Source organism: Odocoileus virginianus, chromosome 21, assembly GCF_023699985.2.
Source record: "Odocoileus virginianus isolate 20LAN1187 ecotype Illinois chromosome 21, Ovbor_1.2, whole genome shotgun sequence".
NCBI classification, from domain to species: domain Eukaryota; kingdom Metazoa; phylum Chordata; class Mammalia; order Artiodactyla; family Cervidae; genus Odocoileus; species Odocoileus virginianus.
This window is the reverse complement of record NC_069694.1, coordinates 53553706-54707138: the sequence shown is the minus strand read 5'-3', so window position 1 is coordinate 54707138 and position 1153433 is coordinate 53553706. Positions and strand designations below refer to the sequence as shown.

Here is a 1153433-nt window from a genome sequence, read left to right as displayed (position 1 = left end):
AATTTGATTTGTTTTAATGTATCTTTTCTAGTCTTTTTTGCAGTGAATTATTGGCTGCCATGTTTTATATATTCAAACCAGAACCTGAATTCCTAGTATGTATTTTTAACTATTATTCAAATTATTTTTTTCAGCTTCCTTGTTACATTTGGTATGTAAATTCCATCTCTTTCTAATTTGGAAAAATATAGTCCTATTCCTTACTCCAATTATTATAAGCAATAAAACTGAGTTAGGACAAAAATATAATTAATGTGTTTTTGATTAGAAGGAAATCTTTGAAGAGGAGAAGAAAAAAAACCCTCTAATCATAAATTACAATGAAACTAAGTTGAATATTAATTCAATCTGAATTCAGTTTAAAATCAGTCCTTCTGGATCTGCCATTTTATCTCATAGCAGTGCTGATAATTAAAGAGAATGTAGAAAACTCAAAGTCATATCAGCTTCTTTTCTGTTCAAGCAATATTTGTTTATAAACAAAACAGAAGAAGCAGCCTTAGTCCACAGCTCTGTGCCAGTGACCAAATCAGACAGAACTGAAACAATTGATTCAGTGTTTTTTCTGCATCAAGGCACCCAGGAGGTGTGCACATGCCCTGCTAAATGGATTTCTGGGCTACAGGGAGATCAAAACCTTTAGGCCCAAACTGGTTTTTGCTGTGATCATATAGATCTGGTTAAGAATAAGAAGAGGCTATTTGGCTTCAGGGTAGAATTTCAGATTGTTAATCACTGAATTGTTTTCTCTTTAGAGCTGTCATATTTATCATGTTTATCATCTCCGCACTCAACAGTATCATTGGGCTGGCTGTATCTCTTGTGTTGATGAGCTTCTTATTTCTTAGGGGAAATGATTGATTCAGAAACATCTTAACCAGCATGCTACTGGCAAAAATACATTTTGTTATTTGCAGAACGTTTATGGAGTACCAGTTTCCTGAGGCACAGCCTGTGAGCATGGGGTAGATATAGCATAATTTAAAAATATTGATTCTTTAGGGCCATATTAGCATGCATTATTGAGGTGGTGTGGAAATGTCTGAAAGCAACAAATTCAGGATGTGTAGCAATTTATCACAAAGGGAAGATCTGAAAATAAAATGGTTATCTTCATGTTTGATGATGAGTTGTTTAGGAAACAAGAATTGAGTCCTAAACTTGGTTTTGTTGGAAGCATCTGAGGGTGAATAACAGTGAGGAAGAGTTGAGGATGACCATAATTATCAAAATATGCATTACAGTGACATCTTCATAAAGATAGGTTCCTTCTTAAACACTGAAGTGTTATAAAAGTAGATACTAAACAGATGAAGACCAGTTAAGTAACTCCTAATACTATATTAAAATAATAAATACTATTAACCAAGCTATATTCCATTTTTTCCTCTAATCTAGAGTTTATAGAAAGGAATTAAGTACTTAGTTGATAATTATATCCTACACAATCAATTTTACAGCTAATGGTGCAGATTTCAAGTTGAATGATTATTTATAATCACATAATTTTTAAAATATTTGTACTTTGAAAAGATAAATAATGCTGACTAGAAAATACATTGGGAAATAATGAACAGATTAGGAAAAAATGATCTACCAAAGAATGTTCTTAAGAAACTCTGGAGAATCCTATTATAAACTAATTGAAACATCACAGCTTACCCACTTGATGTCAAGAGTTCAACTAATTTCATTTAGTGAGACTCCTCTGTCCATGGAATTCTCCAGGCAAGAATACTGGAGTGGGTTGCCATTCCCTTCTCCAGGGGTTTTTCCTGACCCAAGGATTGAACCTGGGTCTCCTGCATTGCAGGCAGATTCTGTATCATTTGGGCCACCAAGGAGGTCCTCGTAATGCTGCAGAGACTCGTTTTTGTGGCCATCAGCATGCTGAGGCCAGCATCTCTGTCAGGATAGAACATAGCCATCTTTCCCTAACTTATCTGATTGCACATTTTCCTAAATTCAAACAAAAAACAACAACCAAGGAAATCCTCTTAAGGAGATGTTTTGGTTCATGAACCATTGTGACCCAGAGACCAAGTTTTAAACAACTGCCCGTGCTTACACTGCTGTTATTCTTGCTCCCTAAGTAACAATTTGTCTCTCCTGGATAGTAAGTTAGGGACTTTCTGAGCCATTTGGTTTCCATTAGATATGCCACTGTCAATGTTTATTCCAAATAGAGTCTATTTTATCATTGTGTAATAACAGAGAGTAGCAGAGAATGTCCCACCAATACAAAATCTGGGGTAGAAAATGTGACTCTTCAGCACAGAATGGCACTGCGCTTATGATGTGAGACATTCACGCAAGGATTCATTTTTACTCTTTTTTTTCCTATGTTTTGTTCTGTCACTAAGTCGTGTCTGGTGTCTATACCATTTATCAAATGAAGTCCCTTTTGGCATTATTATCTTCCAATAAGATTGTTCATTAATATTTCAACTTCCTCTTTCCTGTGTAGAGAAACAGCATAACCTTTTCCCCAGGGCTTTTGAACTCTTACGCCCCATGTTCAACCTTTGTATTTCTGTGAACCCCCAAGTTAGGGCTGAGGACGTGATCAGGCAGAGGCAGTGCAACAGGCCCGGAGTGTGGTCTTTTTGAGACAGGAGTGTGAAAGGGCTATTTTAATGAGCTCGAGCACTGTAAGCCAAGCTCTTAGATTCAACTTCAACATTGTCTGACAGTTTTGACAATGAAGGAGTAACTTGACATTTTCTTCTTAGATACATAAGTGTCATCTCTCGTCCCAGGAAGCTAGTGATTTCAAGAGTTGAAACGGAAGTACTCTGTCTGTGGAACACATCATCAGGTGAGAAAACTGAAGATCAAATAGCACCAAACAGAAATGGCATTCTTCTGTAAAAGTTTGGAAAAATAAGCAAAGCTATTCTGAATAGGAGTGTATAAGGATGAACTTTGTAAGAATAAACAGCTTTGGAATTTATAAAAATTCAGAAGTTTCAAAGAAATGATTCGAGGGATTCTCGCATCTGGTGGGGATGAATAGAGGTTATCTGTAATTTAATTTGCATAACTTTGGATCTTTTTTGAGACTGAAGTTTTAAACCTAGAGGCTGGAATTTAAGTCTATTTAATTATTCACTTTCGAAAGCCTGCATGTCTAAAATGGATACAGTTATGGTGAGTTGGACAAAGTATTTGACCCCTTTGTATCCCAACTATAAAGTAACATCTTTAGATTAGGAGTATTTATTATAAAATTACTTCCACAGAATAAATGATGTTATTTACATAAAGAGCTTAGAAAGTATCTGCTGTAAACATCCTGTGCATGTTAGCTACTGGTTTTAATATTAACCAAAGCATATTTTGCAATAGCATGCATGGTTTATATACTTTATACACATTTCATATTTGCAAGTCAGTGATTGGCAGAAGCTCAGATAGTGTGTTTATTTGTTTTAATTTTGAACTTTGTGGTTATTAGAACAGAATTTGAGACCTAAGCTTCCCAAGTTTTACAGATGCTACAGACTCTAATCATACAAAGTAAAATATACAAAATGTGGTCTGGAAATAATTCCTCCAGTCCCTTTCTATCTATATGTCATTCAAAACATTTTCTATCCTTATTTGATTTTCAATACATGATGCATTTTCAGGAATTCAAAAGGTATTAAAAGAAGACAAAATATACATTAGGACTCAGCCATCTTGTTCTTCTGTTATTTCTAAGATGAAGGAGCAAGTGAATGGAAATGGAAAGTTACATGTAATTCTCAATCATGAATTCTATCATTTCAAAAGAGACACAAAACAAAATCAAAGTTTTCAAAAAGTAACACAAATGCCTTGAGAAATTCCCTTTGCTAAGAGAACACTTCTTTCCTGAACATGGTTACTAACAAGGAAGGTATTTATTAAGTCTTACAAGAACAGAGGCTAAAAGTTGCTGGTCTATGCTGGAGTCACAAGTTACTGCACCATAAATCAAAGATCTCTGATTTCTGATAACAGAAGTCATGCCTGAGTGAAAGATTCATTCAAGCATTGGGTAACAGTGGAGGATACAGAAGGTCCTTCGGGTGCCACTTGAGAAAGCAGCTGAGCTATATTCTGGTTCTCTCTGAAGTTTGCTTTCAGGCAAGCACCAGATGGAATGCACATTAGATACATTTTCGTCTGGAACATTTCCTGATGTCATTGTCCAGAAGTTTTCATAGGCATCTTTACTATAACACACTTGAGCTGAAATTTGATAGGAATAGAGAAAAGAGTTTTTATTATAATTTCTATTCTGATGCTGGCAGCTCTGCCTTAATTTTTTTTTAAATGATCTCTTTAATTTACTTTCCTGTGGGAATAGAATACAGAGAATTTAATAGGTTGACATTGTGTTTAGAATTTAAATATAGATGGCACTAAAATAACAACACCAGTTACAACAGAATATTTATTGCTTGGAAAGTGATGGAGTCAAATGGCATTGATTTCTGGCAAAAGATACTATGACCCTCATCCATCTGTTCAGGGCCTGATGCAGAAATCAATACAATCTCTGCCTGGGGAAGCCCAAGGCATTCTCTGCATTTAGACATAAGACTTCCAGATTGCTATGTAATTAAAAAATAATCAAGCCATTCTAGAAGTTTCACTTCCCATCATACTCTAAAAAGTTTTCCCTTAAAAAGAACTCTTTTGGATCAAATTGTGTTATTCAGTATTTCTTCTTTTTTTTTTTGCAATTCAATTATAGTGCAGTTATATTGATTATATCTCCTGAATCCTCCCAGCTGAGTTCAAGTAAAAGTGCATTTGTAGATTGGTTTAAAATCTACCACTAGTGAAATATGACTCCTCTCAAAGTATCAATAAATATTTATGGTAGAATATTTCAAGGTTGTTAGGACAGTGTGTCTGACCTCAGTGTGGGGCAGCAGGGGGCATTTATATTGCTTTAAGAAATAGTCTAAAATTGTACAGATTTTGATTTTGTTATAAATGTTTCAAAATTGCTGATATTTTTTCCCTTGGACTAAAGACAAAACTGTTAATTTTTTTTTCTATTTGTAATATGTTTAATTAAGTTCATCCTGCTTTTATTAAAGTGATAATGGGCTTTTGAATTCACCATTACCTGGTCAATCTGCAAAATTTATTTTATTTTATTTTTTGTCTTTTTAAAAATTAAAAAAAATTTTTTTTTCATTTATTTTTATTAGTTGGAGGCTAATTACTTCACAACATTTCAGTGGGTTTTGTCATACATTGACATGAATCAGCCATGGAGTTACATGTATTCCCCATCCCGATCCCCCCTCCCACCTCCCTCTCCACCCGATCCCTCTGGGTCTTCCCAGTTCACCAGGCCCGAGCACTTGTCTCATGTATCCCACCTGGGCTGGTGATCTGTTTCACTATAGATAATATACATGCTGTTCTCTTGGAACATCCCACCCTCGCCTTCTCCCACAGAGTCCAAAAGTTTGTTCTGTACATCTGAGTCTCTTTTTCTGTTTTGCATATAGGGTTATCATTACCATCTTTCTAAATTCCATATATATATGTGTTAGTATACTGTAATGGTCTTTATCTTTCTGGCTTACTTCACTCTGTATAATGGGCTCCAGTTTCATCCATCTCATTAGAACTGATTCAAATGAATTCTTTTTAATGGCTGAGTAATATTCCATGGTGTATATGTACCACAACTTCCTTATCCATTCATCTGCTGATGGGCATCTAGGTTGCTTCCATGTCCTGGCTATTATAAACAGTGCTGCGATGAACATTGGGGTGCATGTGTCTCTTTCAGATCTGGTTTCCTCAGTGTGTATGCTCAGAAGTGGTATTGCTGGGTCATATGGCAGTTCTATTTCCAGTTTTTAAAGAAATCTCCACACTGTTTTCCATAGCGACTGTACTAGTTTGCATTCCCACCAACAGTGTAAGAGGGTTCCCTTTTCTCCACACCCTCTCCAGCATTTATTGCTTGTAGACTTTTGGATAGCTGTTAATTTAGTAACATACCAAAACAGTTTCAAAAGTTTTATTCTACTAAAATAATTTTATGTTTGCTAGTGCAAAAGCCTGAGAATCTGAAATGTGGCTTTTGTTTCAGCAATTCAATGACAAAAGAAAACTTTCTCACAAATCTGAAAGGACTGTATTGGCCTGAATCAGAAAAATTGAAGTTTCATTGAAAGTGGAGGAAAGTGGTGCTTACTCCTTAATATGGTATGGTCATAACAGCTTTTACTTTCCTCTCTGACCTAAGTGGATATTCAGTTCAGTTCAGTTCACTTGCTCAGTCGTGTCCAACTCTTTGCAACCCGTGGAATCGCAGCACGCCAGGCCTCCCTGTCCATCACCAACTCCCGGAGTTTACTCAAACTCATGTCCATCGAGTCGGTGATGCCATCCAACCATCTCATGCATCAGGGTCTTTTACATTGAGTCAGGTCTTCACATGAGGTGGCCAAAGTATTGGTGTTTCAGCTTCAGCTTTAGTCCTTCCAATGAACACCCAGGACTGATCTCCTTTAGGATGGACTGGTTGGATCTCCTTGCAGTCCAAGGGACTCTCAAGAGTTTTCTCCAACACCACAGTTCAAAGCGTCAATTCTTTTGTGCTCAGCTTTCTATATAGTCCAACTCTTACATCCATACATGACCAATGGAAAAACCATAGCCTTGACTAGATGGACCTTTGTTGGCAAAGTAATGTTTCTGCTTTGAAGTTCACGGTTCACGTGTTGCTGATGCCTGGCTTGGAGAATTTTAAGCATTACTTTACTAGAGTGTGAGATGAGGGCAATTGTGTGGTAGTTCGAGCATTCTTTGGCATTGCTTTTCTTTGGGATTGGAATGAAAACTGACCTTTTCTAGTCCTGTGGCCACTGCTGAGTTTTCCAAATTTGCTGGCATATTGAGTGCAGCACTTTCACAGAATCATCTTTCAGGATTTGAAATAGCTCAACTGGAATTCCATCACCTCCACTAGCTTTGTTCATAGTGATGCTTCCTAAGGCCCACTTGACTTCACATTCTAGGATGTCTGGCTCTACATGAGTGATCACACCATCATGATTATCTGGGTCATGAAGATCTTTTGGTATAGTTCTTCTGTGTATTCTTGCCTCCTCTTCTTAATATCTTCTGCTTCTGTTAGGTCCCTACCCTTTCTGTCCTTTATTGAGCCCATCTTTGCATAAAATGTTCCCTTGGTAAGGCTAATAAAGTGGATATTAAGAACATGATTTTGTGAATGCTGAAAACAACAGTTTCTGACAGACAGCAACACTTTTCCCGTTTAGCTGTGTTTCAGGACATGTTCTGCTTTGGTGTGGCTTTTGATCTTTATATCAGGGTTTCTAGAAAAGTCATTATGCAGAATATATATTGAAATAATAAATTAAAAATGTGGTCCACTGGAGAAAGGAATGGCTAACCATTTCAGTATTCTTGCCGTGAGAATCACATGAATAGTATGAAAAAGCAAAAAGATAGGACACTGAAAGATGAGCTCCCCAGGTCGGTAGGTGCCCAATATGCTACTGGAGATCAGTGGAGAAATAACTCCAGAAAGAGTGAAGAGATGGAGCCAAGGCAACAACAGCACCCACTTGGGGATGTGACTGGTGATGGAAGCAAAGTCCGATGCTGTAAAGAGCGATATTGCATAGGAACCTGGAATGTTAGCTCCATGAATCAAGGCGAATTGGGAGTGGTCCAACAGGAGATGGCAATAGTGAATGTCGACATTCTAGGACTCAGTGAACTAAAATGGACTGGAATGGGTGAATTTAACTCAGATGACCATTATATCTACTGCTGTGGGCAAGAATCCCTTAGAAGAAATGGAGTAGCCCTGATAGTCAACAGAAGAGTCCAAAATGCAGTACTTGGATGCAATCTCAAAAATGACAGAATGATCTCTGTTCATTTCCAAGGCAAAACATTCAATATCATAGTAATCTGAATCTATGCCCCAACCAGTAATGCTGAAGAAGCTGAATGGTCCTGTGAATACTTACAAGACCTTATAGAACTAACACCCCCAAAAGATGTCCTTTTCATTATAGGGGAGGAATGCAAATGTAGGAAGTCAAGAAATACCTGGAGTAATAGGCAAATTTGGTCTTGGAGTACAGAATGAAGCAGGGCAAAGGCTAATAGAGGTTTTCCAGGAGAACACACTGGACATAGCAAACACCCTCTTCCAACAACACAAGAGAAGACTCTATACATGGACATCACCAGAGGGTCAATGCCAAAATGAGATTGATTATATTCTTTGCAGCCAAAGATGGAGCAGCTCTAAACAGTCAGCAAAAGCAAGACAGGGAGCTGACATGGCTCAGATCATGAAATCCTTATTGCCAAATTCAGACTTAAATTGAAGAAAGTAGGGAAAACCACTAGATCATTCAAGTATGACCTAAATCTAATTCCTTATGATTTTACAGTGGAAGTGACAAATAGATTCAAGAGATTAGATCTGACAGACAGAATGCCTGAAGAACTATGGACAGAGGTTTGTGACATTGTACAAGAGGCAGGGATCAAGACTATCCCCAAGGAAAAGAAACGCAAAAAGGCAAAATGGTTGTCTGAGGAGGCCTTACAAGTAGCTGTGAAAAGAAGAGAAGCTAAAGGCAAAGGAGAAAAGGAAAGATATTCCCATTTGAATGCAGAGTTCCATAGAATAGCAAGGAGAGATAAGAAAGCTTTTCTCAGCGATCAATGCAAAGAAAATAGAGGAAACCAACACAATGGGAAAGACTAGAGGAATATAGAGATATCAAAGGAACATTTCATACAAAGATGGGCTCAATAAAGGATTGAAATGGTATGGACCTAACAGAAGCAGAAGATATTAAGAAGAGGTGGCAAGAATATACAGGAGAACTATACTAAAAAGATCTTCACGACCCAGATAATCACAATGGTGTGATCACTCATGTAAAGTCAGACATCCTGGAATGTGAAGTCAAGTGTACTTAGGAAGCATCACTACGAACAAAGCTAGTGGAGGTGATGGAATTCCAGTTGAGCTATTTCAAATCTTAAAAGATGATGCTGTGAAAGTGCTGCACTCAATATGCCAGCAAATTTCGAAAACTCAGCAGTGGCCACAGGACTGGAAAAGGTCAGTTTTCATTCCAATCCCAAAGAAAAGCAATGTCAAAGAATATTCAAAGTACCACACAATTGTACTCATCTCACATGATAGCAAAGTAATGCTCAAAATTCTCCAAGCAAGACTTCAACCATGTGAACCATGAACCACCAGATGTTCAAACTGTATTTAGAAAAGGGAGAGGAACCAGAGATTAAATGGCCAACATCCACTGGATCATCGAAAAAGCAAGAGAGTTCCAGAAATACATCTGCTTCTGCTTTACTGACTATGCCAAAACCTTTGACTGTTTGAATCCCCACAAATAGTGTAAAATTACTAAAGAGAAGGGAATACCAGATCACCTGATCTGCCTCCTGAGAAATCTGTATGCAGGTCAGGAAGCAACAGTTAGAACTGGACATGGAACAACAGACTGGTTCCAAATAGGAAAAGGAGTACTTCAAGGCTGTATATTGTCACCCTGCTTATTTAACTTCTATGCAGAGAGCATCATGAGAAACACTAGGCTGGAAGAAGCACAAGCTGGAATCAAGATTGCTGGGAGAAATATCAGTAATTTCAGATATGCAGATGACACCACCCCTTTGGCAGAAAACAAAGAAGAACTAAAGAATCTCTTGATGAAAGTGAAAGAGGGGAGTGAAAAAGCTGGCTTAAAACTCACCATTCAGAAAACTAAGATCATGGCATCTGGTCCCATCACTTCATGGGAAATAGATGGGGAAACAGTGGAAACATGACAGACTTTATTTTTTTGGACTCCAAATCACTGCAGATGGTGACTGCAGCCATGAAATTAAAAGATGCTTGCTCCTTGGAAGAAAAGTTATGACCAACCTAGACAGCATATAAAAAGCAGAGACATTACTTTGCCAACAAAGTTCTGTCTGGTCTAGGCTATGGTTTTTCCAATGGTCATGTATGAATGTGAGAGTTGGCCTATAAAGAAGGCTGAGCACTGAAGAATTGATGCTTTTGAACTGTGGTGTTGGAGAAGACTCTTGAGAGTCCCTTGGACTGCGAGGAGATCCAACCAGTCCATCCTAAAAGAGATCAGTCCTGGGTGTTCGTTGGAAGGACTGATGTTGAAGCTGAAACTCCAATACTTTGGCCACCTGATGGGAAGAGCTGACTCATTTGAAAAGACCTTGATGCTGGGAAAGATTGAGGGCAGGAGGAGAAGGGGATGATGGAGGATGAGTTGGTTGGATGACATCACGGACTCAATGGACATGAGTTTGAGAAACTCTGGGAGTTTGTGATGGACAGGGAGGCCTGGCGTGCTACAGTCCATGGGGTCACAGAGAGTGGGATACAACTGAGTGACTGAACTGAATTGAGGAAATAATAATTGATGGAAGTGTCAAAATTTTTTTGAATGCATTCACAATAATCTTTGTGAAGTATTTATTGTAGAAACATTTGTTTGAAAAAATGTGGTTATATAATAATGTTTTCAAATCAATAGTTCCTTTCAAAGAAATGAAAACTCAAGAATATCGCAGAATTGTCCATGATCCAGATGCCTATGTCATAAGTAGATGACCTGTTTGCATTCGCATCCATCTCACTTCAGTGTGCATCAACTTCGTTACAACTGCATTACAAAGTTTAGGATGTACTTAGATATGATGCCAGTAGTTTGAAAATAGGTGCAATAGGTTGTCATGACTTGTGGTTGGCAAACTTTATAAAAGCACTCTGAGCCCTGAATTAATGAATATCAAATTAATTAATTAAGCTCCTGGGTTTCCCTGGTAGTTCAGTGGTAAAGAATCTGCCTGCCAAGGCAGGAGACTCAGGTTTGCTCCCTGGGCCAAGAAGATCCCCTGGAGGAGGAAATGGCAACCACTCCAGTACTCTTGCCTGGAGAATCCCATGGACAGAGGAGCCTGGTGGGCTACAGGTCATGGGGTCGCAGAGCCACATACGGCTGAGTGACTGAGTGCTCATGCACACAGGAATCATTGCTCCTGGAAGAAATACAGGGTTAGGTTCCTGCAGCCTCCGCTCACACGATGTTAATCAGCTGATCAATGCGTGCCCTTGCTTTGTGTGCATAGACACTTTGTTTATATATATATGATTGATTCCCTAACACTGAGCTCACAGCCAGCAGCACTATCATTTGCACCTGGTGAAACTTATCCCACACACGGTCTCTCCATAATGCACAGCACAGCCTTCCTGAGCTTAGGAACACTACAGATACTTCAGCACTACACCTGGGGGCCAAAACATGAGCTTTTAAATAGAAAAATCATCAGGAATACTCAAAAATGTGAAAAGCATGACTGTACATAGACCACAAAAGGATACTTATTTACAATGTGAGTTAAATTGACCAGGCAGTCCATTGCCTTGTGTGACCTCAGCCAGGCCTATATGTGTCAGGTGCCTCATTTTGTTTTCTGCTTTGTGCGTGTCCAAAAATGATCTGAAAACACCTTGAGTATTAATTTGAGGGTTACAGATAAATTTTAGCAAGTAGGTGAATTCTCAATACAGAATTTGAAAATAATGAGGATTGACTGTAATAGGATAAATCTCAATAGTTTTCATCCTCATTATATATTCAAGTTGTTCACAGAATGCTGTCTTTACAGTTGTAAACTGAATTTTACAGGAAAAAATTCTAATGTAGCGTTTTGACATGGAAATAGAAAGTAGAGATAACAAAGATCCTTACTTTATCATACTGCATTTAGTGATGCTACATGATTGGACTCTAGGCAGTTGTCTACTAAGCAGTTAGAGAAAATTACTTTCTTGTGAAAATTCTTTAAATTCAGCCGTGCTTTCAGATTACTACTCAAAAGTTTTAGTTTTTATAAGGGTGAATTATACATTCAAGTCAATGAAAATCTCAGTGGAACATGATACGCTTGTTAGAGTGAAAATTGCCAGATCTATGTGTCTTTTACTAAAAAAAAAAAAAAAATAGTGAATTAATGCACATGAAGCTCAGATGGTAAAGAATCTGTTGCAATGCGGGATACCCAGGTTTGATCCCTGGGTGGGAAGATACCCTGGAGAAGGCAATGGCAACCCACTCCAGTACTCTTGCCTGGAGAATTCCATGGACAAAGGAGCCTGGCGGGCTACAGTCCATGGGGTCACAAACACTCAGACCTGACTGAGTGACTGAAACTTTCACTTTCAATGCATATGAAGAACAAATAATATAAGACAGAGGCTTTTCATAGTTAAGTCACTACTCCAAATCTGATTAAATTGGTAGTAACTAAAAATTGTTCCCATCTGTTTAGTAGCTGATAATTAACCTATTGCTGGTATAAAGTCTCTTCCTAGTGGACAGGTGGCAGGGAGTTAAAAGGCCATTTGTGAAAAGACCTCCATTGATTGATGCTCACTGCCAGCCTTTAAATAGCCAAGAATTGAACAAGAAAAATATGGATGTTAATTTTTTCAGAGCAAGATGAACACCTATTGATGAGCAAGATCTGAATTATTTTCAATCTTCTCACAAATACTATTCACTATACTAAATTTTTGAGAATGACTTAGAAATATAAGTTGTTGACTGTGGACTCAGGCATTGCATATTGCGAACCTCACTTACTTTTACTAAGCCGAGTATTGTTTATAAACAATCCTCTGTTTTGTGGTTTGGGTGAGGAGTGGAGTTTCTATTTAATAATAAATACTTAACAGATTCAGTTTATCTGGTATAAATTGATGATTATACTGTATACTCATAATTTGAGTTTCACAGTTTTGAATGCCAAATTAATATAATATAATAAAATTACAATACAAACTTACACTTTAAAACAAAAATAGGTAGCAATTGCTTCTATATCTTGCAGTAATTTTCAGGTACAAGAATCAATTTTTATGGATCTTGATTTTGCCAGTTAAGTAGTTAAAAAATTTCAGTTTTCCAGAGTAATAAATAATTTAAATATGGTTTAGACATGCTATATATAGTAAACATCTATAAAGACTCATCTAAGCTATACTATAAGGAAGAATTCTCATTTTAAAGTGCTTTAATAGCAAAACACAAGTAACATGTAACAAATAATATCAAAAATCTATGACCTTGTTCTTTTGGGGAAGATAAAAAAATTAAATTACCTAAGTCTTTCTTTTCCAGTGGGATAGGATTGGCAATGAAAGTGAAAGTTGCTCAGTCCTGTCTGACTCTTTGCAACCCCATGGCCTATACATGGTACTATTCCATACCTATCTGTGGAATTCTCCAGGCCAGGATACTGGCGTGGGTAGCTATTCCCTTCTTTAGGGGATCTTCCCAACCCAGGGATCGAAGCCAGATCTCCCGCATTGAAGGTGGATTCTTTACGAGCTGAGCCACCAGGGAAGCAGGATTGGCAAGAGCAGTCTGCGTTTGAAGGTCGACTCTCCATTGAGTCTAATTCTGGTGAGATCAGTCATCACAAGTAACCTGACTTAGAATGTCTTCCTTGCCACATAATACCGGTCAGAGCATTTGTCTGTTTCTTCCTAGCCTGATATCACTATTTCTGATTGTGAAAGTTAAATCTAAAGACCACAAGAACTGTTTTCAAAATCCCAGTGGCACTAAGGTCATGACCAACAGAGTTCCTATTAGTTCTCATTCGGACAATCGCACTAAAACTTCATATCTTCCTCAGCAAAACTCCAGGATTTGGTGAATCAATGTTTTGCATTTAGCCATTTCATGCCTCACTGAAATTGAAGATAAAACTTTCTGCATAATTTGTAACTTATCTGCATAGTTTGATCAAATTGAACACTTAAGAAAAAAGACTTAGAAAAGAAGAAAGATAGAGGGGCACAAACCAAAATGAAGTATATGAGACTTCTGGTTCAGTTCTTCGTTCTGACATGGAAAGAAGAAAAAGCAGGAAAAACTGAAAGTCAGGTGTTTTTTGGACCCATTGGAGATCTGATTTTTGGGAAAGGCTCACCCTAAACTCTGGAGAGTCAGGCACAGGAAGAGGCAGATGGCTCCTGAGATTGGCTTACCTGGAGCAGACACCTTTGGAATTTGAATGATGGTAGGAAGAGTTTAGTGGCTATTTTGAAGAATTGCTGGGCCTGAATGTGGGCTAACATCAGAGTGAAAAAAAATCCCAGTTGCTGCAGTGAGTAAGTGGGTCTTGCAGGTCATCAGTCTTTCACTGCAGGAACCCACCGAGTTTCCCCAGTGAGCCTTTGAGAAACGTCTCCTCCTGGCCCTGGTTGGAGGATGGCTATAACAACCATCCTGAAAATTCACTAGGGCTTGTCTCCCTACAAAGCCTGGGCTCCAGGGGGAATGAATTTGCCAGAGAGCAAATTCTGAAAACTTATCACAGTTCAGGGTAGCAAAGTCACCCAGATTCAACTTTCCTGTCTCACCTAGGGGAAAAAATAGCAGACAAACATGAACAACAAAAAATTATTCAAAACAAAATAAAAAATCAAACTCAACATGGAAGAGGGTTTTTAGGAAATGTATTGAGAATACTGCAGCAGGGAAGAGTATAAGTGAAGAGGGATACAAGTTATATCCCTGGAGGAGGGATAGACATACTTGTGAAGACTACACCCTCAAGACACTGGCTCGCTAAAAGACTGAGTCTTAATTGGAATGCTATTGAATGTGCCCTCTTCCCTGTGAGTCATCATCACATCCAAAGACCTCTAGTATATGAAGAGTAGATTATAGCTGAAAGAATTGCAAGATACAGGCTGTCTGTGAGCAATAAGAAGAAGCCAAAAATCCCAGTCAGAAAGCAAAAACAACACTAGAAGAATTTGAAGTCTTTGGTACCTATAGCTGTAACAGACCTTAAACACAACTCAGTTCCTAACCATATTAACATAAATCTTTATACTGAAGTCCTATTTATTTGAGTATCTATTACCTGATACAACATGTCCTTCTTTCAACAAAATTTCCAAGGTAAGCTAAAAGGCAATAAAAATACATTTGAGGACCAAAGCAAGCCTCAGAACTACACCCAGAAAGGACACAGGTGTTGGGACTATCAGACAAGGAATTTAGCATAGCTATGATTAATATATAAATAACCCTAATGGAAAAATTCAATAACATGTGAGACCAGATGGATAATGTCAGCAGAGAGATGGAAACTCTCTGAGAAAGAACCAAAGGGAAGTGAAAGAAAAAAAAGACAGAAAACACAAAAGCCTTTGACAGGTTTATTAGATTTCTCACAGCTGAGGAAATAATGAGTGAACTTGAAGGTAGCTCAGTAGAAACTTCCTAACCTGAAACACAAAGAGGAAACAAAAATCAAAGCAAGATGAACAGATATATCCAGAATGTGTGGGACAGCAATAAAAGGTATGCAACATTGAAATACCAGAAGGAGAAAAAAGAGAGAGAACGAGGCAAAATAAATATTTGAATAATTATGGACTGAGAACTTTACAAAATTAGGTAGGGATACCAAACTACAGATCCAGGAAGCTCAGGGAACATCAAACAAGATGAACAGAAAAGAAAGAATGTTGTGATATCAAAACCCTGTTCTATCACTTTTCTCAAAATATGGTAAATATTGTTTTTTTTCTTTTTGGTACAAATATTTTTTTGAATGAATATAATGCTAATGGTCCATCTTGGAATGCGATCTGCTAACTGTGAACGGCTGTATCGGTGTGTGTTGTTGCCGTTCAGTCACTGAGCTGTGTCAGACTCTTTGCCACTCCATGGACTCCCGCACGGCAGGGCTTCCCGTCCTCCTCTATCCCCCAGTGTGTGTGGTGAGTCACTTCTACTGTGGACTCTTTGTGACCCTGTGGACTATATAGTCCTCCAGGCTCCTCTGTCCATGGGATTCTCTAGGCAAGAATACTGGAGTGGGGCGCCATGCCCTCCTCCAGGGGATCTTCCCAACCCAGGGATTGAACCTGCATCTCTTATGTCTCCTGCGTTGGCAAGCATATTCCTTACCACTAGCGCCACCTGGGAAACCAGCTATCTTGTGGAGTTTACTCAAATTCATGTCCATTGAGTCGGTGGTGCTATCTAACCATCTCATCCTTGGCTCCCTTCTGCCTTACCATTTTATTGTGCTTTGCAGAGAGCAGGTTATTTACAAATCCAGGTGTGTGGCAACCCTGTGGGGAGCAGGGCTATAGGTGCCGTTTTTCTAAGAGCATTTGCTCACCTGGTTTCTCTGAGTCACATTCTGGTAATTCTCAATGTTTCAAACCCTCCACCAACAAAAAGACTGCAGCTCCCTGAAGGCTCAGATTATGGTTTGTACTTCCTAGCAATGAAATGTTTTTAATGAATGTATGTACAGTTTTTAGACACTGCCATTACACACTTAGTAGACTATACTATAAACGTAACTTTAATACGCACTGAGAAACCAAAAATTTTGTGTGACTTGCTTTATAGCAATGCTCACTTTATTTTTGTGATCTGAAACCAAATCCACATTATCTCCAAAGTATTTCTATATGGGCTCTGAAGGTACCATCTGTACAAACAGGATATTTATCACAGTAGTCTCCCTGTCCATTTAAGTAGAACCTGTTGCAGATTGGTTTCTTTCCTCCAAGATTTATTCAAAGAGTGCTTAACTTTTATTGGTTTTTACCTCCAAAATCCAAGTTATTTTTAAAATCCACTCAGGGAAGTTGGGTTACCATATTACCATAGTCTCAGCTGCATTGTCTCGTCTATGGACAAGAAACTTAGCAATAAAAAGGGGTTAAAGTACTCTGTGACCAAATCTTATTTAGCAATACAAATGATCTCTGATACTTTTACTTTAAAATACTATATTCTATAGCTAACACTGTATAAGTATGACCTCATATTATTTTTCAAGGTGAGATTATCATAAACCACATACTAGTACATCTAGTACACAAGCATATTTATTCTCCATATATTATTTGCCAATTGCCTTCCTTTCATTCCCACCCAAGTGGGATAATTACAAGAAAACTTAAGAAAATTATTAGAACATACCTGGTATATGTGGATCTCACATTTTTATACTGTTACATGGCAAAAAGCCATGTTTCTTATTAAAAAGAATTTATAATTAGTTTTTACCAAAGTATGACTTCTCAAGAAGAGGTTTTATGTATAATATTTCCCCAAGAGCTTGAATATTTGGAGAATATTTTTTTAACTGAGTAATCTTGGGGAATTTTATTTCTAAATGAATGATGATGCCTTCAAAGTAGTTATTTTGAGTTGTATAATTTTAATTTATTCAAGCAATATAAGAAAACCTCATTCTAAAGTTTTTTAGAACTTCACTTATAAAGAATGTATTTTGGATGTTCTTTCTGATAGTTATGTGTAGTAATTTGCAAGAAACTTTTCTATTCTTTGCCTCTAATTCTACTTTCCAGCAGAAAAAATGATACTATAGTAGGTGTCTCTTAATCGATCCATGGAATCATCAGTCTCAGTGTTGGTAGAGACTCAGTGTTGGTAGAGACTATAGAAGCAACTTTACCCAGCATTCTCATTCCTCCACTTAATTGATGAAAAATTGAGGTTCAAAGTCAGGAAGTGGCTTCTCCAAGTTCAAGAAAATTCTGATATTAGCTAATTAAAACAGAATTAATTTGAAATAGAATTTATTTCTCAATTGTTAGAAGTAGCAAATCAAGGAAAAATTTTAAAGGAATTTGATGGCCATAAAAACCAGAATTTTATGTGATTTTTATATTTTCTTGATATATTCTTAGAGTAATAACTTATGGCTCTAAGGAACTATTCAGAGATCTATTTAGAACAACTCATTTATTTTACAAATTAAGATAAATTAGGGAAAAAAACTCATAGAAGTGAGTTAAAGCCAAAATTGAGTGATGTCATATTAGGAAATATGTAGGGTCTTGTTTTTCTCTCAGGTAAATGTTATTTCTTTTCAACTGAACATGGAGAATGTTTTAAAATAGAATTTTCATCTTATCCCTCACTAATCATTTTATTATTATTCTCAACACTGAAAAAACTTTAAGAAAATACTAACTTTAAAATTCTTCTGGCCCCAATATAAAATAAAAATTAAATTAAAAAAATACAGTTCTTCTGGAGTTAATCCTGAATGAACAATCAGAATGGCACAGGGAGCTCTTAGAAGTTAGGATCAGAATTTCAGAATTTAGAGTTAGGGATTTGCATTGTCTATGCAGATATATTCTAAAGGCACATATTATAAACAAACGCTGTATTTGAAGTCAGGCATCAGCTGGATTATCCTTCTCCAAAGCTCCCTTGACTTTGAGAGTGTCTCTTCTTTTAGAATTGAGATAAATTAACAGAACTTGGCAGTTTGTTCCAAAGGAATCTCTGTTTGAATTTCCTACCTGACATGTAATCTTACAAGTGTCACAATAAAACAGCTACAAATGTAGTGAACAAAACATTACTAGCAATAGACTACCTTTCTTTCAGTATATATTTAAATACCCAATGTGAGTAATTAAAAGAGAAACTGCTTTAAGATAAAGAACCATTTCAACAAACATGTCTGTAATTTCTTCTAGTAGTACAGAAAAAAAAAAAAGAAAAAACCCTTCTAGGTCTTTCCTCCCTTTCTTTCTCTTTTAAAAATAATTAGGTATATTGGATTTATATAACTTTATTTCCTAAAATTCTTCATTTGTACAATGCCTTATAATTTCTACCCATTTTTACACATTATAAATGAGCTCCACACAGGAGTATTTGAAGAGGAACACTTCTGTTGTGGCTTTTAGCAGGCAGTGTGAATGAAAATTACAAGAGTAATGTCATTAGATGCTATTCATTTTCTTTTTAAAAATTTGCTCTACCAGAGTGGAGGGTTTGGAGATTATTGTTAGTTTGTCAGTAGAGAATATTCTCTCTTCCTGAAAAACACCCTCTTCTGCAATTTAAGAAATAATTTTTTCTTTTATGAAAAAGAATTCAATAAGGAGAACAATTCACTGGTCTTTATAATAGAATTACAGAATAGCAACTATGGCTGGAGAGACAAGCTGACTACTACTGTGGTGATTGCTGAAGCTATTTTAGGAATAGCCTCTGTTAACTCCTGTTAAAGCTTCGGGGCTGAATGGCAGTACAGTCTTCTGTCTGAGATAGCACTGGCTTAAAGAGACCACCGCCTGCAAGAACATTGCAAGCCGACCTTTCCAGTTGGTGTGCATCAACTGGGATGCTTGTGGCTCTAAATAACAAAATGCCAACACAAACTGACTTAAACAGTAAGGAAATATCCAAAGTTCAAAAGTCATGTGGGTTCACATTTGGTAGATTCAGCAGCTCAGCTATGTCACTAAGGACTCAGATTTCCTCCATCTCTGCAGTCTACACAGTAGAACACTCATTCCTTCCTGAGGTCTTTCCCCTGGGGTAGAATGGCCGTGTTTTGTCCTAGTCTTAGCCTAAGGAAAACCAGCTTTACCAATGCTTGTGGTTCTTACTGAGGTCGCAAGGCACCCTCAGCAATAACCAGCAGGAAACTTTGGGGGGATAAAAAGAGAAAGGTTTATTGTGTACAGGTCCTGGAAATTACATTGCACACCTGAGGCCACGCAGAGGCATTACAGAGAAAAGAGAGAGACACAGAGGGCGCTTGCCTGGGGTTCTGCTTTTATTGGGGTCGGGGGTGGAGGCCTAGGATGTCTCAGGCTCACTCTGTATGGGCGAATAAAACCTAATAAGCAGGAATTGAGAGCATGAGAAGAGAAAAGCAAGAGCCCAGGTGGCCAGTTAACTGAAATCAGCCAAGAGATGTCAGACAAAGGCTCCTGGGGTGAGAGGGAAGGCAAGCTGGCTCTTTCTCTAGTCCTGCAGCTGCAGTGTGGCCGTCGGAGAGAGACAGCCATTTTTGAAGGGGATGCCTCTGCAACCAAAGATTATTTCAGGCACTTGCATTACAAAAAGGAAAAATCAGCTGTCAGGGCATAAACTACAGACTGCTATAAGTCAGTGGACTTCTTGTGTCCATGTTTCTCTTCTCATATCTATAGAATACATTTACCCTTATATATATATATATATAGAGAGAGAGAGAGAGAGTAAGACTGTTCTTTTGTTATGTAAAGATTTTTAAATTATCTATTTATTTATCTTTGGCCGTGCTGGGTCTTGGTTGCCGCCAGGGCTTCCCTTCGTTATGGAGAGCAGGGGCTTCCCCCTAGTCGTGGTGAGAGGGCTTCCCCTGTGGAGGAGCAGGGTCTCTGGGCAGTGGGCTCACTAGTTCCAGGACCCTGGAACACAGGTTCTGTAGTTACGGTGGACCAGCTTAGTTGCCCCTCAGCATGTGGGATCTTCCCAGATCAGGGATCGAACCCCTGTCTTCTACATTGACAGGCAGATTCTTTACCACTTAGCTACCAGAGAAACCTTCCCCCTTATATTCTAATTTAACACAAGTCACTGGCCCCTTGCTGAGGAAGAACGCTGCCATGATTGCTCTGGGCTCCTCAACCAGTTACTGGTAATGGAAGTGGGTATTGTGACTGGTTTTACTAATTAGAATCATTACTGGATCTGAAATCACCTCCCCAAACTATGTGATTTTATCAGTGAAGAGAGGTTAGAATGAATATTGGAGACTCATATGCAGTTGGATCATTTATCCTGTTTAACAGTCTCCTCTTATAGATGAACATAAACAAAAAAATTTAAGAAAGGCTATTAAGAGGATAAGCATATGAATACTTTGGAAAACCACAGGGCTCTCAACTTCTTTTATTTTTAATAAAGGATATCATTTTGCACGTAAACCCCTCCCCATTTCCCTAATGGGAGACAAATAATAATGATTAAATATGTCATTAAATTCCAGTTTAGATTTTTTTCCCTCAGTCTAATGAGTGCCTTTTGGGTAGTTTATTCAATAAATTCAAAGTTTAACTCTTCATCACATCTGCCTCTCCAGCCTCCTGGGCTCCTGCCTATTTTCCTCCTCTTCCGAATAACATTTGCATTCAGGGGGAAAGGAACATTTCCTCAAGTTGTTGGCAGGAGGCCTTGTTCGCACAGAGCCATTTCTGCAACTTAGTCATGACTGTTACTGCTGGGCTCTGGGTTAGAATCTGTTCTCACTGCCTCAGAGCTGGAGACTTCAGTCGGCTCTCTGAGCAAGACTATTGCTCTCAAAAGTTGGGCTGTTGCTCTTTGTTGACCAGGAACCACTCAAGCACTGGATGACACAGATTCCGTGTTATCTGGCTGTAACTTTTATTCAGTTCCTGGCTCTGGTCGTTTCCCTCATGTCTTCAAAGTTTGTTTCCCATGGCTCCATGCTGTTGGGACATTGCTGGTATTCGAACCAGGACTTGCTTGGCATTGTGAATCTTTGGATAGCCACCAAAGGTCATTCAGGGAGTCGGAAGACCCTTGGGGCTTTTTGTGGAGGACTCATGGCCTTAGCATGGGGCTGGATGAACAAGGGCCAATTTTCTTGGATGAGCTCTTTTAGGACATTAACTCTGGCATAGACCTGAGGGGACTAGCCTAATCCCTGAGAGGGTGGCTCATAGAAAGCCTGGAAAAAGCAATAGGGCATACTGAGTAACATGAAGTGCCTGAGTTACTGTGGAAGATGGTGAGGACGAGATTAAAGAGCTCAGAGAGACAGGACTGTTGCTTTGCACATGTTATGTGAAGCCACAAGATCTACAAGAGTATATTTAAGAGACGATTCAGAAGAGATATCATTCCTGAAGCACATCAGGAATATGTTGCCTGTGAAAGCCATCAGCATTGCTAGGAAATCCTGGGGTGGATCTTCTCCACAGGCTAGGACCAGCATTATTGATAGGGAGGGTGATCACAGGGCTTGCTAAGGGGACGATGAGGCCCTGTAGACACAGAGGCCAGACATGGCACTTCACAGCCGGATGCCGGGGCTTACAGCTGTTGTAACAAGTTTGGCAACATTTATTTTTTTAAGTCACTGAAATCTTGTTTTAGCACTAGGATTCCCCTAACACAGAAATTTGAGCCTTAAAGGGGCTGCCATAATAGAAAGCTAATACATATTTTGTATTAACTGAGACATTGGATGCCAGATGGTGAGGAAATGTGAGAACTCTCATTTAGTTAGTAATTCATTTTGGGAAATCATATTTTTTGTGCAAGAGAGTTAATTAAGATCCTAAATCTTATTTTGTTTAAAGGAAAAATGGGAAAGAATTATTAAGCCTAATCAGTTTATTTCAGTCGCTTAGTCATGTCTGACTCTTTGCGACCCCATGAATCAAAGAACAGGAGGCAGGCCTCCCTGTCCATCACCAACTCCCGGAGTTTACTCAAACTCAAGTCCATCGAGTTGGTGATATCATCCAGCCATCTCATCCTCTTTCATCCCCTTCTCCTCTTGCCCCCAATCCCTCCAGCATCAGGGTCTTTTCCAATGACTCAACTCTTTGCATCAGGTGACCAAAGTACTGGAGTTTCAGCTTCATCATCAGTCCTTCCAATGAATACCCAGGACTGATCTCCTTTAGGATGGACTGGTTGGATCTCCCTGCAGTCCAAGGGACTCTCAAGAGTCTTCTCCAACATCACAGTTCAAAAGCATCAATTCTTCAGCACTCAGCTTTCTTCACAGTCCAACTCTCACATCCATATATGACTACTGGAAAAACCATAGCCTTGACTAGATGGACCTTTGTTGACAAAGTAATGTCTCTGCTTTTTAATATGCTGTCTAGGTTGGTCATAACTTTCCTTCCAAGGAGTGTCTTTTAATTTCATGGCTGCAATCACCATCTGCAGTGATTTTGGAGCCCAAGAAAATAAAGTCAGCTACTGTTTCCACTATTTCCCCATCTATTTTCCATGAAGTGATGGGACCGGATGCCATGATCTTAGTTTTCTGAATGTTGAGCTTTAAGCCAACTTTTTCACTCTCCTCTTTCACTTTCATTAAGAGGCTCTTTAGTTCCTCTTCACTTTCTGCCATAAGGGTGGTGTCATCTGCATATCTGAGGTTATTGATATTTCTCCCAGCAATCTTGATTCCAGCTTGTGCTTCTTCCAGCCCAGCCTTTCTCATGATGTACTCTGCATTTAAGTTAAATAAGCAGAGGGACAATATACAGCCTTGACGTACTCCTTTTCCTATTTGGAACCAGTCTGTTGTTCCATGTCCAGTTCTAACAGTTGCTTCCTGACCTGCATACAGGTTTCTCAAGAGGCAGGTCAGGTGGTCTGGTATTCCCATCTCTTTCAGAATTTTCCACAGTTTATTGTGATCCACACAGTCAAAGGTTTTGGCATAGTCAATAAAGCAGAAATAGATGTTTTCCTGGAGCTCTCTTGCTGTTTCGATGATCCAGAGGATATTGGCAATTTGATCGCTGGTTCTTCTGCCTTTTCTAAAATCAGCATGAACATCTGGGGATTCACATTTCACGTATTGCTGAAGCCTGCCTTGGAGAATTTTGAGCATTACTTTACTAGCATGTGAGATGAGTGCAATTGTGCAGTAGTTTGAGCATTCTTTGGGATTGCCTTTCTTTGGGATTGGAATGAAAACTGACATTTTCCAGTCCTCTGGCCACTGGTGAGTTTTCCAAATTTGCTGGTATATTGAGTGCAGCACTTTCACAGCATCATCTTTCAGGATTTGAAATAGCTCAACTGGAATTCCATCACCTCCACTAGCTTTGTTCTGTGTGTAGTATCTGTTAATTCCATATATCTAATTTGTCCCTCCCTCCCTCTCCCCTTTGTTAACCATAAGCTTACTTTCTAAGTCTGTGAGCCTGTATCTGTTTTGCATAATCATTCATTTGTATTATCTTTAGATCCCATATATAATTGATACCAGGGGCTTTCCCAGTGGCTCAGTGGTAAAGAATCTGCAAATCTGCCTGCAATGCAGGAACCGTAGGAGATGCTGGTTCGTTCCCTGAGTTGGGAAAAATCCCTGGAGGAAGGCATGGCAACCTACTCAATACTCCTGCCTGGATAGTCCCCATGGACAGAGGAGCCTGGCAGGCTATAGTCATAGGGTTTCATAGAGTTGGACGTGACTGAAGTGACTTAGCACACACAAATGGTATCATGTGAGGTTTGTCTTTCTCTGTCTGACTTCAGTCAGTGTGATATTGTCTAGAAGCTCCTCTTCCCTTCCTATCTGTGCATCCCTCTCCTGCGATTCTGCACATAAGGATGCTATCAGGCATCTGGCCTGGAATGGTGCTTTTGTTAGCTCAGGTGCCCGGCAGCTCACCCCACCCCTGCCGCCCTCGGTTTTCAGTGCCCTCCGGATGACTTCTCGCAGGAAACAAGGATGTTTACCCATTTTTCCTCCTGTTCTTTTCCTTATTTGCTCAAAATGTTATTGATCTTCCACCCCATCCAGCCCCCTCGCTTGCCCCGTGGAGGCTTTTCTGTGCCTCTCCATTTAATCCATACTTTCTTTCCCTTTCCTAGTTCTTTTCAGACACATATGACAGAAATATAAGATGCCAATATTTTTCCCATTGAGAAGCAGTATTTCCGCCCCCCATGATACCATCATTCAGCTCACAGTCCCCTAACCCAGTGTGTTGGGAGCTTCCAAATACATTTATTTCCTTTCTCGCCTTCTCCCCTACCTCCCTCTCCCTGAGGGAAAATTTGGAAACTTTTATCTCTACCACCTCTTGCCCCAACTCTTAGATTTTAGAACATACAGAGTATTTATGAGGGTTTCCCTTACAGTAAGTCTTCTTTTGTGCCAAGGTTTTATATTTTGTTTTCCCAGACTATCCACCCATTAAAATATGGCTTAATTTAGACAGATGCACATATTCTGTGTCTGTATGTATATATATATTCATCTCTTGATATGGTTCTTTCCATTTTTTATCATCCTCATCGAGTCTGAGTTTAGTTGCTTTTGTTATTTGGATGGTATTTCTTTTTTTTCCAGAGACAATGGGAAGTTTATTACTCACAGCAATAGCAGTGGCCAGAGTTTCATCATTTTTCTTGTAATGTTATCCTCAGACCCAGGGTGACGCAAAGAGTGTTAAGTGTCACATGCATATGTGGGGATACACTGCAGGGAAGGAACTCTGAACTTAGGGAACACAAATCTTTCAAATGGGCAATAAGCCTGCCTGGTCTTTACCATAAAGGGAGGCATTATTTTTTATTATAATGGCCAATATACACTCTGCCCTTTATTATTTTTATCTTCCAAAGCTATTTGCTATACAAAAATTCTTCAAAAGATGGCCCAGAGCAAAGATAGTCTCCCTAGGAGACATATATTAATTCAAGAGACCTTGGAAATTGTCTTCAAGTCCTCCTCCTATGCAATTTTAAGAGTGTTTTCCCTAAACACTCCTCTGTGAAGCTTATACCATCTGATAACCCTTTCTTGTTGCAGTCATCTACAAACCTTAGATTATTCCCTCTCATTTTCTGAGGACTTCTGAAGGAACAGGTGTGTTGATTTTTCTTTAAGACAATGGCCTTTTGGTTTCATGACTTCTTTCCCTTCATGATCTTTACCTCTACTATATTTTCTGGCCATTTGCGAAACTGAGTATCATTTCAAATGTTTGATATCTGATGATAGTTTTTTTCTTTCAGATGCTTTGGATATCCTTCTCTTAATGTTATGTGTATATATACTTGTGGGCTATAAACTAAACTACTAAACTCCTTTACATAGTTATTTTTATCTCTAAACTTTCATTTTGGCTCACATTTTGGCTCACATCTGGTTACTATAGTATTCTTCTAAGGATCCAATAGGAGGTGAAAGGCAAAGAAACCTTGGCTTTATGGATAAACATGTAAAGAAATGATCAAGATGGTCTAATGTTCCCCTCAGCTTGGCTCACCTTTAGACAGACTTCCTCTTAACCATGAACCTCTGCTTTCCCTTTTCTTAAAGCATTTACCTTAGGCAACTTGCTTCTTTCTAAAAGTTTCTTGCCATTTTTATAGCCCAGGGATATCTCTTTTCAAGTCCTAGGAGCTGTCCTTTGAAATGCAACCATCAAGGATGATGGCATCCCATCCTTCAGTCCATGGTGGCCTATATTCAGTGAGGGCCACTTAGCAAACAGATGGCTAAATCACAGAGAAAAAAACCCGAGTTGCAATTTAAGAAAACTCAATGTACTTAACACATCTAATTGATGAACTTAGCCCTGTCATTCTCCAGTACTTTTCCACCAGCTCATTTTAGCACTTAAAAGCTCTCCTGGCTTTCTTCTAGCGGAGTGAAGTTCAGTTTCTCTCCTCTATTGCGATAGTCTCAAAAAGGCTTTATTGTCTGTATAACTTTTTCTCATGCAGGTTTTACTTTGACAGAACACAGGAAGTTTTCTGATCTGCATTTCTGTCTCCATGGCATGAAAGACTCAGCTCATCAGTCAATCTCCATTTGGGTTCTAGAGAGTCAAGGACATCGTTCTCCTGGTAAGGTGTCTCCCATCATGTGCACCTGAATGTCAAGCTTGTACCTAAATCTGCTGCTTTCCAGTTATCTCCCTAGACTCTGATGCATGCGTCTAGACCGTGACCAAACTTATTCGTACATTAGGCTAAATTACTTCCTGTTCATACCAGCCATATAATCTTTAAATTATATAAATTCTAAATGTCTATAAATATTCTAAATAGCATAAACATTACTACCAAGAGAAACTGAAATTTCCTACTCTATGTTTCCTTTTCTCCAATATGGCTTTGTTCTAAAAATCCAGACTTTTGATCTACTTTGTTTTGTACAAATGTAAGATATGTTAGCCATATTTTTCTGTATCTTGTTGTTTTTGTGCCTTGGTGTATCTGGATATATTTAATTTCTAAAATCTTTTAATATTGGTACCTTTGAGGTCCGTGCATACCACAGAACCACATTAAATCTTCATAAATATTAAAAGCACATATAAAGTTAGGATATATTGAACACATAGTGATTGAATTTCCTGAAGGCAATGGAACTCAGAGACAAGGAAGAAATGTACTTTCCTAGAAGACTATGAGCATTCACTTTGGACAGAGATTTCCCTTTTAGGGACTTTGAAATTCCAGTGATAACACCAGAAAGTATGGAACAATTCTATTAAACTGTAGGTGAATTCATTGAAAATTGGCTGATTTGACAAATTGATCTTAATAACAAATTGCTCAATAGAACAAACTGGTAAAAAAAATGACTATTTCTAGACATTGGTTCCAGTTATTGGTGATTTTGTGTACTGTGGAGATGCTTTTGCAATTTTTATGCACCTTTAAGTGTTTTCATCTTTTTATCAAAAGTTAGGGGGAGGAGCAGTATTTTTTGTGAACTCTGGGAGGGTTTAAAAAATTTGTTCATGTTTCTTAGCATTTTGGTTCAATTTTCCTCTCTAAACATGTCACTGAATGTTGATTGAGATTGCACACACTTTCTATAGCTGCAATCTTGAAAGAAGAAATTGTTTGAAATTATAGCAATGTAATGGCATGGAAGGGTAAAAACTATGCTCAAAAATGTTGCTGGAAAACCCTGCATTAGAGTGAAGTACATATGCAGTAGGTAAATAGGACAATATAATACAAATAACTGAGATAAATTCATTAACAGACTATTATTAATTTTGAAACATAAAAACTTTATAAAATAGAAAACATTATCCAAATGATGTTCAAAGTTATGAAATTTGCCTTTAGACTAATCATCTGGAGTTAGAGATAAAAATTAATGAACACAAACAAAAAACCATTATGGTTAAAAGAGAATTAAAAAAACAGAAGGAACAGAAATACAAAAATACATGTCTGATGAACACCTCTATGTGCACAAAATTAAAAACTGTGCAGGTAAATGCTTAGCATCTGGAAATACATTTGTCATTTCAGCTAAATCATTTATGACTTCATCAACTACCTCAAATATTTTGGTATGCTCACTTAGTAATTAGAATGCATGATACCTAACTGTCCACAAGTAACCTTAAGTATATTTTCTGTTTCTGTGGAAGTAACAAGATCTCTATAATCCATTAAAAAAGAGGGCATATTAATTCAAATCCCCATAGGAGACATGTTGCTGCCATTTGACATATGATTTGAAAGTGATTATATATATATTTTTTGTGGCTCATGGGTTGAATTTTATCTTCAGAGAAAAAGTTCCATAGCCAATAAAAGGAATTAAGTTCCATGGAAATATTACACTTACAGATACTAAAGTGAACAGATTTAATTCACATGCACTCTTTGTTTCTTGTCAGTAGTAGCAGAAGCTCCCTCATCTGTCTTTGTGCTCTTGTTTCCTGTTAGCATCTGGAACTGGCAGCACATCACAGAGCAGGCAGGAGACTAACAATGAAACTATTCTGGGCAACATTGTCATTAAGAGATGCATTACAATTTCCAAAGAATGCCTCTCTTTGAAACAAGGGGGGGAAACCTGTTTAACTTGAGGGAAAGTGAACAGATTCCTTTAAACTGAAAGAAAAATAGTCTTTCCTTAAAAGCCAATTATTTTGAGAAGTCTTTGAATATTTAAATGAGATTCAATTTCTAAAAGGTCATCAGTGAGAAATGTTTCCTTTCTAAAAAAAGTTTTACTTCCAACAAACCAGATATAACATAAAAGGATGGTTGTTCTATGAATTATATACTTTTAAGTATCTAACATATTTACACTTGTCCACTCAATGCAAATAAAATGTTTCAATAGAAAAGCAGGGTTCTCCTTATGCTGGTCCTTTTGCTTTAGTGCAGTAAGCTGAAATGGCAAAGAAAGTTCTGCATCCTGTAATAAACAAACAGTAACCTAGGAAAGCTTTAAGGAATAAGGGAACATAGTTCACCAGTGGATCTTGGAATAGTTTCTGTACAATATTGATTATGCCAAAGACTTTGACTGTGTAGATCACAACAGACTGGAAAATTCTTCAAAAGATGAGAATACCAAACCACCTTACCTGCCTCCTGGAAACCTGTATGCAGGTCAAGAAGCAACAGTTAGAACTGGACATGGAACAACAGACTGGTTCCAAATAGGAAAAGGAGTACATCAAGGCTGTATATTATCACCCTGCTTATTTAACTTATATGCAGAGTACACCATGCAAAATGCCAGCTGGATGAACCACAAGCTGGAATCAAGATTGCCAGGAGAAATATCAATAACCTCAGATATACAGATGACACCACCCTTATGGCAGAAACTGAAGAAAAACTAAAGAGGCTCTTGATGAAAGTGAAAGAGGAGAGTGAAAAAGCTGGCTTAAAATTCAACATTCAAAAAACTAAGATCATGGCACCCAGTCCCATTACTTCATGACAAATAGATGGGGAAATAGTGGAAACAGTGGCTGACTTTATTTTCTTGGGCTCCAAAATCACTGCCAGTGGTGACTGCAAACTTGAAATTAAAGGATGCTCACTCCTTGGAAGAAAAGCTATGACTAATGTAGAGGGCATATTAAAAAGCAGAGACATTACTTTGCCAAAAAAGATTCATCTAGTCAAAGCTATTGTTTTTCCAGTAGCCATGTATGGGTGTGAGAGTTGGACTGTAAAGAAGGCTGAACACTGAAGAATTGATGCTTTTGAGCTGTGATGTTGGAGAAGACTCTTGAGAGTCCCTTGGACTGCAAGGAGATCCAACTAGTCCATCCTAAAGGAGATCAATCCTGGGTGTTCATTGGAAGATCTGATGTAGAAGCTGAAACTCCAATACTTTGGCCACCTGATGTGAAGAACTGACCCATTGGAAAAGACTCTGATGCTGGGAAAGATTGCAGGTGGGAGGAGAAGGGGATGACAGAAGAAAAGATGTTGGATGGCATCACTGATTTGAGTTTGTGTAAGCTCTGGGAGTTGGTGATAGACAGGGAAGGCTGGCGTGCTGCAGTCCATGGGTTTGCAAAGAGTTGGACCCAACAAAACTGAACTGATACACTGTCTAAAAATGTAGCTTGTTCCCATTTTCATCTTATCATTACTATACTCAATTCTCAGGTTCTTATAAATCCTCACTCTATGGTAGAAACCATTATAGTTCATCACTTTGACTTTCTTGAGGAACCAAATAGGAAAGGTTTAATATAGAATAGTCCCTCTCTAAATAAAAAGAAAATGGACAAATTGCAAGAACATAAAAAAAATGAATATCTCTGGGTTAATCTCAGTTACCTTTGGAGGGTTACTGGTTTGAAAATTTTCTCTGCGCAATAATATCAGCTTGAGAAAAATGAATTATTTTAATTAAAACAGGAGAGAAAATCAATTAGATTGAATTTAATAACTCTTCATTTAGAAGATTTATGTGTGAGTATAATCTGTTATAGGTAGAATAATAGATAAAATGCTCTCTAACTCCATAGGGTCTGAAATCTGTTTTGTTTTTTGAAAACCAGAAAATAAAAAGACTTCAGATAAAAATAGCTTTTGCCTACCTTAGCAACGTCTCAGGATTATGTAATAGATAACATCGACTTGAATTTCTTCACTGAAAAGCTAAATAAGATCAGAACCTAATTTTCCTCACAGGATTGTTCAGTTTATTGAGTCCATTTGTAAGTCCTCAGAAATTTTGCTAGCCTTCCGTTCAGTTCAGTTGCTCAGTCATGTCTGACTCTGCGACCCCACGAATCGCAGCATGCCAGGCCCACCTGTCCATCACCAACTCCTGGAGTTTACTCAAACTCATGTCCATCGAGTTGGTGATGCCATCCAGCCATCTCATCCTCTGTCGTCCCCTTCTCCTCCTGCCCCCAATCCTTCCCAGCATCAAGGTCTTTTCCAATGAGTCAACTCTTTGCATCAGGTGGCCAAAGTACTGGAGTTTCAGCTTCAGCATCAGTCCTTCCAATGAACACCCAGGACTGATCTCCTTTACGATGGACTGGTTGGATCTCCTTGCAGTCCAAAGGACTCTCAAGTCTTCTCCAACACCACAATTCAAAAGGATCAATTCTTTGGCGCTCAGCTTTCTTCACAGTCCAACTCTCACATCCATACATGACCACTGGAAAAACCATAGCCTTGACGAGATGGACCTTTATTGGCAAAGTAATGTCTCTGCTTTTTAATATGCTATCTAGGTTGGTCATAACTTTCCTTCCAAGGAGTAAGCATCTTTTAATTTCATGGCTGCAATCACCATCTGCAGTGATTTTGGAGCCCCCCAAAATAAAGTCTGACACTACTTCCACTGTTTCCCCATCTATTTCCCATGAAGTGATGGGACCAGATGCCATGATCTTAGTTTTCTGAATGTTGAGCTTTAAGCCAACTTTTTTACTCTCCTCTTTCACTTTCATCAAGAGGCTCTTTAGTTCTTCTTCACTTTCTGCCATAAGGGTGGTGTCATCTGCATATCTGAGGTTATTGATATTTGTCCCAGAAATCTTGATTCATTTCCCCCAGAAATCTTGATTCCAGCTTGTGCTTCCTCCAGCCCAACATTTCTCATGATGTACTCTGCATATAAGTTAAGTAAGCAGGGTGACAATATGCAGCCTCAATGTACTCCTTTTCCTATTTGGAACCAGTCTGCTAGTCCATGTCCAGTACTAACTGTTGCTTCCTGACCTGAATACAGGTTTCTCAAAAGGTGGGTCAGGTGGTCTGGTATGCCCATCTCTTTCAGAATTTTCCACAGTTTATTGTGATCCATACAACGACTTTGGCATAGTCAATAAAACAGAAATAGATGTTTTTCCGGAACTCTCTTGCTTTTTTGATGATCCAGAAGATGTTGGTAATTTGATCTCTGGTTCCTATGCCTTTTCTAAAATGAGCTTGAACATCTGGAAGTTCACGGTTCATGTATGCTGAAGCCTGCCTTGGAGAATTTTGAGCATTACTTTACTAGTGTTTGAGATGAGTGCAATTGTGTAGTAGTTTGAGCATTCTTTGGCATTGCCTTTCTTTGGGATTGGAATGAAAACTGACCTTTTCTAGTCCTGTGGCCACTGCTGAGTTTTCCAAATTTGCTGGCATATTGAGTGTAGCACTTTCACAGCATAATCTTTTAGGATTTGAAGTAGCTCAATTGGAATTCTATCACCTCCACTAGCTTTGTTCATAGTGATGCTTTCTAAGGCGCATCTGACTTCACATTCCAGGATGTCTGGCTGTAGGTAAGAAATCACACCATCGTGATTATCTGGGTCGTGAAGATCTTTTTTGCTAGCCTTAACTAGACCCAAATACAAACACTATTTAAACTCTGGTTTAAATGGGACTCTTTAGTCTGGCTATCCTTGTAGAAAACCATTAGTACACCACTCAAATGAAAGCCTCAGTGTGCCTCTTTAAACAATTAATTTACTAGAGGTGTTTATGTACCACCAAAAGTCATTTATTTAATGTTCAAAATTTGGAACATCCTGGAATACCTTGTAATACTAGCTGAGATAGTCAATAGTTGGACAGAGGAGCGTAGAGTGTTACAGCCCATCGGGTCACAAAGAGTCAGACATGACTTAGCGCCTTAACAATAACAACAAATCAGTAGTACCAAATGATAAATTAATATTTTTAGATAAGCACATGACAGGTAAAACTTCTAACTCTATGCTTTTAAAATTCTAGGAAATATCCCCAGCTACATTTTTATTTTCTTTAAGACATGTGTAGTCATTCCAGTGGAGGTTCTAATAAACTCATTATTGGGTGGAAATATCAACAGATTACTTATAACATAGCTTTGGGAGATGCTAAGGGTGGAAGTACATCCTCATCCTGGAAGGCTCACTGGGGTCAGGTCTTTAAGCAGGAAGAAAGATCTTAAGCCTGTGTTCTAGCTTGGAATACACTAAATAGAGGACTATGAGCAGAGAAAGTGGGCTGTATTCTGGACTCTACTTGGGACCCAAACTTATATTCCAGTGTAATCCTTCACGGAAAACTAATAAAACTGGAAATCCTATGTACATATTTTGAAAGAACATCACAAACAGAAACCTGTAAATAGACTGAATAGCTTGGTTTGGAGCATTGCTGCTATTTATGATGCCACTTGTTCTTTCTTAAAAGTGTGATTTTTGAAATTTTCTAAATTATGTAGTGTTGTTGTAATGTGACCTTTTAGAATAGTTAATAATAATATTCCTCAATGGTACAACTTCTCCTGAAGAAAGAAATCTTACTTCTATAACAATCCTTGAAAAGGCCCCAGGTACCAAATTGCAGAAATTGGAGGAGCAACTTCTAACATGAATGCATTCTGTAAATCATTTGGAAAACCTTTTGCTCAAAGGATTTAGAAAACACTGGAAATACACATTCCAGGATGTACAAAGATTAGAGCAGCCTCTTCCTGATCTGAGGAAAGGTAACACTGCTCACAGTTTTAAGCTTGAAGAACTACTGATCCTGACATATGAAATGTCACCTTGAGTGACTGTGAAATTTCAAATGAAACAGGATGAAGCATCCAAATAGCTTAACACTTCATGTGCTACAGTATCAGATGCTGGCTAAATTTTTTATTTTTACAGGGTAAAATGAGCAGTGACAAACAGAATGCCACAAGGTAAGTTACCATGTTAGATTTAATGTAAGAGAGAGAAGATCATGGGTACGCAGACACTCACATACATTTTGCTCTGCATAAAAGGTAAGCTGGGATGCGCTGTGGTATCTTTTGTTGAGTGATCACAGGGTGGAGATGTCTGCTCACACGAAGGAAGGCCAGAGGGAGGCTAGAAGCAAAGGTTGAATTTTTATAACAGAAGTCACCAGATCATTAGCTGTGTTTGTCTGCTGGCTGCAGAGTATGTGGCTTCTGTTTCATAAGAACTTATTAGGAAAATAAAGGATTTTGAATAAAAACCTGTTCATCACACTTCAATGTGTGCACTTATGAATTTTTTAAAAAAATAGATATTCCTGTCAATTGCAAACAATTACTCATCAGTGTGTGTTTCCAAGTAAACAGAATTTTTTAAATATGTCCTGCAATTAACATGAGGTACGTAACAAACATGAATAGTCTGACAGTCTTGGGACTCTTCTGAAATTTTGCTTTAAATGTAAAACTAGTAAAATTCTTGAATAGAAACAGTATATTTGCATACGAGGTGTCACAGAAGTGGTTAAGAGCCCATCTGCCAATGCAGAAGATGTAAGAGACATGGGTTCACTCCCTGGGCTGGGGAGATCCCCTGGAGGAGGACAGGGCAACCCACTCCAGTATTCTTGCTTGGAGAATTCCATAGACAGAGAAGGCTGATGGTTACTGTCCATAGGGTCGCAAAGAGTCGGACACAACTGAAATGATGCAATGCACACAAATAAAGAAGACTCTTGAAATTCAGTTAAGTTGCTTTTAAAAAATAAATATATATCTCTGTATATATTTCTATCTATCTATATTTCAATTTGCAAATACAACAAAGTTCTGATTAATATGGCAAGCTAGTTAGTGTGTAAACACAAGCCCACTCACTGAAAATATACACACATATCATTATATACACACAAGATAGATATAACAGTTTTAAACTATACAGTTAATTTTTTAAATAAGGAAATGAATGAACAATTTCTATAACTAAATGGTAACTAGAAGATAATTGGATCAATGTGTGCCAAAGCAGGAAACAGAAGGCTATACGAATCAAACTTCTTTGAGGTTGGGGTTTTAATGTTCAAATAGAGATGAGGAATACAAGTTTAATGGTCAAACTTGTACAATGTGGGCAACAGGTATAACCCTGAGTAGGTCAGGGATTCATTGACTCTCCCACCCAGGGTCAAGAACCTGGGCAACTGCGTCCACGGGAATCTGGAAGCTGCATGTAGTCAGCATCTAGGAAGGAATATGAAAGGGCAAAGACTCATCAAGGAGATATCTGAACAGCATGCCTGACTCATTGCTATGGGGCCTGGTATAAATCAACCCCCATTGTTCTGGAAAGCTGAGTCAAGAAATTCCCATTAAATTGGTGCAGAACAGTTGAAACCCACAGGGCTCTGGGAAAAGCAACTTGAAATCGGGTCTGCACAACCCAGGGCTCAGGAAGTGCTTATAGAAAGCGATGCAGTTCTCATTGAAAATGCATTTATAATCAGAAGTTATAAACCAGGTAGGATTGAAAGGTAGAGAATGTATACTCTGTGAACTGGAGAAAACAAAAAATCTGAAATACTTTGTTCAAAATAGTCAATAGGATTCAACATAGGCAGTCTGACATACTTGATGTTTGGCTAAATCATTCTTGAATAGAATACCTAACAATTCTGGGTAATATATTTAAAATATCTTTTTAAATGCATAACTGAACCAGTAGGAGGTATGATTGAAACATCAGAGGTCAGAAATAGTGATAAATGTGAACCAGAAGAGTTTAGAAAGGAGAAGGCTGGCTTTTGCCTTGAGGCATCTGCTCATCTGTGGTGATGTGAGTTTTTTGTTTTTTAAATAATTAAATCACAGTATTCAAGTAGAGGAAGATTGACTTTTTGATGCCACAGTGCATATTTATTATTTGAAAAGAGAAAACACAACCCCCTTGATAATTGTTAACTTGAAGTAGCATAAGTGGTAAGATTGTAGTTGTGTTGACTAAGACTTTAGGCACTTGAGGTTTAGCTCTGCCACTTGGCAAACATAAAAGTGTAACATACATAAAGTGCTCAGATTTTAAGTGTGTGGCTTATACAAATGAATACTTGATCTCCACATTATGAAATTGAGTATTAGAACAGACCAAGAAACTCTCACGAATATACCTCACCCAATCCAATAAATAACTGTGAAAAACTTCTATGACTTCTATCATCCTATGTTTTCCTTGCCTGGTAATTGCACTTTGTAAAAATCAAAAGTTTATGTCTGACTCTGTTCACTTAACATGACTATTGATTATACCCATGTTGTGTGTGGTGAGACTTCATTCTCATGGCTATACATTGTTCCATATGTATGATTTTACCACAATTTACTTATAATATCTACTTTTCAAGAATATTTGGGTTGCTTCCATCTTGATCTATTAAAAACAGGGCTACTAAAAATATTCTTGTACATGTAGTTTGGTGAATGTGTGTATACCGAATTCTGTTGGTTCTATACTTTAGATTGGGAAGGTCAATCCATAGGGCGCACATATACTGAGCTTTAGCCGATTTTGGAAAACTATTCCATAATGGTTTTTCCTCAATAACAGTGCGTAAAACTCCAGTTTGTTCCACATCCTAGCCAATATTTCAAAATTTTAAGCTCTTTAACTTTTCCACCCTAGTGGGTAGGAAGTGACATTGAATTGTCGCTTTAACTTGCCTTCTCCTGACGAATGATATAATGTAGTGAAATTTTTATTGACCACTTGAATATCCTCTTTTATGAAACCCCTTTTTCAAATATTTTGACTAGTTTTTGAAATTTTGGTGTTTTGTTTATGTTGGATATCTGTATTTTACTCATTGCTTTTGTGGGAGCTCTTTCCATATTTTGGATAGAAGTTTTTTTTAAATTTATTTTTTAGCTGTATGTATTAAAATATCTTCCCCTACTCATGAAGTGCTTTTTTAACTTCTTGCTGGAATCTTTTGATAAGTAGAAGTGTTTAATTTTAATGAAGTTACACTTACCAATATTTTATAGTTAGGGTTTTTTTTTTTTTTTGTATCATATTAAAAAAAAAAAGGTTCTGGCCCAACGAGAACAAACCGTATAAGCTACAAAATCATAGTTTAACTTTTAAATCCATCAGAGAATTTAGGATGAATACAAGCCTAAATATTCCAGGTAAGGAGCCCCTTCCAGGAGCGGAGAAGGAGCTACAGCTGCTGCCTTGTACCTGTAGTGAGAGGAGAGTGACCCTGTGATAGGATCGTGTGAGCAGAAACCAGGAGAAACTTTAAAAAATTATAATGGCTGCATAGGTCCTGATATGACTCCGTAGCCTCTTAAGGGATCGCAATTTGTGGCCACCCTCCAACTGCTAGGCCTGTCACACCAGGCCTAACCTGAGCTCATGATGGCATAGATTAAATGCCCTGGGAAGACACGATAGCTGCGGGAGCACTCAGAGCCACGAAATTCACCAGGCACGCAGCAGGCTTGCAACATGCAAGGGAGCTGGAAGAATGTTATTACAGCTACACAAGATCACCGAGCTCATGGAAGCAATGAGCTGAAAATGGATTCAGGGTAAAACTGCTGAGAAAGTCTTTCAAGATGTACAGAACTTTCATTGAGGTGCTGAAGACCGGGAGCCATGGAGAAATGCTGTGAAAAATTCCCTGGAGGTACGCAAGGGTTTCATCAAATGCAGACAGGGGCTTTTGCTGGGAGAAGGGCAGGGTGGCTGAGAGAAATCTCCAAAGTGAACAACAGACATTTGGAAGTGACAGAGTTAGTTGCTAAGTCTTGTCGGACTCTTTGTGACCCCACGGACTGTTGCCTGCTAGGCTCCTCTGTCCATGGTATTCTGTAGGCAAGAATACTGGAGTGGGTAGCCAGTCTCTCTTCGGGGGATCTTCCCCACCGAGGAATTGAACCCTGGTTTTCTGCATTGCAGGAATGTTCTTTACCATCTGAGCCAGCAGGGAAGACTTTAATTTAGTTACAATCAGAACCCATGGTAGGCCAAGGTGGAGAAAGATATCTCAAAGGTGAAAAACTAGGGGCAGGGCTGGAAAGGAAGAAGTCCCCAGTCACCTAAAAAGTAAAAACCTAGACTATAAAGCAGAGAGGGATCTCCTACAATCCAGAAAATTAGCTACTGAACTGGAAATCAAAGAGAGTTACTGGAAATTTGGCCAGTGCTCAGATAGCACGCCAAGCCGAAGGAAATATTCTAATCTCAAAATCAAAATATTGAGAAGCCAGTGGTGGAGTTGATCCCAGAACCAGCTGAAACATATGTTATATTGATTCTTAACCCTTGAAGCAGCTTAATAGTGGGAAAAACATGTCCTTTATCTTGGGTTAAATATCACTGATTTTAATCTTTATTTTTCTTTGACACACAAGTTCAATATATGACAATATTTATGAGATATGCAATAAAACAAGAGCATGTGAATCAGAAAACAGAGGGAAAACAGTCACTAGAAGTAATTCTGTGGATGTTTTAGATATTAGTTCTATAAGAAAAGGACTTTAAAATAACTATGGTTAATATAGTGAATGATTTAGGAGAAAGGTGGCAAAATGCATAAGTAAGTAAATGGGAAATTTCAACAGAAAAATGTGAAGTATAAGAAAATAAAAAGAAATGGCAGGACAGACATATACAGCATCAGAAATAAGAAATACATTCTGTTGACTTAATAAATGCTACACAGTAAAAGGGATAAAACAAACTGTTTAGTTTGTTTACAAAACAAACCACTACTTTCCTATTTTTTCAAAGAGGAAAATAAAAGGGGGGGGGGGATTTTAAAAGAAAACTGAACAGAACTGTTCAATATCTATGAGATAATCTTAAACATACTAACATATTTGTAATTAGAGTCTCAGAAATGAGAAAAAGTAGGGAAGGGGAGAAGAAAATTTTGAACAGATAGTGGCTGAAAAATTTTCAGAATTAGTTAAAGATATCAACCCACAGCTAACCCCAAGCAAGATTACACACACATGCACACACAGCACTAAGCTCATCATAATCAAATTTTTGAAAATCAAAGATAAGGTAAAAAAAAAAAATCTTAAAATTAGCCAAAGATAAAAAGACACATTACATTCAGGCAAACAATAAAAGCAAAAGATGACTAATTATGAAGGCTGGAATAAAGTGAAGCAAAACCTTGAAGGGCAGAAAGAAAAAAAGTCAACCTAGAAATTCATACTAAATAAAATATTCTATAAAAATAAAGGTGAAATGAAGATATTTTCAAAATTGAACGTTGAAAAATTTTAATGCCAGCACAGACACTTAAATTTGAAGAAAGTTTCTTCAGGTTTGATGAAGAGAGCTGTTTTCTGAAAGGCCATTGACTCTTTAAAGCAAATAAAGTGAAAATTCATTGTATATTTGCAACTTATGTAGAATTAAAATATATGTCAAGAACATAAAGGTCAGTGGTAGGAAAAATGGAATTCTTTGTGAAGTGATATAATAGTATTTAATATTATTCTGTGATGAATTAAAGATGTACCTTATCATTGTCTCTTAAAATTTTTCTCAAAAATACATTACAATTTTTCAATACTATGGTACTACACATCTTTCCTCATATTCAGCCCAAACTATTTCTATTTTAGGATTTTTTGATAGTATTGTGAATAATATGAAAATTTCATTCTATATTTTGCTATATATATGATGTTACATGTATATATTCATACAAGTATTTATGGACTACAGAAAATTTATGCATTAATTATAAAAGTATATCTCTAGTTTCTTAGTTTTATCTATGCATGCAATTATGTGAAGTTAATAGCTATTTTATTTCCTTTCTCTGAATACTTATATGCTTCTTAAATTTTGTAATCTCATTATGCTGGCTGCAAAGTCCAGAATAATGGTGAGTAAAGAGGCAATAGTGATGCTTTTTACCAAACTAGAGGAAATTTTTAATGTTTTATCGTTAGGAATGATGTTTGCAGTAGTTTTGTTTCTCATTCCTTTTATGTCATAGATAGTCTTTATCAAGTTAAAAATGTTCTCTTGTGTCCTAGGATGCTGGGAGGTTTAGTTTTATTTTGTTCTATTTTACTTTTTACTTTGCTTTCCTTTACCCATCCAATCACAAGAATTTTCTTTTATCTGTTAATGGAGAATTATGTTAGTTTTTTAATGTAAAATTAATATTTTAATTATTCAAAAAAATGTCACCTGGTCATGATGTAATTTTTTGTATTGATGATTTCATTTTGTACTTAGGACATTTCCACATATAGTCCAAAAAGAGATTGCTTTTCAATAATGTGCTCTGATGATATTATTATGCAGATTTGGTTTTAAGTTTATGCTTTTCTCATAAAACATATTAAGTGCCAAAAAAAAAAAAACATATTCAATGCCATCTCTTTTGCTATTCTCTGGAAGAGTTTGTGTAAGCTTATTTTTCCCCCCATAAATAGTATTTGGAAGACTGTATTGGTGAATTCATCTCTGCCAGGGGCTTCTTTGGGTCAATAGATTTTAATAATATTCAGTTTTTAAAACAGACACCAAATTAATCTGACTTAGCTTCCTCTGTCAGCTCCTGTAAGGTGAGGATATTATTTCTGAGAAACATCCGCTTTATATAAATTTTCAAGTTTATTGTCTGAAAGGTATTTATCATATTCTATATTATCTTTTTGATGTTGTCACTAAATCTGTAGTGAGGTGAACTATACTCTTTTATGTCACTGATACTAAAGTTGCATTTTCTTTTTGTCTTGCTAAACATTTAGAGATTTTATTAATCTTTTCAAAGAACCAGCTTAAATTAAAAAAAAATTGAAACATAATTGATTTATAGTGTGTAAGTGAAATGATTCAATTATATATATATATATATAACTGAATATGAAAATAATAATATGCAAGAAAATAATTTTTCATATTCTTTTCCATTATGGTTTATTACATGATATTGAATATAGTTCCCTGTAATATGCATTATGACCTTGTTTATTTTATATATAGTAGTCTGTCTCTGCTAATTCCGAACTCCTAATTTATCCCACAACCCCTTTCCCTTTTGATTTCAGTTTGTGAGCCTGTTTGTGTCTTTCAAGTTAAAAAAAAAGTGACCAACAGAATCAGAAAAATGTCAGTGTTCATTGTACTAGTGTCAGCATCTTGCAGTGCATTGATGTTGCTGTCATCATTATTTGTCACTGTTTTCATTTCTTAGGTTCAGGAACTATAATTGTTTTTCTGCATTTTTTGGTCTCTGTTTACATTGACACATGAGATAAAAGTAGTAGTAATAGTAAGAAGAATAACAATAATAAATGGATAACATAATGAAAATAATATTTTAGATTTCATATTTGAGTGATATATGACCTTTGTCTTTCTGACTTAACTCAGTATTTCTAGGTCCATTCATATTGCTGCAAATGTCATTATTTCATTCTTTTTATGGCTGAATACTATTCCATTCTGTGTGTATACCACATCTGCTTTATCCATTCATGTGTTGATAAATATTTAAGTTGCTTCCATGTCTTGGCTATTATAAACAGTGCTGTTATAAACACAGGTGCATGTATTTTTTTGAATTAGTGTTTTCTCCTAATATATGCCTTTGAGTGGGATTGCTGGATCATTTGGCAGCTCTATCTTCAGTTTTTTAAGCTAAAAAACCTCCGTACTGTTTTCACTGTGCCAATTGACATTCCCACCAACAGTGTAGGCAAATTCCCTTTTCTCCACACCCTCTCCCACCTTTGCAAAGAACCAATTTTATCTTTTGGTTATTTAGTTGCCTTTTTTACATTTTCAGTATTTGTATTTCTTTGCTTTTATCTTTTTTTCTTCCATATTCTTTGTTTCTTAGGTTTTATTTTCTGTTCTTTTTCTTGTTGAGGTGGAAGGTTAGATACGTAACAAAAATTATATAACTTACCCTATCTCTCCCATGTAAGGACAATTATAGTCCCATATATTTTATGTGTTTCTGATCTAAAACACTCACTCTTTTTAGGTTATGCAATTGGGATATGTGGTTATATGATTAATTGAAAAATAATGTAATGATCATGATAAAAGTTATAGAAGCATACTTTAAGAATTAACTATCTTAAAACATGTAAGTACAAATGTGAATTTTAGGTGTACTAGGTTGAAATATCTCCCTCAAAAATTCACATCCATTCATAACATGTGAATGTGACCTTATGTGGAAACAGGGTTTTTGAAGATGGAATCTCATTAAGATGAGGTCGTACTCAGTTATGACTAATACCCTTATAAGAAGAAGTGAGGCCAGAAGTGAGAGACAGGAGGGGAAGGAAACCAGTTAAGATGGAACAGATTTTGGAGGATACAAATGAAGGACAACTTGGATTGCCGGCAGCCTGCAGAGGCTAGGACAGAAGCAGGGTGCAGATTCTCCCTGAGCACCTCCACAAAGGAACCAAACATCCTGACATCTCATTTTGGACTAATAGCCTCTGGGGGTGGGGAGGGGGGAAGAAAAAAAACAGAATACATTAAAAAAAATTTTTGTCTTCCCACCTGGTTTATGGTACTTTGTTACAGCAGCTCTAGGAAACCATACACTGGCTGATCACTTGATGTGGGACAAAACATTTTTTTTGGTTTGGGTTCACTGATTAGAATTCCAAAGAGGATGTTTTTGCTTAAACTGTAGTTTGCAGTTGTAATTTTTTAAGTGACGCTATTGGAGTACAGAATTGATTGAGATTTTTATAATTAATCTCTCCATCTTGCCCCAATTTTTTCCTGTGGTCTGGCTTGTGACTATTTTGGAAACCATTTTAAATGACATATATTTATCTTATGTTGCTAAATAGTTTCACTTAGCTGTTACAAAAAATAATCATCTTTGTTTCACATTAACAATCTTTAATCTACATGATGTTTACTTAAATACATGGGATTTGCAGCAAGCACAGCTGAGCGCTGAACAACAGCTGCCTGGAAGCAGGCACCGGTGGGGGCGGCCTTGTTTGGAGTCCTGCTGCTGAGCGTCCCTCTGTGGACTCACGGCAGAACGGGGAATAATTCTGAATCCAGAAAGTCTGCTTATTGGAAAGGACAAGTCTGTTTTGGTTTTCTTGAACTTTGTTTCTTTACTGTATCATTCTTTCTTTTTTCCAACCTGTACTTTTCTGGTAAGATGCCCATGGAGCAAAGTGGTGGTTGTTTAGTCGCTAAGTTATGTCTGACTTTTGCAACCCTGCCAGGCTCCTCTGTCCATGGAATTCTCCAGGCAAGAATACTGGAGTGGGTTGCCATTTCCTTTTCCAGAGGATCTTCCCAATCCAGGAATCGAACCCTGGTCTGCTGCATTGCAGGCATGGAGCAAAGCAGGGTGAACAGAAAGAAGGGAAGTGAGCAGGAAATAGGGAAGAGGATGGAAAATGTGCCTAAGGGTGACCTGTTCATTATTGATGTCAGACTTGAATTTCCAGGCTACCTTTCTCAAGTCATTTATCTTCCTTCTCATCTGCTTTTCTCAGTCATTAGGTGATAGAAAGCAAGGGACACAAACATACTGTTAGACCTTTTTGATAGTATAATAGAAGCACAGGCTTTCCTGGTGGCTCAGCAGTAAAGAATCCAGCTGCCAATACAGGAGACACGGGAGGGTGAAATCCCGAATCCAGGAAGATCCCAGGTGCCGTGGAACAGCTGAGCCCGCGCACCACAATCGAGCCTGTGCTCTGGACTCCAGGAGCTGCAGCTGCCGAGGCCCACGGGCCCTCCAGCCAGCGTTCTGCAAGAAGAGAAGCCCCCCGGATAGAGGGCCCCCAGACAGAAAGGAGCCCCAGTCCCCGCAGTCAGAGAAAGCCTGCATGCGGCACAGTCAGAAACAAACAGGTCAATTAAGAAAATCAAACTACACTGTAGTCTATGAACTGTGCAATATTTTCTGTCTAAAAATGTGTACATACCTTAATTTAAAAAATTTTGATTGCTAAAATTGCTGACCATCACAACTGAACATTCAAAGTTACACCAGTTATAATATCTTTGCTGGTGGAGGGTCCTGACTCAAGACTGAAGGCTGCTGACTGATCAGGGTGTTGGTTGCTAAATGTTGGAGTGGCTGTGGCAGTGTCTTAAAATAAGACAAGAGTGAAGTTTTCCATATTGATTGACTCTTTAGGAACGATTTCTCTGTAGCACACAATGTTGTTTAATATTAATGGATTTTTACCCACAGTTGAACACTTTTCAAAATTCATGTTATGGAAATGGCTTCTTCCCTAAAACACATAAACCAGCCTCTGCCAGCTTTAAACTTCCGCTGTTTCATCACCTCAGACTTCACAGAAACAGAGAGAGTTAGGGCCCTCCTCTGGATAGCCTATGGGTTAAAGGAATGCTGTAGCTAGCTGGACTGTCTATACAGACCACTAAAATGTTCGTTATCAGCAGTAAAACTCTTTCACTTCCTTACCATTCGGGTGTTCTCCAGAGTAGCACTTTTAATTTCCTTCAGGAGCTTCTCCTTTTCATTCACAACATCGCTAACTGTTTGGTGTGAGAGGCCTATCTTTCAGCTGATCTTAGCTTTTGACCTGCCTTCCTCACTAAGTTTTGATTTGGAGTGAGAGATATGCGATACTCCCTTCTGCTGGAACACTTCGAGACCACTGGAGGGTTGCTAATCGGCCTCCTTTCAATACTGTTGTGTCTCAGTGAAGACGGGAAAGCCGTAGGAGAGGGCAAGAGACAGGGAATAGTCAGTGGCGCAGTCAGCACACTCAGCATTTATTAAGTCTGCAGCAGTGTGTGTGCTGTGACCTCACTTTTTTTACAGATTTAAGATGGGTTGTTTTTTTCAATGTGTTCAGTTTTTTCTTCCTAGGACAGAGTGGTGATTTCCAAGCTCCTTATATGGAGCTAGAGATCCCTTCAACTCGATTATACTGACACAAAAATGTACCAAGTGACCAACAACTCAGTAAAACTGGGAAAGATTTCTGTCATTCCAGATAGTTTTTATGCCCCCATTCAGTCAATTCCAATGCGTACAAGAAATAACTCCCTGTTTTTAACTTTTTATTTCGTATTGGAGTATAGTTGATTAACACTGTTCTTTGGGTGTACAACAAAGTGATTTAGTTGTATATGTATCTGAAGTGAAGTGAAGTGAAGTGAAGTCGCTCAGCCGTGTCCGACTCTTCGCGACCCCATGGACTGTAGCCTACTGGGCTCCTCCATCCATGGGATTTTCCAGGAAAGAATACTGGGGTGGGGTGCCATTGCCTTCTCCAGAGGATTTTCCCGACCCAGGGATTGAACCTGGGTCTCCTGCAGTGTAGGCAGACGCTTGACCTTCTGAGCCACAAGGGAAGCCCTTGTGGGATATATGTATCTATTTTTTTTCAAATTATTTTCCCATTTAGGTTGTTAGATAATACTGAGCAGAGCTCTCTGCCTTATACAGTAGGTCCTTGTTTGTTATCCATTTAAAATATGGCAGTATGTGTATGTCAGCCCCAAACTCCCTATCTTTTCCCCCCACACTCCCTATCTTTTCCCCCCACCCATCTCCAGCTTTTTATTTTTATCACCGTAAGTTAATTTCACCTGTTATTGACATTCATGTAATGGAGTCCCAAGGTAGCTTTTGTTTTTGGGGTGGTGTATTTGGCTTCCATCACTCAATATAATGTATTTGAGATTCATCTATGTTGTTCTACATGCTAGTATTTTATTCTTTTACTAAAGTCCACAGACTTGTGGACTCTGGGAGAAGGCGAGGGTTGGATGTTTCAAGAGAACAGCATCGAAACATGTATATTATCTAGGGTGAAACAGATCACCAGCCCAGGTTGGGGGCATGAGACAAGTGCTCGGGCCTGGTGCACTGGGAAGACCCAGAGGGATCAGGTGGAGAGGGAGGTGGGAGGGGGGACTGGGATGGGGAATACATGTAGATCCATGGCTAATTCATTTCAATGTATAACAAAAACTACTGTAATGATATAAAGTAATTAGCCTCCAACTAATAAATGGAAAAAAAAATAAAAAAAAAATAAAAATCTACCACATAAAATACTAATCTTTAAGAGTTTCATAAAATGCCAAGGGCTTTTCCTATTTCTTCTGTTAGCAGAGACTCTGGGATTAGAAAGTTAAAGATCACATTTGGGAAATGAGGAAATAAAAGGAATGTTACTCTAGAAAGAAAAGAAAATGAAGAGAAAACATGACAGGGAAATGTAGATGTCTTTAATATGCTATTCCTCTTCCAGTGTGATGTAGCTGCTAGGCACATGGCTATTCTGAATGTTGACCACATTTCTCACATTCCTTTCCAACTGAGTGTCAGTATATGGCAGAATTTTGGCTAATGTAAAGTAACTGGAAGTGTCTCATGACAGTTTCCAGAAACCTTAAAGAAAGGGAAACAAACAAACAAACAAACAGCCAAAAACAGAGGAAGCATCTACTCCTTTTATCCTTTCTTCTTTATTTTACTCCCTTCTATATACAGGTGCTTCCCTAAACCACGAGGATGAGAGATAATGCCAGGAATGATGGAGCAGTGAGCTGGAAATATTGTGGTCCTTGTACACACAAGCCTTAGATGACGTTCCTCTGAACCCATATTTATGTGGGAGCAAAATAAATCACTAACTTCTTTTTTAAGAACTTTTTTTTCCCCCTTTTTCAAAATTTTAATTTTTTTTTTATTAGTTGGAGGCTAATTACTTTACAATATTGTAGTGGTTTTTGTCATACATTGACATGAATCAGCCATGGATATACATGTATTCCCCATCCCGATCCTCCCTCCCACCTCCCTCTCCACCCGATCCCTCTGGGTCTTCCCAGTGCACCAGGTCGAACTTCTTTTTTAAAAACTTATTTTTTAAACATATCTAAAAGAGAGCAAAGAAACAATTCCATGTCAGAAATATATTTTATTTTACAGGAAAAAAAATTAGTGTCAAAATTTATATATCAAGTGTTCTCAATTTTCAACTGTTTCCCTCTCTTACAGGTATAAGGAACAGAATATGAGGTTATATTCTCATATTCTCAGGATCATTTTAGCTTTAACTGCTTCGATGAACACTCAATTTAAGACATTTTCATATCTACACAGAATCAAATGCAATGTTTTAATTGTCATTTAAAATAATCATAGTAATCATTGGCTTTCTTTATGTATAATATATTACACATCTGAAACTTGAATGATAATAATTAGATAAAGACCAGATTCACAGCATGATTGACAGCCAGTTCTGTGGTTCAGAGTCTTGAATCAACAGCCTTACTTTTACTATTCTTATTCAATTCATCAGAGTGGGAAAACAGAAAGAATGAAATAAACCAGCAAATTCCTTAGAATAATAGCCTGTCTGGATGATTATATATAGAAACATATTAAAAGTTAGAATTACTCTCATTTCTGTCATGTTAGTATATTTTTATTTTCACAAGTAAAATGAACTGGTGAGGTTTGTGTGAGACAGGAAAGTCTCCTGAAAAGGTGAGATATTTTGTTAAAGGGAGAATTATACAGAAAGATCTGGTTATACTTGTATTAGTGAGTAGAGGCTACTTCATTCTGACTTTAACAAATGTATCTCTTTTATGGGAATCAAATGGCAAATTTTAGCTCTTTTAAGTGACTGATTAATGCCTTGATAAATACTGATAAACAATTCTATGAGATATAGCACAGTTAATTCTTTTCAGCTTTAAAATGGTAGCCTCCAGTTACAAATATCAAAAGATAATTTCAGAATGCAAGATTTGTGTTCTATTAATTTCAGTCAATCTGTCTCTCTGTGACTCATACATACACACATCTGTACACACCATATTTTCAAAAAGTCTTCCCAACTACAAAAAATTTAAGTGTACACTAAAACATGATCTGGACCTCCCTAGTGGATCAGCAGTAAAGAATCCACCTGCTGTTGCAAGAGACATGGGTTTGATGCCTGAGTCAGGAAGATCCCCTTGGAGAAGGAAATGGTAACCCACTCTAGTATTCTTGTGTGGGAAATCCCATGAATGGAAGAGCCTTGTGGGCTACAGGCCATGGAGTCACAAAGAGTCAGACCCAACTGAGAGACTAAACAACAAACACATGATCAGAGGCAATTGAGTTCAGGAAGCAGAAATAGCATTTTTTGGCATCTGGGGGCTATTTAGCCACTGAAAAGAAAAGGAAGAATACAGCTGATTTTGAAAATTCACATCAATTTGGAATAACAATGGAAGTTGAAACTATTGTTAATATTGTTTCTCCTAATTCTCCAGTCTCCTTCCTGTCTCCTTCTGTTCCGGTATCTCACCTTCTCCTTCACTTTTTCTTCCTCTACATCTTTATCTTTCCTTCTTTCTTCTACCCCTTTAACCTCCTATTTCCCTTTCCCTCTGCTCCTGGTCCTTCTTCCCCTCCTCTTCCCCTTCCTCTCCATGTTCGTCATTCCTTTTTCTCAGTTTCTCCTAGTTTCTTCTTTCCCTATTTCTAAGAATTAAAATAGGCTAAGATTTAGATCACCTGATTAATGACATGCTGGCCCTGATATTTTTCATCATGGGAGCATATGATTCTGACATATGATTCTGTTTTGTTCCTTTTTCCTTTTTTTTTCTCCCTTAGAAATAAAATGTTGCATGATTAATTGTTATAAAATGTTTCACAGGCAGAGCACTAAGAGTTGGAGATTAGAAAATAAAAAGAAATAAGGATACAGGGTGTCCTAACTCTCAAAGCCTTTCACAGCATTTGGGGCAATATTTTCATTACTGTGTTCCTAAATATGTATTTTGGCACATTTTTGTATTTCAGATTAGTTATTTCATAAAGCTTGTCCCTTGTGTCTAGATGCATTTTTCTCCTTAGCTTCAGGCAACTGCTTGATTTTCTGAGGCATAATAATACTTTCTTTCCTGTTTTTCTTCCTTGTAGCTTTTTAAAATAAATTTTTAGTCTAATGTTTATGCTACTCTTACTGAATCTTAATAAATTTAACATTTTCTTACTAACACACATGCATACTCTTTAATCTTCCTTCACAGGCTAAAACAAATCTGTTGTAAAGAATAGAAACCCTCCAAATCCCAGAACTCTTCTTTTTAGCAGATGTTCCCCAAATGCTAGAATATGTTAAAATAAGTTAGATACTTAAAAAATTGCCTTGTCTAAATGATTGATAATATATATTAAAATAAAACAATGATATGGATGGGAAGGTATCTGTGTAGGTGCAGAAGTGCTATGAACACAGATATGTGACTAATTTTCTCTCACCATCATCCCATTCTTAGCTCCTGTCTTCTGGGTGAATGACAGGATCATGTCTTCACCTGAGTTCCAGCTTGCCACTGATTGCTGTAGGCTCAGAAGTCTGTCTTAATCAAGATATTCTACAATATCCTCCTAAAGAATCTGCCTGCAATGCAGGAGACCCGGGTTTGATTCCTGGGTCAGGAAGATACCCTGGAGAAGGAAATGGCAGCCCACTGCAGTATGCTTGCCTGGAAAATCCCAGGGACAGAGAAGTCTGGTGGGCTACAGTCCATGGGGTGACAAGAATCGGACTTAGTGACGAAACCACCACCACCACCACCTGGTATTTTTTGGGCTTCCCTCATAGCTCAGCTAGTAAAGAATCTGCCTGCAATGCAAGAGACCCTGGTTCGGTTCCTGAATCAGGAAGATCTGATGAAGAAGGGAAAGGCTACCCACTCCAGTATTCTGGCCTGGAGAATTCCATGGACTGTATAGTTCATGGATTCACAAAGAGTCAGACACAACTGAGTGACTTTCACCTTCATTTTCTTGGTATTTTTAGTGTAGAGAATAACAAAGTAAGGACTCCCAAGATTTCAGCAAAGATTCCAGTTAAAGCTTAGGTTCCACCAGTAAAATGTACTCATACTTGATTTTGATGCTAAGTTAAGTGGTGGTTGTTATTCAGTCACTAAATTATGTCCGACTCTTTGTGACCCAATGGACTGCAGCATGCCCAACTGCCCTGTCTTCACCATCTCCCTGAATTTGCCCAAACATAAGCTTCCCTGGTGGCTCAGATGGTAAAGGAGACCTGGATTTGATCCCTGGGTGGGGAGGATCCCCTTGAGAGAGTGTATGGCAACCCACTCCAATATCCTGGCCTGGAGAATCCCCAAGGGCAGAGGAGTCTGGCAGGCTATAGTCCATGATGTCACAAAAATTTGGACATGACTGAGCGGCTAAGCACACACAGCATGTCCTTTTAGTGGGTGATCCCATCCAACCATCTCATCCTCTGTCACCCTTTTCTCCTCCTGCCCTCAATCTTTCCCAGATCAGGGTCTTTTCCAGTGAGTGAGCTGTTTGCATCAGGTGACCAAAGTATTGAAGCTTCAGCATCAGCTCTTCCAATGAATATTCAGGATTGATTTTAGTATGGACTGGTTTGATCTCCTTGCTGTCCAAGGGACTCTGAAGAATCTTTTGTCATCAATTCTTTGATACTCAGGCTTCTTTATGGTCCAACTCTCACATCCATACATGACTGCTGGAAAAACCATAGTTTTGACTATACGGACCTTTGTCTGCAAAGTAATGTCTTTACTTTTTAATATGCTGTCTAGTTTGGTCAAAATTTTTCCTCCAAGGAACAAGCATCTTTTAATTTCATGTTTGCAGTCACCATCTGCAGTGATTTTGGAGCCCACAAAAATAAAGTTTGCCACTGTTTCCACTGTTTCCCCATCTATTTCCCATGAAGTGATGGGACAGGATGCCATGATCTTCGTTTTTTGAATGTTGAGTTTTAAGCCAGCATTTTCATTCTCCTCTTTCACTTTCACCAAGAGGCTCTTTGCTTTCTGCCATTAGGGAGATTGTAGCTGCACTTCTGAGGTTGTTAATATCTCTCAACTCACTTAATATCTTGATTAAAGTGAGTTAAGTCGGTCAACAGTTGATAGTTTGTGTGATTCATTTTGCTAGTTGAGATCTTTTGATAAACTAGAGCTGACAGTTCTATCAGTAACTTTCTGATCTTTTCAACCCTGTTCCTGGAGCTCAGTCTTATGATAGTATTTTGATGATGTCAAGATTCCTGATTTTAATAAAGAAATCATTTTCCTTGTCAGCACAGTTCAACCAGGTTATTCTAGGAGCCATTCCTAGGATGAGGCAGAGATTAGGACATGTTCTTTCATTGTTTTAACAGCATTGTAAGTAACTCATTCTCCTTAAAATAGTTTGAGACATTTTTGTCATCTGCAACTGAGATCTGCTTGATAGTTTTTGATACCAGAAATGGTTATGAGCCACGTTTCTTCAGGTTTGAGATCTGGAAAATCAAGACTTGGTTGTGTCCCAGTGAAATAATGATCTTGGAAGGTAGAACACTGATAATCTCTTGTATGCTATAGCAAAAGTTTCTCCCTTATCAGAGGACATGCACAAAGTATACTGAACTCAAATCAATCCTAGAAGCATGAGCAGCTGTATGAACAAGTTTTCAGCTAAAATGCTGACTCTCTTATCCCACACCTGTGCCTCACAGGATGTTCATTTTAGCAAGTTGACCCATTTGTTGTTGTTTTTCTCCATAACATGTTGACAGCTGCTTGTGTTTGATAAAGAAGTACTGTGCCTCTCAGAATTATCACCCAAAAGGCAGCTGGGAGAGGAGTACTCAGCGACACAACTCAAAGTTTTGATTATCCACTCTCCCTGGAAGGGGATAAGACAAGATGCAATTCTACATTGTTAGCCTGACGGGCTGACCAGATGGCCAGAGAGTTAGAAAGAACATGATTGGAGGACTCGTGAGAAGAGTTACAAGGATAAATTTTTGCCAGAGTGTAGTTTATTTCTTTTTCATGTGACTGCTCATGAAAGAGCTCACACTGTAGCAATGGTGCTAAGTAATAGCATAGAGAAGTGATCCATTTGGGTGATGAGTTAACCTCTTTCTGCATTGCTTCTAAGGGTGGGCTTATGATCTAAAAGGCCATGATGTTAGAGTTGGATGTTACAAATAAGTTTAAAAATGCAGATTTTTACCTTAGCAAGCTTAATCAAGCTGATGGGTTGCTAAGCAAAATCTACCTGAGAAAAAGAATGAGTCCCACTTTCCTGTGTGGATGGCTGAGAGGGGGAGATGCTGTCAGGTTGGGGGGAATATGAAATTGCCCATCTTAGCATCATTTCATGGTACCTTGCAGAGAAAAGTACATTGTAAGTTAACATGGCATGAGCCATTGCCAGAGTTATCAGCATCTCCTCCCACCCAGCACTGCCTCTCTGTAGGGGCTCCAGGACACTGGACCATGGACGCTTCCTCCACCTTGAGAGATCAAGCTCTGAGCATTTGGAGTGGGATAATGACTCCAAGGCCCTGGACTACCAGAGAAATAACCCTAGGGAGTATCAAATAGTGAGAACTCCCACAAAGAAAACCACTTGAATACAAGACCCAGCATCACCCAACCACCAGTAGCACCCTGTGCAGGATGCCTCATCCAAACAAGAAACAAATAAAAAGTACAAACCCAATCCTCAGCAGATAAGATTGCCACCTCATTCAGCCTGGCTCATTAGAGGAAAAACAAACAAGCAGAAAAAAACTCAGCACAAATCTCACCCTATATGAAGCTTACACAAACCACTGCATCAACCTTAGGAAGGCAAAAACCAAAAGGAAGAAAGAATACAACCTTGAAGCCCGGGAAAAGGAGATTATCAAACACAGTAAGTTTTACAAAAATAATGAAAAGGCAGAGAAATACTGCACAAAGGAAGGAACAAACTAGAAACACAGAAGTCCAAGTAAATGAAGAGGAAATATGCCAACTACCTGAAAAATAATTTAGAATAATGATGGTAAAGATGGTCAAAAATCTTGGAAACAGAATGGAGAAAATGCAAAAATCAAGTAACAAAGACCTAGAAGAATTAAAGAATAAATACACAGAGACAAACAACACAATTATAGAAATTAAAAATACTCTAGAAGGAATAAATAGCAGAATATCTGAAGCAGAAGAACAAAACAGTAGGCTGGAAGATAAAATGGTGGAAATAAGTTCTGAAGAGCAGAATAAAGTAAAAAGAATGAAAAGAACTGAGGATAGTCTTAGAGACCTCTGGGACAATATTAAATGCACCAACATTTGAATCACAGGGGTCCCAGAGAAAAAGAAAGGGTATGAGAAAAATTCTGAAGCTATTATAGTTGAAAATTTCCCCAACGTGGAAATGGAAATAGTCAAGTCCAAGAGGCGCAAAGAGTCCCATACAGGATAAACCCAAGGAGACACGTGACAAGACACATACTAATCAAACTAACAAAGATTAAAGACAAAGAAAGAATATTAAAAGCAGCAAGGGATGCAAGGGTTCTCTAATATACAAGGGTTCTTCAGTATATGCAAATCAATCAATGTGATACAATATATTAACAAATTGAAAGATAAAAGCCATATGATAATCTCAATAGATGCAGAAAAAGTGTTTGACAAAACTCAGCTCCTCAAAAAATGGGCATAGAAAGAACCTACCTCAACATAGTAAAGGCCATATATGATAAGCCTACAGCAAACATTATTCTCAATGGTGAAAAACTGAAAGTATTCCCCCTAAGATCAGGAACAAGGCAAGGGTGTCCACTTTCACCACTATTATTCAACATAGTTTTGGAAGTCCTAGCTACAACAATCAGAGAAGAAAAAGAAAGAAAAGGAATCCAGATCAGAAAAGAAGAAGTAAAGCTCTTACTGTTTGCAGATGACATGATACTGTACATGAATGAAAGTGAATGTGAAGTCACTCAGTTGTGTCTGACTCTTTGCGGCCCCATGGACTATAGCCTACCAGGCTCCTCTGTCCATGGGATTTTCCAGGCAAGAGTACTGGAGTGGGTTGCCATTTCCTTCTCCAGGGGATCTTCCCAACACAGGGATCGAACCCAGGTCTCCCACACTGTAGGCAGATGCTTTACCATCTGAACCACCAGGGAAGTCTGACACTGTACATAGAAAACCCTAAAGATAAACTACTAGAGCTAATCAGTGAATTTAGAAAAGTCTCGGGATACAAAATCAATACACAGAAGTCACTTGCATTTCTATATAGTAATAATGAAAAATCAGAAAGAGCAATTAAGAAATCAATCCCATTCATCATTGCAACAAAAGAATAAAATATCTAGGAATAAAGTTACATAAGGAGACAAAAGAACTGCAGAAAAGTAAGATACTAATGAAGGAAATCAAAGATGACATAAACAGATGGAGAGACATTCCATGTTCCCAGGTAGGAAGAATCAATATTGTGAAAATGACTATACTACCAAACACAATCTACACATTCAATGTGATCCCTATCAAGTTACCAATGGCATTTTTCACAGAACTAGAAAAAAAAATTACACAATTCTAATGGAAACACAAAAGACCCCGAATAGCCAAAGCAGTCTTGAGAAAGAAGAATGGAGCTGGAGGAATCAACCTTCCTGGCTTCAGATGATACAACAAAGCTACAATCATGAAGACAGTATGGTACTGGCACAAAAATAGAAATATAGGCCAATGGAACCAGATAGAAAGCCCAGAAATAAACCCATGCACCTATGGGTACCTTGTTTTTGATAAAGGAGGCAAGAATATACAATGGGGCAAAAACTGCCTCTTCAATAAATGGTGCTGGGAAAATTGGACAGCTATATGCAAAAGAATGAAATTAGAATGCTTCCTAACACCATACACACAGATAAACTCAAAATGGATTAAAGACCTCCATGTAAGATCAGAACCTATGAAACTCTTAGAGGAAAACGTAGACAAAACACTCGATGACATAAATCAAAGCAAGATCCTCTATGACCCACCTCCTAGAATAATGGAAATAAAAACAAAAGTAAACAAGTGGGACCTGATTAAACTTAAAAGCTTTTGCACAGCAAAGGAAACTAAAAGCAAGGTGAAAAGAAAACTCTCAGAATGGGAGAAAATAATAGCAAATGAAACAACTGACAAAGGATTGATTTCCAAAATATACAAGCCACTCATACAACTCCATACCAGATAAAATCAACCCAATCAGAAAGTGGGAAAAAGACCCAAACAGACATTTCTCCAAAGAAGACAAACATTTGGCTATGAAACACATGAAAAGATGCTCAACATTGCTCAAAGGAGAAATGCAAATCAAAACTACAGTGAGACATCACCTCACACTGATCAGAATGGCCATCATCAAAAAGTTTATGAACAATAAATGCTGGAGAGGGTGTGGAGAAAAGTGAACACTTTTGCACTGTTGAACAGAACTCTTGCACTGTTGGTGGGAATGTAAACTGATACAGCCACTATGGAAAACGGTATGGAGATTCCTTAAAAATCTAGGACTAAAACCACCATGTGACTCAGCAATCCCACTCCTAGGCATATACCCCAAAGAAGCCAAAATTGAAAAGGACACATGTATCCCATTCTTCACTGCAGCACTATTTACAGTAGTTAGAACATGAAAGCAACCTAGATGTCCATCGACAGATGAATGGATAAAGAAGTAGTGGTACATATATACTATGGACTATTACTCAGCCATAAAAAGGAACACCTTTGAGTCAGTTCTAATGAGGTGGATGAACCTAGAGCCTGTTAGACAGAGTGAAGTGAGTCAGAAAGAGAAAGATAAAGATCATGTACTAATGCATATATAAGGAATCTAGAAAAATGGTACTGAAGAATTTATTTGTAGGGTGGCAGTGGAGAAACAGGCTTAGAAAATAGACTTATGGACATGGAGAGAGGGAAGGAGAGGGTGAGATGTATGGAAAGAGTAACATGGAAACTTACATCACCATATGTAAAATAGATAGCCAATGGGAATTTGCTGTATGTCTCAGGAAACTCAAGTAGGGGCTCTGTATCAACCTAGAGGAGTGGGATGGGGAGGGCGATGGGAAGGAGTTTCAAAGGGAGGGGTATATATATGTATATGTATGGCTGATTCTTGCTGAGCTTTGACAGAAAACAACAAAATTCTGTAAAGCAATTATCCTTCAATTAGAAAATGAATAAATTAACAAAAATGATGAGTCCCTAGTATAACATTATAGGCTATAGATGAAAGCCTTCTGTCATGTCAATTTTATTAAGCCTTCTCTACCATGGAGAAAGCAGTTATTTCCTACCACTTAAAGATGGAAAATGCTGCAGTGGGTTGCCATTTCCTACTCCAGGGGATTTTTCCGACCCAGGGATCAAATTTGCATCTCTTGCGTCTCCTGCATTGGGAGGTGGATTTTTTTTTTTTTTTTTTTTTTTTTACCACTGCACCACCTGGGAAGTCAATAAAAAGTAGTAAAAGATTTCAAAAAATAATGCAGAAACATCCACTGAGAGACATTTTTAAGGAATTAGTGTTTTTCTTATCTCACCAAGTAAAGACATCTGAGGAGAGGAGGAGCATGTAATTTTAATGGAGAAAGAAAATTATAAATAAGAACTATAACCTTTTGACATAAGGATTAAGGCGCAAGCTGTATAGGAAAGTGATAGCCACGTTAATCTGTCTGTCCTTATATCTTTTTCTGTCGCCCTCGCTCTTTCCTTTCTTTGAGGTTTAGTGTGTGTGTATTCATATACATGAGGGAAAGAAAAGAAACTGTGTAATATAGAATCTACCTCTCAAGAGCATGTATACTATGTGTGTGCTACATAAATTTACAATTGGGTCCACAGGTTAAGGATTGTTAAGAGGGGACTCTGTCTGAAGCAAAGGAACATAAATATTATTCAGAAATGAATGCACTGCTTGGGGGAAATTGGGTACCTCCTTTTAGGAAGTGTTTGATAGTGTTTTATTAAGTATGGTTGGTGGTGGTATTTTTAAGCTGGAACATGTTATTACTGTTTTTGTACAGGTTAACTATAGGAAGAAGTCTGTGAGTTCTACTGAATAAGCAGAGATGGGAACTGTGGTCCATAGATTAGATGGGTTTTTCACCTATCCCCACCCACTTCTGGGGTGCCATCTTGTTTTGCAAGTCCTGGAAAGGTAAACGCCAGATCCTCTGTAACTAGGATTCCACATGTGTGATGTATTCATCAGTCATATGCACTTACATAAGACCTGAGTTTGGAAACTAGTTATGAGAGAAGCGGCTAGATGCGGGCCAGTACCTGGCCAGTGTGACTATGGGGCCGACAGTCCTGTCCTCATCTCCTTGATCCCTGAATTACAGGTGAGGTGATATGTTTGTGGAGCCAACGTTCATTGTTTTCCACATTCTTAATTGTTAGAATCTTGGATTTCTTGTATAAATTTTTAAAAATATTGAAATTAATTACCAGAATACAAATGACTGAGTCTTTTGCTCAGATTACTCTCATGCTTTGCTTTCCAGTGGATGATATTAAAAAACAGATTCTTTATGAAGCTGTTCTTTTCATTGATATGAAGTTTCATTTACCTTATGTATATTTTCTTTTATATCATCTTGCCAAGTGTGAACTCATCTAATATATCGGGTTGGCCAAAAAGTTCGTTTGGGTTTTTCAGTAAGATGTTATGGAAAATCTCAAACATTTTGGCCAACCCAATATTTATCAACAGTTCCCTGGTAGCTCATACCTTGACCAAAAGTTGTGAATATCATACTTTATAGGCATAACTTGCTTTATTCCACTTTGCTTTGTTGTACTTTACAGATACTGTGCTTTTTACAAATTGAAGGTTTTTGGCAACTCTGCCTCAAGCAAGCCTTGTTAGTGCCATTTCCCCAAAAGTATTTGCTTGCTTTGTATCTCTATGTCACATTTTGGTAATTATCACAGCATTTCAAACCATCCACCAACTAAAAGATTATGACTTGTTGAAGGCAAGAAGTTAGATACTATTTTTAGCAATAAAGTATTTTAAAATTAAGATATACATATTGTTTTTATACCTATAATGCTACTGCACACTTAATAGAATACAGTAGAGCATAAAATAACTTTTATATGCATGGGGAAACAAAAAAATGTCTGTGATTCCATTAGTTATATTTGCTTTATTGCAATTGGTAGGGAACAGAATCTATATCTCTGAGATATACCTGCAATTAGGTCAAGTGTCTATAGCTTTAGTAAATAGTAGCTTCTGTGATCAAAAGAAGATTAGCTTTTAAAAACATGATGCTCACTATTTACTTTTAGCTACTTTATTTACATAATTGTATTATGGATGAAATAAAAATGTCACTATTTTATATAATGTAATAATTAACATTTAAATATCACTGTATAACATAAAGTGCTTTGATATACAATCACTTTGAGTTTTTGTGGATTATAGGCCTGTGAAATTCTAAATATAAATAAATATCATGTGTATTTTACAAGAGAAAAAAGTAATAAAATTCAAGAAGCTTCTGTCCAACACCTAAGTCATAAAGCTTGAGAGAGAGTCTTCAAAGGATGTTTTACCATTTTAATAAAAATTTTGAGGTTTTATTAACCAAACGACTTACCTTCTCACAATTTTAAAATGCATCAAAATTATTTATGTATAATACACAAGTGGTTAGAAGTTCATGGTTTATCTTTCTAAAGTTGCATTATAGAAAGAGTTGATATTTTTAATAAAAATTTTATTTTTATCTTCAGTATTTAGATAGATAGTAAATATTTTAAAATTGTCTCTGGCATATTATTATGTGGGTAAAAGATGATTTTGCTATCGCATATTAAAAATTAAGTGATTTTAAAATGTGATTTATGACTGTACCAAAACCATCTGGTCTTGCCTTTTTTCCCAATAATATTAAGAAATCACATGCCCAGGTAGATGAACAATTCACCTATTATAGTTTGGAAGTTTTTATACAATTTTATCTGGCTAATTTTGTTACTCCCTGCAGAATCCTTTTGGTAAAATCTGAACAGTCATTGCCTCTGCAATGAAGTGCGTCTAAGCAAACAGGGGGGTAGTGCAGAAATTTGATACATAGATACATTTAAAATATCTACACAGAGACTGGCTTATAGGGTAATTATGTTTTCCACTATCAATAATTTATTGTTGCTTTATTATAGTGGAACCTGACACATTGCATGGAAAATATAAACACCAAGATTCAGATATATTTCCTTAATGACCTTATAGCACCTGCCATGAAACAGATGTTCAGTAAGTGTGAACTGAAAGATTTTGTGAGCTAGCTTTGCAAATTATGGTCCCTTTTACCATGCTTAGAGACCAATAATTAAACTTATTGATAGTTTATCTATTCATGCTTAGGATAGTTCCTTTCATGAAATAAAGATTCAAGTGATTTCATGTTAACAACAAATTGCAGAATAATCCACACAACCCTTATGGGGCTTCTCAGGTGGTGCGTGGTAAAGAATCTTCCTGTCAATGTAGGAGATGCAAGAGACACAGGTTTGAACCCTGGGTTGGGAAAATTCCCTGGAGTAGGAGATGGCAACCCACTCTAGTATTCCTGCCTGGAAAATTTCATGGACACAGGAGCCTGGCAGGCTAGAGTCCATGGGTCAGAGTCAGACACGACTGAGTGTGTGTGTGCACACACACCCACAAACACATACTCACAAACCTTATCTTTGTGTCAGTAGCAACAGACTATTATTTTCTTTGCCATATAATCCAATTATATAATCCAAATTATTTTCTAAAAAAGTAACATGAGCATCCCCCAACTATTACAGTCTTGAAGATTAAGTAAAATATAAAGAGACTAGACTCAAATAGCAACCTTTTACAAAAGTATTGGGGTGTATGTGGGAGTTTGTATACACATATGTGCATATATACAGATGTGCATATACATATAAAATATGTAAACCCTAGCTAGGGAAATAAAATTAAGATTTTATACTAAAACGAATGTGAAACATTTCAGTGATATGAAGAACAAAGGCTTTCCTGTCATTTGTAGCAATGCCTTAGTAGGATAAAATTACACATATTGCATACTCTTCTTCTTGTTCAGTTACTCAGTCATGATTGATTCTTCTTGATTCCATGGATGGCAGCATGCCGGGCTTCCCTGTTCTTCACCATCTCCTGGAGTTTCCTCAAACTCACATATGTTGAGTCAGTGATGCCATCCAATCATCTCATCCTCTGTCACCCCCTTCTCCTGCCTTCAATCTTTCCCAGCATCAGGGTCTTTTGCCATAAGTCAGCTCTTTGCATCTGGTAGCCAAAGTAATGGAGCTTCAGCTTCAGCATCAGTCCTTCCAAAGAATATTCAGGGTTGACTCCCTTTAGGATGGACTGGTTTGATTTCCTTTCAGTCCAAGGGACTCTCAAGAGTCTTCTCCAGCATCACAGTTCAAAGGGATTGACTCTGAGGCACTCAGTCTTTTTTATTGTCTGGCTCTTACATCCGTACATGACTGCTGGAAAAACCATAGCTTTGACTATATGTACCTTTGTTGACAAAGTAATGTCTATGCTTTTTAATATGCTGTCTAGGTTGGTCAAAGCTTTTCTTCCAGGAGCAAGAATCTTTTAATTTCATGTTTGCAGTCACCATCTGCAGTAATCTTGGAGCCCAGGGAAATAAAATCTGTCACTGTTTCCATTGTTTCCCCATCTATTTGCCATGAAGTGATGGGACTGGATGCCATGATCTTAGTTTTCTGAATGCTGAGCTTTAAGCCAGCTTTTTCACTCTCCTCTTTCACCTTCATCAAGAGGCTCTTTAGTTCCTCTTCACTTTCTACCATATGGGTGGTATTATCTGCATATCTGAGATTATTGATATTTCTCCCAGGAATCTTGATTCCAGCTTGTGCTTTATCCAGCCTGGCATTTGTCATGATGTATTCTGCATATAAGTTAAATAAACAGAGTGGCAATATATAGCCTTGATGTATTTCTTTCCCAATTTTGAACCAATCCATTGTTCCATGTCGGGACATGGACTAACCTGGATGTGTTACATGCACAAGTTATTTATAAATCTATATAATTTATAAGAGTTTTTCCAGGTGGCTCAGTGGTAAAGACTGCCTGCCAGTGCAGGAGATGCAAGAGACATGGGTTTGATCCCTGGGTCAGGAAGATCCCCTGGGAAGGAAATGGCAACCTGCTCCTGTATTCTTTCCTGAAAAAAATCACATGGACAGAGGAATCTGGTGGGCTACAGTACATGGGACAGCGAATAGTGGGACATGACTTAGTGACTAAGCACACAAGTAGCACACAAAAACTTTAAATAAAAATAGATAGCTTCAAATTTATCTATATATGTAAAATAGAAAAATATGAGGAAAAGGGCACAATTAGAAAACAGTGACATAAATAGGATATTGATGTATGAAGAAAGATGTTTATTAATAAAATCTGCTTTAGAATAAATGTATATTTATTTTTCATAAATTAATTAGACATGTACTATTATTATAAATTTACAAACTACAAAAGTGTGCTTATTAAGCTGGTAAAACTTTAGAAATAATTAGGACAAAAAATAAAATGTGTCATATTTAATTTGTGATACTATAATAGTTGGGAATTTGCTATGAGGCATTATGTCACTACATTCAAGTTAATATTGTTGCATGACAGGTCAATAAATCTAGAGATGAGTTGTTGGGGCAGGGGTGGCAACTTTACACAGAAATCCAGCAGAACAAAAGATAGTGGATTGTTTTGCCTGGGTCTGGATGTTACTTTCTTTGTATAGAAAAAAACACGAAGAGGTGAGGACACCAAGTTGGTTTTCTTTGTTTTTCTTTTTCTTTTTTAAAGGCAAAAAGTTGCTGCAATTGTTTCCTGGTTCCAGCCAGGTCCCAGAGTAGATAACGTTAATTTCTTTTTTCATGTAGCCATTCATAGGTGGGTTTGGTCAAGTTATCCCCTGTAAGCTAAACAAAGATATTTTAGTTTAACACTCAGGCAGGTTCCTAGAGATGGGCCACAATGTATGCTTTAAGTTAATAGTTCAGTTCAGTTCAGTCGCTCAGTCATGTCCAACTCTTTGTGACCCCATGGACTGCAGCACACCAGGCCTTCCTGTCCATCACCAACTCCCAGAGTTTAATCACACTCATGCCCATTGAGTTGTTGATGCCATCCAACCATCTCATCCTCTGTAGTCCCCTTCTCCTCCCACCTTCAATCTTTCCCAGCATCAGGGTCTTTTCAATGAGCCAGTTCTTTGCATCAGGTGGCCAAAGTATTGGACTTTCAGCTTCAGCATCAGACCTTCCAATGAATATTCAGGAATGACTTCCTTTAGGATGGCCTGGTTGGATCTGCTTGCAGTCCAAGGGACTCTCAAGAGTCTTCTCCAACACCACAGTTCAAAAGCATCAATTCTTCAGCACTCAGCTTTCTTTATAGTCCAACTCTCACATCCATACATGACTACCGGAAAAACTATAGCTTTGACTAGATGGACATTTGTTGGCAAAGTAATGTCTCTGCTTTTTAATATGCTATCTAGGTTGGTCATAACTTTCCTTTCAAGGAATAAGCGTCTTTTAATTTCATGGCTGCAGTAACCATCTGCAGTGACTTTGGAGCCCTCCAAAAATAAAGTCTGCCCCTGTTTCCACTGTTTCCCCATCTATTTTCCATGAAGTGATGGGACCTAATGCCATGATCTTAGTTTTCTGAACGTTGAGCCTTAAAGCCAACTTTTTCACTCTCCTCTTTCACGTTCATCAAGAGGCTCTGTAGTTCTTCCTCACTTTCTGCCATAAGGGTGGTGTCACCTGCGTATCTGAGGTTATTGATATTTCTCCCAGCAATTTTGATTCCAGCTTGTGCTTCCTCCAGCCCAGCATTTCTCATGATGTGCTCTGCATATAGGTTAAAGAAGGGGACAAAATACAGCCTTGATGTATTCCTTTTCCTATTTGGAACCAGTCTGTTGATCAGGTCCAGTTCTCACTGGTACTTCCTGACATGCATACAGATTTCTCAAGAGGCAGGTCAGGTGGTCTGGTAATCCCATCTCTGAGAATTTTCCACAGTTTGTTGTGATCCACACAAAGGCTTTGGCATAGTCAATGAAACAGAATTATATGTTTTTCTGAAACTATCTTGCTTTTTCCATGTTCCAATGGATGTTGGCAATTTGACCTCTGGTTCTTCTGCCTTTTCTAAATCCAGCTTGAACATTTGGAAATTCACGGTTCACATATTCCTGAAGCCTGGCTTGGAGAATGTTGAGCATTTCTTTACTAGTGTGTGAGATGAGTGCCATTGTGCAGTAGTTTGAGCATTCTTTGGCATTGCCTTTTTTGAGACTGGAATGTAAACTGACTTTTTGCAGTCCGGTGGCCACTGCTGAGTTTTCCAAATTTGCTGGCATATTGAGTGCAGCACTTTCACAGCATCATTTTTTAGGATTTGAAATAGCTCAACTGGAATTCCATCACCTCCACTAGCTTTGTTCATAGTGATGCTTCCTAAGGCCCACTTGACTTCACATTCCAGGATGTCTGGCTCTAGGTGAGTGATCACACCATCGTGATTGTCTGGGTCATGAAGATCTTTTTTGTACAGCTTTTCTGTTATTCTTGCCACCTCTTCTTAATATCTTCTCTTCTATTAGGTCCATACCATTTCTGTCCTTTATTGAGCCCATCTTTGCATGAAATATTCCCTTGGTATCTCTAATTTTCTTGAAGAGATCTCTAGTCTTTCCCATTCTGTTGTTTTCCTCTGTTTCTTTGCATTGATTGCTGGGAAGGCTTTCTTATCTCTCCTTGCTATTCTTTGGAACTGTGCATTCAGATGGGTATATCTTTCCTTTTCTCCTTTGCTTTTTGCTTCTCTTCTTTTTACAGCTATTTGTAAGGCCTCCTCAGACAGCCATTTTGCTTTTCCACCTTTATTTTTCTTGGGGATGGTCTTGATCCCTGTCTCCTGTACAATGTCACGAACCTCTGTCCATAGTTCATCAGGCACTCTGTCTATCAGATCTAGTCCCTTAAATCTATTTCTCACTTCCACTATATAATTGTAAGGGATTTGATTTAAGTTATACCTGAATGGTCTCGTGGTTCCCTTACTTTCTTCCATTTAAGTCTGAATTTGGCAATAAGGAGTTCATGATCTGGGCTACAGTTTGCTCCCAGTCTTGTTTTTGCTGACTGTATAGAGCTTCTCCAGAGCTTCAGACAGACTGAAAGCCACCATCACAGCTTTAGGTTGTAAATTTAAGCAAAAATTATAACTTTAGTGATTAACTAAAGTGATTAACTTTTAGTTAAAACAATATAATACAAAGGTTAAACTAAAAGGGATAGATCCAATATGGAGTCAAATTTGTTCTTCCCTATTATGATAGGCTATGGGGAGCACATAATTTTGATAGTCCTTTGCAAAGTAAAAAGTATGGATGTCTTCATTAATATTGTGAACCAATATTTGGTGAATCATGCTTTTTTTTAAACATATCAGAAAATGGAAATATTGCATTATATAATGCAATATAATACATGCAAATAATACATGTTAATGGGAATTTTGTAGAGGTATGTTTCAAGGGCTTAAGACTTTTTAAAATTAGAAGATTCTGTCAATAGAATATTTGTCCTTTCTAAAACCTGACTGAAATGAGAGAACTGTTGGTTAAGTCAATTCACTCTTCATGAAAAAGAACTATTCTACTAAGTGTTTAAAACATGTAGACAATGTCAATGATTGGTTTCATTTTCCATTTATCAATTTACACTTTAATTGTAAGAAAGCAAAATTGAATAAAGTGTTCAAATTAGACATTTAATTCCATTTAAAGTTGAATTTTGATTTAGATAAAATATTAGTACCTCCCATCTTGCAGACTCTTTAATTTTAAATAATTCTTAAATTTAAAACAAAGGGATAGATAAGAGGGAAAATTCACAGTGTCTCAAGATTCTGAAAGATCTCTTGAGCAAAGGAGATCTACATTTCATATGCATTCTTTAATTTCCAAATTTTTAACAGAATAAAAGGACAGTAGTTGATATGAGCTATTGCATTTAATCTGTATGAAGAACTAGGATAAAAAAATATGAATATCCTTATGAGATGGCTGCCAGTTGATCAAGCAGCTTATTAAACATTTGGCCCATTTATGAAGAAATTGATCTACATTAAGGCAAAGAAAACATTTATTATATTCCTTTTTAAGTTTCAATCATAAAATATGTCATAAGAAATGATTTTTTCAAAGTATCTGCATCCTATTTGTCTCTGCGAACATGCTTTAGGAAACCATTTCTTCCCCTTTCCATCATTTCTAAAATCTATCTTCCTGCCTTTATGTATAAACCCTCTACTAATATGGCTGTAAATTCTGATCACCAGAGAGCTTCAAAATACTTTAGGTAACAAAAATAAGTGTATTCCTTTAAATTGGTTTCTTAAGCTACACTCACATGCAATATTTTTCAATTATTTTAGACTAAATTTCTGTATTTTATGTATAAGCAAACATAATAAAGGTAGCTTTCTTTTCCTTTATACACATAAGCACTACTTTTCTATGCATTGTGTGATGCCTCAATCTTTTGTGACTTAACTCAAAAGTCAACTTTTCTGGGAAACATTCGTTGGCTGCTCTAGGCAGATTCAAGTGTTGGTTTTTTTTTTTTTATTTTTAATTTTACTTCTTTGTCTTCTTCTGGAGTTCTTTAATTCTTTTGCCCGTGCCTCCTACCTAGACTTTAAAATATAAGGGCAGAGACTTTGTCATCTTTAAGACAAAGCATTTAGCAAAGCAACTGCCACACTGTGATCACTTAAGTTTATTTTCAGAAAATCTTTCCTGGTAAAAGGGAAAAGGAAACCGTAACGTAAGCTATAGTGTTTTCATTATGAAGCTACACACCAGGTGTGGCACTGAAAAGGTGGGAAAACATAGATCATTTGTATGTGGCTTTCTGCTCCTGTCTCTGTCAGTATTCAGTATGTGATCTAAGGCTTACAACATATGAAATTTATTCTCATAAAAGAAATACTATTTTGTCATATTTTCACCCTCTTGAACAATTGGTGTGTGAATTCTGCAGAGATGTGATATTACATGATAAATATGTGTGTGTGTGTGTGTGTGTGTGTGTGTATAAACACCATGGTTTAGGAGGAAAAGATAATGCTAAGGTAGCATTTTGGTAGAATATAATGATGAGAAAACCATTCTAATACTATTGTTGGTGATATTTTCATTAGCAGTGATAAAGAATAACAAACCTAAAGTTGGCACACAACTGACGTTTGTTTACTGCTATTTCATGAGGATCCTCTGCACAAAGGCCCAGGTTTTAGATTATCTTATCACTTTTTCCATGGCTGAAAGATAATATAAAAGATAGTTTGTACTCTGGCAGACTAACAGAGTTATCAGGGAAGATGTTTCTATTTCTCATGGTTTTTCTAAAACAAATCCCATATGATTTCAGTTGTGAAGATGATGTGCTATCTTTCTGTGTGATGGCAGCTAAATTAGACTCTTTCTGTAAGTACCTGCACCTTAGTTAGGTCAGGCATGCACCATGTGTTTTAATTGTTGTTTTCTTAGCCAATATATTCATATGTTCACCATTTTCCCTGGTGTCTCAGATGGTGAAGAATCTGCCTGCAATTCAGGAGACCTGGGTTCGATTCCTGTGTCAGGAAGCTACCCTAGAGAAGGGATTGGCAACCCACTCCACTATTCTTGTCTGGAGAATTCCATGAACTGAGGAGACTGGAAAGCTACAGTCCATAGGGTTGCAAAGGTCAGACATTGCATATTCATATGTAAACTTTGCTTCAAATCAATTAAGTTTATCTGTTGTGACTGACTTTTAAGTGTTTAGCTCTGCTAATACTTACATATTTTTTACCTATCTATAATCATTTCATAATTAATTGATTCTAATGATGTAATGATCAATGTTCTGATCAAGCTCTTATGAGCCAATATTTTCACTATTTATAGCAATGTTTTCATAGGATTTTTACTTCTTCCTTAATTTCCATGGTGAATATCTAGCTTATTTTACCTAAGATATTATCACTTTTGGCTCAGTTGGTAAAGAATCCACCTGCAGTACAGGATACCTTGGTTCGATTCCTGGGTTGGGAAGATCCCCTGGAGAAGGGATAGGCTACCCACCCCAGAATTCTTGGGCTTCCCTTGTGGCTCAGGTAGTAAAGAATCCACCTGCAATGCGGGAGACCTGGGCTCAGTCTCTGGGTTGGGAAGATCCCCTGGGAAGGAAGAGGCTACCCACTCCAGTATTCTGGCCTGGAGAATTCCATGGACTGTATAGTCTGTATACATGGACTGTATAGTCCATTGAGTTGCAAAGAGTCTGACATAACTGAGTGAATTTCACAGGAAATGTCACATGAAACATATCCTTATTATTACATTATTCTCCTGCTTAAAACTTTTAAATGTCTCCTATTTTCTGAGAAGTGAATTTGAAACTTTAATTTACATCTTCTCACTCTTCATCAACAAAAACTTCTTGTCATCTTCAAACTTTTCTGCAGTACTTCTCTATACAAATTAGAACCCTCAGTTTTCCTGATCATTTTTTTCCCATATTCCTATACCTGAAACTTGTGCAATTTTTTCTTCAGAGAGCTTTTCTTAATCATTCAAGTCCTAAATAATTTTTTTTTATTTTTATGCAATTTTGAAAAGTTACTTTGCATTTACAGTTATTACAATATATGGCTGTATTCCCCATGTTGTACAAGGCAACCTGAGTCTATCATGCACCCAACTGTTAGTTCTTCCCACTCCACACAATTATATTCCCCCATCTTCTTTGGTAACCACTAATCTTGTCCCTATATTTGTGAGTCTGCTTCTTTTTTGTTATATTCACTAGTATGATGTGTTTTTTAGATTCCGTGTATTAATATAAGTGATATCACAACAATATTTACCTTTTTCTGACTTCTTTCACTTGTAAAATACCCTCAAAGTCGATCCATGTTGCTGCACATGGCAAAATTTGGTTCTTTTTTTATAACTTAGTAGTATTCCATTGTGTATATATATGGGTATACACACACATGATGAAATTTCTTTATCCATTCATCTGTGGTGGTTTCTGTATCTTAGTGATCATAAATAGTGCTGCTATGAACATAGGGATGCATGTATCTTTTCAAATTAGTTTTTTTTTTTTTTTCCCCAGTTGTATCCTCAGGAGTGGCATTGCTAGGTCAAATGGTAGGTCTATTTTTAGTTTTTTGGGACACTTACCTACTGTTCTCCACAGTGGATGAACACATTTATATTGCCACTGAAAGTGTACAAGGATTCCTGTTTCTCTACATTCTAGCCGACACTTGTCATTTGTGTTCTTTTGTTGATAACCATTCTGACAGGTGTGAGGTGGTATCTCACTGTGGTTTTGATTTGCATTGTTCTGATAATTAGCAATGTTGAACATCTTTCCATGAGCTTGTTGGTCATCTGCACCTCCTGTTTGAGAAAATGTCTATTAAATTCTTCCCATTTTTTAATCGGTTTTTTAAAATTATTTTTTTGATATTAAATTATATGCACTGTTTACATATGTTGGGTATTAATCCCCATTGGTCTTGCTGCTCTAGGCAGATTTCCATAGTGACAGGCTTCAGAAGCACCTTTCCCAGAGTAGAAAGGTCTTGGGATGTTGATGAGGAGCTTAAATTGTTTTTTGGCCATCCTCATCCTGTCAAGTAATGTCACTCTGCCAACAGCCTACATGTGTAAAACTCCAGAGAGCATTCTAAAGCTTCACCCTTAAAAATTATTTTTTTAAAGGAAACCCTAATACTATTCTTTAAATTTCTTTAAAATTTTTTAATGAAAACATCATTGTTTTCATGTTATCATCTCTTATATAGTATCAATACACTTAAAAGATTTTTCTCCATTATTTTGTGATCTCTCAGTTAGCCATCATTGGTTATTTAACTGCATTGTATTTAAATGCAACTTTTCTTTTTCTATTTTAAGTTCGTTTGTATTTTAGCAATTTGATTTTGATGTGTTTTTGCTTGGTTTTCTTTGTATTTATACCATTTCAGGATGATTGAGCTTCATAAAACTATGGGTTAGTGTTCATTTTTGTAAAATTTAGAACAAGAAAGCCCTTATTTCTTGAAATATATTCTCTTCAACTTTTCTTTTCAAACTCCAACTGTATGTAAGTTTAGCCCCTTGAAAATATCCCACAGGTTATTGACAGGGGAGCTTGGCGTGCTGCAGTCCATGGGGTCACAAAGAGTCAGACAAGAGTTAGCAACTGAACAATGACAACAAACACTTTTACCTGTTGTTTTGTTTTGAATATTTCTTCTCTTTGTTTTAATTTGGAAATATCTAATGCATTATCTTTAAGTTAATCTTTATTTTCTGGTGTCTGTGCCATGCTTAGTCAAGCATGTCTGACTCATTTCATCTACATGAACTACAGCCAGGCTCCTCTGTCCCTGGGGATTCTCCAGGCAGGAATACTGGAGTGGGTTGTCCTGTCCTCCTCCAGGTTTTCCAGTGTCTACTCTACTTTAAATCTCACACTTGTGAGTGTATACACAATTTTTAGAGAATAATTTTTAGTTTTAGAATTTCCATTTACTTTATTCCTAGTTTCCATTTTTTCTTCTGAAATGCATTATCTACTAACTGCTAAGTCTACTTTATCCTATAACTTAAAAATCATTTATAATTATTGTAAAATCCTTATCTGCTAATTCCAATAATTGAGTTATCTGTGCTTATGCTTTAAAGCACCATATTTTCTATTGATTGCATGTTATTTGTTCTGCTTTTTTATTTTTCCTGGTAGAAATGTCTAATCAACTTTACTTATATTCACCACATTGTATATAAGATAACTATATATGTTGAAGCAAAACATTTCTTTGTTTCATTCATTTATCAGAGAGTCCAAAGTTATTCTTCTATGTGGGAGTTTGGATGAACACATAATGTTTGAGATCCCTTTTAAAATTAAGTTGAGTTATATCTGAATCACAGATTTCATTAGAACACCTGCCACTTTCACATTTTGGGGGCGGGGATTGGGGGGATGTGTGATCTTTCAGGGGAGGTATCTGAAAAAGTCTAAACTTGGGTGTGACTTGAAGAAAATTCAATATATTGTTGACCCTTGAACAACAGAGTTTTGAACTGCACAGGTCCACTTGTATGTGGATTTTATTCAATAATATGTATCACAGTATTACATGGTCTGCTGTCTGGCTGAATCTGAGAATGCAGAACCATGAATACAGAGGGTTATGTGAGGATTTTTAACTACGTAGAGTGTTGGTACCCCTAACTTACATTGTTAAAGTGTTAACTGTACATGTAAAATATATCAAATGAGAGATTTTTAAAAAGAACCAAAACAGATTCATCTTGATAGAGGAATAGTTGATACAAGCAAAAGAGTAGGAGAATAGAGAACAGAAAAGGGAGACAGAAACTGTCTCCTGGTGTGTTAGTCAGTGCTCTCAAACTGACTGCTGATCAAGCGCTCAGTCGTGTCTGACTGTGACCCCGTGGACTGCAGCACGCCAGGCTTCCCTGTCCTTCACTATCTCCACCATCTATCTATCTATCTCCAACTGGAAATGGAACCAGTAGTACACACATACACACACAAACCATTTATCTATACATTTATATAGATATATATGTCTCAAATTATTTACTGTAGGGACTGGCAAGTCCAAAATCTGTAGGGCAAGTTGGCAGGCTGGAAATTCAGGTAAGAGTCTGAGGGAAGAAACTCAGGCAGAATTTCTATATTCCGATCGGTCGGCAGAATTCCTTCTTCAGGATCCCTCAGGTGTTACTTTTAAGGCTTTCAAATGATTGGATTAGGCCCCCTCATATGGAAGCTAAGCTGTTTTATGTAAATTTAATTGATTTAAATGTTAATCATATATAAAAATTACCTTTACAACAAGTAGATTACCCAGTCTACTGCCAGTTACCATAATCTAGTCAAGTTGATACACAAATTAACCATTATACCTTCAGAGTTAAGGAAAATTTTATAGAAATTATTGCAACTTAGAATGACCTGAAAGGATGATTGAAATGTGGAAGTCAAAGAATATGGGCATGAATTTCATCCAAAAGTGATGATCAGAATAAAAATATAGCAACTACTGAAATCTCCAATAATTTGGTGAAATCCCTTTGTGTTAATGCTTATGATTCAGTCCCATCTTTTGCCAAGGACCGTCATCCAGTTAACTAGAAAAAGGCAAAATAATGTGTAATACAATCATAGAACCATAAAAGTTGAAAATATATTGGTAATAATTTATTCCAAAATTTCAATTAGTGTGTAATTTCTGTATTATACAGCTGTCATTTGGAGACCTATATTCCTCTTGATTATTTCCAGTTTGAATAGCTAATTCTCTTATGGGGTTGATAATGTGAGATTTGTATATAATTTCTAAAACAGTCTCTACTTCTCAGAATGGCAATGTCATAGTGGTTAGAGCAGAATACTATAGTCAATACTTCTTGGCTCTAATGCAAGTTCTAGCACTTATTATCAGTGTGACTATGTGTGTGTTACATAAGTTTTCTGTGTCTCCAAGAATGTCATGTGTAATATGGGAATAGTAACAATACCTACCTCCTGAGTATTGTTAGAAGTACTTCAGATAGTCCAGGTAAAGTGCAAGCATCTTGTCTATATAACAATCCTATCAGTTATTGCTATTATTCTAACAGTATAATATTGTAATAAAAATAATATAGCAATAATTCAAAAATAATCAGAAACAATATTACATTGATACAAGATGACACTCATCCTATAGTGGGTTTAGAGCAGGATTAGCGCCAACTCCTCTTTCATAAGAAAAACTTCTGATAATTATTTCCATTTCTACCCTAAACATTTTCATTCTATTATTATTTATAAGGTAGTTTCTCTTAAAAGCTTTGTGATTATTGTCATTCAGGATATGCTGCCCTTGCCAATGTCCTTCTTAAAATGTGTTGTCTAGAAATTAAAGTTTTTCCAGTATGCCCTGATCAGAGTGTTCCATTCAGAACAACTATCTATTTCCTTGTGAAAACAGTTAATTTATACTTATGCATCATAAGCCTGCTTTGGCTCCTCCGAAGCCTTGCCCAGTAAGTTGATGACTCTGTGAAATTTATAATCAACTGAAACTCTTAGGTCATGATGTCAAGTTGCTTATTCTTATTTATCAGTAGTTGCTGTGCACTTCCTGTGTTCATACCAAAAACAGAAGTTTTTTTTTTTTTAATCCATACAAAGTTCCTCCATACTTATTACTTATTAAATTCTCCAGGCAAGAATACTGGAGTGGATTGCCATTCCCTTCTTCAGGAGATCTTCCCAACTTAGGGATAGAACCTGGATCTCCTGCATTGCAGGCAGATTCTTAACCATCTGAGCCACAAGGGAAACTCAAAAGAGTCTGTCTGCCAGCGCAGGAGACCCGGGTTTGGTCCCTGATTCGGTAAGATCCCACATGCTGTGGACACAGTAAGTCTTTGTACAACTATTGATCTTATTAAATAAACCATTCATTAAAGGTTGCCGGGCGACACTATCTTTACCAGTTCTGATTCTATTACCTTATTAAACTTGACTCCACTTGGTGGCAGTCATGGTTTAAAAATTAAAATTTCTATACCTTCATCTGGACTTCCCATGTGGCTCTGTGGTAAAGAATCCACCTGCCAATGCAGGAGATGTGTGTTTAATCCCTGGGTAGGAAGATCCCTTGGAGAAGGAAATAGCTACCCACCCAAGCATTCTTGCCTGGAAAGTCCCAAGGACAGAGGAGCCTGGTAGGGCTACAGTCCTAGGGGTTGCAAAAGAGTCCTTAATCTAAAGGTTTTTAAAAACATTTCTGTGAATGTAGGACCAAGTTTAAGTCCTTGAGTACACAATTATGGATTGTGTACTTCCTTCAGATGAATAACTGATATGTTTAGACCCTTTTGGGTAAGGTTGTTAGAATAAATAATAATTTATATAATTCCTTTGAGATTTACTTCTCATTTATCTTGAATAGAATATTCTTGAAAAGAATATTTTGAAACACTTTCCCAAAGTCCCTACCAAATAAGATAACTAATTTAGATAACCCACAAGAATGAAATTGTACTAGTTTTTCATGATTTATTCTTAGTAAATCTGTGCACTACCCAATGATATCCTCTACCTTCAATGTGCTTATAATTATTTGGTAAAGCATGAAATGGGCTCATAGAATAGAAGACAGTATTGATGACATTCTAGCAGCTAATCAATACCAGTTGCTAGCTCCTCAGGAAAACATTTGCTTTCCTTTTTTTCTGAGCCTCAACTAGCTGTATTTTCCAGTGCTCTTTACAGATAGATGGAACTGAGTGATTGAGAAATTGGAATTTGAATTGAAATGATACCTGCTCTACAAAGACCAAGACTTTTAGAAGGCAGATGTGTCCCTTCCAAGTTCTCTAAATTGATGTATTCTGGATATAGCGAGTTACAATATTTTATGAAATGGCAACACATTAAGATGAATGCATACTGTTTTGTGAAGCAGGATCAGCTAAAAAAGAGACATTTCTTCAGGAACACATACTTGTAAAGGTTGTGTGAGGGAGAAAAAAGTACTCTGAGTTTGCTCTTTTATATATTCTTGAGTTTATTTGATACAGCAGTTAAACCAACCAAACTAATACAGCTTGAATTCATTCCATAGTTACCACACAAAAATATTTTTAGCTCATGCTTAAAGAGCTTCAGTAATGGGAAAAAAGCTCATGAAATTAAGTAATGTGTTTAGCCAATTCAGAGCTTGATGGTAAGAAAATTCATCTTTGTTCAGCTGAAACATTTTCCTGAAGACACTTTATAAAACTTGTTTGTTCAAAGAACCACTTTTTAAATCTTTGCACAATGAGTATGTCTACTGTCTGCTTCCTAAATGATGTGTGGTACCCCACTTATCTCAGCAAAATTAAGACAACTCCACCTTTTAGACCCAGGAAGACTTGGTTTTACAGTATACGGATACTAGTTTCAGGTATAGTGATTCTTCATCCCTGTGAAGTTACAATTAACCCAACATAATCTGCAGCACTCTTTCTGGAATGCTATGAAGCATGTATCAACCATCTTGGGGGACCACAGTGGCCAACTGTGAGGGAACTTCTGGTATTGATCATCTGAGTCATAGATAGCATCTGGCTCCTCTTCCTGTAACTGATCTTGACCCAAACAAAGGAACCCCTCTCAAAGTTTCTTCATCCAAAGTTAAAAGAAAAAGCCATTATCCATTATTTCTCCATTCGGGCCATCTCAGAAACACCACCACTGTTAAGGGGAGGAGCCCATTCCAGATTTCTCTGATTGGGGAAAGGTTTCTGAGAAAAGGGATGCTGATTATTTGTTTGCCCAGTACTTTATTGGAATGACCATGTCATTAAACATATATGCACTGGTCTATTAAAGCAAGCCACAAACTCTTGTTAGTTGTCTGAGAAATGGTGCTAAGATTTCTTTGTGTTCTGACATTACTCCTAATATCATTGTCACATATTTCCCTGACATCCTGGGCCATTATTACCCTGATGTTTGTGAGATTCAGGAATCCACAAGATCCATCCTGAAACCAAGTTTGATGTTCTGAGATTACCGGCTGTTTTGATAAATCATTAGAGGCATTCTCAGAGATCACTGAAAGCTGCTGTATTCATGGTTATGGGGTGTTACAGTGAAAAGACAGATTAAAACCAGGGAAGGGATGCAGAACATCGGGGCCACATATGATCATCCAGTTTCCCTCTCCTAGTGGAGCTCTATACAGTGCTACTTTCTTTCAGCAACATTGTGTGAATTTGCATGGAATATTGACAACCAGGGAAGCTCACTTGAGCCTTGGTGTCCAGAGTTTTACTGGGTCTTGGCCACGTAGATACAACTGACTGTCCAGGAGGCTGGCGTTGGTCTCCAGTAGCTGTGGGGCTTGAGCTCATATTGAGCGGCCCCCCATAAGTCTTAGTGTTAACACAGACCACCTGCAGTGGCCCCAGCCCCCCAAGTAAACCTGAGGCACAGAGATCACCTCCTAGAAGCTGAGGACAAAGACCAGAACTCTCTTTGGGTAAGATTAATTGCATACTGCAAATTCTTTACTTTGGGCTTCCTCTGATGTGATTTAAATAATAGCACACATGGAAGTTATAAAAGTCTGTTTAATCATTGACTCAATAAACAACTCTTGAACATTTACTATAGACCAAGCTCTCTTCTATACCTTTCCTGATATTTGGACTTGTGGTTTTCTTCATTGTATTTTATTTTATTTTTGTATTTTGCTTGTTCTCTTGTGTTTGAACTTTTCCACAGACTTAGTGAGAATATTCCGCTCATGGTCCTATTAGAAAGAAGGTTATCCCAGCTGGCCTCCCACACAGAATTCTGTTGGCATTAATTTGCCTGGAAGATACCTGACACTTCATTCCTAACTGCCTATGCAAACCCTACCAGTGCTCTCTCTTTCTCTCATTTTCTACACTCTCCATCTTCCCACTCAACCCAGTTTTGGCCATACTCACTTCTCAACATTCTTTAGACACTTGCACATTAGGGGTTCTGCACTAGCTGGTCTTTCTTTTTGGACTTTTATCCCATAGACACCTATTTGATTTTCTTTCTCAGCTCCATCCTACCTTTAACCAAGTCTTCTTATCTGGGAAGGCTTTCCTAATGTCCTATGTGAAACTGACATCCACTTCAAAACTACTCATGCACTTTCCCAGCTTCTCCTTAACATATAATTCAACTTTAAACATATCAAATATTTTAGTGATTATAATGTTGGCTGACTGCCTCTTCCCTCTAGAAGCAGACATCAAATGCTAGGAATTTTGTATATTTAGTTCACCATTTTACCATGAATATGAAAAAGAATAGAACTTGTTGAATGATACATGTTCAATAGGTATTTATTTAACAAATGAATAAATGAAATAAACCTCTGTATACATAAAATGGGCTGCTATTAAACACTGTCTTTTTATTCAGTTGGATCTTTTAGATGTGTGTCCTAAAGTGCATGCCTTTTAATTTAATCCATTCAACCTCATCTTTGGAAGTCCATTGGGCTAGTTCAAGCTTCAAAGTCCAGGCTTTGAAGTCAGCAGGAAGCAGATTTGAATCTCGGTTCTTCCATTACCAGCTGGAGGACCTGGAACACTTTAATAATTTCCAGTAACACTCATTTTTTCTCAACTTGAAGTACATATAATATCTAACTCACGGAGTCAGAAGAGTTGTGCCATTCGATATTTTCTTAATTAATTTGTTCCTTTTTCCCTTTCCACTGGCATATTTTAAATTTTATCTTGTATTTTTACAGCAGGTCCTTGTTGGTTATATATTTTAAATATAATCATGCATACATGCCCTTCCCCAACTCCCAATCTATCCCTCCCCTCACCTGTTCACCCTGGTAACAGTGAGCACACGCTCTAAGTCTGTGAGTCTGTTTCTGTTTTGTAAATAAGTTCAAGTCAGTTCAAAGTCCACCTCATATTTTTAGACATTGATTTCATCCTTTAATTACTTCCATAATGCCTCAGCTACATATGCTCAAAAAGCCTGAGATCTTGCTCTCAATCTCTCTTCCCAGGATCATTACTACAAATCCTTAACTTGGCAAGGTGTGAAATATTGAATAGATAAGGTTATGGATGTGTTTCTAAAGAACCCATTCAGCTTAGAGTAGTCAGCTGCTCTTTTTCAATATATTCATTAATTTCATGTGTTCACCCCAGTCTTTTTTTTTTTTCCTTTCAGGAAGAAAAGTAACCAAATTTGCCGATTTCCAGTGTTTTTGGTATTTCATCAGCTCTTCATGATTACTCAGGAATTTCTTTTGATGGGACAGTTACTTTTAGTCTCCTAAGAAGGCATTTTTTTTCTGAGGCAGGAGGCTCAGAGAGAGCGATGAGGTACACTTTGACGGTTATTTTTCCTGTTTTAGTTTTCAGTTTCCCCTTGCAGATGCTTGCCATACATGTTTTAGTTCAAAAACTCTCCTCCTTTATGAAAGACACCCAAACAAGGTGGCACCCGGCCTTGCAAGGCTACTTATCAACATCTCAGCAGCTCCGGGCAGACCCGAGCCTTTCACTATAAGCTTTGTTCTGTACGCATTTACAAATGCAATCTCTGAGCTGTTAAAAATTATTATAAGGCCTCAGTTCATGTTATTCTTACAATTCTGTAATATTCTCTAATTCTCTTCATACAGGTTTTGGGTCTTATTTCCATCTTATTAAGTGCTCTTATTTCCGTCTTAATATATTCTCCCAATGTTTAATTTCCAAAGCCGCAGGTGAAACTAAAGTAATTTTTAAGATAGACCCACTTTTTCTTCCTTGCATTTAATTACATAACCAGAACTACTTTTTCTGAGAGCATTCCAGACTGCTTGAATCATTTGTCTATCTCTGAGACATGAACTAGTACCTTTCTTATACCTGAACTTTTAAGTCTGTCTTCCCAGAGTCTAGATTACATTAATCATTATGCTCAGTCTTCAATTTCACAAGTTATCAAAATACTGTGATGACAAAATTGCTTTCTCCCTAGGTTGCCATCATTTCTTCCTCACCAACTAGTTCTTCCTTTTTGTTGCTATGAAGTCATGAGAAATGAACCAGTGAATAATTTAGCAACTTCTTTTTCTCACAAAAGACCCTTTCTTATTATGTCCCCCCATTGAAATGCATGATTTTCAGTACTTTATTTCCAGGCTAACATAGTAGGCTAAGAGTTCTTATTCTTAAATACTGAATTTCTTTAAAGCATTTAAAAATACTGAAAGTAAGTCAAGGACCTCCATAGTCAGCTTTAGAAGTCCCTGAGTGCAATGTCTAGTTGTACATATTTCTAATGACTGGGAAAAGAAAACTTTTAACAAAATCAGAATTTTCAGAGGATGTCCTGCAGGATGGAGTTCCATAATAACTATAAGAATTTGCCTCTGAGTCAGCTGTGTAATCTATATAAGGAAGGTACTAGTGCACTCTTGATAGCTGAATTTTTAATGTGTATTTTTGCAATAATAACACTCTGTTTCTCTCTTGAATCTTTATAAGCACTGAATTAACTATTGGTGAATAATGTGGAGACAGATGACAATCAGATTGTTTTCACCTCAGTTCAGTTCAGTCACTCAGTCATGTCCAACTCTTTGCAACCCCATGCACTGCAGAATGCCAGGCTTTTCTGTCCATCACCAACTCCTGGTGCTCACTCAAACTCATTTCCATTGAGTCAGTGATGCCATCCAACCATTTCATCCTTTATCTTCCCCTACTCATCTTGCCTTCAATCTTTCCCAGCACAGGGTCTTTTCTAATGAGTCAGTTCTTCGTATCAGGTGGCCAAGTATTGGAGCTTCAGTTTCAACATCAGTCCTTCCAATAAATATTCAGGACTGATTTCCTTTAGGACTGATTGGTTTGATTTCCTTACAGTCCAAGGGGTTTGCAAGAGTCTTCTCCAACACCACAGTTCAAAAGTATCAGTTCTTCAGTGCTCAGCTTTCTTTATGGTACAACTCTCACATCCATACGTGACCACTGGAAAAACCATAGCTTTGACTAGATGGACCTTTGTCCACAAAGTAATGTCTCTGCTTTTTAATACACTGTCTAGGTTAGTCATATATTTTCTTTCAAGGAGTAAGCATCTTTTAATGTTATGGCTGCAGTCACCATCTGCAGTGATTTTGGAGACCAAGAAAATAAGTCTATCACTGTTACCATTGTTTCCCCACCTATTTGGCATGATGTGATGGGATCAGATGCCATGATCTTCGTTTTTTGAATGTTGAGGTTTAAGCCAGCTTTTTCACTTTCCTCTTTCACTTTCATCAAGAGACTCTTTAGTTCCTCTTCACTCTCTGCCATAATGGTGGTGTCATTTGCATATCTCTTTTCATTTATAATCAAAATATTCTTTCTCAAACTTCACTTTCCAAGATTTTATTTCAACTGTATATATTTTTGATTTATTATCACTCACCTAACTCTCTACTGGATCTATTCATTTCGAACAAATAGTAATAGAATTGTATTATCATCAGTAATCAGAGCCATGATACTCATTTTATAATATATTCCCTCAAAAAACCATGCTATGTTGAAATGAGAATCATAGTCAGTTTTATTTTCACTGTTACAGACAAAGACCTGTGATCAGACATGTTTAGAGGTGACTGACTTAGCTATTGCAACACTGATCCTATTTCATAGGGAGTATACAAAGAAAAGTATTCCTAGTCAAAATTAATCACCCCATCCTCTATCTTCTCTCTGCTCTTTGTGTAACAGGCATAATGGTTTTGCTGTTCTGTCTTGTAAAGTTAATTGAGTACATGGCTGCCTTTGTACTTCACTGAGGTTTCAGCAAAGTTGAGCCAGTAGAATACTCCCTTGAACATTTTTCTTCCCTTAGCTCTGCTTTTATCACCGCCTCGTGATTTTTATTCTGCTCTCATTTTCTCGGTCTCTTCTTACACAACGCCTTGCATGTTTTGTTTGCCCCAGGATTTGCCTCTGGCCCGTTGCTGTTCCCTTTGCACAACTCTTTCTTGGTAGTTCCTTAAGCACCAGGGGGATTTTGAATAGCATGTAAATGCTTTTGACCCTCAGACTGTCTCTCTTATAAAATTTTCTTTTCCTCCTTTTTTCCCTGTCTCAGTGAATTAAACCACTACCGACTGTTCAAACCTTACAACCCCTGGCTTCCTTGCTCTCAATACATTCTATGCTCAATTAGCAATAACTTATTATAGATTCCACATGCTTAATATCACTCTCATTCCTTTCCTTCTCTAATTCCCAGCTGCTGTTGCATTAATTCAAAATTCATCTGTTTTTACCGGGATCACTGGAATAATGTTAATAGATTTTATCCCCAGTCTGTCATGTGGAGCAGATTTATGGTTTCCAATTTCAGCTAGGTTCTCAAAATTATTTGGCAATCCCTTTCCTTGTCACTCAAATGAACCTTTGTTTTATAGTCCTGACCTATGTACTAACATGAGCACAACTCTCCCCCACAATGCCTAGTAGTGATTTTGAGGAGTCTAATAGTGATGCTTTACAAGTAATTGTGTGGGAATTTATCAGCTTCTGTCTTCATGCCAAATTGTCCCTGACGATGCTCTTTGCTCACAGCTAATTCTGGACAGCAGTTTGTGAGAAGCCTCACCATTGTTCCAACCTAAAATGCCAGGAATCCTGACAAGGAAGTTGTTTCTAGATATTCTGAGGAAACTGGAACAATTCTGACTTTGTACTAAGTCAGGGAGAATACTACCCTTCATCACGTGAGCCTCAAAGTATAATAATCCAAGTCAATCTACTAGAATCTTGAAAGTTTTTCTGAGCCTCACCCTATAGTATAGGTGCTGCCATATGTGAGGCAGATATCTACCAACTTCTCTTTTTTAATTTTTTTAAATTGGAGGACAATCTGCTCTTTCTTTAGTCAAAATATCTTATTTAGCTAACAGATATAAAATGGAATGCAATCTTCATCTTACTGGAATCCAGTAGATTCTGAACCATGTAGAGGGGGATGGAAAGAGGAAGTGGGCTTCTTACTCCAAAACAGAAATGAAGAGCAAAAATAGTCTTTGTTACAATTTTCAGAATTCATTGACTTGTCAACTTCCCTTAACCTATTTTCTGAATATGGAACATTCTATTCTAAGCCGATCTCTCCTTCTTTGTTGGTCATTTGCCATTCTCCTTACTATAAGTTGATAGTATTGCTTCTAACTTCACAGAGAAAAATTTTTTCCAATTTATTTCTTTAATGAGCATTAATTGAGGGTGTGAAATATACTAAGAATTGTCATCAATACCGTGGCTATAAATATAAGACATTCATTTTACTACAAGATGAAGTTCAGGAGTGTGAAAAACAGCCTTTGGTGACATCAGCCTGAAACACTGAATAAGAGGACTCCACAGTTGGGAGGGAGACCACTGCAAATTCTGGAAAAGACGTTATTAAACTTATCAGTCTTCAACACAGAATCAGGAGATGAGGGAGAAGTCTGAGAATCCCCAGTGAGTAGTCATCATGACCTCCTGAGAGAATCACAACTTCTTCCAAATCTGTGGAAGTTCCACTTCCCTGGTAGCTCAGCTGGTAAAGAATCTGCCTGTAATGCAGGAGACACCAGTTTCAACTCCTGAGTCAGGAGGATACCCCTGGAGAAGGGATAGGCTACCCACTCCAGTATTCTTGGGCTTGCCTGGTGGCTAAGATGGTAAGGAATATGCCTGCGTTGCAGGAGACCTGGGTTCTATCCCTGGTTCAGTAAGATCCTCTGGAGGAGGGCATGGCAACCCACTCCGGTATTCTTGCCTGGAGAATTCCCGTGGACAGGAGTCTGGCGGGCTATGGTCCATGGGATCACAGAGAGTTGGACACGACTGAGCAACTAAGAACAGCACACACAGCTCGGAAACAGACAAGGAACCGTGTTCCAGGAAGTGTAGTTCCTGGCTTCTCTGCAAGATAAAGGGGTTCTTAGGAGTGGGTGCTAGTAGTGTAAAACGTACAACTAATGACCCAACGAGTGTGAATCATGTCTTGCAAGCAAGACTTGTTGTTTGCTATTCAATGGTAAAAAACATGGAAATTTAGTTTTATAGTAAGAAAGTTAAAATTTTGACTGTACTTTAAGCTCTGCATAATCACCATCTTCTGAATATTTGAATTGAATATTGAATGACATTGAATGATTCATAAAGGTTTTCTTCAGTCTGTAAAAAATCACAAATAAGCCTAGAACACTGAATAGCATTATCCTGAAAAATATTACTTATCTAACAAAAGTTTTTAAAACTAAATTATCTTGTCATGTTTAAATTTGGTTAAATTGATGTGATGAAATTATACTGATTCTTCCTATCACTAAATATATTATGGCAAGAATGTATGTGTGTATTTGTTCACCTATAAAATCCAATTAAAATGCCATTTCTATTTCTAAAAATGTATTCCCAAGCAATATGTGTGGCTGTATGTATCTGTGGGTGCTTCTATGTCTCTATAAATACACATACATATAGTTATGTAGATGTGTATGCATGTGTAGATAAATATATTCTTATATATCAAGCTGATATTTTGTCTGAATTGGTAGCTAATTATAGTAGTAGCATTTTTTATTTATAGCAGTCCAACTTCTTTAATAAACACTGTTATTATTTGTACTCCTGAGCCAAATCCAATACTCTACACTAGTCATAATGCATTATTTTTAATACTCAGTATTCCTGGTGGTAAAGCAGTAATTCTTTCCTTATAAAAATTCTGCCTTTTGGGCATCACCATTTTTCAGCTTTAAATAAGACAAAATTGATTTTGTTGCAGCAGCTTAGTTTTTTTTTTGTGTGTGTAGACCTATGTTAAGATGCTTTTTAAAATTAAATGTCAAATCCGTTGGAGAAATGTAGTGCATGCTTGATGTTTGAGGAAATGCTGTCAGCTTGTCTGTCCTTGTCAAACTGCCAGCTGCCTTGTTCTGATTAGTTTAGGCTAAGGATCACCGTTGGGCAGGACTTCAGATCACAAATGGCTCAGTACTACATGACTTGGGGGGGAAATGGGAGACAACCTATTTGTCTTTGGGAGATTGAGTTTTATGTTTTTAATTATTTAAGGTTATTTTAGGTACTTTTCTCCCAGATGAACCAATCCATCAGAAGTTACACATGGAAAGGAAAGCTGAAATCTTTCTAAGTAGTAATTCCTACGAATCTTAGTGTTTGGTACTACAGTTGAAATGGAATATTTTATTCTATTTGCCATGGCAATTTGTTATATTAATACTTTTTACATTTGGAAAATTTCAAGCTAGAAGGTAATTGGTAGTTAACAACAAAAACTTGGAGAACCGAACTGTCAGTTCTTTAAAATAACTCATTCCCTGTGGGAATTTCTTGGAGATTGTGTGAGCCTTCTAATAAATTAGAAATCAGAAAACAATTGTCTAAATAATTAAAGATTTCCACTTCCTCCAAAATAAGCAGCCCAAAAGAAAAAGAGAGGAGACATTACTGACTTTTTCCCTTCTCAGGAATCCAACGGAAAATAGACATTTCTTCTACTAAGAGGACAGCAAGGGGAAAAGTAGAGTTTAAAACTGCAGTTAGTGACTTCAAGGTCAAAGGAGGGGCTCAGTCCTCAGGTATCTTGTGGCAGCAGCTGCAGTAGGTAGAGGCAGTACTGGGGTCCTGCCTTATCTTAAAATCAAGTTTGTTTCTATTAACATAGCGGCAGCAGGATTCTTTTTGTTAGACTGTGCTTAGTTTATCTTTTTCTACCCTGGCGCTTTCAATCTCTCTGTATCCTTTTGCATTTGTTATAATGAGTATGAAATTGGATTTAAAAAAAATTCAGCCTGATAGTAATTGATTCTTATTGGAGCATTTGGTCCATTTACATGTAATATAATTACTAATAGATTTGCATTTTTATTATATAACTTTGAGCTTTGTATTCATTTTACTTGATCCATTCTCCCTCCCCCATCCCTCTCTCTTTGCCTTTTCTAGGCTTGAGTATTTTTTTACTATTTTCCATTACTTTCCGTTCAACTTTGGAGTGTATATATCTGCTTTAGATGACCCTAAAATTATAGTACAAATATTAAGCTTATCAAGCTCTACAGTAAAGGAATGACTTTTTCTTCCTCTCAGAAAATATAAGGATTCAGACTCATTCATTACTCTATGCAAGTATTTAACTATATTTTTTATCCTGCAATATATTATTTTTATTATTTCATAAAGTCAGTATTTATTCACATTTACTCACACATTTATCCCTTTTTTGGGCTTTCATTTCTTCCTAACAGACTCTTGATCTGAAACGACCTTGTTTCTGAATCAAGTGTAACCATAGTTTCGTTAGCAAGGCTCTGCTGATGTTAAACTGTCAGCTTTTGTTTGTCTGAAAAGGTCTTTCTGCAGGCAGCCCATAATATTTATCTAAAAGATCTTTGTTTACCCTACTCCTAACATTTATGGGGGTCAAAGCAAGAGATAAAATAGAAGGCTCTGGCTTATAGCATACCCCACACTCTCTTCTCATCCCCAGCCTTGTCTCTCACCGTGAGGATCCTTACCTGTGGACAGCCCCAGTCTGCATGTACTAGTTCTGTTCCCATAAACATCTCCTTCTTAGGGGTGAGGCAAGACCAGAGAGGAGCTTTGTGAATTACAGAGCCAGGACAAGATTCCTGATTACCCCAGTCTAAGGGTGTGAGTATTTATTTTGTGGTCATTCATTCTTGAAAAATATTTCACTGTATAAAATTCTAGTTTAATAAATTCATCTGTTTCTCAATCATTAGGATTCTGTCAGTTACGGTACAGAGACAGCTTTCAGCCTAATTCATTCATTTGAAGGTAATCTGATCTTTTCTGACAACTTTTAAGACATTTTGATTGTCTTTGACTTCTGAGGTTTCACTATGATGTGTTCAGTATGGATTTCCTTTTATCGGTTCTGTTTGGGCTTTAATGGACTTGTTACATTTGAGGATTGCTGATATTAATTAGTTCTGCAATATTCTCAGCAAATATTTCCTTAAATGTTGCCTTTAACATGTAATCATTTCATTCATTCAGTCATTATGTGGTTACTGTTTACCAGTCATAGGACAAGAATTCCTCTTGGCCCGGGGGATACAGGTCTGACCAAAACAGCCCTTCCCTAGTGTCATTTGAATTCTGTGGAGAACAAACAATGAACATACAAAAAAAAAAAAAAAAAAAAGCAAAATCCATAGCACTTTAAGTGATGAATTAAGAAGATAATTACAACAAGAAAGAACGTAAGGAGTGTTAGAGGCAGAAATGCAATTTAAATAGTGTGTTCAGGGAAGGCCATAATGAGAAATGTGCTATTTGAAAAAATATACGGTAGAGGGAAGGAGGTGAGCTTTTCATATATTTACAAACAGACTCTCATGAAGGGGGATTCCCAAATGTAAAAGTCCTGCTGTGGGAAGAAGTCTAGAATGTTCACAGATCTGTAGGGAAACTAAGCTTATCAGGGCAGTATTTTCATTTCTTCAATCCTTTTAAGAACAGCAAATTAAAGTTCTCATATATAGAAGAAAACAATAGAATTGTTCATTTTCAACAAAGATAATATATATATATATATATATATATATATATATATAAACACAATATTCCTACTGTAATAAATTCTGCAAGAGCTGAGGCTTACACTACATACACACACATATATATACACACATATGACTGTATCTTTTTGGCTTAATGAATGAAACTTAATTGCTTCATAGTAGATAGTGGTCTAACTATCTGAACACAGAGCAATATGTTTTGCTTTTCTATGATTATTTTTATATTATTAGATCTAATCTTAAACTACTGGAAATTTCATCCCATCAAGTGGAAGTTCTCAAATATAAAAAATACATTTAACATTCAATTAACACATTAAAAAATACTATTTTGGAGATAAACTTGGGGAATGTTTTTTCTACTTTGACTAGAAATGCATATTTTTGAAATACAGTTTCTACTTTCAATCAAATTTAAGATAACTTAGTTATACAGAAAGCGTATGAGGATTTTGTATGGCTCTGCATAAGTTTGTGTTCTATTGGTTTCATCATCTTTGATGGAATTAAGATGCTTTTAAACTTTAAAAGAACTGCACTTGGGGGAAATGTTTTATCACCTTAAAGAACTAGCTACAATTAATTTGCTATAGATCTTTTGTGAAAGTGATTGATAGAATCTTCAGAGAAATGAGATGATAGGTGTTCTTTCAGGTTAAGACTGTTTAACCAATGAGTCTCCTTATCTGGGAATGTGCATTTCCTAAAAATCATAAGCAGAAGAGGATCTATGTACAGAACTTACTTTTCTTTTTGCCTTGGCAAAGATACCATCCTCCATCCCTGGACATCCTACTATGGTTTTTTGGGCTTCTTTTTTTGCCCCTTAATCTTTTTCCTGTGCATACTATTAAAGGTTTCATATCACATGGTCACTTGAATTAACATCTGTATGAAGATCATTTAAAAATATTTATCTCCATTCAATATTTCTTTCCCATCCTAGGGACCTGCATATGTAACTCTATCTTGGTCATCTCAATTTTGATGCCTCCAGATTGTTTTAGATTTACCTTACCCAATTTAACATATTACAATAACCCCTTTCCTCCTCCTGTTTTCTTTATTTCAGTGAATGACATTACCAGTTACCGTGAAACTTGAACGTAATTTATCCTGAACACTGTTCTGTTTCCCTATCCATATTAAGAATCACATAACTTTTCCAGGGAATAACTTTTAATTTTATTTTCAAAAGCTTTACTGAGATATCATTCACATACCATACAATTCATTCACTTAGAGCACACAATTCAATAGCTTTTAGCATAGTTGTAGAATTGTATACCCATCACCACAATCAACTTAGAACTTTTTTTTACCCCATAAAGAAACTTCATGCCATTGTGCTATCACCCATTAATCTTCTCATTTGTCACAGCCCTAGACAACCACTAATCTACTTTTCTTCTCTATAGATTTATCTAGTCTGGATTTTTCATATAAATAGAACCATTTCACATAACACTTATCCATGTTATAGCATGTCCATGTTGTAGCATAACTCAGTATTTTAATCTTTTTTATGGTAGAATATTTTATCAGTGTATATATATATATATATATACACCACATTTTATTGATTTCTTTATTCATCAACATTTGGGTTGTGTCCACTGTTTTGCAATTGTGATTAACACTCTAATAGTCATTTGTGAACATGGTTTGGGGGGATGTATGTTTTCATATCTCTCAGGCATATACTTCAGCATGGAATTGTGGAATCATGATTTCCCAAACCAGTGGCAGCATTTTGCATTCCCACCAACAATGCATGAATGTTTCAATATCTTCACATCTAAGAATTTTTATTTAGGTTATAGTCATCCTCGTGAGTGTGAAGTAGTTTCTCATTTTGGTTTTGATTTGCATTATCATGAAAGCCGATGATTCTATTTTTCATGTGCTTATTTGCCTTTTGTACATCTTCTTTGGGAAAGTTCTATTCAGGTCATTTTCCCATTTTAAAATTGGTTTGTCTTTGACTTTTGAGTTGTGATACTTCTATCTATGCCTGTATGATATACATACGTACCAGTTATGTCTTTCAACCAAAACGGTCTCTATATTTGCCCCCTACTGTGTTCATTGCTTCACTTTAGACTTGTTAGCTCAAAAGCACCCTGGTGGTTAACTCCAGTTTTTACATATTAATATAAACAACCAAGTTTTAGCCATCTAGAGCCTGCTTGCTTGCACACCCACAATAGCTGACCCTACATTTGCTAGCCACCTTTCTGGGGCTATAAAGACACCAGGGAACACCCACACTTTAGCCAGCAAGGCCCAGTCAAGTTTGTGCTGCCGCCACCTCAGGGTCACTCATACTTTTTTCTTGATCCGTTCCCCAAACTCTCTAAGCTTCTCCATAATACCTTATAAGATATGTGATTTGCAATTTTTTTCTTCCTTTATGAAGGATGTCTTTTTTCTCTCTTGATGGTGTCCTTCAATTTTGATGCTATCTAGTTTATCTCTTTTGTTGCTTTTGTTTTTAGTGTAATATCTAAGAAACTGTTGCCTAATCTAAGGTCTCTAATGTTTATACCTATGTTATCTTCTAGAACTTTTATAGTCTCAGCTCTTATATTTAGGCCTTAAACCTATTGTGAATTAAATTTTGTACATGGTGTGAGGTGGGTGCAATGCCGTTCTTTAATACATGGATAGGCAGTTGTCCCAGTACCATTCGTTAAAAGGACCTTTTCAATGCCATGGGTGTTGATCATCTTTCCTCCATTCTTATTGCTGTTGTGTTAGTTCAAATCACCATTTTCTTTGCATTTATATAAACCAATCCCCCGACTTACATTTGTTTCATCTTGCCAATTTTCTGTATATCTTGCCAATTTTCTGTACTACAGCAGTGATAAATAAAATTTTACATTGATAAAATTTTGATAGTGTCCCTCTTTTGCTTAGAGCTTAAAGTAAGCTTCACGCATTTCAGGTACAGTGCAAAACAAATGTCTTAGTATGACATACAAGTTTTGTCTTGGATCCCACACTTGCCTTGGGTGCTTCAGTGTATTTTTAGCACATCAAGCACACCCCTCCAATCTGTACCTTTCAGATGTGCTTTCGTCTTCTGGCACAGTGCCAGCCAGTCCTTTAGGTCTAACTTAGACATCAGTTCTTTGAGAACAATTTCATCGAACAGCATAAGTCAATTTCCCTTGTGGATTTGGCACTTGTCCTTATCATGGTGTTTATCACAGAGTACTGTAATGCCTGATGACTTTCTTCCTCGAGTTCATAAATTCAGTGAATTGAAGGACTGCATTTTTCACTCTAGTATTTTAAGGGCTGAGCACAGTATTGGGTACACAGTAGATATTAAATTAGTATTTTCTTCACTGAGTTATTTTCTTGTGCATGAAACAAATTCATAAGAAAATGCAATTTGAGGCTAATTTTGAAAGGCATGATGATCCTGAATTCTATAGAAGTAAAAGTATTGATTATTTAATGAAGAATAAGATTGCTATTTTCAGACAGGTTATTGTGTGATTTGCCATGCTAGCTGTAAACCCATGGAGTATAATTAGCTATAAGTCATTTATATAGTTTCAGAAAAAGTACTGGAGATGTATAGCCCTTGCTCTTGAATATGTTTAGAGACATTTTATGTTAGGTAGTTGTATTTATTGGGAGGCAGAGTTAGATAATTATAATATATTATGGTAATTAGAATGATCATAATTGTAAGCATGCTAAGAAGATCCAGTCTAGCTTAAATATTTATGAATCTATGATATATTTGGGAAAATGAATGGCAAAAATAATTTTTAGCAGCTGGATAGTAATACATGAAGAAAATAAGGCATGGATATAATCATTATGAGTATTTCATTTACATTTTTTCTCTTATTTAGAAGCAGAGAAACTTATAACATACCAAAATAATCTTCCTTATTTGGTAAAATATAGATACTTCAAAAGTTGTAGAGGTAATGGAGGTTGTTACAAATCTCAATTGCATTGTTAGATAATTAGATCTCATGAATCTTTACAGTGTGGATTAACACTCAGCAAAACCTTGTATTACAGACTGGCTGTTTTTCTTGTACTTTAATTATCTTATGCCATAGGGTAGAAATTAACCAGAAATTGAATGATGGTGAAACCTTAATAGCTTCAGTAGTTTAAGGCAATTCAAGTAATTATACAAATGAGGTTCTCAGAAAAAATCCATAATTTACAAAACTGAAATTGTTGCAAGATATTTCTTTCCTATGAATTACCCAATACTGTACAGGCATTTTTACAAGAATATATATATATGGAAAATCCTGACCCAGCATGTGTATTTTCCTTCTTTTTTAGTATTCTTGACCTTAGAAAGATTAGTTTGTTTTTGAATCAATAGTTAAGCTGTTATTATGTGTGGAACAATTCCCAGCTCTTTGCCAACTATTTTCCTTTAGAGGGATAATTAGAATATAGCATGACCTTGGAGAGGCAGTAATGTCATATTTAGGAAACTAGGCATAAGTGACATCATCCTCTATGCCCACATAGGTTTTGGGAAGGCAAGTGTTTTTCTTCTTGTCTACCTCAAGAATAGATTTGAATTAATAATGTTTCACCAGGAAGTAAAATTAATCCGTGGGAGTTTTACAAAATGAGTGTTGCTGGCCATCAGCAGGGCACATAAGAATGAGGCTGAAGGAGGAGGAGAACAAGATGGTGGAGGAATATGTGGATGTGGAGTACATCTCTCTCCACGGATATATCAGGAATACACCTTCAGACACAGAAGTGCATGCAGAACACTAGCTGAGGGCGGACAGGAGAACCTGACCTGTGGGAGAAAATGGTAGGACGAAGGAACTAGGGAGAAAAACAGAAATGCTAGTAGGACTGGACCTACTCTCAGAGGGTGGGGGAACTGAAGCAGGGGTCCGATCTCCACAGCGGGGCAATTGTCTGAACCAGAGGAGACTCATTTAAGGCTGAGAGTGAAACAGCTGATCTGTGGCAGCCCAAATGGAATGAGAATCAGACCGTCCTTGCCGCAGCCACACATACCCTGGACAGGGATGCAGGTCCCCTAGAAGGCGCAGTGCCTGGGAACTGGAGTTTAGGGATTGTGGAGCAATCCCTGGGCGAGGGCTGTTGTTGATTGTGGAGAGATGGATCAAGGGGAAGTGGGGGAGGAGATTGTGGGAAACGCCCCTGGAGGAAAGCCAGGCAGCCATGGAAGCAAGGCGATACTGCTGAGTCACGTGTAGGGCGTGGAGCCGTCATCATAGCCTCTCTCTCTCCACTCACCAGCATTGGCAGCTGAACAATAGAGAGGCTGGCCCATCAAACGCCTGACGCCCTGACCTCAGAGTAGGAGGCCACCCAGGGTGCCCCTTAAAGTGCCTGACGCGCTGATCTTCAGAGTAGGACCCCAGTCACGGGGGCCTCTCTATGTGCCTGATGGCGCCAAACAACAGAGAAGGGCCCCAGGCAAAGGATCCCTCCAAGTCCCTGAATGGGCGGAGCCGTGGAGAAAGACTTGCCAAAGAAGCCTTCTGATCACCAGGTACAAGAGGCTCGGAAAAAGACTGCTAGAGCCAGAACTGCGGCCGTGGAGGCAGCCTGTGCCCCCACACACTTGATGCCACTGGGGCCCCCGCGAGCCAAGCAGCTGCATCACCTTCACGCCCAACTCTTACTGGGGCAGAGCTGCCACAGGCCAAAAAAAAAAAAAAGACGTGGTTATGCGCACAGGGTCACTTCCGTCCCATCCGACTCTTTGCGACCCTATCGACTGTGGCCTGCCAGGCTTCTCTGTCGGAGAAGGGGTTCTCCAGGCAAGAATATTGGTGCATATTGGCCAATACTGGTTGCTATACCCTTCTAGAGCACTATAGTTCCTGCTGCCCTAGCCGCTAACCCCCCTGAGTACCTGGTGCTGCCGGAACCCCTGCGATCCAAGCAGCTGCACCACTCCACACCTGGCCCTCACTGGGGCAGACCCAGGCCCTCCAGGACAGCCTCAGGAGCTAAAACCCAGGATGGCCCGCATGCAGAGGTAGAAATAAAACCTCAATTGAAACCCAGGGGCAGCCCGTCTAAGGAAGAAGACCCAAAGCATTCCCAACAGCTATACAAGCTGCCGATTAAATCCACACGACCAACTAAGCAGACTCTGTGTCTGTGGAGTAAATAAAAGGTTATTGAGAGCTCCCACAAAAGAAAACGCACTAGCTCTGATAGCTGTGAGCTAGAACTGGAGCTGGAGCTGGAGGTAAGAACACACAGGAGTAGAACCAGATCAGAATCTGAGCAGCCCCCACAGCAGGTCCAGAGAGCAGCACAGTATTGGAGGGCATCCTAGGGAGGCGAGGTGGACTGTGATTGTCAGTGCGGGAAAGGACTCTGACAGCAGTGACTAAAGAAAAACATCTATTATCCTTATTTTTTGATGTGTTCTGTAGATTCTTTTGGGTCCCCCCCCCCGTTTTGTTCCTGCTCTGTTGTCTTTATTGACTTATTGACACTAAGAAATTCAATTAAACTTTTGAGCTTTTTTCCCCCCCTTTTTTCTCAGTCACATTTTTTTGTTGTTGTCATAAACGTCTGGCTCTATGTTGGGCTTTTGCTCTTCTTTGGCGTCTTCCTCTTATTTTTTCCTTTTTTTTAAATTTTAAATTTTAAAACCTATTATTATTTTTCTACATTTATTCCATTGTTTGCTTTCCCTACTGTTCTTTTCCCCTTTCAGCTAATCTTTAATGTATATAAATCTTTTTTATCTACCTCTTTAACTTTGCATATCTATTCTTTCTTTCTTTTCTTTCTCTCCTTTCCTCTCAACACTTTTATTAGTTTTATTTTCATTGCTTTATTCCCCCCTTGGCACCTTGCTTTAGTATTGTTTTCCAGTTTGTGCTTTAATTAGTTTTGTTCTGGTAGATATAATTTTTGGTTTCCTTTGTTCACCAGGTCAATCTATTGTACTTAATTGTTGTTGTACTGTTTTGATTTTGCTTATGGGTGTATATGCTTATGTGTATATTCAGTCACACTTTCTATTGTTGTCATTAACCTCTGCCTCTACACTGGGCTTTTGCAGTTCTGTGGAGTTTTCCTTTGTCCCCCCTTATTTCTTCCTTCTTCCATTATTTTCTTTTTTCTCTTTTTTATAATTTTAATTTTTGATTATTTTAAAGCTATCATATTTTTTCTACATTTATTCATTCATTTGCCTTTCCTACTATTCTTTTCCCCTTGCAGTTAATCTTTAATGTATATAAATCTTCTTCATTGACCTCTATTTAACTTTGCATATCTATTCTTTCTTTCTTTCCTTTGCTTCCTTTCCTCTCAACATATTTGTTAGTTTTGTTTTCATTGCTTTATTCCTCACTTGGCACCATGCTTTAGTTTTGTTTTCTGGTTTCTGCTTAAGTTAGTTTTGTTCTTAACTGGTAAATATAATTTTTATTTTCCTTTGTTTGCCAGACCAATCTACTGTACTTTAGTTTGTTGGACTGTTTTCACTTTGCTCATGGGTGTATAGGTATATGTATATATTCCATCATTTTAATTATTATTTGCCTGATTTTCTAATTGCCATTTGTCTGGGGTTCATCTTTGGTTTCTCATTCTTGGATATTTCTTTTACTCTCCCTTAATGCTATAACAAACAAATCTTCATTCCTGACCAGAGGTCAAACCCTGAGCCTTTGGAGTAGGAGTACTGACCCCAAGACCCTAGACTACCAGAGAACTAATCCTAGGGAGTATCATATAGTGAGAACTCACACAGAGGAAACCACTTGAATACAAGACCCAGCATCATGCAACCACCAGTAGCACCCTGTGCAGGATGCCTCATCTAAACGACAAAACAAAAATACAAACCCAATCATCAGCAGACAGGATTACCACCTCACTCAGCCTTGCCCATCAGAGGAAAAACAAAGTAACAAACAAAAACTCAGCACAAATCTCACTCTATATGAAGCTCACACAAACCACTGGACAAACCTTAAGAGGGCAGAAACAAAAAGGAAGAAAGAATACAGCCTTCTTCAAGGAAGGAATTCAAATTTTCTTGAAGCCTGGAAAAAGGAGAACTCAAACACAATAACCTAAAAAAAAAAAAAAAAAAAAAAAAAAGACAGAGAAATGCTGCACAAATGAAGGAACAAACTAGAACCACAGAAGTCCAAATAAATGAAGAGAAATAGGAAAATTACCTGAAAAAGAATGCAGAATAATGATAGTAAAGATGATCAAAAACCTTGAAAACAAAATGGAGAAAATGCAAGAATCAGTTAACAAAGACCTGGAAGAATTAAAGAATAAGCCTACAGAGATAAACAGCACAATTACGGAAATTAAAAATACTCTAGAAGGAATCAACAGCAGAATATCTGAAGCAGAAGAACAAATCAATGAGCTGGAAGATAAAATGGTGGAAATAAATTCTGAAGAGCAAAATAAAGTAAAAAGAATGAAAAGAGCTGAGGAGAGTCTCAGAGACCTGTGGGACAATAGCAAACACACAAACATTTGAATTATAAGGGTCCCAGAAGAAGAAGAGAAAATGAAAAGGTATAAGAAAATTTTTGAAGAGATTATAGTTGAAAATTTCCCCAACATGGAAAGCGAAATAGTCAATCAAGTCCCAGAGGCACAAAGAGTCCCATACAGGATAAACCCAAGGAGAAACACACCAAGATACATACCATCTAACAAAGACTAAACACAAAGAAAGAATATTAAAAGCAGCAAGGGAAAAGCAACGAGAAATATACAAAGGAAACCCCATATGCTTAACAGCTGATTTTTCAGCAGAATTTCTTTAGGCCAGGAGGGAATGGCAGGATATGTTTAAAGTACTGAAAGGGAAAAAATCTACAACCAAGATTACTGTACCCAGCAAGGATCTCATTCAAAATTGATGGAGAAATAAAAACTTTTCAGACAAGCAAAAGGTAAAAGAATCCAGTACCACCAAATGAGCTTTGCAACAAATGTTAAATGCACTATATATTCAAGAAATACAACAGAATAACAAAGATCTACAAAATCAGCCCCAAACAATTAGAAAATGGCAATAGGAACATATATATCAATAATTACTTTAAATGTAAATGGATTAAATACTCCAACCAAAAGACACAGACTGGCTGAATGGATACAAAAACAAGACCCATATATATCCTGTCTACAAGAAACCCACTTCAGACCTCAAGAGACATATAGACTGAAAGTGAGAGGATGGAAAAATCTATCCCATGCAAATGGGCAGCAAAAGAAAACTGGAGTAGCAACCCTCATATCAGACAGAACAGACCTCAAAGTAAAGAAGATGACAAGAGATAAGGAAGGACACTGCATAACAATCAAGGGAATCAATCCAAGAGGAAGACATAACAATTGTAAATGTCCATGCACCCAACATAGGAGCACCTCAATACATAAGACAAACACTAACAGACAAAAAAGGAGAAACTGACAGTAACACAATAGTAGGAGGAGACTAACACCCCACTCACACCAATGGACAGATCATCAGACCAGACAATTAATAAGGAAACATAGGTCTTAAATGATATATTAGATGAGACGGATCTCATTGATATCTTCAGGACATTCCATTCAAATGCAGAAGAATACTCCTTCTCAAGGGCACATGGACAATTGTCCAGGATAGAGCAGTCTTGGATCACAAATAAAACCTCAGTAAATTTAAGACAATTGAAATTGTATCAAGCATCTTCTCCAACCACAATGCTAGGAGACTAGATATCAATTACAAGAAAAAGCTGTAAGAAACACAAGCACATGGAGAATAAACAACACATTTTTTTTTCTGTTTTTTTTTTTTTTTCATTTATTTTTATTAGTTGGAGGCTAATTACTTCACAACATTTCAGTGGGTTTTTTCATACATTGACGTGAATCAGCCATGGAGTTACATGTATTCCCCATCCCGATCCCCCCTCCCACCTCTCTCCACCCAATTCCTCTGGGTCTTCCCAGTGCACCAGGCCAGAGCACTTGTCTCATGCATCCCACCTGGGCTGGTGATCTGTTTCACTATAAATAATATACATGCTGTTCTTTCAAAACATCCCACCCTTGCCTTCTCCCACAGAGTCCAAAAGTCTGTTCTGTACATCTGTGTCTCTTTTTCTGTTTTGCATATAGGGTTATCATTACCATCGTTCTAAATTCCATATATATGTGTTAGTATGCTGTAATGTTCTTTATCTTTCTGGCTTACTTCACTCTGTATAACAACACATTTCTAAATAACCAAGAGGTTACTGAAGAAATCAAAAGGGAAATTAAAAACATTATAGAAACAAATGACAATGAAAACACAACTCAAAATCTATGGGATGCAGCAAAAACAGTTCTAAGAAGGAAGTTTATAGCAATACAATCCTACCTCAAGAAACAAGAAAAACATCGAATAGAGAACCTAACTTTACACCTAAAGCAAGTGGAAAAAGAATAATAATAATAAGAAAAAAAAAACACCCAAAATTAGTAGAAGGAAAGAAATCATAGAGATCTGAGCAGAAATAACTGAAAAAGAAATGAAAATAATAGTAAAGATTAATAAAACTAAAAGCTGGTTCTTTGAGAAGATAAACAAAATTGGCAAACCCTTAGCCAGTCTCATCAAGAAAAAAAGAGAAGAATCAAATCAACAAAATGAGAAATGAAAAAGGAGAGGTTACAACAGACAATGCAGAAACACAAAGGATTATAAAAGACTATTATGAATATATATGTCAATAAAATAGATAACCTGGAAGTAATGGACAGATACTTAAAAAGTTCAATCTTCCAAGACTGAACCAGGAAGAAATAGAAATTATGAACAACCAAATTACAAGTACTAATATTGAAGCTTTGATAAAAAATCCCCCCAAAAAACAAAAGCCCAGGACCAGAAGGCTTCACAGGAGAATTTTATCAAACATTTAGAGAAGGGATAATGCTTATATTTCTAAAGCTCTTTCAAAAAATTGCAGATAAAGGAATACTTCCAAATTCATTTTATGAGGCTATCATCACCCTGATGCCAAAACCAGACAAAGACAGCATAAAAAAAGAAAACTATAGGCCAATATCACTGATGAATATAGATGTAAAAATTCTCAACAAAATTTTAGTAAACAGAATTCAACACACATTGAAAAGCTCATAGACCATGATCAATTTGGGTTTATTCCAGGGATGCAAGGATTCTTCAATATATGGAAATCTATCAATGTGATACACCATATTAATAAATTGAAAGATAAAAACCATATGATTATCTCAAAAGATGCAGAAAAAGCCTTTGACAAAATTCAGCACCCATTTATGATTAAAAATCCTCAAAAAATGGGTGTAGAAGGAACCTACCTCAACATAGTAAAAGCCATATATGATAAGCCTACAGCAGACATTATTTTCAATGGTGAAAAATTGAAATCATCCTCCCTAAGATCAGGAACAAGACAACAGTATCCACTTTCACCACTATTATTCAACATAGTTCAACAGCAATCAAAGAAAAAAAAGATATAAAAGGAATCCAGATCAGAAAAGAAGAAATAAAGCTCTCACTGTTTGCAGATGACATGATACTGTACATAGAAAACCCTAAAGATTGTATCAGAAAATTACTAGAGCTAATCAATGAATTGAGCAAAGTTGCAGGATACAAAATCAATACACAGAAATCACTTGCATTTCTATATACCAACAATGAAAAATCAGAAAGAACAATTTAGGAATCAATCCCATTCACCATTGCAAGAAAAAGAACTAAATATCTAGGAATAAGCTTACCTAAGGAGACAAAAGAACTGTACACAGAAAATTATAAGACACTAATGAAAGAAATCAAAGATGACATAAACAGATGGAGAGATAGTCCATGTACCTGGGTAGGAAGAATCAATATTGTGAAAATGACTATACTACCAAATGCAATCTACAGATTGAAAGCAATCCATATCAAATTATCAATTGCATTTTTCATAGAACTAGAACAAAAAATTTCACAATTCATATGGAAACACAGAAGACCCAGAATAGCCAATGCAGTCTTGAGAAAGAAGATTGGAGTTGGAGGAATCAAGCTTCCTGACTTCAGGTTATACCACAAAGCTACAATCATCAAAACAGTATGGTGCTGGCACAGAAACAGAAATATAGACCAATGGAACAAGAGAGAAAGCCCAGAAATAAACCCATGCACTATGGGTACCTTATTTTTGACAAAGGATGCAAGAATATACAATGGGGCAAAGCCTGCCTCTTCAATAAATGGCACTGGGAGAACTGGACAGCTACATATAAAAGGATGAAATTAGAACACTTCCTAACACCACACACAAAGATAATCTCAAAATGGATTAAAGACCTCAATGTATAACCAGAAATGATAAAACTCTTAGAGGAAAATGTAGGTAGAACACAGATCAAAGCAAGATCCTCTATGACCCACCTCCTAGAGTAATGGAAATAAAAACAAGAGCAAAAAGTGGGACCTGGTTAAACTTAAAAGCTTTTGCACAGCAAAGGAAACTAAAAGCAAGGTGAAAAGACAACACTCAGAATGGGAGAAAATAATAGGAAATGAAACAACTGACAAAGGATTGATTTCCAAAATACACAAGCAGCTCATGCAACTCGATACCAGAAAAACAAACAACCCAATCAAAAAGTAGGAAAAAGACCTAAACAGACATTTCTCCAAAGAAGACATACAGATGGCTAACAAACACATGAAACGATGCTCAATGTTACTCATTATATAAATATATATATGAATCAAAACTATAATGGGATATCACCTAACACCAGTCAGAATGACCCTCATGAAAAAGTCTACAAATAACAAATGCTGGAAAGGGTGTGGAGCAAAGGGCATGCTCTTGCAGTGTTGGTGGGAATGTAAATACATACAGCCTCTATGGAAGAAGGTATGGGGATTCCTTAAAAATCTCATGTTGAGGTTTGACAGAGAACAGCAAAATTCTGTAAAGCAATTATCCTTCAATAAAAAATAAATTAACTTAAAAAAGGGATCAGCAGTAACTGTTTAATAATGTAATTTTATAAATAACTTAGGGAGACAAAGAATTCAGACAAAATATAGTACTGTAGGAAGATAATAACTAATATGATAGAGTCACCATTGTATTCAGTTCTGTTCAGTTCAGTCACTCAGTTGTGTCCGACTCTTTGCAACCCCAGGAAATGCAGCATGCCAAGCCTCCCTGTCCATCACCAACTCCTAGAGTTTACCCAAACTCATGTCCATTGAGACGGTGATGCCATCCAACCTTCTCATCCTGTTGTCACCTTCTCCTCCCACCTTCAATCTTTCCCAGCATCAGGGTCTTTTCAAATGAGTCAGTTCTTTGCATCAGGTGGCCAAAGTATTGGAGTTTCAGCTTCAACATCAATCCTTCCAATGAACACTCAGGACTGATCTTTAGGATGGACTGGTTGGCTCTCCTTGCAGTCCAAGGGACTCTCAAGAGTCTTCTCCAACACCACAGTTCAAAAGCATCAATTCTTCGGAGCTCAGCTTTCTTTACAGTCCAATTCTCACGTCCATACATGACTACTGGAAAAACCATAGCCTTGACTAGATGAACCTTTGTTGGCAAAGTAATGTCTTTGCTTTTTAATATGCTGTCTAGGTTGGTCCAGCAGATTACAAGAAATTTTGGATATAGAATGGAGGGATGATGGTTGTATAGATAAATAGATATCTAGAAATATTCCATATCCAATTTTCAAATGAAAGCATGGTGATAATGAAGATAGATATCACTCAAGAGAGATATGAAATTTAAAATTAGAGAAAAATATGATAGAACTAATCACACAGAAGGCATGTAATCAACAAATTATAATTAACTGGATAGAGACCAATAATTAGACCACACATTTTTTTCCCCATTCAATTTAAAAAGTGATTGTCAGATCATAGGGCTAGGCATTTAAGTATAAGCAAAATATGCCTATAATTTCTGAAACCCTTATTTATTTATAATCAGCTCAACATTTTCTACTTTTCTGGAGTTTGATTGTTACACTCAGTAAGTGGTTTTTGTGACAATAGTCTTAGTGAGTTTCAATGAAAACAATTATGTAAAAAATGGAATATAATTATTCAAATCTGATATTGCCTCATATGATTGCTATAGGTATGTGTGTATATATATATGATACATATATTAATACCCATATCTGAATATATCAATACCGATGTTCACTTCAGTATACTATTAATAATATGGATATAGAATGTCATTTCTAATACATTTTAAGATGAGAAAAGTTATATTCAAAATAATTTTGAGGTATCCACCCACAACAAACTTTAGGAAATCAGACTCTGAAATACAATGCAATAAGAATGTTAAAGTAGTGCTATAAAATTTCACAATTCCTTTGGAAGCTTTATTGTCATCACATACTATGCACATGGATGTCTTGAACATGTTTTGACTTCTTGGTGTAGGTTTTATCAAAGCCTCTTTCAAAATCACAAGTTGTGTTTAGCGTCAACAGTGGTGATTGAGTAGACAAGTAAAACCTTGTCTTAAACTGAGATCTAAAGGCATCTGAGAATCAAACATCTGGACCTTTGAAATCCATTAGATTATCAGACTTTGTTGAAAGCAGGAAAAGAGGGAAGCTCTTAGGTCAGGAGGCACAACAAAGTAACAAAAGATAGCTTTGTATTATAGCTAGTGATCTGAGGATTATTCTCAATTTTTTTCAAATACTTGATATAGAAGTGACTATTGGTAGCCTGCACTGAAATTTAGCATCCTGGCATTCTCACAGATGTGTCTGACTTTTCTTTAGAAGATACTATATTTACTCCTAGACTTTGGCACTCTAAAGTCTAAGTTAACTGTTAGAACCCATCCCCCACATTTCGGTGATTTTAAAGATGTGCGGAGCTGAACAGAAATTATGTGTCTTGTTGATGTACTTCTTACATTCTAATAAAGAATTTTAACTTCATTTTATGATGGGATAAAAAAATTTAAGGCATTAAACTACTCACAGATAGATATTTTGAGCTTCTTAATATGGGATGTGCTGACAAACAGCCCCAGAAAATTTCTGTGTTTTAAGCCTCTGATTGGGTTTTATGCTTTTTTTACTTTGAAGTTAAGCTACTCTTTCTTGAGCCTTTAAAGAAATCCAGTGAGTTATCTTTATCTTTGCTTTCAGTAAATATCCTAGCTACACAAATAACCAGGTGATTTTGAATAAACCTATGGAGTCAAAGTTTAATGTTTTTAACAACTAAAACTTAAAAAACAAATAAAGCTTACATATATTTACAATATTAATGGCTATTACTGTGCTATGTTATTAGTAAGGTTTTTAAGGCAAATCTCTACAATTTAAAATACTTTTAGGGGAATAGTTGAGCATAGGGGAGAATCAGGAGTAGTTATGTGTGTTTCTTATTTAAAATAAGTTACATACATTTTTGCAAGCATTTTCCCTACTCTTTTCATAAGACTTGTAACTCCTCCCATGGACACATCCTTGGCTGGAGTTGACAAGTTCTCATAGACTAATCAGGAGACACGTGTTCTTCGTTTCTACTGAGGAATGTGCATTTCCAGAATCTACTAAGATAGGAAGTCAACTAGAAATGCTAAGTTCTTATGTTCTTCCATTTTGAAAAATAGATGATAAGAAAAAATAATTTGCTTAGATTAAATTGAAATGGTAGAACCAGTAGTAATGGCCAGGAGGTTACTAATGTCATGCTTTTAATTTCTAATGGATTTATCCTCCTGGGATTTTAACAGTAATTGTGATAAATTTAATAAAACAAACTAGATATAAAGCAAAATACAAAAATGAAAGGATATATACCTATTAAAATTTATAATATTCAAACTCATTAAATCTTGTCTGATAAAATATATCCTTAAGGCTTCTTTCAGAAAATTTAAAGCTGCCTTTTAAAAATCAGAAACCAATGTTGTGCTTTACCTGTTCCTCTGGAGTCTACCAACATGGCCTCTCCCATGAAATTGTCCTCTCTCCTCCGTGTCTTCACCTTTATTATTATTATTTTGTGAAACTTAACCTCATGTTACTGTTATGCTATAAGATCGTCCATATTAAGAATAAACAGTAAACAGTCCTCTCTCAATGTCATTTTGCTCTTTGACTGTTGCTGAATGCAATGTTTTTCTTTTTTTTTTGTTGTTGTTATTTATTTATTTTTATTAGTTGGAGGCTAATTACTTCACAATATTGTAGTGGTTTTTGTCATACATTGACATGAATCAGCCGTGGATATACATGTATTCCCCATCCCAATCCCCCCTCCCACCTCCCTCCCCACCCGATTCCTCTGGGTCTTTCCAGTGCACCAGGCCCGAGTACTTGTCTCATGCATCCAACCTGGGCTGGTGATCTGTTTCACCCTAGATAATATACATGTTTTGATGCTGTTCTCTTGAAACATCCCACCCTCGCCTTCTCCAAAAGTCTGTTCTATGTTTTTCTCTTGCCTGTTTCTCTGCTCCATTTCACAGCAATCTTTCTTAAAGCTGCCTCCACCTCCTTGCCTCCCGTTCTTCTCTAAATCAGTACCAATAGGAAGTAATCATCTCCACAGCTCTGCTAAAACTGGTCTTGCCAATATCTTCAGTTACTCATGTTGACAGATCTGGTGGTCACTTCTTTTTTTCCATTTTACTTGAACACTCATACTTATGGATAGTGTTGATATATTGTTCTTTATCCTCTTAAAGCCTTTTGTCCTGGTTGCTATAGTTTTTTGAAGGTTTAATTTTCTTCCTCCAGTACCAGCCATCAGTCAGTTTCCTTTGCCAGTTCTTACTACTAGGCTTGATGTCTAAATGTTGGGTTGCCCCATAGCTCAGTTGTAAGTAAGCCTTTTCCTCTTTTCTGTTTATATCCTCTTCATAATTTATCTCTGGCACCTTTGTTTACATACAGCCTTTATGCTGATGGTTGCCAAATTAATACCCTAGATCTTAGTATTCCTCTGAAGTTCCAACTACTCAGATGCTTAAGAGACATGTCAAAATTAACTGACCAAAACATTCTCTTGATGTTCATTCTGACCCCAAGTATGTTTCTCCTCTAGTGCTTCATTGCCTTTGATCTTTCAAGTTATTTAAGTGTAATCCATTATCTCATCTTTATAACATTAATAACCTAATTGATGTCTCTGCTTCCATCTATGTGTGGATGTGTTTGTCACATCTATATGCATTGGTTAACAAACTAATCTGGATTTTGGTAAGGAGAGACTTTATTCAAATGGATTACTGCAAGAAGAGGGAAAGGACGATAGGAGGAGGAAAACTCTCAGAAATAAGGACTGCTTTCCTATCATGAGCTCTGCAAACAGCTGAGCAATCGGGCTAAAGAAGATTTTCTCTTGTTGGGAGGAGTACACTGGCTAGGAAGATGGAATATGAGGAAGGAGGGTGAGTAGGTGTCTTGATAGGATAGTAAATCAGAGTACTTTAACATGAAGACAGCCTGGTTTCAGGAGAGTGTGTATGCTGGCTCAGCTTGAAGGTGCATCCAAGGTCAAAAGCCTGGAGGGAGGAGAGAAAACTGACCATTGTTTCATTAACTAGCAGTTTGTTATCATTGATCAGTGGGACAAAATAGTTCAACCAATCATTTATGAGGCAAAGAAAGGGAATTTGGAGGGTCTGTGTTTGGCCTTGTCAGAGATAAATGTGTTGTGGGATATCTGAGTCTCACTGAAGTCTTCTGGGAAGGACATTTCTTTTCAGTAAGCCATTTCCAAGAAGACAAAATGGAGATGTCTTACCTGTCACTGTTTTCCATGAGCACAGGACTCCTGTAAAACTAAATGTTGACAGAATTGTTCTTTCATTTCAGGTTCATTGATTGGGCAGATTTATCTTTCACAGAGTGTTTCATATTTAAAAGCTTTTCGGGTTTTTATCCATTTATGATAAAATCTAAAATTCTCATTATCTTCAAGGTTCGATCTGTTTAGGAACCTGTCTGTTTCTCTGATTTCATTTGGGATTCATTCCTTCTTGTCTAGTATGCTGCAAGACCCTGGCCTTCTCAGAGTGCATCCAAACAAACCAGGTCCTTTTCTAGACCTAGAATGCAAGGCCTGTGAAAGCAGGGACTGTTCTGCTTGGTCTCTGGCAAGCTGTATTCTCAGAAATGGAAGTTCCCTGGCACACAGTAGCCAGATATCCAAAAAATATGCTAATGAAAAAACATCTGAGGTGTTGGCATGATTTTATGAATGGTTCTCAATTTGTATTCACTTGGTGATATTTTGACAGAAATTTAATTTTGACTTAGGTTTGCTAATTAAATGATGAAGTATAATGGGGTCATTATTATTATTATTATTTTTGGTGGGAATCGTGTGAATCCTATGTCCTAGATTCATTATTTCCTATGAAGGTTTAAAATTTAAAAGGTTTAAAAGTGTTACTCTATAGATCTGAAAGGAATATTTTCACTGCCCTTAGCTTGTGATCACTACTTCCCATTTTATAGTGGTCAGAATACAACAGTTTTTTCCTCTTCTTTACTTCTGGGAGCAAAGGAAAAAAATTAAGTCATTTCTAGCCTGTAGTATTTTGACCAAACTGTGTAAACCAGGAAATAAGAATTTTTTCATTCTTTCCCTGATATTTGGCAATCTTACATAATCAAAAGCAGTTTTGTCATTAAAGAGTCTAGTGACTTTTGAATGAATCTGTAATATGGAGACAATAATTAATGTCAGAAGAATTCTCTTAATTTTTCTTCTACAAAAATCCATTGAATGGCCCAGTTCAAAAATGCCTCATCACTAAGTAATTCTGGATTATTGGTGGTATGTAAATAGAATAGGACTTCCCTCATAGATCAGTTGGTAAAGAATCTGTTTGTAATGCAGGAGACTCAGGTTTGATTCCTGGGTAGGAAAGATACCCTGAAGAAGGAAATGGCAATCCACTCTAGTATTCTTGCCTGGAGAACATCATGGACAGAGGAGCTTGACAGGCTATAGTCCATGGGCTCACAAGAGTTGGACACGACTGAGTGGCTAAACCATCACCACCAAATAGGAAAAGAGGACGAGTATTGGAAGCCAAAATTACCTGAGACAATGTTTAAGGACTACTCATCTAAGAGTAAAATGGGTAGAGTTCTGATAGATTTGACATATTCAGGTTTTATCTGAACCAGTGTTGATGAAACAGATCCAATGCATTGGATGAAATTCAGCTATATAAGAATATAAAGTAGCCTATGTTAAAATTAGTTCAACATAAGCACCTTATGATTCCAGGTGGTGAGGACTCTAGGAGCAGAATAGTAGCTGGCACTTAGGTGTATGGAGCAGAGGCTCCAAAGTCAAGTCTAGGCAGGACTGAGGGGTTTACCAGGGGAAACAGCCAAGAAATCCAGCATTCTACTATCCAGACTCAGTGTATTATTGTGGTTCCAAGTAGGAAATTGGGTCAAGCTGAGAGATTGAGGGAAGGATACCTGAATCGCGCGCACACACACACACACACTCTGGAAACATACAGATTGCAACTTCTGGATAGGTTTCTTATGCTGGTCAGTGTCGGTTGCAGAAAACAGGTGAGACCAATAACGTATTGAAGGACCACAATGCCAACAGCCAAGTGGGCCTAAAGAATTCTGACTTTGTTCAATGTTTAGATAACTCTGGAAAGCATCTTAATCAAGCTTGAGATAATCACTTAGTTTATATTCTCAACTCACTTACACTCCTACAGTGAAGGTTTATATGGAGAGTGTCTATGTTTGCATTGATTACATGCATACATGACATTCTTTTGATATTTATAAATTTGTTTATACTCCGCCATTTACCGTCCTCCAGTTTGCCTAATCTTGCAATATAATAGTAAATAGACCTGCAGTTTGTATTTTTTGTTTCCATTATTTCTTGACAAGAAAAAAATGTTTGGTTTATAATCACTCATTATAATGCTATGTTATTCTGAGTTCTGCCAGTGGACGTGTTTCCTTAAATTAGCAAAGTATTGACAGTTAAAAAATATATACATTTAGGCAGACCAGGCATTCTTCAGTTTACTAGAGTCCTGATAAATCCCTTTCAGGCAACCGAGCTGTTGCCTAACTTTACAAAGCCAGCCTGGCCACAGAGACATTTTAATTTTAAACTTCCACTTTACATGTATGGAATGGTAGGACGAAGGCATGAACTGAGAATAAATATAATTTTTCATATATTTTAATCTGAAAATCAATTTTTTGCAGCACCAAACTAAGTATCTGGTACATTGCATCCTGATTAATAAAGTTGTGTTGTTTTGGAATTAAATAGAAAGAGATTCTGTTTAAATAAAGCATTATTTACTTTTATCTGTACTATATGACTATATTAGTTAATTAATTTTTCTTCCTTGGTTTTTATGACATCAAAAGCAATGTATACTCATTTTGTGAGTTTAAAAAGGAAAGCTAAGTGTGGAGATATAAGAAAATTTACTCTTAAACACATCACACAGAAGAAACAAATGTAGAAATTATGGTTTATTCCCTTCACATTTTTATACATCTTTATGTATTTATGTTTATGTCTTTTATATCATACCTATACAAGAAAATAAAGTGCATAAATCTCGTTTTTATTGAAAATGGCTTAAAACAGATGGGAACTATTTTATTTATTATTTTCATTCATTTATTTTTAAGATTCTTTATTTAAGTATAACTAAGTATTTGTCTTTCTCTGACTTATTTCACTTAATATTATACCCTCTCAGTTAAGTTCAGTTCAGTCCCTCAGTCATGTCCGACTCTTGGCGACGCCATGAATCGCAGCATGCCAGGCCTCCTTGTCCATCACCAACTCCCGGAATTTACTCAAACTCATGTCCATTGAGTCAGTGATGCCATCAAACCATCTCATCCTCTGTTGTCCCCTTCTCCTCCTGACCTCAGTCCCTCCCAGCATCAAGGTCTTTTCCAATAAGTCAACTCTTTGCATGAGGTGGCCAAAGTACTGGAGTTTCAGCTTCAGCATCAGTCCTTCCAATGAACACCCAGGGTTGATCTCCTTTAGGATGGACTGGTTGGATCTCCTTGCAGTCCAAGGGACTGTCAAGAGTCTTCTCTAACACCACAGTTCAAAAGCATCAATTTTTAAGTGCTCAGCTTTCTTCCTAGTCCAGCTCTCACACCCATATATGACCACTGGAAAAACCATAGCCTTGACTAGATGGACTTCCCTGTAGAACTGTCTATTTTGCAAATGGCAAAATTTCATTTTTCATAACTGAATACTATATATATATATATATATATATATATTCAGCAATACATGAACCATGAACTTCCAGATGTTCAAGCTGGACTTCAAAAAGGAAGAGGAACCAGAGATCAAATTGCCAACATCTGCTGGATCATTGCAAAAGCAAGAGAGTTCCAAAAAAACAACTATTTCTCTTTTATTGACTATGCCAAAGCTTTTGACTGTGTGGATCACAAAACTGTGGAAAATTATGAAAGAGATAGGAATACCAGACCACCTGACCTGCCTCTTGAGGAACCTGTATGCAGGTCAGGAAGCAGCAGTTAGAACTGGACATGGACCAACAGACTGGTTCCAAATAGGAAGAGGAGTATATCAAGGCTGTATATTGTCACCCTGCTTATTTAACTTATATGCAGAGTACATCATGAGAAATGCTGGGCTGGAGGAAGTACAAACTGGAATCATGATTGCTGGGAGAAATATCAATAACCTCAGATATGCAGATGACACCACCCTTATGGCAGAAAGCGAAGAGCTAAAGAGCCTCTTGATGAAAGTGAAAGAGGAGAGTGCAAAAGTTGGCTTAAAGCTCAACATTCAGAAAACTAAGATGATGGCATCTGGTCCCATCACTTCATGGCAAATATATGGGGAAACAGTGGAAACAGTGGCTGACTTTATTTTTCTGGGCACCAAAATCACTGCACATGGTGATTGCTGTCATGAAATTAAAAGATGCTTACTCCTTGAAAAGAAAGTTATGACCAACCTAGATAGCATATTAAAAAGCAGAGACATTACTTTGTCAACAAAGGTCCATCTAGTCAAGGGTATGGTTTTTCCAGTGGTCATATATGGATGTGAGAGTTGGACAGTGAAGAAAGCTGAGCACTGAAGAATTGATGCTTTTGAACTGTGGTGTTGGAGAAAACTCTTGAGAGTCCCTTGGACTGCAAGGAGATCCAACCAGTCCATCCTAAAGGAGATAAGCCCTGGGTGTTCACTGGAAGGACTGATGCTGAAGCTGAAACTCCAAGACTTTGGCCACCTGATGAGAGGAGCTGAGTCATTTGAAAAGACCCTGATGCTCGGAAAGATTGAGGGCAGGAGGAGAAGTGGGTGACAGAGGATGAGACGGTTGGGTGGCATCACTGACTTGATGGACATGGATTTGGGTGGACTCCTGGAGTTGGTGATGGACAGGGAGGCCTGGCATGCTGCGGTTCATGGGGTCACAAAGAGTTGGACACGACTGAGAGACTGAACTGAACTCAACTGATATATTATATATATATTTGTATATATATATATATGCACACCACCTCTTTATCATATACACCAGATCTTTATCTATTCATCTATTGATGGACACTTAAGTTGCTTCCAGTCTTGTCAATTGTAAATGATGTTGCTATGAACATGGATGTACATGTATTTTTTCATTTAATGTTTTTGTTTTCTTTAGATATATGCCCAACAGTGGAACTGATGGATCATTTGATAGTTATAATTTTCATTTTCTGAAGAACTTCCATACTGTTTTCCATGATGGCTATGCTAATTGGCATTCCTACCAACTGTGTACAAGTTCTTCCTTTTTTTCTGACATCCTCATCAACATTTGTTATTTGTATTCTTTTTGATGATAGCCATTCTGACAGGTGTGAGGTAATATCTCATTATGATTTTGATTTGCATTTATCTGGGATGGGACTTAGTGGCGGCGGCAGTGGCAGGATGCATTTGCACTTACTTTGGAATATTAATCGTTTTTTCATGTGCATGCTGTCCATTTGTAATTCTCCTTTGAAGAAATGTCTTCTCAGGTCTTTTGCTGTTCTTAATCAGTGGCTTGTTTTTGACATTGTGTTGTATGAGCTATTTATAGTTTGGATATTAACCCTTTATTGGTGTTATCATTTGCAAATATTTTATTCCATTCGGTAGGTTGCCTTTTAATTTTCTTATAGTTTCCTTTGTTGTGCAAAAGCTTTTAAGTATAATCAGGCCCCATTTTTTCATTTAGGCTTTTTCTTTTTTCATAGGAGACTGATCCAAAAAATGTTGCTATTATTTATGTCAGAGTGTCCTGCTTACGTTCTTTTGTAGGAATTTTATGGATTCCAGTCTTGCATTTAGCTATTTAATCCAGTTTTTTATTTTGTTATATATATATGTGAGAAAATTGCCCTGACTTCATTATTTTACATGTAACTCTCCAGTTTTACAAGTATTACTTACTAAAGAGACTGTGTTCTAGTTCTAGGAGAAATGCAACTGATATTTTGATAGAGATTGCATTGAATCTGTAGATTTCCTTGAGTAGTATAGTCATTTAAACAATATTAATTCTTAAAATCCGTGAACACAGTAAGCCTTTTCCTACTGTATGTGTTGTTCTCAATTTCTTTATCAGCATCTTATAGTTTTCAGAGTACAGGTCTCTTATGTCCTTAGTTATATTTACCCCTAGGTATTTTATTTTATTTTTTTGATGGGGTGGCAAGTGGGATTATTTCTTTAATTTCTCTTTCTGATTTTTTTTTGTTGTTAGTGTATAGAAATGCAATAGATTTCTGTGTATTAATTTTGTATCCTGAAAATTTGTTGAATTTGTTAATGAGCTCTGGTAGTTTTGTGGCATTTTTAGTATTTTCTGTGTATAGTTTCATCATCTGCAATAATGTGGTTTTATTTCTTTCCTTCCAATATGGATTCCATTTATTTGTTGTCCACTTTGAATGCAGTGGCTAGGATTTCACATTCTACGTATAATGAAATTGGTGAGTGGGCATTCCTGTATTTTTCCTAATCTTAGAGGAACTGCTTTCAGCATTTCACTGTTGAGTGTGACATTAACTGTATGTTTATTATCAGTTCAATTCAGTCACTCAGTCATGTCCAATGCTTTGTGACACCATGGACTACAGGATGCCAGGCCTCCCTGTCCATCACCAGCTCCTTGAGTTTCTTCAAACTCATGTCCATCGAATTGGTGATGCCATACAACCATCTCAACCTCTGTTCTCCCATTCTCCTCCTGCCTCTAATCTTTCCCAGCATCAGGATATTTACCAGCGTGTCAGTTCTTCACATCAGGGGGCCAAAGTATTGGAGCTTCAGCTTCAACATCAGTCCTTCTAATGAATATTTAGGACTGATTTTCTTTAGGGTTGACAAGTTTGATTTTCTTCTGTCCAAGAGACTCTCAACAGTCTTCTCCAACACCACAGTTCAAAACCATCAATTTTCGACCCTCTGCCTTCTTTGTGGTCCAACTCTCACGTCAATACATAAGTACTGGAAAAGCCATAGCTTTGATTAGATGTTTTCAATGTAATGTCTCTGCTTTTTAATACGCTGTCTAGGTTTGTCATAGCTTTTCTTCCAAGGAGAAAGAGTCTTTTAATTTCATGGCTGCAGTTGAGATGATAGGATCTGCAGTGATTTGGGAGCTCAAGAAAAGAAAGTCTGTCACTATTTCCATTGTTTCCCCATCTATTTGCCATGAAGTGATGGGACTGGATGCTACGATCTTAGTTTTTTGAATGTTGAACTTTAAGCCAGCTTTTTCACTCTCCCCTTTCACTTTCATCAAGTCTCTTTAGTTCTTCACTTTCTACCATAAGGGTAGTGTCATCTGTATATCTGAGGTTATTGATATTTCTCCCTGCAATCTTGATTCCAGCTTTTGATTCATCCAGCCGGGCATTTCACATGATGTATTCTGCATTAAGTTAAATAAGCAGGGTGACGATATACAGCCTTGATGTACTCCTTTTCCTATTTGGAACCAGTCTGTTGTTCCATGTCCAGTTCTAACTGTTGCTTCCTGACCTGCACACAGGTTCCTCAAGAGGCAGGTCAGGTGGTCTGGTATTCCCATCTCTTTGAGAATTTTCCACAGTTTGTTGTGACCCACACAGTCAAAGGCTTTGGCACAGTCAATGAAGCAGAAATAGATGTTTTTCTGGAACTTTCTTGCTTTTTCAATGATCCAACTGATGCTGGCAATTTAATCTCTGGTTCCTCTGCCTTTCCTAAATCCAGCTTGAACATCTGGAAGTTCATGGTTCATGTACTGTTGAAGACTTGCTTGGAGAATTTTGAGCATTAGTTTGCTAGCGTGTGAAAAGAGTGCAATTGTGCGGTAGTTTGAACACTCTTTGGCATTGCCTTTCTTTGGGATTGGGATGAACACTGACTTTTTCCAGTCCTGTGGCCACTGTTGAATTTTCAAAATTTGTTAGCATGTTGAGTGTAGCACTTTCACAGCATCATATTTTAAGATTTGAAATAGCTCAACTGGAATTCCTTCACCTCCACTAGCTTTGTTTGTAGTGATGCTTCCTAAGGTCCACTTGACTTCACATTCCAGGATGTCTGGCTCTAGGTGAGTGATCACATCATTGTGATCATCTTGGTTATGAAGATCTTCTTTGTATAGTTCTGTGTATCCTTGCTACCTTTTCTTAATATCTTCTGCTTCTGTTAGGTCTATACCATTTCTGTACTTTATAGTGCCCATCTTTGCATGAAATGCTCCCTTGGTATCTCTAATTTTCTTGAAGAGATCTCTAGTCTTTCCCATTCTATAGTTTTCTTCTTTTTCTTCGCATTGATCAATGAGGAAGGCTTTCTTATCTCTCCTTGCTATCTTTGGAGCTCTGCATTCAAATGGGAATATATTTTTCTCCTTTGCTTTTCACTTCTCTTCTTTTCACAGCTATTTGTAAGGCCTCCTCAGACAGCCATTTTGCCTTTGCATTTCTTTATCTTGAGGATGGTTTTGGTCCCTGACACCTGTACAGTGTCATAATCCTCTGTCCATAGTTCTTCAGGCACTCTGTCTAACAGATCTGATCCCTTGAATGTATTTGTCACTTCCACTGTGTAATCATAAGGGATTTGATTTAGGTCATACCTGCATGGTCTAGTGGTTTTACCTACTTTCTTCAGTTTAAGTCTGAATGTGGCAATAAGTAGTTCATTACTGAGCCACAGTTAGCTTCCAGTCTTGTTTTTGCTGACTGTGTAGAGCTTCTCCATCTTTGGCTGCAAAGAAAATAATCAATATGATTTCAGTGTTGATCTGGTGACATCCATGTGTAGAGTCTTCTCTTGTGTTGTTGGAAGAGGGTGTTTGCTATGACCAGTGTGTTCTCTTGGCAAAACTCTACTAGTATTTGGCCTGCTTCATTCTGTATTCCAAGGCCAAATTTGCCTGTTACTCCAGGTGTTTCCTGACTTCTTACTTTTGCATTCGAGTCCACTATAATGAAAAATACATCTTTTTTGGGTGTTAGTTCTAGAAGGTTGTGTAGGTCTTCATAGAACCGCTCAACTTCAACTAGTGCTTGAACCAGGTACCAACACTAATAAGCTTAATGAAGGTTTCCAAAATGATTCTTGCCAGCACCAGTATCCAATGGTGGAACAAGCTTCTCAAAATGGCCACCACCATTGTCTGTTTGCCCACGGTAAGCTTCATTTCCTCCTACGTTCCCAGGAGACTCACTAAAATCAGCAGGGGTTATGACCCAGACTCTGTTCAAATTTTTGCTTTTGCCTTGGGTCCCCGAAGGTGTGAGATTGAGAACACCCTTTAAGAGTGGAGTCTCTATCTCCCTAGCCCTCTCTTTCTCCCAACAGTAAGCCACATTGGTTCAAAGCCAAAGATTATGGGGGGCTCCTCTTTCCATCACAGAACACCCGGGCTGGGCAACCCAATATGGGACTCAGACTTGTTCTTGCATAGAACATTTTCAATTGTAACTATTCTCTTGATTTTATGTTACTTAACTTGGGATATAGGTCTTTTGGGAGGAGGGGAGAGTCAGTATGTGTCTTGACTATACGGGGACTCTGCCCCTCCTGTCCATCTCCTTGTGGTTTCTTCGTTATATGTTTAGTTGTAGAGGATTTTTTGATGCTAAATTCTATTTTTTTCTCATCACTAGTTTCTCTGTAAATAGTTGTAGTTTTGGTGTGTCCTTAGAGTGGGTGGCTCAGGTTTTTCTTTCTCTGCTATCTTAGCCAATCTTCTCCCAAAGTATTATTTTAAATAGATGTTTTTCAAAACACAGTGAAGAGGACAACTATAAATAATAATACATGGTTATATTGTTGCATATATACTGTATACTATACTATACTATGTATAAAACACTTTTTTTATTCAACATAAATTGCCTTGACTTGAGTGATTGACTCTGGGAGTTGGTGATGGACAGGGAGGCCTGGCGTGCTGTGATTCATGGGGTCGCAAATAGTGGACATGATTGAGCAACTGAACTGAACTGAACTGAGTGACTAAGAGTTACTTGAGGCATTGCTAATATTTATATTTATTTGTATGTGATATACATATTTTGAGAATGTGTAGTTATATAAATACCCATATTTGTACATATTTGTATTCCTCTAGAGTAACTTCCTAGAGATAATAAATTCATTTGTGAAGTCAAAAGGCTATATCATAAAGTTATTTCTGTTTATTCATCTGTTTTAAATTATGGAATCATGATGAAAAATTACAAATTACTATTTAAATTTAATAATTTAGCAGATTATGTTTGGTCAGAATGCTTACATTATCTAAGTTCAAATTACTAAGGATAGACATGAGGTCAGATATTAGTTAATTTTTGAACTCTACGTTTAGCTAATAAAACTTTACTTTGTATTAGATATTTAATAATAGGTTGTATTTTAGTAGGAAAACCTTGGGACTTCCCTGGTGGTGATAAAGAAACTGCCTGCAGTTCAGGAGACCTGGATTTGATCCCTGAGTTGGGAAGATCCCCTGGAGGAGGACATGGCAACCCACTCCACTACTCTCGCCTGGAGAATCCCATGGACAGAGGAGTCTGGTGGGCTACAGTCCATAGGGCCACATGGAGTCAGATACAACTGAAGCAGCTAAGCAGCAGCAGAAAAATGTTATCATTTAAACTGTGAAGATTTTAGAAATCAACAGTAAACAGAGGCTCTATGATCTACCAATATACCACATTCTCCATTGGTAGCGATCCACACTGCAGGTATAAAAAGTACAGATTAGAGAATTACAGGGCTTCCCAGGTGATGTTAGTGGTAAAGAACCTGCCTGCCAATGCAGGAGACATAAATGACACTGGCTGGATCCCTGAGTTGGGAAGATTCCTCTGGAGGAGGGCATGGAAACCCACTCCAGTATTCTTGCTTGGAGAGTCCCATGAACAGAGGAGCCTGGCGGGCTATAGTCCATAAGGTTGCAAAGAGTCAGACATGATTGAAGTGACTTAGCAGCAGTAGAACCTATTAGTAATGCTAGCACCATAAATACTTACGTGTCCTGGGACAGTGGTCTCTACTGTGGAGTAACGCTTTAGTGCAGCACAAAAAGAAAAAATCAAGCTGTTGCTCATACTTCATTTTCTAGTAAGAATAGGGGGAAGTGAGGACCCCAAACTGGACAGGGAATGGGTATCTATTCTATTTATGTATACGTCCAGCCATAAGTTCATATGAGTTGCAAACCTGACAAATATTTGTGGGCAAAACACTACCATGTGTGAAACAAATAAAAGCAAAATACCATCACAGTAAAAGTGTTCACTTTGTAAAAAGGCAAAAGATCTAGAACAATTTTAACTCATGGCTCAAAACATGCCTTCACACAGCTCATTTTCAGATTGGTCACACCTCTATGGTGGCTTTTGCCACCAGCGACTCAACGGTGGGAAGTCTGTTATAGTTTACGGCTTATGTCTCTCATTTGTCTTCAGAGGATTTTGACATGTTGCATTTATTTGTACCAAATTTAGTGGGTAGTTCAGATCTTTATCTTTGTTACCTATCACAAAATAGGCAAGTGGATTAAATTTTTCCAAAAATACACTGTAAATTGAAAAGTAAAACTAATACTGTAAATGAAAGTGAACAAGTTCAATGACAGAGCTGTGATTTTGAATATTTTTTCAACCAGAGTTTAAGAAAAAATGAGGGCACTATAATCATACATATAAATGAACTGGTCAAAAATTCAATAATATAAAAAGATATATGTATGCTGTTAAAAATCAACTTTTCTCTGAGGCATATTTGCCCTAAGATATTTGTGAATTTCTTAGCACATTTACTTAAAATAAATCTATTTACCTGTTGGTAATCTGTGTTTACAATTTCAGTTTACAAAGCTAATTCAGGTTTTTCTTTTTTTTTAATTGGGCAAGTTTATTTTTTTTCAAATTATCTTTATTAGCTGGAGGCTAATTTAAATAAATATGTATAAATATGATTCTTAACTGGGTGGGGTGGAGGGCTGATGGAACAAGGGAAGAGGACTTCAAATGCACTTTCCCCAAGCGTTGTTCTAGCTGCTGGCTTGCCAGCCCCCTCACCATATGAGGCCTATATTTTCCCTCAATGTTAAGAACCAGACATAAATATTACTCCACAGCCTATTTAATTTAATTTAAATTTCTTTCACATTGCTCAAATTTTCAAAAAACACATTTTTTACCTCCTCTTTCTTACAATTTCCATTTTTTCCCCTAATGCTAGCAGAAACTTTCTTTAGAGAAGGCATGTTGGTTATTATCCATTGACCTCTTCATTTTTAAATCAATTTTGTAAATAATTTTTTAACAGGAATAAAATATATTTCCTTTTGTTACAAAAGAAAGCTTTTGCTGTTAATATCATGTCTTAAGTTTATTGTAACATGAAAAATGACAATCCTTTTCATTTATCAAAAATTCTAGTTGTAGCTTCACATTTAGAAGTCAAATTCAATTTTGACTTATAAGAGCACTCAAATTTCAAAGAGCTTAGCAAATTAAGAAAACATTAGAATACCACACGAAGAATTCCTTGAGAAGATCTGATGCTTGGAGTCAGATTTTCCCTCCTCCTTTAGAGCAACAGTGATTTAAAACTGACAGATATTTAGTTCCAGAGAATGGAGTTTAATGTTGTGTGGTGTATGTCAACCAATTAAAAGTGAACTTTAAGTTCATCTCTTTGTTATTAACAAATTTTCACTGTTTTAGCTGCTAATATTGTGCTGCTGAGTAAAAAAATATCATGGTTCCTGTCCTTGATCTGGCAGGGGAGTCAGATGATAAACAAGCCAGAAAAGTGAATTGGTATTTAAAATGAGACTCAAAGACTTTTTAAGGAGATGGCAATGAAGTGTGCCTTTTATTAAGAATTAAGTTTACATAGGTTCCCTTCAACAGATATGACTGCTGTGATATATACAAGGCTCTAAGACAGAATTAAAGATACAAAGAAGAAAAATAACAAATTTGGACCCAAGGAGGTTGCTGAATAACATCCATGCTTATTTAGAATGATTATTTTGAATTCTGTGCTTTGCTGAAGTACATGCTAAATTCAGCTTTTAACTTATCAGGTATTATGTAGCTATACAAACTTAATTCTAATCCCCCCTCTTTTTTTTCCAAATAGAATTCTTTTTAGAATTGATTGGGGTTGTGGTAATTTTACTTTTAACAATGAAAAAAAATTGCTGTGAACTCAATAATGCTTAAATGTTTTACTCAGAGGATACTTGCTATATATTTGAAGTCTACATACATGTAATGCACATTATCTATGTAATATGATTGCAGTTGCTCATTGTTAAAACTAGAAAATGTCACTATATTTACCTAAACTGGAAAACATCATTAAATTTGACATTATTTTGTGACGATGGAAAGTCTCATACAATGAAATTTGTGTGATCCTTCAAATATATGAAAGATAGCTTGAATGTGTGTGTAATACACACTGTCATTTATATGTGATATCTATATATATATGTAGATATAATATGTGATTAAAGTTTTAAAAACTTATTTAGCTTTAAAAGCAACATTTTGACACAAATGAAATGGCTTTTGTCTCGGTGATGTGGAAATTAAGGCTTAGAATGATTTTAGGACTTATATCACACATTAGGCTTCCCAGGTGGCTCAGTGGTAAAGAAACTGCCTGAGAAACAGGAGAGGTGGATTTGATTCCTGGGTCAGGAAGATGCCTTGCAGAAGAAAATGGCAACCCACTCCAGTATACTTGCCTGGAGAATCCCCAAGGACAAAGGAGCCTGGCAGGCTACAGTTCATGGGGTTGCGAAGAGTGGGACATAACTGAACAACTAAACAACCATATCACACATGTGAGAAACAAAGATAAAGATTGCCCCTTAGTTTGTTAATAATTATTCAGATTCACATTAGTTTCTTAGGCTGGATTTGTACTCACATAACCTAGAAATGTGCCTTTAAAAGGTACTGGCATATTTTCTAAATTATGTTGTCAACATATTCATGTAATTACCAATAACAACCTTGCAATTTTGACTTTATTGCAATAAAACTTGAGGGAGGTAGGCAAATGTTTTTTGAATTAAGCAAAGAAGAAATTAATCATCTACCTTGGGATATAAATATTCTGCAGTGTGTGATGTTCTAGGTAAAATCCTAGTCAGGTACTAGGAAATGTTCTGTGTTTTCTCAGATTTTCCTCGAGCCATGAGATTCTGTGCACTGATATGAATGATACTGGTAATGTTGAAATGAAGTGCTTTAAGCTTTAGTTCAGGAAGTTTAGTTGTCATTGGTTTTAAATAGATTTCATGCCTGAATCCCAAAGCATTCTTTAACTTGAACCATAGGCACTTCTACGCTGGAAGGAAGATGTGCAGATCTCCATGGTGAACTTAGTCTAGCTCTCTCCAGACTTAATTTTAAATGAAGCTTTAACAACATATTACATTCTGTTGTCATCTCAGTTAATCAAGCAGCCCGTTAAATTGGGAATTGATGCGTTATTGGCTTTAACAGACCGCACAATGGAAAGATTAACTGAAACAATTAGACTCTATTCAGCAGCCTGAAAGCAAAAAATGTCACCTGACAGAAAAGTTGGAAGTAGCAAGTGAATCATCCCAGAAGTGTATTTCTTATGCTCTGATTCCATGTTGTTTGACTATTCATAACTGAGAGAGACTGAAAAGAGTTTGAAAGGGACTTGCTTATAGGAATTAAATGATGAAACTAACAGAGTGAAATGAGAGAGGGAAAATAATCTCGGTAGTTTGGAATCATAAAAATTATAGTTTTATAAGATGGATTTGTAATTTTTAAAAAGTGTAGTTTAAAAATATAATAAAAAAAAAAACAACCTAGAAACAATTCCTCTGTTGACATGCTTCTCTCATAGGTTCTTTGCTTGATTGTTTGGAGTGAAATGTTTGACATAAACAATGCTTCTTGAGTATCCAGAAAATACCTAAAGGTTGGGGAAATGGTGTTCTTCTGAGGGGTATTTGTGATTTCAGTGTGGACTCCCCTGGTGACTCAGGCAGTAAAGAAACTGCCTGCAAGGCAGGAGATGCAGGTTTGATCCCTGGGTTGGGGAGATCCTCTGGAGAAGGAAATGACAACCTACCCCAGTATTATTTTCTGGAGAATTCCATGGACAGAGGAGCCTGGCGGCCTACAGTCCATGGGGTCACAAAAAGATGAATACCACTGGACAACTAATACTTTCACTTCACTGTGACTCCAATATAACTTAGATCCTATTTTCCAGTCTAACTCTAATTCCATCTGCTCAGCAACATTGCCTTTTTCCACATTCACAATGGTTGTGTTTCTTCCAACAGAAAAGTCTTTTCTGACTGATCATTATATTTCCAGACCTATAATGTCCACTCCACATTCAGATCCTCTGCTATGTCATTTCCAGTTTAAGACATTAGGGGTAATGACTTCATTTATATTGGAGAGCTGCCCTTTATGTGAATAATTCTCACTGGGGCTAGATGTTGTTCAGTTGCTCAGTCATATCCAACTCTTTCTGACCCCGTGGGCTGCAGCATGCCAGGTTTCCCTGTCCTTCACTATCTCCCAGAGCTTGCTCAAACTCATGTTCATTGACTCAATGATGCCATTCCAACCATCTAATCCTCTGTTGTCCCCTTTTCCTCCTGCCCTCAATCTTTCCTGGATTCAGCATCTTTTCCAATAAGTTGGCACTTCAAATCAGGTGGCCGATGTATTGGAGCTTCATTTTCAGCGTCAGTCCTTCCAAAGAGTATTCAGGGTTGATTTTCTTTAGGATTGACTGGTTTGATCTTCTTGCAGTTCAAGGGACTCTCAAGAGTCTTCCCTAGCACCACAGTTTAAAAGCATCGATTTTTCGGGGCAGATGAGGTCTCAACTTAAAAATGAGTATCTATTTTTTCAATTCAAAAGAATACTGTTGCCTCTTCATTATGATTCCAAAGTGGATATAATTTAATAGATTAATAGTTTTACGCCATAAAATGAAAGACCATTACCAGTTAGGGAATACTAATATTTGGGCATGATATTTTATCACTTTTTATTCAGAATTATGTTTTAATTAAGGCTATTATTTGTTGAATCTTTTTTGATGCTGGATATTGCACAGTTTTTCCATGTAACACTACTTTTGTATGGTCACTGTAAAAAAAAGAAGCAAATGGAAGCTTAGGCAAATTCAATTCCTAATGTTTCAGAGCTGTAACAGTATGGTTAGACTGAAAATAGTAAGCTGGTGATACTAGGGGACTCGCATCCATTGCTAATGGGTGTGTATAATGGTTTAACCACTTGACAAATAGTTTCATTTTCTCTACTAAGTCTGAACATAGGCATATCCTATGAAACAGAAATGTTATATCCAGATAAGAACTCAAGAGAACTGAATTCACACATGCAGCAAAAGTCACAGTGCTACTATTATAATGAAGGTTTTGAGAGGAAGATAGGATGAAGGCAGTCACTGTGTTGCAGTCTGGCTTCAGCTTCTTTGAGCAGTAATTTATAAGAATGCTCTCTGAGATTGTGTGCGTGTGCGTTAGTCGTTCAGTCCTGGCCGACTCTTTGCTCCCTCATTAGGCTGCCAGACTCCTCTAACCATGGAGTTCTCACACAGTACTGGAGTGGGTAGCCATTACCTTCTCCAAGAGGTCTTCCCTACCCAGGGAGCGAACCTGGGTCTCCCACATTGCAGGCAGACTTTTTACTGTCTGAGCCACAAGGTAAGCCCCAAGAGAGTCTGTAGGTAAGATCAAAAGAGATACCTGAAAAACATGGGACTCAGGGGTGAGGGAGATTTTAGTATAAGGCTTACATATTTATTTAAGAAATGACATTTTGCAGATACTGGAAAGCATAAATCAGAATAAGACTTTTAAAATTCAAGCAATAGGAGTGAGTGATCTGATAGCTTTTCCAACTTTGTGATTAATCATCTATATGTACTTGCATAATAATGCTTGCTAAGGATAAATACTTTGAATAGCTAGTAGGCTAAAATTTTTGCTTTCATAAAATGATTTACAAAAAGAACATTTCTCTAATGCACTTTGGGGTCCAAACCTCATATTAAGTTTTACTCTTGAAAAAAATCTTTTCTTTTGTTTGCAAATGTAGTTTTTTGAAAAAGGACTTAACACTTTGGGTAACATGAATTTCATTTTAATTTTGCTTTGATAATTTATCCATTATAATCCAGTACATATTCTGTTTTCTGTCTGGATCCATTGAACTGCAACAAAGAATGGAAATGCATCCAGTCCCTTTACATCTTTTTCCTCCCTTGGGCTCAGTGGTAAAGAATCCACCTATCAATGCAGGAGACTTGGGTTCAATCCCTGGGTCAGGAAGATCCACTGGAGGAGAAAATAGTGCCCAACTCCAGTGTTTTTGTCTGGGAAACCCCATGAACAGAGGAGCCTGTTGGGCTACAAGGCATCCATGGGATGGCAAAGAGTTGGACATAATTTAGCAACTGAACTCAATGAACACAAAGCCCACATGTATGTTTCGAATGTATCATTTATAGGTGATAGGGCAGTGTTCCTTGATCCACAGGTGAGATGCGTGCTGTAACTTCAATGAATCAGCACAGTATATCCTCTATATCTCATGAGTCCAATCTGAGTGGTATTTTAGGACTTTTGGCAGGAATTAATGGATACAGATCCTTTCTCTGGAGAATGTTTTGTGTGCTTGAAGGACTAGGATAGAATTGCTGTATTTATTTTGCTTTCATGATTTGAGACTGAATGTGACCTTGGAGTAGGGCAGAGCTAAGATGGTCTCTCTGTTTCTCTGTCTCAAACACAAACATGAGATGTGGAGTCTTTATAAACTGAACGCTAATTCTGACACAGATCTTGACATTTAGTTGTGTGAAGCAATCATTTCCTTGCATCTTTGCTAGTTTGATTTGGTATTATTAAATTTCCAATCAGAAATGTATAACTGATACCATATTTGGTACCAAGAATGAGGTTTCACACATAACAGACTCTAAAGTACTGGATTGCCTGAAATCTGTTAGGATACGGCAGGTAAGAAATTGAAGATACTAATTATTTTAATTGCTCAACATATAGTTAAATGATTTTTCTTTTAGTATAGTTGTCAAATCATGTACCTACCAAGACTTTGATATTAGGGAAATTGAGTCAAAAAGGTTTCTAATACTGAAATCTCTTCTAAGAGAGAACCAAACTTGCTTTACAACTGTTTTCTGAAGGCAGAGAGAGAAGGAAAGTTTTGCTAAAGGTTGTTCGTCTGTTTTTGGTCTACAATCCAAATTTACTGTGTTTGATAATTCAGATACTTGAATGGGTCTCCAGCATTTCAGGAAAATCCTTTCCTGTCTGAGCCACCAGGGAAGCCCCTTGAATGGTCAGACAAGCTTAATTTTATACATTGAGGTGAAGATAGTGTTAACAGGGAGATAGGAGACTTTGTATGAAAAAATATGGGGAACTCAGAAATACATGGGACTTCCTAGGTGGTGCTAGTGGTAAAGACCCTCCTGCCAACACAGGAGATACAAGAGACAGGTTTGATCCCTGAGTTGGGAAGATTCCCCTGGAAGAGGGCATGGCAACCCACTCCAGTATTCTTGCCTGGAGAATTCCATGGACAGAGGAGCTTGGCAAGCTATAGTCCAGTCCATAGTGTTGCAAAGAGTCAGACATGACTGAATCAACTTAGGAAGCAAGCAAGAAATACATGACTTCACTGGCCTGTTCCAGGAGCGTTATCTTAAGACTTCTCTGAATGATATAGTAGCTAAGTCCTCACATTGTGGAAATGAAACCAAAATATAGGCTTAGGAAAAATATATACATATGCATGTTTTACCAACCAATCATTAATTTAAATTGCTCCAAGAGGTAGACTTCTTTAAAAATATCCAGCAGGTTTCAAGTGAGTGCTTCTGATCATGTGTATATCTGGCGGGCAGACAGAGACTGGAAGCACGCCTGCCGCCTTTGCATGGTGTCCTAGCATCGGGCACTCCTTCTCTTCTCTGTTCCTCTTTCCATCAAAGAACCTTTTGCTTGAGAGAGGCTGGCTTCAGTGTTGTATCTAGGGTTTGAGTACATTATTTGGTTTACTATTGTAGGTGTTGCTGAAACATTTACAGACCCTTTGGAAGTTGGGAAAAAACATCCCATCTCCTTCATAGAACTTCCTGTGTTTTAGCCCCTTCATTCCTGCAAATGTTTGTTCTAATGTGACCAAAAGGAAGCCACCTACCCAAGGAAATGTTGCTTTTTAGCACTCTAGAAAAATCATTTGGTAAGAGAGGTCAGATGTATTGTTATAGCAATGTGCTATTAAATATATATATATATATTATATATATATATAGTATATAATGTTTTTATTGAATGATCATAGATAAATAAAGGTAACTATAAATAGTATTATTCATTATTTCCAAGCATTCTTTCTTAATGGGACCTTTATGGCTAGATTCAGGTCAGAGAGAAATACTTAGATAAGCAGGTTTTGTTTTTTTTTTTTAATTCAAAGAATATGTCTTATGAAAAACGATTCTCAAAGATACTGTTATGTGAACTCTTTCTTGTCATGTTCCTTTCAGTACTGGTGAAGATTTATAAAAAGTAACTATATATTAAAGGATTTATGTACACAAGGAAAAAGCAAAAAAGAAAAATTTTGCAATATCCTCCCTGAGGGAAAATTTTTTATTGTTCTTTATTGAGCTGAGAGTGATTGAACTAGGTTTACTATAAAATATAGGGCTGGATGTGGTCCCTGAACCTTGCAAGTAATTCTGAACTGAGAGGTGTTTTAAATTTTTATTGAATGGTAAATGTTTCTCTTTTTGATCTCATATGAATCAAATATGTCCTGTGAGTTTTTGATGCTTGCTAGCCAACATTCTGTTTAATTGTTCAACTGTAGGGAAATGTATCCAGTGACTTCTCCTGTGAGCCATAATCACACTGGTTAAAAGATTCATGGGGCCCATTCATATCTCGTTTAGCGCCTCCCACGGTACAGATCAGAGTGTGGAGTCTACCTTGCCTTCAAAAGTCCTCCTGTGCTTGGATCCTCTCAGTGGGGCACTGGAAACATGCTGAGCATTCGATTCCTCATTTCCCATTATAGTCCCGCTGAATTTCAGTTGGCCAACGATGAGATACTAATGTTTACCTAGATTATATTTAAGGAGGAACTCAGTGAAGTACTTGAAAGAAAACTGCTAAGAGAAAAACCTCTGGGGAAGATCTTTTTATTTTACTATTCACATGCATGAAATCTGGGTATGTATCATGAGACTGTTTGAGACAATGAACCTGATTTTCTTTCTGCTTCACAGAAAGGGTAGCAGATTGGCATAAAAACATGCCCTGTGAGAAGCTTGGCATGACTTCATATAGAGTATGCAATGATGTAATTCTACCAAGTGAACAGTGTGCTTCACTGGAAAGACTTCAAGTATGGCAGATGGGAATTGATTAAGCTGCATTCAAGTCTTGCCCCTTTGTGCAATGATCTTCTCCCCACTGCATGATCGTACAGTATGTCTGAGATTAAGAGAAAGATACAAGAAAGCTTTAGGGAACTGATGGATGGTAGAGAGCATTTCTTATCCTTTCATTTTGGCCTCACGCTTAGAATTAAGTATTGTTAACATACTTCCCAGTGGTCATGTATGGATGTGAGAGTTGGACTCTAAAGAAAGCTGAGCACCAAAGAATTGATGCTTTTGAACTGTGGTGTTGGAGAAGACTCTTGAGAGTCCCTTGGACTGCAAGGAGATCCAACCAGTCCATCCTAAAGGAGATCAGTCCTGGGTGTTCATTGGAAGGACTGATGTTGAAGCTGAAACTCCAATACTTTGGCTACCTGATGCAAAGGACTGACTCATTGGAAAAGACCCTAATGCTGGGAAAGATTGAGGTCAGGAGGAGAAAGGGATGACAGAGGATAAGATGGTTGGATGGCATCACTGACTCGATAGACATGGGTTTGAGTAGACTCTGGGAGTTGGTGATGGAGGGAGGCGGGGCATGCTGTGATTCCTGGGGTCGCAAAGAGTCGGACACGAATGAGTGACTGAACTGAACTGAACATACTTATGGGATCAGATTATCTAGATACAAATTCATAACAATAAGGGCTTCCCAAGTGATACAGTGATAAAGAATACACTTGCCAACGCAGGACATTCAAGAGGCTTGGATTCAATTCCTGGGTTGGGAAGATCCTCTTGGGTAGGAAATGAGAAACCACTCCAGTATTCTTGCCTGGAAAATTCCAGGGCTAGTGGAGTCTGGTGGGTCACATGGAATTGCAGAGTCAGACACCACGGAGCACACACACAAAGTCATCACAGCAATTATCTGTCATTCTGGGAGGGATCAGACAGGATCACATGTATCCTTGGAAACCTTTCCTCAGGACATGCACATATGTGCATATACTTACCACAGTAGATGAGGGTGTTTGCAAGTATGGAAAGATGAATAGGCACCATTTTAGAAGTACTGATTTAAGGCATATATTTTCTATCTCTACATGTCATTTCAAACTTAAAGACTGGAAAGAAGAAAAAAAAAAAAAAACACCCAACAACCCTCTAACAGGGAGCCTGCAATTGTCACTTCTGTTCTTTATCAGACAGCATGTGCTTACTGTTTAGTGATTTCCTATGCCTGCCTCTGTAGCTGGTTTGTAGGTTTAGGGCTATAGTTCAAGAGGCCAGGACAGTTAGCTTCGTATCATTAAGGGAGGCCTGGAGAGTTAGCTTCGTATTGTTAGGGAAGGTGAGAAGACTAAGGTTGTGATCTGTAGCTCTGAATCATAACCAAAGTGCAAGGATGTGGGGATAAAGTGGAGAACTGATGATCTAAGCAGAGAATGAACAAGAAAATCAATTAAATATTAGTGAATATAAACAAATTTGGCATCTCATTTACATAATTCAAAGTTAAAAAATCTCAAAGAACAAGAAGTGTTTTTTTTTCCCCCCCTGGATATTTGTGATAAACTCATGTGACTGTAAAATCTGAGCTGAATTGAGGGAAGATATGAACTCTTTATCTATGCTGCTTATCTGCAGTTAATATTAGTATTAACAAATATTAATATAATTATCAATGAGTTACTTCCCTCGGATAAATCTGAGAATGTTCTGTCAATTATGATTTTTGCATTGTATTTCCTTTATAAAATCTGAAAACAACCCTGTTTCCTGAAATATATCTGCCACCAAGTATAGACCTGTATTTTGATCTTTGTGTGCTAAAAAAGAATGCTAAGAAATACAAGTGTGATTGAAAATTGCACACTGAATTATGCATCTATATCTTGAAAAGTTTTTTAAAATATACCTTTTATATATGAGAAATATATAAAATATTACCTCCACCTTTTCTTTTCTTGACCTAAGATGTGCTGTGTTTGCTGTGGTTAGTTGTTCAGTTGTGTCTGACTTTTTGTGACCCCATGGACTGTAGCCTGCCAGGCACCTCTGTCCATGGGGATTCTCCAGGCAAGAATACTGTAGTGGGTGGCCATGCCCTCCTCCAGGGGAATCTTACCAACCCAGGGATCAAACCCAAGTCTCCTGCATTGATAGGTAGATTCTTTACTGTCTAGCCCACCAGGGAACCTGACATGAAAGTGAAAGTCGCTCAGTTGTGTCGATTCTTTGAGACCATATAGACTACACAGTCCATGGAGTTCTCCAGGCCAGAATACAGAAGAGGGTTGCCTTTCTCTTCTCCAGGGGAATTTTCCCAACCCAGGGATTGAACCCAGGTCTCCCACACTACAGGGGGATTCTTTACCAACTGAGCCACAAGGGAAGCCCAGAACTCAATATAAGATAGGACTAGCCAAGTGATATTATCTACTTGAGATAAGGAGGCTTAATGTATCCTTGAAAACAGTCCCATGTGAATTCATGTCCACCTGGGCAAAGACAACCTGAATTGGTGGGAAAATTGGCAGGTGTGGAGTCATAAACCATCTGTTTCTAAAGCCATATGCTTTTGACTAAGTCACCTAGATTTTATGAAACTCAGTATTCGCACTTGAAAATGGGAGATAATATGTCACAGATTGTTGATGAAAGAATTTGAGTTAAGTCAAATTACACACGTATGTAAAGTGCTTAGGGAGTTTCTATCTAATACACTTTCATAATCACCTCAGAGGGAGGTGTAAGACAGATTTTTAAAAAAATGTAACATCTGAGAACATGCCCATAATTGTTTTTCAAAGGTATTTTCATAATAATTAAGATGCAGTAGATAAAACTCTGATAGTTCTTGCTTACAGTAGTGGTTATAATTGTGTATGCATGTGTGTATGTAAGCTGCTTTATTCATGTCTGATTTTTTGAAACCCTATGAACAGTAGCCCACCAGGTTCTTCTGTCCATGGGATTCTCCAGGCAAGAATGCTGGGGTGGGTTGCCATTTCCTCCTCCAGGGGATCTTCCTGACCCAGGGATCAAACCTGCAACTCTTATGTCTCCTGAATCAGCAGGCTTGTTCTACCACTGGCACCACCTGGGAAGCCCTGTATGCATGTGTATCAGGGTGCTATTTTAAGTACTATAAATATATAAGCTGGCTAAATCATTCTAGCCTCTATGAGACAGTAGTATTCTTGTCTTATTCAGTTCAGTTGCTCAGTCATGTCCAACTGTTTGTGACCCCATGGACTCGGCACACCAGGCTTCCCTGTCCATCACCAACTCGAAATATAATATTTAGAATTGCCAATTGTTATCCTATTGCTTTTCGGCAAATGAGAAAAATGAAGACACAGAGAATTTAAGTAACTTGTCCAAAGTCACATGGGTAGTAAATGTCAGAGCCATGAATTGAAACCTGGTAGCTTGAGCTTGTAATATTCATATTATGCCATATACACTATGCTATAATGCCTCTCACTGAAAGTCAACCATATGTGGAAGTCTTATTACACATGTAGCTAAGCATAGATGAAAATAGTTTTTTTGTTGATAGGCTAGTTCTTCAGTGAGATCCTAGTATCCATTTAGCAGTTGTATTTTGCTCTATTGAATGATCATTGTAAGGGTGAAGAGGACTAATTGATAGTTCATGGAAAAATGATCAAAGTCTATAGTTTGCTGTGTGGACTAAAATGAAAATTTTTGGCTTTGCAGATAAAAAGATCATGTTTTATATTTCACTTATCTGGTTTCAGATGTACTCTTTCCTGAAACTGAAACTTCAAAAGTTAGTTTCTTTAGTAAATGATAATGGATTTCTAAATTAAAATTCCAGATTTGCTATCTCATATCTCTTTGAACTTGGGGCAATTACTTAGCTTTTTTAATGTCTCTTCAAATCACAACGATTAGTGATAGTTATGATTGGAAGTCTGTGATATAGGATTACAGAAGTCATAAATGAAGCAAAGCATAAAGCATATATAGTGTTTAGAATCCCCAGTTGTTTTACTTCCATTATGTCTTTGCAGACAATGAATTGAAAAATTATTTAGCCAATTTGTGTAATTATTTTTACAACATACAATGACAGGCTGTGATCAACAGACAGTGTGCCTTCATTTTCCAGACCAGCCAAATAATTAAATATGAGAGTTGATCACAGAAAGCTTAAAGACTTAAAGAAAGTGCTGCAATATTTTTCCATGAAATGAATTTCCTGTATCTTAAAGTGCTCCTCATGTGTCATCCCATTACACCTAAGGCTCTGCTGTATTGTGTTTTCTTTCCCTAGTTGTCATTCAGTTTGTAGCTCTGTCTGCTGGATTGTGTGTGTGATTTGAGGTTAATTAAAATCAATGATAAACTATATATTGAGGTGAAAAAATCAGGGCAGCAATGAATGGGAAAATTCCAAACTAGTTGTATAGTCTATGGGACTCCAAAAATATTGGACGTTGTCAAAGATAAAAGCAAAGATTTGTGGGAAGTGTCGAGTTTATGCAGTGAAACTGGCATCTACTTCCTGGTTCTAATTATATTCTCAAATATAAAATTCAGAAATCACTTTTACAAGCATAGATAAAATGATATTCAGGTACTGCAGTCATTTAAGGGAGCACATAAATACAAGCAATAATAACACAACTTTGTAATTGGCATGTGTGTTTATTTTTGGTTTCAAAATCTGTTTAATAGGACATCCATGACAAAAATAATGAAGTTAGTATATTTTCCCCAGATTTCACATCTTTCACATATGTTTTATTTATTTATCTTTTTTTTAGCTTTTAAAAAATTAATGTAGTTAGTTTAATTGGAAGCTAATTACTTTACAATATTGTGGTGGTTTTTGCCATACATTGACATGAATCAGCCACGGGTGTACATGTGTCCCCCATCCTGAACCCCCCTTCCCCTTCCCTCCCCATCCCACCCCTGTGTCATCCCTGTACACCAGCCCTGAGCACCCTGTCTCATGCATTGTACTTGGACTGGTGATCTATTTCACATATGGTAATATACATGTTTCAATGCAATTCTCTCAGATCATCCCACCCTCACCTTCTCCCACAGAGCCCAAAAGTCTGTTCTTTACATCTGTGTCTCTTTTGCTGTCTCACATATAGGGTCATTGATACCATCTTCCTAAATTCCATATATATGCATTATTATACTGTATTGGTGTTTTCTTTTTCTGGCTTACTTCACTGTGTATAATAGGCTCCAGTTTCATCCACCTCATTAGAACTGATTCAAATGTATTCTTAATGTCTGAGTAATATTCCATTGTGTATATGTACCACAGCTTTCTTATCCATTCGTCTGCTGATGGACATCTAGGTGGCTTCCATGTCCTGGCTATTGTAAACAGTGCTGTGATGAACATTGGGGTACACGTGTCTCTTTCAATTCTGGTTTCCTTGGTGTGTATGCTCAGCAGTGAGATTTCTGGGTTGTATGGCAGTTCTATTTCCAATTTTTTAAGGAGTCTCCACACTGTTCTCCATAGTGGCTGTACTAGTTTGCATTGCCACCAACTGTGTAAGATGCTTCCCTTTTCTCTACACCCTGTCCAGCATTTATTGCATGTAGACTTTTGGATAGCAGCCATCCTGACCAGTGTGAAATGGTATCTCATTGTGGTTTTGACTTGCATTTCTCTGACAATGAGTGATGTTGAGCATCTTTTCCTGTGTTAGTCATCTGTATGTCTTCCTTGGAGAAATGTCTGTTTAGTTCTTTGGCCCATTTTTTGATTGGGTCATTTATTTTTCTGGAATTGAGCTACAGGAGCAGCTTGTATATTTTTGAGATTAATTCTTTGTCAGTTGCTTCATTTGCTATTATTTTCTCCCATTCTGAAGGCTGTCTTTTCACCTTGCTTATAGTTTCTTTCATTGTGCAAAAGCTTTTAAGTTTAATTAGGTCCCATTTGTTTATTTTTGCTTTTATTTCCATTACTTTGGGAGATGGGTCATAGAGGATCCTGCTGTGATTTATGTCAGAGAGTGTTTTGCCTATGTTTTTCTCTAAAGTTTTATAGTTTCTGGTCTTACATTTAGATCTTTAACCCATTTTGAGTTTATTTTTGGGTATGGTGTTAGAAAATGTTCTAGTTTCACTCTTTTCACTCTTCTACAAGTGGTTGACCAGTTTTCCCAGCACCGTTTGTTAAAGAGACTGTCTTTTTTTCTTGCCTCCTTTCTCAAAGATAAGATGTCCATAGGTATGTGGATTTATCTCTTGGCTTTCTATTTTGTTCTATTGATCTATATCTCTGTCTTTGTGCCAGTACTATACTGTCTTGATGACTGTAGCTTTGTAGTATAGTCTGAAGTCAGGCAGGTTGATTCCTCCAGTTCCATTCTTCTTTCTCAAGATTGCTTTGGTTATTTGCTGTTTTTTTGTATTTCCATACAAATTGTGAAATTATTGGTTCTAGTTCTCAGAAAAATAATGTTGGTAGCTTGATAGGGACTTCATTGAATCTATAGATTGCTTTGGCTAGTATACTCATTTTCACTCTATTGATTCTTCTGGTCCACAAACATGGTATACTTCTCCATCTATTTGTGTCATTTTGATTTCTTTCATCAGTGTTTTATAGTTTTCTATACATAGGTCTTTTATTTCTTCAGGTAGATTTATTCCTAAGTATATTATTCTTTTTGTTGCAATGGTGAATGGAATTGTTTCCTTAATTTCTCTTTCTGTTTTCTCCTTGCTAGTGTATAGGAATGCAAGGGATTTCTGTGTGTTAATTTTATATCCTGCAACTTTACTATATTCATGGATTAGCTCTAGTAATGATCTCGTAATGTCTTTAGTGTTTTCTATATAGAGGATAACATCATCTGCAAACAATGAGAGTTTTATTTCTTCTTTTCCAATCTGGATTCCTTTTATTTCTTTTTCTTCTCTGACTGCTGTGGCTAAAACTTCCAAAACTGTGTTGAATAGTAGTCGTGAGAGTGGTCATCCTTGTCTTGTTCCTGACTTTAGGGGAAATGCTTTCAATTTTTCACCATTGAGGATAATGTTTGCTGTGGGTTTATCATATATGGCTTTTATTATGCTGAGGTATGTTCCTTCTATGCCTGCTTTCTGAAGGGTTTTTATCATAAATGGATGTTGAATTTTATCAAAGGCTTTCTCTGCATCTATTGAGTTAATCATATGGTTTTTATCTTTCAACTAGTTAATGTGGTGTATCACATTGATTGACTTGTGAATATTGAAGAATACTTGCATCTCTGGGATAAAGCCCACTTGGTCATGATGTATGATCTTTTTAATATGTTGTTGGATTCTGTTTGCTAGAAGTTTGTTAAGGATTGTTGCATCTGTGTTATCATTATATAGTGTCCTTCATTGTCTCTTTTCAAGGCCTTTATTTCCAAGTCTATTTTATCTGATATGAGTATTGCCACTCCTGCTTTCTTTTGGTCTCCATTTGTGTGAAATATCATTTTCTAGCCCTTCAGTTTCAGCCTGTATGTGTCCCTTGTTTTGTCCCTGTTTTGTCTCTTGTAGACAGCATATATAGGGGTCTTATTTTTGTATCCATTCAGCCAATCTTTGTCTTTTGGTTAGGGCATTTAATCCATTTATATTTAAGGTAATTATTGATAAGCATAATCCCGTTGTCATTTATTTTGTTGTTTTGGGTTCAAGTTTATAAACCTTTTCTGTGTTTCCTGTCTAGAGAAGATCCTCTAGCATTTGTTGAAGAGCTGGTTTGGTGGTGCTGAATTCTCTCAGCTTTTGCTTGCCTGTAAAGCTTTTTATTTCGCCTTCATATTTGAATGAGATCCTTGCTGGTTACAGTAATCTGGGTTGTAGGTCTTTATCTTTCATCACTTTAAGTATGTCCTGCCATTCCCTTCTGGCCTGAAGAGTTTCTTTTGAAATATCAGCTGTTATCCTTATGGGGATCCCCTTGAGTGTTATTTGTTGCTTTTCTCTTGCTGCTTTTAATATTTGTTCTTTGTGTTTGATCATCATTAATTTGATTAATATTCACATATCATTTAAATATGAAATAAAATATTAAATTTCTGGAATCTGATGTTTGATTTCAGTTGTTTCTCTGTTTAATAAATGCAGTTAGCAGTAGTTCAATATTTTTTATACTTGAATGTTAATTTATATAACAAATATTGTGGAAATTCTCTATGAGTTCAACTCTGTGCCTATGGTTAAAAATAATTATAAGAACTTTGATTCAAATACTGTGCTTCCCAATATGATAACCACAAGCCATATATCTCAAACCAAATCATAAAATGAAATAAATTTAAAATTTATTTCCTCTAACATAGTAACCATAAGTCAGGTACCAAATTGTCCCATTTGGCGAGGGGCTAAAATTCTGCTTTATTGACTATGCCAAAGCCTTTGACTGTGTGGATCACAATAAACTGTGGAAAATTCTGAAAGAGATGGGAATCCAGACCACACGACCTGCTTCTTGAGAAACCTATATGCAGGTCAGGAAGCAACAGTTAGAACTGGACATGGAACAACAGACTGGTTCCAAATAGGAAAAGGAGTACTTCAAGGCTGTATATTGTCACCCTGCTTATTTAACTTACATGCAGAGTACATCATAACAAACCCTGGGCTGGAAGAAGCACAAGCTGGAATCAAGACTGCTGGGAGAAATATCAATAACCTTAGATATGCAGATGACACCTCCCTTATGGCAGAAAGTCAAGAGGAACTAAAAAGCCTCTTGATGAAAGTGAAAGAGAGTACCAAAGTTGGCTTAAAGCTTAACATTCAGAAAACTAAGATCATGGCGTCTGGTCCCATTATTTCATGGGAAATAGATGGGAAAACAGTGGAAGCAGTGTCAGACTTTATTTTTTTGGGCTCCAAAATCACTGCAGATGGTGATTGCAGCCATGAAATTAAAAGACGCTTGCTTACTCCTTGGAAGGAAAGTTATGACCAACCTAGATAGCATATTAAAAAGCAGAGACATTACTTTGTCAACAAAGGTCCATCTAGTCAAGGCTATGGTTTTTCCAGTGGTCATGAATGGATGTGAGAGCTGGACTGTGAAGAAAGCTGAGCACCGAAAAATTGATGCTTTTGAACTGTGGTGTTGGAGAAGACTCTTGAGAGCCCCTTGGACTGCAAGAAGATGCAACAAGTCCATCCTAAAGGAAATCAGTCCTGGGTGTTCATTGGAAGGACTGATGCTGAAGCTGAAACTCCAGCTGAAACTTTGGCCACCTGATGCAAAGAGCTGACTCATTGGAAAAGACCCTGATGCTGAGAGGGATTGGGGGCAGGAGGAGGAGGGGACGACAGAGGATGAGATGGCTGGATGGTATCACAGACTCAATGGGCATGAGTTTGAGTAAACTCTGGGAGTTGGTGATGGACAGGGAGGCCTGGTGTGCTGCGGTTCATGAGGTCGCAAAGAGTCGGACATGACTGAGCAACTGAACTGAACTGAACTAAGGTAATGAACAGGGCAGATGCAGAACATATCCATCGTGGCAGAGGGTTCTATGAGACTGTGAATTTAATTCATAACGGTTGTGCATTACTCTGGTAAATATTATATAAAATTGGAGTATTTGGTTTACATTATTACAATGTAACAATATTTTACATTTTAAGAATATGTTATGTATTCTCATGATTGCAGGCCTTACCCTTACAATGTGGTCATTTTAGTAAGACACCAAAAAAATTAACATTTGCTTCCAGTAATTGGGTCAGATTTTTACCAGAGTAATATTCAATTCAGTTCAATTGCCCAGTCATGTCCAACCCTTTCTGACCCCATTGACTTCAGCAGATCAGGCTTCCCTGTCCACCACCAACTCCCAGAGCTTGCTCAAACTCATGCCCATCGAGTTGGTGAGGCCATCCAACCATCTCATTCTCTGTCGGCCCCGTCTCCTCCTACCTTCAATCCTTCCCAGCATCAGGGTCTTTTCTATTGCTGTCAGTTCTTCACATCAGGTGGCCAAAGTATTGGAGCTTCAGCTTCAACATCAGCCCATTCAGCGAATATTCAGGACTGATTTCCTTCAAGATTGACTGGCTTGAACTTCTTGCAGTCCAAGGGGCTCTCAAGAGTCTTCTCCAACACCACAGTTCAAAAGAATAAATTCTTCAGTGTTCAGGTTTGTTTATGGTCCAACTCTCACATCCATACATGACCTGGAAAAACCATAGCTTTGACTTGATGGACCTTTGTCAGCAAAGTCGTCTCTGCTTTTTAAAATGCTGTCTAGTTTTGTCATAGATTTTCTTCCAAGGAGTAAATGTCTTTTAATTTCATGGCAGCAGTCACCATATGCAGTGATTTTGGAGATCAAGAAAATAAAGTCTGTCAGTCTTTCCATTGTTTCCCCACCTATTTGCCACAAAGTGATGGGACTGGATGCCATGATCTTAGTGTTTTGAAAGTTGTTTTAAGCCAGATTTTTCACTCTCATCTTTCACTTTCATCAAGAGGCTCTTTAGTTCCTCTTCGCTTTTCTGCCATAAGGGTGGTGTCATCTGCATATCTGAGGTTATTGATAATTCTCCTGGCAATCTTGATTCCAGTGTGTGCTTCATCCAGCCCAGCATTTCACATGATATAATCTGCTTCTATGTTAAGCAAGCAGGGTGACGATATACAGCTTGGATATACTCTTTTCCCAATTTGGAACCAGTCTGTTATTCCATGTCCAGTTTTTATTGCTGCTTCTTGATCTGCATACGTATTTCTCTGGAGGCAGGTCAGGTGGTCTAATATTCCCATTTCTTTAAAAATTTTCTCAGTTTGTTGTGATCCACAAAGTCAAAAGCTTTAGCATAGTCAGTAATGTAGGTTTACTTTTATTTTTCTTTTAATCTCATTTAAAGATAATCATTTTTGATCATTTTATTCCATCAATGTTAATAAAATTCAGGAAGATTTAGTCAAGGAATAAACACATAATTGCAAGCAAATATTAGCACTAGGTTAAAAGCATGACATCCTAGTAGCTGTGGTTCAAAGAACACAAAACCCAGGACAAAACAAAGTCCTTAGCTTCAAACAACATATAATTAATATAGCATATATGTGAAAAGTTATGAGGCAAATATTTTATTTACAATGTTTTGCTTTACAATGTTGTGTTGGTCTCTGTCATATATCAACATGAATCAGCCACAGGTATACATATGTCCCCTCCATCTTAAATCTCCCTCCCACCTCCCGCCTCATCCCACCCTCTAGGTTGTCACAGAGCACCAGGTTGAGCTCCCTGTATCATGCAGCAAATTCCCACTGGATCTGTTTTACATTTGGTAATGTGTATGTTTCAATACTACTCTCTTGATTCTTCCCGCCCTCTCCTTCCCTCACTGTGTCCACAGGTGTGTTCTCTTTCTCTGCATCTCTATTGTTGCTCTACAAATCAGTACCATTTTTTCCAGATTCCATATACATGCAATAGTATGATTGACTAAACTATAGACAGATCTCTACCTTTCTATGGGCCCTGGCCTCCATTTTCTTAGTGCATTTACTTTGGAAAGCTTGAAATTGAGAGTTCTTTCTCTGACTTTAAAATGCAGATGAATCTTCTCAGAAGCCCCTTGCCAATTTTACGACACAGGAATGTCTTTCTCAAGTTCCTGGGAGCCATCACTCTGAAAGTAATAATCAAGAAACATATTATTCCTATCCCTATGTCCCAGGTTCAGAGGGACAGTGGAGCCTAAAGTGGATAAATAACAACTGGCAAAGACATGTGGGCTTCCCTGGAGGCTCAGTGGTAAGGAATCCACCTGCCAAGGCAGGAGACATGGATTTGATTCCTGCGTTGGAAGATTTCCCTGGAGAAGGAAATGGCAACCTTCTCCAGTACTCTTGCCTGGGATATCCCATGGACAGTGGAGCCTGGCAGGCTTCAATCCATGGTGTCACAAGAGAGTCAGACAGGACTTGACAACTGAACAGCAACAACAAAGCAAACACAAAAGCCTGATCAAATTTATTAACTTCTCCCCTAATGTCCTTTAATGATTTTCCATTAGCTCACTAGTTTAGTACTGAAAACAGATTTAAATTTAATCTCTCTCCCATAATGCAAAAGTCTTGAATAAAGTCTTTCTATATACTAATCTATGCAATGCAAGTTTACTTTGAGACTCTGTGTTAGTTTCCTGTGGCTGTTGTAACAAATTCCCACAAGCTACTGACCTAAAACAACAAAAAAAGGATTTTATTATCTTCTTGTTTAGGAGTTCATAAGTCCAAATGTATCTCACTTGGCTAATGTCAAAATGTTGACAAGGCTGAAATCCTCTGGAGGCTCTAGGGAGCAATCTTTTTGCTTGTCTTTTCCAACTTTCAGAGACTGGTTGCATTCCTTGGTTCTTGGTCCCACCATCTGTTTTCAAAGCCAGAAATTGGACCACTGTGACCTCTGCTTCTGTCATCACATTTTCTGTGACTATGAAACTTCTGCCTTGTTCTTTAGCTTGTAAAGATTTTTGTAATAGCATTGGGCCCATCCGGATAATCAGGATAATCTCATTCAAAATCACTAACTCAATCCTATTTGCAGAGTCCTTTTTAGTATATAAAGCTACATAATCACATATTCTGGTGATTAGGACATGGACATCTTCCTACTTCTAAATATTTCTAAGTTAAATATAAAATAATATAAACTACCAATAAACAATTTTTTGAAAAGAAAAACAAAAACAAGATAATGCCCTGATGTTGATTTTTAAAAAGTTATAAAAGGAAAAGTAACTTAAAACAAATGATACATCTGCATTTCAATACGTAAATGACTGGGCAAGAGTTGCTGAAAAGTAAAGTGGTAAAATGCTTATGCATTCATGCCAGTTGCTTCAGTTGTCTCCAAATGTTTGTGACCCTACGGACGGTATCCCTTCCATGGGATTATCCAGGCAAGAAGACTGGAGTGTGTTGCCATGCCCTCCTCTAAGTAATCTTCCCGACCCAGGGATTGAACCTGCGTCTCTTATGTCTCCTGCATTGGCAAGTGGATTCTTTACCACTAGCACCACCTGGGAAGCCATGAAATGCTTATATCTACTTGTAATGAATATGTTTGACGATAAGTAAAGCAAGCAAAGAGCATATAAGTATTACTACTATTTTCCATGTTTGGAAGTAAAGTTTACATAGATTTATTCATATGCATACACACATACACAAAATAATCATTATGAATGGGAAATCTAGAAAAACAGACTCAGTAGAGTGTGTTATATTAGTAATTTAAATATAATGAAATTTAGTATTCATCATATGTTAGAAAAGAAATTCTTTTCCCTTAGTAGTGTAAATTTTCCAAATAATAAACAACTTATGGGAAATGTTACAATTATGCCTCAGTATTCAGGAAAGCTTCATACCTGGAAATTCAGTGTATACTAAAACCATCTAAATGCTATGTATTTATCTGTGAAATACAATATTTTAGTTTTAAATAATTAAAAATAGATGTTTTAACCCATATAAATGCCTGATTAAATAGTCAATTTGTGTGGGGTATGCAACAATTGTTCATTCCTTATAATTTTACAACATATCATCAGATAATTCAAATTCATGGTGCCCATGCTCTAAATAACAGCAATGTGCTTCTTGAACACACACACACACACACACACACACACACACGCACACACACACACTTCCCAAATTTTCCAGACAACTATTGCAGGAAACACTTCTCACCCTTGAAATTTAAAGATCTTTCCAACCTTTTCATTTTTTAGAGGAAGGCACTGCAGTTATCACTGATTAAGCGATGCTTGGAGATTTAGTCTAGGGGGAGATTTCAAAGATTAGGGGTACACTAAAGAACTAAATTTATCCAAATTTCCTTTTTCAAAGGGTTTTGTTTTTGTTGTGAATATGACAAAAATAATTTAAACAGAAAAGTATATTGTGTCGTATACTAGAAAGTGATATCTTTATTCACAATGCAGTCATTAACAATACTTATTATGTGCTTGTTTTGAGCCAAGCACAAAAGAAAACTTAAAAAAGGTAGTGTTATTTCAAGCATGCTAAAATTTTTGTAATTTATATATTGCTATTGAAACACTGGGACTGTTTTAAGCATGGGAATGAAACCATCTGATTTGAATTTAAGCAAGATCACTCTGCTCTGCAGAAAATGGAGAATGGTGTAGAGGATTGGGTCAGAGGGACTAGTTAAGAGTACGTTAGATTAGAAATGATAATGAGCTACAGTGTAGCAGTAGGTAGACAGAAGTGCACAGATTTCACATATATTGCAGAGACAGAACCGATAAGACTTACTGAAGAATTGAATTTCTGAGATATTGGAAAAAGACATTTTTAAGACTGACTTCTTGGTTTCCAAATTGAGCAAATCAGCAGCAATTATGATAAGGAATTCGGGAGAGTGTGCAGTAATCCATGGAAAGAAAAATTTAAATATTATTTTATTTGCTAGGATTGCTGAGTTGAAATTCACATATTTTAATTGTTTTGCAGAATTTGAATACCTGAATTAAATTAAGGTTTAGGCATGATGGATGTAAATAAAAGTAGATTGTTAGAAAATAGAAGGAATTGATTCTTAAGCACTTTTCAACTATGAGAGCAGTATTTTCAACTGAATCTCAGCTTCTCCCTGGAAAACTACGGAAATAATTCTAACAGATAATTACACTAAAAATATCAGTTCCAACATTTAGTACCATCAATTTTCTTCTTTAAAACTCAACTTAGTGAAAAAATAACAATTGCTTTCGGAAAGTATTTCACCCAAAATTGGGACTTTATTTTTTGGATAAATTATACCTAGCCAGTACTTTCACATATTTGTGTTTTTAAAATTGCTTCTAAGTACAATCATGTTTAAATATGCCTAGAAGTTAATAATGAAACTGTTTTAGTTGAACAAAATATTCTGATCAATAAAACAGAGAGAAAGGGAAGACAATTCCTTTTTTGAAGCCCTGGTTAAAGAGGAGGTCACACAAACTTATACTAGTAAATCATGCATTGAAGATCTTCATCATTGAGCAGGATATGTTAAGAATTAAATCTCACTAGTTTGCATATGCCTTCCGTGATTGTCTAAAGTTCTGGCAGTTTGAATGTTGGCAATAAAAAATGCCAATTTACAAAATTAATAGATTGTACTTTTTAATGAAATAAAGACAAATAAAAAATGCTCTGTCCTGTTTAATATTTCACTTTATTACTAATTTCTATTTAATTAACCATGCTTTGCATGAAGCTATGCAATTGCAAGTAGAGTATATCAGGAACACCCATCAGAGCAGTCTATTATCCATTACCTGCTGTTAAACCTCATTATTTAAAACTATACACACACACACATACACTCATGCACTCAACACAGACATATAAGTGGGCATATAATTAAAACCTTATTATTGAAAACTATTTCTTGTTATTTTCTCTTAAGAAAGTTTGCTCTTATGTTTTAAATTTATAAATCTTACTGGTACATTTCACTCTGCGTTTAATGAGAAATGTAGGGGTCTTAGGGTCAGACAGAACACAATTCAACTCCTATTCTGCCATGTTTTGATCCCTCCCTCCTTTATTTTGGGTAACTTAATCAACTCATCAGAATTCTAGCTCTCTGTAGTATGATATCGACTCTAAATGGATAATCTTTAGGATTTAATTAAGTGTAAGTGATCAAACAGGAGATAACAAGAGTGAACATTGACATTTTAGGAATCAGTGAACTAAAATGGACTGGAATGAGTGAATTTAACTTAGGTGACCATTATATATACTACCCTGGACAAGAGTCCCTTGGAAGAAATGGAATAGCCATCATAGTAAACAAAAGAGTGCAAAATGCAGTACTTGGATGCAGTCTCAAAAACGAAAGATCTCTAGTCCTTTCCAAAGTAAACCATTACAGTAATCCAAGTCTATGCCCCAACCAGTAATGCTGAAGAAGCTGAAGTTGAATGATTCTATGAAGGCCTACCACCTTCTAGAACTAACACCCCAAAATGATGTCCTTCTCATTATAGGGGACTGGAATACAAAAGTAGGAAGTCAGAAATACCTGAAGTAACTGGTAACAGGCAAATTTGGCCTTGGGGTATGAAACAAAGCAGGTTAAAATCTAACAGAATTTTGCCAAGAGAAGGCACTGATCATAGCAAACTCCCTCTTCAAACAACACAAGAGAAGACTCTACACATGTGCATCACCAGATAGTCAATACCAAAATCAGATTGATTATATTCTTTGCAGCCAAAGATGGAGAAGGTCTATCTATACAGTCAGAAAAAACAAGACCTGGAGCTGACTGGCTCAGATCATGAACTTACTGCCATATTCAGACTTAAATTGAAGAAAGTAGGGAAAACCAGTAAACCATTCAGGTATGACCTAAATAAAATCCCTTATGATTATACAGTGGAAGTGACAAGGGATTAGATATGATAGACAGAATGCCTGATGAATTATGGACAGAGGTTCATGACATTGTACAGGAGACAGGAATCAAGACCATCCCCAAGAAAAAGAAATGCAAAAAGGCAAAATGGTTATCTGAGGGCTTACGAATAGATGTGAAAAGAAGAGAAGTTAAAGGCAAAGGAGAAAAGGAAAGATATACACATTTGAATGTAGAGCTTCAAAGAATAGCAAGGAGAGATAAGAACGCCTTTCTCAGTGATCAATGCCAAGAAATAGAGGGCAATAATAGAATGGGAAAGTCTAGAGATCTCTTCAAGAAAATTAGAGATACCAAGGGAACATTTCATGCAAAGATGGGCTCAATAAAGGACAGAAATGGTATTGAACTAACAGAAGCAGAAAATATTAAGAAGAAGTGGCAAGAATACACAGAAGAACTATACAGAAAAGATCTTAATGACTCAGATAACCATGATGGTGTAATCACTCACCTAGAGCCAGATATCCTGGAATACAAAGTCAAGTGGGCTTTAGGAAGCATCACTACAAACAAAGCTAGTGAGGGTGAAGGAATTCCAGTTGAGCTATTTCAAATCCTAAAAGATGATGCTGTGAAAGTGCTGCATTCAATATGCCAGCAACTTGGAAAACTCAGCAGTGGAGTTTCATTTCAATCTCAAGGAACAGCAATGCCAAGGAATGTCCAAATTGCACAACTGCACACATCTCACACATTAGCAAAGTGATGCTCAAAATTCTTCAAGCCAGGCTTCAAAAGTACATGAACCATGAACTTCCAAATGTTCAAGCTGGATTTAGGAAAGGCAGAGGAACCGGAGATCAAATTGCCAACATCCATTGGATCATCAAAAAGAGAGTTCCAGAAAAACATCTACTTCTGCTTTATTGACTATGCCAAAGCCTTTGACTTTGGATCTTTGTTGTGGATCACAACAAACTGTGAAAATTCTCAAAGAGATTGGAACACCAGGCCACCTAACCTGCCTTCTGAGAAATTTGCATGCAGGTCAAGAAGCAAGAGTTAGAACTGGACATGCAACAACAGACTGGAACCAAATCAGGAAAGGGGTGTGTCAAGGCTGGATATTGTCACCCTGCTTATTTAACTCATATGCAGAGTACATCATACAAAATGAAAGCTGAATGAAGCACAAGTTAGGATCAAGATTGCTGGGAGAAGTATCAATAACCTCAGATATGCAGATGATATCACCCTTATGGCAGAAAGTGAAGAAGAACTAAAGAGCATCTTGATGAAAGTGAAAGAGGAGAGTGAAAAAGTTGGCTTAAAACTCAACCATCAGATAACTAAGATCACGGCATCTGGTCTCATCACTTTATGGCAAATAGATTGGGAAACAGTGAAAACAGTGACTCACTATTTTTTGGGGCTCCAAAATCACTGCAGATGGTGACTGCAGCCATGAAATAAAAGATGCTTGCTCCTTGGAAGAAGAGCTATGACAAAACTAGATAGCATATTAAAAAGCAGAGACATTGCATTGCTGACAAAGGTCTATCTAGTCAAAGTTATGGTTTTTCCAGCAGTTATGTATGGATGTGAGAGTTGGACATAAAGAAACCTGAACACCGATGCTTTTGAATTGTCATATTGGAGAAGACTCTTGAAAGTCTTCAAGAGTCCATCCTAAATGATCAAACCAGTCCATCCTGAATGAAATCAGTTCTGAATATTCATTGGAAGGACTGATGCTGAAGCTAAATCTCCAATACTTTGGCTACCTGATGCAAAGAACTGACTCATTGGAAAAGATCCTGATGCTGGGAAAGATTGAAGGAGGGATAAGAAGGGGATGACAGAGGATGAGATGGTTGGATGGCATCACCAACTCAATGAACATGAGTTTGAGTAAGCTCCGGGAGTTGGTGATGGACAGGGAAGCCTGGCCTGCTGCAGACCTTGGGGTCGCAGAGTCAGACAGGACTGAGCGACTGAACTGAACTGAACTCTGAATGGGTAATCTTTAGGAATTAGTTAGTTTTGAATATTAACTGAGATAATGTGTGGGTATTGCCTAACTTTAGCACCTGATACATAGAGATTGCTTAATATAAAAAGGGGCTATCTGGAAGTTTGTGATTTTGACCAGCATTTTCCAACTTCCCACACCCCAACCTCTAGAAACCACCTTTTCTTCATTAGGCTTTTAAGAGTCCACATATAAGTAATAATATACAGTATTTTTTTTTCTCCATCTGTCTTACTTCACTTAGCATAAAACCATAAAAGACCATCCATGTTGTCCCAAATGGCAGGATTTCTTTCTTATGACTGAATCATATTCCTTTGTACAAATACATCACATCTTCTTTATCCACTCATCCATTGAAGACACACTTAGGGTCTTTACATATCTTGGCTATTATGAATAATGCTACAATAAACATGCAAATGCAGACAGATGTCACTTTAAGATACTAATTAATCCCCTTTGGATATATACCCAGCAGTAGGATTTCTGGATTATATAGTAGTTCTGATTTTTATTTTGTTGAGGAACCTCCACACTGTTTTCCATAATGGCTATATCTATTTACATTTCTACTAACAGTCTATGATTACTCCCTTTTCTCTACATCTTTGCCATCATTTGTTATCTCCTGTTGTTATTTTTGTTGTTGTTGTTGTGATTATGGTTAACAAAACTGTATTATATACTTGAAAGTTGCTAAGAGAGTAGTTCTTCAACACTGTCACCACAAGAGATAAATGTTTGTGTGATATGATGAAGGTCTTATCTAAAGCTACAGTGGCAAACATAATACATGTTTATCAAATAAACATATGCCTTAAACTTATACAGTATTATATATTAATTATATCTCAATAAAACTAGGGGGGAAATGGCTTATAATATAGGACTTGAATAAAATTCTCAAATTTTCTTACTTTTTTCCTGGATATTAGTAGAGCATTTCAGAAAAAGTACAAAGTGGAAAGAATGTCTTTGACATCTAGTCTCCTATGTGGCTTCAGTCTCCTCAATTATAAGCCATCATGTAGACTTTTCACACTGAATTCACTGATTGTATGTGATGAATGGAATTCAGCAAAAGTGACAATATTTGACTCCCAACCCTAAGTTACAAAGGGCATTGCAGCTTTTATCTTGACCTCCTGGACAGATTACTATAAAGGAAGTAAGAGATCACACTTGATTATAGTCAGGACACCCTGCAGAGAAATCTATATCAGGAAGAACAAGCATACCCTTGGCCAGTAGCCAGCAGCAACTTGCCAGCCTTGTCTGGAAACCACCTTGAGAGAGGCTTGTCCAAGCCAAGTCAAGCCCACTGATGGTTCTAACTCAACCTCATGAAAGACTCCACAGCCAGGAATGCCAGAGTCCATCCTGAAATCCTGCCCTACAGCAATGTGTGAGCTCCGCTGCTTCTGTCGTATCTGACTCTTTGTGACACCATAGTTTGTAGCCTGCCAGGCTCCATGAGGTTTTTCCAGGCAAGAATACTGGAGTGGGTTGCCATGTCCTACTCCAAGGGATCCTCCTGACCCAGAGATCGAACCTGCATCTCTTGTGTCTCCTGCATTGGCAGGTGGGTTCTTTACCACTAGAGGCACCTGGGAAGCCCTACAGAAACCATGAAATGAAACAAATGATCATCGATGTTGCCAACCACTAAGTTTTGGGGAGATTTGTTATGCGGTGATAGATATCTAATACAAATTTTCATACTAGGCTGAGGGGTGCTGCTATAAATAAAATAAAACAAAAACCCCTAAATATCTCACAGTAATGTTGGAACCAAAGAGAAGGCAGGAGTTGAAATGGCCCTGAAGAGACTATCAGAGCAAGCGTGAAGGTCAAGGAGGCTGTGGAAAAGTGATGAAAGGAAAGTAAAGAAAACTTTACTGGAAACCAGGGGAAAGAGGATCATCGTAGAGTAGTAATAAAATATTTAACAATGCTTTAACCTGTGGAAATGTGGAATTTATAAAATATGTCTAATTGGCTGGATGATCTAGCTAGGGAACTTTCCAGCCAGAGTGTTTAAGGTGACACCTGGCTTCCTCTACCTAATTAATGTAAAAAGTGAAAGGAGATAGTTAAGCTAAAGGAAGAATTTGTTAAATATAATGAAGGCAGAATTTTCAGTTTGACATTAATTTTTTCCCTCATTCACAGCATTTCCAGATGGCAAGAGAAAAGGCAAGTGGCTGCCAGGAAAAGATCAAATCTGTGGCACTTTCAGGAAACCATGATTTAAAGATAGAGTCAAGATGGTAGCCACACCATTCTTTAAGATCTCAGGAAAGTTTAAGATAGTTTCTCTAAGAACCACTTTGCCATGTAAAAAGCTTGCTAAATATTTTACGAGTGAGCCTCAGAGATCATCTTCCTTTAAAATATATGTGTTATGAGAGCTTTGATGGGGTTGTCCCTTACTTACCCTAGTATATCCTCAAGAGAGAGACTAACTTACCTCAAAGAATCTACACACTTTTGTGTAATGAAATAAATCCTGATAAGATTCAAATGATACTCACAAAATTTTAAAGAAGATTATACTATCAGATATACCTTCAGTTTCAATTTAAAAGGACAGACAGAATGCAATATGAAAACAGGCATAAGAACTCACTTCCTATTATAGACAGGGAACAAGTTAAACTTCTCAGCTGTGAATATCAGCTATTCATTTATGGAAAAGCAAGGAAACAGAGAGATTAGAACCTAGAATCCAAGGGGGTAGAACAGAGAGCCAAGAAGAATTACTCCCATGGGGTAGGGATCATTTTTAAATAAAGAATTGGAATCATGTGCCCGGGGAAATTCCAAAGTTCATATGAACCAATGACAGTTGTGTGCTCCCCCATTTTTTTCTTTCTGAAAATAAAGATCTAGAGGGGTTGTCTGTCTTATCATTGTATAGTAGATATATGGAATTGAAGGCGGTGGGTAGGGAAGTTAACTTTTTCCTTCTAATCACAGATCTTTACTTTATAGGAACCTTTTCTAAGTAGTTTATCCACAAATCATGCCGAAGTGCTTGTCTACATTTGGAAGCTGAATTGGTGCTGATGTGAGACTTTTTAGGGTCTTGAGAAGGGTAAAATGTTTTCGCATATAGAGAGTCATGAATTTTAGGGGCCAGAGGATAAACTCTGGTGTCACTCTCTAAGACAGACCCCAGGAATGCTCTCCTCCTAGCATGCTGTCCTCGCCTCCTACCCTCCCCATGAAATCAGGACTGGCCTCTTGCGCTCTTTGGAAGGGGTGAGGTATGACTTGTGAAGAAGATTATAAAAGGCATGCCGCCTCTGCCTTGGACTTTGGGCTACTTCATTTTGGGAAAGCTGGACGCCATGCCATCAAGATAGTTCAAGCAGTCCTCAGGGGATCTATGTGGAGAGAAGCTTAGGCTACCAATGATTAGCCACTACCCGTCTGGCAACAATGTAAAATGTGTGACCCACCTTGGAAGAAGATTGTCAAGTACCAATTAGTTCTTCAGATGACTGCAGCTCCATGACAATTGATTGCTACCTCACTTGAGACCTCAAGTTAGAACATATCGACTAACCTACTAAAGTTTCTGATCCACAGAAATAGTGAGAAATAATAAATGGTTATTGTTTTTTTAGTTTCAGTGTGAATTTATGTACCAATCAATGATATACCACTAAAGCTTACCTGGTTCAAATTCACACTTTTTTCCATTTTCAAAGGTAAATATATTTTTTATCATCATCTTCAGATATGTGAAAGATAAATAAGGTATCAGACAACATATGATAAAGTTTCTAAGATGCCGATCTGGCCTTTAAATAGGGAAATTGTGAATTGTAAAGAATAATGCCTGGTTAAAATAACTGGTAAGACAAAAAATTAATTTATATTTATCATATGACTTGGCTAAAACATAATTCTGAGTATGTAAAACTTTATGTGCCTGAGAAAATGAAGCAGCTGAGTTCAAAACAATTGGTTCTTGGTTATTAGAGTATCATGGGTTTCCCAGGTGGCTCAATGTTAAAGAATCCTCCTGCCAATGCAGGAGATGCAGGAGACAAAGTTGGATTGCTGGGTCAATGATTCCCCTGGAGAAAGAAATGGCAACCCACTCCAGTGTTCCTGCCTTGGAAATTCTATGGACACAGGAGTCGACTGGGCTACAGACCAGGGGTTCAAGAAAGGGTCAAATGTGATTGAGCACAGATTATCACAGAAGACAATAAATCCCTGGAAACAAGCCCTGCCTCTGATGTAAAAACAGCCTTCGTGGAGAGTATCTAGTGTCCTGACAATTAGGTGTCTCGTTTGCATGTGAGGGCTGATGACAGAGGATGAATCCTGGACCTAAGATGGAACTACTTATGTGAACACATTCTGATGGTTTAAATGGTGCCCTGAGTTCAGCCTGGTTCTCATTTCCCCAGAGAGGAACATTATGAAAATTGTCATGTTTGTCCTCATAAATTTATCTATGATTTTAGGAGTCACATATTCTCTCAGGAGGAAAAGGACTTTTGAAGCAATATGTTTCGTGTCTAAAAATGTGTCAGATTCCCTCATCTCTCTAACTTAACTGTTTCCTGTACATTTTGTTGCTGTGTAGAGTGTGTTAGTTCAGTTCAGCTCAGTCGCTCAGTCGTGTCCAACTCTTTGTGACCCCATGAACCGCAGCATGCCAGGAGTGTGTTAGTAGGAGGCAGAAAAATGATTAAGATATACAGAAAAAAATTTTTTTAAAATTGCTAGACAGAACCTCAGCATAACCACTATCATAACCGCTATCAATTAGAATATATTTTCCTATTTATTTAATCAAGGTTTAGTTGATTTGCAATACTATATTAGTTTTAAGTGTACAACATAGTGATTCAAATTTTTATAGATTATACTCCATTTAAAGTTATAAAATATTGGCTATATTCCCTATGCAGTATATCACTGTAGCTTTTTATTTATTTGTTTATTTACTTTTGGCTGTGCTGGGTCTTTGTTTCAGTGTGTGGGTTTCCCATTGTAGCTTATTTATTTTACAAGTAGTGGTTTGTGACTTTTAATCCACTGCTCCTATTTTGCTCCTTAACCTTTCCTTCCTCCCACGGTAAGCACTAGTTTATTCTCTTGATCTGCCAATTTAATCGGTCTTGTTATATTCATTCCTTTGTTTTAGGTTTTAGGTACTGCATATGAATGATAAATAAGATATTTTTCTTTCCCTTCCTGAGTTGTTCACTTAGCGTAATAGCCTCCAGGTGCATTCGTGTTGTTGCAAATGATAAAACTTCTTTCTCTTCTTTGGCTGAGTAGTATTCCTTGGTGTGTGTGTGTGTGTGTGTGTGTGTGTGTGTGTATAACACTACATCTTCTTTATCCATTTATTTGTTAATGGACATTTAGGTTGTTTTGATATTGGCTACTAAAAATAATGCTGCTGTGAACTTTGGGGTGACTGTATCTTTTTGAACTAGAGGTTTCACTTTCTTTGGTTATATACCCAACAGTGGAATTGCTGGATCACATGGCAGTTCTAGTTTTAGTTTTTCTAGGAACTTCCATACTACTTTCCACAGTGGATCCAATAATTTACATTCCTATCAATAGTGTACAGGGTTCTTTTTTATCCACATCCTCACCAACACTTGTTATTTATGTTCTTTTTGATGATAGCCATTCTGACAGGTGTGAGATGATATCTTATTGTGGCTTTGGTTTGCATTTCTTTGATGATTATTTAGTGATGTTGAGCATGTTACCATGTGCCTGTTGGACATCTTAATCTCTTCTTTGGAAAAAAAAAGTATATTCAGGTCTTCTGCCCAGTTTTTAAATTGGTTTATTTATTTATTTATTTTTTGCATTGAGTTATATGAGCTGTATATATATTTTGGATATTAATCCCTTATAGTGTTATCATTTCCAAATATTTTCTTCCATTCAGTAGATTATCTTTGTTTTGTCATTGTTTTCCTTTGTTGCGCAAAAGCTTTTAAGTTGAATTAGGTCCCATTTCTTCATTTCTGCTTTTATTTTTTCTGTCTTAGGAAACAGATAGCACACACACACAAAAAGTGATATGGTTTATATGGTTTATGACAGAGGGTTCTGCCCATATTTTCTTCTAGGAGTTTTATGTTTTCTGTTCTTACATTTAGGTATTTAACCATGATGAGTTTATTATTGTATATGGTGTGAGACAATGTTCTAATTTTATTCTTTAGCAAGTAATTATCCAGTTTTCCTAGCACCACTTACTATTTTATACACCACTTACCTATTTTATACACTGTATATTCTTGCCTTCTTTGTTATAGATGTCATAAGTGACTGTATTTATTTCTGCATCCTCTATTATGTTACATTGATCTATGTGTCTGTTTTGTGCTAGTACCATAATGTACTGATCAGTGTAGCTTAGTAGTATAGTCTGAAGTCAGGGATTGTGATATCACAAACTCTGTTCTCATGATTATTTTGGCTCTTGTGTGTGTGTGTGTGTGTGTGTGTGTGTTCTTTGTTTGTTTGTTCTATTTGCTGTACAGATTTTAGAATTATTTGTCCTTGTTCAGTTGCTAAGTTATGTCCAACTCTATGTGACCCCATGGGCTTCAGCACACCAGGCTTCTCTGTCCTTCAATAACTATCAGAGTTTGCTCAAATTCATATACATTGGGTTAGTGATACTGTCTAACCATCTCATTCTAGGCTGCCCTGTTATCATTTTGTCTTCAATCTTTCCAAGCATCAGGGTCTTTTCCAATGAATCAGCTCTTCATATTAGGTGGCCAAAGTATTGGAGTTTCAGCTTCAGCATCAGTCTCTCCCAAAAATATTCAGGACTGATTTCCCTTAGGATTGACTGGTTGGATCTCCTTGAGGTCCAAGGGACTCTCAAGAGACTTCTCCAACACCACAGTTCAAAAACATGAATTCTTTGGCACTCAACTTTCTATATAGTCCAACTCACATCCATACATGACTACTGGAAAAACTATAGCTTTGATGAGATGGACGTTTGTTGGCAAAGTTGTGTCTCTGCTTTTTAATACGCTGTCTAGGTTGGTCTTAGCTTTTCTTTCAAGGAGCAAGCATCTTTTAATTTCATGGTTGCAGTCACCATCTGCAGTGACTTTGCAGCCCAAGAAAATAAAGTCTGTCACCGTTTCCATTGTTTCCCCATCTATTTTCCGTGAAGTGATGGGACTGCTGCCACGCACTCTGGAGCAAGCAGCGGCTGCACCGTGCTGGAGGCAGCGGCAGCTGTGTGGCCCAGCAGTGGCTGCGACGCCCCACATCCAAGGTCAGGAGCAGTAGCTGCACTTTGCTGGAGCAGCTGTGAGGAGGTACCCCACATCCAAGGTCAGAGAAACCCCAGTAAGATGGTAGGCTCTGGTGCAGCTGTGAGGATACCCCATGCCCAGGAGCAAAGGAGAAGCCCCAACAAGATGGTAGGAGGGGCAAATTCACATTTACAATCAAACCCCATTCCCCCCAGAGGAACTCAGAGGTCTCAAGCAAACCTTGTGCGCACCAGGACCCAGGGACCTCACAGAGACTGAGACAGAACTGTGTTTGAGTGTCTCCTGCAGAGGTTCGGGTCAGCAGTGGCCTGCTGCAGGGTCAGGGGCTCTGGGTGCCACCCACTTGAGTGTGACAGAAGCCCTGTTGGAGGGGGTCACCACTAACCCTACCTTAGAGCTACCAGAACTTATACAGGACTGAGGAGTAGACACTTGGTGGGCACAAACAGAACCTTGTGTGCACCAGGGCCCAGGAGAAAGGAGCAGTGACCCCAAGAGACTGACCCAGACTTGCCTGTGAGTGTCCAGAGTCTCCAGCAGAGGCGTGGGTCAGCCTGCTCCTGGGTTAGGAGTACTGAGTGCAGCAGTGTCTGCATGGGATCTTTCGAAGGGGGTCATCATTACTTCAGCATCAGTCTTTGGCCCCATAGTTTGGCCCCAGGTAAATAGCAGGGAGGGAACACAGCCCCACCCATCAACAGAAAATTGGATTAAAGATTTACTGAGCATGGCCCCGCCCATCAGAATAAGACCCAGTTTCCCCCTCAGTTTCCTCTCTCCCATCAGGAAACTTCCATAAGCCTCTTATCCTTCTCTATTGGAGGGCAGAGAGACTTAAAACCACAATCACAGAAAACTAACCAATCTGATCACATGGAACACAGCCTTGTCTAACTCAATGAAAATATGAGCCATGCCTTATAGAGCCACCTAAGACAGATGGATCATAGTGGAGAGTTCTGATAAAATGTGGTCCATTGGAGAAGGGAATGGCAAACCACTTCACTATTCTTGCCTTGAAAACCCCACGGACAGTATGAAAAGGCAATAAGTTAGGACACTGAAAGATGAACTCCCCAGGTTGGTAGGTGCCCAATATGCTACTGGAGATCAGTGGAGAAATAACTCCTGAAAGAATGGAGAGATGGAGCCAAATCAAACACAACACCCAGTTGTGGATGTGACTGGTGATGGAAGCAAGGTCTAATGTTGTACAGAACAATATTGCTTAGGAACCTGGAATGCTAAGTCCATGAATCAAGGTAAATTGGAGGTGGTCAAACATGAGATGGCAAGAGTGAACGTTGACATTTTAGGAATCAGTGAACTAAATGGACTGGAATGAGTGAATTTAATTCAGATGACCCTTATATCTACTACTATTGGCAAGAATCCCTTATAAAAAATGGAATAGCCATCAGAGTCAACAAAAGAGTCTGAAATACAGTACTTGGATGCAATCTCAAAAATGACAGAATGATCTCTGTTTCCAAGGCAAAGCATTCAATATCAAGGTAATCTAAGTCTATGCCCTGACCAGTAATGCTAAAGAAACTGAAGTTGAATTATTCTATGAAGACCTACAAAACCTTCTAGAATTAACACCCCCAAAAGACGTCCTTTTCATTATAGGAGAATGGAATGCAAAAGTAGGAAGTCAAGAAACACCTGGAGTAACTCAAAGGCAAATTTGGCCTTGGAGTACAGAATGCAGCAGGACAAAGGCTAATAGAGTTTTGCCAAGAGAACACACTGGTCATAGCAAATGCCCTCTTCCAACAACACAAGACAAGACTCTACATGTGGACATCACCATTATGGCCACCACTGAAATCAGATTGATTATATTCTTTGCAGCCAAAGATGGAGAAGCTCTATACAGTCAGCAAAAACAAGACCGGGAGCTGACTGTGGCTCAGATCATGAACTCCTTATTGCCAAATTCAGACTTAATTGAAGAAAGTAGAGGAAACCACTAAACCATTCAGGTATGACCTAAATCAAATCCCTTACGATTATACAGTGGAGGTGACAAATAAATTTAAGGAACTAGACCTGATGGAGTGCCTGATGAACTATGGACAGAGGTTCATGACATTGTACATGAGACAGGGATCAAGACCATCCCCAAGAAAAAGAATCGCAAAAAAAGCAAAGTGGCTGTCTGAGGAGGTCTTACAAATAGCTGTGAAAAGAAGAGAAATGAAAAGCAAAGGAGAAAAGGACAGACATACCCATTTGAACGCACAATTCCAAAGAATAGCAAGGAGAGATAAGAAAGACATCCACAGTAATCAGTGCAAAGAAATAGAGGAAAAAAACAGAATGGGAAAGACTAGAGATCACTTCAAGAAAATTAGAGATACCAAGGGAACATTTCATGCAAAGATGGGCTCAATGAAGGACAGAAATGGTGTGGACCTAACAGAAGCAGAATATATTAGGAAGAGGTGGCAAGAATACACAGAAGAACTATGAAAAAAGCTCTTCATGACCCAGATAATCACGATGGTGTGATCACTCACCTAGAGCCAGACATCCTGGAATGCGAGTTAAGTGGGTCTTACGAAGAATCACTACAAACAAAGGTAGTGGAGGTGATGGAATTCCAGTTAAACTATTTCAGATCCTAAAGATGATGCTGTGAAAGCGCTGTACTCAATATGCCAGAAAATTTGAAAACCTCAGCAATGGCCACAGGACTGGAAAAGGTCAGCTTTCATTCCAATCCCAAAGAAAGGTAATCCCAAAGAATGCTCAAACTACCACACAATTGCACTCATCTCACACACTAGTAAAGTAATGCTCAAAATTCTTCAAGCCAGGCTTCAGCTATATGTGAACCGTGAACTTCCAGATGTTCAAACTGGTTTTAGAAAAGGCAGAGGAACCAGAGATTAAATTGCCAATGTCTGCTGGATCATAAAAAAAGCAAGAGAGTTCCAGAAAAACATCTATTTCTGCTTTATTGACTATGCCAAAGCCTTTGACTGTGTGATTCACAATAAACTGTGGAAAACTCTTCCAGAAATGGGAATGCCAGGCCACCTGTCCTGCCTCTTGAGAAATCTGTATGCAGGTCAGGAAGCAACCATTAGAACTGGACATGGAACAACAGACTTGTTCCAAATAGGGAAAGGAGTATGTCAAGCCTGTATATTGTTATCCTGGTTATTTAACTTATATGCAGAGTACATATTGAGAAATGCTGGGCTGGATGAAACACAAGCTGAAATCAAGATCACCAGCAGAAATATCAATAACCTCAGATATACAGATGACACCACCCTTATGGCAGAAAGTGAAGAAGAACTAAAGATCATCTTGATGAAAGTGAAAGAGGAGAGTGAAAAAGTTGGCTTAAAACTCAACATTCACAACACTAAGATTATAACATCTGGTCCCATCACTTCATGTTAAATAGATGGAGAAACATTGGAAACAGTGACAGATTTTATTTTTTTAGACTCAAAAATCACTGTGGATGGTGACTGCAGTCATGAAATTAAAAGTTGCTTGCTCCTTGGAAGAATAACTATGAACACCCTAGACAGCTTATTAAAAAGCAGAGACATTACTTTGCCAACAAAGGTCCATCTAATCAAGGCTGTGGTTTTTCCAGTAGTCGTGTATTGATGTGAGTTGGACTATATAGGAAGCTGAGTGCCAAAGAATTGATGCTTTTGAACTTTGGTGTTGGAGAAGACTCTTGAGAGTCCCTTGGACAGCAAACAGATCCAACCAGTCCATCCTATAAGAAATCAGTCCTGAATATTCATTGGAAGGACTAATGTTGAAGCTGAAACACCAATACTTTGCCACCTGATGCAAAGAAATGACTCATTTGAAAAGTCCCTGATGCTGGGGAAGATTGAAGGCAGGAGAAGAAGGGGATGACAGAAGATGAGATTGTTGGATGGCATCACTGACTCAATGGAAGTGAGTTTGAGTAAACTCTGTGTGTTGGTGATGGACAGGGATGCCTGCATGATGCAGTCCCTTGGGTCGCAAAGCATCAGACATGACTTAGTGATTAAGTGAACTGAACTGATGGAACCAAATGCCATGATCTTAGTTTTCTGAATGTTGAGTTTTAAGCCAACTTTTTCACTCTCCTTTTTCACTTTCATCAAGAGGCTCTTTAGTTCTTCTTCACTTTCTGGCCTAAGTGTGGTGTTATCTGCATATCTGAGGTTATTGATATTTCTCCCAGCAATCTTGATTCCAGCTTGTGCTTCATCCATCCCGGCATTTTGCACGAGGTAGTCTGCATATAAGTTAAATAAGCAGGGTGACAGTATATATCGTTGATGTACTCTTTTCCCAATTTTGAATCAGTCCATTGTTCCATGTCTAGTCTAACTGCTGCTTCCTGTCCTCCATACTGGTTTCTCAGGAGACAGGTCAGGTTGTCAGATACTCCCATTTCTAAGAATTTCCCAGAGTCTGCTTTGATCCATGCAGTCAAGGCTTTAGTGTAGTCAAGGAAGCTGATGTTTTTCTGGAATTCCCTTGCTTTTTCTATCATCCAGAGGATGTTGGCAATTTGATCTCTTGTTCTTCTTCCTTTTCTAAACCCAGCTTGCACATCTGGATGTCCTCGGATCATGCACTGCTGAAGCCTAGCTTGAAGTCTTTTGAGCATTACCTTGCTCACACATGAAATAAACACAACTGTGTGGCAGTTTGAACAATGTTAATCATTGCCCTTCTTTGGGATTGGAATGAAAATTGACCTTTTTATTTCATTGGAATGAAAATTCCACTTACCCTAGCCACATTGGAAAAGTGGCTTTTTTCCAATAGCCACCTGTAATAGGTGGCTATTGCTGAGTTTTCCAAATTTGTCCTAGTTCTGTGAAAAATGCTGCTGATATTTTGATACAGATTGTATTGAATCTATAGTTGCCTTGGTCATTTTAACAATATTCTTCCAATCTGTGAACCTGGTATCTTTCTGTTAATGTCACCTTCTATTTCTTTCATCAATATCTTATAGTTTGCTCAGTACAGTTACTATATCTCTTTAGATAGATTTATTTTTATGTAGTTTATTCTTTCTGATGTGATGGCAAATGAGATTGTTTTCTTAATTTTACTTTCTTATAGCTCATTGTGTCTAAAAATTTAGTGTATAGAAGATTTAGTGTTATACAGTTAGTGTATAACAGATTTCTGTATATTAATTTTGCACCTGGCAATTTCACCTAATTCATTGATTAGCTCTAGAGGTTTTTTAGTGGCATTTTTAGGATTTTTTATGTATAGTGTCATGTCATCTGCTAACGGGGCTTCTCAAGTGGTGTAGTGGTCAAGAATCTGCCTGCCAATGCAGGAGATGTGGGTTCGATCTCTGGGTTGTGGAGATCCCCTGGAGGAGGAAATGGCAACCCACTCCAGTATTATCTGGAAAATTCCACTGACAGCGGAATTCCATTAGCAGGCTACAGTCTGTGGGGCCTCAAAGTGTCAGACATAACTGAACACACACAGCTGGAAACAGTGAAAGTTTTACTTTTTTTTTCTAATTGGATTCTTTTTCTTCTGTGATTGCTGTGATCAGTACTTCCCACACTTTGTTAAATAGAAGTGTAGAGAGTGAGCATCCTTGTCTTGGTCTTGATTTTAAAGGAAAAGTTTTTAGCTTTTCACTGTTGAATATGATGTTAGCTGTGATTATATATGGCCTTATTATATTGAGGTGGTGTCTTTATACCCACTTTTTTGATAGTTTTTTTTTTTAAATCATGAATGGCTGTTTAATATTGTCAAGAGATTTTTCTATGTCTATTGAGATGATCATGTGATTTTTATTCTTCAGTTTGTTTCTTGGCATATCATAATGATTGATTTGTGCTGTTGAACCATGCTTGAATCTCTGGAATAAATCCTACTTGGTCAAGGAGTATGATTCTTTTAATGTACTGTTAATTTGGTTTGCTTATATTTTGTTGAAAATTTTTACATCTGTATTCATCAGTAACATTGGCCTGTAATTTCTTTTCTTGTATTATTCTTGTCTGGTTTTGGTACCAGATGGCACAGGCCTCATAAAATAAGTTCTAAAGATATTCTGTTGCATTTTTTTGGGGAATATTTTGAGGGTAAGAGTTAACTCTTCCGTAAATGTTTGGCAGAATTCATCTGTGAAGCCATCTGGTCCTTGACTTTTTTCTCTTGGATTTTTTGTTTTGTTTTGTTTGTTTAAATTACAGATACAATTTCATTAATGATAATTGGTCTGTTGATGTTTTCTGTTTCTTTGGTTCAGTCTTAGGAGGTTTTACCTTTTTAGGAATTTGTTCATTTCTTCTAGGTCAGGGATTTTCCCAACCACTGGATCAAATATCTGATGATCTGAGGTGGAACTGATGTAATAATAATAGAATAAATTCCACAATACATGTAATATGCTTAAATTATCCCCAAACCACCCATCCTTCCCGCTCCAGTCCATGGAAAAAATTGCCTTCTACAAAACTGGCTCCTGGTGCCAAAAAGATTGGGGACTGTTGTTCTGGGTGTCCATTTTATTGGCATTTACTTGTTGGCAGTAATCTCTTATGATCTTTTGTATTTTTGTGATGTCTGTTGTAAATATAAAAATATTTTTTAAGGATTAGGGCTCTCCTTTTTTTCTCTTTCTCTTTCATTAGTCTGGCTAAAAGTTTATAAATTATCTTTTTCAAAAACCAGCTTTTGGTTTTATCGCTCTTATGTACTTATGCTTTTTAAAAAAATCTCTTTTTCTACTCTTATCTTTATTCTTTCTTTCCTTCTACTAACTTTGAATTTTGCTTGTTCTTTTTCTAGTTACTTTAGGTATAAGATTAAGTCGTTTGAGATTTTTCTTGTTTCCTAAGTTAGGCTTATACCACTAATATTTAGAACTGTTTTTTGTGCACCCCATAGATTTTGGATAGTCATGGCTTTGTTGTCACTTATCTCCAGTATTTTAAAAAATATCTTCTTTGATTTCTTCACTGATCCATTGCTTATTTATTGTTTAGCTTCCACATTTGTGGTGTTTTGCATACTTGGTTTTTTTTTGGTATCTGATTTCTGGTGTCATAATAAAAAATGATGTTTGATAGGGTTTCAGTTTTCTTAATTTCACCAGATTCAGTTCATAATGTCTCCCCTCATTGGCTGATGTGGTAGTTAATGATTGCTTTGTCTGTCCACCAACACTTGATTGGGGAAGGCATGTCAAGTTTTAACTTTTTGTTTGATAGGTGAAATATACAATTGTTTGCTTCTACACCAAGAATGGTAACTATTCAGAATCTTGTAGCAGGAACTACATTTATATTATTTTGTTCTTTCAGAAACCAGACAGTTTCCACTAGAAACTACTGTCCTAAAAAGACAATTTAGTTGACAAAAATCATACAATGTATGTGCAGGTATTCTGACTCATCTCTCTGATTCCAGAGAGGGGGTTCATTCCACTGCACTGCACTACCTCCAACCTACAGATTGAACCTTCAAATATATCCTTGAAAATAATCTTATTTTGCTGATTATAGCACATGTATCTTTGTTAATTTATGGTTTATGAATTCTGGTTTTATTTTTGCATGACAAATGTAATTAAAGTTCTCTTTTTTTAAATTCTCATTTTCTGTGATGTATCATTATAAGAACTTGAATTTTAGAAAACAGTCTGCCAGAATCACTAGAAGAAGCCACTTTATATTTTCTTTCTCCCCTATCTGAAATAAGGGAAACATTGTACACAGTTTTAGAATGTGGTTTTATATTCTGAAGATTCAAAGCTTATGCCTATAACACATATACAGCCTGAGTATTCTAGATTAAAATTGCACAGAATCTTTAAGAAGATATGTATTTAAGATTCTTTCAAGCAGCCTAAAACATTTAGTTGTTTAGATTTTAAAACTGGACTTTGCCAGTTGGGACTGTATGCAATTTTCAAAGGAATCAACAAGATAGCTCAGAGAGTTCTAAATATTTAGCCTGATGTTAGTCATTATATTTAGACTTGAAAAAGAATAGTACAAACTGCATTTAAGTGCTATTTGGCAGTATTTCTAAACTTAGTTTTAATACATTTATTAACATATCTGTAGATGAATGGTACACACAGTATTGATAGGATGGATTGAAGGATTGAAACTCGTGTAATTTTTAACTTTGAGATCCAGGCCTTACATTTAAAAAAAAAAATCTTCATCAAATAATTGAAACAGAAGGATAAGCATTTCCACATCACCTTTCATTCAATTATACTAATTTTAAAATGATTGGCTTGACACATCTTGACATTAATTTCATATTTGAAAACTACCAAATTTCTACTTATTCCTTTGATATAGTCAAAATAGGGAAACAAGCAAATGACAAGAAATGAATCTTAGAAACATGACTGGGAGTATATATTTATAGCCTCTTATGAGTCACATTTTGTTACTCCACTTCATGTTGATGATAAGGCTATCTCATTTTCAGCCCATAGCTTCTTTCATGATTAAATCTAAAAGTAACCCCATATCACTATTTCACATAACTGTAAGGTTCATTTTATTTTACACAGTATGATTTGTTGAAAAAACCTCATTGCTATAGCCAACAGGTTAGGCCAAATCACTTCATTTTTCATGTAGTAACTTGTTTTAGTTTCTATCTTCCACCCTCAATGATCCATCTTACATTCTGTAGAAAGATCAGCCTTCTTAGCATACCAGTTTGACTCAACTGCTAAAAGTCTTGGAAAAGTTCTGTGACTGATGTGTAGTGTATCTCAAATACAGGAGATGGTACAGACATTTTAAAGATGATGTTCTATATGGAAACTGGGCTATGACTACTTGGAAATCTGGTCCTCATATCATTTCTTTCTTCTATCTTTTCTACAGATTCTTAGCTGATTTTGTACTACAATTTTACCGTAGTATTGAATATGCCCATAGTATACTTCAAGAGCAGTGGCATCAGGACACTTTCTTTTTATAAAAAGTTGTTTTCAAATCAGATGCTTTTGAATTAGGCGCTTCTGCCAGGTTTTCAACCATTTGGAAGGTGGTTCTTGAGTATTCTGACAATGCCTTCTGGAGGTTTCTATCTCAACAGTACATTACTCTGTTGGACAAAAGTTCTATTGCTGGGACCTGATTCTTCTGAGTTCAAAATGAATTATGGGTGGGGGTGATTCAAATAAATGTCTCATAGCATTAGAGGAAAAAAAAACTTTGCAAAAAGGACTCAAGAGAAAATCATTTCAATGACTTGTCAAGTTAGAAGAATGGAATCCATTATGCCTTAAGCAAGCAGATAAGGCCTTTCACCGTCTGCCCCAAATCTGTTTTCTTCACCTCTACAAAGCCAAGTACCTTCCATATTAATTCTCCAAATGGGCATGGCTCACCATATCTGAGACTGTTCAGTCTAACAAGTGAAGTAAAGTAAAGTGAAGTCGCTCAGTCATGTCCGACTCTTTGTGACCCCATGGACTGTAGTCTACCAGGATCCTCTGTCCCTGGGATTTTCCAGGCAAGAGTACTGGAGGGGTTTGCCATTTCCTTCTCCAGAGGATCTTCCCAACCCAGGGATCGAACCCGGGTCTCCCACATTGTAGGAATACACTTTTACCATCTGAGCCACCAGGGAAGTCTTTAATCAGAGCTTCAGCCTAAAGTACATTTTATTTCTGTAGCTTATAGCCTTAGGAAATGAAGGCACTTTTATGAAAATACCATTGTTTTCTGCACCCTCTATGAAAAATCTCAGCACAGAATTTTGTTTCCTTACTCACGTGGCCTATGTAAATTACTGGTCATGTTTCTGACTTAGCACTTTTCCTTCCTCTCGTTTGCTATTAGATATCTTTCCGAAGCTTTATGTATTGTTTCCCCATGTAGTGTAAAGTCAAATGAAGATAAAACCTGTTCTGTGTGCTGTTGTGAATGTTTAAGAAATTCTACCACAGTTCTTCACGTAAAGTAAATATACAGACAATTATCTAAAACTACCCTTTATTAACTGTATTTATGATATGCCTATAACTATAAACAAATAAAATGTTTTCTAATATGTTGGATGATGAATGACAATACCATAACCATTCCATTCTTGTGTGAATATAAAAGTGGCACACTGTTGATTTAGTGGTAAATAAGATGTTTGGGTAACTGATGATGAAACAAACTGGTACTTTAGCCCAATTTTATAGGGTCAAAAATATTTTGTTGTCTATGTTAAGCTTACATATGAAATATAACAATGTGCACAGCTTTAGTCTCACATAATGATTAGTTCTATCCAAGGATTTATGTAGAGAAGTGATACTCTGTTGTGGAGGCCTTATGTTTAAAACTCAGATATATGCAAATTATTTTAACCTTTTTCTTTCCTGTAAGTTATGAATATTTTGAAATAAGAAGAGATGTAAGTATCCTAGATGTGTCTTTTTTGACTGAATTCCCAAGTTGCTTTAGAGAATTTGAGAGAGAGTAAACACTATGCTCTCATAAACTAGACCTCAACAAGTGAATTGGGATGTACATAATTGCTCATGTCTAGAATATTTCAGTATTGGAAGGCTATGGTTTATATCCAAAGAGCCAATTTTGATGAGAAATATTATAGAATACATCATTGGGTATTGGGTGTAATTTTAATGTTACTATAAGAATTTAAATTTCTGTTTTACTGTAAATGATGTTATGAAATATTTTATCCTAAGCATACACGTTGCAATACCATTAAGATTCTTCAAACTTTCTGTTTTCCTCCATGGGAAATCCCTTAACATTTTTTTTCTCAAAAGACCAGAAATTAGAAAAAAATCAAAGAGAATATTGTTTATGAAATTAAACAATACCAAATAAGAAGAGATAGTTTCAGCAAAATGAGACAGGGCATTCATTGACACCTGTTTTCATATGTTAATGAAATGATTTAAAATATCACTATGTACTTCACAAATAATTCATAGAGATATATTCTGACAAAAAGATATTGTATGCTGAGATGTTATTCATTCATAAATACATTTCTAGTTATTTCTGCTTTTTTCTTAGGATTCTCTAAGGCATATATGCTTTACTTAAATATAGAGCAGTATTATATTTGATACATAATTTAAAGTAATACTTCAGGCAGTTTATCCCCTTGGTTATTAAAGGAAGAAACAATCCTTAGGAAATTTAAAATGATATGGGGAAATAGAAGAAACATTGTATTGCCAAACTATGATCACTGTGCTGGCCTGACTCACTCTTGGCTCTTAATCTCTCCAACCCATGAAAATAGAAATCATTGCTCTTCAACTCAATGTCCTATTTCAGATCTGAGGCCCAGTTCTGGCTTTAGGCAGATGGATTATTACACATTTTTTGTTATACAGTTTTTTCTTTTGGCAGCTCACCTTTTATACCATATGTAGATCCCTAAGAAATACAACTGGAGGCATGCCCCAGCCAAATGCACATTCTTGCCTTTGTCCTAGCTTACTTTGTATATGGGCTCCATAACAAAGAGACAGATTTCCTGGTGAAGTCTAGACCCTCAAGCAAGTTTAGAGGAATTATCTCTGCTTTACCAGTCTGTCTTTAAAATGTGCCTTCTGAAGATTGACTCTCTTACTCTGTGGATACCCTGAGCTTTTATAATCCCCGCACTCCTTTGTAAAACCCATTGAGGAGTCACACTGTGTGTTCTCTGTGAATAAAGACAGGCTGTCTATGTTCTCTTCTCTTAGAAGTAATTTTTACTAAATTTTAATGTACTAAGAGACTCTATTATTATTATTACTTATGTGATGAACAATGTCAGTTAAGACAATAATAACCAAGCATTGGTATTGACTGTATGATTGATAGCAATATGTTGTAAATATATGTGTATACAAAAATATGAAAATACCATTGAAAAATAATATCACAGAAAGTTAGTTTTAAATGATCATTTAGTCAAAAGATTTACTTTCTTTTCTTAACCTGAAATACCTTTCAGGTTTATATCAGAAGGTATAAACTCCATCTCTTTTACCCTTATTGATTATATAACACTTAATCAAATTTTATGACACAATGTTTCATTTCTTAAAGTTAATTTTAGTATCAGTTATAATGTCCTCAATATGCACTCAACAATATGGACTCAAAAAAGGCTCAACTTTTTGCCATCAATCTTCTGTTCATGCTAAAGCATGAAGTCCATGGAAATGGCAGTAGTTATTCTCCTTTCAGAAGCTTGAATTGTAATATCAATAGTTTATTTGTTTTTGTTTGTTTTTTAGTATATTAAAAAAATAGCCTCTAAAAACAATCTTCCTAATGTAAATTTTAAGGTCTGTCTAGTCAAAGCTATGGTTTTTCCAATACTGATGTGAGAGTTGGACTAAAGAAAGCTGAGTGCCAAAGAATCAATGCTTTTGAACTGTGGTGTTGGGGAAGACTCTTGAAAGTCTCTTGGACTGCAAGGAGATCAAATCAGTCAATCCTAAAGGAAATTGGTCCTGAATATTCATTGGAAGGACTGATGCTGAAGCTGAAACTCTAATACTTTGGCCACCTGATGTGAAGAACTGACTCATTGGAAAAGACCCTGATGCTGGGAAAGATTAAGGCAGGAGGAGAAGGGGGCGACAGAGGATGAGATGGTTGGATGGCATCACCAACTCGATGGACATGAGTTTGTGCAAGCTCTGGAAGTTGGTGAGGACAAGAAAGCCTGGTGTGCTGCAGTCCATGGAGTCGCAAATAGTCGGACATGACTGAGCAACTGAACTGAACTGAACGGATCATAATGGGTATGTATCTCTCATTTCATATTTGCCTGTCATCCTTTTTTCATTGCCAACTAGTTGTCAAAATATCTGTCCTACACTTAGTTGCAAAAATATGTTGTCCATTGTATTCTTCAAATAAATATATTTTAAGAAATTGATAGGAGTAACCAAATAAGGATGAAGTGGATATATTTCTGAAAGTGCTGCCTAGAGAATGGCCTCACTCATGGTCAAATGTCTTATAAAGTTCCATATTGATTTTGTTATAAGGAACATTTGATATTCTGAAAGGAAATCAATAGGAGGCCCAAATAATTTAGATACTATCTCTTAAATCAATACTAACATATATTGCTTTCCATTAGCCATTTGATGTGACATTTTGAAGTCTATTTTGTGATTTATATTATTATTGGTTGGTTACAAACATGAAAAAGTGATCTTTTACATACTTTATTTAAAAAGTATAGTCACTTTAAAACATTGGCTCTCATTCTGACTTTGTTAAATTGTCAAAATAAGGACTTTTCCCTGAATGTTGTCTTATTGTTAAATAAATCTCTCTCAAAATAAGAAAATACTATAGCCATCCATGCTTCCCTTGTGGTTCAGCTGGTAAAGAATCCTCCTGCAATGTGGGAGACCTGGGTTCAATCCCTGGGTTGGGAAGATTTTCCTGGAGAAGGGAAAGGCTACCCACTCCACTATTCTAGCCTGGAGAATTCCATGGACTTGGAATTGCAAAGAGTCAGGCTTGACTGAGTGGCTTTCACTTCATAGCCGTCAATGTATAATTTCAATGTCTTTTTAGAAATGTGAAGAGAATTTTAGCGTTCAATAATATTTGAAAAGAAAAAATAGGTTAAAAGAAAACAAGTTAATGAAAATCATACCGAAGTCATTTTGAAATGACCAAAATACATTTAATGTTTACTTATGTCTATGTTATTATTTAGCAGTCACAATAATTGACTGTTGTTACCATATATTTATTTGTTTCATTAAGCAGAGCATGTTCAAACTACTGCACAAATTACAAAGTTGCTTGGGATTTGGCTGGTTTAAATAGTCTTGGATAATTCATTTATTAAATTATTCAATCATTCTAAGCTCCTTATAACTGACAAGTTATGTTAATACATAATCTTTTAAAATTTACACAAATTTGTTAAGTAAGCATATTTAATATGTTTAGATATGGAAAACTCCATGTAATTTTTAGAAATTCTATGATGTCAGATTACATTTTTAATATGAATCCCTGCCTAGCTCTTAGAAAATGTTGATAGTGCCAGCTTACATATGAATAAATAAAAATTGTTAAAATCATATTAGTAAGTTTATTTCTTAATATACTCCTTTTAGTGACAAGTTATGTAGCATGGGATTGGGGCACTAGAGTCCCTCATATCGAAATGTGAATCATGTCAGTGACTTTTTGACCTTGAACACGTTCTTCAGCCTTAGAGAGCATGGTTCCTAGTCTATAAGTGATAAAATAGCATCACTTACCTCATAAGTTTTTGTGGGGATTTAATTAAATCATATAACATTAAGATCTTAGAACCAGGCAAACAGTATTTTGTTAAAATGTAGATTAAATTTTATTTAATTTATTTCACTTTTGATGAATAATCTCTCATTGTCATAATTTTAGAAACAGTTGTTTCCATTATAGTTAATGACCATAGGGTTTTAACAGGCTATTAATTATCAGATGATAAACTTTATCCTCAGCAATGATTTTCAAACAAAATGCCAAAAATTTGGGTGTATGTCCCTTACATTTAGAAGATAATGGCATAGAAATCCACATTGCTTATTCCAATGATTGTACTGTCTTCTATCACTTCTGTCACCTTCTATCACAGTGATGTGCTGTGGGCTGACACCAAAGCTAGGCTGGAGGCAGAGGGGGACTGAGGCCAGCTTCCCATGGCCACTGTCAACCACATTCCTGGGAAAGGTGGTTGATTCTGGACTCAGTGACACCTTATATAAAGTAGTTATTTCAACTGTTCTAATCACTCTGTATTTACTCACCACTCTAAACAAAGGAACCATATTTGACACCCTAAATTCTTAGAATAAGTTGAAAGGCCTTCAACTTTTAGTGAATTCCTACTTGACCTCAAGCAAAATGTATCTGATGATGTGTTAATGTATGAGTGAGTGAGTGAAGTCGCTCAGTTGTGTCCGGCTCTTTGCATCCCCATGGACTTAGTCCATGGAATTCTTCAGGCCAGAATACTGGAGTGGGTAGCCATTCCCTTCTCCAGGAGATCTTCCGAACCCAGGAATCAAACCAGTGTCTCCTGCATCACAGGCAGATAGTTTACCAACTGAGATATATGTTAATGTATGTATATGCATAAATACATATGTATGTTTGTATATGTCAGGGTTCCTCAGAGAAATCAAACCAACAGGCAATATGTATGTCACTACAAATATGTATTTATATGCATCTTGCTCGCTAGCTCAGTCATGTCCAACATGGCGACCCCATGGACTATAGTCTGCTAGACTTCTCTGTCCATGAAATTTTCCAGACAAGAATATTGGAGTGGGGTGCCATTCCTACTCCAGGGAATCTTCCCAGCCCAGAGATTGATTCCACATTTTGTGTCTCCTGCGTTGTCAGATGGCCTCTTCACAACGAGTGCCATGTGGGAAATCCTATTTATTTACATATGCATATGTACCTATGAGAGAGAGGGGGGGGGAATGAATGAATGAATATGGGGAGATTTACAATGAAGAATTGGCTCATGTGGTTATGGACTCTGAGAAGACTAGACCCAGGAGAACTGATGGTATAGCTCCAGTCTGAGTCTGAGTCTAAAACCAGGAGAAGACCCATGTCCCAGTTCAAAGACAGTCAAGAAGAGAAAAAAAGAATTCTTTCTCACTCAGTGTTTTATTCTATTTGGGTCTTCAACAAATCAGATGAGGCTTACCCACATTAGGGAGGGTAAAGTGCTTTACTTAGTCTGTGAGTTAAATGGATTTACATTTTTAAAGGTGATATGTAATCAGAATCCAAATGCAGTTGACTGTAGCGGGTAGGCAGGTAGCATAATGGGAGATAAAGACTTGCTGTACACAAAAGGGAAGGGCTGAAATAAATTGGAGGGCACGTTCTTTTTCTGAAGATACTCAATTAAAATTAAACACCTCCTGGCTAGATATGCCTTCAGACATTTGTCTGTGACATTTGTCTAGATGCTGTTTGGAAAACAAATTTCAGGGTGGTGAATAGGCACTCATGGATTTTTGTGGAAGGCCACTTCAATAATTGAGGCCAAAGATGATGCAGTCCTAGAAAATGGATGGGAAAAGAAATAATGAGAAGTGCCTATATTTTAGATATTTTTAAAGTTGTAATCAATAAAACTTAGATTGGAATATAGAGACAGGGGAAAGAAAATAAAGATATTAAGTGTAACCTTCCAGGCTTTTGGATTTATGGTGGTACTTTCTGAGATGGGCAAGAATCGAGAAGAAATAGGTTCGGGGGACCATTTCAGTTTGAATGTGCTAGGTTTCAGGTACCTATCAAATTTCAACTGGAGACTTCAAGCAGTTGGGCACATAAATGTAAAAGTCTAGAAACCAGATTAGTTTCTATTGCTAGAGTACAATTTTGGAAGTCACCAGTATGGAGCCATAGGATCAGATGAAATTTTTGGAAACATGCTATTGATATAAAGGACTGAAAACCATTGCATTGAGAGAAAGTATAGAAGAGTATACTCAGCAAAGGAGACTAGGAAGGAATAGGCAAGGGGTAGGAAGAAAACCCATAAAATGCAGAGTTAAGAAGTCCAAGAGAAGAAAATATTTCAAAAAGGAGGGAGTTGTCAACCCCAAAGAAACTTCCAGGAAATATGATGACAATAAACAGGTATCTATGAATTGGCCAATATGAAGGTCTTTGGCAAACTTGATAAAAGACATTACAGTGATGACAGAGGACAGAAGTCAGAAATGTGGAGGTTAAAAAGCAAAAAGGATATGAGGATCTAGAGATGTAAATTTTAAAGTTTTTTTCTGAAAAGGAGAAGAGGGGAATATTTGGGCAGATACTCATGGTAAACAGGAAGTTTTATCTTGGCTTTTTACAAAATAATGCTAGTGTTGTCTTCCCTTTTATTGCAAAATATTATTAGAACAAAAGAATATTGAATAGAAAGGAATCATGCAATGAAACAAGGATTAACATCTTTAAGATGAAAGGGAATGCATAAGGGGCATACTGGGCGGAGGTGCTTTGAGAAGCATAGAGACATTTGTGCTCTGTAACAGGAAGAAAGAGAATATGTGTATGAGTGCATGTGTGGAATCTGTGTATAGGTTTAGTCATATTTTTAGATTTGGTTCTAGAAGATGAGAGGGTCTCTTTAAATTGCTTCCATTTCCTCAGTGATTTAAAAAGATCATAAGTGGTGATAAATGGGTGAGGGTGTTTTGGAGAACTTAGAAGACAGATTTTGTGAAATCGCCCATATAATATGTGGGAAAATGCACTCACTGTGAAATATAGTATCAGCAGGATTGTTATGAAGTTTTTTTTTGAACTTTGCACTTATGAATTAAAATAAGAAAAGTCCACACAATTGTGTGATTTTCTCCACCCTTTCAGGTGATCCTACACACAACTAAAAAGCTGACCTGGTATATTACTTTCCTACAGTGGCTATCACCAAGTACCGTAAGCCTGGTAGCCTAAAGCTACAGAAACTATTATTGTCTCCACTTCTTGAGGCTAGAAGTAAGAGATCAAAGTGGTAACGGGGCCATGAGCCCTCTGCAGGCTTTCTGTTGTTTAGTTGCCAAGTTGTGTCTGACTCTTGTGACACCAGGGACTACAGCATGCCAGGCTTTCCTGTCCTTCACCATCTCCTGGAGTTTGCTCAGACTCATGTCCATTGAATCAATGATTTCATCCAACGGTCTCATCCTCGGTCATCCCCTTCTCCTCCTGCCTTCAATCTTTCCCATCAGGGTCTTTTCCAATGAGTCAGTGGTCAAAGTATTGGAGCTTCAGCTGAAACCTAAGGGCAAGCTTTTCTAGCCTTCTCCTAGATTCTAGTGGTTTACTGACCATCTTTGGTATTCCTTGGTTTATAGCTGCATAACTTCAACTCCTGCCTTTGTAGTTACATGGCATTCTCTGCTTGTTTCTGTCTTTACTGGCTATCTTCTTATAAATGCACCAGTTACATTAAAATGAGGACCAACCTTACTCAAGTATGATCTCTACATCATACAACATCTCTACAACACTTACATCTGGATGGAAATTATTTCCAAACAAGGTCATATCTGAAATACTGGGGTTTAGGACGTCAAAGTGTTTTCTTTTGTAAGGGAACACAATTTAACCCATAATATACAGGTTGATGTTTTTGCCAAGTGAGTATGACTAAGGGAGAAGCTATAAGTTAACTGTTCTCTTAGAACTCCAGGGAAGTCAGGTACATTTTTAGAACTCAGTTTCCTTGCTTATAAAGTAAGAGAGTTGTTCTTGATGATCTTTTATGCACCTTCCAACCTTAACATTATGTGATGTATCCATCTGTATTCTTAAATTTCATTTTAGTCTCAGGGAAGTAAAGTTTTCCACTCACTTTAGATGATGTGAAAACATATTTTTCTTGATCTATTTCTACAACACAAAATGAAATGGACATGTAGATTTTGACTTTTTTAGGGAGATCTAAAAAAAACAATTAATATAGGTATCACAGTACTCAAATATTTAGATTGCTTATATATATTCACTGTTATTCATCAGAAAATGGTTATACTGCATTGAGTAAAGAAATAAAATGAGCAGAAATAAAACTAGTGGTTGAATTTGGGTCAGCACGCAAACTGTAGCCCTTAAACTGATTGGACACTGTTAACCTTGTCTTTATATGATGCAGTAAATTATATGTTGGAGTCCATTGATGTATGCAAATTGTAGTTTATTAGAAAAACTACTCAAGTATTATATACAACAAAAAGAATTTATTGTTGTAATTTTTATGATTTCAATATCAATAGAGAAAAGTAAAAAATATTGCAGTTCAGAAAACACATCAGCTACTGAAATGGCCTTATTTTTTTCCAAGACTGTATCTTGCTTCTAGTTCTGCTTTTAATTTTAAATTATCTAGCTGGCTGAATATCTTTATTCTGCAGATTTTTTAAACAAGGCTTTTGGATTAACATATTGCCTTTCATCTCAGGAAAAATGCATATATCCCTTTTGATGGATCTATTATACAAATGACAATGATGCTGTTTGGTTGACTACACTGTATATAACTTACATTCCAAATTATTATAAAAATATTCATATTGAAAGAGCACAAAATTAAAAATAGACACAAGTACTTTCCCTGTCCATACAATCATGTGAAACTGGCATTTTCTTTAGTGTAGAAAAAATTCATTTTATTCTTTAGACCCTGTGGTATTCTTAAAGTAAAAAAAAAAAAAAAGCATTAACATGGAATTAAAATGCCTAAACATGATTATTAGCCCTTTCAAAAATGAGAAGTATCGCTTTGTTTTATTTTTTAATAATATTGTTGAAAAAATACATACACTGAGAAAAACTGCAGAGATGACTATTATGTCCTGGGTCAATCTCTAGTCTTTCTTCTCTAATGTTTAAAGAAAGTTTCAAATATGCATTCTTACAAGTACATGTGTTAGTATTTGAGTATTGCATTTCTCTGTGTCCTTGACTCCTCCATAAACCAACCAATCCCTTTTTTAAGGGATAAACTTCTTGAGTATAGGCTTCCACCTCTGCTTACCAGCTCACATGTATTTACTGTCTGTCTATTATAATATAACTAAAATATACATGAAAAATAATATATAAAATAGTATAAACATTTTTATTACAGGAGCACAGTAAATTGCCATCAGTTTTTATTATAATTTTGGCACTTTGTTGATAGTATAATGTATTAATATATACAGACAAGATAGGGAATCGTGTGCTGTGTCCTATTACTCTCATTTGAAATCTGAGGGAAGAGTCTGGTTAGCCTAGCTCAGGTCACGAGACTTCCCACATGATATGAGAGGTCTAGCATTCATTACAGATTGTCTTCCCATGATATGTGAAATGGGAGAGGGCAGATTGCCAAAGGAAACTTGGTAGAAAAAAAGGTGGAGTATAAATGAGATGATGGAAGTCTAAAAATAGCACAAATCAAGGTACATGTTCAAATTCCAGCTTTTTCAAATTTAAAACATGAATAATCACTCTTACCTTATGTAAATGTATGAAACATGTTTAACATAGTGCCTGGGACATAGTGTGTATTAATGTCAGGATATTATTATAATTAATATAGTGATTTTTAGTACATGAAAAAGTGAATACTAATACACATTTAAGGGCTTCTCTAGTATCTCAGTGGTAAAGAATCCACCTGAAATGCAGGAGACGTGGGTTTGAACCCTGGGTTAGGAAGATTCCCTTGGACGAGGGTATGGCAACTTACTCCGTATTCTTGCCAGGAGAATCTCATGGACAGAGGGGCCTGGTGGGCTGTAGTACGCGGGGTCACAAAGAGTTGGACACGACTGAGGCAAGTAAGCACAGCACAGTACTCATTTAATGCATATAAACATACACTTATGCTTGATAGTGGAGTGATAGAAATAAATCCAAGTTCCTTCTTTTGAAATATATTAGATCATAATCTGTAGGTATTTCTCTGCATATGTACACTTATATACAAGCATAATCGTGGGGGGAGGAAAGATAGAGAAACATGCACTTAGCAAGCATACATTATACAAAATAATGTATTTGATCTAGGATCATTATATGGGAGTCCAGAAAAAGTGTTTGATTCTAAAATTTTAAGCCAGCAACATCTTCAAAGAGACCATAATGAAATGAAAATTTCACCATGCAGTTTTTGAGTCACAGATAGTGGGAAGGACATAGCAGCAGGAGTAATGGCTAGAGATATGAACAAGTGTAGAAAGTTCAAGAGATTAAAAGCATGTGTTCACCTATTGCTGCATAAAGAAATTATCACAAATTTAGCAGCTTAAAATATCACTTTTTTAAAAAAAAATCTCATAGTTTCAGTGAGTCAGGAGTCTGAGCATGGTGTAGCTGGATTCTTAGCTCAGGATATCACAAGGCTGTCATCCAGGCATCCTCAGAGCACTTTCTCATCTGGAGGCCTGACTGGGGAAGAAATCATTTCCATGCATGTCTAGATTATAGGCATAATTAATTTTCCATGGTTGTTTAACTAAGATTCTCATTTTCTTGCCGATTGTTAGCCAAGACTATGGTCAGCTTCCATGTGGCCCTCTTCATAGATGCTCTCACAGCATGGCAGCTTCCTTCTTCAGAGCCAAGGAAAACAACCCTCTCTCTTGTTGGTCCTATATAACGTATTGGTGAGAGTTATTTCCCATTGCTTTTGCCACGTAATAGTCAACACTTGTGATATCCCATCATGTTTGCCATATGTGCTGGTGAGAAACAAATCACACTCCATGAGAGGCAATGATACAAAGGCATGGATCGTTGAGGATCTTCATAGGAAGTTTACACAGTTTACAATTCAATAAAGCTTGGGGTAGGAATTAGTCATGAGGAGAAAAAACAGTAACCAGAAGCCATACCATGAAAGGTCTTGATTTTTTTTCTAAGAGATTTGAACATTATTTTCTAGGAAATTGAGTCTCAGTGGGAAATTTTAGGCAAGTAACTGGCAAAATCAGATCTGTGTTTGGGAAAGACAACACTGCCGAGAAAATGAAGAATGGGTTGGAGTAGGGACAAAGGGAAGCAGGGAGATAAGTAAAATGCAGGGCTATAAGGAACCAGCAAGAGTGGGAATGAGAATGGAAAATTAGTCATAGAAGATGCAATATTTTGAATTTAGAAGTGTAATTCAAATTTGGGCCTGAATACCACATCAATAAAAAGATAAATGCTTGCTTCAAATATTTTCTTCTCTAATGAATAACATTTAAAAATTTCATTTAAAATGTTTATAATATCCAGTCACTTGATATTAAAGGTCCATTAAAAAGTGAATGGTTTGAGTTTTCAGTGTACTATTGTTAATAACATATTATGTGTTGCTTAAATACCACAAAATTTACATACTTAATAAACAACATTGTATTTAGCTATTTATATTTTATTATAAAATGTGAATATTTTAATGATATTTTACTTATTAAAGACAGATTAGAATTTTGTGAATCTATTTGCTATGCATGATTCACTTTGGTACATACATTAATAGTTCATATATTTGGCCCACTTGTATTTCATCTCTAGATTTGGGAAATCATTTTGCAACTGAAAACAGCTTACCCTTGAAATCCAGAAATAAGCACAAATATTGTATGTGAATTTCCACATTGCCCCTTTAATTCAGATAACATTTCATTTTCTCTTTGGAGGCTAATGCTTCTTTGTCTTGCATATGCTGTGAGGTCCTATGCTGACAGCAATGCTGAATACTAAAACCATCTGTCAGGACCCAGAGGAGTTAGCTATTATTCACTGCTTCCTCATGGTATAAGGTCAATACTACAACAAGGTATGTTTCAATAAATATGCAGTGAGAAGAGAAATTGTCTCAAAGTAGGAACTACCAGCTGTCAATACAATTAGTGACAAAAGAGCAGGCAAGTAGCCTTGAGGGTTTGCAGATTCATTTGGGAATGGACTTCCGTGGGTTCTGAGCTTTGTTCTGCAGAACGTCTTTTAACAGAAGAGAAGTGCATGTTGAAAGTGGCATCTTTTAAAATACTGTCTTTCTACACAATCTCTCAAGCATTATTGTTACAGCATACCCTTTGTTGTTGGCAGATATGACTGTATGGTATGATGTATATAATCTTTTTTCTCCAAGAGAAGAAGGTTTGCTGTGTTTAAAAAAGAAGAAAGAAAGGAGAGATTTGAGTTCAGCCATCTGTGGCACTGGCTGTAGGTTAGTTAACAATATTGTCATTGGAGCACTGATTCCTGAGATAATTAATTCTAAATAGACTAAGTTAAGTATTAATGACTTTCAAGAGTAGGGAAGCAGAGTGAAACAGATGTTACTCCCACATTAAATATTCCGGGTTTTTTTTTCCCCCTCCAAGTGCAATAGACCATTGCCTTATTTTGAGGTTGGTTAATATTTTTAAGGGAGAATAAGGAAAAATACTCAAGGTCAAGTAATGATATACTGTATCAATCTTAAATATCAAGAATCTAATGGCGTCTCTATTTTTTTTATTCTTTTCTTGAGTATAATTAATATTTTGGTACAGACCTATGTAGTTTCCACTTTCCTTGGCGAATTATAAGCAAATGTCAGCCTCATACCTGAGGTATTCTACACAAAATAGATTATTTTGGCTCAAATGATAAATACTTTAAAAGGAATAAAGAGTGTGTTCCAGATGTTTAGAGGCAGCAAAGTACCAAGTAACAAGGTGTTTGTTCATTAATATGGCAATGTCAGCTTAAAAAATTCTCACAACCTAGGAGTTGAGAGTTGTATTTTATTTTGTGGTATTTTTTTTTTTAAGATTTCAAGCCCAGGAGACAGCATCTCAAGGACCCTGAGAGAACTGTTCTGAGGAGATGAGGGGAGGAGTTTGCAGCAAGGGAAGGTAGTCTACACATCAAAAGATTATTATGATTTAGCAGATATTCCAAGTAAGGGATTTAGCGCTTTTCTGTATATGGGAAGGTGCAAGAGTCTGGGCTTACTGAGATGATTACTTTCATAAGCACTTCACCTGTCTGTGCCCAGAATCCCCTTCTCACAGCCTGGGCTTCCGTTCCTTACTGTGGGGAATGGCTTCCGTCTGAGGGCTGTTGTGACTGCAACCCCATGAACTGTAGCCCACACGGCTCCTCTGTTCATGGGATTTCGCAGGCCAGAGTCCTGGAGGAGGTCGCCATTTCCTTCTCCAAGGGATCTTCCCTTCCCAGGGAATGAACCCCCATCTCTTGAGTCACCTGCATTGGCAGGTGGGTTCTTCACCCTGAAGACTGCTGCCTCAGGTATTCTTCTCCTTCCTGAATTCCCTTAGGGCTCACTGGCCCATACCTGAGGGCTATAATTGCTGATGACTGTGACATCTTTCTTTAGAGAAGGCAGGAAATACTCCATTTCATAGGAGAAAGGGTTAAAAACAAATAGAAATTGTAAGCTTTCTTGAAACTATAGTCTGCCTAGACTACTATTTCCTAGCTATTCATTTCATAAGGACAAGCAAAAATAAAAAAATAAAGGCTTAATTTTCTCTGTTGAAAATAAGGGAAGTGATTTTTTTCACTTTTCTTTTTCTTAGAGCTTTTACTTTAGACATACTTGTAGTATTTCTCCTCTCTTTGAAAACTACCTACGCCTTTTGTTAGCCTTGTGACCCAGAAATATTTTTCTCAGGACCTGGGCGCCATCTTTTTGAAACAAAGTCATCAGGAAAGATAGCTTCTGTGGGAAGGTTTGAGTGTAACTGTGGTGGGAATGTTACTCCAAGTTGCAAAACGACCTCCTGTCAAAAAATGTTGTTCAGTCACTAGTTGTGTCTATTGTGACCCCATTGACTGCAGCATGCCAGGCTTCCCTGTTCTTCACTATCTCTCAGAGTTTGCTCAAACTCATGACCACTGAGTCAGCAATGCCATCCAACCATCTCCTCCTCTATTGCCCCCTTCTCCTCCTGCCCTCATTCTTTCCCGTCATCAGGATCTTTTCCAATTAGTCAGCTCTTCAATTCAGATGGCCAAAGTATTGACGCTTCAGCTTCAGCATTTGCCCTTCCAGTGAATATTAAGAGTTGATTTCCTTTAGGAATGACTGATTCAATCTCCTTATTATCCAAGGGACTCTCAAGAGACTTCTCTAGCACCACAGTTTGAAAGCATCAATTCTTTGACCCTCAGCCTTCATTATGGTCCAATTCACATCCATACATGACTACTGGAAAAACCATAGCTTTGACTAGACAGAACTTTATCCACATACTGAGGTCTCTGCTTTTGACTATGCTGTCTAGGTTTGTCATAGCTTTTCTTCCAAGGAGAAAGCATCTTTTAGCTTCATGGCTTCAGTCACCATCCACAGTGATTTTGGAGCCCGAGAAAAGGAAATCTGCCACTGTTTCCATTTTTCCCCATCTATTTGCCATGAAGTGATGGGACCAGATGCCATGATCTAGTATTTTGAATGCTGAGATTTCAGTCAGCTTTTTCACTCTCCTCTTTCGCTTTCACCAAGAGGCTCTTTAGTTCCTCTTAGTTTTCTGCCGTTAGAGTGGTATCATCTGTGTATCTGAGGTTGTTGATGTTTTTCCTGCAAGATTCCAGCTTGTGATTCATCTAGCCTGGCATTTCACATGATGTACTCTGCAAAGAAGTTAAATAAGGAGGGTGGCAATATACATCCTTGATGTACTTATTTCTCAATTTGGAATCTGTCCGTTGTTCCATGCCCAGTTCCAGCTGTTGCTTCTTGACATGGATACACGTTTCTTGGGAGGCAAGTAAGGTGTTCTGGTATTCCCATCTCTTGAAGAATTTTCCATAGTTTGCTGTGATCCACACAGTCAAATGCTTTAGTGTAGTCAATGAAGCAAAAGTAAATGTTTTTCTGGAATTCCCTTGCTTTTTCGATGATCCAGCAGATGTCGGCAATTTGATCTCTAGTTCCTCTGCCTTTTCTACATCCAGCTTGCACATCTGGAATTTCTCAGTTCATGCACTGTTGTAGCCTAGCTTGAAGGATTTTGAGCATCACCTTGCTAGCATGTGAAATGAATGTAACTGTGTGGTAGTTTGAATATTCTTTAACATTGTTCTTCTTTGAGATTGGAATAAAAGCGGGCCTTTTCCAGTCCTGTGACAATTGCTGAGTTTTTCAAGTTTGCTGGCATATTGAGTGTAGCACTTTAACAGCATCATCTTTTAGGATTTTAAGTGGCTCAGCTGGAATTCCATCACCTCCACTAGCTTATGTCTTGTAATAAAATAGGACAAGTTTTGTTTTTCCTCAGGATAAAGCCAGGAAACTGATGCAAACGGTCATGCCAATTACCAGGTAGAGTTAGCATAAACTACTCGTAACAAAAGTGCTGTCCCGTCATCTTGATGACTTATAATTATTGATCTTCAGAAATGTATGTAATGAGCTATATCTGCTTGGCTTATAAGAAAGGAAGATTTCTATCTGTGTTTCCAATTTGTTACCAGTCTATGGAATGCATCTCATTTTGGTTTAATGTTTGTTCATAATAAAATTGCTTTTGGACTTCATTACCTTTGTGGAGAGGTTTTCTATGTTGAGATAAGCTTTTCTCTTTTTTTTTTGAAGGGGGTATTGTTGTTTTGTGTGTGTATGTGTGTGTGCTTTCTTTTTTAAAAAAATTATATTTCTTCCAATAATTTCTTTCCCTTTTTAATAGAAGTCATTAAAGATAAGAATTGTTCATAACATGGCACTTCTTTATTCACAACTCACTAAATATGCCAAGAATATTTGTGCAATATTTTTTTTCTGTTCATTCCTGCCAATACATGTGTTTTGAGTACTAAATCAGATAAACAATTGTACTTGGTTAGAAAGAACTTCAGAGTATGGCTTACTATAAAGACATGATGCCAATATTTACAACTAACCAAAGTTACTATTAATGCATGTTATAGATTCTGTTGAAAAGTGTCTTTTGTATTTCTTGTGTGTACTCTAGAGGTATTAAGATTTTCATAAAATTTACATTTTGTAATTCCAAGGCATTCACATATAAATTTTTGAAGAGACTCATATTCTGAAAATGAGTTAAATATATGTATTGTTTTCATGGCAAATCTTTACTTTCTTGGATAACCTACTTATGCTGCTACAATGCACTTTTCTCACAAGAATATCATGCTATGATTATGTTGAAATTGATATGGTGCTTTTAATAGAGTATGTAAAATGGCATGATGGTTAAAAGCAGCAACTCTAGGGACACATTTTCTAACATAGAATCCTAGCTTTACTCTCTGTTATTGGTGTAAATCCTAATGAACTTCTTGATCTCTAGGCTTCAGTTTCTTCATTAATACAAGAGAAATGTGTCTTAAGTCTGACTTCTTATAAGGAGACTTTGTTGCAGAGATTTGCCTTCAAGAGATATATTGGAGATTGCTCATAGGAATAGCACCTCTAAGGAAATGAAGGAACAAAATTGAAGTAAAAAGAATTCTTAGCTAATCCTAGGTAGGTCTAGAGCTAGAGTGGTGCTTCAGAAGTAACCTAAAGGAGCACAAGCAATATGGGCTGTGATGCCAGGTCACTGACCACTCCGTCGATGTGGACTCTCCCCCATGAGGGGCATAAACTTGAGTGAGGCAGTCTCTCTGGCTACGGAACATGTTCTGGAGAAACAATCAGGTCCAAAGCTCTAGCAGCCTTCATTCCAGCAGCGGAAAGGATAAATGCCTTGGTCCTGAAAGAGGGCTATTAGTGACTCCATCTGGGCAGCTTAACATAGCATCCACTACAGAAAGACATTACTACTTATATATTTGTTGTTTAAGATTTGGATGGCATCATCGACTCAATGGACATGAGTTTGAGCAAACTCTGGGAGATAGTGAAGGACAGGGAAGCAAGATGTGCTACAGTTCATGGGTCGCAAAGAGTTGGACAGGACTGAGCAAGTGAACAACAACAAAGATTGAAGAGATCAGTGTATGCCCTTTGCTTATACATAGTAAATACACTAAAAATGTTAGCTTGTTAAATAATTTCCCATTCTAGGTAATTTATTTATTTAGGTGAAAGTGAAGATTAAGTCTGAAATATACAGTTGGCTTACTAGAACTTTTATTACACAATTATTCTAGGAAATTTTCTTTGGGAATGATTTTTCAAGTTTCATGGTGGATTTAAATTTTTCTTCTAATCATTAAGTCAAGCAATTTTTATACTCTGCAGGAGTCTTACACCTTTTAACCCAAATTTTTGCAGAGATCTTCAAATTTTGACAATTCTTTAAAGAGGACAAAATAGGACAGAATATCAGTAATTTGCTCCTGGTTTGATCACAATTCATTGTGCTGATATATAGCCATCCCTTAAGGATGGGTGTGTATTACAGTAAGTTTTTGTTATTTAAATGAATACTAAGACTGCTTACTCAGTGGAGCACTCCTCATCAGTGGAATCATCTTCAAAGGCATTATACATATTTCAATTTATCTTTGGAATTTTCTGTACAGCTAGTTTCCCAGCCATAAACACACAAAATTTAAGATTAATTTTCAGTAAGACTTCATTTTGGACATAAACTGTTCCATCTTACTGGCAATTATTTTCAAATCATAGTTTAAATAGTTTTCTATTGTGGCTTTTAAATCAAATGTATTTACTAGATGCAAGATTCAACACAATGTGAACATGAATATCATCTATCTTAAATGGGAGGTGGCATGGTGTAGTGACTTTGAGTCTGATGAATTTGGTTTAAAATTCTTACCTTGCTACTTACGTAGTTTGTGCCATCTTGAGCAACTGATTATATCTCTTATAGCCCAACTTTCCTCATCTGTGAAAAAGACATAAAAATACACCCATCATTTGGTTTTTGTGAAGATACTATCAGATGGTGAATTTAAATGAAACAAGCAGAACAGTGTGTTCAATATAGACTTTCACAAGTGATGGTTGGTTCTACTAACAGCTATTAAAATAATTCAGTCCCTGAGGACAATTTTTAAGAGAAATTCTAGAAAAAGTAAAAGTATTAATAATGGAAAAAATTATGGAAATAAATATGTAGTCCCTGAAAGTGATCACTTTGAAAAGAAAGCCACCCATCCAAAGGTATATATATCGGGATAAAGAAAAAAAAATTGCATTACTTAAAGGCACAATTGCTGCAAAGTGGTTTATCCTCTGAGGGCTGGAATTTCCTTGGAGGAGTGAAATGCAATTTGAGATTTTTGTCACTAGATGGCAAACTTTAATATAATCACACAAATTCTTTCCTTTAAAAAATGTGTCAAATCAGCATTTTTCTTAGATAGGAGAAATTCCCCTTCCCCACCATAGTGATGAATCTTAGTAGTATATAAAAAACTTAATACATAAAACACTAATAAATATTAATAGCTTAACTCTATACAAATCATGTAAGAAATGTTATATCAAGTTTAAAACTAAGATATAATGTAAATGTACTTGAGGGTAATCAGTTTTATTTCTTTTAATAATTTTTCTGTGCCACTATTAAACTCACTCTAGTTTGTTTACCTACTATATGCCTCTCCTATATGAAGACTTCCGTAAGATCCCTCCATAAAAAAAAAATTCTCTCAGCTTTGAGACTCCTTCTGAAAGTCAGGAATCTTGCTGTGTTTCTGCAAGATTTTTATCTTTTTATCCTTTAATTAAGTAATCAAGAAACCTCTAGACTCATCTCTATATGAGATAGTCATACCACTGACTGCCTTCACTACACTTGGGAAAAACACACAGGAGATGGATTTTTCTTTTCCATTCTGCCCTTTATATTCCTGCAAAAAAATATATTCCCCAGAAGAGTTCCTTGTACCTTTATTCTGTTGCCTGTGTTTTATCTGGGCTTCCCAGGTGGTGCTAGTGTTAAAGAACCTGCCTGCCAATGCAGGAAACATAAGAAATGCCAGTTCGATCCCTGGGTCGGGAAGATCCCCTGGGGGAGGACATGGCAACCCACTCCAGTATTCTTGCTTGGAGAATCCCATGGACAGAGAAGCCTGGTGGTCTACAGTCCATAGGGTTGCACAGTCAGACATGCCTGAAGTGACTTAGCACACACACATGTGTCTTATCTGGTGAATGCTACACACACAAAAAGACGTTATGGACATGTTACTACAGAGAAGTAATGATAATTTCCATGCATTCATGTGGAATTGGAAGATTAATCATTTTATTATTATGTCCCTTCCTGCTTCATTTTGCTGCTAACAAATTTAAAGGTTGTTTAAATTAACTGCTGTTATTTAGCAACTACATCCTTTGTTGAAGCATAAGCTATATTCAACTAAACCAGTTAGGAGAAAAAGACAGGTATATACACATTTCTATATCTCTCCATCTATCATCTATCTGCCTATCTGTCTAATCTATCTAGCATGGCATAAACTGAAGTTAATTCAAGTAATTCCATTCCATAATTATGTAGTTTTTTATTTTTTAGTCAAAGAGCTAGATTTTGCATTTATCCCTGTTGAATTTTGTTTTGATAAGATCAGCTCATCATTTCAACCTAAGAGCAAATATATAGATTCTCTAGTTCAGCAGTTAGCAAACTATGGCTTGTTTGCATACTGCCTATTTTTGCCAATAAAATATTGTTGGGACACACTCACATGCTTTCATTTATGGAGTTCTTATTGCTGCTCTTACATTACAATAGCAGAGTTGAATAGTTGCAAGAGAGATCTCATGACCTGAAAAGTCTCAAATATTTAGTATCTGGCCCTTTACAGAAAAAAAGTCACAGTCAAAGTTCATATCTAATCCAACCTGTTAACTATTTTCCATATAGAATATATAAGTAAATGTCTTGTAAAAAATTAGCTGGACTAACAATTTAAAGATGGAAAGAGATCAACTCATTAATATGAAAAACAAAAGTATATTTTGATTTTTACTGGCCTGAAAATAAGTGACTAAAATTATTAGCAGTGATAATAATTTTTGATTGTTGATCCATGTCTCCCTAGTGTCTCGACCCCAATGAAGCTTCTGCCACACAGAGTGGTCCACTGAATACTATCAGCTTTGTAATCCAACACTCTTCTCTTAAATTCATTTCTAGGGTCAGTCTAGACAGGGCCTGAGCTGCAGATGATCTAGAGGCCTTTCTTGGGATAAAGAATTTAAATATAAAAAAATAATAAAAATGAATCTGGGATAAATATTCCAAATGTAGCAAAAGAAGTAAAAATGAGGAAAATATCAACAAATTGCAAGTTTTAAAGAGTTGAAGAATACCACAAGGAGCAGAAAGTCCAAAAAAGTGGGACGTGTGAAAAAAATCACCCTTTAATACCCTCTATTTCATACTTTTAATTGTGATTACTTCTTTTTATGATAATGATCTTGTAATATAATTTTTAGAGAGACACCAGAAAAATTTTTTTTCCAGTATAAATTTCCAAAAATTTGGTTTTAGTGTTAATAGCTTATAAAAATAAATATCAACTTTCCAAATTGTAGTTAGTAATAATGCATGCTCAATCTCTCATCATGTCCAACTCTTTGTGACCCCATGGACTGTCGCCCCCTAGGTTCCTCTGTCTATGGGATTCTCCAGGCAAGAATACTGCAGTGGGTGGCCATTTCTTCTTCCAAGGGACCTTCCTGATTCAGGGATTGAACCTGAGTCTCCTGCATTGGCAGGCAGATTCTTTACCACTAAGCCACCTGGGAAGCCATAGTCAGTAATAACAACTGAGCTTTTACATTGCTATATATGGAGAAACCTGTATCAAATTTCTTTCATACACAAGCAAGCTGTTTAATTGCTTTAAATAACAATTAAGGTTTTGCTTAAGGTTTAAATAGCACTGAGTATTTTGTCTGTGTATCTGTATTTATCCAGTTGCAGATGCTATAGCTACTTTAGTATCTCAGTGTGGTCACTGGCCCAGCATTTTTGTGTCAGGGTTCACAGTATGTGGTAGGAATACTCCTGGGAAACATTTTTATATTAACACAGCTAACAAGCACTGAACTCTATATAAGTGTGACCACAAAACACACGCCTGTGCCGCAGTAACCCTGATATAATCTTCACTGATCTCATTTCCACTTTATGTTGACCTCAACGCTGCATGGCATGCAGGACAGTGAAGCAAAGTGCTGGAAAGCATGAAATGTTTTTAAAAGGGTGAGCTTAAGTAATTGTGGTTGAGGTATATTATTATGATTTTTTAAACTATAATCACAGTTACTAACACATGGCTATTAGCCCCATTCAGGACTTTCCTGATGACTCAGTGGTAAAGAGTCCTTCTGCAATACAGGCGATGCAAGGTCCATTCATCCCTGCTTCAGAAAGATCCCCTGGAGGAGGAAATGGCAACCCACTCTATTCTTCTAAAAAGCCCCATGGGCAGAGTAGCCTGGCAGCCTACAGTCCGTGGGGTCTGGGGTTGCAGAGTTGGATATGACTGAGTGACTGAGCATGCATATTGCCCCATCCTGGGGCTTACAGAAGGCAGAGCAAGTGAGAAGCCCTGAAGTTGATGCTTCATTGGCTTCAAATGAGGTTAACCTTGCTCATTCTCTTCTTCTCCAGCCTAAAATCCATAACCAATTATTGGAATCTTTGACTTATTAATACCCCCTTTCTCTTCTCTTGCTGCTGCTGCTGCTAAGTTGCTTCAGTTGTATCGGGCTCTGTGCGACCCCACTGATGGCAGTCCACCAGGCTCCCCTGTTCCTGGGATTCTCCAGGCAAGAAAACTGGAGTGGCTTGCCATTTCCTTCTCCAATGCATGCATGCATGCTAAGTTGCTTCAGTCGTGTCCGACTCTGTGTGACCTCATGGACGGAAGCCCTCCAGGCTCCTCTGTCCACAGGATTCTCCACTGGAGTGGGTTGCCATTTCCTTCTGCCCCTTCTCTTGCTACACAATATTAACTTGGCTGAGCCATAGATCTGGTAAATCCAGTTCTCTCTCTCTGCTCCCACAGTGGTGAATCCTAGTTTTATCTAGTATCTCTCCTGGATGAATGCACTCACTTGCTTAGCTCCCTTTTCTGGCTTCAACTTATTTTATTGATTTAATTCATTTAAAGGGCAAATCAGATCAAGCCACTCCTCTGGTTAAAATCTCTCAAGAGTCCTTGTATTTTTCTAAGAGGAAAAGCCAAAGCTCAAAACAATGATCTACGAGATACTAGGTGATCTGAACCCAGTACCTCTCAGAACTGAGTCCTGTTGTCTCTCTTACTTCAGTTCTGCCCCTCTGGCCTCCATTCTTCAAGTGTCTCGGTACCCTCCATGTCAAGGCCTTGGCACTTGTTTTCTTTGATTGAAAAGTTTCCCCTTTAGATACTAATTTCCTTTCCTCTTTCACCATTTTTTGTTCAAATACCACCTGGTGACAATTCTATATAAAATTTCTTCCTCCAGCTTTTGTATTTTCCTTTCCCAGTTTGTTTCTCTCCATAGCAAATGTATTACCATCTAACAAGCTATATGTACATAACTTAGTATTGCTATTACTATTTTTAACTTATTATATATTTAGTAAAAATTATTTTACTATTAAAGTTTATTATTTTATCTTAAAAAAAATTTAATCTCTACTCATTCTATGATAAATTCCAGGTAGAAATTTGTGTCTGTTTCCTTTATTGCCATTTCCACAGCATTTAGAATTTGCCTAGAGAATATTTGGAAAATGTGGGAAACAATGAAATAATTTTCAAATGTATGTGTGAATAGAGAGTAAATCTTAAAATGACACTTGGCATGTTAAAAAAAGTTTAACATGCTAACTTAATGTCTGAAACAAAAATTTAAACAGAGAAAGATACAAAAAATAAGATTAGATCCTTACTAATCATGTACCAGATACCATGCTTGATTCTAGAAATATTAAGGTACTTTTCATGATTTTTTAAAGAACTAAAAAGCTAGAGTAGAGAGAATTAAACAGATAATGTGCATCAAATATCTGACTGATGGAGGATCTTCTATACATAAAAGCAAAGAAATTTGAAATTTTAAAATATTTTAAAACACTGTAAATTAAAATGCAGGCAAATATTGATAGATGTAACTATCTGGATATTCATAAAGAGCATAATCCAAATTTTTAATTGAATGTTGTAAATGAATAAGACATAAAATTTTAATGATCTAAAGGAAGATAATTCAAAAAGCACGAAGATTAATGAATATAGGAGATGAACAGAACATTCAGTAAAAGATATTGAGAACTACAGGAAGCAGGATATAATCTAAGTTTTACTAATTAAAAAACCTTTGTAAGAGTGTAGTTAACAACGTTGTGCTGGTTTCAGGTATTCACTTTGCTAGATTCAGCAAAGTGAATCAGTTGTGCATATACATACATCTACTCTTTTTTGGAGTCTTTTCCTGTATAGGCCATTACAGAGTACTGAGTAGGCCTAACTTCTGATATTGTTCTTGGAAAACAAATCTGCAACATTAATAAGAGACCTGCTTTGTCATTTGTCATCTCTTTTTAGAGTAGGTTGAATATGCTCCCTCTCTGCATGCAACAGTATGTCCACCCTGAATCTGTGAAAGTGAGTTTATTTGGGAAAATGTCAGAGCTAATATACTTAAGGATCTTGAGGTAAAATTACCCTGAATAAGCATGGACTCTGAATTCAATGATGGGCTTCCCTTGTGGCTCAGCTGGTAAAGAATCTGCCTGCAATGCAGGAGGCCTGGGTTCAATCCCTGGGTTGGGAAGATCCCCTGGAGAAGGGAAAGGCTACCCACTCCAGTATTCTGGCCTGGAGAATTCCATGGACTAGTTCATGGTGTTGCAAAGAGTCAGACCCAACTGAGCAACTTTCACTTCACTAAATTCAGTGACAAGTATCAAAAAGAGAAGAGAATGGAAAAGGACACAGAGAGGAAAGCTATGTGATGATGCAGGTAGAGATTGAAGTTACATAAACCACAGGCCAAGGCATGTCTGGAGCTGCCAGAGGCAGGGAGAACAAGGAAGGATTCTCTCCTAGGGTCTACAGACCACTTTATTTATCTGCTTCCTGCCTCCAGAACTAAAAGAAAATAATTTTTTTTCTTAGTGATGCATAATTGACATATGAAATTGTATTAGCTTCATATGGACAGCATAATGATTTCATATTTTTAAACACTGTGAAATAATCACCACAGTGATAGTTGACATCAGTTAGCATACATAATTATTTTCATGTGAGTGAGCTTGTAAGGTTTATTTAGCAAGTTTCAAATATATAATAGAGTACTGTTTACTGTAGCCAGCATACTATACATTCTCATGACTTGTGGATTTTATAACGAAGTTTTTACCTTTTGAATCACCCATTTTGCCCACTCTCCATCCCCTGCCACTATTAATCAGTAGTCTAGCCTCTTTATCTATGAGCCTGGTTGTGTGTCTGCTGCTTGTTAGTTTGGTTTTTAGATTATACATATAAATATATGGTATTTGTCTTTATCTGACTTTTTTCACTTTATATAATGCCTCAAGGTCCACGTATGTCAAAAATGGTAATATTTCATTCTTTTTTATGGCTGAATAACATTTCCTGTGTGTGTGTGTATGTGCATTTGTGTGTTTATCACATTTTCTTTATTCATTCATCCATTGCTGGACACTTAAGTTGTTTCCTTGTCTTGGCTATTGTAAATAACAAATGTGGGGTTTCATATGTCTTTTCAAGTTAGTGTTTTTGTTTTGTTTTGATAAATTCCCAGAAGTGGACTTGCTAGCTCATATGGTTGTGTTAGTTCCAATTTTTTGAGAAAACTCCATACTATTTTCCAGAGTGACTGCACCAATTTACATTCCCACCAACAGTGCACAAAGTTTCACTTTTGTCCAATGCTCACGAACAGTCGATATTTCTTACCTTTTTGATAATAGCCATCCTAACAGTCAGTTGATAACTCATTGTGGTTTTAATTTTCATTTTCCTGAGGGTTAGTAATATTAAGCACCTTTTCATGTACCTGTTGGTCATCTTATGGTTTCAGATCCAGAATGTCATGGAGCTTACCCAATTACATTTCTTTAAGTAAGTTTATGGTTTTAGGTCTTACATTCAAGTCTTTAATACATTTTGAGTTAATTTTTGTCTATGGTATAAGACAGTGATCCAGTTTCAACTTTTGCATGTGACTGTCCAGTTTTCTCAGCACTACTTATTGGAGAGAGTGACGTTTCCACATTGTATACTCTTGGATTCTCAATTTCTGCTATTTTTAAGGCACTCAACAATTTTTAGTAGTATGGCAACCACTGAGTACTGCAACCCTTTTCTAGACCTGAATGGGCCCAGAAGACAAAACAAAGTGCAGGCATAAGCTCGCACACAGACACAAACACACAAACACATACACCTATGCACAACTGCTCTTTCTAACCTGAGGTGGGAAATGGCACCTCATGCTTTGGCATTCCAGCTTTTGAAGACATTTTTGTAATTTTACAATAGGCTTGCTATTATTTATGTTGGGAGACAATTTTCCTCAAGTTTCTTTATGTACATGTTGTGAGTAAGCATTAGTATTTTATTTCTAGACTATCTTTTCAAAGATGTTTGAGTTGAAAACAACATTGGAAAGTGGAGATAGTATTGCCCACATAGGAAAGAACAACCACACTGACTACTTCTCGTCCAGAATTGGAGTTCTTAAGCTCAGGGTCTTCTCTAACTCGACCCTGTAAGCACTGAATGATAGAAAGCGAGGTGTTGCGCCATGCAGCCCTCCTTATGTGGCCCTGTGAAAACAGGCTTGTAGCTCCCGTGCACTGTTGATATGCTGGAGAATTTGTTTGCCATGAGTAATAAACAGTTTGTCTGTGATCCAAGGGTTTCATATCTTCTACCAGCATTCATAAAATGGTAGCAGGCTAACTTGTTAGCTTGCGAGTAGTATAAAATCTTGACAAATTGGTCTACTTTTCAGTAATTTTCTTAATTTGTATGACTGTCAAACATGTCCCTCTTGCCTTTGTCTATGTTAGTTGATGACTAATAATTATAACTGTCTGCTGAGCATCATTCCCTAGAGGGCCCATAACATCTCACTCTGAACATGTTCTAAGATTGAAGTCATAATTTTTCCTTCAAGTACTTTTTCCTCCCTTTTTGAAACCTCAGTCAATGTGATCACCATTTAACATTTGAATAGTGCTTGATTCTTCCTTTTTCTGATTCACAAAATGAGAAAATATTTCTTATTACTGTTACTTTGAGAATTGCTTGTGTAAATTCCTGTCCTGCAAGTAGTATAAAGTCTTGACAAATTGGTCTACTTTTCAGTAATTTTCTTCTAATTTTTTGTGTTAGTCTAGGTCCTTATAGAAACAGATGCCAAGATGGGATTAAACACATTAGAATATTATTAGGGGAACTATCCAGGTGTGAAAAAGTGGTGTGAATTCTGAAAAGGTTATAAGAGTCATTGGGCTGTGATGCAAGATTGCATTTGAGAGAAAGGACGAAGATTGGGTGAGAGCATCCAAGGATGCCTTACAGTCTGAGAAAAGCTGAGCAAGCAATGGGAGATTCTCAGAGCCAAGCCAGAACTCAGATCTTCCTGTCCCCTAGTGATGAGCCCGCCCTAGTGTTCTGCTGAGAACTGATATTCTGACAGTCTGTGAGAAGTGTGGGTTGGCATAAATGCCCACTTATGGTGACCTACAAGTTGTCCAGTGGTAGAGAATCTGCCTGCCAATGCAGGAGATGCACAGATGAGGATATGATCCCTTGGCCAGGAAGATCCCCTGGAATAGGAAGTGGCAACCCACTCCAGTATTCTTGCCTTGGTAATCCTGTGCACAGAGGAAGCTGGCAGTCTATAGTCCATGGGGTCGCAGGGAGTCGGACACGACTGCGCATGCAAGCGGGTGGCCTAAGTCACTCACTTTCCCTTTACTTGGAGTCTGCAAAATGCTTTCTCCTGATTGCCATGCAGGATTATGTGTTTTAACAATAATTTTAATATTCAATCTTATTCAGAAACATCCAGTGCTAACCTGTCTTAAACCATGTTGCTAGAATTATGTTTCCTAAAGTACAAATCTGACCATTTACCTCTTCATATGAACCATCAACATTTTATTATTCTCAATCCTATGCTTTGGTGTCCTATACCTTTAAAAAGAATGTGCCTGCCTTGGCATTTCAAGCAACACTATCTCAAGCTCTGCTCTCAAATTTAATCAGTTAATTGAGCATAGCAACATTTTTGGAATGCTTTTACCTGTTTAGTGACATGTTAAAGTTTATAAATTTTAGCATTGTACAAGACTTTCCTTGTGCCATTTTCTCTGCTTGGTCTTTGAAATTATAGTTACAGCACTTGCCACTAGAAGTCCCTTGGTTAGGACCCCAAGCTCTTCCACTCATCCTATCTTCCGCTTCATTCCTCTCAGCCTTTCTGATTTTGATGTTAAAATCTCTGCAGTGGCATGTCTGACAACTTAATTAGATCTTCAGACACCTTTGTGGAGAATCTCATCCTCCTTGGAGATGTGGAACTCATGCCTACAGGACTGGAGTACGCATGGAAATGTACTAATATTCTCATGGTTTTTGCCAGTATTGAATATTTATCTAATAAAGACCTGGTATTGTTCTTTTCATAAATTTCATGTGCGACTTATAGATGTATATTCACTTTTATTACTTACAACTTTTAAAAAAATATAATAAGGCTGCATATTTAAAGACTTTTCTTTTTTTTCTTTTAGAATTTTTCTTTTCTGATATTTGTTATTACTTTTTTCCAAATGTTAAATGCCTCATTATCAATTATTTAAAGAAAGAAAAAATAAATGTAGTTATATTTAATGTTTTCACATTTGGTAATAATTTCATTAAAGCTTTCTAAGTTGGTAATAATTTTAGTAAAATTAGATTAAATGTAGTAGTCAATAAAATGGATGTTATTGCATCTATATTTTCAAAGAATACTTTTACTAAAATATTCAAATTGTTTATTAAAGTTAAATGAACAATATAAATTATAATTGAAAAGTTAAATAAGATTAAATAAAAAATTAAAATGATGCAAATGTTTTACTTGATTTTAGATATTTTAATTGTCTTATTAAATATTTTCATAAAAACAAAGCTCTTTAAATTCAGTAAACATTATGCAGAAAAAGTTTTTGAAAATATTCAACATTAATTTGTGATAAAACTTTACCAAAAGTGGACATAGAAGGAATATACCAAAGATCTCTTAAGCTGTTCTTAGTTTTGAACACTGGTTCCTCTTTTTGTTGCTCTGATCGGGAGACTTGTATTATTTTATACTTCAGATTAGTTGTGTACTGTTCTATATCACCTTGTCTGCTGCTACGTGTTTCACTTCAGTTATTAGTCATCAGTTCCATCTAGTTCTTCATATTTTTCAGCGTTTTGTTAAAAGTCTCAGTGTTCATGTATTCTCTTCCCTAATTCAGTTAGAATTTTTTTATTAATAATTGGAATTCTTTATCTGGTGAATTATTTCTCTTTCATAATTTTTTTCTGGGCTTTTATCTTGCTCTTTCAATTAAGACAGAATTCTCTGTCTTTTCATTTTGCTTAACCTTCTCTATGAAATTAGGTGAAATAGTTATCTGGTAGGGACACCCTTGAGGGGGTGTCCTTATGCGAGAGTGTCCCTATAGTCTGCATGTGCCATGTGTCTTTGGATGTGAGCTGGAAATGAGGTGATACAAGTCTTGTTTCTGTGCCGGCATGAAGTGTGCTGGCAGCTACCACCTTCCTAAGAGGTGGGGCCAGAGCCAGCTGTGAGCAGGGCTTCCCTCCTGCTCACTGGCATCACCACACTATCAGGGTCAGGGCTGCGTCCCAACTTGTAGGACAGAAACCATGAAATCAGGTCCAGACTCCTTCCATTCCTTCAAGTGTGTGCTCTCCCCACTCCCAGTCCTGTCATCCTGCCCCAGAAAAGAAAAAAAAAAATACCTACATTAAAAAACACCCCCAAGTTCAAGTAGCCCACAAAGGTTATTAATACTGTCGGTCTGTAGTCCTTTTTCCTCTGTCTATAGGACTCTGCTTGGTACTCATAGTTAATACCTGTTAGTGAGGGAAGAATCTCACTCTTGTGCAAGCTCAAACTCTAATCCATCTACCTAAACCCATGTGCTGTTACCAGCTAGGCTACAGAGGCAAGAAGTGTTATTTCTGGAATACAGCCATAGCATAATCACTGGACCAACAAAGTGTGATATTATCTTTTGTGTATTAATCCTATAGACCAGTAGTATTAATAAACTTTGTGGGCTACTTGAACTTGGGGATGCTTTCTAAGTGTGGGTGTTTTTGACAACACAAAATATCAAGGATCATAGCATGGACCAATTATGTTCATGAGCATTTCTGATGGAACCAATTTCAATGGCCTTTTGGCATGGACCAGATGTCCCAGTGGTCACTTTGGACAGTAACAAATGTCTGCTTATTGGGTAAAGCAGGTTGTCTTCTTTATTGTGGGTAGGATTCATACAATTAGTTGAATGCCCGAATAAAAGAAAAAAATTGACCGTCTTCCAAGTAAGTGAGGATTCCTTGATTCCTTGCTTCTGTTTCTCAGTCTTTAATCTGTGACATTATTTTTTTCTGCATTTGGACTCCAATGGAAACATTGGCAAACTGGATCTTCAGCTTGCCATCCAACCTGTAGATCTTAGGGCTTGTCAGCCTCTGTAATCACATAACCCAATCCTTCTAACAAATTTCTTTTCTCTCTGTCATTCTCTCTCTTTATATGTATTTTATTGATTCTGTTTCTTTGGAGAACTGTAATACATATCTCATGCACATTATGTCTAAATTATAATACACACATTTAAAAACAGAACAGAACATCTAATACTGAAAAACATTTATTAGTCCCTGCATGCTATTATTATGACTATTGTACCAACTTGTGGGTACCTTGTTATCACACACCGGGGCACCAAGAAAAACAAGAAGGCAGATGCTTGATACTCTACCTCATTATGCAAGTATCTATTACATTTTCACTATCTGAGAGGGATGATTTGACAAGTTAATTAAATTGTCTTTTCTCTTATCTAAGCACTTCCATCACCCAAGGCCTCTCTACAATGCAAAGTAATATTTATCTTCAACAATGACAGCAATACCATCTGCAAACCTTCATGACACTCAGATATAGTTTTGCAATGAGGACTGATAGGAAGAGATATGGAGAAGAATTTCTTAGGGCCTGAACAGAGGAAGTTAAAACAGCAGACATGTAGAGCGTATGTGAGTGCTGACTGGTGAATCCCAAGTGACAAAATTGTGTGTGTGTGTGTGTGTGTGTGTGTGTGTGTGTGTGTGTGTGCGCGTGCGCACACATATGTATGTATTTGTAAGCCAGTTATTTCCGATGCTCTTAAAAATATTGTATGTAAATCAGTGGCTCATTTTGCCTAGCATATGATGGTAGTGAGTTTGCTGATAGGTTGATCAACTCTGCTGCTGTTTTAAAACTTCAGGATTAAACATTAATGCCAAACTGAATGCTTATGCCGCCCCCCAGAATTCATATGTTAAAATCTAATTTCCAATGTGATAGTATTTGGTGATGGGACTTTTGGGACATGATCAGGTCATGAGGGCAGAATTAGAGTTTTGGGGAGGGGTAAAAAAAACAACTTTACCCTTCTAGGGTCTTCTGACAAGCCTAAGAATTAAATTGACACTAGACAGGTTAACAGGAGAAAAACAAAAGTTTAATGACATATATATATACCTCATGTACGCATGGGAGAGGCTTAGGAAAGCTGAGTGACTTAACAAAACAATCAAGGCCATCCCATGAAATACCACCCTCAGCTAAAGAAAAAAGAGAATGTTGGGGAAGTGGTTTGGGACTTCAGAGGAAAGCAATTCATATGACAGAAAAGAAGGGTGTTTGGTGAAGGAATGTTCCTAGGCCAGGCAGAAACATGGGGCAGAGGAGACTCTGGTTTCTCTCTGACCACAATGAGTCTGTGTTCTTTGTAGTTATCTCTGATGCTAGCCCACTTCTTGGAACAGCCCCTTCATCTTAATTCTTTAGGCATCTAAAAGGGAGGTCAAAAGAAAGACTTGCTAAATCTTCTGTTTCTTAAAAATTATCAGCTTAAATTAGTCCTTACACCAGAGAGACATATTTTGGAGTGCCAAATATGAGCCAAATATAGCACACTTAATATATATCCATGTAGAGTCTGAAACCAGAGTTCCAGAAATAACTACAAAGTCTAGGAGGACACAATGCCTCAATAGAATCACATGAAACTTAGGTATTTAAATTTTCAGTAGGTTTAGTGTGAATCAACAGTAAAAGGTGATGGCCAAACATTCTAGTAAGTACTTTAATAGGAGCATAACCTCTCCCATGAAGGGGATAGTGTATCTTTTTGAGTGTTAGACAGGCAAATAAAAAGTATGATGATAAAGTGGAAAACATTTGGAGGACAGTTACAGAAATGATGAGAATACACAAAACCAGGGGATGTTTATCCTGCAAAAGAGAAAACTCAGTTGTCTTCATGTGAAAAACTATCCTGAAAAACTAGGTTAGACTTCTTCTTTAAGTTCTGGATTCTATTTAGATAAAGTTGTCAAGTAAGAAAAGTTGGAGTAGGTGACTTTTTATCAGGATGTGAGGGAGGTGATGGACTGGGCAGAATAAAGATCTGGAGGAAATAAGTTTGCTTTAATAAATCAACTGCAGAGTTTATGGCAGGAATGAGAAAAGGAATTAGAAAATACAAAGATTCTAAACATGTGGACATGTGTTGCAAATAAGATGTGTGCACATAACACAAATATATTTGACTATATGTGTGCTCTGAGAATACTTTCAACAAAGTAAAATTTAGAGACTTAGGTTACAGTTACACTCACGGTGGAAGAAAGATGGTATGAAGCTTTTAGCCTTGGGTATGTGTGTTGATCTCTCAATTGTGTCCAACTCTTTGTGACCTGATGGACCGTAGCTCACTAGGCTCCTCTGTTTATGGAATTCTTCAGGCAAGAATATTGAAGTGGATTGCCATTCCTGTCTCCAGGGGATTTTCCTGACCCAGGGATTGAATTCAGGTCTCCTGCATTGAAGGCAGAATTTTTATCATCTGAGCCACCAGGGAATACATGAGGTCACTGAAACAATTGTGCTGCTTTTTCCCAAATGGTGTTTCAATAAGGGTGATCAATCCTTTAGATTATTTTCAATGACATAATTTAGAAAAAAAAATAAGTCTTACTTTCTTTAGCTTAAAAAAAGAGTTGTAATGACTGTTTGAAAACTCTTTTTATATTCATTTAAGCAAAAGTATTGTGATTTAAGTTCATTTACTATATGAAATAGGAAGACTGAAAAATGCAGTGAACAGTTGATTATTCAAAGGCAGATTATTACAAATGTGTCTCAAGTTTTGCATTGACATGTTTATTGTGGACTTTGCTAAGCTGACTCCTTTTTTGTTATTTTTAAAATTTCATTTGCTAAACCATGGCTTTATTTGATGCATAAGCATAGGTCCTACACTAATCACAAGGAAGAATACCACAACACGCAGCTGTATCAAGAGATATATGCCCAAAAGTGCGTGTTCAGTGTCAGTTTATGCAACCAGTTGTCTCTAGAGTCCTCCGTACTTGTGTTTCATGGTGTGAGCTGGTTGTTGAGTCACTTCCACTGGAGCAGATGTTAACGGACACTTTCTTAAAATCTTCTTGAATGACTATTTTTTTTCTTGTGAAACTTAGGTCTTTTTCGTTATTTATGTTGTTAGAATTATCTGACAAAAATTTTATTTTTCTTTGTAGCTTCAATCTTTTTTTAAACTGTATTTTATATTGAGTATAGTTAACAATATTGTGTTAGTTTCAGGTGTATGCAGCAAAGGGACTCAATTATACATATACATGTATCTATTCTTTTTGTATTCTTTTCCCGTTTAGCTGTTCGTAATATTGAATAGAGGCCCCTATGCTCTACAGTAGGTCATTTTTGGTTATCCATCTTAAATATAGCTGTGTGTACACATCAGTACCAAACTCCCTATCCCTTTCCCCCATTCTTCCCTGCTAGTAACCATAAGTTAGTTCTCTAAATCTGTGAATCTGTTTCTGTTTTGTAAGTTCATTTGTATCATTTCTTTTTAGATATCACTTATAAGTGATAGCATACAAATTTCTCTTTATGTCTGACTTAATTCACTCAGTATGACAATCCTAGTTCCATCCAGTTCAGTTCAGTTCAGTTGCTCAGTCATGTCTGACTCTGTGACCCCATGAATCGCAGCATGCCAGGCCTGCCTGTCCATCACCAACTCCTGGAATTTACTCAAACTCATGTCCATCAAGTCAGTGATGCCATCCAGCCCTCATCCTCTGTCGTCCCCTTCTTCTCCTGCCCCCAATCCCTCCCAGCATCAGGGTCTTTTCCAATGAGTCAACTCTTTGCATGAGGTGGCCAAAGTATTGGAATTTCAGCTTCAGCATCAGTCCTTCCAATGAACACCCAGGACTGATCTCCTTTAGGATGGACTGGTAGGATCTCCTTGCAGTCCAAGGGATTCTCAAGAGTCTTCACCAACACCACAGTTCAAAAGGATAAATTCTTCGGCGCTCAGCTTTCTTCACAGTCCAACTCTCACATCTACACATGACCACTGGAAAAACCATAGCCTTGACTAGACGGACCTTTGTTGGCAAAGTAATGTCTGCTTTTTAATATGCTGTCTAGATTGGTCATAACTTTCCTTCCAAGGAGTAAGCGTCTTTTAATTTCATGGCTGCAATCACCATCTGCAGTGATTTTGGAGGCCCCCAAAATAAAGTCTGACACTGTTTCCACTGTTTCCTCATTTATTTCTCATGAAGTGATTGACCAGATGCCATGATCTTAGTTTTCTGAATGTTGAGCTGCAAATGACATTATTTCATCCTTTTTCAATGGCTCAGTAACATTCCATTGTACACACATGCCAAACCCTCTTTATCCACTCCTGTGTCAATGGACATCTAGGTTGAGCTTCCCTGTCTCGTCTATTGTAAACAGCGTTGCAGTGAACACAGGGTGCACGAATCCTTTTGGACCGTGTGTTTCTACGGAGGCAGGCCCAGGAGTGGGATTGCTGAATCATATGTTAGTTCTTTTTTTAGTTTTTTTTTTAAAGAGCCTCTGTATTGTTCTCCATAGTGGCTGTGTCAATTTACATTCCAACCAATAGTGTAGGAGGGTCCTCTTCTCTCCATATTCTCTCCAGCATTTATTGTTTGTGGACTTTTTGATGATGGCCATTTAGACTGGTGTGAGATATATCTCACTGTAGTTTTGATATGCATTTCTCTAATAATAAGTGATGTTGAAAATCTTTTCAATGCCTCTTGGCCATCTGTATATCTTTGGAGAAGTATCTATTTAGATCTTCTGCCCAGTTTTTGATTGGGTCATTTTGTTTTTGTTATTGAGCTCCATGAGCTGTTTGTAAATTTTGGAAACTAATCCCTCGTCAGTCACAGCATTTGCTAATATTTTCTCCCAAAAGCTTTTGAGTTTAATTAGGTCCAATTTGTTTATTTTTGATTTTAATTTCCATTACTCTGGGAGATGGATTAAAAAATATTGCTGCCATTTATGTCAGAGAATGTTCTACCTATGTTTTCCTCTAAGATAGTTTTATAGTGTTTGGTCTCACATTTAGTTCTTTAATCCATTTCAAGCTGATTTTATGTAGTGTTAAAGGATGGTCTAATTTTTATGTTCTAACTTTAAACGATTTGTCTGCTGATGCGTGGGGCTGTGTTCACCCTCGCTTGGTTGTTTGGCTTGAGGTGACCCAGCACTGGAGCCTACAGGCTGTTCAGTGGGGCTGATGGTGGCCTCTGGGTGGGCTTGTGCCCGTGAGTACTTAGAATTGCTCCTGCCAGCATCCCCTCAGTGAGCCACGTACGGCCCCCATCTCTGCAGGGGACCCTCCAACACCAGCAGGTAGGTCTGGTCTGGTGTCTTACATGGTCACAGCCTTCTTCCCCTGGGTCCTGGTGCACAAAGACTTCTATGCATTCTCCCCCACCCCCGGGAGTGGAGCCTCTGTTTTCCCCAGTCCTGTGGAAGTCATGCAGTCCTGCTGCCATTCGAAGCCAGACTCTCTGGGAACCTCTCCTCCTGTTACCAAACCCCCAGGTTGGGAAGCCAGATGCAGGACTCAGAACCATCACTCCAGCGGGAAAACTTCTGTGGTATAATTGTTTGTGGGGCGCATGCCTGGCAGGCATTGGATTTGATTCTATGGCTATGCACTCCGTGGCCTCTCCTTCGCTTTTGGATGTAGGATGTCTTTCTTGGCAGGTCCCAGCATTTTTCCACCGATGGTTGCTCAGCAGTTAGTTGTGATGCCTGTGCTCTGGCAAGAAGGAGTCTGAACATTAAGTCGTTTGTAAATATTGCCTCACCTTCTTGTCTCCCAGAGGTTATTTCAGGATAATGTCCTTGTGTGAATTTCAATCACACTTCTGTAGTCAAAAATTATGGTTTGCTTGATTATAATTTTCTGAGGAGAGTCTTAAAGATTATATCAGATCCCTTCTCATGTGCAAATTCTGCATTCAATCTGATTAAATAAATGAAAGGAAAATAATTTAAACTTTAACAGATGAGACAGTAAAAAGATCTGTAGCTAAAAAAAAAAAAGAAAAAACTTTTTTTCCTAAAGCATAAACATCTTTTTATAGTCATATTATATTTTACAAATATGTTCATATATATGCCAATCTGATCTTCACAGAAACATTTCACTGGAATAGATACCATGTAGACTATTTTGAAGATTGGGAAGTAGATTCATAAATGTTTAGCACCTTTAATAAGTGAATAAGAACGGAACTACAGACTTCTTACTTCCAGCTCAAGGATGTTTATGTGTGCATGCCAAGTCGCTTCAGTCACGTCTGACTCTTTGCAACCCCATGGACTGTAGCCTGCCAGGCTCCTCCGTCCATGGGATTCTCCAGGCAAGAGTACTGGAGTGGGTTGCCATGCCCTCCCTAGGGAAGGATGCTTATACTTTTAGTTAATCTCTTTCCTAGAAATCTTTCACTGACAGAAAGAACAAACTGATCGATTAAGAACAAAGAATGATCTAAGCAAATGGGATTAATATATGATTACAGATGTCGATTTCTACATTATGTCAACATTCAACATTATATATTTTCCCTGCTTTTCAAAACTAACTTCCCTTAGTCTCCCAGACCCTGGATTCCTGTCTTCTTCTAGTCATTTTTAATTTCTCTTGCTAATTTATCCTTTCATTCTCTGATACTTAGTTCAGCAGGATTTTATTCTTGCTTCTCTGCAGACTGCATGCTCTTCTTTAAGGATCTCAAATTTCTATTTCCAGAGTTCACCTGTCCTGCCAATTGCTAATCTGTATTCTCAGTAGGATATATATCACTTGTTGATATAGGTTTGGTGTAAAGATGGGGATTAGAGAAGCCTGAATATGTATACAGAAACAATTTTTATTGGAATACGGTATAAAATTCAACTAAAAATAAGTTTTAAAAAGGTATCACCAGCATCAAAGAACAAACTTAATTTGACATCTAAGACCTTATAATTAAATTATTGACCTGTTCAAGGAATTTTTAGAATTCAAGACTATGAAGCTGAGGAAACAAACATGATTATTAGCAGAAAGAGAGGAACTTGAGGATAGGATTCCCTGTCCCTGAGGTGATCAGGACCAAAGAGCAGCAAGATACATGTTCTGTGTAGACATGGAGCTGTCTGCTTAGTTCTTCATGGAACCCTGGCACCTATAATTATGGTAGCCTATAGCAGCTGTCTAATCAATATTTTATCAACAAGTGAATAAAGAAAAGGCTGAAAAGGTGGACTATTACTGACAGTGCATGTGACAGATATTCTAGCAAACTTTTCAAAGCTAAATTCCATATTTTTTAAAAGGTAGTCAGTTTTAAAAGTGGATATTTGACAATTAACTTGCCCAGTGTGTGATTCTTCTTTCCTCCGACTGAACATAATCATCAAATTCTATGACAACAGCAAAAACTTTGTATCTACCCAGGGTACAGTGAAAAGAGGGTTGAATGATAAATGACCTGTGCCTTTATTTCTTGACTGGATCAGAAGAGTATCGATTTTCTTTGTGTTTAAAGCAAAATGTTTTATGCCTTTTGAATTTATTCTTTCCAGCTCATTTGTTGCTGATAGAGCACGCAAAGTACCAGCCATAACTTTCTTACAACATGGATATCCCGTTATCAGCGACAATTCTGAGATTATCAGAGTGAAAATTAAGCGTGTAGAGAGGGCTGGTTAATAGCAATGCCTAAGTGATGCTAGGGTGCGGTTTTCAGAAAACTCATTTTGACAACTAAATTGGATTATTTTTTATATTGAACTTATTATTAATTAGAGGCTTGCCTGGCTGCTCAAACAGTAAAGAATCTCTGTGCAGTGCAGGAGACCTAAGTTCAGTCCCTGGTTGGGAAGATCCCCTGAAGAAGGGAATGGTTACCCACTCCTGAATTCTTGCCTGGAGAATTCCATGGACAGAGAAGCCTAGTGGACTATAGTCCATGGAGTCACAGAGAGTCAGACACAACTGAGCAACTAACACTTTCACTGTTATTAATAAAAATTTTGTCACTGACTTTTTTTTTTTTTGAGACAAAACAAACAAACAAACAAACAAATTTTATTGCAGTGTTATGGCTGAGCAAGTTTGACTACATGCCTGTTCATTAGTTAGGACAATGTGGGGAACCTAATAGCTCCACTCAATTTTATCCAAAGGCAAAAGATAAGTTTTCCAAAGGACTTTGGGTCCTAGCAGAGGAAAGAGTTATTTTATTAAATAACTGTTTCAGTTATGTAATTTATATTCAGTTAGAATTTCAGTTTCAGAGAATTAGGAAGCAAGATTTAAAGGAATGGAATGGGGATCTTCAGTCAAGTGACAAAAAAATTAAGTATATTTGGAATTCATTCATTTTAGTAATACCTCTTAATGATATAAAGAATGTATAAAGTATTTGCACTGCAAGATTACAATTTCGTGTTTCTATAATACTTACAGAACAAAGCTGATACTTTGTAATATTAATTACATACTAAATAAAACTTTGTCTACCATATAAAAAAATCTCCGTTCAATATTAAAAGCATATATCTGTATATTTCTTTAACATTGGGTAAATTATCTCCATACTATTTTTTTGGTAATTTTTTTTCTGAAAACAACATTGCCAAAGACAAGCAACTATTTATTGTTCAGTCTCTAAGTTGTGTCCAAATCTTTGCAACCCCATGGATTGTAGTACACAGGCTTTCCTTGTCCTTCACAATCTCCCAGAGTTTGCTCAAACTCTAGTCTACAGAGTCAATGATGCCATCTAACCATCTCATCATCTGTCGCCCCCTTCTCCTCCTGCCTTCAATCGTTTCAGGCATCAGGGTTTTTTTCCCAATGAGTTGGCTCTTTACATCAGATGGCCAAATTATCAGAGCTTCAGCTTCAGCATTGGTCCTTCCAATGAATGTTGCTGCTGCTAAGTCGTTTCAGTCGTGTCTGACTCTGTGCGATCCCATAGACAACAGCCCACCAGGTTCCCCCGTCCCTGGGATTCTCCAGGCAAGAACAATGGAGTGGGTTGCCATTTCCTTCTCCAATGCATGAAAGTGAAAAGTGAAAGTGAAGTTGCTCAGTCATGTCCGACTCTTCAGGACCCCATGGACTGCAGCCTATCAGGCTCCTCCATCTGTGGGATTTTCCAGGCAAGAGTACTGGAGTGGGGTGCCATCGCCTTCTCCCTTCCTACAAATATTCAGAGTTTATTTCCTTTAAGACTGACTGGTTGATCTCTTTGTTGTCCAGGGGACTCTAAAGAGTCTTCTCCAGCACCATAATTCAAAAGCATCAATTTTTTTGGCACTCAGCCTTCTTTATAGTCCAACTCTCATATCCATACATGACTACTGGAAAAACAATAACTTTGACTATACTCTCCTGTGTTGGCCAAGTGATGACTTTGCTTTTTAATATGCTGTCTGGGTTTATCACAGTTTTTCTTCCAAGGAGCAAGCATTTTTTTTTAAAATATCATGACAGCAGTCACCATCCATACTGATTTTGGAGCCCAAGAAAATAAAATCAGTTACTGTTTCCATTTTTTCCCTCATCTATTTGCCATGAATGGGACTGGATGCCATGATCTTAGTTTTTTGAATGTTGAATATTAAGCCAACTTTTTGACTCTCCTCTTTCATCTTCATCAAGAGATTCTTTAGTTTCTCTTTGCTTTCTGCCATTAGACTGGTATTATCTGCATATCTGTGCTTGTTGATATTTCTCCCAGCTTGTGATTCATCCAGCCTGGCATTTCACATGATTTACTCAGCATGTAAGTTAAATAAACAGGGTGACAATACACAGCCTGGATGTCCTCCTTACTGAATTTGGAAACAGTCTGTTGTTCCATGTCCCATTCTAACTATTGCTTCTGGACCTGCATACAGGTTTCTCAGGAGGCAGGTAAAGTGGTCTGTTATTACCATCTCTGTAAGGATTTTCCATAGTTTGTGTGATCCTCACAGGCAAATGCTTTAAGATAGTCAATGAAGCAGAAGTAGATGTTTTTTTTTTTGGAATTCTCTTGCTATTTCTATGATCCAGTGTTTGTAGGCAATTTGATCTCTGGTTCTTCTGCCTTTTCTAAATCCAGCTTGTACATCTGGAAGTTCACAGTTCACGTACTTTTGAAGCCTAACTTGAAGGATTTTGAGCATTAACTTGCTAGCATGTGAAATGAGCACAATTGTATGGAAGTATTTACTTTCAAACAAGTTTTTTTTTTGGGATAAAAACATAATTTAATTTTCTTGTTTCTTGAATTTACTTTCTCCTTGTAGGAGAAAAACTTTTAATTTAGTGGCATCCAGTGTGTATGTTGAGGGTGAAAGTGGGACAACGTTAGGGAAAACATCTTGAGGTTTACAAATCCTTTAGTGTATTAATCCTTTGTGATCTGCTTGTCAAATTGGCTCTATGAATAGTTTATGAATGAATGAATGATGATAAATTAATTAATGCAGTTTAAATTCAAGCTAATAAACTTTATAAAATATATAATGATTACTTTAATAAGGGATGTTTTTAATACATATGCATTGATGTTAGCAAAATATTACCCTCTTAAATTTTATTTAGATGTTTTTTAAAAATATATATATATAATTATATATTTTGACATACAGAAAGTAATATAACCTGTGCTAGACTACGAAACTGGCTGCAAACTCTTGCCTTCCCATCAAGAGATAGATTTTCTGCCCTGGACTCCGTATTGGCTTTCCTTGGCCAACCAGACATTAGTAAGCATGTCATAAACAGAGATTTGGAAATGCTTGTAAATTGGTGTTTATTACTTTGTGACTCTTAGTCTCCCAGCACTGTGTAAAATACCCTGGGAAGCCTGATAGAGAATGAGCAGTTCCTCTAGCAGACACAAGTAGTCTCCACCTCTCCAGCCATGACCTTGCCCCTCTGCTGTCCTGGTAGCAAATTGCAGGTGCACGTGAACCAGGAAAACTGCCCAGCGATGCAGTCACTGCTTTCATCTATCAAGTGTAAAGTACAGCCAGCCTTCCACATTCCTAAATGTGGGGGCCAACTGCACTATGCCATTTACAGAAGTGACCTCAGCATCTGCAGGTTTTAGTATCCAGGGGAACAGATCCCCGCCACCCCTCACCCACCCCTCACCGAGGGATGACTGTAGTTTGTTATGTAGTACTAGGTAACTGATACAGAAATTGGTACTTAGTATTTCCAAAACAGGAGACTTGTGGAACCGAATGAAGAAACAATGGAAAATTATTCAAGATGCCGTTAGCCTTTTTACTCTCCCGGGCTCTCTCCTCTGTCCCTTTCACACTTGATAAAGATCCCTTCTGTTAATTTTGAGACTGTGAGATACAAGTTTTCAAAAGCAGCGTGTTGCATTCTGACATTTTCTGACACTGGTTATTCCTTGTGGATGAGAGAGAAGAGGGAAAATTTGTCAGTCTCAGTTATCTCCTGACAAGGACAAAACTACCAAAGTGTACATCCCATCAGCTGAGATTCCTTCCTAAAGTCTTCTAGGAAAAAACAGTTGCAAATCATGGCTATTTAGTACTTTTACAGGCTATGACTTTTATTTACCATTGAACTGGTTTCTTTCTTAAACAAAGGAATTGAGATAATCAAGGGGATCTGAGGAAATGCATAGAAGAAAACCAAATTTTCTTATTTTATTCCTTTGAATTTGTCAACTGGCTATTTAGTGGATTCTGAAGATTACCTTATAGACAATTTGGGAAGTTTGGGAGTGAATGTGAGCTTGTTACTTAAACTTTCTAAACCTCCTAGTTTCTCTACATTAAACATATTCATAAAAATCACTTTATGCTTCTGTGGATATTTAATGAGATAAAGTATATAAAGTACTTCCTGAAAACATATAGTGTCATATGAATTTAGATGATGATTATATGAATGGATATGTCAATACCTGAAGCAAATATACTTGCTGTTCAATTCAGTTCAGTCGCTCAGTCATATCTGACTCTTTGCAACCCCATGGACTATAGCACACCATGCTTCCCTGTCCATCACCAACTCCCAGAGTCAATTCAAACTCATGTCCATTGCATCGGTGATGCCATTCAACCATTTCATCCTCTGTTGTCCCCTTCTCCTCCTTCTTTCAATCTTTCCCAGCATCAGGATCTTTTCCAATGAGTCAGTTATTTGCTTCAGGTGGCCAAAGTATTGGAGTTTTAGCTTCAGCGTCAGTCCTTCCAATGAACATTCAGGACTGACTTTCTTTAGGACGGACTGGTTGGATCTCCTTGCAGTCCAAGGGACTCTCAAGAGTCTTCTCTAACATCACAGTTCAAAAGCATCAATTCTTCGGCACTCAGCTTTCTTTATAATCCAACTCTCACATCCATACATGACCACTGGAAAAACCATAGCTTTGACTATATGGACCACTGTTGGCAAAGTAATGTCTCTGCTTTTTAATATGCTGTCTAGGTTGGTCATAACTTTCCTTCCGAGGAGTAAGCGTCTTTTAATCTCATGGCTGCAGACACCATCTGCAGTGATTTTGGAGCCCATAAAAGTAAACAAAATCTGTCACTCTTACCACTGTTTCCCCATCTATTTGTCATGAAGTGATGGGACAGGATGCCATGGTCAGTTTTCTGAATGTTGAGCTTTAAGCCAACTTTTTCACTCTCCTCTTTCACTTTCATCAAAAGGCTCTTTAGTTCTTCTTTGCTTTCTGCCATAAGGATGGTGACATCTATATATCTGATATTTCTCCCAGCAATCTTGATTCCAATTGTGGTTAATCCAGACTGGCATTTTGCAAGATGTACTCTGCATATAAGTTAAATAAGCAGGGTGACAATATACAGCTTTGACGAACTCCTTTCCCGATTTGGAACCAGTCTGTTGTCCCATGTCCAGTTCTCACTGTTGCTTCCTGACTGGCATATAGGTTTCTCAAGAGGCAGGTCAGGTGGTATGGTATTCCCTTCTCTTGAAAAATTTTCCACAGTTTGTTGTGATCCACACTATCAAAGGCTTTGGCACAGTCAATGAAGCATAAGTAGACGTTTTTTCTGGAATTCTCTTGCTTTTTTTACGATCCAGGGGAAGTTGGCAATTTGATCTCTGGTTCCACTGCCTTTTTAAAAATTCAACTTGAACATCTGGAAGTTCATGGTTCACATACTGTTGAAGTCTGACTTGGAGAATTTTGAGCATTATTTTGCTAGCATGTGAGATGAGTGTAATTGTGTGGTAGTTTGAACATTCTTTGGCATTGTTCTTCTTTGGAATTGGAATGAAAATTGACTTTTTGCAGTCCTGTGGCCACTGCTGAGTTTTTCAAATTTGCTGGCATATTGAGCTCAGCACTTTCACAGCATTATCTTTTAGGATTTGAAATAGCTCAACTGGAATTCCATCACCTCCACTACCTTTGATCATAGTGATGCTTCCTAAGCCCACTTGACTTTGCATTCCAGGATGTCTGATTCTAGGTAAGTGATCACACCATCATGGTTATCTGGGTCATGAAAATCATTTTTGTATAGTTATTCTGTGTATTCTTTCCACCTTTTCTTAAATCTTCTACTTCTGTTAGATCCATACCATTTCTGTCCTTTATTGTGCTCCTGTTTTCATGAAATATTCCCCTGGTATCCCTAATTTTCTTAAAGATATCTCTAGACTTTCACATTTATTATATTCCTCTTTTTTTTTTTTTTGCATTGATCACTGAGGAAGGCTTTCTTATCTCTCTTTGCTATTTTTTGGAACTCTGCATTCAGATGCTATATCTTTCCTTTTCTCCTTTGCCTTTCACTTTTCTTTTCTTCACAGCTATTTGTAAGGCTTCCTCAGACAACCATTTTGTCTTTTTTCTTTTCTTTTTTTTGGGGATGGTCTTGATCCCTGCCTCCTGTACAATGTCATGAACCTCCATCCACAGTTCTTCAGGTACTCTGTCTATAAGATCTAGTCCCTTAAATCTATTTCTCACTTCCACTGTGTAATCATAAGGGATTTGATTTAGGTCATACCTGAATGGTCTAGTGGTTTACCCTACTTTCTTCAATTTAAGTCTGAATTTGGAAATAAGGAGTTCATTATCTGAGCCACAGTCAGGTCCTGGTCTTGTTTTTCCTGACTCTATAGAGCTTCTCCATATTTGGCTGCAAAGAATATAATCAATCTGATTTCAGTGTTGATGATCTGGTGATGTCCATGTGTAGAGTCTTCTCTTGTGCTGTTGGAAGAGGGTGTTTGCTGTGACCAGTGTGTTCTCTTGGTGAAACTCTGTTAGCCTTTGCCCTACTTCATTCTGTGCTCCAAGGCCAAATTGCCTGTTACTCTAGGTAGCTCTTGATTTCCTACTTTGCATTCCAGTCCCCTATAAGTAAAATGACATCTTTTTTGGGTGTTAGTTCTAGTAGTTTTTGTAGGTTTTCATAGAACCGTTCAACTTCAACTTCTTCAGCATTACTGGTTGGGGCATAGACTTGGATTACTGTGATACTGAATAATTTGGCCTGGAAAAGAGCAAAGATCATTCTGTCATTTTTGAGATTGCATCCAAGTACTGCATTTCAGACTCTTTTGTTGACTAAGATGGCTACTCCATTTTTTCTAAGGGATTCTTGCCTACAGTAGTGGTTATAATGGTCATCTCAGTTAAATTCACTCATTTCAGTCCATTTTAGTTCACTGATTCCTAAAATATCAATGTTCACACTTGCCATCCCCTGTTTGACCACTTCCAATTTGCCTTAATTCATGGACCTAACATTCCAGGTTCCTATAGAATATTGCTCTTTACAGCATCAGACTTTACTTCCATCACTCATTGCATCCACAACTGGGTGTTGTTTTTGCTTTTGCTCCATCCCTTCATTCTTTCTGGAGTTATTTCTCCACTAATCGCCAGTAGCATATTGTGCATCTCCTGACCTGGGGAGTTCATCTTTCAGTGTCCTATCTTTTTGCCTTTTCATACTGTTCATGGGGTTCTCAAGGCAAGAATACTGAAGTGGTTTGCCATCCTTTCTCCCCTTGGACCACGTTTTGTCAGAACTCTGGGCCATGACTATGGGCTTCACTGGTGGCTCTGATAGTAAAGCATCTGCCTGCAATGCGGGAGATCCAGGTTTGATCCCTGGGTGAGGAAGATCCCCTGGAGAAGGAAATTGCAACCCACTCCAGTACTCTTGCCTGGAAAATTCCGTGGATGGAGGAGCCTGGTGGGCCATAGCCCCTGGTGCTGGAAAGAGTCAGACACGACTGAGTGACCTCACTTCACTTTCCACCGTGATCCATCCATCTTGGTGGCCCTACACGGCATGGCTCATAGTTTCATTGAGCTGTTGTCCATGTGATCAGTTTGGTTAGTTTTCTGTGTTTGTGGTTTTTATTATGTCTGCCCTCTGATGGAGAAGGATAAGAGGCTTATGGAAGCTTCCTGATGGGAGAGACTGACTGAGGGGGAAACTGAGTCTCCTTCTGGTGGGTGGGGCCATGTTCAGTAAATCTTTAATGCAATTTTCTGTTGCTGGGCAGGGCTGTGTCCCCTTCCGGTTGCTTGACCTCAGGACAAACTATGGAGGGGGTAGAGGTCCCATGCATGCACTGCTGCATTCAGTGCCCCTGACCCTGCAGCTAACATTGTGTTAATTCCCACCTATAGTGTGTGATCATGTTAGTCAATAAACTTCCATAGTTGGTAGAAAAGTGTGCTGTTAGCAAAGCCTGGAAAAAAATATTAAGCAAACTCTATTTATACTGAAAGGAGTCAGGTAAGTGTCATGATGAGAAAAAAGGCAAAACTGTCAGCTACAATAACATGGGACAGAAATGGACTAATGAACTTGTCATTGGTTACCTGATTTTTTAAATTATTTATTTCACTTTTGGCCATGCTGGGTCTTCGTCCCCTTGCACAGGCTTCTCCTGTTGCGGTGAGGAGGGGCTGCTCTTCGTTGTATGGCTCGGTCTTCCTGTTGCTTCTCTTTTTGTGGTCCACAGACTTGGGCTCAGTGGTTGTGGTGAACAGGCTTAGTTGCTCTGTGGCAGGTGGAATCTTCCTGGACCAGGGATTGAACCCATGTCCCCTGCATTGGCGGGTGGGTGCTGCACCACCAGGGAAGTCCCATAAGATTATTTCTAAGCAGAAGGTTAAAAATATCTATTGCTTTCTTTTAACTGCCTGAAATAGATAGGTTCCAGGAAGAGACAGATGAGCTAAAGGAAGAATGATGCAGTTTACAAGAAGAATTTAGAGGGAATGTAAATGGGCCAGAATGTGATCAGCTGCAAAATAAAACTGTTTGTCTTCAGCTAAAGGACAGATTCTTTAAAATAAATTTTAAAAACTGGAAAATGAAACCCAAAGCATTGCCAATGAAACTTGGCATCAGGGTCATGATGATCAAAGTATAGGCATGGCATCAGATCAAATCTAAGGTGTTGACTTTTAGACCCTTTGTTAAGACCTCTAAAGATTTAAGTACCTGGCTCTGTTAAAAACAGAGAAAAATCTATCTGGAAAACAAATAGGGATTTTTATTTATTTATTTTTTTTTCAAGTATAGTGGTCTGTTACCTGACACGTAGATAGCCTACAAAAACTTTTAAAGTGAGTTATGTAAGTTAGAAGGACCCCAACTTAAAGGGACTAAGAAAGTTACTTAATAGCCTGTGGGTCTTTTATTTTCTGGGGAGGGAAAACACGCTGATTAATCTCAGCTTTTCATGTAGGAAAGGTAGAATTTCTCAAAGTATGTAGCCAAGAGAATGTATGTGGCATTGCTATTCAGTCACTCAGTCATGTCCAGCTCCTTGCGACACCATGGACTGCAGCACACCAGGCTTCCCTGTCCTTCACCACATCCTGGAGTTTGCTCAAACTCATGCTACTGAGTTAGTGAAGCTATCCAACCATCCTCTGTCATGCCCTTCTCCTCCTGGCTTCAATCTTTCCCAGCATCAGGGTCATTTCAAAAGAGTTGGCTCTTCACATCAGGTGGCCAAAGTATTGGAGCTTCATCATCACTCCTTCCAAGGGATATTCAGGATTGATTTTCTTTAGAATTGGCTGATTTGATCTCCTTGTAGTTCAAGGCACTCTCAAGAGTCTTCTCCAACACCACAGCTCGAAAGCATCAGTTCTTTGACACTCACCTTTCTTTATGGTCCAGCTCTCACATCCATACATGACTACTGGGAAAAACATAGCCTGCACTAGACGGACGTTTGTTGGCAAAGTAGTGTCTCTGCTTTATAATATGTTCTCTAGGTTCATCATAGCTTTTCTTCCAAGGAGTAAGTATCTTTTAATTTCATAACTTCAGTCACCATCCACAGTGATTTTGGAGCCCAAGAAAATAAAATCTGTCACTGTTTCCATTGTTTCCATGTACGTGGTGTTAAGAGCCTACTATGGCTCTTAACAACAAGAGAATAGATAGCTCTTATGATATAGTAGAGAATCAGTTGTAAACTGGGAACCAATTCCAGACGGATGACCAGATCCAGTCCATGGGGTCACAAAGAGTTGGATACTATATTTTCATTTATAAAAATAAGCATGGTTAGGAACTATAGTCATTCATTCACTTTTTTAACATTGAAAGACAAAAATTCACAGGACATTCAGTAGTTGATGAAAATCTTGAAAACAAAAATGCATGAAAACTGGTCTCACTGAACCAGAAGAATGATAGAACAGCTTCGGATGACACCTTTTAACTATTATCACTCATCTCTTGGTGAAGTCCTGTGATTTCTGTTCGTTTCATTCAGAATAAAAGTCAAAGTCCTTGCAATGACCTGTGAGGCCGTTTGTGACCTCCTCAGTCTTTTAAATCCTTCTTACTTCATCTTCTACCATTCTTACCCATCCTTACTCATCCAATAAATAATGGAAGATGACATAAATTCCTTAGTCTCCTTTTCTCCAAATGGGCTACTCTGGGAAGCATCCTATACATATTTTAAAGTTCCTGCTGGACAGACCCCGTGTTGCCTATGGTAATAACTTCAGCAATCTGCCCTTAATAAGCTTACTTTCCTCCCTGTCTTATTCTTCCTGCTCTACCAACCAGCTTCCTGGAATTACCTCCCCAGTCCACCCAATTCCTTGCACTGGAGGGTGAAAGTGTAGACATTCAGTTGTGTCTGACTCTTTGCGATCCCATGGACTGTGGCCTGTTGGGATCCTCTGTCCATGGAATTCTCCAGGCAAGAATACTGGAATGGGTAGCCTTTCCCTTCTCTAGGGGATCTTCCTGACCCAGGGGTTGAACCCGGTTCTCCTGCATTGCAGGCAGATTCTTTACCATCTGAGCCACCAGGGAATGGGTACCTTCTCTTTGTCACTTCCTAACATGAGAGCATTCAAAATTTTTAGTCAAGCCAAAAAGAGACTCCCTGGGCAATGGGAGAAGCTGTTTTTGCCAGAGGAGGACACTTTGGTCAAGTTCGAGGGTCTGGGAATTTGGGATTCTCTCTGCTGGGTCTTCCAGCAGAACGAGAAATCCTTATATAGCTGACTTTGGCTAGAGAAAGATGTCTGCTCAGCATACTTACAAACAAACAAACTAAAAAAACCCTGCTATAACCTAAGAGTTTGAAAAATCAAACATTCTTCCTTGGCCCTGTCTTTCATAGGTAGTTTGAAAGAATTTTCTACCTTCTTGGCTCTGCCTCTTAATCTCTTCACAGATATTTTCCTTAATAAATCTCTTGCTCATCTAATCTCATCCTGGTGTCTGCTTTGTAGAGTATGCAAGACTATCACAGGGCATTCCCTGATCATTTTCCATAAAACTTTACCCCATCATCCTGGTTTCTCTAGCCAGATTCATTTTTATTAGTAATACCTGTCCTCTTATCTATTTTCTGATGCTTGAAGGCAGACAACTCAACTATTTCTTTAGTTTATATGATGCAGCATCTATATTAGTGCTTTTCATACGGTTGGGTAGAGATACCTGTTGAATGAATGAATGGTTAAGGAAAGAGGCATAAAGCAGTTGTGGATTCTACCTGAAACTCAGTGCTGACAACAGCAGGTTCTGTGTTGTGAAAACCCTGTTGTTAAATGACAAAATTAAAAAAAAAAAGTTTTAAGCATGTCTTAAGACTTATTTATCTGATAATGGCCAAAGTAATAATTTGAAACTTTGAGATGTTATTTTTTAAGCTCTCCAGGACTGCTGGAAGCAATCTATATACAAAAGAGCCCTGATGTTTTTGAAACCCATTAAAATGGTGTCAGTGATAAACCCCAAATCCTCAAAAGATTAATACACTCTTCATTCTGAGTGATCAAGTCAGTGCTTTGGCATTATGTGCTGTGGGATACCAGCGTTCCTCCTTGATGTGCCACGTGCTAAGTCACTTCAGTTGTGTCCAACTCTTTGCAACCTTATGGGCTGTAGACCATCAGGGTAGAACACTGGAGTGGGTTGCCATGTCCTCTTCCAGGGGATCTTCCTGACCCAGGGGTTGAACCTGCATTTCTTAGATCTCCTGCAATGGCAAGTAGGTTCCTCACTGCTAGTGCTACCTGGGAAGCCCACTCATCCTCTAATACTAGTCCATTCTCTCCTTAGTGACCAGATTCGCTCAATGAGATGATCCATTTCAAAACCCCAAACTCTCCCCTTTTTTGAATGCTGAATGCCTGAAATTTCCCCTGAAGTCAATTACTATATTGGTCACCCTCCCTACTCTTAACTCAATAGACTCCACTCTCATAGATTTAAGCAGGAGGTATTTAAGTAACATTAATAAGCTTCAAGGAACAATTCCCAGACCATACCACAGGACTAAGTGGTTGAGCGACTAAAGCTCTGACCTCCCACTACTTCATTCCCAACTAAGAAAGGGCTGCCAGAGCCATTTAACTTATTGTGTTAGTTTTGAAATTGTTTAGTTACTCAGAAAAGCTTTCTTTTAAAATTCAGGTTCTGATGTTATGCTCATCCCTTCATCACTTTCACAATGTTTCTATTCCTTACTAAGGAAAATATACTTGATCCTGTCATGGACTTATTTAGTACACCCGGCTGCAAGGCACTGACATGTTCGTTTGTTTGTTTGTTTTAAGCCACTTCCCAATAGGGCTTCCCTGGTGGCTCAGGGGTAAGCACTTGCCAATTCAGGGGACAGGAGGTTTGATCCCTGGGTCAGGAAGATCCCCTGGAGAAGAAATGACAACCCATTTCAGTCCTCTTGCCTGGGAAATCCCATGGCCAGAGGAGCCTGGCGGGCTACAGTCCATGGGGTTGCACAGAGTCGGACATGCCTGAGTGACTAAACAGCAGCCTCACAGCAACCTCAGGCCTCACAGCTTGCACCCCTGAAGTCAGCCTCAGCACGTGTCATATGCAGGTTTGTGCCTTCCCAAACTTCCTGTGTAAGTGTAAACAGTTCCATTACCAGAAGTTCAGGACAGTCTAGGTTTGTTAGAGTCCATATTGTGGGATACTTAAAATAGTGCATCAAACTCTGGACCATTCCAAATGCCTTTCGGTGTATCTCTAAAGAACAAAAGGTCTCCACTACTGTCAGCCTCATAAACTCACTGCCCTTGCTTCTCTGTGCTCCAGCAAGTTGGATGCCATATATCTGGCTGGTTTTCTGATGTGACTTACATATGAATCAGAGACTCACAGGGGTGCATCAGACTGGCAGAACCTGTCACATGTCTGCAAGTTAGCAGAAAAGGTGATTAGACACGTAGGGTTTCAATTTGGGAAAGCAAGAGCCACAATTCAGGCAGCTGTTGAAATATAGAAAAGGTGTTTGACAGCTTTTTTAGACAGCAGTTGGTGGCAGACTGCCACTAAAATTGGACTTCCCCAATGGCTCAGCAGTAAAGAATCCACTTGTAATGCAGGAGACACAGGATACCTGAGTTTGATCCCTGGTGAGGAAGATTCCCTGGAGGAGGGTGTGGCAACCCACTCCAGCATTCTTGCCTGGAGAATTCCATGGGCAGAGGAGTCTGGTGGGCTACAGTCCATGGCATCACAGAGTCAGACATGACTGAAGAGATTTTGCACCCATGCATGCTACTAAAATTAGTGTCTATTATCCAATAACATAATAGCAGACACTTATAGGCAGTTTACTATGTGCAAATTTCTTTCTATGCATTTTGCATATACTAATGATGTTTACCATCACATTTCCCCTGTGTGATTGATACCATTATTTATCCTATTTTATGTAAGAGGAAACTGAAGCAGTGGGATGTTAAAGAATTTGCCCAGGGGCACAGTGATTATCCATGGCAGAGCTGAGATTCAGATGCAGGTAGTTGTCCAAACGTCCAAATTCTCACTTATAACCAATATATGCATAGCTTTTCACATATATGTATATAAATGATATCAGCAAATCAATATGAAATAAGTAAGGAAAAAATAAAAAAGGAAAATGGGTAGAATTTGCTCAGAAGAAAGTCATGGGAACTGAACAAAGATGTTGATAAAAATGAATTATGAATATTATAGACAGAACAGATATAATTATTCACATTTCTTTGGGCCCCGTACACACATTACCTGGATAAATCATATTCATCTTAATGAACTGATACCTTAGGCATCAATATCTCAAACTTCATTTAGCAATTTATCAAATACAGATTTCAAGTCCCATTCACACTACCCCATATTAGTAGTCAGAATAGTCAGTCCTTAGCGGTAATTGTTCAGATTTTTGGTGTTAGCATTAGAGAGACATTTTGACATGCCTTCAGTGGGGGCACTTAGCATTCGTTACACATTAGTCATTCAACAAAAATTGTTCTTATTGTTAAATATAATAAAAATGACTGCTGTTGACTCTGTAAGAATTATTAAAAAATTCTAGGCAGCCTCTCCCTTTAGAAATTTACAATATATGATGGGAAGAAAAGTAAAATAACATATCTTCTCCATACTAAAACCTGCTCTAATCCCCTTAGAGTTTTATTCCTGTAACAGATATTAGCATATTTATTAAACCAACAAAATTGAAGTCCTTTCAGAGGAGGTAAAGAAAGTACTACAAATTGCAATAATTCCTAATCAAAGCAGAAGATAATGAAATCTTGCCAGACAGAAATTTACCCACCTAGTGGATTAAAAAAACAAGATGAAAAAGGGAGAAAAAAAGATTTGAAGGGCTCTGATTTTTATGTTGAAATAAAGCTATCCTTGGAAGATTAAATCTAACTTTGAAATAAAAGTGATTTAAAATCAGTCAATTAGGTTAAGTTGCACTTGATGTGATTTTCTTTCTCCAATACTTCTTATGTTAACTTCTCTATCTGATTTGACTATTTTGTGCTTTGCATATGAATATATTCCTGTGTTAAGCTGTCTAAATTCATTTAAGTTTGATATGACTTGGTTAACACTAATAGTCTGTTTTGACAAATTGACCAAAAAAAATTGCTTTAAAAAGTTGAACTCAGCAAAAGTACATGATAGGTTCTACATTTGTGAGAAATGTATTGGTTATGAAATAGCATTAAAACTGCACAGTTGGGACAATTCTTGAAGAAATTTTCATTTTATATGATAAACAAGTGAGAGTGAGAATTTAGGACTAAAGTGGAATCACAGCAATATCGTAGATTGCAATAAGACATGCTTTTATAATTGAAGTATAGTTGATGGACAATATCGTGTTTCAGGAGTAAAACACAATGATTCAGTTATACATGCACACACATATGCATTCTTCTTTAGAGTCTCCTCTCTTATGGATTACTACTAAATGTTGAATATATTTCCCTGTGCTGTAGAGGAGGTCCTTCTTGGTGATCTATTTTATATATACTTTTGATTTTAAAATGATATCTGCCTGCTTTTGAGAGAAACTTGAGTGTATTTGGTTCGTTGAGTGAGTAGAGTCAAAATTTCCCAGAGCCAGAGGAGACCAAGGGCTCTAGCAAATTCCAGCGGGAAGTGCTGCTTTGGGAGTATGAATGAGCCAACTGCGGGGAGTGTGCTGGAGCCCGAGTTCATCGTTCTCCAGCCTGGGGCTGGACAGGACTCTCTCCCACAGAGACCGTCTCCCAAGGAGTAGACCTGAATACGGTGCTCTCCGGGCAGCTTGTTTCAAGAAAAGGAGGGCAAATGGGGAAGATTTGCTTATCTCCAGAGCTCCTTTCCCAGGTTTGTAAGTCTCTTCTATTTTCTATCACTAAATGAAGGAGTCTGCTAGGACACAGCAAGATCCAGAGCTGTCCATTTCCAGGAGGGTGAAAATGTGTTCCTCCAGTACTCTGTAATACTAAAGATCTGACATTTCAGTGTTATAGGCTATTAAGGCCTGCAAGGTTAGCCTAGAGTTCTCTCTGAGAAATGATATGTGCTATGAGAAAGATCTTTGGAATCCAAGGTGGAGCTTGAAACGACAGGGCAGAACGAATTGACTAAATTGGTGTATATTTGCTAGATAAAAATAGATTTTATTAAAGCTTCATGTTGGAGGCGAGGAAACTATGCCAACACAGGGGAACTGAAGGAAGAACTTAAGACACTTTCTAGACTAAGGGGAGATTTGGGGCAGTGGGGGAAGAGAAAGCTCCCTTCTTATGCCTGATCTGCTCAGTCGCGTAGGCCTGTTTGACTCTTTGTGACTCCATGGGCTGTAAGCCACCAGGCTCTTCTGTATGTGGAATTTTCCAGACAAGAACACAAGTGGGTTGCCATTTCCTATTCCAGGAGATCTTGGCTTTTCATATATTTAAGACATGTTTTGTTTTTTCCTCTTCTGGTATCCATCTGGTCTCTTCTGCCTAGTTTTCACTCAGGATTTTGGTGTTTTTCTTACTAATTTTAGGAGTCTTTTAAATATATAGTAAGAAAATTAAGTCTTTGGTGTAATATATGTTGCAAGTAGATTTTTTTCCATGTGATCATTTCTCTTTTGACTTTATTTATGTGTTTTATTCAAGGTGGTTGCTGTAGGCACACAGGAAAGATATATGCATATATGTGTGTGTGTTTTATATATGTGTGTGTGTATATTTATATATATATGTGTCTGTTTCATTTAGAAACAGAAAACTAAAGGACAGCTATGTCATGACTAACATTAAGTATGTGTGTATTGGAAGGAGAGAGTATGGGGGAAAGAGACAATTATCCTTATTCTATTTCAGAAGTCTGAACTTCACTTGAGGGCATTTAAAATTATTGAAGTTAGTCAACTTTTTAAATAATGTTTTATATCAAGAGTTGACTTTGATTTATAATTTTTTCAACTAGTAAATGGTGTATGCTTAGTACTTTACGTTGATACCTATTTTGCCTTGTTTGTGTCATATGTGTTTGTGAGAGTTGTTGGGGTTGTATATATTTAGGAGTTTAATTAGAGCTTTAGGGATTGGTTTGTGCAAAGGAAAGTGTAAACAATTATTTCAATATACTTTTATGGATAATTTTTTCTGTGTAGTACTTTTTATACCTTAATAAAAGAAGCAATTTAGGGTATGCAACAATGATTAGATATATTATCTCTATCTGCCAACTTTTACTCTACTTATATTTCACATCAGCCATTGTAGTTTTCAGACAGATGATAATAGGATGGGAGCTTGATAGATTCCTGTGCCACTGTTTCAGCCTTAATGATGTAGGAGATTAATGAAACTACCTTTTCTTTCTAAATGAGACACTTTTGATGAGGCTCATCAGGAACACTGTGTGAGCAGGCGTTGCTTGCTTTCTTTTAAGCTTAAGTAGAGCCTTGTCACACATACTCTTTAAAGTTCAAAGCAATAAATTTTCAAAGGATCATGTAAACTGAAAAACTAGTTCAATTTACTACAATTTGACAAGGTATTTTAGAAACTCATAATTTTATTAACAGTGATCTCAACCAGAAAACACAGCTGTTTAATTCATCCTACTGGTCCACTTCTATGCAATTAAACACAAACCACAAAACTGCAGACATTACATTAAAATTATGCTATAGTCTAGAGCTAATAATAAATCTATACAAATTAGCCTAGTATAAAGACAGCTGAATTAACAATAACCTCAGCTGCTTTCATTTTCACCAGTTATACCATATTTTTGAAATACCACAGAAGAGAAGGTGGATTTTAACTTGGATAATTGACATCAGTGGAAAAGTCAAAATTGTTTCATGTGGCTTGGAAACCAGGCACCTAGTGGAAGGTCTAATTAAAATATAAGATATATTTATCAAACTACTATTGGTGAATAACAAAAGGTGTAAAAATCATAGCTAGGTTCTATTTTATTATTTTTAACCCTTATATTTAGTGCCAAGATAAATTTCACAAGAGATAGGGACAATGCTTTTAGATTTGCTAGTTCTGGGGTTTTATATAGAGGACACAAACCATAACAGATATAACATTTTTAGCTTCCATTATTTAAAATTATAAATACATTTTTAAATAAAAAGGGACATATATTGTACTCTTACTAAGCTAATTCCCTTTTTGTGTACTTTTTCTCTTCAGAGAGAAAAAATAAAGCAGTATGTACTGCCTAATTAAATAAAATATCATCCAACAGGAGTATTGAGCCTTAAAATCTTTTTTTTTTAGCCTTAAAATCTTATTTTGCAAATTATTTGATATCTATCTACAAACCTGAATTTTGGGTCTATTAAAAATAATTTGGAGTCCGGAGTGCTTTATTCCAGGTCTTTATGGGATATATTTGGATCCATTCAGGGCTTCTCTGGTGGCTCAGTAGTAAAGAAACCACCTACAACATAGGAGGCTTAAGTTCCATCCCTGGGTCAGGAAGTTCCCCTGGAGAAGGAAATAGTAACCCACTCCAGTATTCTTGCCTGGAGAATCCCATGGACGGAGGAGCCTGGCAGACTACAGTCTATGGGGTCACAAAGAGTTGGATGCAGCTGACCACCTAAGCAGGCAAACAGACCAACTTTCCTGCTATACTTGGCAAACCCAGTCTTTCCATTTTCCACATAGTAACTAGACTAATCCTTTTAAAATAAAAGTCTTGACAATATCAGGTACATGTTTCAAATATCCCATACTTCATAACATGGACTCCAAAGGAAGCACTGTCTGCCTCTTGTGTTTCTTTATCACATTCTTATTCCATCTTTATCATCTTTCCATTACCTTCTTCCTAGTTGCAAACCACATTATTGTTTTGAAGAAATAAGTGTGTGAAGTGAAAGTTGCTCCATCGTGTTTGACTCTTTGTGACCACATGGGTGTAGTCCATGGAATTCTCCAGGCCAAAATACTGAAGTGGGTAGCCCTTCCCTTCTCCAGGGGATCTTCCCAGCCCAGGGATCAAACCCAGGTCTCCCACATCGCAGGCAGATTCTTTACCAGCTGAACCACAAACAATGTTAAAAGATATCCCTGCCTCTGGTGCTTTAGCTCTTGCCCCCGTCTTTGGTGAAAGTGCTTCTTTGCCAGATGTCTATAGACATTTTGCTCCTTTGCTATGGTTCTCCAGTGAGATGTCATATCTGAGAGCTTTTCTTTTACCACTCTGTAAAACTGTTATGTTAGTCCCTCTCATGTTCAAACTCCTTATCCAGTCTTATCTTTTTTGTATCACCGTAACAAACTTACATTTTTATTTCTTTATTATTTTTCTCTTTCCACTTAATTTGCTTGAACGAAGAAACTCTGCTCTTTTGTTTATACTTGCATCCCCTATACATGTTTGATACACAAATACTAAACATTTCTTGAATGAATTAAATAGTAGTTAAATGAAAAAAGATAAATCAGCCAATGAATTATCTGTAGTTTATGCCAAAAGTACTGGCATTTGAAATCAACCTAAGGAAATTTTTATGACCACATTGATGAGATTAAAGTTGGTGTGCCCAAGTTGAATTTTGTTCCATAAAGAATAAGAGCTGTTTCTTCTCCCATTTTCCATTGAACTTTCTTTCTTTCTTTTTGTAGCAGGACTTTTCTTTTTGTTTGGAAATGCTCATAATAACTCATCTAGCTCTAGGAACTTTGTTTTCTCAAGTTCTCTTTCCTATATGGTTCTGGGTTGAAACTGGCCAAAATAGGAATGTATACAATGTTTAGACAGTAAAAGTGAAAAGGAAGCTATTATTCTTAGGTGGTCAGGAAGGGCAGACTGGGGTGGGTGATACACAAATGCAGATGTACTCAAAAGGCTTGGTCTACCTTGTCTTTCCAGTCCCTGGCCCCATGCACCATTCACTAGTAACACAAACCAACCTCTACCTGACATTTGACTGCAGCTTCCTCAAAGGTATCAGGTTTCTCAGATGTCAATATGAAACCCTTCTTCACAGACTTGACAGTCAGACACATTGTTGCTTCAGGTTATTATGGTTGGTGATTTTTCTCATGAGATTATGCTTATATATAACAGTCAGGATCAAATAGTATACAAAGTATCTCTGACTCGCGACTTTGACGCTTTTGTTTTTCTATCTTTGCCACATTTGTGTAAACTCTAGTTTCTATGGTAAACAGTTTGTTTCCATAATACTGTTTAGTGGGTCTGATTTAATAACCAAACTGTGACAAATAAAACTTTAATGGACACTGGTCATATGTCATTATATTTCTCTATCCTGTTTGATCCTGGCAATTACATGTAAATATAACCCCATGAAAAACAAGTCATACTGTCTATGTATATGTGTGCGCATGGATATATGTTGTTGTTTAGTTGTGAAGTCATGTCCGACTCTTCTGCATCCCCAGAAACTGTAACCCGCCAGTGATCCTCTTTCCTTGGGATTGCCTAGGCAAGAATACTAGAGTGGGTTGCCATTTCCTCCTGCCCCGGATCTTCCTGACCCAGGGTTCAATCTCATGTCTACTGCATTGGCAGGTGGATGCTTTACCACTGAGCTAAACGGGAAGCCAGCATGGATATATAGTAGAACTCTAAAAACTTTTAAATTAAGCTTTCAGCTTATTTTTTTATATATATATTTTAAAGAATATTTTTTATAAAATCCATTTTATCTTCCCATTGTTACCATATTTTATGACTCTGAAATGGTTATAAATTCTAATTTTGTATTTAATAAGTAAAGGGGCATAATCACTGAAGCTAGTCAAACTATTGTCATAGCACACTGTTTAAATCTGTTGAATCTCCAAGATAAATAAAAATGCCTTAGTGAATCAGAAAAGTTAACAAGCATCCATGTAAATACAGAACACATTTAGTCTTAAAATCTGACCTACCAGATCATTGAAATGGTTTCCAGTTTTAACCAGAAAAAAAAAAACAGAACAAATGAAAGATTTCTTTTATTCCATAAAAAATTAATGTTCAGTGGAGCAGGTTGATGGATTTGGTTTTCTCTTTCACTCTTTTACTACTTGAGAATATGTTTAGTCTACTGGTAGAATACAGTGTGTTTGGAAACACCAGCATTGTGTAGTCACCTCATCTTATTTTACATTGTTGTTTCATTTTTTGTTACTATTTTCCTATCTTTTAAGTTTTGAGAGCAAGTGATAATCTAGATCTGGCGTTTTGTGTTGAATTTATCTAAAGATGCAATAAAATTTTTCTATAGCTCCATGTATACACATCTCCACTCTCATTCACAAACATCTTTCCTAACACAAAGCTTTGTCACTTTTTCATTTACTCATGTACCCAAAAAAGATTTATTGAATGTTTGTGCCAAATATTTAAAGATATGGCAATAAATAAAAAGAGGTTCTCACTTCTTTCTTCTCTGACATTGTAATCTAGTGGGGATTACGAACAACTAAACATATAGTTAAAGTGAAGTGTGGCAAATATGATCAAGAGGGAAATGCAGTGAGTTGCACAATAAGCATATTGATATAAGAGTACCTAAAGTAATGTTATTTCAACTGGCATTAGGCTGAAGGTTAGATGGTATCTAGTTTAGGTGGAGTGGGAAGAAGAAATGCTTCAATCACAAAGTCTGAGTTAGGATGCAGGGGTATGAAAACATGTTAATATATCTGGAGCATGGATTAAGAGTGGGGAATGGCTAGAACAAGCGAGATCAGAGCTAAGGAATTGACAAGATTTGAATGGAATTTTAGATTTTATCATGAGGGCAATGGGAAGACATATAAAAAAGTGTCATGTGTGTGTGCTAAGTCACTTCAGTCATGTCTGACTCTTTGTAACCCTACAGACCCTAGCCCGCCAGACTCCTCTGTCCATGGGATTCTTCAGGCAAGAAGAATCAACTGGATTCTTCTGGAGTGGTTTCAAGTGGTTGCTCACTTGAAAGTGAGCAAGTGGTCAGAGATGCATCATTTTATAGAGTGGAATACAGGAGGCAAAGCTGTTTTTGCAGGTGTGGCGATGAGAAACAGTTTATACTGTAACTATCAAGTAGGATCCATCTACTCCTAAGTAGAACTTAATCTATACTATTAGATATGCCCTATAGGTGAGTGAACTCCAGGAGATAGTGAAGACAGGGAAGCCTGGTTTGCTGCAGTTCATGGGGTCCTAAAAAACTGGACATGACTTAGTGACTGAACAACAACATAAGTAAGTGAGGAAATGGCAAATGAGGAGTTACTTGGAAGGAAACATGAGTTTAATTAGGATTTTTAAATTATTAATGATGCATAAGTGATGATTCAATATATTTATACATTGTAAAATGACTACCACAATCAAGTTAATTAAGACATTCACCTCCACACATAGTTTTATGATGCATGTGTATGTGTCTGATGAAAATATAAGATCTACTCTCTTAGCAGATTTCAAGTGTACAATACAGAATTATCTTAAAATCACCAACTTTAAGATGTTCAATGTATTGATCTGATACACTTATATATTGCAATATGATTACCACCAGAGCATTAGATAAGATCTGTACCATGTCACATAATTATTACTTCATTTTGTGATGAGAACATTTTAAGATCTAGCCTCTTAGCAACTTTGAAGTATATATATTTCAGCTTTGTTGACTATAATCACCATGCTCTGCATTAGATCCTCACAATTTATACAACTTATAATTGAAAATTTGCATCCTTTGGCCAACATCTTCCCATTTCCTCCATCCTTCAGCTCCTGACAACCATCATTATGCTCTCTGGTTCTATGAGTTCAACTTTTTAATATTCCATATATAAGTGAGATCATATAGTGTTTGTCTTTCTATGTCTAGCTTATTTCTCTTAGAATAATGTCTTCCAGTTTCATCTTCTGGCATAAATATCAGGATATCCTTTTTATGGCCAAATAATATTGTATGTGTTCCTTATTTCTGTCCATTCATCCACTAATAGACCTTTAGATTGTTTCTGTGTCTTAGCTAATGTGAAAAACGGTGGAATGAACATGAAAGTCTGGATATCTTTTTGAGATGCTAATTTTATTTCCTTTGTGCATGTATGTGTGTGTGTGTGTGTATAAAACATACATATATATCTATGTATGTATGATACATATATATGTATGTTACTCAGCCCAAGATCATTCTACTTGCCGAGCAACAGACAAATGAATCAGGAAAATGCATTTTGGAGCAAGGAATGATGACTTTAATCAGAAAGCCAGCAAGCTGAATAGATGGCAGATTAGCTTTTCCAAGAACCATCTCGCCTCAGTCAGGATTCAGGGTCCTCTTATACACAATAGAGAGAAGGGGAGGGGTTTTCAGTGGTCCTGGCCAGTGGCAGAGCAGGGCTGGTAACAGGTTGCTGGTTGACAGCCGCTCACTTGGTTGGGAGGAGGGCCCACCGGGCGGTCCAACCAATGGCTGAGTAGGACAGTTATGGCTGGGGTCTCTGTCAATGGGGCTTATCGGCTGCAGTCAGGGAGGGAAAGGCCTCATATGCCTCCGGTTCCATCTGGGACCACCCCTACACATATATACAGAAGTGGGAATGCTGGATAATATCATAGTTACTGTTTTCAGGTTTTTTTTTTTTTTTTTGAGAAATCTCATTTCTCTTTCCTGTAGTGGTTATTCCAGTTTATGTTCCCACTAATGGGAGATGTGATTCCTGCTGGGTCTGTTGGTGAATGGTACCAGAGGCAGGACCAAGGCTATATGGGGCGGGACAAGCTACTTCCGGGTTTGTATCCAGGACATAGTCCGTGAGCCTGCCACCTAGGCATGGACGTGCCTTCTCAAAGCTGTTGTGGGCTCTACCAGGGTTCCACAGTGTCTTACCAGGATCCTTACCCTCCACACAGGTACTTTTATTCATGGAAGGCCATCACGTTGTTGTTGCCGATGAGGGATTCAAGTAGGAGAATCTCTAATCCCAATGTCTTGCTAATGTCACTCTGCAGGGCTTAAAGTTTAATTCCATTTTTAAGTGAGAGAGATTTGATCATGGTTAAGTGTAGATTTGCAGAAACAAATAAAGAAGAATGGAAACCTATTCAAAACTTGCCTCAGGAATTATGCAGTTCAGTTCAGTTCAGTCTCTCAGTCGTGTCCAACTCTTTGCAACCCATGAATCGCAGCACGCCAGGCCTCCCTGTCCACCACCAATTCCCAGAGTTTACTCAAACTCATGTCCATCGAAGCAGTGATACCATCCAGCCATCTCATCCTCTGTCGTCCCCTTCTCTTCCTGACCCCAATCCCTCCCGGCATCAGGGTCTTTTCCAATGAGTCCAACTCTTCGCATCAGGTGACCAAAGTATTGGAGCTTCAGCTTCAACATCAGTCCTTCCAAGGAACACCCAGGACTGATCTCCTTTAGGATGAACTGGTTGGATCTCCTTGCAGTCCAAGGGATTCTCAAGTGTCTTCTCCATCACCACAGTTCAAAAGCATCAAATTTTTGGTGCTCAGCTTTCTTCACAGTCCAATTCTCACATCCATACATGACCACTGGAAAAACCATAGCCGTGACTAGATGGACCTTTGTTGGCAAAGTAATGTCTCTGCTTTTTAATATGCTGTCTAGGTTGGTCATAACTTTCCTTCTGAGGGGTAAGTGTCTTTTAATTTCATGGCTGCAGTCACCATCTGCAGTGATTTTGGAGCCCCCTCAAAATAAAAAGCAGTCTAAATACTTGCAGTTGTGTCCAAAATGCATAAACTAATTTAGAATTAGCTTGCATTAATTTGGTTTAGTCTTTTAAATGTCTAAAATATTTTTGAATTCGAAGAAGTAAAAGCAAACATTCTAACTTATCAAATGGCTAAACAGACACGTAAAAGCACTCAGCATTAGTAATCATGAGGGAAATGCACATTAAAACCACATGAGCTATCCCCTTATACCTGTGTGTATAGCTATCAGTTATTAAATTACTTTCTAGACTCATCTAGTTTAAAGTGAACTAACATCCCAGGGGCTTCCTGGTGGCTCAGATATTAAAGAATCTGCCTGCAATGTGGAAGAGCTGGGTCAGGAAGTTCCCGTGGAGAAGGGAATCACACCCACTCTAGTATTCTTGCCTGGAGAATCTTATGGACGAGTAACCTGTGGGGCTACAGTCCATGGAGTCACAAAGGTCAGACACGACTGAACAACTAACTCCTTTCCTTCCTCTTTCCCAACATTTTACAACCTCAGCATAAAAATAACTTCTAAATAGTACTGAGGTCAGAGAAGGCAATGGCACCCCACTCCAGTACCCTTGCCTGGAAAATCCCATGGATGGAGGAGCCTGGTAGGCTGTGGTCCATGGCGTTGCTAAGAGTTGGACAGGAGTGAGCAACCACTTTCACTTTTCACTTTCATGAATTGAAGAAGGAAATCGCAACCCACTCCAGCGTTCTTGCCTGGAGGATCCCAGGGACGGGGGAGCCTGGTGGGCTGCCGTCTATGGGGTCGCACAGAGTCAGACACGACTGAAGCGACTTAGCAGCAGCAGCAGTACTGAGGCAGTCAATCAGCAAAATACAGGTGCCTTTTACTGTTATCAGTTTCATATCCATCCCTGAAAGCTAGAAAGTCGACAACAATTATTTGATGCTGTTTATCATAATTATGATGATGCAAATGATCTGGATGGGCAAATAGAAATTCAAGTCAAATGCCAGAGTGTTACTTTCCTGGGTGAGCAGACAATTTGGAGCTTCTAGACCGAAGAAGGAGGAGTACCTGATAATCCTGGGGGTGTTTGTCTGCCATCTGACATGAGGCAAATATTTTTCTACAATTGAGAAAAATATTCATCACATAAATTCTAAGTAGCTATTTCATTCTTATCATAAAATAGCTTGTAAGCTGCCACAGGTTTTTAAAAAGTGAGTTATTACATTATTATGGAGAAATGTTCTCCAGTATATGTCTCTAAGAGGAATCTTAGTAGGGAAGAAGAGATCAATAAAGTAGATACATGACTAGGTATTTTGTTTACTCAAGTTTGAGGGGCTTTCCTTTCCTTTGATGACAGATTCAAATGTTAAACTGCTTATATATTCATGCAATGACTTCAAATAATAGAATAATTGATGCCAGTGGTGTTCATTGCTCTTGTGTTTTGTTTTGAATGAAGCCTGGCGTGCTGCCATCCATGGGGTTGCGAAGAGTCGGACACAACTGAGCTACTGAACCGAACTGATCGAGAAAGTGTCCAGACCAGTGTAAGAAGAGAAGATCCCCTGGAGGAGGGCATGGCAACCCACTCCAGTATTATTGCCTGGAAAATCCCATGGACAGAGGAGTCTGGAAGCCTATAGTACATGGGGTCACAAAGAGACCCAACTGAAGTGACAGCATGCTTACAAAACCTTTTGTGAGAGATTTGATTACAGATCTTCAGTTCATCTGCTTTCCTCTTATTTACAGAACCATGCTTTTTTTATGATAAAACAAAATCAGTTGTTTAGGAGAATTTCCCCCAAATTCTGTCAGAGCACTTTTTGTCTTCTATAGAAGCCCTTTCTTCACAAATTCACTAAACACTTTTCATTCCAAAAAGCAAAATAAGAGCTCACCTGCTATTTTTCTCCATTTTTAATTTTTAAAGATTTGTGAAATTTCATATACATGCATCAAACTTAGTAGCATATTACTATATAAAAATGTAGCTTCATAATGTGCACTAATAGTTATGTCACAAAGTCCATTATGTCACATAAAGTTGTATATGTTGTAAATAAAGAGATGCATAGAAAGTGCTACATTAGTTTTTGTATTTTCCTATTTTATAAATATTTATTCTTTTCTATTTTATAGAAACTTGAGAAGATTATCAGGAAGTAGGAGGCTATGATTGTCTTCTCTTCTTATATAAGTCAATGGCGAACTGGACACTTTATGGATATTAAAAGTAAAAAAAAAAAAAAAACAATGAACACTCCTGGCATCAATTATGCTACTATTTGAAGTCATTACATGAATATATAAACAGTTTAACATTTGAATCTGTCATCAAAGGAAAGGAAAGCCCCTCAAACTTGAGTAAACAAAATACCTAGTCATGCATGGGTCACATTTCTTTGGAAATATTACAGCTAATTAGCTGATGTTGACTCTACCAATTTGTGTTTCAGTCATTTTTGGGGTGCTGTTAAAGTGACGATTGATAACATACTGACCATTTTCTAATGTTGATTTTTTTTTTTTTTCGTCACGGCACCATTAAGAGGGGGCCAGAAGATTGGGGAAAGTTCTGTTTCTAGTTCCTCATAGAAAATCAAGTTTGTAGGTTAAACCCCCAAATAGCATCTGGGGTCTGAATTGGGGTGGGAGACTATGATGATGTGGTTCAGTGTTTGGGTATGCATTTTAGTATATTCTTTTTTGATTTTTTTCTCAACTTCAGGGCTATGAAATATAGCTACCATAGGAACAAAAGCAAAAGATACTGACAAGAGGAAGTAAGACTATGTAGCATTTACTTCTGACAAGAAATCTTACGGTAAGGACTCTCATATACCCTTCTCACAAAATACTTCTACCAAATACATCACTTCATGGATTTCACTTTTGTGGCAATTGTCACTGATAGTTCTTCTGACAACTTTCTTGCTTCATATGTCCTAAGTCAGTCCATTTATTTCATGTATTTATTTTCCTTTTTTACTTTTTAGAGAAATTTTGCATTTGTAACAAAAATTCAAATGTTGCATCAGTCTTGCCTATATGGGTTAAATAAAATTTGGTTGTGGTGTGTCATTCTTTTTATATTTCTTTTATTCAGTTTGTAATATTTTGTTGAAGTCTTTGCATTTGTGTTCATGAACTATGTCAGTCTGTATTTTCTTTCCTTGTAATGTGTTTGTCTGATTTTGGCATTAAGATAATGCTGATGTCATATCTTCTGAAGGAGACTGTAGAGAATTGGTAGAATTTCTTGCTTAAATATTTGGTTGAATTCACTGGTAAATCAATATAGCCCTGGTGTTTTCTGCTTTGGAAGGTTATTAATTATTGATTAAATTTTTAAAAATTTTACATAGGCCTATTATGTACTTCTATTTTTTCTGTGTGAATTTTGTCAGGCTGTGTCTTTGAAGGAGTTAGTGTATTTCATCTAGATTATCAAATTTGTGAGCAAAGACTTATCCATATTATTGATTCATTGTACTCTTATGTTCAGAGAATCTGTATATATGGGCCCTTTTTCATTTCTGATATTAGTAATTTGAATTCTCTCTCTTCTGCTTACTTAGAATTTAATTTGCTTCTCTTTTCCTGGTTTTCTATGAAGAAATCTTAGGATATTGACTTTACACATTTCTTCAGTTCTAACATATGCATTCAGTACTATAAATTTGTCTCAAATTTTGATAGGTTGGATTTTCTGCCTGCTGGTTATGTTTATTTCTTTGAATTATTTTTTCTTCCAGTTTTATTGAGATGTAGTTGACATATGTCACTGTGTGAGTGTACAGAATAATGATTTAACTCATATATATCATGAAACGGTTATCACAATGTTTATGAGCATCCATCTCATTCTAATTTAATAGAAAATTAAAGGAATAGCAAAAAATATTTTTCTTATGAGAGCTGTTAAAATTTACTTTTTTTCCCCCTAAGCTTAAATATATGTTTATTGAAAGTGTTATTAGTTTACATACTGAGTGGGACATAATTCATGTATTCTTAATGAAACATTATCAAATACATTTATGAGTTTCTGAACTAATATCAATTAGTACAGTGGTTCCCAACCTTTTGGCACCAGAGACCAGTTTCATTAAATACAATTTTTCCATGATCCTGTGGGGAGGGATGTTTCAGGATGATTTGAGTGCATTGTATTTATTGTGTACTTTATATCTGTTATTATTATAATGTGATATATAATGAAATAATGATACAACTCACCATAATACAAAATCGGTGTGTGCCCTGAGCTTGTTTTCCTGCAACTAGATGGTCCCATCTGGGGGTGATGGGAAATAGTGTCAACTGAAGGGTTTTGCTTATGTCCAGTCTACTTCATAATCTCATTTTGGTTGCTGTCACTGCAAAAATCCCTGCTTCAAAAAAAACAGGATGTTGGAAATGGAAGCATACTTTTCATTGCTTTTGTGACAGTCTCAGGATATTCCATGCTGATTTTAATCCAGAATGTATGGAGATTTGAAGTTGTTTCAAACATTCTTTTAAGACCATCATCATTTCCGATCTCAAGGAGTTGATCCTTTTCTAGCACAGACAAAGCTGATTCACCTGGTTTGTTCACAAATGGGTCACGGACCCATTCTTCCCACTTACATGGTCTTTTGTGGTTGGTAAGTAATGCTCAAATTCTTTTGAAAGCTGGGATAGGTGATCATGCACCAGCTGGGAAAAGTGTTGGATTCTTACTTAAAGCCTGCCACCAGATGCAGCTTGTCACTTGCCACACACTGATAGAGTTTTGATATGAGTCTGCAAGCAATTGATTTATTATGGTCTCTGTGCTTTCCTGGTGGCTCAGATGGTAAAGAAGCCTGAGAGACCTGGGTTTGATCCCTGGGTTGGGAAGATCCCCTGGAGGAGGGCCTGGCAACCTACTCCAGTATTCTTGCCTAGAGAATCCCATGGACCGAGGAGCCTGGGGGGCTACAGTCCATGGGGTCTCAAAGAGTCAGACACGACTGAGTGACTAAGCACAGCACTGGGCAGTCAAACCTCTTTCCCAGTGGTAACCTGAATTTGTAGGCAGTGCCCAGTGCTAGCATCACTGCCCCAGCTCTACCTCGGATCATCAAGCATTAGATTCTCGTAAGGAGTGCAACCCAGATCCCTCACATGCATTGGTCAGGGGTCGAGCCCCTGTGAGAATCTATTGCTGCTGCTGATCTGACAGGAGGCAGAACTCGGGTGATAATGTGAGCAATGGGGAGGGGCTGCAAATATAAATGAAGCTTTGCTTGCTCTCCTACCACTTACCTCCTGCTGTGTGGCCCAGTTCCTTAATTGCCACAGACCAGTATCACGGCCCACGGGTTAGGGACCCTTGAATTAGAACATCACTTTTATCTTAGCCCACTAAGACTGAATAAATATTTAATAGTTCCATTATGTCCCTGAGTAGCATAATAATAAAAATATACACATTACAGGGAGGTGGAACAAGATGGTGGAGGAGTAGCTGGACGTGGATTACATCTCTCTCCACGGACACATCAGGAATACACCTTCAGATACAGAAGTGCATGCAGAACACCAGCTGAGGGCAGACAGGAGGACCTGACCAGTGGGAAATGATATATAGAACCACACAAAACTCATAGGATGAAAGAACTAGGGAGAAAAACAGGAGTGTTAGTAGGACTGGACCTGCCCTAGGCGGGTGGGGGAACTGAAGCAGGGGTCCAATTCCCACATGGGGCAATTGTCTGAGTCAGAGGAGAAACATTTAAGGCTGAGAGTGAAACAGCTGATCTGTGGTGGCCTAAATGGAATAAGAATCAGACAGTCCTTGCTGCAGCCATACATATCCCGGACAGGGATGCAGGTCCCCTAGAAGGCCCAGCAGCTGGGAGCTGGAGTTTAGCGATTGTGGAGCAATCCCTGGGAGAGGGCTTTTGTTGATTGTGGAGAGATGGATCAAGGGGAATGCATCTTACACTGTTGGTGGGAATGCAAACTAGTACAGCCACTATGGAAAACAGTGTGGAGATTTCTTAAAAAACTGGAAATAGAACTGCCATATGACCCAGCAATACCACTTCTGGGCATACACACCGAGGAAACCAGATCTGAAAGAGACACGTGCACCCCAGTGTTCATCACAGCACTGTTTATAATAGCCAGGACATGGAAGCAACCTAGATGCCTATCAGCAGACGAATGGATAAGGAAGCTGTGGTACATATACACCATGGAATATTACTCAGCCATTAAAAAGAATTCATTTGAGTCAGTTCTAATGAGATGGATGAAACTGGAGCCCATTATACAGAGTGAAGTAAGCCAGAAAGATAAAGAACATTACAGCATACTAACACATATATATGGAATTTAGAAAGATGGTAATGATAACCCTATATGCAAAACAGAAAAAGAGACACAGATGTACAGAACAGACTTTTGGACTCTGTGGGAGAAAGCGAGGGTGGGATGTTTCGAGAGAATAGCATGTATATTATCTATAGTAAAACAGATCACCAGCCCAGGTGGGATGCATGAGACAAGTGCTCAGGCCTGGTGAACTGGGAAGACCCAGAGGAATAGGGTGGAGAGGGAGGTGGGAGGGGGGATCGGGATGGGGAATACATGTAACTCCATGGCTGATTCATGTTAATGTATGACAAAACCCACTGCAATGTTGTGAAGTAATTAGCCTCCAACTAATAAAAATAAATGAAAAAAAAAAAAAAAAAAAAAAAGGAGAAGTGGGGGAGGAGATTGTGGGTAACGCCTCTGGAGGAAAGCCAGGCAGCCATGGAAGCAAGGCGATACTGCTGAGTCACGTGTAGGGGGTGGAGCCATCACCAAAGCCTCTATCTCTCCACACAGCCAGCATCTGCTGCTGAACAATAGAGAGGTTGGCCCATCAAATGCCTGACGCCCTGAAATGTATAGTAGGACCCCACCCAGGACGCTCCTTTAAGTGCCTGATGCTTCCATCTACAGAGTAGGGCCTGAGCTGGGGGCGAGGGTGGAGGGGCCCTCTATGTGCCTGACCCCCTGAAAAACAGAGAGGGACCCCAGGTAAGGGAGCCCTCTAAGTGCCTGAAGGGGCAGAGCCATGGAGAAAGACTGGCCAAAAAGGCCTTATGATCGCCAGCCACAAGAGGTTCAAAAAAAGACACTGACAGGGCCATAACTCCTATGGTGGAGGCAGTCCGTGTCCCTGCACACTTGCTGCCATTAGGGTACCCACAAACCAAGCAGCTAACCACCTTCACTCCCAACCCTCACTGGGGCAGAGTGCCACAGGCAAAAAGAGTCTTGCATCTATGTGCACAGAGTTGCTTTGGTCAGGTCCAATTCTTGGCGACCCTGTAGACTGTGGCCTGCCAGCCTTCTCTGTCAGGGAGGGGGTTCTCCAGGGAAGAACACTGGAATGTATTGGCCAATACTGTTTGCCATACCCTTCTCAGTTTCAATTAAGTCACTCAGTCGTGTCTGATTCTTTGTGACCCCATGGACTGTAGCACTCCCTGGCCATTATCAACTTCCAGAATTTACTCAGACTCATGTCCATTGAGTCGGTGATGCCATCCAACTATCTCATTCTCTGTCATCCCCTTCTCCTCCAGCCTTTAATCTTTCCCAGCATCAAGGTCTTTGCAAATAAGTCAGTTCTTCACATCAAGTGGCCAAAGTATTGCAATTTCAGCTTCAGCATCAGTCCTTCCAATGAATATTCAAGACTGATTTCCTTTAGGATGGACTTGTTGGATCTTCTTGCCATCCAAGGGACTCTCAAGAGTCTTCTCCAATACCACAGTTCAAAAGCATCAATTCTTCAGCACTCAACTTTCTTTATAGTCCAACTCTCACATCCAAACAAGGCTAGTGGAAAAACCATAGCTTTGACTACATGGACCTTTGTTGGCAAAGTAATATCTCTGCTTTTAAATATGCTGTCTAGGCTGGTCATGACTTTTCTTCCAACGAGTAAGCATCTTTAATTTTATGGCTTAAATCACCATCTGCAGTGATTTTGGGGCCCCTGAAAATAAAGTCTGTCACTGTTTCCCCATGTATTTGCCATGAAGTGATGGGACTGGATGCCATGATTTTAGTTTTCTGGATGTTGAGTTTTAAGCCAACTTTTTCACTCTCCTCTTTCACTTTCTTCAAGAGGCTCTTTAGTTCTTCTTCACTTTCTGCCATAAGGGTGGTGTCATCTGCATATCTGAGGTTATTGATATTTCTCCTGGCAATCTTGATTCCAGCTTGTGCTTCTTCCAGCCCAGCGTTTCTCATGATGTACTCTGCATATAAGTTAAATAAGCAGGGTGACAATATACAGCCCTGACGCACTCCTTTTTCTATTTGGAACCAGTCTGTTGTTCCATGTCAGGTTCTAACTGCTGCTTCCTGGCCTGCATACAGGTTTTTCAAGAGGTAGGTCAAGTTATTTGGTATTCCCATATCTTTCAGAATCTTCCACAGTTTATTGTGACCCACACAGTCAAAGGCATTGGCATAGTCAATTGAGCAGAAATAGATGTTTTTCTGGAACTCTCTTGCTTTTTTGATGATCCAATGGATGTTAGCAATGATCTCTTGTTCATCTGCCTTTTCTAAAACCAGCTTGAACATCTGAAAGTTCATAGTTCACATATTGCTGAAGTCTAGTTTGGAGAATTTTGAGCATTTCCTTTTGTGTATTCTTGCCACCTCTTCTTAATATCTCCTGCTTCTGTTAGGTCCATACCATTTCTGTCTTTCATTGAGCCCATCTTCGCATGAAGTGTTCCTTTGATATCTCTAATTTTCTTGAAGAGATCACTAGTCTTTCCCATTTTATTGTTTTTCTCTATTTGTTTGCAGTGATCACTGAGGAAGGCTTTCTTATCTCCCCTTACTATTCTTTGGAACTCTGCATTCAAATGGGTATATCTTTTCTTTTCTCCTTTGCCTATGGCTTCTCTTCTTTATCTTTTCTCTTCTCTTCTCTCTTCTCTTCTTTTCACAGCTATTTATAAGGCTTCCTCAGACAACCATTTTGCTTTTTTGCATTTCTTTTTTTGGGGATGGTCTTGCTCCTTGTCTCCTGTACAGTGTCACAAACCTCCATCCATAGTTCATCAGGCACTCTGTCTATCAGATCTAGTCCCTTAAATCTATTTCTCACTTCCACTATGTCATCATAAGGGATTTGACTTAGGTCATACCTGAGTGGTCTGGTGGTTTTCCCTACTTTCTTTTATTTAAGTATGAGTTTGGCAATAAGGAGTTCATGATCTGAGCCAGTCATGTCCTAGTCTTGTTTTTGGTGACTGTATAGAGTTTCTCCATCTTTGGCTGCAAAGAATATAATCAATCTGATTTTGTTAATGAGCATCTGGTGATGTCCATGTGTAGAGTCTTCTCTTGTGTTGTTGGAAGAGGGGGTTTGCTGTGACCAGTGCGCTTTCTTAGCAAAACTCTATTAGCCTTTGCCCTGCTTCATTCCATATTCCAAGGCTAATGGAGTAGTCAGTGGTGAAAAATGCTTTCAGTTTCCACTGAGATCAGGAACATTTCCCCTAATTGAGGAACAAGACAAGGGTGTCCACTATCAAGAGTATTATTCAACATAGTTATGGAATTCCTAGTTGCTATCAGAGAAGAAAAAGAAATAAAAAGGAATCCAAATCAGAAAAGAAGAAGTAAAGCTCTCACTGTTTGCAGATGACATGATACTGTGCATAGAAAACACTAAAGATAATATAGGTAAATTAGTAGAGCTAATCAGTGAATGTAGCAAAGTTGCAGGATACAAAATCAATATACAGAAATCACTTGCATTTCTGTATAACAATTAAAAATCAGAAAAAGAAATCAAGGAATCAATTCCATTCACCATTGCAACAAAAATAATTAAATATCTAGGAATAAACTTACCTAATGAGATAAATGAATTGTATACAGAAAATTATAAGGCACTAATGAAAGACATCAAAGATAATGTAAACAGATGGAAAATTATTCCATGTTCCTGGGTAGGAAGAATCAATATTGTGAAACGACTATACTACCAAAGACAATCTACAGCTTCAACACTTTCACTATTAAATTACCAATGGCATTGTTCAAAGAACTAGAAAAATTTTGCAATTCATGTGGAAACACAAAAGACCTTGAAGCCAAAGTAGTCTTGAGAAAGAAGAATGGAGCTGAAAGAACCAACGTTCCTGACTTCAGATGATAATACAAAGATACAGTCAACAAGACAGTATGGTACTGGCATAAAAACAGAAATATAGACCAACAGAAGAACATAGAGAGCCTAGAAATAAACCCATGCACTTATGGGTACCTTATTTTTGACAAAGGAGGCAAGAATATACAATGGGGCAAAGACAGCCTTTTCAATAAATGGTGCTGGAAAAACTGAACAGCTAGATGTAAAAGAATGAAATTAGAAAACTTCCTAACTCCATACACAAAGATAAACTCAAAATGGATTAAATACCTCAATGTAAGACCAGTAACTATAAAACTCTTAGAGGAAAACATAGGCAGAACACTCGATGACCTAAATTAAAGCAAGATCCTCTATGACCCACCTCCTAGAGTAATGGAAATAAAACAAAAGTAAGCAAGTGGAACTTGATTAAACTTAAAAGCTTTTGCACATCAAAGGAAACTATAAGCAAGGTGAAAAGATAACCCTCAGAATGGGAGAAAATAATAGCAGGTGAAATAATTGACAAAGGATTAATTTCCAAAAATATACAAGCAGCTCATATAATTCCATACCAGATAAAATCAACCCAATCAAAAAGTGGGGAAAAGGCCTAAACAGGCATTTTTCCAAAGAAGACATACAGATGGCTAAAAAACACATGAAAAGATGTTCAACACCACTCAATATTAGAGAAATGCAAATTAAAACTATAATAAGATCACCTCACACCAGTCAGAATGGCCATCATCAAAAAGTCTACAAACAATAAGTGCTAGAGAGGACTAAAGGAAACACTCTTGCACTGTTGGTGGGAATGAAAACTGATACAGCCACTATGGTAGATGTTATGGAGATTCCTTAAAAGACTAGGAATAAAACCACCATATGACCCAGCAATCCCACTCCTCAGCATATAATCTGGGGAAACCAAAATTGAAAAAGACACATATATCCCATTGTTCATTGCAGCACTATTTACAATAGATGGAACATGGAAGCAACCTAGATGTCCATCAAGAGATGAATGGATAAAGAAGTTGTACATATATACAATGGAAGATTCTCAGCCATAAAGAGGAACATATTTGAGTTAGTTATAATGAGGTGGGTGAATGTAGAACCTGTTATACAGATTGAAGTAAGTCAAAAAGAGAAAGATAAATATCATATTCTAACATATATTTGGAATCTAGAAAAATGGTACAGAAGAATTTATTTACAGGGCAACAGTGGAGAAACAGACATAGAGAATAGACTTATGGACATGGAGAGAGGGGAGGAAAGGGTGAGATGTATGGCAAGAGTAACATGGAAACATACATCACCATATGTGAAATAGATAGCCAATGGGAATTTGCTGCATGGCTCAGGAAACTCAAACAGGGGCTCTGTATCAACCTAGAAGGGGGCGATGGGAGGGAAGATGGAAGGAAGATTCAAAAGGGAGGGGATGTATGTATATCTGTGTCTGACTCTGTTGAAGTTTGACAGAAAATAACAAAATTATGTAAAGCAATTATCCTTCAATTAAAAGATAAATAAATTAAAAAAAGAAAAATGTACATATTGCAGAGGGACAACCTATGATTTCACAAGATATGACCTAATTTTACTGTTTTTAAAATTTTTATTGAAGTTTGGTTGATTTACGATATCATATTAGCTTTAGGTGTACAATATTATAATTCAGCATATAATAGATTATATGACATTTAAAGTTACTACAAAATAATGGCTATATTTTCTTGTGTTGAATGATAAATCCTTGCTACTTATCTATTTTAAAGCTAATAATATATCTCTCTTAAACATATATCCCTATCTCTCTGCTCATCTTCTGCTTCTCATTACTTCAGTTCAGTTCAGTTCAGTTGCTCAGTCATGTCCGACTCTTTGTGACCCCATGGACTGCAGCATGCCAGTTCTCCCTGTCCATCACCAACTCCCAGAGTTTACTCAAACTCAAGTCCATTGAGTCAGTGATGCCATCCAATCATCTCATCCTCTGTTGTCCCCTTCTCCTCCCACCTTAAATCTTTCCCAGCATCAGGGTCTTTTCCAGTGAGTCAGTTCTTTGCATCAGGTGGCCAAAGTATTGGAGTTTCAGTTTCAACATCAGTACTTCCAAGGAATATTCAGGGCTGATTTCCTTTAGGAGGGACTGGTTGGATTTCCTTGCAGTCCAAGGGACTCTCAAAAGTCTTCTCCAACATCACAGTTCAAAAGCATCAATTCTTCAGTGTTCAGTTTTCTTTATAGTCCAACTCTCACATCCATACATGACTGTGGAAAAACCATAGCTTTGACTAGATGAACCTTTGTTGGCAAAGTAATGTCTCTGCTTTTTAATATGCTGTCTAGGTTGGTCATGACTTTTCTTTCAAGGAGTAAGCATCTTTAATTTTATGGCTTCAATCACCATCTTCAGTGATTTTGGGGCCCCTGAAAATAAAGTCTGTCACTGTTTCCACTGTTTCCCCATCTATTTGCCATGAAGTGACGGGATTGGATGCCATGATCTTAGTTTCCTGGACGTTGAGTTTTAAGTCAAAGTTTTCACTCTCCTCTTTCACTTTCATCAAGAGGTTCTTTAGTTCTTCTTTACTTTCTGCCATAAGGGTGGTGTCATCTGCATATCTGAGGTTATTGATATTTCTCCTGGCAATCTTGATTCCGGCTTGTGCTTCACCCAGCCCAGTGTTTCTTATGCTGTATTCTGCATATAAGTTAAATAAGCAGGGTGGCAATATACAGCCTTGATGTACTGCTTTTCCTACTTGGAACCAGTCTGTTGTTCCATGTCCAGTTCTAACTGTTGCCTCCTGACCTGCATACAGGTTTCTCAACAGGCAGGTCAGGTGGTCTGATATTCTCATCTTTTTTAGAACTTCCCACAGTTTATTGTGATCTACACAGTCAAGGGCTTTGGCATACTCAATAAAGCAGAATTAGATATTTTTTCTGGAACCCTCTTGCTTTTTTTATGATCCAGCAGATGTTGGCAACTTGATCTTCGGTTCCTCTGCCTTTTCTAAATCCAGCTTGAGCCTCTGGAATTTCATGGTTCATGTACTGCTGAAGCCTGGCTTGGAGAATTTAGAGCATTACTTTTCTAGCTTGTGAGATGAGTGTATTTGTGTGGTAGTTTGAGCATTCTTTGGTATTGCCTTTCTTTGGGATTGGATAGAAAACTGACATTTTCCAGTCCTGTGGCCACTGCTGAGTTTTCCTAATCTGCTTGCATATTGAGTGCAGCACTTTCACAGAATCATCTTTTAGGATTTGAAAGAGCTCAACTGGAATTCCATTACCTCCACTAGCTTTGTTCATAGTGATGCTTTCTAAGGCCCACTTGACTTCACATTCCAGGATGTCTGGTTCTAGGTGAGTGATCATACCATCGTGATTATCTAGTCTGTGAAGGTCTTCTTTGTACAGTTCTTCTGTGTATTCTTGCCACCTCTTCTTAATATCTTCTGCTTCTGTTAGGTTCATACCATTTCTGTCCTTCATTGAGCCCATCTTTGCATGAAATGTCCCCTTGGTATCTCTAATTTTGTTGGAGATCTCTAGTTTTCCCATTCTATTGTTTTTCTCTGTTTCTTTGCACTGGTGACCAGTATTTTGCTCTCTCTATATCTGTATGTTTCTGTTTCATTATATAAATTCATTCATTTAATTTTTTAGATCCCACTTAAAAGTGGTAAGAATGTTTGTCTTTCTCCTACTTTTTTCATTAAGTATAATATACTCTAGGTCTACCTACATTGATGTAAATGGCAAAACTTCATTCTTATTTATGGCTGAATAATATTCCACTGTATTTGTTTGTATATTGCACTGTGTATATGTATACACACAGACACATAAACATACATCTTCTTTATCCATCCATCTGTTGGTGAATATTTGTCTCCATAACTCGGCTATTCCAGACAATATTACTATGAACACGGGATGTCTTTACCTTTTTGAATTAAAGTGCCCCCCCCCACCTTGGTTATAAACTCAGCAGTGGGACTGCTAGAGCTTAAAATGACTTTATTTTTAGGTTTTTGAAGATCCTTGTTATTGTTTTCCATAGTAGTTGTATCCATTTACATTCCAATTAACAGTGGGCTGGTTTTGCCTTTTCTTCACTTCCATGACAACATTTGTTATTTGTAGATGCTTTGATGATAGCCGTTTTGACAGGTATGAAATGATACCTCATTGTCATTTTAATTTGTGCTTCTCTGATGATTTGCAAAACTGAGCATTTTTTCATGTGCCTGTTGGCCATCTGTATATTGTCTTCTGAAAATTGTCTATTCAAGTCTTCTGTCCACGTTTAAATTTTTTTTTTCATATTGAGTTTTATAAGCCATTTATATATTTTGGATATTTAGCCCTTATTTTTTATATCATTTGCAAATACTTTCTTTCATTCAATGTGTTGTCTTTAAATTATGTTGATGGTGTTATTTGCTATGCAAAACCCTTTAAGTTTAATTTGGTCCCATTTGTTTATTTTTGCTTTTGTTTCTTGTTCCTTAGGTGATAGTCAAATGAAATATTGCTACTATTTATTTCAGAGTTTCGTTAGTATGTTCAATTCCAGGAGTTTTATGATTTATCTTATACTGAGATCTTTAATTCATTTTGAGTTTTTTTTTTTTTTTTGTACATGGTCTTAGATAGTGTTCTAATTTCACACTTACATGTAGCTGTCCAGTTTTCCCAGCACCATTTGTGGAAGAGACTGTCCTATTTCCATTGTATATTCTTGCCTGATTTGTCATTGATTAATTAACCACACTGTGCAGGTTTATTTCTGGGCTCTCTGTTCTTTTCTGTGTCTATTTTTGTGTCAATACCATGGTGTTTTGATTACTGTAGCTCTGTGTTAGTCTGAGGTCAGGGAGTATGATATTCTAAGCTTTGATTTTTTCCACAAGATTACCTTGGAAATTTGGAGGTTCTTTGTGATTCCATACAAATTTTAGGATTGTTTATTTTAGTTTTGTGAAAAACTTCATGAAAAACTTTGATAAAGATTACTTTGTCTATAGATTGCTGTAATATGAATATTTTGACAATATAAATTCTTCTGATCCATGAATATAGGATATCTTTCTATTTCTTTATATCATGTTTAATTTCCTCATCAAAGTTCTGTAGTTTTCACAGTCTAGGTCTTTCACCTCCCTCATTAAGTTTATTCCTAGGGATTTTATTCTTTTTGATGTAATTTTAAATGGGCTTTCACCCCTTGCTTTCTCTTTCTCATAGTTCATGATCGGTTGTATAGAAAAGTGACAGATTTTTTTATATTAACCTTGTATCCTGAAAATTTACTGAATTCATTTATTAGTTCTAATAGTTTTTTGGCAGAGATTTTAGGGTTTTCTGTATATAGTATTTTATCATTGCAAATGAAAGTTTTACTTCTTTCCTTCCAGTTTGGATGCTCTTTCTTTTTCTTTTCTGATTGCTGTGGCTAGGACTTTCAATACTATGCTAAATAAAAGTAAGAGTGAGCATCCTTGTTTCGTTTCTGATGTTACAGGAAAGTCTTTCAGTTTTTCACTGTTGAGTATGCCATTAGCTATGGTTTGCCATAAGTGGCCTTTACTCTGTTTAGATATGTTTCCTCTACAACATCTTTGAGGGCTTTTCTCATGAATGGATATTGAATTTTGTCAAATGTTTTTCTGCAGTTATTAAGATAACCATGTCATTTATTTTAATCCTTCCATTTGTTAATATAATATATCACATTGATTTCTGGATATTGAATCATTGCATCCCTGGAATAGATCCCACCTGATCATCTGTATAACCCTTATTATGTATTGTTGAGTGGAATTTGTCCATTCCTTCTCTGTTGTCCATTTTGTTGATGTACAACTGTAGTGATCTTTTATGATCCTTTGTATTTCTTCATGTCAGTTGTGACCTATTTTACATTTCTAAGCTTATTGATTTGGACCTTCTCTTATTCTTGATGAGTCTGACTAAAGGTTTATCCTTTTTTTTTTTTATCATTTCAAAGAATCAGTTCTTAGTTTCCTTGATCATTTTATTAATTTATTTTTAGATTTTTCATTTATTTCTTCTTTCATCTTAATGATTCTTCCCCTAATACCAACTTTTATAGTGAAAGTGTTAGTCGCTCAGTCCTGTCCGACTCTTTGTGACCCTATGGAATATAGCCCATTAGGCTCCTTTGTCCAGGGAATTCTCCAGGCAAGAATACTGAAGCAGGAAGTCATTCCCTTCTCCAAAAAATGGGAAAGAGAAGTCGCACAGTCGTGTCTGACTCTTTGCAACCGCATGGACTGTAGCCTACCAGGCTTCTCCGTCCATGGGATTTTTCCAGGCAAAAGCAAAAGAGTGGGTTGCAATTTCCTTCTCCAGGGTATCTTCCCGACTCAGGGATAAAACCCGGGTCTCCTGCATTGGCAAAGAGATTCTTTACCATCTTCAGCCACCAGGGAAAACCCTCTTTCTCTAGTTTCTTTTAGGATAAGGTTGGATTGTTTTTTGAATAGTTCTTGTTTCCTGTGGTAGATTTGTATCTCTATAAACTTTCATCCTAGAACTGCTTTTGTGATATCCTACATTTTGGATCATTGTGTTTTTCATTTGTTTTCAGGTAATATATATGATTGCTTTTTTGATTTCTTCAGTGATTCATCAATTATCTAGTAGCATATTGTTTAGCTTCCACACATTATATCTTTTGCAATTTTTTTTTCACTTGTAGATAATTTCTTTTGCCACAGTGTTGTAGTCAACAAATATGCTTGATATGATTTCAGTTTTCTTAGATTTACTGAGACTTATAATCTATCCTGGAGACTGTTTGATGTGCACTTTTAAAATATGTATATTTCTCTGGTTTTGGATAGAATGTTGTTTAAGTCCATTTGGTCTAGTATGTCATTTATTATTCTTTTTAATATGATGGTAAATGGAATTTTTCCATTTGGTTTCTCTTTCTAAGCTTTTGCTGTTAGTGCATAGGAATGCAAGAAATTTTTGTGTATTAATTTTATATCCTGCAACTTTACCAGCCTCATTGATGAGCACTGATAGAAATTTTCTGTCTTCAGGGTTTTCTATACATAGTATCATGTCATCTGCAAACTGTGACAGTTTTATTTCTTCTTTCCAATTTGGATTTCTTTTATTGTTTTTTATTCTCTGATTTCCATGGGTAAGACTTCCAAAACTATGTTGAATAATAGTGCAAGACTGGGCATTCCATCAAAGGCATTCTTCATTTTTGTTACAGTGTTTTTGATCTGCAGCATCTCTCTCTGGTTCTTTCTTAGAATTTTCACCTCTTCTGCTTATGTTGCCCATCTGTTCTTACATGTAGTTTACTGAATACATTAGAGCACTTTGCATATTACTCATAAGTGTTTTGAGTTTCTGGCCTGACAATTTCAGCCTCCCTGAATGTTTGGTTCTTATGTTTGCTCTGTCTCTTCAAACCATGAGGATGCTTTGCCTTTGGTATGCCTTGTAATTTTTTCTTGATAACCACATATGATGGACCAGTTAAGAGGAACTGCTGTAAATGTGCCTATAGTAGTGGGTTGGGGGAAGAGGGAGCATACTGTATGATTAATATGATCATACATATTAAGATATTTTATTGATCCTTTGTCTCTGGACTGTGAACTTTACAAGTGTTTCTCATTTTCTTTCTCCCCACTCAGGATGTTTAGAGTGGACTGAAGTTGAGTATATCTTTTCCCCAGGTCAGGCTCCATTAGGTTAGGCTCTGGTTAATTAATTTCCCCTGATGGCAGGCTTTATTAAGAAGAACAGAGTGCTCCAGTGTATTTCAAAGTGATTCCTTTTCTCCATGCTCTGCCAGAAGACTCAGGGAATTCTTCTATAATATTTACTGTGGGAACCTGGTCAAACTCTTCATAAATCTTACAATACTGTATTCCTCATTCTCCAATAAGTGGGTCCCTTGGTGGTTTTATGTTTCAGAGTTATCCACTCTCTGACTCTCCAGCAATTTAGTTATAATTTAGGTTTTCCCACTCTGTGACTGGTTTCTGAGGCAGATTCCTCTCAGATATCTCTGCTTCAAGGATAAGCTGTGATTTCATATTCAATCATCTATCTCTCCTATCTTAGGGGTAGTGGTTTGCTCTGATATTCCCCTCTCTTACCCGAGAAGAGCTATTAATTTTTAAACCTATTCTTTTTTTTTTAACTAGTTATTAGGATGCAGTGGTAAGTTCTAAGCTACTTTCATGTGGAACCAAAAACTGAGCAAGTAAGTTTTCATATTAGTGCAAGTGCCAGAGAAAATTCAGCATGCTATATTCATTTTCAATGGCTCTCAGTCATGGTTACTTAGTTTTACTTTCTCTTCATATGCCACAAAAATTAATCACAAAGTTTCAAAACCAGATAAAGTTAATATTGGACTCTTTTGACAAGAAATTGATTTTAAATAACAAAATAGATTCAAAACAGTGAAAATAAAGTAGAAACCTCATGATACAGTTTCTAAGGAGAGGAGAAGTCCTTAAGTAATTGTATTTTCTGCTTCTAAGCAAAAATACAATTTTACAAATAATGACAAAGAAATATTTTAAATTTTTTATATGTAAATTTTTGTATCTCAGCCTGAACATTGTAGTTTTTAAAATAGTATTAAAGGGGAATATTTTTAGCCATGCACTGTCTCTTTTATACCATTGTTCCACTTCTTCCCAACATACTTTTCACTAAGCTATCTTGACAGATAATATATGGGAGAAAAAATGACCCATTTGAATATTTTTGGTAAATCCAGGTATATATACAAGCATCATTTTCTCCATACTATTTCTACAAGGCAGAGTTGTCTAGTGAATCAGAATTACTGCCTAACCCTGGTCCAGAAACTTAAGAGTTCCCTAGATGATTCTCAAATCTGTCTTCCCCACCCCATACAGGTGGGCAAGAAGAGGCTGAAGAAAAACACAAACCACTCTATATTGGTAGATGGTAGTTGTAATAAACCAGAGAAATTACACATGAGGCTTGCCTTGGGTGTTTACAAGAGAAGTAGATTTCCGCATCTGCCCTGTGGAATCTTGAGGGTTAATATAGAGGCCTCCATAGGGCTCAGTCATGTGCACAGTCCAGATGGACTCAGTAACCCAGTGTTTTCTTAAAGTGGCATCCTTGAAGCTGCTTCTAGCATGGAAACAGTGGAAGGAATGTCTATTCCAAGGAAAGAGGAGAGGGTAACCATTCTCCATTTGCCCAGGTCCAGCTCACAGGTCAGCTGGCAGTTGCATCCTCGTGAAGACCTATCCCAGGATCTGGTGCGATTTCAGTCTGGAAGTAAGATTACTAAACAAATGCCTCAATAGGCTTATAAGATAAGAAGGTAGGGTGTGTGTTAGTTACTCAGTCATATCTGACTCTTTGTGATCCCATAGCCTAAAGCCCACAAGGCTCTTCTGTCCATAGAATTCTTCAGGCAAGAATACTGGAGTGGTTACTTGGGGGTAAATATTATCATTAAATGAATATAAATATTAGTCTATTAGTACACAGAAGACTAGGAATTTTTCTGCAGTCACAGAGAACTATTTAATCTGTACAAGACAGATCAGATGAAGACAGACCTCCAGTTGTAAATGAGGTAGGGCATTTCTAAAGTTACTGAAATATGTTTCACATAAGCAAACAAAGAAAACAATTCAGTTTTTTGATAAGTCTCATGATTTGAGAACTACCAATGGCTATAAGCCACTAGCCTTGATCGCAGTGATGCTTCCAAGGCCCACTTGGGAGGCCATGCCAAAGAATGTTCAAACTACCACACAATTGCACTCTTTTCACATGCTAGCAAAGTAATGCTCAAAATTCTCTGTGCCAGGCTTCAATAGTACCTGAACCGTGAACTTCCAGATGTTCAAGCTGGATTTAGAAAAGGCAGAGGAACCAGAGATCAAATTGCCAACATCCACTGGATCATCAAAACAGCAAGAGAGTTCCAGAAAAACATCTATTTCTGCCTTAGTGACTGTGCCAAAGCCTTTGACTGTATGGATCATAACAAACTGTAGAAAATTCTTCAAGAGATAGGAATACAAGACCACCTGACCTGCCTCCTGAGAAATCTGTATGCAGTTCAAGAAGCAACAGTTAGAACTGGACATGGAATAACAGACTGGAACCAAATCAGGAAAGGAATATGTCAAGGCTGTACCTTGTCACCCTGCTTATTAAACTTATATGCAGAGTATATCATGAGAAATGCTGGACTGGATGAAGCACAAGCTGGAATCAAGATTGTCAGGAGAAACATCAATAACCTCAGATATGCAGATGACACCACACTTATGGCAGAAAGTGAAGAGCTAAAGAGCCTGTTGATGAAAGTGAAAGAGGAGAGTGAAAAAGTTGGCTTAAAGTTCAACATTCAGAAAACTAAGATCATGGCATCTGGTCCCATCACTTCAGGGCAAATAGATGGGGAAACAATGGAAACAGTGACAGACTTTTTTGAGCTCCAAAATCACTGCAGATGGTGACTGCAGCCATGAAATTAAAAGATGCTTGCTCCTTGGAGGAAAAGCTATGACCAACCTAGACAGCATGTTAAAAAGCAGAGACATTACTTTGCCAACAAAGGTCCATCTAGTCAGAACTATGGTTTTTCCAGTAGTCACATATGTATGTGAGAGTTGGACTATAAAGAAAGTTGAGCACCGAAAAATTGATGCTTTTTAACTGTGGTGTTGGAGAAGGCTCTTGAGAGTCCCTTGGACAGCAAGGAGATCCAACCAGTCCATCCTAAAGGAAATCAGTCCTGAATATTCATTGGAAGGACTGATGTTGAAGCTGAAACTCCAATACTTTGGTCACCTGATGCAAAGAACTGAATCATTTGAAAAGACCCTGATTCTGGGAAAGATTTAAGGTGGGAGGAGAAGGGGACAACAGAGGATGAGATGGTTGGATGGCATGACTGACTCAATGGACATGAGTTTGAGTAAACTCTGGGAATTGGTGATGGACAGGGAGGCCTGGCATGCTGCAGTCCATGGGGTTGCAAAGAGTTGGGCATGAGTGAGCAACTGAACTGAATGTTATAAAGATACCAACATAGTATGTCTAGAACTTTCCACCATGAGGTGACAATGGGCCTAAGAGGTGATTTAAAACTAAAGCTTCAATAAGAGAATCAAATGGTCTTATTTCAAGAGAGGAGGAATTAAAACTTGGTAAAATTTAATACCTAACATGTGTGATATTTTGTTTTAGGGCTGTTTCTTATCAGACCTGCCCTTTGGCAGTAGAAAAGGCAAACGTACCTTACTGTTAAGAAACTTTCCTGCTGAATTCAATATTGGTGCATTTATATTTTAATATAAAATTAATTTTTCTTCTTTGTAAAATAGAGCAGATATATTCAAATTAACTCTTGAATTCTGCTTGTGTTTTTAATTTTACAGTAGGCTCTAGTATGCCTTTTATCCCAACTGGACTTTAAAAGTAAATAGTCCATGTTTCATATTCATGTATATTAATTATATAATACACAATATATTTCCTCTTATTTTAAATTTGTAGTTAGCTGTGTTTTAGATATTTGTATACATATATATGTGTACATATATTCATGTTATTTAGCTATTATATGTTTAAGATATTGTTGTATTACAGACCTTTAGTATTGGGTTTTTATAAGAGCACTTTCTTGCTTATGGTAAAAATAATCCATCTGAATTTATCTTCCCACAGACCAAAATAATAATATTATTAATATAAAATATAATGTCACTTACATAGTGTGTACTAAGTACAGGTGCTTTTCAAAGATTTTTGCCCATCTTGGCTCTGCTAAACCTTACCATAACCTTGTAAAATAGATCATTATTCATTCTGCTTTCAAATATGGGAACTGTGGTACATTGAGGTTAAATAACTTGACTAAGGTAATTTGTTACTAGTGACAGAGTCAGAATTTAAAGCTACAAAGTCTGACTTTTGAGTCTGTCTGCTTCCTAGTATACTATGTTGCCTCCCTAACTGTGAATTAGGTATATTCCTGACTTCTCTGGTGGCTCAGAAGGTAAGCGTCTGACTATGATGTGGGAGACCTGGGTTTGATCCCTGGGTCAGGAAGATCCCCTCGAGAAGGAAATGGCAACCCACTTCAGTACTCTTGCCTGGGAAATCCCATGGACAGAGGATCCTGGTAGGCTATAGTCCATGGGGTCGCAAAGAGTTGGACACAACTGAGAGACTTCAATTACTTCACTCACTCACTAAGATATAATATCAGGAATAGATCAGAGGAGATTAAATTTACTTTTAGTTATCTTTGAAAAGAGAAATATTAAAAAGTGGACACTTCTTGCATTACTTAAAAAGCAAGATTCTCTCTATGGCTAGCAGGAGCTGTGAGATAGTGAAAAAGTGAAGCTGTGAGATAAGGCATCCATAAAGTTGTACTTGCTTATCTTAGACTTGAGTGCAGTGATTTTTGAGACAAAATGTTTCAAAGCTTGATAAATTTCCTGATTTTACTGGAATTATTAAACCTCAAACTAGTATTTGGAAACAGCAAGCATTCAGTAGACAAAAACAGATACACTGAGCAAACACTCTTTAGGAGACTGTTAAAGACAGAACAAGGAAAATACACAGCAGATAGAAGAGTGTCTCTCTGGTGGTCTCGGAAAAGAGTGCAGAGAAGCAGTCACAAGATTGGGCAAAGATACTCCAAACCTAAAACAGTTTGCAGAAAGGCCCTGAGTTGTTCACCATCTGTGGGTTGCAGGTCGTTTGCATGATTATTCTCAAATCGATTTCTCGACTTTCCTCTGCTCTGTTCTGAGTAGCTAGAGGTTAACCACTACTTCCTATACCATTTCACTTACTCGCTGGTTCTGGTGAATGTCACGGGGAGAGATAGGAGGCTGGAGAGAATAGAGACACCAGAGGACAGCTTTTCCATTGTTTTTTTTTTTTAACCATTTCTGTCTACGTCCCTGGAAAAAAAAAGGCTGTTTCCTCTGCGCTTTTAGTTCCCATGCAGCACTTCTGCTTCAACAATCCCCACCAGTGGCTCAGTTTCCTGGACTCCGGCAGACTAAGGGATGGTAACATTTCCTTCTCTTGCTAAAGTCGGTTTGTCTGACAGGGACTCATTGTTTGCCCTCATGGCTTATCGAGTAATTTCCTAACTGTTCTCCATAACAAACATCCTATGAATACATGAAATTTCTGGTCTGCAATTTGTTTTTCTGACTGGATTCTATTGATATAATTCATTTCAGTAAATAAGTATGGTAGGAGTTATAAGAAAAAACTTACTTTCAGGGGCTTCTGAAAATTCCACTGAACAGATGTTTTGACTTATTAAATAAGTCTGGAAACCAGAAGCAAGGTCAGGACAGGAGTTAAGAGAAAGAACTATCATCATATTGTGAATGAAGTCACCTATAGGCAGAATATAGAGGAGAAAAAATTATCTGAGGATAGATGCTCTAAAGGAATCAAATCAAAGGGTGAGCAATGAAGAAGATTGGTAAGGAAAACTTGATGAAGATTTCAAAGACAAGAGCTGTATGTATATAATTCACCAATATATAGTATTTAGAGAACTCCAATAGAGATAAGTACTGAAAGTTTTCCACTGGATTTGTAATTTAGAAGGTAATTGATCTTATTGGTAAAGAGACGTAAATTTGGGTAAGTCTAGAGAACATGGTAAAGTGGTAGACCTCTTGTTTGAGAAGAGGGAACTGCTAAAATAAATAGTTAAATGAAAGTGTTAAGGAATCAAAAAGCATGATCTGTTTGTATTCTATTGAGAATTTCTCAGTTTTTTGAGCTTATTGGGTAAGGTTGTTTGTGTCAACAAGTCAAATAGGGTTGACAATAAATGCAGAAAGGACGGCTCTTGAAGGTTCCAGGGATAGTAGGTCAAAACAACCAGAGCTGGACCACAATCAAGAAGAATATGAGGCAAGTTAGGAGTTAAAACCAGGAATAAATTGCTGGTCCAGTGGGCTGGGTATCATTTCAGTGTAGAAGAAGAGGTGTTCTATCATCTAAAAGGAAGGTGCCGGCACTGCTAGTGGCTCATGTAGGTGTAGGAAAGGAACAGCCATCATCAAAGATGGCTGCAAGAAAAATATTTTTTAGGAAATAAGGCGATGTAAAGGATAACAGGATATAAAAAATCACCTGTGTGGAGTTTGAGGCTGAAGGAGAATTTATTCATGATGGACTGGGGGATCCAGTGACCATAGTGGTATGGATATGATTAATGTCATAATGGAAAGATGAATTTGTGGGAAGAGGGTGTGGAGTAGTATAGAAGGAATAGAGTGACTTAGCAATTACAGTCATGATTGCATTGTATCTCCTGTCTTGTAGTTCAGAACCAGCAATTACAGTCATGATTGCATTGTATCTCCTGTCTTGTAGTTCAGAACCTAAGTTACCAAACATCTAAGGGTTCTTAGACCTTCTGTCTCTGAAGATCTGGGGCACTTTGTTTTATAGTTATCCATACTGACTTATTTACCCTCTCATTATCTTTTGAATTTCTGTACACTTGAGTACACATATGTGTATATTTGTGTATATGTGCTAGTGTCATCCTGCCTCAGACATTCTCGAGGTCTTTAAAGATAATAAAGTATTCATTTATGAGTCAGATGTTCAGACAAAGTTAAATGTGAAGTTTAGGGAGAAGGGGTTTGCAATTAATTTTTCCTGTCAGTGTTGTTTTCTGTGTGACTTACCACAAAATTGTTATTTTACCTACAGATGTGTATAAACACACACACACACACACACACACACACACGGAAGAGGGCAATATATCAATTATAAACTCTGGCACTCCTTTTAATGGTGTGATTCAGCAAAATAACAGCAACAACAATAAAAAACTAATTACAACTTGTTATCTATAGAATATTTTGGTGATTTCTAACTTGTAAGGTCAACTTAGTGATCCTTTCATACATCATTTTACCAGACTTTTTTTTTTTCCAGGCATCTATAGAGAAGGCCAACTCATCAAACCCAAAATGTGTTTAATCAGGAAGCACTGCAGATAAAAACATTGCTAATGTTTTCAAAAATAAGTTGAAAAAGCTTTTGGATTATAGGCTTGGACTGTTTCATACTAACATTTCCCTTCACTAGCAATTACAAGTGACATTTGGCAGTTTCAAAAAGACCACCAAAGCTTAAAACAAACATTTGAAGAATATTGTCTCTATTCCTGAAAATGATTCTGAAACATTGTACTATAATTTATCTGCATTGCTTCCAAGAAAACACTCCAAGCACTATTTGAAAGAAAATAAAATCCTAGTCTTTTGCAGATCCACTGAATTGAAGTCCAGGAAGAAAACTCAAGCTGAGAGTTTAATTGTTCTCTTACCGGAATCATTCACCCAAGGGTATATTAGGCAGGTATTTAACCATGTAAGCCTGGGCACAGAAGCCCAGGTGCCTTCTTTGTGACTCTGAGGCACTGGGGCAAACAAACTGAGGGATTAGACCCAGTTCACTTTTAACCACCACCATAAAAATCCTCTTGAAACTACACACATTTTTTTTTTTTTTTAATTAAAAGGGAGACAAATAGTTCTGCCAGGTTCTTTATATTTTCTGTTAGGAAGAGAAAATAGAAAACCTAAAAATGTAGCCATTTTTGCTTTTGCTTTTATTCTTTTCTAACCACCTTTTCTATAGAAGATTAAGTTTATTTGTGATTTATAGAGGATGCATACCCTTGTTTACTACTATATGGAAAATAAAAACAAGATAAAAGGGCAGATAATGGAAAGAAAGAAAATACACTAAAAGTTTGTGTACAAGGTAATGTGTTAGATATTTTTGTAATGTTTTGTCTGCAATTTTCTGAAATTTTGATTTATTCAACCATAATTTCCATGGCGAAAATGTTCTAATGGAATGTATTTTAAATTTAAATCACCTAAAACAGAGTAATCATCCTAAATTTCCTCTTTTGGAAGCTACTGGAATTAGCATCAATGCTTCTAGATTGCTGGATAAACTTCTGAAAATGTTCAAAAAGATGGTAGGACATTTTTGGAGGAAGACTATAAATATCATAAATATCATATAATCTTATTGTTACCTGCATTCCTTTTATATTCTAGATCAATAATCATCAGCTTCATGTTTACTGTGGTTTCCACAACAAATTACCACAAAATTAATGGCTTAAAATAGCAAAACTTTATTTTCTCATAGTTCTTCTGGCCGGAAGTCCAAAAGCAATGTGTCAGCAGTCACTTCCTATAGCAGCTCTAGCTGCAAATTCTCTCCATGCTCCCAGAGGTCAGTGGTTGCTGACTTCCTCGGTGCAGGCCATAGCACTCTGATTTCTCACTCATCACCTCATCACTCTTTCTCATCACCTTCTCTTCAGTGCTTGCCTTCTCCTCTATATGTCTCTCATAAAGTCCTTTCTTATTAAATTTAGGGTCCATCTGGAAAATCTGACCTGTATCTTTATTACATTTGCAAGGATTTTTTCTCCAAATAAGATAACTTTTGTAGGTTTCAGAGATTAGGATTTGGACACATCTTTTGGGGTATGTAACATAAACAAACATATAACAGTCAGCCTACTCTACCTAACATCTGTAAAGTTTCTGTTGAAATAAACTTATTTTTTTCCAAGATAGCCTGCTTAGGCTATGATGTCTGGGTCTATTTCAGCAAGTTGAAATCTACTACCGTATTATTCTACCATAAAGATGCCAACTCTGCCATTTGAAGCCCCATAGAATGAGTGTACTATCTTTTCTACAGCATAGTCTCCCAAATATTTGAAAGTTGCTATAATTTCTACTGAAAATGATTTTGGTTAAAATTGAGACATTCATGAATTCCACTTCCCTTTATTTTTGGATTTTTCTTTTATATCTTTTTCCTAATTAGCTGCTCTGCCTCTAAGACTGACTTGAGTTCTATTGAAAGCTATGACTGTGTGTTTTACTATTATATTAATCACAAAATGCCATAGTGTACAATATAATAATGCATTGCCTATTTGCAGTGCATTATTCTATTCCAATATTTTATAGGAATGTCAGGATAGATTATATACTATTTCCCCCAGACAGATTGAATTTAGAGGATTAAAAAAAAACAAAAGTACTGCCATTTCTTCTATTTGTGTTAAATTTCTTTGGTAATTTACAGCAGGTGTCATTCCTATTCTCTCAAGAGTTGGTGAAACACAAACAAAACTATTAATTTCATTCTTAAGAAATCACTTTGAATGATTTTGGAGGCAGTGCAGAGCTACAGATAAAATATCATTAGACAATTCTGTGAGGTGAGAAAATACTGCAAAAGGAAGAACACACAAGTATATAAAGGAAAGTTTATTTCAAATGGAGTAAAAAATGAAGAAGTGTGTTGATAGAAATTTAATGGGAAGTAATTCAGAAGTAAATAATAAATTAGTTGAAATATGCTATTAATTCCATTTAAAATCATTCCTTTTCATGTCACCTTATTTCAATTTCTGATAAATGTAAACTGTAATTTAGGTTTCAGAAAAACATAAAATCTGCCAAAATATTATCACCTTCAGTTCAGTTCAGTTCAGTCACTCAGTCATGTCCGACTCTTTGCAGCCCCATGAATTGCAACACCCCAGGCCTCCCTGTCCATCACCAACTCCCGGAGTTTACTCAAACTCATGTCCATTGAGTCAGTGATGCCATCCAGCCATCTCATCCTCTGTCGTCCCCTTCTCCTCCTGCCCCCAATCCCTCTCAGCATCAGGGTCTTTTCCAATGAGTCAACTCTTCGCATGAGGTGGCCAAAGTATTGGAGTTTCAGCTTCAGCATCAGTCCTTCCAATGAACACTCAGGACTGATCTCCTTTAGAATGGACTGGTTGGATCTCCTTGCAGTCCAAGGGACTCTCATTATCACCTTACATATGTATTAAGGGTAATTCCAGACTTTTGGATTTTCTGAGAGCTCAATTATCAATATATTATCAAGAGTACAGTTTTGTAACTATTATCACATTTCATGTTAAAATATGGGCAAAAGATATCTCACATATATTCAAATGACCTTCACGTAGTTTTAACAGAAAGGATCATGATGTACTTAGTCAATTTCATTTTCAATATCCTTCCACCAACATTTATTTTACTTTATTTTTATGCTCAATAAGCTTCATTTTTAAAACCCAAATTCATCTTTTTCTAGCTCCAACATATATTTTATATTAACATCAAGGACTTGTCTCTTGGAGGTAACTAATGCATTGCAAAATGAAATGAATGAACGGTCTTTGTATTTGGTTACCAAGGAATTTGGTTTGACAAACCATACTACTAACGGCAATGCTAGGAATCAAAACAGACACAGACAAGACAATATTGTGTCAAAAAGTAATTGCTTTATATGTGAAAGGTCCCAAACAATGTTCCTTATTAGGAGACAGCTTTCTTTCTAATGGTCAAGAAACGTGGGTGATTCTTTTCTCCTGTATTTTGTATTTCTCACCATGGCTTCCAAGGTCTCTATTCTCTTCCATATTGATAAAAGAGCAAGAAGAGACCAAGAGAGCAGGCTTTTATGGGCTAGGGCTAGAAGTGGGGCATAATGTGTTCACTTACATTGACTAGAATTTAGTCACATACTTATACCTAATGGCCCATGAAATGGGAACTAACTTTTTGCACATAAAGGAGAGAAACTGGTTTTAGAGAAGAGTTATCAAGTTTCTGGGCTTCCCTGGTAGCTCAGATGGTAAAGAATCCTCCAGTGATGCAGGAGACCTTAGTTCAATTCATGAATCAGGAAGATCCCCTGGAGAAGGGAATGGCTACCCACTCCATTATTCTTGTGTGGAGAATCCCATGGACAGAGGAGCCTGGTGGGCTATAGTCAATGGGGTTATAAAGAGCCAGACACAACTGAGCAACTTTCACTTGCTCATTTACTATCAAGTCTCTGCTATATCCAGTTAAATGCTTTACTGAAAAATACCATTTAAATTAATGTGTTTGTTTCAGGGTCTATTGTAATAGTTATTTAGGAATCAGGGATACATATATAATTTGTGGGGCTCAGTGTAAAATTTAAAAATGGAACCTCTTACTCAAAAAGCAGAAGTGCCATTAATTATATTAAAATATAAAACTTTCATTTAAAAATCTTATATTACTTATAAACCTATTAGGAGTTACTAAGACTAAATGACTTTAATAATATACACTGTATCTGATGAACCCTCCAGGTGGGGAAAAAAATACTGAACACAAATATAAAGCAACTCTTAATAAGGTATTAAGACAGCAATCCAAACAGGCAGGAGGTCTGAGGGACCATGATCCCTAAAAGGAAAGAAGCTTATAAGATGAGCTCAAACTCAGACTTTCCCCAGAATGTATTATCAAAATTTGATTCTGGAAAACTGTGCCCAATCAGAAAAATGCTGTGTCAAGAAGGTTGGATTGCAGAATGCTTAGGGTCTTCAGAGTGTTAAAACATGCAGGGCGAAAGTCCAAAGAAATTATGTTTTCCAGGAATTCATAGAACGTGTACTTTAAGAAACAAAGCAGCAAAGACTAACTGGAAAGCTGAAAAGCTGAGAAGAGATTTCAGCAACTGGGTAATCCTGAAGAAAGGCAAAGTGGATTTCAAGTCTCATCATAGTAGAAGTACTTCAGAAAACACCTCAGCCTGTCATTCGAGATGATGGTAGGACAAGTTAGGAGTGATGGTCACTCCTCAAGAGAAAAGCTTGTTCTCTCTTATATTTCATATTTTGGTGTTTGTATTATGTTAAGTTCCCATGGCAATGTGCATGTAGCAAAGAACTGAGCATGGTCTCCAGCCAGCAGTCAATGAGCAACTGAAGCCTTCAAACAAGAGTCCATGAGAAATCGAAAACAACAATCACATGAGTAAGCAGGGCTCGGTGGTAAATGGTCCGCTGCCAAGAAGGAGATGTGGGTCTAATTCCTGGGCTGGGAAGATCCCTTGGAGAAGGAAATGTCAACCAGCTTCAGTATTCTTAGCCTGGAAATCCCATGGACAGAGGAGCCTGGCAGGCTACAGTCCATGGGGTTGCAAAAGAGTCAGTAAGCAACTAAACAACAACAGCAAAGTTCAGGAATAGATCCTCAGCCAGTTAAAACTTAGACGGAGGACTGCCTTGATGGTATCTTCATTTCTATCTGTGAAAGCCTCTGAAGCAGATGGTATAGTTAAGTCATTTTTCATATTTCTTATCTTTAAGAACTGTGAGATAATAAATATTGTTCAAACCAGTATGTTTTGAAGTAATATTAAATAGTAAGAGATAATAAATAAGTAAATAGATAACATCAGTAGATAACTAAAATGGCTACAATACAAATGCAAAATTGAAATACACAGAGTCTCAACTAAGTCTCAACTCTAGCCTGGACAGAATGCAAGTGGTTGACTGGCATTCTATCTGCCAAAAATAACATCAACCAGAATTCTACAGCTTTTAATACTGATGTTTGAAAGATTGTTGCTGAGCCATGAAAGACACAGGGATTCTTGACCTCTGGAGGAGAGAATTCAATCTGGGGCCAGTGATGAGGCTTGATCATTTAGAGCTTTTGTGTAATAAGTTTTATTAAAGTATAAAAGAGATAGACAAAGCTTCTGATATAGACATCAGACAGGGGCAGAAAGAGTGTCCGCCTGCTAGCCTTTAGCAGTATGTTAGGTACCTATCAGCAAGCTGTTAATTAGAGAGAGGAAATGTCTCCAAACTCAGAGTGGCACCAGGCTCCTCACCCACAACATGCATTTTGAGATGACATTGGCACAAGATGAGTCATCCTGGGGCATACAATGATTGACATGAATCTTGAAGAAAGGCAGGTTTCCAAGTAAATATATAGGTCCATTAACATAGATTAGGAGAACAATGTATGAGTAAAACACACTGGTTTGTTCAGCCCTTATTGTTCTGAGACTTAAGTGGAACCAACTTGAAGAAAGACAGCTGCTGCTGCTGCCAAGTCACTTCAGTAGTATCCGACTCTGTATGACCCCATACATGGCAGCCCACCAGGCTCCCCTGTCCGTGGGATTCTTCAGGCAAGAATACTGGAGTGGGTTGCCATTTCCTTCTCCAATGCATGCTTGCATGCTAAGTTGTTTAAGTCATGTCTGACTCCTTGCGACCCCGTGGACAGCAGCCCACCAGGCTCCTCTGTCCACAGGATTATCCAGGCAAGAATACTGGAGTAGGTTGCCATTGCCTTCTCCTGAAGAAAGACAGAGTCTAGGGTAAATACATAGTTCAGTTACATAGCTCCAGAAAAACATTTCCATAGGAAAAATACATTGGTTAGCTCAAGGTTTGAGAAAAGTTAAGTTCAGGTGGAAGGGGGTGTTGTCATGGCAACACAGAATTTTAAGAGAAACCTCTTTTAAACTTTGTATAGAGAAGAAAACAAAAAATCTGACACTTGTAGTTTGTTTCCTCCTGCAGCTTAAGAGAGAGAGAAAAAATGTCTGACTCTTGCAGCCTATTTCCTCTGTTTGGGGGCCCCTAGCCTTCCTGCCTTCCTTCCCTCTCATGTTTGGCATCTGCTGAAAACATGAGACATCACCATGATGGGAACAAATGATTGACAACAAAGGGGGAAAAAAAAAAGACCAGATAATAAAAAGAAATCGAATTAATTCAAGATTAAAAAAATAATCAGTGACTTTGTGATAATCCAGTAGAGGATATGTAGAGCATGCAGTGTGTCTATAAAGCATGTAATACAATTTTAAAGTATAATTTTAAGTTCTAAATGGACATTTTAAAAGGGAAGAAATATCATAAGTCATTGATTGACGCTTTCAGTTTAAGAAGCTTATGAGAGAAAAAAAGCAAATTAAGCTCAAAGAAGTAGACCAAAAGAAAGAGTAAGGGGGAAAGGCCTTGAGATAAACATAAAATAGAAAATATATCCAGAATTTGATTCTTTGAAAATTTTAAGTGATAAGCCCCTACCAAGTCTTATCAAGAAAAACAGATAATAAAACTTATCTATATCAGAATAAAACAATAGAGCATCAATTCAGATCCTATAGATAAAATGATATTATGACTAACATATAACAAAAAAGTTAAAAATTTTGAAATAATGGACAAATATTTATAATACATAGCTCACCAAAACTGGCATTAGAAGGAAAAGATAATCTGAATTAATGGTCCTAGTCAACAAATTGGATCTGTAATTGAAAACCTACACACACACATATATGTACTTACATCTATTTTTAAGCTCATATGTTTTACAAGGAATTCTTCCAAACACCTAAAAAAGGACCTATATCAGTCTTATTAAGTTCTTCCAAATAATAAAATTGGAATGACTTCCCAAAGCAGTTTTTGATTCTAAAATAACCTTAACACCAAAATTTTTGAAAGTGGAAATTAGAAGCAGATATCTCTCTTAAACACAAAAACCCAAACAAAATGTTTACAAATCTAGTTCATAATTCCAAATGGTATATGAAAAGATGTATAGGTTTAAGTAAGTTTAATTTCTGAATGTGAGACTGGCTTACTACCTAAAAAGCAAAGTCATCACATTAACAGCTTAAATAAGAAACAATATATACAATCATCTTAAGGAATGAACATAAAGCATTTAGTAAAGTTCAATACTTGTTTATGTTAAAAATTCATAGTAAACTTTAGAAATAAAATTTTTCACTACATAATAAAAAGAGTTTTAAAGAAATGTGCAGCTAAAATTAGATTTAATGCTGAGAGAGTCAATATTTTCCCTTTCAGGTTGGGAACAAGACAGGCTATCAATTATTTTAACTTCTGACAAATCTGAATATCATTGACACTAAAATAGGTTATGAGAGAAAGAATAAAATATAAATAGTGAAAATGAAGTAGTAAATATTTAGAAAATCCATCAGTATCTCAAGTTAGCTGATATAGTTAATACACAAAATATGTGGATCATGGGGTCCAAAGTTATTGAAAGTATGTCTAATGACAAACAATTGGAAAAATTCCATTTATAATATTGCCAAAATCATAAATTATCTAGGGATGACTAACAAAATATAAGCTAAATATCTATAAGTTATAAAATAGTGTTGATTGACATTGGATGAGATGGAAAGGTAAACCGTATATACTGGTTGAAAACTTAACTATTTAAAAAATGCTAATTTTCCTAAATTCCTCAATTGGGAATTCCTTAATGCAATGATTATCAAGATCTCACATTTTTATGAGTATTTAAAAAATTATTGTAATATGTGTATAGAAATGTAAATGAACAATTTAATAATAATCTTCACAATCAATTGTGCTGGGTTTATGGCATATCTCTTAGGAAGAAAAGGAATTTTGACTCACTTACTGGAAACTTAAGTTTCAGAAGCCCAAAGTTTAAATTAGAATTACACAAAATGGAACAACTTGAAATGGGAAAATATATTCCTTCTGTAAAGAAGTACTAGATAAGAACGTTGCAGAATACAGAAAAAATCAGAGAGCAGAGATGAGCTAAAGTTATGGGACATTGTCATTTAGTCAGAGATTAACATATAAGATACATCTGATTGATCTGCAAAGCTTTTTAAAACATGTATTCTTGGACCCTAAACAGAAAGGACCTGACTCCATAGCCCTATTGCAGGACTTGGACACCTCGATTTTTAATGAGCTCCAAGAATGTTCTAGTACACATCAGGGTTGTCTATATTTATGGTGCAAAGCTTTAGATAAAAATGATAGTACCCTGGCAAGGATCTATCTAGCCATTCTTTGGGATTTCTCTGGGTCTTATTCTCTAATCCTAATAGGGTGAGTCAATTTGGGGTTGTAGTCTGACCCGGCTGGGAACAAGGGCTCTGGGGACAGGGGGCGGCCCTCCCCTCAGTCACATGCTGCAGCATAGCCATCCGGGCCAGCTTCTCCTGGATCATCCCAAAGTGGTGAATTTTCTCCCCAAACTGAGTATAATTAGCAGCATGATCTGTTGGGGTCCTTTAATGGACCAGAACCTGGTTGTCCGGAGTTGACGATAAGAAAGGGAAAGAAGGAAAGAGGCTAATATTCCCTGGGTTATGCAGCCGGCCTTTGCGCTCCTGGGAATCAGCCAGAAAGAGAGAGAGAAAGAGAAAGAAAGAAAGAAAGACACGGGGACCCAAGCTCTGATGGAACAAGGGTGCTTTATTGAATTCTGTAAGAGTGTATATACCAGTAGCTTCTTTAGATAAAGATCAAGAGACCGGACTTTACACGTTTACCAAGGAAGCAAGGAGCAATAGAGGCCACGAGGCCAAGAGGCGATCCATATCAAAAGAGGGTCATAAACAATCCCTTCACCAAATGGAAAAGCTAATGAAGGAAGTCCTATGCAAGCATCCCATCTCTTTGATCTCTGTCCTGGGAGAGGCTTGCCTGCTCCTCTCCCCGACTTGGACTGATAAGGAACAGAGGGCTCAAGAGAGACAGGAAACACACACAGGAATCTTACTGTTAAACATTCCCTGACAATGATCCACCTAGAAGAGGACACGTTTGTCCCACTTAAAAAAAAAAAAAAGAAGTAGTTGGAAACTGGATCTGTATATACTGACATGACAGAAAACTAGTAGTTTTTCAAAAGAAAATACGGTGTAATATGTCAAAGTTTATAATCCATGACTCAAAAGGTTATTAAATTATACTACTGAACCATGCTTCACTGATTGATTAAGAATAATGTGGGTGCTCATGGAAGACTGAACTCAATAGTGTAGTCTCTGCCATATTTTAACTGCTAAATATGAATTAGCTATAATTATATGTACATTTTTGAGGCAAAAGCTTGTAGACAATGAAAGTGAGATGGATAGCCAGACAATTAGGATATTTATCAAAATGTTGAAAGAAAGGAAGTGAAGTAGCTCAGTCATGTCTGACTTTTTGCAACCTGATGGGCTGTAGCCTGCTGGGCTCCTCTGTCCACAGGATATTCCAGGCAAGAATACTGGAATGGTTTGCCATTTCCTTCTCCAGGGGATCTTCCTGACCCAGGGATCGAAGCCAGATCTCCTGCACTGCAGGCAGACTCTTTACCATCTGAGCTACTAGGGAAACCCATCAAAATGTTACAACTGTTTTTTAATTTAAATTTGGCTCCATGTCTCCAAGTTTACTTTTTCTTATTTTTCTAATAAAAAAATAACTTCTATATCAGAACAAAAAGAATATTAGAAAATTATGTTTCTCTGAAAATGTCATGTGATAAAAATATTGTTGTTCTTCTGTTGTAAGTTGTTTCAACTCTTTGCAAACCCGTGGACTGCAGCACACCAGATTTCCCTGCCTTACACTATCTCCCAGAGTTTGTTCAAACTCACCTCCATTGAGTTGGTGATGCCATCTAACCATCTCATTTTCTATCTCCCCCTTCTTCTCTCAATCTTTCCCAACATCAGGGTCTTTTCCAATGAGTCAGCTCTTCTCATCAGGTGGTCAAAATATTAAAGCTTCAGCTTCAGTCCTTCCAATGAATATTCAGGGTTGACTTGCTTTAGGATTGACTGGTTTGATATCTTCTCAGTCCGAGGGACTCTCAAGAGTCTTCTCCATACCACATTTTGAAAGCATCAGTTCTTCAGTTCTCAACCTTCTTTATGGTCCAATTCTCACAACCGTATGTGACTCCTGGAAAAATTATAGCTTTGACTAATGAGCCTTTGTTGCAAATTGATGTCTCTGCTTTTGAGTATGCAGTCTAGGTTTGTCATAGCTTTCCTTCAACGGATAAATTGTCTTTTAATTTCATGGTTGCAGTCACTGCAGTGATTTTGGAGCCCAAGAAAGTAAAATCTATCACTGTTTCCACTTTTTCTCCATCTATTTGCCATGAAGTGATGGGACTGAATGCCATGATCTTAATTTTTTTGAATGTTGAGTTTCAAGCCAACTTTTTCACTCTCCTCTTTTATGTTCATCAAGAGGCTTTTTAGTTCCTCTTCACTTTCTGCCATTAGAGTGGTATCATCTTCACATCTGAGGTTGTTAATATTTTCTCCCAGCAATTTTGATTCCAGGTTGTGATTTATCCATCCTGGCATTTAATGTGATTTACTCTGCATCTAGGTTACATAAACAGGGTGACAATATGCAGCCTTAATGTACTCCTTTACCAATTTTGAGCTGGTTGTTCCATGTATGGTTCTAATTGTTGCTTCTTGACTTGCATACAGGTTTTTCAGGAGGCAGGTAAGATGGTCTGGCATTTCCATCTCTTTAAGAATTTTCCATAGTTTGTTGTGATACACAAGGCTTTAGTGTAGTCAATGAAGCAGAAGTAGATGTTTTTCTGAAATTCCTTTGCTTTCTCTATGATCCAAGGAATGTTGGCAGTTTAATCTCTGGTTCTTCTGCCTTTTCTAAACCCAGCTTGTACATCTGGACATTCTTCATTCAAGTGCTGCTGAAGCCTAGCTTGAAGGATTTTGAGCATACTCTTATTAGCATGCAAAATGAGCACAATTGTGCTGTGACTGAAACATTCTTTGAATTGCCCTTATTTGGGATTGGAATGAAAACTGACCTTTTCCAGTCCTGTGGCCACTTCTGAGTTTCCAAATTTGCTGACATATTGAGTGCAGCACTTTAACAGCATCATTTTTAATGATTTGAAATAGCTCATCTGGAATTCCATCACCTCCACTAGCTTTTTTTGTATTAATGCTTTTGGAGACCCACTTGACTTCACACTCTAGGATGTCTGACTCTAGGTAAGTGACCACACCATTGTGGTTATCCAAGTCATTAAGACCTCTTTTTTATAACCCTTTCGTATCTTATTGCCACTTTTTCTTAATATCTTCTGCTTCCGTTAATTTCTTTCCATTTCTGTCATTTATCATGCCCAAACTTGCATTAAATTTTCTCTTCATATCTCCAGTTTTCTTGAAGAGATATAGTCTTTCCAATTGTATTGTTACTGTGATGTTGAATGGTTTGCCTTGGAAATGAATTATGATCATTCTGTCAATTTTGAGATTGTACACAAGTACTGTATTTTGGACTCTTGTTGACTGAGGATGACTTCATTTCTTCTAAGGGATTCTTGCCCATGCTAGTAGATATAATTATCATCTGAATTAAAATCACCCATTCCTGTCCATTTTAGATCACTGATTCCTAAGATGTCAACATTCAGTGTTGCCACCTCTTGCTTGACCACATCCAATTTACCTTCATTCATGAACCTAATATTCCATGTTCATATTCAATATTATTCTCTATAGCATTGGACCTAAATTTCACCACCAGGAACATCATTTTCATTTTGGCTCAGCTGCTTCCTTCTTTCAGGATCTATTAGTAAGTGCCTTCTGCTCTTCACCACTTGCATATAGGACATATTCCAACATGATGGGGGGCTCAGTTTTTGGTGTCATATGTTTTTGCATTTTCTCAGACTTAAATTGAAGAAAGTGGGGAAAACCACTAGATCATTCAGGTATGACCTAAATCAAATCCCTTATGATTATACAGTGGAAGTGAGAAATAGATTTAAGGGACTAGATCTGATAGACAGAGAACCTGATGAACTATGGATGGAGGTTCATGACATTGTACAGGAGACTGGGGTCAAGATCATCCCCAAGATAAAGAAATGCAAAAAAGTAAGATGGCTGTCTGAAGAGGCCTTACAAACAGCTGTGAAAAGAAGAAAAGCAAAAAGCAAAGGAGAAAAGGAAAGATATAATCATTTGAATGCAGAGTTCTAAAGAATAGCAAGGAGAGATAAGAAAGCCCCCTGTAGGAGGGCATGGCAACACACTTCAGTATTCTTGCCTGGAAAATCTGATGGACAGAGGAGTCACACAGAAGTGGCCATGACTTAGCAACTGAGTATATGTATATATACTTCAGTGCTGTTAGTTGGGACTGACTGTTGACCACAGCTTTGGTACAGAATAAGAATTGTGTCCAATTCCTTCATTCTTCCTGCTATTTTGCAAAGGACTATTAGGTCTTTCACTTAGACAATTATATAAATAATAGCTATTGAGTTTATTGTTTTTGAAGATCATTTTTTGTAATACACTTGTAGTGTTTATTAAAAGGTTGATCAACATCTGTTGGGCAGAAAATAAATTCTTTATCGATAAAAAATTTAATTCCGGAAACAGAACGTAAATACAAAAAAACACATTGCCTTTAATTCCTTTTCCCATTTCCAAAGTTCACAATCTGCTGGGAGCTATTTTTTAGAATGATATATAAATTTAATTTCATCCAAATAAGTAATCCAAGATTTGAAATCTGAAGCATACCTTGTGCGTTACTACTCTACAATTTAGTTGCAATCTATAGTTTCAGTCTTTTTTTTTTTTATAGAAACAGAAGTTTGTCTTTTTTATTTTGTGATTTATATTACTGATCTGGGACCATATTAAATTTTCCTATAACCACATGTATCTTCCTATGTTATAGGAAGCACTAGGCACCTTGCTTCTCTGTTGCTTTGGCACTTGCATCAGCTTCTTTCCTCACATATTTCAGCCAGGAGAGACTGATCAATGTGGAGAATAACAAGGACCTCTCAGAGCTGTAAAACCTCTTCTCTTGGGTACCATTGCTATATTTGTTCCATGAAAAGGAATTTATGAATACTACTGTTGTATTTTTATGACACCATAAGCTAGTTTTAAGGGTTGCAGTAGATGATTTGCAACACTTCTGTTTTGCTAAATCCCTAACCCTGCCAGTTTTTGTCTCTTTGTTTATGACTTGTACCTAACTAAACAAGTATACATCCATTATAAGCATCTTCAAAGGACCTCCTATAATAGGTAATTCATTTGCTTAAAGAGTTGACCACATTCTCACCCAAAGTTTCCCCCATATACTGGCATTGTATTTATGGTAGGCACAGTTATTGATACAAAAACAAATCACGATACTTTCCACAATGCAGTCACTGTTCAGAACTGGCAACCTGACCTATATTAACATTTCCTAGCAACAAAAGGTGAACATAAGGAATGCCTGTATTCCCAGCCAAAGCAATGAAGATGCGAATGTGATTTTTCCACTTTTCTCTTTTTGGTTCTGCTGGCTGTGTGGCAATGGATAACCTTGAAAGCCACATGCTGCAGATGTTAGGGACTCTGTCAGGCCCTGCTCTTGAATGCCTGTCACCAGCCAAATCCACTTTTTCCTTTTCCTGCCACAGATCATGAACATATACTTTGAATTTATGTGATTGAGAAACAAATTCCTATTGTGTTAGCCTACAGTTGTTGCTTTTGAAATTTTTCACTGAAATAGTTGATTTACAATGTTGTGTTAGTGTCTAGTATATAGCAGAGTGACTCAATTAGACATGTACTATTCTTTCCCACATTCTTTTACATTATGGTTTATCCCATGATACTGAATTTAGTTCCCTATGTTATACAGTAGGATCTTATTGTTTACCCATCCTATATATCATTGCTTGCCTCTGCCAGTCACAAATTTCCGATTTTTCTCTCACTGGCACCTACCTTGGCAACCGCAAGTCTATTCTCTTGCCTCTGACCCTGTTTTGAACGTACATTTGTCTGTGATATAGTTTAGATTCCACATATAAGTGATATCATATGGTATTATTCTTTCTCTTTCTGAATTCCTTCACTTAATATCCTATTTTGGACCTGATAACCTCTAGGTCCATCCATGTAGCTACAAATGGCATTACTTTTTATGACTGAGTAATATTCCATTGTATGTTTTATGTGTTTGTGTGTGAGCATACACCATATTTTCTTTATCTAGTCTTCTGTAGATGGACATTTAGGTTGCTTCTGTGTCCTGACTGTTGTGAATAATGCTACAGAGAACATTAGGGCACATGTATCTTTGCAAGTTAGTTTTGTCTGTAATGCCAGGGGTGGGATTTTTGGATCATATGAAAACTCTACTTTTAGCTTTTTGATGACTCTCCATGCTGTTTTCTGTAATGATCACAACAATTTACATTACCATTCTCCACATGCTCTCTAGCTTTTATTATTTGGAGACATTTTAATAATGGCCATTCTGACCAGTGTGAGGTGGTACCTTAGTTTCATTTTGATTTGCTTTTTTGGAGGCCTGGCATGCTGCAGTCCATGGGGGTCACAAAGAGTTGGACTGAGTGAATAAACTGAATTGAACTGAATATTTAGCAATGCTGAACATCTTTTCATGAGGTCATAGATATTTCTATTATCTAGTACACAGAGTATATTATCATCAACATTATTATTTATCATATAGTTAATTTAGGGTAATAGAATACTAGTTTCTATTCTATATGTGGAATGTACAGATCTCTATTATTTTGGGACCCAGTAATTCTGAAGTATGATTTTCAGTGTTATTTTGGTTGAAATTTATCTTTCCAATGTCAATGAATGAATGAAAAAGTGAAATGATAAACTGGGCAAATATTATTATGAAACACTGTAGGTACTGTAGGTATATGTATAACATTGCCAAAAACATAGAACATTTTGAGAAATTTAGCTGTGTACAATACAGATTAATATACCCAATGCCATAGACAGAGGCCTAAGTTTGACTGCAGTGTGTGCCATCTTAACAGGATGATTTGTACAGGCCACTTAATTTTTCTCTTTTATTACTTCAAAAAGTGAATATATAAATTATGCCTACCTTGAAATATTAGTTGACATTGTCAGAGATCAATGCTACAACTGAAGGGACTCAATTCTCAGCCCAGTTATATTGAACATATTTTGGTGATGTCAGACATTCCATAGGAAGCATGTCACATGATGACTCACTCATAAGATAGAAGTGGGATCATGAACAGCATGCTGTGTGGAAGGAAGGAGTTCAGGGAAAGTCCACTATACACATAAGCAGGTTGCTTCATTTCCCATGGAGTTGGTGATGAAGCCCCCTGCGTCCCTCCCCATTCCCACTGCTGTGTGGTCAACCCCATGTCTCTCTGCCATTAAGGACTATATAGGTTGCTTGGTTTACTTATGAGAGTCTATAGCTTGAGGGCCATTTATAAGAAAAATCAGCATCAATATTCCTGGCAGATAATACAACGTTGATGAAAGAAAGTAAGGGCAAGTCTGAGCTGCGAGAGAAGTTGAACTATTTATCAGTGGAAGAATAGATTCCTGCCATTAGGGAAATGCATGGATAATCAAACACCCTTAGGGTTTAGTCAATAGCTTTGCTGGATGGTTAGGCAAATAGACCCTATATAATTGCACAATAAAATTCTTCTTTGGGAGACAATTATGGAAAGGTCTGTGAGGATTTTGAAGAAGTGGTAGAGTGAATTATATGAAATCCACTGAAAAAACTCAGTTGTCAGCTCAAAAGCAATTGGAATGGTAAGGCAAATACTTAGATCCCTAGTGTTAGCTACCATGTTCCATGAAATAAGGCTAAGCAATTTGTGCCAGGAGAGAAAACAGTCACCTGCCCCCAGTGAAATAGCTGATATGATTTTTTAAAGTTACACCCAATGTCAATCAGAAAGAAATTCATTGAAAATTCCTTGAATTTCTCAAGGATAAGGGACAAGGATAAGAGCAGGTGACTGTTACTTTGGACCTTTATTGACAATCTTTTGTTCTCTATCTCCAACTGGATGCTAATAGGAATTGTTCTATTCTATTAAGGATTGTTTGTTGTATAACATATGACTTCAGAGAACACAGTTAAAGGTCCAAAACAGAAGATTCTCAATATTTGCTATCCAAGCTGTCTAGATATATTTCTTCTGGTCATGGTGCACACTTTGCTGTACAGAAGTCATCAAGAAAACTATTGTTATTAGCCTTAGAAAATTTATAAACATTAGAATTAATATTTGAGATGCATGATACTTAAAGTAGTTGGTAGAAGAGGTTTTAAGAATTGGCTTAGTAGGTTAAATATATTTGTAAAGAAATTGAATATAAAAATAAAGGGTGCAGATTCTGTTGGTAAAGTTTATGGGATCAGGAGATTGTATGAGGAAGGGAAAATGTGAAGTTACACTATGGTACATCTTTCATACTCCACACAACTTTTAATTTTGCTTGGTCTGGGCCCAAAGCCCAGTTTTAGATTTATACATGCCCAAAGAGGAATATACCAATGCCCAAGATAGTTAAGAAGACTTATTTTAAGAGTGTTTGTGGTGGGTGATGACATGCCCATATAGCAAAATTAGTATCATCTATGGACACAATCTTTTACCAAACGGCAAAATGAGAGAGAATGTAACTTTTAAAAAATATTTTGTATTGGAGAATAGCTGATTAACACTGTTGTGGTAGTTTCAAGTGAGCAGTAAAGGGGCTCAGTAGTACATATACATGTATTCATTCTCCCCCAAACTCCCACACAACCAGGCTACCACATAACAGAGTTCCCTGAGCTGTAACAGCAGACTTGTTGGTTATCCATTTTAAATATAGCAGTATATACCTTCAGTTCAGTTCAGTTGCTCACTCATGTCCGACTCTTCACAACCCCATGGACCAAGGCATGCCAGGCCTCCCTGAGTTGGCCATCACCAACTCTCGGAGTCTACTCAAACTCATCTCCATTGAGTCAGTGATGTCATCCAGCCATCTCATCCTCTGTAGTCCCCTTCTTCTCCTGCCTTCAATGCTTCCCAGCATCAAGGTCTTTTCAAATGAGTCAGTTTTTCACATCAGGTGGCTGAAGTATTGGAGTATCAGCTTCAACATCAGTCCTTCCAATGAACACCCAGGACTGGTTTCCTTTAGGATGGACTGGTTGGATCTGCTTGCAGCCCAAGGGACTCTCAAGAGTCTTCTCCAACATCACAGTTCAAAAGCATCAATTCTTTGGCACTCAGCTTTCTTTATAGTCCAACTTTCACATCCATACATGACTACTGGAAAAACCACAGCGTTGACGAGATGGACCTTTGTTGGCAAAGTAATGTCTCTGCTTTTTAATATGCTATCTAGGTTGGTCATAACTTTCCTTCCAAGGAGCAAGTGTTTTTTAATTTTATGGCTTCAATCACCATCTGCAGTGATTTTGGAGCCCCCCAAAATAAAGTCAGCTGTTTCCACTGTTTCCCATCTATTTGCCATGAAGTGATGGGACCAGATGCTGTGATCTTAGTTTTCTGAATGTTGAGCTTAAAGCTAACATTTTCACTCTCTTCTTTCACTTTCACAAGTGGCTCTTTAGTTCTTCTTCATTTTCTGCCATAGGATGGTGTCATCTGCATATCTGAAGTTATTGATATTTCTCCTGGCAATCTTGATTCCAGCTTGTGCTTCATCCAGCCTGTCCCAAGTTCCCTAAATATTCTTTTCCCCCAACTTTCCCCTCAGCAATCATAAATTCATTCTCTAGGTCTATGAGTCTGTTTCTGTTTTGTAAATAAGTTAATTTGTATCATATCTTTATAATGGAATATTATTCAGTCATCAAAAAGAATAAAATAATGTCATTTGCAGCAACATGGATGGACTTAGAGATTGTCATACTGAGTAGTGGTCAACCAGACAGAGAAGCAGAAACATTGTATGACATCCTTTATATACAGAATCTGAAAAGAGACTATAGCTTTTAACCTGAAAAATACCATGCCCCTACTTGTGTGAGTCTAAGGGTTAGCATGTGTGATACCAATGTTGTTCAGTGCTGTAGACAAATTTTTCACCTGCTGATTTAGACCCCACAACTATGGAGGAAAGAGTGTGGGAAGTTGGCTAAGAGGTGCAATACTGAAAAGAGTTCAAACCCCTTTCTCCACTCAGTTTACAGAACACTGGTAGCCACAGTTGGGCCCCGAGTAGGTGATGAGAGAGGTTTTCTCTGAAGGAACTCAATAACTTAAGAGAAAAATAGATAGGATCTCTGGAACACTAATTATATCACAATGCGAGAGGAAAACTATGGAAAAATCATGATAGATTGATGTCTACCAGTAGACAAGACCAAACAGTAAGCAAAATTTCTATCCACTAATAATTGCTTCACTATTAAATTTGAATATCTAAGGTCCATTAGATAAAGATCAATTAAAAATCACCATTTAGTGAAAATGGAGTGGTGGGAAGGAGGAGACAAGGGGGTAATATCCAACTTCACCCTTTTAATAACACTTGATTTTAAAGCTACATGAATTAATTTTTACTTAATCTTTAAATAAGCATATGGACGGAGTGGAGAGGAGAGCAGGGAGAAATATCATAGATATTACATCTTGATTATTTGAGATGCTTCTTTAAATAAAAAGCTATTGAATACCCATATATGATTATTCATGGTTGATGTGCCTCTCTACATTTTAATATTATTATATATAAATCTGTATGGTCGGTATGTGAGCAAATAATATTCTTGATAATGTAATCTCAATCTACCTATAATTTAGTGTTTCTTTTACTAGTATTCACAAAAATACACAGATTGTGCTTTATTTACATACACATGACTCTAACAGCAGTTGAATTTACAGTATTTAGTAGCATTATTTTTAGGTAACATTTTATTTGCATTTATAATCCATAATTTTCTTAATGAGAATCTAAAATGTGGCAGATTTAGTAGGGGCTCTTAGTTTAAATTTTATTATTAGTTTTAGGCTGGTTATATTTTGGTATTTTTTGTTCATTTTTTCTTAAAAGGGAACAAATGAGGATGGCAGATGCAGGTAGGTAGGTGGTAGGAGTTCCAATCTTCATTTCCTGCTTTCTAAGAAAAGATAAATCCAAAATACAAAATTCCCCCTCATTTACCCTATGTGTCAGGGATCCTTAAGATCTCACTCAAGCCTGATGATTCACTAGAAGGATCAATAGAAATCTCAGAAAATCTATTATACTCATGGCTACAATTTATTGCAATGAAAGGATATAAGTTAAAATCAGCAATAGTAAAAGGTACATGGGAAAAAGTCTAGAGAGGCCAGGCAAAGTTACTAGTTGCCATCTCTTGGTGGAGTTATATGGACAACAATAATCTTCCAAGTAATGATGTATGATAGCGTGTTAGGCATCCTGCCAATTAGGAAAGCTCACCCAAGCCTTGAGTATATGATTTTTATGAAGAGTTCATCACATAATCATAAAGCAAAAATGCAATTAGTCTCTAGATCTCCTGTCATCAAACTTATGTGGCCAAAGCCCTCTACTATAAATCACATTGTTTTGTAAATAGATTTATTTGTATTATTTTTTATATTATGCACATAAGTGATATCATATAATATTTATCCTCCTCCAACTTAACTGTATGATAACCTCTAGGTCCTGTGTGGATCACAATAAGATGTGGAAAATTCTGAAGGAGATGGGAATACCAGACCACATGACCTGCCTCTTGAGAAATCTGTATGCAAGTCAAGAAGCAACAGTTAGAACTGGACATGGAACAAAGATTGTTTTCAAATAGGAAAAAGAGTATGTCAAGTATATTGTCACCCTGCTTATTTAACATATGTGCAGAGTACATCATGAGAAACACTGGACTGGATGAAGCACAAGCTGGAAGCAAGGAGAAATATCAATAAGCTCAGATATGCAGCTGACACGAAACTTATGGCAGAAAGTGAAGAAGAAGTAAAGAGGTTCTGGATGAAAGTGAAAGAGGAGAGTGAAAAAGTTGGCTTAAAGCTCAACATTCAGAAAACTAAGATCATGGCATCCGGTCCCATCACTTCATGGCAAATAGATGGGAAACAGTGGAAACAGTGGCTGACTTTATTTTTTGGGCTTCAAAATCACTGCAGATGGTGATTGCAGCCATGAAATTAAAAGACACTTATTCCTTGGAAGGAAAGTTATGACCAACCTAGATAGCATATTAAAAAGCAGAGACATTACTTTGCCAACAAAGGTCCATCTCGTCAACGCTGTGGTTTTTTCCAATAGTCATGTATGGATGTCAGAGTTGGACTATAAAGAAAGCTGAGTGTCGAAGAATTGATATTTTTGAACTGTGATGTTGCAGAAGACTCTTGAGAGTCCCTTGGACTGCAAGCAGGTCCAACCAGTCCATCCTAAAGGAAATCAGTCCTGGGTGTTCATTGGAAGGATTGATGTTGAAGCTGAAACTCCAATACTTTGGCCAACTGTTGGGAAGAACTGACTTGTTGGAAAAGACCCTGATGCTGGGAAAGATTGAAGGCAGGAGGAGAAGGGGACAACAGAGGATGATATGGTTGGATAGCATCACCATACCCAATGGATACCATACCCAATGGACATGGGTTTGGGTAGACTCCGGCAATTGGTGATGGAGAGGGAGGCTTGGCGTGCTGCGGTTCATGAGGTCCTAAAAAGTCATACATGACTGAGTGACTGAGCTGAACTGAACCTCTAGGTCCATTCATGTTGCTGCAAATGGTATTATTTTGTTACTTTTTATGGCTGAGTAATAGTCCATTGTATACATGTACCATATCTTCTTTATCCATTCATCTGTTAATGGACACTTAGGTTGCCTTCATGTCTTGGCTATTGCAAATAATGCTGTTATGAATATTTGAATGCATGTATCTTTTTTGAATGACTTTTCATTTTTTCTGAGTATACGCCCAGGAATGGAATTGCTGAATTATATAGTAGTTCTATTTTTAAGTTTTTAAGGGAAAGTCCATACCAAATCACATTGATTACAAACCATCTGGCCATGGCTCAAGGCCCCACATATTATTATCATGCAGATGTCCAAAGGGCTTACAGATTATCTTCCAGGAGTACCAACCCCAGTGTTTTTGGAGGGAGATGCACAGGATTTAAATACCCTAGACCTATAGAATTAACACTTTAATGTACACTGGTGTAAAAAAAAAAATTCCTGATGTTTGCTATCAATGAACCCGAGCACAATTCTTTATGTACATAAAGCCAGTCTATACTGAGTCTTAAAGGACTTTTGGGACCTCATTTGTCCCATCTCTGGCAATACTGTGATTCTTTCTCTTTTTGCTGATTCCAAACTAGAGCACTTTTACTTCATGTCTTCTATATAACAGCAATATCTCCTGTCTTTCATCCTAGGAGTTCTGGTTCACAAGTACAACAGAATTAGAATAGTCTGTATCCATTTGCTGTATATCACCTTATACTACCTTATACATATAACAGTCCCAGAATAGCAATATAGGTTCACCACCATAAAACATGATTATTGAACAGTTAAAACAAATTTTGCATTATTTCCCCAATATATGCCCATTTTATAAATTTGTAATACAACTGTTATCAAATTATATTGATACGGCATATTACAACTTATTTTAATCCTCTTACAATTCCAGTTCTATGAGAAAGTGTGCAATGATCACCACCAGTTCTTATGTAGATGTTTTGTTAGCAATTATGTTTGCCTAAATTTGATCCTGATAAGATCATGGTAAAAATATTCCCTGAAGACTCTCACTTTGATAACCATTTACTTCTGCATTCTACTTGAAGATCTTCTGCTACTCAAAAATTCGTTGATTTACATTTCATTTCCTTGGATATCTTAAACACATTACTTCATTTATTTTGAGGCTAAAGAGTTTCTGTCAAAAGTTCTGAAGAATCTTTAATTTTATTACACCTGTAAGTCATGGTATCATTTTGTTTAAATACCTAGGGGGTATTTTTTTCTCTGAAATTTTTAAAAATTTATATTGGAGTATAGTTAACTTACAATGTTTTACTAGTTTCAGATGAACAATAAAGTAATTCAATTATAAGTATACATACATCCACATACTGTTTGATGACTGTAACTGTATAGTATAGTCTGAAGTCAGAGAGACTGAATTCTCCAGCTTGCTCTGTATTTTTTCTCAAGATTGCTTTGGTTATTTGGGGTCTTCAGTGTTGACATATAAACTTTAAAACTTTTTGTTCTAGATGTGTGAAAATGCCATTTGCAATTTGATAGAGATTTCACTGAATTTGTAGATTGCTTTGGGTAGTATGGTCATTTTGATAAGAATGACTGTTCCTGTCCGAGAACATGGTATATCTTTCCATCTGTTCGTGTCAATTTTTTCATCAGTATCTTGTTAATCATCCAATACTGAACATAGGATACCATTCCATATATTTCTGTCTTTTTCAGTTATTTTCATCAATTTCTTGTATTTTTAAGTATAGAGATATTTCATCTTAAATTTTTTCTTAAGTATTTTACTATATTTATGCTATTGTAAATGGGAATATCACTATTTTTTGAGATAATTTATTGGTTTTCAGTAGAAAAACTACTGAATTCATATATTAACTTTGTGTCTTGCATCTTTACCAAATTTGTTCATTAGATCACCAGTGTTTTTGGTGACGGCATTCGGATTTCTATGTATAAAATCATCATCTGCAAACAGAGACAATTTTACAATTTCTTCCTTATGAATTCTGATTCCTTGTACCTCTGTTTGTTGACTACTATCTCTTGCAAGGACTTTGTTTACTACATTAAATAGGTTTTGTGAGAGTGGGCACGTTTGTGTAGTTCTTGATCTTAGAGGGAAAGTTTTCAGCCTTTCACCATTGACTATAATGTTAGTGGTAGGCTTGTTGTATGTGGCCTTTGTTATACTGAAATGAATTTCATCTATGTATAATTTGCAAAGAACCTGCCTCTTGAAAAATCTGTATGCAGGTCAGGAAGCAGCAGTTAAGACTGGACATGGAACAACAGACTGGTTCCAAATAGGAAAAGGAATATGTCAAGGCTATATATTGTCACCCTATTTATTTAACTTATATTCAGAGTATACCATGAGAAACACTGGGCTGGATGAAGCACAAGCTGGAATCAAGATTAACAGGAGAAATATAAATAACCTCAGATATGCAGATGACACCACCCTTATGGCAGAAAGTGAAGAAGAACTAAAGAGCCTCTTGAGGAAAGTGAAAGAGGAGACTTTAAAACACTGACTTAAAACTAAACATCCAGAAAATGAAGATCATGACATCTGGTTCCATCACTTCATGGCAAATAGATGGGAAAACAGTGGATATATTGACAGACTTTACTTTTTTGGGCTCCAAAATCACTGCAGATGGTGACTGCAATCATGAAATTAAAACACACTACTCCTTGGAAGGAAAGTTATGTCCTACCTAGAAAGCGTATTAAAAAGCAGAGACATTACTTTGCCAACAAAGGTCCATCTAGTCAAGGCTATGGTTTTTCCAGTGGTCATGTATGGATGTGAGAGCTGGACTGTGAAGAAAGCTGAGCGCCAAAAAATTGATGCTTTTGAACTGTGGTGTTGGAGAAGACTCTTGAGAGTCCCTTGGACAGCAAGGAGATCCAACCAGTCCATCCTAAAGGAGATCAGTTCTGGGTGTTCCTTGGAAGGACTGATGTTGAAGCTGAAACTCTAATACTTTGGCCACCTGTTGGGAAGAGCTGACTCATTGGAAAAGACCCTGATGCTGGGAAAATTGAAGGCAGGAAGAGAAGGGGACGACAGAGGATGAGATGGCTGGATGGCATCACTGACTCAATGGACATGAGTTTGAGTAAACTCTGGGAGTTGGTGATGGACTGGGAGGCCTGGCATGCTGCAGTCTATGGGGTCGCAAAGAGTTGGACGTGACTGAGTGATTGAACAGAACTCAACTGATTATTATTGAATAGACATTAAACTTTTTCAAATGCTTTTACTGTGTCAATTTGATGATTTTCTTCCATTGTATTAATATTGCATGTCACAATAACTGATTTATATATTTTGAAACACCTTTGTAACCCAGGTTATAGATACAAAAAATGCTCAATTAAATACTAACAAACTCAAATGAGCAACACACTAAGGAGATCATTCACCACGATTAAGTGGATAGATACATGGGATACAAAGATGTTTCAAAATATACAGATCAATTTTTGTGATCTGTAATATTAATATTTCATTTTATGCCCTTTTCTTGTTTATCAGGATATTCCATTCAGTCAGTTCAGTCACTCAGTCATGTCCGAGTCTTTGCGACCCCGTGAACAGCAGCACGCCAGGCCTCCCTGTCCATCACCAACTCCTGGAGTTTGCTCAAACTCATGGCCATTGAGTCGGCGATGTCATCCAGCCATCTCATCCTCTGTCGTCCCCTTCTCCTCCTGCCCCCAATCCCTCCCAGCATCAGGGTCTTTTTCAGTGAGTCAACTCTTCACATCAGATGGCCAAAGTATTGGAGTTTCAGCTTCAGCATCAATCCTTCCAAGGAACACCCAGGACTGATCTCCTTTAGGATGGACTGGTTGGATCTCCTTGCTGTCCAAGGGACTCTCAAGAGTCTTCTCCAACACCACAGTTCAAAAGCATCAATTTTTCAGCGCTCAGTTTTCTTCACAGTCCAGCTCTCACATCCATACATGACCACTGGAAAAAACCATAGCCTTGACTAGATGGGCCTTTGTTGGCAAAGTAATGTCTCTGTTTTTTAATATGCTATCGAGGTTGGTCATAACTTTCCTTCCAAGGAGTAAGCGTCTTTTAATTTCATGGTTGCAGTCACCATCTGCAGTGATTTTGGAGCCCCCCGAAATAAAGTCTGACACTGTTTCCACTGTTTCCCCATCTATTTCCCAGGAAGTATTGGACCAGATGCCGTGATCTTAGTTTTATGAATGTTGAGCTTTAAGCCAACTTTTTCACTCTCCTCTTTCACTTTCATCAAGAGGCTTTTTAGTTCCTCTTCACTTTCTGCCATAAGGGTGGTGTCATCTGCATATCTGTGGTTATTGATATTTCTCCTGGCAATCTTGATTCCAGCTTGTCCATAGGATATTACTGGCCTTTAAGTGAGTTTAGGAGTGTACCCTCCTTTTAAAGTTTTAGAACAGTTTGAGAAGTATTGGCATTAGTACTTCCTTAAATGTTTGGGAAACCATGTGGTTTTTGGCTTTTCTTTGTGGAGAGGTTTCTGATTATTATTCACTCTCCTTACTATTAATCAGTCTATTCATGTTTTCTTTTTCTTTTTTTCTGATACATTGTGAATAGGTTGCATGCTTTTAAAAGAATTTTTCCATTTATCCTTGTTACTCTAGTCTGTTGTCATATAGTTGTTCAGTAGCCTCTTGTGATTCTTTGTAATTTTGGAGTATCTTTTTCATTTATAATTTTTCTGATTTGGATAACCTCTTTTTCCTTGATAAGTCTAGCTAAAGTTTTGTCAAATTTGTATCTCTTCAAGAAACCAACCCTTAATTTTATTCATCTCTTTTCCTGTTGCCTATTTATTTTTGTTCTAATCTTTATTACTTCCTTCCTTCTGCTCACTTTGTTCTCAATCTTTCTTTTCTATTTTCTAGATTTTTAGCCATAGAATTAGGTTATTTTTTGGACTTTTCGTATTTGTTAATGTAAGCATTTATTGCTGGAGAAGGAAATGGCAACCCACTCCAGTATTCTTGCCTGGATAAAGCCATGGAGCCTGGTATGCTGCCATCCATGTGGTCACAAAAAGTCAGATGCAACTTAGTGACTCAACAGCAACAACAAAGCATTGATTGCAATAAACTTGCCTCTTAAAACATATTGACTGGAGGAGTTTTGCAGAAACTAACTCATGTGGTAGGTGATTTGTTTTGTAGGTGAATATTGAAATGTCTCCAGTAAATAACATTTGAGGAACAAAAGACATATTAATATGTCTTCTCTGCTCAATAATGTGCTAAATTATTACATCCTATTTTAAACTAAAAACTTCAAGAGCATTTCTAACCTTACATTGCTACTTCTCCTCCCCCTTACATTTTAGGTACTGACATGTATTCATGCATTTTTATACTATTTCTCCAGTACCAGATATTTGTAGTAATGGTTACTGGGTGAGTTTGTAGGATTATGAATATGTTTTTCTGCCTGTGCTTGGCAGAAGAACTAGTTCCAAGCCAGGCAAGGCTCTTTGTTTGTGGTCTTGACTCAAGCTAACTCATGAAGGACAGGGATGCCTGGCATGCTTCAGTGCATGGGGTTGCAAAGAGTTGGACATGACATAGTGACTGAATAGAAACCCATGCCTGAAGGTCCCTGCCTACCCATGGCCACTGACGGTGCTGTGAAGTCCATCAGCTCTGCTTGTAGGACTTCTCTGCCCCAGTGTGGCTTGGCTACATGGATTTTCAGGTACTGTGGCCAGGTCTTCAGGTTGGGCAGGACTCAGAGCTATACTTAGCTGTGAGTGGGCTTAGGAATTAGCTCCCTTGTCTTATTGGAGCAGTGGAATCCTCTGCACTTCCTATAGCTCTCTGAGGTCTTGACTTCAGCTGACCACCACCCTAGGTCCACGGCCAAACAGCGCAACTTACCTTGCTCTGTGGGTGATCAGTTCTGTAAGTTCCACTCTGCTAGAGCATTCCTGGGATATGCTAGAGTAGCTTCCAGGTGGTGTTACCTGCCTTTCTGTTCAGACAAGACCAGGAGCTACTCTAAGCTGTGTGCCAGGCTATAATCAGCTCTCCTGCCTGGGTGAGGACAGACCAGGGTCCAAGGCTGACAAGGCACTCTGTTTAAAACAGACCTGAACCCTGCCCAGTTCCCTGGCTAGAGCATGCTGTCATCTTGACCTTGTGGATGAACAAAGCCACTGGTTGGGACTGTTTGAGTGCTGTAGGTAGGAACTTGGTCTCCCAAAAGCCAAGTGCTGGCTGTTATAAGTCTCTCCCTCTGCTCCATCACAATCATATTTCCAGTGTCCTAGCCCTGCAGATTCCACAGTAATCCCTATGGAGGGAGCCTGGAGTGAGGGCTCCTGAGAAGAAACCACAACACTGGTAGAAGTGGATGTTCCCACTGGGCTCTCTCCACCACTGAAGAAAGTCTAGGCTCAGAGGAGACCTCTCAGCTCAGCGTTGCATGGACCTGGCAAGGAGCGATGTGATACGTGTAGCAGCTACTTCTGCCTGCCTCTCTCGGCCTCTGTGGTGCGCATGGTATGTCAGCCTCACCCCAGGTTCTGGGATTCTCTCAGTGCCTTGATCATAGACAGCTGTTAACTGTTCTTGGAAGCAGGAGAAAGGTCAAAATGGGTATGTATTGGCATCTTGGTAATGTCAATTCAGTGTTAGTAATTTTACAGAAAAGCTAAGTTTAAAATGAAGGCCTTAGAATTCATTCTAAAAAGAATGACTAGATCAATGAAATAAAAAGTCTTTCCTAAAATATATATATTTCAGATTTCAGAAATGCAAATCTTATTTAGGCTCTGAGTGTCTTTATTACCCAAGTAGCATCACCGACTAGATGGACATGAGTTTGAATAAACTCCGGGAGTTGGTGATGGACAGGGAGGCCTGGAGGGCTGCGATTCATAGGGTCACAAAGAGTCAGACACGACTGAGAGACTGAACTGAACTGAACTGACACTCAAAGTGAATCTTACTTGAATTGTTTTCAAATATAGGACAACATATATATTGTATGTAGAGAAAACGAAGAGAGTCCTTCCAGTTTAAGGGAAATAAGATGTCTTATGATAGCTTTAATTAGTCTATGAAACATCCCTAGATAGATTTTTGTGATTTCTGATTTTTAGCTTTTGATTTCTGCTTTGAAACTGTGACACTGACTTGGGTATAAAGCTTTGGTATAGAGATAATATGGTCAATCTTACTCTGATTTCTGCCTTTGCCTTTGCTTAATAGCAGGTGTTATCCAGGAAAGAAATGTCAACAAAAATAAAAGGAAATAAAGATATTATGCTGTTAGGATTAGATTTACAGCAACATTACAATAACTTTGAGAGAACTTTGAAAATGATGATAAAAATAATTTAATTCCATAAAAAATGATTAAGATATAAAAAACTGAGAAATGCTATAGGTTGCATGCAAAGGATGCTGAAGTACAAAGATGCCTATGGCCGAATGGGCTTCAATGCTCCTCTCAGCTTGACTGAACTTTAGACAGGCTGCCTCCTACCTCTAGGCCCCTGACCTCCAACTGACCAAGACCCTTATAGAATCCAGATGACTTAACTGCAGAGATCCCTTTCTTCTCTTTCCTCGGAGCATTTATTTAAATATCTTTTAATTATAATTTTTTCTCTGCCCCTTTTATATGTAAATATTTTCAAAGCCTCTGCCTGCTTTATAACCAGGAATATCTTTTCTCAAGGAGTTGAGAAGACCGTCTCTTAGAAATGTAATCATTAGGGAAGATACTGCTCCTATTTTTAATTTCTGTAGGAGGACAGGAGCCTAACTTTGGGTATTTCCATACAAATTCCAAACTACTTGTGTCATAAAGATATAAAAATCTATTTTCTATGGACAAAACTGATCATCTAACACAGATAGTCACCTTAACCAACTGAATTTAGGATAAACTATGTGTAACAAATGATGCTGTGAAGTCTTTTTACTTGAGAACTACTATAGCTATCATTGCTATTTAAATCATGTACATAATGGGTTTTATCTGCTTAGCTATATAGAAGGGTACATTTCTCTTTGCCTTTATTATCTCTTAGTGGGTTGCCTGTGATAAGAAACACATTCTGGTTTAATGCTTATTGCATAAAAAAGAAAAATCTTTCTTGTCTATGTTTGTCAGGAATTTTCCTGAGTTAGGGGAAAATTTTGGTTTTGTTTACATTTCTGGTGATGGGGGACTAGATGTCTGAAAATCACTGAATTGATTAGATCAGCTAATCATACACAAAACAGTCAGAAAAGAGACCATGAATTAAATAAAGTCTCTCTTTAGTTCTCCATTATTTGGAATAGTAGCTAAATGGACCTTCTTCTCTAAATTCAAGATCTTACTGTTGAATAGTCATGGGTAATATGGGCTCTAAAATTCCATACAGTGAAATATATGAGAAGCCAGAACTGGTGTCTGCAGATATTTCTCTGAAAGAGCTAATGACTTTCTGTCATATTTGCAATGGATTAATAGAATCAAGTTATTAATACATAAGGATTGTTCCTATGATTTGGATAAATTAATACATTTACTGGGGTTTTTAGACAGGAATTATCCCAAGCAAATGAATGACTGGTTCTAAGGGATGAAAATCATTCTATGGGGGTAAAAAAACAACCCAAAAACCTATCTGGATAGCTAGAAGAAAAGATGGAGAAAAATGAAAGAAGAAATCTAAGAGTTAAAGGCACATTCCCTTTCACAGAACTTTCCACCTTTCTTTGCAGTGCCCACTGCTTCCCCTGCATTTCTTTATCATTCCCTCCCTCACACTGACCCTAGGGAAGCATGGGAGTTGAGCTTTTTCAAGAGTATTCTCTTCATCAGTAGGTTTCCCTATAGAGGAGGGTGAGGGCAGAACTTCTTTAGCTGGTAATGATATGTCTCCTTTTTGAGAACGCAGGTTTGTGCACCTCGTGGCCTAGCCCTCAATCCTCTTTACAGCTCAGTCCAGATTCTACCTCCGAGGGTCTCTTCTCAGCCCTATATCACGTAGCTAGGAAAGGAATTATGACAAGGAAACCTACTTAGGGAACAACGGATAACCTGGATGGATGAACGTGCACCTATACAAAAGCAACGGGAAGGAGAGTTTCTACACTAGTCACTTGGGAAAGTGCAAACAAATAAAATGTTAAAATAATGACTGTTAAAATGAAAGACCTCTTGATGAAAGTGAAAGAGGAGAGTGAAAATGTTGGCTTAAAACTCAACATTCAGAAAACTAAGATCATGGTAACTGGTCCCATCACTTCATGGCAAATAGATGGGAAAATACTGGGAACAGTGACAGGCTTTATCTTTTGGGGCTCTAAAATCACTGCAGATGGTGACTGCAGCCATGAGATTGAAAGACGCTTGCTCCTTGGAAGAAAAGCTATGACCAACCTAGACAGCATATTAAAAAGCAGAGATATTACGTTGCCAATAAAGGTCTGTCTAGTCAAAGCTTTGGTTTTTCCAATAGTCATGTATGGATGTGAGAGTTGGAAAATATCATTAACACCACCTAAAAAGAGTAGACAGGTAAAAAGAATTAACCTTAGGGAGGTTTAAAGAAAAGCCTCAATGCTTTTCTAAGATACAGAAAAAAAAAATACATTTTCATTTTTCTTTATAACTTCTTGCCACATGGAGGACAAAAATTAATATCTTCATTTATTATCCAGTCACAATTTCAACATTTTATAAGTGTGAATTTGTAGACTAAGATTTTACATAATATGTGAACATAGATGTGATTACTTTTGAAAAGTAAGCTTCAATCCAGTCTATTTTACAAAGCCAAATAAGCATGCTACTTTACAAATGTTACTTCCCTACTATTGTATTTAATATTCAAATTATTCATTAATAAAGCTATATAACACATGTTTCCCACTTTAATAGTGTATACATACTAAGTCACTTCAGTTGTGTCCAACTCTTTGTGACCCTGTGGACTTTATCCCGCCAGACTCCTATGTCCATGGAATTCTCCAGGGAGAATACTGGATTGAGTTGCCATTTTCCTTCTCCAGAGGATCTTCCTGACTCAGGGATTAAACCCACGTCTTTTAAGTTTCCTGCATTGGCAAGAGGCTTTTTCATTTTATTTTTTTTTTACCACTAATGCCATCTGGGAAACAAGGTTTGGTATTTAAAAACAAACAATCCATCTAACAATGGAGCAGTATCTACAATAGGTAGAGTTCTGACATATTTAAATATAAAATTATATAAATCAATTAAAATAAATCTAATACCTGGGGATTATAAAACCAAATATACTACATCTATGGTAAATTCTATTTTCATGTTAATATAAAATGAACTGTATTCAAGTTTGCTGATTCTTCATCCTTGAAGTTCTCTACTTAATTTTTCAGTTCTGGCATTGTACACTTCAGTTCCATTATTTATATTTTTTCTTTTATATGGTTTCTATTTTGTCATTATACTTCTCATTTTTTCATGCATTATTTTCCTCATTTAGTTTAGTTGTCTAGGTTGTCTTCCATCTCCTTGAGCTTTTTTAAGCCAAGTATTTTGAATTTTATTAGGTAACTCACAGATCTCCACTGCTCTGGGGTCAGTTACCATAGTTTCATTAGTTTCTTTTGATGATATCATGTTTGCCTGATTGGTGTAGGCTTGCAGTGATGTCTGTGCATTTGAAGAACCAAGAATTTCCTCAAATATTTACAAACTGGTTCTGCTATATATAATTTTATTGATGTATAGCTGATTTACAATGTTGTGTTAATTTCTGCTGTATAGCATAGTGATTCAGTTTATATATATATATATATATATATATATATATAGTTATACATTTATATATATGTACATATGTCTCTGTATACACACATATATGTGTGTGTGTTTATATAGGGTTAGCCAAGAAGGTCATTCAGGTTTTTCATAAGATCTTGAAGAAAAAAACCAAATGAACTTTTGGTCAATATTGTTAATATTTTTTTCCATTATGGTTTCTCAGAGGTAATTAAACATATCCTGTGATGTGTAGTAGCACCTGCTGTTTATATATTATAGTTTGCATTTATTAATCCAAGTTCCCAATTCTTCGCTCCCCCACCCATCTTCCCACTTAGCAACCACAACTCTGTTTTCTATATCTGAGTGTTTTACAAACTGATTTTGGAGTGTAGAGACATTCTCCTATCAGTTTCCTAGGCTGAAGAGATTGCCTCTGGGATCACAGTTAAATGGAGCTGGAGCTGATCATATACCTAATGCTGGGTCTGCAGCGTGGCCTGCAGGTGACAGCCACTTGCCTGGGTCTTGGGTAGGTGTGGATCATGCCTTGTTCAGTGGCAGGTGGGGCTGACTGCAGGCCCCTCTTCAGAGGGCTGCTGCTAGGACAAGGGTATGCAGAGTCTATAAACGGTGAGACTGTTACTAGGTTTGTGGATGGCATGGCTCCTGCTGGGTCCTGGAAAGGCCCCCACTGGACCAGGCAGGACCACTTCCAGAATTTGCTAGGAATGGCTGAAGCCAGGCCATAGGGTCACTTCAAGATGTGCTGTCTGACAGATCAGCAGGCCTGCCTCCATTGGCATGAACAGGTATGTCTCCCAGGATATTTGGGTGAATAGGATAGTTCCCAGATCACATCTGAGAGTTGTTGGAGCTGGGTCACAGGATGCTTCAGAGTCGATAGGTAGGGCTGAAGTCAGTGAGCTTGTTACCTAAAGAAAGAGCATGCAATACTGCTATTGAGTCTGTTGGAGACGATGCTGATGACAGGTCAAACAGGGCTGTAACTGAGTCCAGAGGGGACAGAAGCATTTACGGAGCTGTAGCCAGGACCATGGTCATTGACCCTGCCACCCGGATGTGAAACTACTTTCTCAAAACAACCGTCCTTGGTCTTGAGCTCCACCTGGATTTGGCAGCCTCCTCTCTGGGCACTGTCACTCTCACAAAGGCCCCTTAGTCTGTGGACGGCTGTCAAATTATGGTTAGTTGAAAGGGGATACAGGCAGGGGAGACCTTCTATTGCCATCTTGCTTGTGTCATTCCCAAAATCCCTATGTCTTTAATATTATGGACTCTCATGGTTCAATCAAAATTCATTTTAGTTTCATTTAGTTTACATGGCAAATATGTCAGATTGGTAAAGTGCTATCTACACAAAAATATTTATTTATGTGTTTATTTTCTTTTTCACTTGAGAAACTTCAGTTGCTGGTTGAGGATTTAGGGGACATAAGTGGAACATTTACACAAGAAGCATATATTTAATATGTATTCATAAGAACTCCTCACTATTGGAGGATATATGACTTTTAAAGCAATACCAGTCATGTCAATGTATGACAAAAGCCACTACAAAATTGTAAAGTAATTAGCCTCCAACTAATAAAAAAATAAAATAATAAATAAAAAATAAAAAATAGGGAATAGGATAAAAAAATAAAGCAATACCAGTTCTAATTTTTCCACACTATATAGTTATCAAATATCTTCATGAAAATATAATTTATATGAACTGTATACTGTGATATATAGTGAAGATATTGAGCAGAAAGACTATAATGACTTCACTGATTTCAATTATATTTCTCTCAAGAATTGCAATGTACATGAATTCAGGAAAAATTTTAGAAATTATACCTCATATAGTTATGTCAAAGTATATTTTTAGTAAAATTATGAAACCTTAAATCATTTTTAAACAGTCAGAGATAACACTATATTTTTTTAAAATAATTCAGATTTTAGAATGCTAAGTTGAATAATGCACATATATGCCATATGTACTACTGGCTTTTCTGCTTTCAAAATGTCACACATCAACTTTGAAAATGTTTCTTACTCCATAAAGTAGGTATAATAACAGTTACCTAGCAGGAGTATTTTGGAAATCAATTATATGGTGTGTGCTATTATCCAACACATTATTGTTAGTGTATACATTTTAATTAATTTTGGTGGCAGTAATTTCTGTTTATTAAAGTTCATAATTTTAATGACCAAATTATTAGTGGCTATGAAAGTGAAATAAAAGTGTAATTTTCTCAGTTGTGCCCAACTCTTTGTTACCCAATGGGCTGTATAGACCCTGGAATTCTTCAGGCCAGAATACTGAAGTGGGTAGCTGGCTAACAGAGTTTTGCAAGACAATGTACTGGTCATAGCAAACACCCTATACCAAAAACACAAGAGAAGACTCTACACATGGATATCACCAGGTGGTCAATATAAAAATCAGATTGATTATATTCTTTGCAGACAAAGATGGAGAAGCTCTATACAATCAGCAAAAAAAGACTGGGGCCTGCCTGTGACTCAGATCATGAACTCCTTATTGCCAAATTCAGACTTAAATTCAAGAAAGTAAGGAAAACCACTAGATCATTCAGATATGGCTTAAATCAACTCCCTTATGATTATACACTGGAAGTGAGAAATGATTCAAAAGATTAGATCTGATAGAGTGCCTGAAGAACTATGGATGGAGGTTCCTGACATTGTACAGGAGGCAGGGATCAAGACCATCACCAAGAAAAAGAAATGCAAAAAGGCAAAATGGTTATCTGAGGAGGCCTTACAAACAGCTGAGAAAAGAAAAGTGAAAGGCAAAGGAGACAAGGAAAGATGTACCCATTTGAATGCAGAGTTCCAAAGAATAGCAAGGAGAGATAAGAAAGTCTTCCTCAGCAATCAATGCAAAGAAATAGAAGAAAGCAATAGATCTCTTCAAGAAAATTAGAGATACCAAGGGAATATTTCATGCAACAATAGAAACAATAAAGGACAGAAATGGTATGGACCTAACCAAAGGAGAATATATTAAAGAGAGGTGGCAGAAGAACTATACAAAAAAGCTCTTCATGACCCAGATAACCATGACAATGTGATCACTCACCTAGAGCCAGACATCCTGGAATGCAAAGTCAAGTAGGCCTTAGGAAGCATCACTGAACAAACCTAGTGGAGGTAATGGAATTCTCATTGAGCTATTTCAAATCCTAAAAGATGATGCTATGAAAGTGCTGCAGTCAATATGCCAGCAAATTTGGAAAATGCAGCAGTGGCCACAGGACTGGAAAAGGTCAGTTTTCATTCCAATCCCAAAGAAAGGCAATGCCAAAAAATGCTCAAACTACCACACAACTGCACTCTTCTCACACACTAGTAAAGTAATGCTCAAAATTCTCCAAGCCAGGCTTCAACAGCATGTGAACCATGAACTTCCAGATGTTCAAGCTGGCTGAACTGAGCCTTTCCCTTCTCCAGGGCATCAGCCCAACCAATGGATTGAACCCGGGTCTTCTACATAGCAGGCAGACTATTTACCAGCTGAGCCAGAAGGGATTCTAGCAATGTATAGTTCAGTCTAAAACCAGTAAATTTAAATCACTGTAAGTTTAGTTCAGTTCAGTCTCTTACTCAAGTCTGACTCCTTGTGGCCCCATGGATTGCAGCACACCAGGCCTCCCTGTCCATCACCAAGCCCCAGAGTTTACTTAAACTCATGTCCATTGAGTCAGTGATGCCATCCAGTCATCTCATCCTCTCTCATCCTCTTCTCCTCCCACCTTCAATATTTTCCAGCATCAGAGTCTTTTCAAATGAGTCAGTTCTTCATATCAGCTGGCCAAAGTATTGGAGCTTCAGCTACAGCATCAGACCTTCCAATGAATATTCAGAAATGATGTCCTTTAGGATGGACTGGTTGGATCTCCTTGCAACCAAGGGACTCTCAACAGTCTTCTCCAATGCCACAGTTCAAAAGCATCAGTTCTTTGGTGCTCAGCTTTCTTTATAGTCCAAATCTCTCATCCATACATGATTACTGCAAAAACCATAGCTTTGACTAGATGGACCTTTGTTGGCAAAGTAATGTCTCTGCTTTTTAACATGCTGTCTAGGTTGGTCATAACTTTTCTTCCAAGCAGCAAGTGTCTTTTAATTTCATGGTTGCAGACACCATCTGCAGTGATTTTGGAGCCCAAAAAGATAAAGTCTGTCACTGTTTCCATTGTTTTCCCATGTATTTGTCATGAAGTGATTGGGCCAGATGCCATGATCTTAGTTTTCTGAATGTTATGTTTTAAGCCAACATTTTCACTCTCCTCTTTCACTATCCTCAAGAAGCTCTTTAGTTCTTCTTCCCTTTCTGCCATAAGGTGGTGTCATCTGCATATCTGAAGTTACTGTTACTGTTATTTCTCCCAGCAATCTTGATTCCAGCTTGTGCTTCATTCTGCCCAGCATTTCTCATTATGTACTCTGCATATAAGCTAAATAACCAGGGTGACAATATACAGTCTTGACGTACTCCTTTCCCTATCTGGAGCCAGTCTGTTGTTCCATGTCCAGTTCTAACTGTTGCTTTCTGACCTGCATACAGGTTTTTCTGGTGGCAGGTAAGGTAGTCTGGTATTCCCATCTCTTGAAGAATGTTCCACAGTTTGTTGTGAACCACACAGACAAAGGTTTTGTTATAGTCAATAAAGGAGAAATAGATGTTTTTCTGGTACTCTCTTGCTTTTTCAATGATCCAGAGGATGTTGGCAATTTGATCTCTGGTTCATTTGCCTTTTCTAAATCCAGCTTGAACATCTGTAGGTTCACAGTTCATGTATTGATGAAGCCTGGCTTGGAAAATTTGGAGCATTACTTTGCTAGCATGTGAGATGAGTGCAATTGTGTGGCAGTTTGAGCATTCTTTCATTGCCTTTCTTTGGGATTGATTAGAAAACTGACCTTTTCCAGTCCTGTGGCCAGTGCTGCATTTTCCAAATTTGCTGGCATATTGAGTGCAGCGCTTTCACAGCATCATGTTTTAGGATTTGAAATAGCTCAATGGGAATTCCATCACTCCCACTAGCTTTGTTCGTAGTGATGCTTCCTAAGGCCTGCTTGGCTTTGCATTCCAGGATGTCTGGCTCTAGGTGAGTGATCACATTGTCATGGTTATCTGGGTCATGAAGAGCTTTTTTGTATAGTTCTTCTGTGTATTCTTGCCACCTCTTCCTAATATCTTCTGCTTTGGTTAGGTCCATACCATTTCTGTCCTTTATTGTTTCTATTGTTGCATGAAATATTCCCTTGGTATCTCTAATTTTCTTGAAGAGATCTCTAGTCTTTCCCATTCTATTGCTTTCCTCTATGTCTTGCACTGATCACTGAGAAAGGCTTTCTTATCTCTCCTTGCTATTCTTTGGAACTCTGCATTCAAATGGGTACATCTTTCCTTTTCTCCTTTGCCTTTCACTTCTCTTCTTTTCTCAGCTGTTTGTAAGGCCTCCTCAGACAATCATTTTGCTTTTTGCATTTCTTTTTTCTTGGTGATGGTCTTGATCCCTGCCTCCCGTACAATGTCAGGAACTTCCATCCATAGTTCTTCAGGCACTCTGTCTATCAGATCTAATCCCTTGAATCATTTGTCACTTCCAGTGTATAATCATAAGGGAGTTGATTTAGGTCATATCTGAGTGGTCTAGTGGTTTTCCTTACTTTCTTGAATTTAAGTCTGAATTTGGCAATAAGGAGTTTATGATCCGAGCCACAATCAGGCCCCAGTCTTTTTTTGCTGACTGTATAGAGCTTCTCCATCTTTGGCTGCAAAGAATATAATCAATCTGATTTTTATATTGACCGTCTGGTGATATCCATGTGTAGAGTCTTCTCTTATGTTGTTGGAATTGGGTGTTTGCTATGACCAGTGCGTTCTCTTGGCAAAACTCTATCAGCTGTTTTGCTGCTTCACTCTGTACTCCAAGACCAACATATCAGTTACATTGCAATTATTTGACTATAGAACAAGAAAACAAGGATACATTCCAACAAACTAGTTTTTGAATAAATCTTGTCTAAAATAAAATACACACAGATGGTATATGAAAGATAATTTTTGATCCATGCTCTTTATGAAGCAACTGGGGAAATAATAAGCCTAGTTACTGAGATATTCATTTTATGTTTCTATTATTAAATTCTGTTATTTCAGAGGTAATTTTAATATTTTAGGTTTGTTTTAATATAGTCTAAAACATGAATTGATAGTCTAAGTCTCCTGTGTCCCTATAGGTGTTTTTGTGATATATGTAACTGTTAAGCGGGCAAACATCTTTTTTTCAGTTATTTTACATTTAATGTAGATTCAGTTCAGTTCAGTTTAGTCATTCACTTGTGTCAGACTCTTTGTTACCCTATTAGCCACAGCATGCCAGGCTTCCCTGTCCATCACCAACTCCCGGAGTTTACTCAAACTCATGTCCTTCAAGTCGGTGATGCCATCCAGCCATCTCATCCTCTGTCATCTCCTTCTCCTCACGCTCTCAATCCCTCCCAGCATCAGGGTCTTTTCCAATGAGTCAATTCTTCACATCAGGTGGCCAAATTATTGGAGTTTCAGCTTCAGCATCAGTCCTTCCAATGAACACCCAGGACTGATCTCCTTTAGGATGGACTGGTTGGATCTCCTTGCAGTCCAGGGAACTCTTAAGCGTCTTCTCCAACACCACAGTTCAAAAGCATCAATTCTTTGGCGCTCAGCTTTCTTCACAGTCCAACTCTCACATCCATATATGGCCATTGGAAAAACCATAGCCATGACTAGATGGACCTTTGTTGGCAAAGTAATGTCTCTGCTTTTTAATATGCTGTCTAGGTTGGTCATAACTTCCCTTCCAAGGAGTAAATGTCTTTTAATTTCATGGCTGTAATCACCATCTGCAGTAATTTTGGTGTTTCCCCATCTATTTGCCATGAAGTGATGAGACCAGATGCCATGATCTTAGTTTTCTGCATGTTGAGCTTCAAGCCAACTTTTTCACTCTCCTCCTTCATTTTCATCAACAGGATTTTTAGTTCCTCATCACTCTCTGCCATAATGGTGGTGTCATCTGCATATCTGAGGTTATTGATATTTCTCACAGCAACCTTGATTCCAGCTTGTGCTTCCTCCAGCCCAGCGTTTCTCATGATGTACTCTGTATATAAGTTAAATAAGCAGGGTGACAATATACAGCCTGATGTACTCCTTTTCCTATTTGGAACCAGTCTGTTGTTCCATGTCCAGTTCTAACTGTTGCTTCCTGACCTGCGTATAAGTTTCTCAGGAGGCAGGTCAGGTGCTCTGGTATTCCCATCTCTTTCAGAATTTTCCACAGTTTATTGTGATCTATACAGTCAAAGGCTTTGGCATAGTCAATAAAGCAGAAATAGATATTTTTCTGGCACTCTCTTGCTTTTTCAATGATCCAGCATATGTTGGCAATTTGATTAGATTATGTCTTTTGTTTATTAAGATATTAACCTTGTTCTATGAAAAACTTTTGTTCTCAACTTAAATTTCATTAATTAAAAATTAAAGGATATATTTTCTCAGGTTCTAGGATGCCACAATCATTAGTATACATGCTAGTATTCTTAGAATCAATTTTGGGTCACCTTTTCTTTTTTTAGGACTTTTATAAACAATCTTTAACCATTTTCCCAAGAATATAAATAATAATTTGGTAAGTCTTCATATCCCTAATACTGAATTGCCATTGGAGCTCCAGATTCATATACAGTCTACATGACTTCTACACCTAAGTGTTTAACATAAAATTCAAACCAAGCTTTGTCAAAACAGAATGCTTGATTCCATTCTCTGTCCTGAGTTTCCACTAGATTCTGTCTTCTGACTTTGATCTCCACCAGTATTTTTCTCATTTAAGGATACATCTCAGCTATGTATCCAATTGCTCAAATCAAGATATAGAAGATCCTCAAAGAGTATCTCAAGTATGGTCAAAAACATGTTCAGAGAAGTTAAGGTTATAGGGGATTTTATTAAAGATTCAAAATTTGAAGGACAGAGTGAAAATTTCTAGGTACTGTATAGATACAGAATATGAGAATAAAATAGTGGAAGTGCAGACAGAGAAATAGGAAGAGTATGTGAGATAATAGGACTATATGACACAAAGGAATTCTAGAAGTTCTGGTTTCTTGTGATAAATAACATTAGTGGACACAACGGTAGATGATTTACTACACTGTCTGTAGTTACTTTCTTCCCTATATCCATTTTTGTTTGATTATAACCTTGGGATTCCACTATAATTAATAATAATCAATCTACTTATGGACTGCTTTTTAGATGGCCTTGTAATGTTATGGCTAATGGCATTTTAAGAAAATGACTACATTGCTAAACCTAGGTCTCCACATGTGACCTAACAGGATGCAAACATGCAGAGAGCCATATCAGCCCCAGTTGCCCCAGGTGACACTCCAGACAAGTGAAAAAACCCAGCTACAATCAGCAAAGTTGACCTTTTTATATTCTCCATATCACAACAGACATTTGAGGGGGTCCTTGAGACAAAAATGATCTCCCAACTTAGTAAGGACTGATGTGGAGATTCCCATAACTGTGAGTTAAATAAATTGTTTTGTTTTAGCCATTAAGTCTTATAAATATTAGTTTTATAATTAATGACCAATAAATGTACCATGCATGTGGTCCTGACCAATTCATGATGGACAGTGATGATAAGATGTGAATGTCAGATGGTGAGGAAGGTGGATGTCTAGGTCCTCCTGGGGTTGTGGACACTTCTGTGGATGTCTCGACTCCTAAAGATGAAAATAAAAGAGCCTATAAAGGAGTCTTACTCTGATCCCTTCAAAGTTTACTCTTAATCCATATTGGTGTAGATTAGGAGAATTTTAAGAAAACTTATTTTATGCAGATCTTAATACATTCAGTGGAAAAGATTATTAAGCTATTCTTTTATTGGTATTTAAAATAAACTCTCTTAAAGAAATGGTGCTGAAAATAAATGTACTTTTTTCTCTGAGGCTAAAACTCCAATACTTTGGCCGCCTCAAGTGAAGAACCAACTCATTGGAAAAGACCCTGATGCTGGGAAAGAATGAGGGCAAAAGGAGAAGGACATGACAGAGGATGAGATGGTTGGATGGCATCACTGACTCAATGGACATGAGTTTGAGCAGACTCTGGGAGATAGTGAAGGCCAGGGAAGCCTGGCTGCTGCAGTCCATGGGGTTGAAAGAATTGGACACAACTTAGCAACTGAACAACAGCAACAAATACCAGTTTTAATATAGAAAAATAAAAATACTGACTGGTTCAATATGTTAAAATTCTTCATCTCTTCATGAACTGGAGGAAGAATATATGACACAATATCACTTAAAATAGATTTGAGATTTAAAAATAGTTTTGATCAATGTATCAATACTTCTTGGACATTTTTCTTTGGAATCTATAGTTCACACTTTCTCCCTTGTGTGGCTGAAAGTAAAGAACTTTGATATAAAGAAGCCACACAACAGAAGGAAGCCAAACCCCAGAGTCAACACCAGGAGGGGATCCAGGAGAGTCTTGTGACCTGGAAATTGGCATGAGATAAAGAATTTATTGTATTAGGCAAGTTAAATAGTTGAGTAGTTTATTACAACACCTCGTGAGTGTTATCCTGTTGAGTACTGACCATTTAGGATAGTCAAAGCTATGATTTTTCAGTAGAAATGTATGCATGTGAGAGTTGGACCATAAAGAAGACTGAGCCCTGAAGAATTGATGCTTTTGAACTGTGCTGTTGGAGAAGACTCTTGTGAGTCCCTTGGACTGAAAGGAGATAAAACTAGTCCATCCTAAAGGAAATCAGTCCTAAATATTCATTGGAAGGACTGATGCTGAAGCTCCAATACTTTGGCCACTTGATGCAAAGAGCCAACTCATTAGCAAAAGACCCTGATACTGGGAAAGATTGAAGGCAGGAGAAGAGGGTGAGAGAGGATGAGATGGTTGGATGGCATCACTGATTCAGTGGACACAAGTTTAAGCAAGCTCCAGGATGGTGAAGGACAGGGAAGTCTGGCATGCTGCCATCCATGGGGTCGCAAACAGTCCGACACAACTGAGCGACTGAACAACAACCCTATTTAATAAGGGCAAAATATTTTACATGACTCAAAATCTTTAAGTAGGACTGTTCATGTATGTCACTAGTTATTTCATATCCAAAGATAATTTCTTTTAGAAAGTTCAGATTTTATATTAAAATAATTAATTTTTTAAATTAAAAAATAATATGCTACATTAAAATAATATACTACATGGACATAACTATGCTTATTTTATTTGCACTTTACTTCATTCTACTGCCTTTTTAAAATTTCTATTGGAATAGAGTTGCTTTACAAAATTCTGTTAATTTCTACTGAACCGCAAAGTGAATTGGCCATACACATATGTATATTCCCTCTTTTTGGATTTCCTTCCCATTTAGGTCACCACAGAGCATTTAGTAGAATTCCCTGTGGTATACAGTAGGTTTTCATTTATTATCTATTTTATGCATAGTATAAATACTGTATCTGTGGCAATCTCAGTCTGTCAGTCCATCCCACCCTCCTTTCCCCCTTCGTGTCTATATGTTTGTTCTCTAAGACTGTCTATACCAACTTTATCAGATTCCACATATATGCATTAACATACTTTTCTGCCTTTTTTTCTGTATTATGTAGTACAGTATACAGGAAATGTAATCCTCACTGTTAGGGGTGGAAGCTCATGTCTTGCTTCACTAGATTCCTATTCTCATTGTGCATAGCGTGCCGCAGTTATAATTGCAAACTAAGTCTACTTATAGCTATGGTTTATAATTGGCGTGCTTTCTTCCTGACTTGGAAATGATTAAGTTAAAATCTATTGTGTAGGAATTTTGTACAGTTTTTTTTTACTGAAACTTACAAATTTGTCAGTGATACTGAAGAAACTATAAAGCATGGCCACACAGTTGAAGCATTTTTCTGAATGGCTTATGCACTAGTGAGAATTTTCCTAGAGCTGTTAAGTACAGAAATACTAGACTACCTGTGCTAAATAAAAATTAACTCTAGAACCGCTAAGCCTGAATTCACTTCTTAAGCTGCCAGTTTTAAAGGAAGAGCTTTCTGCTCTGGAACACATGCTGAGAATTGTTTTAGGAACCTGTCATAGAAGCCAGCTTATATCTTCCTCCTTCTTGCTTGCCCCCTCCCTGGAGACAGCTTCCCCTGTGATGCCCCCCAAATGATGCTCCCATTAGTGATAGGATAAAAGGCAGCACCTAGCATGTGTTCTTGCCTAGAAGTTTCAATCAGAATCTAATCAGCTCTTTGATATCTAACTTTCTATTTAAAAAACATAGATAAAGGGCATGGTGTCCAGGTGGAGAGAAGGTAGGAAGAATGGAGAGAGTAGCATGGGGACATATACACTACCAAATGTAAAATAGATAGCCAACAATTTGCCGTATGACTCAGGGAACTAAAACCATGGCCCTGTAACAGCCTACAGAGATTGGATGGGGTGGGAGGTGGGGGAGAGTTTCAACAGACAGGGACATACGTATACCCATGACTGATTCATGCTGATCTATGGCAGAAATCAACACAATATTGTAAAGCAATTTTCAATTAAAATTATGCATATTATAGAAAGATATAGATAGGTAGATAGATAGAGGAACAAGTAGCACAACAGGGACATACTTGGACAAAATCTCAATATGGAATATTATCAAGGTAACGTATCTGTCTCTTTAAGAGTCAAAGACATTATGTTGAGGTATGTTCCTTCTATTCCTGCTTTCTGGAGAGTTTTAATCATAAATGGATGTTGAATTTTTTCAGAGGCTTTTTCTGCATCTATTGAGATAATCATATGGTTTTTATGTTTCAATTTGTTAATGTGGTGTATTACATTGATTGATTTGTGGATATTAAAGAATCCTTGCATTCCTGGGATAAAGCCCACTTGGTCATGATATATGATTTTTTTAATATGCTGTTGGATTCTGTTTGCTAGAATTTTGTTAAGGATTTTTGCATCTATGTTCATCAGTGATATTGGCCTGTAGTTTTCTTTTTTTGTGGCATCTTTGTCTGGTTTTGGAATTAGGGTGATGGTGGCCTCACAGAATGAGTTTGGAAGTTTACCTTCTTCTGCAATTTTCTGGAAGAGTTTGAGTAAGATAGGTGTTAGCTCTTCTCTAAATTTTTGGTAGAATTCAGCTGTGAAGCCATCTGGTCCTGGGCTTTTGTTTGCTGGAAGAAAGGCAAGGATATACAATGGAAAAAAGACAAACTCTTTAACAAGTGGTGCTGGGAAAACTGGTCAACCACCTGTAAAAGAATGAAACTAGAACACTTTCTAACACCATACACAAAAATAAACTCAAAATGGATTAAAGATCTAAATGTAAGACCAGAAACTATAAAACTCCTAGAGGAGAACATAGGCAAAACACTCTCTGACATAAATCACAGCAGGATCCTCTATGATCCACATCCCAGAATTTTAGAAATAAAAGCAAAAATAAACAAATGGGACCTAATGAAACTTAAAAGCTTTTGCACAACAAAGGAAACTATAAGCAAGGTGAAAAGACAGCCCTCAGATTGGGAGAAAATAATAGCAAACGAAGCAACAGACAAAGGATTAATCTCAAAAATATACAAGCAACTCCTCCAGCTCAACTCCAGAAAAATAAATGACCCAATCAAAAAATGGGCCAAAGAACTAAACAGACATTTCTCCAAGGAAGACATACAGATAGCTAACAAACACATGAAAAGATGCTCAACATCACTCATTATCAGAGAAATGCAAATCAAAACCACAATGAGGTACCATTATACGCCAGTCAGGATGGCTGCTATCCAAAAGTCTACAAGCAATAAATGCTGGAGAGGGTGTGGAGAAAAGGGAACCCTCTTACTCTGTTGGTGGGAATGCAAATTAGTACAGCCACTATGGAAAACAGTGTGGAGATTTCTTAAAAAGCTGGAAATAGAACTGCCATATGACCCAGCAATACCACTTCTGGGCATACACACCGAGGAAACCAGATCTGAAAGAGACACTTGCACCCCAATGTTCATCACAGCACTGTTTATAATAGCCAGGACATGGAAGCAACCTAGATGCCCATCAGCAGACGAGTGGATGAGGAAGCTGTGGTACATATACACCATGGAATATTACTCAGTCATTAAAAAGAATTCATTTGAATCAGTTCTAATGAGATGGATGAAACTGGAGCCCATTATACAGAGCGAAGTAAGCCAGAAAGATAAAGACCATTACAGTATACTAACACATATATATGGAATTTAGAAAGATGGTAATGATAACCCTATATGCAAAACAGAAAAAGAGACTCAGATGTATAGAACAGACTTGTGGACTCTGGGAGAAGGCGAGGGTGGGATGTTTCAAGAGAACAGCATCGAAACATGTATATTATCTAGGGTGAAACAGATCACCAGCCCAGGTTGGGTGCATGAGACAAGTGCTCGGGCCTGGTGCACTGGGAAGACCCAGAGGGATCGGGTGGAGAGGGAGGTGGGAGCGGGGACCGGGATGGGGAATACATGTAAATCCATGGCTAATTCATTTCAATGTATGACAAAAACCACTGCAATGATGTAAAGTAATTAGCCTCCAACTAATAAAAATAAATGGGAAAAAAAAAAGAGTCAAAGACATAATAAAAGGAGACATGATTTTTCTGGAGGAAAATAGACTTGCATTTGATAACAACAACAGCAACAAAAATTCACTCTAAAAGAGAAAACCAAAGAAAGAAGAGAAAGAAGGAATTGGTGAAACTGAAACATGGTACACAGAAACTGCTCTTTGTCTATGATGACCTCTCATGATAATTGGGGTTTGCAGTTTCTAAGTATGAAGAAAGGATTTCACATCATGTTAAAACATTATTCTTGCTACCTTTAACTAGGTATATTAAAATTAAAGACAAAAATCTCAATTTTTTTCACATGATTTTGAAAAATATTTAGGCATGAAACAGTTTTAACTATGATATTTGTAATGGATACATCTATCTACCTAGCTACCTACACATTTTCTTATATATTAGGCTTTAAAATCTACTGATACCAGTTTGCACAGTACAAATAAACAGACAAATATGCATAGTTGAACAAATTTAGTGAAAAATATAAGTCCTTTTAAAAGTGTTTTCCCCTTTACAGATTGATATTGATCATTGGCATGTCTTCATATGTTCTCTGGGTCAAGCTTCTTTTCCTGAAATGGGTGTGTAAATACAGACCGAAATGCTCCTACCAAATACCCTTTGGCCTTACCATTTTCAGAGCCAGTGCTCTTGATCTCTTCAAAGATCTTCAAGAGATTTGCTAGTGCCAACATGACACTCTTTTACCAAAATACAGCTACCCTGGAAAGGACATAGTTTTTGAAACTCTACCCTTTTCCATCAAATTCTTACTGTCCTCAGATCAGCCTCTCAGCTATTTGACAGAAGGATTCATGTGATATTAAGAACATTATGACATGATAGAATACAATGTGTGAGTGTTCTTAAATGAGGAAGCCAGGCTTGGTGAAAATACATAGGAAGGCTGCTAGCTCTGGTGGCTCCAAACACTGGCAAAGCAATAAGAGTGAGAGTTTTGATAAAATGCTTCCATGAACACATTATATAGAACATTTAACAAACATACATTTACAAAATAAAAGAGAGAAACTTAGGACCTTAGAAATAAACAAGAAAGTATATGATTTCTCTAGGGTAGGAAGCGTTATATATTATTACATTTTTATAGGCTGTTGCACTAACTACAGCTAGATGATTTTGTGACATCAAGAGAAATATTCAGGAAGAGGGCCAGAGTTTATGAAAATACATCTATTCTCTTGCCATATGGTGGGTATTTATTAATAATATTATACACAACAGAAACTCTTTCTCCTTTGCCGCTTTTGCTTATTATTTCCATCTGTCAAATGGGGACTCTCTGAGGTCAGCTGGAGAAAATTACTTCAGAGAGAATGTTGCTTATAAACCTCAAGTTATATGCTGTATACTATGAAAGAAAGTTCCTTAATCACATTATAATTATGTTTTATTTATTGATTCAGCACTGTTAAGGCATAATGCTCTTGTAATAGATGTCTTAATTTCAATATTAATTTATTTAAAATATGCAAATTAGTCATTTTTAAAAGATCTACTTTAGGATAAGGTTCTTTTAGTTGACTAACATGGTTATATTTAACTGTATATAGTAAACTGTGAAGAATATGCTCATGGCTTTGGTAGAATAACATTTTAAAATATTTTTTGACTTATGCTTTCCTAGTGAAGAGTACAAATTTAAGGGAAACCTTGAAGAGACATTTGGTAATAAAAAACAACTATCAGTTGTTTGCTGTTGTCACATCAATAGCATGTCTTATTTTGCATATCTAGGATAAATTTAAGGAGAGTTTGTAACATTTCATCCCAATTGTTAGTTTGAGAGACCTGTCATAATTGTCTTAACACCTGCTCACTTGCTCTTTGTCAAAGGTCTCAGAAGTGAATTTATAATTCTTCAGTGTAATTAGCATTTGGCCTTTGTTAGTCAAATTAAATTTGATTTAAAGTAAAAAGTACTTATACATGTATGTGTGAATATGTTTGTATGTATGTTTACATTTTGATATCTTTTTATTCGTGTCTTGAATCTTTTCTACCTCAAAAAATCAAGATGCAGTTTTCAAAAATCAAATTGTAAAATATGTTATATACATCTCCATGGGATCAAAAGAAGAAGAGCACATTTATTATGTCCAGACTGTGATATGATTATAAAAAGAATATTAGATGATTTTATTTTATATTCACTAAGAAAGATAATTTGGCATTGTTAGCTTTATAATTTACATCTTATAATTTACAAATCCAGTTTCCATTAAGATTAGATCTTTGTGAAAAATAGTTTTTTTTCCTATGATGTATTTTTAAATTACTATTTTTCCTTCTCATTATTTCATTTCACATATATCTGTTTACAAATGACACGATAGTGTATTTAGAAAATCCCAATACCACCACCAAAAAACTAATAGCACTCACCAATGAAATTGGTAAAGAAGCAGGAGACAAAATTAATATACAGAAATCTTCCATTTCTATACACTAACAATGAAAATAATGAAACTAAAATATTCTTTAGCATCATACACAAAAACTAAAAATAGATTGAAGAGCTAAATGACTGGATACTAGAAAGCTCTTACATGAAAACAGGCAGAAAACTCTTCTGACATAAATCACAGTAATATCATTTTTGATCCATCTCCTAGAGCACGGGAAATAACAAAGCTAAACAAATGGCACCTAATTAAACTCAAAAGATTATTCACCCTGAAACGTGATGTGAAAGTCACTCAGTTGTGTCCGACTCTATACAGTCCATGGAATTCTCCAGGCCAGAATACTGGAGTGGGTAGCTTTTCCCTTCTCCAGGGGATCTTTCCAACTCAGGAACTGAACCCAGGTCTCCCGCACTGCAGGCAGACTCTTTACCAGCTGAGCCACAAGGGAAACCTTTTTCACCCTGAAGAAGACCATATACTAAATGAAAAGATAACCTTCAGAATGGGAGGAAATATTTGGAAACAATGTAACTGACAGGGATTAATCTCCAAAATATACGAACAGCCCATGCAGCTCAATATATTTAAAAAAAAGAAATCAGTTCAGTTCAGTTGCTCAGTTGTGTCCAACTCTTTGCGACCCCATGAATCACAGCACGTCAGGCCTCCCTGTCCATCACCAACTCCCAGAGTTCACTCAAACTCATGTCCATTGAGTAGGTGATGCCATCCAGCAATCTCATCCACCGTCATTCCCTTCTCCCAATCCCTCCCAGTATCAGGGTCTTTTCCAATGAGTCAACTCTTCGCATCAGGTGGCTAAAGTATTGGAGTTTCAGCTTCAGCATCAGTCCTTCCAATGAACACCCAGGACTGATTGCCTTTAGGATGGACTGGTTGGATCTCCTTGTAATCCAAGGGACTCTCAAGAACCTTCTCCAACACCATATTTCAAAAGAATCAATTCTTCAGCGCTCAGCTTTCTGCACAGTCCAACTCTCACATTCATACATTACCACTGGAAAAACCATAGCCTTGACTAGATGGACCTTTGTTGAAAAAGTAATGTCTATGCTTTTTAATATGCTATCTAGGTTCGTCATAATTTTCCCTGCAAGGAGTAAGTGTCTTTTAATTTTATGGTTGCAATCACCATCTGCAGTGATTTTGGATCCCCCCAAAATAAAGTCTGACACTGTTTCCACTGTTTCACTATCTATTTCCCATGAAGTGATGGGACCAGATGCCATGATCTTAGTTTTCTGAATATTGAGCTTTAAGCCAACTTTTTCACTCTCCTCTTTCACTTTCATCAAGAGGCTTTTTTGTTCCTCTTCACTTTCTGCCATAACGGTGGTGTTATCTGCATATCTGAGGTTATTGATATTTCTCCCAGCAATCTGGATTCCAGCTTGTGCTTCGTCCAGCCCAGCGTTTCTCAAGATGTACTCTGCATATAAGTTAAATAAGCAGGGTGACAATATACAGCCTTGATGTACTCCTTTTCCTATTTGGAACCAGCCAGTTGTACCATGTCCGCTTCTAACTGTTGCTTCCTGACCTGCATACATGTTTCTCAAGAGACAGGTCAGATGGTCTCATATTCCCATCTCTTTCAAAATTTTCCACAGCTTATTTTGATCCACATAGTCAAAGGCTTTGGCATAGTCAATAAAGCAGAAATAGATGTTTTTCTGGAACTCCCTTGCTTTTTCGATGATCCAGCAGATGTTGGCAATTTGATCTCTGGTTCATTTACCTTTTCTAAAACCAGCTTGAACATATGAAAGTTTGCGGTTCATGTATTGCTGAAGCCTGCCTTGGAGAATTTTGAGCATTACTTTTCTAGCTTGTGAGATGAGTGTAGTTGTGTGGTAGTTTGAGCATTCTTTGGGATTGCCTTTCTTTGGGATTGGAATGAAAACTGACCTTTTCCAGTCCTGTGGTCACTGCTGCGTTTTCTAAATTTGCTGGCATATTGAGTACAGTACTTTCACAGCATCATTTTTTCAGGATTTGAAATAGCTCAACCGGAATTCCATAACCTCCACTAGCTTTGTTCATAGTAATACTTCTTAAGGCCCACTTGACTTCACACTGCAGGATGTCTGGTGCTAGGTGAGTGATCACACCATTGTGGTTATCTGGGTCATGAAGTTATTTTTTGTATAGTTCTGTGTATTCTTGCCACCTCTTCCTAATATCTTCTGCTTCTGTTAGGTCCATACCATTTCTGTCATTTATCAAACCCATTTTTGCATGAAATGTTCTCTTGGTATCTCTAATTTTCTTGAAGAGATCTCTAGTCTTTCCCATTCTGTTGTTTCCCTCTATTTCTTTGCATTGGTCGCTGAGGAAGGCTTTCTTATCTCTCCTTGCTATTCTTTGGAACTCTGCATTCAAATGGAATATCTTTCCTTCTCCTTTCCTTTTCTCTTCTCTTCATTTCACAGCTATTTGTAAGTCCTCCTCAGACAGCCATTTTGCTCTTTTGCATTTCTTTTCCATGGGAATGGTCTTGATCCCTCTCTCCTGTACAGTGTCACAAACCTCCATCCATAGTTCATCAGGCACTCTGTCTATCAGATCTAGTCCCTTAAATCTATTTCTCACTTCCACTGTGTAATCATAAGGGATTTGATTTAGGTCGTACCTGAATGGTCTAGTGGTTTTCCCTACTTTCTTCAATTTCAGTCTGAATTTGGCAATAAGGAGTTCATGATCTGAGCCACAGTCATCTCCCGGTCTTGTTTTTGCTGACTGTATAGAGTTTCTCCATCTTTGGCTGCAAAGAATATAATCAATCTGATTTCGGTGTTGACCATCTGGTGATATCCATGTGTAGAGTCTTCTCTTGTGTTGTTGGAAGAGGGTGTTTGCTATAACCAAAAACTACCCAATCAAGAAATGGGCAGAAGATCTAAATAGACATTTCTACAAAGAAGACATACAGATGGCCAATAAGTACATGAAAAGATGTTCAGTATCACTAACTAATAGAGAAATGTAAATCAAAATTATAATGAAGCATCACATCGCATCAGTCAGAATGGCCATCCTTAAAAAGTACAAGTAATAAATGCAAAAAGACACAAAAACCAAGTAATAAATGCTATAGAGGATGTGGAGAAAGGGATCCCTACTACACTGTCAGTGGGAATGTAACTTGTTACATCTAGTTTGGAGAACAGTATGGATGTTGCTTAAAAAACTAAAGATAGAGCTATCATATGGGTAGCAATCCCATTCCTGGGCGTATATCCAGAGAAAAAATATAGTTTGAAAGGATACATGCACCCAAATACATACTTCAGCACTATTTATAAAAGCCAAGATAGGGAAGCAACCTAAATTTCCATAAACAGAGGAATGGATAAAGAAGATGTCTCACCTATATGCAATAGAATATTCTTCAACCATAAAAAAGAATGAAATACTGTCATCTGCAGCAACATGGCTGGACCTTGACATTGTAACTGAGTGAAATAAATCAATCGGAAAAAGGAAAATAATATATGATATTGCTTACATGAAAATCTTACATGATACAAATGACTTTATTTACAAAATAGAAAAAGACTCACAGACTTAGAAAACAAACTTGTGGTTACCAAAGGAAAAGGTCAGGTTTGGGGGAATAAATCGGGAGTTTGGGGTTGATATATACTCACTAATACTTAAAATAGGTAACCAGCAAGGACCTACTGTATAGCACAGAAAACTCTGCTCAATATTATGTAGTAACCTAAGTGGGAAACTAATTTGAACAAGAGTAGATTCATGTGTATGTATGACTGAACCACTTTGCTCTACACCTGAAACTAACACATTGTTGTTGATCAACTATGCTCCAATATAAATTAAAAACTTAAAAAAGAATAAAAAAGAAAGATAAAAAGTCAGTAGACTCAGATCTAGCCTAAGTAGAAAGAGAAAGGCAAATTAATCCAGAGTAGAAAATGAGGAGAAAATGAGTAAATAATTGTTAGAGCAGCTATCAATGAAATAAAAAACAAAAAATCAACAGAAAAGAAAATCAGCAAAACCAAAAAGCTGATTGTTTGGAAAGATTAATAAAATCAATAAGCCTCTAGCAAGGCTAACTATGAAAAAAATTAAGAGAACGCAGTTAATATCAAAATGAAAAAGAAAATATCTCTATACATTCCATGGTCATTAAAAGATAACAAAAGAACACTTTGAACTTTAGCCCACAAATTTGAAAATGTAGATGAATCAATTCCTTGAAAGACACAATCTGCCAACACTTGCTGAAGAAAAGAATAATCTGTATAGGCCCATATCTATTAAAGAAATTGAATCAATAACTAACAACTACTGAAACAGTCTCAAATCCAAATGAATTCATTGGTGAATTTTACCAGACACTTAAGGAATAGGTTGCGTCATAAATTCTAGCCATCTCACCAATTCCTATATCCTTATCCCTCTGCCTGGGCTTCTGCTCCTGTATCTCCATTAGAAAACTGACCCAAGGCAGGGAGAAGTAGGTTCCAGCTAGTGTTCCCTTTTTCTCAAAGATGACATGAGTGTGCTATGTGGTACACAACACCTGTAAACCATTGTTTCATATATTTCATCAAGTTCTATTTCCTTATATTACAGGAGAGGAAATCAAACAAACTACTATACTATGGTCTCTGGAGAAGAGAATGGCAACCCATTCCAGTATTTTTGCATGGAGAATCCCATGGACAGAGGAACCTAGCAGGCTACAGTTCATGTGACTGTAAAGAGTTGGACATGACTGAGAGACTAATACACACATACACACACCTACACTATACTGTGTTATGTCTGGGACCCCTTACCTTTATGCTCTCTAGGCTGATCATTTGTGTTATTTTGCGGTAATGTCCCTATTTCTGATCATCCCACACAATGCCATACCTGTTTAGCCACTCCCAAGCTCACTATTTTTCACATTCCTCATCTTAATATTTAAGAATGCACTCTAGGGTGGAGATGAAAGTATAGGGTATGGAACAGATTCTGCATGTCAGTTTCAGTATTTAATGGGTAATTTTGTTAAGTCATTCTTTGAGTCTTTGCTAACACTGTATACTTCAGTTTCATAATCTGCCAAATTAGAGATTATAATTATTGTACTTTTCACATTTCTACATGACAACTCCCAAAGAAGGGCAATGCCAAAGAATGTTCAAACTATCATACAATTGCATTCGTTTCACATGCTAGCAAGGTAGTGTTCAAAATTCTTCAAGCTAGGCTTTAGCAGTATGTGAACTGAGAAATCCAGATATTCAAGCTGGATTTAGAAAAGGCAGAGGGATCAAAGATCAAACTGCCAACATTCATTGGATCATAAAAGAAAGGAATTCCAGAAAAACATCTACTTCTGCTTCATCGACTATGCTAAAACTTTTGACTGTGTGGATTATAACAGACTGGGGGAAATTCTTCAAGAGATGGGCATACCAGCTCACTTTACCTGCCTCCTGAAAAACCTGTATGCAGGTCAAAAAGCAACATTTGGAAACATACATGGAACAACTGGTTCAAAATTGGGAAAACAATGCATTAAGGCTGTATATTGTCACACTGTTTATTTAACTTATATGCAAAGTACATCATGTGAAATGCCAGGCTGGATGAAGCACAAGTTGGAATCAAATTTCTAGGAAAAATAGCAACAACCTCAGATAGGCAGATGATAGCAGTCTAATGACAGAAGTCAAAAAGGAACTTAAGAGCCTTTTGATGAGGGTGAAAAAAGGAGTATAATAGCTGGCTTCAAACTGAACATTTGAAAAATTAAGATCATCTGGTCACATTACTTCATGGCAAATAGAGAAAAAGTAGAAACAGTTTTATTTTCTTGGGCTCCAAAATCACTGCTGATGGCAACTGCAGCCATGAAGTTAGAAGACACTCCTTGAAAGGAAAGCTATGACAAAACTACACAGCATGCTAAGAAGCAAAGAGATCACTTTGCCAAAAAGGTCCATATGTTTTTTCCCGTAGTCATGTACAGATTTGAGAGTTAGATCATAAAGAAGGTTAATTGCTAAAGAATTGATGCTTTCCAATTGTGGTGCTGGCCAAGACTCTTGAGAATCCTTTGGACTGCAAGGAGATCAAACCAGTCAATCCTAAAGGAAATCAACCCTGAATATTCATTGGAAGTACTGATGCTGAAGCTGAATCTCCAATACTTTGGCCACCTGATGCAAAGAGTCGAGTTGACTCATTGGGAAAGACCCTGATACTGGGAAAGATTGAGGGCAGGAGAAGGGGATGATAGAGGAAAAGATGATTGAATAGCATCATTGACTCAATGAACATGAATCTGAGCAAACTCTGGGAGATAGTGAAGGACAAGAAAGCCCGGTGTCTGCAGTCCTTGGGTGCCAAAGAAACTTGACTTAATGACTAAAAAAACAACAAACATGACAACTGGGGATATGTCTATTAAGCATGTTATAAGCAAAATCTAATAATGTAGTGCTTTGAACACAATAGGAAATAATAAATGTTTCTAAGTGAACTCATTAGTGTGTTTGAACAAATTCATCATTATTTTCACTTAAGAGAAGATAAGTGTATGTATTAATCACAGTGGAGTTACCAAACTAATGTCTCATTGGACATAAAAATCCATATCAATTACATCAGAAATTGTTTGCCTTGCTTTTTTTCCTTAATACTTTTGAGATTTATTCATGTTGTATCAGTAATTTGTTTTTTTTACTGAGCACTATTCCATTTTATGGATATAAAGCAAGCTATCTGTTGAACATTTGAGTGGTTTCTACTTTTTGGTTATTGTACACAAAACTGCTATTTGTGGATATATTTTTATTTATCCTGGAAATGAAATTGTTTATCTGAAATGAAATTGCTGCATCTGTTTTCCACAGTCGTATTAACTTTTAACACTTCTATCAGAAATGTGAGTCTTTTACTTGTTTTCCATCATTGCTAATTTTTGGTGTCCCCATAATTTGTTAATCTAGGTATCTTAACATGTTTTTCAAATAGTATTAAGGTACATATCCTTGAGCACTAAAACCTGGGAATGTTTTCATGTGGTCTGTGGCTGTTGATGCATATTCTTTGGTAACTATTCAAATATAACATATGTGTCTATTCAAAAAGGAGAGATGACAAAATCAAGGATGTTGAGATAACAAAGAGGAGATATCACCATTTTTAAAAATATACCTGTCTGAAAAACTATGGAAAATTATTTCTGCAGCTTCTCCTCCTTCCCCAGTATTTTAATACTTAGGTCTATTATTTTTAGCAGTAGCATTTTTCTTCTTTACAATGTTTATAACTAAATAAGTGATGCCTAAAATGTGTCTTTTGCAAGTAAGGCTAATGCAGGCTAGCCCCAGATTTATTGAGTAGTTCCTTTAATGTTTATTTTAAAATAGGTAAATATAATAAAGTTGATAATGAAATTGTATAACTGAAAAAATAATGCACTGTTGCTGGATTGTCCTAGGATTTAATTATTTGTAAAGAATAAAATAAAAAAAGAAAAAATCAAGATTTATACTACATTTACAGTTGCAAATCAAAACTATGATGAGGTACCACCTTATATTGGTCAGAATGGCCATCATTAAAATGCCTGCAAACAACAACTGTTAGGTATGGAGAAAAGGGAACCTTCCTACACATGGTAGGAATGTAAGTTGGTGCAGACACTGTGAAACCAAAAATAGAATTACTATATAATACAGTAATCCCACTCAGTACATATCCAGACAAAACTGGAATTCAAAAAGATACATGCTCCCCTAGGTTCATAACAGCATTATTCACAATAACCAAGATGTAGGAATAAGTGTTCATTGATAAGTGATTGGATAAAGATGATGTAGTACCTATATACAACGGAATACTACTCAGCCATAAGAAAGAACAAAATAATGCCATTTGCAGCAACATGGACACAAGTAAATATTATCATACTAAGTGAAGTAATTCATAAGGAGAAAGACAAACACCATATATCATTTATATTTGGGATCTGAAATATAACACAAATCTGTCTACAAAACAGAAACAGACTTTTGGACATAGAGCACAGATTTGTAGTTGCCAAGGGGAGAAGGAGTTGAGGGAAGGATGGATTGAAAGTTTAAGATTAGCAGATGCAAGTTATTATATATAGGATGAATAACCAACAAGGTTCTACTGTACAGCAGCAGGAACTGCATTCAGGATTCTATGATAAATCATAATGGAAAAGAATATAGAAAAGAATATATGTATGTATAACTGGATCTCTTTGTAGAGCAGAAATTAACACAACATTGTAACTCAACTATACTTCAGTAAAAAATTAATTAAAAAAATAAACTACTCTTAAAATAATCATTTGACTATCAAGGATTCAAAATTTAAATAGTTACAAACTATATTATTCAAAAGAATTCCAGGTACTTGTGTTTTTGTGCTGTCCTTTATAGTTCTAGGGAGAAGGCAATGGCACCCCACTCCAGTGCTCTTGCCTGGAAAATCCCATGGGCGGAGGAGCCTGGTAGGCTGCAGTCCATGGGGTCGAGAAGAGTTGGACACGACTGAGCGACTTCACTTTCACTTTATAGTTCTAAGTTATAACCTTCTCTTGTCAACATATTGTCATTATTTTTATTTGGCTATTTTAAATAGAATCCCATTTAGAATTATAATTTAACTAAAATAATGAAAATCTTGCTACATATTTTTTATTGAGGGTTTTTTAATGAGATAAAAATAATTTAATCATAGCATATTATTACATTCTTGAATTTCTTTAATTGCACATTTAATTCTTTAAAATAATTAACATGATATTCCAAAAATTTATGCTGTTCAGAGTGTTTTCTTAGAAATTGATATACAATGGGTGACTTAACTGCAAGTGTTTTAGAGAACTGGTTCTCATTTTATACTTGTGAATATTATAAGATATTGGTAGTTAAAGAACATATATTGATAAGTATGAGTGATAGGTACTGGAGTGAAAATAAAAATATAATTTTTAATAAATTGCTATAAAATATCCTAAATTTACTGAATAAATATGCTGTATATGTGTATACCATTGACCAGAGCTTGAAAGTATTGAAAACACTAAATGTAATAAAATATATTTTTCAAAAAACCAGCTTTTAGCTTTGTTAATTTTTGCTATGATCTCTTCAGTTTCTTTTGCATTTATTTCTGCCCTAATTTTTAAGATTTCTTTCCTTCTACTAACCCTGGGATTCTTCATTTCTTCCTCCTCTAGTTGCTTTAGGTGTAGAGTTAGGTTATTTATTTGACTTTTTTCTTGTTTCTTGAGGTAGGCCTGTAACGCTATGAATCTTCCCCTTAGCACTGCTTTTACAGTGTCCCATAGGTTTTGGGTTGTTGTGTTTTCATTTTCATTCATTTATATGCATATTTTGATTTCTTTTTTGATTTCTTCTATGATTTGTTGGTTATTCAGAAGCGTGTTGTTTAGCCTCCATATGTTTGAATTTTTATTAATTTTTTTCCTGTAATTGAGATCTAGTCTTACTGCACTGTGGTCAGAAAAGATGACTGGAATGATTTCAGTCTTTTTGAATTTACCAAGACAAGATTTATGGCCTAGGATGTGATCTATTCTGGAGAAGGTTCCGTGTGCACTTGAGAAAAAGGTGAAGTTGATTGTTTTGGGGTGAAACGTCCTATAGATGTCAGTTAGGTCTAACTGGTCCATTGTGTCCGTTAAAGTTTGTGTTTCCTTGTTCATTTTCTGTTTAGTTGATCTATCCATAGTTGTGAGTGGGGTATTAAAGTCTCCTACTATTATTGTGTTACTATTAATTTCCTCTTTCATACTCGTTAGCGTTTGCCTTACATATTGCGGTGCTCCTTTGTTGGGTGCATATATATTTATAATTGTTATATCTTCTTCTTGGATTGATCCTTTGATCATTATGTAGTGTCCATCTTTCTCTCTTTTCACAGCCTTTATTTGAAAGTCTATTTTATCTGATATGAGTATTGTGACTCCTGCTTTCTTTTGGTCTCCGTTTGCGTGGAATATTTTTTCCAGCCCTTCACTTTTAGTCTGTACGTGTCCCTTGTTTTGAGGTGGGTCTCTTGTAGACAGCATATATAGGGGTCTTGCTTTTGTATCCACTCAGCCAGCCTTTGTCTTTTGGTTGGGGCATTCAACCCATTTACATTTAAGGTAATTATTGATAGGTATGGTCCCGTTGCCATTTATTTTGTTGTTTGGGGTTCACGTTTATACCACCTTTCTGTGTTTCCTGTCTAGAGAAGATCCTTTAGTATTTGTTGAAGAGCTGGCTTGGTGGTGCTGAATTCTCTCAGCTTTTGCTTGTCTGTAAAGCTTTTGAGTTCTCCTTCATATCTGAATGAGATCCTTTCTGGGTAGAGTAATCTAGGTTGGAGGTTATTCTCTTTCATTACTCTAAGTATGTCCTGCCATTCCCTTCTGGCCTGAAGGGCTTCTATTGATAGATCAGCTGTTATCCTTATGGGAATCCCTTTGTGTGTTATTTGTTGTTTCTCCCTTGCTGCTTTTAATATTTGTTCTTTGTGTTTGATCTTTGTTAATTTGATTAATATGTGTCTTGGGGTGTTTCGCCTTGGGTTTATCCTGTTTGGGACTCTCTGGGTTTCTTGGACTTGGGTGGCTATTTCCTTCCCCATTTTAGGGAAGTTTTCAGCTATTATCTCCTCGAGTATCTTCTCATGGCCTTTCTTTTTGTCTTCTTCTTCTGGGACTCCTATGATTCGAATGTTGGGGCGTTTCACATTGTCCCAGAGGTCCCTGAGGTTGTCCTCATTTCTTTTGATTCTTTTTTCTTTTTTCCTCTCTGCTTCATTTATTTCCACCATTTTATCTTCTAACTCACTTATCCTATCTTCTGTCTCTGTTATTCTACTCATGGTTCCCTCTAGAGTGTTTTTGATCTCATTTATTTCATTATTAATTTTTAATTGACTTTTTTTTTATTTCTTCTAGGTCCTTGTTAAACATTTCTTGCATCTTCTCAATCTTTGTCTCCAGGCTATTTATTTGTAACTCCATTTTGTTTTCAAGATTTTGGATCATTTTTATTATCATTATTCTAAATTCTTGTTCAGGTAGATTCCCTATTTCCTCCTCTTTTGTTTGACTTGGTGGGCTTTTTTCATGTTCCTTTAGCTGTTGGGTATTTCTCTGCCTTTTCATCTTGTTTAGATTGCTGTGTCTGGAGTGGGCTTTCTGTATTCTGGTAGTCTGAGGTTCCTTTTTATTGCGGAGGTTTCACCCAGTGGGTGGGGTTGGACGATTTGTTTGTCAAGGTTTCCTGGTTAGGGAAGCTTGTGTCAGCGTTCTGGTGTGTGGGATTGGATTTCTTCACTCTGGAGTGCAATGGAGTGTCCAGTAATGAGTTTTGTGATGGGTCTATGTGTTAGGTGTGACTTTGGAGAGCCTGTATGTTGACACTCAGGTCTATGTTCCTGCGTTGCTAAAGAATTTGCATGGTATGTCTTGTACTGGAGCTTACTGGCTCTTTGGTGGTGGTTGGTTTTGGTGTAGGTATGGAAGCTTTTGGATGGTCTCTTATTCCTTAATGTTCCATGTAGTCAGGAGTTTTCTGGTTTTCTCAGGATTTGGGCTTAAGTCTCCTGCCTCTGGATTTCAGTTTTATTCTTCCAATAGTCTCAAGACTTCTCCAGCTATACGGCACTGATAATAAAACTTCTAGGTTAATGGTGAAAAGATTCTCCACCATGAGAGACAACCAGAGAGGTTCACAGAGTTACATGAAGAATTAGCAAGACTCATTAAGAAACAAAGGGAGAAGAACCAAATTAACAAAATTAGAAATGAAAATGGAGAGATCACAACAGAAAACACTGAAATACAAAGGATCATAAGAGACTACTACCAGCAGCTCTATGCCAATAAAATGGACAACTTGGAAGAAATGGACAAGTTCTTAGAGAAGTATAACTTTCCAAAACTGAACCAGGAAGAAATAGAAGATCTTAACAAAACCATCACAAGCAAGGAAATCGGAACTGTAATCAGAAATCTTCCAGCAAACAAAAGCCCAGGACCAGATGGCTTCACAGCTGAATTCTACCAAAAATTTAGAGAAGAGCTAACACCTATCTTACTCAAACTCTTCCAGAAAATTGCAGAAGAAGGTAAACTTCCAAATTCATTCTATGAGGCCACCATCACCCTAATTCCAAAACCAGACAAAGATGTCACATTAAAAAGAAAACTACAGGCCAATATCACTGATGAACAGAGATGCAAAAATCCTTAACAAAATTCTAGCAAACAGAATCCAACAACATATTAAAGAAATCATACATCATGACCAAGTGGGCTTTATCCCAGGAATGCAAGGATTCTTTAATATCCGCAAATCAATCAATGTAATACACCACATTAACAAATTGAAAGATAAAAACCATATGATTATCTCAATAGAGGCAGAAAAAGCCTTTGACAAAATTCAACATGAATTTATGATTAAAATTCTCCAGAAAGCAGGAATAGAAGGAACATACCTCAACATAATAAAAGCTATTTATGACAAACCCACAGCAAGCATCACCCTCAATGGTGAAAAATTGAAAGCATTTCCCCTGAAATCAGGAACAAGACAAGGGTGCCCACTCTCACCACTACTATTCAACATAATTTTGGAAGTTTTGGCCACAGCAATCAGGGCAGAAAAAGAAGTAAAAGGAATCCAGATAGGAAAAGAAGACGTGAAACTCTCTCTGTTTCCAGATGACATGATCCTCTACATAGAAAACCCTAAAGACTTTACCATAAAATTACTTGAGCTAATCAACGAATACAGTAAAGTTGCAGGATATAAAATTAACACACAGAAATCTTTTGCATTCCTATACACTAACAATGAGAAAACAGAAAGAGAAATTAAGGAAACAATATCATTCACCATTGCAACAAAAAGAATAAAATACTTAGGAGTATATCTACTTAAAGAAACAAAAGACCTATACATAGAAAACTATAAATCACTGATGAAAGAAATCAAAGAGGACACAAACAGATGGAGAAATATACCGTGTTCATGGATTGGAAGAATCAATATTGTCAAAATGGCTATACTACCCAAAGCAATCTATAGATTCAATGCAATCCCTATCAAACTACCAATGGTATTTTTCACAGAACTAGAACAAGTAATTTCACAATTTGTATGGAAATACAAAAAACCTCGAATAGCCAAAGTAATCCTGAGAAAGAAGAATGGAACTGGAGGAATCAATCTGCCTGACTTCAGACTCTACTACAAAGCCACAGTCATCAAGACAGTATGGTACTGGCACAAAGACAGAAATATAGATCAATGGAACAGAATAGAAAGCCCAGAGATAAATCCACAAACCTATGGTCACCTTATCTTCGACAAAGGAGGCAAGGATATACAATGGAAAAAAGACAACCTCTTTAACAAGTGGTGCTGGGAAAACTGGTCAACCACCTGTAAAAGAATGAAACTAGAACACTTTCTAACACCATACACAAAAATAAACTCAAGATGGATTAAAGATCTAAATGTAAGACCAGAAACTATCAAACTCCTAGAGGAGAACATAGGCAAAACACTCTCCGACATAAATCACAGCAGGATCCTCTATGACCCACCTCCCAGAATTTTAGAAATAAAAACAAAAATAAACAAATGGGACCTAATGAAACTTAAAAGCTTTTGCATAACAAAGGAAACTATAAGCAAGGTGAAAAGACAGCCCTCAGATTGGGAGAAAATAATAGCAAACGAAGCAACAGACAAAGGATTAATCTCAAAAATATACAAGCAACACCTCCAGCTCAACTCCAGAAAAATAAATGACCCAATCAAAAAATGGGCCAAAGAACTAAACAGACATTTCTCCAAGGAAGACATAAAGATGGCTAACAAACACATGAAAAGATGCTCAACATCACTCATTATCAGAGAAATGCAAATCAAAACCACAATGAGGTACCATTATACGCCAGTCAGGATGGCTGCTATCCAAAAGTCTACAAGCAATAAATGCTGGAGAGGGTGTGGAGAAAAGGGAACCCTCTTACACTGTTGGTGGGAATGCAAATTAGTACAGCCACTATGGAAAACAGTGTGGAGATTTCTTAAAAAGCTGGAAATAGAACTGCCATATGACCTAGTATTCCCACTTCTTGGCATACACACTGAGGAAACCAGATCTGAAAGAGACACATGCACCCCAATGTTCATCACAGCACTGTTTATAATAGCCAGGACATGGAAGCAACCTAGATGCCCATCAGCAGACGAATGGATGAGGAAGCTGTGGGACATATACACCATGGAATATTACTCAGCCATTAAAAAGAATTCATTTGAATCAGTTCTAATGAGATGGATGAAACTGGAGCCCATTATACAGAGCGAAGTAAGCCAGAAAGATAAAGACCATTACAGTATACTAACACATATATATGGAATTTAGAAAGATGGTAACGATAACCCTATATGCAAAACAGAAAAAGAGACTCAGATGTATAGAACAGACTTGTGGACTCTGGGAGAAGGCGAGGGTGGGATGTTTCAAGAGAACAGCATCGAAACATGTATATTATCTAGGGTGAAACAGATCACCAGCCCAGGTTGGGTGCACGAGACAAGTGCTCGGGCCTGGTGCACTGGGAAGACCCAGAGGGATCGGGTGGAGAGGGAGGTGGGAGGGGGGACCGGGATGGGGAATACATATAAATACATATAATATACATATAAATACATATAAATCCATGGCTAATTCATTTCAATGTATGACAAAAACCACTGCAATGATGTAAAGTAATTAGCCTCCAACTAATAAAAATAAATGGAAAAATAAATAAATAAAATTCCATGTATAGCTCCATAAATATGTTCATTTTTTAGTTAATGGATATTTATGACTGATGCATGATTCATAACTTTATGATACAAAAATACAATGTTTCATCATGAATAAATATACTATTATATTTTATACATAAAAAAATATAATGCATGGGAAGTTCATATTTCTTAAATTCTATTAAAAATTTGAGTCAAGATTTTAAAAATATTTATATTTGAAGGACTGTAATATTGTGATAAATGAAGTCCTTGACATATACTCCCAATTTGGGTTGTTGAAAAGAACAATTGGAAGACTGTTTAAAACTTATCCCTTGTAAGATTCTCTGCAGCAATTCCCCTTAGTGTTAGAGCTTTGCTTTCCTGCTCATTGCAAGATCCATGATCATCAGTATCTAGATTAATATAGCATACATACTGAGAGACCTAAAAATAAATGTGGAATAAATCAGAATTGATTAACAAGCCTGTTCCTGTTTAAAGGTCATTTAAGCAATTCTCTGTTCACCAAAACATATACTCATTTCAAGTTGACATTATAGTAAATGGTTTATGTTAAATAAAATTCTCTGGATATTTACTTAATTTCTGAAATTAAACTGAAAAAATTATGAATTTGAAACCCACGTCCATTGAGTTGTTGATGCCATCCAATTATCTCATCCTCTCTCATCCGCTTCTCCTTCCACCTTCAATCTTTCTCAGCCACAGGGTCTTTTCAAGTGAGTCAGTTCTTTGCATCAGGTGGCCAAAGTATTGGCATTTCAGCTTCAGCATCAGTCTTTTCAATGAATATTCAGGAATGACTTCCTTTAGGATGGACTCCTTGGATCACCTTGCAGTACAAGGGACTCTCAAGAATCTTCTCCAACAAAACAGTTGTAAAGCATCAGTTCTTTGGTGCTCAACTTTCTTTATAGTCCAAATCTCACATCCATACACGATTACTGCAAAAACCATAGCTTTGATTAGATGGACCATTATTGGCAAAGTAATGTCTCTGCTTTGTAATATGCCATCTAGGGTGGTCATAGCTTTTCTTCCAAGGAGAAGTGTCTTTTAATTTCATGGCTTCAGTCACCATCTGCAGTGATTTTGGAGCCCAAAGAGATAAAGAATGTCCCTGTTTCCCCATCTATTTGCCATGAAGTGATGGCACCAGATGCCACGAGCTTAGTTTTCTAAGTATTGAGTTTTAAGCCAACTTTGTCATTCTCCTCTTTCACTTTCAACAAGAGGCTCTTTAGTTCTTCATTTTTTTGCCACAAAACTTCAATTTAAGCATATCTTCATTTTCTCAGATCTGCATATCTGAGGTTATTGATATTTCTCCCAGCAATCTTGATTCCAGCTTGTGCTTCCTCCAGCCCAGCATTTCTCATGATGTACTCTGCATATAAGTTAAATAAGCAGGGTGACAATATACAACCTTGATGTACACCTTTCTCGATATGCAACCAGTCTGCTGTTCCATGTACAGTTCAAACTGATGCTTCTTGACCTATATACAGATTTCTCCAGAGGCAGGTAAGGTGGCTGGCATTCCCATCTCTTGAAGAATTTTCCACAGTTTGTTGTGATCCACACAGTCAGAGGCTTTGGCATAATCAATAAAGCAGAAATAGATGTTTTTCTAGAACTCTTTTTTTTTTTTTCGGTGATCCAGCAGATGTTGGCAATTTGATCTCTGGTTCCTCTGCCTTTTCTAAAACCAGCTTGAACATATGGAAGTTCACAATTCACACACTGTTGAAGCCTGACTTGGAGAATTTTGAGCATTATTTGCTAGTGTGTGAGATGAGTGTAATTGTGAAGTAGTTTGAACATTTTTTGGCATTGCCTTTCTTTCGGATTGGAATGAAAACTGACATTTTCCAGTCCTGTGGCCAGTGCTGAGTTGTCCAAATTTGCTGGCATATTGACTGCAGCACTTTCACAGCATCATCTTTTAGGATTTGAAATAGCTCAACTGGAATTCCATCACCTCCACTAACTTTGTTTGTAACGACGCTTCCTAAAGGCCAACTTGACTTTGCATTCCAGGATGTCTGGCTCTAAGTGAGTGACCACACTATCATGATTATCTGGGTTGTGAAGATCTTTCCTGTATAGTTCTTCTGTGTATTCTTACCACCTCTTCTTAATATCTTCTGCTTCCGTTAGGTCCATACCACTTCTGTCCTTTATTGTGCCCATCTTTGCATGAAAAATTCCCTTGATATCTCTAATTTTCTTGGAGAGATCTCTAGACTTCCCCATTTTATTGCTTTCCTCTATTTCTCTGCATTGATCACTGAGGAAGGCTTTCTTATCTCTCCTTGCTATTCTTTGGAACTCTGCATTCAAATGGGAATAACTTTCCTTTTCTCCTTTGCCTTTCACTTCTCTTCTATTCTAAGCTATTTGTAAGGCCTCCTCAAACAACCATTTAGCATTTATTTTTCTTGGAGATGGTCTTGATCCCTGCCTCCTATACTGTGTCACAAACCTCCGTCCATTGTTCTTCTGTTTTCTTTCATAGTTCACCTAAAATTAAACTCCTGAGCCAGGCTCTCAACAGCCCAGTATAATCTCCCCTGTTATTTCCTTACTTCATCACAGTTGTCAATTTTATGATTACTTGTCTTCTGATATGGGTGACTGCTTATTTCCTAAACATCTAGATTGTAAACTAATCAAGACAGATTATATTTCTGTTTTGCTTAGAAATGTAAATCAACATCTAACTTGGTGTTTCTTCATAATAGGGATTTAAGGTATTTTTGAGTGAATGAATGAATACTGGTTGGCAAACCAGTAAGATACAAACTTCATGACCTACTTAATAATGTATATCTCATACACCATTTCAAATACTTAAGTGTCTTATTTTCAAGAATATTTAGAATGTGTGACAGGTACAATTTTTCACTACATTTATATCATATAGCTCAATTTAACTTTGATAAATATATGATTTTCACAATAGAATACTCCATTGCAAGCTGCTCTTCTTCATTTCCTTTTTAAACATCTTCTAAATTAACTGTTGCATGCTATTGCATGCTAAGTCGCTTCAGTCATGTTCAACTCTTTGCAACACGATAGCAGCCCACCAGGCTGCTCTATACATGGGATTCTCCAGGCAAGAATACTGAGTGGGTTGCCATACCCTTCCCCAGAGGATCTTCCCAACCCAGGGACTGAACCCACATCTTATGTCTCCTGCATTGGCAGTCAGGTTTTTTCATATCTTCAAAATGGATCTGCCATATTTTAAGTGGTTCTAGGTTGTGCCACTGATATAGAAGAGCAGAAGCTTTATGAGTTGAGATTTTATAATTAATTTGAGTGGTTTGAATTATGGTTTGGTCATGGAGTCATTGGAGAGGCATAACATTATTTAAAGCCAGATGGCAGCACAATTTACATGCCTAGCAGGCATAAAATCATCTCCAAGTGGAACATTTTTTAAAATGATTTTGGTTCCCTTCAATAATTATCAAATTTAAATAATGTCACTGTTTCTGACTTTACAAGTAACAAAGAAAATGCTATATGAAATGTTTGAAAACTGAAATAACATTGATCTTTAGGCAAGAAAGTTCATTTATCAAAAATATGTTTAATGTTTAAACAGAAAAGTAAAAGATATCCCAAATAAATTACTTGAAAAGTAGAAATTCCTTCATATGCTCCTCAAAAAATAAAGCTATCTTTGTTATTTTACTTTGGTTATTTATCATTTTACTTCACCTACAACAGCTATTTATTATTCATTATTGTTTAGGCTCTCCATGGGACCATGTTCTCAAAAATTATTCATCTTTATTGTGTGTTTCCTTATATACATAGTGTTTGCCATACATGAGCAAAGAATAAATGTTTCAATTATTTTATTAAATGGAATCTAAGATTACCTTACTTCAAAGGGTGCATTGATTTGTCTAAATTACAGAAATGTCTCTTAACAAAATATATCACATTGAAGAAAACATTTTCTTGGAACTTTATCTAAGTTGTTACAGATATGATCTGAGAAACTTACAAATTGCTTTAGAAAGACAAGAACTACTATTCAGCAAAAAGCAAAGCTCATATTCACTACACGGTTGATTAACAGGATAATTACGCCGAGTGAAAGAAGCTAGATAAGAATATATGCTATGTGGATTTATTTATACAAAACTGGAGAAAATCCAAACTCATCTACACTGGGTCAAAACACATCAGTGTTTTCCTAATGGGAAGGGGGTTCTGGAAAGGGAGAGAAAAGGAGGGTAAGAGGGCACTGTTGGGTGCTAAATATGTTCATGATTTTGGTTGTGGTGATGATTTCACGGCTATGTCCATATGCCAAATGTGTATCAAATTATACACTCCAAGTTTGTACAGCCTCATTATATATCAATTATAACTCAGAATATCTACTAATGTAGTAAATTTTTAAAAAAAGTATTAATTAATCAACAAATGTATGGAGAACCTAAGCTTACATGTATATAAGCATTGAACAACTAAGAAGAAAAAGATAAAGTTAAGATAAATCAGAAGTTTATTAAAAGCTTTATGTGTCAAGTGGTTTTCTAGCACTCTAAATGCATTATTTTAGTGCTTATGACAAAATATTTACACAAAATAGGAACTTAACTGACAATAAGAGTGAGAGATGGGGTTAAAGGTAAGGTGTCTCTGGAAAAGAATGATTCATCCATGCCCATATTTATTTTCAACTTTCAAATATTTTAAAATGAATAATTGTACTTATTTGTGTTTGAATTTGAAAATTTAATATCTGATAATTAAATCATGAATTGCACCTAAATTAATATGCCAATATCTAACATAGACTGAAAATCTTAAGTAATTATGATATCAAATTAAGTTAGATATTACTTCTTTAATTTATAGAAAAAATAATTTATATAAATCAATAGCAAATATAATACTTGATTCTTTGAAAATATAGGCATAATTAATAAAACACTTATTAGTCTAATTTAAAAGAAAATTACAAAAGTTGACAGTATCAAGGATGACAGGTGAGAGAGGTTATCACCATAGACTTTATAGATATTAAAAGCTTATTAATAGAATAATAAGAAAATGGCAATAACTTAGTGGATATGGATAATTAAAAAAAATAAAATGGAGATGGTGAAAAATAAGCAGGTGTGCTTAACATCAGGTAAATACCTTGGCACATTAGTAAACCTTTATATTCATTTCAGTTCAGTTCAGTCGCTCAGCCATGTCCGACTCTTTGCGACCCAATGGACTGCAGCCTGCCAGGCCTCCCTGTCAATCACCAACTCCCTGAGTCTACTCAAATTCATGTCTATTGAGTCGGTGATGCCATCCAACCATCTCATCCTCTGTTGTCCCCTTCTCCTCCCACCTTAAATCTTTCCCAGCATCAGGGTCTTTTCCAGTGAGTCAGTTCTTTACATCAGGTGGCCAAAGTATTGGAGCTTCAGCTTCAACATCAGTCCTTTCAATGAACATTCAGGACTGGTTTCCTTTAGGATGGACTGGTTGGATCTGCTTGCAGTCCAAGGGACTCTCAAGAGTCCTCTCCAACACCACACTTCAAAAACATCAATTCTTTGGTGCTCAGCTTTCTTATAGTCCAACTCTAACATCCATATATGACCACTGGAAAAAACCATAGCCTTGGCTAGATGGACCTTTGTTGGCAAAGTAATGTCTCTGCTTTATATATTAGATTAACCTTTCTATTAGATTAAGGGAAAAGCAAATAATAAAAGACCAGGGAAGACTGCATGACTACAGAGAATATCAGATATTTCATGTACTAAAACAAGACATATTTCATGTAATATAATAAGAAATCTAAGTAATCCTAATTATATGCATACACCTGACAAGAGCTTAAAATTCTGTGAAAGCAAAACTATCACAAATAAAAGAAAAAAAACAGGAAAAAATATACAATTACTGAAATCAAGGTGATTTCAGCCCCTCTGGCTCAATAGATGATATGTAAGATATGAACCACACTATTAATCAAATTGCTTCACAAAGGACTTCAGAATGTTCATTAAAGTACACATAGAACATATAGTTGTCATTGTTGTTTAGTCACTAAGTCATGTTTGATTCTTTGTGGTCCATGGACTGTAGCCCCCCAGGCTCCTTCATCTGTGGGATTTCCCAGCCAAGAATACTGAAGTGGATTGTCATTTCCTTCTACAGGGAATCTTCCTAACCCAGGGATCCAACCCACATTTCCTGCATTGGCAGGCATATCCTTTACCTCTGAGCCACCAGGGAAACCCATAGAACATACTACTGATTATAAAAACAAGCCTCAATTAAACTAAAAAGAAAAAAAATACAGTGTACATATTTCTGGGCAAGATTAAAGTTAAAGATTAAAGTTGGAAATTAACAACAAAAACATAAATCATCCCACATATTTAGAAATTTAAGAACACATTGTAAAAGTGGATGGTTACAATAAAAATGATAATTAGTAATTTTTGAATAAGATGACAGCATGAATTCAATAAAATAACACACGTGGTAACCCCTGAAGTAGTGCTAAATGTGTGTGTGTTATTAGTCATTCAGTTGTGTCTGACTATTTGTGACCCCATGGACTGTAGCCCACCAGGCTCCTCTGTCCTTGGGATTCCCCAGGCAAGAATACTGGAGTGTGTTGCCATTTCCTACTCCAGGGGATCTTCCCAACTCAGGGATCGAACTCCAGTCTTGCTCCCAGAGGGTTGTTTACTGTTGTTGTATGTGATTTTGCCATCAATAATGAAAGATCCAGGTTGATAAGCTAGAAAATAAATTATAAACAAAGCAGGTAAAAGACAGAAATATTAAAGATAAAAGAAAAAGAGAAAACTAACAGCAGCATGGAAGACAGTATTTTAACAACATCAAGACTTCCATACCTTGTGTACGTGTCCTGGAATGAATTAATAGATTAGAGAAAAATGATAAAAATAAAACCCTGAATTCATTTTTATATCCAGATTATTTTGCTTTTTCCTTAGGTAAAACAAACAAATAAACAATCCATGTTGCTCTATTTGTATTATTCTCATCCTGTACTATCAAACAATTGGAATGTATATAATGCATAAACTGCCAACTTTGAATACCTTGTTGGAATATTTGAAGATTTTGTCTCAGCAAGTAACCAAGGGAATTTATGTGACTTTATTTGACTGTTTCATTTCATTTCAGCTTAGTGGAGAAACCATTAAGGAAAGCCAGATTTTATATAAATAAACATTCTTTATTTAAAAATTTCTGGTGCAAGCTAGATGTGGAAGCTTAAGCAAACTGAAAAATAATTTTTTCTTTTCTTCTGAGAGCAAGAGAATATACATTATCCTGACAGTTATATGAAAAGAGAGAATAAAGAAATATTTTCCAGGTTAAAGAAAGACAATAAAAATCAATAATAAGTGAATTTAGGTTAACTGTATAGCAAGTTTATGCATTTCATAATTTTTGAATATAATAGAAAATAAAGAAATGTAATTCAATTAATAACTGCTTGAGTAAAAGTATTATATTTTTAATTGCTCTTGAAATAATAATGGTCTAAATATTTTTTTTGAAATACAATTAACTTTGATAAAGAGACTTGGGGAGAGGTATTTCAGAACTTCCAAAAAAATGTTTTTAAATAATCACATTTGCTACTTTGGCAATAGAGACATTTCCTTATAAAGGGGTCTGGATAGGAAAGAGTAGAAAGTGTAGGAAAGCGAAGTAGAAAGAGTAGGAAGTCATTTATGACTCTACTTTTTCTGAATACATACCAAGATTTATCAATACTGTGAGATGTTTTAGTATATCTGACTCTCCCCACCACTATTATTTCATAGAACACATTTTATGTTTCTTTTTGTTGTCCTCATAAGCAAAGCTTCTTTCTTTGAAGGAAAGTACACAACGGGATTATAGAGCTATTATTCTTGAGCAAATAAACAATAATCAAGGGATAAAGAATCAAGAAAAGGCTTTGATTTAGTAATTTTTCCTGAGAGAATCAAGGTAAAGAATAAAAAAAAATCAGGAGAAATAAGAAAGTGTTTCATATGTCAGATGTTCCTCATATATGGCATTGATATATTTACTGCCTACCCTAATATAAGAAAAATTATGCTTATTTATTATCTATATAATATCAAGCTTTAGTGGATTCTATAAGAATCCATGTATCAAGGTAGTAATTCAAGCTACAGTGAAATGATATTTATTTCATCATCTTTATGTAAACAATAATTCTAGGGAATAGACGTTTCTCCAAAGAAGATGCACATATGGCCAAGAGGCCTGTGAAAGGATGTTCAACATCACTAATTATCAGAGAAATGAAAATCAAAACTATAATGAGTTATTACCTCACACAAGTCAGAAGGGCCATGATCAAAAAATCTATAAGCAATAAGTACTAGAGAGGATGTAGAGAGAAGGGAACTCTCTTACACTGTTGATGGGAATATAATTTGGTACAGCCACTATGGAGAGCAGTATGAAGGTTCCTTAAAAAAAAAAAAAAAACAACACAAATAGTCCTACCATATGATCCAGCAATCCCACTACTGGGCATATACCCTGAGAAAACCATAATTCAAAATGACCCAGGGACCCCAACATTCACTGAAACACTATTTACAATATCCAGGACATAAAAACAACCTAAGTATCCCATGACAGATAAATGGACAAGGAAGATGCTATGCATATACAGTGGAATATTACTTCACCATACAAAGAATAAAACTAGGTTATTTATAGAAATGCAGATGGACCTAGAGTCTGTCATACAGAGTGAAATGTCAGAAAGAGAAAAACTAGTATGTTAAGATACATGTGGAATCTAGAAAAAGGGTAGAGATGAATGTACTTCTAGGGCAGAAATAGAGATGCAGATGTAAAGTATGGACATGTGGGCCAGGGAGAGAAGGAGAGGACGGCAGGAAATCGGAGAGTAGCAGTGATATATATACACATTACCATGTGAAAAATAGGCAGTGGGAACCTGCTATAAAGTACAGAAAGCTCAGCTCTGTGGTCTGTGATGACCTAGATGCGAGGGAGGGGAGGGTGAGAGGCGGGTTGAAGAGGGAGGAGATACATGTGTACTCATAGTTGAGTCACTTCATTGTCCAGCAGAAAGTAACACAGCACTGTAAAGCAGCTATATTCCAATAAACAATTTAAAAGGGTCCATGGGTATCACTTTAGATTCTGTCTTCAGATAATATGTGGACAGAGCACATTAGTAATTCAGTCAAACTCTAGAAACATTTCTATTTAAATTCCTAGATGGAGGAAATGGAAACAAGGAGGGCAGAAAGGCAGGGAGGGCACTGCCCTTAACTGGACAACTCTTCAGTCACCACCGACCCGAGTGCAATGGGATAGACAAAGACTGGTCGGATTAATAAACTCGCAGAAAAACTTTTAAGTTTTCTTAATATAAATATACTAGTTTCTTTGAGCTAGTAAAATAGTTTGAATAAACAAATGCTGCAGTAATCAGAAAACAATAGAGCAAAAGTACAAATCTTTGTGGAGCTCTCATAGGTTTTAAGTTTTGGCTATAGAATTAGTTAATGTGGATGTTAAAATCTGAGTTATTTTATGGTCTTGAATCTATTTTTTTCCAGGTCTATTACTTAGTAGTCTTCTAAAACATGTACATACATTGCTGAATCCATTTGAAGAGTCCTTGTTTATTTTGCTTGAATTAGGGATATTTCTGTATTTTATAGGTATAATAAAAGAAGTATTTCTGTGTTTTACAGGTACAAAAAAGGAACACTAGGGACGATGACAGACAGGAAAAATGCAGCTTGCTAGGAGAACTTTGGCCAGTAGTGCAGGCCCTTCCTAAGACCATGGTAGTGTGGGGTGGATACTACAAGTAAAGTGCCAGAACTTGCAACAGAAATGATTTAAAGCAGATTTCCTAGTGAACAGCCTAAGTCCTTCCCAGAGCTAAAATAATGTTGTGTAACCTTCATCTTTTTTTGCTGAATATATAACTGACATTTTCGACAAGCTACAGCTAGAAACAAGCATCTTCAATGTTATTGTTCTATATTTATATGATTAATGGTCAAACTACAAGACTCAGAAGACAATTTAACAGTCCACTTGGTCACAAAAGCATTCATTTGAAAGCACTTTTGCTTTTTTTAAACAAAACCGACAAGCCTCTCTTGTCAACAGAATGACAGCAACCAAAGTGGGAGGTTTACCCAGCTCCGACCTGAGGTGTGTGTGTTACTTTGTGATTCTCAACTTTGCTGAGCTGGGCATTTTAATATATCTCTGAATGAAGTTCTTCTTCACCTTTCTGACTAGGTGGCCATGCAGGCGTCCCAGCGAAATTACAAATACATTGACTTTTAGCCTCTAGTATGTGAATAGCGGATGAATTGTTTGAGTTTGCATTCTGCAGGCAAAATACATATTTTTATAAATACTATTTCCTGTAGCAGGGAAAATAATTTGAGAATACTATGATATATTTGCAAATTATGGCTAACTTAAGGAGTTTGTCTGAACTGTTATACTGTTCTGATTTTATTTTGATCTAATAAAATAGCAATTTAGTATAAACATAATGTACTCCAGTCTTATTCTACTCAGATAGTAAATGGTATCATTTATATGTCAGACTTTCTGCCTCATGTTATGTTCATTAAGTTGATTTATCATTTATTAATTTATCTGAAATTGGAGACTACTGTTACAATGATTCAGAAAATTTAAATGCAAGAGGAAGCACTGATTACTCTCTGCAGAAGTAGATGGTCTTAAGCATTCTTTTAGTAATTCTGTCACCTTCTGCATGTTAGTATCTCTAAACTTTAGTTTCCTAATAAAATAGAACTAATGAAACATATATCTGAGGGAATTAAAATAATGTGTATAAAATGATAGCATATTTCCTTGCACTTAGGACTCAATGCATTTAGCTCATTAAATTTAGCTATTACCTGAGATTTAGACTCAAACTTTATAATAGTTATGAAGATACTTTTCAAAAAAATTTTTGTCAATTTGCCTTCATTAAATAGAGATCATAATAAATCTTTTTTAAATTCCATTTTCATATATTTGCCTACAGACTCATTCATTGGAAAAGTATTTATTTAGGATCAAACATCCTACACTGGCATTCAATACCTTCTGTTTCTTGTCTGACTTTACTGTAAATGCTTTAGCATTTTACCTATACAGACTGTAAGTCCTGGTCATGCTGATGTCTACTTATTTGCATAGCAAATACTGGTACTTTTCACTGTGAATAAAATTTACACTTGTAAATGTGTCTCTATCTTTTAGAGTCTGATATGTTCCTAAATTGTGTGGAGTTGAGGACCAACCCCTCTATCTAATTTAATCAATCAAATTAAATAACCTGCCAGAATATTAGGCAGATTTTCTTGCCTCATAATGTTACTACTTCCAATAATGTCTTTTGTTCACATTGAAGAAAGAACAGTTTAAATATTCCTATTTGAAAATTAACAGTTACTTAACCTTGTACTAATAATGAGAAGGTATCATTCCTAAAAGATCTAGTCGAAAGAATAAGGCATCTGGGACACCCTAGCCTATACCCACTTCAGCTCCAGCCAGCCCTCCAAGGTGACCCTAGCACAGGATGGCCTGAGACCTCATGGCCCCACCCACTTGAACTCCAGCTGTCCTGCCCTGGAGTCTCCAACACAGCATGCCACAGGCCCCTCCCCCGGCACATGCTCCCTCCAGCCACAGCTGTCCTACCAGGTGGCAGCAGATTTACAATAGCCCGGATAGGGAAGCAACCAGTGTATCTGTTGATAGAAGAATGCATAAGAATGATGGAATTTCACCTGAAACTATCACAGCATGGTTAACTGGCTATACAGCATAAAATGAAGTTTTTTTTTTTTTTAAAGAATAATGTGATACACACACACACACAATGTAATAATCAGCCATAAAATGAAATCTTGGTATGTGCATCAACACTGGTGGATCCAGAGAGCATTATGCCAAGTAAAATAAGTCAGACAGCAAGAAACAAGTACCTTCTGATTTCCCTTATATATAGGGTCTAGATAATTAAACAACCATCAAAACAGAATCAGACTCAGACACACACTGGTGATTGAAAGAGTAGGAGGTGAGGAGATTAAGAGGTACAAACTACGGTTATAAAGTAAGTCATGAGGATGTAAAGCAACAGTGTAGGGAACATGGGCAATAACACTGTGAGAGCTTTGTACAGTGATAAATAGTAGCTAGACTTATGATGATCAATTTATAGATTATATAAATATCAAATCATTTGGAAATGTGTACAACTATAAATACTATACTGCAATAAAAAACAGCGAGGCAAACTCGTTAAGTTAGGTGTTATTAGAGTATGTATAATTAATGGAAAATACCTATAAATGTTTCAAAATTTTATTTAATCACATGGGAAATATAAGTATGTATTTATATACATAATGCCAACTCACACAGTTCAGCCACTATTCACAAAATGTAGATTGAAATTCACCAATTTATTTGCAATTTTAAAGGAATATTAGAGGGTGTATAATTAGTTGATGCAGCAAAAAGAGATTAAGAGGTGGCAAGAATACACAGAAGAACTGTACAAAAAGAACTTAATGGCTTGGATAACCATGATGGTGTGGTCACTCACCTACAGCCAGATAACCTGGACTGGACTGTGAAGTCAACTGAGCCTCAGGGAGCATCACTGTGAACAAAGCTAGTGGAGGTGATGGAATTCCACTTGAGCTATTTCAAAACCCTAAAAGTTAATGCTGCAAAGCACTGCAATCAATATGTCCTCAAAATTGGAAAGCTCAGCAGTGGCCACACAACTGGAAAAGGTCAGTTTTCATTCCAGTCCAAAAAAATATTCAAACTACTGAAAATTGTGCTCATTTTGCTTGCTAATAAGATTATGCTCAAAATCTTTCAAGATAGGCTTCAACAGTATGTGAACTGAGAACTTCCAGGTATACAAACTGGATTTAGAAAAGGCAAAGGAACCAGAGATCAAATTGCCAACATTCGTTGGATTATAGAGAAAGCAAGAGAATTCCAGAAACATCTACTTCTGTTTCATTGTCTATGCTAAAGCCTTTGACTGTGTAGATCACAACAAACTGGAAAATTCTTAGAGATGGGAATACCAGAGCACTTACCTGTCTCCTGAGAAACATATATGTAGGTCAAGAAGCAACAGTTAGAACCAGACGTGGAACAAAGGACTGGTTCCAAATTGGGAAAGGAGTATGACAAGGCTGTATGTTGTCTCTCTATTTACTTAACTCGTAAGCAGAGTACATCATATAAAATGTCAGGCTGGATGAATCACAAGCTGGAATCAAAATTTCTGGGAGAAATATCAACAACCTCAGATATGCAGATGATACCACTCTAATATTAGTAAGTGAAGTGAAACTAAAGAGCCTCTTGGTGAGGTGAAAGAGGAAAGTGAAAAAGCTGGCTTAAAATTCAACATTGAAAAAAGTAAGATCATGGCATCCAATCTCATCACTTCATGGCAAATAGAAGTGGGAAAGTAGAATCAGTGACAGATTGTATTTTCTTGGGCTCCAATATCAATGTGGATGGGGACTACAGCCATGAAATTTAAAAAAAAAAAGTTTGCTCCTTGGAAGAAAAGCTATGACAAACCTAGACAGCATATTATAAAGCAGAGATGTCACTTTACTGACAAAGTTCATACAGTCAAAACTGTTTTTTCCACTAGTCATGTATGGATGTGAGAGTTGGACCAAAAGAAGGCTGAGCCTTGAAGAACTGATGGTTTTAAATTGTGGTGCTGGAGAAGATTCTTGAGAATTTCTTGGACTGCAAGGGGATCAAACCAGAAAATCAACCCTGAATATTCATTGGAAAGACTTATGCTGAAGATGAAGCTCCAATATTTTGGCTACCTGATTTGAAGAGCCAAGTCATTGGAAAAGAATGAAGTTGGGAAAGACTGAAGGCAAAAGGAGAAGAGGATGGCAGAGGATGAGATGGTTAGATAACATCATTGAATCAATGGACAAGAAGTTGAGAAAACTCTGAGGAGATAGTGAAGAACTGTGAATCCTGACATGCTGCAGTTCACAGGGTTGCAAAGAGCTGGACACGACTTAGCAACTGAACAACAAAAATTAGTAGGAGTCATGTGTCAAATAAGTATGATCTGTTCTATTGTTGGAAAAAAAAAAATCAAACCTTTTGCTAAGCATTCTCCAATTCTCATATATTTCGCTTTGGCCAGAATTAGGCCACTTTCTATCTTTATATCCAAGAAAGAATGAGAGCTAAGTATATTTAATTAGGTACATTTATAAGTTTTTTTTTAAAGGAAAATGGATATTAAGTAAGGAACTATTAATATCTATTGTAGGAATAAACAAGTGGAACCTGCATTTTTTAGAAGATTATAAATTCCAGATTGCAGGATAAAGAAAAACTTTAGACAAGACAAATTTAAATCAGCTAACCTAAGCAGTGATTTCAGAAGTAACCATGGAAAGAAAAAAGAGATACATGAATAACTTACTTTATTGGACTTTGTAGATATTGTCCTTTTAAAAAGTTAAAGATTTGTGGCAATCCTATACAAAACAAGTCTATCAGCACTAGTTTTCCAAAATGTGTCCACTGTGTGTGTCTGTGTCACATTTTGATAATTCTTGAAATATTTCAAAATTTTACTATCATATTTATTCTGGCGATCTATAATCAATGAGCTTTGACATTATGATTATAATTGTTTTTGAGCATCACAAACTACACCATATAAAATGAGACTTAATACATGTTGTGTGTATTCTGACTGTTCCATTAATTGGCCATTCCCGTTTCTTTCTCATTCTTATCTTGGGCCTTCCTAGTCCCTGAGAAACAACAATGTTGGAATTGAACCATAGTAACACTACAATATCCTCTAAGTGTTGAAGCAAAAGAAAGAGTGGCATCTCTCACTTTAAGTGTGAAGCTAGAAACGATTAAGCTTAGTTGGGGAGGTATATTAAAAAACAAGATAGGCTGAAAGCTGGACCTCTTGTACCAAAAATTTAGCCACAAGCATATTAACATAATTAATGTCTATCCATGTTTACTAAATTAGCCTCCATTTTGTAAACCATATAAATCACATTCTCCGACCATTTCATCAGAGAAACAGGAAAGTTTTTAGAAGCTTGTAACGTGTATTTTAATCAAGGATCAAACAATTGTAAAAGGTTTTATTCCATCTGTGCAAAATTAATGTGTCTTGATTAATAAAAGTGAATGGTTTTTCAGTGTTAAAAAAAAAAAAAAGAATTCAAAGGAAAAATTCTTGAAGAAATTTAAAAAGCTATTCCAGTAAACTCACAAATGATAAGAAATAAAAAGATCCCTATTGTTGACATGGAGAAAGTTTTAATGGTCTGGGTAGAAGATCAAAACAGGCATGATGTTAAGAAAAAGTGGAAACAGTGACAGATTTTACTTTCTTAGGCTCCAAAATCACTGTGAATGGTGACTGTAGCCATGAAATAAAAAGACGCTTGCTACTTGGAAGGAAAGTTATAACAAATCCAGACATTATGTTAAAAAGCAGGGATATCACTTTGTCAACAAAGGTCTGTATAGTCAAAGCTATGGTTTCTCTAATACTCATGTATGAATATAAGAGCTGGACCATAAAGAAGGGTGAACAGTGAAGAATTGATGCTTTTGAATTGTGCTGCTGGAGAAGACTCTTGAGAGTCCTTGGACTGCAAGGAGATCAAACCAGCCAATCCTAAAGGAAATCAACCCTGAATATTCATTGGAAGGACTGATGCTGAAGCTCTTAACACTTCGGCCACCTGATATGAAGATCTGACTCATTGGAAAAGACTCTGATGTTGGTAAAGATTGAGGGAAGGAAGAGACAGGGGTGACAGAGGATGAGATGGCTGGATAGCATCACCTACTCAATGAACATGAGTTTTTGAGTCAACTCCTGGAGCTAGTGAAGGACAGGGAAGCATAGAGCACTGCAGTCCATGGGGCTGCAAAGAGCTGGACAAAATATAGCGACTAAACAACAACTCTTATATTCTATGAAGGCTGAGAAAGGTGAAGAAGCTTCTGGAGAGAAATTTGATGTTGTTTAAAGAAAGATATCATCTCTATAACGTAAGGCACAAGGTGAAGCAGCAAGTGTTGATGTAGAATCTGTATCGTTATCAAAAATATACTATTTAATATAATTAAAGAAAGCAGCTGCACTAAATGTATTTTGGATATAGATGAAACAGCCTTCTACTGGAAGAAGATGTCATCTAGGACTTTTAAAGCTAAAGAGGGGGGAGTCAATGCCTGGCTTCAAAGGACAGGCTGATTCATTTGTTAGGGGTAAATCCAGCTGGTGATTTTAAAGTTGAAGCCAATGTTTATTTACCATTCTGAACATCCTAGGGCTCTTAAAAATGCACACTAAATCTATTCTGCCTGTGCTCTATAAATCAAACAACAAAACCTGGATGATAGCACATCTGTTTACAGCATGATTTAATGAATATTTAAATTCCACTGTTGAAACCTACTGCTCAGAAAAAAAAGAAAATAAAGATTTATTTCAAAATATTACTGCTCATTGACAATATACCTGGCCACACATAATTTCTGATGGAAATGTCCAAGGATATTAATGTTTTCATGCCTGCTGATACAGTAGCCCTTCTGTCATCTGTGAATCAAGGACTAATTTCAAATTTCAAGTCTTATAACTTAAGAGATATGTTTCATAAGGATAATATTCAGGTTTCCTCAGTGGCTCAGTTGGTAAAGAATCTGCCTGCAACGCAAGAGACACAGGAGATACAGACCCATTCCCTGGATCAGGAATATCCTCTGGAATAGGAGGAAATGGCAACACATTCCATATTCTTGCCTAGAAGATCCTATGGTCAGAGGAGACTGGCAGGCCATAGTCTGTGGGGTCATAAAGAGTTAGACATGACTGCGTGACTAAGAACACAATTGCACACAAGGATATATAGCTCCCAGAGATAGTGATTCCTTTGATAGATCTGGGAAAGTCCATTGAAAAACTTCCTGGGAAGGATTCACATTTCTAGCTGTCAATAAGAGCATTTATACTTCATGAGAAGAGGTCATAATATTAACATTAATAGGAGTTTTGAAGAAGTTGCTCTAACCCTCACAGATTTGAGTTCAATACATCCATGAAGGAAGTAAGTAGAGCTATGGTGGAAATAGAAAGATAAATAGAATTAGAAGTGGAGCATAAAGATGTGACAGAATTACTGCAATTGCATGGCAAAACTTGCAGGAATACATAATTCTTATGGATGAGCAAAGTGGTTTCTTGAGCTGGAAACTACATCTGGTAAAGATACTCTGAAGATTATTCAAATGACAACAAAGAATTTAGAACATGGCATAAATTTAGTTGTTGAAGTAGTGGCAGGGTTTGAGAGGGATGAAAGAAGCTGTATATGGGTAAATAGCTACAAAACAGCAATGCATACTACAGAGGGATTGATCATGAAAGAAAGATTGTTCAGACAGCAAACTTCACTGTCTGATTTTAAGAAATTTTCACAGCCACTCTAACATTCAGAAATCATCATTCTGATCAGATGGCAACCATTAACACTGATATAAGACACTCCATCAGCAAAAGAATTATGAATGCCTGAAGGCGCAGATGATGACTAACATTTTTTACCAATAAAATGTTCTTTGGTTAAAGTACAAACATTGTTTTTCTAGATATAATTGCATTGTGCACTTAATAAACAATATATAGTAAAACATAATTTATATTTGCACTGGGAGACTGAAAAATTTTTGTGACTTGGTTTATTGTAATATTCACTTTATTGTGATGGTCTGGAATTGAACCTGTGCTATATCTGAGGTATATCTGTATATGTGAAAAAAATGTTAATGAATACCTGAAAGTATAGAGTTGTTTGGATTTGATGAAATGGGAAAACAAATAGAAAGATGATTAGAAGAAATAAGTGAATGACTATCTTCAAATTTTAAAATATTGAATTTTAAATCTCTTTACAGTTGCTAAACAGAAATATTAAATATGATAAATGTTGGCTGCAAATTAGAGATAGTAATGCATTTAGGAAAGATATAACAATGGCTATTGTCTATAGTAAACTAGTTGAGTCATTACAACTTAACACTTAGAAACAAATGATGCTGTTATTCCTTGAGACTCAATTTTGTAAATGTTTGTAGTAATACTTTGGTAGAGATTTTATTTAGAATGATTTGAATGAACTAATCTGGATTTAATTCCTTATTTTCTAGCTAACTTTTAAACATGAAAGTCAAAGTCTTTTCTAATTGTCAAATTACCCGTAAATGCCTACATCTGCTTCCTTCATTGCCTCTCCACTCTTAAAACACCCCGGACTCCTTGAGGTGGTTCGTATACACAATAGTTCTCTTGCCCTGCCCATACACATTGATATAATTAAATGTGAAGATAATAGATTGGTCATCTGAGAGGTGATGATAATATAAAAAAAATTTAAATGCATATTGTTAATACATGTTCAAAGAAACTTAGGAAGCCATTAAAACAATATTGGATTATCCTAAATTCTCTGATATTACTAACAATGAGTTAGATATTTTAAGCCATTTCTTGAGGACAGGTAAAAAAGCTAGACAAAATGCATACTTTTTAAACATCTACCTAAGTATATCAAAAAGGTATAATAGTTTGGAAGAACCATGGTGCCAAAATAAATGAGAATAAGAAAAAAAATCTTGACTTTTGGGGTTACATTTCCTCTATGAACATCTGTATATTTAGAAAAACACTTGACACATCTAAATAGGTGAACATTTTCTGACATTCTTGGAGATTATAGAATACTACCGTAGTCCCCAAGAAGATTCCAGAGGCTTCTGAGGGAAAAGGCCATTGGTGAAAGCATCACACTCTGTGTTTAGAATAAAAAGTGTAAACTCTAGGATGAAAAGTAAACAGAAAATAAAGACCTGGTTCCTATTAGTATACAACTTACCAAAACAAAGTTAATTCTTCTTTTAATAAATGTTCACGTAGTCCTAGAACTAAGATTATCTTTAAACTTTATTTTTTCATAGACAATGTCCAGTGTTCAATAAAATATAAAGTATTAGACACATTAAAATTACTCTGCTTCAAATTCACAGACATAGCAAACAGACTTATGGTTGCCCAGGATGTCGGGGAGTAGGGAAGTATTGGGAGTTTGGGGTTAGCAAATGCAAACTATTACATATAGGATGGAAAACAACAAGGTCCTACTGCATAGCACAAGGAACTATATTCAATATCTTATGGTAAACCATAATAGAAAAGAATATGAAAAGGGATGTAAGTATATGTTTAACTGAATCACTTTGCTGTACAGTAGACATTAACATTGTAAACCAACTAAAATTTAAAAACATGACTCTGTTTCATATATTGAAAAAGATAAGTAATCTAATGGGAATTATGATAAAAAATAAAATGAATACCCCATAACTTAAAAAACCCAAACCAAAAATTATATGAAAAACATCAGAAATTACAACAGAATATATTAATTAGAAACAAATATATAGGTCAGAGGAATATACAAAAAAGTACATGAAGACAACATGATTAAAGATATAGAGGCTATGTAAGAACAAAGTGATGAAGTTTACTGAAATCTCAAAAGAAGGCAAGAGAGAATGAAGTACATCAATATTTGGGAGGATATTGGCTAACACTTTTTTGAAACTAATGAATTATACCAAGTCAAAATTAAAGAAACCCTATGAAACTCAAGTGGCATAAATGCAAATAAAATCATGTTGAAACATATGAGATGAAAAACTTAATCCATAGTAAACAGATAAGTTTGAGTTACTGAGAAATAAATAATAGGTTTGTTTTAAAATTAAAAAAAAAAAAGTTGGACAGCTGCTTTTAGCAGGAGATTGAAGCAATAAGCAATGAGGAAAAAGTAAAAACAGCAACAACAAAAAACAGTGAGTTAATCGTGTATGTCATTAAAACATATACATGAGATGAATTAGCCCCTTCATGGATTACAGCCTTGTCATGGTGAAGGGGCTTATGTAACTCAATGAAGCTATGAGTCATGCTATACAGGGCCACCCAAGACAGATGGGTCATAGTGGAGATTTCTGACAAAACATGGTCCACTAGAGGAGGGAATGTCAAACCACGCCAGTATTCTTGTCACAAGAACCCCATGAACAGTATGAAAATACAAGAAGATATGACACTGGAAGATGAGACCCCAGATGAGACTGAAATATACTATAGAGGAAGAAAAAAAAGAAAAATATGTTGAAAAATATATGCAATGTAATGGGAATTATGATAAAAATAAAATGAATATTCCATAACTTAAAAACCCCAAACCAAAAATTATATAATAGAAGAAATTACAACAGAATATATTAGTTAGAAACAAAAATATAGGTTAGAGGAATATACAAAAAAGTACATGAAGACAATATGATTGAAAATATAGAGGACATGTAAGAACAAAGTGATGAGGTCTACCATATTATACTGAAGTTAGTCATTTAGTCGTGTCCGACTCTTTGTGACCCCCATGGACTGTAGACTACCAGGCTCCTCAGTCCATGGTATTTTCCAGGCAAGAGTACTGCAGTGTGTTGCCATTTCCTTCTCCAGAGGATCTTCCCAACCCAGGGATAGAACCTGGGTCTCCCACATTGTAGGCAGACACGTCATGGTCTGAGCCAACAGGGAAGTCCTGTAGAGGAAGAGTGGAGGGCAATTTCTAACAGCTTCAGAAAACATGAAGCAGCTGGGTGAAAGCAGAAAGGACGCTCAGTTGTGGGTGTGTCTGTGTGCTCAGGTGCTCAGTCATACCCTATTCTTTGTGACCCTCCAAGCTCCTTTGGCCATGGGATCGTCCAGGCAAGAATACTGGAGTGGGTTGCCATTTCATTCTCCAGGGAATCTTCCTGACCCAGGGATCAAAACCCATGTCTCTAAAGTCTCCTGCATTGGCAGGCAGATTCTTTAGCACTGCACCACCTTGGAAGCCCCAGATGTGTCTGGTGATGATAGTAAAGTATGATGCTATAGAGAACAATATTGCACAGGAATCTGGAATGTCAGGTCCATGAATCAAGGTTAATTGGACATGGTCAAGCGGGAAATGGCAAGAGTGAACATCAACATCTTAGGAGTCACCAAACTAAAATGGATGGGAATGGGCAAATTTAATTCTGAGGACCATTATATCTACTACTGTAGATAAGAATTCCTTTGAAAAAGTGGAGTAGTCAACAAAAGAGTCTGAAATGCAGTGCTTGGGTGCAGTTTCAAAAAATGACAGAATGATCTCAGTTCGCTTCCAAAGCAAACCAGTCAGCATCACAGTAATCCAAGTCTATGCCCTAATCATTGATGCCAAAGAAGCTGAAGTTGACTGGTTCTATGAAGGCCTACAACATCTTCTAGGACAAGTACCAAAAAAAAAAAAAAAAAGATGTTCTTGTCACCATAGGGTATTGGAAAGCAAAAGTAGGAAGTCAAGAGATACCTTGAGTAACAGGCAAATTTGTCCCTGGAGAACAAACTGAAGCAGGGCAAAGGCTAACAGATTTTTCAAGAGAACACAGTGTTTTTAGCAAATACCCATTTCCAGCAACACAAGAGACAACTCTACACATGGATATCATCAAATGGTTAATATAAAAATCAAATTGATTAAATTCTTTGCAGCCAAAGATGCAAAAGAAAATGAAGAAAAAGAAATGCAAGAATGCAAAGTGGTTGTCTGAAGAGGTTTTACAAATACCTAAGGAAAGAAGAGAAGTGAAAAGCAAGGGAGAAAGGGAAAGATAAAACCAACTGAATGCAAAATTCCAGAGAATAGCAAGAAGATATAAAGTGAAAGTGAAAGTGTTAGAAAATGCAAGTCGCTATGACAAACCTAGACAACATATTAATAAGCAGAGACATTACTTTGCTGACAAAAGTCCATATAGTCAAAACTATGGTTTGTCAAGTATTCACACATGGATGTGAGAGGTGGACCATAAAGAAGGCTGAGAACCTAAGAGCTGATGATTTAAAATTGTGGTGCTGGAGAAGACTCTTGAGAGTCCCTTGGACAAGGAGATCAAACCAGTTAGTCCTAAAGGAAATGAACCCTGAACAATCATTAGAAGGACTGATGTTGAAGCTCCAATATTTTAGTCACCTGATGCAAAGAGCTGACTCATTGGGAAAGGCCCTGGTTTAGGAAAGATTGGGGACAAAAGGAGAAGAGGGCAGAAGAGGATGATCAGATAGCATCACCAACTTAATGGCCATGAATTTGAGCAAACTCCAGGAGACAGTGAAGGACAGGGAAGTCTAGACTGCTGCCATTTATTCCATGGTTCAGAAGAATTAGACACAATTTAGTGACTGAACAACAGCGAGACTAAATTAAACCCAGAGAACTAAAACAAAGTATAACAAGGTGATAGAAAATTAATGATACAGGAGAAAATAAAACGATAGAGAGCATCAAAAAAGTAAAAATTTAGTTCTCAGAAAAAGCTAATGAATTTGATAAATTATAAATTAGAAGAGAGGGGTTATATAATCAATAGCACAAATAAAAAAACTAGTCCTGAAACAAACGGTACGAGACATAAAAAGGGTAATGCAAAGAGAATAGTTTAGTCAATATTTTTTCATTAATTTTAAAAATTTAAAAAAGTCTTAGAAAGTAAAAAATAAAAACCTCAATTGACCTGTGAATAAAAATTATTAACTTCCCAGAAAAGATATCTATAAGACCAGATAGCTTCACCCATGAATTCTATTAAGCAGTTAGAATAAGAACCATCAATGAATTATTAGAAAAATAAAAAGATGAAATATTAGCTGCCCATTTTATGTGGTGAGCATAATCTTGATAATAAATCCTGACAAAGATATTAATATTATGTATAATTGAATTTCAATTTCAGTTATGGGAATAGAAAGAGCAATCCTAAGAAAAATAGTAACACTTTGAATACAGCAAAATTATAAAAAGATAATACCTCAAAACCAATTTGAATTTTCTCAAGCAATGCAAATTTGGTTCAAATTTTTTAAATCAATCAATGTAATTGAACACCATGAAAGAATAAAAGACTATCACAATAAATATTATCTCAATCAGTCAGAAGAAATAGTTATATATAATATTTAATATATGTTCAAAATGAAATGTCTTAAACTGGGAGTGGAGCTTCTAATGTGATCAGAGATAAAGAAAAACAAACCAAAAAAATTTTATTAATTAATGTTGATGTTTATCATTTGAGGTCAGGATTGAAATGAACATACCTATTATCACCATTTCTAGTTATATTTCTGACTCATAGAAGTCAGAGCAAGTGCAATAGTTCAAAAGAATTGATTTTTTTTTAAATGGTTGTTATACATAGATGGAGAAAAGATTGAAAAAGCAGTATGACAGGGCTGTCTGTTGTCACCCTGTTTGTTTAACCTATACACAGAGCACATCAGAGAATTGCTCATCTGGATGAGTTACAAACTGGAATCAAGATAGGTGGGAGAAATATCACAACCTCAGATATGTGGATGGTATCATTCTAAAGGCAGAAAGCAAAGAGAAAATAAAGAGCCTCTTGATGAGGGTAAAGGAAGAGAGTGAAAATGCTGGCTTAAAACTAAACATTATAAAGACTAAGATCATGGCATCTGGCCCCATTCTTTCACGGCAAATAGAGGGGGAAAATGTGGAAGTAGTGACAGATTTCCTCTTCTTGTACTCTAAAATTAATGAGGATGGTGACTGCAGCCATGAAATCAGAAGATGATTGCTTCTTGGCAGGAAAGCTATGACAAATTTAGACAGTGGGTTGAAAAGCAGTGACATCACTCTGCCAACAAAGGTCCATATAGTCAAGGACATGGTCTTTCCAGTGGTTAACATGCAATTGTGAAAGCTAGACCATAAAGAAGGCAGAGCACCAAAGAATTGATGCCTTAAAACTGCGGTGCTGGAGAAGACTCTGAAGAGTCCTTTGGACAGCAAGGAGATCAAACAAGTCAATCTTAGAGGAAATTAAATATGAATACTCATTGGAAGGACTAATGCTGAAGTTCCAGTATTTTGGTTACCTGATGCAAACAGCCGACTCGTTGGAAAAGCCCATGATGCTGAGAAAGATTGAGGGAAGAAGGAGAAGAGGGTATCAGAGGATAAGACAGTTGAATGACATCACTGATACAATGGACATGAACTTGGGCAAAGTTTGGGAGACAGTGAGGGACAGGGAAGCCTGGTGTGCTGCAGTCCATGGAGTCACGAAGAGATGGACAAAACTGGGTGACTGAACAACAACATATACATAGATTTGATAATCAAATACATAGAAAATTCAAAAGAAATTATGAGGCACTGTTATAATCAATAAACAGATTGAACCAAGATCCCAAATAAGAAATTAATATTCAAAATTAATTATATTTTGTATACCAGGAAGAAACACTTGGAAAATAAGATAAGCAAAAGCTTATATTTTAATACCAAAAATTTTTAATGAGAAAGAATAAATCTAACAATGGTTACATAGGAATTCTACACAGAAAATTTAATTTATTGAGAAAATTTAAAGACAATCTAAATAAATGGAGGGATATCCTAGGGTTGAGATCATAACAATGTAATTACAGAGAAAGAAATCCAAGGTTATAGCTGTGGGGTATGTCAATGTTTAGAGGTCATGGTGAAAAAAAGGAGAGACTGAGAGAGAAGAGAAAGTGTAACGTTGGTGCTGTGTAAGCCAACCAAAGCAAATATTTAAAGGGCAAGAGCTTGATCACCTGGATCAAAGGAGGCAGACAGGTCCAGTGCAATAAACGTGCATTAACTATTGGTAACTTTGATAAGAGCAATTAAATGACATGATATTTTCAAGTAAGAATGAGAGAAAAGTAATTCAAGAGGAACATAAAATTAATCCTTCTAAGAAAGAGTTTTAACACTTGAGGGTCAAGATTAGTTCTTTCTCTGCCTCTCTCTACTTGCGTATCTTTGTCTCTTTACTGGACGAAAGTTCAGTATAGAGGCAATAAAGTGATATTGCGGAAGAAAAACTTGGGAATTACTAGAGCAATGTCCTAGAGCACATGAGAAATTTAACTTTGATTAATGTATACACTGAAATAGTTAACTCAGTAACACTACTTTATGCTATGTTTATGCCTGCAATGCAGGAGGTTTGGGTTGGAGCCCCGGGTTGGGAAGATCTGGAGAAGGGAATGGCAACCCACTCCAGTATTCTTGCCTGAAAAATCCCATGGATAGAGGCTAGAGTTGGCTATTGGGCTACAGTTCATGGGGTCTCAGAGACTCAGATATGACTGAGCAACTCACACTCCACTTCATATGCTATTATATGCCATGTATATTCATCTGCTGATATCCCAGCAACCATAATGCCAGTGTGTCGTATGCATTAAAAGATGCGATAAAGCTTAGAGAAAAGTGACAGCTATTGGATTGGCTATTGCCCTAACTGTAAAACTTAGGTTGACAGGCCACTTGTGTTGCATAACATTATGTTTCAGTGTTTTCATTATTATTGTTAAAATTATCTTAAATGTAACATTTCCAATCAGTTTTATTAATTTTTAAAATAACAATGTGAATATTTTCTCTAAAGAAATTAGTAAAATGTAATCACATTAAGTCTTCTGAACTATTAGTCATCTTCCTACTCAATAAACATAGTTATGTTGATGTACAAATAGGCATAAATATTTTCCTGAGATTCATTTTTAAGAGGTAGAATTTCAGAGTATAAAAGTAATCTCATCTTCAAGTCTTTTGTGATCCACTATTTTTTTCCCTTTTTTTTTTTAGGTTTGGGCATTTATTATCTTTTTAGAAGTACAATTTACTTAAGTTTACATGTATATATAATTTTATTTCATTTATTTACATAAATTGGAGGCTAATTACTTTATAAAATTGTAGTGGTTTTTGCCATACATTGATATATATCAGCCATGGATTTACATGTGTTCCCCATCCTGAACCCCGCTCCCAACTCCCTCCCTATCCCATCGCTCTGGGAAATCCTAGTGCCCCAGCCCTGAGCACTTGTCTCATGCTTCAAACCTGGACTGGCGATCTGTTTCACACTTGCTAATATACATGTTTCAATGCTAATCTCTCAGATCATCCCCCCCTTGCCTTCTCCCAGAGTTCAAAAGTCTGTTCTATACATCTTTGACTCTTTTTCTGTCTTGCATATAGGGTTATCGTTACCATCTTTCTAGATTCCAAATATATGTGTTAGTATACTGTATTGATGTTTTTCTTTCTGGCTTACTTTACTCTGTATAAGGGGCTCCAGTTTCATCCACCTCATTAGAACTGATTCAAATGTATTCTTTTTAATGGCTGAGTAATATTCCATGGTGTATATGTACCACAGCTTCCTTATCCATTCATCTGATGATGGGCTTATAGGTTGCTTCCATGTCCTGGCTATTATAAACAGTGTTGCGATGAACATTGAAGTAAACATGTCTCTTTCAGTTCTGCTTTCCTTGGTGTGTATGTCCAGGAGTGGGATTGCTGGGTCATATGGCAGTTTTATTTCCAGTTTTTTAAGGAATCTCCACACTGTTCTCCAAAGTGGTTGTACTAGTTTGCATTCCCACTAACAGTGCAAGAGGGTTCCCTTTTCTCCACACCCTCTCCAGCATTTATTGCTTGTAGACTTTTGGATAGCAGCCATTCTGACTAGAGTGAAATGGTACCTCATTGTGATGTTGATTTGCATCATTTCTCTGATGATGAGTGATGTTGCACATCTTTTCATGTGTTTGTTAGCCATCTGTATGTCTTCTTTGGAGAAATGTCTGTTTAATTCTTTGGCCCATTTTTTGATTGGGTCATTTATTTTTCTGGAATTGAGCTGCAGGAGTTGCTTGTATATTTTTGAGATTAATTCTTTGTCTGTTTCTTCGTTTGCTATTATTTTCTCTCATTCTGAAGGCTGTCTTTTCACCTTGCTTATAGTTTCCTTTTTTGTTCAAAAGCTTTTAAGTTTAATTAGGTTCCATATGTTTATTTTTGCTTTTACTTACAATAATCTGGGATGTGGGTTATAGAGGATCTTGCTGTAATTTATGTCAGAGAGTGTTTTGCCTATGTTCTCCTCTAGGAGTTTTATAGTTTCTGGTCTTACATTGAGTTTATTTTTGTGTGGTGTTAGAAAGTGTTCTAGTTTCATTCTTTTAAAAGTTGTTGACCAGTTTTCCCAGCACCACTTGTTAAAGAGGTTGTCTTTTCTCCATTGTATATTCTTGCCTCCTTTGTCAAAAATAAGGTGTCCACAGGCACGTGGATTAATCTCTGGGCTTTCTATTTTGTTCCATTGATCTATATTTCCGTCTTTGTGCCAGTACCATACTGTCTTGATGACTGCGGCTTTGTAGTAGAGCCTGAAGTCAGGCAGGTTGATTCCTCCAGTTCCATTATTCTTTCTCAAGATTGCTTTGGCTATTCGAGGTTTTTTTGTATTTCCATACAAACTGTTAAATTATTTGTTCTAGTTTTGTGAAACATACTGTTGGTAGCTTGATAGGGATTGCATTGAATCTATAGATTGCTTTGGATAGTATACTCATTTTCACTATACTGATTCTTCCAATCCAGGAACATGGTATATTTCTCCATCTATTTGTGTCCTCTTTGATTTCTTTCATCAGTGGTTTATAGTTTCCTATATATAGATCTTTTGTTTCTTTAGGTAGATATATTCCTAAGTATTTTATTCTTTTCGTTGCAATGGTGAATGGTATTGTTTCCTTAATTTCTCTTTCTGTTTTCTCATTATTAGTGTATAGGAATACAAGGGATTTCTGTGTGTTAATTTTATAGCCTGCAACTTTACTATATCCATTGATTAGCTCTAGTTATTTTCTGGTAGAGTCTTTAGGGTTTTCAAGGTAGAGGATCATGTCATCTGCAAACAGTGAGAGTTTTACTTCTTCTTTTCCTATCTGTATTCCTTTTATTTCTTTTTCTGCTCTGATTGCTGTGGCAAAAACTTCCAAAACTATGTTGAATAGTAGTGGTGAGAGTGAGCACCCTTGCCTTGTTTTTGACTTTAGGGGAAATGCTTTCAATTTTTCACCATTGAGGATAAGGTTTGCTGTGGGTTTGTCATATATAGCTTTTATTATGTTGAGGTATGTTCCTTCTATTCCTGCTTTCTGGAGCGTTTTTATCATAAATAGATGTTGAATTTTGTCAAAGGCTTTTCCTGCATCTATTGAGATAATCACAAGGTTTTTATCTTTCAATTTGTTAATGTGGTGTATTACATTGATTGATTTGCGGATATTAAAGAATCCTTGCATTCCTGGGATAAAACCCAGTTGCTCATGATGTAAGATCTTTTTAATATGTTGTTGGATTCTGTTTGCTAGAATTTTGTTAAGGATTTTTGCATCTATGTTCATCAGTGGTATTGGCCTGTAGTTTTCTTTCTTTGTGGCATTTTCATCTGGTTTTGGTATTAGGGTGATGGTGGCTTCATAGAATGAGTTTGGAAGTTTACCTTCTTCTGCAATTTTCTGGAAGAGTTTGAGTAAGATAGGTGTTAGCTCTTTCTCTAAATTTTTGGTAGAATTCAGCTGTGAAGCCATCTGGTTCTGGGCTTTTGTCTGCTGGAAGATTTTAGAGTGCAGTTTCAATTTCTGTGCTTGTGATGGATCTATTAATATCTTCTATTTATTCCTGGTTCAGTTTTGGAAAGTTATACTTTTCTAAGAATTTGTCCATTTCTTCCAAATTGTCCATTTTATTGGCATATAGCTGCTGGTAGCTTTTGGTTTTATTGATTTTTGCTATGGTCTCTTTTGTTTTTTTGCATTTATGTCTGCCCTAATTTTTATGATTACTTTCCTTCTACTAACCCTGGGGTTCTTCATTTCTTCCTTCTCTAGTTGCTTTAGGTGTAGAGTTAGGTTATTTATTTGACTTTTTTCTTGTTTCTTGAGGTAAGCCTGTATTGCTATGAACCTTCCCCTTAGCACTGCTTTTAAAGTATCCCATAGGTTTGGGGTTGTTATGTTTTCATTTTCATTCATTTCTATGCATATTTTTATTTCTTTGTTGATTTCTTCTATGATTTGTTGGTTATTTAGAAGCGTGTTATTTAGCCACCATGTGTTGGAATTTTTAATAGTTTTTTTTTTTCCTGTAATTGAGATCTAATCTTACTGCATTGTGATCAGAAAAGATGACTGGAGTAATGTCAATTTTTTTAAATTTATCAAGGCTAGATTTATGGTCTAGGATATGATCTATTCTGGAGAAGGTTCCATGTGTACTTGAGAAAACAGTGAAATTGACTGTTTTGGGGTGAAATGTCCTATAGATATCAGTTAGGTCTAGCTGGTTTATTGTGTCATTTAAAGTTTGTGTTTCCTTGTTAATTTTCTGTTTAGTTGATCTATCCATCGGTGTGAGTGGGTATTAAAGTCTCCCACTATTATTGTGTTATTAGTAATTTCCCCTTTCATACTTGTTAGCATTTGCCTTACATATGGCGGTGCTCCTATGTTGGATGCATATATATTTATAATTGTTATATCTTCTTCTTGGATTGGTCCTTTGATCATTATGTAGTGTCCTTCTTTGTCTCTTTTCACAGCCTTTATTTTAAAGTCTATTTTATCTGATATGAACTTTGCGACTCCTGTTTTCTTTTGGTCTCCGTTTGCATGAAATATTTTTTTCCAGCCCTTCACTTTCAGTCTGTATGTGTCCCTTGTTTTGAGATGGGTCTCTTGTAGACAGCATATATAGGGGTCTTGTTTTTGTATCCATTCAGCCAGTCTTTGCCTTTTGATTGGGGCATTTAACCCATTTACTTTTAAGGTAATTATTGATAAGTATGGTCCTGTTGCCATTTGCTTTGTTGTTTTGTGTTTGAGTTTGTACAACCTTTCTGTGTTTCCTGTCTAAAGAAGATCCTTTAGCATTTGTTGAAGAGCTGGTTTGGTGGTGCTGAATTCTCTCAGCTTTTGCTTGTCTGTAAAGCTTTTGATTTCTCCTTCATATCTGAATGAAATCCTTTCTGGGTACAGTAATCTGGGCTGTAGGTTATGCTCTTTCATTACTTTAAGTATGTCCTGCCATTCCCTTCTGGCCTGAAGAGTTTCTATTGAAAGGTCAGCTGTTACCCTTATGGGAATCCCCTTGTGTGTTATTTGTTTTTTTTTCCCTTGCTGCTTTTCTTATTTGTTTTTTTTTGTATGTGTGTTTTGTCTTTGTGAATTTTATTAATATATGTCTTGGGGTATTTCACCTTGGGTTTATCCTGTTTGGGACTCTCTGGGTTTCTTGGACTTGTGTGACTAATTCCTTGCCCATTTTAGGGAAGTTTTCAACTATTATCTCCTCGAGTATTTTCTCATGGCCTTTCATTTTGTCTTCTTCTTCTGGGACTCCTATGATTCGAATGTTGGGGCATTTCACATTGTCCCAGAGGTCCCTGAGGATGTCCTCGTTTCTTTTGATTCCTTTTTCTTTTTTCCTCTCTGCTTCATTTATTTCCACCGCTTTGTCTTCTACCTCACTTATCCTATCTTCTGCCTCCATTATTCTACTGTTGGTTCCCTCCAGAGTGTTTTTTATTTCATTTATTACATTATCCATTATTAATTGACTCTTTTTTATTTCTTCTAGGTCCTTGTTAGACATTTCTTGCATCTTCTCAATCCTTGTCTCCAGGCTATTTATCTGTAATTCCATTTTGTTTTCAAGATTTTGGATCATTTTTATTATCATTATTCTAAATTCTTTTTCAAGTAGATTCCCTATCTCCTCCTCTTTTGTTAGGTTTGGTGGGCATTTTTCATGTTCCTTTACATGCTGAGTATTTCTCTGCCTTTTCACCTTGTTTAGATTACTGTGTTTGGAGTGGCCTTTCTGTATTCTGGTAGTTTGTGGTTCCTCTTTATTGCAGAGGTTCCTCCCAGTGGGTGGGGTTGGACGATTGGTTTGTCAAAGTTTCCTGGTTAGGGAAGCTTGCGTCAGTGTTCTGGTGGGTGGAACTGGATTTCTTCTTGCTAGAGTGCAATGGAGTGTCCAGTAGTGTGTTGAGATGTCTATGGGTTTGGTGTGAGTTTGGGAAGCCTGCATATTGACGCTCAGGCCTATGTTCCTGCATTGCTGGAGAATTTGCGTGTTATGTCTTGCTCTGGAACTTATTGGCTCTTGGGTGGTGGTTGGTTTCAGTGTAGGTATGGAGGCTTTTGGATGATCTGTTATTAAAGTTCCCTGGAGTCAGGAGTTCTCTGGTGTTCTCAGGTTTTGGGCTTAAGCCTCCTGCCTCTGGTTTTCAGTCTTATTCTTCCAGTAGCCTCAAGACTTCTCCATCCATACAGCACTGATAATAAAACTTCTAGGTTAATGGTGAAAAGATTCTCCCCCGTGAGGGACACCCAGAGAGGTTCACAGAGTTACATGAAGAAGAGGAGAGGGAGGAGGGAGATAGAGGTGAGCAGGAGGAGAAAAAGGGGGGACTCAAGAGGAGAGAGACAGATCTAGGCAGTACTCTGTTCGCAAAGTGTTCTCCGCAGCCCAGAACACCCACAGAGATTCACAGAATTGGACTGAGAAGAGAAGGGGGAGGGAGGAAATAGAGGTACATGGGGGAGAAAAAGGGGAGTCAAAAGGGGGAGAGAGCAATCAAGCCAGTAATCACACTCCTGAGTAAAAATGGGTACTGAAGATTGGATTCTTAAATGTATAAAATTGATATCAAATACTGAAAAACAAAGATTAAAAATCTAGAGTAGAGGTTAGACTCTTAAAAATACAATATTAAAAAAAAATACACACACACACAAAAATATAAGCAATATATATGAAGTTTGCTTTAAAAATAGGGTCTTTTTTTTTTTTTTGCAAGGTAATAGTGGGTTATAAAAATGAAAATTAAAGGACTAATAGAGGACTTAAAAAGAAGAAGAAAAATTAATTAAAAAAATAATAATAGTAAAGATATATCTAGGAATTTCTCTGGAGCTGTTGCAGGCAGTGTGGGTTCAGTTCAGTTTCAGATATCTCCTTGTTCCAGCTTACACTTCTCCATGTCTATAGGCCCCTTCCAATGTGGTTGGTGTTAACTACAGGGATTTTAATCTGTTGCTCCTGTTACTTCTAAGGCGGTTCCCTTTGTTTATTTGGCTCCTGTTTGCAGGTCTCTTCAGTGCCTAGTTTCTGCCCTGACACAAGAGGGCGGAGGTGGTCTCTTGCTTAGGTTTGCTTGTTCAGTGGTGCTGTGGGGAGGGAGGAACGCTGCGAACAAGTATCACTGGCGTGTGTGGGGAGCACTCGCAGTGCTCCAGCCACACTGGGTTTGTCCCCACTCACGGCACGTGCACTTTCCCGGTCTACACTGCTCAGGCTCCTCTACAGGGAGTGGGCCCTGAGTTGCGTGCACTTCCCAGGCCTAAGCCGCTCAGATTCATGTTCTTGGGTACTCCATAAAGGCGCATTTTGTGCGTTTTGTGCCTTCCCTGTCTGAGCAGCTCAGGGAATCAGGAGCTTGCTGAGCGCACTCTCCCCGGGTGTAGCGTGACTTTTCCCATCCCCGTCCCTGCCTCAGTATCCAGGATCACTGGTCCGGTGCGTCTTGTGTGTCTTCCAGGGAGCTGATCTCTGGCTGCAACCCTCCTAGTGGATGTCAACCGTCCAGAATCTCAGGAAGTCTTTGGTTTGAGACTGGGAGCTTGTTTGCAGTTTGGTAGGGGATGGCATCTCTGGGGCAGAGTTTGCCCCTTTCCCCTCCCCGCTGCCTCCTTCCTCTGGTGGGGGATGGGCCAGTCCGCCACTGGCTAGCTCTTCTCTGGAATTGCTCAGTCCTTTGTTCTGTGAATGGACCAGCTGTGCCTTAGGTTAGGGCTTTTCGAAAGTTAATTCTCTCTCATTCTCTCTCTCTCTCTCTTGCTATCCCACAGTTTAAGTTGCTATCTCACATTAGCACCCTCAGATTGCCCTCAGGGCATTCAGACCCCATCCTTACCCTAAGCAATGCCGCCCACTCCTCTCTGTTCAGCCCCCACTGCTGGTGGTGGATGCAAGCATCTGGGGTACTTTTCTGCTGGGAGTTGCCTTTAGGCATGTAATCTGTGGGTTTTATTTATTTGTTTTTCCTCCTGTGTCAGGAAGCCTTTAACAAGAGGCTTCCTGTGTGCTGTTTTGGATCTGTCAGGAACCCTCTGGCCTTTATTAATTCCTGAATATTCAGGAAATAAGAGAAGAGGCATGCCTTTCCCAGGGCTGAGGAATCCAGGCATTTCCTTTGTTAGTTTCTCATCATGGTGATAAGTACCCTCTTCTCTCTTTAATAGGGATCACCTTGTGTTTTGTAAGTCTGGAATTTTAATCTTTATGTTTGCTGAGAGTAACCACCTTGTAAGACAGTATATATGCCCACGCCATGTAGATTAAAACACTTTTGCTCCATCAGCGCTTTGGTCCCAGTGTCTTTCTTTCTTTCTTTCTCTTCCTCTCTTTTTATCTATTTCTGGCTGATTCCCTGGAATGTGAAAGCCGGCTGCATAACCTAGGGAATATTAGCCTCTTTCCTTCTTTCACTTTCTCATTGTTGACTGGACCACCAGGCTCTGGTCCATTAAAGGACCAACACTCCTGGTTAGGTTGCCCTCCTAGATTTGAAAACTTCCTGAGGACATGCCAGTGAGAGGGTTTCCTATTGTTTGGAAACTTCCTATATTAATACTCCCTTCCCGGGACAGATCTCTCTCTCTAACTCTTTTGTCGCTCTTTTATCTTTTCTATTTTGTCCTACCTCCTTTTGAAGACAATGGGCTGTTTTCCTGGGTGCCTGATGTCCTCTGCCAGCGTTCAGAAGTTGTTTTGTGGAGTTTGCTCAGTGTTCAAATGTTCTTTCGATGAATTTGTGAGGGAGAAAGTGGTCTCCCCATCCTATTCCTCCGCCATCTTAGCTCCTCCCTCTTGTGATCCACTATTAATGTTAAAAGTTGTAACAACTACTGGCAAAGCAAAAATACTGTTTACCAACAATCTTTGCAAACACACCTGGTTTTACTGGACTTTTTAGTATATGGATGGACAAACGGATGGATAGAGAGAGAGAGACATAGATCAAGTTTTTGGTAATGATTTTTACATTGCGATTTCCATTTATCCAATTCTCTTCTAGATCCAACAAGTAAAATTTATGTTTTCAATTGATTAATATATCACCTAGTAGACTTGAGAAATGATTCAATAATTAAGCTTGCTTTCAGTCAAGAATGGGTTAGTTTTGAACAATCTCTTCTTGCATAAAGCAAAGTTTGAGAGGTATAAGGTGTGATTTGACAACAGTTCTTAAAAAAATAATCAATACATTGTTCTACTCATGGAGCTCTTTAAGAGTTTTTATCTTTTTTATGGTTCTTGATTATTTTCTTTAGTTTAAAGGAAATACTTTAAACTTCAATATTGCTCTTTCTTTGCCCTTTATAACAATTTAATTTTTTCACTTTTTTATAATTATGCATTCTGTGTTTATATTTTTATTCTTTCAGATTTAATACTTGAATCAATTAAAGATTGAAAGATTTCCTATAATATAAACAATAAGCCACATTCATATATTTTAAATGCTATTCTCATTTTAAAAATTACTTTAGAAGTAGTCAATAATTGACATTTCAACTCCCTTTTAGCACCATGTCATTTATTATGTAGTAATTTCTCAAATGATTATTTGAGATGTGGGAGGGTCATTTTTGTACAGCTTAAGAAAACATATCTGGCTTACTACATATATAAAAAATACAAACAAGGAAGAAGTTAGTGTCCAGTTTATATATATTACAGGATAACATTAAGGTTAAAATGGTTTTTAAACAGTTAAGACTTATTCATCCAGATTTATTGTCTACTTAAGTCAGTGTGATATAAATTCATTGTGTTAACCTTTGTAATTTCAGTTTCAATTTTATTTAAGTATGTTTAGTTTTTGTGGTGAACTTAATGTTTGTATCCACCCCCAACAATTCATATATTGAAATCCTAACCCCCATGTGATAGTATTTGGGGGGTGAAGACTTTAGGATGCAATTAGAATTATATGAAGCCATGAGACTAGAACCCCCATGAATGGAATTAGTGGCCTTGGAAGTGTCACAGATAGCTTGCTTCCTTTCACTGATCTCTGCCATGTGACGATAAAGCAGTTAACAGTCTGCAATCCAGAAGAGTGTTCTCACCAGAACTTGACCATGCTTACTCCAGAATCTCAATTTTCCAGCCTCCAAAACTATGCAAATTAAATTTCTGTGGTTTTTAAATCCACCAGTCTATGTTTGTTCTAACAGTCCAAACTAAGACATTTTCAATAACTAATCAATTAGATATTGAAAATAGTGTTACTAACATTACATTATTACAAACAGATATTACATTATTACTAACAAAGCTAGTGGGGTGATGGAATTTCAGCTGAGCTATATCAAGGTCTAAAAGATGGTGCTGTTAAAGTGATGCACTCAATATGCAAGCAAATTTGGAAAGTTCAGCAGTAGCCACAGGACTGGAAAAGGTCAGTTTTCATTCCAATCCCAAAGAATGGCAATGGCAAAGAATGCTCAAACTATTGCATAATTGCACTCATATCACACACCTGCAAAGTAATGCTCAAAATTCCATAAGCCAGGCTTCAACAGTACATGAACTGAGAACTTCCAGATGTTCAAGCTGGATTTAGAAAAGGCAGAGGAACCAGAGATCAAATTGCCAACATACTGGATCATATAAAAAGCAAGAGACTTCCAGAAAAATATATGTTTCTAATTTATTGACTATGCCAAAGCATTTGACTTTGTGGATAAAAAACTGTGGAAAATTCTTCAAGAAATGGGAATACCAGACCATCTTACCTGCCTCCTGAGAAATCTGTATGCAGGTCAAGAAGCAACAGTTAGAACCGGACATGAAACAATGGACTGGTTCCAAGTTGGGAAAGGAATACTTCAAGGCTATATATTGTCACCCTGCTTATTTAACTTATATGTAGAGTACATCATGCAAAATGCTGGGCTGGATGAAGCACAACTTGGAATCAAGATTGTCGGGAGAAATATCAATAACCTCAGATATGCAGATGACACCATACTTAAAGCAGAAAGCAAAGAAGAACTAAAGAGCCTCTTGATGAAAGTGAAAGAGGAGATTTAAAACAAAAAACTGATTTAAAACTAAGCATCCAAAAAACTAAGATCATGGCATCTGGTCCAATCGATTTGTGGCAAATAGATGGGGAAACAATGGAAACAGTGACAGAGTTTATTTTTTTGGTCTCCAAAATCACTGCAGATGGTGACTGAAGCCATGAAATTAAAAGACACTTGCTCCTTGGGAGAAAAACTGTGACCAACCTAGAAAGCATATTAAAAAACAGAGACATTACTTTACCAACAAAGTCTGTCTAGTCAAAACTATGGGTTTTACAGTAGTCATGTATGGATGTGAGAGGTGGACAATAAAAGAAAGCTGAGTGCTGAAGAATTGATGTTTTTGAACTGTGGCATTAGAGAAGACTCTTGAGAGTCCATTGGACTGCAAGGAGATCAAACCAGTAAGTCATAAAGGAAATCAGTCCTGAACACTCATTGGAAGGACTGATGCTGAAGTTGAAACTCCAGTACTTTGGCCACCTGATGCGAACAGCTGACTCATTGGAAAAGACCCTGATGCTGGGATATATTGAAGGCAGGAGGAAAAGGGGATGACAGAGGATGAGGTGGTTGGATGGTATCACTGATTTGATGGACATGAGTTTGAGCAAGGTCCGGGAGTTGGTGATGGATAGAGAAGCCTGGTGTGCTGCAGTCCACGGGGTTACAAAAAGTCAGATATGACTGAGTGACTGAACTGAACTTATTACATTGCTTGTGTTCCTTTCTGTTTCTTCTGAACATTTTAAGAACATTTTTATTATACATTCTATTATAATGCTATTCAGAGTACAGAAGTTGTTAATAATTTTATCTCCATTGGGAAGTTCTTTGTTTTGTTCTGCAGTTTTAACCATAATATGTTTCTCTGATGTATATAAGTTGGCCTCTAATTCTTGCTTATTTCCATTTGTTTGATATATTGTACTCATCCAGATAGGTTTGGTTAAGTTATATAAAAAAATGACCCCCCCCACCCCAGATCTCAAAGGCTCACCACCCCTCCATAGGTCTCAAAGGCTTACAACAGAAGTTCATTTCTACCACCTATGACCTGTCCATCATTTTCAGCTGTGACTTATCTCATCACACCTCCATTTCTACCTTAGAATGATGAACAGTCTCTATCTGAAGCATTAGAGGTTGCCATAACAAAGTTTCAGGTTTAATTATATGCTCAGAAATGACAACCATCATTTCATCCAGCGTGGCATTTCATCAACCAAAATAGGACGTGTGACTGTTCCTGAATTCAGCAGGATGAGGAAGCCTAATCCTCCTACAGGGAGAGGCATGCAAGTAAATGAAACAAAACATGTGAAAGCAATTAAGACCGTGTACCTTGAATATTTTTTCACATAAATTTACTATCAACCCTTGCAAATAATGTTTCTAGTGTCTCTCTTCAAAGTCTTGGATGGTTCAAATCACTGATAACATCTGCGAAATAATGTTTTTTAACAGAAAAGGTTTAATCCATTTACACTTCTGGGCAGAAATAATGTGGTAGCTGTTTTCATTTTCTAATATATATTTCTATTTCTAAAAAAGAGTGTCTTTGTGTCTTTATAGATGTCAAAGGGAATGAATGATATCTCTTTACAAATGCGTCTTAATTTTTTTCTATGTATGTAGTAGTATTATCTTAATTCCTTAAAGGAAAACAATGTAATTGGGCTTTGCTTTTCTGTTTTATACTTTTGTATTTCAGGTTATTTTCATTCCCTTATGAATTAACTGTTTAATATTCATTTGAATATTACTATAAAATCTGTCTAATATCTTGTGATTCTAATTTCTTTGATTTTTATTGTAGTTTTTAGTTATTGACTTCTTATCTGCATCTTATCATAGTCTGTCAAATACACTATTTATCTTGATCCTTAAATACTGTTTATTTGTATTCATTTAAAATAGTATTTTTATTTCTGGTATTGCACTTTAAAACCTAACCAGGAATAAACTTAACATTTCTAATTTTGTGGGCTTTTAAAAATAATGTAGAAAGTATTTAAAATCTTTCTTAACATTTTTTAATAGTCTTGTTTTTAATGGGTTTGAACTTTCTCAACTCTTCCTATAATACTGTGTGTGACCTGAATCTGGTTATTTTAAAAAATATTTTCCTTTCTATATTAACCTTTCTATTATTTTGATTTTTAAATCAGATTTCTATATCTTTTAGTACTTTCATCAATTACTCTTAAGAAATTCTTTTATATAAAAGACAACACACAAATTTATTGAAAATATATTGGATTCCATCCTCTGACCAAACTTTTGGAGTAATTCAGTAGGCTGAGTATTACAATACTGGATCTCCTTATCAATTTAGTAGCACTTCAATCTCTAAAAGATAGTCATAACATCAATTTTGCTCTTTGAAATTAATCACAGAAGTGGCCTACAAGACTTTAATGTTTGATTTGAAATGTTTGATGCTGCTCAGAAATAAAAATATTTTTCCAATTTGTAATAGTTTGTGAGAGTTTGAGGGCACAAACTATAGCATATTAATTCTACTAGACATAGGGAATGAAAGAACTGAAAGACACTTTTTCTCATTATTGTTTTGCAGAAGAAAAAAAATAGAAATATAGGCTTAAATAGAAAAACAAAAGAAAAACCTGTATCACCTATTTTCTCCTTGACTTTTCAGAGATAATATACTTCTTTGATTGTTGCCTTAACATGATTATAGAAAAAACAGTTTGACCCTGGATTTTCAAAATGGATCTTACCTGCCACACTATAAGATAAAATCATTCTATTTTATCCCCTTTCAAAAGGACAAAAGTTGTTAATTGGTACACCAACTACATTTATTATTTAATTCCCAGTATATCAAGTTTAACATTTATGTTTTGGTAAATGTCTATATGGGCTTTCCTGGTGGCTCAGTGGTAAAGAATCCACCTGCCAATGCAAGAGACATGTGTTTGATCCCTGGTTGGGAAGGTCCCATGGAGAAGGGAATGGCAACCCGCTCCAGTGTTCTTGCCTGGGATATCCATAGACATGGGAGCCTGGTGGTCTACAGTCCATGGGGTCACAAACGAGTCAGACATGACTTACTGACTGAAAAACAGCAACAAAGTGTCTATATGTTCATTATGATATAACATGGAAATTAACATAGAAAAATATCAATTCCCTAAAAAATATGTTTTCAGCCTCATTAGCTCAAGTTGAAATGTATGAGATGAGACTGGTGCTGGAATTCACTATTCCTTAACAAAACAAAGCAGTACATAAATATGTCCTGATCCAGGATGAATATGCTTTAAAGATATTAAAAGGTATAGATCAGTGGAAGAGGATAGAAAACTCAGAGTTAAGCCCACCTACTTATGGTCACCTAATCTATGACAAAGGAGGCAAGAGCATGCAATGGAGAAAAGACAGTCTCTTCAGTAAATCATGCTGGGAAAGCTGGACAGCTACATGTAAAAGAGTGAAATCAGAACACTCCCTATGGGCAAACAAAATGGTAGACTAGAAGGACATGCACTCATCTTCTCCTTGAGAACACAAAAAATGCAACTAGCTGACAAAAAACCATAGAAAGGAGGGTGATGGAACTCACCAAAAAGAAACTCCACATCCAAGGACAAAGGAGAAACTGCAATGAGATGGTAGGAGGGCACAATCACACTAAAATCAAATCCTATACCTGCCAGCTGGGCGACCCACCAACTGGAGACGGATAATACCAAAGAAGTTCTCACACTGTTGCAAAAGTTCTAGGCTCCACATCAGATGACCCAACCTTGGGATCTAGCAAAGGGACTGGGAATCCCCAGGGAAGCTGACTTTAAAGTACAACAGGGTTCTATGTCAGAACTTCCACAGGACTAGGAGAAACACTTTTATTTTTTAAATTTTTTTCACATTTATTATAATATAGAATACTTGTTTATTCATAACTTTTTTGGAAAAACAAAAAGCCAACACATTCAGTGATTATATCAGTTAGAAAGTACATCCATATGTCAGAAATATTAATGGGCGAGGGGGGGGGGGAGGAGAACAAAGGAAAATGTGCTGCTTTGACCGAATGAAACCCCAGTATTTCCTGTACCATCTTACAGGGGCCTCCAAGGGCACCATCTCTATTTTATTTTATTTTTATTTTATTTAAATTCTTTATTTATTTTACTTTGCAACATTGTATTGGTTTTGCCATACATTGATTTGAATCTGCCATGGGTGTACATGTGTTCCCCATCCTGAACCCCCCTCCCAACTCCCTCCGCGTTCTATCCCTCTGGGTCATCCCAGTGCACCAGCCCTGAGCATCCTCTATCATGAAACACTTTTAAAAGGCACAAACAAAACCTTGTACACACCAGGACCCAGGGGAAAGGACCAGCGACCCCATGAGAGACTGAACCAGCTCCACCTGTGAGTGTGTCTGAGGCCCCTGTGGAAGTGTGTGTCAGCAGTGGCACCACCAGCAGCAGTCTTGAGAGGTGCCTGTTGGCATAAGTCTTTCGGGAAGTCAACTCTAGCCTATCATATAGCCTGTAGACTCCAGGCCTGTGTCACCTCAGGTCAAACAACTAATAGGGAGGAAGCACAGCTCCACCTATCAGCAGACAATTGGATTAAAAGTTTACTTGCTCTCACCAGAGCAAGACCCACTTTTCCCCACACCAGTCCTTCCCATCATGAAGTTGATATAAGCCTCCTAATCTCATCCATCAGAGGGCAGTCAGGATGGAAACCACAAATATAGAAAGCTAACCAAAATGACCACATGAGTCCTAGACTTGTGTAACTCAAACGAAGCTCTGAGCAATGGTGTGCAGGGCCGCCCAAGATGAAGGGGTCATGGTGGAGAGTTCTGACAAAGTATGGCCCACTGTAGAAGGGAACAGCAAACCACTTCAGTATTCTTGTCCTGAGAACTCCATGAACAGTATGAAAAGCGAAAATATATGAGACCAGAAGATGAGCCCTCTAGGTTGGTAGGTGTCTAATATGCTTTTGGAGAAAAGCAGAGAAATAACTCCAGAAATAATGAAGAAGCTGGATCAAATGGGAAACAGTTCTCAGCTGTGGATGTACCTGGTGGTAAAAGTAAAGTCTGATACTGTAAAGAACAATATTGAATAGGAATGTGTAATATTAGGTCCATGAATCAAGGTTAATTGGACATGGTCAAGCAGGAGATAGCAAAAGTGAACATTAACATCTTAGGAGTCAGTGAACTAAAATGGATGGGAACAGGCAAATTTAATCCAGATGACCATTATATCTACTACTGTGGGCATGAATCCCTTAGGAGAAGTGGAGTGGCCCTCCTAGCCAACAAAAGAGTCTGAAATACAGTTCAGTTCAGTTCAGTTCAGTCCCGTCACTCAGTCATGTCCGACTCTTTGCGGCCCCATGAATCGCAGCACGCCAGGCCTCCCTGTCTATCACCAACTCCTGGAGTTTACTCAAACTCATGACCATCGAGTCGGTGAGGCCATCCAGGCATCTCATCCTCTGTCATCCCCTTCTCCTCCTGCCCCCAATCCCTCCCAGCATCAGGGTCTTTTCCAATGAGTCAACTCTTCGCATGAGGTGGCCAAAGTATTGGAGTTTCAGCTTCAGCAACAGTCCTTCCAATTAACACCCAGGACTGATCTCCTTTCGGATGGACTGGTTGGATCTCCTTGCAGTCAAATGGACTCTCAAGAGTCTTCTCCAACACCACAGTTCAAAAGCATCAATTTTTCGGCACTCAGCTTTCTTCACAGTCCAACTCACATCCATACATGACCACTGGAAAAACCATAGCCATGACCACTGGAAAAATCTTTGTTGGCAAAGTAATGTCTCTACTTTTTAATATGCTATCTAGGTTTGTCATAACTTTCTTTCCAAGGAGTAAGTGTCTTTTAATTTCATGGCTGCAATCACCATCTGCAGTGATTTTGGAGCCACCCAAAATAAAGACTGTTTCCACTGTCTCCCCATCTATTTCCCATGAGGTGATGGGACCAGATGCCATGATCTTAGTTTTCTGAATGTTAAGCTTTAAGCCAACTTTTTCACTCTCCTCTTTCACTTTCATCAAAAGGCTTTTTAGTTCACCTTCACTTTCTGCCATAAGGGTGGTGTCATCTGCATATCTGAGGTTATTGATATTTCTCCTGACAATCTTGATTCCAGCTAGTGTTTCTACCAGCCCAGCGTTTCTCATGATGTACTCTGCATATAAGTAAAATAAGTATGGTGACAATATACACCCTTGAGGTACTCCTTTTCCTATTTGGAACCAGTCTGTTGTTCCATGTACACTTCTAACTGTTGCTTCCTGACCCGCATACAGGTTTCTCAAGAGGCAGGTCAGGTGGCCCGGTATTCCCATCTCTTTCAGAATTTTCCACAGTTTATTGTGATCCACACGGTCAAAGGCTTTGGTGTAGTCAATAAGGCAGAAATAGATATTTTTCTGAAATTCTCTTGCTTTTTCAATGATCCAACGGTTATTGGCAATTTGATCTCTGGTTCCTCTGCCTTTTCTGAAACCAGCTTGAACATCTGGAAGTTCTTAGTTCACGTATTGCTGAATCCTGGCTTGGAGAATTTTGAGCATTACTTACAGTACTTAGGTGCAATTTCAGAATTGAAAGAATGATCTTGGTTCATTTCCAAGGCAAACCATTAAACATCACAGTAATCCAAGTGTATGCACAACCACTGATGCTGAAGAAGTTGAAGTTGGCTAGTTCTATGAAGACCTACAAGGCCTTCAAGTACCAACAACAACAACAAAAAAAAAAAAAAAAAGAGAGAGAGAGAGGAAAGATGTACTTTTCATTATATGGGATTGGAATGCAAAAGTAGGAAGTCAACAGATACCTGGAATAAGAGGTAAGTTTGGCCTTAGAGTACCAAATGAAGCAAGATAAAGGCTAACAGAGTTGTGCCAAGAGAACACACTGGTCACAGCAAACACCAACTTCCAACAACACAACAGGTGACTCTACACAAGGACATCACCAGATGGTCAATACTGAAATCAAATTGATTATGTTCTTTGCAGTTGAAGATGGAGAAACTCTATAGAATCAGTAAAAACAAGACCTATAGCTGACTGTGGCTCAGATCATGAGTTCCTTATTGTAAAATGCAGGCTTAAATTGAAGAAAGTAGGGAAAACCAACAGACCATTCAGGTGTGACCTAAATTAAATACTTTGACAAATACAGTGGAAGTGACAAATAAATTCAAGGGATTGGATCTGATAGAGTACCCAAAGAACTATGGATGGGGGTTTGCACATTGTACAGGAGGCAGTGGCCAAAACCACCCCAAATGAAAATAAGTGGAAGAAGGCAAAATGATTGTATGAGGAGGCCTTACAAATGGCCTGAGAGGAGAAGGAAGCAGAAGTTAAAGAAAGGGAAAGATATACCCAACAGAATGCAGTGCAGAGTTCCAAAGAATAGCAAGGAGAGATAAGAAAGCCTTCTTAAGTGATGAATGCAAAGAAATAGAGGAAACAATAGAACGGGAAAGAGTAGAGATCTCGTCAACAAAATTGGAGATATCAAAGGAATATTTCATACAAAGATGGGCACAATAAAGGACAAAAGCAGCAAGGATCTAACCAAAGCAGAAAAGATTAAAAAGAGGTGGCAAGGATACACAGAAGAATACACACAAAAAAGGTCTTAATGACCCACACAAACACAATGGTGTGGTCACTGCCTAGAGCCAGACATCCTGGAGTGTGAAGTCAAGTGATCCTCAGGAAATATTATGATGAACAAAGATAATGGAGGTGTTTGAATTCCAGCTGAACTATTTAAAATCCTAAGAAATAATGCTGTTAAAGTGTTCCACTCTTATGCCAGGAAATTTGGGAAACTCAACAGGGGCCACAGATTGAAAAAGGTCAGTTTTCACTCCAATCTAAAAGAAAAGGCAATGCCAAAGAATGTTCGAACTATCATACAATTGCACTAATTTCACATACTAGCAAGGTAGTGCTCAAAACCCTTTAAGCTAGGCTTCAGCAATACTTGACCCAATAACTTCCAGATGTATAAGCTGGACTTAGAAAAGGCAGAGGAACCAGAGATCAAATTGCCAACATCTGATCAATCATAGAAGTAGCAAGGGAATTCCAGAAAAAACATCTACTTCTGCTTCATTGACTTTGTGAAGACCTTTGACTGAGTGGATCACAACAAACTGGAAAATTCTCCAAGAGATGGGAATACCAGACCACCTTACCTGCTTCCTGAGAAACCAGCATCCAGGTCAGGAAGCAACAGTTAGAAATGGACATGGAACAACAGAAAGGTTACAAGTTGGGAAATGAGTACACAAGCCTGTATGCTGTCACCCTGCTTATTTAACTTATATGCAGAGTACATCATGAGAAATGCCAGACAGGATGAATCACATGCTAGAATCAAAATTGCCAGAAGAAATATCAACAACCTCAGATATGCAGATGATACCACTCTAATGACAGAAAGCAAAGAGGAACAAAAAAGTCTCTTTACAAGGGTGAAAGAGGAGAGTGAAAAAGGTGGCTCAAAACTCTACATATAAAAAACTAAGACCATGGCATCCAGTTGCATCACTTTAAGGCAAAGAGATGAAAAATAAGTGGAAACAGGGATAGATTTTGTTTTCTTGAGCTCCCAAATCACTGAGGATGATGACTGCAGCCACAAAATTAAGACACTTATTCCTTGGAAGAAAAACTATGAGAAAACTAGACAGCATATCAAAAAGCAGAGACCTTTGCTAACAAAGGTCTGTATGATTTTTATGAGAAAAGCTATGATTTTTCAAGTAGCTATGTATATATGAGAGTTGGGCCTTAAGGAAGGCTGAGTGGGAAAAAAATTGATGCTTTTGAAATGTGGGGCTGGAGAAGACTCTTGAGAGTCCCTTGGACTACAAGGAGATCCAACCATCAGTCCTGAATATTCATTGGAAGGACTGCTGCTGAAGCTGAAACTTCAATACTCTGGCCACCTGATGGGAAGAATTGGCTCATTGGAAAAGACCCTGATGTTGGGAAAGATTGAAGGCAGGAGAAGAAGGGAATGATAGAAGATGAGATGGTTGGAAGGCATCACCAACTCAATGGACATGAGTTCAAGCAAGCTCCAGGAGTTGGTGATGGACAGGGAGGCCTAGTGTGCTGCAGTCCATGGGGTTGCAAAGAATCAGATATGACTGATCGACTGAACTGAACTGAAAAGGAAATTATCTCTGAGTATTCATTGCATGGACTGATGCTGAAGCTGAAGCTCCAATGCACTGGCCAGCTAATATGAAGAGAGAGCTGAGTTATTGGAAAAGATCCTGATGCTGGCAAAAAGTGAGGGCAGGAGGAGAAGGGGTACAAAGAATGAGATAATTGGACGGCATCACCGTCTCAATGGACTTGAGTTTGAGCAAACTTTAGGAGATAGTGAAGGACAGAGAAGCTTCACATGCTGTAATCTATGTGGTTGCAAGGAGTTGGACATGACTTAGTGACTGAAGAACAGCAAGAAGAACACCCCCTAACACCTTACACAAAAATAAACTTAAAATGGGTTAAAGACCTAAATACATGGCCAGATACTATAAAAGGCTAAGTGGAAAAGAGGCAGAATACATAGCAAGATCTTTATTAACTCACATTCAAGAGTAATGAAAATAACAAAAACAAACAAATGGGTCCTAATTAAACTCAAAAGATTTTGCATAGTGAAGGAAATCATAAACAAACAAAAAGACAATCCTCAGTATGGGAGTAAATATTTGCAAACTATGCAACTGACAAGGGATTAATCTCCAAAATATACAAACAGATCAAGTAGTTCAACACCAAAAAACAAACAACCCAATCCAATAAATGGGAGGAAGACCTAAATGGCCATGTCTCCAGATACAACATGTAGATACCCAAGAAAAGATGCTTAATACTACTAATTATTAGAAAACTGCTAATCAAAACTACAATGAGGTACCACCTCACACCAGTCAGAATGGCCATCATCAAAAAATCTATAAACAATAGATGCTGGAGAGGGTGTAGAGAAAATGGAACCCTCTTATACTGTTGATGAAAATGTTAATTGATACGGTTACTATGGAGAACAGTATGGAGATTCTTCAAAAAACTAAAAATAGAATCACTGTACAACCCAGCAATCCCATTCCTGGGGATATACCAAGAGAAAACCATAATTTCAAAAAATACATGCACCCCAATTGTTCACTACAGTACGATTTACAATAGCTAGGACATGGAAGCAACCTAAATGTTCATCAACAGAGAAATGGATAAAGAAGTCATGATACATGTATATAATGGAATATTACTCAGTCATTAAAGGGAACAAAACTGTGCCCTTTGCAGAGATGCAGATGGAACTAGAGATGTGAATGTACCTGCCATACAGAATGAGGTAAGTCAGAAGGAGAGAAACAAATATTATATATTGACGGATATATGTAGAATATAGAAAAATAGTACAGATGAATGAATTGGCAAAGCAAAAATAGAAGGACAGACATAGAGAACAAATATACAGACAATAAATTGGGAGATTGGGATTGACACCTTTACACTGCTATGTATAAAACAGATAACTAATGAGAAGCTATTCTATAGCACTAGGGCAGGGTTGGCAGGAGGGGCAACAGAAAGTAAACTCTGTTTGTAAGACATATATTAAGCTAACCTTCAAAGTGTATTTCAATATATGGATACATTAGGGGCAGGCAAATACTGTTTGATTCCACTTACATGAGATAGAACAGTCAAATTCACAGAGTCAAAAAGTACTTTGTTATATGCCAGGAACCGGGAGTTGGATTGAGAATGGGGTGTTAGTATTAAATAGGGACAGAATTTCAGTTTAGGAAGGTGAAAAATTTGAGAGATGGATGCTGGTGAGAGTTGCACACCAATGTGAATGGACTTAGTGCCACGGAACAGTACAGTTAAATATGGTTAAAATTGTATGTTTGATAATTATGTGACTTCCACCACAATAAAACTACAAACAGGGTTGCTAAAATGTTCTCATTTAGGAGTTTTATAATTAACGTGAATAAGCCATCACATTTGCTCTAAAAATCTGTAACTATTGGACGTATTTTTGACAAAAATGGGGCTTCCCTGGTGACTCAGATGGTAAACAATCCACCTGCAATGCAGGAGATCCGGCTTCGATCCCTGGGTTGGGAAGATCCCCTGGAGAAGGGAATGGCAACCCACTCTAGTATTCCTTCCTGGAGAATTCCATGGACAGAGGAGCTTGGCAGGCTACAGTCCATGGTGTAGCAAAGAGTCGGACATGACTGAGCAAATAACACTTCACAAAAATGACCAAAAATCTGTTTTACTTAAAAGTATGTAATACAGTTGAAGAATCTTATTTTATCTGTAGACTATGAAGTTGCATTAGACAGAGTGATTGTGCTAAATGATAAACAGCAATCTTGAACATTAAATTATTTTATTTTAGTTATTTTTCCAAAGTGGAATTTTCAGATACTCTAAAGGTCAGATTATTTCTTAAAATTACAATGGTAATTTTTTGTTCCAATATTTAGCACTTTCTAATTATATTTATTAGTGGAAATTTCCTCCACAAATTACTCATTCACTGTTCAAGGAAATATGGGAAAAAATATATCAAATGAACTTAATAATGCTAGATTTAATGCATGACCTCTAAAATGAATTAAGTAATATACCTTTCTTTGCAAGTTGTTTAGGTTGTGTGTTTGATTCAAATATATTTGATTCATATAAAAATGCCACAAACTCCATAATGAAACATCAGTGATAAAAGTGACTGTCTAAGGCAAAAATGAGGCCACAGATTATAGAATCCAGCAATCTAGAAGGGATGATCATTTGCCATATCACTCAGAACTTTTTATTTTCTAATTTCACAGCAAAATATTTCAAATATTTTGATTGTCCCAGAGGAAAATAAAGGAAATATTTGATGCAATATTTAAAAAGTCAAATCAACAACTTTACTGTAGGTTGTTTACACAAGACCACACATATATGCACATCCCCTAAAGTCAGGAATTATAGTTTTTTAAACTTATCCCCAATCCTCAAGTGTACTATCTAGTATAGATCAGAAACCTCAATATAGTGAGCAAATAACTAGATATCAGAAATTAAAAGGCAAATCCTTTAGAGTTTACATGGAGGAAAGTTTGGTGTGTACTTTCAGTTTTGTTTTGATGTGAAGTAGGTTTAATATCATACAATAGGATTTAATCCTAAATAGGACTCATTTTGTGGGTGATGAGTTACGTGGAAAGCATTTAAATGGCCAGTAATTCATAGCATTTTGCTTTCAATTAAAATTGCATCCTTTCTTGATTGTGAGAAGTTGTGAGTACTTGAAATTAGCAGTACCTTCAGGATACTGAATTAAAAGAACAAGACAATCCTATTACCACACATAGGTAATTGCAAGGTAAATCTGTAGGTCTTTATGGCTCCTGCATACCTTACTACAGACTCTAGATTTCAATTGTACACTTTGACTTTAGCTCTACTCCATAATGACTATTATGATTGGCAGAAACAATCCCTATTGACCAGGCCAATCTGTAGAATAGCCACAGATGATTGCCCTGATTAAAAATCCAGTGGAAATGATTCCATACTGGCTTTCATCCCATTTGTTCTCAGATCAGGCCCTTGGTGCTATCATCTGCATTTTCTAGAATGTATTGTCACCTGGTTCCTCGCTGAGTTCAGCCAATAGGAAATACTTCAGGATAGAAGAAAAGGAGAAGGATAGAAGAGAGAGAAACCTGTTTATTTCTAACAGTTGTGATCTCTTGGGAAGAACAGTTGCTAACTGAAATTTGCATGTAACTGGGAGTCTTGTTTTTACTCTACCAACCCTAACCCAGGATTTCACTTGGAAGCCTGTTTTTCCTCTGTGGCTTCAAGAGGCAATATCTCCTCCGTTTGTCTCTTTAGCTTAGTAATGACAGCAGATTCTAACATTGCTGTGACTCAGTTGTCTCCCCATCTCCCCTCATCCTTCCTGTACTCCTAATAGATGGAATTTGATACAGGAAGGAATAATTCTACAAGACTCAGAAAAAAAGTTGCTCCACAGAGAAGCAGACATCCTAGAGTGTGAAGTCAAGTGGGCCTTAGAAAGCATTACTGCTAAGAAAGCTCCCCTGGTGGCTCAGACGATAAAGCGTCTGTCTACAATGCAGGAGAACTGGGTCCAATCCCTGGGTGGGGAAGATCTCCTGGAGAAGGAAAACCCACTCCAGTATTCTTGTCTGGAAAATCCCATGGACGGAGGAGCCTGGTAGGCTACAGTCCATGGGGTTGCAAAGAGTCAGACACAACTGAGCGACTTCACTTTCACTAAGAAAGCTAGTGGAGGTGATGGAATTCCAGTTGAGCTTTTAAACATCCTGAAAGAATACTGTTAAAGTACTGCCTCAATATGCCAGCAAATCTGGAAAACTCAGCAGTGGCCACAGGACTAGAAAAGGTCAGTTTTCATTCCATCCTAAAGAAAGGCAATGCCAAAGAATGTTCAAATTACCATACAATTGCTCTCATTTCACATGCTAGCAAGATTATATTCAAAATCCTTCAAGTTAGGCTTCAGCAGTACATGAACCAAGAAATTCCAGATGTACAGCTGGATTTAGAAAAGAAAGAGGAAACAGATCAAATTTCCAACATATGATGGATCATAGAAAAGGTAAGGGAATTAAAAAAAATCTACTTCTGCTTCATTGACTAATGCCTTTGACTGTGTGGAGAGGATCATAACAAACTGGAAAATTCTTAAAGAGATGGGAATACCAGATTACCTTTCCTGTCTGATAAACCTGTATGCAGGTCAAGACACAACAGTTAGAACCAGACATGGGACAATACACTGGTTCCAAACTGGGAAAGGAGTACATCAAGGCTGTATATTGTCACCCTACTTATTTAACTTCTGTGCAGAGTACATCATGAGAAAAGCCAGGCTGGATGACTCACAAGCTGGAATCAAAATTGCCAGGAAAAATATCAGCAATCTCAGATATGCAGATGACACAACCCTAATGGCAGAAAGCTAAGAGGAACTAAAGAGTTTCTTGAGGAGAGTAAAAAATTAAAGTGGAAAAGCCGGATTAAAGCTCAACATTCAAAAATGGAGATCATGGCATCCAGTCTCATCACTTCATGACAAATAAAAGGGGAAAAAGTGGAAACCATGACAGATTTTATTTTCTTGGGCTCTAAAATCACTTCAGACAGTGACTGCAGCCATGGAATTAAAAGATGCTTGCTCCTTGGAAGGAAAATTATGACAAACCTAGGCAGCATATTAAAAAGCAGAGACATCACTTTGCCAACAAAGTTATATATAGTCGAATCAATCTATGATTTTTCCAGTAGTTATGTATGGATATGAGAACTGGACTATAAAGAAGACTGAGCACTGAAGAATTGATGTTTTCAAACTGTGGTGATGGTGAAGACTCTTGACAGTCCCTTAGATTGCAAGGAGATCAAACCAGTAAATCATGGACTGATGCTGAAGTTCCAGTACTTTGTCACCTCTTGTGAAGAACTGACTCACTGGAAAAGACCCTGATGCTGGTAAAGATTGAGGGCAGGGGGAGAAGGGGGACCACAGTGGATTAGATAGTTGGGTTGCATCACCGACTCAATGGACAAGACACTGATAAAAGTCAGAAGATAGTGAAGGACAGAGAAGCCTGCTGTACTGCAGTTCATGGGGTCACAAAGAGATATGACCTAGTGATCGAAAAAAAACAGAAAAACTGAGAAACAGAAAAAGGAAAGCCAAATGAAAGTATTTGACTACAGCAAAATGATGACTTTCTGATTTGTAAAGGACTCAAATTACATAATTAAAGAAAGGTTGGCACACTACAAGAATATATCTGGAATATATGTAGTCAACACATTTTATTACCTTGAATATGAAAAGAACTGCAAAGCACACAAAAAATCAGGAAATCTAATTATGAAATGGGGAATTAAGTGAATAGGCAATTACAAAAATGAGAAGGTACATCAAAGAAAATGAATAAATGCTCAGATAAAAATTAATCTGAGTCACACGAAGTAAGATTCTACATTCTAACTATTAAATGCACAAAAAATACAAACTCTCACAATCCTTTCCCCGTATTTCAGAAAATGGCTCATAAAGCATTGTATACTGATTCCTGCCACAACCTCAGAAAAATGTTCAGTATCTAGAGCCCTTGAAAACCTGCAGAAGGAATCAAGTAACTAGATGTCACCAAAACTGAACTTCAGAGGAAAGAGTATACATTCAGAAAGAAAACTGATGGCATCTGCAGACACTTCTACTAGAGACTCATGCCATTATGGCCTCTGAAAATTCAACTTATGACAGAGTCATATCCTCTAGCAGGACCAGCCAGCATGCAGTACTCAAGCTGACAACTGCGTCTTGATCCCCACCTACTGTTTCATGCTTCATCCCCAGAGTCTTTACTAAGCAGATTCAGGCATCTTTCTGGGAGATCTATCATTTGTTGAGTACAGATTCCAAGGTTGAGCTCTAATCAAGACATCTTATTGTAGACTTATCACCATGGTTCTGTTTAACACATTCTCTTTTGCATTATATGATCACTGCCATACATGTAGCCACAAGGAGACACACTCACTGGGTCTGATGTAGTGGATGCTGGCTCAGAAAATCCTGATCTCTGTGGCAACATTCCTCTCAGATGACTTGGGAAAACATACCTGTCCTCTGCACCTATAGAAAGACTAAAGAAATTAAAGAAAAAAATATGGTGTTGCTGAAAAATCTGTAGCCAAGGAGAAGGGTCAGGGTAGATGGACTTCCCCAACTTTTGAGTTTATTGCTACTCTACCTGAGGTTTCGAACTGCCTAAAGTCTTGCAGGCATCCTCTTGATCTAACAGTTGGTACTTCCCTATTAGAGCTCAAAGTTCTCAGCATGGGGATGAAGACAAGTAGGCAGCAACATCTGCTCTGGCTACTGAATATTCTTAATCTCTTCTCCCACAGGGTTTTGAGAAAATATGGGCTATGGGTGGAGTCTTGGTGACAGAAAATAAGTATCAGATTACATTTTAAAAGATCACATGACCTTGAATACAGACAAGAATTCTTTTGCCAAAATCACACCGTGTTGTTTACTGTAGCTTTACAGTAAGTCTGATATAGTAAGCTTTATTAGTGGTTCTGGAATGCAAATGGGCACTTTTTGATAAAAGTAAATTACCCCACAGCTCTAAGTATCAGAGAGCTTTACAAGATGATTTAATTTAGCATTATTTATGCTAAGAAATAGTTGGAGATAGACTTTGCCATGCAGCAGTCAAATGAGTAACTAGATCTATTAGAGGAGCGTTGTTAAATTGGAAAAATATGGTTAAACAACAATAATAAAATAACACTAAGATTTATTATGTATACCATTTGGGTAAATTTAAAACTAAATAAGTGTGATTTTCACTGATGTAAATATTTAAATAAATATACATATGAAAAAAAGTGAAAGTTAGTCACACAGTCGTGTCTCATTCTGCGATTCCATGGACTGTAGTCTGTCCCGATCCTCTGTCCATGGAATTCTCCAGGCAAGAGTACTGGAGTGGTTTGCCACTTCCTTCTCCAGGGGATCTTCCTGACTCTGGGATTGAACCTGGGTCTCCTGATTGCAGGCAGATTCTTTACCAGCTGAGCCACTAGGAAAGTATACATTAAAATAAGAATGTATACTATTGAAATTATTAAGCAGGGAGTTAAGGGAAAAATAAAATATAAAACCCAAAACCTGCAACAGAGATACTGCTGCAGTTGTTTAATTTCTAAGTCATGTCCAGCTCTTTGAAATCCAATAGACTGTAGCCCACCACGCTCATGTGTCCACGGGCTTTTCTTCTGGAGTAGGTTGCCATTTCCTATCCCCATGGGATCTTCCTGACCCAGGGATCAAACCCATGCCTCCTGTTTGGTAGGCAGATTCTTTACCACTGAGCCATCTGGGAAGCCAGCAGCAACAAAAATAATATGCCATAAACCTAGAAGAATGAACAATACAATCTATACTTCTAAGGCTGTGTATCTAAAATAGAACAAAACTAGCGGATTAGTTTAATTAACTTAATAATGCATTCTATCTCCACTTAATTGCATAACAACGTTGGTACCTACTGATATAAAAATTGGTTTGTATTCATGCAAGCTGCATATGGTAGGCTGAGAATACCTAATTTGTATATATTTCAATCAAAATACACTTCAAAGTAAAATCAGCTTAAAGTTATTTCTGGTAATTTATTTGCTTGTATGATTTAAATATTTTCAAAATTATTCTGAGATTATCTTATTACATACAATTGATATTGGGAATGTTTTTAAAATATATCACAGATACAAAAGATAAGATGTAGTTAATTCAGCATATTTTAATAAATAAATAATTATAAGCTAATTCTATGTTAACATTTAGTGTTAATATTTGACTTAAGAGTTTGAAAGTCATGATGAATCTATCATTTCTAAGGTAAGATTTCATGCAAAGTTCTTCAGAATGCTTAAGACTCCTGAAAATTAAAAAAAAAAAAAAAGACTCCTGAAAATATCATTGACACTCCTATATACTAGCAATGAACAGATGGGATTTGAAATTAAAAAACAATACCATTTACATTAACACAAAAAATGAAATACATAGTTCTAAATCTAACAAAATACATCTAAGATGTACATTAAGGAAAACTAAAACAAACTTTGATGAATAAAATCAAAGAACTATAGAGAGATAGTCCATGTTCATTAATAGAAAGATTCAATACTGTCAGTTCTTCCCAATTTTATTTATAGACTCAAGGGAACACTGACAAAAATCTCAGCAAGTATATATGGAGGGGCAAAAGACCATGAATAGTCAACATAACTGAAGAAGAACCAAGCTGGAGGACTGATGTTACTGACTTTAGGCTTACTATAGAGCTACACTAATAAACAGAATGTGGTATTGGTAAAACAATAGACAAATCAATGGAACAGAATGGAGGGTACAGAAACATACCCATGTAAATACAGTCAACCTATCTCTGACAAAGGAGGGAAGGCAATCTAATGGAACAAAGACAGCCTTTTCAACAAATGGTGTTGGAACAACTAGACATCCACATGTAAAGATGAATCTAGCCGAGAACTTATACCCTTCAAAAAACTAACTCAGGGCTTCCCTGGTGGCTCAGTGGTAAAGCATCCACCTGCCAATGCAGGAGACACGGGTTTGACCCCTGATCTGAATATCCCAGATCTCACATTCTGCACAGCAGCTAAACCCAAGAGGCACAACTATAGGCTTTGTAGTCTAGAGCCTGGAAGCTGCAAATACTGAGCCCACATGTCACAACTACAGAAACCCATGAGCCCTAAGGCCTGTCCTTCACAACGAGAGAAGCCAACCAGAATGAGAAGCCTGTGCATCACAACTAGGGAGTAACCTCCACTCAGCAGAGCTAGAGAAAAGCCCACACAGCCACAAAGACATGGCACAGCTAATAAATAAATAAAATAAAACAAACAAACAAACAAAAAAATCCACTCCAAATGGGTCACAGACCTAAATGTAAAATGTAAGACTATAGAAATCCTAGAAGTAACATTAGAAAAAAACCTACATATCCTTGGATATGGTGATGATATTTTAGATACAATGTTAAAGGCAAGATCCAGGGAGAAAAGTGTAGAAATCTGAACTTCATTAAAATAAAAATTTCTCTGTAAGAAAAGGGGGGAAGAGGATGTGAATACAAACTACACTGGGAGAAAATATTTTCAGAGCTCACATCTGATAAAGGACTGTCATCCAAAATATACAGAGAAATTTTGATTTAACACTCAACAATGAGAAAACAAAAAACCCGATTAAATAACGGGCCGTATACCCTTCCAGTGGTCATGTATGGATGTGAGAGTTGGACTATAAAGAAAGTTGAGAGCCAAAGAATTGATGCTTTTGAGAAGAATTGATGTGTTCAAGAAGACTCTTGAGAGTCTCTTGGACTGCAAGGGGATCCAACCAGTCCATCCTACAGGAGATCAGTCCTGAATATTCATTGCAAGGACTGATGCTGAAGCTGAAACTCCAATACTTTGGCCATCTGATTCAAAGAGCTGACTCATTCGGAAAGACCCTGATGTTGGGAAAGATTGAAGGCAGGAGGAGAAGAGGGCAACAGAGGATGAGATGGTTAGATGGCATCACCAACTCAATGGACATGAATTTGGGGTAAACTCCAGGAATTGGTGATGGACAGGGAGGCCTGGTGTGCTGCGGTCATGGGGTTGCAAAGAGTTGGACATGACTGAGTGACTGAACTGAACTAGGTTGGTCATAGCTTTTCTTCTTACTCTCACTGTATGATCCACCAATCACACTCCTTGATATTGACTTAACAGAACTGAAAAATTACATTATACAAAAATCTGCACAAGGATATTTATAGCAGATTTATTCATGACTGATGAAACTTGTAAGCAATGAAGATGTCCTTCAGTAGGTAAATGGATAAGCTGTTATGCATTCAGAAAATGAAATATTATTCAACACTAAATAGAAATGAGCTATCAAGTCATGAAAAGATATAAAGGAACCTTAAATCCATATCAGTAAGTGAGAGTCCCTTGAACTGCAAGGAGATCAAACCAGCCAATCCTAAAGGAAATCAATACTGAATATTCATTGGACAGACTGATGCTGAAACTGAAGCCCCAATACTTTGGTCACCTGATGCAAAAACTGACTCACTAGAAAAGACCCTGATGCTGGGAAAGATTGAAGGCTGGAGGAGAAGGAAATGAAAGAGGAAAAGATGGCTGGATGGCATCACCAATTCAATACATATGAGTTTGAGCACGCTCTGGGAGAAGGTGAAGAACAGGGAAGCCTTGCATGCTGCAGTCCACGGGTCACAAACAGTGAGACATGACTGAGCAACTGAACAATGACAAGGAAAAGATGCCAATCTGAAAAGGCTACATACTATATGTAAACATAATACACAATACCTAGTTGGTTGAATCTGTGGATGCTGAAGGCATGGATACAGAGGGCTGACTGTATGATACCATAATGTATATTGTCAGATAAGTGTTACTGTACATTTGTCTAAATTTATAGAATATACAACACCAAGATTAAACCATAATGTCATACTCTACTGGGATATGTTGATAATAGACTATGAATATGTGGAGGGAGGAGTTGTATGGGAAATTTCTGCACCTTCCCTTTGATTCTGCTGTGAACTTTAAATGGCTTTTGAGAAACAAGGCCTTAATTAAAACACAAACATTGATTATAAAGCTCATGTCTTTATACCCTTATCCAAATAAGTTGAAAATTCAATGTTAAATGCCACTGTTACGGGGTGAATTTTGTCTTCCCCTGCCCCAAAAACAATTTTAAAAACCCCAAACATTTGTTGAAGCAACTATATTTGGAGATGGAATCATTAATGAGGTGATTAAGTTAAAATGCACTGAATAGGGTGGCCCTTCATCCTTGTGACTGGTACCCTTATAGCAAGAGGAAGTTAGAGCATAGATGCACACAGAGAAGACCATGAGAAAACAGGGAGAGGACCGCCATCTCAAGCCCAGCAGAGAACTTCAGAAAAATTCTAACCCTGCCAACACTTTGATCTTGGATTTCTAGGCTCCAGAATTGTGAGAAAGTAAATTTCTTATGTTTAGGTCACCCAGTCTGTGGTACTTTAGTAAGTCAGCCCCAGCAAGCTAATAATAATATACATTATTATTATAATATACCCATAATAATATACATTTCTTCTCTGTGAAAGAGATGTTGTTTAGTCACCTAGCTGTGTCTATTTTGCAACCCTAAGGACTGTACCCCACCGAGTTTCTCTGTGCATGGGACTTCCAAGGCAAGAATACTGCAGTTTGTTGATGCTTCCTTCTCCAGAGGATCTCCCCAACCCAGGGATTAAACCTGCATCTCCTGCATTAGCAGGCAGAATTTTTACCACTGAACCACCAGGAAAGCCCCATGGAAGAGATGAGAGAGTGGTTAAACTTTGGCATAAAACAGGAAAGAACAATACTCCATATCATTTAGAACATATTTGCTTTGTTTCTGTATACAGTTAAAGGACACTAGGACTTTGCTCAAAATTTAACAAAAAAATCTTCATTATTTTAAATTTCTGTGTTCTCTGATAAAATGGAATCACACACACATTGGAGTCATTAGTGATATAGTCAAAGGGACCCAAGAACTTTATTTTAATCATTTACTCACTTTTGCAATAGAGTGAATGTGTGAATTAGGGGAAGGAAATCCTGAATTTTCAGAGTTGCTAAAATAGAATTAGTTACTAGATCAAATCCCAAATGCCTTATACATAAACATGCAATGATATAAAAACAAAGCACAAGTGTTCTGTTAAAATCTGAGGAGGATTTGAAGGCAGATCTGTGGCAACCAAGAGATAACTGGCAGTGTGATAAATCTGCCCAGGGGAATTAAACAGATTTGAAATAAAATCAATTATTAAAACTTTCCCCCTTGTATGAATGTTTCATAAATATTAAACTCTAAAGCTATATATTTCCTGAAATGGAGTATCTCCATGCTTAACAAACATATATGTGGGGTGTGAAACCACAAAACATAAATGGAATAAAGACACATAACATTATAGTGATATCTAACACATTCTCTTTTGTTATCCTCAATTTTATAACAAAGCATCGTTCTTGGCTCAGTGAGAGGTGGATGCACGTCAGCAAAAAGGAAGCCTCTACTATTCGTCCAACCAAATACTGGACGTGGTATCATAACAGATGTATCCTCACAAAGTTCTCAAGTAAGGAATTTGAAGCTTTCTTTTTGAAATATTCACTCTTTCCTCTTCCTCTTGTTCTTTCCAAGTATGAAAATATTTTTCATGGTTACAACTAAAGGTCAGAGCTCCATTTCAGGCAACTTTGGACAATAGTGAATGCGGCAGGGTTCAAGTGAGTTGTAGAAAGAGAATGAAGGATGTCGATCTATGGTTTATAACTAGCAGCACAGGGACTGAGTTATGTTGGGCAGATATAGTTCATTTGAATAGCACATTATCAAACTCTTTTTGAATGTCCTGATATCACTTATTAAATGTTATCTGAATGTCAATGTACTTCCCAAACTGGCCAGAGGCCTCACTTCCTCCGTTGTTTCTGGTCTCTGAGGGCACCTATGACTGAGATTTCAGCAGTAAGAAATGTTTTCCTTCTATAAAATGTGTAATTTAGTACATCTACCCAAATGTCAAATAGGTAAATTATCAAATACATTACAAGTACATTATTATATAGAGACAGTTAAAATTTTTATCAGTCAAGGTTGACCAAGGAACAGAGAGTATAAAAATACATACATGCACACACATATAATTTACCAGAAGACATGTTTTATACAATTGTGGGAGCTGACTAAACCACCCCAAAGTCCAGTGAGTAGCTGAGAAGGGAAGAACCATGAAGAAGTGAGGGTGACTGCAGATTAAGTTGCTGTTTTGAGTCTTTCAGTTCAGTTCAGTTTGGCCACTCAATCGTGTCCAACTCTTTGCGACCCTATGAACCACAGCATACCAGGCCTCCCCGTCCATCACTAACTCCCAGAGTCCACCCAAACTCTTGTCCATTGAGTTGGTGATACCATCCAACTGTCTCATCCTCTGTTGTCCCCTTGTCCTCTTGCCTTCAATCTTTCCCAGCATTAGGGTCTTTTCAAAAGAGTCAGCATTTTGCATCAGGTGGCCAAAATATTGGAGTTTCAGCTTCAACATCAGTATTTCCAGTGAACACCCAGGACTGATTTCCTTTAGGATGGACTGGTTGGATCTCCTTGCAGTCCAAGGGACTCTCAAGAGTCTTCTCCAACACCACAGTTCAAAAGCATCAATTTAGTGCTCATCTTTCTTTATAGTCCAACTTTTACAACCATACGTGACTACTGGTAAAACCCTAGCTTTGACTAGTTGGACCTTTGTTGACAAAATAATGTCTCTGCTTTTTAATACGCTATCTAGGTTGGTGATAACTTTCCTTCCAAGGAGTAAACATCTTTTAATTTCATGGCTGCAACCACCGTCTGCAGTGATTTTGGAGCCCCCGCAAAATAGTCAGCCACTGTTTCCACAGTTTCCCCATCTATTTGCCATGAAGTGATGGAACTGGATGCCATGACCTTAGTTTTCTGAATGTTGAGTTTTAAGCCAACTTTTTCACCCTCCTCTTTCATCAAGAGGCTCTTTAGTTCTTCTTCGCTTTCTGCCATGAAGTTTATGTCATTTGCATATCTGAGGTTATTGATATTTCTCCTGGCAATCTTGATCCCAGCTTGTGCTTCATCCAGCCCAGCCTTTCTCATGATGTACTCTGCATAGAAGTTAAATAAGCAGGGTGACAATATTCAGCCTTGACGTACTCCTTTTCCGATTTGGAACCCATTTGTTGTTCCATGACCAGTTCTAACTGTTGCTTCCTGATCTGCATACGCGTTTCTCAAGAGAGAGGGCAGATGGTCTGGTATTCCCATCTCTTTCAGAATTTTCCACAGTTTATTGTGATCCACACAGTCAAAGGCTTTGGCATAGTCAATAAAGCAGAAATAGATGTTTTTCTGGAACTCTTGCTTTTTCGATGATCTACCAGATGTTGGCAATTTGATCTGTGGTTCCTCTGCCTTTTCTAAAACCAGCTTGAGCATCTGGAAGTTCAGGGTTCATGTATTGTTGAAGCCTGGCTTGGAGAATTTTGAGCATTACTTTACCAGCATGTGAGATGAGTGCAATTGTGTGATAGTTTGAGCATTCTTTGGCATTGCCTTTCTTTGGGATTGGAATGAAATCTGATCTTTTCCAGTCCTGTGGCCACTGTGAGTTTTCCAAATTTGCTGACATATTTAGTGCAGCACTTTCACAGTATTTAACTCTTTTTCAAATTTCAAAGCATTTAAGCCTTTGCAGTTTAGAAAAGGCCTTGCCCCTCTCCTAAGGGCACCCACCTGATAAAACCAGGTCCCTGTGGCTTCCACTTTCATTACCCATGAATTAGTCTTTTTGGAACTTTAATTACATCTAGAGAATCTCTGCACAGCAGCACCTACACTTGTGTGTGACTGAACTACTGGAACAAAGTGTGGGTGTGCTACAAAATGGCTGCTGCCTCCTTTCCATTTTCTAACATAAACGAGTGAATAACTCCTGTAATCCACTGAAAACTTATTGGGAAAAAAAAAAGTTGTTCAGAATTTATCAGTCTAGCCAATTGACACATAGCAAAACCAGAAATAACAAAAGATAAACTTTCTCTATACTGACATATGTAAGTTCATTTATTTCATATTTAACTCATCAAATATTACAAATCCATATTCTTGCTTGGAGTTTCAGAGATATAATTATATAAACACCACACAATTTTGGGCAAAAGACAGATTCAATTTTTGATGTGATGAATATATTTAATTTTGTGTTATCAAGCATATATTAAATATTGAGTAGTTTCCCAATACAGTAGGTTAAAAAATTTAAAATAAAACTACTATTTTGTATAGAATTCAAAGTCCATAGAGATTTTAATTAAAAACTTAATTAAGCATGCTATACTAGAATTAAATGTGTTCGTTTTCAAAAGACAGAGAAAAGTCGCTTAAACAAGTATGAGGGTGATAGAAATAATTTAAATTATGGTTGATGCTTCACATTAGCCTTGGGTGCACTTAGCCACTGAGAAACCATCAAAAAGGGAAAATTGTTTACAGGTAGAAGGGAGAATGATACATAAAAATTTTGAAAACCTTAAATGCTTGAGAACATAGAAACAATGAATAGAAAAAGCAAAGGGTAATTTTGACTGAGATATGAGAGAAAGACTTTATTTATAAGGGAGGGATATTAAATATAGATTGTTCTAAGGCAGTACACAATATTGCAGAATTTTAAGCCTGCAAGTAACAAACTTACTTCTTAATTTTCAAAAAAGAGTCAAAGGTTTTAGAGACAAGATTATCAAGTAGAAGCACTTGAACTCAGCTCCTCTCACAAAAACAAACAAACAAACAAACAAACAAGAAATCAAAAGTAACTGCTAAACAACCAGTTACTAAAAAGGACTGGAACCTGCAAAAAGTGATATTCTACCTACAAAGACTAAGAGGAAGACACAGGATAGTAGGAGGGGCCCATTCAATTTGCAGTCAGATCCCATAGCCACCAGTTGGGCAATGAAAAAAGAGAAAAATACTTGTTACAGAGGGTCTCTCACAGGATTGAGAGTTCTAAATCTCACATCAGGCTCCCCATTATGGGGGACTGTCACTGGGAGAAGTCCCCAGAGCACTTGGCTTTGAATGCCTGTGGGGCTTGATTGCAGGAGCTCCGCAGGAGTAGGGGAAACAGAAACAAAACACTTGGAGGGCACACACAAGGTCTCACACACACTGGCACCCAGGAATAATTCTTGACTTCATAGGTGCCTGAGCCAGACCTACCTGCTGGTCTTGAAGGGTCTCCTGGAAAGGCAAAGAGGTGGCTGTGGTTCACTGTGCGGATAAGGACCTGGTGGCTGAGATATTGGGGAGTACTCATTGGTGTGAGCTCTCACAGAGGCTGCCATTTTGAAAACAATGTCTGTCCCCATCCAACACACTGTTGGCTCCAGGGCTGGAAGGCCTCAGACCAAACAACCAGTAAGACAGAAATACAGCTCCACCTATCAACAGACTGCTAAAGCCTTCCTGACCTCAGAGTCACCTCTAAACACACTCCTTGACATGGCCTTGCCCACCAGAGGGACAAAACCCAGCTCCACCCACCAGTGTTAAGGCACCAATCCCTCACACAAGGAAGCCTACACAGCCTCTTGGACCAGCCTCAGCCAACAGGAAGCAGAGACGAGAAGGAAGAGAACCACAGACACAAGAAGAAAGAGGACCTAAATCCTGGAGCCTCTGGAATGGAGACTATATGCAGAAAAAGAGACAACATAAGATAGCAGAGGAATATATCTCAGATAAAGAAACAAGATAAAACCCCAGAAGAACAACTAAACGAGGTAGAAATAGACAATATAATCAAGAAAGAATTCAGAGTAATTATAGTGAAGATGATCCCAGAACTCAGCAAAAGAATGTAGGCACAGATAAAGAAGATAAAAGAACTGCTTAACAAAGAGCTAGAAGATCTCAGAACAAATAGAGACAAATAATAACTGAAATTAAAAATGCACTAGAAGCAAACAATAACATAATAAAGGAGGCAGAAAAATGGATAAGTGAGCTGGAAGACAGAATGTTGAAAATCACCACCATGGAACAGAATAAAGAAAAAGAATGAGAATAAATGAGGACAAGCTGAGGGACCTCTGGGTCAACATTAAACACACCAATACTCACACTATAGGGATTCCAGGAAAAGACAGAGATGAAGGGCCTAGGGAAATACTTGGAGAGATAACAGCTGAAAACTTCCCTGACATGAAAAGGAAATAGTCACCCAAGTTCGGGAAGTGCAAAGAGTCTCAGGCAGGATAAATCCAAAGAGGAACACCCCAAGAAACATAGTAATCAAACTAACAAAAAATAAAGACAAAGAAAAAAATATTAAGAGCAACATGTAACACACAAGGGAATTACCATAAGGTTATCAGCTGATTTCTCAGCAGAAACTCTGCAGGCTATAAGAGAGCTCCATGATATATTTAAAGTGACTAATGAAGAGAACCCACAACCAAAAATACAGCAGCATTCTTATTCAGATTCAATGGAGAAATCAAAAGCTTTATAGACAAACAAAATCTAAGAGAATTCAGCACCACTGGACCAACTTTGCATCAAATGCTAAAGGAACATTTCTAGGAGGAAAAGAAAAGGCAGCTAGAAAAAAGAGAATTATGAAGAGAAAAACTCACCAGTAAAGGCAAATATGTATTTTAAAGGTGGGTAACATTTGCATATAAATATGATATCAAAACCAGGAATCATGAAAGAGGAGAGTACAAATGCAGGATATTTGAAATGCATTTAAAATGGAAAGACCAGGACATTTTAAAAGTTTTGATTATATGTCAATTGCTGTGTCTAAACATCATGGAACCACAAACCAAAAATATACAATAGATACACACAAAATTAGTAAAAAAAAAACCTGAGCACAAAATTAAGTTAGCCATCAAATCATAAGAGAAGAAAGCAAAAGTCAAAGAGAAAAGACATAGGAAAACAAATCTAAAACAATTAAGAAAATGACAATAGGAACAAACATATTGATAATTACCAAAGACAGAGACTGGCTGAATGGATAAAAAATTAAGACCTGCATAGATGTTATCTACCAGAGACCAACTTCAGAATTAGGGACACTACAGAATGAAAGTGAGGGTATGGAAAAAGGTACTGCATGCAAATGAAAATAAAAAGAAAGCTGGAGAGGCAATACTCATATCAGAGAAAAGACTTTAAAGATTGTTAAAAGATACAAAAAAGAACACTTCCTAATGATCAAAGATCAATCCAAGAAGAGGATATAATTGTAAATATATATGCACTCAACATAAGAGCTCCTCAATATACAAGACGAATGCTAACAGTTATAAAAGGAGAAATCAACAGTAATACAATAACAGTGGAGAACTTTAACACTCCACCTATACCAATGGGCAGATCATTCAGACAGAAAACTAACAGAAAAACACAAGACTTAAATGACACATTAGACCAGATAGACTTAATTGATCTTTATAGACCATTCCATCTAAAAGAGGCAGAGACGACACAAAACATTTGCCAGGATTGATCACATGCAGGGCCACAAAGATAGCCTTGGTTAAATTTGAGAAAATTGAAATAATATCGAGCATCATTTCTGACCACAATGCTATGAGATAAGAAATAAATTACAAGGGGGACAAATTGTAAAACACAAAAACATGTGGAGGCTAAACAATACATTGCTAAACAGCCAGTGGATGTCCTAAGAAATCAAAAGGAAATTAAAAAATACCTAGGGACAACTGAAAATAAAAGCAAGATGATTCAAAACCAATAGGATGCAGCAAAGGCACTTCTAAGAAGGAAGTTTATAGCCATAAAATCTTACCTCATGAAAAAAAAAATCTCAGAAAACCTAACCTTACACCTAAAAGAATTAGAAAAAGAAGAACAACAAAAAAGCACACACAAATTTAGTAGAAGGAAAGAAATCATACAGTTTAGAACAGAAATAAGTGAAACAAAACAGTAGCAAAGATTAAGGAAACTAAAATCTGGTTCTTTGAAAAGATTAAAAAAGACTCAATAAACCTTTAGCCAGACTAATCAAGGAAAAAAAGGGAGAGGGCTCAAATAAATAAAATTAGAAATGAAAAAGGAGACATTAAAATGGACACCACAGATCTATAAATGATCATGATATTACTACAAGCAACTATATGTCAATAAAATAGGCCAACAAGAGGAAATATATAAATGCTTAGAAAGGTATAATCTGCCAACACTGAACAAGGAAGAAATAGAAAATATAAACAGACAAATCACAAGTACTGAAAACAAAAACAAAAACTAATCACAAGTACTGAAAAAACAAACAAACAAACAAAAAAACAAAAAACCCTATGATTAAAAACTTCTCAACAAACAAAAGTCCAGGACCAGAAGGCTTCACAGGAATTCTATCATTTAGTGAAGAATTAACATCCACCCTTCTGAAACTATTCCACAATATTGCAGAGGAAGAAACTCTCTTAAACTCATTTTATGAGGCCACCATCACCCTGATACCAAAACCACACCACACACACACACACACACACAAAAACTACAGGATAATATCTCTGATGAATATAGACATAAAATTCCTCAACAAAACACTAGCAAACTGAACTCAACAATACATTAAAAGGATCATACATCAAGATCAAGTGGAACTTAACTCAGGGATTTTTTTCAGTGTTTGGAAATCAATCACTGTGTTACACATTAACAAATTGAATAATAAAAATGATGTAATCATCTCAACAGATGCAGAAAAAGCTTTTGACAAAATTGAAAACCCATTTATGACAAACATTCTCCAGAAAATTGGTATAGAAGAAACATACCTCAACATAATAAAGGTCATAAATGACAAACCCATAGCTTACATCATACGTAACAGTGAAAAGCTGAAAGCATTTCCTCTAAGTCCCGATACAAGACCATAATGTCCACTCTTACCACTTTCATTGCAGTTTTGAAAGTCTGAAACTCTGAAAGCTATGGCAATCAGAGGAGAAAAATAAATAAACGACTCCAAATTACACAATAGTAGTAGGAGAATTTAACTTACAACGAACAGATCATCCAGGAAGAAAAGAAATAAGTAAGCACAAGCTTTCTCAATTTTGAACTCAATGAGTGTGTTGTTCCATATCCAGTCTTAACTGTTGCTTCTTGACCTACATACAGGTTTTGTTTCTCAAGAGCCAGTAAGATGATCTGGTATCCCCATCTCTTGAATAGTGTTCCACAGTTTGTTGTGATCCACACAGTCAAAGATTTTTGTGTAGTCAGTGAAACGGGAGTAGATGTTTTCTTGGAATCCCCTTGCTTTCTCTACAAACCAGCAAATGCTGGCAATTTAATCTCTGGTTCCTTTGCCTTTTCTAAAACCAGCTTGTACTTCTGGAAGTCCTCCATCCATGTACTGTTTGAACATTCTTGGGTATTGCCCTTCTTTGGGACTAGAATAAAAATTAACCTTTTCCAGTCCTGTGGCCATTGCTGAGTTTTCCAAATTTGTTGACATATTGAGTGGAGCACTTTAACAGCTTCATCTTTGAGGATTTGAAATAGCTCAGCTGGAATTCCATCACCTCCAATAGCTTTATTTATAGAAATGCTTTCTAAGGTCCATTTGACTTCATACTCCAGGATGTCTGACTCTAGACAAGTGACCACACCATTATGGTTATCCAGGTCATTAAGACATTTGGGGCGGGGGGTGGGTAAAGCTCTTCTATGTATTCTTGTCATCTCATCTTAATGTCTTCTGCTTCAGTTAGGTCTTTACAATTTCTGTCCTTTAACATGTCTGTCCTTGTATGAAATTTTCCTTAGGTATCTCCAATCTTCTTAAAGAAATCTATATTCTTTCCCATTCTGTTGTTTTCCTCCATTTCTTTCCACTGCTTATTTGAGAAAGCTTTCTTGTCTCTCCTTGCTATTCTCTGAAACTCAGCATTCAGTTGGGTGTATCTCCCTTGCCTTTCATTGCTCTTCTTTCTTTCGTGGTGGTTTAGTCGCTAAGTCATGTTCGACTCTTGCAACTCCATGTACTGTAGCCTGCCAGGCTCCTCTATCCTTAGGATTCTCCAGGCAAGAATACTGGAGTGGGTTGCCATTTCCTTCTCCAGGGAATCTTCCCGACCCAGGAATTGAACCCAAGTCTCCTGCCTTTCAGGCAGACTCTTCACCTACTGAGCTACAAGGGAAAATCTTCTTTCTTTGGCTATTTGTAAAGTCTCCTCAAGCAACCACTTTGCATTCCTGTATTTCTTTTTCTTTGGAATGGTTTAGGTGACTGGCTCCTGTACAATGTTACAAACCTCTGGCCATAGTACTTCAGGTATTCTGTCTACCAGACCTAATCCCCTGAACCTACTCATCACCTCCACTGTATGATATAATCATAAGGGATTAGAACCAGACATGGAACAACTGACTGGTTCTAAATTGGGAAAGAAATCCAACAAGGATGTCTTGTATTGTCACCCTGCTTATTTAACTTGCATACAGAGTACATCATGTGAAATGCCAAGTTGAATGAATCACAAGTTAAAATCAAGATTGCCAGGAAGGTAAAGAACAAACTTTTGGATTCTGTGGGAGAAGGTGAGGGTGGGATGATTTTAGAGAATAGCACTGAAACATGTATACTACCATGTGTGAAATGGATTACCAGTCCAGGTTTGATGCCTGAGAAGGATACTCAGGGCTGGTGCACTGGGATGACCCTGAGGGATGGGATGGGGAGGGAGGTGGGAGGGGGGTTCAGGTTGGGGGACACATGTACACTACCGGCTGATTCATGTCAATGTACAGCAAAAATCACTACAATATTGTAAAGTAATTAGCCTCCAATTAAAATAAATAAATAAATTTTAAAAAGAAAAATATTTACATATTGACTATGTATATGAATTTTTATATCTAATCCAAAATAAAGATATGTTAATTAAAAGATTTCCAGGAAAAATGTCAACAACCTCAGATGTGAAGATAATAACACTCTAATGGCAGAAAGTGAAGAGGAACTAAAGAACCTCTTCATGAGGGTGAAAGAGGAGGGTAAAAAAACTGGTTTGACAATATTGTAGTGGTTTTTGCCATACATTGACAATTAATTATATATATATACATTGACAGTAATTAGCCTCCAACTAATAAAAATAAATGGGAAAAAAAAGAATTAAAAAAACTGGTTTGAATTTCAACATTAAAAAACTAAGATCATGGAATCTGGTCTCATCACTTCATGGGAAATAGAAGGTGAAAAGTGGAAGCAGTGACAGATTTTATTTTCTTGGGCTCCCAAATCACTGCAGACAGTGACTGCAGCCAGGAAATTAAAATATGCTTTCTCCTTGGAAGGAACACTATGACAAATCTGGACAGTGTATTAAAAAAGCAAAGATATCAGTTTGCCAACAAAGGTCCATATAATCAAAGTTATGGTTTTTCCAGTAGTCATATACAGATGTGAGAGTTGGGTGATAAAGAAGGCTGAGCACAAAGAACTGATACACTGAATTGTGATGTTGGAGAAGACTCTTGAGAGTCCCTTGGGCAGCAAGGAGATCCAACCAGTCAATCCTAAAGGATATTCATAGTTTGGCTACCTGATGTAAAGAGCCAGCTCACTGGAAAAGACCCTGATGTTGGGAAAGACTGAAAGCAAAAGGAGAAGGGGGCAGCAGAGGATGAAGTGATGAGACAGTATCACTGACTCAATGGACACAAATCTGTGCAAACCCTAGGAGATAGTGAAAGAGAGGGGAGCCTGGAGTGCTGCAATCCATGGGGTCACAAAGAGTCAGACACAGTTTAGTAACTGAACAACAACAAATACACATTTTAAAAGCACAATAGATCAGATTCATTTAACTTGATTAATGTCCTATAAATATCAATTAAATATTAAAGCAGAATATACTTTCTTCACAAGTGTACAAGGAACATTCTCTAGGATATACTACACCTTGGGCCACAAACCAAGCTTTGGAAATCTTAAGAAAATTGAAATTGCATCAAAGCATCTTTTTTGACCTAAATGCTATAAGACTTGAAATCAATCACAGGGGGAAAAATGTTAAAACACACACACACAAACATACTGAGGCTAAACAGTGCACTGCTAAATAACCAAGTCGTCACTATGGATATTAAAGAGGAAATAAAAAGACATTTAGAAAAAAATGACAATGAAAACATGATCACCCAACACCTATGAGACACAGCAAAAGCAGTTGTAAGAGGAAGCTTATAGCATTCAATCTCACCTCAGAAAACAAAACAAAACAAAATCTCAGGTAAACAATCTATTCTAAAGCAGTTAGAGGAAGAAGAACAAAGAAATCTGATCAGTAGAAGGAAAGAATCATAAAGATCAGAGCAGAAATAAACAAAATTGAAATGAAGAAATCAATAGCAAATATCAATAAAAGTAAAATGGTTCCTCGAGAAGATAAACAAAATTGATAAACTTTTAGCTGGACTTCTCAAGGGAAAAATAAATGGAGAGGACTCAAATTAATAAAGTTAGAAATAAAAACAGAGAAATCACAACTGACATAAGAGATTATTACCACGAAGTATAAGCCAATAAAATGGACAACCTGGAAAAAAATGTATGTATTCTTGGAAAGGTAAAACCTTCCAAGACAGAATTGAGAAGAATTAGAAAATATATACAAACCAATCACAAGTAATGAAGTCAATAAACAAATCTCCAGGATCAGATGACTTCATGGGGAAATTCTATCAAACATTCAGAGATAAACTAACACCTAGTCTTCTAACAGTTAAAAAAAAAAAATTGCAGAGGAAGGAACACACCCAAATCTGCTCTATAAGGCCACCATCATGCTACTACCAAAACCTGACAAAAATATCTCAAAAAAGAAATTTATAAACCAATATCACTAATGAACATAGATGCAAAAATCCTCAACAAAATAGTAAGCATACAGAATCCAGCAACACATTGAAAGAGCCATACACTGTGATCATATGGGTTTTATCCCAGAAATGCAAGGATTCTTCAGTATACACAAATCAATCAATGTGATGCACCAAATTAAAAATTAAAGAATAAATAACATACAATCTTCTCAATGGGTGCAGAAAAATTTTGACAAAATTCAACAACCATTTACGATAAAAACTCTCTAGAAATTGCACATAGAGGGAACCTACCTCAATAGCAGTTCAGTTCAGTCACTCAGTTGTGTTGGATTCTGTGACCCCATGGACTGCAGCACACAAGGCTTCCTGGTCCATCACCAACTTTGAGAGCTTACTCAAACTCATGTCCATCGAGTTGGTGATGCCATTCAACCATATCATCCTCTGTCGTCCCCTTCTCCTCCCTTCTTCAATCTTTCCCAGCATCAGTGTCTTTTCCAGTGAGTCACTTCTTCACATCAGGTGACCAAAGTATTGGAGTTTCAGCTTCAGCATCAGTCCTTCCATGAATATTCAGGACTGATTTCCATTAGGATGGACTGATTGGATCTCCTTGCAGTCCAAGTGACTCTCAAGAGTCTTCTCCAACACCACAGTTCAAAAGGATCAATTCTTCAGTGCTCAGCTTTGGTTATAGTCCAACTCTCACATCTATACATGACTACTGGAAAAACCATGGCTTGACTAGATGGACCTTTTTTGGCAAAGTAATGTCTCTGCTTTTTAATGTGCTATCTAGGTTGGTCATAGCTTTTCTTTCAAAGAACAAGTGTCTTTTAATTTTATGGCTGCAGTCACCATCTACAGTGATTTTGGAGCCAAAGAAAATGAAGTCTGTCACTGTTTCCATTGTTTCCCCATCTATTTACCATGAAGTGATGGGACCAGATTCCATGACCTTAGTTTTCTGAATGTTGAGTTTTAAGCCAAGTTTTTCACTCTCCTCTTTCAGTTTCATCAAGAGGCTCTTTAGTTCTTTCTTTTCTGCCACAAGTGTAGTGTCATCTGCATATCTGAGGTTATTGATATTTCTCCTGGCAATCTTGATTCCAGCTTGTGCTTCATCCAGCTCAGCATTTTGCATGATGTACTCTAGATAGAAGTTAAATAAGCAGGGTGACCACCTCAGTATAATAAAGGCCATATATTGACAAACCCACAGCGAACATCATTTCTAATACTGAGAAACTGAAATTATTTACCTTAAGATCAGGAACAAGACAAGGATGTCTACTTTCAGCACTCCTATTCAACACAGTTTTGCGAGTACTTGCCATAGCAATCAGAGAAGAAATAAAACTAATATAAATTGGAAAAGAAGATGTAAAGTTGTCACTATTTACAAATACATGTTACTATACACAGAAAATTTTTGAAGTGTACCAGAAAACAGCTAGAGACCATGAACTCCGTAGAGTTGTATGATAGAAAATTCACACGTCTGTTGCATTTCTAATGCTAAAAATGAAAGATTAGAAAAGGAAAATAAGGAAACAATCTCATTTATGATTGCAACAAAAAGAATAAAATACCTAGTAATGACTCTACTTATAAGTCAAAATGCCTGTACTCCTAAAACTATAAGATGAGAATTTAAAAAATTGAAAATAACACAAACAGATGGAAGATATGCCATGCTACTGGGTTAGAAGAATCAATACTCTCAAAATTAGTATTCTTCCCAAGGCAATCTGCAGATTCAACACAACCCCTGCCAAATTATCAATGGCATTTTCCACAGAAATAGAACAAAAAAATTCAAAATTTGTATGGAGGCACAAAAGATCTTGAATTGCCAAAGTGAACTTGAGGAGAAAAACAGAGCTAGTGGAATCAGGCTCCCTGACTTCAGACTATACTATAAAACTACAGTGATCAAAACAGTATGGTACTGGCATGAAAATAGAGAGCCCAGAAGTAAATCCATCCCTTATGATCAGTTCAATTCTGTTCAGGTCAGTCGCTCAGTCATGTCTGACTCTGCGATTCCATGAATTGCAGCATGCCAGGCCTCCCTGTCCATCACCAACACCCAGAATTCACCCAAACCCATGTCCATTGAGTTGGTGATGCCATCCAGCCATCTTATCCTCTGTCATCCCCTTCTCCTCCTGCCCCCAATCCCTCCCAGCTCAGGGTCTTTTCCAATGAGTCAGCTCTTGGCATGAGGTGGCCAAAGTATTGGAGTTTCAGCTTCAGCATCAGTCCTTCCAATGAACACCCAGGACTGATCTCCTTTAGGATGGACTGGTTGTATCTCCTTGCAGTCCAAGGGACTCTCAAGAGTCTTCTCCACAGCACAGTTCAAAAGCATCAATTCTTTGGCACTCAGTTTTCATTATAGTTCAATACTCACATCCATACATGACTACTGGAAAAACCATAGTCTTGACTAGATGGACCTTTGTTGTCAAAGTAATGTCTCTGCTTTTTAATATGCTGTCTAGGAGGGTCATAACTTGCCTTCCAAGGAACAAGCATCTTTTAATTTCATGGTTGCAATCACCATCTGCAGTGATTTTGGAGCCCAGAAAAATAAAGTCTGACACTGTTTCCACTGTTTCCCCATCTATTTGCCATGAAGTGATGGGACCCGATGCCATGATCTTAGTTTTTCGAATGTTGAGCTTTAACCCAACTTTTTCAATCTCCTCTATCACTTTCATCAACAGGCTCTTTAGTTCTTCTTCACTTTCTGCCATAAGGGCGGTGTCATCTCCATATCTGAGGTTATTGATATTTCTCCTGGCAATCTTGATACCAGCTTGTGCTTCACCCAGCCCAGCCTTTCTCATGATGTACTCTGCATAGAAGTTAAATAAGCAGGGTGACAATATTCAGCCTTGACATACTCCTTTTCCGATTTGGAACCTGTCTGTGGTTCAATTACCAGTTCTAACTGTTGCTTCCTGATCTGCATACAAGTTTCTCAAGAGAGAGGGCAGATGGTCTGGTATTCCCATCTCTTTCAGAATTTTCCACAGTTTACTGTGATCCACACAATTAAAGGCTTTGGCATAGTTAATAAAGCAGAAATAGATGTTTTTCTGGAACTCTCTTGCTTTTTTGATGATCCACCGGATGTTGGCAACTTGATCTCTGGTTCCTCTGCCTTTTCTAAAAGCAGCGTGAACATCTGGAAGTTCACAGTTGACGTATTGCTGAAGCCTGGCTTGGAGAATTTTAAGCATTACTTTACTAGCGTGTGAGATGTGTGCAATTGTGCGGTAGTTTGAACATTCTTTGGCATTTCCTTTCTTTGGGATTGGAATGGAAACTGACCTTTTCCAGTCCTGTGGCCACTGCTGAGTTTTCCCAATTTGCTGACATATTGAGTGCAGCATTTTCACAGCATCATATTTCAGGATTTGAAATAGCTCACCTGGAATTTCATCACCTCCACTAGCTTTGTTCATAGTGATGCTTTCTAAGGCCCACTTGACTTCACATTCCAGGATGTCTGGCCCTAGGTGAGTGATCATACCATCATGATTATCTGGATCATGAAAATCTTTTTTGTACAGTTCTTCTGTGTATTCTTGCCACCTCTTCTTAATATCTTCTGCTTTTGTTAGGTCACTACTATTTCTTTCCTTTATTGAGCCCATCTTTGATGAAATGTTCCCTTGGTATCTCTAATTTTCTTGAAGAGATCTCTAGTCTTTACCATTCTGATGTTTTCCTCTATTTCTTGATCGCTGAGGAAGGCTTTCTTATCTCTCCTTGCTATTCTTTGGAATTCTGTATTCAAATGGGAATATCTTTCCTTTTCTCCTTTGCTTTTCTCTTCTCTTCTTTTCACAGCTATTTGTAAGGCCTCCTCAGACAGTCATTTTGCTTTTTCGCATTTCTTTTCCATGGGGATGGTCTTCATCCCTGTCTCCTGTACAATGTCACAAACCTCTGTCCATAGTTCATCAGGCACTCTGTCTATAAGATCTAGTCCCTTAAATCTATTTCTCACTTCCACTGTATAATCATAGGGATTTTACTTAGGTCATCCCTGAATGGTCTAGTGGTTTTCCTTACTTTCTTCAGTTTAAGTTTGAATTTGGCAATAAGGAGTTCATGATCTGAGCCAAAGTCATCTCCTGATCTTGTTTTTGCTGACTGTATAGAGTTTCTCCATCTTTGGCTGCAAAGAATATAATCAATCTGATTTTGGTGTTGACCATCTGGTGATGTCCATCTGTAGAGTCTTCTTTTGTGTTGTTAAAGAGAGTCTTTGCTATGACCAGTCCATTCTCTTGGCAAAACTCTATTAGCCTTCAGTGGGTACATGTATAAACAAATGTTGGTACATCTTGATAATGGAATAATATTCAACATTTACAAAAAAAAGAGCTACCAAGCATGAAAAGACATGAAGAAATTAAATGCATATTTCTAAGTGATAAAGCCAATTCTAAAAGGATATGTACTATATGGTTCCAACTATATGACACCCAGGAAAAGACAAAACTATGGGGAAAACAAGATGAGTGGTTGCTAGTGGGTATGAATAGATGACTAGCTTGAACACAGATATTAGGAGCAGTGAAAATACTCTGTATGATCTTGTAATAATGGATATATGTCATCACACATTTGTCCAAACCCATGAATACCAATGGTGAGCCCATATGTAAACTATGGACTTTGGGTGATTTTGATGTGTCAATCTAAGCTCATTCTTGGTTTAAAAAGAAAGTACCCTCTGGTGATTTATACTGATATTGATAACTAGGGAGGCTACACATGTGTAGGTCATCTGATATATGGGAAATCTCTGTACCTTGCTCTAAATTTCTGTTGTAAACCTAAAAAAATCTTAGAGAAATAAAACCTTATAAATAAAAACAAACATTGAATAAGTTATGTTGTTGTTTACCAAAAGAAAGTGGTGAAATAAGGCAAGCTAAAAAAGATGAGTTTATTTGGGAACAGCAGAGGAATTGCAAGCAAATTGTAGGAAACTACAAGTGAATTCATCAGGGTTTGGGTTAGACAGTATTTATGAGCAGGAAATGTAAAGAGGGGAGAGTTCAGTTGGAATCAGTGAAAATTAAACACCAATGATGACAGCCTTGAAAACTTCCTGAATATGCAAAATTAGTCCAGTCACACAAACAAAGTTCAGTTCAGCTTACTGAGTGAGCCCAACATAACAGCTGGGTCATCTCTTGTTGAAGCCTCTGTCAAAGCTTTCTGAGGTTGATATAAGATGGCCTCTGATTACCTTCCCCTCTTTTGAGGTAATCCAAGAAAATTGAATGCATCCTATCATTTTGTTTTATGTAAGGCACTTGTAGAAAAACAATCTCTTAATCCTTAAATTTTGTCTTCTGTAAAGCTTATGTGTGTGTTTCTCCATTTTTATTCTCTGGTTCTATTTTAGATTAAAATTCTTTTACAGTGTTATTTACCTTTTATTTGATCATAGTTATTTATTGTACATGTTGTCTCTAGCTTTAAGTCATTTTGCATATTTCACAATATGACCAATTAAAGCAAATGCTTATAAGTATATTAACTACAGATAAATTTAAGTATCTATGAAAATATCTTTATATAATAGATTATAGACATTATGATATATAATAACTTTATATAGTAATCATGTATGAGAATTTAAAATTTTAAAATTTTATTATTTGATTTTTTTTACAAGTATTTTTACAGCTGTAAATCATTAGAATTATTTCAAATAGAAATAACAATAAAATGTTTAATCTCTTCCATTCTTTTTCTCTATATCTGAGATTGGAGACTACATAAAAAGACTAATTTTTTTTTTTTTAATACTTGTCAAATAAGAAAAACCAAAATAGCCAGACACAATAAGGGACAGAAATGGTATGGCAGAAGATATTAAGAAGAGGTGGCAAGAATACATTGAACTATACAAAAAAGATCTTCATGACCCAGATAACCACGATGGTGTTATCACTCACCTAGAGTCAGACATCCTGGAATGCAAAGTCAAGTGGGCCTTAGGAAGCATCACTATGAACAAAGCTAGTCAAGGTGATGGAATTCCAGTTGAGCTATTTCAAATCCTAAAAGATGATGGTGTTAAATGCTGCACTCAATATGCCAGCAAATTTGGGCAACTCAGCAGTGGCCACAGGACTGGAAAAGGTCAGTTTTTATTCCAATCCCAAAGAAAGGCAATGCCAAAGAATTGTCAAACTACCACAAAATTGCACTCATCTCACACACTAGCAACATAATGCTCAAAATTCTCCAAGCCAGGCTTCAACAGTACATGAACCATGAACTCCCATATGTTCAAGCTGGATTTAGGAAAGGTAGAGGAACCAGAGATTAAATTGCCAACATCCATTGGATTATTGAAAAAGCAGGTGATTTCCAGAAAAATATCTATTTTTGCTTTATTGACTATGCCAACGCCTTTGACTGTGTGGATCACAACAAACTGGAAAATTCTTCAAGAGATGGAAATACCAGACCACCTGACCTGCTTCCTGAGAAATCTGTATGCAGGTCAAGAAGCAGCATTTAGAGCTGGACATGGAACAACAGACTGTTTCCAAATTAGGAAAGAAGTACATCAAGGCTGTATATTGTCACCCTGCTTATTTAACTTATGTACAGAGTACATAGTGAGAAATGCTGGATTGGATGAAGCAAAAGCTAAAATCAAGATTCCCAGGATAAATATCAATAACCTCAGATATGCAGATAACACCACAATTATGGCAGAAAGCAAAGAAGAACTAAAGAGCCTTTTGATGAAAGTGAAAGAGGACAGTGAAAAAGCTGGCTTAAAACTCAACATTAAGAAAACTAAGATCACGGTATCTGGTCCCATCACTTCATGACAAAGAGATGGGGAAAGAGTAACAGACTTTATTTTCTTGGGCTCCAAATCACTGCAGATGGTGATTGAAACCATGAAATTAAAAGACAGTTTCTCCTTGGAAGAAAAGCTGTGACCAACCTAGAGAGCATATAAAAAGCAGAAATATTACTTTGCCAACAAAGGTTTGTCTAGTCAAAGCTATGGATTTTCCAGTAATCATGTATGGATGTGAGAGTTGGACCATGAAGAAAGCTGAGTGATGAAGAATTGATGCTTTTGAATTGTGGTGTTGAAGAAGACTCTTGAGATTCCCTTGGACTGAAAAGAGATCCAATCAGTCCATCCTAAAGGAAATCAGTCCTGAATATTCATTGAAAGGACTGATGCTAAGCTGAAGCTCCAATACTTTGGCCAGCTGATGTGAAGAACTGACTCACTGGAAAATGCTGTGATACTGGGAAAGATTGAAGGCAGTGGAAGAAGAGGATGACAGAGGATGAGAGGGTTGGATGGCATCAGTGACTCGATGGACATGAGTTTGAGCGAGCTCCAGGAGTTGGTGGACAGTGAGGCCTGGCATGCTACAGTCCATCGGTTCACAGAGTCGGACATACTGAGCAACTTAACTGAACTTAAAACACTTTAAATTTTTTTCATGCTATTTTTCTGTCTCAAATACCTAAAATATTATGCTTTATTATAGCCTATACATTTAGTGGGGTTATCTTAAAATTGAGTTATTTTAAATATTTCTTCTTATTTTAACACTTAAAGCAGGCTAAGAATGGCAGCGGAAAATATTGCACTTATCCTTAACTTTGTTTTAAGGATACTTGAACACACAAGCTTCCTCAGTGTAGCATTAGGGAATTGTTCTACGAGACTGAAATCAATAGACTTGTCAAAAGTGTTCTAAGTGTAGCATTATAAAAAAAGATCCTACTTTCCTGGATGGAACAATAAGGCTTCCTATAACTTTTTAACCTTAACAAATTTATTTTTAGAGTGAAAGTGTTTTGAGATATGTTTTGACATGTTTTAACAATTATGGATGTGCAAAATCTGAATGCTACTATAGTCAAATAAACCAATTCAAATATTGCAACTAGTTTGAACTACAATTTAAAAGAGCTTACATTATCCATGCAGGAGCCCTTCATTTTTTCATGCATGTTTTTCTAGTTTTAGTTATAAAAACACTACCCTGAAATAATTTCTATCACATTTTTGTGGTAATGATGTATTACTTTGCTTTCCGAAAGCATTTATATTCTGAACAGCATTTTTTTTTTTTTTTTGGCTTTTGATAAGTTCCCAATAATGTTACTCTTCTCATATCCTTGTGGTTTCATCAAGCACCCTGTTCCCACTGAATATTTGCCTATTCTGTCAAATTTTGGCAATACAAATTTGCTGCTGAACTTTTTTCTAGATGCTAATAAATCTCAAGGAAGTTTGACCTTCCATCTTTTTCCTTTATTGACACCTGGCAGCAGCATCTGTAAAAAATGATTTTTGACCTTTAACTTTCTTTACTCCCTCCTTTTCCATTTTCTCCTCCTTTCCCAGCTTTTCACTTTCTCAAAATGCCTCAAAACTACAACTTGAGATATCCAACTTGTAAAATCATCTTCAAACTCTAACTGAACCTTGCTAAGAACAAAGTAACTGATAGTAATAACAGCAAGTAGAGTAGGCTCTTAATTTATGGTCAATTAGCTTTCCAGTGTTCATACATTTATGTGGTGCCCTTGCCACATTCATTCTAGTTGATTCTAGTCTGTTTTACCAAAATAATAAAGTAGAAGCTATTCTCGACTAGTTTTGTAACCAATCTTTAATTGTCTTGGAAACTCCTGTCTCCCCCTCATTTTTTAAAGCAATATTCTGTCTAGGAATGCTCTCTTGTAGCCCTGGACCACCTTTCATGAAGTCCAGGCTTCTTTCTGGGGGAAAGCCATGTGGAAAGCCCTGGAGAATGAGACACTACACATATACTCCATATGTATATGGAGAGTGCAGAGGCAGTGAAGTGCCAGACATTCAGCACCAGCTACCATCTCAGTTACCCTGATACTCTGTTTGAGACACTTCAAGAGCAGTCAGCAAAAGGAACTGTTCCACTGAGACTCACCAAGCCTCTAGTAGGATGTATTCCAGGGATCCAAGAATGTTTCAATATTCACATATCAATGTGATATGCCACCTTAACAAATTTATAATAAAATTATTTTATTACATCAATAGATTTAGAAGAAAGCTTTTACAAAAATAAGCATTGATTTTGGATAAAAACTCTCCAGAAAGTGAGTATAAGGGAACATACCTTAACTGTGGTGTTGGGGAAGACTCTTGTGAGTCCCCTGGACTGCAAGGAGATCCAACCAGTCAGTCCTAAAGGAAATCACTCCTGAATATTCATTGGAAGAACTGATGCTTAAGCTGAAACTCCAATATTGTGTGGCCACCTGATGCAAAGAACTGACTTATTGGAAAAGACTCTGATACCAGGAAAGATTGAAGTCAGGAGGAGAAGGGGATGACAAAGGATGAGATGGTTGGATGGCATCACCGACTTGATAGATATGAGTTTGGGTAAGCTCTGAGTGTTGGTGATGAACAGAGGAGGCTGGCATGCTGCAGTCCACGGGGTCACAAATAGTCAGACACAACAGAGTGACTAAACTGCACTGACCTTAACATAATAAGGGCCATACATGACAAGCCCACAGCTAATATCATACTCAATGGCAAAAAACCTGAAAGTATTACCTCTGAGTTTAAGAACAAGACAAGGAAGGCCTCTCTTCCACTTTTGTTCAACATAGTATTGGAAATCCTAGACACAGCAATCAGACAAGAAAAAGAAATAAAAGGAATTTATGTGGGCAAGGAAGGAGCAAACCTGTCATTGTTTTTGGATGATGTATTATACATAGAAAATCCTAAATATGCTCCCAGGAAACTACTTAGCTCATCAACAAATTCAGTAAATTTGCAGGATATAAAATTAATACACAGAAATCTGTTGTCTTTCTAAACACTAACAATGAGCTATCAGAAAGAGAAATTAAGAAAACAATCATTTATCTTTACATCAAAAAGAATATACTACTTAGGAATAAGCCTACAAAGAAGGCAAAATACCTGTACTCAATAAACATTGACACTGATGAGAGACACTGAAGACAATGCATATGGAAAGATGCACTTTGTTCATAGATTGGAAGAATTCATATTGTGAAAACAACCATGCTACCCAAGGTAATCTACAGATGTAATATAAACCCTATCAAATACTAATGGCATTTTTTTCAATGAACTAATACAAGTAATTCTAAAATCTGTTTAGAAATACAAAATACCCTGAATAGACAAAACAACCTTGAGAAAGAAGAACAGAACTGTAGGTATCAACCTCCCTGACTTCAGCCTGTAGTACAAAGCTACAGTAGTTTCAAAAAATTGTGTGGTAAAGGCACAAAAACATACATATATATCAATGAAACCAGAAACAGAGAGCTCAGAAATGAACTCAGGCTCATATGGGCAATTATCTATGACAACAGAAGCAAAAATATAGCATTGGAAAATGACAGCCTCTTCAATAAATGATGTTAGGAAAATTGAACTACTGAATCACAGAATGCAGAAAAATAAATTCTAAATAGATAAAAAATGTGAGTGGAAAACCTCTAAGCATACAACTTTTAGAAAAAACACAAGCAGTATGTGCTTTGACATTGGTCTTTGTAATATTATTTTAGATATGTCTTCTCAGGCAACAGAAACAAAAGCAAAAGTAAACAAATGAAACTATATCAAACTAATAAGCTCTTTTACACAGAAGGAAACTACAAAGAAAATGAAAAGGCCACCTACTGAACAGGAGAAGATTTGGAAACTATATATATAATAAGGGGTTAGGGTCCAAAATACACAGCAAACTCACACAACTCAATATATATATTAAAAAAGCATGATTAAAAGTGGGCAAAGAGATCATAATAGACATTTACTAAGGAAGACATAGAGATGGCCAATAGGCACATGAAAAAATGTTCAGCATTACCAATCAGGGAAATGCAAATCAACATGAGATTTAATTTGCAAACTTGAGAACAATTTGCAAGTCAATAATGAGATATCAATTCACGCTTATCAGAATGGATATCATAAAAAGACAACCAACAAGAAGTGTTGGCAAGGGTGTGGGAAAAGGTATAGTTTTATTCACTCTGTGTGGGAATATAAATTGGTACAGCAATGATGGAAAACAGTACACAGATTCCTCAAAAATTAAAAATAAAAATATCAAATGATCCAGAACTTTCACTTAAGTGTTTATCCAAATTAAACAAAACACAAGTTAGAAATTATCCATGTACCCCAATGTTCATAGTTAAAATAGCCAGTATTATTACATTAATAATGTATTATTAGCAATATAATGCTACATTATTAAAATAGCATTATTTATAATAGCCAAGATATGGAAGGAACCTAAATGTCCATCAACAGATGAGTGGATAAAAAATTTTAGTATATAAGTACACGATTGAATATTACTCAGCCATAAAATTGAATAAAATCTTGCCATCTGCAACAACATTGGTGGACTGAAAGGGTATCACGCAAAGTGAAATACCTCAGAAAGAGAAAGACAAATGCTTTTTCATTTCACCTATATTTGGAATGGGCTTCCCAGGTGGTGCTAGTGGTAAAGAACATGCCTGCCAATGCCGGAGGGATAAGAGATGCAGGTTCGATCACTAGATCCAAAAGATCTGAAGAGAAGGGCACAGCAACCCTTGCCTGGAGAATCCCAGCCAGAGGAACCTGGTGGGCTAGGTCCATAGGGTAACAGAGTTGGACACAACTGAAGCAACTTAGCATGCACATATGCATATTTGGAGTGTGAAAAACAAAACAAATGGGCAGACATAAAAAACATAAAAAGGGCCATAGATACAGAGAATAAATAGGCATTTTCCAGATGGAAGGGTAGAAAGAGGAGGAAAGAAATAGATACAAATTTGCCTGGAGTAACAGGTGAATTTGACCTAGGAGTATGGAATGAAGCAGGACAAAGGCTAATAGAGTTCTGCCAAGAGAATGCCCTGGTCATAGCAAACACCCTCCTCCAACAACACAAGAGAAGACTCTACACATGGACATCACTGGATGGTCAACACTGAAATCAGATTGATTATATTCGTTGCAGCCAAAGATGGAGAAGCTTGATACAGTCAACAAAAACAAGAACGGGAGTTGACTGTGGCTCAGGTCATGAACTCCTTATTGACAAATTCAGACTTAAATTGAAGAAAGCAGGGAAAAATCACTGGATCATTCAGGCATGACCTAAATCAAATCCCTTATGATTATACAGTGGAAGTGAGAAATAGATTCAAAGGATTAGCTCTGATAGACAGAGTGCCTGGAGATAAGAAAGCCTTCCTTAGTGATCAGTGCAAAGAAATAGAGGAAAACAACAGAATGGGAAAGACTAGAGATCTCTTCAAGAAAATTAGAGATACCAAGGGAATATTTCATGCAAAGATGGGCTCAATAAAGGACAGAAATGGTAGGGACCTAACAGAAGCAGAAGATATTAAGAAGAGGTGGCAAGAATACACATAACAACTGTACAAAAAAGAGCTTGATGACCCAGATAACCACAATGGTATGATCACTCATGTAGAGCCAGATATGGAATGTGAAGTCAAGCAGGCATTAGGAAGCATCACTATGGACAAAGCTAGTGGGGGTCATGGAATTCCAGCTGAGCTATTTCAAATCTTAAAAGATGATGCTGTGAAAGTGCTGCACTCAATATGGCAACAAATTCGGACAACTGAGCAGTGGCCACAGGACTTGAAAAGGTCAGTTTTCTTTCCAATCCCAAAGAAAGGCAATGCCAAAGAATGCTCAATTACCACAAAATTACACTCATCTCACACACTAGCAAAGTAATGCTTAAAATTCTCCAAGCCAGGCTCCAACAGTGCGTAAACCATGAACTTCCAGATGTTCAAGCTCAATTTAGAAAAGGGAGAAGAACCAGATATCCAATTGCCTACATCCATTGGATTATCAAAAAAGCAAGAAAGTTCCAGAAAAGCATCTACTTCTGGCGATTGACTACACCAAAGCCTTCGACTGTGTGGATCACAATAAACTGTGGAAGATTCTTAAAGAGATGGGAATACCAGACCTTTTTACCTGCCTCTTGAGAAATCTGCATGCAGGTCAAGAAACTTCAGTTAGAATTGGACATGGAACGACAGACTAGTTCCAAATCAGGAAAGGAATACATCAAGGCTCTATATTGTCACTCTGCTTATTTAACTTATATAAAGAGTACAGCATGCAAAATCCTGGGCTGGATGAAGCCTGAACTGGAATCAAGATTGCCGGGAGAAATATCAATAACCTCAGATATGCAGATGACACCACCCTTATGGCAGAAAATGAAGAACTAAAGAGGTTCTTGATGAAAGTGAAAGAGGAGAGTTTAAAAAGCTGGCTTAAAACTAAACATTCATAAAACTAAGATCATGGCATCCGGTCCCATCAATTCATGGCAAATTGATGGGGGAAACAATGGAAATGGTGAGAGACTTTTTATTTCTGGGGGCTCCAAAATAACTGCAGATGGTGACTGCAGCCAAAAAATTAAAAGGTGCTTGCTCCTCAGAGAAAATCTATGACTAATCTAGACAGCATATTAAAAAGCAGAGGCATTACTTTGTCAACAAAGGTCCATCTAGTCAAAGCTATGTCTTTTCTGGTAGTCATGTATGGATGTGAAATTTGAACCATAAAGAAAACTGTGTGCCAAAGAATTGATGCTTTTGAAATGTGGTATTAGAGAAGTCTCTTGAGAGTCCCTTGGACTGCAAGGTAATCCAACTAGTCCATCCTAAAGGAAATCAGTCCTGAGTGTTCATTGGATGGACTGATGCTGAAGCTATAGCTCCAATACTTGGGCCACCTGATGCGAAGAACTGACTCATTGGAAAAGAACCTGATGCAGGGAAAGATTGAAGGCAGGAGAAGGGGATGAAAGAGTATGAGATGGTTGGATGGCATCACCAACACGATGGACATTAGTTTGAGTAAGTTGCAAGATTTGGTGATGGACAGGGAAACCTGGCATGCCGCATTCCATATCATCGCAAAGAGTCGGACACAACTGAGTGATTTAACTGAACTTAACTGAAGAGGTGCAAACTTCCAGCTGCAAAATTTGTCATGGGTATTATTAATAAATATGTAGTGTATGAAATACAGTCATTAGCTAAATTTAGACATTAGTCTCTTTGGCTTTAAAAGCTATTGCTTTTCCATTGCTTTGAATGAATAGTACACAGTGTGGCTAAAAGAAATTCCTATGGAAAATTCAAAACAAACAAATATAGAAACAATTACCTAAAAGCTATAAAGTAGTCATTTGCATTTGAGGAGTGTTCGGAAGGTGCCGAGAGAAAAATATCATTTTAATAATCAGATTTTAACAGCCATGTTGAGTACTTTTTTTCCCCCAACTATCGGAAGTTTTTGAATTATTTAAATCAGGGAAAATAAACAAAGCTGAGGAAGAATTTTTCAAAGATCACTCTGGGATTATTCGGGAGAAATGACTGGAAGTATATGTAGTACGGGAAGTAGGAATTTATCTGTTAGGAATATAGAATGTTTGATTTATAGAAGTAGCAATGGGAAGGGAGAGATATACATATGCTTGTTAGGTTACTTACAAGTAAAAAATGTTCTGTTCTTTCTATAAACAGCATTCGCCAAGTGAAAAAGAATTATAAGTCAAAATAATATTATTTCTAGATAGAGACATAATATTAATGGTGGACCATTTAAATGCAATAAATATATAGACAAGGAGTTAATTTGAAGGCAAGTTAATACAAATAGTTTGGTTACATTGACTCACAGTAATATAGTTTACCCTTAGGACTGCTAAGACTACCTTTTCAAGATAGCTAATTAAGTATTTAGCTCATTTTAATTAATTAGTTATGTGGTAAAGAAAATATCTCTAGAGTAAATACTGCAGTACAGTTCACCACTCAGGTTAACCTAAAAGCCTCACATGGGCAAAATATTCCTCACTTCTTCATGTAGTAGATCTCATTCTCTTTATCAATACATGAAAGGAAGGTTTTCTCTGTTCAACAGTTAAAGGAAAATATACTGCCACTCTAAAATGGAATCTACCCTGGCAGCTTGGATTTGTTATCAATTCCAAGTAGTTCTCTGCTTTTCCATTGTGACTGAGAAGTTTTTTTGTCCTTTGGATATGAAAAACCTTGAAATTGTGTCTTGGTATTACTGACATTTTCATTCTGCAAATGCAACATGAAGCAGTGGGAAATGTACAGGGGGAGCAATTGGCTATAATAATTCAACGTGCAGAGGTGTTATTATTTATCACAAGGATTATTCTCTATGAACTTCCAAAGAAGCTAGTTGACCAACACAGAATTTCCTGCAAGGTAAGTGCACATATTCATTCAAAAATTCAAGATATGTTCTACAGCACTGAGAGATTTAACAGTTGTATTGCAATGTAAATGTCAAAGAGGAAATGATGTGCTTGAAATGGTGCAAAGAAGAGATGCCAGTTTAGACATCTGGTTAAACCAGGAAAAGCTTTAAGCTACTTGCCCCCAAAATTAAACTATTTGACATTGAGACTGTTGATGAGATTTGAATATGGAATATAGATAATAGAATTGCATCTAAGTTAAATGTTGATAATTTGATACAGTTAAGTAAGGGATATTCTTTTTTTGAGGTGGAAAACACTGAAATATTAAAAAACACAAATATTTATAGGTAAAGGAGTGTCATGTTTTCAATCCAGTGTAAAATAATTCAACAAATTTCTATACAAACACATATTCATATACTATTTATACACATATGTGTATACAAGGAGAGAAATAGAATGCTAATCCAAATGTAGCAAAATGCTAGTTGGTCATTCTGTGTCATATACACTATGAGGACTCAAATATATAGCCAGTGGTAAGCTGCTATATATAACACAGGGCATCCAGCTGGATGCTCTGTGACAACCTGGAAGGAAGGGAGCAAGACAGGAGGCTCAAAAAGGAGGCACGACATGTATAATTGTGGTTGGTTTGCTACATACATAAAAAACCAACACAACATTGTAAAGGAATTTTCCTCTAATTGAAAAATAAAAATCCTATATATAGTCTTCTTTATATTGTTTACTTTAATAGTTTTACAATCCTGTACATTTGTAACTATACCAAATTTTAAAAATAGTAAATATAACTTTAATCATAGAATTGGGCAGCTCTAGTATAAAGCTCAGTGGCATACTTTTTGGAAATGTTTTCAGTGCAGTTACAATTGAAGAAATGTATGTCAGTATTCTCTTATTTATCAAGTTATATAACAGATTTTGAACTTCACTTCATGAAGATAAGTAGAATGAGTATCACTGAATAATGCTATTTAGAAGCAGTGATATGTGACCATGAAATATTTTCTGACTTACCATTAGGATCCATGAATTTTATAGAAGTTTTGCTTGGAAAATTTTCAAATGCCATCCATTAATAACATTTTATGATTAATTTGACGATATTAGATAATCACTTTATACTTTTAATCTTTTATTTTTAGGGGTTCAGAAATATCTGACATATTTTCAAAACTGAAGCATTAGTCTTAATTAGCTAATAGCTTTTAAATGAATTACACATTAAAATGAGGTCAATACTTTAAACTATAAAATATTCCTTATTATAATTTATAAAATATGACTGTCTAAGGAAAAAAATTAGATCTCTGTTGAATATCTATTTTGCCCTTGGAACTTCATTACTGAGAAATTTGGGATTGTATTGAAAACCATGTATTACTTACACCAGCCCCCAGTGGGCCCACAGGCCCCACCTGCCACAGCTCTGCCACCAGCCAGCAAAAAGTGTGTGTGTGCTCCTGGGCAGCCTTGTGAGCAGACACCAGAGGGAATTCTAAACAGAGAAGTGAGGCTGAAACCACAGCTGAGCCCTAGGAGCTATGCAACTAAGGAAGAGGAGTTGAAATCTGTCCTCACAGATGCAGAAACCACAGATTTACAAACCCCACTACTGGCTTCATAAACTCAGTGCCTGTGGAACATTCAAACAGATGAGTTCTCTCCTGCAGCAGAGCTGGGTCTAGCTTTAGCAGCAGTGGGCTTCGTGGGCACATACATGGGGGGACTGGACAAGGCAAGAATTCTGAGCTCCCCCATAGATCCCACAGAGGGTCCAGTGCACAATTACTGCAATTCTGGGACTTGACTTCACTGGACAGAGCATCCAGACAGAAAATCAATAAGGAAACACAGGCTTTAAATGACATATTAGATCAGATGTACTTAACTGATACTTACAGAACATTCCATCCACAAGCAACAGAATACATTTTCTTCCAACATGCACATGAAACATTCTCCAGTATTGATCATATATTGGGCCACAAATTGAGCCTTGATAAATATAAGGAAATTGAAATCATATGCAGTATCTGTCCTGAACACAACTCTATGAGATTAGAAATATGTTAGTTTTTAAAAATCTATAAAAAGCACAAACACATGAAGGCTAAACAAAATATTATGAAACAACCAACAGATCACTGAAGAAATGAAAGAGTAACTCAAAAAATACCTAGAGAAAAATGACAACGAAAACATGACAATCTGAAACCTATGGGATGCAGCAAAGCAGTTATATGAGGAAAGATTATTGCAATACGATCTTACCCCAGGAAACAAATAAACAACAACAACAAAAAAATCCCAGGTGTATAACTTAGCCTTACACATAAAGCAAACAGAGAAAAGAGAACAATGAAAATCCAAAATCAGTAGGAGGAAAGAAATCATAAATGTCAGAGCAGAGGTAAGCGAATTGTAAATGAGGATAACAAGAGAAAAGATCAACAAAACTAAAAGCTGGATCTTTGAAAAGAAAAAAATTCATAAATCTTTATCCATATTCATCAAGAAAAAGGGAGAGGGCTTAAATCAATAATATTAGAAATTAAAACTGAAAAGTTACAACTAACACCGCAGAATATAAAGGATCATAAGAGATGACCACAAGCAATTATATGCCATCAAAAGGGACCACCAAGAAGAAAAGCACAAATTTTTAGGCACAAACTCTCAAGTCTGAACCAGAAAAAAAAAAAAAAAGAAAATATAAGCAAATCAATCATGAGTATTGAAATTGAAACTGTGATTCAAAATCTTTCAACAAACAAAAGTCCAGGAACATACGGCTACAAAGGGAAATGCTATCAAACATTTAGAGCAGAGTTAGCACTTATCTTTCTGAAAATTTTCCAGTAAATTGCAGTGGAAAGAACACTCCCAAGTTCATTCTATGAGGCTACCATCACCCTGATATCAAAACCAGACAAGGATACCACCAAAAAAAAAAAAAAAAAAAAAAAAAGATAGAGAGAGAATTACCTGCCAATATCACTGATGAAAATAAACACAAAAATACTTGACAAAATACTAGCAAATGGAATACAACAACATATTAAAAGGATCATACAACAGGAGATTTATCCCAGCCATACAGGATTCTTCAATATATCCAGATCAATCAATGTAAATAAAACATGTTAACAAGCATGAGAATAAAAATCCTATAATCATCTCAATAGATGCATAAAACGGTTTTGTCAAAACTCAACAACCCATTTATTATTAAAGACTCTCCATGAAGTGGGCATGTAGGGAACATATCTCAACATAATAAGGTCTATGTATGACAAACCCACAGCAAACCTAATTCTCAATGAGGAAAAAGAGAAAAAAAAAGCATTCCTCTAAGATCAGGAAAAAACAAAACAAAACAAAACAAGGATGTCCACGCACACCACTTTTACTGAAATAGTTTTAAAAGTCCCAGCCACAGTAGTCAGAGAAGAAAAAGAAATAAAAGGAATCCAAACTGGAAAAGAAGTAAAATTGTCACTGTTTGCAGATGACATGATACCATACATAGAAAATCCTAAAAGATACTATCAAAAAATTGCTAGAGTTCATCAATGAATTTGATAAAGTTGCAAGATACATAAAATTAATGCACATAAATGTCTTGAATAAGATCATGACATCCAGCCCCATCACTTCATGGCAAATAGACAGGGAAACAATGAAAACAGTGAGAGACTTTGTTTTCTTGGGCTCTTAAATCACTGCAGATTGTGACTGCAACCATAAAATTAAAAGAGGCTTGCTCCTTGGAAGAAAAGCTATGACCAACCTAGACAGCATACTAAAAAGGAGCATTACTTTGCCAACAAAGGTGCTTCAGGTTAAAGCTATGGTTTTTCCAGTAGTCATGTACAGATGTGAGAAAGAAAGAGAGAACTTGCTCAGTCGTGTCCAAATCTTTGTGACCCCATGGACTGTAGCCTACCAAGCTTCTACATCTATGGGATTTTTCCAGGCAAGAGTACTGGAGTGGGTGTGAGAGTTGGACTATAAAGAAAGCTGAGAAATGAAGAATTGATGCTTTAAAACTGTGGTGTGAAGACTCTTGAGAGTCCCTTGGACTGTGAGGACATCAAACCAGTCAATCCCTAAGAAAATCAGTCCTGAATATTCATTGGAAGGACTGATGCTGAAGCTGAAACTCCAATACTTTGACCACCTGATGCAAAGAACTGACTCATTGGAAAAGACCCTGATGCTGGGAAAGATTGAAGGTGGGAGGAGAAGGGACAACAGAGCATGAGATGATTGAATGGCATCACTGACTTGATAGATGTTAGTTTGAGCAAGCTCTGGGAGTTGGTGACGGACAGGGAGCCTGGCATGCTGCAGTCTATGGGGACACAAAGAGTTGGGCATGACTGGGTGAACTGAACAGTAAACAATAAGAAAGAGAAATTAAAGAAACAGTCCCATTTACTATCACATCAAAAAGATAATAAACCTACTTAAGGAGGCAAATTCCAGTTGAGCTATTTCAAATCCTAAAAGATGATGCTATGAAAGTGCTGCATTCAATATGCCAACAAATTTGGAAAACTCAGTAGTGGCCACAGGCATAGAAAAGGTCAGTTTTCATTCCAATCCCAAAGAAAGGTAATGCCAAAGAATGCTCAAACTACCACACCATTGCACTCATCTTACACGCTAGCAAAGTAATGCTAAAAATTCTCCAAGTCAGGCTTCAACAGTACATGAACTGTGAACTTCCAGATGTTCAGATGGATTTGCAAAATGCAGGGGAACCAGAGATCAAATTGCCAGCATCCAATGGATCATTCAAAAAGTGAGAAAGTTCCAGAAAAGCATATATTTCTGCTTTATTGACTATGCCAAAGCATTTGACTGTGTGGATCACAACTAACTGTGGAAAATTCTTCAAGAAGTGGGGATAGCAGACCACCTGATCTGCCTCCTGAGAAATCTGTATGCAGATCAGGAAGCAACAGTTAGAACTGGATGTGGAAAACCAAACTGGTTCCACATCAGGAAAGGAATGTGTCAAGGCCGTATATTGTCACCATGCTTATTTAACTTATATGCAGAGCACATCAAGAGAATTGTTGGACTGGGTAAAGCTCAAGCTGGAATCAAGACTGCAGGGAGAATTATCAAGAACCTCAGATATGCAGATGACACCACCCTTATGACAGAAAGTGAAGAAGAACTAAAGAGCCTCTTGATAAAAGTGAAAGAGGAGAGTGAAAAAGTTGGCTTAAAGCTCAACTTTCAGAAAACTAAGATCATGGCATCTGGTCACATCACTTTATGGTAAATACATGGGGAAACAATGGTAACAGTGAGAGACTTTAATTTTGGTGACTCCAAAATCACTGCAGATGGTGACTGCAGCCATGAAATTAAAACACCCTTGCTACTTGGAGAAAAGTTATGAGCAACCTGACAGCATATTAAAAAGCAGAGACATTACTTTGCCAACAAAGGTCTGTCTGGTCAAGGCTATGGTTTTTCCAGTGGTCATGTATGGATGTGAGAGTTGGACTGTGAAGAAAACTGAGCGCCAAAGCATTGATACTTCTGAACTGTGGTGTTGGAGAAGATTCTTGAGAGTCCCTTGCACTGCAAGGAGATCCAATCAGTCCATCCTAAAGGAAATCAGTCCTGAATATTCATTGGACAGACTGATGCTGAAACTGAAACTCCAATACTTTGGCCACCTGATGTGAAGAGCTGACTCATTGGAAAAGACCCTGATGCTGGGAAAGATTAAGGCAGGAGGAGAAGCAGACGACAGAGGATGAGATGGCTGGATGGCATCACCTACTCAATGGACATGAGTTTGAGTAAGCTCTGGGAGTTGGTGATGGAAAGGGAAGCCTGGTATGCTGCAGTCCATGGGGTAGCAAAAGTTTGACACGACTGAGGGACTGAACTGAACTGAACTTCACCCCTGTGTCAGGGCAGAAGTTAGACACTGAAGAGACTTCAAACAGTGGAAGCCAAAATAAACAAAGAAGGAGGAATGGTCTGAAAGTAACACATGCAGCAGATTAAAACCCTGCATTTAATACTGGAGATATTTGAGGGGTAACTATACACCTTGAGAACAAGCACAATCTGAAACAAGGGACTGTCTCACATGGAACTGACCCCACACTGCCCACAACAGTTCCAGAGAAACTCATATATATATATATATATATATATATATATATATATATATATAATCACTTTTTAAATAAAAAAAAAACTTTGCTGTTTATTACTTCTCTACCTTTCCAAAAAATAAAAATCCTACTTCATTAAAAAAAAACAAATTCTATATTTTAAAAATTATTGTGATTAATATATGTTTGTATTTTTACATTGTATTTTTGAGAGTCTATCTGCTACTGTAGGTTCTTAATCTTTGCTTTTTTGATATTTGTAATCAAGTTTGTATCTCTAAGAATCTAATCTTCAGTATCCATTTTCATTTAGGGATTTAATTACTGGCTTGATTGCTCTCTCCCCTCTTGACTCTCCCTTTTCTCTCCCCAGGTCACCTCTATCTCCTTCCTTCCCCTTCTCTTCTCTACATAACTCTGTGAATCTCTCTGGGTGTTCCAGGCTGTGGAGAGCACTTAGGGATTAGATTAATGGCTAGATTCCTTTCTCTCCTTTGGACTCCCCCTTTCCTCCTCCTGGTAACATCGATCTTCCTGCTCCCTCTTCTCTTCTCTATATAACTTTGTAAATCTGTCTGGGTGTTCCTGGCTGTGGAGAACTGTTTCACCAATAACCCTAGGGAAATTAACTTCTATGTTCTGTGGATGGAGAAGTCTTGAGGGAGGACCAAAAGCCAGAGGCAGTAAGTTTAACTCCAAAACTTTAGAGCATCTGAGAACTCCTGACTCCAGTGAACATGTGTAGACAAGAGCTCACTCCAAAGTCTCCAAAACTACACTGAAACCAAGCTCCACCCAAGAGTCAACTAGATTCAGTGCAAGACGCACCATGATAATTCTCTAGAAAAAGAAGAACGAAACCCTAAACATTAAAAGATGAGCTCCCCAAAACCATGCTAAACCCATAGACACCCCAAAACTTACTACAGGATTCTTCATTGCACTCCAGAGAGAAGAATTCCACCCACCATAACAGACACAACCTCCCCCAACCAGAAAATCTTGATAAGCCATTGGTCAAAACCCACCCACAGGGATCAGACTCCACAATTAAGAGAAACCACGAACTTCCAGCCTGCAGAAAGGGCACCACAAACACAGCAATCTAAACAAAATGAAAAGGCAGAGAAATATTCAGCAGGTGAAAGAACATGATAAATAATCACCAAACCAAACAAAAGAGGAGGAGATAGGGAGTCTACCTGAAAATGAATTCAGAATAATGATAGTAAAAATGATCCAAAATCTTGAAAACAAAATGGAGCTATAGAAAAATAGACTAGAGACAAGGACTGAGAAGATGCAAGAAATGTTTAGCCAGGATCCAGCAGAAATAAACAAAAATCAATCAATAATGAATAATTCAATAACTGAGATCAAAAGTACTCTGGAGGGAACCAACAGTAGAATAACCGAGGCAGAAGAGAGGATACATGAGGTGGAAGATAGAATGGCATAAATAAATGAAGCAGAGAGGAAACAATAAAAATAGAGTTAAAAGACATGAGGACAACCTCAGAACCCTGGGACAATGTAAAATGCCCCAACATTAGAATAATAGGTGTCCCAGAAAAAGAAGCCGAAAAGAAAGGGCACGAGAAAATACTTGAGTAGATCATAGTTGAAAACTCCATGGGGAGAAAATAGCCACCCAAATCCGAGACACCTAGAGAGTCCCAGAGAGTTTAAACCCAGCGCAAAACACCCCAAGACACATATTAATCAAACGAAGCAACATCAAACACAAAGAGCAAATATAAAAGCAGCAAGGGAAAAGCAACAAATAACACACAAGGGGATCCCCGTAAGGATAGCAGCTGATCTTTCAATAGAAACTCTCCAGGCCATAAGGGAATGGCAGGACATACCTAAAGTGATGACAGAGAAAAACCTGCAACCAAGATTACTCTATCCAGCAAGGATCTTATTCACATTTGACGGAGAAATCAAAAGCTTTACAGATAAGCAAAAACTGAGAATGTTCAGCACCACCAAATCAGCTCTTCAACAAATGCTAAAGGACCTTCTCTAGACAGGAAACACAGAAAGGTTTATAAAATCAAACCCAAAACAACAAAGTAAATTTTACTAGGAACATACTTATCAATAATTACCTTAAATGTAGATGGGCTAAATGCTCCAACCAAAAGACAATGACTGGCTGAATGGATACAAAAACAAGATCCCTATATATGCTGTGTACAAGAGATCCACCTCAAGCTTAGGGACACAAACAGACTGAAAGTGAAGGGCTGGAAAAAGATATTCATGCAAATGGGGGCCAAAATAAAGCAGGAGTGGTAATACTCATATCAGAAAAAAATAGACTTTGAAATAAAGACTGTGATAAAAGTCAAAGGACAATACATAATGATCAAAGGATCAATACAAAAAGAAGATATAACATTTATAAATATACAAGCACCCAACATAGGAGCACATCAATATGTAAGGCAAATACCAACAAATATGAAAGGGGAAATTAACAGTAACACAATAATAGTGGGGGACTTTAATACCTCACTCACACTTAGGGATAGGTGAATCAAACAGAAAACTAACAAGGAAATACAAGCTCTAAATGATACAATGGACCAGTTAGACCTAATTGATATCTATAGGGCATTTCACCCCTAAGCAACAGACTTCAGCTTTTTCTCAAGTGCACACAGAACATTCTCTAGAATAGATCATATCCTGGACCATAAATCTAGCCTTGGTAAATTTATAAAAATTGAAATCATTTCAAGCATCTTTTCTGATAACAATATGGTATGATTAGATGTCAACTACAGGAAAAATACTATTAAAGATACAAACATATGGAGGCTAAACAACACACTTCTGAACAAGCAACAGATCATGGCATAAATCAAAAAGGAAACTAAAATATGCATACAAATAAGTGAAAATAAAAATGTGACAACCCAAAACCAATGGGATTCTGTAAAAGCAGTTCTAAGAGGGAGATACATAGCAATACGAGTCTACCTCAAGAAACAAGAGAAACATCAAACAAACAACCTAACTTTACATCTAAAGTAACTAGAAAAAGAAGAAAAGAAGAACCCCAAAGTTAGCAGAAGGAATCAGAGCAGAAATAAGTGAAAAAGAAATGAAGGCAACTATAACAAAAATCAGCAAAACTAAAAGCTGTTTTTTTGACACAATAAATAAAATAGAAAAGCCATTAGCCAGACTCATCAAGAAAAAAAGGGAGAAGAATCAAATCAACAAAATTAGAAATGAAAATGGAGAAATCACAACAGACAACACAGAAATACCAAAGATCACAAGAGACTACTATCAGCAACTATATGCCAACAAAATGAACAACTTGGAAGAAATGGACAAATTCTTAGATAATTATAACCTTCCAAAATTGAACCAGGAAGAAATAGAAAATCTTAACAGACCCATCACAAGCATGGAAATCAAAACTGTAATAAAAAATCTTCCAACAAACAAAAGCCCAGAACCAGATGGCTTCACAGTTGAATTCTACCAAAAATTTAGAGAAGAGCTAACACCTATCTTATTCAAACTCATCCAGAAAATTGCAGCACAAGGCAAATTCCCAGACTCATTGTATGAAGCCACCATCACCCTAATAACAAATCAAGACAAAGATGCTACACAAAAAAAGAAAACTGCAGGCCACTATCACTGATGAACATTAATGCAAAAATCCTCAACAAAATAATAGCAAACAGAATCCAACAATATATTAAAAAGATCATACATCATGACCAAGTGGACCTTATCCCAGGGATGCAAGTATTCTTCAATATTCACAAAAAATCAGTGTGATACACCATGTGAAAGATAAAAACTATATGATTATCCCAATGGATGCAGAGAAAGCCTTTGACAAAATTCAACATCCACTTATGATAAAAACTCTCCAGAAAGCAGGTATAGAAGGAGCATAGCTCAACATAATAAAAGCCATATATGACAAACCCACAGCAAACATTATCCTCAATGGCAAAAAATTGAAAGCCATTTCTGCTAAAATCAGGAACAAGACAATGGTGCCCACTATCACCACTATTATTCAACACAGTTTTGGAAGTTCTAGCCACAGCAATCAGAGAAGAGAAAGAAATTAAAGAAATCCAGATTGGAAAAGAAGTAAAACTCCCACTGTTTGCAGATGACATGATCCTCTACATAGAAAGCTCTAAAGACACCACCAGAAAATTACTAGAGCTGAGTGATGATTATAGTAAAGTTGTAGGATATAAAATTAATGCACATAAATCCCTTGCATTCGTATACACTAAGAATGGGAAAAAACAAGAGAAATTAAGGAAACAATCACATTCACCAGTGCAATGAAAAGAAAAAATAGGAATAAATTTGCCTGAAGAACTAAAAGATCTGTATATAGAAAACTATAAAACATTGATAAAAGAAATTAAAGATGACACAAATAGATGGAGAAATATACCATGTTCAAGGATTAGAAGAAATAATATAGTGAAAATGAGTATATTACAGAAAGCAATCTAGAGATTTAAGGCAATACCCATCAAACTACCAATGGCCTTTTTCACAGAACTAGAACAAATAATTTTACAATTTGTATGGAAACACAAAAAACCTCAAATAGCCAAAGCAATCTTGAGAAAGAAGAATGGAACCAGTGGAATCAACCTGCCTGACTTCAGAATATACTACAAAGGTACAATCATCAAGACAGTATGGTAATGGCACAAAGACAGAAATATAGATAAATGAAACAAAATAGAAAGCCCAGAAATGAATCCACATACCTATGGACACCTTATCTTTGACTAAGGAGGCAAAAATATACAATGGAGAAATGACAATCTCTTTAACAAGTGCTGCTGGGAAAACTGGTCAACCGCCTGTAAAAGAATGAAACTAGAACACTATCTAACACCATATACAAAGATAAGTTCAAAATCGATTAAAGACCTAAATATAAGACCAGAAACTATAAAATTCTTAGAGGAAAACATAGGCAGAACACTTTCTGACATAAATCATAGCAAGATCTTCTATGATCCACCTCCCAGGGTAATGGAAATAAAAACAAAAAGAGCAAATGGATCCAATTAAATTTAAAAGCTTTTGCACAAGGAAGGAAACTATAAGCAAGGTGAAAAACGCAGCCTTCAGAATCAGAGAAATAATAGCAAAGGAAGCAATTGACAAAGAATTAATGTCCAAAATATACAAGCAGCTCATATAGCTCAATAACAGAAAAATAAACAACCCAATCAAAAAATGGGCCTAAGAACTAAACAGACATTTATCCAAAGAAGATATATAGATGATAGACAAACACATGAAAAGATGCTCAACATCACTCATTATCAGAGAAATGCAAATCAAAGCCACAATGAATTACCATCTCACGCAGGTCAAAATGGCTGCCATCAAAAAGTCTACAAACAATAAATGCTGGAGAGGCTGTGGAGAAAAGGCAACCCTCAATTCCTACCAACACTGTTGGTGGGAATGCAAACTAGTACAGCCACTATGGAGAACAGTGTGAAGAGTTCTTTAAAAAACTGAAAATAGAACTGGCATATGACCAAGCAATCCCACTGCTGGGCATACACACCTAGGAAACCAGAACTGAAAGAGACACATGTACCTCAATACTCATTGTGGCACTGTTTACTATAGCCAGGACATGGAAGCAACCTAGATGTCCATCAGCAGACGAATGGGTAGGAAAGTTGTAGTACCTATATATAATGGAATATTACTCAGCCATAAAAAAGAATGGATTTGGGTCTGTTCTAACGAGGTGGATGAAACTGGAGCCTATTATACAGAGTGAAGTAAGTCAGAAAGAGAAACACCAATACAGTAAATTAATGCATATATATGGAATTTAGAAAGACGGTAATGAACAACCCTATATACAAGACAGTAAAAGAGACACTGATATAAAGAACAGATTTTGGACTATGTGGGAGAAAGTGAGGGTGGGACAATATGAGGGAATAGCGTTCAAACACGTATATTGCCATATGTAAAATAGATGAACAGTGCAAGTTTGACGCATGAAGCAGGTCACTCAAATCTGGGGCTCTGGGACAACTCAGAGGGATGGGGTGGGGAGGGAGGCAGGCGAGGCATTCAGAATGGTGGGACACATGTACATCCATGGCTGATTCATGTCAATGTATGGCAAAACCACCACAATATTGTAAAGTAATTAGCCTCTAATTAAAATAAATTAATTAATTTAAAAAAAGGAAAACAAAACACACACACAAAAAAATTGCAGGCTAAATATCAACAACCTGAGATGCAGATAATACACTGTAATGGCAGAAAGTGAACAGGAACTAAAGAGCCTCTTGAGGATGAAAGAGGAGAATGAAAAAGCTGGCTTAAAACTCAACATACAAAAGACTAAGATTATGGCATCTTGTCCCATCACTTCATGGCAAATAAACAGGGAAAAATGGAAACAGTAGCAGGTTTTATTTTGGGGGGTTTTGAAATCACTGCAAACGGTGACAGCAGCCATGAAATTTAAAGATGCCTGCTCATTGGAAGAAAAGCTATGACAAAGCTGAACAGGGTATTAAAAAGCAGAGACGTCACTTTGCTGACAAAAGTCCATATAGTCAAAGCTATATTGTTTTCAGTAGTCAAATCTATGATGTTTCCAGTGGAATGTATGAATGTGAGAATCCAGACCATAAAAAAGGCTGAGCACAAACGAATTAATACTTTCAAATTGTAGTGCTGGAGAAGACTCTGTAGAATCCCTTGGATGGCAAAGAGACCAAACCAGTCAATCCTAAAGGACATCAACCCTGAATATTCATTGTAAGGACTGATGCTGAAGCTCCAATACTTTCGCACCTGGTATGAAGAGCCAACTCATTGGAAAAGACCCTGATGCTGGGAAAGATGGAGGGCAGGAGGAGAAGGGGATGACAGAGAATTAGGACTGAATGGAATCACCGACTCAGTGAACATGAGTTTGAGCAAACTCTGAGAGACAGTGAAGGACAGGAACATCTGGCATTCTGTTGTCCAAGGGGTCACAAAGAGTCCGGCATGACTTGGCCATTGAACATCAACAGCAGAAGCTCTGCATATGTCAGATAAGCAGGGAAGCAACATACAGCCTTGATGCGCTCCATCCCAATTTTGAACCAGTCAATTGTTCCATATCCAGTTCTAACTGTTGCTTCTTGACCTGCATACAGGTTTCTCAGGAGACAGGTAAAGTGGTCTGGTATTCCCATCTCTTTAAGAATTTTCTACAGGAAAATGAGAGATAAGAAAGCCTTCTTAAATTAACAATGGAAAGAAATAGAGGGAAACAATAGAATGGAAAAGATTAGCGATCTCTTGAAGAAAATTGGAGCTACCAAGGGAACATTTTTTTGTAAAGATAGACACGAAAAGGACAGAAATGATGAGGACCTAGAAGAAGCAGAAGAGATTAAAAAGATGTGATAAGGACACACAGAAAAACTATAACAAAAAAATGTCTTAATGACCCGGTAACCACGATGGTGTAGTCACTCACCTAGACCCAGACATCTGGAGTATGAAGTCAAGTGTACTTTAAGAAGCATTACTATGACCAAAGCTAGTGGTGGTTATGGAATTCCATCTAAGGTATTTCAAATCCTAAAAGATGATGCTGTTAAAGTCCTACACTCAAAATGTCAGCAAATTTGGAAAACTCAGCAATGGCCATAGGACTGAAAAAGGGCAGTTTTCATTCTAATCCCAATGAAAGCAACACCGAAGAATGTTCAAGCTACCATACAATTACACTCATTTCATATGCTAGCAAGGTTATGCTCAAAATCCTTCAAGCTAGGCTTCAGTAATACATGAACCAAGAACTTCCAAATGTACAAAATGGATTTAGAAAAGGCAGAGAAACCAGAGATCAAATTGCTAACATCGATTGGATCATAGAAAAAGACAGCAAATTCCAGAGAAACATCTACTTCTGCTTCATGTTCATTAGTAATATATTCTAAAATTTCCTTATCAGCTGTATTATGCTCATATACCTTTTTTCAGACACACAGCATTTCTGTGTGAAATTATAGTGATGCCAACAACTTTAAATGAAACTTTGAAATGCAACAATTTTTTGCTTAGAGTTGCTTAATCTATACAGCTAAATGGCCATCAGTCAAGAGCTCAGGTTTGTACATCTATCATAATTGCTTAGGTTTAAAAACATTTTTCTTTTCATATAACCAACACCAGATTTCAGTTTTTATCTCATAATCAAAATAGGTAGAGATTCTTTTGTATTTTCACTGACTTTATCATATGAAAAGTTTTTCTCCTACTACAATATTTTTATATTATCTTAAACCTCTAAAGTGTATATCAGTTGCTTATACTTTCTAATTTAAATATTCATTATTTCTCCTCAGCAGTGTAATTGTTATGTTGCAATATACAGTATAATTTAACATTTTGGGAGTCAGAACTAAAATAGATTAGCTGTCTAAAATCAATTTATATTTGTAGAATTTAACATTATTGTAGCTTTTTAAGGATTCACTTTGCTCCTGTAAAAATCAGTGCACTTATTTTGCTTCCCTTTCATTTTTTGAATATCAACATAGGTAAAAGGGATAAACCAGACACACACAGAATTACAGTGCAAAAATGTGGAAGAATAAAAGCTGTTCAGTGTTAGTGAGAAGAATCCTGTGTTCCAAAGTGTAATTAGACCTTCACTGAAAATTCTTCACTAGAATGAGTCATTTGCTTTCCTAAACAAATTTATATGATGCTTCACTGTAAGAAAATAATAGGGGAAATCTAGTTAGTGGTGGGATAAGAACATACTGTCAGGATCATACATATTTCAGTCAGAAGTCTATTTCTGGTAAACATGCAGTGCATTTTGAAGCTTCTTTATAATGATTTATTAGTAAGTAAACTATCTTGAACATACCTTCATTTCTAAAACTGTTAGGCTGGCAATTTAAATTTTTGAGATTTACCTTTTTCTTAAAGTTACATTTAACCCAGAAAGTTTAGTTCCTTAAACAAATAAAATCACTAAATAAACTTGATACTGATTGCATTATGTACATGAAATACCATATTTCTCCCCCTTAGGGACATTTCAGTTAGTAAAGAAATTCTATTATTAAGAATGTCAAATAAAGTTTTACATGGATTTGATTTCACAGAATAGAATATATCCATTAGAGAATAAAAACAGCAGTGTATACAATTGTAAATTATGTGTTGTATATATGTTGTCCTCTGTTTTGGGCAACCAAAATAAAGTGAAATAATTTTAGGGCAGGGGTTCTCCTATTTTTTTTTTTTTTGCTTAATTAATAAGGATTGATACTATTTATTATTTCTCTTCAAAATATAAACAGCATAAAACACTTTCCTATAATATTTTTGTGTTTCATTTGTATTTATGTATAGGGGTAGAATTGCTTGAGGAAGGAATTTGACAATTCAAAAATTATGTAGTGTAAAATATACAAAGCTTATTATGGTTAACTGTCAGCTCATTATTTACAAAGAATGTATTTTAAGTACTAGTAAAAATCAGCACAAAAGATAAACTTTATTTAAAAAATTATTAACAAATTTATCCACAAGTTTGAAATCTCATTAGATTTGTTCATCCTCATCATGGTGTCTGTAATGCTAGAAAGTTTCTATTTTGCATCATTATTATAGTCTTTTGCATCCTCAAATCTGCTCTTAAATGTTCTCTAGAAGATAATTCACTGTGTACATTTGACTACAAATGCTGGATATATTTCCTTGCACGACTTACAAAAATAAAAGACAGAAAATGACCTTTTAACCTCATTCTTCACAGGCAGAAAATAAAAGATATCTACAATTTCTATGATTTCCTGTACACTATGAAGATTTTGAGAATATAGATTTATATATACAATGGATCATAGAATTCATTTATCTTCTTATTGACAGATATGGAGAACACAGCCTAAGGAAATATGATGATTTATTTCGAGTATCACAGAGCTAAAGCAATTCTTATTATTCCCAGGGGAATATTCTTTCCACTATACTATGTTCCTCCATCTACCACCAAAGAGTTAGAACAAGAGCAACAATACCAACCACAACAAATCCTTAAGTGTACGTCCTACATACTGCTTAACTTTTTATAATACATGATGCTTTACATCACTTACTATGTAATACTAATAACCATTTGTAGTTACATTCACAAGTTATATACATAATCAGAAGTTTAATGATAGGTTGACAATAAATACCTTACACTCTAAGGATTTGAATAGTACTTACATGACATAAAGAAAGTTTTAGTATATTGAAGACCATCATTATATTTGCCTCCAATGTTATAAAAAAATTTACTTATCTAGAGATTTCAGTAAATCGCACAAATAAAAAACCGAATATCTGAAAAAACTCCCTCAAAGTATGTAGTTTATAATATTTCTTATCTTAGTTCATTCATTTTAATAAGATGATATTTATTCTTTAAATGGCAAATATGGAATGTGCATTTTGAAATGCAAGGAACACATTAGGGTACAGGTAATGAACTTCTTTCAATTACATTTTATGATTATGACCTTTGTTTTAATAATAATTTGACATTTTAATTAAATCCATACCTATTTCATTTCTAAAAGATGTCCTTCATTCTTTATTACTAAAACTTAATGAAGTGTTTCTTTATTGCAATTTACAATAGCTGGCTATAAATTTTAATATCATTTCTCAATGACAAATGGAGTATTTAAAGATTATGAAAAATTATGTAAAAAAGTATATAATTGTTAATCAGCTCACATATCACTGACTATATTTTAGGTGTCATATATTAGTACTCAAGTGTAAATATCTTTTAAACTCTTATGCCACAAATAGGTACATAAGATAAAGTCTGTGTCAATTTGGTATTTGGTTGGTGAAAAGGTAATTATGGTTTTTGACTGTGAATTTTAAATAATTATAATGATTCAAACACATCTTTATTAATCAGAATATGTTAATCAAAATAGGAACCGTTACATATGACACATTTTTGCCAAGAGAAATGTTTGTTTACTCCTGTACTATAAAAATCCATGCTTTGGGACTCAGTGAACGCCTGGAAAGCATTTTTCTACTTCCTGCTGGTTGTGGAAGCATTTACCCTGTAAAAAATTGTCAAGACAATTAAAGAAGTGGTAGTTGGTTGGTGAGAGGTTAGGTGAATACAGCAGATAAGGCCAATTCATTCAACTTTTGAAGCACTGGTTGTGTGATGTGCAGTTGGGCCTTATCTTGGAGAATTGGGCCCACTCTGTTGACCAATGCTAGTTGTAGGCATTGCAATTTTAGGTGCATCTCACTGATTTGATGAGCATACTGCTCAGATGTAATGGTTTTTCCCGATTCAGATAGCTATAGTGGATCAGACGGGCAGCAGACCAGCAAACAGTGACCATGTCTTTTTTTTCGTGTAAGTTTGGCTTTGGGAAGTGCGTTGGAGCTTCTTCTCAGTACAACCATCACCAGTTGTCATACACAATCCACTTTTCATTGCACATTGCAATCCAATTGAGAAGTGGTTCATTGTAGTTGCAAAGAATAAGAGAAGATGACGGTTCAAAATACCATTTTTAAAAAAATTTTTGATCAGTTTATGAGATACCCAGTTAACCAAGCTTTTTCACCTTTCCAATTTGCTTCAAATGCTGAATGACCATAAAATGGCCAATGCTGAGCTCTTTAGCAACTTCTCGTGTAGTTTTAAGAGGATCAGCTTCAATGATCCTCTCAGTTGGTCATTGTCAACTTCTGATGGCTGGCCACTAAGGTCCTCATTTTCAAGGCTCTCATCTCCTTTGCAAAACTTCTTGAACAACCACTGCACTGTACATTCCTTAGCAGTTCCTGGGCCAAATGCATTGTTCATGTTGTAAGTTGTCTCTGCTGCCTTACAATACATCTTTAACTCAAATAAGAAAATCACTTAAATGTGCTTTTTGTTTAACATCATTTCCCTAGTCTAAAATATAAGATAAATAGCAAGTAATGTTATTAGCAAAAAAAAAAAAAAAAAATACACAGAGAAGTGTGCATTAAAACAATGTATAACATAACCACATTTATTTAGGAATGTATTCATTATCCAACTACAAAAATCAACAATGCAAAAACCACAATTACTTTTGCACCAACCAAATCATTTTAATTTAAAAACATAGCAAGTCTCAGAAACCCAAGAGAATCAGATAATGTTGGTGGTGAACAAGACAATGTCTTGATTCCAGTAAGAATACTAAGTGTTCTCTTTGATCCCATTTTGAAGACTTTCAAATGTTTCATTAATTGTAGTTGACTAAAGACTTGCTTTAACATAGCCCCAGGTAGTGCAGTGGTAAAGAATCCACCTGCCAACTCAAGAGACTCAGGTTTGATCCCTGGGTAGGGAATATCATGGCTGAGAGAAGGAAATGGCAACCCACTCCAGTATTCTTGCCTGGAAAATTCCGTGGACAGAAGAGTTTTACAGGCTACTTTCCATGCAGTCATAAAGATTTGGACATGATTGAATGACTGAACACACATGCATGCATAAGAATTCTTCCTGGTGTTACTGTTTATATGTTTCTTTTTATTATATGATATCTCTTCTGAGACTATGGAGGCCTGATTTTTTTTTAAGATATATGCATGATCTTACTATTTTTTTCAACTCCATTTTTCAAAACACATTCCCACTCATTATAATGCAACACTACACCATCAATGAAGAATACAATTTGGATAATCAAATTTTAAAAACCATGAAATACTTATAAGGAAAAAAATTATTCTGCAATATGGTTTCCTTTGTAGCTTCTAAATATAAAAATTGAACACTACCATTTGGTCCTACACACCTCTCTCTTATATTGAACATAATGCTGCCTTTTTTTAATTGCAAGAAGTTTCTCTTGCAATTAATATTCTGTTGTGACCAGACTCTAAGATGGCTTACAATGATTCTGAAAGTGAAGTGAAAGTGAAAGTCACTCAGTTGTGTCTGACTCTTTGCCACCCCATGGACTATATAGTTCATGGAGTTCTCCAGGCCAGCATCCTGGAGTGGGTAGCCATTCCCTTCTCCAAAGGGAACTTCCAAACCTAGGGGTTGAGCACAGTTCTCCCATTCTGCAGGTGGAGTGTTTACCAGCTGAGCTACCAGGGAAGCACACAGTGATCTCTATCTTTGGCATTCAAGTTGTTATATAATCCCTTACCCTGAACATGGGCTGGCCTGGTAACTTGCTTCTAAACAATAGAATACGGCAATGGTACCCCTTCTGGGATTAGGTTAAAAGAGAATTGTAACTTCTGTCTAGTAGGTTATTTTACTCCTCTCTCCCTTGCTAGTTTGAGGAAGCGAGTTGTCATGCCAGGGAAGCCCATGTGGCAGAGAACTAATGGTGACCACTGGTCAACAGCCAGCTAGAAAACAGAAATCCTCAGTTTAATATCCCCAAATCAAGTCAAGCCTGGCAACAGCCATGTAAGTGAGTTTGGAATTGAATCCTTCCCCAATTAGGTGGGATAAAGCCTACATGGGGTCTCACTGATAAGATGGCTCGTTATGTCGACCTCACAAAGAATAAAATCACAGTGATCCATGAGACTGACCAAATTGCCCAAATGGCATCCTGTTATCTCACTGGCATCTATCTTCTCAAAGCTGCGAGACCACCAGATCCCAAACCTCCGGCTTCGTGACCATCCCTTCAGAGAATTTTTCGCTGGTGGGGCATAAGAATGACTCTGTCAGAAAGGGAGGATGCTAGTTCTCCTTAAGAGCCAGTCACCCTCTCTTTTCCCTCTAATAAATTCTCCTTTTCTTGCCTGACTGCCTAGCTCACTCTCTTTTTCTCTGCACTCGCCTTACAAGATCTTCATATGAAGCCCAGGAAATATTGATAACTTGACTGTAGTTTCATGAGAGACCCTGAAGCCAGGAAACATAGTATCCATATTCTCACTGTGAAATTACAACTGTCTATCATGTTAAGCCATTGTTTTTCATAATATTTTCACATTGTACACATAATAAATATACTTTTCTAGAGTTTTAGAAAGAAATGTATCAGTTTTATCCATTGTTTTCCACAGCCACACCAACTTTTTGGTGTTCAGACAATTTTTAAATTAATCATCTCTTTTTAAGTTGCAAAAGCAAGAAATAATTACAACCATTAAATTGAAGAAAAAATTAAATTAAATTAAATTAAAAAAAAAATCCGAAAATCTGTCCATTGTTTTGGTAAGAAATAATTTTCAAAAGAGATAGAATTATCAGTATCATTTTATTCCTTAAAATAATTAGTAGTGGAGAGATTTCTCAGTATCCTCATTAATGAGATCACTAAATCTGTGATACAGTAAGACAAAAGAAAGTTCTTATCTTGACTTTTGCAGAGGAAATAAAATGGAGCTTGAAGGTGCAAATTTGATGTCTGTCTTTGGGATCTTATTCTCACTGGCATTTCCTACCATCTCCTTTGCATTTTCATCCTAATATTTGTTTCCTATGCTCCATAGTCTCTGTTTCTAGAAGTTCCAATCTGACTGGAGAATCCTCCATTCCCTCTGGCCTACCAAGGCCTGTTTATTCCCATAGCACCTTTTGTTTTTCTCCTGAGAATTGTTCAACTCATTGCTTCAAGCTCAGGCTGGCTTTTTTCTTTCAAGTGGTATTTCTTCAACTGAAAGTAAAATTCACATTAGCTCCTGAATTTAGAAGTACCTCTATGCCTAATGGGCTTCCCTGATAGCTCAGTTGGTAAAGAATCTGCCTTCAATGCAGCAGACCCCAGTTTGATTCCTGGGTCGGGAAGATCCACTGGAGAAGGGATAGGTTACCCACTCCAGTATTCTTGGGCTTACCTTGTGGCTCAGCTGGTAAAGAATCCATCTGCAATGTGGGAGACCTGGGTTTGATCACTGGGTTGGGAAGATCCCCTGGAGAAGGGAACTACTACCCACTCCAATATTCTGGCATGGAAAATCCCATGGGGTGGCAAAGAGTTGGATAAGACTGAGCGACTTTCACTTTCACTTTCTATGCCTAAATCATTCTTTGCCTCCTAAAATTTTAACTATAGCCTTTAACAAAATCGTGTACCACATTTGTAGTTTAGTATTAAGAAATAACCGTGGGTGAGAGTTACATACACTACAGGAGGAGAAAAATGCCTAATAGTAGATCAATGGGGAATAATCCATTGGCACAGGAAAAATAAAATGGCATCTTTTGAACATATATTTGACTACAGCTAGATGTGGCTCAGTGATTAGCAAACCAAAAATTGGGTTGCGTATAAACATGAAAATATTCTCTCTCATCTGTTCATCATCTACATTCATTATAGAAAAAAGTTAGAAGGTACCAAATTCACAAAGTAATTTGGTCAGAGAATATTGATTCTTGACAATATCAATTCTTGACAAGTTATTATCTACAAAAAGAAATTATTTTCAAGTTATTAATTTAGATCATTTATATGCTAAAACATTATTTTTAATCTATAAGGTTTACCTTAAATATCATAGGAATAAGGTAGAGCCAAGATGTGTTAATATATATATTTTCATATATATATATAAATATATATATATAATTATGCAGTCATTATATATAAACCTGGAAAGTAGGAGAAATAGGGGGTAAAAATTTACATGAGATGACTTTAAAGACTTTTCTAATCTTTAATGTCTAGTATTCCAAATTCCCTTCCAATATAAAATCCATAGCAGAAGCAAGTGTTTTTGTGGACTTAAGTATACCCCCAAAATAAATATTAGTGAAAATTTGTTTTGGATGTTTAATGTCAACTTACTAGTTTTAGCTTAATTTTCTGCTTAAGCCACTTCTTCCAATGTTCTAGTAAACATTTGTTTTCAACTACTGTGAAGTGAAAAATGAAGGGTGAAGAAAATTCAAAGAAATTATTTATACCCATTATACTTTCAAAATACTTCTAAAACCAGGAAGGATTTTGCACTTCTTGGATGACTGGTTCCATATCAGAAAGAGAAATTAACATAGCAACCTCGTTTACCATCATATTAAAAAGAATAAAATACATAGGAATAAATTTACCAAAGGAAGCAAGAGACCTATACTCCAAAAATTATAAGATGCTGATGAAAGAAATTAAAGATGACACAAACAGTTGAAAAGATATACCGTGTTATTGGATTGGGAGAATCACTGTCATTAGAATCACCATAACTACCCCAGGCAACATATGGATTCAATGCAATCCCTATCAAATTACCAATGTCATTTTTCACAGAACTAGAAGAAAACATATTTTAATTTATATGGATATACAAAAAAAAAAAAAAAAACCAAAGAGCCAAAGTAATCTTGAAAAGTGGAACTGGAGGAATCAGGTTCCCTGACTTCAGACTATACCACAAAGATACAGTGATAATAATAGCATAGTACTGGCACAAAAACAGAAATACAGATAGATGGGACAGAATAGAAAGTCCAGAAATAGATCCATAAAGTTGTGGTCAATTAATCTTTAACAAAGGCAAGAATATACAATTCAGATAAGACAGACTTCAATAAGTGGTGCTGGGAAAACTGGACAGCTACATGTAAAAGGGTGAAATTGGAATATTCTCTAACACCATATATATATAAAAAAAAAAACTCAAAATGGATGAGAAACTTAAATGTAAGACCAAATACTATGAATCACTTACAGGGAAATAAAGGCAGAACTCTCTGACATAAATTTCAGCAGTACCATTTCGGATTTGTCGCCTAGGCTAATGGAAATAAGTGGGACCTGATTAAATTTAAAAGCTTTTGTGCAGCAAGGGAACCATAAACAAAACTAAAAGACAATCTATGGAATAAGTGAAAATATTTCCAAGGATGCAACTGACAAAGGATTAATTTCCAAAATATACAAACAGCTTATACAGCTCAATAGTGACTGAGCCACGAAGGAAGCCCCTAATAACAAACAACCCAATAAAAAATTTGGCAGAAGATTTAAATAAACATTCTGCAAAATTATACACACAGATGGTCAAAAGACACATGAAAAGATGCTCAGCATCACTAATTGATTTACATTTCTCTCATGAAACTACAATAAAGTATTACCTCACACCAGTCAAAATAGCTATCATCAAAAAGTCTACAAAATAATAAATGCTGGAAAGGGTATGGAGAAGAGGGAATCCTTCTATATTGTTTGTAGGAATATAAACTGGTGCAGCCACAATGGTGAACAGTATGGAGTTTCCATGAAAAGGTAAAAATAGGGTCACCATATTTTCCAGTGACCCCACTCCTGGGCATATGTATGGAGAAAACCACAGTTCAAACAGGCGCAGACAACCCAGTGTTCACTGCAGCCATATTTACAACAGCCAAGACATGGAAGCAGCCTAAATGTCCAGGGACACAGGAATGGATGAAGAAGATGGGGTATATTCACACAATAGGCTATTACTCAGTCATAGGAAAAGAGAAACAATGTCATCTGCAGCAACATGGACAGACCTAGAGATGGTCATACTGAAGTAAGCCAGACAGAGAAAGGCAAATATCACATGATTTTGCTTATACGTGTAATCTAAAAAAAAAAAAAAGATACAAGTGAACACATTTACAAAACAGAATCATAGACATATAAAGCAAACTTATGATTGCAAAGGATAAATGCAGGGAGGACGGGTAAATTAGGATTTGGGGATTAACATATACACACTATTATATATGAAAGAAATACCCAATGAGGACCTACGGTATAGTACAGGAAACTATACTCCATATGTATGGGGAAAAAGAATCTAAAAAGGAAAATATATACATATACATCTTTCTGTGTGTGTGTGTGTGTGTGTGTGTGTGTGTGTGTATATGTACAAATTCAAAACTGAATCATTTTCTGTACACCTGACATCCTGGAATGTGAAGTCAAGTGGGCCTTAGGAAGCACCACTATGAAAAAGCTAGTGGAGGTGATGGAATTCCAGCTGAGCTATTTCAAATCCTGAAAGATGATGCTGTGAAAGTGCTGCACTCAATATGACAGCAAATTTGGAAAACTCAGCAGTGGCCACAGGACTGGAAAAGATCAGTTTTCATTCAAATCCCAAAGAAAGGCAATCCCAAAGAACGCTCAAACTACTGCACAATTGCCCTCATCTCATACTCTAGTACAGTAATGCTTAAAATTCTCCAAGCCAGGCTTCAGCAATATGTGAACCATGCACTTCCAGATGTTCAAGCTGGTTTTAGAAAAGGCAGAGGAACCAGAGGAAAAATTGCCAACATCTGATGGATGTTGAAAAAAGCAAGAGAGTTCCAGAAAAAACATCTATTTCTGCTTTATTGACTATGCCAAAGGCTTCGACTGTATAGATCACAACAAATTGGAAAATTCTGAAAGAGATGGGAATACAGACCACCTGACCTGCCTCTTGAGAAACCCGTATGCAGTCAGGAAGCAGTAGTTATAACTGGACATGGAACAACATACTGGTTCCAAATAGGAAAAGGAGTACATCGAGGCTGTATATTGTCACCCTGCTTATTTAACTTCTATGCAGAGTACATCATGAGAAATGCTGGGCTGGAGGAAGCACAAGCTGAAATCAAGATTGCCGGGAGAAATATCAATAACTTCAGATATGCAGATGACGCCACCCTTATGTTAGGAAGTGAAGAAGAACTAAAGAGCCTCTTGATGAACGTGAAAGAGGAGAGTGAAAAAGTTGACTGAAAGCTCAACATTCAGAAAGCTAAGGTCATGGCATCTGATCCCATCACTTCATGGCAGATAGATGGGTAAACAGTGGAAACAGTGGCTGACTTTATTTTTCTGGGCTCCAAAACCACTGCAGATGGTGACTGCAGTCATGAAATTAAAAGACTCTTACTCTTTGAAAGGAAAGTTATGACCAACCTAGACAGAATATTAAAAAACAGAGATATTACTTTGCCAACAAAGGCCCGTCTAGTCAAGGCTATGGTTTTTCCAGTAGTCATGTATGGATGTGAAAGTTTGACTATAAAGAAAGCTGAGTGCCGAAAAATTGATGCTTTTTAACTGTGGTGTTGGAGAAAACTCTTGAGAGTCCCTTGAACTGCAAGGAGATCCACCCAGTCCATCCTAAAGGAGATCAGTCCTAGGTGTTCATTGGAAGGACTGATGTTGAAGCTGAAACTCCAATACTTTGGCCACCTCATGCGAAGAGCTGACTCATTGGGAAAAGACCATGATGCTGGGAGGGATTGGGGGCAGGAAGAGAAGGGGACGACAGAGGATGAGATGGTTGGACAGCATCATCGACTCGATGGACATGGGTTTGGGTGGACTCCAGGAGTTGTGATGGACAGGGAGGTCTGGCGTGCTGCTATTCATGGGGTCGCAGAGTTGGACTCCACTGAGCAACTGAATTGAACCAACAGCTGAAACTAACGCATTGTGCATAAACCATACTTCAGTTAAAAAAAAAAAAGATTTTTAATATCCTCAGTTCTTCTTGACTTTTAACAACACCCCTGTCTTTGCTCATTTTTGGTATGCATTTGTCTCTCTTGTCTTCTTGAATCCCTTCTGAGAAGTGAAAATGTTTGCCAAATAAAAGGCTCTTCTGAATAGGTTGGTAGATGGTTTTTAGAATGCTTTCCTCATGTGTGCTGGATAAGTGAAAAGAAAATCAATATTCTTTCATAAAAGATCAAAAGCTTTTTAGGTCTTTAGGAATACTTCAGTTTATAAAATTATCTGGGATTTTTTTCCGGTTTATATCAGTATCTCTTTCATCGTGGTATTTCTTATTCACAGTAATTTTTTTACTGCCTGTACACCCAGCTCAGAATGCTGCTCCCGATTGTGATATCCCGACTTCTTTACAGAAAACCATATCCAATAACATAGCAAATGTCTACAGATTTTGTAGGATTTAAAGAAAATAATTTATTTTCTGGTACTGGTTAATGAAACTAAAGATTAGAAAGAAAATCTGGAAGTGTTGGGGAAAGCATTCCCATTTTGTTTGAGAGATGGCATACCACTTTCTATGAGGAATCCAGGAAACTAAAATAGTCATCAAAATCGCATTTCCCATTGAGTTCTTACTTTGTAGACTTTTTACACTTCCCCCAAATTTACATGTAAGGATGAAACTATCATTCTCTTCATAATTACTCTGGTTACAACAGTGATAGTCACATGATCCCGAACATAAGGGATGATGCTTGTATTTTAGTTAGCCCATTTAGTACAAAGAGGAATAAATTAGTTCCCGGTCAGAACATTTAAAATACACATGTACAAAAAAAACACACACATGTACATGCACACACACACACACACATATCAAGGAATGAGAAGTTGGGGAGGAAATTAGTCATGCCTCATTTAATTTTCCATTTTTTAGTACATTCAATAGTGCCACATATTGGATTCCCAGAAATGAAGTACATGTTAAATATTAAAGTGTATCATAAGAAAATCCAATAAATTTTGTTAGATATTATTCTTTTTTTTTCCATTTATTTTTATTAGTTGAAGGCTAATTACTTTACATCATTGCAGTAGTTTTTGTCATACATTGAAATGAATTAGCCATGGATTTACATGTATTCCCCATCCCAGTCCCCCCTCCCAGCTCCCTCTCCACCCGATCCCTCTGGGTCTTCCCAGTGCACCAGGCCCGAGCACTTGTCTCATGTATCCAACCTGGGCTGGTGATCTGTTTCACCCTAGATAATATACATGTTTCAATGCTGTTCTCTTGAAATATCCCACCCTCGCCTTCTCCCAGAGTCTGCAAGTCTGTTCTATACATCTGAGTCTCTTTTTCTGTTTTGCATATAGGGTTATCGTTACCATCTTTCTAAAGTCCATATATATGTGTTAGTATACTGTAATGGTCTTTATCTTTCTGGCTTACTTCGCTCTGTATAATGGCCTCCAGTTTCATCCATCTCATTAGAACTGATTCAAATGAATTCTTTTTAATGGCTGAGTAATATTCCATGGTGTATATGTACCACAGCTTCCTCATCCATTCGTCTGCTGAAATAGCCAGGACATGGAAGCAACCCAAATATTATTCTTAAGTGTCACCCATTCCTATAACAAATTGAATGAGCTTTACTTCTTGAAATTGCCCTGAATGCACTTTTCATAGTTATTGTTTTTGTCGTTCCAAGACTGTTAAAGTTCTAGATAGAAAGGACAGAAAATTAAAAATAAATATCCTATGTATATTTATAGGTCTTAGTCCCCAGTAGATGTAATAGCAGTGCCTAGCCATAATTGGTGTTCAATGTTGATAAATGAATTGATTGTTTACAGTGACAGGGAAAAAGTTCATTTTCTTAATGATAAGGTTCTTATAATTTTGTTAGCTACCTAAAACTTTGATCAGCAACAACGCATTTAGAAATATTTAAGTTTCATAGGGAAAAATGAATATTTACTCATTATTTTATGCCACTTACATGTACTAAGCACTGCAAAATTGCCAGCCCAGTTATTAATGGGGAAACTTTACCCTGTGAGAAGCAAAAATAAATTACCTTAAAAACCCTGAGATAACCAAGTTCTTTTTAATACTTGCCTCTATAAAATGTTCATTTCAGCTGTAGTTGCAAGATCAAGACTCAGAGTAGATTCAGAAGACCCAATTGTGTGACAAGTAGATGACATGCAACAACTTTGGCATTGCTTTGTTTTATGATATTTTTCAATTTCAATCTTGATCTCTCAAGCAGATAAGCTTTTTCTATTTAAAAATATGTCTAGTCTTCCTAAAGCAGTATTTAATAATTTGAATTTATTTTTAGACAGAGATACACTTGTTTGTGAATTCATTTAAAACAAAAATTTAGAACATTTTTTTGGAGAAGGTAATCTCCTAGACACTATATTACTTTCTAACTCATGTTAATTGTAGTGCTATTTTCTATATGAATGGCCAAACTAAATCCCAGCTGACTCCAGTTTTTTCAAGGAAAGTTTTATCACAGCACAGGCAGACTCACTTTCTTAAATACTGTCTATCTCTGATATCCTGCTAAAAACAGCAGGCTTGAATGGTTGTTACAGGGACTGCATGGCCCAAGAAACTGAAAATATTACTTGAGTTTTACATAAAACATTTTTCAGCCCTTGTGTTATACCATCAGATTGAACAATGCTAAAAATCAGATTAAATATTTGATTTAAATTATTGTATTGTCAAAAAGAGGGGTAAACCTTAATATACTTGTTTATATTTAAAGAACCTATAGTCAATGCCTAAACAAAATTAGCTCAAAACTATACTTTAGCATCATGGTTCTCAGTTTAAGTACAGAGAAAACAATAAATTATTTATCTTCAAACAGTTAAATGACTTTCAAATAACTAACAACTGCATATAAATTAAATGCTTATTTAAGCAACCTAATTACAAGTGTTATTAGGTCTTACTGATCTGAACAACACATTTAATTATGTTTCTTTAGTTTTTGCTGCCTAAAGAAATTGCAAAAATCCTTAGAGCTTTGCATGTTGTAAATGCCTGGAGTAACATCTCTTAAATAGATAGATACTGGTCTTATACCAATACCTGAATCATTCTGGGCTTAACTAGGAACATACATATATTTTAGTTCACTCAAAGAATACTTAAATTAGAAATCAATCCTTCAAGCCCCAGTAACTCAAGTCAATCAGACATTAGGTTTAAAAGTTGGGTCATTATATAGTAATTTTATATCCCATTTCTACCAAAAAGCCATGCTTTTCTGCTCATTTGAGCAGTGAAAAATAACTATTATCACCCACAAATACTAAAACAGAGCAGTGATATTTTAGCACATAAATATCTACCAAAACCAAAAAATTTTAGTACTAGTCTTTAAATATTATTTTACACAGACTAAAGCCTAGGCCACAGTTTCATTTATAGAGCATCTGAACAATGCCTTGAATACAGCAAACACTGTGGTAACAAAGATAATGGTGGCAAAAAATATGCAAATAAGTGACTTGATTATTAGACCCAAAATTAAAACAATTCTGTAAAATGACTGTTAATATATGTGTTGATTTCTCACAGACTCTGGAGTGTTTTATCTATGTTACCAAAACTCTCATTTTAAAAAGTTTTATGTGATGCAAAGGTTTCACACTTGTTGCTAAGTTGGAAGACAATCTTAAGAAAATCACAACAGTTCAGTTTCTTCCAACCCAGTTCATGACCTGTACATGGAGAGGCTAGCACTCTCATGTTGCACACAGCTGCTTATCAATCTGTAAAGTCATTTATAACAATGTACTCACCAACAGGATGTATCAGCGCTTTGAATCACATTATTCTGGATGTATATTGTATCATTTCAGGCAGCCAAAGTTTCAGTAAAGGAAGAAGCATACATATCAAAAGATAAAAATTCAAAAAGTATTTCATCTTGCAAAGAAAATTAATGAATTGGCAAAGAAAGAAAAGTATCCAACCTATTTTAAAATGATTTAAACAGTATACATATTATGTGTTCTTTTTTCCTTAATAACAAAAAAGTAGTGTTGGTCTAAATAATTTTTGAATCACCATTTTCTGAACTCTAGTCTAAAATGTTCTATATGGAGCTGGGAAAATGGCAAGCTCACAATCTATATTTAACAAACCTAGATTATAAAGCTTATAAAAGAAATTTCATTTCATTTTTTAACTATGATGGTAGTGTTAATGTCTCACTCTCAATACCTTTGAATTTCTAAAACACCTGTATTTATTTAAAAATAACATGTATATTATCTAGGGTGAAACAGATCACCAGCCCAGGTTGGGTGCATGAGACAAGTGCTCGGGCCTGGTGCACTGGGAAGACCCAGAGGGATCGGGTGGAGAGGGAGTTGGGAGGGGGGATTGGGATGGGGAATACATGTAAATCCATGGCTGATTCATGTCAATGTATGACAAAAACCACTGCAATGTTGTAAAGTAATTAGCCTCCAACTAATAAAAAAAAAATGGGAAAAAAAATAAAATTGCCTATGGTTCTATAAAGAAAGGCACATTATTTCAACTCTGGCAATTGCTTATGTTTTCTAAGGACTACTACATAGTAAAATCACTATTGTCTTGCTATTCTGATAATATATCTGTTGATTGAATGAAATTGCCATGATCTATCAATAAATCATCGATGTTAATCACTGTCAAAGTCATTCCACTGGGTTGTCAGAAGTAAAGATTGCTGTGAAGGGAGGAGTAGGCAAATGCTAAAGAAATAAAGCAGGTAAATATTGGGATATATTTGGCTGTTTCAAAAGAAAAATGAGGCTGTAATTGTGGGGACCAATATAGGGATGAGAATAGAATAACTGTGTACATTGCTTTAAGAAGGAAGAAGGTAGGTTGTGATCATTTAACATGTAAGATATGCTGAGATATTAAAACTTTCATTAAAGAGTTAGAAGGGTGGTGGTATGCAAGAGAAAGACAATAGACAATCAGTGACTATAAAGAGAATCAGGAGTAAACAGAAAAATAGCGAATGGTAATACATTTACCATAAGTTTAATAGCAGGAACTTTGATACTATTTTCTCTGTAAAGAGATTTGAATTTTTCTGCTTCTAGAGGAAAATTTGTAGGGTTCAATGCTTAAAGAAATTGGAAAACAATTTAAATAGCTATTGTGAAGAATCTGAATGAAATAGATGATTATCCCACAAGATTGAGGGCACAACTGAGGATGAATCCTCTGAATTCAAACTAGCAATATGTTTAAAATTTTGTAACAATGTACATTTGGAGCTTCCCATGTCTGGAGTTTTGCCAGGTGACTTTAAGGGAAGAGCAATGTGAAATGAGGGTTGAGGTTCTTTTAACACTGTACCTAAACTGGAAAGCCAAGACATACATAAATAGAATTGTTGGACAACAACAGCAAAGCAGAAACAAAAAACTTAGAGGGTCACAAAATTGGAGTTCTCAGTTAAGGCAGAAAGGTAGTAGGGGTAAGTGAAGGAGAGAAGACATGGAACTATGAAAAGTTTGAATTAACATTTAAAAAATCACAACCTCATTATTAAAAAGGAGAAAGATCGTTGAGACTGGCCACCCAGGGAGAAAAAGTGAATGTAACTACATCAAGTAACTAAGGCTGGTGTTCTTCAATATTCTGGATGAAATATCAGCAAAGTTGATGGCAAACCTGCAAAAAGCATGGAAGATATGTTAAGTTCCAAAATCAACAAAATTGAAGTTTACTTGAAAATAAAGAGAAGAGATGACTGTAGCTGAGTGGCCTTTCTCTCAATGGGACCAGCTATTTAAGGATGGACAGGGAGGGCTGGGGAGAAGTTTAGAAGCAACAGGGCATCAAGCTGGGCTCAGTCCCCACCATCCAAAGAGGGCAGCAGGGGAAGAAATGCAACGAGTCTACCTGACAGCAAGGAGAAGAAACAAGTTAGGAATTAGAGTTTATTTTCTAAGGAACAGATGTTCTATAGACTTCAGAGCTCACAGTGAAATTATTTGGGTGTACATGAGAAAATATTTGAGTGACATGAAAGGTATTTTAGAATGACATAAGGATGCAAGTGTGGGAGGTGATGACAAGTTGAAATTATAGTGCAGTGATTGTAGTTTGGTCAGGCAACCAATAAGAATCTGATCTCAGACACATTCCTACACCACTGAGAACTTGAATTCTCTCTGAACTATAGCAAACCCAAGGACACCACCAGGCATATTTGGAAAAACACCCACCAGCTGCAACTTTATGTTCTTGAGGTCCCCCTTAGTTGGTTCAGTTCAGTCGCTCAGTTGTGTCTGACTCTTTCAGACCCAAGGGATTGCATCACTCCAGGCTTCCCTGGCCTTCACCAACTCCTGGAGCTTACTCAAACTCACGTCCGTTGAGTTGGTAATGCCATCCAACCATCTCATCCTCTGTTGTCTCCTTCTCCTTCTGCCTTCAATCCTTCTCAGCATCAAGATATTTTCCAATGAGTCAGCTCTTCGCATCAGGTGGCCAAAGTATTGGAATTTCAGCTTCAGCATCAGTCCTTCCAATGAATATTCAGGACTGACTTTCTTTAGGATCGAGTGGTTTGACCTCTTTGCAGCCCAAGGGACTCTTAAGAGTCTTCCCAAACACCACAGCTCAAAAGCATCAATTCTTCGACATTCAGCTTTCTTTATCATCCAACTGTCACATCCATTCATGACTACTGGAAAAACCGTAGCTTTGACTAGATGGACATTTGTCAGCAAAGTAACGCCTCTGATTTTTAATATGCTGTCTAGGTTAGTCATAGCTTTTTTTCCAAGGAGCAAACATCTTTTAATTTCATGTCTGCAGTCACCATCTGCAGTGATTTTGCAGCCCAAAATCAAAGAAAATAAAGTCTGTCACTGTTCCTCTTAATACTAGGCAACCATTTCAGATCCCTAGCTTAACAAGCTCCGTTACTTGTTGCCAGCTCCAATTATGGCTTTCCAGTTGGCACTAGTCGTAAAGAATCTGCCTGGCAATGTCAAAGATATAAGAGACGTGCATTCTATTCCTGGGTCTGGAAGATCCCTTGGAGGAGGGGATGGCCACCTACCCCAGTGTTCTTGCCTGGAAAAATCCCATGGACAGAGGAGCCTGGTGGGCTACAGACTATAGGGTCGCAAAGAGTGGAATACAACTGAAGTGACACAGATGCACACATAGCTGCAATAATAATTCCTGACAAGCAACTTATATAACTGACTGCAGCCTTACAGGTTTTGCCTTTATGAGTTTCCTCCATTTTTCAGTCCAGGGGAGCAGCATTCCAGTGTTTCTGGAATCTGGGTCTCTAGGTTACAGCCCTGACAGACCCCAAACAAACATGTTTATTTTAACCAGGTCTTTCTTTCTGAAATTTTGATTACAAAAGGGATGTATAATCAGAGAAGACCCCTCCAAAGATAATAAATACAGATATCAGGAATATAAGGTCTGGTAGTTTAACTGTCACAGCATGTTTTTGAGTACTAATCAACACTACTTAGGTGGATTACAACACAGAAGGATGTTCAGGAGACTCGCCCGCAGGGACCGGAAGGGGCGGCGCCTTTGGTGGTAAGGGACATTCCTACTCACGTGGAACGGCTTGTTCTAGTTGTGTGCCGGACCCAGAGTTACAAAGCCAGCATTTACTGCTGCTCATATTCAGGCTTGTAGGGTGAGGGCTCCTGCTCTTTCACATTATATTTCTGTCTTTATCTGCACACTTTATTCTTTCCTTGATATAAATTGACTAAATTTGGTGTGTCCCGAGTTTCTGTTCAGCCATTATTTTTAGTTGTATGTACTTAGTATGACTTTTTTTAGCCTCTTTCCCTAGAACATCATCTAAACACTTCAGTTCTCACCGCTAATTAGCACATTGTTCCCGTATTTCTTTGTTTGGCGACTGAGAGGCCTAGCTCCTTTTCACTGCTTGCTGAGCAACAGAAGGCCCCAGCAATCCATGGTAACGCTGAGGTCACATCTATTCAGGTGAATTGTGTACAAGGCACAGCTTTAAATCACAGCAAAGCCTGAAGCCAGGGAACATTTTGTGATAGACCTTCAGATCAAAGACAAAAGAATTCACGTTTTAAAATATATTCATCTTGCACCATATAGAGGATTACCTTTTTTTTTTCATTGAACAAATTGTAAAACTAGCTTTAGACCAAAGAATGTACTAAGGCTTGCAAAAGCTTTAACTATATAGGCTTTTTTTTTTTTTTTTAGAACAATGAAGCAAATTGAGAAATTAATAACATTATCAGATTCCTGGCAGAGGTGGGTAAGATAGTTTTTCAGGAGGTTATTTGTCCACTTAACTATTATTCTGATGGAGCATCAACCCAAATCCAAAGCTGAATGCAGTTTGAAGCTCTCTTATGGCTGGATGACAGAAAAGCCATATTCCCTGTCTTTTTAGGGAACACGTTCTTTACATTACTTCTACCTGGAACTTGTTGGAAACATTTGCTTGGGGGAATTATTCTCTTTAAAATTCCCCCTTATTTCTTCAAATAATCTATGTATCTGTTAACATAAAGAGGACTATAGAGAATTGTATACATGCATCTGTTTCCATACAAATACATTTACTGAAATCCATTTCATGTTAATAACTTTCTATAAAGTGTGTTATGAGAAAAAACCTTAGATTGAAAAAACTGTTTCGGTAATAGGATGCTCTTGAAAGAATCATTCTTTCATTGCACAGAGCGTATCTAATTAAAATATAAGACAGACTTTCACTATGGTATTTTTAAAACTATGTACACTGAGAATCACACAACACATGCTGTGGAAAATAAAGCTGCATACTCAGAATTTAAAATAAGACTGTTTTCTGAGAACCAAATACAATAAAACAAAAATAACTGTGTGAGTATATGTTGTCTGAAAGTGAAAGTCGCTCAGTCATGTCCAACTCTTTGCGACTCCACGGACTATACAGTCCCTGGGGTTCTCCAGGCCAGAATACTGCAGTGGGTAGCCTTTCCCTTCTCCAGGGATCTTTCCTGTCCAGGGACAGACCCTAGGCCTCCTGCATTGCAGGTGGATTCTTTACCAGCTGAGCTACAAGGGAAGCCCAAGAATACTGGAGAGGTAACCTAGCCCTTCTCCAGTGGATCTTTCCAACCTCTTGTCTAAAGGAATTTACTGTCACTCTCCCTCGGCTACTGAGAGTACATGGATGCCGCCAAGCAGGTTTCTTTGGCAGACCCTCCTGCCTGTTCACATCAGATCTTCCTGAGCCAAAGCTAATCCCCACTTCCCAGCTACCCTCGTGGCACTGTGACCATGCCATTAGATCTTGCCATGTGATGTTTGTAAAAGTCCAGGCTGAAGTTTTAAGGAAGCAAATGTGTCTCCCACATTCTTTTGCCATTGGCCTTTAGGATACAGATGAAAATGAGACTTTAAGAAATGACAGATAAAGACAGCACTTATGGTCCTTAAATAATCCCTCCCCCCTCCAAATTAGCCTTTCCACTTACACACAGGCCTTGGACTCTTATGTGAAAGAAACATACACTATCCTGATATGCCCAACTAATTTATTTTAAAGTTTCTTTTTGGCCAGTAGGGGAAAGAGGACTGTGACATCATGAGAAAGGGAAAAGGAGACTTTATTAACACACAATTCTATCTTTTATAAGATGTGATTCTTCCTTCAGAGACCCAGTTTCTCTAAGGTTGCTCACTAGATAAGCCTTATGTAAACAGATAATGCATAGTGGGTTCTTAAAGGTTCATTGCCTTGAACACTCAAGTTATTAATGCAGCTGCTAACAAAACAGGTGTTAATTTTGTTTTACTAATCATTATAGCCAAATTTAAAGACTCCAACTACACCTATTGAAGGCATTTTGTTTATTATACTGATTCTTTCATGTTACCTTCTGTACCATCTTCCTTTTGTTTCACAAGTGTCATTTTTTTTGGGTCCATGTTTTGCTATTAGTTGCCTTTATACAAGAAGACTAGAAATAAAGCATTTGGTTTCTTCGGGTAGCTAAACATTCTACAACTCAACTTCTGTATGATGGAGTTCTTCAGGCCAGAATACTGGAGTAAGTAGCCTTTCTCTTCTCCAGGGGATCTTCCCATCCCAGGGGTCGAACCCAGGTCTCCTGCATTGAGGGCGGATTCTTTACCAGCTGAGCCACAGGGAAGCCCAGGAATACTGGAGTGGGTAGCCTATCCCTTCTCTAGAGGATCTTCCCAACCCAGGGTCCCAACCAGGGTCTGCTGCATTGTAGGCAGATTCTTTACCAACTGAGCTATCAGGGAATCCCTTAAAAGCAATAACAAAACAAAACAAACAAAAAACTATTATAGATAACTCAAAACTCTTCTGGGAAATTTCTGCAGTGAATAATAGCAGAAATCATGACACTGACCAATAGGAAAGACAAAAAAGAAAATCCCTAAAAATATTTGTCTATAAAGTAAATCCTATTTAAATGTCATGGTACTACAGGGGAACATCACCAATTTTCAACTTTTTATAACCAATTTAGGAAACATCTTGGAATGCCCTATAGTGGTTATAATTTTGACAAAATAAAAGTATAATTACAGCTGTGAGGGTCTGGAAGGTGAAAGGGAAAGAGGACTCATTATAAAATGAGAACTGGAATCTGTGGTATATATAAAAGTAGGACTTTAGTTATATTATTTGAAGATGAAGTGGGACCTCTGAGGAAATTAAAACTATTAATGTATTTGAAGATTTTAAAAAAAGGTGGAGAGTAGGGTAAATTTTAGCCAAATTTTCTATTTGCATATTTAAAAGAATTGCAATTTAAAAAAGGCGTAAATTTTATAGAACTAAAATATGGCCAAAAGTGCTCACTGCTAGGGAGTAGGTCAGTGGGTAGTGAGGATCATGATTCTCATTGCCCCTTTATCACATTAATAATATGGTAAGAGAATGTGTTGCTGTAATCATTCTCATGGGGATAAAGACAGACTGGAAAAAATTTCATGGCTCTAAGCTTTCTTTTTTAAGATCAATCTTTGAGAGATGTCCAGTGAGGCTCACAGTATGTTGTAATACCTGCTCAACCTTTGAACACATCACATTTACATAACAAAACTCTGCCCTTGACCTTCAAGGGTAACTTCAGCTTATCATTGGCTATAGATAATACACAGCTATATAACTTCTGTATATAAAGGTAGGTAGTATTTTGCATATGTACAATAAGACTAACTTTATTTTGAAAAATTTAACCAAAAATTGAAAAATATATTTCAATAATTGAACACTGAATATATTTAATAAATATTATAGACTTCAGTAAACTCTTCAAAAAGGCACATTCTAAATAAAATGTAGGGGTCACAATAGTTTAATTTTTTTCACATTCCTACAACCTATCCCTATTGTAGGCCCATAGCATCATAAATGTGTTCTAGGTTAATTTGATGAAAATAAACCAACAATTCCAACATAGCTGGGGGGGGGGGGGAGAGAAAAAAGCAAGCTGCTACTAGTGTAAATACCTAGAAATATAGAAAGACTTCCTAGCCTAGCTGATAAAGACCAAGAGACTGTTTCTTAATCATTAAATATATCTGTGCATGTCCTACCTAATCACACCAAGGCCCACATGTTAAATGAGAATTCACACCCTCATTAGAACAGCTAGCTATTATGAGACTCCTCCTGTTACAATGGTACTACACAGGTTGCATGTTTTCCTGGTTCACTGATTCATTGATAGGTGGGTTTTTCTTCTTCAGACTCATGTGTCTTGTCAATACCCCAAGAAGAGAATGCTTGCTCAGATTTATCAGCTTATTTGAGAGCTCTTTTCATCTGATAGAATTTTGTGATACACACATGTATGAGGGTCCAACCTAAATACTTAGAGTTAACTAAAATGGATCTTTAGAAGTTGAATAGATTGTATCTATGTTTGTTGGTATAGTAATAGTGTTTCCTTCTGTAGGACACTAGAGAAGTTCCTGCCCACATTTTCTCTCAACATGGTGTTAGGATCCTCTAGGTTTACCTAATGTCAGACTGGTACAGCTCAAAAAGTAAAAAGCAACTTCATCTCACATTTATAAGGGATTCTGTGGTTGGCTTTGCTGTAAATTGGGCATGAAATAAATATCTTACTGCAAAAGCAGAGAAGCAAAATCTATTATGAACTTGAAATGAAACTCAAAATAGCAAATCATTTTCTATGGTATAGTATTTTCTCTGCTATTGTTTTACTTTATTCATTTTTAAAGCTTTGCTGAGAAGCAATTGTGTTACCCTTTATCTTTTCTTTCATTACTTATGAATTCAATAGTAACTTCTACTTATTACCACTTGGTTTTATTTTTAAATAACTATAAGAGTTTTAAGGACATTAAAGGCTTTGTTGACTAGGTGACTGTTATATATTGTCTTTTAACTATCTTCTCACAGATTAGCATGGTCTGAAATTCTTAATATCTTAAAATGCACAAACAATTTAAATTTGTAGAAGAATTCCTTGATGATTACTTGATGAGAGTTCAGTTATTTACAACAGATGTAAAAAGTAAACAAGCAATCAAATTTCCAAAGCTTTTTAATGTTATGTTTCCTAAATACCTTTTGGTCATAGTGCTAAGATAACTTATTTAAAAAGCTGCAGGTCAGTGCATTTTGGTGAGTTTACATGAAATCAATATACTTTCAGTTTCATTTTTTATTGTTGATGAAAAATTAGGTTAGGCATCCATGTATATATAAAGTACACTCCTTCAAATGAATTAAACATATGTTAATGATATGTGATTATGTGAGAAAGTCAAATGGTCTGAATTTTTAAATTCAGTAAAGGAATATAGGAGTTTCCACTCTAATATTATTTAAGTGCTTTTGGAAAAGTCTTGATGAGGAAATACCAATAGATTAGAGGGTCAAAGTTTGAAATCTATGAAACTTTGTAATGGGAGTGATAGCAAAATCATAAATCAAAATAATAATGCAATAACATTTCTAGTAGATGAAGAATATCCTAGTAAATATAGAATTTATCTTAAAAAATATACTCTGAAGGATGTTTGATAGATAGGATGATGAAACAGGATTGAAGCTGAGAAAAACAAGAGCAGAAAAACTTCTCCTGAAAGGACAGGTGGTGCAGTACTTTCTTTCACACACACAAAGAACAGTGAAATGAACACTTCCAAAGCAGAATGTAAAGTTAAACTAACCCACGGAGATCTGTGGGTATGACATCATGCCACACTTCTATTTCAGTGGGACTTGACTGCCTTTAGCTGTCTGAGGGAAACTTACTTTCAGCTACATGTTCTTTGTAGTAAAATGCTTGAATGTGCTGAGAAAAAATATATACGAATTAATGCTATTTCTGAATTATGGTGTACACTCATGTATTGTCAATTGCATTTTATATTTACCTTTTTGTTTATGGAGTTATGCATTGTTGAAAAGCAGACTATACTTGTTTTAAGGAATTAAATTGTTTTTCCTCTTTAATACAAAAGTCCATATAAATTTCAAATGATTTTCAAATCAATGTGGGACTCATCTTCCCACAGTACACTCAAGACAATAATGCTCTTACATTAACTTTGTTTAGGAAAAACTTAACCTGAGCAGTGTTTTAAACCTCTTTAAGAAAAGCTCTATGTAGGCAATGTCATAAAAACATACACCAATTTCTTTAATACTTTGACTCTCTGTGAAGCATCTTCATGCTCTCTGATAAAGTCAGTGAATTTTAAGGTTAAAATTCCATACTGCAGAGAAATAGTTATCAACTCAAAACTGTTTTATTAATGAATTACTTCTATATTTTTAAATTGTATTATTAATTAGAGATAAAAATGAGTAAAAGACATTTTGACACTCAAGATTGAAAACAAAAGAGGATGTCAAGCAAACAGTAATTGTAAGAAAATTTCTGCATTTTTTTTTTATTTTTTAGAATCTTAAAGTACACTTCAAGACCATGAGAAATACAGAGATAAATAAGGTCATTTTGAAATGAGTAACCTGGTTAAGTTGCTTATGAAGTTACTAGAAACTAAGTATTTATGCAATTAATAGAATTTCAAAATAAAAATGGATGTAAGGAGGGATAAATCAATAACCATAGTAACCCTAACACTTTTCTTTCAATACTTTATTCAATGAATAAATAATCTCTAAGGATATAGAATATTTGCAAAACACAGTTAACCAATTTGAATCAGTTGCATTTAGGACACTGTACCAAATAGTAACAGAAAACATATCCAGTTTACAACTTTTATCAAAAGAGACCATCTGCTGAGCCATTTAGTAAATCTCAATAAATTTCAAACCAAACTGAAAGATGGGAGCAAAGTCATATAGAAGATGTTCTCTGACCACAGCAGTGTCATTAATCAGTAAATAAAATGTGTCTAGAAAATCCCTAAGTGTTTAAAAAGCACACCACATAATTTCAAGTAAGAATCATTAGAAAAATCACAAAGAAAAGTAAAAAAAAAAAAAATTGGAACTAAATGACAATGAGAGCACAATGAGTGAAAAATTGTCTCTGCAGCTAACTCATTCTATAGAAGGAAACAGAACTTTGTAGACTATTATGAGAAGAGTGCATTAGTTTCCTACAACTACTCTAACAAATTAACACAAATTTAATAACTTAACACACAGTTACTCTCTCACAGTTCAGGAAGTCAGAAATCTAAAACTGGTTTCACTGTCCATAACTCACAATGTTGGCAGGGCTGCGATTCCTCTGGAGGCTTTGGGGAAGAATTCATTTCCTTGGTTTTTACAGTCACTGGAGTTGTATCATTTGTCCCTCTGGCTGCAGGGTTCCTGGCTGTTCTTCCGTCTTTAAAGACAAAAGCACAGCACTTTACGCGGGCTCCATTTTGGCTTCCCTCTCTCTAGTACCACCCCTACCTGCCTCTCTCTCACAAGGATACTTGTGATTACATCACTGAACCCACCTGGATAATCTAGGCTATTCTTCCCATCTTAAATCATTAAACCCTAGCACAACTATAGAGTCCTATCTGACATATAAAAGGTAACATTCACAGGGCCCAGGAAGCAGGACTTGGACGGGTGTCTTGGGGGTCACTACTCAGCCTATCAGAGGAGGCAAAGTGGTTTAAAATTAGTGATCCAAGATACCGTACAATATATATATATATATATATATATATAAAATGGTATGGCAAGATAAAAACCAAAAAGTCATGATGAAGATAAAAACAAAGATGGATAAAATAAAGGGAGTCATTCAAAGCAATATATTAAAGACAAAACTTATTTCTTTAAAATGATTGTTAATAAACTCTAAGTGATTCACAATTAGGAAAAAAAAATGAAAATAAGGATGGTACCATAGATCTTTCAAATATAGAAAAAGAAAATTCATAAGTAAATTAAAAAAAATTGACAACATAGATAAAATCATTAGTGTGTGTACTTTAGTTATTTTGGAATGTGTTGTTTGACTTTTTTTAATTAGAGAGATATAAAATAATCAGAGGATAGGAAATGAGAGAAATAAAGTTCAGAGGTATTCATGTTTCATATATAAAGACCACCGGGGACCCACCTGTATATTAAAAGTTCCAAGAAGCCATTCATGCATCACAGGGGACCATGAACCATCTCAATTAAACAGTGCTATTCTATACAGGGGTCCCCAAGACCCTGGCCACGGCCACAGCCTGGTAGAAACCTGGTCACAGGGCAAGCGGTGAGGGGCAGGTAAGCAGAGCTTCATCTGCTGCGCCCCATAACTTGTATTATCTCCTAAACTGCAACCCCCCCAAGCCCCACCACCCATCCATGGAAACACTGTCTTCCATGAAACTGGTCCTGGTACCAAAAAAGGTTGGGGACCGCTGATTCTGTAGGATTTAGGTTTGCACGCGGTGGTGTTGAGTAAGGTTTAAAAAAGCAAGCATTTCCTCTGATATCAGAAAGTTGGGGTAATTTCATGACTAATTTCCTAGTAAGTTTCACCTAGGAAGCAGGTGACATGAGTTGAGGCTAATGTAATTGGGAAAGGAGTTTATCAGCACAGGGAGCCAAAATAGGAGGATGTTTGGTTACTTTTAGAGTTTTCCCAGTGTTCTTGTTTCTGAGTTTAAACATGATTACAGAGTGAGCTTCCTTTTTGTTCTGCTCCAGCACATCAAGCCTGCGGACTTTCCCACGTTAGTAAGGAAAAATCTTGGTGCAACTGTTAGTGTTGTCAGGAACCAGCTGACAGCTGTCAGGTCTGCCTGTTTCTTTCTCAGAGGCCTGAAATGTCTAGAAGCAATGAATACATTGCATTTCCCATGTGGCTCAGTGGTAAAGAATCCACTTGCAATGCAGGAGATGTGAGTTCTATCCATGGGTCTGGAAGATCCCCTGAAGAAAGAAATGGCAACCCACTCCACTATTCTTGCCTGAAAAAATTCAATGGACAGTGGAGCCTGGCAGGTTACAATCCATGAGGTCACAAAAGAGTCTGAGGCTGAGTTACGCGACCAAATGACTAAACAACAATGAATGCATTGCTTTCAAAATAGAGAAATATTTTCATACCCTAGAGAAAGGAGAAACCCTGTGGGTTTTAGAAGCAAGTTGAAGGTTGAATGGGGTGGTACCTACATGGACCGTCAGCGTTGGGTGACATACACACTATTTCAGTACCTTCCCGAAAGGTTCTCATGTCCAACCTGCAGATGGATACGTTAGACATCATCTAGAAGGAGCTGTGAGGATGGTGACAAAGAGCATCAGTGCAGTAAGGTATATGAAAAAATAAGCTACCAAGAGCTTTGAGCTGCTTCCTGTTACCCTATTAACATGTGGGCAATTTTAAGACAGAAACCCAAAATTTAGTGGCTGGGGAGAATCTTTATGAACGACTATATTAGGATCTCTTCTATCTCAAGGATTTCGGAAGATTTGTAATCAGAGATTAACTGGTCTCCAAAACAAAAATTACTCTGTGAAACAAAATAAGACAATATGGTTTTTAAAAATTTCTAATTGTGAATTTGAAGTCTAACCAGATAAGCTCACACAGTTCACATTAGATGATACTTCTTGCCAATTTTACCTGCATTTATACTGTATATCCCCTGGTAGCTCAGCTGGTAAAGAATCCACCTGCAGTGCAGGAGACCTGGATTCAATCCCTGGGCTGAGAAGATCCCCTGGAGAAGGGAAAGGCTACCCACTCCAGGATCCTGGCCTGGAGAATTCCATGGACTCTACAGTCCATGGGTTCACGGATAGTCAGACCCAACTGAGAGACTTTCACTCACATACTGTATATAATGGATCTTCACTATGTCATGAGGTTATTTTGGGACAGTCAGTACATTTCTAAGGGCTTTAATTATGACACCTCTCAAATAAGATGTATGCACAAATATATCCTTTGTCTCTATTCTTTTGTTGAAATATGTATATTAGTATCTATATTTAACTTCAAATGCTTATTCATATGTAGAAGAACCATAGAAGAACAAAACTCAGTTCCTGAAAATATTAAGCTGTATTTTGAGGCTGTCTGGAGAAAGCACCCCACTCCAGTACTCTTGCCTGGAAAATCCCATGGACAGAGGAGCCTGGTAGGCTGCAGTCGTGAAGAGTCAGACATGACTGAGCAACTTCACTTTCACTTTTCACTTTTATGCATTGGAGAAGGAAATGGCAACCCACTCCAGTGTTCTTGCCTGGAGAATCCCAGGGATGGGGTCACACAGAGTCGGACACGACTGAAGTGACTTAGCAGCAGCAGCAGAGAAAGCAAAGTAATTTTTCACCCAAGAATAGTGTTAAAATAACATTAGCCAAACATTCTGTAAATAACCCAATGTCTTTTTCTTCCCCCAACTACAGCTTTCTTTTTCTCTCCTTTATAGACATCCTTACTATTTAGAGTCAAGACTAATAAAAATGGATCAACAACGGAATTGGGAAAGTACATCACTAGTGCCAGCAGCAAAACTGAGTGCATGCTTGTAGCCACCTCATATCTTTAACTCATGGCATCTATAGGAATTTATAGCACCATAGCACGGCTGCACCATCATATTCCATGTATTTTCTGAATCTACATATGCTATCAAATTAAAACGCAACTAAATGTGTAAGAATGATAAATGTTTTATTAAGTAAAAATACATTTATTCTGTGAATAAAGGAACATTTCTAGCTCATGAAATTATAGAGAAGAGACATAAAAATACTGACAACATAAAAAAAACTTGATTTGTGACTGATGATTATGAACTCTGTAAGGGAGGTGGCTTGAGTGGTCAGTTGCTTCAGCTACGTCTGATTCCGCAACCCTATGGATTGTACCTGCTAGTCTCCTCGACCCGTGGGATTCTCCAGGCAAGAGTACTGGAGTGAATTGCTATGCCTTTCTCCAAGGGATCTTCCTTACCCAGGGATCGAAACTGTGCCTCTTGCATCTCCTCTATTGCGGGTGGACTCTTTAACCACTGAGCCATGTGGGAGGCCCAAGGCAGATGGCAGACGGAAAAAACTACTTGCAGGCCATGGGGTTGATTATTGGCTATCTACCACTGATCAGGTGCATGACCCTGGACAGGTTACTTTACCAATTTCCTCATTTGTAAAATAAATATGTTAATATATACACCAGAGTGTAGTGATTTAAAATTTAAAAGCACATGCAACGTGATTAAATTATTTGGCAAACAGTAAGCACTCAATACCTGTCAGCTATTAGATTGTTCCTACCCACTTCTGGCCCCTGTGGAAATTTATTTTTCAGGTTTGTCCTTCCAGTGTTTATTTACATTCTTTTTCACTTGACTTCCTTAGATCTTTGACACTTTTTACATGAACCAGGAATATTTAATATAATATAAACACTCAAATAATGAATATTTTTAGATAAACCAAGGGGAAAGAAAACAATGGGGTCATCTACTCATTCTATCAGTAGAGTTACTGTTTAAATTCAATGATTTCAGCTGGTCTGTCCATAATATAATTCACTTGCCTCTACTTGTATCATAAAATATGATCTCTATGCTTCTGATCATCTGAATGAAGAAAACTGAAGAAATGAAGAAATGAAGAAAACTAGTCAAGGCTAAAACCATAGCCTTGACTAGACGGACCTCTGTTGGCAAAATAATGCCTCTGCTTTTTAATATGCTATCTAGGTTGGTCATAACTTTCCTTCCAAGGAGTAAGTGTCTTTTAATTTCATGACTGCAGTCACCATCCGCAGTAATTTTGGAGCCCAAAAAAATGAAGTCTGACACTGTTTCCACTCTCTCCCCATCTATTTCCCATGAGGTGATGGGACCAGATGCCATGATCTTAGTTTTCTGAATGTTGAACTTTAAGCCAACTTTTTCACTCTCCTCTTTCACTTTCACTTTCATCAAGAGGCTTTTTAGTTCCTCTTCAGTTTCTGTCATAAGGGTAGTGTCATCTGCATATCTGAAGTTATTGATATTTCTCCCAGCAATCTTGATTCCAGCGTGTGCTTCTTCCAGCCCAGTGTTTCTCATGATGTACTCTGAATGTTAGTTAAATAAGCAGGGTGACTAATGGCGTTAAAAAGATATTTACAGCATTGATTAAAATATTTAGAAATCAGAGAGGTACTTAAGAATATATTATCTATGTATAATGATTTGAAAGGGTAGAGGAACTTGAACTATTATCACTCATTGACTTCAGAATGTACCTTTTTCACAATGTTTGTGCAAGGAGGTCTTGGTCTGTTCATAGTGATACAGATTGCCAATTTGATTTTAATAAAATAAGGTAAACTGATTTAAACAAATTTAGAATAACAACTTACCACTTGTTACTTAGATTTGCCCTAAATATCACATCTGAATGAAGCAATTTCTCTGTATGTCTATATTAAAAATATCAAGTGTGGTGGACATTAGCACAATTTACTAATATTTCTAGTTTTCCTCCATCCAATTATACAAGGTCTTTGCATTACCTGCCATCTTAAGGTAGTTGCTCAAGTGGCTAATAAATGTGTGCCCTTTCAGGTAGATGCATCAAATGTTTGGTGCTTAACTCTGCAACCCAAACATTCTCTGCATGGTTGACTGTAGGAAAATGTGATTAGAAGATGCCGTAAGATTGAGACTGTGTGGACCACTGAGTCTACTCATAGACAATAACTATCTTAAATTGAGGCCTAGATGCAAGGCAGATTTTCAGTCAGTATATATATTCTGTGTGAAGCCACTGACATTTGGAAGTTATTTGCTACCATAGCATAGGTTAGCCCAACATGATTTTACATTATGTAAACTAAGCATTTTTATATTACTGTTAAATCTGCTCTTAAGGTAACAGAATTTTTTTTAAATTATTAAAATTATCTCTGTACTCAGTTCAGTTCAGTTGCTCAGTCATGTCCAACTCTTTGCAACCCCTTGAATCACAGCATGCCAGGCCTCCCTGTCCATCACCAACTCCCAGAGCTTGCTCAAACTCAAGTTCATCAAGTCAGTGATACCATCCAGCCGTCTCATCCTCTGTCATCCCTTCTCCTCCTGCCCCCAATCCCTCCCAGCATCAGGGCCTTTTCCAATGAGTCAACTCTTCATATGAGGTGGCCAAAGTACTGGAGTTTCAGCTTCAGTGTGAGTCCTTCTAATAAACACCCAGGACTGATCTCCTTTAGGATGGACTGTTTGGATCTCCTTGCAGTCCAAGGGACTCTCAAGAGTCTTCTCCAACACCACAGTTCAAAAGCATCCATTCTTCAGTGCTCAGTTTTCTTCACAGTCCAACTCTCACATCCATACATGACCACTGGAAAAACCATAGCCTTGACTAGACGGACCTCTGTTGGCAAAATAATGCCTCTGCTTTTTAATATGCTATCTAGGTTGGTCATAACTTTCCTTCCAAGGAGTAAGTGTCTTTTAATTTCATGACTGCAGTCACCATCCGCAGTAATTTTGGAGCCCAAAAAAATGAAGTCTGACACTGTTTCCACTCTCTCCCCATCTATTTCCCATGAGGTGATGGGACCAGATGCCATGATCTTAGTTTTCTGAATGTTGAACTTTAAGCCAACTTTTTCACTCTCCTCTTTCACTTTCACTTTCATCAAGAGGCTTTTTAGTTCCTCTTCAGTTTCTGTCATAAGGGTAGTGTCATCTGCATATCTGAAGTTATTGATATTTCTCCCAGCAATCTTGATTCCAGCGTGTGCTTCTTCCAGCCCAGTGTTTCTCATGATGTACTCTGAATGTTAGTTAAATAAGCAGGGTGACTAATGGCGTTAAAAAGATATTTACAGCATTGATTAAAATATTTAGAAATCAGAGAGGTACTTAAGAATATATTATCTATGTATAATGATTTGAAAGGGTAGAGGAACTTGAACTATTATCACTCATTGACTTCAGAATGTACCTTTTTCACAATGTTTGTGCAAGGAGGTCTTGGTCTGTTCATAGTGATACAGATTGCCAATTTGATTTTAATAAAATAAGGTAAACTGATTTAAACAAATTTAGAATAACAACTTACCACTTGTTACTTAGATTTGCCCTAAATATCACATACAGATCTTATTTCATATTATTTCTAGCATATCTTTCCCTGAGCTCTTCAAGATAAATATTTGGGACACTCTCCTGAATCTAAGGCAGAAAATCAAGGAAAGGTAAATCAAATTTGTATTACTTCCTTCCCAGCTGAATCTCCTATGCAGGATTGTCCTGATCAAAAGAGTACATTTCAGTGATATCACTCTCTTAGGCAGATAGCATAGTGTTACATCAGTATTTGACCAACGATAGCCAAGGTGATTTGAAATCTCTTCTATTTCCCGCAGTACAGCCATTTTCTTCTGTTTTACTATTATCAGTACATCAAGATTCCAGGAGAAGGAAATGGCAACCCACTCCAGTGTTCTTGCCTGGAGAATCCCAGGGACAGGGAGCCTGGTGGGCTGCTGTCTATGGGGTCACACAGAGTCAGACACGACTGAAGCGACTTAGTAGCAGCAGCAAGATTCCAAATTTATTGATATATTTTCATTCTTACATTTCCAGCAATCTTTAATTTTATAGGCAGTGATACTGTTTCAAATTAGAAAGCTGCATAGTTTAGGTATATATTCAGGGAAAAGATTACTGAGTGTCACTGAACAGGCTTTTATCAGATGACATTCTTGAATTTTCCACTCTGGTCAGCTCTCAACTTAGCAGCCTTCAAGCAGTGAGTTCAGGACACATAGAGTGAATTCATTTATGAGTAATTATAATTAATATATCTCATGAGACTAAGTTTAATCTAATCTTCCTGCTAATTTTGAACAAGTGACATTATAAGTGTTGGCTAGTATACTTTATGTGTTTTTCATTAATATGTTCTTAAGACATGCTGCTAATTTATAATACTATATGTAATATCCATGTCAATTGTATTACTTGTTTCTGAAATATTAGAGTACCTTATCCCTCTTTTCAGGTCTACCTGGAAGCCAAATTAAAACAATACATTTTGTTGCTACACAGACCTTCTTGCATCAGGCAAAAGTAACAGAAAGTCCAAATCAGTACTGGTTTTGACAAAATAGAAAAAAAATATATTTTTCTCTTAGAAAATTGAGAGTTAAATTGATTAAGTTAAATTGAGGCAGCAGCCTCAGGGCTGGAAATGTACCCAACTGTTCCAGTGAACAGGCTTTTTTAAACCGATTGTTGTAAGGTCTCCCTTACTCAGTATGTTGCTGGTTGAGAATTGCCGTGTCAGCTGTAACTTTCATATCCACATTACAATCATTAAGAAGAAATAAAAGAGCAATAATGGACATACTTCTTCCCTTTAATGACTATTTTTTCTGTAAGTTGCACAAACATTTGCATTCTGTTGAAATACAGCATAGTTACATAATCATTACTACTTGTTAAGGCAGTAGAAAGTAAAAGCTACATTCTGAAAGGCCAGGTGTTCAACTAGGACATTTTGAAAGAGATAATTGTTTTTAGGGCATCTCAAAAGAAATATTTTATCATTTAGGTATTTTATAAATTACAGTCATAATGCCTAATATCTGCAGTGGGAAAGGCATGGACAGTTACGTTGGAACACACTGAATCTTTGCTCAAGACTGTCTGTATCCTAGAGATTGCTTAGATGGGTACTTCCAACATACAGCTCTACTCAAAGCTACTATAGATAAGCAAGATCCATTGGGACCAATATATTTTTACTATATACTAGGATATTTTTTTCTTTTTTTCAAGCTTTACTGAGATATAGTTGACACATAGCATTGTGTAAGTTTTAGTTGTATTATGTGAAGATTTAGTACCATATGTGTTGTAAGATGATTACCAAAATTAGAATAAGATTTTTAACACATGCTTTACCTCACATAATTACTATGTTGCTGACTTTGCTCTTATTGTAAACACATTAAAGCTCTACTTTCACAGTAACTTCTGGGTGTGTGTATATATCAGTTCAGTTCAGTCAATCAGTCATGTCCGACTCTCTGCAACCCGATGGACTGCAGCATGCCAGGCTTCCCTGTCAATCACCAACTCTCAGAGCTTGCTCAAACTCATGTCCATCGAGTTAGTGATGCCATCCAACCATCTGATCCTCTGTCATCCCCTTCTCCTCCTTCCTTCATTCCTTCCCAGCATCAGGGGCTTTTCCAATGAGTCAGTACTTCACATCAGGTAGCCAATGTATTGGAGCTACAGCTTCAGAATCAGTCTTTCCAATGAATATTCAGGACTGACTTCCCTTAGGATTGACTGGTTTGATCATCTGGCAGTACAAGGTACTCTCAAGAGTCTTCTCCAACACCACAGTTCAAAAGCATCAATTCTTCAGCTCTCAGTTTTCTTTATAGTCCAACTCTCACACCCATACATGACCACTGGAAAAACCATAACTTTGACTAGATGGACCTTTGTTGACAAAGAAATGTCTCTGTTTTTTAATATGCTGTCTAGGTTGGTCATACCTTTTCTTCCAAGGAGAAAGCATCTTTTAATTTCATGGTTGCAGTCACCATCTGCAGTGATTTCAGAGCCCAAAAATGTAGTCTTTCACTGTTTCTATTGTTTCCCCATCCATTTACAATGAAGTGATGGGACCAGATGCCATGATCTTAGTTTTTTGAATGTTGAGTTTTAAGCCAAGTTTTTCACTCTCCTCTTTCACTTTCATCAAGAACCTGTTTACTTCTTCTTCACTTTCTGCCATAAGGGTGGTATCATCTGCATATCTGAGGTTATTGATATTCCTCCTGCAATCTTGATTCTAGCTTTTGCTTCATCCAGCCTGGCATTTTGCATGAAGTACACTGCATAGAAGTTAAATAAGCAGGGTGACAATATACAGCCTTGATGTACTCCTTTTGCTATTGGAACCAGTCTGTTGTTCCAAGTCTGGTTCTAACTGTTGCCTCTTGACCTGCATACAGATTTCTCAGGAGGCAGGTAGGTGGTCTGGTATTCCCATCTCTTGAAGAATTTTCCACAGTTTGTTGTGATCCACACAGTCAAAGGCTTTGGTGTAGTCAATAGAGCAAAAGTAGATGTTTTTATGGAACTCTCTTGCTTTTTCTATGATCCAATGTATGTTGGCAATTTGATCCCTGGTTCCTCTGCCTTTTCTAAATCCAGCTTGAATATCTCTGGAAGTTTTCAGTTCACATATTGTTGAAGCCTCACTTGGAGAATTTTGAGCATTACTTTGCTAATGTCTCCTGCATTGCAGTGGATTCTTTACCCACTGAGCTATCAGGGAAGCCTGTGTGTGTGTATACACACACACACACACACACACACACACACACACTATATATATATATATATATATATATCAGAAGATTAGATCACAATCTTGATAAAATATCTGGACTCCCATGTTCACAGACGCGTTATCCACAATAAGATGTGAAAACAACCTGAATGTCCAGCGACAATGAATGGGTAAAGGAAATGGCATATATATGTGTGTGGGTGAAGGAGACCCACACTGAAGGAGACTTGTGAAGATCAGATAGAAGATAAAAGTTGAGACCAGATTATTAAGAGGTTTTATACATTTTCTCAAATAACTTTGACTTCATGATTTGATTACTGAAAAATTTACATGATAAATTATAAATTGAAGAAAATTATTTTTTTAATTTTTAAAAATAAATAACTCTGGTGGTACCAAAGAATGTAACTGGTTTTAATAATGGAGAGGCATGCGCGAATAAATACCCTATAAAGCTAAGGAAGGTTAAAGCAGAGCAGCTCCTTTTCATGGGCCTGTGCAAGATGCTGCAGTGAGCGAAGTCGCTCAGTCATGTCCGACTCTTTGTGACCCCATGGACTGTAGCCCACCAGGCTCCTACATCCATGGAATTTTCTAGGCAAGAGTATTACAGCAGGTTGCCATTTCTTTCTCCAGTGGATCTTCATGACTCAAAGCTTGAACCTGGGTCTCCTGCATTGGGGGCAGATGCTTTACCATCTGAACCACCAGGGAATCAGAGGGGTAACACAATGTTCACATGTTTATAAGTTCTTATAAAATTTGAAAAATTAACCACAGTTTAACTTAAAACTACTTGTCACCACATTGACTTTTTTTTTTTTTCTCTTCCACATATCAGACAGTGATTCAGTTTTCTTGGGCATTTTGTCCATTAGTTCAAATTCTTGAAAGATATGGAGACATTTAACCTGAGTTGTATCAGGATATGGAGAAGGCAATGGCAACCCACTCCAGTGTTCTTGCCTGGAGAATCCCAGGGATGGTGGAGCCTGGTGGGCTTCCATCTATGGGGTCGCGCAGAGTCAGACACGACTGACGACTTAGCAGCAGCAGCATATCAGGACAGGGCTTCCCAGGTGGCACTAGTGGTAGAGAACCCTCCTGCCAAAGCAGGACACATAAAAGATGCAGGTTTGATCCCTGGGTTGTGAAGATCTCCTGGAGGAGGGCATGGCAACCTACTCCAGTATTCTTGTCTGGAAATTCCCATGGACAGAGGGACTGGCAGGCTACAGTCCATAGGGCTGCAAAGAATCAGACATGAGTGAAGCAACTGAGCATGCATGCATGATCAGACCAGAATGTAAGCACAGCATGTGCATGGTTTGTTTAACACTGTGTTTAACCAGGGAACTAGTGAGAAAGAGCTGAGGGGTCACAGTGGAACTTCTTTAGTCCTCCAGGTTCTTTCACAGTCATTTGCAATACTGTGATCAGAAAAGAATATTATATTTTGTACATACCATAAAGAAAACCCGTCAACATCAGACATCATGATGGAGCAAAAAGAATAGACAAACCACTGCCCATACTCAAATAAAGGGGTAATTTTTTTTAAATGGAAATATATTGTCACTGATAGTAGTCCTTTCAGATGATTCTGAGTGAGGTACATTGGATAGGAACCTCTGTGGACTAAAGAGAAGGATCAAAGAAATAAGTGGGATTTGGTTTGAAATGAGTGTTGTCATGGTTTCTATGACTTGTTGCGTAGCTATAATTTCCCAACCACCCTAGAAGTTGCTGTCTCTGAAAAGAGAAAACTACAGGTGGGAAAGTGCAGAGGTGCTGTTAATTATTTCTTTCTGCATGTTTCAACCAGAAAATTACTGACTTAAAACACAAATTTATTATTTGAGTTTCTTAAGTCTGGGCACAGCTTAGCTGGATTCTGTGCATAATGTCTCACCAAGCTTCAAAGTATTGGTGGGAGATAGAGTCCATCACTTGGCTCACATGGTGTTGCCATCAATCAGTTCCTTGTGGTTTAAGATTCATAGTGCACTGCTTCATCACAGGCAGTGAGGGAGAGAGACAGAGAGAGAGCGGAGACTAGCAGGATGACACTACTCTTATGTAATCACACACGTACCTGCACCTATCACATCACCTCAGCTGCATTGTACTGGCTAAAAGTAAGGCACTGGTCCCTAACATTGCAAATACCAGTAAGGCGAGTTACAGCTTAAAGTCTATTGGCCAGAGGATCCACTCCTCTCTTTGTGAACAATGCTGTGAGTGATTTAATGTAGGCTTTCTGTTGGGCAAATGACACTCCAAAAAGAAGTCAGCCCAGCCAAAAACAGTAGAATAATAATAGCTTGGAAACTTGGAATAGTAGCTAATGATGATAGGGTCAACCAGTTAGGATTGCTAATAAATGTAAAACCAAGCACTTGAAACATTGAAAATGAAGAGAAATATCTGCAATTTCTCTTGCAGTATCAATCTATGCCATGCTAAATTAAATACCTTAGAAAACTTTACTAAATATAATGATAAAGTTTGTGAATATCTTTTTTTTTAAGATTTTTAAATTTAAGGAGGAAAGTCAAACATTTGCTGTTATAAAAATACTTATTCTTCTCAATATATTAAATGTATTAAATTAAAAATAAAACAAAAAAAACTACAAACTAAAGTGCATTTCTTTGCCAGCAAATACTATTGAAACATACATGGAAAACTTTGCAGAGAATATGAAAAGTGTTAGAATACCAAGTTACAGTAATACAGTTACAGTATGAAACATTTGCTACCTAGTTGAAGAATTTTCAGATACTCCCAGAATATCTGAGTTTATGGTATTTTCTGGATTTAGTTTCTTTTTTTTTTAGGTTCCATTTTTTTTTTTTTTTATTAGTTGGAGGCTAATTACTTTACAATATTGTAGTGGTTTTTGTCATACATTGACACGAATCAGCCATGGACTTACATGTATTCCCCATCCCGATCTCCCCTCCCACCTCCCTCTCCTCCCGATCCCTCTGGGTCTTCCCAGTGCACCAGGTCCGAGCACTTGTCCCATGCATCCAACCTGGGCTGGTGATCTGTTTCACCCTAGATAATATACATGTTTCGATGCTGTTCTCTTGAAACATCCCACCCTCGCCTTCTCCCAGAGAGTCCAAAAGTCTGTTCTATACATCTGTGTCTCTTTTTCTGTTTTGCATATAGGGTTGTCATTACCATCTTTCTAAAGTCCATATATATGTGTTAGTATACTGTAATGGTCTTTATCTTTCTGGCTTACTTCACTCTTTATAATGGGCTCCAGTTTCATCCATCTCATTAGAACTGATTCAAATGAATTCTTTTTAATGGCTGAGTAATATTCCATGGTGTATATGTACCACAGCTTCCTTATCCATTTGTCTGCTGATGGGCATCTAGGATTTGCTTCCATGTCCTGGCTATGATAAACAGTGCTGCGATGAACATTGGGGTGCACGTGTCTCTTTCAGATCTGGTTTCCTTGGTGTGTATGCCCAGAAGTGGGATTGCTGGGTCATATGGCAGTTCTATTTCCAGTTTTTAAAGAAATCTCCACACTGTTCTCCATAGCAGCTGTACTAGTTTGCATTCCCACCAACAGTGTAAGATGGTTCCCTTTTCTCCACACCCTCTCCAGCATTCATTGCTTGTAGACTTTTGGATAGCAGCCATCCTGACTGGCGTGTAATGGTACCTCATTGTGGTTTTGATTTGCATTTCTCTGATAATGAGTGATGTTGAGCATCTTTTTATGTGTTTTTTAGCCATCTGTATGTCTTCCTTGGAGAAATGTCTGTTTAGTTCTTTGGCCCATTTTTTGATTGGATCATTTATTTTTCTGGGGTTGAACTGGAGGAGTTGCTTGTATATTTTTGAGATTAATTCTTTGTCTTTTGCTTCATTTGCTATTATTTTCTCCCAATCTGAGGGCTATCTTTTCACCTTGCTTATAGTTTCCTTTGTTGTGCAAAAGCTTTTAAGTTTCATTAGATCCCATTTGTTTATTTTTGCTTTTGTTTCTAAAATTCTGGGATGTGGGTCATAGAGGATCCTGCTGTGATTTATGTTGGAGAGTGTTTTGCCTATGTTCTCCTCTAGGAGTTTGATAGTTTCTGGTCTTACATTTAGATCTTTAATCCATTTTGAGTTTATTTTTGTGTATGGTGTTAGAAAGTGTTCTAGTTTCATTCTTTTACAGGTGGTTGACCAGTTTTCCCAGCACCACTTGTTAAAGAGGTTGTCTTTTTTCCATTGTATATCCTTGCCTCCTTTGTCAAAGATAAGGTGACCATAGGTTCGTGGATTTATCTCTGGGCTTTCTATTCTGTTCCATTGATCTATATTTCTGTCTTTGTGCCAATACCATACTGTCTTGATGACTGTTGCTTTGTAGTATAGTCTGAAGTCAGGCAGGTTGATTCCTCCAGTTCCATTCCTCTTTCTCATGATTACTTTGGCTATTCAAGGTTTTTTGTATTTCCATACAAATTGTGAAATTATTTGTTCTAGTTCTGTGAAAAATACCGTTGGTAGTTTGATAGGGATTGCATTGAATCTATAGATTGCTTTGGGTAGTATAGCCATTTTGACAATATTGATTCTTCCAATCCATGAACACGGTATATTTCTCCATCTGTTTGTGTCCTCTTTGATTTCTTTCATCAGTGATTTATAGTTTTCTATGTATAAGTCTTTTGTTTCTTTAGGTAGATATACTCCTAAGTATTTTATTCTTTTTGTTGCAATGGTGAATGGTATTGTTTCCTTAATTTCTCTTTCTGTTTTCTCATTGTTAGTGTATAGGAATGCAAGAGATTTCTGTGTGTTAATTTTATATCCTGCAACTTTACCATATTCATTGATTAGCTCTAGTAATTTCCTGGTAGTCTTTAGGGTTTTCTATGTAGAGGATCATGTCATCTGCAAACAGCCAGAGTTTCACTTCTTTTCCTATTTGGATTCCTTTTACTTCTTTTTCTGCCCTGATTGCTGTGGCCAATACTTCCAAAACTATGTTGAATAGGAGTGGTGAGAGTGGGTATCCTTGTCTTTGGATTTGGTTTCAATAATAAAATATTCTACAAATTGCTTTTTTAATGACATATTAAAAGAAAGTGAAAGTGAAAGTTTCTCAGTCGTGTCTGACTCTTTGTGACCCCATGGACTATATAGTCCATTCTCTAGGCCAGAATACTGGAGTGGGTAGCCTTTCCCTTCTCCAGAGGATCTTCCCAACCCAGGGGTCGAACCCAGGTCTCCCACATTGCAGGTGGATTCTTTACCAGCTGAGCCACAAGGGAAGCCCAAGAATACTGGAGTGGGTAGCCTATCCCTTCTCCAGCGGATCTTCCTAACCCAGGAATCGAACCAGGGTCTCCTGCACTGCAGGCAGATTCTTTACCAACTAAGCTATCAGGGAAGCCCTATTAAGGGAAAAAAAGTACTGACAAAGAATATAGTTAAAGACTTCTTTAACAAAAGTCAGTATTTGAGTTAAAAACTATGCATGGATAACCACTGATGAAATGGTCAATTTAACTTGGCCAAAGGTTGTGGAATATGGTCCAGAGTGAGCACTAGAGCATTATCTGAAAACTTGCCAATGAATTATTCATAACCTAATTAAGGCAGAAAGTAATTAGTTTTGTCAATTGCTAGCTTTGTGACCAGAAGAGATTATTTAAAGTCACTAAGGGCTCCAGTTCTCTTGTATGTCGGGAACGTTACTTATCTTAAGTACATGATAAGCGGTGACATACTTAGCATAGTGCTTGGATTGTGGCAGGCACTGTTCATCTCCACGTCTACCTCTCACTTAGCTTTTCACTGCATTGCACATCTGCATCTTTTGTCCACCCACATAGCAGACCAGAAGTGTTGGTGAATTAGGCCCCTTGTGAGAAGCCGAACCAGGGATATACTAGAGTGGGTATGTGAAAACCTCAGTGTTCTCCTTTATCGATCAGGATAATTCAACTCATTAACTATTTTGACTCTGTTTAGGAACTATTAGGTCAGTTCAGTCACTCAGTCAAGTCCAAGTCTTTCTGACTCTATCGACTGCAGCATGTCAGGCTTCCCTGTCCATCACCAACAACTGGAGCTTGCTCAAACTCATGACCATTGAGTCGGTGATGCCATCCCACAATCTCAAACTCTGTCATCCCTCTCTTCTCCTGCCTTCAATCTTTCTCAGCATCAGAGTCTTTTCTAGTGAGTCAGTTCTTCGCATCAGGTGGCCAAAGTATTGGAGTTTCAGCTTCAGCATCAGTCCTTCCAAGGAACTATTAAGTACACCGTAGTAAAATAATGAACACTAATGGAGCACTCTATGTATGTGTGTATTTGTTTATTGCACTTGCGAAGGAATGCACATGGAAATGTTTATGTAGTCACATTAAAATGATAACTTTACTAGATATTTGTTGTTCTTGCTTTCTTCATTATATATAATCTAACTTCTTCTTCATTTAAACAGACTTAGGTATGTATTGTAATAAAGTTTACTGAAGTCTCTTTTTGAAGCAGGCTATATAAAAATTGGATAGACAGTAGAAGGTAGGTACAGAAAAGAAAACAAAAGAAGGAAATAGTAAGACTAACTATTTGTAGATTTTTCCCAGGTCCTGGGAATACTGAGTTATAAAACGTGAGACTTTGGCCAGATGATATCAGATTTCCTGGGAGGGCAAGAAGAGGAGGTTGCATTCAGTCAGTGGCCAATCAGTCAATCAGCCAAGCCTATATAATTAAAGTCTAATAAAATCTGAACCACACAGATAGAGTGTACTTGCTGGTTGGTGACACATGTTAATGTGCCAGGAAAGTGACACATCTTGAGGACAAAGAAGCTCCATGTTTGGAACCCTCCTATCCTCACCCTTTAGTCTCTTCATTTGGTTGATCATAATTTGTATCCTTTATAATAAAACTGCATTCATAATTATAGCATTTTCTTGAGTTCCATGAGTCATTCTAGAAAATTATCAAATTTGAGAGGACGGTGAGAATCACCAAATTTGTAGCCCACTAGTTGTGTAGGTGTCTGATGAACCTCAGAGCTTTCAGCTTCACCTCCTCTTAAGAGGAGAGTCTTCTGGAGACTCAGAGGTCAACCTGAGAAGTCTACACTAACTCCAGGTAGCTAGTATAAGAATTACATCACAGAATTTAATAAAAATGAAGAGCAGAAAGAAGGCAAAATTGTGTTTAGAAAATAGCAAGAAAGAAGGAGGTAGGTATAGACCAAAACAGTAGGAGCTAAGAGTAGGCAAAATATGGAGTTTGAATGTTTTTCCTAAGTGCAATAGAAAGCTTTTTAAAAATCTAAAGCAGGTAAAAAATGGAAATAGAATTATGGTTAAAACATTACCCTAGATGCTGTGTGAAAAACTGGGCTAAAATGATAGTCCAGTGAAGATAATCCAGGCATGGACTTGTGTAGTAACAGTGGAAATGGAGATATTGGGATTTATGTTGGTTTTAGAGCCTCAAGTCTTGCAGCTAGTTGGATGAGGAGTAAAGAAACCGAGAGGAGACAAGGGGCTATTTATTCTTAGGTATTGACCTGACCTGCCAATACAGGTGGAGAAGGAAATGGCAACCCACTCCAGTGTTCTTGCCTGGAGAATCCCAGGGACAGGGGAGCCTGATGGGCTGCTGTCCATGGGGTCGCACATGGAGTCGGACACGACTGAAGTGACTTAGCAGCAGCAGCAACCAATACAGGAGATATGAGAGACAGATTCGATCCCTGGGTAGGGAAGATCCCTTGGAGGAGGGTGTGGCAAAACACACCAGTATTCTTGCCTGGAGAATTCCATGAAGAGAGAAGCCTGATGATAGGCTACAATCCTCACAGTCGCAGAGTCAGACACAACTGAAGAGAGTTAGGATGAATGCATACATTGGCCTGAAAGTACTCAGATGGAAAAAAAAATGAGGTCAAGAACTGACTTATTAGGAGAGATGAAGAGAATTTTGTGTATCTTAAGATGGTTTATTGTGGCAGCAGATTGATGACTTCACCAAAGATTTTTACATCCAGATTTTTGGAAACTGTGAGTATGTTATTGTATATATTAGTGGGTTATTAAGGTTTCAAATAAGCTGACATTAAAAATAGAGAAATTAGCATGTATTATCTGGATGGGTCCAAGGTAATTATGGTTTTTTAAGAGTGGAAGAGAGAAGTACAAGAGAGAGAAGGAGAAAGATGGCACAGTGAGGACACAACTCAATGATGCTGACTTTGCATATGGTTACGTGGGACATAATCCGAGGAATGCAGGTGGCTTCCAGAAAGGCAAGGAAATGGATTTTCTCAGAAAACCTCAAGAAGGGAACTCAACACTATGGATAGCTTGATTTTAGCCCAGGAGAAAAGTGTGATAGAGTTCTAATCTACAGAAATACAATATCATTATGTGGTTGAAATCAGTAAATTTGTGGTAATTTTTTACAGCAGCAATAGAAAACTAATATACCTATTAATCATACAGTTGGAGGTTATCAGAAAGAAGATATTTTATAAATATTTAGTTCAGAGAAGGTTGGATAAAGAGATGCAGACACAAGGGTCAAGGACATATTGACAAAAAGGGAGATAGACAGAGGAGAGGCTAATTTAGATAATACCTAGGTTAAGATAGTACAGCTTAGCATTTTGGATGTCTAACACTACACAGTTACTGTGTAGCATAATGAGGGAATTACTTAAGGTATGTTTTGTGTCAAGTGACACATGTGAAAACTTACTTATTGTAAATGCTGATGTATTTTTTACATTGTGAATTATTTTGTTTAAGGTATTCAAGTTTGTATTTTCATCTAGTACAGTTTTTAACATGGAAATGGGCATCAGAATGCAAATAACTGAGAAAAGAAGAGAAACTCAAGGCAAAGGAGAAAAGGCAAGATATACCCATCTGAATGAAGAGTTTCAAAGAATAGCAAGGAGAGATAAGAAAGCTTTCCTCAGTGATCATGCAAAGAAGTAGAGGAAAACAATAGAATGGGGAAGACTACAGATATGCAGATGACACCATCCTTGTGGCAGAAAGCGAAGAAGAGGAACTGAAGAGCATCTTGATGAAAGTGAAAGAGGACAGTGAAAAAGCTGGCCTAAAATTCAACATTCAAAAAACTAAGATCATGGCATCCAGTCCATCAGCTCATGGCAAATCAATAGATGGGGAAACAATGGAAACAGTGACAGACTTTATTTTCTTGGGCTTCAAAATCACTGCAGATGGTGATTGCAGCCATGAAATTAAAAGACACTTGCTCCTTGGAAGAAAAGCTATGACCAACCAGATAGCATATTAAAAAGCAGAGACATTACTTTGCCAACAAATGTCCAACTAGTCTAAGCTATGGTTTTCCCAGTAGTTATGTATGGATGTGAAAGCTGGACTATAAAGAAAGCTGAGTGCTGAAGAATTGATGCTTTTGAACTGTGGTGTTGGAGAAGACTTTTGAGAGTCCTTTGGACTGCAAGGAGATCCAACCAGTCCATCCTAAAGGAAGTCAGTCCTGAATATTCATTGGAAGGACTGCTGAAGCTGAAACTCCAATACTTTGGCCACCTGATGTGAAGAACTGACTTACTGGAAAAGACCCTTATGCTGGTAAATACTGAAGGCAGGAGAAGGGGATGACAGAGGATGAGATGGTTGTATGTCCACTGACTTGATGGACATGAGTTTGAGCAAGCTCTGGGAATTGGTGATGGACAGGGAGGTCTGGCGTGCTGCAGTCCATGGGGTCACAAAGAATGTGACACAACTGAGTGATTAAACTGAATTGAACTGAAGCATTAGAAAGTAATTAACATAGAGGTTTAGATACAAAAGAAAACTTTAAAAATGTATTCTATCTTAGGAAGATTGGAAGATTTTTTGTTTTCTTTTTCTTCTTAGACATAATTTCATACTTCTTGAAAACTACTGAAGAAATTCCAAGAGAGAACTGATCAAGTACAAGTATGAACAATTTTCTGTTTGCCAAACAATAATTATTACTCCTCAAAGGATTACAAAATGTATATTAATGAATTTTTTTTATCATTTCTGGACTCTGCCTTGTCGATTATTTTGAGAGATGATAAAAATTATTCCCTACAAATTGTCAGCAATTAGAGTCCATTTCCCTGTGTTTGGTACACATATTCCATATTATGCTATAGCGACATTATAATTGACTAGTTAAAGTGTTTAACCAATTGTACTTTGAGGGTTCTTTTCCCTGGCTCTAGAAGTATCTTATTGAGACAATAATGAATTCTGTGGAGCCAATCTTATTCTCTCCGGTTGAAAAGACTTTATTATTTATCACAGATAGAGAAAGGCAGTTTTCTTCACTGAAAAAAGCAAATTAAAGTGAAGTGGAAAAAAAGAGGATTGCTGGAGCAAAAATTTGAGAGAGCTGCTTCGTGAGAACAAAGAGGGCTGTGAAGAGAAGCTGGCCTTTTACAGTCAGATGTTGCCTTTCACTGGTATCTGTTAAATTTAAAGACACCATGAAAATTGGGTGACATTGCATTCAAATGCTTTTAGACCTCTCTTTGGATACAAAATGTAGGTTTCATGTAGCTTTTATCTCTCCAAGCTAGTGGAGACTAGGGCAATGCTGTTTGTGCCTCCGAGCACTGCGAGTTAGTTACAGAGTCCAAATGCAGCCACAGAAGAACTTGGGCAGCTTATTTTCAATTGTACTTTTTAACTGCAATGGTTTAGTATTTCTTCATACTAAAAATTTTCTGCTATATAGATAGTTTACTCAAACCCAGTCACGTTATTTATGTACCATCAAAATTAATTTTTTAACCTCATCTATCAAAGCATTTTTAGCATTTGCAAAAAATCTTGAAACATTCAATCATAGGAGGAGTTCTGAGCAAAATGTGAGTGTAACTCATAATACTTATTTATCATGAGAGGTCTGCTTTAATGAAAAATGAACTCTCTTTGCATAGTATTCCTGGTTCTGGAATATCCTCAAGTGTTGTGAAAGTAAAAGCACATCGCCTCGCCTCCCTCAGAGGTGGAGGGTTTTACTTCATCTCTCTTCTGGACAAGGTTTCTTTTCTCTTTGTTTTCATTTCTTTGTTTAATGAGACAATGCTACTTGAAGCATATATTTAAATATACAATTTTCAAAGCTCCAATAAGTATTTTAATTTCTTTAACCATTAAAATAATGAGCATATTCATTATTCCCCAGTTTCCTTTTGTTTCTTTGCAATGCCTTCCTCCTGCCCTACAGCCAATCTGCAGGGAACAATGGATCTGCTTTGTCAAAGTGGATCAGTGTATACGATTTCAAATTCCATATGAAAGAATTTGTAGAGTATGTATCTTTAATTTTGTTCTTACTTTTTTTTACTCAGATACTTTTTTTGAAATTCATTATGTTGCAGCATGAATCAATACTTAATTTATTTTTAGTGCAGTGCAGTATTCTATTGCATGTTATTGTTGTTGTTCAGTCACTAAGTCGTGTCTGACTCTAAAGTATGGAAACCTTACAATCTATGTGTCTATTCCATATGTTGATGGGTATTGCAAATAATATTGCTGTGTGGTTATAAGTTGCATTTGCCCAGGGACTGATGATGTCGAATATGTTTTCATGAGTTTGTTGGTCATCTATCTTTGGGAAAGAATGGACAAATCTTTTGTCCATTAAAAAAAAAATTGGATCATATTTTTTATGAAATTATATTCATTAAGAGTCTGAGCTTCTAAAATTCTTTCTAAAGACCATATTCTGGATACAAGCTCTTTATGAGACACATGATGTACAAAGAGCAAATATTTTGTCTGTCTGTGGCTTTTCATTCAACTCTGAAGGGAGAAAACAAGTGTCAAATTTAAATTCTACAAATCTGCACTATGCACTTCCTTATCAGGAATACTCAGGAGTAAAATATTATTACATCAAACAACCACGATGATAGAAATTTGGATAATTAGAAGCTATAAGCTGTTTAATGACAGGGCATAGTTTGATCTCTGAAATCCAGGCATCTTAAAAGTTTGATTTGTTCAAATAATACTTCCAAGGAGAATTCTGCAATAATAGAAAATAAAACAGAGTTGTATATTTTTTATACAGCCTCCACATTTGACAAGAAATAAGACTAACATTTTGAGAATATTCTCAATTTGATATCAGCTCTAAGTTTATGAATTTGAATTGTTTTGCACTTCTCTAGCTGCAAAAGGAGAAAAAATATATTCTCTCTTTGAGACTATTTTTCACTATCAGTATTTTCAAGACTAAACAATGGAATTCCACAGTTAACACTAAAGGAAGATAACAGGCCTAAAACTAGTACATTATTGGAGCCTGGTAGCTCCCTGAATTAAGGAGATAGAACTCCATGTCTTGTGAAGCCAGGGTGGGTAGAATTTGCAGGACAGAGTACTGCAGAAAAGAGGGTTACCCAAGGAAAGAAGTTCAAATATATTCAGAAGGGCCTCCTTGAATATTCAGTTGATTACTAATCAGAGAATGTAGTAAAGACAATCCCTAGTGCCAGGGAAAGGACTTCTCCAAAAAATTAGAGGTGAGACTATCTGGCATTGAAGAGAATATGGAACAGCACATGTTCTTAACAACCAAAGTAGAAAACTTTATAATCTGGGGCGGGGGGCGGTGGTTGGAGGGGCGGTGGGTTACAGTATTAAGCAGGATGCTGCCACAAAAGTGGAAGAGAAAATAATCCTAGACAAAATATAGTTCTAATCCAGCCTAGAAAAGATTAAAAGCAAGATTCAAATGGTAAAACTATTATCAAAAACTTAACCATATTCCAGAACCAAGCTAAAAAATATAGTAACATAAAAATATTTTAGTTAAGAATCAAGGTAAAATTCAGAATGTCTGGTAACCGCCAAAATGACCAGATATGAAAAGGAGGAAGAGAGAAAATCTAATGAGGAAAAAATAAAAACTGACCCAGAATTACACAGATGGTAGAAATTTTAAAAAAGAGCAAACTTTAAAACACTGATTATGAAAATATACTTTATGCCCATGTTGGTTAATTTGGTCTTTGGCAGTTTTCCAACTTTTAAAGTTATTTTTTCTTTGTGATTAACATCATGTTGATGTATATTGTTGATGTAAGCTTATGATGTGTTTCTAATTATGGAAAAGTTGTCATAATTTTTAACATTCAAAGTGAAATAGAAACCATATTCTCTAAAGGACAATGAATTGGCCTTGCTATTTATTTACATCTACCAGCATTTACCTAGCTACTCATGTTTGAAGCACAGCTAGTTTTGTAAGAGAGGGGAGAAAATTTTCCTTTCACCCCTTTGAATTATGGACTCTGGGCTTAGAGAACAAAATTTCTCCCTGTAGATCATCTACACACTTTACGGGCAGGGAAGCCTGGTGTGCTGCAGTCCATGGGATCTCACTGGGGAGTCAGACCGCTGAGCAACTGAACTGCAATACAGTTTAAGCTTCTTGATTCTGCAAGGTGACAAGATGGTGGGCTTAGGGCCTAGGCTTCTTTTGAATCTCTACTATTCTTTTTGGTTTGGGAAAAATAACATAATTCCTCCAATGCACCTCATCCACAAAATGGAAATCATAATACTTGTTAAAGAAAATAAATAATATAAAAACACCTAGAACATAATAGGAACTTACTAAATGTCAACTTTTAGGGAAAATGATGTTGAAGAAGTGAGCATGCATATTTAAAGAAATGAAAATTGAATTTTTTAAATATGTTTAAACAGAAGCCATATGTTCTTTTCCTGTTTGGCTATTATTTTTGTGTGTGTGTGTGCATATGTGTAGTGGGTTTATAATTTACTTTATCCTCCTTTCAAGAATTCTAATTTAAAAATGTAGACTGTTAGAATCAATATTTTACTATGGTGAGAACTTACTACTTGACTTCTGTGTTTGGAAGAGGTACAGTAAAATTTTAAACTCCTTAAAAATTTTGCTATTTGGTTCATTGTTAGGAAATTCAATGATATGTGAGTTGGTGCTCTATATAATGTACAAAGCAGTATATAAAGTATAAACAATCTTAACAGTACTTATTAATTTTAACAGTATGTGTTAACATTTTTCACTATGTTAATTTTAATGAAAACAAATAAATGTTATTTTATGTGGAGCATCATGACTCTATAATCCCTGCAGGTGCCTACCAAGAACACTTGATGCCAGCACACAGCAGCTTTTCTTCCCCACTTACCATTCGATTAGACAGAGTAATAGGTAGCAGTGTAGATATTACATTTCTAGGGGAAATGGAGATTAATTAGTAAAAATATATTACACTGATGTTAATCTCACAGTCATATTGGTAGTTACAAAAAAAATAGGATTAATGAGTAAATCATACTAATCTGACCTAAAAAATGGATTCAGTTACTTTGCTTTGAAAGGGTCATTTTGTTAATCTTACAAGTGCTTATCAATTCATGAAATACTAAATGAAACATTATTTTCATTAGCTCTCTTCACAGCCTTCTTGGGTGATTATCTAGAGCTAGTCAGGTTATGTGATTAGTTTGCTTCTATGTAAGGCAATGTGAAATTTATAAAATTTATTGGATATTTTAAAGACTGGTTAGTAGCTGTGAGTAGCTAGTGTATGCTTGATTCAGAAGATGGACTGTGGAGACTTTGTTATTCCTTACAGTGGTTATCTAAAGGGGCCTGGTGAGTTAAAAAAAAATGTTTTCCAGGACCCCTCCCGCGCCGCGGGCTGATGATGAGACGGTGGGGAAGGTTTCCCGGCCATCCCCCTCCAACTTCTCCCTAGCAGGAGCTGGAGCTGATTGGCCTAAGATGTGATTTCACTCTCTGCATTCAAAGGATATCCTTTCTGAGTCGCTGTGAATAAATTTGGAATGATACCGTATATTTCCATCTGATGGAGAATTAGCTGAACCTTGGCTAACGATTGCTGCCCTGGACGACTTCAGAATGTTATTAGCCATGTCACCCAACAGGAGTCAGGACCCCACGGACTGAAGCTCACTGGCCTCACCCAGATCTGGGACGACCTCATAGCTGGCATCCAGCAAGTGTACACCCGGCGGAGCATGGCCAAGTCCAGATCCATGGAACTCTACCCTCACACGTGTGACTACCCCACGAATGTTCACCAGTCCAACCAGCCTCGAGGGGCTGGTGTCTCTCCTAAATCGAGGAAGGAGCAGACGCCGGGGAGCTCAGTGTGTGGGCTTGGGATTGTACAAACGGCTTAAAGAATTTCTGAAGGATTACTTGACAAATCTTCTTAAGGACGGAGACGATTTTATGGATGAGAGTGTACGGAAGCTCTACACTAAGCAGTGGAAAGACTACCGATTTTCAAGCAAAGTGCTGAAAGGGATTTGTGCCTACCTCAATAGACATACGGTATGGAGAAGGAAATGGCAACCCACTCCAGTACTCTTGCCTGGAAAATCCCATGGAGAGTGGAGCCTTGTAGGCTACAGTCCATGGGGTCGCAAAGAGTCGGACACGACTGAGTGACTTCACTTCACTTCACTTCGCCACGAATGTGATGAAGGATGGAGAGGAATCTATGAAATCTATTCTCTTGCATTGGTGACAGAGAGAAAATCTTTTCAGGCCACTGAATAAAGAGGTAACAAATGCTGTTTTAAAACTCATTGAAAAAGAAAGAAATGGTGAAACCATCAAACAAGGCTGATAAGTGGAGCTGTACAGTCGTAAGTGGAACTGGGACTGAATGAAGATGATGCCTTTGTGAAGGGCCTTTTGCTAACAGTGTACAAAGAATCCTTGAATTTCAGTTTCTGGCTGACACGGAAAGATTATATACTGGACAGAGTACTGAATTCTTGCGGCAGAACCCAGTTACTGAATTTGTGAAAAAGGTAGAGGCTCGTTTTCTGGAGGAGCAGCGGAGGGTCCAGGTGTAGCTTCATGAGAGCAAGAGGAGGAGCTTGCCAGGGGTGTGCCAGAAGGTGCTTGTCAAGAAACACCTGGAGCTCTTCCACATGTTCCTGAACCTGCTGGATGCCGACAAAAATGAAGATTTGGGTCGCATGTATAATCTTGTATCTAGAATCCAGGACGGCCTGGGAGAATTGAAAAAACTCCTGGAGACACACATTCATAATCAGAGTCTTACAGCAATTGAGAAATGTGGAAAAAACTGCATTAAAAGACCCCAAAATGTATGTACAGACAGTGTTGGATGTTCATAAAAAATACAATGCCCTGATGACATCGGCATTCAACAATGATGCTGGCTTCCTGACCTCACTGGACAAGGCTCGAGGTTGCTTCATAAACACCATCATTACCAAAATGGCTCAGTCCTCTAGTAAAACCCCCTAGTTGCTGACTTGATACTGTGACTCCCTGTTAAAGAAGAGTTCAAAGAACCCATAAGACACAGAACTTGAAGACACACTCAACCAAGTGATGGTGGTCTTCAAATAAATCGAGGACAAAGACGTGTTTCAGAAGTTCTACAGAAGCGGTTGTCTCTGCTGGCCAAGAGGTTGTCCATCAGAGCGTGCGAGCGATGATGCCGAGGCGAGCACGATCTCTAAGCTACAGCGAGCTTGTGGTTCTGAGTATACCTCTAAACTTCAGCGGATGTTTCAAGACACTGGTGTAAGCAAAGATTTGAACGAGCAGTTCAAAAAACGACCTGACAAACTCTGAGTCGCTGGACTTGGATTTCAGTATGCAAGTACTGAGTTCCGAATTGCGGCCCTTTCAGGAGCCTTGTACGTTTGCCTTGCTGTCGTAGCTGGAAGGGAGTTACCAGCAATTCACAGCCTTTTATGCCAGCCGTCACAGTGGCAGAAAATCTACATGGTTATATCAACTGTCAAAGGAGAATTAGTAACAAACTACTTCAAAAACAGATGGCTATCCAGCTCCAGTACAAAACAGAGGATGCTTACGCCATCAGCAGCTGACTGGGAGCGCCCAGATCAAAATGGACTTTTTGGCAGAAGTCCTACAGATTTTATTGAAGTCGAGTTATTGGTCTTGTAAGATGAAAATGCCAATGCTGATGAAGAAGAACTGAAGCCAGATATCTTAATAAAATTATATCTTGGTTATGGTAATGAGAAATGAAGGGTTAATTCAATGTGCCAATGAAAACGGAACAGAAGCAGGAACAAGAAACCACACACATAAGCATCCAGGCAGATTGCAAACTACTGATTCAGGCAGCTTTTGTGAGAATTATGAAAATGAGGAAGGTCCTAAAAACACCAGAGTTACTTGGAGAAGTACTGACTCAGCTGTCCTCAAGGTTCAAGCCCTGGGACCTAGTTAATTAAGAAATGCATTGACATTCTGATCCAGAAAGAGTATCTGGAGCGAGTGGGCGGGCAGGACACCTACAGTTACCTGGCTCAACCCCAAAGGGTCTGAGCGCGGGCACAGCCCCGCGGCCCCCGGGGAGGGGAGCCAAGGCGCCGCGGCGACGTCTGCGGACTCCTGCTCGGCCTGAGGCCCAGGCTCCCATCGCGGGCTGGGGCGACTGGAGCTGCTTAGGATCGCCACACTTCATGTCTGTACATACGGACACCAACACCATTTAACCTAATTTAAGACCAGAGGGTGGGACCTTCTGTGCTGAGGGCTGCACGCTTCTGCATCCAAGTCAATCCATTGGCCATCTGAGCACCAGCTGCGGCTGCCGGCCGGGGCCCCTCCGAGGCCAGCAGTCCTGGAGAGCGGGTCTGAACCGACCCACGTGTAATCTGCTATGAAAAGCCACTTGTAGAGTGTGTTTCATCTTTTAATGTGTGAAAATAAAGAAAATTAAATGGTTTCTGTACAAAAAAAAAAAATTTCCACAAACAAGACGTATAATTTCATCAAATCATTTATTATAGTTTGATTTCATATGACTATATTTAGTCATATAATATGAAGACATTTAACCAACTGGAATGGCAATTTATAGTAACATCACAACTATCCACATTTCAGAATTTTTTGCAGAAGACTTCTATAACTAAGACTTCAAAATGTCAAATTTTGTTTATATGTGTATTTCAATGACGTCTAAAACCATTTCCTTATAGTCAAATATTTATACTTAAATTTAAATTTATAAATATTTAATTAGAAAAGTATATTAAGTGACTAAAATAAATAACATATGAAATAAATTCAATCAATTTTCCACCAAAGAGATGTTGCCGATTCTACAGGAATTTTTTTTTTTTTTTTTGGGCACAAAATGTAAAGGGTTTTTAAAATTTTTTTTAAATTTATTTTAATTGGAAGCTAATTACTTTACCATATTGTGGCGGTTTTTATCATACATAGATATGAATCAGCCATGGGTGTACATGTGTTCCCCATCTTGAGCCCCCTCCCACCTCCCTCCCCATCCCATCCCTGTGGGTCATCCCAGTGCACCAGCCCTGAGCACCCTGTCTCATTCATCAAACTTGAACTGGTGATCTGTTTCACATATGATAATATACATGTTTCAATACTATTCTCTCAAGTCATCCCACCCTTGCCTTCTCCCACAGAGTCCAAAAGACTGTTCTATGCATCTGTGTCTTTTTTGCTGTCTCGCATAGGGTCATCCTTACCATCTTTTTAAATTCCATATATCTATGCTTTAATATACTGTAGTAGTGTTTTTCTTTCTGACTTACTTTACTTTGTATAATAGGCTCCAATTTCACCCACCTCATTAGAACTGATCCAAATGCATTCTTTTTAATGGCAGAGTAATATTCCATTGTGTATATGTACCACAGCTTTCTTATCCATTCGTCTGCTGATGGACATCTAGGTTGTTTCCATGTCCTGGCTATTGTAAACAGTGCTGCGGTGAACATTGGGGTGCACGTGTCTCTTTCAGATCTGGTTTCCTCAGTGTGTATGCCCAGGAGTGGGATTGCTGGGTCATATGGCAGTTGTAGTTCCAGTATTTTAAGGAATCTCCACACAGTTCTCCATAGTGGCTGTACTAGTTTGCATTCCCACAAACAGTGTAAGAAGGTTCCCTTTTTTCCACACCCTCTTCAGCATTTATTGCTTGTAGACTTTTTTGATAGTAGCCATTCTGACTGGCATGAAATGGTACTTCATTGTGGTTTTGATTTGCATTTCTCTGATAATGTGTGATGTTGAGCATCTTTTCATGTGTTTGTTAGCCATCTGTATGTCTTCTTTGGAGAAATGTCTATTTAGTTCTTTGGCCCATTTTTTGATTGGGCCACTTCTTTTTCTGGAATTGAGCTGCAGGAGCTGCTTGTATATTTTTGAGATTAGGGTTTCTTTTAATTATCTTTAACACAGGCAAGGTTATTTAAGTCAATAAATTTTTAAGGAACTTCACACGTTCCATTTTTTTCCACTGCCAATCACCATGCCTTGTGAGGCACTGGAGGACTGTACCTGCACAGCAGAGACTGGGGGAGATTAGTTTGCAGCCTGGTTAAAATGTCATCTCTGGTAAAAATAAGATATTGCTGCTTTTTGTTCTTTTTTTTGAATGCTATAAATACACATTTTATTGGATAGATCCTTTGTTATTCTAAAGTTGACTGTAAATGTAATAAATTCTTAACAATAAAAAAATGTAATTTATTCTGCCATAAACTAAAAATGCCTTTCTGTGGGAAAGCCACATCAAGTTATTATAAAGATACACTGAATTTCAGAACTCAGAAAATACTAGTAGAATTGTGTAGGCATGTATTTGTATAAAATACTAATATTTTGGAATGAGAAATTTTTTGAAGCTTCTGTTGGCTATGACCCTGGAGTGGAAATGGCAACCGACTGTACTATTCTTGCCTGGAGAAGTCCATGGAGAAAGGAGCCTGGTGGGCTTCAATCAATGGCTCTGTAGAGATTTGGACATGAATGACTGACTGAGCACATTGGCTATGATATATTTAAACATACAATTATGAAATAGTAATATAATGTACCGTGACCCATCGTATTGGGTGACCCTACATGGCATGGCTTAGTTTCACTGAGTTAGGCAAGATGTGGTCCATGTGATTAGACTGGCAAGTTTTCTGTGATTGTGGTTTCAGTCTGTCTGCCCTCTGATGCCCTCTCTCAGCACCTACCATCTTAGTGGAGTTTCTCTTACCTTGGATGTGGGGTATCTCCTCACTGCCGCTGCTCCTGACCTTGGACGTGGGGTACCTCCTCTTGGCCATTCCAGGGCCTGTGCAGCCGCCGCTTGCCACCATACAAGAATATAATCAACTACTGTAAATCTCCTCCCATCTCTCAACTGGAATTCCCCACGTCTTCTGGTGCTGTGAAAAAAAAAAAAAAAAGCCTTGAAAGATCTTCACGACCCAGATAATCACAATGGTGTGATCACTCACCTAGAGCCAGACATCCTGGAATGCGAAGAAGTGGGCCTTAGGAAGCATCACTACGAACAAAGCTAGTGGAGGTGATGGAATTCCTGTTGAGCTACTTCAAGTCCTAAAAGATGATGCTGTGAAGGTGCTGCACTCAATATGCCAGAAATTTTGGAAAACTCAACCGTGACCACAGGACTGGAAAAGGTCAGTTTTCATTCCCATCCCTAAGAAAGGCAATTCTAAAGAATGCTCAAACTACCTCATAATTGCACTCATCTCACACACTAGTAAAGTAATGCTTAAAATTCTCTAAGACAGGCTTCAGCAATATGTGAACCATGAACTTCCAGATGTTAAAACTGGATTTAGAAAAGGCAAATGAACCAGAGATCAAATTGCCAACATCTGCTGGATCATTGAAAAAGCAAGAGAGTTCCAGAAAAACATCTATTTCTGCTTTATTGACTATGCCAAAGCCTTTGACTGTGTGGATCACAATAAACTGTGGAAAATTCTGAAAGAGATGGAAATACCAGACCACCTGACCTGCCTCCTGAGAAACCTGTATGCAGGTCAGGAATCAATAGTTAGAACTGGACATGGAACAAAGACTGTTTCTAAATCTGAAAAGGAGTACGTCAAGGCTATATATTGTCACCCTGCTTATTTAACTTCTATGCAGAGTACATCATGATAAATGCTGGGCTGGATGAAGTACAAGCTGGAATTAAGATTTCTGGGAGAAATGTCAATAACCTCAGATATACAGATGGCACCACTCTTATGGAAGAAAATGTAGAAGAACTAAAGAGCCTCTTGATGAAAGTGAAAGAGGAGAGTGAAAACGTTGGCTTAAAGCTCAACATTCAGAAAACTAAGATCATGGCATCTGGTCCCATCACTTCATGGCAAATAGATGGGGAAACAGTGGCTGACTTTATTTTGGGGGCTCCAAAATCACTGCAGATGGTGATTGTAGCCATGAAATTAAAAGAGGCTTACTCCTTGAAAGGAAAGTTATGACCAACCTGGACAGCATATTAAAAAGCAGAGACATTACTTTGCCAACAATGGTCCATCTAGTCAAGGCTTTGGTTTTTTCAGTGGTCATGTATGGATGTGTGAGTTGGACTATAAAGAAAGCTGAGGGCTGAATAATTGATGCTTTTGAACTGTGGTGTTGCAGAAGACTCCTGAGAGTCCTTTGGACTGCAAGGAGATCCAACCAGTCCATCCTAAAGGAGATCAGTCCTGAGTGCTCATTGGAAGGACTGATGCTGAAGCTGAAACTCCAATACTTTGGCCACCTGATGCGAAGAACTAACTCATTTGAAAATACTCTGATGCTAGGAAAGATAGAGGGCAGCAGGAGAAGGGGACGACAGAGGATGAAATGGTTGGATGGCATCACCGACTCCATGGACATGAGTTTGGGTGAACTCCAGGAGTTGGTGATGGACAGGGAGGCCTGGCGTGCTGCGATTCATGGGGTCGCAAAGAGTCAGACACAACTGAGCTACTGAACTGAGCTGAACTGAATATAGTGTAGTATTCTGATTGATTTATAATGCTGAATGTACTAATTTCCTAGACCTGCACTAATAAATTACCCAATCCGGGTGGCTTAAAATGCTTATGAGAGAAATATGTTCTCTCACAACTTTGGAGGCTAAAAGCTCTAAATCAAGGTATTTAAAGGGCTATGCTCTCTCCCTCTGAAGGCTCTAGGTGGGACTTTACTGATTCTTCTAGCTTCTAGTTGTTCCTTGGCTTGAAGGTGCACTTTCCTCCATTGTCACATGGCATTTTCCCCATGTATCTGTGTCTCTCTGTCCAAATTTCCCTCTCCTTATATATTTCCAGGTAGGTATGACACCAATTTTGAGGGGAAACCATTCAACTCAGTACATAAAATAACAAAATCGAAATTATAATGCTTAAAGGAAAGTTCAGTCTTCCAGGTTTCTAGTGAAATTTTTTATTGCTAGTCTCATGTAAGGCTTTATCAGATCAAAGGTAAAATGTATGTTTAGCAGTGGTGGCTAATTGTGGTACATGGACTTACTTGTTCATGGCTTGTGGGATCTTCTCAGATCAGGAATTGAACCAGTGTCTCCTGCATTGGCAGATGAGTTCTTTAGGGCTTTCCAGGGGGCACAGTGTTAAAGAATCTGCCTGCCAATGCAGGGGATGCACCAGATGCAAGTTTGACCTCTGGGCCAGGAAAATCCCCTGGAGGAGGGAATGACAACCCACTCCAGTATACTTGCCTGGAAAATTCCATAAGCAGAGGAGCCTGACAGGCTACAGTCCATGGGGTTGCAAAGAATTGGTCATGACTGAGCAACTGAGCATGCATGAATACATATATGCATAAAAGGAATGCATGCATGCAGCAGTGGTGAATATATCAATATGATGAAAAGCATGTAAGAATATAGGAATAATAAGGAGACATTTAAAATGGTGAAACTTAAATAATCATGTCTGTAACAATCACCTATTATCTTGGAACCTTGGAAAAAAATAAAACAAATTAATGGAACTATTAATATTTTCTTCTCTAGCCTTGGAAGTTGACTATAATAAGAAAAGAGAAAAAAATTATGTTTAAAGTAAGAAATTGTGAGTTGCTTCTAAAATTATATAAACATAATTTAGATGATCTAACATTAAAGTACTCCTTTCCCTAAAGCTGACCTTCTGATAGTCAATTCATTAAATGGGACTGGTCAGACTTTAAGATATACTTTGTATAGTGTCATTAAATAACCTGAGATATTTTATATTCATGAGCTTATTGAAAGATGCTTGTTGCAATTAGTGCTTTAAAGAGAGGAGAATTACCTCTGTCAATTATGTATCAGCTATAATACATGTAGCTCTGAGCTAGCTAGATGAAAATTATTTATAAGACTTGTAAAACACAGCAGTAAAGTTACTTCATATCTGAGTGATTGGAATATGCCACTAGCAGATAATTTTTTCTCTCATAGCATTTGTGTAATAAATTAAAATGTGGTACTTAATATATTCACAATAAATAACAGATCTCTGTGAAACTTGAAGGTTATTATACCTGTTTTTAAAACCATGGGGGAAAATATTTTAAGTTGGAATTGTTCCAAATAGTAAAGTAAAAATGAAAAAAGAAAAGATTTTAAAATAAAAGTGTGATGTTTTAGATTCGTGTATTTTTTATACAATTTTTGGTTTGGTTTGAAATAATTTGAAATCTAGTGTACATATAGTGTCAGATTAATTCAAAAGCAGAAAAAGTTTTAAAGTATTTGTAAATTTTACAGCAAAATAGAATATGAATATAGGAGATGGTATGTTTTAATATGTAGAAAAATATTATTGTCTAGTAGTGTTCTTTTACTGAGAATAATTTGAGAATCTGGAAAAAGACAAGAAAAATATCATCAAGCCAAAGACTTGGGAAACTTAACAAGACGTAAAAGAATGATGGTCAAGAACAAAAAGAATAAGAAAAACCAGACCTGCAAGTACGGCCCTCAGGGTTGCTTTCCTTGTATTCTCTCCTGATTCAAAAAGAAAGCAACTGAGAAGCTTCCAAGCTGAAATGAACTTTTCACTCTCTCCTAGGACTAAGAAGGGTTTTTCAACATTATTTAAAATTTTGCACTAGCTAGCTCTTTATTGTGGGGGCTCTCCTGTGCATTTTATTTATTTATTAAAAATTTTTAATTAATTAATTAATTAATTAATTTTATTTTACAACGTTGTATTGGTTTTTCCATAGACTGACTTGAATCCTGTGCATTTTAGGACATAATCTCTGGTCTCTACACCCTAGATGCCAGTAGCAACAAACTTTCTCTTCAAAATATAACAACCAAATTGTCCCCAGGTAATAGGTATGAACTGGGGCTTCCCTGGTGGCTCAGAGGGTAACCAATCCGCCTGCAATGAGGGAGACATAGGTGTAATCCCTGGGTCGATCAGGATGTTCCCCTGGAGGAGGGCATGGCAACCCACTCCAGCACTCTTACCTGGAGAATTCCACAGACACAGGAGACTGGTGGGTACAGTACATTGGATCACAAAGAGTCGGACACGACTGAAGTGACTTAGCACCCATGAACTCAATAAATACCAAATATCTCCTACAACAAAAAAGCACCTAATAAAGAACTACTGTGATAAAGGAACTGAAATTTTAGCTCAATTTAGGGCTTCCCAAGAGGGGGTTCTTAGTAAATGGCTCAGACTTTAACTGATACCCCAAAAGGTATTCTTCTACTTCTAGATATAGATATAAACTTGAAATAAATTGGCCCTGGAGGAATGAGGCTCAACTTTAAAATATTTGGATCCCTGAACTTTATTAAGTGGTCTGAGACTGCTAGCACATCAAGTGTCTGCAAGAAGTAAACCTAATGTGTACACCATTATAGATCACAAATAATGTTTACAAATGTTCATGTTCACAGTATATCATTTCATCAGTCTCAGCAGGCACTGAACAAGAATAGGCACCATGACTAGAATTCAAAGAAATACTATAACTTGTCTCTTCATGGAATGGAGTTATCACATACCAACTTTTAAAATATATATTCATAATGCATTTGAGCAACTAGAAGGTGAGATTGCAAACTTTCCCAGAGAATTGAAAAACAGAAAAATAAAATATAAAAGTTACAGAAATGGCGTAAAAATTAAAACTAGAGAGGTGGAAATTATGGTCAAAAGCTTTCCTGAGGTTTCCTAAACAACAGACGCTATGGAAATTATGCGCGTGTGTTCTCAGTCACTCAGTCATGTCTGACTCTACGCATCCCACTGGACTGCAGCCCATCAGGCTCCTATGTCCATGGGGTTTTCCAGGCAAGAATGCTGGAATGGCTTGTCATTTCTTCCTCCAGGGGACCTTCCCGACCCAGGGATCAAACCTGTGTCTCTTGCGTCTCCTGCATCGCAGGCAGATTCTTTACTACTGAGCCACCTGGGAAACTCTCCTGTAGGAAAGAAACAAGTTCTTAAGAAGATATGGAATATGGAAGACTCTGCTTTTGGTAAAGAAGGAATTTCAAGGGCTTAATTTACCTGCCCTCCCCTGTGTCTGAAAAAAAAATATTATATGTTATAATAGTTGATACATTGGACTTCCCTGATGGCTCAGAGGTTAAAGCGTCTGCCTGCAATGCGGGAGACCTGGGTTCGATTCCTGGGTCGGGAAGATTCCCTGGAGAAGGAAATGGCAATCCACTCCAGTATTCTTGCCTGGAGAATCCCATGGACAGAGGAGCCTGGTGGGCTACAGTCCACGGGGTCGCAAAGAGTCAGACATGACTTAGCGACTTCACTTCACTTCAGTCTATATATTATATATAATCGATGTAAATATTACATATATATAAATCAATATACAATAATAATACATATATGAGGAGTACCTTAAAATGGCTCTTACTGCTTTGAGAGTGTTTGCAGGCTTTGGTGCAGGGACGGGGAATTGCTCTGGAGCTCTGAGAACCCCTTGAGCTGAGGAGCCAGAGCAGAAAGTCCAAGGAAACCAAGGCAGCTAGAGTGTGCAGAGCCAAGTGCCAGAGAGATGACAGCTGTCTAACAGCACGCTCTTGAGTGTTCAGGAGAGTACTTATCACACAGGGTAGGAAACTACTTGAGGCCCAAGGAAGCACCACTCCACAGAACTTAAGGTAACCCCACCTACAAGTCAGGCTAGAAAAAATTGTTAATCCATGGGACAATGGGCAGAGTCTTGAGGAAGTACATATCTCAGTAGTTAGAAATAGTTAGCTTTAGACTGAGCATTGTCCCAAATCTACATCAATAAAAATGACCTTACCCGAAGGATCAAATTGCTCTCAAGTACTTAATCGCACTGAAGGACAAAACATAAGGATATGTACACAAATCTGAAAACACAACAAGGTAGACTTCATAACGTTTACCATCCAACCGAAAGTTTTCTAGCATGCAAAGAGTCAGAATAACTTCGCCCATAGTAAGGAGTGTAATTATTCAATAAAAACAACACAGAACTGGGATGGATGTTAGAAGTGTCAGATAAAAATATTAAATCTGTTTTCATTATCATTTCATATGCTTAAAAAGTTAAGTAGGAACATGGAGAATATAAGACCGTATTTAAAATTTTAGATATGAATGCTACAACATCCAAGAGGAAAAATACACTAGATATGATAATCTAGACTATCTGGATGTGGATAATTTACTTAATAGGCAAATTACACACTGCAGGAGTTAAAACAAACTTGAAGACTTAATATAAAATATACAAAATGGAACATATAGGGGAAATTTTTTAAAAATGAAGAGCATCGTTGATCTGCAGAGCAATATTTCTAGACATCACATCTATAAATAACAAAAAAGAGTATTCATCGGAAGGCAGATCCCAACTGCCCCGCCAGCCACAGTAATGGCATTTCCCTCTCTGGATAAATGAAACAATTCTTGCTAATGAGGCAGGAGGAAAAATCTATTGAAAGATGTATAAGAAAGTTTTTCTTTGAAGATCTGCCAGACGGTCTTCCCCTTTTCTTTTATGAATGTAGTGTCAAAAAATGTTGGAAGATGCTGTGACCTTGAAGGCAGCTGGCCTGAGGATAAAGCTGACAACCAAAAACTGCATAAAAAACAAAATGGAAAGAACCAGATCACTTGATAATTTTATTGAGTCACCAAATTAACCATGGGCTTCCAGGTGACATGGGCTGGACATGGGCTTCCAGGTGACACTAGTGGTAAAGAACCCACCTGCCAGTGTATGAGAGGCAGGTTCAATCCTGGTAGGGAAAATCCCCTAGAGAAGAGCATGGCAACCCACTCCAATATTCTTGACTGGGGAATTCCCATGGACAGAGGAGCCTGGCAGGCTGAAGTCCATAGGGTCACAAAGGGTTAGACATGACTGAAGTGACTTAGTATGCACGCATATCCCTTGAGACAGTCTGTGTGACAATTATCCTCATAGTTTAAACCACTTTGAATAGAGTTCTCTGCTACTTGTGGCAAAACATGTTGACATGATTGTTCAGGACCCCTAACTAGAAACCAATGTCCACAATAGAATTAAACAACTCACATTCTAAGTGTCTTTTAAATAGATTTCTTTCTCCTTGGCAGCATCTGTACTAATTCCTAGATAAAAGAAGTAGCTTCCACAGTCCTTAAACCAAATCCCAGTAATTCTAGTCCAACATACCTCTCCAAAATGTTTCTAAATACAGTCCTAGAATAACACATGTAAACATCAATATTATAAAATCATTCTCCTGCAAGAAATCTTCCAATGGTTTGTGCTGACTGAAGGTTTTCCTTAGCTTCCATGCACAAAATCTCATGAGATGATATGACTCTCCAGTGTCTTTTCCTATCACCTTCTACCAAAATGTTTTATTTTTAAGCTACCAATTTTGATAGTTTAATTATAATTTTCATTTTTTACTTAAAAAAATGCAGTTATGACCATTTCAAATATTCCAGATTTAGCTCTAGTATAGCTGCGCTGTCCCTAAAATTCAATGTCTGAGATACTTTGATTATCTTTCAAGAAAATCTTTCTACATGTTCTGATAAACTTCAATATAAACTTCATCTGTTCACAACATGACAGGATCATAGTACTTCATTGTTTGTGCCTGTCTAGTAAATACCTTTTTCTATACTAAAATCTTATTGGCTCTCAATGGAAGAAAACCAATAACCTTTTAATGTCCAAATCCTGGGTCAGTACATAGAAAACAGTAATTGTTTAGTTGTTTAATGAATGAATGAATGAATGAATGATTTATGCATCAATTTATGAAAAACTCTATGATATGAAATTATTAAAATGTCTTGGCTTCATTGGTAATAATGTACTGAACAATTTTTTTTTCTTATTTTGTAAACATTTTGTGCTGTACAAAAGAAATATTTCAATATTCTGTATGTTCTTTTCTTATGACCAAGAATAATTTAAGTCAATGAAATAATAAAGCTATGCAATGAAATGGATAGTATTGTTAAAATACTGGAAGGCAATTTGTACTTGAAAAGAAATCCTGTTTCATTGCCCTCGTATTACAATATGAACTTCAGTTTTCATATGCAAAGATAAAATTACAATGAGACATTTTTGTGAAAATAAAATGAAATAATTTATGTTATACTTCTCTGTAAATGGGGACTACACTGGTGGCTCAAATTGTAAAGAATCTGCCTTCAGTGCAAAAGACCTGGGTTTGATCCCTGACTTGGAAAGATGCCTTGGAGAAAGGAATAGCTACCCACCCTAGTATTCTTGCCTGGAGAACTCTGATAGAAGAGCATGACGGGCTACAGTCCATGGACTTACAAAGAATCGGACATGACTGAGTGACTAATACTTTCTCTGTAAATAATTAACAGTTAAAGTCCTACCTAGTATATAATCAAAATAATTTGTCATAGCTGTATCTAAAATGCTGGTACATGGTATGCTCTTTATATGCATCTGAGATAATCTAACATATTCACACATGAGTAAGAAAATAGCAATTTTCATTGACCATATGCAAACAAATTTTTTTTTTTTTTTTGCTGGACCAGATGACTTGTAGGACCTTTTTTCTCTAACCAAGGATCAAACCCAGAGCCCTGGCACTGAAATCACAAATGAGTCCTAACCACTGGACTGCCAGGAAATTCCCCAAACAAAACTTTTTAAAGGTGTCTGAAGACATATTATTGTCTTCCTCCCTTTCCCTGTAGACAGAAATTAACTCATAGATTTTATAAATGCTAAATTATAAAGAGGTTATTTGGTCTTATCTAAAGTTATATTGATATCAGATCACAGAAACTTACATAATTTTTCTCCTGGGATGTTGTAAAAAAGAGTAAACTCACCTTCTATAGAAAACAATAAATTGCTATTTAATGACTGGATCATCAGGAAACTCATGAATCATATATGATGCAGTACTAAAAAGGATAGCTCTAAAAACTTTGCATGATGATTTTGTGAAGAAATGTAGATGAAAGCATGTGTAAGTTTTGCAAATTATGTACTAGAGCAATACAGTTATGTACAATAGAACTTTGTTAGCAAAGATGGAAAATTTCTGGATCTGTGCTGTCTTGAGCACTCAAAAAAGACCAGTGTGACTAAAGAAATAAATATAACTTAACTTCGTGCCATTTAAAATGATTTAAATATGGCATGCAGCTACTGGCTACTGTATCAGCAGTGATCTATATATTTAATTTGGTGAAAGAAAAACATGTTGTCTTGACTTGAAAATCAGTAAGAAATCTATCATACATGCTCCATTAAGCTCTCAATGGAGAGAATTCGTAAGTTACACAAACAAGTCACAGGCCCTCAGACTATCTCAGAGCTGCTAAGAAGAAGTAGAAATGTAATGAATGGACTTGGCTTTAAGATTTTCTCAATGATCCTTTGTATTTCAGTGTTATCTGTTGTGATCTCTCCATTTTCATTTCTAATTTTGTTAATTTGGTTCTTCTCCCTTTGTTTCTTAATGAGTCTTGCTAATGGTTTGTCAATTTTGTTTATTTTTTCAAAAAACCAGCTTTTAGCTTTGTTAATTTTTGCTATGATCTCTTTAGTTTCTTTTGCATTTATTTCTGCCCTAATTTTTAAGATTTCTTTCCTTCTACTAACCCTGGGGTTCTTCATTTCTTCCTCCTCTAGTTGCTTTAGGTGTAGAGTTAGGTTATTTATTTGACTTTTTTCTTGTTTCTTGAGGCAGGCCTGTAATGCTATGAATCTTCCCCTTAGCACTGCTTTTACAGTGTCCCATAGGTTTTGGGTTGTTGTGTTTTCATTTTCATTCATTTCTATGCATATTTTGATTTCTTTTTTGATTTCTTCTATGATTTGTTGGTTATTCAGAAGTGTGTTGTTTAGCCTCCATATGTTTGAATTTTTAATAATTTTTTTCCTGTAATTGAGATCTAATCTAAGAATCAATATTGTCAAAATGGCTATACTACCCAAAGCAATCTATAGATTCAGTGCAATCCCTATCAAACTACCAACGGTATTTTTCACAGAACTAGAACAAATAATTTCACAATTTGTATGGAAATACAAAAAACCTCGAATAGCCAAAGTAATCCTGAGAAAGAAGAATGGAACTGGAGGAATCAATCTGCCTGACTTCAGACTCTACTACAAAGCCACAGTCATCAAGACAGTATGGTACTGGCACAAAGACAGAAATATAGATCAATGGAACAGAATAGAAAGCCCAGAGATAAATCCACGAACCTATGGATACCTTATCTTCGACAAAGGAGGCAAGGATATACAATGGAACAAAGACAACCTCTTTAACAAGTGGTGCCGGGAAAACTGGTCAACCACCTGTAAAAGAATGAAACTAGAACACTTTCTAACACCATACACAATAATAAACTCAAAATGGATTAAAGATCTAAATGTAAGACCAGAAACTATCAAACTCCTAGAGGAGAACATAGGCAAAACACTCTCCAACATAAATCACAGCAGGATCCTCTATGACCCACATCCCAGAATTTTAGAAATAAAAGCAAAAATAAACAAATGGGACCTAATGAAACTTAAAAGCTTTTGCACAACAAAGGAAACTATAAGCAAGGTGAAAAGACAGCCCTCAGATTGGGAGAAAATAATAGCAAACGGAGCAACAGACAAAGGATTAATCTCAAAAATATACAAGCAACTCCTCTAGCTCAACTCCAGAAAAATAAATGAGCCAATCAAAAAACGGGCCAAAGAACTAAACAGACATTTCTCCAAGGAAGACATACAGATGGCTAACAAACACATGAAAAGATGCTCAACATCACTCATTATCAGAGAAATGCAAATCAAAACCACAATGAGGTACCATTATACGCCAGTCAGGATGGCTGCTATCCAAAAGTCTACAAGCAATAAATGCTGGAGAGGGTGTGGAGAAAAGGGAACCCTCTTACACTGTTGGTGGGAATGCAAATTAGTACAGCCACTATGGAAAACAGTGTGGAGATTTCTTAAAAAGGTGGAAATGGAACTGCCATATGACCCAGCAATCCCACTTCTGGGCATACACACCAAGGAAACCAGATCTGAAAGAGACACGTGCACCCCAATGTTCATCGCAGCACTGTTTATAATAGCCAGGACATGGAAGCAACCCAGATGCCCATCAGCAGACGAATGGATGAGGAAGCTGTGGTACATATACACCATGGAATATTACTCAGCCATTAAAAAGAATTCATTTGAATCAGTTCTAATGAGATGGATGAAACTGGAGCCCATTATACAGAGTGAAGTAAGCCAGAAAGATAAAGACCATTACAGTATACTAACACATATATATGGACTTTAGAAAGATGGTAATGATAACCCTATATGCAAAACAGAAAAAGAGACTCAGATGTATAGAACAGACTTGTGGACTCTGGGAGAAGGCGAGGGTGGGATGTTTCAAGAGAACAGCATTGAAACATGTATATTACCTAGGGTGAAACAGATAACCAGCCCAGGTTGGGTACACGAGACAAGTGCTCGGGCCTGGTGCACTGGGAAGACCCAGAGGGATCGGGTGGAGAGGGAGGTGGGAGGGGGGACTGGGATGGGGAATACATGTAAATCCATGGCTAATTCATTTCAATGTATGACAAAAACTACTGTAATGATGTAAAGTAATTAGCTTCCAACTAATAAAAATAAATGGAAAAAAAAAAGATTTTCTCAATGTATATATTTAAAAACTAAATATAGTTTTGAGACTAGAGTATTTGTGATAACAAATAAAGGGTGGAACAAAGAAAGTTAAAGGCAGTGAAATGCAGAAAAATGGGAAGACAGAGAATAACGCAAAAGGAATGATTATGGTTAGCAGGAGATACGGGGGTGAGAGATAAATTGGGAGACTGGGGTTGACATATACTCACTTACTATATGTATAATAGATAAAAAAGAAGGACCTAATGTATGGGGAAGGGAACTCTACTCAATACTCTGTAATGACTTATGTGGGAAAAGAATCTAAAAAATGAAATACTGGATATATGTGTAATGGATTTACTTTGCTGTACGTCTGAAACTAACACAAACTTGTAATTCAACTACACTCCCATGACATTTTTTAAGATACATTAAGAAAAAAATAAAACAAAAGAAATGATGAAATAAAACTAATTTGGATCTGTCAAAGATAGCTGAGTATCATAACCATATAACATCTTGCACTGAAAGAAGAAGCAATCTGTGCATTATAGTGATAATTCAGAAGTTGGAGAGAAAGCTACTCCAATGGCAAAGACAACTCTGTTGCGCCAGTAAGCCTGAGCTATAACAACAGGGAAGGGAAGGTGGGCCAGTGTTAGGCAGAACTGCCATATGCAGTTGTCCAAGTTGCAGCCTGCTCAAGGTACCTGGATGAAGTCAAGTAAGGGCTAGACTTCAACTGATCCTCCACTCTCCAAGCTGTAAGCCCTGCTGTTGGAAAGCACTTGTTGGAAGAAAATATGACATTGTCCATCTTTCCACCCCAAAGCAGCCTTTTTTTCTATCTTTCCATGTAGGGGTTCTATCTGTTATTCTGTCAAAGGCATCAGTTCAGTTCAGTTCAATGGCTCAGTCGTGTCCGACTCTTTGTGACCCCGTGAATCGCAGCACGCCAGGCCTCCCAGTCCATCACCAACTCTCAGAGTTTACTCAAACTCATGCCCATCTAGTCGGTGATGCCATCCAGACATCTCATCCTCTGTCCCCCCCTTCTCCTCCTGCCCCCAATCCCTCCCAGCATCAGGATTTTTCCAATGAGTCAACTCTTCACATGAGGAGGCCAAAGTATTGGAGTTTCAGCTTCAGCATCAGTTCTCCCAATGAACACTCAGGACTGATTTCTTTCAGGATGGACTGATTGGATCACCTTGCAGTCCAAGGGACTCTCAAGAGTCTTCTCCAATGCCATAGTTCAAAACCGTCAATTTTTCGGTGCTCAGCTTTCTTTACAGTAAAACTCTCACATTCATACATGACCACTGGAAAAACCATAGCCTTGACCAGATGGACCTTTGTTGGCAAAGTAATGTCTCTGCTTTTTAATATGCTGTCTAGGTTGGTCATAAGTTTCCTTCCAAGGAGTAAGTGTCTTTTAATTTCATGGCTGCAGTCACCATCCACAGTGATTTTGGAGCCCAAAAATATGAAGTCTGACACCGTTTCCACTGTCTCCCCATCTATTTCCCATGAGGTGATGGAACCAGATGCCATGATCTTAGTTTTCTGAATGTTGAGCTTTAAGCCAAATTTTTCACTCTCCTCTTCCACTTTCATCAAGAGGCCTTTTAATTCCTCTTCACTTTCTGCCATAACAGTGGTGTCATCTGCATATCTGAGGTTATTGATATTTCTCCCAGCAATCTTGATTCCAGCTTGTGCTTCTTCCAGCCCAGCGTTTCTCATGATGTATTCTGCATATAAGTTAAATAAGCAGGGTGACAATATATAGCCTTGATGTACTCCTTTTCCTATTTGGAACCAGTCTGTTGTTCCATGTCCAGTTCTAACTGTTGCTTCCTGACCTGAATACAGGTTTCTCAAGAGGCAGGTCAGGTGGTCTGGTATTTCCATTTCTTTTTTCCACAGTTTATTGTGATCCACACAGTCAAAGGCTTTGGCATAGTCAATAAAGCAGAAATAGATGTTTTTCTGGAACTCTCTTGCTTTTTCGATGATCCAGCAGATATTGGCATAGTGCATATTTAAGCAAAAGCTCCAGAATGAAGGTTCCACAACTCACTAGAGAAGTAACATAAATGAAGGGTTATATCTGACTTAATGTGAAGAGCATGGAGAGAAAGACATGACAGGTATCGCTTCTTCATCTAAGTGATTTGGGCCATTTGAGTTATATTAATTTAAATAGAAAAACAAAATAGGAGCAAACTAAGATTGAAAAAGCTTATAACTATGATTTTATTTTAATATCTACCTCTGTTTTGCTCTGTAGGCATTCTCTAGATTGTGGAGGCTCAAATTATAATTGTACCAACAATGTAGGACAATTGTGTCTGTGCTATGAAGACCAATTCTTTTTCTTTTTTTCTTGTGCAGATACCTAGAGATACATTTATTCTTTTTCATGACTAGATGTAAAACAAAGAAATACCATGGTTCACAGCTAAAAATATAATTCTCTTAGGTGCACTACATTTTATAAACATTTAAATACTATGTTATACAAGGCATTCTGGTATCTTTTGTAGGTCGTAAGCATTTCTCAATATAATATTAGTGAATATCTATATGAACTGGAGGGCTTCCCTGCTGGCTCAGCTGGTAAAGAACCTGCCTGCAGTGTGGGAGACATGGGTTTGATCCCTGGGTTGGGAAGGTCCCATGGAGAAGGGAATGGCTACCCACTTCAGTATTCTTGCCTGGAGAATTCTATGGACAGAGAAGCCTGCCAGACTATAGTTCATGGGGTTGTAAAGAGTCAGACGTGACTGAATGACTTTCACTTTCACTTTTCATAATATAAACTGAGATGAAATCAACCTTAAAAAGTTAGAGTAAACGAACTGACATAGGGAAGATTAATACAGTCATCCTACAGGCTTTAAGGAGAAAGAGTTAGTTTAGGGGAAACTTTGAGAACAAAGTAATATTTGAGGAAAGTATCGAAAATTTGTCAGGATTGATTTTGATTGCTTGAGATAAGTGGATTATCAAGCCCAGAAGAGGTATGAGTTCAATGTGTGCATGCTGAGTCGCGTCTGACTCTTTGTGACCCCATGGACTGTAGCCCAGCAGCTCCTCTGTCCATGGGCTTTCCCAGGTAAGAATGCTGGAGTGGGTTGCCATTTCCTCTTCCAGGGGATCTTCCCAACCCAGGGATCAAACGAGTGTCGCTTGCATCTCCTATGTGTTAATGCATGCAGGCAAAGCAAACAGTCAATGCGTGGTTTAGGGGAGCTGCATTAATCCTGTTTGACCAGACAACAGAAGAAAAAGCACAGAGGAGGAGAAAAGCAGAAAAGGCTGAAAAGATATGTGGTTCCACTGTTGTAAAGGGCTTTATTTTTGTTTTCTTTTGTTTTGAAAGAAAAGAATATATTATTCAGCCAGTGACATGAAGTCGTAGAACATGATCAAAACTGTGCTTTGGGACAGAGCATCTTCAGTGTTGTATAGTATTGGACTATGAGTGGGTAAAAAATTGACTGAAGTAAGAGGAACTTTTAATATATAACATGAGAACTAAGTTTCATATACAGAATAAACACATTCATTTATAAGGTTAAATCTAAAGTATACATTTAGGGCAGAAGATCTAAATATATGTTTCTCCAAAGAAGACATACAGAATGCCAAAAAGCACATGAAAAAATGCTCAATATCTTTAATGATTAGAGAAATGCAAATCAAAACTACAGTGAGATATCATGCCAGTTGGAATGGCCATCCTCAAAGAGTCTACAATAAAAAATGCTGGAGAGGGTACAGACAAAAGGAAAGCCTCCTACACTATTGGTAGGAATGTAAATTGATACAGCCACTACGGAGAACAGTATGGAAGTCCCTTTAGAAACGAAAAAGAAGAGCTACCATATGATCTAGCAATCCCACTCCTGGGTGTAAATCCGAGAAAACTATGGTTCAGAAAGATACATGCACCCCAGTGTTCATGGCAGTGCTGTTTACAGTAGCCAGGACATGGAAGCAAGCAATGTGTCCTTCATTAGAGGAACTGATAGAAAAAAGAGGTGGTACATATATACAATGTAATATTACTCAGCCACACAAAAGAATGAAATAGTGCCATCTGCAGCAACACAAATGGGCCTTGAGATTACATTACTAACTGAAGCAAGTCAGACAAAGATAAATGTCATGTGATATCACTTATATGTGTAGAATCTTTAAAAAAAATATCAATGACATTTACAAAACAATCTCACAGACTCTGGTAACAAATTTATGGTTACCAAAGGGGAAAGATGGGGAGAAGGATAAATTAGGAGATTGGGGTTAAAAAATACACCCTTATATATGAAATATATATTCAACAAGGACTTACTGAATAGCACAGGAACTCTACTCAATATTCTACATTCCATATAGGTTATATGTGGAAAAAGTGTGTGAAAAAAGATCGATATATGTATATATATAGCTGAATCATTTTGCTGTACACCTCAAAGTAATACAATATGGTAAATCAACTATACTCTAATATAAAAGTTTAAAAATCATATAGAAAGAGAAGAGAGGAAATGGATACAAGTTTCCCTCTCTCTTTTTAACAGGACAGAAGCATGCAACAGCAGCAAAGATTGAGGCTACTTGTCTTTAATTACCTATTGAATCAAAGTTCATGATAGCTGAAAATATGACTATGGTCGGTCCAGTTTTTGTTTAAAAAGAGATTGTCTTATCTAAATCTAACATCAGTCTCACTGGTTGCTCACTCATCACGTTTCACCAAATATTGACAGATTTGAGATGAATTCTAAATTGTCCTTCTTCATAACATTTAAAAGGCAACAGTCACAAATATATTCTGGTAAATGTTGTCATTGGTGGTGTTGTTAGGCTGCTAAGTTGGGTCTGACTCTTTGTGACCCAGTGAACTGCAGGATGGCAGGCTTCCCTGTCCTTCACTATCTCCCAGAGCTTGCTCAAACTTGTGTCCATTGAGTCAGTGATGCCATCCAAACATCCCATCCTCTGTCACCCCTCTTCTCCTGCCTTCAATCTTTCCCAGCATCAGGGTCTTTCCCAATGAGTCAGTTCTTCATATCAGGCGGCCAAAATATTGGCCCTTCAGCTTCAGCACCATTCCTTCCAATGAGTATTCGGGGTTCATTTCCTTTAGGATTGACTGGTTTGATCTCCTTGCTGTCCAAGGGACTCTTCTCCAACACCACAGTTCAAAAATATCAATTATTCAGCACTCTGCCTTCTTTATGGTTCAACTCTCACATCCATATATGATGATTAGAAAAACCATAACTATGATTATACAGACTTTTATCAGCAAAATGATGTCTCTGCTTTTTAATACCCTATCTAGTTTTGTCATAAATTTTAGCTAAACATAAAATATATTTTTCAAATAATAAATTTGGGAGGTTATTGTTTTTCATTGATTTTAAATTGCTGGCAATCTTAGTTCACATTGATAACATTTGAATTTCAGCCATACTGGAACTCTAAGATTCTGTTTTTTACTCATTGAAAGATTACCAAATTGAAAATTGTAAGTGATGCTAAAGAATGTGTCGGAACTCTATGCATTCTTCCAGAATACTTGATCTTATATTACACATGGGGTAATGTTTAAAGATATATATTGATAGAATTAAATTATTTTATTTAATAATCTGTCAAAGTCTAAGTAAATTATATTAAACCTATGAGAAAACTAGCAATTTACTGTCAAACTGAGTAATGGATGTTTAATAGTTTATTATTCATACGATGTATCATATTTGAGAGTGGCATTGTTAATGATGTTCAACTTCTTGCATGCATCAATCACAGAAAAACGCTAATACTAATAAAAATGATAATGATCTTCGTTGACTAGCAGGGCAGCGAGCAGTTGAACAGTGAACGGCCCAAGCCTCCATGAACCTCCTGTCTGGTTTCGGCGTCAGCCTGCACAGCTGTCTGCCAGAGTCAGAGGAGAACAAATGGCTTTTTCCTTCCTGCCTTCCCAAGCTAGTGTGAGCATCTCTCTGACAGCATCCTTATTGGAAACCAGCTGGCAGGATATTCGGCAAATATTATTGAACAGAGTTTTCCAGGGTAAGTACCGAAAAATGCAGAAAAGGTGGGAATGATGCTGGAATGACAAGAAACAATCTGCATGCTGATTGTGATGAAACGCAAGAGGAGATAATGAGGCATTTGCCTCTACCCTTGGTGATGACATTCAGGAGAGAAGGGAAATATTAAGTGCTAACTTGCCAAATCACATAAACATATGAAATCTGAGGTGTCACCGGAAAACGTGGAAGCCTTAAGGACACGGAGAATGAGTTTACAACAGAGCTGTTGAAAATGTCCCTGGCATGAAGCATCCTGCTCCCACAGCGCACTTCTCTGCCCCATTTCCAGGCTTTCAGCTTATTTGCAGTTTTCCCTTTGAAGAAAAGTTGTGACTAGCATGAAAACGAGTCTCAAACAGGTGAGAGAGAGGAAGAAAAATTATAATAAGGAATCGGCAGAGGATTATACATCTGTGTACAGAGATAATGTCAGTTGCTTAAGATAGGAACATCACACGTCTGTTACCACATAGCGTGTGAAACAGGGTTTAATGCGGGGCAACGCTGGCTCTGCCCAAGGGTTCCCTGAGGATCGGCTGCTGGGGCGCCCCCTAGCGGCGGCAGTGCTGCTGGCGAGGCAGTAGCTCCTGTCCCGGTCACCGTCTTTAGGATAGCATTGATTCGCTTCTTTCCCATTTTCTAAGCCAAATTGTAAAATCTTCCTTTTGATTAAGAGAGTCCACTTTGCATTCTAGTAACTTCATTTTCCAAAGTAAGTTAAAGAGGCTAGGTTTCTGGCTCATATAAACATCGGGCGTCTGAGTGAAATTCAGGCAAGAGGTTCTGCGTGAAACAAGGTTTGAAATGACTTATCAGCATATTAAGGCTGATGGCAGTGTGAATTCACTGTACTATAGTAAAGGATATGGCAATTCATGGTCTGCAGAGATGAAACGTATCATTACATTATCGTGCATTGATATCCGGAATAAAGTCCCCTCTTTGAAAGGAAGGTCTTTAGGGAACTGAGCACCTTTGGTGTTTGTTTGATTAGCATCTCTGCTTGTGTTACTACACTAGGACCGAGAAATGATCTTTGGAAGATTTGCTCAGGACAGGAGAGAGTAGAGGTCATTTCTGAGAAGTAATGTCTATTTCCATATTCCATACCTGTGACAACAGCTGAGAAATCCTCATCTCAGCTGAGAGCAGTACAAGGAGAGATATCTTCACATGGAGTCTCTTAAAGAATTTTCTATGGGTAGTTACCTATTTATTAGTAGATTATGAAATCAGTTTAGTCAATTCTAATAGAATTTTTAGTGATATAATATAGAGTGAAACAAAGCATATTACTGTCCATCACATATTAAAAGTGGGAAAATAATTACATTTTGAAACCTGGGTATCAGTTACATCTGTATATGGTATGGGTACTTGTGAGAGTGTTTGTGTTTTCCTGTATTGGGTTGTGATGAAAGATGTGTTTCTAACACCTGATCTTGGTAAAAAATAAAATAAAATTACTATCTTAATAGAACAGGGGAATGTAGAGGCAAGATGGAGTCATGAGATTTCCTAACATTGCTATAAGATCACTACGAGTGTACCTTGCTTGTCATTAATTTTTTTAGTGTATTTTTTTTCCCTCATGAGATACAAATTGAAGTTGGACAGCTTCATGTGATGTTTCCTTAGGACAAGAGAATGAGTGAGGAGAATTCAAAAGTGATATTATCTGAAAAGACAGTCTGTAAAGACCTGACAGAGGGTTTATTCTTTAGTGATCATGTACTTCATATAGTCTAAAATATTATCTAAGAAAAAGAACATTAGAAAATAAATATAAATCCTTAGAAAACATACAAATCATTTATATGTATTATTGTTGTTGTTAAGTTGCTTAGTCCTGTCCGACTCTTTTGCAACCCCATGGACTGTGGCTCACCAGGCTCCTCTGTCCATGGGATTTCCCAGGCAAGAATACTGGAGTGGGCTGCCATTTCCTTCTCCAGGGGATCTTCCTGACGGGATTGAATCCATGTCTCCTACATTGGCAGGTGGATTCTTTATCTCTAAGCCACCAGGGCAGCCTTTATATGTATGTATTGTTTGTTGTTAAATTGCTTAGTCATGGCTGATTTTTTGCAACCCCATGGACTACAGCATTCCAGACTCCTCTGTTCTCCACCATCTCCCAGAGTTTGCTCAAATTCGTGTTCATTGAGTCAGTGATACTATCTAACCATCTCATCCTCTCCTGCCCCCGTGCCCTTTAGCCTTCAATCTTTCCCAATATCAGGGTCTTTTCCTATGATTCAGCTCTTCACATCAGGTGGCCAAAATATTAGAACTTCAATTTCAGCATCATTCTGTCCAGTGAATATACAGGATTTATTTCTTTTGGGATTGACTAGTTTGATCTCCTTGCAGTCCAAGGGATTCTCAAGAATCTTTTCCAGCACCACAATTTGAAAGCATCAGTTCTTCAGCACACAGTCTTCTTTATGTATATATACATACATATTCCCTGGTGGCTCAGATGGTGAAGAATCCTCCTGCAATGTGGGAGACCTGGGTTTGATCCCTGGGTTGGGAAGTTGGGAAGATCCCCTGGAGAAGGCCATGGCAACCCATTCCAGTATTCTTACCTGGAGAAGGAGAATCCCCATGGACAGAGGAGCCTGGCAGGCTACAGTCCATGGGGTCACAAAGAGTCAGACACGACTGAGCGACTGAGCACACACACACACACACACACACACATGTATTTGATCCTATAATACATTATACAATGTTATAATTTAAAAAGATGTGGAGACATATTCAGAAGTGAGAAGTGTCAGACACACTTGCTGGTTTGAAGATGGAGGGGGCAAAGTGATGAGGAAAGCAGGTAGCCTCAAATAGCTGAGAGAGGCTGGCAAGGAGATGGGAGCTCAGCACTAGAGCTGCAGAGATTTGAATTCTGCCTGCAGCCTGAAGGAGCCTAGACATGGCCTCTCCCAGGCCGTCTAAAGAAGAGCCCAGGCCAAGAACACTTTGATTTCTTCCTGGTGAGATCTTGAGTAAAGGAACCAGCTGCACCCTCCCAGAATTATAACTGATGCAATTATGACACAACATATTTGTGTGGTTTCCCACTGTTGAGATCACGATAACCAGTCAGGGCAGCAAAGGAAAACAAATGCACATTCTGAGCTCAAATGTTTATCCCTCACATGCTAGGATGATTGCAGAACTCCACAGTGACAACGACTCAATGAAAGTAAATATTGTTATGATTATTACTATTTTTAGTCTCTACAGTACTCCAAAAGTAAGTTAGACTTTGCAGTAAGGAATCAATAGGTTGAGATGGAAATACTAACACTAATAATTCTTTGTTTAAAATTCTTAACATGATGAATAGTAAAATATTTACTTCTTAATTATTTCTCCCTTTGATGTGTTTGTGAAATTTCTTCCAGTTTTAAAACTGGCCAGTCTGGAAATAGTGATTTGTTTTAAAATGGATCATACAGATATTTCCCAGTGCTGAACAAGACAGGAAGATGAAGACAGAATACACAAAATTGTTTATTCTGAGTCACTCAGGTTGAGGTTACATAAGATAATAGGGACAATGACAAAATTTGCAGTGATTTTTGTTAAATATGTGCTTTGACTTTAATGTTTTTAATACCATGCTTTCTGACATGAGACATTTATAAATATGTCTCTTATTTTCTGGCCAGTTAACTTTCTTTTCCCTCTGATAAATATTATTTTCCATTTTCAAGTGAGAGAATGAGTTTTAAGTGAGGTATTTTAAAAATGAGTTACATTTCTTAAGTGAAAACTAAACATTATGAAGATCTTACTATAACTTTTACTCATGCTTTCACTGGATACAAACTACAGAAATAACCTTACACTTTTTTCCTCTGAGTTCTCAAGCCTTCTGATTTGCTATGACCTTTCAGGTTTAGCATGCAACCTTGACTTTGCCCTTATAGAAAAGAGAAACTTACACATACAGACGCTAAATCAGGATTTTGAGAAAAGGAACAATTTCCTCTGGATATCATAAATGAAAAAAGTAAAAGTTGTATACGGGACAACACAAGGGAGAAACAGACCCTTAGGAGCAGAGTGAAAGCCACACCAGGAGGCTGGAAGTGTGTGTAAAGTTACCTGAGCCTCGTGGCTCATCCAGCCTGCATCCCAAGCTTTGAGGCCTTATTGAAATATTGGCATCGTATTTAATAAGAAATAGGAATTCCAGTTTGAGACACAGTTCAAACTAATTTGGGAAAATGAATTAGTGTTTAGCTTTTCTATCCATGCTAAGATACTCTTGAAGAATTATTCACAGTTTATTGTGGTCCACATGGTCAAAGGCTTTGGCATAGTCAATAAAGCAGAAATAGATGTTTTTCCGGAACTCTCTTGTTTTTTTGCTGATCCAGTGGATGTTGGCAATTTGATCTCTGGTTTCTCTGCCTTTTCTAAAACCAACTTGAACATCTGGAAGTTCACAGTTCACATACTGCTGAAGCCTGGCTTGGAGGATTTTGAGCATTTCTGTACTAGCGTGTGAGATGAGTGCAATTGTGCGGTAGATTGAGCATTCTTTGGCATTTCCTTTCTTAGGGATTGGAAAGAAAACGGACATTTTCCAGTCCTGTGGCCACTGCTGAGTTTTCCAAATTTGCTGACATACTGAGTGCAGCACTTTCACAGCATCATCTTTCAGGATTTGAAATATCTCAACTGGAATTCCATTACCTCCACTAGCTTTGTTCGTAGTGATGCTTTCTAAGGTCCACTTGACTTCACATTTCAGGATGTCTGGCTCTAGGTGAGTGATCACACCATTGTGATTATCTGGGTCATGAACATCTTTTTTGTACAGTTCTGTATATTCTTGCCACCTCTTCTTAATGTCTTCTGCTTCTGTCAGGTCCATGCCATTTCTGTCCTTTATTGAGCCCGTCTTTACATTACATTACATTTTATTTGTTGTTAAATATTTTCATTTTTCAGTAAGTTTTTAGTCACCTTTACTTTGAAATTGCTGAAAACAAATAGTCCTCATGGAGAGGGTGAGGACTCCAATTTCTGGAAGCCCTGCATTGCTACTGTTTTTGTAAGCATGAGATTCGTTACATAAAAAAAATCAAAGATCCACCTGTCCACATTAATGATCTTCACCAATAATACATTAGTTATTAATGCAGCATTAAAATATTTTCTGATCCCAAGAACACACAGAACTCTCAAAAATAGCTCTCATTTGGACACCAAAAGAAATCTTTGAGTTTACCAAAATATTTCCAAAGTTTGTCCTTTTTATTTTGAAAGTTCCACATTAAGGTTTAAACAAAAAGTTATAAACATAAAATAATACAAGTTAATAATTAAAAAAATATCTTACAGGGTACTTTTCTAGTATTATATGACTTTTGTAGACCCCTAAGAATCCTTTTTAAAAATCACGCTCAGTGAAGCTTACTACCTCTTTACATGGAGACTAGGAGTGCAAGCTCAGGAAGATGAGGTGTTCACATAGGGTGCTGGTTCCCAAACTGTGCTTCAGGTTGGATGCATGAGACAAGTGCTCAGGGCGGGTGCACTAGGATGACCCAGAGGGATGGGATGGGGGTGGGGGGTGGGAGGGGGGTTCAGGATGGGGAGCACATGTAAATCCATGGCTGACTCATATCGATGTGTGGCAAAAACCAACTAAAAAAAAAAAAAAGATTGTCAGGGGAACTTGTCAAAAATACAGAAATCTCAGTCCCACTCCAGCCCTACTAAATCATAATCTTTGATGATGAAGTCTTGCATCTATAATTTTAACTGGCTTTCCAGGCAACTGTAAATTATTCATATTATATCATTGGCCTACTGATTAAAAATTCAGTTCTAGAACTCAAGCTGCATATTGATTGAGCAAAATATAAATCAATTATGTTTAAAGAGTATCTTGAGATTTTGAATGTAAACAGTAGAGTTTTCTAGCAGAAACACTAGCTCTGGAGCTCTTACAGTGCACCATACTTTGGCTGCTTACTATGGAGTTCTGCAAGTGAATCCAAAATAAATTTCAAACTTGCTTATGCAAACTGAAATGCTCTACATTCAGGTATCACTACACAGATCTGAGAATTTTATCAGTGTCATATGTTATGCAATCATGAAGGTAAAGAAACTTGCAGAGGGTAAATGTATTTATCAAAATGACATGGGTGGTAAATAATATACTGAAGATTTACATTTACAATTTTTGATTTTACTTGGAATATTTTTCTAGTGAAACATCACATCATAATCAGTTGAGGAGAAAACAAATCTTTCTATTGAGGTAGTAAAAAATATAAAAAAAATTGTAATTTTGGTGATAGCAGTGAATGAGAAAGTCATGCACTTTGAGATGTTACAGTTACCCATAAAAGTAACTAGTCATTCACTAGATAGCTGAGACATTTCTCTACTTCTCTGTGCCTCAGTGTGTTCTAGAGTGACTTAGCCATTCAGAGGAATAACAACAAAACAACAGCCAAATATTAGCTTTCAAAAATTTTCCCGAAAGGAAAAGTACGTAGGTATTTTTCTATTTCAATTCATGGGAAATGAATAGCAATTCATTCAGTGTCAATATGCAGTATATTATTTGGCAATATAATTGCAAATTGAAATTCTTTATGAGAATGCATAAGAATAAAAGGAGTATAATTTGTTAAAGAAAATTAAATTGAAGTGAGTATACTTCATATTGAAAAGTGTTCTTTAATGCAATTAGCAATCAAGCTGTCTCTGGCAAAAGCTAAAGGGGAACTGTGGGCTCTGAGGAGCAGGCTTGATGAAATACCTGAGAAGGTATGGTGTGAAAAGCAAGGAAGAGCATGCTGGGCCTGAAACTCACGTGGTAAAGAAGAGCAATGGAAATCATGAAAACATCAGGGGAACTAGCTACAGTCAAGCATACATGAAAATGGGTTTGCTAATGAGAAAACCTATGCAACATAAACTTACAAGGAATATTTTCAAAATGATGCATTTGCTTTAGTTAAGGTAGAGTTGAAGGGAAATACGACTGTTACATTATGGCTGATGGAATAGTATTAATAACTTTGTGTAAATTATTTTCAGGACTCATTCTTTTAATTTCAAACATATGAATAGAAATAACAAGCAATATAGATCTTTTCTGTCTGGGAGAATGTGTGTGTGAAAATATGAGAAAAAAATTGTTCAATTTATTTTGCTTTTTACATACCCCAAAAGATATAATTAAAACTATAATCAAGATACAACCCACACCTTGACATTATGTCATAATGAGCAGCAAAATTATGTCCACCGTGAGAGAGGTAACAGTTAATGAATCAGGACCTAGGTCCTACACATGACCGTACATTTCCTTTGTCAAGGAAATCCTGTGCCTTTGGGGATTTAGGTTTTGCTTTCACTTGTTTATTTATTTTTGTTTTGTTTTAATATGAGGTACCACTGCAAATACATAGGCTTAATTTTTTTCAAATGATAGTTCCTTGTGAAAAATGTATGACTAATAAGACCTAGGCTCTGTGATAAATATCACATACATGCTTTACACTACAGTCTTCCTTACCCAAGATGAGAACCTGAACCTTTAGCAAATGAAGTGTTATTGATGGTGTTCTATATCAATACATCATTCTGCCTGTAACCTTGCTTGAAAGAGAAAAAGTAAGAGAAAGACAGAATTGAAAACACACACGTGTGCTCAGAGAAATAGAAAAACAGACATAGCGAGCTTATCTAAAACCTGGTATATTTAACAAGATTCTTAGAGATAAAGATAGAAAATTGATCTTGAAACTGTGTGTGTATAGATGTGTATGTGCATGTGTGCTCAGTCACTCAATCATGCCCAACGTTTTGCAACCCCATGGACTGCAGCCCGCCACATTCTCTATCTATAGGATTTCCCAGGCAATACTGGAATGGGTTGTCATTTCCTTCTCCAGGGAATCTTCCTGACCCAGGGATCAAACCCATGTCTCCTTCATTGACAGGCAGATTCTTTACCACTGAGCCACCTTGGAAACCATATAAACATATATAATATTTATAATATAATATATATGTATATTATAAATTAAAATTGTGAAGTTACATAATATGAAAGTCTAAAAGATGCTCTACATTGATTTTACTGACAAAAACAAATTTCTGAAGTTTGCACACATTTTGAAGATGCTCGTCAAAAATTTGACTCTGACTTCAACCTCAACCTCAGTTTCTTTCCGTCTTCCCACAATACTCTGCAAAGAATTTCTCACATTCTTCCAAATTTTAATATCTATTCATAATGACTTTATTTTGTGAACACTTAACTTTCTAGAATAAACTACCATCATTCATTTGTCTTTCAAGCACCTACTCGACTCTGCAGATTAAGATCACTTGTAATACCCTTTTTGCAGTTGGTTTCCACACAGATTTTATGTTGAGTGTTTTCCCTTAAAATTATATCTTAGGGCTTCCCAAGCAGCAGAGCAGTAAAGAATCCGCCTGCCAGTGCAGCAGATGCATGAGATATGAGTTCAATCCCTGGGTGGTCAGAAAGATCCCCTGGAAGAGGAAATGGCCACATACTCCCTGAATTCTTGCCTGGAAAACCCCATGGACAGAGGAGCCTGACAGGCTACAATCCATGGGGTTGCAAAGAGTAGGCCACTCTGAGCACACACCCTACATCTTAGAATGAATCTCATTTCCACTCTTTCTACATTCACATCTCTTCCTTTCTCTTCCTGCCTCATGACCATCTTCCCAATCAATTATCTTGCTTCTGGTCATGCTAGTTTTATTCAATTTTCAAAGAATTTCATGGTCTTTATTGCTTTATCTCACCCAACTATTCTCTCTGCTTCAACTCTTTTTTATAATAACCCACCCCACATTGATTCTGCTCTCATCTTATCATTCAGTTCTTAGCATAAATGTGAATTTTCTCCAGCAAATTTTCTCCCTTATATAATTCTGAAAAAGGACTAAACTTTCCCTATAATCATACACTACTGTAATTGCTTATTTCACACTAATGGCCTCAGCTAGACTTTTTTTAACACTTGTAAAATGGTGTCTTCTAAATTGTTCACTATTTTATGTACTGACTTTCTAGCATGGTGCCTGATCTAATTAGATTTGCTAAATATATCTTGTACTAAGATTTCCATATACACATACACTAGCGCACTAATGCTAAACTGATCTATGGCACTAAGTGATGGAAGCATTTGATTAACAAGTATTTTAGTAAATCATTTAGGGGTATACCTCCTAGAAGAAGACTGACTGGGTTTATTTTTTTAATTTTTTTTTATTAGTTGGAGGCTAATTACTTTACAATATTGTAGTGGTTTTTGTCATACATTGACATGAATCAGCCATGGATATACATATATTCCCCATCCCGATCCCCCCTCCCACCTCCCTCTCCACCCGATCCCTCTGGGTCTTCCCAGTGCACCAGGTCCGAGCACTTGCCTCATGCATCCAACCTGGGCTGGTGATCTGTTTCACCCTAGATAATATACATGTTTCAATGCTGTTCTCTTGAAACATCCCACCCTTGCCTTCTCCCACAGAGTCCACAAGTCTGTTCTATACATCTGAGTCTCTTTTTCTGTTTTGCATATAGGGTTGTCGCTACCATCTTTCTAAATTGCATATATATGTGTTAGTATACTGTAATGGTCTTTATCTTTCTGGCTTACTTCGCTCTGTATAATGAGCTCCAGTTTCATCCATCTCATTAGAACTGATTCAAATGAATTCTTTCTAATGGCTGAGTAATATTCCATGGTGTATATGTACCACAGCTTCCTTATCCATTCATCTGCTGATGGGCATCTAGGTTGCTTCCATGTCCTGGCTATGATAAACAGTGCTGTGATGAACATTGGGGTGCACGTGTCTCTTTCATATCTGGTTTCCTCGGTGTGTATGCCCAGAAGTGGGATTGCTGGGTCATATGGCAGTTCTATTTCCATTTTTTTAAGGAATCTCCACACTGTTCTCCATAGCGGCTGTACTAGTTTGCATTCCCACCAACAGTGTAAGAGGGTTCCCTTTTCTCTACACCCTCTCCTCTTATTGCTTGTAGACTTTTGGATAGCAGCCATCCTTGACAAGCCAATTGTCCAACCCCACCCACTGGGTAAAATCTCCACAATAAAAAGGAACCACAGACCACCAGAATACAGAAAGCCCACTCCAGACACAGCAATCTAAACAAGATGAAAAGGCAGAGAAATACCCAACAAGTAAAGGAGCATGAAAAATGCCCACCAAGTCAAACAAAAGAGGAGGAGATAGGGAATCTACCTGAAAAAAATTTAGAATAATGATAATAAAAATGATCCAAAATCTTGAAAACAAAATGGAGTTACAAATAAATAACCTGGAGACAAAGATTGAGAAGATGCAAGAAATGTTTAACAAGGACCTAGAAGAAATAAAAAAGAATCAATTAAAAATGAATAATGCAATAAATGAGATAAAAAACACTCTGGAGGGAACCATGAGTAGAATAACAGAGACAGAAGATAGGATAAGTGAGGTAGAAGATAAAATGGTGGAAATAAATGAAGCAGAGAGGAAAAAAGAATCAAAAGAAATGAGGACAATCTCAGGGACCTCTGGGACAATGTGAAATGCCCCAACATTAGAATCATAGGAGTCCCAGAAGAAGAAGACAAAAAGAAAGGCCATGAGAAGTTACTCAAGGAGATAATAGCTGAAAACTTCCCTAAAATGGGGAAGGAAATAGCCACCCAAGTCCAAGAAACCCAGAGAGTCCCAAACAGGATAAACCCAAGGTGAAATACCCAAGGCACATATTAATCAAATTAACAAAGATCAAACACAAAGAACAATTATTAAAAGCAGCAAGGGAGAAACAACAAATAACACACAAAGGGATTCCCATAAGGATAACAGCTGATCTATCAATAGAAACCCTTCAGGCCGGAAGGGAATGGCAGGACATACTTAGAGTAATGAAAGAGAATAACCTACAACCTAGAAGAAGACTGACTGGGTTTAGATCCTAGTCCATCATATATAATTTTAATGTTCAGCAACTTATCTATTTTACCTCTCTATCGTCATCTATAACATTATATTGTAAATATCATAAGGCTATTTTAAAGATTAAATGAGATAATACATGTCTATCATTTAGCAAAAACCGAGTAGACACAAAAAAATAGTAGATACTATTTGTTGTTGTTGTTCAGTTGCTAAATCATGTCTGACTCTGCGACCCCATGGACTGCAGCATGCCAAGCTTCCCTGTCCTTCACTATCTCCTGGAGTTTGCTCAAATGAGTCGGTGATGCTCTCTAATCCTCCGCTGCCCTCTTCTTCTGTCTTCAGTCTTTCCAAGCATCAGGGTCTTTTCCAATGAGTTGGCTGTTTGCATCAGGTGCCAAAGTATTGGAACTTCAGCTTCAGCATCAGTCTTTTCAATGAGTATTCAGTGTGATTTCCTTTAGAATTGACTGGTTTAATCTCCTTGCTGTTCAAATTACTCTCAAGAGTCTTCTCCAGCACCACAATTTAGCATGATAGACTCAATAATAAATTTGAAAAATCAATCTAGAGAGTGGATGAGGGAAGAGGATGTCATATAAAAATTTTAATACCATGAGAGAAATGAACTCATTAAGCCATAGGATTTGGAGATGATGAGACTGATGTTGGGATGCTGTCCGTAGCCCTGAGAAATAGTGCAAATATCCAGACATCTGAGCCTTATCTGGTGGGAAGTCATGTTCTGCAGGAAGACCACATGCTTCTCCAATCCTAGGCTGGCAAGTGGCATCACAGTGCCCAGACATACCTGGGCTACAAAGGCAGGTAGAGAAGTGTTTGAGAGGCAGGTGTGCAGGGAGGTGTTTGGGTTTGAAATGATCAGGGCACAGAGTAAGAGGTCTTGGTAGCTCAAATCCATAGTGGGGCCAGGGACATTAGTGTTAATTTCTGCCACAAAACCAAAAGCCAGGTGAGACAAACAGAATCAGTACAGAGGCTAGTAAAAACCTGATAGATAGGGGCAAAATAGAAAGGTTTGAAAATGTCTCCAGTGGCCAAATGCAATTCAAATGAAAATGAAGGACATGAGTATTTTCTGAAAATGACTATATCTACAAACAGAAGAAATTGGGAAATTAACAGTAACTTTTTATTAATTTTTTTAATTTTGCTTGGGAGAACTGGGCCCTCAAATATAGGCTTATAATTATTGTTATTTATTCATATGTATATTTATTTATTTTATCATTATGGCTTGGTGAGTTTCTCCAGCTTTATTGAGATATATTTGATAACAGCATGTAAGTTTAAGGTTTTCTGATCTGTTTATTTGAAACTGTTACACAGTGGCTCAGCTGGCAAAGAATCCACCAGAAATAGGGAAGACCAGGATTCAATTCCTGGGTTGGGAAGATCCCCTGGAGAAGGGAAAGGCTACCCACTCCAGTATGCTGGCTTGGAGAATTCCATGGACTATGTAATCCATGGGATAGCAAAGAGTTGGACATGACTGAATGACTTTCACTTCACTTCACTTCATACAGTACAGAATGATTATAATGATAGAGTTAGAAAAGAAATAGTAGGAGACAACAGAATGGAAAAGACAAGCAATCTCTTCATGAAAATTAGAGATACCAAGGGAATATTTCATGCAAAGATGGGCTCAATAAAGGATAGAAATGATATGGACCTAATAGAAGCAGAAGACATTAAGAAGAGGTGGTAAGAATACACAGAAGAACTGTACAAAAAAGATCTTCACAACCCAGCTAATCATGATAGTATGATCACTCAGCTAGAGCCAGACATCCTAGAATGTGAAGTCAAGTGGGCCTTAGGAAGCATCACTATGAAAAAAACTAGTGGAGATGATGGAATTCCAGTTGAGCTATTTCAAATCCTGAAAGAATTTGCTGTGAAAGTGTTGCACTCAATATGCCAGCAAATGTGGAAAACTCAGCAGTGGACACAGGACCGGAAAAGGTCCATTTTCATTCCAATCCCAAAGAAAGGCAATGCCAAAGAATGCTCAAAATACCACACAATTGCACTCATCTCACATGCTAGTAAAGTAATGCTCACAATTCTCCAAGCCAGGCTTCAAAAGAATGTGAACCATGAATGTCCAGATGTTCAAGCTGGTTTTTAAAAAGGCAGAGGAACCAGAGATCAAATTGCCAATATCTGCTGGATCATCGAAAAAGCAAGAGTTCCAAAAAAATATCTATTTCTGTTTTATTGACTATGCCAAAGCCCCTGACTGTGTGGATCACAACAAACTATGGAAAATTCTTAAATAGATGGGAATACAAGACCATGTGACCTGCCTCTTGAGAAATCTGTATGCAGGTCAGGAACCAACAGTTAGAACTGTACATGGAATGAAAGACTGGTTCCAAATAGGGAAAGGAGTACATCAAGGCTGTATATTGTCACCCTGCTTATTTAACTTATATGCAGAGTACATCATGAGAAATGCTGGGCTGGAGGAAGCACAAGCTGGAATCAAGATTGCTAGGAGAAATATCAATAACCTCAGATATGCAGATGACACCACCCTTATGGCAGAAAGTGAAGAACTAGAGAGCCTCTTGATGAAAGTGAAAGAGGAGAGTGAAAAAGTTAACTTAAAGCTCAACATTCAGAAAACTAAGATCTTGGCATCTTGTCCCATCACCTCATGGGAAATAGATGGGGAAACAGTGGAAACAGTGGCTGACTTTATTTTGAGGGGCTCCAAAATCACTGCTGATGGGGACTGCAGCCAGAAAATTAAAAGACACTTACTCCAAGGAAGAAAAGCTGTGACCAACCTAGACAGCATATTAAAAAGCAGAGACATTGCTTTGCCAACAAAGGTCGGTCTAGTCAAGGCTATGATTTTTCCAGTGGTCATATATGGATGTGAGAGTTGGACTATAAAAAAAGCATCAAAGAATCGATGCTTTTGAACTGTGATGTTGGAGAAGACTCTTGAGAGTCCCTTAGACTGCAAGGAGATCCAACCAGTCCATCCTGAAGGAAATCTGTCCTGAATATTCATTGGAAGGACTGATGCTGAAGCTGAGACTCCAATATTTTGGCCACCTGATGTGAAGAGCTGACTCATTTGAAAAGACTCTGATGATGGGAAAGATTGGTGGCAGGAGGAGAAGGGGACAACAGAGGATGAGATGGTTGGATGGCATCATCAACTCAATGGACATGAGTTTGAGTAAACTCCGGGAGTTGGTGATGGACAGGGAGGCCTGGCATGCTGCGATTCATGGGGTTGCAAAGAGTCGGACACAACTGAGCGACTGAACTGAACTGAACTAGCTAACACCTGAAATGTCACGTAATTTCCTTTTCTGTTTTGTGGTAAGGACTTTAAGATACAGTCTCTTAGCAACTTTTAGGTATATAATACATATTTTTAGTTATAATCACTATACTATACTTATTCATTTTATAACCAGTTTTTGTGCTTTGTGACCAACTTCTCTCCTTTTACCTCATTCTGTATCCCCTGGTAACCACCAAGTTCTTTCATAGATACTGAAGGGATGTTTCATTTAAATCTATCTGAGTTTTAACTTCAATAATGTAAGACTGTAACATGAGATTTAGTGATCATTTGTAGACCATAATGATCACGTTGTAACAATGCTAAAAGAGGAACATCTAGGTGGTTGACGGAAAATAACTTTTCATCCTGTTATCTTGGCAGGCTAATTGGAAACGTCTGCCACAAACTACTAGAGATATGGCCTGAGGCAGTAGTGCTGGTAGGGAAGGGATAACGCGTGTGTGAGTGCCGAGTCTCTTCATTGAGTCTGACTGTGCATCCTATGGACTGTAGCCTGCCAGGCTCCTCCGTCCATGGGATTCTCCAGGCAAGAATACTTGGGTGGGTTGACATGCTCTCCTCCAGGGAATCTTCCTGACCCAGGGATTAGTCTCGCAACTCTATGTCTCCTACATTGGCAGGTGGGGTCTTTACCATAACTGCTACATGGGAAACCCAAGGGATACCAGGGCGGATAAAAGTGGGCAAGGCCCCATATTGTTGCGGGAGGTCAGAGAGCAGAGTATTCTGTACCCAACACTGTACCACCATGGAAAATGCAGCATTCTTGCCTTTTGACCTAAGCTGTTTCATTCATCTTTTGTTGTGTAATTGCCAGCGATGCCTCGAATAGCTGTTTGTTAATATTATGCCAACGTTTTCTCAGAACTCAATATAAGTACTGTATCCTACACAATTCTCCAACAGTTTCTTTTTATGTACAGTGTACACTGTTACTTTTGTGAAAACAGCTACCTGGCACAATAGAAAAGCTTTTGCCCTCACTGCATTTTAGTAACACTGTGTCCTTTTGTGTTACAGCCACAGTACATTTGTACTGCCTTTGGTACAAAATACCAATATTTTCCTGCATAACATACTTGATTTTATGGTCTAAATTGCCACAAACCAGATATCATCCTTCTCAAAACATACACATTCATTTAACTATCTATGTAAAATAATTTTATTTAGAAAACCCTATGAAATTAATAGGAATTTAAAATAAAGTACTAACAAGTATATGCTTTGTATTTTAATATGCATTTACATTTGGAATAGGAACTATGGAACATGGAAGTTATATTTCTGTAAAGAAAAATATATTGAATGCCAGAAAGATTTTAACATTTTTAATAATCAGGGAAAGAATGCAAACACCAGCTTAGAAAAATATAAGCAAATAATTAGGTAACACACAAATGCTATTAAGCAAATGCAAAAAAGTTTGATTCACATAGTAAATTATTGGCAATGCTCTAATAAGATGTAGATTCTCTTTCTGTTCAGATTTCTTGCCATTACATTTTATTATCATGTCTTCTGCTATTACTCAAATTATCTGTTTGTGTGAGGAATAATAGACTCAGTAGTATAATATGCTTATGTATGATTTTATAAGTACTTTTTGCTCTTTCAGAAAATTATTTTGATCTAGTGTAAATATATTTATCAATTCTTAGGAAATGGTTGGTTCAAACATACCAATTTACCATACATTCATGATATTTAAAAGTCTGCAATCTCTTAAGTTATCAAAAAGATGGAATGCTGTTTTTGCAAAGTATAAAGATTAAAATAATTAAGTGATTTAGCTATCAATTTCTGTAAAGAAAATTTAATATGTGTTGTAATATTCTCATGCACAAAAGAATTACATAGATTCAGACAGTTACACATTTATTCAATCTTATTACAATGCATAAATTTATCAAAATTAAATTATAGTTATTAATTTTGAACTTCATATATTTAGCTTTTATGTTAAACATAAAGCTCTTTCTTCTAAAGGAGTCATCAAATTCTATATCAATGCATTATAACAGATGATTGTTGACTTTAATACAAATTCATCTACACAATAAGTTGCTATTTATATAACTTGCTAATATTCACTTTGTGAGCTAATTATATTGTGTCAGAATAAAATCTAACTTGCAAACATTTGCATAATATAAAATCATTTTCTGTTTCAATAAATGGTATTATAATTTTTTGGTTCAACTTGCTATTGCAAAAAATACTGTGATTTTTAATTTTGCAAAATTTTAATTATTTTAAAATATTAAGTTAACTGAAATATACTCAGGGACCTTGAATACCATTGACACAAAGGCTTTCAGAAAATAATATATGTGACCATTTATGCAAGTTGACTCATATGTACTTAGTTTGAGTGGGTCTTTGAATGCTTGACATACAAAATTAGCTTTTAAAAGCTATTCTAACATTTCTTTTTCTCTTTTAAAAATTTTAATTGACTTTTTAATTGAAGGATAATTGTTTTACAGAATTGTGTAGGTTTCTGCCATACATCAGCATGAATCAGCCATAGGTATATATGCGTCCTCTCCCTCTCACCTTCCTCACCATCCCACCCCTCTAAGTGGATACAGAGCCCCAGTTTGCGTTCCCTGAGTCATTCAGCAAATTTCCGTTGGCTCTCTATTTTATATGGGTGATGTAAGTTCCCATGTTACTCTCTGCATACATCCCACCCTCTCCTTCCTCCCCCTGCATCATGTTCATAAGTGTCTATGTCTCCGTTGCTGCCTTGCAAATAATTTCATCAGTACCATCTTTCTAGATCTTGCTAGTATATGATAGTTGTTTTTCTGACTTACTTAACTCGCATAATAGACTCTAGGTTCATTCACCTCATTGGAAGTGACTCAAATGTGTTTGCTTTTATGACTGAGTAATATTCCATTGCATATATGTACTGCAGCGTCTTTATTCATTTGTTAATGGACATCTAGGTTGCTTCCATGTTCTAGCTATTGTAAATAGTGCTGCAGTGAACGTTGCGGTACATGTGTCTTTTTCAGTTTTGGTTTCCTCAGGGTATATGCCTGGTATTGGGATTACTGGGTAATATGGTGGTTTTATTCCCTTTTTTTTTTTTAAAGGAATCTCCATACCATCTTCCATAGTGGCTGTATCAATTTACATTTCCCACCAATACAAGAGGGTTCCCTTTTCTCCATACCCTCTCCAGCATTTATTGTTTGTAGAATTTTTGATGATGGCCATTCTGACTGGTGAGATGATATCTCATAATAATTTTGATTTATATTATTTTCTTTAATTTTATTGGGGTACAGTTGATTTATAATGCTGTGTTAGTTTCAGGTATGCAGCAAAGTTATACACACACACACACATATATATATATATTCATTCTTTTTCAGATTATTTTCCCATGTAACACAATAATGTAAAGCAATTATCCTCCAATTAAAAATAAATTAAAAAAAACTCCATAGGTATACTAGGTGAAGACAGAAGAAGATATCATTATCAATCATACAGAGAATCTAATTTTTTAAAATGATGCAAATAAATGTATTCATAAAACAGAAATAGGCTCAAGTATTTAAAAGGCAAACTTATGGTTAGCAAAGGGTGAACACTGTGGGGAGGGACACGTTAGAAGGACACATACACTGGTGTTGTTTAGTTGCTAAGTCATGTCCAACTCTTTTGCAAACCCCTGGACTGTAGCCCACTAGGCACCTCTGTCCATGGGATTTCCCAGGCAAGAATACTGCATTGGGTTGCCATTTCTTTCTCCAGGGAATCCTCCCACAATACTATGTATAAAATATATAACCATCAAAGATCTGCTGAATAGCACAGAGATCTCTACTCAATATTCTGTAATAATCTATATGGGAAAAGAGTCTAACATTTATTTTTAAAAGGAACACTTAAACAATGTCTGTACGTTAACCAGCTTGTTATTATAACCTTAACACATATTTTATAATTAAGAAAATTTTCACCTATCTAAACATGTGTTCATTATTCTATTACAGAAAACATATTCCTAATATTAACCGTCATTATACTTAGATAATATATTTCTCTTTAATAAAATTACATGCATATCCACATATATCAAGACTGCTATAGTTTAGAAAAATAGTACTAAGACTGGACTCAATATTTGGCAGAAGGTCAATCATTGTAAGATATAATGGAAAGTCCTACGTGTACAAGAAAAACATATTCACATTTAAAATGTTTACTTTTCTGAAGTAAAATTGAATTTAAGGACAGATTTGAATCTTTACTTAGAAAATTATTGAAAAATAAATAGTGCTTTATTAAAATGTCATGTTTTTAATGACTGGACTTAAGCAATGAGAGCTGAACTCATTGTCACAGGAAATGTAGAAGAGAACTTTATTTTCCCCTAATATAAGCTTCTAACCAATAACTGCATCATTTAACTCCTTCACTGTAAAGCTCAAAACTACATTCCAGGTTGAAAATATATGGGAAAGAGAAATAAAATATGTAGGCTTTAGGAAACCTTATAAAGAATAAAATATTTAGCTTATGAAGTTGTACAAAGTAGATGAAAATGATAAAATCAGGCACTCCTCCTGGTTCTTCATGGCATATTTAAAGTAATATTACCACTCTGATCTGATTAAAATAAGTTGTAGAAAATACTTGTATTAAAATATTTAAAATTATCAGCTGCTAATTTTCCCAAAATGTGAAAGTATATGACATCACTCTGGTTTTCTCTAACTTGATACAAAATAATAATAATAATAATAACAATAATAATTAAGGATTAGAAAATGAAAAGCAAAATTCATTTAACATGAAAAAACCATTAAGTAAGACAAAAAATTTTATCAACCAAAAATAATTCTGTTTAGCTTTATAATATGCAAAGTTAAATCCAGGACAACTGTCAGTTTTTCAGGACAAAATCTCCAATGCACAGTCCCCCAAACTATATTGTACTAGAGCTTGAGATGTGGCATTAAACAGCAACACAAGATTAAGCATAAGGAGACCTGGATTTTAGGTACGTGGTTGCCATGTACTAGCTGTGTAAACTCCAGCAAATTGTATGGACCCTCAGCTCCTGTCTTGGTTTTATCAAAACTAGGAGTAAGGTCAGCACTTCAGGGTTCTTGTGAGTATGGAATAAAATAATATATGGATAATATATAAAGGTGACATACCATGACTAAGACAGGTTTATTCCAGGGATGCAAGGATTTTACAGTATCCACAAATCAATTGATGTGATCCTCCACATTAACAAATTAAAGGATAAAACCATATAATCATCTCAATAGATGGAGAAAAAACTTTTTGACAAAATTAAACACCCATTTATGATTAAAAAATAAACAAAGCTCTCCAGAAAGTGGGCATAGAGGGAACATACGTCAACATAATAAAAGACATATATATAACAGCCCACAGCTCACATCATACTCAATAATGAAAAGTCAAAAGCATTGCCCCTAACATTATGCTGCTCACACTCAATGACACTTTCATTCAACATAGTATCGGAAGTCCTAACCACCGCAGTCAGACAAGAAGAAAAAATAAAATAAAATGAATCAAAATTGAGAAGGAAAAAAATGAAACTGTCACTGTTTGCAGATGACATATTGCTATGCATAGAAAATCCTAAAGATGCCACCAGAAAACCACTAAAGCTCATCAACAAAATTTGTAAAATTGCAAGATTCAAAATTAGTATACAGAAATCTATTGCATTTCTACACTAACAGTGAAATATAAGAAAGAGAAATTTAGAAGACAATTCTGTTCATAATTGAATTACAAATAGCAAAATATCTAGGAATAAACCTACCTATGGAACTAAATCTACCTATGTACCCAGAAAACTATAAAAGACACTGATGAGAGATACTGAAGATGACACAAACAGATGGCAAGATATACTGGGCTCATGCACTGGTAGAATTGATACTGTTAAAATGATCATACTACCCAAGGTGATATAAAGATTCAATGCAATTTCTATCAAAATAAAAAGAAAACTTTTCACAGAACTAAAACAAATAATTTTAAAATTTGTATGGAAACACAAAAATGTCCAAAATAGCCAATGCAATCTTGAGGAAGAATAGCACTGAAGGAATCACATTTCCTGTCTTCTGACTCCACTATAAAGCTATAGTAATGAAAATAGTATACTACTGGCACAAAACAAATGCATAAATCAATGGAACAGAATATATAGCCCAGAAATAAATCCATGCACTTACAGTCAATTAATTTATGATAAAGGAGGCAAAAATATACAATGGAAAAAAGATAGCCTCTTCAATATGCGGTGCTGGTAAATCTGGACTGCTACATGTTAAAACATGAAATTAGTACATTTTCTCAAAACATATGCACAAATTAGTTCAAAATGGATTAAATACCTACATGAAAGATGGGAAACCATAAAACTCCTAGAAGAAAACACAGGCAAAATACTCTTTGACATAAGTCAAGGCAACATTTCTTTTGATCTGTCTCCTAAGGCAGAGGAAACAAAAATAAAGATATGGGACCTAATTAAACTTAAAAGTTTTTTGCACAGCAAAGGAAACCACTGACAAAATGAAAAGACAACCTACTGAAAGGGATAAAATATTTGCCAATAATAAGACTGTATTTGACGGTGTTTGTATGGTCAAAGCTATGGTTTTTCCGGTAGTCATGTATGGATGTGAGAGTTGGACCGTACAGAACACGGAGCACTGAAGAATTTATGCTTTTTAACTGTGGTTTTGGAGAAGACTCTTGAGAATCCCTTGGACTGCAAGAAGATTAAACCAGTTAATTCTAAAGAAAATCAACCCTGAATATTCATCGGATGGACAGATGCTGAAGCTGAAGCTCCAATACTTTGGCCAAGAGTTCCAATACTTTTGTAAAGAGCTGACTCACTGGAAAAGACCCTGATACTGGGAAAGATAGAAGGCAGGAGGAGAATAAGGTGGCAGAGGACAAGATGGTTGGATGGCATCACTGACTCAATGGACATGAGTTTGAGCAAGTTCCTGGAGATGGCGAAGGACAGGGAATCCTTGTATGCTGCAGTCCATGGGGTCACAAAGAGTCAGACAACAACAACTGTGACCAATAAAGCTTTAATATGTGAAATATATAAACAGTTCATATAACTCAATATCAAAACAAAACAAAAAACAATTAAAAAATGGGAAGAAGACCTGAACAGACACTTCTTCCCAATAGCAATATGCAGATGGCCAACAGACACGAAAAATTGCTCAACTTCACCAATCACCAGAGAGATGCAAATCAAAACCACAATGTGATAACAACTCATACCTGTCAGAATTGCTATCATCAAAAATTTTATGAACAACAAATGTTGGATAGGATGTGGAGAAAATCAAATCCTTGTACACTGTTGCTGGAAATGTAAATTAGTGCTGCCAATATGGAAGACACTACATAGGTTCCACAAAAAACTAATAATAGAAACATTGTGTGATACAGAAATTCCTCTCCTGGATGTGCATCTAAAGAAAATAAAAAATAACTTTGAAAAGACTCACACACTCCAATGTTCATAGAAGTACTGCTATTTACTACAGCCAAGAGATGGAAGCAAACTAAATTTCCATCAATAGATGAGTTGATAAGGAAGAGGGGGTTTATGTTTACAATGGAATAGTACTCTATCATGCAAAGAATGACATTTTCTCATTTGCCAGGATATGGATAAACCTGGAAGATAATATGCTTAGTGAAACAAGTCAGACAGAGAAAGTCAACTACTGTATGTTATCAATTTATATGTGTAATCAAAAAAATAAATCAGTGAATAAAAAAAAATAAAAATAAACAGACATACAGATGTAGAGAACCAACTAGTGGTTACCAGAGGAAAGAGGGAAGGGTGAAGAAACAAGATAGGGTTAGAGGACTAGAAGTACAAATTATTGTGCACAAAATAATCACATTATCAGGATATATTATGCAGCTCAGGGAATATAGCCAATATTTTATAATAACTAGAAATGCAGTAAAATCTATAAAAATTTTGAGTCAGTATGCTGTACAACTGAAATTAATATAGGATTATAAATCAACTATACTTCAGTTTTAAAAAGAACAAAAAAGTTTTAAAAAATAAGTATTGTTCTTAAGGAAGGAGAAAAAAACCAGCTTAGCACAGTGTCTGACGATTCTAACTATCCGTAAATGGTAGCTATTCTTTGCCCCAAGTCATGAACAGAAGTCCAAAGCCTATAATAAGAGCCCCTCCTTACTCTCTCATTGAAATACCTTGCAGGTCTTCATTCAGTGTGATCTCTATTGCTGTAAGTAATATATTAATAGTAGTAATAGTATCCGTATTATTTAGGTTGGTGCAAAAGTAATTGCTGTTTTGCCTTGTTGAAATTTGCTGTTGGATATTGAAATACCTTCTTAAATAAATATAGTTATGTTATACAGCATTTAATGCTTATTTCTCATTTTTTGTTTTTTCTGCTAATGACATTTCTTGCTTTTAATTTTCTATTAATTTTAGACTATGGAAATGATGTTAGACAAAAAGCCAATTCAAGCAATTTTCTTATTAGAGTTCAAAATGAGTCGTAAAACAGCAGAGATAACTTGCAGCATCAACCAAACACACATCTGGCCCAGGAACTGCTAATGAATGCACAGTGGAGTGGTGGTCCGTCACGGTTCAGTGGCCGACTTTGGGAGTTGACGATGACCAGTTGAGAGGATCACTGAAACTGATCCTCTTACAATTACATGAGAAGTTGCTGAAGAGCTCAACTTCTATAATTCTATGGTCATTCGGCATTTGAAGCAGATTGAAAAGGTGAAAAACCTCAGTGAGTGTGTGTGTCATGAACTGACTGCAAATTTAAAAAATCATCATTTTGAAGTGTCATCTTCTCTTATTATACGCAACAGCAGCAAACTGTTTCATGGATTGTGATATGCAATGAAAACTGGATTTTCTACAACTAGCAATGACCAGCTCAGTGGTTGGACTAAGAAGAAGCCCCAGCGCACTTCCCAAAGCCAAACTTGTGCCAAAAAGTAGTCACAGTCACTGGCAGCCTGCTGCTTCTCTGATTCACTACGGCTTTCTGAATCCCATAGAAACCATTACATATGAAAAGTACACTCAACAAGTCAATGAGATGTGCCAAAACTGCAATGCCTTCAGCCAGCATTGGTTAATAGAAAGGGCCCAGTTTTTCTCTATGACAATCCTGATCACACATCACACAACCAACACTTCAAAAGTAGAACATATTGGGCTACAAAGTTTTGCCTCATCTGCCATATTCACGTGACCTCTAGCCAACCATCTACCATGTCTTCAAGCATTTCCATAACTTTTTGCATGAAAAACACTTCCACAACTATCAGGAGGCAGAAAATGTTTTCCAAGAATTCATCAAACACCCAAGTACAGATTTTTATGCTACAGGAATGAACAAACTTATTTTTCAATGGCAAAAATTTTGATTGTTATGGTTCCTATTTTGATTAATAATAACGTGCTTAAACCTAGTTATAATTATTTAAATTTCATGGTCCAAAACTGCAATTACTTTTCATAACCTAAAATAGATCCATGGGTCATTTTTGGTTGTCTTTGATGGGAGAGAATGTACAGTTATATCATATTTCTTTATCAATTATGTTATCAAAGCTATGTGGTCAATTCGTAAATCCTTCCCTGAGTATGCATACCACATTCATGTAGTCAATGTAGCAAAAATCACACAATATTTTAATTCTTCACTTGAATGTCTTCTCTCTACTGGATTAAACCTATTCAAAGTCAGTGTTTTTTTCTCTTACATCCTCAAAAACTACCTGGACTAGTGTAATCACTCTTAGGTGATTTGTCAATGAATGAATATTCTTGAATTACCTCTTAAGATTTCCATTTTAAACCTGTCTGCTAAAGTAACTATGGCCTCAAAACTTTTCCTTAGTGAATAGTGTTAGAATACAGCAAACACTTTTTTCTATTATTCATTTATTTTCTTGTAACATAGACTGTAGCTTGTATATTTTATGTGAAAATGTGCATTCCCTGAGATAGAAATAATTGAATTTTAAATATTTTTTTGTCCATATGAAAATGACAACTTTTTATTGTATTTGTGTATACAGGGGTGCTAGTGGTAAAGAATCTGCTTGCAATGCAGGAGCCACAGGAGATGTGGGTTTGATACCTGGGTGGGGAGGATTCCCTGGAGAAGGAAATGGTACTCCAGAATTCTTGCCTGGAAAATTCCATGGACACAGGGGCCTGAGGTCTATAGTCCATTGGGTCTCAAAGAGTTGGCTATGGTTTAGCAAGAAAAAATTATAGAAATAAAGAGACAGAGGGGGAGAGAGAGAGGATTGGATAGGTAGAGGGAGAAAAGTAATTAGAAATATGTTGAGACTGAAACCGAGATCTCAGTAAAATACAAGGTGGCTAGGTGACTAGGAGATTGGAATAGGACAACTGAGGATGAAGGTTTTAATGGCATTACAAATGACATGGGAGTGAACAAAGGTCACAGGGAGTTAAAAGATAGACTAGAAAACATGGATGTTTCAGGAGAAAAGGAAATTTTCTGGCAAAAGGAAGGAATTTGAGGAAGATACTGTGAGGAACATGAGAATGCATGATAGAATTCATTTTGGTCACATTAGAATGGATCTCCAGAGGATAAAGGTTGGAGAGTAGGATTGGACAAGTCAGTGGACAAAAATTAATCAACATGGAAATTATAGTATTTAAAAGAATATATGTCACTATATGGAGAATATTTTATTTGTGATAAGGATGATAGAAATTAATAAAATTGTATAATCAATGAATGTTAATGTTTCATCTACATAACCATATGGCCAGATAATGTTGAAGAACAGATGTGATCAACAAGTCTGCATCACTTGCTAATGGTAGCAAATAAAATCATGATACAGAATGTTCTTTATTTTCCCTGAAGGAATTTATCCCCGGATGGTTTAGATAATGTTCAAAACAGATCTTAAAATTAACTCATGCTGATATAAATTGCATTGCATTTTTCAAGTTTTCACTTAGGTAATATCAACTATTGCCAACCATTACTAAGAAAAAATTCAAACATGGTATGGTTTAAGTTTCACCTTTCACCATTATGATTTGGAAAACTACATATTTAAGTATATTCATGTGAACACAAATGCATTAGCTACAAATGCTGATCATATACCCCTTGACAATTAACCTGCAAATATTCTATTTTGATTTTCCTTATATTATTAAGTGAAAGAAGCTAGTCTGCAAAAACACTTACTACTTGATTCCAATTATTTGATAATCATGAAAATGTAAAAATATAGAGATGATAAACAGATCAGTGGTTGTAATCAGGCTGAGACTGGGATTGGGGTGGCATGAAGGTGAATAAGTGAAGCACAGGAAACATTTTAGGACAACAAAGTCATTGTGTTTCATATACAATAGTGACAAAATATATTATTTCCCCAAAACTCATAAATTTTCTATCACAGAGAATAAATTGCAATATATGTTAATTAAAAATTAAATAGTCATGGGACACAAGAATAAAGGTCAGAAATCTGAAAGAGTTTCATTAGGCTAAAATCACAATATCAGCAGGCATTCATTACTTTTGGAGGCCCATGGGGAGGATCTGTTTCTTTGTCTTTTCGGCTTCTAGAAGCTACCTGAGTTCCTTCAATCATGGCCTCTTCAAAGCCAGAAATGAATCATTTTCCAGTTTCTCTCTGACTCTGATCCTTCCAACTCTCTCTTGAGAAGTCAATATACTGGGCCGATGCAGAATATCCAAGGTATATATCAAGATCTTTAGAGACGGCAATATCAGACCACCTACCTGCCTCCTAAGAAACCTGTATCCAGGTCAAGAAGAAAGAGTTAGAACCAGACATGGAAAAACAGACTGATTCAAAATTGGGAAAGGGGTACATCAAGGCTATATATTGTCACCCTACTTACTTAATTTATATGCAGAGTACATCAAGCAAAATGCCAGGCTGGATGAGCTGAAAGCTGGAATCAAGATTGCTGGGAGAATTATCAATAACCTCAGATATGCAGATGATACCACTAAAGGCAGAAAACCAAGAGGAGCTAAAAAGCCTCTTGATGAAGGTGAAAGAGAAGAGTGAAAAGGCTTTTTTCTTAAAACTCAACATTCAAAAAATGAAGATCACGGCATCCCGTCCCATAACTTCATGACAAATAGATGGAGAAACAATAAAGCAGTGAAAGATTTTATTTTCTTGGGCTCCCAAATCACTGCAGATAGTGACTGAAGCCATGAAATTAAAAGATGCTTCCTCCTTGGAAGAAAAGCTATGACAAACCTGCTGCTGCTGCTACTGCTAAGTCGCTTCAGTCGTGTCTGATTCTGTGCAACCCCATAGACAGCAGCCCACCAGGCTCCCCCGTCCCTGGGATTCTCCAGGCAAGAACACTGGAGTGGGTTGCCATTACCTTCTCCAATGCATGAAAGTTAAAAGTGAAAGTGAAGTCACTCAGTCGTGCCCGACTCTTCGCGACCCCATGGACTGCAGCCCACCAGGCTCCTCCGTCCATGGGATTTTCCAGGCAAGAGTACGGGAGAAGATTGCCATTGCCTTCTCTGATGACAAACTTAGACAGCATATTAAAAAGCAGAGATATTACTTTGCTGACAAAGGTCAGCTTAGTCAAAGCTATGGCTTTCCCAGTGGTCATGTACATGTGAGAGTTAGACCATAAAGAAGGCTGAGAGAGCTGAATTGATGCTTTTGAAATATTGTGTTGGAGAAGACTCTTGAGAGTCCCTTGGACTGCAAGGAGATCAAACCAGTCAATCCTAAAGGAAAGCAACCCTGGATATGAATATTGGAAGGACAGATGATGAAGCTGAAACACTAATACTCTGGCCAGCTGATGCAAAGAGCTGATTCTTTGGAAAATACGCTAATGTTGGGAAAGATTAAAGGCAGGCAGAGAAAAGGAAGATAGAGGATGAGATGGTTGGATGGCATCACCAACTCTGTGGACATGAGTTTGAGCAAACTCTGGGAGATGGTGAAGGACAGGGAAGCCTGGAGTGCTGCAGTCCATGGGGTCACAAAGAGACAGGACTGAGCAGCTGAACAACAGCAATAACAAAATTAATCATATTTGTAAAGTCCATTTTGCCACTTAAGATAGCAATATTCACAGCCCTCACGAATTAGAATGTGGACATCTTTGAGCTTACCATTATTTTGTTTACCATAGTGAATAAAAGACATAAGTCAAATATGGCAAAATTTTTTAAATTAAATGTATCAAAGAATGAATTCATTGAGTGTCCATTATATATTGTCTTTCCAAATATTTGGAGTATATTATAATTATTAAATACATAATCTGACTTTGGTTGTTTTAGGGAGAATTTTGGGATTTTTTTAAGCTCCTGCATGGTCTAGACCTTTTGAGCAAAGGACACTGAAAGAATGTTTGTGTAGCAGACAGCTCTGGAAACTAGAGATATTGTCTCTAAGTAGATAATACTTCTCACTAGAGATAGTGTCTCTAAGATATCTTCAAGGCAGAGACCTACAGAATGATTTGGAAATGTAAACTCTTATCCTTCCCCTTCCTGGAAGCATTCTTTTACATTTCAATGTAATAAACTTAGAAAAACTTTCCCTCTGTCCACCAGAGAATATTTGCTTAATGAAAAACCCTTCTCTTTGGATGAAAGTTTGGACATAACATCCTATTCATCCCTATATGAGCTCTGTATCTCATAACTTGGGGGATCCTCTCTGTTTTAACTTGGTGGACATTTGGCCCTCATTGTGTCATTTTTTTGGGGAACTGAGAAACAGGGAATCCATGTAAACTGTGAAATAGCATCTCAGGTTCTTCATAATTTCAAAGTTAGTATTTAGAACTTTACTGTTGGCCATAGATCTGACCTCTGTTGTATTTTCCTTTTATGCAATGACAATAAATATTTCTATCTGTTAAGTTACTCCACAGAGACATTTTTTATTCCTCAGAATTACCTATTTTTACCTATGTAGAGAGATTTACATGTCTTAAATGGTCATGACATGATTAGCATGGGGACAGTGAAAGTTCATGAGTTATATATTAATAGTTGCGGTCACTTCAGATATTTTTTGAGCAAACCATGAACTCCCACAGCTTTCCATCTACAAATAAACCCTTGCTTCTCACACAAAGTTCAAAGTCTCAGTGAGATTTCTGATTTGTGAAATTACAAATCAGTCAGCCCCCTTCCTAGCCAGTTAATTTAGAATAAATATTAAAATGTCTTATACATTACAAAATCTAAAAATAAAATAAAAGTGGTGCATGATTTATGCTTCAGCAATAACTCTAAATATTCTTCTGCTTCATCCCAAATATGGCCAACTCTACGTTGCAATTCTTCCAGTTTCATTAATATTAATCTTCAGTGCTCTTTGTATGTGTCTACGTTTATCTATTTTGTTGTTGCTGTGGCTTAGTCACTAGGTCGTTGTCTGATCCTTTTGCAACACCTAAGCCTCCAGGCTCCTCTGTCCGTGGGATTTCCCAGGCAAGAATATTGGAGTGGGTTGCCATTTCCTTCTCCAGGGATCTTCCCAACCCAAGGATCAAATCCACATCTCCTGCACTGGCAGGTAACGTCTTTACCACTGAGCCACCAGAATAACCCTTCTGTCTATCTAGCTGAATTCAATTTGGTATGTCTCTCTTTTAGAATTATCATTAATTGTATTTATTTTTTACCATATTATATATTTAAACATCAAATAAAATTAGAGGTTGATATTTCAAGTTTTTAAAATTATGAATGACAAATTTTAAAAATATACTTTCATAATCACTTCTCACATTAGCTTATTTTTCTACCTCTATTACCACTTGGTTTGCTCAAAATTCCATAACACTTCTCCTAATAAATATCAACACCCTTCATCTTGTATCTCCACTTCTGGTCTTAATTTATCAAATTCATTACCTACCTAGCTACCAGAATAATAGCTTTAAAGAATCAACTTTTATTATTTAATCTCTTGAGTAAAATAATTATAGGCCCACAAGATAAATGCCAATGTCTTTTCCCTGGTAGATAGAAACTGCTACCTGTCTATACTCTTGTCTTAGCTGTTTCCCCTCACTGCTTTATCAACAGTAAAAAAATTATCTGCTTGGAAATTTTCTTTTGTTGACAGTGTTTCCTCTTCTGTATCCTTATTTGTCATTGTTCATGTGAAAGGCTCACATTCCTTTTTCTCTGTTTCTATGAAACGGTAGCACAAACCATCTCTTGTGTCCTCCTCTACTACCACACACAAAAATATTACATCTCTATCACTAGACCAATTTCTAAAACCGTAGGAAATGTAAATATCAATATCTTAAGCCAAATCAAGAAAGTTTTAGAATAAAAAACAGAACATTTTCTAAGAATATGCTATATTGTATAGTATATTATAATTTATATACATATTTATAAAAACTGGCCACTTAAAATTTAATATTTTACATAAGCAAGAACTATACTTCTTTTGGAAATATAAGTCATTGATTTTGTTTTCAATTCACTGCTGTAAATAACTCTTTCACCTCCAAAATTAGAGTAAGTACATTTATTCATTAATACTGTAACACTAATGCTTTCTCTATTTGCCTGCATCAGCCTCAGGCTCAAATGTTAGCATTACAACGAGAGATAATAAAGTGATTGAAAATTTACTGCTTTGTATATACCCATGAATGAGGTAATCAGGCACATATATGTAAATTTAAATCAGAGTAATTGTAATTTTAACGGTAAATTGATTAACTCCTCTCTTCACATTGTCAGGTTTTCTTCCATCTGTGCAAAAATAAATCAGTGTCATAAATCTACAGTCAGCCAAAAATACAAGCCCACATGTAACATCCTACTTATGCAAATAGTACATCTGCTGCTCTATGAGCTGGCCAAGGACTATTTCCAACTAGACTTACACATCCAAAGCACTGGAAGGATTAAATCAATCAAAGCCACATCCTACTAGAAATATTTTTTAAAATCTTAATATATTCACTCAATATAATTATGCAAAACCATGTTATGAAGTGTTTTAATTACCAGCACATTTGAATGCCAGTTCACATTTTGACTATCAGTAGCCAATTGGCTACAAAAAAAATTGCTTTATCCCTGCATTTCTAGGAGCAGCACTTTTATGTTTTCTGAAAATGTTTTAACATATTAAATATACTAACTTTTTTCCTCTTCAAACTATTTCAAAACCTCTTCCATTAGTTAACTACCAAATTTGGAAACTAAATCAAGGGTAGCTAAATACGAGATCTTATATTTAATATTTTATAGGACTAATTCATCTTTTTTTATAAAGAAAATCTTAGTTGTAATATATTTAATCTTTATTAATGTTGGTAAAATAATGCTTATAAAATATTCTAAATGAATTTTACTTATGTTATTAAGTATGTCTACAACCACTCTACAAAGAAATTAGATTTTTTTATTTTTATCAGTTTACAAGTAGAAAACACATTCTCTTAGTAAATGATGTGATCTAAACTCAAAATAGAGTCTTCTGAATTCAGAAACAATAGCTTAAGCTATGCTACATGAATCCATTATATTTGTATTACTATCATTGCTTGTAAACTTGCATTTTTGCTGACTTAATAACAACAAAGTAATTAATGTCTATCAGTTAATGGCAATTAATTAGTAAGTTATTCATAGAGTATTCATAGGAGAAACAGATTCTATTGTTTACTTTTGTCATGGTCTTTGTTCTTTAACAAACCATGTTAATGATCATTACATTATAAAATTTATGAAAATTCCATTAATGCTAACTTCCCTTTCAAAACTGTGGGCTTCCCTGATGGCTCAGATGGTAAAGAATCTGCCTGCAATGTGGGAGACCCAGGTTCGAGCCCAAGGTTGGGAAGATTCCCTGGAGGAGGGCGTGGCAACCCACTATAGTATCCTGGCTTGGAGAATCCCATGGATAGAGGAGTCTGGCAGGCTACAGTCCAGGGCCTGAAGATAGTTGGACATGACTGAGTGACGAAACACAGCACACAGCAGTATATTTTATTCCTAGAGACTTTTAAGATGTCTACTACCAATTGTTCTTTACCTACAAGCGTGACACTTTCATATCAATAACTGACAAGAGACTCAGTAGATGAGTACTTATAATGTAAAAAATACATAAAGAATAAGGGGATATAAAGTGGTAAAAGATGCAGTGTATTTTGCAGGGTTGCAGAGGAATTCATGTAGGTAAGCATTCTGGGCTGAAAACAAAGCTAGTGGCAAGGATTCTGAGGCAGGAAGATGCCATATCTAACAAAGAAATGAAGCCTATTAAATTTGGAAAGCAGACCAGATGGGTTTGGGGACAACAATGAAACCAAGGAGCAGATTAGAAAGCTACTGAAAAAAAAAAAAAACAACAAACCTGATGAAGATGATGGTGTATGGACAAGGATGAATAATGAACTGACTGGAAACTGTCTGACTTAGAATATATGAAACTAGATTCACAAACAAACTTGAATAAGAAAGATGTTAGAAATGGAGGAGTCAACAGTAACATGAAGGTCTTGGCATGAGCAAATATAAACGGCAGTAATTGGAGCAACATAGAAATGATAATTATTTTCATTCTGTTTTTAATGCAAGGGCAGAGTTCAGTAATAGATGGTTCATCCTCAGTAGCTGCAGTCATATCCGACTCTTTGACACCCTATGGACTGTAACCTGCCAGACTCCTCTGTCCACTGGATTTTCCAGGTAATAATACTGGAGTCGGTTGCCTTTTCCTCCTCCAGGGGATCTTCCCAACTCAGGGATCGAACTCGCGTCTCTTGCATTGCAGTCTGATTCTTTACTGCTAAACCACCAGGGAAGATATTAGTCATTTAATTGGAGTCAAACAGAAAGTTAGATGTATGACTTAGAGTTAGCATATTTACAAAGCTATACACCACAACAACTTAGGCACATTTTATCTCTCCCAGAATATATGTCATACCCATTAGCAATCCCTCCCCACGTTCTCCCACCATCCTCAGATCAAGGATATCTAATTTCTCTCTCTAAAGATTTCTATCCTGCATCAGTTCAGTTCAGTTCAGTTGCTCAGTCAAGTCCGAGGCTTTGTGACCCCGTAGGCTGCAGCATGCCAGGCCTCCCTGTACATCACCAACTCCCAGAGTTTACTCAAACTCATGTCCATTGAGTCAGTGATGCTATCCAACCATCTCATCCTCAGTCCTCTCCTTCTCCCCCTGCCTTCCCAGTCTTTCCCAGCATCAGGGTCTTTTCAAATGAGTCAGCTCTTTGCATTAGGTGGCCAAAGTATTGGAATTTCAGCTTCAACATCAGTCCTTCTAAAGAACACTCAGGACTGATCTCCTTTAGGGTGGACTGGTTGGATCTCCTTGCAGTCTAAAGGACTCTCAAGAGTCTTCCCCAACACCACAGTTCAAAAGCATCAATTCTTCTACACTCAGCTTTCTTTATAGTCCAACTCTCACACCCATACATGACTACTGGAAAAACCATAGCCTGACAAGATGGACCTTTGTTGGCAAAGTAATGTCTCTGCTTTTTAATATGCTATCTAGGTTGGTCATAACTTTCCTTCCAAGGATTAAGCGTCTTTTAATTTCATGGCTGCAGTCACCATCTGCAGTGATTTTGGAGCCCAGAAATATAAAGTCAGCCACTGTTTCCCCATCTATTTGCCATGAAGTCAGGAGGGTCAGCCCTGAGAAGATATGCCTCGTCCAAGGTAAGGAGCAGCGGCTGTGCTTTGCTGGAGCAGCTTTGAAAAGACACCCCACGTCCAAGGTAAGAGAAACCCAAGTAAGATGGTAGGTGTTGCGAGAGTGCATCAGAGGACAGGCACACTGACACCATGATCACAGAAAACTAGCCAATCTGATCACAGGACCACAGCCTTGTCTAACTCAGTGAAACTAAGCCATGCCATGTGGGGCCACCCCAGATGGACGGGTCATGGTGGAGAGGTCTGACAGAATGTGGTCCACTGGAGAAGGGAATGGCAAACCACTTCAGTATTCTTGCTTTGAGAACCCCACGAACAGTATGAGAAGGCAAAATGATAGGATACTGAAAAAGAAACTCCCCAGGTCGGTAGGTGCCCAATATGCTACTGGAGATCAGTGGAGAAATAACTCCAGAAAGAATGAAGGGATGGAGCCAAAGCAAAAACAATACCCAGTTGTGGATGTGACTGGTGATAGAAGCAAAGTCCGATGCTGTAAAGAGCAATATCGAATAGGAACCTGGAATGTTAGGTCCGTGAATCAACGCAAATTAGAAGTGGTCAAACAGGAGATGGCAAGAGTGAATGTCGACATTCTAGGAATCAGCGAACTAAAATGGACTAGAAAGGGTGAATTTAACTCAGACAACCATTATATCTACTACTGTGGCAGGAATCCCTTAGAAGAAATGGAGTAGCCATCATAGTCAACAAGAGTCCGAAATGTAGTACTTGGATATAATCTCAAAAATGACAGAATGATCTCTGTTTGTTTCCAAGGCAAACCATTCACTATCATGGTAATCCAAGCCTATGCCCCAACCAGTAATGCTGAAGAAGCCGAAGTTGAACGGTTCTATGAAGACCTACAAGACCTTTTAGAACTAACACTCCAAAAAGATGTCCTTTTCATTAAAGGGGACTGGAATGCAAAAGTAGGAAGTCAAGAAACACCTGGAGTAACAGGCAAATTTGGCCTTGGAGTATGGAATGAAACAGGGCAAAGGCTAATAGAGTTGTGCCAAGAGAACGCACTGGTCATAGCAAACACCCTCTTCCAACAACACAAGAGAAGACGCTACACATGGACATCACCAGATGGCCAACACCGAAATCAGATTGATTATATTCTTTGCAGCCAAAGATGGAGAAGCTCTATACAGTCATCAAAAACAAGACCTGGAGCAGACTGTGGCTCAGATCATGAACTCTTTATTGCCAAATTCAGAGTTAAACTGAAGAAAGTAGGGATAACCACTAGACCATTCAGGTATGACTTAAATCAAATCCCTTATGACTATACAGTGGAAGTGAGAAATAGATATAAGGGACTAGATCTGATAGACAGAGAGCCTGATGAACTATGGACAGAGGTTCATGACATTGTACAGGAGACAGGGATCAAGACCATCTCCAAGGAAAAGAAATACAAAAAGGCAAAATGGTTGTCTGAGGAGGCCTTACAAATAGCTGTGAAAAGAAGAGAAGCAAAAAGCAAAGGAGAAAAGGAAAAATATTCCCATTTGAGTGCAGAGTTCCAAAGAATAGCCAGGATAGATAAGAAAGCCTTCCTCAGTGATCAATGCAAAGAAATCGAGGAAAACAACAGAATGGGAAAGACTAGCGATCTCTTCAAGAAAATTAGAGATACCAAGGGAACATTTCAAGCAAAAATGGGCTCAATAAAGGACAGAAATGGTACGGACCTGACAGAAGCCGAAGATATTAAGAAGAGTTGGCAAGAATATACAGAAGAACTGTACAAAAAAGATCTTCATGACCCAGATAATCACGATGGTGTGATCACTCACCTAGAGACAGACATCCTGGAATGTGAAGTCAAGTGGGCCATAGGAAGCATCACTACGAACAAAGCTAGCGGAGGTGATGGAATTCCAGCTGAGCTATTTCAAATCCTAAAAGATGATGCTGTGAAAGTTCTGCACTCAATATGCCAGCAAATTTGGAAAACTCAGCAGTGGCCACAGGACTGAAAAAGTCAGTTTTCATTCCTATCCCTAAGAAAGGCAACCCTAAAGAATGCTCAAACTACCACACAATTGCTCTCATCTCACATGCTAATAAAGTAATGCTAAAAATTCTCCAAGCCAGGCTTCAGCAATATGTGAACAGAGAACTTCCAGATGTTCAAGCTGGATTTAGAAAAGGCAGAGGAACCAGAGATCAAATTGCCAATATCCGCTGGATCATTGAAAAAGCAAGAGAGTTCCAGAAAAACATCTATTTCTGCTTTATTGACTATGCCAAAGCCTTCGACTGTGTGGATCACAATAAACTGTGGAAAATTCTGAAGGAGATGGGCATACCAGACCACCTGACCTGCCTCTTGAGAAACCTGTATGCAGGTCAGGAAGCAACAGTTAGAACTGGACATAGAACAGCAGACTGGTTCCAAATAGGTAAAGGAGTACATCAAGGCTGTATATTGTCACCCTTCTTATTTAACTTATATGCAGAGTACATCATGAGAAACGCTGGGCTGGAAGAAGCACAAGCTGGAATCAAGATTGCTGGGAGAAATATCAATAACCTCAGATATGTAAATGACACCACCCTTATGGCAGAGAGTGAAGAGGAACTAAAAAGCCTCTTGATGAAAGTGAAAGAGGAGAGTGAAAAAGTTGGCTTAAAGCTCAACATTCAGAAAACTAAGATCATGGCATCTGGTTCCATCACCTCATGGGAAATAGATGGGGAAACAGTGGAAACAGTGTCAGACTTTATTTTTTTGGGCTCCAAAATCACTGCAGATGGTGACTGCAGCCATGAAATTAAAAGACGCTTACTCCTTGGAAGGAAAGTTATGACCAACCTAGACAGCATATTAAAAAGCAGAGACATTACTTTGCCAGCAAAGGTCCATCTGGTCAAGGCTATGGTTTTTCCAGTGGTCATGTATGGATGTGAGAGTTGGACTGTGAAGAAAGCTGAGTGCTGAAAAGTTGATGCTTTTGAACTATGGCGTTGGAGAAGACTCTTGAGAGTCCATTGGACTGCAAGGAGATCCAACCAGTCCATCCTAAAGGAGATCAGTCCTGGGTGTTCATTGGAAGGACTGATGCTGAAGCTGAAACTCCAATACTTTGGCCACCTCATGCGATGAGTTGACTCATTGGAAACAACCCTGATGCTTGCAGGGATTGGGGACAGGAGGAGAAGGGGACGACAGAGGATGAGATGGCTCGGTGGCATCACCAACTCGATGGGCATGAGTTTGAGTAAACTCCAGGAGTTGGTGACGGACAGGGAGGCCTGGCATGCTGCGACTCATGGGGTCGCAAAGAGTCAGACCCCATGAACTGAACTGAACTGATGGGACCGGATGTCATGATCTTAGTTTTCTGAATGTTGAGCTTTAAGCCAAGTTTTCACTCTCTTCTTTCAGTTTCATCAAGAAGCTCTTTAGTTCTTCATCACTTTCTGCCATAAGGGTGGTGTCATCTGAATATCTGAGGTTATTGATATTTTTCCTGGCAATCTTAATTCCAGCTTGTGCTTCATTCAGCCCAGCATTTCTCATGATGTACTCTGCATATAAGTTAAATAAGCAGAATGACAATATACAGCCTTGACATACTCCTTTTCCTATTTGGAACCAGTCTGTTGTTCCAAATCTATTTCTACCTGTTGCTTCCTGACCTGCACACAGATTTCTCAAGAGGCAGGTCAGGTGGTCTGGTATTCCCACCTCTTTCAGAATTTTCCACAGTCTATCCAGCATATTTCATATAAATGCAGTCATATACTGTGTGTTGAATATGTAACTTGTTTCTTTGGGTTAGCATTATATCCTTAAGGCTTATCCATGTTATGATATATATAACTACTTAATGTTTATTATAGAATAATATTTATTTTATATATGTATATACACACCATATTTTATGTGTTTTCATTCATCAGTTGATGCACATTTGTTTTATTTCTACATTTTGGTTATTATGAATAATGCTACTATGAAGATTTGTTTTAACTTTTATGTGGAATTAGGTTTTCAACAAAAATTCACCTTTCTGAAAAATCTTTGCCTGTTTTGCTTGATTCATTCCCATTTCCTCTTTTTAATATACTTGGGTTTATGTCTGCAATTTACTTTTTTCTTCATATCTCAGGCTATGTTTTATTACTTTAATTCTTCTTAACATTTTCTTTTCTATTAAATGAATATTTTAAAGTATGATAATGTACTTTCTTTAGTGATTTTTTTCATCTTTTTTTTAAAAGTATTCTCTTAGTGGTTGCACTAAAGCATACATTTTACTGATCAGACTAGTGTAGATTTATACTAACATGTTTAGTGAGAAAGATTGCTTCTATATAATTTTATTCTCCATTCTCCTTTGTTTATTATTTTATATAATTATTATATTTTATTTGTGTTAATCCATAAATGCATTATATGTATAACAACATAATCCATAAATACATTTTTATAACTACTTTATATAATGTTATATCTAGTTAAGAAACTGAGAGAAGAAAGAAAAGCAAATATATATTTATATATTTTCTGTATTGATTTTACTCACATTTCTGGTTTTCTTTATATGGTGTTTTGGACTTCATTACAATCTGATCTTGATTCTTCACTGTAAAACAACTTTGCTTGTTATTGATACATATATTTCTATTTATCACAGTATAACAATATATTGTATATCTTTTATCTATCTTTTCTTTAAATGAATTAAAAACAATTAAGAAATGTATATTTATAGTGTTTAATATCTACATCATGACCTTTAATTTCTTTATTGTTTTGTGTGTATTTAAATTACTATCTTTAGTATTTACTGTCTGCCTAAACTTCCTTTTTGTATTTCACATAAGGCAGATCTGCTATCCATTCTATTCAATTTGGGAATGTCTTTGTCTTACTTCTGAAAGTTATTTTTTTGGCTATAAGATTCTTGCTCCTGCTTAGTCGCTTCAATCATGTCTGACTCTGTGAGACTCCATGGACTATATCCCATTAGGATCCTCTGCCCATGAGGATTCTCCAAGCAAGAATACTGGAATGGGTTGCTGTGCCCTTCTCTGGGTTCTTCCCAACCCAGGGATTGAACCCAGGTCTTTCACATTGCAGGCAGATTCTTTACTGTCTGAGCTACCAGGGATTTTAGTGGATAATTTTAGTAGATTCTTAGTAGGCAGTTTTATTTTTCCTTCCAAACTTAGATAATGAAATTCTACTGTCTTTGTATTCTATTATTTCTAATGGGGTATCAGCTGCTAATTTTATGTGGATCCATTGTGTTTGATTAGCCATGCTTCTACTGTTTTCAACCATTCCCTTTTTCTTGGATTTCAGTCTTTCAACCATGAAATTAAAAGACACTTGCTCCTTGGAAGAAAAGCTATGATAAACCTAGACAGCATATTAAAAGGCAGAGACATGACTTTCCTGACAAAGGTCTGTATAGTCAAAGCTATGGTTTTTCCAGTAGACATGCACAGATGTGAAAGTTGGACCATGAAGAAGGCTGAGCACTTAAGAAACTGCTATTTTTGAACTGAGGTGCTGAAGACTCTTTTTTTTTTTTTAATTTATTTTTATTAGTTGAAGGCTAATTACTTTACAACATTGCAGTGATTTTTGCCATACATTGAAATGAATTAGCCATGGATTTACATGTATTCCCCATCCGGGTCCCCCCTCCCACCTCCCTCTTCACCCGATCCCTCTGGGTCTTCCCAGTGCACCAGGCCCGAGCACTTGTCTCATGCACCCAACCTGGGCTGGTGATCTGTTTCACCCTAGATAACATACATGTTTCGATGCTGTTCTCTTGAAACATCCCACCCTCGCCTTCTCCCACAAGTCCACAAGTCTGTTCTATACATCTGAGTCTCTTTTTCTGTTTTGCATATAGGGTTATCGTCACCATCTTTCTAAATTCCATATATATGTGTTAGTATACTGTAATGGTCTTTATCTTTCTGGCTTAGTTTGCTCTGTATAATGGGCTCCAGTTTTATCCATCTCATTAGAACTGATTCAAATGAATTCTTTTTAATGGCTGAGTCATATTCCATGGTGTATATGTCCCACAGCTTCCTCATCCATTCGTCTGCTGATGGGCATCTAGGTTGCTTCCATGTCCTGGCTATTATAAACAGTGCTGCGATGAACGTTGGGGTGCACGTGTCTCTTTCAGATCTGGTTTCCTCGGTGTGTATGCCCAGAAGTGGGATTGCTGGGTCATATGGCAGTTCTATTTCCAGTTTTTTAAGAAATCTCCACACTGGTTTCCATAGTGGCTGTACTAATTTGCATTCCCACCAACAGTGTAAGAGGGTTCCCTTTTCTCCACACCCTTTCCAGCATTTATTGCTTGTAGACTTTTGGATAGCAGCCATCCTGACTGGCGTGTATGGTACCTCATTGTGGTTTTGATTTGCATTTCTCTGATAATGATAAACCTAGACAGCATATTAAAAGGCAGAGACATGACTTTCCCGACAAAGGTCTGTATAGTCAAAGCTATGGTTTTTCCAGTAGACATGCACAGATGTGAAAGTTGGACCATAAAGAAGGCTGAGCACTGAAGAAACTGCTATTTTTGAACTGAGGTGCTGAAGACTCTTGAGAGTCCCTTGGACTGCAAGGAGATCCAACCAGTTCATCCTAAAGGAGATCAGTCCTGGGTGTTCATTGGAAGGACTGATGCTGAAGCTGAAACTCCAACACTCTGGCCACCTGATGGGAAGAGCTGATTTGCTGGAAAAGACCCTGATGCTGGGAAAGACAGAAGGAAGGAAAAGGGGGCAGAAGAGGATAAGAGAGTTGGATGACATCACCAACTCAATGGACTTGAGTTTGAGCAAACTCAGGGAGATAGTGAAGGATAAGGAAGCCTGGCATGCTGCAGTTCATGTGGTGGCAGAGAGTCAGATATGACTTGGCGACTGGACACAACAGCAAACCACAATATGTTACCATTTTTCCCTTATTTTTTTCCAAGAAACTTTCTGATTGGAACCCTTAATCCTCTTGCTACAATCTGAATTGTCACTCTTTAAGCCTATTGTCCATATTGTGAACTCTTTCACTGATCTGCTTCATATCCCCCATTTGCTTGATCATATTATCTTTACTTTCTTTATTTATAAAAGCAGTTCTTTGAAACCTTTCTATGAAATTCAGTGAGGAAAGTAAAATATTTGAATCCCTAACTGGCTGGAAATATAATATTATTGATAACTCGTTGGTCATTTTCCCTTTGATCACATCTCCTTTCACCACCTACTAAAGTAATCATTATCTCATTTTTTTTTTGTATTTCATATTAATAATTTTCTTGTTGCTTTTATAATTTTAGCACCTGCATAGGTATCATTGAAAATGAAAGTCACTCAGTTGTGTCTGACTCATTGAGATCCCATGGACTGTACAGTCAATGGAATTGTCCAGGCCAGAATACTGGAGTGGGTAGCCATTCCCTTCTCCAGAGGATCTTCCCAACGCAGGGATCAAACCCAGGTTTCCCACATTGCAGGCAGATTCTTTACCAGCTGAGCCACAAGAGAAGCCCAAGAGTACTGGAGAGTACTGGGGAGACTATCCCTTCTCCAGTGGATCTTCTGGACCCAGTAATTCAACCAGGGTCTCTTTCATTGCAGGTGGATTCTTTACCAGCGGAGCTACTAGGGAAGCCCAAGTATCCTACCTGATTAAAATATATATATATATATATACATATATATCCTTAAGCAAGTTATTTTTTTCATATATTTTATTTTGAACATTAAATAAACACAAAATGCTCTGTGAGTTCTTCTATGATATTTTTATTCAACATTTTGATTTTTAAATATAACCATATAGTTGCATGTGACTTTCATTCATTAGGCACTGATGTGTATACTATTATATGACTTGAATGTACATTATTAATTGTAGATTTGACAGAGAATTTTACTAGTTTCATTATATTACAAAAATGCTGACTTGAGTAATGTTATATGATCTCCCAGTGCACAAGTTTGAGAATTCCTCAGGGATTTATATTCATGAGTGGCATTGCTGGAGCTTAAAGTTATATTCATGTTGAATATTATTAGGTATTTTAGCAAGGCTTCTTTTGAAACCAGAGCCTAAAGCAATGGTTACAAAAATGAACACTTTATGTGAGATATGCCAGGCCTGGACATTTAGGGGAAAGGCAAAAGAATCCTGAGGTAATGAATGATGTCAAGCAGTATGTACTCTGTTGCTTTAAGAGTGTAACCAAAAAAATAATAATAGATGTCTTAGCAAGTGTGCTCCCTGTGAATTCTCTAGAAAGGTTTAAAAGGGAACAAGGAGTATACTTGATGATCCTCTGACCCTATATAAGACATTCTGTTGTTTCACAATCTATTCAGTATTTTTATGAAATCAACTTTTCCCCCCTAATTTGGTGGATATAACAAAGTTTCTCTTTATCATCTAATTTTCACTTCAGTAATTAACTTTTATTTTCCAAGCATGATAGTCTATTTACATTTTCTTTACTGTGAAATTCCGAATCATATCTTTCCCCATTATTTATGTATTCTTTATGTTTTCTCCACTGATATGTTGAAGTACTTATTCTGGTTACCTCAACCTTTGTCAGGGTATTCATTACAAAACTAGTTCTCCTGTATGCAGCTTAAATTTTCCTTTTAAAATGCTATAGTAGTAAAATGAGCACAGCTTTACAAAAATGACATTGGTTTTTGTCTATGATTAAAATGATTATTTTTCAGGAAATCATAAGTTAGATGTTTTAAATTATTTTCAGCATGGATATGTAAGTGATTTGCCCTCACTTAAGAGAGAATTCATTACAATATTTAACTTATGCTTTAGAAGAAAATTTCATTATTTTAAATACTATATATTCAGTTTTTTATTACAGTGCTCATATGTACATAACATATATTGATAATAAGTAGAAGGGAATTTCTCTTGGAGTCAGTTATGATTTTACAGCTGCTTAACTCATTTGGGTAAGTTCATTATTTTGTTGCTAAACAACAATGCATAATTTGAAATCTTGACAGCTTCAGCTTGAGTTAATTAAATGTCTCATCACAATCTCTGAGGATAAAGTAGCTTGTTGGTAAAGTGATATATCGCCTCACAAAGCAACTTTACCTTTACAGCTGCATTAGGTTGCCCTTCAAGTTAAATTGTATGTTTCAGGACCTCTCCATGATCCCACCTTCTTAATATTGAGATTACAGCTGAATATCATACTGTATTCATCGTAGATTAATTTTTAAATTTCTCAAACCAAGTAAGACTTAGTCCTTCAATAAAATAAATGATTTATTTACTACTTAAAACAGACATCTCATTACAGAGCTACTAAGCAGCTTATAATCATGATAATAAAAATTATATTCCAATAGTTAATACCATCAGTTAGGAAAAATGAAAGTTTGGAATATATAGAATTCTCATTTGAGCAAACATTTTATCTTTTTAAAAACACTACTGTTTATTGGATTAACAACAAAAGAAGCCATTCATGTGGTAAATGAACTTATTTAAAATGTCTGAAGATTCAAGTCATAAAACACAAAAGCTAATATAGGACTATGAGAAATATAAAATGTACTGAAAGGAATGTAGGAAACTATAGTTTATAGAATTTTGAATTTAGAGAAGAAAAGAAGTGAAGAGACACAGTTATGTTAATATAAAGGTTTTTAAAATGTGATTAATAAACAAAAACTGCTATGATTATTCAGCACAAATATGAAGACCATTAATATTTTATTTTGAATTTTAATTTGTATGAGTAATTGATAATAATGAGGGAATATCTTAAAGACATAAAAAATACCTATATCTACATTTATATGTATATGAACATATACATATAGGTGTATGACTGTTTTTATATCCATGGCTATATCTTACAAGTTTCCAAGAATTAAAAAAAAATCAAAACTGCTATTTAAAATATTATCCTTATTTGAGAAAAATATATGAAAATAAAATACAACCATTGTACAACAGCTTTATTCTTGACCAGTATGTTTCAATGCACAATAGGCCATAAAATGTAACAAAAAGGATCAAGAAATCTATCCTTTTTTATTTTCACTTTTATTTTCATGCATTCTGCTAACAATTGTGTTTTATTAATTGTGCATCTCATTTTTATTTGAAGAACAGTGTTTCAAGGAAAAGTAGTATACTTACTGATGGTCACTAGCCACATGTGACTATTTATATTTAATAAAAATTAAATATAATTTAAAATGTCATGTCATAGTACCAATAGTCATATTTCAAGTGCTCAAGAGTCATAAATTGCTGATAGCTATCATTTGGAAAAGAGTATATATAGAGTATTTCTGCTATTGCAGGAAACTTTGTTGGTTAGGTCTGCTCTACAAATAATCAAATACAATGATAAATAGTTCAACTTGAAGTATGAAACAATTGGAAAAATGACAATATGAGAATGCAGTATAATAAAAGCAACTCAGAAACCTGGATCTAAAATAGGATATATACTTTGACTTCTGGATTTGTTAAATGTGGAGCATTTACTAAATGTGGAGCCTTGAGAAAATCCCTTGACTATTCCTCTGAACACCAGTTTTCTGGTTGACAAAATAAGTCTCAAACTGTAGCTTGCTACTAAAAAGACTAATTTAAATAATATATACAACATGTATAGTGAATTGTTAAACCCAGAGTGGATACTCAGTTTAAAAAAATAGTTTTTAATGTTTACTAGCAATTTATTTAAAAGGTTACTCTTCATATCACAAGAAATATGAAATGGCAGGAAAAGAAAGACTCTTGAAAAGCCCTGAAGTTATTACTGTTCAACAAATAGCCATCACCATATAATGATCACCAAAAAAAGTTATATATTAAGATATATATTACAAATATTTATCCAAAATCACTTGATTTTGTTAATTAAATTATTTCTGATTTCTCTTGTTTTTACCTCAAATTTCTAGTAATATTTAAAAATGAAAATGGTTGAAGAGATTCACTAACCTATTTAAACAATGGTGATTTAATCAAAAGAAAAGTCCTGTAAATCCTAGCATTTTCAGAGAAGGGATTAGATGATAATCATTAGTCAAATACATTTTGTACCAGTCCCATCTACTTGTCCAGGATCCTTCAAGGCTCAATTGCCTCTTAAAGTAAAATCTTTTTCAGAATACAGCAACTCCTTTAAAAGTAGAAGATAGCCCATTATACAGAGTGAAGCAAGCCAGAAAGATAAACACCAATAGAATATACTAAGGCATATATATGGAATTTACAAAGATGGTAACAATAACCCTATGTGCAAGACAGAAAAAGAGATACAGATGTATAGAACAGACTTTTGGACTCTATGGGAGAAGGCGAGGGTTGGATGATCTGAGAGAACAGCATCGAAACATGTATATTATCAAGTGTGAAACAGAGCGCCAGTCCAGGTTGGATGCATGAGACAAGTGTTCATGGCTGGTGCACTGGGATGACCCAGAGGGATGGGATGGGGAGGGAGGTGGGAGGGAGGCTCAGGATGGGGAACACGTGTACACCCCTGGCTGATTCATGTCAATGTATGGCAAAAACCACTATAATATTGTAAAGTAATTAGCCTCCAACTAATAAAAATAAATTAAAAAAAAAGGATACTAATAAAGCCCTAGAACCAGAAAAAAAAAAAAAGTTGCTTAGTTGTCTGACTCTTTACGACCCCACGGACTTTGGCCCACCAATCTCTTCTGACCATGGAATTCTCCAGGCAAGAATACTGGAGGGGTAGCCATTTCTTTCTCCAGGGGATCTTCCCAACTCAGAATCAAACCTGGGTCTCCTGCATTGCAGGCACATTCTTTACCCTCTGAGGCACCAGTGAAGCCCATAACTCCTTTAAGGCAGAATTTAAATCTTGATCTTACTCTTATCTGAAAGCCATTTAAAAATTTTTCCAAAACAGAGGCAAGTTAAATAGAAAGCTACAAAATATAAAATAAATTCGAAGATCCTAGATCTACATTATATATTTATAGATCTATAGGATCTTCAGAAAAAAAAAGGAATACAGATTAGTAAGATCTGAGAATAACTTAAGTGTCTCCAAATATCACAGGAAAGCAGAGAGGTTTAGAAAAGCTGAAAAACTTGGAGCTGGACAACATAGGGAGCATGCATGCTTAGTCACTCAGTCATGTTGGACCCTTTTGGGTCACCATGGGTTGAAGCCCACCAGGCTCCTCTGTTCATGGGATTTCCCAGGCAAGAATACTGAAGTGGGTTGTCATTTCCTCCTTCAGAGGGTCTTCTGGACACAGGGATGGAACCTGAGTGGGAAGGCTATCCACAAATCAGGGCTTACCTGGTTGCTCAGAGGTAAAGAACCCACCTGCCAATGCAGGAAACTTGGGTTCAGTCCTTGGATCTGGAAGATTCCCTGGAGGAGTAAATAGCAACCCACTCCAGTATTCTTGCCTGCAAAATCCCATGGACAGAGGAACCTCATAGGCTATATTCCATGGTGTCTTAAAGAGTCAGACACCAGTGAGCGACTGAGCACACATCCACAAAGTCACCCTTGTGAAGATAGATGGATAGGTAATTCATCAGATTTTAGAGTAGATCCTTAACCCTTTTAAACAGAACATAAGAATAGACCCTAATGCAGGTATGATTACAGCTATTTCCTAACATTTGGTGAATATTCTTTCCAAGAAAAATGAGAATCATAAATTGCCCATGGCTAGATTTTCAAGTTTCGGTAAACATTTGAAACAGTCTCATAACAAAAGCAGACTAAGACAGTAAACTGGCAACTTTCAGATAAAATAATTAGATACTCACACTCCAATCTTTAAGGGCCAGGGGAGGGAACTTTTTGATAAAGACAACTATAGATATTGTAAGCAGAATGGGCTTGGCAAAAAGAATTGTACTATGCCAAAAGCCAGAAAGAAATAAAGAAGATGGTTCAGGGACAGAGAAGTCCCAAGGGAAATGCACACATGTATCTGAATACCCATTTTACCCTTAAATTCATAAGAAGACATTTCTGAAAATGTAAGAGAAAAGTTTTCAAAGTATGTAGTGATATGCTCACTGCATACAATCTTAAACTCCTTTTAATTTTAAAAACTCCTCTTCATGGTCAATAATCTAATAATGTGATGGCTATCTTTGAAAAAGTTTAGACATTCACTCACCTCAGTTTGTAAATTTCACCTGCAACCTTTTAACCACATTTTTATTCTTTGTGAAAGAACTCTGGTTTATTTACAAGAAAGATCACCTAAGATGATGGAATTCCACAATTAAATGGTATCCTGATGAACTCTTCCTTGAAATCTCTGAGGATTCTCCTAGTCAGCATTAGTTTAGAGGGTAATTTGAATATTGATTTCTGATATCTTTGTGTCTACATAAAACCCAATTTAAAGACTTCCAGGACATACAGATTCATTGAGGGCCAAAGTCTACGGATTGTGACAGAATTATTGGAACTAACCCTCTCAAGATTCACATAGATCTATTAAAACCCTCATCAGGTATTTGCAATACTCTCTGAAAGCCCTAACTAGAGAAATGATGCCTCACAGCTTGTACTAGGACTTATAATAAATACTCCTATTCTTTCAGCCAAGAAAAACTGGAAGAGACAGTTTGTTCAGAACCTCAGGACCATCAATATAATTGTTAGTATTTACTCTCCTGTGGTATAGAATCCAAATACTATCTTATCTTCAGAATCAGTTGAGGCTACATATTTTATTTTTGTAACAATGTATTCTGCTTACTGTGACCCTTGAAACCAAGATAGTCAACACCTGTTGCATTATTTCCAGGGAAGTCACAATATTTCTGGAATCTCCATCTCAGAAGTTGACTGATGCACTCCTTTACAAACTATTAGTAAAAGATCAAACATCTACACTTATACAGTATTTGGTGCTCAACAGCTATGTTTAAAGATGAAGTGACCTCTGAGATGAATTCCAGTTATTTATCTACTGTTTTAATTAAGAAAGACATAAAATTTAAACAAAAATAGTTACACTTCTGTAAGAAGAAACTATATTATTTAGAGTGTATTCTATTTGAAGAAGGTAGATTCTTCAATCTGGACACTCTATATGCCATGTGGAACATTCCCAGGCCAATCATTATGGTCATTAGGAGGCTTCCCTGGTGGCTCAGAGGTTAAAGCATCTTCCTGCAATGCAGGAGACCCACGTTCAATCCCTGGGTCGGGAAGATCCCCTGGAGAAGGAAATGGCAATCTACTCCAGTATTCTTGCCTGGAGAATCCCATGGACGGAGGAACCTGGTAGGCTACATGGGTTTACAAAGAGTTGGACACAACTGAGTGACTTCACTTTCATGTTCATGAGTTTTATTAGCTGCTGCAAGCAATAGTTTCTCAACTTCTCTGACATTTACTCAATGCTGTAACTATTTGCAGCTCAAAACATGAGCAGACACTTTAAGATGTAAAATAAGCTATTCAGTAGCTTTCTTCATTGCACCTATCATAGATCTTTCTATCTACACACATGTGAACGGCCTGGACAACTGATTCAGTCAACTGTTCAGGACAACTGATTGAAACTGATAGAACTCACCAGACCTGTGGGTTACTGAAACATCTCTTGTGACCCAGTGTCGATAGCCAATTAGAGATGTCTAAGTCCAATTCTGTGTTTATCTTCCTAGGGTAGGTGTTCAGGGACTAAGGAGCATGTCATCTCGAAGAGATGATATCAGGGGCTGCTTTTATCTTTTTTTCAGTGAGAACAACATCATAAGTTATGCTGAAAAAACATCTCATCTCATAGGTGTTTGATTTTATATCCTCATACATAGCAATAGTGCATTCGAAATGCCTTCTTGAACAGTGATGGAATTGATGTTTAAAATTGTGCTTTGTAAACTGGTTCACATGTTTAAGAATTTCATATATTTTTTTCACTCAATAGTCATCAAATAGAAGACAACTTAAAAGGAAAAGTTGTGACAGCTTTTGGCATAATTGGAAGTATTTTATTTTCTTAAATTTCAAATCACGGCATTTGCAGTATCCCAAGAAATATATTAGGCATTAGGGAAGTTGTTAGAATATATTTTTAAGTTTCTGATGATTTCAGTAGGTAGTCTTTTTCCCACTTTGTGTTTTTATGTATACATAATAAACATTCATGCTATAAGCTATGAATAACATACCTACTAAATTACATAACTACTAAACTCTGACAAGGTGATACATAACAACTGACTGTTTAGAGCAGTTCAGATTAGTCCAAGAATATAATTTCCACACCACTGCTCTCAGCCAGCCAAAAAATGGTGAAAATAAATCAGCTTGCTTCACATCAAAACCTCCAGTAATGCCCAAAGTGCTAAACAGCACCAGTTATACTTTTATTGAAGCCAGCTAAATCTTCTTTAAAAGACACAAAATGAATCTGCAAATGAACACTAAGAACTTCCTTATTTACAATTAGGGACTTTTCAATAACTTTGAATACCCTTTATGGTGTTCTCAAAAATTTTACAAAGCTCTTTAACTAAGCACTGTAAATAGCTAATAATAATACTAGAAATAAAAAAAAAAAACTATCAATAAACTTAAAAGAGCAATATTTTTAAAAGCCAAGCAAAGGTTCAGTATTCTAGCCCTATTCTAATCAAGATTCAGCAATATATTCAAGAGAAAATATTGTCTCCTGAAATATCAATTCTTTGTCACAAAGAACTTTTAGTATTTATATCAGAAATCATAATTTTAGAGACAAATCCCAGTTTATCCAAGTCCAATGGAACAGTTCATTAAACCTCATTTCTATCATTTATATCTGTAGCCATATGCATATAGTATTTTAAGAATATACCTTAAGAGTGTAGGTACATAATTTCAAACAAACAGCAAAATATAACCAGTATAAATTATGTCATGAAATAGCATTTGTATAGTATTTTAATTTTTGAAAATTAGTATGCTATTTTTCAAAAACTAAAGGGCTTGATATATCTGTTATACAATTTCCTTGTGCTTTATATTTTTCTAGGTTGCTATGTATACCTGTTAACACATGGAACATTTTTCACACTAGTTAACTATGAACAAAATGTTTAATTGCTAACCACAAAATTTCCAGGCTTTTACCTACAATGGATATTAACCAAACTTCATTAAATATAAACTTAAAGGTGTAAACTTATATCTTAATGTAAACTTAAAGATTTCATCTAGAAATGAAAAGGCTAATATGGTGACTGATCATATAAAAATGCTGCTATTTCACAGTGATTACAATATTTACAAAATAGGAACTCAAACAATGATGCAAATTTGAACACTTTTGTTTGGGGAAGATCTTTGCTTTGTTTTTGTTTTTTAATTTCCTTTTTATTTTCTAGTTTGATTGGCAAACATAGAATTCTTTTTATTAAGTTACTAGCGTTTGTGCATACTCTGAAATCTCAAGAGTAATTTGTTCTACCTTTTATTATACAGCCCTCTTTACAACTGCTATGATGACCAATCCCTTATACAACATGACAACAGAACATAATTTTCTGTGTTCTATATCATACCTGCTTCTTCCTGTAAAAAAAAGCCACAAACTTTCAATACTGAAAATGTGTTTCAGTTCAATTTGATGAAAACTCTTTCAGACACATACATTTCAAGATAAAGGAACAGAATATTACAGCAGCCCATCTAGTTTACCAATCTGAGCATGTCTGGTTCAGCCATGAACCCCATTGCAGTCCATTTTCTAAATTGCTATGAATGGATTCCCTAGTTCCCTCAGTCAGGACACTACAGAATCCCTGTTAAGGAGGTGTTCCCACACTGCTTCACAAGCTTGATAGACTCAGCTTGTCCTCTAGTTACCTCCCTGTTATCTCTGTAAGACTAACATTTTTTATTCTAAATAACTTCTGGGAATCAACAAAGAAGAAATGAAAAAAAAAAACAGTAACAAAAATCTTTCTCACACTGATAGAGTTAGAGATAACATAGATATATATTTTAAAGTAATAATTTTTACATAGAATTCCTAAGCACATGAGAATTCCTAGGCACAAGATTCTAGATAGCCAACAGAAATAACTTTATTTTATTTTTTTTTTCAGAAATAATTTTAAAGTTTTCACTTATGACAGTTTTTTTTTTTTCTAAAAAGAAAAGAAAAGGATTATAATCCTAACTTAAAGACTTTCCCTCAGTGAAAACTAGAAAGTCTTTACTTACAATGCATTTCAGACCAATAAAGAACCAAAAAATGGGATTAATAAAAATAGTGATATTATAATTGATTTAATCTAATTTGAGCCAGTTAAAAAATGCTAAACTCCTGAGAAATTTAACATAGGCCATAGAGTGGAAATTTTTCTAACATATTCAGAGATACAACTCAGTAAGTAGTTATTAAATATATGGTAAGTTTTAGGACCTAGGTATTTGTGCTATATTAAAAGGTGGGAAAAGCTGAGAACTTTGTTTATTGTATGATTATACCTGTAATATATATATATAAGCAGAAAGCTAAAACAACACCCCAGATTTTGTCTCCTATATAGTTATGTTACGCTGTGTAGAAAAACAGACACATTCTTGGTGGAGCTGACAATCAACCCAAAGAGTTTTCTTTGACTAGCATCAGAGGAAGAATTAAAATGTCCTGCAGGTCTGGTGGAAAGCAAGCAGCCATGTTGGGAATTCCTTATGGGGAAAGGGCAGTTTCTAATTGGTCAGAGCAGCTTCATACCAACAGTTATCAATGAACAGGCAAGGAAATGAACTCATCCAACAGCCTGTGTGTTTTTGCAAGAGGATCCTGAGCCCAAGATGAGAAAGACAGCAATGGGCACATGTTGATTTAAGATTGTGAGACTCTGCGTCTCCTGCATTGGCAGGTGGATTCTTTATCCCTGTACCACCTGGGACGCCCTGCTCTAGATTAGACTAAAATTATTCTTTTGGGTATTCAGGGTCTACTGGCATTGTTTCTGTTGTTTCATTAAGCAAAAATTCTATAAAATTACAATTCATATTGCCACAAAATGTTAGTACACATGCTTATAATTGTATTTACTTTTGCTTTGGGTCATTATAAAGTCAAATCTAACTTAAGTTTGATGAGTTTCTAGTTCCAGTGGTAAGAAATAGTGGAAGGACATCACTTGACATGTGGATGCAGCAATTTAAAAGAATCTGGACTGTTTAATTGAACACCCTGTTAATTTTGGAGCAAGAGGTACTGCAATTTTTTTTTTTATTGTACTGCTTTGTAACAATTTATTATAAGAAATTGAAATATGGTAAAGTGAAAAAAAAATGAGTTTTTGGCTTCCAGCAATCATGGAATTAGATACCCACTTGATGTATATTTCAATTAGAATGAAACACTAGTTCTTTTAAAGTGGAATAGGCAGCTTTGCAAAGTTGTTAAATAATATATAATCAAAATGGAATTTGAGAACTGATGTCTTAAAATGTGTTTTGGTGGTACAAGTGATTTCTTATTTTACCTAACTAACAAAGACATTTTGACTTTATTAGTATGTTTTGAAGAATATTTGTACACATAGATATTTTCTGCATTCTCACATCAACACATACAGAAATAGATTAAGTATATATTAGAAATTTTATCAAGCTAGCTTTCTTTACCTGCATAAGCAAAAAGAACATGTTTTGGAATTTCAAGAATTTCATCTTAACCAATTTTCTCCAGTCTAAAGAATACTGTTGACAAATATTGGTTAAAAAAATCATCTTTTGTTTTCTTTAGTCATAGATAAAGTTTTTCTTAATGAGTTGAACCTGAACTTCCCATTTTACACAAAACAACAAAGATACCAGTCACACAGGTGGACTATTCACTTGCACTCCAAGTAACAAATCCTCCCCGAGGGTGACCAGTACCAGTCCCAAACAAACATTTTCCCAACAGAAACAGTCCTCAGTGGTAATGCCCAAATGCCCAAAATGCTCACAAATAGGAAGGTTGCCTGGCTCCTCACCAGTGGACCTACCAGTCTGGGAGTTCATCAGTTCATCCCAAATTCACTTTTCATTTCTACCAACTGAAAGCGAAAGTCAGCAGCCAGTGCAAAGCAAGGGAGAAACAGGGAAAATCCCCCAAACAAATGATTGGCAGCCAGTGGGAATGATCCCTAAAATCCCAGTCATGGGGCCAGCTAGCCATGAGCAGCTGGCCCCTTGCCACTTACCAACTTATCTCTTCGGGGTGACCCAGAGAAGCCTTCCACCATAGAGCAGAGCCCCATGTTGCACACCAAAATCTGTTACTGAACCAAGGTCTGGCTGCTTCCGCTCAAAAGCCATTAAAGAGACTGTTGGTGGGAAGACAAGTTAATTTTATTTCAGATGCCAGGAACTGAGCGGGGAGGGCAGACACCTGTCCAAAGGCCCACTCCCCCACTTACAAACCGGGCAATAGCTTTTATAGACAGCAGGAGAGAGCTACATGCGGAAGCAGTGCAGGCAGCTCCAGACAGTCATCTGGAAAGTGGTCATCAGTGGTCTGACCAGCGTTATCTTGGTTATTTTAGGTACAGTTAATCTTCAGTTTCAGGGACAGTTTGTTCTTGGATGGGTAATTCTTGGAACTGTGGAAACTTATGTCATGGCTATATGCTGGTGACCATGTAATTAGCTTCTCCCACCTGGTGGAGGCTTCAGTACATATAAGACAACTCACAGGGTGTGGCTCAGAATATTATCTATAGCCCTGGAGGAGGAACTGAAGGCCCTTGACTATGCTTAATTATTGTTACTCATTATCAATACAATTATTAATAATAATAACACAATTATTACCACATTATTATTATTTGGTCTACTTTGTTTTCCTTTCTTTCTGTATTTTCTCACTTCTCTGATTAAACTTACTCTTTGCCTAAGTTTTTCCACAGACAAAAGGCAGGCTGAGGACATGTAAGGGCAAGACCATAGGATCCTGCTCAATTTCAAAGGGTCTGTGGAATAATGAAGTGGCTGAAAAACAAATAAACAAAATATCTTGACATACAATGTTCAAGTTTTAAAATGAGAATCCTAAATATCTTCTGATATTCGGTGAAGGTTTGTAGATATTTTAAAATTAGCTTAACAAGAAAAGGATGGATGCCATTGCATATATTTGTATGGTCACTAGAGCATTTCCTGAAAAATTGAAACACTAGTTTTCCATATCTATAAACTGGTTGGGCCTTCCCGATGGCTAGTGGTAAAGAATCTGCCTGATAATGCAGCCAGCTGCAGGAGACTCAGGTTCTATCCCTGGATCGGAAAAATCACCTGGAGGTGGGCATGGCAACCTACCCCAGGATTGTTGCCTGGAGAATTCCAAGCCAGAGGAGCCTACAAGGCCACAGTTCATGGGGTCACAGCGGTTTGAACATGACTGAAGCAACTTAACACTCCTGTATACATATAAGTGGTTAAATAGATTTTAGTACACTGATATTATGGAAAACTGTTCAGGTATTTAAAGATAAAACTGAAAGATACTGATACAGAAAGAATTATGAAACAAAATAGGTTAGAGGAAACAAATAACAGCAAGGAGACTAACAAGTGTAGTATGCAGATAAGGGCTTATCTGGTGCCTCACATGGTAAAGAATTTGTCTCCTATGCCAGAAACCTGGGTTTAATCCCTGGGTTGGGAAGATCCTCAGAGGAGGAAATGGCATCCACTTCCAGTATTCTTTCTTTTTTTTTTTTTAATTGAAGGATAATTGCTTTACAGAATTTTGCTGTTTTCTGTCAAACCTCAACATGAATCAGCCATAGGCATATTTATATCTCCTTCCTTTTGAACCTCCCTCCCATCTCCCTCCCCATCCCACCCCTCCAGGCTGACACAGAGCTCCCATTTCAGTTTCCTGAGCCATACAGCAAATTCCCATTGGCTATCTATTTTAATATGGTGATGTAAATTACCATGTTCCTCTCTCCATACATCTCACCCTCTCCTCCCCTCTCCCCATGTCCATAACTCTATTCTCTATGTCTGCTTCTCCACTGTTGCCCTGTAAATAAATTCTACAGTACCATTTTTCTAGATTCCATATATATTCATTAGAATATGGTATTTATTTTTCTGACTCACTTTACTCTGTATAATAGGTTCTAGGTTCATCCACCTCATAAGAGCTGACTCAAATGTGTTCCTTTTTATGGCTGTGTAATATTGCATTGTGTAGATGTACCATAACTTCTTTATCCATTCATCTGTTGATGGACATCTAGGTTGCTTCCATGTTCTAGCTACTGTAAATAGTGCTTCAATGAACAATGGGATACATGTGTCTCTTTCAGTTTTTGTTTCCTCAGGGTATATGCCTAGGAGTGGAATTGCTGGGTCATATGGTAGTTTTATTCCTAGTTTTTTTTTAAGGAATCTCCATACCATCTTCCATAGTGGCTGTATCAGTTTATACTCCCACCAACAGCACAAGAGCGTTCCCTTTTCTCCACACCCTAACTAGCATTTATATACTATAAAACTTAAAACTCTTAGAGGAAAATATAGGCAGAACACTCAATGACATAAATCAAAGCAAGATCCTCTATGACCCCACCTCCTAGAGTGACAGAAATAAAAACAAAAGTAAATAAGTGGGACCAGATTAAGCTTGAAAGCTTTTGCACAGCAAAGGAAACTATAAGCAAGGTGAAAAGACAATGCTCAGAATGGGAGAAAATAATAGCAAGTGAAACAACTGATAAAGGATTAATTTCCAAAATATATAAGCAACTCATACAACTCAATGCCAGAAAAACAAACAACCCAATCAGAAAGTGGGAAAAAGACCTAAACAGACATTTCTCCAAAAAAGACATACAGATGGCTAACAAACACATGATAAGATCCTCAACATCGCTCATTATTAGAGAAATGCAAATCAAAACTACAATGAGACATCACCTCACACCAGTCAGAATGGCCCTCATCAAAAAGTCCACTCCAGTATTCTTGCCTGGAAGTCCCCATGGACAGAGCATCCTGGTGGGCTACAGTCCATGGGATTGCAAAGATTTGGACATGACTGAGCAAGTAAGCAAAGCACAGTATACAAATGCAATGTAATATTATTCAATTCTAAAAAGAAACTGTGACACATACCACAACATGGATGAACCTTGAAAAGATTATGCTAGCTTAGGTAAATCAGTCAAAAAGACACATATTTTATGATTCCTGCTTTGTGAAGAACCTAGAGTAATCAAATTCATAGAGCTATAAGTAGAATGATGGTTTCCTATGCCTCATGGTGCAGTGGTGATGAGGTTTTTTTTTTTTTTTTAATGAATACTTAGTTCAGTTAGCAAGATGAAAAAAGTTTTGGAAATGAATGTTGGCTATGGCTGCACAAAAAAAGTGAATATAACTAATACCACTAAATTGTACACCTAAAAATGATTTTTTTAAGTACATTTTGTGTTATGTATTGTTTGCTACCATAAATAAAATAAAAATTATAAAGGAACTAAGTCTCTTTATATATGTATAATAGCAAAATATATATTTAATTTTCTTCACTTTTAAATGAAATTTATTATAAAATCAATTTTACTTAAATTTCCTGGTGCTTTTGCATCATCTTTTGAGGCATATTTTTATTTTATTCATCAAGAGCTGTTTACCATATCTACATAGTTTCTCAATCCTAAGTAATAGCTGTCAACAACTTTTTTTTTTTAAACTAGTAATTGATGTCTATCATTATAGGAAGGAAAGTTTTATGAATCTTTTGGTAACTTTCATTTTATTGTGTGCTTAATTTTATATGTCCTAGGGGACAAAATTAACTCAAAAATTAACTCAAAGACAAAAATTAACTAAAGACGAAAATTAACTCAATGGTCATAAAATATAGTCAGCAACTTCTGAGCACTTGTAACACATAGTTCATTGATTGAATATTTTATAATTCTTATCTAACTTAATCTTCACATGTAATGAGTATTATTATTTTCATTTTATAGAGTAAGGAATAAAGAAACAAAATTAAATGCATTCCCTAAAATCACACCATTCTTGCACCTCAGACTTGAAATAAAGTTTTAAAAAATATCGTTGTTACTGATTTTCACTAATGCTAGTAATTTGTATTTTCTGTCACATTTGCTGCTTCCACAGGCATATCAGTGTGTGAGTATGTGAGTTTGTGCATTCTGTGTACATTCATGACAGCTCTTTTGAAGATAGTTGTAGTTAATTCTTAAATATCATCTAAGAATTTCATGCAGATAGATGATTAGCAAAGGCAGCATTTACCTTTGTTTTCTTGAGTGATATATCTTACAGTGTACAAGTCAGCCACTAGCAGCATGCCTTAAGTTAAAGAAACAGTGATTCTTCAAAGGGGGAAAAAAAATATTTTTAGTGTCAATAAGCAACATATGACATGCTAAGTATTCACTTCATGCAACTTTTAATTTAGAAGTGAAAACTTATGTTCCCATAGGAAATAGCTCACTTTCTACACCAAGTATTACATTTTTGTGATTTACTGAAGTATTAACATGGAAATGGTGATGTTAAACAATACTTTTGATAGCTCTAAAAGTGTAGTGGGAATCATGATTTCATAAGAAGAAAATTAGTTATGTAGGTAACATTATTGTATAATTTCCCTCAGGATCTCTACATCAGGATAGGTTTTATTATACCCTAAAACAAGTTGCCTACATTCACTTTAGCTGTAAAGTAATACTGAATACAACAATATCATAAGGCAGCTCACAGTGCGAGCAAAGACATCTGTTAATGGTACCATGAATAGTTATGAACTGAGGTGCTCGAATGGCTTTGCCAGCAAAGTATTGCCTCCTAATTTATTTTTATAGCAAATGAAAGTCTCATTTTTTATGGTTGGGTAGTTTGCATTCAAATGTACCAATAACTTCAAATGCAATCAGTTCTACACAGCATGCTTTATTGTAGAGCATAAGATAAAACTGCTAACTGTCCGTTGATGGGAAGACATCTTCTTCATCAGCAAATTTGTCTCATTCTTTGTTTTTCTGTATATAAGGCAATTTTAAAAAACTATGTATTTATTTATAGCAATATTTAAGAGACTGGTGTTATATTCTAATATAATTCCAAATTGTGTAAATCTGAAATAGAATGTATATTTTCTCTTTTTGGATCCTGAAAAGTTTAATATACATTCAGTTATGCTGTAACAGAAATTTAGTTTTGAAAAGATTTTACTTAGGAAAGCTATTTGCTACGGACTGAATTCTTTCCCCTTAGTTGCTATGTTTGTCATTGTCCATAATGTGACTGTATTTGGAGAGAGGACCTAGTAGAGGGTAATTAAAGCTGTGAAAAGTGAAAGTTGCTCAGTTGTGTCCAACTCTTTGTGATGCCATGGACTACACAGTCCATGGAATTCTCCAGGCCAGAATAACTGGGAGTGGGTAGCCTTTTCCTTCTCCATGGGCTCTTCCCAACCCAGGGATTGAACCCAGGTCTCCCACATTGCTGGTGGATTCTTTACCAGATGAGCCAAAAGGGAAGCCAAATTAAAGCTAGACGATTTAATTAGGGTGGGACTCTGGTCCAATAGGATTAGTGTACTTAAAGAAGAGACCCTGGAGAGGTACCCATCCCCTGAGCATGTGAAGAAGAAGTCATATGAGCACCTAGCAAGATGGTGGTCACCTACAAGCCAAGAGAAAAAGCTTCATAATAAAAATCTACATTGTCAGTATCTTGATCTTAGACTTAAAGTCTCCAGAACTGTGTAAAATAAAATTCTATCTTGAAACCACCAAGTATGTGGTAACCTGGACAGACTGATAGACTATCAAAATATATTTAAGGTTAAAGATTTATTGAAATGATTCTACCCATAAATAAAATAAACCATGAAAATGGTAGTTTCATTTATAGAGCAGAGTCATAGTAGCTTCTTTAACTACTACATTATCAAAGGTTCAGATTTAAACTGTTTCAGTAGGTTACTTTTTTCCACTACTTTTGAATTACCATTCCAAAGAACTTCAAATGTGCGTGTCTTTATTTCTGAGTTATAAATAGAAAAACAAAATATTTTTAAGCCTAAATATAAAACTCATGATTTGTGAGTTTCTAATCAAATATTATTTGTTAACCTAAAGAATTCTATATTAATGAGTAGAACTTTGAAGAACTAAACATTGATTTATCTTATCCATATTTTTATAGCAGTAATTATATTATTGAGTATATATTTGAGAGCATTTAAATATGGATTGGAGTTTCCTTGGTAGCTCAGCCATTAGAGAATCTGCCTGGAATGCAGGAGACCCTAGTTCAATCCCTGGGTCAAGAGATCCCCTGGAAAAGGGATAGGCTACTGACTCCAGTATTCTTGGGCTTCCCTGGTAGCTCAGATGGTAAAGAATCTGCTTGTAACACAGGATACCTGGGATGGGAAGATCCCCTGAAGGAAGGCATGGCAACCCAATCCAATATTCTTGCCTGAAGAATCCCCATGGACAGAGGAGCCTGACAGGCTACAGTCCATAGGGTCACAAAGAGTTGGACACGACTGAAGCAACTGAGCATGCATGAAAAAATGGATTACTTCATTTAAAAATCTTCAAACAGGAGTGGTTTAATTAAAACTAAATAGAATTATACTGACAAGAATTTATAGCAGTAATGAAATAGTGATAGAAATGGAGCATATGTTTTGTCAATGAGAAACAACATTGCAATTTAGTGGAAAAAAGAAAATAAAGACGTAGGTTAAATCTGCAACTCAAGCATATGATGTAATTTAATAATAACAATTATTATTATTTATATCTTTTTAGCATAATATGTCAGAGTTGAAAATCTCATTGATTTACCCTATGGTCACATTTAAGTTCCCAAAAATTCTGTAATAAAAATGCCAGTGTTATGCACATTCTAACTCTTACATTTTAGCTTATTTGAAAGAAATTGAGGCTGGGAAAGAACAAGTTGTCTATTTGATTTAATACAGTTGGAAAAAGATGAAAGCAGGGTTTCAGCCCAGGTGGACAAGTAGGTGAGAGTACTAAGCTTCATATTTCCGTTCCACCATGGGGATTTTTAGAATTTTATTGCAAACTTTCTTATTTTCTTTTTCCTTTTCCCATAATTTGCATTAACAACAACAAAAACAAGATGCTAAGAACTGTATAAAATCATGTTTGTTGAGTGAAATGGAAACAATTGAGGAAAATAGAAATCTTCTTAGTTATGTTATCTTGCAACATATATTATAGATATTATGAAAAGATTTTCACAATATTATATATTCCATAAAGATCTCAACTGACTTACAACTGACATTTTTTCAATTGTTTTCTATTGAAGGAAAAATCACAAAACATAAAATTATGCATTTTAATGTACAAATCAATGGCATTTACTAGATTCACAATATTTTGTAACCACCACCTCTATTACTCCAAAAAGAAACATTTTTATCACCTACAAAGGAAACCTTATATTCATTAAGCAGCAACTCCAAGTTTCCTCCTCTCTCCAGCCCCTGGAAACCTCAATCTATTTTATGTATGTGGATTTACTTATACTATATATTCACACAAGTGAAATTATACAGTAGGTGATCTTCAGTGTCCAGCTTCTTTCACTTAGCATAATGTCTTTGATTTCCATTCACATTGAAGCATTTATCAGTACTTCATTCCTTTTTGTGGCTGAATAATATTCCACTGTATATATATAAAACAACTTATTCGTTCAATTATTTATGACATTTGAGTTGTTTGCATTTTTGGTTATGTGTGTGTTCTCAGTCACTCAGTCGTGTCTGACTCTGCAACTACATGGACTGTAGCCTGCCAGGATCCTCTGTCCATGGAATTTTCCAGGCAAGAAAAAAATATATATATTTCAAGAAATATCTATTCAAGTCCTTTACTTAAAAAAAAATGGGTTATTTGTATTTCTGTGGTTGAGTTGTAAGAGTTCTTCATTTATTATGGGCAATAGACACAGATATAATAATTGTAAATATTATCTCTCATTCTACTGGTTGCCTTTTAACTTTCCTGGTGTCTTTTGAATTACAAATTTTTGAAATTTTATCAAAATATAATTTAATATTTTCCTTTGTTGCTTGTGCATTTGCTCTTACATCTAATGATCCATTGCTAAAGCCAAGATTATGAAGATGTATGTTTTATACTAAGGGTTTTATGCTTTTGTCTCTTATATTAGGGTCACTGATCCATTTGTAGTTGATGGTGTGAGGTAGAGATTCAACTTATTTGCATGTATATGTTCAGCTGTTTAATCACCATTTGATGAAGAGTCTATATTTCCCCCCATTAACTGATTTTACCATCTTTGTTGAAAACCAATTGACTACAGATGTATGGGTTTATTTCTGTACTTTTCATTCATTTTTATTGTTTTCCATGTGCCTGTCCCTAAGGTAATATCATGCCATCAAAACTAATATCATGACATTTTGATTTCTGTAGATTTGTAGTAAGTTTTGAAATTTTGAAATGTAAAACTTCCAAATTTATTCTTCTTTCTCTAAAAGAAACTGCTGGGGGCTTCTTGCAATTCTATGTTAATTTGCAAATTTGTTTTTCTTTTTCTGAAAATTTTGGTAAGGATATACTAGGAATTTTTATAGAGATTGCCTTGAACCTGTAGATTGCTTAGGGTAGTATTGTTATTATACTATGATTAAGTCTGACAATCAATGAACATAGGATAGAGTTCTGTTAATTTAGAAAAGTGAAAGTGAAAGTGTTAGTTGCTCAGTTGAGTCCGACTCTTTGGGACCTTATGGACTGTAGCCCACCAGGTTCTTCTGTTCGTGAGATTATCCCCCTAGGAATACTGGAGTGGGTTGCCATTTTTTTCTTCAAGGATCTACTTTTTAAAGTTTTAATTTTTTTTCAGTAATACGTTGTAATTTTCAGTATGCAAGTCTTGTTCATCCTTGGTTAAGTTTATTTCTAGATATTTTCTTCTTTATGATTCTACTGTATATAGAATATTTTTTTCCTAATTTCTTGTTCAGATTGTTTATTACTAAAAAACACAACTGATGTTTCCATTGACCTTGTACTTATGATTTTGCTGAATTTTTTATTTTCTCCAGTAGAAATTTTTGTGGACTCTTTGGGATTATATATACTTTTCTAATGAACTTGTCAGAAAATAGTCATAATTTTACTTCTTTCTTTCCAGTTTGGTACTTTTTTTTTTCCTTGACCAATTTTCTTAGCTAGAATGCTACAAAATGTTGCATGAAAGTGAAAGTTTCTCAGTCGTGTCCAGCTCTTTGTGACCCCATGGACACTACAGTCTGTGGAATTCTCCAGGCCAGAATGCTAGAGTGAGTAGCTGTCCCTTTCTCTAAGGGATTTTCCCAATCCAGAGTTCAAACCCAGGTCTCCTGCACTGCAGGCAGATTCTTTATCATCTGAGCTACCAAAGAAGCAAAACGTTGATTAGGTGATGAAATGGGCATCCTCCTCTTATTTCTGATCTTAGGGACCGTGTTAGGCACTCAGTTGTGTCTGACTCTTTGCGACTCCATGGACTGTAGCCAGCCAGGCTTCTCTGTCCGTGGAATTCTGCAGACAGGAGTACTGGACTGGATTGCCATTCCTTCCTTCAGAGGAACTTTCCAACCCAGGGATTGAACTGTGGTAATCTTAGGGAGGAAGTTTTCAAGCCCTCACCATTGAGTATGTTAGCTTTGCTTTTTTGTTGTTGTTGTTATTAATAAATGTTTTTACCCTGTTGAGGAAGTCCACTGTATCTATAATTTTTCTAGTTTTTACTCATCAAAAGATTGTGTAATTTGTCAACTACTTTTTCCACATCAATTAAGATGAACTATGGTTAGCATTTTTCTTTGTTATGCAATTTGGTGTATTACGTTAACTGATTTTCTTATGTTTAAACACTCTTGAATTCCTGGAACACATCCCACTTGGTAACACTATGTAATCCTTTTAATATGCTGCTGAATTTGGTTTGCCACAGTTTATTGAGGATATTTATATCTATATTCACAAGTAATATTGATTTATAGTTTGCAGTAGGAGAGCATAAGAAGCAGGAATCTGACCAAGTGTCTACTAGCATTAATGTATGCTTTGAATTTAAAATTATAATTGTGAGTAAATAAAAATCAGATTATGGTCCACACAGAGTTTGAGGCAGATGCAGTTGTCTTTTTTTTTTTTCCCCCTGATCATATCCTTTCTTTGTCCCATTCAGAGAAAAACAACTTATAACAACCTTAAAATTGGTTGGGACATAAAAACAGGAAAATCTTTGTTATATTTTTCTAAGAAAATCATTATCTTGGGAGTAAAAGTAAAAAGCGTCCTATAAGCAGTGGATTCTAGGGAGTTGTTCTGAAAGTTTCACAACAGTGTCATAAATGGACCACAAATCGTATCTAGTGTTATAAAATAGCCACAGTACCTAACCAGCAGTCCCACCTAAGTCCCAAGAAACTTTCATGTTGGGTACCTGATGAAAATTAAGTCAAACACCATGAGTATCAACCATCTATCACTAGACTACACACGATGATACAGAATCAGGGAGGAACAAAGTAGATCAAGGACTGGTATTACCATCTTTCTAAATTCTGTATATATGCATTAATATACAGTATTGGTGTTTCTCTTTCTGGTTTACTTCATTGTGTATAATAGGCTCCAGTTTCATCTACTTTATTAGAATGGACTCAAATATGTTCTCTTTAATGACTGAATAATATTCCATTGTGTATATTTACAATTAATTTTTAATCCATTCATCTGCCAATGGAGATCTAAGTTGCTTCTATGTCCTAGCTATTGTAAACAGTGCTGTGATGAACATTGGGGTACACGTGTCTCTGTCAATTCTGGTTTCCTCAGTGTGCATCCCCATCAGTGTGACTGATGGGTTGTATGGCAGTTCTATACCAGTTTTTTTTAAGGAATCTCCACACTGTTCTCCACAGGGCTGTACTAGTTTGCATTCCCACCAACAGTGTAAGAGAGTTCCCTTTTCTCCACATCTTCTCCAGCATTTAATGTTTGTAGACTTTTTGATGGCAGCCATTCTGACCAGTGAGAGATGTCTGTTTAGTTCTTTGGCACACTTTTTGGTTGGGTGGTTTATTTTTCTATTATTGAGCTGTATGAGCGGCATGTATATTTTGGAGATTAATTTTGTCAGTTGCTTCCTTTGCTATTATTTTCTCCCATTCTGAAGGCTGCCTTTTCACCTTGCTTATAGTTTCCTCATTATGCAAAAGCTTTTAATTATGCCTCATTTGTTTATTATTGATTTTATTTCTATTACTCTGGGAGGTGGGTCATAGAGGATCTTGCTGGAATTTATGTCAGGCAGATTGATTCCTCCAGTTCCATTCTTCTTTCTCAAGATTGCTTTGGCTATTCGAGGTTTTTTATCTTTCCATACAAATTGTGAAGTTATTTGTTCTAGTTCTCTGAAAAATACCATTGTTAGCTTGATAGGGATTGCATTGGATCTATATATTGCTTTGGGTAGTACTCATTTTCACTATATTGTTTCTTCCAATCCAAGAATCTGGTATATTTCTCCATCTATTTGTGTTATCTTTGATTTCTTTCATCAGTATTTTATAGTTTTCTACATATAGGTCTTTTGTTTCTTTCAGTTCCGTTCAGTTCAGTTGCTTAGTCATGTCCGATTCCTTGTGGCCCCATGGACTGCAGCATGCCAAGCCTCCCGGTCTATCACCAACTCTAACACTTAACTCAAACTTATGTCCACTGAGTCAGTGATGCCATCCAACAATCCATCCTCTGCCATTCCCTTCTACTCCCATCTTCAATCTTTCCCAGCATCAGGGTCTTTTCAAATGAGTCAGTTCTTCGTCTCAGGTGACCACAGTATTGGAGTTTCAGATTCAGCATCAGTCCTTCCAACGAATATTCAGGACTGATTGCCTTTAGGATGGACTGGTTGTATCTCCTTGCAGTCCAAGGGACTCAAGAGGCTTTTCCAAAACCAGAGTTCAAAAGCATCAATTCTTCAGCACTCAGTTTTCTTTGTAGTCCAACTCTCACATCCATATATGACTACTAGAAAAACTGTAACTTTAACTAGACGGACCTTTGTTAGCAAAGTAATGTCTCTGCTTTTCTTTTTTAAGTTTATTTATTTTAATTGGAGGCTAATTACAATATTGCAGTGGTTTTTGCCATACATTGACATGAATCAGCCAGGGGTGCACATGTGTTCCCCATCCTGAACCTCCCTCCCATCTCCCTCCCCATCCCATCCCTCAGGGTCATCCTAGTGCACCAGCCCTGAGCACCTTGACTCATGCATCAAACCTGGCCTGGAGATCTGTTTCACATATCATAATATACATATTTCAGCGCTATTCTCTCAAATCATCCCACCCTTGTCTTCTCCCACAGAGCCCAAAAGACTGCTCTATACATCTATGTCTCTTGCTATGCACATATAGGGTCATCATTACCATCTTTCTAAATTCCATATATATGCATTAATATACTGTATTGATGTTTTTCTTTCTGGCTTACTTCAGTCTGTATAATAGGCTCCAGTTTCATCCACCTCATTAGAACTGATTCAAATGCATTCTTCTTAATGGTTGAATAATATTCCATTGTATATATGTACCACAGCTTTCTTAACCATTCATCTGCTGATGGACAACTAGGTTGCTTCCATGTCCTGGCTATTATAAACAGTGCTGCGATGAACATTGGGGTACATGTGTCTCTTTCAATTCTGGTTTCCTTGGAGTGTACATCCAGCAGTGGGATTACTGGGTCATTGCTGGCAGTTCTATTTCCAGTTTTTTGAAGGAATCTCCACACTGTTCTCCATAGTAGCTGTACTTGTTTGCATTCCCACCAAAAGTGTAACAGGGTTCCCTTTTCTCCACACCCTCTCCAGCATTTATTGTTAGTAGACTTTTGGGTTGCAGCCATTCTGACGGGCATGAGATGGTACCTAAATGTGGTTTTGATTTGCATTTCTCTGATAATGAATGAAGTTGAGCATCTTTTCATGTGTTTGTTAGCCATTTGCATGTCTTCTTTGAAGAAATGTCTGTTTAGTTCTTTGGCCCATTTTTTGATTGGGTCATTTATTTTTCTGGAATTGAGCTGCATGAGCTGCTTGTATATGTTGGAGATTGATTCTTTGTCAGTTGCTTCATTTGCTATTATTTTCTCCCATTCTTAAGGCTGTCTTTTCACCTTGCTTACAGTTTCCTTCATTGTGCAAAAGCTTTTAAGCTTAATTAGGGCCCATTTGTATATTTTTGCTTTTATTTCCATTACTCTGGGAGGTGGGTCATAGAGGATCTTGCTGTGATTTATGTCAGAAAGTGTTTTGCCTATGTTTTCTTCTAGGAGTCTTACATTTAGATCTTTAATCCATTTTGAGTTTGTTTTTGTGTATGGTGTTAGAAAGCGTTCTACTGTCATTCTTTTACAAGTGGTTGACCAGTTTCCCCAGCACCACTTGTTAAAGAGATTGCCTTTTCTCCATTGTATCTATTTTGTTCCATAGATCTATATTTGTCTTTGTGCCAGTACCATATTGTCTTGATGACTGTAGCTTTGTAGCATAGCCTGAAGTCAGGCAGGTTGATTCCTCCAGTTCCATTCTTCTTTCTCAAGATTGCTTTGGCTATTCGAGGCTTTTTGAATTTCCATACAAATTGTGAAATTATTTGTTCTAGCTCTCTGAAAAATACCATTGTTAGCTTGGTAGGGATTGCATTGAATCTATAGATTGCTTTGGGTAGTATACTCATTTTCACTATATTGATTCTTTCAATCCTTGAACATGGTATATTTCTCCATCTATTTATGTCCTCTTTGGTTTCTTTCATCAGTGTTTTGTAGTTTTCTATATATAGGTCTTTTGTTTCTTTAAGTAGATATATTCCTAAGTATTTTATTCTTCTCATTGCAATGGTGAATGGAATTATTTCCTTAATTTCTCTTTCTGTTTTTTCATTGTTAATGTATAGGAATGCAAGATATTTCTGTGTGTTAATTTTATAGCTTGTAACTTTACTGTATTCATTGATTAGCTCTAGTAATTTTCTGGTGGAGTCTTTAGGGTTTTCTATGTAGAGGATCAATTTATCTGCAAACAGTGAGAGTTTTACTTCTTTTCTAATCTGGATTCCTTTTATTTCTACTTCTCTGATTTCTGTGACAAAAACTTCCAAAACTATGATGAATAGTAGTGGTGAGAGTGGGCACCTTTGCCTTGTTCCTGAATTTGGGGGAAATGCTTTCAATTTTTCACCATTGAGGATAATGTTTGCCATGGGTTTGTCATATATAGCTTTTATTATGTTGAGGTATATTCCTTCTATTCATACTTTCTGGAGGCTTTTTATCATACAAGGGTATTGAATTTTGTCAAAGGCTTTTTCTGCATCTATTGAAATAATCACATGGTTTTTATCTTTCAATTTGTTAATGTGGTGTATTATATTGATTGATGTGTGGATTTTAAGAATCCTTGCATTCCTGGGATAAAGCCTACTTGGTCATGATGATGATCTTTTTAGTGTGTTGTTGGATTATGTTTGCTAGGATTTTGTTAAGGATTTTTGCATCTATGTTCATCAGTGATATTGGCTTGTAGTTTTCTTTTTTTGTGGCATCTTTGTCTGGTTTTGGTATTAGGGTGATGGTGGCCTCAGGTCTCATGGAATCAGTTCGGAAGTTTACCTTCCTCTGTAATTTTCTGGAAGAGTTTGAGTAGGATAGGTGTTAGCTCTTCTCTAAATTTTTGATAGAATTCAGCTGTGGAGCCGTCTGGTCCTGGGCTTTTTTTTTACTGGAAGATTTCTGATTACAGGTTTGATTTCTGTGCTTGTGATGGGTCTATTAAGATTTTCTGTTTCTTCATGGTTCAGTTTTGGAAATTTATACTTTTCTAGGAATTTGTCCATTTCTTCCGAGTTGTCCATTTTATTGGCATGTGGTTACTGGTAGTAGTCCCTTATGACGTGTTTTATTTCTGTGTTGTCTGTTGTGATCTCTCCATTTTCATTTCTTATTTTGTTGATTTTATTCTTCTCCCTTTGTTTCTTGATGTATCTGGCTAATGGTTTGTCTATTTTATTCATCTTCTCAAAGAACCAGCTTTTAGCTTTGTTGATTTTTGCTATGTTCTCTTTTGTTTCTTTTGCATTTATTTCTGTCCTGATTTTAATGATTTCTTTCCTTCTACTAACCCTGGGCTTCTTCATTTCTTCCTTTTCTAGTTGCTTTGGGTGTAGAGTTAGGTGATTTATTTGACTTTTTTCTTATTTCTTGAGGTAAGCCTGTATTGCTATGAACCTTCCCCTTAGCACTGCTTTTACAGTGTTCTATAGGTTTGGGGTTGTTGTCTTTTCATTTTCATTCATTTCTATGCATATTTTGATTTCTTTTTTGAGTTCTTCTGTGATTTGTTGGTTATCTAGGAACGTGTTGTTTAGTCTCCATATATTGGAATTTTTAATAGTTTTTTTTTCCCTATAGTTGACATCTAATCTTACTGCATTGTGATCAGAAAAGATGCTTGGGATGATTTAAATGTTTCTGAATTCACGAAGGCTAGATGTATGGCCCAGGATGTGATCTATCCTGGAGAAGGTTCAGTGTGCACTTGAGAAAAAGGTGAAATTCATTGTTTTGAGGTGGAATGTCCTATAGATATCAATTAGGTCTAACTGGTCCATTGTATAATTTAAAGTTTGTGTTTCCTTGTTAATTTTCTGTTTAGTTGATCTATCTATAGGTGTGAGTGGGATATTAAAGTCTCCCACTATTATTGTGTTATTGTTAATTTCCCCTTTCATACTTGTTAGCATTTGCCTTACATATTGCAGTGCTCCAATGTTGGGTGCATATATATTTATAATTGTTATATCTTCTTCTTGGATCAATCCTATGATCATTATGTAGTGTGCTTCTTTGTCTCTTTTCACAGCCTTTATTTCAAAGTCTATTTTATCTGATATCAGTATTGTTACTCCTGCTTTTTTTTGGTCTCCATTTGTGTGAAATAGCTTTTTCCAGCCCTTCACTTTCAGTTTCTATGTGTCCCTTGTTTTGACAGCATATATAGAGGTCTTGCTTATGTATCCATTCAGCCAGTTTTGTCTTTTGGTTGGGACATTCAACCCATTTATATTTAAGATAATTATTGATAAGTATGATCACGTTGCCATTTACTTTGCTGTTTTGGGTTAGAGCTTATACACCTTTTCTGTGTTTCCTGTCTAGAGAAGATCCTTTAAAATTTGTTGAAGAGCTGGTTTGGTGGTGCTGAATTTTCTCAGCTTTTGCTTGTCTGTAAAGCTTTTGATTTCTCCTTCATATTTGAACGAGATCCTTGCTGGGTACAGCAATCTGGGTTATAGGTTTTCCTCTTTCATCACTTTAAGTTTGTCTTGCCATGCCCTTCTGGTCTGAAGAGTTTCTATTGAAAGATCACCTGTTATCCTTATGGGAATCTCCTTGTGTGCTATTTGTTGTTTTTTTCCTTGCTGCTTTTAATATTTTTGTTCTTTGTGTTTGATCTTTGTTAATTTGTTTAATATGTGTCTTGGGGTGTTTCACTTTGGGTTTGTCCTGTTTGGGACTGTCTGGGTTTCATGGACTTGGGTGATTATTTCCTTCCCCATTTTAGGGAAGTTTTCAACTGTTATCTCCTTAAGTGTTCTCTCATAGCCTTTCTTTTTGTCTTCTTCTTCTGGGACTCTTATGATTCGAATGTTGGGGGATTTGATATTGTCCCAGAGGACAATCTCTGAGGTTGTGCTCATTTCTTTTAATTGTTTTTTTCTTTTTTCTTCTCTGCTTCATTTATTTCCACCATTCTACCTTCTACCTCACTTATCTGATTTCTGCCTCAGTTAGTCTACTGTTGGCTCCCTCCAGAGCATTTTCTATCTTATTTATTTCATTATTCATTATTGATTGACACTTAAAAAATTTTTTTTCTAGGTCCTTGTTAAACATTTCTTGCATCTTCTCAATCCTTGTCTCCAGGCTATTTTTCTGTAACTATATTTTGTTTTCAATATTTTGGATCATTTTTACTATCATTATTCAGAATTCTTTTTCAGGTAGACTCCCTATCCCCCTCCTCTCTTGTTTGGTTTTGTGGGTATTTATCATGTTCCTTTACCTGCTGAGTATTTCTCTGAATTTTCATCTTGTTTAGATTGCTGTGTTTGGGTGGACTTTCTGTATTTTGGCAGTTTGTGGTTCTTCTTTATTGTGTGTACTCCTCCCTGTGGGTGGGGTAGGATGAGTGGCTTGTCAAGGTTTCCTGGTTAGGGAAGCTCGCATCAGTGTTCTGGTGGATGGAGCTGGATTTCTTCTCTCTGGAGTGCAATGAAGTGCCTAGTAGTGATTTTTGAGATGTCTATCGGTTGGTGTGACTTTGGGGAGACTGTATATTAAATCTCAGGGCTATGTTCCTGCATTGCTGGAGAATTTGCATGGTATGTCTTTCTCTGGAACTTCTTGGCTATTGGGCGGAGCTTGGTTTCAGTGTAGGTATGGAGGCTTTTGGATGAGCACTTATTGATTAATGTTCCCTGGAGTCAGGAATTCTCTGGTGTTCTCAGGTTTTGGACTTAAGGTTCCTGCCTCTGGTTTTCATTCTTATGTTTACAGTAGCCTCACAACTTCTCCATCCATACAGCACCGATGATAAAACCTCTAGGTTAATGGAGAAACATTCTCCACATTGAGGGAAACCCAGAAAGGTTCGCTGAGTTACATGGAGAAGAGAAGAGGGAGGGTGGGGATAGAGGCAACCAGGAGGAGAAGAGGGGGGATCAAAAGGGGAGAGAGCAATCTAGCCAGTAATCAAGTCACTATGTGCTCTCCAGAACCTAGAACACTCAGAGAGGTTCACAGAGTTACACAGAGAAGAGAAGAGGGAAGGAGACAGATGTGACCAGGAAGAGAAAAGGCGGGGGGTCGAAAGAAGAGAGAGATTCAGCCAGTACTCAGTTCCCCAAGTGTTCTCCACAGCCCACAATACCCAAAGAGATTCATTCACAGAGTTGGGTAGAGAAGAGAAGGGGGAGGGATGAGATAGAGGTGACCTAGGGGAGAAAAAGGAGAGTCAAAAGGGGAAGAAAGCAATCAAGCCAGTAATCACACTCCTAAGTGAAAATGGGTACTGAAGATTGGGTTCTTAAAGATACAAAATTGATAATAAATACCAAAAAGCAAAGTTTAAATATCTAGAGTAGAGGTTAGACATTCAAAAATACAATATTAAAAAATAAAATAAAATCACAAAAATTATTTTAAAAATACATGAAGTTTGCTTAAAAATAGGGTCTTTTTTTTGGTAAGGTAATTGTAGGTTATAAAAATGAAAATTAAAATAGTAATAGAGGACTTAAAATTTTTAAAAAATCAATAAAAATTTTAAAAATGATGATAGTAAAAATATATCTAGGAATTTCTCTGGAGCTGTTGTGGGCAGTGTGGAGTCAGTTCAGTTTCAGATAGTTCCTTGTTCCAGCTTATACTAGACCCCTTCCAATGTAGTTGGTGCTAACTACAGGGTTTTAATCTATTGCATCTGTCACTTCCAAAGTACTTCCCTCTGTTTATTTTGGCTTCTTCTGTTTACAGGTCTCTTCAGTGTCTAATTTCCACCTTGACACAAGGGGGCGGAGGTGGTCACTTATTTAGGCTCACTAGTTCAGTCCTGCTGTGGGGAGGGAGGAACACTGCAGACAAATATCTCTGGCGTGTGTGGGGAGTGCTCGCAGTGTCTGGGCCACACTGGGTTCCCCGATCCCACCCCCCCCACCCCCGCTCACACTGTGCACTTTCCCCATCTACACTGCTCAGGATTCAGGTTGCTATGCAGGGCAACTGTCTAAAGTGGGCCCTGGTTGCATGGACTTCCCAGGTCTAAGCCGCTCAGGTTCAGGTTCTCAGATACTCCACAAAGGCGCAGACTTGATTGGGCCTGTGTTTTGTGCTTTCCTGGGTCTGAGCAGCGTATGTGACCAGGTGCTTGGTGAGCCCACACTGCCCAGGTGCGGTGCATCTTATCGCCTCCTCTGCCCCAGCTGCTTGGTTTCCTGGGTGTGCAGTGGGAGCGCTGTCTCAGGTGTGCCTTGTGTCCTCTGGGGAGCTGATCTCTGGCTGCGACCCTCCTGGCGGATGTCAACTATCCAGGATCCTAGGAAGACTTGGGTAGCAACTGTGAGCCTGCTTGCAGTTTGATATAGGATGCTCTCTGGGGTCGAGATTGCCCCCTTCCAGCTCTGGCTGCCCCCCACTTGCCTCTCTGCCTCCAGTGGGGGATGGGCCAGTCCACAGCCAGCTAGCTCTCTTCTGGTATTCGCTCAGTCCTTTGTTCTGTGAGCAGGCCAGCAGTGTCTTGGGTTAGGGCTTTTCACAGAAAAGTTCTCTCTCCTTTTTTTCTCTCTCTCTCTCTGGCTATCCCACAGTCTGGGTTGCTATCTCACATTAGCTCCCTCAGATTGCCCTCAGGGCATTCAGGCCCAGTCCTTACCCTAAGCAATGCAGCCCACGCCTCCCTGTTCAGCCCCCACTTGCTGGTGGTGGTCACGAGCGTCTGGGCTACCTCTCCACTGGGAGTTGCCATTAGGCATGTAATCTGTGGGCTTTATTTATTTATTTGTTTGTTTTTCCTCCCAGTTATGTTGCCCTCTGAGATTCCAAGACTCCCCACAGACCTGCCTGTGAAAGGGTTTCCTGGTGTTTAGAAACTTCTGCTCTTTTATGACTCACTCCCCAGATGGGTCTCCATCCATAACTCTCTCGTGTCACTTTATCTTTTATATTTTGACCTACCTCCTTTCAAAGACAATGGGCTGCCATTCTGGGTGTCTGGTGTCCTCTACCAACTTACAGAAGTTGTTTTGTGGAATTTTCTCAGTGTTCAAACATTCTTTCAATGAATTTCTGGGGGATAAAGTGGTCTCCCCATCCTATTCCTCTGCCATCTTAGAACCGCCCCTGTCCCTGCTTTTTATTTTATTTTATTTTTTTTGTCCCTGCTTTTTACTAAGTTGTCTAGGTTGGTCATAACTTTTATTCCAAGGAGCAAGCATCTTTTAATTTCATGGCTGCAGTCACAATCTGCAGTGAATTTGAAGCCCCCAAAAATAATGTTTGTCACTGTTTCCATTGTTTCCACATCTATTTGCCATGAAGTGGTGAGACGGGATGCCTTGATCTTAGCTTTCTGAATGTTGAGTTTTAAGCCAACATTTTCACTCTCCTCTTTCACTTTCATCAAGAGGCTCTTTGGTTCTTTTTCTCTTTCTGCCATAATGGTGGTGTCATCTGCATATCTGAGATTATTGATATTTCTCCCGGCAACCTTGATTCCAGCTTGTGCTTCATCCAGCCCAGCATTTTTTATGATGTACTGTGCATATAAGTTAGATAAGCAGGGTGACAATATACAGCCTTGATGTACTCCTTTCCTAATTTGGAACCAGTCTGTTGTTTTGTGTCCAGTTCTGTTGCTTTCTAGCCAGCATAGGATTTCTCAAGAAGCAGGTCAGGTGATCTGGCCATCCCATCTCTTTAAGAATTTTCCAGTTTGTTTTGACCCACATAGTCAAAGGTTTTGGCATAGTTAATTAAGCAGAAGTAGTTATTTTTCTGGAACTCTCTTACTTTTTCAGTGATCCAATTGATATTGGCAATTTGATCTCTGGTTCCTATGACTTTTCTAAATCCAGCTTGAATGTCTGGAAATTCATGGTTCACATATTGTTGAAGCCTGGTTTGGAAAATTTTGAGCATTACTTTTCTAGTGTGTGACATGAGTATAATTGAGCAGTAGTATGAGCATTCTTTGGCATTACCTTTCTTTGGGATTAGAATGAAAACTGATTTTTTCTAGTCTGTCTGTGTGGCCCACAGCTGAGTTTTCCAAATTTATTGGCATACTGAGTGCAGCACTTTCACAGCATTTAAGATTTGAAATAGCTCAATTGGAATTTCATCACCTCCACTAGCTTTTTTCATAGTGATGATTCCTAAGGCCCACTTGACTTTGCATTCCAGGATGTCTCGCTCTAGGTGAGTGATCACACTATTGTGATTTTCTGGTCATGAAGATCTTTTTCATATAGTTCTTTTATGTATTTTTGCCACCTCTTTTTAATATCTTCTGCTTCTGTTAGGTCCATACCATTTCTGTCCTTTATTGTGTTCAAATTTGCATGACATATTCCTTTGGTGTCTCTAATTTTCTTGAAGAGATCTCTAGTCTTTTCTATTCTATTATTTTCCTCTATTTGTTTGCATTGATCACTGAGGAAGACTTTCTTATCTCTCCTTGCTATTCTTTGGAATTCTGTATTCAGATGGGTATATCTTTCCTTTTCTCCTTTGCCTTTAACTTCTCTTCTTTTCTCAGCTATTTGTAAGGCCTCCTCATACAACCATTTAGCCCTTGTACATTTCTTTTCTTGGGGACAGTTTTGATCACTGCCTCCTGTACAATGTCACGATCATCTGTCCATACTTCATCATGCACTCTGTCTATCAGATCTAATCCCTTGAATCTATTTGTCACTTCCACTGTGTAATCATAAGGGATTTGATTTAAGTCATACCTGAATGGTCTACTGGTTTTCCCTACTTTCTTCAATTTAAGTCTGAATTTGGCAATAAGGAATTCATGATCTGAGCCACAGTCAGCTCCCAGTCTTATTTTTGCTGACTGTATACAGCTTCTCCATCTTTGACTGTAAAGAATATAATCAATTTGATTTCAGTATTGACCATCTGGTGATGTCCATGTGTAGGGCCTTCTCTTGTGTTGTTAGAAGAGGGTGTTTGCTATGACCAGTGTGTTTGTTTGGCAAAACTCTGTTAGCCTTTGGCCTGCTTCATTTTTTTTTCTCCAAGGTCAAATTTGCCTGTTACTCTTTCCCATGGTAAGATGGTGGACTGGAGTGCATGCGCTCCTCTTCTCCTGCCAGAATTCCAAAACTGCCACTCACTGCTGAACAACCATCACCTGGAGAATGTTGGATCCCACCAAAAAAAGATAGCCCACATCCAAGGGCAAATGAGAAGCTCCAACAATATGGTAGGAGGGCTGAAACAATGTTTAGACTTAAACCCATTTTCTGCCAGAGACATTCAGAGGGCTCAAACAAACCTTGTGTGCATTAGGACCCAGAGACCCTACAGATACTGAGCCAGAGCTGTGTTTGAGTGTCTCCTGCAAAGGTATGGGTCAACAGTGGCCTGCCATAGGGCAGGAGCTCTGGGTGCAACAGACACGGGTATGGCATAAGCCCTCTTGGAGGAGGTCGCCATTAACCCCACCATAGAGCTTCCAGAACTTGCACAGGAATAGGGAAATAGACTCTTGGAGAGCACAAACAGCACCTTGTGTGCACCAGGACCCAGGAGAAAGGAGCAGTGACCCCACAAGAGACTGATCCAGATTTGCCTGTTAGTATCCAGGAATCTCCAGCAGAGGCGTGGGTCAACAGTGGCCTGCTACAGGGTCAGGGACACTGAGTGCAGCAGTGAGTGCATGGGACCTTTTGAAGGAGGTTGCCATTATCTTCATTACTTCCGTGGTAGTTTGGCCTAAGGTCAAAACAACAGGGAGGGAACACAGCCCCACCCATCAACAAAAAATTGGATTAAAGGTTTACTGAACATGGCCCTGCCTATCAGAACAAAACCCAGTTTCCCCCTCATTCAGTCTCTCTTGTCAGGAAGCTTCCATGAGCCTCTTATCCTTCTCCATTAGAGGGCAGACAGAATGAAAATCACAATCACTGAAAACCACAATCACAGAAATGTCCTATAGATATCAATTAGGTCTACCTGATCCATTGTATCATTTAAAGCTGGTGTTTCCTTGCTAATTTTCTGTTTGTTTGATCTATCCGTAGGTGTGAGTGGGGTATTAAAGTACCACACTATTATTCTATTACTCTTAATTTCCTATTTCATACTTGTTAGCATTTGCCTTATATATTGTAGTACTCCTATGTTGGGTGCATGTATATTTATAATTACCCTATATTCCTCTTAGATTGATCTTTTGATCATTATGTAGTGTCCTTTATTGTCTCTTTTCACGGCCTTTATTTCAAAGTCTATTTTATGTGATATGGGTTTTGCTACTCCTGCTTTCGTTTGGTCTCCATTTGCATGAACCATCTTTTTCCAGTCCTTCCCTTTCAGTTTGTATGTGTCCCTTGGTTGGGTCTCTTGTAGACAGCATATATAGGGATCTTGATTTTGTATCCATTTGACCAGTCTTTGTCCTTTGGTTGGGGCATCAACCCATTTACATTTTAGATAATTATTGATAAGTATGACCCCATTACCTTTTATTTTGTTGTTTTGGGTTTGATTTTATGAACATTTTCTGTTTTTCCTGACTAGAGAATATCCTTTAGCATTTGTTGAAGAGTTGGTTTGGTGGTGCTGAATTCTCTAAGCTTTTGCTTGTCTGTAAAGTTTTTGATTTCTCCTTCTTATCTGAATGAGCTCCTTGCTGGGTAGAGTAATCTTGGTTGTAGGTTTTTCTTTTTCATCACTTTAACTATGTCCTGCCATTCCCTTCTGGCCTGAAGAGTTTCTATTGAAATATCTGCTGCTATTCTTATGGGGATCCCCTTGTGTGTTATTTGTTGCTTTTCCCTTGCTGCTTTCAATATTTGCTCTTTGTGTTTCATCTTTCTTAGTTTGATTAATATGTGTCTTGGGGTGTTTTGCCTTGGATTGATGCTGTTTGGACTCTCTAGGTTTCTTGGATTTGGGTGGCTATTTCCTTCCCTATTTTAGGGAAGTTTTTGACTATTATCTCCTCAAGTATCCTCTCATGCCCTTGCTTTTGTCTTCTTCTTCTGGGACTCCTATGATTTGAATGTTGGAGTGTTTAATATGGTCCCAGAGCTCTCTGAGATTGTCCTCATTTCTTTTAATTCTTTTTTCTTTTTTCGTCTCTGGTTCATTTATTTCCACCAGTCTATCTTCCACCTCATTCATGCTCCCTTCTGCCTCAGTTATCCTACTGTTTGCCCCCTCCAGAGTGCTTTTGACCTCAGTTATTGCATTGTTTATTATTGATTTACTCTTTTTTATTTCTTCTAGGTCCTTGTTAAACATTTCTTGCATCTTCTCAACCCTTGACTCTAATCTATTTATCTGTAGCTCCATTTTGTTTTTAAGATTTTGGATCATCTTTACTCTTATTCTGAATTCTTACTCAGGTAGACTCCCTATCTCCTCCTCTTTTGTTTGGTTTGGTGGGTATTTATCATGTTCCTTTACATGCTGACTATTTTTCTATCTTTTCATTTTGTTTATATTGCTGTGTTTGGGTTGCCCTCTCTGTAGGCTGGAAGTTCATGGTTCCTCTTAATTATAGAGTCTGCTCCTTGTGGGTGGGATTGGACTAGTGGTTTGTAAAGGTATCCTGGTTAGGGTAGCTTGCATCTGTGTTCTGGTGGGTGGAGCTGGATCTCTTCTCTCTGGAGTGCAATGACGGATCCAGCAATAATTTTTGAGGTGTCTATGTGTTTGGCATAGCTCTGGGAAGCCTGTCTTTTAATGCACATGTTTGTGTTCCTGCTTTGCTGGAAAATTAGTGTGGTGTGTCTTGCTCTGGAACTTGTTGGCTCTTGGGTGGAGCTTGGTTTCTGTGTAGGTATAGAGACTTTTGGGTGAACTCTTGTCTATTAATGTTCCCTGGAATCAAGAGTTCTCTGATGTTCTCAAGTTTTGGAGTTAAGCCTCCTGCCTCTTGCTTTCAGTCTTTCTCTTACAGTAGCCTGAAGGCTTCTCCATCCATATAGCACAGATGATAAAACATCTTGGTTAGTGGTGAAACAATTATCCACAACAAGGAACATCCATAGAGATTCACAGGGTTACATAGAAAAGAGAAGAAAGTGGAGGGAGATAGAGGTGACCAGGAAGAGAATAGGGGGAGTCAAAATAGGAGAGAGCAATCTAGCCAGTAATCAATTCCCCAAGTGTTCTCCCCATCCCCAAACACCCAGAGAGATTCACAGAGTTGAGTAGAGAAGAGAAGGGGGAGGATGGAGATAGAGGTAATCTGGAGGAGAAAAGAGAGTGTCAAAAGGGGAGAAAGCAACCAAGCCAGTAATCAAATCCCTAAGTGAAAATGCACACTGAATATGAGATTCTTAGAGGAATAATATTGGTAGTAAATACCAAAAAGTAAATATTAAAAATCTAGAATAGAGGTTAGACCCTCAAAAATATAATATAAAAAATAAAATACAATATCAATCAAAAAAATTAATGTGTATATATATATATATGAAATTTGCTTTAAATAAGTGCTTTTTTTTTTTTTTGCAAGGTAATAGTATGTTTTAAAAATGAAAATTAAAGGAGTAACAAAGAACTTAATTTCTTTTTTTAAATATAAAGTGATAGTATTAAAAATATGTCTAGGAATTTCTCTGGAGCTGTTATGGGAAATGTGGGGTCAGTTCAATGTCAGATATTTTCTTGTTCCAGCTTGTACTTGTTCTCAAGGTTTATAGGTCCCCTCCAATGCACAGTCAGTATTACCTCCAGGGTTTTAATCTATTGCACCTTTCACTTCCAGAGTGGTTCCCTCTTCTCTGTTTATTTTGGCTTACTCTCTTTGAAAGTCTCTTCAGAGTCTAATTTCTACCCTTACACAAGGGGGTGAAGCTGGCCACTTATTTAGGCACACCTGTTAAGCTGTGTTGTGGGAGGGAGGGACACTGCAATCACATACCATGGGCATACATGGGGAGTGCTCATAGTGTGTGGACCACATTGCATTTGCCACAGACCAAGGCAGCACGTGCTTCCTGGGTCTACGTTGCTCAGGCTCCAGGGTGCTCTACAAGGGAACTGTCCCAAGTGTACTCTGCGTTTCGTTGCTTCCCAGGTCTAAGCCGCTCAGGGTCTCAGGTACTCCGCTGGGGCACAGACCCAGATGGGCTATGCGTTTTGTGCCCTTCCCAGGTCTAAGCAGCTCAGGCGACCAGGTGGTTGGCAAGCACACTGTCCCAGGTGGACCATGCATCTTAATCACCCCCCTAGTCCCAGCCACTCATGGTTCCGTGTTCACCTGCAGAGCACAAGCTTAGGTGTGCCCTGTGTCTCCTCTGGGGAGCAGATCTCAGGCTGCAACACTCCAGGCGGATGTCAGCTGTCCAGGATCCCAGCAAGACGTGGTTAGCAACTGGGAGCCTGCTCACAGTATAGTGGAAGTTGCCATCTCTGGGTCCAAGATTGCAGCAGCCCCTCACCTTCTGGCTCTGGCCTTCACATACCTGCTTCTCTGCCTCGGGTGGTGGGAGAGGGGCCTATATGGCAGCTGGCTTGCTGTTCTTTGGTATTTGCTCAATCCTTTGTTTTGTGAGCATGCCAGGTGTCACCTTGCTGTGTTAGAGCCTTTCATGGTAAAGGTCTTTTTTTTTTTTTTTGGTCTTTCTGGCGATCCCATGGTTTGGGTTGCTATCTCATGTTAGCTCCCTCAGATTGTCCTCAGGGCATTGAGGCCTGGTCCTTAACCTAAGGACTAATAATGCAGCCCACACCTCCTTGCCCAGCTCTCACTTGCTGGTGGAGGATGAGACTGTCTGGGCTACTTCACAGACAGTTGAGGTTAGGTGCATATTCCTTGGGTTTTTTAATTTTAATTTTTATTTTTCCTCCTGGTTATGTTGCCCTCTGAGATTCCAGAACTCCCCACAGAGCACCTGTGAGAGGATTTCCTACTGTGTGGACACTTCTCCTTCATGACTGCTATCCCAGGGTGGGTCTCTGTCTCTAAAACTTTGTCTCTGTTTTTGTCTTTTATATTTTATCCTACCTCCTTTTGAAGAGATTGGGCTGCCTTTCTGGGTGCCTGGTGTCCTCTGCCAGTGTTCAGAATTTGTTTTGCAGAAGTTGCTAAACATTCAATTGCTCTTTTGATGAATTTATGGGGGAGAAAGTGGTCTCCCCATCCTATTCCTCGGCCATCTTGGGACTGGCTCTGGTATGCATATTTTTTGCACATAACTGCTATTAACTCTCAATGCCTTTGTATTCCTAAAACTAACATAGAATTCCTAAAATATAAGGATTTAATATTATAATAAATATTGCATATTTTATACATACAACTTCAAAGTGATAGTTATAAATCTAATCGGTCATATGATTGCTATATATTAGCATGTATATTTAAAAGTAATACCTAATGGCAACTAAATTTTGATTAAATGCTATCAAAACAAGTTTAATGTAATTATATGGTTTAGAAATTGATATGATGAATCTTTTAATTGTCACCTTGAATTATTAAAAACATCAACTTTATGTATGTATAGATAGAGACTGAAGTCATGAAATTAAGTGAGATATAGAACTAGAAAGGAAAATAGAACACTGGACTCTTTAAACTGAAATTGATTTTCAAGTCTTATTATTTTATATTTGACAGGCCATCCAAAAATCATACTTAATTGAATTTGAAGGTATCTTTTATTTTCAAAGAAAAACTGGATGAATTAGAAAGTAAAGGTAAAGACAGTCCACACGTGAAAAGACTGTAGATTGACCCTGTTTTTACTGCTTTCTGAACTTTGCTTCTCTGTTTTACATGCTTCGTGTCCTATCTTTTCAACTCTTGCATCTGACAATAATATGTGGTACCAGTGTAAGTATCTGAAATGTCAAATGCTCACATTCGATCACAGTGTTACGGATTATGTCACGTCCGCATAACTGCATGGACAACTTCTGGCACAATGGTAGTGCACTTGGTTGTTCCTGAACTGAGGTTAAGATCTACCACAAGATTTTATACTTTGCCCAGAGTTTTATTATTCTGATGAAAATTGAATCATAGCAATATTTTCCAAGAGTCAGTAAAAATAGTGTTTAATATGTCAACAAGTAATAAAATATAAATATCTTAAAGATGATGAAATTTGATATCTTGTGCTTTTTTTTTTGCTATGGCAATTTTTTAGAGATAAATATCTGCTATTAATCTGTCATAAACTGTTAGATCTGTTCTAATCATAGCTTGTTAGTAATAATAATAAGGCAAGTTAGTCTAATAACACATATCTGAATCTTAAGAAAGCATTTATTCTAAACAAAAGCAACATAGCACGTTAAAAGAAAAAAATTTTAAGCTAATTCAACTCACTAATTTAAATGGTAGCCTTTGAGATTTTAGAAGAAAGCAATTTTTAACTTTGTCTATTATTAAATGCTAATTCATTATATAACATTTTAACAGTGAATTTCATCTAAAATCAAAGTTTTTTTTTTTTTTTTTTTTTTTTTTTTTTAGTGCTTTCTCTTTAAACATAAAAATAACAAGAGGTACTGTGGAAAATTCTTAAAGAGATAAGAGTACCAGACCACCTTCCTGAGAAAATGGTATGCAGGCCAAGAAGAAGCAGTTAGAACCAAACACAAACTGACTGGTTGAAAGTTGGGAAAGGAACACAACGCAGCTGTATATTGGCACTCTGATTATTTAACTTCTATGCATAGTGCAACATGCTAAATGCTGGGTCAGATGAATCACAAGCTGGAATCAAGATTTCCAGAAGAAATATTAACAACCTCAGATATGCAGATGACACCACTCTAAGGGCATAAAGTGAAGAGCAACTAAATAAAGAGCCTCTTGATGAGGGTAAAAGAAGAGAGTGAAAAAGCTGGCTTGAAACTCAGCATTCATAAAACTAAGATCATGGCATCTGGTCTCATCACTTCATGGCAAATGGAAGGGAAAAAAGTGGAAACAATGGCTAATTTTATATTCTTGGGCCCCAAAATCACTGCAGACAGTGACTGTGGCAGTGAAATTAAAAAAGATGCTTGCTCCTTGGAAGGAAAGCTATGATAAAACTAGACAGCATATTAAAAATCAGAGACATCACCTTGCCAACAAAGGTCCATATATTAAAAGCTATGGTTTTTCTGGTAGTCATTTGCAGATGTGAGAGCTGAGCCATAAAGATGGCTGAACACCCCAAAATTGATGGTTTTGAATTGTGGTACTGGAGAAGACTCTTGAGTCCCTTGGACTGCAAGGAGATCAAACCAGTCACTTCTATGGAAAATAAACCCTGAATATTCATTGGAAGAATTAATGCTGAAGCTAAAGCTCCAATACTTTGGCCACTTGATGAAAAGAGCCAACTCATCAGAAAAAAACCCTGATGGTGGGAGAGATTGAAGGCAAAAGAAGAAGGGGCGGCAGAGGATGAGATTGTTAGATAGCATCACTTACTAATGGACATGAACTTGAAAAAACTCTGGGAGATAGTGGAGGACAGAGGAGCCTGGCATGTTGCAGTCCATTGGGTTGCAAAGGGTTGGACATGACTTAGTGAATGAACAACAACTACACTCTGAGAAAGCAAAACTTTTCTCTGACTCATGAGAAATTGCATTCGTAAGAATATTTTGACTTTGTATTTTATATATTTTTTAATTGAAGTGTAATTTTTTTCAATGTATGTAAGGAAGAATGGCAGCTTACTCTGGTTTTCTTACCTGAGAAATTCCATGGATGGAGCAGCATGGCAGCCTACAGTCCACAGGTTGCAAAGAGTAGGACACAACTGAGCGACTAAAGAACAACAATGTGGTGTTAGTGTCTGCTGCACAGCAGAATGAATCAGCTGTATATATACATATAGCCCCTCCCTCTTGAACCACCCTCCAACCCTCTGTTCGACCCCTCTAGGTCATCACAGAGCACCAAGCTTAGCTCCTTGTGCTATGCATCCACTTCCCATGAGCTATCTCTTTTACAAATAATAATGTGTATGTCAGTACTACTATCCCAATTCATCCCACCCTCCCTTCCTGACATGTGCACATGTCCCTTCTCTACTCTGCGTCTTCATTCCTCTTCTGCAAATAGGTTCATCAGTCCTCATTTTTCTAGATTCTACATATATGTTAATATATGGTTTTTGTTCTTTTCTTTCTGACTTACTTCATTCTGTGTGACGGACTCTAGTTTCATCCACACCACTACAGATGACCCAATTCATTCCTTTTTATGGATGAGTAATATTTCATTGTATGTATATACCAGATCTTCTTCATCCATTCATCTCTCAATGGACATTTAAGTTGCTTCCATGTCCTGGATATTGTAAATAGTGCTGCAATGAACACTGGGTTCATGTGTCTTTTGAATAATGGTTTTCTCAGGGTATATGCCCAGTAGTGGGATTGCTGGATCATACGGTAATTTTATTTTCAGTTTTTAAGAAACCTCAATACTGTTCACTGTGGTTGCATCAATTTACATTTCCACCAACAGTGTAAGAGTGTTCCCTTTTCTCCACACCCTCCCCAGCATTTATTATTTGTATATTTTTTTGATTATGGCTATTCTGACCATTGTGACATGATACCTCATTGTAGTTTTGATTTACATTTCTCTAATAATGAGAAATGTTGAGCATTTTGTTATGTGTTTGTTGAGTGTGTATATTTAACTTTAGAATCTGAATGGTATTTAAACAATGTTCTTCAAATGTTTCCTAATAAGCACTTCATTTAATTAATACCTTTTCAGTTTCAAATTTCTAAAACTATAAAAACAGATACAACTTGCAATAGTGCTTTGCAGTGTTGGAGGATGGATTTAAATATTTATCAAAATGCACAGCATATCATAAAATAGTGTCATTTTAAATTCACAGTTAATAAGTTTTCAGAATTTTAATTAATAATTTTCTAAATTAGAACAATATTAAGAAGAGTAGGTATCCACTTATCTGTGTAAGTAGATGATAGAAATGTATTCTGACAAAGTAAACAGTGGAAAAATACATTTGTAGAGAAGTCTCAAAAGAAAGAATTGTAGAAATCTGTCAAAGAAACCTCAGCATTTCCTATTCCTGCAGGGTTTTGCCTCTTCCCATCAGTGCAAAATGATTAGAATATGGCCAAATCATCACTGCCTTCCTGCTCAGTAGAAAATAGGTTATTTGACTGGCTCAGAATCTCCCTGATATGTGGAACAGTGTACATGAGTCTCCATGAGGAGGTTAAAAATTATACACTAAAAACTGTAAGATGGAGACGTCTTGGAGGCCCGGTGGTTAAGAATCTACCTCCAATAGAGGGAACAGGAGTTCGATTCCTGGTCTGAGAAGATCCCACATGCAACGGAGCAACTAAGCCCTCTCACCACAACTACTGAGCCTCGGTGCTCCAACCACTGACGCCCAGATGCCCAGAGCTTATGCTCTGCAACAAGAGAAGCTGCGGCAATGAGGAGTCTGAGCACCACAATAGAGTGGCCCCCTCTCATAGCAACTAGAGAAATCCCTTTGCAGCCATGAAGACCCAGCTCTGCCAGGAATAAATGAACTAATTTTAAACAACTAAAAGACATTAATAAAAGAAATCAATCACAAATAGAAAGCTGGATCCATATCTTATATTACACACAAAAGAAGCAGTTCAAATGGATTAAATACTTAAATGTAATTCTTAAGACCATAAATAAAGAAAAAACAGTGAAACATTTCTTGATACTAATATTGGCAATGATTTTTTTGGAAATGACACCATAATTATGGGAAACAAAAGCAAATATATACAAGAGAGACTACATCAAACTAAAAAGCATTTGCACAGCAGTGGAAATAATCAACAGAGAGAAAAAGCAAACTATATACAGAATTGGAGAAATATTTGCAAATCATAACTTCTTAAGAGGTTAATATCCAAAATATAAATGAAATTCATACAATGCAATAGCAAAAAAACCCACAAACAATTCAATAAAAAATGAATTTGAATAGATATTTATCTAGAGAAGACTACATATGGCAAACAGATAGAAGAAAATGTACTCAATTACTATTCATCAGAGAAGCATAAATTAAAATCACTAAGGGCTTCTATCTCACATCTTTTAGGATAGTAATTTTCAAAACAAAACAAAAAAATAAGTGCTAGGGATGATGAGGTATAAAAGGACAACTGGTACATAGTGGTAGGGCTCTAAATTGGTACAGTCATAGTGAAAAGAATATGGAAATTTCTCAAAAAATTAAAAATAGAAGTAGCACAATATTCAACAGTTCTGCTTCTCAGCATATATCCAAAGGAAACAAAATCAGAACCTTGAGGAGACTTCTGCCCTTCTCTTTCATTACAGTATTACAGTAGCCAAGATATAGAAGCAACCTAAATGACCATAAATGGATAAAATATTTAAAAAGAGACATATACATATAATGAAATATTCAAAGCTAAAAAAGGAGACCCTGCCTTTTGTGACAACATGAATTGTCCTGGAGGGTATTATGCTAAGTGAAATAAGTCAGAGAAAGACAAATACCGTAAGATTTTATATATGGAAACTAAAATAGTCAAACTCACAGAAGCAGAGAGCAGAATAGTCTCAATTATGCAAAATAGATAAGTTCTGGAGATCTTGCACCTATAGCTGACAATATTGTGTTGTATACTTAAAATCTATGATGATAGATCATATGTTAAGTGTTTTTACCACTATATATAATATATATTTATACTTATATATTACATATAGTAAATAAATAACAAATATGTATTTAATAATAATAATAATAAAGTTTAGAGAAAACTTTAGGAGATGATTTCTACATTTTTGGGCCTTGATGGCGGTGACAGTGTCTTGGTTTTGTTGTTTTCTTTAGTCGCTAAATCCTGTCCACTCTTTTGCAGTTCCATGGACTGTAGCCTGTCAGACTATTCTGTCCATGGGATTTTTCCAGGTGAAAATACTGGAGTGGGTTGCCATTTCCTTCTTCATGGGGAACTTCCTGACCCAGGGATTAAATCTGCATCTCCTACATTTCAGGCAGATTCTTTTCCACTGAATCACCTGGGAAACCCTTCCTGATTTTATACTTATTCCTAAATTTCTCAAGTTTTATACATTAAATACAGCTTTTTACATGTCATATCATTATTTTAGTGCACAGTGTTTCACATGTCAATCATACCTCAATAAGTGATATACCTCAAAAATTTTAGAAAAATGAGATTGAGGTATTGAACCACAGTTTTAGGTAAAATTTGTAAAAAGTAGAGTCAGAAGCCAGTTTATGCACAGATTAAACAATAGTGTTGTTTGTCTCTAGAAAGCTTAAGTTTAAAGTTCCACTAAAGATAGTGGAAAAAAGTAAAAAGGTTAAAAAAAAAAAAAAAAAGATAGTTGACATTCCAAGATTTCAGAGATTAAGTAATTTAAATTGAAGGCAGAGGAAGTTTAACTGAAATAGAATTGAAGTGAGATTTTTTTTTTAAGTTTCAAAGAATGTTTTGCTTCATTTTAGAAAAAAGTGTTTAAATTCTTAGAAATAATCACAAAAGATTGTTGGCCAGTGTAGTTCTGAGCATCTCAATAAACAATTTAAAACTCTGGGGCAGAAGTTAATTTGTACATTTTTGTCTAGTAGAGATTTGAATAACAGAATATATAGTCCCAAATATTTTGGTCCATTGCCTTGTTGAACATTGACCAGTTTTGTATAAACAACCATAAATTTGTAGATTTCCTAAATTTACTTATTAAATTGCCCATGTATACTAAAGTTCTCCAGTTCATGTTTGAATTTCAACATCTATTGGTTGCCTCATGATAAATAAAATCTCTGACACATGTTTATTTTGCATATGCTTGCAACGAATTAAGCACAGCCATTGAATCTCATTATCAGATTTTGACCTAGAAAAGACAAGAACTAGAGGAACAATAATAATGATCTTTGGTTTCCTGTGGAATACAGATTAGAGATGGTCTCTGAGTTTTTACATGACAAATCATAATGATTGAATTAAATGGAAACATATGTAATACAAAATCAAGAAACATTTTCCTTGTAGTCAGTACATTATAATATTGACCTTACAGTTGTCTCAGATGCTGTAAAATGTATTTTACTTAGCAGTTGTATGCTAACACATTAGGTAAAGAAGATGGCATTTTAACATACAAAGCATATTTCTGCTTTATGGCTATTAATATTCGGGTATCCCAACTAATTTGCCTTTGGAAACATTTTATATATTGATAAAATGGAATGATTGATTTCATATCTTATAAATAGAGTAAAAATGTTGGAAAACAGATTGGAGCTTATGTCTCAGCACTGAAACTTAAATTATCACAGCATAAAACAATCACATATTAAACATTTCTTATTTTCAAATATTGCATTGTGAACCTGGGTTATTCATGGTTCTTCCTAAGAGGATTATTAAAGAAAGAAATTTAGTTAGTATCTGTAAAAACTTTAGGGTGTTACCTAGCACAAAATAAAATTTCAAAAATTATTATCAGCTATTACAACTTTAATTGCTGCTAGTAAAATATATTCCATGGTGACATAACACTATTATAAGGATTCAGTGTACATTAGCTATTGACATGAAATATCAGAATGCTTCCAGACATATATGAATGTCTAAGTATCAAAGATAAAAATTAGAAAAATATTTTATCAGTTTTTCTTCAAAATTAAATTATTTTTCCTAAAACCTTTACAGAAAATTGCTTTAGTTTCTAATAAGTGTAGATTCTTTTCAAAGATCATTATATTACTTATATTTTCTAAGGAATTGTATTCTGTAAGCAGTGATCTTATTTTTACTGTTGGTTTGTTCAGCTAAAACATTAAATACTAAAAATATTTATGTCATATTGTCCTAAAATTTAGAGGTGCTAGGGCTTTCCTGATGGCTCAGATGCTAAAGAATCTGTCTGCAATGCAGGAGACTCAGGTTTGATCCCTGGGTCAGGAAGATCCCCTGGAGAAAGGCATGGCAACCCACTCCAGTATTCTTGCCTGGGAAATCCCATGGATATAGGAGCCTGGCAGGCTATAGTACATGGTATCACAGAGTCAGCCATGACTTTGTGACTAAGCAGCAATAGCAACAGCAACAGATTAAAACAAATAAATAAATAAAAGCAAAAGTATGATGTTTGTCTCCTATTTTTAATTTTTAAAAAATTTTTTTTCATCAATGGAATATTAACCTGCAGCTGATCTTAATTGCTACAAAGTGTGGTTTTAGGAACCAGGTTTTTGGTGTTCTATAGAAAGTCAGCTTTTACTTCAGACAGGCAACCTCACACTGGACTATTAACAAGTTTTACAGAATTAAATGGGCACTCTGACATTAGATAGGGAAGAAGTTCTGTAATATTTCACGTAAAAACATGGATTATATGTTTAAGTCTTCTTTTTAAACTCAGATGCAGGGCTTCCCTGGTGGCTCAGATGGTAAAGAATTTGCCTGCAATGCAGGAGACCTGGGTTCAATCCCTGGGTTTTGAAGATTCCCTGGAGGAGGGCATGGCAACCCACTCCAGTATTCTTGCCTGGAAAATCCCCATGGACAGAGGAGCCTGGCAGGCTACAGTTCATAGGGTCCCAAAGAGCCAGACATGACTGAGTGACTTAGCACAATACACATACTGGCCAACATTTAAAAATAAAAGCTAAGTGGCTTTCACTTCCAAATATGATCAAGAACAGCATCAGAACCTACATTCAGATGTTCACAACTGGAAAACTGGACAAAAAGATATATTTAAAAATATAGGCAGATCTTAGCCAAGAAATAGCACAGGGTTACTGTGAGCCTTATATGCTGTTGGATGTCACTTTCCAGGTCAGGAAGCAGGGGTGTGGATCCCAAACAGAGACTTACAATCATCCTAAGTTGAGGAGATCAGAATTCAGAGAGGCAAGGTAAGGTGTCATAAGTTGCAAAACAGAGTTCCACAGAGAAAGAAAAAAATGCTAAAAACATGTACAGGCATCCTGTTGAGTCAGCTGACTATTGAAACATGCAGGCATCTTGTGAGATTACTGAGCAAAGAACTCATGTGGAACAGAGAAGTGTTTAAACAGCTGAGCAGAGAGTCCTTGTTCATCATGTGGGATTTGGAGAGGAGATCCTAGAAGGGTCAAATCATTAGTAATAAGGACAAGGACAAATTATTCCTGAATTGAAGGCTGCTATGTACCCATCCATTGAAAGCTTTAATGTAAGCTTCTAAGGCAAAGGTGTACAAACTTTTCCTAAAGGGCCAGCTGAGAAATATTTCAGTTGTTGCAGACCACATAAGATATATGTTCATGTTATTCCTTGCTTTTGTACTGTTTTGTTCTTACAGCATTTAAACACGTGTAAGGACATGGCAACACATTCCAGCATTCTTGCCTGAAAAATTCCATGGACAAAGGAGCCTGATGGGCTAACAATCCACGGGGTTGCAAAGAGTTGGACATGACTGAGTGACTGAAAAACAATAGCAACAAAATAAGCGTTAAGTGTTAGACTTTTATTTATCTTTTACTTATTTTGTTCTTTTTGTTGTTCAGTCACTCAGTCATGTCCAACTCTTTGCGACCTCATGGACTGCAGCACAGCAGGTTTCCCTGTCCTTCACTGTCTCCTGGGGCTTGCTCAAACTCATGTCCATTGAGTCAATGATGCCATCTAGCCATCTCATCCTCTGTAGCCCGTTTCTCCTCCTGCCCTCAATCTTTCCCAACATCAGGGTCTTTTCCAATGAGTTGGCTCTTTGCCAAAGTATTGACGCTTCAGCATCACTTATGGTCAACACTTTATCAAAGTACTATGTAGTGACAAACACATCTCCTAAACATTGCTCCTTTAAAAGAGTATAGAACTAAAATTATCAATTAATTCAACATGAATCAACAAAATAATTTGTCTCTTAGTCTCAGAGTACTACACAAAAGAATCCCCCTTTTCCTTTTATATGAATAATTATACAACTTTTCCTAATTTATTTTCTTATAGTTAACATTTTTAAAATTCATTTATCTATTTTAATTGGAGGCTAATCATTTTAAATTATTGTAGTGACTTTTGCCATACATTGACATGAATCAGCCATGGGTGTATATGTGTCCCCCATCCTGAATATCCCTCCCCATCCATCCCTCAGGGTTGTCTCAGTGCACCAGTCCTGAGTGACCTGTCTCATGCATCAAGCCTGGACTGGTGATCTATTTCACATATGGTAATATACATGTTTCAATGCTATTCTCCCAAATCATCCCACCCTTGCCTCCTCCTACAGAGTCCAAAAGTCTGTTCTTTACATCTGTATCTTTTTTGCTGCCTCACAAATAGAGTCATCATTACCATCTTTCTAAATTCTATATATATTCATTAATATACTGTGTTGTTGTTTTTCTTTCTGACTTACTTCACTCTGTATAATAGGCTCCAGTTTCATCCACCTCATTAGAACTGATTCAAATGCACTTTTTAATAGCTTAGTAATATTCCATTGTGCATATGTACAATAGTTTTCTGATCCATTTGTCTGTCGATGGACATCTAGGCTGCTTCCATGCCCTGGCTATTGTAAACAGTGCTGCGATGAACATTTGGGTACATGTGTCTCTTTCAATTCTGGTTTCCTCTATGTGTATACCCAGCAGCAGGATTGCTGGGTCATATGGCAGTTCTATTTACACTTTTTAAAGGAATCTCCACAATGTTCTCCATAGTGGCTGTACTAGTTTGCATTCCCACCAACAGGGTAAGAGGGTTCCCTTTTCTCTGAACCCTCTCCAGCATTTATTGTTAGTAGACTTTCAGATAGCAGCCATTCTGATCGGTATGAGATGGTACCTCATTGTGGTTTTGATTTGCATTTCTCTGATAATGAGTGATGTTGGGCATCTTCTAGTGTGTTTTTTAGTCATCTGTATGTCTTCTTTGGAGAAACGTCTGCTTATTTCTTTGGCCCATTTTTTTTATTGTGTGGCTTATTTTTCTGGAATTGAGCTGCATGAACCGCTTGTATGTTTTGGAGATTAATTATTTGTCAGTTGCTTCCTTTGTTATTATTTTCTCCCATTCTGAATGCTGTCTTTTCACCTTGCTTATAGTTTCCTTCATTGTGCAAAACTTTTAAGTTAATTAGGGCCCATTTGCTTATTTTTGCTTTTATTTCCATTACTCCGGGAGGTGGGTCATAGAGGATCCTGCTGTGACTTATATCAGGGAGTGTTTTGCCTATGTTCTCCTCTAGGAGTTTTAGTTTCTGGTCTTACATTTAGATCTTTAATCCATTTTGAGTTTATTTTTGTGTATGGTGTTAGAAAATGTTCTAGTTTCATTCTTTTACAAGTGGTTGACCAATTTTCCCAGCACCACTTGTTAAAGAGATTATCTTTTCTTTATTGTATATTCTTGCCTCCTTTGCCAAAAATAAGGTGTCCATAGGTGCATGGATTTGTCTCTGGGATTTCTATTTTGTTCCATTGATCTATATTTCTGTCTTTGTGCCAGTACCATACTGTCTTGATGACTGTAGCTTTGTAATATAGCCTGAAGTCAGGCAGGTTGATTCCTCCAGTTCCATTCTTCTTTCTCAAGATTGCTTTGGCTATTCAAGGTTTTTTTTTTATTTCCATACAAATTGTGAGATTACTTGTTCTAGTTCTCTGAAAAATACCACTGGTAGCTTGATAGGGATTGCATTGAATCTACAGATTGCAAGAATGCAAGACATTTCTGTGTGTTAATTTTATGTCCTGCAACTTGACTATATTCATTAATTAGCTCTAGTCATTTTCTGATGGTGTCTTTAGGGTTTTCTATGTAGAGGATCATGCCATCTGCAAACAGTGAGAGTTCTATTCTTCTTTTCCAATCTGGATTCCTTGTATTTCTTTTTCTTAATTTCTGTAGCTAAAACTTCCAAAACTATGTTGAATAGTAGTGGTGAGAGTGAGCATCCTTGTCTTGTTCCTGACTTTAGGGGAAATGCTTTCAATTTTTCACCATTGAGGATAATACTTGTTGTGGGTTTCTCATATATGGTTTTTATTTCATTGAGATATATGCCTGCTTTCTGGAGGGTTTTTATTCTTAAATGGATGTTGAATTTTGTCAAAGGCTTTCTCTGCATCTATTGAGATCATCATATGGTTTTTATCTTTCAATTTGTTAATGTGGTGTATCATGTTGATTGATTTGTGAATATTGAAGAATCCTTGCATCCCTGGGATAAAGCCCACTTGCTCATGAGGTATGATCTTTTTAATATGTTGTTTTATTCTGATTGCTAAAATTTTGTTAAGGATTTTTGCATCTATGTTCATCAATGATACTGGCCTGTAGTTTTCTATTTTGGTGGCATCTTTGTCTGGTTTTGGTATTAGGGTGATGGTGGCCTCATAGAATGAGTTTGGAAGTTTACTTTCTTGTGTAGTTGTCTGGAATAGTTTGAGTAGGGTAGGTGTTAGCTCTTCTCTAAATTTTTGGTAGAATTCAACTGGTGAAGCCAACTGGTCCTGGGCTTTCGTTTGCTGGAAGATTTCTGATTACAGTTTCGATTTCTGTACTTGTGATGGGTCTCTTAAGATTTTCTATTTCTTCATGTTTCAGTTTTGGAAGGTTATACTTTTCAAAGAATTCATCTGTCTCTTTCAAGTCGTCCATTTTATTGCCATACAGTTGCTGATAGTAGTCTCTTATGATCCTTTGTATTTCTGTGTTGTCTGTTCTGATTCCTCCATTTTCATTTCTAACTTTGTTGATTTGATTCTTCTCCCTTTTATTCTTAATGGCCAATTTTTATTCTTTATTCAAATAGCCATTCTGGCTAATGGTCTGTCTATTTTGGTTATCTTCTCAAAGAACTAGCTTTTAGTTTTGTTGAGTTTTTCTATAGTCTCTTTTGTTTCTTTTTCATTTATTTCTGCCCTAATTTTTATGATTTATTTCCTTCTACTAACCCTGGGGTTCTTCATTTCTTCTTTTTCTAGTTGCTTTAGGTATAAAGTTAGGTTATTTATTTGATTTTTCTCTTGTTTCTTGAGGTAAGCTTGTATTGCTATGAACATTTCCCCTTAGCACTGCTTTTACTGAATCCCATTGGTTTGGGGTTGTCATGTTTTCATTTTCATTTGTTTCTATGTATATTTTGATTTTTTCTGTGATTTGTTGGTTATTCAGAAATGTGTTGTTTAGCCTCCATATGTTTGTGATTTAATAGTTGTTTCTTGTAGTTAACATCTAATCTTACCACATTGTGATCAGAAAAGATGCTTAAAATTATTTCAATTTTTTAAAAATTTACCAAGGTTAGATTTACGGCCAGGACGTGATCTATCCTGGAGAATGTTCCCTGTGTACTTGAGAAAAAGCTGAAATTCATTGCTTTGGGATAAAATGTCTTATAAATATCAATTAGATCTAACTGATCCATTTCATCATTTAAAGTTTGTGTTTCCTTGCTAATTTTCTGTTTAGTCGATCTATCCATAGGTATGAGTGGGGTATTATACTCTCCCACTATTATTGTGCTACTGTTAATTTCCACTTTCATACTTGTTAACATTTGCCATATATATCGTGGTGCTCCTATGTTGGGTGCACATACATGTTTATAATTGTTATATCTCCTTCTTGGATTGACCCTTTGATCATTATGTAGTGTCCTTCTTTGTCTCTTTTCACAGCCTTTATTTCAAAGTCTATTTTATCTGATATGAGTATTGCTACTCCTGCTTTCTTTTGGTCTCTATTTGCATGGAATATCTTTTTCCAGCCCTTTACTTTCATTCTGTATGTGTTCTTGTTTTGAGGTGGATCTCTTGTAGACAACATATATAGGGGTCTTGTTTTTGTATCCATTCAGCCAATCTTTGTCTTTTGGTTGGGGCATTCAAACCATTTACATTTAAGGCAATTATTGATAAGTATGATCAAGCTGCCATTTACTTTGTTGTTTTGGGTTCGAGTTTATATCCTTGTCTGCGTTTCCTGTCTAGAGAAATCCTTTAGGATTTGTTTAAGAGTTGATTTGGTGGTGCTCAATTCTCTTAGCTTTTGCTTGTCTGTAAAGTTTTTTATTTCTCCTTCATATTTGAATGAGATCCTTGTTGGGTATAGTAATCTGGGTTCAAGGTTTTTCTCTTTTATCACTTTAAGTATGTCCTGCCATTCCTTTCTGGCATTCCTTTCTGAAGAGTTTCTATTGAAAGATAAGCTGTTATCCTTATGGGGATCCCCTGTGTGTTATTTGTTGCTTTTCCAATACTGCTTTTAGTATTTATTCTTTGTGTTTAAACTTCATTAATTTGATTACTATCTGTCTTGAGCTGTTTTGCCTTGGGTTTATCCTGTTTGTTACTCTCTGGGTTTCTTGGACTTGGGTGGCTATTTCCTTCCCCATTTAAGAGAATTTTTCAACTATTATCTCCTCAAGTATTCTCTCAAGGCCATTCTTTTTATATTATTCTTCTGGGACTCCTATGATTCGAATTTTGGGGTGTTTAATATTGTTCCACAGATCTCTGAGAATGTCACCATTTCTTTTAATTCTTTGTTCTTTTTTATTCTCTGCTTTATTTATTTCCACCATTCTATCTTCCACCTCACATTCTCTCTTCTGCTTAGTTATTCTACTGTTGGTTCTCTCCAGAGTTCTTTTGATCTCAGTTATTGCATTATTCATTATTGATTGAGTCTTTTATTTCTTCTAGGTCCTTGTTAAACATTTCTTGCATCTTCTCGATCCTTGTCTCTAATCTATTTATCTTCATTTTGTTTTCAAGATTTTAGATCATCTTTACTATCATTTTTCTGAATTTTTTTCAGATAGACTCCCTATCGCCTCTTCTTTTTCTTGTTTTGGTGGGCATTTATCATGTTCCTTTACCTGCTGAATATTTCTCTGCCTTTTCATTTTGTTTAGACTGTGGTGTTTGGGGTGGCCTTTCTGAAGCCTGGAAATTTGTGGTTCCTCTTTATTGTTGAGGTTGCTCCCTGTGGGTGGGGTTGGACTAATGTCTTGTCAAGGTTTCCTAGTTAGGGAAGCTTGCATTTGTGTTCTGGTGGGTGGAGCTGTATCTCTTCTCTCTGGAGTGCAAGGAAGTGTCCAGTAGTGAGTTTTGAGGTTTGGTGTGACTTTTGGCAGCCTGTATTTTAATGCTCGGGGCTGTGTTCCTGTGTTGCTGGAGAAATAGTGTGGTATGTCTTGCTCTGGAACTTGTTGGCTCTTGGATGGAGCTTGGTTTAAGCGTAGGTATGGAGACTTTTGGGTGAGTTCTTGTCTATTAATGTTCCCTGAAGTCAGGAGTTTTCTGGTGGTCTCAAGTTTTAGAGTTAAGCCTCCTTCCTCTGGCTTTCAGTCTTATTCTTACAGTAGCCTCAAGACTTCTTCATCCATACATCAGAGATAAAACATCTAGGTTAATGGTGAAAAGATTCTCCACAGTGAGGGACACCCCGAGAGGTTCACAGAGTTACATGGAGAAGAGAAGAGGGAGGAGGGAGATGGAGGTGACCTGGAGGAAACAAGGTGGAGTCAAAAGGGGAGAGCGCACTCATGCCAGTAACCACACCCCTAAGTGAAAATGGGAACTGGAGATCAGATTCTGAAAGGTACAAACTTGATGCAGCTGCTGCTAAGTCACTTCAGTCGTGTCCAACTCTGTGCGACCTCATAGAGGGCAGCCCACCAGGCTTCCCCGTCCCTGGGATTCTCCAGGCAAGAACACTGGAGTGGGGTGCCATTGCCTTCTCCAATGTGTGAAAGTGATGTCACTCAGCTGTGTCTGACTCGTAACGGCCCCATGAACTGCATCCCACCAGGGTCCTCTGTCCATGGGATTTTCCAGGCAAGAGTACTGGAGTGGGTTGCTATTGCCTTCTCCAACAAAACTGATAACAGATACCAAAAAGCAAGGATTAAAAACGTAGAGTTTAGACTCTCAAAAATACAATATTAAAAATACAAAACAAAATCAATCACAATAATTATAGAATACATACACATGAAATTTGCTTTAAATATAGGGTCATTGCTTGCAAGGTAATAATAGGTTATAAAAATGAAAATTAAAGGAGTAATAAAGAGCTTAAAATAAAAATGGTAATAGTTTAAATATATCTAGGAATTTCTCTAGAGCTGTTGAAGGCAGTATGGTGTCAGCTCAGTTTTAGATAGTTCCTTGTTCCAGCTTATACTTCTTCTCAAGATCTATAGGCCCCTCCCAAAGCTTAGTCAATGTTAAGTACAGGTTTTAATCTGTTGCACCTGTTACTTCCAGAGCAGTTCCCTCTTTGTTTATTTTGGCTTCTTGTTTGCAAGTCTCTTCAGTGTCTAATTTCTGCCCTGACACAAGGGGGCGAAGGTGGTCACTTATCTAGGCTCACTTGTCCAATTGTGTCGTGAGGAGGGGGGAGCACTGCAAACAAACATCCATGGCATGTGTGGGCAGTGCGTGCAGCATCTGGGCCACACTGGGTTTGCACCCGCTCATGGCAGCTTATGCTTTCCTGGTCTACACTGCTCAGGCCCCAGGTTGCTCTGCAGGGGATCTGTCCAAAGCAGGCCCTGTGTTTTGTGCACTTCCCTGGTCTTATTGACTAGGCCAAAGCCTTTGATTGTGTGGATCACAATATACTGTGGAAAATTCTGAAAGAGATAGGAATACCAGACCACCTGACCTGCCTCTTGAGAAACCTCTATGCAGGTCAGGAAGCAACAGTTAGAACTGGACATGGAACAACAGACTTGTTCCAAATAGGAAAAGGAGTACTTCAAGGCTGTATATTGTCACCCTGCTTATTTAACTTATATGCAGAGTACATCATGAGAAACGCTGGGCTGGAGGAAGCAAAAGCTGGAATCAAAATTGACAGGAGAAATATCAATAATCTCAGATATGCAAATGACACCACGCTTATGGAAGAAAGTGAAGAGGAACTAAAAAGCCTCTTGATGAAAGTGAAAGAGGAGAGTGAAAAAGTTGGCTTAAAGCTCAACATAGAGAAAACTAAGATCATGGCATCCAGTCCCATCACTTCATGGCAAATAGATGGGAAAACAGTGGAAAAAGTGCTGACTTTATTTTTTTGGGCTCCAAAATCACTACAGATAGTGATTGCACCCATGAAATTAAAAGATGCTTACTCCTTGGAAGGAGTCCTAAACAGTATATTAAAAAGCAGAGGCATTACTTTGTCAACAAAGGTCCATCTAGTCAAGGCTATGGTTTTTCCAGTTGTCATGCATGGATGTGAGAATTGGACTATAAAGAAAGATGAGTTTAGCATTGATGCTTTCGAACTGTGGTGTTGGAGAAGACTCTTGAGAGTCCCTTGGACTGCAAGGAGATCCAACCAGTCCATCCTAAAGGAGATCAGTCTTGAATATTCATTCAATGGACTGATGCTGAAGCTGAAACTCCAGCCCTTTGGCCACCTGATGTGAAGAGCTGACTCATTTGAAAAGACCCTGATGCTGGGAAAGATTGAGGGCAGGAGGAGAAGGTGATGACAGAGGATGAGATGGTTGGATGGCATCATCGACTCAATGGACATGGGTTTGTGTTGACTCCTGTACTTGGTGATGGACAGGGAACCCTGGTGTGCTGCAGCTCATGGGGTCGCAATGAGTCAGGCATGATGGAATGACTGAACTGAACTGAGCCGATCTAAGCTGCTCAGGTTCAGGTTCTCAGGTGCTCCACAGAGGCACAGACTCAGCTGGGTGTGCGTTTTGTGCCTTTCCCAGGCCCAAGCAGCTCAGGCGGCCAAGTGCTTGGTGAGTTCACTGTCCCAGATGGGCCGTGTGTCTTAATCACCTCGCTGTCCCAGCTGCTCAGTTTCCCATGTGCGCTGTGAGAGCATCATCTCGGGTGTGCCATGTTCTCCTCTGGGAAGCTGACCTTTGGCTCCAACCCTCCTGGCAGATGTCAACTGTCCAGGATCCCGGGAAGTTTTGGTTAGCAACTGGGAACCTGCTCACAGTTTGGTGTAGGATGCCAGTCTCTGGGGCTGAGATAGCCCCTTGCCTTCTGGCTCTGGCTTTTGCCCACCTGCCGCTCTTCCTCCAGTGGGGGGAGGGACTGGTATGTAGCCTGCTAGCTCTCCTTTGGTGTTCATTCAATCCTTTGTTCTGTGAGAGGGTCAGGGTACCTTAGGTTACAGGTTTTTTTGCAGGAAAGTTCTCACTTTCTTTTTTTCTGATTTTCTCTCTCTGGCTATCCCACAGTTTGGGTTGCTATCTCACATTATCTCCCTCAGATTGTCCTCTGGACATTCAGACTGGGTTCTTACCCTAAGCATGCAAACTGTGCCTCCCTGTCCAGCCTCTGCTCGCTGGTGGCAGTCATGAGCATCTGAGCTACTTCTCCACTGGGCATTGCGGTTAGGCACGTATTCTGTTTTTTTTTTTTTCTTTCCCCCTCCCAGTTATCTTGCCTTCTGAGACTCAAAAACTCCCCACAGACCTGCTGGTAAGAGGGTTTCCTCTTTGGAAACCTCCTCCTTCATGACTGTCTCCCCAGGATGGGTCTCCATCCCTAACTCCTTTGTCTCTCTTTTTGTCTTTTATATTTTGTCCTACCTCCTTTCCAAGAGCATGCACTGCTTTTCTGGGAGCCTGGTGTCCTCTTCCAGTGTTCAGAAGTTGTTTTGTGGAAGTTGCTCAGCATTCAAATGATCTTTTGATGAATTTGTGGTGGGGGGGGGGAGTGATTTCCCCATCCTATTCCTCTGCCATCTTAGAACCACCTATTAACATTTGCTTTTACCAATGAATTCAAATTGTGTTAACATAAAGTTCTGTACTCTGAAACTTGTTTTTTTCTTACTGATAGGCAATGGCTTTTTAAAGCAAGGAAAAAAAAAAAACCTGATAAAGTGCAAAGTAAACTTTATAGAAACATAAATATACTTTTTTTACCTTCATAGAACTTTGATTACAAACTTCACATAATTAATCTTTTTTTATAATTAGTCTTTATAATGAATTTATCTAATTCTAATTTAAGATTTTCTTTTTATGCAATACTACTAACCTTGTGTTTACATTTAATGCTAATGTGCAAAGAATAAGCTCATTGAAATTTTACATAAGGATTAAACATAAATTTGAAAACATAGTACTGTAAATAACTTAAAATAATGGCTTTTATTATCTCAGCTGGCAAAATTCCTAAGACAGTGCAGTCCCACAGTTGGATCATTTCAGTGGCTCAACAGTATTCCCCAAAGTCCAGTTTCTTTTATATTTATCTGCACTACTATCCTGGTATTAACCTTTTAGACTTTCTTCCCTCATGGTTCCAAGACTATTGTCACACTTTGAGGCACTATATGCAGGTAGTAACACTGTGGAAGGAAATGAGAACATTTTTTTTTTTTTTCCTGTGTAAGGCCAAGAAAGGGTTTTTGAGAAAACCTGTAGCAAACTTTCTTTTTTGTTTTATTGGACAAACATGCTTCACATGGCAATGTAAAGTCTATTCAAGGGGATTAAGGCCACCAAGGGCAATTTAGACCTGTCATAATGCACCCCCTATGGCTCCAAAAAGTCCCAGTTTCTCTTGGAGGCTCACAGAAAAGTGAGCAAAATGAGTGTTGATTGATAAGACAGAAGAAAGGGAACAGATGTTGTAAAGACAATGAATAGTGATTTCTTTAAAGCAGACTAGCTACAGGGTTGTTGCCATAATCAGTTTTGGATAAACAATATTTCTTGCAATTTTACCCTCTCAATTGGCAAATAATTGAAACCGAATTAAAAAAAATAGCTTATGAAAACAGTGAAATTTTATTGTGGATTCTCTGTGACATAGCTCATTCAAAAGTTTCCCTCTCTTTCCATAGAAAAGATAACAATTTCCTAATTGAGACTATAATAAATATTACCCTATTTACAAGAATATTTCTGCAACAATCTTAGTGTAGCACTTGGATAGCTGCTAAACAGGGAAATATGTCTCATCCAATATAAAAGCAAACTGTGTGTACTAACATAGACAGTCGAAATAATCACAGTTTCACTTTAAAGAAGTTCATAGATTTTTTTTTATCATCACCATTAAATAACTTTTTGATATTATCTTTGTTATTGGCACATGGATGTAAACCTTATTTCATCCTTTCTCCAGTCTTCATGTGACATTAATTCTAAGACAATCACAGTAATAAGAAACGGTTCAGTTCAGTTCAGTCTCTTAGTCATGTCAGACTCTTTGCGACCCCATGGACTGCAGTATACCAGGCCTCCTTGTCCAACATGAATTCCTGCAGTTTACTCAAGCTCATGTCCATTGTGTTGGTGATGCCATCCAACCATCTCATCCTCTCTCATCACCTTCTCCTCCCACCTTCAATCATTCCCAGCATCGGAGTCTTTTTAAATGAGTCAGTTCTTCATATCAGGTGGCCAAAGAATTGGAGTTTCAGCTTCAGCGTCAGTGCTTCCAATGAATATTCAGGACTGATTTCCTTTCAGATGGACTGATTTCATCTCCTTGCAGTCCAAGAGACTCTCTAGGGTCTTCTCCAACACCACAGTTCTAAAGCATCAATTCTTCTGCACTCAGCTTTCTTTGTAGTCCAACTCTCACATCCATACATGACTACTGGAAAAACCATAGCTTTGACTAGATGGACCTTTGTTGGCAAAGTAATGCCCCTGCTTTTTAATATGCTGTCTAGGTTTGTCATAGCTTTTCTTCTAAGGATTAAGCGTCTTTTAATTTCATGGCTTCAGTCACTCTCTGCAGTGATTTTGGAGCCCAAAAAGTAAAGTCTGTCACTGTTTCCATTGTTTCCCCATCTATTTGCCATGAAGTGATGGGACCAGATGCCATGATCTTAGTTTTTTGAATGTTGAGCTTTAAGCCAACTTTTTTACTCTCCTGTTTCACTTTCATCAAGGGGCTCTTTAGTTCTTCTTTGCTTTCTGCCATAAGTGCTTTATTCAATTAATAATATTCTCTGAAGATCATGCTGTAGTGGATTCTTGGTAATATTCTAAGGTTACTTTTGTTTGTTATTGTTCTCAGTATTCTATCCTTCGCACACCATTGTTTATTCAGTCAATCCCCTTGTGAATGGCTACTTCTTTGCTCTCAGTCTTTTGCTGTTACCAGGTATCCTATATATATTGTGTTCTCATTTTGCCTGTGAATCTTTGAGATGTATTTCTAGAATGGGATTATTGAGCTAAACAGTAAATAGATATGCAATATTTTTAGTTATTGTCAAGTATTTTTTATAAGATTGCATTTAGTTTTTATTTTCATTATGTGAGAATTTCCCATGGCTTTGTCAAATAAGAGCATTTTCAAGTTCTTTCATTTTGCCAATCTATAAGGTGGAAAATGTTTTCCTAATTTTTATTTGCATTTCTCTTATTATAAAAGGTATAGTATCTTTTCATGTGGTTAAAAATACATTTGTTCTATTTGTGATTCTGTTAACTTTTTTTAGGGTTAGTACTCTTTTGTCTTCTTTTTCAGATGATTTTTTCATACTAGAATAATTAAACTTTTGTCTCTGATACATATTATCTCATTTAGTTTCTTATTTTGGTTACAATGATAGTTGCTATATGTCTAAAATTACACACTCACATTTGTTAATTCTAATTTTTTCCATGCATTTTAAATAATTCTCTATTTTGTATATATTTAAATGCTTTTATAATAAAAAATTTTAAAGAAAAGCAGCATCCTTACTTGAATTATAACCATTCAAGTTTTTTCTTCCTTTGTGAAGATTGCTGTGTTAAATACTGTGTAGATTATCACACATGTCCACAAATGACTTTGCAAGCTTGATTCTATTATTATTTTCATGTACAAAATGAAGAAAGTGAAACTCAGAATGTTTTTAATTGCTCAAAGTAAATAAAAATGAAAATTTGAAACCACATTTAAGACTTTAGAACCCGCCACCTAACCTTCAATATCATGTGTGGAAACAGTATTTCATGGTTGGTAAATATGCTATTTCCCAAATTGCCTCTTTTAAAGTATAATACTGAAGATATTCTTTATGTAATTTTATTTTACTTAATCTTGGAGTCCATTCATATACTAAATTTGAAAAGTCACATTGCTAATTTCAGTTAGAATCAGAAAATATTGCTCCACTTGAAAATGTGCAATTATTTTGCTTATATTTTTGGTTTAGCTAATAAAGACAAACCTTAAAATCATCTGAGTGAGGATACTTCAAAACTAGTATAAATTAGTGCTATTAATTTTTTATTTAAAGCCACTATTATATGAATTAACTTCTGAAAGTGAATGGGTTCATTGCTCAGTAGTTTCTGACTCTTTGCCAGATTCCTCTGTTCATGGAATTCCCCAGGCAAGAATACTAGGGTGGGTAGCCATTCTTTTCTGCAGAAGATCTTCTCCACCCAGGGATTGAACCCAGGTCTCCTGCATTCCAGGCAGATTGTTTATCATCTGTCTGAAACACCAGGGAAGCCCAAATCAATTTCTGAGTAGTAACATTTAGTTTCCTTTTAAAAGCAAGCTTCCAGAAAACTCAAGATTCTCTCAATTTACAAAGGTAAGATTTAACTTGGTTTTATAACATAAAGCATATTCTTCTGCCTGATTTCTTTTAGCAGCACTGATAGCTTTAGCTTCTATAAATATTGTGTGCGTTTAAACAAGACTCTGTTTTCTCTAGGATAGTAAATAATTGATTAGCAGCCCATAAGTGTGTTCCTAAAAGCTAACACTGCCTTACTTAACGCTGTCCTGTTAGTGATAATGACGCTGAAATAGGACTCTGAATGGAAACACAGTGGGGATTTACTGCTGCGTGACACGCATGCAAATAAGCCTGTATCATTTGCATTTTTGCTCTATTTTAACACTGCTCTGAACCACTTGTACCTAAAAAAAAAAAGACAAAAATACTACATTTGTGATTTACTATAATCACAAATATAGTATTTGACCTACTATATGTAGATGAGTTTTATGAGTTTCATTTAGATAAAATCAATGTTAATTTATTCTCATTTAAAAAGTATCAAAAGATGATTAGAAAAGGTACTCACTATTTTGGGTTAGAATATTTGTCTCTAATGCTACACATTCATTGTGAAATAACATTTCATAAATAAACCATTTGATTTATGTTGTTTGTAGGTAGTTTTGAAGTCTTTCTAAAGATTTTAAAGAAATGCTTACAAGTAATAATCAACGATAAGATACAAACAAGTGAAAACTTCTGCTATTCTTTCCCATATCTCAAGAAGAGAATGAGGCTTGTGATTTTTTTTTTAGAAATATGATGTAACCCATATTAAAAAGCATATAGCCACATAGCCAATTAGAGCATGATTCAATTGACTTACAAACACATTGCACTTTCAAAACAGCATCCCTTATTTTTTCACAAGCTATCAGAAGCCACACATACTTTAAACTGAGAACTTGGCATTCACTTCTACACATTTTGGCTCCTGAGTCCGTGCTCATAACCACTCTATAAACCTAAACAAACCCTACAGACAATCAGGTTCAGTTGCTTATTTTTAAAGTGACTTTAAGCTTAGAGAGCCATATGAGCAGATTACAGAGTTACAGTGCTTTCATGAAAATGAGCACATTTAATCATGATATATGTGTTAATGGAAGACTATTCTGCTCTCAATAGAAATGGGTAAAGATATTATATAATTTCTAGACCACGATCTTTAAAAAGTTTTATGAATATTCAGTTTTAAAGGTTTTGTTGTACTTTCCAGATCATATTATACCTCAAACATAGAATTATGCATGTTTCAAATATTTATATCCCATTGACCACTTCAATTAAAAAAGTCAAAATTGAAATATTAGTGAATTTATTAAGAGAAGGTGTACATTTAACAATTACTTCTAATAGCCTAATGAAAGATTCACTTCAGTAGGTAGATTTGTTTAAAGTTTAACTTAAATTAAATGTGGATAAAAATTTAAAAGAAGCACAAAATATGCAATATGGTTTATTTATACATTTTATTACAGATAAGAATAAGTTTTATTTTCCCAGAAGAGTTACCTCTTCTTTCCAAAAATAATGGTGATATATGTACATTTTTTGTGTGTGGTTAATATAGAAAAAGTTACTTTTAAATTAATTTTCTATAATAGAGCCCTATTTCTTTTCTTATGAGTAGTCTCTATCTTCAGCTTTTACCCATGTGATATTTTGAAAATATTTTAATATAGTTGCAAGCAATTAGAAATCCATAGAAGGAATATTTCTTCAATCTGAATTACTTCAAGAGTTTTAATTATGTGAATTTGATTTTTCACATATAAAATTAATGAAATATATAAAATAATCTAGTGAATCTGTCATTAATCAAAATATGTGTGTTTTAGCTTTTTATTTAACATTTAAAAGGATAATAAGATCTCCAAGCAGCATTACTTAAATGTAAAATTATTAAATAATTGTTGTTAAATATAGCTTGTAAAATCATGTAATATGAAAAAACACAAAAAGTTATGATCACAAAATACATACAAAAATAATTTCACATGAATAAATTCAGCAGAGTGCTTATATTTTGCTTTTGTCTGAATCTATTTTTAGAGTGAAAAATATACATTAGTATGTGCAAGACAAAATTAAGCAAATATGTTACAATCATGTTTATTTTGGTTATATCTGAAAACTTGTACATACAGTTTTTAAAAACTTTTCAGCAGTGGACTCGATTTGTCATCTGGCAAGCAAGGGAAATATGTCTTTCTGAGTTCAGGGAAGCTGTAATGAAATTGGCTAAGGCTCTTCTATTTATTTATGTGTTTTTTTTGTTTTTGTTTTTTTTACTGTGCCATGTGGCATGTGGGATCTTAGTTCCTCCTGACCAGAGATTGAACCCCTGCCCCCTGCAAGGGAAGCACAGAAACTTAACCACTGGACTACCAGGGAAGTCCCATATTCCTTCCAATCATAAGCTAATTTTTATGATATCAGTTTAAAGATTTTTTTTTTTCAATTTATGGCAATGTATATGAATCTTTTAGTTTGTGTTGAAAGTTTAAAAACTGATAGCCAGATGTTAAGAAACAAAAAGTAATTTTAATCATCACTAAATTCTGCTAATAAAACTTCTACAGAAACCTCTGTAATACATTACTTAGCTATCCAGTTGGTATAATACCCTAGTCAAAAAAATGTTAAACCAATAAGTAAAGTGCATCTAATAACCAGAGGAAAATATAAAGAAATAACTGAAAGTTGATCAACCACTGGCTTTATACATTGGGTATCAAATGTTGACAGAGAATTTTATTAGTATGAAGAAATTAAATAACAACACCAAACTGGAAACAGTTTGAAGGTTTTATTTATCTTCATATAGATAAAATAGGTAAAGCAGACTTGTTAAAAATTGGGAAGGAGTATGTCAAAGCTGTATATTGTCACCCTGTTTATTTAATTTATATGCAGGATATATTATGCAAAATGCCAGGCTGCATAAAGTACAAGCTGGAATCAAGACTACTGGGAGAAATATCAACAACCTCAGATATGCAGATGATACCACCCTAATGGCTGAAAGTGAAGAGGAACTAAAGAGCCTCTTGATGAGGGTGAAAGAGAAAAGTGAAAAAGCTGACTTAAAACTCAACATTCAAAAAACTAAGATCATCTGGTCACATCACTTTATGGGGAAGAAATGGAAAGTGACAGACTTCATTTTCTTGGGCTTCAAAATCACTATGGACAGTGGCAGCAGCCATGAAATTAAAAGATGTTTGCTCCTTGAAAGAAAAGCTATGACAAACCTAGACAGCATATTAAAAAGCAGAGACGTCACTTTCCCGACTGCCGACAAAGCTCTGTATAGTCAAAGCTACGTTTTTTTTTTTTTTTTCCTGTAATCATGTATTGATGTGAGAGTTGGACCATAAAGAAGGCTGAACACAAAATAATTGATGCTTTTGAACTGTGGTGCTGGAGAAGACTCTTCAGAGTCTCTTGGACTGCAAGAAGATCAAACCAGTCCATCCTAAATAAAATCAACCCTGAATATTCATTGGAAGGACTGATGCTGAAGTTAAAGCTCTAATATTTTGGCCACCTGATGCAAAGAGCCAATTTACTGAAGAAAACTGATGCTGGGTAAGACTGAGAGCAGGAGAAGAAGGGGATGATAGAAGATGAAATGGCTGGATATTATCATCAACTCAATGGACATGAGTTTGAGTAAACTCTGAGAGATAGTGAAGGACAGGGAAGCCTGACATGCTGCAGTCCATGGGGTTGCAAAGAGTTGGACACAATTGAGTGACTGAACAACAACAGCAATAGCTAAATATTACACTTTGGGGTATTCAAACTGAGAAGATAAACACAATTGCAAAAAAAAAAGAAAAAGAAAAGAAAAAAAGGTTAATCTTTCCTGTTTTCCTGTTTCTAGTGTCATCTAGCTACCTAAGAAAGATTTTCCTGGATACTCAATCAAATTGGCCCACAAGACACCTTTTAAGGCATTGCTTAGCTGTCTTATGTTGTTTGGATTTAATTATTTGTGTTTGCTTTTCTTTGTAGCCCTTCTCATTGTTGGCTTTATGTTTACTTGTTTGCTTGCTTGTAGGCTTCGCTGGTGGCTCAGAAGGTAAAAAATCTTCCCACGATGCAGGAGATCCAGGTTCGATCCCTGGGTCAGGAAGATCCCCTGGAGAAGGGAATGACAACCCACTCCAGTATTCTTTCCTGGAGAATTTCATGGACAGAGGAACCTGGCAGGCTACAGTTTACGGGGTCACAAAGCGTCATACACAACTGAGTGACTAACACTTTCACTTACTTTTCACTTGGCTTGCTTGTGGTCTTAGGACTTGACACTAAGCTTTACGCAGGTATGGAAACTTTCTCTTACCCTCCAGAGTATTCCAGCTCATAGTACAGAAAGAAGCGCATAGCAAATACTCTGTGAATATCTGTTTAAAACCGAAATAAACAGAATCTCAAACACAGCCTTTACAATCACTTTATTTCCTAAAAACCTTCATTTCATCTACTTCATTCTATTATTCTACCTATTACTATTCTGATAAAGTGTTTTCCTATCCAAAACTCATTCCAAGTTATGTACTTATCCCATATATCATAATTTTCTATCAACTAGAACTTATATAGTTGTAATATTAGTATATTTCTTTGTAAGAAAATACAGAAAGTATATTACAAGTAAGTAAGTGAAATAGTAATATCCTACAAACGATTACCATGGTTAATATTTGGTTAACTTCCCTCCACTTTTTATACACATTTAGTTTTCATAGAAATTAATTTTCAGATGGTTTGCTTTCTTTTTTTCATTTGACTTTTTCATAATTAAATAATCATGGGAACATGAGAAGTTTAGCATGGAAATATATAATACAATAGATCACATACTTAGGTTGCTATTAGAATATTAATATGAACACACATTAACATAAATACTTGTCTTAATCTCTACACATTTTCCAGGCTTCATCCTATGGATATCTTTCGTTTACCTGATGAAGCTACTTGTTCATTACCTTTCCAATACAAAGAGCTTTGCCAGACTCTACTTAGGAGACTGTGAGAATTTTTTGAATCTTGCCCTCTTTCCCTGTTTCAAAAATGTAACAACCCCCTAAAAACCTAGGGAACCACAAATCCCTTAGAAACATGTCACTGTGTGGTTTTGCATATTTTTTAATCTCATTCCATCTCCCATCTTTCCTGAACTTCATTATGGTGTCTACTGGATCTAGTTAGTTTTTATGAAAGTCTTGTTTTATATGAAAGTGTTATTTTAAGTTGGAGATGTTAAGATATTATCATATATAATGAGTTTGTAGCAACAAATATTCCATTATAAATTTTTGCTTCTTTTATGGCCTTCTTCTCACCTTTATTGGCATTGATATTAATGTACACTTATTAAAATATCTTGATATATCAATGAACTTTTATTGACAAGGGGAAAAGAAATAGCTTTATTTTTCTTTCAAAAACTAATTATCATTTTTCTTTGAAAAACTCTGTGCTCAGTGCAGATGCAACTGGCTAAATCTACAAACCTCAGGAAATTAGTAGAAAATTCAATATATCTTATTATTTAGTAAGTGAAATATTTTAGTTTCTGAGTTATTTGAATATTAAAGAAAAAGTTGTTTTAAAACATATATGCTGATATCAAATGTTTATTGGAAAATGATGCTAATTAATTGTCATTTCTATGAAACTTTGTAACTGCTTCACTCATATCAGTATAAAATAATAAAATTGGATAAGAAAATTATTTAAGCATATTAGTAATGTTTAATGCAAGAATTTGTCAAAATTATCCTGGTACAGTGATATAAATGTGAGTTAATCTTATAGCTCTTAATAAGAGCAAAGTGTTATATTGTTGCCTTAGTGGAAATGCACTGCTAATAGTAAGCTGTGCCGTGTGAACACCTATTGGTTGCCTCTTAAACATTTCCTCCAAGATACTAATACATTTTTAGAAAATTTCTGTACTTAATATGTCTCGTTATATAGAACTATATATTAAGAGGAGTAGGCATATATGAAATCAATTATTATACTTTCTTTGCTTCACATTTTCAATACCTGATTATAACTTTAAACTAACATACATTATCTAGATTTCTATGGTTTTCTTTTTTTCTCATTAACCAGGCCCATACTGATGTTTTTTGTGTTACTGATTTGTGAAAACTTGGGAGAATCCATTTAGTAAGCAGGCTTATTTTTTGAAATTGCTCCAAGATTTCTGGGCTTTTAAGCATAATTAAAGTTAATGAACAAAAAAATTAATTGCTTTACTTTAAAGCACTGTTTAGAGGCTTACAAAACCTGAACAAATCAATGCATGAGATAATCAATCTCTTAACAATCTCAAATGATAAATATGCAATCGCTCTAAATCCATGTTCCCTTTTTCTCAGCATACCAGATGCAGACTGAAAACCCAACAGTGTTGGTAGCTCACCTGTGCTACTCATTCTTTCCATTGTTTTGATGTTCAGATATGCTTTCTGTTGACACGTGTGTGTTTTCTCTGTCCACTATTGAGGATACACCTGCCTTCAGAAGCAATATATTTCATTTTCTGCAAATATCTGAGGGAATTTTCTGTGTTGCTCTATTAAGTAAATAAACGCTGAAAAGATCAACAAAATAAATGGGCTACCATAACAAGTAAGCTACAAAATTAAAGGAACTTATTTACATTTATGCATTCAACCATTATATATGTTTGAATAAGAGTCATGACTTTGTGAAATAAATATTTGCTAAGTGGAACACAGGGTGCCAGATGGTGAGCTGTGGTTCAACAGAAGACCACAGGAGAAACCAAGATGGAGTTTATTACCCACAGGTCTTGGCGGAAGTACAGAAAACACCTTGAAGAGCCACTTGGGGGAGGCGAGCCAGGATGCAGACAGACAGCCACAGGACTTGGAGTCCTTCACTAGGGTCTGTGGGCTGGGTGCTTTGGGGTTCCCAAGCTAAGGCACAATTGGTCAAGTCAAACTAAAAAGAGCCGGGTTTTAGTGAGATCCACAGGGATCTCATCTATGGGGCACAGAGGAGAAGGCCCAAGAGTTAAGGAGACTTTTGATCACAAGGGCTGTTGGGAAACTCATATCAGGAACTGATATTTGCTTGTGACTCTGCAAGCTATCTCCTAGGCTGTGGGCTTGCTTGAGGGGTTAGTGTCAGTTTAAGGCCCTTGTGACTGGCCAAACAAAATGGATGCCAAGGCAACAGTGGAACAGTCCAGCTAACTCTCAACAATAAGGAAAGATGTGTATGTATATACACATTTATAAATAAGAATACATTTTAGTTTGTATCAATTTATATAGATTTAAACCAAAAAATATTTTAGCCAAGCAAGATAAAATGGTATCAAAAAAGGAGGGGAAGAAAGGATAACATGAGATTCTTCCTCTGCTTCCCTTCATTTGTTCCTTTATGGAACTTTCCTGTCTCATTTTTCTCCTCCTTCAGTCTGTAATTTACCAGATAAAATATATTTGCTATCAATAGCCTCTGTTTAACAAAAACACTGACATTGCAAATTTCTCTGTAAAAAATGTTTGGTGAAGAAGAAAACACATTCTATAAATTATAAACGTTATTTGTGCATTGTCCATTTTCAGGCTTCCAAACAAAATGAAAATATTATTCAATGGCATCTCAAATTTCCTCAGTATTTGTATAGATTTTGAAGGCTATAGTCAAACCTTAACATAAACACTCTGAAATATCTTATGTCTATTCTTTTCAGTTTAGATTTTTTCGGTTCTGTTCAGTCAGTCAGTAGTGTCCAGCTCTTTGCGACACCCATAGACTGCAGCATACCAGACTTCACTGTCCACCACCAACTCCTGGAGTTTACCCAAATTCATGTCCATTGAGTCAGTGATGCCATCCAACCATCTCATCCTCTGTTGTCCCCTTCTGCTCCCACCTTCAATCTTTCCCAGGATCAGGGTCTTTTCCAATGAGTAGGTTCTTCGCATGAGGTGGCCAAAGTATTGGAGTTTCAGCTTCAATGTCAGTCCTTCCAAGGAACACCCAGGACTGATTTCCTTTAGAATGGACTGATTGGATCTCCTTGCAGTCCAAGGGGCTCTCAAGAGTCTTCTCCAACAGACAGTTCAAAAGCATCAATTCTTCAGTGCTCAGCTCTCTTTATAGTCCAACTCTCACATCCATACATGGCTTCTGGAAAAACCACAGCTTTGACTAGATGGACCTTTGTTGGCAAAGTAATGTTTCTGCTTTTTAATAAGCTGTCTAGATTGCTCATAGCTTTTCTTCCAAGGAGCAAGTGTCTTTTAATTTCATGGCTGCAGTCACCACCTGCAGTGATTTTGGAGCCCCCAAAGGTAAAGTCTGTCACTGTTTCCATTGTTTCCCCATCTATTTGCATGAAATGATGGGACCGGATGTCATGATCTTAATTTTCTGAATGTTGAGTTTTTGGTTTTTGTTGTTGTTAAATTAATTAATTTATTTTAATTGAAGGCTAATCACTTTACAGTATTGTAGTGGTTGTGCCATACATCAGCATGAATCAGCCACGGGTGCACATGTTTTCCCCATCCAGAACCCCCCTCCCACCTACCTCCCCATCCCATCCCCCAGGGTCATCCCGGTGCATCAGCCCTGAACACCCTGTCTCATGCATCGAACCTGGACCAGCAATCCACATCACATATGATAATATATATGTTTCAATGCTACTCTCTCAAGTCATCCTACCCTCGCCTTCTCCCACAGGGTCCAAAAGTCTGTTCTTTACATTTGTGCCTCTTTTGCTGTCTCGCATATGGGGGTCATTGTTACCATCTTTCTAAATTTCATATATGTAGGTTTGTATACTGTATTGGTGTTTTCCTTTATGATTTACTTCACTCTGTATAATAGGCTCCAGTTTCATCCACCTCATTAGAACTGATTCAAATGCATTCTTTTTAATGGCTGAGTACATTACTTTGTCAACAAAGGTCCGTCTAGTCAAGGCTATGGTTTTCCCAGTGATCATGTATGGATATGAGAGTTGAACTATAAAGAAAGCTGAGCACAGAAGAATTGATGCTTTTGAACTGTGGTGTTGGAGAAGACTCTTGAGAGTCCCTTGGACTGCAAGGAGATCCAACCACTCCACCCTAAAGGAGATCAGTCCTGGGTGTTCATCGGAGGACTGATGTTGAAGCTGAAACTCCAATACTTTGGCCACCTGATACAAACAGCTGACTCATTGGAAAAGACCCTGATGCTGGGAAAGATTAAGGGCAGGAGGAGAAGAGGACGATAGAGGATGAGATGGTTGAATGGCATCACCAACTCAATGGACATGGGTTTGGGTGAACTCTGGAAGCTGGTGATGGGCAGGGAGGCCTGGCGTGCTGCGGTTCATGGAGTCGTAGAGTCGGACACGACTGAGCGACTGAACTGAACTGAATGTTCCATTGTGTATATATACCACACCTTTCTTATCCATTTGTCTGCTGATGGGCATCTAGGTTGCTTCCATGTCCTGGCTTTTGTAAACAGTGCTGCGATGAACATTGGCATACATGTGTCTCTTTCAATTCTGGTTTCCTTAGTGTGTATGCCCAACAGTGGGATTGCTAGGTTATATGGAAGTTCTATTTCCAGTTTTTTAAGGAGTCTCCACACTGTTCTCCATAGTGGCTGTACTAGTTTGCATTCCCACCAACAGTGTAAGAGGGTTCCTTTTTCTCTGCACCCTCTCATAATTTATTGTTTGTAGACTTTTGGATAGCAGCCATTCTGACTGGTGTGAGATGGTACCTCATTGTGGTTTTGGTTTGCATTTCTCTGATAATGAGTGATGTTGAGCATCTTTTCATGTGTTCCTTAGCCATGTGTATGTTTTCTTTGAAGAAATGTCTGTTTAGTTCTTTGGCCCATTTTTTGATTGTGTCATTTATTTTTCTGGAGTTAAGCTGCAGGAGGTGCTTCTATATTTTTGAGATTAATTCTTTGTCAGTTGCTTTGCTTGCTATTATTTAAGCCATTTTTTTCACTCTCCTCTTTCACTTTCACCAAGAGGCTCTTTAGTTCTTCCTCACTTTCTGCCATAAGGTTTGTGTCATCTGTGTGTCTGAGGTTATTGATATTTCTCCCAACAATCTTGATTCCAGCTTGTGCTTCATCCTGCCTGGGATTTCCCATAATGTACTCTGCATATAAGTTAAACAATCAGGGCGGCAATTTACAACCTTGATATACTCCTTTCCCAGTTTGGAACCAGTCTGTTGTTCCATGTCCAGGTCTAGCTGTTACTTCTTGACCTGCATACAGATTTCTCAGGAGGCAGGTCAGGTGGTCTGGTATTCCCATCTCTTGAAGAATTTCCCACAGTTTGTTGTGATCCACACAGTGAAAGGCTTTGGCATAGTCAATAAAGCAAAAGTAGTAGATGTTTTTCTAGAACTTTCTTGCCTTTTAAATGATCCAGTGGACGTTGGCAATTTGATCTCTGGTTCCTCTGCCTTTTCTAAATTCAGCTTGAATATCTGGAAGTTTACAGTTCATGTACTGTTGAAGCCTGGCTTGGAGAATTTTGATCATCACTTTGCTAGTGCGTGACACGAGCACAATTGTGTGGTAGTTTGAATATTGTTTAGCATTGTCTTTCTTTGGGATTGGAATGACCTTTTCCAGTCCTGTGGCCACTGCTGAGTTTTCCAAATTTGCTGGCATATTGAGTGCAGCACTTTAACAGCATCATCTTTGAGGATTTGAAATAGCTCAACTGGAATTCCATGACCCCCACTAGCTTTGTTCATAGTGATGCTTCCTAAGGCCCACTTGACTTTGCATTCCAGGATGAAGATCTTTTTTATATAGTTTTATTGTGTATTCTTGTCACCTCTTTTTAGTATCTTCTGCTTCTGTTAAGTCCATACAATTTCTGTCCTTTATTGTGCTCGTGTTATTACTTGTTTCTAATTGGTTGTTATTGTAAAGCTATTATTTTTCTAATATTTCTCAACACTGTAGTTTCAGAAAGAGTGGAATAGCATTAACTTTAAGAGTTGAGGAGATTCAAATTGGTTAACTCCTTATTAGTTGATGAGTCTGAGTAATACATGAACATTAAATGATTCTACCACAACAACTCCATTATAAGTTTAAATATAATAATAATAATGATAGATGGCATTTATCTAGTGTTTTATTCACTGCCTTAAAACATTTTAAATTTAGTATGTTCCCTAATGCTTAAATTGCTGCTAAGGCAAATACAATTATTATCTTAATTTTAGAGTTAAGTACAAAAAAAAAAAAAAAAAGAGAGAGAGAGAGAGACACACACAAAGTACATAAAGAATGCAGTTAATGGACAGATTATTTTTTAACCTATGAATCTGGCTCCCACACTCCAATTTTACTACTGTGTCTGGTTACAAATGACTTACTTGAGTTTTAAAGATCCTGTATATGACACTCTGCTTTTGACATTTTAAAAATTGCCTTTCCTTTCAAATTTAGTTTTCATGAAGAAATTCACCATAATCTGCAGTTTCTGTATGATTTTATTGATGGAGTACCCCATTATGATCATTTAGAAGCTATTTTTCATTTACATATGCATGTCTTTTCAGCATGAAAGTGTGTACATTTTTATTCTTTACATGAACAGATTCCCAAATTGTTTCTACTATGGAATCCTGGTCTACAAAGTGTTCAAGATATTTGACTCAGTTTTTTTAAAAACTTTTTAAATTAATGATAATTCTGCCCTATTTCCCATTTCCAATGCACATATATCTAGTAAGTGATGTCCCAGGTATGATTTTCAAATCGGATAGATGCATTCTTTCTGTGTTGCTTTTTTAAAATGAATTCTGGTTGAGACCATTCCTGGGTGTGGGGACTGAGAACAGCTCTCACTCTGTGCAGTGGTGTTTCCCACCCAAACCAAACTACCACCAGTACTGCAGCTAGTGACATTCTATTTATTCATAAGAATCAATTAATCAATTTGTTATCATATTTGAAAGATGACATATTAAATCTGCAGAGACTGTGTGCCATTAGGGAGAGAACACAGGATTAAAAATCAGGCCAACTAGATAATCGTCTGAGCAGCGGCTGCATGGCGTTGGAGTGGCGAGCAGTGGCTTACTCCTTGGAAGAAAAGTTATGACCAACCTAGACAGCGTATTAAAAAGCAGAGACATTACTTTGCCAACAAAGCTCCATCTAGTCAAGGCTATGGTTTTTTCAGTAGTCATGTATGGATGTAAGAGTTGGACTCTAAAGAAAGCTGAGCACTGAAGACTTGATGCTTTTGAACTGTGGTGTTGGAGAAGACTCTTGAGAGCCCCTTGGACTCCAAGGAGATCCAACCAGTCCATCCTGAAGGAGATCAGTCCTGGGTGTTCATTGGAAGGACTGATGTTGAAGCTGAAAACTCCAATACTTTGGCCACCTTATGCGAAGGGCTGACTTGGAAAGACCCTGATGCTGGGAAAGACTGAAGGCAGGAAGAGAAGGGGACGACAGAGGATGAGATGGTTGGATAGCATCACCTACTCAATGGACATGGGTTTGGGTAAACTCCGGGAGTTGGTGATGGATAGGGAGGCCTGGTGTGCTGCGATTCATGGGGTCGCAAGGAGTCAGACACGACTGAGTGACAGAACTGAACTGAGATCATTGTCTTAGCTTCATTGTTATTTGGTTATTTGAATTCAGGTAATAAATATGGCCCATAGTAGTTGTGCATTCTCAGTTTAAAAACTAGTTTAATAGATACAAACTTATTCAATTGTCATGCCACAAGTTGCCATTGTAATTTCTGTGCCTACCTATTTGAAACCTGAAGTTTAGAGAAATTATGACTTCATCCAAAGTTTTCCCTGGGATAAAAAAAGTGAACCCAGGCAGAACTCTAGGACTTAGGGCTTCAGATAAAGTCCCTTCCTTGGCCATACTACACTTTTCTTGATTATGAGGGGATGGAGTTGCAGCTGATAATCAAATGGAGTGTTGTATCTAGAAGTAGTAGGTAAAGTCTGAAATAAATACAGAATACAATATTTTTCTACTAGATCAATTTCTAAAAAAGTATTGAATTTAATTTTTACTTTATATGTACATGAATTAGAAAATATAATTAATACATGTGTGTTAGTCTCTAAGTCATGTCTGACTCTTTGCAACCCCATAGACTGTAGCCCACCAGGCTCCCCTGTCCATGGAATTCTCCAGGCAAGAATACTGGAGTGGGTTTCCATTCCCTTCAAATTAATACATATTTCTTATAAAAATAAAAATCAAAGAGGTACAGTGCTTCTTCACTGTTTCATTCCTCAGAGAATTTACTGTTAATTTACAATCACACATACATAGATAAATACTAATGTATCTGCTATGCAGTCTTTGTTGTTTTTATTCAGTCACTAAATTATATCTGATTCTTTGTGACCTCATGGACAGCAACACACCAGGCTTCTCTGTCCTAAGTATCACCTGGAGTTTGCTCAAATCATGTCCATTGAGTTGGTGATGCTATCTAACCATCTTATCCTCTGTCACCCCCTTCTCCTTTTGCCTTCAGTTTTTCCCAGCATCAAGGTCTTTTCCAGTGAGTCGGCTCTTTGTATCAGGTAGTCAAAGTATTGGAGTTTCAGCTTCAGCATCAGTCCTTCCAATGAATATTCAGAGTTGCTTCCCTTTAGGTTGACTGTTTTGAACTCCTTACAGTCCTCTGTCCAAGGGACTTCCCAGGCAAAAATACAGGAGTGGGTTGCTATTTCCTTCTGCAGGGGATCTTCCTGATCCAGAGGTCAAACCCAGGTGTCCTGCATTGGCAGGCTGATTCTTTATCACTAAGCCACCTGGGAAGCCTATGGACTTAGTTACTGAAATGTTAATAATGGGAAAGTATTTAGAAAATAATACTAAATACTAGTTTACTAGAAGCAAATTAATGTTTGCATTAAGATATCTATTCTGATAACTATTATTTTGTAGTCTTAGAATGTAATGGCTAGTTTTATGTTAGAATAAGTAGGCTGTTTTCCATAATGTGTTTTGTTGTTTGGTCCCTAAGTCATGTCCAGCTCTAGGTGACGCCATGGAGTGCAGCATTACAGGCTTCCCTGTCCTTCATTATCTCCCAGAGTTTTCTAAAACTCATGTCCATTGAGTCAGTGATGCCATCCAATCATCTCATCCTCTATTGTCCCTTTATCCTCCTGCCTTCAATCTTTCCCAGCATCAGGGTCTTTTCCAATGGGTTGACCCTTCACATCAGGTGGTCAAAGTATTGAAACTTCAACATCCATCCTTCCAATGAATATTCAGGGTTGATTTTCTTTAGGATTGACTGGCTTGATCTCCTTGCTGTCCAAGTAACTCTCAAGAGTCCTCCAGCAGCACAGTTCAAAAGCATCAATTCTTCAGTGTTCAGCCTTCTTTATGGTCCAACTCTCACATCCATACATGACTACTGGAGAAACCATAGCTTTGACTGTACAGACCTTTGTTGGCAAAGTGATGTCTATGCTTTTTAATATGCTGTCTGTATTTGTCATACCTTTTCTTCCAAGGAGCAAGTGTCTTTTAATTTCATGGCTGCAGTCACTGTCCACAGTGACTTTGGAAACCAAGAAGTAAAATCTACCACTGTTTGCAATTTTCCCCCATCTATTTGCCATGGAATGATGGGACCAGATCGCCATGATCTTCGTTTTTCAAATGTTGAGTTTTAAACCATCCTTTTCACTCTCCTCTTTCACCTTCATCAAGAAGCTCTTTAGTTCTTCTTCACTTTCTGCCATTAGGGTGGTATCATCTGCTTGGGCCTCCTCAAATCAGACAAATGGCCTAAAAAAACCAGAAGACCAGTCTCTCCAAACAAGAGGAAGCAAGAGAGAAATGTCAAAATATTTCTTTGGATATCATCTGCATATCAGCTCTCCTGAGTCTCCAGGCTGCTGCCCCACACTGCAGATTTTGGATTCACTAGTCTCCATAAAGATATGAGCTAATCCATTAGTATAAATCAATCTCTATCTCTGTTTCTCTTTGTCTCTGTTTTTTGCTGTCTTTCTCAGTCTCTGCCTGTGACAGTTCACAGGCAATAAACATTTTTTTTCTGAAATAACTTTTATAACTGTATTTATACAACTTGAAATAAAATTTAAGATAGAAATTCTAAAATCATTACAAATATCTATGTAGTTTCAAAGTCTGTCTTAATTGAACATTTTCACATCATGAAGGCATTTTGTCTTTAATATAGTTTATCTTGTTTAAAATTAAAAAATGAGCTAAAATGATTTATGGTACATATCACATGATTTAGACATTTCTGTCTTCTTAAGATTGCTCTTTAATTAAAACATTTGTTCTATTCCCTTCAAAAGGTACATTTCTTTTCTGTAATTCTGTCTTTCTTCCCCCCCCCCAATTTTTGAGATTTGTTTTTTTTGTGTGTGTTGTCTTTTATCCTTTTAGTTGTTTCATAGAGAATGTCACTGGATCACCACAAATAAATGGCCTAAAAAAAAATGAGTACAGGCATAAATGCCACAAGTCTATCAAAAATTTGAACAAGATCTTTCAGAGAAAGGCATAATTGAAAAGAAAACAAAAAATCAGAAATCTTTGGAGAATTCATGACCCTAGGAATAGTTTTTAAACTATTGAAGTCAGTTTTCTTCCTTGAAAGTAAAGACACTCTTTCCCCTGAATGTTTTGAAAACTGACCTGTATTATGGAACAACAGTTTTAATATTACTCAACCTATGTTTCTATCAAATAATAGCCTAACATAACTATTATTATGGAAGTAACAATGAAGAAATAATAAAGCATGATTTGGAAGCAAAGTACATCTCTTTATCTTTATTAAAGTTGGCTGAGCCTGTAGGCAGACACATTCATCGCCAAAGTGAGAACAGGTCTGAATTCACTCTGCGGTTGCTACCGCTGCTGCTAAGTCGCTTCAGTCGTGTCTGACTCTGTGTGACTCCATAGACGGCAGCCCACCAGGCTTCCCCGTCCCTGGGATTCTCCAGGCAAGAACACTGGAGTGGGCTGCCATTTCCTTGTCCAATGCATGAAAGTAAAAAGTGGAAGTGAAGTCGCTCAGTCGTGTCTGACTCTTCACGACCCCATGGACTGCAGCCCACCAGGCTCCTCCGCCCATGGGATTTTCCAGGTGAGAGCACTGGAGTGGGTGCCATTGCCTTCTCCGTGGTCTGCAGCTGCTGTGTAGCAAAGAACTTTGTTGACTTTCCCCTTACTTCCTGGCATGGAAACCCTATAACCTGGTAATTTCTTGAGCAATAGAAGTGTCTGTTATTTGTAATGAGACCATCAGATTAGATGAGTTCATGCTAAAAAGTGGTGGGTATGCAAACAAGATGACTCAGGTTGAGGCCTAATCCCATCAGAAAGCACAACCATGTGATTAGAGGTGTGAAGCTCTGAGCCAGGTGATGTAAGCTTGACCTCTGGGTGTCCCATGGGGCGTGGAATTTGAGTATAAATCATGTGGCCGATGAGTCAATCAATCATGCATATGAAATGGACTTGAAACTCGAGTTCCCTTTCCTGGTTAACAATATTCTGCACATATTTCTATAAGTCACCATGCTGGGAGAATGACACCTCCTGACTCCAAAACAGAGAGGACATGGAAGCTTCAAGGCTGAGCCCTCCTGGACCTCTTATGTGGTCACATAGACCTCTATATATGTCTCTTCTTTTCACTGTCCCAGATTTGTATCCTTATTGCTATAATAAAATTGTAATCGTTTATAGCACATTGAGTGAATGGTATCTGAATGGTTTGTAGGAAGTCCAGGATTTGGAGCCAATTGCTCAGAAGTACAGACAGTCTAGGATCCCCTAAGCTAGCGGCTGGTTCCTGAAGTGAGGGCAGTCTTGTTGGGATCTGTACCCTTAGTCTGTGGAATCTACACTAACTCCTGCCAGTTAGGTCAGAAGTCATTGTAGCTACCATGACAGTCTCAATTTTCCTGCTTTATACACTGTAATTCTATTGTCAGGCACAAGCTTTTGGGCATGTAACATTATTATTCCCATTGTCAAATCAGGAGCATTTTGTTCAATACTGTATAACCTTGTGTTTGATTACTTTGGCTGGTAGTTTGTACAACATGTCCTGAATAGGTAATACAATCAGTCAAAGCAAGTTTCATTTTTCCACAGCAATAAGGATTCTTGTCCTTTCCAATTTTGTAAACTGCCTGATATCTTGCAATTACTAAACATGCTCTAATTGACCCAAATGGTAGAGTCAGAATTGGTTAGATGCTTTTGAATCTGGATTTACATCACTACAACATAAAGGTATAATTTAATTATCTTGATCAGGCTCTATTAGAGAGTGAGAAGACTTGGTGAACCTAAGAGCTTAAATTACATTTGTAGAATTATTTTTTAATCAAAATTTCTCAATGCAATGGAACAATAACCAAATTTTTGATAACAGGAATTTTAACAAACAGAATTAACCTGTTTTTGAACAAAAACAAAATGGTTATCCCTTGAATTTAGGCAAAATATACTTTATTTTGCATTATCCCTTGAATTTAGGGACAATATACTTCAATATACTTGAAAATACAGTTGATGATAACTGCTACCATAATTTTAACTTTAAAAATATTTGACTTCTTTCTGTTCTAATCCTCATTCTTGTTAATTTGTAATTGCAAACTATTTACTTTGCTTATATTCTAATATGTTTGCTGCAACCACTTTTGAACCTCCTCTCCTTCTTCGAATATTTCCTAATTATCTACTCAGAGACAAGTTCTCCTGGAGGTGTGGGGATGTCATTGAATTTGATTTTTGTCCTAGTTTGACTGAAAGAGCAGACTAGAGATGTAGAGCTATCACTGTGATCATTGGGAATTAAATAAGGCTGTGCATATACGAACACTGTCATGTATAGGCTATAAACTTAAAAAGCAGTACTCAGATTCTATTCTGAGGTGATAAAGAGTCATTCTCTCACACATACCAAAAATGAACACACAAGTATAGCATTTCACCAAGTGTTTATATCAGCAAATTCAGTTTAACTTAATAGGTTACATTAACTATCAAAATGCAATGCAACTTAATCAATCAACTAACCAGGACCCAGTGACAAAGATGCATTTTTATGTAACTCAGAAGCATTTAATTTAGAATTAAGAATAGCCATATTATTATAGACAAAACACACTACTAGTTCACAAAAATTAATACAAATTATGGGGATAAACTCACCTCAGAAAAAAATATTTCCATTTGTACTCATTAACAGAGAGATAACTATTTCAGCTTTAGGTATATTCCATTGAATAACCTCTGTGGAAATATTTTCATAATGCTGCATTTTATTTTATTTATTTATTTATTTATTTTTGGCTGCACTGGGTCTTCATTGCAGCATACGGGCTTCTCTAGTTGTGGAGGGTGGAGACTACTCTCCAGCTTCAGTCCACAAGCTCTTCATTGCAGTGGCTTCCCTTGCTGCAGAACACAAATTCTAGGCACTCTGACTTCAGTTGTTGCAGCTTGCTGGACTTCAGTAGTCTCACCACAGGGGCCCTTTGGCTGTGGCTCACAGATCTAGAGTGCACAGGCTTCAGTAGTTGTGGCTCGCGAGTTCTACAGAGCATGGGCTCAGGTAGTTGTGGGGCATGAGCTTAGCTGCTCCCTTGCATGAAATATTACGGGGAACAGGGATTGAATCCGTGTTCCCTGTATTGGCAGGCAGATCCTTATCCACTGTATAGCCAGGGAAGACCATGTGCTGAATTTTTTTTTAAAGTTAAAAGGAAAAACATTAACCTACTAGAGACATATGACTCTCTGCATTGCCTAATGTAGGGCATTAGACCCTTCTGTAGTATCTGAAATTGAACTAATGAAGTCATAGGGAAAATAAAACTATACAGGCAAATCTTATACTCTCCATATATACCATTAATTTAATTTTTGTTATCCTTAGAACAGATGGAAAAATAGATACTGTTCAAGTTTTTGCACAGCACTAATACAACAAAAAGCAAAGTATGAAAAAATAGTTTATTCACTTCTTTAAAATGCACACATATGTATGTCTGTCTTTTTAAGTGACAAATACATTTTAAAATTAGAAAAAATACTTATCATTTACTTTGCCCTAATGGAATAAATGTCTCATCTCTATACAATTGAAGCTCTAAAGTAATTGTACAATTTAAAAGAATGCCCTTAAAAAAAAAAAATTTGAACTCTTGTCTTATCCTGTTTACAGGATCTCTATTCAAGGTCACCTCCACTTTAGAAACAAAACACAATTTGTATTTATATCCCTGCTTATAAATTCTGTTTTTAAACAATATTTAATTGGCTGAGAATTTGCTGTTTATTGTGTAATGTAATCCTTTCCACTTTATCACCTATATTGCCAATTGCAGACATAGGAAATGAAGCTTAACGTACATAAAAACAAATTATAGACTGTAATTTCATTCTCTCTAATGTCAGGCATATGTGTTTTCAGGCTGAAAGGCACTATATCTCTGAATTCTTAGAGCAATTTAAATAAAGGGAATTATTCAGGAGATTACTGAAAAGGGATTAGTGGCAAAGTCAGGCAGAACTCTGAGTCTCTGTCCCTGCTGATTACTCTGCCCTCAACTGCCTGAATGGCAGAGATAACCCCACTGCTGTGCTGGGCTTCGTGAAGCTATTGAGTAGCTGAGTTCTCTAAGTTTGTATCCATTAATAAAGTAACAAAGAGCATATTGTCTTTATGAATTTTTCTTACCAGGACAAAAGAAATCATTATCAAAAGAAAACAGAACATAATAATGCTGGAGTGGCATTGTCAATACTTTTTACACATATAATTAGTTATTGGTTTGATAGCCTCATTTCCAAAGTCAAATAAATAGCAGTGATATTTACTGCTTTTTGTAGCATGAGACAGTAACACAACTCTGAACTGCTTGGAAAGAAAAAGTTGGGCTAATGTACAGACAGAAAATGGACAGAGGACAAGGGTCTTGCTGTCATAATGATTAATTCAGATCAGCACAAACTGTCTTTACTGTGGTATTTGGTATCCATCATGATGAAAGTTGAAATTCATGGTTCAGTCTTGCCAGAAGCATACGTAAGAAAGGCCCACCAGGGAAGTCATACCAAGTAGTTCATCAAAGATGCTATCAGTGAGCATCCTTGACATTCACTCATTATCCACATACGTGGGAATACAGAATAGAGAATGCACATTCAAGAATTGGCAGCTTAAACACAATACAAACTAAACATTACATAGAGTTAAAAAAAAAAAAGAAGGTACACCCATATGTCTGGGTAAAAAAAGGGAAATTCTAATTCAGATTATTGGAATTCTTAATATTAATGCTATTTGGATTTTAATTGCATTGCCATTATCTAATTACATAATTATTATGTATAAAGATTATTAGCAATTTTTCTTTCTACTAATTGATCTTATTATCTTTAGTGTTTGGAAAATGCAGCATCATACAGTTTCATACGGATACCTACCTGTCATTTTATCCAGCCAAGTGACTGAGAGAGGCCTGTAAGTTCACCTGTATGGATATTTTTAAGAGACTATTAAAGAGTAGTGACTGTCCCTGGAAAAGGAAATGGCAATCTACTCCAGTATTTTTGCCTGTGAAATCCCATGGACAGAGGAGCCTGGTGGGCTACAGTCCATGCGGTCACAAGAGTTGGACACAAATTAGTCACTAAACCACCACCAGTGCTTCATATACCATGTCTGTTTAGGAATGGTTCAGTTACACACTAGAGAACCCAATCTAGAAAGCTTTAAACTCCCGAAAGAACATAAGAGAAAACCCAGGCCTCATCCAGTGAATGTGTCAATAGCATCAGCATTCAGATTATTTCCATATCTGCTCCATTGTTCTTAAGGCTTGACTCAGGCCCTTATGAGCTTAAGAAATTATTTTTTTCTCTAGGCATCATGGTAATAGTCCAAGTGGAAGAACAGGGAAGAACAATCAACAACAGTGCATGCCAGATGAGACTACCACCCTACTTATCCTCAACAAACGTTATGGGCTTTTGGGAATGAGTCAGTACCCAGTGGTTCCTGCTTACATCACTGGTTAGCTCTGCATCACTCACTCATCATTCTCTTTAAGAGACTCTAGAAGTGTTTCTGATGTTGGGCCTATTGCTGCATCTGTCCAAATTGCAGTTCTTCTCCCCTGCCGCTGCTGCTGCTAAGTCACTTCAGTCGAGTCCGACCCTGTGAGACCCCATAGACGGCAGCCCACCAGGCTCCTCTGTCCCTGGGATTCTCCAGGCAAGAACACTGGAGTGGGCTGCCATTTCCTTCTCCATCTTCTTCCTCTAAGAAGGAAGAATAGAAATATGGCTATATCATCTGTTCATCTAACAATAATTGCAACACATGTGGATATAGGGGAAGACTCTGCTAAGTCTGCTGCTAAGTCACTTCAGTCGTGTCTGACTCTGTGCGACCCCATAGACGGCAGCCCACCAGGCTCCCCCATCCCTGGAATTTTCCAGGCAAGAGTACTGGAGTGGGGTGCCATTGCCTTCTCCGAGGGGAAGACTCTAGGTGGGACGATTTAAGAGCCAAATTCCTGACACAGTGCTTTCTTGTTGTGTAAAATTAAAGCTGGCTGACCAGAGGAGCTGAGATGCAGGAGGAATGATTAACAGTGTGAGGTAAGCTCAGAGCACGTGTGCCCCGCTAAGTTGCTCTAGTCATGTACGACTCTTCGTGACTCTATGGATTGTAGCCCACCAGCTTCCTCTGTCCATGGGATTCTCCAGGCAAGAATACTGGAGTGGGCCACTGTGTCTTCCTCCAGGGGATATTCCCAGCCCAGGGATGCAACCTGCATCTCTTTGTTTCCTGATTGGCAGGCTGGTTCTTTACCACTATCTCCCAAGGGCAGAGAGTAAAAGGCAAGAGAGTCACTTAAAAAAAATTTATTTATTTTAATTGGAGGCTAATTATTTTACAATATTGTGGTGGTTTTGCCCATACATCAACATGAATCGGCCACGGGCGCACATGTCCCCCCATCTTGAGTCCCCCTCTCATCTCCCTCCCCACTCTATCCCTCTGGGTTGTCCCTTTGAGTGCCCTGCTTCACGCATTGAACTTGCCCTGGTCATCTATTTTACATGTGGTAATATACATGTTTCAGTGCTATTCTAAGACAGTCACTTTTTAAGGTGTTTCACTCTTTGTAAAGATTTTGGATACTGGAAAGTCTGAGTGAGATGAAAAATCACTGTAAAATTTGAATGGAGTCTGACCTTGCTGTGGTTTTGACAACAGACCCCAGGAGCACAAGATTTGAAATAAGGAAACCAGTAAGTATGAGATTCTTGCAATAGGAATGATGGGATATAGATTGGACTATCGTACAAGTATGGAGATGTGATAAGAAATGTTCAAGTATAGTTGTATTGTGACAGCTGACAGGACTTATGGCCAAATTGAATTGTAGTTTGTGATAGAAAAGTGAGTCTAACATCGGTCTGTTTATTTTTAATAAAAATAGATATTGATTTTATCTATCCTGAATGAATGAATGGCCATAATTTTCCTCTCTTTATTACTATTTCATTTTTTATTGACAGTTATTAGTACTGAACCATCACAGTGACCCTCTAATATGGAGAAAGGAGACTAGTCTGCAGTTAACTGTGACTGTGAAACAGGACCCTAATTCTGTGGTCAACATTTTGATGGAGACTTGAAATGAATTTCAAAGACTTTTTTATTTTTTCTTCTCTATGCTCTGACATATTTAATATAGTATTGGAGTAATGAATTACTTCTGGTTTTGATAGAAGTTAAATGTGAAATTATAGAACCATGCTTTCAGAGAAAGGAAACTAAAAAAATTCTTTTCTATTTCTTCTATGACTAAAAAAATTTAGGTCTTTCTGTTCGTTGGTCATTATTTTTAGTATGTATTTCCTCATCAACCCTCTATTATTACTTAATGTTTTTATAAAACACACTAGGCAAAGATTTTGAAGCCAAGAAAATAGTCCTTCACTGTTCCAATTGTTTCCCCATCTATTTGAAGAGATGGGATCAGAGACCATGATCTTAATTTTTTGAACGTTGAGTTTTAAACCAGCTTTTCACTCTCCTCTTTCACCTTCATCAAGAGGTTCTTTAGTTCCTCTTTGCTTTATGCCATAAGAGAGGTGTCATCTTTATTTTTTTATTTTCTTAGGCTCCAAAATCACTGCAGATGGTGACTATAACCATGAAATTAAAAGATGCTTGCTCCCTGGAAGGCAAGCTATGACAAACCTAGACAGAGTATTAAAAAGCAGAAGCATTACTCTGCCAACAATGGTCCGCATAGTCAAAGCTATGGTTTTTCCAGTAGTTATGTATGGATATGAGAGTTGGACCATAAAGAAGGCTGAGTGCTGAATAATTGATGCTTTTGAACTGTGGTGTTAGAGAAGACTCTTGAAAATTCCCTGGACTGCAAGGAGATCAAACCAGTCAATCCTAAAGGAAATCAGTCCTGAATATTCGTTGGAAGAATTGATGCTGAAGCTGAAGCTTCAATACATTGATCACCTGATGAAAGAGCTGACTCATTGGGAAAGACCCTGATGCTGGTAAAGATCGAAGGCGGGAGAAGAGGACAACAAAAGATAAGATGATTGGATGGCATCACTGACTCAATGGACATGAGTTTTAGCAAACTCCAGGAGATGGTGAAGGACAGGAAGCCTGTTGTGCTGCAGTCCATTGAGTCACAAAGAGTCAGACAGGACTGAGTGACTGAACAACAACAACAAAGATATTTCTGAGGATTGTTTTTAAACTTTCTCTGAATGTCATTAGTCCCTCAATTTCATTTATGAGTTCACAAATTTGTATGTTCTTCTCTTTTTCTTCTTACACGAATGTTATCTATGCATTAGAAAATTCAAAGATGGAATTCTTGAGTTTATCTGGGAGTGTTACTTTTTTTCTGTTTTTCTATTCATTATTTCCTGACTTAATCATTTATCCCTGCCTCCCATTTTCCTTAGATTATTATGTTTTCTAAATTCCCTTTGAACCTTGATTGTATTTCTCCATTGTTTTGAAGCATCTGACATTAGGGCATTCTTACTCTTAATGTTCATCCCTGTTTACCCACAGAAGTGCTATTCAAGTATTGGGTAACTTAAATGGCACAGCCACCAATCCATCAGTAAGATCATTTGGCCAAGCACAGTGAGTCTTTGTCAGGGTGCAATAGTGACATACAGCACTGTTTAAGGATGGTATAGTCTTTCTGCTTGACTGCTTAAAGGCAGGTTTTATTATCTCTGAAGCCCAGGAAATTTCCTAGGACTTGTGTCAATACTATTAGATCTGAATACTTTACAGTACAATACAATATGAACTCAGGAGACCCCGGTTCAATTCCTTGGTTGGAAAGATCCCCTGGAGAAGGGGTGGGCTACCCACTCCAGTGTTCTTGGGCTTCCCTGTGGCTCAGCTGGTAAAGAATCCGCCTGCAATGTGGGAGACCTGGGTTTGATCCCTGAGTTGGGAAGATCCCCTGGAGAAGAGAAAGGTTACCCACTCCAGTATTCTGGCCTGGAGAATTCCATGGACCAGTCCATGGATTGCAAAAAGTCGGACACGACTGAGTGAATTTCACTTTCAAAATGAACTCTTTGAGCAGGAACTCACGAGCATGTGATTAACCCCTCAAAACTTGGCTTGAAAAAGTTTTTTCAAATGCTTTTACTCTTTTTTTTTTTTTTTTACTTAATGGGTATTCACTACAAATATTTGTCCTCCATAGTTATTACTTTTCCATATTATTTTTCACAAGTTGTTTTAGATTTCATTTTTGTTTCCTTTGCAATACCCATTCTATTATACATTTTTTTCACTATCTATAGAAAGTTTACTATTTCTGTGCTGTTTTGTTTTGCTTTTTTTTTCTTCCTGAGTTCTACCAGCTAATATTTTGTCTCATCTACCCTCACCCATATGGACTTCACTGGTGGCTCAGACTGTAAAGACTCTGCCTACCATTGTTTGGTCTTTGGATGGGGAAGATCCCCTGGAGAAGGAAATGGCAACCCACTCCAATATTCTTTCCTTGGGAATCCCATGGACAGAGGAGCTTGGTCAGCTACAGTCCATGGGGGTCACAAAAGAGTCAGACATGACTTAGCAATCAAATAACAACCACAATAGTCAACCATTATAACTTCCCTGAATTTTTATATCCAAACCTTGAATTCTATATTCAAAGCACTCAGGTTTAAAAAAAATATATTTTGTATCTTGACTTTTAATTGCCTTACTTCTGTATTCTTGCCCTGTGCTCTTCACCATCAATTTGATTACACTGTTTCTTTATCTTTTCTTTTTAAATTATGCACTATCATTTACTTGAGTCTATGATGGTTCCATTTAGTTTATTAATAATTTTTGAATAAGATTGTTCCTATTAGACCAGCAATTGGCAGCTCTTTTATGTGAGGAATGGAAGTCATGGATCTGTAGGAGTGAGAATTCTCCCTCATTCTTAGTAAAAAATATTTATTTTGTGGCATTGAGTGATTCTGTATATTTGCACATATGTGTGTGAGAGAGAGAGAGAGAAAGAGAGGGAGAGAGGGAATTAGTTTACCTTTTTTTTTCCCTGAGTAACAAAGATCTGGATCTATTAGACTAAAAACTATTCATAATTTTACTCTTTAATGGTCCTTTCAGTTGCTTCTTACAGAAATGATGATTTCCCACAGACTGCTTCTTGCAGAAAATGATAATTTTATAGATTTTTAAAAAACTCTTACATAGCTTATTGTTATAATCATTATTTTACAAAATAAAATTTTTGGTACATTTTGCAGTTTATTGACAGATTGTGGGATGCCTATTAGAATATTTTAAGTAATTTTTAAAATGAATCCTCTATTCCATTTGAATAATCAGTTTCCTCTCTAGCCTTATATTTTTGGCTTCTTTATCTCAGGGTTATTGCTTTATGATGTTGGCCCTTATAAACAAGAAGTCACATGATGTCATTCTAAACTGTTTTCTCCTATTTTTCTCATATAGATTCTTGCAGGTTGAAATATTTGACTTTCAAGCTCCCTTCCAACTAGAAGTGGCTATATATATATGGTATCACTGATTCAATGGACATGGGTTTGAGTAAACTCCGGGAGTTGTGATGGACAGGCAGGCCTGGCATGCTGTGGTTCATGGGGTTGCAAAGAGTCGGACACGACTGAGCAACTGAACTGAACTGAACTGAACTGAACATATACATTCCTGCCATGTGATGTAGAAAAAAGTCTCTATAGAAGTTTTTTTTTTTTTTTTTTTGTCATGATTAAAGCCACTTTTTTCCTCATTCTCTTTGCCTGAACTATGAATGTTGTTTCTGGAACTGCATTGCCACCATGAGGCCACCAGGGAAAAATAAGTCAAATGGTAAGTATGATAGAAGAAAGATAGGGTTCAGAATCTTTAATGGTATGTTGAACCTTTCTAAAAGCCCTGCTTCCATACTTTTCTAGGTGAGTAACCACAATGTACTTTCTACTTATGTTGTTGATTTATGGCTTTTCTGTCATTTAACACTTCTGTGAAGTGATAGAGGAATATGTGTTTCATACACAGAGCTTTCTAGGAATGACTATTTTTTTCAGTCCGAATACCTTTCCTAGTCCTAAAATTAACAAGTTCTTTTAGACACTTAAGTCTCTCTTATGTTCTTCCAAATATACAGGGCTTCTTATAACCATAGCTCCACTCTCTTTGAACATATTCTAGGCCAGTATTTCTCCCACAGTGTTCCTTTATTATAAATATCTATTATTATTCCTTCAATAAGGAATGTGTTGAAATGTCACTCTGGTGGATGCTTTTTCATTCTCTTTTCTGCTTTTATAATGTGTATATTTCAATAAAACTGTATTTTCTTCATTCTTTTGGTTTGGTCCATATTTCTTCCTGACATATTTTTCTTCTGCCTGGAGGATTTCCTCTAACATTCCTTTTTGTGTTAATCTGTTGGAGATACATTCTTTTCACCTCCTAGCTCCTAAGTTCACCTTGCCTTTGTTGTCGAAACATATTTTCACTGAGTGTAGAATTCTGGATTGATGGGTTTTACCTTTCAACATTTTGCCCTGCTTCCTTATTATACTCATTGTTTTGAAGAAGAATTCTGCTGTCATTCTTATTTTTGTTCCAATTTTTATAATCTGCCTTTCTACTCTGGCTGCTTTTAAGGTTTTTATCAGTGTTTTAGAGCAATCTGAATTTTATTTATCTTCATGTAGTTTTCTTTATTGTTCTCAGAGTGATTTTGATGAGTTTCTTGAATGTGTGCATTTATGGTTTTCATCTAATTTAGAATTATGTTCAAAGTTTTTTTGTAAAATAGCTTTTCTGATTCTCCATCCCTCTTTCAAGGACTTCAATTAACAGTGTCTCGGGTGGTAGAGAACCTGCCTGCAATACAGGAGACCCAAAGGTTTGATCCCTGGGTCAGGAAGATCCCCTGGAAAAGGGAATGGCTACCCACTCCAGCATTCTTGCCTGAAAAATCCCATGGACAGCGCAGCCAGGCAGGCTGCAGCCCATGGGGTTGCAAAGAGTAAGACAGGACTGAGGTGCTAAAACTTTTTTACAAGGTTCTTTGAAGTTGTTCTGTGATTTATTAATGTGCTTTTCTTCCTTCCTTTCCTTTAATTCTTTTTTAATACCTTCATTTATTTTTATTTTTTTTTTAATTTGGCCATGGCATAGGGCATGCAGGATCTTAGTTCCCCAACCAGAACCCATGCCCTCTGCAGTTGGAGCATACAGTCTCAGCCACTTGACTACAAGGAAAGTCTTTCTATCTTCAATTTGGATACTCTCTAAAAATATGTCTTTACTATTTATACCTTAAGCAAATTATACTTTAAGTGAATCTAAGGAGAGAGGTCATTGTTTCCTGCCATCTGGAAACAAAAAGACCCCTTTGCTAATTGATGTGTTCTAGTGAAAATGTAATAAAAATGAGAAGGAAATAAACAGTACTAATAGTGGGAAAAGGAAGCAGTTTCTCTTTATGCTTTTCATCAGATTTTCAGCATGTGTTTCAGTATGTGTGTTTGTGCTTACAGGTGTGTACATATGTATCTAACATATGCAATATATAATTATGATATATATACATTGATCCCAACTATTTTTATTTCATTTATAATATATATTATACTCTATATGTATGTATAGGGGAGAGAGTTGAAAACAATACATTGGTTTTAGATAGTAAGAATGAGATAAAATATTTCATATATATCAGTTAATTTTATAGTAAACACCCAGAATAAATATTTTATTATTATAATCTGATTTTTAATTTATTTTTTCTGCTGTTGTAAACCACCAATTTGTGGTAATTTGCTATAGCCAATTAATACAGTTCCAAAGTACCTTAAAAGTAGAGTCTATTCATTCTTATCAGTTAGTTGATATTTTATTCTTCTGTCCATATTATAGGTTTACTCTGACATTGACACTGTTAATATACAGGAAAGGTACACTGGGATTTCAAAGAAAAAAATTCTGAAATATATTCAGTGAAAATTATAGGAATTCCAGGAAGCCCATATCCCATAAGTCTAAGATTTTTAAATAAATAGATAGTGTGACTTACACATAAAGCAAACAATTTTAGACAAAGAGCTGAAATTCTTATAAACTATAACAAGTTAGTTTTATTTAAAAATGCTTTCTATTCTTATTTTTTATTGAAGTATAGTTGATTTACAATGTGTTAGTTTTTGCTTTTGAATTGTGGTGCTGGAGAAACTCTTGAGAATGCCTTGGACTGCAAGGAGATTAAACCAGTCAATCCTAAAAGAAGTCAACCATGAATATTCATTGGAAGGACTGTTGCTGAAGCTGAAGCACTAATGCTTATGTCACCTGATGCAAAGAGCCGACCCTGTGATCTCATGGACTGCAGCATGCCAGGCTCCTCTGTCCTCCACTCTCTCCTAGATTTTGCTCAAATTCATGTCAATTGAGTTAGTGATACCATTTAACTCATGAAATGATACCACCTCATTCTTTGCCACTCCCTTCTACTTTTGCCTTCAAAATTTCCCAGCATTAAGGCCTTTTCCAATGGGTAAGCCCATAAGACTTTTCCAATAAGTCTTGTCCAGTAGCAGAATTGAAAAGCATCAATTCTTCAGCACTCAGACTTCTTTATGGTCCAACTCTCATATCCAGTACATCACTACTGGAAAAACCATAGCTTTGAGTATACAGACATTTGTCAGGCAAAGTGATGTCTCTGTTTTTTGAATATTATCTAGGTTTGTCATAGCTTTCCTTCTAAGGAGCAAGCATCTTTTAATTCCATGGGTACAGTCATCATCCATAGTGATTTTGGAGCCCAAGAAAATGAAATCTGCAACTGTTTCCAATTTTTCCTCTTCTATTTGCCATAAAGTGATGGGACTGGATACCATGATTTTAGTTTTCTGAATGTTGAGTTTTAAGTCAACTTTTTCACTCTCTTCTTTCACCCTCATCAAGTTCCTCTCACATTTTGCCATTACAGTGGTATCATATGCATATCTGAGGTTGTTGATATTTCTTCTGGGAATCTTGATTCCAACTTGTAATTCATCCAGCCTGGCATTTAGCATCTTGTACTCTGCATAGCAGTTAAATAAGCAGGGTAACAATATACAACCCTGTTGTACTCCTTTCCCAATTTTGAACCAGTCCTTTGTTTCATGTCCAGTTCTAACTGTTGCTTCTTGAATGGCATACAATTTTCTCAGGAGACTTAAAACTCAACATTGTAACTTAAGTATACTTCAGAGTTTTGCTTTATTAATGAAAGAAATATCCAAATGCAGAATACATCTTGGCGGTCAAAACATCATCTAAAAACACTTCATTATTTTAGTTAATGTTCTGTGTATGTGTGTCCATCTGATTAACCATGATAAAAGTTTACTCACAAATTTTTCTCATGTGAAAATTTGTATCTCCAGAAAGACCTATATACTGTTGTTTATTAAAGTATTGATATCATATGCTAGATTAGTTTAAATTTTGCATTTTTTCTAGAAAACAAAAGCTAGATATTATTCTCAGTTTCGGTAACAAACATCAGCCAAGCTACAGATAGAACTTTTCCCAGTCTTTCTAAGTGTTTCTTGCATTACCTTCTTATGGCTCAACTATCAGTAAGCTGCCAAGTGAAGCTGATTGCCCTGAAACATCGAAGAGCCTCGTTATTTGGCATCACTGCAAATCCTAGAGTCTCAATCTCAACAGGACCCTAAACTCCACCTTAAAATCTTTTCTGGTATGCACTCTCTCCCATTTCTTTAGAAATTGTTTTCAATTTGTTTTCTATTTTCATCAAATCACCTAGTTCTCAGCAAACAAACTCAATTCCTACATCTCATAAAGACCACTAGACAAAACTTTCTAAACTCCGTATATTCAAAATCTCCTTCCACAGTTTTTTCTGCCTTCTTATTCTCTGTACCGAAGGAAGAGACCTTTCTTCTGCTTTAGATGAGTCTCTGCACCTTTGTCGAGTTTACACGTCCTCCTGGCTCCACAGTGGAGCTGTTGTTCCATCAGTTACTCTTTCATTCTAGATTTGTATTCTCTCTCTAGTTCTTTTTTTTTTATCAGCAATTTAGTTTAGATTTTTTTAAATATTTGCTATTTGTTAATTATAATATACTTAATCTAGAATGTACAATCATTAAATTTTATTTGGGGAAACAGAGTTGAGTCCAAATGACCCAAAGGCATATAATTAGATATCCAGAAAGACAGCAGTGTAACTAATGGTGGCATCAGCAGACATAGCATTTAAGTTAATATTTAGGAAAGGAAACTCTAGAAAAATTTTATCTGTCAAATAAATTGTAGGTCAAGAAAAAGTATGTGAGTACAAAAATAAACAAACACTCTATTACTCTAAGGTCAGAAATAAGTATTAGCCAAGAAAAGGTAGGATGATATCCAGTATCCAGCAGGGTCAGGATTTTATCTGAATTCTATTATTTTTCCCATCAATACACAATCCATTCCTAGACTGTGTCAACCTAGAACAGAGGTTGATGTGTGATATGTTCAGTATACATCATTCAACTGAGTAACCGCACAAGGTGGAAACGATAGAACTGCTGGCTGAAACTGAGGGAGATCAGAAATTGCTGCTCAAGGAAGAAGATGATGAGATGAGGTTATTATAGCTTTGGGAGCTGGAACAGGAAGAACTATATCTTCTTTCACTAACTCCCTTCCTTCAAGCTTGAAAATAGGAACTTAAGTAAATTTATATAAAGTTAGTTTTTTAACCTGAAAGAGGAAAAAGTTACACAGCTCTAAGAATAAATATAAGAAAAAAATACAATTGGATGTAATTTGCCAGAATGAAAAGGTGGAAAGTTTAATTTTTTTAAAAAGTGAAGTAATTTTCCACTTTTGATTGTAAGTTAAAGAACACTATACTTTTAAAGTATCAATTCAATCATTAAATATATTATTAAATGTATTGAGATGTCATTTTTCATTGGTCAAGAAAATGTAAAGATGATCAAGATATTCTAAATTTTGAGCACTAATAACTGGGTTAGAGATATTTGTGGAGAATTTTTTCAGAACTCATAAAATTTTAAAAATAGTTGCTATTTTGCCAAGGCAGATTTATTCTTAAATAGATAAAATGGAACAAAATTGAGAGGTAGGAAATTTTTTTTCTATAGGTGTAATTATAGAGAGATCAAGTTTTAATGATATGGCAATGAGTATATTCTTACCAGTTATGCTTCTCACTCCTAGTAAAATTTAGATGATTCTTGTTTCCTTCATGTATGATAACTAAGTCAAAATTTCCTCTTCACTATTCCTTTCTTGTTTTCCACTTGAAATATAAACAGCAGGAGAAGAAAGTGAAAAGGAAAGCTTTGGTTTAATTATCATAGCTGAAGAAATGAGGCTACAGAATGACATAAATAGATAGGAGTGAGGAATAATAAGGAATATGGGTTCAAGTAGGTATTATTTTATGTTATCATCCTTTTTTGATCTCTCTATTAGTTTCATTTCATAGAATAACAAACTTTTTCAATTTTTAACCTTCCATTGTTTTTGTGCATTTTGTGTGAAACTTCATACCCCAATAATAAAATGGCAACAATGAGCTATAACTTTCTTTGATTTCACGTGGTCAATTACTAAGAAATATGCTTGGGTGAGGATCACATTTTTATTTTGTGCATAGGTGCTGTGTTTACAGAAAAAGCTGGTTGGATATTTCAAATTTTACATCAGTTTTTTCCTAATGAATAAACAGGAAACCATTATGTCAGGAAGCATTGTAAACTGTTTGACTTTTTTGGAAAACTGAAAATCTCATTTAGAAAACTCATACCCCAAGAGGTACTATATTGAATGAAATATTATAAAAGTCAGCAGATCAGCACAGTTTTAGTAAAGCGCTGTTTTCTTTATATGTTAAATACACTCATTTCCCTTGAGTTAGTTAAAGAGTTTGGTGAAATCATTTAAGAAAACAAGTGCTGGAGCTGTCTGGAAAAAAAATCCTCTAATAAATTGAAAAATTAGTAAGCAGCATTAATAAATCTGGGTGTTAAAAGATCCTGAGTTGGGATGCATTTCAGGCATTTATTTTAATATCTTTAAAAAAAATCAGGTATAACATTCTTAATATCTGCCAAAACAGACATTATTCTACAATTCAGGATACTGTTTTACCTCCAAGAATTGCCCAACCAGAGGAAAGGATTTGTTCTCTGAGAGTAATGAGTAGGAGAGAGGAGTGCTGTTTGAGGTGGAGAGCCCTCTCAGAGAACCTTGGGCAATGCTGGCCAACCCTTACAAAGATCCACACTGGGGCTAAGTGGGCCTGCAGAGGAGGGACAAAGCTTGCAGATTTCCCATCAGAAAGTGATTTGAATGTGGATTTGGCGTTGACTAATGTGAAAAAGCCTGCCTCTGAGCTACCATAAATCAGTGTTTACTTTCTAATGAATATAAAATTCATTGAATTGAATATAAGTTGAACTGAACATAAATTGAGTTGAATATAAAATTGACAAGACAAACTAGGGCTCGTTGAAACTTCAATAACTTTATTTTATAAATATCAATCTCTCATTTGTTGCATATATATGCACATATATAAAATACTATGTACTATAAAATACTATAAAATATTATATGTACTATACATATAATATATATTATATATAATATGTATGTTATATATAATGCATAATATGCATAATATAGTACATAATACTATGTACTATAAAGTACTATAAAATATTATATGTACTATACATATAATATATATTATATATAATATGTATGTTGTATATAATGCATAATATATACAATAATACATATATATAATATATAATCATAGATAGGATTAATGGTCAAACAGCAAGATTCAGGAAAATGATTTAGGGTCTACTTTGTCAGAAATATTAACTTGAAAGCAATTTAACTTTCTCAAACAGAATTGAGAAGCTGTTCTTTTCAGAAGATTGACAGAAACAAAAATGAAAGGTTTATCCCAATCTGATCTGAAACACATATATTATTTTGCAATTCTAAATTTTGCTAAGCTGTGCTTTGTGATTATGTCTCTGAGTGGTTTTTTCATTGTTTTGACTCTAAGGCAATGTAGCTGTTTCATTGTCCAATAAAATTGCATATATGTTTAACTGTCTTGACTGACAATGTGTGAATACTGTCTACACAGTATGTGCTGCATTCTTTGAAGATATATAATTTTTATTAAAGAAAGTGTTTTGTATTATATGAAGAAAAATTTGAGAATATTTGGATATTATTTTTCTTAAGTTTTCATAAATGTGGCCTAACGATGCTTTCTAGTTTATGGGGCTTTTGTCTTAGATTGAACGTAAATTTTTAAAAATTAAAATTTGGTACAACTGAAAAGGGAATTCCCTTCAGGTTTATGTTGTACAGAGAATAAGTAGAGATATTAACAAGTCAACTTCTGAGCCCAGGGATTCACATGTTAGTCAGATTAGATGTATTATTCATTTGTCAATTGATCTGAGCTTAGAATCATACTATAGGAAGAATTCAGAAAGGTAAATGGATTAAAAAAAAATTAATCCAAACACTTGGGTAACAACTAGTTGTTGTCTCCAGAGACAGCTGTTCAAGGCAGTCTCTTTGTGGTTGCTTTGGTTCAGACATGTTAACATCTCAAAGCTTCCACATCCACAACAAAATAGAATTTGGAGGATTAAAATAGATCAGCTATGTAAATGCATATTGTTTCATACCTAAAAGATGCATATTGCATTTACTGATAATAATTATTTAAATGATTATTTATCATCTTTCAGACTTAGTATCCAACCACTTTCTATTGTTTTTCCACATGGTGGGTTCTGGAGACTTTATTTTTATTTCTCAATGTGCTTTCATTAGGTAGAGATCATCATAATTATTTTTTCTTTTCATCATGTATAACATTTCTCTCTTGAATTTATTAATCCAACAACTACTTAATTAAACTCCTATGTAGAAGAAATTACGTCACTGGATGGTGCAATTATGGGGTGAAGCTATGACTATCATGTAATCTGTTGTCCATTTGCAAACACTAGACCAAATAATTGCTAAATAATGCAATTTATTTATAATGGAGACCTGAATAAATGGCTCTCCTCAGGGCTGCTCATTCACATTTTTCTTATTCACTCATACTTCAAATTGAATTTGAGAATCTACTCTATGTATAACATTGTGGAAAGTAGCCTATAGTTGTAAAAGGGATACACATCTCAAGAATTTAGATGAAATGTAATTTAGACAATGATCCTTGGTGAAAAACTTTAGGATGAGTATAGAATAAGGCCAGAAATTGATTGAATCATCTTATTTATAGAATACTGGTCTAATTCAATGATAATATTCAATCCAATTAAATAACAGTTATTTAGAAATTTTTTTCATAATCAACCTCACAATGGTCATTCATATGCCAGCAACAAACTCAAAGAAAATTTAAAATACAATAGCAGGAAAACTAAATTTTCTGGAAATAAATCTAAGCAAAGTTATATAGGAGTTCTTTATAAGATAGCATATAATGTTATTGAGAGAGGTTGATAAAGGTCTAAATAGATGAGGATATCTACCGGTCGCAATGATCAAACAGGTTAAGTGCATCCAGCAAAGTGGCGTGCACTGGTCGGGCCCCAGAGTATGCTAGTGTTTAGAGGCGGTAGGGAACAGGACAATCAACACAGGAGACCGACAAGGGGAACCCAAGAAGTAGGAATAAAGTAAGGTTAAATATGATGTTATGAAAGTCAGTTGAGTGTTTTTAGAACAAGAGACTGATTCCCCTTATCAAGTGTGGCTGACGAGTCCATTGAGGTGAGTCCTCGGTACCCACCAATAGGACTTAGGTCTATTTTTACAAGGGTGACTTCCACATGGCGGTCATTGGTAACCTTTCAAAGAACTAATGAAGGACATGGAGTGTTCAAAAGAGAATGGACACTTTTTCTTTCTCTCGAAGGAGACAGGAAAACTGGGTGGGAGCCTGATGGGTAAAGGTTGTCATGAGAATTATTAAAATATATGTGCTGATTGATGGGAAATTTCTAGTAAGAGGAAGGGGTGATAATGAAAAAGAAAAGATATATATTTGTTAAAACAACATCCTTGAGTAGGAGAAAAGTCATATGATTTAGAATAAGATTAAAAAACTGGTCTTAGCCTTTGATATGGACAGTATATTCAGAACAAGCATAAAAAATAATATATGTGGCGGATATGCATGGACACATACATCTGCATAACTGGCTATGGATGTTCTGTTCTGACCACTTAAATTTACTGAATGAAATAGAAACAAAGCTCCTCATTTAAGGATGAGAATAGGAGATGGGTAATTAAAGATGCTAAGAGGGAAGGCTTGCAGTATTCACCTAGGAGACCGGGAAAACAAATGGACTGGGGACAATTTAGTATTATTTCCAAGTAGTGTTAATAGCCTTTGAATACAGCCATAAAGAATGCAAAATGAAAATACTCATAATGTCACAAAATCAAAGTATATTTAAAATGTACTTTATGCCTAGAGTGCAAGCTACAAGTGAAAGTCACTCAGTTGTGTCCGACTCTTTGTGACCCCACAGACTCTAATGGTCCACGGAATTCTCCAGGTCAGAATACTGGAGTGGGTAGCCTTTCCCTTCTCCAGGGGATCTTCCCAGCCCAGGGATCTAATCTATATCTTCCACATTGAAGGCAGATTCTTTACCAGCTGAGCCACAAGGGAAGCCCAGTTAGAAAGTCATATGTAAATAAGTTGTGCAAAGACAGTTTATGTATGAATAAAATTACATTATAGAATGATAGAATTTATGTCAGGGCTGTAAAAATAGTAATTATTGCTGATTATGCAATATCATTATAATGAGGTTCTTTTCTTTCCTTATCTGTATTTTTGTATTTCAATGTTTTGTAATGTATGAATATTGAGTTAATAACAAACATATATTTCAGGAATTTTTATATGTAGGCTGAGAATAAAAATGATTATGAAAATAAACACATGTAGTCTTCATCTAAATTTAACAGTGATTAATACTTTCTCTTATTTACTGAATAAATCTCTCCTTTCTCTCTCTCCCACAAGGAAGTGTATTGTAATCTTCAACCCTAAATACTTCAGTATATATCTCCTAAAAATGATATTCTCTACCTAGCCATCATTATGTTATCACACAAAAGAAAATAAATAATTTCATTATGTAATATTTCTAAGCCTAAATTAAAAATTATTTTCTCATTCTGAAATTTATTTTGTAGCTTAAAAATTCAAATTGAAAAAAAAAAATTCAAATTGATTCTAATTATTTATAAAATATTTTATTGCTATTTTACTTTCATCTTACTTAATCTTAAACCATCTTTATACTTTCATTCAAAATTGCCACATTTTGAATAGTTTAGGTTAGCTCGCTTGTGGAACACACTATAATATGGATTTTCCTGATTATTTCTTTATGACTAGTGAGTTTATTAAAATATTTACCCTCAAACCTTACACCCAATAGTTTGCAAAACTAAGAATATAGACAATATTTTGTAATGACTAAAAATGGGAAGTAACTTTCTGTGTACCAATCATAATTTATATATTAAAAGATTATAATGCCTATTCTATTAGGATTACTATGAGGATTTAATGAAATAAATTATGTAGAGTATGTAAAAGATATTGAAAAATATTTATCATTTATCATTAATATTAAAAATACTTATCATTGATGGTTATCAGTAAATATTGAATGAATTCTATCATTTGAATGCTAACACTGAATGAATTCTGCCATTTGAAAACAATCATTAAATTTATAAAATTTAAAAAATACATAAAATATTTTAAATAAATATTTACCCTAACAAGTAGGAAGAGATTTATACATTTTAAAAGCCCATTTTAAGTTATTTGTGACAATTAGAAATATGATTATTTAGTGTGGAAATGTACAATAAGCACAAAATGTACAGCAGCATTTTAAACACTGGAAATCATATCACATTGTCTATGAATCTATGTTAGTGGTCATAATTAGCATTTTTAAACTAATAAAATATAAAAAAAAGAAAAAAGAGTAAAAAAGGAGAAAAGACCAACAGAGAAATAAGAAAAAAAATGATGCTTAAGGTTCTGATAATAGTATCATTTTTTATGCTTGTTCTCAGAAATTCTGATCGAATCCTTCAAGATAAATTATGTACCTGTTTGTGCATAGATTTTTGGCTCCAAGATTATAGATTACCACTTCAAATAATCACTTTTTGGCTTTGTCCTATATGCTTCACCTTGAATACTTGAAATATTTTGTACTGATCATATTTAAAAATGTATATTCCAAGGAAAAACTATTTTCACTTACCCTGATAATTTGAAATATAGGTTTGACTTTGATTGATGTCCACCTGAGGTCAATAGATAATTTATTGACATTGCTATGTTGATATTACAGTATATCTTAGGCATAAAGAGTTAGTGTAGATGGAGCTGTGAACTATTGTAATAATTGTAAGATCTATGTTGTGAGACTATTATCTAGATTCTAAAAAATTATTAATATTCTTGTTATGGTTATCAAAACTATTTCAATACAAAATTTTCATCATTAATATTTTATTATAATAATTAATATTGTTCACAGAATATCCAATTAAATTTTGATGAGAAACAACTTTTGGAAATGAAATTTTAGAGGTAAAAGTACTACATTTTCAAGTCTTTTATTATATATGATCAAACAGAAATTAAGAAAATTTGTACTTATTTTATTCCTGTGAGGAAAGCAAAATAGCTATTTCCAACAGCATGGTTAAAACTGCTTGTATTTGCTAATTTAGTTTTACATTTATAGAATGTGTTGTAGTTGTTGTTTGTGCTTACATTTATTGAATGTACTATTACCATTAATACTGTAGTTAATATTTGAACACATATGTTAATAACAGAAACTGTTTAACTATGTGTAATGTCAGGAAAATTGTTTAATATTCATATATATAGAGAGAGTGTTTAGGTTTAACATTTGTCAGATTCTTCATATCTGTATCTTCACCTGGAGTTTTAGTGATAAGTATATAGAACTACTATATAATTTTTGAAAATATGAACAAGCATAATCCTTGGGGTAATTAATTGGTAAAATAATTAAGCAGCTCATTATATAATGAGTCACCAAGCATATACTAAATACATAGCAAATGATTGGGCATTTTGAATATGGAAATTAAAGGCTATTATAATTTTGTTTAAGGATTTCAGAGTCCAACGGCTGAGAGGGGTATTTTTTTTCTTTACACTTAAGGAAAAAAAGTATGTGAAACTAAACAAGAAATTGATGCTCCTAAACAAGTAAGAAGATGTCAAGAAATGTAATACTTTAGCTTGGTTTTAATTGGCTTTAACCAATTAAGGTGACATGGAATAGGGGAGAAGTGTTTTCAGGTAGAAGAAAAAGCCAAAGATGGGAAACTATTGGAATTTTTAGAGGCATTCGAGGCTATGTAAATGAATTGATGTAGAAGAAGAAAATGATTAATATTGAGTTTGAAGAAGATGAGATTGGAGGATAAGCAGAGGAGGGATACTAAATCTAATTTATAAAAAATCCAAGACACTATAGAAGCATTTTAAGCCACTAAGTAACATGATTAATTCTTCATTTTCAAAGAAATTACATTAACAGTGATGCAACAAACAAGGTAAGTAGACCTTCAATCTCAGGATAGTTTGATATTAGAATTTTAATTAGGTTTCACTGGCAGAAGATATCATGGACATTGTATATAGATGATAATGAAATGTTTTGGCTCTATGGAAAAGGCTAGACAATTGTATCAGAGGCCTTTATGTATCTCTATTTTTCTTCCCAATTATTTTATCTAATTGAAGAATGGACATTAAACACCAAACTATAATTGTCATTGTCTTTATAAGCTTCACAAATTAACACTGTTTCATCTGTCTTCCCTATACGGGCCGATGATGATACAATCCGTAAGTGTTCTGCTGTGATTTTAGTGGCTGGAATGAAGGCCAGGATCCATTATGTGAAGTTTATTGCTATCCAAAAAGTGAATTTTATTGCTGTACTAGTACCATTATGTTATTATGTATATTGATTATGTGATTTGGGTCATTTAATAGTTTAACTTTTATGAAGATTACAGGTTGTTTTTTTTTTCTTTTACCACCATCTACTTTCATCTATTTTTTCCAACCCAGCAATTTAATCTTTAATTGTTAGAAAAATTGAAAAATGTGCTACAGTTGGCCCTAGAAATGGGTGGAATGAATAAATACACTTAGCTTAGTTGTGATTTGCACTGTGTATCCAGGCATATATTAAGTTTAAAAATATTTTCAAGAAAAATGAGAATGTTCAGTCAGATAGCATGAAAGTCTATTCTAGTCCTAAGATTTACTTTTATTTATCTCTTGTAAGTGGGTTTTTCTGACACATATTTAATATAACACAAACAAGTGTTTCTCCTCAAAAATAGATTTGACATAGTAAATTGTTTTAGAGGATATTTGATTTTTTTTTTCTGTTGAGAATGTAAATTGAGGAGAAGCCTGCAAATAAAATCGACATTCAAATTCACACAAAGAATATAGTAGAAGAGTTAGCATCTAGTACCAAAGAATAGTAAATGCTGAAGGAAATCTTTTTAAATTAGTAAATAATATTTTCCAGAAATTATCATTGGTATAAGTAACAAAATTATTTTTATAATGAATTTTTAAACTATACTTGCTGTATTTGTCCTCAAGTACAATTTTGAGAAGATACCAGACCTCATGATATAGGAGGTAATACAAGAAACTCAAAATTTATTTGTAGGAGAACTTAAGGACTTGAATATAGACAAGAAATGAAAACAAATATGTAATATGTATAGCATAGTGAATGATAAAGACTTAGAAACCAATGAAGTAAAGAAAATGCATAGGAAGTTTTGAGGAAGAAAATGGGTAATTAGGAAAGAGTCAGTGAAGTAATTATTATAATTCCAACAGCTCAGAGAGTAGCTGAGAGGTCAGGAAGAAGAGTATCATGGTCAGAAAGATGGACAAGTTCAAAGGTTCTGGATGGCATCATCCCGTAATATTTGAGAAATGGAAGAAGCATAATGATAAAGGATACAGTGAGTGGGGGGGGGAATATTAGAAGATGAGAATGAGATATAACAAAACAGCAGATTATGTAGGGTTCTATAGGGCAAAGTAAGAATCTTAACATTTTCCTGATTTAAGTGAGTTGGAGAGGTTTGAGCAGAGGAATGGCTAATTCTCTAAATATGTATATATATATATATATATATAATATATATATATATATATATATTATATTAGCTTTTATTTGGAGAATAAAATGCAGCGTGGTGGAGTGGCAAAATTTGGAATCAGACTCCGCAGTGGTGTCTGGTCCAAAGCTGCAGCAGAAGAGGTGATAAGAAGTATTGGATTCTGGGGATATCCTGAGAAGAACCAAAATCTCTAAATATATTAGATATCACACAGGAAGAAATCAAGGATAATTTTGAATAATTGTACCTGAGTAACTGGAAAATGAGATTACCTTAATGTAATAAAAAGAAGATGATGACAGGAATGATTTTGAAAGAGAAGGTTAAGAAATAAAAATTGGACATGTTACATTTAAAACAAAAATGTCTATTATGCATATGTTTGGAGTTCAGAAAAGATCAATACTGGGCATATATTTGGCAGATTTCAACATGAAGCTACTTATCACCTCTGGAGTGGGTAGAGATGGTGAATAAAAGTAGTTGAAATTGTGATTCTGTAAACACTCAAACAAGAAATTTAGAAGCATATTAAGAACAAGTAAGTGAAAAGGAGACACCAACAAGTAAAGAAGAAAACTGGGAGACTGTGAGAATCTAACAACTGAACAACTGCATCAAAGGCTCCTACATAATCAAATGTAACAAGAACTGAGAATTGATCATTTAATTTAAAAATATGGAGGTCAATGGTGACACTGGTAAGAGAATTTTGGTGATGTGACATAGAAAAGACCAATTCTGGCAGTTTCAAGAGAAAATGTTAAAAGAGAAATTGGAATTGACTAAATTATTCTTTCTTTGAAACTTTGGATATAAAAAAGAATGTGATACAAAGAGTAGCGGTTTCAGTGGATGTAGATGGCTTTTTAAAATTAATAAAATTTATTCTTAGGGCAGTTTTAGGTTCACAGCAAAATTGAGTGGGAAATACAGAGTTCCAAGGTGTCCCTGCCCACACACAGCACACATTTCCCCATTATCAACATCCTGTATCACAGTGGAACTTTAATTACAATTGACAAACCTACACTGGACACATCATAGCCACCCAAGGTCTATAGCTGATCTTAGTATCTATTCTGGGTGTTATAATGTCTATGGATTTGGGCAAATATATAATGAAATGTATCCACCATTATAGTGCCATAGAGAGTATTTTCATTGCCCTAGAAATTCTCTGCACTCTTCCTCTTCATTTCTGTCTCCCCTCATAACTACTATTTTTTTTTTTTTATTTCCATAGTTTTGCCTTCTCCAGAGTATAATACAGCTGGAATCATACATTATCTAGACATTCAGATTGTTTTCTTTCACTAACTAAAGTGCACTTAAGGTTTCTCTGTATCTTTTTGTGTCTTGATCACATATTTTTTTTAATACTAAACAAAATTTCATTGTGAATAGTTTATTACCACATTTTGTCCATTTGCCTGCCAAAGGACATCTCAGTTTCTTTCGTTTTGGCAACTATGAATAAAGTTGCTATAAATATTTCGTGCAGGTTTTAGTGTAGACATACTTTTTCAGCTCCTTTGGAAGTTGTCAAGGAGCACAGTTACTAGACTGTACAGTAAGTAAGAATACATTTATTTTTGAAGACTTCCCAAACTATCTTCCAAAATGACTGTGCCATTTTGCATTCCCACCAACAATAAAGGAGAGTTCTTAAGGTTCTACAACCTGTCAGCACTTGGTGTGGCCAATGTTTTGGATTTTGGCCATTAATGGTAACACACTCCAGTATTCATGCCTGGAAAACCCCATGGATGGAGGAGCCTGGGGGGCTACAGTCCATGGGGTCGCAAAGAGTCGGACATGACTGAGCAAGTTCACTTCACTTCAATAGGTTCTTAGCAGTATCCCATTGTTATTTCATTTTGCATTTCCTTGATTATGTACAATGTGAAGCATCTTTTCATATGCTTATTTGTCAGAATAATTAAAGCTGGGATAAATCACACTTGGTTATAATGTATAATTAATTAGTATTAGGAAAACGCTGATCTTATAGAGTGAGTTAGGAAACATTCCTTCTATTTCTATCCTCTGAAAGAGATTGCAGAGTACTGGCATACCTTCCTTTTTGTATCTTTAGTAGAATATATAAATGAGCCCATTTGGGCCTGGTGCTTTCCATTTAAGAAGGTTATTAGTTATTCAATTTAACAGGTATAGATGCGTTTAGATTGTCTATTTCTTCTTGTGTGAGTTTTGGAAGATTATTTTATTAGAATTAATCTTTAATTTCTCTTGAGACATTGTTTTGCCTATGTGGTACTTAGAAGTGCATTGTTTGGTATTCAAGTATTTGGGAATTTTCAAATTATCTTTCTGTTATTGAGTCTGGGAGCAAGCATTGCATAATTTGCTTCTTTTAAATAAAGTATGAGTTTGGTGGCCCAGAATGTGTTCTATCATGTTGAGAGTTGCATGTGAGCCTGAGAGGAATGTGTATTCTGCTTTCATTAGATGAAATTTTCTCTGACATCAATTATTTACAGTTGATTACTGATGTTTTTGAGTTTGTGTCCTTACTGATTTTCTACCTGATGGATCTTTCAGTTTCTGATAGTGGGGTGTTGAAGATTCCACCTATGTTAGTGAATTCATCTATTTCTCCTTGCAGTTCCATCAGTTAGATATTCTGATTTTAGGAATATACATCATGGTGGATGCTTAAGTCTTACTAGAGAATTGACCCCCTTCATCATTGTGTAATGCCCTTTATCCTTGCTAACTTTCCTTGCTTTGAAGTCCTTTCTGTCTGAAATTAATATGGCCCCTCCTGCTAACATTTGACTCATCTTCACATGGTATTTTTCTCCATCCATTTACTTCTACTCTACATGTGTCTTTATATATAAAGTGAGTGTCTTACATATAACATATGGTTAGCAGTTATTTTTTAGTTGGCAAATTTAGACCATTGACAGTCAAAGTGGTTACAGATATTACTTGGATTAGAACATACTATATTTTTTATTATTTTGTATTTTCTATGCTTGTTCTTTTTCCTTTTTGTATCCCATACTTTTTGTACCTTTTGTACTGCTAACTGAGGATAATTTATACTATTATTTATATATATTACATAAAATGTAATTATACTATTCAATTTTCTCTCTTTTCTCAGAATGTCTATTTACTATACTTCTCTTTTTTTTTTAACTTTCTTTAGTGGTTCCCCTAGATTTTGCAATATATACTTACAGTTAATCCAGGTCTATTTCAAATAATACTATACTAAGTTACAATGAGTACTTTACAATAACAAATAAGCCTAATTCCTCTTTCCTGTCCCTTGTGTCATTTATGTCATTCATTTCATATATATAAGCATATTTGTATATATGTGTATGTATATGTGTGGATAATATGAATATACATAAGCATACATGATAGAATATATAATTGCTATTGTTATTTTGAACAAAATGCTATTGTTGGATCAAGTAAGAATTTTTAAAAAGTTTTTATTTTACCTTAGCCTCATCCTTTGATGCTGTTTCTTTCTATTCGTCCAGTTTTCTAACCTATATTATTTTTCTTCTCTCTAAAAGAACTTATTTCAACACTTTTTTCTAAGGTGGGTTTACTGGCAACTTATTCCCTCAATTCTTGTTTGTTTGAGGAAGACTTTATTTTTCCCCTCAATTTTGAAAGAAAACTTTGTGCAATACAGAATTCTAGGTTAGTGTGTCTTTTATCCTCTCCTTCCACACTTTAACTATTTCACTCTATTCTCTTTTCACTTGCATGGTTTCTGAGGAAAAGTCTGAAATAAATCTTTTCTTTCAGGATTTTTCTTTATCTTTAATTTTATGTATTTTAAAAATTATATTTCAAGGTATTTCATGTTTGTTTTGGGCATTTATCCTGCTTTGTATTCTCTGAGCTTCCTGGATCTGTGGCTTGGTATTTGACATTAAATTGGGAAAATGTTCAGTAATTAGTGTTCCAAATATTTATCATTTCCTTTTATTCTCTTGCTAGTGTTCCCAGTATACTTATATTACATCTTTAGTAGTCTCGAGGTCCTTGGATAGTATTTTTTTTTTCAATTTTTGTGCTCTTTGTGCTTCAGTTTTCAGAATTTCTACTGAGATATCATCAAACTCATAGATTTTATCCTCAGCCATGTATAATCTACTAATAAACCCATCAAAACACTCAATTATGTTACAGTATTTTGTATATCTAATATTTCTTTTAGGCTCTTTTTAAGGATTTCCTTCTCTCAGTTTGCATTCCCCATCTGTTCTTGCATGCTGTTATTTATTAGTACCCTTGGCATATTAATCATAGTTATTTTGATTTTCTAGTCTGATAATTCTAACACCTCTGTCATATTCATTTCTGGTGCTTGCTCTGAGTCTTCAAATTGTATATGTATATATATATATATATATATGTATGTATGTGTATATATATATATATATATATATATAGCCTTTTTGTATGCCTTCTAATTTTTTCAAGATAGCTGGATGTGATGTACCTAGTAGAAGAAATTGCTAAAACATAGGCTTTTAGGAGTTTGAGATTAGCAGATACTAACTACTTTATATACAATAAACAACAATGCCCTACTGTATATCACAGAGAACTGTGTTCATTATCTTATGCTATGCTGTGCTTAGTTGCTGAGTCATGTCCGATTCTTTGTGACCCCATAGACTGTAGCCCGCCAGTCTCCTCTGTCCTTGGAGATTCTCCAGACGAGAATACTGCAGTGGCTTGCCGTATGCTCCTCCAGGGGATCTTCCCCACCCAGGAATCGAACCCAGGTCTCCCGCATTTCAGGTGGATTCTTTACCAACTGAGCCACCAGGGAAGCCCTCATTACCATATATAACCTATAATGTGAAAAATATTGAAAAAGAACATGTATGTATGTATATGTGTCAGACTCTCTCTCTCTCTCTCTCTCTCTCTACGGGCTTCCCTGGTAGCTCAGCTGGTAAAGAATCTGCCTGTTCGACTCCTGGGTCAGGTAGTTCCCCTGAGAAGGGATAGGGTCCACTCCAGTATTCTCCAGCTTACCTGATGGCTCAGACGATAAAGAATCCACCTGTAATGTTGGGGACCTGGCTTCAGTTCCTGGGTTGGGAAGATTCACTATCTTATAATAACCTATAATGCAAAAATATTGAAAAAGAACATATATACATATATGTGTGTATATGTGTTCAGACTTTATATATAGTCTGAATCACTTTGGTATCCACCAGAAACTAACACAACATTGTAAATTAGCCATATTTTAGTTAAAAAATAGGCTTTACTAATGGGATGTTAAGGTGTGAGGGAAGGGGAAGCCTTCTAGAGTGCCGTGATTAGGTTTCAGCCTTTTATTTATTATTATTTTATTTATCTATGCCTTTGGACTGTGATCAAGACGCCTGTTTTTATTTTAATTTTCCCTCTCCTTAGGTGGGAGAGGATGGTTAGAATGGCCTAGAGTTGGGAATTTCCCTTGTCCAGGTCAATTAGGCTTTGATACGCCCCAGGTGGTTAGGAGCTTGTTAACTCGTTTCTCCCGTGGGCAGCCTTGTTGAGGAAACCCAGAGTGCTCTGGCGTGTTTAGAAACAGTTCCCCCTATGCTTCAACGGTCTGCAGTTCAAGGGGGATTTTCTCTGATATTACTGTGTGAGTCTGTTGAGTTCACCATGGTAAATCTCAGAAAACTGCAAGGATAGCAGCCTATCCCTTGGTCCCCCTGGAGCTTTTACATTCCGACTTGTCCACGCTGTGTTCAACAAAGTGCTTAATTTCAGTCTGGCGTCCCCACTTCAGCACTGTATTTCAAGGCCCTTTCTACGTCAGTCTAATCTGGTAGGTTTTTATTCTTGGTATTCATCTTTCTGTCTGTCATATCTTGGGGGCAGTGGTTTTCTCTGTTTTTTGTTTGTTTGGTTTTTTTTTTTTTTTTAAACTCCTTGTGAATCACAAAAATGTTGACTCTTCTTTCTCTCTCTCTTTTTTTTTTTTTTTTCCTGTTTTGTTTGTTAAAACAAAGTGGTGAATTTGGAGCTCCTTATATGAGAAAGTAGTTTTTTTTTTTTTTCCTCTTAGAATTTGTATTTCTCTGCCTATGTTACCCGTGTATTTTTGCTTGGTATCTACTTTCCCATTAAAAGCTTAGCATATTAATCATAATTTCTAAAATTTCCTCCTCTGATAATTCCAAAATTCCTACCATGTCTGACTCTGCCTTTCATTTTTGTTCAGCTTCTTCAAACTGTTGTTTACTTTCCTGTTTTTCTTTTAGTATATCAGTATGATACTAGCGTAGTATCATATTTTCTTGTTTTAAGGTGTATATGATAGCCTAGGTGAAATGAATCCCTGTAAATAAGCCATAGGCAGGTAGTGGAATGAGAAATTATTCTATAGTCCTATGGCTAGGTTTCAATGTTCTGGTGCATGTGTGTCCCTTAACTGAGAACTTTATTAGTGACTCTCAGAGTTTTTTCCTCCATGTTTCAGTTGGATAGGACAACTAGAGGGGTCTGGAGTTAGGTTATATTCCTTCCTTCAGGAGGAAGATTAAAGCCAGTGGAAGCTGGGTATTATAGTGCCCCAGATAATTTAGATTGTAACAGAACCCGACATTGGGCTTTGGTAAAATTGTTTCTCCTGAGGGTTGGCCTAGTAAAAAGGAACAGAATGCTGCGGAATATTTAAAAATGGTTCCTTTTTGCCTCTGCCTGCCAGATGCATGAGATTTGTCTCCAGTATTTGCTACAAGGGCCTGTAGAACTGCTGCTGCTGCTAAGTCGCTTCAGTCGTGTCCGACTCTGTGCGACCCCATAGACGGCAGCCCACCAGGCTCCCCGTCCCTGGGACTCTCCAGGCAAGAACACTGGAGTGGGTGGCCATTTCCTTCTCCAATGCATGGAAGTGAAAAGTGAAGCCGCTCAGTCGTGTCCGACTCTTAGTGACCCCGTGGACTGCGGCCTACCAGGCCCCTCCATCCATGTGATTTGGCAGGCAAGAGTACTGGAGTGGGATGCCATTGCCTTCTCCCTGAGATCTCCTACTAGAGGTTAAAAAAAGAAAAATCACAAAACCTCGGATTCGCGAGTCTTTAACTCTCGGACGTGGCCTCGCGGAGCCTTGAGAAGTTTTTCGATCATGGTTAGCCGGCCGGCTCTAAGAGACTTTACTGAAGTTGCTGCCCTGGTTAGCACCCTGCTCTGTGCCTGATGTCTGTCCAGTTTAGGGAGCAGTGATTTGCCGAGCCACCTCACTTCTCTCAAGAGAATGATTGATTTTTCAGTTTTTCAGCTTTTTGTTAGGATGGAATTAAGATTTCTAAGGTCTGCTGCATTACGGAAACCAGAAATCTGTTGTTTTTTGTTTGTTTTAAGTTGGGAAAAGTTAGTTTGAATAGTGTATAAAAAATACAGTAGATAGAAAAAAAAAATTGGTGATTCAAGATAAACCTTGAACTAAATATTTGATTAAGTAACATGAAATGATTCTAGTGTACAAATGGAATTACTGATTAATAATTTGCATTGGATCTTTTGGAATTCTCAAGGTTTCAACTTCTTTGGCAATGCATTTAGAGTTACTCCTAATGGAATTTAAATGCTGAGTTTTATTGTAGGTCTCACAATCTTTACATAAAAATGGTTGCTTTGAAATTAACTTTTTTTCTTCTTACTATAATAGTCTTTTTACACAAAGTATTTTCTGCTCTTGAAAAATGAAAATTGGAAAAATGCAAAAAGAAAACTGATAACTTTCCTTTTGTGAGTAATTTTATGATTAAGAAGAGTGGAGGATGATTTTTTAAAATTATGTGACGATCCATTGCTACCGTTAGTATTTTGTTCATCTTTGAAAATTCCAGCTTGATTTATTAAAGAACATTAACTTACATAGACAAAGCCAATACTTAAAAGAATGCTTAATTGAGTTTTGCATATTCTGAAAGGTCTTTTTTACTTCCCCAATTTGTCTTTTCTTAGGGAAAAATAATGTCATCTTTTTTAATCAAGGATATTGGAAAAATATTCATCTGAAAACTGATCCATCATTTATTTTATGTCTTCTATGGAATAAAAAATGTGAGTAATAGAACTATATCAATAATTTTTTTTTTCATTTCAAGGTTCTTGCTATAGTTAGGAGTATTATGATTAAACCATAATTTTATTTCAAAGTTAACTTGTTTTTAGAACTCAGATTGTAAGAACTGTCAAATCCATATTGTAGAAAATTACTAAAGAATTAATTTAAAAAGAGTGAGACAATGATCAAAGAGGACAGATAAATATACAATTTTAATAACACTATTTTTATCATATGTCTTGGATTCCTATTCTTGGATTACATATTTTTTTCCTCATGAAAAATGAAATAAACATTTCCATATATTTCAAATCATTAAAAAACAATGAATTGTACATTTCCTATATTCCAGGAAAATTTAGGCCACATATAAAATGATAAGTAGGAAGTGATTTCTGCCTTCCCAAAACTCAGATAAGAGCTTGTCTTTCAAATGTATATTATTTTCTAACACATAATTCTTGTGGTGTTTGTATACTAAGTTGTCATGATCAACCCTAATGTTGAAAACAATTTATAGAGGTGAAAATTAGTTATGAAAATGTGTTATATAGATTGGAAACCTGCCAATAAAGTGTGGGATTGTGGCTCAAATCCAGGGCAGCAGAGACAGTGCCAGATATTTGCTGTGGTTCCTTCCCCAAGGAAAAAAATCCCAGCAGGTTTGGCAATTTTAGCAGCTGTGGTTGAGCAGAGTTTTTGACAGGTTTGAGGAACACTAATTAGAATGTAGAGCCTACTAAGAAGTAAGGTCTCTAGAAAACATTCAAGTTTTTAGTTGGACCCCTAGCAATATAGATGGACTGGAAATAGATTAACTTTTCAGTCAGAAACCTAAATTATTTCAACTTTTCATTAATGTAACCACGCAAAACTAATTTCTCTAAATTAGGTACCTAATAGAACAGAATAAAAATGACATTGGGATGCAAAAGAGTATCATACTAAGTTTCAGTCATCAATAAAACTTTTATACAAAACATCCTGTACCAGAACTTGACCATGCTGGACCTCTCATCTCAGATTTCCAGACTCCAGAACTGTGAGAAAACAATTGCTATGGTTTAAGACACCCAGTCTGTGGTATTTTGTTATAGAAGCCCAAAGTTGATGAGTACAGTGAGATGTACATTATGTTTTCTGATGTGATTGAAATATGACTCCCTAAATATGCTTTGTTGTTCACTCCAGTTGTGCTTCTGCGCACAAGTCCTATCTTTGCCTTTCATTTTGTGTCTATGAAATTGATTGGTTATTTATTTTCAAGTTTGCATTTAATAATGACAGGTAAAATTACAATCAAATAGGCAAGGGATGGAATAAATGATATAGGGGATGAAGTAATACTTAGAAATACATTTAATGTATGTGTGCACACTGATTTTAAATCATGTGCTCAATTAGCAATAATTGAGAGAAATATTTCTTTGCAAATGAGACATTTCAGTTCAGTTCAGTAGCTCAGTTTTGTCTGACTCTTTGCGACCCCATGGACTGCAGCATGCCAGGCTTGCCTGTCTATCAGAAATTCTCAGAGCTTACTCAAACTCATGTCCATCAAGTCGCTGATGCTATCCAACTATCTCATCCTTTTCCAGAAGCAGGGTCTTTTCCAGTGAGTCAGTTCTTCGCCACAGGTGGCCAAAGTTGGAGCTTTACCTTCAGCATTAGTCCTTCCAGTGAATATCCAGGACTGATTTCCATTAAGATTGGTTTGATCTCCTTGCAGTCCAAGTGACTCTCAAGAGTCTTCTCCAACACCATAGTTCAAAAGCATCAATTCTTTGGCGCTCAGCTTTCCTTATAGTCCAACTCTCACATCCATACATTACTACTGGAAAAACAATAGCTTTGATAATGCAGACCTGTTGGCAAAGTAATATCTCTGCTTTTTAATACACTGTCTAGGTTTGTCATAGCTTTTCTTCCAAGGAGTAAGCATCTTTTAATTTCATGGCTGCAGTCACCATCTGTAGTGATTATGGGACATTTACATGCCATAAAAATAGCAAAGTAAAGTGAATAATGCTTATTGATAAAAGTATATTTTTATGGCATTTGTATTTTACTGACTTGATTGTCTCTAGTGGTTTAGAAGGTTTTTACACAAAAGTAGGTTTTCTGTCTTACGAATCATTTATTTTGATGCATGTGTTTTTCTAGAGGAATTAACATACCATATTAACTCTAATTTGTAAATTTCTGTGTATTTTTTTTAAAGCAGTTGGCTTAAATGTTATGATTTATCTATTCTGAAGTTACTACAGACCATAAATTTTGTGGTAGTTAAAAAAATTTGTTGATTTATCAACTTAGAGGATATTGAGTACCCACAAAACTTATCATAAGAGACTAATAAAAATATCTAAATAATTTCTCTAAAATATCAATATACATTATGTAATTAAACATCTTGCTATATAACACATAGTAATATTGTATATATATCAACTGTAAATAACCTCTAAGATTTTAATCTCTGTATGCATATATATGGCTTTTAAAGATATCTTTCTTATTCAGGAGAAGATAGAGGATAAATGCACCATATGGTAGGGCGTGAACCTTTTTTTTGGTTTCCAGTACTTGCTAGGTAGATACTAAGAGTGGTCTTCTTATAACAAATTATTTACTATCCTAGTAATTCTTGCTTAAAGGTAGGAAACTGAAGTGGGATATGTTGCTAAAGCTGAGTATGCAGACTTAATTCTCTGAAGGGCAGGAAGAAAAAGCACAGGAACAAATAACAATAAGACCACACCAAATATCTTAGTAAATAAAGGAAGAAAATTAAGTGAACACTTTCTTCTACCAATAACACCAACTGGGAAATCTGTACCCTGTTCCAAGAAAATTCGTGCTATGTAACTGTTTTAGAAATAAAAATTTGTATATTTACTATACAGACTAGAGTTAGCAGTCCATTTCCATGTCTCTGGAGGTGGTTCCTCCAATCCATTTCACAAGTCACTGTGTTATGGTAAAGCACAACAAAATATGGTTATTTTTGTATCTAGATTGAACTTTTTTCCAAAATAAGCCACTTAACCTATGTAAAAATCATTATTTAAAATTAATAATTCATAGGCAAAAACCAGGGTTTGCTGAACTTGAATTTTTTTTTCCTAAGCAATGGCCATAATAAAAGATCTTACATAATAGTGCATAGAGTCACCCTTAGAAAATCCCATTTAGTGTTTGGATTAAGTTCAAATACTCCTTTTACTTACATGCAGAATAAAATTCCATGTCAGTTTTGCAGTCTACAAAGAACAGCACAAATTATAAAAATAAAATAATTTTTAATTAAAGTAGATATAGCACTTAAAGTAAATATTGAGTAAGTCAGGAGGCAAACAGTGGTATAAACAAAGCAGAGACTGGGCTATGTGAGTCATGTAAGTTTTGTTAATTTTACCCGTTTGTGGTTGTGTACGTGTTATGGACTGAATGGTGTCCTCACCAAATTCATATGCTGAAGCCGTAATCCCCGATGTGACTGCATTCAGAGACAGGGCTTTCAGGAGACGATAAAGGTTAAGTGAGGTCTTAAGAGAGAGGCCCTAACCATATAGCACTCGTGTCCTTATGTAAAGAGAAGGACGCCAGAGTCCTTTCTCTCTGCACATGGGCACAAAGGATAGGTCATGAGAGGACATAGAAAGAGGGCAGCTGTCTCCATGCCAGAAAGACAGTTCTCACCAAAACCAATCCTACAAGTTCCTTGACTTGTGAGAAAATAAATTTCTATTGGTTGAGCCACCCAGTCTGTGGTGTTTTGTCCCAGCAGCTCTAGTGAACTGATAGTATGTTAGTCATAGATGGAGGTCTTAGAGTATTGAGTTGCGTTTGAAGGGGAGTACCATCAGGCTAGTTGTTTCCCATATTGTTACCTGTGAGGGAAGGATTTGTTATTGCTGTTATTGCTAAGTGTTGTCCAACTCTTTGCAACCCCATGAACTGTTACCCACCCCGCCACCCCCCCAAACTCCTCTGTCCACAGGGTTCTCCAGGCAAGAATACTGGAGTAGGTTGCCATTTCCTATTCCAGGGAACCTTCCCAACCCACAGATTGAAACTGCGTCTCACGTAGCTCCTGCACTGGCAGGCGGATCCTTTTCCACGGTTCTACCTGAAGAGGGGAGGATACCTAGAGACCCAATTTGATCTTAAGACTGAAAGCGGATTAAAGAGTGATATTCATAACTGGGTTTATAAACAGAAAGATAAAACTATGTGTTTATCAGAATCAGTCCCTCTAGGGGTCTTGTTCCAGGAATAGGAAAAAAAAAAAAACCACAAAACAATTGGTGTTTGTTAGTTACAGTTCTCTGTAATTGGTCCTCAAAAATAACCACATAATCATGCTACAGGAAAAAATGGGGAGTAAGTGGTCACAGTATTTAAAAACAATAACATTTTTCTGTCCACAAGTACAGAGGTTGTTATTCAATGAAAATTTGACCTTGCTTTTCTTATGTTCAGCAAATAATACCTACGATCAAAGCAAGCTGTATAGTAAGCATACAGATCAGCATGCGTTTAAGTATGCGTTTTTTTCTTTATGAACCAGAATCCAATTCAACATCCAGATATTAACAGAACGTTGACTTCATATAGAACCTGCTCTCTATTCTGGCTCAGGCATTCATGGAGACATTCTTTTTGGTTTCATATCGACTCTAAGCTCCCAGATGTTCAAATAAGAATACTAACACTGTCAAAAGAAAAACGAAACTTAGTGTTTATTGTTTGTTAAAAATCACACTCGATTTTGTGCAGGGATAAATGTCAGTAAGGTAATGGTAAGCATATATATAAATAAATGCTGAAAGGAATATAACAGTGTGGTATTACTCAAGAGTTTAAAACATGAATAAGTATCAAATCTTACAGATATATGCAAAGTTATTGAGTGTTATGGGAAATATTACAAAGCAATTTAAAGATACTTATGTTCTCTATGTAGTAAGGATAGAATTGAGTTAAGGAGGGGTACATTAATGTCATTGGTGGTATCAGAATAGTTTCTCCAAAAAAAAGTCATGCAAATATGAACATTTGATACAGTTAGAGTTGATACAAATATGAACAACTGGTAGAATGAAGTCAATTTAAGTAAACAGAAGTCTATAATGTTATTCAAAATCAAAAATGTATAACTCATGATTAAACACACAGATACATAAAGCATATTAGCATAAATCTTTCCTTCCTAAATTGTTATTCCTTTTAAATAATATTATTCTTTCAAAATGATTAATGTTGATATTGCTGCTATCTTTGTTACTGAATCTATTGATTGCTAAAAGAAATCTTTGTAAATTGCTATATTTAAATTCTGGGGCTTCCCTTGTAGGTCAGTTGGTCAAGAATCTGCCTACAATGCAGGACACCCGGGTTCGATTCCCAGATTGGGAAGATTTCCTGGAGAAGGAAATCACAACCCACTCCAGTATTCTTGCCTGGAGAATCCCTTGGACAGAGGAGCCTGGCAGGCTACAGTCCATAGGGTTGCAAGAGTTGGACATGACTTAGTGACCAAACCATCACCATATTTAAATTCCAGTCAATTCAGCCAGACTCTCTAAGTAGAGAATATTTTCATCATCTCAGAGAGTTTCCTTAAAGTCCTTTCCAGCAAATCCCATCTTAAGACTATGTTTGTGTGTGAGACTCAGGATCCTTTGTTTTGTTTTATTGTTCAATGAATTATCCTTAGAACTTGAAATGAAACATTGTAAGATAGTGGTCCCCAACCTTTTTGGCACAGGGACCACTTCGCATAAGACAATTTTTCCATGGACCGGGGAGGATGGTTTCAGGATGATTCAAGTGTATTACATTTACTGTGTACTTTATTTCTATTATTATTACATTAGCCCTACCTCAGATCATCAGGCATTCCATCTTGGAGGTTGGGGACCCCTGCTGTAGAATATAAAATAGTTTTCAAGATTATTTTTGTTTTGTTTCACTATGTGAATTGTTCAGTTAGCTTCTCAGTATCTATGAACACCCCTTGTGATTTTTAATTGGAATTGCATTCAATTATGGATCCAAATGTCAATTTATAGTTCTCAGTATACTGTTCTTGTGTGTATCTCTTGTGTATCTTAAACAACCTGTCAATAAAAGTATTCTGATTGTGTTTGTAAATTGAAATTTACTATTTTGATTCACTACAAGCATGAATAAAGAGACAAAATTATCTGGATAATATGGGATTTAGCAAACCTGACTCTATAGAAACATTTTGCTGAAGTCTTAAACCACAAATTTGCCCAACTTATCTGATTATAAAATGATGACGGTGGTAATCATAAATTCCTTGTCATAGAACACATTTAGCAATTGTAATCAAGAGAAAAACACTTTGCAGTTCTAAGAAGTACTTATTTTCCACACTAATCCGGCTCTTGCTAACTGACTAAAAGTGGAAATGACAAAAGCTGATGAAACACCCAATGGAAGAGAGAGAAGGAGCTCAGTGCTCGGGACGACACAGTGAAAATATATACGGTTGTGAGTCAGTCACATTGTTTCCAGCTCCAAAATGTACACTGAAGAAAAGAAAATGTTTTGAAGAGATAGAAGTAGGAACCAATTCTTTTTCTATCACAAAAGCTATGATAAAAAGCCAGTTCCACATGAAAGCAAAGAATAGTTCTAAGCAAAAGTGGTATTAGCTCCCTAGAAGGAAGTTAGTTGAACACATGGCAACATTGTTTGTCAGAAAACTCTCTTAGCTATCAGATTTCTAGGTGTTTTTTGTCTTTTTCCCAGTCTGGTCTGATGATAATCATAACGGTAAATAACAAAAAATAGGAAATGATTTTACATTTTTGTTTTTTGATGTGGATAGTATTCTTAAGGGAGGAGTTAAGTTCAGTCGCTCAGTCGTGTCTGACTCTTTATGACCCCATGAACCTCAGCACGCCAGGCCTCCCTGTCCATCACCAACTCCGGGAGTTTACTCAAACTCATGTCCATTGAGTCAGTGATGCCATCTAACCATCTCATTCTCTGTCGTCTATGTACTAATGTCGTATGTACTAATATCTAATCATGATTCGAAATTTGTGACTGCCTAATGGCTAATGGCTAATGGCTCTTCTGCTTAATACCTATTGCTGTATCTTCTTATGAGAAATGTCTATTTAAATAATTTTTAAACCACATTTTATTTATTTTTTAAATGAATAACTAGCTAGAATTCTTTATAGAGTTTGTATATATTTCCTTAGCCAGATACCTGTAGTGTCACTGTATCCTACCAATATGTCTTCATTTTCTTAGTGGTGTCTGTTCAGTCACATTTTCCTTCATGATTCATCCTAATGTGCTCTTTCTAAAATACGTTTGCCTATTCTAGGACTGCAAAGGTGTTCTTTATTTTTTAATCCAGATTTCTTTTAAAACTTTTATGTTAAGCCCATTATCTGTTTTGCATCCATTATTTTTTGTGTATGGTGTCAATTAAGTGTCATGTTTTTGGTTTTGTTTTTGTTTTTTATGTGGCTATAGAGTCATCCACCTGCCATTGTTCAAAAACAAAACAAAATTGTTTCTTTACCCATGGCATGTCATTGTCACTTTTGTGGAAAATTAATCAACCATATTTATTGTCTTTATTTCTGGACTATGTATTCTGTTACAGTTATATTTATACCTATTATTATACCATAACATGTATATTCATAATAAGTCTTGATATCAGGTACTTTATAATATGTAACTTTCTTTTCTCTTTCAAGGTTGTTCTATCTGTTCCAAATCCTTAACATATTCATAAAAATTTTAGAATCAGTTTATATTTCTGCAAGCAAAATCTTAGTGCAACTTTGATAGTGATTGCATTGAATCTATAGATGAATTTCAAGAGAAGTGAAAAACTGACAATATTGAATTTTCTGATTCTGGATGCATCATATCCATTTGCTTAGCTCTTTAATTTCTCATAGCAATATTTTATAGTCTCCAGTTCTTACTTACATTTTGTTAGGTTTAATACTAGACATTTATTATTTTCTGATATGATAGTAAATATTATATCTTAAATTTTTACATTTAGTTTGCTATTACATAGGATAAGTGGGGAAAATGGGAGACTTTAATTGCAAAAGAAGATTAATGCAAGGGGAGCCCAGCTGGATAAGGGTTTAGCTTTGAATTGAAATGACTGACTACTTCACCCAAATTTAGGGGGGAACACCTTTTCCTCTCAGCAAGGGTTGTTCTGTGCACCCATTTGGAGTCACTTTTCATGATGAGTGTTAACAAACTTATTAAGAGAGAAGCGTTGAAACTAAGAGAAACTACGAAATAGAGAATCTTCACAAACCTACGAAATAGAGAATCTTCACAAACACAGGTGCTTTATTAACTGGTCAGATTTTAGCAAAAGTTTCAAGCAGTGCTTCTCAACTGGCAGTCACATACAGATGTGAGAATTGGACCATAAAAAGGGGTGATCACTGAGGAACTGATGCTTTCAAATTGTGGTGCTGAAGAAGTCTCTGGATAGTCCCCTGGACAGCATGGAGATCAAACCAGCCAATCCGAAAGGAAATCAAGCCTGAATATTCATTGTAAGGACTGATGCTGAAGCTGAAGCTCCGATACCTACACCACCTGATGCAAAGAGCTGACTCATTGGAAAAGACTCTGATGCTGGGAAAGATTGAGGGCAAGAGAAGGGGATGACAGAGGATGAGTGGTTAGATAGCATCACTGACTCAATGGACATGACTTTGAGCAAACTCCACGAGATAGTAAAGGACAGGGAAGCCTGGCATGCTACAGTTCATGGGGTTGCAAAAAGTTGGACACAACTTAGCAACTGAACAACAAGGTAGGGTTCAATTTCATTCATTTTCTTATGTATATCCAATTGTCATAGCACCATGTGTTGAAAAGACTTCAGCTTATCTTTGAAAAATATTTTTACTTGATATGAAACTCCAGAATGTCATATTTTCCACCAGCATTTTAGATATATTGATCTTCCATCTTCTGGATTGCATGTTCCCAAGGAGAAATTTATCTCTGAGAGAAGGAAATGGCAACCCACTCCAGTATTCTTGCCTGGAAAATCCCATGGACAGAGCAGCCTGGTGGGCTATGGTCCATGGGGTTGCAAGAGTCTGACATGACTTAGCAATGAAATCACTAAATCAGGATAAGCATATATTCTTGAATATTGATATATATTCCTGTACCTTGACTAATTTATTTTCCTAGTAGTTTTTATAGTGTCCATAGGGTTCTTAACATAAACAATTATGTTGTAGTTTAATAAACAACCAAATGCCTATCAACTGATGAATACATAAATAAAATGTGCTATAGCTATATGATAGAATAACATTAAGTAATAAAAAAAAATGAAGTATAATATACACTACAACAAAGCTGAATTGAAACACATAAAAAGTGAAAGAAGTCAGGCACGTGAGAATACATGTTATTTGATTTCATTTGTATGAAAATTTGATAAAGGCAAATTTTTAGAGGCACAAGGTAGATTAGTGTTTGAATGGAGGGTGAGAATGGGTAGTAACTGCAAATGAACATGAGGCTTCTTCTTGGAACAATGGAATTATTCTAAAATCAGATTGTGTTATTTTTTTTTATTTTATTTTATTTGTTCGAGGCTAATTACTTTACAACATTGCAGTGGTTTTTGTCATACATTGAAATGAATTAGCCATGGATTTACATGTATTAAAATCAGATTGTGTTAATATTCACACAACTCTGTAGGTATACTTTGCAGGAGTGAATTGTTTCAGGATGTGTAATAAACATTATTAAAGTTGTTAGTTTTTTAAAGTAAATATCCAGTGAATGGATTCCCTAGTTTTTCATACATATATACATTTGTACTTTTTGTTTACATTTTGCTTTAAAAAAGACATAACCAGTCTTTGTAATTCATATTTTATTTTGGGTGAATCTTTGTGTTAAACACAAATGATCTTGCATTTTATGACTCATAACTTAAACATAGTTATTAAGCTAAAGCATATCACAGCTTAACCATAGTCAAAAGATTTTATGATTGATGCCAATCATATTCAATTGTAGAACTTCATGTTGACAGTAGCCAGGTATTTTGATGTGTGATAACTAACTTACTGGCACTCTGGGTTGAAGTTAGCTGAATACAGACGTATTCAAATGTATACAGATGACCAAAAAGAGCATTTCCCTGACATGAGAAAAAGGAATCACCCAGAGGAGGATAAATAGTAAAGTTTGCTAGTTGCATCATGTTACTGTGTTCTATGTCAGTTGAAAGTTCAGTTCAGATCAGTCACTCAGTCGTGTCTGACTCTTTGTGGCCCCATGAACTGCAGCACACCAGGCTTCCCTATCCATCACCAACTCCCAGAGCTTGCTCAAACTCATGTCCATCAAGTCAGTGATGCCCTCCAACCATCTCATCCTCTCTTATCCCTTTCTCCTCCTAACTTCAATCTTTCCCAGGATCTTTTCCAATGAGTCAGTTCTTCCCATCAGGTGGCTAAAGTATTGGAGTTTCTGGTTCAGCATCAGTCCTTCCAGTGAATATTCAGGACTGATTTCCTTTAGGATTGATTGGTTGGATCTCCTTGAAGTCTAAGGGACTCTCAAGAGTCTTCTCCAATGTCACAGTTCAAAAGCATCAATTCTTCAGCAATCAACTTTCTTTATGGTCCAACTCTAACATCCACACATGACTACTGGAAAAACCATAGCTTTGACTAGATGGACCTTTGTTAGTAAAATATTGTCTCTGTTTTTCAATATGCTGTCTAGGTTTGTCATAGCTTTTCTTCCAAGGAAGAAGCATCTTTTCATTTCATGGCTGCAGTCACCATCTGCAGTGATTTTGGAGCCCAAGAAAATAAAGTCTGTCACTGTTTTCATGTTTCCACATCTATTTACCATGAAGTGATGAGACTGGGTGCCTTGATCTTAGTTTTTTGAATGTTGAGTTTTAAGTCAGCTTTTTAACTCTCCTCTTTCACCAACACAAGGCTCTTTAGTTCCTCTTCACCTTCTGCCATAAGGGTCATGTCATCTGCATTTCTGAGGTTATTAATATTTCTCCCTGAAATCTTGATTCCAGTCTGTGCTTCATTCAGTCTGGCATTTCGCATGATGTACTCTGCATATAAGTTAAATAAGCAAGGTGACAGTATACAGCCTCTATGTACTCCTCCCCAATTTTGAACCTGATTTGATGTATTTCTCAATTTGGAACCAGTTCATTGTTCCATGTCCAGTTCTAAGTGTTGCTTCTTGACCTGCATAGAGATTTCTTAGGAGGCAGGTAAGGTGGTCTGGTATCCCCATCTCTGTTTGAGAATTTTCCACAGTTTGTTGTGATCCACACCATCAAAAGCTTTAGTGCAGTCAATGAAACAGATGTTTTTTTCTGGAATTATCTTGCTTTCTCAATGATCCAATGAAAATCTATTTGATCTCTGGTTCCTCTGCCTTTTCTAAATCCAGCTTGAATATCTGGAAGTTCTCAGTCCATGTATTGTTGAAGCCTGCAGTTCACTCACTCAGTCATGTCCGACTCTTTGCAACCACCTGGACTAGAGCGCGCCAGGCCTCCTTGTCCATCCCCAATCCCAGAGTTGAAGTCTAGTTGATAGAATTTTGAAAATTACATTGCTAGTGTGTGAGATGAGAGCAATTGTGCAATAGTTTGGACATTTTTGGCATTGCCTTTCTTTGGGATTGGAATGAAAACCAACCTTTTCCAGTCCCATGGCCACAGCTGAAAGTGAAAGTTAAGTTGCTCAGGTGTGTCCGATTCTCTGCGACCCTGTGGACTATAGCCCACCAGGCTCCTCCATCCATGGGATTCTCTAGGTGAGAATACTGGAGTGGGTTGTCATTTCCTTCTCCAGGGGATCTTCCTGACCCAGGGATCAAACCCAGGTCTCCTGCATTGCAGACAGATGCTTTAACCTCTGAGCCACCAGGGAATTAGATAGAGTCAAATCAAGGCATTGGAACATCAGCATACATCAGTCAGACAGTTCACTTGCTCAGTTGTGTCCGACTCTTTGTGAGCCCATGAACCGCAGCACGCCAGGTCTCCTTGTCCACACCCAAGGCCTGCAGTCCACCCAAGCCCATATCCATCGAGCCAGTGATGCCATCCAGCCATCTCATCCTCTGTCGTCCCCTTCTCCTCCTGCCCTCAATCCCTCCCAGCATCAAGGTCTTTTCCAATGAGTCAGCTCTTCACATCAGGTGGCCAAGGTATTGGAGCTTCAGCTTCAACATCAGTCCTTCCAATGAACACCCAGGACTGATCTCCTTTAGGATGGACTGGTTGGATCTCCTTACAGTCCAAGGGACTCTCAAGAGTCTTCTCCAACACCACAGTTCAAAAGCATCAATTCTTTAGCACTCAGCTTTCTTTATAGTCCACCTCTCACATCCATACATGACCATTGGAAAAACCATAGCCTTGACTAGATGGACCTTTGTTGGCAAAGTAATGACTCTGCTTTTTAATATGCTGTCTAGGTAGATCATAACTTTCCTTCTAAGGAGTAAGCGTCTTTTAATTTCATGGCTGCAATCACCATCTGCAGTAATTTTGGAGCCCAGAAAAATAAAGTCAGCCACTGTTTCCACTGTTTCCCCATCTATCTGCCATGAAGTGATGGGACTGGTGACATGATCTTAGTTTTCTGAATGTTGAGTCTAAAGTCAACTTTTTCACTCTCCCCTTTCACTTTCATCACAAAGCTCTCTATTTCTTTTTCACTTTCTGCCATAAAGGTGGTGTCATCTGCATATCTGAGGTTATTGATATTTCTCCCGGCAATCTTGATTCCAGCTTGTGCTTCTTTCAGCCCAGTGTTTCTCATGATGTACTCTGCATATACACTAAATAACCAGGGTGACAATATACAGCCTTGACATACTCCTTTCCCTATTTGGAACCAGTCTGTTGTTCCATGTCTAGTTCTCACTGTTGTTTCCTGACCTACATACAGGTTTCTCAAGAGGCAGGTTAGGTGGGCTGGTATTCCCATCTCTTTCAGAATTTTCCACAATTTATTGTGATCCACACAGTCAAAGGCCTTGGCATAGTCAATAAAGCAGAAATAGATGTTTTTCTGGAACTCTGTTGTTTTTTCAATGATCCAGCAGATGTTGGTAATTTGATCTCTGGTTCTTCTGCCTTTTCTAAAACCAGCTTGAACATCTGGAAGTTCTCGGTTCACATATTGCTGAAGCCTGTCTTGGAGAATTTTAAGCATTACTTTACTAGCATGTGAGATGATCGCAATTGTGTGGTAGTTTGAGCACTCTTTGGCATTGCTTTTCTTCAGGATTGGAATGAAAACTGACCTTTTCCAGTCCTGAAGCCACTGCTGAAGTTTTCCAAATTTTCTGGCATATTGTGTGCAGCACTTTCATAGCATCATCTTTCTGGGTTTGAAATAGCTCACCTGGCATTCTATCATCCCACTAACTTTGTTTGTAGTGATGTTTCCTAAGGCCCATTTGACTTCACATTCCAAGATGTCTGGTTCTAGTTGAGTGATCATACCATCATGATTATCTGGGTCATGAAGATCTTTTTTGTATAGGTCTTCTGTGTATTCTTGCCACCTCTTCTTAATATCTTCTGCTTCTGTTATGTTCCTACCATTTCTATCCTTTATTGTGCCCATCTTTGCATGAAAAGTTCCCTTGGTATCTCTAATTTTCTTGAAGAGATCTCTAGTCTTTCCCATTCTATTGTTTTCCTCTATTTCTTTGCAGTGATTGCTGAGGAAGGCTTTCTTATCTCTCCTTGCTATTCTTTGGAACTCTGCATTCAAATGGGTATATCTTTCCTTTTTTCCTTTGCTTTTCACTTCCCTTCTTTTCACAGCTATTTGTAAGGCCTCCTTAGACAGCCATTTTGCTTTTTTGCATTTCTTTTTCTTGGGAATGGTCTTGATTCCTGTCTCCTGTACAATGTCACAAATCTCTGTCCATAGTTCATCAGGCATTCTGTTTATCAGATCTAGTCCCTCAAATCTATTTCTCACTTCCACTGTATAGTCATAAGGGATTTGATTTAGGTCATACCTGAATGGTCTAATGGTTTTCTCCACTTTCTTCAATTTCAGTCTGAGTTTGGCAATAAGGAATTCATGATCCGAGCCACAGTCAGCTCCCCATCTTGTTTTTGCTGACTGTATAGAGCGTCCTCATCTTCAGCTGCAAAGAACATGAACAGTCTGATTTCGGTGTCGACCATCTGGTGATGTCCATGTGGAATCTTCTCTTGTATTGTTGGAAGAGAGTGTTTGCTATCACCAGTGCATCCTCTTGGCAGAACTCTATTAGCCTTTGCTCTGCTTCATTCTGAATTCCAAGGCCAAATTTGCCTGTTACTCCAGATGTTTCTTGACTTCCTGCTTTTGTATTCCAGTCCCCTATAATGAAAAGGACATCTTTTTTGGGTGTTAGTTCTAGAAGGTCTTGTATGTCTTCATAGCACCATTCAACTTCAGTTTCTTCAGCATTGCTGGTTGGGGTATAGACTTGGATTACCGTGATATTGAATGATTTGCCTTGGAAGTGAACAGAGATCATTTGGTAGTTTTTGAGATTGCATTCAAGTATACTGCATTCAGACTCTGTCAACCATGATGGCTACTCCATTTCTTCTAAGGAATTCCTGCCCACAGTAGTAGATATAGTGGTCATCTGAGTTAAATTCACCCATTCCAGTCCATCTTAGTTCACTGATTCCTAGAATGTCAATGTTCACTCTTGCCATCTACTGTTTGACCACTTCCAATTTTCCTTGATTTATGGACCTAACATTCCAGGTTCCTATGCAATATTGCTCCTTACAGCATCAGACAAGTAAGACAGTAGGCAATGAGAGAGGGGATCAGAAGGCAGACAGACTGAAACTACAATCACGGACAATGAGCCAATCTGATTGCATGGACCACAGTCGTGTCTAAATCAATGAAACGAAGCCATGCCGTGCAGAGCCACCCAAGATGATCAGGTCATGGTGGAGAGGTCTGACAGAATGTGGTCCACTGGAGAAGGGAATGGCAAACCACTTCAGTATTCTTGCCTCGAGAACCCCGTGATCAGCATGCATCAGTGGTTCTTAAACCTTTCTTTGCATCACAATCATCCAGGAACTTCTTTTCTTAGACAGACCCTTGAACCCTATATAAGAAACTCTATTTGATTGAATCTGCTATGAAGGCTGTTTGCTAAAATTTACATAATGCCCAAAGACTCTTAAATATATGTAATTCAATCAATAGTAAACAAAGACAAAATAAATTTACAGAAAAAAAAAAGCAAGAAGGTTATCAAGGTATAATGTGCATTTATCCCTGACTCATATTTTATTATAATATGCTACCAATTGGGTGAGTCATAAAGGACGATTTACAACCAAAAGACAATGTGGCACTATGTGTTATAATTTCTTATATAATTTCTAACAACTTTGTAATCTGTTTTAAGTAAATAGAAATGTTATTCACAAAGAAAACTGTATAGTGTATATTGGCATGTGATAAGAGTTATAGAAAAGATGAAAGAAAATAGGGAAAATAAAATAAAAATAGAAAAATGTCATATGAACTATTCTGCAATCTGGAAAACTGAAGAGTAGTCAGCCACTAAACTCAAATTGAATTATAATGTTTAATTTTATGATAAAATACTATTAGATATGATGGAGCTGGCCTTTCATTCTGCCTTTTAGTAAGGTAGAAACCTGGGTGAATTACATTACTTACCCAATTATTTATTACATTTTCCATGGGAATGGTGTTAATAATTATTTGAGTATTAAATAAGATGGAGATTGTAAAACTTTTAGTCATTTCCTGGCATATAGTCATTGCTGATTGCATGTTCTGTTTGAGATGTAATGTGTGGGATGTGTGTGTACACGGTAGCTAATTTTAGGCATCAGCTAGACTCAGCTATGCAATGCCCCAGTATCTGGTTAAGTGTTACTCCTGGTTGTGTCTATGAGGGTGTTTCAGAAAGATGATCATTTGAATCGTGGACAGTGTAAATCAGAGACCCTCTCCAAAGTGGATGGGCATCATCCAACCTGCTGAGGCCTGAGAACAAAATAGTGGAGGAAAGGTGAATTCTTACTCTTGGACTGCTTGAGACATTGGCATTCTCCTGCCCTTGGACAGGAAGTTATGCTGTTAATTCTCCTGGTTCTCAGACCTCTGGAGTTAGAGTGAAGTTTACACCATCAGCTGTCCTGATGGGTCAGCTACAATGGTCTCCAGCGTGCAGACAGCAGATCATAGGGATTCTCAGTCTACAAAATCACATGCATCAACTCCTTTTGTTAAATCTCGTCTGTTTATGTAAATATATATATACATATATGTTTATTGTTTCATTGAACACATATATAATGTGTGTGTGTGTGTGTGTCTAAAGAGAGGGAAAGAAAGAGCTAGAGAGATGGAAAGAGACAGCAATAATAAGGAACTATTTATACCAAAAATTAACAGTATATGTATTTAAACTAAAAAGAATATTTATTTTTCACTCTTTATTTTCCCAAGGTTTTAATGAATATAATATATGGTGGTATGAAAGGGGGGATTTCATTTTTTTTTTTAATGGAGAAAGTATGTTTTCCTGAGAAACTCAACTGGTAATAATATTGTAAGGAAGATAAACTCTGTATATCATTGCTTCATATGGGCAAATGCAAAAAGAATTGGAGAGCCATTAATTGCCATCTCATAATTATTTAGAAAATATTTTATTGTCTCTATTTAAATCTGCTTTTTGAAAGACAGGGAATCAGTTATAATTCTGTATAATATCATGAAAGAGTATCACATTTTGTCAAATGCCTTTTCTGCATCTATTAAGATGATAGCATGATTTTAAACCTTTGTTCTGATTTCTGTTAAAGTGGTGTTAAAATTTTTTGCCTATGTTAAACCATCCTTGCATCCCAGGAATAAATCCCTCTTGATTGTGTATGATCCTTTTAACATGTTGAACTCAGTTTGTAAACTTTTGAAGATTTTTGCATCCATGCTCATCAGATACTGATGTGTACTTTTCTTGTGTTTTTATCTGATTTTGATTTCAGGTTGATGCTAGCCTTACAAAATGAGTTGGAAATATTTCTGCTTGTATATTTTGGAAGAGTTTAAGAAAGACTGGTATTAATTCTTCTTTACCTGGTTGATAGAATTCACTCTGAAGCCATCTGGTCTCAGGTCTTCTTAGTTTTAAGAAGTTTTTAATTGCTTGTTCAATTGCTTTGTTATTGGTCTATTCAAGATGTCCAATATTCATAACTCAGTCTTGAGAGGTGTATGCTTCTAAGACTTCCTTCTAGGTTGTCCAATTTGTTGGCGTAAAACTTGTTTACAAGAGTCCCTTATAATCTTTTAAATTTCTATGTCATAAGTTGTAATGTCTCCTCTTTAATTCTGATTTGTTTGAATATTATATATTTTCCCTTAATTAGGTTAGCTAAGTGTTTGCCATTCTTGTTTGTCCTTTCAAAAGACCAGCTCAACTTTTTTCATTTTTTTCTATTGAGTTTCTGATCTCTATTTCATGGATTTCTGCTCCAAGGTTTAGTTTTTTTCCTTTCTTCTTCTAACTTTAGACATTTCTTCTTCTTCTTCTTCTTTTTCTTTCTTCTTCCTTCTTCCTTCTTCTTCTTCGTTCTTCTTCTTCTTTCTTCTTCTTCTTCCATTAAGGTATAACATTAGGTTGTTTATTTCAGAGCTCTCTTTATTTTTTTTAAATTGAAGGATAATTGCTTTACAATGTTGTGTTGCTTTCTGCCATGCAGTAACATGAATCAACCATAAGTATATATCTGTCCCTTCCTTCTTGAACCTCTCTCCCACTCTTCACATCCCACCCCATCCCACCATTTTAGATTGTTACAGAGCACAGAGTTGAAGCTGTTATACAGCACTTTCTCAGTAGCTATCTGTTCTACATGTGGTAATGCATATGTTTCAGTGCTACTTTCTCAATTCATCCCACCTTCTTCTTCCCCTGCTGTGTCCACAGCTTGTTCTCTATGTTTGCATCTTTATTCCTGCCCTAAATTAGGTTCATTAGTACCATTTTTCTAGATTCCATCTGTAAGTATTAACATATGATATTTGTTTTGCTCATTCTGACTTACTTCACTCTGTATAACAGGCTTTAGATTTATTTACCTCACTAGAACTGACTCAATTCTTTTCTTTTTAGGTCTGAGTAATAGTCCATTATCTATACATACCACAAATTCCTTATCCATTCATCTGTCACTGGACATCTAGGTTACATCCATGTTCTGGCTCTAGTAAATAGTGCCACAATGAGTATAGGAGGTACATGTGTTTTTTGAATTATGGTTTTCTCAGGATATATGCCCAGAGTGGGATTGCTAGGTCATTGCTGCTGTTGTCATCAACTGTTAAGTTGTGTCCAACTCTTTGTTACTCCATGGACTGAATGGGCTTCCCTGTCCTTCACAGTCTCCTGGGGTTTGCTCATTCATGTCCATTGAGTCAGTGATGGTGTCCAACCATTTCATCCTCTGCCGCCCCTTCTCCGTTTGCCTTTGGTCTTCCCCAGCCTTGGGTTTCTGCCAGGGAGTCAAATCTTTGCATCACGTGGCCAAAGTATTAAAGCTTTAGCTTCAGCATCAGTCCTTCCAATGAATATTCAGGGTTGATTTCCTTTAGGATTAATTGGTTTGATCTCCTTGCAGTCCAAGGGACTCTCAAGAGTCTTTTCCAGCACCACAATTCAAAAGCATCAATTCTTCCATGTTCAGCCTTCTTTATGGTCCAAATCTCACATCCATACATTGCTACTGGTAAAAACCATAGCTTTGACTGTATAGACCTTTATAAGCAAAGTGATGTCCCTGCTTTCTAATATGCTGTCTAGGTTTGCCATAGCTTTCCTTCCAAAGAACGAGTGTCCTTTAATTTCATAGCTGAAGTCACCATATGCTGGGTCATAGGATAGTTTTTATTCCTACTTTTTAAAGAAGTCTCTATCCTGTTCTCCTTAGTGACTGTATCTAAACTTACATTCCCACCAACAGTGCAAGAGGCTTCCCTTTTCTCCACATCCTCTCCAGAATTTATTTTTTATAGGTTTTTTTGATGATGGCCTTCTGACTGGTATGAGGTGATATCTCATTGTATTTTTTATTTTTATTTCTCTAACAATGAATGATGTTAAAATGATGTTAAACATTTTTCAAGTTTTTATTGACCATGTGTATGTCTTCTTTGGAGAAATGTCTGTTTAGGTTAGACCTTTCTTCTTTTTTAATATAACTATTTATCACTATAAATTTGTCTCTTAAAACTGCTTTTGCTGTGTCTCATAAATTTTGGCATGCTGTATTTTCCTTTTCATTTATCTTGAGATGTAAGCAAACTGATATAGTAAGGTTTCTAAGAGCTAATGCAGTATTTTGAACTGATTCAGTTGCTTTAATTATTAATTTTTTTCATGACCTGCATAACTGCATATAACTCTCTAACTCCATGTATATACACTGTTGCTTTGGCTGATTTTGGGCCTCTTTCAAACATGAAAAACTTGGGTATATAGAAAACAACCAGAAATAGCTAATGTGTCAAAAGGCTTCTCAGGTGGCTCAGTAGTAAAGAATATGCCTGCCAATGCAAGAGACACAGGTTCAATCCCTGGATCAGGAAGATTCCCTGGAGAAGGAAATGGCAACCCACTCCAGTCTTCTTGCCTGGGAAATTCCATTGACAGCGGAGCCTGGTGGGCTCTAGTCCATGGGGTCACAGAGCCAGATACAACTTTGCAATTAAACAGCAGCAGCGACATCAGTGTCTCTTTCTCTCTCTATATATATATGTGTGTGTGTGTGTGTACACACAGACATACACAATGTTGATCTCATATCATAATTTTTTAAAAAAAATACTTTTTTCATTAATGGAAAATTAGCCTTCAGTATATCTGAATTGATACAAAGTATGATTTTAGGAGCCAGGATTTTGGCCTTACCTAGAAAGTCACCATTTATATCAAACTGACAACCTGGGATTGGACTGTTAATGAGTTTTACAGAATTAAATGGCCACTCTTGCATTTGATAGGGAAGAAGTTCTATAATATCCCAGGTTAAAACATGGATTATATATTTAACTCTTCTTCAGTTCAGTTCAGTTCAGTTCAGTCGCTCAGTCATGTCCGACTCTGCGACCCCTTGAATCTCAGCATGCCAGGCCTCCCTATCCATCATGAACTCCTGGAGCTTACCTAAACCCATGTCCATCAAGTTGGTGATGCAATCCAACCATCTCATCCTTTGTCGTCCCCTTCTCCTGTTGTCCTCAATGCCTCCCAGCATCAGGGTCTTTTCCAATGAGTCAACTCTTTGCATGAGGTGGCCAAAGTATTGGAGCTTCAGCTTCAGCATCAGTCCTCCCAATACACACCGAGGACTGATCTCCTTTAGGATGGACTGGTTGGATCTCCTTGCAGTCCAAGAGACTCTCAAGAGTCTTCTCCAACACTGCAGTTCAAAAGCATCAATTCTTCAGCGCTCAGCTTTCTTCACAGTCCAACTCTCACATCCATACATGACCACTGGAAAAACCATAGCCGTGACTAGACAGACTTTTGTTGGCAAAGTAATGTCTATGCTTTTTAATATGCTATCTAGGTTGGTCATAACTTTCCTTCCAAGGAGTAAGTGTCTTTTACTTTCGTGGCTGCGATCACCATCTGCAGTGATTTTGGAGTCTGCAAATAAAGTCTGCCACTGTCTCCCCATCTATTTCCCATGAAGTGATGGGACCAGATGCCATGATCTTAGTTTTCTGAATGTTGAGCTTTAAGCCAACTTTTTCACTCTCCTCTTTCACTTTGATCAAGAGGCTTTTTAGTTCCTTTTCACTTTTTGCCATAAGGGTGGTGTCATCTGCATATCTGAGGTTATTGATATTTCTCCTGGCAATCTTGATTCCAGCTTGTGCTTCCTCCAGCCCAGCATTTCTCATGATGTAATCTGCACATAAGTAAAATAAGCAGGGTGACAATATACAGCCTTGACGTACTCCTTTCCCTATTTGGAACCAGTCTGTTGTTCCATGACTTTTCTTATTAAGCTCAAATATACTGACCAACATTTAAAAATAAAAGCTAAGTGGGATCTCACTTCCAAATATTATCAAGAACAGGGTCAGAACCTACATTCAGCTGTATGCAACTGGAAAACTGGGCAAAAATATATTTATTTATTTATTTTAAATGTATTTATTTTAATTGGAGGCTAATTACTTTACAGTATTGTATTGGTTTTGCCAAACACTGACATGAGTCTGCCACGGGTGTACATGTGTATCAGCAGATCTTGGCCAAGAATTAGCACAGGATTACTGTAAGCTGTACACCCTGTTGGATGTCACATTCCAGGCCACGGAGCAGGGGTGTGGATCCCAGACAGATTCTTACAATCCTCCTAATTTGAGGAGGTCGGAATTTGGAGAGGCAAAGTGAGGTGTCTGTATGTTGCAAAACAGAGGTCCACAGAGAAAGAAAGAATGCTGAAAACATGTGCAGACATCCCATTGAGTCAGTTGACTACTAAAACACACAGGCATCTTGTGAGATTACTGTGAGAAGAACTCACGTGGGGCAGAGAAGTGTTCAACCAGCTGAGCAGAGAGTGCTTGTTCATCACTTGGGGCTTGGAGAGGAGCTAAAGAAGTGCCAACTGGTAAATTTTTCAGGCTTTGCAGACCACATACGATATATGTTGTATGTTCTTCCTTTTTTTTGCATTGTTCTTACAACCTTTAAACATATGTAAGGGCATGGCAACCCACTCCAGTATCCTTGCCTGGAGAATCCCATGGACAGAGGAGCCTGGTGGGCTACAGCCCATAGGGTTGCAAAGAGTCAGACATGACTGAGTAACACTCTCACTTTCACTTTCGTTGGTTTCTCAGGGCTGATGTTTAAAAAAAAAAAATGCTACAAACTAGTGGCTTAACATGATGAAATTTATCCTCTCACAGCTCTGGAGGCTAAAAGTCATTGTGTTGACTAGTCAGTTTCCTTTTGAAGGCCCTAGGAAAGAATCTTTTCTTCCCTTTTACAGCTTTTGTGGTTACCGGCAATCATCAGTGTTCCTTGGCTTGTAGAAGCATCATTCCATTCCCTGTTCCTTTTTCACATGACTTTGTTACCTGTGTATGTCTGTGTGTGTGTTTGTGTCACTTTTTATATGGAGACCAGCAACTGGAATTAGGGCATACCCAATCCAACATGACCTAATCGTAACTTGATTACATCTGCAAAGAGTATTTCCAAAGAAGGCCACATTAACAGGTAACAGATGGACATGAATTTGGAGGGACTCTATTGTGAAAACTATTGTTAGTTCAAAGCCCTTGCAAAAGTTGGCCACCCAATGGATTCAGCTTATATGTAATAGCTTGTTGGCCTCTGGCAGAAGTACTCTAACTTTTAAACATACTTACGTTAAACTGAAAGACTTTCTTTCCCATGATATAACTTAACTATGAAAAGGTCAACTATTTAAAAAAAAAAGCTTTTTAGATAGTAATATATTTTGTCAAGTGTAGCATTTCAGGGATTGCTATCCAATTAGAGAAGCTTGGATCAGAGTAAGGTTGAGAGCACCCTAGTAGTACATAATCAGAGCAGTTCTGCCAAGCTGGGCAAAGGTGCCACAGATTGAAATGACTAGTATTCTTATTTTTAGCTCAAAAAGCAAAATAATAACTAAGGCATTTGTCACACTGCTTTAACACCTGAACTCACCACCAAAAAGTTTTGGTTAAAAACAATTATGATACCAGAGTTAAATGATGAAATTTTAGCATTATGGTTTCATTGACAGGGTCAGAGGTATATTAGATAGTAATGAAAGTACAGTAAAGAAAAAGAAATACTGCTTGCTTTTCAATAGCCATTTCTAACTTTCCTTGTTCTCTTCTCCAATAAGGCAACTAGTTTGCTAATTGCCAAAAGTTTCATGACTTTATACTAATTTCATGTAGGTGTACACTTGGGTTGATATTATTTTTTTGGTAAATAATCTCTTTTACTTTTTGTAAAAAATCTCTTACTTAAGGATATTTTTACACTTTTATTGGACACATCTCTGGTGCCTCAAACAGTAATGAATCTGAACTGCAATGCAAGAGACCCAGGTTCAATCCCTGGGTTGGGAAGATCCCCTAGAGAAGGGCATGGCAAGCCACTCCAGTATTCTTGCCTGGAGAATACCATGGACAGAGGAACCTCGCGGGCTACAGTGCATGGGGTCACAAAGAGTTGAATACAACTGAGCGAATAACATTTATGCTTACAGAAAGATTGTCCAGGATAGTTCAGAGATTTCTGTATATCCTAAATCTTGTCTACCCTATTGTTAACATTTTAAATTCTTATACTACATTTGTCACACTTTTGAGCCAATAGTGAAAGAATATTCTTAACGAAAGTTCTTGCTTTATTTAGATTTCTTTAGTTTTTAATCTGAGATCCTTTTTTTGTTTGTTTGTTTGCTTTGGTTCTATCTGTAATACTACATTACATGCAGTCATCATGTCTCCTTACAATACCTTGAGGTGTAAAAGTTTCTCAGATTTTCCTTGATGTGATGGCCTTGAGAGTTTTGAAGCATACTAGCCAGATACTGTTTAGGATGTTCCTATATTCATATTTGTCTATCATTTTTCTAGTGATTAGATTGGGATCATGGATTTTGAAGAAGAAAACTGCAGAAGTAAAGTGTCACTTTCTTCACATCATTCCAGTGGTATACACACTATCAAAATGATTTGTCACTAGTAAAGCGCACTTTGATCACCTGGCTGAGGTTGTGAAGTAAAGTTACCTTCACCCCCTCCAGTTTCTATACTGTACTTTTGGAAGAAAGTTATAATGCAGATCCTACACTTAAGGAGTGGGAGTCACATTCCATCTCCCTGAGGGGCAGTATCTATATAAATTACTTGGAATTTCTCTGTAGAGGATTTATGCATGTTCTCCTTATTTTTTCAGCCATTTGTTTATATCTGTTTGGACTCTAGGTTATTTACTTTAATCCTTGGTTTATAGTACAATACTATGTTTATTTTCTTATTCAAATTCTTCTAGCTTTGGCCCTGAGAACTCTTTTTGCTTTTGTTGGTTTCCCTTTGATTATACTCATTGTTTCTTGTTTTATTTTGAGCACTTCCTTACTTGATGTCTCTGTAAGGTTCTCCAGATTCAGGTAGCATATTCCTGCCCCCTGTCTTAAAATCAGTCATTTCTCTCCAGTGTGCTGGTTCCTTTTATGTTGTTGCTGTTTAGTTGCTAAGTCATGTCCTACTCTTTGCAACCCCATGAACTGCAGCATGCCAGCCTCTCCTGTCTTCACTGTCTCCCAAAGATAGCTCAAATTCATGTCCATTGAGTCTAACCATCTCATCCTCTGTCACCATCTTCTCCTTTTGCCTTCAATCTTTCCCAGCATCAGGGTCTTTTCCAGCGAGTCGGCTCTTTACATCAGGGGCCAAAGTATTGGAGCATCAGCATCAGTCCTTCCAATGACTATTCACGATTGACTTCCTTTAGGATTGACTGGTTTATTCTCCTTGCAGTCCAAAGGACTCTCAACAGTCTTTTCCAGCACCACAGTTGGAAAGCATCAGTTCTTTGGAAGTCAGCCTTCATTATGGTTCAGCTTTCACATCCATACATGACTACTGGAAAAAAACAAAACAAAAACATAGATTTGACTATACAGACTTTTGTTGGCAAAGTTATGTCTCTGCTTTTTTTTTTCCTTTATTTTTATTAGTTGAAGGCTAATTACTTTGCAATATTATAGTGGTTTTTGCCATACATTGACATGAATCAGCCATGGATTTACATGTGCTCCCCATCCCAATCCCCCCTCCCACCTCCCTCCCCATCCCATCCCTCTGGGTCATCCCAGTGCACCAGCCGTGAGCACTTGTCTCATGTATCCAACCCGGACTGGCGATCTGTTTCACACTTGATAATATACATGTTTCAATGCTATTCTCTCAGATCATCCCACCCTTGCCTTCTCCCATAGAGTCCAAAAGTCTGTTCTATACATCTGTGTCTCTTTTCCTGTCTTGCATATAGGGTTATCGTTACCATCTTTCTAAATTCCCTATATATGTCTCTGCTTTTTAATACACTAAGTTTTTCATAGCTTTCCTTCCAAGGGACAAGTGTCTTTTGATTTCATGGCTGCAGTCAACATCCATAATATTTTTTGAGCAAAAGAATATAAAATTTGTCACTGCTTCCATTTTCGTAAGAGATGGTATTAGAAACCAAGAGGTTGGTGCTGTGTGTATCTGCCTCAAGGACCTCACAGCTGACAGAGACAGGAAATATATTATCATATATCTGTTAGGTAAATAAATAATCAGTATCACATATGTACACCTACACTGTAGACTAAATGCTTATATCCCCCTAAAATCCATACGTTGAAACCCCAATCCCCTAGTGATAATACTGGAGCTGGCCTTTGACAGATAGTTTGTTTTAGATCAGCTCAAGAAAGCAAGGCCCTCGTGATTAGATGATGTCTCGATATGAAGATGAAGGAAACAGAACTTTCCCTCTACCAGGTGATGGTGTACTGAGCAGGTAGCTTCCATCAGTCAGGGGAAGGGCCTTTACCAACTCTCAACCATGTTGGCACCCTGATCTTGGACTTCCAGCCTCCAAAAGGCTTAGGCCATTCAGCCTGTGGTATTACTTATAGCAACCCAAATTGACTGAGATAGCCTGTATTTATATTTGCGTTTAACTATACGTGAGTTGATAGTGGTGGCTCCGACTCTAGTCCCTTTCTTGCTTATCTATAAACTAACTCTCTAATAGAGAATCCTGGCTCCCACCAGATGCCATTCATGCAAGTATCCTTTAAATCTCATGTACAGTGATTTCAGAATTCTTATACATTACTCACATGATAAATATTTACAGACTAGAGTTCAGTACCTATACATTTTTCCTTCTGCCTTTAGTCCTACAATCTTTACTCATTTCCCTGGCAGTTCATTTCTGCCCATCCCTTCTGTGTGATGTTTTGTTGCACATTTGTAATATAATTAGATTTTTTTTGTTACATTCTGCATTCCTTCCTGGTATCCTCATATATCACAGTTGATTTTTAAATTTGCATATATATAAGTTCACTCTGAGTACTAGAAGAATTTCTATTAGTTTTGACAAATGTATAGTTTTGTTTATTCATCACTTTTGTATCAAATAGAATAATTTCATAGCCTGATAATCTCTTGTGTGTCCTCTCTTCAACTCCTTTTCTCTTCACAAGCAGCTGGCTGGCAACCACTGATCTATTTTCCATCAATAGTTTTGCTTTCTTCAGAATGTCATATGAGTGGGATCATATGGTATGTTGCCTTTACAGACTCATGTATTTCACTAGGTAATATTCATTTAAGATTCATTTAATACTCATTCTGTGAATGTACCACATTTCATCCATTCACCTGTTAAAGGACATCTTTGTTTTCACTATTTATGATTTTAAATTTTCTGTAAACATCTTGTGTAACCTTTTGAATCAGTTGGGTAAATACTTAATGAAGCCATTGTTGAGTTATATGGGAAGACTATGGTTGGTTTTATATGAAACCACCAATCTGTCTTCCTAAGGACTATACTGTTTTGCATTCCCCCCAACACTGAATAAGCATCTCTATCCTTCCTATCCTTGCCAGTAACTTGTGTTATCAGTTTTGGGGATTTTAACTATTCTAATATGTGTTTAGTAGTGTTTCTGTAATTTTAATTTTGCATTTCCCAAGTGATTTGGCAATAAGGAGTTCATGATCTGAACCACAGTCAGCTCCCGGTCTTGTTTTTGCTGACTGTACAAAACTTCTCCATCTAGGCTGCAAAATTATAATCACTCTGATTTCATTGTTGGCCATCTGGTGATGTCTATGTGTAGAGTCTTCTCTTGTGTTGTTGTAAAAGGGTGTTTGCTGTGACCAGTACATTCTCCTGGCAAAGCTCTATTAGCATTTGCCCTGTTTCATTCTGCACTCCAAAACCAAATTTGCCTGTTACTCCAGGTGTTTCTTGACTTCCTACTTTTGCATTCCAGTCCCCTATGATGAAAAGGACATCTTTTTTGGGTATTAGTTCTAAAAGGTCTCGTATGTCTTCATAGAACCATTCAACTTCAGCTTCTTAAGCATTACTCTTTGGGGCATAGACATGGATTACTGTGATATTGAATGCTTTGCCTCGGAAATGAAGAGAGATCATTCTGTCATTTTTGAGACTGCATCCAAGTACTGCATTTCGGACTCTTGTTGACTATGATGACTGCTACATTTATTCTAAGGAATTCTTGCCCACAGTAGTAGATATAATGGTCATCTGAGTTAAACTCATACATTCCAGTCCATTTCACTGATTTCTAAAATGTTGACATTCATTCTTGCCATCTTCTGTTTGACCACTTCCAATTTGCCTTGATTCATGGACCTAATATTCCAGAATCCTATGCAATATTGCTCTTTGCAGCAGTGGACCTTGCTTCTGTCATAAGTCACATCCACAACTGGGTGTTGTGTTTGCTTTGGCTCTATCTCTTCATTCTTTCTGGAGTTATTCCTCCACTGATCTTCAGTAGCATATTGGGCACCTACTGACCTGACAAGTTCATCTTTCAATTTCCTATCTTGCCTTTTCATACTGCTCATAGTGTTCTCAAGGCAAGAATACTGAAGTGGTTTGCCATTCCCTTCTCCAGTGGACCACATTTTGTCAGACCTCTCCATCATGACCTATCTCTCTCAGGTGGCTCTATACGATATGGCTTAGTTTCACTGAGTTAGACAAGGCTCTGGTCCATGTGATTAGATTAGTTAGATTTCTGTGATTGTGGTTTCAGTTTGTCTGCCCTCTGATTCCCTCTCTCGGTGCCTACCATCTTACTGGGGTTTCTCTTAACTTGGACATGGGGTATCTCCTCTCGGTTGCTTGCCACTCCAGTGCCATGCAGACCATTCAGGTATGACTTAAATAAAATCCCTAACCATTATACAGTAGAAGTAAGAAATAGATTTAAGAGACTAGATCTGATAGACAGAGTGCCCAATGAACTAAGGACGGAGGTTCATGTCATGGTGTAGGAGACAGGGATCAAGAACATTCCAAAGAAAAAGAAATGTAAAAAAGCAAAATGGCTGTCTGAGGAGGCCTTACAAATAGCTGTGAAAAGAAGAGAAGTGAAAAACAAAGGAGAAAAGGAAAGATATACCCATTTGAATGCAGAGTTTCAAAGAATAGCAAGGAGAGATAAGAAAGCCTTCCCAGTGATCAGTGCAAAGAAATAGAGGAAAACAATAGAATGGGAAAGACTAGTGATCTCTTCAAGAAAATCAGAGATACCAAGCAAGGGAACTCATTTCATGCAAAGATGGGCTCAATAAAGGACAGAAATGGTATGGACCTAACAGAAGCAGAAGATATTAAGAAGAGGTGGTAAGAATACACAGAAGGACTGTACAAAAAATATCTTCAAGACCCAGATAATCACGATGGTGTAATCACTCACCTAGAGCCACACATCCTGGAATGTGAAGTCTAGTGGGTCTTAGGAAGCATCACTAAGAGCAAAGTTAGTGGAAGTGATGGAATTCCGGTTGAGCTATTTCAAACCCTAAAAGATGATGCTATGAAAGTGCTGCACTCAATGTGCCAGGCAGTTTGGAAAACTCAGCAGTGGCCACAGGACTGGAAAAGGTCAATTTTCATTCCAATCCCAAAGAAAGGCAATGCCAGAGAATGCCCAAACTATCACACAATTACACTCATCTCATACACTAATAAAATAATGCTGAAAATTCTTCAAGCCAGGCTTCACCAATATATAAACCATTAACTCCCACATGGTCAAGCTGGATTTAAAAAAGACAGAGGAACCAGAGATCAAATTGCCAACATCCTCTGGATCATCAAAAAATCAAGTGAGTTTCAGAAAAACATCTATTTCTGCTTTATTGACTATTCCAAGGCCTTTGACTATATGGATCACAGCAAACTGTGGAAAATTCTGAAAGAGATGGGAATACCAGACCATCTGACGTGCCTCTTGAGAAATCTGTATGCAGGTCAGGATGCAAGAGTGAGAACTGGACATGGAACAACAGAATGGTTCCAAATAGGAAAAGGACTACATCAAGGCTGTATATTGTTACCCTGCTTATTTAACTTATATGCAGAGTACATCATGAGAAATGCTGGGCTAGAGGAAGCACAAGCTGGAATCAAGATTGCTGGGAGAAATATCAATAACCTCAGATATGCAGGTGACACCACCCTTATGGCAGAAAGTGAAGAAGAACTAAAGAGCCTTTTGATGAAAGTGAAAGAGGGGAGTGAAAAAGTTGGCTTAAAGCTCATCATTCAGAAAACTAAGATCATGTCATCTGGTCCCATCACTTCACAACAAATAGATGGGAAAACAGTGGATGTCTTTGATTTTTTAGGCTCCAAAATCACTGCAGATGGTGATTGCAGCCATGAAATTAAAAGATGCTTACTCCTTGGAAGAAAAGTTATGACCAACCTAGACAGCACATTAAGAAGCAGAGACATTACTTTGTCAACAAAGTTCCGTCTAGTCAAGGCTATGGTTTTTCCAGTGGTCATGTATGGATGTGAGAGTTGGACTGTGAAGAAAGCTGAGTGGCAGAGAATTGATGCTTTTGAACTGTGGTCTTAGAGAAGACTCTTGAGAGTCCCTTGGACTGCAAGGAGATCCAACCAGTCCATCCTAAAGAGATCAGTCCTGGGTGTTCATTGGAAGGACTGATGTTGAAGCTGAAACTCCAATACTTTGGCCACCTGATGCGAAGAGCTGACTCATTTGAAAAGACCCTGATGCTGGGAGGGATTGGAGACAGGAGGAGAAGGGGACGACAGAGTACGAGATGGTTGGATGGCATCACCAACTCAATGGAGATGAATTTGAGTAAACTCTGGGAGTTAGTGATGGACAGTGAGGCCTGGCGTGCTGCAATTCATGGGGTCACAAAGAGTCAGACACGACTGAGTGACTGAACTGAAGTGAACTCCCCAGTGATAGTGAACATTTTTTCATGTATTTAGTTGTCTTATGTATATCTTTTAAATATCTTTCGCAAGTTATTTTTTTCTTATTGTTGATGTTAGTAGTACTTTTTATATTCTGGTGACAAACCCTTTATCAGAATTTACAAAAATTTTCTCCCTGTCCATGGCTTGTCTTTTTATTCTCTATACTTTGTCTTTTGCAAAGCAAAAAATTTTAATTTCAATAAAATCCAAATTATCATATATTCCTTTATAGAATCATGTGTTTTGGTTTTTGAATAAAAAGTGATCAACAAATCCAAGTCATATAGATTTTCTCCTGTGTTTTCTAGATGTTTTATACTTTGGCATTTTATATTTGGGCCTTGAATTCATTTTGAGTCAATGTTTGTAAAAGTGTAAGGGTCTCTATTATTTTGTTCTCTCTTTTTGCATACAGATGTCCAAATATTCCAGTACCATTTGTTAAAAAGACAGTTTATCCTTGAAGTGCCTCTGTACTGTCAAAAATCAGTTGATGATTAATGTGTGGGTCATTCTTTAGGCTCTCTATTCTGTCTATTTATCAATGCATCTCTTCTTTCACCAATGCCATATTTTCTGTTGGTACTATCTTTATAGTAATTCTTGAAATTATATAGTAATGCAAATATTATTTTTGCTTATGGACCAATTTTCAAATTTCACATCTTAACCAGAAACTAAATCTTTGTTGTCCTTCTATGCACTGAATCCATATTTTAATACAGCCTCTCTGGTGTCAGACACTGGACTGTATATTGTCTTTCTCTCTCACACAACGGAAATCCTTATTATCCCATGCTGAGTGCCTAGAGTATTATATTTGCTGACAGCTTATGTCTAATATTATTACAGTATTAACTGACCCTGAATTTTGTTAGCATCAGGTTGCACATGTCTATCATAATGTGTCTCTTAGAAATCTTTTTTTAACATTCAAATATGTTCTTTATTAGAAGAATAGTTATTCTGCCTCAAAAAAAAAAAAAAAAAAAGTGCCTTAGGAAATTTGAAGAGAATTGCTTAAATTGATCTTAATTTGTAAAGTAAAATATTCAGTGGGCCCATTATTGTTAACCCAAATCATGTTGAGATTTAAGTAGTTAGGGAATAAGAATCCATAGGGTAAAAGTTGAATTAGTACTGAAAAAAATGGCTTGTAGTTGTGTAGCCAGAAATAATTTCACATTCAGAAAAGCACGAGTTATTTTAGAGTAAAAGTCACAAAAGATTAGAGCAAGATTCACACATGATTAGAGAACTTCACCTGTATTATTTGAAAAATTATAGATCTGATTCGTAGCAGAGGAAATAATAAAGATTTATCTTAGCCTTAGGGCCTTTATTGTAAAATTTTTACTTTACCTTTAGGTGAGGCTCTTTTATCTTTATTATTTAATTACTAGATTGTATGAAAAGAATGCAACTCTTACTTTGTCCATTTTGTAATTTTTGGTGACAAGTTATCAGAAAGACAATAACATCAAATGGAGGTAACCCAAGGAAATGAATAAAGGAAATGGATTTCTACTGTCTTGCAGTTGTAAGCTATAACTGAATCTATTTCAGGGCCTGTAAAGTAAGAGAGATGCAGGAGGAATACAGATCATGACTTTCACAAAAGTGACAACCACTGATTGATGCATTCTATAGGGGGAATTTGTGAGAAAGATGGTATGTGAGTGACATTAAAATCATTTTTCTTGTCAGAAATAAACAGTGCACAGTCTTATTTGCCCTTGACAATATGTCATAGACAGGTTCTCATTTGTCATTTATGCTGCTATATATGAGACAAGTTTCAAAAACTTTGCAATTACCATCAACAACCTAAAAATCTACAGAGGGAAAAAAAAAACTGAGGTGGAGACCAGTAATTACTTGTTCCTAGAACCACTACATAAAAGAATGCCTTCATCTCTAGGTTAAACTTCAAACTTCATTTGAATTAAACCAACCAAAACTGATTTTTCATGCCTGTGTTTTTTTTTTTTTTTTCATTTATTTTTATTAGTCGGAGGCTAATTACTTTACAATATTGTGGTGGTTTTTGCCATACATTGACATGAATCAGCCATGGATTTACATGTGTTCCCCATCCTGAACCCCCCTCCCGCTCCCCTCCCCATCCCATCCCTCTGGGTCTTCCCCATGCACCAGCCCTGAGCACTTGTCTCATGCATCTTGCCCTGTCTTAACTAGAGCTTAGAACACCTCCATGTCACTTAGTGCCATGGATATTGCTGAAATCAAACAGAATTTAACAAGAGTAAAAATGTGCATCATACTCATGACCATTTTAGCAGTTTCTTAACAAATGTTTGTTCAGTAAATATCAACACACACCTAATTTGCCATCATATTTTGTATGCATAAAATGACCCATACATGGCAAACTTTAGTAACAGATTTGTTTTCTATGCTTCCCTGGTGGATCAGGTGGTAAAGAATCTGCCTTCATCATAGGAGACCCAAGTTTGATCCCTGGCTTGGGAAGATCTCCTGGAGAAGGGAATGGCAACTCACTCCAGTATTCTTGCCTGAGAATTCCATGAACAGAGGAGGTTGTTTGGCTACAGTCCAAGTGGTCTCAGAGTCAGACACAACTGAACATCTAACCCTTCACTTCACTTCAAATCATTTATTTCCCTTTATGATTATGGAAATTAGGTTAAAATGTCATAACTTCTTTAAAAAATAGATCCCTATTATAGGTTATTAGGTAGTTTATTTAGAAATTTATAACTTAAATATGAGAAGAATGAGATTTATAACTGACTTATAGTGAAGTATGTGAATAAATACATTGACATTGTATCAGTTGACAAAACAGGCAAGAGCAGAATACATTATCATCAGTACCACTATAGTAGAATTTGGAAATGCTGTATTGATGCTTGTTGTTGTTATTGTTGTTTAAGTTAGATTTTCTTTTTTGGTTTTTTTTTTTTTTTTTTTTTTTTTGCTTTACAGATTTTTGTTGTTTTCTGTCAAACCTCAACATGAATCATCTGTAGGTTTACATATATCCCCTCCCTTTTGAACCTCCCTCCCCTCTCTCTCCCCATCCCACCCCTCTAGGTTGATGAAGAGCCCCTGTTTGAGTTTCCTTAGACATACAAATTTCCTGAGACAGCAAATTCCGATCGGCTATCTATCTTACATATGGTAATGTAAGTTACGCTTTCCATACATCTCACCCTCTCCTCCCCTCTCCCCATGTCCATAAGCCTATTCTCTATGTCTCTTTCTGCATTGCTGCCCTGTAAATAATTATTCAGTACCATTTTTCTAGATTCCATATATGTCCATTAGAATATGATATTTATCTTTCTCTCTCTGACTCACTTCACTCTGTATAATAGGTTCTAGGTTCATCCACCTCATCAGAACTGACTCAAATGTGTTCCTTTTTATGGTTGAATGATATTCCACTGTGTATATGTACCACAACTTCTTTATCCATTCATCTGTCAATGGACATTTAGGTTGCTTCCATGTTCTAGCTATTGTAAATAGTGCTGCAGTGAACAATGGGATACATGTGTAATTTTGGTTTCCTCAAGGAATATGCCTAGGAGTGGGATTGCTGGGTCATATGGTGCTTTTATTCCTACTTTTTAAAGAAATCTCCATACCGTCTTCCATAGTGGCTGTATCAATTTACATTCCCACCAACAGTGCAAGAGTGTTCCCTTTTCTCCATATAATCTCCAGCATTTGTTTGTAGACTTTTGATGATGGCCATTCTGACCAGTGTCAGGTGACATCTCATTTTAGCTTTGATTTGCATTTCTTTAATAATGAGTGATATTGAGCATCTTTTCATGTGTTTTTAGGCATCTGTATGTCTTCTTTGGAGAAATATCTGTTAGGTTTTTTTCCCCTACTTTTTGATTGGATTGTTTGCTTTTCCTGGTATTGAGTAGTATGAGTTGCTTGTATATTTTGGAAATTAATCCTTTGTCAGTTGTTTCATTTGCTATTATTTTCTCCCATTCTGAGGGTTGTCTTTTCACCTTGCTTATAGTTTCCTTTTCTGTGCAAAAGCCTTTAAGTTTAATCAGGGCCCACTTTTTTACTTTTGCTTTTATTTCTGTTACTGTACAAGGTGGGTCATAGAGGACCTTGCTTTGATTTATGTCATCAAGTGTTCTGCTTATGTTTTCCTCTAAGAGTTTTATAGTTTCTGGACTTACATTTAGGTCTTTAATCCATCTTGAGTTTAATCCTTGTATATGGTGTTAGGAAGTGTTCTAATTTCATTCTTTTACATGTAGATAACCAGTTTTTCCAGCACAATTTATTGAAGAGGATGTCTTTGCCCCACTGTATATGCTTGCCTCCTTTGTTAAAAATAAGATACCCATAGGTGCATGGGTTTATTTCTGGGCTTTCTATCTGGTTCCATTGGTCTATATTTCTGTTTTTGTGACAACACCATACTGTCTTGATGACTGTAGCTTTGTAGTAAAATCTGACGTCCAGAAGGTTGATTCCTGCAGCTCCATTCTTCTTTCTCAAGACTGCTTTGGCTATTTTGGGCCTTATGTTTTTCCATATGAACTGTGAATTTTTTTGCCCAATTCCGTGAAAAATGCCATTGTTCATTTGATAGGGGTTACATTGAATCTGTAGATTGCATTTGGCAGTATTGTTATTTTCACAATATTGATTCTTCCTACCTTGGAACATGGACTATTTCTTCATGTGTTTATGTAATCTTTGATTTCTTTCATTAGTGTCTTATAATTTTCTTTGTACAGTTCTTTTTCTCCTTAGGTAAGTTTATTCCTAGATATTCTTTTTGTTGCAATGGTGAATGGGATTGATTCCTTAATTTCTCTGATTTTTAATTATTAGTATATAGAAATGCAAGTGATTTCTATGTATCGATTTTGTATCCTGAAACTTTGCTCAATTCATTGATTAGCTCTAGTAATTTTCTGATACTGTCTTTAGGGTTTTCTGTGTACAGCATCATGTCATCTGCAAACAGTGAGAGATTTACTTCTTTTCCGACCAGGATTCCTTTTATTTATTTTTTTTTATCTTCTCTGATTGCTGTGGCTAGGACTTCCAGAGCTATGTTGAATAACAGTGGTGAAAGTGGACACCCTTGTCTTGTTCCTGAGCTTAGGGAGAATGCTTTCAGTTTTTCAACATTGAGACTAATGTTTGCTGTAGGCTTATCATATATGTCCTTTACTATGTTGAGGGAGGTTCCTTCTATGCCCATTTTTTGAAGAGTTTTTATCACAAATCGGTGCTGAATTTTGTCAAAGGCTTTTCCTGCATCTATTGAGATGATCATATGCTTTTTATCTTTCAATTTGTTAATATGGTGTATAACATTGATTGATTTGCCTATATTGAAGAATACTTGCATCCCTGGAATAAGCCCAGTTTGATCATGTTTGTATGAGCTTTTTGATGTGTTGTTGAATTCTGTTTGCTAAAATTTTGTTGAGGATTTTTGCATCTATGTTCATCAGTGATATTAGCCTATAGTTTTCTTTTTTGTGTGTTATCTTTGTCTAGTTTTGGAATCAAGGTGATGGTGGCCTCATAGAATGAGTTTGGAACTGTTTCTTCCTCTGAACTTTTTAAAAGAGTTATTTATATATATATATATATGTATATGTATATAATTATTATATAGTATATATTTATATATTATATATACTTATAATATTAATTGATTATATAATTTATATATAATTTATTTTAATTGGAGGCTAATTAGTTTACAATATTTTAGTGATTTTGTCGTACCTTGACAGAAGGATAGGCATTAGCTCTTCCCTAAATGTTTGATAGAATTGTCCTGTGAAGCCATCTGGTAATGGACTTTTGTTTTTTGGGAGATTTTTGATCACAGATTCAATTTCAGTGCTTGTAATTGGGTTGTTCATAATTTATCTTTCTTCTTGGTTCCAAATTGAACTTTTCTAAGAATCTGTCCATTTCTTCCAGGTTATCCACTTTATTGCCATATAGTTGTTCATACAGTCTCATAATCCTTTGCATTTCTTCATTGTCTGTTGTAACTTCTCCATTTTTATTCCTAACTTTGTTAATTTGATTCTTCTCTCTTTTGTTCTTGATGAGTCTGGCTAAATGTTTGTCAATTTTATTTATCTTCTCAAAGAATCAGCTTTTAGTTTTATTAATCTATACTATCGTTTCTTTCATTTCTTTTTCATTTATTTCTGCTTGGTTCTTTTATGATTTCTTTCCTTCTACTAATTTGTTGTTGTTGGTTATTCTTTTTCCAGTTGTTTTAGGTGTAAAGTTAGTTATTTTATGCTTTTCTTGTTTCTTGAGATAGGATTGTATTGCTATAAACTTCCCTCTTAGAACTGCTTTTGCTGCTTCTCATAGGTTTTGAGTTGTCATGTTTTCACTGTTATTTGTTTCTAGAAAATTTTTTTTTATTTCCCTTTTGATTTCTTCAGTAACCTGTTGGTTATTTAGAGACTTGTTATTTAATTTCCATGTGTTTGTGTTCCTTACAGTTTTTTTTTTTTTTTTCCTTGTAATTGATATCTAATCTCATAGCACTGTGGTCAGAAAAGATACTTAATATGTTTTCAATTTTCTTAAATTTACTGAGGATTGATTTGTGACCTAAGATGTGCTCTTTCCTGGTGAATGTTCCATGTGCACTTGAGAAGAAGGTGTATTCTTCTGCATTTGGATGGAATGTCCTGATGATATCAGTGAGATCTATCTCATCTAATCTATCATTTAAGACTTGTGTTTCCTTATTCATTTTCTGTTTTGATGATATTTCCATTGGTGTGAATGGGATGTTAAAGTCTCTTACTACTATTGTGTTACTGTCAATTTCTCCTTTTACGTCTGTTAGTGTTTGTCTTATGTATTGAGGTGCTCCTATTTGGGTCCATACATATTTGCAATTGTTATGTCTTCCTCTTGGATTGATTCCTTGATCATTGTGTAGTGTCCTTCCTTATCTCATTTAATCTTATTTATTGTAAGGTCTATTTTGTCTGATATGAGGATTGCTATCCAGCTTTCTTTTGCTTCCTATTTGCATGGAATGTATTTTTCCATCCTCTCACTTTCAGTCTATATATGTCTTTAGGTCTGAAGTGGGTTTCTTGTAGACAGCATATTATGGGTCTTGTTTTTGTGTCCATTCAGACAGTCTGTGTCTTTTGGTTGGAGTAGTTAATCCATTTACATTTAAAGTAATTATTTATATTTATATTCCTATTACCATTTTATTAATTGTTTGAGGTTGATTTTGTAGATCATTTTTCTTCTGTTGTATTTCTTGACTATATAAATTGCTTTAACATTTGTTGTAAAGCTGGTTTGGTGGATACTGAATTCTCTTAACTTTTGCTTGTCTGAAAAGCTTTTTATTTCTCCATCAATTTTGAATGAGATCCTTGCCATGTACAGTAATCTTGTTTGTAGATTTTTCCTTTTTAGTACTTTACATGTATCCTGCCCTGCAGTTTCTGCTGAAAGATCAGCTGTTAAGGGTATGGGGTTTCCCTTGTGTGTTACTTGTTGCTTCTCCCTTGCTGCTTTTAATATTCTTTATTTGTGTTTAGTCTTTGTTAGTTTGATTAGTATGTGTCTTGGCATGTTTCTCCTTGGGTTTATCCTGTATGGGACTCTTTGTGCCTCTTGGACTTGATTGACTATTTCCTTTTCCATGTTGGGGAAATTTTCAACTATAATCTCTTCAAAAATTTTCTCATACCCAATATTTCTCTCTTCTTCTTCTGGGACCCCTATAATTTGAATGTTGGTTCATTTGATATTGTCCCAGATGTCTCTGAGACTACCCTCAGTTCTTTTCATTCTTTTACTTTATTCTGCTCTTCAGAACTTATTTCTACGATTTTGTCTTCCAGCTCACTGATTTGTTCTTCTGCTTCAGATATTCTGCTATTGATTCCATCCAGAGTATTTTTAACTTCAGTAGTGGTGTTGTTTGTCTCTGTATGTTTATTCTTTAATTCTTCTAGGTCTTGTTAATTGATTCTTGCATTTTCTTTATTCTGTTTTCAAGGTTTTTGATCATCTTTACTATCATTATTCTGAATTCTTTTTCAGGTAGTTTGCCTATTTCCTCTTCATTTATTTGGACTTCTGTGTTTCTAGTTTGTTCCTTCATTTGTGTAGTAGTTCTCTGCCTTTTCATTATTATTTTTAACTTACTGTGTTTGAGGTCCCCTTTTCCAAGGTTCGAGGTTGAAGATTTTCTTTTTTTTTTTTTTTTTTTGGTTTCTGCCCTCCTAAAGTTGGTCCAGTGGTTTGTGTAAACTTCATATAGGGTGAGATTTGTGCTGAGTTTTTGTTTGTGTGTTTTTCCTCTGATGGGCAAGGCTGAGTGAGGTGTCTGCTGATGACTGGGTTTGTATTTTTTTGTTGTTATTTGTTGTTTTTATGCGGTGTCCTGCACAGGGTACTACTGGTGCTTGGGTGATGGCAGGTGTTGTATTAAATTATTTCGTTTGTGTGAGTTCTCACTATTTGATACTCCCTAGGGTTAATTCTCTGGTCATCTAGGACCTTGGATCTGTGTTCCCACTGCAAAGACTCAGGGTTTGATCTCTGCTCAGGAATGAAGTTCCACAAGTGGTTTGTTATGGCATTAAGTGAGATTAAAACAAATATTCAAAAATGAGAAACCAAAGATGAATCCCAGACAAATGGCATTTACCAAATCAGGCAAATAATAATTAAAATAATGGAATATATAAATATACACCCATGAACAAAGTCAAAAAGTCTAACAAAAATATAGTACAACAGGTTGACCCAGAAAACAAAGGAAATCAAAAATTATATTTACCAGATAAGAAGAATACTAACTAAAGCACAAAGTGGAAAAGAAAACTAGAGCAAGGTGCCATTTGGGGAATAAAGCAATGAAAACAAAACTAACAAATATGTTGAGAGGAAAGGAAAGAAAGAAAAGGATATATATGCAAAGTTAAAGAGAGGTAGATGAAGAAGACTTATATGCATTAAAGATTAACTGCAAGGGGAAAGGAACAGTAGGATAGGCAAAGGAATAAATGTAGAAAAAATATAATAGTTTTAAAAAATTAAAAATTAATATTATAAAAAAAAGAGGTAAGAAAATAAATGGAAGAAGAAAAAAAGGAAAGCTCCACAGATCTGCAAAGTCCCAATGTAGAGGCAGAGGTTTATAAAAACAATAAAATTTGTGACTGAATATACACATGTACATATCCACCCATAAGCAAAATCAAAACAGTCCAACAGAAATAAAGTACAATTGATTGACCTGGTGAACAAAGGAAACCAAAAAGTATGTCTATCAGAACAAAGCTAACTAAAGCACAAACTGGAAAGCAAAACTAAAGCAAAGTGCCAATTGGGGAATAAAGGAATGAAAATAAAACTAGCAAATATGTTGAGAGGAAAGGAGAGAAAAGAAAGATTAGATATACAAAATTAAATAGAGGTAGATGAAGATTTATATACATTAAAGATTAACTGCAAGAGGAAAAGGACAGTAGGAAAAGCAAACAAAAAAATAAATGTAGGTAAAATAATAGGTTTAAATTTTTTTTTAAAAGAGAGAAAAAAAAAAAAACAAAAACTCCCCAGAACTGCAAAAGCCCAACCTAGGGGCAGGGGTTTACAACAATAAAAAGTGTGACTGAGTAAAAAAAAAAAGGCTCAAAAGCATAGTGCCAATAAAATTGACAATGACAACAGAGGGGGGGAAAAAAGGAAAAAATCCAAAAGAATTGACAGAACAAGTCAAAACCTATGAGTAATGAATAATGTTTTTCTTGAGTCACTGCTGTCAGAGTCCTTCCCCTCGCTGGGAATTACAGTCCACCTCACCTCCCTCGGATGCCCTTCAACACTGTGCTGATCTCTGGACCTGCTCTGGGAGCAGCTCAGATTCTAATCTGGTCCCTCTCCTGTGTGTTCTTGCCTCCAATGTCCACAGCTATCAGAGCCACTGCATTTTCTTTTGTGGGTGCTCTCAATGGCCTTTTATATATTCCACAGATACAGGGTCTGCCTAGTTGATCGTGTGGATTTAACCTGCAGCTTGTACAGCTGGTGGGAAGGTTTTGGGTCTTCTTCCTTAGCCACACTGCCCCTGGGTTTCAATTGTGGTTTTATTTCCACCTCTGCATGTGGGTGGTCCATTGGGGTTTGCTCCTGAGGCTGCCCTGGAGGGCTTGGGTTTGCCCCAGTGAGGACCAGGTGTGGAGGTGGGGCAGCTGCTTGGATCGCAGGGGTTCTGGCAGCACCAGGTACTCAGGGGAGTTGGCAACTAGGGCAGCAGGAAATATAGTCTCTAGAAGGGTATGGCAGCCAGTATTGGTTAATATGCTCCAGTATTCTTGCCTAGAGCATCCCCCTCCCTGACAGAGAAGCCTGGCAGGCCACAGTCTACAGGATTGCAAAGAGTCAGACACTACCAAAGTGACCCTGTGCATACAGATGCAAGATTTTTTTTTTTTTTTTGCCTGTGGCAGCTCTGCCCCAGTGAGAGTTGAGCGTGAAGGTGGCACAGCTGCTTGGCTTGTGGGGACGCTGGTGGTGCCAAATGTGCAGGGACACAGACTGCCTCTCCCGCAGGAGTTATGGCCCTATCAGAGTCTTTCTTCGAGCCTCTTGTAGCTGGCGATCAGAAGGCCTCTTGGGCCAGTCTTTCTCCATAGCTTCAGGCACTTAGAGGGTCCCTTGCCTGGGGTCCTTCTTGCACATAGAGGGGCCCCCCTGGCTGGTGTCCTACTCTGGAGATTGGGACATCAAGCACTTACGGGGCACCCTAGGGGAAATCCTATTCTGTGGTTTGGCGCATCAGTCACTTAAAGGAGCACGCAGGTGGAGTCCTACTCCGTAGTTCAGTGTCTCAGGTGTGTGATGGGCCAGCCTCTCTATTGTTCAGCTGCCAATGCTGGTGAGTGGGGAGAGAGAGGCTATGATGACGGCTCCACGCCCTACGCGTGACTCAGCAGTATCACCTTGCTTCCATGGCTGCCCGTCTTTCCTCCACAGGTATTTCCCACCACAATCTCCTTCCCCACTTCCCCTTGATCCCGCTCTCTGCAGTCAACAGCAGCCCTCACCCTGGGATTGCTCCACAATCCCTAAATGCCAGCTCCCAACAGCTGTGCCTTCCAGGGGATCTACCTCCCTGTCCGGGGTATGTATGGCTGCAGCAAGGATTGTCTGATTCTCATTCCATTTAGACTGCCACAGATCAGCTGTTTCACTCTCAGCCTTAATTGTTTCTCCTCTGATTCAGACAATTGCCCTGATGTGGGGATCAGACCCCTGCTTCAGTTCCCCCACCTGCTGAGGGCAGGTCCAGTCCTACTAACATTCCTAGTTTTTCCCCTAGTTCTTTTGTCCTACTGAGTTTTGCTTGGGTCTATATGTTCTTTGAGCCCGTTGTTGTTTTTTTTTGGGGGGGGGGGGGCAAGAATACTGGAGTGAGTTGCCATTCCCTTCTCTAGGAGATCTTCCTGACCCAGGGGTCGAACCGAGGTCTCCCACGTTGTAGGCAGACGCTTTACCATCTGAGCCACCAGGGAAGTCCGAAAGGCTAACAGAGTTTTGCCAAGAGAACGCACTGGTCATAGCAAACACCCTCTTCCAACAACACAAGAGAAGACTCTACACATGGACATCACCAGATGGCCAACACCAAAATCAGATTGATTATATTCTTTGCAGCCAAAGATGGAAGAGCTCTATACAGTCAACTAAAGCAAGACCAGGAGCTGACTGTGGCTCAGATCATGAACTCGTTATGGCCAAATTCAGACTTAAATGGAAGAAAGTAGGGAAAACCACTAGACCATTCAGGTATGACCTAAATCAAATCCCTTATGACTATACAGTGGAACTGAGATATAGACTTAAGGGACTAGAACTGATAAACAGAGTACCTGATGAATTATGGACAGAGATTCATGGCATTGTATAGGAGGCAGGGATCAAGACCATTCCCATGGAAAAGAAATGAAAAAAGGCAAAATGATTGTCTGAGGAGGTCTTACAAATAGCTGTGAAAAGAAGAGAAGCGAAAAGCAAAGGAGAAAGGGAAAGATATTCCCATTTGAATGCAGAGTTCCAAAGAATAGCAAGGAGAGATAAGAAAGCCTTTCTCAGCAATCACTGCAAAGAAATAGAGGAAAACAAAATAATGGGAAAGACTAGAGATCTCTTCAAGAAAATTAGAGATACCAAGGGAACATTTCATGCACAGATGGGTTTGATAAAGCACAGAAATGGTGTGGACCTAACAGAAGCAGAAGATATTAGGAGGAGGTGACAAGAATACACATAACTGTACAAAAAAGATCTTCATGACCCAGATAATCACAATGGTGTGATCACTCACCTAGAGCCAGACATCTTGGAATGTGAAGTCAAGTGGGCCTTAGGAAGCATCACTATGAACAAAGCTATTGGAGAGAATGGAATTTCAGTTGAGCTATTTCAAATCCTGAAAGATGATGCTATGAAACTGCTGCACTCATTATGCCAGCAAACTTGGAAAACTCAGCAGTGGCCACAGGACTGGAAAAGGTCAGTTTTCATTCCAATCCAAAGAAAGGCAATCCCAAAGAATGCTCAAACTACCACACAATTGCACTCATCTCACATGCTAGTAAAATAATGCTCAAAATTCTCCAAGCCAGGCTTCAGCAATACATGAACTGTGAACTTCCAGATGGTCAAGCTGGTTTTAGAAAAGGCAGAGGAAGCAGAGATCAGATTGCCAACATCTGATGTATCATTGAAAAAGCAAGAGAGTTCCAGAAAAACATTTATTTCTGCTTTATTGACTGTGCCAAAGCCTTTGACTGTGTGGATCAAAATAAACTGTAGAAAATTGTGAAAGAAATGGGCATACCAGACCACCTGACCTGCCTCTTGAGAAACCTATATGCAGGTCAGGAAGCAACAGTGAGAACTGGACATGGAACAACAGACTGGTCCCAAATAGGAAAATGAGTACATCAAGGCTGTATATTGTCACCCTGCTTATTTAACTTATATGCAGAGACATCATGAGAAACGCTGGGCTGGAAGAAGCACAAGCTGGAATCAAGATTGCCGGGAGAAATATCAATAACCTCAGATATGCAGATGATACCACCCTTATGGCAAAAAGTGAAGGTGAACTAAAAAGCCTCTTGATGAAAGTGAAAGAGGAGAGTGAAAAAGTTGGCTTAAAGCTCAACATTCAGAAAACTAAGATCATGGCATCTGGTCTCATCACTTCATGGCAAGTAGATGGGCAAACAGTGGAAACAGTGTCAGACTTTATTTTTTTGGTCTCCAAAATCACTGCAGATGGTGATTGCAGCCATGAGATTAAAAGACACTTACTCCTTGGAAGGAGAGTTATGACCAATCTACATAGCATATTAAAAAGCAGAGACATTACTTTGCCAACAAAGGTCTGTTTAGTCAAGGCTATGGTTTTTCCAGTGGTCATGCATGGATATGAAAGTTGGAATGTGAAGAAAGCTGAGTGCCGAAAAATTGATGCTTTTGAACCATGGTGTAGGAGAAGACTCTTGAGAGTCCCTTGGACTGCAAGGAGATCTACCCAGTCCATCCTAATGAAAATCAGTCCTGGATGTTCATTGGAAAGACTGACACTGAAGCTGAAACTCCAGTACTTTGGCCACCTGATGCCAAGAGTTGACTCAATGGAAAAGACCCTGATGCTAGGAGGAATTGGGGACAGGAAGAGAAGGGGATGACAGAGGATGAGATGGCTGGATGGCATCACTGACTTGATGGACATGCATTTGAGTAAGCTCCGGGAGTTGGTGATAGAGAGGGAGGCCTGGTGTGCTGCACTTCATGGGGTCGCAAAGAGTCAGACACGACTGAGTGACAGAACTGAACTGATATATTCTTTTCCACTGGTCAGGCTCTCCTGTCTGCTCTCAGCTGGTTTCAGCATGCACTTCTGTGTCTGAAGGTCTATTCTTGATGCATCTGTGGAGAGAGATGTACTCCATATCCACCTACTCCTCCACCATCTTGTTCTCCCCATCGACGCTTTTCTTTATTCCATTAAATCTTCAATCATATTTCTTGCTGTATTTTTAAAGCCTATGTTTTAATATGTCTTATCAGTTATAAAAATGACTTAAATGTAAAATCTCTTTAATTGAATTATTTAAAGCTGTTTGAATCAGTTAAACCTCAAGAGACTTTGTAATTTCATGCACAAGCTAAATCATATTATGTTTTGCTTAATGGAGCTAAGTATTTAGTGATTTCAGTCAATTATCACTGCTAATTATAAACATTGATTTAAAGTGACTTGCTTTTGATCTTTTGAAGTAGGTTTCTTCCAACATATCTTGCTTCCTCAAATGCTATTGAATTTCAGCATGTAAATTTTGAATTTAATTACTTGAATTATCAAAATTTACATTATTAAAAGCCTGGTATGTTAGAGGTATAAAGATATAATCAATTTTTCCATGTGAGAAAAGAAATAATGTTGAAAAGATGAGACAGTGTTCATATATAAAGTTCTGAATGTTCTTATTTAACAAAGTCAGAATCAGTGTCCACTTATCCCTTGGGTGAAATTATGTTTTAAAAAGGCATGTAATTCATTTAAGAGAGTGTTTTGGCTAAAATAGTCATATAAATAATAATGTTAAGTTATAAAATACACAAAATGTTATATTGTGTAGATAATGGAAAATACTAATTATTTGTATTAATATATATTACCTAAATTGTAATGGGGCTTACTATCAATTTTTCTCAAATTTCTTATAACAAAATCAGTATAGCATTTGAAAAGATACCTTGCTCAGTATGTGACAATCCTCTTTTAAGGATTGTTGTTGTTTAGTAGCTAAGTCATGTGCAACTCTTGCAACCGCATGGACTATATAGCCCACCAGGCTCCACTGTCCACGGGGATTCTTCAGGCAAGAATATTGGAATGGGTTGCCATGCCCTCCTCTAGGGATTTTCCCAACCCAGGGACTGAACCCATATCTCCCTCATTGCAGGTGGATTCTTTACCAGTTGTACTGATACTCATATGCTAATCCTTCCATTCCTTTCTTGCCTCCAACAAAAATTCATTGATGAAATGAAGTTCCTTGAAGTTGCATAGTATAATTGAAACATTATAATTAATAGTATAATTCACTATTGTATCACAAAGACAAAGATTAACATTAACACATTAACCTTACTTGGCTTCAGGGAAGCCCTGTGATTGTTTATATAGAAACATATATAGCTTGCACTATTTCCAGATACTAGAAGCCTTGTTAATACCCCTGTACCTAACAGCGGTTAGCACACAGCAGTTATTGCCTAACTCTCTTTATCTTTTAAAATATGCACACCAATAAATAAAAGCAAATAACTTGTAATATTTAGTTCATGTTTTAAAGAAAAAAAAGAAAAGAAAAATCTTCTATTCTCAGGGAGAGAGAACGGGTTTAAACGAAAGATCTAGGGACTTTCCCCAGATAGATGTCCTAATTTCCTTGACCACTGACTGCTATGTGCATCCCCATTTGGCCACTTCCCATATGTGTCTATTGCATTCTTCCTGTGCCTTAGGTATGTGAGACCCAGATACCTTGTTTCTTTCTAAGTATTCAAATGAAGATTAAGTGGAAAGGACTTAAGGAACCCTTGTGTGCCTGCATCTAATTTAGTTTTTGAATTCCTGGATAATAAACTTGATCCTCTTGCTCTGTTGGCATGAGACTTCGTTTGCATTGAAAGGAAATCGTACATATTTCACATGAGGGGAAAGAAAAATTGCTATTGAAAGGAAAAAAAAATGTACCTATTAAAAAACTTAGCCACACATATTCAGGTACAGCTCTTATTAAGAGGTGATGTCTGTAAGCCCCAGACTCCCCACAAACTGTTCCACCTTGAGACTAAAAGGCTTGTAACTGCTTTGACAATGTAAGTTATATGATATAACTTCCAATGCTGGATCATAAAAGGCCACAAAGCTTCTGTAGCCTAGAAAATTGTCTTAGAGCCTATAGCCACTGCTCAGTGACAATGCTAATACCCACGTGGAGAGACCAATATAGGCATTCTGACAGACCCCACCTGAAACTAGCCTTTGTTTCATAAATTTTATTAGACGCTGGACAATACAAATTCCCTATTGTTGAACTGTGGATTTTTCTGACAGACAGTTCCTTGCTGACCGCCTTGATTCTTTGAAAGCTTCTTGAAAACTGTGTACGCACGTATGAATTAGCTTTTTCCTTAGGGAAGTTTAGCCTTACTATTGACTATGACTTGCCTTGACCCTTTACCGAGTAGAGTCTCACAGGTGTTCCAAGGGCATTCTGACTTTTCCAAACTTCAAAGTCTCCTAGTCCTGTTTGGATTCTTGGAAATTTTGAATTTACATTTCTTCTATTGTTTCTTGCTTGGCCTCATGCATGTATTCTAACCGTATACATATAACACCTAATATTAGAAGACTGCTCTAGGGAATGTGTATGCAAATTTCAAAAGTGCTCTAATCACCTAACTTTGTCTGCAAATTGCTCTGCCCAGCAAACTTCAATGGCCTCAGCTTCTCCTGACTCCTATCTATACTCAGTTCCAAGGGCTCCAAGCTCCCCCTCCACCCCCCATCACCTAGTCTCTGCATGGGGAAGTGGAATATGTGTCCAGGCAGAAAACCAGGCAAATTGTGGGGCTTTTCTCACTTCTCTCCCTCCTTTCTTGTTCTCCAATAACTACAAACAATAATTTTAAAGTTATTGTATGTAATTTGTCTAGTTTTTCAGTTATTTACAACAGTGGTGGAAGTTCAATCATCGTTACTCATTCATGGCCAGAGAAGAAATCTCCATTTGAATTTAATCCTTATCTGTACTACAGGCATAGGGCTGTGCATAAAAGTGGAATACCCCCCATACATTAAATGATGTATGCACTGCTCTGCTCTTTGACTATCTTCTCCCTGGCAACTGCCTTCAAGCTTGATTTTTTTTTTTTTTCCTCTTCTTGATGCCCTTATTTTGACTTCAAATCTTAACTCTATCAGTAATGATTATGATCTCATGCAACACAGAAGAACTAGAAAACTACTCTGTCTGCAAAGACAAATTTGAAGACTGACATGAACTTTGAATTGATGGAGATATTAACATTTACAAAAGACGCTTTTTTTGATCTGTGAATTTCAGCAAAATTATATACAAAAAACTAATAGTGAAAAGTGAATTTCTTGTCTGCTAGAAAGAGTAAATTCATTTGTGGGCTTTGCAGCCAAAAGACCTTTCCATGAACTGATAGCTTTCCAACTCCCCATCTTTTCCCCATTGCCACAAATATTATTGCTAATCAGGGAACTATTTTTGAGTGTGCTCTGTTGCCCTAGCTAAATATTTCCAGGTGCAACTGATTTACCGGCTGTGTGATCTTGGGCACACCACTTAACCTCTGTGCCTCAGTTTCTCATCTGGAAAAAAAATTTATATATATAAACAACAGTATTTACCTCACTGAGCTTTCCAGAAAGCTTTCGTTTATAAAGAGCTTAAAACAGCACCTGGTGAATACTAAGCGCTATTAGAGGGCTTCTATCATAACTATTATACCGTTTTTATCATTATAACTGCTGATGAAGAACAAGCAGAACTCTGTCCTGCTTTGTCACGGTCACTAATGAAGATGCTATGGACAGATCGTTTCGGAGCATCTCCGCGGCGGCCGCGGATTTCAAGAGGCGCGGATCCACGCAGAAGATCAAGGCTTGCAATCCCCGGCCTGGCGCCGAGTAGGGGCGCGGTGCTCGATTTCCTTCCCTGCCTCCGCCGGCCCTAGTGCGCATGCTCAGTCCTGCTCGGCCCGCTGCTGTGATTGATTTTTTCCTGGGCGGCCGCGGCGACCCGGGACCGGCTCCGGGATGGGGAGTGAAGCCCCCGGAGCCGCCGCGGCGGCTGCTGCGGCGCCGTGAGGAGCAGCCACGGGGAGGCAGCTGCCGCTCGTCGGTGAGTAGTCGAACCGCCACCATGACGTTTCGTAAGAAGGGCTCCAAGAACCCCCCACTCCTGAGCCTGGAATTCATCCTGCAGAATCATGCGGACTTTGTCGCCTGTGTGGGGATGTTCTTCGTGCTGGGGCTCATGTTCGAGGGGACAGCAGAAGTGTCGATCGTTTTTATTACTCTCCAGCACGGGGTTACCTTCCCTGCAGCCGAAGCAGAAGCAGAACGAGCCTCAGCACCCAAGTTCCTTTATCACTATGGTGCCAAAGACTTGGCCACCGTGTTCTTCTACACGCTGGTGGCGATCATCATTCACGCCACCATTCAGGAGTATGTGTTGGATAGAATTAACAGGCGAATGCAGTTCCCCAAACAGAGGCAAGGCAAATTTTATGAATCTGGTCAGTTTAGCGTATTCTTCCTTGTCTCCTGTATCTGGGGCACATTCATTCTAGTCTCTGAAAATTGCCTGTCAGACCTGACTGCCTTATGGAAGGCTCATACCCATAACATGATGACATTTCAGATGAAGTTTTTCTACATCTCCCAGTTGGCTTACTGGTTTCATGCCTTTCCCGAACTATTATTCCAGAGAAGCAGACCTCAAGAACTCTCCCAGCAAGCTGTCTATGTTGGTCTTCACCTCTTTCACATTGCGGGAGCTTATCTCTTGTACTTGAATCACCTGGGACTTCTTCTTTTGATGATGCATTATTTTGTGGAATTCCTTTCCCACTCTTGCGACCTGTTTTATTTTAGCGACGAAAAGTTCCAGAAGGAGTTTTCTCTATGGGCCATCGTGTTTATTTTGGGTCGACTTGTGACTTTAATTGTTTCTTTGATAACTGCTGGTTTTCAGCTGGCCGGAGGGCAGAATGGGAGTTCGGATGACTCTGCTGAAGATGTGAATGTGTTGGCAGCTAAAATTGCTGTTCTATCATCCAGTTGCTCTATCCAAGCGTACGTAACATGGAATTTATTTAATGTCCAGCTTCAGAGGTGGATGGAAGAAGATGCTCCTCTTCAGGCCCCAAGTGTGAAGAAGAAACGTATTAAGGGCAGATTTTGTAGAAAAGGAATGGAAAACGGTGTGGCAACTTCTAATTGACTACTAGATTCTCCCCAGATGAGGAAAGAAAAGTCTTCATAATGAATTTGCAAGTTAATTGACTAAAGTCTCCAAAGAAGTCTGCTCTTTACTATAACATACCTTTCTTTGCTAAAAGAAGGAAATGGCAACCGGTATTCTTGCCAGGATAGTCCCATGGACAGAGGGGCCTGGTGGGCTGCAGTCAATAGGGTCACAAAAGAGTCGGACACCACTGAGCAACTGAGCTCGCGCGTACACACACGCACACACACACACACACGCGTGCGCGCACACATGCACACACACGTACACACGCGCACGCACACGCACATACACACCCTATCTTCGCTAGAGAATTTTCTGTTCTTGAAAATATATTGTCTTTGATTTTTGTTACTGTACTCTGTAAGGTATTTTTGAAGGCATTTGAGGAGAGAGTATTATGAGTGCAAAAAAATTTAGACTAAGCTATTCATCATCAAAATAGTTTAAATATTTCTACGCTCTTATTTTATTATTATTTTTTACCTTTGAACATTTTCCTAATGATTTGTAGAGATAACTCCAAAATCTCATGTGTCAGTGACACAGTTCTTACTCCTGCCAATCTTTTGTAATGTTAACAAGATGGTCTTTTATAGCAATGGCATATTTTTAATGTTCTCTTCCAGGATAAAATAGAAATATTATAAATCTGGAATTCGACTTCATTAATTTTTCTGTATTCCCTAAGTCTTAGAATTTTTTTTTTTAATTTACAGCTTGAGAAAAGATTTGTAAAATTACCAAAGTAATGATGTATTTTATAGGTAATGGTTGTTACATCCCACTAAAAACCCCAAGATACTAATGGTTAACATGTAGAGATTTATTGCTATATATTGAATCAAAATATCTTGAATTAATATAAAATTAGCACTAGGAAGTAAAATCATGCTTGTTCATTTTAAACACTTATAAACTGGAAATCAGAAAATTAAAGATGGTTTAAAGAAAATCAGCCTTAAATAGCTTTTTTTGATATGTGTATTAAAAATTACTCTTAATGAGGTTTATAATAAGTTTGATATCCACAGCATCTTAAAAGATATTGTTTAACCTATAAATCATTTTGAAAAGTAATGCTTATTTAATTTATATCTCTGAAAAGAATGTCATCTGATTACATGTTATAAACACTGAATATACTAACCTTAAATGTGAATATCATATTCTTATGGAAGTTTTTTCAAAATAATATAAATATAGCTTTGCCGCCATCCTTAATTGGGAAATATTTATCTGTATGAGACATGTTTTGGAGAGATATATGTCTATATGTATTTATATATATATGTATATGTGTGTATATATATATATATATATACACACAGCATATATATATGTCCTATCTTTAGAGAAGCCAGTAGAAACAATGGACTGCAGTGTGTATTTACTATATGTATTTTTTTCTCTCAACCTTTAGTTTGATTTTATTTCTATAATGTGAGTGCTTATATATTTTTTAGTAGACAGTGCTTTAAAAATATGCTATGATAAGGTTATATACTTCCTGTTACTCTCTGTTTTCCCCAACTATGTCTCCCATCTCTCTACTTTTGATAACTTTCCCTTGGCTTATTGTAAGTAATCCAACCTTCCTAATCACAGGGGTCCCTGCAAATTAAACTTAGTACATGAGGACTGTGGACCAAAGGGAGGGGCCGCTTTTAGCAGAATATTCTTCCATGTTCTTTCTGCTCTGAGAGGTACAAAGCAAGATTGTTTCTGTTTTGTCTGTAGAATCCACCATCCTACTGCTTTTCTTTGTTTTTCTCAGTTGCTTGTAGTTTTGGTAGCACATGCTCTAGTTCCGAAGTACAAGAAACTCCACTTTAACCAACCACCATGCAGTTAGTTATGAAACAAAGGTTTCCAACTTCTCGTAAGAAAGACTGTTCTTTCTCACTTCCCTCATTTTTAAAGAATTCTCCTCTGTTACTTGTAACCTCATTCCTGGAAACAAATTTTTTATCCATTATATATGTAATTTATTTTCCAGTAAGTGCAGGCATAACTCAGTCTAGGAAATGACAGCAAGAAATGTGTTTCCTTATGTGATTGGCAATGCCAAGAGTTAAACTGGGATTGATATTAAATATGATTAGGGCCCAGATCAATTTACCTGGGATTTTATGGGGCTCTGTCCTCCTCAGATTATCCGCTTGGCAGCACAGGACTACATATGTTCTAGGCTTCATATCTGCATACCACATACATGATAGAGAGGAAGAGAGGAAATCTGATTTCTGGAATTCAGGTGTCACTGAGAGTTACCTTGACTGAACTTGTTTGATATAGTGTTGTACTGGACTGATTGGCGAAGTCAGGTTATATGCTTCACCTGTGAAAAAAAGGCAAAGCTTTCTTGTAAAATGTGGATCACAAGAAGTAGCAAGGTTGAGGAAAAAAGGAAAGGATGCTGGGTACATCTCAACTATTCGTAAGAATTCAATACAGAAAAGAATTGTGAAAGTCACCCTATAAATTAAATTCAGCACAATACAAATTGCTAAGTTCCTTTTAAAAATTCTTAAAAACATGCCATTCTTAAAAAGCATGTCATAATAAATCTCAGTGTGACAATTTGATTTCTATCAAAATGGATCACATGGAAGCAGAAATTTCCATTTTCATTATTCAAGGTATGATTAAATCAAGCACTAGTTACCCCTATGAAAATTTACATAATTAGCATTTAATCACCAAGTGTTGAGAAAGTCATAAAGATGTCTGATCACTGACTTTGAAGATATCACTCTGATTAATAAATCAGTTTTAGGGCTTGCCAAGCTTTATTCTTTAGGTATATCTATAGGTATTGATTTTCTAGGATGGATTTAGAGTGAATTTTCCTTAAAAAGTTATTCTGCTAGCATTTATTTATAAGTGTATCTCATTTTTTAAATAAATAGTAGAAGTATGTTACTCAAGCTACCTGTCTCAAAGAAATAAGCATGTTATATATATGACCAGGATAATTCTACATTTCATTTATGTAAGAAAGCAACAACCTGTAGATATTTCTTCATTTATATCTAGTCAGTATTTAATTATTAGTAGAGGAAATATGTACTGCCAATAGTGTGTTAACTTGGAATAGATTCTCAAGAATATTAATTGCAACATTAATATTTTAAAGCTTTTTGAAGACATAAAATATTCTGATATCTTTTTAATCCAGAAAAACCTGGGTAAAGTTTTAAGTTCTCACTCAACTAAATGGAATAATTTATATAGTATAATAAAAGACATTACTGATTATTTACATAGGAAATGATGTCTTGGAGCAGTTCCTGAGATGAAATTCTTGTGGGGGAAGTATCCTTGAGAATGTGGCATGTGGAGTGGGCTAGACCTTTGGTATTTGAATTATGGCAGAGAATACATTCCAGTTGCAAGTCATAGACAATTCACTTGCCTGGCTGAAGGGGGTATATAGAGTGGGTGAGCAAACGGAAGTGATTGAGGCTTAATGACAGATCAGACTACCAGAGAATTCACAAATATGTCTTGAATTTCTCTGGAAATAAAGGGTTTTTTAACTGCTGTGTTTGAATCAAATCTATATCCTGTGAGACACTTTTGTACAAAATAAGATGGTGAATAATAATACATACTAAATAAGACAGTAGTATCTGCCAAGTCCCCTCAATTATGTAGGAAAATTATCATAAATCCATCATACAAAACCCCCTACATTTCTAAATATTAGAAGTGTTCTCATGATTGTACAGTCATGTGACTATCTAAATTTTGGCCTCTAGACCCTTATAAGCAAATCCTTTGTAGGTCCTGCACCACCTCTGGTACTTCTAAGTATTTCCACAAGTGTGGGATGAGTCAAACATTAAGAAAGCTGTCTTCTGAGACATTTCACATTCTTTGTCCCTTTGTGTTTGGGGCTACTACATTGTGTCAACTGACCTTTTTTCATTTTACAATTTCAAAAATACACTGATATATAAACTGACTATTTCAGAGGATACTTACAAAGCTTAGCAAATGACAGTGGGATGTGATATATGGTTCAAGGTTTGCTTAATTTTGACATGCACAAAACTTAACAGTAATGATATGGACATCGACTATCATAAAAGTTATTGGAGTTGCTGTTAAGGAATGTGGCTCTTCGATAATTCAGGCAAAATACCTATTTTAAATAAAGGGAAAGTGAATTCCCTAAACTAAAAGTAAAAAAAACCACTCAGTTTCAATATCAACAGCACTATTCTTCAAATCAAGTAATGTCAGTTCATAGAATCTCATGGCCTGATGAAAATTTGAGAAAAGAGAACATTTCCTCGTGCCCTAAGGCATGGAATTTTACCTAAGCCATCACACACTATAAAGTATTTACATCCAAGATAGATTTAATATTTCTTCCTCTTGCTGCTTAATTAATTTTGAAAAGCTGGCCCTCAAATACAGAATTGCCAAAATGTGTATTTTGTAAATTTAATACATTAAAAAAAACGTTTCCAGTTGTATGGTTATAAATTCAGCAATGAAAGGTAGTAATATGATTATAAATGATGTTTAACAAAAGTCAGTGTTAACCCTTTTCTCTGGCCCTTAGATCTGTGTGAACTTTGTTAAGACCCTTAAACATTCTAAGTCTTGGATTGTGTGTCACCAAAATGGCAAAGATATTTATATATTTTAAAAAGCTACTATAAAGATTAAAAATACATTCACATACAAAGTTATAAGTAGTTTGTATGTGTGTATGTGTATGTATGGTTTCCTTGGTGGCTCAGTATTAAAGAATCCACTTGCCAAAGCAAGAGACACAGCTTTCAATCTCTGGGTGGGAAAGATCCCCTGGAGAAGGAAACTACAACCCACTTTAGTATTCTTGCCTGGAAATCCCCTGGATAGAGGAGCCTGGTGGGCTGCAGTCCACGGGGTCACAAAGAGAGTCGGAAATGCCTTAGTGACTAAACAACATGTATATGTATAGAGCTATTGTTAAGAGATGTAGCTTAACAAGATAATATTTGTTCATGTATTGCCTCTGTATACTTTCACATTCTATGAATGTATACAGTCTCATTTGAAAGTGAAATTTGCTCAGTTGTGTCCGACTCTTTGCAACCCTATGGACTTAACCCGCCAGACTCCTCTGTCCATCCCCTTTTCCAGGGATCTTCCCACCCCAGGGATCAAACCTGGGTCTCCTGCATTGCAGGCAGATTCTTTACCGTCTGAGCCGCTAGGGAAGCCCCACAATCTCATTGAATACATACGTATATGTGTTTATGCATATGCATATATGTACATATGCATACACATAGATTGCTCCAATGAATTTGCATATTTATTTTTCAATAAACTATTTTTTAGAACAGTTTTGGGGTGTAAGCAAAACTAAGCAGAAAGCACAAAGTTCCCATATATCCCCAGATGTACACCCCACCCCCACCCTAATACACACACGTGTATCTTTCCCTATTATCAGCATCCTACATCACCATGGTATGTTTGTTAATAATCAGTGAATCTACAGTAATACATCACAATCACTGAAAGTATAGTTTACAATCAACTTCACTCTTGATGTATATTTTATCAGTTTTGACAACCATGTAATGACATGTGTCTACCCTAATCAAAGAAAATAATTTTATTTTCTAATAATCCTCTGTGTGCAACCAATCATACATCCCTCCTTTGTGCATTTTTATGTACTATACAGATGTATAGCATTGAGTTTTCCATCATGTCTGGGTAGCAAGAAATAAAATATTTAAGTATAGTCATAGTTCCACCTCTATATCCAAATGATATTTAATAAGTAATTCTTTTCCCATATGTATGAATTGTTGACTAATAACATACATTGCAAATATATATCACTAAAATACATAGAAATTGTCTTCTGAGTAAATGCACACTTATAATATTAAAGAGTTAACTAAATGCATAGTAACTATAGACTTTTTTTTTACATAAATAGAAAATACAAATGGTATTACATGAAATCTCTTGTTATATATTCTGAATATAGGTCCTTTACATGAAACATTTGAAATGATTTGTTCAGTTGCTAAATCCTATCTGACTCTTTGTGACCCAGTGAACTGCAGCACTCCAGGCTTCCCTGTCCTTCACCATCTCGCAGAGCTTGCTCAAATTCATGTCTACTGAGTCAGTGATGCCATCCAATCACCTCAACCTCTGTCACCCCCTTCCTCTCATACCCTCAGTCTTTCCCAGCATCAGGGTCTTTTCCAGTGAGTTGGCTCTTTGTGTCAGGTGGCCAAAGTACTGGAGCTTCAGCATCAGTCCTTCCAATAAATATTCAGGGTTGATTTCCTTTAGAATTAACTGGTTGATCTCCTTGCAGTCCAAGGGACTCTCAAGAGTCTTCTCCAACACCACTATTTGAAAGCATCAATTCTTCAGTGCTCAGCCTTCTTTTTGGTGCAATTCTCACATCTGTACATGACTCCTGGAAACAGCTTTGACTATACGGATCTTTGTTGGCAAAGTGATGTCTTTGCTTTTTAATATACTGTCGAGGTTTGACATAACTTTACTTTCAAAGAGCAAGTGCCTTTTAATTTCAAGGCTGCAGTCACCATCTGCAGTGATTCTGGAGCCCAAGAAAATAAAATCTGCCCTTATTTCCACTTTTTCCCCATCTATTTGCCATGAAGTGATGGGACCAGATGCCATGATCTTAGTTTTTTTGAATGTTGAGTTTTAAGCCAGCTTTTTCACTCTACTCTTTTATCTTCATCGAGAGGCTCTTTAGTTCTTCTTTGCTTTCTGTCATAAGGGTGGTGTCATCTGCATATCTGAGGTTACTGATATTTCTCCCAGCAATCTTGATTCCAGCTTGTGCTTCCTCCAGCCCAACTTTTTGCATGATGTACTCTACATAGAAGTTAAATAAGCATGGTGACTACATACAGCCTTGATGTACTCCTTTTCCAATTTGGAACCAGTCTGTTGTTCCATATCCAGTTCTAACTGTTGCTTCTTGACCTTCATACAGGTTTCTCAGGAGACAGGTAAGGTGTTCTTGTATTCTCATCTCTTTAAGAATTTTTCATAGTTTGCTGTGATCCACATTTGAAACCATTGGTCTACATAAATTATGATAAGAATGAAGATTAAGTTCTTACCATATTCAAACTTAAATTTCAGACTAAATAAGTGAGCTAAGCATTTATTTTGGGAAATCAAATAGCATCAACAAATATTTTAGTAGTTATCCATACTGGACAACAAGCTCCATGGTATCAGGTAACACACATTTTTCATCATTGCCTTATTAACTCACATAGTGTCTCATAGTTGTAGTTATTAAAAATTTGTAGAACTCAGGTGAGGAATCTTTTATTATTAAAAAAATAAGCAAACAAACTTAGTAGAGCTTTCCTTTGCTATCTCTTCTAATATTGACTTCCTTTCCTTTCTGTACCCTTTTCCAGTTTGAAGTATTAATTATTGATGTATTGGTGTGTTTATTGCCTGTCTGCTCTACCAGTTTGAGGCTTTAGCTATGCTTCTTTATTTCACTAAGGTGACCTTAGTGATCTAGCATAGCATACTCTTTAGTATAGAGGAAACATGCAATAAAAATGTGTTGACTGACAATTGCCTCAATGATTTGGGAATGGACATACATTATTTATTGACCCACACTTACCTTAAAAAAAAACACAAGATATGTGAATTTTAATAATTTTTCCTTAAACCTCTTAAATGAAAACCTTGTCTCCAAAATCTAGACTTCTGTTTAATGTCATGTATCTTCCTAATGGTGTTTGTGATTTGCAAAACTTTTTGAAAGTTGAGTCCTTTTTCTAACTTAAGAATTAAATTAATGTTCTCTAAATATGAGGCTACCATTAGAATCCTCAATATATGAATCAGACTGTCATTTTGAATGTGTCCATGAAGACATGACATTTCCTCCACATATTCAGCAGCACTTCTGTAATAGTGAAGAATAAGAACAAACAAATCTTTCAAAAAGATTTTTGAAAACAGGCAAAGACTAAGGGAGGGGAAATCTTTTATAGTGGGAAGTGAGAGCAAGAATTTATATTGGTCAATGTTATCTGACATGCTTTTTAGACATCCTCACATACTCTCGGACCTCAGAGGAATGGTCAAAGGTGAAGATATCAATTTGGGAGTCATCAGCATAAAGATAATGTTTAAATAAAGATGCTTACCAAGGTCATCCAAGGAGAGGGTATAAATAGGGAAGGGAAGAAGTTCCAGTTCTTAGCCTTGGAGCATTCTAACAGGTGGTAATCAAGCTGTGGGACAAGAGGCAACAAGGAAACTGTTGGCTGGTGTAGAAGGAGAAAGACCAAAAAGTGGATGTTACCTTGCATCACAGAACCGAAACCTGGAATGCCAACTGGTGAGGTGGTCAGACAGCAGAGATAAACAGTGACAGAACCCAAAAGCAAAGTGTGTGCAGAGGACGAAGGTACAGTTCCATCCATCACTTTCAAAGTTCAAGATCCTTCAGATTAGCAATAAATAAAGCCTGTATCTGCACAATGTAGGCTACAGGAGACATGGGTGAGATCAGTTTCAGTGGAGCTCTGGGAATGAAAGCCCTTGGAGAATAGACTGAGGAGAGAATGGAAGGTGAGCAGGGGTGACACAGTATCACAAATACTTTCTCAACAAACGTATGTATGAAGTGGAGCAGAGAAATGGAAACGCATCCTGGTATGCAATAAACAAAGAGAAATATGATGTTAGAAAGAGTTGATGTTATTGTTTCTTTTAGGCTAGGAGAGATTAGAGAAGAGGTATGTATTTATAGACTAAAAAAGAGTTGAAATGACAAGGAACAAGGATGCCAACTGGAAGGGGAAGGCCAGATGTCATGAATCCACTGAAGAAATGTATTTACAATATGGATTCCTGATTTGAAAAGGAAACTTTAATCTGCAGTTCATATACTTTTAGGCAATATTTGGAACATCTGCATACAATAGACATTTTTGTATGCAGATTTTTAAATAAGAAATTAAATATATTTTAAATATAAAAAATCAATAATAGATATAAATTTTATCCATATGTATATATGTCTCTGCCTTTATTGTGTATTATGTATTACTACATTATAGTAGATTTAGATTTCTCATTATTACCATTAAAATCTGAATGGAAATTTAGTATAAAATATGTGAAAGGACGGCATTAGTTGATCCCTGACCTGGTTTTTTTCCCCCAATATGTGGTATTCTGACTTAAGCAATTTTTTTCTCTCTCAGAAAAGAAGAAAAAATATATGCAAATGAGAAAGACATGAACTAAGCATTTGCAGTTGGCCTCCCTCTTTGGCTAACAATTGACAAATAATCCATAACCTTTTTGTAGAGATGACGTTGATGTCTATCTCGGTCAGTCAATGAAAGAATTTGTCCAACCAAACAGAGGGTGACTGTCCCCAAAGAATAGCAGATTATCATCAAAAAGCTTGTGAAAAAAATTATATGCACATGTTTATTCAACTAGCTAAACTCATCATTTCTATTACCATGTATTCCACAGTTCTTCCAATCCTAGCAATACTGTAAATGTTCAAGAGTTCTCATATATTCTTTCTAACATGCAATACACAATTATTACTCCTTATAGTAAATATGTGCCACATTTTCAGATTTTAAAGTTTTGTTTTTGTAAAAACAATCTAGGATTGTACAGGTTCAGCCATCTCTTCATTGGGCAGTTAGGCCATTTATTCAGTGAAATTCTAGCAGTCAGCCATCTGAAAGGTTTAAATTTACCAGAAAGTAGCTTAACCCCAGCAACCATAAACTCAGAACCTGATATAATGCCTTCAACTATGGAACTGCTGTTGAAATTTTTGTATATTTTGCCAAATATATATTATACCACATTTCAAATTGGAATTGAAATCTGTAGAGGCTTGCTGAAAATGGGTGAAATTTAATCTAATTTGTGAAATCTAATCTCTTTAAATATAATCTATTTATACTACTAATTAAAACATATATTAAAATACAAAATATATATTTATAGAATAACTCTATATCTTTAAAATACATATAGAAAAAATTTAAATATCATCTTTTACCTCTATATAGCAAAGTCAAAACTAGCCAAATTTACTTTTAGGGAAAAAATAAAATCCATAATCATGAAAACACTAACAAACCAAATTAGCAAATACTGCATGCGTTTAAATTTTCAGCAAATGATGAAAAGATATTTGAAAGTATTATATCTCTAGCCATAAGGCATGGATTATATTTCGATTCTTTTTTCTCTTGGTCCTAATTTTTTTTTTCTCGCCATCCCTACTTTCTACAAATTAAAAAAAAAAATGTAGTGGATTTCAATGTCAGCAGATACTCATTAAATTCTGAGAAAACAGAAGATCTGAGACTTTCTTTTGAATTAAGTTCCATCTTTCTACTCAATTATCATGACTAGGACTAAAGAGAGATAATGACAGTGTTTTTTTTTAAAGGAAGAAAAGAGAGCATGCTTTATTGAAAATCCATATAAGGAAGAAAAAAGCCTCCTGATGTTTTTAATCAACTTAATTATCCATGCAAATAATGCTAATTCATAAAGAAACATCCAAAAATCTCTGGAATTCATTAACATCACTTAAATGTCTCATTTCATTGCATTTTGAGGCTGGATTTTTAATATTACTGGATGTTAACAAAATTGAATTATTTTGAATGTGACTTCTCCCATTTAAAAATAGCTTATGCCACACTTCAAATATATCAGTTCAGTTCAGTTGTGTCTAACTCTATGCAACCCCATGGACTGAAGCATGCCAGGCTTCCCTGTCCATCATCAAAATTCCTGGAGCTTGCTCAAACTCATGTCAGTCGATTTAGTGATGCCATCCAACCATCTCATCCTCTGTTGTCCCCTTCTCCTCCCACCTTCAATCATTCCCAGCATCAGGGTCTTTTCCAGTGAGTCAGTTCTTCACATCAGGTGTCCAAAGGATTGGAGCTTCAGCATCAGTCCTTCCAATGAATATTCAGGGTTGATTTCCTTTAGGATTGACTGGTTTGATCTCCTTGCAGTCCAAGGGACTCTCAACAGTCTTCTCCAACACCACAGTTCAACAGCATCAATTGTTTAGCACTCAGCTTTATTTATGGTCCACCCCTCACATCAATACATAACTACTGGAAAAACCGTAACTTTGACTAGATGGACCTTTGTTGGCAAAGTAATGTCTCTGTTTTTTAATATGCTGTCTAGGTTGGTCATAGCTTTTCTTCCAAAGAGCAAGCGTCTTTTAATTTCATGCCTGCAGTCACTGTCTGCAGTGATTTTGGACACCCCCCCCCAATAAAATCTGTCACTGTTTCCATTATTTCCCCATCTATTTACTGTGAAATGGTGGAACTGAATGCCATGATCACTTTCATCAAGAGGCTTCTTAGTTCCTCTTTGCATTTGCCATAAGGGTGGTGTCATGTGCATATCTGAGGTTATTGATAATTTTCCCAACAATCTTGATTCAAGCTTTTGCCTCATCCAGCCCAGCTTTTTGCATTATGTGCTCTGGATATAAGTTAAATAAGCAAGGTGACAGTATACAGCTTTCACATACTCCTTTCCCAGTTTGGAACCAATTCTTTATTCCATGTCCGGTTCTAACTATTGCTTGTTGACCTGCATACAGATTTCTCAGGAGGCAGGTCAGGTGGTCTGGTATTTCCATCTCTTTAAGAATTTTCCACAATTTGTTGTGGTCAACATAGTCAAAGGCTTTGGCATAGTCATTGAAGCAGAAGTAGATGTTTTTCTGAAATTCTCTTGTTTTTTCTATGATCCAGCAAAAATGCAAGTCACTCAGTCATGTCCAACTCTTTACTACCCTGTGGACTATATGGTCCATGGAATTCTCCAGGCCTGAATGCTGGAGTGGGTAATGTTTCCCTTCTCCAGGGGATTTTCCCAACCTGGAGATCAAACCCAGGTCTCCCACATTGCAGGCGGATTCTTTACCAGCTGAGCCACCAGTGAAGCCCATGTGTTGGCAAATTGATCTCTGGTTCCTCTGCCTTTTCTAAATCAATCCAGCTTGAACATCTGGAAGTTCTCAATTCCTGTACTGTTGAATTCTAGCTTGGAGAATTTTGAGCATTTCTTTTGCTAGCATGTGAAATGAGTGCAATTGTCCGATAGTTTGAATATTCTTTGGCATTGCCTTTCTTTGCAAATGGAATGAAAGCTGACCTTTCCTGGTCCTGTGGCCACTGCTGAATTTTCCAAATTTGCTGGCATGTTGAGTGCAGCACTTTCACAGCATCATCTTTTAGGATTTGAAATAGCTTAGCTGGAATTCCATCACCTCCACTAGCTTTGTTCATAGTGGTGCTTTCTAAGGCCCACTGGACTTCACACTCTAGGATGTCTGGCTCTAGGTGAGTGATCACATCATTGCAGTTATCTGGATCATGAAGATCTTTTTCATATAGTTTTTCTGTGTATTCTTGCCTCCTCTTAATATCTTCTGCTTCTATTAGGTCTATACCATCTCTGTCCTTCATTGAGCCCATCTTTGCATGAAATGTTCCCTTGGTATCTCTACATTTCTTAAAGAGATCTCTAGTCTTTCCCATTCTATTGTTTTCCTCTATTTCTTTGCACTGATCACTGAGGCAGCCTTTCTTATCTTTCCTTGCTGTTCTTTGGAACCTTGCATTTAGATGGATATGTCTTTCCTTTTCTCCTTTGCTCTTCTCTTCTTTTTTTTTTTTTTTTCATTTATTTTTATTAGTTGGAGGGTAATTACTTCACAATATTGTAGTGGGTTTTGTCATACATTGACATGAATCAGCCATGGAGTTACATGTATTCCCCATCCCGATCCTCCCACCTCCCTCTCTACCCAATCCCTCTGGGTCTTCCCAGTGCACCAGGCCCGAGCACTTGTCTCATGTATCCCACCTGGGCTGGTGATCTGTTTCACTATAGATAATATACATGTTTCGATGCTGTTCTCTTGAAACATCCCACCCTCGCCTTCTCCCACAGAGTCCAAAAGTCTGTTCTGTACATCTGTGTCTCTTTTTCTGTTTTGCATGTAGGGTTATCATTACCATCTTTCTAAATTCCATATATATGTGTTAGTATGCTGTAGTGTCCTTTATCTTTCTGGCTTACTTCACTCCTTATAATAGGCTCCAGTTTCATCCATCTCATTAGAACTGATTCAAATGAATTATTTTTAGTGGCTGAGTAATACTCCATGGTGTATATGTACCACAGTTTCCTTATCCATTCTTCTGCTGATGGGCATCTAGGTTGCTTCCATGTTCTGGCTATGATAAACAGTGCTGCGATGAACATTGGGGTGCATGTGTCTCTTTCAGATCTGGTTTCCTTGGTGTGTATGCCCAGAAGTGGGATTGCTGAGTCACATGGCAGTTCTATTTCCAGTTTTTTAAGAAATCTCCACACTGTTCTCCATAGCGGCTGTACTAGTTTGCATTCCCACCAACAGTGTAAGAGGGTTCCCTTTTCTCCACACCCTCTCCAGCATTTATTGCTTGTAGACTTTTGGCTCATCAGACAACCATTTTGCCTTTTTGCATTTCTGTTTCTTGGGGATGATTTTGATCACCGCCTGCTATACAATATTATGAACCTCTGTCCATAGTTCTTCAGGCACTCGGTGTTATCAAATATATAGGTATTCAAATAAAATAAAACACATATTTTAGGAATAGTTGAGGTTCAAATTTATGTAGTATGTCTAATAAAATCATGTGATTGGGGGGAGCAAGGGAGAAAGAAGTCCAAAAGATGATAAGAAAAAAGTCAGCATGGAAGGCTTTGTTTACTTTTTTCCTTAGTTAGCCAGTGACAGAGCCTAAGTGTCATGTGGAACAGTCACTGCAGGTAAAACAGCATTGTTGGTTCTTGAACTTGTTCCAAATTTAGTGATAAAGCTCTGCAAAATTAAATGACTGTCCTACTTGCCTCTTTAGGGCTAAATGTCTATTCTGTTGTTATAAAAGAATAGGCAGTAGACTGAGGAAGAAAAGTGAGTGTCAGCAACCAAAATTAAACTCCATTCCTAAAAGATTTACTGGATGCTTAGTATATTTCAGACTTGGTGGTAAGCAGTGGGGACACAAGTCCTTCTATTAAGCCTCCAGTGGCAGGACTTGTGAGAGGCTCAGGTGCATATAATGTGCATCCTGATTGCTGCAGAGCCTTGACTAGCCGTTCAGAAGAATGAAGTTAGTGCTCCGCATCACCACCCTGTGAGTCCCCAGCATCACTTGTTAGGAGGGCAGTGGGATCACCAGAATTGCCCCTGCTGTGCAGTGGAAATCAGTGAACTGGAGGAAAGAGTAGGGGTGGAGATGGGCAAATCCCAGCTCAAAGGGAACAATGCTTGCTGACCTGTGGCAGAGTGGGGATGGTAGAGGAAGAAGCATTGGAACCAGCTTGGGAGAGTGCGTGAGCCTGGACACTCGGGAGGGGAAGGCAAGATCAAAGGATTCTGTAAGTCTCAAAGTCACACTGGTTGGAGTTACAGCACTCATGAAATTACTGTGCAAACAAGCTGGTTGCAGTTGTTTGGAGAACACAAGTTCACTAAACTATGTCCTCATGAAGACAACGTGAAACCATTTTGAAAAAAAAAAAAAAGTGTAATTTGCCAAATATAGGCAGACCTGAAGTTTAATGTATAATTCTGTGAGAATAGTTAAGAACCTGATAATATTTGTAAATTAGAAATGAAGTCACAGATATCCACTTCATATTTTGGATGAAATTCTGTCACAGCTGTTTGAATTAATCCTCAACACCCTGGTGGGAACATCTCTTTACTGTATCACTTAATATCTTCCTGCATGATGGTCCATATGTGAGTAACTACACCCTTCAATGGTCCCCTCACTGGAGTCACTCTTTGGAATGCAACATTTTTAAAGAAATATAATTGGTCCCAGTTTTAAACCCCGGAGAGAGGAAACTGTGACTGGGTCAAATGAAGGTGTCAAACGGGAATTGGGTCTGGCAGGGAAACCTGTAGTGAAGTGCCAGTCATTCTCCCCTGGGGCAGAGCTGGTGGGAGGAGCTCCAGCTCATTCCGCAGCTTTGCAATATGCAGCACTGCTGACCAGCAACACGTATCTGGTGAAGATCGCAGAGATTGCTTGCTTCTCAGGGAGATGTTATTCATTCACATCTGTTTTCAAGGTTGTTAGGAAGAAAAACACATGATTTTCCTGAATCTACAGGCAGGCTTGGAGAATGACACTGACATGCCTTTTTTTTTTTTTAATATTGACATTTTGTGTGTGTGTGTGTGTGTGTTAGTCACTCAGTTGTGTCTTACTCTTTGAGACCTCATGGAATTCCCCAGGCAAGAATACTGAAGTCCATTGCCATTTCCTTCTCTAGGGGATCTTCCCAACCCAGGGATGGAACCCAGGTCTCCTGAATGGCAGGCAGATTCTTTACCATCTGAACCATGAGGGAAGCCTATAGTTGTCAAATAATGTTTTTTTCCCAAATTATTCTTAAAAGACAGACAGTGGGCATGTATTGGGGGAATGTTTTACTTAGAAAGCAACTTCAGTATTGCCTCTGAAATATCTTTCTGACTTGAAATGATTAAGCATAAAAAGGAAAAAAAAACTTGTCATTTTTAGTTATTTCCCTGAATTTTGCTTAAGAAATACTTTTACCAAATTAGAAAACTTGCAAGAGAAAAAATGTTTCACTAAATTTACATTGGTATAACAAGATATGTATGTTTATTTTGCAAAATAGTTTAGTTTCTATACTACAGAGTTAATCTTCATGATTATGACAATAGCCTTAAATTCTTGGGTTAGTTATTATTTAATTTCTGTACACTATTTTAAAATATTGAAATAAAAGAACAGATAAGCACATCCCGACTGTGTAAAATTTTGCTGAAATCAGTCTACCACTGAAATGTATGAGAAAAAATTATTCACAAATAATTGACTTAGAGTATCCATTTTTACTGTTTTTAAAGCTACATTTTATCAATTTAAGCACATATATAAAACAGAGATATTAAAGTATTGTATGCTTATAGATATTAGACAATAGCCAACTAAATTTAGATAACACTGTGAGGATAATTAGATTTTTATGTTATTCATTGGATGTGATGTATTATTCTAACATTAAATATATCAAAGCTTCATAGCTATTCAAGCTAGTCCTGACTCATACTCATACATTCTGACTATGACTATTATTGGAATTCTTGTGCTGTTTTAAATTACATATTTAGATCATTCTCACCCTTACTAAGCTATTAGTGCTTGACAAAAGCTGGAAATCTTTGTGGAACTGAATATTTATTTTCATAGAATGCTTGCTTGTATTTTTCAAATTGAATAATCCTGTTCTTATTTATCATGAAAATGGTATTGTTTACAGGCAAGAAATTGGGCTTCAGTGTTTAGCAGAAGAGAAGTGAGATAGAATTTCAAGGAATTATTAGGATAAATACTCCAGGGATCATCTGTAGCAATTATTAGACAATGGTAAGCAGCTTAGAGTTCATTATGTTAATCAACTTACATTCATAGCGGGTATAGATCATTTATGGCCAATTAAATCATACCTACTTGACTGAATAATTCTTATGCTATATTATATACTTTACATTCCCAGCATATGGTATACAAACCTGTGAAAAATCACACCTAAAATCATAAATTTTATTGATTATACTGATAAAAGTGTAATTCATCTCACTGCAGCAAATATTGACTAAGTGTCTACTGTAGCCAACACCCTCTTCAGTTGTTGCTGTTGTTCAGTCATTCAGACAATTTTATTTTCTATGCCATCAAATATCCCTCTCTAAGAACATTGTACACCATCCCACTTGTTCATCTGCACTTTCAAGATTTGAACTATTACACTAAATTGTTGTTATTGTTTAGTTGCAAAGTCATGTCCAACTCTTTGCACCCCGTGGACTGTAGCCTGATGGACTCCTCTATCCTCCAGTAAAAATCTAAATATTCAGTCCTCTGCTTTGTTGTTGTTAAGTTGCTCAGTTGTGTCCTACTCTCTGCGACCCCATGGCCTGCAGCACGCCAGGCCTCCCTGTCCTTCACTGTCTCCTGGAGCTTGCCCAAGTTCATGTTCCTGGCATCGGTGATGCTATCCAGCCATCTCATCCTCTGCACCTTCTTCAGACATGCAGCTAAATGAGAAAAATTCAGTCCCTCTTCTCACTGAAGGAGGTTTAGTTATCAAGGAGGTATAACACCCTCTGTTAAGCAATGTGATTGGGTGAGTTACTCACACTATGAGAAACTAATCTAGTTTAACTGGTTAAGGAAGGACACCAAAGAACTAACAACTGTGATGAGAACGTAGGAAAGTAGAAATTAGACCATTTAAACAGTGGAATATACATTTTCTAGTCAGAGAAGAGCATCTGGAATGGCTCAACATTGAGAAGACAGCATTGTTAGAATATAAAGCATAAGTGAGTGGAAAAAGGGAGACCTTGAATATCAAAATGAGAAATGTATGTTTAAGGTTCATAACTTCATGGAGATGTTTTACCAGGATAATCACATGATCAATTTTTGTTTAAGGAAAATCTTTGGTAGTGGTGTGGAAACTGAATTGGAGAGGATGCAATAGTCAATCTGAAGGACATGTCATAGAACTGTGAAAAAAGAATTATTATAATTCATACAAAAATGATAATAAGAATAAAGAGTGCAGGTTCCAGAGGGATGAATAGAATAGCTATTCTCAGTAAGATTTGGTGCTAGATCTGGATTCTGAGAGAAAAAGGATGTTAAGGATTTATGACCTTTCAATTCAGTAGAAAGGGTAAATTAGCAGCTGATGTTGCTATTTTCTGAGACATTTCTGAGAAAGGAGAAATGCTTTTCTGGACTAAAATTAATGGAGTTTTAAGTTATTTTTAAAATTGAGCTGCTCTTGAAACAAAAAGAATATCAAAATGCATGGTATCAATACCACCAAAAATATACTGGACTTGAGATGGGGAGAAAGGTGTGTTGCAGTAGCTCCAACTTCCTTTTACAGCTCGTGTAGGACATTTCCCAAGGTTGATCTACTACAGGCTGGACAAAGTCTCTGCTGTAACTCTTGTTGCACACTTGGGCTTGAGGAGTAGCCAAATGAGGGCTGTTTGAAGAGACGGGAGAATTTTGAAGACAGCATGATTATGTGGACAAGGTATCCACACTGAGGTACTCAGGAGCTCAAGATGTCAGAATTGTAGGTAGGCAGGTGTACTCATGTACCAGGCTCTAAAATGATTAAATGTGGGCATATATAAAAATATGTTCACAGGAGTTTGTTAGCAGTAGAACTTTGCTAAGCAATTCAAAATGCAATGCTTTACTCAGAAGGCAAAATAAAAGACAACTTTAAAATACTCTACTATTCAAAAGAAAAACAATGGAAAAATAAAAATAAAGATGACCTATAGAAAGCATAAAATAGAGCTATAAATAAAAATTTAAAATAATCAGTAATCAGTTTAGTTTAAATCTTTCAGCATAAGATAATCAGGAGGATGATAAAATACACTCACTTTTACAGTGTTTAAAAGAAACACATATAAAATATAAGAAATGCACCCCAATGTTCATCGCAGCACTGTTTATAATAGCCAGGACATGGAAGCAACCTAGATGCCCATCAGCAGACGAATGGATAAGGAAACTGTGGTACATATACACCATGGAATATTACTCAGCCACTAAAAATAATTCATTTGAATCAGTTCTAATGAGATGGATGAAACTGGAGCCCATTATACAGAGTGAAGTAAGCCAGAAAGATAAAGAACACTACAGCATACTAACACATATATATGGAATCTAGAAAGATGGTAACGATAACCCTATATGCAAAAAAAGAAAAAGAGACACAGATGTATAGAACAGACTTTTGGACTCTGTGGGAGAAGGCGAGGGTGGGATGTTTCAAGAGAACAGCATCGAAACATGTATATTATCTAGGGTGAAACAGATCACCAGCCCAGGTTGGATGCATGAGACAAGTGCTCGGACCTGGTGCACTGGGAAGACCCAGAGGGATTGGGTGGAGAGGGAGGTGGGAGGGGGGATCAGGATGGGAAATACATGTATATCCATGGCTGATTCATTTCAATGTATGACAAAAACCACTACAATATTGTGAAGTAATTAGCCTCTAACTAATAAAAATAAATAAATAAATTAAAAAAAAAGAATTTCTGCTTCAGTAATTTTCTGGTAGAGTCTTTAGGGTTTAAAAATAAATAAATAAATAAAATAAAATATAAGAAATGAAAATGTTAAAATCCAAGAACACACATACATATTCAAATGTGTGTCTATATATATGTGTGATAACAATAGTTTTGCAATTTATCTTTGGGTCGAGTCTCTCCAATTTCAAGCCACAGAATGAATAGCTAAGGTAGAAAAGGAAAATTCTGATACAAGATGTATTGCTTAGCTCATAGTGTTGGGAGGGGCCCAAGACAGTTAGGCGATAGAATGAATGCTAGGCTTTAAGACCTGCAGCCAAGGGCATAAGGCGAGGAGCAGGCAGAGGCCACTGCCAAAGGGGCCGTGGCTGGCCCCGCAGGGCGCGGACACTGCTGTCTGACGCAGCAGTCGCCGCTGCCCGATGCCACAACGCTTCCCCTGGCTCTGCCTCCGTGAGCCCGCTGTCCAACCCCCTGTCTACCTTCGTGCTGCTTGCTTCCTCTCCAAGGTTCAGAGCAGGAGCACTTCTTTGGGTCTCAACTTGTAGAGATCAGGGAAGGAGTATTTGCTCCCTCTGGTTTCCTTAGGGGATAATGCAGTATTGTATCCTCCTTTTATGTTTTATTTTTGCTTTGACTGTGGATAGAGTGAAGATCTTCTAACATTTAGGTAATTACCTCCATTTTCTGAAATACAATATATTACGTAATTTCCTCAGAAATATATGACCACCTAGAATGAGAAGTGGGTGTGGCTGTATGCACGCACATGGGTGCGCCTATTTAAGAATCAAAAAGGCACCAAAGAATCTTGATTACAAGTTCCTTCCTGTGTTCTTGTACATACTCATACCACCTACACTATCACACACATATTCATTTAACAGTGATATTTAGTAAAAAGAAATGAAAGACTGATATATTGAGACAGACTGCTAGCCTAGCAAATAAGAGAATAAAAATTTCCCTCAAAACTCTAGCCTAAGCTTCAAAAATTCAATTTTTCATGGCAGTTACCACTTAGAATGAATTCTACTTGCCTTTTCATGCCTAACTCTGAATGGGATTTTATTCATCTGTAAGAAATGTTCCTAAAATAACCTTACTAATTGAAATAATAAAATTCAATTTCCCAACAACCAGCCTGTCTCCTATTCACTTCCAGCACATACTCACACACACATGTAGTACTGAGACCTTTGTATGGAACTCTGCATATCAGAACTCGCTTATCCTGAACTACTCACAGGAAGCTGCTGGCAATTCATCAGGGGCAGGAAAGCTGATGACTTCTCATCAGCATCAAACACTGCCCTCTTTCTAATGTCAACCTGGATCTGATGCCTAATTTTAAAGGTAGATTAACATAGCTCTACACACAATAAAACAGATAGCAGCTACAAAACTGATTTTGTCCTCTTTAATGCTGAAAAATGCCTCTTGCCCAGAAGGCAGAATTATTTTAAGAAAAGCATCACTGCTGTACCTCTGGGAATATTGGCAGTGCTAAGAATAAAAGCATTTTCACAAGTTCAAGATACTGGATTTAGCTCAGAAAGAAAATAGTGGTGTTTAATAAGAAAATTGGATTGCTGTGAATATAAAATTGCTATGATATGTTTATTTACCACTTTGGACAAAAGTATGCTCCACCAGCATGTATTTATATCTGTGTATGCACATATGTGTGATCATAAATGCATATAAATGTGTATACATAAATCATACATATATAAACTTCTGCACATTGCATCTTATAGATTATACCTTTTTTGAAAAATAAGGGCTTTATCAGCTCATGGCATATATTTAGAGACTAGAAATGACATTGTTTTTAAAATAATTTTATGTATTTATTTTGGGGGCTGTGCTGGGTCTTCATTTCTGCATGAACTTTCCTCCAGTTGCAGCAAGCAGAGGCTTACTCTCTGGTTGCAGTGCACGGGCTTTTCACTACAGAAGGTTCTCTTGTTGCAGAGCACGGGCTTTAGGAATTTCAATTCCCAGACTCTAGAGCACAGGCCCAGTTGTGATACACAGCGTGTGGTGCTCCATGGCATGTGAAATCTTCCAGGGTCAGAGATCGAACCTCTGTCTCCTACACTGGCAGGTGGATTCTTTACCACCGAGCCAACAAGGAAGCCTGAAATTATATTTTGATTTACAGAAAACCAAGTACATTCTTCAGATCATTTACTTAGTTGTGTTTGACTTTTTATGACCCCATGGAATGCAGCACACCAGGCCTCCCTGTCCATCACCAACTCCCAGAGCTTGCTCAACCTCATGTCCATCGAGTCGGTGATGCCATCCAACCATCTCATCCTCTGTCATCCCCTTCTCCTCCTACGTTCAAGCTTTCGCAGCATTAGGGTCTTTTCCAATGTGTCAGCCAAAGCATTGGAGCTTCAGCCTTCAGCCTCAGTCCTTCCAATTATTATTCAGGACTGAGTTCCTTTAGGATTGCCTGGTTTGATATCCTTACTGTCCAAGGGACTCTCAAGAGTCTTGTCCAACACTACAGTTCATTCTTAATATAACACACATTATTAACATAATGTGTCGGATTGAATATTTTTCACATAAGATCAACTTAATAAAAATGCTGTAAATTTATTTCAATGTGGTAAACTGCTTAAAAAATCTTTTGGTGAATAATAACAGATTTCAGTATATGGTTTTCACTGTATTAGATTGTATTAGGACATCAAAGTTTAATATACATAATAATCCCTTAAACTTCAAATTAGATTATAAACACTTGGCTAAATTAACACAGTCAAATTATAAGAACATTATTTACTTATTACCATAAAAAGACTTTGAGTGGCAATGTCTTAGGGTAGCAAATATAAAGTCTGATTTAAAAACGCCAGCTCCTCCCTATGCGAGTAGTAAGCTAGACATTACTATCGTGTCAGGTACATTTCCTATAACTCCCTTCCTTCAATGGTTCCAAATTAGAATTTCCCAATGAATTGCCATCACATTTGTTATATAAAGCAAAAGAAAACTCCTTATAATCTCATAAGATGTTGTTTTTATTCAGTCGTTAAGTGGTGTCTGACTCTTTGCAATCCCGTGGACTGCAGGACACCAGGCTTCCCTGTCCTTTACTATCTCCTGGAATTTGCTCAAACTCATATCCACTGAGTCAGTGATGCCATCCAACCATCTCACCCTCTGTTTCCCCCTTCTCATCCTGCCCTCAATCTTTCTCAGCATCAGGGTCTTTTCCAGAGTCGGATTTTCGCATCCAGTGGTCAAAGTATTGGAGCTTCAGCTTCAGCATCAGACCTTCCAATAAATAGTAACAGTTGATTTCCTTTAGGATTGATTGGTTTGATCTCCTTGCTGTCCAAGGCACTCTCAAGAGTCTTTCCAGAACCAGTGTAAAAACATCAATTCTTCGATGCTAAGCCTAGTTTATGGTTCAACCCTCACATCCATACATGACTACTGGAAAAACCATAGCTTTGACTAGACAGACCTTTCTCAGCAAAGTGATGTCGCTGCTTTTTAAAACACTGTCTAGGACTGTCATAGCTTTTCTTCCAAGACTCAAACATCTTTTAATTTTGTGGCTGCAGTCACTATTCACAGTAATTTTGGAGGCTCCAAAAGTAAAATCTGTCACTATTTCCACTTTTTCCCTATTTGCCATAAAGTGATATGACTGGATGACATGATTTGGTTCAAAAAACATTCTTAGGTTTCTGAATGTTGAGTTTTAAGCCAGCTTTTTCACTTTCCCTTTTCACCCTCATCAAGAGGCTCTTTAGTTCCTCTTCACTTTCTGCCTTTAGAGTGGTATCATCTGCGCCTCTGAGGTTGTGATATTTTCCCCGGAAATCTTGATTCCAGCTTATGAGTCCTCCAGCCTGGCATTTTGCATAATGTACTCTGCATATAAGTTAAATAAGCATGGTGACATATACAGCCTTGTATATACAGTATCCTTTCCAAGTTTTGAACCAGTCTGTTGTTCCATGTCCAGTTGTAGATATTGCTTCTTGTCCTGAAGAAGAACTAAAGAGCCTCTTGATGAAAGTGAAAGAGGAGAGTGAAAAGGTTGGCTTAAAGCTCAACATTCAGAAAACTAAGATCATGGCATCTGGTCCCATCACTTCATGGCAAATAGATGGGGAAACAGTGACAGACTTTATATTTTGGGGCTCCAGAATCACTGTAGATGGTGACTGCAGCCATGAAATTGAAAGATCCTTGCTCCTTGGAAGAAAAGCTATTACCAACCCAGACAGCATATTAAAAAGCAGAGACATGGCTTTGCCAACAAAGGTCCATCTAGTCAAGGATATGGTTTTTCCGGTAGTAATGTATGGATGTGAGAGTTGGACTATAAAGAAAGATGATTGCTGAAGAATTGATGCTTTTGAACTGTGGTGTTGAAGACTCTTGAGAGCCCCTTGGACTGCAAGGAGATCCAACCAGTCCATCCTAAAGGAAATCAGTCCTAAATATTCATTGAAAGCACTGATACTGAAGCTGAAACTCCTATAGTCTGGCCACCTGATGTGAAGAACTGACTCATTTGAAAAGACCTTGGGAAAAAAAAAAAAGACCTTGATGCTGGGAAAGATTGAAGGTGGAAGGAGAAGGGGATAGCAGAGGATGAGATGTTTGGATGGCATCACCAACTCAATGGACATGAGTTTGAGTAAACTCCAAGAGTTGGTGATGGACAGGGAGGCCTGGCATGCTGCGGTCCAAGGGGTCGCAGAGTCAGACATGACTGAATGACTGAACTGACTGACTGTCCTACATGTAGGTTTCTCAGGAGGCAGGAAAGGTGGTCTGGTATTCCCATCTCTTTAAGAATTTTCCAGTTTGTTGTGATCCACAAAGTCAAAGACTTTAGCAGAGTCAATGAAGCAGATGTAGGTGTTTTTTGGAATCCTCTTGTTTTTTCTATGATGCATCGGATTTTGACAATTTGATCTTTGGTTCCTCTGCATTTTCTAAATCCAGCTTGTACATCTGGAGTTCTCGGTTCACATACTATTGAAGCCTAGCTTGGAGAATTTTGAGTATTACCTTAGTAGCATGTGAAATGAACACAGTTATACTGTAGTTTTAACCTTCTTTGGCATTACCTTTCTTTGGGATGGGAATGAAAACTGACCTTTTCCAGTCCTGTTGTTGTTTTGAGTTTTCCAAATTTGCTGACATGTTGAGTACAGCACTTTTACAACATCATCTTTTAGGATTTGAATTAGCTCAGCTGTAATTCTGTCACCTTCAGTAGCTTTGTTTGTAGTAATGCTTCGTAAGCCCCACTTGACTTTGCACCCTGGGATGTCTTGCTCTAGATTAGCAACCACACCATCATGGTTATCAGGGTCATTAAGACCTTTTTTGTATAGTTCTTCTGTGTATTCTTGCCTCTTCCTAATATCTTCTGCTTCTGTTAGGTCCTTGCTACTTCTGTCCCTTATTGTTGTCATCTTTACATGAAATGTTCCCTTGGTATGTCCAATTTTCATGAAGAGATCTCTAGTTTGTTTTTTTTCCATTCTATTGTTTTCCCCTATTTCTTTGCATTGTTTATTTAAGAAGGCTGTTTTTCTCTCCTTGCTATTCTCTGGAACTCTGCATTCGGTTGTGTATGTCTTTCCCTTTCTTCTTTGCCTTTCATTTCTCTTCTTTTCTCAGCTATTTGGAAGGCCTCCTCAGACAACCTGTTCTGCCTTCTTGGATTTCTTTTTCTTGGATATGATTTTGGTTACCACTTTCTATATAGTGTTACATTCACTTCCATTCATCGTTCTTCAGGCACTCTCCACCAGGTCTAGCACTGTCCTAACATACTTTTGGCCGGATGTGGCTGCTGCTCAGTTTTCCCTGTAATTTCCAGCTTTCCTGTTGCAAGTTGAGACAGTAGGTAGGATAGTATTCAGATAATTGAGAATTGTGGCATTTTTCCTGCAATCATACTAAAGCTGTGTCATTTGGCTGGCCATGATGACATCTTCTGTGACTGTTTCTTTAACCTTCCAGCTGCAGCCCCCTCACCTGACAACCCATCCTCTTTCTATCTGTGCAATAGCCCAAACCCCTTTATTAAATCCATTTGTCTCATAATACTTAGTGTGGCTCTATTTACTTGTGAAAATCCAGAATGATGAACTTCATTAAGGACCTACACTGACGACCTATAGCAATAATACAAGTAAAGCAGAGCATTTAGGGGTTTGCTTTCTTCAAGTGCCATCACAAGGCAGGGCTGGCATGTTATCCAAATAAACAGCAATAAAAAAATTAAAAATGAGCTATCAAAAAGGCAAAAAAAACCCTTTTCCACATAGAGATTAATGACATAATTTTTATTTCTTTAATATCCTTTCTAGATACATTTTATTTCTTTTTACATAGGAATACCTAAAGGGGTATTATAATAAATAGTGGCATTCATGTATAGCTCACTATAAATAATAGTCTAGGACTGTATTCTCTACCAGAGCATGCCATTCTAATGCTCTTTATTATTTTACCTCTATCTGATTTCAACAAATCTCTTCAAGCAGAGAATGATTATCATCTTTTAGCTGAGACAAGACTTAAATGTTGGAATTTAAAAAGAAGCAGGTTCCCCCGTCACTCAGCAGTAAAGACTCCACCTGTAACGCAGGAGGTGTAGGAGATGTGGGTTTGATCCTTGAGTCAGGAAGATCTCCTGGAGGAGGAAATGGCAACCCACTCCAGTATTCTTGCTGGGAAAATTCCATGGACAGAGGAACCTGGCAGGCTACAGTCCATGGGGTTGCAAGGCGTCGGACACAATTGAGCAACTGAACACATACACACACACACACACACACACATAAACACACACATGCACACACACACACATACCACTAAATACCAGTGTTCCCTTTTGGAGAAAAATAAAGGAAGCTCTGTCTCAAACTCAGAAAATATTTTTTTTTTGCTTTACTTCATAATGTAAACTGCTTGTGGACAAAGACCAAGACCTCTTTGTCAACACACACACACACAAACACCTTTTGTCTTCTCAGTTGCAGCATGCAGCACAGTTCCTACACATAAATAGGTGCTTTCTAAGTGTTTGTAATTAAAATAATGAAGTTTAAGTTCAGGTGAGTGAGAGATAGGAAGGTTAAACAAAGGAAAACTATGGTTGGATTATATTTACTGTATAGATGTGGTAGGACCAATTTATGGCATGGTAAGAATAAGAACAATGACAAAGATATTCCATCTTCATCAGAGGCTTTTAACCTTCTGTTACATATACTTGTATAATTATGTATACACTCATCTGTGTAGGACAAAAGGAAACCATTATCTTTTACTTTCTTAAACTTGTTAAAATGATTCTGTGTGTTTTATAAAATCTGATGCTTTCAATAATCTTATAAAAGAGAGATAACCACTACAAAACCAAATTTTAACTTCCCATATATCATTTTCTCTGAGAAGCTTTTGTTTTCTATTTCAAATAAAATTATTCACTCTCCTCTTTATGACCTCATATTATACCAACTTTTATCACAGCAATTTAAACATTTTATTGTACTTATTTCCCTACTGAACCACTGAATTCTTATATTGTGCCTGCCTTGGAGACAGAAAGTAAGCATTGAAATTATGTACGTCTACCTCAGCTAGTATAGCCCTAAGAAAACTGCTTGTTTAATGAATGAATGTTTTTGAAGGAATGCAAGGAAGAACTGTTTTTTCCCTCTAGATTTGTACATCCAAAATTATTTTTATTTGAAGCCTTGAATAGAGTGTTCTTCATTTATAATCAGTCGATAGAGAGGTCACAGAGACTATCTGACTCATTACAAAGACTCAAACAAAGACTATTTGACTCATTACACCCAAAATGAAACAGTGTCAGTGAAAAACTGTTGCCTGCCACCTCAGTAAACAAAGTTGCAGCCGTCAAGCCATCACATCGCAGCCGCCCCAGAGTGTGAGCCCGGAGGGAACTCAGGGTGGAAACCGATGCCTACCGTCAGGCGGTCAGCCATTGCTCTCGTGACCCCCGAGGTGTACCCTGAGGAGCCTCAGGAAGAGAAAGCACAGCATGCTGGCCACAGATAGAGGAGGCGCATATCAAAGGAATGACTTCAGTGAGTCCAGATTCTGCATTTTCCCATACATAGAAAAGGGCTAAATTCATTACCTTGAGATCATTAATTAACAGTAATCATTGATGTTCCAACCATCTGGTCTTACCGTGGCTTCTACCTTACCTCTTCTGAGTAGTCTGTCAGAGAAATCTGAGAGGCTGACTTTCGGACTTGAAGTCCTCATTTCTGCCCACCAAATAAAACATGATTCTCAATGCTTAGATTATGAATTTATTTTTTCAGTCGATCACACCATTAATCTAACCTGGACACTCCATCTCTGTTTGTTTGCAATTATCTTTTTGACATCTAGTAGTAGAAAAGGTATTTTTGTTACAGAAGGAGCTGGAGGGGAAAGAGAGAAAGTTTAGGGTAAATGATGACATGTCTATTTCCTTTGTGGCACCAGGGAAGAAATTTGAGCAGCTAGGTGAAGAGGTGGGGGCCACAAGTTCCCAGGATTAGATTGGAAAATAATGCAAGTCTCTTACTGGGAACCCAGCTACTTTGATGTTCCAATGATCACATGTGATCACAGGTTGAGAGGAAACTTTTTTCTGCCACAAGGGTGAGCTTTGCATCATTCTAACTCTGCAAGGGAGAAAGGTACTCAGAGCATTGAGTGACAGCATTCCTGGTGGTGATGCTATGATATCAAGGTAGTGGCTGGCAGTGGTGAGGTTTCCAAGCAACAGTGTGCAGAGTAGGTGTGGGCAAGTGGAAGCTGAAGTAGGAGTAGAGACCAGGGTAATGCAGTGTGGGGATCACAGTTCATAAATTCACAACTCAGTGTGTGCAGAAGACTCAGAAATAAGTATAGAATGCTGAGGAAGGGAGAGCTGGGCTCATACCATTTCACAGGTCAGCACCATTAAGCTCGGAGTCATTTGAGTAAATGAATTGACAGCAATTTTGAGGGCCCAACTGAAATTGTAAACTATAAATCTGCCCCATCTGGCAGAGTTATGTGATTTTTCTCCAGGAAAGCTCAGCAACTCCGAAGATGAAAAATATTTGTGATTAGAGAGATTGCAGGTTGCAGGTATGTTCAGAAAGACGTAGAAGAAAATCAGAACAGGAGTCTGAAGATATCAAGAAGACTAATAAGAAATGGCCAAACATAATGATGAAGTTCATTAGGAAAGTAAAGCCAAGAAGCATAGTATGAAAAAAATATATTGGGAAGATTAATATGAAACTAAGTGAAAAAGAAAATACTTCATGGGGATAAGAATTTGCTATCAGAGAGAGGGATTTAGGACATAGTTCAGATTATAGGATTATAAAACTTGTCTTTGGCCTCAGGAGTATCTTATTGAAGAAAAATTATGTGAAATTATAGTCATTAAAATATTAAGAAATTCAGAATGCAATAAAGTTATCTGGGATAATGAAAATTGTGGACATAGAAACAAAATGAGTGAATCATTACATTCTTCTTGGAATTAATGATTGTAACCTGGTATTTAGAAGATGTACTAATCCCTGTAGCTCAAACAGTAAAGAATTTGCCTGCAATTCAAGAGACCAGGGTTCGATCCCTGGGTCAGAAAGATTCTCTGGAGAAGGGACTGGCAATCCACTCCAGTATTCCTGCCTGGAGAATCCCATGGACAGAGGATCCTGACGGGCTACAGTCAGTGGGGTTGCAAAGGGTTGGACACCACTGAGCGAGTAACATACATACCCCTTAATTAAGAACAGTAACAATAGCCGTTATTTTTTTTTTGAGATATTGATTTATTTGGCTGTATTAGGTTTCAGTTGAGGCACGTGGGGTCTCTGTCATGTCACGCGGGGTTTGTCCTTGGGTCACAGCCTCTCTAGTTGTGCCTGAGCTTCAGAGCTTGTGGGCTTCAGTAGTTGTGGTGGGAGGGCTTAGTTGCTCTGAGGCATGTGGGAATCTTAGTTCCCCACCAAGGATTGAACACACATCCCCTGTATCAGGGAAGTCCCACAGGTATTCTTATTAGCCTCACATTTCTTTCATTAAAACAAGAAAGCTCTGTGTGCAAATGAATGTGTGACAGGGTCATAGAGGTAGCCAGGATTTGTCCACGCCCTTGGGTGCCTTGGAATTTGCTTCATCTGGCTGACAGAGGAGGGAAGAGAGGGAGGGGGAAGGAGTGCAAATGAGAAGTTTCACAGGCCAGCCCTGCAAATTGTACACTTGAAGTTCACTGACTTTCCATTGCTTGGCACTCAGCAGAAAGCACAACACGATCGCAACAGAGCTGGGGGATCAAGTCCATCTCTCCGCCTTTGAGAAGGAGGAGAAATAGGAGTCTTGGCCAGCAGCAGCTTTCTCTGCCACAGGAGGTGATGCTGAAAACCTTTCTGTGTGATCTGAATCTCCAAGGAAATGATTTTATGTAAAGAAGAACAATAATAACTAAGGTTGATGTCTGGAAGGATAGTGTAGATCTAGGAAAATTCTTACCTTGCTCCCAGAGAAAAGTTTTGTGAGAAAAAAAGTAACTTTCTGAAGCTATTGCAGTAAGCAAATATTATTCAAATAAGGGCTTTAACTACCATCTGCAAAAAACAATAGGAATAGATGAGAGTTTTGTAGGTCACAGTGTCAAAGGGAGGATTACCATTAAGTAAGGATACTCAGAAGAGGTGATGCTATGGGAAGCTGAGGACCTAGACAAATGGATGAAGGAAGGATTCTCCCCATCAGCATCATGGGATGATATGGAAAGGAGAAAGGACTGTCTGAGAGGGGAAGAATACAGAGGTGACATATGCCAACACTTTTAAATATAACTTCAATGAAATCAATGTTTTAAATTGGCTATTTCTGTAACCAGGTGTCCCATGTGTCAATGGTTATGAAGGTAAGCAGATAAATCACTTCTAACAGGCACTATCGGCATTTCTGGTGGTATATTTCTGTGACAAGAGAATGAAGCAAAATCTTACCTAGTTATTTTCAGGAGATATTTAGATATGATATATTGTGATAGATCTTGAGTTATTATTTTTTTCACTATAGTTTTACTTATCCTTTCAAACAATGCACATGTATAGTCTCTTGCTATTTGCTTCACCCTGCAGGAGAACAAATATGGGCCAGTCTAACCTCGGAGTACTTAAAATCTAGAAGAAATAAGCATGGGTATAAATGTGAGTTCTGTACTTAAGTATTTACATGAATATGGTTGGAATAAGAGAAACACCACTGAGGTGGATAACACATCCACACACATACATCCACACACTCACACCTGAATTACAAACTTGTATGGCTACCTGGGAAACACATACATATGTTGTGGAACAGGCAGTAGATACAAAGTGGAAAGCATAGTGCAAAATAACTTGCTTTCCAAATAGCAGGCATTTCTAGGGAAATTCTAGAGTTTTGTGTTGATAAGAAAGGAGAAATAGCTAAAGAATTGCCAGGAGACAAAACTATAAAAGTTGGTAGTAGCCAGATCAGGAAACACCTTTGGCTCCATGTGAAGACATTTAAGCCTGTAGTGACTCACTGAAGAACTATAAAGCGAGACGTGGCTTTGCCAATGAACACTGTGGGAATATTGCTCTGGCTGTGGTGTGGAGAATGGAGAGGAACATGAGAATGGCTGTGAAATTCATTAGGAGGTTAGTCCAGTTGTTCAGGTTAAAATGATGAATCCTAAACTAGGGTAATGACCAATGAATATGAGAGAAGGGAATGGATATAAGAGACGTTAAGAGAGTAAATGCTATAACTCCTTGTGGCTGATTCAAAGAACAGGATGAGTGAGATCAGAAATTATTTCCTTGAGTAATACTGGCTAAGTGAGTCAATTCACTGAGACAAGGAAAACAAGAGGACAAGATCGTATCATCAATATCTTCTTTTGAGACATCTATGTGGAGGTGCTTTTTATGTGATTTAAACTTTAGTGATGAGACTCAACAGAAATGATTGAGTTGGAGATCTTGCTCTGAGATTCATCAGTGTTTATATGGAAGGTAAATCATATCGTGCATGAGGTCACAGAGGAAGATACACATAAAAGGATTTGATAAAAGAAAATGTAAGAGATGATTGGAGGAAGAAAGTAATGTAAAAAATTAAATAAATATGGGAGGAAAATTGGACCTTGTAAACAAGAAGAAACTTCCCAGAAAGAGAGAATGGGCAACAATTGTAAATAATGCAGAAATCTTTAGGAAACTTGAATGTGTTGAATCAGCCTTATGAATAGGATGATGAAACTGTTATCTGAATAATGCAAACTGAAGAGGCATAGAAGAAGTCAGCGTGGTGGATTTCTTAAATAATCCTTTTGCCAATGTTTTTCTGTAGTGATGACTAAACTAGTAGTGTTCAAAGTTTACCCTTATATTTCTTTCATAAAAGTAATTAAAACATGCTTCTTGTAAACATGTATTGAATGCATGAAGAGCAAAAGATACTGTTCATGCTCTTTGTTAAAAAAAATAGCAAACAACAGCAACAATAAAACAAATAAAATAGAAAGTGTGATTGGAACAGCAGAATATGTCAAGGAGACACTCAGTTAAAATTATATCTGGAAACCCAAGAGTAGAATACAGTAACATATTAGAGTTCTATATCAGGGTAATTGACTTATATCACCTGCTTCAATTTCTTCCCATAGTTGACTACATCAATGTTTGGGGAAGATTCAAATGAAGAGATCAAAGTAAGTGATTTGTATTATGAGCTTCCCTTGTGGCTCAGCTGGTAAAGAATCTGCCTGCAATGCAGGAGACCTGGGTTCAATCCCTGGATTGGAAAGATCCCTTGGAGAAGGGAAAGACTACCCACTCCAGTATTCTGGCCTAGAGAATTCCATGAACTATATAGGCCATGGGATCTCGAAGAGTTTGACATGACTGAGCGAATTTTATTATGGATGTAGACTTAAAACAGCCAAGCTGTAAAGAGTATATGGCTAATATTTTCCTAAAACAGATTACAAGGCTGACTCCAAGGTGAGCCACTGTGAGTATAAAGGAAATCTGTCCATTCAGCAATTGCTTGAGACACCCTATTTTGCTGAAATTAAATAATCTAACTAATTCCTTATATTGCTGAAGCTTTTATTTTTTCTGAGAATGGTAGATATGAATACAATAGTTTTCCAAATATTGAAGATTAGCACAAAGGTCTTCCAAGTAGTTATCAAGGTCATGGATTTGTTTTAATTTTAACTTAATGACAATTGTATATTTTCTGAGGATTAGGATAAGGTCATGCATTCTGTTACTTTACTTTGTAGTATAAGATATTGAAACTCTTTAATTCTAATTAATATGGAAACTAAAAGTGTATATTTTTGGTGAAAGGTTTTTCAAGCAATCTCAAGAATAAACAAGAAGGGATTACTCAGTGAAGAGGGAATGATAGTAACCTAGGGAATAAATAATCATAGAGATGGCATCTTCATGTTTATGATGGTTATGCAAATGAAGACAGGTCATAATTACTCATGGACCCTAGAGTTTAGGAAAACAGACTTCAAAAGTTCAAACACAATTTATTTCATACATCTGAAATGAAGAATATCTCAGACACTCTGGATAGAACTAAAAATTTTTTTGAAGTATATCTCTCTGTGCAATTATATATGACCTCAGTGTGGAAAAAGAAATGAAAGTATAGTTTAAAAGTCAGTACAGCTATATCTGAGCTCAGAAGAAATTCAGGAGTGAGATATATTTATCTAAGATGCTAATAAGGAAAATAAGGCATATAAACTTAAGAGTAGCACAGAATTTAAGAATAATATCAGAAGGTACAATGCCTCAATAGACCTGATTTTATAACATGAGCTTTAATAATTTCTAATTCTTGCAATAATTGCTTTTTAAATATATTCCAACCAGGTGATTAAAGAGTAGTTGGATCACTGCTTAAGGTTGATGTTATGATGTTTGTGTATCATATTGCAGTGGCAGAATCTGCCAACTTTTGTTTGCTTCAGTTTTCTATAGAAAAAAAATAATTTAAAAGTATCTACAAAGAATATATAATTTCATTTGTATGAATGAATTGCAACGTAAGATGAAATAAGTAATTGTAAAATCAACCTAACTTCTCTTTAGAAATTCAAGTTTGGCTGTGGCAAATATTCACTAAATAATGGTGAAAAAAGTAAAAATTACTGGAACATTGAGAGCAAACAAAATGTGATTATTTTAATCTGCTCATTTTCATGTTGGTTTAGACACAGATGATGAATCAGCACTTTGATAAAAGCTGATATAACCCCTGGTTTCCTAGGTGGTTTAGTGGTAAACAATCCGCCTGCCAATGCAAGAGATGCAGGTTCAGTCCCTGGGTGGGGAAGATCCCCTGGAGGAGGAAATGGCAACCTACTCCAGTATTCTTGCTTAAGAAATCCCATGAACAGAGGAGCCTATGGCAGGCTACAGCCTATGGGGTCACAAAGAGTGAGACATGATTGAGCTCCTGTGCACTACGAGCATGATATAACCACTACCAGTGTGGATTAATTCATATTTATAAAATACCCAGTCCTTTATTCTTAATCTTGCTCCAGTAAGCAATTGTGGCAATGACATTTTCAGAAAAATAAAAAGCAAAATCAACATTTTTTGTGTGTACATGTAGTTGAGGTATAGAATATCTCAACAGAAAGAAAAAATAGACAGTAATTTAAATCGTAAACTTTCATTCTGTAGCACTTAAATATGTTCTTTCATCTAATGCTCAAATTAACCCTATATGTTAGAGACAGGCATAGTTCATTTAACCAGGCTTCAAATTATTGCACTTTGTAAATATGTGTTTTTGTTGTTGTTGTTGTTTGTTTTTACAAATTGAAGGTTTGTGACAACCCTGTGGTGTTAAGCAAGTCCATTGATGCCATTTTCCAATAGTGTTTTCTTACTGCATGTCTCTGCATAATATTTTGGCAATTCTTACAATATTGCAGACTTTTTTTTCACTACTGTTATATATGTTATGGTGGTCTGTGATTAGTGCTCTTCCATGTTAGTCTTTTAACTTCAAATGTGGGGAAAATAGCAATAAAACTAGAATTATAAAGTGGTGACTGAAGATGTGGCAAATTGCATCTCATGGTAAAACAATTTACTGTGAGTAAATGTCATCAAACGGAATTATATACTACAGAGAAATCACTCATGAAAGAATTAATCCATGCAGTGCACTTCATTGTTGTCTAATTTTAAGAACCTGCTACAGCCATTCCAAACTTCATCAAGCAGCATCCTGAACAGTCAACAGCCTTCAGCATGAGTCAAGACCTTCCACCAGCAAAAAGATTATGTCTTGCTAAAGGCTTAGACAATGGCTAGCATATTTTAAAAATGAAGTGTTTTTTAAGTAACTATTTACATTTTTAAGACATAATGTTATTGTACACTTAATAGACTATAATATAAATATTCCTTTTATATACACTAGGAAACCAAAAAATTTGTTTGGCTTCATTGTGATACTTCCTGTATTGTGGTGGTCTAGAACATGCAATGTCTATGAGATATACCAATATTGTTATAAGTATTGTAATAGCTCATTATGCATCAACTTGACTGCACCGCAGAGTGTTCAGTGTTCAGTAAGACATTATCCTGATGTGTCTTTGAGGGTGTTTTTGAATGATTTTAACATTTAAAATTGGTATGGTTGGGTAAAGCAGATTGCTTTTCCTAATATGGGCGGGCCTCATGGTGGCTCAGAGGTTAAATTGTCTTCCTGCAATGCGGGAGACCTGGGTCCGATCCCTGGGTCAGGAAGATACCCTGGAGAAGAAAATGGCAACCCACTCCAGTATTCTTGCCTGAGAATCCCATGGACGGAGGAGCCTGGGGAGCTATAGTCCACGGGATTGCAAAGAGTCAGACACGATGGAGCAACTTCACTTCATCCAATAAGTTGAAGATCTCGGTAGAACAAAACTCTGAAGCTATGCTGATAAAAGGGAATTCCTTCACCCCAACTGCCTTCAAGCTGGGACACCTTTTTCTTTTTTTTCCTGATTTCAAACTTAACTAAAACATTAGGTCCCCCGTGTCTCCACCTTCCAGCTTTCAGACTGAAACTGTACCATCAGCCTTCCAGGGTTGCCAGCTTGTCAACTACAGGTCTTGGGATTTGAGTCAATTCCTTATAATCATTTCTCTCTGTCTGTCTGCCTCTCATACACACACAGCAATGGAGCCCTCTGACCTAGGATGGCCCCGGGCAGTTGTTCTCAGGTTTGAGGCATAGTCAGGAGCACTGTGTGTGTGTTGAAGGGAGACCATCTTTCACAGTCCCAGAGGTGACTGCATAGGATCCAAAGTGCCATGTCCTGTCTCACAGTGTAGCATAAATGTTCTGTAGTTTCACTGAGACATAGAACACAATGCCTACATATGGAATTGGGTGATAGTGTATACTGTGAGTGCAGAACCTGGCCTCCCTCCTTCACGTCTACCTAAACATTTAGTCATTGTTCATCTAGGTCTGGACACCACATAGGAAGCTAAGCATAACTTTATATAAAGAATTGACTTGTGAAAGAAGAAACAAGGTTAGAAAATCACCATGTGGAAATACTTCAGAATAACAATGATTTTTTTCTCGTATCAAAGGCTTTGCCTTGATTAAATGTGTGCTGTAGAAAAATTAAGAATTTTATCAATAAATTCATTAAGCATGAACCAAAACATCTCTTGGGAGAGAAGATATATCATTTATTCAAATGATATTACTTAACTTCATTTCTGTAAGAGTAGCCCCAGATTAAATAATGACTTAAGCACCCCATCTCCTACTCAAGTGCAAGCACACACATGCATGTGCACACACACACACATCCTCATGTGTGTCTCTCTAAAAGCAGATATTTCCCATAGTACGTTATTGTTCTCAGCATGGTGATGCAGATGCAGGGTGCCTCTGTGTTGTGACTCTGCCTTTCCAAGAGCCCTGTTAATCTCAGCCCCTCTGAGAACTGAAGGAGAAAAAGGAACACATTCTCTTTCTTAAAAAGAGTGTGCTGTTATGTAGCAGAACTCACTTCTGTTCACATTTCAGAGGAGGTTAAAAATCAATCATATAACAATGCTTAACTGCAAGGGAGGTTGTAAAATTAGGTTACTTATAGTTTTAAAAAGGGGGATACATATTTTTTGGTAAATAGTATTAGTCACACCACACATGGATCATTCATTGTCTGGATGACTATAGATTCCCTTTTATGAGTCTGTGTACTGTGTTTAACCTAATGACTTTGAACCCACTGGCAATGTATTGGTGAGCAATGGACAATAATTATAGATTTACTGTGAATAAAAATTAATCCTGTGACATTTATCCAGTTCTTTTTACAATAATGTATTAGATTACACATTTGGGGACATAAACATTGTATATCTACTTATGTCAGATGTTTGGCAAAGTTTCTCAAAAAAATTATTTGTCTTGGAAATAGAAATGTGGATACACCAACATCTGTTACAATAACCATATCTAAAATGTGCCAGAGTTTATATCAGTGTTGGTCTCTTTAGGGGTCTCCAGTGCTATAGCTCTGGACTCAGACTGATCTGTACTCATTAAATACTTTAAAGGTCAAAATGTTTATTTTATCATCCTTTACCACTAAGTAGTCCTTCCCTGGTGGCTCAGATGGTAAAGAATCCACCTGCAATGCAGGAGACCTGAGTTCAATCCCTGGGTTGGGAAGATCCACTGGAGGAGGGTGACAATCTACTCCAGTATACTTGCCTGGAGAATGCCCATAGATAGAGGAGCCTGGCAGGCTACAGTCCATGAGGTCACAAAGAATAAGTCATGGATGAGCAACTAAGCACACAGTACTGCACCACTAAGTAAAGCAGAAGAGTGTGGTTATATTGGTTTGGCTAATGAGATTGTTCGGGTTTTTCTATAAGCTGTTAGGTAAAAACATGAATGAATGTTTTGGTCAACCCAATACAAGCAAATTTTTTTAAAGTTCTGTTCATTCTGGAACCTGTTACAAGACTAAAATAGTAGGACTGTGTATAAACATCTAGGAACTCCTAGGCTAGTCTGTTTGCACCTTAGGAAGCATCACTATGAACAAAGTTAGTGGAGGTTATGGAATTCCAGTTGAGCTATTTCAAATCCTAAAAGATGATGCTGTGAAAGTGCTGCATTCAATATGCCAGCAAATTTGGAAAACTCAGCAGTGGCCACAAGGCTGGAAAAGGTATGTTTTCACTCCAATCCCTGAGAAAGGCAATGCCAAAGAATGCTCAAACTACTGCACAATTGCATTCATTTCACACGCTAGCAAAGTGATGCTCAAAATTCTCCAAGTCGGGCTTCAACAATACATGAACTCTGAACCTCTAGATGTTCAAACTGCATTTATAAAAGGCAAAGGAACCATAGATCAAATTGCCAACATCCGTTGAATCATCAAAAAAGGAACAGAATTCCAGAAAAACATCTACTTCTGATTTTTTGATTATGCCAAAGCCTTTGTGTGAGTCACAACAAACTGGAAAATTCTTAGAGATGGGAATACCAGACCACCTGACCTGCCTCCTGAGAAATCTCTATGCAGGTGAAGAAGTAACAGTGAGAACTGGTCATGGAACAACAGACTGGTTCCAAGTTGGGAAAGGAGTACATCAAGGCTGCATATTGTCACCCTGTTTATTTAACTTATATGCAGACTAAATCATGAGAAAGGCTGGACTGGATGAAGCACAAGGTGAAATTAAGATTGCTGGAAGAAAAATCAATAACCTCATATGTAAAGATGACACCACACTTATGGCAGAAAGCAAAGAAGAACTAAAGAACCTCTTGATGAAAGCAAAAGAGGAGAGTGAAAAAGTTGACTTAAAACTCAAACATTCAGAAAACTAAGATCATGGAATCTGGTCCCATCACTTCATGGCAAATAGATAGGGAAACAATGGAAACAGTGTCAGATTTTATTTTCCTGGGCTACAAAATCACTGCAGATGGTGACTGCAGCCATGAAATTAAAAGATGCTTGCTCCTTGGGAAAAAAGTTATGACCAATTTAGAGAGCATAATAAAAAGCAGAAACAAAGGTCTGTCTAGTCAAATCTATGGTTCTTCCAGTAGTCATGTATGGATGTGAGAGTTGGACTATAAAGAAAGTTGAGCTCTAAAGAATTGATGCTTTTGAACTGTGATGTTGGAGAAGAATCTTGAGAGTCACTTGGACTGCAAGGATATCCAACCAGTCCATCCTAAAGGAAATCAGTCCTGAATATTCATTGGAAGGACTGATGCTGAAGCTGAAAATCCAATAATTTGGCTACCTGATGTGAAGAACTGACTCATTTGAAAAGACCCTGATGCTGGGAAAGATTGAAGCAGGAAAAGAAGGGAGCAACAGAGGATGAGATGGTTGGATGGCATCGCTGCCTCAATGGGCTTGAGTTTGAGTAAACTCCGGGTGTTGGTGATGGACAGGGAGGCCTGGTGTGCTGCAGTGCATGGGGTCACAAAGAGTCGGACACGACTAAGTGACTTAACTGAAACTGAAGTCTGTTTGCACAGAAGCTGGAGATAACTATCAATGAGACCCTTGGCCTGATTATGATTCATGTGGGAAAAATAAGTTCAGTAAACTATCAGAATAGCTGAAAAAAAAAATGGAAAGAAGTAGTTCCCTTTGAATTCTGTACTCCTATCAGAGCATCTCTGGGATGACTTTTATTCTGGGCACAGTGGTTGATGGAGACAGTTAAAGATTTGTTGTGTCCAGAGGAAGATATAGAGGGTGGTGAAAGTAGGAAAATAAAACTTAAAAAGAATTGAATAGACAGTAATTTTGTTACTTGAAAAATAGAACGTAAAGAAATAAATATCAAAAGCTGTTCAAGTGGCAAAGCAATTGGATATAGGACATCTGAACAGAAACTAGTGAACAAATGCTGTTTTGAAATAATTTCATGACAAAAACACTTGCTAATATTGACTGTGATTCTGATATTGTGCATAGGTCTTTAGTTGGCATATCTTATTTGAAAAAGGTTGAATATAAAACACTCAGCAATCACTAGTTTCAATTTGAAAATTCCACCCAGGCGAATGTTGCCAGATTCTTCTACTAGCAAGTATTATATGTTCCTTCATTAAGATTCAGTCCTGCTCCTTGTAGGAGTTCCCCAGTTAATTTTATTCCAGTGTTCTGCTGATCTTTACAGGCCTTGTTCAAGTTGGCTTGCTCCCTCTGGTTTCGCTGGTTTTGGATGACTTGGTTGGAATGGCACAGTAGAGCTTCTTATGGCCTCCTATCTAGCCTTCTAGTCTAGGCTTATTTACATGGCAGTGACAAGCCTGCTGAGTCCTGGATCAAAAATGCTATGCTATTACTCCTGGTGCCTTCTATGGGCCAGTCACAGGGCCAGCCCAGATTCAAGTGGATTAACATTGTAATTCACATAATACCACAGAAGTATGGAAAGCTGGTGTTATTTCTAGGTTCTACATGTAACAAGAAATATAAGAAAATTTTTGTAGCTAAGAGAAACATTTATTTTGATTGACATAAGCTTAAAACAATTCTTTGGAGCTCTCATGTTCCAGTTAAGATTTCAGTAGCTCTTTTTAATTTGGAAAGATGAAAGTAAAAAAAAACTGTGTCTTCTGTACTTTTAGCATTTCTCATGAGAAACACTCTTCAGAAATCAGTGGTTTCTAGGGACATGAACATCAGTAAAAAGAAAGAAATAATTTTGAGATATGTAATAAAGGGTACTGGAAGGAGGTGTTCATGGAAAAATATAAGTACTTATATTTTGTACAAAATCTGTGGTATATTTAATGTGGGTAAACATAAGATTTTCTTTCTCTCTGATTTATTTAAAATCCAATTTAAAAATAGATCACATATGCTTAAAAAGAAAACCAGTAGTAGCAGGCAGTGAATTGTGTGTCACAGTAGTTGTACATAAAAAGAATTCTGTAAAAATTCAAAGGGAGATTGTTTAATTAGTCTGTCTCTGTAATTAAGAGAATTTGTTGTCAGATAAATAGCACAAGTCAAGGCTCAGAGAATAAATACATAGGTCATGGCCACAAGCCATTGAGGAATCTAACTGCAATGTTGAAAATTAAATAAAAGGAAAAAATGTTGCCTGAATTTAGATTAATTAAGCTTGAGAAGTTTTAAATGAAAGAATTGTGAGGCATCTAATTTACTAAAATGTGAAATTAACAAAATTACTCTGGAAAATTAACAACAAGAAATGTATTTTAAGAACATTTAAGTAGAACTATTTAAAAAAAAAAAATTACTTAAACTAAAAACAAAACAAAAATTTGATCCATTTCTTACCTCCTACCTCCAACTTTGGCAAACACAAATCTCTGTATATATGTGCCTTGTTTGTTTGTTTGAGAGTCTACATATAGGAGAGATAATACATTATTTGTTTCCCCTAACATTTCATTTGGCATAATGCCATGAAGTCTATCTATGTTTTCACAAGTGACATGATTTCATTTATATGGCAGAATAATACTCTATGGAAGTAAAGTTCAATGCTTTAAAGAACAGTATTGCTTAGGAACCTGGAATGTTAGGTCCATGAATCAAGGTAAATTGGAAGTGGTCAAATAGGTGATGGCAAGAGTGAACATTGACATTTTAGGAATCAGTGAACTAAAATAGACTGGAATGAATGAATTTAATTCAGATGACCATTGTATCTACTACTGTGGGAAGAATACCTTGGAAGAAATGGAGTCACCCTTGCAGTCAACAAAATAGTCTGAAATGCAGTACTTGGGTGCATTCTCAAAAATGACAGAATGATCTCTTGTTTCCAAGGCAAGCCATACAGTATTACAGTAATCCAAGTCTATGCTCCAACCACTAATGCCAGAGAAGCTGAAGTTGAAAGGTTCTATGATGACCTACAAGACATTCTAGAACTAACACCAAAAAAAGATTTCCTTTTCATTATAGGGGGCTGGAATGCAAAAGTAGGAAGTCAAGAGATAACTGGAGTAACAGGCAAATTTGGCCTTAGAATACAAAATGAAGCAAGGCAAAGGCTAACAATTTTGCCAAGAGAGCACATTGGTCATAGCAAACATCCTCTTCCAAAAACAACACAAGAGACGACTTTACACATGGACATCACCAGATGGTCAACACAGAAATCAGATTTATTATATTCTTTGTGCAAAAGAGAAGCTCCATACAGTTAGCAAAAACAAAACCAGGAGCTGACTGTGGCTTACATCATGAACTCCTTATTGCCAAATTAAGACTTAAAATGAAGAAAGTAGGGAAAAACCAATAGACCATTCAGGTAGCACCTAAATCAAATCCCTTATGATTATCCAGTGGAAGTGACAAATAAATTCAAGGTATTAGTTTGGAGAGACAGAGTGCCTGAAGAACTATGGACAGAGGTTCATACAGGGGGCAATAATCAAGACCATCCCCAAGAAAAAGAAATGCAATAAGGCCAAATGATTGTCTGAGGAGGCCTTACAAATAGCTGAGAAAAGAAGAGACACAAAAGGCAAAGGAAAAAAAAAAAAGGAGAGATATACCCATCTGAATGCAGAGTTCCAAAGAATAGAAAGGAGAGATAAGAAAACCTTCCTCAGGGATCAGTGCAAAGAAAGAGAGGAATAAAATAGAATGGGAAAGACTAGAGATCTCTTCAAGAAAATTAGAGAAACCAGGAGAATATTTCATGCAAAGATGGGCACAATAAAGGACAGAAACATTATGGACCTAACAGAAGTTGAAGATATTAAGAAGAGGTGGCAAAAATATCCAGAACTATCCAAAAAAGATTTTAATGACTGAGATAATGACAATGCTGTGACCACTCAACTAGAGCCAGACATCTTGGAGTGCGAAGTCAAGTGATCCTTTCGAAGCATCACTATGAAGAAAGCTAGTTGAAGTGATGGAATTCCAGCTGAGCTATTTCTAATTCTAAAAGAATGTGCTGTTAAAGTGCTGCACTCAATATGCCAGCAAAATTGGAAAACTCAGCAGTGGCCACAGGACTGGAAAAGGTCAGTTTTCATTCCAATCCCAAAGAAAGGCAATTTCAAAGAATATTCAAACTACCACAAAAGTGCACTCATCTCACACGCTAGCAAAGTAATGCTGAAAATCTCTAAGCAGGGCTTCAACAGCATGTGAGCTGAGAACTTCCAGATGTTCAAGCTGGATTTAGAAAATGCAGAGGCAAATTTCCAACATCTATAGGATCATATAAAAAGCAAGAGAGTTTCAGAAAAATATCTACTTCTGCTTTAGTTACTACGCCAAACCTTTGACTGTGTGGATCACAACAAACTGTGGAAAATTCATAAAGAGATGGGAATACTAGACCACCTGTCCTGCCTCCTGAGAAATCTGTATGCAGGTCAAGAAGCAACCATTAGAACCAGACATCCAGCAATGGACTGGTTCCAAATTGGGAAAGGAGTATATATATATATATATATATATATATATAAAGGCTGTATATTGTCACCCAGATTATTTAACTTATATGCAGAGTACATCATGAGGAATGCCAGGCTGGATGGAGCATAAGCTGGAATCAAGATTACTGTGAGAAATATCAGTAACCTCAGATATGCAGATGACACCACCCTTATGGCAGAAAGGGAAGAGGACCTGAAGAGCGTCTTGATGAAAGTGAAAGAGGAGAGTGAAAAAGCTGGTTTCTTAAAACTCAACATTCAGAAGACTAAGATCATGGAATCCAGTCTCATCAGTTCATGGCAAATAGATGGAAAAAGAATGGAAACAGTGGCAGACTCTATTTTGGGGGGCTCCAAAATCACTGTAGATGGTGACTGCAGCCATGAAATTAAAAGACACTTGCTCCTTGGGAGAAAAGCTATGACCAACCTAGACAGCATGTTAAAAAGCAGAGACATCAATTTGCCAACAAAATCCATTTAGTCAAAGCTATTTTTCCAATAGTAGTGTATGGATGTGTAAGATGGACCACAGAGAGAGTTGAGCAATGAAAAAGTGATGCTTTTGAAGTGTGGTGTTGGAGAAGATTCTTGAGAGTCCCTTGGGCTGAAAGGAGACCAAACCTGTCCATCCTAAAGGAGGTCAGTCCTGAATATTCACTGGATGATTGATGCTGAAGCTGAAATTCCAATACTTTGGCCACCTGATGTGAAGAATGGACTCATTGAAAAGACCTGATGCTGGGAAAGATTGAAGGTGGGAGCAGAAGGGGACAACAGAGGATAAGATGATTGGATGGCATCATGGACTCAGTGGCCATGAGTTTGAGCAAGCTCTGGGACTTGATGATGGACAGTTAGACCTGGCCCGCTGCAGTCCGCAGGGTAGCAAAATGTCAGACACAGCTGAGTTACTGAACTGAACTGAGTATTCTATTATACAATTGTGTCACATCTTCTTTATCCATTCATCCATTGATAGACTCATAAGCTGTTTCCATATTTTTGCTATTGGAAATAAACCTTCTATGAACCTGGAGCTGTTGCAGTGGTAAAGAATCTGCCTGCCAGTGCGGGAGATGCCAGAGACACAGCTTTGACCCCGAGGTTGGGAAGATCCCCTGGAGTAGCAAATGGCAAGCCACTCCAGTATTCTTGCCTGGGAAATCCCATGGACGGAGGAGCCTGGTGGGCTACAGTCCACAGTGTCACAAAGACTGAGACACAACTGAGCGCACGTGCGTGTGCACACACACACACATGCGCACACACACACATGAACTGGAGGTGCATATATCATTCTGATTTAATGTTTTTTTTTATCTTTGGTAAATATTCAGAAATTAAATTGCTAGATCATATGTCAGTTCTACTTTTAATACTTGAGGAACTTCCATCCTGTTTTCCATAAAGGCTACACTAATTAAAATTCCCTCAAGCAGTTCATAAGTGTTCTCTTTTGTCCATTCTATCGATACTTCTTATTTCTTGTCTTTTTGGTAGTAGCCATTCAACAGGTGTGAGATGATATTTCACTGTGGTTTTGATTTGTATCTCCCTAATGATTGATGATGTGGAGCACATTTTTATGTACATGTTGATTATCTGTATATCTTCTTGGAAAATATCTGTCCAGACTTTTTGCCTATTTTTAAAATTGATTTTTAAAAATTTTTAGTTGTATGAGTTCATTATATAGTTTGCATATTACCCCCTTATCAGATATATAACTTGAAAGCATTTTCCCTCACTCAGTAGATTGCCTTTCACTTTCTGTTCCTTTGCTATATGGAGGCATTTTCATCAATGCAGTCTCAATTGCTTATTTTTGTATTTGCTGCTTGTCCTTTCAATGCCAGATTCAAAGAGTCATCACCAAGACCTATGTGAAGGACCTTTATTGCCTATTTTTCTTATAAGGAGTTTGAGAATAGCTTAAGTTCAAGCCCTAATCCATTCTAAGTATGGTATAATAAAGTGATCCAGTTCAATCTCTTGCATATGGTTGTCCAGTTTTCCAAACATCATTTATTATAGTTATTTATTTACTGTCTTTTCTACATATATATTATTGGCTCCTTTGTTGTAAATTAATAGGCCATATATTTATGAATTTATTTCTGGACTTTCTATTCTATTCCATTGATCTAATAGTCTGTTTTTATGCTAATACCATATTGTTTCAATTACTAAAACTTTGCAATATAGTTAGAACTCAGGGAGCATAACACCTCCAGCTTTTTTCTTTCTCAAGATTGTTTTGACCATTCAGTGTCTTTAATGTTCCCATACAAATTTTAGGAGTGTTTTTTTCTATTTCTGTGAAAAATACCATTGTGATTTTCATAGGTATTGCATTCAATCTCTGTATGCTTTGGGTAGTATGGAATTCTAAGAATTTAGTGGGTACAGGTCATTCACCTTTGTGGTTAAATTTATTCCTAAGTATTTTATTCTTTTTAATGAAATTGTTAATGGGATTCTTTCTTATATTCTCTTTCAGAAGGTCACTTATTAGTGGATAGAAATGCAATGATTTCTGTATATTGATTTTAAATCATGCAATTTCACTGAATTCATTTATTAGCTATAATAATTTTTTTAGTGAAGTCTTTATGGTTTTTCTATATATAGTATCATGACATCTGTAAATAGTAAATATTTTACTTCTTCTTTTTCAATTTGGTTGCCTTTTATCCTTTTTCTGATCTGATTACATTGACTAAGACTTCCAATACTAATACTGAAAAAAATGGTGATAGTGGGCATCTTGTGTTGTTCGTGATCTTAGGGAAAGCTCTTACTTAAACATGACTGTTAGCATGGGCTTGTCATATTTATTTCATTGAAGTACATTCCTCAATACCCACTTTACTGAGAGTTTTTATAATCCGTAGATGTTGAATTTTGTTAAAGGCTTTCTCTACATCTATTAAATCGATCATATGATTTTTATTTTCTCTCTTGTTAACATGATTTATCAAATTGACTTGTTTATAGATATTGGACCATTTTTACACTCCTGAAATAAATCCCAGTTGATTGTGATGTGTAATTCTTTTAATGTATATTGAAGTTGGTTTATTAATTTGTTGTTGAACATTTTTACGTCTCTGTTCATCAGGGATACTGGCCTGTCATTTTCTTTTCTTATGGTATCTTAGTCTAGTTTTGGTATCAGGGTGGTGATGGTTACATAAAATGAGTTTGGAAGAGTTCCCTTCTTTTTCTGTTTTTTGAAAGAGTTTAAGAAAGATTAGCATTGATTCTTCCTTGAATGTTTGGTAAAAATCCACCAGTGAAGCAGTATGGTCTTGGATGTTTGTTGGAGGTTTTTGATTACTCCTTTAATCTCTTTACTAGTAATTGGTCTGTTCAGATTTTTTTTTCCTGTTTCTTAAGTCAGTCTTAGTAGGTTGTGTCTGTTTGTTTCTAACAGTTTATTTCTTCTAGGTTGTCCAACTTGTTGACATACAATTGCTCATATTGCATCATATCATTGCTCATAGTCCTTTTTATTTCTGCAGTATCAGTTGAAAAATCTCCCCTTTCATTTCTTAATTTATTTCAGTCCTCTCTTTTATTCCTTGCTGAATCTATCTAAAGGTTATGTTAATTTTGTTTATCTTTGTAAAGAACCTACTGTTAGTTCCTTTGATTTTTTTTCTTCTTTTTAGTCTCTATTTCATTTTTTTTCTGGTATAATTTTTGCTATTTCCTTCCTTCTACTAAATTTGGTTTTCATTCTTCCTTTTCTAGCTCCTTGAGTTGTAAAGTTATGTTGTTTATTTGAAACTTTTCTTGTTCCTTGAGTTAGGTGTTTATCATTGTGAACTTCTTACAATTCTTTCTACTGCATGCCATAAATTTTGATGGTTAAATGTCCATTTGTCCCAAGGTAATTTTTCATTTCTCCTTTAATTTCTTCTGTGACCCATTAGTTGTTCATTTGTATGTTGTTCAACCTCCATATGTTTGTGAACTTTCAATTTTATTTGAATAATTCATATCTAGCTTCATAAATTGTGATTTGAAAAAAAATGCTTGATAGAATTTCAGTTCTTTTGAATTTGAGATTTGTGTCCAAATGTGTATTCCCTCTTGGAAAATGTCCTATGTATTCTTGAGAAGAATGTGTAATCTGTTGCTTTTGGATAGAATATTTTATAAATATCTGCTAAATCTCTCTGGTCTAATGTGTCATTTAATGCCAGTGTTCCCATATAGATTTTCTGTCTGGATGTAAATGGAATATTAAAATCCCACTGATGTAATTCACTGATCTAAGTGGGGCATCAAAATTTGCTACTATTATTGTGTTAGTGTCTATTTATCCCAGTAGGCCTGTTAATATTTGCTTTATATATTTAGGTGCTTCTATGTTTAGTGCATACATATTTACAGATGTTATATCTTCTTATTGAATTGATTCCTTATTATTATGTAACATGCTTCCTTTTCTCTAATTACAATCTCTGTTTAGAAGTCTACTTTGTCTTATGTTAGTATAGCCACTCCAACTTTCTTTTTGCTTCCATTTACATGGATTTTATTTTTTATTTTTTTTCCTTTTTTTTTTTCATTTATTTTTATTAGTTGGAGGCTAATTACTTTACAATATTGTAGTGGGTTTTGTCATACATTGACATGAATCAGCCATGGATATACATGTATTCCCCATCCCAATCCCCCCTCCCACTTCCGTCTCCACCCGATCCCTCTGGGTCTTCCCAGTGCACCAGGCCCGAGCACTTGTCTCATGTATCCAACCTGGGCTGGTGATCTGTTTCACTATAGATAATATACATGTTTCAATGCTGTTCTCTTGAAACATCCCACCCTCGCCTTCTCCCACAGAGTCCAAAAGTCTGTTCTGTACATCTGTGTCTCTTTTTCTGTTTTGCATATAGGGTTATCATTAACATCTTTCTAAATTCCATATATATGTGTTAGTATGCTGTAACATTCTTTATCTTTCTGGCTTACTTCACTCCTTATAATGGGCTCCAGTTTCATCCATCTCATTAGAACTGATTCAAATGAATTCTTTTTAATGGCTGAGTAATATTCCATGGTGTATATGTACCACAGCTTCCTTATCCATTCGTCTACTGATGGGCATCTAGGTTGCTTCCATGTCCTGGCTATTATAAACAGTGCTGCAATGAACATTGGGGTGCACGTGTCTCTTTCAGATCTGGTTTCCTCGGTGTGTATGCCCAGAAGTGGGATTGCTGGGTCATATGGCAGTTCTATTTCCAGCTTGTTAAGAAATCTCCACACTGTTCTCCATAGCGGCTGTACTAGTTTGCATCCCCACCAGCAGTGTAAGACGGTTCCCTTTTCTCACACCCTCTCCAGCATTTATTGCTTGTAGACTTTTGGATAGCAGCCATCCTGACTGGCGTGTAATGGTATCTCATTGTGGTTTTGATTTGCATTTCTCTGATAATGAGTGATGTTGAGCATCTTTTCATGTGTTTGTTAGCTATATGTGTGTCTTCTTTGGAGAAATGTACACCATACACAAAAATAAACTCAAAATGGATTAAAGATCTAAATGTAATTCCAGAAACTATAAAACTCCTAGAGGAGAACATAGGCAAAACACTCTCTGACATGAATCACAGCAGGATCCTCTATGACCCACCTCCCAGAATATTGGAAATAAAAGCAAAAATAAACAAATGGGACCTAATGAAACTTAAAAGCTTTTGCACAACAAAGGAAACTATAAGTAAGGTGAAAAGACAGCCCTCAGATTGGGAGAAAATAATAGCAAATGAAGCAACAGACAAAGGATTAATTTCAAAAATATACAAGCAACTCCTGAAGCTCAATTCCAGAAAAATAAATGACCCAGTAAAAAAATGGTCCATTTAATGGATTTTAAAAGTTCAGTTCCTTCACTTTCAGTCTGTGTGTTCTTACCTCTGAAGAGCTTCTCTTGTAGGCTGCATATAGATGGATCTAGGTTTTTTTTAATCCATGAGGCTACTCTGTTTCTTTTGATTCAAGAATCTAGTCCATTAGTATTTAAAATGATCATTGATAGGTATGTTTTGACATGCTATTAATTGTTTTCTGGCTGTTTTTTTAGTTCTTCACTGTCTTTTTTTTTCCCTCTTGATCTTTTGCTTTGTGTTTTGATGAGTTTCTTTAGTACTATGCTTATATTCTTTTTCTTTTTATTTTGTGTGTTAACTATAATTTTTTGTTTTGTGGTTATCAGGAAACATAAAAAATTATATTTATTACAGTCTATTTTTAAGTTGATAATAATTTTAGTCTCGTTGTAGAGCTCACTATTGTTACTCTCCCCTCAAATACTGTGTTTTTAATGTCATGTTTTACATCTTTTTATTTTCTATATCCCTTAACTAATTATTATAATCATATTTTTACTACTTTTGTCTTTTAACCTAACTTTACAAGTGATTAAAGCCTGACCTTTATATTTACCATTCCTTTGAGATTTACTTTTTCATATGTTTTCATGTTATTAATTAGCACTCTCTTTTCAGTTAAAAAAGGTCCCTTTAATGGTGATGAACTCCTTCAGTATTTGCTTGTCTGGAAAAATCTCTCTCTACTTCTGAATGACTTTGACAAGTAGAATATTCTTAGTTGACTTCTTTCAGCATTTTGAATATATGGTTCTTCTCCTTACTAGCTTGTAGCTTTCTGCTGAAAGTCTGCTGGAAGTCTTATAGGGTTCCTTTGTAACTGTTTTCCTTTTGCTGATTTTAATATTATCTCTTTGCTTTAACTTTTGACATTTTAATTTCATTGTGTCTTGGTGCAGGCCTCTTTGGGTTCCTCTTGCTTGAAACTTTGGGATTCCTCAATCTGGATGTCTTTCATTTCCCAGGTTAGGAAAGTTTTTAGCCGTTATTTCTTCAAGTAAAATTTATTCCACTTTCTGTGTCTCCTCTCCTTTTGGGAGCCCTGTGAGGCAAATGTTAGTCCATTTGATGTTGTACATAAGCCCATTAAGCTAACTGTCCCTTCACTTTTTTTCATTCTTTTTGATGCTCTTACTGAGCAAATCAAAACTGCCTTGCTTTGAGTTGACTGGTCCTTTTTGCTTGTTTATTTTGCTGTTAAAAAATAAGTGTATTTTTCTGCTCAGTTACTGCCTTCTTCACTCTATGGCTTCTGTTGGGTACTTTCTTATATTTTCCATCTCTTTGTTGAATTTCTCACTGTGGTCATCTATTCTTCTCCACAGTTTTGTTGAGTATCATTATTGCCGTCATTTCTTTTAACTCTTTATTGGGTAAACTATGTATCCATGTTTTATTAAGGTTTTTTTTTTTTTTCTGAGGTTTTATCTTGTTTTCATTTGGGTCATGGTCCTCTGTTTTTCATTCTGCTTAAGTTTCTGTATTGGTTTCTGTCTTATCAGTGAAACAACCACCTTTACAATCTGGAAGGACTGGCCTAGTGTAGGAGATGAACCTTGTTATTAAACTGTCTCAACTTGTGATTGTCTCCCAAGCCTCTCTGCTTGTCCAAGCTGTCTATTATAATTTTACTAGCTCCCAGTATTTGAGGATGTGCTAAGTCCTGTCAGTGTCTTATACTGGAGAATCTCCTCACATAGATTTATACTGACAGGAAGCCAGTCTCTCAGGAACCAACTTTTTAAAGTATGCAAATATATACAATCCCATAGGATTGTGAGCATAAGCTCTGCTGTCCACCAGAACCAGACAATCTGGCGTTGTCCCTGTGAGGAAGTCACAGAGATGTGTGCCCCAGATGAGTTCAGACACTCTTTTCTGGTTGATACTGGCGAGCTTGGGCAAGGCAGAGGGAAAATACAAGATGCATCTGCAGCCCGTGTTCCTTGAGAACATTTCCGTAGGCTACGAAACATGTGCCAGGCCTGAAACCTGCCCCTCAGGCCAGAGTTCCAGGGCAATTTTTCACAGAAAGATTGGAGAGAATACCTCAGTCCATCCTGTGAAGTGCCTTGGAGGTGTGTGTGTGTGTGTGTGCGCATGTGTGCATGTGTGTGTGCACATCCTCTAAGTCACTTCAACCGTGTCTGACTCTGCAACACCATGAACTACAGTCCATGGGGTCACTAAGAGTTGGACACGACTAAGCACCTTCATTTTCACTTTTCTCTTCCATACATTGGAGAAGGAAATGGCAACCCACTCCAGTGTTCTTGCCTGGAGAATCCCCGGGACGGGGGAGCCTGGTGGGCTGCCATCTATGGGGTCGCACAGAGTTGGACATGACTGAAGTTACTTAGCAGCAGCAGCAGAACTGTAGCCCACCAGGATCCTCTGTCCATGGGATTCTCTAGGCAAGGATACTGGAGTGGGTTGTCATGTGCTCCTCCAGGGGATCTTCCTGACCCAGGGATCGAACCAGGGTTTCTTATGTCTACCTGCATTGACAGGCAGATTCTATACCACTAGTGCCACCTGGGAAATAGTAGTCTGCCAAGAAATGTCTCTATAATTGCCACAATCCTATGAGGTCCAGGAATGAAAGATCCTTCAGCCACCAGAGACAGATGATCAAAGGCTGTGCCCTGGGCAGAAACTGCAAAAACCAGGGCACCAGAAATAAAAACCAGGGTACAAAATGCATTTAAAAACTCCCCTCCAGTAGATGCTGGTGCTCTGGCACATGGATGGAGCATGAAGATAGCTCCTACCTTCTGAGGTCTCTGGAAGGGACTGCAGTCAGCCCCTAGGTGCATGTTTAATAAGAAGTCTGCCATAGAGTCCAAAAGTCTGTTCTATACATCTGTGTCTCTTTTTTGATAAAATAAAACAGATCATCAGGTTACAATGATGACCTATATGGGAGAAGAATCTAAAAAGAGTGGATCTGTGTACATGTATAACTGATTTGTTTTGCTGGTTTGCTACACAGCAGAAAGTATCACAAAGTTGTATACCAACTAGACTCCAATAAATTAAAAAAAAACTGAAAAAAAAAAAAATAAAATGGGTGGTCAGGAAGCTCTAGAAGAAAATATGTTTCCTAATCTAGAAAAATGATATAGATGACCTAATTTGCAAATCAGAAATAGAGACACAGACATAGAAAACAAATATATAGGTAACAAGGAGGGAAAGGTGGGGAGGGAGAAATTGGGAGATTGGGATCGGCACATAAATACTACTGATCTCATATATAAAATAGATAACGAATGAGAACATGCTGCATGGCCCAGGGAGCTGTGCTAAATGCACTGTGGTGGCTCGGATGGGAAGGAAATCCAAAAGGGGGAGGATGTATGTATGTATGTGGCTGATTCATTTTGCTCTACCATATAAAGTAACACAGCATTGTAAGACAACCATACTCCAATAAAAATTAATTAAAAAGAAGAAGAAGAAGAAGTCTGCTCCTTAGGCTGTAGTCATTTTGATTACCTAATTGAACTTGTTCATAGAAAAAGCGAGCTCCTGGGTCTATTGCTTTTTGTTGTGCCCTGGGAGTAGTAGCTGTTTAAGGATCCTTTTTCCATTAGTTACAGTCCTGTGGGATCCACTGGGCTCCAGAACCAGACAATGTAGAGGTGTCCCTAGCTGCGGTCACAGAAAATTGGGGTACCAGGCAAGAATGTGAGCTCCTTTTTGGGTGACATCAATTATTACAGTTGCATGGCATCAGGAATGCAAGTTCTGCTGGACTCCAGGGCCAAGGCAATCGAGAGGCATCCTCTGGGTGGCAGGAGTACAAACTGGGGAAAGAAACTCATGTCAGATCTGTCTCCTGGGAGATCCTGGTGTTCTAGAGCATAGCAAAAGGATAGCACAAAGATCGCACCAGCCAGGCCTCCATCCCTGGAGAGTGTGCCAGCAGGCTGCTAGATGTGTTTGCTGAATTTGATACCTGCCTGTTCAGCTTGCACTTTAATATCAGCATGGGAGTCTCCCTCACTTTCAGTCTGGATGCAGTCAGCTGCTTTGATCTGGGCCCTGGAGTGGCTGAGTCTGAGCCCCTTAAGACCAGTCTCTCTGATTGCTTCACTTCCCTGTGGTTTTCTTCTCATTTGCCACAGTCTTGAGGGTTTGCTACAGGATGTGAGCCCCATTGGTTTTCAAAGGTACATGTTTTGGGGTTTTATCTCTCAAGTGCATATTCTTTAAAGTTGGGGTGCTTCATGCGGGCTTTAAATGCTTCACTCCTTAGGGAGAAGCTCTGGGTTCCAAGGTCCCTCATACTGTGACAGGCTGTACCCAGGGTAGGGTTTATGGGAAGATTGTGTGCTGGTCTGTCCTACACACTTCAGTGGGGTTTTATTCTCATTTGCCTAATTACCAGCAGCTTAGTTGCCTCTCAGGCAACCTTTACGGGGTTTTTTTTTGGGGGGGTGGTTTTGTTGTTGTTGTTGTTGTTTGCTTTTTATAGGAAATTGTTCTATATCTAGCTGTAGATTCTGGGTGTTTATGGGGGCAGATGAGTACAGGGTCTTCCCACATCACCATCTTGAACTGGAACCATCTAATTTTGTATTTAAATTAGAAGATAATGAGACAGATCAGTGAGGAAGTTGTCTTCATAAATTTATAGACTTTGGCATTAAATATTAGTGGCAAAGATCCCCCCTGCCAGTTCAGGAGATATAAACAGACAGGGCTTCAATCCCTGAGCTGGTAAGATCCCCTGGAGGAGGGCATGGCAACCATGGCTGAAGCAACTTAGCTTGCGTGCATGCATTAAATATTGGGATAATAGTTTTGATTATAGAAATAGTGTGATTTTATTATGGAATCATTAAAAGAGAAATAGCAGGTAAATACCTGTAAATACTGTCATAGATAAAGTCATTCCTAAACCTCTCAGTTGTTTGACTGGAACATGAGCATGCTGTGTGGGAAGAATGGCCTGACTATTGGAGGCACCATTGGGAAGGTTCTAGTGTACTCGGCTCCATAGAGAGCAACAAATATTGTCAGTTCTTCCAATTTGAAGCCGTCTTGGGAAACTGACATAGCACTCAAGTTACTCGCCTTGTTAAATCTGTTCTCTTGCTGAAGAGCAAACCGCCTTCCTTGACATTTTTCTGCCAAAAAGTTCATCCAGAAACAAAATATAACACTCCTTTCCCATAGACTGAATTCTGCCTTTAAAATGTTACATTTGCCTTTGTTTACAGATACAAACTATATCTAATTGATGTCTTTGGGATGTAAAGACATTCAGCTGCATGTTAGCTTAACATTTGGGTGCTATTCTTTGATGGTACTTACAAAAATATGACCAATGTTTTCCACAAAATATACTACTTAGTATTACTTTTATTCACAAATAGAATAAATTTTTTAGGCCAATCTAACTCACATTTCCACAAAGAAGTTCAGATTCTGAGTAGCTGGGTGGAGGTACAGGTTTTTCAAGACAGAATTCACTACATGAAGACAGGTACCAAATATATCAAAATATTATAAAAAAATATATATTCCCAATAATGAATAGCCCAGGGATAGTAAAATATTTATCTATCAATGACAGTTTTCTCCCATTTATCAATGTTACCCTAGCTATATGTAACTTTATATTAAACAATTTTAATACCCATATTCTCTCTTCTCATAACTATAACAATAAAATTCTGATTTTGAGAGTATTTATTTGATTTAAATATTTAATGTGTATGACATATTTTTCTATGATTTTATTATGTATTTAGAAAAAATACCCCTGACCAGTCTAGGGGTTGTGAACAAAGATGATAAATCTCCTACTTTTAAACTTCCCACAGTCATGGTTTTAAGCCTGTGCCGAAGACCTACTGGGAGTTATGAGAGAAGATATTAGGGTAAGAAGCTCATATCTAGAGAAAATAGTGAAGAGAAGCTTCCCAGGAAAGGAGACCTTTGAGTTGAGTTTTAAAGAATAAGTAATTTTTGTAGACAGCAATAGGAAAATATTCTGTTTGGGAATATATTATATTAAATATTCCTTAAAGCAAGTCATATTTTTTGAACATAATATATGTATACTATGTATAGCTATTTTAGCTAGTTTTAAATATTATAGCTGATCTATGTTACCTAAAATATTTAATCAGACCTGGAATTTGGAAATTGTTGAGTGATTCATATGAGAAGGTGTGCTTTGGGAGAGATAACACAGGTTTTAGGTATGCGTGAGGAGAAAAGGGGGCTTCCCAGATGGCACTAGTGGTAAAGAACTCATCTCCTGCCAATGAAGGAGACATAAGTAAGAGACAAAGGTTTGATTCCTGGGTCAGGCAACCTACTCCAGTAGTCTTGTCTGGAGAATCCCGTGGACAGAGGAGCCTGGCAGGCTATGGCCCATAGGGTCACAAAGAGTTGGACACAACTGAAGCGACTCAGCACACTCACATGAGGAGAAAAGGGAAGAAGTATATCACTATAGTCAGTTTATAGGAGCAAATAGGATGCACATGTTTTCCAGAGATTGGCTCTTGAGACATGATCTCTTTTTATGGCCTATAAGAAAGAAAATATAGAAACCTTCTTGTATGACCTGATGTATATTTTTCTTAGTATAGATATATTAGGCTTAAATAAACTGATTATTCAATTTCCAAATATCCCAATATAAATACTTCTTTTTGTTTCTTTTTATGAAATGTATCATATATTTAAAAGCTTCTTACTGAATTCCTTTTTCTTCTTAGAGGTTAAGAGAATGTTAACCTTAAGGTTAACAGTCATAAGGCATAAGTTAAACCTCTATTCTTGTCCCTCTTTTTGGTTTTTGTTTAGGAATTCATGACCAAGCAAATGGCATCTATGAGACACATCTACTATAAACCAAAATTTAATTACAAACCAGCAACTTAAAGTTTAAACTTTTTATAAAATTCATAATACATTTTTTATGAAAATTGAAGCATGAGAGTATTACTTGATTTTTGTATGTGATTTAACAAGCACATCTGATTGAATTGTTTCTGATAAAATAAATGCATTTGCCTAATTGTTCTGTATTATTGTCAGGTTTTAGAAGGCAGTGTGTTTAATTGTTGTCATATTCTAGATTAAAACAGATACAATATTTAAGAGTTTCTGCTAAGGTGCTACAAATACAGTACAGAGTATCTCCAGCTTTCTGAGATGTTAAGAAAAATTAAAACACAAAGTGCCACCATGCTGCCTATTATTTTATAAAACTTATGAAGATTTCTTCTATTTCCTGCTAAGTATGCTTATAATATATTAAAATCATTGTGTTTATCTTATAACTAAGGTAAATTAAAACTAACCCCAAAACTCTCTAGTGAATTTTTATTTCATAGAAAACTACCTATTCCCATATAATATTATTTTCTATCAACTGAGTTTTATTCCTTACTTTAAAATTTACACCACTACTTATAAATGCTTAAACTATCTACTGTAATACCTATTAAAGTGATAGGCACAGCCACATTGTGTCAAACAAATGAAAGGCATTCTGCAAAACATTTCACTGCTACTAATATTCCTCTTTATTTTTAGTAGCCCTCCTAAAATCAAGTTGTTTCCTAATTATGCCCTGATGTTTTTCTACCTTAATATTTCCATGTTATTAAGGCATGTCTAAAAATGACAGGGGAGTCATTGTAAATCTCATTAGTTTTTATGTCCCTGAAATTCAATTTCATCGGAGAACTCCTGTATTTTAAGATACATCCTTAATTTTATTCCTTTAGCTGATTTGAAATTTATCCTCACTCATTTGAGGGAATAAATGTTTGCAGTTTGAGTTTAGCATATCTTTAACTTTGTGTGGAATTCACAGTCTGTAGCAATTAGAGAGGGTGCTGGTCATGTGAAAATTTTAGAAGATTAATTAGAATAGCTAATAAAAAATTTACTTCAGTATTGGGACAATGTAGTAAAGTGGGGTAGCTGTGTGAATTTTAATAGTTGGTTTCCTTGAGGAATTATTCAGTATCTGTTGCCTGCTGGGAACTATTGTTTGAATCTAGTAAAATTAATCATATTAATCAATTGTTAATTTTATTTATGCAGTCATATATGGAGAGAGGAACCACTACTGCAAATTATAGCTATCATAAAGTTTTGAGAAATAGTTGTCAGTCACTTATTATAGACCAGGCAATACAAAAGCAGTGGGAAGTCCTACAAAGAATTAGCCAGTTTCTTTACATTGAGGAACTCATTGAATTAGGGAGTATTGACGACTTTTGTTCATTAGCATTTTTCTGTACAATGAAAGTGCCAGGTTCTCTTTGTTCTCTTTAAATATGGCAACAATTTCTTCTGATGAGGGAAAAAATCATCATTACCATAGATGCCAATTTTGTGGACCACAAATCTCTGGTTGCTGTTTTGACCTACTTACCTTTATTTTGTTAGCAGAGGCTGTGAAAGTTTAGTGTTACTTTAGACATCAAAGAAGGAAAACAATAAAATTCATAATACAACAAAGATTTATAGCAATTTCCCTAGTAGAAGAAATCAATAGTTCATCTAGATGGAAATATTTCTTCTGAGTATTTATTTTCCAAAATAAGATCAGATATTTTATAGGAAAACAAACCTAATTTGCTACAGTGAAAATCTTTCCATTATTCCATTAATTATTATATAAAGGAAAGTGATATATTCAAAGTCAGGGTAAAAATTATTATTCTATCTCAATAATGAATAAAATACGTCTTAATTTAAAATGTGTCTTCTTTTCATTAACTTTTATACAAAAAATTATAGATTTTTAGTCATTTTTTGTCATTATGCATGAAACTATACCTGATAGAATTAAAAAGTTTGAGAATGGGGACTCAAAAAATAGCAGACATATATTTTTATTAAAGTGAAAAAGCCTCTGATCATCTGTTCTATGACTTTGGTGTATAATATAACTACCCTGAACAGTATTTTGTTCCTTTGTAAGTTATTTATGTGCACTGAATTTTGTCTTAACTAAAGTAGGTAGAATTACTTTCACATCACAGAGTAAGATTTAAATATGATCAATGTACTATATAAAATAGAGTAACAAATTAAAAGCTAACTGAAGTTGGATTCTGAAAAAAAAAAAAACTTTAAAATTTTAATAGCTTTTAGATGGTGGAACTAGAATTAGTTTTTCAAAGCAATGGGAATTTGGTATAAATACAATGTATCCTGTGAGTCTAGACCCTGATCTTTCAATGTCTGTCATCTCATTGTAAGACATATTTATATTCTGCATTATTGTGGATGTACTAGCAAATTCTATGTGCTTAAGACAATAGTTTGAATGTAGATGCAAAATAACTTTGAAAAAAAAATCAGAAGCATTTCTTAATCAGGATCAGTTAGTGTTGGTTAACATTATAATAAAAAAATTAAATTATGTTTATAGGTACCAGGAAATTATCACCACAAGAAGGGAAAATATGTATTCTAGTGGTATGTGGATAGTTGTTACATTACACATTCTAGACTCCCTATTTGCCTAGGCCTTTGGACAACTTCTATACTATAACAAAGAAGCTCTGTCATCTCATTTTTATTTGGTATAGACTACTTTTGGCTCTAGCATTCAGTCATCCAGTCAAAGTGATTCAGGCATTTCTATTCAGTTCGAATATATGAAATAGAGAATTTCTGTTTAGTACGTAATGTCAACAAATTTAGATTAAACAAAGATTATATTTTTTTCACCTTGATCCATACATAAGCAGAGACATCACTTTCCGACAAAAGTGAGTGAGTGAAAGTCACTCAGTCATGTCCAACTCTTTTCGACCCCATGGACTATATAATCCATGGAATTCTCCAGTGGGTAGCTGTTTCCTTCTCCAGCCAACAAAGGTCTGTATAGTCAAAGCTATGCTTTTTGTTTTTTTCCAGTAGTCATGTAAGAGTTGGACCATAAAGAAGGCTGAGTACCAAAGAACTGATACTTTTGAATTGTGGTGCTGGAGAAGATTCTTGAGACTCCCTTGGATAGCAGGGAGATCAAACCCAAACCTCAAGGAAATCAACCCAGAATATTCATTTGAAGGACTGATGTTGAAGCTAAAGCTCCAATACTTTGGCCACCTGATGCAAAGAGCCAACTCATTGGAAAAGACCCTGATGCTGAGAAAGACTGAGGGTAGTAGGAGAAGGGGATGATAGAGGATGATGGCTGAATTGCATGAGTGACTCAATGAACATGAATTTGAGCAAACTGTGGGAGATAGTGAAGGACAGGGAAGCTTGGTATACTGTAGTTCGTGGGGTCACAAAGGGTCAGATGACTTAGTGACTGAACAACAACAAGATTATATCTTTTTCATCTTGATCCAACACATTGAGAATTCACTCCCATACATATTCCCCATAATTTGTCTACATTATTGGCTAAATTCTGCAATTCCTTTGATGAGGCTGCTAAGTCTTGCTGAGTCAGACTGAATACCTGAATCCCCTGGACTTGCGTGGTGCAGGGATGAGCTGAATCAGCTGTCTCCTGCCTGAAAACCACCTTGGAGAAGGCTATAACCCTTTTTTCAGATAAGAGTAAGCCAAACACCTCAGACAAAGAAGGAAGGGCTGCTGTTATTGGCACAGGTTTAGTAGAATTAAAAGGTTCAAAGTCTTTACCTTCATCAGAATTTATACACATAAATCTTTACTTTTACAAAGGATACTGTTTGCATATGACCATGACTTATCATTTTGGTAAACTCTTACTATTTCAAGCTTTAGTTGGAGGATAAATGCTTTACAATGTTATGTTTGCACACATGCAATCTTGATGTTTAGGTTCTTTCTTCCTCCCAGTCTGTGTCCTATAGTAGTGCCATATTAATGCTCAGTATTTTTCTATCTTGTTAATTACTAAGTACTGACAATAATCAGATCATCCTGGTTGAAAGGAAGCACATATTGTTGAACCCAGGTATGATCTTTATTTCCAATATAATTTTTTTTTATTGTAAGCCTACTGAGTAATGGGATCACTCAGATAAAAGATTGATGGACATCCAAAAATTGAGTTAGCAGATCTGCCTGATTTTTGACTACCTTTTCTTCTTTGGTGAGCATTCATGTGGAACAGACTCAAAGTCCGTTCTGGGAGATTTAGCTGCATAACGTTTCCTTCCCTTATTTGTCATCAATCTTATTTTCAAGTCTGTGAACATCTATATGTGTGAACCAATAACCTGTGTTGAGTACAGATCTATGATTCAAGCTAAAAATTCCTTAGAGGCAGAATAAAAACAACAAAGCAAACAAATGCAAAAAAAAGAGATATACCGCTCCAAGTTCTGCCTGTTACAGAATTTTCTTTCCAAATATCTGTTGAGAATAACCCAACTGGGACTATAGTTGTTTATTCTGGTAGATGTCATCATGTCATGAAAAAACAACTACAAAACATTAAACTTGTCATATTTAAGTCTCTGTGAAGACTTATGTGGACTGAGAAACTGCTAATGGCATAAAAGGAATACCCCGGGTATAAGAACCACTTATTCCCCAAACTTAATAGTGCTTCTAAGAACCTGCTTGAGTTCAATATTGAATGTGATTGGTTTTAGTTGTCAAATAATACATTGACTTTATTCCCGGTCTGACTCAGCCATATACCATTTTTTTTAAAAAAACTCTGTGTTCCACTCAATTATGTAATGAATACATGACAAAGTACCTATTCTCTCCTCCCTTATTTAGTACTATCAAAATCTGTTCCCCATGCCAGGATCACCATTACAAATAAGCATAATCTTATAATTCCTTTGGCGTGTAACCCTTTTGTTCTTAGATTTGATTTTGTAAATTACTCCTTGGCCATAACTAATTCTGATTGTAGTTGTTAGTCAGGAGTCTTAAGGAAAGTTGGTTATCACCTTGCCAAGAAGCTACATCATGTGATGTCACAGCAGGATCCTCATGAAAAACAAGACCAGTGTCATGTGGCAGGAGGGGACATTCTGCTCTTTCCCAGTCCATTGTTCTTGCTTCCCCATAATAGGCTGGTGTGGCTTTGAGTTTGATTGACTTTGTGACTCAGCAGTGCACAAAATTAAATTCTGTATCTGACTTTGGTATGTCAATCATGTATCTTCAAATGGGCTACTTTAAGGTGGTCATGTTTGCCATGCTCTGGGCCAGGCAAGTGAAGTTACTCAGTCGTGTCCGACTCTTTGTGACCCCATGGACTGTAGCTCAAAACAGGCTCCTCTGTCCATGGGATTTTCCAGGCAAGAATACTGGAGTGGGTTGCCATTCCTTCTCCAGAGGATTTTCCTGACTCAGGAATCAAACCTGGGTTTCCTCCACTCCTGTAATTTACTCTCTGGGCCTCACTTTTCAATGTTAACTGCATAGTTTCAATACCTCCAAACATGTTTTTGAATAGATAAATTCTAACACTGGATAAATAGATCTAGAGGGCTTACTGCCCCAAATTACTTCTAGTACCAAATATTATACAAAATATAATCTATAGTAAATAATGAAACATTTCTAGCTATTTTAAAGAGAAAATATTTTTGGACACACACTCATTTAGTTGGAGAATCAAGAAGGCACTCACTCAGAGTTGCTTTGGCTGTGATTCAGAGACCAGGCAAACTTCCTTGAGGAGTCTTATATCCAACTTTCTGAAAGAATTCTGATATTTAGAGTTTTTAATAATATTCACTGCAAGTCAACATCATGCATCTATTTTTCTTCAATTCTTTTCAACAAATGTGAAGTAAGATTATAGAATTTGTGTTTCTGTATTTTTTTTAAATACTGAAATGTTAAATTTATGAAAACTCAAACTGTAGAATAAAATGCTGAACACACTGGACTATAATTCTATAAATAGCTACAAAGTTTACAAAACAGTGAGAAAAGACACCATTTTATAGGAAAATAAGTCCTTGCTTAAAGCCAAAGAAAAAGATACACTCAGATACAAAGGACCAGTTTCATAAAATGCCTAAGTCCAAACACAAAGGTATTGTACCAAGGACACATATAGTAAAGACATTGATCAAAACAACAGTGAAAGTCATGGAGAAGTATATTGAGACAAGGTTAAATTTCTATTTTTTTTTAAAAAAAATGTTACAACTTCTTTTGATGCCTGTAAGATATTATGTAGCAGTATTTTGTCAGGAGAACTGTCATCTTGAAATATTGTATTTCTAAGAGAAAAGAAAGGAACAAAACCAGCTGTTGGAATCACATACTACTCTTTCATTTTCTTAGGGTATGAAGATTATCTTTTTCTTTCTCTCACACAGTTAATAACTATACATTCATGTTCTTTTTCATTGGATGTCCCACGATCCTGAATTGTCCAGGGAAGATTTTGAGTTTGTCTTTGCCAGATTCTGAAGGTTTCACTTTTTCTGGACTGACATAATGTTAATTTCTCATATTACAGTTCTGATACAATGTTGGTAGTGATTTATTGGTGGCCTCAAAAAGACATGTCCAAGTCCTTACCTCTAGTACTTATGAATGTGACCTTATTTGGAAATAAATTCTTTGCATGTATAATTAAGTTAAGAATCTCAAATATTATTCACAATATCCAAAAGTTTGAAGCAACCCATAGGTCCATCAGTGAATGAATGAATAAGAAATTGTGGTACTTATATACATAGGAATTTATTTCCTTATAAAGAAAGAAAGCCTGTAACATGTTACAACAAGGATGAAATTTGAGGATATTATATTAAGTGAAATAGATATTCATAAAGAATACTGTATGATTCCAGTATATGAATCAAACTTATAGAATCAGAAAGCATAATGGTGGTAGCCAGGGGTTTGAGGGTGGGGAGAGAAGAAAAATAGGGAGATGTTCAACAGATACAGAGTTTCAGTTTTGCAAGATGAAAAGTTCTAGAGTCAATGTAAATGGGCTTCCTTTGTGGCTTAGCTGGTAAAGAATCCCTCTTCAATGCAGGACTCCTGCATTGGGAGGATCCCTGGAGGAGGGAAATACTACCCACTCCAGCAATCCGGCCTGAGAGAATTCCACGGACTATATAGCAAAGAGTTGTACATGACTGAGTGACTTTCACTTCACTTCAATGTAAATAGTTAACATTAATAAACTGCACAGTTAAAAATGCTTGGCTTTGATTTTTAAAATTAAAAAAGATGTGGGGGTCCTATCAGACCTCTAGTATAAGCATAGCAGGAAATAAGAAAAGAATTCCAGCTACATAGACAGCATATCAATTAGTTAATTCCAGCTAAATTATTTGTAATTTGCACAGTTCTTTAGATATTCTAAAGAAAAGACAGAAGGGCTTATACGAAAGCAGGGTGAACAGGTTTATCTAAAAACCTTACAATTTTATATAAGTACCTAATATATCACTAGATGTAGAAGCAGAAACCACTGCCTCTGAAGCCAGCCCATAAACTCGATGTCTGATGCAATGCGTTATGTTAAATGCAGTCATCCAATGCTGCATCCAGCCTTCCTCCGGGTGATGTGAGCCAGCATCGCTCCCCGAGCCACCTCCTTAGAGCCGTACACAAGTGGCAGGTCTCTAAGTCACAGAGCTTCGCAGCACATTTTAGAATATAGGAATCGCAAGAAGGAGAATTGATATCAAATGCTTCAATATGCCTTAAGGGAGATATTTTAAACAACTTTGGTTTCCAAAGTCAAGGACATGTTTAATTATTCAATGATATCTTTGGAGAATGGCTATCTACTTTCCGGTATTATTAGCTTTCATCAGAATTCTAATTTTACCAGCAAATGGTAGTATTAGTATGAGCAAAACAATCTAGGGATCAACAGATTGTCAACACAGAATACTGTCAGGGTCAACTACACAGTTTGTGGGGCTCAGTGAGGAATGAAACTGTGGAGCACCTTGTTCAAAATGAAGGAAAAATGTGCTGTTCAAGGTACTAACATGTAGAGGTTTTCCCACTTTCTCTGAGGTTTCTCTCTGAGTTCTCATGGTGTTTCAATTTGCTGTTTGTCAAAGTAAGAAAAATTAATGTTTTTATTTAGTTAAATGTTAGTTTAATGTTACTAACATGAATTTTACCATTTTTATTTTGTACAATACCATATTTATTTTTAATTATTTTTTATTGGAGTATAGTTGCTTTACAGTGTTGTGTTAGTTTCTCAAAAAACTAAAAGTATAAATATTCAGCAATCCAGCAATATTGATCCAGCAATCCCCCAACTGGGTATATACCCAGGGAAAAACAATTCAAAAAGACATATGCACCTTAATGTTCATTGCAGCACTATTTATAATTGCCAGGACATGGAAGCAAACTAAATGTCCATTAAGAGAGGACTAAAGATGATGTGGTACATGTAATGCCAGTTGTAAATGCAAATAGAAGATTCTACTCATATGCAGAACTGCCCCAATACCTCACTTGTGTGTCCCAGGGTGTACACACGTATGTATACCTACTGAAACAGCAGGCATGCCACCCAGAACTGATTCAAGTGCTTCCATGTTTCTTTACACACAGTCAGCCACCACACTCTAACTTCGGCTTACTGATTCTGATAAGGATGATCTGAAAGCGAGGGAGTGATATGTTATGCTATCTTTCTGCTTCCTTCTATGTCATCAGTTTCAGGCGAAGTGGTTGGCTAACACAGGGAAGAAATAGATGAATAAGAAAGAATTCAGAGGGTTCTTTGATTGTTGATGTTTCTTGGAATGTCATTGCCTTCTTTGTGAGTTCTGGTTCAAGTGCAAAGCGTGGCTTCTTATAGTTGTCAGTACCCAGGCTTACTCAGTCCTAGAACTCACACCCACTTCCCCTGGACTTGTTTTGAATCTTGCTTAACCCTTTTCCTGTGGTTCATGGGTCCACAGAGATCCTGTGCTCATGAATACATAAGCAAGTCAGATGACAGGGAATGCCTGACATACATATTAAGTGTGTCTCCTTTGCTCACAGCTTACTCCATTGCACTGTTAGATTCCCTTGTAAAACAGCAGTTTTGAGATAACATTATTAGTAACGTTAAGACAGTTACAGAATGTGAGTCATGGGGGCCCTTCTCAGGGCAGGGCTTTATGCTCTTGCATTTTTATTGGTCACATGCCCATGAATTCAGCCCTAAATGCTGCCTTAATGCAAAAATGATTCAGGAGTAATTTTATTTGAAAAATCATTGCAGTGTATGATTTCAGCAATAAAAATTAATGTTACTCATAATAATTGTTAGTAACTCGTGTGTACAAATCAAGGAAGCTTGAACAGAACACTAACAGATAGTTATAAACCAAGTTCAACTGCTACCCCTGAGCCTAGAAAGCAGTGGGCACCAGCAATTAATTATTTCAATATTTTAATTATTTAATTGAATCAAATATATCTTGGCATGGATAATTTTCACTCCTTCTTAGTTTTAAATGATTGACTACTTTAGGAAATAACTCTTAGTACATAACAAGATACTAGAGACAGGCATAAAACTCAAACAATTAATGTTTACTTTTTAAAAATATAAAGGTTGTCATTATATTTCTGATTTAGTAATAGACTTCATCTTAGTTTAATTCTTTTGCCCCCCTTTTATGCCAGAATGCTGCCTATGTTGCAGTTTAAAAAATACAATCTTTTCTTATATTTTTTCTTTCTTCCTGCTTGTTCACTAGCTTTAGGAGAAGGTTACAAATTGGAAAGGACCTCTGGTGCTATTCTTTTTTCCAAATTTTTACTGCTACCCATCAAGGATGTAATGGGTCCAAATCTGCCTCTGGGTATGTTTGGATCTCACTCTCAGTATATGTAACCACCCCAAATGCCTCGCATTTTGAGATCTCCATGTTTTGAGATCTTCTTGCTCAAAGCCCAGAGCTTTTAAGATCCATTGCCTATGCAGTTTGTCTAAGCCTTTTTCTCCCACCAAACATTAAAAAACACTCAAGCTTCCTGCAGACCATGACCAGAACATGAGAAGGAGGATGTATTGTCCTGAGCTTTCTCTCTGTTTAACCTAACCATTCCATCTCTCCTGCAGTCACTACATGTTGGCACTGTGTGTTTTCTCAAGAATCTCTTGTCTCACAGTTTCAAATGGAAAGCAGATTCTTTCTCATTGGAATTCTCCTGAAGGCTATCATATTTTTTCAAAATTTTGGCAGAAAAAAAGGGTGGGGAAGGTCACCGAAAACTCACTCAAAGGGAAGGATCTTCTCTCTAGTTTTAGCCCAATTAAGTTTCTCCCTGAAATTTCACTCCCACAAAGAAGGAAAGACTTTTATCTCCTTATATAATAAAAAAAAATATTCTTAGCATTTTGATCATTTGTCCTATTTTATGTCATTTAGGAAAAACTTGAAGTTCAGAAAAAAAAATTCTCATCTGAAGCAGATGATTTTTGCAATGAAACACCTTGCAAAGTTTTGTCTGTAGTCTTTATGCAAGGTCTGTTTTGAAAGACAAATATAAACAAAATTTTGTTTCCTGGTTTTAGAAGAGCTTACAAATTGTCTTTGGAAGGTCCGATACTCTTCCCCAAATCCATGTTGATATCCACCAGTGATGTATGAGACCATATTTGGCTCTAGGTATGTGTAGATATCCATTCCCATTGTATGAGTTAGGTAGTTGCGTCTGACTTTTTGGGATCCCATGAACTGTAGTCACCAGGCTCCTCTGTCCATGAAATTCTCCAGGCAAGAATACTGGAGTGGGTTGCCATGCCCTCTTCCAGGGGATCTTCCCAACCCAGGGATTGAACCTGGGTCTTCTGCATTGCAGGCAGATTACCCTCTGATTCACCAGGGAGCCCAGGGTATGTAACTACCCCCCAAAAGAGGGGATATATACATACATGTATATATATGTATACATATAGCTGATTCACTCTGCTGTACTATAGAAATTAACACAACATTGTAAAACAACCATACTCCAATTAAAATTACTTAAAAATAAATAAAAGGTTAAAAAAAAGCAGTTCCTCCCTCTTCTGAAAATGAATCTTGATCAATTATTTCTGAAAGCAGCGGAGTCATCCTCCTAATAAAGTTCTCAAAGTACTGTACCTTCCTCCCCCTAATATAAAACCCTTCTCTGGAATTGCCTCCATATTTGGAATGAAAGCTCATGTTTAATGATGCACTGGGTGATTTTGTTGTCACTCTATTATAAAACATGTCTGAAACATTTCTACCAAAGCTAAAGTTTGATAGAGCTATCACTTAAAGGAAAGGTGAAAGCAAGCTGAAAGTTCACAATATATAGTTTAAAAACATTTTTTAACGATCATTACTGGGAGAGTTGAGACTACTAGCATCTGGCAGACAAAGGTCTAGTATGCTGGTCAACTTTCTACATTACATAGGACACCCTCTCAGAACAAAGAATCACCTGATGTAAAAAAAAAAAAGTCAATAATGACAAGGTTGAGAAACTCTCGCCTAGAAAGTAGATATGGTGCCATTTTTCTAAGTAATTTATATACCTCAGTGAAATGAGTAAATTAGTTATCTTACCAGGCATATGAACTCTTTGAAACCACTACAAGATTAGTGACTTTCTTCGAAGGATTAACACATTTATGGGAAAGTTCCATTCTATCCAGAAGAAGATTAGGGTTTAGGATTATGGAGATGAATCCTAGTTCAAGATTACGGAGCTTCTGATCATTGGTGAGGGGGCTTCCTTGGTGGCTCAGTAGTAAGCAATCCTCCTGCCAATGCAGGAGACATTGGTTTGATCCCTAGGCTGGCAAGATGCCCTGCAGAAGGAAATGGCAACCCACTCCAGTATTCTTGCCTGGGAAATCTGATGGACAGAGGAGGCTGGTGGGGTATAGCCCATGGGGTCTCAAAGAGTGGGACATATCTTAGCAACAACGAATAGCTGGTAAGGGGGCATATGTGTGTGTGTTCAGTCACTTCAGTTGTGGTACATGGTACCTGATAAATGGAAAAGCTAACATAAGCTCTGCACCAATTTTACCCAAATATTTTTGTGTGTTTTATGTTGTTTTCTATAAGCAAAAATCATTAGCAGTAGGAACTCAGGAATATTCAGTTAAAAATTAATACTAAATTTAAATCTAAAATACTTTCTTCCTTCTTTTGTTGAGAGAATTCTCTTCCAAATTGACATAAGTCTAAAGTAGATATAAATCTCCCAGGAAAAAGTTTGCAACCTTGAGCCTTCTCTAGACTCTTAGATTTACCCTGTGATACAGTCATATTTTACAAGTTTCATAATTTCAGTTTCTTTTTTTTTTTTTTTTATAAAAGAGACTTTTCTCTGTTAGAAATCTCCTTTTTGAACCCAGAGGAAAGCCACAGTGCTAATATATCTTTTATAACCCTAAAGTATCTTTTAAAAGATATTTTTCACAAAAGGTGGAGGATTTATAAACACCTGGGAGTTGACTGTAATAACAGTCAGATGAATAGGGGAGCAAGCTGGAATTTAGGAGGTAAGCAACATGCTTTATTAATAGCATGGGAACACTAGTCTAAGACTCGCTGACTGAGAGCACTCAATTTCCCTTAAGCTTTCTGTAGTCTGGTTGTATATTATTTCAGAATGTCAGTTTCATCTGCTGAAATAAAGGGGCCTTTTCTCTATGCTATCTTCCTTAAGTAGAAAAATTTGAATGAGTCATACGATTTAGTTAAAAGTGAAGAATATGTGAAATTTAAAAAAATATATCTGTGGTATTTAAAGTAATATGTTTTTTGAAGAGATGATATTCATTATTGATGAACTCCTAATATTTACATTCCATTCAGTTAGAAAGACTTCAAAACTATTAATATTTATGGTAAGACTTTTTCATAAAGCTCTCTAAAGTTTTAAAGAAACACTTCATTCTTCCTCCAATTGAATGGTTATAACTTTTTCAAAGAAACATCCTGGGAATTGTAGTGTCTATCTTATTGCCAGCAAGTCACTATAGTTTCATTGTTTGTCTTGTCTCTGTTCAGTGATGTATTGTCAGCAGTCAGAAGTCAGAAAGAGTAAAAGACCCATATAGATAATGCTTCTATAGCAGTGAGATTTCAGATAAGAGGAATGAAGAATACGGGGACAGTAAGCCTTTTTTATTGGGATTTGAATCATGATGAATTTTTAAAGGGTTATATTTAAACTGTTGATAAGTAAAATGTCTTTAAAGATACTATGTAAGTCATGTGCCATTAATAAAAATTTGCTTATGGTTTTGCTTTATGCTCACATATCAAAATATGGCAACATTTTCCTGTGAACAGTTGAGCTCAGTCATTCGTATGGATATGGTGAAGAATTGAATATTACCAGAAATTAGGTAAAGACAGTTTAATCCTTTATATTCAAACACTGCAGAGTCAAAAACAGTTGGGGTTGAAGTTACAGATGTATTTTTAGTCACTAATTGTTTTCATATGTATGAGTGTGTGCAATGTGGGGTGGTTTTATACAATTTAAGTTTCTTGGCTCTTTTGCTGATATTTTTTATTTAGCTCTCACTCAATTATTTTTGTTCTACTTGTTTTCATCCATTTTAAATTTTTTCCTGTGTCTTAGTGAATTGTCTGAGAGTAAAAAGCTACCAATGGTTGTTTTGAAATTATTCAAGTATTTACTTTTATAAAAATGGATGATTAAGACATTTAAAAACCATTTGAATGAATATTTACATTTGCTCAAGTATTTTTATTTTAAAACTTTGTATTTGAAGAATAGTGGCTATATTGCCTCTCTAAATATGTTTTCACCATTTTCCTTGCATTTCTAATTTATAGGTTTCAAGTAACATTTTAAGTATAATTTCTGCCACTCATTTTGTAGTTGATGTAATGTAATACAATTTCTCCTTTCACAACTAAAGATTTTGAAGGAATCATGTGCAATCTCAGTTACACAGAGTGACATGTTTAGACACAGAAAATGAAACTATGATGCTAAGAATGTAGTGTAAGTTTTCAAAACCATCTCAGAGTTTCTGAAAAATTTTTCCCAGATTTAAATAAAAAGGTGAAAATGCTCAAAGGTGCAGTAAGTTGACAAAACTCCTCCATTGTGCACAGTATTTCTAATTATTGAAAGTAAGTAGCTAGAAATCATGGTTGATCAACTTAAGTTTTTTTGTTACATGTCATAATTATCCATTTTTGAGTCAACAGGCTCTTTTTCAACTATTTCATTTTGAATTGAATACAATATACTATGTTTCTCAATGCTATCCCTGCCTGAAAATTATGCTTGGCTCATAAAAAAAAATTCTCCTGGGGAAACTGCATTTTTTTTCTTTGTTCATTGAGGTGTTGTGTGGAGTTATCTTAGAATTCTCAACTATACTTCAGAAATGAAAGATGTCTAAGAATATATTGTTGAATAAAAGTATCACTTTTCCAGGAATGTATGGTTAGTATTACACTGCTTTCATACAAGAGAAAAAAAAATGATTAAAAATGTCTATGTGCAGTTGATTATCACTTTCTCAGGACAGTAAATAGTAGTGATAGGAGTGTTCTACCAGCTTTTGGGTCATCCTTCAGCCCCATCAAACTGACACATTATTAACTATCATGTAGCCCCATATTGCAGGCTACTCAATGCAGTTTTGAGGAAAAATGATCTGCCTCATGACTGAACATTAAGACCATGGTTTTAGTATACTTTGCCAACAAAAGTCCATCTAGTCAAGGCTATGGTTTTTCCAGTAGTCATGTACAATGTGAGAGCTGGGCCATAAAGAAGGCAGTGAAAGTCACTCAGTGATGCCCAACTCTTTGAGACCCCATGGACTATATATTCCATGGAATTCTCCAGGCCAGAATACTAGAGTGGGTAGTGGTTCCCTTCTCCAGGGGATCTTCTCAACCCAGGGATCAGACCCAGGCTTCCTGCATGGTGGGTGGATTCTTTACCAGCTGAGTCACCAGGGAAGCCTCAGATTACTGGCGAGGGTCGCCTATCTCTTCTCCAGGGGATCTTCCTGACCCAGGAACTGAACTGGGATCTCCTGCATTGTGGGAGGATTCTTTACCAGCTGAGCTGCTGGGAAAGCCCGTAAAGAAGGCAGAGTGCTGAAGAATTGATGCTTTCAAACTCTGTTGCTGGAGAAGACTCTTGAGAGTCGCTTGGACAGCAAGAAGATCAAACCAGTTAATCTTAAAGGAAATAAGCCCTGAATGCTCATTGGGAGGACTGATGCTGAAGCTGAAGCTCCAATACTTTGACCACCTGATAGGAATAGGTGACTCACAGGAAAAGCCCCTGATCCTGGGAAAAGTTGAAGGCAGAAGGAGAAGAGGGTGACAGAGAATGAAAAGTTGTATGGCGCCACCAATTCAATGGACTTGAACTTGGGCAAACTTGGGAGATGGTGAGGGACAGGGAAGCCTAGCATGCTATAGTCCACGGAGTCGCAAAGAGTTGGACATAATTGAGTTACTGACAACAACAAAGCTAAGGGCAAAATATATGTTTAGTGGAGAAGGGAGGAGCCTGGTGGGCTGCAGTCCCTGGGTTCACAAAGAGTCAAACACAACTTAATGACTAAACAGTAACAACAATTTAGTATAATAGTCTTGAAAGTGCAAATGAATAAGTGAAATAGTGTACAGTATTCTTAGAGAGGGAGATTTTACAGCATAGGAAATAAAATGAACTTTAACTATCTTTATACATGTTCCCTTTCAGAATTTGAATATTGGGAAGCGGGGGGGGGGGGGGAGGGGCGGAAGAGATCTTGAAATTAATAAGGTAATCAGTATATTAGACTGTCTAAGAAAATTGTCAATAGAAGACCTATGAGATGAACTTACCTTACCAAATTTCACAGCATGTGATACAGAATTTGAAATGTAATCAACATGATTTAGGTATAGACAAGTAAATGAATGAAGCAGAGTAAGACATCCAGAAAGAGATTTCAGGGTACATGGAAAAGTTATATTCAGTATAGCTGTTATCAGTGAGAAAGAATGGCTTAGTTAATATATGTTGTTGGAAAAACTGTCAATCCATAAATAATTATATGACACTAGAGCTTATCTCAAGTCTTACACAGAAAATAAATTTGCAATGTATTAAATAATTAATTAAAAAAACTGAAATAACTTTCAAATAGTTTGGAAATTTAGCTCTTATTGAATGAGAAAACTCTTTACTTACAAGGACCACTAGTTTGGTGTCTGACTATAGACTCTCACAGTAGAAAGAACCCAGTGTATTATCACATTAGTTTCTTATCATCTAGGAGGGAAGGGGGCACCCTTACAGATGGCAGGACTGGAGACTGGAATGTGAAGGTAACTGACCTGGAGCAGAGAGGAGTAAGGATCTGGTGCACCCTACATAAGGATGGTTTGTGCATATAGGCAGGTGACAAAAGGCTACAGGAATATCTTCACAGTTGTCCTACTTTCCTGCTGACTGCAAGATGGTATAGAAGAGGAGAGCAGAAAGAGCAGAGGGAAGTGTCTGCTCAGAAAGCCGGGGCAACAGCACTCTTCAGATTCTCTTGCTCAGTGGAGGCCGAAAGACTCCGAAATGTTTCATGTGCCACACATAAACCTGCCGGTGTCCTGGCTTGCAGAGCAGGCTCTTCCTTCTGCTGGTATTTCTGTAGCCTTTTGCTGCATGGCTGGTGGTCACTGGCAATGTGTATAAAGTGAATGGACCCCCTTCTTGAAGAAAAATAATTATTTCTGTGTTTTCATATACATCAGGAACTCAGGAGGGTGCCGGAGTACCCCAGGGGCACAAACTACACAGCAAGTTTGAACATTACATTGACTGAATAAAATGCCCCAAAATAACTCAGAGTGAGAAAAGTAAGGGGGAGAAATAATGACATGTTTAATCTCCTAGTTATTTTTCCCCTTCCATCAGCAGAAATTAGAGTTTGTGAACAAGCTAATATTTATTACCGAAAATAAGTTCCTTTAGATATATTTTTGCATGCATGACTTCTACTATATAAATATTAGTATCATTAGAACTTACTGGAGAATTTTATTGCTTTTATTTCCCATTTTAATTTGTGTACAAACTCTGAACAAAAGCTATTAGACATCAAAGAGGTAAAATCATCTTAGAAAAACTAGTCCTAGTCCCTATATCTGTATAAAATTTTACAATTGAAAATACTTGTTTGTTAATTTCTGTTTTATATGAACTGTATCACATGTTTTGCCATCACTTAAAATGAGAAATAAATAAAACAGGAAGAAAAATAAATATATTTATAAAGAAAGCAAAATTTTGGTTTTCAGTGAAATTTGAAAAATAATCGAAAATCATGGCAAAAACCTCGTTTATATTTCTATGACATTCTGTACTTCTGATGTTTCCTTAATCTTTTTTATTGCTGACGACTTTCTTCAGTTTGTCTCTGTGTTTTTCGGGAAGTGGGGGCCACGGTTTTCTTCATGTCATTCTTTATCTGGTTCTTTTATAGTTTTTCTATTTCTGATTGATCTCTCACATTATCGTTCCTGAGGCCCCTCTACATTGAGAAATATAGATGATCAGTATGTCAGGAAAAGGCAGATCTTGGAGGGAGCATTTGATTTTTTTTTTTTAAGATAGAGTCTTGAAAAGCTTTGCTTCTTCATAAAGGCAATTCAGCTCAGTTCAGTTCAGTCACTCAGTTGTGTCCGACTCTTTGTGATCCCATGAACCACAGCAGGCCAGGCCTCCCTATCCATCACCAACTCCCAGAGTTTACTCAAACTCATGTCCATTGAGTCGGTGATGCCATCCAAGCATCTCATCCTCTATCGCCCCCTTCTCCTCCTGCCTTCAATCTTTCCCAACATCAGGGTCTTTTCAAATGAGTCAGCTCCTTGCATCAGGTGGCCAAAGTATTGGATTTTCAGCTGAATTCAGCATCAGTCCTTCCAATGAACACCCAGGACTGATTTCCTTTAGGATGGACTGGTTGGATCTCCTTGCCATCCAAGGGAGTCTCAAGAGTCTTCTCCAACACCATAGGAGCTATGTCTAAATAGTTACAGAATCATGCAAGAAGGAGTAAAACTGAGAAGAACAGCAACAAAACCCCCACATCATTAAGGAAGAAATGAAAACACAGTTTGGGCCCCAAATTCCAGGTGAGAGGAAAAACCTGGAGGAGAAAATGCTCAAGTTTTTCTTTAACCTGAGGAAAGAAATAAATTGAAATGTTACTAAAATAGCATGCTCATGGGCATTTATGTTCCTTGCTCATATTTAACAAATACCAAGTGGGCTTTCCAGTGGCTCAGTGGTAAAGCATCCACCTGCCAGTGCAGGATATATGGGTTTGATCTCTGGTTCTGGAAGATCCCCTGGAGAAGATAATGGCAACCCACTCTAGTATTCTTGCCTGGGAAATCCCATGGACAGAGGAGCTTGGTGGGCTACAGTCCATGGGATCACTGAAGAGTTGGACACAATTTAGCAATGAAACAGCAACAAGTGGAAACATTAAAAATGATTTGATATTCTGGATTTTAGTTCAAATCTAGACCCTTTCATATGCAATACTAAAGAATTAGTGAAAGTGAGAGTGTTAGTCACTTGGTTGAGCCTGACTCTTTGTGACTCCATGGATGGTAGCCTGCCAGGCTCCTCTGTCCGTGGAATTCTCCAGGCAAGGATACTGGAGTGGGTTGCCATTCTCTTCTCCAGATCTTCCTGACCCAAGGATCGAGCCTAGGTCTCCTGCAATGAAGGCAGATTCTTTACTGTCTAAGCCACCAGGGAAATTCAAAGAATCAGTAAACTTCATATAATTAAGTGAGAAAATATATTGTTCCAGAAGAGAACAAAAGTAGGTGAATAGGAGGAGCTCCTAAAAGTAGTAATGGCTGGGTTCCTGAGTAGTTGTGTACTTAATTTTGACATTAAGTTACTCAAGGATCTGAATTTTTAATATCTATCCTAACACAAGATCCAGTTCTACTCATCCAAAGCATGATTTTGAGAAAAGACTGCATTACTTGCCAAAGCCCTACTTATATTTTTGTTTATTGCTGATACAGATTCTGAGTATAAGAATAATATGATTTTAGGGAAGATAAATTTGAGGACCAGAGAGATTAAATAAGCTACTGAAGGTCACACATACAGTATTTGATGGAAAAAAAAAAGATTCAATGCCTGTTACTTTTCCTAAATCATAATGTACTTTGGAATAAAAGTTTACTCTTTAAGCAACTAGAGTAATATTTATAATTCACAAAAATTCATTGATTGATTACATAAATGAATAATTTATTGATATGTTCCAAGTTAGATTTTCTTTGATATCCATACTTTCTATATAATGTATAGATGTATATATATATATATATGTATATGTATATGTATAATGTGTCTACCATTTTTATAACAATATTTGAATAATAACAACAAAAATAATACCCTAATGTTAGGGTATGCTTAGCTTTCCCAAATAGAGAAGTTAATTTCCATTTAAGACACTTGGAAATGTTGTTTCCAATTTTTGTCATATTTCTTCCTTGACATGTTTTCCTAATCAGCTTCTCTATTCCTTCTACTTTATGTTTGGCTTATAGAGAGAGGTTAGTAAGGAAAACCACCTTTTGTATAATAATTGAGGCCTTAATGCCCATTTCATTCCTCAATCCATGGAACAAGTTCAGTTTTAGAAAACCACCCCAGATCCAGGAGTGGGTCCTCATGAGTTAAGCCCAGTCACGATACCCATCCCTTTTATCTGGGATATCTTACCCCTTTCCATGGTAAGAAAATGGTTAACTCAGCAGGACTGGCTTGTTCCGACCTGCATATTCCAGAGAAGGGCTTTTGGTCAGCTCTCTGGAAGATAACCCCTGAGTCCTTGGAATATTCTGCCTGAGAGGTTTACCTGAGGCCTTGTATGAGTGAATACGTATATCACAATATGATGGATCATGGATGCAGGTGATGCTGTGTGAGTAGCTGAGTCAGTCATACTGGGTACCGCCCCTATGATGCTGTGGCATGTATGAGCTTCCCAAGCTGGCAGCATTTTTATTGTGCTCTTGCTGGGAAAATTAAGCCCATCACCAGGTGACTTAGATGGGAGCTATTTCCAGAACTGCTGGAAACGTGCTGTTTTTTCCTGGACTCTGCCATATGAACTCTTTTTGCTGTTGTTGATTTTAACTTGTACACTTTCACTGTAATAAATCACTTAAGAGCTACTGATTTCTGTGAGTCCTTCTACAGAATCATCAAAACTGAGGGTTGTCTTGTGGACTCCTGATACATTCAGGAATCCAACTCATGCTCTTCACTGCAGTGTTAACTCCTTAGAATTAAATAAGCATGTAGCCTTAGTGGGCTTCCCAGCTGGTGGCAGCAGTAAAGACCTCAGCTACCAATGCAGGAGACTTAAGAGATACAGATTCCACCCCTGGGTGGGGAAGAGTTCCTGGTGAAGGGCATGGCAACCCACTCCAGTGTTGATGCCTGGAGACTCCTGTGAACAGAGGAGCCTGGTGGGCTACAGCCATGGGTCACAGAGAGTTGGACACGACTGAGCAATTAACACACACAGTCTTTTTTGGCCCAATAAGAATATAAAACTTAAATATCAGACTACTGCTAGATTTTGTGCTGTTTCCATATTAAGCCAGTGAGTTTTAGTTTTGTTGGTTGTTTTTTTCAGTCTTAGTACCAGAAAACATTCTAAGTGAAACACACAAGAGTAGTTCCTTTTGGGTTCAATGTTATTTCAAATGGAGAACTTATATGACCTTAAGTATTACCAGAGCTTAAGAGGCTATAAGGCTATTTTTAAGGTAACATGCTGGTAATTGGATTGCCTCTTTAAATATAAATCAAATATAGATCAACATTTTGTAACTATTATAAAGAGCATCAGACTTGTGTTTGTGTATGTGTATGCCTCTATGTGTGTATAATCTGTATATAATTAACAAATATATGTATTTTCCCCAAATGAGAAATTGTGGTACTGGTAAGTTATCTTCTAGATAAAAATCTGCAGAGACTGCTTCAGGTGTAACACTTTTCAAATTTAAAAAATATTGCTGTTCGTGATGTTAACCCAGTAATTTGCATTCCTATCATCAATAACAGTAACAACAGCGAACACATTATTTCTGCAAAATATCCTTTGTGGCATTCAGATTTAAAAAGCAAACTGAGCAGAAATAATTAAACAGGGAAAACTTAAAAAACAATGTTGGAAGGAACATTTTAAATGAATACAACATATTTTGTATTTTATGTAAAATATATATTTATTATTAGCAAAAGCTTATTTTCCTTTGGACAGGGGAAAATAGAATGACCCAAGTGTCCATTCCAATGTTCCATATGTGAGGAGAGACACATATGTTTACTGAAATATTCTTTAAACTACTTTTTCCTTTGATCTTTAATATTGAATTTTTAATGACAACCCCAAAAGCTGTGTAGCAGCTGGCTGGTGATAGTTTGTATATTATATCGTAAAGAGCACAATGTATTGTGACACTTGTAAAGTATTGTATCAGGTAGTAAGTTAAAATGAACAGATTCTAAAGGATGTTTTCTTACATTTTCTTGATGTGAATAGTTTAAAATTAATTGAGTTTGGCCTTTAGATAATCCAGCCTAAAGACCACATTCCTTCCCCTCCATTGTTATTAGCTTTACTTTCTCCCAGCCCTTCCTCTTCCTCCTCCTCATCTCTTCCTCATCTTCTTGAATTTGCATTTGCATATACTACATGCTCTAAGAACATACTTACACACCTAAAGCAAAATCTTAGTCATAAGGTTTTTATTTTATTCTTTTCTAAGAGTTCCCAAATGCTCATTTAATATCAACTTCAGAAGAACTTTCTTTAGACTCAACAGTTTCTTGATGTCATTAAGCTTCAAGAAAATATTTAATTTTGCCTGTTGGAGTAAATTCTATTAAAATATATTCTTTTTAAAGAATGGAAAGTTGGTCCTATTTAGAGAAATGCATTATCTATACCTGAGAAAAATACAGAATAATTTTAAAGCAAATTAAAACATATGAGAATGCCAGTGCCAGAGGAAATTGACTATACACTAAACTTTATTCGTAGGTTGGTTTCATAGCTGTTTATTTAAATCTACAAAACAAAGACTAAAATGATATATATGTGCAATTTCCTACATACATGTAATTGCATTATTCTGATATATGAATATAATGAGAACTATTGTTGTTGTTGTTCAGTTGCTAAGTCATGTCTGACTCTTTACCACCACGTGAACTGCAGCACGACAGGCTACCCTGTCCTTCACTATCTCCCTGACTTTGCTCAAACTCATGTCCATTGAGTCAGTGATGGCATCCAACCATCTCAACCTCTGTCACTGCTTTATACTCTTGTCCTCAATCCTTTCCAGCATCAGGGTGTCAGCTGTTTGCATCAGGTGGCCAAAGTATTGGAGTTTCAGCACCAGCCCTTCCGATGAATATTCAGGATTGATTTCCTTTTGGATTGACTGGTTTGATATGCTTGCAGTCCATGGAACTCTCAAGAGTCTTCTCCAGCACCATACTTTGAAAGAAGCACTTCTTTGGCACCCAGCCTTCATTATGGTCCAACTCTCACATCTGAACATGACTACAGGAGAAACCACAGCTTTGACTGTATATATTTTTGATGGCAAAGTGATACCTCTGCTTTTTAATACACGGTCTAGGTTTGTCAGGCTTCCCTGGTGGTTCAGCTGGCAAAGAACTGCCTGCAATGCGGGAGACCTGGGTTTGATCCCTGGGTTGGGAAGATCCCCTGGAGAAGGGAAAGGGTACCCACTCCAGTGTTCTGGCCTGGAGAATTCCATGGGCTTTCTAGCTCATGGGGTCACAGAGTCGGACATGATGGAGCGACTTTCACTTCACTAGGTTTGTCAATGAGATCTATGCTAATTCTTAAATTTAGAAGGGTAGTGATAAAGATGCTCTCCTTTGCTAAATTTTAGTCATCTTCCTCAAAGCATTCATTTCTTACTAGGCTTCAGTCTTGACCCCTGTCCTGTCCTTGAGCTGCCTGTTTAGTCTTGACAAATAATCCTGCTGTCTCCCCAATACACAAACTTGATATATGATCACTCACGATAACAAGTTCCATCCCCCACTTTTGATATATAAATACTTTGTCTGCCTTTGACAAGAACGCATTAGGCCGCTTTAACAAGAATCCCCTTCCCTAAGCATATTCTTTTAGTGATTTTCCATCTACTGCCCTTCTTACTCTGTTCATTGAATACAAATTCCCAACTATATTTGCTGTATTAAGATTTGACCACAGTCTTTCCCTATTGCAATAATCATGACTCTTATTGCAGTTGCCTGAAATAAAAGCTGTCCTATCTTCTTTAACAAGTGTCAGAATTATTTTGATCTATAATAGTAGCTAGTGTTGAGGGATTCAGTGAATGAATAACAAGTAAGAAGTCCTGAATTTTATGCCAAATATTAACTGGAGCATAGAATTCACACTATAACACTTAGTTTAGTATCTTCAATGAAGTTCATTTATTTATTTTTTTTTTTTTGCAAAATTGAAAACAAAATACTAAGAAATAGAGGAAAGCAATAGAATGGGAAAGACTAGAGATCTCTTTAAGAAAATTAGAGATACCAAGGGAACATTTCATTCAAAGATAGGCACAATAAAGGACAGAAATGGTATTGACCTAACAGAAGATGAGGTGGCAAGAATACACAGAACTATACAAAAAAGATCTTCATGACCCAGATAATCACAATGGTGTGATCACTCACCTAGAGCCAGACATCCTGGAACGTGAAGTCAAGTGGGCCTTAGGAAGCATCACTACAAACAAAGCTAGTGGAGGTGATGGAATTCCAGTTGAGCTGTTTCAAATACTGAAAGATGATGCCGTGCAAGTGCTGCATTCATAATGCCAGCAAATTTGGAAAACTCAGCAGTGGCCACAAGACTGGAAAAGGTCAGTTTTCATTCCAATCCCAAAGAAAGGCAATGCCAAAGAATGCTCAAACTATCACACAATTATACTCTTCTCACACGCTAGTAAAGTAATGCTCAAAATTCTCCAAGCCAGGCTTCAGCAGTACATGAACTATGAACTTCCAGATGTTAAAACTGGATTTAGAAAAGGCAGAGGAATCAGAGATCAAATTGCCAACATCCATTGGATCATTGAAAAAGCAAGAGAGAGTTACAGAAAAACATCTGCTTTGTTGACTATGCCAAAGACCGTGACTGTGTGGATCACAACAAACTATGGGAAATTCTTAAAGAATTGAACACCAGGCCACCTGACCTGCTTCCTGAGAAATCTGTATGCAGGTCAAGAAGCAATGGTGAGAACTGGATATGGAACAACAGACTGGTTACAAATCAGGAAAGGAGTATGTCAAGGCTGTATATTGTCACCCTGTTTATTTAACTTATATGCAGAGTACATCATGAGAAATGCTGGACTGGATACAGCACAAGCTGGAATCAGGATTGTCAGGAGAAGTATCAATAACCTCAGATATGTAGATGACACCACACTTATGACAGAAAGCAAAGAAGAATTAAATAGCCTCTTGATGAAAGTGAAAGAGGAGAGTGAAAAAGTTGGCTTAAAACTCAACATTCAGAAAAGTGATCTGGTCCCATCACTTCATGGCAAATAGATGGAGAAATAGTGGAAACAGTGACAGACTTTATTTTTTGGGGCTCCAAAATCACTGCAGATGGTGACTGCAGCCATGAAATTAAAAGATGCTTACTCCTTGGAAGAAAAGTTATGACCAACCTAGACAGCATATTTAAAAGCAGAGACATTACTTTTCCAACAAAGGTTCATCTAGTCAAGGCTATGGTTTTTCCAGTGGTCATGTGTGGATGTGAGAGTTGGACTATAAAGAAAGCTGAGCATGAAAGAATTGATGCTTTTGAATTGTGGTATTGGAGAAGACTCTTGAGAGTCCCTTGGACAGCAAGGATATCCAACCAGTTCATCCTAAAGGAAATCGGCCCTGAATATACATTGGAAGGGCTGATGCTGAAGCCAAAACTCCAATACTTCAGCCACCTGATGCAAAGAGCTGACTCTTTTGAAAAGACCCTGATGCTGGGAAAGATTGAAGGCAGGAGGAGAAGGGGATGACAGAGGATGAGATGGTTGGATGGCATCACCAACTTGATGGACATGAGTTTGACTAAACTCCAGGTGTTGATGAGGAACAGGGATGTCTGGTGTGCTGAGGTTCATGAGGTTGCAAAGATTCAGACATGACTGAGCGACTGAACTGAATTTTTTTTTTTTTTAGCAAAATGGAATATACAATGTCACATTCCATTCTATCTATAAAGTTTTGTTGTTTTTGTTCCATCACAAAATTGTGTCTCTTTGTAACCTCATGGACTGTAGGACACCAGGTTCCACTGTTCTCTGCTATCTCCCTTAGTTTCTTCAAATTCATGTCTGTTGAATTGCTGATGATATCTATCCATCTCATCCTCTGCTACCCTCTTCTCCTTTTGTCTTCAATCTTTCCAGCATCGGGGTCTTTTCCAATGGCTCTTTGCATCAGGTGGCCAAAGTATTGGAACTTCAGCTTCATCTGCAATCTTTCCAATGAATATTCAGAGTTGATTTCATTTAGGAATGTCTGATTTGATCTCCTTGCAGCCCAAGGGACTTTAAAAAGTCTTCTCTAGCACCACAATTCAAGAGCATGAATTCTTTGATTCTCAGCCTTCTTTATGGTCCAAATCTCATGCCTACTGTAAAAATGATAGCTTTGATTATATGGACTTTTGTCAACAAAGTGGTGTCTTTGCTCTTTAATATGCTGTCTAGGTTTGTCATAGCTTTCTTCCAAGGAGCAAGCTTATTTTAATTTCATGGCTGCAGTCACTGTCTGCAGTGATTTTGGAGCCCAAGAAAGTAAATTCTGTCACTGCTTCCATATTTTCCCCTTCAATTTGCCATGGAGTATTGGAACTGGATGCTCTGATCTTAGCTTTTCCCATGTTGAGTTTCAAGCCAGCTCTTTCACTCTCCTCTTTTACCCTCATCAAGAGACTTGTTAATTCCTCTTCACTTTCAGCAGTTAGGGTGGTATCATCTGCTTATCTAAGTTGTTGGTATTTCTCCTGGCAATCTTAATTCCAGGTTGTGATCCATCCATCCTGGCATTTTGCGTGATGTACTCTGCATGCGTGCATACTAAGTTGCTTCAATTGTGTCCTACTCTCTGTGACCCTATGGACTGTGGCCCCCCAGGGATTTTTCAGGCAAGAATACTGTAGTGGGTTTCCTTGCATCTTCCCAATCCAGGGATCTTCTCAAACCAGGGATCAAAACTACATCTCTTATGTCTTCTGTTTTGGCAGGCAGGTTCTTTACCCCTAGTGCAACCTGGGAAGCCAATGATAAAAGATAAATAATATGGGTAACAATATGCAACCTTGTCCTACTCTTTTCCCAGTTTTTTGAACCAATCAATTGTTTGATATCCAGTTCTAAAGTTTGTTTCTTGACCTGCAAAAATGTTTCTCAGGAGGCCAGTAAGGTGGCCTGTTATTCCCATCTCTTTAATAATTTATCACAGTTTGTTGTGATCCACACAGTCAAAGGAAAAAAACAGAAGTATATGTTTTTCTGGAATTTCCTTGTTTCTTCATGATCTAATGAATGTTGACAATTTGATCTCTGTTTACTCTGCCTCTTCAAAACCCACCTTGTACATCTGGAAGTTCTCAGTTCATTTACTGCCTTAAGGATTTTGAGGATAACTTTGCTAGCATGTGAAATGAATGGAATTGTATGGTAGTTTGAACATTCTTTGGCATCACCCTTCTTTAGGATTGGAATGAAACTGACCTTTTTCAGTCCTGTGACCACTGCTGAGTTTTCCAAATTTGCTGGCATATTGAGTGCAGCACTTTCACAGCACCATCTTCTGTATTTTAAATAGCTCAGGTGGAATTCCATCACCTCTACTAGCTTTGTTTGTAGTGATGCTTCCTAAGGCCCACCTGACTTCATACTCCAGGATGTCCCGCTCTAGGTGAGTGACTACACCATCTTGATTATATGGGTCATTAAGACCCTTTTTGTATAGTTCTTCTGTGTATTCTTGCCACTTCTGCTTAATTCCTCTGCTTATATTAGATCATTACCATTTCTGTCCTTTATAATGCCTATCCTTAAGTGAAATATTCCCTCGGTATCTCTAATTTTCTTGAAGAAATCTCCAGTCTTTCCCATTCTATTGTTGTCCTCTATTTCTTTGCACTGTTCATTGAAGAAGGCCTTCTTATTTCTCCTTGCTATTCTCTGGAACTCTTCATTTGGTTTTGTATAGCTTTCCCTTTCTCCCTTGCCTTCCACTTCTCTTCTTTTCTCAACTATTTGCAAAGGCTTCTCAGGCAACCTCTTTGCCTTCCTGCATTTCTTTTTTCTTTAGGATGGTTTTGATCATCACTTCCTGTACAATGTTATAAACCTCTGTCCTTAGTTATTTTTTTTTCACTTATTTTTTTATTAGTTGGAGGCTAATTACTTTACATCATTACAGTAGCTTTTGTTATACATTGAAATGAATCAGCCATGGATTTACATGTATTCCCCATCCCAGTCCCCCCTCCCACCTCCCTCTCCACCCAATCCCTCTGGGTCTTCCCAGTGCACCAGGCCCGAGCACTTATCTCATGTACCCAACCTGGGCTGGTTATCTGTTTCACTATAGATAATATACATGTTTCAATGCTGTTCTCTTGAAACATCCCACCCTCGCCTTCTCCCAGAGTCCACAAGTCTGTTCTATACATCTGAGTCTCTTTTTCTATTTTGCATATAGGGTTATCGTTACCCTCTTTCTAAAGTCCATATATATGTGTTAGTATACTGTAATGGTCTTTATCTTTCTGGCTTACTTCGCTCTGTATAATGGGCTCCAGTTTCATCCATCTCATTAGAACTGATTCAAATGAATTCTTTTTAATGGCTGAGTAATATTCCATGGTGTATATGTACCACAGCTTCCTCATCCATTCGTTTGCTGATGGGCATCTTGGTTGCTTCCATGTCCTGGCTATTATAAACAGTGCTGCGATGAACATTGGGGTGCACGTGTCTCTTTCAGATCTGGTTTCCTCAGTGTGTATGCCCAGAAGTGGGATTGCTGGGTCATATGGCAGTTCTATTTCCAGCTTTTTAAGAAATCTCCACACTGTTTTCCATAGTGGCTGTACTAATTTGCATTCCCACCAACAGATAAATCCACGAACCTATGGTCACCTTATCTTCGACAAAGGAGGCAAGGATATACAATGGAAAAAAGATAACCTCTTTAACAAGTGGTGCTGGGAAAACTGGTCAACCACCTGTAAAAGAAGGAAACTAGAACACTTTCTAACACCATACACAAAAATAAACTCAAAATGGATTAAAGATCCAAATGTAAGACCAGAAACTATCAAACTCCTAGAGGAGAACATAGGCAAAACACTCTCCGACATAAATCACAGCAGGATCCTCTATGACCCACATCCCTGAATTTCAGAAATAAAAGCAAAAGTAAACAAATGGGACCTAATGAAACTTAAAAGCTTTTGCACAACAAAGGAAACTATAAGCAAGGTGAAAAGACAGCCCTCAGATTGGGAGAAAATAATAGCAAACGAAGCAACAGACAAAGGATTAATCTCAAAAATATACAAGCAACTCCTCCAGCTCAACTCCAGAAAAATAAATGACTCAATCAAAAAATGGGCCAAAGAACTCAACAGACATTTCTCCAAGGAAGACATACAGATGGCTAACAAACACATGAAAAGATGGTCAACATCACTCATTATCAGAGAAATGCAAATCAAAACCACAATGAGGTACCATTATACGCCAGTCAGGATGGCTGCTATCCAAAAGTCTACAAGCAATAAATGCTGGAGAGGGTGTGGAGAAAAGGGAACCCTCTTACACTGTTGGTGGGAATGCAAATTAGTACAGCCACTATGGAAAACAGTGTGGAGATGTCCTTAGTTATTAAAGCACTCTGTCTATTAGATCTAATCCCTTGAATCTATCTGCCACATCTGCTGTATAATAATAAGGGATTTGATTTTGGTAATTTCTGAATGATCTAGTGGTTTTCCATGATTTCTTTAATTTAAGCCTGAATTTCTCAATAAAGTGCTCATCATCTAGCCACAGTCATCTTCAGGTCTTTTTGTTAACTGTACAGAGCTTCTCCATCTTTGGTTGCAAAGAACATAGTCAATCTGATTTAAGTACTGACCATCTGGTGATGTCCATGTGTAGAGTCATCTCTTGTGTTGTTGGAAGAGGGTATTTACTATGACCAGTGTGTTCTCTTGACAAAACTCTTTTAGCCTTTGCCCTGATTCATTTTCTACCCCAAGGCCAAATTTATTTGTTATTCCAGGTATCTGTTGACTTTCTTGTTTTGCATTCCAGTCCCCTATGATGAAAACGATATCTTTTTTTAGTGTTAGTTCTATAAGGTGTTGTAAGTTTTAATAGAACTGACCAACTTCAACTTCTTTGGCATCAGTCATTGGGGCATATACTTGGGTTACTATAATGTTGAATGGTTTGCCTTGGAAATGAACCTAGATCATTCTGTCATTTTTGAGATTGTGCCCAAGTACTACATCTTGGACTCTTTTGTTGACTATGAGGGCTACTCTATTTCCTCTAAAAGTAGCTCCTTAAATTTTGCACTGACATAGTATTTTCTACAGTGTTCCCCCTTTCAAACATTGTTAAGTAAATTTAACAATAATTGTAGTTTAACCATTGTTTAAGCTAAGAAATTTAGACAAGGATTTAATTTGGGCAAGTCTCCTTTTGGGTCTGAATTTTCATTTAGTTATCTGAAATGATGGAGTGAAGGACTTGGATGAAATCATTCCTATAGTTCATTCATTTGAAATCTGAAACTTATTGACTTTATAAAGAAATATGAAAATACTCCTAGAGAAGGATATTTCCTCTAAGAAAGTGTCTTGATGCAGGAGATATACAATCCTTTTACAACTTAACACGTATCTGGCAGAGAAAAGGCCAGGAATATACACTTTCCATAACTGATTTGTTTAAAAGAAACAAATACAACTCTGTGTAAGGTGACAGTTTTCTCACGAATCACCTGAAAATTGGGAAAAATTTTAACTAAATGAGTAGTTAGCTTACAACCAGATTTGTTCTAACTTCACAGAATTAAAAGGACTCTGGAGTTATGTATGGGTTAGATGGAGAGAGAAAATGTTAATCTGCCTTTGGAACCAAAAGTTAGTTCATTCCAGGTTTTATTTCCTTTACCTGTGTGAATGACTATTTAAAAAGGGGTCTTTTGTCTTAAAATAGCAAATTCCAATCAATATTTTGTCATAAATGCCAAAATAATACAAGAAGTAAAATCAAAACAAGAATATAAATTTTGTTTATACTGATATAGTTATATTATTTATTACCCTTGAAACTAATCACATACATTTACTGAAAACACAATTACACATATAGTCATTAATAAGAATGACAATATGGCAAATGTGTCTAAAGTTGTGCAGTTACTGCTCATTGTACACTTTATAGTAGTCAGCTTTCAGGTCTGCATTCTTTATCCAATGGATATATAATTACAGTGATTTCAGATTGCGAATAATAGTATTGATACCAATAAGAAAAATCATCTCATTAAATTACACATTTTTTGGTTATTGTTTAAAAAAATCCAAAATCACTGCAGATGGTGACTGCAGCCATGAAATTAAAAAGACACTTGCTCCTTGGAAGAAAAATTATGACCAACCTAGATGGAATATTAAAAAGCAGAGACATTACTGTGCCAACAAAGATCTGTGAAGTCAAAGCTATGGTTTTTCCAGTAGTCATGGACAGATGTGAGAATTGGACCACAAAGAAGGTTGGGCATTGAAGAATTGATGCTTTTGAACTGTGGTGTTGGAGAAAACACTTGAGAGTCCCTTGGACTGCAAGGAAATCAAACCAGTCAATCCTAAAGGAAATCAAACCTGAATATTCGTTGGAAGGACTAATGCTGATGCTGAAGCTCCAATACTTTGGCTACCTTATGGGAAGAGCCAACTCATTGGAAAAGACCCTGCTGCTGGGAAAGATTGAAGGCAGAAGGAGAAGGGAATGACAGAGGATGAGATAGTTGAATGGCATCACTGACTCGATGGATATGAGTTTGAGCAAGCTCTGGGAGTTGGTGATGGACAGGGAAGACTGACATGCTGCAGTCCATGGGGTCATAAAGAATCAGACAAGACTGAACAACTGACCAACAAAACAAAAAGGAAATTGATCAACATGGAAAACTACTTAACACTCAATTTGCCAATGACTTTTGACTATTAAGTACCTGGAGACATACAGACACACAGGCACACACACATATCTCAAACCTAGCATCAAAGAATTACTGACATCAGTGAAGACATTCAGAAGAAAGGGCTGCAGGTTGTGAGTGAAATTCCAAAACAAATTATGAAATAGTTTCAATAAATAAAGACACGTTGAAAAAACTGCAAAACTCATCAAATAATTCTTTCAAAGTAGTCACTGTTTATTCATATGAACAACCTAGATAATTAATTTTAAAAACTGATATAGGGTAAACTTTCAGAAGTAATGGACACAAATTTATCATTTAGTGTATATTCTTTCTTCAGAATATATACTTAATTGTAACATTCAGATTTTTCATTGTTTAATATTTTTCTTTAAGGAAAATAATTCAAATGTAAAGTCTTGAAGATTATAAAGGTTGATTATTTGCTACATAAAAATAAAAAAAAACAACCAAACAAAACTTAAGTTTGCTTGTAGAATATAACATAAATATCTTGATATCTTAGTCCTTTTGAGCTGCTATAACAGAGCACCATAGACTTGGTGACTTATAAACAACAGAAAAGTATTTCTCATAGTTCTGGCAGCTATGACTTTAAGATCAAGATACCAACAGATTCAGTGTATGCTGAGGGCCTGCTTCCTGATTCCTAAAAGTCTGTTTCTTTTTTGGGGGGAGGGGTAGGGTGGGTTGTGTCATCATGTGATGATTACGGGAACTAACTAGGATTTTTTTTTTTTTAACAAGGTTACTAATCCAATTTATGAGTGTTTGGTTTCACAAGGTACAAAATATTATTTAGATCGTTCTAAATTTGAATAAGTAATGTCTCTATTACCTATGCTCCTGATGTTATTAGAGATTTGAAAGTACTTATTAAGATTTTGAAGTTCCTCCAACCATACCGTCCCTCCAATTCTAGGTAACAGAGAAGGTCATTTCAGGAAGGTAATTCCTGAACTCAACAGCTTAGGGAAAGAGTAAGACTGAAGCTCAGCTACATTGACTATTGTTGCCACATCAGTCTCTTCAAAAGAGAAAAACAAATTTTGATAATTTTCCTCCTTTTTCTCCTTCTTAATATTGTATCTAAGATTTTGTAGTTAGTTTGTCATTATATAGTATGTATAGTGTATATAATATATATATATATATATATATATATACTATATACACTTTGTAGTGTGTATGTATGTGTGTATATATATATATATATATATATATATATATATATATACACTTTGTAATAGTCAGGTCTGCATTCTTTATCCAATGGATATATAATTAGTTATATATATATATATAATATATATAGATACATAATTACAGATATATATATATATATCATATCATCATGTTTTCTTTTCCTCTCACAGCACTTTAAAGAGTGGATTACCTCTTCATAATATTATATTTTAAATGTATGAATTTATCTGATCTAATTTTTTTTTACTTTGTCTCATAAATACTGTATATTTTCAGATCCAAATTGCATTTCCATAGTAACTTTCTCTGGAAAACTAAAATTCCTATGAATTTCTGAATATCAGAAATTACTTACAAATATTGAGTTATACCTATGATACCTATATTTTTGTAGTAATTGATGACAGACTACTAACTAATATATATTTGGGATCTTAAAAGACTTGTAGGTGACAAAAGACAAATTGGATGAATTGGACTACATCAAAATATGTGTCAGAAGATACAGCCAGTAGAGTAAAAAGGTAACCCACAGAATGTGAGAATATATTTGTAAATCATATATCTCATAAAATTAATAAGAAGAAGGTAGAAAGAGCTCCTGCAACTCACCAATAACAGAAAACAACCCAATTTAAAAATGGACAGAGGACTTGAATAGATATTTATCCATAGAAGATGTAAAAGTAGTCAACATGTACATGAAAATTTGCTTGACATGGCTCAAGTGGTGAAGAATCTACCTGCAATGCAGGAGATGCAGGTTTGATCCCTGGGTCAGGAAGATCCCTGGAGAAGGAAATGGCAAACTATTCTAGTAGATTTTCCAGCCTGGAAAATCCCATGGACAGAGGAGGGTAGAGGGCTATAGTGCAGGGTTGCAAAGACATGACTGAGCACTGGATGGATGGATGAGCACTGGATGGATGGATACCTATGATAATCAATTTTTGCAAATTGAAAGGCCATTAAAAATTCCAAAGAAATTTCAGAACACTATGTTTTGTTACATGTTTTATTAACTTATATATTAAAATTTTTACTTTGTAATTTTTGGTATTAATTTTTTATTTTATTTTTATTTTTTATTTTTCTTCTTTTATTGTAGTGGTTTTTGCCATACATTGACATAAATCAGTCATTGATTTACATGTGTTCCCCATCCCGATCTCCCCTCCCACCTCCCTCCCCATCCCATCCCTCTGGGTCTTCCCAGTGCACCAGCCCTGAGCACTTGTCTCATGCATCCAACCTGGGCTGGTGATTTGTTTTACCCTTAATAGTATACTTGTTTCAATGCTATTCTCTATGAACATCCCACCCTCGCCTTCTCCCACAGAGTCTAAAAGTCTGTTCTGTACATCTGTGTACAGAACAAAACATCTGTTTTGCATATAGGGTTATTGTTACCATCTTTTTAAATTCCATATATATGCATTAGTATACTGTATTGGTCTTTATCTTTCTGGCTTACTTCACTCTGTATAATGGGCTCCAGTTTCATCCATCTCATTAGAACTGATTCAAATGAATTCCTTTTAATGGCTGAGTAATATTCCATAGTATATATGTACCACATCTTCCTTATCCATTTGTCTGCTGATGGGCATCTAGGTTGCTTCCATGTCCTGGTTATTATAAACAGTGCTGCTATGAACATTGGGGTGCACGTGTCTCTTTCAGATCTGGTTTCCTCGGTGTGTGTGCCATATAAAATTTTTAAACAAAGTCATCCATATAAGGTTTACATGTTAAATTATTGTCTTTGTATTAGTTAAATAGATAATTCTGTTTTCTAACCATGTCACAAATTGTATATATTAAAAATCTCAGACTTATTGGCCATCAGTGATACCAGGGTCATAAACCCAATCCTGAATCCAGCAGTATTTTGCATCTTTAAACCATATGCAAAATATTATAGTCCAGTGAATCACCAACTAGTTTGGTTAATGATCTCTACTCAGATATGAAAACACAACAATTCAAAATCTTGTCCACTAGAAGGTTTATAACTTATTGATAATTATTAACATGTCTTCTCTTCGCATTCAACATAAAGCTTCTGAAAGCAGTTGTCTTCATTTTCTGTCTTTAAGATCCTTCAAATTTTTTCCACAAAATGTCCTTTAGTACCTATACAATGTATGTCATCAAGGAGAGAACTTATACCACAAACATATTTCTTACCAGCTATTAAATAATTTATGAAAGGGTAGCAACTGCTAGTCACTATAAAGCTTGGCAGATGTGAAGTCACATGGTAACTGGTGAAAACAATCTCATTGCATTCATCTTTAGTGGTTAACTATGGTTCTGTTTTGAAGAAAAGTCCCACACAAGGATTTCATATTCTTTGAGACATTTTATTGATATCAATAGGCTACCCACTAATATAAATTAAAATCTGGGAAAATGTTTATAAAACTGTACCATAATTATACAGACTTCTGGAAGAAAATGTCAATGCTTTATACTTTGTCTCAAATATAATCATTGGATACAAAATGGTATGAATATAGTTATTACATTTCTTTCTTATTTTTATTCCAAGTTATATTTTAGGCCTCAAATATATGTATTTTAAATGTTCTTTAAGTAAGACCTAAGTTCATATGGAAAGAAAGATAGAAGAAAAATACAAGCTTTTATTCAGTCACTTATTTAATTATATCCAAAGTCATCTACTGTCCAGAAGAAAAGCATGCATTGCATGCTTTCTTATAATCTTTTTTAATGATTTATTTAAGCTTTTAAATTTTTAAATTTTATTAATTAAAGCTTTTAATTTTTCTTTGACTCAAAAGAACAAAGTTCCTTTTGTTTTTCATGTGAATTTACTTTACTGGGAGTACAATGTGTGCCTCAGATTTCCACTGTGTACAGTAATGGACATAAAATTATTAAATCAAAGTAAACTTTTAATGGTTTAAAATTGTCTTGGTATTGAAATTTAGACTTAGATGTATTTTTTTCTAGAAAGAAAATGCTCTATCAACAAATTTAGATGCATTTGAAACAATCCCCAAATCTACAAAATTGTGGTCAATTATTTAAAACATATAATACCCCCTGGTTTGCAAAGCAGAGGTCATAAAATAATTTTGAACCTGCATTGTAATATTCCATCATAAATATTTATTTATAATTTAAGAAAAGTTGCATTGAACTAGTGCTGGGTTTTAAACTAGCACATAGATTATCATTTGTTTAAACTCAGTTGGGAGTCTCAAAAGATGTAATTTACAAAACTATCCTGCAATAGAATTGCCAGAATGGAGATAGAAAAATAAAGACCAAAATTTGAACAGAAAGACTTTTGTGAAGGTTAAATATTTTATACTATATTTTACACATATTCTTATATGTATAAAGAATATTTTATGTATAATTGTATCCTATATTTTATACTATTCTTTTTTACTATTTTATACTATTCTTTTTATACTCTATTGGTAAACAAAGCTACTAAGACAGCTTTTGATTGTTCTCCAATCACATCAGTAGTCTAGAGAACTTGTGTCTAAATCCAGGGAATGCCTTCACATTCTCTAGGCAAAGAGTAAATTGAACTCAGCATTAGGTCCCTAATAGATGGATGTGGGCTATCATATATTCTGCTAGAACCAATGCCATTTAGCTTTGTCACTTTCTAGGCAGTAAATACAGATTTCTTTTGCAAGTGATGCTTAACTAGGATATTTTCTTTCAGCTATAAGTGGATACCATCCTATTAAATATTTATTTTACAACAACATACAAAATAGGTTGTTTGAAAGAGCTAAAAAAAAAAAACAAAAAACAAAAAACCAGCTCGCCTTCCAGGAACAATATATACACATTTTACTTTTTTTTACTTAGGGAAGTAATAAAACATCCTCGACCAGTTTTCATCAGGGATTCAACCTAGATTGTTGCAATAAAAACTCACAAGAAAATATTTACATGATGACATCTGAAAATGCTCCAGACAAAACTTCTTCTAATACACAATACATCTGACTCTTGCCTATGAGAAAAGCTTCAAAGAGAAGCAGAATGCAGTGCAAATATTCTCTCAAGTGACACCCAAAGGGATCTGCAAACTCATTTGGTGTATCTTTGCTTGATTGAATCTTTGCTTCAATTTGGTATCTGTTGGTATGAAATTTCTTTTTCTTTCTTTTAACAGTGTCCTATTTATGGCATTTTAGCCTATAAGCTCATCTATTTGTCTCAGTTTTAGCCCCTATTCTTTTCTTAAATATTTCCAGTATGATTTATTACAGGATATTAAGTATAATTCCCTGTGCTGTACAATAAGGCCTTATTGTCTGTCCATTCTATATATACTAGTTTGTATCTGCTAATTTTAAACCACAACTCCAATCCTTCCCAACCTCTCCTCTGCCTTGACAACCGCAAATCTGTTCTCTATGTCTGTGAGTCTGTTTCAAGCTTCCATTCTTTCTTGGACAATGTTATGTCACTTTTTTATAGTGAAACACAAGGAAGAAAAGTTTGCTCCATCTTTTTTTTTTTCTTAAATTGAAGGATACCTGCTTAACAATGATGTGTTAGGTTCTGCTGTACAACGCTGTTAGTCACCCATAAGTGTGCAAATACCCCCTCTCTCTTGAGCCACCTTCCCACTCCCCACCCCCATCCTGCACCTTCAGGTCATCACAAAGGACCAGAAGCTCCTGTGATATACAACAGCTTCCCCCTTCTTTCTAACTTTTAATTTCATGTTGTTCCTGTTTTTAGAGGATAAAGTTGTCCCTACAGAGCTTCTCCTGTCTTGCCTTCATCTCCCTTTGCCTCCTAAATTATTACAAGGATAGATTAGGATGGTACATATTCTGGGAAACTTTCCTTCCTTTTTCTGTTTCCTAAAGCTGTGAAAATGTATCCCCTGGTTGAAAATTCAATAGATTTTCACTTATGTTTTATTTCATATAACTTGTATATTTTCTACTCCAAGGCCAAATTTACCTATTATGCCAGGTGTTTCTTGACTTCCTAATTTTACATTCTAGTCCCCTATAATGAAAAGGACATCTTTTTTTTAGTGTTAGTTCTAGAAGTTCTTGTAGGTCTTCATAGAACCATTCAACTTCACCTTTTTCAGCATTACTGGTCAGGGCATAGACTTGGGCACAGTGATATTATATGGTTTGCCTTGGAAACGAACAGAGATCATTCTGTCCTTTTTGAAATTGTATCCAAGTACTGCATTTCAGACTCTTGTTGACGATGATGGCTACTCCATTTCTTCTAAGGGATTCTGCCCATAGTAGTAGATATAATGGTCATCTGAGTTAAATTCACCTATTCCAGTTCTTTAGTTCGCTGATTCCTTAAATGTTGATATTCACTCTTGACATTTCCTGTTTGACCACTTCCAATCTGCCTTGATTCATGGACCTAACATTTCAGGTTCCTGGAAAAGGTCACTTTTCATTCCAATTTCAAAGAAATGCAGTGCCAAAAAATGCTCAAACTACTGAACAATCTCACACGATAATAAAGTAATGCTCAAAATTCTCCAAGCCAGGTTTCAGTAGTATGTGAACAGTGAATTTCCAGATGTTCAAGCTGGATTTAGAAAAGGCAGAGAAACCAGAGATCAAATTGCCAACATCCATTGGATCATAAAAAAGCAAGAGAGTTCCAGAAAAACATCTGCTGCTGCTGCTGCTAAGTTGCTTCAGTCATGTCTGATTCTGTGCAACCTCATAGATGGCAGCACACCAGGCTCCGCCGTCCAGGGGATTCTCCAGGCAAGAACATTGGAGTGGGTTGCCATTTCCTTCTCCAATGCATGAAAGTGAAAAGTGAAAGTGAAGTCGCTCAGTTGTGTCCAACTCTTAGCGACCCCATGGACTGCAGCCTACCAGGCTCCTCCATCCATGGGATTTTACAGGCAAGAGTCCTGGAGTGGGTTGCCATTGCCTTCTCCCTATTTCTGCCTTATTGACTATTCCAAAGCCTTTGATTGTGTTGATTAGAACAAACTGTGGAAAATTCTGAAAGAGATGGGAATACCAGACCACCTGACCTGCCTCTTGAGAAATCTGTATGCGGGTCAGGAAGCAACAGTTAGAAATGGTCATGGAACAACAGACTGGTTCCATAAAGGAAAAGGAGTATGTCAAGGCTGTATCTTGTCACCCTGCTTATTTAACTTATATGCAAAGTACATCATGAGAAATACTGGGCTGAATGAAGCACAAGCTGGAATCAAGATTGCTGGGAGAAATATCAATAGCCTCAGACAGGCAGATGACACAAACCTTATGGCAGAAAGCAAAGAAAAACTAAAGAACCTCTTGATGAAGGTGAAAGAGGAGAGTGAAAAAGTTGGTTTAAAACTCAACATTCAGAAAACTAAGATCAAGGCATCTGGTTCCATCACTTCACGGCAAATAGATGGGGAAACAGTGGAAACAGTGATAGACTTTACTTTTTGGGCTCCAAAATCACTGCAGATGGTGATTGTAGCCATGAAATTAAAAGACACTTACTCCTTGGAAGGAAAGTTATGACCAACCTAGATAGCATATTAAAAAGCAGAGACATTACTTTGCCAACAAAGGTCCGTCTAGTCCAGGTGGTGGTTTTTCCAGTGGCCATGTATGGATGTGAGAGGTGGACTATAAAGAAAGCTGATTGCTGAAGAGTTGATGCTTTTGAACTGTGATATTGGAGAAGACTCTTGAGAGTCCCTTGGACTGCGAGGAGATCCAACCAGTCCATCCTAAAGAAGATCAGTCCTGGGTGTTCATTGGAAGGACTGATGCTGAAGCTGAAACTCCAATATTTTGGCCACCTGATGTGAAGAACTGACTCCTTTGAAAAGACCCTGATGCTGGGAAAGATTGAAGGCAGGAGGATAAGGGGATGACAGAGGATGAGACAGTTGGTTCACATCATCAACTCAATGGACATGAATTTGGGTAACCTCCGGGAGTTGGTGATGGACAGAGAAGCCTGGTGTGCTTGAGTCCATGGGGTCGCAAAGAGTCAGACATGACTGAGCAACTGAACTGTATATTTTGTAAACTTGTATATCTGGAGAGTTTAGGTCTAAAATTCTTAACATCACAGACCTCAAAATTGCCACAGAGTCATACCATTCGAGCTTCTAACACTCAAAAATTGCAAATTGTGAATTTTTACAAACCATGATTATGATCATAAATGTGGACAATATATTTCACTTAATAGTAATGTCACTTATTGAGCACTCAGGAGGCACTCAGTATTTTCTGAACTCCTTATATGGATTTTCTCTATATATCAAAATAATTGAAGCTAATACTGTTGTTCTTAATCTACACATAATGAAATGGAAGCACTAGGATTTTATGGTAGATGTCCATATTCATGTAACCAGTCAATTGTGGAACTGGCATCCAATTGGCAAAGTGAGTTTAATAGTCTGAAAGTCATCCCCTAGGACTGAATTTTCACCTCAAAATTATTCATGTTGATATGAATTAATGAATAAAATCATTAATGCCTGAAGCTGAGATTTTATAAAGCATTTACTTTACTTGAATATTGGGATCCCCTCCATAATTTTCTTTCTAGTACTGTTTATTTCTATAAAATTCATCTTCATATATGTTTATTCAACCTATATTCATCTTCATAAATATTTATATATGAATGACTTTTTAGTTTGAAAATATTTGATCTTGACTTTTCTCACTGAGATCTATTCCAAAGAGAAAACATTGCAATCTCTGCTTTACACCACCTCCCTTTAGAATAATGAATTTCTGTGATGACAAAGAGCATTTACATGGTCAAGAAGAAAATGTCAAGATCCGTGTTCATTGTCAAAAGTGTCTGAAGCTATTGACATTGAGTCTAGAATCTTAAGTGTGTTCCCTAAGACCTCATCATATTCCTGATCTTAAACCACACTCAGGACTTATTGCAAGGTCTTTTTGCTCCATTAACTACAGGAGTAAGCAGCTGCCAAAGGTCATGCATGTGAGGCCCACGAGGACAAGAGAATGGAGAGGAAATTGTGCTATTTCTCTGCATAAGGATTAGAATAGCTAAAGTAACAATAAAATAATACTGTGAGAAGCAAGATTCTCTGTAAGGATTATATATGATAGACAGCACTAAGAAAGATAAAAGGGAATTATATTAGCAGTATAACATTTCTCTTAGTCAGTAGGCAAAGTCCACCCTTGAGTTAAAGACATAAGTTTTTCTGAAACACAAACATACACCCACAATTACTTCTTGTTCACCTTCCAGTTGGGTTATGATATGATAACATACAGTTAGTTTGTACAGAATTATTTCTTACCTGGATGCTTTTTAAATTATTAATAAATATCTCAATTTTTTTTCAAATGAACATGTATTATGTTTTTTACTGTCCATGTTCTTAAAGAGCTGTTTGTAAGTCAGTGGAAAATTCTGAATATAAATATTATTACTGTAAAATTAGCTGAAGCTAATGATTTTAGAAGCAATGATTCTAGCTAATAGTTGATGCAAAGGGATAATTCAATTGATTTGTAGATCAACTAATAGATTATATTAGTGGATCCAACTTTAAAACTGGAACTTATGGGCACATATATTCCTATATACACACACCCACAGATGCACACAGGTGCTGGCACAAATTTGGAAGTTTCGACCTTTCTCTTTGTCTCCAAATCCACACCAAATTAGCCTTTGATAGGAGTGGAACTTCTATTTAAATTTATCTTGTGTGTATGCCAAATTGCTTCTGTTGTGTCCCACTCTTTGCGACCCCATGGACTGTAGCCCACCAGGCTCCTCTGTCCATGGATTCTCCAGGCAAGAATACTGGAGTGGGTTGCAGTGCCCTTCTCCAGGGGATCTTCCCTACCGAGGGATCAGACCCACATCTTTTATGTCTCCTGCATTGGCAGATGGGTTCTTTACCACTAGCACCGCCTGTGTAGTGTCGAAAGTGTTTCTAGATTACGATGAAGATCTAGAGATTTAAATGAACGAATTCAGAATCAATGAGATATGGAGGCCAGTTTAAAACAAAAAGTAAAAATAAAAGGCTGTAGCGGTGAATGTATATACCAGAACAAGTGAGAAAATAGGGAGATTCTACAGGAAAAAAAGAAGGTGCCTGCACTGTTTATACCTAGGTTTACTTTTGGGCACTGTTTCAAACTGAAGCTTATCTAGAAGAATATGTAAAATTGGGGGGGGGGGGTGAAGAATTTGGAACAGTATTCAAAGCTAAACTGTTCAAGAGGAAGATTAAAGATCTGGGAAAATGTGTTGATGAATTTGAACATTTATTACCAAAAAGGAAATAATTTAGTGGGCACATGACATTAGAGAGGCATAATTCTGTTCAGAGAAACACATTAATAGCTAAAACTATTCCAGTGAACTGTACTGTAAGAAAAAAAAAATGTGTCTTAAATGGTTGTAATCCTTTACAGCTTCAGTGTCTTTTAAAAAAAAGAGAGAGTATAATTGCTTTACAAAGTTGCACAACACAGTGTATCGGCTATATGTACACACATATTCTCTCCCTTTCAGCCCTTCTCTCACCCACCCACCATTTGACCCCCCCAAGATCATCAAAGAGCACCAGGATGAGCCCCCTGTGATATACAGCCACTTCCCACTTCTATTTTAACATGACGATATATATGTATGTGTCAATGGGACTCTTAGTTCATCCCACCCTCTCCTTCCCCTGTTGTGTCCACAGGTCTGTTCTCTAAAATTTCTGTCTTTATTTATGCCTTGCAAATAGGTTGATCAGTACCATTTTTCTAGGTTCCATATATATGTATTAATGTATGATATGCTTTTTCTCTTTCTGACTTACTCTGAGCCTTTTTACATTAATGATTTTACTGTTCTTTTACAACTTAATTGAAACAATGCAAAGAGGACATTTATAAAGAAAGAAACTGAGGACAAGAAAGATAAAAAGTCATTATAGTTTCAAATCTCAAATACTGATTTTGTTATTCTATCTTTTTATTTTTTTAATTTTTTTATGATTTAAATTTTTATTTTCTTTTTTTATGAAAAAAGAAAGAAAGACCAAAAAAAAAAAAAACTAACCATCTTTTTAAAAGGCAAAGGAACCAGAGATCAAATTGCCAACATCCTCTGGATCATCGAAAAAGCAAGAGAATTCCAGAAAAAACACCTATTTCTGCTTTATTGACTATGCCAAAGCCTTTGACTGTGTGGATCACAATGAACTGTGGAAAATTCTGAAAGAGATGGGAATACCAGACCACCTGACCTGCTTCTCGAGAAACCTGTATGCCGGTCAGGAAGCAACAGTTAGAACTGGACATGGAACAACAGACTGGTTCCATAAAGGAAAAGGAGTATGTCAAGGCTGTATATTGTCACCCTGCTTGTTTAACTTATATGCAGAGCACATCATGAGAAATGCTAGACTGAATGAAGCACAAGCTGGAATCAAGGTTGCCAGGAGAAATATTAATAACCTCAGATATGCAGATGACACCACCCTTATGGCAGAAAGTGAGGAGGAACTAAAAAGCCTCTTGATGAAAGTGAAAGAGGAGAGTGATCTGGTCCCAACACTTTATGGGAAATAGATGGGGAAACAGTGGAAACAGTGATAGACTTTATTTTGAGGTGCTCCAAAATCACTGCAGATGGTGATTGCTGCCATGAAATTAAAAGAGGCTTACTCCTTGGAAGGAAAGTTATGACCAACCTAGATAGCATATTAAAAAGCAGAGACACTGCTTTGCCAACAAAGGTCCATCTAGTCAAGGCTATGGTTTTTCCAGGGGTCATGTATGGATATGAGATTTGGACTCTGAAGAAAGCTGAGCATGGAAGAATTGATGCTTTTGAACTGTGGTGTTGGAGAAGACTCTTGAGAATCCCTTGGACTGCAAGGAAATCCAACCAGTCCATCCTAATGGAGATCAGTCCTGGGTGCTCATTGGAAGGACTGATGCGGAAGCTGAAACTCCAATTCTTTGGCCACCTCATGCGACGAGTTGTGGAGAAGGCAATGGCAATCCACTCCAGTATTCTTGACTGGAAAATCCCATTGACAGAGGAGCCTGGTGGGCTGCAATCCATGGGGTCACGAAGAGTCGGACACGACTGAGGGGCTTCACTTTCACTTTTCACTTTCATGCATAGGAAAAGGAAATGGCAACCCACTCCAGTGTTCTTGCCTGGAGAACACCAGGGACAGCAGAGCCTGGTGGGCTGCCGTCTATGGGGTCACAGAGTCGAAGACGACTGAAGCGACTTAGCAGCAGCAGCGGCGATGAGTTGACTTGTTGGAAAAGACCCTGATGCTGGGAGGGATTGGGGGAAGGAGGAGAAGGGGATGACAGAAAATGAGATGGCTGGATGGCATCACTGACTCTATGGGCATGAGTTTGAGTAAACTCTGGGAATTGGTGATGGACAGGGAGGCCTGGCGTGCTGCGGTTCATGGGGTCACAAAGAGTCGGACACGACTGAACGACTGAACTGAACTGAACTGAACCGAACCATCTTTTTTATTCACTACTTCACAGTGGTCTCTATTAGGTCCAATGGCTTGGGTGATATGGCTTAGTTATATAAGTGCCTAGAGCTAAACCTATGAGAAGTTAGAGAGGAGTGAAGAGGAATATACAGACTCTGGAGCTAGATGGTGTTAATACAGATCCTAACTTAACTATTACTAGCATTTTCTCCTTTGTAAAATGGTGTAAATATGTATGCTTGCCTTAAAATACTGGTCCTGGGGTTGTCTGACTTTACCTCAAGTGGAGAACCTCAAGGTGACCTGGCGACATCACCAGCTTTTCTTCACCAGATCACTCTGCTCTGAGGTCTAGGAAAAGGCCTCCTGATTGGAAATATTCAACAAGGAAATATATTGGTTCAAAAGGGAAATGTACTCAAGGTTTACCTAGATAATCTGAACTCGTAATGAAATTTTCAGAAAATCACACACAAAATATTTTTTGTGAGAATTAAACAAATTATGGAAAGTATTTAGCAGCATGTAAGAGTTCTGTGTTAGCTAAGATCATCAGCATCATTACCATCATCATTTGGCATATGAAAGTGCTCCAAACATGTTAGCTTCTTAAGATAGCCTCCAAAATGTTACTTTGGGGTACAGCTTTTTAAATTTGTTTTTAATTGGAAGATAATCATTTTACATTATTATTGTGTTGGTTTTTGACATGTATCAACATGAATCAGCCATAGGTATATGTCCCTTCCCTCTTAAACCTCTCTCTTGCCCCTTCCCTCTTGAGCCTCTCTCCCACCTCCCTAGAGGAGAGATTTATATTTTGTAGCAGGAATTAGAGCAATACAGGAGTTGAGAGTGGGTGGTGGTGGTGGTGGTTTAGTTGCTAAATCGTGTCCGACTCTTGCAGCCCCATGGACTGTAGCCCGCCAGGCTCCTCTGTCCCTGGGATTCTCCAGGCAAGAACACTGGAGTGGGTTGCCATTCCCTTCTCCAGAGAGAGTGGGTAGTAAGCTTGAAAATGGTATCCTCTTGAGTTGACTTCTCACTGTGATATTCTGCTATGCATATTACTGTATTATAGCTGCCAAACAGAAGTCATCCCCCAAACCAGATATTTCCTTGATTTTTTTCCCCCATATAACTCAATCCCATAGATTTCTAAACTAGATCTGAAGTGAAAGGAATGGGGGATGCGGTGGCTGATAGGTATTGGAATGCTAATATAATCTATGATAGAGAAGGAGAATTTAAAATCTTATTAGTCATATATGCGTAAATTGTGCTAACTGGAAGAATTTTCTTGAAATATTCAGTTTTGTTCTTAGTGTGTAGTATTTCCAGGCTTGCAGTCTTCTAACTTGGTAAAAGTAAAAACCTCTCACTTGCCTTCTTGTTCACAGGGCTGAAATTCTTAGGACAATAACCAAGTTTACATTTGTAGTCTAAACCACTCAGGATTTATTTTCTTAACAACTTTCATATATAATGTACAGCAGTGCTAATTGTATTTACCATGTTGTGCAGTACATCCCTGGTACTTATTTATCTTATAACTGGAAGTATGTAGCTTTTGACCACTTTCATCCAATTCCCCCTCCCACTACCCCCTGCCCCTGGTAATAACAGATCTAATCTCTTTTACTATGAGTCTGTTTGTATGTTTGTTTGTTTTTGAAGTGTAATTGACCTACAACACTATGTTATTTCTTGTTATACAACATAGTGGGTTTTCCATTCATTTCAAATCATCTCCACAATTGGTCTAGTTATGATATGTCACCATACAAAAATATTACTTAGTTGACTGTATTCCCCACACATTTCATATGTGTGACTCATTTACTTTCCAACTGGAAGTTTGTATGTCTTCATCTTCCTCATTTAATTTCTTTTCACCCCCTCATCCCCATCCCTTCTGTGAACCACCAGTTTGTTCTCTGAATCTATGACCCTGTCTCTGTTTTGTGTTTTTTTTCATTTGTTTTGCTTTCTAGATCTCACATACAAGTGAAATCATACAGCGCAGGATCCTCAGACTGGGGATCCAGATGTGGGGCTCAGACCACTCAGTCTTGGGAAAAATCTCTTCAATTGTAATTACCCTCCCATTTGTGTGTTACTCACCTGAGGGTGGTCATTTTCACTGTGTAACCTCTCCACTCCTTCCAATGGTCTTGTTGTGATTCTGTCTTTGTATCTTTAGAAGTATAAGACCTTTTCTCCTTGTCTTATGGTTTTTCTCATCAGTGGTTTTGCTGTAAATAGTGGAAATTTTGGTGTTACCATGGGAGGATTTGAACTCAGGGTCTTCCTGCTCTGCCACTTTGGCCACTCCTGCATTTAGTTTTTCACTATTTGCTCAGAAATGTGTATGAAATATTGGTAGGCCTTTTGTTATTATAAAAATCAAAGTTTATCTATGTGACAGTGTCTTTTTTTCTGGTGATTTTGCAAAATTTTAATCAAATCTTTAAAAATGGCAACTTGCGGATATGAATTAGTTAATTTTGACTGCTTTTCATCTCTTGTCCTAAGGGCAAAGTTGGAAAACAGCAATAAAAACAGTGTATTTTCTTTTTTCCATAAATGAAGCTTCAGGTTTTAGATTCTCTATATGTGGGGGGATCTTCTATCATGCGCAGGAGAACCAAACACAGCTAAACTGATGATGATTCACTCCTGTTTAGAGAAATGCAAATACTCAGATTTCACTGTCATCTTTTCAGACTGAAATAGTTCACATTCTGGGCACCAGACAAGGAAACAAACTCAGTAGTAAGAAGAGGATCAGGACATGAACAGCTGTGTGGACTATAGCACTTTGGCTGTGGGGAAGCTGAGGTATGTGTGGGATTTGCTCTAGATGAGATGACAGAGTAATAATGGCAAGTGGAAACGTACAGGAAATTAAATTCAGAAGGCCGATTAAGAAGAAACCATTCAAAATTCATAGTGGTTTTCTCTAAGGAGGCAATTACGCTCCTTGTTAAAATAAATGGTTTCTTTTCTTCTTGTCTAAATATTTTCCCAAGGAATCCTATTTTAAAGAATTTTATGTAGATTTTCTCACAAGTGTTAAACTGATAATCTGCTGTGATCTTTCACCATGTCCTGCTCTCTGTTGCTTAACACATCTGTTATTATTTCATTAGCAGTGTAGTTATAATAGAAGTACCTTATTAATATTTTTATTCACATTATGTTTTCCTTACTGATGAATGAAAATCAAAGAACCATCACTGAGTTCTACTTTAAAAAGAGTTTTTCTTTTAAAGTGCCCTAAACTGACTTTTCTATTCTTGAAAATGCTTAAGAAACAGGATTTTGTAATCTTATCTAGTACCATGCATATTCATGAAGTTTTTAAATATTTTGTATTTTTCTTTATATCAAGTCCAGATTGCTCCTATTACAAATTATGCCCATTTCCTCTAGGTCACTAAGGATAAATGCAGTAGATGATTGACACTTGCTATGTACTGACATTGAGGATGAAACTTGTTATAGAGAAGTATAATTGTGATACATGGAGCAGAATGATGAAGAAAAGATGAATGTTTATATACATGTTAATAGACATCAGTGTTATTATACAATAACATTGTATAGTACAATGTTAATATACATCAGGTCAATATGTTTAATACACTGTATATAATACATTGTATAATACAATGTTAATATACATCAGGTCAACATGAAATCATTTCAAAAAAATTCACAAAAATTTTCTGGAACGACACTCCCTAATCTCGGATTGCTGGGAGAAATATCAACAATCTCAGATACCACTCTAATGGAAGAAAGTAAAGAGAAATTAAAGAGCTTCTTGAGGAGGGTGAAAGAGGAGAGTTGAAAAGCTGGCTTGGAACTCAACATTCAAAAGACTAAGATCATGGAGTCTGGTGCCATCACTTCATGGCAAATAGATGGGGAGAAAGTAGAAGCAGTGATGGATTTTATTTTCCTGGGATCTAAAATTACTGAGGATGGTGACTGCAGCCATGAAATTAAAAGATGCATGCTCCTTGAAAAGAAACCTATGACAAAAGTAGTCAGTGTATTAAAAAGCAGAGACATCACTTTGCCAATAAAGATCCATATAGTCAAAGCTGTGATTTTTCCAGTTGTCATGTATGGTTGTGAGAGTTGGACCGTAAAGAAAGCTGAGTGCAAAAGAATTGAAGCTTCTGAATTGTGGTGCTGGAGAAGACTCGTGAGTCCTTTGGACATCAAGGAGATCAAAACAGTCAATCCTAAAGAAAATCAACCCTGAATATTCATTGGAAAGACATGCTGAAGCTGAAGCTCTAATACTTTGGCCACCTGATGCAAAGAGCTGACTCATTGGAAAAGATCCTGTTGCTAAGAAAGATTGAAGGTGTGAGGAGATGGGGGTGATGGAGGATGAGATGCTTCGATGGCATCACCGACTCAGTGGACAAGAATTTGAGCAACCTCCAGGAAACAGTGAAGGACAGGGAAGCCTGGTATGCTATAGTCCATGTAGTCACAAAGAGTCAGCCATGACTTAGTGACTGAGTAACAACAAACCTCAATAACCTACTACAACTCCTGTTGTCAGAAAATTATAATAAACTTAATAAAGTATAACAGAGTTCAATACACTCTGAAAAGTGAAAGTGAAGTCATTCAGTCATGTCTGACTCTGTGCGACCCCATGGACTGTAGCCTATGTGGCTCCTGCATCCATGGAATTTTCCAGCAAGAGTACTGGAGTGGGTTGCCATTTCCTTCTCCAGAGAATCTTCCCCACCTAGGGATCGAACTGCATTGCAAGCAGACACTTTTACCATCTGAGCCACCAGGGAAGTTCATATACTCTCTAGCCTTCTTATATTTTTACAGATTAACATTTTAGTTTATTCTTCTGCCCATGTATTCAATGCTGTAGGCATTTAGCAATTGCCTCACTGTACACAACTTAGCTAGAAAACAAATCACTTGGAATGCTATTTACAATTTTTCTGTGTTTTTAATGTTGGGCCTTACACATAAGTATATAAAATGGGATTAATTGAAACATTTTTAACTTATTCAATAAACATACATAGAATTTGCCCAATTTCTGTGCATAAAGCTCTTAAAAATTATACTCTGTGGAATCCTCCCCCAAATATTATGGGATTATAGTATTGTTATTCCATTTTATCTTTGAGGAAAATAAAAAGGGAGGACTATTTGAAGAAGCTATGGCATAGTCACTTGATGATATACTTTGCAGCCAGAAAAAGGAATTTAAAAGATCACTATATCATATAGTTTTAGCTTTGAAAATTTATGGATGATTTAAATATATAAAAAATTAAAAGGAACATGCAATTCCTAAAAACTGAAAAAATGCAGCAAGAAAATCACATTAAAAACATTTTTCTAGTGATTTTAGATAATGAATGTTGATTGTATATTTTTTTAAATATGTAGTCTGAGGGTAAATAGATCTGCAATAAAAACTTAAAACTCTTTTCAGTGGTTTATTGAGTGAAGTTCCATTGATGAGTTATAATATTATAAAACTGCATACATTTCATAGAATAATACACATATTTAATTACTCTTTTTAGCAACCAACATGCGCAATGTGACAGAACTGATACAAGTATATAATCAAACATTCATAATTCTATATTTAATATAAATTAAGAATTCCACATATATTTAATGCATAACATATATTTAATATATTATCTACATATTTGCTATACAACATATATATGTGTGTATCTATTTAATACATACCATTTTTTGGCTTTATTAGCTGAATTTGTCTAGCTATAATTCCAATCCAGTAGCATTAGATAAACCTAGTGTTTGAATGCATTTCAGGTCTAAAGAGGAAAATCATTCAGGAAGGCTCTCTGATTCTTCTTTGCTAGAAAGTAATGAAGATATTGGAAACTAATGAACATTAGTGAACTTGTGCCAAGGGGAGCAAAGACCTACACTGTGCTCCAAAAGTAAGATGCTTAAGCATCAGAAAGAATCATGAGTGTAATGTATAGATATACATTGCATTTATAAAAGACTGTGAAATTTCACTGATTGTTATATATAAACAGGGGAAACCACCACCACAACAGTGGGTCATTTTAAGCCACTTGACTAGAGAATGAACACTTTATTCTCAAGATTAGCTATTTAGGAGGAAAAATCTAGGCCATGGCCAGTTCTACCCTTTGTTCCCTTGTGTAAATTGCATTTCAGCTTTGATGATGGAAAGTTCATCTTTACAGTAGTTTTCCACTGAATAAATGTAGAAAGTATTATGGAAACAGAAGAAATAACTGATAATCATGCAGTTCATTTGGAATAATTGATTCAAAGATTACCAATAGATGAATGATTAGATGACAGGTTATCAGAATTTGTACAGTGAGAGTAGCAAGGGTCACAAGGTGAATCTCTTGATCAAACTTAGTATGGTTATAAAAAAAATAAACTTTCACTGATGAATTTCACAGATGAATTTGCTAAATATCTTATTAAATTTGTTTATCATGCAAATGTTTACCTAATTTTTTATAACAAGTATTTTTTACTTTAGTCTTGTTGAGAAATTGTACTTTATTTTCTCTGAATATATATTATAGATTCAAATTCTAAGGTAGAATTAAACACTGAACTCTTTTGTTGAAGTGATTTGGAGAGACCATCAGACATCTGTTTCATTATTCAGAGGCAGTAAATTTGGTTTTATCTACTGTTATGTCATCTACTAGGTCCCATGTCATGAAATGTTACCCCACATTAATTTTTCTATAACTTTATTTATGGTTATGCTGAGTCTTTGTTGCTACATGGCTTTTCCCTAGTGCAGTGAGCAGGGCTGCTCTCACACTGAGATGCACAGGTTTCTCGTTGTGGTGGCTTCCCTTGTTGTGGAGCAGGAGCTCTAGGGTGTGTGGGTTTCAGTAGATGCAACTCCTGGTCTTTAGAACCACAGCTTAGTTGTGTTGTGCTGACTTAGTTACTCCACGGTATGTGGGATCTTCCCAAATGAGGGACTGGAGACAGTCTTCTGCATTGGCAGGCAGGTTCTTATCCACTGTACCACCAAGGAAGCCCTAATTTTTAATCTCCCTTTTTGTCTTAAAATATTTTCAGTGCAATTCTTTTTAAAATTATTGTATTTTTATTTATTTATCTTTAGCACCACAAGCATTTTGTATTGGGGTATCGCTAATTAACAGTGTTGCAATAGTTTCAGGTGAACAGTGAAAGGACTCAGCCATCCATATATGCATTCTCTCCTAAACTCCCCTCCCATCCAGGCTGGCACACAACATTGAGCAGAGTTCCATATGCTATACAATAGGTTTTTGTTGGTTATCCATTTTAAATATAGCAGTGTGGACATGATCTTCCCAAAGTCCTTAACTATACCTTCCCCTCTGGCAGCCCTGAGTTTGTTTTCTAAGTCTGCGAGTCTCTTTCTGTTTTGTAAGTTCATTTGTATCAGTTCTTTCAGATTCCATAGATAAGGGATGTCATATGATATTTCTCATTCTCTGACTTGCTTCACTCAGTATGACACTGTCTAGGACCATCCATGTCACTGCAAATGTATGGCAAAAACCACTACAATATTGTAAAGTAATTAGCCTCCAACTAATAAAAATAAATGGGAAAAAAATAAATAAAAATAAAAACCAAAAAAAAAAAAAAAAGGCTGAGTCGTATTCCACTATATATGTATATACCATACCTTCTCTGTCCAGTCCTCTGTCCATGGACATTTCGGTTGCTTCCATATTTTGACCATTGTAAACAGTGTTGCAATGAACATTGGCATGCATGTATCTTTTGGGTCCATGCTGTTTTCTGGATACATGCACAGGAGTGGGATTGGAGAGTCATATGGCAGCTGTATTTTTACTTCTGTGAGGAGTCTCCATACTATTCTCCATGTGTGTTCTCAGTCGCTTCAGTCATGTCTGACTCTCTGTGACCCTATGGACCATGGCCTGCCAGGCTCCTCTGTCCATGGGAGTCTCCAGGCAAGACTACTGGGGTGGGTTGCCATTTCCTTCTCCAAATGTGATAGTGCTGTACTAATTTACATTCCCACCAACAGTGCAGGAAGGTTCTCTTCTCTCCACACCCCATCCAGCATTTGTGTTTTGTGGATTTTTTGATGATAGCCATTCTGACCAGTGTGAGGTGATATCTGATTGTAGTTTTAATTTGCATCTCTCTAATAACCAGCGATTTTGAACATCTTTTCATGTGTCTATCAGCCATCTGTATGACCTTTTTAGAAAAATATCCATTCAGGTCCTCTGCTCAGTACAATTCTGTAAACAGGTAGTAGCCTTACAACCTCATTTATTTATTTCAGTTGAACAATTAAATTCAGTCTTAGATGGTAAATAAAACATGGATAATATGATATAATATTTTCAGAAATTGCTTTTCCCCCATTTGCCAAACAGATGTCATAGAGACTTGAGAACAAGACGGCCACATGCCAACACTCAACTGTTTCATACCTTTAGTCTCTAAAGCTAAGTCAAATTTACTCTGATTTTGTGAGACAGCTACAGAAAACACTTCTCAAGAAGCCTTTTCATTTTAGCTAAATTCATAAATTTTTCATTTGTGAAAGTTGCCATGCACTTATATGCAAATAATGTCTTCCTCTGATGTCTTACTTTCTCAAAGCAAAAGGGACATGTTTTGCTATAGGCATGTCATTTCCATGAAAAGCCATATGGGGGACCAGAAAATAATATATTACTCTTAAAAAATACTTCTAGTTGGAACAAGAGTAAAGTTAAGCACCCTCTAAGCTTGACCCCAGGGGCTGACTTTATTTTCTGGGGCTCCAAAATCACTGAAGATTGTGATTGCAACCATGAAATTAAAAGACATTTGCTCCTTGGAAGGAAAGTTATGACCAACCTAGACAGCATATTAAAAAGCAGAGACATTACTTTGTCAACAAAGGTCCGTCTAGTCAAGGCTTTTCCAGTGGTAATGTATGGATGTGAGAGTTGGACTATAAAGAAAGCTGAGTGCTGAAGAATTGATGCTTTTGAACTGTGGTGTTGGAGAAGACCCTTGAGAGTCCCTTAGACTGCAAGGAGATCCAACCAGTCCATCTTAAAGATCAGTCCTGGGTGTTCATTGGTAGGACTGATGTTGAAGCTGAAACTCCAATACTTTGACCACCTCATGTGAAGAACTGACTCATTTGAAAGGACCCTGATGCTGGGAAGTGTTGAAGGCAGGAGGAGAAGGGGACAACAGAGGATGAGATTGTTGGATGGCATCACCGACTCGATGAACATGGGTTGGGGTAGACTCCGGGAGTTGGTGATGGACAGATGGGCCTGGTAGTGCGGAGGTTCATGGGTCGCAGAGAGTCAGACACAACTGCGTGAATGAACTGAACTGAAGTTTGACACCATTTATGTTGTGATGTAGAAGCCTATTTTTAAAAACTTCTTACCAATAAAGTTAATTTGAAATGTATATTGGTATGTTTATTTTTAGAAGCAAAAAAAGTGAAAATTTTGAAATACATTTATTAACAAAGAATTTAATGCAGAATATTTTTATTTTTAGAAGTTTACTCTGTAGTAAACTTTATTTCACACATTAATGAAGGTAATATATTTGAAACAGCTCATGTGATACATTTATACAACAATGCATGTGTATGTATTTATTACAGTTTATAGTATACATATTAAAATAAATTGCTTTTTAAGTCTAATTCATCTTTCTCATATAAATTGTTTGGCATTGCACAAAACTCCATGTCTATTTAGGTGCACATATATGTATATCAACATATTAATGTTTATAATATATATGTATTTTGCTGTTTATATATATACATAGATTTTCATTTATATGTACACACATATATATGAAGGGAAATTGAAATAGAGAGGAAGTTAATGAAATTAACATAAGAATTTAGTTCTGGAGGCAGTGAAGTTAATATAGTATTTTATTTTATTTTTTTATTTTTTATTTTTATTATTTGGAGGCTAATTACTTTACAATATTGTAGTGGTTTTTGTCATACATTGACATGAATTAGCCATGGAGTTACATGTATTCCCCATCCCGATCCCTCCTCCCACCTCCCTCTCTACCCGATCCCTCTGGGTCTTCCCAGTGCACCAGGCCCGAGCACTTGTCTCATGCATCCCACCTGGGCTGGTGCTCTGTTTCACTATAGATAATATACATGTTTTGATGCTGTTCTCTCGAAACATCCCACCCTCGCCATCTCCCACAGAGTCCAAAAGTCTGTTCTATACGTCTGTGTCTCTCTTTCTGTTTTGCATATAGGGTTACCATTACCATCTTTCTAAATTCCATATATATGTGTTAGTATACTGTAATGGTCTTGATCTTTCTGGCATACTTCACTCTATATAATGGGCTCCAGTTTCATCCATCTCATTAGAACTGATTCAAATGAATTCTTTTTAATGGCTGAGTAATATTCCATGGTGTATATGTACCACAGCTTCCTCATCCATTTGTCTGCTGATGGGCATCCAGGTTGCTTCCATGTCCTGGCTATGATAAACAGTGCTGTGATGAACATTGGGGTGCACGTATCTCTTTTAGATCTGGTTTCCTTGGTGTGTATGCCCAGAAGTGGAATTGCTGGGTCATATGGCAGTTCTATTTCCAGTTTTTTAAGAAATCTCCACACTGTTTTCCATAGCAGCTGTACTAGTTTGCATTCCCACCAACAGTGCAAGAGGGTTCCCTTTTCTCCACACCTTCTCCAGCATTTATTGCTTGTAGACTTTTGGATAGCAGCCATCCTGACTGGCATGTAATGGTACCTCATTGTGGTTTTGATTTGCATTTCTCTGAAAATGAGTGATGTTGAGCATCTTTTCATGTGTTTGTTAGCCATCTGTATGTCTTCCTTGGAGAAGTGTCTGTTTAGTTCTTTGGCCCATTTTTTGATTGGGTCATTTATTTTTCTGGAGTTGAGCTGGAGGAGTTGCTTGTATATTTTTGAGATTAATCCTTTGTCTGTTTCTTCATTTGCTATTATTTTCTCCCAATCTGAGAGCTGTCTTTTCACCTTGCTTATAGTTTCCTTTGTTGTGTAAAAGCTTTTAAGTTTCATTAGGTCCCATTTGTTTATTTTTGCTTTTAATTCCAATATTCTGGGAGGTGGGTCATAGGAGATCCTGCTGTGATTTATGTCAGAGAGCGTTTTGCCTATGTTCTCCTCTAGGAGTTTTATAGTTTCTGGTCTTACATTTAGATCTTTAATCCATTTTGAGTTTATTTTTGTGTATGGTGTTAGAAAGTGTTCTAGTTTCATTCTTTTACAGGTGGTTGACCAGTTTTCCCAGCACCACTTGTTAAAGAGGTTGTCTTTTCTCCATTGTATAGTCTTGCCTCCTTTGTTGAAGATAAGGTGACCATAGGTTCATGGATTTATCTCTAGGCTTTCTATTCTGTTCCATTGATCTCTATTTCTGTCTTTGTGCCAGTACCATACTGTCTTGATGACTGTGGCTTTGTAGTATAGTCTGAAGTCAGGCAGGTTGATTCCTCCAGTTCCATTCTTCTTTCTCAAGATTACTTTGGCTATTCGAGGTTTTTTGTATTTTCATACAAATTGTGAAATTATTTGTTCTAGTTCTGTGAAAAGTACCATTGGTAGCTTGATAGGGATTGCATTGAATCTATAGATTGCTTTGGGTAGTATAGCCATTTTGACAATATTGATTCTTCCAATCCATGAACATGGTATATTTCTCCATCTGTTTATGTCCTCTTTGATTTCTTTCATCAGTGATTTATAGTTTCCTATGTATAGGTTTTTTGTTTCTTTAGGTAGATATACTCTTAAGTATTTTCTTCTTTTTGTTGCAATGGTGAATGGTATTGTTTCCTTAATTTCTCTTTCTGTTTTCTCATTGTTAGTGCATAGGATGCAAGGGATTTCTGTGTGTTAATTTTATATCCTGCAACTTTACTATATTTGTTGATTAGCTCTAGTAATTTTCTGGTAGAGTCTTTATGGTTTTCTATGTAGAGGATCATGTCATCTGGAAACAGAGAGAGTTTCACTTCTTCTTTTCCTATCTGGATTCCTTTTACTTCTTTTTCTGCCTTGATTGCTGTGGCCAACACTTCCAAAACTATGTTGAATAGTAGTGGTGAGAGTGGGCACCCTTGTCTTGTTCCTGATTTTAGGGGAAATGCTTTCAATTTTTCACCATTGAGAGTAATGCTTGCTGTGGGTTTGTCATATATAGCTTTTATTATGTTGAGGTATGTTCCTTCTATGCCTGCTTGCTGGAGAGTTTTAATCATAAATGGATGTTGAATTTTGTCAAAAGCTTTTTCTGCATCTATTGAGATAATCATATGGTTTTTATCTTTCAATTTGTTAATGTGGTGTATTACATTGATTGATTTGCAGATATTAAAGAATCCTTGCATTCCTGGGATAAAGCCCACTTGGTCATGGTGTATGATTTTTTTAATATGTTGTTGGATTCCGTTTGCTAGAATTTTGTTAAGGATTTTTGCCTCTCTGTTCATCAGTGATATTGGCCTGTAGTTTTCTTCTTTTGTGGCATATTTGTCTGGTTTTGGAATTAGGCTGATGATGGCCTCATAGAATGAATTTGGAAGCTTACCTACTTCTGCAATTTTCTGGAAGAGTTTGAGTAAGATAGCTGTTAGCTCTTCTCTAAATTTTTGGTAGAATTCAGCTGTGAAGCCATCTGGTCCTGGGCTTTTGTTTGCTGGAAGATTTCTGATTACAGTTTCAATTTCCTTGCTTGTGATAGCTCTGTTAAGATCTTCTATTTCTTCCTGGTTCAGTTTTGGAAAGTTATACTTTTCTAAGAATTTGTCCATTTCTTCCAAGTTGTCCATTTTATTGGCATAGAGCTGCTGTTAGTAGTCTCTTCAATTTTATTGGCATAGAGCTGCTGTTAGTAGTCTCTTTTGATCCTTTGTATTTCAGTGTTGTCTGTTGTGATCTCTCCATTTTCATTTCTAATTTTGTTAATTTGGTTTTTCTCCCTTTGTTTCTTAATGAGTCTTGCTAATGGTTTGTCAATTTTGTTTATTTTTTCAAAAATCCAGCTTTTAGCTTTGTTGAATTTTGCTATGGTCTCTTTCATTTCTTTTGCATTTATTTCTGCCCTAATTTTTAAGATTTCTTTCCTTCTACTAACCCTGGGGTTCTTCATTTCTTCCTTCTCTAGTTGCTTTAGGTGTAGAGTTAGGTTATTTATTTGACTTTTTTCTTGTTTCTTGAGGTAGGCCTGTAATGCTATGAATCTTCCCCTTAGCACTGCTTTTACAGTGTCCCATAGGTTTTGGGTTGTTGTGTTTTCATTTTCATTCATTTCTATGCATATTTTGATTTCTTTTTTGATTTCTTCTGTGATTTGTTGGTTATTCAGAAGCGTGTTGTTCAGCCCCATATGTTTGAATTTTTAACAATTTTTTTCCTGTAATTGAGATCTACTCTCACTGCACTGTGGTCAGAAAAGATGACTGGTGTGGTTTCAACTTTTATGAATTTACCAAGACTAGATTTATGACCCAGGATGTGATCTATTCTGGAGAAGGTTCCATGTGCACTTGAGAAAAAGGTGAATTTGATTGTTTTGGGGTGAAATGTTAATGTAGTATTTAAATCCAAAGTCAGCATAAACATTATCAACCTTTCAAAGAAGAAAATATATTCAAGAAAAACAAGCAGAACAAAGACAATAGGGGTAAGTTACTTTAAAAACAATAAATTTTAATAGATAACATTTAGTGTTTCCAAGGATACAGAGAAAAAAGAAATCAAGAGACAAAACAGTGAAAGGTGTGATTGTGTGTCTCAACTGTCCATCTCAGGCTTCCCTGGTGGCTCAGTGGTAAAGAATCCACTTTCCAGTGCAGGATACATGGGTTTGATCCCTGGGTCAGAAGATCCCCTAGAGAAGGAAATGGCAATCCATTCCAGTATTCTTGCCTGGGAAATCCCATGGAGAGAGGATCCTCACAGGTTACAGTCCATAGAGACACGAAAGAATTGGACACAACTTAAAGACTAAACAACAATGATAACATATGACTACTAGAATTATAAAGCATGTACTTTTCTCTTACGATCTACCTTTCTAATGTAAGTTTATCCTTAAAAACCTTTGAAGTAACTACCTGGCTTCATCTATCTAATAATGGCATGGGACCCTTTAGACAATAGGATGTTGGAGATACAAACTAGTACTTCAGAACAAGTGAAAACCATGAATCATTGAGTAGTGGGGAAATCATCAGATGTCAGAAATTACTGATAATATATTCAGAGAAGTAAATATCTTCTGAAGTCAGAATCTAACTTACAGTTACCAATATATATTGGACAATGCCTGTGTTTGTTCATGTTGGTGATAGGAGACAAAAACACATCTGATTGATACAGAGTCTGTTTCTAGAAAAGTGGAAAGTGAAATTACAGACACCAGAATAAAGTTAGGCCCAAAGAAGCTATGCAATTTCAGTGCATAAGCAATAAGTGAAAATATAGTGGCCTGATTTATTGCCTTAATTTTAGTTCTGGATTGAGCAGGAATAAACAAATATATCCCTTGAGACTCCTACCACAACTCTGCCCTTCTGTGCACTTGGAACTGATTCACAGTATCTCAGCCCACGTTAAGCATGAACTTGTTTCCTCAGACATTTAGAAAAAATAAACTCAAAACTAGTTCCTGGATGAATATGCTGTAAACATAGGCCTCAAGGAATTTCCACACATATATTTCCAAGATCATTTTCCTGTAACAAAAAATACAGGAGTACACAATCTACCATTAGTAAAGAAAAGCAATTAAAGAAATACTTAGTGTTGTAATGACAGTGTAAAATACATGCAATATTAATATTTTATATGTTATAAATTATAATGTATGACTAAAGATCAGGAGACTGTCAAAATTGGCCAGTCAGTTTCAGAAAGTACTAAATAGAGGTTTTAAATTTATAAACATTTATATTAAAAGTTAGATTATATTTAAAGAAAGTTATATGCAGCTAAAGGAGTCAATTAATATGAAACTTTATCTGTGTAAATTACCTAGAATATATCTCTGAGATTCAAAGAAATAAAGACTATGAGAGACTGAGAGGCATTAAGGATGGTAAAAAGAGTCTAACATGTTTTTAGTCTGGGTTCCAAAGAGTATAATGGACTATACAAAAGCAGAAAAAGATTAAAATTGTCCAGTATTTCAAAAGAAATTTATTCGTAGATTAAAAGTTCTCTACAAACTTTTAGTCTGGAGTTGTAGCCCCAATTAAATTATATTTCAAACATGAGTATAAATAAACACTTAAAAACAAACTCACACTGAGTTTATCATCAACCTTGCACAGAAAAATTCCTACAGGATATAACTTGAGAAAAAGAAAAATTAATTTTATTCTTTAAAAGTGAGTTAAAATTCATGCTGAATGAACAATTATTACATTTCAAAAACCTAGAAGAGGTCAAAATTCCACCTATGATGGCAAAAGTAAGACTTTTAACTTTGGAGGGTGAGAAACAGAATTGACTGTGAGACGTTGGAAGAGATCTTGGGGGTAATGTTCCTTCTCTTCCTAGATGTTTGGGTTACATAAGTGTAACCAACCAAGTTTATGTACTTGTGAAAATATTGTTTGCTCATTTTATTATTTATAAATTTAACCTCAATTAGAGTATAAACACAGCTTCCCTGGTGGCTCAGTAGTAAAGAGACTGCCTGCAAGGCAACAGATGAAGGAACATGGGTTAGATCCCTGTATCAGGAAGATTCCCCTGGAGGAGGAAATGGCAACGCACTCCAGTATTCTTCCCTGGGAAATCCCATGGACAGAGGAGCCTGGCAGGCTACAGTCCATGGGGTCACAAAGAGTCAGACACTACTGAGCATGCACGCACACAGAGTATAAACATATGGTGAAATCTCATTAATGATATGCTTTCAGCAATGTTTAGTGTTGAAATGTACTGATATCTGCAATTTGCTTTGTGCTATGCTGTGCTTAGTCACTCAGTTGTGTCCAACTCTTTGCCACCCCATGGACAGTAGCCTGCCAGGCTCTTCTGTCCATAGGGATTCTCCAGGCAAGAATTCTAGAGTGAATTGCCATGCTCTCCTCCAGGGGATCTTCTCAACCTAGGGATCGAGCCCGGGTTTCCACGGTTGCAGATGGATTCTTTACCATCTGAGCCATGAGGGAAGCCCTCAACTTGCTTTAGGGAGGTATTAAAATAAGATGCATTGATAGATGGATAAAATAATGAACATATGTCTATTTAATGTTAAAGAAAATTAACAGCAGTTATATAGGTGTTCACTGTGTATCTTTTGACTTTTTCCAATGTATCTTGGATGGGTTGATCAAATAATGTACCATAATAATCAACTTTGTCAGTTTTAATAAATTCAGACAAGCTTTTTTCCAAATAGCAAAAATATTTGGAATTTTAATGTTTGCTGAGTTTGAAGACTGTGTAATTAGATGTTTTAAAAATTTTGAGTGATACTTGAAAAAAAATTCTGAATGGAGTAACAGTAATAGCAAGTTCAATGTAAAGATATTAACTGTACATAAATTTGACTCAAGCAAAATTTCTAAAATAGTTCGGGCTCTCTAGGACTCTAACAAAAACTAATAGCCTTCTCTATTCCAATGATTATCATTTGATATACAAAAAACTATATTGAAAACTAGGAATTTTAAGAAAATACTGAAAATTTTTATTTTTATTGATGTGTAATTGATTTACATTATTGTGTTTCAGGTGTACAGCAAAGTGATTTGGTTACACATATATATTAATATGTGTGTATCAGTTTTTTTCCAATTATTTTCCATTATAGCTTATTACAAGATATTGAATATAATTCTCTGTGCTAGCCAGTAAGTTATTATTGTCTCTTTCATATATGTTAGTATACATCTGCTAATCTACTCTCAATATATCCCACCTCCTCCTTTTTCATAACCATGTTTGTTTTCTTTGTCTGTGAATCTGTTTCTGTTTTCTAAATAGTTCACTTGTATTACTTTTTGCATTCCATGCATAAGTGATACCACATGATATTTCTTTTCCTCTGTCTGACTCACTTAACATAGTATGATAATCTCTAGGCCCATCCACATTGCTGCAAATGGCATTACTTCATTCTTTTGATGGCTGAATAATATTTTATTACATATACATATACACATTTATGCACAGATGCATTTATACATTATACAATGCTGAAGCCCATGGGGTCGCAAAGAATCATACACAACTGAGCTTCTGAGCAACAACAACAACTCATATTACATTTGAAGTGAGATTACCAACATGGAAAAATTAATGTGAATTGCATATAAAACATAGTCAGTCAGGGCTAATAGTTTCATCTTCAAAATTTTACTATGTTTCCTTTGCCATTCAAATCCAAGAATATTCTATTTGTTTCTATAAAACTATTTATTGCGTACCTATTCTATGCACCATAATTCCATTTTAAAATGTTATTCCTTTAAAGGAAGCAGAATCTGTCTGAAACCTTGTAAGCAGAACCCAACATGAGGCTGAAAGACTAGGCTAATGCAAGCTCATAATGGGCTGTGAAGTACACAGTAAAAAAAAAGTATCAGAGGGAGAACAAGATGGCATAGGAGTAAGTGGATGTGGAGTACATCTCTCTCCGTGGATACATCAGGAAAACACCTTCAGACACAGAAGGGCATCCAGAACACCAGCTGAGAGTGAACAGGAGGACATAACCAGTGGAAAAGAATATATAGACCCATGCAAAATTCGGTAGGACAAAAGAACTAGGCGGAAAAACAGGACTATTAATAGGACTGGGCCTATTCCCCCACCCACTGGCGGGTGGCGGAACAGAAGCAGGGGTCCAATCCCCACAGAGGGGCAATTGTCTGAGTCAGAGGAGAAACATTTAAGGCTGAGAGTGAAACAGTTGATCTGTGGCAGCCCAAATGGAATGAGAATCACACAGTGCTTGCAGCAGCCATACATATACCTGGCAGGAACGCGGGTCTCCTGGAAGGGGCAGCGGGTGGGAGCTGGAGTTTAGGGATTGTGAAGCAATCCCAGTGTGAGGGCTGCTGTTGACTGTGGAGAGACAGATTGAGGGGATGTGAGGAGGTGACAGGGCCATAACTCCTGCCAAAGAGGCAGTTTGTGTCCCTGAACACTTGGCGCTGCCACAGTCCCTGCAAGTCAAGCAGGTGTACCGCCCTCATGTTCAACTCTCACTGGGCCAGAGCTGCCAAAGGCAAAAAAAAAAAAAAAAAAGTACTGTATTTATGCATGCAGAGTCGCTTCAGTCTTGTCCAACTCTTTGAGAAACTGCAAATGTGGCCTGCCAGTCTTCTCTGTCAGGGAGGGGGTTCTCCAGGCAAGAATACTGGAGCGTATTGGCCAATACTGGTTGCCATACCCTTCTAGAAAACTACATTTCCTGCTGCCCTAGCTGCTAACCCCCCTGAGTAGCTGGTGCTGCCAGAACCCCTGTGACCCAAGCAGCTGCACCACCTCCACGCCTGGCCCTCACAGGGGCAGACCCAAGCCCTCCAGGTCAGCTCATGTAGACCCACATGCAGAGGTGTAAATAAAACCACATTGAAACTCAGTGTGGCTAAGGAAAAATACCCAAAACCTTCCCACCAGCTGTACTAGCTACAGATTAAATCCACACTATCAACTAAGCAGATTATCTGTCTATGGAATATATAAAAGGTTATTGAGAGCTCCCACAAAAGAAAATGCACTAGCTCTGATAGCTGTGGACTTTGGAGGCAAGAACACACAGGAGTAGGACCGGATTAGAATCTGAGCAGCCCCCGCAGCAGGTCCAGGGATCAGCGCAGTGCTGGAGGGCCTCCTGGGGGGGGGGGGGGTGAGGTGGACTGTGACACGCAGCGAGGGAAAGGACTCTGACAGCAGTGACTCAAGATAAACATTTATTATTCTTATTTTTTGACTTATTCTGTAGACACTTTTGGAGTTTTTTTCCCCTCCCTACCCCTGCCCCCCACCCCGTTGTAGTTGTTGATTTTATTGGCACTAAAAAATTCAATTAAACTTTTGAGCTGTTTCCTTTTTCCTCAGTCACATTTTTGTCATAAACCTCTGCCTCTATGTTGGGCTTTTGCACTTCTGTGAAGTTTGCCTCTATTTTTTTTCTTTTCTATGTTTTTTTTTTTTAATGTTAATTTTTGGTTGTTTAAATCTGTTATTATTTTTTTACATTTATTTCTTTGTTTTCTTTTCCTACAGTTCTTTTCCTCTTGCTGTTAATCTTTAATGTACGTAAATCTTCTTTATCTACCTCTATTTAACTTTGCATGTCTATTCTTTCTTTCTTTACTTTCTCTCCTTTTCTCTCAACATATTTTTTAGTTTTAGTTTCATTGCTTTATTTCCCAATTGGCACCTAGCTTTAGTTTGGTTTTCCAGTTGTTCTTTAATTAGTATTGTTTTGCTATATATAATTTTGGGTTTCATTTGTTCACCAAGTCAATCTATTATACTTAATTTTTTTTGGACTGTTTTGATATTGCTTATGGGTGTATATGTATATGTGTATATTCAGTCACACTGTCTATTGCTGTTATAAGCCTCTGCCTCTACCTTGGGCTTTTGCAGTTCTGTGGAGTTTTCCCTTTTCTTTTTAACTCTTTTTCCTTTCTTCTAATTTTTTCCGTTTTCTTATAATTAAAAAAATATTTTAAACCTATAATATTTTTAACATTAATTCCTTCGTTTGCCTTTCATACTGTTCTTTTCCCCTTGCAGTTAATCTTTAATGTATATAAACCTTCTTCATCTACCTCTATTTAACTTTGCATATCTATTCTTTCCTTGTTATCTTTCCTTTCCTCTCAATGTATTTGTTAGTTTTGTTTTCATTACTTTATTCCCCACTTGGCTTTAGTTTTGTTTTCCAGTTTGTGCTAAGTTAGTTTTGTTCTTAAGTGGCAAATATAATTTTTTTTATTTCCTTTGCTTGCCGGATCAATCTATTGCACTTTATTTTTGTTGGGCTGTTTTTACATTGTTCACGGTTATATATGTATATGTGTATATTCCATTATTTTAATTATTATTTGCCTGATTTTGTAACTGCCATTTGTCTGGGGTTCATCTTTGGTTTCTCGTTTTTGGATATTTGTTTACTTTTCCTTAATGCCATAACAAATCAGCTGTGGAATATTTGATCTTGGCCAGAGATCATACCCTGAGCCTTTGGAGTGTGAGCACTGACTCCAAGACCCTAGACACCAGAGAACTAACCCTGGGGAGTATGAAATAGTGAGGACTCACACAAAGGAACCCACCTGAGTACATGACCTGGCATCACCCAACCACCAGTAGCACCCTGTGCAGGGTGCCTCATCTAAACAACAAACAAAACAAAACTACAAACCCAGCCATCAAAAGACAGAATTACCACCTCACTCAGCCTTGCTCACCAGAGGAAAAATAAGCAAATACTCAGTACAAATCTCAACCTATATGAAGCTCACACAAATTACTGCACCAAACTTACAGGGAAGAAACCAAAAGGAAGAAAGAATTCAACGTTCTTCAAGGAAAGAATTCAACTTTTCTTGAAGCCTGGGAAAAGGAGACCTCAAACACAATAACTTGAAAAGAAAAAGTAAATAATTTAAAAGGCAGAGAAATATGCACAAATGAAGGAACAAACTAGAAACACAGAAATCCAAATAAACAAAGAAGAAATAGGAAAATTGCCTGAAAAAGAATTCAGAATAATGATAGTAAAGGTGATCAAAAACCTTGAAAACAAAATTGAGAAAATGCAAGAATCAATTAACAAAGACCTAGAAGAATTAAACAATAAACATACAGAGACAAACAATGCAATTACTGAAATTAAAAATACTCTAGAAGGAATCAATAGCAGAATATCTGAAGCAGAAGAATGAATCAGTGAACTAGAAGACAAACTGTTGGAAATAACTTCTGAAGAGCAGAATAAAGTAAAAAGAATGAAAAGAACTGAGGATAGTCTCAGAGACCTCTGGGACAATATCAAACACACCAACATTCGAATTATAGGGGCCCTAGAAGAAGAAGAGAAAAAGAAAGGGTATGAGAAAGTTTTTGAAGTTGAAAATTTTACCACCATGGAAAAGGAAATAGTCAACCAAGTCCAAGAGGCACAAAGAGTCTAATACAGGATAAACCCAAGGAGAAACATGCCAAGACACATACTAGTCAACTAACAAAGACTAAACACAAATAAAGAATATTAAAAGGAGCAAGGGAGAAGAAACAAGTAACATACAAGGACACCCCATATGCTTAACAGCTTATCTTTCAGCAGAAACCACAGGTCAGAAGGGAATGGCAGGATACATTTAAAGTACTGAAAAGGAAAAATCTACAACCGAGATTACTGTGTAACTGGCAAGGATCTCATTCAAAATTGATGGAAAAATCAAAAGTTTTTCAGGGAAGCAAAAGTTAAGAGAATTCAGTACCACCAAACCAGCTTTATAACCAATGTTAAATGGTTTATATAGTCAAAAAATATAAAAGAAGAAAAAGATCTGCAAAATCAACCCCAAGTAATTAGAAAATGGCAATAGGAACATATATATCAATAATTACTTGAAATGTAAATTGATTAAATGCACCAACCAAAAGACACAGACTGGCTGAATGGATACAAAAAGAAGACCCATAAATATGCTGTCTACAAGAAACTCACTTCAGACCTCAAGGTACATATAGTCTGAGAGGATGGAAAAATATATTCCATGAAATGGGAGGCAAAAAGAAAGCTGAAATAGCAATCCTTATATCAGACAAAATAGACCTTAAAATAAAGATTACAAGAGATAAGGAAGGACACTACATAATGATCAAGGGATCAATCCAAGAGGAAGGTATAGCAATTGTAAATATCTATGCACCCAACATAGAAACACTTCAATACATCAGACAAACACTAACAGACAAAAGGAGAAACTGACAGTAACTCACACCAATGGACAGATCATTTAAACAGAAAATGAATAAGGAAATACAAGTCTTAAATGATACATTAGATTAGATGGATCTCATTGATATCTTCAGGACAGTCCATTGAAATGCAGAAGAATACACCTTTTTCTCAAGTGCACGTAGAGTATTCTCCAGGATAGACCACATCTTAGGTCACAAATCAAACCTCAGTAAATTTAAGAAAATTGAAATTGTATCAAGCATCTTCTCTGACCACAATGGTATGAGACTAGATATCAATTACAAGGAAAAAAAAAAACTGTAAGAAACACAAAAACATGGAGATTAAGCAACACATTTCTAAATAACAAACAGGTTACTGAAGAAATCAAAACGGAATAAAAAAAATTCTTGAAACAGATGACAATGAAAACATGAGAACTCAAAACCTATGTGATGCAGAAAATGCATTTCTAAGAGGGAAGTTTATAGCAATACAATCCTACCTCAAGAAACAAGAAAAACATTAAATGAACAACCTAACTTTACACCTAAAGAAACTGGAAAAAGAAGAAAAAAAATTAGTAGAGGGAAAGAAATCATAAAGATTTGAGAATAAATAAATGAAAAAGAAATGAAAGAAATAATGGTAAAGATTAATAAAACTAAAAGCTGGTTCTTTGAGAAGATATACAAAATTGACAAACCCTTAGCCAGACTCATCAAGGAAAAAAGAAGAATCAAATCAACAAAATTAGAAATGAAAAAGGAGAGGTTATAACAGACAATGCAGAAATACAAAGGATTATAAAAGACTAGTATCAACAACTATATGGCAATAAACTAGATAACCTGGAAGATATTGACAGATTCTCAGAAAAGTTTAATCTTCCAAGACTAAACCAGGAAGAACTAGAAATTATGAACTACCCAATTACAAGCACTGAAATTGAAGCTCTGATTTAAAATCTCCCAAAAAACAAAAGCCCAGGGCCAGATAGCTTCACAGGAGAATTCTATCAAACATTTAGAGAGGAGCTAATGCCTATTCTCCTAAAACTCGTTCAAAAAATTGCAGAGGAATGAACATTCCCAAACTCATTCTACGAGTCCACCATCACCCTGATACCAAAACCAAAGACAACACAAAAAAAGAAAACTATTAGCCAATATCACTGATGAACATAGATGCAAAAAAACCTCAACAAAAATTTTAGCAAACAGAATTCAGCAACACATCAAAAAGCTCATACACCATAATCACGTTGGGTTTATTCCACGGATGCAAGAATTTTTCAATGTTCAGAAATCCATCAGTATAATACATCATATTAAAAAAAATTGAAAGATAAAAAGCATATGATCCTCTCAATAGATGCAGAAAAAGCCTTTGACAAAATTCAGCACCCATTTATGATTAAAACTCTTCAAAAAATGGGCATAGAAGGAACCTACCTTAACATAGGAAAGACCATATATGATAAGTCTACAGCAAACATTATTCTCAATGGTTAAAAACTGAAAGCATTCCCTCTAGGATCAGGAGCAAGACAAGGGTGTCCACTTTCACCACTATTATTCAACATAGTTCTGGAGGTCCTAGTTACAGCAATCAGAGAAGAAAATGAAATAAAATGAATCCAGATTGGAAAAGAGGTAAAGCTTTCACTGTTTTCAGATTACATGATACTGTACATAGAAAACCTTAAAGATAGTATCGAAAATTACTAGAGCTAATCAGTAAATTTAGCAAAGTTGAAGGATACAAAATCAATACACAGAAATCACTTGCATTTCTACATATGAACAATGAAAACTCAGAAAGAGCAATTAAGGAATCAATCCCATTCATCAATGCAACAAAAAGAATTAAATATCTAGGAATAAACTTACCTAAGGAGATAAAAGAATGGTACACAGAAAATTATAAGACACAAATGAAAGAAATCAAAGATAACATAAATAGATGGAGAGAGATTCCATGTTCCTGTGTAGGAAGAGTCAATATTGTAAAAATGACTATACTACCAAATGCAATCTACAGATTTAATACAATCCCTATCAAATTACCAATGGGATTTTCCACAGAACTAGGACAAAAAATTTCACGATTCATATGGAAACACAAAAGACCCCAAATAGCCAGAGCAGTCTTGAGAGAGCAGAATGGAGCTGGAGGAATCAACCTTCCTGACTTCAGGTTATACTACAAAGCCACAGTCATCAAGACAGTATAGCATTAGCACAAAAACAGAAATATAGACAAATGAAACAAGATAGAAAGTCCAGAAATAAATCCATGCACCTATGGGTTCCTTATTTTTGACAAATGAGGCAAGTATATACAATGGGGCAAAGACAGCCTCTTCAATAAATGGTGTTTGGAAAACTGGACGGCTACATGTAAAAGAATGAAATTAGAACATTTCCTAACACCATACACAAAGATAAACTCAAAATGGATTAAAGACCTAAATTTAAGACAAGACCTAAATTTAAGACAAGACCATAAATTTAAGACATTTCCTTAGAGGAAAATGTGGGCAGAACACTTGATGACATAAATTAAAGCAAGATCCTCTATGACCCACCTCCTAGAGTTCGGAAATAAAAACAAAAGTAAACAAGTGGGACCTGATTAAACTTAAAAGCTTTTGCACAGCAAAGGAAACCATAAGCAATGTGAAAAGACAACTCTCCAAATAGGAGAAAATAATAGCAAACGAAACAATTGACAAAGAATTAATTTCCAAAATATACATGCATCTCATACAATTCAATACCACAAAAACAAACAACCCAATCAGAAAGTGGGAAAAAGATCTAAACAGACATTTCTCCAAAGAAGACATACAGATGGCTAACAAACATGAAAAGATGCCCAACATCGCTCATTATTAAAGAAATGCTAGTCAAAAGCAGAATGAGATATCACCTCATACCCCTCAGAATGGCCCTCATCAAAAAGTCTACTAACAATAAATACTGGAAAGGGTGTGGAGAAAAGGGAACACTCTTGCACTGTTGGTGGGAATGTAAATTGATGCAGCCACTATGGAAGATGGTATGGAGATTCCTTAAAAATAGGAATAAAAGGAACATATGACCTAGCAATCCCACTCCTAGGCATATACCCTGAGGAAACCAAAATTGAAAAAGACACATGTATCACATTGTTCACTGAAGCACTGTTTACAATAGCTAGAACATGGAAGAAGCCTAGGTGTCCATCAATAGATGAATGGATAAAGAAGTAGTGGTATATATATATATACACTGGAATATATATAGTGGAATATTACTCAGCTGTAAAAAGGAACACATTTGAGTCAGTTCTAATGAGGTGGATAGACATAGAACCTATTATACTGAGTGAAGTGAGTCATAAAGAGAAAGATAAATACCATATTCTGACACATATATATGGAATTTAGAAAAATGGTACTGAAGAATTTACTTACAGGGCAACAGTGGAGAAACATACATAGAGAATAGACTTATGGACATGGTGAGGGGTTGAGAGGGTAAGATGTATGGAAAGAGTGACATGGAAACTTACATTGCCATAAATAGATGGCTAATGGGAATTTGCTGTGTGGCTCAGGAAACTCAAACAGGGGCTCTGTATCAACCTAGAGGGGTGCGATGGGTTGGGAAATGGGAGGGAGGTTCAAATGGGAGGAGACATATGTATACTTGTGGTTGATTCATGTTGAGGTTTGACAGAAAACAGCAAAATTCTGTAAAGCAATTATCCTACAATAAAAAATACACTAATTAATAAAAAATGTATTGGACTCATATTCCAACATGAAATGATTTCAAACAAATTTATATAATGTCCTGACCTACATTCCCAAAAATCAGTCTGGCTTTCAGTGGAGAATATTTTAGGATTAGATGTAGAAGCCTGTTTGGAGGCTATGGTAAGAGTCTGGGTACCAGTTATGGGGCCACACTAAGGTGGGAAGAGTGGAAAGGAGGGGGGCATGTGTGTGGTTTGAGATCAACTGGGAATGGGAGCTGCTGTTGTGGAATGAGGATTCCTAGATGGACAGAGGTAGGTACTGACTGAAAATGAAGACTCATTACTGCTGACTTCTAGGTTTCTGGCTTGAGAACCTATGTGATTTCAATAACGCCCTATATTTAAACCGTACTGAGAGTTAATATAATACATTATTATTTTATATATTCAGTCTCTGATCTATATGTTAACTTTGCTATGCAGGAAAGAAAGCCAGAGTTCTGAAAAGCAGTGTTTATTAAAGTTACATGGATATTAAACAGCAATTTCAAAACCTGTGTCTGAGTTTAAGCCCCATGTACCATCCGTAATCCCACTACTTTCCTACAGTCCTAGCCATTTTTCTTCTTCAACAACAAAAAGACAACAAAATTGCTCTCAGATTGGTCATATATGGAATGTGGGTAGGGAGCAGAAAATATATGGTCTCTTAAACAGTTCAGTGAAGAACAAGGACAAGAAAACAGGAAGCAAAGTCAGTTGAGTTGTAAACTTTTTGAGTTACTTATTGATTATGTTTTCTGTAAAAGCACAGTGCCCAGGGCACAAAAACGTCTTACAAACTATTTCCAAAAAAAAAAAAAAAATCAAGGCTGCTAGAAGACAGTTTAGTTGTTAAGATCTATTTTTGTGTCCTCCTTGACTTTTATCTTTCATAGAATTTTAGGCATTTTAGGACTCCCTGCTGGTACAATAATACAGTTAAAGAATAAATCTAAACATGTGCATTACTGGAACATTTTACCAGCAGTAGAATTTTTTAAATGCTAAAATTCCTTCTATTGGCACAAAAAAATGAACATCTTACTACATAAATTAGAATTCAAAAGTATATATCCAGTGAAATAATTCCAAAGTACTGTGAAAATTTAGAAATAAAAGTTCTTTTATATCTAAAATCTCAGCAAAAATAAATGAGTAGAAAAAAATCATTTCTTGAATCAGCTAGAACTGAAATTGGCTTCACATTAATAAAAGCATGGATATTAGAGAAAGCAGATATCAAGACCTTCTATTTTAAAGGGCTAGATTTCCATCATTTTTTATCTTCATTCTGTATGAATAGTTTTATTGTATTAAAACACTGTTTCTGAAGGCAGTAAATAATATATATTTATAGAAAGAGCAATAACATAATTCCAGATTCATTGTTGCAAATAATATTAAAGATTATGGATGAAAATATTCAGATTTAAATAAAATTATTAGGTTTTTTGAATATTAAGATGGATGAAAGCTATGACAAACCTAGACAGCATATTAAAAAGCAGAGACATTACTTTGCCAACAAAGATCCTTATAGTCAAAGTTATGATTTTTCCAGTAGTCATATATAGATGTGAAATTTGGACCATAAAGAAGGCTGAGCACCAGAGAATTGATGCTTTTGAACTGTAGTGTTGGATAAGACTCTTGAGAGTCCCTTGGACTGCAAAAAGATCAAACCAGTCAATCCTAAAGGAAATCAATCCTGAACATTTGTTGAAAAGACATGCTGAAGCTGAAGCTCCAATACTTTGGCCACCTGATAGGAAGAGCCAACTCATTAGAAAAGACCCTAATGCTGGGAAAGTTTGAAGGCAGGAAGAGAAGAGGACAGCAGAGGATGAGATGGTTGGATGGCATCACCGACTCAATCGACATGAGTTTGAGCAAGAGCCAGGAGATGGTGAAGGACAGGGAAGCCTGGAGTGCTGCAGTCCTTGGGGTCATAAAAAATCAGACGCACCTGAGGTACTGAACAAGAACAACAATGGATAAAAATATTTTGAAGATGTATATGATTAAAAACAAGTGCCATACTAACTAGAAAGTAGATTTACATAACTCAGAATTACAAAATAGGAGAAGAGTGACTGAAAAGATTAATAAATAATTGATGAGCATTATTAGGCATTATTATTATTATTTTCTATTTTAAATTTCAGTTTCTTTCTTTTTTCAAGGAAACTTTTTTTATCCATTTATTTTTATTAGTTGGAGGCTAATTACTTTACATCATTACAGTAGTTTTTGTCATACATTGAAATGAATTAGCCATGGATTTACATGTATTCCCCATCCCGGTCCCCCCTCCCACCTCCCTCTCCACCCGATCCCTCTGGGTCTTCCTAGTGCACCAGGCCCGAGCACTTGTCTCATGAACCCACCCTGGACTGGTGATCTGTTTCACCCTAGATAATATACATGTTTCAATGCTGTTCTCTTGAAACATCCCACCCTCGCCTTCTCCCAGAGTCCACAAGTCTGTTCTATACATCTGAGTCTCTTTTTCTGTTTTGCATATAGGGTTATTGTTACCATCTTTCTAAATTCCATATATATGTGTTAGTATACTGTAATGGTCTTTATCTTTCTGGCTTACTTCGCTCTGTATAATGGGCTCCAGTTTCATCCATCTCATTAGAACTGATTCAAATGAATTCTTTTTAATGGCTGAGTAATATTCCATGGTGTATATGTACCACAGCTTCCTCATCCATTCGTCTGCTGATGGGCATCTAGGTTGCTTCCATGTCCTGGCTATTATAAACAGTGCTGCGATGAACATTGGGGTGCACGTGTCTCTTTCAGATCTGGTTTCCTTGGTGTGTATGCCCAGAAGTGGGATTGCTGGGTCATATGGCAGTTCTATTTCCAGCTTTTTAAGAAATCTCCACACTGTTCTCCATAGTGGCTGTACTAGTTTGCATTCCCACCAACAGTGTAAGAGGGTTCCCTTTGCTCCACAGCCTCTCCAGCATTTATTGCTTGTAGACTTTTGGATGGCAGCCATCCTGACTGGCGTGTAATGGTACCTCATTGTGGTTTTGATTTGCATTTCTCTGATAATGAGTGATGTTGAGCATCTTTTCATGTGTTTGTTAGCCATCTGTTTGTCTTCCTTGGAGAAATGTCTGTTTAGTTCTTTGGCCCATTTTTGGATTGGGTCATTTATTTTTCTGGAGTTGAGCTGGAGGAGTTGCTCAGTTTCTTTCTACTTTTTAAAAATTATGCACAGACAGTATTTCATTTCCTATCCTGGTTTAATTTTATCCCATGCCTAATTCTATGTTATGTGTTTGTATATTGGTTAATGTATATTTATATATTTATGGTTATATGTTTACCTGTAGTTAAAGAAAATGATTTTCAGTCCTCCATGGATGTATAAGTTATTTGGGGTCACTTACAATTTGAGATTCCTGAATTCTATAAGAGAATTAAGGAAATATAGATAGAAGTTAGCAAATTTTAAAATTCTCCTGGTGATTTTGACCCAAACTTCACTCTTGGAAATCCCTTGTTATAAAGACAGTGTATGAGTATTTTTATTTCTCCAGTATTTTTATTTTTCCATTATTACCAATGTTTGCTGTTGTCTAACTCTTAAACTTTCCCAGTCTATTGAGTACAAACAGCTTCCCACTGTTGTTTTAGTTACTATTTCTAATATAAGCAGTAAGTATGTACCCCTCTTATTCTTGTTAGCTAGCTGAGTTTCTTCTTCCACCAACTGCAAATTTATGCCTTGATAAGTTTTCATCTAAGGTTTTTTCTTTATTGCTTTGATTTGCAAGATTCCCTTTGATATTATAAATATTCCTTTTCATGTTTCTATAATATGACTTGGGGAACACTTTTTCGTAACTTGAAGACAAAGAATACCATAGGAATTTTATATCTAAACATCTCTGGAGACTTTTGTGGTTTTCCTAAGTGTGTATGTATTATTCCTCATCTTTGCCACTAGTCTTTCCTACTTAACTGTACACTTTTTATGAGAAGGGTTCATACATGTTTCATCTGTGAAATGCACAACATGCCTGAAAAATGTCAGCACAGATTTAACACATTTAATATTTGTATTTGTCTATTTTTAACTTTTTTATTTTCCTTTTTAATTGGAGGATAATTGCTTTACAATGATGTGTTAGTTTCTGCTACACCTGAATCACCTGTAGTATATAAATATATATGATATTTTGACACAAAAAATAACTATATTCTCAACTGATGGATAATTATTAAGAATCATCTTTGAGGAAGGATAATTTTCTTTACATATATGTAAATAGTTATAGATTGATTTATTTGCCATTGTTGGGTCTTAGTCGTGGCATGCGGGTTCCAGTGGTTGTGGTAAACAGGCTTAGTTGCCCTGTGCCGTGTGGGATCTTAGTCCCCTGACCAGGGATTGAATCTACATACCCTGCATTGCAAAACAGATTCTTAACCACTGCAACAGTCCCAAGGAAGGACCATTTTCTGATTTTTAGCAGATAACTTAGAAAAGTTCAAAAATTGACCTTGTGTAACAAAACCTTTTAATTTATTCTTGCTTGTTTCTATAAAGAATTTTTCTCTTCACTACGTTTTTTAAAAATGAAAAATCATAATATAATTGTTTAGTTTTATGTTTAGATAAAAAGGCCAGATCTGAATACATGAGCTATCTATGCCTGAAGATTTTATGGGACACACCATTGGATTCTTGTAAAATTTTAATATTTATTAAAGGATTGCATTTGTTTAAAAGCTGAGTTACATTTATTAGTTTCAGTCATTTGAGTAGGAAATGAGTAGATTATGTCAAAGCAAGTAAATTCTGACTTTGATGTTCAGTAGCTCAGTTTCGTCCTACTCCTTGAGACCCCAGCACGCCTGGCCTCCCTGTTTTTCACCATCTCCTGAAGTTTGCTCAAGCTCATGTCTGTTGAATTGGTGATGCCATCCAAACATCTCATCTTCTGTTATCCTTTTTTCCTCCTGTCTTATATCTTTCCCAGCATCAGGATCTTTTCCAATGAGTCATCTCTTTGTATTAGGTGGCCAAATTACTGGAGCTTCAGCTTCAGCATCAGTCCTTCCAGTGTATATTCAGGGTTGATTTCCTTGAGGATTGATTGGTTTGATCCCCTTGTAGTCCAAGGAACTCTCAAGAGTCTTCTCCAAATTCTACCTAAAATGTGTATAATACCTGGGTGTGTCAATCTATCATCTGCTACAAATATTAACATCTTGTTTTCGTGATCTCCCAAGTCTCACTCATATTTTCCTTATGATTTAAGATTCACCAGTCATTTGAAAAGTATTGATATACTGTGGGTATATGTCTATTGGGTTGGAAGAGATTTGAAAAAAAGATTAAATTTAGAGATTATCCATTTATTTATTTGTAACAGATTCTGCTACCCAATGAAACCAATTATTTAAACAAATATTTTCAGATCGTTAAATTAGCTGCAGCAAGTATTTCTAAATGTTTGTTTTATATTTAAATGCTAACTCTAAAGTCTTTGTAGCTTAGTTGGTAAAGAACCGCCTGCAGTGCAGGAGACCCGGGTTTGATCCCTGGGATGGGAAGATCCCCTGGAGGAGGAAATGGCAACCCACTCCAGTTTCCTTGCCTGGAAAATCTCACGGACAGAGGAGCCTGGTAGGCTGCAGTCTATGGGGTCGCGAAGAGTCGGGCATGACTGAGCGACTAACACTTACTTACTTATAAAGTCTTTACCTGATGGACATATTATGTTAAGTTATATTATTTTGTTAATACAAGCAGTAAAACAAACACTATGTTTATGTTTTGGCATAAAATAGTTTGTTTTCATTTTCTATGACAGCTTAAACATTCACTGTTGCTTCTTTTTTCAGTTTTTTTTTTAATTGAAATGTAGTTGATTTACAGTGTTGTGAAAATCTCTGCTATACAGCAAAGTGATTCAGTTATGTATACATTCTTTTTATTATATATTCTTTTTCATTACTGTTTATTGCAGGTTATTGAATATAGTTCCCTCTGCTATACAGTAGGACCGTGTTGTTTATCCATTCTATATAATAGTTTGCATCTGTTAATCCCACACTCCCAGTCCTTCCCTCCCACACTCCTTTCCCCACTGACAACAACAAGTCTATTCTCTATGTCTGTGAGTCTGTTTCTGTTTTGTAGATAGGTTTGCCTGTGCTATATTTTAGAATAGCTTACACATGTATGTGATATCACATGGTATTTGTCCATATGAATTTCTGACTTATTTAACTTAGCAGGTTAACCTGTAGTTTCATCCATGCTGCTGCAAATGGGCATTATTTCATTCTTTTTGACAGCTGAGTAATATTTCATTGTGTGTATGTACCACATCTTCCTTATCCCTCATCTGTCTGTGGACATTTAGGTTGTCTCCATGTCTTGGCTACTGTGAACAGTATTGCTGTGAAATGTGCGTGCATCTTTTAAAATGAGAGTTTTGTCCGGGTACAGCCCCAGGAGTGAGATTTGTCAATAATATAGTCATTCTATTTTTAAATTTCTGAGGAACCTCCACATTGTTTTCCATAGTGACTGTACCAATTTACATTTCCACCAACATTATATAAGGGTTTCCTTTTCTCCACACCCTTTCTAGCATTTGTTATTTGTAGACATTTTAATGATGGCCATCTGATTGGTGTGAGTTGGTACTTCACTAAAGTTTTGATTTCCATTTCTCCAATAATTAGTGATGTTGAGCATCTTTTCACATGCCTACTGGCCATCCCTATGTCTTCATTGGTGAAATGTCTATTAAGGTCTTCTGCCAAATTTTTTATTGAATTACTTGGCTTTTTTGTTGAGTTGTATGAGCTATGTGTATGTTTAGAGATTAACCCTTGTCATATCTTTTACAAATATTTTCTCCCATGCCTTAAGTTGTCTTTTTGTGTATGTGTGTGTGTGGCTACATTTGCTGTGAAAAAGCTTGTAAGTTTGATTAGGTCCCATTTGTCTAGTTTTGTTTTTATTTCTATTGCCTCGCCATTGCTTTTTATATCATCAGGGTTCTATTGCAGGATAAAGAATCTATTTAAAATATTTTAAGTAAAAAAAATTCAATAATAATGTAAGTGCTTATGCTATTATTTGAAAGGCTAGAGGAATTGTCTTTAGTCAAGGTCTACAGGAATGACTGAAAGATGCTTTAGCAGAGGGACTGCTACTTCCAGCAGTATCAAGAAGAAAGGGAGGGAAGAGAACTTCACAATTTCACACAGTTGTATTGCTGCCAGAAAAACAACCAAGCCAAAATAATTTCTGCCTTGCAAATCTCAATTGGCAGAAACCAATCTTCTGATAAGGGCTTCCTTGGTGGCTCAGTGGTAAAGAATCCACCTGCCAATGCAGGAGACCTGGGTTGGGTAGATCCCTTGGAGAAGAAAATGGCAACACACTCCAGTATTCTTGCCTAGGAAAATCCTGTGGACAAAGCAGCCTGGCTGGCTATGGTCTATAGGGTCACAAAAGAGTCGAACACGACATACCAACTAAGCAGCAACAACAACAAATCTTCTGATAGGAGTCTGGGAGCTATGAGCTTTAACTTCTACCTTTCCAGGATAAGAAGGCAAAATGAATAGAAGGGTGAAGAATGGGAGAAGCTATTCCTCATATTCATCACAATTCTAAATTACCTTTTTTTTTTTTCAAATCACTATTAATTGTATGGTCTTTTCTAAATTAGAACAACAAAATGAAAATAAAGACAAACAAATATTTTAATGGGTACTTGTATGCATGAAATCAAATTGCTTTATCCAAGAGGAAATACTTTTATTGATGTAAACTTCATTTGCAGTTGTTATAAGATTCACATTTTCTAACATGCTAACCTCACTTTGAATTGCATGTTAAAACATATACTAGTTGAAATACCCTAACAACAAACTTCATACTCCATATAGCCTCAAACAGAGTCAAAGGCTTTCCAGAAGCCATCACACTGAAAATATTAGAAAATGGAAGGGGTATGAGAGTGAAAGAAAATTAGAAATAAAGAACCTGATTTAGGAAATGTTTCTGCCCAGCAACAGAGTCATAGGTGTGTTTACAGCCAATTCAGTATTGCTGCTCTTTTATGAAATTCAATTAGTCTTAGTGACTATAGGATTCCAAGTTTTTCCAGCCTGTCCTCTTGTCTTCTGTGGTCTTCTGCATAGTATCAGGCAATTGGGTACATTTTTTAATATCAGAAATGCAAAATCAACCCGCTCAGGTGGCATCTTGGGTTTGACTATTTTCTAGCCATGTTTTCTTGCACAGTTTGCTTACTCTTTGTTCCTCAATTTCTTCATCTATAAAATGGGGGCAATAGCACCTCACACAGGATTGTTGTAGTGTTTAGATGTAATTAAAGTTCTTTGTATAGTGAGGAGTCAATAATTAATTCATAGCAAATCTGAAGCAATCAGAGTTATTATAGTATTATAATTTGAAAGAGGTATTTTCTCTTTTTCTCTTTAAGAATTGGGGAAACATTGTGTAATAAACTCCAAGTACATACAGAACAGGTTCTTGTATACTCATTCACTTAGCAGTTAATATTTATCAATCCATTTGAGAAACATAACTAAAATTGCATTAAATTCCAGCAACACATTTCACACTCATACATACACAGCAGACCATGAAAATAATGTAGTAGCCATTTAACTCTAAGTTTATGTTAGTATTTATAATAAGAAACAACAGGAGTTGAGTTGTGATGAGGCACAAACATATAAAATACTGAAGTATTACTTATTTGAATGAGATGATAATAAGTATATGACTTATGAGATATAGTATCATGACTAGCATACTCCTAGAACATATTTGCATTGCTTATTAAATTCATTATATAAGGTGAAAATTCACCAACAGTGATAATTTCAGTGAAACTATTTTTAAGGATGAAAGTTAAGCTCCAAACTTTATAAATCACAAAATTTCCTTGCAGGCAAAAACACTTTTTTTAGGTAGAGAGCTGGCATGCAACTTAAGATCTATATACATTATTATGTAATTAAATTATAACATAAATCATCTACCAAAATTTTTAAATTGTGACAAAAACTGAATATAAATTAAAAAATCATGAAAGAGTTCAGCAACTTTCATTGTATAATATGTAAATGGGTATATAAATGATTCATCAATACTTAAAGGGAATTATTAATGAATACCAAAAGTTAGTTTTGAAAATAAAACCAAGAATTTGAAATTCTTTGAAAATAAAACCTAGAATGTAATATCATAGTATTTAAAAGGAACTGTTTTTAAATAATATAGATAATGGGGATTTTTATTCTCATATTTACTTTAACAGTTGATTCATCTACCTATTTAGAAATAAATCATTATAGAATGCTGTTATTATATGAAATATACATATGTGCATGTTTTCCAGTCATTTTCCAACACATTATTTTGTTATGCTGCCAGTAGGATTTTGAAATACAGTTAGGTTTGATCTATTATTGATGGATGACCTTTTGACTAGATTGGGTGATACCAGTGCTAATAAGCTAGAGGATATGATGTCTAATAAACCTGGTAAAATAATAGTATTAGATTTAGTTGGAATTCTATAATTAGAGTACAGTCAAGTATTTTGAAGCTAAGCTATTTTAGAGAGAACTTTTATTGATTACACAAGAAAGGGGCACTTTTTAATCATTTTTACATCACTGTATTGCCTAAGGCATCAAAATCCATTATATGAGGATTATAAACTTTGCTTTCAAACTAGATCTTAAATTGATTCTTGATGTATTGTCAACAAAAGCTCTGGAAGATCTATCAGAGCTTCTAAGCCATATTAAAATTATTTATTTTTAATTGTTCCTGTTGTGGCTCTCTGAGATGTTACTGTTTGTAAATTTAAATAACTTTTCTTTTGGATAATGTAACAGTTGTGTATCACATTTCACTCAAAAATATAGCTTTTGGGGTTTCAGTTCAGTCACTCAGCCCTGTCCAATTCTTTTCAACCTCATGGGCTCAGCACACAGGTTTCCCTGTCCATAACCAACTCCCAGAGTTTACTCAAATTCATGTCCATTGATTCAGTGATGCCATCCAACCATCTCATCCTCTGTCATCCCTTATCCTCCAGCTTATATCTTTCCCAGCATCAGGGTCTTTTCCAATGAGTCAGTTCTTCACATCAGGTGGCCAAGTATTGGAGTTTCAGCTTCAGCATCAGTCCTTCCAATGAATATTCAGGATTGATTATACTTAGGATTGACTGGTTTGATCTCCTTGCAGTCCAAAGGACTCTCAAGAATCTTCTCCAATACCACAGTTCAAAGGCATTGATTCTTCGGCACTCAGCTTTCTTTATGGTCCAACTCTCCCATCCATAAATGACAACTGGAACTTTCAGAGGTAGGAACATTTATGTTCTACTCTCAGAAAATTTCAACTATAGATACAGTATTATCAGCTGTAGTCATCATATTATATTATACATTGAATAATCAGACTTAATCATCTTATAACTGAAAGTTTGTATTGTACATTTTATCAACCACTTCAGATTTCTGCTACCCACCAGATCATGGCAACTTATTTTCTACTTTCTGCTTCTATGTATTTGATTGATTGATTAATTGATATTTCAGATAGATACATAGATCAGTGTAATATAATATGATATAGACAGATATAAGGTATTTGTCTTTCTTTGTCTGTCTTATTTCATTTAGAATAATGATGATTTTCAGCTCACTGATACTGTCAAAAATAGCAGTATTTCCTTCTTTCTATGGGCTGAATAGTGTTCCATTCCATATTTTCTGTATCCATTCAATTGTTAATGGACACTTTGAATTTTTTTTTGTCTTTTCTATTGTAAAAAAATGTTACAAGTTACATGAGAATACAGCTATATCTATGAGATATTGATTTTGTTTGTTTGTTTTGCATATAAAAGTGAAAGTTAAAGTGTTAGTTGTTCAGTCCTGTCTGACTCTTTGCAACCCCATGGACTGTGGCTCACCAGGCTCCTCTTTTCATGGAATTCTCCAGCAAAGAGTTCTGGAGTGGGTTGCAATTTCCTACTCCAGTGGATCTTTATTCCTCAAAGTGGGATTGCTGGATCATATAGTAGTTCTATTTTTAACTTCTTAAGAAACATCCATGTTTCCCATAGTGGCTATACCAGTTTACATTCCCACCAACATTATACAAGATTCCCCTTTTCTCCACATCTTCAACAGCATTTGTTTTCTCCTGTCTATTTGATAATAGGCATCCTAACAAGTGTGCGGTAATATCTCACTGTGGTTTTGATTTGCATTTTCCTGATTATTAGTAATTTGAGCACCTTTTCATGTACCTAATGGTCATTTGTATATCTTATTTGGAAAATTGACTGTTCAGATTCTTTGTCCATTTTTAAATTGAGTTATTCAGTTATTTGCTATTGAGTTTTATGAACTTCTTTTTATATGTTAGATATTAACCCCTTGTGAGATATATAATTTGCAAACATTTTCCGTCATTCCACAGGTTGCCTTTTCATTTTGTTGATGGTTACCTTTGCTGTACAGAAGTATTTTAGTGCAATGTAATCCCACTTACTTATTTTGCTGTTGTTGTTTTGCTTATGGTGTCAAAAAAAAATTACCAAAACCAATGTCAAGGAGGTTATCCACTATGTCCTCACTTAGGAATTTTATGGTTTTAGGGCTCACATACAAGTAAGTTTTTAATTATTTTGGAGTCGATATTTGTATATGGTGTGAGATAAGGGTCTAGTTTCATTCTCTTCCTTATGGGTATGTTCCTGACACCATTTATTGGTAAACTGTGTTTTCTTTGTACATTCTCGATTCCTTTGTTGAAAATTAATCAATCAGATATGCATAAGCTTATTTCTAGGGTCTCCATTTGGTTTCATTGATGTATGCATCTGTTTTTAATGTCAAACCCATACTGTTTTAATTACTATAGCTTTTTAATATAGTTTGAAACTAGGAAGTATGATGCATTCAGCTTTGTTTTTCTTAAGAATGCTTTGACTTTTAATTTTAAAATTTATGATTTGGTTCCCTCTGTGAAAGGTTAATAACAAGATTTATTTCTGTACAATTGACACATATTTGATGTTTAAAAGACTAAAGTACTGATTATTGTTAGACAATATCTAATTTTCTTATTAATTTGCTTGCTTACACATTTCTTGAATGATTCATTTAAAAGATATTTTCTGAAACTCTCGTATCTATCCTCACTGATCCAGGTCTTTGGGATAAAGCAGTGAACAAAGAGACCAAAGTCCTTGTCTTACAGTTTATATCCTGGTAGTTGCATGATTATAGCAGCAAGAAAATGAATGACAAGGAAATAAAAAAGAGCAAACTTTTATAGATTTAAATGGTGGTGATATATTATGAACTACATGACAGTTTTTTTAGATTTCTAAATCAGTAATTCACTGCAATTGACATGAAGGTAGATTGGATGGGCTTTGATTTACTGATTTACTTTTGTGCCACTTTCATATCCAGGATCTACTTTTTTAACTTATCATTCACTTGTTAGAACTTGTTTTGTCTTCTTTTGATTAGATTTATCATCCCTATTCCTATATGTTTTCTGTACAATTGGCCATGATTAGTGTAAATGTATATAATGATTATGGCTTTAAAGATTGTTTTGACAATCTATATTAGCTGAAAATTTGTTTAAAAAAAGTAGGCAACCAAAGTATCATTTGAATTTTCCTTCACACTTATTATATCTTTGTTTGATATTAAAATGAAAGAAAAACCAACTAGAATTTTTAAGTCCTGTTGATCTGCATAATGGAACTTCCCTGGTGTCTCAGATGGTAAAGAATCTGCCTGTCATGCAGAAGACCAGGATTCAGTTCCTGGAGAGTCCCTCGAGAAGGTAGTGGCTAGCCCATCCAGTGTTCTTGCCTGGAGAATTCCATGACAGAGAAGCCTAGATGGCTATAGTCCATGGGGACGCAAAGAGTCAGATATGACTGAGTGACTAACACATTCACTTTTTCTGCTTCATGAATTATTGTACTGAAATATTATAGTAATTAGGGGATGTAGAAATTATTAGCCCTGTTTAAAAATAATGAAATGAAGTCTCACCAGGTATATGGTGGAATGAAAATTTGAACCTTTCTTTATTTGGCTCCATAGCCACATTAATTTTCTTCCTCCAATCTGACAATGGATAGGTTAGTTTGAGAAAAATCAGTATCTTATTTAGATGCACACTATTACGTGTAAATGATAAACTGAGGTTTCTATAAATTTAAATCTAACTTTATAGCAAGTACAGAACACTTAGATTACAAGGATAACATTGGTCCTTGATGAAATCTTTGTGTGATCTTTAAAAGTCTCTAGACTAAGCAAATGAAAATGATTCAGCTATACCTATCATAAAATAGTCAAGCCAATGCCAATTCAAAACTTAGTAATTTTTGTTAAAAATTACTTTTGACCAACATTTTGTTTAATAAACACTTTTTAAAATAAATTCTAGGCTTTTTGACCCACCAGAAATTTAGTGTAGTCCTGTTCATAGGATTTTTCATTGCTCTCTTGTGCACAAATCCATGGACCTAAGCTCCTAAATATTTTTCAAGCAACAGATTCATCAGTCATTCTGACAGCCATTGAGATAGAACAGAGACCCATAAAGGATTGCATTATGGATGAAAAAACAATGCAGTTGAAAAGTGTTATGGATAAAACTTTTCATTATCCCATGCATGACCTACTTGAGTTCTCATACCTTAGGAAAAAGAAGAGGATGAAATGAGCAAGTGCAATGACAGGTGAGGATTGAAAAAGTAGGCATGTTTCTGATGTTTTGAAATCTATAAATCTGTTTTTCTGAAACATGTCTTTCACTACATGTTCTTGTTTATTATGATTTGTATGCTTCTATGATTTATTTTTTCAAATTGCTCTCATAGAGTTACTAATGATTCATTCAAAATATAATAATTTTAGACTTTCCAAAATAGAAAACAAGACAGTGAAGAAATTTATTTATTAGTAATAATTGAAGAGCAAATATCTTTCTAAGTGTTGAATTAATGTGTTCTTAGTCTCATAGAGAATAGACTTCGTACTTACTTATAGAAGAATTATAGGCTCCTAACTTCCTAGGCTCTCAGTCGCTGTTTGGGGATTTATCTATTCATAGAGTTAACTCAGTTTTCTCATCATGTCTTCCCAAGCTTTGACACCACCAGCAAATATAGATCTGAAAAAGGACTTTCCAACTAATTGTTAAGTAATCTGTAAAGAGTCTGATACAAATGGACAGTCAGAGTTGTCAGCCTGATTGGATAAGATTGTGGAATCCTCAGAAATATCATCCACATTTGTCTTTTTCTCATTCCTCACTATAAACATGTTAAGCCTTATATTTCTATAAGCCTCTTTCCTAAGAGATCTTTTATAAGGATTTTTTTTTGTGCATATGTGAGAGCAAGAATAATGTTGCTTCACAACAGCACTTTAGCAAGTACTCAATGAAATAGAGTTAAAAAGACAAACTGTGAACATGAGAAGGACAAAACATATATGCAAGTTAAAATATATTGTAGTGAAAAGGTAAATTCTTTTGTAATTAATTTATTTTAATTGGAGGATAATTACTTTACAGTTTTGTGATGGTTTTTGCCATACATCAACTTGAAGCAACCCATAGGTGTACATATTCAAAATTCATACTTTAATTAGATTAGTTTCTTTAATTTCTGAGCTAAATAGCATTCACTTTCTAGAAACCTCCTCACACATTAGTTCCCATCTTGGTTCAAAACTAGATTCTAAATTTTAAAACATAACATTTATGAAAGTATTTGAATAGCTAGTAAAACATTTTCATACCCACATCTCTATAATTAAGGGACCTAAGAATGACTTTTATTGACCATGTGCTAGTCATTGTAATAATTTTCCTTCTTTGAGAAGGATTAAAATACATCAGAACATAAATAGCAAATTAATCTCTTTTATATATGTTGACTGAAAACAAATAGAATATCAGTTATTTCTCCAACAAAAAATGGCTTTATTTGGGATCAGCACAGAATTTCAGTTTGGGATTTATAACCATGGAAAGTCATGTGCAAAGATGGAAAGGAGAGCCCTTTTGTAGAGAGAAAAAGGAGACTTGATGGGCTAAAGAAAGCAAAGAATCCAGGCTTGTCAATGACTGAGTTCTGACAATCTTTCATTGGCTGAGCCCTTGACTATAAAAGAGAGGAGACTTTCTTCTTCCTCTTGGGCTCTGCTACCAACCTAGAGTAGGAGAGTTCCCCACTCTGGTCCCCAAATTCTATATGACTGAAGTTTCTTTGTTAATTTTTAACATATGCATGATTTAAAATTCTAAGCAGATTTCAGATTTTGAGGTCACTGTGAGTAGGAGTCTTGTCCTTAAGTTTGAATATATATATATAATATATATATATATAATATTTATATATATATATATTTACTTTGAAGCAGAGTTGATTTACAATATTGTTAGTTTAGGAAATATAAAAAAAGTGATTTGGTTTTATACATATATGTGTGTGTGTGTGTCAGTCCCTCAGATGTGTCCAACTCTTTGTGACAAGGACTATAGCCTGCCTGGCTCCTCTCTCCATGGGATTCTCCACGCAAGAATACTAGAGTGGATAGCCATTCCCTTCTCCAAGGGTTCTTCCTGACTAAGGGATGGAATCTGGGTCTCCCACATTGTGGACAGATTCTTTACCTTCTGGGCCACCAGGGAAGCCCTTATACATACACGCACACATGTGTATATATTTAGCGAGAGAGAGAGAGACTTCCCTCGTGGCTCAGACCATATGGAGTCTGCCTGCAGTGTGGGAGACCCTAGTTCAATCCCAGAATCAGGAAGATCCCCTAGAGAAGGAAACGGCAACCCAGTTCAGTATTTTTACCAGCAAAATCCCGTGGATGGAGGACAGAACAGACTATGGTCCATGGAGTTGCAAAGAGTCAGACATGACCGAGCAACTAACACTACCCTATATGTATATGTATATGTGTATGTGTATGTGTATGTGTATGTATATGTATATGTATATATGTGTGTGTACATATGCACATATGTGTGCATATATACACACATACTCTTTTTTATTCTTTTCCATTATAAATTATTACAACTTATTGAATATACTAACAATATATGTTTGTTGTTGGTCTCTTTTATATATGTTCAGTTTAGTTCATTCAGTTGCTCAGTCGTGTCTGACTATTTGTGACCCCAGTACAGCAGCACACCAGGCCTCCCTGTCCATCACCAATTCCTGAGTTTACTCAAACTCATGTTCATTGAGTTGGTGATGCCATCCAACAATCTCATCCTCTGCCATCCCCTTCTCCTCTTGCCCTCAATCTTTTCCAGCATCAGGACATTTTCAGATGAGTCAGTTCTGCATATCAGGTGGCCAAAGTATTGGAGTTTCAGCTTCAGCATCAGTCCTTCAGATGAATATTCAGGACTGGTTTCCTTTAGGATGGACTGGTTGGATCTTCTTCCTGTCCAAGGGACTCTCAAGAGTCTCCTCCAAAACCACAGATCAAAAGCATCAATTCTTTGGTGCTCAGCTTTTTTTATAGTCCAACTCTCACATCCATACATGACTACTGGAAAAACCATAGGTTTGACTAGATGGAACTTTGTTGGCAAAGTAATGTCTCTGCTTTTTAATATGCTGTCAATGTTGGTCATACCTTTTCTTCCAAGGAGCAAGCATCTTTTAATTTCATGGCTGCAGTCACCATCTGAAGTGATTTTGGAGCCCCAAAAATATATTGTTCCCCCATCTATTTGCCGTGAAGTGATGGAAACAGATGCCATGATCTTCATTTTCTAAATGATGAGTTTTAATATTTGAGTTACTTAATGTTGAGTTTACTGTAATCCACACAAAGGATTTGGCATTGTCAATAAAGCAGAAGTAGATGTTTTTCTGGAGCTCTTTTGCTTTTTTGATGATCCAATGGATGTTGGCAATTTGATCTCTGGTTCCTCTGCCTTTTCTAAATCCAACTTGAACATTTGGAAGTTCACAGTTCACATAATGTGGAAGCACAGCTTGGAGAATTTTAAGCTTTAATTTGGTAGTGTGTGAAATGAGTGCAATTGTGAGGTAGTTTGAACATTCTTTGGCATTGCCTTTCGTTGGGATCAGAATGAAAACAGACCGTTTCCTATCCTGTGGCCATTGCTGAGTTGTCCAAATTTGCTGGCATATTGAGTGCAGCACTTTCACAGCATCATCTTTCAGGATTTGAAATAGCTCAATGGGAATTCCATCACCTCCACTAGCTTTGGTCTTAGTCATTGCTTCCTAAGACCCACTTGACTTGTATATTAGTAGTTTGTACATAAGCAAAATGACTGTCTGAGGAGGTCTTACAAATAGCTGTGAATAGAAGAGAAGCAAAAAGCAAAGGAGAAAAGGAAAGATATGCCCATTTGAATGCAGAGTTCCAAAGAATAGCAAGGAGAGATAAGAAAGCCTTCCTCAGCGATCAATGCAAAGAAATAGAGGACAACAATAGAAGGGGAAGGACTAGAGATCTCTTCAAGAAAATTAGAGATACCAAGGGAATATTTCATGCAAAGATGGGCTTAATAAAGGACAGGAATAGTATGGACCTAACAGAAGCAGAAGATATTAAGAAAGGGTAGCAAGATACACAGAAGAACTGTACAAAAAAAATCTTCATGACCTAGATAATCACAATGGTGTGATCACTCACCTAGAGCCAGACATCCTGGAATGTGAAGTCAAGTGTGCCTTAGGAAGCATCACTACGAACAAAGCTAGTGGAGGTAATGGAATTCCCGTTGAGCTATTTCAAATCCTAAAAGATGATGCTGTGAAAGTGCTGCACTCAATATGCCAGCAAATTTGGAAAACTCAGCAGTGGCCACAGGACTGGAAAGGTCAGTTTTCATTCCATTCCCAAAGGCAATGCCAAAGAATGCTCAAACTACTGCACAATTGCACTCATCTCACATGCTACTAAAGTAATGTTCAAAATTCTCCAAGCCAGGCTTCAACAATATGTGAACTGTGAACTGCCAGATGTTCAAACTGGTTTTAGAAAAGCAAAGGAACCAAAGATCAAATTGCCAACATCTATTGGGTCATAGAAAAAAGCAAGAGAGTTCCAGAAAATCATCTGTTTCTCCTTTATTGACTATGACAAACCATTGACTGTGTGGATCACAATAAACTGGAAAATTCTGAAAGAAATGAGAATATCAGACCACCTGACCTGCCTCTTGAGAAATCTGTATGCAGGTAAGGAAGCAACAGTTAGAACTGGACAGGGAACCACAGATTGAATCCAAATAGAAAATGGAGTACATTAAGGCTGTATATTGTCACCCTCTTTATTTAACTTATATGCAGAGTACATCATGAGAAATGCTGGGCTGGGTGAAGCACAAGCTGGAAACAAGACTGCTGGGAGAGATATCAGTAATCTCAGATATACAGATGACACCACCCTTATGACAGAAACTGAAGAAGAACTAAAGAGCCTCTTGATGAAAGTGAAAGAGGAGAGTGAAAAAGTTGACTTAAAGCTCAACATTCAGAAAACTAAGATCATGGCATCCGGTCTTATCACTTCATGACAAATAGATGGGGAGACAGTGGAAACATTGTCAGACTTTATTTTTGGGGGCTCCTAAATCACTGCAGATGGTGACTGCAGCTATGAAATTAAAGACACTTTGCTCCTTGGCAGGAAAGTTATGACCAACCTAGATAGCATATTAAAAAGCAGAGACATTACTTTGCCAACAAAGGTCCATCTAATCAACACTATGGTTTTTCCAGTAGTCGTGCATGGATGTGGGAGTTGGACTATAAAGAGAGCTGAGCACTGAAGAATTGATGCTTTTGAGCTGTGGTGTTGGAGAAGACTCTTGAGAGTCCCTGGGACTGCAAGGAGATCCAACCAGTCCATCCTAAAGGAGATCAGTTGTGAATACTCATTGGAAGGACTGATGCTGAAGCTGAAACTCCAATACTTTGGCCACCTGATGTGAAGAACTGACTCATCTGAAAAAACCCTGATGCTGTGAAAGATTGAGGGCAGGAGGAGAAGGGGACTACAGAGGATGAGATTGTTGGATGTCATCACCGACTCAATGGACATGAGTTTGAGTAAACACCAGGAGTTGGTGATGGACAGAGAAGCCTGGTGTGCTGCAGTCCATGGGGTCTCAAAGAGTCGGACACTACTATGGGATTGAACTGAACTGAACTGAATGATGTCTTTTTAATCCCACACTCCTAATTTATCCCTCCCACTCTTCCCTTTTGGTGACCATAATTTTATTATCTGTCCCTGAGTCTGTTTCTGTTTTGTAAATATGTTAATTTGCACTATTTTTTGATTCCATGTATAAGAGTTATCATATTTGTCTTTCTCTAACTTACTTCACTTAATAGGATAATCTCTAGGTCTTTCCATGTTGTTGCAGATGGCATTATTTCATGCATTTTTATCACTGAGTAATGTTTTCATTTTAGATATTGGCATGTATACCACATCTTCTTTATCATTTATCTATTGATAGACGATTAGGTTGCTTCCTTGTCTTGGCTATTTTATATATATTGCTTCTATGGACATTACCATGCATCTATGCTTTGAATTAGAGTTTCTTTCTTTTCTGGATATATGCCTAGGAGTAGGATTACTGGGTCGTATTATTGCTATATTTTTAATATTTTAAGAAGCATCCATGGTGTTCTCCGTGGTGGCTGTTGCCAATTACATTCCTACCAACCATGTAAGATGGTTCCACTTCTCCACATCTTCTCCAGCATTTATTATTTGTAGACTTTTTGATGATGACTCTTCTGATCAATATGAGGCTTAGTTTTTATTAGCATTTCTCAAAAAATCAGTTATCTTGATCATCTTTCCACATGCCTATTGACCATCTGTCTGTCTTATTTGGGGGCATGTCTATTTAGATCTTCTGCCTATTTTTGACTGTGTTGTTTGTGTATTTTTTGTTTGAGTATTTTTGATACTAAGTTGTATGAACTGTTTGTATATTTTGAAAATTAATCCCTTGTCAGTGGCATCATTTGCAAATATTTTCTCCAAATCCATAGGTTGTTTTTTCATTTTGCTTATGGCTTCCTTTTGCTGTGCTAAAGCTTACAAGCTTGATTAGATTCCATTTGTTTATTTTTGCTTTTATTCCTTTTGTCTCAGGAGACTGACCTAAGAAAATACACTCTAGTCAGGAAAAACAGTGTAAGATTCTAGGATGAACTGATTATTAGTCCTAAAAAATATATTTTGTATATATCTATAACTTTAGAATAGGCCGTCTTATTTGTTTCCCCATCTTGAGGGTATTTTATGAGGTATTTGAGAAAGGCCATAATAATGGCAATAAGCAGAAAGCATTAGTTAAGAGCCTTTAGTTTTAAATGTTTTATTCTGTTCGTGTTACTAAATTTAGGACATTTTAGTAGCCTTGACAAATCTTACAATGCAGATTCAATCATATGAAATGTACTTAACAGAATACTCAGAAAAAAATAGAAGCCAAGAATAATAATATACCCCCTTGCTAAATCTATCCATGTCATAATATGTTTATTTTTTTTGCACAAGCTAGTGACAGAGTTAATCTTCTAAAATATAAGTTGGCAAGCTTTATCAACCATATAATGATTATAGTCCACCAAGGTTATGACTGTATTTCACTAGTATCTCAGGTGATAATGTTAGATGCAGTATCATCAGTCTTATAGCAATCTGAATCTAAAAAAAATATATGTATTTATATTCATTTCCACTCACATTCAGACCTACAGGGCACAGAGTGTATCATTAGCCAAATCACCTAAAAATAAGCAGATGTTGGTTTATTTTTCCAATTTTTATTAATTATCCAACTCACTCATAAGTGAAATTGAAGTGGCTCAGTCGTGTCTTGAGTCTTTGCAACCCCATGGACTGTAGCCTGCTAGGCTCCTCTGTCCATGGGATTTTCCAGGCAAGAATCCTGGAGTGGGTTGCCATTTCCTTCTCCAGAGGATCTCCCGACCCAGGGATCGAACCTGGGTCTCCCACACTTCAGGCAGATTCTCTACTGTCTGAGCCACCAGGGAACTAAAAGTTAAATATAGAATAAAAAATAATTTATTAACATATTCAACAAAAATTATCTTTCTTTAAGTTTGAACAACTTTGACTTTTTTAAACAAATATATATATAAACTTGAAGGAAAGTACATATAGCTATTTTTGGAATTCAGGATTTTCAGTTTACAAAATTACGTCTGCACTATATTTATCTTTGTCACCTAGGCAAAATAGCATAAAATAATCCTGAGAATATTTACTAATGTTTCAATTTTTAAAATTATATTCTAGACTCTAGAAATAAAAAGATTGATTTTAACAAGGAAAAAAATTAGGTGGGACTTAAAATGCACTGGAGATTTAAGAAATGTATCTTAAAGAAACTGAAACTCAGGAATGGAAAAAAAAAAGTCACCTCCAGAGAAGAGTCCACAATATGACATTGTTGTCTGCCTTCAGTAAAGGCCCTGGAAAGCATGAGCTTCTGCAGAGACTAGGGGCATCATACAGTTTCTTTGACTTCAGCCTTTTTGCTTGACAGATACACTGTAGAATTTAAGACCCAAATGTGGCTAAACAATGTACTAACTCTTAGAAGGAATGTACTTTTAAAAAATATGGTATATAGTCTAGCAAATATCACACATCCATAAAAGATACAGAAAATAGTTTGAAATTGCAAAATTCAACCAGTCCAAAATTAAAGGAAGGCATGTCCCAGAAAATATGCAGGTTTATATGAAGAAATTTGGTAACTGGCATGCATGGAAGGTGGAATATGTGAAACTGGTAAATGAGAGAAAGAGGAAAGTCTGTTACCCAGGTGAGTTGGAAACCTGCAGAGAAAGAAAGGCAAGCAGATGGTAGTGCCAAGGATGTAGACATTATAGTGATGATCCTTCTACTTAACTTGGGGGAAAAAATATTTAATAACCTGTCCAAGGTCACACAGCTACTGAGTGATGTGAAGTTGAATGTTATCAATGAACACTCTGACTCCACATTTCATACCAACAGCTGCCAGACCTTGTTGCAGATATTTAGTGTCATTTTTCTAGGTTATTACTCTTTGTTTTTCCCTTTATCATCTGAAGGGGAAAAAATGCACATTCTACATTATCTTCCTTCTGAATCTTTTTTTACACAATATTTAGGCTTTACCAACAAAGATGATGAGTCAAAGATGACACTCTAAAGCTTTAAATCTTGATTTTCTTGTAGGTAAAATATAACTTAGAAGCAGTAATTTTAGAGACTTTTCTCTCAAAGGACTATTAAAATCTAATACAAGAAAATAATCAGTAAATGAGATTTTTCTCAAAAGAGAACAATAATAGAAAATAAGACTATGGTGATGATTCATGTTTCAGTTCCAACTTACAAAAACTGTGGAAGTAATCACTTTTGTCCCTACAACGAGAAAAATCTGGGCAAACTAAAAATCAATGATTTTTCCTGGACCCATAGAGAACTGAGGTCACAGGCAAACCATCCCTTCCAAATGCAGTAACTGAGATCTGTTTTTTGGGATAGAAGTTGCTGGAGCCAGGAATAGGTAGAAACAAGTAATTTTGAAGGCTTGCTGGAGACTTTGTATGGTCTCTCACTAGAGTGAGAAACTGACAGATGGCCATGGTTTTAGTGAAGCCACAGCAGTTTCTTAGGACTTTTCTCTAGGAGCCCTACAGTGTTGCCACAGTGAGGATACAATGAAGAGTCTTCTCATGGCCCTGGTAGGACTGCAACTGTTTTATACATTTTGTGTGACTTTTTAAAATTTAGTGTGTTAAATCTTATCCTAGTTGTACTATCTTGTCTGGAATTGGACTTTTCATTACTTTTTAAGGAGCTATTATTTAAAAATAGTTATTATGCCTTTTCAGCATAGAGTAAATGTTGTAGGTTAGATTGCTTGGAAAGCAGCCTCTGATGTGGAGTTTAGTCTCTTAATAAAACAGCATGTCTTACCTTTCTTCTCCTTTTAAACCTTAGCTCAGTTAATGTCATTCTTCCTTTCCCTGGGTATAAACTTTCTCTTTAGATGATGGAGGGGAAAAAATATCCAAACATTTGAACAGATTTCATCTAGAAGTGTAACCATCTGAGCTGACTTTTGTAGTGAGTTTGGGATGAAAGTGAGCACACTTAAATTTAAATGTATGGCTAACCTAACTCATGTGCAAATCAATGTCCACCAAATTTTAATGCCAGTGGAGAATTCCGTATTAACATAGATTTTTGCAATACATCACATCTTTGAAATTTACATATGTCGAAGTGATTAGGAGAATAAGATGGTGATGTTGAATGTGGGGACTAAAGACACCATGCCCGAATGACTTTACATAACACTACTCTTCTTCCATTTGAGAGAAGATGCTCGAGTTACATGTGGCAACATTTCCTCAGGCTCCAAGAGCAAAAGTACATGCAGTAGTTTGTAGAATTTGTCATTATGTCTCTGTAGACTTTTTCTCCCCAGTGGGCTAGAGCTGTGGAAATGTGAGAAACTTCTCACAGACCACAGATTGTGCAGGAAAACTTGAAACATTAGTCCAGGCATATTTTAATTTGCATAGGATACAGAAACTCTGTAAAGCAGAATTTAAACTTTGTCTCAGTCTGGTTCAAACCTTGTTCTTGTTTGAATGCTGGAGCTGTGAGAGGGGCAAGGGCTCCAAGGAAGACTTCACTAGAAGAAGGAATGAGAAGCCCCAGAAAACTATCAGCAGAGAATTAGCTGAGCTCGAGACCAGGAGGCAAAATATCATTGCTTCCATGGGCTGTGTGAGAGGGAGATACAGTGAGGAGGGGAGGGAGGGCTGCCTTGGAAGGAAAGAAGCCTGTCACTGAAACTGTAATGGAAAGAGGAGCCCCTACCTGGGACGTGTGCATTACAGGTTCTTCATATCAAACACACATGCACACGTGCACACACGGACACAAACACCCACATTAGACACATTTAATCTAGCACTTTCAGGTTTTTCTTTATAACTCAGGATCTGAGACATGAGTCTGGTCCAGCAAAACCTGTAACCATCAACACCTACGTCGGCAGTGACTGCATTCCAGCTTCAGGGAACTGAGTCTCCTCATCTCTTGTGTTTTGACATCAGAACAAAAGGTCACTGTGTCAGACCCTGAGAGCACTGTGACTTGTGCCCTGGTCAGCATCCCAAATAGACCCTCATTGGAGTTCAGCTAGGACTTGAGCAGGAATGGTGGTTAGAAAGAGAAGTGGAAAATGATTGACATGACACACCCTTCCTCTTAGGTCACATTACTGCAAACGACGCTTGCACACTGAAGCATCCTTTATGAGTCATGTCAAGGGCCTCTTTTCTTATCCTTTCCTCTCCAGTAAGTGGTTCCAGTGAAATTCACAAATTCATGACATTTCCAATGGCTGCACATAGTGAAGAGGAACAAAGTTTATGATTGCCTACACTGGATGCTGTTTATTGTCTCTGAAAGCATGTCAACTTAGTAGGATAGAATACATTTTCTTTAGGTTCATCTGCTGATTTGTAACTGCGAAATGGGCTTCCTTGGTAGCTCAGCTGGTAAAGAACCACCTGCAATGCAGGAGACCCCAGTTCGATCCCTGGGTTGGCAAGATCCCCTGGAGGAGGGCATGGCAACCATCCCAGTATTCTTGCCCGGAGAATCCCCAGGGACAAAGTAGCCTGGTGGGCTACAGTTCAAGGGGTTGCAAAGAGTCAGACATGACTGACTAAGCATACACACACAACTGCAAAATACATAGTAAAAAGATGGTACTCTTTCTATCACTCACTACTGCTCCTAACCCAAACAAGTTAGATAGTATTCTTTGAAACAAAGTTGTAACTTAGATAGGTCCTTCTCTTAGTACTAATCAATACTATTTTGACAAGATAATGTACAAAGAACGATAAACTGTAAGGTTCTAATTTGTAGTCTTCGAGAAGAAAATAGCTGATATTTAAACTGAGCATAATCTGACTAAATTAGGCAGACTATAAAGAAGTGACTTTTTCATTCCAAGTCATTTTTTGCATAAATACACATCATCTCACTGCAGTACAGAAATTGACAAGGTTCAGGTAGTAAGTAGTCTCCAACAACCCTTCTTGATATCTGTTTGCAGATGTTCAAAATTAAAATCAGAAGTCTTGTTATGTAATAAACTGTTAGATTCTGCGAAAAGGGAGATTTAAACTTCATTTAAAGAGAAAAGAGAAGGAAAATGTTGACTGGAATGGCTTCTTCTAGTCAAATGACTATTCTATTGAAGGCCTAAAAAGTCATACATGCTCTCTGCCATTACATTTGAATTTCCAGTGAAATGATATCACTTTGGTCATTCTAAATTGCTTAAATCCACTAACAGCTAGAGTTTTGTTTTGTTTTACTTGGTCACCCTTACCATTTACACTCTGTGACTGTCAAAACAAGACAACTAGTAACTTCTATGCATAACTTTGCACTGGGGCCAGAAGAAACTCAAATGATACGTGGTAAAAAAGAAAAAAAGTAAAAAAATCACCTTTAATGAAAGTGGCTGGCACAGGTACAACTGACTGTCAGATTAAATGATATTAGTACCTTTCTCAGTGTGAAATTTAATATGCTGGCAATGTCTAGTGTCATTTCTTATAAACTGGCTTGTCAGAATTTGGCAGCAAACATGTTAAGAGGTATGCTGAAGTTAACCATAAGGAAGAAAAACTATGCTAGATCTCAGCAGCATATAGATACCAAGAGACCTTATTCTCTACTGTCAATAGGTCTAAAGTTAATCAGAGAAATAAATTATCTTTTTTTAGTCATAAGAACCCTCTTTTAATTTCCTGGGCAAAGAAGAAAGTATTTGTTGAAATATATAAAATTAAAAGATAAGGGAATGCAAAATAGAGCAAGAGCTGCTATATGATTATGCTCATCAGTTTTACCTAAATATGACATGATTAAAATTAACATGCAGGCCTAATATATTCCATCTTCAAGACTCCAGTCCTAAACCAGCCACTTCTTTATGTTCCACCCAAAGATAAACTATTAATACAAAATAGAAAATTTGTTGATTCTTTTTTCACTGCTGAATCTCCAGTAACTAGAGTAGTGACTGACTATATGTAGCAGGTGTTAGATAATAATCAACTGTATTAATGAATGAAAGAATGAACAACATGGTATCAAGTTAAAATGTGAGTTGTGAAGATGTCCCCAACTGAGCAAAAGTGAAACATCAAAAGATTAAGCATGGTTGTTAAAAACCTCATAAATGTATTTTAATCCTACCCTCTCTTCCCCATTCCCCCTGCTTTAGTTAAATTATTTTCCACCAGGGATCTTACAGTGCCTCATGCACCTTCACAATTTCATCCTCCATATTGCAACTAAACTTATATCTTTTTAAGTGTGTCTATAATTCTGCTTTTTTGCCTGCCGTGCAGTCCCAGTAATAGAAACGTTGCCACGAAATTCCTTATCATGGCATAAAATGTTGCAGTTGTCTGGCCCAGCTTAGTTATCAACTTCATTCTTGCCATAGAGTCACTTCCAAAATATCTAGTGCCCTTTCACATTTTTACACTTTCACATGAGCTATTCCCTCCCCTAGAAATTTCTGTGCCCATATGTCAAATGGCTATTATATTTGTCCTTTAAGTTTAGTTCAAATAATCCCTCTTCTGGAAAATAATTCCTGAAAACATTTCCCCCTTTCTCTCAAGGAAATTCAACATTTTCCACCCTGTGGTTTCAAAGTACTTCATATAAATAGTCAACATGCTGTTTGTTATATAGTCAAGATGTATTATAAGCACAATACACTATGAAATACTAAAAGCTTTAAAATGGATCTCATTCATCTATCTGTCCCCAGGAATTTATATATAACTTCCCATAAATGTATTATGTATTGGAATTAACAGGAAATTTACATGGGCATATAATATTTAAAGTACTTGTATTACACAAAGCTTCCTAAATACTTCCAATATAAAGAAAATAAAAAGACATAGTCCTTATCCTCAAAGAGTTTAGAATCCAGGAAGAAGATACTCATGCAAATAAAGCATCATATTATGGGCTTCTCTGATAGCTCAGTTGGTAAAGAATCTGCTTGCAATGCAGGAGACCCTGGTTTGATTCCTGGGTTGGGAAGATCTTCTGGAGAAGGGATAGGCTACCCACTCCAGTATTCTTGGGCTTCCCTTGTGGCTCAGCTGGTAAAGAATCTACCTACAGTACGGGAGAGCTGGGTTGGATCCCTGGGTTGGGAAGATCCCCTGGAGAAGGGAAAGGCTACCCCCTCCAGTATACTGGCCTGGAGAATTCCACGGACTGTATAGTCCATGGGGTCGCATAGAGTCTGACACGACTGAGTAACTTTCACAACATATTATATTTGCAGAAATACAGAAAGATAGTCAATTCATAGTATGGATAGTATTTTTGTCTTGGGAAGAAAGAAAGCTTCACATGAATGATAACATTAAAATTGAGATTTGAAGATAAAGGAATTTGCCTATAGGGGAAAAATTCCAGGTAGGTGAGTCAAGACCCAAAGAGCTCCACCCAAGGAGGAAAGTGAACTAGATAAGCTTCTACTTATTTGCTGCAATTTTTATTTCAGTTTGAATAAATATATGAGATATTTAAAATAGGTGCTTTTATAATAGTATCCTTACCCTTCAAATTATTTCAGAATGAGCATAAGTCAGAGATCATCATTTAGAAAATAATAAGTTTCAACACTGGTGCCTATGACATGAGTTGGTAAAAGTGAAAGTGAAATTGTTAGTTGCTCAGTGGAACCAAAAGGTAAAAATATTCAGACACCATCACCAGCCTCTTGAGTTTTTAGGCTTCATTCATTTGTTGTGAAATGATTCATTTTCTTATAGGTACTGATTAGCTTGGTTATAACTTAAAAATTTGGCATATATGATTAAGGATGTTAAAACTTAAGTGTATTTATTATCTATCAGCCATCTTATGTTGTGAACACAAATCAACTAACAAAGTTAGAGTTGATATATTAATTTTCACCTAAAATTATAAAATAAAAAAATTGTCACATTGCAAAGTAACTTTGATTCATATCCTTGATATGTTTGATATTTAAGAAGAATTTGAATTTATATCCCCTTCCTACCTGCTCTCAATTTTATGAAAATAAAGGTGTTCAAAAATCTATTTTAAAGCAAATAGCTTAAAAAGTTTTTTTTTTTTTTTCTGATGACACATTGAAGAATTTAAGATTTGACAAAAAAATCAAAATTCTTCATTATTCCCCAAAGTATATTTCCAGTTATACCATCATTTTCATGATATTTTAATAGCCTGCATTTTTGCTTGCTAGCTCAAACTCTTTGGAATTATTGTTTCATTAAATAAAATTAAAAAGCTCTCATTCTGGCTTTTTTTTCATTCCGAAATTTAGATCTTTCTGAAATAGTCGGTTTTCTCTCTGTGAACACTAGATATCAGAGAGTTTCTTGGAATCAAAGGAACAAGAGAATCAGAAGCAATAATCATGCATATTGATCTGGTGATGCTGAGGCAAGCATTTCTGTAGGGCAGTAACTCTTTTCTCTAAGAACATTCAGCTCTTCTGGAAAAGGAGCACTGCCAAATCTTCATGGAACTTTACAGAAAAAAACATAACACTAGACAAAAAATAATCTAGATCTCCCCATTCTTACTCTGTTAACAAAAAGTTAAGAAGCAGTCAGAAACCAAAACAGAGTAGTGAATTGAGACTTAAAAAATAACAGCAGTTTGAGGAAAACTGACATCATAGGGTTATAGCACTCATGGCCAAAAATGTTCTTTCTAAGTCTCTGTAAAACAAACAAACAAAAACTTAGCAAGTAGGATTCAATCAACGAGGAAAAAAAAAAAAAACTGGGCATTAGGTTTGGTCATTGATAACACTTGCATTGGGAAGCAAAGGAGAAAGGGAGATTTCACTAAGATGAAAGGTATGAAGAGAGAACTGAACACATATATTTTACTCTTCTTACTAGGACCTGAAATTATCAAATCTATCATCTGTCTGTCACTCTATCTATATATCTATTCATCCAGCTATTATCTATGTATCCATGCATCCATTCATCCCTCTGTCACTATCTATCTATCTAACCTGTCATCCATCTAGAAGTAGAATTAGATAAAACTAGAGGAGGGATGACCATCAGAGGAGAAATGAGATGTTAACATAGTTTGAGGTGTGGGAAAGTGTCAGATAAGCACTAAATGGCACAGCTCAGACAAAGCGGAAAACCACCTCCCTGCAGAAGAGGCTGGCAAGACGGAACAAGCTGCCTGTGCTGCAGAAGGAGCCTGTGGGAGAACTTCTGATGTGGAGGCCCTGTAGGCAGGGCGAGGAGTGGACCTAATGACCAGGTAGCATTAAGGATGAATTTAAATGTCCAGGTTCGCCCTCATGTTATCCCAGACAGACAGGTGAATACATCTTTAAGACTAGGCAAGAGATGAATGGTCTATCTTCTTTAAAAACTTAAAATAAACCAAGATACAAGAATGCCAAGGATACCTAACAATGAGGATGAAAAACTGTCCTGACACCATGGAATTAGGTGAGATTCTAAAATTTAACCTGTGATTCTGATCCTAGTTGTCTAACCAACTGCTATTGTGTGGACACTCAGATTATAACACCAGGCAAAAGATAGAAAATGTATCACTGAAGAAAGTGACCAGCTGAAGGGGAATAAAAAAAACCTAGAGACACAGACCTTAGGAAATCCAAGTAATTTTACTTATTTCACAAAATTTCACTGTAGAGTGAAGCGGTCATTCAACAAGCCCCCTTTATACATAAGCACGTACAGAATGTCAATAGGGTGTTCTGTTGTGTTTTTTTTTTTTTTCTTCTGTTGTGTTTTAACTGCCTTATTGAGATACAATTTACATACCGTAAAATTCACCCATTTCCAGTGTACAATTCAGTGATTTTTAGTGCATTCACAGAGTTGTGAAACCATCAACAAAATCAGTTTTTAAAATATTTTCTTTGCCCCAAAAGAAACTACTCATTAGCTTTCACTCCCCATTTTATCCCAATCCCAGCAGCCTTAGGCAATCACTAATCTACTTTGTCTCTCTAGATTTGCCAGTTCTTGACACTTCATATAAATGAAATCATAAATTATGTGGACTTATAACTAGCTTCTTTTACTTTAGTGTTTTCAAGGTTCACAAATAAGCTTTGAAAAATATATGTGACAGCTTTATTGAGATATGATTCACATATCAAACATTTCACCTGCTTGAAGTGTAAAATTCAGTGTTTTTTAGTATATTCACAGTTTTGCATCTATCCACAATAAACTTGAGAACATTCCATTACTCTAAAAAGAAACCCTGTTTCCACTAACAGTCACAGCCCATTTCTCTTTGACACCTCAAGGTCTAGGCAATCACTAACCTAATTCCTATCTCTATAGATTTGTTTATCCTCAGCATTTCATAATAAATCATACAATGTATGGTCTTTGTGACTGGATTATTTCACTTAGCATAATGTCTTCATAGTTCATTCATATTGTACCATGTATCAGCAGGAGTCTTTTTTATCATCAATAAACTTTTTAAGACTTAATTATTCAATTATCATTCAGTGGGCAAAGGTCAAAAATTAGTCAATGAAATCTTATGATAATGTTGAAGAAATCTTTTAGAAGGCAGCAAAAATTACAAAGATAGAAAATGAAAGAGAGAAGTAAAATATTATATAAAATGTCCAATATACTACTAACAAGAATGGAAAATTGAACCAACAAAAAATGGGAAGAAATTATCAAATACTTTGTACTCAAAGGAATAAAAGAAAATTTAATTCCATGTCAAAATATCATGATAATTGCCCTACATCACAATTGGAAAAATGATCTTCCCAGGGGCAATCATCCAATGATTCAGAATATAAAGATATAAAAAAAAATCCTAAGGGATAAAAATAAGCCAGTCATATATAATACAACATAAAATATCATCAGACTCTTCAGTAATACCGAAATTCTGGATACAGTGGTGCAGGCCTTCAGAAGGTTGAGACAAATTGATTTACAATCCAAAACTCCATACCCAAATATCAATTAGGGTTGAAGCCATTGTCAAGCTATTTTTAGATATGTAAATATTAAAGAGACATTTCCCTCCCCAGGAATCTACTTTGGGGTGAGCAGGCTCCAGAGGAGAGTGGGCTGGGGGACAGAAGGCCTGCCCAAGTGACTCGATGGAAATGGATCTGCCCGCCAAAGCAGGAGACACGGGAGACATGGGTTTGATCCCTAGGTCAGGAAGACTCCCTGGAGGAGAGCATGGCATCCCACTCCAATATTCTCTCCTGAAGAATTCTACGGACAGAGGAGCCTGCTGGGCTATAATCCACAGTGTCACAAAGAGTCGGGCATGACTTAGCACACAGGAGACAGGAAGATGCCTGGATCCAGGGCTTGAGGATTAGACAGGAAAGAGAAGGCAAGAGCATAAGATGCACAGTTGAGGAAGGACACCTAGGACCATGACTGTGGCTGGAGAGAGGTCACACAGGACAGAAGCCGCTAGAGGAGAAGGGAATGGAATAAAAATAGTCCTTTCCTGATGTTAGTAAAGAGTTGGTAAAGAGTCCACCTGCATTGCAGGGGACCCCAGTTGGATTCCTGGATCAGGAAGATCTGCTGGAGAAGGGATAGGCTACCCACTCCAGTATTCTTGGGCTTCTCTTGTGGCTCAGCTGGTAAAGAATCTGCCTGCAGTGTGGGAGACCTGGGTCTGACCCCCGGGTTGGGAAGATCCCAGAGAAGGGGAAAGCTACCCTCTCCAGTATTCTGGCCTGGAGAATTCCACGGACTGTGTAGTCCATAGGATCACAAAGAGTTGGACACGAATGAGCAACTTTCACTTTTATTTGATGTGTTTAACTTCAGGGTGAAGAGTTTCAGAGGTTTTTTTGTTTTGTTTTGTTTTTGTTTTTAATATACTGTTCGGATGAAGAAAAGGGAAACCTGTGGGTGGATAAGGGCTGGGGATTGGGGTTAACTTTTCTCTCCCATAGTGTAAAATAAACAGGTTATTTACAAAGTTTAAAAAATAAAATGAAAAAGTAGCAGTATTAGAACATCATTTGTCAGTAGAGAAACAAATGCTGTAATAAAGAGATAATTTGCAAGAAGTGACCTTTGGGACTCAGAACTCAATTTGAGGATGATTGTCTAGCATCATTTTCTTTTCCTTTGTCCTCCTTACTCCTCTTCTTCATCCCACTCCCTCCCTACCTTCCCCTCTTCCATTCTTCTAACTCATCCTCCTCTTCCTTTCATATCTTCCATTCATATTTCAATGAGTTACTTTAAAAATCGTACCAGAGGTAATCCATCAGAAAACTTATCATTCAACAAAACAGAAAGAACAGTACGTACATTTTTCAGGTTAAAAAAAAAGTATTGATTGAAGCAATAAAAACTGTTTTCACACACTTGCCAAAGAGTACTAAAAGTTTCATCTAAATTCAACTAGAATTAAGAAAACAGACTTCCAAAAATTAGCCTTACTTCCACCCAAAATGCTCTGACTACTTAAAATGAATGATTAAGATACTTTGTATATTTATGTATATTTAGAGACCAGCTATGCAATAAAATATATAGGGATGCACATCAGATTCACCAGTAAGTAAAAACAAAACAAAACAAAACACAATAGTGTCGCTACGTATTAATGCATCTTTGCCTAGCTATGACAAAAAGGTAAACAACACACTATGCCATATCCCCCACAAAGACAAAACCACATTTGTTGAAGTTGTTCTTAATTGTTGGGTTCTTGATTATTGCGTAGTGTTCTCCACTTCTGCAATCCAGTTATCAATAATTAAAGAAACCCTCAGTAGTTGAAGATTAATGTTTATTTCCTCTGAATTTCAAGTAGAAGAAATTGGGTACTATAGCAAATTATAGTAAACTACATTTTCTTAAGCAGGATAACAATTGGAAGAGAAAGGAAAACTAAATCCAACTGTTGAATAACAGCATAGCTCTATACCTATGACTGCAACCAGAATAATATATATGCCTGTGTTTCCACTGTGTGGCAGTCAGCTACCTTCCTCAATATCCCTGAAATCATCCATTATTATTTTTTCAATTTTATTATATTTGGCTAACTGCCATTTATTCCTCCTTAATTTCTTTTTAACTGTCAATATGTCAGTGTCATGAAGAATGAACCTATACACCCATCAGAGAAAAAAATGATACAAAAAATGACTAATAAGTTCCTTGACGTCTGAAATGAGCAGTTTCAACTTTAGCTTATTTAGTATGGAGACTGAATTCACCTTCTATTGACGAATTAGCACCATTTACAAATGCATGGCTAGACACAGGATGCTAAATTAAAATGACTAGGCTGCAAAAAACAAAGCTGGCAAAGCTATTTTGCTCACTAAATGGATTTTTCTGTAATTGGGGGAAAAAAAACTAAATTAGTCACATTAGTGTAATTCTATCTTAATTATTGCCCTAAGAGTGCATTTAAATATTTATGAACAATTCCTTCCAAATGCTTTGTCAGCTCTATTCCATTAAACAGCATTCTATCAGTTGTACTTTTTGAAAATAACTGGTTTCTTCATTACACTGTGACTCCTGATACTCAAAAATTTTGTACCTAAGAGCCAAAGGCATCTGAAGCTGGGGTCATTTAGGAACTCAGATACTGCTGGTTTCTGAGACCCCAGACAGTGGTTCTTTGGTGAGGGTCAGGCATCACACAAAAACTAGGAATATATGTATGAGCTACTTGGTCCAGTATTTATACCTGGATATTAAGAGTTGCTCTTCTCAGCTGAAGGTCACTTACTAAGCTGAGGCCACTTGTCTGTCTCAACACAGAAAGTCAGTAAATGTGTAGAGAAGCAAGAATCAACACATCTTCCTGCTTCTTAGGGGAGGGAAGCTGAGCTAACTCACCTGACAACTGTGTCAGATTTAACTTACAGAATGTAACATTATTCCTCTCCCTTTATACTCTTTAAAGAAAATGGGAGGAAATGCTGGCTGTCATATGCTTGAGATTTATCTCATTTATTTATTAAGACCTATTAAACATAATCAGTTATTTTTACCTGCCTGAAATGAACTCTAGCATAGGTATTATCAGAGCCTATCAGCCACCATTGTCCTAAATGTCATATTGCTTTCTTATTAATATTATCTGCACATCAACACTTCTGTGTGTGCATTGTTTTCATTTACTATCTTTTTAAAATTTCATCTCCAAAATTGAAAGAAAAGAGTTCTATTCATTATGCAAAGCAGAAAAAACAGGCTTTGCAAAAGTAACAACTCATTGTGTATTTTGTTCATCCAGTACCTTGAATTTACAGAAACAAAAGAGGTAAAGGCTCTATTTTTCTTTTTTTTAATGTTGGACCTACCTACTGGTCATAAGGAAAGTAGGAGCAGCTATTTAAAAAGAAAGTGTTTTTATGAGTTATAGACTATCACAATTTATAATCCTGCTCTATCCAGCATATCTCAGCAAATAAGGAGCCAATTTTTATTTATAGTCTGAGTAATTACAAGTTTCCATCTGAATCTGTTATTTAGTCTGTAAAACACCAGGACGCAGATAAAAAAATGAAGCTGACTTATTCACTGCTTTTCTCCTACTTTGATTTATTTTCTTAGAGTAAATCCCTTTTATTCAACATTAGAATTCTTAAGAAATAGAAATTCTTTTATGAGGAACTAAGAAGATTTAAAGAATCCTATTCTAAATGAAAGAATCCTACCTTGCCTCTTGTTTGACTATAGGAAAGCAAGGGTGGAAAATCCATTTGGTCAAGAACATTTACCTACTTTCATTTCAAGTGAAGAGTAAGAAGATCCTGTCAAACCCTCACCAGCGACTCATTCTGACATGACTCTGACACATCCCCACTAGTGATTCTGGCTTGGCCCACGAAAACCTCCATGCACAAACAGATTCTTGTCAGCTTGGTCATGCCAAGAGCACAAGAGTTCCAAACAAGTAATTCTTTCCCTCTTCTGTAAAAGTTGACTATTTGGAATGAAGGTAGGAGAAAGGCGTCTTACCTAGCTTTATGTAAGTCTTTAAAATTTTATCTTGACTGGACGAAAAAGATGAATCATCTAGTTACTGAAGTATAATAATAGACTGTGTGAGCAGATATAAACACGGCAGATGTAAAGCCCTTTTTATTTATCATGCCCACAGAGCATCATTAAGAAACACACAAATTGTAGCTTTGCCTGATCTCAGTAAGTTCCATCCAGCTAAACTTCTGCATTGAAGGAATCTTAACCTCTCCAGAGAATCAAAATCTTTCTTTTCATTGTTAAGCTTGTGATTTTATGCAAATCTGTACCCACCTTTTCCCCCTCAAATTACTGCCTGTACACAAAAGTAGTCAAACTCTATTATACCACACAGTGGAATGCTGAAAATGTCATGATGACTTCCCACATGTACCTCAATTATTTCTCAATGTTTTAAAAGCTCAACTTAATTTCTTGTATTTTCAACATTTGGCACCAAAAATAAATATTCTCTAATCAAAACAAAATTGACATAGAAATATTGCCGGTATTACAAGAGGCAGATTTTAAGTCCATTTCAAATCTCCTCAGCTAAACTCATTTGTATGGCATATATCTATATCTAGCGATATGCTTTGTCAGTAATTTAAATGTTTAAGTGACCCAGAAAATATATAAAAGAAAGTGTTAGTTGCCAGTTGTGTCTGACTCATTGCAACCTCATGAACTTGTAGCCTGCCAGGGGCCTCTGACTATGGAATTCCCCAGGCAAGAATACTGGAGTGGGTTGCCATTCCCTTCTCAAGGATATCTTACCAACCCAGGGATTGAACCCACGTCTCCTGCATTTGCAGGCAGATTCTTTTTTGTCTGAGCCACCAAGGAAGTGTATATATAAGCCTATGTTATCTATGCTTTCATACAAAGTCAGTTTTCTGCTCACATAGGTCATAATATATTTGAAATGGGTATGAAAGTACAGTTAAAGAAAAGGCAATATTTGTACTTTACATGGAACTTGAATTTCATATTTGATATTTTAACAACCTAGCAAGTTAATTTACAGTTCTAGTCAATTATGAAAAATTTGAATACCATTTTAAAAGTGGAAATTAGTATTATTGTAGACTTTCTAGAATATATTCTGCCTCTTGAGTAGATTGTGAGTGATGCTTCAGTTATATATTCTAAGGTTTCCTTGTATTATTTCAGTTTACAAGAAAATATGTATATATTAGTTAAAACAACCATTTCACATTAAGTCAGGCATCGTTTTTCTTGTTATGCAGATGGGGAGACTGGCTGAAAGGTTGAATCCCAAACAATCCACCCAAAGAACCACAACGCCAAAACTCAGTATCCTACAATAATGTTAATAATTTTTTTGTTCTTACTCTTAATTGCACAAAGTGGTAAAAATTTAGATATTATAAACTGTAGAACACATGTTCTGGGGGAAGTGGAAATATAACATTGGAGCATAGAGCAGTGGTTAGGAATCATCATATAGATTTTATACTTTGAACTTTCATGTCTCTTATAAGTCTATCCTTGAGATTAAAAATGTGAGCAAATTTGAGTGTATAATACACAGAAATAGGGCGCATTGAGGGTTTGAGTTTAAGGTTTATGATTCAATGCTCAGGTTAAAATACTTAGAAGAAAATTTCTAAAGGCAGTAATCATACTCCCTTCTCTTTATACATATGTGAATTAGATTTAAAATGAGCTGAAAGAAGAAAAGAAAGCAGGAGAGCAAGAGAAAGTGAGGAAGCATGTGAACAATGCACAGCTTTCTAGTCTCAAGTGATAAGTATCGGTCTTCTAATTTGAACTGATGTGAATTCCAATCCGAAAGAAAGGCAATGCCAAAGAATATTCAAACAACCCCACAATTGCACTCATCTCACATGCTAGCAAAGTAATGCTCATATTCTCCAAACCAGGTTTCAACAGTAAGTGAACCATGAATTTTCAGATGTTCAATCTGGATTTAGAAAAGGCAGAGGAACCAGAGATCAAATTGCCAACATCTGCTGCATTGCCAACATCTGCAAGAGATTTCCAGAAAAATATCTACTTCTGTTTTATTGACTAAGCCAAAACCTTTGACTGTGTGGATTACAGCAAACTGTGGAAAATTCTTAAAGAGATGGGAATACCAGACCACCTGATCTGCCTCCTGAGAAATCTATATGCAGGTCAACAAGCAACAGTTAGAACTGGACATGGAACAACAGACTAATTCCAAACTGGAAAAGTGTATGTCGAGGCTGTATATTGTCACCCTGCTTATTTAACTTATATGCAGAGTACATCATGTGAAATGCTAGGTTGGATGAAGCACAAGCTGGAATCAAGATTGTCAGGAGAAATATCAATAACCTCATATATGCAGATGACACCACCTTTATGGCACAAAGTGAAGAACTAAAGAGCCTCTTGATGAAAGTGAAAGAGGAGAGTAAAAAGTTGCCATAAAACTCAACCTTCAAAAAACTAAGATCATGGCATCTGGTCCCATCATTTCAATGCAAATAGATGAGGAAATAATGAAAACAGTGACAAACTTTATTTTCTTCGACTGCAAAATCACTGCAGATGGTGACTGCAGCCTAAAAGACACTTGCTCCTTGGAAGAAGAGCTATGACCAACCTAGACAGCATATTAAAAAGCAGAGACATTACTTTGCCAACAAAGGTCTAGTCAAAGCTATGGTTTTTACATTAGTCATGTATGGATGTGAGATTTGGACTGTATAGAAAGCTGAGCACTGAAGAATTTATGTTTTTGAACTGTGGTGTTGGAAAAGACTCTTGAGAGTCCTTCTGACTGCAAGCAGATCCAACCACTTCATCCTAAAGGAGATTAGTCTGGCTGTTCACTGGGAGGACTGATGCTGAAGCTGAAACTCCAGTACTTTGGCCACCTGATGCGAAGAGCTGACTCATTGGAAAAGACCCTGATGCTGGGAAAGATTGAAGGCAGGAGGAGCCAGGGACAGCAGAGGATGAGATGGTTGGATGACATCACTGACTCAATGGACATGAGTTTGAGCAAGCTCCAGGAGTTGGTGATGGACACAGAAGCCTGGCATGCTGCAGTTCATGGGGTTGCAGAGTCAGACAGGACTGAGAGGCTGAACTGAACTGATGTGAGTTTGTAGAATATAAGAAACATCCAATTTTAATGGTGCTTTCTACTTCTTTTATACTATTTTTAGTCTCTAGTGGCATATGACAATGAAATTTCATTTTTGAATTTTAAAATTTCAGTGTTTTCCTCACATCTTTTAACTTTTCATATAAGTTGTTCCTAATACAAAGTGAGAACAAGATATTGATTATCTATAGTAACCAAATAATATGTTCTAGAAATCTGAAAATTTTCTCATGTGTATTTTTCACTTCACAGTTTTTTTTTTCCTTTATGAAAATTGGAGCAGGTTTTGTCCACTTTGTATGTTTCTACAAATAATCCATTCTTAATAATTTACAAAGCATGAAAGAATAGCTCCATAGTGTCCAACTGTTTGCAACTCCATGGACTGTAGCCCTCCAGGCTCCTCTCTCCAAGGGGTTCTCCAGGCAAGAATACTGAAATGGGTTGTCATTCCCTTCTCCAGGGCATTTTCCCAACCTAGGGATTGAATCCAGGTCTCCTTGTTGCAGGCAGGTTCTTTGTCTTCTGAGCCACCTATTGTATTGTAGTGCAAGGAGAATCAGAGAGAACTTACTCTCTGCACTCATACTCTCAGATCCACCTAAAACATTTTTCCCCACAATAAACTAAAGCAAACTGTGTTTCAAGGGAACATATTGAGTCTACTTCTTAGTGTCATTAAGAGTATCTACTTTAAGGAAATTTACATGATAAGATTCTCTCTAGATATAAAGCTTGCCTGTCTTCTGCTTTTTCCAAAAGTAATGGGATCATTTCTTAAAGCATTTGAAACTATGAAATGTCATCTATAAAATCAGTTCCGTAGTGTAACATATTCTTCCCATCCCAACTATCTTAGACATTAATTCTGTTATTGCTGGGACATATTTTACACATATTTTACACATCATCTATTTTATAAAGAATTATTTTAGCTCCATCTTATAAAGAGGTAACTATAAGATGAACAGTATCAGATAGAACTATTCAACCAGTCCTGTCTTCACTATAAAAAAACATAGTTTATCTGCCCAAGGGATAGTAGACCATAGTTTGATGTGAGAAGTGATCTAAAGTTATCAAATGGAAGGAGGTATTCTTATCCTACTTCAAGGCTCAGCTTGTCTTAGAATGAAGCTGAAAATGAATTTTTAAAATCATTGTGTTCACAATTTAAATATTTATGAAATATTATTGAAAACTTTAGTGTCACATACGAAAAAAAAAAAAAAAGGTATTACCTCTCTTAGCATGGAGTGGTTGTGATGTATAAGTAACAAGTGTGGTAAAGTTAAAAGAAGTTAAAAAAGAGAAAGATCACTGAATACTTTTTATCAGTTTTTACTTTACCCAGGAAAAGAAAGCAAAATTTGACATACAGACATTAAATCTTGTTTAATTAATTAAAGAACAACAATCCCTCTCACCAAGTACAATTTGTATCTCCTGGCAGTCACTAAATGATTTGAATACCTTAGAAAAAAATAATATACAAACCCATAAGTCTGTTCTTGTTATCAAATATCTACAAAGCTTTTCCAGGGATGTTTATAAATTGTTATATATAAACCTATAGTGCTGGTGTGTAAACATAAAGATTAACTAAATGCATTTTTCTGTAAGAATTTATTGCACAGTGAAAAATATCTTGTTTGCTAAATGAAAAAAAACTACAGCCTTGAAATTTCTTTAAAAAAATTTTTTTCAAGCAAAATAAGATTTCTAAAAGCAATATACCCAACTAAAAATCAAAACAATATCACTGTGCCAGTCTACTGAATTCATTAAATCTGCTTTTCTAAAATGATGACATTTTATTGGACAAAACACAAAGGTCTATTTTTCACTTTCTTCCTAAGTTGTAAAGAAATCAAAATAAATGTAATTTGAGTCAGTATAGTCTAGTTTTAGCCTTTTGTATGTTATTTATACTACTAGCATTGTATATCATACTCGAGGATTATCAGAAGCTTGAGAAAAGAATGCACTGACTTCACATATTCTTGAATAGCTGGCGTCAAATATAACATTCTAAATCTAATTTCTTAATTTTAAATGTGTAAGTTTCTCTTAGTAGGATCTTTTCAGCTGCTGTCATTAGCAAAATCACAACATATCTAAACATCCATTAAAGCTTCTGCTCATTCCATTTCACATTTTGAAATTGTTCTTTTTGGACAGGAAAAGATATTATTTCACAGGAAAAGATAAATCAATTTCTATAGGGAGTCTTGCACTTTAAAGAATGCATCTATTAGCTCCGAGTTTAGTACTATTGATGGTTTTTAAGTGTGTTTTGTTTGAGAGGGAGAATGAGGGCACTAATGTAACTTTTTTTTTTTTTTTAATGGAGGAACTAAGGTTATAGCACAGGGCTTCCCATGTGGTGCTAGCGGTAAAGAACCCAGAGACTTAAGAGATGCTGGCTTGATCCCTGGGTCAGGAAGATCCCCTGGAGGAGGGCATGGCAACCCACTGTAGTATTCTTGACTGGAGAATTCCATGAGCAGATGAGCCTGTTGGGCTATGGTCCATGGGGTTGCAAAGAGTTGGACATGACTGAGCAACTAAGCACAGGACATGTGTGTGTGTGTGTACAAACACAATATCTTCTTTATCCATTCCTCTGTCGATAGACATTTAGATTGTTTCCATATCTTGGTTATTCTAAATAATACTGTTATGCTCATTGGAGTGCATGTTTCTTTTCAAATTAGTGTTTTTATCTTTTCTGGATATATCCTCAGGAGTAGGATTGCAGGATCACATGGTACCTAGTTTTAACCTTTAAGGATATTCCTTACTGTTCTCCATAGTGCCTGAACCAACTTATATCCTCATCAACAGTGCAAGAGAGTTGCCTTTTCTGCAAACCCTCTCCAGCATTTATCATTTTTAGACATTTTGATGATGGTCATTCTGACCCATGTGAGGTGGCACCTTGTGTAGTGCTGGACGTGGAATACCTGATCGGTTCACAGTTCAGACAGGAGTGTGACAGGGCTGTGCATTGCCATCAGGCTCATTAACTGATATGCAGAATTCACTCCAGTCCAGTCACCCAGTTGTGTCCGATTCTGCGACCCTATTGACTACAGCACGCCAGGCCTCCCTGTCCATCACCAACTCGGGAGTTTACTCAAACTCATGTCCATCAAATTGGTGATGCCATGAAACCATCTCATCCTCTGCCGTCCCCTTCTCTTCCTGCCCCCAGTCCCTCTTAGTATCAGGGTCCTTTCAAATGAGTCAGCTCTTCACATGAGGTGGCCAAAGTACTGGAGTTTTGGCCTCAGCATCAGCCCTTCCAGTGAACACCCAGGACTGATCTCCTTTAGGATGGACTGGTTGGATCTCCTTGCAGTCCAAGGGACTCTCAAGAGTCTTCTCCAACACCACAGTTCAAAAGCTTCAATTCTTCAGCACTCAGCTTTCTTTATAGTCCAACTCTCACATTCATACATGACCACTGGAAAAACCATAGCCTCGACTAGATAGACCTTCGTTGGCAAAGTAATATCTCTGTTTTTTAATATGTTGTCTAGGTTGGTCATAACTTTTCTTTCAAGGAGTAAGCGTCTTTTAATTTCATGGCTGCAGTCACCATCTGCAGTGAGTTTGGAACTCCCCCCCCCCAAAAAAAAATAAAATGTGTCACTTTTCCCACTGTTTCTCCATCTATTTGTCATGAAGTGATGGGACCAGATGCCATGATCTTTGTTTTCTAAATGTTGAGCTTTAAGCCAACTTTTTCACTCTCCTCTTTCACTTTCATCGAGGGGCTCTTTTGTTCCTCTTCACTTTCTGCCATAAGGGTGGTGTCATCTGCATATCTGAGGTTATTGATATTTCTCCTGGCAATCTTAATTCCAGCTTATGCTTCATCCAGCCCAGATTTTCACTTGATGTACTCTGCATATAAGTTAAATAAGCAGGGTGACAACATACAGCCCTAATGTACTCCTTTCCCAGTTTGGAACCAGTCTGTTGTTTCATATTTGGTTGTAACTGTTGCTTCTCAACCTGTATACAGGTTTCTCAGAAGGTAGGTAAGCTGATCTCGTGTTCCATCTGTTTAAGAATTTTCTGCAGTTTGCTGTGACCCACACAATCAAAGGTTTTAGCATAGTCAGTGAAGCAGAAGCAGATGTTTTCTGGAACTCTCTTGCTTTTTCTGTGATCCAGCAGATGTTGGCAGTTTCATTTCTGGTTCCTTTGCCTTTTTAAAATCCAGCTTGTATATCTAAGTCATAGTTTCATGTACTATTGAAGCCTAGCTTGAAGGATTTTGAGCATGGCCTTGCTAGCATGTGATATGAGTGCAATTGTATGGTAATTTGAACATTCTTTGGGTTTGTCTTTATTTGGGATTGGAACAAAAACTGCTCTTTTGCAGTCGTATGGCCCTTGTTGAGTTTTCCAAATTATCTGGCATACTGAGTGCAGCACTTTAACAGCATCAGCTTTTAAGATTTGAAATAGCTCACCTGGAATTCCATCACCTCCACTAGTTTTATTCATCACAATGCTTCCTAAGACCTACTTGACTTCAGGCTCCAGGATGTCGGCTCTAGGTAAGTGACCACACCATCATAGTTATCCAGGTTATTAAGACCTTTTTTTATAGTGTTTCCATGTACTCTTGCCACCTCTTCTTAATCTCTTCTGCTTCTGTTAGGTCCTTGTCATTTCAGTCCTTAATTGTGCCTGTGTTTGCATGAAATGTTCCCATGGTATCTCAAGTTTTCCTGAATAAATCTCTAGTCTTCTCCATTCTACTGTTTTCCTCTATTTCTTTGCATTGTTCACCTAAGAAGGCTTTCTTATCTCTCCTTGCTATTCTCTGGAACCCTGCATTCAGTGGGTATATCTTACTCTTTCTCCTTTGCTTTGAACTTCTCTTCTTTTCTCAGCTATTTGGAAGGCCTCTTCAGACACCATTTCCCTTCTTGGATTCCTTTATCTTGGGGATGGTTTTCATCATCACCTCCTGTATAATGTTGCTAACTTTCATCCATAGTTCTTCAGACATTCTGCCTGCCAGATCTAGTCATGGCAAATAGAAAGGGAAAACATGGAAACAGTGACAGAGTTTATCTTCTTGGCCTCCAAAATCACTGAGGACAGTGACTGCAGCCATGAAATGAAAAGACACTTGTTCCTTGAAAGAAAAGCTATGACGAACCTAGACAGCATATTTAAAACAAAGACATCAGCTTCCTGACAAAGGTCCATATTGTCAAAGCTATTGTTTTTCCAGTCGTCCAGTAGAACTGGACTATAAAAAAGGCTGAACACTGAAGAATTGATGTTTTTGAATTGTCATGCTGAAGAAGACCCTTGAGAGTTTCCTTGAACTGCAAGGAGATCAAACCAGTCCATCCTAAAGGAAATCAACCATGAGTATTCATTGGAAGGACTGTTGCTGAAGCTGAAGCTCCAATACTTTGGCCACTTGATGCAAAGAGCCAACTCATTTAAAAAGACCGTGATGCTGGGAAAGATTGAAGGCAGGAGGAGAAGGGGAAGAGAGAGGACAAGATGGTTGGATGGCATCATCAACTCAATAGACATGAGTTTGAGCAAGCTCCAGGAGATGGTGAAGGATAGGGGAGCCTGGCGTGCTGCAGTCCATGGGGTCGCAGAGAGTCAGACACTACTGAGTGAGTGAACAACAGCAGTAACAACAATTAGTGATGTTGATCCTCTTTCCATGTTTCTTTTGACCATCTGTATTTTCTCCTTAAAGAAGTGTCCATTTAGGTATTATGCTCATTTTTTGATTGGGTTCTTTGTTTTTTTGGATTGAACTATATGTACTGTTTGTATTTTTTGAAAATTAATCCTTTGTCAGTGATATCATTTTCATTTTTTTTCCTATTCTGTAGGTTGTCTTTGCATTTTGCTTATGGTTTCTTTGCCTTGCAATAGTTTTAATTTTAATAAGGTCCCATTTGTTTAGTTTTGTTTTTATTTTTATTATTCTAGGAGCCATTAAAAAAAATTGCTGATATTTATGCCAAAGAGTATTCTACCTATGTTTTCCTATAGGCGTTTTATAGTACTGGCCTTACACTTAGGTCTTTAATCCCTTTTACATTTGTTTTGCTATATAATGTTAGACAATCTTCTAATTTCATTATTTTATATGAAACTGTTAAGTTTTCCCAGCACCATTTGTTGAAAAGCAGCTTTCTGCATTTTATATTCTTTTCTTCTTTGTAGTAGATTGATTGATCATAAGAATGTGGATTTATTTGTGGGTTTTCTGTCCTGTTGTATTGATCTATATATCTTTTTCTTTTTTTAATTTTATAATAGTACCATACTCTCCTGTGGCTCACCTGGTAAAGAGTCTACCTGCAATGTGGGAGACCTGGGCTCGATCCCTGGGTTGGGAAGACCCCCTGGAGAAGGGAAAGGCTATCCACTCCAGTATTCTGGCCTGGAGCATTCCCTGGACTGTATAGTCCATGGGGTCACAAAGAGTCAGACACGACTGAGCAACTTTCACTTTCACCATACTCTCTTCTATACTGTAGCTTTGTTTTGTGGTCTGAACTCATGGAGACTGATTTCTCCAGCTCCATTCTTCTTTCTCAAAAATACTTTGACTATCTGGGGTCTTTTATGTGCCCACACAAATTTAAAAAAAGAAATTGTGTCCTAGTTCTATGGAAAATGCCTTTGGTAATTTGATAGAGATTGCTTTGAAAATGTAGACTGCCTTGGGTTTTATAGTCATTTTAATGGACCTGATTCTTCCAACTCAAGAATACAGTATATCTTTCTTAGAAAGGTGAAATCTCCTAACATTGATCAAGGAAGAAATAAAAATATGAGCAGATCAAGTACCAGTACTAAAATTGAATCAATAATTTTAAAATTTTCAACAAGCAGAAGTATAGAACCAGTGGCTTTAAAGGAGCATTCTACCAAAGTTTTAGAGAGGAATTAACGCTTATCTTTCTTAAACCACACCTAAAAATTAGAGTGGAAGGAACACTTCCAAATTTATTCTGTGAGGCCACCATCACCCTGATATTTTACCAAAAACAGACAGATACCACACAAAAAAAGAGAAATACAGGCCAATGTCACTGATGAACATAGATGCAAAAACTCTCAACAAAATATATGCAAATCAACTCCAATGATACATTAAAGAGATCATACACTATGATCAAGTGGAGTCAGCACAGAGATGCAAAGTTTTTCCATATCTGCAAATTAGCATGATATACCACATTACCAAATTGAAGAATAAAAACTATATGATGACCTCAGTAGATGCATATAAAGCTTTTGATAAAGTTCAGCATCCATTTCTGAGAAAAATCTCCAGAAATTGGGCATAGAAGAAACATACCTCAACAGAATAATGGTATACAACAATCACAGCTTATATCCTACTCAATGGTGAAAAGTTGAAATCACTTCATATAAGATCAGGTTAAGACAAGGATGTCTACTCTCATCACTTTCATTAAACATAGTTTTGGAAATCCTAGCCATAGCAATCAAAAAAAAGAAAATAAAAAAGGAATTCAAATTGAAAAAGAAGTAACACTGTCATTGTTTTCAGATGACATAGAAAATCCTAAAGACACTACCAGGAAAATACTAAACCTCATCAGTGAATTATATAAATTTGCAGGATACAGAATTAATATACAGAAATCTGCTACATTTCTATACACTAACAATGAAATAACCCAAAGAGAAATTAAGGAAACAGTTCTATCTACTGTTGCATCAAAAACCAAAAAACTAAAACAAAGGAAACAAAAACCCTTGGAATAAACCTACCTGGGGAGACAAAAGACTTGTACTCCAAGAACTATAAGATGCTGGTGAAACAAACTGAAGATGACACCAATGCACAAACAGGTGAGAGTTGCTACTTTTTTTTTTGTTTTTCTGTTTAAAATCTGGTATGGTTTTGGAGTATTTAGGTGTATGAATACATATTTATTTTATAATATGCCCTAGAAAGTCATTCTATCTTCCCTTCCCCACTTGACTCAGTTAATCTTCTTGAATTAATTTGTTTTGAAACAAACATGTGTAATTCTGTAATAATGACATCAGAAAATCTGAAGTTTCACCATTAAGACAAATAATGAAAATTACAAACAGCAACAGCAAAGAATACAAAAACTTATATAGTCTTTGTGAGAGAGCCCAAATGTCAGACTTAATAGACAAAGACTTCAAATAAGCTATTATAAATATTCAATGAATAAATAAAATTATGCTTGGAAAATGTAAAGGAAAGTATAATGATAATCTCTCATCCTGTACAGAATATCAAGAAGGATATATAAATTATATAAATGAACCAAACTAAAATTCAGTAGTTGAAATTTAAAATAATTGAAGTAGAAAGTTCAACAGAAGTATACACAGCAATAAATTTAAATTGGCTGAAGAAAAAAAATCAGTGAATTTGAAGATAGGTCAAAAAAGATTATGTAATCAGGACAAAGTGAAAAGCAAATGGATAAAAATGGATAAATCCTCAGAGAAATATGGGCCAACATTACATGTTTCAACATACACATAATGAGCCTATCAGGAAAGGAGAAAGAGGGGGAAAAAATTAAATTGATGGCTGAAAACTTTACAAATTTGGTAAAATCATTAACCTACACATCAAGAAGTTCAATAAATTCCAAGTAGGATAAACACCAAGAGATCTATACCTAGACACACCAGTAAAAGTGGTGGAAGAGAAAGGTAAACAAAAAGTTTTGAAAGCAGCTAGGGACAAGAAACTCATTTAGTACAAAAGAACTTGATAATATTTTTGACTGACTTCTCACCAGAAACTATGAAGAGCAGAAGTTAAGGGATTATATCTTCAAAGTGATGAATACTTTATATCCAGTAAAGGAATAATAAAGTGATATTATTTTTATTATTTAAAGAATGCTTGTAAGTTTAAAATTCGAGAGCATATCAAAGATTCAGTTTCAAAGAAATATATATATTCTACATTTTAACCTTCTTTTCAATGAGTATGAAGAAAATATTGCCACCTAAATTATATAGGCATATATCTTGAACAATAAAACATCATCTATGAGCACTTTTAATAGGTAATGCCTAGGTCTATGGACAAGTAAAGAGGCTTGTAATGAAACAATGTAGTTGTGAGCAAACATCACAGTTTCTTCCTGACAGACACACTAAGATCTAATCATCCAACGCTGCTTTTGCAGCCGCTGCCAAAGCCTATTAGCTTCACCATCAGGGAGCCTAATGCTTGTCAAGAATGCAAGAAAAGCAATGAAATTGCTGCCGAAGCACCACTTCGGTCGGCGGATGATCCTCATACACCATTTGTTTTACTTCCACACTTGTTTCTCCCTGTGTTATCCATAGAACTTCCTGAGCCTCTATATCAGTACAAAAGGACTTCTAGTGGGAAAAGATTGCTGTTAAGTTAGGAAAACAGAAAAGCATATGATTCTTCAGAGCTTAATGAAGCAATTAATCAGAAACTTTCTACTGAGTAAAGCACATACTCATTTTCATCACGATATCAAAAGTTACATAGCTTTAGAGGAACACAAGTGAAATATTTTGACTTGAAAATGAGTTGGTGATAAAAAGATTTCCATGGTTTATATCTAATCCTATATATTTATATCTAATCCTGTGTATAGTTTCTCAACTTCTAATTCATTAACATCATTGTAATTCAATAATTATTTATTAAATCATTTATCAGATTAATATATCAGTGATTCTGTATTATGATGCTTATTTGTGCTGCAAGGATGGAACAATAGAGACAAATTTGACAAATGAGAACAAGAGAGACTTTCTCGGTGTTAAAAACTAATTTTTTAAATTTGAATTTTTAAACAGATTCATCTTGATACATTATTGTGCCTGCCTGCACACGTATGTGCTCAAGTCACTTCCGTTGGGGCCGACTCTTTGTGGCCCTAAGGACTGCAGCCCACCAGGCTCCTCTATCTATGGGATTTTACAGGAAGAAATACTGGAGTGGGTTGCTATGCCCTCCTCCAGGGGATCTTACTGACCCAGGGATCAAGTCTGCATCTCCTGAGTCTCCTGCATTGCAGGTGGATTCTTAACCTTTGAGACCCTGAGTGTTATGCCCGATGTCCAAATCCCCGAGCAGGAAGAGAGAAGGCTTCCAAGACAATGCAACTCGCAAAAAAAGGGAAGCTGACTCGAGTCGGGGCTCCCGTCGCGCGTCCAACGCAGTGGTACGGGGTCAGAGAGCGCTGAGCTCAAGCTGTTACCCAATTTATAAGGTGTGCATAAGCAGTTGGTAGCTGGCTTAAGCGGATTGGTTACATGTTTGCAAAGTAATCTTATTGGCCCAAACCTTCGAAGGCTTTTTTCAAACTTGGGCGTTCAAGGGCTTTTCAGCTTTCCCCTGATAGGTTCCCTTTTTCTTGCTAGGTGCATGTTGATTGGCTGGCTCCAGGTTACCTGATGGGAGCGGGGAATCCCACCATTTCAGGGGAAACCGAAACCCAGGTCCGGGCCGCCTGCCAGCCCCAGCAGCCCCACACGGAGGAAGCCCATTATTGTGCCTACAAGGGTGAAATTATGTGAAAATTTGGCATTCAAGTAATCTCTGAAGAAATTACCTTCTTATATGTTATAAATTTATAAAGTAGTAATTATACTAAAAGTTACCCAGTTACCAGTATTAGCAGTTACCAAGAAGTTATAATATGTTCATTATAATAGACACTTGATATACTATCTCACCTAGTTGTCATAGTGATCAAAATAAGTAGATATTACTATTCCATTTTATATATTAAGAAATTTTGATTCAGAGAGTTAAATAATTTAAGGTCACATAGCTAGTAAATCACTTGGCCAATATTTATACATGGATTGCCGGAGTCCAGCCTTGGCAGGATCCAGGGGGTACCCTCAGGATGAATGGCATCGGCAAGAGAGAGACATGAGACCAGCCTTGATAGGGTCAAGTCTGAGAGGGAGAGAGAGAGAAAGAGAGAGAGAGAGAGAGTGACCAGAAGTGGGGTGCAGCAGGGTCTGGCAGAGTCTGGCAATGCTTTATTTTTTACTGTAGCTTTTATACCCTAAATTAGTACATTTCTAAGGGGAAGATAGTTTAACATTACATCAGCTTGTTCTTTTCCAAAACCAGGGTATTTTCGGCATGCTTCTTTGTTTATGAGGGTCTTGTACATTATCTTCTGGCCTTGGGGCTTATTGACATTTTATGACCTAGGTGAATGCAAAGCTGTTTTCTGTAACCCATTCTTTAATGAACACAAAAGTCAGTCCTTTTGCAGAAGTTATCAGTTAAATTTATCTAAAAGTTTTACCACAGAAAGACTCTGCAGCTCAGGTGAGGCACCCCCTGTTTAGCATTCCTGGTTAAAATGAACAATTCTAAACTCTTATTTTTCTAAATCTTTAACTATAACCGCTTTTAGAATAATTTATGTTCTCTAGTAGGGTTTCCTCACCCCGGAAGGGCTCTGTACCTAGTAGGGCCTTTTGTGTGATCAGGTTCTTTATGCTGTTTATGATTAAGGTGTTGTGATCAGTCATGTGCATTAGTATGCATTTGCCAAGCAGGCTAGAATGCCAGCAAAGGGGTCTAAATTGAAACACTCCTTTCATCCTGGATAATCTTATAGGATACCACTGTCCAGCGGACATATTAATTAAAGTCCTAAGTTGATTCTGTTTGGAAAGAGATTGGGGAAGGCCTTCTACCCGTGTCACAGAAATTAGGGAGTAGTCTAATATAGCAAGTATCAGAAAGACAGAGATCATCTTTAAGGTGAGCGCCGGGGCAGCTTTTCGAAATCCCTGTAGTCCTGATCTGCCCTGCTTGTCAGGTCTCCTCCTCACGACCTTATCATGGGTGGGAAATCGTGTGCTGGCTCCCGGCAATGGATCTCTCCATTTTTTTAACCTTATGATTTTTTCCTATATATACCCCACATTCTTCTAATTCCTGTGGCACAGATAGTCTCACACTGACTATTTTCTTCCCACTTTTCTACCATTTTTTAGGGGAAAAAATTATAAGTTCATGGTATCTATACATTAAGATTTGTATCATATTGCTTTAGGTCAATAAGTCTCCAAAGTGGGTTGAGGAGGGAGAAAACACCGATCTGGTTAGTGTCAATGCATAAGGCACTCCGCAGAGTCGGACAAGACTGAGCGAGGGAACTGACTGATAAGGCACTAGAAGATCATTCCTAAGGTGGGCCTAGTATCTCAGAGCCTAAGGAGACACTGCTGGCTGGCTTTGTTTTTGTAGGTGTGGAACCCTATCAGTAGTGTTAAACCTCCTTCCTCCTGTTTTTTTTTTAATAGTTCTTGAAAAAAGCCTCTGGGCTCGCAGATGATAGGTTCCACGGATCTGGGGGCTGCCAGACCATCTTTGAGACAACTCTGACTGGCCCCGCTAGGAAGAGTTCTGTGTAAATATAGAGGCTGCCAGGGGATTTTCCCAAAGCAAAGTCAGACCTGCCAATCAGCTCCAGCCCTGGGCATTCACATCCACTTCCATGAGGTCAGTTGTCACAGATTATTTGCAAAGGTTAATCTGCAATGAAGTCCTCATTCTTTACCCTGTTTTTTAAGTTATCTCTCCCTTGTTCTAACTAACTTCTTTATCTTCTGTATCTTGTTTTCTTTCTCTTCTTGCTTATGTTGATATCTGTAAGACCTTCATTCTCTTTCCCATTCTTAATTATACAGAAATAAAGGTAGAACTTTATCAGATAGAGGAACTTTCCATGAAGTCCGCTGTGAAATGAAAAAGTTTAAATATCTATCAATCCGATTTGATCAGGAGAAAATAATCTGAAGATTAGTATTTAATTTTTGCATGTATAGAATATAAAATATTACTTTTTAAACTTTCAGTTAGGTTATATAAAGCCAAAATTAAATCATTATATGGAGCAATAATTTGTTCAGGGAAAACACACATAAAGATCAAATAAGTTGTGTGTAATAGTCACATAGTCGTGTCTGACTCTTTGTGACCCCATGGACTGTAGCCCTCCAGGCTCCTCCATCGATGGGATTTTCCAGGCAAGAATACTGGAGTGGGTTGCCATTTCTTCTCCAGGGGATCTTCCCAGAGATCAAACCCAGATTTTCTGTGTTGCAGGCAGACTCTTTACCATCTGAGCCACCAGGGAAGTTTATTTTCACCCTAAGTAAAAGTGAGTACTTGATGAGACAGTGGCTTTTAATTGAAATCTTTGCCAGAAGGGAGAAAAAAAAAAAAGAATCTATTATATCACTGAGTCTCAGAGACCAGAATGCAAAAGCATTATACTACTCTCTCTAATTTGTTTAAAAAAAAAATACCATGTGTTCCCTGTCATGAATATTGTAAGGTAGTTAGCCTCCAACTAATAAAAATAAATGAAAAAAAAATACTATAGTGAATAAAAGAAAAAAATTACCATAAGGAAATTTCCCCTCACCCATATTTCAGCAGTTTGTAAGTATCTACTCAGTTTGTGGCACCAGTAAGGTGCTAACTCACAAATCAGTCCATCCTTAGCCTGAAAATAAAATGGTTGCATAAGATATTGACTTACTCATATTTTAGGTGAAAACATTTAGAAATTTCAATGTTAAAATTTGCTTGAACTGGGAAAATAACATTTCATTTACTCAATGGTGCTACTAATTTTCACATTTTTCAGTATGGAAAGAATATGGATTTTCGGTCAGGAGAATTTAGATTTGATTCTAGGCTCCAGCCCTCAGGTGTTTCCTTATAGTGCAAACAGTAGAGAATCTGCCTGCAATGCAGGAGACCTGGATTTGATCTCTGGGTTGAGAGAATCCCCTGGAGAAGGCAATGGCAATCCACTTCAGTATTCTTTCCTGGAGAATCCCATGGACAGAGGAGCCTGGGGCTACAGTCCACGAGATCACAAAGAGTACGACATGACTGAGTGACTAACACCACTACTACTCCAGCCCTTATATCTTGTGCAATTCAGGCCATAACTTTTAACTTCTCCAAGTCTTAGTAACTTTGCCTATAAAACATAGAAAGTAGCAGTTCATGTAAACTTTAGATTAAAGTTGAAATAAGGTATTGCATATTGCATATTCAAGGCTTGGACATAGTATTTGTATCATATGTATTGAATTTTTGCCACTTTCAATCAACCTCTTCACAGAAATAGATATTTAATGACATACTCTATAAACATAATAATTTGTAAGGACTCAATATCAAGATCTTTGTGTAAGTACTTCAAACATTATTATGTAACAGAAGCAAAAAGGGTATATTTCTTCCTTTACATATATTCGATGTTTTGTAATGTGAAGCGCTGGGGGAAATACCACAAATCTTGCTATTATGTTAAATCTTGTTTGAATAATTAAACACACACACACACTCACACTCCCTCAGTTCAGTTCAGTTCAGTCACTCAGTTGTGTCCGACTCTTTGCGACCCCATGAATCGCAGCACGCCAGGCCTCCCTGTCCATCACCAACTCCCAGAGTTTATTCAAACACATGTCCATCGCGTCAGTGATGCCATCCAGCCATCTCATCCTCTGTCGTCCCCTTCTCCTCCTGCCTTCAATATTTCCCAGCATCGGGGTTTTTTCCAAAGAGTCAACTCCACATCAGGTGGCCAAAGTATTGGAGTTTCAGCTTCAGCATCAGTCCTTCCAATGAACATCCAGGACTGATCTCCTTTAGGATGGACTGGTTGGATCTCCTTGCAGTCCAAGGGACTCTCAAGAGTCTTCTTCAACACCACAGTTCAAAAACATCAATTTTTCGGCACTCAGCTTTCTTCTCCATCCAACTCTCACTTCCATACGTGACCACTGGAAAAACCATAGCCTTGACCAGATGGACCTTTGCTGGCAAAGTAATGTCTCTGCTTTTTAATATGCTGTCTAGGTTGGTCATAACTTTGCTTCCAAAGAGTAAGCCTCTTTTAATTTCATGGCTGCAATCACCATCTGCAGTGATTTTCGAGCCCCCAAAAATAAAGTCTGGCACTGTTTCCACTGTTTGCCCATCTATTTCCTATGAAGTGATGGTACCAGATGCCATGATCTTAGTTTTCTGAATGCTAAGCTTTAAGCCAACTTTTTCACTCTCCTCTTTCACTTTCATCAAGAGGCTTTTTAGTTCCTCTTCACTTTCTGCCATAAGGGTGGTGTCATCTGCATATCTGAGGTTATTGATATTCCTCCCAGCAATCTTGATTCCAGTTTGTGCTTCATCCAGCCCAGCGTTTCTCATGATGTACTCTGCATAGAAGTTAAATAATCAGGGTGACAATATACAGCCTTGACGTACTCCTTTTTCTATTTGGAACCAGTCTGTTTCTCCACGTCCAGTTCTTTTTTTTTTTTTTTTTTCCACGTCCAGTTCTAACTGTTGCTTCTTGACCTGCATATAGATTTCTCAAGAGGCAGGTCAGGTGGTCTGGTATTCTCATCTGTTTCAGAATTTTCCACAATTTATTGTGATCCACACAGTCAAAGGCTTTGGCATAGTCAATAAAGCATAAATAGATGTTTTCCTGGAACTCTCTTGCTTTTTCGATGATCCAGTGGATGTTGGCAATTTGACCTCTGGTTCCTCTGCCTTTTCTAAAACCAGCTTGAACATCTGGAAGTTCACGGTTCACGTGTTGCTGAAGCCTGGCTTGGAGAATTTTGAGCATTACTTTACTAGCGTGTGAGAAGAGTGAAATTGTGCGGTAGTTTGAGCATTCTTTGGAATTGCCTTTCTTTGGGATTGGAATGAAAACTGACCTTTTTCAGTCTTGTGGCCACTGCTGAGCTTTCCAAATTTGGTGGCATATTGAGTGCAGCACCTTCACAGCATCACACTCACTAGACCTTATCAACTTATTCAACTAAAGGTATAAAAATAATAACGTAAGTGTAATAGGCAGAATAATTCCCCCTCCCAAGTTATCAACATCCTAATTTATAGAACCTGTGCATGTGTTTCCATAGATGGCAAAAGGAACTTAAAAAGGCCACAGGATTTGGTTGTCATTAACCTTCGGATGGAGAGATTATCCTTGATTATCCATGAGACCAATCCAATCACATAGGTCATTTTTGAATTGTATTATCACTTGGGACAATCATTTTTAAGTCCCATCTAATACAAATAATATTATTTTGTAATTTACAAGTTGGATATATATCCACACTTTTGAGATCAGTATAATACATTCTTCCCTGATGGCTCAGATGGTTAAGAGTCTGCCTGCAATACAGGAGACCTGGGTTCAATCCCTAGGTTGGGAAGATCCCCTGGAGAAGGAAATGGCAACCCACTCCGGTATTCTTTCCTGGACAATCCCGTGTATGGAGGAGCCTAGTGGGCTACAGTCCATGGTGTCACAAAGAGTCTGACAGAACTGAGCAACTAACACGGAATGTCTTATTTACTACGTCTCAAGTGTTAAAAACAAAACAAACAAACAAAGTGTCCACTTCATGGTGAGTGACAGCCATAGTCCAAATAGTTGATCTGGGGATTACACTTTCTATACTCTCTTCAGAGAATCCTGGGATTCTCGGTGTTTGGACTGGTGCACCATGCTAAGTGCAGACAAGATTGACGTTGGCAAATTCAGTGTGGTACAGATACATTGTTCAGTGCTTTAAAAAGCTCCTTTTGGTAAGGAAGGAAATGTGTTCATGCAAGGGTTCCTTAAGGAAATGCTTCTCCAATGAGGAGAAAAAGAGCTAGACCAACAATGACAAAACTGACAAGCAAAAGAGATTAGAGCTAGGATTTAGTAAAGCAATGTCTTTTTTAAGAAGTAAAAAAATGTAAAATGTTAAAATGTGGATCATTGAATTGTTGATCTTAACCCAGAAATTATATGCACTGGGGTAATCTAGAGAGAGAATCTTCTAGGGAGAATAGCCTTTCTAAATATGTCTCCCTAGCAGCAGATTCCAGATGGCATTTTAGTGCACTTACAAAACAAGAACACTGACAGCTCTCTGAGAGCACCTTATTCTAGCATTCCCTCTTACAGTGCATTTCATTGATTTCCTTAATCTTCATCATCCACTCAAGAGTCTTTTCATAAGATATTTGCTCTGGGCATTCAAGGTAGATGGAAGCAAAGTGAGAGGGAGTGAGGTTCAAGAGAGGAAGAAGAGAAGTGGGAAGCTCAGGTGACTACTCATCTCAAATATAATTATTTATACTTATTATGATGCATGATATTATTCATGTTTTATACTTTACAAATACAATCTTATCTGCCCTCTGCTCTTAAATTGTCAGGAATTCTTTCATAATGAATTGCATAGCATGCATAAGGATAATTTTATTATGTGAACCTAATTATCAGTTCAACTTTCTCTTTTACCACATTTCTTTCATCCTAAATGCTAAAGAAGCTGAAACATTTGTAGTTCACTAGCAAATCTCTTACCTGCTCTTACCTCTGTCTGTGATGTTCCCCTTCCTTCTTAACCATCTGGAAATCATGTAGTACTCCTTTTATGACTGAGGTTTATGACTCCTGGGGGAGGCCTTCTACCCCACACAGATTTAAGTGCCTTTTTCCCTGTACAAACTGTTAACTCTATTTAGACAGTCATCAAACATTTTTCAATATTGTATCATATCATATTCTTGTCATGTTCCTACTGGAAACCACTGTGGGTATAGATAACATGGTTTTTGTAGTACTTTTTTGCCGGAGCCTGCCGGCAAATGAATCGGTCACGGGTGCAATCACCGAAATACCTAAGAAATAAAGACTCAGAAAGATGGGGTTGAGAGGGACGGAGTCAGCTCTCGACTGAAACCGACAACTTTATTGAGGGGTAACATACATATATATGCTAACAGGACTCATTAAATTTAGATCAAGGACATGTATACATGCAGAATCACAGGCATTAGTCTTCGCTCAGGAATTTTATCTCAACTCTTTAAGACTATCAGAGCAAGGGACTGGAGTCTTAGTATGATTACAATCAGTTAAAGATTATCTAAAGATTACTTAGACATAAACCATACACAGGAGCCTGACAATCTCATCAGGAAAATGGGTAAAAGGTCGCTGCAGCAATTTCCTTGAGGGAGGTAAGAAAGGCCAACCTGCACTTTAATAAATCAGGGGTGGCGGGACAGAGAGGGACCTCTTGATCTCTCTCAGGGCCAAGAAGGAGCCTGAGCAGTCAGGCTGGCTCCCCGCATCTCCCCCTTTTCTTTTGACTAATGGCCTTTATATCTCCCTCAAGGGAAATGGCTGCATTTGCAAATGGGAAAACATCAACTATCTTTTATTTATCATTTCAGATAGGCATTAGCAAATGCAAGGGCCAAAGGCTGTATCCATAAATCCATCGAGTGTTATTTGGGGCTACCCATCTTATACCAGGGCTATTTTCCCAATCTGTCCCTGGCCATTTAACAGACTTGTTGGCAATAAATGTTACATCCATTACAGTCTTACATTTTTGGGTAGGCAATAGTCCCATATGTTTCATGTGATATCTTGGAAATTCCCGGCCTCCAAATATTGGTACATGAGTCTTTTGCTCCCAGCAAATGTCAGCAGGGGTCAATAGCTGTCTTTTTCAGGGGTCATCCAGAAATATTCATCCCAAATTTGGTAGTAGTCACCCTCAAATCGATTAAAATCATTAGGAGAAGAAACAGATCTATTTTCGTAATATGAGTATGCATTAACAATTTCCTGATAACTTTGTGTTACATCAAAATAAAAAGAAGAAGCGTATAAAGGATCAGAGCATCGAGTATCTATATCAAAATTAACTGTGATTAAGCTTCAATGTTTCTTCTGATTTTTTTTTTTTTAAATCACATAAAGCCGAAGTTTCATATTTTGGAAAGGGAAGCACCCACCAAGGCAATCCTTCGGTAATCGATAATGGCATGCTTGTGCAGACCCAACAGGCTGTTTCATTGTAAAAGTCAGCATAAGAATGAGCCCAGGAAACAAAAGCAGTGGCTTCAGCCTGAGGGAAGGCTTGATTGATTATCGCACAAGCCAAAGTGAGCACAATGTAAGCTAGGGCTTGTTGAGGTTGAGCCGTCTCTGCAGCCATCCTCCTTGCTTAAGAATAAACTCATGCATCTGCTGATTTGTCGGGAGAAGATTCCTCTGCTGAAGAGTCAGACGACTCATCTGCTGGTTTAGGGATCTCCTCCGTCTGGCGACGGATCTCCTCCTTTCCGGGAGCCAGCGCGGTGCTTCGGCATCCTGTGGAAAAACACATACATGACCCCTCCCCCAAATTAACACAGGATCTGGGCCATGCCAGTTATTATCTAGTGGGTCCTTCCACAAGACCATTAGCCTTCTGCTGGAAATCTGAGGGTCCCAAAATCTCTGCACGGCTGAATGTCCTTCTTTATCTAAAATTAAAAAATTTAAAATGTATAAAGCGTGATTAAGGTAATTTCTGGGTAGAAGGGGGTAGAGCTCCCCCCTCTGTATTTTTTGAAGCTGTAGTTTCAAAGTTTGATTGGCACGTTCCACGATGCCTTGACCTTGTGGATTGTAAGGAATGCCTGTTTTTAGGGTGATAGAAAAAGAGGAACAAAAATTTTTGAAGGCAGAGGAAACATAGCCGGGGCCATTATCAGTTTTTATAAACTTTGGCGTGCCTAAAACGGAAAAAGCATAAAGACAATGCCAGATAGAATGTTTTGCGGCTTCACCAGTCTGTAAGGATGCCACAATATATCCTGAAAAGGTGTCAATAGATACATGAACGTACTTTAAACAACCAAAAGAAGGGACATGAGTGACATCCATTTGCCAAAGATGATTCGGTAGAAGCCCGCGAAGATTAACGCCAAGGTGTGGAACTGGGAGAAACTTAGGGGAAACAGAACAAGATTTAACAACTTGTTGTGCAGTTTCTCAAGGGATATGAAATTGCAAACGAAGAGTATTACTATTTTGGTGATGTAGCGCATGTGATTGCTGTGCCGCTTCCACCTGTGAAAGAAAAACTCTAGTGTGAGAAGCAGCTATTTGATTTCCCATAGATAAAGGTCCAGGGAGTCCAGTGTGAGCACGTAAATGTCCAAAGAAGCAGGGTAAGGTGCGCTGTTGCAGCAGAGACTGAATTGAACGTAACAAATGTTGAATGTTAGAATTCACAGTAGAAATAAAGGGAACAGTTTTTATATATTGCAAAGCATGAGCAATGTATCTGCTATCTGTAAATAACTTAAAAGGTTGCGAATTATATCGTAAGCAGACCTCATAAACAGCAGACAATTCTACCTCTTGGGCAGAGCTATATGCAGTTTGCCAAGAGGTAGGGTGATTATTAAGTACAAATGCAGCAATGCCATTAGAGGAACCATCAGTGAATACAGTGAGTGCATCCAGAATAGGTTCAGATAAAACAGCCTTAGGGAAGATAAAAGGATGTTGACTAGCAAAATGTAAAATCTTATCAGAAGGTAAATGATTAATTATTTTCCCTGCAAAGGAATCTAGAGCCAAAGCCCATGAATCATTAAACTGAAAAAGCCAGTCTTGCTGCTCTTTGGTATAGGGTACATAAATATATGTAGGATCAGCTCCGAGCATTTCTCTGGATCGTTGACATCCTTGGGCAATCAACAAGCTGATAAAATAAAAAAAGGGAGTAAGGACTTTTGAGGGAGAAACGGGCAAATGAATCCAATGTAATGGAGCATCCTGATACAAAACTGCTGTAGGCGTATGTTTGGAAGGGAGTATGTAAAGACCCCAGGGCTTAGAAAAGTCATAATAAGTAGCGAAATGTTGAGAAAGGGCATTTTCTACTTTAGCTAGCGCGGCTCGACCATCATCTGTAAACGTCCTGGGGGAAGAAGGATCAGTAGGGCCTTTTAAAATATCAAACAAAGGCTTTAATTCAGCAGTGGTTAATTTAAGATACAGAAGTATCCAATTTATATCCCCAAGTAATTTTTGAAAATCATTAAGGGTTTTTAGATTATCTTTTTGGATCTGCAGTTTTGGGGCCTTGAAAGATTCCTGTTCCAATTTAAATCCCAGGCATGAGAAAGGAGGGAGCCTTTGTACTTTCTCTGGTGCCACTTGAAGGCCGAATTGAGACAACCGTGTGAGCAGCAAATCATAGGCTTGCAAAAGCACACCCTCAAGGTGGTATGCAAGCAGGATGTCATCCATATAATGGACTAAGTAGACATCAGGATATGCAACTCTTACAGGGTCGATTGCATGATTGACAAACTTTTGACATAATGTGGGGCTATTAGCCATCCCTTGAGGCAAAACTTTCCAATGATACCTCCGAGCAGGCTGCTTAAAGTTAGTAGAAGGTATGCTGAAGGCAAAACACTGGCAATCATCAGGATGGAGTGGAATAGTATAGAAACAATCCTTTAAATCTATAATTACCTTAAACGTTTTACAAGGGATCCCTGTAGGCGAGGGCAGGCCAGGTTGTAAGGGTCCCATGACAATCATGGTTTCATTTACTTTGTGGAGGTCCTGCAAAAGCCTCCATTTTCCAGATTTTTTATTTATAACAAATATTGGTGAATTCCAAAGGGAATTGGAAGGTTCAATATGTCCTAAGCTCAATTGTTCCTGCACCAGTTGTTCAGCTGCTGAAATTTTTTCTTTGGTTAGGGGCCATTGATCAACCCAAACAGGCTCATCAGTTTTCCAACTGATAGGATCTGCATGAGTTACAGGAGAATCAGAGGACCCCATCAAAAACACCCTAGGCCTGCTCTGGTGGGACAAGGAGTGGGTACAATAGGGCAAGTAATTCCTTGATTACCCTTTCCTAGTCCCTGCTGTGGAAGCAGACCTTGATTCATCATCATATCTGAGACGACTTGATTTGGGGCAAACATATATACACCCATTTGTTGCATAGCATCTCTTCCCCAAAGATTAACAGGGAGATGAGGCAGGATAAAGGGTTGGAAGTCACCCTCATGTCCTTCTAAATCACTCCAGTGAAGGAGGCCGCTACTCTGTTGTGGGTTCTGAGATTGACCTATGTCCCTGAGTAGAACAAGCTTCTTGCTTTGGCCAGTGCTGTGGCCAATGTTCCTCAGCTATAACTGACACATCCGCACCAGTGTCCAAGATTCCAGAGAACTTTTTTCCTTCAATAGTGAGCTCTAATTTTGGTCTTTGAGCCAAAATAGATTGAACCCAATAAATATCAGAGGAACCAAAACCACCAGCCTTCCTTTCTCTCTGTGAGGCAATCTTTCCTTCCACATGAAGGGGTAGTAAAATTAATTGGGCAATTCTTTGATCAGTGGGTATGCTAATAATGTTAAGGGGGGCACAAGCCATAATTTTAATTTCCCCAGTATAGTCGGCATCAATCATGCCAGGGGAAATGGACAATCCCTTCATGGTCTACCTGCTCCTGCCAATGATTAATCCAACTGTTCCTTTTGGTAGTGGTCCAAATATCCCTGTAGGAATGGCTTGCATCCCCATATCTGGGGTTAATACTGTGTGGGCGGCGGTACACAAGTCCAATCCTGCGCAGCCTGGGGTGGCTCGGTAGAGGTTTTCGATACCAAGTCGATCAGGTTTGGCTGTGACTCGGCTTGGAGTGCCCCATAACACTGTTTTGGGGCTTGGGGCTGGCCCCTCACTCAGTTTCCTGAGACAGGAGGCAGAGGTTTACCTTCTATGTCAGTCTTAGAACGGCAATCTCTGGCCCAGTGTTTTCCCTTTTTACATCTAGGGCAGACATTAGGGTTTTTTGCCGAATCAGGGTTATTGTTCTTTTTTGGGCACTGAGCCATATGATGTCCCATTTGTCCACATGAAAAGCAACTACGTGGTGGCCCGCTCCTTTTTATATTTCCCTTATTTCTTGCTTGTTGGTACAGAACCTCTTTAATAGACTTTCCTTGAATAGCTGCGGCCATAGAAAGCCCTTGGAGGTAAGAAGGGCCAATATCAGCACAAATTCTAACATAATCCGCTAAATTTCCCTTTTTCCTATAAGGCCGCAGAGTGGCTTGGCAAGCAGCATTTGCATTCTTATAGGCCATCTGTTTTGTTACAGTAAGACCCGCCTCTTCATCTCCTATAATCTTGGATACTGCATCTAATAGATGAGCAACAAAATCCTGATAAGGCTCGTCAGGCCCTTGCCGAATTTTCAAAAGATCTTCAGTCTTTCTATTAGAAACGGGAAGTTTTTTCCAGGCTTTTAATGCAGCTTCACTAATCTGAGGGTAAGCTTGTTCTGGATAATTTAGCTGTGCATTAAGAGCCCTAAAGGCTCCTCCTCCCATTAGCATGTCAAAATTAATTTGTAACCCTTTACAGCGATTATGATCTTCAATAAGACCACAAACTTCTCCATACTCAGAGCGCCAAAGCAAGTAATCCCCTCCAGAAAGGCAGGCTCGTGCAACGGCTTTCCAATCATTGGGTGGCAAATATTGGGCTCCGAGGCTCTCAATTATAGCTAATGTAAAAGGTGCCGTGGGTCCATACTGGGCACAAGCCTGCTTAAGCTCTAACTGTTCAAATGGAACAGGCTCATGATACCTGCGGTGGTTAGCGTCTTCAAAGACTGGAAAAATCATGGAATATCCCTCAAGGCTTTCTCCTTGGTCTCTAGCATGTTTAACAGCCATTTGAAGTGGGGAAAGGACGGGTTTTTCAAATTTCAAAGGAGAATATACAGGAGCTGTAGGTATTAGGGGAGCCTCAAGAAAAGGAGGAGGCATAGGAGGAGTCGGAGCGGGATCCAATCCTGCCACAACAGACGGTGTACTGGAGTGCAGCGGCTTGGGACCCGAAGGAGACAGTAAGTCTAATTGCTCCACTCTCTGTGATATGGATGTTAACATTTCTTTAAGTTCCGAAAAGGGGGATGCCTTGTCCTTCCCTTTTGTGACAATAAAAGCATCCCAAGTCTCTCTATTGTACTCAAATGCTTGCTCATCTAGTTCTTCTTGATCCTCATGAGAGAGTTCAGACTCTGAGTCAGATGTTAAAGCAACAACCTCCTTATTACTAGATTTTGGGTCTTCCGGAGAATCGCAAATGTGTTCAACTGTCCCGGAGGTAGGCTACAGATTTTTAGGAGTTATAAGCTTTAGAGCAGTTTCTAATTTTTTGCTTTCATATTCTGGATTTAAACAATCGCTGATTAAAGTCCACAAGGAATAAGCATCGAGGGGAACTTTATCAGGGCCATGCAAAGTATAAGCCAATTGAATTTGCTTTCCCATTTTTGTCCAAGTTTCCAGGCTAACTGTTCCTTCCTCTGGAAACCAAGGGCAAGTTTCTTCTACAAAACTAAGAAATTTTTCTAGCTTAGGCTTAGTTACAGAAATACCTCTAGGTTTGAGCATAGTTTTTAACGTAGAAACAAAGAACTGTTTACTATTACTTTGACCCATAATTTTTACTCTCAACTATAACCTCTCCACCCACAATACCTGCAACCTCAGACGCTGCCCGTGGGATTACTTGTTCTCGAATGGCTGTAGCCCGGGATCCGCTCGTGTCCCTGTGCGGGCGCCACTTGCCAGAGCCTGCTGGCAAATGAACTGGTCACGGGCGCAATCGCTGAAATACCTAAGAAATAAAGACTCGGAAAGATGGGGTTGAGAGGGACTGAGTCAGCTCTCGACTGAAACCAACAACTTTATTGAGGGATAACATACATATATATGCTAACAGGACTCACTAAATTTAGATCAAGGACATGTATACGTGTAGAATCGCAGGCATTAGTCTTCACTCAGGAATTTTATCTCAACTCTTTAAGACTATCAGAGCAAGGGACTGGCGTCTTAGTATGATTACAATCAGTTAAAGATTATCTAAAGATTACCTAGACATAAACCATACACAGGAGCCTGACAATCTCGTCAGGAAAATGGGTAAAAGGTCGCTGCAGCAATTTCCTTGAGGGAGGTAAGAAAGGCCAACCTTGCACTTATCTCTCTCAGGGCCAAGAAGGAGCCTGAGCAGTCAGGCCGGCTCCCTGCACTTTTTAAATGTTGCTCAAGGCTGAATAAATACACAGTTGTTGAATGTATAAATTGTTTATTCATAAGGAAAAAGATGGAGGTAAGGTGTAGTGGTGTTGGAGAAGACTCTTGAGAGTTCCTTGGACTGCATGGAGATCCAACCAGTCCATCCTAAAGGAGATCAGTCCTGGTGTTCATTGGAAGGACTGATGCTGAAGCTGAAATTCTAGTACTTTGGCCACCATGCAAAAAGTTGACTCATTGGAAAAGACCCTGATGCTGGGAGGGACTGGGGTCAGGAGGAGAAGGGGACAACAGAGGATGAGTTGGCTGGATGGCATCACTGACTCGATGGACATGAGTTTGAGTAAACTCCAGGAGTTGGTGATAGACAGGGAGGCCTGCCATGCTGCGATTCATGGGGTCGCAAAGAGTCAGACACAACTGAGTGACTGAACTGAACTGAACTGAACTGAAGGTATAGTGAGTCTTAACCAAACTCAAAGTTAAATGTTAGAGCCCAATCATCATTGATTTTTATAGTCAGACACAAATTGTTCTTAGGACTCTCAGTCTTTGGAGGCAAATGAGTCACTATAATAATAGCAATACAAATAACTTGCTCTTAAAAATTATTTTATGTTGGATTATAGCTGATTAATAATGTTATGATAGTTTCAGGTGGGCAGCAAAGAGACTCAGCCATACATATACATGTACCCATTCTCCCCCACATTCTCCTTCCAGTTAGGCTGCCAAATAACATTGAGCAGAGTTCTCTGTGCTGTACAGTAGGACCTTGTTGATTATCCACTTTAAATATAGCAGTATATGCATGTCAATCACAAATTCCCTAACTATCTCTTCCCCCGTCCTTCTCCCTGGCAACCATAAGTTCATTCTCTAAGTTTGTGAGTATATTTCTGTTTTGTAAATAAGTTCATTTGTATTATTTCTTTTTAGATTCCACATGTAAGGGGTGCCATGCAATATTTCTCCTTCTTTGCCTGACTTACTTCATTCAGCGTGACAATATCTATGTCCTTCCATGTTGTTGTAAATGACATTATTTCATTATTTTTAATGGCTGAGTAATATTCCATTGGAGAAGGCAATGGCAACCCACTCCAGTACTCTTGCCTGGAAAATCCCATGGATGGAGGATCCTGGTAGGCTGCAGTCCATGGGGTTGCGAAGAGTCGGACACGACTGAGTGACTTCATTTTCACTTTTCACTTTGATGCATTGGAGAAGGAAATGGCAACCCACTCCAGTGTTTTTGCCTAGAGAATCCCGGGGACGGGAGAGCCTGGTGGACTGCCGTCTATGGGGTCACACAGAGTCGGACATGACTGAAGTGACTTAGCAGCAGCAGCAGCAGAATATTCCATTATGTAAAGGTATCACATCTTTATCCAGTCCTCTGTTGACATTTATGCTGCTTCCACATCTACAAATAACCTGTTCTTATCCCCATACATCTGGGGAAATCATCTAGCCTCCTCAAGTGTCTGTGCCCAAGTACTCCTCAGTCATTCCAGGGAATGGCCCCCTTGGGCTCTCAACTTTCTAAATACTTACCTTGACACTTCTACTCTGACCCTTCTCTCCTATTCCAGCTTCCCCTTGGCAGTCTCTTCTTCTCATGAATATACTGGAGTGTATTTCACTGCTGCCATTCCTGATGGCACGTACCATGTAAAATCACCAAGAGTATTGGCTCTCAAGGGTCCCAAAACCATACCTTCAAACTTCAAAGAAGTGTTGTGATGAGAACGAACTCATTCAATTTTTACTCCTCGCTGTTGCTTGAGCACACTGGCCAGCGCTGTTATTCCTGGTCCCCACCTTAACTCAGGGAGTCCTCCAGGAGACAGTGCTTTCAGTCTCTGCTGTTCTTGACATGGACTCAAAGAGAAAGAAAAAGAAAAGTCTAGAAAGATGACAAAGTTAACACCCCAGTGGTCTCTTGGATAGGAAAGACCTTTAGTTGCTGTAATAAAGTATCACAGAGTAGGTAACTTAAAGTGTCAGGAATATCTTGTCTCTTAATTTCAGAGACCAGAGTCCTGCATGAAGGTTTCAAGAGGGCCATGTTACCTCTGAAGCCACCAAGGAAGACTCTTCCAGATCCCTCTCCTAACTCCTGAGAACCTCAGATATCCTTTGACTTTTACATGCTTCATTCCAATCCTCCTTCTTCACAAGATACTCTTCTTGTATGACTTCACATTGTCTTTCATTTATATTTGCACCCAAAGTTCTCCTTTCTATTTTTTTTAATTTTATTTATTTTCTTGTGATTAAATTTTATTTTTTTCCATTTTTTTATTAGTTGGAGGTTAATTACTTTACAATATTGTAGTGGTTTTTGCCATAAATTGACATGAATCAGCCATGGAGTTACATGTATTCCCCATCCCGATCCCCCTTCCCACTTCCCTCTCCAAATGATCCCTCTGGGTCTTCCCAGTGTGTCAGCACCGAGCAATTGTCTCATGCATCCAAACTGGGCTGGTGATCTGTTTCACCTTTGATAGTATACATGTTTAGACGCTGTTCTCTCGAAACATCCCACCCTCCCCTTCTCCCACAGAGTCTAAAAGTCTGTTCTGTACATCTGTGTCTCTTCTTCTGTCTTGCATATAGGGTTATCATTACCATCTTTCTAAATTCCATATATATGCGTTAGTATACTGTATTGGTCTTTATCTTTCTGGCTTACTTTGCTCTGTATAATGGGCTCCAGTTTCATCCATCTCATTAGAACTGATTCAAATGAATTTTTTTAATGGCTGAGTAATATTCCATAGTGTATATGTACCACAGCTTCCTCATCCATTCGTCTGCTGATGGACATCTAGGTTGTTTCCATGTCCTGGCTATTATAAACAGTGCTGCGATGAACATTGGGGTACATGTATCTCTTTCAGATCTGGATTCCTCAGTGTCTATGCCCAGAAGTAGGACTGCTGGGTCATATGGCAGTTCTATTTCCAGTTTTTAAGAAATCTCCACACTGTTCCCCGTAGCGGCTGTACTAGTTTGCATTCCCACCAACAGTGTAAGACGGTTCCCTTTTCAACACACCCTTTCCAGCATTTGTTGCTTGTAGACTTTTGGATAGCAGCCATCCTGACTGGTGTGTAATGGTACCTCATTGTGGTTATAATTTGTATTTCTCTGATAATGAGTGGTGTTGAGCATCTTTTCATGTGTTTGTTAGCCATCTGTATGTCTCCATTGGAGAAATGTCTGATAAGTTCTTTGGCCCATTTTTTGATTTGGTCGTTTATTTTTCTGTAATTGAGCTTCAGTAGTTGCTTGTATATTTTTGAGATTAATCTTTTGTCTGTTGCTACATTTGCTATTATTTTCTCCCAATCTGAGGGCTGTCTTTTCACCTTGCTTATAGTTTCCTTTGTTGTGTAAAAGCTTTTAAGTTTCATTAGGTCCCATTTGTTTATTTTTGCTTTTATTTCCAGTATTCTGGGAGGTGGGTCATAGAGGGTCCTGCTGTGATTTATATTGGAGAGTGTTTTGCCTATGTTCTCCTCTAGGAGTTTTATAGTTTCTGGTCTTACATTTAGATCTTTAATCCATTTTGAGTTTATTTTTGTGTATGGTCTTAGAAAGTGTTCTAGTTTCATTCTTTTACAGGTGGTTGACCAGTTTTCCCAGCACCACTTGTTAAAGAGGTTGTCTTTTCTCCATTGTATATTCTTGCCTCCTTTATTGAAGATAAGGTGACCATAGGTTCGTGGATTTATCTCTAGGCTTTCTATTCTGTTCCATTGATCTCTATTTCTGTCTTTGTGCCAGTACCATACTGTCTTGATGATTGTTGCTTTGTAGTATAGTCTGAAGTCAGGCAGGTTGATTCCTCCAGTTCCATTCTTCTTTCTCAAGATTACTTTGGCTATTCGAGGTTTTTTGAATTTCCATACAAATTGTGAAATTATCTGTTCTAGTTTTGTGAAAAATACCGTTGGTAGCTTGATAGGGATTGCATTGCTTTGGGTAGTATAGCCATTTGACAATATTGATTCTTCTAATCCATGAACATGGTATATTTCTCCATCTGTTTGTGTCCTCTTTGATTTCTTTCATCAGTGATATATAGTTTTCTATGTATAGGGTTTTTGTTTCTTTAGGTAGATATCTTTTCGTTGCAATGGTGAATGGTATTGTTTCCTTAATTTCTCTTTCTGTTTTCTCATTGTTAGTGTATAGGAATGCAAAGGATTTCTGTGTGTTAATTTTATATCCTGCAAATTTACTATATTCATTGATTAGCTCTAGTAATTTTCTGGTAGAGTCTTTAGGGTTTTCTATGTAGAGGATCATGTCATCTGCAAACAGCAAGAGTTTTACTTCTTTTCCTAACTGGATTCCTTTTACTTCTTTTTCTGTTCTGATTGCTGTGGCCAAAACTTCCAAAACTATGTTGAATAGTAGTGGTGAGAGTGGTCACCCTTTTCTTGTTCCTGATTTTAGGGGAAATGCTTTCAATTTTTCACCATTGAGAGTAATGCTTGCTGTGGGTTTGTCATATATAGCTTTTGTTATGTTGAGGTAGGTCCCTTCTATTTTTGCTTTCTGGAGAGTTTTAATCATAAATACATATTGAATTTTGTCAAAGGCTTTCTCTGCATCTATTGAGATAATCATATGGTTTTTATCTTTCAATTTGTTAATGTGGTGTATTACATTGATTGATTTGTGGATATTAAAGAATCCTTGCATTCCTGGGATAAAGCCCACTTGATCATGATGTGTGATTTTTCTTAATATGTTGTTGGATTCTGTTTGCTAGAATTTTGTTAAGGATTTTTGCATCTATGTTCATCAGTGATATTGGCCTGTAGTTTTGTTTTTTTTTGTGGCATCTTTGTCTGGTTTTGGAATTAGGGTGATGGTTGCCTCATAGAATGAGTTTGGAAGCTTCCCTTCTTCTGCAATTTTCTGGAAGAGTTTGAGTAAGATAAGGTGTTAGCTCTTCTCTAAATTTTTGGTAGAATTCAACTGTGAAGTCATCTGGTCCTGGGCTTTTTTTGCTGGAAGATTTCTGATTACAGTTTCGATTTCCGTGCTTGTGATGGCTCTGTTAAGATCTTCTCTTTCTTCCTGGTTCAGTTTTGGAAAGTTATACTTTTCTAAGAATTTGTCTGTTTCTTCCAAGTTGTCCATTTTATTGGCATAGAGCTGCTGGTAGTAGTCTCTTATGAGCCTTTGTATTTCAGTGTTGTCTGTTGTGATCTCTCCATCTTCATTTCTAATTTTGTTAATTCGTTTCTTCTCCCTTTGTTTGTTAATGAGTCTTGCTAACGGTTTGTCAATTTTGTTTATCTTTTCAAAAAACCAGCTTTTAGCTGTGTTGATTTTTGCTATCGTCTCTTTAGTTTCATTTGCATTTATTTCTGCCCTAATTTTTAAGGTTCCTTTCCTTCTACTAACCCTGGGGTTCTTCATTTCTTCCTTCTCTAGTTGCTTTTGGTGTAGAGTTGGGTTATTTATTTGACTTTTTTCTTTTTTCTTGAGGTAAGCTTGTAATGCTATGAACCTTCCCCTTAGCACTGCTTTTACAGTGTCCCATAGGTTTTGGGTTGTTGTGTTTTCATTTTCATTTGTTTCTATGCATATTTTGATTTCTTTTTTGATTTGTTCTATGATTTGTTGGTTATTCAGAGGCCTGTTATTTAGCCTCCCTATGTTGAGATTTTTAATAATATTTTTCTTGTAATTGAGATCTAATCTTACGGCACTGTGGTCAGAAAAGATGACTGGAATGATTTCAACTTTTTTGAAATTCCCAAGGCTAGATTTATGGCCCAGGATGTGATCTATTTCAGAGAAGGTTCCCTGTGCACTTGAGAAAAAGGTGAAATTGATTGTTTTGGGGTGAAATGCCCTATAGATATCAATTAGGTATAGCTGGTCGATTGGGTCATTTAAAGTTTGTGTTTCCTTGTTAATTTTGTTTAGTTGATCTATTCATAGGTGTGAGTGGGGTATTAAAATGTCCCACTCTTATTGTGTTACTATTAATTTCCTCTTTCATACTCGTTAGCATTTTCCTTACATATTGCGGTGCTCCTATGTTGGGTGCATATATATTTGTAATTTTTATATTTTCTTCTTGGATTGATCCTTTGATCATTATGTAGTGTTCTTTGTCTCTTTTCACAGCACTTATTTTAAAGTTTATTTTATCTGATATGAATATTGTGACTTCTGCTTTCTTTTGGTCTCTGTTTGCATGAAATATTTTTTCCAGCCCTTTGCTTTTAGTCTATATGTGTCCCTTGTTTTGAGGTGGGTCTCTTGTAGACAGTATATAGAGGGGTCTTGTTTTTGTATCCATTTAGCCAGTGATTGTCTTTTGTTGGGGCATTCAACCCATTTACATTTAAGGTAATTATTGATAAGTATGGCCCTGTTGCCATTTACTTTGTTGTTTTGGGTTCACGTTTATACAACCATTCTGAGTTTCCTTTCTAGAGAAGATCCTTTAGCATTTGTTGAAGAGCTGGTTTGGTGGTGCTGAATTCTCTCAGCTTTTGCTTGTCTGTAAAGCTTTTGAATTCTCCTTCATATCTGAATGAGATCCTTGCTGGATACAGTAATCCAAGTGGTAGGTTATTCTCCTTCATTACTCTAAGTATGTCCTGCCATTCCCTTCTGGACTGGAGGGTTTCTACTGAAAGATCAGCTGTTATCCTTATGGGAATCCCTTTGTGTGTATTATTTTTTGTTTCTCCCTTGCTGCTTTTAATATTTGTTCTTTGTGTTTGATCTTTGTTAATTTGATGAATATGTGTCTTGGGGTGTTTCACCTTGGGTTTATACTGTTTGGGACTCTCTGGGTTTCTTGGACCTGTGTAACTATTTCCTTCCCTATTTTAGGGAAGTTTTCAGCTATTATCTCCTTGAGTATTTTCTCATGACCTTTCTTTTTGTCTTCTTCTTCTGGGACTCCTATGATTCGAATGTTGGGGCATTTCACATTGTCCCAGAGGTCCCTGAGGTTATCCTCATTTCTTTTGATTCTTTTTTTGTTTTTCCTCTCTGCTTCGTTTATTTCCACCATTTTATCTTCTACCTCACTTATCCTATCTTCTACCTCCATTATTCTACTGTTGGTTCCCTCCAGAGTGTTTTTCATCTCATTTATTGCATTATTCATTTTAAATTGACTCTTTTTTATTTCTTCTAGGTCCTTATTAAACGTTTCTTGCATCTTCTCAATCTTTGTCTCCAGGCTATTTATCTGTAACTCCATTTTGTTCTCAAGATTTTGGATCATTTTTATTATCATTATTGTAAATTCTTTTTCAGGTAGATTCCCTATCTCCTCCTCTTTTGTTTGACTTGGTGGGCATTTTTCATGTTCCTTGACCTACTGAGTATTTCTCTGCCTTTTCATCTTGTTTAGATAGATTGCTGTGTCTGGAGTGGGCTTCCTGTATTCTGGTGGTCTGTGATTCCTTTTTACTGTGGCGGTTTCTCCCAGTGGTTGGAGTTGAACGATTGACTTGTCAAGGTTTCTTGGTTAGGGAAGCTTGCGTTGGTGTTCTGGTGGGTGGAGCTGGATTTCTTCTCTCTGGAGTGCAATGGAATGTCCAGTAGTGAGTTTTGAAATGGGTCTATGTGTTAGGTGTGACTTTGGGCAGCCTGTATGTTGACACTCAGGGCTATATTCCTGCGTTGCTAGAGATTTTGTGTGGTATGTCTTGCTCTGGAACTTATTGGCTCTTGGGTAGTTGTTGGTTTCAGTGTAGGTATGGAGGCTTTCGGATGGTCTCTTATTACTTAATGTTCCCTGTAGTCAGGAGTTTTCTGGTGTTCTCAGGTTTTGGGCTTAAATCTCCTGCCTCTGGATTTCAGTCTTATTCTTCCAGTAGTCTCAAGACTTCTCCAGTGATATATCTCTGATAATAAAACTTCTAGGTTAATGGTGAAAAGATTCTCCACCATGAGGGACACCCAGAGAGGTTCACAGAGTTACATGAAGAAGAGGAGAGGGAGGAGTGAGATAGAGATGAGCAGGAGGAGAAAAAGGGGGGCTCAAGAGGAGAGAGACAGATCTATGCAGTTCTCTGTTCCCAAAGTGTTCTCCATAACTCAGACACCTGCAGAGATTTACAGATTTGGATTGGGAAAAGGAGGGGGAGGGAGGAAATAGAGGTGATCTGAGGGAAAAAACGGAGAGTCAAAAGTGGGAGAGAGTAATCAATACACTCCTGAGTAAAAATGGGTACTGAATATTAGATTCTTAAATGTCCAATATTGATGCCAAATACTGCAAAACAAAGAAAAAATATAGATTAGAGGTTAGACTCTTAAAAATACAATATTAAAAACAAAAATACAAACACAAAAAATTTAGAAATATATATGAAGTTTGGTTTAAAAATAGGGCCTCTTTTTTTTTTTGTGCAAGATTATAGTGAAATGAAGATGAAAATTAAGCCATAATAGAGGAGTAATAGAGGACTTTAAAAGAAAATAAGATTAAAAGAAACATTTTCTAATTAAAAAAATAGTAAAAATATATGAAAATGAAAATTAAGGAGTAATGGGGGGAGTAATAGGGAATTTTAAAAGAAAATAAAAGAGAAACAATTAAAAAAGAAGATAAGAAGAAAGAATTTTTTTAATTTAAAAGAAAATATATATCTAGGGATTTCTCTGGAGCTGTTGCAGTCAGTGTGGGTTTGGTTCAGTTTCAGATAGCTCCTCGTTCTGGCTTACACTTCTCGGTATCTCTAGGCCCCTTCCGGTGTAGTCAGTGTTACCTACAGGGATTTTAATCTGTTGCACTGGTCCCTTCTAAAGCGGTTCCCTTTGTTTATTTGGGTTCTGTTTGCCAGTCTCTTCAGTGTCTAATTTCCTCCCTGACACAGGCTGGCGGAGGTGGTCTCTTGTTTAGGTTCGTTTGTTCAGTTGTGCTGCAGGGAGGGAGGGGCGCTGCAGACAAATGTCACTGGCGTGTGTGGGGAGCACTCACAGTGTTTTGGCCACACTGGGTTTGCCCCCACTCACATGTGTGTGCCTTCCCCGTCTGCACTGCTCAGGCTCCCAGCTGCTCTATATGGAGTGGGCCATGCTTTGCGTGCGGTTCCAGTTTTCGGGTATTCCACACAAGCACGGACTCGGTTGGGCCTGCGTTTTGTGCCTTCCCCGGCCCAGGCAGCTCAGGCTGCCAGGAGCTTGACAGGTGCACTCTCCCCGGGGGCGGTGCACCTTCTCCCCTCCACGGTCCCAGCTTCAGTTTCTGCGCGCACCAGTAGGGTGCATGTGCCTGTGTCTGTTCTCAGGAGCTGGCCTCTAGCAGCTACCGTCCCTGCGGATGTTGACCATACAGAATCTCAGGAAGTCTTTGGCTAGAAACTGGAGGCCTGTTTGCAGTTTGGTAGGGGGTGCCATCGCTGGGGCCAAGTTTGCCCCTTTCCCCTCTCCCCTGCCTCTTGCCTCCAGCGGGGGAAGTGCCGGTCAGCAGCCAGATAGCTCTTCTCTGGAATTGCTCAGTCCCTTTGCTCTTTGAACAGCCGGCAGTGTGTTCGGGCTGGTTAATTTTCTCTCTCTCTCTCTTGCTATCCCACAGTTTAAGTTGCTATCTCACATTAGCTCCCTCCGATTGCCCTCAGGGCATTCGGCCCAGTCCTTACCCTAAGCAATGCCGCCTGCTCCTCTCCATTCCACCCCCACTGGTGGCAGATGCGGGCGTCTGGGGTACTTTTCTACTGGGAGTTGCTTTTAGGCATGTAATCTGTGGGTTTTATTTATTTTTCCTCCCAGTTAAGTTGCCCTCCGAGATTCAGAAACTTCCCCCAGGCCCGCCCGTGAGAGGGTTTCCTGGTGTTTGTATACTTCCTCTATTATGACTCCCTTCCCAGGGCAGGTCTCCATCCCTAGCTCTTTTGTCTCTCTTTTTATCTTTTATATTTTGTCCTACCACCTTTTGAAGACAATGGGCTGCTTTTCTGGGCGTCTGGTGTCTTCTGCTAGTGGTCAGAAGTTGTTTTGTGAAGTTTGCTCAGCATTCAAATATTCTTTTGATGAATTTGTAGGGGAGAAAGTGGTCTCCCCGTCCTATTCCTCCACCATCTTAGCCGCCCCCCCTCCCCGTTCTCCTTTTTATAAGGACACTGGTTATATTGGATTAGGACCAACTCTTGTGACCTCATCTTAGTCTAGTTAACCTTGCAAAGACCCTATTTCCAAATAAGGTCCCATTCTGTATTACTGGGGGTCAGATGTACAACATAGCTTTCTTGGGGGACTCAATTTCAACTCAAATGCTTCCAGACATTCTTTCCTTCCCCTACAACCACACAGACCTTCAGTTCAGTTCGGTCTCTGGTTGTGTCCAACCCTTGCAACCCCATGGACTGCAGCACCCCAGGCTTCCCTGTCTGTCATCAACTCCTGTAGCTTGCTCAAACTCATGTCCATTGAGTCAGTGATGCCATCCAACCATCTCATCATTTTTCATCCCCTTCTGCTCCTGCCTTCAATATTTCCCAGCATCAAGGCCTTTTCCAGTGAGTCCATGCTTTACATCAGGTTGCCAAAGAAGTGGAGCTTCAACTTCAGCATCAGTCCATCAAATGAAACTTCAGGACTGATTTCCTTTAGGATTGACTGGTTTGATCTCCTCCCAGTCCAAGGGACCCTCAAGAGTCTTCTCCAATACCACAGTTCAAAAGCATCAATTCTTTAGTGATAAGCTATATTTATTGTCCAACTCTCACATCTATACATAACTAACAGAGAAACCATAGCTTTGACTAGATGGACCTTTGTTGGCAAAGTTATGTCTCTCCTTTTTCATGTGTTGTCTATGTTGGTCATAGCTTTTCTTTGTAGGAGTAAGTGTCTTTTAATTTCGTGGCTGCAGTCACCACCTGCAGTGATGTTGGAACCCAAAAAAATAAAGTCTCTCACTGCTTCCATTGTTTCCCCATGTATTTGCCATGAAGTAATGGGACCACATGCCATGATCTTAGTTTTTTCAATGTTGAATTTTAAGCCAGTTTTTTCACTCTCCTCTTTCACTTTCATCAAGAGGCACTTCAGTTCCTTTTCACTTATTGCCGTAAGGGTGGTGTCATCTGCATATCTGAGATTATTGCTATTTATCCCGGCAATCCTGACTCCAGCTTGTGCTTCATCCAGCCCAGCATTTGGCATGATGAATTCTGCATATAAGTTAAATAAGCACGGTGACAATATACAGCCTTGATGTACTCCTTTCCCAATTTGGAATGAGTCCATTGTTCCATGTCCGGTTTTAATGATTGCTTCTTGACCTGCATACAGATTTCTCAAGAGGCAAGTCAGGTGGTTTGGTATTCCCATCTCTTGAAGAATTTTCCAGTTTATTGTGATCCACACAGTCAGAGGCTTTGGCATAGTCAATAAACCAGAAGTATAGTTTTTCTGGAACTCTCTTGCCTTTTAAAAGGCTTTGGAGTAGTCAATAAAGCAGAAATAGATGTTTTTCTGAAACTCTCTTGCCTTTTGTATGATCCAACAGATGTTGGCTATTTGATCTCTGGTTCTTCTGCCTCTTCTAAATCTTGCTTAAATATCTGGAAGTACTTAGTTACATATTGTTGAAACGTGGTGTGGATAATTTTGAGCATTACTTTGCTAGCATGTGAGATGAGTACAACTGTATGCTAGTTTGAGCATTCTTTGGCATTGTCTTTCTTTGGGATTGGAATGAAAACTGACCTCTCCACTTCTGTGGCCACTTTTGAGTTTTCCAAATTTTCTGGCATATTGAATGCAGCACTTTTACAGCATTATCTTTTAGGATTTGAAATAGCTCAGCTGGAATTTCATCACCACCACCAGCTTTGTTTGTAATGATGCTTCCTAAGGCCCACTTGTCTTCACATTCCAGGATGTCTTGCTCTAGGTAGGCCAGATGATTATAATCACCATCATGACTATCTGGGTCATTAACATCTTTTCTTGTATAGTTCTTCTGTGTATTCTTGCCACCTCTTTTTAATATATCCTGCTTCTGTTAGGTCTATAGCATCTCTGTGCTTTACTGTGCCCATCTTTGCATGAAATGCCCCCTTGGTATCTCTAATTTTCTTGAAGAGATCTCTAGTCTTTCTCATTCTATTGTTTTCCTTTATTTCTTTGCATTGATCGCTGAGGAAGGCTTTCTTATCTCTCCTTGCTATTCTTTGGAACTCTTCATTCAAATGGGTATATCTTTCCTTTTCTCCTTTGCCTTTTGCTCCTCTTCTTTTCTCAGCTATTTGCAAGGTTTCCTTAGCCAACCATTTTGCTTTTTTGCATTTCTTTTTCTTGGGGATGGTTTTCATCACTGCCTCCTGTACAATGTCACAAACTTTTGTCCATAGTTTTCAGGCACTTTGTCTGTCAGATCTAACCCCTTAAATCTATTTGTTACTTCCACTGTATAATTGTAAGGGATTTGATTTAGGTCGTACCTAAATAGTCTAGTGGTTTTGCCTACTGTCTTCAATTTAAGTCTGAATTTGGCAATAAGGAAGTCATGATCTGAACCACATTCAGTCCTGGGTCTTACTTTTGCTAACTGTATAGGGCTTCTCCATCTTCGGCTGCAAATAATGTAATCAACCTGATTTCCATATTGACCAAAGACCTTCATGTTAGTGTTTTTAAAAGTGAAAGTGTTAGTCACTCAGTCATCTCCAACTCTTTGTGACCCCATGAACTGTATTCCACCAGGCTCCTCTGTCCATCGAATTCTCCAGGCCAGAGTACGGGACTGGGTTTGCTTGAGCTTCCGCACAGGATCTTCCTGATCCAGGGATTGCACCTGGGTCTCCTGCATTGCAGGCAGATTCTTTACCATCTGAGCCACCAGGGGAGCCCTGGTGTTTCACAAGGGGCCTACAGTTACAGCCCCCAGACAGACACAAAGGATTTGAATTCTCCTTTGCCTCAGCCATGTATTAGTCTGCTAGAATACTTTTGGAACATTTAAATAAATGTAATCTCACTCTTGAACACATTCTGTGTGTGACAAAAAATGAACTATTGCAATAAATCTCCAATATCTATACCCTACATGTGCCAGAAATCTTCTTCATGAAATAAAAAAAGACAGATTGCTTAGAATGAGGTTGTTAACCAGAAGGGCTCTTATCTATTCAGGATAGAGAATACTTATAAAAGACTAAATAAAACTCACCATGTGCATTGGAGTGCTTAGGAGTCCCAAGAGATATTAGGTATTTGACATTATTTCATTATTTGAAGAATATTTGAGTTTTATCAACATTTTATCACTTACGAATACTTTGCATTAATTTTCAATTGGAAGTAGCACAATTTTTACATTCCTTCTCTTATTCTAGTAATTTTATGGTTAAATATCATAAATTTAGTATACAGTTCATCTGGAATTGATTTTGGGTTGGGATTTTGTTGTGCATTTCCACACAGCTACTCAGTTTCCCACCAAGAGTTATTGCATAATTAATCTTTTTAACAACAACAATATTTATATTTAATATTGTCAATATTTAACATTTTAATTTTAAATAACATTTAATGTTAACAATTAATATTTAACAATAATATTGTATAATATTAATGTTATATAATTCATATTCAGAGTGCCATCCAGAAATATAATACATTGTCATACATATGCATATCTATTTCTGAACACTATTATTATATGTGCTTGACAAACTTTAACCTGTTTGTCTAGAGTTGCACTATTAGCAATTTATTTTTAATTGCTCCACATTACATTTTTTCTAAATTGTCAATATATATATACACACCTTTCTATACAAATTTTAGAATCAGTTAAAACATATGTGAAAGTGGAGTCGCTCAATTGTGTCCAAGTCTTTGAGACCCCATGGACTGTAGCCTGCCAGGCTTCTCTGTCCATGGGATTTTCCAGGCAAGAGTACTGGAGTGGGTTGCCATTTCCTTCTCCAGGGGATCTTCCCCACCCAGCTAAAACATATATGTGTGTGTGTAAATCTATTAGTCTTTAGATAATCTCATCAAAGTTATAGAATATAATAAAAGGAATTGATAACTTTAGAAAATATTTTTATATTCAATATTTATATTCTAAAAATAGGCTTAATATTTTCCTCTCCTCATAGTTGCAACCATCTCTTTCATATATATCATTCATATTTTGTCTCTTCATATTTTAATTCTTTCAGTTCCTATATGTGTTGGTTATTCACTCAGTTCTCTCACTGGTTGTTTATTTGCTTTATTTGTTGTTTTCTGTTCCTTTTTCTTCCCCTGAAATTTATTTCTAAAGCCTTTTAGTGGGGAACAGCAAGATAGGGGTATTTGATGGCAGAATCAAGAAGAATCAATGCAAGACAAGGAGAAATGCATGCTAGATGTTGGACTGGCGTGGGATATTGGAGCCAAAGCAGGTTGGAGGTGTTCTTCTAAGTCCAAGACAGGGGTAGGGTACAGCCTGCCCAGGAAAGGGGAGGAGACTGTCCAGGCCAGGGGAGGGATTCACGCCGGAAATGGGAGCTGATTTTCTTCAAGAATGTTGATCAAATGAATTCAAGAGTAAGGGTAATGGAAACAGGTTTCTTTCTCATTGAAAAGGAAGTTATATACATCAGGAGAAGGAGAAATGAGTATGTCAATATTTTAGTTATAGGCTTATTTACTTATAAATGTATAGATAAAAATAGCCCTTAGCTTCTCCACTGAGAGAACTTAGGAAAAGCAATACTCCAAGTACAAACTGTGTGTGAAATATGTTATTATATCAAAAGCAGGGAGATGCTCAAAGAATGGAGAGCACGTGTCAGCACGTCTCAGAATCCAGACGGAATGAGTTCTTTCTGGGCATACGGATGGTTCTTTGAGTCTGTTTCGAAATGCCACTGATTTTATACTGTGTTTTAATCTTATTTTAAGAGAGTTTCACCTGCATAGAAATGAGGAAACAACTGTTATGTACATTTATTCATTTGGGAAAATTTTCTTAAAACTGTTTTTTTTCCTTACTTTTTTTTCATTCATTAACTTATTTATTTTAATTGGAGGATAATTGCTTTACAATACTGTGGTGGTTTTTGCCATACATTGACACGAATCAGCCACGGGTGCACATGTGTCCCCCCATCCTGAACCCCCCTCCCACCCTATCCGTCCAGGTGGGCCCAGAGCACCGGCTTTGAGTGCCCTCTTTATGCATCAAACTTGCACTGGTCATCTATTTTACATATGGCAATACACATGTTTCAAAGCATTCTCTCTAGATATGTAAATAGTTTCACTGTGTGGATAACCAGAGATCTTTTGAAAAGACATTAGCTTTTTGTGAGGAAGTGTGCAACATAGAAAAAAACTCATTCCACAAGGTGAAGTATCATCAGTGGCAGCTCGGCTGCTGTGAAACTTAGCTGCAGAAGGGAGGGGACTAGAGGGCATCTCTTTGAGCCTCTTTGCAGGTCAAACAGGGCTTATGTGCAATGCACATTTGGGGTTCCTTAATATAGATTATGGGCTTCCCAGATTGGGGCTAGTGGTACAGAGGAGCCTGTCCACAGGGTCACAAAGAGTCAGACACAACTGAAACGACTTAGCATGCACACATGCAATATCGATTATATCAGAGCAAAATCCCCCTCCATTCAAGGCAAGGTTGCCATTACTGAATAGCATTTACTGAAAGTCACCAATGCAAAATCATGCAGTATTTTTTCTGCCAAACTGCAGCACTAACAAGCCACACTTTCTTTGCATCCTGCACTTTCCAGGTCTTGCTTCATAACCATAGCCACTGTTCACCAAATGTTTACAGATTAGATAAAAATTTTGCTAACATTACCTACCAGATGTATTTATTGCAGTTGAAAGGTGAGGCATAGAAAAGGGGAAGCTCTCAGAGCATTATCAGCAAAGTATTTTTAGCTAAACAAATGACTTTGGGGATCCTAAAGTAAACATAAGGAATTTGACTAACGAAGTGGGTAGCTTGCATGGAAATGAGAACTCCAACATCATTCATACATCCATTGTTGTTAAAGCAACATGAAACACTTGGCTTTTAAACAAAAAATTAATATCAGGCCTATTTCAATAAAATCAATTTAGTATTTCTTGTTATCTAATGTAATAGCCCTGAACTAAGCTTATTACTAGTGGAGAGAGTGTTTTATCACCAATGTCTTTGCCTTGCATAGATCAACAACACTAAGTCTCCTTATACTGTAATATCTGCCATTCTTCCTAACATATCAAGGCTTCTACTATTTGCAAAACTTGGTTTATTAGTCTGTGCTATTGTGTGTGTTCTTGGTGCTATTGCTAAACTGTCTGAAATCAATTATGAAGCAGGCAAATAACAGTGTAAGTTTTTAAGTAGAAGTTGGGAATCAGCTCATATACAATAGGTATGTCTATTCAAGATTCTTTCAGAGTAATAAAGATTTTAATGGAAATTCTTTCCAAGTGCAGTGAGAGAATATCACTTAGACATCTGCCTCCCCTTTACATTCATAACCACAGGGTTACGCTCAGAAGCTAGTCCTTTTATTGGAGAGAATGAACATGTGGACATAGGGTGGAAAGAAGAGAATGGGACAAATTGGGAAACTAGGATTGACATATACACACTGCGATGTGTAAAACAGCTAATGGGAACCCCTGTAAAGCCCAGGAAGCTCGGTCTGGTGTTCTGTGATGATGCAGAGGGGTGGGGTGGGGATAGAGTAGTCGAGGTCCTGAAGGGAAGGGACATACGTGGACACGTAGCTGATACACTTCATTGTATGGTATAAACTAACACAACTCTGTAAAGCAATTATACTCCTTATGTTTCAAATGATTATCTGAAAAAAGCTTGCTGTTTCTGTTCAGACACAATCCAAGGGGATATGTGGTACCCGTGGGAAAGTTCTGTAACTTTCATTTTAAAAAGTGCAAAGACAGTAGTAATCTGATATGAAGAACTTATGCCAAAACTTGGCTGGTATAGTAAGTTTTACGTGATCCTGAGTTCAGAGAAAATAGAGCAAGAGAAAAAGAGTACACTGTAAATTTTATTTCTCTATCAGTCACACCATGTTAAGAAACTATAAAAGTTTATCATGTGCTAAGTTTTCCGCTTTGACTGAAGTGTAAACCCAGCTTTAAATGACATTGTGTTCCGAGCTGCTGGCTCCAAAATGTTGGAAAGGGAAGGAGGTGCAGCGTGGGGACAGCATTTTCCTTGTGGCAACACTGTGTGTTTCAACAGCTTTCCCTTTGTTGAGAGTCACCTTGAGTGGCTGGTGATGCTTGAATCCCCGCAGCCTGAGAGCATCTGTAACTTCCGTGCTAATATTTCCTCAGATATAGTCAAAGTTTCATCTCTTAAGAACTGAGTCAAAAAGTAAAAAAAAGAGAAAGCTGGCGTTTAGAAGTCAGGTCATAGGCAAATCCAAAGTTTAATTAAAATATCACTAGCTGGGCTAGCTCTCTGCTTTTTCCATTTGTGATGACAGATGCCCATGAATTCACAGCCATGTGCAGTACATATTTGAGAATAGTTTTGTCAAAACTAGACACCCGTTTAGTCATTTAATGAAAATGTTAAAAGTGTACTATGGAATATGGTGCTGTACTGTATATTGTAAGATACTATGCTGGTGCAGTTCTCCATGAAATGGAATAACTAAACTGCCCAGTCAACTTAAAGATTAAACATTTTTGTTGCCATAAAATGTTCTCAGAGTCTGACCAAGGTAAAACTGCAGTAGCAGTGGTAGCAATATTAATAATAGTAATAACTGTGATCACTACCATTTATTAAGTAAACATTATAAGCCAAATATTGTGCTACATCATTTATCTCATTTAATAACTAAATAAATATGTGCATCCAGCTTCCTCAGCTTGGGGTATAATCAATATCACCTCACAGTGGGACCCCACATCCTCATAGCGTGCAGATTAGCATTGAGACCAATTTCTCATGACTTATTCCTCTACTGTGGTATATAATACCTGCGGGCATTTAAACAGGCATGCGGCTAGGTTCTCTTTATTCTCCTAGCTCTCTGGGAATGTGGACATTCACACAATATTGTTTAGTTGCTAAGTTGTGTCTGACTCTTTGCAACTCCATGAACTGTAGTCCACCAGGCTCCTTTGCCCATGGATTTCCTAGGCAAGAATACTGGAGTGGGTTTCCATTTCCTTCTCCAAGGGATCTTCCTGATGCAGGGATTGAACCTGCTTCTTCTGAATTGGCAGGTGGGTTCTTTACCACTAAGCCACCTGAGAAGCTATTCACAGAATACCAAAGATGTCTCATCCAGGTTCTGGAGGACCCAGAAACTGCCCTTGCTGCACACACCATTATATCCCTAAAGGATAGAGCAGGAGATTGGCAGGCTTGTGAATGTTGTGACAGGAGCTTGAAGCTGCCCTAAGGAAGCTGGCATAACAAGCTAAGGTCAGGCTCCAAAGCATGGCAGCCCTTCAAGCTCTGACTGGTGTGGCTGGCCTGGTTATCTTCTATGACAGTCTTTCAGCAATGGGCTCCAGTGGGGTACCTCTTTCCTCTACTTATCCTAAAGATTTATTAACACTTATTAACACCACCCTTTACTTTCCCCAGTTCTTGTGGCTTCCATCATTGACACGTGGGTGCCTAGCTCAGCTATGAGCAGAGAGGAATGGATATAGTGGGATTAGTAAAGTGTTCTGTACATTCTGGGAAAAATAAAAATTGATCTTCAGATCTAGTTACTGACTAGAGTCATAGACAACTTCCTCTCAGGTTAGTATTGGTGTCCAACACACTACAAGATTGTTTCCTTATTTAGGAAACTAAAGTATAAAGCCACTTGCCCAAATTGTTTTCAGTTCCTTTAACATAGTTTATACAGTCAGAAAAAAAAAAAAAAAAAGAAACAAAGAAATCTAATGCCTAAGAAATAATAGTGCCACTTTTTTGCATCTATCCTAATTCTTAATTTGAGTCATAAATCATTAACTCAGTGTTTTCTGAGGCCCTTGAGGTAGTGTAGTATGTTATTATTGTTGTTCAGTCACTCAGTCGTGTCCAATTCTTTGCAACTCCAAGGACTGCAGCACACCTGGCTTCCCTGCCCTTCACTGTATCCCAGAATTTGCTCAGACTCATGTGCATTGAACCAGTGATGCCATCCAACCATCTCATCTTCAGCTGCCCCCTGTGCATCTTGCCTTCAATCTTTCCCAGATCAGGGTCTTTTCTGAAGAGTCAGCTCTTCGAGTTATGTAGCCGGAGCATTGGAGCTTCAGCTTCAGCATCAGTCCTTCCAAAGAATATTCAGGGTTGATTTCTTTTAGGATTGACTGGTTTGATCTCCTTGCTGTCCAGGGGGCACTCAAGAGTGTAGTATGTAACCTTCAGTAATTTTCAGTTTGTCACTTTAATCTCAGGTAGAAACAGTATTATAGAGAGGCAGAGTTGATGGTTATCTCATGCTTAGAGTTTGAAAAGTGTCACAAACAACACACAAATACTAATCCCATTCAGAAATATCTTGCCTTCTAAACAAAGGTGTTTCATGGCCAGGATCAGAATTACAACTCAAACTATCAAGCAAAAGGGGAGGAAGTTTATTCTTTCCTTAACTGGGAAGTCTGGGAATAACATCCAGGTTCACAAACATGCTGCTGACTTTTTTCTCTCCCTCTGTCTCTCTCTCTCTTATATGTGCACACACAGGTACATACAGACACAAATAGTTATACACAGAGAGGCAGGCACGCACATATGCACATGCACACATACATACACACACAACCTTAATGTACCAGCGATATTAATGCTGTCATTCCCATTCATGCAGACAGGATTACTTAACACAGTCAGGCAAAGTGGTCTAGACAGCTTGGAAGTAGCATCCTTCCAAGGTTATAAATATCTCTGGAGAAAAATATCCTTCATAATATCCATTTATGTTCCTTACAAGATGCTGAACTTAAGCAGGTTCCCTCCTACATGATCCAGAGTTGAGGAACTATAGAGAACAGATTAGAGGAAGCTGTGAGGCTGCCTAAGGAAGAACTAAATGCTGTTGGAAGTGTTCTGTGTTGGGCTGCAGGGCACTGCAGCCTGAGGCAGGTGTGCATTAAAAAAATAGGGAGGCATTTGGAAAGCAGCTCTTAGTTCTCCACGTCGTTGCCTTGGGAAATGCAGTGCCTGACTATTCTGGGGGAATTGGTGCCAAGGCTTGAACAGCTGTGTATAGGATGTCTTAGAAGAGTATCATCAGGGAAGCAGGGAAACCTTTGATGAGAAAGGTTTGAGATAAACTTTTCCCAAAGCAATTTGCTCAAACCTCTACTCCTCACTTCCTGACATTTTGCAAGAGAGATTCGATGAAAGGAGGACTTCCTTCTAGTGTTGTTTCTTTCTGACTCTTCTACATACTGCATTTCATTTTGAAATGTTGAATAAACTTGAATTTCTATAAAAGGTCTACTAGGACTAAGTGAGATTGATTCTATAGGTCAATTTTTGGGGGAAAGATGTTTAACAATAGTGGGCCCTTAGACCCATGAAAAAGTTGTATCTCTCTGTTTAAGCTTTTTTTTTTTTTCCCCCTGTTTTATCAGTAATGTTTAGCAGTTTTTAGTGTGTAGTTCTTGGAAAACTTTTGTTATATTTACTATTTTCACATTTCAATGTTATAGAAATGTTCCTGGTTTTAAATTAAATTTCATATTGTTTGTAGCTACTATATATAAATAAACAGTGTTTTGTACATTGATTTTCTATCCTGCAAACTTGTAAAACTCATTTGTTAGTTTAGGTAGCTTTGATATATTATCCATCAAGTTTTCTACATAAAAAATCATATTGTCTACAAAGAAAACATATACATTTTTTTCTATTTGGATGACTTTTTTAGCAGTTTTTTAAAAAGGAACTCTTGTATACTGTTAGCAGGTATGTAAATTGTTGCAGTCACTATGGAAAACAGAATGAGGTCCCCCAAAAAACTAAAAGTAGGACAATCATATGATCTAGTAATTCAAATGCTAGCTATATATGTGAATAAAATGAAAACACTAATTCTAAAAGATAAATATACCCAAATATTCAAAATAGCAATTTTTGCAATGGCCAAGATACAGAAGCAAAATAAGTACCTGTTGACACATGAATGGATAAGGAGTATATGGTATATATATAAAATGTAATATTATTCAACTATAAAAAAGAATGAAATATTTCCATTTTCAGTTAACTTGGACAAACTAGAGAATACTAGACTTAGTGAAAAAAGTCAGAAAAAGACAGATACTAAATATATATCACTTAAATGTGGAATCTGAAATATAAAACAAATGAATGTATATAATAAAACAGATACAGACTCACAGATATAGAAAACAAACTAGTGGTTGCCAATAGGGAAAGGGGTGAGATATGCATATGGTATTAAGATATACAAAGATATGGTACAGCACAGGGAAATACAGCTATTATTTTGTACTAACTGTAAATGTGCTTCCCTGATGATTTTTGATATTGACCACCTTTTCATATATGTGTTGGTCACTTTATTTTTATAATTATTTTTCATTTATTTTTATTAGTTGGAAGCTAATTACTTCACAATATTGTAGTGATTTTTGCCATACATTGACATGAATCAGCCATGAATTTACATGTGTTCCCCATCCTTATCCCCCCTCCCGCATCCCTCCCCATCCCATCCCTCTGGATTGTCCCAGTGCACCAGCTCTGAGCACTTGTCTCATTCATCCAACCTGGGCTGGTGATCTGTTTCACCCTTGATAGTATACTTATTTTAATGTTATTCTCTCAGGTCATCCCACCCTTGCCTTCTCCCACAGAATCCCAAAGTCTGTTCTGTACATCTGTGTCTCTTTTTCTGTTTTGCATATAGGGTTATCGTTACCATCTTTCTGAATTCCATATATATGCATTAGTATACTGTATTGGTGTTTATCTTTCTGGCTTACTTCACTCTGTATAATGGGCTCCAGTTTTATCCATCTCATTAGAACTGATTCAAATGAATTTAATGGCTGAGTAATATTCCATGGTGTATATGTACCATACCCTCCTTATCCATTCGTCTGCTGATGGGCATCTAGGTTGCTTCCATGTCCTGGCTATTATAAACAGTGCTGCGATGAGCAATGGGGTGCAAGTGTTTCTTTCAGATCTGATTTCCTCGGTGTGTATGCCCAGCAGTGGGATTGCTGGGTCATATGGTAGTTCTATTCCCAGTTTTTTAAGGAATCTCCATAATGTTCTCTATAGTGGCTGTACTAGTTTGCATTCCCACCAACAGTGTAAGAGGGTTCCCTTTTCTCCACACCCTCTCCAGCATTTGTTGCTTGTAGACTTTTGCATAGCAGCCATCCTGACTGGTGTGTAATGGTACCTCATTGTGGTTTTGATTTGTATTTCTCTGATAATGAGTGATGTTGAGCATCTTTTCATGTGTTTGTTAGCCATCTGTATGTCTCCTTTGGAGAAATGTCTGATAAGTTCTTTGGCCCATTTTTTGATTGGGTCGTTTATTTTTCTGTAATTGAGCTTCAGTAGTTGCTTGTATATTTTTGAGATTAATCCTTTGTCTGTTGCTTCATTTGCTATTATTTTCTCCCAATCTGAGGGCTGTCTTTTCACCTTGCTTATAGTTTCCTTTGTTGTGTAAAAGCTTTAAGTCTCATTAGGTCCCATTTGTTTATTTTTGCTTTTATTTCCAATATTCTGGGAGGTGGGTCATAGAGGGTCCTGCTGTGATTTATGTTGGAGAGTGTTTTGCCTATGTTCTCCTCTAGGAGTTTTATAGTTTCTGGTCTTATGTTTAGATCTTTAATCCATTTTGAGTTTGTTTTTGTGTATGATGTTAGTAAGTGTTCTAGTTTCATTCTTTTATAGGTGGTTGACCAGTTTTCCCAGCACCACTTGTTAAAGAGGTTGTCTTTTCTCCATTGTATATTCTTGCCTCCTTTGTTGAAGATAAGGTGACCATAGGTTCGTGGATTTATCTCTGGGCTTTCTATTCTGTCCCATTGATCTCTATTTCTGTCTTTGTGCCAGTACCATCCTGTCTTGATGACTGTGGCTTTGTAGTAAAGCCTGAAGTCAGACAGGTTGATTCCTCCAGTTCCATTCTTCTTTCTCAAGATTGCTTGGGCTATTCGAGGTTTTTTGTATTTCCATACAAATTGTGAAATTATTTGTTCTAGTTCTCTGAAAAATACCATTGGTAGCTTGATAGGGATTGTATCGAATCTATAGATTGCTTTGGGTAGTATATCAGTTTTGACAATATTGATTCTTCCAATCCATGAACATGGTATATTTCTTCATCTGTTTGTGTCCTCTTTGATTTCTTTCATCAGTGTTTTATAGTTTTCCATGTATAGGCCTTTTGTTTCTTTAGGTAGATAAACACCTAAGTATTTTATTCTTTTAGTTGCAATGGTGAATGGTATTTTTTCCTTAATTTCTCTTTCTGTTTTCTCATTGTTAATGTATAGGAATGCAAGGGATTTCTGTGCGTTAATTTTATATCCTGCAAATTTACTATATTCATTGATTGGCTCTAGTAATTTTTTGGTAGCGTCTTTAGGGTTTTCTAAGTAGAGGATCATGTCATCTGGAAACAGCGAGAGTTTCACTTCTCCTTTTCCTATCTGGATTCCTTTTACTTCTTTTTCTGCTCTGATTGCTGTGGCCAAAACTTCCAAAACTACGTTGAATAGTAGTGGTGAGAGTGGGCACCCTTGTCTTGTTCCTGATTTTAGGGGAAATGCTTTCAATTTTTCACCATTGAGAGTGATGCTTGCTGTGGGTTTGTCACATATTGCTTTTATTATGTTGAGGAAGGTTCCTTCTATTCCTGCTTTCTGGAGAGTTTTAATCATAAATGGATGTTGAATTTTGTCAGAGGCTTTTTCTGCATCTGTTGAGATAATCATATGGTTTTTATCTTTCAATTTGTTAATGTAGTGTATTACATTGATTGATTTGTGGATATTAAAGAATCCTTACATTACTGGGATAAAGCCCACTTGGTCATGGTGTAAGATCTTTTTAATAAGTTGTTGGATTCTGTTTGCTAGAATTTTGTTAAGGATTTTTGCATCTATGTTCATCAGTGTTATTGGCCTGTAGTTTTGTTTTTTTGTGGCATATTTGTCTGGTTTTGGTATTAGGGTGATGGTGGCCTCATAGAATGAGTTTGGAAATTTCCCTTCTTCTGCATTTTTCTGGAAGAGTTTGAGTAAGATAGGTGTTAGCTCTTCTCTAAATATTTGGTAGAATTCAGCTGTGAAGCCATCTGGTCCTGGGCTTTTGTTTGCTGGAGGATTTCCATGCTTGTGATGGGTCTGTTAAGATCTTCTCTTTCTTCCTGGTTCAGTTTTGGAAAGTTATACTTTTCTAAGAATTTGTTCATTGCTTCCAAGTTATTCATTTTATTGGCATATAGCTGCTGGTGGTAATCTCTTATGATCCTTTTGTATTTCAGTGTTGTCTGTTGTGATCTCTCCATTTTCATTTCTAATTTTGTTGATTTGGTTCTTGTCCCTTTGTTTCTTGATGAGTCTGGCTAACAGTTTGTAAATTTTATTTACCTTTTCAAAAAACCAGCTTTTAGCTGTGTTGATTTTTCTATGGTCTCCTTTGTTTCTTTTGCATTTATTTCTGCCCTAATTTTTAAGATTTCTTTCCTTCTACTAACCCTGGGGTTCTTCATTTCTTCCTTCTCTAGTTGCTTTAGGTGTAGAGTTAGGTTATTTATTTGACTTTTTTTGTGTTTCTTGAGGTAAGCATGTATTGCTGTGAACTTTCCCCTTAGCACTTCTTTTACAGTGTCCCATAGGTTTGGGGTTGTTGTGTTTTCATTTTCATTATTTTCTATGCATTTTGATTTCTTTTTTTATTTCTTTGATGATTTGTTGGTTATTCAAAAGCACGTTTGTCTATCCTCCATATGTTGGAATTTTTAATAGTTTTTTTTCCTGTAATTGAGATCTAATCCTACTGCATTGTGGTCAGAAAAGATGACTGGAATGGCTTCAATTTTTTTGAATTTACCAAGGCTAGATTTATGACCCAGGATGTGATCTGTTCTGGAGAAGGTTCCGTGTGCACTTGAGAAAAAGTTGAAATTGATTGTTTTGGGGTGAAATGTCCTATAGATATCAATTAGGTCTAGCTGGACCATTATGTCATTTAAAGTTTGTGTTTCCTTGTTAATTTTTTGTTTAGTTGATCTATCCATAGCTGTGAGTGGGGTATTAAAGTCTCTCACTATTATTGTGTTATTGTTAATTTTCCCTTTCACTCTTGTTAGCATTTGCCTTACATATTGTGGTGCTCCTATGTTGGGTTCATGTATATTTATAATTGTTCCAGCTTCTTGAATCAATTCTTTGATCATTGTCCTTCTTTGTCTCTTTTCACAGCCTTATTTTAAAGTCTATTTCATCTGATATGAGTATTGCAACTCCTGCTTTCTTTTGGTCTCCGTTTGTGTGAAATATTTTTTTCCAGCCCTTCACTTTCAGTCTGTATGTGTCCCTTGTTTTGAGGTGGGTCTCTTGTAGACAGCATATATAGGGATTTTGCTTTTGTATCCATTCAGCCAGTCTTTGTCTTTTGGTTGGGGCATTCAACCCATTTACATAAAGTGGTTATTGATAAGTATAGCCCTGCTGCCATTTGCTTTGTTGTTTTGGGTTCACGTTTATACAACCTTTCTGTGTTTTCTGTCTAGAGAAGATCCTTTAGCATTTGTTGAAGAGCTGGTTTGGTGGTGCTGAATTCTCTCAGCTTTTGCTTGTCTGTAAAGCTTTTGAATTCTCCTTCATATCTGAATGAGATCCTTGCTAGGTACAGTTATCTGGTTGTAGGTTATTCTCTTTCATTACTTTAAGTATGTCCTGCCATTCCTTTCTGTCCTGAAGAGTTTCTATTGAAAGATCAGCTGTTATCCTTATAGGAATCCCCTTGTCTGTTATATGTTCTTTCTCCCTTGCTGCTTTTAATGTTCATTCTTTGTGTTTGATCTTTATTAATTTGATGAATATGTGTCTTGGGGTGTTTTGCTTTGGGTTTATCCTGTTTGGGACTCTCTGGGTTTCTTGGACTTGTGTGACTATTTCCTTCCCCATTTTAGGGAAGTTTTCAGCTATTATCTCCTCGAGTATTTTTCATGGCCTTTCTTTTTGTCTTCTTCTTTTGGGACGCCTATGATCCAAATGTTGGGGCATTTCACATTGTCCCAGAGGTCCCTGAGGTTGTCCTTATTTCTTTTGATTCTTTTTTTTTTTCCCTCTCTGTTTCATTTATTTCCATCATTTTATCTTTTACCTCACTTATCCTATCTTCTGCCTCGTTATTCTACTGTTGGTTCCCTCCAGAGTGTTTTTTTTTTTTTTTATCTCATTTATTGCATTATTCATTTTTAACTGACTCTTTTTTATTTCTTCTAGGTCCTTATTAAACATTTCTTGCATCTTCTCAATCCTTGTCTCCATGCTATTTATCTGTAACTCTATTTTGTTTTCAAAATTTTGGATCATTTTTATTATCATTATTGTAAATTCTTTTTCAGGTAGATTCTCTATCTTCTCCTCTTTTGTTTGGCTTGGTGGGCATTTTTCATGTTCCTTTACCTGTTGGGTATTTCTCTGTCTTTTCATCTATTTAGATTGTTGTGTTTGGGGTTCCCTTTCTGTATTCTGATAGTCTGTGGTTCCTTTTTATTGTGGAGGTTTCTCCTAGTGGGTGGGGTTGAATGATTGGCTTATTGAGGTTTCCTGGTTAGGGAAGCTTGTGTCAGTGTTCTGGTGGGTGGAGCTGGATTTCTTCTCTCTGGAGTGCAATGGAGTGTCCAGTAGTGAGTTTTGAGATGGGTCTATGGGTTTGGTTTGACTTTGGGCAGCCTGTATGTTGACACTCAGGGCTATGTTCCTGCATTGCTGGAGAATTTGTGTGGTGTATCTTGCTCTGGAACTTATTGGCTCTTGGGTGGTGGTGGTTTCAGTGTAGGTATGGAGGCTTTTGGATGATCTCTTAATTAATGTTCCCTGTAGTTAGTAATTCTCTCGTGTTCTCAGGTTTTGGGCTTAAGCCTCTTGCCTCTGGATTTCAGTCTTATTCTTCCAGTAGCCTCAAGACTTCTCCATCCATACAGCACTGATGATAAAACTACTAGGTTAATGGTGAAAGGATTCTCCACCATGAGGGACACCCAGAGAGGTTCACAGAGTTACATGAAGAGAAGGAGAGGGAGGAAGGAGATAGAGGTGAGCAGGAGGAGAAAAACGGGGGTTCAAGAGAAGAGAGACAGATCTAAGAAGTACTCTGTCCCCTAAGTGTTCTTCGCAGCCCAGAACACCCACAGAGATTCACAGTATTGGATTGAGAAGAGAAGGGTGAGGGAGGAAATAGAGGTGATCTGGGGGAGAAAAAGAAGGGTCAAAAGGGGAGAGAGTAATCTAACTAGTAATCATACTCCTGAATAAAAATGGATACTGAAGATTGGATTCTTAAATGTCCAAAATTGATATCAAATACTGGAAAACAAAGATTAAAAATCTAGAGTAGAGGTTAGACTCTTAAAAATACAATATTTTTTTAAAAAGCAAAAAAATTTAAGAAATATATATGAAGTTTTCTTTAAAAAGTAGGTCCTTTTTTTGGGGGGGCGGGTTATAGTGGGTTATAAAAATGAAAATTAAGGAGTAATAGAGGAGTAATAGAGGACTTAAAAAAAAGAGAAAAAAATAATTAAAAAATAATAATAGTATAAATATATCTAGGAATTTCTCTGGAGCTGTTATGGACAGTGTGGGTTCAGTTCGATTTCAGATAGCTCCTTGTTCCAGCTTACACTTCTCGATATATATAGGCCCCCTCCAGTGTAGCCGGTGTTAACTACAGGGATTTTAATCTGTTGCACCGGTCACTTCTAAAGTGGTTCCCATCGTTTGTTTGACTTCTGTTTGCAGGTCTCTTCAGTGTCTAATTTCTGCACACACAAGTAGGTGGAGGAGGTCTCTTGTTTAGGTTCGCTTGCTCAGTCGTGCTGTGGGGAGGGAGGAGCACTGCAGACAAATGTCACTGGCCTGTGTGGGGAGCACTGGCAGTGTTCCGGCCACACTGGGTTTGCCCCCGCTCGCGGTGGGCATGTGTGCTTTCACGCTACACTGCTTAGGCTCCAGGCTGCTCTCCAGGGAACGGGCCCTGAGTTGCGTGCACTTCCCAGGCCTAAGTCACTCAGGTTCCCGTTTTTTGGTACTCCACAAAATGCAGACTGGGTTGGGCCTCCGTTTTGTGCCTTCCCCGTCTGAGCAGCTCAGGCAGCCAGGAGCTTGCCGAGCACACTCTCCCTGGGTGCAATGCGCCTTATCCCCTCCGCGGTCCCAGCCTCAGTTTCTGGACATGCCAGTCCAGTGCCCCTTGTGTGTCTTCCAGGGAGCTGATCTCTAGCTGCAACCTTCCTGGCGGATGTCAACTGTCCAGAATCTCAGGAAGTCTTTGGTTAGAAGCTGGAAGCCTGTTTGCAGTTTGGTAGGGATGCCATCTCTGGGGCCAAGTTTGCCCCTTTCCCCTCCCCCCTGCCTCCTGCCTCTGATGGGGGATGGGCCAGTCTGCAGCTGGCTAGCTCTTCTCTGGTATTCGCTCAGTCCTTCCTTCTGGGAATGGGCAGGTAGTGCCTAAATTAAGGCTTTTCCCAGGTTAATTCTCTCTCTTGCTATCCCACAGTTTAAGTTGCTATCTTGCTTTAGCTCCCTCTGATTGCCCTCAGGGCTTTCAGGCCCAGTCCTTACCCTAAGCAATGCCGCCGCTCCTCTCAGTTCAGCCCCCACTTGCTGGTGGCGGATGCGAGCATCTGGGGTACTTTTCTACTGGCAGTTGCTTGTAGGCATGTAATCTGTGGGTTTTATTTGTTTTCCCTCCCAGTTAGGTTGCCCTCCAAGATTTGAAAACTTCCCCCAGACCTGCCAGTGAGAGGGTTTCCTGGTGTTTGGAAACTTCCTCTATTACAACTCCCTTCCCAGAATGGATCTCTGTCCCAAACTCTACTGTCTCTCTTTTTATCTTTTATATTTTGTCCTACCTCCTTTTGAAGACAATGGGCTGTCTTTCTGAGTGCCTGATGTCCTCTGCTAGTGATTAGAAGTTGTTTTGTGGAGTTTGCTCAGCATTCAAATGATCTTTTGATGAATTCGTGGGGAAGAAAGTGGTCTCCCCATCCTATTTATCCACCATCTTAGCTCCTCTGTTTTTTTTCGTTAGAGAAATATTTATTCAAGTCCACTGACCATTTTTTAACTTGGTTTTCTGCTACTGACTTGTAGGAATTTGTTGTACATTTTAAGTATTAATTTCTAACAGATTTGAGGCTTGCAGATACTGTAGTCTCATTCCATAGGTTGCCTTTTCATTGTATTGATTTATTTTCTTGCTGTGCAGAAGCATTTTAGTTTCTGTGGTCCAAATTGTCAGTGTTTGCTTTTGTTGTCCTTTTAGTGTCATATTCAAGAACTCAATCCCAAGACCAGTGTCGACGATTTTACCACCTATGTTTTCTTCTAAGAGTTTTGCAGTTTCAAATCTTATGATTGTCTTTAATCTATTCTGAGTTAATTGTATACGGTGTAAGGAAAGGGTCAAAATTCACGGTTTTGCCTGTAGCTGTCCAGTTTTTCCAGCACCATTTGTTAAAGAGATTATCCTTTCCCTATTGTTTCTTAGCTAATAACCAAGAATACCCTATTGTATTCCTGGCTCTCTTGTCAAAGAACAGTTGACTTTAAATGCATAGGTTTATTTCTGGACACATTTTGTTTCTTCATTGGTCTAATATGTCTGTCTTTATGCCAGTATCATATTTCTTTGATTACTATACCTTTGTTATATATTTTGAAATCATGAAGTGTGGTAATTCCAGCTTTCTTTTTTCTCAGTATTGTTTTAGCTATTTGGGACCTTTTGTGGTGCCATATGAACGTTAAGATTTTTTTCTTTTTTTTTCGGTTTTCATGAAAATGTTTTTGAGATTTTGATTCTAATTCTCACCTTACTGTTCTGGCTAAAACCACCAGTACTTAAGTATTGAAAGGAGACATTTTTACTTATTCCTAATTTAAGGAGAAAGCATTTAGTTTTTCACCATAGAGTGATATTAGGTGTTGGTTTTTGTACATGATCTCTGTGAGTTTTGAGAAGGTTCTTCCTATACCTAGCTTTTAAAAATGATTTTTTAAAATATTTCAAATTTTGTTAAATAATTGTTCTGTGTTAATTGAGATGATCACATGGTTAAGTTTCTGAATATGGTGAGTTACATTGATTATTTTGGAATATTAAACAATTACTGGGATAAGTCCTACTTGGTCATAAGGTAATTTTTAATGCAATTTAGTGTTTCTTTTCACTTCTACTCTGTATATTCTTTCTGGTGTAACTCTCAGTCTGGTATTGAAATTTTGGGATTAACATTCTAATCTCCTTATTTTTTGATGCTAATTTAGATTTATTTTAAGAGAATCTCTTTAACTTTTTTTAAACTAAAATTCAGTGTTTAAAAAAAATCCACATCTATATTATTTTTAATTTCTAAAACTCTTTATTATTACATTATTAAAAATGTCTGTACTTTTTCTTTTGGCATTTTATTGTACTGCCTGCACCATCTCGATTTACTTTGTGTTTCCATTTTAATTATTTGATTTGTTGCAATATTTCATAGTGAAGAGTTTTCTCAGACCTTTCATATTGATTTTTTGTCTGTTTTTACTTAATACTATGGGGTTTCCTAGTGTCTCAGATGGTAAAGAATTTGCCTGCAAAGCAGGAGAGCTGGGTTCAATCCCTGAGTCAGGAAGATCCCCTGACCCAGGAAGATACAGAAAGATCTTGCCTAGAGAATTCCATGGACAGAAGAATCTGGCCACAGTCCATGGGTTGCAAAGAGTCAGACATGACTGAGAAACTAGCACATGTTTAATAATAAGATGACTACAAAGTCACTGATGCTCTCTGTGCATGAGTGGATCTTGGAAACTGGTGTATTTGATCAGAAATCCTAGTGCTTTTTTGAGCAAGTGTAAATATTAATAACCTCATATCTTTCTTCTGGAGTTGTTCAATTTCCTTAAAGGAAAAAAAATCCTCTAATCCCATGTTGAAAAGTAAACTATTATTTAGTAGTAATATTTTAGCTAAGTTCCAAAGGGCACCAGAAATTGAGTCTCACAATTCAATATGGAAAGTTCATATACTCATCATGTTTTGGCATGGTTGCCTAGTTCACATCTTGCACCTTGCTGTGTTAAATGTTCCCTGGACTGGAGTATCTCTTGCTCACTACCTTCAGAGGGAAACCTTATTATCCCCCCAAATTTAGGGGTAGATGGGCAGATGCCTACCTGGATTGGATATGTGAGGAGGCCATGGTGTCTAATTGGTCTAACTGTACTTCCTGAGCTTTGAAACTTTTTTTTTTTGGTACATCCTTTAGCTTCAGGAACTTTTATTAAATATATCACACCTGCCTTTGAAACTAAAGCAATATTAAGATTGTTGACAAAATTTTTCTTTTAATCTTCTCCTGAGACTGAAGGTGTAAGGTATATTTTTGATTAGTAATTATCTATTCATCTAATTCTTCATTTTCAATGCAGTTAGCAACTCTGTACCTCCCAGGTCATTTCACAATTTTCCTTGGGTACTTCTCATTGCCAGTGAAGTCAACATTTATTTTTTTTTAACATAACATAAAAAAGTTTAACGTTAAATCTTGGTTCCTCTGAACTTATATTTTATTTTTTAATAGTGTCAGAATTCATCAACTGAAGTACTACTTTTCTTCATATAAATCCAGAAAAAATATAGCTTAAACTCACAATGCTTAACAGATCTCAGAATATTTTTCAACTGCATTTTTCATATGATAATTTTTCACTTTTCATTATGATAATCCCTATAATATTGAAAATAATTTTAGGTATTTTCTTTATTTTTCATGATGAAAATATGAAGACTCATTAACAACCACAAGCACATTAAGTGGTAAAAACAGGATCCAACATGTATTCCTTATTTGTTTCTGCTTTTTCTACTGGAAAGACTTTAAAAGGTATGCCATATATTCATATAACGTGGATCTGGGTGGTTTATTAAAATGTCATTTTTGACAGAAGTCAATACTGTGTATGTTCTTTCTGGTATTTCACAGTGACCCCTGGGTAAGCTGCATATTTTGTGTCAGTATCTCTAAAATGATAACTTATTCCATAATGGTTAAAAACTTTTCTTTCTCTAATTCATCTCCAAACACTAGAACTTGAGTTTCATTCTTTTACTTTGAAACTTCCTAGCACCTTAAGCCTGAAAATGATGTTAGCTCCCTTGTTATCTGAGTGCTCACCCAGTCCAGGAATTGTTTCAGTAGCCTATCCTGGCACAGCTGTATCTTTCTATTCCCACATTATAAAGAAGTTATAAGATCATAATCAGTCATTTCCCAGATTTCTTCCAATAGAAGCACAGATAAATATCCTGGAAGTGTTCAAGTGTAAATGACAGAAATGCCATTTCCATTTCAAACAGCAGTGATATATTCCCTCAGGAATAGAATACTTATGATTTGCAGTTATAAATCATTTGGGAATAAATTACTCCTCAGGAACTTAAGTTGTCAATAACAAAACAATGCATTTAGACTCAGCTTTCATTGAGTCAAGTGATGAATTAAAAATATGCTATTCTATCCTATTGCCTGTGAAGAGCTCACAATCACGTCCTAGAGTCTTAAAAAATGATGACCTTTATTTAGTCATTTCTATTCTATAATTAAATGATATCTAGTTGATAAAATTTAAAAGTGTAATTCATATTTCATTTGATAAGGTCAATTTTTGTGGATACATGCATAAAAAATTCTTTAAAAATTGATAGTCACTTCAATAGTAAAGGGAATTCATTGGTATATATAACTGAGAATCTGAAAATGACTGATTTCAGACAAAGCTTGATACAGTACCACAAATAATGTCACCAAAGACCAAGTTTCTTTCTAGGTCTGCACTCTTTGTAGTAAATGCATGACTCTTAAGTTTCACACAGATAAAGTCTCCAGTCTGTATGCTGAATGGTAGTCGCTCAGTTGTGTCTGAGTCTTTGCAAACTACTGGGGACGATAACCCACCATTCTCCTCTGTCCACGGAAATCTCCAGGCAAGAATACTGTAGTGGGTTGTTAGTCCCTCCTCCAGGGGAACTTTCTGAACCAGGAATTGAACTCAGGTCTCCTGCATTGCAGAATGATTCTTTATCATCTGATACCCCTGTAAAAGTTTCCTTTCTTCTCCTAAATTAGCTGTGGTATATGCTTATCTGTAAATTCATCAATCCTGAGAGTAAGAGAACCATACTTAGGGGCTGACCCTACTTACTTGAAGAACATTTTTCAGAACACAGATATGTCTTATTATTGTCAGTACATCAATTTTCTATACCATTTAAAAGTAATATTCTATAATAAAATAAATAGAAAGTTATCACAGTGAGTGAGTGAAAGTCGCTCAGTCGTGTTCAATTCTTTGCAACCCCGTGGATGGTATAGTTCATGGAATTCTCCAGGCCGGAAGAGTGGAGTGGGTAGCTTTTCCCTTTTCCAGGGGGTCCCAACCCAGGGATCGAACCCAGGTCTCCCTCATTTCAGGTGGATTCTTTGCCAGCTGAGCCACAAGGGAAGCCCAAGAATACTGGAGGGGGTAGCCTATCTCTTCTCCAAAGGATCTTGAATCACACTTAATGGCAGTACATGTATTTGTCTATTATTTTGTGAATTGTGAATAGTAAATATTTTCTGAGACACTTGTTTTGTGTGTGTGTGTGTGTGTGTGTGTGTGTGAACTTCAGTTGCTCAGTCATGCCTGACTCTTTGCAACCTCTTGGGCTGGAGTATGCCAGACTTCCCTGTCCATCACCAACTCCTGGAGCTTGCTCAAACTCATGTCCATCAAGTCGGTGATGCGATCCAACCATCTCATCCTCTGTCATCCCCTTCTCCTCCTGCCTTCAATCTTTCCCAACATCAGAGTCTTTTCCAATGAGCCCATTCTTTGCATCAGGTGGCTGAAGTATCAGAGTTTCAGCTCAGCATCAGTTCTTCCAGTGAATATTCACGACTGATTTTCTATAGGATTCCCTGGTGGCTCAGATGGTTAAGTGTCTGCCTGCAGTGCAGGAGACCTGGATTCAATCCCTGGGTCAGGAAGATCCCCTGGAGAAGGAAATGGCAACCCACTACAGCACTCTTGCCTGGAAAATCTCATGGATGGAGGAGCCTGGTAGGTTACAAGTCCATGGGGTCGCAAAGAGTTGGACATGACTGAGCAACTTTTCTCTCTCTTGACTGGTTTGACCTCTTTGCAGTTCAAGGGACTCTCAGGAGTCCTCTCCAACACACAATTCAAAAGCATCAATTCTTTAGTGCTCAGCTTTCTTTATAGTCCAACTCTCACATCCATACATGACTGCTGGAAAAACCACAGCTATGACTAAATGGACCTTTATTGACAAAGTAATGTATCTGCTTATTAATATGCTGTCTAGGTTGGTCATAGCTTTTCTTCCAAGGAGCAAGTGTCTTTTAATTTCATGGGTGCAGTCACCATCTGCAGTGATTTTGGAGCCCCAAAAAATAAGGTCTGTCACTGTTTCCACTGTTTCACCATCTATTTGCCATGAAGTGATGGTACCAGATGCCATGATCTTAGTTTTCTGAATGCTGATTTTTAAGCCAACTTTTTCACTCTCCTCTTTCACTTTTATCAAGTGGGTCTTTAGTTCGTCTTCGCTTTCTGCCATAAGGGTGCTGTCATCTGTGTATCTGAGGTTATTGATATTTCTCCCAGAAGTCTTGATTCCAGCTTGTGCTTCATCCAGCCCAGGGTTTCTCATGATGTACTCTGCATATAAGTTAAATAAGCAGAGTGACAATATACAGCCTTGACGTACTCCTTTCCCGATGAGTGTGCAACTTACTGTTATGGTAAGTATTTGAACTTACTGTTCTTCTACAGGATGTGGTGCAGAAGTTTAACACATTATTTGGCCTGTGAAAATATAAGATCAGTGTGCCGTTTGAAAGGTAGAATGGGTATTGTTCAAAACAATCTGAAAGCCACTATATGATATTTATTTATCCCCTATTGCTTTTATATAGAGAAGGAAATGGCAACCTACTCCAGTATCCTTGCCTGGAGAATTCTGTGGACAGAGGAGCCTAGTGGGTTGCTGTCCATAGGGTCGCACAGAGTTGGACACAACTGAAGCGACTTAGCAACAGCAGCAGCAGCAACTTTTATAATATATGCTAAAGAGAAAGCTGTGACAATTCTAAAAATGTTTACTCTTTTGGAACATGTAATTTTACTGTTATATTTAAATAATTTATTCAAAACCATCCCATGCTCTCCCCTGTATTAAATGAAATACTATATGTGAAACATCCAGCATATTGTTTGGATAGCAGAAAGACTAAAGGACCAGGCAGAAACCACCAGTGTCCTCGAGGGAATGATTGTTGTTAGGAGCTAGATAAAAATCTAATTACCTGCCTTGCGCTGGAGCAAGCCCACTGTAAAGGAGGTCTGCATCCTGAACTAAGAGCATGATTTATCTCAGAACCTCAGGCACTGTTCAACCTGGACACAGAGGTTTAAAGTTTCCAGCTGTATAGATTGGACATCCAGAAGCTGGGATTAAGGAAGATTGCTATATCACAGAAATCAATATAGCATGCAGATTTTGACTTGCATTTGCAATATATAAGTGATATCGAATTTTGCATTTCAAAAATGACTGTAAAATTTAATGGGACTTAATATTTTCTTTTTTGAACTATTTTTAATTCTAATGTGACCTAAAATGTGTTTAACCAAGGAAACTGAACCAGGCAAGGTAGAGTATTTCTATAAGAATATCAGCTGACTGCCAGAGCGTTTATTTCCTTTTCAGATTGTAGGTTATGTATTTCAAACTTATTCTGAACCTGTATCATATTTTTTTTTTTAAAACTAAATTACAAAGGTAAAAAAAAAAAATTACTGATTTAGTTAGCAAACCTGTTCATGAAGCAATCCTGGTGCAATGAAAATGCTGAGAGAAGTAGGAAACTTGTAACAGGTTGGTGGAAGTCATGAATACTATTTCAGGCTCACAATTCTCTTATAAGAAATTATTTAAAAATATTTTTTAAGTATCAAAAAGTGAGGAAAACTGTAATCACCAAATGAAACTGATATACAGAAAAAGGAATGAATTAAACCACAAGTATTTAAGAAAACTTTTAGAGTAAAGTCGTATTTTAAATTCAGTCTTGAAGGATAGATCGTATCTGTGAAGGTGGATGCAATATGATATTCTCCATTCTTGGATGTGCAAAATACAAAATGATTGTATTCAGATTAAACGTGGTTCAATACTAGTCACTTGAATGCTGCTATTGCTTCTATGCCAAGTTGGACTGGAGACGCTTTGCTCGTGCTAGAAACATGCCACCCACAGTCTCTCCTCGCCAGGTGGCCTGGAAACCAAGCCGTTGTTTTCTGAGATCTTCACCCCTGTCCTGACAGTATTTCTGGTCGTGGGCCGCCAGCCAGTCCCTTTCTTCTCCCACTCGTGGGCTACCCCTGTCTCTTCCACTCTTTCTCTTCCATCCTCAGGATGGTGCTCCCCCTGGTCTCCCCTCAGCCACATCATTAATCCCACCAGTATTTTGGCCTTCTGGGGAATAAAAAAGAAAAAAAAAGCCAGGAAGACAGGAACACTATGCACAACTTTTCTATGGAAAATAAATTCCCTCCTGCAAAAAGAACAGAGGTCTGTTGCTTAGAAAAATGAGGGGGAATGCCCAGGTATATTTAAAAAGAAAAATTAAACTTTCCAGATATAATCTTTCTATATTTGAAAAAGTATTTGCTTGGAAGTCAACAAGGGGAAATAAGTGCCTAAAAGACTGACTGGTTAAAGCACAATTAATAAATAAATTTTCCATAATTCTAATAGAGAAAATAGAAATGTCCTAAATTTTATTGAGAAGTGTCCTGAACAAAGTTTAGAATATTTGAAGAAAATGTATATGTAAAATTCTAGGTAATAAGTTGCATCTTAAGTTTTGAGCAGAGAAAATGACCTAATTAAAGTGATGCTTTGGAAAGAATCATTCCAGGCTAGAATGTGGAATTGATTGAAAAAGGGAAATGCAAAAGGAAGGCAAACTCAGTAGACAGACGAGAAGAGTAACCAAGCTGTTTATTTTTGAGTCTTCCTTTTACAATAATTGTTTGGCACATGTGGCAATTTATTGTAAATGATTATGTCATTGAGTTAACTGGCATGCTTAGAAGTGATCAGATAGCAAAGTAAAAGTGGTGATGAAAATAATGACAACACTGAGAAGGCATTCAGAATGCAAGCAAAGGCTAAGAGTTAGGCTGGAGAAGATGAGCAATTATATATAAGGAAGTGTAAAGTATAAATGATAAGTACAAGAAAACACAGAGTTCAACATTCTGAAATTCTACTGCTGAGAATAGACATTTGGTAAATAACTAAAGCAACCAAAAGTTTCCATGTGAATAATTGTCTTCAAAGGCTAATGCCATTTGGGATGTGAAAGGTAGCTAAATTTCCAGTTTGTGTGTGTGTGATTTCTGCTTTTAGAGAATGAACTTTTGTAGCACTAGTGGAATTCTCCACACTCAAAACTATGTTATCCTTATTAGGAATGTAAAGCATTAGGAGATTCCACTTAAGAGAAGCTTTAGGATTTTCAGATATTCTCAGTTCAGTTCAGTCGCTCAGTCATGTCCGACTCTTTGCGACCCCATGAATCGCAGCATGCCAGGCCTCCCTGTCCATCACCAGCTGCCGGAGTTTACTCAAACTCAAGTTCAGCGAGTCAGTGATGCCATCCAGCCATCTCATCCTCTGTCGACCCCTTCTCCTCCTGCCCCCAATCCCTCCCAGCATCAGGGTCTTTTCCAATAAGTCGACTCTTTACATGAGGGGGCCAAAATACTGTAGTTTCAGCTTCAGCATCAGTCCTTCCAATGAATACCCAGGACTGATCTCTTTTAGGATGGGCTGGTTGGATCTCCTTGCAGTCCAAGGGACTCTCAAGAGTCTTCTCCAACACCACAGTTCAAAAGCATCAATGTTTCGGCCCTCAGCCTTTCTTCACAGTCCAACTCTCACATCCATACATGACTGGAAAAACCATAGCCTTGATCAGATAGACCTTTGTTGGCAAAGTAATATCTCTGCATTTTAATATGCTATCTAGGTTGGTCATAACTTTCCTTACAAGGAGTAAGCATCTTTTAATTTCATGGCTGTAGTCACCATCTGCAGTGATTTTGGAGCCCAAGAAAATAAAGTCTGATACTGCTTGCACTGTCTCCCCATCTATTACCATGAGGTGATGGGACCAGATGCCATGATCTTAGTTTTCTGAATGTTAAGTTTTAAGCCAACTTTTTCACTCTCTTCTTTCACTTTCATCAATAGGCTTTTTAGTTCCATTTCACTCTCTGCCATAAGGGTGGTGTCATCTGCTTATCTGAGGTTACTTATACTTCTTCCAGGAATCTTGATTCCAGCTTGTGTTTCTTCCAGCCCAGCGTTTCTCATGATGTACTCTGCATATAAGTTAAATAAGCAGGGTGACAATATACAGCCTTGACATACTCCTTTTCCTATTTGGAACCAGTCTGTTGTTCCGTGTCCGGTTCTAACTGTTGCTTCCTGACTTGCATATAGGTTTCTCAAGGGGCAGGTCAGGTGGTCTGGTATTCCCATCTCCTTCAGAGTTTCCCACAGTTTATTGTGATCCACATACTCGAAGGCTTTAGCGTAGTCAATAAAGCAGAAATAGATGTTTTTCTGAAATTCTCTTGCTTTTTCGATGATCCAGTGGATATTGGCAATTTGATCTCTGGTTCCTCTGCCTTTTAGAAAACCAGCTTGAACATCTGGAAGTTCATGGTTCACATATTGCTGAAGCCTGGCTTGGAGAATTTTGAGCATTACTTTACAAGCGTGTGAGATGAGTGCAATTGTGTGGTAGTTTGAGCATTCTTTCAGATTGCCTTTCTTAGGGATTGGAATGAAAATAGACCTTTTCCAGCCCTATGGCCACTGCTGAGTTTTCCAAATTTGCTGGCATATTGAGTGCAGCACTTTCACAGCATCATCTTTCAGGATTTGAAATAGCTCAACTGGAATTCCATGATATCCACTAGCTTTGTTCCTAGTCATGCTTTCTAAGGCCCACTTGACTTCACATTCCAGGATGTCTGGCTCTAGGTAAGTGATCACACCATTGTGATTATCTGGGTCATGAAGATCTTTTTTTGTATAGTTCTTCTGTGCATTCTTGCTACCTGTTCTTAATATCTTTTGCTTCTGTTAGGTCCATACCATTTCTGTCCTTTATCAAACCCATCTTTGCCTGAAATTTTCCCTTTATATCTCTAATTTTCTTGAAGAGATCTCTAGTCTTTTCCATTCTGTTGTTTTCCTCCATTTCTTTGCACTGATCGCTGAGGAAAGCTTTCTTATCTCTCCTGGCTATTCTTTGGATCTCTGCATTCAAATGGGGATATTTTTCCTTTTCTCCTTTGCTTTTTGCTTCTCTTCTTTTCACAGCTATTTGTAAGGCCTCCTCAGACGACCATTTTGCCTTTTTGCATTCCTTTTCCATGGGGATGGTCTTGATCCCAGTCTCCTGTACAATGTCATGAACCTCCATCCATAGTTCATCAGGTTCTCTGTCTATCAGATCTAGTCCCTTAAATCTATTTCTCACTCCCACTGTATAGTCATAAGGGATTTGATTTAGGACATACCTGAATGGTCTAATGGTTTTCCCTACTTTCTTCAATATAAGTCTGAATTTGGCAATGAGGAGTTCATGATCTGAGCCACAATCAGCTCTTGGTCTTGCTTTTGCTGACTGTATAGAGCTTCTCCATCTTTGGCTGCAAAGAATATAATCAATCTGATTTTGGTGTTGATCATCTGGTGATGTCCATGTGTAGAGACTTCTCTTGTGTTGTTGGCAGAGGGTGTTTGCTATGACCAGTGCATTCTCTTGGCACAACTCTATTAGCCTTTGCCCTGTTTCATTCTGTACTCCAAGGCCAAATTTGCCTGGTACTCCAGGTGTTTTTTGACTTTCTACTTTTGCATTCCAGTCCCCTATAATGAAAAGGATATCTTTTTTGTGTGTTAGTTCTAAAAGGTCTTGTAGGCCTTCATAGAAGGTTCAACTTTAGCTTCTTCAGCATTACTGGTTGAGGCATAGGCTTGGGTTACCGTGATATTGAATGGTTTGCCTTGGAAACAAAAGGAAATCATTCTGTCATTTTTGAGATCACATCCAAGTACTGCATTTCGGACTCTTTGTTGACCATGATGGCTACTCCATTTCTTCTAAGGGATTCCTGCCCACAGTAGTAGATATAATGGTCATCTGAATTAAGTTCACCGATTCCAGTCCATTTCAGTTCACTGATTCCTAGAATGTTTACATTCACTCTTGCCATCTCCTGTTTGACCACTTCCAATTTGCCTTGATTCATGGACCTAACATTCCAGATTCCTATGCAATATTGCTCTCTACAGCATCAGACCTTGCTTCTATCACCATCACATCCACAACTGGGTATTATTTTTGCTTTTGTTCCATCCCTTTATTCTTTCTGGAGTTGTTTCTCCACTGATCTCCAGTAGCATATTGGGCACCTACTGACCTGGGGAGTTCCTCTTTCAGTGTCCTATTATTTTGCCTTCTCATACTGTTCATGGGGCTCTCAAGGCAAGAATACTGAAGTGGTTTGCCATTCTCTTCTCCAGTGGACCACATTCTGTCAGGCCTCTCCACCATGACCCGACTGTCTTGGGTGGCCCCACATGGCATGGCTTAGTGTCACTGAGTTAGACAAGACTGTGGTCCTGTGATCAGATTGGTTCGTTTTCTGTGATTATGGTTTTAGTGTGTCTGCCCTCTGATGCCCTCTCGCAACACCTACCCACTTACTTGGGTTTCTCTTACCTCGGACGTGGGGTATCTCTTCACACCTGCTCCAGCAAAGCACAGATGCTGCTCCTTACCTTGGAAATTGTTAGATATTCAGATAATAAAATATTTTCTATATTTGGTAGATCCGAATGCCCAGAATTATTAATGAAGTTTAAAATACTGAAAAGCCTGTTTTCATCAACTAACAAAACACACAATAAATCTCTCTCTATACAGATGGGTAAATGAGCGATAGCACAGGGAAGTCCATTTGCTCAGGGAAATTTTTTTTGTTGGGGTGTCCAGGTGGTGTTAGTGGTAAGGAACCCACCTGCCACTGAAGGAGACATAAGAGTCGTGGGTTCTATCCCTGGGTCTGGAAGATCCCCTGGAGAAGGGCATGGCATATCACTCCAGTATTCTTGCCTGGAGTATCCCATGGACAGAGAAAACTGGGGGGGGCGGGGAGTGCTATGAGTCCACTGGCTCATACAGAGTCAGACATGACTGAAGTGACTTAGTATGCACGCAAGAATTTAAGGAAATAGCAAGTGTGTAATGCCATTTTAAAAGCATTTAGCACTGGTTATCAAGCTTGGCTGCTAACTGGAATCTCCAACAGCGTTAAAAAAAAAAAAAACTGATGTCTAAATTCCACCAGAGAGGTTCTGATTAACTTGGTATAGAGTGTGGTCTTTACAGCAGGCTGTTTAAAATCTCCTTAGGTGATTCTAATGTGGTGCAAAGTTTGAGAATCACTGGTTTAGACAGGATATGCTATGACTAGAAAGAGAAGAATGGGGATCACAGAGGTCTGTTTTAAACCAGGGGGCAGTCCCTGCAGGAGCTGGGGGGTCAATGAACTTGTGTAGAAAGGGTAGCATTTAGATTTTCTATGAATTTTAATAGGATGCCTCTCACAGTACGATTTAACAGATTTCAACCTTTAAGTAGATTATGCTAAGAAAGTGGAAATTTGTGTTGCCATAATTTTTATCAGTCCTTTAAAATATTAATGAAAATCATAGCTCTTTATGCAAAAAATAAGACTTAGATGCTTGTCTGAGTTTCACATGAGGAAAAAGGACCTGAATTATTTTTGTTCTTCAGAATAAACTTTGACATTAATACCCACAGCCTGGGGCTTATGTAACTCCTGGCATCTCTTCTCACCATGGATAGCTCTAATTTCACAAGATTCTCCCTGATTAAACAGAAAGCCTGCCTGCACCACAGCCCAGACCTATTTCAGACTGTGTTCTTGCTTTTTTCTCCACACAGCTAGTGGCCTTTAATGTTAACTGGCATATGGGTTAAAGCTGTATTCCCAAGCATGGAAAATGTTGCTCTCAATTCAGAAAAGCTTACCAGGCATATCAAGAATACCATAATTTCCTTATTAGCTCTGGGATGGGAAAGAGGGATTGGTTCATCCTTTGCTTTGGAAGGGTTATCCTAGCATGTCCCTGACCATAGGGCCCCTGAAAGTTTTATACACACACACACACACACACATATATATACACTTATATCTGTGTACGCCTTTTAGAGTCCATTTGTTTTACCAAGGCCTCCAAGACACTAGTCACTTCTTGCAGACCCAGTTTGGTTATTATACAGAACACTATGACATTCTGTGGGATGTCCAGCTGCTTTGGACTTTTTCAGATCTACTATGACACGTGACAAGATAGTTTGAAAAAGATGAGAGAATTAACATCACTGTAGAATGTGAATTAAAACTCCTGTCCATTCCACACGAATGTAATCTGTTAACAAGCGTGGCTGCTTGTCTGCCTCTAGAGGGTTTGACTTATGCCACAGCCCCATCTTTAAGACAACACCTGTCATTAGGTGACTGTAATGCCATCAGTGACAAGTCTACTGACAGTCCCTACTGTCAGTCCCTGCGCTTTGGACCACCTCCTGAGAAGGAGGGAAGGATGATCAGCCCTTCTGTGTCTTGTGCTATGAGAACCAAAATGAGGTGAGGGATGGGGCGGGGATCGCTAAGCCCCTTAATCAGACACTGATGTTGGAAAATAAAACAACAAAAATATAATTTCAATTTCTGGTGTGCCCTTGCTTGCTAGAGCCTGGGAGAAATGGTCATTTAGAAAGTTGTCTAACAGAGGAAAACAGTCAGCTTTCTTCCTTGCATCAGTTCCTTCTGCTCATGTAAGACTCTGCCGTCATGTGCCTTCTATGCTCAGGCACATTGCTGGATTCTGAGACCTTAGAAGCACCAGCTCAGCCTCTTCTTTGGGGAGCTGTTGGTCCGTCTGGGGCTTAGAGAGTGGGGAACTTGTGACCCTGAGGACTCATGCTGAGGAACCACCAAAAGTCAAGGAGAACGGCTATCTGTACTAATTCACTGTCAGGTCAAGTGGCAGTCACCCTAAGTTTACATAGTGAATGATGTGTCTCTTCCCTCCCACCGTGCTAGGGGTGGGGGATATAGGACCCTGCTTTTGCGCCCTAACTTTGGGGCACTTTGAACAGCTGCCCTCTTGACACTGCCTCACGGACTCTCAGCAGATGGAGGCGTCCCCAGCCCCGCGGCTCCCGCCTCCTCCCATTCCTGGGGCGGGCAGGTGCCCCCGGGCCGGGATCCCCGAGACGCTCGCCGGCCGCGGTCGCGGGGACCCTGGCGCGCGAGGGGTGGGGCCGCCCGCGCGTCGCCCCCGCCCGGATCCCGACACCGCGTCACCCCCGAGCGCCGCCCTGACTGCGGGGCAGCCGCGAGGAGCCGCAGGGGCCGAGGACCCAGGACTGAGGACCCCGCGGACGTCCGCAGCCCGAGGGAATCACCAGGGGCCGGGCGGTCCTCGCCCAGACACCCGCCCCCAGACTTGGAACGCGACTCCAGGGGCGGCGCGCACGGTCAGGACAAGTTTCTTGCGGTTTGAAAATTAATTCTGAAATGTACTCATTTTATTTAACCAACTTTTCGCCTCCGGTTTTAAATAAGTTGACTTAAGCAAAAAACAAGAGTCTTTTGGTGACTGCAGAGTTCTAAATATAATCCTGAAAGTGTTTGCTTCCTGCGGTTATTTACATGTGCCTGTTTATTAACCTGTTGATATTTTGCTAGTCAGATGGTTGACATTTAAACTTCTCTCAAAGGCACATCACAACTGGGCTACTGCTTTGGGAAGTGCTGTTATTTTCCACTTCTGTCTTTCTATGGTTGTACCCAGTGGGTCCTTTGGAAATGGATTTTGCATGTGATACTTTCCGGAACTTTAGCAGGTTGACAGCCTTTTGATGGCTAGAATGATGAGGTTTCAAATAACAGGAATGTGCCTGTCAGGGCTGGTGCCGGTCACCATAGTGAGGCCTTTATCCTAAGCTAATGAGAGTGGATACTGCAATGCATATCCTGTGCCTTAAAGCTTTTTTCAAGCTCTTTCATCTTTATTCTGATTAAGTGTTATTGTTTATATGCGTCATACGCTAATAATGACTCAATCTTAAATGCAGGAACTTTTAAAAGAGAAAAAAAAATCAACTCTATTTTCTCTTAAAGTTAGTCAAAATCATTCAGGATTGAGATGGCATCTAATTTTGTTATATTAAATGCAATAAGAGCTTTTAAGGAGGTTTTTTGAGAAAAAAAAATGCTTCTTTGATTTTTAAAGCCTGTTCTTTTATAAGAGGATCTTTTCCTTAAAACTGTGTAAGATTGCAATCAATTGGTAGTTAATTTTTCCTCGAGTGGTTGAGTAGATAATATGAAAATTTTCATTTCTTACTAGTATTTGAAAATGAATTTATTTATTTATGGCTGCATTGAGTCTTCGTTGCTGTAGCAGACTTTCTCTAGTTGCCATGAACAGGCTGTGGCACAGGACCTTAGTCGCTCTGCTGCGTGTGGGATCTTCTGGGACCAGGGATCGAACCCATGTCCCCTGATTTTTAATCACTGGGCCACAAGGGAAGTCCCCATTTCCTCAGTTTCTAAACACAAATCAATACAAAACAAATACATATAAATAGAAAAATAAATGCTAATAAATACAAAGTAGGGTGCACTGGGGGCTTCCCGTGCAGTGCTAAGGAACCCATCTGCCAATGCAGGAAATGTGGGTTTGTTCCTTGGGTCCAGACGATCCCCTGGAAAAGAAATGGCAACCCACTCCAGTTATTCTTTGCCAGGAGAATCCCATGGACAGAGGAGCCTGGCGGGCTACAGTAAATAGGGTCACAAACAGTCTGAGCAACTAGACTGAGCAACTGAGCACGCATGCAGGGTTTATTGAAATGGAAAATCATATTCTATTTAATGTATCTAGCCTAGACAATGTCTCAGAGTGCATTTTTCCTACCTTCTGTCTGCAAAGGTTCTAGAAGTGGTAGTTTTCTTTGTTGTACTGCACACAAACTTGCTTCCTACTTGTCTACCATAGCAGAGTTTATTAACTTGATGCAATTTGACACATTTCACATATTTTTACTCCAAGAAAATCATATTCTCTACTGGATTCTAATATTAATTATTTTCAGCAATTTTATGTAAAAATAAACTTTTTTTATTTATAGTTAATTTTGTGAAAGATAGATATTTGTCAAGAACTAATTAATAGATTTTAATTATTGGAAAGCATCTGATGTTCTTTAGTTCCTAATAAACATATTCCAGATAGTATTCTTTTTTTTCTTTCACATTGTTTATTCAATCAACTTGCTGATTTTGTTTTACTTATGATTTTTCTTTTAGCCAATCATACTTTCAGGCATTGGAGGAACCAAAATAGATTACACTGAGAAATATGTGCATCCCCTTGCTGATTTTGCAAAACTGGCAATCAATACTTTGCAAAACTTTGCAGAGTATACTTTGTGCTATATGACTTGGGTTTTATTTCTGTGTATGTGATTTGGCTTGTGCTTCCAGAAAGTAATTAATAACTAGGTTTTTTAAACAGCTTAAAAAAAAAAAACTGTAAATTTTCTCATTCAAGTCTTGAGGATGGAGAAGAAAAAGTATATGCATTATATAATAAGTCAGTAAATATATATGTATGTATATATTTCTAGAAACTCCAGAATGGGGAGTTTAGACACTCAAGTGAGATTGTGTGAAGGGTGCATTGTACATCTGGATAAGCCTGATATATGGTGGTTCTGGTAGTCAGTACCATCCACAGTGTTGATATTACCACTGAAATTTTAAATGAATGTGATTGATGGGGAAGTATCCATTTGTTGAAAGCAGTTTGATTTAAAAAATACCCTAGTGGCTGAACTCCTATTTGTGGATTTTAATGATGACTTTGTTCACTTACATATCAGAAGTTCACTGGGCTGGCGTCGTATAAAACTCAGTTATGTCATGCCCTGACATATTGTTTATGTCATTTATTATTTAAGAGCCTAGAGAGGTGGTTATGACTTCTTTTAGAAGCTTTCCACAGTACACAGATAATTACACAAGTAATTAATTAGCTATGGCTGAAATACATGCTACAGAGGAAAAGTAATGCTTGATTGGAGGGTATGTACAGTGGCAGGGAGAATTGATGGATCTGGGCAATCAGGGAAGATTTTCTGAGGCAGAAACATTTTAAACTTAAAGTCAGAGGATTGAGAAGATAAAGCCAAAAATAGTAGTATAAAACATGTCTAGAAAAAGGAGCTGGCTGTGATAAGATCCTGAGGCAGAAGAGATGAACTCAGTAGAGAAACTGATAAAGGACCTCCTTGCCAGGAACTTAGAGAGGGTACATCACACACTCATAATCATTCTTATATATGAGTTGAGGAGGGAGACAAATACCCAATAAGACAGGGTAAGGAGTTCAAGTAAGCAAGTACAATATAATTGTGGGGAAAATACAAAGGAAATATGAAAGGACTGTGAGTTACTGGGTCTTACAAGTTTGGAAGGTCAGAGGTTTCACAGGGGAATTGCATGGAGGAGTGTGGTTTTTCACACATACCTGCTCTCCTAATGAAGTTGCATCAGTGAAGGCCTCTTGGTTGGCCAAGACCTACCTGCTACGTTGCTATCACCTTGAGAAGAAGAGACATCAACTGGTAAGTCTGCGGTGAAGTTTTCAGAGCTAAAGAGATGGAGCAGAAATGAGAAGTAGCTCTTGCAGGACCAGGTCTCAATAGGCACACAGTTTGCAGTCAGTCTACACCACAAGACTAAATTGGGTCGCAGCAGGGTGCAGTTGAATAAAGTAATTGTATAAAGTCTGATTGTAGGTGAATCTTTAATGTGTTTATTTAAATTCATTGGACCAAACCTCCCTTTCAGTTTTACTAGTAAGTGTTTACCTACTATTAAGAAAACAAACAAGCAAACAAACAAAAACAAAAATAAAAACCAGCTTGAAACATTCACCAATCTCTATGGTGTAAATATTCCCACCTTGGTATTCCAGTCTACCAACCTATAGTCACTGAATGTGGATTTGGAAAGTGATGGGAATTATTTATTTCCCCCTCTTGAAATAATTGACATCAACATTATGTTGATAATCACTTCTCTTGACCTTCAGTTTACCATTTTGTTATCTTTGCCAACAGAAGTAGATGTGGAATGCTAACTAAAAAGCATATACATGATTCAGTGTTTTTGCATCTTCTAAAAGGAAAAATACCCTCATTGATTTCCTAGTATCATTCACATATGTTGAGAGAAAATACATTTCTTCATAATCACAGATGATCTACCAGTGACTTGCCTTTCACTTCTGACATTAAGATATGAACTGAAATGTTGGTATCTAAAATGTGAAGTGTTGCAATACATTTTATATTCAGTGAAAAGACACTTCACATAGACATTTAAAAAGCTACAGTTGTGATATAGGCATAGACAGATGTGTGATATACCCTGCAGTTATAACCTATGATTTTTCTGTAACAAGTTACATAATGTTAAATGTGCAATACTGTTAACTATTATTCATATGAAGAACTTCTGTTTCAATCAGATCTTCACTTACCTTGGGTTATTTATATTTGCTTAAATTACACATAGCAAGGTGTATATAGAGCTGTGACCTAGCAGTGTCCTGCACATACTTTCTATCCGTTCCCCACATTTTCTGTTTCGGTATCTAAATTCTATCCTCCTTCTAGATTCTAAGTTCTCTCTCTTCCTGGAACATCATACTAACTGCCCAGGTTACAGTGATCTCTTTCTTCTCTTACCCCATGACAGTTGTTTCTCTCTTCCATCATTGCCTTTGCTTTGTGGCTGAAAATGCTTTATAGAATTAAATGGCTGCATGCACACATACATACATGCATGTTCATACACAAATACTTGTACATACATTATGTACATATGTATACACACATGTATATATGTGTCTATGTCCTTGTAAACTTGTGTTAAATGCTTTAAATATATATGTTAAATACTCAGTGAATCAACTGAAATATATCATTCAAAGGTAAATAATATAATTATGTTCATTGAGATATTGAGACATTTTATTTGTTTCAGTTACCTGTTGCTATTGTAACAAACAATTCAAAACCTTAGAGACTTGGGCAAGACCATTTCAATATCTTTTATGGTTTCTGTTGATTAACTGAGGTCCACTGAGTGCTTCTCTTCCTGGTCTCACTGGGTCTCATGTAGCTGCAGTCAGATGGGCCTGCAACTGGGTCAAGGGGTCTGCTGAGCCGCTCCTTCCTCTGTCATCCTCAGAGCCTCTCCTCCCCACAGGGGCCCTCTGAGTGTTTTCTCCAGTAGGACAGCTAAATGCTTCCATGGAACATGGAAGCTGCCCACCCTTCTTAAGGTTTAGCCAGAACAGGCAGTGTCACTTCCTCCATCTCCTATGGTTTAAGCAGATAACAGGCCAGCTTTAATTACATTACTCCTTGACTAGGGAAATGGCAAAGAAATTTGTGAGCATGTTTAATTTACCACAGTAATCTTCACTGACAATTCTATAGGTGAAACCCAGCAGAATTTGGGGGCCAGAGGTTTCCTGGAAATGATTCCATCACATCCCACCCATTTACAAATGAAAGTACTGAATAAAGGTATGAGGAGGCAGAGATGGGTTGACGATCCTGATTTAAAGTCACTATACTTTACAGTACTTTTCAAAGGGCCTAGCATATATTAAGTATGTTCATTTGGGTCCTTAGATAAGCAGAAATCAAAATGGGATTAAATTGCTCAGGAAACAGGGGGAAAACCAGTGAGTGAAAATTGGGCAGGGGAGATGAGAAGAATGAAGAGACCCATCCAACCACTATGCAGGTCTGAACCAGGGTAAAGGAGAGAGGGAAAAGGGAGAGACAGTTTGTTGGAAGAAGCTTTGTGGTAATACTAAGAAAAGTCAATGAAGGTGCAAGGAATCCTAAGTTGCCCTTAAACCAAAATCATAGTCAGAAGACCCATGAGTCTCCCAAGAATGCCCCACCTCAGTGTCTGCCTTGTGTGGTCACTGGCTGGGAGTGGGCTGTGGGGAGCACGGCCCCCAGCAAACAAGGCGATACCTCGCAGGGCGCAGCCGCTGGGGCTGTCGGGTCATTTTGCTTCATGTAATTGAAGATAGGAGATCTACTCTCATGGTAACACAGTAAGTGGTCTATAAACACTTGATGACATAGAGATTCACTATTAAATACATGCAAGCTTCTAATATCTTTTCCTTTAATAAGCATCAAATTACTTAATTGTTATAAACTTCCCTTAGTTTTTTGTTTTTTTTTTTTTTCATTTATTTTTATTAGCTGGAGGCTAATTACTTTACAATATTCTAGTGGGTTTTGCCATACATGGACATGAATCAGCCATGGACTTTCATGTGTTCCCCATCCTGATCCCCCCTCCCACCTCCCTCCCCACTGGGTCTTCCCAGTGCACCAGCCCTGAGCACTTGTCTCATGCATCCAACCAAAAGTCACTAAAATTTGAAAGGGATTTCAGACAATATCATAGACAATGATTCTACCAATATATATTCAATTAGTGATACATACCAACATTGTGTTCTGTATCCAGAGTTTATTTTGTCTCAGAAAATGTGTGATTTTTCACAGTCACAATTTTGCATATTTTCATGCAAAAGAACATAAAGCTATGTATTCACATTTCTAAAACAATAAATTAGATTCTAGAAGACTGTTTGCAAACTGACCACAAGTTTATGGGCTCTAATGAATTAAAAATGTAAATGCACTAAATGAAAAAAAGATATTGTGTATTAACCTTTTTAGAAAAAAGAAGATTATTGTTTTAAGTGGGGGCACTTAATGAAATATTTCTCAACTTTCTGGACTGTTCTGGTGTGCATAATCAGGTACAAATAGCTTAGCTAAGCATTGCATGATGCCTACCTGGATAATAAAATGGTGGTATATTGTACAGATACATCTCTGTATTAGTTACAGAATTTGGCGCTCTGCTTGCCAAGATGAAGGAAACTCCATGTAGGTCAATCCAAAGTCTTCTAAGTAGTGAAGACTGAAACACTCGACAGGGGGCCAGTCTCCACTCTGTTCATTGTTTGTGTTCCAACAATCTTCCCACCATAAACATGTTCTCCTTCCACCTCTTTTAATGTCTATGTCCACATGAAGAAGGACAGCATTTTCCTACTCACCAAAAGCATTTTACCTTTCTAATAGTCTGCCACTTCTGCAGGTTAAGGACTAAGTATTTCAGACTGAATCATTTATAAGCACATTCTACTGTTAGAATAACTTCCCTGGTGGCTCAGTGGTAAAGAACTCTCCTGCCATGCAGGAGGTGTGTCTTTGATGCCTGGGTCAGGAAGATCCCCTGGAGAAGAAAATGACAACCCATTACAGTGTTCTTGCCTGGGAAATCCCATGGACAGGGGCCTGGAGGTCTACAATCCATGGGGTTACAAAGAGTCTGACGTGACTTAGTGACTAAACAACAACTGTTCATAACATGCTTGACCTGAGTCCTGGCCACTCTTGGTATGGTAACATTCAGGAGGTTCAGTTCAGTCACTCAGTCATGTCCAACTCTTTGTGACCCCATGGACTGCAGCACACCAGAACTCCCTGTCCATCACCAGCTCCTGGAGTTTACCCAAACTCATGTCCATTGAGTTGGGGATGCCAACCAACCATCTCATGCTCTGTCAGCCCCATCTCCTCCCACCTGCAATCTTTCTCCCAGCATCTGGGTTTTTTCAAATGAGTCAGCACTTCACATCAGTTTGCCAAAGTATTGGAATTTCGGCTTCAACATCAGTCCTTCCAATGAACACCCAGGACTTATCTCCTTTAGGATGGACTGGTTGGATCTCCATGCAGTCCAAGGGACTCTCAAGAGTCTTCTCCAACACCATAGTTCAAAAGCATCAATTCTTTGGTGCTCAGCTTTCTTTACAGTCCAACTCTCAAATCCATACATGACTACTGAAAAAAACCATAGCCTTGACTAGATGAACCTTGGTTGGCAAGGTAATGTCTCTACTTTTTAATATGCTGTCTAGTTTGGCATAACTTTTCTTCCAAGGAGTAAGCGTCTTTTAATTTCATGGCTGCAATCGCCATCTGCAGTGATTTTGGAGCCCCCCAAAATAAAGTCTGCCATTGTTTCCACTGTTTCTCCATCTATTTGCCATGAAGTGTTGGAACTGGATGCCATGATCTTAGTTTTCTGAATGTTGAGCTCTAAGCAAACTTTTTCACTCTCCTGTTTCACTTTCATCAAAGAGGTTCTTTAGTTCTTCTCCACTTTCTGCCATAAGGGTGGTGTCATCTGCATATCTGATGTTATTGATATTTCTCCTGGTAATCTTGATTCCAGCTTGTGCTTTACCAGCCCAGGGTTTCCCATGATGTACTCTGCATAGAAGTTAAATAAGCAGGGTGGAAAAAAAAAAAAAAAAAAAGAAGTTAAATAAGCAGGGTGACAATATGCAGCTTTGATGTACTCCTTTCCTATTTGGAACCAGTCTGTTGTTCCATGTCCAGTTCTAATTGTTGCTTTCTGACCTGCATATAGATTTCTCAAGAGGCAGGTCAGCTGGTCTGGTATTCCCATCTCTTTCAGAATTTTCCACAGTTTATTGTGATCCACACAGTCAAAGGTTTTGGCATAGTCAATAGAGCAGAAATAGATATTTTTCTGTAACTCTCTTGCTTTTTCGATGATCCATCGGGTGTTGGCAATTTGATGGTTCCTCAGCCTTTTCTAAATTCAGCTTGAACATCTGGAAGTTCACAGTTCATGTATTGCTGAAGCCTGGCTTGGAGAATTTTGAGCATTACTTTGCTAGCATTTGAGATGAGTGCAATTGTGTAGTAGTTTGAGTAATTTTTTGCATTGCCTTTCTTGGGGATTGGAATGAAAACTGATCATTTCCAGTCCTGTGGCCACTGCTGAGTTTTCCAAATTTGCTGGCATATTGAGTGTAGCACTTTTACAGCATCATATTTCAGAATGTGAAATAACTGAAATTACATAACCTCCACTAGCTTTATTCGTAGTGATGCTTCCTAAGGCACACTTGACTTCATATTCCAGGATGTCTGGCTCTAAGTGAGTGATCACACCATCGTGATTATCTGGGTTGTGAAGATTATTTTTGTACAGTTCTTTTTGTATTCTTGCCACCTCTTCTTAATATCTTCTGCTTCTATTAGGTCCATACCATTTCTGTCCTTTATTGAAACCATCTTTGCATGAAACATTCCCTTGATATCTTGAATTTTCTTGAAGAGAACTCTAGTCTTTCCCATTCTATTGGTTTCCTCCATTTCTTTGCACTGATCACTGAGGAAGGCTTTCTTATCTCCCCTTACTATTCTTTGGAACTCTGCATTCAAATGGGAATATCTTTCCTTTTCTTCTTTGCTTTCAGTTTCTCTTCTTTTCACAGCTATTTGTAAGGCCTCCTCAGACAGCCATTTTGCTGTTTTGCATTTCTTTTTTCTTGGGGATGGTGTTCCTCCCTGTCTGCTGTACAATGTCATGAACCTCCATCCATAGTTCATCAGACTCTCTGTCTATCAGATCTAGTCCCTTAAATCTATTTCTTACTTCCCCTGTATAATCTTTAGGTATTCGATTTAGGTCATCCTTGAATGCTCTAGTGGTTTCCCCTGCTTTCTTCAACTAAAGTCTGAACTTGGCAATAAGGAGATCATGATCTGAGCCACAGTCAGCTCCCAGTCTTGTTTTTGCTGACTGTATAGAGCTTCTTCATCTTGGCTGCAAAGAATATAATCAGTCTGATTTTGGTGTTGATCATCTGGTGATTTCCGTGTCTAGAGTCTTGTCTTGTGTTGTTGGAAGAGGGTGTTTGCTATGATCAATGCATTCTCATGGCAAAACTCTATAAGCCTTTGCCTGCTTCATTCTGTACTTCAAGGCCAAATTTGCCTGTTATTCCATGTGTTTCTTGACTTCCTACTTTTGTATTCCAGTCCCCTATAATGAAAAGGACATCTTTTGGTGTTCTAGAAGGTCTTGTAGGTCTTCCTAGAACTGTTCAACTTCAGCTTCTTTAGCATTACTGGTTAGGGCATAGACTTGAATTACCATGATATTGAATGGTTTGCCTTGGAAACAAACAGAGATCATTCTGTCGTTTTTGAGATTGCATCCAAGTACTGCATTTTGAACTCTTTTGTTGATTATGATGGCTACTCCATTTTTTTCTAAGGGATTCTTGCTCACAGTAGTAGATATAATGGTCATCTGAGTTAAATTCACCCATTCCAGTTCATTTTAATTCACTGATTCCTAAAATATCGATGTTCACTCTTACCATCTCCTGTTTGACCAATTCCAGTTTGCCTTGATTCATGGACCCAACATTCCAGGTTCCTATGCAATATTGCATTTTACAGCATCAGACCTTCTTCCGTCACCATCACATCCATAAATGAGTGTTGTTTTTGCTTTGGCTCTGTCTCCTTATTCTTTCTGAAGTTATTTCTCCACTGATCTCCAGTAACATATTGGGCACCTACCGACCTGGGGAGTTCATCTTTCAGTGTCCTATCTTTTTGCCTTTTCATACTGTTCATGGGGTTCTCAAGGCAAGAATACTGAAGTGGTTTGCCATTCCCTTCTCCAGTGGACCACATTCTATCAGACCTCTCAACCATGACCAGTCCATCTTGGGTGGCCCTACATGGTGTGGCTCATAGTTTCATTGAGTTAGACAAGGCTGTGGTCCATGTGATTAGATTGGTTAGTTTTCTGTGACTGTGGTTTTCAGTCTGTCTGCCTTCTGATGGAGAAGGATAAGAGGCTAATGGAAGCTTCCTGGTGGGAGAGATTGACTGAGGGGGAAACCTGGTCTTCTTCTGATGGGTGGGGCCATGTTCAGTAAATGGTTAATCCAATTTTCTGTTGATGGGTGGAGTTGATGAGGGAGTTCCCTCCCTGCTAATTACCTGGGACCAAACTATGGTGGAAGTAATGAAGTAATGATGACCTCCCTCAAAAGATCCCATGCATGTACTGATACACTCAGTGCCCCCAACCCTGCATAATAATGGTAACATTATTATTTATCAGTTGAAATTTATACACCTAGGTAACTCACACATGTCTGAGGTGGCTTTACATGTGGGCTGTGGTGATGTTTGTCACCTTATAGAGACTATTGGCAGTGACATCCATTGTTTCCTTGATGAGAGACCTCATTCTCTGAGTATTTGTGGACAGCCAGAATTCATCTTTTTTTCAAGCCAAAACTTTGGTTTTGAAATCAATTAAATTTCGTTATCAATTAAAATGGCTCTGGCCTATGGGAAAGGGGGAGCTTCCAACAATGAAAAACTAAACTACATAAATATGTATTTCAGTGTTTATGGCATTATCTGAATACATGTGAATTTGAATCCTTGGGACCAAGATGTTTTTAATAACCATTATTGGAGTCCACAAAACCAATGACAAAGACTTACCAGAGCTTACTGTTGAAAGGTTTCCTTTTTTCCACTTACAGACATTTTACTGTATCACATGTTTATTCTCTTTCTCTGTTGCTCATTGTGACCAAACCTTCCATGTGTGGTGATAATACTTTACTTGAATTGACTGGAAAAAGCTTTTGTTAGATGAATCATTATCCAACCATGAAGTAATGAGTAAATAGTATTTCCCAAAAAGCACAGAAACTCCTTGTCTCCCATCTCAAAAGGTATCTTGTTTGCTACTATCTCACATTTTGGGTTTTAAAATTCAGTGAGTGTTTTTTGTCAGCAATTTGATTTTTGGTTTGAAAAGAACATCTTCATAGATGTCATTTCCTCCCTTTCAGGGAAGTACCTGGAAATTTTTGGATAGGTTCATTGTCAATATTGATGATCTTTGAAGGAAGAGAGGAGACAACATTGATCACCAATCATATTAAGGTAGGTGTTTGTTACCTCAATAGTTCAAATGTGACTTATTTTCTCTGCCTCAGATCAAACTAAGATCATATATCTTTCTCTGAATTGTGAAAAATAAGGGCAGTATCAAAGTATATAGGGTGTCATGATCTTAAAACCTTTTTCTGTGTGGATCCACAATTACAAAATGAATATCATTTTTAAGACATGCCTTTGAAGAAACTACTATTAATCATGTTACTAGTCTAATCAGCCTAATTATGAAATCAAGATCAGTACATCTTGATAATAATTATGTAAATAGTTTTTATGAATTAAAATTTGTGCATATGGCAAATTCAGAATTTTGGGTAAGTCAATTATACTGTTTATTTCCTTTTTTTTTTTTTTTGAACTCTGAAAATTATCTTAAGTAGGCAGAGATATGCACACAAAACACCTTTCTACACATATAAGCATGAAGATTTAAATTTAGTTTCCACATTTATGCAGCACTCTTAGGTACACATATGAGGACCATTGTGCTGTGTTTAAATTACATTTTATCTCTCATCATGTAAAACTGCCTGCAAGCAAATAATTTTTAAAGATTAATATCATAAATTATTAATAATGACATTAAACATATAACAGCTACAGTTATTTGTTTTTATTCAAATCACTGAGTGACCTTACCTGCTTAATTCTAGACACTGATTACTCACAAATGTAGGCAGAGATATTTGATTCCTAATCTTTATTCTGTAGAGCTTTGTCAATTTTGGAGAATTTCAAGGATCAAATTGACACGATGGACATAAGTTTGAGCAAACTTCGGGAGTGGGTGATGGACAGGGAGGCCTGGTGTGCTGCAGTCCATGGGGTCACAAAGAGTTGGACATAACTGAGAGACTGAACCAAACTGAACGGTCAGATTTTGGGGGAACAAAATTATATCTTGCTAAAGATGCATTTTTTTTGTCTAGATATGAAATATCTCCCAGATATTGGTGATATGAATCCTTTTGTTAAATATGTTGAGAATACACTAAAAATGTTACCACCCAAGTGTGCAATGACTGAAAAAAAAAAATTCCAAATACTCTAATATTTCAGTCTCTCTCCTTTAACATAATAGAAAATAATTAATAATGAAGTTATATTCAAGATTTTGTTTAGTTATTTTTTAAAATCCAGTACTGTATATGCAGCTGAAGAAAAAATTCAAATGCATTATGTGCTGGAAAAAAGAATATATATAGTTTCCCCTGCCCCAAATGGCCATTTCAAACTAGTTTGTTGAAAAGTTAAAATTTTTCATTCATATGCTGTTATTTGCTGAAATTTTAGAGTATGGTATCTTGGCCATTAATGAGTTTCTACACAAATACAGTTTTATTTTATTTTTATGAAAATACAAAATGTGCCTTTTTGCTCTTGAAGTTATTTCCTAAGAGTGTGCAGTGCTAAAAGGCTATCAGACACACTCAGGAAGAATTGAGATGGTATAACTTACTGTACCACCTTCTTATCAATAGGTAGAGATATATGCTCTAAATTACATAAAGACTACAAAAGATATGTTTTGAAATACTTGAGATTTTATCTTATCTTTAATTTTATTAGTTGAAATAAACCTAAGTATTTGATCTAATTCTAAATCACGTATTAGATTGTAACTCAGACAACTAATTCTGTGGATAGGGAGCTTTCAGTGATGGTTGGGATCTTCACAATCTTGGGCACCAAGAGTTGAAATTTTCAGGAGTTGTCATTGCCATGTGCCAGACACAGGTGATTAACATGATACAATAATTAGTAGACATGACTCCAATTTAAAGGGCTTATTGAAGGAGATAGATTTATGGGTAGCTACAAAACAGATCAATATATTGCATGTGTCATAATAAAAATATACTTTAGTTTTACTGAAGCAGCAGAGAATCCTATGGGAAGGTAAGTGTAATTTTTGCTGTGTTCTAGAAATCATCGGTATGAAGAACAGAATTTGAATACAAGATTACAGTAATATGATGTCAACATCCTATCAGAGAGGTTTGGAGAAAGATGTAACATCTTAAACCTAAAAGAGTGGTAGCAGGAGTGGAGAGTGAGAAAAGCTAAGAAAAATTTGGGGGGTCACATTGGAAGACCATGTTGGTGATTGTATGAGTGATACTTGTAATACTTTGATATTTGACTTGCTGAAACTCGGCCTCTGTTCAATGGTGTCTAATGGAAACATAGAGACAGAATTTTGGGTGAAGTAGAAAAGAGTAGCTGTTATTGCTTTGCCAGGCAAAGGGGTCTGCAGGGGGTTAATGACCTTAAGACTGTGTGACCCATCCTAGAATGGTAGTGAGGATTTTTATAGTCTTCAAAGAGCAGGGTGTGATCAGCTCCTGGACAATTCTTGGATTGGTTGGCATCAAGGTGAAATTTTCAAGCATCATCAACCTTCTGGTTTCAACCAGTCTATGTTTACGTTCTCGCTGTTGCCAGTTTTTATGTGGATAGGGGTCTGCTGCCTGGAAAAAAACAATTCAGGAGTCAGGCCTTTATTTGTATCTTTCAGGGAACTGGGAGTTCAGTGATTCTGCCATGTGGTAGAATTATAGTCTAAATTTTTCCCATTTCCCAGCCCAACAGCTATTCTTTGTTTCTACATCTTGACATCTCCCAGTCAACTCTGGAGTCAGTATTTTACTTCAAAAGACAAGGACACAGGGGCTTTTCCACAGTTTCAACTAAAGAAAAACAGCTCCTGAACCTCAGACCAGACTTTTCCAGTGCCTCTCACCTGGGCCCTATGAAAAGGAAGACCAGGTGTTCCCTCTTTAGCAGGAATAGGCAATCCAAATCTCCTGCCTCCCAGCCCTGCCCCCACAATAAAAGCCTCAACTCAGCCCACTTTCCTGACTCTCTCCAGCGTTCTCTGGCCTGTTGGCGACTGCTCTGCTTATCCCAGAGACCTCCATTTTGTAAGTTATAAATCATTTCATATTTTCTTGGTGTGTGTGTATCATCTGCCTCTACGTTCAAACCAACTTTTGGGTGAAGGTTTCTCCAGTTTTTGCAAAGGGGCCTGGCTACAAAATTGTTGCAGAGACTTTAACTGACAAACTTCCAGATTTTTACTGTAGGTTACTGGATATTTATGTTTTGGTTGATTCTCAAAAAAAAAAAAAAAAAGTAAAGAACAGTGAAAGGGGCTAGAATCATAATGAAGCTCTTTAGGGGTCTTAGTTTTTCACTTTTTATGCCTGTTGAATTTAAGTTTCAATTGTGTAGTCCATTTTTGGCTTTGGAATTCAGGAGAGAATATAACAATCAAGATCACTTTAATATAAGAAATAGTTGAAAGCATGAGAAAGTTCAGAGTCAGCCAGGAAAATTTTTTTTTTTGTACTAAAAGAATGGAATCATTCATAATTCATACAGTTTAGCTTTTTCTTTTACATTTTCTTCATGGATATAGTGGAAGCATACTCATTTTTACCTATTAAATTGAAATCAAAATGCCATTGAGCATTAAATTTAAATAAAATTTTAACAACAGGTGAGTTCTCTCATTTTATATATCTATATAGCCGCTTCTCAAGATTTTTTAAGTGTTTTAACTTCAGAACTAAACTAGCAGCTTACAACATATGTGCTAATTACAAATATTCTTTTGCATTTAAAATGTTTTAATAGTATGGATTATGCAGAACTAAATACTGGTTTTCTCACAAATTCGTGGTGGTTTAGTCTCTAAGTCATGTCAGACTGTTTGGGACCCCATGGACTGTAGCCCGCCAGGCTCCTCTGTCCATGGGATTCTCCAAGCAAGAATACTGGAGTGGGTTGCAATTTCCTTCTCCAGGGATCTTCCTGACCCAGGGATTGAACCCAAGTCTCCTGCTTTGCAGGCAGATTCTTTACCCACTGCTACGAGGGAATGAGGGAAGCCTGCACCCGTTGTTCAATGAATACAGTAAGAAAAAATAGAATCTTTGAGGCTGTATCCCACTTTAGGCAATGCTGAGCACTTATTTCACCAAACCATATTACAAGGTGGGAAAGAAAACACAAAATGTAAAAGTTTCTCCCCTAATATTACATTGCTGTGTAAGACTGAAAATGTATGAAATACAGAGCTCTTCTCCATGTTGAGTGAACCTCTGCTCAGATTATTTTGTTCTTCCTTATTCTTTCAGTCACTAACAAGTGTTTTGTTTTAATTACCTTCTTTTTCAAAAGCAGTTCTGCATCTGAGCACATCATCTTTAGATAGTACAACACCACTGTTTATTTGATTAACTCAGTTCTATTCTCTGATTAACTTATTCAGATGGATAGATAGTTAAATTTCTTTGGGCAGTAAGGTCATTTCAGCAAACAAAGGAAGCACAACAGCAACCTGAAATTAACATTTTTTTTTATTATTTATGATGAACAGTTCTAAAAAATATGAAAATGTAAAATTAAACGGTTGTGTCCGACTCTTTGCGACCCCATGGACTATAGCCTACCAAGCTCCTCTGTCTATGGGATTTTCCAGGCAAGAGTACTGGAGTGGGTTGCCATTTCTTTCTCCAGGGGATCTTCCCAACCCAGGGATCGAACCTGTGTCTTCAGCATTGCAGACAGACGCTTTACAGTCTGAGCTACCAGAAAGCCCTTAAAATTAAATGGTATACCTAGGTAAAAGAATTATTTTTAAACTTAGTTCCATTCCTGCAATTATAAAAATATTAAGGTATTAAAATCTTAATTATAATTAAATGACAAGCACTTTTCAAATATTTAATGTTAACCCTCATGTTTATCTTTTTTACTTACATGAAAAAGTCTTGAAGTCAGAAAACTAGACTACTTATTCTTTTCTCTCACCTTAAACTTTTAACTTTAATAACCCATTGCCTCTTTTTAAAATCTGAAATATTTAGAATCAGCTTTTTACAAATATATGTATAGAAATGGAGCTAGTTGTTTTCGATCAGATTACTATACAATTCCAAGTGAAAAATACTCTGTCATTGAAAAAAATCCATATTTAAGTCAATACTCACTATCATATATGAAAGAGGTACTTGAACTTGAGTTCAATTACAGAAGATGTTTCTGTTACTCAGAGTAAATGAACAGAGTTAGTGTACCAATTGCTCTCCTGAGAAGTTGGCACATATATCTTGTTTGAACCAGTTTTGAAAATACCCTGAAAACAACATTAGAGAATACTATATACTTTATCTGGCAGTATAGGTCATCATAACAGGATCACATAAAGGGAAAAACATAATGAAAATGTGATTTTAAATACAGTGTATAGACTTTATTCTGGTTAGTTTTTCCTGGGAGAGGCCTTTCTGAGGAGAACAGTGTGTTCTGGTTTCAAAATGGTGCCTTTTCTCAGCTACCTGTGTGAGCTTAGCAGATGTTCTGTAAAGTTCACTGTGAGAACCTCGTGGAGCTCGTGAAGGTAGGTCTCTCAAAGTCCTGGGAGGTTCCCAGTGTCTGGGTACCCTTGGCGTTTTTAACTCCAAATCTCCCATGCTGGCCAGTAGCGTTTGTCTATTCCCATTCTGGCTTTCCTTACCCTAGTGCTACTTATCCCCTGGAGGAATAGTCTCTCAAAATGAACATTGGAGAAAATTCCCCTTGTACTTCTAGCAGAATATCGAAGACTCTATTTTGAAATACAGTAGAACATTCTGGTCTCCTTAGCAAGACTTGCCCTCAAAAACTAATTTACCAGAGCTTAATCTTCTCGGGTAGTATCAAAGTCTAACTAATATGGGGAAAGGAATATACTCAACCCCAGCCCACTGTATCCATGTTGTCCCACTTAAGGAGTGTTGACTTAATAAAAGATGCACAACATGAGAGTTGCAAGTTAAGTTTTATTTGGGGCAAAATGAGGACTGCAGCCCAAGAGACTGCACCTCCGATAGCTCTGAGAGACTGCTCCAAATAAGCCGGGGGGAAGGTCAGTATATATGAGAATCTGGTGAAGAGAAAATACCTGCAATCAAGCACATATTTTTCCAGGTTTCTGGTAGTCTTGTGAATCTTTTGCTAGTCACAAGGAACCATCGTCACCATGAAATATTTTAGTATTCTTCTAGATATGGGGAGGTATAAGAATTGGGCTCATAAAATCAGCTCCTGAAACTACCTAACTTATCTGGAGACCTGTCCTGTCAGTTCTCCCACCTCCTCTGAGCGCAGAGTGTCTCATTTTTGTTCTCCACTCTGAAGTCATATCAGGAAGTGTTGAAAATCAGCAGCTGCATCAGTGCATGATTTATTTAATCCTTATAGAGGTAGTTTGCAAGTGCAAATTTGTAGTTGACAAGAGAGAGGGGAAAAAAAAATACTTATGGCTCAGAGTCCAGAGGCAGAGTCTCAATAAAAGACTAATATTTAATCACATTTTTATACATATGAAATAAATGATCTAGGGAAGGAATTAGGGAATTACGATTATTACTGAAAGATATCCTCACTACTCGTGAATTAGTATCCTGTAATTTGAGTTGCTTTAGTTGTAAGTGCATATTGCAAACTCAAGGGCAACCACTAAGAAAAAGTGTCTTGTTTTTTAATTACTGATATACTAAGAAATAAAGAATGTAATCATAAAATACTTAAAGCCACAACAGGAAGAAAAAATAAAGTTGAATACAAAGAATTGTTAAGCAGTTAAAATAGGAAAAAAGAGTGCAAGATAATGGTGGCTAAAAGACAAAAAAAGGAAAAAGCCCGTGAAAATAGAACAAAGAAGGTCCGAGAACTGGAGTGAGAACCTCAGGTGAAACAAACAGCCCTACTGGCTAGCCAAATATACATAGGGCAAGCTCAGGGGGAGGAGAAAAAAATTATAAAAAGAGGAGCCAAAATTGAGCCTCTCTCTTCTCTTCACTCCTTTTGAGTCCACCGGCCCTCATGCCTTGAGGATGTATTTTCCTCTGCTTGCCAAATAAAACTGAGCTGGAACTGAGCTGGAACATTGGTCCAACGTTTAACCTGAGCTGTAACCAATCAGTAACACTGGTCTAGCACTTCAAATTTTTGCTGCAGCGAGGCAGAACCGAGGAAATTACACACTTCCCTGACACCTCTGGTGCCATTTCTCGGTTTTAACCTGGCTGAAACAACCTTGGCTTGGTCCCCACGAGGTAGAGGCCAAACACAACAGAGGCCCAACTCGGTGAATGGATGCACAGTGGAAGCTGAGCATGAAGAAAACCCAGCGCAGTGGAAGTGACAAGAAGCCTGGCGTGCTGGAAACCAGGACCGCAAAAACAAACTCGGCAGAAAGCTCTTACAGCTGTCTCAGATTCCAGAAGACCTCTGGTTAAGGTAGGAAGTCTTCGCCGCTATGGTTGGAAGGACATAGGGCTAAAAATCTTAATTCTTTTACAAGCTCTCATTTCTTGTTTCCTCAAACCCCCTGAGAACAGGCGAGCAGAAGAGGGTGCAATTGAGGGACTCTGGCAGGGGCTACTCCACACTGTGTCCCGAAGGTTCTACTCTCTGTGCTGTGCCTTAGTAGCTGTTGCCCAAGTGGGTGAGGGTTCGTCTGTCCTTAATCTTCTTTGTGCCAAGGATCAGGCCAGTGAAAACTGTGAGCACAGGTCAGGTATTTAGCAGATTTTCCAGCAGGTTATGAAGGGGATTCCTTGGCATGTTTTTCCCACTTCTTTTTTCTCCTGTCCTTCAGTTCCTGTCTCCATATAAGCCACTGCTTACAAAGTATTGGACAGGTCATCATCTTTCCATTTCTGAGTGTTGTGTTTGAAACTATTTACATAAGATTGGGACTCAAACCCACATGGCAGAGTCTCTGTGCTATGCTTAGTCACTCAGTTGTATTTGACTAGGACTTGAGCCCAGTCAAAACCCACAGTGCCAGGTCTTATGACCTAATGAAGTTCAAGCTCTTGATGTCTCATTGCAAAAGAATTCAGCGAGAGACACAGAGATAGGTAAGAGGTAGATTTGTTTGGATTTAGAGATAATCACACTTCATAGGGGGTGGGTCATTGTAGAGGCTAAGTGCTCAGGCCATGGAATGTGTTGCGGTTAGTTTTCATGAGCTGGGTGTCATATGCTAATAGGTGGGAGGATCGTTTCAACAATTGGGGAACCACCCACTCCTCTGTCTTTTGACAGTGCCTTGGAACTCTAATGGGCTTCCCTGGTGGCTCAGACGGTAAAGCGTCTGCCTACAATGCAGGAGACCTGGGTTCAATCCCTGGGCCAGGAAGATCTCCTGGAGAAAGAAATAGCAACCCACTCCAGTATTCTTGCCTGGAAAATCCCATGGACAGAGGAGCCTGGTAGGCTACAGTCCATGGGGTCACAAAGAGTCGGACACGACTGAGCGACTTCACTTCCTTTCACTTTGGTACTGTAATGGCACCTCTGGGTGTGTCACTTAGCTTGTAGATTGAGCATCAAGGTTTAGTTGAATTTGACTTGTCATCTTGGACCCATTTGATTTTAATCAGTTTATGGTATGCCCTTGGACTATGTCATGCTTTCAAAGGTTGTTCCCTGCCCCCCTTCCCTCCTGTTTCATGCTCTTTTCCTGAGCCCTGTCTAGGCCCACTATATTGCCTCTACAGTCTTCTGGAGGGACTACAAGAAAATAGCTGGCCCTTGGGAGGGAAATACTGTATAATATCCAATCTCTCTAGACATTCAGGCCTTCATCTTCCATGTTTCCTACAACATGTGCAACAGCAGCATCTTTCAGTGAACCCACTATGGTGGGTGACAGGCACACAATGAGTGCCTGCTAGAAGTCCATCTCTTGGCATCCCTTCAAATGCAGTTGGGCTTCCAGGGATAATGTTTGCCGCTTTGAGAGTTAGCCCTGCAGGCCGTTTGGGCCCAAACCCTTACCACCTTTCTCCTAAAGTTACAAATATATTCCAGGATCAGATCTCCACTCCACTTTTATGGAATATCTGGTTTATTGCCTCTTATCAATTTGTTCTTAAGTAATTTATTAACTCCTACAACCAGGATCCTGCCCCCTTGTAAGTAACATCATTCCACCCCACTTATTATTAAAATACTTTAATGCCCCTAACAGGGCCAGATAACCCACTCCTTTGTCATTACTTCTGCTATTACTTAAAATGGGCCTAGGACAATGAAATGTTTACCATTGAAAACACTCTAAACTGCTCTTATGGAGGACTAGGGGAGGAAATCAGTGATTTACATTCCCTCAGAGCAATAAGAGGATAAGGCTTATGGCTGCTTCACCAGGTTACCAGTCTCAGGGAACAGGCTTGGATTGCTTTGAATCATGATATCTATTCCTATCCACAGTGGACAAACTGGCAATGAATTAAGATTACCACCCCTTAATCCTACCCAGCACTTGTCAGGCTGGAGACCTTGTGGATGCCCAACTGTAGTCTAGGGGTCCCAGGAGGTTGACCTGCCTTGACTGGCCTAGGGATCTTGTCCCTGGGAGATTGTCCTGCCTCAGCCTGCTCAGGGATCCACAGCTCAGGGTCTCAGGAGGTTGACCTGCCTCAACCTACCTAGGATCTGGCCCTCGGGAGGTTGTCATGCCTTAATCTGCTTGGGGATCCATCTGATATGCCTCAAATTGCTCGGGGATTCGATCTCCAGGAGGCTGTCATGCCTCAACCTGCCTGGGGATCTTCACCCTGACTTGAGGACTCCCGGCTCTCAGATTGCAACAATACTGGGTAGGATAAGCTTCAGAAAGACTCACACCCAAGGAAGTCTGCCCACAAAAATAGAAGGAAGCCTATTATTTGTGGGACTATGCCTGGGTCTCAGCAATAACTCAGAAGCCTAATGAGAACCCCATTGCCTTTCTGGAAAGGCTAAAAGAGTCCCTCCAAAAGTTTACCAATCTGGGCTTAGACTCTTATGAGGGACAGGTGATTTTTAAGGACAAATTCTTGTCCCAATGTGCATTAGACAGTAGGATAAAGCTAACAACTACAGTAGCAGGACCCTACTGCTTCTTTAGATGAGGTAATCCAGACAGCCATCAGTACTTTTTTATAACAGAGAACAGGAGAGGGAGGCCAAGGCCCATGAAAGGGAGAAAAGAAACAAGGCATGCCTAGATCCTGGCTTCCCTCCAGGGAAGTCCTATGGCAAACCCCGAGTCCTTGAAGGACAAGGCACCAGGCAAATGCCTAATCTGTAGACAGGGGGAACATTGGGCCAAAGAGTGTCCAAACCATGACAAGTCTCCTAAAATGGCTTGCTACAAATGCCATCAGTTGGAACACTGGGCAGCACTCTGCCCTCGGGACCCAAGAGCCTCAAGGTCAAGTGCCAAACCTTCCCTCACAATGGGTCAACAGGACTGAAACAGCCTATTCCAGCCAGCCCGCCTGTCACAGATAACTATCACAGGGCTGGAGCCAAAGGAGAAATCGGATGTGGCAAGTAGGTCCAAGAATTTCTTGGTTGACACTGTGGCTACCTACTCTGTCCTGACCTACTCTGGAGTCTTCTCCTCCCAAAACTTTACCATTTGGGGTGCTACAGTAAAAACAATTATAAAAAGGTTCACCCAAGCACTTCTTTGTTTCTGGGATGAACAAATGTTTTCCCACCAGTTTCAGTTGGTTCCTGAGTGTCCTACTCCCTTATTGGCAAGAGATCTTTCCCTGCCTTCGAAATCTTGCAACTATTGCAGTCCTGATAGAAGATACTTTAAAACTCTCTTTTGGTGGCAAACTAACTAATTTTACCAGCCACCAACTGAAATAACTCCTGAATGGGAGAGGCCATTTATAGTTATCTGATCAAAGAATCCTGAGATATCAGGTCATGATATTGGAAAATCCAGGCCTCACTATAATCCCCTTGTGAGGGTCTTAACCCAGCTACCCACCTGCCTACCCCTGAGGGCTCTCTCCCCTTTCACACTTGCTTAGAAACCTTGGACCACTGGGCAAAACCCCAAGAGGGATTTTCAAAAGATCCTCTGACCAATCCTGAGGAAATCTGGTACACTGATGGAAGCAGCTTTGTCTTGGATGGAAAAAGAAGAGCTGGATGTACAGCAGTCTCCAATTTTGAGACCATAGAGGCTAAATCTTTGCCACCAGGTACTTCAGCCCAGTTAACTGAGCTTATAGCCCTGACTTGAGCTTTAGAACTGGGCAAAGAAAAAAGAGTAGCCATTTACACTGACTCCAAGTATGCCTTTCTGGTGCTAAATCCACATGCTGCTATTAGAAAGAAAGAGGCCATTTGACCACCCAAGGATCCCCAATCAAATATGGTGATCAAATTCTTAGACTCTTGGAGACAGTCCATCTGCTAGCTGAGGTTTCAGTCTCCCACAGTAAAGGACACCAAAAAGAGGGCATGGAAGTGGCACAAGGGAACCAAGCAGCTGATCAGGCAGCTAAGAGAGCAGCATTACAAAACAGTGACCTAATAGGGATTGCCACCCTAGTTCCACAGACTGATTTGCCAGAAACTCCTTCATATACTGAAGGTGAGACTCTTAAAGCTAAGAGTGAAGGCTTTCAAGAAGATCATATGAGGTGGTTCCAAAAGGAGGGACTCCTTTTTCTGCCTGCAAACCTCCAATGGAAGTTGGTTAACTCCTTACATGCCACCAACACTCATTTAGGGGAGAAGGCCCTCCAAAGATTACTAGAAAGTTCCTTCAGAGGAACAGGCCTCCAAACTACTATAAGGCAAGTGGTCTCCTCTTATCCCACTTGCCAATTAAACAATCCCTGAGGAGCTTGAAGACCCAGCTGGCCCAGCCCGTCCAGAGATGTGGGGCTTACCCAGGAGAGGACTGAGAGATGGACTTCACCCAGATGTCAGTTTCTCAAGGGTATAAATACCTATTAGTCATGATAGATACATTCACAGGATGGATTGAAGGCTTTCCCACCCACACTGAGAAGGTTGAGGAGGTGGTAAAAAAAAAAAAAAAAAAAAAAAAAAACTGCTCCATGAAAGCATTCCGAGAGTTGGTCTGCCCAGGTCATTACAAAGTGACAATGGGACATCATTTACTTCTAACGTCACCCAGGGGGTCTCTAAAGCTTTGGACATTACTTATCCCCATTGTGCCTGGAGGCCTCATACTGTGGCAGCGCAGCAGGTAGGGGTCGAAAGTGGTTGACGCACAGTTTGGGGAAAAACCTAGAGACAGAATTAAAATTTTAAAGATGGAACTGGGGGACTGAAGATTCTTGGGTCAAGAGCCCTGTTCCTCAGAGCCACATCACTTATTTAGTGTCTTGGCAAGCAGAAAGTATCTCTGTGCTTCGATGAAGTCAGCCTCCTCTGTCTCTGGTCACGTCTCCCATTTTATTGATTACTTTATCTTTGTTATTTTCTTGTACAAGAAGTAACACGTAGCTGGAGGCCATAGACCCGCATACGCCTTGGGAAAACATTTAAGGGTGTGCACAAGCAATGTTCTGAACTTGCGCTGACCCAGCTTTCCAAGATCCACACTGTTTTTCCTTAGCAGGGTATGACAACCCCAACTAATCAACCCGATGTACTTTTATTTGGGTTGTGCTATATTGCTATATTTGGCATTTATTCTTTTCCCATGGTGATTTTCTCATGGCTTAGCCAGAGCAACAGGCAGCTGACTATTAACCACTGCAGCCTCAGTCTTCAGGAAAAGTAGAAAGAACCAACCAATTCTTAAAAGCAGCAATAAAAAAGAATCCAGGGAACCTACCTGGGATGGAAGGAGGCTTTACCAATAGCTTCCCTCTGCACCGTATTGCCTCTAAGGAACAGGTTGGTCTTTGTCCTTATGAGATGGTATATGAGAGACCTTTTGTTTATGTCAATGACCTCTTCCTAACTCCAGAGGCTCAGACCCTCCAGTCTTATACCGTGGCCATTGGGCAATTCCAACAAGATATACACTTGTGGGGTGTCAACTAACACCTAAAAGATTCTAAAGAGATACCACTGCATGCTCCAGGGACTCGTCATAATTAAAATCTGGAAATATGGGTTCCCAAAAGGCTCAACTCCAGCCCACATGGAAGGGCCCTTACCCTGTAATACTTTCTACCCCCACAGCAGTCCAAGTACCAGGACATGATTCCTGGATTCACTACTCAGGAGTCAAGCCATAGAAGAAAACAGAAGAGGACACTCAATACACCTGTGAGCTCCTGGGAGATCTGAGATACCTATTCAGAACTACAAATGAGTGTCATTCTAATCAACACCCTCAAAATTAAGTTTCTGGGGTCAGATTTCTCAGGATAGCTGTAAAGAACCAACACAGCTTGGCAGAGGTTGTAGTCCAAAATAGACAGGAGATAGATCTCCTGATCCCTGAACAAGGAGGGACTTGAGCCATCTTGAATAAGATGTGTTTCTGGGTATATAGCTCCTGCTATGTTAAAGAAAGTTTCACAGTCCTCAAGAAAAACATTCAGATCCTAAAGGATATCAAAGAATGAGTTGGGAAGTTCTTGGGGTAGCTATAATCTCTCTTTGGGAGAATCCTTCTCCTGGCAAGGGAGGAATAAACTGTGGAAAATTCTGAAAGAGATGAGAATACCAGACCACCTGACCTGTCTCTTGAGAAACCTGTATGCAGGTCAGAAAGCAACAGTTAGAACTAGACATGGAACAACAAACTGGTTCCAAATAGGAAAAGGAGTATGTCAAGGCTGTATATTGTCACCCTGCTTCTTTAACTTATATGCAGAGTACATCATGAGAAACGCTGGGCTGGAAGAAGCACAAGCTGGAATCAGGATTGCCAAGAGAAATATCAATAACCTCAGATATGCAGATGACACCACCCTTATGGCAGAAAGTGAAGAGGAACTAAAGAGCCTCTTGATGAAAGTGAAACAGGAGAGTGAAAAAGTTGGCTTAAAGCTCAACATTCAGAAAACTAAGATCATAACATCCGGTCCCATCACTTCATGGCAAATAGATGGGCAAACAGTGGAAACAGTGTCAAACTTTATTTTTGGGGGCTCCAAAATCACTGCAGATGGTGATTGCAGCCATGAAATTAAAAGACATTTAATCCTTCAAAGGAAAGTTATGACCAACCTAGACAGCATATTAAAAAGCAGAGACATTACTTTGCCAGCAAAGGTCTATCTGGTCAAGGCTATGGTTTTTCCAGTGGTCATGTATGGATGTGAGAGTTGGACTGTGAAGAAAGCTGAGCACCGAAAAATTGATGCTTTTAACTGTGATGTTGGAGAAGACTCCTGAGAGTCCCTTGGACTACAAGGAGATCCAACCAGTCCATCCTAAAGGAGATCAGTCCTGGGTGTTCATTGGAAGGACTGGTGCTGAAACTGAAACTCCAATATTTTGGCCACCTCATGTGAAGAGTTACCTCATGTGAAGAGCTGACTCATTGGAAAAGACCCTGATGCTGGGAGGGAGTGGGGGCAGGAGGAGAAGGGAACTACAGAGGATGAGATGGCTCAATGGCATCACCAACTCGATGGGCATGGGTTTGAGTAAACGCCGGGAGTTGGCAATCGACAGGGAGGCTTGGCGTGCTGCGATTCATGGGGTCACAAAGATTTGGACACGTCAGAACTGAAAACTTGAAAAGGATTTCAGACAATATTATAGACAATGATTCTAGCAATATATATTTAAATAGTGATACATACAAACATTGTGTTCTGTATTCAGAGTTTATTTTGTCTCAGGAAATGTTTAATTTTTCACAAAGAGTATCTTCATGCAAAAGAACATAAAGCTATGTATTTACCTTTCTACAACAAAGAAAGGAAAAAGCCCATGAAAATAGAACAAAGGAAGGTCAGAGGACTGGAGTGAGACCCTCAGGTGAAACAAACAGCCTTCCTGACTAGCCTAAGTTACATAGGGCAGACTCAGGGGGAGGAGAAAAAAGAAAAAAAATGAGCCTCTCTCTTTGCTTCTTTTGGGTCGGCCTGCCCTCATGCTTCGAGGATCTCTTTTCCTTTGCTTGCCAAATAAAACTTAGTGTAACCAAGCTGTAGCATTTGTCTGCCATTTAAACTGGCCCACCACTTCAAATTTTGTCTGTTCCTAGACAGAACCAAGGAAATTACACACTACCCCAAGAGAACAAAGGCAACAAACAGAAAACAGTAATGAATATGGATGGTAGTAATCCAACTATACCTATCACTTTTAAAACGTTATCAGTTCAGTGCAGTTGCTCAGTTGTGTCTGACTCTTTGTGACCCCAGGAACCGCAGCACACCAGACCTCTCTGTCCATCACCAACTCCGGGAGTACACCCAAATCTTTGTCCATCAAGTCGGTGATGCCATCCAACTATCTCATCCTCTGTCGTCACCTTCTTATCCTGCCCTCAAGCCCTCCCAGCATCAGGGTCTTTTCAAATGAGTCAGCTCTTCGCATGAGGTGGCCAAAGCATTGAAGTTTCACCTTCAACATCAGTCCTTCCCATGAACACCCAGGACTGATCTCCTTTAGGATGGACTGGTTGGATCTCCTTGCAGTCCAAGGAACTCTCAAGTCTTCTCCAACACCATAGTTCAAAAGCATCAATTCTTTGGCACTCAGCTTTCTTCACAGTCCAACTCTCACATCCATACATGACCACTGGAAAAACCATAGCCTTGACCAGATGGACCTTTGTTGGCAAAGTGATGTCTCTGCTTTTTAACATGCTACCCAGGTTGGTTATAACTTTCCTTTGAAGGATTAAGCGTCTTTTAATTTCATGGCTGCAATCACCATCTGCAGTGATTTTGGAGCCCAAAAAATGAAGTCAGCCACTGTTTCCACTGTTTCCCCGTCTATTTCCCATGAAGTGATGGGGCCGGATGTTATGATCTTAGTTTTCTGAATGTTGAGCTTTAAGCCAACTTTTTCACTCTCCTCTTTCATCAAGAGGCTTTTTAGTTCCTCTTCACTTTCTGCCATAAGGGTGGTGTCATCTGCATATCTGAGGTTATTGATATTTCTCTTGGCAATCCTGATTCCAGCTTGTGCTTCTTCCAGCCCAGCGTTTCTCATGATGTACTCTGCATATGTTAAATAAGCAGGGTGACAATATACAGCCTTGACATACTCCTTTTACTATTTGGAACCAGTCTATTGTTCCATGTCTAGTTCTAACTGTTGCTTCCTGACCTGCATACAGGTTTGTCAAGAGGCAGGTCAGGTGGTCTGGTATTCTCATCTCTTTCAGAATTTTCCAGAGTTTATTGTGACAGTGAATGAAAAAAACAAATCAGCTATATGTTGTCTGCAAGAAGCTTACTTTAAATATATTGGTACATTAAATTAACAGCAAATGGATGTACAAAACATACATTGCTAACACTAATCAAAAGAAAACCTGTGTAGCTATATTTCAGACAGAACTGACTTCAAAGTAAGAAAGTTTATCAAGAATAATATCACATTAGCCAAAGGGTACATTTCTCCTAGTACACATAACAATTTTTAATGAGTTTGTACCTAACAAGACTCTAACTGCATGAGTCAAAAGCTGTTAGAACTGCAGGGAGAAAGAGATAAGTTCATTAATAGGCTGGGGGCTTCAACACTGCTCTGTCAGAATTAGATTCAGCAGGCAGAGTCTACGAGGACATGCTTGCACTCAACACCATCACTCAGTTGAATACAGTTAACATCTATAGGTGTTGATCCACTATAGCAACAATAGCAAAATGCACATTCTAAAATATAGCTGCCTGTTTGTTTTATTCTTTTAGGCATTTTTTTTTCTTTATTAGTTCCTTCCTCAAGTGTCTGGTAATGACCAATCCTCTTATTGAATGTGAAAATGAGGTTTTAAAATGCTTATTGTAATGTTATTGTGTTTTATGTATTTGTATACTTGTAGATTTGTTCTGGGATGGAGTTATTAGACAGTTCTATTGAGATCTCTTTCTCATACTACCTGCCCTGGGAGAATAAAATAAAGGAATTGGAATCTTGAGCTTAATTTCAAAATCTACATGTTATTTGTAATAGACTTAAATTCTAAGGTTTTTTGTTTATATAATTGAGAAAATGAGAACTTGGAGCTCTTGTACTTCACAGGGGCTTGTGAGAGCCACTTGTTCCTGAACATTTATGCCTTTTAGTAATAATCCTGCCATATACCCTGTGGCTTCCTTTACCTTATTAGAACTTATATTCTAGTGACCATTTCCAGATTATTATTTATAATTGCAGTTTCATTTTTCTTCTCAGCATTTCTCAGTTTCTAAGCATAACATGTGCCTGTTGTGTTTTTGTCCTCTAATTAGGATATAAGCTTTATAAATACAAGAATTTTTGTTTCTTTTACACATTGCTGCAACCTAAAACTGTTGCGGGCATATAAATATTCATTGAGTATGTGAATAATAATAGAAAATTTTAATAATAGTAGTTAACTTTACTGAGCAATTTATATTAGGGACTCTTCTAAACCTTTATATTTTACTGTAATGTAATCAAATTAAATTGACTCTGTTAAACAGTGAAAAATTTCTGCTTGATATTGACAAAACATTAATACATTTATAAATACTTCAGAAACATAAAAATTCAAAACATCTATAGATTTCTAGGTGAAATCATCTACCTGAAATATACTAATATATTTTAGGTTAATATTATTTTACATTTTTATTATAAAATTCATTTTATCTTAACTCTATCTATATACATAATTAGCTAGGCAAATGCATATCTAGTTAGATTTTTATAAAACCAGGACTATTTTATCTATGCATTACTTTTCCCTTTGCATATGTAATAAACATTGTCAATGTTAAATATTTTCTTAAACTTCTATTTTAATGATTCTTTATAGATATATTTGTTAATATTAGATTTCCTATTCCTACATATTTTGTAGTTATCAATCTAATTACTGCATGTGAACTGCATAGTGAAGTTTTATATACTCATATCTTAAAATGTGAATAATAATTTTATGTATAACCTATCAGGATATCTTTCTTTCTATAGTATGCTAAGGTTATTTAGTGTTACTCATGTAAAAATTAAATTTTTGTGTTCAATTTACTCAAAAAGTAAATTAACTAGGATAAGGAATTAACCTATTTTTTCTACCTTCAGTAACAGAATTTTATATATTTTTTTTTTTTGGTAGAAAAATCAGGTGTAGTAGGTTTTACAGTTTTAAAAATGTCTGTCTTAATCTTTTCATTTACTCCACAAGCCTCAATTTTCATCTCTCACTCTCCTTTACTTTGGATTTCACTTTTTCTGAGATTGCCCTTGTTGACCAAATAAAGAAATACCCGATTGTTCTTCATGTCAGAGATGGAAATATGGCAGAGAGTGTCTTGGGAACCCATGCCTCTAGCTGAGAGAATTCAGTATGCCACATAAACTACTCAAAATAAATATACTTTGTTCTACCACTTCCAATCTTTAGTTCATCTTTCGTATTGAGTCTCAGGCACTGATATTAGTATCCTGAGGATTTCAAACACTTGTCTTCTGTAGCACCAAAGTGCGTAGCAGAATCTGTGCAGTTTACTTACTTTAACAGTGTTTCAGAAAAGCAGTTCTTCAGAATTTTATCTCATAAAGTTGGAGATATGTATTTATTATTTGGTTTATGTAAAAGCAAGCAAACAAAACTATGTGTCTTTGTTATTGTATTCTTCATCTAGGTTATAAAATTGCATTGTCTTTCAGATCCCTTGGTGTAGATAGTTGTTATTGTTTAGTCACTAAGTCATGTCCAACTCTTTGTGATCCCATGGACTGCAAAATGTCAGGCTTCCTTGTACTTCACAATCTCCTGGAGTTTGCTCAAACTCATGTCCATTGAGTCAATGATGCCATCCAACCATCTCATCCTCTCTTGTCCCCTTCTCCTCCTGCCTTCACTCTTTCCCAGGATCAGGATCTTTTCCAGTGAGTTGGCTCTTTGCATCAGGTAGTCAAAGTATTGGAGCTTAAGCTTCAACTGATCATTCCTTCCAATGAATATTAAGGGTTGATTTCCTTTAAGATTGACTGGTCTGATCTCCTTGCTGTCCAAGGAACTCTCAAGAATCTTCTCCAGCACCGCAGTTCAAAAGCATCAATTCTTTGGTGCTCAGTCTTCTTTATGGTCCAACCCTCTCATTTATACATGACTACTGGAAAAGTCATAGCTTTGACTCTATGGATCTTTGTCGGCAAAGTGATTTCTCTGCTTTTTAACACACTGCCTAAGTTTGTCATATCTTTGGTGTAGATAAATATGGATAAATATACAGCTTTGATATACTTTGAATTTGAGCTTGTGGCTCTCTGGTTACCCACTCTTAAGATTGTGATCACAAGAAAAGCAAAGATGTCATAAAAATAAACATCATTCATTATGCCAAATACAATAGCAGGTTTATGGATTTAATGGATATTAAAAGTATTATTACAGTATTTGCCATCAAAGGAAATGCCCCATTGTTACTATTAGAAAAAAAAATGGCTGCCTTAGAAACTTGTACCTACTCTTCATTGGTTCATCAGTTTCATGTATAGATTAGAAAATCAAAATAATTAGTAATAAAATATATGAAAAGTATTCTGATATGAAAAATGTTTTATTTACTTGTTCAAAATACTGCACAAGGATGAATAGTATAGCTATTGATATTGGACTGAAGATTTGAATATATAAAAGTACTACAGTTATTTTTCTAGAGGATAATATTACTTCTGTGCATTACTCTATGTAGTTCTGTGCATCACTATTTGACTTGGAGCAATTGACTTAATATAAACAAATAATCTTATCTAGTCATTTCCTCGACTTTATAATCAACACCATCAAAGTTAGATCTCCTGAATTTAATGTTTCAGAACTTAATAGACTATATTCTTGATCTTTATAACTTCTACTTTAAAAACATTCTAGGTTATTAGTATTTAGCTAAGCTACCATATTTGAGAATTTAAAGAACTTTTCCATTTTTATGCATTTTCCTGTGAATTAGTTATTAGAGATTATATGTATGCAAGTATACTATATCTGCTTATTCATGGCATTTTAGATTTTTTTTGCCGTTTTTATTTATATAGGTACTGATTTAATAAAACAAAACTTCATACATTAGGTCAATATGCAAATTGGCATGAGACTAAGTCAAAATATTACAAATGTATATTTATATGAGCCTGGAGGCATAACTTAAAATAGGTGTAGGAAATAAGTGAAATATTTACTTCCTCAATAGTTCAAAAAATACAAAAGGGGAAATGAACACCTGCCTAAAACAATTTGTGTCCAAATCATAAAACTATATGAATAACATTGTGTCCTCTCCCTTCTGAGGTTCTATGAAGACTGTCATAGTGGAGTCCTGTAGGTTCTGTACATTTAGACTTATCTAATCAACATACGATTCCAGTGCATATTTTGTGGACACAGCTATTAGCAAACCTGGAGACTCCAGTAAGATCTAGTCATGGCCTTCTTCTCACCACTCCAGACTCAAGACCCTTGACTTGAACCAAACAATTTCTCTGGGCTGATCTAACCTATTTTGGTAATTCTAAATAAAGATCATTTAGAATCACAGTGGTTATTTTGGGGGTACTTTTGATAGGAAAAATATTCATTTAGAAAACAATTTGAATAACAAAGGAGATATACATATATATTTTAAAAACCATATATTTTATTAGAAGATTTCAAAATTTTAGATTCCAGAATCACTTCCTTAAGATTGTTTACCAAGTCCCAAGAAGATGCAAAACATCTGAAACTATACTACTTTAGCATACTCCAAGTCATAACTTGAGTTTAATGACTTTAACCTATTTTCCTATTTTGTACTCTTCCATTACACTCTGCCTTCTTTCTTTCTTAATATAAATAAATGATAAGCTTAATTTCTCTTTCAGTTAGAAAGCTTAAAGTTCACTTGCTTCTTCACATTAAAGTTTTGGAAGAAGACACACTTTAATTTTAAACTCTAGTCTCATTATGAGCCAAAAGACATTGTTTAAAAATTTTCAAACTTAGGCAAGAAGGGCAATTTCAGAGGACTTTAGAATAATAGTAGGCAATCTAGAGGTCACCTATTTATATTTATTTCTTATGTTATGAAAGGCAAGTTATGGAAGGATAAAGCAATGTAGGAAGACCCTGAGAAAGAGCTAGTTTCATGAAAAACCAGAAATGTTTAGAAAAGCAATGCAAAGTTGACAAGCTCTTTGGGAGATTATTTATAAAGCCTTTCCTGCCAAAATGGATTTTTCTGATCCTGAGAGGAGGGAAAAATCATGAACTTATGGAGTTTTCAGCTATAGGTAAAACATTACACATTGCACAGCAGGAGATCCTAAAGGAAGTTCAGTGTTTTCTCACTTTTATGAGTGATCTTAGCAATAAATAGAAGCTTTGAAATGAAAGAAATGAAATTAAAGCTAAGAAATAGAATGGAAAGTAGTCCCATTGCTAAATCACCAACTCATTAGTGTACATTTTGAAAATGCCCTAGAACAAAATGTTATGACCCAGAGTAAAGTGGTGGTCTCACAGTTGAGATTCCCTGAGAGCTCAGTTGTTAAAAAATCTGCCTGCAATGCAGGAGACCCTGGCTCAATTCCTGGGTCGGGAAGATCTGCTGGAGAAGGGATAGGCTACCCACTCCAATATTCTGGAGAATTTCAAGGACTTTATAGTCCATGGGGTCGCAAAGAGTTGGACACGACTGAGTGATTTTCACTTTTACACAGCTGAAGACTATTCTGGAGTCACCTGATAAAGACCCTTGTAGATGCTTTAAACAGAAGGGATATTGTAGAAACAATTGTGGTGTACTTGCTAAGAAAACTGAAGGAAGTAAAATAGATGTTCAAAGACAGTTCTCTAAGGAATAAGTACCCAATTTCTCACTTTATAGTTACAAGGATTTTTAACAAATAGAATAAATATTTTTCAAAAATGTTTTAAAAATATACCTGTAAGTCTGGTCATTATCCTATAATCATTTACTTTCATTTATATACTATATCTAATAATTGTCAAACATCCCTCTAAGATAATAAGCAATATTCTAGGCTCCAAATGTATAAAATGCTCTTTCTTTCATTGTGACACAGCCCTCATTAAATAGGGAAGAATCTACTGTCTTTTGATCTATATTTCTGTCTTTGTGCCAGTACCATACTGTCTTGATGACTGTGGCTTTGTAGTAGAGCCTGAAGTCAGGCAGATTGATTCCTCCATTCCCACTCTTCTTTCTCAAGATTGCTTTGGCTATTCGAGGTTTTTTGTATTTCCATACAAATTGTGAAATTATTTGTTCTAGTTCAGTTAAAAATACCGTTGGTAGCTTGATAGGGATTGCATTGAATCTATAGATTGCTTTGGGTAGTATAGACATTTTGACAATATTGATTCTTCCAATCCATGAACTCGGTGTATTTCTCCATATATTTGTGTCCTCTTTGATTTCTTTCATCAGTGTTTTATAGTTTTCTATGTATAGGTCTTTTGTTTCTTTTGGTAGATATACTCCTAAGTATTTTATTCTTTTTGTTGCAATGGTGAATGGTATTGTTTCCTTAATTTCTCTTTCTGTTTTCTCATTGTTAGTGTATAGGAATGCAAGGGATTTCTGTGTGTTAATTTTGTATCCTGCAACATTACTGTATTCATTGACTAGCTCTAATAATTTTCTGGTAGAGTCTTTAGGGTTTTCTATGTAGCGGATCATGTCGTCTGCAAACAGTAAGAGTTTTACTTCTTCTTTTCCTATCTGGATTCCTTTTACTTCTTTTTCTGCTCTGGTTGCTGTGGCCAAGACTTCCAAAACTATGTTGAATAGTAGTGGTGAGAGTGGGCACCCTTGTCTTGTTCCTGACTTTAAGGGAAATGCTTTCAATTTTTCACCATTAAGGAAAATGTTTGCTGTGGGTTTGTCATATTATAGCTTTTATTATGTTGAGGTATGTTCCTTCTATGCCTGCTTTCTGGAGAGTTTTAATCATAAATAGATGTTGAATTTTGTCAAAGGATTTTTCTGCACCTATTGAGATAATCATATGGTTTTTATCTTTCAATTTGTTAATGTGGTGTATTACATTGATTGATTTGTGAATATTAAAGAATCCTTGCATTCCTGGGATAAAGCCCACTTGGTGATGATGTATGATCTTTTTAATATGTTGTTGGATTCTGTTTGCTAGAATTTTGTTAAGGATTTTTGCATCTATGTTCATCAGTGATATTGGTCTGTAGTTTTCTTTTTTTGTGGCATCTTTGTCTGGTTTTGGAATTAGGGTGATGGTGGCCTCATAGAATGAGTTTGGAAATTTCCCTTCTTCTGCAATTTTCTGGAAGAGTTTGAGTAAGATAGGTGTTAGCTCTTCTCTAAATATTTGGTAGAATTCAGCTGTGAAGCCATCTGGTCCTGGGCTTTTGTTTGCTGGAAGATTTCTGATTACAGTTTTGATTTCTGTGCTTGTGATGGGTCTGTTAAGATCTTCTATTTCTTCCTGCTTCAGTTTTGGAAAGTTAAACTTTTCTGAGAATTTTTCAATTTCTTCCAAGTTGCCCATTATATTGGAATATAGCTGCAGGTAGTAGTCTCTTATGATCCTTTGTATTTCAGTGTTGTCTGTTGTGATCTCTCCATTTTCATTTCTAATTTTGTTTATTTGGTTCTTGTCCCTTTGTTTCTTGATGAGTCTGGCTAATGGTTTGTCAATTTTATTTAACTTTTTAAAAAGCCAGCTTTTAGCTTTGTTGATTTTTGCTATGGTCCCTTTTGTTTGTTTTGCATTTATTTCTGCCCTAATTTTTAAGGTTTCTTTCCTTCTACTAACCCTGGGGTTCTTCATTTCTTCCTTCTCTAGTTGCTTTAGGTGTAGAGTTAGGTTATTTATTTGACTTTTTTCTTGCTTCTTGAGGTATAAATCCACGTTCCTATGGACACCTTATCTTCAACAAAGGAGGCAAGGATATACAATGGAAAAAAGACAACCTCTTTAACAAGTGGTGTTGGGAAAACTGGTCAACCATTTGTAAAATAATGAAACTAGAACACTTTCTAACACCATACACAAAAATAAACTCAAAATGGATTAAAGATCTAAATGTAAGACCAGAAACTATAAAACTCCAAGAGGAGAACATAGGCAAAACACTCTCCGACATAAACCACAGCAGGATCCTCTATGACCCACCTCCCAGAATATCACAAATAAAAGCAAAAATAAACAAATGGGACCTAATGAAACTTAAAAGCTTTTGCACAACGAAGGAAACTATAAGCAAGGTGAAAAGACAGCCTTCAGAATGGGAGAAAATTATAGCAAATGAAGCAACAGACAAAGGATTAATCTCAAAAATATACAAGCAACTCCTGCAGCTCAATTCCAGAAAAATAAATGACCTAATCAAAAAATAGGCCAAAGAACTAAACAGACATTTTTTCAAAGAAGACATATAGATGGCTAACAAACATATTAAAAGAAGCTCAACATCACTCATTATCAGAGAAATGCACATCAAAACCACAATGAGGTACCATTACATGTCAGTCAGGATGGCTGCTATCCAAAAATCTACAAGCGATAAATGCTGGAGAGGGTGTGGATAAAAGGGAACCCACTTACACTGTTGATGGGAATGCAAACTAGTACAGCCACTATGGAGAACAGTGTGGAGATTCCATAAAAAACTGGAAATAGAACTGCCATATGACCCAGCAATCTCACTGCTGGGGATACACACCGAGGAAACCAGATCTGAAAGAGACACATGCACCCCAATATTCATCACAGCACTGTTTATGATAGCCAGGACATGGAAGCAACCTAGATGCCCATCAGCAGACGAATGGAATAAGGAAGCTATGGTACATATACACCATGGAATATTACTCAGCCATTAAAAAGAATTCATTTGAATCAGTTCTAATGAGATGGATGAAACTGGAGCCCATTATGCAGAGTGAAGTAAGCCAGAAAGATAAAGACCAATACAGTATACTAATGCATATATATGGAATTTAAAAAGATGGTAATGATAACCCTATATGCAAAACAGAAAAAGACACAGATGTACAGAACAGACTTTGGGACTCTGTGGGAGAAGGCGAGGGTGGGATGTTCTGAGAGAATAGCATTGAAACAAGTATACTATCAAGGGTGAAACAGATCACCAGCCCAGGTTGGATGCATGAGACAAGTGCTCAGGGCTGGTGGACTGGGAAGACCCAGAGGGATGGGATGGGAAGGGAGTGGGGAGGGGGAATTGGGCTGGGGAGCACATGTAAATCCATGACTGATTCATGTCAATGTATGGGAAAACCACTACAATATTGTAAAGTAATTAGCCTCCAACTAATAAAAATAAATGAAAAAAAAATCTACTGTCTTTGTTGGCTGAAATCCTAGTAGAGAAGGAAGCCATCACAATGGTTCAGATAATTCTTCTATGTTGTCGTGTTCAGTAGCTAAATCATGTCTGACTCTTTGCGACTACATAGATTGCAGCACACCATGCTTCCCCATCCTTCATTATCTCCCAGAGTTTGCTCACATTCCTGTCCATTGAGTTAGTGGTGCCATCCAAACATATTGTCCTTTGTTTTCCTCTCCTCCTGCCTTCAATCTTTCCCAGCATCAGTGTCTTTTCCAATGAGTCAGCTCTTCACATCAGGTGGTCAAAGTATCGGAGTTTTAGCATCAGTCCTTCCGATGAAGATTCAGGGGTGATTTCCTTTAGAATGGACAGGTTTGATCTCCTTGCTGCCTAACCAATTCTCAAGAGTCCTCTGTAGCACCACAGTTCTCCTATGCTTTTATTCAAAAGCAAACAATAGAGAGTATAGAGACATATACAGGACTTCAGGGTCATAATGTGAATTTTTTGAGACTGCTGTTATTGTCAGAAATCTTCCATAGTCCACTCCTACCAATGAAGAATTCAAGGAAAACCTCTTAATTAAGCCATAACTCTAAAATATACTTTATTTTGAAGTCATCCTTTTTCGCTGATAATTTTTATATCAATATAAAGAAGCTATTAGGAACTTTCAACACAGAACTGGTAAAAGAAAAAAGAGTGATGTGTGCCTATGTAACAGGAGATGTTTTTCTGATTTTATTTTTATTGGAGTATAATTGATTTATAATGTGTTAATATCTGCTATACAGCAAAGTGATTGCTATACATATCTATACATTCTTTTCTATGTTCTTTTCCATAATAGTTTATCCCAGGATATTAAATATAGTTCTATGTGTTATACAGTAGGACCTTGTTATTTGTCCATTTTGTGTATAATAGTTTGCATCTGCTAATTCCAAACTCCTAATCCATTCCTCCCCCAGCACATCTCCACCTTGACAACCAAAGACCTGTTCTCTATGTCTGTGAGTCTGTTTCTGCCTTGTATATAAGTTCATTTGTGTCCTACTTTAGATTTTACATATATGTGATATTATATGGTACATTTACCTTTCTGACTTAATTCACTTAGTATGATAATTTGTAGATCCATTTATATTACTGCAAATGGCACTATATCATTCTTTTTTATGGCTGAGTAGTATTTTATTGTGAGCTTCCCTGTTGGCACTAGTGGGAAACAAACTGTCTGCCAGTGCAGGAGGCATTTGAGATGCAGGGTTCAATCCCTGGGTCAGGAAGTCCCCCTGGAGGAGGGCATGGCAACCCACTCCAGTATTCTTGCCTGGAGAATCCCATGGACAGAGGAGTCTGTCAGGCTACAGTTCATGGGGTCGCAGTGTTGGACAGGATTGAAGCGGCTTAGCACACAGTGTTCCACTGTGTGTATGTGCCATGTCTGCTCTATCCTGTCATCTGTCAATGGACATTTAGGTTGTTTCCATGTCTTGGCTGTTGTGAATAGTGCAGCTAGGAAATTCTTGTTTGGATGAGTTCTTCCTAAACTTCTTTGTCTGCATCTAAAATTTTAGAATAGTTAACTATGACTGAATTGGATATATCACTTACTATCTTCAGTATTTTTACAGCTTAATTTCATAATGTTTGTGTAGTTTAATGGTCTCTGAGAAGTCACCACACAATACAGAACAGAAAGTACTTGGATTTCTCACAGATACAATATTGTCATAAATATTTTTGAGAGAGATTCTAAATTTATATACATGTTATAATCATATAAGCAATGAAGGAATAAAAAGTATTGACTGAGCTTGTGTATTTTCCAGTAAGAATGTGGCATTGCTCAAACTTGGGCCATAGTTGACATCACTGACAGAAAACACAAATGAAGTTCCTAATATTCTGTTCCCAGAGAAATGCCTGCTACTGCATTGGAAATTGGTGTCTCTAAGAACAATGCAGACTGCAGAGTATAAATAATTTTTTTAATCTTTAATGCATAGTCAGTCTAGGAGATAAGAGAAATGGTGAGAGAATGATAATGTTGATTTGCTAAATCAGTTTCATTACTAGTATCATCAGGTTTGACACATGGTTCTTACTGGTGGATGGTTATGTAACCTTTGGTTGGATAATGTACAAACTTTACTGTGTGCCAAGTTTTGTGCCCACCACTCCACATATATCATCTCATTTACTCAGTTTACAGCTTCTACTTTACAGGCAGGAAGCAGAGACCCATACATATATATGTGTGTGTGTGTGTGTGTGTGTGTGTGTGTGTGTGTGTGTGTGTGTTTTAAGTAAGTCTGAAATCTAAAAAGGAAATTGAGGGTATTATGTGTACCTAGATGTATGTCAACTTTTTAAAGCATATGCACTGAAAATGATACTAAATTGTTATACAATCCTTAGAAAATTTCAGTAACAAAAAGGAATTAGTAAACAGCCACAGAAAGTAGAAGGTACGGTTTAGGTACAATGATGTAAGAATGTAGTTTGGAAAGTCAATAATTTTTATAACTGGCACTTTTTGATGATGTACTACATTGACTTTTGCTAGCAATTTGTGTGTTCAAGAGTGGAAGAAAGGAGAGAGATAAAGAGAAAGGAAAGCATATTGCTTTGAACCAAGGAGAACCAATAAATATACACAACTGTAAATAGCATTCAGAAGACAGGTACACGGTGCTGAACATGATTTAGATATTTGGCTCCTGGCTGAGAAATAAGCCTTAGCATTGAATTCACAGACTCTGTTAAATTCTTCTGGGGTTTAGCATTGCAGGAAACTGCTCCATAATTTGTTTGTATGCCCAGGAAGTCAAATGGCTGGTTTGGAAATTTATGCAACTTTAATACCTGGTAAATTGGGTGAGTACAGGTATGATGGAGAGGAAAGAAGGTTTAATTTACTCAGAGGTATAATTCATGCTTAATAAAATGTAATAAGCATTAGTAAATAGAGGCTGAATAAAGACAGAGGCAAAATAGAATTATGTTTTTCCATTTTAAACGTGCTTAATTAGCACAGTCCCTTCTCTTAGGGATGGGAAACCTTGAGTCCATGAAAACCATTGCCTCTAAATGGCAATAGAGCAGAAAACTAATACAGGTGGAAGATGCCTCTCCTTCATATGTTAAGAATTGGGTGGTCACTTGTTTATGTTCAACTAGAGAAGATAAAGAAAATAAAAGGAGCATTTCTCTAATTCAGTGTGTTTTCCTAAGAATTTCTTTTTTTAATTTATTTTTTAATTGAAGGATAATTGCTTTACAGAATTTTGTTTTCTATCAAACCTCAACATGAATCAGCCATAAGTATATATATCTCCCTCCCTTTTGAACCTCACTCTCATCTCTCCCCCCATCCCACCCCTCTAGGTTGATACAGAGCCCCTATTTGAGCTTCCTGAGCCACACAGCAAATTCCCATAGGCAATCTATCTTACATATGGTGATGTAAGTTTCCATGCTCCTCTCTCCATACATCTCACCCTCTCCTTCCCTCTCCCCATGTCCATAAGTCCATTCTCTATGTCTGTTTCTCCATTGCTGCCCTGTAAATCTTCAACCATTTGTCTAGATTCCATATATATGCGTTAGAATACAATATTTATCTTTCTTTTTCTGACTTACATCATTCTGTATAATAGTCTCCATGTTCATCTACCTCATTAGAACTGATTCAATGTGTTCCTTTTTATGGTTGAGTAATACTACATTGTGTAGATGGACCATAACTTCTTTATCCATTCATCTGTCAATGGATATCAAGGTTGCTTCCATGTTCTAGCTATTGTAAACAGTGCTGCAATGAACAATGGGATACATGTGTCTTTTTCAATTTTGGTTTCTTCAGGGTATAGGACTAGAAGTGGAATCTCTGGGTCATATGGTGGTTTTAGTCCTAGTTTTTTTTAAGGAATCTCCATACCGTCTTCCACAGTGGCTGGATCAATTTACATTCCCACCAACAGTGCAAGAGCATTCCCTTTTCTGCACACCCTCTCCATCATTTGTTGTTTGTAAACTTTTTTTGATGATGGCCATTTTGACTGGTGTGAGGTGATATTTCATTGTAGTTTTGATTTGTGTTTCTCCTTTAAGTGATGTTGAGCATCTTTTCATGTGTTTGTTAGACACCTGTATCCCTCCTTTGGAGAAATATCTGTTTATGTCTTTTTGTCACTTTTTTTTTCTGGTATTGAGTTGTATGAGCTGCTTGTGTATTTTGGATATTAATCCTTTGTCAGTTGTTTCATATGCTATTATTTTCTCCCATTCTGAGGGTTGTCTTTTCACCTTGCTTAGAGTTTCCTTTGCTTTGCAAAAGATTTTAAGTTTAATCAGGTCCCATTTGCTTACTTTTGCTTTGTCTCCATTACCCTAGGAGGTGGGTCATAGAGGATCTTTCTTTGATTTATGTCGTCGAGTGTTCTGCCTGTGTTTTCCTCTAAGAGTTTTATAGTTTCTGGGCTTACACATTTAGGTTTTTAATCCATTTTGAGTTTATCTTTATGTATGCTGTTAGGAAGTGTTCTTTCGTTCTTTTACATGTAGCTGTTCACTTCTCCCAGCACCACATATTGAAGAGGCTGTCTTTGCCCCATTGTATATTCTTGCCTCCTTTATAAAAAATAAGGTACCCATATGAGCATGGGTTTATTTCTGGGCTTTCTGTCTGTTCCGCTGGTCTACTTTTCTGTTTTTGTGCCAGGACCACACTGTCTTGATGACTGTAGCTTTGTAGGATAATCTGAAGTCAGGAAGGGTGATTCCTATAGCTCTATTCTTTCTCAAGACTGCTTTGTCTATTTGAGGTCTTTTGTGTTTCCATATGAATTGTGATTTTTTTTGTTCTAGTTTGGTGAAAAATGCCATTGGTAATTGATACAGATTGCATTGAGTCTGTAGATCACATTGGTAATATAGTCATTTTCACAATATTGATTCTTCCTGCCCAGGAACATGGACTATCCCTCCATCTGTTTATGTCCTTTTTGATTTCTTTCATTAGTGTCTTATAATTTTCTGTGTAGAGTTATTTTGTCTCCTTAGGTAAGTTTATTCCTAGATTTTTTTTTCTTTTTGTTGCAATGGTGAATAGGATTGGAGCCTTAATTTCTCTTTCTGATTTTTCATTATTAGTATACAGAAATGCAAGTGATTTCTGTGTATTGGTTTTGTATCCTGTCACATTGCTAAATTCAGTGTTTAACTCTGATACTATCTTTAGAGTTTTCTATATACAGTATCATGTCATCTGTAAAGAGTGAGAGTTTTACTTCTTCTATTCTGGTCTGGATTCCTTTTATTTCATTTTCTTCTCTGATTGCTATAGCTAGGACTTCAAAAACTATGTTGAATAATAATGGTGAAAGTGGACATCCTTGTCTTGTTCCTAATCTTAGGGGGAATGCTTTCAGGTTTTCACCATTAAGAACAATGTTTGCTGTAGGCTTATCATATATACACTTTACTATGTTGAAATAGGTTCCTTCTATATCCATTTTTTGAAGAGTTTTAATCATAAATGGGTGCTGAATTTTGTTAAAGGCTTTTTCTGCACCTATTGAGAGGATCATATGGTTTTAATCTTTAATTTTTTGATATGGTTTAACACATTGATTAATTTCTGAACATTGAAGAATCCTTGCATCTGTGGAATAAACCCAATTTGATGATGTATGAGCTTTTTGATGTATTGCTGAATTTGTTTGCTAAATTTTGTTGAGGTTTTGTGCATCTATGTTCATCAGTGATATTGGCCTGTAGTTTTCTTTTTGTATGTTATCCTTGTCTGGTTTTGGTGTCAGGGTGATTTTGGCCTCATAGAATGAGTTTGGAAGTGTTCCTTCCTCTACAATTTTTTGCAAGAGTTTTACAAGGTTAGGCATTTGCTCTTCTCTAAATGCTTTTGTTTTGGGGAAGATTTTTGATCACAGTTTCAATGTCAGTGTTTGTATTTGGATTGTTCATAATTTCTATTTCTTCCTGGTTAAGTCTTGGAAGATTAAACTTTTCTAAGAATTTGTCCATTTCTTCTAGGTTATCCATTTTACTGCCATATAGTTCATAAGTTTTTTTTTGTAGTCCTTTGTATTTCTGCATTGTCTGTTGTTACTGTTTCTTTTTCATTTCTAACTTTGTTGGTTTGATTCTTCTCTCATTTCTTTCTTGATGAATCTGGCTAAAGATTTGTCAATGTTGTTTATCTTCTCAAAGAAACAGCTTTTAGTTTTATTAATCTTTCCTATTGTTTCTTTCATTTCTTTTTCATTTATCACTGCTTGGATTTTTATGATTTCTTTCATTCTGCTATTTTGAAGGTGTTTTGCTCTTCTTTTCCCAGTTGGTTTAAGTGTAAAGTTAGGCTGTCTATACTATATTTTTCCTGTTTTCTGAGGTTTTATATTGATATAAACTTCCCTCTTAGAACTGCTTTTGTTGCATCCAATAAGTTTTGCATTGTTGTGCTTTCATTGTCATTTGTTTCTAGAAATTTTTTTATTTCCCTTTTCACTTCTTCAGTAACTTATTGGTTATTTAGAAATGTATTGTTTAATCTCCATGGGTTTATTTTTTTTTTACAATTTTTTCTTGTAATTGATATCTAGTCTCATAGTGCTGTGATCAGAGAAGATGCTTAATATGATTTCAGTTTTCTTAAATTTACTGATGTTTGATTTGTGACCCAAGATGTGGTCTATCCTGGAGAATGTTCCATGTGCACTTGAGGAGAAGGTGTATTCTACTCTATTTGAATGGAATGTCCTAAAGATATCAGTGAGATCCATCTCATCTAATGTATCATTTAAGACTTGTGTTTCCTTATTAATTTTCTGTTTTGATGATCTGTCCATTGGTGTCAGTGGGGTGTTAAAGACTATTATTTATAATAGTTAGGTAACTATTATTATGTTACTGTCAATTTCTCCTTTTATGTCTGTTAGTGTTTGCCATGTATTGAGCCACTCCTATGCTGGGTGCATAGATATTTACAATCGCTATGTCTTCCTCTTGGATTGATCCTTTGATCATTAGGTAGTGTCCTTCCTTATCTATTGTAATCTTCTTTAGTTTAAGATCCATTTTGTCTGACATGACGATTGCTACTCCAGCTTTCTTTTGTTTTCCATTTGCATAGAATATATTTTTTCATCCTCTCACTTTCAGTCTTTATGTGTCTTTATGTCAGAAGTGGGTTTCTTGTAGATGGCATATATATGGGTCTTGTTTTTGTATCCATTCAGCTAGTCTGTGTCTTTAGGTTGGAGCATTAGTCATTTACATTTAAAGTAATTATTGATAAATATGTTCCTATTGCCATTTTCTTAACTGTTTGGGGTTTGATTTTTGAAATCATTTTCTTCTATTGTATTTCTTGACTATATAAGTCCCTCTAGCATTTGTTGTAAAGCTGCTTGGGTGGTACTGAATTCTCTTAACTTTTGCTTCTCTGAAAAGCTTTTTATTTCCCCATCAATTTTTAATGAGATACTTGCTGGGTACAGTATTCTTGGTTGTAGATTTTTCCTTTCCAGTACTTTAAATATATCCTGCCATTCCCTTCTGGCATGCAGTTTCTGCTGAAAGATCAGCTGTTAAGGGTATGTGGTTTCCCTTGTATGTTACTTGTTGCTTTTCCCTTGCTGCTTTTAATATTTTTTCTTTGTGTTTAATCTTTGTTAGTTTTATTAATATGTGTCTTGCCATGTTTCTCCTTGGGTTTATCCTGTATGGTACTCTTTGTCCCTCTTGGACTTGATTGACTATTTCCTTTTCCATGGTGGGGAAATTTTCAACTGTAATCGCTTCAAAATTTTTCTTATATGCTTTCTTTTTCTCTTCTTCTTCTGGGACCCCTATAATTCAAATGTTGGTGCATTTGACATTGTCTCAGAGGTCTCTGAGACTATCCTCGGTTCTTTTCATTATTTTTACTTTATTCTGCTCTTCAGAAGTTATTTCCACCATTTTGTCTCCCAGCTCACTGATTCATTCTTCTGCTTTACATATTCTTCTATTGATTCCTTCCAGAGTATTTTTAATTTCAGTGATTGTGTTTTTTGTATGCTTATTCTTTAATTCTTCTAGTCCTTTGTTAACTGATTTTTTCATTTTCTCCATTTTGTTTTCAAGGTTTTTGATCATCTTTACTATCATTATTCTGAATTCTGTTTCAGGTAGTTTGCCTATTTCTTCTTCATTTACTTGGAATTCTGCATTTCTAGTTTGTTGTTTCATTTGTGTAGTATTTCTCAGCCTTTTCATTTTTTTTTAAACTTGTTATGTTTAAGGTCTCCTTTTCTCAGGTCTCAAGGTTAAATTCTTTCTTCCTTTTCATTTCTGCCCTCCTATGGTTGGTCCAGTGGTTTGTGTAAGCTTTGTATAGAATGATGTTTGTGCTGAGTTTTTGTTTTGTTTGTTTGTTTGTTTTCCTCAAGGCTGAGTGAGGAGGTAATCCTGCCTGCTGATGGTTGGGTTTGTATTTTTGTTTTGTTTGTTGTTTGGATGAGGCATCCTGCACAGGGAGGGTTCTACTGGTGATTAGGTGATGCCAGGTCTTATATTCAAGTGGTTTTCTCTGTGTGAGTTCTTACTATTTGATACTCCCTAGGGTTAGTTCTTTGGTAGTCTAGGGTCTTGGCGTCAGTGCTATCACTCTGAAGGCTCAAGGCTTTATCTCTCTCTTGTGGTCAAAAGGGAGCATCATCTTGGAGTGATTTTGTGTAATCATTGAGTCTTTTTTTTGTAATTTTCTCAAATTCATGGAGATAAACCTTTTCTTCTTTTCCTTCATCCTTGGTCCAGCTTCTCTTGCTCATGGGGTGCCCCAGGCAGAAACCTTGGCCTGGCCCTTCAGACCTGAGTTCCTAGTGCCTGATGGCTGCACAGAGGCCTCTGTTTGTTGCTATGTGCAGAGGTCTGAGAAGGATGCCCTAAGACTTTCTTTTTTGAGATCAATTTTAGGTTCACGGCAGAATTAAGGAAGTATGCCTGTGTGCCCATAACCATATTTGCATAGCACTCTTCGTTATCAACATTCCCCATCACAATGGAACACCTCACACTTTGTTAGAACTGTTGAAACTACACTGACACATTGTAATCACCCCAAATCTGTGTTTTCTTGTGTTTACTCTTGGTATTGCACATTCTAGGGGTTTAGACATATGTATAGTGTGAACTGTGTCCACCACCATCATATCATACAGGCAAGTTTTAGTGCCCTAAAAGTGCTCTGTCCTCCTGTTAAGAGCCCTCACAGACTGTGGCAATAACTGATTTTTTTCTCCCTATCTCTATAGTTTTGCCTTTCCCAGGATATAATCTTGACTAAGAGTCCTTCAGTCTGATATGTCCTGTGCAAATGCTCCCCCCCATCCAGTTTGTGCTGTGTCTCCTGACTCTTGTCATTGACTTTTGATGCACAGAAGTTTTTATTTTAATGAAGTCCAGCTTATCAATTATTTCTTTTTATGAATTGTGCCTTTGTTGTGTCTAAAATGTCATTTTATACCTAGATTCTCTAGCTTTTAAGAATTTTATGGTTTTGCTTTGTATTTAGGTCTGTGATTTATGTTGAGCTAGTTTTTTGAAGGGAGTAATGTCAGTGTCTAGCTTCACTTTTTGATATGTGTATGTTTTCTGGTTTTTCCAGCAACATTCATTGGAAGACTCTCTTGCTTCATTGTCTTGCCTTTGGTCATGTATCAAAGATAGTTGACTAAATTCATGGAAGTCTATTTCTAAGCTCTCTATTCTGTCCATTGTTTTTTTTTTTAATCTTTTTTATTTTTTTTAATTATGAAAATATGATAACACATTTATAGGAGACTTGGAAAATACAGAGAAAATTGCATATAGTTACACTGTATATTACACTTGTTTGTTTTAAGCAGATAAATTAATATTTTCCCTAAAGAATCCTCCTGCTGATGCAAGAGACCTAGGTTCGATCTCTGGGTTGGAAAGTTTACCCAGAGAAGGAAATGGCAACCCACTCCAGTATTCTTGCCTGAGAAATCCTATGGACAGAGGAAACTGGCAGGCTACAGTCCATGCGGTCACCAATAGTCAGACACAACTGAGTAACTAAACAATAAATATATTTTGTTGTTTTAGGTAGATAAATTTACATTTTTAGATGGAGTTTCAATACCAAACTCTGAGAAATTAATTGAATGAATGTACAGAGAAGTAGAAGAATATAATAGGCCTGAAAAGCATTATTAACCAACTGGACGTTGTTGATTTATACAATTTTCACACAGCAGTAGGTTTCAAATTCTATTCGAATCCCCACAGACTATAAACTAGGAGACACTGGAACATACCCAGACACTTAAGACCAAGTGAAGAAGTGTCATGGTCTACAGGTATTGAAATCTTACAGAGTCTGCTTTCTTATTCCTGTGGAATTAGTTCCATTGATCTATTTAGTCTGTACTTTGACCAGTACCACAGTGTCTTGATTACTGTATGCTTATAATCTTCAAGACAGATAGTGCTACCTCCAACCATCTTCCTTCACTTATTTATTGTGATGGTTATTCTGTGTCTTTTTCCTTCCTCATACAGTTTAAAGTCAGTTTGTCAATATCCAGAAAACAACTTTCTGGGGTTTCAACTGGGATTGAATTGAATCTACAGGTGAATTTAGGAATACCAGACATCTTGACAATATTCAGGTTTTCTATCCACAAATATAGAATATCTTATTTATAATTTACTTCTTTGATTTTATTCATCAGAGTTTTATAATTTTCCTCAAGTTGATTTTGTACATATATAGTTATATTTATACTCAAGTACTTCAATTTGGGAGGTGGCAGTATAAATAATACCATGTTTTTAATTCAAAATTCCACTTGCTTATTACTAGCATATAGGAATGCAACTGACTTTGATGTAATAACCTTTGTACCTTGCAATCTTCCTATAATCACTGATTAGTTCCAGGAATTTGATTTATGCAAATTTTCTACATAGATAATCAAATCCCCTGTGAACAAGTCAGTTTTATGTCTTTCTTCCCAGTCTACATACTTTTTATTTTATCCCATTTATTTGCTTTACTGATACTTCCAATAAGATACTGAAAAAGGTGTATCGAGAAAGGACATCCTTACCTTGCCTTTTGAGTTAACTGAGAAAACCTCAGATTTCTTAACATTAACTAAAATGTTAGGTGTGTATGTTGTTTTCAGTAGATATTCTTCATCAACTTGAGGCTGTTCTTGTCTATTCCTAGTTTATTGAGTTTTTGTCATGCATGAATGCTGGATTTTTGTCATGCTTTTTTCTACATCTGATGATCTAGCCATGTGATTTTTCTTCTTTTGACCTGGTTATAAAATGGATTACAATAATTTTCAAATTCTGAACCAGATTTGCATACCTGGGATAATTCTCTTATCATAGCTTATACATATTTTTTGCTTTTTTGGATTCAACTTGATAATATTTTGTTGAGGATTTTTGTGTCCATGTTCATGAAATATATTGCTTTGTAGTTTTACTTTATTGACATCTTTTTCTAGTTTTGGTGTTAGAGTAATGCTGGCCTCACAGAATAAGGTAGGAAGTAATTCCTTTGCTTCTATATCTGAAAGAGATTGCAGAGAATTAGTAAAATTACCTTGTCAAATGTTTGGTAGAATTTACTGGTGGATTCAACTGCATCAGGTATTTTATGTTTTCAAAGGTCATCAATTATTGATTCAATTTTGTTGGTACATATAGGCCTATTAACATTATCTATTATTTTCCTCTCTGAATTCTGGAAGCATATGTCTTTAAAGAAATTGACCATTTTATCTAGGTTATCCAGTTTGTAGGCATAGAGTTGTTTATAACATCCCTTTATTAGCCTTTAAATTTCCATGGGATCTCTAGTAATGTTCTGTTTTATTTATGATATTAGTAAGTCTTTTTTCCTAGTAGTGAGCTTGGCTGAAGTTTATTGATTTCTATTGATCTTTTCAAAGAGCAGGTGTTTGATTTCAGTGATTATTTTTTGCTGTTGTTTTCTCTATTGTTTTCAATTTCATTGATTTCTTCTCTAATTCTTCTTTCCTTCTACTTATATTGTATATAACTTGCTCTGTTTCTAGTTTCTTGGATGAAAGCTTTGATTATTGTAGATCTTTTCTAGCATATGCATTCAGTGCTATAAATGACTCTAAGCACTGCCTTTATTTATTGCATCCCATAAATTTTGATGGGTCAAATTTTTACTTCAATTACTTCAAAATATTTCCTTTCCTTTGACATTTCTTCTTTGGCTCATGTGTTACTTAGAATTGTATTGCTTGATTTTCATGTATTTTGGGATCCCAGTTTTCTTTGTTATTGATTTTTGGTTTAGTTCCATGTTGATCTGAAAGGATGTATTGTGTAATTTCTTTGTTCTGTGGCCCAGAATGTGATCTATTTGGTGAATAATTGTATGTGAGCTTGAAAAGAATGTGCATTCGTCTGTTGGATGAAGTAGCCTATATATAATAATTATATGCAGTTGAATGATGGTATTGTTGAGTTCAGTATGTATTGATTTTCTGCCTGCTGAAAAAATCTATTTTTGGGAGAGAGGTGTTGAAGTATATAACTAATAGTAGACTCACCTATTTGTCCATGCAGTTCTATCAGTTTTTGCCTCATGTTGTTAAGTGCTCTGTGTGCTTATTAAGGATTGTTATGTCTTGTGGAAGAAATATCCCCCCTTTTCATTTTGTTACATCTTTCATTATTCCTGATTAATTTTCCTTGCTTTGAAGTCTATTCTCTAAAATTAGTACAGCTAGTCCTACTTTTGTTTAGGTTAATTTGTTATATTTTTCTCTCTTGGCTTACTCTTAATCTACATGTGCTTTATATTTAAAGTAGGTTTCTTGTAGACAATATATAGTTCACTCACGTTTTTTGACCCACTCTGACAGTCTTTGTCTATTAGTTGGTGTATTCAGATCATTGATACTCACAGGGATTATTGAACATGGTAGATAATCTACCATGTTCATCACTATATTCTACTTGTTGCCATTGTTCTTTGTTCCTATTTTTATCTTCAACTTTTTTCTCCTTTTGTGATTTTTATAATTGAGAACTTTGATATTGAGAATTTTGTAATTCTATTTTGTCTTCTTTCTTAGCATATCAGCTATGCTTTATAAAAAATTTAGTGGTTACCCTAAAATTTGAAACATATATTAACAACAAATCCAAGTTCACTTTCAAAGTACAGTTTAGTACTTGAAGGGTACTTCAAGTACCTTATACTAACCAAATCAGTCTCATTCCTCTCTCTCATCCCTTTGGTTATTGCTGTCATTCTTTCACTTTTATAAACATACATTTGCATGTAAATTATATACACAATAAAGTACATATTGCTATTATTTTGAACAGCTGATGTTAGATCACCCAAGAATAATAAATTTATTACTTTACTTCATCTTCAGTGCTCTTCACTTCTTTATAGAGATCCAAGTTTCTGACATATATTTTTTTTAACATGCTTTATAGATAGGTGTAAAGATAGTGATTCCCAATTTTAAAGGTCATATTCCATTCATAGTTATTACAAATTATTGGCTACATTCCCTGTGGTGTATAATGTATCCTTGTACCTTATTTTATACCTAATACTGCATTTTCTTTAAAGAACTGCTCTTCACACTTCTTGCATGACAGGTCTACTGGTAACAAATTTTTGTTGGAAAAGTCTTTTTCTGCCTTCACATTTGAAGGATAAATTCATAGGGTACAGCAGTTTAGGTTGGTAGTCTTTTTCTGACCATTTAACGTGGTTTACTCTACTCTCTTATTTCTTGCATGGTTTCCGAAGAGCAGTTGGATGCAGTTCTCATCTTCATTCTTCTATATGCTTATATAGAGGAACTTTTTTATCCTCCAACTGTTTTCAAGATTTTTTTCTTTATCTTTGATTTTTAGAAAATGATATGTTGAGGTATAATTTCTTGGGCATTTATATTGCTTGGTTTTCTGTAACCCTCCTTCACCTGTCATTATGTGTCTGACATTAAATTGGGGAAATTCTCAGTCATTATTGTTTCAAATATTTCTTTTTCTACTCTTTCGGATATTCCCATTACACATATGCTGTAACTTTTAACTCCAGGAGATAATGAATGACAGGGAAGCCTGGCATGCTGTAGTTCATGGGGTCACAAAGAGTCGGACATAACTTGGAGACTGAACAGCAACAGCAACAGTAACTTTTACAGTTTTTTATTTGTCTCTTAGTCATTAGAAATTCTGTTCTGGGTTTGTTTGTTTGTTTGTTTTTGTTTTTTTCTCCATTAACTGTTCTCTTCACTTTTCATTATTGGATATTTCTATTAATGTATCTTCAAACTCAGAGATTCTCTCCTCAACTGTACCCAAAGTGTACAGTTAAACCCATCAAAGTCATTCTTCATTGTGAAAGTGTTTTTTATTTTTGATGCTTTCTTAGTATTTTCATTATTTACTTACATTGCCCTTGTGTTCTTGCATACTGATGAGCATGTTAGAGTATATTAGTCATACTTATTTTAAATTTGTAGTCGTGTTGTTGTTTGGTCACTAAGTTGTGTCTGACTCTTTTTGTGACCCCATAGACTGTAACCTACCAGGTTCCTCTGTCCATGGGATTTCCCAGGCAAGATACTGGAGCAGGTTGTCATTTTCTCCTCCTCATCTTCACAACCTGGGAATTGAACTTGTGTCTCCTGCATTGGCAGGTGTATTCTTTACCACTGAACCTCCAGGGAAGCCCTTGCTTTAAATTCCTGGTATGATAATCCCAACTTTCCTGCCATGTCTGGTTCTGATGCCTACTCTGTCTCTTCAAATTTTGTTTGTTGTCTTTTGAAATACTTTGCAGTGTTTTCTTGATAGCTGGCCATGATGTACCAAGTAAAAGGGACTGCTGCAAATAGATCTTTCTTACTGAGATAGTGAGGTGTTGGGGGGAGGGAATCCTCTATGGTCCTGTGTGATTAGGTCTCAGTTTTTTATTGGGTCTGTATCTGTGGTCTGTAAGAAACACTTGTGAAGTTCCGTTTTTTCCATCCTCCTTAATAAGTGGAATGGGATGGCTAGAGTGGACTGAAGTTGAAGTTTACCCTTCCCCAGGTCAGTTAGGCTCTGATTTCCCAGCACATTGGACTGTGGCTTGTTTATCCTGAGGGCAGACTTTGTTAAGGAGAACCGTGTGCTCTTGTGTATTTCAAAATGGTTCCATTTACCCTTCCTCTACCACAAGTCAGAGGAGATTTTTTCTGTGATATTTGCTGTGGGAATCTGGTTGAGTTCCTGGAAGTAAATCTTATAATATAGCAGGGATTTCCCTGTGACTGGATTCCCCTGGATTTTAATTTTTATTTATTTTCAATTTTATTTGAATATTTATTTTTGACTGTGCCGAGTCTTCATTGCTGTGTGGGCTTTCTCTGTGTGGGCAAATGGGGGCTACTCTCTCATTGCGGTATGTGGACTTCTTATTGCAGTGGTTTCTCTGCTGAAGAACTCAGGCTCGAGGACCATGGGCTTCAGTAGTTGTGGCCCCCAGGCTCTAGAGCACAGGCGCAGTAGTTGTGGTACAGTCTTAGTTGCCCTGTGATGTGTGGAATTTTCCCATATCAGGGATTGAACCCATGTTTCTTGCATTAGCAGGCAGATTCTTTACCACTGAGCTACCAAGGAAGTACCCCCACCCAGACTTTTAGATTTCAGAGCCGCTGCACTGAGCCCCTGGCAATTTGTCAGTCACAGTTTGGGTTTCCTACCCTGGCTCTGGTTCCAGAGGCAGCTTCCTCCACTGCATGTCTTCTCTGATGAGTTTTTATTCCCTATATTTGTTTGTCTGCCCATCTCTCCAATCATGAGGGCAGTGATTTGACCCTGTCTTCTTCCCTCTTATGGGTCTTGTCAGTTCAGTTCACTTCAGTCGCTCAGTCATGTCCAACTCTTTGCGACCCCATGGGTTGCAGCACACCAGGCTTCCCTGTCCATCACCATCTCCTGGGGCCTACCCAAACTCATGTCCATTGAGTCGGTGATGCCATCCAACCATCTCATCCTCTGTCATCCCCTTCTCCTCCTGCCCTCAATCTTTCCTAGCATCAGGGTCTTTTCAAATGAGTCAGCTCTTCACCCCAGGTGGCCAAAGCTTCAACATCAGTCCTTCCAATGAAACCCAGGACTAATCTCCTATAAGAGTTGATTATTTTCTTTTATGATTTTGTTCATATTTTCATTTGTTAGGATGGAGTAGCAACTTCCAAGCACTTTACATGCAAAACTGGAACAATCCTGACATATGCTTTCATATTCAGAAAACAGTGAGGTGATGTGGAGGCCTTATGTAACTTCACCAGTTCTTGTCTCAGTTTGCAGGGTCCCATGGTATGGTCATAATTTGACAGAAGCTTCATATTTCTCTTGTATGCTACATTAATTTTTAAATCTAATATATATAAGGTAAAAAACTAAAAATATAACCTACTTTTTCTTGACATTGTTGTTCAATCACTAAGTCATGTCTGACTCTCTGTGACCCCATGGACTGCAGCATGCCAGGCTTCCTTGTCCTTCACCATCTCCTGGAGTTTGCTCAAATTCATGTCCATTGAGTCGGTGATCCTATCCAACCATCTAATCCTCTGTTACTCCCTTTTCCTCCTGTTCTCAATCTTTGCCAGCACAGAAGTCTTTTCCAATGAGTTGGCTTTTTGCATTACATGGCCAAAGTATTGGAACTTCAGCTTTGGCATCCATCCTTCTGATGAATATCAAGGTTGATTTCCTTTAGGATTGACTGGTTGGATCTCCTTGCAATCCAAGGGATTCTCTAGAGTCTTCTCCAACACCACAACTCAAAAGCATCAATTCTTCAGGGCTCAGCCTTCTTTATGGTCCATCTCTCACATCCATACATGACTACTGGAAAAACCACAGCTTTGACTATGTGGACCTTTGTTGGTACACTGATGTCTTTACTTTTTAATACACTGTCTAGGTTTGTCATAGTTTTCCTTCCAAGGAGCAGGTGTCTTTTAATTTCATGGCTGTAGTCCCCATCCTTAGTACTTTACATGACACTTAAATATTCAATATTTAAGTAAAAGATCCTTTGTAGGTAAGGTTCTTATAAAGCCTTTTAAGGGCTGAAAGCAACAGCAACACAAAAATAGCAAATTAATATTTAAAGTATTTTGTCTTTATTTTTAAAATACCATGGAAAAGATTTGGCCACTATGAAATCATGAAAGGTTTCTTCTTGACAACTGAAGCCATGGTGTTTTGTTTGTTGTTCACACCATCAAAACATGAAGTGATTTCTCTCTTGTGTTCTTCTCATGGCTCTCAATATATGGCAGATGTAACATATCTGTGCCTCTGATTTTATTAGAAGAATGGACAACAACAAAAAAATGGGTCTTATATGCATAATATTTATATGCACTTAAAAACATATACCATGAAACTTTCTTTTCATTTTCATGTCTTATTATTGATCTGAAAATCAAAAAGTTTCAGTTGTAAGTTTTAATTAATTTGGGGGAAAAAAACACTTTTTATTTATACAATTATTACTCTGGTTTAGCTTTTAAATTGGAAGATATAAGACACATTTGATCAAATTTATGACAGCTTATTTAGTATAATATGCTAGCCTCTATTAAAGTAATTTGAATAATTTATTTTAAGCAATGCAATTGTACTATGCAAATGAACTTTCAAAGTTCATGGAAAAAGCATGAGAGAAGTTGAAAAGGGAGAACATATGCCAGATGTTCTGTTGCCTGTATTGCCAGGATCTCAGGATTTGATAATGAGCATATAAGGTCATAGAGGATTGTGAAGGATTAGGAAATATCATTAAAAGTTATGATATTAAAAAGAGAACAAAAATAAGATTCATGCCAACATTATCATTGTTTTATTTAATTTTTAAGGATTCTTGTTTTTAGAGCAGTTTTAGGTTTACAGCAAATTGTGACGGTACAGAGATGTTGTATATTCCTGTCTTCCACACATGTATTAGTCCCTTGTGTATGTGTGTGCTAAATCACTTCAGTTGTGTCTGGCTCTTTGTGACATTATGGACTGTAATCTGCCAGGCTCCTCTGCCCATGGAGTGGGTTGCCATTTCCTCCCCCAGGGCATCTTCCCAATCCAGGGATCAAACCTGTATTAGTCCCTTACAGCCCTGTTATCAACATCACTTGCCAAATGGTACATTATTTTTTAACCAAAGAAAGATGTACATTATCATAATCACCCAGAGTCAATGGTTTACATTATGTTTCACTTCTGGTCTTGGATATTCTCTGTATAACAGATACAATTCATTACAGTTTCTTACAGAATATTTTCACTGCGCCCAAAATCTTCTGTGCTCTCCTACCCCACTACTGACAACCACCAATCTTTTTATTGTCTGCATAGTTTTGCCTTTTCCAAAATGTCATATAGTTGGTATCATCCATTTTCAGATTGCCTGATTTCACTTAGTTATATACATTTAAGTTTCCCCTATGTCTTTTCATGGCTTGATAGCTCGTCACTTCTTATCCCTGAAATGATACTCTGTTGTCTAGATATACCACAGTTTGTCCTTTTACCAACTGAGGGGACATCTTGTTTCTAAATTTTTCTAATTAGGAATAGAGCTGCTATAAATATTCATGTATAGACTATTGCACAGGTATATGTTTCAACTCCTCTGGGTAAATACCAAGGAGCTTGATTGCTAAATAACATAATAAGCATGTATTTGTGGTGGTTTGGTAGCTAAGTCACGGCTCTCTGCAACCGCATGTACCGTAGCCTGCCAGTCTCCTCTGTCCATGGGATTTTCCAGGCAAGGATACTGGAGTGGTTTAACTAATTTTTTAAAATAAATTGTTGTCTGATATTTACTCCCCAGCTAAATTCTAATACTTTAAATCAAGACAGGTTATCAGAGGAGTGGTGATTAATTAGACTCTTACCCTTGTATTTTTGACCTCTATGAGCTATTAATGATACCATCATCTATAAGAAATTCTCTAGTAGTTTCTAGGTTGTTTGGGGGTCCCAAAGTGATCCCCCTCCCAGCCATATCAAACTGTAATCTTGAATTTTGTCATGTCCTTGGGTAATGTGTGTACACATAAACTTTGAGAAGTCTCATCCCACTGTGGCTGAGGCGCGCGGAGCAGGGGCAGTGCAGGAGGAGATGAGCTTCTTTACAGTTAGATGTGAGCCTCACTGCCGTGATGTGGGAGGGGGTACTGCACGCAGGGCTGGTGCAGTGGAGCCTTAGGGACCCCATCTGCTTTCCCATGGCCTCACCTGTCCAGAGAAAGCACCTGGTTTTCCTGCACCTGAGGGTCAGATCTGTATATCAGCTCAGTAAAGCCAATGCATCTTGACTGAAAGCAGTCTTGTAACTTTGAGAGAAGGGCACCTGTGTTAACTTAGCTTCACCTGCAGGGCCTCTCAGGTAGGACAGTGGACACTTCAGTGGATGATGGTGTGACCAGAAACCCTCCAAGACAAAATCACCAACTCCCCAGTCAAATGCCAAGACATTCTCTAAGCCACCCCACAGGACTCAAAAACCACCCTGAGGGGAAAGAAATAGCAACAACAAACGTGGATGGCGAAGATACTGATACGACTAAATTTTCACCTAAGAGAGAGGTTAAATTGAACTTTATATATAGTCATATTTCATGTAAAACTGATTCTTGTGCACTGGAAAACTGTGTGCACAATATATAGCAAGCATGGAAATAGAGAATATGTCATATTTTTGTCAAACAATTAAGCAATTGTTTGCCTCATTTCTGTCATGCTGATAAACAGTGTTTTGTTTCTTAGTGTTTCCAATCTTCCTCTGGATAATACACTTACCTTGTAATTTGGGAAGTGAATTGACTTATTCTCCTCAGCTACTACAACAAAATACCATAGATGGGTGGTGTTAACAACAGAAATTTGTTTTCTCACAACTCCGGAAGCTAGAAGCCTAAGATCAAGGTGTCCTCGGTGTTTGGTGAGGCCCTTTTTCCTGGCTTGCAAACAACAGCCTTCTTGCTGTGTGTCCTTACCTGGCCTTTCCTCTGTGAACACACACACAGTGCCATTGTATCATGGATCAGTAATATCCTTATGACCTCATTTAACCTCAGTTGCCTCCTTAAAATCCTGTCTCCAAATATAAACACTTTGAGGGGTAAGACTTCAACATGTGAATGTTGCAGGCATACAACTCAATCTCTAGCACACATTTTAGGACAGACTGATACATGCTCACTTGTAAGCCTCTAGGCCAGAATGTAAGGTAAATCTTGCCCTTTGTACGCACATCTGGTCCCCAGTGCTAGACATCAGATTGCCCTGAGAGGCGCTTGTAATTCCAGCTCCAGATCAACTGCCACCATGAAGCACTTCAGAGAATGTTGTGGCTATCATTTCTGCAGTGTCTGGTGTCATGGAGGAAATTTGAGATTAAGGTCTTAAAAAATAATATTTTCATTTGTTTGTAGCTTTTTTGTGAGGTGACATTTATTTCCTCTAAGCCTGTGTGAACTATTATCAGGAAGCCTGGCAGATGTTCCACTCTGCTAATGGAAGTATCATCATGACTCTTCTCTATGTTACAAGTTCCTTTTATTTATGTTTTAGTAAGTGACATTCTGAAGATCAGATGAAATTGGGAAGTAGGCCAAATGATATTTTTTTTCTGTAACTTTTCTATGATCTCCCCCAAATTGTATTGAATTGTATAAAAAAAATTTTTGTAGGTCAAGTCTTTATGATTTGTTTTCCAGTTGCCTCAAATCCCAGGGATTCTGTTCATTTCAACACATATTTATGAATATGTATACTAGCTCTTTTAGACTTTTCATTTTGCTTTTACTTGGGCTTCTTTTATTATGGATGGAAGGGAAAACCACTATAACTAGCATTGAGATAAAGAGATTATTGAGTAATAAAATACGACCCAACTCTGGGGGTATAATTGAACAGAAACCACACAATTTTATCTCATTTCAGCTCTTCTCTGCATTCCTGCTTCATGCTGTGATAGCCCCACTAGAGACACTTGTCCTAAGGAGGACAGGGATACTTAGCTGAGAGAGTAATGCCATCTGATACAATACAGATCAAGTGAGGAGACAGGTCTTAGAAAAGGGTGACCAAGGCTGGTTAGGCATCATGTCCTTCAAGTACAGCCCTGCCCTTGGAAACATAAGCTATGCATGTGTTCTGAGCTCTCTGTGGATAATCTGTATCACTGGATCTATTACTGCTCACTTCTAGCATTCATCTCCAGGGTCCTGAGATCAATCAAGCCTAAGATTTAATATATCATTGAAAACTGTTATCTCCTACCCTAAGTTCTATCTTGTTCTGCCGTTGACTAGGCTTTGCCATCATTGAATCTAACAACAGTAAGAACTTTACCATTGCCTTGGACGTCTTACCAAAGCATTTAAGAAATATTTTGTTTTTACCATAAGGATGTCATTTTCCTGGGAGAACAAGGCACCTAGACCATTTCTAAGCTTCATCCTGAAAGTAACACATGCACTAAATTCCAGCAACTATCATGAGTTCTCAGAAAAAATATTGCCATTAGAAATCCCCAGATTTATAGATGAAAAACCATAAAGTCTAACATTATACTCAAGCTCTTTGAGAGTAATGTCTTATGTAGCAATTTGTATCTCCCAATCATGGCTTGTTGCCTGACATGTATATAAACTCAATAACTGAAGGTATATGCTATATTTCTAAACAAAATCTGTCAAAATATTGCTTCAGAATTAGAATGATTGGCAATAATTAAAAAAAAGTCAAGAAAATGAGTTAAATTTCTCAGCTGTACTGTGTATCACTGTCAGTTTTTAATGTTTATTAATTTTTGAATCATATGCAAAATTTTAAGTGAGGTATTTTAAATAAAAACCTTGCTTAGCATTTTAAAAGCATATTGCCAAAACAATATAAAGAAAAATATATCTTCTGAATTTTTCAGTTCAATGCTCCTCATGTGTTCAGATATATTCAGTTGTTCTATCTAAAACTAAAGGTAATTTCTAAATGGAATTTCCTAGTCTTGTATCAAAATAAGAAGTTTGTATAGTAGACTACATCTTTAAAAATTTAATAAACTTTAAGTACATCAGAGAAGATATTAACAGAGCATACTATGTGTTCTTTTCTAAGCTTTTTAATTCTTTCTAGTAACAGTTAAACTTCTTCATTAATTATTTACTCCTTCATCAGTTACAGCTTGAAAAAAAATAGTCTTGAGGATTCACTGGAGCCTATTATACAGAGTGAAGTAAGTCAGAAAGCAAAACACCAATACAGTATATTAATGCATATATATGGATTTTAGAAAGATGGTAACAATAACCCTATATGTGAGACAGCAAAAGAGACACAGATATAAAGAACAGGCCTTTGGACTCTGTGGGAGAAGGCGAGGGTGGGATGATTTGAGAGAATAGCACTGAAACATGTATATTACCGCATGTAAAATAGATGACCAGTGCAAGTTCAATGCATGAAACGGTGCTCAAGGCCGGGCACTGGGACAGCCCAGAGGCATGGGATGGGGAGGGAGGGGGAGGGGGTTCAGGATGGGGAACACGTGTACACCCATGGCTGATTCATGTCAGTGTATGCCAAAAACCAACACAATATTGCAAAGTAATTAGCCTCCACTTAAAGTAAATAAATTAATTTAAACAAGATAAAAGAGACTTAGTAGGCATGCATGAGGAGCGTCAACCATAAACTTTTCACATCTGGGTCATAGAGTGGTGGTTACAATGTAGACCATACGCCAATAGACTAGGAAGACAAAGCCCTTAAGATTAATTGTGTGTGGAGAGAAAACCTGCCCACACGATGTAACAAAAGTTAATTATTCATGAACAGTTCAGACATTTTTCTGCTTTAGGTTTTACAAATTCAGCTTTGACATTTAGATAGGAAATAAACTTAGCAATATTGTGAAATTGAGAAATTCTCACACACTAACAAATCATATGTGCTTTGAATCAGTTACATTTTTCAACAACAGAATTATCCCAAACTCATGTCAACTGAAACATATTTACATTGAAAGAAATGATGAACCAACCAAAGGGATCATTCAAAAATTAACTTCCCATGGAAGCTGATGATTATAAACTGTTTACTCTTGCTTTGTTACCTTTAACTATACCTTTAGTTGAAAAACCACAATCTGAAGGAACATTTGATAATGTAAATCCAAATGAAGTATCAGAAATGAGCAAACACAAGAAGCACTCAGCCCGAACTCTGAACTCTCAGTTTCTGACTTTAATTTCTCCAGGGATCTTTTCCTCTAACACACTGCATCCATGACTACTATAATGATGCCTGTTATCAGTAGGAATAACCACATCATTTTATGGTATTTATTTCAGGCCTTGTTTCTGTTAATATCACTTTCTATCTTTCCAATTACTTACTCTAGCATTTTTAATCCCCAAATCTACAAAGCCATAAGACTTTCAATACAATTTTCACTCTGGTCTGTAGCTCTCTTTCTCATTGACCTAATTTAGATTCCACAGTTACTATAATCAACCTTCTTGCCACTCTATTGCCATCTTACTTTACTGGGAAAAAAAAGAAAACAAAGCAACCAGTTCTCACTGTCTACCATTTTTTGGTTTCTACCACACAGTGAAGGTGGCTGGAGAAAAGTATAGAAAGAAGCTCAGTACGTTGCTGAGTCTCTGTTCTGTTCACCACACCACAGGTCAATGAATCAGGAGACAAGTTGTTGAGACAAGGAATAATCACTTCATTCAGAAAGCTAGCTGACCAACAGGAGAGCAGATTAATGTCCTAGAGAACCATCTTACTTCAGTAAAGTTAAGGTTTCTTTTATATTGAAAGGGGAGTGGCAGTGGATGGTTGGTGCACACGTTTTCATGTAGGAATCCTTTGCTCTTGGAGCTGTCACAATGTTCCTACAAACCTCCAAGACAAATGTTATTCTCTGTTCTAGTTTATCATCTCTATGCTAATGTAGTAGCCCTTATACACTTAAAGGTCAGAGCCTAAGAATAGGTTACCCTGTATATTTCAGGCTATAGGCAAGATTCTTTACTAAAAGCAAAAGTAATAGAATACAAAGATTAAAGTAAAAGAAACAGATCTATTGTAGAATCAGATTTGTTCTTCCCTTTTACAACTCTTGCTTTCTGTTGAGAAAGTTGCATCTCACATTGGCCTTCAGCTTGCCTGAGAAATTTCTGTAATATACTCGTTTTCCTACTACCTTAGAGCTCTAGCACATTTTCACCACTCTCCCCACAACTCCAAAACTCTCTTCACAATTCTCATTCTAAATAGATGTCACTGCTTCTTATTTCATAAGAAAAAAAAAGTAATAATCAGGAGAAATCTATCTAATTGTGTCATTATAAAACCTGTTAACCTCTATCTAAACACTTATCATTTCCCTTCCCTTCTGTTATACTGGATTAAATGCCCTTGTTCTATACAATGGACACTTCACTAGCACTTCAGATTCCAATGTCCAAAGTCCCTAATGATCTCCACATCAAATAAACATCTGAAGTAACACCCCAGCAGCATAAGCACAGTGGATTACCTCTTCCTTCTTGAAATATTTTCTTCTGTGAAAGGATGCCATGCTGTTCTTCTTTTACTATATTGTTTGTTCCATTTGCATCTCATTTTCCAAACAGCTTTTTTACTTTCTAGAATGATCAGGACTCAGCCCTTTATCTTGATCTATTGTCTATCAAAATTTAATCTGAAGTTTTACTCAGCCAGTCCCTTGACTTTCAATAGCAGCAGTAATTTTAATGACATATATTTATATTTTATACCTATATACCTGATTCTTATCCAGTTGACAAGGTTATATTTCTCTTAGATATATAATCATTTAAAACTCATGAAAGAAGAACATTTTGTTTCACTTGAATCTGAAAAGTAAAAATCTGAATTGACTCAAGTTCTTACTCGTGCAAATGAAACATGGAAATACAGTCTCTTGATTTGGTGGAAAGAAAAAGTTATCTTGGATTTGGGGATGGGGGAAAGGTGAATTTACATTAGCTTCCCTTTACCATAGTCCAGAAAAGTCTCAACTTTGTTTTAATCTAATTACAGGTTTATTATATTTCCTGAAAGGGTCTGTTAGTAAGAACTTGCTGCTGAGGCATCAAGAAGCTTGTGCCTCAGGAAGAATGTGATCCTTCTGGAGAAAATGGAATATTTAGCGCCCTACATCTTGTGACCATGACCTTTGAGGGAGTTCAGTTCAGTTGCTCAGTGGTGTCCAACTCTCTGCAACCCCATGGACTGCAGCACACCAGACTTCCCTTTGAGGGAGAGCAGAATTTTATTCTCCTATTTTTTGCTTTCCAAGTACAAATTCTGACATCTCACTTACTCAGCATGCTTCTTTAGTAATCATTCCGACTCAGTTAATAACACTGTCATTCATTCTGTTATTTAGTTCTAAAACTTTAGGATTGTTCATTAGTTAAGTTTTTTCATAAATTCATTTTATATGTAACAGTTGATTCTCTTTATTCTCAGTAGTTGGGATTTATAAAGTCACCAGAAACAGAACACTGAATTAGTGACTGCTAAACCATTAATCTCAGAGGAATTAATGATTATATAACCAGAGTCTCACAGGATTAGGTCCCTGTGAGACTCTGGTTATAGCATATTCATCTAATCAGTCAATACATAACATTGTTTTGTGTGTTTCTTATTTACTTAACATATATGCAGATTCCTTACTGAAATCGTGGCCAATGACACTTAAGTCATGCCTGAAAGAAACTTACATAACACACACATTTCCTCCATAACACCTGTAAGACTTGCTGTGCTTAGTAAAATTAGATAGCAGTTCAGCACCAATAAATAGCTCAGAAGTTTGAAAATATCACCCTAGACTACAGAAGGATGCTTGTTTACAATGGGAGGGCTGAAACACGATGGCAGAGCACCAGCTTGTGCTTGGCAACTTGTGTTGAGCAATAATTTTTTGTCACTCTATTCATGAGTATTTCTGCAAGTACCAGTGCTTAGAGAATATTCATTTTGATGTTACAAATATTCTTGAGTAGGAAAGTGCACAAATATAGAATATGTGAATAATGAGTAACAATGGAATATCTGAATTTATGTAGAAAGATATATGTTTTGTTTTGTTTTTTCATGGTTGACTAGCAATTTAATTTTGGGTCATTTCTATTGTGAGTTGAATTTCTCCAAAATTTGTGTTGAAATCCTAACTTCCAGTATCTAAACATGTGATCTTATTTGGAAATAGGACCATGCAGATATAGTTAAGCTAAGGTCATACTGGAGCATGGTAGTTCCAATATGACTGTTGCCCTGATAAAAAGAAAATTTGGACACAGACACACACACACACACACACACACACATAGAATGCCATGTGAGGATGAAGGTAGAAATTGAACCAATGTAGTAAAAGCTAAGAAACACCAGAGACTGTTAGCAAACTCTTGGAAGCTAGGAGAGAGGCAAGGGACACAGTCTCTCTCAGAGCCTTAAGATGGAGGCTTATTTCAGTTCTGGTCCTAAAGACAGTGCTTCTAAGAGTTGCAATTGCAAACTACTTTTGATTTAACATTAATATTCATCAAAGGGCTTCCCTGATGGCTCACATGGTAAAGAATCTGCCTGCAATGTGGGAGACCTGGGTTTGATCCCTGGGTTGGGAAAATCTCCTGGAGAAGGGAAGAGCAACCTACTTCAGTATTCTTGCCTGTTCAGAGGAGCCTGGTGGGCTACAGTCCATGGGGTTGCAAAGAGTTGGACATGACTTCAGTTCAGTTGCTCAGTCGTGTCCGACTCTTTGTGACCCCATGGATTACAGCATGCCAGGCCTCCCTGTCCATCACCAACTCCTGGGTTATTGTTTGTAGACTTTTTTGATAATGGGCATTCTGACTGGTGTGAAGTGATACCTCATTGTAGTTTTGATTTGCATTTTTATATTGCAACACCAGGCCTCCCTGTCCATCGCCAACAACAAACTCATGCCCATTGAGTCAGTGATGCCATCCAACCATCTCATCCTCTGTTGTCCCCTTCCCCTCCTGCCCTCAATCTTTCCCAGGATCAAGATCTTTTCAAATGAGTCAACTCCGCATCAGGTGGCCAAATTATTGGAGTTTCAGCTTCAACATCCATCCTTCCAATGAACACTCAGGACTGATATCCTCTAGGATGGATTGGTTGGATCTCCTTGCAGTCCAAGGGCCTCTCAAGAGTCTTATCTTGAGACATGACTTAGTGACTAAATAACAACAGCAGTGTGTATATGTGAATCTCAATCTCCCAAATTATCCCTTCCCCTCGTCCCCCTGGTAACCATAAGTTTTCTACATCTGTGAGTCTGTCTTTTGTAAATAAGTTTTCATTTGTATCACTTTTTTAAGATTCCACATGTAATTTCATATTGTATGATATTTGTCTTTCTTTACCTTATTTCACTTAGAATGATAATCTCTATGTCCATCCACTCACTGCAAATGACAGTAATTCATGCTTTTCTATTACTACATAACTTCCCATTGTATAGATATAGCGCATCTTTTTTTTAATCTATTTCCATACCAGCGGGCGTTTAGGCTGCTTTTGTGTGTTGATTGTTGTAAATAGCGCTGCAGAGAATTTTGGGATACATGTATCATTTTGTATTATGGTTTTCATGGACAGACGCCCAGGAATGGGGTTGGTGGATCATATGGTAACTCTAGTTTTAGTTTTTTATGAAACCTCTATACTGTTCTCCATAGTGGCTATACCAATTTAAATTTCTAGCAATAGCGCTGGAGGGCTCCCTCTTCTCCACACCCTTTCCAACAATTATTGTTTGTAGACTTTTTTGATGATGGCCATTCTCACTGGTGTGAAGTGATACCTCATTGTTGTTTTGATTTGCATTTTTATAGTAATTAGTGATGTTGAGCATCTTTTCATGTGCTTTGGACCATCTATATGTCTTCATTTGAGAAATGTCTATTTAGATCTTCTGCTCATTTTTTGATTGGGTTGTTTTATTTGACCTAGGGGTCAAATGAATGAGCTGTTCGCATATTTTAATCCCTTGTCAGTTGCTGAGTTTGCAAACATTTTCTTCCATTCTGTGGGCTATCTTTTTGTTTTATGGTTTCCTTTTCTTTGCAGAAACTTTTGAGTTTAATTGGGTTCTATTTGATTATGTTTTGTTTTTATTTTCATTACTCTAGGATGTGGATCAAAAAAGATACTGCTGTGATTAGTGTCAGAGTGTTCTGCCTATGATTTTCTCTAAGAGCTTGATAGTGTTTGGCCTTATATTTAGGTCTTTAATCCACTTTGAGTTTATTTTTCTGTATGGTGTTAGGGAGTGATCTAATTTCAATTTTATACATGTAGTGGTCCAGTTTTCCCAGCACCACTTATTGAAGAGCTGCATTAAAACATAGATTGAATCATTTCCCCTTTCCTACCCAAGAGCAAACTTATTCTAATTAAAACCATAGGTATTATCTTATTTAAATCACCATATAAAAAATCCAAAATATGTCAATATATTATGATAGGTGATCTTTGCTTTCACTATGTAATCTTTCATAACATCATTCCATTGTTTTCTTCAAGTATTTGTTGTTTAGTCTCTAAGTCATGTCCAACTCTTTGTGACATCATGGACTGGAGCATGCCAGGTTCCTCTCTCTGTCCTCCACTATCTCCCAGAGTTTGCTCAGATTCATATCCATTGAGTTGGTGATGCTAACTAACCACCTCATCCTCTACTATCCTCTTCTCCTTTTGCCTCCATCTTCCCCAGCATCAGGGTTTTTCCATTGAGTCGGTTCTTCACATCAGGTGGCCAAACTATTGGAGCTTCAATTTCAGTGTCTTCTTCAAGTATGATTTAACATTTTATCATTTGACATTCCACTACTGCTTGAGAAAATTACTGATATCTGAGAACCATCTCAATATCATTTACGCTTTTTTTTTTTTGATAGACGTCTTTTTAGAACAGTTTTGGAATTAAATGTTAAAATTCACATATATCCCATGTGTTTCCCCAATAAACATCTTTTATTAATGATACATTTGTTATAATTAATGACTCAGTATTTATCACTCTTTCCAGTTGAGGTCCAGACTGCATTCAAATTTCTGTCCCAGAATACCCCCTTGTCATTTAGATCTTGTGTCTCTAGTGCCTTCTTAATGTGTGTTAAGGTTTCTCAGGTTTTCCTTATTTTTGATGACAATGAGCATTTGTAGAAGTACTAGCTAGATACACTGTAGGCTTTCCTTCTATTAGAATTAGAATAATGTTTTTCTGATGATTAGATGTTATAAGCTTTGGAAGGGAAGGGAAGTTCAGTTCAGTCACTCAGTCATGTCCAACTCTTTGTGACCCCATGGACTGCAGCATGCCAGGCTTCCCTGTCCATCACCAACTCCCAGAGTTTACTCAAACTCATGTCCATTGAGTCGGTGATGCCATCCAACCATCTCATCCTCTGTTGTCCCCTTCTCCTCCTGCCTTCAATCTTTCCCAACAACAGGGTCTTTTCAAATGAGCCAGCTCTTCGCCTCAGGTGGCCAAAGTATTGGAGTTTCAGCTTCAACATCATCCCTTCCAATGAATATTCAGGACTGATTTCCTTTAGGATGGATTGGTTGGATCTCCTTGCAGTCCAAGGGACTCTCAAGAGTCTTCTACAACACCATAGTTCAAAAGAATCAATTCTTCGGCACTCAACTTTCTTTATAATCCAACTCTCACATCCTTACATGACAACTGGAAAAACCATAGCCTTGACTAGATGGACTTTTGTTGGCAAAGTAATGTCTCTGCTTTTTAATATGCTGTCTAGGTTGGTTGTAACTTTTCTTCCAAGGAGTAAGCATTTTTTTTTTTGTAAGCATCTTTTTATTTCATGGCTGCAGTAACCATCTGCAGTGATTTTGAAGCCCAAAGAAATAGTCAGCCACTCTTTCCACTGTTTCTCCATCTATTTCCCATGAAGTGATGGGACCGGATGCCATGATCTTAGTTTTCTGAATGTTGAGCTTTAAGCCAATTTTTTCACTTTCCTCTTTCACTTTCATCAAGAGGCTTTTTAGTTCACCTTCACTTTCTGCCATAAGGGTTGTATCATCTGCATATCTGAGGTTATTGATATTCCTCCTGGCAGTCTTGATTCCAGTTTGTGCTTCATCCAGCCCAGTGTTTCTCATGATGTGCTCTGCATGTAAGTTAAAAAAGGAAGATGACAATATATAACCTTGACGTTCTCCTTTTCCTATTTGGAACCAGTCTGTTGTTCCATGTCCAGTTCTAATTGTTGCTTCCTGACCTGCATACAAGTTTCTCAAAAGGCAGGTCAGGTGGTCTGGTATTCCCATCTCTTTCAGAATTTTCCACAGTTTATTGTGATCCACACACAGTGGACTGGGAGGGAAGATTGTGGGGTAAAATACCATTTTATCTTATGTCAAGGATAATCCTATCAACATGATTTACTGATGTTAATCTTGACCTTTATTACCTGGCTAGAGTGTGTTTGCCAGGCTCCTCTACTGTTGAGTTACTTTTTCTTTGCCATTTCCATAGTGCAATCTTTGGAAGAAAGTCAGTATGCCCAGTCAGATCTTAAGGAGTACGTATAATTCTACTCCTTGGTGTGGAATATTTGCACACATTATTTGGAATTCTTCCCTAAGAGAGACTGATCTTTTCTCCCTTTATATGAATGAATCACATAGTAATCTAAGTTCTTCTAGAAAGGTTAAAGCATTATTCCTGTTAAAACAAAAGGCTTTTACAGTTTCTCCAGATAGAAATAAAAATTTTTTAAAAAAGAGTTTAAGCAAAGTATTCCAAATACACTATGGGTTAAACCTCAAAGTTTAATCATGCTTTCAACATCTCAAACGTTTCAAGTTATTTGAAATCTCCAAACAATTTTAGTATGTGCATATCAGAAATTCTTTCTCAAGATATTGATATCTAAAAAATTAAATGTCATGATGAAGTTCTTGCATCTGATTGCTTTTCTTCAAGCCATGATGTTTTGCACTTTAATCTTTTGATGTACAGGCTTTTGCTTGTCTTATATAAACCAAAAGAAACATTAACTTTTAAAACTAGTGGACAGATAGCACACAATTATAATGAAAAAAATAATGCCTTTGGTTTCTTTTAGAAAATATAACTATGTGAATAATATGATCATATTTTGCTGAAAGTTGTGACTGTTGAGGGCTTTAAGTACATTACTAATAAAGAAATCCATAAGCCATATGGTAAACATGAGTTCAATGAACATCTGCTAGAAACTTAGGTTTGGGCAGATTTAAGGGAAGAAATGAAGGGGAAGAGTCTAGAAGAGTGAAAGATGGAAGTGAGAAAATCACCCTATATAGATATGCATCTTTCTTTTCATGGTAATACTTCTGGCTCAAACCATGTATCACAACACACTCTACATATCTTTATTTATTTCATGGATTTTCAACTGAGGAAGAATTAATTAATAAAAGAGAAAAATGAAAATAAAACAATAAATATATAACATCAGTAATACTCAAGCTGGAGATACATAGTATTACATGATAAGATTCTCAAAATTTTAACTAAAGACATTTAAATTACTAAATATGAAAGATGTACAAACAATTTATGAACAAAATTTGTTAAGCATGATGTGTTTCATTTCTCTTCAGGGTAATTTTAGAGTATCACATAAAATGTTGGCAGTATGGTATAGTGTATACTATATATAGTATAGACATATTTTATAGACAGTTCATTGTATATTTACATAGCTTTTTTCTTGTCATAGCACATATTGCTTAGATAAACATAGAAGCTGATACATCTATTCTCAACACTTGGTATTGTTTCAAAGATTAATTGCCTTATGTTACTTGGTGAAACATATGCCAAGAAAATAAGCACTGAATAAGATTTTACTTTGCATTCAAAATGAGGGATTCATTTAGAGATTAAGAGTTGAATGAATTTCTTTAAATGGCATTAATACAGATAGATTTTTCTTTTGAGGAAGGCATTTGTCACTGTGTTTCTTCCTGATAAAATTATACCAACATTAACCTTTCTGTTTTAGGCATATGTTCTATAGATAGAGAGGAAGATTTAGGATGTTTTCCAGTAAAGCAGCTTAGAAATGATTCTCACAGGTGAATGAGCACCAATACAGATATCCCTGTGACTAGCCTTGTAATTTCCATTATAGTAATTTGCCAAGGAGACAGTCTCATATATTATTTTACTTCTTGTCCTTAGAAAAAATGTTTTTATCAACAGGACTGTTTTTTGCAGTGATGTAAATTTTAAAAAATCTGAGTATCTTGGCAGAAGTTAGTCCTTGTGATTATAATCATACTGGTTCACAATAGGAAAACAGAATTTGGTTTCAACCTGACACATTTTGATTCACATTTGTTAACCTTAGAGTTGACTTATTTCGATTGTGTGTGGGTGTGTATGTAATACAATGAAATAGACATTCATGTATTTATGTACTATGTTTAACTCACTGTTCTTGCTGTCAGTATGTAGATGAATCAGATAAGTGATATCCTTGAAGGATATTTTTGTTTTATGAGAGAGATGCTATAGCTGTGTCCTATTCAGCAATAAGAAAAGTTACATTTGTAGACTTGACATTAAAGAGATGTTAGATAGTGAGATGACTGTGAATACAAATTAGAGAATCACTGTAATGTAATATCTGTTATTATCTTTACTATAGAAATAAAGCTGATAAATATCATGACAGAGGTGGGTGAAAAGATTAAAATTTTGATGAAAGCCCTGAAAGCTCTAAGTTAAGAATGGGGAAGAATAAAATAACTTTACTATGTATTACATGTTGAGAAATTATATATTTATATTTGATTATTACTTATAAAAATATGGCTGTAGAAACTTGTTCAAATGATGTACATAACCTATCAAGACTAGTGTGACTCTTATATAGTAGTTGGGTGCTTACAGTAAGAACAAAGGAACCATATTTAACAAATAAATTATTGAAAAATTAGTGGTCATTAAGCATAAAAGGATTTATATAAATTCATATTAATTTATATTTAATTCAATTTGTTGTGTCTAATTTAGACATCTTGCCCCACTGTTAAGTTTTTAAGTGAACTTCAACACTTTCTACCTATTACACAATTTTGAATTGTGTTATTTAGTATTCTTATTTGAAAGGTAAAAACTGAAATGAGTTGTTAACTGAGTTAAGCAACATATAATAGATTTTCAAAATCCTTGTCTTGGATTTTTGGAAGCACCATGTTATAGTTTAAAAAAGTAGAGAACTGAAAAGAGTATTGCTCCTATCTTTGCAGAAAAGAAAAACAATTTGGATTAACTGCAGATTTGCAGGTTTAGGGACTTTCATGTACCTGTTCCAAAACTGAGGCCACAGGGCAAATAACTCTCACAAAATGTAAAGAGAAATAGAGATGGTAAGGAGAAAATAGAGCTGAGCATTTACTTTAAGTCAAGCAGTCAAAAGGTATGAAATGTCAAGCTGAGGAAAATATTAAACTATTAATGAATAGCTAAAGAGAGAGGTCAGGAAGATCCCCTGGAGGAGGAAATGGCAACCCACTCCAGTATTCTTGTTGGAAAATCCTATGGACAGAGGAGCCTGGTGGGTTACAGTCCATGGGCCTGGAAAGAGTCAGATATGACTGAGCAAGTAAACAGCAACAACTGCAACAAGGATGAGTGTGGGTTAGGGAAAGAGATGTGAGGTCTCACTCCTTCTTTTCCTCAGAGAACTCAGAAAGTGTCAGCAATAAGGATTGAGGGAAATCCAGAAAAAGTTCACTCGTGGCTCTGGCTGGAAAAAGAGATGGTGGCTACCATCTAAATTAGACGCATCTTCCTATGTCCCTGTCAGGAAAAAAGCCTCAATGTGTAGGGGGAGGGACATCAAAGTGTAGCCTCAGTGCACAGGTGGAAATGCTCCAAAGCTGGGGAAGGCTCAGAGAAGGGTGAGAAAGCAGCTCTTGTGCTGGGGAAGAGGCCTTGTACAGACAAGGCCCAGCACTCCATGGCCAAAGTCCGGGTGAGGGCTGCAGACCCAAGACCCAAGTCACTGTGAGTGTGTGACACTGGGTCAAGTCAGCCAGAACCTCGTCTCCAGCACACACACCATCATGGCAACAAGCTTAAGTAAAATAACAGTGAAATGCATCTGGGAGAGCTGCAGGAGTCAGACTTTGTCTGTGGAAAACAGAATGAAGACCCAAAGGTAAACAGGAGGCAAAAAGGCCTCAGTAGAGAAACCTGTGATACCTTCTACCTACACTGAGGGTAACCAGACCAACAAACTTTAAATGCACTCTTCCTGGGTTAATATAAGACCTCAGAAGGTGAAGAATCTGCCTGCAATGCAGGAGAACTGGGTTTGATCACTGGGTTGGAAATATCCCCTACAGAAGGCAATAGGAACCCACTCCAGGATTCTTGTTGGAGAATCCCACGGACAGAGGAGCCTGGCAGGCTATAGTCCATGGGGTCACAAAGAGCTGGACATGACTAAGTGACTTCCACTTCCACACTAAAGACCTAACAAGTAAAAGAGGTGCCCATGTCCTATTATTAACTGTTTGAAAAGTTTAACACAATCTACTCTCATACAGAGAGTTCCAAAGAATAGCAAGGAGAGATAAGAAAGCTTTCCTCAGCAATCAATGCAAAGAAATAGAGGAAAACAACAGAATGGGAAAGACTAGAGATCTCTTCAAGAAAATTAGAGATACCAAGGGACCATTTCATGCAAAGATGGGTTTGATAAAGGACAGAAATGGTATGGGCATAACAAAAGCAGAAGATATTAAGAAAAGGTGGCAAGAATATACAGAAGAACTATACAAAAAAGATCTTCACAACCCAGATAATCATGATTGTGTGATCACTCACCTAGAGCCAGACATCCTGGAATGTGAAGTGAACTGGGCCTTAGAAAGCATCACTATGAACAAAGCTAGTCGATGTGATGAAATTCCAGTTGAGCTATTTCAAACCCTGAAAGATGATGCTGTGAAAGGGCTCCACTCAATATGCCAGCAAATTTGGAAAATTCAGCAGTGGCCACAGGACTGGAAAAGGTCAGTTTTCATTCCAATCCCAAAGGAAGGCAATCCCAAAGAATGCTCAAACTCCTGCACAATTGCACTCATCTCACACGCTAGTAAAGTAATGCTCAATATTCTCCAGGTCAGGCTTCAGCAATACATGAACCGAGAACTTCCAGGTGTCCAAGCTGGTTTTAAGAAAGACAGAGGAACCAGAGATCAAATTGCCAACATCTGCTGGATCATCGAAAAACAAGAGAGTTCCAGAATATCACATATTTCTGCTTTATTGACTATGCCAAAGCCTTTGTGTGGATTACAATAAACTGTGGAAAATTCTGAAAAAGATGGGCATACCAGACCACCTGACCTGCCTCTTGATAAACCTGTATGCAGATCAGGAAGGAACAGTTAGAACTGGACATGGAAAAACAGACTGGTCCCAAATAGGAAAAAGAGTACGTCAAGTTTGTATATTGTCACCCTGCTTATTTAACTTATATGCAGAGTACATCATGAGAAATGCTGGCCTGAAAGAAGCATAAGATGGAATTAAGTTTGCTGGGAGAAATATCAATAACCTTAGATATGCAGATGATACCACCGTTATGGCAGAAATTGAAGAGGAACTAAAGAGCCTCTTGATGAAAGTGAAAGAGGAGAGTGAAAAAGTTGGCTTAAATCTCAACATTCAGAAAATTAAGATCATGGCATCTGGTCCCATCACTTCATGGGAAATAGATGGGAAAATAGCTGAAGCAGTGGCAGACTTTATTTTTTGGGGCTCCAAAATCACTGCAGATGGTGATTGCAACCATGAAATTAAAAGACGCTTACTCCTTGGAAGGAAAGTTATGACCAACCTAGACAGCATATTAAAAAGCAGGCATTACTTTACCAACAAAGGTCCATCTAGTCAAGGCTGTGGTTTTTCCAATGGTCATGTATGGATGTGAGAGTTGGACTGTGAAGAAAGCTGAGCACCAAAAAATTGATGCTTTTGAACTATGGTGTTGAAGAAGACTTGAGAGTCCCTTGGACTGCAAGGAGATCCAACCAGTCCATCCTAAAGGAGATCAGTCCTGGGTGTTCATTGGAAGGACTGATGCTTAAGATGAAACTCAGTACTTTGACCACGTCATGCGAAGAGTTGACTCATTGGAAAAGACCCTGATGCTGGAAGGGATTAGGGGCAGAAGGAGAAGGGGCCGACAGAAGATGAGATGGTTGGATGGCATCACTGACTCAATGGACATGAGTTTGAGTAAACTCTGGGAGTTGGTGATGGACAGGGAGGCCTGCCATGCTGCGACTCATGGGGTCGCAAAAAGTCAGAAACGACTGAGTGACTGAACTGAACTCTCGTACAGAATATGTCTGTATATATATGGGTGTGTATTTGGCACATATGGCAACACACAGGCATCCACACAGCTGAAGAGAAAAAGCAAGAAAGCAAGGACTCCTCATCTGGAAGACAGCTGGGTCTAGACCTACAGAGGAACCAGGATAAAACTCACAGAAAACTTTTCAGAAACCATGTAATCAAGGAGGCAGTCTAAACCTGTGTTGCCCAATCACTTACTTTCAAAATCTTTATCTTACTCAACCTTGGCTCCCCGAGATTCTCTACATAATCTCATGTCTTTCCCAAATGGTACATTAGCTATATTGGAACTCAAAATCAACTTACAGTCTGGGTAGGAATTAAACATCCACCAAGTATTGGTGAGGAATATATGATGTTATGCTCCTAAGGTGTTTAGGGATGATCTTTAATTAGGAGATATTAATCAGAAACTGCAGATTGTGACTGTAGCCATGAAATTAAAAGACAGCTTGCTCCTTGGAAGAAAAGTTATGACCAACCTAGACAGCATATTAAAAAGCAGAGACATTACTTTGCCAACAGAGTTCCGTCTAGTCAAAGCTGTGGGTTTTCCAGTAGTCATGTATGGATGTGAGAGTTGGACTAAAAAGAAAGCTGAGCACTGAAGAATTGATGCTTTTGAACTGTGGTGTTGGAGAAGACTCTTGAGAGTCTATTGGACAGCAAGGAGATCCAACCAGTCCATCATAAAGGAAATCAGTCCTGAATATTCACTGGATGGACTGATGCTGAAGCTGAAACTCTAATACTTTGGTCACTTGATGTGAAGAGCTGACTTATTTGAAAAGACCTTGATGCTGGGGAATGAATGAAGGCAGGAGGAGAAGGAGATGACAGAGGATGGGATGGTTGGATGGCATCACCGACTCAATGGACATGAGTTTAAGTAAGCTCCAAGAGTTGGTGATGGACAGGGAGGCCTGGCGTACTGCAGTCCAAGGGGTCGCAAATAGTCGGACACGACTGAGCAACTGAACTGAACTAAATGGAATCAGAAGCAAATTATGCTTTCTGCAGAAAAGCTTTTCTGTTTCTTTTGGGCCTAATGGTAGTTCCATTGTTCCACTTATGGAAACCAGTCAAAGCTGTAGCATCATTAAGTGTCATATTCACAGACAAGTGATTGTCCCAGACAATCAGGCACCTGCGGTGCTGTGTGTGGGGAAAGTGGCTGCCAGATATCCTCAGCGTGCAGACAACAAGGTGAGAGATGGAAAGCGGATGAGTCTCCTGCAGGGAGGCAGTTTCCAATCTAGCTTGTAGATGTTAATGACTTCTGATTTCACTCAAATTTTTACTTGTTAATAGTGAACATTTCTAAAAATATCTGTTGCTCTTGTTCAGTCATTTAGTCATATCCAACTTTTTGCAGAGCCCATGGATTGCAGCACTGCACGCTTCCCTGTCCTTCACCATCTCCCAGAGTTTGCTCAAATTCCTTGACCATTGAGTCAGTAATGCCATCCAACCATCTCATTCTCTGCTGTCCCCTTCTCCTCTTGCCCTTAATCTTTCCCAGCATCAAAGTCTTTTCCAATGAGTCTGTACTTCACATTAGATGACCAAAGTATTGAAGCTTCAGCATTAGTCCTTCCAATGAATATCCAGGGTTGATTTCCTTTAGGATTGTTGGTTGTATCTCCTTGCTGCCCAGGGAACTTAGGATCTTTTTTAAAAATAAAAGTTTAGCATTTATGCCAGATTGTGATCTGTGAAACTTTTCTAAAAATTTTTAGTTTTTTTTTTTAACTTTTTAAAAAATGAAACTGTCTCATATTGTCTGAATTTGACAAACATTAATTGAGTTTTGCACAGATTTCTTATAACTGACTTGGACATAGACAAATGTGTTTTTTGATAGCAATTGTGGGTATAAAAGTTCAGTGACAGCTTATACTTCAATTCAGATGCTGCTTTAATGATGCTTTTCCTTAATGCTGTTTTCAAATAACTTTTCTCAGTTGTTCTTAAGAGTTATATTTAGGATTTCTAGTTCTTCATGTGTCTTTTTTCTATTTCTGTTATTGAATATGCTTTTCCAGTTCATATTTAATGTAATAATTCCCTTATACAATTGATTTCATAAAGTATATTTACATGTCCATTAGAACTTTTCTTTCATGCCTGTATTAATAAACCTGGTTATGTAGTACAGGTATATTAAATAATGATAGTATTTGTGAGGTCCTCATTATGTAGCATTTCTGAAGTGCTTTAAGTGTATGATGTTATTTCATCATCACAGTCATTCAGTGCAATAGGTAGTAGTATCTTTTGCATTTACAGATTAAGAAAGCAAGACATGGGTTAGAATTACCACCTGTTACTAAGGTTACTTACTTAGCAACAGGTGGAGGTATGACTTGACATCAGATGGTGGTCAGTCTTCAAAGCCCTTGCAGTATCATAGCACACACAAACCAAATTCAGTCAGAAAAAGTCATTGGTTCATAATATACTCCTGTATAGATTTCCATAATTATAACACAGAACATTCATATAATGAAGATTCTTTTTCTCAAATATACAAATAACAGTATAAGTCTACATATGACGTCTACACACACTTAGCTTTTTTATGTTCTTCAAAGTGTTGTATTATTTGGTTGTAAACAACATTTACTTCAAGAAAATTCAAGAATAGTAATGTATTAAGAAGAATGGTAAAATGTTTCTCAATGTATTCTTCTGGACCCAAAAATGAGAGAATAGTTTCCTTTCCCACTCATTTGGGGGAGTTTATATGCTGGGTTGACTTTAAAATATTATTAATATAGACCACAATTTTAGTAATTATCATAACTTCATTTCCTAAAAAGATACTCCTAAATGCAGTTGAAGATATGCTCCATTATCTCACTTATATTATTTTCAATGCTGCATTGCTTAATTGAGGTTTTATGAAGCTGCTGACAGTTAAAACTCTGTCTGTCACAGGAATTTTAATGTGACATAGATAATTTATTCTTGATGTTGTTGTACAGTTGCTCAGTTGTGTCCAACTCTGAAACCCCATGTACTGCAGCATGCCATTATGTCTCCATCTGTTAAAGAAGTTAATGATCACTTTTTTGAATGCAACTTTGATGATTTGATTACAAATACAAATGGTATTTGTAAGCTGTGATATGTCATGTGTTCATTGATTACCTAAGCCATTTTCTTCCTCATAAAATAAATAATGTATGACTCAAGCTATTTATGTTCTCTAAGCTGCATTTCTGTGAAAATGCTGTTTTTAACAAAGTTTTGAAAATAGAATCACTTAAACTTGAGTTTTTTAAGTAAGTTGCAGTAAATATAATCAAACACATGGAAAAGTTCGCAAATCAAGCAATTAGTTCAAAGGACTTTTCATAAAATGAGCATCATCTTGTCTGAAGTCTAGTGTTTCCAGTACAAATAAGATTTCCATTTTAAAGTGTTATACAAAAAAAAAAAACTAAAACTATTTAAAAAAGACCATCATGAACCAGATAACCATGATGGTGTGATCACTCACCTAGAGCCATACATCCTGGAATGGGAAGTCAAGTGGGCCTTGGAAAGCATCACTATGAACAAAGCTAGTAGAGGTGATGGAATTCCAGATGAGCTATTTCAAATCCTAAAAGATGATGCTGTGAAAGTGTTTCACTCAATATGCCAGTAAATTTGGAAAATTCAGCAGTGGCCACAAGACTGAAAAAGGTCAGTTTTCATTCCAATACCAAAGGAAGGCAATGCCAAAGAATGCTCAAACTACTGCACAATTGCACTCATCTCACATGATAGCAAAATAATGCTCAAAATTCTCCAAGCCAGGCTTCAAAAGTACATGAACTGTGAACTTTCAGATGTTCAAACTGGATTTAGGAAAGGCAGAGGAACCAGAGATCAAATTGCCAACATCTATTGGATCATTGAAAAAGCAAGAGAGTTCCAGAAAAACATCTACTTCTGTTTTATTGGGTATAACAAAGCCTTTGACTGTGTGGATCACAACAAACTGTGGAAAAGTCTTAAAGAGATGTAAATACCAAACCACCTGACCTGTCTCCTGAGAAATCTGTATGCAAATCAAGAAGCAACAGTTAGAACTGGACATGAAACAATAGACTGGTTCCAAATTGGGAAAGGGGTATGTCAAGTCTGTACATTGTCACCCTGCTTATTTAGCTTATATGCAGAGTACATCATGAGAAATGCTGAATTGGATGAAGCATAATCTGGAATCAAGATTGCCGGGAGTAATATCAATAACCTCAGATACACAGGAGACACCACCCTTATGGCAGAAAGTGAAGAAGAACTAAAGAGCCTCTTGATGAAAGTGAAAGAGGAGAGTGAAAAACTTGGCTTAAAACTCAACATTCAGAAAATGAAGATCATAGCATCTGGTCCCATCACTTCATGACAAGTAGATGGGGAAACAATGGAAACAGTGGCAGACTTTATTTTCTTGGGCTCCAAAATCAGTGCAGATGGTGACTGTAGCCATGAAATAAAAAGATGCTTGCTCCTTGGAGGAAAAGTTACGACCAACCTAAACAGCATATTAAAAAGCAGAGACTTTGCCAATGATGGTCTGTCTAGTCAAAGCTGTGGTTTTTCCAGTAGTCATGTATGGATGTGAGAGTTGGACTATAAAAAAGCTGAGCACTGAAGAAATGATGTTTTTGAACTGTAATGTTGGTGAAGACTCATTAGAGTCCCCTGGACAGCAAGGAGATTCAAGCAGTCCATCCTAAAGGAAATTTGTCCTGAATATTCATTGGAAGGACTGATGCTGAAGCTGAAACTCCAATATTTTGGCCACTTGATGGGAAGAACTAACTCATTTGAAAAGACCCAGATGTTGAGAAAGATTGAAGGCAGGAGGAGACAGGGACAACAGAAGAAGAGATGGTTGGATGGCATCACCGACTCAATGGACATGAGTTTGAGTGAGCTCTGGCAGTTGATGATGGACAGGGAAGCCTGGTGTACTGCAGTGCATGGGTTTGCAATGAGTCGGACATGACTGATCAACTGAACTGAGCTTTTAAGTATCTCCCTTCCCACCAAGTCAATACTTTCTTTGCATGGAAAATGTTTTCCTGAGTTTTTGATCATAGATTATTTTCTTATTTTTTCAATCTACTTAGATAAAGTAATATATAGGCTTTAAAATATATATTTATAATTTTATATATTGTATGATTATTTGTATATATGAATTTTGTGTGCATTCACACACATTCTTCTGTTTCTGGCTTATTACACTTAATATTCATGAATATATCAATACTATTGTGTATAGTACTTACTTAATTATGCATAACTATCTCTATTTGGGACTTTTATGTATAATGCAACCCACTCCAGTATTCTTGCCTGGAGAATCCCAGGGACCTAGGAGCCTGGTGGGCTACTGTTCATGGGGTTGCACAGAGTCGGACACGACTGATGTGATTTAGCATCTCTATTTGGGACTTTTATCTATAATGTTATTATAAATACTGTTAAGTTCTTGGAGGCAGACATATGAGCAAATATGCTAAATATCTATGAGCATAATGTTTGTGTCATTTTTTTAAAATAAGGTACAGTTGATTTATAATATTATGTTCAGCTGTACAACAGTCATTCAATTTTTTGTAGATTATACTCCATTTAAAGTGCTTACAAAATAGTGGCTACATTTCCCTGTGCTGTATGATATATCCTTTTTGCTTATCTATTTTATACATAGTAGAATATCTCTATTCCATGCCTCTATCTTGCCCCTTCCCTCCCCTCTCTCCCCATTTGTACCACTAATTCTATATAGCTGAATCTGATAGTTGTGTTAATATATTTGTTTTTGAGGTTTTTGTTTTTTACGTTTTAGATTCTGCATGTAAATGATAACAGTATTTGTCTTTTTATTACTTATTAAAGTAAATGTAATACTCTTTAGGTTCATCCATATTATGGCAAATGGCATAGTCTCATAGTTTTTTATGCCTGAGGACAATTCCACTGTGTATGTATGAAAGTGAAAGCTAAAGTTGCTCAGTCATGTCCAACTCTTTGTGACCCCATGGACTATACAGTCCATGGAATGCTCTAGGCCAGAATACTGGAATGGGTAGCCTTTCCCTTCTCCAGGGAACCTTCCCAACCCAGGGATCAAACCCATGTCTCTCACATTGCAGGCAGATTCTTTACCAGCTGGGCCACAAGGGAGGCCCCTGTGTATGTATACCACATCTAAATCCCTTCCTCTGTTAATGGGCACTTGGGATGCTACCACATCTTGGCTATTGCCAGTGCTGCTGTGAACTGTGGGATGCGTTTTTCTTTTTAAGTTGTTGCTGTTGTTCAGTTGCTCAGTCGTGTCCAACTTTTAGCGACCCCATGGATCGCAGCACACCAGGCTTCCCCGTCCTTCACCATCTCTCAGAGCTTGCCGAAACTCAAGCCCATTGAGTCGTTGATGCCATCCAATCATCCCTTCCTCTGTTATCCCCTTCTCCTCCTGCCTTCAATCTTTCTCAACGTCAGGGTCTTTTCTAATGAATCAGTGCTTCACATCAGGCGGCCAAAGTATCAAAGTTTCAGCTTCAGCATCAGTCCTTCCAATGAATATTCAGGGTTGATTTCCTCTAGGGTTGACTGGTTTGATCTCTTTGCAGTCCAAGGGACACTCAAGAGTCTTCTCCAACACCACAGTTCAAAAGCATCAGTTCGACGCTCAGCCTTTTTTATGGTTCAACTCTCACATCTGTACATGACTACTGGAAAAGCCATAGCTTTCACTATACAGACCTTTGTCAGCAAAGTAATGTCTAAGCTTTTGAATTAGTGTTTTCATTTCCTTTCTACTACTGAGAACATATACTCAGTAGTAGAATCTATGGCTTATATGGTAGTTTGTTTTTTTTTTTCCTTGAGTTTTTTGAGGATTCTCCATACTGCTTTCCATAGTGACTGCACCAGTTTACAAACCCACCAACAGTGTGCTAGGGTTCTCTTTTCTCCACATCATTTCCAAATTTATTATGTGTAGGCTGTTTTGATGATAGAAATTTTGACAGGTGTCAGGTGATTTCTTATTGTGGTTTTGACTTGCATTTTGCTGAGGATTAGTGATGTTGAGCAACTATTTCTGTGCCTGCTGGCTACCTATATGTCTTCTGTAGACAAATGCCTATTTAAAGCTGTGCCCATTTTTAAATTGCATAGTTTGTTTGTTTTTTGCTATGGAGTTTAATGAGTTCTTTATCTACTTTGTATGTTAGCCCCTTATAACCTGTATGGTTTACAATTGTTTTCTACCATTTGGCACATTGCTTTTTCTTTTTGTTGATGGTTGCCTTTTCTGTGAAGAAGCTTTTTTAAACTTGATGTAGCCCCATTTGTTTTTTATTACTTTGTTGCATTTGCTTTCTGATGTCAGATCTGAAAAAAACCATTACCAAGACTGATGTCAAGGAGATTACCACCTAGGTTTTTTTCTCCTAGGAGTTTTATACTTTCAGGTCTTACATTCAATTCTTGAATTGACTTTGGGAGAATCTTTGTGGTATTAATATAAGACAGTGGTCTGGTTTCATTCTTTTGTATTGTATGTGGCTGTCCAGTTTTCCCAACACTGTTGAAGAGACTGTTCTTTTCCTGTTGTATATTTTTGGCTCCTTTGTCATAAATTTTAATTGGCTGCATGGATGAAGGAGCCTGGTGGGCTGCCGTCTATGGGGTTGCACAGATTAGGACACAACTGAAGTGACTTAGCAGCAGCAGCAGCAGCAGCATATGCATAGGTTTGTTTATAGGATCTCTGTTCTGTTGATCTCTGTGTTTGTTTTTAGGCCATACCATACTATTTTTACTACTGTAGTTTTGTAATATGGTTTGCAGTCAAGGAGCCTGATGCCTCCAATGCTCTTGGTTTTTTTTCAATATTACTTTGGCTATTCAGGCTTAAAATTTATTTTTTATATTGATGCTATATAATCTTGCTAATTTCACTTATGACTAAAGACTTCTATGAAATTATTTTTACATTTTTTCTACATAAAAATTATGTCCTCTGTTTATAATGACTTTTTATCCATTAAAATTCTTATAAATATCTCTCTCTGTTATACCTGTTTCAGCGACTAAGACATCCAGAGCAGGTTGAGAACTGATAATGTCATTCTATTTTTTCCATTAACAGAAAAATTTTAATAATCCACAATTAGTTATCATTAAAGATAATGGTAGATGTATATATTCTTGTAGATATTCCTCACCAAAAATGGATTATCTTTTTAATTTTTTACTTTGCTAAATGTTTTTATTCCATAAATAAGTGATGAAATTTTATCAAATGCTTTTTCTGCATCCACTATGAAAACTAACATTTTCTCACTTTTTTCCTGTTAATTTTATGAGATATATATTTTCACATTAACCTTTCTTATAAATATTTTGTTTGTTTTTTGTTTTTAACAGTGACATGTTTGATTTCTTTATCTCATGTATTGGGTTCCTTGGAATTGATTATATTTTGTAGTATTTCTTTTTATGAAATTTAGTTTGTATGTTTGTATTTGTTTTTTTATTGTTCCCATAACAAACTACCATAAATTTAGTACTTTAAAAAATAAATTATCTAATAGTTCTGCAGGTCATGATTAACACAAGTCTCATGGGATTTAGGAGAGGTTCTGTTTCCTTAACCTATGCTATCTTCCAGAGGTCTCTGGGTATCTTGATTCATTGTTTTCACACCCCCATCAAACCTAGCATCAGCTGGTTGAGTCTTTTACACATCACATATGTCTAATCCACAGAGGTGTGACTCCAATCTTAGCTGGCTCACCTGGGGAAGCTCCACTGCTTTTAAGGACTCTGTGATTCAATTGGATCTGCCAGACAATCCAGGATAATCTCCCCATCACAAAACCTTTTACCTGGAGAACATCTTCAGTTTCTTTCTTCACTTAAGGTAACATATTCAGAAATCACAAGTATTAGGATGTGGACAACTTTGGGGGTGGTGGAGATTATTTTTCCTGCTAGGTGGTCAACTTAGAAATCTTTCTGTATATTATTGCCATAAAGTAGCCTGAATATCCTGACCTGCTCCAACTCTACAGAGTTTCCCATTATGCCACTAATACATGAATATTCTAGAGAACAGATTTTTATTAAAAGTTAGGTCCCTAATGTAGGGGAAGGAAATACAACAGAGCACAGAAAAAGAAAAATGTAAATGATATAAAATCCACTACTGTTCTTAAAGGTTTTCCTTCTGTATAAATGGACTGTACACAACTATTCCATGAATCTCCACCCCACCTTGTCTCCTGTTTCCAGGCTGTAATCCCCTCATGCTTATTACTCTTTAATGCTTTGATATTTAGTTATCCACTGCCACCTCAAAATGAGCTGTTGACATACTTTTGCATTTGAAGCATTCATTAAGTCACTATGCTAAAATCAAGGAAACAGATTATTTACTTCAGATCAATACTCATCAGAACACCAGGAAAATTTCACCAAATTTTAACACTTTATAATATCATATGTAAAATTATTGAGAAAGTACAGGGAATAGCATTTTTTTCTATTATGAGTGTCCATATATCTTGAGTTTTAAAAATCTAAAATATAAGCTCCATTACAGGTTCTTTGATAACTGTTTACATTTAAAAAGAATGTCTGTCAGAACTGTTGCAATTTTCTGTTTTCCAAGACACATAGTAGTTCAGCACTTCAGACTAGAAGGAGTTGTTCAGTGTAATTTACTATACACTAAAATAGTATTTAGCATGTAATCTTTGGGCAAAGAATTGGACACTTGGCTACTTTTTCATTTGAGACTATGTGGGTCATAAATATAAAGTGAAATTTCAATCTTTATTGCATTACTTATCTGGTGGAGTGTTTCAGATGTTCCAGAGTAGAAATATAAAACATGCAAAACTCTTAGAATGTTTGTTTTGGCTTATATTTACTCTTAGCATTGGCTAGTTATATAAACTAAAGTATTCCCCCTTATTTTCTTATTGATAATATGATTTTAAGAAATTGGTGTGCCATTAATTTGTATGGGAGTGGAAATAACAATAAAGAACAATCAACTCATTCCCTTAGTAGGTGAAAAACAAACAGCAAATACAGTTCAATTAGAGTATCACTTGTATTCCTGAAAATAATATACTGGAAAAAAATAAGCTATGTGGGTTTTTTTTTTGGTCAAATGTGCATTTACTTAGGTTTGTGTAGACCCTAAGAATAGAACACATGTATTCTATTTGAACTTTCATCTCAGATCATAGGAGAGAAAAATATTCAGTAATATTAGCTTGATATAATGACTTCATAAATTATGTTTGCCTCATCTCTTTATAAATGAAAGCAACACTTTAATATTTGATACATTGTAGGTTATATAAAACTAGTACTTGGATACAAAAGCTATATAAGATAGATATAATTTAGTACTGAGCTCTTATCAGTATAGCTTGCTGGTTTTTGCTCTTTAGGAATACTGGTGCAATTTTTCTATAGTATAATAGGCTGAAATCTATATGCAAATCTGGCTTTAACTCTGATGTTTATTTCCTAGTTTGAAAAAAATTCAGTGTTTAAGTTTGTGCTCTATATCACACACATCTGTAAGTTGAAGTTGTTTCTACTGGCATACACTTACATATATCTACATTTATACATTAGAGATACTGAACTGATATTCGCAAATGTTTTCTCTACTTTTTATTAATGAATAACAACCTTTGTGATATTACTTTAAAAAGAGATAAGATTGAATGTATTCACAATTATTGCAAATCTTCAAGTAGTGGTTTGACTATCTCATACTAAGTTTACTGTGATTTTAATGTTTACTACAGAGGGAAACAATTAAATCACAATTTTGACATATCCAAGAAGTGATCATTGTAAGCAGCCCCTATTAAACTGTGATATACACTGTAAATAATATCTGCCAGTTCAGCAAAAGTATGTTGTTGGCATTTATTGAAATTCAGCGGGCAAAGATTCAGTCAGTTTAAAAAAAAATTGTGAGTTTAAAATACATATTTTCAATAAGTAATATGCTAATTCAAAATTAACTTTAATTTGGAACATGTCTTTACTTAGCCTTTATTCTGTTTCCAAAAATCAGTTATTTTCTTAGATATTGTCAAGTTACCCTTATCTTATAAAGGAGTTAAATGCTTATTTTACATTATTTTGCTTTCATGTTATCTGCAGAGTAGAAAGCATGTAAGTAATAGCAATTTTTTTATATAAGAAAGATCAGCAAATTCAAGGTATTGTCAAATATTGGGCTGGTCAGAAAGTTTGCTCAGGTGTTTCATAAGCTGTTATGAATGAACATTTTGACCAACCCAATATTTCCAAAATGATTCATGAACCTTTGGTTTATAAAAAATCTTTGTTACTTCCCAAATTGACTATATATCTAAAGTCTCAGTACTAGAAAGCCAACCACACAAGTTGCATCTTTTAACTAACTCATACCTCTGACTTGAACTTCTTTGCTTTAGCAACTTGCATATTAACATGGTGAAGGAACTTCATGAGCTATGTTGTCTTAAATTAGATCCAGGATCCTTACTTATTTAAAATTCCAATTCACATTGCTCTTCTACTGATTTATATTTATACATTTCCCATAAGGAAGTTATTTTTTTTTTCCATTTATTTTTATTAGTTGGAGGCTAATTACTTTACAGCATTGCAGTGGTTTTTGTCATACATTGAATTAGCCATGGATTTACATGTATTCCCCATCCCGGTCCCCCCTCCCACCTCCCTCTCCACCCCATCCCTCTGGGTCCTCCCAGTGCACCAGGCCTGAGCACTTGTCTCATGCATCCAACCTGGGCTGGTGATCTGTTTCACCCTAGATATACATGTTTCGATTATTTGAAGGAAAATGGTTACTTTTGAAAATGTAGTTTTCCTAGAAAACTTTTATTTTAGTAACTTACCAAACAGGCCTCTTGATGTATTTCAGGAGTTGGCAAACATTTTCTGTGGAGAACAGGACAGTAAATACTTTCTGGCTTATGGCTCAAGAGGTACAATTGGAGCTATTTTGTATGTCAGTTCAGTTCAGTCGCTCAGTTGTGTCTGACTCTTTGCAACCCCATGAATCACAGCTCGCCAGGCTTCCCTGTCCATCACCAACTCCCGGAGCTTACTCAAACTGATCTCCATGGAGTTGGTGATGCCATCCAGCCATCTCATCCTCTGATGTCCCCTTCTCCTCCTGTCCCCAATCCCTCCCAGCATCAGGGTCTTTTTCAATGAGCCAACTCTTTGCATGAGGTGGCCAAAGTATTGTAGTTTCAGCTTCATCATCAGTCCTTCCAATGGACACCCAGGACTGATCTCCTTTAGGATGGACTGGTTGGATCTCCCTGCAGTCTAAGGGACTCTCAAGAGTCTTCTCCAACACCACCGTTCAAAACATCAATTCTTTGGCGCTCAGATTTCTTCACACTCCAACTCCCACATCCATACATGACCACTGGAAAAACCATAGCCTTGACTAGATGGATCTTTGTTGGCAAAGTAATGTCTCTGCTTTTTAATATGCTATCTAGGTTGCTCATAACTTTCCATGCTAATGAAATAAAAAATAAAATTTCCATAATTTTTGAAGAAAAATATAATAACTATTTTTTTTCAATATAAATCTACTGAAAATAATGGAATTTTTTGAAGTAGTGGTCTCTTGCTTAACTAAAACCCTACTTTTAAAATTACATGGATAGTTTAAAATCACATGAAAGAATTCAATACCTACAAATCAATCTAACTAAGGAGTTAAAAGAATTGTACTCTGAAAATTATAAGACCCTGATGAAAGAAGTCGAAGATGACACAAACAAATGTCATGTAATTAAGATCCCCTGGAGGAGGGCAGGGAAACCCACTCCAGTATTCTTGACTGGAGAATCCCCATGGACAGAGGTGCCTAGCAAGCTACAGTTCATGGGGTCGCAAAGAATCAGACACAACCGAGTGTCTAAGCACACATACAACTCATAATACTCAACACACATACACAGAAAAATTAAAACTGGGCAGAGGATCTGAATAGACATTTTTCCAAAGACATACAGATGACTCAGGCACATAAAAAATGCTCAATATCACTATCCAGGAAATGCAAATCAAAACCATAATGAGGATTGCCTCACATCTGTCAGAATGGCTTTTCTAAGAAAGGGCAAGTGTTGGCGAAGCTGTGGAGAAAAGGGAAGCCTTATACACTGTTGATGGGAATGTAAACTGATTCAGCTTCCATGAAAAAGAGTATAGAGTATTCCTCAAAAAATTAAAAATACAACAACCATACAATCCAGCAAAGCCACCCCTAGATATTTATCTGAAGAAAACAAACATAATTTTAGAAAAGTGCACCCTATGTTCACTGCAGCATTATTTATAATATACAAGATATAGAAGCAACTGAAGTGACCATCGATAGATGAATGGACAGTATGAATATGTATACACACATACACACGCAGTGGTATACTACTCAGCCATAAAATATGAAATTTTGCCAATAAGGCAACATGTATGGACCTAAAGGGTATTATGTGAAATGAGTCAGGCAAAGACAAGTGCTACGTGATTTCATTTATATGTGAAATCTAAAACACAAATCAAATGAACAGGCATAATGAAACAGTACAGAGAAAAATCCCCTCTAGTGGTTGCCAGAGTGGTAGGAGAGAAATAGGTGAGGGAGATTAAGAGGTACAAACTTCTGGCTGCAAAATAAATGTCATGAGGATAATATGTACAGTATGGGAAATACAGTCAATATAATGTAGTGTCTGTATGGTGACCGATGGTAACTAGAATTATCATAATGATTATTTTGAAATGTATTAAAAAATCACTGTATTGTGCATCAGGAACTGATTTAATACTTTAGGTCAATTGTACTTCAAAAATAAACCCATTTAAAAAGAGATCAGATTTTGCTTACCAGAGGCAAGGGTTAGGATGAGGGAGAATTGGATGAAGATAGTCAAATGGTACAAGCTTCCAGTTATAAGATAAATAGGAAGTAGGGATCTAATGTACAGCATGGTAAATATAAGTAACATGTTATATATGAAAGCTGCTAAAAGTAAGTCCCAAGAGTTCTCATCTGTTTATTTTGTATCTATATGAGATGATGATTATACAGCAAATTTACTGTAGTCATTTCATGTTGTGTGTAAGTCAAATCATTATTCTGCACACCTTAAACTTATACAGTGCTGCATGTCAATTTTATCCCTTTCAGCTATTCAGATAACCTAGATAATTTGAGGAATATGTGGTAACTACTATAACAGTATGTTTCTACATCCCTGGGTTATAGTTTAGAGCTGGAAAATATTTAGTTGTGTGGAGGTGTTTAGTGCACTGTGTGATATTTAGCAGCATCGTTGGCTGGTCTCTGTTGCCAGTAGCAACCCCCTGCTCTAAAAACCAAAAATGTCTCTCTAGACATTGCTGGAAGTCCCCTGGGTACCAAATCTCTCAGGATGAAAGCCGTAGTATTTTAACTGTAAAATATATAAACCAGTACCAGCATGCTTATGAGAAACAACTGATAGCTAATTTTTCAATAGACAAAAGTTGGGAGCCAAGAGAAAATTTAGTGGTGTATCTGAAATGCAGAAAGAAAAAGATTTTTATCCTAGAATTCATATACTATATATCCTTCAAAAATCAAGGTGAAATTAAATATTCCTAAAATCTAAAAATTCACATAATATGTCACCGGCAAATGTGTACTTAAATAATAAAGCTATGTCTTCAGGCCAAATGTAAATGATTCCAGGGCAAGCACTGAATGCAGAGTAGAATAAAGACCAGAAAAGGGGACAAATATTTGGGTAGTTTTGAATTAATATTGATGAAGTACTGACTGTGCGAAACAATAATAGAGTGTCATCAATAGTCAGTATGAAAGATAAAGTAACAAGTATCCCTCCCCTTCCCTTTTTTCAATATAAAGAGAAAATAAAGTACAGGTGATAACAAGTGTATGAAATAATTTATATCCTAGGCATAATGCAGAGGGAAAAAATACCTTCAAATCTAGAAGTGAAATCTTGAGGCAGTTAAGAAAAAAAAAACTTGAAAAGAATGAAACAAATTACAGTTTTAAGAATTAGAAAAATTCAAGTGAACCTATGAAAAGTGTAACTAAAGTGTTAATATAAAACATACACACTGTAAGATAATATTCATCTTAAAATTTAGTGTTATCAACTATAAGGACTGTATACAATTAAATATGTAAACATGCAGTTTGACTGTTGACTAATTACAACATCAGTTCAGTCACTCACTCGTGTCCAACTCTTTGCGACCCCATGGACTGCAGCATGCCAGTCTTCCCTGTCCATCACCAACTCCCGGAGCTTGCTCAAACTCAGGTCCATGGAGTTGATGATACCATCCAACCATCTCATCCTCTGTCATCCACTTTTCCTCCTGCCCTCAATCTTTCCCAGCATTCGGGTCTTTTCCAATGAATCACTTCTTTGCATCAGGTAGCCAAAGTATTGGAGTTTCAGCTCAAGCATCAGTCCTTACAGTGAATATTCAGGACTGATTTCCTTTAGGATTGACTGGTTGGATCTCCTTGTAATCCAAGGAACTATCAAGAGTCTTTTCCAACACCACAGTTCAAAAGCATCAATTCGTCCGCCTTCTCAGCCTTCTTTATAGTCTAACTCTCACATCCATACGTGACCACTTGAGAAACCATAGCTTTGACTAAACGGATCTTTGTTGGCAAACTACAGTCTGGGAGATAACATTTTTTTCTTTCACCGTCCTATTTAAAACTTATTCAGAGAGAAATGCCTTTCCTATACCAGTAGTATAACTTTCTGTTCATTCCTGTACATAACTGAACTCTAGGGTTGTGAGCAGAATGAGTGCTTTTGTGGTCCTGTAGGGACCCCTGCTAGGGCTTCTCACAGGAACGTCCTCAGACAGGCCTGCCTCCCCGCATCTCCACTGCATGCGCCACTTCTCACTGTTGGCGTCCCCCCTCCCCATTTTACTTAATGCCTATAGATTGACTCTATCTCCAACGTGACCCACATCTGTTTCCTGGAAAACACTCGTGTGTTCTATGATCTGCATTAGTAGTATGTGATTGGTTCCTAATTGTGGTGGCCATTCTCTCTCCTGTTCTGTTTGGATGTTTTCGCCGTTCTGATAGCCTGTTATATTCACATACTAAAAATAAATGTAATGCACATATTACACACCCATTCTCACAAACTCTGTTTACTATAAATGCATGATTGGATAGATGGATGGATGTTGTTTTAAAAGACCTTTCCCATAACTGAAAACAGCTTGTCACTGGGTACCAACAGCAATGTTGATACAAAAAAATATTAATACAAGAAAATTGGTGGAGGGAAAATGGGAAGTTGGTTTTGTGATTTTGTTTCTCCATCTCTGCCTCAGTTCCCTCCCTTGTAAGATTAGGGTCATAACACGTATTTGACAGGGTTGACTGAAATCATCACTAAGGAAGCAAGTTGTGCTTTCTCCATTTTCTGTATGCCATTTCACCATTTTGTTGTTTATTTTGTTTTCCTTTCTATCTTTCAGGAATTTGTTGCTAGCTCATTTAATGTTGGGTTGACCAAAACATTTGTTTGAGTTTTTCAATAAGATGTTATGGTATTGATCAACACAGTAATAGTTTTGCTTTATGTAGCATATTTTGAAGTTTTTTTCTAGAAAGATAAATGCAGTATGGTGTGAAATATTTCTGGATCCTGGATTTAATGGCTGTTGTGTTAAGCAGCACTGCTGTTTTAGACATCTGAAATCTATTTACTAATTATCTGTTTAATAAAAAAAAAAAAGTACTGACAGTAAACCAGGATTACATGGACTGATGGTTTTTGATACAAACGTTTTGTGCAGGTGAGAAAAACCCATAAGGCCATCCTATTCTTACTTCACGAATAGTTCCTCACTCTGATAGTCTCCCTGAAGAGAGCCCAGGGTTCCTCAGTGGTTTCTTGAGGCTCAGCCGTGCAACGTTATCTCTGTCCTTCAGGCAGTAGAAGGTACAGAGGTACATGGTTCCTCTCAATTTTACCACTAATCCTGTTTCAATAATTGCCTGAATAATTTCTTTCATTATGCTGCTTCTCAGTCTGAGTATAGCCAAAAATGCCTGGAACTTCAGAAAAAATAAAACTGCCACCTCAAATTTGCTTTATGTCCCTTAAACTAATTTTCCCTGTAGTATTTGAACTATGGAATATAGGTGATAAAGCAGTCAAAGAATTAGTTTATATAGTAAATAGAAAATGCTCAAGAAGGTCAATATTAAAAAATATGTTTACAATGTAGCGTGAGAATGTGAATAAGTTTGTAGCTGAAGTAGAGATGACCTTGACCATAGACATACATGGGCTAGATAGGAATTCACATTAAGCTGTAGAATTTCTGTAGACCTTTTTATTTTTTATACATTATCAAAACTCACCCCAAAACACGACAAATAAAAAAAATTCTAAAATAACAGTATTCACATACTTCAAAATCAGAAGATTTTCATTTGCACAAAGCCTAAAATAACTATAAAATAACAGTTTCAAGAAGAAATTCAGACTTTATTCACAAGAGCTAAACTGAAAACAAGATATGTTATTTTGTTAGTCATAAGGAAATTAATGTCTAGTATGAAAAATCTATAGAAGGACATTGTTTTCACTAAAAATTTATAGCTTAGGAGAGGTTTAATAACATTAGGTTTCTTACCCACAAAAATAATTTTTACATAATAAAAATGAGAAATGTTTGGGGTTTTGGGGGAGGGTATTTTGTTTTTACCCTCTGAAAGCATTGTTTTACTGTTTTATTCCCATTTTATATCCTCAGTGTGAGTGGAATTTAAACCTACTATAGAATTACCTTCTGTTTAATAAATCAAGATGAATTTTGGTTTTTCAATGTACCAGGTAAAAAATCAAGAATGCAAAAAATTACACAATTTCTTTTATTCACTTATTTATTTACATGTTTTTAGCATCTATTATGTGCTGACTCTGTTTGAAATAGTACAGATACTAAATAATAAATCTGCATACCTTCTCTCTCAAAACATTCTGTATCTCAGGTCTAGATATTTTAACCATCCATCTATCCAGGAAATGAATTTTTTATTTAATTTATATATAGATATTTTTATATCATTGTTGGAACCTCAAAGATAGCATGCTTATTATACACATTCATGATTTCTGGGTACATTCTATTTCCTTCAAACTCTTTTCTTTTTCCCTGTAAGGATTAAGATTATATTTTAAAAGTATGCTTTTAAAAGGCAATACAATCATACATACATACAAGTAAGTCATTGATTTTTATCAAGTTTGATTTATTCAGCATGTTGGATCTCTCTGCCAGCTTTTACAGTCAGTGGTCCCACATGTCACGGAGCACACACTTCAGGGTTATCTCTTGCTCACATCACAATCTGACGTACATCCAGTTTCTCATGAGGACTTTCATTTACATGATTTAGTCCTCCGAGATTATTCCTGTCTGAGACTCTCCATCCTTCAAGCCTTCCTCAAGGGACTTTTCAGGATACTCCTCATTTGTCAGGATATTCCTCAGGATTCTGCACAGGTAGCTGCCCTGAAACAACAGTCTGTCCAGAGGCGGTTTAAGAGGCATGTTTAAGGTATGCATAGCCCCCACTGAACTGTAAGGAAACTGGACATTGACACTTACTGTGTCTCCAGGAATGATGAGGCAGTCTCTGTAACAGCTGAGATACTCTGTGGCAAGAATTATGTATGGTAATTTTTCTAAATCAACCCCTTGATCATAGGGAACTTAAAAATAAGTGTATAAATTAAATATTTTGTGACAAGATTTTATTTTGAAATAATTGTAATTGTCTCATAGAGTGTTTTTTTTTAATATTTTCATGTATTTTATTTTTAAAAACACTTGTAATTTTGCAAGCTAGAAGTAAAATATTGCCCTATCTTTTTAATTAGAACCATATGCCTGTTAAAGTTAACTGTGACTTTGTTTCATTGTAAATGATTATAAAGTAAAATGATCATTTCAAATACCAAATTAATCTCAAGTAACATGTGAACCATTTATTATCAGTATTTTTGGCTTCATGCACAAAGATGTATTTCAAAGATGACCTTAATATTAGCAGTTGTGTCAATCTGACACATCAAATTACCACAGCTTAAAGCAATATTTAACCTCTGAAATTATTTTATAAATAAAGAGGCATAGAAGAAAGTTGAGAAATCAGCTAAAAAACAAGATACTGCATAAATTATTTAGAGTCCCTTATTTTTTAGAAGAATGAGGAAAATAATGAAAAATTTCATGATGCAAATATCAGTTACCATATGGTTTAGTATATGTCGGTATTCTCATGCTTTACTTATGAGTTTGACCTTACCAAAAAGCATCAAAATGTTCAGGATAATTCATAAAGATAGCTAGAAGTTTGAAATAAAATTGCTCAGTGCAAAAAAACTCAAGCCATTTAAATGGAAACCTAGATTCAAATTACTTCCGCATATTAAAACAAGAGTGCTTTTCATTTTCTATTTTCTAATAAGAGCATTCTTCAGAGCTGTAGGGTTAAGTTCTAAGATACAATCTACTGCTTATTAGCATATCCATTTTCCATATCAGTAGAATCAAGTCCAGTTTTGCCATTTGTGGATAACTATGACGGTAAAATGTCTTCCTGCAATTCTGGAGACTAGGGTTCAATCCCTGGGTCGGGAAGATCCCCTGGAGAAGGAAATGGCAACCCACTCCAGTACTCTTGCCTGGAAAATTTCATGGATGGAGGAGCCTGGTAGGCTACAGTCCATGGGGTCACAAAGAATTGGACACGATTGAGCAACTTCACTTCACTTCACCTGACAAGCTACAAAAACATGTGTTTGCCATAAACAGCTCTAGCAAACTGCTCACACTGAACAGATTAAATTCTCTGTAAGGAGAACTATCTACCAAATCCCACTACTAATGTGTTACTGCTATGTCAATTTTTCTCCAATTTGTGAAATATATTTTAAAAATAGTAGCTGAAATGAAAGTTTCTAAACATGAGAAGTAAGGGACAAGGGAGCCTAGCATATTGCAATCCATGGGGTCAGTGTCAGACCCAACTTGGTGACTGAAGAACAAACATAAGAAGTACTATTAAATTTTTTTAAGGACAATATTTTACAAATTATTTTCATTATGATCAAATACTAAGTGCTTCCTGCTGCTTCTGCCTTTCAGCTACTTATCAATGTAAACGTGAATTTAAAAATAACTAATTAATCCAGATAACAAATCAGATATTGTAGAGGATTTATGTCAAAGTGAAAAATACTAATTCCTGATCATCACATTAACACATAAGGAAATAAACTATTGCTTGTAAAAGTACCCTCTATAACAATAATATTTGATATTAGTTGACTTTAGGATAGAATATTTTTAAACCAAATTAACCCAACAAACTGGAAAATATCATGCATGAATGTCTTAATTTTTTTTTTAAATGAGCCAGTTCAGAGATTAATAGCTGTTTACCCTAGGAGTTGTTTCACATGTTGTTTTGCAAAATATCCAAGGAAAATAAGGCAATGTTCTATAATATGCCACAATTTTTATTGCAACGTGGCCATTTTTGCAAGGATGGGGAGTTTGCTCTCAAAAACATTATTCCATTTAAGACTTTTATATAGAAATTGTCATCATAACAGATATTCAAAATATCTTTTATACTGCAAGACTTCCATGATAAATATAAAACTCCTACATTTATTGAGTAGTGTATACTCAGTGGAAAACAGAAAGAAATTAATAACAGCTATTTTTCAGAAGATACTCAGGGAACAGAAACGAACACTGAGGGTACTAAGATAAGTTGCTGACACAGTTAACACAACTGAATTGGCATTCCTTTTGGGGTGGGGGATTAAACTCATTAAAAAAAAAGTGTGTTCTATGCCTAGTGTTATATCTGTGATGCCATTGTCACCAAAAATATGCTTACCAAGGCAAGTGAGGTGTATGAATGTTTGAGCCTCACAAAACTGCAATCAAGTACAACTATAAATACTGTTGAATAAAGTTTACCATCTCACCAGTAAATAATACTTTCAAGACATTTAAGTAGCTTAACCCTTTGCAGTATTTTTTTTTCCATTTATTTTTATTAGTTGGAGGCTAATTACTTTACAACATTGCAGTGGTTTTTGTCATACATTGAAATGAATTAGCCATGGATTTACATGTATTCCCCATCCAGGTCCCCCCTCCCACCTCCCTCTCCACCCGATCCCTCTGGGTCTTCCCAGTGCACCAGGCCCGAGCACCTGTCTCATGCATCCAACCTGGGCTGGTGATCTGTTTCACCCTAGATAATATACATGTTTTGATGCTGTTCTCTTGTAACATCCCACCCTCGCCTTCTCCCACAGAGTCCACAAATCTGTTCTATACATCTGAGTCTCTTTTTCTGTTTTGCATATAGGGTTATCATTACCATCTTTCTAAATTCCATATATATGTGTTAGTATACTGTAAGGGTCTTTATCTTTCTGGCTTACTTCGCTCTGTATAATGGGCTCCAGTTTCATCCATCTCATTAGAACTGATTCAAATGAATTCTTTTTAATGGCTGAGTAATATTCCATGGTGTATATGTACCACAGCTTCCTCATCCATTCGTCTGCTGATGGGCATCTAGGTTGCTTCCATGTCCTGGCTATTATAAACATTCTAAGCTACTCACACTGACAGTCATCTTCACTGTAGTGCTTGCTACAAGGGAAGCATATAACTAGCTATTTTGGCTAAAATATAATGAGAAGGCATTCCTCGGGTTCTACATAAAAGTAACAGTATTAACCTGCTTAATGTCAATCTCTAATAGACTGCTTACATGAATGATATTTCCTTCTTTCATTGTATTGGAAGGACCCAAAAAACCTCAAAAACCTAATACTTTTCCAGTTGACAGAGCAGGAGAAAGGGAAGTTCCTCAAGATCCAGATGGCACTTCACTGTCATCTTACAGGTGAAACTATTTCAAGTTACTGTTCTATTACAGTTCAGTTTGGTAAAAAACAGTTCAGTTAAAAAACAGTAACTGTAACAAACTGTTACAGTCAGTTCAGTCGCTCAGTGTGTCTGACTCTGTGACCCCATGGACTGCAGCATGCCAGGCTTCCCTGTCCATCACCAACTCCCAGATATTGCTCAGACTCATGTCCATGGAGTCAGTGATGCCATCCAACCATCTCATCCTCTGTCATCTCCTTCTCCTGCCTGCAATCTTTCCCAGCATCAGGGTCTTTTCCAATGAGTCAGTTCTTTGCATCAAGTGGTCAAAGCATTGGAGCTTTAGCTTAAGCATCAGTCCTTCCAAAGAATATTAAGGACTGATTTCTTTTAAAATTGACTGTGTGATCTCCTTACAATCCAAGGGACTCTCAAGAGTCTTTTAAAACACCACAGTTCAAAAGCATTAATGTTTCCATGCTCAGCTTTCTTTATGGTCCAATTCTCACATCCATACATGACTACTGGGAAAACCATAGCTTTGACTAGACAGACCTTTGTCAGTCTGTTTCATTACTGTACATTACCTCTCAATTTCTCTCTAGAGTTAACGGGTCCTTTTTATCATGGAACCATTTACTTGCCACTCATGTTTAATAACTAAATTACATCTTAATGGCATCTTTGGAGCTAGCATAAATAATTTTTTAAAGATACACTTTCAGGAGCCCATAATATAAATACTAGGTCTTTCCTAGACTGTTTTGTATATGGCATCTTACAAACTGTTATCAGCAATCTTTCATAGGTAGCAACTTCACAAAAGATGCGTAGGAGTCCTTTGCAGTATCAGTGATCAGCTTTGCTTTCTCTACAATTGTCTCCTGTCATCACTTAAACAGAAGACACCTGCTTTCTTTTCCTCTCTCTCTTTTAGATCTCTTTTATAGATTACCTTACTTTCAGATCATTAAAAACGTTGACTTCATCATTCACTATAACTCTGGAAGTCAGTTTCAGAGCGTGCAAGTGGGATAAAGCAGAGGAAGCCCAGGGTAAGGGCGGGTTCCAGGAGGTGTTGGGGGAGCTCCAAGCACCCTTTCTGCCCCTGGCTGCTGCCAGGCTCTGTGCCCGACCCCTCCCTGCGACCAGGAATCCAGGCCTGAGGGCGGTGGGGAGAGAGCTTTTGGGGGTGAAATTCAGGTTAAACTGGTGATCTTAGGGCCTAGGTCTGTGCTCCTGGAGACCTGGGCCCCCACGTGAGAGGTTGTTGCTGACCAATAAGACGCCGGGATTCTTGGCCTCCGGAAGAGAAGAATACAATCCGGGGCCAGAGACGAGGCTGGATCGCTCAGAGTTTTTGTGTAATAAAGTTTTATTAAAGAATAAAGGAGATAGAGAAAGCTTCTGACAGAGGCATCAGAAGGGGACGGAAAGAGTAACCCCCCCCCCCCCCCCCGCTAGTCTTCAGCTGGATGTTATACAGTCACTAGCAGTCTGTTAATAAAAGAAAGGAATGTCTTAAAACTCAGAATGGCACTAGGCTCCTCATACATAAGATGCATTTTGGGATAATTTTGGCACCAGATGATTCATCCCAGGCCATTAAATGATTGACTTGAATCTTGTAGAAGGGCAGATTACCATACAAATAGTTTCGTTTACATAGATTAGGCGGACAATATCTGAGTATAACATACTGGCTTGTCAAGTAGGTTCTGAGCCATTGGGCGGAACCGACTTGAAGACAGAGTCTGGGGTAAATGCACAGTACATTAACATAGTTTAAGACAAACATTTCCATAAGAAAAATGCATTGGTTAACTCAAGGTTTCAGAATAGTTAACTTCAAGTGAAACCAGGTGTCATTATGGCAACACAATATTTTTTTTTTTTTTTTTTTTTAGTTGGAGGCTAATTACTTTACAGCATTGCAGTGGTTTTTGTCATACATTGAATTAGCCATGGATTTACATGTATTCCCCATCCCGGTCCGCCCTCCCACCTCCCTCTCCACCCGATCCCTCTGGGTCTTCCCAGTGCACCAGGCCTGAGCACTTGTCTCATGCATCCAACCTGGGCTGGTGATCTGTTTCACCCTAGATATACATGTTTCGATGCTGTTCTCTTGAAACATCCCACCCCCGCGTTCTCCCATAGAGTCCACAAGTCTGTGCTATACATCTGAGTCTCTTTTTCTTTTTTTGCATATAGGGTTATCGTTACCATCTTTCTAAATTCCATATATATGTGTTAGTATACTGTAATGGTCTTTATCTTTCTGGCTTACTTCGCTCTGTATAATGGGCTCCAGTTTCATCCATCTCATTAGAACTGATTCAAATGAATTCTTTTTAATGGCTGAGTAATATTCCATGGTGTATATGTACCACAGCTTCCTCATCCATTCATCTGCTGATGGGCATCTAGGTTGCTTCCATGTCCTGGCAATTATAAACAGTGCTGCGATGAACATTGGGGTGCACGTGTCTCTTTTGGATCTGGTTTCCTCAGTGTGTATGCCTAGAAGTGGTATTGCTGGGTCATATGGCAGTTCTATTTCCAATTTTTTAAGAAATCTCCACACTGTTTTCCATAGCAGCTGTACTAGTTTGCATTCACACCAACAGTGTAAGAGGGTTCCCTTTTCTCCACACCCTCTCCAGCATTTATTGCTTGTAGACTTTTGGATAGAAGCCATCCTGACTGGCATGTAATGGTACCTCATTGTGGTTTTGATTTGCATTTCTCTGATAATGAGTGATGTTGAGCATCTTTTCATGTGTTTTTTTGCCATCCGTATGTCTTCCTTGGAGAAGTGTCTGTTTAGTTCTTTGGCCCATTTTTTGATTGGGTCATTTATTTTTCTGGAGTTGAGCTAGAGGAGTTGCTTGTATATTTTTGAAATTAATCCTTCGTCTGTTGCTTCATTTACTATTATTTTCTCCCAATCTGAGGGCTGTCTTTTCCCCTTGCTTATAGTTTCCTTTGTTGTACAAAAGCTTTTAATTTTCATTAGGTCCCATTTGTTTATTTTTGCTTTTGTTTCTAAAATTCTGGGATGTGGGTCGTAGAGGATCCTGCTGTGATTTATGTCAGAGAGTGTTTTGCCTATGTTCTCCTCTAGGAGTTTGATAGTTTCTGGTCTTACATTTAGATCTTTAATCCATTTTGAGTTTATTTTTGTGTATGGTGTTAGAAAGTGTTCTAGTTTCATTCTTTTACAGGTGGTTGACCAGTTTTCCCAGCACCACTTGTTAAAGAGGTTGTCTTTTCTCCATTGTATATCCTTGCCTCCTTTGTCGAAGATAAGGTGACCATAGGTTCGTGGATTTATCTCTGGGCTTTCTATTCTGTTCCATTGATCTATATTTCTGTCTTTGTGCCAGTACCATACTGTCTTGATGACTGTGGCTTTGTAGTATAGTCTGAAGTCAGGCAGGTTGATTCCTCCAGTTCCATTCTTCTTTCTCAAGGTTACTTTGGCTATTCGAGGTTTCTTGTATTTCCATACAAATTGTGAAATTATTTGTTCTAGTTCTGTGAAAAATACCATTGGTAGTTTGATAGGGATTGCATTGAATCTATAGATTGCTTTGGGCAGTATAGCCATTTTGACAATATTGATTCTTCCAATCCATGAACACGGTATATTTCTCCATCTGTTTGTGTCCTCTTTGATTTCTTTCATCAGTGTTTTATAGTTTTCTATGTATAGGTCTTTTGTTTCTTTAGGTAGATATACTCCTAAGTATTTTATTCTTTTTGTTGCAATGGTGAATGGTATCATTTCCTTAATTTCTCTTTCTGTTTTCTCATTGTTAGTGTATAGGAATGCAAGAGATTTCTGTGTGTTAATTTTATATCCTGCAACTTTACTGTATTCATTGATTAGCTCTAGGAATTTTCTGGTAGAGTCTTTAGGGTTTTCTATGTAGAGGATCATGTCATCTGCAAACAGAGAGAGTTTCACTTCTTCTTTTCCTATCTGGATTCCTTTTACTTCTTTTTCTGCCCTGATTGCTGTGGCCAACACTTCCAAAACTATGTTGAATAGTAGTGGTGAGAGTGGGCACCCTTGTCTTGTTCCTGATTTCAGGGCAAATGCTTTCAATTTTTCACCATTGAGGGTGATGCTTGCTGTGGGTTTGTCATATATAGCTTTTATTATGTTGAGGTATGTTCCTTCTATTCCTGCTTTCTGGAGAGTTTTAATCATAAATGGATGTTGAATTTTGTCAAAGGCTTTTTCTGCATCTATTGAGATAATCATATGGTTTTTATCTTTCAATTTGTTAATGTGGTGTATTACATTGATTGATTTGCAGATATTAAAGAATCCTTGCATCCCTGGGATAAAGCCCACTTGGTCATGGTGTATGATTTTTTTAATACGACAACACAGTATTTTAAGAGAAACCTCCTTTTAAATTTGTATAGAGAAGGAAAAAAATATTGGTAGTTTGTTTCCTCCTGCCGCTTAAGAGAGAGAAAAATGTCTGACACTTGCAGCCTATTTCCTCCATTTGGAAACCCTGGCCTTCCTGCCTGTTACCCTCTCACACGTCCCTCCTCTGGGCCCCCAGGAGGTGCACCCACCTTCCCACAGCATCCTCCGCTCTGGCGGCTCAGGCTCTGAAGCAATGGGAGAAAGAGGGGTATGCAGGCAGCAGGGGGAAGAAAACAGTGTGAAGGACCTCTGGAAACTTGATAAGTCACACTTTTTTAGTAGTAAAGTCTAGTGTTCATTTATCGATTTGACTGAAAAACAATTCCAAGAAGGCGTTATATCTCTGGAACCCCAGATGATATGTATATTGAAAGAACAAATTTCTCTCTTTAAAATATCTTAGAAATAACAATACTGAGTCTATATCAATTTAATGCTTAAAATATGCAAGGCTCCAACTCACTTTATTCCTTAAAAATCAGAATGACTATGATCTCTTCTAATAACCAAAGAGCAGTTTGTTATTCAAACCCAAATGGATATAATATTATCTATGCTTATATCCATATTCTAACAAAAAAGAGAGCTTGAGCTGTTTTTTAATTGGTATTGTGTGTAATACTTAGATTGTTAAAATCATCAATGATTCAGGGAAATACTGTAGTCAGATAGTAGATACCACAAATCAAAGTATGGGTTAACATTTCTTCATTTGTAATCCTCGATATTTCATAAGATGTAGAAAAGTAACATTTTCATGTTGTAATTGATGGTCATATGTATGGACTATACTGTGTTTCAGAAGATCAATTTTTAATTCTTTATGAAGAATTAGAAAGTTAAATTTTAAAATGTATCTAATAGTCTTATTGCCTATTATAAATGTTTATATTGTTAATGGCACTACTCTTGCACAGTATGGAAATGTATCTTATTGTCATGCAGTCAGATAAATACTGGATTTTCTGACCATGAACTATAAAACTGTTTAGTGGTGGAAAATGAGTAAACTACTAAAGTCAATTTATTTTTTAAATATAATCTTCTTGTTAAACTCATATATGTAATTACTTTTGGTGTTTTATTAGTTATAAGCTTCAATAATTGAAATGCATTTTCTGTCAAGTTTTTTTTAGAAATTTGAATGAAACATAGAGAAAATGAGATAATTAACACCAGAGTAATGTATTGATTCTTAGACATTCTTATTTCATCTATTCCTCTAATTCCCCTGCCTCCAGAAGTCTTAGTGAATTTACTTTTTGAATGACAAGATGTTACAGGTGTTATATGTGTTTTCCTAACCTTGTCTTGAATTTAATCATTTATCCAAGAATCCCTAAACACTTTAATGTTTAAACACGTTCAGATACCATGTAGGTGCTGGTGAACATCTTCATTGCTAATAGATCATTGTTCCTAGGTTCTTTATAAAGTTTTAAGAGTAAAATAATATGAATTCTAACTGATATTTCCAAAATAAATTTAGAAACACAATTTTTATTTATTCCTTTTCATTTAAAAATGTCTACTTCTTTGTTCTAATGTTGAAAATATTGGTCCCCAATAGCATCAGCAGTATTTTTATATTTTATATATTTTGAATATCAATTTTGTTAATAAGAATAGAATTACTGAATCAGTATTTTACAATTAAAATGATATATTAGATTATTCTACTATAGTACAACCATTAGTATATTTTTGTATATATTAATATGTATAAATATTTTATTTTTATATATATCCAGTATTAGCAACATAGAGTCAAATGACTATAACTTAAATTCACTTGAAATAGTTATTGCTGATAACCCAAAAGTATCTTTGCATTAAAAAAATCTAATTGCTAATTTTTAAACTTAATTTTATTATCATGTTAAACTACTTATAAGTTGTATAGTAAAACTTAAAGAATTGGCTTCATAGAAGTTTTGTTACTGTTATGTCCTTTCTATTCTATTTCTCTCATTCCATATAGCAATATTCTATTCCTGTTTTTACTATTTCCTTTCATTTTTATAAGTTTTAAGTCTTTGTGTTTCTATATTGTATTAACTCTTCATTAAGTACATTCATATATACCCACATGCTGATTTTCACATTAATCTTGGCTAAACAATGCATCTTATAACTAACTTTATAGAAATAAAGAGTATTATCTATTGCTTTATACAGCTATTATGTAATATAATAATACAACTGCTTAGAAGGGTCTTCTTAAAAATTGTAGTGTAGTTGACATATAATGTTATATTAGTTTCATGTTTACAGCATAGTGATTTGATATTTGTATACATTGTGAAATGGTCAACTCAATAAATCTGGTTAATCTCTTTCACTATACATGGTTTAAAAATTACTTCTTGTCAAGAGAACTTTTAAGATTTATTCTCTTAGCAACTTTCATATGTGCAAGAGTGTTATTTTATTAACTATAGTGTCCATACGTTACATCTCTATGACTTATTTTATGACCAGAAGTCTACTTTTTTATCTCATTCAAACATTTTGTCCGTCTCCCATTACCCACCCCCACCACTGGCAAACACAAACCTGTTCTCTGTATCTATGAATACTTTTTTTTTATTGACTTCTTACATAAGTGAGATCGTATATATTTGTCTTACTCTGTCTAATTTACTTTATTTAACATCATGTCCTCAAGATCCATCAGTGATATTAATATAGCAATATTTTCTTCTTTTTATGGCTGAATAATGTTCTCTTGTATATACACACATATCACATTCATCCATCCATGGACACTTAGTTTCCATGTCTTGACTATTGTAACTAATGCTAAAGTAAACGTGGGATTCCATATAACTTTTTGAGTTAGTGATAGTTTTTCTTCGAATGAATACCCAGAAAGTGGGATTGATAAATCATATAGTAGTTCTATTTTTAATTTTTTAAGTCACCATTTTTTTTTGCACAATGGCTGCACTAATTTACATTGCCATTAGTCATGCATGAGCCCCCGATTTTCTGTGTCCTCACCAACACTTGTTCCTTCTAGCCATTTTGATAATACCATTTTAACGTGTTTGAGGTGATGTTATTATCATTCTGGTTTTGATTTGCATCTCTCTGATATTTAGCAATGTAGAGCATTGTTTCTTTGAGAATAAAAAAAAAAAAAAGTTCAGATCCAGCTTCTCCCTTTCAGTTTACCTTTTCATTTTGTTGATGATTCCTTTGCTGTGCAGAAGGTTTTTAGTTTGATGTAGTCCCACTCCTTTATTTTCCCTTTTGGTGTGAAATTCAGAAAATCATTGCCAAGACCAATGGGAAGAATAATGCCATCTAATTTTCTATTAGGAGTTTTATAGTTTCAGGTCTTATGTTCAAGTCTTTATTATATTTTGAGTTATTTTTGTATCTGATGTAAGATGGTCCAGTTTCTTTTCTTTCTTTGAATTTGGCTACCCAGTTTTCTCAAAACAATGTGTTGAAGATACTGTCTTCCTCCATTATATTTATTTCCCTCTCTTGTCCTTTGTCATAAATTAATTAGCCATAGATGTGAGGGTTTATTTCTGGACTCTATTCTTTCCATTAGTCTGTGTGTCTGTTTTGATGGCCATAAATACTGTTTTGATTACTGTAGCATTGTGATATAGTCTGAAATCAGGGAGTTTGATGATTCCAGGTTCTTCTTTCTCAATATTGTTTTGCCTATTCAGAGTCTTCCTATTTATACAAATTTTGGAATTTTTTGTTCTTTTATATTAAAATACCATTGGAATTTTATAATGTAGGTTGAATTAAATCTGTAGCTTGCTTTGGGTGATATGGACATTTTAACAACGTTAATTCTTCTAATCCATGATAATTTTCCATTGATTTGGTTGGTCTTCAGTTTCTTCATGAATGTCTTATAATACTCTGTGTGCAAGTCTTTCACCTCCTTGGTTAAATTTATTCTTTTTGATGTAATTAATTTCTCTTTCTGGTAGTTTATTTATCAGTGTATATAAATGCAACAGTTTTCTTTCTATATATTGATTTTGTATCTTGCAACTTGACTACATTTATTATTTCTAACAGTTTGCAGTGGCCTCTGTACAGCTTTCTATATATAATATCTGAAAATAGTGACAGTTCTACTGGCATCTGAAAATAGTGGCAGTTTTACTCTTTTGGATTGGATTTTGTTTCTTTTTCTTCCCTGTTTGTTCTGAATAGTAGTTCCAGTACTATTTCAAATGGAAGTGATGAGAGTAGATGTCCTTGTCTTTTTCCTGAGTTTGAGAAAAAGTGTTAGATTTTCTCCATTGAGTGTGATGATAGCTGTGACTTGTCATAAACGTCATTTATTATATCAAGGTATGTAAGCTGGATATCTCCTTTGTTGAGTGTTATTTTATCATAAATAGATACTGAATTTGTCAAATGCTTTTCTGAGATCTATTGATATGATAATATCATTTTTATTGTTTGTTTTCTTAATGTGGGATATCACATTGAAAGATTCACAGATGCCAAATCAACCTTGCATCCTTGGAATAAATCTCACTTGATGATGGTGTATGATACTTTTACTATATTGTTGAATTCAGTTTGTGAATATTTTGTTGAGAATCTTTGCATGTGTGTTCTGCAGGATTATTGGCTTGTAATTATAACCAATCTGATCATCTTAAGCTTAATTTCTTATTGTGTTTTGTTTATTGGGAAAGTGGAACAGAAGTTCCCACTTTGGGGAGCTAACAAGTAGACTGCTGGGAGTAGAAATCAGTGATTCTGAGGTAATAGTCTTGCCCATTTTAAATTCTTGTGAAATAGTTTAACATCTCCTGGATATAATGATGTGGTTTTTATGGCTCCTTTAACTATGAATAAAGTGTATTCTTATTGATTAAAAACAACTTTCCTTACCATTAATTCCAAGTATGCTTGATTGATTATATTTCATTGAATTTCTATGCATTCCATTTGAGTTTTAGTGTTGGATATAATAGAGAATAACCCTTGAGGTCTTTACTTTGGGCTCATGGGTGAGAATAACTCTTTTTTTTTATTTTTTAACTCAGGTGAGAAGTCCAACACTACATATCATTATGATGTGTTATTGTACTGCAAGTAACAGTGTTCTTACTTACATAAATATACTTACTTAGTTCTCAGTTAATGGTGTGGCAGTCACTGCCTGTACACTCTAATCTTTGTCTCAGTCATGCTGAGGCAAAATTAAAATCAACAGCAATACTTCCCTCCTTCACAAAATCTTAGTTGTCTCTGAAAGGACAATTAAGAAAAATGAAAAGAATGTAGAAGACAGAATCAAGTTGTAGATACAAATCAGTAAACATATTACAGTAAAATGAAATACCTTGACATTAAAAACCAAGCAATAACAACTAAGAAAAAAGTCAAGAGGCAAGAAAAAATGTATAATAAAATTTAAATTAACTATTTTTTATAACATTGAAGTATTCTGTAAGCAAACATAAAAGGAAATTTAATTCATCCTCTGGATTTGCTTTATTACAAACTGATTACTTTAAAAAGAGAAATTTATTACCAAGCCATTAATGTATTACTTCATTTGATTTTAGATATTTCAGTGAAAAAGCAATCCTGTGACTGTATTTTAAGATCTTAGTTTTACTAAAGCTTTAAGTTCTTTTCTATATCTTATTGCTGATCAAGAGCATTAAATTACACCTTCGTGTTGTAGCACTCTCAATCTAGATTCAAAAAGGCCTAACTGATTCTGACTATAGATTTCAAGTTAATTAGAGTTTGTTTAGTAGCTGCAAAATGTTAGGCAGTTAACCAAACTAGAAAAGACAAGCATACTTAAAGTTGAGCAGAAATCTAACTTACCCTGACTGATACCGTTACCTATTAAGGACATGTTATCCAAACTAGCGCCTGAAGTAATCAAATGCAAGGTTATACACTAATGAAGTACATACTCTGATTTGAGAAAGGGACAAATAATGTCTGGAAATTATGTCTGACTACAGGACAACAAATTTGTAATGTTCAAAGAGAGAAGGGGGAAAGATGAGAAAGAGAGGTTTTGTCTGACTTTTATAGTAGTGGGAAAGACTCCAAGACTATTTTACTACGGCAATAATTTGCTACTAGTTAGTTTCTGTCTGGGGATCCCTGGAGGTTCATGGTAAACAATCCACCAGCAATTCAGGAGATGTAGATTCAATACCTGGGTCAGGAAGATTCACTGGAGAAGGAAATGACAACCCTCTCCAGTATTCTTGCCTGGAGAATCCCATGGACAGAGGAGCCTGGTGGGCTACAGTTCATGTGGTCACAAAGAGTTGGACATGGCTGATTGTAAGGACTGATGTTGAAGCTGAAACTCCAATACTTTGGCTACTGGATGTGAAGACCTGACTCATTTGAAAAGACCCTGATGCTGGGAAAGATTGATGTCAGGAGGAGAGGGTGATGGCAGAGGATGAGATGGTTGGATGGCATCACCAACTCAATGGACATGAGTTTGAGTAAACCCCGGGAGTTGGTGATGGGCAGGGAGGCCTGGTGTGCTGCGGTTCATGGGGTCGCAAAGAGTCGGACACGACTGAGCGACTGAACTGAACTGAAGTGACTCAGCAACAGCAGAGGTAGTTTCTGTCTACCTAAGCTTCTAATAAAATAAATATATGTGGGTATTATACCTTGTTCCTACCATCATATCAAATAATTTTATAATTTTATGTTGTTAACATGGAATATGATATGATATATTGTTGATACTTCTGCAATACTTATTTCATGTTACATATTCAAATATTGTTGTTGTTCAGTCACTCAGTTGTGTCTGACTCTTTGCAACCCCATGGACTTCAGCATACCAGGCTTCCCTGTCCTTCACTATTTCCCAGAGTCTGCTCAGACTTATGTCCATTAGTCAGTGATGCTAACCAACCATCTTGTCCTCTGTCATCCCCTTCTGCTGCTGTCTTCAGTCTTTCCATAGCATCAAGGTCTTTTCCAGTGATTTGGCTCTTCCCATCAGGTAGTCAAAGGACTGGAACTTCAGCTTAAGCATCAGTCCTTCCCATTAATATTTAGGGTTGATTTCCTTTAGGATTAACTGGTTTGATATCCTTGCTGTCCAAGGGACTCTCAAGAGTCTTCTCCAGCACCACAGTTCAAAAACATCATTGCTTTGGCGTTCAGTCTCTTTTATTGTCTAGCTTTCACATCCATACCTGACTACTAGAGATACATAGCTTTGACTATCTGTAGCTTTGTCAGCAAAGTGGTGTCTCTGCTTTTTAATACACTGTCTAGGTCTGTCATAACTTTTCTTCCAAGGAGCAAGCATCTTTTAATTTCATGGCTGCAGTCACCATCTGAAGTAATTTTGGAGCCCAAGAAAATAAAATCTGTCACTTTATTTTCTGTTTCATGCTTTCATTCTTTCCCCATCTATTTGCCATGAAGTGATGGGACCAGATGCCATGATCTTAGTTTTCTGAATGTTGAGTCTTAAGTCAACATTTTCACTCTCCTTTTTCACTTGCATCAAGAGGCTCTTTAGTTCTTCTTCACATCTGCCATAAGGGTGTTGCCATATGCATATCTGAGGTTATTGATATTTCCCCCAGCAGTCTTGATTCCAGCTTTGTGCTTCATCCAGCCCAGCATTTCTCATGATGTACTCTGCATATAATTTAAATAAGCAGGGTGACAATATACTGTCTTGACGTACTCCTTTCCCAATTTGGAAACAGTCCATTGTTCCATGTCTGATTGTAACCGTTGCTTCTTGAACTGCACACAGATTTCTCAGAAGGCAGGTCAGCTGGTTTGGTACTCCCATCTCTTTTAAGAATTTTCCACAGTTTGCGTTGATCCACACAAAGACTTTAGCATAGTCAATAAAGCAGAAGTAGATGTTTTTCTTGCTTTTTTGATGATCCTACAGATGTTGAAAACTTGACCTCTGGTTCCTCTGTCTTTTCTAAATCCAGCTTGTTCATCTGGAATTTTTCAGTTCACATAATGTTGAAGCCTAGCTCGAAGGACTTTGAGCATTGCCTTGCTAGCATGTGAAATGAATGAAGTTGTGTGTTAGTTTGAACATCCTTTGGCATTGCCTTTCTTTGGGATTGGAATGAAAACTGACCTTTTCTAGTCCTGTGGCCACTGCTGAACATATTCAAATCACAAAAGAAAGGTAAGCTAATTTGTTGAAAAAGTTTTATGTCATATACTAGTCAGTTTTCAAAAGTCTGGTACAATCAGAATAGGTGATTATTTTCAAGAAAAATATTAAACCATGGGTCAAAATTCCAAAAGTCTAGGCTCACCATCATTGAATTGCATAGGATTCTCCTTTTTTTCCCTTTCAGTTATACCTGCTGTCAAAAGAATGTGGTCAATATTTTTGACATGCTTAAATTAGTATTTGTATTTATTAGGTTGTATACAACTTAAGTTGTATTTCTTTATTTAGTAATCTAATAATGTTCTTTATGAAGGAATAACAGTTTTGTTGTTGTTGATGTTGTTTTTAAATTGGGTCACAGATCTGAAAGTAAACCACACATTAGTGGATATTGGGAGTAAAATATTTTCACAAAAAAGCAATCCTGTAAATCTGTAAGACTTCAGTGCCTAGCTGTGTAATGTTGGATAATATGTATATTTTATGTAAGACCTATTTTTCTTATATGTAAACTGGAAACATTACAAATATTATAGAACATTACAAATGGGGTTTCATTAGTAGTCCTTGTCTTAGATAGCTATTTCAAGGAGCAAAGAAATCACATAGAGCCTTAAATATTGTGCCTGACAGATCGTAAATATAAAAAAAGCAATGTGTTGCAGTATTACAGCAAAGTGAGATACTTTCTGAGATGAGTGATTACATTCAATAGGCCTTGGTTATTGTTGAATGTGCCAAGTAAAAATGGCAGCATGTTCAATTCTTTCTGTTTAGTCTTTGCAAGAAATTATTCTGTTTTCTTAAATTTCATGAATACTGTGCTGTGCTATGCTTAGCCGCTCAGCCACGTCCAACTCACTGCAACCCCAAGGACTGTAGCCTTCCAGGCTCCTTTGTCCATGGGGACTCTTCACACAAGAAGAGTAGAGTGGGTTGGCATGCCCTCCTCCAGGGAAATTTCATGCATAACTTCTGTTTTCTTATGGTTTCAAATAATTAATAATAGTCACAAAAGAAGTGTTAGAGATTGGGTTGTGTTTTTCATATTATAATCATTAAACTAATTTCTGGGTGTTAATTTCAGGAAATTATTAGAATTCTTAGTCAAATATAGCTTAGATAAAACTCAAAGAATCAGTTTTGTTTGTTTGAAGATCTTACATCAGAGTTTCAATTTCATTACTTGTGATTGGTATACTCATGCTTTCTATTTCTTCTTGGTTCAGTCTTGACAGGTTGTCCCTTTCTAAGAATTTGTCCATTTCTTCCAGGTTGTCCATTTTATTGGCATATAGTTGCTTGTCATAGTCTATTACGATCTTTGTTTATTTGTGGTGTCTGTTTTAACATGTCCTTTTTCATTTCTAATTTTATTGATTTGAGTCCTCACCCACATTTTTTGTCAAGTCTAGCTACAATTTTACCAATTTTGTTTATCTTCTCAAAGACCCAGCTTTTAGTTTAACCTTGGCTTTTGTTTTCTTCCCCTATATTTCATGTATTTCTGTTCTGATCTTTATGATTTCTTTCCTTATACTAACTTTAAGTTTTGTTTGTTCTTCCTTTAGTTGCTGTAGGTATAAGGGTAGGTTGTTTATTTTGGACTGTTCTTGCTTCTTGAGGTAAGATCTTTTTGCTATACACTTTCCTCTTAGAACTTCTTGTGCTGCATCCCATAGGTTTTTTTGTCATTGTGTTTTCATTATCATTTATTTCTGGATATTTTTTATTTCCTCATGGATTCCTTCAGTAATCATATTGCTTAGTGGCATATTATTTACCATTTTCCCTATAATTTCTGATCTCTAAGTATTGTGGTTGGAAAAGATGCTTGATATGATTTCAGTTTTCTTAAATTTACTGAGGCTTGATTTGTGACCCAAGATGTGATCTGTCCTGGAGAATGTTCCATGTGCACTTGAAAATAAGGTGTATTCTGCTGCTTTTGGATGGAATGTCCTATGAATATCAATTAAGTCTATCTGGTCTAATGTGTCAGTCACTTAAGGCTCATGTTTCCTTATTAACTTTCTATCTGAATGATCTGTCCATTGGTGTAAGTGGGGTGTTAAAGGCCCTCACTATTACTGTGTCACTGTTGATTTTCCCTTTTATGGCTGTAAGCATTTGCATTATGTATTGAAGTACTTCTATATTAGGTACATAAATATTTATAATCATTATTTTTTGGATTGATCCCTTGATCACCATGTAGTGTCCTTCTTTGTCCCTTGTTACAGTCTTTATTTGAAAGTCTGTTTTGTCTGATATGAGTATTGTTACTTCAGCTTTCTTTTGATTTCCATTTGCATGAAATGTCTTTTTCCATCCATTATTTCCAATCAATATGTGTCCCTAGGTCTGAAATGGGTCTTTTGTAGATAGCATATGTTAGGTAGTTAGAATAGGAAAAAGGAGTCCAAAATGTCAGTGGCTAAAAGACAAAGAAAGGAAAAAGCCTGCAAAGATGGGACTTAAGAAAATCCACAGACCAGAGTGAGAACTTTGCCCCCTTCTTGGCCAGCCCAATTTGCATAGGGTAGACTCATGGGGGGGAGGAGACAAACATATAAAAAGAGGAAGCCAAGAGGCATCAAGGCCTCTCCTTTGGGGCTGGCCCACCCTCACACCATGAGGGTATACTTTCCTTTGCTTGGCAAATAAGACTCTGAGCTGTAAATGGGTTGTAACACTGGTCCACAATTTCAAATCTTTGCTGCAGCAAGACAGAACCGAAGAAACTACACACTCCCCTGACATGTCTGGCACCATGTCTCAGATTTGACCTGGCTGACACAACCTCAGCTCAGCCCCAGGGAGGCAGAGGTCAAGCACAGCAGTGGCCCAAATGGTGAAAGCTCACGTGGTGGAGCTGAATGTGAAGGAAACACAGCACAGTGGAAGTGGCAAGAAGCCTAGTGTACTGAAAACTGGGACAGCAAAAACAAACTTGGCAGAAAACTCATAATGCTCAGTCTCAGATTCCAGAAGACCTCCAGTTAAGGTAGGAAGTCCTCTCCCCTATGTCTGGAAGGACACATGGCTAACCAAATCTTAATTCCTTTAAAAATCTCTCCTTTCTTGTCTCCTCAAACCCCCTGTGAACAGGTGAGTGACCATGGGTACAATTGAGGGACTCTGGTAAGGGCTACTCCTGTGTGTCCCAAAGGCTCCCCTTTCTGCTGCACCCTAGTGGTTGTTGCCCAAACAGGTGAAGATTCTTCTGTCCTTGATCTCCCTTGTGCCAAGGATCAGACCAATGAAAATTGTGGACACTGGTCAGGTATTTAGCAGTTTCTCTGGCAGGTTATGAAGGGGATTCCTTGGCGCGTTCTTCCCACTGCTTTTTCCTCCCATCCTTCAGCTCGTCTCTCCATCTATGCCACTGTTCAAATTACAGGTCATCATCTTTCCATTTCTGAAAGTTGTGTTTAAAAACCCTTTACCTAAGATTGGGATTCAGACCCATGTGGTAGGGACTCTGTGCTGTGCTTAGTCACTCAGTTGTGTTTGCCACTTTGGGAGTTAGTCTGTTGCCTCTTACATTTTGTCCTTAAGCCACTTACTGACTCCTACAACCTTGACCATGCCCACTCTGTAGGCAACGTCGCTCCACCCAGCCCATTATAGATAATCCATTCCTTTGTCATTACTTTTTTTATTACCTAGAGTGTGTCTATGACAATGAAATATTTACCATTGGAGACAGCCTAAGCTTCTCTTATGGAGGAATAGGGGAGGAAATCAGTGACTTACATTCCCTCAGAGCAATAAAAGGGTAAGGCTTATCGCTATGTTGCCAGGTTCCCAGTCTCAGGGCATAGGTATGAATTATTTTGCCTCATGGTATCTATTCCCATCTGCAATGAGTTAAGATGAGAACCCCTTAATCTTACCCAGCACTAGTCAAGCTGGAGAACTTGGGGAAGCCCAATTCCAGCCTGGGATCCCAGGAGGTCGACCTGCCTCAACTTGCCCAGAGACCCAATTCTGGGAGGCCAACCTACCTCGACCTGCCTGAGGATTCAGTCTCCAGGAGGCTGTCATGCCTCAACCTGCCTGGGGAATCTGCACCCTGACCTGGGGATTCCCGGCTTTCAGGTTGCAACAGTACCGGGTAGGATAAGCATCAGAAAGACTCACCCCTAAGGAAGCCTACCCATGAAAATAGCAGGAAGCCTATTAGTTGTGGGACTGTGCCCAGTCTCAGCAGTAACTCAGGAGTCCAACGAGAAGCCTATTGCCTTTCTGAAAAGCCTAAAAGAGGCCCCCCAAAAGTTTAAGAATCTGAACTTACGAGGGACAGTTGATTTTAAAGGACAAATTCCTATCCCAGTGTGCATCAGACAGCAGGATAAAGTTACAACAGCTACAGCAGAAGAACCCTGCTGCCTCTTTAGATGAGATGGTCCAGACAGGCACCAATACCTTTTATGACAGAGAACAGGAGAGGGAGGCCAAGGCCCAGGAAAGGGAGAAAAGGAAAGGGGCAGGACATGCCCAGATGCTGTTTGCCCTCCAGGGAAGCCCTATGGCAAACCCTGAGACCTTGAAGGATGGGCACAAGGCAAATGCCTATCTGTAGAAAGGCAGGACAATGAACCAAAGAGTGTTCAAACCATGGCAAGTGTCCTGAAACATCTGGCTACAAATGCCATCAGTTGGGACATTGGGTGGCACTCTGCCACGGGGCCAATGAGCCTGAAGGTCAAGCACCAAACATTCCCTCACGATGGTTCAACAAAACTGAAGCAGCCTGCTCCAGCCAGTCCGCCTGTCACAGATAACCATCAGAGGCTAGAGCCAAGGGTGCAACTGGATGGGGCAGATCAGTTCAGTTCAGTCACTCAATCATGTCCAGCTCTTTGCCACACCATGGACTGCAGTATGCCATGCCACCCTGTCCATCACCAACTCCCACAGTTTACTCAAATTCATGTTCATTGAGTCAGTGATGCCATCCAACCATCTCTTCCTCTGTTGTCCCCTTCTCCTCCCAACTTCAGTCTTTTGCAGCATCAGGGTCTTTTCAAAGGAGTCAGCTCTTCTCATCAGGTGGCTAAAGTATTGGAGTTTCAGCTTCAACATCAATCCTTCCAATGAATATTCAGGACTGATTTCCTTTAGGATGGACTGGTTGGATCTCCTTGCAGTCCAAGGGACTCTCAAGAGTCTTCTCCAACACCACAGCTCAAAAGCATCAATTCTTCAGCACTCAGCTTTCCTTACAGTTCAACTCTCACATCCATATGTGACTACTGGAAAAACCATAGCCTTGACTAGATGGACTTTTGTTGGCAAAGTAACGTCTCTGCTTTTCAATATGCTCTCTAGGTTGGTCATAACTATTCTTTCAAGGAGTAAGCGTCTTTTAATTTCGTGGTTCAATCACCACCTGCAGTAATTTTGGAGCCCCCAAAAATAGTCTGCCACTGTTTGCACTGTTTCTTCATCTTTTGCCATGAAGTGATGGGACCAGATGCCATGATCTCTGTTTTCTGAATGTTGAGTCTTAAGTCAACATTTTCACTCTCTTTTTTCACTCTCATCAAAGAGGCTCTTTAGTTCTTCTTCCCTTTCCATCATAAGGGTGGTGTCATCTGCATATCTGAGGTTATTTATATTTCTGTCAGCAATCTTGACTCCAGCTTGTGCTTCAACCAGCCCAGCGTTTCTCATGGTGTTTTCTGCATATAAGTTAAATGAGCAGGGTGACAATACATAGCCTTGTCATATTCCTTTCCTTCTTTGGAACCAGTTTGTTTTTCCATGTCCAGTTATAACTGCTGCTTCCTGACCTGCATACAGGTTTCTCAAGAGGCAGGTCAGGTGGTCTGTGTCCAGACCACCTGGATTTCCAGGTGGAAATCTCTTTCAGAATTTTCCACAGTTTATTGTGATCCACACAATCAAAGACTTGGGCATAGTCAATAAAGCAGAAATAGATGTGTTTTTTTTGAACTCTCTTGCTTTTTCGATGATCCAACAGATGTTGGCAATTTGATCTCTGGTTCCTCTGCTCTTTCTAAATCCAGGTTGAACATCTGGATGTTTGCGGTTCACATACTGCTGAAGCCTGGCTTGGAGAATTTTGAACATTACTTTACTAGCATGTGAGATGAGTGCAATTATGTGGTAGTTTGAGCATTCTTTGGCATTGTCTTTCTTTGGGATAAAAATGAAAACTGACCTTTTCCAGGCCTGTGACCACTGCTGAGTTTTCCAAATTTGCTGACATATTGAGTGCAGCACTTTCACAGCATCTCTCTTAGGATTTGAAATAGCTCAACTGGAATTCCATCGCCTCCACTAGCTTTGTTCATGGTGATCCTCCCTAAGGCCCACTTGACTTCACATTCCAGCATGTCTGACTGTAGGTGAGTGATCATACCATCGTGGTTATCTAGGTCGTGAAGATCTTTTTTTGTATAGTTCTTCTGTGTATTCTTGCAACCTCTTCTTAATATATTCTGCTTCTGTTAGGTCCATACTATTTCTATCCTTTATTGTGCCCACCTTTGCATGAAATGTTCCCTTGGTATCTCTAATTTTCTTGAAGATATCTCTAGTCTTTCTCATTCTATTGTTTCCCTCTATTTCTTTTCATTGATCATGGAGGCAGGCTGTCTTATTTCTCCTTGCTATTCTTTGGAAATGTGCATTCAAATGGTTATATCTTTCCTTTTCTCCTTTGCCTTTAGCTTCTCTTCCTTTCTCAGCTATTTTTAAGGCCTCTTCAGACAACCATTTTGCCTTTTTGAATTTCTTTTTCTTTGGGATGGTTTATCACTGCCTTCTGTGCAAAGTCATGCACCTCCATCCATAGTTCTTCAGACACTCTATCAGATCTAATCCCTTGAATCTATTTGTCACTTGCACTGTATAATCAAAATGGATTGAATTTAGGTCATATATGAATAGTCTAATGGTTTTCCCTACTGTCTTCAATTTAAGCCTGAATTTTGCAATAAGGAGTTCATGATCTGAGCCACAGTCAACTCCCAGTCTTGTTTTTGCTGACTGTATAGAGCTTCTCCATCTTTGGCTGTAAAGAATATAATCAATCTGATTTCGGTGTGGTCTATCTGATGATGTCCATATGTAGAGTCTTCTCTTGTGTTGTTGGAAGAGGATGTTTGTTATAACCAGTGCATTCTCTGGCAAAATTCTGTTAGCTTTTGATCTGCTTGTTCTTTAGTCCTAGGCCAAATTTGCCTGTTACTCCAGGTATCTCTCGACTTCCTACTTTTGCATATCACTACCCTATAACGAAAAGGACATCTCTTTTGGGTGTTCATTCTAGAAGGTCTTGGACGTCTTCATAATATCATTCAACTTCAGCTTTTTCAAAATTACTGGTTGAGGCATAGACTTGGATTGCTGTGACATTGAGTAGTTTGCCTTGGAAAAGAACAGAGATCCTTCTGTTATTTTTGAGATTGAATCCAAGTACTTCATTTTGGACTCTATTGTTGACTATGATGGCTACTCCATTTCTTCTAAGGGATTCTTGCCCACAGCAGTAGATATAATGGTCATCTGAGTTAAATTCCCCTTTCCAGTCCATTTTAGTTCACTCTTTCCTAAAATGTCGACATTCACTCTTGCCATCTCCAATTTGCCTTGATTCATGGACCTAAAATTTAAGGTTCCTATGCAATATTGCTCTTTACAGAGCAATATTGATGGGTGATGGTGGACAGTTCTGATGGACGAGTCATACTGGAGAGTTCTGACAAAACATGGTCTACTAGAGAATGGAATGCCAAATCACTTCTGTATTCTTGTCTTGAGAATCCCATGAACAGTATGAAAAGGCAAAAAGATAGGACACAGAGAGATGAACTCCCCAGGTGGGTAGGTGTCCAATATGCTACTGGAGATTAGTGGAGAAATAACTCCTAAAAAATGAAGGCACAGAGCCAAAGCAAAAACAATACCCAACTGTGGATGTGACTGGTGATGGAAGTAAAGTCTGAAGCTGTAAAGAGCACTATTATTATTATAAATTTAGCTATTTTTATTACTGCAACTGTCTCTATAAAATGTGAAGTGCACTCATTTAAAGATCCTAATGGATCTTTCTACATCCATAATTCTTTGTGGGAAAATAAAGCAATTAATACCTATAGATATTTAGGAGAAAATTGTCCTTGTATTTTTTTAAAAACTCTGGTGTATACGTTACTGTGAATATTCTCAACCCAAGTGAGTGAAGACAAATTCAAAACATTTATATATACTAGTGCATATATTTAGGCATTATACACCAAAGGTCTATCATGTTTAATGAAAGTAATCTTAAAATATGTTTACTTCTAAACATGTAACTTTTGTAAATTTCAAATAGTAATAATAGCATGACATCTCTAGCACAAAAGTATCATTCTTAAAATAATTATTGAATTAGAGAAAGAAACCTTATTCTATGAGGGAACAAAAAAAAAAAAAGAAGAAGAAGATTGCATCCAGAGTTGTTGATGTATTTGGTACAGACACACAATGATTCTGACATATAGCTTAGAATATATCAAGATTCACTTTTTGTTGTAATCAAACCAACTGACAAGAGCTCACAAGGTATCTCCTTTTTCTGTACTCTGATAATGTAAGACAATAATCTGTGATAGAAATTGTGTTCTGAGAGCCTTAGCTAATTTGTGAGGCACTTGAATTATGATTTCTCAGTTGTGATGACATTATACACCAAAACATTTTCTGAATCTGAATTTAGGATGTTGGCAAGTATATCAAATATATACATTGTTCTTTATTTTTTAAAAAACTGATACTGTTTACTTTGATTTTTTCTAAGTTAACTTTATAATATCCATCATACTTGCAGCTTTCCTAGTAGATCAGCTGGTAAAGAATCTGCCTACAATGTGGGAGACCCCAGTTCAATTCCTGGGTTGGGAAGGTCTCCTGGAGAAAGGATGGGCTACCCACTCCAATATTCTTGGGCTTTCCTGGTGGCTCAGACAGTAAAGAATTTACCTGCAATGCGGGAGAGCTGGATTTGATCCCTGGGTTGGGAAGATACACTGGAGAAGGGAACAGCTACCTGTTCCAGTGTTCTGGCCTGGAGAATTCCATGGACAAAGGAGCATGGCAGGCTACAATCCATGGGGTTACAAAGTGTTGTATGTGACTGAGGGACTTTCACTTTAGGGGTGGCAACAGAAAAACAAACCAAAATGTCATATGCTTGGCTGTCTCTTTGAGATATATGTTGTTAGCATAAAATAGCATTAAAAAATAAATTGTACAATTGATGCAAATGCATTCATATTCACATTGCAAAGCATCAATCATGTTCCTCAGTGTTCCTTTTATACTAAGTCCTATTTTATCATTATTGTAACTGACAGGTAGTGTTAAACAAGGCAGCCCTGGATTTTTGGAACACATTTTACATTACTAATCCATTATTTACAGCCCCAGAGAGAACAAAGGAACTCTTTAAAAGCATACAGAGTTTATCAAAGCTTTATCTCTTGAGGTTGGTAAAAGAAATCAAGCAGAAGACAAATTTAATGCTATTATAAGCCTAAATTATTACAAGCTTGCCTTTCTGAATTGGAAGGATCTTGACTTTTCGGAGAACAAGTGTCTAAAAATAAACTAAATGTTACTTTAAAATTTAGTTAGGGAGCAATGGTATGTAATAAAGAAAATTAAGAATATGTACTTACATCTTGCTTTAAAGTATTTTCAGTCTCGAGTTTTTTTAGCCAAACCAATAATCTAAAAATTGAATTTTTTCATATGTATTATCTGTGAAAACATATAGGATAACATATAAGGTATAATATATTCAGAGATATTGGTATTTTTCTAAATCTAATCTACATGTTAATGTTGGCTTCTCTAATTTAGCTTTTATAAATGATGTGTTTAAAATTCTGAGTCTTGTAAATTATTTCTGTCCAGAAAAAGACAATGGAAAGACCAGGTTTTAATAACTTGGCCATGGCTATAGAAATTTCTCTTATAGCTGGCAATATTGAGTGGATTATTTATTACAGTAAACAGTAATGAAAGTGAAAGTGAAAATGTTAGTCACTTAGGCATGTCTGACTCTTGGGGGCCCCATGGACCTTAGCCCACTAGGCTCCTCTGTCCACGACATTCTCCAGGCAAGAATATTCTCTGTTGGGGTATAGTGCATAACCATTTGATAAGAAACTGGTCAATGTTTTCTTTGAAGGTAGAAATATTATGAACAACAAGGTCACTAGAAAATTCGTGAAAGTGAGAGTAGCTCAGTTGTGTCCAACTCTGCCACACCATGAACTGTACAGTCCATGGAATTCTCCAGGCCAGAATACTGGAGTGGGTTGCCATTTCCTTCTCCAGGGGATTTCCAAACCCAGGGATCAGACCCAGGTCTCCCACATTGCAGACGGATTCTTTACCAGTTGAGTTACAAGGCAAGCCCCAAAATTAGTTTGTCCCATGTGACGTGAAAGTTAGTAAGTTGTGTCCAACTCTTTGCGACCCCATGGACTATACAGTCCAGGGAATTCTCCAGGCCAGAATATTGGAGTGGCTAACCTTTCACTTCTCCAGTGGATCTTCCCAAACCAGGGATCAAACCCAGGTCTCCCACATTGCAGACAGATTCTTTACCAACTGAGTCACAAAGGAAGCCCAAGAAAAATTTTAGGGTCATAAAAATGAACAATTTCTGAAACATTTATATTAATATCATTTTATCTATCATGTTATAAAATAAGACCCAGAGGGATCGGGTGGACAGGGAGGTGGGAGGGGGGACCGGGATGGGGAATACATGTAAATCCATGGCTAATTCATTTCAATGTATGACAAAAACTACTGTAATGATGTAAAGTAATTAGCCTCCAACTAATAAAAATAAATGGAAAAAAAAAGAAAAGAAAAAAAAAAAAGAAAAGAAACAAATAGTTTTTAAGCAGTTATTTCCACATCTCTTTTTATAAATGAAACATCAGATCTCTGACTTGCAGTGCCCTCTGGGAAATTTTAAGACATCTTAAGTATGAAAAATATCCTAATTAAAAAAAAAAAAACAAAAACATTGATTATAGGAAAGCAGAGTCAAGAGTCACCAAAGGAGAGTTAGGCTTCTGAATAAGATAGTGTTATGAGTTCCTGAGAAACAGCATTTAGATATCTATTTTATGTTCTTAGTGGTTCAGTGGTGAAGAATTTGTCTGCAGTGCAGGAGACACAGGAAATGTGGGTTCACTCTCTGGGTTGGGAAGACCCCCTAGAAGAGGAGATGTCAACCTGTTTACAGTGTTCTTGCCAGGCAAATCCCATGGATAGGGGAGCCTGGCATTCTACAGTCCATGAGGTTACAAAGAGTCAGCCATGACTGAGCACTCACGCAGAGAAACAAAACCCATTCCATTACCTGGCACACACGGTTTGTGTTTCTGTTAGTCTTTCTCCATGAGTTATTAATTTTTAAAGAAAAATTGCATTGCAGATGGATTCTTTACCAACTGAGCCCCCAGGGAAGCCCATACAAGCACTGATTCATCAGTATATCCCACTTCAAACTGAGTTCCCTTAATTTAAGAGACTTTATATACTAATTTGTTGATAGTATAAAGGTGCAGAAAAACACTCCATTCTAGCAATATGAGAGGTCAAGGCTTTTACACACACACTTGGAAGACTTGGATATTCACTTCTATAAATTTATCCATAATCAAAAATACCATACAGTTAGATATTAAAGAGCTTTTCTTCCAGTGTGGATGGACATTTTTTCCTTTTATATTTTATTGAAATACAGTTTATGTACAGTTTTATGTAAGTTACAAGGGTACAAATAGCAATTCATAGTAAAGTTTCTACTCCATTTATAATTATTATAAAATATTGTCTCTTTCCCCTGCATTGTACAATATATACTTACAGTTTATTTTATACATAACAGTTTATACCTGTCAAACCTCTGCTCCTTTCATGTTCCTCCCCACCTCTCTCTCCCTACTGGTGACCACTACTTCATCCTCTGTATTTGTGAATCTGCTTTGTGTTTGTTGTATTTACTAGTTTGATTTTTTAGATTCCACATATAATTGCTGTCATGCAGTATCCATCATTCTCTGTCTGACTCGTGTCACTCAGCATAAATACCCTCCAAGTCCATCCGTGTTGTTGCAATGCCAAAATTTTCATTTGTTTTTATGACTAATATTCCGGTGTGTGTGTGTGTGTGTGTGTGTGTATACTCGATTTTCATTGTATATAGAGAAGGAAATGGCAACCTACTCTAGTATTCTTGCCTGGAGAATCCCAGGGACAGAGGAGCCTGTTGGGCTGGCGTCTGTGGGGTCACAGAGTCGGACATGACTGAAGCGACTTAGCAGCAATTTTTATTAATATTCCATTGTGTGTCTGTGTGTGTGTATATATATATATAAATTTTTATCCACTGTTCTGTTGATGGACATTTAAGTTGCTTCCATATATTGGCAGTTGTAATTAACAGTTTTGAATACTGAGGGTACATGTATATTTTCAAATTAGTTTTTTCCTTTTTTCAGATACATACCCAGAAGTAAAACTTGCTGGGTCATATGGCAATTCTGTTTTTAGTTTTGTGAGAAACCTCCATACTGTTTGCCACAGTGGTTGCACCAGTTTACATTCCCACCAAGAGTGTATGAGATTATACATCCTTGCCAACATTTGTTATTTGTGCAATTCTTGATGATAGCCATTCTGACAGGTGTGAGGTGATTTCTCACTATGGTTTGATTTTCATTTTCCTGATGGTTGGTGATGCTGAGCATCTTTCTGTGTGACTGTTGGCCATCTGTATGTCCTCTTTGGGAAAATGTTTATTCAGGTCTTCTGCCCTTTTTTTTTTTTTTTAATTGATCTCTTTGTTTCTATGACGTCAGGTTGTATGCTGCTGCTGCTAAATCACTTCAGTCGTGTGAGACCATCTCTGTGTGACCCCATAGCCAGCAGCCCTCCCCTGTATGAGCTCTTTATAGATTTTGGATATTAACCCCTTATCTGTCATATCATTTGCAGGTATTTTCTCCCTGTTATTAGTTTGTCTTTCCTTTTAGTGGATGGTTTCCTTTGCTGTGCAATAGCTTTTTAAGTTTAACTTGTTTCCACTCATTTATTTTTGCTTTTGTTTTATTTGCTGTGTTCAGTTCACTTCAGTCTCTCAGTCGTGTCTGAATCCTTGCGACCCCATGAACCGCTAAAGCCAGGCCTTGCTGTCCATCACCAACTCCTGCAGTTTACTCAAACTCATCTCCATGGAGTCGGTGATGCCATCCAGCCATCTCATCCTCTGTCGTCCCCTTCTCCTCCTGCCCCCAATCCCTCCCAGCATCAGGGTCTTTTCCAATGAGTCAGTTCTTCGCATGAGGTGGCCAAAGTACTGGAGTTTCAGCTTCAGCATCAGTCCTTCCAATGAACACCCAGGACTGATCTCCTTTAGGATGGACTGGTTGGATCTCCTTGCAGTCCAAGGGACTCTCAAGAGTCTTCTCCAGCACCACAGTTCAAAAGCATCAATTTTTCGGTGCTCAGCTTTCTTCACAGTCCAACTCTCACATCCATACATGACCACTGGAAAAACCATAGCCTTGACCAGATGGACCTTTGTTGGCAAAGTAATATCTCTGCTTTTTAATATGCTATCTAAGTTGGTCATAACTTTTCTTCCAAGGAGTAAGCGTCTTTTAATTTCGTGGCTGGAATCACCATCTGCAGTGATTTTGGAGCCCCCAAAAATAAAGTCTGACACTGCTTCCACTGTTTCCCCATCTATTTCCCATGAATTGATGGGACCAGATGCCATGATCTTAATTTTCTGAATGTTGAACTTTAAGCCAACTTTTTCACTCTCCTCTTTCACTTTCATCAAGAGGCTTTTTATTTCTTCTTCACTTTCTAAAATAAGGGTGGTGTCATCTGCATATCTGAGGTTATCAATATTTCTCTTGGCAATCTTGATTCCAACTGGTGCTTCTTCCAGCCCAGCATTTCTCATGAGCTACTCTGCCTATAAGTTAAATAAGCAGGGTGACAATATACAGCCTTGATGTACTCCTTTTCCTATTTGGAACCACTCTGTTGGTCCGTGTCCAGTTTTAACTGTTGCTTCCTGACCTGCATATAGGTTTCTCAAGAGGTGGGTCAGGTGGTCTGGTATTCCCATCTCTTTCAAAATTTTCCAGTCTATTGTGATTCACACAGTCAAAGGCTTTAGCATAGTCAACAAAGCAGAAATAGATGTTTTTCTGGAACTCTCTTGCTTTTTCGATGATTCAGCTGGTGTTGGCAATTTGATCTCTGGTTCCTCTGCCTTTTCTAAAACCAGCTTGAACATCTGGAAGTTCTTGATTCACGTATTGCTGAAGCCTGGCTTGGAGAATTTTGAGCATTACTTTTCTAGCATGTGAGATGAGTGCAATTGTGCAGTAGTTTGAGCATTCTTTGGGATTGCCCTTCTCTTGGATTGGAATGAAAACTGACCTTGTCCAGTCCTGTGGCCACTGGTGAGTTTTCCAAATTTGCTGGCATATTGAGTGCAGCACTTTCACAGCATCATCATTCAGGATTTGAAATAGCTCAACTGCAATTCCATCACCTCCACTAGCTTTGTTCATAGTGATGCTTTCTAAGGCCCACCTGACTTCACATTTCAGGATGTCTGGCTCTAGGTCAGTGATCACACCATTGTGATTATCTGGGTCATGATGATCTTTTTTGTACAGTTCTGTGTATTCTTGCCACCTCTTCTTAATATCTTCTATTTTTGTTAGGTCTGTACCGTTTCTGTCCTTTATCGAACCCATCTTTGCATGAAATGTTCCCTTGGTATCTCTATAATTTTCTTGAAGAGATCGCTAGTCTTTCCCATTCTGTTGTTTTCCTCTATTTCTTTGCATTGATCGCTGAGGAAGGCTTTCTTATCTCTCCTTGCTATTCTTTGGAAATGTGCATTCAGATGGGAATATCTTTCCTTTTCTCCTTTGCTTTTAGCTTTTCTTTTCACAGCTATTTGTAAGATCTCCTCAGACAACCATTTTGCCTTTTTGTATTTCTTTTCCATGGGGATGGTCTTGATCCCTGTCTCCTGTACAATGTCAAGAACCTTTGTCCATCAGGCACTCTGTCTATCAGATCTAGTCCCTTAAATCTATTTCTCACTTCCACTGTATAGTCCTAAGGGATTTGATTTAGGTCATACCTGAATGGTCTAGTGGTTTTCCCTACTTTCTTCAATTTAAGTCTGGATTTGGCAATAAGGAGTTCATGATCTGAGCCATAGTCAACTCTTGGTCTTGTTTTTGCTGACTGTATAGAGCTTCTCCATCTTTGGCTGCAAAGAATATAATCAATCTGATTTCAGTGTTGACCATTTGGTGGTGTCCATGTAGAGTCTTCTCTTGTGTTGTTGGAAGAGGGTGTTTGCTATGATCAGGGTGTTCTCTTGGCAAAACCCTGTTAGCCTTTGCCCTGCTTCATTTCATACTCCAAGGACATATTAGACAGATCCAAAAAAATATTGGTACAGTTTTTGTCAAAAGAGTGTTCTGCCTGTTTCCCTTTAGAAGTTTTATGGTTTCTGGTATTACCTTTAGGTCTTTAATCCATTTTGAGTTTACTTTTGTATATGGTGTTAGAGAATGCTCTAATTTCATTCTTTTTCATGTAGCTGCCCAGTTTTCTTAACACTAATTATTGAAGAGGTTGCTTTTTCCCCTTTGAATATTCTTGCTTCCTGTGTTGTAGATTTATTTCTGGACTTTCTATTCTATTGACGTATGTGTCTGTCTGATTTTGTGCCAGTACTGTACTGTTTTGATTATTGTTACTTTATAATATAACTGATACTTATTAGCAGATGAGCAAAAAAAAAAAAAAAATCCTGTAATAAATCCATTTCTCTGTCATTACTCACTCAATAAAGAATAGAATCAACTTACAAAATCACCAAAATCAGGCCACAAAAGCAATTTCTCAATCATTGTTTCCATTGACAGGAAATAATATTTCTGCTTCATGCAAACTGAAAAGGAAACAACACAGAATCAATAGGAAAAATAAACTGCAGGGACAGCAGACTTAAAGTTCCATAAATAATGCTTCTTTCAGTCTGGTATTCAAATAAGGACAAGTTTAAACAGTCTGTCAGGTGTATTTCTCTAACAACATAGTTTTCTTGGCTCCACCAAGTGCTCCCCCGAGGACACCATGCTCGAACCTCTTACATTGCTAAAGTATAATTTTTAGAAGGTAAAATGATGATTTAAGGTTAATATCACATCAGATGCTTTATTTTACTGATTAATGACTGAAAAAAATAAATATTACATTTGTTTCAAATGACAATAGAGAAGTTATGCATATACAGGCAATTTTTAAAAGGAAATATTAAGTTAAAAATTCTAGATTAGATACAAAATTGGTTAATGTCCAAAAGGACCATATGTGTCAGTCTTTGAGGTTACTTATTCCACTGGACAGAATTTCTGCCCCTCAATAATCTCTTTTTCTTTATTTTCAAGATTTAAATAATTATTCATCTAACTTAACTTGCCTTGAGTTTTTAAAATCTCACTTGAACACCTCTTTGTCTCAGATATATCCAAGCTTTAAACCTAACTTGATACATCTTTAGAAATCTAGCATGTCACTATGGGTCACCTATAGTAACTAAAAATAATCTTTCCTTTATTTCAATTACATCTAAATGTACAGACTATAAAGAGAATCAGACCTCTGATCATAGTATTTTTAGCTAACTGTCAACAAGCACCTAACTTTGTACTTTCTTCACACCCAGCCTAGAATCATGATTCAGCACTTCAATACCATTTGTATCTTTATCTTCAGCTCCTTTAAATGCCTAACACTGTTGGTTTTATCTGCTGTTGTTTCTCTGGTATGTTAATTAAAATTTGATAGTATAAAACTCACCCCTGAAATTCAGTGTCATAATTACTGAACTTTTTGGCCAGTTCAGGTCCTCCACATGTACTTATTCTGTTGCCCTATCAGCACATGACTGTACAGTGTTGTTCAAATAAAAATTATGTTTTATTGGCACAAGACCACAGACTCATGGTTCTATATATACATTCCTAAGGTCTCCAGTTAGTCAAAGTACACGTAGTTTTCCTCCATGAGACTGTAGTGAAAGGATTAGATTCTGACCATCTTTTGTTCGTTTTCCCCTGGAATGTTTAGTAACTAACTGCACCACTAAAATTCAGCCTCTTTAAACTTAGATGAATCTGATCATAATATTTTTTTAGACTCTAATTTTAAAATGTTTTGGTGAGTCAATTTGTCATAAAAATGCTGTTGAATATTCAAACAGTGTCAATATGACCACTACTTTAGACTGTAATATAAGCACCAACTTAATTCCCAAATAAAGTCAGTAGACAGAAATTAGATTAGTAGTTTCCAGGAGCTGAGGCAAGAATGTTTCTTGGAGGCAAAATTGGAGAATTACTTCTAGCAAGTACAGGATTTTGAGGGAGTGATAAAATTTTTCTGTATTAGTTGTGATGTTTGTACAACTTTGAGAGTCTACTGAAGCCTTTAGAAGAGTGACTTTTATTGGATGTGAAAATACATTTCTTTAAACAAGAGAAAAAAGAAACACTGTAATCTCAGAATTTAAAATCTATACTAATCTTGATCTATATTGCAATTACCAGTGAGATAAAATCCAACCTTATAGTGCTACCTAGTAGAAAAGTACTAAATAAAGAATAAATAAAGGAAAATGAAGGTTTCTTGCTTTCAGTTTATTAGGAAACTGGAGAATCAGTTTTTCTATGTTAGTTAGGAGAATGCTTGCTTTTATTGAATTTTGCTGTCACATTCTTCTCACTAATCACTTGATAAGGCTTATGTAAGTTTTTCTCCTGTATTTACCAATTTTTTGCCTTTAGGAAACCAGAAATGGTAAATAATATATTGGCTGTTGTTCTAATATTTACTCTTCATCATTATTTTTTTCCAAGTCATTAAAGAACAATAACAGATTTCCTTGTTCCTTTTACACCTGCTGAAGTAGTATCTGGACTTCCCTGGTGTCTCAGACAGTAAAGAATCTGCTTGCAACGTGGGAGACCTGGGTTTGATCCCTGGGTTCATAACAATACAAAAAAAAAAAAAGTCAAATAACTCAGGTCTTGATGAAACAGAATATTAAGAAAACAAAGGTGAGGGGGCAGTGGAGCTTAGGCTTTGTCCAGGAATAGGAGAAAACACCAAGGTATGCACCATTAGAAAAGCAACTTTATCAATGTTACTAAAATCTTTGATTATAGTAGAATGATGGCTATATGTTAGGAAAATCTGCAGCAAAAACTCTGAATAAATCTAGATCCCAAATCATAGATTCTCTAAAACACCTGCATTTTACTGTTTGTAGACACATTAACACTATATTTATTGGGTTTATTATAATTCAGTTTTTATAGAAATAAAAACTCTCTCCAAAAGTATGATGTTGGCCTAAATTAAAAAACCATCAAGCTTCCTATCCATTTAGAGAAGATGCAGATTTAATTGCAACATCTCTAACTACTGAGACACACTGCAAGATTTGACACTTAAAGGATCCTTGCTGGTGCTGAATATTATTACCAGGAGAAGTTGGCAAGATGAAATATGAGTCAGGAAAAAAAAGAGCAAAAGTATAAGGAGTAGTAAGGAAGGGACCAAATCACAGTCGTGAAATCCATACATACATTTCCCTTTTCTTTCTGGTCAACCTTTTTTTTTTTTTTTCATTTGAAAAAACAGAAGGCATCCCCAAGTCTGATTAAGTGTGAATTATAAGTGTCCTGTAACGATAAAAAAAAACCTGTCTAAACTACTTTCAAATTTAAGAGTCAGTCCTTCCTGACATCATATTCTGCATTAACATTTTAAAACTTAAAATCTATAAATTTATTAATTTTAAATTATTTTTAAAGATAATTAAATTATTTATATTATTATTAAATAAGATGGTCTTATTGTGAACTTATTTAATTTATATTGTAGTGTCACTAGAAGTGAATTATATTTATCTTCATATGTATATATGTGGATAATGCTACCATATGTCACACACATGGCTAGATAAGTTTGTTACTATGAATATTTATATATGAAGAAGAAAAATCTGTTACATTCTTAATACTATGGCTTTTTATATCTTGGAAGACCCTGCGCTATGTTTTAGGAATATTAAATAGACAGGTAAAGAGATTATACTCAGTAGTATTGTTGTACCAATCAAAATAATAATACTAAAAGTGACTTTTCAATCATGTCAGATAATCCAGGCCTTTCTGTATAATCCGTAAGAAGGCAAGACCCTGGAAGATCAGGGTATTTTGCATCTTCTCATTGTATGATTACATCTCTGAGAGGCAATGCACTAGCAGGGACACGTATCATCTGCCACAGGCTTGGCAGAGATTTTTCAGTTTTCATTCAGAGCAACTGATACAGGTTCAGTAGTTTCAGTGTGACACATGCAATGACATCATCTCATCTCGTGGGTATGGTGATTCATTGACTTTTCTTAAAAATTCTATGATCTGTGCCTAATTTCCCTCCTAGGATGGGCAAAATCAGCTCTTTTTCTATCTATCCATCCACCCACCCACCATCTCACTCACCCCCATCCAGCCACCCACCTACCTGTCCATCCATCCACCCATCCATCCACCTACCCTCCCATCCATCCACCTATCGATCCCTCCAAGTATCTATTTTTAAAATTCAATGAACTTTAAATTTTGTTTTACTTGACATAGGACTGTAATATGTGTGCTTATGAAAAATGGTAAAAGGATTTGAGATGACATTTAAAAACTCTTCTCAAAAATATATGCATAATTAACTATGTGAGCATTGTTAGTTGTTGGTACTTTATAACTGAAACACCAGCATAAAATTTCATAAGGACAATAGAACAATTTTCAAATTCTCTCTTAATTTATTTTAAACATATTTTATGCAAGAAGGCTTGCTTTTGGAAATGTCAGCAGAAATGTAAAAAGACTAGAGCTCACCTACAAGCTAGAGGTCTTTATTTGGTGTTAGTAGCATGTTTAAACTAAGCTGGAACTCTTACCCAGTTTCAGAGGATTTTCATGTATTCAGAAGAATGCTATAATATTTTAGAGAAAGAATCTTCTCCAAACATCTATGTTTTCTAAGTTAAGGAATAATTCAAAAGCAGGGTTTAGTCTACTGTGATAAATGAAAACACATGATGTGTGCCTTGGCTTTAGTAACATGTAAATCATCAAGGAGGCTTTTAGGAGTCATTTTAGCAGAACAGTTCACAGACTTTAGCTTATGCTCCACTACCGGAGTTATTGTCAGCTTTTGTCTTTTGGAAATTTGAATTCTAAAGCCTAAGTTTTAAAACACCCCTTAGGTATCAGTTAGGGTTAACTGTGAATGTACCTTTAAAAAAAAAAAAGTAAAGTAAATAAATGTTGGGGTTAAACATTATCTACTTTTAGGAAAAGTGTTAATAACATAATACTTGTTACTATAGATTTGATCATTTAGCTCTCAGTTTGAGTGTGTGTGTATCACAGGCTAGTATGTGTATAAAAGAAATCAATCAATAGCAATCAGTTAGAATCAGTAATTTGAAGTATTTAATATTTTCACCTGATCAAAACAGTTATACAAAATTTGGTCACTGTTGGTACTTTAATGGACCGGAACCTGGTGGTCCAGAGAGTAAGAGAGAGAAAGAGGCTGCTATCCCCTGGTTTACGGAAAGCCAATAGAGCCCGGTTCTCAGGGCGGCGCTGCTGCGCGGAGGCACCGGGCGCCTTCTCGAGAGGGGCTTAGAGGCCCGGGCAAGAAAGTGAGCTCAGCCGGCCTCCGCGCTCCACAGAATTAGCCAGAAATAGAGAGAGGGAGAGAGAAAAGAAAGAAAGAAAGACATGGGACCAAAGCTCTGATGCAGCAAAGGTGTTTTAATCAACATGGCGTGGGCATATATACTGTAGTTATTCTCAGCAAAGATAAAGATGAAAATTCCAGGCTTACAAAACATAAGACATCCCTATTAAAGAAGAGAGTTGCAAACGATCACCTTTTACCGTACGGCTCATAATAAGGAAGAGGGTACTTATCACCGTAATGAGAAATGCCTGGATTCCTCAGCCCCGGAAAGGCGCGCCTCTCCTCTTAATTCCTGAATATTCAGGAATCAGTAAGGGCCAGAGGGTTCCTGACAGATCCCAAACAGCACACAGGAAGCCTCTTGTTAAATGCTTCCTGACAGGTCAGACCTTAGACAGTCAAGCTTTTGTTATGAATAACTGAAATTCATGTAAAACATTTTCAAAATACTTGTACCACACACTGAATGTTCTGTTGCTCATAAAGGAAAGGATTTCTATTATTCTCAGTGATGGCCAAGCTGCAACCCATTCATCTCCTTGAGTAAACATAATTTTTCACAGTGCTTAACTTCCATTTTTATTCCATTGGCTTTTTTAATGCCAATTGCTTACTATATATAATTTAGGCAAAAGACTTCTCTGAAGGGTTAGAAACACTGAAGGAAGCGGGTTAAAACATATGTAGAACTGTGGTAGTGCTGATGGTTTAGTTGCTAAATTGTGTCCGACTCTTCCAACCCCATGCATTGTAACCTGCCAGGCACCTCTGTCCATGGGATTTCCCAGGCAAGAATATTAGAGTTGGTTGCCATTTCCTTCTCCAATTAGAATCATGGGTGTGAAAAGTCATAACAAGTATAAAACATCAATTGAAATGTTTAAAAAGTATTAATTATGAGCCTGCATATAAATGAAACTAAACTATTGCTAAAAAGTCCTTCACAATTTCTTTTACTCACAAAATTAGTCCAATTTATAGAGGAAGCACACTGATTGAAACCGCCCACCCTGGCCAGGCACCATAGTAACTGTTCGCATGAGTTGTTTTATGACAGGAGGTCCTGATAAGGAATATGGAACTAATAAGCCACCACCAACCGGAAGAGTTCGGGAAAGGTCAAAAGGAGACACCGGGTGTCCGTCCACTTCCCAAAATCCCTCTCGCTAGCATCCATCTTAGCTGAACGATGTGTGTGCCGCCAAGAAAGACTCTGAATTAGAATGATTGGCCAAAGACAATCCAGAAACTAATCCCATCACCATAAAACCCAAGAGCCACGTGGCAGAGTAGTTCTCCTAGTTTCCCTCACCCTCCTGCTCTCCACCCAGGCACCCTTTCTCAATAAAATCTCTTGCTTTGTCAGCACATGTGTCTCCTTGGACAATTCATTTCTGAGTGTTGGACAAGAGCCCAGTTTCGGGCTCTGGAAGGGGTCCCCCTTCCTGCAACAAATGGCAACTCTGGTGTGGACTCTTCTTCACTGAGATTGACATCCCGACCACTCGGGGTACTCAGGGGCCAGCTTGCCTGCCAATGGACCAGACCCAGCACCCGCAACTGGGACCCTTTTGTCCCTGGTCTTCTCCTGATGCAAGCAACTGGCCAGAGTGCCCCGACCAGGTAAGAAACAAGAGCCTTTATTGATCTCTCTCCCCTTCCCTCTCTCTTTCCTCTCCTTAACCCTTCCTATACTTCCCCATTTTGCTTTTCTAGTCCCTCGGTCCTGGACGCAGGTATCTGGTCGAAGGGCCTCAGCCTGAGCTGAGGATTGGAGACTGATCACCTCCTCTTAGCAGAGAACTCAAATTCTGATTTCTGGTAGGGCCAAGTTCCAGTCCTCCCTTCTCTGGAGGCCCAGGGTAAAGTCCCATAATGCCTGCAGGTGGTAGGAAACGTCTGTGAGGCCACCTCTTTTGCCCCTCTTTCCCTTCTCCTCCCCCTTCTTCTTTCAACCTGGCTTCCTTTCCTCCCTTTGAAATCTTTGAAGACTTGAGATATTTTCCTTTACTGTTAGTACTTGGATCTGAAGTTTTGTGTCTCTATAGGAGATTTTCTGAGAGACTGTATTTTTTTATTTAAGGGAGCGTCTGATGAAGACTGCCAGGTTTATATGTGTGTCTTTTAACTCTGTGTCTATGTTGTGATTTCCAATGCCCATTTTGCTTTGTCTGGCCACCATTTAGACCTGCCGCCATTTTGTTAGAACTTGCTTTTCTTTCTCTGTACCTTCAGACCAGGGCTCTCAGAAACACTTATCTAGACCATCTCTAACTCCTGGGACTGAGAGAAAAGGGGAAAAAGCCTTTAATTATTTTATTCATTTCAACATTTTTTTCATAAACTGGTAAATTTTATATTGTAATATCTAATTCATAACTAAACTTAGAAAATGAAGCTAGATCTTGCACTGTGTCTGTCTAAATATGTCTTGGTATGTCTTTATCCCTGGGTAATATTTTTGAGGTTGATTTATAAATGAGCTCTATTTAATTGGCTTAAAGAAAGGTTCAAGTTCAAATTCAATCGCTCAGTCATGTCCGACTCTTTGTGACCCCATGAATCACAGCATGCCAGGCCTCCCTGTCCATCACCAACTCCCGCAGTTTACTCAAACTCATGCCCATCCAGTCGGTGATGCCATCCAGCCATCTCATCCTCTGTCATCCCCTTCTCTTCCTGCCCCCAACCCCTCCCAGCATCAGGGTCTTTTCCAATAAGTCAACTCTTCACATGAGGGGGCCAAAGTACTGGAGTTTAAGCTTCAGCATCAGTCCTTCCAATGAACACCCAGGACTGATCTCCTTTAGGATGGACTGGTTGGATCTCCTTGCAGTCTAAGGGAATCTCAAGAATCTTCTCCAACACCATAGTTCAAAAGCATCAATCTTTCGGAGCTCAGCTTTCTTCACAGTCCAACTCTCACATCCATACATGACCACTGGAAAAACCATAGCCTTGACCAGACAGACCTTTGTTGGCAAAGTAATGTCTCTGCTTTTTAATATGCTATCTAGGTTGGTCATCACTTTCCTTCCAAGGAGTAAGCGTCTTTTAACTTCATGGCTGCAGTCACCATCTGCAGTGATTTTGGAGCCTCTAAAAATAAAGTCTGATACTGTTTCCACTGTCTCCCTATCTATTTCCCATGAGGTGATGGGACCAGATGCCATGATCTTAGTTTTCTGAATGTTACGCTTTAAGCCAACATTTTCACTCTCCTCTTTCACTTTCAGCAAGAGGCTTTTTAGTTCCTTTTCACTTTCTGCCATAAGGGTGGTGTCATCTGCATATCTTGACTTCTTAGACCTTAGCAGATAAATCAAATCCTTTTCTATCATAGGCCTGGTCCTATGCTAGTTTTAGAAATCAATCCAATTGTTGGGTTTGTGGCCAATTACCTGTATCTAGTTCTGGGTTACCTTGGTAAATTTCTCTACTACAAGGCTCTAACTGGTTGGCCCTGAGAAAATTTACTTTAAAAAAAGAATTATAGTCTTATTCAGGTCACTGTGATATTACTAGATGGGATCCCCTCACTGGACCAATTAATAATGCCTGCTCTGCCTCTGGCCATAATTTGAGCTTTTTTCTATTACTCAAGCTCAATCAGAGCAACAAGCTTCAGCAAAGGAGGAAAAAATCTCCCACAATTATGGGATAGTTTTATATAGATAACACCAGGCTAGGGTAATTTAAGTTTAAAGTCCCCTCTGTGTTAGAAACAATTAAATCATACTAAGGATAATCAGTCTAGTAGCATTAGAAAACTGGGCTATGTGACTTATAGACAGTGGTGCCAATATATAATTTCTCTGGAAGATAAAGATTCCACAGAGTAGACTAAGTCAGATGACCTGAGATATACTGGGCTACATCTAATGGAAGCTCTTAACTTACGTCTTACTTGTGACTTTACTAATACTGCTGGCTATGTTATTTGTATTTCACCTGTTTTACAAAATTGCTGTTTCTTACACTACCAAATGTGTGTCTGAGGCCTCTAATGGAGATCGATAATGGTAACAGTGTAACTCTAGATATGGGAAGAAGCAACAAGAGGGAATATTTTCCTGGACCAAGAGGCTAGTAAGACAGGTGGTCCAGAGAATTTTAGATACTGTTTTATGGCCTAGACCAGTAACAGAACATTGAGTGGCCTGTCAACAAAATCTTTGCCAAAACTGAGAATGGACATTCTCAGCACCATGGGATAAAATGGTCATGAAATGCCCCCCCTCAAAATCTTGATCAAGTTTATGAGCAAAAAGGGACTCTGCCAACTGAAGACTGACACTTGCCATCTACATCTACAGAGATTAAATCATGGCCACTGCAACTGCTGATGTTCAACGCCCCTAAAGGAGTTCAGGGTGAAAATCAGGAATGAGGCACTCTGTGCTCTGGGAAAAACTGGCAGAACAGGCCTTTAGATAGTTATAAAATCTTCTCCTGAAAAGATCTAAGTTCCAATTTTTGCATCTTCTCATACCTAGAAAAACACTAACATCATTAATGGTGACATCTGCTTTGGCTATTGAAGAAAATTTTACAATTAAAAGCCAAAATAGAAATAGCTATGGTTCAGGCTTCCTGGGAAATAACCAGGTGATACTATGGGTGTAATTTCAGATTAGACATTGTATTGCTAAACACTTGAGTTTTCTGAGTCATGTCAGGCTTAGATGCCATCGTTCTCAAAACAATGTCTGTTGGAAGCTAGTAACTGCAACCTTACTTTTTATAAAACTAGGCGACTGGTTACCTGGCTACAAGTCTCCCTAAAGTGCCAGGTCCAGACTGGGTTTCAAGCCTATTTTTCTAAAAAGAAATGAGATTTATTTTGTTTATTAAAATTCCAGTTAGCCCTCCTCCAGCTACTACTACTAATTAGGTCTGTTACTACAAAATGGCAGACCAAGGGATTGAGATTTTAATCATACAAGACTCAGATCTAGGACTTGGAACTCAGGAATACTTCTAATTCAGTGTCTATTCTCCAAGCTGAGGAAGTCCTATGCCCCATTTTGACAGGAAGTTATCACAATCATAGTTGCCCTGTTCCCTACATTAAAACTGAGTAGGACTCTGTGGGGCTCTGAGAGTACAGATCTGCTGTGTGTTCTCCATTTCTTATCTGTAGGTTATAGGCTTTATTCAGCCTTCTTGACCTTCCCTGAGTTCCAAAGGGTGGATTCAAACAATTGCTAATCAGAGAAGGGAGGGGATACCAAAACAGAGGAAAAACAATCAAATGGTGGTACAGCCTTGAGACCCGGTCCTGGTTCCTACTTAAAGAAATATACATAACAATGTCTTTGAGTTCTTCTACGGAACTGGAACCCCCACCCAGGTGGAGGATGGTAACTTCAGACTAAACACAAGATTCCTGGGACATAGCTCTGTTGCTTCACCACCAAACAAGAAAAAAAAAAAAGTCACAAACCCTGCAGCCCTCACCCCAAATGTTGCCTCCTGTTTCTGGGGACCAGTGATGACCATCCTGTGAGGTCTCCTGTTTGGCTCCTTTCTATTTCATCTCTGAGAGGAGCCAAGAGTTTCAAACTAAATTGCTGTTATTACAAGGATAAATCCCAGTTTCAGGCAAAAAAATACCTATTTCCTATGTGTCTCCTCAGACAATTCATTTCTGATTGTTAGACAGGAGCCCAGTTTTGGGCCCTGGAAGGTGTTCCCCTTCCGGCAACACAATCATCTTTATAGCCATTGGTGAAAGATTGTTCTGATATTTTCCAAGATATGCAAAGTTTTTGTTTGTTTGTTTAAATATGCAATCTTAATTACATCACTGTTCTAATGTCCTAGGATTGACTGTAGACAATAGAACCTCAATTGTGTCTTGAAAGATCAAAATTAAAAACAAAATTCAATATAATCTATAATAGTGGTATATTTACAGAAGAATTTCTTATTAACTAAATACTTCCTCTTACCCATTCTACCTTTCAAGCTATTTATAAATTTTATATACAGTGTAAGATGATAGCCCAATTACCCAACATCAATTTTTTTCAAGAAATAAATGTTATTTTTTTTAAAAAGTACCATATAGCAAGAGACTTACAAACATAAAATCACTGAAATTTACTGAACACTAGTACTAGATATTACTGAAAACTAAAATTTTAAAGTCCTTGGATATCTGTAGTGTTTACTTTTCAAAGACTTCTTACAAGTACCATTCATGGCAGTTTTCATTTTACACCGAGATAGGTATGGAAATTATTATCGCTAATAGATGAAAAGAGAGAAATGTAACATTTGGAGTTATATTCATAATATAGAAAAATAATCATGAAATGATTTCAAGAGAAACCTTTTAAGTCTCAGATCAGATTTGTTGGTTTTACTATTTCTTGCTTCTTGACAGCTTTGATGACCAGAATAGAAAGTTCATTTCCTATCTCCCAATTGAGTATTCTCTAAAAATATATGATTCATGAAGTCTAAAGAGAATATATGCTTCTAAAGCATTTATGTTTGAGACCTGTGCAACAGCCAGAATAGTTAGGAATTGGGCTTCTCTGGTAACTCAGCTGGCAAAGAATCTGCCTGCAATGCAAGAGACCCAGGTTTGATTCCTGGGTCAGGAAGATCCCCTGGAGAAGGGAAAGGCTACCCACTCTAGTATTCTGGCCTGGAGAATTCCATAGACTGTGTAGTCTGTGGGGTTGCAAAGAGTTGGACACAAGTGAGTGACTTTCACTTTCACTTTAAGATTAAAAATAAGACTATAGTATTGTGAATATTATTAACACTATATAGATTTGAACTAGAGGGTCATTCTAACCAATGTCACAGATATGTTGGAATATTGGGTGCAATTGACATACAAGAAATAATCCTGAAGTTTAAAAGGAGTCTCACACACTGATATCTAGTCACTGTTTTCTATAGCCTTGAAAACAGAGTCCTAGAGAGCCACTTACATAAAAATGATATTCAGTAATGTGATACCAAGTACTTGAACCCACAAGTCTAGTTGCTTCAGTTTGTTTCTTACGTATAGATACATTTGGGTAATAGTGAGAAGCAAAAGTGTTAGCAGCACCACAGCAGAAATACTGATTCCAGTGGGGTTCCTTTGGGGAGCTCATCCCTGGATTTTGTGCCAGCGACACTTGAGTTTGATTGTTATGCTTAAGGCCTTTTGGAGACTGTCACCCTGCCATTCCCATCTGTTGCACAAGAGTGCAATGGTGGGCTGGTAGGCTATGTCCTTGTTCCCTGCAGTGTCTTAGCTTAGGTTTCTCTTGGCTGTGTTGGAGAAAGTGATGTAGTTACTGGTTTGTGGTTTTGTGTGGGTGATGGCATTGGAATGATGGTGTTTCCAGTTGGTTGAATCTTCAGTGATATGGTGTGTTATCATAAACTACACTTTGTGCTTAATATGGCAGAAATACAGGCCACTGTTGGCCTAGACTCAATGGTCAGAGACACATTCCATTTTACAAGGTAGTCCTTGCCCTTGTAAATGCCTGTGCTTCTTAAAAATTGCATGAGATACCTCAGTCCAAATAACTGTATGTGAGCACTGAGACATAGGACGTGTCCCTCAGCTCCAGCACATAGATATGATCACTGAGTTAGCCACTGAGTAGGTGCAGTGTGACCCTGCACCTCTATCCCTGTGGATAAGAAAGTAGAACATCTGTTAGGAGCAGTGTGAGACTTGAGATAACTACATGAATCATGGTATCCTTGTGTTAAGAGGGAGTTTATCAGCTTATTGTGTATAGTCCTTCCTGCCTTCTCATGGACTGTTTGTAAAAGAATCAACTTTTAAAAATGTATCATACATGATTCTTTATATTGCACAATTAAAATGCTAGTCTCTGGTCATATGACTGTCAAGTTATGTTCAAGTCCTGACCTCCCTCATTCTATATCAATTACATAGTTTCATGTTTTTCCTTCTGTTCACAGTGAGTAATAATGGCATTTTCTTGGCACAGATGTGAGCACAAACAGGTAGTTATATATACAGAAGTGCAGAATGCTTGGGGTACGTAGTAAAAGTACACAACAAAAGCAACAACGATATTTTCATTATTCGTAGTCGTGTCATCGTTTGCTTGACTTGCAGGTTTATCCCATATACAGCGGTTGTGTAACATGCCATGTTGTTTCTTACATAACGAAATGTGTTACTCAATTTTTTCTATCATTACTTTATTGTTGTTATACATTCTTGCAATGCTACCAGTTCCAATTCTATTTAATTTTCATGAAACTTAAGCTGTTTTTACCTATGAGCATTTTGAAAAGGTATAAACTTTCTAATGTTTAAATGAGTCATTAAATAATGCTGTTGTTACAATTTCACAGGAAAAATAACTTGGTGACTTTTTCTACAAAACTTTAGCAAAGGTCAGTGTAGAATGCTTTAGGAAAATGCTAATATTTGGCTGGGAAGTCGAGTTATATTTAGGATTGAAGTTATTTTTTTATTTTGTATCATATTTCCCGAGTCATGAATAAATAAAATTACATTATCTATTGCCATTATTACACTTGAAAGTGGTAGATGAAATACCTATTTGAAAAAGTTAAATTTGCACACATGTTAATATAGTAATTTTCCAGCATTTATATTCTGTTCTATATGGGATATAGTCATTTTCATAAATTTCTTTCCAGGTGGTGCTAATGGTAAAGAACCTACTTGCCAGTGCAGGAGATATAATGAAAATTGGGTTTAATCCCTGGATTGGGAGGATCCGCTGGAGTAGGAAATAGCAAACTACTCCAGAATTCTTGGCTGGAGAATCCCAAGGACAGAGGAGCCTGGTGGGCTACAGTCCATAGGTTGTAAAGAGTCAGACATGACTGAAGTGATGCAGCATAGTATAGCATAGATAATTTATTTTTTATACATTTAATCTTGAAAATTCTTTAATAAAATTTCTATTTTCTTAAATAAAATTTCTATCAGCTACTGCAAATATGGGGAAAAAATGACATAGTTCCAGAGCTCTAAGAACACTTAAAATTTTTCAGTGGAATATATTTGGAAAACATATAAAATTCTTATATGAGATCAAACTTCCTACATTTTATTAGAAATTAACATTACATTAAAATTAACTTTAAAATAGCAAGAAAAGATTGAAACAAAACTAATAGAGAAGCTGTTTCCCCATCAACAGAACATTAGCAGTTCTCTCTTACTTTCTAAAGCAAAATTTGCTATATAGAAGTGATTGCATCTGAAATTATTGGTATATTTGAATGCAACTACCAAACCATAAAAAATGAGGATTCCACTTGCTGTAAAAATAAATTAGGAGGCAGTTCTTTGCTGGCAAAGTCATTTGAGCCCCTCAGTTCATAACTATTCATGGTACCATTAACAGATGTCTTTGCTTGCTCTGTGAGCTACTTTACGATGTTGTATTCAGCATTATTTTATAGCTAAAGTGAACATAGCAACTTGTTCCAGGACATAATAAAATGAACCCTGATATAGGAATCCTGTGGGAAATTATGCAATAATTTTACCAACGTAACTAATCCTCTTCTTATGAAATCATGATTTCCAGTACACTTTTAGAGTCATTGAAAGTATTATTTAGCATCATCATTTCTTGGTTAATATGTCAGAAAATCACAAAAATATAAAAAAACTTAATGTGGTAAGTGAGACATTGTGCTGGAAAAATGTTTTTGCTTCTAAATTAAAAGTAATATAAAGTGAATAAGAAATATGTTGTATGTTGATTGTTGACACTAAAAATACTTTTTCTTTAAAAAAATCAATTTCTCTAAGCTAATTACATGATACTAGTGACCAGAACATTATAAAAAACGAAAATTATTTAAAAAATCAAAAGTGATGCAGCCTTTTCTAAATCTTCCTTGGCATCAAATTCCTAAGAAATATTTAAGAATTCATATGCAGTTCCTCCAATGAAGCAGTCTTTTATTTAAGTACATGTCCATACTTGTATTTCCCACTCTATTGTTTTCCTCTGTTTATTTGCATTGTTCACTTAAGAAAGCTTTCTTAACTCGCCTTGCTATTCTTTGGAACTCTGCAACAAAGGATGAGAGGATTGGATGGCATCATGGACTGAATAGACGTGAGTTTGAACAAACTCTAGGAGATAGTGAAGAAGAGGGAAGCCTGGCATGCTAAGCCCGTGGGGTCACAAAGAGTTGGACATGACTGAGTTACTGAACAAGAGCAACAACTACACTTGTGTACCATACCTGCTGGAAACAGGGTATATATGGTAGAAAAAACTCAACAGCTCTTTGAGCTCCGGCAATTCATTTAATTCCAAAACACAGATTCTTTACCATGAAATGGGAATTATAATATCTACCTTGAGTTGTAGTGAGGATTTAACTAGATAAGATCTAAAACATGTCTAGTTTTATTATTTCTAATGTATCATTTCTTTTTTTTTTTCCCCATTTATTTTTATTAGTTGGAGGCTAATTACTTTACATCATTGCAGTGGTTTTTGTCATACATTGACATGAATTAGCCATGGATTTACATGTATTCCCCATCCCGGTCCCCCCTCCCACCTCCCTCTCCACCCGATCCCTCTGGGTCTTCCCAGTGCACCAGGCCCGAGCACTTGTCTCATGCACCCAACCTGGGCTGGTGATCTGTTTCACCCTAGATAATATACATGTTTCGATGCTGTTCTCTTGAAACATCCCACCCTCGCCTTCTCCCAGAGTCCACAAGTCTGTTCTATACATCTGAGTCTCTTTTTCTGTTTTGCATATAGGGTTATCGTTACCATCTTTCTAAATTCCATATATCATTTCTTAAAGCTAGTTACTATATTCATCGTTTTGACATTGGTCTTCAGACACGGGAGAAAATGGTCTATAAATAAATGATACTAGGAAAATCTAAAAATATACAAGCCTGTGAAATGAAAACTAAAAATTATCAATTAAATATCCCTTCCTGTGCTAGCCTCAATATCACTAGTTGATAATTGATAAAATCCATAGTTGCTAATTGTTGATTATTCAGAGTTCCTAGGCCATGTTTCTCACATGGAGAGATTATGAGAAAATAAAAATGACCGAGAGGTTAAATATGCTTCAGTCAAAGGGAACACAGTTCTTGCCTCTTCCCAACTTTGCCTGAGATTTTAATTTTGTGTAAATTTCAGACCAGGTTTACTAAACACTAACAGTAGTCTGTCATACATTATTTACTAAATACACTTGGAATCTTTCTCTCGTAGATGCTCCTCATAATATTCTTCAGCTTGGAATTAGACATTCTTAGGTGTGTATTAATGAAGTTTTTAAAAATGCATCCATGTATATTCAGTCTCCATTTATCCACTGAGTCCCTTCTTATGCACCTAACAGAAGTCTCACAGTTGGTCCGTGTTCTTAAGGACAGTTAGCAGTATTGTACCATGAGATAGAATCTAACACCTGTGGGACACAGGTCCTGAATACTGAAGCACTAATGAGTCACAAAACTCGGTTAATAAAATATAAACTAATTTCAAAGTAGATGAGAGGAAATATAATTTTAGGTAAAATAATACACCAAAGTAATTCTAAAATTCCTGAAAACTGAATCTAAAATTTAGTTATTATGAAAATTAAATTAAGATGCTTTTTAAAAAAAAATGGCATCCCTTGGTATAAAATATGATTAAATAATTCATACAAAAGAAGCTTCAGAATTTCTGTCACAAGTCTGTAATGATTTTAATTATAGAGTTTAATGGTTTTTTTCCCAATTCATTGACTGTTGTGCCTAAAAATTTAAGCAAAAATATGGAAAACTTGTATGTCCATTTATATGTATTTTCATATCATATATAAAACTTCCAACTTTAGAGTAATTTCAATCTACATATAATCAATTTTTGAGAAGATAATTGATTTTCTAACCTGGAAAGAAGCTTACATTGTATGTAATTCATCTTTCAAATTATACATATGAGAAATCTCATATGGAGAAATCAAATATTTGCCTGTTCTTTCTGATGTAGTTAGTGGTGGAATCGGAATTAAAACCCCCACAATCCAACTCAAAGTCATTTACACTGTACTTCACTCTTCAATCAAGAAAGACTTTAATTTTTAATAATAAATCATTTTAATATGAAAGTTTTGTGACATATTAATAAAATTGGGATATAATTAACAGTGTAATTTCTTTCATGATACTCAATATGTAAAATACTAATGTAATCACTTAATTATTAATACACATTTAATATTTCATAATGATATACTGATGTTGTGTCACTCAAATATCAAAACATATTAACTTCAAATAAACCAAAGTCATTTTAATTAGATATCCAAGTATTAAAATATATGAAAATAAGAATATAAACTTTGACTTATTTAATTATATTATGAACATTATCTCACCAAAAGAAAAATACCCATAGGCATTAAGTGGCCCGTTGTTTTATATAAACTAAGATATCTAATTAATGCAGGTGCTTGTTCTTATTTCATTCTTTTTTAAGTACATGTTTTATTATGTAGCAAGCACATATACTTCATAAGATATCATTTCAGTTATTTAATTATTGATTCATTCAATAAATATCAGTGTGCATGCACTCTTCTGTGTGGTTAGAACCTGTTAGTGAAAAAATGTAAAATGATTTCTGTGCTCAGCATTCTAGTGGGTAGGCAGAGACTGAACATAAAGAAATAAATAAAATAGACTTCTGCACATATAAATAATGTTATAGCAATATTATTAAGTGACTAATACTTTAGAGAATTAGATCAGGTGAATTGCATCAAGTGATTTGAGGAGTGTAAGTGCAATTTTACATGAGGTATTCAGAGGAAGGTATCATTGTGAAAGTTATAGTTGAGCAAAAATATCAATAAAGGAAAGAAGTTAGATAAGATGATATATGGAGGAAGAACATTCCGGGCAGAGGCTACAGAAAGAACAAATGTTATAAGGCAGAATGATGCTCTGTTATAGAATCAGAAAGAGATTCAGTGTTGATACAACAGAGAGAACCGTGTCATCTGCATATCTGAAGTTATTGATATTTCTCCTGGAAATCTTGAATCCAGTTTGTGCTTCATCCAGCCTGACATTTTTCATTATGTAACCTGCATATAAGTTAAATAAGCAGGGTGACAAAATACAGCCTTGATGTACTCCTTTCCCAATTTTGAACTAGTCCATTGTTCTGGTCCAGTTCTAGCTGTTGCTTCTTGGCCTGCACATGGGTTTCTTAGGAGGCAGGTAAGGTGGTCTGGTATTTCCACTTCTTTAGGAATTTTCCAGTTTGTTGTGAGCCACATAGTCAAAGGCTTTAGTGTAGCAAATGTAGAAGATGTAGATGCTTTTATGGAATTTTCTTGCTTTTCCTAGTGTTCAGCAGATGTTAGCAATTTGCTATCTGGTTCCTCTGCCTTTTCTGTATCTAGCTTGTACATCTGGATGTTCTCAGTTCATGTACTCTCATAGCCTCTGTTGAAGGATTTTGAGCATTATTTTGCTAGCATGTGAAATGAGTGCAATTGTGCGCCAGTTTGAACATACTTCAGCATTGCCTTTCTTTGGTATTGGAATGAAGACTGACCTTTTCCAGTTCTGTGACCAATGCTGAGTTTTCCTAATTTTCTGGTATATTAAGTGCTGCACTTTAACAGCAATATCTTTTAGGATTTGAAATCAGCATACAGATATTTGTAACCAAGAGATAGGATGAAATCCCCAGGGGAGAGGATAAGGCAAAAGATGAAGGAATAAGGAGGGGATCCTGAAATTTTCCAATCATAACCAGTTGGAGAGAAACAAACTGTGAGACCGAACAGTGTGTTTTCTGGAAGTAAAGTGTATTTAAAGGATGAGTTATTCTTGTGACCTTTTCTAGTCTCTGATACACTTGATGGGAGCAATTTTGGTGAAACCATGTGGATAAAGCTGAATCAGACATGGCTTAAAAGAGCATAGAAAAAGCATAGAAGACATCAGCTAGAGGCAATTCTTTCAAGGACTTTTTCATCAAGGAAGAGAGCAGAGAAAAGAGAGATGGTATCTAGAAGAAGATAAATACATTCAAGATAATAGTTTTATTAAAATAGAACTAACAGGTATTTTGAGGCTTCTCAGGTGATGTAAATGGTAAAGAACCCACCTGCCAATGCAGGAGCCACGGGTTCAACCCCTGGGTCAAGGAGATCCCATGGAGAAGAAAATGGCAACCCACTCCAGTATTCTTGCTTGAAAAACCCCATGAACAGAGAAGCCTGGTGGCCAACAGTCCATAGAGGTCACAAAAAGTTGGACATGACTGAGCACACACAACACCCACCCCAACAGATATTTCTGTATTCTTTGAAATTATTTTGTTGTTGTTGTTCACTGTCATGTCCAAATTTTTGCAACCCCATGAAGTGCAGAATGCCAGGCTTCCGTGTCCTTCACCATCTCCTAGAGCTTGCTCAAAGTCTTGTCCATTGAGTCAATGATGTCATCCAATGATCTCATCCTCTTTCATCCCCTTCTCATCCTGTTTTCAATCTTTACCAACATCAGGGTCTTTTCTAATGAGTCAGTTCTTCACATCAAGTGGCCAAGTATTGGAGCTTCAGCTTTAGCAACAGTCCTTCCACTGAATATCCAGGACTGGTTTCCTTTAGGATTGACTGGTTTGACCTCCTTGCAGCCCAAGGAACTCTCAAGAGTCTTCTCCAACACCACAGTTCAAATAATCAATTCATTGACTCTCAGCCATCTTTATGGGCCAACTCTCACATCCATACATGACCACTGGAAAAGCCATAGCTTTGACTATATGGACATTTGTGGCAAAGTGAATTCTCTGCTTTGTGTATCTAGGTTCACTGTTAATGTAAAGGAACAGAATTTTTGCATGTTTTGATCTTTCAACTTTTTTGAATTCATTTATTTGTTTTAACCATTTGTTTTTGTAGATTAGATACACTATCTAGGTTTGTCATAGCTTTTCTTCCAAGGAGTAAGCATCTTTTAATTTCATGGCTGCAGTCACCATCAGCAGTGATTTTGGAGCCCAAGAAAATATAGTCTGTCACTGTTTCCATTGTTTCCCCATCTATTTGCCATGAAGTGATGGGACTGGATGCCCTGTTCTTTGTTTTTTGAATGTTGAGTTTTAAGCCAGCTTTTCCAGTCTCCTTTTTCACCTTCATCAAGAGGCTCATTAGTTCCTCCTCACTTCTGCCATAAAGGAGGTGTCATCTGCATATCTGAGGTTATTGATATTTATCTTGGTAATCTTGATTCCAGCTTGTGCTTCATCCAGGAAATTATTTAGTAAATAAATAAATGATGTGGATAATGAACAGGAGAACTGTGAGACTGAGGACTTAAAGAAAAAGAACGGACCTTAGTATACATTTCAAAGGGCAGCAGCAGTTAACCTCCTGTAACTATTACAGTAGTAGAAGATGAAAGTATGGATAGTGCTAGGTGAGTCACTGAGTTCTGAGAATACATGCAGCTCCTTCTGATTACTACATTTTTTTTCAGTTAAATGTGGGGCAAGGTTGTAAATTAAGATGTACAGAGAAAGGGTGAAAGTTTCAGGAAGAAGGTATGAAATAGTTGTCAAGGAGATGAGAGTAAAAATCCAAAGAACTGTTAAACTGCTCAATAGTAGAGTGAAGTTAATAGTAGCAAATTCAATGTATAACTTGTATGCCTGATCATCTTTCTTTGGAGTTTTTCCCTCAAAAGTGTTCATCATCACCCAAATTGGAAAGGAAGAAATACATTTATCTCTCTTTACAGTTTACATGATCTTACTCTGTAGAAAATTTTAGAGTCTACAAAAACAAATGGTTAAAACACATAATGAATTCAGAAAAGTTGAAAGATCAAAACATAAAAAAATTCTGTTCCTTTACACTAACAATGAACAATTCAAAAACAAAACTAAGAAAAAAAATTGCATTTACAATTCCATTTATTCAAAAAGAATAGAATACGTAGGAATAAACTTAACCAAGAAGATGAAAAATATGTGCACTAAAAACTTCATGATACTGCTGAAAGAAATTCAAACATATGGAAAGACATTTCATTTCCATGGATTAGAAGACTTAATGTTAAGATGTCAACACTATGTAAAGCAATTTGCAGACTCAGTGCAATCCCTGTCATAATTCTGTTGAGAATTTAGCTAAATTGCTTCATAATATTGCTGCCTCAGCATGCACTTTGTATGACTAAGTGGCCTGAAAGGGCTTACTGACACCAGTCCCTCCTGTGAGTACACACTCTAGGCAACAGTCTGCAAAGTCACAAGAAAGTGTAAATTTCAGATAGAATTCTCTCAGTGCTTCTGATGGCTAGATTATCTCCTGCCTCCCAGTTCCTTTCCTTGTATAACCTTTAGATAAGCCCACTAAGCTTACTAACATCCCACCATCCCCCTGTTCTCAGTATCTATGACTCCGTTTCTGTTTTCTTATATTTATTCATTTATTTTGATTTTTAGATCCATCAACATATAAGTGAAATCATATAGTACTTGACTTTCTCTGTCTTATTTAACTTACTATTATACCCTCCAGCTCCATCATGTTGGCTACAAATGGCAAATTTTCATTTCTTTTCATGGCTGAGTAATATTCCTGTGTGTGTATGTGTGTGTGTGTACCACATCTTTTTATAAAAAAAATTTTTGTATATAAATTTGTTAGTGTCAGATATGCAGCATATTAAGCAACTTTTTCAAACTATATTTCATTGTAGGCTATTTTAATATATTTAATATAATTCCCTGTACTATATGGGCTTCCTTGACAGCTCAGTGGTAAAGAATCTGCCTGACAATGGAAGAGACACAGGAGACAAATTCGATTCCTGGGTCAGGAAGAACCACTCAAGAAGGAAATGGAGTGCTTTCCTGCCTGGCTGATCCATGGAGAGTGGAGCCAGGCAGGTCCCAGTCCATGGGTCGTGAGGAGTCAGACACAGTTTAGCACACAAGCTCCATGTACTATACAGTCTATATAGTAAATCCTTGTTGTTTAACCATGTTATATATAAGAATTTTTATCTCTTAATCATATAATAGAAAACAACAGAAGGGGAAAGACTAGAGACCTCTTCAAGAAAATTAGAGATACCAAGGGACCATTTCCATACAGAGATGGGCACAATAAAGGACAGAAATGGTATGGACCTAACAGGAGCAGAAGATATTAAGAAGAGGTGGCAAGAATACACAGAGAACTGTACAAAAAAATATCTTCATGATGCAGATAGCCACAATGGGGTGATCACCCAACTAGAGCCAGACATCCTGGATTGTGAAGTCAAGTTGGTCTTAGAAAGCAGCAACATGAACAAAGCTGGTTGAGGTGATGGAATTCTAGTTGAGGTATTTCAAATCCTAAAAGATGATGCTGTGAAAGTGCTGCATTCAATATGCCAGCAAATTTGGAAAACTCACCAGTGGTCACAGGACTGAAAAAGGTCAGTTTTCATTCCAATCCCAAAGAAAGGCAACCCTAAAGAATGCTCAAACTACTGCACAATTGCAGGCATCTCACATGCTAGTAAAGTAATGCTCAAAATTCACCAAGTCAGGCTTCAACAGTATGTAAACCATGAACTTCCAGATGTTCAAGCTGGATTTACAAAAGGCAGAGGAACCAGAGATCAAATTGCCAACATACTTTGGATCATAGAAAAAGCTACAGAAATCCAGAAAACATACACTTCTGCTTTATTGACTATGCCGAAGCCTTTGACTGTGTGGATCACAACAAACTGTGGAACATTCTTAAGGAGATGGAGTACCAGACCACCTGACCTGTCTCCTGAGAAATCTATATGCAGGTCAAAAAGCAACAGTTAGAACTGGACATGAAACAACAGACAGGTTCCAAATTAGGAAAGGAGTACAGCAATGCTGTATATTGTCACCCTGCTTATTTGACTTATATGCAGATTACTGCATGTGAAATGCTGGGCTGGATGAAACACAAGCTGGAATCAAGATTGCTGAGGGAAATATCAATAACCTCAGATATGCAGATGACACCACCCTTAATGGCAGAAAGAGAAGAACCAAACAGCTTCTTGAAAGTGAAACAGAAGAGTGAAAAATTCGGCTTAAAACACAACATTCAGAAAATGAAGATCATGTCATCCGGTCCCATCATGTCATGGCAAATAGATGGGGAAACAGTGGAAACAGTGACAGACTTTATTTTTTAGGTTCCAGAATCACTGCAGATGGTGACTGCAACCATGAAATTAAAAGACCCTTGCTCCTTGGAAGAAAATCTATGACCAAGCTAGATAGCATATTAAAAAGCAGAGTCATTACTTTGCCAACAAATGTCCATCTAGTCAAGGCTATGGTTTTTCCATAGTAGTCATGTATGGATGTGAAAGTTGAACTGTAAAGAAAGATGAGCATGAAGAATTGATGCTTTTGAACTGTGGTGTTGGAGAAGACTTTTAAGAGTCCCTTGGACTGTAAGGAGATCCAACCAGTCAATCCTAAAAGAAGTAGTCTGAATATTCATTGGAAGGACTGATGCTGAAGCTGAAACTTCAATACTCGGGACAACTGATGCAAAGAATGGATTCATTTGGAAAGATCCTGATGTTGGGAAAGATTGACGTTGGGAGGAGAAGGGGACAACAGAGGATGAAATGGTTGAATGGCATCACCAACTAGATGGACATGAGTTTGAGCAAGCTCTGGGAGTTGACAATGGACAGCAAAGCCTGCTGTGTTGCAGTCCATGGGGTTGCAAACAGTTGGACACAACTGAGTGACTGAACTGAACTGAGGTAACATTTACTCTTTAAAAAATAAATTTATCTATTTTTAATTTGAAGGACTATTGCTTCATGATATTGTTTCAGCCTCTAATTTTTATTAAAAATTTTTTTTTAAACTTTTTCCTTTGGATGACTGAGATCATATTGCTAGAATTGATATAAGTGAATGCTATCTCTTATATATTGGTCTTTAAACAATTTTGAGTTTATTTTTGTATATAATGGGAGGTAATTTTCTAATTTCATTGATCTTCATGTAGGTCTCCAACTTTACCAAACTACATCTTGACGATGCTACCTTTGTCCATTGTAAATTCTTGCCTCCTTTGTTGTAGATTAATTTTCTTCAGGTGTGTGGATTTATTTTGGGGGCCTCTTTATTCTGTTCTATTGATCTTTATGTTTAGTTCATTGATATTTAAAGTAATTCAGTTCAACTCAGTTGCTCAGTCATGTCCAAATCTTTGCGACCCCATGAACAACTGCATGCCAGGCCTCCCTGTCCCTCACCAACACCTGGAGTTTACTCAAACTCATGTCCTTGAGTCGAATGCCATCCAACCATTTCATCCTCTGTCATCCCCTTCTCCTCCTGCCCTCAATCATTCCCAACATCAGGGTCTCTTCCAATGAGTCAGTTCTTTGTATCAGGTGGTCAAATTATTGGAGTTTCAGCTTCAACACCAGTCCTTCTAATGAACACCTAGGACTGATCTCCTTTAGGATGGACTGGTGGATCTCCTTGCATTCTAAGGGACTCTCAAGAGTCTTCTCCCACACCACAGTTCAAAAGCATCAATTCTTTGGTGCTCAGCTTTCTTTACAGTCCAATTCTCACATCCATACATAACCACTGGGAAAACCATAGCCTTGACTAGATGGACCTTGCTTGACAAAATGATGTCTCTGCTTCTTAATGTGCTGTCTAGTTTGGTCATAACGTTCCTTCCAAGGAGTAATTGTCTTTTAATTTCATGGCTACAGTTACCATCTGCAGTGATTTTGGAGCCAAGAAAAAAAAAATAGTAATAAAGTCAGCCAGTCTTTCCACTGTTTCCCCATCTATTTGCCATGAAGTGATGGGTCCAGATCCCATGATCTTAGTTTTCTGAATGTTGAGCTTTAAGCCAACTTTTTCACTCTCCTCTTTCACTATCATCAAGAGGCTCTTTAGTTCTTCTTCACTTTCTGGCATAAGGGTGGTGTCAATGCATATCTGAGGTTATTGATATTTCTCCTGACAATCTTGATCCCAGCTTGTGCTTCTTCCAGCCCAGCGTTTCTTGTGATGTACTCTGCATATAAGTTAAATAAGCAGGGTGACAATATACAGCCTTGATGTACTCCTTTTCCTATTTGGAACCAGTCTGTTGTTCCATGTCCAGTTCTAACTGCTGCTTCCTGACCTGAGTGCAGATTGCTCAAGAGGCAGGTCAGATGGTCTGGTATTCCCATCTCCTTCAGAATTTTCCACAGTTTATTGTGATCCAGTCAGTCAAAGGCTTTAGCATAGTCAATAAAGCAGAAATAGATGTTTTTTTCAGAAACTCTCTTGCTTTGTCAATGATCCAGCAGATGTTGGCAATTTGATCTCTAGTTCCTCTGCCTTTTCTGAAACCAGCCTGAACATCTGGAACTTCATGGTTCACGTATTGCTGAAGCCTGGCCTGGAGAATTTTCAGCATTACTTTCCTGAGATGAGTGCAATTGTGTGGTAGTTTGAGCATTCTTTGGGATTGCCTTTCTTTGAGATTGGAATGAAAACTGACCTTTTCCAGTCCTGTGGCCATTGCTGAGTTTTCCAAATTTGCTGGCATATTGAATGCAGCACTTTCACAGCATCATCTTTTAGGATTTGAAATAGCTCAACTGGAATCCCATCAACTCCACTAGCTTTGTTCATGGTGCTGCTTCCTAAGGCCCACTTGACTTCACATTCCTGGATGTCTCACTCTAGGTGGATGTGAGTAATCACACCATCATGATTATCTGGGTCGTGAAGATCTTTTTTGTACAGTTCTTCTGTGTGTTCTTGCCACCTCTTCTTAATATCTTCTGCTTCTGTTAGGTCCCTACCATTTTTGTCCTTTATTGAGCCCATATTTGCATGAAATGTTCCCTTGGTATCTCTACTTTTCTTGAAGAGATCTCTAGTCTTTTCCATTGTGTTGTTTTCCTCTATTTCTTTTCATTGATTACTGAGGAAGGCTTTCTTATCTCTCCTTGCTATTCCTTGGAACTCTGCATTCAAATGGGGATATCTTTCCTTTTCTCCTTTGTTTTTCACTTCTCTTCTTTTCACAGCTATTTGTAGGGCCTCCTCAGACAGCCATTTTGCTTATTTCCATGTCTTTTTCTTGGAGGTGGTCTTGATCCCTGTCTCCTGTACAATGTCACAAACCTCCATCCATAGTTCTTCAGGCACTCTGTCTATGAGATCTAGTCCCTTAAATCTATTTCTCACTTCCACTGTATAGTCATAAGGGATTTGATTTAGGTCATACCTGCATGGTCTAGTTGTTTACCCCACTTTCTTCAATTTAAGTCTGAATGTGGCAATAAGGATTTCATGATCTGAGCTACAGTCAGCTCCCAGTCTTGTTTTTCCTAACTGTATAGAGCTTCTCCTTCTTTGGCTGCAAAAAATATAATCAATCTGATTTCAATATTGACCATCTGTTGATGTCCACGTGTAGAGTCTTGTCTTGTGTTCTTGCAAGAGGGTGTTTGCTATGACCAGTGTGTTCTCTTGGCAGAACTCCATTAGCCTTTGCCCTGCTTCATTCTGTATTCCAAGGCCTAATTTGCCTGGTACTCCAGGTGTTTCTTGACTTCCTACTTTTACATTCCAGTCCCCTATAATGAAAAGGACATCTTTTTGGAGTGTTAGTTGTAGAAGTTCTTATAGGTCTTCATAGAACCATTCAACTTCAGCTTCTTCAGCATTACTGGTTGGGGCATAGACTTGGATTTCTGTGATATTGAATGACTTTCCTTGGAAACAAACAGAGATCACTCTGTCACTTTTGAGATTGCATCCAAGTACTGCACTTTGGACTCTTTTGTTGACTCTGAAGACCACTCCATTTCTTCTAAGGAATTCCTGCCCACAGTAGTAGATATAATGGTCATCTGAGTTAAATTCACCCATTCCAGTCCACCTTAGTTTACTGATTTCTGGAATGTCGAAATTCACTGATGTTAGTTCATTGATATTTAAAGTAATTAATGATAGTTATATATTTCTTACCATTTTACTCCTTGCTCCCACTTTTTATTACAGCTTTTCTTTGTTTCTTTCTTCACTTTTTTTCTTTTATATTATGATGATTTTCTTTTGTACTATTCTTGATTTCCTTTGTTTCTAGTTTTTGTCAATCTTTTGTGTATTTTCATTTGTGGTTACCATAGAATGGAAGTATGTTGATCCATAACTTAATTTAAACTGATTGTCTTTCCAGTTGAAACATATTTCAAAAGATTTATATTTTTATACTCTCTTCCCCATATTTTATGATTTTAATGTCCCATTTTACATTGTCATCTTTTCATCTATTACAGTTTATTATAGGCATAATCAATTTGCAGTGTTTTTATTCTAGACATTGGCTTTTTCATCCTTAATCCTTTTCTATATTTGTGTTAACTTTTTTTATTTTCTGTTTCCTGTATATTCTTTTTTTTTTCTATTCAGAGAATTTCATTCAATATTTTTTTAGGGTAGACTTGATATTCAGTCAGTTCTCTTCAGTTTCTCAGTTGTGTCCATCTCTTTGCGACTTCATGGACTGCAGCACACCAGGCTTAATATTACTGAATTTATTTAGTTTTGCTGTCTGACAAACTCTTTATCTTTTCTTGTAAATGCTGATCATGCTAGGTAGGGATTCCTAGTTTACAGGTTTTTCCCTGTCAAGACTTTGAATATATCACACATCTCCCTTTGACCTGTAGAGTTTCTGCAGAGAAATCAACTGATAGCCTTCTTGGGGTTCCTTGTAACTGACTCTTTTTCTCTTGCTGAGTTTAGAATCCTCTTTATCTTTCATTTTTACCATTTTAATTGTGGTATATCTTGGTGTGGATCTATTTGTATTTATCTTGTTTGGCACGCTCCTTTCTTCTTGTAGTTGAATATGTTTCCTCTTTAGGTTTGGGAAGTTTTCAGATATAATTTCTTCAAATACATTTTTAAATTTTATTTCTTTTTTAATTGAAGGATAAATGCTTTACAGAATTCTGTTGTTTACTGTCAAACATCAGCATGAATCAGTCATAGACATACATATGTCCCCTTCCTCTTGAACCTCCCTCCCATCTCCCTCCCCATCCCCGCCCCCACCCCCCACCAGGTAGACATAGAGCCTGTTTGAGTTCCCTGAGACACACAGCTAATTCCCACTGGCTATCTATTTTACATATGGGAATGAAAGTTTCTGTATTACTCTCTCCATACATCCCACCCTCTCCTCCCCTCTCCCCATGTCCATAAGTCTGCCCTCTATGTCTGTTTCTCCATTGCTGCCCTGTGAATAAATTTATCAGTACCATCTTTCTAGATTCCATATATATGCATTAGTATATGGTATTTATCTTTCTCCTTCTGACTTAATTCATTCTGTATAGTAGGCTCTAAGTTCATCCACCTCATCAGAACTGACTCAAAGGTGTTCCTTTTAATGACTGAGTAACATTCTATTGTGTATATGTACCATAACCTCTTTATCCATTCATCTGTCAGTGGGCATCTTGGTTGCTTCCATTTTCTAGCTATTGTAAGTAGTGCTGCAGTGAGCAATGGGATACATGTGTGTTTTTCAGTTTTGGTTTCCTCAGGGTATATGCCTAGGAGCGGGACTGCTGGGTCATATGCTGGTTTCATTCCTAGATTTTTTAAGGAATCTCCATACCATCTTCCATAGTAGCTGTATCAATTTACATTCCCACGAACAGTGCAAGAGGGCTCCCTTTTCTCCAAACCCTCTCCAGCATTTATTGTTTGTAGCCTTTTGGTGATGGACATTCTAACTGGTGTGAGGTGATATCTCTTTGTAGTTTTGATTTGCATTTCTCTAATAATGAGTAGCTTAAAGCTTAACATTCAGAAAACTAAGATCATGGCATCTGGTCCCATCACCTCATGGGAAATAGATGGGGAGACAGTGGAAACAGTGTCAGACTTTACTTTTTTGGGCTCCAAAATCACTGCAGATGGTGACTGCATCCATGAAATTAAAAGACACTTACCCCTCGGAAGGAAAGTTATGACCAACTTAGATAGCATATTAAAAAGCAGAGACATTACTTTGCCAACAAAGGTCCATCTAGTCAAGGCTACAGTTTTTCCAGTGGTCATGCATGGATGTGAGAGTTGGACTGTGAAGAAAGCTGAGCACTGAAAAATTGATGCTTTTGTACTGTGGTGTTGGAGAAGACTCTTGAGAGTCTCTTGGACTACAAGGAGATCCAACCAGTCCATCCTAAAGGAGATCAGTCCTGGGTGTTCACTGGAAGGACCGATGCTGAAGCTGAAACTCCAGTACTTTGGCCACCTCATGCGAAGAGTTGACTCATTGGAAAAGACCCTGATGCTGGGAGTGGCTGGGGGCAGGAGGAGAAGGGGATGACAAAAGGTGAGATGGCTGGATGGCATCACCAATTCAATGGGCATGAGTTTGATTAACCTGCGGGAGTTAGTGATGGACAGGGAGGCCTGGCATGTTGCAATTCATGGGGTCGCAAAGAGTCGGACATGACTGAGCAACTAAACTGAACTGAATAATGAGTAATGGTCAGCATCTTTTCATGTGTTTTTTAGCCATCTGTATGTCTTCTTTGGAGAAATGTTTGTCAAGGTCTTTTTCCCACTTTTTGATTGGGTTGTTTGTTTTTCTGCACTGATCCTCTTTCTCTCTTCTGCTTATGGAATTCGTATGTGTAGGTTGGCAAGTTTTATATCACCCCATAGATCTTGTATCTTGGTTTCATTTAGTTTACATTTGTATTTGTGTTGTTCTGATTGGATGATTTCCAATATTCAGTCTTCCAGATTGCTTACTCGTTCTTCTATGTCACTTGGTTGGCTTCTATATTGCTTCTATATTGGTTATCTTGACAATTTTAATCCATTTTTGATTGGTTCATCTTTGTAGTTTCTAGTTACTTGTTACAGTGATCTATATTTCTATCCATAATCTTTCTAATTTGTCAATATTTTATTTATTTATTTTTGAAAGTTGCTCAGTCATGTCCGACTCTCTGTGACCATGTCACAGAATTCCATACAGTCCATGGAATTCTCCCGGCCAGAATACTAGAGTGGGTAATTTCCCTTCTCTGGGGGATCTTCCCAACCCAGGGATAAAACCCAGATCTCCTACATTGCAGGTGGATTCTTTACCAGCTGAGCCACCAGGGAATGTGGCTGGTAATATTTTATTACCAGGAAGCCCCTGGTGATGTTTTATTGCCACTTTTTAAAAGTCAGAGATAGCAGATCTGTGAGCTCTGTTTTATTATTTGTTCTTGCAGGTTTCTCTTATTATCAAGAGTATTTCCTTTGCCTTTTCATTTTACTTAACTGTATAAATTTATGACTCCATGAATCTGTGACTTAGCACAAGCACATCTCTATGAATTTAGGAGAAATAATTACCAACTGCAGTCTTAGAGGGGTGGAAACATCCCTGTGTAAATAGTGTGTGTCCAGTGTTTTTGGTGGGAGGGCTGGTTTTGGTACAGACACCAGCCATGTAGGGGTAGGATCTCTTCCCTTTGCTGGAATAGAAGCCCTGAGGGTTGGGTTGACCTTGAGTGCATGCCTTGTCCCAAAGGAGATGATTTCTAAAGCAGTGAGGCCTGCACACTCACAGAGGACCTATGCTTACCTGTGTAGGTGTCTGCAGCTTTGCTTAGAATCAGCCCAAGATCATGTCCCTATGTATGTTGTATTCATTCCAGGTGCCAGATTTATTGCAAGGCTGTGGTGTGGAGGAGGCTGGCACTGGTGGTCAGGTTGTTTGGCTGCAGGAATTCAGGCTGAGCTGCTGCCTGAGGCCTGGGCTGCCTCTGTGGCCTTCTTGTTCAGGTGCTGGCTGCCTCAGATATAGTGCTGCACCAGGGTGTGGAGGGAGTGGGGCCAGCACTCTCCCCGAGACAAACCTCTGCATACTCTTGAGCCTCCCAGGCTTTCTCTGAATAGCTGGATTGAGCTGTCTCCGAGTCCCTGCAGCCTGAGTTTCACTGCTTAGGCAGTAGAATGACCCTGTGTGCATCTGACAATGGCCAGCAGTGGCCCCCTACCTGTTGCTCCAGGTATAAGCTGTCACTGGCCACCTTGGCTCCACCCAGATCCCACCCTAGGCCTTTCATCTGTTTTTGAGTAGTTAGATCAAGTCTTTCAGGGTTCAGTTGGCCCAGGTCTCATGTCAAGGTGTGGCTCAGAGTTGGTAGGACTCGGGTGTTCACCCCATCATGCTGGGAAGTACTATGAGGCAACGACCACCTGTGCAAGGCTCTCTCTCCACCCTGATTGTTGGCAAACTAGTGTGCACTCCTGGAGAGTAGACTCTGGGCTTCTTCAGCCCCTGTGTCTGACCTCGTGGTTATCACAGCAGGTGCGGGACAAGGCAGGGGTGTTGGGGGGGGGGGGGAGGTGGGAGGGAGGTGGGGTTTCTTCTCCTTTGCACAGGAGGCCAGGCAGGACTGGGATGTCCAGATGGTGGCTTGCTTTCCAGGGCAAGGGCATGCCCACGAGGACCTTCTTTTCCTTTCAGATCCTTTCCAGGGGTGCAGGCCCAAACCCAATGCCTTTTTATAAATCACTTTTTTTAAAATTGGAGGTTAATTGCTTTACATTGTTGTTAGTTTCTGCTGTACAATGCGAGTCAGCCATAAGTATACATATTTTCCCTCCCTCTTGAGCCTCCCACCCACCCCCACCATCCCACCCCACTGGGTCATCACAGAGCACTCAGCTGAGCTCTCCTTTATACAGCAGCTTCCTAGTAGCTATCAGCTTTTCATCTGTCCTTTCAGGTTATATAGATTTTTACTGTAGTCTTGCTTGTGTAGCTGAGCATCTGCCAGTTTCCAGTTAGTTTTCTACGAGCATTTTACTATAGATTTATTTTTGATGTGTTTGTTGGAGGAGTCCTACCCTACCATGTCGATCCCCCCTCTCTACATCTTTATTGTAATTTTAAAAAATGTTTTTCCATTGAAAAGAACAGCACTAACAACAGCTAACAATGAGTTTATTACTACATGCATCCCCTCAGTTAACCTTCACAACAACCACATGATATAGGTAATATTAGGATGCTTATTTGTTGATAAGAAAATTGAATCTCAGGTAAGCCGTCCATTGTTACCTAGGAACAAGTGGAGCGGAAATCTGAACCCTTGAATTGTACTTCCTATATTACCTTTATTCCTGGTCACCCTCCAACATGTCCTGTTCCAGTCACTTGCAAGAGTTTGTCCAGTAGATAGGTTTCGTTAGAAGTTTTATGGAGAATATATACCTTGCACATCATCATTATTATCATATTATTAATTATTACTAATACTAAATATAATAACTAATGTTTATTTTCTATTTATTGTAACAGTTTTGTTTTTGCACTGGTGAAATAATGTTAATACACATGAACTGTTCGCTAATATTAACTTGCATTCATAAGCTGACTTTGTTCTTATATGACTTTTTAAAAAATAATTCTTCAATGATTAAAATATTTTATAAAGAACTGATGATTCATGTATGTTGTAACCCTGGAATCACAAGTGTCTGTTTGTATTCTATTTGTACATATATCAATTTCAACCAGATTATTAGCCTTATTATTTTAATAAGGATTGCAGTTTTATGACGAATGTGGGACTCTTTAATCCCAGATATAATTAAGGTATTCTGGTGTATTGTACAGATTGTCTAAAATGACAAAATAATAGCTCTAAAGGCAACTCTTAAGAGACTCTCTTGTCTATTTTAATATAGCTAAAAATACTTAAAGTAGTATCACAGACTTTTTTCTTATAAATAGTGTACATACTGTTTCTCATTTCCAAATTACATTTGGCAAATATATTTTTTTAATTTTCTCTAGTTTATAAGTGTCCTGCTCTAGGAGCTGGAAACTCTAATGTAAAACAAAGCAAAATACAAGAAAGAAATGTAAACTGTAAGGTCTTTCATCCTTACATTCATTGATTCATTCACCATGGAAGTTGGCTGGGATACAACATATTTTAAAAATTAAAATTGTGATTCACTTTTGACTTGAATATTTTTGGCAATTAAAGTCAAAGAAACATGATTTGGAACATAATTTGTACCATCATTAACAGAGCAGTCTGCTATATAGATCAAGATTTTGTACTTAGGTCTCATATAAGAAGTGATATAATGATTAATAATATAAGCCATCAAACTTCCAATTGAGGCATGCATATCCTTAGGGATAGCACAAGGCTTTCAAAAAGGTAATTGAGCAGAGAATTTTGAGGAAAGCAATTTTCAGGTATTCAAGTTCTATATACATTACACACTGTTATGACACATGTTTCTAAAATACTGATTAACTTAGTGATTGGATAATGAGAAAATTATGTACAATAAAATGGACATATGCTGAAGTATGAACTGTTTTCTGAATATCATAGATAGAATTATAATCTTCAGCATGATAGGGGAAAGCCAGGCTGCTACCCAGGGAGGAGTTATTCAGGCTTAACTTTTATTTTAATGATGAAACGAATGTCTGCAGAATGTCCTTTCATAAAAATGTACATCCTGAGCTTTACATAATTTTAGTTTCCTGACATTTTACACCTCTCCCTCCCCCCTCCCCGCCCCGAGTGCTCAGAGGTTCAGTTACATCTATATTATCTCAGGGATCTACTGGCCAGTGGTTTTACTTTAATTTTCATTTTGGTAGGTACAATTTTATTACCCATGTAATAGGTCTACAGCCATAATAAGTTGCCTACCTTCACTAACTCGATGGCCATGGGTTTGGGTAGACTCCGGGAGCTGGTGATGGACAGGGAGGCCTGGCGTGCTGCGATTCATGGGGTCGCAGAGAGTTGGACACGACTGAGTGACTGAACTGAACTGAACTGAACCTTCACTAATGGAGCTATTTCTCAGGGTTCCTAGGTTTTTGTTTTGTTTGTTGTTGCTAGCTATGCATGGTTATCTCCATTATAGAATCATAGTAGTTTCAAGTAAACTGGCTTAAACACATTTTTCCAGGAAGTCCTAAATATTTTATGATTTTGCAGAATGAAATGCTTGTATGGAATGCATATATTCTATTATTACAAAAATATCTGTGTACATTGTCTTCAAATTGGTCTGCACCTAGAGATCTCTTTAAAAAAAAAATTAGAGATACCAATTCATGAATTGCAACTGAATTCTTGAAATTCATGCAAAGATGGGCACGATAAAGGACAGAAACAGTATGGACCTAACAGAAGCAGAAGATATTAAGGAGTGGTAAGAATACACAGATGAACTGTACAAAAATATCTTAATGCTTTGATGTGTGGAATCCCATGCTTACATATTTCATAAGCTCATGGATAGTGGTTATAGGTGAGTCTTATGAGATGAAAATTCAAACCTAGATTCAGACCTATCCTTATGAGAACAAAATGCTGGACCTTTCAAGATGGAAATGCTCAATGCATTCAACTTGTTGCCAGGTGGAATTATTTTGTCTATCATTTTGTCATATCATTTTCTTAGCATCAGTCTTTGCTGCAGCCTGGTTGGATATTCAGAAGTATCAGTGGCTAGATTAGTAACTAAAATTTCAGTGAAATGTTATCAGTATCTTTGATAGAGAAATAAATTCAAAGCACCTATTTTATACTATTATATTAAAATTTGTTTAATATGTAGAATAATAAAGTACTTTAGAGAGTGTGTGCTAAGTCACTTCAGTTGTATCTGACTCCTTGTAACCCCATGGACTGTATAGCCCACCAGGCTCCTCTGTCCATGGGATTTTCCCAGCAAGGATACTAGAGTAGGTTGTCATTTCCTACTCCAGGGAATCTTCCTGACCCAGGAATTGAAGCTGTATCGCTTTTGTCTCCTGCATCAGCAGGCAAGTTCTTTACCACCAGCGCCACCTGGGAAGCCCAAGCAGGAAAAACAATCTGGATTTGGAGAAATCCAGATATTGAAAATGAGAACTCTGCAAATCCAGATTGTTTTTCCCGATTTTCATTGAGATTACGGAGTATGAAGATTCAATTTTTGGTTAAATTACATTTTTTAAATTAATTTATTTTTTATTGAAGGATAATTGCTTTACAGAATTTTGCTGTTTTCTGTCAAACCTCAACATGAAGCAACCATAGGTATACATACATCCTCCCCTTTTTGAACCTCCCTCCCATCTCCCTCCCCATCCCACCCCTCTAGGTAGATATACAGAGCCCCTGTTTGAATTTCAGAAATTCTTAACCTAGTATTCTTTTGATATCACAACATTTCTTAGGCCTCTGTCTCTATCTTTTGCTGTATATAACTTGTAATCTTGTTGAATATGAACTATTCATATCGATTTTAATTGCCATGAGATTATATTCATATGCTTATCTTTACTGAGGCAGAATTTAAAAATGCAAATTTCATGTTTAAAATAAGAAAACACTTAGAATGAAAACTACTAGAAGTAAAAATCAGGAATAGAGGTGAAATATATTATTAAAAAAATTTCAAGATGAGAGATGAAGGTTTAAAGTAGCAATTATATGTGAAACTTGTAAGTGGCAGATTGTAAAGCTAGCCATGTCAATTTACGTGTCAAGGCCAACTTATAAATAAGTCGTCATGTGTTATCAATTGTATATACTGGAAGTATACTTGACACATCTCTTTAAGGGCTTTTGACTTCAACATAGGTATGCATCTATGCATTTGACATATAATCTAATTTTTATTAGGTCTTACCTAAAGCTAGAAAAAATGTAGCCTTTTAAGTCTAGTTGAATTTGGCTGCTAAAAGACATATGCTAATTTTTCCCAAGTAATTATGAATTAGCGTCAGGCTTGTCATGGGGAACTGGTGAAGAGGTGACAAGACAATTGTGACAAACTTGTCAAACAATTGAGAAGGAATATTAATAAACTCTACTAAACATCATTTTACAATGTATAAAACTGTGACATGCCCTTCTTATATCAACACTGACAGAATGTGGTTTTTTGTTATACATATGTTTACATAATACCTTTTGAAGGTTAATGAGGGTATTTTCATTAACTAACCTGAGCTCTTCAAATTAGATAAAACTGTTTCCACTTTTGTATTCTTAGAGATATATTAATATTTAAAGGTGGTTAAAATGAATTATAATCACATAATTTAAATATAATTACATATGCTATTTTATATAATATAATGCTTGAATATCTTGAGTATCTTTTGTTATATGACTAGCCTATTTAGGCTCCTATGTAATAAAGGAATATTCAAATTGGTCAAACTTATAAAAAATTTTCTTTAACAGTTTTGAGTAAACAGAACATTTTTATGATGATTAAAGTGATCCTTTTTATAGAACAATTCTATACAAGTTCATAAACAACATTCTCTTTTAAGTAATTTCTTCAGCCAGCCCAGGGTTCCAATATGACAATGGATTTAAAAAGCAAAAGTAATGAATGATAAAGATGTTGTTTACTGTAGTACAATGTATAGGTAAATATCTAACATATGGCTAGATGACTGATTAATTCCCATAAACTTTTCCAAATGTTTGTTTTGATGGCTACAAAAGCACTGAATTATCAAACCAATCTATGAAAATATGGGGATTCCCTGGTGGTTCAGATGGTAAAGAATCTGCCTGCAATGCAGGAGACCCAGGTCAATCCCTAGGTCTGGAAGATCCTCTGGAGAAGGGAATAGCTATCCACTCCAGTATTCTTGCCTGGAGAATCCCATGGACAGAAGAGCCTGGTGGGCTAAGTCCCCAAGGGGTCACAAAGAGTCAGACATGACTGAGTGACAAACACTATGAAAATATGAAAATAGACACTAAGCTTTATATTCTAGAGAAATTATAAATTTCCAAATAATTTCTAATATTATTTTATCTCATTGCTAAAGCTCCATTAAACACATGTGTATGCACATGTTATATAAAAATATTCTTTCTACATAATGTAGTTTTAGATGCATGTAAAATAAAACTTCATCCTTATTTTATGGTACAATATTTGAAAACACCTTTAGTAACAGTCCTTCTTTGAAGTCCAGATACCTTTTTGTAAACCAAGTTATGGTTTATTTCTCTAAGAGCACGAACACGTTGCATCCATTCTACCATATATAAACCTAAATAATAACTGTCATAAGGATTTTTCTCCATGTAGTGATATTTGGATCAAAGAGTGTGATTAGGATATGATGGGACAAAATGGACAAAGAAATATTCAGACCTACATGTCCTTCTCATGGAAGGGAAATGAGGTGAAAATGCGTCTTCATACTAGGAAGAAATCAACTAAATTTTAAAAGCTAGAGAAAACTGTCACAATAAGCAGTTAGTCAAGTCAAGGTATTTACTGGTTTGTGTATGTGTTTATGTAACCAGTACAGGGGGGAAAAAAAAATATTTTGAAGCCCTATGATGGCACAATAATTACCCATTTGCCATTAGTACTAATCTAATTTTAGAAAATAATAATTAAAAAAAAAACAATTTATCTAAAGTCATAAAGGAGATTTCTTCTCCAATATATTAAAGCTTTTAAAAATTATTCCCATTACATTTCTTTCTCTGTATTGTGAAAACCAAAATAAGTACATTTTTTAATTTAAAAAAATATATACTTAGATTGATCTATGCTGCAGATATGAACATTTCATGCTTTACATGTTCTTCAAATATAATATGAAAACTGGCTTAATCTGTCTTTACTTTGGTATCTTCCTTTGTTAATATTAAGGCATCTCAGTGAAACTACCTTAGATGCAATGTGGTGTATTTTCCTTTACCCACATTTCTTTCTTTCTCTTTTCTTTCTGTGAGAGAGAAGCACAAAGTCCTAACCACTGGATGGCTGAGAAATTCCCTCCCCAAATTCCCTTAGGAAATGCAAACTCCAGCTACTGGAGCAAGGACCATCTTGTTTAAAGAATAGTTTCTAGATATTATTTTCTGGTTTCATTAATTCCTTTCTCTTCTTCCCTTGGTTTTTGTTATGGGGTCAGACTTATATTAAACAATATATTCTAATATTTCTAAAGCTAGTGTCAGAAGTGTTTTTACTCAGGCACAAGTTACAAAAGGTCAGCAAACCTTTGTGTTTTTTAGTTTGCTTTATCTTTTCTTTACATGCTGACATATATTGATAACAGAATTGATAGTCTCACAAAACAGTGGAAGTTTTCATCTTTTCAACCTGTGAAATATAGTTAGGGAAAATGTTGAATTCATCTGTAATGAACTCTAGATCTCACAGCTTTATTTAAACTGGATTTACTAACAGTCTTGATCAGAATATTCAGCAGGGTGCTTGTTGAAAATACTGATTCCAAGGTTTCATCTTCCTTTCTAGGTCAGGATCTCCAGGAGATTTGTAACAGGTATGCCAGAAGACTCCTACAATCAGGACACTTTGGGAAATACTTGGTAAGTGTTTCTTGGTCAAAAATTTTTTTTTTTTTTGGTGTTAATATAAACATTTATGTTTTCTTAGAGAAGTATTACTTCTTTTAGATTTTCAGATATTTGACATATTTAATATTTTTCATGGTTTGTTTACATCCTTCTGTTTTGTTATTGTCTCTTTTTTCATTTGATACATTTACTAACTGTAGTATGCTTAAACTACTTGAGATTATAATTCTCTGTAATGTCCTTTTAAAAATTAAGTTATGTTTTCTAGTATATATTAGATCCATCTTATGGTTTTACAAAGGTTTATTGTTCTCTAACTTGCATGCATTATATACGTTTCATTTTTTATTTAAAAACTGGAAATATTTAGTATCAATTGTAAAGCTCATAAATATCAGTAAGTTGATGTCTCACTATTTTTAAGTATTACAGCATTGCTTTTTGGATTATGGACTTCATTACTGATGAACATCTCACTGTTTTCAAATAGTTAACATTTTTAGTTTATATATTATTCATTTTTAACAGTGGCTTAAATATCTCCTTAAAATTTTTTTACTTGAGGGATTCATTTATGCATCACTTGGAGCCCCGTGTTTATCATGTACATAATTATGTACATGATGTACACATAAGCATACAAATATACATACAAGTGCATATGCATCACACTATTGCACAGATCACATATGTGTATGTGAATAAAATAATAGTGATAGTAGATCTAGAAATTAAATTATATATGTAATAGAGTAGTACAGAATGCAAAGCGTTGCTATTTAAGATTTTATTTGGATTCTGATTATATACTATATTTATTCATTGCCTATATTATCTGCAACTAATATACACTCTCATTTTTTTACTGCCATAAGTTAATAGATTATCAACAATTTTGGATTTATATATTTAATCTTTTATTATTTGGTATATGGTACTTCATAGAATAGTTTATGCTGAAGCAGTAAAATGAGATCCTCTCTTGTTACACTGTACTTATTTTTTAAATACAGCATCCAACTTTTTCACTTATGGTTGTTTTCCAGCTATTAATTATCTACTCTGATTTTCTTGAAATTATTTAATGTGCTTCAAAAATAGTTGATTTATCTGTGGAAATATTTCTCACCACCATTCTGAATATAGATAACACAAAATCTCCCTCAGAGTGTGTGTTAATAATATGCCTTTACATATCTTTAACTGATTAAGTATAGTCACTATAATGCTGATTATCTTATATGCTTTTTTCTTTACCAGTCATACCTAAAGCAAAAAAAAAAAAAAGTGCACACAAAACCTGCAAAGAAATGAGTATACATGTGGCTTGCAGTGTACATACAGCTTCACTGAGCACCGTATCGACTGCCATTTGGCTGTGTGTATGTACATATATCTTCCTTTATCACCACATTCACTGTCATTTTGCAGTGGCAAATAGTTTCAGAGAAATTTCTGTAGCCAGCCCAAACAAACATTTGGCTTGTATCACACCAAACAAGGAATCTTTAGTTTTATCCTTGAGTATGCAATCTATTCTTTAAAACTAATACCTCTGCTAGCTTGCCCAAGATCAACATCATCATTTACTCCCTTTCCTTAACTCAGCCATATTGCAATGCAGTTAGCAGCCTTTGTTTATATATGTTGTAGTGTACCTATTACGTGTTATTAGATTTATTAGGTATGGAATTTTATTGTCTTATTCTTGTCTGCAATTGCTTTCAGAATGTTCAAAAGATTGAGAACTATATATTGCTTTACTTTGAAGACGGTATTTTGCCAAAAGCTTTCACTTTTGTCTCAGGTTCAAAGGATTTGTTAACAAAATAAGCCACTTGTACACAAATAAATAATACCAATATTTATTAGAGAATTATATAGCTTACTTTCAATATACTAGCATTAAAAGAGAAATAGAAACAGCAGAGGATACGTCACCAAAGTGGGTTTTGACCAATGTCCAGACTCAAACAGCACAGGAAAACGTTGTGACACAGCACATCTGGAGTCCCTGTTGGGAAAAGGTCCCAGGCTCTGTGGGTGAGACTTTAACAATAGCAGTTGGGGTCCCTGCTTGTAATCATTGGACCTAGACTGATAGCATCATCAATCTGTGAGCAGGTCACAGCTCCGGTTTCATGCTAATACTGTATGTCCTGTCCTGTAAAACTTGGAATGTTGTTAAGACTGGGCCTTCAGTGGCTCCAGGGCTCCAAGCGCTCAACAAGCTCAACAAGCTCCCCTACCTTATCTCTGGTGCTGTAAGTCTTGCACTCACAACAGGCAGTCATTCACAATCACTCACAGTTAAGGCAGTGTCCAGGTCGGTGAGAAGCAAGGTCAAAGGCCTGCTCTGCTTTGTCTCTGAAGCCTAAACAAGACTATTTAATTTCCCTAAGGGTGTCTAGCACCCTTATTTACAGAATAGGAATTCTGAAATGCCAATGTAATGAGGAGGAGGAGGAGACAAAGCTGCTTGGTTTACGATCTTGGACAAGAATTCAGGTTTATTAGCTCTGACATTCAAATCCAGTGACCAATCACTAAATGTCCTGGAATAATTCAATCAAAAGTTTTGTCTTTCAAAAAAATATTCTGATACTTCTGATCAACTGTTTTAATTGTTGAAATTCCAATAGACATTTTGATTGCCTCCATCCACGGTGTGCATTTCCCACTTTCAACTCAGTTCAGTTCAGTCGCTCAGTTGTGTCCGACTCTTTGTTGTAGCACGCCAGGCCTCCTTGTCCATCACCAACTCCTGGAGTTTACTCAAACCCATGCCCATCGAGTCGGTGATGCCATCCAGGCATCTCATCCTCTGCCGTCCCCTTCTCCTCCTGCCCCCAATCCCTCCCAGCATCAGGGTCTTTTCCAATGAGTCAACTCTTCGCATGAGATGGCCAAAGTATTGGAGTTTCAGTTTCAGCATCAGTCCTTCCAGTGAACACCCAGGACTGATCTCCTTTAGGATGGACTGGTTGGATCTCCCTGCAGTCCAAGGGAATCTCAAGAGTCTTCTCCAACACCACAGTTCAAAAGCATCAATTTTTCGGCGCTCAGCTTTCTTCACAGCCCAACAGGCTCCCCAGATTCCATTCTGTTATGTACACTTTGGCCCATAGGCCACGTCACCATCTCCAGAGAGAAAGCGACCTGATTGTTGAGGGTAAGACCATCACTTTGCTAGTCAAGGAACCTAGAATGAAGATAACTGGAGAGCGGCATTACACTGAACAGGAAACTATTTCTGGAAAATTTTGTGTCCAGTTCAGGTCGCTGAGATACGAGAAGTATTCTAAAGAGATTTGGATTCTTTATTTTCTATTAAGATTTTGTTTCTGCAAGAGAAAGCTCTTGATAATGTCATGTTTATCTGAGAAGCTGCAATCATTTTACTGCTGGACTAAGACTGAGGATGCAAGGGAAGGTTGGGGGACAGAGCTGAGGGAGTTGAGGAAAAAAGAATTGAAGCTTTGACCGACTGAACATCATCAGCCATCTCTTTAACATGTAGACTTTTTCAATTAAGTCTGCCGGTTAACCTTCTTTATTGTATGAGCCAGAGCAATTTTCTCCTACATATAACCCAAGCCATACTAGATTAAATGTAAATGCATGTTCTTTAAAACAAAAAATTGAAAAAAAAAATTAAGTCTACATTTTCTTAAAATTTTATTTCCATATATAATGTCAGAGGCCTAGTCTTGAGAGGACAAAAATATTTCATAATATATAAGTGTTTTGACGCTTTGTTAAACTGTAAGAAAGTGAAGCATGTTATTTAAAAGATGTTTTAAATCTTTCCTGGGGAAAAGAAAATGTCTAAATTATTAACTTGAAAGTTTTCTAGTTCTAGTGTAAACATAGCCAATGTAACAGGAAATTACTGAACATTTTTAAAATCAGTCTAATTCCATGTAATATCTCTTGCCAGAAAACTTTTTATACTTTTAGGTATTATCTATTTTAGACACTATTTTATGAAAGCAAAATATTGGTTTTTTCAGGTTATAAATGTTAGCTCAAAGAAATTCTAACACTGTGGTGACTCTAAGCCCGAAGGCATAGTAGTTCCTCCTCCTTCATTTTAATGTTAATGCCCATTTCCTGGGCAACCTGTGCCCATAAGCAAAGGTGAAAGGAACAGTAGGATGAAATTGACTTTACAGCTAAGTGACAAAGGAGCTGAAACTCAAGGGAGAAAGACAGTTTTAAATCAAAAATTGAAGAGTAAAACTTGTTAGTTGCAAGAAAAATTATATTTAGATAATGTCCATGGACCAAATGTGTAAGGATAATATCTTATATTTATCAAATATTTTGAAATATAATATCTTAAACTTAATATCTTATATTTAAGGGCTTCCCTGGTGGCTCAGATGATAAAGAATCCATCTGCAATGTGGGAGACCTGGGTTCAATCCCTGGGTTGGGAAGATCCCCTGGAGGAGGGCATGGTAACCAATTCCAGTGTTCTTGCCTGAAGAATCCCCATGACTAGAGTCCATGGGGTCACAAAGAGTCAGACATGACTGAGCGATTAAGCACAATGTCCATAGACAAATATATAAGGATAATATATATATATATATATACATATATAAAATGTAAAAGCGAAAGTAGCTGAAATTCTCTAGGCTAGAATACAGGAGTGGGTAGCCTTTCCCTTCTCCAGGGTATCTTTCCAGCCCAGGGATAGAACCCATGTCTCCTGGATTGTAGGCAGATTCTTTACAAGCTGAGCCACAAGGGAAGCCTTATATATATGTACACATTCCAAATCCCTAAAACCTCCTTAGCTTTTCATTCAGTTCAGTTCAGTTCAGTCGCTCAGTCGTGTCCGACCCTTTGCAACCCCATGGACCACAGCACGCCAGGCCTCCCTGTCCATCACCAATTCCCGGCGTTTACCCAAACTCATGTCCATTGGGTCGGTGATGCCATCCAACCATCTCATCCTCTGTTATCCCCTTCTTCTCCTGCCTTCAATCTTTCCCAGCATCAGGGTCTTTTCAAATGAGTCAGCTCTTCGCATCAGGTGGCCAAAGTATTGGAGTTTCAGCTTCAACATCAGTCCTTCCAATGAACATTCAGGACCAATTTCCTTTAGGATGGACTGGTTGGATCTCCTTGCAGTCCAAGGGACTCTCAAGAGTCTTTTCCAACACCACAGTTCAAAAGCATCAATTCTTTGGCACTCAGCTTTCTTTATAGTCCAACTCTCACAACCATACATGACTACTGGAAAAACTATAGCCTTGACTAGATGGACCTTTGTTGACAAAGTAATGTCTCTGCTTTTAAATATGCTGTCTAGGTTGGTCATAACTCCTTCCAGGGAGTAAGCGTCTTTTAATTTTTCATTCATGGCTGCAGTCATCATCCGAAGTGATTTTGGAGCCCCCCAAAGTAAAGTCAGCCACTGTTTCCCCATCTATTTGCCATGAAGTGATGGTCCCAGATGCCATGATCTTAGTTTTCTGAATATTGAGCTTTAAGCCAACTTTTTCACTCTCCTCTTTCACTTTCATCCAGAGGCTTTTTAGTTCTTCTTCACTTTCTGCAATAAGGGTGGTGTCATCTGTGTATCGAGGTTATTGATATTTCTCCTGGCAATCCTGATTCCAGCTTGTGCTTCTTCCAGCCCAGCATTTCTCATGATGTACTCTGCATATAAGTTAAATAAGCAGGGTGACAATATATAGCCTTGACGTACTCCTTTTCCTATTTGGAACCAGTCTGTTGTTCCATGACCAGTTCTAACTGTTGCTTCCTGATCTGCATACAGATTGCTCAAGAGGCAGATCAGGTGGTCTGGCTTTTCATTATGAACTTTCAAAATGTAACCAACTAATGGTGAAAACTATTCAGCCTAGATTTAAACTAAATTAACTAGGAATATAAAACAATTTGGAAAATGTTTATTTTTAAAATCTGAAAATAATGGAGTGAGACTGCTTTTACTTCAAAAATTCCTAATATATCTAAACATACTTGAACTATTTATACTTTTGTTTTTATTTGAAGAAAATATTGCATTTTATTAATCAGTCAGTTTGTATATCTTATTTGATGTCTCTGAAATTGAGCTTTCACATTTTCATATGAAATTAAACTATTGGCTTTAGTTAACTTACACAGAAGAATTTAAAAACTATATAAAATAACTGATTCATGAGAGCACTGTGAATATTTGATTCTTTATCCATGTAAATAAAGTATATTTTTACCACTGCTTATAAAATTTAGCTTTTTAATATTCTGTTGTTAGTATTTTGAATAAGTGTTTTAGAAAATGTGTTAACTGTCTATTTGCTTAATTGATTAATGGATTGAAGAGTATATGCCTGGTGAAGCAAAAGTTAATAAGATTAATATAATAGAAAATTTCTGTGAGAGTTCAGGAATCATATGTCCTAGATTAAAATGAAGGGAACTTATAGTTTTAAGAATTTTCACTTAATGCCAACACTTCATTAACTGTAAACTTCCACTGACTAAAATGGAAGTTAAAAAAGGCTTTTATTAGATCTAAAAATATACCGGTTCAATAGTACAACTGTTTACCTCTAACAGAATTTTTGATAGTTGATTATGGCAGCTCTAAGTAGCATATATATGGCTATTAAGTGCTTGAAATACAGATACTGTGACTGAAGAAGTGAGCTTTGAGTTTCATCTAGTTTGTTAATTTTTTAAAAAAAATAATTGTTTATCCACTTGAAGTTAAAATACAATTCTGAGATCACATGTATCTTTTATTTACTTTCTCCTAATGGTCACACGTTGCAAAACTACAGTACATTATTACAGGATATTGACATTGATACAGTCAGGATACAGAATATTTAGATTACGTTTGAATACTCTGGCATATAAGATATTTTTGGATGAAGATAAATTTAAATTACAAATTCAACTTCTTGGATGGTCATAGGATCATTTCAATTCTTCATTTTCATCTTAATTGAATTACATACTTTGTATTTGAGGAATTGTTCCATTTCATCTCAATTATTTATTTTTAATGTAATATCTGATATTTCTATCAGCTGTTGAGATAAGCATTGTCAAAACTCCTATTCTCTTTTCAGTTCTATCAGGTTTTTCTCCATGTACTTTAGGCTCTGTTGTTTGCTGCAAACACATATCTTTTTTTCTCTACTTTAAAGCCACCTATGTACTGCTTTTGAAGTGAGAATAAGCAGCATATAGTTGGTCATGTTAATACAGTTACTCTGCCAATCACTTTTTTTGATTGATACAATTTACATTTAATATCATCATTGATATGTTAGTACTTTTCAAAATTTTTAAATATTTCAATATTTTCTTTCAATTGCAATATTTTTTCTTATTTTATATCTTCTTTTGTTATCACTGTTTCTTGAATGCTGTAAGTTACTTAAATTTTTTATAGTTCATCTTGATCTAGTCATATTATTTTTGATGTTTCTATTTAGAATACAAAACAGGAGAAAGAAAATATATAATTATATACATATATGAGTGCCCATGTATGAGAGAGAGAAAGCAGACAGATGGATAAAATGGTAAAGCAGAGTAGAAAAATGTTAAAATATTGTGGATCGGTAGAAGATAAAGGAGTTTATTGTACTACTATTCTTTTTTACAATTTTGAAAATATCCCAAATACAGTTTAATTTTTAAGCACTGAATCAGGCATTTTAAGGATAATTTGAAGCTCAGTGATTTCTTCTTAGAAACACTTCTAATCCATTAGAATGGAGAAAATATATAATAGTTTTCACTTCTCTACTATCCTTTAATAGTTATGTTTCTGTTGTGGGGGGGGGGGCGGAGGCTCCAGGGCCCCAAGAGCAGGCTCTTGTCTAACACTTGGGAAAAAATTGTCTGAGGACACATGTGCCGACAAAGCAAGAGACTTTATTGGAAGTAGGCCCCCCAGGCGGAGAGCAGTAGCTAAGGGAACCCAGGAGAACTGCTCTGCCACGTGGCTCCCAGTCTCCAGTTTTATGGTGATGGGATTAGTTTCTGGGTGATCTTTGGCCAATCAATCTGACTCAGAGTCCTTCCTGGTGGCTAAGATGGATGCTAGCGAAAGGGATTCTGGGAGGTGGATGGACACGTGGTGTCTCCTTTTGGCCTTTCCCGAACTCTTCTCGTTGGTGGTCGCTGATTAGTTCTATATTCCTTACCAGGACCTCCTGTCGTAAAACAACTCATGCAAACCAGGTGGGCAGTTTCAGTCTGTGTGCTTCCCCTAACAACTCCCTGCTGAGAGACTTCATACTCAAGAAACTTCTTGGGAATTGGGGTTGAGGTCTCTTTCTTCTGTAACTTCTTCCTGCTGTGCATGGGTGTAGGCCTGCCTAGCAGAGCAGAAGTCTCTTTCTACCTGATCTAAGTTGGGGTGTTCCACATCTGAAACCAGCTTCCACCCTTGTAGTAACATCAATTTGGCTTGGAACTGCTGGAGTCTGCTGGAGATAAACATTGTAAGGAGTTGGAGGATACAGGGGTCAAATAGGAGGCCTAATAAGAGTTATCACTGGACCCATAACCAGTAGGAGCCAAGAAGGGATGGAAGGAGAACTCCATACATCTGTTGAACTCAAATCCTGGATCTTTGTGGCCTGTTCCAAAAGCCCCTTGATATCTTCTTGGACCTGCCCAGACTGGTTATAATAAAAGCAGCATTCATCCTTTAGATAGAGGCAAGTGCCCCCTTGTCCTGCAGTCAGTAACTCTAGGGCCCAACGATTTTGTAGGGCCATTGCAGCTAGGAAGTCTAACTGGGGTTGTAAGCGTTGGAGGGTCCTCACCATTTTTTCTATGTGTCGGTAGAAAGCTGCTGAAATTTATGTAAAGAAGTTCCCCCCCATGGCAGCTCCTGTAAAACCAGCAGTCAGTCCTAATGCCAGGAAAAGAGGGGTAAGTATACCGCATGACATATCCTCTGGTGGGTGTATACTGGTAAAGGCAAGGAGGTATTATTCCAGGCCAGATCTATGTGGGGCATGACCTACACTAGGGAGCAAGTTCCTGACCGAAAAGGTGGTAGGGATAAATAAGCTTTATCCCCACATATGAAATAGACACCATGACTGGGTTTAAGCTGGGCAGCAAAAAGGGTGTCCCAAAGAGGAGCAGGATTTCCATCTGCCTTACAACTGAACATGGCATAATGGAACAGGGACAGTCTTTTAGTAGCTGGGAGGAGACTGTCACACCACTTGTGCAAAACCGGCAGCAGTGAGGGCATTTAGGGATTCAAGTGTTGTGAGGCATCCTGGGTTTTGTCTTTAAGGTAGAGGATTTCAGTTAGGATCCCACCATAGGGTTAGGTTTTCAGGGGTGGGTACCCCAACAAGGGAATAACAGGGGTCAGAGTTGTCTGCCTGGTTTAGAAACCAGGATGAATGGGTGTGGTTTTTTGGTCATCCAGAACAGAACATGGATTTTCAGACTGGTTAATAGCATCCGAGGATAGCCTCATGCTTGGGGATAGGTAGTGTCAGTCTGCAAGAACTTCTAGTTCCCAGACTTTGGGCTAAATCATAATACCCTAGAGAAATTTCTAGATCCCGGTTTTCTCCATCAGTTTCAACAGTGAGGGTTACCCCACATGATGAGTTGTCCAGATTTCCCACTGACGCCTCTGTTAGGGAGTCACTTTTTAGACAGATAGGGAAGGTCACTTGGGGAATGTTAGTCAAGAGAGAAATTAAGGGCTCAGGTGGGATTGCAGATGTTATCATGGGAGTAAATATAGACAGTTGTTGTTGATACCAAGGCCTGAAGTTTTTTTCCCCTTTTACCTAAAAGGCCATACTGCGACCAGATGGGGTGCGCTGGGTGACAGCATGTAGATGGGCTGGAAGGGTGGGCCACTGATACCCTGGGATAGGTTAGACTTACCCCCAACTTCTGCCATTAATGCAGATCCAGCAAGGGCTGGTTAGGCTGAATCAAGAAGCAGTGTGGTTTGCAAGCGTATATGCATCGTTCAGGGAGAGATTAATAGCCATATAGGGAGACATGATTAGGAAGAGGAGGGACATCATAGGATGCATTTTACTTATCTGAGGGAGATTTGATGGGGCTCCGCCTGAACAAGAGTCTAAGGTCTTCAACAGGTTCACAGGAATAGTTGTCCTCTGGTTTTGGAGTCTCAGTCCCCATCTCCCCCTCCTGTAGCCTATAGGGTTTTATTCTAGATTTGTGGACCCAGGCAGATAGACCCTTCACTTTTACAGCAGTTGAGGTTACTAGGACAACCTTATATGGCCCTGTCCATTTCTCAGACAGCTGGCTTGGACTCCCTTTTTCTTGCTAGGTCTTTACTAATACTTGGTCCTCCGACTCTACTTGGAGATTTTTCAAATCTTCCTGTGGTCTAGGGAGGATCTGTTCTCCATATTGTTGGAATTCTTGTTGAAACCTTCCCAGGTCAATTATGTTTTAGGAATGTATTCGAATCCTTATCAAAAAACAAATCAGAAGTTAAGAATGTATGTCCATACATCATTTCATAAAGGTTTAATAACAGTGGCCACGTGGGAGCCGCCTGTACCCTCATGAGGGCTATGGGTAGCATATGGATCCACTTATTATGTGTTTCTTGACATAGTTTGGCCAGAACCCTTTTAAATGTCTGGTTGACTATCTGTACCTTTCCTGAGGCTTGAGGACGCCAGGATGAGTGGAGGCTGTCTTTGATTCCTAAGCATGCGGCCAGGTTCTGGGATATTGTGGCTGTAAATGAGGGTCCATTGTCACTCTGAAGTGATCAAGGCAGCCCAAACCTAGGTACCACCTCCTTCAGTGGAGCTTTACAGACTTCTGTAGCTTTTTCTCTCCTAGTAGGGAATGCTTCAATTCTTCCTGTGAACGTGTCAATCAAGACTAGCAAATAAGAAAATCCTTGGGTCTTTGGCATGTCTGTAAAATCCACCTGTCATTCTTCTCCTGGGTATGATCCCCAATGTTGGAGAGGCTTAATTAGAGAAGGTGGCAAGGGTCTGGTTTTGGGATTATTTCTTAGACAGGTATCACAATTCTGTGTGATCTAACAACCTTTGCCAACTGGGGATGGTAGAGAATAGGCTTAAGCAAGGTTTTCAGATTATCTCTTCCAAAATGGGTACTTTTATGTAAGGATATAGTAACTTCCAAACCTGAGAGTCAGGGAGTATTATTTGGGGCTGATCAGTCTGAAACCACCCATGTGACCCAATCTCCCAGCCTTGTTCAGCATATTGGGAATGTTCCTCTGGGGTGTAATCTGGAGTCAGGGTTTCCTTGGGGAAACGGGGGCAGATAGCAGTGACAGGGTTAGCTCTCCTAGCAGCTCGTTTTGCCTCCTGATCAGCTTTCCTATTTCCCTGGGCCTCCTCTTCTTGCCCCTTTTGGTGACCCTTGCAGTGGATGACAGCTAACTAAGCAGGAAGTTTGACTGCCTCCGGAGGCTGAGATGAGCTCTTTGTGTTTAACAGGAGAGTTTCGAGCACTGAGCATCCCTCTTTCCTTCCAAATTGCTGCATGGGCATGCAGGATGAAGAAAGCATACTTAGAGATCATATATGCATTAATCCTCTTTCCTTCCCCTAATTCCAAAGCTCTTGTCAGGGCAAAAATTCAGCTTTCTGGGCTGAGGTGTCTGGGGGAAGAGACCCACTTTCTTTAGTTTCTTCTAGGCTCACTACAGCATACCCTGCTTTCCTCTCTCCTTTTTCAGCAAAACTAGTGCCATCTGTGTACCATTCTTCCTCTGGGTCAGATAAAGGTGTCTCTGATAGGTCTGGGCGAGAAGAGTATAACTCATCTATGATGTGCATGCATTGGTGATCTAAAGCGGAAGTAGGGGGATCTGGCCATTAGGTGGCTGGATTTAAAGTCAGACAGTCCCTCAACTTTATTTCTGGAGTGTCAAGGAGGAGGGCTTGGTATTGGATGGTCCTTCCCCCTGCCATCCACCCTTCCCCTTTAGCTTCCAAGATTGTTGCAGCTGGTGAGGCATACACTGTGGTGGCTGACCCAGGCAAGGCTTAGATGCCTCTTTATCCAAAAGAGTGGTGGCCGCTACTGCCCAGAGGCAAGTGGGCCACCCTCTGGCCACCTCATCTAGTTGTTTTGAGAGGTAAGTCATGGGTTGTAATACACACCGCATCATTTGTCCTAACGTCCCAAGAGCAGTTCCTGTCCTTTAAGAAACATAAAGCCTGAAAGGCTTTTCCAGGTTCAGGAGGCCTAAAACTGGGGCTGTAGTGATAGACTCTTTCAGGGCATTAAAGGCAACCTTGCAGGTCTCATCCGTCAAGTGGCTCTCCCTCTTTACCCCTTAACTTTTCATATAGGGGTTGGGTCAGATTGCCATAATTAGGAATCCAGATCCTGCAAATCCAATCATTCTTAAAAATCCCCTAAGCTGTTTTTTTGTTTGGGGGTACAGGGTGTTTAAGATAAGGGATTTCCTCTGGGAGTTGAGCATTCTTTTTCCTTCCATAATTATAAATCCAAGGTATGTTACTTGGGTTAAGCTAATCTGAGCTTTCTTGGGCGATACTCAATGACCCTTTCCATACAGGAAATTTAGAGTTTTAATAGTATTCATTTGAGAGCTGGTAAAATCTGGACTAGCTTTGAGCAAGTCATCCACATACTGTATTAGATTACTGGTTGTTAAAGTTAATTCCCTTAGTTCTTGCCCCAAGGAAGTCCCAAAAATATGAGGGCTGTCCCTAAACCCTTGTGGTAAGTACAGTCCAGCAAACTCATATGGTCTCCCTTTTTCCCAGGTCCCACCACTCAAAGGCAAAGAGTTTGTGGGATTCAGGATGGAGAGGAATGCAAAATAAAGCATCCTTAAGGTCCAAGACTGAGAACTCCTTAGCATTTCCTGGGACTTGGGATAGTAGGATATATGGGTTTGGGACTATAGGGTGGATGGGAACCACAGCTTCATCAACAGCTCTTAGATCCTGGATGAATTGATAAGATCCATCTGGTTTTTTAACAGACAAGATTGGAGTATTGCAGGGAGACTCACAGGTGATTAGAATTCCAGTATCTTGGTATTTGTTAGCTAATGGTCTAAGGCCCTCAAGAGCTTCTGATTTTAATGGATATTGCCTTTTCCAGGGGTAGGGAACATTTGACCTCAGAAGAATCTTCACTGGTGGAACATTTATGGCTAGATCAGGGCTTGAGACATCCCATGCCTGGGGTTTGACCTCATCTAAGAAAGGAATGGATTCCTCCTTGTCTACATCTGACTGCAAATATTCAGACACTAGGAAAAGGAAATTATCGACTTCTAGCTGTCCCCAAGTCATTCTGGTCTGGAGGTGGCAAAGGTCTTTCCCCATTAGGGGAGCAGGGCAACCAGGGATGTGTAATGGGTGGGCTCCTTGGCATTTGCCCACCTTACAGTGGAGGGGCTTAGTAAAATTTTGGCTTTGCGGGTTTCCATCTACCCCATCACCATTTTAGTCTGGGAGCCTAAAGGTCCTAATCGGAAAGGAAGAACAGAGAAGGCAGCCCCCGTGTCTAAAAGAAAGTTCACATCCTTACCTTCTATTTGTTGAGTCATCCAGCGATCGAGAGGAGTGATCTGGATTTCACCGCTCGCGGGGGTTACTCGAGCCGCTGGACACTGTCAGTCCCGGTCGCCCAGAACTAACACAGAGGGAGCAGGTGTAGGGGTCTCCATACGCCTTCCCTTAGGGCGATTTGGACATTCCCTTTTCCAATGCGCATCCTCTCTGCAGTAGGCACACTGGGTGCATCTCAGCGGCGATGGATTTTTAAGATCCTTTTTGCTTCCTTGCTCTCCCCATGACGCTCACATAGTGGCAGGATGAATCAAGGCCAGGATTTTAGCCTGTTGTTGGGCCAAGGCCTGGGTCTGCCTCTTTATTCTCCCATCTTTCGGGCTTCCTTTTGCTCCCTTTTGGCTTCCTTCTCCTGGTCCCTGTTCAAAAGCACCCTATTTGCCTCCTCCACCAGATCAGAGATTGGGGTCTCTGGTCCTTTTCCTAGGTTTTGTAATTTCCTCCTTATGCCTGGGTTATGAAGGAATGGGTCAACAGGACTCTTCCTTCCCTACTTTTTAGATCTGCCTGGGTAAAGTTTTCAAAGGCCTCTGTAAGTCTTCCCAAAAAAAGAGCTGGATTTTCATGCTATCCCTGTGTAACCTCTTTTATCTTATTATAATTAATGACCTTTCGGACACCCCAGGTCATTCCCTGTAGTAGGCAAATAGTGAGGGGTCTTAAGGATTCCTTTCCTGCCCTTGTATTTGGATCCCAGTCTGGCTCTACAGAGGGGATTGCCTCTTCAGCAGGGGCCAGACTGACACCCACCCACTGTCTTTCATCAGCTACTTTTCTAGCCTGATCTAGGGTTCTAGCTTTTTCTTCATCATTATACCAGGTGAGGATGACAATTATATCTCTCCAGGCGAGGGAGAAGTTAAAGCTAAGACTCTCAAATTCATCCCTAAATTTTTGGGGGTTCTTAGAAGCAACAGCAGCAGAATATGAACCCAATTGCTCGCTACATTGGGTAGTGCCTTGCATAGAAAAAGGAATGTCAATGTGCATAGTTACCCCATCCCCACTGGGTACTTCTCTTAGGGAGCAGATTTTGTCTGAGGATGACCTTTCCTTCTGTAGAGGACAAAGCTTACCTCCTGATTGTAACCCCATGGGGGAAGGGACATATGGAGGAGGAGTGGAGGCCATTGTAAGTGACTTCCCTTCAGATCCCATGACTTCGGAGGAGGAGCGGAAGCGACTGTGACTTCCCTTCAGATCCCATGACTTCTGGACCTAGCCTCATGACTTCCGGGTGGGTGTGTCTGAACTTCCTTTCCCTGTGACCTCTCTGCCAGAGTGGAGGCGTCAAGGGGATCTTCTGTTTCAGACCTTGCCAAAGGGACTTTAAAAGAGCATTTATCAAAGTTTGCAAGCTTATATTTTCTCTCTCTCTCTCTTTTTTTTTTTTTTCAGAATCCTGGTAGAGGGCCGGCATTGGGAACCTCCTTGTATTTACTCTCGTGTTTACAGTATAAACTGGGCTGTAAAATGGTGTTGAATCCAAGGGATCCTGACTGGGGTAATTTTTCCCCTCCTCTCAGGGAGTAACTAGGACAGTATCCAGTACAATATTTGATAAGATTTCTCTTTTTTAGCCCTTCCACTTGGTATCTCTCCCAGTGGGCCAAAAGACAACCCAGTGGGGTGTATAAAGGGAAGATAGGCTTCTTTCCCATTTTAACAGTGGTGTAGTTTATATTTCATTCCCAGGGGACCAGTACTGGGGTGGATGCCCCTATATCTGACTCTAGAGAGATTGTAAGCTCTCTCTTGTTCCCAAATTGCTTGATTGTATATGCGCCAAAGGAAACGTTCAGTAGTAAGCACAATCAGTGGGGCTGAAGGACTGGTCCTGAAAGGTGCATTAACCCCTAAGCATATGTCTAGGGTGTTAATTTTTACCCAAGACCAGGTGCGACTATACTAAACCCTGTCAATCACTTCCATGTGGAAGCACTCAGCCAAATGTTCAATTAAATGGCTGAATTTTATAGAAACAGGGTACCTGATGGAGGGCTTCTATCACCCAATTATCTCCCCAAGAACAGAAAGCACAATTTATGGGGAGCAGAGAGCGTAGCTTCTCAGAAAATCTCTTACAAAGACCCAGAACTTCTGGTCCAAGTATGGACAGACATAGTGAACGGAAATACCTTGGGTCTTCAAAGAGAGAAAAAGAGGCTAGGTTGAGAGAAAAGGAGTGGGAAGAGACAAGAGGTCTAAGAGTCGGGGAGAGAAAGAGGAAAACAGGTGGCGTTAAAGACATCTCCTGCCACCTGCAGATGCCCAGGCATTACAGGACTTTTCCCTGGGCCTCCAGAGAAGGGAGGACTGGAACTCAACCTGAACCAAAATTCAAGTTTTCTTCCAAGAGGAGGTGATCGGTCTCCAATCCTCAGCTCAGGCTGAGGCCCTTCGACCAGATCCCTGCATCCAGGAGCAGGGGATGGGAAAAACTAGGATTGCATAGTTTGAAAAGAGGGGTGAGATAAAAGGGGTCAACAAAAATCTCTTGTTCCTTAACTAGTCAGGGCACGCTGGCCAGACTAGGGAAAAATGGGTCCCAGTTGCAGCAGCTGGGTCAGATCCGTCGACAGACAAGCTGGCCTTGAGTACCCCCAAGCAGTCTGGATATCAGCCCTAGTAAAAGTGGGGGGGGGGCGTCCCCTTGGTGGTCGGCAGTTGTTATAGGAAGGGAGGCCCCCTCCAGGGCCCCAAAAGCAGGCTCTTGTCTGACACTCAGAAAAAAATTGTCCAAGGAGACGCATGCTGGCAAAGCAAGAGACTCTTGGAAGTAGGCACCAGGGCGGAGAGCAGCAGTGTAAGGTAAGCCAGGAGAACTGCTCTGCCACGTGGCTCCCAGTCTCGGGTTTAATGGTGATGGGGTTAGTTCCCAGGTGGTCTTTGCCCATCATTCTGACTCAGAGTCCTTCCTGGTGGCGCACGCATTGCTCAGCCAAGACAGATGCCAGAGAGGAGGATTCTGGGAGGTGGACAGGCAGGCAGTGTCTCCTTTCGACCTTTCCTGAACTCTTCTGGTTGGCGGTGGCTTGTTAGTTCCATATTCCTTACCAGGACCTCCTGTTGTAAAACAACTCATGCAAATAGTTACTAGAGAGCCCGGCCAGGTGGGAGGTTTCAGTCAGGTCGCTTCCCCTAACATTCCTACTGAGAGTAATGAGTTATGCTTTATAGAAATAATGATTTATGACCATGAAATTCTTGTTTTAAACTTATAGTACCTGAATTTCATAAAAATGTGTTTAAAAACAAAATACATTGTCTTTTGCAGAAAGTTTAACATGCTATACTTCACATTAAAATTATATTTTCTATTCAGCAAGAATATATTATTTACAACTCAGAAAATAGATTCATCTTATTTTCCTGTATAGTTCAGGGTAAGGAATAGTATAGTATTTAATATACAGAAAATGACTCCTGTTTAAATAAAAGAATTAAACATTTGCTTCACTTATAAGTAAAAAATGCCATTGATTTTCTTGCGTGTGTGGGTGTATGTGTATATATATATATATATATATATATATATATATATATATGATTAGCATATTTGTGTATTATAAGTTCTAATGCATAATTTGTTTTTTTTGTCTAAAATTACATAAACATTACAGATCTGTATGTCACTCACAGCTTCATTAAAATTCAGATAACGAATTATCAGTATCCTTCATGGAAAATTCCAAGATTTCACTCTTTTATACGGTGAGTGATATTTTATTATATACATATACTGCATCATCTTTTAGCCATTCATACATTTTTAACACACCAACTTTTTTTTAATGTTTTTCACATATTTTACATCTGTCTTATGAATCCTTTAACTACTTATTATGAATATAGATGATTTTACTACTTTTTCCTTTTAAACCTTCCTGCTAGCTTTATATACGGTTGATTTACAACCTTTAGCACATCTTTGCCATTGAGATTTTCCCTCTAGTCATTTTCATATTTCGTGGTCTTTTCTGCTAGAGAATTCCTTTTGTCATTTCCTATAAAGCTGGTGTTGTCATGCCTGAGTGTTAGTTTTCACTTTTCTGTAAAAATTTGTTTTCTGATTCAAATCTGAATGAAAGCTTTGCTGGGTAGCGTATTCATGGTTGTAGGTATTTCCTTCCTTTCTTCACTTTAAATATATGATACCACGCACTTCTGTAGAATTCTTCTGCAAAGTCAATCTATGGGAGTTCCCCTGTATGCTTTTCCCTTGCCACTTTTAATACTCTTTTTAATTTTTTTCCCTTTTTAACTATAGTGTGAACCTGTTTGGGTTTATTTGGTTTGGGACTCTCTGTTTTCTGGAACTAGGTGTCTGTTTCCTTTCCCAGTTTAGGAAAATTTTCAGTTATTATAGCTTCAAATATGTTCTAAGACTCATAGAATTACACTGATAGTACAATAATTCCCCTATGCATGAATGAGTTCTGTTCCAATTTAAGTCCAACGAAGTTAGCCTGGGTACCCAACTGATCCAATCAGCTATACAGTACTGTGCTGTAGTAGGTTTACAACACTTTGCACACAAATAATACATTAAAAAACATGAAAAATAAAACATTTTTACAGTACATTATCTTGTATCTTATATTGTACACTATCAGTACAATAGCTGGCATACAGGCCCTGGCATCAAGTGAACAGGTAAGAAGAGTTACTGACTGGAGGGGAGAGAGGAGGTGGGCGATGGTAAAGCTGAAGGATCATCATCTATAGGAGATGGAGGACAAGCTGCAATTTCATTCACGCCTGACTTTGATAGAATGCACATTCACATCTTTGAAAGTTTTCAACTTGAAGGTTCGTATGTAGGAGGCGGACTGAACACTTCACATTGTCTCAGAGTGGGTTTTGGATGTGTGAGAATTTGCAAGTGTCCTTGAAGAGCTGAGCCCCATTTCCTACTGCCCTCCAGTTCTCCCACACATGACCACAGGTGACCTCCAAAGCCAAGTATTCTAGGGGTGCGTCTTCTTGGTCCACGGCCCTTGGACTGGGGAGCCTGAAATGGGGATTGGCTCATTTGCCCCTTGAGGAGAACTTCTGCAATTGTGAGTATCTTCCCATTTCTGTGTCACCTGCCTGGGGATGTGGATCTTGACTACCAGATCTCTGCTGCTTTTCCTCCCTGTTTCATTGTAGTTCCTTTTTTAGTTCTGGAAAATCTTTTCTATTCGTCTTCATGTTGTTCTCATAGTTAGTTGCTCTATAAATCACTGTAGTGCCCATGGGAGCAGGAGGTGAACTTATGGTCTTCCCATTTTGTCAGCTTGGCCACATTTAATCTGAAATACTTTGCTATAAACTATCTTTGGCCATCTAATATATAAGTGATTAGAGAACCAAAAGAAAGCAGCTAGAGTGAAATTTGCTTGCTTGTACCCAAATGGCTACATCAAACCATGAGAAGTTGTATCTTTTTCTGTAGCATTTATGCAGTCAGTAAGCAATCCCACTGGCACAAGGGCCAAGTATAAGAACAGTTAAGGCAGCCCAGCACTTCTGATGCAAGCGTGGACCCCCATGGACAGCTGTGTTCTGAGGATGCTGCTGTGCTTCCTGCTCCACCTACTGTAAGCTTGATACTGTTGTCCAGTCTGGCATTTAAAGTTACTTAAAGCATTTATGACTCTCCCATCCACTCAGAATAGAAATTCATTTTCTTTTGTCGGATTTACTGTGGTATTTTTAGGAATGGTCTCCCTTATCTGTGTTGATGGATTTCAATTATACCTTAATTATTACTAGGATTATGTCTATGACTATACTACTTTGAATGTGCCTGAGCTTGCCTTGAATGTGTCTAATCTTGTATGATTATTACTAAGATTTAATGCTATTTTGAAAATGTATTATTCTTATTATACCTCACCATTTAAGCTTATATAATTTTATATTTTTGTACAGCCAGCTGTTCTCCCCACTCAGATTTAAACGCTCTGCCTCTCTGTTGCTCCCTATGACCTTCTCTCTCAGTCACATTATCTTTCCCCACCTCGCCCCTTTTCCTTAGTTCTGTCTCTGTTTCCCCGTATTGTTTCTGAGGTAGGCCATTGTAGAATTAGCTAGTTTGTGAAATCCTCGATGGTCTTTCTAACGAAGTGTCATTTTCTTTAAAAAGTTAAGTACATATGGAATTTAGTTAAATATATGGAATTTAGAAAGATGGTAACGAATACCCTATACGTGAGACAGCAAAAGAGACACAGATGTAAAGAACAGCTTTTTGGACTGTGAAGTCTTTTGCAAAGTGAAGTCGCTCAGTCGTGTCCAGCTCTTTGAGACCCCATGGACTGCAGCCCACCAGGCTCCTCCCTCCATGGGATTCTCCAGGCAAGAGTACTGGAGTGGGTTGCCATTTCCTTCTCCAGAGGATCTTCCCAACTTACAGACTGAACCCAGGTCTCCCTCATTCCAGGCAGATGCTTTAACCTCTGAGCCACCAGGGAAGTGCTGCTGCTGTTGCTAAGTCTCTTCAGTCGTGTCCGATTCTGTGCGACCCCATCAACGGCAGCCCACCAGGCTCCCCCTACTCCTGGGATTCTTCAGGCAAGAACACCGGAGTGGGTTGCCATTTCCTTCTCCAATGCATGAAAGTGAAAAGTGAAAGTGAAGTTGCTTAGTCGTGTCCGACTCTTTGCAATCCCATGGACTGCAGCCTACCAGGCTCCTTCATCCATGGGATTTTCCAGACAAGAGTACTGAAGTGGGGTGCCAAGCCCTAAGTGTATGGAATTTAGAAAGATGGTAACAATGACCCTATATGCAAGAGAGCAAAAGAGACACAGGTGTAAAGAACAGTCTTTTAGACTCTGTGGGAGAAGGCGAGGGTGGGATGATTTGAGAATAGCATTGAAACATGTATATTATCATATGTGAAACAGATCTCCAGTCCAGATTCGATGCATGAGACAGGGTGCTCAGGGCTGGTGCCCTGGGATGACCCAGAGGGATGGGATGGGGAGGGAGGTGGGAGGGGGTATCAGGATGGGGAACACATGTACACCCATGGCTGATTCATGTCAATGTATGGCAAAACCACTACAATACTGTAAAGTAACTAGCCTCCAATTAAAATAATTAATTTTTTAAAAAGTATATGTCCATTATATGACCAAACCACTAGTTCTTAGGTATTTAACCAAGAAATTTGAAAGTGTATGTCTGTACACAAACTCATATAAATTTTCATAATACCTGTTTTCTATCAGAAAGTAGAACTGCCTTACCTGTTAATTGATATGTGAATGAATAAACAAACTGTGATATATCCATACCAGTAGATACTACTTAGCAGTAAAAAGCAATGAAATCTTTTTTTTTTTTTATTAGTTGGAGGCTAATTACTTTACATCATTACAGTAGTTTTTGTTATACATTGAAATGAATTTACATGTATGAATTTAGCCATGGATTTACATGTATTCCCCATCCCAGTCCCCCCTCCCACCTCCCTCTCCACCCAATCCCTCTGGGTCTTCCCAGTGCACCAGGCCCGAGCACTTGTCTCATGCACCCAACCTGGGCTGGTGATCTGTTTCACCCTAGATAATATACATGTTTCAATGCTGTTCTTTTGAAACATCCCACCTTCGCCTTCTCCCAGAGTCCACAAGTCTGTTCTATACATCTGAGTCTCTTTTTCTGTTTTGCATATAGGGTTATCGTTATCATCTTTCTAAAGACCATTACAGTATACTAATTCAATGAAATCTTGATACAGACTATGACATGGGACACAGATGATTCTTAAAATCATTCTGCTGAAGGAAATAGGTAAGACACTCTTATTCTGTTTACATAAATCCTAGAACATGAAAACTAGTATGACAGAAAGGAGATCAGTTGTCTGTGGGAATAGTGTGAGGAGGAGGGCAGAAGGGAGGGATTAAAAATGGAACAAGGACATATTTGAGCATGGGGCATATGCTAATAAGCCTTCATATAATTACATATACATGAAGCCATCATCACAGTCAAGAGTATATACTTTAAACATAGATTATATCACTGAAACTATAAAGAAATAAATCTCTAGTTATAGTAGATTCAAAACAAATTCTTAAAGAAATAGGATGAATTTTGCTTAACTGCATTGGTACTGTAGCACTAGCTCACAATAATCAAATGAAAAGAGTAAAGAAGAGCATTAGAACATATAAAAAAGAAAAGTGGGAAATTACAGGACAAATGTGAGCTGTATTAGAAAGAAACATGGCTTTTGAAGTGGGTTTGAAATGAATTTTTATTAAAAATGTAAGAACATAGTCTACATTTTCATATGACCTTCAGTGTTCTTTGAAAATCTTGCAGAGGAAAATTAAAAAGAATTCTTTATAATATAATGACTTTCTTAATGAAAATGTATTTGCCCATGATTAAAATTCTTTATAGTTTTTTTTCCTACTTCGTTGATTTTCTCCTTGCTAACTGCTATCAATTCATTTTGGTCTGCAGTTAAAAACTTTATCAAATTGTAGTGGCATAGCAATTTAATTAAAAAATAGTACCAACTTGAAAAAAATGAGTTACATTTTTATAAGTGTAGAGTATGAAATTACTCATGTCTGAAAGTAATTTAATAGAAGTAGATTAGAAAATAAGTCATTAATACATGCCAAATACCTGACTTTGTTGCCTATGGAACACTGCACTCCACAGAGGTGATTTATTAGAAATACTGTGTCATTTAATATATTCTTTAATATGTTAAACCTGATTCAAAATAAGATTTTCAAATCATAAAAAATTAAGATTATTTCATGTTAAATGAAATTTATATTTAATATAGAGAGATTTTATAGAGAAAAATCTTTGAATTTGGGCTCTACATCTTTGTGTTCAAATACATGTTATGTTTCTCTGCCTTGTTACTCAGACTTGGGTAATTTACTTAATTCTTCTGTTGAACATATTTTATTGAAGTATAGAGAATTTACAATGTGGTGTTAGTTTCTGGTATACAGCAAAGTGACTCCATTCATAGGTATTCTTTTTCATTATGGTATACTATAGGATATTAAATATATTTCCATGTGCTATACAGTAGGACCTTTTTTATTTTATATATACTAGTTTGCATCTGCTAATCCCAAACTCCTAATTTTCCCCTCCCCACCGCCTTTCCCATTTGATCACCATAAGCTAATTTTCTGTTTTTGTGAATCTCTGCTTCATAAGCTCATTTTTATCATATTTTAGACCCCACATATATGTGATATCATATGGTATTTGTCTTTCTGACTTACTTAGTGTGATCATCTCTAGGTCCATCAATGGTGGTGCAAACAGCATTATTCCCTTCTTTTTTAAGGGTTAAATATTATTCCACTGTGTTTCAAATCCTCTTCGTCCATTCATCTTAGGTAGACACTTAGACATTTTTTCCATGTCTTGGTTATTGTAAATAATGCTGCTGTGAACAATGGAGTGCATCTGTCTTTTCAAAGTAAAGTTATCTCCAAATATATACCCAGAAGTGGGATTGCTGGATAATATGGCAACTCTGTTTTTAGATTTTAAGTAATCTTCATACTACTTTCCATAGTAGCTGTACTTATTTACATTGCCATCAGCAGTGCAGGAGGGTTTCCTTTTCTCCACACTCTTTCCAGCATTTATTAGTCATAGACTTTCTAATACTTTCCATTCTGGTGTGAGGTGGTGCCTCATTGTAGTTTTGATTTGCATTTCTCTAATAATTAGTGCTTGAGCATCTTTTTATGTGCTTGTTGGCCACCTTCTTCATAGAAATGTCTCCCCATTTTTGACTGAGCTATTTTAATATTTTGGAGATTAATTCCTTATCAATTGCATTGTTTGCAAACATTTTTTCCCCATGTATTGCCTTTTTCTATTTGCTTATGGTTTCCTTTGCTGTGCAAAACTTTTAAGTTTAATTAGGCCCCATTTGTTTATTTTCGCTTTTATTTCCATTGCCTTGGGAGAATGACCTAAGCAAACATTGGTACTATTTATTTCAGAGAATATTTTGTCTATACTATCTTTTAGGAGTTTTATGGTGCCATGTCATATTTTTAAGTCTTTAAGCCATTTTGAGTTTACTGTGTTTCAAGATTCCACATGTGTTAATATACGATATTCATTTTTCTCTTTCTGACTTACTTCCCTCTGTGTGACAGACTATGTTCCCCACATCTCTACAAGTGGCCCAATTTCATTCCTTTTTATGGCTGAGTAAACAGCTCATGAAACTATCCAAAAAACAACCCCATCAAAAAATGGACAGAAAAACTGTATCGACATTTCTCCAAAGAAGACACACAGATGGCCAAGAGGCATATGAAAAAGATGCTCAACATTACTAATTATTAGAGAAATGCAGGTCAGAACTACAGCATGTCACTTCACATGGTCAGAATGGCCATCATCAAAAAAAAAAAAAAAAACCCACAAGTAATAAATGATAGAAAGGGTGTGGAGTAAAAGAAGTCCTCCCACACTGTTGGTGGGGATGTAGATTGACATAGCTAGTATGGGGATTCCTTAAGCTAGAAACAGAACTACCAAATGACCCAGCGATCCAACTACTGGGAATATATCCTGGGAAAAACATAATTCAAAAGAACTACCAAATGACCCAGTGATCCAACTACTGGGCATATATCCTGAGAAAAACATAATTCAAAAAGAAACATGCACCCCTGTGTTCATTGCAGCACTATTTACAATAGACAGATATGGAAGCAACCTAAAGGTTCATCAACAGATGAATGGATAAAGAGACTGCCTTTTAAGAACACATTTTAACTGCCACTTGATTTACTTTACAAGTTTAGGTGATGAGTTAGCTGACACTGCTTTAAAGTATCCTGTAATACCCAATATATTCATTTAACATTTTGGTATGTATTGAATTCCTCATGCCGTTTACCTACCTACTCATTTCACTGATGCTCTCCATTCCTTCTGTAAAACTATGTGACAGTCACAACTCACAGGACACTTAGTAGGCTGTACTTTAATATCCACTAACCTTACATATCTGCTTCCACCAAGTACCAAGTTATGTTTACTTCCAAACTTATTTGTGCCAGTTATGCTTATGACTGAAGTATGAAGTATATGAAGTATACTTATGACTGAACACTAAAATGTTCAAATATGACTGTAAAGGGAAAAATGGTTTTGCATTGAGACAAGTGGTTTGGAAAAGCTACTTGAAAATACACACTCTTGCATTAGGTGTGAACACAACAATTGTAACTGATAGAAAGGCTCTTTTAAAAAATCATTCCCCACTTATATTTTACTTCCATTAATGAACCAAGAGAAATAAAGGTTCTTCTCTACCTCATCAAACAACAAGTAAGTTTATTTTTAAAATCCCCTTAAGTTTTTTGGTTAGCCACCTACATCAATACAGCTGTATTGAAACCCTTGTGCACTTGGCTTTTCAGACATGACCCTCCCCTGTTTCTTATTTTACCTCACTGGCTTCTCCATACGGTCTCAGTGCTTGTACTATCAACACTTTGCTGGGTCTGTCTCCATCGCTGACTCTCCTTAAAAGCCCAGACTTGTCATATAAAATTTTGATCTGACATCTTTATTTGTATATATTAATATGCATCTTCAATTTGAAATGATCTCTTCTCCTTGCTTACCTTCTGCTTTAGGCACCCTGGTCTTTTTGAACTTCCTTAAACTATTTTTTTTTCTTCATTTCACTAACTTTGTGGTAATTTGTTATAACAGCAATAGAATATAAATTCACTACTGACAGTCAATACTGTTGTAACAGTTTTTTTTAAAGTGTCAGAGTTATGACTATGCCTATATTTGAAAACTAATTGGTTTATATTGTTTACAATATCATAAACATTTTAAATAGATACACATCAAGTGTATATAGATTATCACGTTAGACTATATTTGTGCCCACTCAGTGAAAAGTGATGTGAAAGTGAAAGTTGCTCAGTAGTGTTTGACCCTGGATCCCCTGGACTACAGTCCCTGGAATGCTCCAGGCCAGAATACTGGAGTGGGTAGCTTTTCCCTTCTCCAGGGGATCTTCCCAACCCAGGGATCAAATCCACGTCTCCTGCATTGCAGGCAGATTCTTTACCAGCTGAGCCACAAGGGAAGCCCAAGAGTACTGGAGTGGGCAGCCTATCCCTTCTCCAGGGGATCTTCCTGACCCAGGAATCTAAACAAGGTCTCCCGCATTGCAGGTGGATTGCTTACCAACTGAGCTATGAAAGTGATGTCAGTTTAGTTGCTCAGCCGTGTCTAACTTAGCGATGAAAGTGATGTCAATGAGTTTTATTAAGAGATACAACTTGAGTAGTAATGGTTAAGTATAAAACCAATTATGATAGAGTCAAGATTATGAAAAATGAACCAACAGTGGACATACAACGTGACATGGTGGCTCACAGGAGGAAAATTCCACTTTCTGAGGAGAACAGGCAGAGGCTTTTTCAAAGGAGGGAGCCTTCAGGGAAGTTATGACAGATGAGTGACATCTGAAAAGGAAGAGACATGTAGGTTGAACATTATAGGTAACGGGAACGAGAGAGAAGTAGAAATGTAGACCGAGTGATGGTAACATTCTCTTTTGAGATTTATTCCAGAAATGAAGAAAGAAATAGCACCTGGGCATAAGCAGCTCATGAGATGCAGTTCTCAGGCAATATGCTGTGATTTAATTGACTTTGGAAGGTGGTCCACTGAGGCATGCTGGTAAACATCCAAGGCTGCCAAAAACAATTTCAAAATTTTTAAAAATGACTGTCATATGATATTAAGATATACATGCATTGAAAATTTAGTTAAATCTTTACTGAATGAACCAGCAGAATGATCACATTGGTTACCAATGAAGACTTACTCTTATGTCTGCAGTCTTTTGAGTGTTCCAAGCCAGATTTTCGAAGCCTATAGCTTTAGAAAATGAAACAGAATAGTAATAAGAATCAAACACAGTGTAACAAATGATCTTAAAATAATGTGCATTGGAAATATTAGATAATCCAAAATTTTTTTATGAATGACTATTTCTCTCTGTGTGTTTGCTGTTAGCCAAAGAGTGGTTTCTGTAGGAAATCAGAGGTAACATGTGACTTATAACTGGAAGTTTAGAACACAACCATCTGTCCGCTAATAACTCCTTTTGTTCACAGAACTGAAAAGCTATTCATCAAGACTATTACCATAGAGCCATAAGGTTTTACCTGTAAAACTTTTATCTAAGTTTTAAGAACATTTTCTTCTTATATAACCTATACCAGCTTTCAGTTTTTACATTCAAATAGCAGGCTCTGTTTTCATAGACTTTGTTATAAGAAATATAATTCCAGTATTTCTGCTTCACTAATTTTTTACCACCATAAACATGCAAGTCCCTATATTTATTTTCTTTATGTGTTATTTAAATATTTTCATTATCTCCTTCTAGTAGTGAAGGTATATAATCTAGTCTTCAAGAGTGGTTTTTGAAGTAATACCAGCTCTTTAAAATATAGGGAGAATTCATCTATAGAAGGAATAATAATCATAATACCAGGCTTTAGTATGAGGACTGCAAAATGTTTTAGTTAAAGTCATTAATTTCACATTTCTAATGCTTTAGTTTTGTTTCTCCTCTCAGGTTTGAATATATGCAAATATGAAAGAATTAAACTGATTTAAATGCTCATTACTACTATGCAGAACTGAAGAAATATAACCTCTAGGTAGTCTCAGAGCATCACACTATGCGGATACAATCAAGTAAGAAGAATCTTGCATTTCAAAGAGTAATTGGGTCTACACTGCATTTTCTCCAGGAGAGAATTCTCCATGAGTATTAATCAAAGCATTATCTTGGAAAAGGTATAGGTCTCCTGTGTCATCACCAGTGGGGGGGGGAAGAGTAAAATAGTAAATGATTCAGAGACTTAATAGGCATGTATTTTCAGCATCACATATAATTCAGGGTTTTGTGCAGCCCATTTCAGCAGCTACTGTCTCATAATGTATTAAAGCATGCTGTTTAACATGACTTACTTCTGAGAAATGTGAGACTGACTGATACTTTATAGAGATCATTTTATAACCCAGAAACTAAGGCATAATTAACATAGAAACTGAGATTAACAAATAAAAAGTTCTGCTTGAATCGGATACCATCCCTTCTCCAGTGGATCTTCCCAACCCAGGTATCAAACCAGGGTCTCCTACATTGCAAGTGGATTCTTTACTAGCAGAGCTACCAGGGAAGCCCAGAATGGATACACTGAGTATTTAAAATACCATTTATCTTAACATGAGGAAAACTATGATCAATAAGGAAGCTTTGTAACTAAATGTCTCAGATAAACTTATTTACAATAATTCCACAGGGAATATACTGAAGAAAATGTTGACAGTACTGTGAACTATTGATGAATATGGTATATGATTTTTGGTTATTTTAGCCTCAAAAATGAAGTTAGTTGACTCTGGACTAAAAGATTCTCCCTACCTTTCTCTATGATCTACATGATTAATGACTGAGGTTGGTGACCATTTTTCATCTAAGTAGACAGCAACAAAAAATGTGGTCCCCAGAAAATGTTTGAATTTCAGGAATATTTAGAGACAGAAATAGATTGGTTCTAAGGAAGGTTCTAGTGGTTCACTTATTGCACAGCATAATACTTAGAAAGCATTTTAGGGTAGTTATCTCAGTATCAATAGCAATTGTAAACTTTTAAAAACTGTAGTGGATATACCCAGTGACTATATCCAAATGGGCATAGATCTATCAATTTTCAAATTTCATATAGCAATTTTATCAGTATTATTATGAATGCTATTATTCCAAATTCAGAATTTCCATTCTAATCTTTTGTTTTAAAATGCAATGCATTCTCAAATCTACTCTTAATTTTTATCTGTTTCGGCATCTGGTCTCAAGCACAATTTATGCATACTCCTGCATAAGTTAAAACCATTAGTGACAGAAAATCATGGAAAAATTATTTTCTTCAATGGCAGAACACAAAAGTAAAGGTAATTTCCCAATTTCTCTAATCTCCTGTACTACTCAGAATAAACAAAACTTAAAGATCCATAAAGACCATAGATTTTTACCCATGTGACAGTTTTGCTCATTTCTTTCCAGAAACACACTGCTAATAGGATAGTCTAAAGTTTCCAGTGAAACACACTTTTTTTCCTATACTATATATTTCCCTCCACATCCCCAAAATGTAACAAGAGTAGCATTGGATTTAGCTCTCAAATGCTTATTCTAACAGAACAATATTCCCAATAATAGTAAGCAATGTTTTGTATCTTCTAAGATGCAGTAAGCATAGTACCTGTAATAAGTTGCATACATGATCATAAATTTAGTAATATCCTGAAAAAATATTGACTAATGATTTAAAAAGAACAGTTGATAATATAAAACATATTAGCACAGTGGACATGAACACTGAATTAGCCCCAAAATTCACTTAAATAAATACTACATTAACTAGAATGGAGATCATTATGACATTTACACATGAAATGCTATTTTAAATATCAAATGTGCACTAAAAAATTAGAAATGAAAAAATACATTAGAGTCTGATTCAGTTTCTTCAATTACATTTTGTTTAGGATTTATCTCTACAGTAATTTAATACTTTAATTAAATCTACAACTATTCTCATTTCTAAAAGATATACTTCATCGTGTAGTACATAACTAAATCACTAATGAAGAAGACTTTCCATCTCAATCAATAGTAATATGGTAATAATGTAAATACTATTTCTAAATGACTTAATTCTGTGATTGCACTTAAACTTTGGGGAGATAAAATTGAATAAAACCCAAATCCCTGCCTTTGTAGAGTTTTGTGTGAGAGTCAAAATACACAATATATTCTATACTTTCTATTAGTTACAGCATTGGCATGGATGCTTGTGTTCATCCCTGCTGGTTTCACAGTCACAGAATGGTAACATCTAGAAACTTGGGTTATAGTGTAAGCAAGAAGACACAGGAAGAGCAAACAGGGCAGATGGAAACCATTAGTGCACCAACATTTAACTTCGAATGGATAGACTACATACTTTTCAGGTTGGATAAATCTCTTAAAATGTGTGTGAATAGTTCCTTTAATGCATGCAATTACATCCAGGTCAATGGTATTACTAATGCTAATACACTTAGTGATGATAGTAACTACTGTATATTGACGATATGTGATCTTAGTTTTCAAAGATTCAAATGTATTAACCCATTTATTGTTGCCTTATAATGCCATAATTCAGGTACTTTTCTTAACTGCATTATACAAATGAGCAAACTGAAGCTTCAAGAAGTTGATAACTTACCCAAAGTTACACAACACATCAGACACTACAGGAGTCATACTCTGACAGTTCAGCCCCAGATTCTGAGGTCCCAAGATCTTTGTTATACCATCTTACATGTGTACATATCAATGTTATATATGCACAGATATCTATAAACTTTAACTTTCTTGTATACTTAGCATTATTAATCATGGTATATATTCTTTCAGAAATGTACACTGTTTTTGTACATGCCACGCACTATTATAGATGCTGAGAATAAATGATAGATAAGATTGCTAGCAAAAAATCTATTCTTCCAGTTTTTATAAAATGGTAAGAAAGACTTTATGCAAGAGATAAGGCTCAACTCCAAATATAGCAAAGGCATTTGGAGATTTATAGACAACTATAGTGAGAAAGTCACTGAATGAAGAATTACTAAGAGGAGATAGCAGGGGTAGGGGGACTTCTGCAAAACCAACTTAGAATTCTTGCTGAAAGTGGGTTAGGGTGACCAGATAGTGAGATGGGGAATTGTAGCTAAACTGAGCAGAATTCTTACCACAACTGGAGGAGGCAGGGGAAAGCAAGTTCCAGGGATGAGGATGAGTCAACAAGAGGGTACAGGAAAGCTTCAATTTTAGATTCATTAAAATCCCTTTTCTGGTATAAATACTGTATTTCAAATTATTCTCTCCTATAGGATTCTTTCAATGTTCTTCCAACAACCAAGATAACTAAAGCCAACTGTTAATGTAATAGAGTTTTTCAGTAAGAAATAAAGTGGAAGGAATATTATAATTCAAACACCAGCTTTTGGAAATGAGAACAATACCTTCCTATTTACTTTAAGGGATCTCTGACTGTTGAACATGTATATCAAAATGATATACTGAAAACTAAAATAAATTTAAAGATGATGTGAAAATATAACCATGGGATAGATTAAATGCAGAGGACAAGTGTGTATATACCAAGGTATATACATATACACAAAGAAGAATATATAAATTGTAACAAGTTCAGAATAGTATAAACTTGAGTTTGTTTTTCAAATGATATTGGATTATTCATGAAGCCTGCAAATTAAATTTTGTATTTGACTTAGAAATTATATAATTAAGTATTTATTTACTATATAGTTTCAGAGCCACTACCTTCTTACAATAGTCAGTATGAATTATGTGTCAAATGATGACAATTTATAAATAAATGCACCTGTACTTTATAAGCTAATCAGCTAGGAGATAACTGATTTTATTTTTCTCAGCATTGTAAGTCATACTTCAGTTTTAGGTATATCTATTGGCAAACCTCTTCAGTATTTTTCTGTGGAGAACTCCATGGACAGAGGAGCCTGGTGGGCTACAGTCCATGGGGTTGCACAGAGTTGGACATGACTTAGTGACTGAAAAACAATGTTGGATATGAATCCAGTTTGGTTCCAACTTTTAAATTAAAAAGTGGAATATGGGCAACCGGATTTAAAATAATTAGTTTTACCATTAATGACAGGAAATAATGCAACATTTCTTTTTAAATGGCAGACAGTTTTGCAGGAGAAAGTATAAATCCTGGAAAAAGTACTTCTAGATTCTGCTGATGTTATATTTAACATGTTCTGTAATTTAGCACCAATTATCAATTATATAGGTTGACAATCTTGATATTGCTTACCTACAAATTTATTAAATGACAACATTAGTTCAGTTCAGTCACTCAGTCGTGTCCAACTCTTTGCTACCCAACGGACTGCGACACACCAGGCCTCCCTGTCCATCATCAACTCCCTGAGTATACTCAAGCTCATGTCCATTGAGTCAGTGATGCCATCCAACCATCTCATCCTCTGTCATCCCCTTCTCCTCCTGCCCTCAATCTTTCCCAAGATCAGAGTCTTTTCAAATGAGTCAGCTCCTCGCATCAGGTGGTCAAAGTATTGGAGCTTCAGCTTCAACATCAGTCCTTCCAATGAACACTTAGGACTGATTTCCTTCAGGATGGACTGGTTGGATCTCCTTGCAGTCTAAGGGACTCTCAAGAGTCTTCTCCAACACCACAGTTCAAAAGCATCGATTCTTCAAAGCTCAGCTTTCTTTATAGTCCAACTCTCACATCCATACATGACCACTGGATAAACCATAGCCTTGACTAGATGGACCTTTGTTGACAAAGTAATGTCTCTGCTTTTTAATATGCTGTCTAGGTTGGTCATAACTTTTCTTCCAAGGAGTAAGCATCTTTTAATTTCATGGCTGCAATAACCATCTGCAGTGATTTTGGAGCCCCCAAAAATAAAGTCTGCCACTATTTCCACTGTTTCCCCATCTATTTGCCGTGAAGTGATGGGATCACATGCCATGATCTTTGTTTTCTGAATGTTGAGCTTTAAGCCAACTTTTTCATTCTCCTGTTTCACTTTCATCAAGAGGGTCTTTCATTCTTCTTCCCTTTCTGTCATAAGGGTGGTGTCATCTGCATATCTGAGATTATTGATATTTTTCCTGGCAATCTTGATTCCAGCTTGTGTTTCATTTAGCCCAGTGTTTCTCATGATGTATTCTGCATATAAGTTAAATACGCAGGGTGACAATATACAGCTGTGCATATGAATAAAAGTTTATTTTCTCTCTGAAAACTCATGCATTGAAATTCTTGGAATTTGGGAGCTCTTTTGTTGAATTGTCGTATACTTTTAGCTATACCTTCAGAAGGTAAGTCTTTAGAAGCAGTGAGCAATGATTGCAGATGATTGTTGAAATATGGTATCATGTTCTATTCTGGGTAATAATGTAAAAATTAATATCTTGATCTTGCTGAATTTTCTTAAATCTTTTCTTCACATCAATATACCTCTCTGAAAAGTATTTCTCAAAGGTGGTTTAAAATCAAACAGAAGTGATTCAGGTATTATATTAGTTGCTAGGACTTTTATAACCAAATTCTGTTGGTTAAACTACAGAAGCTTAAGCTTTGGAATCCAGAAGTCCAATATTAATGTTCTGGCTAATTGCATCTTGGTGAGAATGCTTCGTGATTTGCAGCCACCTTCCTGCTGTGTCTTCATATGTCCTTCCCTTGGTTCATGTGCACAGAGTGAGTGAGAGTATGCAAAACCCTGATAGCTCTCTTTCTAAGGATATCATTCCTGTCACATCAGGCCTCTCCCCCTTATCATCTCTTTTACACTTATTTCCTTAGAGGCTCCACCTCCACATGTAACCACATTGGCCATTAGGGCTTCAATCTATGGAAGTAAGAATTTTAGAGGGACAAAGTCAGTAAGTAACAATATATATTATCCTGTCATGTTGCCATCAACCAAGCCTACAATGCATAACAGTGACATATTTAATATTGAAATACTGACATATGTGGTACTATAGTGGCTTAAACTCTGTACATCATCCCTTGATATCTAAGTCTGAGACTAGTAAAAATAAGTTTATACATGACTCATGACTTCAACATTACTAGCAGACAGACTACCCCAAAACTTAACTGTAGGAGGAGAATCGACCCTAAATTCCATCTGAGCTCTTGCTCTTACTACAGTGGGTGGATAAGGGGGAGCCTTAACAGGCCATTTTTTTTGTTTATTTTTTTAAAGAGAGGGTTGGGGTTAAAGAATAAATTCAAAAGGACAGGAAAACCTACCTCCAGAAAAACAACGCGCAGGAGTAAATGTCAGATGAAGATACTGTGACTTGGGAGTAGAGGAAAAACACTTGAAAGTGGACTGGAATGAAGGTGGCAGCCTGAGAGAAACACTGATTCTGGGAATAAACACAAAGATGGAAAAGGAATGACAACGAAGGATAAAGGGGATGTAAGCATCCTGCAGAAATACAGAGGAAACGGAAACACACAGCCCAAGCCACTCTCTCACTACCGCCTATCACTAACTAACTGTATTTAATAAAGCAATTGTTTCCGCACTACAGAGATGCAAAAGGCCCTTGAATATTAAAGACTGTTCTCAAAGGCACAGGAATAGGAAAAAAAAATTACACACTAACTTAAAATATAAATGCATATCGTAACATTTCAGTTGATGAAAACTGAACAACAGATTTTAAACCTAAGTACAAAAAGGAACAAACCAGAGTGGATCTAGTTTTGATCAAACTCAGAGAAAAAGGCTGAAGGAAAAACCCATCTTACCAAAATAAATAAATAAATAAATAAATTACAAGAATAGACTTAATAATGTACCTGAGAAAATGAAAGAAAATGAGGATACTGATACATATGGTACCCAAAGTGTCCACAAAGGGATATAACATGCAGAGTTAATATTCACTTGATTTCACTTTCAATAGAGAGCATGTACAGTATTAAATTTCTCTTTTCCTTGTGCTGTATTTATCTGAATTAATTTGCTAAAATGTATCTTCATGTGTATCATATCTAATAATAAAAGGCTGGGATTTTAATCTCTTCTTTAATTTTTCTAAGTATTATTTTTTATCTTATAAAGTATCAACTGACATGACACTGGGGGAACATATTAATAGTCATTACCACAGATTGAGAAGGTATATAGTCTACATTACTTAAAATATGTATATAAAACATCACTACATGATTTATAAGTCTGTTCAAAGCTACATATCAAATATTAGGTTAGTATATGTATACATATAATGTATATGATATAAATAGAGATTATATGACCACATGCTATTCTTCAGCTATATAGTGACCACACATACAAAATAACATCTATGTAATACAACTCAATCTGCTTCTTCTTCTAAGTACATATATGATGAAAGGGAAGGATTTCCATATATATGCATTGGGAATAAAACAAATAATTAAAATTAAAATAAATAGTAAATAAATAAAACCTGAATGGACTCCTGTACTGACCAATGATGATTGTTTAACTAAATATGAAATGAGCTAACTGTCTACATTCAAGATAATAGAAAAAAATTATAAAAATGTGACAACCCAAAATTATGCTAAAATACTATAACCCTAAACTTGGATTTTGAGAACTCCTTGAAAGTGATCCAAATCCTTAGTCAATCATATTTTTAAAAAAATTCAAAGACAGGTGCACCCTCAGGTTCATAGCAGCACTATTTTCAATAGCCAAGACATGGAAGCAATCTAAATGTTCATTAACAGGTGCATGGTTAAAGAAGATGTGGTATATGTACATAATGAAATACTAGTCAGCCATAAGAAAGAGTGAAATTTCGCCATCTGCAACAATATGGATGGACTTACAGATTATCATACTAAGTGAAGTCAGACAAAGACAAATACTATATGATATCACTTATATGTGGAATCTAAAGTAGGATACAAATGAGTTTATTCACAAGCCATAAACAGACTCACTTTAAAAATAAACTTACAGTTACTACAGGGGAAAAGTGGGAGGGTAGGATAAATTAAGAGTCTGGGATTAACAGATACACACTGCTATATATGAAACAGATAAGGAGAAAGGGCCTACAATGTAGCACAGGAAACAACCCTCAATATTCTATTAAAACCTATATGGGAAAAGATTCTAGAAAAGAATGGAGATATGTATAACTGATTCCCTTTTCTGTACCCCTGAAACTTAACAACATTGTAATACAACATATGGTAAATCAACTATATTCCAATATAAAAGTTAAATTAAAAAAATTATTAGACACACTTGGCAGTTCTTTTTTCCTCTCTGAAACAAAGTACATTTTCTTTTCATCTTCAAATTATAAGACTGTATCTCTTTTTTTTTAATATTGGTGTGATAATTATAATTGCTTGTACACTTGGGGCTAAGCCTTTTTCTTCTTAATTCTGAAATTCAGTTACTTTACCTCCTTCACCCTGGTTTTTACCTGTTTAAGGCATCTCATGCCTCAAATCCTTATCTAACACAGAAGTGGAAAAGTGGCGGAAGTATGGTGGGGTGAGAAGGTGTGTAAAGTTACAGAGAAAGTGGGCACACACAGAATTTCTTTGGCAAGAGGCGGAAAAAGGGTTGTGAGCTGACTATTCAGAGGTGAGGTGCTTATTCAATCATACATATAAGACAATTTAAGCCTTATAAGTGTGGCAATATTTAACAACTGCTTTTCTTACATCAAATAATCTGACATTAAGAAAATCTAACAGTGGATTTCCCTGGTGGTTCAGTGGTTAGGACTTGGTACTTTCTCAGCCATGGTTCAGGCTCAACCCTTGGTCTGGGGACTAAGATTCCACTAGCCACAGGCATGACCAAAAAAATAAATAAATTCTAAGAGTACCTAAATTATGCATGCTATCTAAGAGAGAAGCTTTGCCACACATCCCCACCTCCCCCCTCAGAGGCTTTCAGAAGTATAATTCACTGATAAATTACATATTTTACTGGAAAGCCACAAACCCTATAGAAAAAATAATAAATAGCCAGAGCAAGGACATAAGGTAAGAGCTTGCCTAGGGGGTCCGTACAGAGCAAAGGTTACTGCAAGTCTAGAACCAGGTGAGTGAATGAAGGAGAGAAACCAGAGCAGGTCAGAGAGTTTGCTTAAACTGGAAATGTGAAGCCTGCAGGCCACGGTATTGACTTTGGTTTTTAGTCTTAGTGAAAAGGAGACTCATGGCAGAATTTAAGCAGAGGGATAACAAATTCAAACAGATATTTTAAAACGGTCACCCTGTTCTTTTGAGGAAAAACCTGTAAGAGATCAGGTATAGCAGCAGAAATATCTGTTAGGAAGCTGCAACAGTAACCCTGATTAGAGCAGATCTGGGGTGATAACAGAAGAGGAAGGATACAGAGATTAGATAATTCAAATAGTTTGCAGTTGGGCAAGGGGATTTCTGATGGGTGAGTGACATGAAAAAGAGTATCAAGGATGGCTAGAGGTGCCTGTGACACTGGGAAACTGTGGATCCAGACTGAAATGAGTAAGGTGGCATGTGGATTATGTTGTGGGGAGAAACCACAGATTTAATTTTAGAAATGATAAATTCAAAAGCCTGTTTCACATTCTAGAAGAGATGTCAGGCACTCAGCCTGATATATGAGTATGTAGTTCCAGAGACAACAGTGTAATAGATCCTTTCATTTTTTTACTAAACCAATAGAACAAAAGTCTTATGTTGGTTTCAGTTTTCATCAGAGTATCTTCAAATATGTACTCTAGCCATTTAGATTTATTTGTGAGAGAATTATCCATTCCTAACCTTTTTTCTGTCATTTTTTCTATTGAGTTGTCTTAAATTTTATGAATTTTCAATGCTCAAAGTCTATTAACTCTTTATCAACCAGATATATATTAATGTGTCTTTTGTTACTGAACATCATTGACTTGAGATCTTTCACTGTTCACTTAAATAGCAAATAACTGGTCGCAGGTGTTAGTTTCTGCAAAAATACTCAAGTCAATAACATGTTTAAAGACAAACCTTCCAGACTGACATTTTTAACAGACCACATCAAGGGATGCATGGAGGAAAAGACATAGGAGTTTCTGAAGGAGTTACATCTTTCTACTATCTGTTAAAATATAAAGTATATACCAGACTTAGAAATATTGTTCAGCTATACAGAGAAGTTAGGTTTACATGATGAACATGAATTCTGGAGATAAACTGCCCAGATTCACAACCCAGCTCTGCTAAGTGCATGAAAGTGAAAGTTGCTTAGTCCTGTCCGACTCTTTGCAACCAACCCCATGGACTATGTATGTAGTCCATGGAATTCCCCCAGCCAGAGTACTGGAGTGGGTAGCCTTCCCCTTCTTCAGGGGATCTTCCCAACCCAGGGATGAAACCCAGGTCTCCCGCATTGCAGGTGATTTCTTTACCAGCAGAGCCATAAGTGAAGCCCAAGAATACTTGAGTGGGTAGCCGATCCCTTCTCCAGGGGATCTTCCCGACTCGAATCAAACTGGCGTCTCCCGCATTGCAGGTTGATTCTTTACCAACAGAGCCGTCAGGGAAGCTAAGTGCATGGTGTGAGGCAAATTTCCTTTTTCTTTCTTTCCTGCCTCAATTTTATCATTTGTTTGGGTTGTTTTGTTAAAAATATATTTGCTTGATACATAGGAGGGAGGGAGTGGAATGAGACTATGAGACTGCATACAGGTTGAGTGGATATTATAGTTGACCCTTGAACAACTTGGGACTAAAAACATCAATCTTCCACACAAAAATCTGTGCGTAACTTTACACTCGATCCCTAGTATCCTCATCTGCAGATTCAACCAACCATGGATCATGTAGTGCAGTAGTACATATTTACTGAAAAAATTCCACATATAAAGTGGACCTGTGCATCCACAATTCAATCCCATGTGGTTTAAGTTCTGGGGTACTACATTATTTCCTCCATCCACCTTTGTATTTTATTTTGCTTTGCAGTGATCATATTATTCTCTTAGGATTAAAGAAACTGTTATTCTTTTAGAATTAAAGAAATTATAACACTTCTAGTTTTGTGTGTCATAAGTAATTTATAGTGTTATATTCTATTTTTTTGTTATTGTATTTATAAAATACATATTTATTCAAATAATTTAAAAATTGATGTATACCTAAATTATTCCTTTGGTTTATTAAAGTACTCCATTGAAAATATTTGTTATAACCTATTCAGTGTCAGATAGACTTTCTGGATTAGTCATTCAACATTCCTTCTGAGGATGTAGAGTATAATCAGTGGCTTCTGGTGTCATAGCTAGGCAAACTGCTAGGATGTGGATTCCTAATTCCACCAGTAAAAGGTGGAAGGCTTAATGCCTTGGTCAGAAGCGGGCATGCGCATGCCAAAGTCAGTCTGCCAGCAATCTTTACTGACCTGAGTCTCAACCTCTATCAGTGAGGGTCTTTAATATGGGGTTTTAATGCCTTGATTTGATTTTTAAAAATTAAAATGTTCCCTTTTCAACTATGAAGTTTTTTCTATACAAAAATAAGCCTTTGAAATGAGATTATATGTTTCCAACAAATAATGGTATCACTTGTCTTTCCATATCTGCTTCAGTTTGACACTTATATTTACCAACTTCACCTAAAGCCAGTTGAAAACTTTCTTTCCCTGTGCAAGACATAGACTAACCTTCTGTCTATGGAAATTAACATTTTACTGAAATATTATTTTATTTACATTTTTAGAGAAATGTCTCAGTCTTTCATCACCTTATTAGATTTCTAGTCATTTCAGGTAGATTTATTCAAGCGTTTAAAAAAGTATTATATGCTAAAAATACACTGTTGTCATTTTGCAAGACAAAAAATATGACACCTGTTATCCTCAGGTAATGTAATTCACAAAAGTAATGCATTAATTCCTTAGCTTCTGGCATCTATAGAGCACTCAGCTGGAATTCATGTCCCCTTAGGCTAATAATTTTATGAAATTTATAAAGGTTCAAATCATTTAAAAATAAAACCTATTATAGAAGTAGGACAAATAGATTTGTTTGCAATCGTTCAGCAGACAAGTATGGTTTGTGACATATAAAAAAACCCAAGAGACTCTACAACCATTAACTTTTTTCTAAATAATTATTTCTATTAAATTAGAATATTCTAACTTATAACTGTATGCCATAGAATGCTGGAAAGTGTTTGAAAAATCATAAATTATATGTCTGTAAACTGAATATGAATACAGAAATTATGGAGCAGTTTCTTATTGAAGATTACTTTCAGCATCTTAGAAGCTAAATTAACAAGCCTATTACTCTTGAGTTGAAACTGCATTTTTCATTCTCAGAGTCAGTGGCAAATGGATTCTCCTCATATTTTTTTAATTGAACTCTGTAATTTGCTTCTTCATACATATTGAAACATTTGAAAGCTGATTAAAACAACCACAACCATGACTTTATCTTTCTGATGGAATAAAACAAATCATCAAGTATTGGAAGCCATATTGTGAATTCTTAGTACTTGAGCTATTTACACAATAATTATGCTTTAAGGAACTATGTTATTCTTAATTATATCTTCTAAAAACATACTTTGGTGCCCAAATTTTAAGTTCAGGATATTCAAACCCTGGTTACATCCCTGAAATATGATACCTGAGTAAGCACACATAATCATAGAAATGTACTTGTGTTATCAATGTCAACAAAACATGTTGTACACTAGGTATTATTTCTCTGGATTTTGGCATTTCTCATCTCTCATCTACATGAATGGTAAATTATTTTGTTAAGAAGATGGCATCAACATCTTTACAGTCACAATTTTCAGTTTTATTCAATACTGAATCAAGATCAGAAGGTTAAATTCTGACTAACACTTGTTTTCTCAATAAAACTATCTCATTCATTTTCTGATGCATGCTTTGTTCAACACCAACAGTATATCTGATGTTCTGGTAAAGTTAGTATTATGGCATGCCAAGAAGTTTTTAATAAGATGAAATTGATTTTATAGGGCAAAAAATTTCAGAAATAAACAGAAACATAGCACAACAATGTGTTAATAGCTACTTCTGACTCAAGAGACAGCATTATTTCATGTTAAGTGTGAAAATCATGACAATTTAAAATATATATTCATCTATCATCAATGCACTCAAATATATTTAGCAAATATTGACAGATTGTAAACAGAAATAAGTACTACGGGTTTCCCTGGTGGCTCAGATGGTAGAGAATCTCTCTACAATGCAGGAAACGGTTTGATACCTGGGTTGGGAAGATACCCTGGAGAAGGGCATGACAACCCACTCCAGTATTCTTTCCTGGAGAATCCCATAGACAGAGGAGACTGGTGGGCTATAGTCCATGAGGTCTCAGAGTTGGACATGACTGAACAACTAACACAGACATACACATAGCACGCACTAGGGAATAATACTAATAATACCAGGAGATTCCAATATCCCATTTCTAACAATGGATAGAACAACCAGGTAGAAATGTAAGGAAGTAAAGAGAGGAATTAAACAGTATTATACCAATTGGACCTAATGGGCATATACAGAATACTCCATCCACAACAGAATACACATTCTTAAATGCATAAGAAAATTTTGCAAGACAGACTGCCTGATAGAACACAAAAATGTCTTACCAAATTTAAGAAAACTGATTATACAAAGTACTTTTTCCAACCACAGTGGAATGAAATGGTATCAATAATGAAAGGAAAACAAAAATATAAAAATTTGTGGAAATTAAACACCATATATTTCACAACCATTGGGTCAAATAAGAAATCAAAAAGCAACTAGAAAATGTCTTGAGATATATGAAAATGAAAACACAGCATACCAAAATTTATGGCAAGTAGTGAAAGCAGTAATAAGGGAAATTTATAGTGGTAAATGTCTGCATTTAGAAAACAGAAAGTATCTTAAATCAACAACCAAGATGTACATCTCAAAAAACAAACAAACAAAAAAACCTAAATCTGAATTTAGCAGAGGAAGGAAATAATACAGATTTGAGTAGATATAAATAAAATAGAGAATAAAAAAACAGAAGGAAAAATATCAGTAAAACTAAGAGTTGATTCTTTTGAGATAAAAAACAGAATTAATCAGCCTTTAGCTGGCTAATAAAAATAAAGACAACTGAAATCAGAAATTAAAGATATTTCTAAGGATGCCTTAGAAATAAAATTATAAAATGACCATGAACAATTATATATCATCTAATTATATAACAGAAAAAATGGATGGCAATTCACTTCAGTATTTCTGCCTGGAAAAGTCCCGTGGACAGAGGAGCCTGGCAGGCTACAGTGGACAGGGTCACAAAGAGTCAGACATGAACGAGCGACTAACATTCCACTCAACCAAGATTGAATGATGAAGAAAAAGAAAGTCTCAGCAGAATTATAAGCAGGGAAACTGAATTAGTAATCAAAACCTTCCCTGGTGGCTCAGATGTTAAAGAGTCTGTCTGCAATGCAGGAAACCCAGGTTTGATCCTTGAGTCGAGAAGATCATCTTGAAAAAGGAATGGCTACCCACTCCAGTATTCTTGCCTGGAGAATTCCATGGACAGAGAAGCCTGGTGGGCTACAGTCTATAAGGGTCACAAAGAGTCAGACAGGAGTGAGCAACTAACACTTTCACCAAGGTTGAATGATGAAGAAAAAGAAAGTCTAAGTAGAATTACAAGTAGGGAGATTTCCTTTCCCAACAAAGGAAAGCCCAGAGCAAAAGAGATAACATCAGTGAAGAATTCTATAAAACATACAGAAATAGTCCCAATCCTTCTCAAACTCTTCCAAAAAGCTGAAAATGAGGGAACAGTTTTCACTCTTTTTTATGAGTTCAGTATTATCCTGATACCAAAACCAGACAAAGACACCACAAGAAAAGAAGATTAATAAGCATTGATGCAAATGCTTATTTGGATATGCAAAAATTCTCCATAAAAATACAAGCAAGCCAAATTCTATAGCACATTGAAAGGATTATACAACATAACCAAGAAGGATTTATTCCTGGGATGCAAGGTAATTCAGTATGTAAAAATCAATAATTGCAGTACACCACATGGACAGAACAAAAGACAAGATGGTAAGAGCATTTCAATTGATGCAAAAAACATATTAGAATTCAACACTTTGAGAATAAAAACACACAACAAAATATGATTTTTTGAAGAAAAAATGACCTCAACATAATAAATATCTTCAATATGAATATCTCACAGCTAACACCATACTCAATGGTGAAACACTGAACGGTTTTTATCTAAGATCAGAAACAAGACAAGGATGCTCACTCTTGCCAATTCTATTCCATCTGCTATGAGAATTCCCAACAAGAGAAATTAAGCAGTACCAAGACATAAAATATATCCAAAGTGGAAAAGAATTAAAATTTTCTGTTCAGAGATGACATAATCTATGAAGAAAACCCTTAAAAAATGCATTGGCATTTGGTGGAGATTTCTTTGATTCTGTAGATCATTTTGCATAGAATAGTCAATTTAACTTTTTTTTTTTTTGAGCAACAGAAAAATCCATTCTAAAATTCTCTGGGAATCTTAGAAAACTGAAAAGCCAAAATAGTCTTGAGAAAGAACAAACTTGAAGGCCTCTCTCTTTCTAATTCTAAAATATGTTACAGAGTTACAGTAATCAAGAGTATATTATTTGCCTAAAACAGATATGTATGTATATGTGTGTATATATATATATATACACATAGACAGAGAGACCAATGTGACAGAATAAAGAGCACAGAAATAAACCCATGTATACATGTTAATGGATCTCATGTTAATTGTTTTTACTACAATTTAAAAAAAATCAAAATTGTCCTCCAGATGGTAGTAAAGATTGGTAAAGTACAAATTAAAAATGTATTTAACTCCTCAAAATTATTTTTAAAGTATACATTTACCACAAGCATTCATAGTGCCAGATATGTATAAAACCATATTTTTAAAATATGAAACACAACTAACTCTTAAAGCAAATCTGCTAATAGAAACATTTCATTGTAACTAATAACCAGATGCCTTGAATTAAATATCATGCAATGCCCATATGTTTTGCATCAAATATAACAGTTTTGATCTATTTCTGAATCAAAATTTCTATTTTATCTTTTAAAAATTCTAGAAGAGATTTTACATCAGAATTATCATAATTATCTTTATCTCAGTAAATAGAAATATATGCCATATCCTCACATTAATGTTCCCATTTTTAAAACTGAACAAAACTGCTATAGTCCATGTGGTCACAAAAAGTCGGACATGACTTAGGGACTGAACAACAGTAATCTTCTCTGAACCAGAAAGAGAAAAGTCACTAAAACTCTAGACACTCTAATCAATGGAGAAGGCATGTACTTAAATCAGCATGATAAGCATACACTGTTTACTGTGATTTTGTTCACTCATGTAATTGGCCCTCACCAACTCAAAATTGAGGTATAATGAACATACAAAGATCTTCATGACCCAGATAATCACAGTGGTATGATCACTCACTTAGAGCCAGACATCCTGGAATTTAAAGTAAAGTGGGCCTTAGGAAGCATCACTATGAACAAAGCTAGTGGAGGTGATAGAATTCCAGTTGAGCTACTTCAAATCTTAAAAGATGATGCTGTGAAAGTGCTCTACTCAATATGCCAGCAAATTTGGAAAACTCAGCAGTGGCCACAGGACTGGAAAAGATCAGTATTCATTCCAATCCAAAAGAAAGGCAATGCCAAAGTATGCTCAAACTACCACACAATTGCACTCATCTCACATGCTACTAAACTAATGCTCAAAATTCTTCAAGCCAGGCATCAACAGTATGTGAACCATGAAATTTCAGTGGTTCAAACTGGATTTAGAAAAGGCAGAGGAACCATAGATCAAATTGCCAACATCTGCTGGATCATTGAAACAGCAAGAGAGTTCCAGAAAAACATCTACTTCTGCTTCATTGACTATGCCAAAGCCTTTGACTGTGTGGATCACAAAATACTGTCAAAAATTCTAAAGAAATGGGAATACCAGACCACCTGACCTACCTCTTAAGAAATCTGTATGCAGGTCAGGAAGCAACAGTTAGAACTGGACATGGAACAAATAGATTTGTTCCAAATAGGAAAAGAAGTATGTCAAGCCTGTATATTGTCACCCTGCTTATTTAACTGATATGCAGAGTACATCATGAAAAACTCTGGGCTGGATGTAGCACAAGCTTGAATCAAGATTTCCCGGAGAAATATCAATAACCTCAGATATGCAGATGACACCACCCTTATGGCAGAAAGCAAAGAAGAACTAAAGAAGCTCTTGATGAAAGTGAAAAAGTTGGCTTAAAATTCAACATTCAGAAAACTAAGATCCTGGCATCTGTTCCCATCACTTCATGGCAAATAGATGGGGAAACAGTAGAAATAGTGGCAGACTTTACTTTTTTTGTGCTCCAAAATCACTGCAGATGGTGACTGCAGCCATGAAATTAAAAGACACTTGCTCCTTAGAAGAAAAGTTATGACCAACCTAGATAGCACATTAAAAAGCAGAGACAATACTTTGCCAACAAAGTATTTAGTCAAATCTATGGTTTTTCCAGTGGTCATATATGGATGAGAGTTGGACTACAAAGAAAGCTGAGCTTTGAAGAATTGGTGCTTTTGAACTGTGGTGTTGAAGAAGACTCTTGAGAGTCCCTTGAACTGCAAGGAGATCCAACAGATCCATCCTGAAGGAAATCAGTCCTGAATATTCATTGGAAGGACTGATGTTGAAGCTGAAACTCCAATACTTTGGCCACCTGATGCGAAGAACAGGCTCACTGGAAAAGACCCTGATGCTGGGAAAGATTAAAGGTGGGAGGAGAAGGGGATGGCAGAGGATGAGATGGTTGGATGGCATCACTGACTCAATGGACATGAGTTTGAATAAACTCCAGAGGTTAGTGATGGGCAGATAGGCCTGGCGAGCTGCAGTCATGGAGTGGCAAAGAGTTGGACACACAGACATGACTGAGTGACTGAACTGAACTCAACTGGCACACAACGTTTTATTGGTTTCAGGTGTACAATATAACTCAGCACTTGTATATATTGTAAAATTATCACAAGAAATCTAGTTAACATCTATCACCATAGATAGTTACAGAATTTTCATCTTTTTCAACATCTTTCTCTTGTCTTTAGGTTGAGGTGGTAGTTAGGTGATGGCTTGGATCTTTTCAGGAAGTTACTCACTTTTTCTGTGTATCCTCCATGTATTATAGAAACTATACAACTTACTGAATCTTTGTTTATTTTTCTCCTATTCATCCATCCTTTTATTACAGGGGGCTTCATAAGAACTTTTAAGAGTAAAAATCATTTTGCCTCTCTAACATTAGAGACACCATATTCATTTTGGAGCCTGCAGAAGGGATTCTGAAAAACTGGCAGAAGTCAACAAAGTGCAAGACTTCTTATCCAAGTTAGCTCTACTAGATTCCTCTCTGTAATGACAGATGAAAGGGGAATGTAACATTTCTTGTTCCTTCCTTTCTAAATTGAGGTTCTTAGAAGAAAATATTTGTATAAAGTAATTTCTTGAGTATAGCAACTCTGGTAAAGATTTTCCTATAAGAAGTCTTCTTTTCTATTGTTCCCTTTCCTAGAGATGGTCACTGTTTTCATTTGTCTTCTGTGTCATTTGTCATAAAAAGAAAAGAAAAAGTAAAAGAAAGTGTTAGTTGATCAGTTGTGTCTGAATCTTTGTGATCTCATGGACTGTAGCAAGCTATGCTCCTCTGTCCATGGAATCCTCTGTCCATGGAATCCTCTAGACAAGAATACTGGAATGGGTAGCCATTTCCTTCTCTAGGGAATCTTCCTGTCCAAGGGATCAAACCCAGGTTGCCCACATTGCAGGCAAATTCTTTACTGTTTGAGCCATGCATGATGAGCTTTTCCTTTCATCACATTCTATGTCTTGAGAGCTTGGCTCTGTGACCACTAAGAATCACCTCTCTGGCTTCTGCTAGCCACAAGATGTGCGAGTGTTTGCTCATAACTCGCAGCCAGCTGAACATGCTGTGCGCTGAAGACAATGAAGGAACAAGCAACATTCTCTTTGTCCAACTGCGCCATCTCTCAGGGGAATTTGTATCAAGGGTTCACACAGTCCATAAACAGCCTTTTTTGTCTTAGACTTCATTGCCCCATAAGTGATGACAAAGTCCCATTCCAATAGTGCCTGCCTGGTGTCATACATGACTGGGTCTTAACTGGCGGCATCTCACATTCTTGTAGGAAACCAAAGACTCTGCTTTTTTTTTGTTTTTAACTAACACCATATTTACATCCTGCGGCAACAAAGGTCTTGGTTTCATAGGTTAAAACTGGGAATGAACTTTCTAGGTCTCATGGGGTTGTACGTATTATATCCCCCTTGGGAATGCCTCTTGCATACATGTTTAAGCCATGAAAAGGCTTATTCTTTAGTGATCACTGAGACAAAATATACCATTGAAGATTCTACTTGCCAATAGCTATATAGGCTTTGAATCAGGAAAAATTCCATGTTTGAAAAAAATTTACAGTTCTCATTCTAAACAACTTTCTAATGGGCACCCACGGAAAGACCAAATTGAAAAAAGAATACAAGAGTATAGTGGCTATCCTTAGGGACTGCTTCAAAAGAAATTACAAAGCCGTCTGCCTCCACTTTAGGAAGACCCTACCAAAGTTAGGGAGAAGTTATAAAGGTCAGTGGACATCAATAATTCTACTCAGAGGGACCCTGACTGGCTGCTTAGAGGTGTTCTCACCCACGACTATACTGTATTGATCAGACAAGCCAGGTGCCCTGGGGAAAATCTCCCTGAAAGAGGAAACAGATGACCAGAATTTCTCCCAGGCTCTCCTACAAATGATCAGGGAAATGGATCAGTTGGATGACGACGTTCAGGAGCTAATGGAAGCAATAGCAGAGGCTTCTCCCAAAGGTGAGTTTGTCAAAGTTTGAACTGTAGTCAGAGAACATGTATAGCACTCAAACAGACTTTACAAAGGCATGCTGCATTAAACCCTAAGCATAGGACTCTCTTGATTTCCATCTTAATTTGAAGTCATCTCCTGATATAAAGAGGCAAATTGAAGAAAATATGGTTGGATGGGCAGATAGGCTCCTTGATATCAATCAGACTGCATTCCAGTTCTTTCAGAAAGTAAAAGCAACTATCTTCATTTTGCAAATCAAGTTTTTATAAGAACAGAAATTTACTACTAGAAGCTATTCAAAGCCCACATATCCATTCTGTCAAGTCCCAAACCTCCTCTAGTCATCCCAAAATACTTGCAGATCTTGTTAAAGATCAGGATATTGAAAACAGTACTGTCTTCAGTTGAGAAAAATAAAAATTTAGACACTAATTAATCTACACCTCTGATAATGTGCAAATTTGCTGCAGGACTCCTTGGAGAAAACTTGAATAATTTCTCTGTGCCTTTGAGATGTAAATTTTCTACACTATTTTTCCTAAAATCTGAGAACTCCTTCTTTGAAATGCAAGCTTTAAGTAAATGTATCTCATGACTAGGGTTGGGGGTGGGAAATGTAACACATCAAAGGTGGGGAAAAGCTTTTGGAAACTAGGCAAATGAAAAAATTTTTAAAGTCTCCTCCACAAATATTAGTAAAAACCTTTAGCCATTTGAACAGAGAAACTTAACCTATTCCTACCACTGAACAAAATTTGGATTCAACTGTTACATATAAACTAGTGAGTTTTGTATTATACTGCCTGTCTCATTATTCAATATTGTAAGTGTAAGCTATAAGATCTCTGTGTCTGTACCTCTGGATACTATCAGCAAAATTAATTTAGAAAAGGATTCTTCCAATTGGCCTAAAGTTAGTGCTAGAATGAAATACGTCAAAGCTTTCAGAAATATTGTTTCCAGATAAAGTTTGTATGCTTGATCATAGTGAGACCAAACACCAAATTCCAAACATCAGAGCTTGGAGCAGAGAAAGGATTGTTGCAGGAACAAGTGTTGAGAACAGGTGACTCATGCTCAAAATGCCCAAACTCCCCAATGATTCTGCGGGAGAAGTTTTTATAGACAAATTTGGAGCAAGGGCTGCAGAGTTTGTGATCATTTTCTGACTGGCTGATAGGTAAAGAAGGCAGTGTTTCAGGAATCTTGTGCTCAGCCTGAAGTTAGTACCCTCCACCTGGGCGAGGGCATTAGTTCCTGCAGAGGAACTCAAATTTATTGTTACATATATTCTTTGATGAGAAACCAGGACCCTGCCCTATGTCTGTACTATTGTTTAACTGTTCCTCCCTTATTTAACAACAAGATGGTAGAAGGGGCACAATCCCATTTAAAATACCCACCAGAGATACTGGGAGGGCACAAACAAACCTTTGTGAACACCAGTGAAAAGGAATTCATAGGGCCTGGACTCCATCTCAGGCCTGTCCATGCTGATCAGGCTCGGCCACCTCTCCAATGGACTGTGAACTCTGTGCTTAGTGCCTGTGGAAACGACAACAGAAGGACAAGACCCCCTCCGGACAGGGGAAACTTGAAGTTCATATCCAGGTTACTCCTCGCCTAAGAGAACACATACACTGTCTGGAGAACTTCCTCCAGACAGGCCATACATTTTCTGTACCTATCGGAGTGCAACCTCAGGCTTATTGATTATTGGCTAATTGTTTAACTGTCTAAGCACATGGCACATGAATGATGGGGTTATTGGGACTGTATTTACCCTTCCTTTGTTTATGTAAGTCTTAAGGAATTTGGGGTGGTGGGTTCGGACACGTACACATGGGGTATAAAAGATTTTCTCAAATGCTGGTTGGGGTCCTTGGCTAAGAGGAGACTCTGCCTTGGGCCTGCCGGTGTAATAAATTGTAGTCCACTATCTGCACTGTCCTTCTGAGTGAGTTTGTTTCCCGGAACGCATGGCTACAACACCAGGACCCAGGGAAAGGAGTAGTGACCCCCACAAGAGACTGAGCCAGACCTGCCTATAAGCATTTGAGGGTCTCCTGCAGAGGCATGGGTCAGCAATGGCCTGCCGCAGGAATGGGACTCTGGCCACAGCAGTCGTAGGAGATGCGGTGTGTGGCATAAATCCAGTGAAGAAGGTCTCCATTAGCCCCAGTATAGAGCCACGTGGTGGTCAATCCATAAACTGGAGACCAATTATACCAAAGTAGTTCTTGCACTGTTGCAAAAGTTCTAGGTCCTACAACAGATTTCCCAATCTGGGGATCTGGTAAAGGGCTGAGAATTCCCAGGGAAGCTGACTTTGAAGGTCGGTGGGATTTCATTGCAGAATGTCCACAGGGCTGGGGAAACTTTGTGTGCACCAGGACCCAGGAGAAAGGAGCAGTGACCCCACAGGAGACTGAGTGAGACTTGCCTGAGGGTGTCTGGGGGTCTCTGATGGAGGTGCAGGGTGACACCGGCCTGCCGAGAGGTCACGGACACTGAGAGCAGCACTTCTGGGAGGCATACCATGCTGGCGTAAGTCCTTTTGCAGGAGGTGGCCATTATTCCTACCATACTTTGACCTCAGGCCAAACTACAGTAAGGGAATGCAGCCCCACCCATCCACAAAAAAATTGGATTAAAGATTTCCTGAGCATGGCCTTGCCCACCAGAGCAAGATACAGTTTTCCCACGGCCAGTCCCTTCCATCAGGAAGCTTACACAAGCCTCTTTTCCTCATCCCTTAGAGGGAAAACAGAATGAAAATCACAACCACAGAAAACTAACCAAAATGATCACAAGAATCACAGTTTGTGTAACTTAATGAAACGATGACGGTGGGGAGTTCTGACAAAATGTGGTCCTTTGGAGAAGAGAATGGCAAACCACTTCAGTATTCCTTCCTCGAAAACCCCATGGATAGTGTGAAAAGGCAAAAAGATAGGATATGCAAAGATCAACCCCCAGCTCAGGAGGTGTCCAATAAGCTACCACAGAAGAGAGGAGAAATAGCTCCAGAAGGAATGAAGAGACTAAACCAAAGTGGAAACAGAGACCAGTTGTGGATATGTCTGGTGGTGAAAGTAAAATGCTGAAAGAGCAATATTGCATAGGAACCTGGAATGTTAGGTCCATGAATCAAGGCAAATTGGAAGTGGTAAAACAGGAGATGGCAAGAGTGAACATCTACATTTTAGAAATCAGAGAACTAAAATGGATGGGAATTGATGAATTTAATTCAGATGACCATTATATCTACTACTGTGAGCAAGAAACCCTTAGAAGAAATGGAGCAGCAATCAAAGTCAACAAAAGAGTTCAAAATGCAGTACTTGCATGCAATTTCAAAAAAAAATAGAATTATCTTGGTTTGTTTCCAAAGCAAATCATTCAATATCACAGTAATCCAACTCTATGCCTCAACCAGTAATCTCGAAGAAGCTGAACTTAAACGTTTCTATGAAGACCTACAAGACCTTCTAGAACTAACATCAAAAAATGATGTCCTTTTTATCGCAGAGGACTAGAATGCAAAAGTAGGAGGCCAAGAGATACCTAAAGTAACAGGAAAGTTTAGACTTGGAGGACAAAATGAAGCAGGGCAAAGGCTAACAGAGTTTTGCCAAGAGAATGCACTGGTCACAGCAAACACTCTCGGCCACCAACACAAGAGAAGATTCTACACATGGACATCACCAGATGGTCAATACTGAATCAGACTGATCATATTTTTTTGCAGTCAAAGATTAAGAAGCTCTACAGTTAGCAAAAACAAGACCTGGAGCTCACTGTGGCTCACATCATGAATTCCTTATTGCAAAATTCAGACTTAAGTTAAAGAAAGTATGGAAAACCATTATGACATTCAGGTATGACCTAAATCAAATCCCTTATGATTATACAGTGTAGGTGACAAATAGATTCAAGGGACTAGATCTCATTGAGAGAGTGCCTGAAGAACTATGGATGGAGGTTCATACCATTGTACAAGAGGTGGTAACTAAAACCATCCCCAAAGGGAAAAAAAAAATGCAAGAAGGTAAAGTGGTTGTCTGAGAAGGCCTTACAAATAGCTGAAAAAAGAAGAGAAGAGAAAGGCAAAGGAGAAATGGGAAGATACACTCATCTGAATGCAGAGTTCCAAAGAATAGCAAAGAGAGATAAGAAAGCCTTCTGTGAACAATGCAAAGAAATAGAGGAAAATGACAGAATGGGGAACACAAGTGTGGGCATGTACTCAAATCCAAGACTGCTTTACTGGAGCTACTACATATGAGTTCTCAAACATTTCTTAGGAAATTGATGATCAAATTGCTAACATCTGTTGGGTCATAGAAAAAAAAAAAGGGAAGTCCAGAAAAACATCTACTTCTACTTCATTGACTATACTAAAACCTTTGACTGTGTGGATGACAACAACTGTGGAAAATTCTTAAAGTGATAGGAATACCAGACCACCTTACCTGCCTCCTGAGAAACCTGTGTGCAGGTCAAGAAGCAACAGTTAGAACCAGACATGGAATAAAGAACTGGTTCATAATTGGGAAAAGGAGTATGTCAAGGGTGTACATTTTCACCTTGCTTACTTAACTTATATTCAGAGTACATTATTAGAAATGCCAGGCTGGTTGAAGCTCAAGCTGGAATCAAGACTGCGGGGAGAAATATCAATAACATCAGCTATGCAGATGACACCACTCTTTTGGCAGAAAGCAAAGAGAAACTAAAAAGCCTCTTGATGAAAGTGAAAGAGGAGAGTGAGAAATCTGTCTTAAAATTCAACATTCAGAAAACTAAGATCATGGCATCTGGTCCCATTACTTCATGGCAAATAGGCAGGAAAACAATGGAAACAGTGACAGACTCTATTTTCTTGGGCTCCAAAATCATTGCAGATGATGACAGCAGCCATGAAATTAAGACACTTGCTCCTTGAAAGGAAAACTATGACAAACCTAGTCAGAACATTAAAAAGCAGAGACATCACTTTGCTGACAAAGGTTCATATAGTCAAAGTTATGGCTTTTCTGATAGTGATGTATGGGTGTAAGAGTTGGACCATATAGAAGGCTGAGTGCCAAAGGATTGATGCTTTTGAACTGCAGTGTTGGAGAAGATTCTTCATAATCCCTTGGACAACAAGGAGATCAAACCTGTCAATCCTAAAGGAAATCAACCTTGAATATTCATTGGAAAAACTGATGCTGAAGCTCCAATACTTTGGCAACCTGATGCAAAGAGCCAACTCAATGGAAAAGACCCTGATGCTGGGAAAGATTGAAGGTGGGAGGAGAAGAGGATAACAGAGAAGAGATGATTGAACAGCATCACTGATTTAATGGACATGAGTTTCAGCAAACTCCAGGAGATAGTGAAGGACAGGGATGCCTGGCATACTGAAGTCCGTAGGGTCACAAAGAGTCAGACACAACTGAGTGACTGAATAAAAACAACAACCCTTATTTCTGAGTTACTTCCTCCATTCCTTGATTGACAACTATTTGAATCTGCCCTTTGTGAACTCAGGGAAGATCAAAGAGGCTGGATATAGCATATTTCCTACAAACAATAAACTGGAGACACAGAAAAGAACTTGTACCCTGGAAGGCCCCCCAGAGTCTTGCTTCAGTATAATAGAAACTAACCCCAATATTTTTCAAGTTCATGTAATTTAGGACAATCTTTGGTAAATAAAAGACAGTTGAAGTTTGTTGGCTCAATACAGTTAAGAGTGTCTTCAGAGTTATCAGCACTAAGTATAATTCTAAGTTTGCTAGTCACAAGTATGCTGTTGTCTCTACTACAAATTTTGTCAGTAACAAAAGTAACTTAGGATGTTGATTAACCTTGTCTAGTGTTTCATGAATTTTCATATCTAATCTAAATCTATGTAATCTAAATAATGTAACCAAATACATTAGGGAGTCTCTGGAGAAGGAGAACCAGGGATGGCTTTCTTGACATAAGAGAACCCACCTTGGCCTAAGCCAATTTTGAGATGGTTGGATGGCATCAGTGAATCAATGCATATGAGACTGAAAAAAATCCAGGAGCCAGTGGAGAACAGGGAAGGCTGGTGCACTGCAGTCCATGACCTGGTGACTGAACAACAGCAAGAAAACTGGGCAAAATGCCTGCCTTTCAACAGGTCTCTTGAGGGAATGCAGAAAGCAGGGAGGACCAATCCAGAAAACAGAAAGTGCAGCCTTGAGGGGAGTCCTGCTTCCTTAGTTGCTGTTGGTGGCTCAGTTGTGTCTGAATGCCACCCCATGGACTGCAGCCCACTAGGTTCCTCTGTCCATGGGATTTTCCAGGCAACAAAACCATTTCCATTTCCTCCTCCAAGGGATCCTCTTAACTCATGGATTGAACCCACATCTCTTGAGTCTCCAGTGTTAAGGGTGGATTCTTTACCACTGAACCACCTGGGTGCTAGGGATATACATAATGGCATACCTTTGAGTTCTGCAGGAATTTAGTCTACCACCCAGGGGGAAGATGGAATGATGATGTTCGCCATCCTGACTTCAATCAACTAAAGCTTGGACTCCGTCAACCTTTGCTCCAATTTTATGCTGAGTTCTCCTCTACTCAAGCTTCCTCATGAAAACACATGGACCCTTAGCTTAAAACTTCCCCAGTTTTGCTGTTTGGGGAAAATTCTCTGTGGTCTCTTTACTTGCTGCAAGTAGTAATAAATCCTTCCCTCTCCTGAGCTTGGCTTGGTTGTGCGCATTGGCTCAATACCCTCCAAGAGGCAAACCAGTTTTCAGGCAATAATTGTTTAAAACAAGTGAATTAAACATATGTGAGTGGGAGAAAAGTTCTTAAGTAACTTTTCAAAAGTAATTGTGGTTTACAGAATGACATTGTGAAATAAAACTCGTATTTTATGACAAGATAAGACAAACTTAACAAAAATTCTTCTCTACCTTTGGCCTATTCTCACTCCTTACTGTGCATTGTGCATTTGCCTTACACATCAGCCACACCTCTCCCATCAGCAGGAATACCTGCTCAACTATAAAGAGTAACATTCTCATAGCATCAGCAAGACAACTCCTTAGAAAATAACATTCCTTTCTGGTCATGTCCCACCATAATGACACTTAGATCTGGATTACATAATCTCTACAGCAGTCAGGCAACTAGATTTTAGGAGAGAAACAGGGCAAAGGCCAGGTGGCTGGAAATCACACATCATGTAAAGAGCTGGGGTCCATAGGCAGACTCAGGAAAGCAGGAACCTCCAGACTGACAGGAAACTACACATTTTGTGTGATAAGGGCCTGGGTAGCAGACAAAGAAAGGTGGGGAAAGGCAGGAATTTCCTGCATCCAAATATAACATTTTGCTTTAAATCTTAAATATATGATTTGCCTTATAGATAAGAAGAACCCATCATGCTTCTCTGGAGGCTCAGTAGGTACAGAATCTGCCTACACTGCAGGAGACTGCCTGCAACTCAGAAGACCTGGGTTCCATCTCTGAGTCAGGAAGAGCCCCTGGAGAAGGAAATGGCAACCCACACTGGTATTCTTGCCTGGGAAATCCCATGGACAGAGGAGCCTGATGGGCTACAGTCCATGTGGTCACAAGAATTGGACACTTCTTAGTGACTAAACCACCACCACCTATCATGCACCATGACACTTCTGATCTAAATTAATATCTCCTCCTTTCTGAAAAATGGAGCTAGAATGAAAATCAGGGAAGCTGACTGCGAAACTCTCCTTCCACAGTGAATATTCTGTCCCCTCATTTTTATACTCCTTAAAACCATCTTAACCAAACACAAAGATCCCCTGGAGAAGGAAATGGCACTCCAGTATTCTTGCCTGGGAAATCCCATGGACAGAGGAGCCTGGTGGGCTACAGTCCATGGGGTCACAAAGAGCTGGACACAACTGAGTGACTAACAACCAAAGAAACCATCTTGCCAAATAGGCCCAGGGCTGCAGCTCCTAGCAGGTCTGCCCAGTCTCCCTCTGAGAGTTTATTCTTGTTTAAATAAACTTTCACTTTACTTTCTTAAACTCTCTGCTTAATCTCCAAGTTCTTTTGTGACAAAGAACAAACCTCAAATTCACCAGCAACAAACTGTCAATAATACATCATTTGATGTTCAGCCTTCTGCCTCCAAAAAAAAAAAAATTATAACTGTCTCTTGACTTCTAACAGGTGGAACAGAGAACCCTTCTTTCTGAGATGCTCTTCCCCAGTTATAATCCTCAAATTTGCCTCAAGTAAAATTTTCCAATTTCTTCTTAGATCAACTGATTAATTTTTGTTGACACTACTTAAAATAGTTATCCAAATCTATTTGGTGATTTCCACTGAGAGTTTTACTAAGTTAAACTATAAAAACACATTGAGTATCTAAATAACTTGCAAATATAATACTGAAACATTAATTGATGAACATAGTTTTTTATCTAATTTTGGCTTATTACTGAGAAACAAAAGGTTTTTGGATCTATTACTAACAATGTTCTATGCTACATTCAAAAGTTAGGGATTATGAAAAATATTCATAAATTTTCCAACCTATAGAATGTTGATTTTATAACAGTTTACAAATGCTTTCTTTTTCATTTTTCACTGATAAGGTTTCTATTTGTTAAGAATTGTAATCAATGTATGTAATTAAAACAACAAGAAATAAGTGAAAAAAGTTTGTATATGAGGAAAGTAGGATATGTTTTTGGCTAAGAAAATATGTGAGAGAGCTTTTGTTAAGGGAAAGGGTAATTTTTGTCCTGGTTTACTTGGAATAAAAATGAGGAGAATAAAGGATGAATTAAATAGATACAGATAATTAGGAACAAGAGAGAGAAAGAAATCTGCTTTGTGTAATCAAGCTAGCTAAAATGGAATAAATTAAGTTTTTTTGTTTGCTTACAAATAAGCTTTAATATCAATGATAAACTAAATCAAAATTTTATTTCATCTGCTAAAGGAACAAATTTTGCTTGTTTTCTGCTCTTGAAAAGAGATTCTAAAAAGTATTTTCTTTTCCTTTTGATTACTCTTCCTAAAAAATAAAGATTTTTAATTGTATCAAAATAATTTTCTCTGTAAATTGGTGCAGGAGCTATGGAAAATGGCATGTAGCTTTCTTAAAAAAAAAATTAAAAGTAGAGTCACCATATTATCCAGCAGTCCCAATCCTGGGCATAATGCTAGAGAAAAATGTAACTCAAAAACATAGATTCAATCCAATGTCCATAGCAGCACAATTTACAATAGCCAAGGCATAGAAATGACCTAAACACCCATCAACAAATGAATGGAAAAAGAAGATGTCTCTCTCTCTCCCTGTCTCTCTCTCTCTCTCACACACACACACACTGGAATACTACTCAGCCATAAAAAAGAATGAAATAATGCCACTGGCTGCAACATGGCTGTACCTAGAGATGATCATATTCAGTGACGTGAGTCAGATAAAGAAAGACAAATGTCATATTACATCCCTTATATGTAGAATCTAAAATATGATACAAACAAACTTATTGACAAAATAGAAACAGAAGAGATAGGAAACAAACAGTTACTGAAGAGGAAACTTCAGTAGGGGCAGGACAAACTAGGAGCTTGGAATTAGCAGATACAAACAGCTGTGCATAAAATAAACAAAGCCCTACTGCATAGCATATGGAGCTATATTTAACATCCTATGATAAAACATAACAGAAAAGAACATGAAAAATAATATAGATATGTAACTTAATCACTACGCTGTACACCAGAAACTAACATTGTAAGTCAAGTATACTTCAATTTAAAATCTTTTAAAATTAAAACAATATCCTATGTTTCATGTTGACTTTATTAAGTCTTTGATTACTATGTTAAAGTATAAGCTGAGATTTATTAAACATTTTAAAACTTTATTTGAGCAAAAAGATTAACATTGGAAGCAAACAATATAGAAGGCAGAAAGGCGCTCCAAGGAGTTGTTCAAAATAAGACTTTATGTAGAAACAAGGAAATTACACCAAACAAAAAGTATATTTATTCCAAAGTTACTTTCTGGTAGTTGATGGCAGGAGTATACCATGCTAACTAGTGCTGATCAGACAATTCCCAGTTGATGTAAGATTTCGTTTTTGGAAGGAACAAAACAGCAGTTGAGTCTTCGATTTGAGACATGGCTCTTAGCTTAAGCAAGTTCATTTGAACCTATTGTTTTTAGCAACTTAAGAAAATCATATACTCTCAATGTTACAAGACCTGTTTTACTCACAACCATACAGCATATTTGTATTTGTTTTTATTGTTATTTTTATGAAATAGATATTATTCATAATGATTTTTGATACTATTTAGTCAAGATTTCAAAATGCTTTGATATTTGACAAGTTTTCAACAAACAAATTCTAAATCAAGTCTTAAAACAAGAACTACCTTTAAGATTGGCTTCCCTGGTGGCTCAGTGGTAAAGAATCTGCCTGCCAATGCAGGAGGTGTGGGTTCCATCTCTGGGTTGGGAAGATCCCCTGGAGAAGGAAATGGCAACCCACTCCAGTATTCTTGCCTGGAAAATTCCATGGACAGAGAAACCTTGCAGGCAACAGTCCATGGGGTCACAGGGAGTCAGATATGACTTGGCAACTAAACAATAACAATCTCAGAGCTCTGCTGTAACATGTCAGAAGAATGTTCTTCCTTCTCATAAAAAGAGGCATTAAACTAATTATGTCTATTTCATGTGATAAATTACATGAGAAATATTGTCAATTAGAAAGTGATGCTAAACTTTTTAGGTTATATTTGTATGTGTGTGTGTATTAGTTACTCAATCATGTCTGACTCTTTGTGATCCCATGGACTATAGCCCTCAGGTTCCTCTGTCCATGGAATTCTCCAGGCAAGAATACTTAAATGAATAGCCATCCCCTTCTCCAGGGGATCTTCCCAACTCCGGGACTGAAACTGGGTCTCCTGCATTGCAGGCAGATTCTTTACCCTCTGAGTCACCAAGACATGGATATATGTAATTAATTAAGAAGTTTTATAAAATTCAGTTGTAATTTTACTTATCCTAACATATTTGTCATAGAAATAACCAAATTACCTTTTCAACAGCTTTGTCATGAACTTTTTATCAGTTCTTTAAACTTGGCATTTTAAAAGAGCTTGTCATTTAGAGAAAGCTACCATTTTACCCTGTTGCTTTTGCAAAATTCCTTCATCTTCAAAGAAATTGACAAAAAGGACTGCCAAGAAGAGGTTTCTGAGAACTTTCATATCTTATTTCTGAACTGGGTAAGAATTTACAGAGCTCTAATACAGAAACTGATGCTTTTATAAAACCATCAAAATAAGAATTACATGGGACTGAGTGAATCAGTGATGATTATAATTTTTATGACACTTTAATTAAAATGTGGCTGGTTTTTCAGTGTGTTGTTTTTTTAGATTTAAGAAAATATTTTCTCTTAGGCTATCTATGACTTAAAGCAACTTGTTAAAGCATATTTTTCATTAACAAACAATTACTTTTATTTCATATTTCATCATTCCAGCATTCAAAAATTGAGTGGGTATTCTTATTTTCACGGCAAATAATTATTTTTATAAATTCAGTAAAAAAAACAAAACTGTTCTCCAAGACACAATGGGAAATATTGACTATATGACCAAGGTTTTGACTGGAATGTCCAATTTGAGAATGATGTACACAGAATCTAATATGATAAGACAATCCTAAGAAACTAACGTTGACTTTATGGAGCCAATAAAGTCCCTTGGGGAAAAAAACACACAGTCTAATACCTTGCTTACAAGGTTTCCAATAGCCTTACAAGGTAAAGAAAGTCCGGTTCTGGCAGGTGCAGGAAATGTAGAAAATTTTGAGGACCTTGAGAAAAGTGAAATTTATCAAAATTTATAGGTATTGTAGGTGAGGTCTAATAGTGATTTTTGAATTGACTTCCTAGCTTCAAGAGGCTTTTAACAATCCAATCTGAGATTCCTTATAAAGATTCTAGCAAAGCAAACTTAATAGAGCCTATAAATCACTATTCTTGCTGCACTTACGCAAACAGTCAGGTCAACCTTAATGCAATCAAATTAGTTTTATTATAATTACCTTTGGTAAAAATGAAAGTGATCATAGAAAGAAAAAGTTATGTTTCAGTAGCACAACTTTGTGGATAGCAGATTTAGTCCTATTAATTGTCTTTCAAGTTTTTTAATCTATGTGCAAAATGGACTGGATCCTGAGTTCTTCTAGTTTCCTCCAATACCTAGCTACAACTCTCTACAGTAATGTTTCAACTCACAACTACACTTGTAAATTTCCCTTTTGCTAAAGCCCTGCAAAATGAATGTGAGCAACTTCATATGCACTTCACAGAAATCACAGCACCTTTGTGGACAACCTTTCTGCCTGTTGCTGTGTGGGCCACTCAAAAAGATCACCAGAGATATTCAAATTGCAAACCAGAAAAATAAATCTGTCAGATTGCCACTTACTCCATCTGAAGATGTCATCAAGTATGACATCTGGCTTCCCTCAGAACTCAGAAATGGGTTATAATTTGCTCCAACCATTAACCTTTGTTTTTCTTTTGTTTTTAAAGAAATGCCTCTCATTAAGTACCTGATTGTGGACTTTTCAAGATGGCATAGGAATAGGAGGATGTGAAGTTCCTCTCCCCACACAAACACATCAAGAATACATCTACAAATGGAACAGTTCTGCAGGGCACCCACTGAACACTAGAAGAGGACCTCGGACACCTAGAAGGACAAGAAAGATCCCCACATACCTGGGTAAAAGACTGAAGAAAAAAACAAGGAAAAAGAGGAGAGGAAGTTGGATGGGACCTGTACCTCTGGAGTCACTGAGGGTGAGCAGTGGCTCCCGCATCCGGGGAAGCGCCCTCACCAGCAGGGAGATCAGTGGGGACAGCGGACGAGCCCTGGGGACAGGCAGCATGGAATGACACCCACAAAGGTGGTTCATGCCCCAGCCCGTGTGCCCCAGCCTGAGACACGCATCCATCAGTGCAGATAAGGGCTGGATGCTGGACCCTGTGGGTAGGAACACAGACCCGGGAGGGGACCACCGCTGGCTCTGAGGAGCCGGCCTGAGGGGATGGAGATGAGGAGCTCCACAAGTGGAAATGCTTGTGGAAGAAGCCTGGACCACCATGGAAGCCAAGTGCCATTACTGAGTGATGTGCAAAGGCCGGGGCTGCCCCTGAAGCTTCTTTCCCAGGCACAGGCTCCTGCCTCCACGGACACTGAGGAGGGCTCCTAGTGGAGCTGGCTCGTGTGCCCCTGCCATCACCTACCCCCACCCCAGTCTGGGCGACACACCTGCCCTGCTCACCCCCGATGGGCCTGTGCATTCCAACTGTACCCAAGAGCCATCCCACCTGGGAGGCCCACTCGCCCCAGTCGCGGCCTTGGGCTCTTCCTGCCTGATGGTTGGTGAGCTCTGGCAGCCTCAGGAGCAGACTCACGGGGAGGAATACACACAGAGGTGGGGCCGCAACGACAGCTGAGCCCCAAGGGCCGGTGACTGAGGCAGAAGAGCTGAAACCTCCTCGTAGCTGCACAGACCGTGGAGTTACACCTCTGCAGACCGCTTCCCAAGTCCAGAGCCTGGGAAACATCTGAGAGGGCCACAAGTGACCCTGCAGCTGGGACGGGTCTGGCTTTAGTAGCTGTAGGCTTTCTGGACATGTGCACACGAGGGCTGGGCCGGGCCAGAGTCTGAACTGTCTCCAGAGCTCCCACAGAGGGTCCAGGTGAATACCACCGCAGTCCTGGGGCCTGATGTGGTGAAAACGACACCTGGAAAGTGAGCATGGCCAGTTGCCAGCATACGCACGGGTAAGGTGGGGCTGAGAGCAGAGCCAACAGCAGCGTTCTCTGAGCCCACACGAGCTGCAGAAGGGGACAAACGGAGACATCCACAGGCCAACAGCTCCAGAGAAGGGACACTCAGTGGTTTCCCCTCACTGATCAGAAACACAGCTAAGACGTAGATCTGGAGGCCTCTACTCCAACTAGCGAGCAGACCCTGCCCCTGACAAGGTGATGACAGTTACAGAGCAAAGCAGAGGCCCTGCTGAATATCTAGGGCAGGCTCTTTAAACCCTCCATTAAGGAGATAACGGCACAGCCTCTGGACCAACCTCACCTACCAGAGGGCAGACACCAGAAGCAAGAAACTACGATCCTGCAGCCTGCAGGAAGAAGACCACAAACAAGAAGTCTGACAAACTGAGATGACAAAGAAACACACTGCAGACAACGGAGTAAGAAAACACCTACAAAACCAACTAAATGACAAGAGGATAGGCAATCTACCTGAAAAAAAGGTTCAGAATACGCTAAGCCCTCAAACATATGAGTTCTGTTCTGAGAGCGCATTCGTAAGTCCAACTAAGTTAGCCTGGCTGCACAACTAACACAATCAGCTATATAGTACTGCACTGCAATAGGTTTATAATATTTTTCACACAAATAACACATTACAAACAAATATAAAATATAAAGAAAACACCTTTACAGTACACCACCTTGAAAAATACAGTAGCACAGTACCACAGCTGGTATTGACTGAATAGGCAAGAAGATTTACTGACTGGAGGAGGGAGCGGAGGTGGGAGATGAAGGACCATCAACAATAAGGAGATAGAGGGTCAGCTGCAGTTTCATGCATGCCTGACACATGGAATGCACATTCTCATCTTTGAAAGTTCACAGCTTGAAGGTCTAGACATGTGGCGACTTACTGTAATGATAATAAAGATGATCCAAGGTCTTAGGAAAAGAATGGAGGTACAGATTGAGAAGATACAAGAAGTGTTTAACAAAGACCTAAAAAAAATAAAGAACAACAACAACAAAAGAACAATATACTAACTAAAGTGAAAAACGCACTAGAAGCAATCATTAGCAGAATAACTGGGGCAGAAGAATGGGTATGTGACCTGAAAGACAGAATGGTGGAAACCTCTGCTGTGGAGCAGGATAAAGAAAAATGAATGAAAATAAATGAGGACAATCTCAGAAACCTCTGGGACACCATTAAATGTGCCAATATTCAAATTACAGGGGTTCCAGAAAAATAATGAGGTAAAGCACTTAAATACAAAGGAAAGTACTAAAATCAACAAGAGAAAATCAACAAATAACATACAAAGGAATCTTGATGAAGTTGCCAGCTGAATTTCCAGCAAAATCTCTGCAGGCCAGAAGGGAATGGCATGATATATTTATGTATTTAAAAAGATGAAACAGAAAAACCTACAACCAAGAACGTAACCCATCAAGGCTCTCCTTCAAATTTGATAGAAAAATCAAAACCTTTACAGACAAGTAAACCTAAGAGAATTCAGCACCACTAAACTAGCTTTACAAAAAATGATAAAGGAAGTTCTTAGGCAGCAAACACAATAGAAGGTAACAATAGATAAACAAACCCACAATAACTAAGAAAATGGCAATAGGAACATGCATATGGATAATATAAATATTTAAATGTAAATAGATTAAATGCTCCAACCAAAAGATATGGACTGGCTGAATGGAGACAAAAACAAGACCTGCATATTATATGCTATTTAAAAGAGCCCCACTTCAGATCTAGGGGCACATACAGACTTAAACTCAAGGGATGGAAAACGATACTCCATGCAAACAGAAACTAAAAGAAAGTTGGAGTAGCAATATTCATAACAGGCAATATAGACTTTAATATGAGAACTATTATAAGAGAAAAGGAAGGACACTACATAATGATGAAATGGTCATTCCAGGAAAAAGATAAAACAACTGTAAATACATATGCATGCAACATAGGAACACCCTATATATAAGACAAGCACTTACAGCCATAAAAAAGGAAATTGACAGTAACAAAATAAAAGTGGGGGGTTAACACCCCTCTTACACAAATGGACAGATCATCCAGACAGAGAATTAATAAAGAAACACAAACCTTGAATGACACATTAGACCCGATAGACTTAATTGATATTTATTGGAAATTTCATCCAAAGCAGCAGAATACACGAAAGTGTATTCTCAAGTGCACTTGGGACTTTCTCTAGAATAGAGCACATCTTAGGTCACAAATCAAGCCAAAGTAAATTTAAGAAAACTGAAATCATATGAAGCATCTTTTCCAACCACAACACTATGAAATTAGAAATCAGTTATTACACGAAAAATTGTAAGAAACACACACATGGATTCTAAACAACATGTCACTAAATAAAGAGTGGATCACTGAAGAAACCAGAAAACACCCAGAGACAAAGGACAGTGAAAACACAATGACCCAAGACTTGTTGTGTTCTTAGTCGCTCAGTCATTTCCGACTCTTGTGACCCCATAGACTAGCCTGCCAGGCTCCTCTGTCCATGAGATTCTCCGGGCATGAATACTGGAGTGGGTTGCCATTTCCTTCTCCAGGGGATCTTCCTGACCCAGGAATCGAACCCAAGTCTCCTGCATTGCAGGCAGATTCTTTACTGACTGAGCTATAAGGGAAGCCTGAAAACCAACGGGATGTAGCAAAAGCAGTTCAAAGAGGGAAGTTTATGGTAATACAGTCTTATCTCAAGAAACAAGAAAAATTCCAAATAAACAACCTAATGTTGCACCTAAAGCAACTAGAAAGAGAAGAAACAAAAACCAAAAGTTATGAGAGGGAAAGAAATCATAAAGATCAGAGCAGAAACAAATAGAGACAAAGAAAACAATACCAAAGATCAGTGAAACTAAAAGCTGGTTCTTTGAGAGGATAATGATAAATCTTTAGCCAGACTCATCAAGAGAAAACAGAGAGGGCTCAAAGCAATAAAATGAGAAATGAAAAAGGAGAAGTTAGAAGAGACACCCCTGAAACACAAAGGATCATAAAAGACTACTAAAAGCAACTATATACCAATAAAATGGACAGCGTAAAGAAAAAATGAAAACAGAGAAAATTAGAAAAATATGATCTTCCAATTCTGAACCAGGAAGAAATATAAAATACGAACACACCAATCATGAATTCTAAAATTAAATTGTGATTAAAAAACTTTCTATAAATAAAAATCCTGGGCCAGGTGGCTTCACAGGCAAATTCTATCAAACATTTAGAGAAGAGTTAACACCTAGCTTTCTGAAACTCTTCCCAAAAAGTACAGAGAAAGGAACATTCCCAAGCTCATACTAGGAGGCCACTATCACCTTGATAACCAAAAGCAGACAAAGATATCACACACACAGAAAATTACAGACCAATAATACCAATGATCATAGATGCCAATATACTCAACAAAACATTAGCAAAACAAGTCCAACAAAACATTAAAAGGATCACGGTGGTGGTGGTTTAGTCACTCAGTCCTGTCTGATTCTTTGCAACCCTATGGATTGTAGCCCAGCAGGCTCCTCTGTCCATGTGATTTTCCAGGCAAGAATACTGGAGTGGGTTGCCATTTCCTTCCCTAGGACATCTTCTCCACCCAGGGATTGAACCTGGGTCTCCTGCATTGCAGGCAGATTCTTTACCAACTGAGCCATCAGGGAAGTCATGATCAATTGGGATTTATCCCAGAAAGGCAAGGACATATCACTATCTGCAAGTCAATCAGTTTGATACATCACATCAACAAATAGAAGAATAAAAAATTAGATCCAAAAAAATACAATCATCTCAATAGATGCAGAAAAAGCTTTTAACAAAATTCAACATCCATTTATGATAAAATATCTCCAGAATATGGGCACAGTGGAAACCTACCTCAACAGAATAAAGGCCATATGCAACAAATCCACAGCAAACATCAACAGTGAAAAACTATAAGCATCTCCTGTAAGATCAAACAAGGAAGTACACTCTGGCTACTTCTATGCAACATGGTTTTTGAAGTGCCTCGGCACAGCAATCAGAGAAGAAAAAGAAATAAAAGGAATTCAAATTGGAAAATAAGTAGTAAATTGTCACTCTTTACAGATTACATGATTCTATACATGGAAAAATCCCAAAGATGCTACCAGAAAACTATTAGAACTCATCAATGAATTTGGTAAACTTGCAGGATACAAATTAATACCGAGAAATCTCTTGTATTCCTACACACTAACAACAAAAGATCAGAAACAGAAATCAAGCAAATAATCCCATTTACTACTACCTCAAAAAAGAATAAAATACCTATGAATAAACTCAGCAATGGAAGCAAAAGACCTATGTTCAGAAAACAGGATACTAATGAAAGAAGTCAAGATGATAGAAACAGATGAAGAGATATAATATATTGTTAGATGGGAAGAATTAATATTGTGGAAATGACTATATTAACCAAAGCAAACTACAGATTCAATGCAATCTCTATCAAATTACCAATGGCAGTTTTCACAGAATTAGAAAAAGAATTTTATAGTTTGTATGGAAACACAAAAGACCCCAAATAACCAAAGCAAACTTAAGAAAAACTGAGTTGGAGGAATCAAGCTCCTTGACTTTAGACTATTCTACAAAGTTATAGTCATCAGAACAATATTGTACTGACACAGATACAGAAATATAGATCAACAGAACAGGATAGAAAGTCTAGTGATAAACCCATGTACCTATGGTCACCTAATTATGAAAAAGGAGGCAACAACATAAATGGAGAAAAGACAGTCTCTCCAATAAGTGACGCTGGGAAAACTGGCCTTCTATATGAAACAAATGAAATGAGAACACTTCCTAACACCTTATCCACAAATAAACTCAAGACGGACTAAGGACCTAAACGTAAGCATGGCTATTAACAAACTCTTGGAGGAAAACATAGGCAGAACACTGTGACATGAATCACATCCAGATCCTTTTTTATGTACTTCCTAGAGTAATGAAAATAAAAACAAAAATAAACAAATTGGACCTAGTTATATGCAAGCTTTTGCACAGCAGAGGAAACCACAGACAAAAGGAAAAGGCAACACTCCAAATGGGAGAAAATATTTGGAAACAAAGCAACCGACAAGGGGTTAAACTCCCAACTACAGAAACTGCTCATAAAGGTAATTATAAAAAAAAAAATTAAAAAATGGCAGAAGACCTAATTAGACAGTCCTCCAAAGATGACAGTCAGATGGCTAAAAAGCACATGAAAAGATGCTCAAAACTGTTACTTATTAGAGAAATGTAAATCAATACTGTAATGAGATACCAACTCACAGCAGTCAGAATGACCACCATCAAAAAACCTACAAAGAATAAAGGCTTGAGAGGGTGTGAAGAAAAGGGAGCCCTCCTACACTGTCAGTGGGAATGTAAACGGTACAGCCACTATGGAACATAGTATGCAGGTTCCTTAAGAAACTAAAAACAGAGCTAGCATATGATCCAGCATTTTCACTCTTGAGCATATCAGGAGAAAACCATAATTCAAAAAGACACATGCACTCCAATGTTCTTTGTGGCACTATTTACAATAGCCAGTACATGGAAATAACCTAAATGTCCATCAACAAGAAGTGTCACATATATAAATGGAGTAATACTCAGCCATTAAAAAAAAATGAGATTTGCATCAACATGGATGGACCTAGAGATTGCCAAAATGAATGAAGTAAGCCAGGCAGAGAAATGTAAATATCATGTGATATCACTTACATAAAAAACAGATGTAAGTTCTGGGCTCTATGGTGGGATAATGGTGACCTCCTCCAAGAAGGCTTATCCCATACCCAGCTCTTCTGCACCCAGAGCTCCTGACCCCACAGCAGTCCACCGCTGACCCATACCTCCTCAGGAGACACCCAAACACAGGTATTCCTCAGGAGTACCTAAACAAATTAATGCTTAAAATTCTCCAATCCAGGCTTCAACAGTACTTGAACCATGAAATTCCAGATGTTCAAACTGGATTTAAAAAAGGTAGAGGAACCAGAGATCAAACTGCCAACATATATTGGATCATTGAAAAAGCAAGAGAGTTCCAGAAAAACATCTACTTCTTCTTTATTGACTATGCCAAAGTCTTTGCCTGTGTGGATCAAAACAAACTGTGGAAAATTCTTCAAGAGATGGGAATACCAGACCACCTGACCTGCCTCCTGAGAAACCTGTATGCAGGTCAGGAAGCAACAGTTAGAACTGGACATGGAACAACAGACTGGTTCCAAATGAGGAAAGGAGTACATCAAGGCTGTATATTGTCATCTTGCTCATTTAATTTATATGCAGAGTACATCATGTGAAATGCTTGGCTGGATGAAGCACAAGCTAAATCAAGGTTGCCGTGAAAAATATCACTAATCTCAGATAGGCAGATGACGCCACTCTTACAGCAGAAACTGAAAAGGAACTAAAGAGCCTCTTGATGAAAGTGAAAGAGGAGAGTGAAAAAGTTGGCTTAAAGCTCAATATTCAGAAAACTAAGATCATGACATGCGACCCCATCACTTCAAGGGAAATAGATGGGGAAACAATGGAAACAGTGAGAGACTTTCTTTTTTTGGGCTCCAAAATCACTGCAGATGGTGACTGCAGCCATGAATTTAAAGATGCTTGCTCCTTGGAAGGAAAGTTATAACCAAGCTAAACAGCACATTAAAAAGCAGAGACATCATTTTGCCAAAAAAGGTCCAGCTAGTCAAAGCTATGGTTTTTCCAGTAGTCATGTGTGGATGTGAGTCCAGTCTTTCCTGGACTATAAAGAAAGCTGAGCACCAAAGAATTGATGCTTTTGAACTGTGGTGTTGGAGAAGACTCTTTAGAGTCCCTTGAACTGCAAGGAGATCCAACCAGTCCATCCTAAAGGAGATCAGTCCTGGGTGTCCACTGGAAGGACTGATGTTGAAGCTGAAACTCCAATACTTTGGCCACCTGATGCAAAGAAGTGACTCACTAGAAAAGACCCTGATGTTGGGAAAGATTGAAGGCAAGAATAGAAGGGGATGACAGAGGATGAGATGGTTGGATGGCATCACTGACTCAATGGACTTGAATTTGAGTAAGCTCCAGGAGTTGGAGATGGACAGGAAAACCTGGCGTGCTGCGGTTCATGGGGTCTCAAAGAGTCGGACACAACTGAGCAACTGAACTGAAAAAACAGGTACAAATGAACTTGTCTACAAAACAAAAATAGACTTGCAGATGTAGAAAACAAACTTATAGTTACCAGGGATAAGGAGGGGAAGGGATAAACTGGAAGGTTCAGATTGACATATGTATACACACTACTATATATGAATTAGATAAGTAATGAAGACCTACTGTATAGCAAAGGGAACTCTATGTAATACTCTGTAATTGCATATATGGGAAAATAATCTAAAAAAAAAGGAGTGAATATATGCATATGGATTACTGATTAACTTTGCTTTACACCTAAAATTGACACAACACTCTAAATCAACAAAACTCCAAAAACAAAAAACAGCTGACTGCTTACACCACACAGGCCTAACTTGGGATCCAATCTGCATCTCCACCTTCTGAAATGATTCTCAAATGTTTACTTGAAATGTCCTCTTCTCAGAACTAAGAGACTTATTCAGTAAAGTAATGGAGAGATCTACCAACCCAGCTTCTAGACTTTGGAAAATTTTGGAAGTCTCAGAGCAGGTTTGAAGTGGAGCAGAATATGCTACCTCCCAATGTGACATTTTAGCATAAAAAAGAATTATTTTGAAATTATTGAGGAAAAAAAAAGCCAATACAAGAAAACCTCTGAAAACAGAGTGAACATTATTCTCTTATGAACCATTTACATTTATAATGGAAAGCTAAATTTTTAAGGGCTTCTCCCTCTCTGTACCATACAGAAAAAAATGAATAAAACTCTAGAAACTCTTATCAATAGAGAAAGTATGTGACTTAAAGCTGAATAACAACCATATTCCTGTGTTTTTCTTGGTAGCTTCCTTTAACTGGCCTTTGTTCCATCCCCAATATAATTATTTTATATGTATCTGGAAATGATATTTATAATAGAGTCCTGGGCCATTTTGAAGAGTTACTCAGTTTTGTTGGGTATCTCCTATGCATACAGGAGGTATACATATTATTAAACTCATATTTTTCTCTGTTTATTTGTCTTTTATTAGAAGGGGAATCTCAGCCATGAATTTAGAAAATTGGAGGGCCAAATTATTTTTTCTCACCCATATATTATTTATCTCAATATACTGTTTTCCATAATCGTGTTTCCAAATTTGAAATTTTATAACCTTTTTTAAATTTCCCTTATATCATAGATATTGAAATACCTTGCAGTTAAGTATTTTACTCTCTAGTAGGTCTTCTGTGTGGTCTAGTTCTTTTTCTTTTTTTTTTTTAATTTACTATTATTACTTGTTTTATTTTTAACACCAGTGGTAGAAAGTCTTGTTGCTGTGATCATTAGCTATCTATTTATATATTGGTGTTTTCAGATTAGGAACTCCAAAATTATTAGACATTATCTTTTTGATAGTGTTTTCTGTCCAAATTTCAGTTTATTATATAACAGCATGTAGGTTTTCTATTCACTTACAGATCCAAGTCTTCATTTATTACCACTTGTGAAGTGACTCAATTGCTTATTTTTTATGCCTAATTTCTGCAGTCCTAGATCTGATAAAATTTCACCAGTATTCTTTTAGACATGCATGATAGAAACCCATCTCCTGAAAATCTGTTTGTTCAAGAAATGAATACTTCAATGGAAAGTTGATATTTTTAAACCAAACCCACTATCAGCTCCATAGGCTTGAAGCTAGCTTCTTTCTGACTTCCCAGGAGGTCCAAGCCCTCTTTTCACAGCCAAGACAGTTTGAAATGTACAGCCTTATGTCAACAAGCCCCAAAGGGAAAAGGAATTTGTACCTCCCTTATAAAGACAGATCTTCTTCACTCTAATTGGACCAACTTAGTTCACATAGGCATTCTTTAATCATCCATTGTGGCTCAATGAATCTAATACATTTGTTGTTTCTGGAAATGGGAGCTATACGTAGAAATGTGAAAGGGAGAGGTCATTCCTACTCAGAAGAAATGTGATACAAACAATAAAAGCTGTTTCCAAAGGAAATTTTAGATTATCTTCTGGAATTAGAAAGGTAGACTACTATTCCAGGAAACTTCACTGTTTTTAAATAAGACTGAATATGAGTTTCTTGAGGGCAAAGTCTGTCTTGCCTCTCTGCAACATCTATTATAATGTCAAAAATCAGGGTTGAAGGAATTACTTGTTTTTAACCAGAAAATGGTTCAGGTTCAAATCACAAGCTTAATCTTAAAAAAATGTATTTCCTGTCATTGCAAACAGAGGCATATCTGTTTAGGCTGTTGGTAGCCTAAACAGAGGCTACCAATCCAGATTTCAGAGAATCTAGTTAGATTTAACCAAGATAATTTTCTTCTATTTTCCTCCTTTATCTTCTTTAGATGTTTGGCATGAGGAATGGTAGCAACTGGATAAACCTTATAGATATTGGTGTTCAGGCTTGGGAACGTGGAGTGGACATACATTCTTACATACATATTCATTCATATATGTTCATCAGTGTGTGTGCACCCTTATATAAATAGGTACATACATATACACATAAATGAATATCATACTTTTACTCATTCCACTTAGGCTGAAACCTGGCAAAAAATAAAGGGGTAGGCACTCCATATTTATACAGGTATCTCCTCTTTTCTAAAGTTCACTTTACACCTGTTTTTGCTAAGTGAAAAAAACCCAAAGAGGATTTTTTCCTTTTCAAAAAAGTTTCAGTGATATGATATACTGCATTATATATCAACACAAGAGCGTGTCTAAAATCATAGAAATTAAATACACATGTTGATAAATGCTAAACTAAATGTATTAAATATTTCCAAGTAGATATTAGCATTGTGAAGTATATTCTCTGACTTAAAATCACACAGGGGATTCACTCCTATTCATGAATAACAGGAAACCATTTCAGACAGAAGATCTGCCCCAAATCAGTTTTGTCAGTTTTTTTTTTTTTTTCTGGCTGGCATGTAAAGAAGGAATAAACCTCCATAAAATGACTTCAGTTTGACTAATTTTGCAGTTTACTGACAGATTTTTGATCCACTATTTGAATATTTTTGAGATGTCTCAACTTTTTAAGCATGTTTTAGAAATGATATTAAGTAGCAAGTTTTGCATGAACTTTTTTACAATAACTTGCTAATTACAACAGGAGATACTATTTTGCTTTGACAATGCTATAAACTCTCCCCCTCAATATTGTATTTCACTTTCAATACACAATTGATGCTTAACAATAAAAATGCTCCTTGTTCAAAAACAGCATAATATGGAAAAAATTATGTGGTATTTCACTGTATTGTATTTCTCCAAATAAAGTCGTTGAGTATTTAGCTATAAAAGATTCATATACCTTTTAGCTAAAGAATACCTGTTAAGACTTAAAAAACATTCAAACTCCCTACACTGACCTAAATGTTCTGATAGGGGTGGGCCCACCTCTTTTTCCCATTTCTAAATTTCAGTCCCTGGCCTTCATTTTCTTTCTCCTATGCAATATGCTTATTGATTTTTTTCCTCAACTTGGATATTCTTGGAATTCTTTGCTCTCTTACCTACCTATGGTTAACCTCATTTTGTCAGTCAAGTACCAGCTCTTATGTCACTCCTTTGAAGAAAACAATTTTGATTCGACCAACCAACTAATCTCAGTAACTGTCACTTTCCTGTCCCCATGGCATTTCTCACTATCTGAAATCATGACAATTTATCTATTTACATGTCCTTGTCTTCCATTCCCAAATTTAAGTATCATGATAGAGATATTCACTACTCTAACATAAGTGACTAACATGTAACACTATAAAATACATGGTAGGTGCTTAATAAAAAGCACACATATGCAAATCACAAATCAGACTTTTTACAATGTGTTTGGAATGGAATACTTTAACATTCTGTTTAGGTAAAACAAACAAGCCTATGTGTTAGTAACTCAGTCGTGTCTGACTCTTTGCAACCCCATGGACTATAACCTGCAAGGGCCCCTTGCCATGTAATTCTCCAGGCAAGGATACCTGAGTAGTTTGCTATTCCCTTCTCCAGGGAATCTTTCTGACCCAGGTGTCAAACCCAGTCTCCTGCATTGCAGGCAGATTCTTTACCATTTGAGCTATAAGGGAAGCCCTTGAACAAATCTATGCATTCCTTTATATCTGAGAAATTCTTCATTTTTACTTTTCATAGAAACTCCCTTTCACCATTAATCTAACACTTGGAAATCTCAGAAACATTGTTACTGAAAAAGTTAAGGAAGACTAGATGAGTTGGGTCAAGTAGGTAGAAACTCTAAGATGGTAATTTTGTTCAAGTGACAGTTAAAAGTAATGTGATCTGAAAGGCACAATGAAGACAGAGCAGATAATGGTTTTTTCATCAGGTTAGTGAGGCAGGATCAGAGGCTTATTGAAGGTATAATTTAGATGCAACCCATCATCAGATCAAGAGTGGCAGTTGATGGATTGAGGATTTACACCACAGCCTCCTGGGAGAGCACATAGGTCCGGAAACTACTGAGGACCCAAAAAGGCAGGTTGAGATGCAGTTCTGAGCCTGATTTTCAATTTAGAATATGGAGAGCTAACCAGGTATCCAAGGTAAGGGCCATAGTATTGTTAGGTAGTTAGGAGAGGAAAAAGGAGTCCAAAACAGTGGTAGGATGGAGTGAGAAGCTCGGTGAAACAAACAGCGCTCCTGGCTAGCCCAATTTACATGGGGCAGGCTCTGGGGAGGAGATAGAACATATAAAAAGAGGAGCCAGGGTGGACTGAAGCCTCTCCTTTGGGGTCGCCCCACTCTCACGCCTCGAGGGTGCACCATCCTTTGCTTGCCGAGTAAAACTCTGAGCTGTAACAGAACTGTGACACTGGTCCGCCATTTCAAATGTTTGCTGCAGCGAGACAGAACCGAGGAGATTACATACTCCCCCAGCAGTGCGGCCTGGATCAGGATGGCTGGAGTGAGGAAAAGACTGCCGTAGCTCCTTGGGTGTTTAAGTGCCTGGGCCCTACAGACTGTCAACTCAGGAGGTAAGATGAGGCCAACCTTATTCAGGGCTTAAGGTTTTCTTAACCTTTTTTATTACAGAGAAATTTTTCATTGGAATAACTAATAATAAAGAAAACGTTCTAATATCTGAAAAACAATATCTTATTTAGCAATGAATCAAGTGAAATAAAATCATTCTAAAACTTATGGAACTTTTAACAACATCAGTATATACTGAAAAGTTACATAATATCTGGCAGCGTTTTTTAACGTAAATGTCTAGTAAACACTAAAAAAAAAATGAGTATAATATATAATGATATTTAAATGGTTACCAAAGATCATCAGAAAGTTAAAAACTGTTCCACTAGGGGATAGATACCATATATGGCCAGTATTATTTAATATTGCCTATGTTTCTGAAAAATTTATGTAAACACAAAAAACAACTAGGTAATGAACAAATCCAATAGATTTTTTTTTTTTTTTGTAAGTTGGGATAGCTTGTAAACTTTGGCAAAGTGACTAGATATAAAAAAATCTATAAAATCAGATTTTGCTTTCTTGAGCAAATAGTACATAGAAATAAAAATGAGAATTTCAGACTAAAAATCATACTTAGAAATATGTATAAATGAAAAGTATCAAGACCTGTGAAAGGATCCTGTAGAGTATAAAATGATATTGAAATATGTAAAATAAGATCTGAAAAAGGAGAAATGTCTACTATGTTTCCGTATTCTGTGCACATTTCTTTCAAGATATTATATAAATTTAACTGGACTACTAGGAACTTCCACTAGGCTCTCTTCTGTTGGGTTTGTTTTGTTCTTAAAGACATCTAGTACTTAAATAATAGAATCCTTGGAATATGCCTATGCCGTGGTGTCCAACACAGAAAGTGACCTCTGAGAAACTGGGAGGAAAACCCTGGAAACAGCAATGTTAAGTGTCTGAGGTAAACCTTGCCTCACGTTATTTTATCTGATGCAAGTTAATCACCTTGGTTTTTAATCAGGACCAGAAATATTTAAGAAAAATATTTCTTAATACTATTAAGATATAATAAGAAGAAAAATATTTTTGTTAAACAGATATTCTGCATTTAACTGTATGTATAACTGATATCCACTTTCAATTACCAGGAAATGAAATGCATTTGTCTTTATGGTAATATCCAAATTGAGATGAATCAAGGCACTATATTTCTTCTGGATTTTTTTATTTGTTACGTAAATGAAAATGCCTTCTCCTGGGAGCTGTATTTGAGGTGAACTGATTATTCAGATTATCCCTCAATAACAGTGTAACCACATGAGTCCAAAATTCTGATGATATAGTTTAATTTTCTAATTTTGCCTTCCCCAGACCCCATTTGCAGCAAAGAGGAACCTTGCCCTTTTGAAAAAATGTACATACATGACATCATCTCTTCCTATTTCATTGTCACATCTTCAATATAATTTTTCCCCCACAGTAAAACAGTGACATGTTATCTCTGAAGGATGAACTTTAGGTAATTAAACATAAAACTCCAAAAAGCTTAATAAAAAGTAAAGTATAATTCTGTACTACATTCAATTATAGCTTCCAGATATTGAAACTGAAGATTCCATATACTAAAATAAGTCAATTGCAACAATATACATATTGTATTTGTTTATAATATTTGGATTATAATTTAAGCTAATCATTAATGTGTCAAATAAAATCAAGGACATGTAGTACAGTCACACTTTTCTTCTATTAATTATCCTTGAGTGTGTGTGTATATATATATATATATATATATATATATATTTCTATACTTTATATTTTTAGAAATAAATATTCTATCATTTTATGTATTATTTTTCATATCAACAACTTTTGGGAAAAGATTCTACAACAAGA

The 1153433-nt window shown here is 37.1% G+C and overlaps 1 protein-coding gene and 1 pseudogene across 1 annotated transcript; both read left to right on the top strand.

Moving 5' to 3' along the window:
- The first annotated feature begins 453386 nt into the window (after positions 1 to 453386).
- LOC110151176 (cullin-1-like) lies at positions 453387 to 462099 on the top strand (annotated as a pseudogene).
- Positions 462100 to 681618: 219519 nt separating this feature from the next.
- Positions 681619 to 690694, top strand: TRAM1L1 (translocation associated membrane protein 1 like 1). The gene has a single exon (XM_070452379.1). It carries the CDS (start codon positions 681627 to 681629, stop codon positions 682890 to 682892), a length of 1266 nt encoding a protein of 421 aa, XP_070308480.1. The 5' UTR covers positions 681619 to 681626; the 3' UTR covers positions 682893 to 690694.
- Positions 690695 to 1153433: the final 462739 nt, after the last annotated feature.

Excerpts from the sequence above, each read along its gene's own strand:
- TRAM1L1 (XM_070452379.1), top strand. The coding sequence starts at position 681,627 with ATGCTCAGTCCTGCTCGGCCCGCTGCTGTGATTGATTTTTTCCTGGGC.